Source organism: Zootermopsis nevadensis, unplaced genomic scaffold (assembly GCF_977971745.1).
Source record: "Zootermopsis nevadensis isolate Lab colony 2312 unplaced genomic scaffold, Znev_1.0 Znev_ptg000021l, whole genome shotgun sequence".
Taxonomy (NCBI): Eukaryota; Metazoa; Arthropoda; class Insecta; order Blattodea; family Termopsidae; genus Zootermopsis; species Zootermopsis nevadensis.
In genome coordinates this window covers 12,642,492-13,611,199 of record NW_028259153.1, presented here as the reverse complement: position 1 = coordinate 13,611,199, position 968,708 = coordinate 12,642,492, and the positions used below count along the sequence as shown (strand labels likewise).

The 968,708-nt window shown below is 38.1% G+C and overlaps 47 protein-coding genes, 5 long non-coding RNA genes and 2 other non-coding genes across 139 annotated transcripts; 31 read left to right on the top strand and 23 right to left on the bottom strand.

Annotated features, from left to right (window-relative positions):
- Positions 1-978: 978 nt before the first annotated feature.
- LOC110831649 (dual specificity protein phosphatase 22) lies at positions 979-15,383 on the bottom strand. 2 transcript variants are annotated; one of them, XM_087352329.1, is made up of 6 exons: positions 15,299-15,383; positions 11,206-11,379; positions 10,582-10,706; positions 8,533-8,704; positions 7,655-7,833; positions 979-7,004 (listed from the first exon to the last, which is right to left on the bottom strand). In XM_087352329.1, the coding sequence occupies exons 1-6, from the start codon at positions 15,317-15,319 to the stop codon at positions 6,677-6,679; spliced, it is 999 nt and encodes a 332-aa protein (XP_087208455.1). In that variant the 5' UTR covers positions 15,320-15,383; the 3' UTR covers positions 979-6,676. The 2 variants fall into 2 exon arrangements, with proteins under 2 accessions (XP_087208455.1, XP_087208456.1); XM_087352330.1 differs by having other exon boundaries at positions 11,263-11,379.
- A 740-nt stretch (positions 15,384-16,123) lies between these two features.
- On the bottom strand, positions 16,124-18,145 carry LOC110831636 (transmembrane protein 42). Its single transcript, XM_022067863.2, has 3 exons — positions 17,894-18,145; positions 16,961-17,107; positions 16,124-16,258 (listed from the first exon to the last, which is right to left on the bottom strand). Exons 1-3 carry the CDS (start codon positions 18,002-18,004, stop codon positions 16,139-16,141), a joined length of 378 nt encoding a protein of 125 aa, XP_021923555.1. The 5' UTR covers positions 18,005-18,145; the 3' UTR covers positions 16,124-16,138.
- Positions 18,146-18,179: 34 nt separating this feature from the next.
- MYPT-75D (Myosin phosphatase targeting subunit 75D) lies at positions 18,180-28,115 on the top strand. Its single transcript, XM_022067845.2, has 10 exons — positions 18,180-18,627; positions 18,919-19,159; positions 19,672-19,742; positions 20,789-20,934; positions 21,661-21,889; positions 22,711-22,836; positions 23,767-23,842; positions 23,925-24,133; positions 25,919-26,141; positions 26,344-28,115. The coding sequence occupies exons 2-10, from the start codon at positions 18,937-18,939 to the stop codon at positions 26,601-26,603; spliced, it is 1,563 nt and encodes a 520-aa protein (XP_021923537.1). The 5' UTR covers positions 18,180-18,627; positions 18,919-18,936; the 3' UTR covers positions 26,604-28,115.
- A 2,880-nt stretch (positions 28,116-30,995) lies between these two features.
- Positions 30,996-35,905, bottom strand: LOC110831638 (uncharacterized). 3 transcript variants are annotated; one of them, XR_002543651.2, is made up of 4 exons: positions 35,666-35,905; positions 34,929-35,264; positions 32,874-33,070; positions 30,996-32,733 (listed from the first exon to the last, which is right to left on the bottom strand). It is a non-coding gene; the product is annotated as an uncharacterized LOC110831638 (long non-coding RNA). The 3 variants fall into 3 exon arrangements; XR_002543650.2 differs by having other exon boundaries at positions 32,888-33,070; XR_015536186.1 differs by lacking the exon at positions 30,996-32,733 and having other exon boundaries at positions 32,740-33,070.
- Positions 35,906-35,971: 66 nt separating this feature from the next.
- Positions 35,972-53,206, top strand: LOC110831637 (N-acetylneuraminate (7)9-O-acetyltransferase). Of its 2 annotated transcripts, XM_087352883.1 has the most exons (15): positions 35,972-36,337; positions 38,001-38,097; positions 38,182-38,443; positions 38,646-38,765; positions 39,882-40,019; positions 41,062-41,181; positions 42,240-42,355; positions 42,984-43,172; positions 43,844-43,992; positions 44,947-45,116; positions 45,196-45,261; positions 46,588-46,824; positions 48,167-48,273; positions 49,081-49,297; positions 50,391-53,206. In XM_087352883.1, the coding sequence occupies exons 1-15, from the start codon at positions 36,196-36,198 to the stop codon at positions 50,733-50,735; spliced, it is 2,475 nt and encodes an 824-aa protein (XP_087209009.1). In that variant the 5' UTR covers positions 35,972-36,195; the 3' UTR covers positions 50,736-53,206. The 2 variants fall into 2 exon arrangements, with proteins under 2 accessions (XP_087209009.1, XP_087209010.1); XM_087352884.1 differs by lacking the exon at positions 45,196-45,261.
- Positions 53,207-55,000: 1,794 nt separating this feature from the next.
- LOC110831635 (mpv17-like protein 2) lies at positions 55,001-58,114 on the bottom strand. Of its 4 annotated transcripts, none has more exons than XM_087352906.1 (2): positions 57,975-58,114; positions 55,001-56,979 (listed from the first exon to the last, which is right to left on the bottom strand). In XM_087352906.1, exons 1-2 carry the CDS (start codon positions 57,975-57,977, stop codon positions 56,332-56,334), a joined length of 651 nt encoding a protein of 216 aa, XP_087209032.1. In that variant the 5' UTR covers positions 57,978-58,114; the 3' UTR covers positions 55,001-56,331. The 4 variants fall into 4 exon arrangements, with proteins under 4 accessions (XP_087209032.1, XP_087209031.1, XP_087209033.1 ...); XM_087352905.1 differs by lacking the exon at positions 57,975-58,114 and adding an exon at positions 57,467-57,580; XM_087352907.1 differs by lacking the exon at positions 57,975-58,114 and adding an exon at positions 57,183-57,320.
- On the top strand, positions 57,376-71,901 carry LOC110831634 (ubiquitin-conjugating enzyme E2 W). 8 transcript variants are annotated; one of them, XM_022067853.2, is made up of 7 exons: positions 57,376-57,710; positions 65,195-65,246; positions 67,130-67,221; positions 67,675-67,777; positions 67,927-68,082; positions 68,879-68,954; positions 69,803-71,901. In XM_022067853.2, the coding sequence occupies exons 1-7, from the start codon at positions 57,376-57,378 to the stop codon at positions 69,814-69,816; spliced, it is 828 nt and encodes a 275-aa protein (XP_021923545.1). In that variant the 3' UTR covers positions 69,817-71,901. The 8 variants fall into 8 exon arrangements, with proteins under 8 accessions (XP_021923545.1, XP_021923551.1, XP_087209028.1 ...); XM_022067859.2 differs by lacking the exon at positions 57,376-57,710 and adding an exon at positions 58,290-58,382; XM_087352902.1 differs by lacking the exon at positions 57,376-57,710 and adding an exon at positions 58,317-58,396.
- Positions 59,801-65,197, bottom strand: LOC110831630 (putative inositol monophosphatase 3). The gene is made up of 5 exons (XM_022067848.2): positions 64,553-65,197; positions 64,069-64,234; positions 63,523-63,674; positions 61,835-61,952; positions 59,801-61,457 (listed from the first exon to the last, which is right to left on the bottom strand). Exons 1-5 carry the CDS (start codon positions 64,907-64,909, stop codon positions 61,216-61,218), a joined length of 1,035 nt encoding a protein of 344 aa, XP_021923540.1. The 5' UTR covers positions 64,910-65,197; the 3' UTR covers positions 59,801-61,215.
- Positions 71,902-72,781: 880 nt separating the features above from the next.
- On the top strand, positions 72,782-74,553 carry RpS28b (Ribosomal protein S28b). The gene is made up of 2 exons (XM_087352917.1): positions 72,782-73,068; positions 74,405-74,553. Exon 1 carries the CDS (start codon positions 72,861-72,863, stop codon positions 73,056-73,058), a length of 198 nt encoding a protein of 65 aa, XP_087209043.1. The 5' UTR covers positions 72,782-72,860; the 3' UTR covers positions 73,059-73,068; positions 74,405-74,553.
- Positions 74,554-75,586: 1,033 nt separating this feature from the next.
- On the bottom strand, positions 75,587-84,331 carry LOC110831629 (alanyl-tRNA editing protein Aarsd1). Of its 2 annotated transcripts, XM_022067846.2 has the most exons (11): positions 84,180-84,331; positions 83,193-83,321; positions 82,152-82,311; positions 81,232-81,324; positions 80,664-80,785; positions 80,122-80,369; positions 79,071-79,137; positions 78,857-78,948; positions 78,619-78,673; positions 77,195-77,286; positions 75,587-75,919 (listed from the first exon to the last, which is right to left on the bottom strand). In XM_022067846.2, exons 1-11 carry the CDS (start codon positions 84,216-84,218, stop codon positions 75,784-75,786), a joined length of 1,233 nt encoding a protein of 410 aa, XP_021923538.1. In that variant the 5' UTR covers positions 84,219-84,331; the 3' UTR covers positions 75,587-75,783. The 2 variants fall into 2 exon arrangements, with proteins under 2 accessions (XP_021923538.1, XP_021923539.1); XM_022067847.2 differs by lacking the exon at positions 83,193-83,321 and having other exon boundaries at positions 84,180-84,328.
- Positions 84,332-84,372: 41 nt separating this feature from the next.
- l(1)G0320 (signal sequence receptor subunit 1 l(1)G0320) lies at positions 84,373-88,172 on the top strand. Its single transcript, XM_022067851.1, has 5 exons — positions 84,373-84,554; positions 84,821-85,012; positions 85,144-85,403; positions 86,222-86,489; positions 87,560-88,172. The coding sequence occupies exons 1-5, from the start codon at positions 84,494-84,496 to the stop codon at positions 87,631-87,633; spliced, it is 855 nt and encodes a 284-aa protein (XP_021923543.1). The 5' UTR covers positions 84,373-84,493; the 3' UTR covers positions 87,634-88,172.
- Positions 88,173-89,382: 1,210 nt separating this feature from the next.
- Atx-1 (Ataxin 1) lies at positions 89,383-161,167 on the top strand. 5 transcript variants are annotated; one of them, XR_002543649.2, is made up of 5 exons: positions 89,383-89,659; positions 101,910-102,076; positions 114,465-115,186; positions 116,241-116,467; positions 123,321-123,444. XR_002543649.2 is itself a non-coding variant. In XM_022067849.2 (3 exons), the coding sequence occupies exons 2-3, from the start codon at positions 114,473-114,475 to the stop codon at positions 123,588-123,590; spliced, it is 984 nt and encodes a 327-aa protein (XP_021923541.1). In that variant the 5' UTR covers positions 101,925-102,076; positions 114,465-114,472; the 3' UTR covers positions 123,591-127,543. The 5 variants fall into 5 exon arrangements, 2 of the variants coding, with proteins under 2 accessions (XP_021923541.1, XP_021923542.1); XR_015536182.1 differs by lacking the exons at positions 89,383-89,659; positions 116,241-116,467 and adding exons at positions 128,566-128,710; positions 159,585-161,167 and having other exon boundaries at positions 101,925-102,076; positions 123,321-123,755; XR_015536183.1 differs by lacking the exons at positions 89,383-89,659; positions 116,241-116,467 and adding an exon at positions 159,585-161,167 and having other exon boundaries at positions 101,925-102,076; positions 123,321-123,755.
- On the bottom strand, positions 158,834-172,871 carry Cog3 (conserved oligomeric Golgi complex subunit 3). 2 transcript variants are annotated; one of them, XM_022086846.2, is made up of 15 exons: positions 172,504-172,871; positions 172,221-172,343; positions 172,013-172,132; positions 171,639-171,746; positions 170,321-170,488; positions 168,623-168,879; positions 167,645-167,863; positions 165,950-166,089; positions 164,603-164,763; positions 163,371-163,530; positions 162,297-162,472; positions 161,881-162,007; positions 161,339-161,550; positions 160,822-161,025; positions 158,834-159,311 (listed from the first exon to the last, which is right to left on the bottom strand). In XM_022086846.2, the coding sequence occupies exons 1-15, from the start codon at positions 172,678-172,680 to the stop codon at positions 159,102-159,104; spliced, it is 2,562 nt and encodes an 853-aa protein (XP_021942538.2). In that variant the 5' UTR covers positions 172,681-172,871; the 3' UTR covers positions 158,834-159,101. The 2 variants fall into 2 exon arrangements, with proteins under 2 accessions (XP_021942538.2, XP_021942556.2); XM_022086864.2 differs by lacking the exon at positions 172,504-172,871 and adding an exon at positions 172,421-172,497.
- Positions 172,872-173,964: 1,093 nt separating this feature from the next.
- On the bottom strand, positions 173,965-271,738 carry LOC110841338 (uncharacterized). Of its 4 annotated transcripts, XM_022086803.2 has the most exons (4): positions 268,553-271,729; positions 241,035-241,190; positions 190,365-190,416; positions 173,965-177,474 (listed from the first exon to the last, which is right to left on the bottom strand). In XM_022086803.2, exons 1-4 carry the CDS (start codon positions 271,522-271,524, stop codon positions 177,250-177,252), a joined length of 3,405 nt encoding a protein of 1,134 aa, XP_021942495.2. In that variant the 5' UTR covers positions 271,525-271,729; the 3' UTR covers positions 173,965-177,249. The 4 variants fall into 4 exon arrangements, 3 of the variants coding, with proteins under 3 accessions (XP_021942495.2, XP_021942504.2, XP_021942523.2); XM_022086812.2 differs by lacking the exon at positions 241,035-241,190 and having other exon boundaries at positions 268,553-271,727; XR_002547180.2 differs by lacking the exons at positions 173,965-177,474; positions 241,035-241,190 and adding an exon at positions 217,362-217,424 and having other exon boundaries at positions 190,364-190,416; positions 268,553-271,738.
- LOC110841403 (uncharacterized) lies at positions 198,181-200,489 on the top strand. Its single transcript, XR_002547186.2, has 2 exons — positions 198,181-198,618; positions 199,604-200,489. It is a non-coding gene; the product is annotated as an uncharacterized LOC110841403 (long non-coding RNA).
- LOC147873190 (uncharacterized) lies at positions 223,037-232,668 on the bottom strand. Of its 6 annotated transcripts, none has more exons than XR_015536184.1 (4): positions 228,291-232,668; positions 226,020-226,151; positions 223,525-223,652; positions 223,037-223,211 (listed from the first exon to the last, which is right to left on the bottom strand). XR_015536184.1 is itself a non-coding variant. In XM_087352916.1 (3 exons), exons 1-3 carry the CDS (start codon positions 228,306-228,308, stop codon positions 223,596-223,598), a joined length of 207 nt encoding a protein of 68 aa, XP_087209042.1. In that variant the 5' UTR covers positions 228,309-232,666; the 3' UTR covers positions 223,037-223,595. The 6 variants fall into 6 exon arrangements, 4 of the variants coding, with proteins under 4 accessions (XP_087209042.1, XP_087209039.1, XP_087209041.1 ...); XR_015536185.1 differs by having other exon boundaries at positions 223,037-223,186; XM_087352916.1 differs by having other exon boundaries at positions 223,037-223,652; positions 228,291-232,666.
- TRNAK-UUU (transfer RNA lysine (anticodon UUU)) lies at positions 262,330-262,402 on the bottom strand. The gene has a single exon. It is a non-coding gene; the product is annotated as a tRNA-Lys (tRNA).
- Positions 271,739-272,170: 432 nt separating the features above from the next.
- Positions 272,171-272,241, bottom strand: TRNAG-GCC (transfer RNA glycine (anticodon GCC)). The gene has a single exon. It is a non-coding gene; the product is annotated as a tRNA-Gly (tRNA).
- On the top strand, positions 272,199-285,911 carry LOC110841378 (uncharacterized). Of its 6 annotated transcripts, none has more exons than XM_022086908.2 (13): positions 272,199-272,419; positions 274,194-274,316; positions 274,993-275,156; positions 275,973-276,271; positions 276,876-277,058; positions 277,610-277,765; positions 278,585-278,838; positions 279,748-280,002; positions 280,937-281,081; positions 281,346-281,497; positions 282,011-282,193; positions 282,587-282,838; positions 284,796-285,911. In XM_022086908.2, the coding sequence occupies exons 2-13, from the start codon at positions 274,229-274,231 to the stop codon at positions 285,002-285,004; spliced, it is 2,340 nt and encodes a 779-aa protein (XP_021942600.2). In that variant the 5' UTR covers positions 272,199-272,419; positions 274,194-274,228; the 3' UTR covers positions 285,005-285,911. The 6 variants fall into 6 exon arrangements, with proteins under 6 accessions (XP_021942600.2, XP_021942576.2, XP_087209006.1 ...); XM_022086884.2 differs by having other exon boundaries at positions 272,199-272,425; XM_087352880.1 differs by lacking the exon at positions 272,199-272,419 and adding an exon at positions 272,489-272,599.
- On the bottom strand, positions 285,703-406,603 carry LOC110841433 (uncharacterized). 5 transcript variants are annotated; one of them, XM_087352875.1, is made up of 9 exons: positions 405,011-406,603; positions 294,152-294,370; positions 293,680-294,082; positions 291,413-291,752; positions 290,627-290,800; positions 290,242-290,445; positions 289,133-289,303; positions 288,262-288,451; positions 285,703-287,838 (listed from the first exon to the last, which is right to left on the bottom strand). In XM_087352875.1, the coding sequence occupies exons 2-9, from the start codon at positions 294,266-294,268 to the stop codon at positions 286,522-286,524; spliced, it is 2,916 nt and encodes a 971-aa protein (XP_087209001.1). In that variant the 5' UTR covers positions 294,269-294,370; positions 405,011-406,603; the 3' UTR covers positions 285,703-286,521. The 5 variants fall into 5 exon arrangements, with proteins under 5 accessions (XP_087209001.1, XP_087208998.1, XP_087208999.1 ...); XM_087352872.1 differs by lacking the exon at positions 405,011-406,603 and adding an exon at positions 295,330-295,547; XM_087352873.1 differs by lacking the exon at positions 405,011-406,603 and adding an exon at positions 295,330-295,544 and having other exon boundaries at positions 293,680-294,070.
- Positions 298,027-359,551, top strand: wry (delta and Notch-like EGF repeat containing weary). 2 transcript variants are annotated; one of them, XM_022087097.2, is made up of 14 exons: positions 298,027-298,112; positions 303,730-304,443; positions 316,031-316,203; positions 318,244-318,407; positions 331,503-331,621; positions 334,177-334,330; positions 342,855-343,079; positions 344,251-344,393; positions 344,976-345,098; positions 346,158-346,260; positions 346,397-346,554; positions 347,994-348,106; positions 349,199-349,336; positions 354,048-359,551. In XM_022087097.2, the coding sequence occupies exons 2-13, from the start codon at positions 303,985-303,987 to the stop codon at positions 349,332-349,334; spliced, it is 2,070 nt and encodes a 689-aa protein (XP_021942789.1). In that variant the 5' UTR covers positions 298,027-298,112; positions 303,730-303,984; the 3' UTR covers positions 349,335-349,336; positions 354,048-359,551. The 2 variants fall into 2 exon arrangements, with proteins under 2 accessions (XP_021942789.1, XP_021942784.1); XM_022087092.2 differs by having other exon boundaries at positions 354,045-359,551.
- Positions 359,744-364,295, bottom strand: LOC110841521 (uncharacterized). The gene is made up of 5 exons (XM_022087159.2): positions 364,045-364,295; positions 363,797-363,949; positions 363,240-363,369; positions 362,141-362,285; positions 359,744-361,346 (listed from the first exon to the last, which is right to left on the bottom strand). Exons 1-5 carry the CDS (start codon positions 364,056-364,058, stop codon positions 360,562-360,564), a joined length of 1,227 nt encoding a protein of 408 aa, XP_021942851.1. The 5' UTR covers positions 364,059-364,295; the 3' UTR covers positions 359,744-360,561.
- nmdyn-D7 (nucleoside diphosphate kinase homolog 7) lies at positions 364,916-373,300 on the top strand. Of its 3 annotated transcripts, none has more exons than XM_022087131.2 (11): positions 364,916-365,936; positions 366,039-366,095; positions 366,659-366,772; positions 367,399-367,565; positions 368,469-368,630; positions 369,403-369,637; positions 369,946-370,060; positions 370,585-370,718; positions 371,290-371,397; positions 371,668-371,775; positions 372,900-373,300. In XM_022087131.2, the coding sequence occupies exons 1-11, from the start codon at positions 365,934-365,936 to the stop codon at positions 372,927-372,929; spliced, it is 1,233 nt and encodes a 410-aa protein (XP_021942823.1). In that variant the 5' UTR covers positions 364,916-365,933; the 3' UTR covers positions 372,930-373,300. The 3 variants fall into 3 exon arrangements, with proteins under 3 accessions (XP_021942823.1, XP_021942838.1, XP_021942829.1); XM_022087137.2 differs by having other exon boundaries at positions 364,917-365,936; positions 369,430-369,637; XM_022087146.2 differs by lacking the exon at positions 366,039-366,095.
- Positions 381,317-418,102, top strand: LOC110841454 (uncharacterized). 4 transcript variants are annotated; one of them, XM_022087028.2, is made up of 11 exons: positions 381,317-381,490; positions 403,424-403,637; positions 407,051-407,205; positions 411,365-411,574; positions 412,981-413,538; positions 414,074-414,441; positions 415,008-415,171; positions 415,733-415,936; positions 416,115-416,282; positions 416,743-416,888; positions 417,555-418,102. In XM_022087028.2, exons 2-11 carry the CDS (start codon positions 403,541-403,543, stop codon positions 417,918-417,920), a joined length of 2,436 nt encoding a protein of 811 aa, XP_021942720.1. In that variant the 5' UTR covers positions 381,317-381,490; positions 403,424-403,540; the 3' UTR covers positions 417,921-418,102. The 4 variants fall into 4 exon arrangements, with proteins under 4 accessions (XP_021942720.1, XP_021942736.1, XP_021942745.1 ...); XM_022087044.2 differs by lacking the exon at positions 381,317-381,490 and adding an exon at positions 390,135-390,307; XM_022087053.2 differs by lacking the exon at positions 381,317-381,490 and adding an exon at positions 393,025-393,045.
- A 141-nt stretch (positions 418,103-418,243) lies between these two features.
- LOC110841449 (uncharacterized) lies at positions 418,244-425,348 on the top strand. Its single transcript, XM_022087014.2, has 4 exons — positions 418,244-420,202; positions 420,989-421,122; positions 421,582-421,694; positions 422,417-425,348. The coding sequence occupies exons 1-4, from the start codon at positions 420,191-420,193 to the stop codon at positions 424,900-424,902; spliced, it is 2,745 nt and encodes a 914-aa protein (XP_021942706.2). The 5' UTR covers positions 418,244-420,190; the 3' UTR covers positions 424,903-425,348.
- Positions 425,349-427,934: 2,586 nt separating this feature from the next.
- On the top strand, positions 427,935-435,086 carry LOC110841442 (uncharacterized). The gene is made up of 3 exons (XM_022086991.2): positions 427,935-427,951; positions 428,826-428,959; positions 431,036-435,086. The coding sequence occupies exons 1-3, from the start codon at positions 427,935-427,937 to the stop codon at positions 434,932-434,934; spliced, it is 4,050 nt and encodes a 1,349-aa protein (XP_021942683.2). The 3' UTR covers positions 434,935-435,086.
- A 1,310-nt stretch (positions 435,087-436,396) lies between these two features.
- On the top strand, positions 436,397-440,010 carry LOC110841428 (uncharacterized). The gene is made up of 4 exons (XM_022086966.2): positions 436,397-436,465; positions 437,807-437,901; positions 438,199-438,296; positions 439,102-440,010. Exons 1-4 carry the CDS (start codon positions 436,454-436,456, stop codon positions 440,001-440,003), a joined length of 1,107 nt encoding a protein of 368 aa, XP_021942658.2. The 5' UTR covers positions 436,397-436,453; the 3' UTR covers positions 440,004-440,010.
- A 1,539-nt stretch (positions 440,011-441,549) lies between these two features.
- On the top strand, positions 441,550-444,525 carry LOC147873189 (uncharacterized). Its single transcript, XM_087352561.1, has 4 exons — positions 441,550-441,647; positions 442,350-442,459; positions 443,064-443,197; positions 443,398-444,525. Exons 1-4 carry the CDS (start codon positions 441,636-441,638, stop codon positions 444,471-444,473), a joined length of 1,332 nt encoding a protein of 443 aa, XP_087208687.1. The 5' UTR covers positions 441,550-441,635; the 3' UTR covers positions 444,474-444,525.
- A 1,257-nt stretch (positions 444,526-445,782) lies between these two features.
- Positions 445,783-450,330, top strand: LOC110841527 (uncharacterized). The gene is made up of 4 exons (XM_022087170.2): positions 445,783-445,837; positions 446,829-446,935; positions 448,107-448,174; positions 448,838-450,330. The coding sequence occupies exons 1-4, from the start codon at positions 445,826-445,828 to the stop codon at positions 449,773-449,775; spliced, it is 1,125 nt and encodes a 374-aa protein (XP_021942862.2). The 5' UTR covers positions 445,783-445,825; the 3' UTR covers positions 449,776-450,330.
- A 4,165-nt stretch (positions 450,331-454,495) lies between these two features.
- LOC110841497 (uncharacterized) lies at positions 454,496-465,428 on the top strand. Its single transcript, XM_022087120.2, has 3 exons — positions 454,496-454,562; positions 460,218-460,302; positions 461,533-465,428. Exons 2-3 carry the CDS (start codon positions 460,220-460,222, stop codon positions 462,683-462,685), a joined length of 1,236 nt encoding a protein of 411 aa, XP_021942812.1. The 5' UTR covers positions 454,496-454,562; positions 460,218-460,219; the 3' UTR covers positions 462,686-465,428.
- A 3,951-nt stretch (positions 465,429-469,379) lies between these two features.
- On the top strand, positions 469,380-508,332 carry LOC110841473 (uncharacterized). Of its 2 annotated transcripts, none has more exons than XM_022087068.2 (17): positions 469,380-469,962; positions 488,852-489,068; positions 489,511-489,534; positions 490,235-490,350; positions 490,959-491,083; positions 491,374-491,489; positions 492,251-493,564; positions 494,203-497,976; positions 498,277-498,480; positions 499,223-499,390; positions 499,856-499,991; positions 500,737-500,853; positions 502,677-502,787; positions 503,732-503,881; positions 504,949-505,229; positions 505,383-505,552; positions 505,819-508,332. In XM_022087068.2, exons 1-17 carry the CDS (start codon positions 469,861-469,863, stop codon positions 506,083-506,085), a joined length of 7,392 nt encoding a protein of 2,463 aa, XP_021942760.2. In that variant the 5' UTR covers positions 469,380-469,860; the 3' UTR covers positions 506,086-508,332. The 2 variants fall into 2 exon arrangements, with proteins under 2 accessions (XP_021942760.2, XP_021942770.2); XM_022087078.2 differs by having other exon boundaries at positions 469,381-469,962; positions 503,747-503,881.
- Positions 487,294-509,425, bottom strand: LOC147873188 (uncharacterized). The gene is made up of 5 exons (XR_015536187.1): positions 509,334-509,425; positions 507,187-508,679; positions 504,943-505,669; positions 503,680-503,895; positions 487,294-499,970 (listed from the first exon to the last, which is right to left on the bottom strand). It is a non-coding gene; the product is annotated as an uncharacterized LOC147873188 (long non-coding RNA).
- An 883-nt stretch (positions 509,426-510,308) lies between these two features.
- krz (beta-arrestin protein kurtz) lies at positions 510,309-556,942 on the bottom strand. Of its 7 annotated transcripts, XM_022057295.2 has the most exons (16): positions 550,096-550,110; positions 549,377-549,484; positions 549,113-549,177; positions 538,823-538,938; positions 530,126-530,156; positions 529,300-529,360; positions 528,972-529,162; positions 528,578-528,756; positions 526,938-527,073; positions 525,702-525,786; positions 525,043-525,115; positions 523,967-524,110; positions 522,184-522,327; positions 519,185-519,271; positions 518,067-518,225; positions 510,309-516,728 (listed from the first exon to the last, which is right to left on the bottom strand). In XM_022057295.2, the coding sequence occupies exons 4-16, from the start codon at positions 538,855-538,857 to the stop codon at positions 516,638-516,640; spliced, it is 1,416 nt and encodes a 471-aa protein (XP_021912987.1). In that variant the 5' UTR covers positions 538,858-538,938; positions 549,113-549,177; positions 549,377-549,484; positions 550,096-550,110; the 3' UTR covers positions 510,309-516,637. The 7 variants fall into 7 exon arrangements, with proteins under 7 accessions (XP_021912987.1, XP_021912970.1, XP_021913016.1 ...); XM_022057278.2 differs by lacking the exons at positions 549,377-549,484; positions 550,096-550,110 and adding an exon at positions 556,766-556,942; XM_022057324.2 differs by lacking the exons at positions 523,967-524,110; positions 549,377-549,484; positions 550,096-550,110 and adding an exon at positions 556,766-556,942.
- Positions 556,943-556,953: 11 nt separating this feature from the next.
- On the top strand, positions 556,954-561,993 carry LOC110826632 (uncharacterized). The gene is made up of 2 exons (XR_002542103.2): positions 556,954-559,892; positions 561,743-561,993. It is a non-coding gene; the product is annotated as an uncharacterized LOC110826632 (long non-coding RNA).
- Rab6 (RAS oncogene family member Rab6) lies at positions 561,220-581,169 on the bottom strand. 5 transcript variants are annotated; one of them, XM_022057372.2, is made up of 8 exons: positions 580,973-581,169; positions 580,161-580,419; positions 577,588-577,646; positions 574,701-574,754; positions 573,845-573,950; positions 573,150-573,355; positions 572,689-572,767; positions 561,220-564,849 (listed from the first exon to the last, which is right to left on the bottom strand). In XM_022057372.2, exons 2-8 carry the CDS (start codon positions 580,228-580,230, stop codon positions 564,779-564,781), a joined length of 645 nt encoding a protein of 214 aa, XP_021913064.1. In that variant the 5' UTR covers positions 580,231-580,419; positions 580,973-581,169; the 3' UTR covers positions 561,220-564,778. The 5 variants fall into 5 exon arrangements, with proteins under 5 accessions (XP_021913064.1, XP_021913091.1, XP_087209035.1 ...); XM_022057381.2 differs by lacking the exon at positions 561,220-564,849 and adding an exon at positions 565,529-570,077 and having other exon boundaries at positions 580,973-580,990; XM_022057399.2 differs by lacking the exon at positions 580,973-581,169 and having other exon boundaries at positions 572,689-572,755.
- Positions 581,170-582,001: 832 nt separating this feature from the next.
- CngB (Cyclic nucleotide-gated ion channel subunit B) lies at positions 582,002-732,268 on the bottom strand. 11 transcript variants are annotated; one of them, XM_087352886.1, is made up of 19 exons: positions 731,239-731,362; positions 599,809-600,036; positions 599,134-599,251; positions 595,136-595,268; positions 594,068-594,224; positions 593,558-593,691; positions 593,130-593,288; positions 591,805-592,064; positions 591,285-591,374; positions 589,443-589,630; positions 589,069-589,210; positions 588,280-588,439; positions 587,401-587,582; positions 586,768-586,931; positions 586,214-586,315; positions 585,058-585,184; positions 584,035-584,145; positions 582,973-583,372; positions 582,002-582,405 (listed from the first exon to the last, which is right to left on the bottom strand). In XM_087352886.1, exons 3-18 carry the CDS (start codon positions 599,194-599,196, stop codon positions 583,166-583,168), a joined length of 2,379 nt encoding a protein of 792 aa, XP_087209012.1. In that variant the 5' UTR covers positions 599,197-599,251; positions 599,809-600,036; positions 731,239-731,362; the 3' UTR covers positions 582,002-582,405; positions 582,973-583,165. The 11 variants fall into 11 exon arrangements, with proteins under 11 accessions (XP_087209012.1, XP_087209013.1, XP_021942946.2 ...); XM_087352887.1 differs by lacking the exons at positions 599,809-600,036; positions 731,239-731,362 and adding an exon at positions 732,137-732,268; XM_022087254.2 differs by lacking the exon at positions 599,809-600,036.
- LOC110826577 (venom serine carboxypeptidase) lies at positions 602,224-606,034 on the top strand. Its single transcript, XM_022057337.2, has 6 exons — positions 602,224-602,567; positions 603,191-603,377; positions 603,860-604,006; positions 604,384-604,458; positions 604,593-604,759; positions 605,301-606,034. The coding sequence occupies exons 1-6, from the start codon at positions 602,259-602,261 to the stop codon at positions 605,835-605,837; spliced, it is 1,422 nt and encodes a 473-aa protein (XP_021913029.1). The 5' UTR covers positions 602,224-602,258; the 3' UTR covers positions 605,838-606,034.
- Positions 611,646-628,732, top strand: LOC147873187 (esterase FE4-like). The gene is made up of 10 exons (XM_087352894.1): positions 611,646-612,067; positions 618,011-618,148; positions 618,761-618,920; positions 619,860-620,045; positions 620,901-621,100; positions 622,319-622,490; positions 623,474-623,652; positions 624,901-625,051; positions 626,211-626,343; positions 626,459-628,732. The coding sequence occupies exons 1-10, from the start codon at positions 611,930-611,932 to the stop codon at positions 626,622-626,624; spliced, it is 1,623 nt and encodes a 540-aa protein (XP_087209020.1). The 5' UTR covers positions 611,646-611,929; the 3' UTR covers positions 626,625-628,732.
- On the top strand, positions 631,954-645,435 carry LOC110841418 (uncharacterized). Its single transcript, XM_087352878.1, has 20 exons — positions 631,954-632,145; positions 632,764-632,904; positions 633,804-633,963; positions 634,051-634,236; positions 634,659-634,864; positions 635,133-635,304; positions 635,727-635,905; positions 635,982-636,132; positions 636,424-636,559; positions 636,775-636,930; positions 638,557-638,743; positions 639,943-640,083; positions 641,230-641,383; positions 641,759-641,944; positions 642,250-642,455; positions 643,004-643,175; positions 643,262-643,440; positions 643,522-643,672; positions 644,281-644,416; positions 645,219-645,435. Exons 1-20 carry the CDS (start codon positions 632,008-632,010, stop codon positions 645,376-645,378), a joined length of 3,297 nt encoding a protein of 1,098 aa, XP_087209004.1. The 5' UTR covers positions 631,954-632,007; the 3' UTR covers positions 645,379-645,435.
- On the top strand, positions 647,357-654,427 carry LOC110826580 (prostaglandin reductase 1). Its single transcript, XM_022057350.2, has 10 exons — positions 647,357-647,515; positions 648,242-648,372; positions 648,624-648,669; positions 649,572-649,628; positions 650,362-650,550; positions 651,490-651,608; positions 652,190-652,344; positions 652,809-652,920; positions 653,595-653,713; positions 653,974-654,427. The coding sequence occupies exons 2-10, from the start codon at positions 648,267-648,269 to the stop codon at positions 654,082-654,084; spliced, it is 1,014 nt and encodes a 337-aa protein (XP_021913042.2). The 5' UTR covers positions 647,357-647,515; positions 648,242-648,266; the 3' UTR covers positions 654,085-654,427.
- LOC110826485 (esterase FE4) lies at positions 654,568-665,967 on the top strand. Of its 2 annotated transcripts, XM_087352890.1 has the most exons (10): positions 654,568-656,522; positions 657,843-657,992; positions 658,170-658,332; positions 659,116-659,301; positions 660,496-660,701; positions 661,749-661,917; positions 662,389-662,567; positions 662,650-662,794; positions 663,917-664,052; positions 665,707-665,967. In XM_087352890.1, the coding sequence occupies exons 1-10, from the start codon at positions 656,304-656,306 to the stop codon at positions 665,864-665,866; spliced, it is 1,713 nt and encodes a 570-aa protein (XP_087209016.1). In that variant the 5' UTR covers positions 654,568-656,303; the 3' UTR covers positions 665,867-665,967. The 2 variants fall into 2 exon arrangements, with proteins under 2 accessions (XP_087209016.1, XP_087209017.1); XM_087352891.1 differs by lacking the exon at positions 663,917-664,052 and having other exon boundaries at positions 656,298-656,522.
- Positions 667,745-686,318, top strand: LOC110826497 (esterase E4). Of its 5 annotated transcripts, none has more exons than XM_022057226.2 (11): positions 667,745-667,890; positions 673,199-673,358; positions 679,619-679,759; positions 680,558-680,717; positions 681,804-681,989; positions 682,623-682,822; positions 683,920-684,091; positions 684,301-684,479; positions 684,670-684,820; positions 685,467-685,602; positions 685,969-686,318. In XM_022057226.2, exons 2-11 carry the CDS (start codon positions 673,221-673,223, stop codon positions 686,126-686,128), a joined length of 1,623 nt encoding a protein of 540 aa, XP_021912918.1. In that variant the 5' UTR covers positions 667,745-667,890; positions 673,199-673,220; the 3' UTR covers positions 686,129-686,318. The 5 variants fall into 5 exon arrangements, with proteins under 5 accessions (XP_021912918.1, XP_021912901.1, XP_021912909.1 ...); XM_022057209.2 differs by lacking the exon at positions 667,745-667,890 and adding an exon at positions 669,965-670,148; XM_022057217.2 differs by lacking the exon at positions 667,745-667,890 and having other exon boundaries at positions 673,066-673,358.
- On the top strand, positions 688,762-699,004 carry LOC110826531 (neuromedin-B receptor). The gene is made up of 3 exons (XM_022057256.2): positions 688,762-690,396; positions 691,389-691,496; positions 695,188-699,004. The coding sequence occupies exons 2-3, from the start codon at positions 691,473-691,475 to the stop codon at positions 696,616-696,618; spliced, it is 1,455 nt and encodes a 484-aa protein (XP_021912948.2). The 5' UTR covers positions 688,762-690,396; positions 691,389-691,472; the 3' UTR covers positions 696,619-699,004.
- On the top strand, positions 701,317-706,326 carry LOC110826477 (uncharacterized). 2 transcript variants are annotated; one of them, XM_022057173.2, is made up of 4 exons: positions 701,317-701,751; positions 701,934-702,149; positions 702,666-702,804; positions 703,828-706,326. In XM_022057173.2, exons 3-4 carry the CDS (start codon positions 702,730-702,732, stop codon positions 705,640-705,642), a joined length of 1,890 nt encoding a protein of 629 aa, XP_021912865.2. In that variant the 5' UTR covers positions 701,317-701,751; positions 701,934-702,149; positions 702,666-702,729; the 3' UTR covers positions 705,643-706,326. The 2 variants fall into 2 exon arrangements, with proteins under 2 accessions (XP_021912865.2, XP_021912856.2); XM_022057164.2 differs by having other exon boundaries at positions 701,861-702,149.
- Positions 709,693-729,846, top strand: LOC110841413 (uncharacterized). The gene is made up of 21 exons (XM_087352609.1): positions 709,693-709,851; positions 710,982-711,194; positions 711,862-711,999; positions 712,650-712,809; positions 713,472-713,657; positions 714,182-714,384; positions 715,161-715,323; positions 716,202-716,365; positions 717,400-717,547; positions 718,434-718,566; positions 719,489-719,702; positions 721,387-721,641; positions 722,116-722,253; positions 722,930-723,086; positions 723,704-723,889; positions 724,684-724,877; positions 725,916-726,090; positions 727,682-727,851; positions 727,998-728,145; positions 729,154-729,283; positions 729,577-729,846. The coding sequence occupies exons 2-21, from the start codon at positions 710,997-710,999 to the stop codon at positions 729,734-729,736; spliced, it is 3,420 nt and encodes a 1,139-aa protein (XP_087208735.1). The 5' UTR covers positions 709,693-709,851; positions 710,982-710,996; the 3' UTR covers positions 729,737-729,846.
- Positions 732,269-732,352: 84 nt separating the features above from the next.
- Positions 732,353-733,684, top strand: LOC147873186 (uncharacterized). Its single transcript, XR_015536188.1, has 2 exons — positions 732,353-732,596; positions 732,934-733,684. It is a non-coding gene; the product is annotated as an uncharacterized LOC147873186 (long non-coding RNA).
- A 151-nt stretch (positions 733,685-733,835) lies between these two features.
- Positions 733,836-856,014, bottom strand: LOC110841541 (Obscurin). 9 transcript variants are annotated; one of them, XM_087352862.1, is made up of 78 exons: positions 855,875-856,014; positions 847,716-847,813; positions 846,919-847,031; positions 833,385-833,497; positions 826,300-826,440; positions 820,169-820,297; positions 819,662-819,832; positions 817,364-817,433; positions 814,173-814,268; positions 805,033-805,125; positions 802,874-803,038; positions 801,649-801,786; positions 801,003-801,165; positions 800,751-800,857; positions 799,847-799,942; positions 798,317-799,387; positions 798,087-798,147; positions 797,141-797,347; positions 796,589-796,837; positions 795,659-795,800; positions 794,385-794,569; positions 793,369-793,493; positions 792,319-792,442; positions 791,037-791,172; positions 790,436-790,611; positions 789,970-790,075; positions 788,960-789,074; positions 787,483-787,649; positions 786,691-786,814; positions 785,162-785,322; positions 784,490-784,665; positions 783,938-784,043; positions 782,661-782,842; positions 779,426-779,548; positions 777,745-777,903; positions 775,619-776,533; positions 773,232-773,340; positions 772,976-773,148; positions 772,405-772,525; positions 771,439-771,619; positions 770,962-771,083; positions 770,081-770,259; positions 769,576-769,684; positions 768,701-768,818; positions 768,057-768,232; positions 767,211-767,386; positions 766,297-766,411; positions 765,653-765,943; positions 764,855-765,033; positions 764,345-764,541; positions 762,836-762,994; positions 762,027-762,286; positions 760,988-761,289; positions 759,383-759,616; positions 754,043-754,163; positions 753,592-753,732; positions 752,247-752,432; positions 751,142-751,379; positions 750,282-750,564; positions 749,250-749,406; positions 748,545-748,683; positions 747,741-747,846; positions 746,488-746,740; positions 746,230-746,343; positions 745,260-745,487; positions 744,426-744,558; positions 742,823-743,017; positions 741,643-741,752; positions 740,977-741,132; positions 739,852-739,997; positions 739,371-739,535; positions 738,955-739,138; positions 738,685-738,860; positions 737,814-737,926; positions 737,341-737,521; positions 736,277-736,502; positions 734,703-734,808; positions 733,836-734,325 (listed from the first exon to the last, which is right to left on the bottom strand). In XM_087352862.1, the coding sequence occupies exons 2-78, from the start codon at positions 847,768-847,770 to the stop codon at positions 734,191-734,193; spliced, it is 13,653 nt and encodes a 4,550-aa protein (XP_087208988.1). In that variant the 5' UTR covers positions 847,771-847,813; positions 855,875-856,014; the 3' UTR covers positions 733,836-734,190. The 9 variants fall into 9 exon arrangements, with proteins under 9 accessions (XP_087208988.1, XP_087208983.1, XP_087208984.1 ...); XM_087352857.1 differs by lacking the exons at positions 846,919-847,031; positions 847,716-847,813; positions 855,875-856,014 and adding an exon at positions 834,619-840,186; XM_087352858.1 differs by lacking the exons at positions 775,619-776,533; positions 846,919-847,031; positions 847,716-847,813; positions 855,875-856,014 and adding an exon at positions 834,619-840,186.
- A 379-nt stretch (positions 856,015-856,393) lies between these two features.
- Positions 856,394-862,679, bottom strand: LOC110826620 (NEDD8-conjugating enzyme UBE2F). Of its 3 annotated transcripts, none has more exons than XM_022057429.2 (5): positions 862,250-862,678; positions 861,616-861,777; positions 860,911-861,072; positions 860,132-860,212; positions 856,394-856,728 (listed from the first exon to the last, which is right to left on the bottom strand). In XM_022057429.2, exons 1-5 carry the CDS (start codon positions 862,358-862,360, stop codon positions 856,672-856,674), a joined length of 573 nt encoding a protein of 190 aa, XP_021913121.1. In that variant the 5' UTR covers positions 862,361-862,678; the 3' UTR covers positions 856,394-856,671. The 3 variants fall into 3 exon arrangements, with proteins under 3 accessions (XP_021913121.1, XP_021913138.1, XP_021913130.1); XM_022057446.1 differs by lacking the exon at positions 862,250-862,678 and adding an exon at positions 861,950-862,234; XM_022057438.2 differs by lacking the exon at positions 856,394-856,728 and having other exon boundaries at positions 857,115-860,212; positions 862,250-862,679.
- A 1,367-nt stretch (positions 862,680-864,046) lies between these two features.
- Positions 864,047-890,981, bottom strand: LOC110841536 (uncharacterized). The gene is made up of 4 exons (XM_022087183.2): positions 890,933-890,981; positions 877,239-890,802; positions 876,187-876,495; positions 864,047-874,974 (listed from the first exon to the last, which is right to left on the bottom strand). The coding sequence occupies exons 2-4, from the start codon at positions 890,679-890,681 to the stop codon at positions 874,876-874,878; spliced, it is 13,851 nt and encodes a 4,616-aa protein (XP_021942875.1). The 5' UTR covers positions 890,682-890,802; positions 890,933-890,981; the 3' UTR covers positions 864,047-874,875.
- A 1,959-nt stretch (positions 890,982-892,940) lies between these two features.
- On the bottom strand, positions 892,941-913,129 carry LOC110841257 (mitogen-activated protein kinase p38b). Of its 2 annotated transcripts, none has more exons than XM_022086643.2 (10): positions 912,653-913,129; positions 911,574-911,703; positions 911,234-911,292; positions 910,939-911,080; positions 910,386-910,548; positions 908,166-908,237; positions 901,622-901,701; positions 900,244-900,322; positions 899,823-899,996; positions 892,941-898,215 (listed from the first exon to the last, which is right to left on the bottom strand). In XM_022086643.2, the coding sequence occupies exons 1-10, from the start codon at positions 912,754-912,756 to the stop codon at positions 898,148-898,150; spliced, it is 1,071 nt and encodes a 356-aa protein (XP_021942335.1). In that variant the 5' UTR covers positions 912,757-913,129; the 3' UTR covers positions 892,941-898,147. The 2 variants fall into 2 exon arrangements, with proteins under 2 accessions (XP_021942335.1, XP_021942325.1); XM_022086633.2 differs by lacking the exon at positions 901,622-901,701 and adding an exon at positions 904,359-904,438 and having other exon boundaries at positions 912,653-913,121.
- A 611-nt stretch (positions 913,130-913,740) lies between these two features.
- On the top strand, positions 913,741-915,882 carry CCT3 (chaperonin containing TCP1 subunit 3). Its single transcript, XM_022085288.2, has one exon. The coding sequence runs from the start codon at positions 913,848-913,850 to the stop codon at positions 915,495-915,497; it is 1,650 nt and encodes a 549-aa protein (XP_021940980.1). The 5' UTR covers positions 913,741-913,847; the 3' UTR covers positions 915,498-915,882.
- Positions 915,883-916,312: 430 nt separating this feature from the next.
- Positions 916,313-939,337, bottom strand: HDAC6 (histone deacetylase 6). 4 transcript variants are annotated; one of them, XM_087352869.1, is made up of 21 exons: positions 939,226-939,337; positions 938,449-938,592; positions 937,495-937,596; positions 936,060-936,190; positions 933,185-933,368; positions 932,769-932,866; positions 931,968-932,141; positions 930,964-931,156; positions 928,905-928,964; positions 926,834-926,923; positions 926,172-926,278; positions 924,718-925,062; positions 922,747-922,834; positions 922,123-922,305; positions 920,736-920,893; positions 920,278-920,473; positions 919,577-919,706; positions 917,851-918,860; positions 917,428-917,586; positions 917,205-917,333; positions 916,313-916,923 (listed from the first exon to the last, which is right to left on the bottom strand). In XM_087352869.1, exons 1-21 carry the CDS (start codon positions 939,226-939,228, stop codon positions 916,828-916,830), a joined length of 3,780 nt encoding a protein of 1,259 aa, XP_087208995.1. In that variant the 5' UTR covers positions 939,229-939,337; the 3' UTR covers positions 916,313-916,827. The 4 variants fall into 4 exon arrangements, with proteins under 4 accessions (XP_087208995.1, XP_087208993.1, XP_087208994.1 ...); XM_087352867.1 differs by lacking the exon at positions 939,226-939,337 and adding an exon at positions 938,764-938,994; XM_087352868.1 differs by lacking the exons at positions 928,905-928,964; positions 939,226-939,337 and adding exons at positions 928,203-928,262; positions 938,764-938,994.
- Positions 939,338-939,501: 164 nt separating this feature from the next.
- Positions 939,502-949,996, top strand: LOC110840240 (mitochondrial intermediate peptidase). The gene is made up of 11 exons (XM_022085170.2): positions 939,502-939,642; positions 939,719-939,828; positions 939,943-940,095; positions 940,573-940,839; positions 941,858-942,046; positions 942,363-942,510; positions 943,415-943,625; positions 944,605-944,732; positions 945,420-945,641; positions 946,258-946,491; positions 947,012-949,996. The coding sequence occupies exons 1-11, from the start codon at positions 939,502-939,504 to the stop codon at positions 947,303-947,305; spliced, it is 2,097 nt and encodes a 698-aa protein (XP_021940862.1). The 3' UTR covers positions 947,306-949,996.
- A 2,112-nt stretch (positions 949,997-952,108) lies between these two features.
- On the bottom strand, positions 952,109-968,028 carry Cul4 (cullin 4). 2 transcript variants are annotated; one of them, XM_087352881.1, is made up of 13 exons: positions 967,554-968,028; positions 964,812-964,985; positions 963,937-964,126; positions 963,036-963,371; positions 962,754-962,940; positions 961,386-961,578; positions 958,811-958,947; positions 958,016-958,249; positions 956,722-956,949; positions 955,656-955,763; positions 954,749-954,919; positions 954,272-954,424; positions 952,109-953,665 (listed from the first exon to the last, which is right to left on the bottom strand). In XM_087352881.1, the coding sequence occupies exons 1-13, from the start codon at positions 967,819-967,821 to the stop codon at positions 953,570-953,572; spliced, it is 2,475 nt and encodes an 824-aa protein (XP_087209007.1). In that variant the 5' UTR covers positions 967,822-968,028; the 3' UTR covers positions 952,109-953,569. The 2 variants fall into 2 exon arrangements, with proteins under 2 accessions (XP_087209007.1, XP_087209008.1); XM_087352882.1 differs by having other exon boundaries at positions 958,085-958,249; positions 967,554-968,024.
- Between the last annotated feature and the right edge of the window lie 680 nt (positions 968,029-968,708).

Genomic DNA, 968,708 nt, shown 5'->3' with positions numbered 1-968,708 from the left:
AACTGATTCAAGATAATACTTTTATTTTCCGTCGTTTACACAAGCTTATTGTTAAAATCATATAAAATTTCACATAAAATTGTTACATTTTAAAATTGACGACATGTTTCGATATACAATCTTATCATCGTCAGGTCTATCAAAATTAAAATTAAAATCTGGTGTATCTGTTGCTCTGCTTATATTGTTTTTGTTTTTACTCGTTTTTACTACATCTCCAGGCTTCTTCGATTTTATTTTTGGAGACGCGCCTGGGTGCCTATATCGGGTTGTGTATGAGGTGCGTGTCCGTTGTTATTGAATGGCAGACCATCACACCACAAAACAAGATATAAGCTGATTCAAGATACTGCCTGCCTGTTTACAAGTCTGTCCTTCCTGATATTTGCTTGGAAGGACTCCAGATAACAAGGAGGAACCCTAAGAATGCCTGGTGCTGCAGTTGAGACTTACACTACCAGGCCCCTCCTGCATATTAGCCATCATAACATTTGTCTAGAAAACCTAGAATGAAAATTGGAAAAATAAATTTAAAGAGCCCAGAACCAAGAACATTCTGAGTGCTAGAGAAGGTTAACCAAGGTCCAAACCCGAGTTGAGTCACAAAAAGGTAAAAGTGTAATGGAGTTTACTACTATTGAGGTAAGCCACTGGCTTCCATGCAACAAATATCTGGTTCAAGACCAGCCCATAGAAGTGAAGATTTTTTACATGCTTTTGCCTTTTATTGCCTCTGACAAAGTCAATTTTTTTATTTTGAATCATACCATGCATCTATTGTGGTTAATATACTGTGTTAAAGCTGTGGGGCCCCTCTTTTGGCTATCATACTCATAGTCTATTAATTGTGGGCAAGTTGAAAAATGCACACTGTGGGTGCTATCTTCTAAAATCCGCGCTTTTATCCTTTGAGATGAGCAGAAGCAATAATAGTTGAAGGCATTACCTGAAAGCTTACAGCACAAGAAGATGCTGAAGGACAAAGGGATAACAGTTTATTTTCTCACATCATTCTTGTACAACTAATTAAAACAAATAAGGTCACTTTTTTACCTGTGTTCATGCTAAGAACTTAGCAACATGGAATTTGCAAGAATATTCCATCTTAAAACAAAGTAACACAATGCAACAAACCACTCAAAAAGACTTGCTGTCCTGCTCAGTGGTAGCAGTACATAACCCTTTCACTGCCATATCTGTTACTCTTCACAGAGGTTGTATTAGTATGAAGTAACATTTGATTAGGTTTATGGCCATATGCTTGTACAGGAATGTTTTTTTCTTCCATACATAACTGAAATTTGTTTGTAAGGTTTATATCCAAGTTAAATTACAGCTATGGAAGGCAAGAGACCATGTTCTTACAACTATAATGTGTGTCACAGGTGACAAGTGAGTTCTGATTTTGTGCTTAAGAAGAGAGAGAATTACAAGTTGGAATGCCGTGAGATTGCTTTCATTTGAATTGATTAACACAGCATCTGTCTTCCATACGCTCTTATGAGTTGGCAGAGCCATGCAATGACCCATCATTGTCCATTCATTTGAAATAAGTAAACACTTTAAAAACTCTGTAGTTTGTGTGAACTACAATTGTCAGATTTTTGGTCTTGCATTTTTAAAATTAAATAACCAACTTAAAAAAATTAATTTTGCAAATATTTGGTTTGTTATGAAAGTCATGACAAAAGGTACTTATTGACAGTAATGAAGACTGATGCTGATTGGTCTTGCCAGTCCATTCTACTGCTCAACCAACCACAGCACCGGTCTTCAGTAACAGCCTTTGTAGACCTCTATATTTTTATTAGTATTCTAACTTCTTGTGATTATCTTTCCGTAGTTTGAATATTCATGTTGCAGGTCTTGTGTACTCTTGTGGAAGTGTGAAACAGAAGCATTTGGAAATATACAGCTGGACAGACAGAACAGGTTCACTGCAGCAGTGTTGTACAAACCAGTGAACCTGGTTCTGCTAAGCGACCAAAGTCTAATCTGGCCAATGCTTAAGAGGCTGGTTTTCTGTTATATGTAATTCACATCTATATATGTGTGTCCAAGAGAGAGAAAAAGCCCACCAGTTCCAATTAAGATGTTGGGGATATTGTCAAGAAAAATATCCCTCTTCCTGGCAGGAATCAAACTAGCTATTCAGGTTAGAATGAACTATCCTGGTTCATACTGATGATGGAAGAAACAGTCTTGTGTTATGTATCCATCTAAGTATTGGATCCTAATGAAACATAAAGATATTGCAATGCAAAGTATAAATAATTTTTAATTTCATTTCTGAAATATATTTCAGATGAAGTGTTTAGATCTTACAAGTATTTTATATAATGTATTAATTTTTACTCTGATTTATTAATTTTACAAAAAAGTATAACTCTGATTAGAGCTTCACATCAGGTTGAAGTAATGTTAGACTTATACAGATCAAAAATTCAATTCATCTGATAACTTTTAATGTGTGTTCCACAGTATCAAATTTTATAAAAATCAGTAAAGTAGTGTGGGAAATGAAACTTGTGGTTAAAAGATCTCCCTTTCATTTCTTAATTTTATTCACCTTGTGAAAATCATAAGTAGTAACTGTCAAAGAATTATTATTTATTATTTTGGTAAAGAAGTGCTGTTTCCTGTTAATGAGACATTAATGCTAGTTCAAGCATTGGGTGGGTGGGTTACACTGTGCAACATTTTCACTCTCCCTTAATTTAACAACAATAAGAAAAATATGATTTCATACTGCAACATCAATTTGTGATTATTATGCCCTCAGGCCAGCTGAAGGGACAAAGAAAGACATGTGTCAAACTGAATTGGCTAAGTATAACAACACTGTACGAAATATATAAAAAGTCAGTCCTCAACAAACAAACTATGTACATTCTCTTCTGTTTGCTTCTATGGACACATTGAACCCTGACATCTACAGAATGCTCCAGAAAATATACAGGACAGGCTTCTAAAGACAATATAGATTTGAGGTATTTTCCTTCTTCACAGTTAACACTTCCTTCTTCCATCACATTCACAGATTTCACAGACTTCATGTTTCCTTGCTTGTGTCACAGTTTACATCACAGGATGCTGAATATATGTTAATTTAATTAATCTGAGTAGGATTAATTCAGTGAAAGGATTGGGGTCTCTGTATTTATGACTGTGTAAACCAATGTTATGATTAAGTTATTAATTAGACAGGTTAATCATATTTTAACAATAAACTACTTTCCTTAGTTGACTAAAAGGTTTAATATTATGCTATAAATTTTCAAATCATAGAGTTGTAGAAACACTGTATTGGACATTGTCAATTGTCTGAGGAATATTTGATATACACAACATTTCAGAAGTTGGCTCTGCTCCTATCTTCAGGTGATTGGCTGTCATTACACTGACATCTTTTTTTGTATTATTAGTGACAATGGTCATGATTAAACCCAGGACCTTTCAAATGCTAGGCTAGTATGCTAACCACAAGACTACCGGGGTGGCCAGAATGTGGATGTAGTTTTAACTCTAGTTATGAGATACGTCTAGTTTTCCTACTTCATAGTAGAGGGTCCCATATGGAACTTATAACTAGACTTAGTGTAATGATGGCCTGCTCTGTTGTGTTGAGTACCAGCTCTCTCAGTTTTCTAATGATTCTGTTTTCTTCTTTGTGTATGATATCTGCCTTATTCCATTGTCTTCTACGGACCTCATCCTACTAGTGTTCTGCTGTTTTGGACTTGGATATTTCTCCTATTGTTGTATTGTGTTTGTGTTCAGTGGTTCTGGTGTTAAGTGGAAAGAAATGTATAAGAGAGACAAGAAGATCACTTAACACCAAAATTACCAAACACAAATATAACACAAAAATGGGAGAAATATCCAAGTCCAAAACATCAGAACAAGGACCATAGAATGCAATGGAATAAGGCAGAAATCATACACAAAGAATCAGAGTCGTCAGGAAACCGAAAGAGGTCACCAGTCAACCAAACATAAACATAAATTCCATATGGGTCCCTCTTCTATGAAGTAGGAAAACTGGGTGTGTAAATAACTACAATCATTTCTGGGTCACCCCAGTGGCCTAGTGGTTAATATATTAGCCTAGCATTTGATAGGTACCCAATTCAATCCTGACTGTTGTCACTAATAATACAAAAGCGAATGTCAGTATAATGGCAGTGCTAAGTCCTGAAACGTTATAAATGTAAAATATACCTCAGACAATGGACAATATACAACACAGTGTTCATATAATGAATCAGCCATTCTCACAACACTTCAGAGAGTTATTAAATCTAAGAGTGCAAAATTTGTCTTAAAATATTATATAATTTGCTCTGCTCATGGCACACACATTTGCAACAAACATTTATTAACATTTTAAGTGCTTAACTGAGCACTGATTGCATTCTTCATTAATATCCATCTTCTGAAATGTCCTGAACCAACATTTTGGTGTTAGAACTTGTGTTGCTGTTAACCGATAATCCACAACATAATGTAAATTATTAAAGATCGTAACCATTCAGCAACTCTAGTTCAAACCCACTCATTTGAAAGATGACAGGACAATGTGTGCGGATGAAGGAAAAAATATGTATCCTCATATTCAAGTAAGAATAACCAGAATGGATTTCTTGAAAAAGGTTCAACTTGAGCATTTTTGGGTCACCTTTACACTATCATTTGCCACCTATATTCATGTGTATACAGAGCTTAGTTTTGCAGACTCCTTCCTAAATACATCTTTGTTCAGAGTATGCCTTTATTTTAGTCTGTAGGGTGGTTAGGGTAAATAAATGTTATTTTTACTTCTTTCTCTACTAATTTGTGTTATGGTAGCATTTTCAATCTTCCATACAGTAAAACCCTCAAAAGCTTTTCTCTACATGTAACTCAATTATGCTACCATAGTTATTCATGTTTATCCTTTAGAATATGATGCTGAAAAGGAATTTTTTTAGGTTTTTCAAGAATTTAAATATTCTTAACACTACTTGAAATGCCATGTGACAAATTGAAAAACACTGCTTCATAATTTAACAAATGTATGTGTCTAACAAACCAAGGTGATATGTCATTACCATATTTAGTTAGTTAGTCTGACGTATCTTGTGTTCTGATTATATTCTTTACTGAGCATATTTTTGCATGTAACAACAGTTGAATCATCTCATCAATCAACAAATATTTGGCTACAGTATCTGAAGTTTCAAAATTTGTAAAAGCTCATAACTGCCATGTGTGGAACATATAAGTAATATTTGAAAAGTGATAAAGATGAAGACAAAATAACATTTATTATGAATTATGCATGTAGTTAAAGTTACTAATAGTAAGCCCCAATAGTGGAAGCAGCATTCTGAACATTACATGTTTAATAATGGGTTCTGCAGCCTTGACAATTGAAAGTTTGCTTTCTTCGATTAAAGTGTATTGCTATATAGTGTTCACATCTCTTTTGTAAAATAATACGCAATCCAACTCCAACTATTATTACAGAGTATGAACTTTGCCTGTGTGCAGCAGAAACATGAATGCATTGTATATCTCACTGCAAAACATTTCTAACAGTAAAATAGAACAAGATGAGGTAGGTATAAAAATGTGAAATGGGGGCTTAACCCTAAAGAAGTGTGGGAAGTGTGAGTGAGCAGATTTGTAAGCCCATGAGTCAAAACATGTGACTCATGCTGGTTACACTGGATAACGTGGTTTGTTCTATATCACACAAACATACACAGCAGTAGCAAGATAAGAAGATGGTGTAGATAAGAAAATATGGTATGAACAGTGGTCCATTGTAATATTTGTTAACATGAAAAACATCTTATTATATTCCACCAGCTTACTGTTGGATGTGAACCAAGAAATAAACTCCAGTGGTTCCCAACCCTTCATTCAGAAGACCAGAAACATATCTTGCCACATGCCCATGTTGGTCTTCTGGGTTGTGAGGCCATGTGAATGTGTACGTAGATTCCTAGCGTTTAAGAGAAGAATACTTTCTGTTTCCCTGAAATGTTGATATCTACCTACATGTCCAACCACATGTTTACCATGAGAACCTCAAACACAGATCTTGTCAGATGCTGAGAACCACTATAGTGGCCAATGCACAAGATTGTGGTTTATCATATAAAAGATTAAGATTTTACCTGGTGACTTTAACATTTTATTGCTGTAAGTATCATTAAGCTAGCTATATTATTAATTAAAAATATAAGTTGTTATTATATTTGTGATATTATTTTAATTTACCTTGCTATCAGTTCACTGTGCTATCTGAAGTTGAACACCACACACCTTCAAAATGTTATTTGACAACTCAGCCAAACACATTGGCAGTTGTCTACCTCATGCTTTCAATGATTAAACACCTTAAAAACTGTCTGTATAAAATTTCATGAATGTTTTCCATTTTAAAAAGTGTGTAAAATAAAAAAATAACCCGAAACACTTATTTTAACAAAAAAGTAATGCTATGAAATTCAAGAAAGAAAGCAGGTGGCAGCAGTTGATTTGGTTTGGTTTGGTTTTGGTTTAACCCTCACCATGTGAAAGTCCTTGCTGTTACACAACCCACCACCTTGTGTATTGGCCACAATAAGAGACATGAAGCCTAGTGCACAATGTAGGACGGTTCTAGATGCATAATGTGCGGAGCTCGCTATGTGTTGCTAGGTTTGCGCACCAGTGTAGATGCTCTGCGTGTCCAGTGCTGTGGTGATACAGGTGGCGAGGCCATGGGAGTGGTAGGGGCAGAACCCACACGTCGATCATCCCAACTCATAACACCAGGTGGCAGCTCTGACACATCAAGTCGTGATCCTGAGCGAGATGGGGGAGCAGATCCCGTGTAAGAGTGCAGACCTGCTGGTCCACTTCTTGGACGCCGGCTGAGTGCATTACTACGAGTTGCGCTGGGCGTTGGAGGAAGCATGCGTGGAGACTGAGGGGGTGTAACACACTGTGCACTGGATTTGCGCCTGAATATCCTGTAAGCAGCAAATTATACATTCATATGAATATTACAAGTTAGTATTGATTACTGAGGCTAATGGAATAATCTGAAACATGAATAATCCTACCTACATTATCTTATTTTCAGCATTTGCATAACAAATTACAGTAGTGTCACAATAATTATAATTTCTGCAGCTCTGTGTACAGTAGCAGCAGGATGATATGTCATGTTTATCTCACCATATCCTCCAAATGTCACAGAATGTGAAGGGTGTTGTATAGAACGGACTGGTAAAGACATAAATGGGAAGGTTGAGAGAGAGAGAGAGAGAGAGAGAGAGAGAGATATGACTGCATGCTTCACAGGTATTTTTGTGTAAGTATTGAAAACTAAAAGTGATCATCAGAAGCGCATAATAATCTGCTATCCAAATAATTCACATGTGCATAACTCTGAGTATATTGTAAATATACCTAAAGTACACCATTACCCACTGATTCTAGAGTAATTACTGAATATATATTTTTAGTTGATTAGTTTTCAATCAGGGCTTTTCCAGGAAAACATTAATTGTATCATCTGAGAGGATCGTACATCACATGAATGGGGATAACAAACTCACAAATAGTAAAATATTCTTTATACAACTGAGTAGGATACCAAAATCAGTTGGGAATGTACCTTTTATTAGGTCCGCGGCACATGCCCGTGGGACATGTTTGTCCCATGGCGCAGTCCCCCTCGCAGAGGTCTCGGGAAAGGATGAGGCTCTGATATGATGAAAGCATGAGACGACACTGCTCTTCATCCTGCGACACTAGCGCCAGGCTCGGATATCTCTCCTTGAGTCTCCGTCGCTCCTGAAACAAGCATGCTATCTTTATCTTCAAAGCCGTGTTCAAAGAACTAAACCATATCACAGTAACAGTCCATGATTCTGGGAATACTACAGTTATATCTATATTCTCTCTTTGGGGTTACTGCATGAGTGCCAAATTTTTCAAAATGATATATCGTGTTACTAGAGGCAATGAACCATCTGATTGAGGAATGTAGAGACAGGGGCATGGGAGTGTATACAGTCATGTTATTAAAATTCCTAATTTTGCATTTTTAAAGATGGTTAATTCTACTTTAAAAGAAAATATTGTCAATTTTAAGCACATACACTTACTTAACAGGCAATTATGAGGAAGTTAATACTGTATCAGTTGTTATGAGTATCCAAAAATAAATTATATTTGCTTAATAAAAATGTGTCTGACGGTCAAATGCAAGGAACCATCCTTCAGTCTGTATGTTCACTTGTGCTGTCACTCCACATTATTTTATTAAATTGCATTTAATTTCCATACTAACAAATGATACCTGTGTAGATGGATAAGGGGATTTACATACAACAACAAAAACTTCCATGTTGTGCATAATTTATCAAGTTTCTATAGATGGCATGTATCATGTGTGATATTTTGGGAGGAGAGGGTGGACCCATGTCCCTCCTTTTGCCCCTAATCTCCATCACCTAACAGTGCTACACATCATGTCATTCAGAGCAGTACCTCTGCAAGTTTGAACATCTCAAAGTTCTGCAGTTGCTTTTGGAAGCCAAAGTTAGGATTGGCCACAGCGCGACCTACACGCACAACTTTCAGGGCCTCCTTCCAGTTGAGGGATGTAACACTCATTATGTAGGCCACAGCCACTGTCACGCTGCGAGACATGCCTGCAAGGCTGCAAATATCACAACAGTAAAATTCAGTCCCCATATAAAACACAACAATCAAATGCATGCTTGCAGATTTCAGACCTAATATTAAAATACTCCTCATAGGGAAGGTGTACTTCAGGGATGCAAATCTTTTGATTCCACTGTATTAGTATATGGCTCATCAGTTGTTTAGAAAATATTATTCTGTCACCTGTACAAAATCAAATTTTCCGTTCCTCTGTAATATAATTTTTCAAATACGCTCGTTTTTAATTTCTCGACATCTTTTGTCTCATCCACCTTCAGGGAACTCGTTTACCTGAGCTGCACAGGCCTTTACGAGTAATCTTATTGTTAGCAAATTTAATTGCGTGGAGGACCGTATAAGTCTTATTTTTGTTTGTACTTCGTTAAGTACACCAGAGCCGGATTAATTTTGTCATCTTTATGAGGTCTGTGCTTACGCTATGTGTGCGCCAATCTCATGTACGCTGAACCGTTTTTGACCAAATTTATGAACTACAACCGAACGTCGCGGCCGAATTATTAGCATTGCCACATATTAAGGAGGCCTGGGTTCAAATCTTGACCCGGAGGCCGTATATCCTGGCCGAGGTTTTCGTGGTTTTCCTCAGTCCCTCCGTGAAATGTTGGGATTATTAGTTTAATTAGGTCGTGATTGCGGCCTTCCAGGTATTTCCCAATTCATTCTACATGGGTCATCCTTACACTCGACCCTGTCCGCACCTCACTCAGACCATAGACTATAACGTCGTTAAATAAACCACAAATAAATGGTAAAAGCGGGAACCGCCTGACGCATTACAGTGTTTTACAAGGTCGTCGCCGCCGGCGCCACCTCGTGCCAGATCGATCACGACACCTTCAGTCTTATTTGACGGCCCTTCTGTTTCATTTCCGTTATTCTTTTTGTGTTTTTCTTTTCCGTTTTAATTTTGGGCTTCTTCTCTGTTTTATCTGATTTTTATCAAAAGTTTCCTTCCCGTGCTTAAATTTTACCCCCATGTGTTTCATTTTGCTCTCTTATTTTTCCTTTTCGATTTTCCCTCCGCTTTCATTTTTCGTGTTTTTTCCTTCTGTATTTTCTTCATAGTTTGTCTAACATAGCACCGCATTTTGTATTTAATTTATGGTAGCATTTTAAAGCTTAAATGAAACAAAGTTACTATTTTTATATTTATTCGTAAACCAGCTCTGCTCTTACCACCGAAACTTCATTTAATTGTTCCAGCAAAAAGAACACTTGTTTATGCAGTCGTTCCAAACATTTTAACAGGAATATAGGATTAAACTGGCTTACGGTTCCATTGCCGGTCATGTGTTATATTGTTTTGGAAGTGATGAAAATACACTCACCACAATTATATGTTTCAGACATTTATACGATACCGTTTATGTATCGTGAAGTGCTTATAACAGGGCATTTGTCACTGGCGTGCAGGGAAAACCCCTAACAATCGATGCAATGGCTCGGACATGTCCTTTGTCATAAATCGTTAGTCTCGTTCCGATAAGAGAATTTGATTGCACAAGACTCTGGCTGTAAGTTGAGCACGATCCCTAGCCAAGGTTTTGTACGTACGTGTATGCATTTTTTGTTTCTCTCGATCGTCAGCACTTTGATTACAATCGCACTGACAAACAGCTTCACAAAATTTGGCCCACAGTAAACTGGTTCGTAAGTTATTAAAGGGCTCATGTGAGCTATGTTGAAATATGACGAATGAATGATAATGTACGATGAACTGGAAAGGAAGGCAGAGAAAGTCGTCGCTGCCTGTTACGGATTGAAAAATATTACGAACTCGAATTCAGGACCTTCCAAACACAACGCTTACTTGCAAGAAATCGATAGGACAAGCAGCGTAGAGGCACTCACCAGTGGATGAGGACATTGCCGCCTCGCAGTCTGGCCGCGTGGATGAAATCATTGCAGAGCGGGAAGTACTGTGTGAGATTCTGGTCAGGAGTGTCGGACGCCATCACACACAGGTAGTGTTTGTCCTGCAGGAGAGAGACGGAAAGAAGAAAGGAAATAAGAAGAGAATAAAAGAATTCAAAGACAGGAAAGATAAAACAGAGCGAAAGCAAGGCATCACCCGCATTTTCCCATATTTGTGGTCACGTCACATCTCATTTGACGCTGCATTACCTCTGCAGTTAAATAGTGTCTTTAAACAACTTCACAACTATCATCGCCGTAGTTTGTCTTTCTATGTATGATAAACGTTACCACAATTTGTGGACAATGGGCCATATTGTCTTGCAGACAAAACACTTGGAGCTCTTTAAGATACGGATAAATAATTGCAAGGTCTCAGGGAAGCAAGGGATAGGAGAAAAACGTACGTCTAAAAGGAGAGAGAAGAGGAAAGTACGCCATCGTCAGAGCTGTGGCCAGTATTTAGCTGGGATTCGTTACCGCGGAGCCGCTCTGCTCAGTTCAGATTCTGCCCCCCTTTTAAGAGCAAGTAATTGTACTATACGAGCATCCGGTTCGAACCCTTGTACAGAGCGTTGCTTGTCTCGTCTTTCTCTCCACAACATGGCAAATTCTTACGGAGTGCAGTTTCCTTGCCGCGTCGTGTATAGCCACGATGTGTGTGATCTTGAAGCGTTCTAGCTGAGAAGAATCCTTTGAATCCCGGTAATTGCCTACGTACAGACCGGGAAGCACCTGAAACACAACACATTATATTTCGTGCTGAGGCTGAAATGCGATAAACTGTTCTGAATATCTCATTTCTTATGCAAAGTCAAATTGTCGTTGTGCGTACGCGTTGTCATGAAGGCGAAAAGAAGCAGTGGAGATAAAGTTCGACATTGAATAGGAGGCTGGGTCGGTCGCAGAGCCGGTTTCAACACACTGGTGAACTGTAAAATCTCTGCTACTTCGGGGAATCGAATCGTGGTCGTACGGTTCGTAGCCAGTCGCCTTCATGACTGGTCAAAAACGAATCATCTGTTGCTTATGAATAACGCTGATGAGGTGAATTAATTTGATTTTTGTAGTTTGTGCATTTTAGTTAAATAACACTAATTCATTTTCCACGCATTAACTTCGGTACTGGACTGAGCTTCACACTCCCCTTCAGGAAAAGCCTTCCGGTGACCATTGAAAATGGAACATGGGGCTAAGAGCCAATCTGGATACGTTGGTGGCGAAGAACAGTTTTTGTTTGCACATGCCAGGGTATAAGCTACGGACTTTAAATATCTCAATAATCAATTCTCATGTGGACACCCGTGACTTTGTAACATTCCCATCCGCATGCCAAATTCCTCACGAGTCACATGTAATATCGCTCTGCATTTTCCTTTGGTACCATGAAAACGAAATGCATAAGAAGTGTGAGATGTGTTGAGAAACGTAGACAATAGCTTTCATGCTATACCTTGAAAAAAGACACGAGAGGAGAGACGCCCCATGGACAGAAATTTGTACAATAAAATCTATATGAAAACGAAAATGTCAGTCTTGGGGTCCCTGATTCAAACGTGAATGAGAAAGTCGAGTGGGCCCACTGCAAATTTTTATGTTAGTGATTGTGCACATTTCGAAAATTAACGTCCCCACTACTTATCAGACTGTACTTGATTGTTTTCCGGCCTCCGATCAAAGATAACGACCCATCCTACAAAGACAAGAGCCACTGTTGACATTATGACATTATGACGTGTTATATTAAACGATTAAAGAAGTGTAACTGCGAGCATGTAATTATGGTTTTTACAGGTTGCAAGTCTGGCAACGAGCCACTAATGGCTCCTGAACTTCCCATCCGCCATTATAGAGAGCGGCCACTGTCTCTCACCTTCATATTGTTAAATCTGTCTTTTACAAACGAGGTTCAGAGTAGTATCTGAGGTTCTCACCACGATGAGGTTGTGTCGATTGTCATGAACACAACATTTATGAATATTAGACAATGCGCCTATCACGAGAACCTAGCATTGTCTGTAGCGTGTGGGGGTTTTGGATGAGGAGAGGCACGGAAGAAGTCTTGCGCCGTCCTTTTGCTTATTCCCCAACCTGTAAAAACGACCCGATTTTGGGTTCCGTGGATCAAGACGTAATACAGGGTTGATAATCACTGTGTGGAGAGTTAATTTGTCTTAATATATCCGAAAGTGGATAGAAAATGCAATAGTGGAGATAGCAAGTAAATTAGGAAGGAAGAAAGAAAGAATAAACAAGAGTTGACGGAACGAAAGGAATAAGAGAAGAAAGACACGTTAGGAATTCATATGCTTTCGCTTTGTTACTGGCTCGAGATTTTCAAATTTCTGAACGCCAAGTTGTGATGCTGTTTTATACGTGGCGTAAACAGGCAAGGCGGGCCGGCAAAGGTTTCCAATATAAAATTTGATCAAAATCAGTCCAAAGTTTCTATAGTTACGAGATGATACAGTATAAAAAATCTCGTTTGTTTCATTATCCCGAAACCCGCAAGACTCAACTGAAAAAGGACACATGTGGGTTCACTTTTCTCTACTTCTGTTCGAAATACCTTCTTCTCTGTTAAAACATGTAGCAAGTTACGCTCGAGATGCGCACAGAAACGCAAGTTGATCTTCATGTAGTGTCCGTCATTGTTTAGCCGAAATTGAAATGTACCAGCACATTTTAGTAAAATTCCCAGCATCAAATTTCATTTTAGTGGTTCTCGCGCTGTTGTATGCGGACAGACAGACACACGACGGAGCTAACAGATGCCAATGTGCCAGAAAGAAGAAAAGGAAGGAAGGAGAAAAATAAAGGAAGAATGAACAAAGAAAGGGAGACACAGAGAAATGAAGGAAGGGAGGAATGAAGATGTATGGACCTTGGTCCAGATCCGTACTCTAATTCTTTCCATGTGATCATTTATCCGTAGCATGTCATTTCGTGGCTCTGTAACAAACAAGCAAGACCCACAGTGGTGCAGGCAACATGTGTCAGGTTTCAATATTCAGTTTTCCTGTCGGTGAAATCCGCAAGTTTGTAGGACTCCTCACTTCCTAATCTTAGTTAAGCGAACCTTGACCTGGAAAGACAGATGAAAGTCGCGTTCGGTGAAGGCAGACACTCTGGAACCATGTCAGACGAGGCCATTGGCGACAAACAAAGATTTCGGTGTCGAAAGGATGTAAATCTATTTTTACAAACTTCTGAGAGACATAAACTGATTAATGATGAAAATTTATGTTTTAACTGACTCAGTAACTTTTCTAGCTGATTCACTGTATGAACTTCTTACTGAAGCATGTCGCGTGGCTATTAAATCATGTAGCAGTTTTTTTCGGAAATACAGCTTTTTTACATCAAATTCGTCATCTGTCATTGTATCAGCCAAAATGAGACTGAGTAAGAGAGAGACGAAGAGGCCTCCCTTTGTCTTTACAGACCAGAATAATGCATGTGATTGCATGCCCTCTGTAATCCGGCCAGTTAATATAATCTCCAGTAAAGACACCGTATTGCATGGTCATAAATTCTGTTCTGTTGCTAGATAAACTAACAGATACCAGAGATTTTACCCTGCATAAAGGTTTGTTTGTGGTTTATTTTTCAATGTTATCAGTAGTTCAGACTACATAGCATCTAATGATGGGATGATGAATAAATAATGAATTGGAAAGAGAAGGAAGCGGTCTTGTCTATTTTAATGTACTATCCCTGTTATTGGAGGAAGCAAGCACATCCGAAACGTCAGTAAACTTCTGCCAGATTACACGGTGCAACAACTCAGAAGACAGCCATCTTTATTGAAATTATTGTTATTATTATTAATTCCATGGGCAAGAGTCTTTGATAAGTTAAAATCGCTGAACTAGTTAATTTCCCCGCCTTCATAGAACCAGAATAGGCATCCAATGTCGATAAGAGACCACCATTTTTTATAAATACTGCTAAACTTAAAGCAACAGTAGTATCCCTGGGTTGTAGCGCCAGACTTCTACCAGACCGACAACACTGCGCTACAACCCAGGAGTCCAACATCGACAGTTTCACCGTCGTGAGAACCTCATCTCACAAGTTTCTGAAAGTACGTTCTTTTGGAGCTCGTGTTTTGCATACTGCGGTATCTGAAGTACGAGGAAAGTAAAAGACTGACTCAGGTGTCTTGTCTGTCCCTCAGCTTGATGTGTCTGTACTGATAATGAAATCAAGAGGAACATTGACATTGGCACGTTCTTTTATTTGTTTCGTATTTATCTGAAATTGATTTTATGTGCTGTTGTCAAGCACATTAACATATTACTTGCATCAGTTTAAGAACTGTTAATTTCCCCGTGTCGAGAGCGAACTTCAGTTTTACATCAAATGATTAAAATTCTGGTAATAATTGATCGTTTTGCGATTTATGTGGTGCAGTAGTACAGATTGTGTGTAAATACTTATCTAGCTTTAATAATTACTGGTGCAGCGTATACTTCTGCACGGTACTGTTTGTGCTACTACAGTTACCCAGCACGTTGTCATCGTGCAGACGATATGCTGTCAAGAGAAAGAGAGCAAGAAATGTGTGTGGCATAGCTGAAGGAACGAAACACCTCTCATGACAACAAAAATCTAAGAATTGACCTTATATGGGAGAGACGTGGTTACTGACCTTGTTCATGCCATTGCCCATGGCTGCTCCGCTCTGCGGCGTGTTCACATGTCGACTGAGGCCCGCAACCTGCCGGCCGGCAGGGGCCGATCGATATGACCCGACCCAATTGAGGGGGAGAGGGAGAAATCACAGTTCCGATTTGTGCTTGCACACCATCTGGCCGCGTTATTTGCAGTTTTAAAATAGCTCCACACTACGTATGATTGCTGAGCGGACTAATTCGTTAATTACATGGGGACCTTGATTGAATTCAAGATGTCAAGCCCGAGAGATCTGAGAACCCCGGTTAATTCGGAAATGAGATTTCTTGATACCAAATGATCATCAGCGGTAGAACTAAAACTGAATTTAGAAATCTAACGGCAGGTTTGAGCCGCCCACAGTAGTCGCTGTCCAGGACGCAAGGTCCTCAACCGCTACAATACTAGGATAGTGGTTTCTAATTCCTACCGATAAACCATTTCATGTCCGCATTCTTCTGCGTTGTGTGATCCTGTCTCTTGCGATGAACCTGTCCAGGAATTTGCTGTAGCCTTTTGGAAACCACATAATAGCTCAGGAAGATGGTTTGATTTTAATTAAATATTGAGAGTATCTGAAAATCGATTCAAATATTTTAATCGACTTATGTATCACATGTTCTAGATACGGGTGTTTGGGCATGTTTTTATGTTGCGTTGTAAATGTTTAAACCTATTGTTCATCCCCTCTCTTATTATTATTTCTTCGTCTCAAAATTAATTCGGCCCGAATAGGACAACAGACCGAATTAATGAACACAGAAGAAGGTGGGTTATAGGATCACAAAAGAAAACAAATTACTATTTTGCGATGAGTTTATTGTTCATGTTGTTTATGTGGCTTACAGATCAGCATCAGACCCAGCATCACCAGTGTAGCACCGCCCCACCACAACAAAGTGGTCGCTTCTCCGAATACAAGACGGCCCAGCAGTGCCTGCAACATTGTTATATTTAATATACTGCAGACAAGAATATGACACGAAATAATGAAAACGGTGACCCTTTTCAGACTTATTACAGGAGACTTTAAGATTGTAGTGAGGCCTCAATGATAATGGATACCTGTTGTAGGGTTGCAGTATAATTTTTTGTATAATCATCAGGCACAGAATTATTTACATTTTGTCGTCGCTTATATCTGGATTTTTCCGGTCAGCTCCATGAAATTTTTGTTGCTGTCAGGTTGCTGATAATGTTCTGCTGCTTTATTGGTTGATGGATGCTGACGGAATACCATCAACTTCACCGTCTCCAGATCTTGCCATCTCGCGCCGAACTGTCTTCCTCGTCGTTGGCAGCGAGTACTTGATACACTCGGCGACTACTTTTAAGGTTGCTAGTCTTAATGCAAGAATTCTAATTTAACTCACAATGATTTTTTTTAATCACAATCGAATTTTTCGAGGATTAATGAATGAAAAAACGGTCATTCCGTAATGTGCCTTTTTTCTTGCCTACTATACCTCCACCCATTCACACCTACCTGATCTGACTACGCCAATCGGAGGAGTATATCGTGCCCGTTCATATGTATATTTTGAACTTTCTTCAATATAACGTATTTGCCCCCCCCCAAAAAAAAAAAAAAAAATTGTTGCCAAGACTTCTGAAGTAACCCTCGTATAATGTAACGTACCGAGCTGACATAGTTCACTGCAGTGCTGGTGACGGTGGGCGGTAAGGACGAGGGTGATTGTTGTAGTGCCTTAACAAAACATGTCCACACCCCCGCGTTGCAGACCACCATGAGCACAATTAGCGATGTATTTATTGCCAATCCCACCTATAACAAGAGTAAACACATATGAAATCGAAGCAAAAATCTAATTCTAATCTAGCTCAGCAAGGCTTACTTTAGCCTTTGCACTATTGCAGTAGTAAATGTGAGTACTGAAATGAACCACGCTTGGGTGGCATGTTCATATAATATCTGTTGTCCTTTCTCTGCCAACATCTAAGTCATTGTTCTTCCCCGAACAATTTTACATTGCCTATGTGTAGTTAACGACGTAGTCGAACTGTATTCAGTACTGGAAAATAGCGCAGGAACAAAGAGCGCCTTTTGGAATTTTCCCGAGGCACATACTGGCTGACCAGTATTTGAAGTTTATAATTAAACTGAACACATGTCGTTTTATGTAAATCTGTCAATAGTCAATAGGGGCCGAGGCGTAAGTAGTCATGTTTTTGTCGCAAAATATCTGCACCGACAGACGAATAAGGTTGGTGATTCCAACAGCAAAATCCCTTCTTGAATTTGTGAATTTTAATAGTAAAATACACGTATATATACCGAATTTTTCCAGCCCTCCTCACAATTGCTGAAAGCACATTATTTGCTGCTCTGTATGTATGTGGAACACGTACGCCTACGAACAAACAAATTCATAACGCTTACTGATGCAGCAACTGCACATAATGTGATGTCTACAACCAAGGGCTGAGATACACACAAACCTATTCGCTGGGAAGTCGGTAATCATTCCTTCAGTAGTATATTGAGAATGGAACAAAGAAATCTATTTCCAAGCTCAGTAAGAATTCATTGCGGTTATACAATGGTACTGACACATGTTGAATAATCCTGTATTCTGGACAACTTCCCAAACAAACTTGATGCAGCAGCACACAGTCCTGCAGTGACAGCATGATTAACTCTTCCCCGAGGATTTACTGGCATTCCAATATCCAAAATGTATTGTTGTTTTCGATCACTAGTTGGTTCAAATACTATAACATGTTATTCTTGTTTGCAAAATACGCCACTAGAACATACCACGTTAAATACCTTACTCTCACAGATCACCGATCTCTACTGATTTTCCTGCCGTCAAGCGGTAATATTGCTAAGCAAGTAATGACACACTTGCGGGGAAAGATTTGGAACTCGGTGACCTGTTTTTAATTTATTGAGATTGTGACACAGTACAAGGCAAATCCTTTATAGTAACGGTTTTGTTATGTAAAATTTATTACCTGTCTTACATGAACATTTTATAAGAGTTTTGTGTTTGGAAAATAGTTTTAGTGAATATGTTAGGATCAGTTTTTCATAATAATAATAATTTGAAAACCTTGGACATGGCAACCGGTGGTACGTTTATGGATTATTTCCGTGTAAAAATCATTGATGTTGGACTACTAAAACTGGATTTTTCCGATATAGCAGTCTTGTGTTGTGTGGATATGTGTGGAGTGAAAAGATGTGTTCTGTCCTGTGTGTCCGAACTCAAGTCAACTTAAAAACAAGGAAATGGAGATAAATGCCTCTTATTCCTGATCTCGTCCAAGGTTCCTCAGGAGGTAGGTAAACAGATTGCAACCATGGTTCTTATATCACTGTAAAAGGGTGTGGATATTAAATGATAACACTTTTATCACGTTACGTACGTGTCATTGGATAAATTCGGTTTAATTGTGAGAATGACAGGATTTCCAGTTTTAGTTTTGATAAGATAACAAGCTAGTGTGGTGTCATGATTTACAAGATTTGAAGAGAAGTGACATTTGGCAAAGTAGATGTATCGTGCTTAAGCACTGTGTAACCGTAGTCTTTTAGATAAATAGTGGCCCTGTAACAAGTTGAAATTTCAGTACCAAAGCCTGACAAAAATGGAGCATGCGGATCTTGTGGCCGAAATGGCTCATGTGGAGCACTTGAGCACCCAGGAACGTCTTCACCTGGCACGCCGTCGACGCTTGCAGCAACTCAAAGCTTGGACACAACGAGAGAAAAAATGGTCAGGAAGTAAAGTTCCCAAGTCGAACAAACACATATACTTCAGTGACAGTGTTATGCTTTTGGAAGCTGCTGCTAGGAATGACATTGATGAAGGTAAGTTCAATTACAGTCATGTTGTGCCACTTAATTTGTGTTCTGTGATGATAAGTCTCAGTTACTTTTGGAGCATACATTTTGATATATTTAGGCAGTATACTTAATGAATTTTAGTTCTGGGACCAGCATTATTGTGTGATGTTGACTTGCAGTTAATTTTGAATTTCGCTTTTATTTGCAATTACAAACTCTAACATAACTGTTCTAACCTAAGTCCCTTAACCTGTTACTGAATTAGGGTTATCTTACCATTATTAGTTTAACACAGCCTTACTATACTAATGTGAAAGGAAATTCAGTGGGAAATGATTGATTTTGTATCTCTCATATTTTTTCTATCCCTTCCACATTTCTCTTTAGATTTTCTTTAAACTTCTTGTTAACAGTAATAATGATATCTATAATTAAAGGAATTTACCTGCAGAACTTCTGTGCCTTGAAGTATAATGTGAGCAAAAGAGGCATAAATAACTGTTTATCATTTGTATAATATTAATTTTGCTTTGCAGTGAGGCGGTTATTAGTGAAGGGTGTTAGTCCTGATTCTACTAATGAAGATGGTTTAACTGCTCTACATCAGGTATGTATGAGGTTGGTTTCATAGTGAGATTTCTTGAGTTTATGTATTGCTGGTCCATGAGGGTGAGAAGAATTCATATATGTCTTATATACTGTATTTATCTGAATATAATACAGAGTGACCACAAATTGAAGTACATTTTTAAACTTGATGTGGCTTTCACAGGTGACGTGGAACATGTCCCATATTATACACAGCATATCTTCATCATAACCACATCACAGATTCTGTCTCACAGTTCTTTTAAGGATTGTGGCTGAGGACGAACATAAATGTAGCCTTAGAAATGAAAATCAAGGAGTGTGAGTTTGGATGAACGTCATGGCCACCTGATAGGTCTTCTTTGGCAAACCCACTTGTTTGGGATTGTGGCATCAAGGAAAGATGTGATCCTGTAGTGATTATGCAGTTGAGTGCTTTTCTGTTAGAACAGGATGCTATTGTGGTGTCCTGCTGCAGCTGAGATATAAGGAACAGCTTTAGTATGTGTACTTGCAAGATCCCAGTCACTGCTTTCTTGTCGTAGAAAAATGGTCCATAAATCTCTTGAAGACTCAGTGCACAAGAGACATTCATTTTCAGACTTGTAATGATGTGTTGCTATGACTGAATGTGATTCGCATCCCCATATCGATACGCTATGTCTGTTTACTATCCCATTTATGTGAAATGTTGCTTCATCACTAAAGACATATTTTCCAAGGAAGTCTTTTATCTTCATCCAAGTGGTTTAACATTGTTAAAAAAGTTGTATTTTCTTCATTTGCTACCTTCTGCCAGAGGGTATAACATCTGAATCCTATATGGCTTCGTAAGCCATTTTATCAGAGCCTTATGGACTGTGCTTTTAGGAATTCCAAGCTCCCATGCTCACTTTGCATATGTGGACTACAACAGTACGACATTCGCTGCACATCATTGCCTGCCTGACTTTGCACTTCAGCTTGATGATGCTTCAGCAGTGTGGCCAGTCATACAGTAAAAGTATTCCAATATTGCCCTTACTTTTTAATGTTGTCTGTAATTAGCTGTTCTTTTGTTGTCAGTGCTGTATTGATGACAATGAAGAAATGATGAAGCTTCTAATTGAATATGGTGCAAATGTAAATGCAGAAGACAGTGAAAAATGGACTCCTCTTCATGCAGCTGCTACATGTGGCCATCTGCACCTTGTTCGGTACCTCATCAGTCGGTAAGAAGTGTTTCTTGGCAGAACTTGCTGTTTGAAGAATGTACTGTTTGTATTATTATCCCATATGTTTGTGATAGGCTGTGGGACATACATACACTTTATCATTATCCCTATAATGCATAAGATTTCTTGCCATCTTATGATTTACAATTGTAGTGAATGTAATTATATTAGGTTTAAAACATACTTGGTTGCATAATTTCAAATTGTTTTCTCAACATATGTAGTTGTAAGGTTCCTTTATGTCACCATAGCTACAAATACATATGTTCATGTATAATCTGAAGTACTCGACAGATGTCCTAAAATTGAGCAAATGTAAGGCAGTGTATATGGACTTTAACAGAAGCAAAATTATAAAACTTACATTTACATCTATACTCTATTCATTCTAATTCAGTTTTGCATGTAACTGAATCTCATGGTGTGGTTGTAACAGTTGTTCATATTTTGGTGGTCACAGGTTGCAATTTTGGATCAGATACATTGTTATGACTGGGGTTTTGTATTTATTCACTCCAGACAAATGCTGAGGTGATTTCTTACAGTAGGCCACAACTGCTTTTATTTTGTACTGAATTCATCACTTGTGTTCAGCTTAATGTTTGAAGATATATTACCTGTGAAGTTTAGAATTCAGAAAGTGTTATTAAACAAATCAAGACACAAACAAACATTTACACACTTATTTATCAGAGGGTCAAATTAGTATTGACGGAGTTGCAGAGGTTCCAACCTGCTGGCTGTGAATGCAGATGGGAACATGCCATATGATATCTGTGAAGACGAGGCAGCACTGGACTATATTGAAGGTGAAATGGCTCGTCGTGGAGTTACTCAAGAGCTGATAGATGAGACACGGGCTTCAACAGAGCTGCAGATGTTGAGAGACCTTCACCAGATGGCAGCAGAGGGTAGGGATATAGAAGCATATGATCATCAGGGAGCTACACCAGTAAGTGGCATTATGATTCTGTGAATAAATGTTTGTTTGGTGTTTCTGAATCCTTTAATGAAGGCTCAGTTTCACTGAACATAATCAGTTATGATCATGCAGGTTGTTGTAAATTACTTTTCCATCATATTTAGCATTATAACCTTTGCAGGTCAAAGATTGTTAAATAACCTAACTTTAACCTATTGCTCAGGGAGTAGTGTTTTTTAATGACAATAATAGCCAAGGAAGCTATTTATGTTTGTAAAATTTACAAGTTATTATTCAGTTGATGATTTACTGGATAGCTTAAACTTTCATCTACTGTTTGGTTTAAGTTTTGCCCATGTGGTTAAAAATGTTGTAACAGAAAAAAATTATTGAAACATGTTTGTGCAAGAGGTTCTGTATGTGTTTACAACAAAAATTGAACTTTATTACAGCAGTTTCATGCCATTCTTTTAAATTTTTATTACACCCATTAAGGCTCCAGAAAGACACTTGCCATAAGTGAGTTATTGGAGAGTGTTGGTAAGTACATGCCAATGTAGTTTTACTAGCCAAGGACAGGGACCGGGTTCCCTAAGCCGTCTAGTTAGTTTAGTTGGTAAGTACATATTTAGGTGAATGAATTTTGTTAATTGGTTAAGTGATATAAGCTGTGTTTCTGGAGCTCTAATGCAAGTCTTATTTTACAAAAGAGGTGTTCTTTTATTAGACTTTCCCCATTATGTATTTGTGCTTCAATTAAGATTACACTAAGTTTTATTGACAGAACTTAATTGTAAGTACAGTGTTATAATTATAATGATTTTATGAATGTGTTTGTCTTTGTGACACAGCTTCACATTGCAGCAGCAAATGGCTATTTGAGGGTTGTGGAGTTCCTTCTAGATCACAACGTTGCGACCAACGTGAAAGACAATGATGACTGGCAACCAGTGCATGCTGCAGCTTGCTGGGGACATGTAAGTGTTCTTGCAGACAGGACAAATAGCACACATTAATGAAAGACAAATGGTTTGAGGGACAATAATATTAAAATGAATCTTATAGAAATTAGTTGTGTTGTACATTGGATTGAACTGATTTATATGGTCCAGTAGTGGACTTTTGTGGTAGTGATATTCCTAGGACTAACACTAACACTAGAGAATATTTTGAATGCTTGAATAAGTGTTGGTTGCTCATTGAAGACTGTTTGCCATGGAGTTTCAAACACATAAAGAAATAAATTATATTAAACTCTGTATGGTCTTCTCATCCAAATTATTTGTGTGCGATGCTCATTATTCAGTTCTATGTATTTGTGGGTTTTTTTAACACTGTACTCTTGATAAGTAATAAGCTAAATCACATGCTTTATTTTATCACCCAGAAAAAGTCAAAATTAAATCATTTTGCAACTCTGAAATCATTATTGAGGTGCAATTTGTGTACGAAAATATATGACGTAAACTTCACTTATGAGTGCTGCTTTTCTGAAGTTGTGTGTAGTGATTGTGTGATACATGGCCAGTAAGCACAGAGTTTTACATCACTTTTGAGCAATTTTAATAGGTGCATTTGATGGAAGTGTCAGGCTACAGTGCATAAGACATCCTAGGGATAGTCTCAGTCAAATGGAATGCCCTAATGAAGCTTTCTGGATTAATGTTTATAAAAATCTTAAATTGTGATTGATATTAATTAAATTTTTTAATTGGGCTTTTGTTTTTCATGCCAGTCCATATTCATCTAGATTCTTCTGGGTATAGAATCACTTTACCATGGTGCAGTAAATGGAAGACTGATTAGTAAATTATTGTAGTTAGGCAATTAATCTTTAAGTTCAGTTATAGGTTTGTGATTTGTCTATCCTGTTGCATAAGGCTGAAGCAGCTGTAATTGTGTTTCAGTTAGAAGTTCTCGAGTTGCTAGTACATCATGGTGCAGACTTGAATGCCAAGACAAAACATGAAGAGACACCTGCTGGTGAGTTATTCATGCCCCAGTTCGATTTAGGAAGTAGTTCTTTATCTTACATTTTTAACCCTTTACTGTGATTATTATGTAGATATATGTGAGGACTCAGAACTGCGGGAACGTATCCTCCAATTACGAAGTGAACAAGAGACAAAGAGACTGCAGGAAACAAAGAAACGTGGTGTGAACCGGTCACAGTCCAACACACGCACACAGTCTGTGCGAAGAACGTCTATACGGGACAAGACAATTATCACGAAGAAAGATGCAGTGGAGGAAGCACGGCGGCTAGCGCAAGAAGTGAGTAGCCATGTTGATATATATATATAGGTAGTTACATTATATTGTACATTGTAGTTTTATGAAAATCTTGGCTGTTTCTATCTTCAGAGTATAAAATCACAAATCAAAATTGTTTGGTCCATTTGTGATAAAGTTACTGTGTTGTATTTCAGGTTTTATTTTTAAGTTTCGGGCTTCATAGGTCACTTTATATTTTGTTATCCCTCAGAATTGCACTAGTTCTGATTTATTTTTTGTAATCCTGGGGTCTCGGGTTCAATTCCCGGCGGTGCCCGAATTTATAACTTGTGTTGGGCAAGGCCATGGTCTAGGCAACACAGAGTTTTTCTCTGGGGGCTTCCCCGGTTTCTCCGTGTCATCCCAACAATTACACAGAAGAAGGCAATGGCAAACCACTTCTGGATCATCTGCCAAGAACGTATATGAACAGGTCCCAGTCCGAGAAAAGGATGGAAGGATCCTGTTCATATGGACCTGTCGTCAGACAGAACACTAAATAAATAATAATACTGACTATTTATGTAATTAAAAGGATCAATATTTAACTGTACGTATTGTCAACAGGTAGAAGGAACTGTTGTTTTAGTTATATTCTTGTCTTCGACCCTCCATACATGACAGTGCCAAGGGACAAATCATTTTTGTGGAAGTCCCAATGGATGATCTAAATCAGAATTTAATTTATGTGTGGTTTTTCATTACAGTGTGGGGATAAGGATTGGTTCTTATTATAAAATATATCAATTAATGTGCCAGAGAAAACACAGATTTGGAAGGCAGTATTTACTGAGAAGTCTTATTAATAAAATGCAGAGATTATACTTGCTGCACAGTTTCTTTTGCATGTATCAAATAGTATTAGATAATAAAATGGGTGAAAACTTGCAGCAAAGATGATGTAGCTTTTTATATATGTCCATGATGTGGAGAAGCCTACTTTTTGTTGTAAAAGTCTCATTTCCAACTTTTAACTGTGGATGTGCTCTCCTGGAGTTTCTGGCCTGGATGAATGCTAGGGTAGTACATTCAAGGCTGCAGCCATTTTACATTTTTAATTAATCATTAACTGTTTCTTATTTTTCTGTGATGAACTTTGCATTAGATTCTGGTTTTTGATTATTATGATGATAATGCTTTTTTAGGAAGAGCTTAAATTATTTTTCAAAGCTTCAGTACTCTATGGTTTGGAATGGAGCTGATAAATCTTGTCATTGTCCCAGGAATTGACATGGGTTGTTGCAGAGAGGGTCTTTGTGACACTGTTCTTTACTATTGGACTTTGTATTGACAATGGAGGATATCAAGGTCCCAGAAGTGATCCAGTCAGCTTACTACAACACTAGCCATAGTAAATATTCTCACAGTCATGTGTATGAAGTACAGTTGTATCTTACTAGATGGGGTTTAGTGGGAAACATTTTTGCTTTATATTTATAAGACATGTTTGAATCTTGTTCCAAAGATCCACTGCCTGGCACATCTCTTTTTGTGGTTTTCCTCAGTCTGTGTGATTATTGAGAGTGTACCTTCAATTTTTTCCACCACCTTCTTATTCCTTACCTACTTATCTTCCATGATCATATGCTGTCTCATTTGATGTTCTGTAGTTCTCTTCAAATAACTGTCCTCATTCCATTTAGGTAAATGCTAGGATAGTATCTTAAACTAGGAGACAGCCACTTCCGTTCACATCCTCTGAATTTGTCAATATCGTTATCCTCCCATTTGATGCTATATAACCTGTAAGTTAAGAAAACTAAGAAAAAGATTATGCTTGCACAGGTATTTGTTGCTCCTGGTGCTGGTGGGAGTGGTAACTCCAGAGTGGAGCCAGCGACCCAGGAGAACATTTCTTCTGCAGATCCTATCTCTAACCCGAAGGATGCAGTAAATGGTGAAGTGGTAGGGACTGACCTGGTGGTGTCGACAGAAAGACGGGCCCCTGAGGGACAAGACAATGATCTGGATGAAGAATTCCATAATGACTCCAAAGCTGCTGCTTTAGGTATTGTAGACACATGCTGAATTTCTGTGACAACAGTTTAAAGGAACCTTTGCCTCATATATAGAAATCCCCATCTATATGGCAAGTTGTTACAAAATCCTCCCTTCATGTATTTTAATATGTTACTGCATTTTATTAGGACAATGGATTGTTCATGTTTTTGAGTTGATTTGTTATACTTCATGTAATTTCTCCATTGCAGGTTTGCCTACAAGTTATGTAACTGGAGGTAATGGTAACATCAACATTCATGTGTCTGTAACAATAAATGCAGGCACACTGGCAGACCTCAAGAAGCAGCGATCTCAGATCCGTAACAGCAGTCCGGATGGAATGGTAACAGGTCTATCACCTGTGTCTTCAGTCGCAAGCAGTCCGATGCCTTCTGTGCAGCGCTTTACTGGAGACACAGATGATGTTGTGGGTGACCCCAGACCCAAACGCTGCTGCAGCATTTCCTGAGTTGTACTTAACTTTTGAGTAGATGAGCTAGTACAAATTGGTACTGTGAATCTTTATTGTTTAAATCCAATGCATGTTATTTATTTCACATTCCATATTTACTTACTTCTCCAGAGGAACGTTTTGCATTGGTGTCTGATACATTCCAGCATTCTGTCTTTCTATACAGTGGGAGGGACCTGTGGTTATTAATTATGGAAGATATTTTTAGCTGTGAAGGCCTGAAAGCCATTAAATTCATTATTTGTTGATTGCCCTTGCTGTATCTTCACAACAGATAGTAGTTCTTGTTGGCACAGTGATTGGTAGTGGATAAGACACATAATGGTTACGGAAAGAGAAATTAAGGAATATTGTTTCTAAAGTAAGTCTGCACAAGTCAGAATACAACTAACACTAACACTAAATACAGACAAAGCAGGCCTGATATGGTCATGTTTCATTACTTATACCACTTAAATGTAAAGAAGAATATTTTATATTGAAGCTGTAATTATTACAGGCCTGAAATCCTGCAAGGTGGTATGTGTCAGTACATTCACTTCTAACCTTATTAAATGCCAGTGTGCAATTATTCAGCTTTTCATTTCCCACAAATTTATGAAAGTGAAGATATATCATTTCTGCACAAAACTTATGATGATCCTTTTGATAATGATGCTCTGTTCTCCATTTCTTATGCAAAACTGAAACTGAAAATCTTGCCATTTAGTCTTCAGGCTCTCACACATGTAGTGTTCCACATTACTTTGTAACTTTATGAGATTAGAAAAGACTGCAGGCTATCTTGTACTGAATTAACACAAACATTTGTGTCACTTTGTCAGTTAAAGGCTTGAGAATTTGGTTGGTGAAGCAGAGCCTCCTATTTGCCAGACTGTAATGGTGTGTGAAGATTGCTATCTTCTTGGTTATTGTGCCATGTAATATGGTGGGTTTCCACCAACGTTTCAGAGGTCATACTGCCTCCGTCATCAGGGCGATGAATGTGAAACGGTGGAAATCTACCAGACTACATGGCGCAATAACCCAGAAGACAGCAATCTTCAGACTAACCGCTGTGAAAACCTGAAATCCTACATGTAATGGTGTGTGTTAGAGTAAGCATTTCCTTAATGAAAATGATGTGCTATCATTTTGTTATTAGTTTTTCAGCTTTAAATCAACTTGAAATGTTGTTTGTTAGCACAGACAACTGATTTCTTAATATAGTGACTGTCACACACAGCCCTCAAATCTGGAAATAATGCATACTTTATTACTGTCTTAATATCATTAATGATAAAATTGTGATCTTTCTTGGAATGAGTAAACAGTGTCAGGTCAAGAGCGTAATGTTGTAACAGTTGTTGTCAGGCACTTATAAATATTTCTGTGTTGGCAGCACAAAATTAAACCTCTTGACATAGTGTTACAAATTCCCCACACTTTGTACGCATAACAGTATACAAATGTGAGAGGGATCAATCACAGTTCTAAAATATATTACCTTTTTTCATTCAAGTGCAAAACTCTATGTAAGAAAGAACAAATTAGTTGTGTAGAATGCTTAATGATGGGATAGAAAACTATAATAAAAGAACAATTGAATATTTCATTATTCATACCATAATTGGCAATTATGAAAAGTATAATGGAATGTTGAGGCATACCTAGCAATTAACTTTGCAAAGTAAAGTCCAAATTTAGCAATATCATGGATGTCTGAGTATATTGGATGGCTATGTGATGCACAGGCTTGAACTGCTAAGCCAATCAGATGGTGCTGAGGGGTTAAATACTTGATTGATTTGAATATGTGCAAATATAACCTAGTTTTTTGGTATCTACTTTGAGAAGAATTTGTACTTTGTATTCAGTCAAATACAGAATTATAGTATGTAAAATGGTAGTACATCACATAAAAGCTGGGTAACATGCAACCACTTGTGGAAGGAGATACATATTTTTGTGAAGTATGTAGTACCATTGCTTGACCCTATCTGAAAATGTATTTTTAAACCATACTTAAAATGTAATGCTTTTAATTCATATGCATCTTTTGGTAATTATCTATCATTAAAAGTAACTATTATAATACTAGTAATACAAATAATATTACACCAATGAAAGCCAAAGATTGAACATCATGGAACTTAGATTGTTGGCCTAACATTTGTTTAACAGTCTTTCCTAAAACTCAGAGATATAAACTTTAAACTTCCAATTTATATTTTTGAAAGACATATGTGAAGTATTAGAATGAGACTTATCGTAGATGACAAGCTGTAAGCATAGGTACATTGAATGCACAAGCAGTGATGTGTGGTCTTGTGAAAAACTACAGAGTTCAGTCATACATGTTGTATCAAATATCAACATTGTTTCAAAGTAGTTAGCAATCGCTTTGAAATAAAGTGACTGACAAAAAGTTACCTCATATTTAATAGTACTTGACCATGGGGCACTGGAAGATGCTCATCTTTTCTTTAAGTGCATGTACATGCAGACAAAGGATGGGAAATTATTTTTACTCAGGCTCCAATGTGACTGTTTTCATATGTTAAGAGCTTTGCGAGAAATAGTCCTCAGTTTTTTGCACTGACTGATTGTAGAACTGAACTGAAGACCCGAAGTCTCAAATGACTGAACATACTTTATAGATATACCAGAAGATATAAAAAGTATAATTACTTGATTTGGACATGATATTGAGAACTGAATATAATGTTCTTCAGGTGCAAGACATGCATTGAATTCAATATGTAATGAGCCTCACTTGACTCTCATACTGAGTCATAGGTGTAGTAAATTAAAATAGTAAATGTGTATGCAAAATGTAAAAACCTTCATTCTGTTGAAATCCAAAATTTTGTTTTTTGCAATACATTGTCTGTATTGTGTATGAGAAATTAAAAACTTATAATGAGCTGTACAATTAACCCCTTGTGTTGGCATTCAAATGAGACACTGCTGTGCATGGTGAGATCATTTATATTTGCAGTGAACTGTGCTGTAAGTGGAGATTAATAATAATTTTCTTAAAAATTTCTGAATGTGGAACAATGAATGTAATTCATAAGTGGGTGACTTTAAAATTCAAGGTCATGCCACCTTTTTGTGACATCCTAAAGTAATTGACCTAGGTTAGTTGAAGAGTGGTCATGCTATGCAGAATGACCATTTTATGTTATCATACTGACTTGGTTTTCCAGTGCAAGGGGTTAATAATATCTTAACATCAGTATGAGCCTAAATTTGATTTTCTTGTCCCATATGTGCACCACTGGGAACCAACGCTTGGAAATAAGGGTGTCTTTTCAAACTCTCATAGTGCTTTCACTGATTTATTGGGGCAAAAACAGATTCTGATTTTAAATTTAAAAAAATTGTTCAGTGCCGGTGATGAAATCTGAGAATGACTACTGTACTATTTCAAGGTCACATCACTGTTTGGTTGGTTCTGGAACTATCACCATGTGCCAAACCAGGAGCTTCATTGTGTGGCCTACAAACCATATCATAACATATACAAGTGCCTGTAGGATTGCCATTGTATTATATATTGTAAGGTTGTGGCATTTGCTTTTATTGGTGTGGATAATCAGCTTCTGTGGGCAGCAGGATTACTGCTCATTGTATCATAAGACAACTGGTATGGCGAGACCTTGGTCAAGTTGACGAGCTTGTTCTGGCTTTGTTATTACATTTGCAGTGTTTTTCAACATCTAGTACTTCAGTCATAAATCTGTGTGATTATTGGGTGACAGTTTGCTGTCTCATTATAATTTAACTTTCTTGCTGCTTTTCATGTATGATAAATATGATACACACACATGTATTTTGTTTTTAACCCTTTCCATTCTGAGTTTACTTTTATGTAAATTCATTAATGTTTGTATGTTTCCATGATTGTACATAATTTCCACTTGGGTCAACATTATAAATATTCAGAGCAGGTATAGCTGTTCTTCTAAGAGAGCTCATTCATAGCATGGAAAGGATTAAAAGTATTTTCTTTATCTTGTTAAACATGCTATGTAAACTTCATTGAGAAATAGTCAGGTTTCATTTAAGTAATGAGGTTGGTTCCTACTGCAAACATTTTATTGAATTCTGTGGCTAAATTAGCAGGATGATCTAGAAGACAGTGGTGATTTTTCAGCTGATAAATCTCATAATACTGGTATTTGTCAGGGCATGACAAATAATTGTTTCACTTTCTTACTTTGTTTACTAGAAGCATTTTTTTAACTTGGTGAATTTTTTGAATTTCAAATATTGTACTATAAACTAAATGGGATAGCCTGAATTAGCAGGGGAGGTAGAACCAATGTCAATAAGAAAAGGTTTCGCTGTACCAAGATCAGTATTACCAATGTATTTCATGGTTGTGAAGGTTGGCAGCTCATAATAACATTCCACTCAAATGTATGTTACAGTTTTGGACACTTTTGTCCATTCTTGTTGGTTTATTAGTGATTACTCTGTATTATATATTTTTACTGTTTTTGCTTTTTTTTTATAGTGCATTGGTTGTACTGGATTTTGATTGAGTGTAAATAGTTGGAGATCATGTTATTGTTCGAATGTCTTCCAACAAATTTCTGTAAATGTATATGGTCATATTTGGGATGTCTAGTGTTCTCCCCAGAGATGCTTGATAAGTGAATTAATATATTTTCATAGACTGAATAGTTCTATGTAACTGAAGATAGACTGGAGAAAAATGACAGGTTATTACAGATTCAATATTAACCCTTAGTGCAAGTCTCCAGTGGGTGTATGTGAATGTGTTCGTTCATATGTGTATGTATGTATGTGGAAATAAAGACATTAAGTTATTGGGAGCATCTGTATTGGGGTCAGTGAATCAATGTCCTGCTCATTGTATGCTATTTTCCGTATGTTAATGTAGCCATCATTAGTAATCTGTTATGCACCTTTTGTTTTCAACCATGCTCTTTCATAAATAGTACAATGTTTCATAAATTATTAGACTACATGGTAAGCTGTTCTGCCAACTATGTTATTAAAGTAAAGTTAAATGTATAGCCTTTATTGCCATGTTTGGCCTATCAGTTTCTCAATTCTGATTCTCATTTGTATGTTACTGAATCTCATATAGAAGAGCTTGTTTTGCAGTGAACTTATCACCATTGTTCATCCTACTGTCTTTTGTATGTTTTCCCTCGCTTTGTTTCTGCAACTTGTCCTTGGTCTTCTCAGTGTTTTTTTATTTTTTTTATGCTCTTAATAATCTTGTCTAATGCACATATCTTTGTATGAATGTTCATAATTTCATTGACTTTTCATGTGGTGTTTCTACTTTCAAAACTTGCTTAGTGTCCTGATTTTGGATTGTAAACCTTGTTAATTCCTAAATACTTTGTAGATACTTCATCTGTGCTTGTAGTTTATCTGCATATCTTTTACACCATGTCATTTCTTTTCCATATGCTGAAATGGGCAGTAATGTTTTTTGTAAAACTTTTTTTTTAATTTCCAATTTTCAGATTGTCTCTAACAGCCTCTTGAATATATGGGTGTGGTTGCCACTACAGTTCCTCAAACATTTTCATAACAATGGACTGGATGTGGTGACACATTCCATGGCCACTTAGATCTCTGGATTTCCCTCCAATGGACTCTCCTTTTGGGGATTTGTTAAAGGCAAGGTCTGAATACCACCAATGCCATGAAATCTGAAGAGCTCTGAGGCAGTAATTTGACATACCACTGCTCTGAACAATCATAGCATTTTAAATAAAGTTTGACAAAGTGGGGTGTGTCACATTATTGGGGGAAACTGTATGTTGCACTTAGGGGTGATAATATGGAAATGGTTCTTAGCGAAATATACGTGGTTAAGGAAGAGGGTGGAACAGGCTTAGGATTGTTTGATTTTAACATGTTTGAACCTTCAGGTTCAGTTACAGAGGGTTAACCTCCCTCCCACAAATACTGTATCCTGTATCTTAACCTTTATTTAACTTCCAGTATGATGAAGTACATGCCTGGTAATCATCAAATGCATGGGTGTATCATCTGTAGTGATCAGTCCTTCAAACTGAATTGCATGCTGGGGAGAGCATTGTCAGTATCATGCTGATGAAGCATGTTCATTTTCCTGTTGTTTGTCCATGACCAACTACAATTTTGAACATAAATTGTTTATTAAGAATGTCCATACATACCATTAAGAATGTTTTCTTAAAAAAATATGCATTTAATTCTGGTATTGTAACTGTGAAGTATTACATGATGTAATGATATAATATACAAGAATACCTTATAACTGATACCTCTTTTATTTCAACCTGACCAAACACTGTGTTCAGCACAAGTTACACAGATCTGTGCTTTCATATATTTGTCATCCACCTTCAGAAATTATTTTTTCTTGGATAAAATGCTGCTATGGGTTATGCAACCATAATATTTTTGTCTGTGGAACACTTTATCACAAAAGTACTGATGGAATCAATCTGAAAAGTTATAGAAAGACATAACATGATTTTGGTACACAAAACAAATTAAATGGAAGAGTTTCTCACTGTCATAAGTTACTGAGAAAAATATCACAAATTCTAAAAATACTGGCAGTGATTTTACAGAGGGTGGATTCTCTTGGTAGGTGCAGCATCGAGTATTATGTAAAGAAACGCCACTAGAGATGTTGATCTATAGAACTAAAAACTTCTTTTGTGATTGCGCGGTTCCAAAAAACAACATGCTTTGTTAATGCTGTGAGTATTTAACTACTGTGCTGTGAGCAATTGTAAATATAATTAAGAATACCAAAGAACTGGGAAACATCTTACTGTTGAGCATTTAATGGGTTACATGTGAATCACAACAAACTTTAAATTTAAATACAAATTAAACCTAAGTTAAAAAAATTCTCAAGAAAAACCACTGCTAAATATATCACTGATTTTGCTAAAGAATACTGTATGTGTTTCTAATAGTAGGCCTAATTTAGTATAATTAATGAATTGCCATGACATTTCAGTAAACTTTCCTTTATAATTTGATAGCCTGTGAGTTGATATCTGGAATTTCGAGCCTATAGCCTCATTATGCTGCGTGTATACCTTAAACATTTAGAAAAGTTAAGTCACCTTGACAAACTGGATCATGTATTGAGTTTCTAAGATCAATACCATACTCAGGTCTAAAAATATTAGAATCTATAATTGCATTATAATATTAATTAATGTCATAAATGTAATACACTATGCCCTTATCTTCACTTTCAATAGAATGAATATAAAGGTTTGGCAAAACTACCAGTTCTTGTTTATAAACATCTAATAAAGCAATTCAGTTGTATTGGAACTAACTAGACATTTTATTTATACAATTGTTAAGTATAAATCAAACATAATTTTAATTAAAACAGACTCCAGTATTACAATTTGATAGTTAAACATTCTTAACACAAAATGTCTAAATCCCATCCTTGACATACTTATTTTATCTATGCTTTAATCTTCCATAATATAAATTCCAAGAAGTAGAGTCTATAAGGTGATGGTTGCTCAGCTGATTAACAAATTTCCTGCCTTTTATGGAGCCTGAATGTTCACTACCATGTTCAAGAGCCTGCTACTGATACCTGTTCTAAGCCATATGAATCCAGTCCATATCCTAACACTATTTTGTAATATCCATTTTAATACTGTCTTTCCATCCCACGTAGAACTCTAAAATGGTCTCTTCCTTTCAAGTTTTCTTCCCAACATTTTGCATGCATTTCTAATGCACTTATTCATGTCATCCTTGGTCTGATAACGTTAATAATATGTATTTTGACAACAATAAAAATTATGCTCATCATATAATTTTATTGTACTTCATGTCTCATCACAATTCCGCTTTAAAATTATGTGTTCGTTCACTTTATCTGAACAAAATTTCCAATCAATCAACACATAACTTATAAAATAATGTGATTTCACCCTGGCTATGGCCTTTCCTCAATTTCAACATACTCTACATAACCAATTAGAAATTACAAAATTCTATATGCATAATCTCTCTAAGTAAATAAATCAAAGCATCTGAGTATAACAGTTCACCTTTGCTGCCTATTAAGTGACTAGAACAAATGAAGACAGGGTAACTATATGTCCATCACAGTATAACCCACCTTTCTTAGGTGAAGACTAATAAATAGACCAACAAGAACTTTGTTTGAACTGGTCAAGACTCGCACATTACAGCCAAACACCAATTCAATATTTCTACTTGTTTAACATGCAAGTATCATCATTGTCAATTCATTATAAACACAAAGCACAAGTTAGACTACACAAGCAAATGAATTACAAAAAGTCTTACATGTCAATCACAATATCACAACACAAAGTGTCAATAGGTTCTTGTCATAGTCCATATAGGTTGTCCTGAATTCCCTTGGCTTGCACATGTAATTACTCGATAGCCAAAAAAGTACTCCAACTGATTCATAACATAGGCTGCTGAATTGTAGAACGTCAATTCATCCTTCTCAGTATTTTTGGGGCCTGGCCGAAGTTTTGCACTAATTTTCTCTGCTTCGTGCAATGACAAGCCATACACTTTTGTATTTGCCATACCAAGGCTGCCTCTCACTACCACATATGGCATGATTTTTTATGCTAAAATGGGCAAATCCAGAAGAACTAAAATGGTTTCCTGAAAAGAGAAAGCATTTTGAAAATTTTAGAAATATTTGAAAGTACGTCTACAATTTATTAGTTATCATTGAAGAAACACTGATATTTCCTCACTGTAGCTATAATGCAGTACGTTTACTAATAAAATCTTCTCGGGCTATAAGCCATAGCAGATGATTAAAATATGCCGCGGTTTCGAGGACCACCTCTGTCTTCATTCTTAGGGTTACTCATGAGTAGTCCTGAGGCAAGTTTTAATCATCTGACACGGTTGATAGCCCAAAGATAATGATAGCCACCGTGAAAGCTTCACATTATACAGTATGTTTACATCTGGATTAATTGGTTTTCACGGGGAGGTTATGTACAGTTATACGTAACTTCCTAACCAGTATTCCTTATGTTTGTTGATACAGTTACCTTTGTTAATAAATATTATTAACAATAGCCGGTACGAAACGTATTTTTTTTACGATTTACTGATCGAAGCTCGCATTACGCCTATTACTGCCATCATTCGAATTGTACCAATTTGCATTGGCCGGCTGAAATTGGATACAGTATATTTCTCTGAGATGTTAGTATCTACCCACAAATCCACACAGAGTAAGAACCCAGACAATAATGTGTAGTTAAACAACTTGATGACGCTTCGACTATACTCACATGTCATTAGGTCTGGGGCATATAGTATAATCCACAGATAATATCAGTATAAATTGTTGCGTATAGTTTTTCTGTGCTCGGCTCAAGTGTTAACCGCTCGTTCTCAACGAGTGTTTTGAAATATTCAATAGACATATAATTATAAATATGAACGCGTGTATGGTTGTAAATTTACGATTCCTCCGTCATAGTTCTTCAGAATGCATACTGTGTACTGCATTAGAAATTTTGAAATTATTGCTTCTGCTGTAATTTTTCCTTGCTGGTGGTTGTGATTGTGAAAGATGTCAGCCGAAGCGTCGAGCAAACAAGGGAAGTCTGCTGCTGAAGTAATTCAACAGATAAATGCTAAAAATGCTAAGCTTTTAGCTCTAGCACTAGTGGCGGGTTTTGTTATATATCATGGAATGCTACATTTGAAATACGGTAAGCAGGCACTTTTAATTTATACTTTGTATACCTAACCTCACTTCAGTCCCTCCATGAGATAGTGACTGTAAAAAGTTGACAGTGGAACCACGGTTCCGGAGAATCTCTGTAATGTAATGTAATAATTCTTATATAAGATAAGTACTTGTGATATTCTAAAACGTTTTTACCAGCACAAAATTATCTAGTCCACGACGCACTTCTTCTACAACCGATTCACAGCTCAGTTCTTTCCGCAATAACGAAAGCTGAATGTTGACAGCAGTAATGTAATACCTATTCAGGATGGGGTATCGTAAATCACGGAGTGCCACAAGGCTCAGTTCTTGGACCCTTACTTTTCCTCATATATATAAATGACCTGCCGGCAACTATAAACTCTATATCCAAACCTATTATTTTTGCTGATGATACAAGCATCATTATTGCACACCAAGAATTGATCTATCTTGAAAATATCATGAATGATGTCTTTGCCAACATAAACAAATGGTTTAGAGCTAACAAACTGGCACTAAATTTTGAAAAAACAAACTTCATAAAATTTGTTACTAAACACAAGACATATCCTAGATTAAATATAGGTTTTGAAGAAAAATTAATTATGGAAGTTGAAGCAAACAAATTCCTTGGCTTACAAGTCGACAGTACCTTAAATTGGAAGAAACACATTGAGTATATTATTCCCAAATTAAGCTCTGCATGCTTTGCCATGAGAACAGTCGTACCAATCATGACATTAGATACTTTCACTCTGTATTGTCATATGGATTAATCTTTTGGGGAAATTCAACAGACAGTAATAAAGTTTTTTACATGCAAAAGAAAATAATTAGAATAATGGCTGGTGTCAAAAGCAGGGTATCTTGTAGAAAATTATTTCGTAAATTTAATATACTTCCACTTGCAAGTGAATTTATACTCTGCTTGCTATCATTTGTGGTGGAAAACATGGATAAATTTAAAAGAAATACAGATGTACATAATTTAAATACAAGACGTAAACATGATCTATATGTGCCAAATGTTAACTTTACTAAATATCAGAAAGGAGTGTACTATACAGGTATCAAGTTGTTTAATAATCTTCCACCAACAATTAAAAGTCTAAATTATGATATAAAGGTATTCAAGCCTGCATTGAAAGATTACCTCTTTACTCACTCCTTCTATTCTGTAGATGATTTCATCTCTGCTGAAAATGTTTAAGCTTTATATCCATAATCTACGTATATGTAAAGCAAGTTTTGTATTTATATTTAAAATTCTGAGGTTTATGTATATTAATTTGTAAAATTATTTTTCATACTTGTATTGCAGAATCTGAAATTTATGTACATTGATATGTGAAATACGTTCTTGTACTTGTGTTGAAAGTTGTGAAGTGTATGTATATTGTATGAAATGACATGTTCTACATCCTTTGGTTGAGTCCTAAGAAGGATCCATGGAATGTAAATAAACTCTACTCTAACACAACAATGCCGAGTAAACATGACGTTTGTTGGGTAACATAACAATGCACGCAAGCTGACCATTTTTGTCAGTCCATATTTACACATTGTTGATATGGATCTTACACGTTTTCCTTTCACTTTTTTTCCGAATGACCCTTCTGTATAGACGTATTTACGTCAAAAGTGTGTTGTGTGATCCACAGGAATAGATTCGTGCAAATGGCTTCTGTCAGATGGGCGGTACAAAGGAGACCAAGAGTGGCAACCGTATGGCTGTATGATGCACCATTACAGTCAAACGTAAGAACTTTAACAGGATTATAATGTTTTTAATATTGTGGCACATAAGCATGAAATCAACTAAAAAAACCTGTGGTGTTTTAGAGACACAAGGAGATGTCTACGGTATCTTGCGTTCTGGGGAAAGCACAACCACTTTGTATTCATTGGTGACTCACGTATACGTCAGTTGTACTTGGCATTCCTGAACCACCTGGACCCTCGTGAAGATACTGTTGCAACCATTCCACCAGATCAACATCACTCAGACCTTTCTTTTGGTGATTCAAAACTTCGTCTTCATGTTGAGTTCATTTGGAGCCCTTATGTTTCAAAACATATGATTGATGATTTTCAGAACTGGAAGGTAATAGGAAATAATAATTATTGTTGTTGTATGATCTGAAGCTTTCAAAATTCAGTGTGACTTAATCAGCATATTTTTAATCTCTCTAAACTTTTTAATCTGTGAATATTTACTAGCATTTTGAAGGAATAAATTTTGTTCTTGCTGTTCCATATAACTCCACTTTAGTTTGTACTAGTGACAGTTTCACTGTGTATTACAGGACAAGAATGAGCCTCCCAGTATGATTGTGGCTGGAAGTGCTACATGGTCCATTAAAGATTCTAATGCTTCTGTCCTTGCACTACAGGAATACTCATTGAACCTCACACATCTTATACAGGTGACAAGTTTGTGTGATTCTCTTGTCATTTGATGCATGAGAGAAATCAAAATAAATTATGGAATTTTGTTGCATCTATTTATTAACTTTTTAACAGTTGCAAAATTTACGTCCCACTTTATTTTTGTGTTGCAGAGTTTTGAAATTGATGTATCCTGTACCTGTTTTTATGTAGGTATCACATATACATTTCTCATTTTGTGATACTGTTTAGTAATTATTTAGAAGTTTTTCTAAGAATTGTCTGAAAGAATGAACTTGATATCATGCCTCAAGAACAGATTTATATGCTGTTTGATCTCATTCTTTATAATTTATTGCATCAAGGCTTGACAAGAAATCACTCTTACAAAGTTCCAGTTTGGAACTGTTTATAATTGTTTAAGTTAACATGCCACAACTTTTGAGATTGACTTTGGCTATATTTGCCTAATACTTTTAATGGTTACTTAGGCAACAGGGACTTAAATGTACAATATTGTTAGCCATTGATACAGAGGCTTTAAAGTCCATTGCCTTCTTATTATTTAGGTGCTGTGTATTATCAAATGTTTACTGTTTCTTTGGTTTTTAACTCCAGGAAAAAAAATCTGTTTCCAAAACTAACTTCACACTGAAAGAATGTCCTGAAAGTTGAGGTTTTGATAATAATGAAGATGTTGATTGTGGTTGTCTGGGTTGTCATACCATAAAATCTTGTAGGTGGTTACTAGTAATTCAGAAGAACATGTTGCTCCAAAACATTGGTAACCATCTACAAAACTACACTTCATCACAACCTAGAAGACCACAATCAGCAAACAAGGCTCTGTTTTTCAAAAGGAAGATTGAAATTTAAAATTAGCTTAAAAGTTTTCCATAAAATAAATTTATTTGTGAAGTTTGCTGTCTTCTGGGTTATTGCGCTGTGAAAACCTGAAATTCTATAGATTTATTTGTGTGTGTGTGTATTTGTGTGTTTGTTTTAATTACACATTAAAAGAAGGAAATGTGAATACACTACCAGCTGATAATGTTTTTATTTGTTAATAGTGAGAGGATTGTATGGACCATTGTCTCAGTGTTCTTTAATTATTGTACATTGTAACATTTTCTTGTGTAACTCCAACTCAACAGGCAATCGACACCATCTCTGCAAAGAGGTCTCGTGTGCTGTGGACGCTGCAGGAGCCCGTAAACACTGAAAAACTGCATCCTGCAAGAGCCATGATCACTAATGAGCAAATTGATATGTATAACAAGGCAGCCATGGAGGTAACATTAAAAGATTGTCATATATGCAAACCTGACAGGCAAACTATGCATCTGGACATGTAGAACAGAAAGTCATTGCACTAAGAAAAATATTTGGACTCAAATTAGATTAAATGGTAGATTTAATATTTTCATGTGTAATAGAATAATTTAAGCAGATATTAGCAGATTAACTGCAGCAGAGGTGAGAGTTTTAAGAAGTACAGAAGATAAAACTAAAAGAGATAGAATAAGGAATTGAAAAATTAGAGAGATTACCTTGGAAGACAAACTAAGAAATAACAGAATGACACATTTTAAGAGTCGTGTTATTTAGCAGTAGTGTGTCAAGTGAAGGGGTTATATATTATTGAATAAGTTGAGAAACTAATCACTGAACATTTTGCTTGAATGATTGGTTCTACTTTATATTTGGGAGGTCCTGGCTTTGGGTCTCAATCCAGTTATTGGTTATTCTGATTGTGCTCTTTTCATGGTTTTCCCAATTCCTTCAGGCAAATGTTGGATAATTCCATAAAACAGGCCATTATTGCTTTCTTCTGCACCATTTAGACAATTCTCAGTCTTCCTATTATTTTACGTTGTATAGTCAGTGTAGTTGGAAAAGTGTCATTTAGTATAGAAGATGATGGTGAATAATAAGAAGGTAAGTATTTGGAAAGGTTGGTCATGGCCCCTTTAAGGTACTGCCCAAATATATTTTGGATAGACTAAGAGAACCATAAAAATCTCATTTAGGATAGGGGATTATCCATCCAAGGTTCAAGTTGGGTACTTCCTATTATGCATCTAGTCTGTTAACTGCTACACCATCTTATTCAGTATATGAATGGAGTCTTACCTCCATGCACCGTATATGCCTTCTGTGTATGATGGTTAGGCATTTTTGTGTGAGATTATGGGTTTTTTTTTTTTGAGATTTTGAAGATGGCTTGTAGACCAAAGTAAATGGGGCAAAAACCCAGAAGACAGCTATTTGCTTTCTTTCTTCAAAGATGAAAACCTTAAATATGTTGTGAAAGTTTGGTTGTGTTTGATGCAGATTCTTCAGCACAGTGCAGCCCAGCTGTGGTCCAGCTCTCGACTTGTAGCACAGGGCAACCTGGAGGAGAGTGAAGATGGGATACATCTTGGTCCACTGGCTCTCAAACATGACACTCAAGTGAGTAATAGTCATATTGTACTTGTTATTAGGTCCTGAAAATACCAATGTCCAAAGACTATTTATTAACTTTACACTGGTCAAAAAAAGAAGTAAAGCCACATGTAGCGAATTTGCTGTCACATGCTTCAGGGGTGATAAAGAAGTATGTATCTTTGGTGGAATGATGGTTGCCGTAGGAAAAAAAAAATATGCAGATATAAACTTGCCCCACTGTCCCTTTTTCTACCACAAATTATCATTACAACCAAGTGGTTAATGATATATGCCTAGATGTTAATCAGCTTGCTTTTATTACACTTATGTCATTGTTACATACCTTGTACTGGACAGATGTGTTTCAGTCTGTTGCAGATTGTCATCATCTTGTTTCACTCGTTGATGAGCTGTCACCTTCATAGAAACATATTACTTCAAGCAGCACTTTGTTTCATTACCATAATTAGCTTAAAAACTTGAAGCAAAATCAAAGAATAATTTTCATCTACCATGCACTAGCCTAGCAGCATGATAAAGAATGAAAGATGCAAATATTTCCAAACAACTTTGCTTCTTCATGAAGGAACAACATCAGCCTGTACTTGATTTGTTGTGACATTAATCATTTTATGTTCAGCTACTGGTCACGAGCAGATTTTACTGTTGTCAGGTTATCATACATACAGTAGCAGAATGTATAGAAATATTCCTGTTACATTGCCTGTAGTTTAGTTTCCAGCATCACATCAAAGGATGATATGATAAATTGGCAACATATGAACTAAATGGTGTAGCTTGGTGGAAGAAAATAATATTTGATTCCTGTATTGTGGCAGAGGACCTCATGTGATTGGCGTCCTAGCAATGAATGCTGTGTAAGCTGTGCAGTTGAGAAAGCTTTGTTAAATAAATCAAGGAACATAAATACAATTCTAGGTACATATTATAGTGTCTTGGGGAAAGACTTCAAACTGATAATTTAAAATGTAGAGATATTCAGATGTGTTATGTATTTACCATTATCCTACATAGAGATTTGTTGTAAACAGGTTTTGCTGTGATTTAAATAATTTGTTTAGATCCTGCTGAACATGTACTGCAATGACCACATGAACTTCAATGATGGCACATGCTGTAGCAGTGCAGAGCCATACACCATGTTGCAGGTCGTCACATTTGCTATACTGGGTGTAAGGTGAGACTGCAGTTTTTAGAGCCATGAGAGCTTAAAAAAATTACATTATAGGCAAGCACAAATGGACTGAACATTTCTGAATGGCGAATATGTTAACATATAGATTAAATGCCACATTGCATTCTTTATTCGGGAAGTCTGCATTTTAAATCTTACTCTGAGAAATGAACTTCTGTAAAGTGTCCATGGTTTTCATTAGTGTCTCAAGGATCTTGTTCTTCCACTAGAACCATTTCTGTTTAATACATATTGATGGTCTGCAGGCATATGCCACCATAGTTTCTTAGAACAGACCGTGACTGCTGCCTTCTGCACAAATCTCAGTTCATTACTCATCATTTCTCATATGACACTATGCATGTACCATTAATGCCTAAAGCCAAGTAGGACTATGTGCATTCCCTGCTTTAACAATCAGTAACTCCGCATTTTGTGTATATGGGTCCTGTGTTAGTCCAAACGGATTATTTCCTCAAACAGCATTAACCGCTTGATCTTTATAATGCTGAAGAGTCATGTTTTATTTTGCAGTACGGACTAAATTCTTGAATATTATTTTGAGGAGCTTTCACTTGAAAGGGTTAAAGAGCCCAAGAAACAAAGTAATAAATGTTGACATTTGTTTCAGTTCTGTGTTGTCATTTGTTCTGGTGTTGCGTGGTTGGATGAAAAACTGGACAGGAACTGCACCAGTGTCATACTCACCCCTTACTGAAGCAGGGAAGCAGCAATCACCCCATGAGTCCGACATGTACACATTGGTGACATCGCTGGCCAGAATGGGCATCATCATGGCTTATTTTTTCCTTTGTGATAGGTAAGTATGTCACAAAATGTAGAGTCCTTCCTTTACATGCATTTTGTTTCAGTTACCATCATTATTGTTACCAGAAACGATCATTATTATTCTTAACCTAGTTTGTGGGGGCAGGGAAACTATGAAACTAAAACTTGTGATTGTTGTTACTTGCTGCAGCCATCACTGTAAAAATTACACAAATTTTCTAAAGAAACATTCCTCTGCCATCTTCACTGTACAAGATTTAAATTTTGAGTGGCAGCCAGACAGCATCAGTTATGAGTGATCATGTTTTTGATGTGTCTTGTTGGTTTTGTTAGTGTGGGCATTCCAATTTCATTCTTTGCATGTTTCTGCACTGTACGTAACTGGTGCGGTTTCAAACAGTTTCATCTTGTCTTGATTGCTCACTGTGGTTCCACTCTTACTTTTTAAGTTGTTGAATCAAGTTGTAGGCAGGGAATGGTTAGCCTGTACATGTTGCTGTCAAGGTGCAACAATATGAGACATTAGAATCATGTTTCTCTGTCTCTAGGTGTAATAGACTTTTACTGTCATTATATTTGAGTCTTAGTATACTGTGAATGTATTAAGTGTATGGAGCTCTACCGCCACATCCCATACACACCCTCATGATATGGTTAAACCAAGCTGTCCACAGTCGTTGTGTCACATTTGATGTCTTTCAGAACAAATTTCTTCATGAAGGAAAACAAATACTTCAGTCAAGTGAGCTTCTGGCTGCCATTTGGTTATGTGTTTGCACTTGGACTTTTCTTCACTGAAGATAGTCGTTTTACAAAAGTGCTGCATCGTGACCAGACTGATGAGTGGAAAGGTGAGTTTAGTCCATTGTTTTGCTTATAGATATTCAGAATGGCTTAAAAGTGACTTTTTAGCTATGTGTGCATGCACACACAGAGTTCCCAAAGTTCTATCATTTATTCATTCTTTTGTTTATTTACCCATTATTTCATTCACTCATACAGGCTAAATGCCTGATGCAAGTCTCACACATCCTATTCTTGAATTTTCCAAATATTTCTTTTACATTATATTTTATTATGCTATTGATACTGGTTTATACTTCATTCTGTCTAAGTATTCAGTAATTTTCTTTTGTATAATTTACTGTTTCTTCTGTGAATGAAAATATGGGTTAGCAAGCACAATTAATGCAGGTAGGACGTTTAATATGGTTAGGGAAACAATAAATACATACAAACATTTCTAGTTGGGAAACACAGAGGAAAGGTCACATTTAAGACTCTGGTGTAGGTAGGTGGGAAAATAATATTAAAATCTAGCTTGAAAATTGCGATATAAAACTGGATTTAACTGGCTCAGGGCAGGGTTCAATGATGTACTTATGTGATAGTGGTGCTGAATCTTCAGTTGCCGTAAGAACAAGGAATTTCTTGAACAGCTGATTAACTATAATTTTTTTGAGGAAGCTTTGTAATGTAGACATCATTGATAAATTTTATAGTTAGGTAAAATATGTGCTGTATTCTGTTAGTCAGCACAAATAAAAACACCTTCACATAATCAGTGACATATTTTGACAATTTGTTACCATCAGGAATTCAAATTATAATACAGCAGTTGCTACATATTCCTGGCAATTGTGGTTAAAAAATTATTTTCAGTCATGAGATGACTGATTATTTAATTATGTAATTAGTTTGTTGGTTGTCTATGTAGTTTAACTTGTTGTATGGTTCATTAGTTTTTTATTTAGTGGTTAGTTTATTAGTAAATGCTTATATTTATCATATGATGTTTACTTCAGGCTGGATGCAGTTGGTGATCCTCATCTATCACATGACAGGTGCAAGTGGGATCCTGCCAATCTATATGCACATCCGTGTTCTTGTGTCTGCATACTTATTCTTGTCTGGATATGGGCATTTCTGCTACTTCTGGCAGCGTGGTGATGCAGGGCTGGTCCGCTTCTTCCAGGTATGACTGGTGAATTTCATTGATGGGTTATTATGATGATACTGAGCAGTCTGGTGAGTAGTGCTTGAATCTCTTACAGAACAGGAGCTTCAAGTTCAGTTCATACTGGCATTCGGAGAGCTGTGGGCTGCGGAGGGTGGTTGAGGTAAGGCTGGCACTGCATTGAGCATGTGTCCAAGCTTTAAGTTCTTCTTTCTAAAGCTGCTTGTTATTGTTTGGACAAGTTCTGGGTAAGTCACCAAACTTTTATTTGTGAAATGCATTATGATTATAGTATTTGCATGCTATAAAGGGATGTGTTTGTTTTTTGTCACATGATTTATTCAACTTCATTTCTTGTAAAATTAGGAAATAAATTAATTCCTGTATATTTCACATGTTTCTTTCATACACATGGAATACAAAATTAACAAAAAAATTTGTCACAGAAGTCTAATCATGCAGGACATCACATTTAAAACTGTCTAGTGCTCATTCTCTTATGATTTGCCACATATATCATCTCAAATACGACATTGCAGCCATACAAATGTGGAAGATAAAAGGCTGTTTCATAGCAAAGAAACATGAAGAGATCTGATGATTTATGCTTATTTAATTTGTGTGTCAATTAATGAATGTATGAGAATTTATTTTGTATATGAAGACATTAAAAGAAAACATATGCAGCATTTTGTCATCAGGTAACCTCATAATCGCCTACCCATTTTTAAAATTAAATTGTTTACATTTATGGTGATATTCTCCATGATGGACCAAAAATTTGGTACTCAATTTAGAAAACTAATGCTTGTAATGAATGTATATATTTCTCATAAGAAATATGTCTAGCTATTGACATTTTGTAAAAATAAAAGTGTAGTTCATGCACTAATTTACAAAAAAGGAATATGCAAGAGATGGTGAGTGTATAAATTCTACACAGAATTCTGATTGAGTGGGCGGAGAATGTCTTACTGTAATGAAATTCCACTGAGGGAACTAAATTCAAGCTCAGATAGAGGTGTGTGACAAGGTTAGGGCTTCTTAGCATTATTTTTTATGTTAAGTAACAATATAACATACTGTAAAATATAAAATTACGGTTCTGAAACTGAGATTAAAAAATGTTACTGTCAGTGCATTGTGTCTGTCTGTGAGGGTGCCTGGTTATGTGGGGGTAAGCCCTAGCCTTTCATGCAGGTGGTATTGGATTTAAGATTATATGAATTCAGTGTGATTTCCTCTGCATGTCTTTCATTATCATTGGCAAAATCAAAAGTTTCTGAATGCAAAATATGCTACTTTTCCATAATTATTGATACCCCATGTTAAGTTGCAGCTACCATCTCCCAACAGGTTATTCACTTTCACAGTCATCTTAACACTGAGAAAGTGAGAATTGAAACTTGTGGGTGCACGACTCTAAAATGTGGATTTCTTCTTTTGGCCGGGTAATATTTTAACATTATGGGTGTGTTTCTTGTGACAGGTTTTGTTCCGACTGAACTTCATGACGGTCACGTTGTGCCTGTGTATGAACCGCCCATACCAGTTCTACTACTTTGTACCACTTATATCCTTCTGGTTCCTCATGGTGTACCTCGTGTTGGCACTACCACCACAAGTGACTGCTGCTTCCTCCGAGAGCAACCCGCTACAATATCTGTACCTGGTGCTTAAGTTTGTAGGCTTGTTCAGTGTCATCACCATTCTGTATATGTCTGAGGTGAATAGTTGTGAATACCATCTTTCTGTCATAAATGAGTTATTACACTCCTATTGCTACCAGTTTTGCAAAAAATTACAGGCTGTAGTAGGCTCTGTGCCCAAGATTGGAAAGAAAAAATTGATGAAAATGAAATGTTCTACATATTGTAACAATCTGTACTTACGTGAATATAAACTGCACATTTTTTTAATCTTCATCCCTTGAAAGTTGATTTCAGCTTATATTTAGAATACTTTTTTGTAATTTGGGATAATTGTTTTGTGTTGCAATGGATTAGGAAATGTATTATGGTTTAGACATAAAGAAACAGTGCAGATATTTTGATAAAGTACATATATAAATAATTGTTTCACAGAAGAATGTATGAACAAAACTGCTTGAAATAATGAGACTTTGTTCGGATGTTGCTGTTTTGGTATTGAAGTGAGTTGCATTATGTCTTTTTCTTTCGGTCTCTCTCACACACACAAACACAAGTCATCACCCAAAGATTCCATGCAACTAATGACAGTGTATGACAGTATTGTCACAAAATTGCTTTTGCCACTTTTTTTAACTTAACATTTTTTTAAATCTGACTGTTACTTGAGACTTTATTTTTTCTAAAAATTCAAGTGCATTTCACAGCTCATATTTACATAAATATGTTGTTCTGTATGCTTTCATTATCATGCAGGTGGATACTCCAAATTTCTGATCAACAACAATGCCCTCCACCAAACCAAAGCCTTCCCATAATTTTTGTGTGACTATAAATCTTTACGCCAATACTCCAACACTGTGAACAGCCAAATTCTTTGTTAAGATTGCATTGTGACTGTATGGCAAGCTATTACCACAGTGTTATTTCTGTCTTTACCATGGATAATCAGAGTGTATTGTATATGAATTAAATTCAGTAAGAAAAAAACCATTTTCTAAGAATAAGCCAGACTGTATCATGGCAGGCCTAGCACAACAGGATTACTGGCAGTGAAAGGGGATATGAGTCTGGTTTGATTCCAGAACTAACTTTGCATGAAAAGAAAGGTGTAACCACTATGGAAATTTCAACTTGGTTGTACATCCTATGTTTTGCAACTTTATGGACAACTACAATAATTTTTTATACCCATTTTGGAAAGTTAATTGACAGCATATTTCTAAGGTTGCTGTCTTCTTGGTTGTAGCACCAATGACTCATCTCCCTAATGATGGAGGCAGCAAGGATCTCTGAAACGTTGTTAAATGTCTACTAGACTACATGGCACAACAACCCAGAAGACAGCCATCCTTGTACTCACTGCCATGAGAACCTTAAATCCACCATATTTCTGCATTCAGTTTTCTTACATTTCAGGTTTTCTTTGAAAAGGTGTTTGTTACACGACCATGGAAAGCTCTATTTGTAACAACAGATGATGATATACATGAGTGGTGGTTCCGTTGGAAACTGGATCGATACAGGTGAGTTCCTGTGCTCATAGCTTGTAATATTACTGGCTGATTATGATTTGTTTTCCTCTTTCAAAGTTACAGAAGTAAACCCAGTGGTGACAGAATAATGCATATTGCTTTGATGTATGCCTCTCATATGACAAGGAGCACATTGAGGCAATATTACCTATCTACGTTGCTTGTCTATTGTAAATAGAAACTCTGTGATGCATGTTACAGGGGTAAAGAATAATGGATGGCCTGGTGGGTATAGAGGGAGGTTGTCACATCATATTTCTTTCAGTACGTACTGAAGATGTACTTCTTAATGTTAACTCACCTCACACATGTGCTTTGACAATGTAGTACTTTACATTTTCCTTCTTTACTGCCACTCTGAATTTCATGCATACTGATTTTGTAGAATAATGGAATTTCAGTGAAGTAGAATAAGAAAAATTAACAACAATATTTGTAATACTATTTAAACAGAGAATATTGACAGTGGTAAGTTGGTGTCACACAGCCACCACAGGCAGATTTTGTCCATCCTTATTCAGAGATACAGCTATAATAGATGACTTAAATATGCGTATTTCAAAATATCTGTTGTTATAATATTGGTGACGTGATATTCAAATACATAGAGTGGCAGTAAATACAGTTCTTCACATATTCTTAGAGGAAGACCAGGGGAGTGAAGATGATGACAGGGCTGGGTCTTCAATCTTTGAAAATGTTTTTCCTAGGAATTTGCATGCAGTATCTTCTCCAGTATTTTGTAATGTAAACTGAGTTTTAGATGTGCATTATGAAAATTGTTATTTTGTGTTGCAGCATATCATATGGGATGGTGTTTGCAGTGGCGTACCTGTTGGCACAGAGATACAACTTTCTGGATGATAACAATCATAGCAATCTGTTTTCACCAGGCATTGCATTATCAGCGACTCTGGCATCTATCATTGGCATGGGCAGCTATACAACATTTTCATTCCTGTGCCGCAACAAGCTGGAATGCAATGAGATCCATTCCTACACTGTGTTTGTGCCTGTAAGTGATTCTTTGTGGCATGCTTACCAATGAAGTAAATTCTTTTGTCAGTTTAGTAGCATAACAGAGGCTAATCAAGCATGTGCCACTATTGTGCACCTGAAATAAGTTCTGGGAAGAACATTTGATCCCTACTTTCATTCAGATGATTAAATTGATATAGTATTATAAATTATTGTCATGCAGACCAGTTTAGTTGTGACCAGTTTAGTCACTAAATTATACTTTGCGCCAAATATTAGGGTGATCAGATCAAGGAGGGTGAGGTGGGTGAAGCATGTGGCAAGCATGGGATAGATGAGAAATACATACTCTTTCAGTCAAAATCCTGAATTTAAGAGACCACTTGTGAACTATGAGCATAGATGGGAGAATAATAAAAATTTATGTTAAATTGCTCTTTTGGACTTTGGTCATTGTCTGAATTACAAAATTATGTTTGGAAAGCTAGATTTTGCTATTATCATTGGGTAAAAAAGGGGGAAGGAAAAAGAAAATGCAGGTCTGAGGCTAGATCAACCATGGGGCCAAACAGATAGATTTCCTGCCTTCCTTGCTCCTTTTTTACCTGACAAAAATAGAATTCAGGTTTCAAAGTAATGTAATTTTTATAATCTTATAATTTAGACAATGGACAAAGTCCAAAAGAGCAGTTTAACATATTTTAGCACAGCATTGTCAGAAACCTTTAAACTGAAGTTACAAATTGATATTGAAAAATTGAGCATAAAGATGTGAACTGGATTCATCTGCCTCTGGACAGGGGCCAGATGTGAACATGAGAATGAACTTTTAGGTTCCGTAACAGTCAAAAAATTTCTGTACTAGCTGAGTGACCATGAAAAGGCTCTTTTATTCCATGCAATAATTTGTTTAGTTGCAAGAATAAGTTGTAAAGGTGTGAACTGGATTGAATTAGCCAAGTATAAAGTCTAGGAACTCTGTGATTAATCTGCAGGTTCCATTAGATTGGCCAACTAAATAACTGTCACTGTTCAGGGCATTTAATAAGTTTATCAGTTGTTCAGTCTTGTAGAATTGGAGTAATTATCATTGAATGACAGGTTAAGATTTAGCTTTGTAATGTTGACAGATTGTGAGTTACATTGTGCTTCGCAACATATCTGGAGTGCTAAGGACTCGCTACTCCAGTTTCTTCGCCTGGTTTGGTCGGATCTCACTGGAACTGTTTATCAGTCAGTACCATATCTGGCTAGCAGCTGATACACATGGTGTTCTGGTGTTGGTGCCAGGATACCCTGTTCTGAATGTGATTATCACCTCTTTCATCTTTGTGTGTGCAGCACATGAAGTGCACCGACTGACATATGTTCTCATGCCATATGCTGTTCCTTCTGACTGGAAGCTTGTGCTGCGTAATGCTCTCCTATTTCTGGGAGTGCTAGTGCCCATTGGGATTCACGATGGCATGTTTTGAGACTCATTTGTTGAAAGGAAATGTGTCATGAGGCATTGTCTTAAGCAACAGAAAACTGGGACAAACTTCAGATGCACATAATAATTAATTTTTTTAACCTTTCAATTGTCTGATTGTTTCATAATTTAATAATACTTATTTGAATCCCCAGTTAATGTTTTTCAGGGGGACAGTTGGTTTGAAAATTAAATCAAAGAAAACCTTGATTGGACATAACTTTATCCTGAGATAACAGGATCATAAAACTTGAATGCTAAATGACGAGAACACTTTAAATTAGGCAATGGGAACTTAACTTCAACAGAGACTTTTATGACCAAGGTAAGCAAAGCGTACTGGAAATCAATATTGCAGTGCCATCTTTTAACATACATACGAATATATACAATAGAACCTAGCCTCAGCAGATTAATAGGTTCACTGATAGTGAAAGGGTTACTTACTGCACACTATGGAATTGCATGTTTGAAATTTTATGTTTGCAGATCCATAATTCACTTGACATTTGGTAATATCCATTGTTTCGCACTGCCATGCAGGTGAAAACTGAAGTGTGAATGAAAATTTCAATTTGTGAGTATGCTGGTGCTGTGGTTGTACATGGCAGCTACTAACAGACTGCCTTCACTTAAAAAGTTGCTACTGTACAGTAAAACTCCACATGGAATAACAGTCAAATTCCTTCTTCAGCTTCAGATTACTCATAGTGATACTCTGTAAGAAAAGATATAGCATGTCATATGCTTGTAAAAGCACTGCTGTACTGTAGTTCTTAAGTCATGATCAGTGGTGCATGAGCTTTCAGAAATTTTATAGGACTAATGGGAATGGAGTACTGTTGTTACATTTTCATGATTTCAGTAAACATATACAAATTCACTTAATCATAATCACCATAGTTATGACAACCACAAACCAGTTAGAATTTCATATCATTAATAAGATTCTTACATTTCCTTTGCATTGTGATAGCTGTAGCCAACTTTCTTTTAGTTATTTCATACCCATTAATTCCAAAGAGTATATAGTGTGAATTAGTGAGCAAATGTGTGCGCGCACGCGTCCTACCGAAAGTATAGTCACAAACTGTTCATGCAGATACACTCTGCCCAATCTTGTTTATTCATGAATATCTGTATCAATGTTAATGCATAAACTATGAATGCATGTTGATTTTCCCACTTGCAAACATAAGAAGAATAAAAAGGTTTGTATTTGCTAGAGATGAGTGTTTTGTCTAGGACAGACTGCAAGTGAACAAGATAAAACTATATTAGTTGGTTGGCTGTGTTTAGCCATTATTTATGGGACTCAAAACTGTAGTCATTGGTGCAGCATTTCATTCCTGTACATATATATGAATTCAGGTATTTTTAACTGTAAAACTAAATTATCTAAGAAATTACGTTTTTTACATGTATTTATTTTTGTGCAAAGTTTCTGGAAAGAAATTAATGGTCCAGCACTTTGTATGTTGGACAGAACAGCTCCATCCATAATGCACAGCATGCTTTTAACCTCAGTAGAATTATTATATGGTTAGGTTAAAGATACACAGAAACATTATTTTCAAGTTTAAATGCATAAATTTAATTAATTTTATGTTATATTATGCAATAATTAACTATTAAAAGGCCATGTAGCAATTCTTAGGCTGGCTTCACCTCCCACACTCCTTGTCTGGTTTCATACAGTGCTATTGTTAATAATGCATGAAACTTCTTTATTTGTTTATTTCTTCTTTCATGACCTTCCTTCTTCATTTCCTGTTTCTGTCTCTTTCCCCTTAACCACTGTGGCTTTGTACTTAGGGTACAAAGATTGCTATTTTATGAATAATATTTTACTTGACCACATTTTAAGTGATATGAATTCAATTTATATCACAATCAACTTCTGAATAGTCCGGTTTAAACTACCCTTCCATTTGTGTGTCCTCTAAATGGCCTTTTCCTGGTTCTTAGGTGTTCTTCACCCTCTTAGACAATTTCAGTTGATTAGAATAACTTTTACATTGCTCTGCAGTCAAATATTTTCAGGAACTTTGTGATAGACAAATTTCTGTTTATTTCGAAGTTCTATTTTATACAAGTTTTTACTGTAAAAGATAATGAGAGCTTTGAATAAGAGGCAATGTTCTGTGATGGTTATTGATGAAGTATACTCCAAACTTATTTAATTGTTCCAAGTGTGAGGAACTGTTGAAATTGTACATATTTTGTTCTAAAGATAATAAGCTAGGTGACAGTGAGAGCTGTTGGGTTGAGCTAGTCATATTTAAGTGATGTGTGTGGGTGTGCATGTGTATGCAGAGAATGTTTTATATTATATTTATACATAAAAGTTGTACTACAGCAGCACTAAACCTTACATAAAGCTAAAGCTCTTCAATCACTGAGCAGATTTGTATATTAGTAACCCTTTAGGCTTATGTTTGGAAGATAAACATTTAAAATGTGATGAGTTACTAACTATGGTTGTCTGTTTGTGGATTTCCTCAAGTTTCTCCAGACAATTGCCAAAGACAGTGCCTTGAAATAGGTCATGATTTCTTTCTTCCAAATCCTAACCCACTTATCATTTATATACATTTTCTGATCATATTCAATGATGTATTTTCCAGTTGAAACAGCATTATTAAACAACCTAAGAAACATTTTATAAAGAATGAGCAAAGTCCAAACTCATTGACTCAGACTGTGTACACAACTTTTGAATATGTCTTAGTTGATTCTGAATAGGCAGTTCTTGACAGGGTTTTAATCAACACCCGCAACTTTCGTTCCTTGGTTTATTAAGCAGTTTCTGAACTGCACAGACTATAGGATCAAATGGCAGTGGTTATGGATGTGGAAGAATGTGGAAGCAAGCAGTCGTCTCTTTATGATACTCATCATTTGCTTGGAAGACAAGAGAAAAACTTCAGTCAGGATTGCCTGTTTGGACCTCTCATTCAATGTTTAGTCCCAGAGGATCTGATATTAAGAACTATTAACAGTGTAAAACATGCTTGGTTTTACTGTTGCAAAATTAATTGTTTGTCGTGTATAGTATGATGTAGTATATGAATGTGTTGCTCATAGTTCTCCACATGAACTGTACTCTGTGCTAGCACTATATTGTGATTTATTATCAGAGCTCGAAAACATTACTTGCTGTTGGTTAATTTCACTTCTTGGCTAAGAATGACGAATAATATAGCCATTAATAAATTTGAGTTTGATTTTACACAAAACATCACTTTTAACCCTTTCACTGTTGAAGAGTAAATTACCATCCAGCTCTGTTGACCAGTATTCACTTGATTCAGAATTTTTACAATAAAATGTTTTATCCTTGTATATGTATATATGTGTGTGTGTGTGTGTGTGTGTGTGTGTGTGTGTTTACCTTCAGAACTGATTTGGTATCAAAACCATTTGTAATTTCCATTTTTAGTGTGTAATTTCTGTATGTACAATGTTGGTGTTAAGTAGCCTGTATACTGTACATGGTGGAACAGTTTCATTTGTTACACAATGTTGGGATTTGTGCATTAGAACAGAACCATACACATGCAAAGTTTGTTTTTCTGCCATAATACACAGTATACATTTCTGCTTAGCAGAACATTTCGATCTATAATGCAGAACATACCTCTCTTTGTTCCATTCCTAATAATACTTTTCTGCACAATGGTACTCTTTTGTCTGTAATGTGCAGTGTAACTTTTGTCCTGTAAATGCTTTTCTGTGCAGCAGAACTGACATGTCTATAACAGTGAAGGGGTTGTTCCACTGTGCAGTGGTATGTGGGTTACCAAATAATGTTTTAGTAAATTTATGAGCTGATCATTGTCTGAAATTTACCACATTTTCACATTAATGATGCTTGTTCTTGACAGTGAACAGTCTACACAACTGTGTTGTAGAATATAATTTGATTACTAAAAACCATTCACTCGCTGATGGGAAACTGTCCACTGCCAGTTTCCCATCAGTGAGTGCGCAACAAAGGATCAGATTTGTTACCCAGCAGCCCTGAGGATGAGAGCAGATTGTTCTCGAAACATTGGCAGAAGGTATGGTTTATTCACCGTTCAGCCACCTGATGTGGCTTGTAACCTGAGAATCTTTCATCAACTTCAGTCATTGCGAAAGCTTCACTTTATACATAGTTTTTAACATGTTAGTGTCAGGTTTAACCATTCAGAACTGAAGCTAGCCACCACTATGTTATATGAGGATCTTGGGTTTTAAGGGAGAATAGTAACCATATCAGTGACATCATAAAGGAGCAGAATAAACTGAATTTATTCTGTGGAGTTAAGTCAATTGCAGGATTTTCATTTTATCTCCACACTACATGGGGGAGATGATTATAAATTTTGCTGCTCAACATTAACATTTCAGATTATTTCTGAAAAGTGGTAAACCTTAATAAGTTAAACACGGTCATCAGTGTGTTTAAAGATGATGCCATTACTTTTCCTTTAAACTTTGTGCATTCAAACTTTGACCTTTGGTCTTCTTACTTTATTAACTTAAGTTTATCTACCTTGAAATTCCAGTCTTACAAATAATTAGGTAAAAAACAGATTCTGCCTTGATCTTTGCAGTATCTTACTGATCAATTACTCAAGTTCTTATGCTAAAGCTTTGCTCAGCCGTGATTTCTGTCATTCCCTTCATTGTGTCATTTTTCCTTAACACCTCAAGTGATATATTTTACAAAGTTGGTTTTAATGAGATTTTATTTCATATACCAATATTTTGTGTAATGAACTGTTTCTTTTACAAATTGTTAAAATTTGAGCTTCAAGTATATAGAATCAGTAGGAAACAAAAAGTCTCTTGGGGTACATCCCGAGTACTTGATTTAATAAAAATCAATTGTGCAATTCCACAGTAAAGTGTAGATGGACAAATATGACTTCCCCATTATGCGTACAATTTATTCACTGCAATGATCATTCAAATAATATCACCCTCTTTACTCATGGTTAACTTTTGTGTATTGGTTAACCAACACCTAAGAGTCTTTTCAAATTTTGGGTTTATCCATGTAATTTGATTTGTAGTTTGTTGATTGTCATATTCCTAAGTATTATGTTTTTTAAGGCTTAAGTGAAGTATAAGGAAAAGGTAGTTTTACTTCAAAAGTGTTATACTTGCACATTCATTACATACTGTTGACACATGAAACAGTAGCCAGTGTCAGTGTAATGATTACCAGACACCTGAAGATGGGAATAGAAGCAATTCCTTAAACATATGACTGCACTATGAAGTGGTGCTTATGCCCAATGTACTTGATGAACTCTTGAGTTTGGTTGTCATCACTGTCAGTGAACCATGTAAATGAATTGGAATGCCCATAAACCATTACATTGTTTTCCTGCCATAATAACACATGATTTGGATGTGAAAACTATTATTAATCTTTGTATCCCTTTGCCTCAAGTACAAAAACAACTGCTGCTGGATATAAATATTTTAAATAAAGCTTTTATGCATTGTGTTCAATATAACTGTGAATCGTAACTCTTGACAGTGCCTTAATTTATTGAAGTGCTGTTCTACACTTATTGTCTAGCAAAAATAAATTAACAGCAGTTTTATTCTGTGTTTTCACCAGCTTCCACTACATCTTCTAGGGGTATCTCATGTGCCACATATGATGTATAAACATCATAGCCAAGTGAAATTGTGTTGTCATACAGCACACGAAATCTTGTAGGCAGAACATAGAAATTAATTACTTGTGCTGGTGGCCACAGCACCCAATCTGCAACATATAAACGCCAACCTTTTTGTTTCATTTCCTTCACAAATGTCTCTACGTTTGACCTTTCAAGGCATGCTAGTGTTGCAAATAATATTGTGATACAAAATGGTGAGGTTACAAGTTGGTCCACCAATACCTTTTTTAACACAGTCTTTAGAGTTCTGCCTGGAAAGAATCTGTCAAGCCATTTGTAGGTGTGGTGACAGAATATTCCTATTGTCATGCCAGTAGCGGACATGTGTAATGTTCTTGTACAGTTCCATTTCTCATGGTCCCCTTGTAATAACTCATAATGTTGTTGAAGAACGTCTCCAACTCCAGACAGAGTTAGCGATATCCCTACATTTGTTAAAAAAAGATGCTTGTTGAACAAAATGTGGCTTACTGCACGGCACTTTTGAATCACTTCAGATTTAAAGACACGAGCCACTGTAAATCCAACATATTGCATTCTTGATGAATCACTGGTATCAGCTACCTAAAAAGGGTAAAAGGGCCATATTAGTAACAATGTTCTGTGACTGCAATCCAAGAATAAGTAAATAATACCGAATATATGTGGTTTTAGAAAATTGTGATTTTCTAATTTGCTCGAAAGCGTTTAAAATTGCCAGCATGAATTAAGGGTTACCTATTGTGTGCTATATCCATTCGAATTCTTAAGCGTACAATATATCCCACCTGTTTTTTCCGCTTAGTTACCACGCACGCAGAACTTGTGGTTAACGTTCATAACCTTGACTACAAAATAGGTTAAAGGCGAATGTCGAATACTGTATCGGTTACGAAATGAATGCACAAACATTTTGAGAAATTTCCTGTTGAGCTATTGGCACCATTTCATGCCATGTTGACATAAGAAATAGTATGTTGTATGGTTATTGCTAGTTGTCACAGTGTAAGACAGCTCACTTCGTTTCAGAAATACAAAATTCATGTAATTGTTGTGATGTTGATACTTTTACCATTATTTCTTTGGGCCAAACTTAGCTACGTCCGAGTGATATTTTGGCTAAAGCTAAGAACGAATATGAGACGAAATGACGTTTGTAGTTTGTTGACATTAATCAGTGGTGCGTGGTATAAATGCCCACTAAGTAAAGCTTTAAGTGTTCGTTTCTTTTTTTCTTTTTTGAACATAAGAGCAGGATGTGAAGCATTGTCGGCAGGTCGAAGAAATGGAAGGTGCGAGACTACAAAATTAATATGGTGAGTAGCTTAATGTACTAGAATATAGTGCAGTTTCGGATGAAAATTCTTTACGAATTTATTCGGCAATTGGTATGTTCTATATATGATGTAGAAATGTTTCTCTCGTTTTACAGCTTCCAGTTTTATCTTGCATCGTCTTTGATTTGGTGGTACAAGGGTTGCCAAGAACATTGTGCTCCCTCAGCCCGAATCTTGTATATGCTCATAATGTTTACTTGTATGTGAACTCTTTTACAGTGGACATCTTCTTTCCTGTCTTACCATTAAATACAATTTTCAGTCTTAATTCTTAAGGCCTCTTGCTTACACTCCATGTTTTAGACCAGTAGCCCATATTTTCCGGATCTATGACATTTTCTCCTATGCATTTTGTTTATGGCTTTTATACAAATATAACAATGTCTATAAACAGACACAACAATTCCAGACACAATAATGTCTATAAACAAATACAACAATGTCAATAAACATACACAATGCCAGACACAACAATGTCTATAAACGAGTACAATAATGCCAAACGCAACACGTCACACTATGTTACCTAGGAAACGTCATCCGTTTACTCGTCATTGTTGTGTTACATTACTGCCGTCAACAATCCGCTTTCGTTATTGCGGAAAGAGCTGAGCTGTGAATCGCTTGTAGAAGAAGTGCATCGTGGACTAGGTAATTTTGTGCTGGTAAAAACGTTTTACAATATCACAAGTACTTATGTTGATGTCAAATCCTGAATGTAGTACTACTAGATCAAAATCTTGTATAGATATGGTGTTTGCACGAAATGTTGATACTCTTAAAGTGCACAAATTTTATAACATATTTCAGCTACCACAGACCCATCTTAAGCGTAACTAATTCAAGTTAAATAAGCAGTGTCTTAATCAAACTTTACTCAATTGTAAAGCATGTATAAAGTAAATATTTAGAATAAAGCCAATATATAAACTTCCTTTCCGTATAGACATATTTACGTCAAATTCTCCGGAACCATGGTTCCACTATCAATTTTTTGTTAGGTGAAGGTTCTAACTACTATTTCAAACCCTTTGCTGGTTCAGCCAGTTTACATTCTCACAGTTTATTTATTGTGGAGGATGAATCTGACATTGAGTCTAAACAAATTAAATCTTCATTGCTTCCGTTTTGTTCATTCCAGAGGTCGATTTAATTTCCTGTCAGTAGTGCCTCCAAGGGGTTCATAAATCACCATATTAAGGATTGCTATTCAGGTGCAGCAAATTTTGTGGACAATCATTACTAGATGGGCTCTGTAGACGAGCAAAATTTCAGGTGAAGTTTCGACATGACCAACCGGACCATTCCCTTGTTAGTCGCTGTGAAAGCTTCAGCTCATACAATCCTGTGCATACCTTTGAACTATCACAGCTGTGCAGTAGTTTTCAATAGGACCAGTGTTTATTAACATTTTTAACTTGATATTGTCTCTCAAATCACCCACTGATGTTTGGCAGACCAGGTGTGAAACATTCTATATATTTTTCTTAGTGTGTGTAATAATAGTGAAGAGCAGAAGCCTTGGTATTGTTTAATCACTCAGAAACCTGTATAATTTTCACTTCCTGTAAATTTCAGTATCAGTTAATAGTGAATTGTTGCATGCAAATTCAATGTATAGTTTTTAATTAGGGAAGAGTTCATCATAGTCCCAATTATTATTTTAGTGAAGAACTGTATGTCCATGTGTCATCTCATACTGAACAAGTTTTATGTCGTTTCAGTTTTGTTTATGCATGTCATTTATAATTCCTTCTACTGAATGCACCTGTTAATTGTACACTGTATACTCTTTTGAGTCTTCATTACATTTATTGCAGAACTAGATTAACACATCTGCAGTTCTGGCTTGGTGTTCATCCACTGGAGCTAGATTGCATGGAACAGAATTTTATTGCTTGCTTGAGCTAATGCGGAAATTTACTGTTGACATTTATAAGAATGTGTTAACAAATTTTACATGAGATTCCATTTATCTACTTTTTTTACATTTTTATCTAGTAATATGCAATGTGTATATGTGTGGAAATCAACTAGACATGGGTCATTTTGCACATATTATGTATATGTATTTGCTTAGTATATTTTTATTGTAAAAAGGAAATGCATATGACTGTCTTACAATTGTTATCTGAGCATATACTATCATTTTTATTACTAAAATAAGATTCAGACAAACCTCCCATAAAATTTCTGTACATCTTTACAGTACAGTGACCAGTTCTGTTAAGAGGGTTAACCCTTTTTCTGAAACACTGAGCATTTAAATCCCACTACAGTCAATGAAAAGTTGAAAAAAATTTAGCTCCATATAGAAGGACTTTACCTGTGTTTTCAAAGTTCTCACAGTTCAGACATCAGTATTTTTCTGAAAAGAAACCCCATACTTCTGTTGTGATCTCACACCAAGGCCAGGAAATGGTTGACTGTCTTGTGATTTCAGGTTGAGGTCAGCACAAATAGTTACAGAAGTCTATATATGCTATACATAAAAACAAACCCTCTAACAGATATGTGGAAGAAAAATAGCTTTGAATAATATACATTAATGTCTTTTTCTTCCTCCTCCTCCTCATCATTTCCACACCTGTGGGTCAACTTTTTCACACCATCTCCAGCTGTCTTGATCTGCCCATTCTTGCATTTCATCAACCCTCCTCTAGTTTAATCTTCTCCCCTCTACATCACTCTGAACTTTGTCTACCCATCATATGTGTGGTCTGCCCCTTGGTCTTCTTCCACTCGCCTTCATTTTCAATAATCTTTTTGGTATTCTATGCTCATCTATTCTTTTAAAATGCCCAACCATCACTGTCTACTTTCCAGGATTTGGGTCTGTATTTCCTCAATTCTGAGCTTCAAAGGGAAGGGAACCCTGGTACCCATTGAACAAATGGCTGGGTGGGTCCCAGAGCCAAAGTCTAGAATAAAAACCCCTGGGGATCAAACCTTGGTCATCTACGCCATAGACACAAAACCGACTGAATTACCCCAGCTCCATTTCATATAATAGTATGTTTTAAAATACACAATGAATGCTGTAATTTTACATTTTCTGTCTGTCTTTATTCTACACTAAATTCTTAGATAAATTATATAATGTTGAATCCCTTCCAATTACTTTATATCTCATACTGTATCTTACCATTATTCTACACACACTTCCAAAGTAAACAAATTTATCTGCTGTTATCTCTTTTTCATTTGGTTTCATTACTTTGTTCTTTCCTACTTGTGTTGAGAGTTTTAATATTACCATCTTTTCTAGATTTATTTGCAGTCCTCATGCCTTGCTTACTTTTTCCCAGTGGGTTAGTCTTTTCTCAAATTCATTCACATCATCACCCCATATATTATGATATCATCTACATATATAAAAGCTTAATACATTTGTTCTGCCAGCTGTTAATAGAATATGAAATCAGAAATATACTGGCCACTGTACTGTAAATTGTTCCAAAATCATACACAATATAGTGTATCCTTACAACTTAAAAGGTTTCAGCTTCTCCAGGTACAATTCATGATTTTCCATAGTAGTCAAAAGACCCTTTTTATTCACAATATCTTCAGAAGAGTAATCCAAAACTTCATTTGAAAGTGTTGTCATTTTTCCACCAAGGGCCTTAATGATTGCATTACCAGCACAAATGTCCCACTTCTTGATTTCTGTCACATGAAGATAGGCGTCGACATGTCTTCTTGCCACCTCCAGTGACTTATAACCTAGAAAGGAAAGAACCAGGAATAAGTTGTATATACAATACAGGCTCTTCCTTGAGCTGTTTGTAATTATTTGGCTTATCTAGATATTCCCTGTTGTTGTGGAAACCAAATAAATGTAAATCACCATCTTCCCAGCCTATTTTTCTGTGATACATTTTAATATTGCATGAACACCCAGGCCTCTGAAGTAATATCACTGCAGAACCAAAACTGTTGTATGCATTTTATATTTCCTCTTGCAACATTCATATCATACTCACTAAAGATATGTGTAAAGCTCATCATTATATAATTTTCTCAAATCTCCTATTATACCCTGGCAAACTGGCAGTACCACAGATTTTATTCTCTGAAGATATTACACAATAGATACATACCTGCCCCTGCTGCAGAAACAGTGGTGATGCTTTTTCCAAATGCTTGTTCAGAAATATTCTTAACCAAGCCTGGGTGGGATATTGACATAATTATGCTTGTAGTTGAATGTCTATCAGCCTGAAACACATGTAAATAAGATGACTTGTCATGCCTGATTTTGAGGCAGACCTAACCATTTCTAAAAAAGCGTCCTTTATTTTACACCTTTTAATACAAACTTATTTTACCTCAAAAATGTGTGCAAAGTTTTGTAATTACCAGACTACATGGCGCAACAACCCATAAGATAGCCATCTTCAGGCTCACAGCCGTGAAAACCTCAAATCCTACATTTTGTACTTGTATTTATTTTGTGTAAATACTGGACGTCTGAAAAGTTGGGATTTTTTCCTGCATGAAGTATCAGGTATGAGGCTGCCACCTGCCCTCTCAGCCCAAAGAAGTGTCAGACTATGGGATAAAACCCAACTAGCAACAAATATTGTGAAAAATGTGATGTAATGTGAAAGCAGGGTTTGAGGTTTTTACAGCAAGTGAGTACAAAGATGGCTGTCTTCTAGTTTGTAGTGCCATATAGTCTGGTAGACATTTACCAATGTTTCAGAGATCCTTGAGCCTCCATCATCAGGGAAATGAGTAAGCCACACACAAGGTATCAGTTTGAGATATAGAAACCAGTCAGTCAAGGCAGAACCTTGACTGGACCAGTGGGGAATAAGATCAGGATTTGGAGAGGGCATGGGATCCAATATGAGAAGGAGGCATACCACACAGCCTGGCCAGAAGGGGGGGGGGGGGGGGGGGGGGTAAAGGACATGCAAGAGAAAGCAATATTAAAGGAAGTGGCATGTAATAAGAGCTCCTTGAGGTCTGGCTGGGAGAGACAAAGGAAAACCTAAATCAGGGTAGGTGGTGCCAGGATCAAGATTCAAATCAGTATCTTCACAATATGTTTTATTTCCACTAGTATTCAAATATCTCATGTATACTGTTACCACAGTAGATAAATGGAACTGAGGAAAGTATAAAGTCCATCCAGTAGCTGAATGCTATTTTTGTATTTTTCAACCTGTTTCTAAAATCCAATTGGCAAGCCATTCTCTGTTTTTTTCTCTTCCATTCTTCTATCACCTACTAAAATTTCTTCACAGTTTTGACATTTACTGTAGATTTAACAGTATAACAGCAAATTTATAAACATTTGTGACAGTTATGTAATATATATATATATATATATATATATATATATATATACATATTACCAAATGGCTTGATATCATGAATGATGAACTGAGATGGATATAAGAGGAAGCCATTATGGCCTGTTTTAAGGTTTTGTCCAAGAATTGCTTGAGAGACTGAGAAAAACTACAAAAACCTCATCTAAGATAGCCTGTCTGTAGGCCAAGATGAACCTGGGCCACTTTGAATACAAATCAGGAGTGCCAACAACCATGATACTTCAATTAGTTACTTTTTTCTTTCTTTCTTTTTTACTTACTTTTACCCTCCCTCAAAATCAGTACATACATGACAGAAAAAACTGTTTGTTGGTACTCTTGGTACAACAAAAAAAGCTAGGTATATAATTCTCATGTTAAACTGGCTCCCTTTCCAACTGCATGCTTTATGGCAACAAATTGTCATCAAATGATAATGCATGAAACAAATCGAGTATCTGATATACCTTGTTATTTTTCAGGTTATCAGATGCACTTTTGCCTTCCCATGCCCAAAATGTGTGTGGTTCTCCTTCAAATGGTTTATGAATAACTCCAATAATTGGATTTCCCTTAACAGCAACACACACCATTGTTGTAACATATTGCAGTTTATTTTCTGTAAGAAAGGCTCGGAATTAAAAATACAAATTGTGCAAAATATTTCAAGCTGTTTAACCTTTCAAGGGCTTAAGATCAATAGAAAGACAAATTTCCATCTCTTGTTACATATTCATGCAGAGAAGGCTGTTCATTTGTACTTTTCATCTTGTCTTCACAAAGAGGCAAGTGTAGCCCCATAAATAGAATGGCATCTTTAATATGACCTCACAGTATTTAAAAAATAAAGTTTTGCAAATAAAAATAGCATATGAAACCTCACTCTTAAAATGTCCATGTTTTCAGTTCACACAAAATGCTGTATCAACATTCTACACAGCAACAACAGCTCAAGTACAATACACCTATTTCAGAAGTAGTAAGAAATAAAATCTAGCCTACTTAAAATTCACCTGTGAATTCTTTTGTAGCATCCAAAGGATCAATCCATACAGTGATGTCCTCTGCTTGCACAAGCTCATCATTCAATGGATTAAGATTATGAACACCATCTGAATCATCCCCAAGATAGGATAAATTTTTGCAGTCAGATTGTTTTATATTTTCTTCTGAAATTATCTGTGACAATAAAGGAAGTTTATTTTCTAACATTTGATCAGTTTCTGACAGATTTTTAAAGCATATTACTGATTACAGTGCAGAATATGGTTTGGACTGCACATCATATTAGATACTAGTGTTCCTCCCTGATTAGGTTTAGTTGAGATTAGTTTCCAATGATGCCAATTTCTGGTGTCATGAGTTATGTAGCCTTGTAGGTGGCTACACAGAAAACCAGTCAAAAATTTCCTGTTAAAACCTCAAATTTTATGTAGATCTGAACAGCTTAGCTATGGAGTACAGACCATATTCTGTGCTATTACGAACTTCACTTACTTTGACTTTTGGAAATGAATGAATGAGGCTGTAGTACATAACACAATGGGAATTGTAGTCTGCTTTTGTCACTGGATCGTTTATTCCTTTTGTATTACCTTTGCTTTTCTCACCAATATTAGGTGCATTTCTTACTGCAACAATTTCCTTTCCTCCTTTTACAGCAACTTCAATGGCAGCAACTAATAGTTTTTTTAGACTTACGAAGCCATTATTTTTCCCTGGTTCTGTTTTAGGGCTTTCCATGCCACTAGAGTTTATATACAGCACCAATATGATGCATGCTCCTATTATAATGCAGATGCCAATTCGATTGAGACGTATCGTACCGCCAAAATTCATATTCGCAATTCTCATTTACAGCAAAATTGTATTACTGAATTATCAACATTTACTATAACATAAATAATTTTTGGGTTGTCAAACCAAATGTGTCCCTGTGACACAGTCGCCAGCGACTTACGTTTGTTTTAAATTACAGTAAATATAGCTACCTTGGCACGGTTTACTACCTGTAGGAGCTCTGTAATGTCCAGCAATGTTCAGAGCGAAAGGCACCTTATTTTGTAATTTAAATACAAACTTTTATTATACCAGCCATCTTTCAAGTCTTTACGATTCTCATTATTCCTTTGTTTCAAGGTGCTGCCAGCTGGCCGGCAAGAAAATTATGGCGTCGATGTCACCTTCTGAGGTGAGTGAGAATTCTATTCTTTAGATTAGCTTTGACTTGCTTTCTTTGCATATTTATAACTAATAGTGGATTTATAGCATTGTATGGTATTATTTAAAAATGCTTGTTTGAAGAATAATAGATGATGCTTCCAGATGCACAGCGACTTTTTCGCCGTCTAATATTTCTGAAGGAAACTTGTGTTTACAAAAAGTATGGCAAAGAAGTGGAAAGTGAGGTTATATATCTGAGCTTTGATTTATTGCTGTTTTGGAATTAGAATTCGATGGTTCTGAGTGTTGAGTATGCATTATGCAAGCCTTCATGCCCGTTCGTTGTTTTAAAAGTTGTGTGGAATGTCATTAGTTTAACTTCATAACAATTTTAAATTGTAACCAAACTACTGAGTATCCGAAATAAAATTTCCAGGTCTAAATCCAAAATTTTTCTGAGATGTTGGTGCTTTTTTTTTATAAAGTAGTGCTACCATATAAATATTTGTTTTATGAACTACTAGGTTATGTTTCAGCATAGTAGTTTGTTTAACAGTTTTGATTTAATGTCATTTATAATTATCTTCGAGGGGTCTGTCTGCAGAATGACTATTATGACAGCTCTATGAGTTCCTCCAGGAAAATGGCAGGGTAGCATGTAACAACTCCTTCCATGTCATGAATGAGATTTGAGGTTTTCACAGCAGTGATGTCATTGATGGTCTTCTAGGGTGTAAGATCCTAGCATTTGTATCTGGTCTTTCCCAGTCTTCACATTTGGATGTTTTGTGGAACAAACTGTGTTACACATCAGGTAAATGCAATCAGACCTTGATACATGGCATCTTTTGCAGCTATTCTTACATCTCAGGCTATATTGCCAGCACAATCATCTCATATCTTTATCTGATTGCAGTTCAGACAATCCTTTGTTTAGAGTTTTTAAAGGTGATGCAGATACATTGATCTTAATTTTTTCTTTATTATTTGAAGTATATAATGCTTACTTCATTATACATGAGCTTCTCAAAGCATTAGAATACTGCTGCAACACATTCCCTGGCCCCAACAGTATCCAAAACAAAATGCTGACTCATCTCCCACCTACAGGCAAGGAGTTTCTGCTGTCCATCTACAGTCATGTAAGGACAGACAACTTGGCACTAGCTTGAGGGAGCAGTGCACTTTTGAAGTCTAGTAAAGACTAATGCCTAGCAATTAGTTACAGGCCCATCAGTCTCACAAGTTATGTGTGTAAGACCACATAGAACATGGTAAACAATCGCATCATCTTGGTCCTGGAGAGAAGAAATCTTTGAAATGTGCAGTGTGATTTTTGATGCTTCAGATATACCCTTGACCATTTGATAACTAGTTGCAAAACAAATTTATTTTGGCATAAAAATCTTGGCTGTAGACAGGATGTTTCCCTACTCATTTTCTGCTCCACCAAAATTTTTGATGCCAGTGATATACATACTTCATTTCATTGCGGATAAATGAATAAGACATGGAAGTATCTCTGCACCAGTGTTATGCGACTGGTATGTCATGAAAAACTGGTGTTCTACCATATGGTTTCAGATGTTCTGTGAATTGTTATAGCAAATTGCATATTCACACATTGTAGTTAGAAAGAGGCAATTTGTATCTTTCATCAGTAGTTTTACCCAACATGCATAATGTTTCATTTTCAGATGCCTGCATCATACAGGGCAGGTATTTAAATGTAGATACATGTTTGTGGCCATATATAGTTCCATACCCCCTTTTTATAAGGCAAGATTTTGTGGTGTGCTGCCATGTGTCTTTGACAAATCACTGTGTGCTGTGGATGAAAAAATGTTGTGGAATGCACTCCACTCTGATACATGACATGGCACAACTTCAGTTCTTGTGACATTCTTACAGCGACGCCTACAGAAAGAGCTGATGTCTTTGATGAAAGAACCTCCACCAGGTGTCACTGTAGATGCTGAAGGTGCCGGACAAAACCTTACACAGTAAGTAGTACCAACTCAGGAGCACAATGCATACATTTGTATTTTTCTATCATTTCTACATTAACTTAATTTTTCTTGGAATTTTACAACTCTCATAACTTTGCTATTCACATGATTAGAGAGTTCTGCAAACTGATATGGTTATCAGTATTGACATTCTGGAGGCAGATAGAACATGAAGGTCATTCAGTGTTGGATCTAGAAATTTTGTGATGATGATGGTACCTTGGAAAAATATTTTTCTTTTATTAAGTTAAAATTTTAGCAAAATGGAAAACACAGAATATTTTGGTCTGTTAGTGATAGCTTTGTCATATTTGTATAATGGCATATTACAAACATATCTACTGATGGTAGAGTAATATTAAAATGTACAAGGCCTGATTATTCAGATTATAAATGAACCATGCTACTGGTGTTTGTGTTTTGTGAACAGCTTATTGTTTGTTGCAGATGGATCATAAACATGGAAGGTGCTCAGGGAACTCTGTATGAAGGGGAGCAGTTCCAACTACAATTTAAATTTAGTTCAAAGTATCCATTTGACTCACCAGAGGTCAGTACAGTGAAAACATTGTGTTCATCACTTAGTCCATTGGCTTACACTTACAACATAAATTAAAACCGTTTATTGTTTTGCAATATTTTGAATTATGAAAAAGTTAGAACTTTGTTACAGAGTCACGTTCAGTTTTAATGTTACAGGTGACATTTATTGGTCCGAACATTCCAGTCCATCCCCACGTGTACAGCAATGGCCACATCTGCCTATCGATTCTTACAGAGGATTGGTCGCCTGCGCTCTCTGTCCAGTCAGTGTGCCTCAGTATTGTTTCCATGCTCAGCAGTTGTAAGGAGAAGGTATGGTACTGTAAAGTTATCCCAAGCCTTGATAGCCTGTGCATAGATTTTACTCAAGTACTATCACAAATTGTAAATAGTGACCAGTACTTGAATGAAAGTATTAATTCATGATCTTGTCTGAAATAGGAACTAGGTATTGGTAGAGAAATTGTAAATAGTGTTAGCCCAAACAACTGTACATGCTGTACCAGGTCTGAAGTAGCAGGTAGATAGTTGCACAGAAATTTTATATTGTGACTATGTTTGTGGTGGTGGTGTCTAATGGCCTGGTGTTCATTGTTATGTCATAATCTGTTACTGCAGCCTCTGCTTTGTGACACTTTTCATGTAATTTCATTTATTACAATTTTTGCATGAGGAATGTTCGTGTTATTGTTTTCTTCTATCACTTGAACAGCAGTGTCATCATCTTGTTTTCATTGTCTGTCCAGGCCTTCATAATAGGATTGCCAAAATTATGGATTTAAAATTACTTTAGATGAAACTTTTGTGTTGAAGTATTAATCAGAGCTACATAAGGACATTTTTCATTGAAACAAATTCAGAAATAGGCTTAATATAGGGATGAACGCTACAAAGCAAAGGGAAAAGTTGTCTGCATGCTCAAGCAAGATGTAGATAGGAGAGGCAGTAAAGCTCCTGACATTCCTAATCTGAGCACTTGGTGGAGGTGAACGGTCAGTTTCACACTGGCGACTTTAGTCGCAAGGAATGAGCCCTTTTACCTGTTGGATAGAAAGCTGAAATGCTTCAGGAATATATGTTTAATTGTTTCATTTTATTTCACTTTCAGAAAAGGCCTCCTGACAACTCTTTCTATGTAAAAACCTGCAATAAAAATCCAAAGAAGACCAAATGGTGGTATCATGGTATGTAATATAACCATATTCAGATCATTCACACTTGTGCCAAAAGACAGGATATGCCAAAAGCACATAATATTTTCAGTGGAACTACAGTTGTTGGTCATGTTTTTTTATATCAGTCCTTTGGTAGGCGATACATCAGAAAATACTTGAATCTGAAAATTGCTAGGCTTACTTTGTCATTGGTTTGAAACCTGAGTTTGTTAATGGCAGTGTCTGTCTGCCAGAGGGCCCCTATGAGTTTCATTTATTTGAACACATGATAAATCTCCAGGTCCAATTTTTTTATTTATTGTTTTGCTGTCTGACAATGGACTGTAGCATTATTCCCCAAATGTCATGAAGATTACCAGAGGACCTGTGAGGGTAGGAGTTTTCCGTTTTGAACAACCTTACTAGTAGATAGGTGATAACACTGCTGTGGCAGGCTGGTGAACCAGTCTTTCAGAGATTAGCAGTCTCCATCTTCAGAGTGAAGTGAGTAACATCAGAACCAGCCCTCTTAACTTATTGGTGGATCTGAAATTATGTGTAGACCAAGGGGCATCGACAATTATAATAAAAGAGATGCTTTGAAGGACTTGCTAAAGGAAGGTTGGCATATTGTGGAACAAACCTTGTCTTGTAATCTGTGAATCTGTAACAAGTTAGTCACTGTGTAGCTTGAATTTTATTTCAAGCCTTCCCAGGTAATGAATTTTGCTTTGTGCATCTTACATATAGAAGATGTAATCAACTTTTTGGTTTCATTTTTTGGGTGCTGGTGGATGTATGTATATATAAATTCTGAACAAACCACCATGAAAGCCCAAAGACCACCACCCTTGTAACACTGCCCCTGTGTGTTTCAGATGACTCCGTATAGGACTGGCTGTGATTTAGTGAGTATGAACTCAAACATTTGATCAGCCAGTATGAAAGACAATCTGCTATTACATTTTACACTTTATTCCACCCTGAACATTGTTGTTTTCTGTGCGGAACACATCTCACTGTGTGGTGCATCGCAATCGACCAAAGAGGAACGTACCCAGTGCCTGTATGTTGATGTGTAAATACCAGAATTATGACTCTACTAGTTTATATTGTAATTAACATTAATTTACCTGACGATTAACATATTTGTGGATAAGATATATTCCAGTGCTGCAAGACAATGACTTTCCTTTGCAATTTGTGGACAGATGTGTATAATTTCTGCATTTATTCCAACACAGCAGCTAGGTCATGTGACATTCATGTATGGCTGTGGACAATGGTTTAGGTGCCACATTCCAATAAAAACAATTGCAATGTAGAAAATGCACCATCTTTCCTTGCATTAGATGTCCCCTCCTCATCTTAATGCAAATACCATTTGAAGTCTCTCTTACACAAGTAAAAGGGGCCACACATTTTATGTGCACATAACCTCAGTTCATGCTCATTATCTTCCTTTAAAGTAGCAGTTCTCATTCAGTACTTTTATCACTCTTTTAACCCCTTGCTTATGAAACCGGAAATGTGTGAACCCACATTAATCTGCATCTACTTTTTTGTATTTCTACCCACCCATTTGACTTGGCCCATCTCTAATCACAAGTCATTCCCTTCAACAGTGCAGCTGAAACTGACTATAAAATGATTTTTTTATAAAACAAACATATAAACCAGTAACAATGTTATCTACCCCCTTAGTACGTATGACTGAATTTGTCTTACAGAATAACTGATATGTATATATTCTGACAATATATAATTTTTACTGAAGTTCCTGAACCACCCTGGATATTGTGAACCATTGCTGTAATTGCTTTTCTACAGAAATTAGAACTGTGCGCGTGTGACAAGTTTACATAATTTATGTATTATATGGTACTTTATCTTATTTATGGCATTTTTATCTTGTGTATTTGATGTAATGGAAAACAATGCAGCATTTCTCTATTTTGCTTTGCATTTAACATCAACAGCCGTACATAAAATACCAGTTTTAGTGAAAATTATTTTTATTCTGATCTGTCTTCTGACAGTGCAAGAGTTTGCACTCTGAATTTCATTCAATTCAAACAGCCATTGGTGCAAATGGAAGATCAGTGCAGGTAGATTTTTTCATTTACTTGACACTTTGCTTGCTGCTACATTTTTTAATCACCTATATTGCAAATGTTGAGGTAAAGATTTAATATGTTATGTTTGGTTTAATTCTCTTGATTTTAAGAGTGTGCTGTCTTTGCAAATAATGCTGCTTGCATCTGATACTCAAAAAGCAAATAATATGAATGTAATAAGATATAGTGGAGAAAAGAATGAATATGTATATGATGGCATTGGAGTAGTAGGCAATATATTTATGGACTATTATGTATAATGAATTATTTAATCTGTTGCAATGTGTAGTACAGTGTAGGCTGTATACCCTTTACCAAGGCACATCATTTGTCACAGACTGAAGATGGTGGCCAATATGCATGTACATTTTGAAACCAACTTCTTTAATCTTACTGCCAACCTGAAATGGTTGGTTTTCCATTACATTAAGAGAAGCTGACAATGTTTACATTTACAGTCTCTTGTATTGTACTGTACTGTCCATGTGCATGAATGGAGAAATGCAATGTAACATAGCATAGCTGCTTGTTTTTAATGTGTATTAGAGCAAGTTCTGAATTAAATTATGAATTGCAGGTATAAGAGATATATAATCATATGCCCAAATATGAGAAAGTGAATGAAGACTTAGGATTTTATGTGGGTTATGCATCATTGGTAATGCATATGCTGGAGATTAGCAATGAGATATCTTAGATGTAGAACATCAGCGTCGAAGTTGGTTGCCCCTGATATGTTGTATGAAATAGGCTACATCTATAGTTTGTTAGTATTACTATCATAAGACTTTTCATAATGCAGGCCTGTGATTTTTTGTAAATGTGTAAATTTGATACATTATTAAATATCAGAAATGTGAGTTGTGATTACACTTAAGATACTAATTCCCCAAAGGAAATAGGGCATTGAAATATGAATCTACAGTGTGGTTTATGTAAGTCATATCTACATGTTTCCAAGCCTAATATTTACACAGGTATTTCATTAGTTGGTAATTTCAGTGGAAGTTTCTTGTTGGTAAGTTACATTTTTTAAATCAATAAATTGGGTGGAGCAGTAGTATGTAACCATTTGGTCACCATGGGAAAATTACTAAATTTTAAATACAAACATTTCCTATATATATTTTACAGAAAGCTGAATTGCTTGTACATTAATTGTAGGCTTTAATATAGAAAGGTTGGATCAATCGACTTTTTAAAGAATTTCCTGCGCCATAGTGTGAGCGAGCAAGTGACTTGGATTAAAGAATATTCACAAACTGTAACTTAGAAATTCGTCACCTGGAAGTTCTTGACATATGAAAGGGGAAGTTTTATGGTGACGATGTATTTTCATCTGAATATAACTAAAACGTGCAGTTCTTAAGTGGTTACTAAAAGAAATATTTTTTCTCTATTAATGAATCCATGCAATATAAGAAATAGGTACGTATGTAACAACATTCATACCCTCTGCCATCTGGTGATGGAAGTATAAATGTAGCAACTCAGTGTGATTATATTCAACATTGGCGCAAGACTTGAGGAAGTGCAGTATCTATTAACTTTTTAATGATTACGTGATGAAATACGCCATCTACATTCGCAGAGTAGGTAGAGTTTATACAATTTCCACGGAGAAACAAGTTTTCAAAGTTGTTTTGCCTAGTTCGAACCCCCGTGCTATTTGTTGGTGTTGTGCGATGATCATCTTTGATTTCGTCGTTAGGTGCATTGAAAGTAATACATTCTTTTCTCTGTGATTCAGTCTTCCTTATGTATCATTCCACAGGAGGATTTGTGTTTGAGATTTAGCACGTGGAAGAAACTTTGCAATATGGATAAACCTGTTGTGTTAGCCAGAGTAATGAAAGTATTGGGACGTACGGGTTCACAAGGCCAATGTACACAAGTCAAAGTGGAGTTCATTGGGGAGCAAAACCGACAGATTATCAGAAATGTAAAAGGACCTGTTCGCGAAGGGGACATTCTCACACTTCTGGAATCTGAGCGAGAAGCAAGAAGGCTACGATAAATTATTATTGGTAAGTGAAACGTGAATACCAGGATCATTTGAAATCACTATGAATTCCTAGATATTAGTGTATATTAGAGCAGATAATTCACTGTGTTATGTTCGGAACGTTGAGGTATATTTTAGTACATCTTGTTACTTGATTCATATTAATATCTACGACATTCTCGTTTTTGTCGTAGTATGAAGAAATGCACACATTATTATACCGCGTGTCGTTTGTAACTTCTGAGCACGTCGATTACCTGAATTAATTAAAATGTACCGCTTGTGTTACTGGACTCACAAAGGAAATATAATCGTATGAGATGGTGTTTTCATTGATGTTATATTTTAACTTGAATGAAGTAGCATTATTAATTCTCCCCACTTTCAGTTTGCATTTACATCTGTGATGTTGTGCTAGTAAATTTGAAAAATAACTTATTCCGTTTGTAGCATGGATGTACACAGTAACTATGGCTCAGACTAACTATATTTGTATGATATGGTAGCTACCTTACATCACATAAAATATTTATTAACATATATGAATAGGATGTTAATTGCCCAGTACACTGATTAAATGGAAGTTACACTACTAGATGATTAAAAGAGAAGTGGGTTTAAGTAGCCTACATTATATATATATTTATTTGTTTCTGAGCATGCATACTGATGTGGAATCATCACCCTTCTTCATTTTATTATTAGAACTTCATAAAAGTAGTATGTTTAGGATTGATGTGGAAAACATGCTTTGTAAGTAAGAAATATGCAGATTGTAACTGCACCTATAGTACTAATCATTATTGGTAATGCATCATAGTCACAGGCATTCCAGCTGGCCAAGTGTCACATTAGCATATTGCTGCCAAGTAAAGTTTTAATGGTGGTTACTAAAATAAAGCTGAAAGAATTTGATTATAAAACAGTAACTGGATCTAATCAAAACTATCCTTACTTATGTAGTAATATTTGTGATGACAGAATTAACACTTTTTTAATTTTAACTGAAACAACTTTTCACATGATTATGTAACAGAGCCTGAGTTATTGATAACATCTTTAAATAAACAACAAATGAATACATATGTATAGAATCTCTGTGGCTTGCACACACATAATGTCATATTCTGCCACACATGTCCTTCATTTATGCTTACTAGACCTGTGACAGACAACCTAGTAACCTAATTGTCATAATTTGTTAGAGAAATTTGTAACAAACCATTGTATTATTTTACCCTCATTAGTTCAACTACAGATGGTTGTTGCGACTGGTCACCACTGTAAAACCACCTTCATTCTAATCTGTTTTGGTGACAATCATCCTAATGTTTATTCCTTATTCTTTATTTATTCAGGTTTTGCAACTTGTGGGGTTTCGTGCTGATATATTCTGCCCAGTTATGGAGATTTCCAAAGTAATTATCTGCTTTCTGGTTGTTTGTAACACCTTATGAATATGTCAAAGTTGTAAGTGTGTTTATTGTAATAAAATAAAAGGCAGTGACTTCTGGTGTATTATTTCCGTACACAATACTTCACCCAGAATTTACTTTGTGCACAACACTGAGGATTGATGAGTTTACAAACAGGGCCATGTAGAGGTTATGTATGTAAGAATATTAATATTACAGTAGAGTCCTGATTATCTGATGTACTGTCTCTCACATAAAGGAGTTTTCTTTTCATTAACATTTAAAGTGAAAAGAGAAAAAAGTGTTTGTTTCCATGGAACAAAAACTTGAAGCCTTGCAGAGAATAGATAAAGGTGCTGTATAAAACTTATTTTCCATTATCTAGTGAATATTGGTGCAACAGATTCTAGTAGAAATTATACCAATTGAATTACCCGTTTCTGTGCCACAATTTCCATTACTAATAAGTATATTTTCACTTTGGTACCTGATTGTTTTCAGACAATATGCATTGTCAAGATGCTTCTAATTTTTTTATGTACAAAATGTTTTTCATACAAGATTTGCAGGTATGTGCAAGACTCATTTCCACACCAAACTGCATATTCCTACTTTCAATGGCTTGTTCATTACCAGCACCATGTACAAAGGTAAATATAGATTTCACAAAGCTGCCTTTTGCCATTCTATTTTACATTATGCAAGAAAGCATATTTTTCTGGGGGTGACCATTACAGTAGTCAAGTGGTGGTACTGCTGCTTCTGATTCAGGAATTATAGGGGTGCATTCTGATTCTGAAGGCTGACTCACAGAATTCATATAAAACCCCCAGGGTGGCTGTCCAGAGGTTTTACATAAATTTTGTGACACTTCAGGCAAATTCTGCAACAGAACCTTAAAATAAGGCATGACCATTTCAATCCACATCCTTTCCACTTTATTATTGAGAATAATACCACCATTTGATGTTGAAAAGTAAATGCAGTTAAGAAACATCATTAAATCCATTAAGACTTCTCCCCTAAGGTATGCCAGTTGGATCACATTTGATACATGGATATTTTCATTTTTCTGCACATTTTAAAGTGTAAAGATGTGGTTTCTCCAGATTAAGCTATACAGTATAGTGTGTGGATACTTTATTTATAATCTAGTACACTAATATAATTTATGTACATTATAATGATGGTTGTGATTATGTTGATTCCAATGCAGTAGGTATGTAGCCACCTACAAGACTACATTATGTTATAGTCCTAAACACCAATATCCTTATTTTCAATGCCATGAAAACCTGAATCATAGGAGACATTCTATGATGTCAGCAGTCATTACTAGTACCAGCTAAATACTGACTGATTAATTCCTCAGCTTTTGTGCGGTTGGCAAAATTGGATACTTTGGCCTGGAACTTTGGTCCTTTAGCTGCTCCTTTTCCATTTAGTAGTGCACACACCCTGAAACACACAAACAATTACTCAAAGCTGGATAAAATACTTTACCTAAATGGAGCCTCATTTTTGGGGACTGTGAGTTGTCAGTCATCAAACATTAACAACGTAAGCATGATCATATTAATGTCGATTAACCTCACCATTCCAAGTATTAGCGTCAAGTGGCTTGTTATGTGTTTTGCAAACTGAATCATATTCTGTGCATAACCATTCTGTTGGACTTATCCTTCTAAGTTTTTTTATCATTATTTAAATCCACAATGTTTTGGAAGTCCTATTTCCATCTTCAAGTGACTATTCTGTTGAGCCCCTTGGTCAATCTAGTCTCAGCCATGGACTGCAGTAACATTAAAACCAAATATAAAACTTGTTCGCAATGATATTTATCTGCAGGAGATAACCCAAATCACATAAATCATATCTTTTTAGGGGTTTTCCAAGGCAACTCCTTCCTCTGGGCTGATATTTTATTTTAGTGTGGGATGATCATATTAGAACAGAATACTGATAACCACCCATTTGGCATTGGGTATCACCATTCATTAGTCTTCTTCTGCATGGTTTGAAGAATAATGACATTCCCACACAGCAAAACAAGGAACCACAGGAAGGACACAGAATAGGGAAGGATCATTTTTCTATAGTAAACTGTTCAACTTTACATGCCCTTGCTATTAGTACATTTGTGAAGATACACCTAAAACTTCTGCTCAGACAGTATGGTTCAGTTTTTTCAGTTTTTCTTCCTCTGCGATCAAAGCCAACTCTAGATGTTTTCAGTAATCATGACAAAATGGTTAATGGATCCTTGGGGTTTCGAGAAACATATAAGAAGCAGAGTACAGATAGTACCTGTTGATCTTGGCCAGCTGAACCTCGTTAATTGTGGTCGGTGGAGGAGAATGGTTCCAGCTGTGTCTCATCTCTCAGTTATTTCTGTTAGTGGTACACCCTGGTAAATATGTTGACTGATAAACTAGATGAGGGTAACCAGATAACTAGATGTGGTGAAACTTTGCTACCTTGCAAGGATGAGGAAGGATCCTTAAAACTAGGTAAGTGGAATTCTGGAAACAACCAGTGCAGGTTTAGAGGAACCTCCCAGATAATGGCAGGTAACCAATAATGGGGAAAATTAATTATTCCTGTTGATATACAAACTAATCATTTGATGAAAAAAGTAGATGGTCTGAATAGTTTATGTAACCTCAGAACAAGTCTGTGGGCCTAAACCTTGTGACAAAGATGATTTAAGAATTGCTGAACTATGATACTTACTGGGGGCCTAGTTGTGCTACTGTAGCTGGTTCACCATGTAGCACCATCTGACCACCTTTATCATCCCCCACAGTCAGGAACAGTAACACATTCTGGTGAAACAAAACAAATTGTCTGAAATGAGTTCAGAGAGTTGTGTAGTTGGCTGCTGGCAATTTTTGATTTATTTTATTTTTATTTATTTACAAGTTCCAAGAATCCAATAGTGGATATAGAACACGTCACAAACTCACGTATAAAAACATAAAATACATACATTAAAAAATTACATCTAGACAAGCAGCGTACTAAATTCAAGACAATATAATTAGTAATTTTATTACAATAGTTATCCAATTAAGTACTCATCCACAGTGTAAAACGAGTGAGTAATTAAGAAATGCCTTAATGCAACCTTGAACTTTTTAAAATTATTTGAGGTATTCTTAACCTCTGTGGGTAATTTATTAAATATCTTTATACCCGCATAGTGAACTCCTTTCTGATAAATAGTTAAATTGGCTTGGGGTAGATACAAATTTTCTCTCTGTCTAGTATCAATAGTATGAGAGTCAATGTTTGATGGAAAAAGAGTTTTGTTTTGTAATACAAACAATAATAAAGAAAATATATATTGTGATGCCAACGGTAAGATATCTAATTCTTTGAATATATTTCTACACGATACTCTATTGCTACATCCCATCATTGTTCTAATTGCCTTTTTCTGAAGGAGAAAAATAGTGTGACTACTAGATGAATTTCCCCAGAAAATGATGCCATAGCTCATTAAGGAATGAAAGAAAGCATAATAAATTGTCTTTAGTACTGAAATAGACATATATGGTTTCATATTTCTAATTACATAGCAAGCCTTGCTCAATTTTTTAATAAGTAGATCAATATGATTCTTCCAAGTTAATGCACCATCAATCATAATTCCCAAGAATTTAGTACAGAAGATATTATTAATGAATTTATTATTATAACTTATTGTAACAGTATCTGACATTTTTCTCTTAATTTGTTGGGTACTGCCAGTTTATGAAATATCTGCAGTTAAAATAAAAATTAACATTTTATTTAAAATAAATGTAGCATGCAAGTGAAATTCTTGTAGAATTGGAAGTAACTGAAGTATAGAAATACTCAAAAAATGACCGTCTTGTGGGATGTTGGGTCATGTAGTCTTGCAGAAATTAAATGACACTTTAGAAGTGCTTTCTGCCTCCATCACAGAATCCCTGATAATGGAGGCAGTTGGAACCTCTGAAACTGGTTACTTTCTATGAGACCATACAACACATTTAATTTTGTGTATTGTAATCTGTAGGGTTTTAGGTAGGAGGCGGGCAGTATTCTGAACTGTATATTAGAAAGTATTTCCAGTGTTTACTGCTGGTAGTACAAACTCTGTTTAATCTACAAGAAACTTGTTTACTTACTTGATCTCCCACCTCATTGATGAGAATGCTCATGAAGTCAGAATCAGCCTCTTTCCTGCAACATAAGAACTCATTTTGGAAAAGTCATGTCACCTGTTTTCCTTCAGTAATTTCATCTCTACACAGAAGTTAACATGAATAATAAATGCATATTTATACTAATTTAGTGTGAGTAATGTTCTGAAAGTAGGGTGGTACATTTTCAGCTGCTTACATCTTCCTCTGATACACATAATACCTGTGATGTGAGACGTAAACTGGAGTGGGCACCTGTTGCTTGATACGTGCACCCTCATATGCTGCTATATCTCGAAGAGCAGCCTGCAGATTCTGCAACCACAGGAACCACAACATTGCTTATATAAATGTTCTGTATTTTACATAATGCTGGATCTGTTTATATCTGTGAATGGAAATTGAAAATATTCAAAGAAAACATTCTCTTTATGTACCTTGTTGGCATATTTGAGGGACCTCTGCAATTTATCAACCAGGTTGACATGGTCTGCAGGCCCATTTCTGGAAACAGCAACTCTTACTATTCATCATGGACAATGAGAGAAATAAACTAGTAATTTGTAATTGAGAGAATGTGTTGTGAAATGTGTTTTTGTCATTTATTCATGATAGTCCTCACAACAAACAAGTGGGACTTGTAACTAAACAATAAACAGAATGAGTTCACTTGACACATTCATGTCTGGACGGCTGAGTGTCTGCCTATGATGAGCTGCTGCTTTGAATAAGCAGACAGTGCTGGTGTGTATCCTTTGAACATATAATGTCTGGCAAATTATTTTAAAACACTGTGGAAGGTGAAGCAGCGTATGCCTCTTTAATTTATTTTTTCTTTAGTTCATTTTCTGCATATTAAAGTTTGTTCTGTTTGTTATTATGCCTACCATGTTAACTAATAGCCACTGTGTACTAACAAACGGAACTACAAGCTTTCAATTCTGGCATGATGAAACATCAGTTTTCTGAATTCCCACTGGTTAGTGCAAAAGCCAGAGAAGCATGTTAAAAGTTAGTTGGAGAAATATCTCCTGTAATGAACACTTTTAAGTTACTGTGTCTTTTAAAGGTTCCCCTTCTGTCCTTGGAAGTCCAGAAATATTTCTTTAAAATACTTCTTTGATGATCTTCAATGACTGGACAAAAATAGATTGGAAAACTGAAGAACACATTTTTAAGAAATGTAATGTTTTCTTTTGTTTTGTATGGGTTTAAATGTGGTCTCTGGCTTGGGAGAAAACAAATTGCTGACTAGAATATTTGGGTCTAGGACAGGTGAAGGGAGAGAAGAATGGAGAAAACATTTCACGCATAAGAGGTTGATAAGATAGGTTGGAAAATTCAAATGAAAATCATTGGAGACTGATATTAAAATAGATTTTAAAGACATCAATTGTGAACAACAGTAAATTTCTTCACCAGCCAAGTAACTATCAGTTGCTTTAAGAATAATGAATTAGTGAAATTGGTGGCAACATTGTGACATACTTGAGCAGAGCAGTGAGTTGGTATTCACGATGCAGACATGCTGAAAGTTGTCGCAGTACACGTCCTCCTACTAAGAAATGCAGGTTGGTCTTATTCTTCTTTCCTTTCTCTATGCGCAGTATTTTTATTGCCTGCAGTTGGCTCAGGTTTGTTACATGTGTTCCACAGCACATGTTGCTCTCCACTCCCTCAATTGTCACAACACGCACTGCTCCCTTATGGTCATCTGGTAGTCCTCTTGTCCTCACCTACAACAAGGGATTAACTTCAAGCAGTGTAGTGCTTTCCCAATGTGACAGTGGCATCATTAGTGAATCCATGTTTTCCTAATTTCTGTTGCAGGTAGCATCATTACCATTAAACAGCTTCACCAGTCCATTAGCTATTCACTTTCTGAGTTCTTACCTGACTTCTCAGCTACCCAGAAGGTGTCAGGGACTAGGTCCATGCTGTGTATCACTCTGACAAGCTTTCCATTACCTGAATTTACTACTAATTAATCATCCTATAATGGATACTATGAATTTGCGCTTGTAACTTACTCTCTTGAGCTCAGAATCTCCTTCTTTGTAGACTGTGACGATGACTGGATTTGCAGCTCGGATTTTCTCATTGACAAGTTCCTCTAGTGTGTCCAGGTCTGAAGGCTTGACACTTTGGGTATCTGCAAACACATACTATTACCACAATGTTGCATTGGACCAGTCAGCTTTATGAAATGGCATTTATGCATTCTTAATGATTACTGATTATTGCTAAAGACCACTTTACATCAAATGTACCTGTCTGTGCAATAAGGTGAGCAGAAACTATACATTAGTAATTCTACAACCTAGTGATATGTTTGTTCTTAATTTACATTAGGAGACCTGCCAGCAACCCTCAAAAAGAAGGCTGAAGGATCTATGGTGAAAATACAGTAGGCTTGTGAAGCCAAGAGTGGATACGTAATTGTTTTCAAGAACAGGTAAAGCCTTGGAAGATATTGTATCAATTAAAGATCTAGCCACAGCAAAAAGCCTTAACCTCATGTCCATGTATTGTGAGGCATGTCCCATGTTTACAGTGAAAGTTTGTGATGTTAAAATTAGTCACTGTAACATGCCTTACCAAATTCTATATATGATTCCTCTTCACCCAGCCACCAGGATGTAGTGGGGTACCCAAAATGTATATCTGCCAGTGCAGTGATGAGATGTTGCCCTGGGGATCAGAAAGGAATGTACCAAACTAACTGTTTTAAGAGAACTGGATGGTTAAGCACTGCTAATACTAAAGCTTGCGACAAGACAAGACTCTGAACCTGTATAATCCATTTTAAATCTTACTTTCTTTTTCTCCACAGGAGCATTCCAGAATAATTACCAAAAATATTCTGAATGAACTTTCTGTTTTGTCCATCACAACTATTTCCAGTTCATTCTGTCATCTTTGATTTGATTATCCTAACAGTAGTAGGTCAGTTACATAAATCACAAATTTCCTCCATCTACCATTGTTATTTAGATACATGATACCTTACCGGGTCCAATTAATTTAGTTTGTATGCTACAACTGTGGTGGATTGAGTCCAGCAGTGGACTGAAACATGATTTTCTGAATATCAGAATGAAAGTTATGAAATGAAAGGGTTAATATAAATGCAAAAGAAATTATCTGTTGGTTACCTCTGTTAACAGATTTATATCTGCAATAAATAAGTACAAAGTCTAATTAGGGATGCAAAATTGGAATATCTATTACTTAAGTTATTCCATGATATTCTTCCATATGCTCAGAATATAATGAGCAGATACAGGAAGGTTATCATGAATGTTGAGCATGTATGAGTTTGAATGGATGGCAATGTTATCTCAGCATTTGCCTTCAGGGACTCAGGGAAATAATGGACCTCTGGCATGATAGCTAGTAACCCAGCTGGATTCAATCCTAATTGCTCTTGAATATGTCCTAAAAAAATCTGACCATCTGTGTGCTCCAAATAGGAGGACTTCATTTTTAAAAAAATATTTAAAATACCTGGACCTTACCAGAATGCTGCTGCATGTGGTCTAAACGTCTCTCCCAGTCTAGCTTCTGTGTAACCAGCTTACCAACTGGTAATGCGGATTCCACAAAGTGGACAGCATCTGCCCCACGTCGTGTCACTTGCAACACTGGCACACTGCCCAGTAAGCCATAGTCACATGGCTATTTAAAAGAATAAAATCCCCACTTAAATGTTGTGTCAACAATCTGCTTTTGTTGTTGCGGAAAGAGCTGAGCTGTGAATCGCTTGTAGAAGTGTGTTGTAGAGTAGATAATTTTGTGCTGGTAAAAACATTTTAGAATATCACAAGTACTTATGTTATATAAGAATTATTACATTTCATTACATTACAGAGACGTATTTACGTCAGATTCTCCGGAACCATGGTTCCACTGTCAACTTTTTCCAGAACAATATTTGTATCCTACATCAAGGGTATCACTTCTGATAGCTTGTGAATGTAAATATGATGCAAATTACTATAGAATATGTCTTAAATGTCTGAATTTTACTTCTGTTTTGGTTGAAGGGATGATGTGCTTCTCCATATTTAGAATGAAGGGCACAAACTACTGTACTTATTTGGGGATATCTACAGTGCATTGACAATCTGCTTTAGAATTGTTTGGCTCAGCTACTGTACACAGAACCAAAGTGAACATGTTCTGGGCATAAAAGAATTTCCAGGGAACCTCTAGCTACATTTAGGATTATACTATTTATGCCATAGCCAGTGTTGGCACTACTGCTAAAATATAACCCATCTTTCCTTGACACATCCAACATTTGTTTGTCAAACACCTAAGTCATCTGATATTAACTGATACTTCATTATTTCATCACCACCTATTTATTCACTATGGTAATGTTATTTTAATACAGATCAAAATTATTGTCTGCAACATATACTGGTCACCAGATTATAAAAAGTTCATTTGTGCTCAATATAAACACAATTAAATAAATTTAGTCATGCCACATATAAACTATGTATTAGAAAGATATATGAATGGCAAGGATAAATAAAGTGGATTGAATATACCTGTCCACCCCCTTCAGGAAACAGTATCGTGTCCTCCAGAACAACTTCATAGCCACTGATAGTAATTTTCTTTCCATTAGTTACTGTTTTTAACTGTGCTTCAGTGCAGGTCACGACTTTAGATGTGAACTATAACATATATGTAAAACTAAATTTAGTATGCAAAATCAAAAGCTGCTTGCTATTGAAACACTGCATTTGAGGTGAACAGTGATTTGACAATCCTTGTCATTTTATATACATCCTCACTGCTCCTGTCTTCCAGTTATATGTTTTTCTAAACTTGTGTTTCAATCAACATTGACATTTATTACGTATGTTGGTTACAGTTTACAGTGTTGGGTCATATTTCAATCACTCGGGATCATCTTCATTCAGACCCTCCATAAGGACGCAGAGATGCTCCTGCATAATTGAAACATGTTGCCCAGAATTCAGTTCTACAATGCTAATAACATATAAATATACGGTGTGTAAAGGGATCATTTTTCCGTTTTAAACATGGGTCATCAACATCGCAAAAGGAATGTGTATTTTGAGCACTTTTTAATGCTTGCTTAAATTATGACTTTTTATTCGTGGGGTATTTGTAGTGAGTACTAATCTCATGTAGTATACATAACTATTTTCAAACGTTAATACTGTTATAATTTTAAATATTCAGTGTACAATCAAGTCAGTGAAGCAACGAAACGAAACGCAATGTTTTTAAAACAATTTGGTTGTTGAAACCCGTATCCAATCGGCTGGTCTCACAGCCCAGAATCGAATATGTGACAATATGAAAAAACTGGATTCAAAACAGAACTTCCAACATAGCATAGAGCAATGTGAGCAAAAATTAAACTGGATGTTGTATATTTCAGTTAATAGAAATATGCCAATGTTCCGATAAACGTTTTCTAGCTCATTAAAATTTGGTTTAAAAATAATTTACTCAAGCACGGAAACAGATGTACTGTAATAATAGAGGTTTAATATTCTTACCTCTTTTAAGAAACTATCCTCCTGGCATTTATAAACCATTCTTTAAATGTTAATAGGCGCAACAATACGTAATCACTCACATCTACATTTCATTAATTACAATGTTGGTATCACTGTTTGACGGGAACTTACTTGTACATAGTAGTGCTGACTATAAGACCTGTTTCCTGCCATGTGTTTCCGTAGAATTTCCACGTTGCGGAGCGACCCAGAGTCCTTTTCGCTGGACGCCACATAATAAGTAGGAAGTGTTGAGTTCGGGCATGTAGTAAGAGCGAAGTATTCCAGTTCTTCTGTTATATTTGCCCGCAAACATGAACATTTTCTTATTGAGTATCCTTCTTCTCCCAGCTTTAATTCTTACTACTGATAATGGTGAGTACAGTGAAATTGAAAATGATGTATAAAGCTGGGTGAGGTGTGACCGGTTTAGATAGGCCATTGACGTTGATTTCATGTAACAGATTTACTTGGCATATTATGTTAAATATATAATTGACTGGTGGAATTAAGTTGTAATATTTAAATGTTGTGCATAAATATTGTGCTGTAGGTCACTTTGAAGTAATTTTAGAATGTAGTACTTGCAAGAAGTATGTGTTCCCATATGTTGAAAATACAGTCATGTTGTAACATTTCAGGGAGTTTACTTGCTTGGGCAGAAGACGACGATGTGGATGATGAGATAGTTGATGTAGAAGGGGAAGGTGATGAAAGCTCAGTAATTGAGGAAGGCGGGGAAGAAGATGAAGAACAGCCTAGAGCCTCACCACATGCAGATACAACAATTCTGTTTACCAGACCTGTTGTTTCTGGCACATCAGGAAACCTAGGTTTGTGTGTGTTAAGTCAGAAATTGGAAGTGATAAAAACATAAATGATGTGCACTAAACAGGCCCAAGTACAGGAGATTAGTCACTTAGAGAATCCACAGGCTGTTTCTGACATGTCAGATTCATTTCAGAATTGCCAGGTGGAAACCTTGTTGAGTTCCTTGTTGGATTCACAAACAAGGGAAGTGAAGACTTTGTATTGGAAGCCTTGGAGGCATCCTTTCGTTACCCCATGGACTTCAGCTTTTACATCCAGAACTTCTCAACCATAGCTTATAACCGCGTTGTGAAGCCAACCCACGAGGCAACCCTTGTATATTCATTTATTCCTGCAGAAACATTTGCTGGACGGCCATTTGGATTGAACATTAACCTTAACTACAGGGACTTGGTAAGCCTGCTCATCATCTAGCACTACATTTTGTGATAACATAAAGTTCCATAGTGCATGTGATGCAAAACAGCATTCTGATAATTCTGTGAAAATAATCATGCTTCTAAGGAACCTCTGATGCATATGGAACTTCCTCATTTATTGGTACAGTATCATACATCTTCCCCTTCAAATTATTTCTGCAGCACAGCCATTTTTGGAAACTTTGTTTTCTTTATTTCTGGGAATGTGACAATAACATCAAAGTTTCAAATTCTGTATTGCATCCTCTTTTGATGCTTGTGGGATGCAGTAAAAGATGCTGGTAATGATGGCAATGGGAAATTGTTTATTTTTCATGATAGCGCCTTTACCTTAGATCAAGCATCATGCATGTTTCCAGGTCTGAGGTGTTTGAAATATATTACATAAAAGTTCCTAGACAAACAAATAATGGAAAGCAAGGAACTGAACAGTCATTATCCCCATACACTTCCCTTCAGACCTCCTTATCCTTACTGTGCTCCACATAACATCATCCCGTCGTCTGCACTCTGATTGTAAAATATAATATTCAAAATGTAACCAGGAGGTTATATGAAACACTGACATGACTTTATTATACCACAAGAAGTGAAAAAATAATTTAGCAAAATAACCATATCAGCATAATATTACATATGAACTGAATATAATTAACCTAACATAAATTTCCAGTCATATATGAAAATAAGATGTTTGGTAGAGTTGAGAAACAGGTGAGACAGTACAGAAATCAGCTGTTGGATATTTTCCAATATCCAACTAATATTTTTTTATGCTTTCTCTTGTTGCAGGCTGGAAATGTGTTCCAAGAAGCTGTGTACAATGAAACTGTGCAGATAGTGGAACTGGAGGAGGGGCTGGATGGAGAGACATTTTTCCTTTATGTGTTCATGGCAGCTTGTGTTGTTCTGATGCTGGTGGGTGGCCAGCAGTTTTTATATTCTGTTGGACGCAAGAGAGTTGGTAAGAAGCCTGTGGTTGAGACAGGTACTACCAATCCTAATGACGTGGACTATGACTGGTTGCCCAAGGAGACACTGAATCACTTCACCAAAAAAGGTGAGTTGTGCAGGTGACTTACTGGTGTGAAATGGCATTATGATTATGTTTTCATCTAAGGAAGTACTGATGCACATTTTCTCAATTACTAGTACAACTATGAGATAACTTTGCCTTACTAACAAATTTCCTGTTTATTGGATGATCTGGTTTGAACTGCTGCTTTGTATTCAAGAAATAAGTCGAGTAAAAGCTACTGTTCGTTGGGGACATGTTTCCACTGTACAAGTAAGTGAAGTGTTGGAACCTACCATGCCAGAATTGATACCTTCATAATAAAATGTCAGACGTTAAATTTTTCAAGAGCTGGCAATGAGATGGTGATAGGAAGCCAAATTTTCATTTTGAGATTAGTAGTAGTTATGTTGTTTGTGATTGAATCAAGGCTGCTGGTGGATCAGGGGAAGACTGATCTTGTTTTAATGCATATACCAAGGAAGCGAATGGTGAAAGAGTGAGGAGAGGCAGCAGATGGTAAAGTAAGTCAAATGGAAGAAAGGTACAGGAAGAATAACATTGAATTTTGGATTGGAAGTGAGGAAGGAAGAGGGATTCTTAGATATGTTAGGAGTTGCGATAAAGATTCTGAGAGAGTCACCGAAATATTGAACAAGAATACCAAATATGTGACCAGACTGGGAAAGAGAAAGAGTCAGTGGCCAATGTGAGTGAAATTTACTTCCTTCTCAGTGAAATTGCAATTGTTAAAAATACTTGGTAAGTTTGCAGACTGGAGAAGATTAAGACTTCTTTGGAGACAAGAAAGGTTAAGAGGGGAGCAGCCTCAGCCAAATAATTGGTTATCCTGAAACATTTTTGTGGTTTTCCTCATGTTCACGCAGCTGTTGATCTCATACTTTGAAACAAGCTATGGCCATTTATGTCTTATTATAACCCAGTACCTTTCTATTTTGTTTTTGCAGTTGAAATTGTAGCATTAAGTAACCTAAGAATCATTCAGTCTGTTGTCTTGTTAGCAAAACAGTTATTCTTAAGTTTTTTATGTTCTATTCATCTCTGCAGCTTATTGTTTTCATTTGGGATACAGATGTACTACATTCTTGTTACAGAAAAATCACCACGAGTGCCAAGGCAGAGCCCGCGACAGAGAAAGGCAAAACGATCAGCAGGATTTGATGACTGAGTTGTGACTCTTCATTATGATAATGAACTTGCATGATTTGTTGCATTGCAGTTCTTACCATTGGTGTGTCCATTCTCTCTAGAGTGCAGCACAGTCCAGTTTCATGATCAACGTCCTTGTGACTATACTATAAGATACTCATTTGCATAGAACTCAAGTTGTGTAAAACAGTTATGTGAATGACTTGTACAGATCTTTCAGTCACTACAGCTGGTTGATATGCAAGAATATTTTAGTGTTGTGAATTTTAATATATTGTAATGTGAAAAGGGATGTTGATTTTTTTAAAGATGGTGTATACATTCCAGGAATAATTGGGGATAGGAACAGGGATTCAAGCTAACATAGATAGAAATGAAATTTGAAAATTAATTTTGTTCTGTATATAAAGCCAGGTTGGTATTAAATACCAGATTGTTGGTTAAATTATTTTAGGATAAGCTAGAGTAGAGATTTCTTTGAAATAAGGTAGTGGAGTGACTTTAATTTTATTGTAAGGACTGTTAAATAAATTGGAATGTACAGATGTTGGTTCATGATCCAGTATTTTTATGGGAGAATGTTTTAGGTTATGTTTGTTTTCTATAATTTCCTTGTCCCATCACACCAAACAGGTTTATATAGCAGTAGTACAGTAAGCTTGTAATTGTGAGGTACCCGATTCATATTAGAATAATATTACTGGCTACTGTGACTGATGAATTTGTTTTCCTCATTCTATCCAGTCTCATTGAAATAACCTGTGCTTCATCACATTTTTACTGCTGGCACCACAGAATTTCATCCAAAATACCTTTATTATTCATTGCATTGAGCCTTAATGGAAGAAAAACTTAATAAGGAAGTTGGATAACATTACCTAACCTGAAGATTGTATTTCTTTTGACAGTTCAATTGTGAAATTTGAGGTTCTCACAGTCTCTAGAAAGAGGTCAATTGTTTGAGAGTTGAGGTTCTTACAACAGTGAGGCTGATGATCTGAGTTTTGGCACCATGTAGACTTGCTGGTAGATGCCACAGTTTCGGAGGAACACACTGTCTCCACCTTCAGGGCTGAAAATGGTGACTACGTTCCTCTGAAACACTGGTAATAACTGAGTCTACACTGCCGAAACACAGGTCATCGAATCTACTTGTTGATCGATGAGTCTTAATACAATTATGAGTTATTGTAAGTAGGCCAAGAAAGGATGATGCATTTGATTGTGGCTGGAGCTATTTAATTAAAATTACGCGTATGATGTAGGTTCAATATAAATTACCCAAAGATGAAGGTTCAGGAAACCAACCATTACCCGAGATCCATGTTTCATCAGTCTGTCCAGGTGAATGCTAGGTTTATAACACAACACGTCAGTGCCGTTCCCAACCCTTAACCTATTCGCCATTGAGATTACTTAACCTCATATAACCTCTGCGCTTGAAACAAGGTTGTTAACCGAAGCAATCACTACGGGGCATTAGCATGTGTAAGACCAAATTAATTTTTGTATTTGGATCAGAAAAATCGTCAGTGTATCAAATATGTTTGGCAGGTAAATTCCAATAATCAGTACACTTGGATTTGTCGCATTTTAGAACAGCTATTACTGTGTATGCACTGATTTCCCGTCCCATGATTCCTTGCAGGTCAGTGGTGCGAACGCAGCATGACATCTTTCTTGGTACCGCCATAATGTTCATTTGAAACTGTTTCTTTTTGCTTGCGGTAGTCTCTTTTATACGGTGCAAATATGGTATTTGGGAGATGTCTGCCTGATGTGTGGAATAGCACAATGTAGTTGTACAGTATAGTTATGGTTGTTTTTGTGGTCTATTGTGGATATTGTCGAGGACGAACGTAATCTTCAAGAACTGGATGTATTAAGTTGTGCGTAATTTGTTACTGCAGAAATGCCTGTTTATTTTGGAAGAAGACTGTTTATCACGCCATAAGTATTGTCTTCATGTGTCTTGTACTTACTCAAGAAGAAAATCAGACCATGTAACCTATACCTGCAACACCGTTGTTCTTCGCATGTTTCTGGTGAGTAGGCCTACAAAGCGAGATGCTACATTTCAACAGTTGGAACGTAAGACGAAAGTCACTAGTTAGAATTGATACATGAAGTTGGGCTACTTTTTAGATTGGCTAGTAATGTATGTGCACACACACACACACACACACATGAAAGACGTTAAATATTGTCAATGACGTGTTACGGTTCATACAGAACCGCCACTGATTTGAAATTAAGGAAGGGCAATTTTATCAATTGTTTCCTGATTTTAAGCTTGCTATTTAAGTGTTTTGTATACTGATGTAAGTATGACGTGCCAGTATTGCAGATATTCAAAATTCTTTTGTTGATGAAACACATGTTTATTTCTTCAAAAATTTTCAGGGGTAAAGTGATAAGAAGTACAAGGAATTTTATTTCATGATACTCATTGCGAAAAGAACGTATTCAATACAAATCGAAAGACTTTCTGATGGAACTGCCATCTATAGACAGCTGCGGTACCAGTTGAGACTAAGAAATTCTCAGTGTCTTTTGTAGAGGTGGTCTAAAAGTCACGCAAATTTTATTAAAATGTTTATTGATGGTTGCAATTTAGGACAATTCGGCCGAATTAATAAACGCTGTCTCGAAACAATAGCCCACCTTCGCTGTCAGCTGACGATATCCGCCAAACTTTGTTACTCTCTGTACATTCCAACACTTAATATAATTTTGTTTTCTGATTTAAATATAATTTATTCGTTGACAAATAGAATTCATTAGGATTGTGTTACTTAACGTATCGATCATTCTGTACAATCTGTGTGTTACGCAGGCTTTCGGGGGTATGTGCCATATTTGTTTACGGCGAGTGTAGCTGTTTCAGTCCAATTTTTTTCTTGGCAGATTGAATTTCGAAGTTCCCATCGGCCGAAAAGCTCCCCCCCCCCTCCCAAAGAGACATTAAAATTTGTGAGAACGTACTTTATAGATTCACCAAAAGATATAAACATTTGGTAATTAATGCAAACAGGATGTTTTCAGTGTGTTCGTTAAGTCGAATGTTGCTGATACAATAAAGGAAATATAAAATGGTCTTATAAAGGTAGGACAAGCAAGACACGTATTTCCGTCAAAGTCGATACTTTTATTGGTCGCTGTAATGCTTTCTGTGCATTGTGCACGGGAAAATTAATTTTGCTAAAAGACCAACCGCGAGCCGTGTTTAACCTTATTCGTGTTGTGGCCTATTTTGAGGTGCATTGTCGGAAGTCGAACACCGGTCGTCCAGCACAAAACCAGTCACTGCTCAAAGCTACTGACTCCCTTAGTGTATAGCAGATGCTGACTTTTTTTTCTCATACCATCTGATCTGTACATCTGATAGTGGTGTTTGGCAAGCACCACCACAAGCATGATAACATGCAGCCTTACGCAACGAAATACAGTTGCAGATGTTTACAGTGCACGTGTAAGAAGAGGCGTGGGTGGCAAGTCCTTGATCCCCAGGTCTCGTTTCAGCAGTCTTATGGTTTGTACGCTTTGGAGGACACAGTTTACAAGGGCGTTTTTCCGATTTTCAATCCCATATTTGTTCTTATGTCCATTTGTTGCGGACACAAATACACGTTAAAAGTACTGAAGAGTAATGAATTCCGCTGCACAAAAGTATAAAACTTTTTTATTACACACGGCTGTATCGTATTTTTAAGATAAGATAAAAGCTGTAGTTCTTTTTATGACGCGTATAAATGTTTGTACGATGAGCTTTTTTGTGGTGAAGCTTTTATTTGAGATATTGAGTTGTTTTTGTTATGTACGTATCATAATTGGGCGCTGTGAACCAAAATTGATTCGCGCAATTTTTAGTGTGAAATTTAATCGTGATGCTGTAAGTGGCTTGTGAAAAGGGGGGGATTTAAACCTTATACCATTAGGCTGCCTGCCGGACTAAAAATTCGTGGTAGAGATAATATGCTGCTGCGACGAGATGCTGATACAGCATGCCTTTCGTTAGCTATAGTGTACGCAGTATATCAAGTATCCTACTCCATGGTACTGTGTCTTTAAACAGATTTTGTTATGAAATTCCCTGTTGTTGTGAAATCCGACGATGCGTCACCGACTTCAAAACACTCTGTTCCATTTGAATCCAGTCCACATTTTAACACCTCCGTTTATCTAATTTCCATTTTACGTTTATCCTCGCTTGGGCCTCCGCTGAGGTTTTCTGACCGCATCTGTGAGTACATCATTCTCATTTTTGGTGTCTGCTCAGACGCTTCCATGATATACTTTCATGTGCAGAGGTATACAAGGTACATCTTGTTTTCTTGGCGCACTGTGAAGCTGTTTGTTCACCAAGGCTACATTCAGAACACACGCACACAATACAATGCGCTGACGAGGAAATCCTACTCGACAGATTTCTATCAAATTTGTACACCTGTGCTCAAGAACAGGTGTTCTGATGGCGCTCAGCCGTGACGCACAATACAGGCTGTTTAAAAAAAATGTAATCATACGCGTAACCATACCAAAGTTTGCCCATTCTTTCCCAGTTCGGCTGGGGGCAGCAGAGGCGTGGGAACAGTGTACTAATAGTGAACAATGACGACACTTTCCATTACCCATTTTACTCAACTTGGTATTGATTCTGCTGGATTTTCTTTCCAAGTAGCTGGAATGTTAACCTATCTTTAAACACATCTTTGCTGTGTAGTATAATTGTAATAAGTCTGGAGGTACATTTAGAGAGACTGCTTTCTTGTTTTTAGCATATTTGACAAAACATTATCAACTAATAATAATAGGAATAATAGGAAGCGAGCAGTTTCCGATTGTTTCATGCAGGGACTGAGGGAACCCACGAAAGTCTGAGGATAGCCTATTTTCGGACAGAGATTCAAACTTGGGACCACCCAGCTAGGAAGGAGGAATGCCAGTCATTGTACTGCGATGCACTACGAGGAAATTTGACAGCCACAAAAAAATAATTGAAAGCCCACACCGATCCGTGGTCTTATTCTGATAGGTCCTATGTTTTCTTCGATTAGCTGCTGCTTACTCAGCTGGTAAAGAAATTGTTCTGTGGAACTGAAAGGTTCACCACACTGTCTGTTGTATCCCTAAGCAGGGAAATTCTGGGATGTTGCTTTAAAACAGCAGTATTACTATAAAACTAGGACAGTCTGTTATCTTAAAATATCTTTCTTCTACATGCTTGCGAATTCGTCAGTTATAATCATGCTGACATTCGATGACAGAAAAAACATACGCTCCACACTATAATATGGAATGTTATTAACTTTGTGTGTTTACGTCTTTGTGGGGCACGTTTATGTATACTTGAGAATAAGTCGTTAAACAAACCAATAAATATCAGAAATTAAACGAACTAATTTTGTTTTACAGTTCTAATTAGAGTGAGTTGGTAATTCACAAACAGGTAGTCCCCGTAATATTTATTTTTATGTCAGCCCTGGCATCTCGTGAGAATTGTGATTTTTTTCCCTTCAAATACTGAATTATTGGTTTGTGGAGAAATGCCAAACTAACTTGCTCATGCACATACGCTTTTAAAATGAACTGTCAAATATAAGTTTACCCACTGGAAACACCGAATAAAAATAATTGGCTGTGAACTTGGAATAAGATCAAAACAAATGAGAGTTTTATTAGCGCTTGTTTTCTAAATGGTTCTACTTCGCATTATCACATAGCTGTTTCATTTGCAATCAACTGGTAACCATTTGTACCGTAATTCGCTGGCGTCATAAAAATACTGCACGTGTACTGTGTTCTGATGCCAGCAATCTTCATAATTAATACATGGTCTGTGAGAACTATTGCCAGTGTTGTAATCGGTGGCGTTTCAAACCGAAAACCTCTTAATGGTCTGCGCCAAAATTTGACAACACAGTTTCGATTTTGTTTGGATACATTTTTATTTATAACCATTCCATTACATGATGCTCAGATGGAACTAATGTGAAATTTTACCAAAAGTAATTATATAGCTGTTACGCCACGGATTTAATTTAATTTAATTTAATTTGATTTAATTTAATTTAAGCCTAATCGAGCTTCACGTAAGGTGTGGATTGTACTGGACACATGCGGGCCGAAATTAAGCTCGAAACATTGATCGCTTTAGACATTTTAGTCGAGGAATGTGCCACCGCAAAGCCTATACCTGCAGTTTAACACAATACAGAAGAACGATAACATACATACATGCCCCGAGCGAGATTCAAACCCAAATCCACGATTTAGTTTTCGAACGGTCCAAGCCAGCCCGCGAGGCCACTCTAATGAGCCAAGATCTTGGACAAATTTTTCCCTAATGTATTTATTTTATATAGGCCAATGTATGTGAAGTAATTTGAGAGGAGCCCGTTAAAATATAAGGTAGATTTCCTCTGATGCTGTATTATATAATTCGCAGCGGTGCGGAACGTAGAGGGAGACACCACAGCGCAAGGTAATCATTTTATGTTGTACAGTTGCAAACCTCCATAATTTTCTTTTGTGAATAACGAAACTCAATCTAGCGTGTTTCACATAATTCTCAGCCCACTCCTTATTTAATACTAAAGGACACGCTAGAAGGGGCGGAGCGTTCTTATTAACCGTGTTAGCAATGTTAGCCGGGCAAACACCGTACACTTTTATTTTCCTATCAACATGAATTTCTGAAATAGGAGCGAAATTTTAGATTGAGTCTTGAAATTTTGTGTGGCGAAAGACCTTAAAAGAAATTTTGTTAAATTAATTATTTTCGTATAATGAAACAAGGAAAGAAGATGAAGTTCCAGGTATTAAAACGAGAAGCTGAGAATAGGAAAAACTGGAGAGCTCTTTTTGGGCAGAGCAATGGACCTGTCGTAAGACAGAACACTGAATAATAATAATAATAATAATAATGTAATGTAGCAACATGGCGGGCGGCCACACAACATTTCGGCCTTTTTACGTGTGTATGATATATATATGAATGTTATGTCAGCAACTAATGAGCCGTCCCACCTATGAATGTAAAATGCGGTATGCAGACGATAAGATAATTACCTACACAATTTGTATGAAACGTTTTGTTGTTAATAATTACAAACCTGGTGACAGTGAACTTTTCAGGTAATGTTTGACAGCTCTCAGGTGAGAGAATCTATAGGATAATGTAAATTATGCACAGAAAAGGAATACTAAATGCTATTCGTATTCATGTATTCTTTTCATATTCTCTACACCAGTGGTATTCAACTTTTTTTGTTCGCGTGCCCCCATATATAATTTCTCTTCAACTTTGTACTCCCAAAGTTGTTGGTGTATAATTCAAGTTATACATAGTATATAATCTACATCTAAAATAAAAAAAATAAATTACGTTACTGATTATTCAGTATTTATCATAAAATAATATATATTTTTTTCGGGAGTACGCGTACTCCAGGTTGAATACCAGTGCTCTACACATTGGCCTGCATGGCAGCGTTTAAAGGAAAGTTCTTTTCAGAACTTCTTATTGTTCCTGGAACCAGAGTGGTTGATAGAATGGGGGAGGGAAGACCCCAGTTGTCAGAAGAGTATATTTAAGGTCAGGGAGGCATTAGTCAGTGAAGTGACTGTGCCCAAGAACAGCTTTGAGGCCAGGAAATTAACTGACCGAGCTATCCCGGTTACATTTTGGATTGTGTTTATTACCACTCAGCATTCGCCAAGAAAATGTGAGACGTTTTGGCTGGAGTAGATAACTGTCATGACCGCAGACTGGAGGTTAAACAGTGACTGAATTTATGCAAAGAAACGCTCGCTAAAGCTCTGAATTCAGCCCGTGTTGAGACCAGCCATTTTGATGGCTGTCGTACTACAGGTGGTTGTAGGCCTGATACTACTATAGTACGCAAGCGAGAGTACAGCTGATCGTAGCGCATGGAATAGAGAGAAAAGGAAAGGAATAAAATAATCAAAACGACAGAGAAAGATATGAGTAAAGGAACAAAATTGAAGGACAACTATATATAGTCATAAATCGTGTTCATAAGAATAATCAACATTAGGCCTATTGTTGTTACATTGCATTTTGTTAAATATCCACTAGACATGGGAAAATTATCCAAATGGAAATGACGGACCTTCATGAAAAATATCTGTATTTGCACCTTTTGTCTATATGTATCATGGGGTCACATTTTTAGCTTCATGCAGTGCCGAAGTTACAGTGGAAAGATAAATGGAAAAGGTAAATTTGTCCGTGTGTGTAGACACCGATTACTAAATTCTGTCAAAATCCGTACAGTAGTGTTTGAGTTGAAACGTGTGGAATAGTTGTATAACAAGCAAGGTGAGATTATAATTTTTGTGTTTATTGAGATGTATAAAAATATTCTGGTGGGGAAGCCTCTTGATAAGTGGCCAGTAGGCAATCAGGAATTATGATTGTCGTCTTCTGAGTTATGACGTCCTGTAGTCTTGTAGGTGGTTACTAAACTTCCGGAGGAACGAGACCACACGGGGCCTGACCACCGCGAAAACCACAAAAATAAAAGGTCCGATAAATAGATGGCTAGTTATGTATTCAGTCAATTATATGCGAAAAATTAGTTGGTTGTATACACAGCTGATTGTTGCGTCGTTTCACATTTACGTAGTAGCTGCGTGGTTATGATACCTCAAACGCAGTGAAGGAACATGCAACCCCCTTACGAAACACTGCTTATTCCATTGCTAATACTACATTCACATTCAGCCCGAGCCAAGGTTAATTACAGGGGGCGGAGCTTTGTGTGCATGGTCCCAGTTTCCGGACCGGGGCAGACCGTAGCTTCTGGGAATAACCGCGCCCATCAATGGACGTGCGTGCGCCTAGGCCACAGTCTCCACAACTGTGCAGGTTGGGTTGCCTACAGGTCAGGCGCCCTGAAGTCGCTCTCCGTTAAAGAAACTTATTGACCGTTTCGCGTGTTTAACGGCGAATTAGGAAGATGACTAGGAACGCCTCGTTGATAGGTGGCACACATACCGTACAAACTAACCATTTCACGGTGCATCGTCTTCCTGAAGTAACTAGCTTGATTTAGGATATTCTTTAACAGCAGATAATCGCTTATCTGGTGAAGAAAGCCCAGCCCTTTAAGGAATAGAGAGGCATATGACGTGTTTATAGAATTTAGCCATTGGATCCTATCATGATCGAGTTTAATCCAGTGTAAACACATCCGATTTTGTCAACATCTGTATAACCTCTTCGCTCCAAAGTGAAGCATAGGGCGTCTCAGCCTACGCATATGTTTCTGAATTTGGTAGTATCGAGGTTGGTAACACTGATGGTTCAATATGTGAGGGGTTTCGACCAAATTTTTTTTACTAATTTCTCATTCCTGTGTTCGTGCTATATATCCTACCCATCGTATCGTACTTCATATTCTCGCCTTTTGTGTAAAAGGCGAACAGCACAGACGCTCGACGTTAACGTTATTTTCTTTATTTTCCTACGTCCCCATTTTTCCGTCCAAATATTCCTACATAAGAAAAGGAACTAACCGCAAGATGGGAACAGATTTATCAGCTAATTCCATTTGTACATATTCTTTTCGTAAAAACTGTTTGTGTGGTCAGGCAAATCCCTGTTATAAAATCCGCAAAATGAATTTTATTTTACACAACGTGAGTCACATGATTTTAGTTTACATCTTCAACAGCTAAGTTTAATTTTAATATTATTTTCCGACGTACGTGGATGTGTTCAACGCTGCCTCTTTCTTCGAAGTTTCGCAAGGAATAAATGCAACAGTTATATATAAAGTCATCATTGGAGTGCGATAATATGATCCGAAGCTATTATAAGTTACCGATGACCCCGGGTCTAATTGTTGCAAGAATGTGTTTCAACAGTTGCCTTGAAGATGGCTTTCTTCTGGCATGTTTTCCGACGTAGTCTGGCATGTTTTCCGACGTTTATTCGTTAGGGCGATGTATCACCCTGATGATGGTGGCAGCAAGGACCTCTGAAACGTCGTTAAACTTCTACCAGACTACACGGCACAAACCCAGAAGACAGTCATCTTCAGACTCACCGCCGTGAAAACCTCAAATCCTACAACAATTATCTTTGGTTCCCGTTGATTCCATTGTTGCAATAGTGTATTTCAACAATGCCCCCGAGTCGAGTGGGTCGCGAATTAGGAGAACTTTTCGAATGCTTAGTGGAAATCCGAGAAGGAAATGGGAGGTGAATATTAAAACGTACCTTAGACACACAAATGTGAATATTTTAACTGAATTTTAACTCCATGTTGATCTTGAACACGACCAGACTTTTGTTTTAATAGTTATGCATCTCCAGGTTCTACTGCCATGGATTCAGCCTGGCAGTTGATTGGCCGGCGTGAGGTGTAAGACTATTTATATAAAATCAGAGATCCTGAAGAAAGTAACTGCATGATCCCCACCGTCACGCGCTGACTAATTCTCGACGAGTCGAAGAAAGTGGAAATGACGCAGTTGTAGTGTGACTCAGGGTCGAAACAAATTCTCGGAAAACGCGAGACAATAGAAGCCTACGAGTAGCCACTTTGTGCAGTGAATCTCGCAGCTTTGGGGTTCATCCTGCAGAGTAGATGCCTGGGTAAATATCAAGCGCAGTGGTTAGCACTCCTGCTTCGTCCCGGGTTCTGCTCTCGGCCTAGAGCCCGGCAATACTGCTAGGATTATTTGCGATTTTCCTCAGTCCCTCCACTCGACTGCTAAAATGGTGCATTGAAACAGGCGACGATCGCCTCCTTACAAATTCTTACCTACTCAGCGAGGAGATTGTTGCAGCGTTAACTGAAAATACTTTTATTCGGGAAGAAGGAGGATGAAGAACTGTCCTCAGTTCCCTGAGGCCAGTCATTTAAAAAAAGTTTATAAGCGCCTCCTTTCAAGTCCTCAACTACCGCTAATCAGACTATCTTTCCAACTCATCCGGTGCTATTTTACCTGTGCAGTTCGAACAAGTTTGAAAAAAGCGCTGTCCGTGCTGGAGTACAGATATTTTTAACATGCGTTCTTTGCATTTCGACGTTTTTCATGCTCCTCAGAGCAGGCACTGCAAGACTGGATTACTGAGTATTTGGCCTCTGTCTATCGTCTGGTATTCAAAAACGCACGCAACGTTTCGAAGTCCTGATCTGTCTTCGTCCCCATGTGTAAGGAAGGGAGGTGCCTATTCTGTTGGCTACGCTAGAAACAGCTAGCCGTAATCAGTAACCCAGATTGCAATAATCCCTTGTCAGAACCCTTTATAATCAAGTATAAGACTAAATTCTTAACAGTCTATAGGCCTGTTTAAAAAAATGTTTACCGACACTACCACGTCATTGACGCTGGTGTTGGTGCCACCTCGCAAGTTCGCCTGGCCTTCACATTGAAATTGTTAATTACCGACAGTTAAGACGACCCGAAATGGGAACGTCCTCAGTGGTATTCTGTTCATACCGAGTTGAGTTACTGCATGCAATTGAGTTAAGGGACCTACAGATACGTGTAGTTCAATAACAGGGTTCTAAAGGATGAACCCTAAACTCAAACAGGCGTCAGGTCGTACTTAAGGCTCCATTTGCTTACTTTTTCTGCTGGACGGCGTTGGTTCAACTGGAATCTTCAGGACCTTAGTAGAACAGGGCGTTTGAGTAAAACTGTTACTTGAATCATACTTCTACTCGAAGAATATAAATTAATTTACAATTAAATTATTAACAAACATGCAATTTAAAATATTATCCTAGAGAAAGTCGGTTAGGCGCTTCCCAAACGGACAACGCAGTCAGCCTACATACAGGGACAAGATTGCTTGTTCAAACAGGTGACTTAATGACAATTTAAATGGTAAATGTATGCCGAATGTAAAGCCAGATTTTGTGTTATGAATTTAAAATAGTAATGACGGAAAATTATTAATCGGTTAAAACGTGTGACACCCCTGACGAAGTAGCACATTACATTTTCCCCTAGCTCCGACCCGGTACTGGTCTGGGAGTAAAGGCAGTTTAGTTTTGTAGAATAAATTACATGACAGTTTCCAGAAATTCTTTGCTGCTGTGTAGTGATATTTTCGTTCTTCATTCCCTCTTCCGTAGCAATTTTATTTATGTTGCTGCGTTTACCTCAGTCACTTCTGCGGTAGTGTGTGTGTGTGTGTGTTTGTGTGGGTGTGTGCAACGGGCGAATGAAGGCAGGGGGAGGGGCGCTCATTGACGTGAGCGGGTAGTGGAGACCTTCGCACTGGACGGCCTTGCGGCGTTCGTGACTGCAGAAGTGCTGCAATGCAGAAGTTGTAGTTGTCCCAAACAGCGGTTTATGAAATGGTCTAAAACAATGTTTCTCCGGGATCCGCAAGTTGTGCCTAAGGTATCCAAGAGTCGAGTAAAGAAACTTTTGACGCTGTTTTAAGCTTTTTCCGACCTTAGTTCTTATTTCCACGCTGAAGTAAAACATGATAGAAGAAACAATGTTTTTATCTATACTTTTAAGTAGTGCATATTCTATTTTTCAACGTTTATGAGATAATTCTGAGGAGGGGTTCGTGGTACCAAAAAGTATAAGAGATGCGAGGGTCTGCCTTACCAGAAATGTTGAGGAACACTGGTATGAAACTCACGCGATTTTTATACCAACTCTGAAGGAAACATCTCGTAACAGAGCTAAAAGAAAGTTGAAACGGGTTGGTCATGGAGCATGCACGGGGGTAATTAGAAATGAGTCCATAATTTTTGTCCGAGCACCTAAAGGGAAAGTGAAGCATGGGAGACCTAAGCGTAGATGGAACGTTACATTTGTAAAGTATCTTAGAGAAAGTGCGTGTGAATGTATGACTATTGAAGTGGTAAGGTCTAATAGTACGACCTAGCGAATACGATGATAAACCCTCATGTTTCGTTACTAGTAATTTTATTTCCAGCAGAATAATAGGAGGTTATTAGGAAACGAATTTGTATATGTTACAACCTTGAAGATGGCTGTCTTGCGGGATGTTGTCTGGTAGATATTGACCGACGTTTCAGAGCTGCTTGCTTACTGCTTCCATCATTGGGGCTTTTCTTCTGTATTCTTTAATAAGCGACGTTCCATCGGGGTCTTACAGGGCGGGGGTCTTTGGGTGGCCCTCTGCAAGTAAGCAGTTCTGAAGTGCAACCACAACTTCATATCTGGGGAAATTCTTTGTTCGGAAACCCAAAAAGGTTGCTGAATGATCAGCTTGTACTTTGTAACACCACTAGCTCAGTGAGCATAGTGACAGACTACGGACTGGACAACCGGGGTTCGATCCCCGACAGGACCAGAGGTTTTTTTCTCTTGCCTCTGCGTCCAGACCGGCTCTGAGGCCCACCCAGCCTTTTTTCCAATGGAAACCGTAGTCCTTTCCTGGGGGTAAAGCAAGGCCGGGGAGTGACGCTAACTATTCACAGGTATCTAGAACGGACGTTAAGAATGAGTAGGAATTATACACCTTTTCCCCCAAGCGCATACATGGCGTGTAGCTTTACTTTTTAACTTTACGTTCTCTCATAGACTAAATTACTGTGTTCACGGAAGCCCACAAGTGGGCCCTGTTCTGAGTCAGTTCAGTGAAGTCCACACTATGAGTCGGATTTCATTATGATTAATTTTAATACTATTCTCCCCTTTTGCCTTTCCTTGTCTTTCCTCGAGAGATTCCGAATTAAGTATATATATATATGAATTTCTCATCTACTGCGTGAGTTTTACACTTCACCCATCTCAACATGTTTGATCTGAGAATGTTAACAATATTAAACAAATAGAATAATTATGGAGCTCCTCATTATGCAGTTTTCTTAGCTCTCTCTGAGCTCTTTGTTCCCCAACACCCGCGGTCTGTGTTATTTTCTTAGAAGGAGAGACCAGTTTCATGGAAATACAAGACAGCCTGTTCTGCAGTTTAGTATATTTTAATCGCATAGTTATTGGGCTGTAAGATCCTACAGCAACACTTTGTATGCTGAGTTTTAAAAACTCAAGTGAGTTCTTCTGTTTAAATACTAAATTGAAACATTCATAATGATTATAGAACGTAGATGTTTCATATTACCGACACGGTTAGTAAACACATTTAAGATAGAAAGGAGTCTTATTTTTTAAACGTGTAATATTGGTAATTGTTCCGTGTAGCGGAGATGCAATGTGTTATTTTTGAGGTTTTGAACCAAGCTTGTAAATGTTTAGATCAGATGATATGAGAGGTGAGGCGAGATACTATTTATAGACTCTTATACTGCGTCTGTTGTTCTGCAGTGCAGATTATAGGGACAGAGGAATGCGGTCCGATAGTGTACTCCGTACCCGCGCGCGGCGCTGATGGTGCTACACTTGAAGCTCTATTCGCCCCCTCCCGGCCCACAGTCTGTTCGTGGCAGCAGTAGTAGTAGTAGTGACGTCACCGGGAGATGCTGCCTCTCAAGGTCAGTTGTTACTTTGTTATTTCAAAGTTATCAGAAAGTTATCTCTCACAACACGACGACGTTTCGGCAGGTGTGAGACAGCCTGTATGTTGTGACACACTGGCACATAGGTCGCACTGCCGGTTGTAGTGACTGCTGGCGTTGTACAGAAATAGCTCCGTATCGGCGCGTGTTGCTAACAGAGACAGCAGGTGACCAGCCGTACCTCGAATGTTATTGAAAAGATTGTTTGGTCTATCTGACACTTGTTCTAGAAATAATGCAGTCAGCTGTCTTGTGTGCTGTTATATATTGTTGTGTTTTACACTTGTTACAAGGCATAAGGCCGTCTCAAGTAATTAGAATTCCGTAGATATTATTAACAGGACTGTCTGCTGCATTTCAGACTTGTTTGACTGCAAAAGATTAAATACGGCGACCAGTTGTCTGAAGTGAGTCAGAATGCAAAGTGATTACTAACAAGATTGTTGTGTTTCATACTTGTTACAAGGCATAAGATTAAATAAGGCGACCACTTATCAGAAGCAACTAAGAATTCCGTGTGATATTACTTGACAAGACTGCTGTGCAGTTTTCTCCAGTTTCCAATTATTTCCTCACTCTTAGGTACAAATATTCTTATTACCTTTTCCTGAAAGACCCTCAATCAGTGCTTGGGTGTGTAAGTATGGAGCTAAAATCCAGCGTTTCTGAGACCGTTTCAGACATCAGAGTTGATGTGACGAGTGACACTACAAATTAGGGCGTTCGGTCAAAGTGATTCGCACACCCTCAGTCGCAGAGGCCTTCAGCTAGTTTGATCCCAACTTCTTTGGGTTCAAGCCTCAGACATTCATCCAACCAAGTTTCACAAGGAAACATTTGTTGATGGAAACATTCATCGATAATATAAACCCCCCTTTAGCCTGAACAAGCCAGGGCCTTCTGCCAATACAACAAAACCTACCAGCATGGGAGCATCCCCATTTTACAAGGCACTGTTCTCCAGTTGCATGCGTTGGTGTTTAACGGAGCAAGGTACGTCGAATTGCGCTTCGCCCTGGACTGCGCCCTTTCTTTTGGGCTGGTTTTTGTTGGTCACTCGTCACATTACCTGGTGGAGTCAGAGAAAGTCTTCCAAACCCGGGATTGTAGCTTTTGTCTCACACGGCTGATCGCCCTAGAAACTTGACGAATATAATCTGCTTTTCTCTCAGTTTCTTCATGAATACAATTTTGATTTGTAATTGTCATTTCAAGATACTTGAACTTTGCCACATTTTCGAAGGATTTGTGAAGGATCTAAATGATCTCTTCGTCTTGCGTTGTTCTGACGAGACATGGACATACACGCTGTTTATCTTTGTTCGCTTCTGGACCAAGCTCCTTACCAACGTCTAGTGCAGTTTCTGTGTTTAGATTTTGTGTTCGTCCAACAAATTTAGCACAGACCAGTAGCGTATGCATGCCAGTCAGTTGCTGCATTTTCAGGTTCTCTAGGATCTTGCTAATAGCTTATAAAAGGCACATTGTAAAGCAAGGTTAAAAATAAAGAAGTGACTTGTTTCAAATAAATCTAGATATGAAATTCATCAGACAAATGTTCACCTTTACAGAATTTACTATGGATTTTCTTACTAGTTTTGTGGGTATACTGTTTAATTTATAGTTTATTAACGACGATGTCAACAGCGCAGACTACGACGTCAAATGTTAGGATAATTAATGAATTGGAAAGGGCACGGCCTAATTTGAGGATGTCCGCGAAAATCTCGACAAGGTGATCGGTCTGCGGGCCGAGACGAGTGTACATCTCTCTTCCCACTGATTCATATGGTCTGTTGAAGTCTGTAAACAGGTGATGTTGGCCTACTGGCCCATTGTATTCTCATTTTATCTCCAGCATCTGACGAATGCAGAATATGGGATCAGGAGCAGGATTGTTACATCTAAATTCACGGCGACGGTCTCGACTTTTTTTTAATGAAGTATTGAGCTAACCGAGAAGCATGATGACTAGAATTTCGTATGAAGTCAGTAAGAACGCTATTCCTCGGTAAATGTTACTGTCATTTTTATCGTTAATACAATGTTAATTTAGTAGCTGACGGTACAAGCTCATTACATTGGTTTTTCACACATTTGATATAATTCCGTTCATGAAAGTTCTACCATTTCTTTATTTTACGTTATTTAGATAATCTCCATTCTTAGCAGTACCATGCACGGATGATAAAGATTCATTTTCCTTATCAGATATTTTCTTAATTTCTTCATGAATGTTATATCAGCTTTTCCAAGTCTGTAATGTTGTTGGCATTATCGACCACTTTTTCCAAAGTTGGGAACCCATTTGATATTTAATTCTTAAATATTGTTTTATAGCTTCCACATGATTTAGCTTCTTGTTATTAAACGTTTCCTTAATTGTTAGTAAGTTCTGCAGCCAACATTTCACAGTCAGCTCCTGTGCCGTCTTTTATCTATCAAGACTTAATCAATCTGCTTGTTTTTTCCTCATCAGGAGATAATAAGAAGCATTCCGATGTGGGAATGTCGTACTCTTGACAATTAAATTTACTGATGTGACGACGTTTACTGCTCATCTGAAACCGTTATCATTAGTAATTTAATTTAAAAGTTTGTTTTAATTTGTATATTTTAAAATATATTCTTTCCGTTTTAGCAAATTGACATCTCCTGTCAGAATCTGCGTGTGGTATGCAGGAAGTTGGTTGAATATTCTCCACAGTTCTTTGTATTCTTTGTGTTACATATTTTATCTTCACGTCGAGCACACAATCAGACTGATAATATCACATCATACATCATATCACTTGCCATCTTTTGGCGACCTCATTCCCTTACGTGTCGAAAACCCTCTGCCTAAATGATTGTTCGTATTTCATTTTGTTTGGGAAGATGGTTCAGTGCCAGCCTTGTACCATCTGACCTCCTGCACAGCCACTAAATCCAACTTAACGCATATAGATTGGTGATTGCAATAGTAGACCTGTCCTGATTGAGGCGTTTCGTAGTTTACGTCGGTGTGTCCAGGTATTTTAAAATAAGTTACGACTGTTATCTTCTATATGACCCGTGCAGTTGAGAAAATGTTGGATAATCAGACACGTTACCGCCTGAACTTCTCTCCTCGGTGTTTCATATTGATACATGGAAATGAGGTGATGTCTGCCATGTAGTGCACATGCTGCTAAGATGTTTGCATTCGTTTGACATTTATTTATTGCAGAAGTGCAGCATGACTTTCACGGGTCACATTGACGAAGTATTGCCAACCTTGACAAGTTTGAAATTACTGCACGTGTTTTCACTTTCAGCCAAAGACCGTCCAGCGCGATTTAACAAGAGTGGAAAGATATATACTCCGCTCTGAAGTACATACCGTTTTTCGAATTCGTTCTTTGGGACTTTGCATCTCTCATTGGACTTGGTGTTCATTTCTTTAATATACTTCGTATACAGATAAGCTGTTGGGCAGCTAATTGTATCACTCTACGTGTAGGTCTGTGACCTACGCATAACATTTTACCTTTTATTTCGTTAAAAATACCCATCCACCATATCGAGAGACCGTTTCAAGAAGTCGCAGATCACAGTTATATCTGCATTTTATATTAATAGCCGATTCTTCACTTCGAAGTTTGGAACTAGGTGATGTAAAATGCGGTGTATGTAATTAATTATAACAATCAATTAAATGCGTTAATATTTTAGACAATTTTAAACTAGGCTACGTTTCTTCTTCTCACGGCGTTGAATAGAAGGTGGATGTGTTCTTGGATGTTGCACCATGTAGTCTGGTAGATATTAACCGACATTTTAGAGATATTTACTGCCATCATCATCAGGGCGAATAACTGATTATCCTGGTGATGGGAGGAATTACGTCTGAAACATCGGTCAGTATTCGCCAGAGTACACGGTGCAACATCACAGAATACAGCCATATTCGGTTTTAAATTACTCCGTTAGTATAACATCTTGCATTTTTTCTTTAATTAGGTCACTGATTACCACTTTGATGTTAAGGGAGACACTTCTTAATTCAAAAAATCTTTGTTAATCTGTTCCTGAGTTTTCGTTTGAAGTGATGCATGTTTGAAAATAGTTGCCTACTTCCAAACAATGATATAAGTGCAATGATGTATATGTAAATGTGAGCGAGATTGTTTCGTGGGAGGTACTATGAAAGTGCCAACTTAGGATTCCGGTCAGATATTCCAAAAAATTATTGGAGAATTTAGGAAAGGTGGAGACAAAGTATTCGGGTTGGGCCAAAATTGTATTTTGTCTGTGACAAATGAATCGAACCATCTTCCTCTTTCGGAGACTTAACAACAGGGGAAACGGTCATGGATAACCTGCCCCAAGGATTGCTAAAATTTTTCTGGGTGACGGGCAACTAGGGGCAGCTTATAATTTATAGCGATCACCGTATGAAATAAAAAAATACTTTAATTTGAATAATTAGATTACGATTGTGTTCTCGCATCAGCTGTACCAACTTACTCAAGAGGGAATATCGCTACAATGTGACGAATTCGTGGACAATTAAAAATCAGACATTAAAACTTCCTAGTATTCAAAAAATTTCGCCGACACACCAAAACCCTTCTGAGGGCACAATGGTGCCCGCGAGCGTAGGCTGGTCGGCATTGACGTCTTTGTATTGTTTACATTGGGCGACACGATGCTTGCAGATTTCTTGGTCATCGGAATTTCCCGCTTCGTCGTTCCATCTGTAGTCCAGGCAATTGGATGTGCATATTCATTTGGAATATTCCTACCCCGGATTCTTTACTCTACAAAGCGATTTTACGAACTCACGACTACGAAGTCCATTTTAATAAAAGAGACGAGGGACGGAAGACTTTAAAATTATGTAATATACAGTAGAGTCCCGATTATCCGACCCAAAACGGGACCTAAGGATGGTCAGATAATTGAAAATGTCAGATAGTACAGAAGACGTGAAACATCAATTTACTTTAACTTTTTGTATTGTTTCGCAGTTTTATAGTCTTTGTAAGGCTTAAAGTTTTTGTTCCATGGAAACAACCTCTTTCTTTTTTCGCTTGACAAGTTAATGAAAAAATACTAATACTCTATGAGAAATTAGTAACTTCCGTCAACAAACTAAAGCACAACTGCACTCCTGTAATCGAAGCCAGTAGTTAAAGCAACTGAGTATATAAAATGTAGAGGTGCGCTGTGGGGGAGTGTAATTCATTCCGTTACATGATGAGCCGGGGTAGCTGAATCAGTATAGTGCTACGGACTGGACGACCGGGGTTAGATCCCCGACGGGGGCAGAGGATTTGTTCTCTATCCTCTCCCCCCAAGCGCTTTCATGGCGTATAATGGGACAGCTTTACTTTTTGCATGTTGAGTTAAATTTTGATAAAATGGAGCGTTCTGACACGGAATGTCGGATAACTGAAGGTCATATAATCTGGACTCTGTTGCACTACAACAGCATCAGAAACCATTACGATCAGACTGCACACCGCTCGCGAGCCGTAGGTTGAACATGTCTTTCTTGGTGCTTATCACACAGTTGGTCTCTTATGAGATTTGAATCCCGGTCTCAGTGTGTGCTGTTTATACGGCACTTGCGTCACACAGTGCATGTCGTGATTTGAAGTTCACCATTTTGATTTCCACTCTGAGGTCATTATCGCTATTTTATGGAACAATAAAGTTATTTAAATCTGGTGTTTCATTGTGCATTCAAGCTTAGTTTATTATATAAATACGGCGCAGGTAACTAGCTTGTTTATCAGTGCCAACACGCTATTTCAAGATAATTCAGAACGCGAAAGCCAACAAATAAGACAACTACTACAAGCATAATTGTACTATGACTCGTAGGTTATGTAATGGCGAGCTTGCCATTAAAATGGTTCTGTAGGGTTGGATGGTTTGAGGTGTTCACGGACGTGAATAGGAGAACTTGTAAGGTACAGATTATTTAAAGTTACCGCACTATCTCCGGTTTTTATCTGTATAAACTGAGAAAAGTCAGGAAGAGCTTCAGTCAATGTAGTAGGATTCGAAGCAGCTACTTCCAGAAGATAAATATAGAACATTACTCCACGCTGATGTAACATACCTTGTAGTCAGTATAGCGCCATTAAAATATGTAATGTGTAGTTTTATCCTGCTTAATAATGTCATAGATTTTGTAAAAGTTTGGTAAATTTCTGACTCGAAATCGAGTTTATATCAGCAGAATCCCCCCCTCCCCCTCAAACGACCTTGACTGTGGCGACTGAACATAGCCTAAGCAATGTAAACCACAAATACCAAACCCCGCCCCATATTTATCGACGCTTAATTTCAACACATTATTATTCCCCTACCTACTTCTCGATCTATCGCTTCTCAGAGGATTCTCCCTCCAAAATTATGTGTATATTTATTGTCTCCATCATCGGAGGCCCATATGCAATCCATTTTAACCTTCTTTATTATACTTTATTAATACTAGATGACATTTATAAATCATTGAAGTCTTCGTTCGTTTTCACCTTCTTTATCCCTCTTGCGTCCAGATATTTTCGCGAGCACTTATGGTCTTAACCCTGCAAAGCCTAGTGATTACTATTTGTACTTGTAATTCTTCATTTTACGTATAGAGTATATTTATGGGTACCCATATTCTCAGATTAAAAAACTATTATTTTCTTAAACAGCGTAAGCCAGCTGATCTTTGTAATGAAATGTTTTCTTTGAGATAAGAACTGAATGTGTACATATTATTTAGACGAGCTGGCCTTCAGCTTATCAAATTTCTTGATGTTCAAAACTATCTTTTCACCATATATTTACCAGAAAATTAAAATTTTGTTCTCTGCCTCAGGTTCTAATTCTTACCACCACAAAGTCTCTATTCTCACTCATTCTTTCTTTATCAGAAGGACGAGTGGGCGAAGCCTGACTACCTTTTAGTATAATGGTGATCACTTACCCTCTAGAAATGTCTCACTTATCCTCTGTAATTTTTATTCCTGATAACCTTTATAATTCTTCTCTCTGGCCTTTTAATAATACGATCCCAGTCTTTCTGGGTTCACCCCCAGGCCACCCATCCAGCCAGAGTTATTTATCCACTGTGCATGCATATAGCCTGATGGGGGCTTCTGTTGTGAGTAGCAATATTCCTTTTGCATGAACATGTCAGAGTCTTGCGCCAATCCGACAACACCCGTCAGAGTAAGCACAACCCTAGTCATTATAAGGCACTGTTTCCCGATTCCAGCAATGGTGTAAGTGCACAGGAATAGCTGAAGGGTCGTCATCTTGCGCGTCGCGCGAGACTCCCCCGTTAACATTTTAGCTGGCTTGCAGGCCATTCAAAATGAGATACCACATTTTTGCATAATTTGAACAATATTGTTAGGGGTTTCGCATGACTGGCGTCTTTTTTTCAACAGTTGAAACTATCGTCATTCATCTGTCACAGTTGCAAATCGCCTTTTCCTGCTTTGGACGACAGAGTTCTATTGCGTGTTTGCAAGCTTTATTAATGGGCGGACTGCCCAGGTATCCAACACACTGCCAGTGTTTAAGTTTGAAATTTTTGGTCCGTAAAGTTGACTTTCATTTTGTTGTGCCGACCTTGTGTGCATCACAATTAACCTCCCGAAAGTTTAAACTCTACCACAATCATTCACGAAGTATTTGCACCACAACGCAGTGGCATTCCACATGAGCGCTACGGCTCAATTCGATCCCTTGGTCTCCTCTTTTCTAGACGCTTTCTATAAACCGTTATTAAGATAAGTGATATGACTCCTTCGTGGGCGTCTACCATCTTTTCTTTCTTTTCTGTACAGCCAAAGTGGAGTCATTATCTCCTTTACGGCAAAGCAAGGGTTATCAACCCACAGCCCATTGGCCGCATTTAGTCCGATGTCTTTTATGTGGCCAACTTGCATTTTTATAATATATCGCATTACACAACGAAAATCAGTTATCACGTAAATTAAATATTTAATTCAATGCAAGAATTAATTCCAGTAACAAATCAACAGTTTCTAAAGGAAGGTTTTGAGTAATATGTGAACCTGCTCACAATAGCAGGTTAGTTGTATTGTTTATAAATTTACATAATTTATAACCTGGAGGTCGGTCGATAAGAAAGGGTGAATGCGGCCTCAGGTCTTAAAATGCTGAAAAACGTCTGCTGTAGAGGTTTCTTGAATTCTTATTAAACCGCTGCAGGATTCCTTGGATGGTCATAGGCAATCTTAAAAAAATCGTGTATGAGAAACTTTTTTTTAAAGAATTTTGTATATTTAGTTTTGAGCTGTGTGTGTAGAGGGTTTATTATAGACAGATACAGAGACAAATATAATTGACCACTCAGTCTGTAAGTAGGCCTGTAGATGAAACATGTGGACGGACATGATTTCGTCGTAATACATTTGTTTAGTGGAGGGAACGCTCAGGTTATAGGAATATAAATGTACAAACAGCAGTGCCATCATCTTCACTAGTTTTCATTGGCACAAACACATTCAGAGCGATTAATATCAATTAGCCAGACACACACACACACACACACACACCGCTGATAGCGGAGTTGCCATGCGGTAGCAGACAGCTCATCGCTGATGACGTTGAAGGTCATGGGTTCAGGCGCTGGGGCTTCTTTTTGATTTCACAAAGTTACAGGAATGTGGTAAGATTTCGGGTTCTCGCGGCGGAGAGTGTCAATATGGCTGTCTTCTGGGATGTTGCCGTGTAGTCAAAGAGATATTGGCCGACGTTTCAGATATGCTAACTACCTCCTTCACCAGTTGCTAGTTTCATCAGCAGTTAATTTTGTAAAGATAATTATTTTCAACTTTCCATTCTGAGTTTTACACTGATTTTTCATTACATGTTTTCGGATATTTGTAAAAAAAAAAAGCAGCATCGCTGTTACTTTATTTGCAAGATATAATCAGTTATGTGATATTGCGTATATCCCTCGTAAATTTTTAAGGACAAAAAGGATTTTTTGCAATTCTAATTCCGGAAGATGTACCAGTGTGAGGGGACTTTTTGTTTCTGATATTTTTTCCCTACTCTTCATCCCATGTAGTATGCATGTATGTTTAAATTCACGTACGCCATTGTTTATCTTTCAGCTCCGTTAGCTTTAATTGTTTGGTCTAGATGTGTCTCTGGTATAACCAAGTATGGGTTTGCAGTCGTACTTTCCTCTGGGCTTACATAATGATTTTTCTGCTGTTTTCGATACGTCATTTTGAATGTTAGTACATTCCGCTTTGGTGTATGTGTAAGGATCGACCCAATGTGTCCTGTGAGTTGTATTTGTATCGTCTGTCATTCAGATATCTTTTCTATATTTTTTTAGCCGTGACCAAATTACGTGCTTCATTTCAACGGAAAGACTTCGCTCTAAGTCAACAGTACAACTTTACTAGCTGTGCTACGCTGCGAATTATGAGCTGCCATTATTTGCTGTGGCCTTGAAGCATGCAATTTGCACTGAACAAAGTGCCTTGTCCTGACTGTAAATTGGATGTAGTTTTATCTACACGATTCTGTGCAAATAGGCTTCTGTTAAGGTACGTTCCATGAAGTTACATTTGCTCCCGTTTTCAGATATTACCCTCTTCCAGTTCCTGTTGGAAGCCTCGTGTATATTTTATGCTGAATGCTGAGTGTGTTGTATCCTTTATCAACGGCGACGTTGTGCTTATAGGGATTATTAGCCAGTTTCCAAAGCTGCAGCACATCTGTAGCCAAGTTAAAAGGATTTATATGTTAAGATGTTTGCGAAATGATAAACATTTGTTTGGCAAAGTCCTCATGAAACGGGCCATTTGTCAGTCTGCCTGTCTGTGGGCAAGGTCGCGCTGTTAGCACACAGTAGGACGTGCGCGCAGCCTCGTAAACTGGGGACAAATGCACGGTTCCGTGACTCTCTACTGTCGTAGGTTCTATGACAACTGCTTAATGGTTCATTTAGGTTTCCTTTTATTTCATTTTGGTCATTACACAATTGCGTGGTTCCATGCATAGTTACCATGGTTATGGACGATCCAGTTCAATCTGTTTTGTTACTGTGTACATTCTTCTGCGTGACTTCATGTACTATGTAGATTGTTTAATGACGGTTCCGTCAGAACTTAAACTCTCTGTTAGAGTTGAAGAAGAAACACCATGACAATTTACAGAAGTGTTCCTGCACTAATTTTTAAATAAACCACATGTAATTTTGAGTGAGCTGTGAAAGAGTGAGTCTAATATAGATGAATTTTAAGCAGTTTTATGTCCCTCGGTGATCTGGATTTTAATTTATTGCTGATAGTTAGTAAACAGCACAGTTACTACCATGTACAGATTAATAAAATGTCAATGCAGACTAACCTAATTATTTGGATGCATAATAACATTATTTTTGTACCTGAATTTCATTATATATTCACATTATCGAAACATTTTCTAGAACAAAAGTTGACAAAAATCATCTTTCATCTTGCGCAAAGTTGGAGCTTACTGATTCAAACCAGCATTCATTTCGACAGACAGTGTTAGCTTAGACTCCAGTACCAAATTTCGTTTAAATCCATCAGGTGGTGTGAAAATTATGTGACGTGTCACGTAGGTCGGTGTATTACGCATCACTGAATGGTTGCCATGACAGTAGACTGCGTGGTAGCACGTGGGCTCAGTTCACAGCCTGCTCTGATTTTACACCAGCTCCTTTGCGCGAAAGTGTGCTTTTAAATTGGCCAAAATCACTGCTTTTCTTTTCTTTTCTTTTCCCGTTCATCGAATGTAGCCATCCATCCTAACAGCACATTTGAAGCCAAATAAACTCTGTAGTTGATACAGCGCATTCATATTAGAAACGTACGAATGTAACCAATTGTTTCTTTCCGCCTTCGTCTCTCATTGTTTTGTGCATTTGTTTATTTCTTCATCTTTATTTTCTTCTTGCTGTGTAACTGCCGACTGATCGATATCGCTGAGTCTGCGCACTGCGTCTGTTTCATTCATCACTGCGACAAATTTCGGTGAATCCCGACCTCTCCCGCCGCTAGTAACCTTTTCTTTCCTCTTTTCACTGCATCGCCGTGTACGACTCGCCAAACTGAGTTTCCTCACTTCCTTCGGTGGGGGAACGGTGGTTGGCACTCTTGCTTTCTTGTTGGGGAGGTCTAATCGAAAACACGTTAGAACAAAGACAGGTCTATTCCAAGTTGCATTTCTCTTAGAACAAGGGTTCTGAACCCGCTTTCGTCCAATGTTTTACGTGCCGTCCTGCACCAATTGTGCAAATCAGTATGATGAAAAATGGTTGCCTGATATCAGAAAACACGCTTTGCATATAGTCAGTAATTAGCAGTATTTTACCTGTCCTGAGCAACCGTTCAACTTGCTAAAGTAAAAATAGCTTAGTCTTACTGATGAACTCTTACACGGATGCATACGAATCACATCAGAAATTACATCTAAAATTGAAAGATCAATTAAACAAAAGTAGTATTAAATATCTCTGTAATGGCGGATTATGTTAAAGATAATAATTGATTAATGTTACTGCAGTTCAAAAGAAGGAATTTATAGATATTGGATATCAGTATAAGGTAGGCCTGTATATAGATGCGTCTTGACCGACGTTTCAAAGGTGCTTACTGCCTCTTATCACCATACTCACCGCCGTGAGAACATGAGATTACCTTTTCTGTTTGTAGTGGTTTTTATTTCTTTACTTGAACCTGTTTGTGACATCAGGAATAATTTCATAACATTTTAATAAGTTGATTTGGAAGCTGAATATAATATCCTAGCTGATAAATTTTCTGCCCGCGTGTCGATTTTATGGGGTCAAAGTACCCCAGGTTTGAAAAAGGCTGAAAACCTCTGCCCCAAGCATATCTGTGGAAAGAGGAACTGTACTTATAGTGACACAACAGCAAAGTCCAGGGGCAGAGCATTCACGTTAGCCGGGCAAATGCTTCGACAGACGAAAAATGGAGGTCTTGTGATCGGTTCTGTTGTTCTCCAGTGTATGGAGCACCACTGATCCACGAAAGTAAGAATTTTAGCCGGGATAATACGATCATCTTGAACACTCCGACCTTGCCTTTAGGTCACTATTATCCGTCACTTCTGGTTACGGATTTAGACCATTTTAAATACTTGATATTTGTCTCGCAGTGTAAAAATACTAGTCAGGCCTGTTCTGTTACTTCTCCCACTATTTCCAAACTTTACATATGCTTCAGCAATCGCGTACTTCTTTTCGCTGTGATTGTTGTGCTGTTTCATCGTCGTGAGCTCCCTGGCTCAATTTTAGAGAATCGAGGCCGAGTACCTCTTAGGAGGCGGATATTACCATTGCAGCTCCCTGTTTTTGCAGGCCAGCCCATGATTTCGGCGAGCGTGGCGGTGGAGGGTGGCCACGGGGTGTCTCAAAGGGCTGGCGGAACAATGACGTTCGTGGAGCCCTTCCTGCTCAGCAACAAGGCTTCTCCAGAGTTTCTGCGTCCTCTGCCCAAGCCAGCACCCCTCGTGGCCCCGCGCTACAACGGGTCAGTCCAGCCACTCAACGGATGTCGTGCTCCTCCCGCCCGCAAGTTTCCGCTCCAGCCTGACACGGGGGCAGTGAACCTCGTCAGCAAGGAGGAAGAGGACTGTCCGTACCGGGGCTTGTACCCTCCGACCCCCAGCTACCACTACCCAGGAGGGCCGTACGGTGCACTGTATCCGGGGCACTACACCCCACTGCTGCCGCCTTACAGCCCCTTACAGCCGCCATGCAGTCCCCCTGTGAAGCCAGGCCAATCGCTGCTGCGGCCTGGCAAGGAGGGATCCCTGAAGCACCGGATTCTGGCTCGTCCCCCTGAGATCCCTAAACGGCGCTCGGTAGCCCTCCAAAATACGAACTTCACAAAGGGGTCGCTGATACAGTTGGCCAGCGGTGAACTTCGGCGAGTGGAGGATATGCGGACAGAGGACTTCGTGAGCTCCGCGGAGAAGAGCCCGGCTCTGCGACTGGATCCCAGTACCGTAGTGCGGATACAGGAGGGGTCCGGGGGCACGGCTCGACTCACCCTGAGCTACGGCGAACATAACACTCAGGTAGGCGTCATCTCCTGCTCGAAGATCATTTTTGGTATCTTCTCATCTTTGTGCGTTCCACCTCACGTATTACCTTGAGGATCCCTTATCGAAATTTTGTATAATCAGTGGAGACGCCAGAGGGGTGACTGGGGGTTAAGTTCCCCTCCCCTTCGCAGTAGTCGTCCCTGGTGGGTAGGCCGCGGGGCCCCGCTCATCGGCATCACGGAATATGCAGTACTACTTTTGTACCGCCCTAGCTTTGTAGGCAACAAAAATATCGTGCGTTGTTAAAATTCCAATTCCTGGGCCAATTCATATTTTAATTGAAATCTACTAGTCTTATCTATCCGTGTTTCCGTAATTGTTCCTAATTAATACTAAGTTAGTTTCGCCGCTTGATAAGGTAACAGGAAGACATTGTTAACAACGAAATATGTGCATCTCTCAGCTGGTACTGCTGGTGAGGGACTTATGTGACAACGAACTGGATTAGTAATAAACAAAAGTGTGCTATTGATCTAATAATAATGGACTCGTTCTACCTTATAACATTAAAACAAATGAATTGTATTTCACGTTTTAAATTACTTTTCGATTATTTTATTATACGTAAGACGTCTGGATATTACGCGCAGTCTGGAAACTTTCCGATCGCACCTCGTATATTAAAATACCAGACTTTGCAACCAGAAATCTCACCATGGTGAGAAATTTCTCATTCTTTAGCTTTTTAATCTGTCTTATGTGAAATTACATACAATATTTATGATGTACACAACAGTCAGGGCTGGACATAAAGGTTGGATGAGAGAAACAAGAATTGCATACACAGTGTTGGTGTAGTAGCTCTCTGGAAAGCGGTCAGTTGGAAGACAGAAAATAATTATGATAGCATTAAGATTATCTTGTGGAAGAATGGTTGTGGGATTTAGTTGGGTTAAACTGGTTGACGATCATGTCGAGATGCCGAGGTTAGAATGCGTGGTGCCACACCTCCACTCTCCCGTACGACTGCATAATGTTATGCTTAGTTAAGCACCGGAACAAATTTTACTCTTCACGTTCTGTGCAGTGTGTTTGAAGTCCAAAAAGTCAAAAGCTGGCTGCCGTAGTACAACTGGTAATGCCCCCCCCCCGTTCTCTCGAGGAGTCAGTTCCGGGACGATGACTTCGACCTTGAGACTACAGGACGACCCTGACAGAAACTGGTAACCGCAACCTTCAGGGCAGCACAAGGTAGCAGGGTGACTGACCTCTGGTAGGCGACGCGTGCTCGAACACAGGACCTCTGAGACATTGGTACAGTCACTGTGTAAAGTATGGCCTTGATGGTATTTTTAATTTCGTTGTTTGTAGTACTTTTTGCTGAGACAGCGGAAACGGAATAATGAAGCCATCTAACTTGTTCCAAGTCACAATTTGCAGTTCGGTGTTTGCCTCCCAGAACATAAACGGCATATGTTACAAAAATTAGTTATTATTTACGAAAACAATAGCTGTTTATTGTAAGAACTAACTGAAATATTCGAATAGAATATAAAGTTCTGTGTGTGGGAAAATGCAGAGTTAATGAACTCACTGCAGTGCTTTAGAGAATTAACTCTTTGAAGCAGAAGCTCGTCCAAATTTTTAAGAATTCAGTACGTACCGCAAGGAAAACACAAAACTGCGCCATTACAAATATGAAGTGGTTTATGCTGTTCAAGGAAATAGTCCCTGTTTACAGTGAGAATCATACAAACCCACCAATAAAATATTGAGTTACTGATTGTTAAAGCAGGTGGTACATCTTTGCGCTCAGAACGCTTTGCTCCCAGAGAAAGTTTCCGATCCTAGTTGGGTAGTAGTCTGTCTGAATTTTTTGATAAAGAGAAAATTCCCTGCCGGGAATTGAACCCTTATCTTGCAGCCCATAAACAGCGTATTCATTTATGAATCAAAATATTGTTAACTTAACTTCCTGCTCAGTATCTTTTATCGTGAGAATCTGTGTAATACGCGTCACGTAGATAACGAACTAGTTCAGGTGATGCAGTCCGCGGGTGCCCTAGACATTTTTCGAGTGGGGGAAAAAATAAATCTACTCAGAAATTCTGTAGAGAAACGTATTGGAGAGCAACGACTTTGAACACCGATGAGGGTATTAAGATAGTCCGTAATGAGGAGGCATGGGTGAATCTGCCTCAGGATCGTGTCCAGTGGCGGGCCGTAGTACGCGTTAGCTGTGTTGATCAGTATAGTATTATTAGTATATATTAGGAATTAAACTCTGCTGGGATAAAACTATAAAAGACTTGGCGTACTCTTACTCCGTCAGATATCACCTCGTAAAAAAAGAAGGAGCATCCGTAGTCTGACTGAAGTCAGTCAATTCAAGAGTCCAGAGGCATGAGGCTTTGAAATAGATAAGAATAAGAACAGTAACATCATTATGAATCGGGGTAGTGTTTTGGGTGACAAAACGATTACAGCGTGAAGCTAACCTCTCTCCTTCATCTAGTCTTCACGCGTTCACAGCATGGTACATAGGGACAGGGGAAACTTTTATTTATTGTATCCTTTGGATAGGGCGAACAAGGTCGAATACAGGTTTCAAATAATTTAATTTGTCGAGACATTCTTTGGTTTCGTGGAATTTGACAATTCATCGCTGTGATCAAAATGAAGTTTTCGAATTGTATTCTGAGCCAGCTCCATCTTTACATTCTCGCAACATATTTCACTAACATCCATTATAGTATTATCCTGCCTTCTGGCCCTTATCTTCTTTGTGATTTTGAAGTAAAATTTCGATTGCATAGTTTCCTTCGTACGTGATAAAGCTTCGCTCATATGAGTATTTGTTTATCATTTTAATAGTGTCATGTGGACAACACAGATGTTAGATTTATCATGTATTTATTTACGTAATCACATTCATGTATACATGCTTACATGCACGCACGCACGCTTCCATACACCCACTTATGAATTCAAGAGAAGAACACGCAAGCAACCATCGTTCAGCCCAAGTTAATGGTATGGTAGCTGGGAACTGTAATGCCTACGTACGAGTCACCTCGCCCTTAAGTAGCGGAGTTGGAATTCCCGATGACGACACACACACATCCAGGTCAGCATCCTACATCGCGAACTGTCGGCCGCGCTGCAGAGCAGTGTTTGACGCAACTTTAGCTGATAAACCTGATGGCCTATTCGGATTCAAAATTGATTCTTAACCAATGAATGTTGCCATTCTCTTTTATCTTGGAATAATTTTTTCTGTCACGTGCCCTTTTACACTTTTTGTAAACGCAGATGGTATGGAACGAAGAAGAGCCCACGATTATCTAATATTTGATATTATTTATGAAAATTCTCCAAACAAATTTTAATTTACGTATCAGACTGCTGTTTTTGTTTCTAGCCTGATATTTCTTCGTTTGTTGTGTGCTTTGCTGGTTACCTCCCATGCTAGAATAGAAGTCCAAAGATCTTGGTAATCGTGGTCAACATACTTAATGACCTGTTTGATATCAGACAGTCGTTTTAACATTTCCTTGTGGAATTCATAGCAAGAGCAACTAGAAATTGATACTGAAATGTTGTTTGTCATATTCGAAGGGGAATGTGTAATTATTAGTAGTCCACGAAATTTTGTTAACAAGCAAAAAGGAATCCATATTAGCCTATTATCATTCGTGTATTATTTATGCTGCATTGACGAGAGAGGCGGGTATGAGTATTTTATTTTCCGAGATTTGTTGTTCGTTGGAATTCTGATTTAAAGGTTCTTTGTTCGAATCTGATTGTAGACAAACAAACCGTTGTTGTTTCTTAAAGTGTTCAGATTACTTATATAACGTGCTTGTACGCTTTCGAAAGGGCTGTTTTCAAAACGTGGCAGCCTTAAGAAGATGCCTGTGATTGAAGGCGGTTTGTAATTAGTGGAAGGAGGAGCAAAGCCACACGCGGATAAATACAAGGAAATTGTTAATGACTGTACCACTTAAAATCACTTCAGGTCTTGGTCTTAGAAAGTTTTAAGAGCTTCACTCATTTTACACAAATTGTACGTCCGTGATGACCCGAAGGGAATTAGAACCCCCGATTCCATTTTCCGAACTGTTTAAAACAGTTCGCTTTGACTGCACGGCCACTGTGATCGTCCGCCAAAATTGAAAGAGAGATGAATATTTCCAAACGTCCATATACTGAGAAGTTGGAAGTAATAAATAGTAACAAGCGACTAGTTGACATCCTGCCAACGAAAAATTAAAAAAATTCATGCCATACGTTCTTCATTTATTATTTCTTACAATTGACGATAATTAAAAACTTTACAGAAATTTGTGTAATAAGATAGTAATGCTTTCGTTTTCATTTCACTTGCGTCTCGCAGCTTTTCAAATCGGCCTTCTGCTGTAGGATGTGTCGAATCTATGTTGCTGAGGTATTCTGTCGTCTAGTTCCGTCATGATGAGAAACAAAGGGATTTTCATCAAAACATTCACTTGGAACAGCGCCTGTTGGCAGGAAGTTGTCTTTTTAGTTCATCAACCCACCTCTAAAAACAGAACTGCTATTCACCTGCTTATATTTCTCGGTGCAATAGTAAATGATAGTATTCGGCTGCATTGCCTAGTCCCAAAGGCATACAATTGAAAGGAAAAAAATATCTTCAGCGTTTCTCGCAGTGACGACGTACTTGTATCCGGAAGTGGACGAAATGAGCCCAGATAACTGAGGTTATGAACCCCATAACCCCCCCTCTCTGATGGAAGAGGTTATCGATGTACCTCACTCTGAAACAACTTTCATCCCTCATCGTTATTTGTAATTCATTTCGGTCGTAACTTCATTGCTGACAGTTAATAAACAGTAGAGGTACCCCACCCCGTAGCCTTATAAGACACTGTTAACCTAACTTAAGCGGGATTTCTGCAAGCCCACCTAGAGGCAACATTAAGGTTACGTTGTCCTCGATGCTTATCTAAGCACTACGCCATGCAGATTAATGTGGGAGTGGAGGTGTAGCTCCACTCACTATTAATATCGGCTCTAGAAGGATGTGAGTGGTTAGCTTCGTGTCCCGGCCGCTTCCCCCCCCCCCCCCCCCCCCCCCCGAGGAAACAACCCGGTACACACTGGATAGGAGGCTGGGCGAGCCCCTAAATAAGTACATACAAAATCGGAAAATGTTTTTACATGTTCAGCGTCATGAAAAATTTTGCGCAGTAAGTTGTTTTTATGGAATTTGTTAATGTTTGATTTTGCCTCCAGTAAATCGGAGTGAACCGATGGGCACCAAAGTGAAATTAGCCTGGCAGATTTAATGTCGACCTCCAACACAAATGTGTTAATTTTGTGCCGAACAGTTTCTTTAATTTAACAACATATTTTAGCCCGAAACGTTAGTCGAATGTAAACACAAGGGCATTGTGTATTGTGAAAACGGGTTGTTCTCCGGCGCTCTGCCCATTTAAACTCTTTTGCCGTACAAAGAAATACATCGTTACAGAATGTTTCACAACATGCAAGAAATGCCTACACGTGCGTACTTTGATAGATGGCAACACTGGTTGAAGATGTTACAACAATTAATTTTGTAGTTGCTACTATTGTCAGTTATCTGTTGGTTCAGATCCGTGGTGACCGTGAGCGTGACATTTGTTCTGGTAAAATAAATCAGATTTTCACGCTTAGTAGAATCATCATTACGAAAATACTTGGTTTGGTCTCCGCGATCTCCGGACTTAGCCTCGTTTGATTTCTTTTTATGGTGTCTGATTAAAGAGATGATCTACAGGACTAAATTAACACACGAGAGAGGAACTCGTGCCGGGGATTATTGATGCTGCTGCTTATGTATGAGGACACCCCGAAACGATTAAACGGGCAGTAAACTCTCGTTTGGAACGAACAAAGCTGTGCAATTGAAAATCGTGACGGATCTTTTGAACAGTTATAAGATGTATCTTACAAAATTAAACACATTTATTCAGTTAACATTCTCGTTTATTTTCCCCTCCGCCCACTCTGAAACCTCCATAATAATATGTTGGAGACAGTATTTCTCCGAAAACGTCTGATTTTAACCCAACTTTGACGCGAATGGTAACCCAGGATGATTGTCCTGCAGTCATTCGGCGTGAGAGCTTCAAGATTTGTAAATTTATTGTTCAGCTTAACGCTTATCAGCTGTTCAAGAAAGACAATATACTGTGGAATTAGTTATATACAGTAGATTGTTGGTTTTATGTGATCATTGTGACCATTGTGATCACAAAAGCCAGCCATTAAATCGTATTTTCACGTAAGCGCACCTTCTTCCGATCCTCTTGATTTAAACATCCGAACAGTTCAAGGTGAGCAGAAATATGAATTATGTGACTTACGTTTTCTTTAGTAATTTCTTAGTAAATCTCTTGTTCACAGACAGCTCCTCTCAGTTTTATGCAGAAGCTGAACATGTGAACCCAGGGAAGATATGTCCCGAGCGGCAGTCAGTGAACTTGTAACCTGCACACGGCCAAATTGATTCTCCCCGCCGTTGTAGTATTTGAGGCTATTTATGTCTCGTAGTGTATTGGTGAGCGGCCAAGTGTGTTGGCAGCTCTGCTTTATGAATCGTGTCCTGAATAAACGTATTTCTATTTTTAACTATAGGAGCCAGCCACGTGTGCCTCCATTTTGTGCTATTTCCGTGCTGATTCACTTCCATGTTGGACGCATATTAAAATGGCTCCTGTACTTTGCAACTGTGCAAAACGTAAGCTTTTCATATAATAGAAACAGATGGAGCTTCACCTCCATGCATCAAGTACCTTTATGGTGCTTGGGGACAGACACCATTCGTGCATTTACTTGGAAGATGGCTGTCTTCTGGGTTGTAGCGGTGTGTAGTCTGGTAGAAGTTTACCACCGTTTCAGAAGTCCTTGCTGCCTTCATCGTCTACTGCCCCGATGCTGGAGGCAGCAAAGACCTCTGAAACGGTGGTAAACTTCTACCAGACTACACACCGCTACAACCCAGTTGACAGCCATCTTCGTAATCACTGCCTTGAGATTCTGAAATCTTAACATACATTTATTGTATGATCATTGGTTTTGTATGCTATTTAACGAAGCAGAATTAATTACAAAATTTACATAGCATCGAGTGAGATGAGTTGTATGGCCTTGAATGTCGGTCTTTAGAGTGAAGCCGCCGTGGACTGCTTAAAGCATAAAGCACAAGCAAAAGAGTATTGTCAGGATACTTGGTTCTCAGGCTCAGAAATGGAACCTGTTAATCAACTTCGAAGGGCACAGTGTCACAGTGTTATCAGCATTGCCAGTCATCCCCAGTGTAGAGACCGCAACGTGCCAGAAATACTTGTTCTATTTTTTTGTCTGTAGGGGTGTATGTCGGAATACAAATTCAACTGATCATAAATATGTTCCTCTGTATGTTAATTGTGAATTATAATCTAGCCTGCTGTTACTGTTCATCTATAATTGCTTTGGTGTTTCATTATTTAGCTTAGACTTATTACTTGTCTCCACTTTTCTTCCACAATTACCCAACATTTATGCATAAAAAGCAGTTTTATTATTTTGGTACAGTTTATTTTAAGATGAATGTGAAGATAGAACTGGCTTAGGATCACACCCAAAGACAGACTTTGACCTTAGCCATGTTGAATCTTCGCGTTGTGTTGCAAAAAGGACACTTGCTCCCATTTGGAAACCAGTGTGACCCATAATGTGAAGACGGAAATCTGTTATAACACGGTATAATGCTCACCACCGTTGGATTACCTTGGTCTGACAACATGCATCTCGCGTTATTGCTGAGACTGAGAAGTTAAGCATGTAACATGAAACACCCCAGTGTGTAACACTTGCATCAGCTTGAGAAATAAGTAACGTATAATTATGCTGAGTGAATTGGACCTTGAACTGTTTTAAAAGTACTATCTCTATCCTTTTTCCTGTATTTATGATGAATCACATTCTCTTTTTCCTTCACTTTCTTCCTCATATTTTCGTTTTTGTTCATTTTGTTCTCCTCCTTCTCTTTGTCCTCCAGGTTTTCCTACCTATGTGTCTGTTTTGCTTATCTTTGACGTATAATATTTTTTTTATTCCTTTTCTTATTTGCATGTGACCTGCCATCCTGATGCTGCAGGTTGAGTTCGAATCAGCCCTGGAACACCCGTTCTTTGTCATCAACCAAGGATGGGCTTCCTGCTACCCGGAGCGAACACTTCAGTGTTACGGACTCAGGTGTCATCGTCTGCAAGTGGGTGATGTGTGTGTATCCCTGACACCGCGGACTAAGAGCACAAAAAGGGCAGGGAACCCCCGTAAGCGACGCTGGTCTGCCCCTGATCAGTTCTGTAATGAAGACGATGAGATGCCCCCAGCGTCTGTTTCTATGAAAAGGAAGAAGGACTGACGTTATGTCGCTACCTCAAAGCTGTGTTCCTATGTGACGTAGAGCGTCACTGTGTAGGAGACCCGTCATCATCTGCCGGTGAGCTGCTCCTTCCAATGTCCAGCTGTAGAATGACGCACTGGTGTATTGCTGCTGCACTAGGTCTGCAGGCTGTGCGTCACACTGGTAAGGCACTCTGTCCATTGTAGTTACTCATTGGTGAGTCCATCTTTAGTCTACAGGTTGTGTGACTCATGGGTGGATCACTTTGCCTTTTGTGTTGTGGAGTGGCACACTGGTGGGTCATCCCACCCTCCTACATGCAGGTTATGTCACTCGGGTGAGTTTCTCCACCCCACATACAGATATGGCTGAATCCACATGCACACCACACTGGTATGAACTCGGTATCAAAATCAGTGAGATTGAAACATTCTGTATGTTTGTAGCTGTGAATTACATGTGCTAAGAAAAGATCTTATTGACATGTGCAGTTATCACACTATTTCTATGCTTCTTCTTTCTACAGCACATGTTATGTAGCATCAAAATGATGGATAATTGTGAATGAAGATTATGTTCTATTTTGAGGTATTCTCCTAACATTTGCATGAAGTGGCTGAACTGGTACACCCACATATACCCTTGCAAGTGAATCCATCATATCTGGCCCATTGAAAACATCAACTGGTAGCTGTGCATATTAATGAGGTAGAACGGGGTTCAAGGTTACTGGATGGTTAAGGAACAGATATAACACACACATTGACCCGCTCCTGTTATGTGTCATTAGTCATAATCAGCCTGCAAGCTCTGTAAGTCTTGTCATTGTTTCTTAAATTCTTATTGATAAAAAAAGGAAAGGAATGGAGACCCACATATATATAATACACATAATTGGCAACTTTAGCCCACTGATAGATGCATTTTTACAAGAGCACTGTTCAGTTGCAGACAATGTATTTTGGTTTAAAAATATACATGTAAATGAAATAATGTACCTTGTATTAATTGATGCCCACAGACATAAAAAAATTGGCAGTATAGCATGCAAAAGTATAGAAATTTTTGTTTAAAAAACAACACAATTTAAATTAAGTCACGTGTTTTTGGAGTATCATGTCCAGTTCATTTTGAATGGTTTATAAGTCATACCATTACATAAGAGGGTTTTGATTATTGTTCTTTGCAATATTTAAATTTCCTTTGGTGATAACTCTGAAATGTTCTCATCTTAGTTTTCATCTCATACACGGGATGCCAGATTTTGAATTCTAAAATAGTGGGCAATTTGTTTTGAGGGCAGCAGGAACTAAGAGGCTCGTAAATACCCAAATATCCAAATATTGAATGCTCCAGCACCTCCTTTTTGGTTCTTCAAGTGACAGCTTTCCAGGAAGTGTCTGACCAAAATTCTTTACATGCTCGTATCCCAAAGCAGTTGTCATAAACACGAATGATTTATTACTTTTCAAGAGCTAATGCATCAGTTAAACTGAAATATGTGGCAATTTATATGTCCTGACAGACCTTCCTGAGAAAAGAGGGCAAGACACTGAAATAAGGGATAGTCCATGGCAGATGTCACAACCATTATTTAAACTGTAAAGCAGTAAGCATCTTTAACAAATATTCTGCAATTTTATTGTTAATTTTATAATCTGTTTACTATAACATAACAAAGTAAATCACTCAAATTTCAGGGCACAAATTTATGCATTTGTCTGTTTACATGTGTATGCATGCATGTGTTCCTGTTACTATATTACACATGGCTTCAATATATCATATTATTTGTATGAGCAGTAACCAAAATTTCTTACAGTTTTTCCAAACCTTTGCATAGCTGTCCTGATTCTTCATATTTAATTGCATTGCATTTTTACAGATAATTTTATTTAAATTGGATACTAAGGACTAGGTATTTTGAGGCTAGTGGAAATTTTACTTGGACCACCTTTGCAAATGTAGATGAGTACTTGATGGTAATGCTTCTGTGTTTGATGCAGCAAGGAGATTGTGATGCACAGTTCAGCTTGTTACTGGGATGCAGAACAACACAGTTCCTTGCGAGCAAACCAAAATATTTAAACTTTAATTAATTAAATGACATATCTTGTAGTAGAAGGTTGTTTGTGATTGGTGGTAAGATAAGAAAGAACAATTTTAAAATGAATAAAAGAACAGGAAGGCCCCGATTTATGACGCTTCATTTTATGCTGTTGCACATTAACGACCTTTTAAAATAATAATGAAAAAAGCAAATATAATAAGAAAATTTGAAAATACAAGCATAAACGCAGTACAGGAAATGGGTACCTAGGCGGCGCTAGTGTCAGCGTCAGTTGCTTTCACCTCGTCTGCCAGTACAATACATTATAATTCTTCCTCGATTTGCGGCGCTTCAGCTAACGACCCTAAGGAGGTTGAACGTAACCCCAGCGTAAATCGGAGCTTACCTGTATATTAATTAAATTCTTATTATATTTTGACCAGATGCTTTTAATTACATTTGTCACTCTTCCTGACAAACACATTTTAACTCTTATAGATCAACAGTCCAATCATCGGTGTCTGACTGTCAGTGCTAGAAGAGGGAACTAAATGTTATACCACTGGTGGTCAGATGATGATGGCAAATAGGGCTGAAACATGTTTGTAAGGAAGACTGATAATTGTGATTAAAGCAGTTTGTTAAATGATAGAATTATCACAATTTTAAATTACAAGATTATTGAAATAAACAGAATTTTCTTCCATCAGTATTTATGTTATCATAGTCATCTTCCAGAAACAGTGTCTGAGGTTATGAAACCTTCAGTGCATATAATGAGACAGTTGCTATAACCAGTTAAATGTGACCTTAATAATTTTAACAGTGATTGAACTTTGTTGTCTTCATGTTGTAATTGAAGAAAATATCTAAAACATATTGAGGACTGCACAATTTACAACCAAAGAATTGATCTACAATTTCAAATGTAGCTCTTAACCATAATTGCACACTATATGACCTGGCAGCTATATTTAAATGACAAATTACAGTCTTTGCATCAGAGTTGTGGGGTACTTTTTTGGCTTTCACTGTGCCTATGGTATGCAATATATGGTATGGGAATTTGAAGATCTGATGTGAAAAGAGTGTGGCTGCAGAAGAGTGAAAGTGAATTCATATAGCAAACCACAATGGAACTTTTACTGCAAAAAGTAATGTACTAGCAATGCAAATTTACATAAATTATTTCTTAAATATTTCAAGATTATAAGAAAGAAACTACACTCTTTAAACATCAGTACTATGAATTTTATTGCTTACAATTACAATTTTACAACTAGTCCCTCAGTTTTGGTGTTCTAGTTTTACCGGGCATTTTTTGTCTTTTAAACACAAATTTTCTTGGAGAACTCAGCCTGGTAACAGACTAAAAGACATATGTTTACCAATCTAAAGTTATTGTCCCCTCCCCCTCCTCCAAAAGATTGTTGGAAAAAAATTAAGACGCAAAAAAAATTGAAAAAAGGAATTATACCAAATATTAATACCAAAAATTACAATTATTTTTAAAAGTGTTGTTCTTCTACCATAAAGAATTCACTAGCATTTAACACCTTCCTGAAAGATAGGTTTAAATGTAAGTTCATAAGCAAATTTTGTGGCTGTCACACTTTCGAAAAACTCTTGGTGGTACTTGTGTTGTGTGATTTATTGTGTTTGAGAGACATGTATTATGTTACTAGAAGAAGACCGTGCAATTATTGAAACTGTTGAGATGTACAGAGCAGAAAACAGACAATCCATGTATATTATATACTGCTCTGTCCAGGCAAATCCTTTTATATGCAAGTGCCTTCAGATTTTATTACATTGTATTATGTAGGTAATATTTTCAAGATATGTATGAGATTAGTGCCATTTATTTCAATGTGTTGTACAGTCTTATGGCTGTGTTAATAAAGGTAGACTTATATTGTGATGTCAAATGTATTAATTGAATATGAGGAACTAGGATGGTCAGTATAACGATTAGGCTATGGGTTGAGTGACAAGTTTTGAGTTCTGGCAGGGGCAAAGATTGTTAGTTGTACTTCATGAAAGACCTGTCAATTTCAGTCTGTCTGTGCCTGTGTTTTAAAACTTTGAAAATTTTCAAAAAATGAAAAAATGCTGGAAACTGTCCAAAAAGCGCACATAAAAATATCTGAAAAATTTCACAATCAAAATAATTTTCAAATATTTCCAAACTTCTTGGTTTTGTGCACTTTTTAGGCAATTTCCAGCATATTTTGATTTTTCGAAAATTTTGAAAAATTTCAATTTTTTTCCAAAACTCTCCCCAAGTGATATCTGTCAGACTCGGTGTATGCCTCAGCCTGTCTCTGCCGGTCTCGTCGTCTACCTCACCCGGTTGCTACCTGACTGCCTCGGCAGGACCCGGTCTCTGATAGACCGTGTTTCTGCCTCTCTCGATCTCAGACACTGTATCTCATGGTCTCGGTCTCTGCCCGCACCCGTACTATGCATACGGCACGTCAGAGACCGTCATTAAGAGTCCAGTTCGTGCAGAGATCCAGATACGCACAGACCGCGTTAGTCAGGGACACAGTACATCAGAAACAGTCCGACAGAGACCAGGTCTGCAAGGCATCAGGTGGGGAGAATTTTGAAATCAATTTTGAAAAATTTGAAAATTTTCGAAAAATCAACAAATGCTGGAAATTGTCCAAAAGCGCACAAAACAATTTTTTTTAAACAATTAAACCTTCAAAAAAAAATTCAAATTTTTTGGTTTTGTGCGCTTTTAGGACAATTTCCTGCATTTTTTGATTTTTCGAAAATTTTCAAAAAATTTTCAAAACTCTCCCCAAGAGATGCATGCCAGCCTCGGTGAATGCCTCATCCTGTATCTGCCGGACTCGGACTCTCTTTCACCTGGTTGCTATCTGCAGCAACCGGAATCTGCAGGACTCGGTGTGTGAACAAACGGTTCTCTTCCAGTACCGGTCTCTGCCATACGTGGTGCCTGCCGCAACTGGGTTTATAAGAGACGGCACGTCAGGGACCGTTGTGAGGCACAAACCACGATCGTCCGAGACAGTACATCAGAAACAGTCCGACAGCAACCAGGTCTTCAAGGCAACAGGTGGGGAAAATTTTGAATTTTTTTTGAACCATTTGAAAATTTTGGAAAAATCAAAAAATGCTGGAAATTGTCTGAAAAGCGCAAAAAACCAAAAAAGTGAAAAATTTGAAATTCTTTTTGAAAAATTCAAAATTTTTCCAAAGTAGTGAAAAGTTGCAAGTCTCAAGTCGCGAAAAGTGGCAAGCCCCAAGTTGCGAAAAGTCGCATGTCCCAAGTCGTGAGAAGACGCAAGTCGCGAAAAGTCGCAAGTCCCAATTAGCGAAAACCGCAATTCCCAAGTAGCGAAAAGGCGCAAGACCCAAGTTATGAAAAGTCGCAAGTTCCAATTCGCGAAAAGTCGCAAGTCCCAAGTTGCGAAAAGTCGTAATTAACAAGTCTTGAGAAGTCGCATGTCCCAAGTCTTCAGAAGTCACTTGTCCCAAGTCGTGAGAAGTCACTTGTCCCAAGTCTTCAGAAGTCACTTGTCCCAAGTCCTGTGAAGTCACTAGTCCCAAGTCTTGAGAAGTCACTTGTCCCAAGTCTTGAGAAGTCACTTGTCCCAAGTCATGAGAAGTGCGTGTCCCAAGTCTTGAGAAGTCACTTGTCCCAAATCTTGAGAAGTGCGTTTCCCAAGTCGTGAGAAGTCACTTGTCCCAAGTCTTCAGAAGTCACTTGTCCCAAGTCCTGTGAAGTCACTAGTCCCAAGTCTTGAGAAGTCACTTGTCCCAAGTCTTGAGAAGTCACTTGTCCCAAGTCTTGAGAAGTGCGTGTCCCAAGTCTTGAGAAGTCACTTGTCCCAAATCTTGAGAAGTGCGTTTCCCAAGTCTTGAGAAGTCACTTGTCCCAAGTCTTGAGAAGTGCGTGGCCCAAGTCTTGAGAAGTCACTTGTCCCAAGACTTGAGAAGTACGTGTCCCAAGTCTTGAGAAGTCACTTGTCCCAAGTCTTGAGAAGTGCGTGTCCCAAGTCTTGAGAAGTCACTTGTCAAAAGTCTTGAAAAGTCACTTGTCCCAAGTCTTGAGAAGTGCGTGTCCCAAGTCTTAAGAAGTCACTTGTCCCAAGTCTTGAGAAGTGCGTGGCCCAAGTCATGAGAAGTCACTTGTCCCAAGCCTTGAAAAGTCATTTGTCCCACGTCTTGAGGAGTCACTTGTCCCAAGTCTTGAGAAATTACTTGTCCCAAGTCTTGAGAAGTCACTTGTCCCAAGTCTTGAGAAGTCACTTGTCCCAAGTCTTGAGAAGTCACTTGTCCCAAGTCTTGAGAAGTCACTTGTTCCAAGACTTGAGAAACCACTTTTCCCAAGTCTTAAGAAGTCACTTGTCCCAAGTCTTGAGAAGTCACTTGTCCCAAGTCTTGAAAAAACACTTTTCCCAACACTTGAGATGTCACTTGTCCCAAGTCTTTAGAAGCCACTTGTTACAAGTCTTGAGAAGTCGCTTGTCCCATGTCTTGAGAAGTCGCTTGTCCAAAGCCTTGAGAAGTCGCTTGTACCAAGCCTTGAGAAGTCACTTGTCCCAAGTCTTGAGAAGTCACTTGATCCAAGTCTTGAGAAGACGCTTGTCCTAGGTCTTGAGAAGTTGATTGTCCCAAGTCTTGAGAAGTCGCTTGTCCCAAGTCTTGAGAAGTCGCATGTCACAAGTCTTGAGAGGTCGCATGTCCCAAGTCTTGAGAATTCAATTGTACCAAGTCTTGAGAAGTCACTTGTCCCAAGTCAAAAGAAGTCACATGTCCCAAGTCTTGAGAAGTCATTCGTTCCAAGTCTTGAGAAGCCGCTTGGCCCAAGCCTTGAGAAGTCGCTTGTCCCAAGCCTTGAGAAGTCGCTTGTCCCATGTCTTGAGAAGTCGCTTATCCCAAGTCTTGAGAAGTCGCATGTCTCAAGTCTTTAGAAGTCACTTGTCCCAAGTCTGTAGAAGTCATTTGTCCCAAGTCTTGAGAAGTCACTTGTCCCAAGTCTTGAGAAGTATCATGTCCCAAGACTTGAGAAGTCACTTGTCCCAAGTCTTGAGAAGTGCGTGTCCCGAGTCTTGAGAAGTCACTTTTCCCTAGCATTGAGAAGTCACTTGTCCGAAGTCTTGAGAAGTGCGTATCCCAAGACTTGAGAAGTCACTTGTCCCAAGTCTTGAGAAGTCAGTGTCTCAAGTTTTGGGAATTCACATGTCCCAAGTCTTGAGAAGTTCGTGTTCCAAGACTTGAGAACACACTTGTCCCAAGTCTTGAGATGTACGTTCCCCAAGTCTTGAGAAGTTGATTGTCCCAAGTCTAGAGAAGTGCGTGGCTTATCCCAAGTCTTGAGAAGTCGCATGTCTCAAGTCTTTAGAAGTCACTTGTCCCAAGTCTTGAGAAGTCATTTGTCCCAAGTCTTGAGAAGTCACTTGTCCCAAGTCTTGAGAAGTATCATGTCCCAAGACTTGAGAAGTCACTTGTACCAAGTCTTAAGAAGTGCGTGTCCCAAGTCTTGAGAAGTCACTTGTCCCAAGTCTTGAGAAGTCACTTGTCCCAAGCCTTGAGAAGTGCGTGTCCCAAGACTTGAGAACACACTTGTCCCAAGTCTTGAGATGTACGTTCGCCAAGTCTTGAGAAGTGCGTGGCCCAAGTCTTGAGAAATCACTTGTCCCAGGACTTGAGAAGTCACTTGTCCCAAGCCTTGAGAAGTCACTTGACCCAAGCCCTGAGAAGTCACCTGTCCCAAGTCTTGAGAAGTCGCTTGTCCCAAGTCTTGAGAAGTCACTTGTTCCAAGACTTGAGAAACCACTTTTCCCAAGTCTTGAGAAGTCACTTGTCCAAGTTTTGAGAAGTCACTTGTCCCAAGTCTTGAGATGTCACTTGTCCCAAGTCTTTAGAAGTCACTTGTCCCAAGTCTTGAGAAGTCGCTTCTCCCAAGTCTTGAGAAGTCGCTTGTCCCAAGCCATGAGAATTTGCTTGTCCCAAGTTTCGAGAAGTCGCTTGTCCTAAGTCTTGAGAAGTCGCATGTCCCAAGTCTTGAGAAGTTCCTAGTCTCAAGTCTTGAGAAGTCACTTGTCCCAAGTCTTGATAAGTCATTTGTCCCAAGTCTTGAGAAGTCACATGTCCCAAGTCTGGAGAAGTCATTTGTCCCAAGTCTTGAGAAGTCACTTGTCCCAAGTCTTGAGAAGTCACTTGTCCCAAGTCTTGAGAAGTCACTTGTCCCAAGCCTTGAGAATTCGCTTGTCCGAAGTCTTGAGAAGTCGCTTGTCCTAAGTCTTGAGAAGTCGCATGTCTCAAGTCTGGGGAAGCCACTTGTCCCAAGTCTCGAGAAGTCACTTGTCCCAAGACTTGAGAAGTCACTTGTCCCAAGACTTGAGAAACCACTTTTCCCAAGTCTTGAGAAGTCACTTGTCCAAAATTTTGAAAAGTCACTTGTCCCAAGTCTTGAGAAGACCCTTGGCCCAAGTCTTGAGAAGTCACTTGTCCCAAGTCTTGAGAAGTCACTTGTCCCAATACTTGAGATGTCACTTGTCCCAAGTCTTTCGAAGCCACTTGTCCCAAGTCTTGAGAAGTCGCTTGTCCCATGTCTTAAAAAGTCGCTTGTCCAAAGCTTTAAGAAGTCGCTTGTCCCAAGCCTTGAGAAGTCACTTGTCCCAAGTCTTGAGAAGTCACTTGACCCAAGTCTTGAGAAGACGCTTGTCCCAAGTCTTGAGAAGTTGATTGTCCCAAGTCTTGAGAAGTCGCTTGTCCCAAGTCTTGAGAAGTCGCTTGTCACAAGTCTTGAGAAGTCGCATGTCCCAAGTCTTGAGAAGTCAGTTTTCCCAAGTCTTGAGACGTCAGTTGTCCCAAATCTTGAAATGTCACTTGTCCCAAGTCTTGAGAAGTCAATTGTACCAAGTCTTGAGAAGTCACTTGTCCCAAGTCAAAAGAAGTCACATGTCCCAAGTCTTGAGAAGTCATTCGTCCCAAGTCTTGAGAAGCCGCTTGGCCCAAGCCTTGAGAAGTCGCTTGTCCCAAGACTTGAGAAGTCGCTTGTCCCAAGTCTTGAGAAGTCGCTTATCCCAAGTCTTGAGAAGTCGCATGTCTCAAGTCTTTAGAAGTCACTTGTCCCAAGTCTTGAGAAGTCATTTGTCCCAAGTCTTGAGAAGTCACTTGTCCCAAGTTTTGAGAAGTCACTTCTCCCAAGTCTTGAGAAGTATCATGTCCCAAGACTTGAGAAGTCACTTGTCCCAAGTTTGAGAAGTGCGTGTCCCTAGTCTTGAGAAGTCACTTTTCCCTAGCATTGAGAAGTCACTTGTCCCAAGTCTTGAGAAGTGCGTATCCCAAGACTTGAGAAGTCACTTGTCCCAAGTCTTGAGAAGTGAGTGTCTCAAGTTTTGGGAATTCACTTGTCCCAAGTCTTAAGAAGTCACTTGTACAAAGTCTTAAGAAGTGCGTGTCCCATGTCTTGAGAAGCCACATGTCCCAAGTCTTGAGAAGTACGTTTCCCAAGTCTTGAGAAGTTGATTGTCCCAAGTCTTGAGAAGTCACTTGTCCCAAGTCTTGAGAAGTCACTTGTCCCAAGACTTGAGAAACCACTTTTCTCAAGTCTTGAGAAGTCACTTGTCCCAAGTTTTGAAAAGTCACTTGTCCCAAGTCTTGAGAAGACCCTTGGCCCAAGTCTTGAGAAGTCACTTGTCCCAAGTCTTTAGAAGCCACTTGTCCCAAGTCTTGAGAAGTCGCTTGTACCATGTCTTAAAAAGTCGCTTGTCCAAAGCTTTGAGAAGTCGCTTGTCCCAAGCCTTGAGAAGTCACTTGTCCCAAGTCTTGAGAAGTCACTTGACCCAAGTCTTGAGAAGACGCTTGTTCCAAGTCTTGAGAAGTTGATTGTCCCAAGTGTTGAAAAGTCGCTTGTCCCAAGTCTTGAGAAGTCGCTTGTCACAAGTCTTGAGAAGTCGCATGTCCCAAGTCTTGAGAAGACAGTTGTCCCAAGTCTAGAGACGTCAGTTGTCCCAAGTCTTGAGAAGTCATTTGTACCAAGTACTGAGAAGTCAATTGTACCAAGTCTTGAGAAGTCACTTGTCCCAAGTCTTCAGAAGTCACATGTCCAATGTCTTGAAAAGACATTCGTCCCAAGTCTTGAGAAGCCGCTTGGACCAAGCCTTGAGAAGTCGCTTTTCCAAAGCCTTGAGAAGTCGCTTGTCCCAAGTCTTGAGAAGTCGCTTATCCCAAGTCTTGAGAAGTCGCATGTCTCAAGTCTTTAGAAGTCACTTGTCCCAAGTCTTGAGAAGTCACCTGTCCCAAGTCTTCAGAAGTCGCTTGTCCGATGTCTTGAGAAGTCACTTGTCCCAAATCTTGAGAATTCATTTGTCCCAAGTCTTTAGAAGTCACTTGTCCCAAGCCTTGAGAAGTCACTTGTCCCAAGCCTTGAGAAGTCACTTGTTCCAAGGCTTGAGAAGTCACTTGTCACAAGCCTTGAGAAGTTACTTGTCCCAAGCCTTGAGAAGTCACTTGTCCCAAGCCTTGAGAAGTCACTTGTCCCAAGCCTTGAGAAGTCACTTGTCCCAAGCCTTGAGAAGTCACTTGTCTCAAGCCTTGAGAAGTCAAATGTCCCAAGCCTTTAGAAGTCACTTGTCCAAAGCCTTGAGAAGTCACTTGTCCCAAGCCTTGAGAAGTCACTTGTTCCAAGGCTTGAGAAGTCACTTGTCCCAAGCCTTGAGAAGTTACGTGTCCCAAGCCTTGAGAAGTCACTTGTCCCAAGCATTGAGAAGTCACTTTTCCCAAGCATCGAGTAGTCACTTGTCCCAAGCCTTAAGAAGTCACTTGTCCCTAAGACTTGAGAAGTCACTTGTCCCAAGCCTTGAGAAGTCACTTGTCCTAAGCCTTGAGAAGTCACTTGTCCCAAGTCTTGAGAAGTCACTTGTCACAAGTCTTGAGATGTCACTTGTCGCAAGTCTTGAGAAATTTCAATTTTTTCGAAAATTTTCGAAAAATCTAAAAACGTGGGAATTCGCCCGAAAAGCGCACAAAACCAAGAATTTTTGAAAATTTTCAACTTTTAATTTTGTTTCGAATTTTCCGAAAATTTTTAGTTTTGAACGCATTTCAGAGAGTTTGCAGCGTTTTTCGATTTTTCGAAAAATATAAAATTTTTCAAAATTCCACCACCTCATGAGTCGCGGAACCGGACTCTCTCGGACTGTTTCTGATGTAAAAGTCACTTGTCCCAAGTCTTGAGAAGTCACTTGTCCCGAGTCTTGAGAAGTCACTTGTCCCATGTCTTGAGAAGTACGTGTCCCAAGTCTTGAGAAGTCACTTGTCACAAGTCTTGAGAAGTCTCTTGTCCCAAGTCTGGAGAAGTGCGTGTCCCGAGCCAAGAGAAGTCACTTGTCCCAAGCCTTGAGAAGACAAATGTCCCAAGCCTTGAGAAGTCACCTGTCCCAAGCCTTGAGAAGTCACTTGTCCCAAGCCTTGAGAAGTCACTTGTCCCAAGCCTTGAAAAGTCACTTGTCCCAAGCCTTGAGAAGTCACTTGTCCGAAGCCTTGAGAATTCACTTGTACCAAGCCTTGAGAAGTCACTTGTCCCAAGCCTTGAGAAGTCAATTGTCCCAAGCCTTGAGAAGTCACTTGTCCCAAGTCTTGAGAAGTCACTTGACCCAAGTCTTGAGAAGACGGTTGTCCCAAGTCTTGAGAAGTTGATTGTCCCAAGTCTTGAAAAGTCGCTTGTCCCAAGACTTGAGAAGTCGCTTGTCACAAGTCTTGAGAAGTCGCATGTCCGAAGTCTTGAGAAGTCAGTTGTCCCAAGTCTTGAGACGTCAGTTGTCCCAAGTCTTGAGAAGTCACTTGTCCCAAGTCTTGAGAAGTCAATTGTACCAAGTCTTGAGAAGTCACTTGTCCCAAGTCTTCAGAAGTCACATGTCCCAAGTCTTGAGAAGTCATTCGTCCCAAGTCTTGAGAAGCCGCTTGGACCAAGCCTTGAGAAGTCGCTTGTCCAAAGCCTTGAGAAGTCGCTTGTCCCAAGTCTTGAGAAGTCGCTTATCCCAAGTCTTGAGAAGTCGCATGTCTCAAGTCTTTAGTAGTCACTTGTCCCAAGTCTTGAGAAGTCACCTGTCCCAAGTCTTCAGAAGTCGCTTGTCCGATTTCTTGAGAAGTCACTTGTGCCAAGTCTTGAGAATTCATTTGTCCCAAGTCTTTAGAAGTCACTTGTCCCAAGCCTTGAGAAGTCACTTGACCCAAGACTTGAGAAGTCAATTGTCCCAAGCCTTGAGAAGTCACTTGTCCCAAGCCTTGAGAAGTCACTTGTCCCAAGCCTTGAGAAGTCACTTGTCCCAAGCCTTGAGAAGTCACTTGTCCCAAGCCTTGAGAAGTCACTTGTTCCAAGGCTTGAGAAGTCACTTGTCACAAGCCTTGAGAAGTTACTTGTCCCAAGCCTTGAGAAGTCACTTGTCCCAAGCCTTGAGAAGTCACTTGTCCCAAGCCTTGAGAAGTCACTTGTCCCAAGCCTTGAGAAGTCACTTGTCTCAAGCCTTGAGAAGTCACTTGTCCCAAGCCTTGAGAAGTCACTTGTCCAAAGCCTTGAGAAGTCACTTGTCCCAAGCCTTGAGAAGTCACTTGTTCCAAGGCTTGAGAAGTCACTTGTCCCAAGCCTTGAGAAGTTACGTGTCCCAAGCCTTGAGAAGTCACTTGTCCCAAGCCTTGAGAAGTCACTTGTCCCAAGCATTGAGAAGTCACTTTTCCCAAGCATCGAGTAGTCACTTGTCCCAAGCCTTAAGAAGTCACTTGTCCCTAAGACTTGAGAAGACACTTGTCCCAAGCCTTGAGAAGTCACTTTTCCCAAGCCTTGAGAAGTCACTTGTCCCAAGTCTTGAGAAGTCACTTGTCACAAGTCTTGAGATGTCACTTGTCGCAAGTCTTGAGAAATTTCAATTTTTTCGAAAATTTTCGAAAAATCTAAAAACGTGGGAATTCGCCCGAAAAGCGCACAAAACTAAGAATTTTTGAAAATTTTCAACTTTTAATTTTTTTTCGAATTTTCCGAAAATTTTTGGTTTTGAACGCATTTCAGAGCGTTTGCAGCGTTTTTCGATTTTTCGAAAAATATAAAATTTTTCAAAATTCCACCACCTCATGAGTCGCGGAACCGGACTCTCTCGGACTGTTTCTGATGTAAAAGTCACTTGTCCCAAGTCTTGAGAAGTCACTTGTCCCAAGTCTTGAGAAGTCACTTGTCCCATGTCTTGAGAAGTGCGTGTCCCAAGTCTTGAGAAGTCACTTGTCCCAAGTCTTGAGAAGTGCGTGTCCCGAGCCAAGAGAAGTCACTTGTCCCAAGCCTTGAGAAGACAAATGTCCCAAGCCTTGAGAAGTCACCTGTCCCAAGCCTTGAGAAGTCACTTGTCCCAAGCCTTGAGAAGTCACTTGTCCCAAGCCTTGAAAAGTCACTTGTCCCAAGCCTTGAGAAGTCACTTGTCCTAAGCCTTGAGAATTCACTTGTACCAAGCCTTGAGAAGTCACTTGTCCCAAGCCTTGAGAAGTCAATTGTCCCAAGCCTTGAGAAGTCACTTGTCCCAAGTCTTGAGAAGTCACTTGACCCAAGTCTTGAGAAGACGCTTGTCCCAAGTCTTGAGAAGTTGATTGCCCAAGTCTTGAAAAGTCGCTTTTCCCTAGACTTGAGAAGTCGCTTGTCACAAGTCTTGAGAAGTCGCATGTCTCAAGTCTTTAGTAGTCACTTGTCCCAAGTCTTGAGAAGTCACCTGTCCCAAGTCTTCAGAAGTCGCTTGTCCGATTTCTTGAGAAGTCACTTGTGCCAAGTCTTGAGAATTCATTTGTCCCAAGTCTTTAGAAGTCACTTGTCCCAAGCCTTGAGATGTCACTTGACCCAAGACTTGAGAAGTCAATTGTCCCAAGCCTTAAGAAGTCACTTGTCCCAAGTGTTGAGACGTCAGTTGTCCCAAGTCTTGAGAAGTCACTTGTCCCAAGTATTGAGAAGTGAATTGTACCAAGCTTTGAGAAGTCACTTGTCCCAAGTCTTCAGAAGTCACATGTCCCAAGTCTTGAGAAGCCGCTTGGACCAAGCCTTGAGAAGTCGCTTGTCCAAAGCCTTGAGAAGTCGCTTGTCCCAAGTCTTGAGAAGTCGCTTATCCCAAGTCTTGAGAAGTCGCATGTCTCAAGTCTTTAGTAGTCACTTGTCCCAAGTCTTGAGAAGTCACCTGTCCCAAGTCTTCAGAAGTCGCTTGTCCGATTTCTTGAGAAGTCACTTGTGCCAAGTCTTGAGAATTCATTTGTCCCAAGTCTTTAGAAGTCACTTGTCCCAAGCCTTGAGATGTCACTTGACCCAAGACTTGAGAAGTCAATTGTCCCAAGCCTTAAGAAGTCACTTGTCCCAAGTCTTGAGAAGTCACTTGTCCCATGTCTTGAGAAGTGCGTGTCCCAAGTCTTGAGAAGTCACTTGTCACAAGTCTTGAGAAGTCACTTGTCCCAAGTCTTGAGAAGTCACTTGTCCCAAGTCTTGAGAAGTCACTTGTCCCAAGCCTTGAGAAGTCACTTGTCCCAAGCCTTAAGAAGTCACTTGTCCTAAGCCTTGAGAAGTCACTTGTCCTAAGCCTTGAGAAGTCACTTGTACAAAGCTATGAGAAGTCACTTGTCCCAAGCCTTGAGAAGTCACTTGTCCCAAGTCTTGAGAAGTCACTTGTCCCAAGCCTTGAGAAGTCTCTTGTCCCAAGCCTTGAGAAGTTACTTGTCCCATGACTTGAGAAGTCACTTGTCCCAAGCCTTGAGAAGTCACTTGTACGAAGCCTTGAGAAGTCACTTGTCCCAAGCCTTGAGAAGACACCTTTCCCAAGCCTTGAGAAGATACCTGTCCCAAGAATTTGAGAAGTCACTTGTCCCAAGCCTTGAGAAGTCACTTGTCCCAAGCCTTGAGAGGTCACATGTCCCAAGCTGCGTAGGCAGGTTGGTGGGAACAACGAGGCAAGAAGCAACAGGGTGAGATAGAGGCTGTCTCCGGCAGAGACACCATGTGGCATTCACCGAGACTGGCATGCTTCTCTTGAGGAGACGTTTGAAGAAAATAGAAAATTTTCAAAATTTTCGAAAAATAAAAAATGCTGAAAATTGTCTGAAAAGCGCACAAAACCAAAATTTTTTGAAAAATTCTGAATTCTAAAATTTGTCAAAAATTTCGAAAAATTTTGGTTTTCTTCGCGTTTCACGCCATTTGCAGACATTTTTAATTTTTTTAAAATTTCGACAATATTTGAAAATTTTCAAAGGGGTATCCCTTTGAGAATTTTCAATTTTTTCTAAAATTTTCGAAAAATGGAAAAACGTGGGAAATCACCCAAAAAGCGCACAAAACTAAGAATTTTTGAAAATTTTCAACTTTTAATTTTCTTTTGAATTTTCCGAAAATTTTTGGTTTTGTGCGCATTTCAGGGAGTTTGCAGCGTCTTTCGATTTTTCAAAAAAATTAAAATTTTCAAAATTCCACCACCTCATGAGTCGCGGAACCGGACTCTCGGACTGTTTCTGATGTAAAAAGTCATTTGTCCCAAGTCTTGAGAAGTCACTTGTCCCAAGTCTTGAGAATTCACTTGTCCCAAGCCTTGAGAAGACACCTGTCCCAAGCCTTGAGAAGTCACTTGTCCCAAGCATTGAGAAGTCACTTGTCCCAAGCCTCGTGTAGTCACTTGTACCAAGCCTTGAGAAGTCAAATGTCCCAAGCCTTGAGAAGACACTTGTCCCAAGCCTTGAGAAGTCACTAGTCCCAAGCCTTGAGAAGTCACTTGTCCCAAGTCTTGAGAAGTCACTTGTCACAAGTCTTGAGATGTCACTTGTCCCAAGTCTTGAGAAATTTCAATTTTTTCTAAAATTTTCGAAAAATCGAAAAACGTGAGAAATCGCCCAAATAGCGCACAAAACTAAGAATTTTTGAAAATTTTCAACTTTTAATTTTCTTTTGAATTTTCCGAAAATTTTTGGTTTTGTGCGCATTTCAGAGCGTTTGCAGCGATTTTCGATTTTTCGAAAAATTTAAAATTTTTCAAAATTCCACCACCTCATGAGTCGCGGAACCGGACTCTCTTGGACTGTTTCTGATGTAAAAGTCACTTGTCCCAAGTCTTGAGAAGTCACTTGTACCAAGACTTGAAAAGTCACTTGTCCCATGTCTTGAGAAATGCGTGTTCCAAGTCTTGAGAAGTCATTTTCCCAAGCCTTGAGAAATCATTTGTCCCTAGCATTGAGAAGTCACTTGTCCCAAGCATTGAGAAGTCACTTGTCCCGAGCCTTGAGAAGTCACTTGTCCCAAGCCTTGAGAAGACACCTTTCCCAAGCCTTGAAAAGACACCTGTCCCAAGTCTTGAGAAGTCACTTGTCTTAAGCCTTGAGAAGTCACTTGTCTTAAGCATTGAGAAGTCACTTGTCCCAAGCCTTGAGAAGTCACTTGTCCCAAGCCTTGAGAAGTCACTTGTCCCAAGCCTTGAGAGGTCACTTGTCCCAAGCTGCGTAGGCCGGTTGGTGGGAACAACGAGGCAAGAATCAACAGGGTGAGATAGAGGCTGTCTCCGGCAGAGATACCATGTGGCATTCACCGAGAATGGCATGCATTTCTTGAGGAGATGTTTGAAGAAAATAGAAAATTTTCAAAATTTTCGAAAAATAAAAAATGCTGGAAATTGTCTGAAAAGCGCACAAAACCAAAATTTTTTGAAAAATTCTGAATTCAACATTTTTGAAAAAAATTTCGAAATTTTTTAGTTTTCTTCGCGTTTCACGCCATTTGCAGACATTTGTAATTTTTTTAAAATTTCGACAATTTTTGAAATTTCAAATTTTCCGAAAATTTTCGAAAAATCGAAAAACGTGGGAAATCGACCAAAAAGCGCACAAAACTAAGAATTTTTGAAAATTTTCTACTTTTAATTTTCTTTCGAATTTTCCGAAAATTTTTGGTTTTGTGCGCATTTCAGAGAGTTTGCAGCGTTTTTCGATTTTTCGAAAAATTGAAAAATTTTCAAAATTCCACCACCTCATGAGTCGCGGAACCGTACTCTCTCGGACTGTTTCTGATGTAAAAGTCATTTGTCCCAAGTCTTGAGAAGTCACTTGTCCCAAGTCTTGAGAAGTCACTTGTCCCAAGCCTTGAGAAGACACCTTTCCCAAGCCTTGAAAAGACACCTGTCCCAAGTCTTGAGAAGTCACTTGTCTTAAGCCTTGAGAAGTCACTTGTCCCAAGTCTTGAGAAGTCACTTGTCCCAAGCCTTGAGTAGACACCTGTCCCAATCCTTGAGAAGACAACTGTCCCAAGCCTTGAGAAGTCACTTGTCCCAAGCCTTGAGAAGTCACTTGTCCCAAGCCTTGAGAAATTACTTGTCCCAAGTCTTGAGAAGTCACTTGTCACAAGTCTTGAGATGTCACTTGTCTCAGGTCTTGAGAAATTTCAATTTTTCCGAAAATTTTCGAAAAATCGAAAAACGTGGGAATTCGCCCGAAAAGCGCACAAAACTAAGAATTTTTGAAAATTTTCAACTTTTAATTTTCTTTCGAATTTTCCGAAAATTTTTGGTTTTGTGTGCATTTCAGAGCGTTTGCAGCGTTTTTCGGTTTTTCGAAAAATTTAAAATTTTTCAAAATTCCACCACCTCATGAGTCGCGGAACCAGACTCTCTCGGACTGTTTCTGATGTAAAAGTCACTTGTCCCAAGTCTTGAGAAGTCACTTGTCCCAAGTCTTGAGAAGTGACTTGTCCCATGTCTTGAGAAGTGCGTGTCCCAAGTCTTGAGAAGTCACTTGTCACAAGTCTTGAGAAGTCACTTGTCCCAAGTCTTGAGAATTCACTTGTCCCAAGCCTTGAGAAGTCAATTGTTTCAAGCCTTGAGAAGTCACTTGTCCTAAGCCTTGAGAAGTCACTTTTACCAAGCTTTGAGAAGTCACTTGTCCCAAGCGTTGAGAAGTCACTTGTCCCAAGTCTGGAGAAGTCACTTGTCCCAAGTCTTGAGAAGTCACTTGTCCCAAGATTGAGAAGTCACTTGTCCCAAGCCTTGAGAAGTCACTTGTCCCAAGACTTCAGAAGTCACTTGTCCCAAGCCTTGAGAAGTCACTTGTACCAAGCCTTGAGGAGTCACTTGTCCCAAGCCTTGAGTAGACACCTGTCCCAATCCTTGAGAAGACACCTGTCCCAAGCCTTGAGAAGTCACTTGTCCCAAGCCTTGAGAAGTCACTTGTTCCAAGCCTTGAGAGGTCACTTGTCCCAAGCCAAGTTTGGTGGGTTGGCCGGTTGGTGGGAACAACGAGGCAAGAATCAACAGGGTGAGATAGAGGCTGTCTCCGGCAGAGATACCATGTGGCATTCACCGAGAATGGCATGCATTTCTTGAGATGTTTGAAGAAAATAGAAAATTTTCAAAATTTTCGAAAAATAAAAAATGCTGGAAATTGTCTGAAAAGCGCACAAAACCAAAATTGTTTGAAAAATTCTGAATTCAACATTTTTGAAAAAAATTTCGAAATTTTTTAGTTTTCTTCGCGTTTCACGCCATTTGCAGCCATTTGTAATTTTTTTAAAATTTCGACAATTTTTGAAATTTCAAATTTTCCGAAAATTTTCGAAAAATCGAAAAACGTGGGAAATCGACCAAAAAGCGCACAAAACTAAGAATTTTTGAAAATTTTCTACTTTTAATTTTCTTTCGAATTTTCCGAAGATTTTTGGTTTTGTGCGCATTTCAGAGAGTTTGCAGCGTTTTTCGATTTTTCGAAAAATTGAAAAATTTTCAAAATTCCACCACCTCATGAGTCGCGGAACCGTACTCTCTCGGACTGTTTCTGATGTAAAAGTCATTTGTCCCAAGTCTTGAGAAGTCACTTGTCCCAAGTCTTGAGAAGTCACTTGTCCCAAGCCCTGAGAAGACACCTTTCCCAAGCCTTGAAAAGACACCTGTCCCAAGTCTTGAGAAGTCACTTGTCTTAAGCCTTGAGAAGTCACTTGTCCCAAGCCTTGAGAAGTCACTTGTCCCAAGCCTTGAGTAGACACCTGTCCCAATCCTTGAGAAGACAACTGTCCCAAGCCTTGAGAAGTCACTTGTCCCAAGCCTTGAGAAGTCACTTGTCCCAAGCCTTGAGAAATTACTTGTCCCAAGTCTTGAGAAGTCACTTGTCACAAGTCTTGAGATGTCACTTGTCTCAGGTCTTGAGAAATTTCAATTTTTCCGAAAATTTTCGAAAAATCGAAAAACGTGGGAATTCGCCCGAAAAGCGCACAAAACTAAGAATTTTTGAAAATTTTCAACTTTTAATTTTCTTTCGAATTTTCCGAAAATTTTTGGTTTTGTGTGCATTTCAGAGCGTTTGCAGCGTTTTTCGGTTTTTCGAAAAATTTAAAATTTTTCAAAATTCCACCACCTCATGAGTCGCGGAACCAGACTCTCTCGGACTGTTTCTGATGTAAAAGTCACTTGTCCCAAGTCTTGAGAAGTCACTTGTCCCAAGTCTTGAGAAGTGACTTGTCCCATGTCTTGAGAAGTGCGTGTCCCAAGTCTTGAGAAGTCACTTGTCACAAGTCTTGAGAAGTCACTTGTCCCAAGTCTTGAGAATTCACTTGTCCCAAGCCTTGAGAAGTCAATTGTTTCAAGCCTTGAGAAGTCACTTGTCCTAAGCCTTGAGAAGTCACTTGTACCAAGCTTTGAGAAGTCACTTGTCCCAAGCTTTGAGAAGTCACTTGTCCCAAGTCTGGAGAAGTCACTTGTCCCAAGTCTTGAGAAGTCACTTGTCCCAAGCCTTGAGAAGTCACTTGTCCCAAGCCTTGAGAAGTCACTTGTCCCAAGACTTCAGAAGTCACTTGTCCCAAGCCTTGAGAAGTCACTTGTACCAAGCCTTGAGGAGTCACTTGTCCCAAGCCTTGAGTAGACACCTGTCCCAATCCTTGAGAAGACACCTGTCCCAAGCCTTGAGAAGTCACTTGTCCCAAGCCTTGAGAAGTCACTTGTTCCAAGCCGTGAGAGGTCACTTGTCCCAAGCCAAGTTTGGTGGGTTGGCCGGTTGGTGGGAACAACGAGGCAAGAATCAACAGGGGGAGATAGAGGCTGTCTCCGGCAGAGATACCATGTGGCATTCACCGAGAATGGCATGCATTTCTTGAGATGTTTGAAGAAAATAGAAAATTTTCAAAATTTTCGAAAAATAAAAAATGCTGGAAATTGTCTGAAAAGGGCACAAAACCAAAATTGTTTGAAAAATTCTGAATTCAACATTTTTGAAAAAAATTTCGAAATTTTTTAGTTTTCTTCGCGTTTCACGCCATTTGCAGCCATTTGTAATTTTTTTAAAATTTCGACAATTTTTGAAATTTCAAATTTTCCGAAAATTTTCGAAAAATCGAAAAACGTGGGAAATCGACCAAAAAGCGCACAAAACTAAGAATTTTTGAAAATTTTCTACTTTTAATTTTCTTTCGAATTTTCCGAAAATTTTTGGTTTTGTGCGCATTTCAGAGAGTTTGCAGCGTTTTTCGATTTTTCGAAAAATTGAAAAATTTCAAAATTCCACCACCTCATGAGTCGCGGAACCAGACTCTCGGACTGTTTCTGATGTAAAAGTCACTTGTCCCAAGTCTTGAGAAGTCACTTGTCCCAAGTCTTGAGAAGTGACTTGTCCCATGTCTTGAGAAGTGCGTGTCCCAAGTCTTGAGAAGTCACTTGTCACAAGTCTTGAGAAGTCACTTGTCCCAAGTCTTGAGAATTCACTTGTCCCAAGCCTTGAGAAGTCAATTGTTTCAAGCCTTGAGAAGTCACTTGTCCTAAGCCTTGAGAAGTCACTTGTACCAAGCTTTGAGAAGTCACTTGTCCCAAGCTTTGAGAAGTCACTTGTCCCAAGTCTGGAGAAGTCACTTGTCCCAAGTCTTGAGAAGTCACTTGTCCCAAGCCTTGAGAAGTCACTTGTCCCAAGCCTTGAGAAGTCACTTGTCCCAAGACTTCAGAAGTCACTTGTCCCAAGCCTTGAGAAGTCACTTGTACCAAGCCTTGAGGAGTCACTTGTCCCAAGCCTTGAGTAGACACCTGTCCCAATCCTTGAGAAGACACCTGTCCCAAGCCTTGAGAAGTCACTTGTCCCAAGCCTTGAGAAGTCACTTGTTCCAAGCCTTGAGAGGTCACTTGTCCCAAGCCAAGTTTGGTGGGTTGGCCGGTTTGTGGGAACAACGAGGCAAGAATCAACAGGGTGAGATAGAGGCTGTCTCCGGCAGAGATACCATGTGGCATTCACCGAGAATGGCATGCATTTCTTGAGATGTTTGAAGAAAATAGAAAATTTTCAAAATTTTCGAAAAATAAAAAATGCTGGAAATTGTCTGAAAAGCGCACAAAACCAAAATTGTTTGAAAAATTCTGAATTCAACATTTTTGAAAAAAATTTCGAAATTTTTTAGTTTTCTTCGCGTTTCACGCCATTTGCAGCCATTTGTAATTTTTTTAAAATTTCGACAATTTTTGAAATTTCAAATTTTCCGAAAATTTTCGAAAAATCGAAAAACGTGGGAAATCGACCAAAAAGCGCACAAAACTAAGAATTTTTGAAAATTTTCTACTTTTAATTTTCTTTCGAATTTTCCGAAGATTTTTGGTTTTGTGCGCATTTCAGAGAGTTTGCAGCGTTTTTCGATTTTTCGAAAAATTGAAAAATTTTCAAAATTCCACCACCTCATGAGTCGCGGAACCGTACTCTCTCGGACTGTTTCTGATGTAAAAGTCATTTGTCCCAAGTCTTGAGAAGTCACTTGTCCCAAGTCTTGAGAAGTCACTTGTCCCAAGCCTTGAGAAGACACCTTTCCCAAGCCTTGAAAAGACACCTGTCCCAAGTCTTGAGAAGTCACTTGTCTTAAGCCTTGAGAAGTCACTTGTCCCAAGCCTTGTTAAGTCACTTGTCCCAAGCCTTGAGTAGACACCTGTCCCAATCCTTGAGAAGACAACTGTCCCAAGCCTTGAGAAGTCACTTGTCCCAAGCCTTGAGAAGTCACTTGTCCCAAGCCTTGAGAAATTACTTGTCCCAAGTCTTGAGAAGTCACTTGTCACAAGTCTTGAGATGTCACTTGTCTCAGGTCTTGAGAAATTTCAATTTTTCCGAAAATTTTCGAAAAATCGAAAAACGTGGGAATTCGCCCGAAAAGCGCACAAAACTAAGAATTTTTGAAAATTTTCAACTTTTAATTTTCTTTCGAATTTTCCGAAAATTTTTGGTTTTGTGTGCATTTCAGAGCGTTTGCAGCGTTTTTCGGTTTTTCGAAAAATTTAAAATTTTTCAAAATTCCACCACCTCATGAGTCGCGGAACCGGACTCTCTCGGACTGTTTCTGATGTAAAAGTCACTTGTCCCAAGTCTTGAGAAGTCACTTGTCCCAAGTCTTGAGAAGTGACTTGTCCCATGTCTTGAGAAGTGCGTGTCCCATGTCTTGAGAAGTCACTTGTCACAAGTCTTGAGAAGTCACTTGTCCCAAGTCTTGAGAAGTCACTTGTCCCAAGCCTTGAGAAGTCAATTGTTTCAAGCCTTGAGAAGTCACTTGTCCTAAGCCTTGAGAAGTCACTTGTACCAAGCTTTGAGAAGTCACTTGTCCCAAGCTTTGAGAAGTCACTTGTCCCAAGTCTGGAGAAGTCACTTGTCCCAAGTCTTGAGAAGTCACTTGTCCCAAGCCTTGAGAAGTCACTTGTCCCAAGCCTTGAGAAGTCACTTGTCCCAAGACTTCAGAAGTCACTTGTCCCAAGCCTTGAGAAGTCACTTGTACCAAGCCTTGAGGAGTCACTTGTCCCAAGCCTTGAGTAGACACCTGTCCCAATCCTTGAGAAGACACCTGTCCCAAGCCTTGAGAAGTCACTTGTCCCAAGCCTTGAGAAGTCACTTGTTCCAAGCCTTGAGAGGTCACTTGTCCCAAGCCAAGTTTGGTGGGTTGGCCGGTTGGTGGGAACAACGAGGCAAGAATCAACAGGGTGAGATAGAGGCTGTCTCCGGCAGAGATACCATGTGGCATTCACCGAGAATGACATGCATTTCTTGAGATGTTTGAAGAAAATAGAAAATTTTCAAAATTTTCGAAAAATAAAAAATGCTGGAAATTGTCTGAAAAGCGCACAAAACCAAAATTTTTTGAAAAATTCTGAATTCAACATTTTTGAAAAAAATTTCGAAATTTCTTAGTTTTCTTCGCGTTTCACGCCATTTGCAGCCATTTGTAATTTTTTTAAAATTTCGACAATTTTTGAAATTTCAAATTCTCCGAAAATTTTCGAAAAATCGAAAAACGTGGGAAATCGACCTAAAAGCGCACAAAACTAAGAATTTTTGAAAACTTTCTACTTTTAATTTTCTTTCGAATTTTCCGAAAATTTTTGGTTTTGTGTGCATTTCAGAGCGTTTGCAGCGTTTTTCGGTTTTTCGAAAAATTTAAAATTTTTCAAAATTCCACCACCTCATGAGTCGCGGAACCGGACTCTCTCGGACTGTTTCTGAGGTAAAAGTCACTTGTCCCAAGTCTTGAGAAGTCACTTGTCCCAAGTCTTGAGAAGTCACTTGTCCCAAGCCTTGAGAAGTCACTTGTCCCATGTGTTGAAAAGTGCGTGTCCCAAGTCTTGAGAAGTCACTTGTCCCAAGTCTTGAGAAGTCACTTGTCCCAAGTCTTGAGAAGTCACTTGTCCCAAGCCTTGAGAAGTCAATTGTCCCAAGCCTTGAGAAGTCACTTTTCCCAAGCCTTGAGAAGTCACTTGTCCTAAGCCTTGAGAATTCACTTGTACCAAGCTTTGAGAAGTCACTTGTCCCAAGCTTTGAGAAGTCACTTGTCCCAAGCCTTGAGAAGTCACTTGTCCCAAGCCTTGAGAAGTCACTTGTCCCAAGCCTTGAGAAGTCAATTGTCCCAAGCCTTGAGAAGTCACTTGTCCCAAGCCTTGAGAAGTCACTTGTCCTAAGCCTTGAGAAGTCACTTGTACCAAGCTTTGAGAAGTCACTTGTCCCAAGCTTTGAGAAGTCACTTGTCCCAAGCCTTGAGAAGTCACTTGTCCCAAGCCTTGAGAAGTCACTTGTCCTAAGCCTTGAGAATTCACTTGTACCAAGCCTTGAGGTGGCACTTGTCTCAAGCCTTGAGAAATCACTTGTGTCAAGCCTTGAGAAGTCAGTTGTCCCAAGTCTTGAGAAGTCACTTGTCCCAAGTCTTGAGAAGTCACTTGTCCGAAGCCTTGAGAAGTCACTTGTCCCAAGCCTTGAGAAGTCACTTGTCCTAAGCCTTGAGAAGCCACTTGTACCAAGCCTTGAGAAGTCACTTGTCCCAAGCCTTGAGAAGTCATTTGTCCCAAGCCGTGAGAAGTCACTTGTCCCAAGTCTTGAGAAGTCACATGCCCCAAGCATTGAGAAGTCACTTGTCTCAAGCCTTGAGAAGTCACCTGTCAGAAGCCTTGAGAAGTCACTTGTCCCAAGCCTTGAGAAGTCACTTGTCCCAAGTCTTGAGAAGTCACTTGTCCCAAGTCTTGAGAAGTCACTTGTCCCATTCTTGAGAAGTCACTTGTCCCAAGCCTTGAGAAGTCACTTGTCCCAAGCCTGAGAAGTCACTTGTCCGAAGCCTTGAGAAGTCACTTGTCCGAAGCCTTGAGAAGTCACTTTTACTAAGCCTTGAGAAGTCACTTGTCCCAAGCCTTGAGAAGACACCTGTCCCAAGCCTTGAGAAGTCACCTGTCCCAAGCCTTGAGAAGTCACTTGTCCCAAGTCTTGAGAAGTCACTTGTCCCAAGCCTTGAGAAGTCACTTGTCCCAAGCCTTGAGAAGTGACTTGTCCCAAGCCTTGAGAATTCACTTGTACCAAGCCTTGACAAGTCACTTGTCCCAAGCTTTGAGAAGTCACTTGTCCCAAGCCTTGAGAAGTCACTTGTCCCAAGTCTTGAGAAGTCACTAGTCCCAAGCCTTGAGAAGTCACTTGTCCCAAGCCTTGAGAAGTCACTTGTCCCAAGCCTTGAGAAGTCAATTGTCCCAAGCCTTGAGAAGTCACTTGTACCAAGCCTTGAGAAGTCACTTGTCCCAAGCCTTGAGAAGACACCTGTCCCAAGCCTTGAGAAAATACCTGTCCCAAGCCTTGAGAAGTCACTTTCCCAAGCCTTGAGAAGTCACTTTCCCAAGCCTTGAGAAGTCACTTGTCCCAAGCCTTGAGAAGTCACTTGTCCCAAGCTGTGTAGGCCGGTTGGTGGGAAAAACGAGGTAAGAATCAACACGGTGAGATAGAGGCTGTCTCCGGCAGAGACACCATGTGGCATTCACCGAGACTGGCATGCATCTCTTGAGATGTTTAAAGAAAATAGAAAATTTTCAAAATTTTCGATAAATAAAAAATGCTGAAAATTGTCTGAAAAGCGCTCATAACCAAAATGTTTTGAAAAATTCTGAATTCAAAATTTTTGTCAAAAATTTCAAAATTTTTTAGTTTTCTTCGCGTTTCACGCCATTTGCAGCCATTTTTATTTTTTTTAAAATTTCGACAATTTTTGAAAATTTTCAAAGGGGTACCTTTATGAGAAATTTCAATTTTTCCAAAAATTTTCGAAAAATCGAAAAACGTGGGAAATCGCCCAAAAAGCGAACAAAACTAAGAATTTTTGAAAATTTTGAACTATTAATTTTCTTTCGAAATTTCCGAAAATTTTTGGTTTTGTGCGCATTTCAGAGAGTTTGCAGCGTTTTTCGATTTTTCGAAAAATTTAAAAATTTTCAAAATTCCACCACATCATGAGTCGCGGAACTGGACTCTTTCGGACTGTTTCTGATGTAAAAGTCATTTGTCCCAAGTCTTGAGAAGTTACTTGTCCCAAGTCTTGAGAAGTCACTTGTCCCAAGCCTTGAGAAGACACCTGTCCCAAGCCTTGAGAAGTCACCTGTCCCAAGCCTTGAGAAGTCACTTGTTCCAAGCCTTGAGAAGTCACTTGTCCCAAGCCTTGAGAAGTCACTTGTCCCAAGCCTTGAGAAGTCACTTGTCCCAAGCCTTGAGAAGTTACTTGTACCAAGCCTTGAGAAGTCACTTGTCCCAAGCTTTGAGAAGTCACTTGTCCCAAGCCTTGAGAAGTCACTTGTCCCAAGTCTTGAGAAGTCACTTGTCCCAAGCCTTGAGAAGTCACTTGTACCAAGCCTTGAGAAGTCAATTGTTCCAAGCCTTGAGAAGACACCTGTCCCAAGCCTTTAGAAAATACCTGTCCCTAGCCTTGAGAAGTCACTTGTCCCAAGCCTAGAGAAGTCACTTGTCCCAAGCCTTGAGATGTCAAATGTCCCAAGCTGCGTAGGCCGGTTGGTGGGAAAAACGAGGCAAGAATCAACAGGGTGAGATAGAGGCTGTCTCCGGCAGACACCATATGGCATTCACCGAGACTGGCATGCATCTCTTGAGATGTTTGAAGAAAATAGAAAATTATCGAAAAATAAAAAATGGTGGAAATTGTCTGAAAAGCGCACAAAACCAATTTTTTTTTGAAAAATTCTGAATTCAAAATTTTTGTCAAAAATTTCGAAACTTTGTTTTCTTCGCGTTTCACGGCATTTGCAGCCATTTTTAATTTTTTAAAATTTCGACAGTTTTTGAAAATTTACAAAGGGGTACTCCTTTGAGAAATTTCAATTTTTCCAAAAATTTTCGAAAAATCGAAAAACGTGGGAAATGAACCAAAAAGCGCACAAAACTAAGAATTTTTGAAAATTTTAAACTTTTAATTTTCTTTCGAATTTTCCGAAATTTTTTGGTTTTGTGCGCATTTCAGAGAGTTTGCAGCGTTTTTCGTTTTTAAGAAAAATTTAAAAATTTTCAAAATTCCACCACCTCATGAGTCGCGGAACCGTACTCTCTCGGACTGTTTCTGATGTCAAAGTCATTTGTCCCAAGTCTTGAGAAGTCACTTGTCCCAAGTCATGAGAAGTCACTTGTCCCAAGCCTTGAGAAGACACCTGTCCCAAGACTTGAGAAGACACCTGTCCCAAGCCTTGAGAAGTCACTTGTCCCAAGCATTGAGAAGTCACTTGTCCCAAGCCTCGAGTAGTCACTTGTCCCAAGCCTTGAGAAGTCACATGTCCCAAGCCTTGAGAAGTCACTTGTCCCAAGACTTGAAAAGTCACTTGTCCCAAGCCTTGAGAAGTCACTTGTCCGAAGTCTTGAGAAGTCACTTGTTCCAAGTCTTGAGAAGTCATTTTCCCAAGCCTTGAGAAGTCATTTGTCCCTAGCATTGAGAAGTCGATTGTCCCAAGCATTGAGAAGTCACTTGTCCCGAGCCTTGAGAAGTCACTTGTCCCAAGCCTTGAGAAGACACCTTTCCCAAGCCTTGAAAAGACACCTGTCCCAAGTCTGGAGATATCTCTTGTCTCAAGTCTAGAGAAGTCGCTTGTCCCAAGTCTTGGGAAGTGTGTATACCAAGTCTTGAGAACTCACTTGTCCCAAGTCTTGAGAATTCACTTGTCCCAAGACTTGAAAAGTGCGTGTCCCAAGTCTTGAGAAGTCACTTGTTCCAAGTCTTGAGAAGTCACTTGTCCCAAGTCTTGAAAAGTCACATGTTCCAAATCTTGAGAAGTGCGTGTCCCAAGTCTTGAGAAGTGACTTGTTCCAAGTCTTGAGAAGTCACATGTCCCAAGTCTTCAAAAGTCAGTTGGCGCAAGATTTGAGAAGTGTGTGTCCCAAGTCTTCAGAAGTCACATGTCCCAATTCTTAAGACGTCAGTTGTCCCAAGTTTTAAGAAGTACGTGTCCCAAGTCTTGAGAAGTTACTTGTCCCAAGCCATGAGAAAACACTTGTCCCAAGTCTTGAGAAGTGCGTGTCCCAAGTCTTGTGAAGTCACTTGTCCCAAGTCTTGAGAAGTCACTTTTCCCAAGTCTTGAGAAGTGTGTGTCGCAAGTCTTGAGAAGTGCGTGTCCCAAGTCTTGAGAAGTCACTTGTCCCAAGTCTTGAAAAGTCTCTTGTCCCAAATCTTGAGAAGTCTCTTGTCCCAAGTCTTGAGAAGTGTGTGTCCCAAGTCTTGAGAAAGCACTTGTCCCAAGTCTTGAGAAGTCACTTGTCCCAAGTCTTGAGAAGTGCGTGCCCCAAGTCTTGAGAAGTCTCTTGTCCCAAGTCTTAAGAAGTCACTTGTCCGAAGTCTTGAGAAGTGCGTGTCCCAAGACTTGAGAAGTCACTTGTCCCAAGTTTTGAGAAGTGCGTGTCCCAAGTGACTTCTCAAGACTTGGGAAAATTGACTTCTCAAGACTTGGGACACTTACTTCTCAAGATTTGGGACAAGTGCTTTCTCAAGACTTGGGTCAAGTGACTTCTCAAGACTTGGGGCACGCACTTCTCAAGACTTGGGACAAGTGACTTCTCAAGACTTGGGACAAGTGCTTTCTCAAGACTTGGGACACAAACTTCTCAAGACTTAGGACACGCACTTCTCAAGACTTGGGACAAGTGACTTCTCAAGACTTGTGACAAGTGACTTCTCCAGACTTAGGCCACGCAATTCTCAAGACTTGGGACAAGTGACTTCTCAAGCCTTGGGACAAGTGACTTCTCAAGACTTGGGACAAGTGACTTCTCAAGACTTGGGACACGCACTTCTCAAGACTTGGGACAAGTGACTTCTCAAGACTTGGGACACGCACTTTTCAAGTCTTGGGACAAGTGACTTCTCAAGACTTGGGACAAGTGACTTCTCAAGACTTCGGACACGCACTTCTCAAGACTTGGGACAAGTGACTCCTCTGGACTTGGGACACGCACTTCTCAATACTTGGGACAAGTGACTTCTCAAGACTTGGGGCTCGCACTTCTCAAGACTTGGGACAAGTGACTTCTCAAGACTTGGGACAAGTGACTTCTCAAGATTTGGGACAAGTGACTTCTCAAGACTTGGGAAAAGTGACTTCTCAAGACTTTGGACACGCACTTCTCAAGACTTGGGACAAGTGACTTCTCAAGATTTGGGACAAGTGACTTCTCAAGACTTGGGACAAGCGACTTCTCAAGACTCGTTACAAGTGACTTCTCAAGACTTGGGACACGCACTTCTCAAGACTTGGGACAAGTGACTTCTCAAGACTTGGGACACGCACTTCTCAAGTCCTGGGACAAGTGATTTCTCAAGGCTTGGGACTCGCACTTCTCAAGACTTGGGACAAGTAACTTCTCAAGGCTTGGGACACGCACTTCTCAAGTCTTAGGACACGTGACTTCACAAGATTTGGGACAAGTGACTTATCAAGACTTGGGACAAGGACTTCCCAAGACTTGGGGCAAGTGACTTCTCAAGACTTTGGACACGCACTTCTCAAGACTTGAGACAAGTGACTTCTTAAGACTTGGGACCCGCACTTCTCAAGACTTGTGACAAGTGACTTCTCAAGACTTGGGGCACGCACTTCTCAAGACTTGGGACATGTGACTTCTCAAGACTTGAGACAAGTGACTTCTCAAGACTTGGGACACGCACTTCTCAAGACTTGAGACAAGTGACTTCTCAAGGCTTGAGACAAGTGACTTCTCAAGACTTGGGACACGCACTTCTCAAGACTTGGGACAAGTGACTTCTCAAGACTTGGGACACGCACTTCTCAAGACTTAGTACAAGTGACTTGTCAAGACTTGGGACAAGTGACTTTTCAAGACTTGGGACAAGTGACTTCTCAAAACTTGGGACACGCACTTCTCAAGACTTGGGACAAGTGACATCTCAAGACTTGTGACAAGTGACTTCTCCAGACTTAGACCACGCAATTCTCAAGACTTGGGACAAGTGACTTCTCAAGCCTTGGGACAAGTGACTTCTCAAGACTTGGGACAAGTGACTTCTCAAGACTTGGGACATGCACTTCTCAAGACTTGGGACAAGTGACTTCTCAAGACTTGGGACACGCACTTCTCAAGACTTGGGACAAGTGACTTCTCAAGACTTGGGACAAGTGACTTCTCAAGACTTGGGACACGCACTTCTCAAGACTTGGGACAAGTGACTTCTCAAGACTTGGGACAAGCGACTTCTCAAAACTTGGGACAAGTGACTTCTCAAGACTTGGGACACGCACTTCTCAAGACTTGGGACACGCACTTCTCAAGACTTGGGAGAAGTGACTTCTCAAAACTTGGGACAAGTGACTTCTCAAGCCTTGAGAAAAGTGACTTCTCAAGACTTTGGACACCCACTTCTCAAGACTTGAGACAAGTGACTTCTCAAGACTTGGGACAAGTGACTTCTCAAGACTTGGGACACGCACTTCTCAAGACTTGGGACAAGTGACTTCTCAAGACTTGGGACAAGTGACTTCTCAAGACTTGAAACACGCACTTCTCAAGGCTTGGGACACGCACTTCTCAAGACTTGGGACAAGTTACTTCTCAAGACTTGCGATAAGTGACTTCTCAAGACTTGGGACAAGTGACTTCTCAAGACTTGGGACAAGTGACTTCTAAAGACTTGGGACACGCACTTCTCAAGACTTGGGACACGCACTTCTCAAGACTTGGGACAAGTGACTTCTCAAGACTTGGGACAAGTGACTTCGCAAGACTTTGGAAAAGTGACTTCTCAAGACTTTGGACACGCACTTCTCAAGACTTGGGACAAGTGACTTCTCAAGACTTGGGACACGCACTTCTCAATACTTGTGACAAGTGACTTCTCAATACTTGGTACAAGTGACTTCTCAAGACTTGGGACACGCACTTCTGAAGACTTGGGACAAGTGACTTCTCAAGACTTGGGACACGCACTTCTCAAGACTTGGGACACGTGACTTCTGAAGACTTGGGACAAGTGACTTCTCAAGACTTGGGACAAGTGACTTCTCAAGACTTGGGACACGCACTTCTCAAGACTTGCGACAAGTGACTTCTCAAGACTTGGGACACGCACTTCTCAAGACTTGGGACGAGTGTCTTCTCAATACTTGGGATGAGTGACTTCTCACGACTTGGGACTTGTCAAGACTTGGGACGAGTGACTACTCAAGACTTGGGACAACTGACTTTTCAAGACTTGGGACTATTGACTTTTCAAGACGTGGGACAAGTGACTTCTTAAGACTTGGGTCAAGTGACTTCTCAAGACTTGGGACGAGTGACTTCTCAAGACTTGGGACGAGTGACTTCTCAAGACTTGGGACGATTGACTTCCAAGTCTTGAGAAGTCACTCGTCCCAACTCTTGAGAAGTCGCATGTCCCAAGTCTTGAGAACTCACTTGTCCCAAGTCGTGAGAAGTCACTTGTCCCAAGTCTTGAGAAGTCGCATGTCCCAAGGCTTGGGAAGTCACTTGTCCCTAGTCTTGAGAAGTCACTTGTCCAAAGTCTTGAGGATTCGCATGTCCCAAGTCTTGAAAAGTCGCTTGTCCGAAGTCTTGAGAAGACGCATATCCCAAGTCTTGAGAAGTCACTTTTCCCAAGTCTAGAGAAGTCACTTGTCCCAAGTCCTGAGTAGTCGCATGCTCCAAGTCGTGAGAAGTCGCAAATCTAATTTCCAGCATTTTTTGATTTTTGGAAAATTTTCAAAACTCCCCCCAAGAAATGCCTGCCAGCCTCGGTGAATGCCTCACCCTGTTTCTGCCGGACTCGGCCTCTCTCACCCCGTTGTCGTCTGCCTCGGTGTCTGCAGCAACCGGCCTCTGCAGGTCTCGTTGTGGCAACCGTGTCTCTGCCCGTCTCGGACTCTGCCTTACGTGGTTTCTGCCGCGAGTAGGCTTTTCAGAGACGGAACGTCAAGGACCATATGAGGCAATGATCGCGTTCGTCAGAGACACAGTACATGAGATACAGTCCGAGGGCGACCGGTTCTGCAAGGCATCAGGTGGGGAGAATTTTGAAATAAATTTTGAAAAAGTTGAAAGTTTTTTGAAAATCACAAAATGCTGGAAATTGTCCAAGACAAAGAATTTTTGTAAAATTCCACCTTAAATTTTTTTCAAATTTTTTTGGTTTTGTGTGCTTTTCGGACAAATTCTAGCATTTCTTGATTATTCGAAAATTTTCAAAACTCTCTCCAAGAGATGCATGCCAGCCTCGGTGAATGCTTCACTCTGTCTCTGCCGGACTCGGCCTCTCTCTCACCTGGTTGCCGTCTGCAGCAACCGGCCTCTACAGGACTCGTTGTGTGAACCGTGTCTCTGCCTTACGTGGTCTGCCGCAACTGAGCTTTTCAGAGACGGCACGTCGAGGACCGTGTGAGGCACAGACCGCGTTCGTCAGAGACGCAGTACATCAGAAACAGTCCGACAGAGACCAGGTCTGCAAGGCATCAGGTGGGGAGAATTTTGAAAAATTTGAAAATTTTCGCAAAATCAAAATTGCTGAAAATTGTCCAAAAAGTGCACAAAACAAAAGAAATTTGAAAAATTCCACCTTAATTTTTTTTTGGTTTTGTGCGCTTTTCAGACAATTTCCAGCATTTTTTCATTTTTCGAAATTTTTGAAAATTTTTAAAAAATTTCAAAACTCTCCCCAAGTGATGATTGTCAGACTCGGTATATGCATCAGCATGTCTGCCGGTCTCGGCATCTACCTCACCCGGTTGCGACCTGACTGTCTCGACTGGCCTCGGTCTGATATACCGTGTGTATGGCTGCCCCAATCTGACTCACCATCTCTCTCGGTCTCTGCCGCACCCGAGCTATGCATACGGCACGTCAGAGGCCGTCATACAGAGACCGGTTCGTGCAGAGACCGAGATAGGAACAGACCGCGTTAGTCAGAAACGCAGTATATCTGAGACGGTCCGACAGAGACTGGTTCTCCAAGGCATTCGGTGGGGAGAATTTTGAAAAAGATTGAAATTTTTGAAAATTTGCCAAAAATCAAAAAATGCGGGAAATTGTCCAAAAAGCGCACAAAACAAAAATATTTTGAAAACGTTCACATTCAATTTTTTTTTGAAAAACCTCAAAAAAATTTGGTTTTGTGCGCTTTTTAGAAAACTTTCAGCATTTTTTGATTTTTCGAAAATTTTGAACATTTTTTCAAAACTCTCCCCAAGTGATGACTTTTCAGACTTAGTGAATGCCTCACAATGTCTCTGCCAGTCTCGGCCTCTATCTCACCCGGTTGCTGCTTGACTCTGTGTCTGCATCGACTGGCCTCGGCAGGACTCGGTCTCTGATGTGCCGTATGTCTGCCTGTCTCGATATCTGACTCACCATCTCTCTCGGTCTCTGCCTTATGTGTTGTCTGCCGCTCCCGGGCTATGCATAAGGCACATCAGAGACCGTCATACAAAGACCAATTCGTGCAGAGACCGAGTTAGGCACAGACCGCGTTTGTCAGAGACAGTACGTCAGAGACGGTCCGACAGAGACAGGTTCTCCAAAGCATCTGGTGGGGAGAAGTTTGAAAATTTGAAATTGTCCAAAATGCGCACAAAACAAAAAAATTGAAAAATTTCACATTCAAATTTTTTTTTCAAATATTTCAAAAATATTTGGTTTGTGCGCTTTTTAGACAATATCCAGAATTTTGTAATTTTTTGAAAATTTTGAAAATTTTTTCAACTCTCTCCCCAAGTGATGACTGTCAGACTCAGTGAATGTCTCACTCTGTTTCTGCCAGTCTCAGGCTCTATCTCACCCGGTTCCCACCAGACTCGGTGTCTGCCTCGACCGGCCTTGGCCTCTGACCGTGTCTCTGCCGTCTCCGTCTCTGACACCCATTCTCTGCCAGTCTTGATCTCTGCCTTGCGTGTCTGTCGCACCCGGGCTTTGCAGAGACGGCATGTCACCGGTTGGTGCAGAGAACGAGTCAGGCACAGACTGCGTTCGTCAGAGACACAGTATGTCAGAGACGGTCCGACAGAGACAGGTTCTCCAAGGCATCTGGTGGGGAGAATTTTGAAAAAATAATAATTAAAAACTTGAAAATTTTCAAAAAATCAAAAAATGCTGGAAATATTTAAAAAAGCGCACAAAACAAAAAATGAAAAACTTCACAAAATCCAAAAATTTTCAAATGAAAAGCGAAAATAACTAAAATTTTTAGAAAATTTCATAAAAATTTTTGAAGTCGGAATTTTTTAATTTCTTTACTTTTGTGTGCTTTTTGGACATTTTACTAAATCTTTTGATCTTTCGAAAAATTACAAAAATTTAAAAGTTATTTCAAAATTCTCCCAACACGATCGCTGCAAGAAGCGGTCTCTTCCGCACCATCTCTGACGGACCGGGTCTATACTGCACTCGGTATCTGCACCAATCGTTCTCTCTATGACTCGATCTCTGCCATGCCGTCTCTGCAATAACCTGGTTCGACAGAGACCGCGTGAGGCACAGTCTGAGTCAACCAGAGACCGCGTGAGGCACAGTCTGAGTCAACCAGAGACCGTGTGAGGCAGAGACCGACACCAGCAGTGACCGTGTGAAGCACTGTCCGAGTCAAGCATAAAGACTGTGAAGCAAAGACCAGGTCAAGCAGAGCTCTGGTGATTCACACACCTTGTCAAGCAGAGGCGGATGAGGCACTGACCAATATCGGCAGATGGGTTGAGGCAGAGACAGTCTGGCAGATAGCAGTGACCGTGTCTGATAGAGACCAGATATGATAGGAGTAGTGTAGAGGCAATTATTAAATTTTTTTATTGGAATTTTTCAAATTTTTCGAAAAATAAAAAATGCTGCAAAATGTCCGAATGGCGCACAATACCAAAAAAATTCGAAAAATTCGTAAAAAAATTTGAAATCAGAATTTTTAATTTGTTTAGTTTTGTGTGCTTTTTGGACATTTTCCAGCATTTTTTGATTTTTCGAAAATTTTGAAATTTTTTTCAAAATTTTCCCTAACTGTAGCCTACCAGAAACGGTCTCTACGGGACTTTGTCTCTACCACACTAGGTGTCTGCTTCACCCGGTCTCCTTATCCAGTGTCTACCTCACCCGGCCTCTGCCGGACCCGGTCTTTGCAGATACGGTCATACAGAGACATGTTCACACAGATCATTTGGTAAGTGTAACTTAGCTAATACTACACAAAGGAATCGATATTTAGGACATCTGGCTTTTGTAGAATGATTTCATACAACAAACTTGTACTCCTCATTTTGTGGAAATAATAATGTTCCTGAGAAAGGAAGTGAACAAGAATTTTGAATAAAATACATTTTGCCATCTGATAAATAGGCAAGATAAAATGGATGCATGGAAGTTCAGTAATGATTTCACTGAAAGGATAATTGCCAGATATCATCCATAACTGGCATGTGCACCAGCAAAATGTGGCAAAACGTCAAACAAAGAGGCTATATCAAGCACATTATTTTAGTTTCATTAAAATAAGTTGTACATGATTTTTTCTATCATAGTGCATAAAGGATTTAAAGACCCAAGCTAATTATGCGGAGAAACAGGAGGAAAGTACAGCTTTCAGAACAGAAACAGTTAAGGGGTTATAGAAATCTATGTATTTATAATAAGAATTGTACCTTCTATTATTATATGCCAGTCCGTATAATCCCTGCTGTTCCTAGAATTCAGTAGTACAAGTACATGGTGTTCAACAACTAGACACACTGTTATGTATGCAGCTCTTCTTCTATGACTGTAGTTGTGGTGTTGGAAACTTTGGGCAGGGCTTCTTGATTTGAACTCAGCAGTGATGCTGATGACAAGAGAACAGTGACCTGTTCAGGTGATGGGCAACCTGCCAGAAGGAGGTCATCTGATGTATAGCCACCCCCTGAAAGGACCTGCTGGAGCTGGACAAAGCTTGCCACAACATTGTTCTGCAATTCAGAAATTAATATAGTGGTCAAATCTCCCATGAGTGAATTTCAGCCAGAAGCCTGACTATCATGACTGGGATTTCTGTACATTTACCTTAGTCACTTTAGGGTAATTTCAAGACAGTACTTTAGGATAGACAGTGACAATTTTATCTTTGCATCTTTCTCATCTCATTACAATGAAAGCCCAGTCCACATCTGTGCATTCTCCCATAATGTAATAGTGAATGTGAATGCGTGGACATTGTTGTTGTAATGTTTGCTTCTTTTCAGTTCAGGGTGTGCGCAATCCATGCTGCTGTTGGAGTTCAAGCATAAGTCAAAGAATATTATGTTGTGCCACCAGAGCAGGTGTGGACATGTATATGTGTGCACAGAAACATGGGTGAGAAATGGCTGCTGAATTTTGTTTACAAAACATCTCGTTCAAGCTCGTAAGGTCCTTTTACATGCCATAAATCTACGACATGGGATCGCCGGCTTTACTTCCCCTCTGAAACAAGTTGTGCTACAGATTTTTATCACCCTTAAAAATCCATCAAACTCGGCCGGGTTTGAACCTGCGAACCTTGGGTCCAGTGGCGAGCACACTAACCACTTGTCCATCGAGGGCGACAGCCATGCTATGTTAAAACACTATATTGTTTTTTCATTCCTATAAACACGAAGATGATATATAAGTAGAGGTGGACCGGAGGTTAAGCTCCATGCACTCAACATGTTATGCTTGGGCCACTTTACCCTCAGTATCCATTGGAGAGGATGCTGGGTGTGCTTAAGAACCCATCTGGACATAAGAGCAATGACAGAAGACCCTGACAGCCAGGAATTAAACCACAGTCATCAGCCTGTAGCCAGACATTTTTCTCACTAAGCTTGATTACCAGCCCCAAAAGCTTACATTTGTCTGCTTAAATGCAAGAATAATTCTGTGCTCTCATATCTTTTCTTATAGCAATGTAAAGAATATTGTTATAAAAATCGATGTTATTTCTATTGCTGTTCCAGATACTGTGGTAGCTTTCTTTCTGGAAACACTAGAAATTGCACATGCTTTGTAATTAAAAAGCTCAAGAATTCAAATTTTAATCTAATTCTAAGTGAGAACAGGGAATTTTTTCTTTGCCACCACTACGTCCAGACTGGAACTGGGGGTCACCCAGCCTCCTAACCAATAGGTACAAGGGGTTTTATCCCCAGGGATAATGAGGGTAGTGTGTGAAGCTTACCACTTACCTCCACCTCCAAGGTTCTAGATTGCTGCGTATATGCCTTTTCTGATATAGTGTTTAGACATATAAAGCACTTCATCTTTACTACAACTAAATATTTAGAACTCCAATACAACTACTGATATGAAGATTACAGATTCACAAAATAAATTATGAAATGGGATGAAGACTTGTATGCTAATTCAGAAGACAATAGGATGATGTGGACAGAAGGCCCAAACAGATAAATCTTAATGGTCAAATTTCATTATGACAATAATAATTATGACATAACAGACCTTTATAGGACGAAAAAGTATAAATTCTGTTTCTCTGTTAGCCAGATACAGCTGCATGCTGCGATGAATGGTTGGTAGTTGGCTTTTGATGAGGCGCTGCGTCTCCTGCACAACATGTCCAATCACATCCGCATGGGCAAAAGGCTGCTGAGCCAAAGTTGCATTCCCTGCTACCTCAGTTTGCATGCTGACAAACACCTCACTCTGAAGAACAATGTTCCATGGAAAATTGGTGTAATATGCTCAACTGACTAGTTGATTAATGATTTAAGCACTCTAACATTGTAGGGCAAAGAATTAAATTATGAATTTGCACATTATATAAATTCCCTCCATTCAAATGTCATTAACTCTCTTGATTTCAAATATTCTCCTCAGCAGTTTGTTCTCAAACATCCTTAATCTACATTCTTCCCTCAGAGTGACACACCAAGTTTCGCACTCATATAACACATACATTACAGTTTTATAGATTTCAATCTGTAGATATTCAGAAGTAAACAGCATAATAGCTTACTTTATCAAGGAATGTTAGCAGGGGTCCTACTAGACACTTGGTGGTGTGATGTATGAATGCCTCACATGAAGCTTTCAGCTGTTTGTCCACTTCCTTCCTGGAGTCTACCAACTGTTCTCGTACAGTAGGTGTTCCTTCCAGAAGAAATTCTAACAGAGCATTATTTGTGCCTAGAGAGAACAGCTGTTTGCGTTTATGAAGAAGGCTGAATGCTACAAAAAAAATAAACCCACAACTGCATAACTCTCATCATACTTCTTAATATTCAAGATATTTCATAGAGTAAAAACATGCAAGTCATTGATTCAAGTGTAGATTCCTTATTTGTTTGTCAAGTGCATGCATAAAATAACAAAATAATTCAGAAGGTGTCACAATTCATGTTACTTTTTTACTTAGAGAACCTGAGGAAGTTTACAAAAAGCCTCAGTCTGCAGAGATGGCATACAGGTCCAGAACTGAAATGAGGATCTTCTGAATTTAATGGAGAAATCCTAGTTACTTGGTTTGTCAATCAGTTTGTATGGTAGATCAACACTCACCTGCAGTCTTCACTTTGCTGAAGTCCAGGCTCATCTCCTTGATGGTAAAATCTACCTGGAATGGAGCTATCTGTTCCCTCAGAATCAACAGGTGTTTTATCTGGAATAGTTCCCCATCAATTGGACTCTGCAACACAAATGTGAAATGAATTAATGCCTGGATGAAATTTGTTTTATAGAGCACACATTCATTAACTAGTTCACAACAGCCTGTCACTGAACTCTGTTCTGAGGTATCCACATCCCCAAACTAAGTGCAGACAGAAGGGTAATACTATAACAGATTTAGAAAAAACAGATGGTGAAGTTCTGAAATGGCTCAAAACAAGGTCCAGTATAACGCTTTCTGTGATGCTGATGATGAACATTTAATGGCAGGGAACTGACAACCAGCGGAAGAAAGACTTATACCATACCTTCTTAGTGCAGATAGCTTGAGCAGCAGAAGCCACACTCTGGATGCACATTGTCAGTGCCTCTTGTGAAAGCCCTTGGAAAATTGGCCTGTCCACACAGCGGTACAGGCGCGAAAGGCAGACCAGTGTACGCCGGACTGTGGGATACCACATTCCATGCAAGTCTGCAGGTGAATCTGCATACAACAAGAAAACAGTAAGGAAGGCCAAAAGATCTTCATGGAGGATGTTCTGTCAGGTGAATAAACACGCACCAGGCAGTGCAAGCCTCATGAAGATCATGGAGAAGCTAAAGGTGGATGAACTGAAGGCATACTTTCAGTGTGAAGGGATCAGAGTGAAAGGGTTGAAAAAATTTGAGCTTGTCACCAAGGTGAACCAACACTGTGGCATAGCCCAGATCAATTAGCAACTGTAGGATTTATATGGCTAAAACTGTGATCAATGAAATTAGCATTACAGAACTTTCTGATGACAATTTCACATCAAGTTGTAAGGGAACTCTATGTGAATTACTTAAAATACACCTTCTGGATTCCAAATCAACTGACAAGTCATTAGGACTATCAGTCCAGATAAAATTAGTAGCATTCACCAAAGCATCGACTTAAGAGGGCCTTATGGAACACATTTCTTTAGTAACAAACTGCAATTGTCCACATACTTTCGAATAATATTTGACAGGGGAATGATGTGGAAATTATAGCTGGACAAGTTGACATTGTAATCGACAAAGTTTGCAATCCTTCTGGACATACAGAGGTAATTATGATAAATTCTGAGAACAGTCCAAGAGTGTTGAGTTTAGTGCCAGACATGCTACTAAGCTGACCAATTTCTGTTTCACATTCAAGCAGCTGGAGAGAGCTGTGTGTCAGCAAAGTTACACCTCTCAACACATACTCATTTATGGTATGCAAACTGTGATCACTTACTTCCTGAAGATGGCTGTCTTCTGTGTTGTTGCACTGTGTGGTCTGGTACAAGTTTTCTGCCAGGCTACATGGTGCAACAACCCAAAAGACAGCCATCTTCACACTCACCACCGTGAAAACCTCAAATCCTACAACTTACTTCCTGTTCGTGAACGAGGCTGTTCAAAAGTTACACCACTGTCACTGTTGATACGTGCCACTTCTTGGGATGTGGCAGATCCAATGGAAGCAAGAGATGATCTTGATTCTGAGTGACGCAATGACAAGGCAGCTTGCTCCTGTAGGGACTGGGCAATGCTCTGGAAGACAGAATACTAACTAGAACTGCAGAACAAAATATATAAAATTTCTCTGTAATTTCCCATTTGTCCTGGGTCTTGATGCTAATTTATTGTAGATACAAGTCTACTGCTGGTAAAGTTTGTCACAATACACACCATATAAATAAAAATAATCTTTTAACTTTGTTATGTACAACAATTGATTCACACATTACATAATGTACAATTTCTTTTTAATGAGCCATTTTTGAGAACTATGATGAAAGAATTACTTCAGCTATGTAGGAGATAGGCCATGTCATAGCTCAAGCAGTTAGACTCTGGCTTCTTACTGTGGAGGCCTGGGTTCACACCCAGGTCAGTTCATGTGGAATTTGTGATGCACAAAGTGGAGCTACGATAGATTTTTGGTTCTCCTGTCAGTATCATTCCACTGATACTCCATATTCATTGATGTATCATCTGGGGGACAGACAATAGGCCCAATTAACAGCCCAGTTCCCCAAAAAATAGCCACCCCATCACAAAAACAGAAAAATTAGGAGTTATATAACCAGTAAAATTAAGTTAGTCCAATAACATTCTGTCTAGGCCTACTAAATTTCATTAAAATCCGCTCAAGTCCTGTGGTTGACCAGTAACTGACTGTAGGATCTCCACACTACTGGTTATAGACTGTCAAATGTCATAAATAGTGAATAGATAGTAGGAAGCAGGAAAACCATGAAAATCTCAGTCTGTAACCCACATGAAATGGGAACCGAATATCTTCTGAATATGAATCTAGAACATTTCCACTCACTGTTTTGGGAGACAAACCCTACACTGAAGGAAAGCCTGTGATTATATCTTCTTTCTACCATCATCCTATGATGATGCACCATAACACATACAACTGAGGTTTATCATTATTTCTGAACATCATGGAGGAGACCCTTAGTGCAATGACACAGAAGCAGGGAATTGAACCTGATGATGGCCACACTGGTTCAAAACATGTTCAAGTGAAAAGACAGTGAGTGAAAAGTGACAGAAAAACTAAGAAGCAACATTACACACTGGGATATTACACTACAGACTGTGATTATACCTCCATCATTTCCAGCTTCTCAGGGTATGCAAGATCACCAGCGGCAGGTTTATAATGCAGAATATCTGACTGCAGATAACAATGCGCACGAAACACAAGTCGCTCTTGAACATCCTGCAGAAGTTGCCATGCTACCTGGCCAAATGCCTCCAGTGGACCAGCTGAAATAAAGACAATAATGTCTATCTCCAGTACTCTGTTGCTGCCAGGCCCAGTGCTGGAGACTGTTTCACAGAATGGGAACATTACAACAGAGACATCTGTATCCATAATATATAGCAGAATATATTTAAAATAAAATATTCTGCATCGTTATGTCATCTCTCATCATACACAGTATAAGTTAAAGGTCCAGCACAAATCTAAATGTGTGTTTTACACATGAAAACCATAAGCAAAAAGATTTTATTACACATACAATATTCACACCCCTCATACAGGTGCACCAGAAACACCTGATGGTTTTTGAAATGTAATAACTTTTCAAAGCAGAGTGGAAAAATGTATTAACATAGGCAGATGCATTTCCATTTTCGTCGAGAATTTGTTTTAAGCATTACTGTTCGAGTATGACGTCTTGCAGGTGACGTCTGTGTTCAACACACTTCTGCAGTCGAGACGGCATGGATGTCATATCACGTTGTAGCATACCATACCGTCACCTTTGCACTTTGCAGAGGGCATTGGTGAAGTTCACACGGGTTGTTTGCAGCCCAAAAACGACAATCTTGTTCATCCACATAACCTGAAATGGGAAGTGGGCCTCATCTGACATCAGTAATGAGTTCACAATGTTGCGATTATTATTCACTAAGTTCAAGAATTTATTGAAAAAATTAAGTTGGTTCACCTTGTCCTGTTCACTAAGTTCCTGGGCAACTTGGATTTTGCAGGGATGATAATGAAAATCTTTCTTTAAACCAAGCGCGAGAGCTTGCTATCGAGCTGACCTGTAGGGACTTCGCAACATGGCTTCTCTTACTTGCTCCTCATTTTCAGGTGCACCCACAGAACGAGGACGTCCTTTAGGTTTACTGTCGTACACTGATCCTTGGTGACACCATTTTGATACCCACAACAGCAGAGTAATTTGACTAGGTGCATCGCAAGTTTGAAACTGTAGTCGGAATCCACGCTGTGTAGCTGTAATTGACTCACTTCTCATAAACGGTTCCATAGCCGCATTGTGGTGTTGCAATTGACCAGCGCTCCATCTAAACTAAACTCCAAAAAGCACTCTACATAATGAATGCTAGTATGGAAGTGCAGTGTAGCAAGAAGGATGGTAATTACATTTCAAAAACCATCAGGTTTTCTGGTGCATCCTGTATAATGTTGTAGACTTACGATTGTTCTGAACATGTTCCTCAAGCATTTCAAGCCGCAGTATGCTGCACACTTCAGCTAGCGTTTCCAGATGATTTATATGAATAATGAATGGTCTTAGAACATCGTACAATACTGTACAGAGGCCCTCAAGGTAAGACCTGGAACAAGACAGAAGAATATATACAGTATAATGAAGTTAGATGAAAAGTATACAAAATGTTCAGGGAAACATGGAAAAATAGAACATAGTGTGCAGAAGAGGAACAGATGTGAAATGAAAGACATACCTAACAAAATATAGAAAAACAAGGAAGAAGATCTAAGAAAGAAGCCGACAAACAAGGCATGAGAATACTGGGAATATACCAAGAGGAAAAGCAACAGAGTGGAAAATGAAACGTACAATAAGGAAAACATAAAGAAAAGATGAAGCAGAACCTAAAAAATGCAGACATGCCTGGGAAGAGAGTATTGCAAAAATGCATACATGAAAAAGAACAGGATAGAAAATTAAAGATTTCGTAATGAAGTACTAGCACAGCAGACAAGCCAAGAAAGACAAGACCAAAGACAAAGAGGGAGACATATAATTCTGGGAAGAACCTATTCAGAACATTCTGTAAGCACATTAAATAATTACAGGTGGAAAGTCAACAAACGAGACCTAGAGGAAGACCAAGTGAAACCTGTAAAGAAGGCATTCAAAATATATGGGGAAAGGAAAAAAAATATGATGGAATATAGTGCTGAATGATTTTACTGGCAATAATCTGTACTCATCTGGTCAGCATGAATTTAATTATTTAGTATGTAATGCTGGAGAGGGAAATTTATGAATGATGTATTGAAAAGGATGCAAAGGAACAGTCATGGCCTATTTTAAGCTGTTATTCCAGTGTTTGCCAGAACAACTAAGTTAAAAAATGAAAACAGCAAAAAAGAACCCAGCCTCAGGGCCTAGATTTCAATCAGAGATGTCCCTAATACAAAGCAGGAGTACATTGTTCAGCAATATACATTTGTTTTCTCCATCTCTAAGCATAGTCAAAAAAATAGTCAAACTGTGAGGCCTAATTTTGTATGATATGATACAAAGTGCACAAGAATCAATTCAGGATTGGAATAAGTGAATTAATTTGTTGTTTCTGCATTTCCGCTTTACCAATCATGTCATGGTCTATTTGTTGCAACAAATTTAATTACTATATTCTGGTAAGTATTGTGTACATTCATCATAAAGACATTTGAGGTAAAATGTTCTTCAAAATCAGAATTAAAACCAAACTCTTAATATCTCATTTGGTTCAATATTACAAGAATATTTTGCCATAGTGCTAGCAAACTAGTAATTCTTAGCTGCACAGAACTGAAGTCCATAGGATCCAAAACATCAGTTACACCGCAACAATTCTTGGCTCTGGCCTGACAAGTAACATTTAAGTAATATCATACAGTCAAAAAGCTACCCTCTCACGCATGTTAACTGAAAGTTTCCACACCTTAAAATGTACACCCAGTTCCTGATTAAAGGGTTGAACTTGTAGATAAAATCTTAGCCACCCCCTCAAACATGAAGGGTTAAACAATGTATTGTTGGTAAATGAGTGAAAAGATTCAAATTGCATTCTGCATATGGTATTATTACATCTAGCATGCAAGGGAGAAGCAACGGATGCATATGAAAGTTTGAGAAACTCAAGGGAAACTACTCACGTGAGCAAAGGAGTGGGCTGGCTAAAGAACTGGTAAAACAGTTGGTACTCATCCTGGCACACATGAACTAGACACGCACAGCTGCTGCGCACTAGGGAACAGTGGTCACCCTTGTGTGTGACCGATAACTCTGTTATTGATGTTGCCACACTGGAACTCAAGAGAAGCTCCCTCTGTGTGAAGTAGCACTGGTGACATTCTGTCAGCAGCTGCTGGTACCTGCATGTGACACAGTGTGAAATTACTAGAGTTCCCTAAAATAATGATGGTGACATTTTACTACCAGTTGTTGGTACTTGCATATGATATAGAGTGACACCTAAAAGTTGCATGCGCCATACCTCACTTATTTCAGTGATGTGAGCACACGAGATGGCATATTTCTGTACAAAGAAAAAGGAATAATACTCCAGCTTGGAGTACACAAAGTTTACATCCCTTGTCCTTATTTGTGTGTGTTCATTACAGATACAAAATTACTGTTCAAAGAGCTAATCAACAGTACAGATATGACTGCATAGAGACATACATATTTTTTATAACAGAAGGTACTTAGAAGTACGCCACAAAAGCATGAATGATTTTTTTTTGTATTTTGTTAAATTAACAGAATAGTGAAAAATATGTACGTTAAAAGTTATAGACATTAACATTGTCTATATTTTAAGTAATTTACACATTTTTGGAACAAATATCCATTTGTGAGATACCTAATAACATTCCATTCCAGCGTCATGTAAAGTTATGTTATAATGGACTGATACAGATCAGAATGAAATTACATGAACAACTTTTAATATAGACTATGTAATGCCAAATTTAATTAAAATCCAGTCATAAGAAGTTCTGGATCTAAGTATGTAGACTGATGGCTGGACAAGCATGACTTCAAAATTCATTTATTGATTTTGTGCAAAGAATGCAAGGTCAATCATCAATCATCATGTATGGAAACAGACAAGGTTCAGAATAACTTACTCTGGACTGTGGGTGACTCTAGATTCAACTTGTGTAAGAAGTGGCTTCACACGTGCAGCTGAGGCCTGGAATTTTCCATAACACAGAGCAAAGCCTGTACTATGCATAGCAGCCATGGGTACATGTGTCGCTGGTGCCAGAACTTGCTGTGTTGCATGCTCTAGCACATCTACTACATGGCCACGTATCATGGCCACAATACGGGAAAGGCAGTGGCGGAACCGGGTAAGATATGAACTTGATTCTCTCCACTTGCTCTAACAACAGTAACAGTAACAATAACAATTTTCATTTTCAGTAACTATGTTATGGTTAAATAATTCAATGTCAATACAAAAACACTATTAACATAACAACTGACTGTACTTAATGAGGATAGGAAAATCACCTGGGAAAGACATAAGGAGTGCCTAAAAATACTTGCTTCTTTTGTGCGTTGCAATCAGTCAAAGAAACTCCTTGGCAACAACTTGATTACTTTCTAATAACCACTAACACATTCTGGTTAGGAACTGTAACACTGTGGACTACACCATCTTCAGTGGCAGCCAGGATCCATGCATAACGTTAATTCTAACACATCTTGTTTCCCTGCTTATTTCTCATAAAACTTTGGATTCATCACTGGATTAAATAAGACACCACATAGGTTACTTACTTTGTTTTTCCAGCATATGATGATTTCATAACAATAAATACAGAATCAGGTATGTTTACACAAAATACTGATTTCATGAGAGGTAGCACAAAGTTTCAGGAGTGTCACACAACATACACCTCGGCCCTTCTTCTGAACATTAGAGTTTAAACCACCAATACATGTTCTGATATTGTTGACTGGGAACAAAGTGGAGAAGAAATATAAAGTGTAATTTTAAGATATTCTGTTTGATGAAACAGCTTACAAATTTCATACCACTCATTTGATATTCTCAACACAAACCAGAACTTCTGTACAAAGAGTTTCTATGATCCATACCTATTGACCTGAATTAATATGCTAGATTTATAGGAGAGGAAGGAAATATCCTTAACTTAATTTGTTCGTGGTCAAAGAGCAAAATAAACAACCTGCACATTACATGGATGGTAGAAATCATCACGCCTTCACTGCAAAGCAATAACAATTCTTGGTGGGATTGAGGTGCTTTTGAAAGAAGAATATACAAATACCATATTTCATTAAATAGTTTTACAAATATGGTTTGTATTTAGTATACTAGTCTCTCCTATATATGACTTTAAACTGTTAATATTATATCAGTCTTCTTGGATGTTGGGTGGAATGTGAACCCAAAAAGCCAGCTCTAAATGTGGCTGTACTGCACATCAATTGCAAAAACAAAATGATCTCATTCCTCCATTCTACACATCATAGTTCAAATCTAATGTAACTCCAGGCATTTCTTCTGATTCCAAATCACTTTAATGTTGTGATGTCTATGGCAAAACTTTATTAAAAAAAACTCAAACATATCAGGCGATGGGACATACAGAGAAAGTATACTTAGGTAGTAAGGATGGAGAAGGTTATAACTTAAGAATCCTCAATCCTCTTGAAACGTCTGGTCCAACATAAAATAAAATATTGTTACAAAATAATGGTCTGTGCCAGTAATGTAGTTGACGTATAAATTATTTAAATATACAGTTTCTATTAACAATTTTCAAAACATATCCAAGAGGTCTGTCACTCACATGGGCTCCTATGTACTCCATGCACTGGTCCAAACGGTCAAGTATGTCAACAAAGGCCTCACTGGAGACACAGAGGGTAGGGGAAGCTAGACGATTGTTGAGAGAGTCCAGAGTCATGAAGTTCTGAAGTCTCTGCCCAACTTCCTCACATGTATTATGCAACTTTGTCTGAAAGAACACATAGAAGACTACTTAGATCACACAATTATGGCTTAGAATATCTTCTGAAAGGTAAGATTTCAGATTCTTGTGGTGATGAGTATAAAGATGATTATCTTCTGTGATGATGGAGGCAGCAAAGACCTCTGAAACATTGGTAAACTTCTACCAGACTACATGGCGCAATAACCCAGAAGACAGCCATCTTCAGACTCACTGCCGTAAAAACCTCAAATCCTATCTTCTGGGATGTTACACCATGTAGTTTCGTACAAACAGACTGGTGTTTCAGAGGTGCTTACTGCCTCTGTCATAAGGGCAATGAGTAAGAACCTCTCAAATTTTGGCAAATTTCTACCAGACTACAAGGTGTAACATCCCAGAAGACAGTCATATTCTCTTCTGAAAAGTTAAAGTTATGTAATATTAAACATAGATATAGAACAGAATCTTGGATATGAACTATGCGAGATGCAAGAAGATTAAAAGTGGCGAAAAGAAATTTCTATAGAGAACTAAAGCAAACAAGAAATAAAATCCAGAACTGGGATATCAGACAAAATTTAGAGGTATGAACACTGCAAAAAAAAGTTACTAAAATTAAAAATAAATTTGAATGGACATGTATTACATATGCACAACAATAAGATTCCTTTTTGACCCTAAAAATAATATGTACAATAAACTAACATTGGGGAGACCAAGGGCAAGGTGAAATGATGAAGTGAAAAAAGATAGGTGACACAATGTCAAAAGTCCATCTACTCTGGTGCAGCCATAAACAACTTTGATTGAGGATTATTGAGATGTATGCTGTAGGTTGCTTCAAGCTGGTCTGTCAGTATTGCAGACAAATTACCAGTCTCAATTTTGAGGAAAAGTATCCTCGGACTTACATGTAGGCTAATTTCTCTAAAATACGGCAAATCAGCTTATCACAATTTAAAGTCACTGGTAAAAAATGAAAGCACAGTTCTCTCTACTGTGCTGTACTGTATGTATTGACTTATGATTTTGATGAAATGCTTATGACCATGATATTAAGAAATGTGATTTAGTAAGGATTCAGTAGGACAGTGTAGTGCTATATATGAAGGTAAATAATACTCACAATAAAGATAACACAATCATTCGTGATATGATGTAAATATAACAATACCTGATCCGCCAATAGCTGTTCGCTAACTTGATGCAAGGAGTTTGTCCTGTTAGACACAACTTGGTATTGTTCCATAAGGCAGCTAAGATCTTTCAGGGCGGATTCAATCTGAAAGAACCGGATGTGAGCAGTGAATTTATGAACAGAACCAGGAATGTGAGATGAAGCTTTTGTGGCAGCTAAATTCAATAAAAATCTTCTCGGGCAATTTGCTACATCAATTGGTTAAATAAATTGACCAACGTTTCAGGAACCATTTCCATACCCATCAACAGGGTTCTGATGTCAGACTGCCCAAGAAGATTTTACTGAACCAGGCATGGCCTGTTTTACAGGACTATTCAAATAATTAGTTATAATTGCAGAAAGCTTACTTGTGACAAGAGAACTGCACATTCATCTCTTTGCTCAGCCAGCTGATGCCAATAGTCCGTGAACCGAACATCTTCTGCTTGCAGAAGTTCTTCTTCGACATGGGAATACCAAGACAAGAACTGCCAAATAATGTTTGATAAATATATTAACTGGAATGTGTATAACAAGCAACTGTCAATTTTAAAAACGTAAGTTATGTAACATTACCTGTTGGGTGGTTTCAATTTTAACTCGGCCAAGTTCTAAATTGACAAAGCTTTGTGCTAGATCATGACAGGTAATTTCATTATCTTTATTAAATGTTACTTCGTCATCATCACCAAAGGGTAACTGAAAATTACAAAGCAAAATAAAATACACATAAAATCGATAGGCACATAATAATTCAAAATATTAGCTATAAACACCTTTTTTAAAACAATTAGAATAGCCGAACTAATAACATTGAGGTTATCTCCTTCATGCATGTCTGTCAACCTGGTTCACTTACGTCATGCGGAATTGTCCTTATATTAACTTCCTGTGATAGATCTAAAACAGCATCTCTCTGTGATGTGCTTAAAGGAGCTAAAGGCCTATCTGGTTGTTCCCATTCCAATAATTTGTTTTGTACTTTCCTAATATCAAGAACCGCCACGTCGGCCATGATACCATCATGGCTGCTCATGCAGCATGCGACTGTTCTTTTGATTCCGGTTACAGATCATTGTTAACATTATATAGACAACTCAATATTTATAACAGATTATCTTCATAGGCATTTATGAGAAATGTCTATTATATGGGTAAATTTAAAATAGTACACAAGAAAGTCTCATTTATACAGCTATTAGAAGTGGCGCTTTCTCTTGCACATTGCTGCCGTCTGTACAGACAGCTCAATACCAATCTCGGACACCGATGACGCTGTCGGTAAAAATACACACTGATGACATAATTATATAAATGTCCCATTAGTTTTCGTACTTCAGCCATTATTATAATACAGAATTTTGACAGAACTCTTGACTTTGGGTAGGAATTTATTTCCACTATATTCGGTGCACATGTTCGTAGAATTTCATACGAGCACATAAGACTAAACTCATGAAACAGAACCCAAAAGTTCAGTGCAAACACCAACTAGTGGAACAAAAGCCAGTTAATTCCATCTCACCTTCATAATCCACTACCTACCTTAATATTATTCTTCTTCCCATTCTCAATTTGTTTAGTTCCCAAACAAATATTCCAAATGATTTTCTGTTGTGCACTGTATTTGGTAAGTGTATCTTTATTACTTTCTGAACATTGTGCCACCATAACTTACCTATATTTTTAAATTCACTATTACTAACTACATCAGAATTATAACTGCACAAATTTCGGTCAGAGTACTACTGGTACCACTGCATGTATCTGGCAATACTTGAGAATTTTCATTGAAGTAATTATTGGTAGAATCCAAAATAATGTAACAAACATAATAAACAATTTTTACTTTCACTGGTAACGTGACCATTGTTGGTAGAATGGTGTACGATGCCTACAATAGGTCACAAACGTGTGTGTAAAATGAAAGTTCAATTGCAAGCTTGCATCTTACTTGAATAGATAACAAACATATATAAAATTATAGCAGACAAAATGGAAGGCAAAGACTATTTGTAAGACCTGTGTGTAGATGCGAGGATACTAAAAATGGATATAAACGAAATAGGGTGGGAGAGTGTTAACCGAATTCATCTAACACTGAACAGAAGGCAGTGGTTGGCTTTGCAAATACAGCACTGACAGTTCATGTTCCTTAACACATATGAAATTTATAATTAGATGAATTATTATTAACTTCCTATGAAAGAATATTGCATAAAGTTAGTTTTAGTTGGTTATCTTACTCAGACAACTAATTTAGTACAGCAATTACATGCATGGATAATTACAGGAGAACGTATTCAATAAATAAGAATACTCAATCAAATAATGATTTTATTTCCTTATACATATACGAATAAGGAACCACCATGTCCTAAGCCACTCTTTGCTTTACAAAGCACATAAAGTAAGCTTGTTCATATGAACTCCTTTCAGTCCATTCCATTGTATATATACACAAGAAATCTGAAATCATAACATCCTCTCTCTTCGTCTACCAGGCTGCCAATAAAATATTCATCCTATAAACAATGTACAGTTAACAGGTAAACGCATGTACATACATACGCACGTACATATATATATATATATATATATATACACACACAGCTGGCGGTTTCATCTACCAAGTGACCATTCCACTTCCATGTTGTAAAATATATTACTCTACATTCCTTTTCCTGTATGGTAAAAAAGCTTGATCTTAAGTCTGCTGACAAGGAAAATACATGTTACAAATTCCACTTGAGTGACAGAACTAACCAACAATTTCAGTTTGGTATCTGTGAAGTCAAATCTTTCCTTTTGGCACAGTCTACTAGAAATAAATGAGGTTAGAAAAATATTCCTTAATAAATTAATGTACTACACAATGTATGACATACAGAAGCCACAATTCTAGATATATGTTTTGTTATGCATTAACAGCATCCAAAACCGGTCCAGTTGTAACCTCAAGCTGCTCAATGTTAACACACATGGAGACAAAGCTTAATTAGTAGCAATTAGTTCTGCTACTAGCGAATAGCGACAATGTGAAACTTGCGGCATCCCTCATGCACTTTCAAGTCAATCCAGTACCGAAGTTCTCATTCACACATTCACCCCGGAAATTATCACTCTTCTTGCAGACAACATTTCAATATTTTGATTGATGCAGGAGCATAAATATGTGTCAGCCATAAGGAGGGAAGAGAAAACAGTGGTACATTTTCATCCTTCATTGTTGCTTATTGTCTTGTTTTAGCAACAATTGTATTATACTGAACTTGTATTTAAAAAAATATTCAGTTTTGTTCTGATGTAAACATTACAACAGAAAGCATTTTATTTCATATTGCCTCTCCACCCCTGCAATGACACAGTTTTCTGTCACACGTTAGTGCAGATACAAACTCTCTTCTCTTTGTTACTATGTAAAATGGCCAGTTTGCAGATTCTGGAGTGGAAAGGGTTGAAGGAACTGTCCTGTAGTTATGTATGAAGAAAAGAAAGCACCAACCAGAAAGTTTAGAGGCATATTAGTCAAAAGTCTTTATGCATTTGATATAATTACAAGCAGGTAAACTTATTATGAAGTAAATATATACATATTTATATTTAAAAAAACTAACATTATTTTCAAATAGCACAGCCATATGGACTTTTTCCCCATGTCTCTTTCGACCAGTAACATTAGGAAGGGGAAAGCAAAAATACTGAATAAACTCTGATATTCTGTTAAAATGGGTCATCCATAAATTGCATTATTGCATAAACACCCAGTACACTCTACATCTGAAACCTTGAAAAGTGAACTTATTTCAAAAACATCTCTACATCTTCAGTAGGCAAGCTGCATTAGTAACACAGATTCTTTTCTTGGTCTTGGAAATATATAATGGCACAGCAACACAACACAGGAAATTCCAGTACCGCAATAGAACATTAACTTCACTCTGTCATAACCAATAAACAAGACATTATTGTTAGCTGTCAATGTTTGATCAACTCTCAATCTGGCAAATGCTTAGAAGCCACAATGTATTGAATGTAGTTTACATGTATATTAAGAGATGGCATAACCACACAGAATGGTTCTCAACAGTTCTGCTTCATAGACTATATAGAGGTCTCTATTGTAGCTGATAGTCAATTCTTGCACAGCACATAGCACTCAGCTTGTTGGTATGAGGGTTAAAATTGAGGCACCCTATGTCTTGGTACAAGATTTCTGAGGAAGTACAGACCAACATCAGACAGCTAAAAGCACTTAAGGTACAAAGGGCAATAATTCAATGAATGAGATCTTGAAAGATTAAACAACAACAATCTGCTTAGGCTATAACAGTAAACTGACAGCTGAACTACCAACAGATTCATGTTTCAAGTACTCCAACAATTACATTTTTGGAGCAGAAATTACGCATTTAAAACCAGTGCTATTCCTTTACAACCATTTTACAGAGTCTTATCATTTGTTCTCTTATGGACAACTCATTTTTGCATAGTTTCATAGCTGCATCATCAGAATTATGTTATTAGATTATGCTCGAAGTAAACCGCATACAATGAAAAACAGGCATGAAGCAAAAGTTCCATTTACCAACAATCAAATTTTTCATTTTCACCCAACATCTATCAAGAAAACTGTTTTAACCTATCTCAAAGTGATTTTAATTTGTATAATATATGGGCTAACAGCAAAAACATGTTTTCCAAGACAGCTCATTTATAGGTAAAATGACGATGTTTCATAGCAAAGAGAAAGTCTTAGTGACAATTCGGTCATACGAGCAATTCCTACAATCTGATCGACACATGCTTAGCAGTTAAAAAATAAATATGGCAATCATGATATGTCCAGAGATTTGTATTCTTAAAAAAAGCATACTAAATCATGACAGCTTCATTCACTACAAACATTCCTGGCAACTGTTAAATTTACATTCAAAAACTAACAGTTTTTCAGTCTCCACAGATTCGCAGAGAAAGTGTCATTGTGTGGGTACACGTAGGATGTCTGAATACAACATAAAAGGAATAAAAACTTTCTCCACCACTGAATCAAAATCTGAACAGGCTGTTTTTCAGAGGCTGGTCATCTGATGCGTGTAAAGACACGGCACAACCATGCAGCAAGATCTATGCATTTTTATATTGTTATTCCCTGTAAATGTTACTAAATGTTTACAAAACAGCCCGACAGGCTGGGCAGTAACAGGGATAACATGAAATTACATGATACCAACAAAAAATAACTTACAAGATAACTGTTATGTTGTAGATTGTCATTATGAAGCTTTCATGACAGTACCCACACAATATTATGGCAATCAGGACTAGACCTATGCAAAACACTGTGCTTTTCAAAAGCGACTTCTTCAGCATTTGCAGTTCCAAGAAAGAGCCAAGCACTGACTTCAGACGTCTCTATGACAATTTCTGTTCAGGGCATGAATTGTGTGGTAAAGAATCGCTTGTAGATTATGCCAGAAGTACGTGAAATCTTGATAATACTGCTGTAATTCCTTCTGATTCTAATGCAACCAGCTTTTATCCTTCACAGTCCATTGTAAAATAATCTCACACCCAGATAATTGGGCAGGTAATGGGAACAAAGTTATGACATGGAACCATTTGGTGGCTGCTGTGACTGTTGATTCTTGCTGCCCTGCTGTGTAGTGCTGCCACCTAGTTGTGCCAGAGTCTCCTGAGATGCATGAGCCTTGAGGATGGTGTTCTCCAGCTCCAACTGATTGATCCTATCCATCAGCTCTGCAATCTTTTCCTTGAGGACTTCAACTTCTTCCCGGACAGCAAACATGAGGTGGCTCTTGACAAGATCCTGCAAGAAAACAAATGGCAGCATAACATCACAGCTCCTCTTTCTGTTAATTAAATATGTGGCAAAGAATTACTCAATGCAATTATATCTGCCACAAGAAAAACTGACACATTTATTATATAATAAATAATAAACAGAAACTTCAAGTCCAAAACATAAGATATGTGATTTTGTAAGTTTCCAATTAGGTCAAACAGAAACCAGTGAATAGAGCACCAAGTGTCACGGTAATATACAATATTAGAACTTAAATTCTTTTCTTTGAGTTTCATGTTTATGATATCCAATTATCCAACTTAGCTGATTAAATAAATCAATTAATTTGATCAGGCTGATTAATGCATGTCATGACAACCAGAGGTTTAACACATTTCACCAGAACCCTAACACCAAGGGCAAAGGGTTCCAGATAGATAATCTGTCACACATTTAAATTTAGTAGCTTTTTAAAATAACAAGTGGAAAGGTATATCAAATGAGGGTAAACACCTTCCAAATAGATTTTTAGCAATTCTGCATGCCTCTTTGGTCTTGCACTTAATTTTTTTGCAGCTACAACTCAACGTTCACACAGCTGCGCACGCGCGCACACACAGAAAATCACTGTAAACTCATACTCCAGTCAGCAGCACCAGTCTGTGTCCAGTGGAGTCAGAAATTTGTCAACAGCATAGATTACATACCACCTGAATAATGAAATAACAAGTCTGATTTCTTAATGTTACTCTAGTCTGACTTAATATCTATGCTTGCACTCAACTGATAATGGAATTTACTGTTCTTATCTTGGCCAACAGGAAAAGTCATCAGATACTGACATGGCAAACAGCAGAGATGAAAGGCGCAGAAAAAGTCTGTCATACAAATAAGTGTTTCAAACAAGCAGATTTAAAGGCAATCTACATACATTTTGAAACATGTCAATTTTATACATGATGAACCATTTGTAAGTTGCTGAAAGTTGACTGACAGACACAACTTCCACACAGTGTTTTCAAGTTGTGTATTTAATGCAACAAATGTTACAAATATTCGTTTAAATTTATCCACTGGCCTTTCTTGTGATAAAATGATGAATGGCAAATCTTATTACAGCCATATTCTCAGTTCCACAAAATGCTTCAGCTGTAGCACAGAAAGTCCCACTGTCTCGGAACCCACCTACTAGCATGCTTTTATTTTTATTTATTTAGTGTTCTGTCTGACGACAGGTCGATATGAACAGGATCCTTCCATCCTTTTCTCGGACTGGGACCTGTTCATATACGTTCTTGGCAGATGATCCAGAAGTGGTTTGCCATTGCCTTCTTCTGTGAGTGAATGGAGTAATTGTTGGGATGTCACGGACAAACCGGGGAAGCCCCCTGAGGAAAACTCCGTGTTGCCTAGACCACGGCCTTGCCCAACACAAGTTATAAATTCGGGCACTGCCGGGAACCGAACCCGAGACTCCAGGATTACAAGGTTAGCGTTCTAACCGCTAGACCACCGTGGCGGTTACTAGCATGCTACAGTCAGTTAATTCAGTGCTGTGATCTGCTCATTTCCTGATAGTTCGCTCACTGCTACTGCAGGGTGAAGTCATGGCTGGTTGCACGTTAAGTGGGACACACTGTACAACTGCATTTGAGACATAACAACTGTGGAGCCACGCCGTCTACCTGCAGTTTGGGAATACACATCGACTGTGTCGCAATAACAATACATACAACCCAGCTATGCCATCTATAAGTAGTAATTCCAACTATAGTACAATACTTTCGCAGAAGCAATTGTTTTATTATGTCACCAGACTTAAGAAGTAATAATAAAGTTTCGTTTCAATCTTGGTACTCCTTTTCTGTACATATCCTAATTAAACTCAACACCTAAATAAACACACGTTCAATGAAAGACAATGAACATTCACATAAAAAACTAATTGCGACCTCGGAAAAAAGTTTTAAGAACTGTCTGTTCAGGTCATCACCACCTTAATAAAGAATGGTCAAGGCAATCACAAATATTCTGACAAGTTACAGTTAGCAAAGCGCTGCTATGAGCGGTGACATCATCCGTTGTTGATAACGTATCATCAGTAACATCTCCCACCCTATCAATCATCACTCTTTGAGCGGCGTTGAGTGAATACTTGTGCTGTCTGCATTTCGGGTGTTAAAAATCAACACGAACACGTGTCAACAAGAAGCATTATGACTCCGCTGAAAATCTCAAGGAAAAACTCCGCACGACGATTACCTTAAAATCCTTCAAAGTACAGTACACGAAGGCACCCTGATTTGAACATGCTGAATCCCAGATCATGAGCCCATCAATCCTACACACGCAGCGGTTCGAATTTGACTTAGAATTCTGATCATTATCATCGTAATTTTTCGTATCAGGAAGTATTCTCGAGGTACCCACTATCTCCCTACATGTACACACTTGTCCCCGCCCAGCAGCACAAATTTTTATAACGGCTTGCAGGCGCTAAATAAACCGAAAAAAAACCCACCAAAAAATCAGGGATAAATCTGAACCGTCCTCACAACCGTCTTGTTGCGAAACCAGAAGTTCAAATGTCTCTAATACCAAAGATCGTCGTCGGACACAATTTTAAGGTAGCCCCAGCCACATTCCACCTTCATCCTATATCCCAGAAGTAAATATCCACATTGATCTCAAATCTCCTCCGCCTTACAAACTGTGACCTTCCAAAAATTTAAGACCACCCCATCGTAGTAATCCCCACGACTACATTGCCCGAACAACGCTAGGCGAGTTACAACATAAAAGAAATCACGAAGATCGTCGTTATGTATAGCATCCACCGTCCATTCGCATTCAAACGTTCTCCACAGCGTTTTATTTTCAAACACTTGTCTGTACGCAGAGTTAAGTAAATGCTTGTGATGTAGGCGGCCTGGCAGGCTAATAGATGATGATATGTGCATGCGTGACGCCCCTATTCCTGAGAGAAGAACATTAATCTTTGTCGTTCCGCTGTTCGTAGTATCGCTGTTTACTTGTTTCCTAGTTACTAATTTATAACTTTGTGTTACGAAGTAATACCAATAAATTCCACATAAAATTCGAACGCGCACTACGTTTTTCGATCAAATAGTAGTGCGGCACGTGATTTCTCACGCCACATACGTCACGGGGACTTTGGTCTTCCCTCAGCGTAGAGGTCAGCCATGTTTCACCAACATCGACCAATTCCGGACACGATGTCTCAGTCGGAACAGGTACCAACTAGTCAGGGAATTCTCTATTGTGGGACTCAAACCACACTATTATGATCAGTAAACACTTCCATACCTTCTCGAAGGTATCACCACCTTGTCGAAGGCAATCTGCCGGGTGAGGAGGCTTGCGTGCTCAAATGACCCTTAGGGCTATGCCGGCCTGAGCTTCGGCTCATGGTAGGGTCACCCAAGCCGGACAGGTCTAAGGAGATGCGCTAGACTAAGAGTGATACCCTGGTCCTCCAGGTTGGGGGTTGGGTGTAGGGCTAACAACCTTTCACCTTTAAAAAAAATATGTGTTACGAAAAAATCAACCAAGCCTCGGATCAGGACGGACTCTTTGGCACGACCACGGCAATTGAAAAAGGACATGAGATTTGGTACCTGGAACATTAGGAGCCTCTATAGGGCTGGGGCACTGAAATCAGTGTGTAGGGAATTAGGTAATTATAAGTTAGACTTAGTGGCAGTGCAGGAAGTGCGATGGGAGGGGGAGGGCACGATCCCAGTGGACAATTTTACATTTTTCTATGGAAAGGGGAATGACAATCATCAGCTAGGGACGGGTTTTTTTGTTCATAGCAGAATTAGGGCAGCAGTTAAGAGAGTAGAATTTGTTAGTGACAGGTTGTCTTACGTAATTTTGGAAGGACGTTGGTGCGACATCATTGTCCTTAATGTTCATGCCCCAACTGAAGACAAAAGCGATGATATCAAGGATAGCTTTTATGAAGAATTGGAATCAGTATTTGATACATTTGGCAAGTATCACATGAAAATTCTGCTAGGAGATTTCAATGCAAAAATTGGGAGGGAGGATGTCTTCAAACCCACAATAGGCAGCGAGAGTCTCCATGCACTTAGTAATGATAATGGCGTCAGAGCAGTGACCTTCGCTACGTCAAAAGATTTAATTGTAAAAAGTACAAAATTTCCACACCGTGATGTTCATAAATACACTTGGACTTCCCCAGATGGCAGAACACACAATCAAATAGATCATGTTTTAGTAGATAAGAGAAGGCAGACAAATGTAATTGATGTGAGATCATTCAGAGGAGCAGATTGCGACACTGATCATTATCTGGTGGTAGCAAAAGTGAGGGAGCGGCTTTCAGTAAGTAGACGAACTAAACAAAATTTTGACACAGAAAGATTTGATTTGAAAAAATTAAGTGAGGGAGAGGCAAAGGAACAATATCAAGTTGAAATTTCGAATAGGTTTCAAATTTTAGAGACAAATGAGGATAATGAAAGTGTGGACATCAACAGGGAGTGGGAAAATGTCAGAAACTGCATCAAAATTTCAGCAAAAGAGAAACTAGGATACTACAGGAGAAAGCAAAATAAACCGTGGTTTGATGAAGAATGTTCAAAATTAATAGATCGAAGGAAGCAAACAAAATTTCAATGGTTGCAGAACCCAAACAAAACAAATGCGGATAATCTATGTAACGTGAGACGTGAGGCTAGTAGAACCTTTAGGACTAAGAAAAGGGAATACCTGAAGGGCAAAATTGCTGAACTTGAGACAAATAATAAGGAAAAAAACATCAGAGACCTGTACAGAGGCATTAATAACTTTAAGAAAGGATATCAACCCCAGACTAATTTGGTAAAGGATGATAGTGGCAATTTGCTTGCAGATCCAATAAAAATTGTGAATAGGTGGAAAAATTTCTTTAGCGAGCTCTTAAATGTTCATAATACTGGTGATATTAGACAGATTAAAATGCATACAGCTGAACTGTTGGTGCCAGAACCTAGCTTAGATGAAGTGGAACTAGCCATTGGGAAGTTGAAAAGTTATAAATCTCCAGGAATTGATCAGATTCCGGCCGAATTAATTAAAGCAGGTGGCAAAGGGTTGCATATGAGGATCCATAAGCTTATTCAGTTAATTTGGGATAAGGAAGAGATGCCACATCAATGGAAGGAATCCATAATTATTCCTATTTATAAGAAGGGGGACAAGACTGAGTGTGGTAATTACCGAGGAATATCGCTGCTATCAACCTCATACAAAATTCTATCCAACATTCTTTTGGCAAGATTAACCCCATATGCGAATGAAACTATTGGGGATCATCAGTGTGGGTTCAGACGAAACAGATCAACGATTGATCAGATCTTTTGCATTCGTCAGATACTAGAGAAAAAATGGGAGTTCGGTGGGACTGTACATCAGTTATTTATAGATTTCAAAAAAGCCTATGACTCTGTGAAGAGAGAAGTGCTATATAATATTCTTATTGAATTTGGTATACCAAAGAAGCTAGTGGGTCTAATAAAAATGTGCTTAAATGAAACCTGCAGCAAAATTCGAGTAGGTAAATATGTATCTGAGACATTCCTCATCAAGAACGGTCTAAAACAAGGAGATGCTTTGTCTCCCTTGCTCTTTAACTTTGCGCTAGAATACGCCATCAGGAAGGTCCAAGGTAGGCAGGAGGGTTTGCAATTGAACGGGACACATCAGCTATTGGCATATGCTGATGATGTTAATTTATTGGGGGACGATATAAATACAATAAAGAGGAACGCAGAAGTTTTACTAGAGGCTGGTAGACAAGTGGGGCTGGAAGTAAATTCAGAAAAAACTAAGTACATGTTAGTATCTCGTCATCAGAAGACAGACGGGCAAAATTATCTTAGGGTAGCTAATAAATCCTTTGAAAGGGTTACAAAGTTCAAATATTTGGGAACAACAATAACAAATCAAAATGATACTTGTGAGGAAGTTAGGAGGAGACTAAATTCCGGAAATGCTTGCTACTTCTCAGTCCAAAATATTTTGTCTTCCCGTCTGATTTCTAAGAACCTGAAAATTAAAGTATACAAAACAATAATCTTGCCTGTTGTTTTGTATGGGTGCGAAACATGGTCTCTCACTCAGAGGGAGGAACACAGATTGCAGGTGTTTGAGAATCGGGTGTTGAGGAGGATATTTGGGCCTAAGAGGGAAGACGATGGGGCGTGGAGAAAACTGCACAATGACGAGCTTAAAAATCTGTACTGCTCCCCCAGTATTGTGAGGGTGATTAAGTCGAGAAGAGTGAGATGGGCGGGACATGTAGCGCGCATGGATGGGACAAGAGGTGTGCACCGGGTACTGGTTGGGAAACCTGAAGGGAAGAGACCGCTGGGGAGACCTAGACGTAGATGGGAGGATAATCTCAGGCGGGATCTATGGGAGATAGGAGTTGAAGGAAACTGGATGTTGTTGGCCCAGGACAGGGTCCGGTGGAGGGCTTTGGTTAATTCGGTGATGAACCTTCGGGTTCGGTAAGCCATCTAGTTAGTTAGTTTAAACACTTCCATATAATAACATTGTTTCCCCAGGCCTCTTCTACCTTAGTTTTGCAACCAAACCCTCCACACCTGGCAGATCCCACAATGCCTTGTGAAGTAACGAAGCCTATCGTACTTTCTCTGTTATAGCACCACTGTGCGGAACACGCAGAACCGGTTCCCTGAAACAAACTGGGTTGCTGATATATGAAAGTGGCACACTTCGGTCGGTAAAATAAACAGATGCGATGAAATAATAAGGCCCATCACAAGCAAAATCAAAGGAAGGATAAAATTACATTTCTATTTATTAATTATTTCAGACTATTTTGAAACAAGTCTTAGTATCACGGCCTGGTCCTTCTAGTAAAGTAAAAGTAAAGTTTGCCCCACTGTACGCCATGTAGGCGTTTGGGGGGAGTGGAGGTATAGCTCCTCTCATTCTTGATCTCGGCACTAGATGGGGGTGAGTGGTCAGCATCACGCCCCGGCCGGCTTTACCCCCGGGAAAGGACCCCGGTACCCATTGTAGAGGAGGCTGGGTGGGCCCCAGAGGCTAGAGGAAAAATCCTCTGCCCCCGTCGGGGATCGAACCCCGGTCGTCCAGCTCGTAGCTAGTCACTATATTGACTGAGTTATCCCGGCTCATGGTCCGTCTAGTGCTGCAAGATATTAAGTGGAAAGGTGTACACTAAATTGAAACAGGACTGTAAATTGCTAATCACAATCAGAAATATACAGTTAATAAAAATTGGCTGCAAACAATGCAAGTTATAATACACATTACTTTGTTAAACACATAATATCGACAATGTCTCAAAATTGTATGTCAAAGAATGTATTTTACCTTCTTTGTGGCAGGCAATCTTTTCTGTGTTATGAAGTTAGATTTGAGCTTCATGCCAAGGAAAGGTTACACTGGACGATGTGGACCAAATGCAGCTTTTCGACAACGAACTTTAGAGGCGACTGGGAAGTGTATTTGAGATTAAACGTGCGGATCGACAGGCACAACGTAGCCACTACTCTCATGTCTGTTTACTACACATAAGTAACACATGAGGGCAGGTTCACGCGCCAAAGCAAGGCATGCAAACCATACTCAAGCCAATACAGTGACGTAATAGGAAAAATACGAACTAACATAAGGATGGAGAAAACTACAATCTTTCACCAAATCAAAACAAGATACTGAGATGGGTAGGATAAAACACTAACCGCCCATTTGCTCTCAAAGAGCAGGCTCCATCAAATTCGATAACCCTTCACCCTCATTAACACGGCTAAAATAATTTCACATGGCAAAGACCTGCCAAAGTTATATATAACACAGGCTTAAACGTGAAATGCTCGTGACGGATTAATATGTCAAAAATACTTCGCCGATCACTGGTGACATGATATCTATTCACGGGACGGTTAAATACCAGGCTGCACTGACTATTTCGCAATAATCTGGCCCTGAGCCGTCATGCTTCATGCATGTAGCCTGCTCCTTCAGTTATCTACAAAATCCTTTACGCTATAGATGAAACGTGTCTTGAGGATGCCGGCCATTAGTTCTACTGACTGACGCAGATTGCACTTGGATGGTACAGAGACAGTCAAGTCTACATTGAATAACGGTTCAGAAGACACAAATCAGGCTCATAACTGGTCTAGTCGATGACCTGGGCATAGATCTCCGAGTTCTATCCCAGGGGGAGGCACAGACATACTCATAGCGCACCTCACATGCCCGCTACTGCTTTGAAACGCATTAAGTTACGAACCGTTAGTTTCCGGGAATACCTCAACGAAAAAAGGGTAGACTGCCAGAAACAATCCGAAGCACGAGTCAAACTCGCCTCGGTCAGCGACAGTCCAGGAAATCTAAGGGCATTCATCCCCTCTGTAAAACTGGTTGTGTGAATTCTGACCAACCCTACTTGTGTAAGCAGCATTATCTTTATCAAATCTAAAACTTCTTCACGATGGTGAAGAGTCAATTGAATAAAAATTTTCTTGGATATTATCCATCGTCTAGTAAATATAAAACGTAAAACGACGTTTCGGAGATGGGACTCTATCTCCGCCTTCAGGTTCCTACACGTGTAGGTCCCATCTCCGAAACGTCGTTTTATATTTACTAGACGATGGATAATATCCAAGAAAATTTTTATTCAATTGTCAGCATTATCTTGATCAACACGAGTCTCAATAAACCACATATCCCCTTTTCACCCCCCCCCCAACATATGTACCACTTACTTACCTATCCATCCATCTCGGCACGAACAGGACCATTACAAGCTTTAACTTAAATATACCGGATTTCTGAGTTCAGACGCGAGGTGATGCTAAAAAGAAATCATTTCACAGCGTCTTCCGTGAATCCTAAAAAAAGGATGTAAAATAAATTACAAGAAATAAGTAACGTATGTGAAAGTAAAATGAAAGAAAGACGCACAAATAAAGAAACGTACACACAACGACGCAATTCTGGCGCCTTCGCCTTTGAAAATGGCCACATTTCATTTCGAGCGCAGAAACGCGTGGATGTCTCGTGTAGAAACAAATATCGAAAGAAAGAGAAAGCAAAAGAAACCGAAAGAGGAAAAGAAAAATAATTTGTGGGACAAGTGATGCTTATCAAACGTGCAACTTATCTTAAGATTTGCCTTTCTAGTTGCCACTCGGTCTGTCCGGCTACGTCAAGGTCGCCGACAGACGTTCTACCGACTGTCAAGAAAACTTACGCAAAGTCATTATTAATGATTTTTCTTTCCTTCCTAGATACTGCTTTGTTAAACCTGGTTGTTCTGCTGTCAGCCACAGCCGACGAGCGTCACCGCACGCAATATTACTGTGCAAGTGGCTGAAGGATTGGTGCGCCGCGAACTGACCTCCATTTGGCTACCAAGATAACCTGGGCGAACAGTACTGTACTGCCAACCCCCGGCAGAACACCCAAATCGAGAGATGTGTGGTGTGAGTTGGGAAAATGGCGGCGATGAAGATCAAATACAATACGAACGTAGTGACAAGTTACTTTTATTAACTCCGCATTTGCTATTATGGGCTTCGTATGCTTGTAGGCATATCCTCAAACAGCAATGATTAATTAGTCTTTGTAAAGGAGACGCTTTTTTGTTTTGTTTAAGGTAGAATTTTTTTAAAAAAATATTACTTAGATGAGCTTCGCCCTTTAACCGGTTGAACACACTTTGTGAGGACATGTCGAGATCAAAGGGGACCTATAGTTATCGAAACGGTTTACGAGATAACAGGACGAGGTAATGACACTCGAAACCGGCCACAATAATTACAATGTAACTCCTTATCCTCAGATAAAGATGACTGACCAGAATCGCTAAACACGGTCTTCGTTCCTTTGTTACTACGCGGAAATAAAGGAAGGGTATTTTCAGATGATGCACAGGCTGTATCAACCAGAGGACGCAGGCTTTGTCTATAGGTCTATTACAATGGTTTACAAAATTATATTAGATGTGAACTGGATTTGCTCAACGGCGAGCTCTTCTCTAGTTGACGTACATCAAATAAAAAGTGTGAAAAGTTGATTGTAATTAGTTACCGTTTCTTTTGTTAATGAGAATACTAGTCGGTAAGGCTGGGCGCATAAAACACGGCTAAACAAGACGTCTGTTCACATGACAAGACATGTTTAGTCAGCAGTCACAAACACACACTAATAAGTCGGTTGCGAGCAATGTTGAAGGATATGGTTATTTATTGTACGCGAGGCCTCATGATTTGGAATGGACGACTGTAAGAGGGCAGAGGCGGAGAGTTCATGTTAACCGTGTTAGTCCAGCCAACACTTCGAAAAACGGACAATATTGCCTATTCTCGCGGTTCAGTGGTACTGGAACACAGCAGAACCGGTTAGAAGAACTGCATCATTAGCCAGTTCCAGCCAGGCTTTGTTCGCCAACTAACTGAGAATTACGCTTACATGAACTGTGAGCATTTCTGTAATCGCGATACTAGAAGTTCCTTTTACTACATAAATAATAAATTTTTCGTCATTATATCCCTCACACGTTCCAGAAAATCTTCAACAGTAAAAATTCTTTCGGTCAAATATCAGTTCAAGAATTACAGTTTGAGGCACTTTCATCAACTTCCATGTAGGGCAGAGGGCGTCCACAGGTTTGTGTAGCCATGACGCTTTGCACTTGTACTCTGGAGATAGCCGGCTCGAATCTCAATCTATTGCCGGCTAGGTCTCGTTGTATCCATCTGCCTCTCAAGACAAATTCTAAGATGGTTTGTTGAGGGAGGGCACTTAGGATTACTTCTGAATCATGATTATCTTCACACCTCAATCCACGCTATAAAAACCCTCTGCATCTGCAGTTGAAACAGTCATTTCGTAACCTAAGAATCGATTTAATCCAGTGAAGAAATATCGTAAAAATGTTCTCGCTGTCGGGTCCGGTTTGGATCACGTGATTATTTAGTAACGCTGTGTGAACCGTGTAGGTAATAGGGTGTTGAATATTTTATATACGCTCTTTGCAATTTTATATGTACCACTGGTAGTGATGTAAATTTATATAAGATAATTTGTGTATTGTTGATAAAGCTGATTATATATTTAGATAATACACTGCATGTACATTTATTATACTATTTTATTCGAATTTCATTAAACGTTGCCTGTATCAGACTGCAAAATGTTTTAATCAGACGTTACTACTCTTGATTCTTACGCAATGAACCAATTTCGCGTATAGTGAGGGGTTTATGACGAATCTGTTGTATGTCTAAGCTGTTACCGGACCGGTATTAAATCCGACAGGAATACTTCAATGTACAGCCCCAGTAACAAATGTAATCGAATAAAATGATTTCAGACAATAACTATGTGAACGGACAAACTAATACGACGTCCCGTTCTTGTTAATTTCATTCACGTCTTGTTCTGTTCACAAAACGATTGCATTAGATCAGTTTTCTAGGTGGCAAGGGTCATGGTGCAATGCGGGCGGCTGCTGTAACCAGGTTTAAGTAAGCGTTTGTGGATAGCTTCAGAGGCACATGGCGTATTGATCGCACTGATGGGAGATTTGACGGTGTCGGAACTACTGCTGCTACCCGGCGGGACACTCCATTCAGAGGGGAGGTTGCCAGACTCATTCATGTACTCCTGGTTTACACTGAACATGTCGGCCCGTGACGGTCACAAAGGACCACAAATTAACGTACATGTGAGGCGCCAGTCCGCATGTTTCATTGCTGAATATAATTACTGGCACTGAACGTCGCGGCCAAATGGTTAGCACCACATCCTTTTCAATTCATTGCTCAAGAATCATCCAGTCAATCTATGCAAAATTGCTCGAGATATTAGTGCCACTAACTAACCACAAGTAAACTAACCAACGATATGCATAAAATGTGGTGCTAGGAGTGTCCAAAAGTGAGTAGGATAATTTAATTGTGGCTCGTAAAAATCCCTATATAAAGCTCGAACATAAATTCACACAGCATATTAGGTTACAAATTTAAGTAAGATCTACAATATATAATGGAAGTATGGTTAATATTATATAATATACAAGGAAATATAATTTACGATTAAGCAGTGTAGTGTTCTTACTATTCATCAACTGACAGCAATAGAAACGTACTTATAATGAATGGGGATCAAGTCGAACGAGATATGCAGAACTACAGTAAATGGGCTCTTCCGTAAAATTTAACATGTTGTGATTTGGCGATCTGAAACATTTTGACTTTCAAACATTTATGTATACCCACAGACTTAGTTTAAAAATATACGACGCCACTATTGTGCACACAGGTTTCAACCAATACAATACAAAGGTTCGCCCTATTAGGCAACCGGGAAATCAACCAAAGAAGCGGGCTATTTCTTCTTAAAATGTTCGCCAAGGATACCCGAATGTTAAGCGACGTCTCCTTGCGCGAAAGAAATTCCCCGTCGATATGAAAATGGAAGGTTCAGTAGCCTGGTATAAGTTACTCATCGCCATAATGATAAAAGCAGTAAGTACCGCTGAAACGTCGGCAAATTTCTACCAGACTACACGGCGCTACAACCCAGAAGACATTTTCTTGAAACATAACTTCGCCCTTACCTACAAAAAATGGACATTACGGAATGTTTACCCGAGTTTTGTCTGACATTCACCCAATATGGAAGCTAATAACTGGCACAAACATCAATCACACTCTTCCAATAGTACCGGGCACTGACTGTTTGCTCCAAGACATTATAAATCCACGAACCACAAACAATTTGCAATCATATTCAATTCCCCTTTCGACAGATATGAGCTCGTTAGCACCTGCGAGTTTCTGCAATATGTTTGTTACTTGTGATGGGTAAACACTCACCATGGCTTGCTCGATCTTGTTGTCAATAGCAACAGCACTCGTCCCTGACGCACTGCAAACAAAAGAAAATCAAAATATTACACACGGGACTTATAGAGCGGTGAAGAGTTCATGTTAACCGTGTTAGTGCAGCAAACACTGAAGAATTACAAATAAAATGCCTTCTGTCTTACTTTCGTGGTTCAGTGGTACTCCCATGTAGTGGACCACAGAATAAGAACTGGATAAAATGCACTGGCAGCCAGTTCCAGCCAAGCCCGGCGATTTTACGCTTCAACCAACTGGCCAGCTGACTGGTATTCACATACCCAAGTTGCAATAAAAATTTATATTAGTGCTGCACGATAGGCGGACCCCAAACTCTCCAATGTGACCAGCATTATAATTCAACGGGCGACAAACTACAAATTTTCATTTTTTGATAAAAATGTCGAGACTAATACCTTTGGTTGTGCATGGCAATGCAGACAGATACAACAGAAGTAAACAGATCCTGAAATGGGTGACTAGCATGCATTCATAACGACAGCCAGGCCATTCGATCGGTCCCTGTGATATCAGTCCAGTGGGGGACATTTCTATAATTGTACGGTCTTAAAATACTATTGAGATGGGTAGTAGAATTATTCAGGCCAACTAGCTTCCTCCTGCCGCCCACCAGCTGTTTTCACGAATAAAGTAACCAAATTTAAAGTGTTATCAAGCTTCGTAGCACATTGGCATTTGCAGCATAACATGTACAAATATTTATGCCTAATGGCCGACACTCCTTTGCGTGAAGTTGGGGAATCTTTTCTTCACAAAAGCTTCTAAATCGAAGTTTTTCTTCAGAACCAATGCATTCAACGCAAAAAAAACATGATAACACCGTGACTCCAAGGGGATTCAAACTGGCAATTCCGGTTATAACCAAAACTTCTCAAACAATAGAGAGAGCTACATTAACACTGATACATTATCGCAACTACCAATTATCAGAGAAGCAGTTTTTATCTGGTACTGTCTCGTATTTAAAACTCGAGATAAGTTTGGAGATCCCAATGCAATAACAAGTTATAATTACCAGGATAAATTCCACACTCAAAGCCATCTCAGGTTGTTTGTTGAGGCTTGGTTACGCCTCTGCGGAAAAGGTTCCTACGTACTGGGAATGCGAAGGGAGCGGTTACCAAACCGCGGCCAGCGGACACTTTAAATACTTTATGCCAAAAATGTCAAATACTTAACACCAAAAGTAAATATCTAATCGTAAGTAAAATCTTAACCCAAAAAAGTGAAATCTGAGGTTTTTACGGCAGCGAGCATGAAGATGACTTGTCTTTTGGGTTATTGCGCCGGGCAGGTTAGTAAACGTGTACCGACATGTCAGAGGTACTTGCTGCCTCAATCATCAGGGCGATGAGTCCTGATGATTGAGGCAGCAAGGACCTCTAAGGCATCGGTAAACGTCTAGAAGACGACACTGCGTAAAACCCCAGAAGATAGCCATCTTCAGACTCACCGTCGTGAAAACCTCAAATACTACTTCACTATGTTTTGTTATACACACAAATACCATGATATGAACAGAGAAATGTAATTATTGCATTACATAACAATGACAGATGAACGTTAAGCAGCGTCCTCAAATCTGACCTTGTTGCCTAGCAACCGGCAAACTCCTCATCTCCAAAACAACTCAGCGGATTCTGATGTTTGTTACGTGTTCGACAGAACTGGTTTCTGATTCGTTATCTTCTGTTTCCTGAACTGCCCACGTTACAATATGAGAACGAACTGTGGAAGCGATCAAGGCTTAATTTAAAGGCCTAGCCCAGGACTACAGAAAATCAAGTTTAACCGGTCTGCGGACTGTGAATCGAACGAGGGTCCTCCTGAATACGAAGTGGGAGTACTATAGTTCATTCAGGATGTGTACGAAATAGACAAACACAGGAGAGTGAGAATCACAGTGGCTTCCTTCTGGACGAAGAGCCGTGGAAGCACCTTTAAAGTCCGAGGTTCTTGCTGTGTTCCCCCAATAGAAAAACAATGAAGCTGAATATTATATACGCACTTATCTGATGAGTTACATACGATGTGAATGAAAGTCTGTCTCGTCACCGGCGTTACCAAATATTCTACTTCACCGCCACTTCAAAATGTATACGAGTATTATTATCTCATTTTAGTGATGAGACATCAACACATTCTTTCCGAGCAAGGAAAACGAGAATAAATAACAGAACACTGAAGTCGCTTTGATAATTACTGCCTCAGCGCAATGACAGGAATCGAACTCACGATGCAGCTGGAATGCAGCACTCAGCGCTGTGTAGGTCATGCACGCGTCCCTCAAAGACATCAGCAGAACTGTAGCAGCAGACATTAATGTTGAAAAGTTATTTTAAAAAATGGACCCACAACATGCTGCCTGTTTTCTTTATCAGAACCACTGCCAGCATAACAAAAACACAAATACGAAAATACAAAGCAATTACGTTCAAAAGAAATCTGCCACTTCTATTATAAAATGTATAAATTCACTAATTATTATATCAAGCGGTTTCTAATGTAATATACTGAATGGTCGCGTCCTACCAAGCCTCGTCCGTTTAACGATTAGTTACTCATTTCGATCAATCGATTATACGTTCTACTGATCATCATTTCTTCCAATGACTAAAATGTAAGAACTCGGAACTCTAAAGCTGCGTTCTTACGAACATTAAAATGCAAAATAAAATACAGAATGCTACAAAACATATAGAAAGATTGGTACGACCTTAACCGGGCATTTACAAGAGTTAAGTTTTATAATAAACAGAATACAGAGTATTAGAGACTGTTCCACATCATGTGTATGAAGACTACTAAAATAACCGACAACAAAGAACCGAGGAAACGGAAGATCAAAGAATGCAGTGAAATACAAACCATTTGGGTTTGTTGGATACTCGACGAAGAAACACGAAGTGACCAACTGCACCAGAAGCAGGAAGGACTGTCTTAATTCTTAAGACAGGATGAGGAGAATGTCCGCGGCCGTCCGTCAACAGGCCCACTTTCCATCAACTGGATTATATGCAAATATGGATGACCGGTGGAATGTTACTGATAAGAGAAAACCGAAGGTGTCCGAGAAAAACCTGCCCCAGTCGTCCACCACAAATCCCACATGGTCTTGAATGGAAAGGAACCAGGGCCTCTGAAGCGAGAAGCCGGTGACTAACCCGCCTGTGCTGTGGCACTTAAGCACAGGCTACACGAATAATTCGTGATACAATTTATTTTGCCCGAAGCCTTGCAAGGACGCAGGAAGAGTCACCCGTCTGTCTCTATTTCTGTAACCTAATTAAAATAATCCTGAACCAGTGCTTCGTATTTAAATCATCATTGGGTCTGCGTCCTATAAAAGGACAAACACCTTTGTTATTCACGTGCTACTCCAATATTAGACAAAGTATTTTTATAAAACGTACCGATTAGTGGAAAGCAGTTAACAGACTACCCAATTACAATGAGGCCAACATGGAGGGGGCTGTATTTATAGCGTGTGCCTCGAAATAGCCCCGCTTCAGGCAGTAGAGTTCACTGCGTAGAGTGGACCTGCGGTCCTCTTGACGAGAGGAATAACCACCATTATAATAGTTATTAACGTAAATTCGTCCGTGATCAGAGAACCTCGCCATAAAGACACAGAAAGAAGTGGAGGGCATTCGTAACCTTGGCGCTTGCTGAAGGTGAGTGGTCAGCGTCACGGTCCAACCGATTTACCCTCGGAGAACGAAGGCACGAAACCCTATGGATGATAACAAACGTCACAGATGCAGAACAGCAACAAAAAGGAGAAATATGGAGACAGAAAAAATAAAGAGAAAGAACGTGAGGAGTACAGAGTCTGAGGAACAGGACACGAAACAGACATAAACACTTTCGTGTCCAATGTTTCGAGAGCAGACCTCAACGGGCAAATCAACGAAATGGCACATCATCTCAGTGAGAACAGCAAACTGAAATCGGGCACTTCAAGAACGCGTTTTCAGTGTGCTAGCTGTCTTTTACATGAATCCCAAGGAAAGAAAAAAAAAGAGAGAGACAAAGGCCTAAATATAAAAACTTTTAAAATTCCGCAGTCTATAAAGAATGTAGAATTTAAAATGCAGACCAAACTTACTACACATGAGCCCTTTCAAGCACAAAATGATGACATCAATGGCAGTATTAAATTCTTGCAGCTGTATCCCGTTGTTTCAGCTGGTGCATTGCTTGAAATTGGTACGGTCGTAATTTCACCTGCTTCGTTGCTCGATTACAATCATTAAAGACAGACACACTTCCAGGGTCCTGAATTTTATTACCAGTCGGTGGCCTAATGTTTCATTAGACAGTTCCTTGCTAAAATGCTTCAATAACAGCAGCAAACGATTTCGATGTGAAGTGCCCTAATGTTAGGGAATGAGAATTCACCCGAGCGACCTGAAAAACCGTGTAAAACCTCAGTGGGTTAGCCGACCCTCGGGCCCAAATCAGTTTGGTACCTTCAGGACACGAAGGAGTGCTGACCACCCGACCGCGGCTTTGCGTAATTAATAGACAAATATGTTCGTTCTAAGTTCAAACAGAACAACAGCCAGCCTAAGTTATTTAGTTACGTACTTAGTGTGCTAAAGTGTACAAAAAAATTAACTCGATAAAACGTGAAGTTACAAAGGCGCGAACACATGCAACAGTACAAAGGATAATCAAACTACATGAAATCTACACTGACCAACGTCACTTCGTTGGAAAGGTTTTGTGCTACATCGGAACAGTGTCCATAGTCTGGATGTAACTCTATATTTTGGCATATTAATTACGTGTACAATATGTAAAGATTTACTTGTCAAGTAGAATACACAGTTTTGTATTGTTTACCTTCTGGCTACAATTTTCGCTGAAGAATCACCATCATAAGCCAATACACCCGAGACCTGTACGTTTTCAGAAATGCCGATACCTCAACATTTGGTTATACGCCGATTCGCGATGCTTTTTAGAACTAGCTCTAAAATTGACGGGCTGTCTGTCAACTCCCGAAACGTAGTAATGTTTCTTGTCCAACAGACGATTTCTAAAGAAACTAGTCGTGGGAAGATGCGATAAGGTGTACGAAACTGAGACACCTGAAATTTCACTGTCTTTTCTAAAATTACAAGAAATAATGCACGCTGATATAATTATTCGCAATCCAAAAAATCAACTGGGCTAACAAATCTTGATAACCAAACCACCAAATTTTGCTTTTACTGAATTTGTCAGCTTACATTCAATTAATTCAATTCAATTCAATTCAATTAATTTATTTACGTGTTTGCCAACAGCAAGAAGCCAATAACAGGCAAACACTGATAATACATACAATAATAATGAAATAATAATGGATAATATTACACAAACGGATTAACTAAACTTATAAATATACAGTATTAAATATAACTGCCAAGTACAGGCAAACCCAAAATAGAAACAATATTAACACAGAGCAAAAAATGAAGGAATATAAATAAAAACAAATAATCCACCTAGGGAACACTAATATAATTGTAAAACTTTAAAAAATATAAAAAGACAGATAACGAAGCTAGATCATTTCCCTTGTTGAGAACGTTCTCTCAAGGGAGACAATGTTTATGCTAAATACGTCCAAAGATTTACATACGTCATTTGCAGCGATGACGCACCTGGCTGAAGGACTATGCCTTAGTGCACTGCTCACACTAAAAGTAGAAAATTCTCTTATTTGCCTCGCCGGCACACGTAAACCAACAGCGTCCATAATGGAATGGCAATTTATTTTGCCCTTAAATACATTAATAAGAAATAACGCATCGAGATGTCGTCGTCTGGAATAAAGTGTTCTAAAATTTAAAGTAGATAGGATCAGTTCATATTTTCGGGGGATATTAAACTGGAAAAATCGGTAATTGCATAAACTGGCAAATTTTCTTTGAATATTTTCTAATTTATTAGAACATGTTAACCATATTAACTCGGACAACACTTTTAATGACGAAAAAGTATCTGTATTACTTTCATGGTCCAATGGTACTCCACACACCACAACACAGCAGAACAGATCAGATAAAATGCATTAGCTAGCTCCAGCCAGCCATGTGTTGTTAGCCGGACAGTCAAGGCTTACGCTCGCAGCGAGCGTTAACGCCAATGCCTGGCTGGCAACAGCTCCATGACTATTAACAGCAACTAAACCACGATAGTAAAACAGAAGCATTTTCTTTTTAGTTTTCAAAGCGTTAGCCAGGCTGGCACGGGAAACATAAACGCTCCGACCATAGTCTGAAGAATATTTTGTTCACGAAACTCAAACTTCAGAGTTTCAACCCAGATCCCTGAAACACCCGTGCGGCAACACGCACAGAATAACAATAGCTATCAATTCGTAATTACGTTGAAGAAAGCCTATATAAAGGAACTGGCTACTCAAGAAAATCTCGGGTAGGGGAGCAGAAATGGGATCCGAGATTCGAACTAGGGGATTCCCGAATACGAAATGCTAACAGTTACGCCGCGATCTTCTGTTAGATCAATTAGCCAGTCACACAAGTTAAAACGCGGCTATTCGCCCCCAGAATGAGACTGTAATAAAAGCAGACCACACAAACTGATATATCGTCACTTGCATTACCAGTGCCGGGCAATATTTGACACCCGACAAAGCACCGCGAGAGAATCGAGTTACGTATAACACCTATCATTAATACACCACAGACTTGTTGAAAAGCGTTCGATATAAAAGTTATAGTTTTCAACGAGAAACTAAGTCCATCAATTTCTACTTTACACAATCTATACTTCTTTTAAAATCCTATAAACGTTCGATTACATGTTAGAGGATTATATTATGCAATAAGAATAACAAATTAATCCAACTGACAAACTCGGTAGCTCCGAGGAACATGTGGACTTGACCAACATGCGTACATCAGGGAAGAAAAAGAAGAACGCAATCTTGTTTCAAACGCCAATTCGTCATTCTCGTTTCTGAAAGACAAGCAACAAATCCATACAGCAGATTACACTTCGGGACGGGGGTGGAGAGAATCGCACACCCACAAAATTGGCCCCTTCACCTTCTGTGACTAAATTTTCGTCGTCCACATACCAGCCATGACAAATCACCGTCTAAAGCCAAGTGTACTTGTGATTAAGGGAAAAATGTTCGAATTTTTAATTACCTCAATACACACAAACACACGTGGACTGAAAATCTAGTCAGACTATAGGTTTTAAGAATCAACTATTAATTTCTGACGAAGAGAAACAGAAAACGGTAGATTTCGTAAACGTCTGACTGAAGACGAAACAGTTATAGCCCAAATTACTTACTTCGGAAAGAAGTGGTCTATATATTTACTGACAACTTCACGAAGCAAATCAGGTTTCATAACTGACGGGTAACCCACACTGAGCACTTCGGCCTTCATGATTCAGACCAACACACCAGTGCGAAACAAAATGTCACCAACTCTAAACGAGTAGCAAAGGTACCAAGATCTTTCTGTCCCACTAAAAACACAACAGGTAGTCAAAACAAAACACTTTTCATTCCTCTAACTCAAAATAAAGCACTGGACAGAACTAAACCCTAACGCGACAAGAACGCAGGCCAGTACACTACGACGTCTGACACGCAACTATTTCACGGCCGTCGGAATGAGCGATGAAGCTAGCTGGCCAACTGTAGTTTCAAGTATCGCCATCACGCGATTGTAGCGCTGTCAACCAACCTTACAGCCGGTGTACAGGCCGGCGCACACTACACCGAAACGAACCAGCAAAAAGTATTCCCCAGTTTTATTTTCTGAATTGTTTCGTAACAGAAAGCTCGATTCAGCTCTGCGACGTATAGTTACGTCTTCAAGGCACATTCAGTGCTTCAAAAATAATTTTAAATCTAAAGGGCGTTGCTTAAATATCTAAAGAAATGTGACGTTTCTAGAATATTTTTCGTTTTGCTTCAATGAAGTGGTACTCCGCGAGGTAAAAAGCCGAACGCATTTTTTAACATGCGTCATTGAGACATCATTGTTCAACCCATTTTTGCTCGGTACCTTGTCACATTAGTGGAAAAATGACCCAAAACACAAGAATGTTCTTCATGTGGCGTGAAGAACACCCCTCGAGTGCTCAAGAGAGAACGCCTTCAAAATCACGAGTTCAGTGACCCTAATGATTCCGGCGACCTGGTCAAGGACTGCATGGAAAACGAACGGTGAGAAAGTGGAAATACTTGCTAAATCATAATATAAGTTAATATTCACACAATTCGCAATGCAGGAAAAACAAGTTATCTAACGTCAGGGGCGGCGGCACATATCTGATTCAAGGATGAGCGGGAATGAATAAGACCAAAATGTATAATTGTTATTATATAAGGACTATGAACTCTCGTTTAAAAGAAAATGATAATTTTAACAATAGTTATACTTATTTAGGAGATAACAACGGACCCTAAAAAGAGAAACAGCTGTGATAAATTTGCGGACAAATTGTGTTGGTTTCTGACTAGCAACAGGACGTTTTCCACGGAATAGACAATGAGACATTCTTTTCTACAACGTCATGATATTAGAGAAAGAGAGATGATTCTGTTTTGCGGCCAAGGTACATTGGATTTTAAAATTCTCATGAGTCATATATCAAATGTTTGTTGATTTAACCAAGTAGCATCAACTCCAGTATTTGGATATCAAATACGCGTTTCAACCTCAAGAGGTTGAAACACGTATGGCAATAGTGTCTTTGTTATTGTGTTAATAGTTGTTTGTTACTTATTTGATATTCTAATACACTACACGGTATGCAAAATTTTAAGATTCAGTATTTGAGTTGAAGAAAAATGATGCATAAAGAAACTTATGACGGAGGCAGTATGACCTCTGAAACGTTGGTTAACATCGACCAGACTACACAGCGCATTAACCCAGAAGACAGAAATCTTCAAACTTAAAGAAATTTAAACATTTATTTGTAGTCTCGGGGAAGTTCTGTGGTTATGGACCTCTGAAACGTCGGTCAGTTTCTACCAGACCACACGGCGCAACATCCCAAAAGACAGTCAGTCGTCTTTGTATGTCGCTGCGAGAACCTGAAATCTCACCAACGAAAGCGTTCGTACTAGTAGCAAGCGTCACCAAACTGAAAATTACATTCGTTTCGTTTCGATGAAATTAATGTGCCGACCATTTTCTCCACAGATTGCGAAAACCCGAGTCAGTGAGACAGTGCGACGCACATACAGGAAATGCAAGTTGGTTTGTGCTCCGGAGATAAGAACTAACGTCGTTACAGTTCAACAAATTAATCATTACAGAATGTCAAAAAAATGAGAAAATCTAAAATCTGTACCCCCAATCGGATATTATGAAGGCGACTAACCCCTCAAATCCCAGTGATAACTGAATGTATTTCCTACTTTAACGATCTGCAACTTTGTATTCTCCCCAGAATGTATTTATGGATTTCGTATGATTCTCAAAATGGAAACATTCTATGTTTTCTTTGTTATAAGAACAATATTTTAAAACATAATGCAGATCGATTCGGCCTCAAAGGCCAAAGTAAAATAGGATGAAACCAAATGAACATACAGCACGCAATGGAAACCATAAACGTACGCAAAATGTTCGCTGTAAAACGTCAAGGAAGAACATAATTGAAAGCCCAACAACATGAAGGGAAGATGGGTTAAAATTTATCTTACATAATGTAAACTTCATTGAAATGGCCAAGGATAAAATCCAGTGGTGGAGTTTTGTGATGACGATGATGCACCCACAGACATTTTACGTTATGTTGGTACCACTGAATTCTGATTCTCACGGCTTGCAAATGACACACCCCGTCTGCATAATTTCTCACAAGGTCATGACTCATAAAAGTGAACTGTGAATGTCGCATGATCAATAATTCACCTCATTATTAATTATTTAGGTCTGCATTTTGTGTATCAGAATCAAGAATATGCGCTGAACATACAATGTCTTTTAAAAACTCGTTCTTTGTCAAATGTTACTTTTGTACCCAGACTATAATAATCTGTAGTCTTACTAGTGACTGTCAACAATAAAATTATTACACATCTCTTCTGCCGCTAAGCCCTGGCAAACACACGAATTTGTACTTGGAATAAATGTACACCACGTCCTATGAGAGATGCAAAATAGTATAGGATATTTACGGAAAATGTGCGTGTTATAATGCAAGTTTCCCGCCGAGAGGTAATGGAAACCAAGTAGAAACAAGAGAGAGACATCCTTTCAAGAGTGGTTAAGCATTACAGGATGCACATAGCTACCGCAAGCGATCGTATGAACGTAACGGTAAAGCAAGCCTGGCGGCAAAAATAGCGGCTCAACTGTCTGTAACGGGCAGACAGTATGAATGGAGGGAAACTAGCATTGATTCTACTCGCCAACTTCGGTCTGCATGTGTTCGAGTTGTGCAACTGTATAGAACAGAACATATGTTTGTTCATCTAGATAAATTCTGCAGCTCGTGGCTGAAACGTTTATTCGGTTTTGACATATATTACACCCCTTAGTCACGGACGTCAGGCACAGTCCATACCACAAATATAAAGTGTATCACGCGGGAACACACGGTCTTGGACTGCGAGCCGCACGTTCGAATCTCGATGGAGTCAACGCTTATCTGTGTTGTTCAGTGATGCCGAAAGGTGTAAGAAAGACAAGCAGAATAAGGAGATAACAGGAAGAAAAGTCGAGTGGGCAAGAGCGAACAGATAAGAAAATAGAGAACAAGTAGGCTGACCAGACACAGAAATTGTCCGAGATAGAAGTGGGACGAACGAGAAGGGAGAAAGAAGACGGCAGAATAAGGATAGGAAGAAACTGCGAAGGGAAATAAAATTGACACTTGATAAAATAAAAAGAGAAGGTTTCAATGTAAATAGGAGGATATGACAAAGTAAAATCAAATGAATAAGAGACGAAAAGGGGACGGGCGCAAGAGAACGGAGGCGGAGCAGGAAACTGACCAAGATAAAGGAGGAAGCAGAAGGCGGGAAAAGGAAGAGAATATTAAAGAACGTAGAGCCAGAAGCACAGAAATGTGGGCTGCTTGCAACGCCAGCAAGTTACCTGCATTTGTTAGAGCGATTATTTGTAGTGTATTTAATTTCCTCATTGTAACAAACATGCCGATTGTACTCAAACGAAGCTGTTTGCGTACTACACACTAGTCACCGTGTGGAAACATTTGCATTACAGATGAGTCCACTGCCCCGTCAAACAACAAAAAGGGAAAAGAAACAGGGAAACCGGGGGGGGGGGGGGGGGGGGATCTTTAAGTTTTTCCACGATTCTTGGAATGTTACCTGTTAAAGTACGCGGCTTACTCTGGATAATGTTTCTATTTTGAAATCAACGCCCCTCCCAGTAGCAGGCAAATTGACTGTAAATGCTTGGATACGGAATATAGTCATTAACACCACTGATCCCAAGTGACAACCACACCCTCACCGAGTCGCTACTGCCGATTTGTAGGATTTGAGGTTTTCACGGCGGTGAGTCTGACGATGGTTTTCTTCTGGGTTGTTGCGCCGTGTAGAAGTTTACCGATCGCCCTGATGATGGATGCAACAAGGACATCTGAAAACGTCGATAAACTTCTATCGTACTACACGGCGCAACAACCCAGAAGACAGCCATGAACTGGCAAGTTCTTATCCTAGTACGTTTTCCCTGTTAAGACAGAATTCTTTGTGTACAGAATCTGTACAGCCGAAAATTAAAGAACGCTGTTCTTACATGCGACGGAAACAAAATCAAATAACGTTACATCGATTTCAACTATGATGCATGGCGGCACGTTTGTACTGCCACAGATGTCGGCGGAGGGAGATTTCGCGGACGCAATGCGAGGGTGTCGATAAACAGAGAGGTGCTGTATCGGGGTTTGACTGGGCGTGAACCTTTGTCTCCGAAAATGCACTTGGAACTGACAAATGCCGATTTAATAACGAACTCTGGCGGGTCATATGAGACCCGCGAACCTGGTATATACGGCGCGCACCCATACAAACATATCACAATTTGACGTATTGGCAAACATCAGAAGCAGATCTGAGTCACGGTACAGGATGACAGAAGGCTCGAATAGATATGACGTATTGTATTATGACGCCATACAATTTAAATATCACCGTGACCACAAACACGTCATTAGGTTCAAAACGAAAGAACACGCCTATACGATTTTTTTTACATTTCCGTTTTAAAGAGATCTGGCGATGGTATAATTACAAATGCAGCGAACTCACTAAACTAAGAACATAAACAACAGCTACAGAAACGCCGAACGCTCGACCCGGCAAATTAGGCAACACCCGGTTACAGGGACAGCGTCGTCACGGAAACAACCTACAGAAACTGCAGAGACGTGCACTCCTTTGAGATCAGTAGCGAATGCCATTGGTTCCTCAACAGGATACTGAGTCCCTTAGTCGGTAACACAATAAATCCTTCGTAAATGATTTGGAACACTTCACACAGCTGCTGATATCTGTTATCTTCAAAATCCAGCTACCTTAGACAGATCTGGCGACGGAGCATTACGCTCCAAGAGAAGTTAAAACAAAAGGCAAACAGAAAACATGAAAGATATATAGAAGCGGAAGTGTCTTGTGCAAAGTGTTATGTACATAAATTGCGCCATGATGTAGATTATCATACTAGCGACATACAGACTGAATCCACAGCATGGAATATCGGATGCACTTCCAGATCTTGCGTTTGTCAAATGCGATTACGTACAGGTCACGTCAGAATCCAACAGGAATGTCGCGGAACAAGAGGGTCGTCTCCGAGAGTCCCAACACAGGGTTGTACTATTATTCCACACGCCTCTTGTGTCCATAAAGGGCGGAGCCCGTCCGATGTCCTGAAACAGCCTGAACCCGGACATTCAGCTTCACGTTAAGAATCCCCCCCCCCCCCCCCGACCAGGTGTTGTTAACCCAAGACAAAAACAGGACACAGACTGACGGAGGTACAGCTCCTAGCATTCTACATCTCATCTTTACTAAGGCCGCTTTGTCCTCGGAACAAAGAAGACTAACAATGTGTATGAAGACAAAGCTCCGCGCATTCTACACCTCAGAACTGAAAGCAGGTGAATTGTTAGCTCCGTAATCCAGCCGCCATTGTCCCCGGATTAACGAATATGTATTTAATAGGTGTAAAGTTAAAGATAACACATTACAGACCTCGACACTAGGAGGTAAAGTGGCCAGATAGCGCTACGGTTGATTTTCTACCGGGATAAGCCCCTGGTAGCTGCATGATCTTAAATAACTTTCACATCTAATATTTTCGCGTCTGAGGCCCTTTCCACACAGGTAGCAGTGGCGGAATCACATGTGCATGGTTGCTGTTACCAACGCATCAACTACATACACTGACTGACACAACGATTATGAACGATGATAAACTTGGAAGAGATGGCGCGGTATTTTTCAAAACCTAACCCTACCATAAGGCACATAATAAAACGATAAATATCCTTGATCTCGATAGCCGGCGTCAGAGCCCATAATCGAATTCGGAACTTCCAAAATACAAAGGAGTGTCGCCCACTACAACGTTTACTTCTGTTATAGAACAAATATTAAAACGAATATCAGGAAAACAGGTTATGAATGCGTCAATTGCATTGAACTGCGTCGGGACCGTGTCAAATGCGGCGTTGAATCTTCGGATCCTGTTCCCAAAGAATTTGGATGAAATATTAGGATGTAGGTACAAGGCTTGGGACACACGCCGAAACATGTCAAATCTGAAACCAGTCAAGAGAAAAAAACGTTTTCCTTTACAAAAATAACACTTCGTCCATCTTCTCCAAACGCGCTGCTGCAGAAAATTGTGTTCATGACAGAACACGCACCCCCCCCTTAAAAATTAGGACATGCATATGAGTCTCCCGTACAAGAATATTTAACAAAATGTAAGGAAAATACATTTTAGTCACTAGTAGAGGATCAATTCTGTACTTTTCTGCAACACGAATATTGGGAAAGAAAACTGGTAAGAATGTATATACAAAAATGTGCATTCCAAACTGATGGCGTGTGTCCAATCACAACAATTCGAAAAAGATTCCAGTTCACTGCAACAATAAATATTAACCACGGAGCTAGGCAATGCCGATAACCCCAGACTTCGGCTATATTTTTCTACTCACTGGCCCCATGTATTGGCTCTCCTGACCTGCCGACGGTTCCGCGGCGAGGGGTCCTGGTTACCTGATGCGGGGTGTAAAGACTGGGGTGTGTGTGTCCGCAGGGCGGTATTAGACGTCATTCCACTGGAGGCACTTACGCAGCTCGACTCTTCGTGTACCATCGCACAAGTCCAGGTAACATCGTGACTGTAAGCGCGAGCCCTTGGGTGCCGTGGGCCTGCATCGTCGCCATTTCCCGACATATTGCGAAACGTCCCTCGACCAGATACGACCAATGCTTAGAGGCTGATTTACTACTGGATGTAACAAATATATATATGTTAACAGATGGCACTACGGCGGAAAACACTTGTCAAACATTTCTGCATCTTATGTTTGGCGTAAAGCAATACTATGTCATAATTACATTTTTAGCAAAGAGTTTGAAATTTTTGCACTAGGCTTGGCAGTGAATGGGTTAAAAGAAACAGAAGCGTTACGTCATAACACTCCTTTCGTGCTGTTTGGCAGTGACATTTGGCTCGCGGCAATATGCAACACCTCTTACACATTCGTCATCCAAACCAACAAGCGTGGTCGTATGTCCCTCTAGTGAAGGAAAACGTTCGTTTATAGGCCAGAAGATCTCGCTTACTCCTGGCTACAGTTTATAAATACGAAACTAGAAACGCGTGCAGCTTTTCATCATGGTTACTGAGTCACGCGTCCAGTCTCTTATATCTGAAGACCTGTGAATAACAACACTACACATAAACAACAGTGAATATCGCATCACGGTCCATCGTCTTCAAACGTACATGCACACACGGAGAGCGTTCCTAGGCAGCTATCATACGTCAGCGGCCAGCGCGTGTTTTTATGAATAATATAAAAACCCAAAACCAGATATAAGACGTTACCAAGTGTCGTTCCTGTTTTAATACGTTCAATGTCTGCAGCTCCTCATAAGTTTCGCAGTACCCCCATAAAAATTAAACGCAATGATTTGCTTGAGGACTGTTGGTTTCGATATGATGAAGTCAGCAAAAAAAAAACCCGTGACTTCTTACGCCCACTGATATCCGTGAACAAACTTCACAACGACCGATTCACACTTACTGTAACACAAAGACTATATTAATCATAAACACGAGGTATTCAAAATGAGCCAGAGCGTCTTAGCAACTTGCACTTCCTTAACACAACAGATGATCTATCACTCGCACAAATGTGACAAGTGTTAACACCACGGGTGTCTGCGAGCGCCAGCTGCAAGGCATGCTACTTAAAAAACATGACACTTCTTCTCAATCTGCAAAGGACTTGATGACGCCATCACACTGCGTCCGCGTAACACAATTATAATACAATACCCAGTCCCAGCCTTGACATCTCTACTGAAAAAAATTTATAAATCTTCGTTAGAACAAGCGGGAGGAATTCCTTGGTGGGGGATCCGACCATCGCATGTCTTCAAATCGTCCAGTCAACGCAGCTCCTTCATGAAGTTACTGTCTGTCCGAGCGGAGAACTGACCCCAACATCGAAGCCTGAAAGCAATGCCCTTTAATAAAAATGTTCCCACTGTTGTAGTAATCTGTACGATACTTCGATAGTACGGATGTGTTATCAGCGACCCCACCAATATAATAAATTCTGTGTAAGTTATGAAATACTAATAATGCAACAGTAAGATGGAAAAGTACAAAGCTATAGAATAGGGAACTGGGAGTCATCCGATGTTCCTATGTCGCGTATTAGAACGGGTGTGCGTCTGCGCTGATGGGCACTTCTGGTTGAAGGTTTAGTCAATTCTCCAGGCACACAAATGGTACACGTAGATTCTTAGTATCCTCCATTGCAGAGATTTTATAAATCTTTATTATCTTCTGGCGGTAGGCCTCCTTGGATGGGGGATCAGATCATCACAAGCCTCTGCCATCCCAAAAGATTCAATACATAACGCAGCCAGCGGAGTCGGCGCTGACTTGTGATGACAGGGAAGGAAATTCGCAGCTGGGTGTGCCAGTGCTGTTGAGCAAGTGTCTTCCAACAAAGCACGCTAATTTAACATTTACAAGACAGTGTAACAAACAATTGGCCATTATCAGCCGGAATGAATGCCGTTACAAAACAAAGGCAGAGCGAATAAATTAAGCAGGATTCTCTCTACTAAGTAGAAAGTTACGAGTACGCACGGCATGCTCCCGACTGCCGAGTTATTTAACAGCGCTCTCAACAAGTACAGCCATTCTTCGCTCATGCGAAGTTTTATAATGAAGGGCAAAGGCACACTACCTCCCACTTGGCTCGTCATCCAAACGCAAACTCGCTCATCCGAAATCTTCCTAACGAAATCGAACACGTGCTAACGGGAGGATGCGACGTCGCCCAGTCAGTGAAACCAACGGAAGTAGATGAGTCAGTCTGCCTTGCGATTTAGTTTGGTGTACGTAGAGCGAAAGGTTTTGCTGTTTTGACATTTTATAGCATGTGCAATAATTAGTATCATCCGTTGCGTCTACTCTTATGTTTCGTTTCAGGCAGTACATTTGTCGATTTCTGGTTATTTTGGTCATCTGGGGACGTAACCATCAATTATAACACTGCGTTTATGGGAAATCGCGACTCGGTTTACGAACTCGCTCCGAGGACGCGACTACTCATAATAATGGGGTCCACCTCAACAGGTGTTATACATGAAATGGTACAGGTATGAGAGGAGGCGTCGTGGCCTATTTGAATCTCTTTTTTACCAGCATTCGCCTACAGACTGCGGGAAACCAAGAAACCCTCAAGGCAACAAGCAAAATGGAGGAGATGCAAACCAGGTACTTCCCAAACACTGAGCATTACCGCTACACCAAATTTCTCAGTGCAACTAAATTTAAAATAATTATATGTATCATCTACTGAGATCATGTTGAGTCACGGGAAATTTTGTTAGATTTCAGTTTCTCACAGCGGCGGCTCTGATGATGGAGGCAGCAAACACCTCTTAAAACGTCAGTAAACTTCTACCAGACTACATGGCGCAACTACCCAGAAGGGTATTCTGTACGAATGGAAATTATGTGAAGTGTAAGCAACTAAGATATAACATTTCGGAATACGAACCTACGTCCTCCAACAAGATGATGCATTCACTGTAACCTCTTGGTATTCTGCGAAGAAACCTTCCACCTACTTTCGCGCAACGGAGATGCTAACCAGGGACAGTTCCGAATGAACTCATTAATCAATACACGCGCTGTCTCGTGTCCAGCTGCCACCACAAGACGTGGTGTGGAGGAAGATGGTCTGCCATACTGATTAAACAGCGAATAAAACATCGCACCCAATAAAATAAGTGACGCACGGAAACGGCGAGGCCACGTTATTGGAGTCAAGTTACAATTAACACGACTAATTTTATACATATCTAAATATATAAAAAAAAACGTCCAGTTACAGAAACCAGAATGGTTCAGCACCACCATTATACACGATTCTAAACCAGCTGCTTCTACCTCTCGTTCTCAAAACCCACGTATTTCCCCAATATTCATTTTAATATTATTCTTACATTTTCTATACGGTCCTCCATGCCGCCACATCCCAACAGTTCTTTAACATATTCGGTTCGGACCAAAGAAGAAATACAGACTGAAACATCATAAGCGAACTACTGGCCAAACATAATTTAAAATAAAGAGCAAGTTAGCTCAATACTCAACATCTCGCCCTCCGGAGGCCTGCTTTCGAATCTTCAAGGATAAATTAGTTTTAACGTTCATGCAACCATTATCCTTCAAAGCCGACACGCCTCAGATGGGGGGATCCGTAACCACACGTTTCGATTTGAAAACTGCAATCCTGATTTCTGACTTGTGATGTACAACGTGGCAGTGCAACCGATATGTGCTATCTGCCAGATGTCTCCCCTGTCATCATTCCACCCACCAATCTGCCAAATCTGCGTACAAGATACAAATTTAGGCAAGGGACTAGAAGTACTAATTGTTGCAAAATACGCATAACATATAGGGGCCCTGCGAATCCAATTATGTCATTTCCGATAGAAACAATTGGGGTGTTCTTTGAAACAACCTTATGTGACGAATACAGGGACACAAAACTACACAGAATTTGGCAAAAGAACTCGTTTCGCAAGCTGAACTTGAGCCTTGAAGGTGCCTCCAAAACGATGATAGTAGCTACAAGTCCACCCACTCTACGCCGCTCTCGAGAACCTGAAATCTCCCAAAACGTGCCATAAAAATGCATACGATTCAGGCGCATAAAACAGGGATCTATAAATGTGCCAAGTATTAACGCAGTTTGCCGTGGATGAGGCAGCAAAGTCAAGGACAAGGCCAGCGAGGACCAGACTTGAAGGTCAACCACAGTTTGCTGCACAGCGGAGACACCGCATGCATACACGAAAAATACGGATTGAGGCGACCCGTTCTTCCAAAACCATGTTTAACTATGCAGAAGACTACACGGCGTCACAAGCCGGAAGATCATAATCCGCTTTTTACGGCCGTGCAAACCTAAAACCTTGAACCTCACACAAACAAATGTCTCTTCAGCTAGTGTCATGGATGGGACAAAACTCTGCTTGGAATACTCTAAAGCAGGGGGTTCTCAGCCTTTTTCGCTGACGTATCACTAATCAAATGCGTTCAGGGAAAACTCCATTATGTTAATATTATCTTTTGATTTTTCTTTACATAGTTCGCGTACCACTCAACATCGTATCATACTGGGATACTGGGAACGACCCGTTCTTCAAGTGCCTGAGCACTGCGGGTCCCAACTTTTTCGTTGGCTTGATTTGTAGACATTCGGTAGGACTCCTTGGACGAGGGATCGGCCCGTCGCAAGGCCTCTACCTGTACACAGGACAACACAACACAGAAAAACATCCATGGCTTGAGTGGGATTCGAACCCATGGTCCCAGCGACCAAGCGGCCACTGCGGACCCCAACAGCGTACCATAGATTGAGAAACGCTGCTCTAAAGAACACACGATTCGACAAAATTAGGTATAACAGATTACACAGCATATGAATACTGGGTGAAACCAGGGTCGAACGTACGGATTTTGTGGACACGATAATTAACCTCCAAATTCCATAACACGAAATGTTGATCAGCTGGGTAATGTCAACTGGATACAAAGCCTGCTCATGGATGGACAGAAAAGACGCGAATTCAAACGATTCTTGTGGATTTCATGAAGATAACGTGTCGGTAATGTGAGGAGTTCCAAAGCAGTGACAAGTTTCGAATTGCTTCAGAGAGCACTTCTAACACCTGTGATGACTCCGTTCCGTTTGATCCTAAAACAAAGAAAAGAAAGGGAAGACGGAAGAAAATAGGAAGGGCGCACGGCAGGCTGGGTCCTGTCCTGCACAATACATTTCTCTGATCACCTGTTGACAATGTTATTCTCTCATCTTCGCCTTAGCTTCCCAAGCGGATCCTTTTCTTTAGACTTCACGGAAGAAAAATGTTTGTATTTCGACTTATCACCGGAAAGACAGGCCTTTGAACTCTTATAGCAGGTGGTTGCCCTAGGGTTCTAAGATGTGTTCTTGTCAATGTTCCTTCATTCAGCAGTCTTTTATTGCAGAAGAAATAAACTACTGTTGACACGGCTAATCAACACGAAGATACAACACAGCATACACGACTAAATTATCTTATTGCATTTCACATTTTATTCATTTTATGGCATGTAACAAGGTTTCATACAAGCAATTTCTGATAAATCTTATAAGTTCTATTTTGGTGTCACGTAATGTTAACTTAGAGTTTACTGGCCCCATGCCGATCGAAATAAAATTCTCTCGACAGACTTTAATGCAGACCCGTAATACACAAATGCATCGAAATCGATTAACAGTAAACAGACGAATGTAACCTTCTCATCATGCGGTCATTTCATGCAAAATGGCAACACTGCAGTAACAGAATCCAAACCACACATTAACATCTCAGACGCAGATGGCTGTATCGGTCCGGACTTGTAGAGAGGCTTTCTTGGTTTTCCTCAGTATCAGAAAAATGGCTAGTTAGTACTATGAAACAGGTCACGTCCACATCCTCTCAAATCCCAAACTATTCTGCCTTCACCACCGACCTCCCTCATTTAGTTTCAACATACCTCATCATCCTGACCATGTTACGATGCAAATTCGCTCGGAGTTGTTTCCGGGTGTACCGGCCTGGTGATAATGGTGATACACACTGCTTGCTCACAGCTACGTCAATCGAGAATACCTGCGGGTCGAGAGCCATGCTTCACATGGCGACAGGTCCACCAGAACAACTTGTTTGCTCCTCTAGTGAATGTAGGAACGCAATAATCACTCCCCGAAATCGGAACTTAACGCACAGTTGCAAGAAAATTTTTGCAAATTTTTGTAATTTATGTTCCACAAGCTTCCAATTCTGAAAGAAACAATTTTAACCATCCACTTCTGCAGGGGCTGACGTCTTTCTTGCATTCGAGAATGTATACATTTACATTTTTATCCACTTTTAAATTTTGGGAAGAGCTTCTACTTGTACATCGGAGGGTCCAAACAAGAAATGCACACAAAGTTTCGAGGGGGAGCCGATTGGAAAGTAGGCACTTGAAAGACGGAGGTGGAGATAAGGGACAACAATAAGATGGAAAACAATGGTGGGCGGTTCACTGAAACTTTTTCAGAATCTTGTTCAATACAAAATGTTGGATAACATAAAATACAGGCCGAAACCTCATTACGATTTAAAACTTTGTTCGGAACAATTTCTGATATGATGAACATCACTTTAAATGAAATACAAGGAAAAGTAACATAACTGGACAGTGAGACTATCTTTTCGACAATAAATGCGCATTTACAACGTACCGAAATTCTACATGTTCATTTGTTGTTTCTGCTCATGAAATAGAAGCCCAATATGATACACAAAATCTCAATATAGGTACACATTTTTAGAAGAACTGCAGGTACCGCAAATTGGACATCACTTTCCCAATTCTGCTGAAAAAGTTACACAGTAGGTTTTGGTTAAGAAGGGATTTTAGGGAAACGATACGAATCAAAATTAAATTCGCCCGACAATTTTTTGTACAATAAAATGTACATAATTTCACTGGAATTCGTAGAATGTTTTGGGACACATCAAATACGAGTGGAAGAAGGGGCATGACCCACACAAGCACTTGGTGCCATGGCAGTCTGTTAAGGTCCTATCAGATGCAATCAGACACGAGTGACGTGGTTCAGTACAATGGCGTCAGTGCCCCTGTCATACGCATGCGCAATTGCATAATGTTCCAGATAAATATTATCCGTCTTAATTTACGTGCTGCTGTTGACCTGAGCATCACAATTTTATTAGGGACGCCAAGGACAACCCTGCCAACAACGGCCGTGCTATTATTCAACATTAAGTTTATTGTGGTTCTGTGTGTGTACGAGGTAACTGAAGTTCGGAGGAACGTGCAGGGTCTATCTTCAGTGTTGAGATACCCAAAGACCAAGGCGGTACGTTACTCGTAACAACTCAGAAGATCACAATCGATATCTTTACCGCCACTAGAACCTCGAATCTCAGACAGCTATGTTTTGACTACCTTATTCAAGAGCACGAAGAAACACGCTCGAATATGCAGAGAATAAATGTGACAAACTTCAAGAAGGAGTTTTTACCTTGATAAGTTGGCACCAAGTTAACCAAGAGATTTCCCATCTTACAGAACCCTAAGTCACATCGCCGTATTCACCAAAGTTCGTCAAAGATCCGATTATAAGCCAATTCCTTGTAGTTCACGTCCTCACACCGCAGCCCATTTCTCTAAAATCCACCGACAAATTACGTCTCTGGACTTCTCTTTTGAGAATTCAAATTAAAACTGTAAACATTTCGTGTTCCCCGCACAATACACAACAAGCCAATCTGATAACCCAGATAATTCCAACCAACACATTCACTACCAATGATTCCTTTTGCAGAGAGATTCCTACGTAACCTCAGATCTATTAATCAACATTTCGTGTGCATTTCTTGTAACCCCAGCAAGGTATATCGCAACTTAAGCAACTAACCCTCACTGGACACGACACGACACTACACAACACAATTGGACGACTTCCGAAGGAAATCAGCTCATCAAATGGTGATTCGTCGGATGGCGTCGCATGGGCTACTTCCGTCGTGTTGGCATCGCGACGCATGTGTCGACTATCTTGGTGCAGGGGGTGAGGTGGGAGGAAGTGAAGAACTGTCACTTGGCCAAGCTAACGCCTCATCACTTCGCACTGCACGTACAGTGCAGGTGAGAGTTAAACAGCCATGATTATGCCAGAAGAGAAGACAGACATGTGAAGATGAGGGGTTTCAAACTAATAAACACAACAGGTGTTAATACACTAGTACACTAGCAGATCCGTCTTCCAAGAAAGTATGTCGGGCGGTCGATACATCATTTTCAGTTCTCTAAAAAATGCAGACTTCAAGATCATACACAAATGACCAGCGGTAATGTCTCCACACCATGCACAAGGAGTCAGAAAGTACCCAGGCTGAGAGGTCCTAATGGCATGTCTGTACCAGAAATTTCGCGATAAGTGTCTATAGAACCGACGCCGACCTCAAACAACTCGGCAATGACACGAATGCAGGTTTTCTACTGCCCGCCACGACGTGCACCAACTTCCTTGTCGAACTGCCAAAACAGGCGAGATTTCAGTTTGTCCGGAAGACGGTAGTCATCTGGGATGTTGTGCCGTGTAGTAAGACAGGAAATGACAGAAGTTTCAGGGGGTGCTTACTGTATACATCATATATGTGATCGCCCTGATGAAGGAGGTAGTGACCACCTCTGTAACGTCTGTCAATTTCTACCAGACTAAACGGCAAAACGTCCCAGGGGATAGCCATCTTCTGTACTAATAATTAAAACGATAAACAAATATAACGCAAATACAGGAAAGAATGAATAAATTTATTTTATAAATAAGAATTACAGGGGATCAAAGCCATTGGTACACATCCTATCACTGCCCTTCTAAGGTACTACGTAATTTGATGGTATGTGCCCAGCTCCGTAGCGCGTGTCAAAACAAGGTGAACCAGGTCACAAGTTACTGCCTCAAGGCGACGAGATTAAAATCGCTGTTTTGCAGCACACAAGGAGGCCTACATACGTAAAATGAAGGTTCTCACGGTGATGTTGGTATTCCGGGTTGTAACTCTGTGTGGACTGTAGGCTGAAGATCGGCGTGTTTCTACGAAACAATGGTATCTATCTATCTATAAGTCCACACGGCTTCACAACTCAGAAGTGCAAGTTTATCATCATCCACCACTCTTTACCAACTACCACGTTAAAACAAAATATGTGCAGGCTCACTATGCTTATTAGAATAGTAAGTATCTCACCAAAATTATGGTAAAGGCGAATGAGAATACGAGTCTTCCAAGATTACGCAAAGCCTATTTTCAGCAGTTTGCTGCCCTCGGAGCGGAAGTGGGAGTGTCCTGCCATTCTTTAATATCGACATTTCATAACGAGTTGCAAGTTGTCACTCAACTGAAAGTTTGTCTGTGGTGTGTATGAATCAATTTTATATGCCAATTTTACACACCCCAAACAATAAGCTATACAAATCGGAATAAAAAGACCCACTGAGGTTGCGCAGATAAGAACAGTGTATCAGCTTGAGAAAGTGAGTGGCTATCTGAGCTGTGCTCCATCCGAGATAACTGGCAGAAATGAGCAGCTTCATGAAAAGTAAAAGGGGTTGGAAATGTTGATTCTGCTCAGTCCAAATCAATGTAACAGAGACGGTGATTCATAAACGACGTAGTGTAAGAGGGACGCTGATTCACACACGATGCAACGAGTTAGGTTACTTCATAAAAGACGTATAACTGGAAATTCCTTCTTGCAAGCCCACATTCATCTACTGCATGTACGAATGTTTTTAAAAGGACGGTTAGAAACTAAATTTCTTCTGTAGCATGTATTACACAATAACTGAAACGACGGGAAAACCACGCGTGTTGAATGTTATAATTACGAATGTTGGTCTGAGTTCAACGTAGAAAACATCACAGAATGTTTATGTGACCATAAAATATAACAAAGGTATCAAAGTCCATTAAAACGTGGCAACGTTCAAGCAATCTAGAACAATAATAAGATATCTATCCTTCCGTAAAGTACAAAATACAATCTTACCCGTTGTTTTTGTGGAGTTGAAACTAGACTCCTGACTCTAAGCTAAGACTAAGATGGCCAACAAAGTGCTTACGCACCCATCTGGACAGTAACAGACTGGAGACAATTAATCACACGAGAAGTTGCGGATGTGGGGGTCACATACGGAAATGAAACTGAACGCGCGACAACAAACTAACATTCGGTTGAAATCCGCTCTTTTAAGTTACCAGTGGAAAAGACGGCGAAAAAATGCAGGCCTATTCTGGTGTTCTTCGATATTCTGCAAACTTGGCTGGCCTTGCAGACACAGACGTATTCTTGCGTAATCGTTCTGCGCAGTCAAAACTTGTTTTCCTTGTGTTTCTATAAATATTATCTACATCTAAAACGATTTAAACAACACTCGTAGACTTTAACGACATTATAGTGTATATGTTCTGTACAAATTTATTATAGTTCTGTCTTTGAAAACATCGGTAAATTTGAGCTTCATGTACCTCGTGCTACCTACACGAACAGGTGCAGACTTGCAGTTCCAAGTTTCACTTCCTTCAATAGTTTCGATGGTAAAAGACACTGAGCGACAGACTAATCATACCTCCCAATTATGCGCGAAATTTGTGAAATTCGATCAAAGAAGAGTAAAGACACGACATTCCTCAAAATACGGCTGCCATTTTTGTTGTTCAAAATCACCAGTTTATGTTATGCAGAAAGATGTGATGATCAAGACCAGTGGTAAACACAACCTGGGGTACGCGAAGACATCTTAAGGGGTACGTGAAATTTAAAAAAAAATTATTTTATGATAAACACTGAATAATCAGTAATGTAATTTATTTAATTTATTTTACATATATAGATTATATAATATGTATAACTTGAATTATACACCAACAATTTTGGGTGTACAAAATTGAAGAGAAATTATATCTGGGGGTACGCGAACAAAAAAGGTTGAATACCACTGATCAAGACAACGCGTCTTTCAGGAAGGGTTAAATAGCGCCCAACGACATTCACGAATTAATTCATTTTAAGCATCCAGAACAAAATATGTGTTAGGATTTGAGATTCTCAAGGCAGTGAGTACGAAGTTCTTATGGGTTGTAGCGTCGTGTAGTCTGATAGAAGTTTACCAACGACTCAGAGGCGTTCGCTGCCCGTTGATGATGGAGGCACCACATTCCTCTGCAACGTTGGTATTGTTCTGCCAGACTACATGGCGCTACAACCCAGAAGTCAGCCATCTTAGAAAGCATGTTCTCGGCAGACGATGATGCAACGCGGTGTTGCAACAACTAACGTTAGGCAAGTGCAAGTTCCTCTCTACCAATCACGTGGCGTGATGTAGAGAAAAATTCTCCGCCCCTCTGTTTACATCAGGATTGTTCTTGGGTTAGACAAAAGTATAGCAGACAATGTTCATGCAAATGTTCAGACACAATTGCATAACACAAAGTTTAGTTTCGTTGCAACACTGAAAGCGTGATTTTCGTTCGCACTGCATCCCACTTCATTTTTGATAGCCACGGTGGTCTAGCGGTTAGAACGCTGGCCTTGTAATCCTGGGGTCTCGGGTTCGATTCCCGGCGGTGCCCGAATTTACAACTTGTGTTGGGCAAGGCCGTGGTCTAGGCAACACGGAGTTTTCCTCCGGGGGCTTCCCCGGTTTCTCCGTGACATCCCAACAATTACTCCATTCACACACAGAAGAAGGCAATGGCAAACCACTTCTGGATCATCTGCCAAGAACGTATATGAACAGGTCCCAGTCCGAGAAAAGGATGGAAGGATCCTGTTCATATGGACCTGTCGTCACACAGAACACTAAATAATAATAATACGCGAAGCACGGAAATGAGTTATTAGCATCTTCCCCATTTTATTGACATCAACCAGCAGTACAGCCATGATGAATGCGATGCAAAACGAGCATTCCGAAAGAAAATTCCGTTTTACTGTAAATTAATACCTGCATTACTAAGAAAAGAGCGAAGGTACATTGCGCACTGGTCAGCAGTCCTCACATGTATTTACCACCTGTGTATCCAACTTTGGAAACATTTCAGAATTCTTGACTGGCGGTATGTTCTGATGCCCACTCACTCGAAGTAAATTTGTCACCTGTACAAACACCCAGAAGTCTGACGCGGCCAACAAGTCCGGGGGGTGGGGATAAGCTGGTGTGGGAGGAGCTTACATCATCTTTCAGCGAAAACGGTAGAAATTTTAGAATTTCACTCGACCCGAACCCTAAATTTATCTTCAAATATGTTGCCCGTAACTCACCTGGTCCTGACATCCTTTTATTCCGCCAGATCAATTTACAATCTACCCTGACTATCATATCAGTGCTATATTTTTCTCTTAATGCATAAATGCCAATAATCCTTGAAACAATTATTTAACGACGCTCGAAAACATCTGAGGTTGTTCTGTCGTTTGAGCAACAGTACAAAGATATCAAATGCCTAAATTGCAATCTTGAAATATTTCAGGGACGGAGTAGCTATGAAAATCCCTGAAAAAATTATTGAATTTAAAATAAAAACAGCTTTACCGTATGGGGTGGCGGGAAGACCTTGCCGGATCGTAAAACCTTACAGTATGACGTCACACTCACCTGGAACAAAAGCAAACCAAATGTCACTGGACGGATTAAACCAGCTGAAGCAGACTGTCCCCAATTACTTTTGGGTAAAAGCTAGTGAAAAGTAAAGGCGAAACATTTTCTCCAAGTCTTCATCTGCATACAAGATTACCTTACAATCAAGCTAATTGCACCCCCCTTTGAAGCGATTTAGTTAAAATCTAGACGCTAAAAAGTAACAATTTCGAGATCTCTTTAACGTAAGTCGTGTAACTTTGCCACACTGGACTTTCGACATATCGAATGATGTGGCTGAGACAATGTACAATAAGCAACATTTGTATTATTTAAATAAGCGCATTAGTTCTATGAAGGGCTGGATGGCGATTCTGTGGAGAAGCTAAGAGTATCTATGCAATCAGAAGACTAGTTATTTGTCGACAGTTTTTCAACTGAATTCATATAGCATAAAATAATATGAAATAATAATGGATGTTGACAAGATAGATATAAGATGCGACTATGGTATATTTAAGGCACTATCTCAGCAAGTGCCGTGGAAATATTAAGGACAATCAAGAAAAACCTTAGTCTGGGCAACCGGTTACAGGGCCGGGATTCAAACTGGGAATATCCTGAATATAAGCATAATCGAAGTTGATAAGTATCGAAATACGAAACGTTTGGACTTCGCAGTCCTCCAGTGCATAAAACTCAGGGTAGCAGAGGAACCAAACAATGGCAATGTTGTCCCTGCTGCTTTAACAAGTGCCGAGTCATGAATTCATGTCAAGGAGCAGAGGTGAAGCTCCACATGCTAACTTCGGCACTAGAAGGTGGGTGGTTAGCTTCATGCTCGACCGCCTTAACCGTAAGGAAATACACATCGGCTCCTCTCTGGATAGAAAACGGAAATGAAACAATTGTACTGATAAACATAAAAATCAATACGCCAGTCCGGAACCGAAGACTGGTCGTCCGGTTTGAACCCGGTCACTGCTGATTGCTATGAGTGCAGATCTTCTTTTGGCAGGCGAGAACTCTCCACAAATAGTCACGAAACGGTATGTAAACAGAGCGCAGACTTCTGACGTCAAAGAGGTGCGTTCAGAAAGGTCAGCCAAAACTGAGAACGTGGAACTAGGATCCGCTGCGGTAAAGTACGTAAACATAGAAATGATTTCATTCACGATTCATTCTGATGTTCAGCTGAGGACAAAGAACTGCGCTGGCAGTGTGTATTGTATTACAGACCTACTGACTGGTCAGTGAAGAGTCAAATCAGTCGGGTTCCTAATGATTGCATTCACATTAAACAAATGAAACTGTCAATTTACCGTACGAAAAGCTGTTTCTGAGAACACTGATACAATTGGATCGAGATTCACGTGTAGCAGCCTTTACGAGCAGGCTACACTGGACCGGTGACAACCAAAATTACATTCACCGCACTACGTTTAGTGCATACAGTCAAAACACAAACACCCACCAAAATGAAGGTGATGGTTTTTAAGATGTTGAAGTTTCAGAGGTGCTGACTGCCGCCATCATCAGGACCGCGGATCATCTTTCCTAGTAAGCTGATATTCTTCTGTAGCAAGACGAGCTATGGTTCCTTAGAAGCAGTACGCACCCCTGTAACGTGTGTCAATTTCTTATGACGCTACAAGGTGGCATCCCAGAAGACAGTCATTATATTCGCCGCTGTGAGAACATAAACCGAATCGGCGACATCACATGTAGCGCCTGTTTTTATGAGCGTCGTTTTTCTGCGGCCCAAAACCGAACGTTATTTGTCATTAAATACCTTGGTAGAATCCATAACCAATCAAATAACTATCTGTAATGCCATCCTTCAGCAACTGCCAATTAACCCGGCTCAACAGTAGAGTCCCGGTTTTTATAACACCAATGAAACAAATTCCGAGCCAAATCACCACCAGACTCTGTGCTGAATCAGTTCACATTATTGGTCCATGTGCTGACCAAGTTCAATGCAATTCACTCTACTAGATCCTATCCTGACCCACTTCTACGCATTTCACATCTCCATTACCTACGTTTGCGTCTATCTGTACCACGTGCCTCACGACCTGACGCACCTCGATGCCACAAGCCAATACCCAATGTAGTGTCAAGAGGACTAATGATTGACCCCTTCCTTGACCTGAGGTATGCTGCGTGGTCTTAACAGCATCGCGTGATCCGAGAGAAATGAACCAACTTCGTTACCTGGCTCTGAAGGCTACTGGCTGTTCGTGTCACATGATCACATGACCTGACGTTGACGAAAGCCACCAGAACTCGCGTGTAGTAAGTTGCGTTTGGAGGGTTTAATTAAGTCGGGGAGTGGCTTCAAATAGTGGAATGAACGACGTACTCACATCAGACGTACACATTTTCAAAATACGTTCCTTAATAAATTTTATTCTCACAAAACTGTAGATCGTAACCAGACGTGTATGTAATATCATACAACGAATATTTTTTTACGAAGATGGCTGCATTCTTCTGGGTAAAAGCGCCCTGCAGTCTGGTAAAAGTCAAATTACCAGACTTCCTATTCACCGCCGTGAGAAACCCGAATACTAATTTATCATTTTTAGTTTAGGGACAAGTTCTGAAGTTCCTCCTGTTTAATACACTGTATAAAGAAAACTAAGATATTGTAGGTGCGTCATATTGTGATTTTATTTAAAAATAGTATTAAATATATTAATATATTTAATACTATTTTTAAAGAAAACTAAAATCAAATTCTTCCGACAACTCTTATATTGTGCAGACACACCAACACTATACTTAATTCAATTATGTTTACAAGTTTCGCAGATGAAACACGGACGGTTGGGCGGGCGGACATGACCGATGGAAGGACTAGCGCGATCTCCCCATAATGCGCTTCACTTTCCACACTTCACTCGAAGAATATATAAACACTACAAAGCCTGTCTGTCTAGGTCTATATGACGTCACCACAATGCTTAATGAAACCAAAGCTGGTGGGAGGCAGGAGACTTCATGGTTGTGCGTCAGGCAAAAAAAGTTTTATAAACACTGATCACTGCATTCCGCAAGCTAAACTCATGTTTTATTTTTCTCTTTAACAGAACCAATGTTTCCAATCCAATTTGCGGCTGACCAGTAAGTCCTCGTGCCATTCTTCCACTCACCATAACTTCAAATGTTTCACACACAATCAGAAGTACAACATACAACGTAGTTACGGCAGAATAAAATTATAGTATCACACCATGAGAAAATATTTCTCCCAGTTTTCATAATGCAACCTAATTCTCCTTTAAAAACGTAAAAAAGTAATCGTTGCAGGTATTTTAAGGTACCAAATATCTGGACACTCCAACAAGTGGCATTACTGTCGATTCAACTTCAAAGTTCGCACGACCATCAGTTATTACTAGTGTTAGCGAGGCCATCACGGTTAACACGAACGCTTCTCTCCATGGTCACAATAAATGATGGCAGGAATTAAACTAGTACGACGGTGGAGGTGGCCCCTACTCGCGCATAACGGATAGGATACCATTATAAATTTAATTTGATTCAAAGGAAAGTGTATCTTTACAAAATTGCAATCATCACAAAGAAGTCCAGCTGGGAACACTGTAATACACGCGAAACGGGGGATTTACTCTGATAACAGAAATGCACGACAGGATCACAAAAAAATTTCATGGTGCTGAAATTTAACGAATCTGAAGGCCTGCAATATCGGCCCACTATAACGCTTACCTTACGTGATCTTCAAATTAAAGTGTCGTTTTCTTAAAAATAGCCCTCTACAAAGGACGCTGATACACAGCATAAAATATTATCTAAGAACTAAAGTTCAATTCAAATATTTTCGGTATGATGTGTATATTTAACGAAATACAAAGGAAAGCGTGTACACGTCTACGCAGTACAAAGTCTTCGCTACTGACTACAATTTGCCACAAACATGCTTTGTTTTCGCAAAATTGCATATTGCTGATTACCTCCCAACAACATATTTCTGCCTGTAATATATGATCAAGGTCAACGATAAATGCAAGACAGCAAAGGAAGATGAAACATATTCCAGACCGCAGAGGACCTTCTTCTACGGTATATAGCATTCCAGATGCCAAACCAAACACTGATACCTGTTCACATCCACTGTACCCGCTCTTATGACGTTTTCCCGCCACAACAAAACCTTTCTCAAAATGGCGTAGTGTGTTCCAGAGGATACACGTAAATTGTGGAAGCTGTGTGTCTTCTTGTTTAGATGTTCTTGAAGTGAGCAGATCAAGTATTTCACTTCACAGATCACACTAAGAGAAACAACCGAAAGCTACACACCAGAGCAACCAGCTGTAGCTAGCGCTAGAATCGATTTGGTTCCGTGCAACCCCATACAGGCTGGCGAGGGTATCCGAGAAATCGATATCACAGAGTGTACGCAAAGGTTATCACTAACAGTTGTCACAACGGTGTTACGTGTGGCACAGACTGTAGCACGCACGCGCGTACATCAGGCTCCTTTTCGACGAATCGATGTCAGGCAGGCATTCATTTACGTCGAAGCTCTGGGGTTCACAGCTCGCAATTCCAGAATCCTGACGTAGCGCGTAACAAGCAGCTGATGTGTTTCACGAAACCCAAATGTTCATGTTAACATTCCCATATTAAGAGACTGTCCGGAGCGGGCACAATACACTTCTAAGAGCCCTTTCTAATAAATATAATCCTCATATCCAAGCCCACGTATTTTCCCTCGATGTTAGCCACAAAAATGCTGCATGCAGGAGGTTTCGCGTGTACGCTCTCTACCCCACTGTACATAATTCGATAAACCAAAGAACACAGGGTGACTGTAATTATCTAAGTCTCTCAACGTGCAACTTTCTCTCCTAAACAGTTGCTTCGCCTTCTTTGGTCCTACCAAGACATTCCAAATAATTTAAATCCTCATGTGTAAAGATCAAATGATATACCAAGTCGCATGCACAAATAATGACAAAGCAAAGAGTGATGATAGGCCTACCATAATTCCTTCTTCGCTCTAAAACCCCATCTGAGCCTTGGTCTTGCGAATGTTTAATAAATCTTATCACGACGAATGGTATCATTCCTTGAACTGCAGATAAGAACATCGAAAGACCTGCACCATCACTTCAGCAGCGAATTGTTAGCGCTGCAATCCGTTTCCAGGCTTTATTCTAGTGTAGAGGTTTTCTTAACTCTTATATAGACAAACTGCACGGTTCCATGGATGGAGGATAAGCCCACTGCACGGAATTTGTCATCACAGGGCAAAGAAAAAAGCGGACACAAATCCGCCAACAATTTTTCAAAACGTTTCCTCCAGCAAAACGTGTATAAATTTATCGTTTCCTGACTACGCAACCCAAAACAATCGTTTTTATATATCCCGAACAGAAATCACTTAAATTCTCATAAATAGTACTGAACGTAAGTCACTCACCCAATAAAGTTCTTGATGAAACAGTACACAGCGAACAACGTGCTGTCATTGAGATCCAACTCGGGTTTGAGTCTCGGTAGAGCCGGATCGTCGCAAGGCGGAGTCGGAGAGATGGCCAGAGACTGGGTTTGGTTTGTAGTGGTTCCCATGACGACACGGAGATCTGTAGCAGTGGTCATTTCGTATCACGTTGCTTAGCAACCGTTCAAAACACACCACACTGACGGTCAATGGGTCTTTAAATCAGAATAGTCAATTTCGCTGCGTGGATACGGGATCGAAGACAACGCTCACACTTCAACACTACGATTTCGTCACGAGTTCCCTGTTCTCAGAACACAAAAGCAGACCTAGTTTTTAATACAACAGATGCTCAGATCCTCTCTAATTTTTGTAAAATTAGAGCTGGAAAAAATATGGATGTCGAATTAAAAAATTCCGAACTAAATTAAAAATGTTACTTGAAAAGCACCTGAAGGCAGGCAACCTCCTACCCCAAAAGAACCGTCCTACTGACCGCAACGAATTTCACACACAGATATACAAACAAACTGCCCGTTCATCAACAGATACTGGCTTCTATCTTAAACGTATCAACAACTCGTTGGAATAGTTATAAACAAAGTATCGACCATTCGTGTATTCACATTCTCACATAAATACCTGACACTTCCGGTATTTCATTCTTTTCCTTCTGTTATAAAGTTTTCTCTTCTTCTTTGACAACAACGTTCTCAACACTTGTATACGCGTCGTTTGCAAATATGAGGACAACTGTAGCTTAATTTTATCTGGAATGAAACACAATCTCGGTGGAATCAGTGTAATGCGAAGTAGCAGTATAACGATTTTAAAGATTTACATCACGGAGTGAAATGTTGCCATTTGAGAATTTTCTTTACACAGATTTACTTATACTTCCTAACCGAAATAAAAATAAATTAAAAATATAAGCTTAGAAACTGTTCGTATGCTGTATATTGAAACAGCTGACGCAATCTAAGCTTCGTTTTCTTGATGTTCTTGTTTTAATGCTGTATTGTTATGCCAACACTTTTACAATTAGAGAGACTCCTCGTTTCCTGGATAACGAAACAATTGGCATACAGTCCAACGCCCACTTCCTTGACGATCTTGTATTATAAAGTAGTTACCCTTCCACTTCAAAATGGGAGAATCTTCTGGTCACAGCCAAGTAATATAACGACGAGATGAATCACAAAAAAAGACGCTTCTTCACAAAGAAGGTAACTTCCGGACATGGCGGTGCTATCTTCCAAAGATGTGACACAGAAAATTTGCGTGACGAGAATTTTCTGTAAATGGCAGTGTTTACACACAGAACACTTAACAAATCTAGTGACGGATTTATATAACAGGAATGTGGAACTACTGCATGCAGGCTTGAGCAAGGACAGGGAGGGTTTGACTTGGTTCGTTGCTTTCTGCCCTGGGAGATATTGATCCACAGGAGCTCTGGGGCGCACTACGGAGCACCGTCTGTCCAGGCGCAGAGTAAGTCCGCCATTACGAGACACGAGACGACACAGAGATGGAAACTCAGGGCTCGTCCTTACGATAAAAGGCAACACGTGTTTTCAACATTCCACTAACCACGGGACCTGGAACACACACGCTTCGAAATTCGCAATAATTTATTTGGATACGAAACTTGGCTTCTCAGTTTGAGGGAGAATCAGGTACTGCCAATATGATGAACGACGTCAAGGACATTTGAAATATTTTTGTACAGTTCATATTTACAAAAGCAACGAACTTAGTATTTTACAAGTATAAAATGCGTACTGTAAAATAAACATTCAATGAACTATGACTACAACGCCTTGATATACCAAAATCGTAGCCGCAAAGCCATGCAATTTAATTTCCTCTGATCAAGACGTTTGCAGCAAACTTGGGCTTTAGTGAATGTAGCTTGCTGCAATGGGTACCCGCATTCCAAACCAATTTATCTTTCTGCGCCTTTCATGATGCTATCAATCGACAATGGAGCAGTGCGTCTTGCGTCAGAATCACTTGCGTTCTAGGAATCACTACGCAACAGTCTTAACACTTCCAACGAGGTTTAAATTTCTGATGCTAAGATCTACTTCTTCTGGATCACAGGCCGAACCGTTCAAAGACGCCTGCTCTTAAGAATCCTGGTTCGCTTACGTTCCAAGCCTGCACTAAGTCCTACTTCACGGTACAAGCCTACCCAATGTGAAACAAAAAAGTAATAGGTTTAATTATCAGGCTACACATCGGACCATATCGTTGTTGTATAGGCCTTGCGACTGTCTTATCTTCCAAGGTGACACATAGTTTGTCTAAAAAGGAAGGTTTCTTAAGAAAACCTCCACACCACACCAAGGCTCGAACGTGCCAAAAGCATAAGAACACGATGTTACATAACAAAGAACGTCTTACATACATACATACATGGCATGCGCCATCCAACCCTTGGACAGACGTACGTCCAGCGGAACCAACGTCGAGTGGCGTAGGAGAAATCTTCGTGGGAATTAAATGATAATCCTTACTACGACTGATATCAGTTTCCGCTATGATATCCTGAGCCGGACAGTGTCAGCGCTAGTTTTATTCGTCTGTGACTGACTAGGCGTTTGTGTTTACACGGTTTCTATTTTAATCTTTCAGTTTCTGGTTTCTGTATATCCCCCTCCCCCGGATTTCCGGAGTTTGCTCAATCCAGGGAATAACTTCCAATGATTCTTAAGCAACGCGTGACAGCACAGGGGTGTTGCCGCATATGGCAAAACTCCGAAGTCAAACAGATCGTCATGAAAAAAGCATCTACACCCTGAGCGAGACACGAACTCTGTACCTCGGTTCCCTCTCGTCCTACGAATTTTAACGCCAAGACCTTGGCGGCTACAGACAGAGGCCAGCTGCTGTTTCGTTGTACTTACCCGATGTCACCTCCGTTTGATTTTTGTGCGACTGTTAACTAACCCGATCGAGCATAGTCGTTATTATTAAGAAGCTGACAATCGCACAGCCAGGTAACAAATCTCCATCTATGTTAAGTAGCCGGAAGAATTATTACCGTGTTCAAAATCGGTCCCTATCCTGAGCCAGACCAATTCAGTCCACGCACTTCCACCACATTTCTTTTAGACCCGTCTTAATATTACCTTGCCATCTATGTATTCAGGTCTTTCGGGTGAGATCTTCGATTCTGGCTTTCCAGCCATGTTACAGGTTTCCCTCATCTTCCCATTGCGGGCGAAGTGCCCCGCCCAACGCATTTTCTTGATATGATCATCCTAATTAAAGAAATGAAAGTACAAATTATGGTACTCCACACTGTCCAATTTTCTCCAGCTTCCAGTCACTTCATCCCTTTTAGGTCCAATACAATCTCTTCAGTGTCCTATCCTCAAACACGGTCAATGTGCGTTCTTCCATAATGTGAGAGATAAAGCCTCACACCAATATAAAGCAACAGATAAATTACGATTCTGTACCCCTTCTAATCTTTACGTTTTATACAGCGGACGGGAAGACAAACCAGCGCAATTCACGGTTATAAGGATACCCCGAACTCCTAGCAGACCGTGTATGAAAACATTTTTCTGATTTCTCATTGAATTAAGGGCCATATTAATCAAGTTTAATCAATAAAGGTAAATCGTCCATCCCTATGGCAAGACACTTACATGCACCATATACGTTTCGACTCAATAATCTTAATTTTGTTTAGAAAATGCAGTCAGCCCCTACGAGTTTCGTACAGTTCTCATAAGGTACAGTAACCAACGGATCTTCGGCGAGGTACGAGCCAATGAATGAGCTTAGCCCATTTCTGTACAGGTTCCATAGTTACCACTGTCCTAAAGCAAGTGCTGGATTTAAATGAGAAAATTAACCTCCTCCCTCCAAACGAAAGCCAATTTTTCTTTTGTAATTTAACTAAGGGTACTATTTCACTGAGAAGAATAATTTTCTGCACATTACACTGCAGATCAGCTGTCACGAACACTCAAAGAAAATTAATTGTGGGTGTGGAGCTGCTGTAGACTCTATCACCAGAAATTCCTGATGTCCTTTTGGTGTCGTGTTCCTCAATACCAACAGAATCTTAACTGGAGGACGATCGGAAAATGCCCCCTACTGCCAATAAAATGTCTCTAACCACCTCAGATACTTTTTTCCTTCTTCCGAAATTTACTCAGGACAAGTCGGACTAATGGCCGAGAACTTCCGAACGGGAAGAACGAATGCTAACCACTGCATCGAGACATGCCATAGTATTTAATACTAGGATAATCCACATATTCGTTCATCAGTTCTACAGAAATCATCAAACGTGTTACGTAAGTCTATAAGGCGAGAAGACAAGCACGTGTATATTTTGTCACGAAAAATATTGATTGTACATCTTGCGCCAGGACCCGTTTTTGAAGAACATGAATAGAGTTTGATTTAAACTTGCGTAAAGTTGGGGGTAATAACCAATATCGGATTCGTCGGTTAACGTTTGGTGTAGCCACCCTCAATACAAAACGTAATCGACTTTTTTCTGTAGTTTGGGAGATGAAACATGTAAACGGGCGGACATATATGAAAATATTTAAGAATTATGTATTTAAGACACAAGTATTCAAATAACAATTCCTTCGGAAAAGATATGCTCTTTTCCAAAACGCCTGTAGCAAAAGACTGACCACGTATTTGAGGCACACACAACCACGTATCTTTCTACCAGTCAATTTTTCTTGACGATGTCAGTTTTTTAATGTTTACTACGCCCAACACAAACCTTATGTAAACTCCACCTGTCGCTGAATTTCAAATTACACAAAAAAATCCCAATGCGATCACAAACAACTGCTTTAACTTCCCCATATACTGCAGCCGTATAGTATTTCATACTTACAGCCATGGTCCGTAGCACTGGGAATTCTAATCCATAATCAGAAATTTAGAACCACAAACACTAAATACAGTACAAGGAAGATCCATGGGAGCAGGATGTACATGCAGACAGTCATTTTGTGAGGATCGGTATATCACGCATGCGCGGATGCAGCTGTTGACGAGACTGAAGACAACTCACGGCAGAAAACTGTGCAGATTATCACACTTTAAGCAGACTCATCTCATCACGTGTATTTGAGGACTTCAGAAAGCGACGACTTAATTAATAATTCAAACTCTTTGTCAGTTTCGCTAGGAAAAACTTTCGTTTGAAGACCACTGCTGGTTGTAAAGAATGACAATGAAAAACAATACAGAAACTTCAAATGTCACTTGTGCAGGACGGCGAAGAATCTTATTCGATCACTTGTTTCGTCGAACAATGAATTTATGAAAAATAAACGAACGGCGAAGAATATTCAGCAAACTACAACTGCAGCGCGGCTTTGTATTCACGCGAATGCACTAATGACAAAGTTACGTACTTTTCCACAGACGTGCATGTTCTCCAGTCGGGACACCTCTAGGCCGTGGCTGGCTGTAGGTGTGTTGTGCCAGCGAAGGCTCTCCCAGAGTGAAAGAGAAAGAGAAATTCATCTCTCTCTCTCTCTTGGCAACCACACCATCAGCGATTGCAAACCGGCCAGATATAGACAGCCACGACCGAACTACAACCCTGAAGAGCAAGCCCGCATATTTATTGACGGTCTATGAACTGCGATCTTCCTAGAAATGACAGAACCGGGCATCAAGCGGTCACACGTTCGACAGACAGCCCACAGGTGGGCGTCCAGTTTCCCGCGATTTAGAAGGCGTACTTGAGAGGCAAGGTTTACAAGATCTTGTGCACTGTCAAATTTCAGCGCATATTTTCCTCTCACTGCATACGCGATATTCAGGCCATGATTCTGGGTGCAGTAGACACATCTAAAGCCATCGTTCCAACCTGAAAGAGCACAGTTCTTTTTAACTCTACATTCAGCAAGAAAGGTTCGCTCTAAATAATCTCTTTCCCAAATCCTTGGCAAGGATTCAAACTACTCATCACCAAGCGAACTGAAAACAACCGAGAAACAAATGACAGAAGCATGATAAAATAAGACACAAAGCCGATCTACGTACATATGACAAGTTTGTCTTACTTTCTTGAACGACTTTTTCTAAACTCCTCAATTATACACAGCTTCAAATTATAGGATGTCCGCGACAAATTGGCAAGGCTGTAAAAGGTATTGGTCGTCGCTTATTTCAGAATAAACTGAGGAGTACAACTAAAACCTCAGTCATGACGGCCGGTCCAGAACCAAGGAACGACTTCAGGCCTTCCCAAATACGAAGGAGTGGTAATTATTACACGGTAAAATATGGTAAAACAACGTATATTTAAACTTCATAAACCACACAAAGGATTTCGATCAAACTAGCACATCACTTCAATAATCCACCGTTCGTTAAATCAAAGATAAATGTAATGTTTTCTTTTTATTTATTTATTTATTCTTTCAATTTTCTATTTCTTTCTTCATCTTCGTCACTTCGCCCCCTTTCTTTCTTGCCTTCATTCCGTTTTCTTTGTAATATATTTCGTTTTCCTTTATTCATTCTGCGTTTCTTTCCATGCGATCTTATCCCCTCTCATTCACGTCTAAAACGTTTCTGAAGACTCACAAAAAAGAAGGCGGCCAGACTTCAATAACTCCAGAGCGTCTTGAGAAAAAGCTAGCTACACCTGCGGTAATACAACACGAAGGATTACCAAAGTCCAGTCCGTGAATAAAAATTAACCTTTTTGCGAAACTTTCTTCCGTTGATACCTGTGTGCTTCTGATCCACTTTCGAAGTTGTCCTGGGGGCGATCGATGACGTCATCTTTTAGAAATGCTAACTTCCTGTGTTTCTGCTACATGCATCGGAAGTTTGTACCATGTGATCCAAGTGAAGGACGCGACTCTTCAAATAATGTCTAACACCCATCAGTTCGAAAGCTCGAGGCTGATGGTTCAATTCGACTCATGTGGAAATCCTGAAGATGCTACCTTTACAACACTGAAGAACATAATATCTAATCTTCTGGGCAGTGTTTATCAGCCTCTCACTATAAAGGACGAACTAGACTGAGAAAGCCTCAGGTCACAGCGATAAAGCAACAGGATGGACACAGCTACATAATTAGAAACTTCATAATCTGTACTCTTCAAGTACTGATTAAAGACTAATAATTAAACCAATAACGATGAAATTAGCGGTAAATTTACAAGAAGTAAACACGAAATGCACACAAAATTCAGACCGTAAAACCATAACGTTAGAGAAAACTTCCGAGTTATACACTTATGAAAATGATATTAAAATGAGCAGCAGTTGGGGAATTTTATCCTATGGAGTTTGCCAATCTTACCTAAAAAATAAAACTGTGGGTATGCACGTGCTTGCTAATAGCTCGATAAGAGAATTTGTGTTAGAATTGACATGCTTCTGTCCTGAAACGAGAGGAATTTTCCAGAAACGTCAATATTCTGAGAAAGTCCTGGGCTCAAGTTCCGGTAAGAGTTCTTTCGTTTGCTTAGAAACGAAGCAGAACAGAGCAACGGCTACGGGCACTCTGCTAGTTAAGAAGGACCCAAGTCAAACGTAATTTCTATTGATCCAAGTATTCTTACCAAGTTTCCAAGATATACAGACCTAGATATTTCTAGTTACTTACAAGTGCGTGACTCTACAATGAGCCTGCATATTCGTCGAACTAAAATTCACGTTGCATTAATAAACACTAAGAATGTGCTGTTGAGAACAACTCCAGCTGAATAGTGACGAAAACAGGAAACAAGACGCAGCATTTAAGTTTATTAACCTTTTAAATCGTTTTGGACAGGCGGATTTAAAAAAAAAACCAGTAATGAATTAGATAGGGTACCTGTACAGTACGCAAGAGTAAAGTGGGCTTGAGAGGTCATGTGGTGCACTATTAGGAGACCGAAAAACGTCGTACTTGTTCTAATTTAATGCAAACTTTGCTGGTAACGATACTACGGACAGCGGAAAGCAACAAATATTATACTAAAGACCAATGTCCTCCATTCAGGAGTAGTGGGGTTACGCATTCCAGGTCGCCCAAGTCACAGAGACTTTCTTAACTCTAGCGTACAGTAAACACCTGTAGGAATCATTTCTCCTTTCAATGAAAATTGCGCTACAATTCTTATTAATGTTCACAAAACTGAAGGACACATTTTTTATGTCAAATATGGAGAACTTAATCTCATATGATTTAATGAACAGAAAAACAATACATTTCATAACCCCCACTAACAGCGATTACCTCAGGCAATGAAATAACAACACAGATCGTGTTGTGACGTCATTTCTTAAATGCTCTAGGGCAAACAACTGAAGAAATCAGGCCGCAAAGAATGAAAAGCAGTGACGTCATCCTCACATCATGTAGTGCCAGAGTGCCGAATCTCAACAGTTCGGGCACTAGAGAACCACGAAATTTAAACAGAGGCTTAGTAAAGAGCTATTTTTCGTAACTTATAAAGTCAATTAAACCAGAGAGATAGAATTCTAAAAATCGTTACAAAAACTAACAATATTCATGAATTAAGCTCCTACCTTGGTAGGAGCACAGTCGGTGTTCACGTGTGTTTGGGCGCTGTTGGCCAGCTAGCACATGATGAGCGCCTGACTGGCTAACAGTGAATTTTATCTAATCGGTACCGCTGTGTTCCAGCGTATGGAGTACCAATAACTACAAAAGTACCACAGAAGATTTTTAATGTTTCGTTCTTCAAAATCTTAGCAGGGCTAACACGGTTAACATGAACGCTCAGCACCTCTGGTACATGTGATTTTTATGGTGAAAAGTGATACTAGAACAGGTGCGTCACAAGAATACTTCGGTTACCTTTGCCAGCCATCATTCCACCATGTTCTATTCTCATCCATCACCACCCGCGAGGTGTGCGGTAGGCTCGGCCAGCCAGCAATACCTCGACTCTCCGATGTTTTCGTTTCCAGCACGGACGTTTTAAATGCAGTTAAATTCTACAATTCCGGATAATGGACAGTCAGTTATAAAGTCATTTTAGGGCGAGCCTACAACGACGTTTTGGTGTTTATTCTTGCCAAACTTTACAGGCTCACTACCCATCATGCCTTTCACTTTATACAGCTTCATAATTAATCTAGGCCCATAGCAGAATTTCATCATCCAAGTGTTGAAAGACTTTAAAACTCACGACGAAAGGGGGTCCAGTGCCCCCGGTGGGAGTCTATAATTAAAATTACATTGACCTTAACATTCCGTTATCTTATAAACAGTGGAAGCCGGCCAATGTTTATAGCACAGAACAAATGCAACCAAACCATGGACTCCTCATAAAACAGCGGAACATCTGAACGTGCCTACAATCATAAGACACAGGCAAAAATTCTCTACCCTAATGTCGTGCTTACAACGGAACAATTAACATGACCTACAAGCAGGACCCTTTGTGAAATTGTTTAAACTTATCTCACTTTCTTTCTTTGTTTCTCTCCCATTTCTTTCTGGATTTCTTTATTTCAGAAACATAAATTTAATGCTGATTTATTCATTGACTCTTACCTACGTATCTTCTTGTCAACAAAACATACAGCGAACTGCAATATAACGTTATATACTTTCCACACGATTCACCGAAATCCACGAGCATCCGTTTTAAACTTGGTTTCTTTCTTCTCTATTGACTCGGTTGTTTATCTGAGAACTGATTACTGACTGAACAGCATAGATTCAGAGGGCAATGACTTCCTAATACAAACAGATCAACAAATGCAATGTATATCCTACAATATAAATTTAAATGCTGAAATATGTGTTTATCGATTTGTTCGATTGATCACCAGCTAATCGATAAACACATATTTCAGCATTTAAATTTATATTGTAGGCTTTTAAATAAAATGTTTCTTCGTACTACTTCAGAGTTTCCCACTATTCTTGAAGGAAAAATTTTCTGTTGAAGTCACATTCATTCATATTAACACACCAGGCGCTCTAAGCCCCGGCAACACAAGGGCTTAAATGTTCTAGCCACTTACCCCCAAATGGGTCCCAGAGTAGTTCTTAACGCCATACATACAAAACGTATTTGCCTACTGGGGGTCCAACTCCGACAATCTGGTAGTCACCAACTTTACTGATTGCAGGTAACATTAATAAACACCAAATTCAACTAATAAGAAAGGCATGACACCGCATATTAAAAACTGTTACATCCGTGAATTTAGTGTATATTATTTAAACCATGTTTTACTATGCTACAGATCAACCTAGCCTCATAAGTAGGAGTAGAAACAGACCAGACAGTTTAGTGAATCACCCATACAATAAATTTCAGTTTCACTCGTCAAATACTTCTGGAAGGAACACAGACGGGCAATGCATTTGCTTAATATACGTCTCACACAAAAAAGTTATCATTGAATTTCTTGTGATTAGGCAGGCAGTGAGGACTCAAACCGGTTGTGAGCTGGCTGCCATCATAAGCAGAACGAGTACGAAGTACAAGGATCTGCTATGTTCTGTGTCCAGGCAAAATATGAGAGTTATAAGAATAAGAAGTTGTTTCAGCAAATTACGAATTTTCTGAGCTCGGACAGAAGGTGTCGTTTGGCTTTTGTCATTCATTTCTCAGACTCGCTAAATTTTCCGCTGTCTAGAAATGCACAACTAATACGTACAATCATTTTTATGACTCTCTGAACGTTTTTGTCCTCTAAATGACGTCTTCTGTGTTAATGTGTAGTGCAGTCTGGTGGAAGTTTACAGACGTTTCAGAGGTGTTTACCGCCTCGAATATCAGAGCGACCATCCGTCGTTAAAATATCAGACTACACAACACATCTCAGAAAGCATCTTCGTACTCACCAGCGAGAACTTGAAATCTCACCGTTTTCACCCTGACTTCACGGATTATGAACCACGAGAAAGACCGAGCATCGAAGGTCAAACCCGTCGACAGACCACAGCGAATACTGCTAAATTACGAGGGTTGTTCAACAGACAAAATGATTTTTGTTCCCTACACTAAAAAATAATGCCACGGTGGTCTAGCGGTTAGAACGCTGGCCTTGTAATCCTGAGGGTCTCGGGTTCGATTCCCGGCGGTGCCCGAATTTATAACTTGTGTTGGGCAAGGCCGTGGTCTATGCAACACGGAGTTTTCCTCCGGGGGCTTCCCCGGTTTCTCCGTGGCATCCCAACAATTACTCCATTCACACACAGAAGAAGGCAATGGCAAACCACTTCTGGATCATCTGCCAAGAACGTATATGAACAGGTCACAGTCCGAGAAAAGGATGGAAGGATCCTGTTCATATGGACCTGTCGTCAGACAGAACACTAAATAAATAATAAATAAATAACACTAAAAAGGCAGCTTCTAGGACGCCGCTTCCAGTCCACAGATGCTACAAAACTGAGGAGGCGATTTCAAATGTCCACAAATGGCTTCAAACCATGCGTTTCATGAGTGGCTAAAAGATTGGGATAAGAGTATTGAGTTCAGGGGATCCTACTTTAAAATGGAAAGCACTCGTAATGATTCAGAATAAAGAATGAATATTTAAAAAAATCACTTCTTTATTGAAAGCCCTCGTATGCAAAACTTATTACTATTAAGAGTCTGCTGGGGTTACAGAAATGCACTTTAAAATAAAAATCCGGGGGAATTCCTTTAGCTTCAGAGAATTAAACCGCGTGCTGGTATGCAACCTTCTATGAGACATGGACACCGGTCAATTTCTTGAAGCCGCGGCCATTTACCGCGTTCAAAAGGTGCGCAATACATTTAATTTGTATTACAAAACATAACAGGTGAGTGCTATATATACGTACCACCTGCTTTAACATCTTATTTCTCCAATAGCGCGTATCTTTTTCCTTTGGACCTCACAATAAACTACTATTTATTATTTCCCTTCAGAATGACTAACTTATCTTCCTAACGGCAGCTGCAGTGTGAATATAATTCTTAAATATCATTTAGCCGAGCTTCGTGTTTTAAATGATTAAATAATATTATTTTAAATTCATTCCCCGTTCCTGTGCTTATAACTTTCATACCGTGAAAAAACAGCAGAATACGCGGGTAGCCTGTACATGGGCAAACGGCGAAATTTTCAGAACAATATCCGATGCACAACTGTCATCGTGAAAACGTTTGCTATTAAGAACAATTGCTTAGTGAATTCGTGCAGATTTCTAATTCGAACTGCGAAACAACTTCTCACCTATACAGACTAAATTACCCCAAGTCACTGTCATGCTGACACATCCAACAAACCCAAAAGCTTCAGGTGCAGAAACCCAAAGGTTCAACACCGTTAATGAAGAAGTTCATGATTGAACACGATTTTGTGACAGTTGCGTCCATATTGCCTCCTATTTCCATAAAATCTATTTTGCTGCACTCGTGTTACATGTCGAACTAATTAATCAATCCGGTTACCGTCTCCTTAACATTACAGCTTCTCGTTATGCAATATTCCAAAATTCGTACTTACTTCATCTCTCTTATGGGAAAATTTCCCCTGGGAACCTCACCTTCAAACTCTTGTGAATGTTTGTTCTCACAGTACAGTCATACAGCTTAATTCTGTCGATACGTAATGGCACAAGACAGCCAGGCGGACTGCAATGTCGTGTAATGTCATCTCATATTAGCACCGATCATTTAGTACTTGCCTCGTTACTGGGGATGCCAATGAGGGAACTACAATTTCCCCAAGTAAAAGACGCGAGACCTCAAAATACCAAAAACATCCGCAAGAAGACGCCGACAACAGCAACAAAAACAAACAGGATACAATCTCGTAACGCTATAAACGTTAAGTTAGTCTTGTACATTACCACCATGCCACGACATCACACATAAAGGTACCGTGGAGGACAGCGGAAAAAGGTGTCTATAACAAGTTAAGTGGCTGATCGGGGTCCAGGGGTGAACCAGAAGAGGAACACCGCATTCTGTGAATCATCAAATGGCATAAAAAAGTGATAGGGTAACCACGGTTCCGGAGAATTTGACGTAAATACGTCTATACGGAAAGGAAGTTTATATATTGGCTTTATTCTAAATATTTCCTTTATACATGCTTTACAATTGAGATAAGTTTGATTAAGACATTGCTTAATCAACTTCAATTAGTTACGCTTAAGATGGGTCTGTGGTAGCTGAATGTAATGTAAAGTAATGAAATGTAAGGTAATGTAAGGTAAGGTAATCTAATGTACTGTGGTTTCCAAGGTAACCATTGTTGTTTATTTGTTGATAAACAGATGACGTTTCCCAGGTAACATAACAATGAAGTTACACTTTTTCGTTTCCCTTTTTCGTAACACATTTTTGCCGAATGACACTGACCCTAAAATATAGACGTATTTACGTCAAAAATACCAGCTCAATGGTACAGGATTCCCTTGTACAGTTCAGTTATTCAGACGACAAAAGATTCCCTGTCGTGGAACGAGAAAGTTCATCAACGTGTTTACAAAATCCTAACAATGTTCCCCATCTAGATACAGTTCAATCTAACTCTCACATCCATGGCCTATTTTGCAAAGATAAACTTAATATTGCCCTTGAATGTACTCATGCTGTGCACCTCCATGTTAGCCTACGCAACCAGCACAATCTTCACAGATGTTACACTTTCTCCAACGTGGAGATTGCTGTGTGCGTGGGGCTAACAGTGAAAGTGAGGGAAAGTTCGCAGCTCGCAGGAAACATATGTAACTTTCGATACACCGCGTCAAGTACGGCTTCAGGCGTTTTGAAAAGGCTGGCTGACCCTCATGTTTATTTTAATATCAGTACGTATGCACAGTTCACAGAGACAATTTATTTCTCTTCGTTAAATGTTCGTTTCGATAAATTTCAAAGACAACTTACAACTCTTAACGACATCCACACAGATCGATATCTCGTATTATTAAAATGTACCATGAGCTATTTCTGAAAAAAATATATTATAGTGTTCTCCTTCTCAAATCACATTTATTGCACCTCCTCAATGCTAAATTTCAAAATAATCCGTTGAATAGTTTCGTTGAGAAGCAAGCTCTATCTTACGCGCTGTTATTTCTCATATACCCCCTGAATTCATGCTACATCTACTAAAAGACATCAGCTGGACCTTGGGCGTGAAGGTTGTAAACCCACGCGTGACGATGATTAAACTGTCCATCCCCTTCGCGTGCTTGGTGCTGGAATCTCTCCAAAATATCGCCTCCACATTTTCTGAACAAGCCGCTTGTTTAAACTATTGCCTGATATTTCAGGCCGCCTTCATAGAACCATCGGTTTGGATTACAGTTCTTTTTTTGTATTCAACAAGTGTAATTCACGTTTTTGCTCCATGATTGGTTGTCATTACGGGTTCTTTGCACACTGCGTATAAAATCAAAACATTTGGAAAGATTATGTCTGTCCGTTCGCATGTCTTTTAGATATCAGGTACGACACATTGGATGGGGAATGGGCCCATAGTAACGCAGGGGAGCACAATTAATAAAAACGCGGACATCTATAACTGAGTCAGATTCCAACGAACGATCATGGTGTTCGAGGGACCCAGAACTGTGGAATCCTCTGACCACAATTCGCAATATTAAACGAGAAGCTGATCATAGCCAACACGCACGTTAACAGAGGTTCCTGTTATCTCAAACACGCAGAACGATGCCTTGATTTTATTGGCATTATATTTGCGTTGCCTCGTGAATTATGGAGGTGACTAGACCCATACAAAATTTGCTGATGCCTAAAGGAAAGTGGGATGTCATAAGATGAGTCATATCAACGAACAGGCTACTGAAATACTGTATAGAGTCCCACAATAGTCAAGTTAACATAATGAACTGCCAATTATTTAATTAACGCAGTCCACAAGCAGAAGGCAGTGCCCCACTTCGGGGCATGAGTCAGACATTTGCACATCGGAGCAGGAAGACGGTCGTTAGTTCAAGGAGACTGTTTATTGATTCTGTTTAGTTTATCCAAATAGGACTGAACCCAGCGAGCTTCACAGGGTTTTCTCGGTAATAATATTTCATAACCTAAGCGTTCCATTCAAAATACATCATGAACTGAACATATCGTCTTTCACAAATAAAATTATGTTAAACAAGACGTAACAACGAAAAGTACCACAACATTAAAGGACAAAATCAGAAAACAATAATTCAGGATATCACTAAGGCGGGGTATTTAAATAGTTTAAATGTATACAGGCCAAGGTCAAGGGTCGGCAATCTGCGGCCCTCAAAACGTTTCTATGCGGGCCGACGAGATTTCGGAATCAGCCAATGCGAGTAGGCCATAAATATGGGCTACTGAAGAACATTTACATTACCTCAGCGCAAGGGCAAACCCTCGAAAAAATTTTAATGAAACAGAAACTGTGTACACATGGGCGTGTTACTGCACAAAGGTACAATGTTCCGTCGTTCAAACCATATGAAATGTAGCAAAACAATACAAAAATTACTAAAAAGCAGTTTTTAAACCAAAAACTGTCTGAAAGATAAAGAAAGTCTTTACAGTAAGTTCAATTATATGGAGAAATCCAGCTGTTATCCGCTTTCAAGTAAATGCCAGCGACACGACATTAATTTTATTCCGCGGCGCTCGATGCAGATGTGGATAGCCAATTCGGCACGCAGCAGTGGAAAGGTTGCCGACCCCTGCTATAAGGCAGCATACAAGAAAGTGAAAAGAATAATCCACAATATTATACATCCTCTTGAAAACGAAATTAAACTGTTCTATATACGAAGCCCATGGGCAGGGATGGTACGGAGCTAGGCAGGCAAAGGTTCAACCACTGTCTTACGCAAGAGCTGGGCTTGGCAAGATCCAAACAGCTGACAGACTTACCAACAGCAGCAAGGCCACAAAGACGACGGAGCAGCTCAGACTTACCTGCGGAAACAAAACACGTGGATTAACACAAAGGACACGCATATATCACGTGACGGAGGAGTGACTCTCGCCGCAGAGTTACATGGCACGCGAATCGTCCAATTTCCGGTTGTATTATGTGTTCAAACTGAATGGTTCGATGTTTATCACACATCCCAAAAATAATGTGGATTTTAATATAATTCATTCGGGCTAAGAAGTATAAGGGATTATTAATTTTAGTCTGTATCGGGTCCAATATAACCGCTACTCTACCTACATAAAGACAAAAACAATTTTAAACGTATCAATAACAAGACATTTGCATGTCCACATCATATAATAGAAGTCGCAATAGTCCGTTTGGAACAATTCCCAACAAATTCAATATTCACTGAAACATAAGGATTAGTATAAATTTACAATTCCTCTGATTTGCAAACAACACAAAAGAGATTTGTATCTACAATAAATTAACAACAAGGTTAACGTTTTAGCGTGTTAATTCTTGGTGGCCAAAGCCAGGAAGACCTACCGCTCGCCCGAATAAGAATTTAGAAAACTTCTACGTTAGAAAAAGATGCTCGGACTGTACTAAAGGGTAGAAAAGTGGTTTGTACAGCATGACATAAATGTGTACAACAGGAAAGGAAGGCAGTAAGAAGGAAATAAGAAACATAAAGGAAGGATCATCTACATCCTACGGCGTATGTATGCTGTGCATTGGGTGATGACAACCAAAATAAACACTCCATCTATTTGCTAACCCATGAAAAGTACGCAATTCATGACCAAGGCCAGCATTCAGGCTTCACGTGACAATGAAATGATGTCACTGTTTGCAAAGGTGGGAAGTCGGTTTCTCGAGATATATCGATTCAAGGTTAATGATAACTGTCCTGCAATACAGCTGCGGACAAGTTTGCTGACTTTTTGAGTAGTTTGGTCGTTATCTAGCTATTCGAGAAAAGACCCGATTCTCCATAACATGAAGGTTCATCGTTGTATTATCAAGATTCACCAACGGCTTCCGTCGTGAACCAATTCAATCCAGTTCATACCCCATACAGAATATCCCTTTTCACACTCCTCACGCCGAACGCCTTGTTTCGTCAACTTGTCTTTTCCCTAAAAGTTAGGAAGCATGATACAGGTACTTGTCGTTTTTCACATGCGTGCTACATGCCCCGCCCATTTCATTCCTTTCTATTTAATCGCTCTTAACACTTGCTAGGTCCCCCACCATTTACCTGTCACTTAATTTCTCTTAGCTCGTAGGTATTAATTATTAAAAACTCATCAAATTTTAATTTAAGAAAATGCGATACACCATTTTGGGAGGAAAAAATAGGTCTCTGGTAATAGAACCCTAAGGTTCACCGCCAATTACCACAATCCTGAGCCTCTTTACATACTCGAACAAACAAGTTTAACAAGAAAACTTAACCAAAGAGAAAAATCGATACAGTTTAAAGGCAAGCCGTAACAATGTTACAACACAATTACAGGTAAATGAAACAGCACAGCAAAAACAAAATGTTTATTGACCTGTATCGAAAATGTCATGCATGTTAGCAGAGCAAACAGTAGTAGTGAACATTTAATGTTAAGAACTGCAAAACTGTGGTGTTACGTCTGCACAGGAATCACACAGTCTCTCTACGCAACAATGAAAAGGTAAAACTTGTTCTGTGCCCAAGAAGCAAACCGATAAGGCATGCATGCGATTTGGCACTAGATGGAAGAGAGTGGTCGGCGTCACGCTTCGGCCGCTTTAGTCTTTCGGAAAATCCGATAGCCAATGGATAGCAAACTGTGTGGACCCAGACTTTCTCTGGTTTCGATGGCAAAGTAAAATGATCCCATATCACTGAAGGAGTCGAACCTTGTTCTTCTAAGCCCTAGCCAGTCACATTACTGACTCAGCCTCTGTGTGGAAGCACCAAGCCGACAAGGCGTAAGAGGCATTCGGGATGTCGGCAGTGGTTGGGAATTGCTGGCTCTGCCCTTTTGACACTCTATCCACCAGAACCCGTACGGACACAGTAATAGCCTTGCTAGGAATCGAACCAAGCCACAGCCAGCCATTCTACAGCTCTTAATAATGAGGGCAGCTATAACAACCAACACAAACTCAAACTCTATTAGCACTCAGCCAGGGTCGTCAAAACTTGCAGGCTCAGAACTACTAGCTAGAACAAACACCAAAAAAGGTTTCTTAGCAACACGGACCAGTCTTTGTTTAAGGGTTCAAACCACGGACAGGCCAAAAGCTTGTCCTACCTGTGTTTCTCAGGCGATGTGGCCCGACTAGGACCCACAGGGACAGGTCCCTGCGGGGCACAGACACCGGGTGAGGTGTCCTCTGAAGCACTTGGCTCCCGGGGGCAGCAAATGTGCCTGCTCGAGGATGCGAGTGCACGGGCGAGCCCAGTGAAACTGGGAAGGAACAAAGCAATATTACACTTCTGTGAGACACGCACGTCTCTCAGCAACCGACATTTCCAAGTGCATGAAATGAACGCAGATTGTTTGCCAGAAACGACTCAAAAGGATTTTAATGAGCGAACAATAAATATCGCTGAGATAATATTTTCACCTGTATGGGCCCACTGTAACATCCTACTTCTGTGGAACCAGCCGGTTTACGTGAAAATGAAGCAGCAGCTGTCACTTTGTGATAAAGAACGCCGTCTTACTTTTAATCAAGAAAGTGAAATATTTGGCGTTTCCGGACATGCTGTAGGTGTGTGAGCGCGGATGTGGGCTTCCATCTGAAATATCGTTTAGGAATGATCTTCCTTCAGTGTTTTAAGCAGAAAAATGTGTCACTTCGTCGCTTTTCATAAGCATCCTATTTTTAACCAAGGAAGCGTTCCAGAAAACCTTCAGCTTTAGGCTTCGAATAACCTGCAAAAAAGGTGCTATACATTCTGTACATGTTTTCGACCAGAAAATCTCACTGCCCTCTCTTGTTCAACCTGTCCAAAACATGTTGACCACTAATCTCGAGATGGCACTTGTCAATACACATAGTACAACAGGTCCTATGCAAACATTCAGGGAACTATTAGCACGTTCGTAAACCTGGTGCCTTTATGGCGCAAGGCCGTTCACCTACATGAACTGTTAATATTTCCAAGACCTTAGGTTGACAGCAAATATGTAGCCACCAAATGCAAAGTTTAAGACGTACTAGTTGCGGGTAACCTTGGCCCGAGGGCTTATTTCAAGGTCAAAACATTAAAAACATCAATATTTACTTAACACTAAGATACCGAAAAGTTGATGGCAAAGAGGAAGCGAGAAATTCCTCGCTGTCGTTCTTCCATCCATAACATTCAAACGAGAATAAAACTGTATTCCAAATTATAGCATTGGTCTTCATATTCATTTAATAGATACAAACACAGTAATGGGGTAGCTTACAAGTAATATCGGTTTCATAAACAACAGATTTGAACTCGCAACAAACAATAACATCAACAATAATCAGGTGATGAAAACACTGTAAATAAAGCAACTGATAATTCTGAATGGGCCTACTCGCTGTCTTCCGACTACGTAAACTATAAGGTTCATGCACCTCGCAGATTTCTGTGTTGTCTTCATGAGAATAACAACATTTGTAAATCTGAGGATTACGAATTCTGTTTTCGTGCCAGGGCCAAGGAGACTGCAGTTCACGTGAATTTAGAACGGGGACAACTCTTGTCAGTAACGTAATTGGCGACCGGGTTCCAATTCCCATCAGGGGCAAGATTTTACTCTTCCCCAGGAGAAATCAGCTAAAGTGTGAAGCTGATTACTAGTTTCAACGTTCAGAATTCGTAGAAATTTATCATTTCTTCTTCGGGAGGCCGTTTCACAAGGCTGATTAACTTCTCAGCTAACCATTTATTTCTCTACCCTAATTACTTCCAACGAAGCTGTGGAGTCATCGACTTTCTTTCTCTCGACACATCGAATAAGGAAGGGCATCATTTGACGTTTCACACGCTGACGCACGGGCATGATCGAAACACAACAACCTTGTTTTTCCCTGCATATTAGCCAAATGTGAAGTAACGAGACGTAGAGGTGCCTTGCATCCGCTGACTTTCCTGAAGAAGTCAAATAAATGTCGCCTTGCAATACGCAACCCACTTTCATGTTCCGATTCCTGCAAACGGCCTAAAGAAATTAATGATCTGAAGACTAAAGACAGGTGCTCAAACAGTTGGGCTACATGCCACTCATCAAAGTAAGGTAAATCGATCCCATGCACTAGATATCTTGTTTATTTAATAGCACTGTATCAACCGCAAGGGTTTATACAGCATCGCTTGAGAAGGAACAACATGGTTGTTAAATGCAACTTCGAACAGTGCGTGTTGCGATTCTAATCTGCATTCTTGCAAAGCTAAACATATTGCATTTAGTTAAATAATGATGGAATCTAGAATGTTTATGATAAAAGGCGTACATCTAAACGAGATACACATGTTACGCCAAGTGGTAATCTTTTATAAGAAGAGACGTTTGGGGACAAAATAATAACAGTTCGGTATGAGTTTCAGGGGCAACCAACGGACCCAAATTTCACAAAATTTCGTTCGGCCGTTCTCTAGTAGAACCAATGGTTCATATGGCCAATGACATGCGGTGGCTCCTTCTCGACTGATAAACGCCACAGACAGACAGACAGAACGTCCCCATAAAGTGTTCGTGATTCACGCTGAAGCGCAAAGAACATCCGATGAAATTGTGCCGATGCAAGACTCTATAATTTAAATGGAACAAGAACCCATTACATCGCGTGATCGCTTGTCAACTCACACACAAGAGGAACCACACTGTTTTTATTGAGCACACCTGCGCAGTGACGTCACATTACATCAATCAGTTCCCAGAAGCCCCAAGGCCGTAAGAGCACATTAAAATACACTTCGGCTGTTGATAATCACTCCGGTGTTCAAATTCCTCACGGTTATGAAACAGTCGGGGAACACCTGTGCTTATGGACGCATAAAATAAACATGGATCTTAGGTACGAATATAGGGCGAGAAGCTATGGAATGACTTACCTGACTCAGGAAAGGGTTATTCGCGAGCTCTTGAGAACCTTCGAGTTCCTTAACGGCAGGGAATTTAACTACCCAGCTAGCTAGAGCTTACGCTCGCGGCAAGAGTAACAAAATCTGGCTAGGTGGAACTGGCTAACGACGGACTTTAGTTGATCGGTTTTGGTGTGTTCAAGTGTAGGGAGTACCACTGTACAACAGCAAAATAAAAATCTGTTTTCTAAGAGAAGGGATAATACGGTTAATATGAACCCTAAGATCGCATTTACACTTTTCCAAGTACTTTTCCTATGAACTTGGCTTTTGGCAATCTCTCGTCCTATGTCGTCCACTGCTATTCCAACTGAACACCTCGCGCTGTAAAACAACACGATTCCTGGTTAAGATTTATTCTAGCCAGAGACAGAACCATCTAATAGATCAACTGTTCACGAGTTCTTGCTACGGTTATCAGTAAACAACCAGGAATCAAAATGTAGGCTCTGAAAAACGCGTTAATATACAACTGCTGAAGTAATAAGCTTGGTATAGTCGCAATCGCGAACAATTGTGTCCAGAACTCCGACTCCAGCTCAGTGTTTTTGACCACTGTAGCACTGAACGTCGAGTCTCCAAAGACAATACAAGAACGTATCATATGCAGCAGCCACGAGTTTCTTGCAGCCTCTCCATCACAGCCTACCTCTAAAACAATGAGTCGTGGTGACAATCATTTAACTAACATATGACATGGAAATAAATTCACTGCAAAAGCTTTGCTGAAGTTCAGTTCTTGATGCATGCTTTCTCCTGAATCACGCATTTTCTGAGAGTCGCGAATAGCCACACCAGTTACTGGCGACTGATGCAGAACCCATCATAATGGACACGTTACATAACATCCTGCCACTGAAATGGTATCTGCACATGTGATTACGGATAAAAGAAAGAAATCTATCGCTGAAGCATGAACCTCAGACTTTTCCAACAGAATAATAACAACTTTCAGAACGGATAAAAACGGAGAAAAAAGTAACTCATTGGCCATTTTAATTCGTTCGATTTTTTATGGGTCCATAGGGGATATTTCGAAGTGACGGGAGGCTGGCGAACCTCGAAAAAAAGTCTGTTGTTTAAAAAAACACGTTAAATAACCAGGCAAGAATTTATGACTGCCAAAATATGAAGGAATAGCGTTAATAATAACTGAGTACCATATTCCAGAGCCTTGGTGGTGTTCTCAGGATACTGAGACATGCTCTGAACCGAATACGAAGCGGGACCTTCATCACTACCTCACGTCTATCGGTCAAGGCGCAAGGACAGACATTCAATAAGACGACTGAGCTTACGTAAATGCAATATGAGACTGTTACGAATCAAGCCCCGATGCCCCACGACGCGTGGGAATACAGGGTTACATGCCGCGAGGCAATTATCAACACCAATACAACGTTCTGAAGGCTAAAAGGCAGTTCGGGAAATTCCAGTATTGTTGAAACGAACTACGTGATTTCCAGTAGGATGTTACAGAAAGATTCCGAAAATTAGATTAATATACGATCTCATGGAAAAAGACTACTACGGAAGTTAGCGTTGATGGCAAAGATAATATTAAAATTGACGTCGAAGTTGGATGTGAAATACAAACGTTGATAAATCTGGCTCAGGATAGGGCAATGACAGATTTAAGATACTTCAGGCACCTTTTTAATAGCTGAGTAACTATCAACTTTTGTTCTGTAACATGTATTAAAAGACTGGCATTTTAATGGTTAGTTGGCTGGATGTTTGGTTGTGATTTTAGTGTGAAACGATGGACCTTTATAAAAGCACTGTTTTATAAGGAAAGGAAGCTGGAGCAAATGAATGACTATCATTGTGAAAATCAAGTGTTACAATAGACTGGCCAGATCAATGAATGAAAGAAAATCATCGAAACATGAAGTGTAACACCAAAAACGGGCATTTCACAATAGTGTAAAATGTGTGAAAACAAAAAGGCCTGTAAAAAGTGGCGATGCTTCAACATGAAAAACAAAAACTGGGAACACATCGGGACGATACGCTACGCTAATGAAAGAAAACAAGTTACTGAGAACACAATCAGAAGACTGTCATTGTTGCTTAGCCATGACGACTAAGCCACTTAAGCGGACGCTGCGCAGGAGAAACGTTGCCAGAGGCTGTTTAGTTTAAAATATTCAAAACCTCGCACCAATGATTGATTAGAGCATAAAGTTTTTGTCTTACTGGGCAAATGCGTTCAATGAACGCATTATGAAAACTGTCAGTCACCCCAAACCTACCAAATTACTGAACGGATTTCTTCGAAAACTGCTGCTAACCGTCTGCAATGTAAGATGCGGCCGAATTTGATTTTTGCCTCACTCATACTTCACATCAAAATCTACCGGAAGTTTATCATCTTCCTCACGAACAGCCAAACGTAAAAAGTAGTACGAAAAAAATACAGACAAAATTTCTGTAGCTTGTGTGTGAAATATTCTTCCACAAGGCACAAACTTTGCGAAATGGAAGGAAAAAAAGCAAGCTTTATCTTTACCACTGACAAGTTTCGTCAACTATGCAGTGAAATATCTACGTGACCGGGCAGCCTGGCAACGGAATGGGCGACTTCAGTCCGCAAGGGCTCGAACTTTTTCCATTCGTCTCGAAACCCAAGTTTTACGAGGTACCGCTCTGCAGAGTCGAGAAAATGAAAACAATGCGACTACGTAACAAGTACAAAGCAGTCACTTAAGCCTGTAAATGAGTGTGACTGGGCGACCTCGCTGGATCTAACAACTGTAATTATTCTTTCACTACTCGACAGACCGCTTGGCGTCGTAACTGAAGGACTGCGAGACAGGGGGGCGCCTGACTTACCGACCGGCACGTCTACAATAGCCTGAATCATGGCCGATTTCCAAATGCAAACACACAGCACTAGGGCTTGGTGCCACAACCTGAGGCACTGCTGAATCATAGGAGTGGAAACGCGCCTTTGCTTGTGACATACCGCTGGTACCATGTCTAACATTTTAACATTTTATATAAACATACTTCAAAGTTCCTTAGCGAAATTATTACTAATGTATTTTGATGCATAAACAGGATCTGATGATGACATGGAACGGAAGCCCAAAACATGTAAATTTTGACAATGATATATCACACAGGGCTATTTTAAAATATAAGTAGTACTATTTGGCTCCAAAAACAAAACAATCTAGTGGGCATGTGTACTACAAGGCAAGCTTCTAATAAATTAAGCAGCCAACTGTTAATAAAACTAACCATCCCAGCTGTTAACAAACTAAGCAGTGAAACTGCTAACAAACAAAACAGCCAAGCAACAAACCAATTACGAGGTTCAGCACCGCTAATATCAGAGCCGACAGTGCACAGAATCATGAACTGGCTGTATTCACGTCATTTATCAGTCTGCTTCCAACCATCTATTGTAATATTATCTTCCAACTTCTTTGTTCACATATTTGAGTTATAATACATGTCCCGCCAAAATTATGCAAAGTATTACAGAAATAAAAGTCAGTAACAGAAAGATTTAAAATTTCATATAATATAACAGAAATATAAAAATGTATTTTAATAGTCCTTCTCTACGCAAAACAACAAAGCCTTGCTGAATACGCGAAAGTCCGTGACGTACTGCATACAAAGCGTAGCCTCCGATATGACTACGAAGGCCGCGTAACTGGAGGTCACCTCGAACACAACCTTATCTTTAAAAACAGACTCGACGATAACTCTTCACATTACAGGCAACACTGGGTATTTCCACATCTGAATATGTAGTAATCATAGCAGCAGTGCCCTCGTGGACCGCAGTTTCCAATCCCGCTCAGGGAACAGATGCGTGTCTGCGTTTTCTGTTGTCCTGTGGCGGTAGGATCGGAAGCGCCCGGCGAATGAAATAAAGCCCAATAAAAAACAGTCCGGTCCGAGAAATTTTTCAGATAAAAACGCCATTTCACAGTTTTTACTTTGACAGACGATGCTTACAAAAAATGTTTCAATTCAACTCCATGGAGCCATCACCTTCATGCGAAGCTGAAAGTCGGTCAGCTACTCTTTGCCCCTTTTATGGGAACGATGGTTCACCATCACCGGCTCCTATCCTCAGCAAGATATATCCAGACCACATCCTCGCATCTGCTTTCCTTAGGACTCATTTTAATATTATCCTACCGCCTAAGCCTCTTCCTTTCACAAAAATAAAGAGTAATTAAAATTGAACTTAAGAAGCAAAGCAACTTTTGCGATGCCCAGTTTATTATTTCCATTCCAGATTCGATTTAATGAGCTTCTGTAACAACCCGATGACACAAAACACATAATAGTATATTGCGTCCGAACTATTTATTAGTAATGCAATCAAGCTACAGAATTTTTCTCGTGAGGCTCTCGGGCCAACTAACAATTTGATAATGTTCCATCCGAATAGGAGAAAAAAACTCCTCCCTGGCTTGTGTGTCCCCAATGTCTGTCAACAGGCCTACATCAAGCCAAGGCAAAGGATGCAAATGTGCACAATTAATTTGTATGTGTCGTCCAAACTTTCCACGTCTTGTGTCTATAAATTTGTGACAGCTCATCTCCCGGGTTCTGAGAATTCGCGGGTCACATAACTCGCATGCGGCCCAATTCCACAGTCGAACAGTTCAAAACATCGCAGAAAAGGAATTTCCAAACTAACGAAATGCAACTAGGCAACCTGGCACTACGCCATGAAGGCGATGGGTTATCGGAGGTACAGGTCCACCAATTCTCCTTGACACTAGATGGAAATGAGTGTGATCAGCTTAACGCCATGGCTGCTTTACCGTCGGGAAATACTGGATAGGTGATTGGGTGCATTCTTTATTACAACTGTAAAATGCAAATTACTACTAGGCGAGGTACCTCTTGATTTCTAGAAGCAGAGCCTGCACACAACTGTTTCCTTTCTAATTCACCGTCCACAATGATGCAAGTAGGTAAGCGCCGTTAAATAAACTATTAAGTGAAAATAACACATTATAAAGCTCCTCTTTCGATTTCATTCTGAAATTTCTTACTTTCCCGGTTTGAAATTCAGACAGTATTGAGGTTTATATCGACTTTCCTCAGTGTCTCCCAAGGAAATGTCGGGAGAGTACCTCAAAATAGGTCAAGGGAGCTCCCTCCAATCCATTGGTTAGATTCGTATCACTCTCATTCGACGTTATAATTACAACTCAAGCTGCTGACAGGGCAGTTAAGGTCACACAATTTGTATCGTCCCAGTTCTGAGTGACAGCAGCCAAATCTAATAATAATCTCAAACTACATTCTTACACACTACCCCCACCCGCCATACCTTCTCGAAGCGTTTAACAAAACCAGGACTTCACGGTGCAGAGCCCTCGTCTGGAAGCTGACAGTCGCTCCGACAGTATAAGAATATCCCATCTCTTACGGAACCACTACGTTTTCTTCACAATAGCCATCCACCAGTCCCTATCCTGATCCAGATCAATTCCAGTCCATACCTTTTTCTGAAAAGCTATAAGCTACAATTTAATGTTATCATCCCACCAACGCCTAGTATTTCCTATGATAGTTTCAAATTTAGCATTCGAAGTAACTACGTTTTAAATTATGCTAGGAATGCTTTCCCACTCGACAGCGGCATTCACTGTCCACCGCGTTCTTCTGGGAATCAGACTGCGCTATATCATAAATGGAGTTACAGTGGCTAGTCGTGTGATACAATGACCACGCTAGTGACGGGGCCTTTTAACTCCAACGCCTGGAGTACACGAAAAGCTCACATCCCGCATATGACGCCACACTGGTGGCCAAATGTCATCTACACACGCCATAGTTAAAGAATTAACAACCAACTGCATCCATAATAATTTACAATAATATCATAATTTCTGTTCACTGCACAATGCAAACTACTGAAAGCATTCTGCATACAATCAACAAATTTGACTAAGCAGCTCATGTGTGAATCAAAAAAGGGTGCCTATCCCCTAAATTGTGCGTTTTCTAAGTAAGGAGTGCGTGACTCATTAATAATGTTGTAACTCCTGACCTTTCTGATACATCTGGCAACGAAACTGGAGAGATAAATCAAGCGTTACACACTATTTCTGGACCTCTGTCCCGAATTCCACTTAACATTCTAAACACAGCACTCAAAAATAGCTGGAATGAATTAACGAAGAAATCATTCGAGGCCAAAACAACACTAGAGTACGATTTTAAAAACCACTATAATTCTTCACGAGTACTGCAAAAGTACACTGCACATACTGCTAAGTTGCACAGAGGTGACGTAAGTTTACCATCTTGAGGCTCGTGCGCAGACGATCACACAATCAAATAACACTGCATTTTATTATTTCTTTTAGTTATTAGAGAGAGTCTATTTCTGGAAAATAGTTACTATCCACATACGCTACATATTCCATGTTCAAACTGTCAGATAGGCTACACGCTCAAAGCCTCTCACCGCCGCAATGTTTTAACTGTTGACTTTCAAATCCTATTTAACGCGCATTTTGTAGGCATGTTCATGACTTTCATACTTAAGTTAAAAAGATTTATTTCGTTGTTGCTACCAAACTGAAAGATAAAGCTCTGCATACAGAGACGGAAATGTAGTAAACAATGATTGCATGACCACAACCAAAATCTTCACTGCCATCAGAACTTCAAATGTTACATAAAAGCTACAACATTTATTCGTACGGCCGCCATGTTATGGTTTCACATTTTGCAAAACCTGCCTCAACAAATATTGAATTTTTTCAGCGATCTATTATTATGCATAACTTTAGGACAATACAATTTGTGGCGGTAGTGTCGCTCCCACTACACAAGTTTGCACAACCGTCATGCTTCTTTCGTCGATTATAGGAAGTTAATGAACATGGGTTATGTGACCTCCGATGGTACCAACAGAACCGTAATCACACAAGTCTGTTTCCTTACGAAAGGAAAGTCAACTAAAATGATCAGTTGTGAACGCAAATGTTGCTGACGGGAGAAAGAGGCATATAAATTATTCTATAAACACGAAGTTAATTTATGGGGTATTTAACGACACTGTATCTGCTTTGGAGAAAAATATTCGAAGTATAAAAGATAAACAAATAAGGTAAGCTTCTGACTGTGGGGACTGCGGAAACACATTTCAGGTGTTTTGTACGACAATCGAAATTGTAACATCTGAATATAAGATGACCGCGATACCGCTTTGTTAATATATTCAGTTCCATGATGATGGTTACTATTTCACAAGACTAAACATAAAGTCTCTTGTTTATGAGATGGTCACGCTACCACGTTCACTTGTGGAATATTTTGAAACAAACTACTGCAAAGCAATTTTCCTGTCTGTAATTATAGTTATGATGGCAAAGGCCCAAGGGAGTTAAGAAATCGCATTAATCAACCGTACCACAACCACAAGAAGTTCTGGAAAGGTCTCATGACCCCCGCTTTCGTTCAAACCCTTCCGTCTGATTAAAGAGGCCAGTAGGAACAGGGCACAATTATAAACTGGCTTTACGCAACTTGATAATTATTCCGTGAACAATGTTTCAAAGCCCGATTTCAACACTTCGTCCCACCACGCTGTTTAGAACTTCTTACATAATAATGTACTTTTCGTATAAAATCTGTACGTATGTTTATCTTCACAAAAATGTCACACGCCAACATGCAGCAAAATGTAAAAAGGGCTTTGTTCGACCGCCACGTTGTTCAAACAGACGAGAAAAGTCTTAAAAGTTGCGCATGTTTCAACATCTTCTAAACTGCAGATTCTTCCTCTAAACGACTACTGTCGCTTCTACGAAAGAAATTCTAGAGAAACAGAGTTCGGTGATCATTAATGAAATGCCAACTTTTCCTAAGTCAGTCAAATGACCAAGTTTTTAAAGAATGTAACAAATACATGACCAATCACAAGCCTGATGTACTTCCTTACGACTCAATTACATTACGCGATTTTACTCGCTACTCGCCGGCGAATTCACTCCCCTAGGAGTTTGCGTGTCGTCAGTGAGTTCGCTTGTCCAATTAAAATGGTCTAGTTAAGTAGCGTAATGATTTTCTCACACACCTGCAGTTTTCTTTTTAAAATGTCTCAAGAACTACTTCAAGTGGGCATTTTATTCTGCGCTGTTATTCTTTACATCATATCTCATTTCATTTGTCGATCTGTGACTTGCATGTACGCTCACCACCCACACTCCAATCACAAATAGATCTTGGTAACTACACCACGCGGAAATTACAAGTTAAGCTTCTGGTAAGTTCACTAAAGTTATGAGAACTAAAGGGAAGAGCTTGACGAGCAAGAGAAGTCACAGGCCTAAGTTGTATCAGAATACACGGCAGGCCACGAACAACAGAAGCCCTTTGTTTCAATTCTCTGAATGCTGACAATATGCGAAGCTAGCATTTCTAGTGGAATGTGAAGAATTTTCAAGATGGGGAATTCTTTTAAAATAGACACCTAGATGTCCAAGTGCTCTCTAATCTGAACCCAATGAACACGAAAAACGACGGCAAAATGTAGGCCTACATAGCTAGAGTTTACGTCTCCATGAATATCACCATAAGTGTATGACCCACCTATATTCCTATGTGCCTCATATTAATATGAAATGTATTCAGCAAAACAAAATTACACGCTCGATTTTCACGTGTGTGAATGTTACTACAGCCACGACCAAAGCAGATTTGTGAATAAGGTGATGACAGAAGATGGCTGTCTTCTAGGTTGTTGCGCCGTGCAGTCTCCGAAGTTTCAGAGGTCCTAGATGCCTCAATCATCAGGGCGATCTGAAACTTCGATAAACTTCTAACAGACTACACGGCGCACCAACCCAGAAAACAGCCATCTTCAAACGCACCGCCGTGAAAACCTCAAATCCTACAGGGCGATGATACTTCGTGTTCTTTAAAAACAAGACATTTGTATTCCAGCTGAGGAACAGTAACTACTCTCACAAGACCTTGTGCAGCGCAGTTACGTGTCGTCGCTTAATGTTCTCGTCTGTGAGGTCACGGTCCGATGAGTGACAGGGTCAAAGCGGGCAGAATAGCTTTTGGGTTGGGCTCTCCTCCGTTACACCCCTGGAGCCCCACAACTTCTAGCACCGCGATAATCCCAAACTGCAATGCTGGAGAGTCAGGCACCAAATATGTCCGGTATCTCCATGCAACACGAACGAGGTCAATGCTGCCAGCTGCCCTATTTGGCTTGTATCACGCAAATAAAACGTTCTCTACAAGCCACCAGGAAATGAAGTTTCACAGATAAGCAAGAAAAATACTGTTTATAAACATGGCCTCTGTTGTGTTGCATCCCCATATGTTCTTCACGTTCACTCAATGCAAATTCAAATCACCAATGGCATTTCCTTTCCTTCCATCGTTCACAATTATTCTTCCTTTCAAAGCTACATAACGTCTACCATGGGTTCTCTAACATATCAGATCGAGGACCGCATTAAACCTTTTATTATCAACTCGCGGGCTGCGGGGTTACAAAAGATGAAAATTTATTTAAAATGCATACTAATTTATTACAAATGTTACTAACTTGCAATTTCGAATAGGCTCACATACTCAATACCTGTCTTTATCTAAATTAGTCGTCAGTTAGATATCGGACACTGCGTATGCCACATTAATCTTTAAATGTCACATTTAATTTATTTTCTTGCGATTCGCACGCATCCCTAAATAATTCTTGATTTGACGTTCCTCACCGAGCTAGAAGCTGCTCACAGCGAGATACTACGAAATACTGACGTTGCTAAAACACGTTTTCTGATAACAGGTAGTTGACACAGCATCACCGAAAGTGCACGCGGGCCGTACAAAACACATCGGTGGGCCGCTGGTTGATAACCCCTGTCTTACGCAATGCCGGAACATCCTTCTGATTGTCAGCTCTCACTCATAGGAAGGAAGTCGCAGGAAGTGGAGAACATCGATTACAGTTTGCGGTTGTCACATTCTGTCTCTTGATGTGGGTATACTTAAACATCATGAGGACTTGCAATCATTGAACATGCATGAACATCAGATACTGAGTTTAATCAGCGTATGTAGCAAAAAAAATCGTATCGGAACGACACTTAATATCTGATCAATTCTGGCTTTTATCTCCGAAAACTGTATGATAACAGTTGCTACATTCAACGGGTTCTAATTCCGACACACAGAATGAAGCAATGGGTCATACTGGTATACGAGTCGCACCACTTCAAATTCCGGTCTGCAACTGGCCAGGCTGAAGTTTCACGTGGTTTTCTACAGTCCAACCATGACCTACTCACTATTCATTCCAATTCCCAGAGCATAGCCATCACCTCTCATCATGGTGACTAATCCAAGGAGCTGACGCAAAATTACCTTGATCCAAAATGACTGGACCCCGAAGTAAATCTAGCCTTTGGTTAGTGGCATACAGCACTCTCGGTCACAAAACTACTCTCCTGTTAGCGTTGAACATCAGCCGAGGTAGTGCGTAATGGCAGAAGAAACTGGGTTCGTCACACACCTACATATTTATTGAAATCAAGCTTAAATGAGGTCACGAGTTCTTCATTCTCAGTACGTGCGCCTTCTGCAGGTCAGATCGACTCTTATTATCGATTTAACTTATTCTGCATGTAAAAACCATAACTGTATGCCGCAATTCAAAGATTCACTTCATAATGAAACGATCTTTATATCTATAATATGAGCTGTCGCTCGAATCTCCGTGCTCTTAACCTCTTCAAATGACAAATGGCAACATCTGACAAACAAAAAAGCCGAACTTTAAAACTGCATTGCTCATTCCCCACATCACTGTTCCTTATGAATATTTCTACGCGGGGTCTAAAGCGACAGCTCCTACTAAAAGCGCCCATTCTTCGGGGCAGGTACAACTACAATGAACGAGCTGATGACCCAGTCCTACCTCGTGACGTGATCTGGAATGCGTAGAGCAGAGGTTCGTAGCCTTACAAACATCTCGGACATTAAAGGTCCCACTAACTTCCTATCGCAAACAACCGTGCTCAACAATCTTGTGAACAAATTTAATCCCTTACTGAATTAATTGTTCACTTAAAATATCATAACCCCGACGTACACAACACATGAGCGGCAACATTCAGCTCGTAGGCTAAGAAACCGCTGAAAGAAACCCATCTCTGCGTTCCCTACACGTCTTCATGGCGTGATGTTGAGGCAGCATCGCCGTGACAATGGGCAACTTCTCTGCCCTCCCCGTTAAGCGTGTAGTCTAAACGATGTCTTCCAAGGGTTTCTTTATACGGGATTTTTGTCATCCCTATGCTATAACAATCTATTATTAACATCATCAGTACTGGATCCCAAGGGAATCGACTAAGAAGGTTCGGATTGGATTCGTATGGCTCAGGATACAGACTGCAGTGGCAGGATCTCGCAGACACGGTAATTAACAACTTTGTGCCATAAAAGGCGTCAGGAACGCTGTTAAAAAGTTAGGCTTTGTTGTTCGTCAAGTGTTATCATTTGTCATCTGAAGAGGTTAAGAGCACAGAGATCAGAGCGACTGCTCATATTACAGCTATAAAAAGCTGGGGACATATTCAACTGTTTGGTCTTTTGTCTTCCCGTTTAAACACATTGGCATTAAGAGTACACAAAACTACTAGTAGTTTTTTTCTCGGGCTCACACTCTAAGTAAAGAACACAGATTAGATGTTTGCGAACAGTGTTGAAGAGAGAATATTTTGACCTAAGACTAGGGACGTTACAGGAGGCTCAGAAAGAACCATAATTTGTAATATTCACCAAATATTACTAGGCTGATCAAAGAGACATATGGCGCATGCATCATGCAAGGGATTGACAAGAAATGATACAAAATGTTGGTTTGGAAACCGAAGGGAACATACCACTTGGAAGGCAAAGGCGTAGGTGGGAGAACTATAAAGGAGTATGTGGACTCGAATCATCTGGCTCAGCACAGAGCCCCATTGGAGGGCTCTTGTGAATACGGCAATAGTTCCGAAAGGGATGGGCAATTTCTGAACTAGCTGGATAACTGTTGGCTTCTGATGAATGATTCTGCTACATAGAATTAGATTCATTTGGTTTGTGGCAATACAGAAGCTGATGCTGAATGTACGAGATGTAAAGATCAAAGAAGCCTTTGACTTTGCGTGCAGCATTCTAATAATCAGCGAGGTGGGGCAACCATGTAATGAGAACAAGACTAAGAGCGAGGTCAGAATAAGCAAAGAAGGAAAGCGTAAATGCCAAAAAATAGGACAAAAGGAGGTCAGCAGATTCTGTTGGATAACTGAAAAGTTTCACTTCGTGTACGACACGAGCAATGACGCCTGTCAGATCGCACTGAGAACGTTGTGACGAAGGAACTTTTGTGGAACCAAAGGGACTGGCGCGTCCTTATGCACGTGAAACACGAGAACGTGAGACGCCAGCCCGAGAAAGAAGCAACAAGATAACTGAAAATATGGGGGCACTGAGTGGAGCATCTGAACAGCATCGCGGAAATTACGTAAAACTGTAACTGGCGAGGAAGAAGAGACGTTGGTAGACCGGAAATCTGAGTGACAAAATAAATAGAGCTGGAACAGGTTCAAGTACAGTATGTATGCAATCGAGTTCACATCGGAATGCATCAACGAACTCATCGCTTCCCATATACTTTATTTATTAACCTGGATCTCTGATTACCACAGAGTTAGTCAGGGCAAGCATCCCTCTCCTTAGATAGCGATAGGTTCGTGAAAATGGTCCCAATCATTCTAACTTCTTACGGGTGGCAACGCATACGGTAACACGAGTCTCAGTTCAGAACGCGAAATACGTAACTAATTACGCAGTACTATGGGCTAAAATTATGTAAAGTACGATAACGGTTGCCGTGTGGTGTAGTCACTTCCTGTGGTAGATATAGCCCATAGCAACAAGCTGCAGGAAACGTGAGTCACGCCTTTTCAGCGTAAATGTCACGCCACTTCAAGGCAGTGCATCAGAATTCCAGTTATTGGTTTTAAATAATGTTCCTGAACAGGAACAGCCTATAACCTATCTACTTGCGTCATACTCGAAGTATTAGTGTACCAAATATCCTCCTCCCCCGAAATAACATCTCACTGTGGCACAACACACGTGAATTTTCCCCTTCTCATTATTCAAAATGGCCGTTCATTTTGCGAGCCAAAGAAAACCCACAGGCCTAAAAGCACTTCACGTGAACCCCCTGAGGCTACTGTCCCGTAAAGTATGAGGGTACAACCTGAATTCCGCTGGCCGGTGTTTTCCGCGTGTATGCGTTTCTTACGCGAAGCAGGTAAATGTCCGTCCGCATGTTTCGTCTCCCAAACAATGAAAAGGAATACATGATCTTAAATTAGTTAACGTTTATTCCAAATGTAAAATATGTACTGTGTCGAACTGGAGGTTGATTGTGAACGATGATTTATAAACTACGTTAACGCTCGGTCATCAGTGTCAAATTTGAACTCGGGACCTAACGAATACGACGTATGAGTACCAGCCATTACACCTACACGTTAGGTGCTGTTCAAAGAAATTGCATTAAATTAAAAAGTTGACTTTACAAAAACTCTAATCGAACTGTAACAAATTTCTAACTAAAGAATGCATAAAACAAAATATGAAACTGGCAAAACTGTTCCGCGCAACACTTGATGGAACCACTTTTCGATATGCAGACCTTGAAATTAGACCTTCGAGGACAAGCTATTCCTGGGTCGGCAAGTGCAACGTTTTCAGAAACGCTGGGAAACGTTCTACAATCAATGCCGAAATCCTAGCAGATATGCTACAACGGCCCGATCCCCCATTGTAGCTGAACTTCATAAGGATTTTATAACCTCTGTAACAGAGATCAGAGCCCTTCATCCGCCAAATAATTTTAAATCGTAAAAGAAGATTTTTTTCAGATTTAAGTAAAATGTTCAAAACATATGTCAAATGTCAGTGTATATACGGTAAAAACGTTACTGCTCCAGTTCACACACTATCGGAGAATACTTATGCAACCTCTATCAGCAGGTTTTGCCATACGATTTCCTGTTTCGTGCGCTGCTAGCGACTTCTGTCGGTGAATCGCAAAATCAAGTCAATCTGTCGTTACCTGTTCAGCCATCAGATTACTTGCGCAAATCAACGCGAGTTATTTAACGACACTGTCTCGCTTGCATACACTATATGGGGTCGAATTACGTAAGCACGGAATGAACTTGAGCATATCTGTGAATAAATGGTCGCTGTCTATTTATTACGCCTCGGCAAAATGTAAACAAAGAAAACCCGAGTCAGAACAGCAATTTCGGCGACTAAAATTCGAAACCTCCCAAATAAATGTAAACACATACTTTTCCCTATTGTTTTCAATTACTGTTATTCTTTGAGGTTGCATTTCCACTTGTTACTACCCAATCAATATTCTCAAACCCAATGTATTAATATAAATGTCAAAGCGGCGTATTTAAGAATTCCCGACAAAAACTATGCGTGCATTTCTCATTTTCCCATGAGTGCAAAATGCCCAGTCTACTTCATCCTCCTTGAATTGAAAACCATGGCAATATGTGGCAAAGAGCTCTGATTATTAAGCTCCTTCCGATGCAATCTTGTCCAATCTACTGAACAATTTTTTTTAGCACAGCTTTGATAACACCTTCAATGTGTTATGTGAGCATGACATACTAAGTTTCACACCCATATAAAGCAATGTATAAATTCTGAGCCAGTACTTGGTACAGAAGGAAATGTGCCAAAAACATTTTAATCTTTGCATTTTCAGACTATAGACAATGGTCAATAAACACGGCATGTAGACGAACGCGTGGGGGTGGGGGGGAAACAGCTGATCTTTGCGCCTGGCAACACCGACAGCAACATGCTTGGAACAGTTCGGTAAAATGGTTACAGAGTGCAGTACTGTATCTCGACTCCTCTGCTGCCATCTAGCAAGCAACGTCCAATATTCAAGATGATACCGCTGCGACATCTACCCACCGAAAGGTAAAGTAATTACCAAACACATTTCACTTTGAACGTGTGCAGCGCTCTCCACCATCGCTGTGCAACTTCACGGAGATGATTGCCGTCGTTCAGGCTGTTAAGATTCCAAACCTGTACGGAATTCCGAAGTTCTTTGGCGTGCTCACGAGACACCTGTTCCGATCCATACATTAAATAGCTACGTATCCATTCGCCCCATTCTCAAAGATCCGCTTCAATCTTTGTCGACTGCCCCCAGTACGCCTCACGACACGGTAACAAGGGATGTACTTCAATTCATATTTACAGCTGTATGATCTTGTTAGAAATCCGAATATTGAAGTTCACTGGAAACTACCGAGCCAGTTTAATCCAGTTCACATCTTCACGCGTTTTTAGCTTTCCAGCTGCATCAGGCCTCTCTTTGTTTTCCAACCAAATATTTTCCCATGAGTGATATATGTTCCGCCCATTTCACCCATCATGACTAGATTACTCTAACAGCCGACTTTGTGAAACTACTCTCATATGATTTTTTCCAATCCCGTTTTACAACATTTCTTGTTCACACTGTTTTCCTCAGCACTTGGTGAAAAGAAATCTGAAAAAACGTAGAACGAATATTGCTTCAGGATATCGGAAACAAATTCTGATAAGCCACAAGAAAAGAGAGATGTGTACAAAGGTCCAACAACGGAATAGTGGGAAAGCGACAATAAAGATCTTGACGGGACCTTGGCCTAAACAGCGATAAATATTTCAGTTACCACACATGAAAGAACTATGTCTGTGCCATAAATTATGTGTATATTTAGCAAACAGGATTACGTTGTACTGAGGCTTGTGGTATAAATCTTTGAGATACGGTTGGTGTATATATTATGAAGTGTTCCATTTAAATTAAAGCTTAGAGAATATATATATATTTTCTTTTCCAGATCTGACAAGGGCAGGTCAAGGTAATGAGGCTATAAACATCAGAGAAACTAAACATAATTATAATATGCGGCTTTTGCAGTAAGCTGCAGACATTAAGCTAATGAAGATTCCGAAAAGATTACCCGCTGCGCCCTTTAAATATAAAAATTGCCAATGATGTACGAAGAATGTTACTGATGAAGAAAATTTAAATCTTAATGATTAATTCTTGCAGTTGATCTTAATGGGACAGATATCAGGTAAATGTATCGGTAGTACAGAATCCTAACCTCCGGAAAAAGGAGATTATCAATAAAAATTCTGGACAGAAACTTCATTCATCAAAACATTTCAACCATGTGCGGTCCCTAACACAAAGGAAGGGCAAATATCGAATTCCGCCCACGAGCCCGCTCTCAAATCGTCGGCGTAAATAATTTAGTTCGCAAGACGCCTGGGATCTTTCCATACATGCACACTGAAAGCAATAAGAAACTTGGTGACAGTGCGATCAGGCAAGGTTAGGAAGACGGTAAATACAAAGCTGCTGTAAATTTACTTATGCTATAATGACAATTACTACTTTAGAAAACAGCTAAGATGGCAAAAGTTTTTGAAGTGAAAAACATCAGGCGCTGTTATAATTTACTCTTCTAATTTCGTCACGAACCTCATCATTCTTCTACATTTTCTGAAACTGACGTGACTTTAGGTAATGGAATCATTTGTACACACACAAAACAAAATACAGTAAATGGAGCAGCACTTATAAGTAGCGAAGGAGTAATATGCGCCAGGGTATAATTTAACAGGGGCACGGCCCGGCAAACCCCCCCCCCCCCGATTACGGAGGCCATCAGCTGAAGTGATCTCCCCCCCCCCCCCATGCCGCAGAGGCCTAGAGCCGAAACGGCCCCTCCCTCTCTGGGTTCAAACCCCAGGGATCCAACCAACCAAATTCTTTTGAATAGTCGAGGCTCCCGCCACGACGAAACCCTGTTAGCGTTAGGAAAATTTCCGTTTTTTAGTTTAAGACCGTGTACCATATCCAGCAATACGCCTCGTGCGCAGGTATGGTGTCACCTAGGTAGGGACGATGCTTGCGCTTGCGCAGAACTCCGCCCTTAGTTAGCTTGTTGGTTGGTTGGTTAGTAATATGAGTCCAATTGCCCTTTCTGAATTTATTACACATGATACAAACTAGTCCTAACATAACTCAGAAGAGACAGACTTCCGTGATTAACAACCGTTTACATCAACGCTTACCTGACTTACTATGACGCATATAAGTGATTTTTTAAAACATCCCCGAAATAACATGCCAGAGAAGCAAACGGGTCCATTATCAACAACACTCCGAAACACCGGGCAATGACGCTGTAACCATGGTGATATTAGAAAAGCTTGCCTGAAGGATACGCGATCAATACGCTTCCTGGGGGGACAGTATTTACAAATTTTCTCATTTCCGCAGGTCTGTCTCGACAGCAGCGTGACTTCAGGGGCCGCATCGTTGGCAGGCTTTCTACCCGGAGATTGTCCGGCAAAACATTCACAGGATGTTGGCTTTGTAAGGACGGCCGACACATCTCGCCGTTATGCTTTTCTTTTTTCTGGGATTCTGTGAAGAATTGTGCGCTTCGATACGCTACGAAAAAGCAAGAATACGTTTTCGCTGTCGCCCTCTTGACGCCATGCCCCAAACCACTGTTTCCAAATCAGTGGTACTCCTACAGCCGGTCAGCGAATTCTAGTCAAAGTCAATACTATACGCTTTACTATACAGGTGCAAGCAGAATTTTAAAACCAGCTACGTTTATTTTTTGTTTCATTTTAACAACGAAACAGACTGCCTTTCCCTGCCAGGAACAGAACCCAAGTCTTCAACTTGCAAACTGACCTACATGGCTCTTCTCATTAAGTAAGTCACGATTATTGTTCTTTCCGTAAGAAACCGGTCGGAAATAACGGGATATTTCTGATATATTATTTCGCATGTCCTGCAGCACAGTTTATAATTGCGGGTGTAAAATGAAACTAATGTGATCTTACTTCGGTTTTAATATCACTCTGAATTTTATAACAAATGCATTCATGTTGAGGAATACTAGTTAATAAGATTTAATAAATTTGCAGCGCCATATATACTGCAAAGTGAGACATACAAAAATACCCGATGGTGTTTTACTGAGCCAAACAATAATGTTTGGGAAACACCGTCGTAAAGCACGGAAATAGAAACCCGATAGCTAAACGCCGCTATGCTCACACCCGTCACTGAATAAGATCCTGGGCTACAGCGACCCACAACCTACTTCCCTATTTCCACTTCCGTCTGTGTTCAACGTGGCCACATGCCAAGACGTTTTCCGCACGAACTCTCAAAACCACAGCCTACCTGTTACATAAAAACTGAGTAACACCACTCTCAGACATACTGAATTTTGAACAATAAAATTGATACAAATGTCTCGAGCACACGTGGTAGAAATTTTTTTAAACGTTTCTGTAGAACAAATGCCAGGAAACAAAGTAAAAAATATTATAAAAAAAAAAAAATACGCCCGAACAGGGACTCGAACCCTGGACCCTTAGGTTAAAAGCCTAATGCTCTACCGACTGAGCTATCCGGGCTACACACAAAACCTACCCCAACATACCGTAGCAAAGTTATGCGCGAGCAGTCTTCTGTTTTTAGACTTAAGATCCACGTTGGAGTCTAATTCAACCAGGAAGCCCAACAGATAGGTTTTCATGTCTTCCCTTTGTACATATTTCGACAATGGACGTCAAAAAAAATTGTTCATAAATCCTCATTATTCGACAACAGATTGAGGGTTTTTTTGAGAGCGGATGGAGAATAACGTATGAGGAGCTTAAGAGTTTGTATTGTTGAGAAAATATTATAACAGTGATAAAATGAACAAGATTGGCGAAGAATGTAGCAATGATGGGAGAGATAATGCGCACATAATTTTAACCGAAAAACCTTAATATTTGGAGACTTAGACATAGATCGAAGAATATTACAAAAATTAATCTTAAGATACAGACTATGAGGGTGTGGACTGGATTCATCCGGTTCAGAACAGGTATCAGTGACGAGCAATTGTAAACACAATAATAAATAGGCTGGAAATGTCTGACTACTACCTTTAAGTAAGACCATATAGTTAGTTAATTGGCACTACATATTTCACTCATGTAGTTTACCAATTTTCATACGATCAGCCGTGTTTCGAGGACATCGATTAAGTTATATTTGAGTTTTACGTAAACGATGGGTTTTAGTGACCGATAAAGACCAAACTGAACATAGTTCAAAACTGTCATGGTAGTACGACCCGACGACAACCGCAAATGACTACTGTTTGATAATTTGATACAAAAAGGAAAACAATAAAGAATAAACGGCGTTGTTACTACTATACTATACTACTACTACTACTACTACTACTACTACTACTACTACTACTACTACTGCTGCTGCTGCTGCTGCTGCTGCTGCTGCTGCTGCTACTACTACCACCACCACGACTACGACTTTCGCTATCTGGTAGTTATTTATAACTTAGGACCATTGCCGAGATACTTCGGAGCACCTCTACTGAATGTATTTAATATTATTACTATTTTTGTCATTTTACGGGGTAGTTACATTTATAACACAAGGCCATACCTCCTGCTTCAGGTGCATCTTTATACGCGCATACATTCCAACCCGAATGAAGTTTATGTATGCTCCATTCCCAGCATGTCGGTTCTTTGCGTTATCGAATGTTTTGTTGTGTTATTACTGACGATTCTGAACGTACCAAGCAATGAAATTATTTCTAAATACGACGTACCAGCAATCCAGATATGCCTCGTAAATGACGACGTATTCTCGAGACACGTGCTAGCCTTCAGATGATGGCCTCGAGTAGTCTCTGCTATTTACAGGCAGCAATCTACGTTGTTTTCGCGAGCAAGAGGGGTTCCGCCTGTATGCACTGTCAATAAGTTGTGGCAAAGTTCAAGCAGGCCTACTTAGAAAACCAGTCACAAACATACACATCGACATGAAGATATTCATGACGCAGTTAGGAGCAGATTAAATTCTGTGAATATGTACAAAGCATTCATTCAGAACTTTTCTCTCTTCGTCTCCTGTCTAAATTGAAACATACTAAACTACATTTTGACACGTTCCTTTTTTTCCATGTAAATCCGTTCAGCTATTCTCGAGTTCTTAAAGGGGGTGAACTAATATACAAGGAGCAACTAATAATAGCGTTTCTGCAACTTTTAGTTGCGAATGCGTCTAAAGAAGGCTGTTAAATAAAGATGCACATAGGACAGAACAGCCTCAGGTTCGAGTCAAAAGGTGATGGACCTTCAGCTTCCAAATGAGTCGGGCGTTTCTTGTTCTGCTTAACAGCCAGAAAGTGTTGACAGTGGTCTGGACTGTGATACCGTGACACTGCGTAAATTAAACTCATAATGGGGAGGCCAAGTCTGTCCGATCACCTGCATGAAATAACGTCCTGAAGATCTACACGAAAAGTTGTACACAGAAACTAAATTTGATTCTTATCGGCACAATATAATCCCTACTTCAAGCTACATAAAGTTAAAATAGAACTTGAAGTTTCTCGACATACTACAACTTTATTTGAAACATGTTTATGCATGTAAATACGTATAAAACGAGCAAACAACTTAAAACGCGTGCTTTACCGTCTTCGATAAACAAACATCAATACTTATGAAGAACGAAATATCGTAAAGAATGTATTTAAAACTGTCTGGACTGCTCGGGAAGGGGACGCTTCCACTAATACATCACGATAGCTATAAATAATTACAGACAAATGAAGTTCAGTCCCCGCATCCTACATCTGTTCCCGTTATCTAGCCTGCAACTGTGACGTCACGCCATTCATTGGAACGCGTCGACACAACACCAAGGTCAAGATATATTACCTGTCTGTAACATGATGGCTACATTCCCTTATCAGTATCCGTACTTAAATCAAATTTTCCAATTCAGATCAGCGATGTTCAAGTTCGTAAACAAGTCATCATAATCACATGAAATGTCAGAATATGTAAGGAGTCACCAAGTTTCGTTCTTTCCCCCCCCCCACAATAAACTCAGTATGGAAACGTTTACAAGTCCAACGACTGAAGGTCCGAACATATTTTAGAACATCCACATAAAAGCTTTACTTAAAACGATGCACAACACTTCCCCCCCCCCAAAAAAAAAAATCGGCATACCCTGAATACAATCATTAACTACGCCCAACAATAGAAGCTCTTGATAAGTTTCAGAACATTCACGTCGTATTCGTGTTCAGGACATATCACATTCGACACGGGGGCCAGTATATCTGGAGAATATTTTCGTGAGGACTTTACCAGAATTGGTTTTTGTTTGCTGAACTTTAGAACATACCTCCTTGCACTGGCAAATTGTGAATTAATTCAGGAACAGAAGTGGACTGAATAAGTTGTGGCCTATTGTAAGGTGCTTTCCTAGCATGTATTTTGATGGGTCAGGAGAAAATCACGAAAGGGGTTTACTGTTTTTTTTCCCCAAACATTTATATAAATATGATTATATAATTAAGACATGAGCTTAAGAATGAAGTGCTCGTTTTTTGCATTTTCAATATTAAATACAGGCACCGAAAGCAGCAATCTGCGTTGTGCCTTTTATGCATGCTATAACCCTTTAATCTGTTACCGAAGATAAATTCTCCAATTCGAAGGCACAGACCTACAAACCCTCGTTCAAACCTGTTCACACCTTCCCTACCTACGTTTTCAATTTTCTCTTTTGATATTACCTTACCACCTACGCATCTCTCCTTTAAGCCTTTCCAGTCAATGCTTCATTCATTCATTCTTATTCCTCCCACGCGTTCTACATGTACTGTCATAATAATATATTTTATTTAACCACCCTTCAGCGAAGACTCAAATTATGAAAATCCTGGTACGTTGTGGCACAATTCGTAGGCCTGCAATCTATTTTACGAAGTCAGATTACCCAATGGCACGCCACCTTACGTGGCCTCGGCTTCCATTTTTTCAACTGGAATTCAGTCTGACATCTCCGGAAATAAGCGTAAAAAAACAAACAATGCAATATCACGGGAAAACATTTCAACGTAGATTATTAAAGTACTTCAGCCGAAATTCTGATGGATTTTGGTTATTTAACAACACTGCAACAACGGCTGAGGCTGGCTGACCTCAAATTACTTCAATATTGCGTACGGTGAAAAGGCAATTACTGCAAAACACTAGTGGCCTAATTCGGGGCGTGTAGAAAAAAAGAAAAGAAAAGAAAAGAAAAACACCAAAGTCGGCATCAAGGGCTCTCCACTAAATGTCAACACATTCGTTCAAACTGAATATTTTTAACTCCAGACATGTTTTTAAATTATCTACTGGCATAAAAGACACACTATGTGATGTGTTTGCTGTTGATTTGCTGTTAGTAATTATGTCAGTGTCTGCCGCGAATGCACTTGAGAGGTATCGGGTTCTCACGCGACGGGAAGCTTGAAAATGATGACTGTCTTCTGGGATGTTTCGCCGTGTACGTGGCACAACATCCGAGAAGGCAGTCATCTTAAAAGAGTATATGTTTGATGGAATTAAAATCATGAATAAGTGTCGGATGGAGTTACTTGTCTCGACGACCTTCACAATAATTAAAGCCAACCTACATAATGTACTGCAAACGGTTCATCTGGAACTGTTCCATCGACAGTGGCCTTTTAACAATTACGGTTCTGTTACTGCTGCAATTTTCATACATTATCCACTCACTCACTCACACTCAAAACAGCCACAGACACACACACACAGTTCTGGTCACGGAAAATTCAGTTCATGATGGTGTTATTAGAGCAGCTGATTATCCGGCTTATCAAAAATACGTATTTAATGATATCCAAAGCTTCATTACCGTCACAATAAAAGCCCACCAAAGGCACCTATAATGAGCCAGCTATTATTACATTCACTTCACTCGTTCATAACCTGTCCTCCACAAGCCATTGTAATGTGCCCCCATCTTCATTCAATCCCCTAAAGTGGTCTCTTCCTCAGTTTCCACCCAAAATACTGTATGCATCTGCTGTTCTCTCGCCCATGTCATTAGTCTTACAACAAAGCTCAACATTCTAACCTCGTGCTCAGAATTTTCATACCATAATCAAACGCAAATGTTTGAATGCATATCTCAGATGGGTTCAAAATTAAAGAAAATGAATGTAAGGGTGCAGAATGGATTCATGTGGCCCAGTGTCGGTACCAGTTGTGGAGTTATGTGTACAGGTTAACGACTTGTGGATTCAGGCTGTATTTCTAGAGCAATGCTAGGTCGGCTATACAAACATCGAAGTTCATCATTAAGACAGAATTTACCTTGTTACAGATAACACAAAATCTCACTCACAAACATAATGGAGTTCTAAAGTGTTCTGATGATGGTGTAATACAATATGGATTGTTGGGCTTTTGGACCTTGTCCATCATTTGATGTTATAACATTACACAATGTTTCAGATCCAGTGATTGGGATTAGCTCATTCTAATGGATCCCAAAAGAGTAGGTGCCCTTCCCCTTCTCCCCACATGAAGACAATCACAGGCCCAGTCCTTGAAACATTGTGTCATTTTATAACATCAGACGATTGACAACGTAAAACACCCAACAATCCATAACTGTGTTTGTAAGTTTAAAACTGTGATGTATTTTTATCATTCTACTGAGTCCCTGGTGCTGATTTAAGCTCCACCCCCATGCAGAAACATGGCAATATGGAGGTACAGCACCATACATTCATAACATCAACACTAAATGCAGGTGAGACGCCAGCTTAATAGCCTGGCTGCTTTACTGTAGAGGAAACAACACCAGTAGTCAATGGACAGAAGGCTGGGTGAGCCATAGAACCAATCTGGACATTATGGCAAAGAGAAAAACCCTGCCCTGACAGGAAACAAATTCTGATCATCCAGCCCTTAGCTTAGTTACTGTACTAGTGGGATTTATTATAATTACAATTTATAATTTCACATATTTTGACCTTGGTGGAGACAGCACGTTTTGTAATGAAGCCCCAATGACAATAAAGATCAAAATATGCAGACTTGTATATTATAATTTTAATAAAACATACACTGTATTCAATACTCTGGATAATATGCACGTAGTTCTGGTGTAAAGTGGCTAGTAATGGTCAAAATCAGGAGAAACATATAAACTTGCAAACACAAAAAATCAGTCTTTAGAAACTTCACTTCATTAAGCTGATGACTGTACTGCACAGGCAAATGACACTGCATATGATTCCTTTGACTCAAATCAACATTCCTACTTAAAACCATTCCTTAAACAGGTAACTACACCTAGTCATTTTCACTATAATTCATAACTTATTAAGAGAAATAATTAAAAATATGGGACATTGAGTACACATGTGCATTTATGTGTTAACAAAAGTAGGGTGAATAAAGAATGGACAAACAAGTATATTCTACCATTTTGTTTTTGTAAAAATGCATATATTAGACTGATGTCAGGGCATTCATGTGCTGCTATCTTTCATTATTCAATTATTTTAATCAAGGATGAAGTATTTTTGTGACACAAACAATAAGTTCTTCAGAACAGAAGTAGGTGTTCCTCAGCAAGAAATCTCGTTCGTAATATAAAATGGTTAAGATTTTATACCCTTTGAATTTTCAAACTACAAAATAAATATAACACAGTTAACTTACCTTTCTGCATCCTCGCCAGCTGTTACACCTCCCAGCTGAATTTCCTCTGCGTTTGCTGTCACCTCCACCAACGACTCAAGTAATGCCACGGATGGGTCACCACCAATAGCATTTACAGTCCCTAATCCTGCACTTTGATCTACTGTTCCATCCAAACCAACACTCACTGAACCTGTCCCTACACAACTTGGTACGGTCCGTGATGCCACTGTAGTCGTTCCCTGTGTTGAAAAAGTCTGAATGGGGGCTTGACTCACTGGCATATGAGAAAATGTCTGAGAAGTGCCTGCAATATTAGACACTGCACTAGATACAGATACCATCTGTGGCACTTGCTGTGGAACCTGCTGCCCACCAGCCACTGCAATCTGATGCCCAGTTATTAAACTCTGACCTTGTGTTGCTGGTATCATGCCCTGTCCTTGCACCATGGCTGGCATCGACGTTGGAGTCGGTTGCTGTGCAACGCCAGGGACAGTCCCCACATGAATCTGCTGTTGGATATTTTGCAAGTTTGCAGAATGATGCATCTGTTGTTGCATTCCTTGTGGTGGTTGTGGCAACACTTGTGGCTGCATTGCTTGTTGTGGTTGTTGCTGTTGCATTACTTGCTGTGGTACTGATTTCTGTGACTGCTGAATAACTTGTGACATTGTTTGTTGTGGCACTGTCTGCTGAGGCTGCTGCATAACTTGTGGCATTGCTTGTTGTGGATGTTGCATAGCTTGTTGTGGCATTCCCTGTTGTGACTGCTGCATCACTTGTGCTGGTATTCCTTGATGCGGTTGTTGCATTGACTGTTGTGGCTGTTGCAGAGTTTGTTGTGGTTGCTGTATTGATTGTTGTGGCTGCTGCAGAACTTGCTGTGGTTGTTGTACTGCTTGTTGTGACATTGTTTGTTGTGGATGCTGCATTGTTTGTTGTGGCTGAGGTTGCAACTGCGGTAATGGCTGCTGCGCATATTGCTGCTGCTGCTGCTGCTGTTGTTGTTGTTGTTGTTGTTGTTGTTGTTGGATTTGTTGCTGAATATTATGCTGTTGGGAACTTTGTGGTGGTAACTGCTGTGATATCGAAGCCTGGCCAAGAGGATGCATTGATTGATTCTGTGAAGTGATTGGTTGGATCTGGTGATGTGCCACAGTCTGCAATGGCATGGAGGTTACTGCCTGTGGTTGCTGTGACTGAGTAGTAGTTATTCCAGATGGTATCTGACTTGGTGTGGAAGTCTGAATTGTTTGTGTTTGAGCAGTGATGGAAGTAAGGGGCTGCTGTGATACCATTTGGATGCCAGACTGTCCTTGCGAAATTGGGGCATTCCCGACTTGTGTGGAGGAAGGTATGTTGTAGTATTGTCCTTGCGACTGTCCTTGCTGAGATATGATATGTTTCTGTTGAGATTGTGGTTGCTGGTTAGGTACCATTCCTTGTGAAATTGATTGTGAAGACACTTGTTGTCCCACATTCTGCTGCTGTTGTGGTTGTTGGAGCTGTGAGTTCTGTTGTGGTGGAAAAGGCTGCTGGGGTTGTTGTGACATCAAGTTTTGTTGTTGCTGCATTTGTTGCAAATTTGCAGTAGCCATTACTTGCTGTATTTGTTGTGGTGGTAAGCTCTGATGCTGTGCCACAGACTGTGGTTGTTGTGGTGCTCCAGTTGGCACAGTCTGCTGAACAGAAACCTGTGACATGCTCTGTGCATGATGCTGCTGCTGCTGCTGCAACACCTGTGCTGCAGATATGCCCTGTGACTGCTGCTGATTCTGTTGCTGCATCTGCTGCTGACTGACAACTTGCTGCATCGTCTGCGGAAGTGACTGTGACAATGCTTGCTGCACTGAAGGTTGTTGTTGTTGTTGTTGTTGCTGCTGCTGCTGTAGGCCTTGATGTGTCTGTGATGTTACAACCGACACATGTTGCTGAGATGGCTGAACTGTTCCAGACTGTTGAACCTGCTGTAAGGTCTGTCCTGGTGAAACAGAAGGGAAATTACTGGGCCCAGTCGCACTCTGACCAGCTGCAAGACCCGCCATAGTCACCTGGTGCTGAGCAGCAACCATAGCCTGATGCTGTTCTTGTATTGTCACAGCAGAAGACTTTAGTTGCTGCTGGTCAACAGTTATGATTGAATCATCCATACTTTGAAGAGTCATAGGCCCATCAGTGAGGACAACACCACTATCTGTACCCACATACTGAACTGACCCTGCTGTGGTTGTGTCACTTGAGTCATTGGATCTGACCACATTAATCACTGCCTGCTGTGATGACTGTTGCTGAAGCATTGTATGATCCAGGTAGTCCATGCACAACCATCTTCCACGTTTGAAAGGTTCTGTGCTCTCTATTTTCACTACTTTGAAGCGCTCGTTACGCCCTGCATGATGAGAATGAACGTCCCTCATCTCTGTTTCATGAGGTTTAACACTACCAACAATGTTAATAACGTTTCCTGCATCAGTCACACTTACATGAACTTCACCACCTGAAACGGTGTTTGCACAAGCAACTGCAGCATTGATGATATTACTTCCTCCTTCTGAGGCAACTATTGCAAGGCCGTACTGAGAACTGGTCGGAATTACAGGAGCTGTTCCAAGAGATGTAGAGGCGTTGAAAAACACATCCTCTTTAGAAAAAGTATCTTCTGAATAACTGGGAGTTTCATTTTCTACATCAGTAATTCTAGAATTGTCTACAACATCAGACATATCATCTGTGTGAGATTCGTCCAAATCATCTGCCGAATCATCACCTCCGTCGTTGCTAGTACGAGAACCAACAGTCACACTTGTTATTTGAAAAGATGGTGTCTTCTTTCTCTGATTAGGTGTAGACGATATGAGAGACGTAGGATGGATCACTGATTTCTCAGTTTCCCCCAGACGCATTGTTTCACTAGTCGTACGGTTAACTGCGTTGCTATATTTAGTTTTCTCGCTAGATTTGCTTGATTTTTGACTTAAATTATCAGCCATGTTAGACTCTCCAAATGGGACCTACTCCCGAAAATAATCTCGGTCGAGGAGCAAATTTACTCCTCCAAATGTCACCTACTCGGAACAACGACAACACCCACATAATCCATAGCACTTCAACATACAACTATAAATTCAGGAACACTGTATTTTCGATACCTACACAGTAAACAGCACACACTTATTTACACACTCACAAATAACTTACTGATCCTGGCAATATGGCGCCTGCCTTCTGCAACTAGGATCATGGGATTGATGGAAATTAGTCTCGTTCCGGGTGTCGGTTATTCGATGATTCACTGCAGGCTGAAGCTTCAATGTGACAAACGATTACTGCTAAATTTGATAAAGAAATGTGAATGTGTTTCATGACATGATAAGCAACAAGGGCTACTGCACCTTATACATATTATCAAAGTCGACAACAGTGCATATTTTATACAGCAACTCCCCACCACAGAAAACCTAACCTCCAGCCATGCCCGTATTACAATGCAGTCGTTCCGAGCATTCTATCTCTATGGTTTATCTTCCATACTCACCAATTTTGCAACATAAAAGTTGTCTGCAACATAGAATTTATTCTGTGTTGCAATCGAAAAGAACGTTGAATATCACAATGTTTAGACTACGAATTAAAAAATGCATCGGCCGGGAATCGAACCCGGGCCGCCCGCGTGGCAGGCGAGCATTCTACCACTGAACCACCGATGCTTCTTGAAATTTGTAATGATTGTGATGTTTACACTCTCTATATACAAAGAGAGTGGCGTCTTTGAAATATCATATTGCCAAGACGTGTGAATTTTGGTGATTGCACATGGAAGTACCAACATATGCTCTAATGGCTGTACCAAAAATAGTTTTTATCACGGATTCTTGGAGCTGCTCTGTAATTGTAAATTATAGTAAACTTCTGACATATAAACAAATATTAAATTTAAGGATGATACATATATATAGTATACTTACATATTGTGCTGTACAATACAAGGCCTACTTTGTAGTGTTCTTATCTTCGTTTGCACAGATAAAACCTCTCAGGTCATTACCCATGAAACAACTAAAGAAGGTATCAAACTATGTGTTTCAATCGGACAGACAGTCACGGGAAAATTATAGAGTTTTTACAATTTTGAAAAATAGGTGTAAGGGTGTCCGACATACAACGTAGCGTTACTCCCAAACGGAGTGTCATAGTAGAGTGGTAATACAAAAGTATTCCTTGTAGAGAAACAATGGCGGAAAATTTTAAACTTCTTTCTGTTTAAAAGAATTGGGCACAGGGGTGTCCAAAAACTTATACGACGTTTTTCTCAAATATGACGCGTCGTGAAAGTTACTATTGAAAGATTCGTTTCGGAGAGAGAGCCTGGAAAAATGACTGACTTTGTAAATAAAAAAGGCTCAGGCGTGTCCAAAGAGGTATAAATGTTCTCTGAATGATAATACTGGTAAAATTATTGCTTTTTATATTTCAAAAATTAGGCACAGAACTTCAAATGTACAGTTACATTATGACTTTGAAGCAGATTTTGGATTTACAATTCAAAACAAATTATAGAGTAGGGCCATTCATAATTTAATAGACTGAAAGGTAAGAACTGAATCTTGATGCATCTGTTTTGTATTCATGACATACCCAGTCTGTCATTTGAAGCACTGGTTAACATAACAGAAGGTTTTCATTGTTTCCCTCAATTCTTAGCTTGCAGGTGAATACAGGGACAGCAGCTTAATGTAGCCCACAACTGCTATCTCCACCACCCCTTCTAGCTAAACAAAATAATTATTTTTCATAATCTATGTAGTTTATACAACTGTATGAACTGTATATACTGTCACATAACTTATAATTAAAAGCAAGAGGATTAGAATGTATCTATAGTATATGCATTTCACAATGTATTTACCTTTGCTACAAGTTCACATGTGATGTGTAGAAATTATGGCTATAATTTACAGTCATGTCTGCAGGATTGCATCACAACAAATTTATAATATGGTATAGAAACTGTTACCTTATCCTAAGCTTTCACTGTAGAATTTTGCAGGATTACTGCAGTGAAGTATATAACAAGATTCAGGAAGGTTTTCTCTTGGCTTTTTTTTGTTTCATAAATCTAAGAAAAGATAAAAATTGTAGGCCTACATTACAACAAAAATGAGTAAGGAAAATGAAGAATGGAATTTTGTATATAAAATATTCTCATCTTTGGAAAGATTTCATATAAATCCATACCTTATAATGCTAAAAGTGACTTTATTCATGATGTATGGTGGTAAGTCAGATGATTTTTGAGTATAAAATATGATTTTTAGTATTTGTTTGTCTCTTTTTTATATAAATTCTTAAAAAGAACTATCTTAGACCAGCTGTATGTAAACTCAATAAATGCAGTTGAGTCATCAGTATTGTGGTTTCTCTCAGGCATGGAAAGCCATGTAAAATATTTCTTGCATTCCTCACAAAAACAGAAATGATCCATTGCCAATTGTTTATGAGGCAACTGTAAGAGAATAACACTACAGAAAAACAAGAGACACTTATGTGACAGAATTTTCAATCTCACATTTTCTGACTAAAAATTTTCATGCAAATCTAATTTTCCATAATTTGTACATTTAAAGCCAGACAGGTTAATGTGAAGTGTTTATTGCTACAGCGACAGCATCTTTATTGCCATACCTGACTATTCACATGCAGAGCATTGGATTGACAGTTGATGAAATCTCAATGGTATACTTGGCGCTACCACTCACAACATTCCTCAGTCCCCCTATCACAGGTATGTACAATCAATTGACAGCTTTTAGATTCATCATCATTTATTTAGCCTGGTTTCCTTATCAAAGCAAGGTAGGTTTGTGGTATCAAGTCTGTGTGTGTCCCCACTTATTAACTTTTGAAATAAATTATGGATTTTCATGAAACTTAGTATAGATGTAATACAATCACAGGATACCACTCTTTCATACTTCTTAATTCCCTACTATAAATAATACCATTGCAGCTGTGTAAACGTCAGAGCTGTGAGCGATATCATCAGGACCACTTAATATACGGTTCAGAAATTTTGTGTAACGACAGATCTGCATGATGTTCAGCAATAACCAATTAACCAGTACATATTGAATGTAAAATTTGGTTTGGACATATCAAAATATTTCCTATGAAGCACTACTTATGCTAAAAATTTCATTAATCAGAATCTATACTGGCAAATGTTCATTTGCATGTTGTATTGCTTCCACGTCATTGCTTATAAGTAACTATTAGAATTGGAAAGCTCTGAAATTTGTACCTTTCTCACACATTTACATACAGTATTACAATAGTCTACAAAATAATAAGATTAGCTGAGAAATTCTCACAGAACCCTAAGGCTTCACTGCTCATGGTCCAGGCAGTTCCCGTGATTCAGAATGTGCAATTCTATTGATACAGTATGTTCCAATTCCCAGGCTACTTGATAGACAAGTTTGGGCAGTACAAATTTGTGATGGTGCTATCACTCATCCTCAATGCTGCTTTTCATCACTCTCTGCTTCTTATTCCGCACATGGAGACACCTGGAGAGATGCCGTCTGCTTATGTCACAAAGCATCCAGAGACGGGTCAGTTTGAGGTATGATAACTTCATGTTGTCTGGTTGTGAGACTTGTTCTCTTGTTACAAAGGAATAACAGAGATTCAGTACACCTGAGAACAAAGTCAACATGAACATGCAAATAAGAAGTAAAGTTACCCTGTACCTAAGAACCATTCCATGATGTGTATGTGCATGTAGGCAGAGATGTGTGTATTTGTAATTTGGTGTTAGACAGAGGTGAGTAGTGCACTGCATACTCTGCCTCTGAGGCAACAACCTTACCTACCTGGTGGCCCCAGGACCAGTATTGGTAAGGTGGTAGCAATGAGAAGAATATCTGCCCTATCACAATTCAAACCATGCTGAAATCAAATTAGTTAAGAGAATACTTGGGCAAATTAGAGACAAAGTAGCACGATAATGGAGAAAGTGACATGATGAGGAGCTTACAAATGTGTTTGTAAGCTGATATATTTGGGTGATTAAATGAAGGATAAGATGAATATTACAGATAACATACCTGAACGAAATATGTAATACATATAAAATCCTTTTTTCAAGGGGGTAGACCACTTGGGAGACGTATGTATACACAGGAAAATAGTACTGACATGAATATTAGAGAAACACATTATGAAGGTTTGAAATATATTGAACTGGCATATGATACAGGTGAATAGTTTGCTTTATTTGTTGTATTGATGAATCTTTGGAGCACAAAACAAGGAATTATATTATCAACTGAAAAACAATCACTTGTTCAAGAACACATGGACCTGTGAAATGTTGGTCAATATCTATGAGGCTACACAGTACAATATCCCAAAAGATTGCCTTCTTCTTGTTCTGCAGGTATGGTGGAGTCCATGCCCAAGCCGAGAGTGCCCAGAGGAGGAGGAGTTGGACATGATATTGGCTGACTGCATGGACCACTGCCTGCTAGCAGACAACCCAACATTACGGACAGAGAGTAAAAAGCAGGCTATAATCGCACCAACAGCCATCACCCGACCTCAGGTTGATACCACGAGCACCATTATTGTGGGGAACCTTGCCTGTTCCATGCAGCAAAATACAACACCTTTGGTTGTTAAAAAGGACCTTCATTTTCTCTTAGAGAAAGTTGAGAAGAAGAAGCACAAAAAAAGAAGGTTAACATAATACGTAGATACTGAAAAAAACTACTGTATTTACCTGAATATAAGAGAAATCCTCTTCTAAAGACTTGTATCAAGGAAAAACAATTGCTTTCTCACTTTCACTGCTGAATCATGGCTTTTGTCCAGCTATTAGTTAATATATTCAATCCAGTGCATATCAAATTTAGTTTGATAAATTTTGCATTTTGATTAGAATACTAAAAATATTTTCCCTCACTCTTCCATTATTATAAATGGAACAGTTTTTTGGGCATGTAAAAGCATGCTATACATTATGGAAGAAAATTCCCTCCCCTCAAATATAACTATTACATAAGTTTTCTATATTAAGAAATTCCATAATAAAAATAAATTTTTGAAACCAATGTCTTAGATGCACATTAAGTTTTAAAAGGGGGAGAAAAAAGTTTATGTGTGTATTTACATATGTAGAAATTTAGTACTGCATTGATGGTGAGACTGTGAAAATGGGATGTATACTGGTTAAAATATGGCTGACTGACATTTTTCTTGAATAACTGTAAAGAAGTTTAATTTTATTCTGCGGGCTCATTTGGTTTTAACTTGGACTCAGAATAATTCATTGTGTTTGAAGAAAACATGGAAGGAAAGATGGGCCAGCAACTGGGATTGAACCTCCACGGAAAGGCACAAAGAAGGCAGAATTAATGGCTGCATTCTTTCTGATAGACATGCATCAGAACCTTGAGAAGCCACCTGAAAGTCTGGGCATTGAGATGGAGCCCGATGATAATGGCACTTCAGACTTCCGTCAAAGGTATGTTGTCTGTTCTAGAATCATGTGTCTCATGGATCTCAGACTGGGCAACAGTGCATATCAAAGTAGAAGTAAATATGTGTTCAGAAGAGGCATATACTGAATATTGTGATTGAGTGGTTAGCACTCCTGCTTCATTTTTGGGAGGATCCAGGTTCAAATATCAGCCTAGAGACTAGGAATCCAGATTGACGATTTTTGTGGTTTTCCTCAGTCCTACCAATACCAGGATAGTACCTTAAACTAGGCCACAACTGCTTCCTTCAACATCCTTTCCAATTCACTTTTCAATGTTCCTCATCTTCTCATTCGAAGCTATACAGTCTGAGATACTGAAAACATAGTTAAGTAAACTATAAATAAATGTATAAGAAAACTGTGAAATACATGATGTGCGAGAAATATCTGACATATTTATGTCTTTCATCCAAAGAACAATTTAATAGATATGAGAATATTTACATATAAAACAAGATTATTTAAATCCCCTATACTCAAACAAATTGGTTGAAACATTTTTTATATTATTTAGATATGATTGTTGGCACTAGGTTTGGTGAGAAGTTGTTGCGAGAAGCAGGAGTCAACTTGACAGAATTGGAAGAGGAAGATTTGCGATGTGGGGGGCTGCTGCTTGCTACTAACCTCACTTATAACACACTGAAACAGCTGGCTGAAGACTGCATGTTGCAGAAATGCAGTTTCAGGTAACAACATGAGATAATGTCTGTTAATCTATCAGTGTGACTGATTTTGATGAAGTTTGGTATTGAAGGCCTATACTAAGTATTGTTACAGAAATTTAACTTCAGTCTATATCAGTCCATTATTTTATACAAAGCTCAACTCAGACTTAACAAACTTTCCAAAATAGATCAATGTACAAAAGTAAAAGTGAAAAATTTGTAAAATATAAACATCATCAAGATCTACAATTTCTAAAATATTTTTAATAAAATACATGAAAAAATAATTGATGTCTTTGTGCATTGTAACATGTGTATTGTTGATTAGCTCTATCAACAATAGATTTGCAGTACAGTTTGAATATTAAGACAAATAAGGTATGTAAAACTGCAAAGAATGCATTTGGAAAATAAGTGTATTCAAATTATTTGAGTACATCTTTACACTGTTAACAGGAAAGTTTTATACATTGGGTGAACACAGAATGTACTTGCCAAAAAATCTTGCATTAGATGTGATCAGTGAATTTTACTGATACTTAAACATACAAATAAGAACCTGTCATATAACACTGAATAGAATAGAATATATTTGCTGTGTGCTGAAAGGAAAATTATATTTCTCTAGATAATCACAAATGTTGGAAATGTTTTCCAATTGAGGATGTGAACTCAGATATAAAATCTTGTATTCTGTGTAGATGGGTAATTTCTTTTTGGTGGGGGGGAAGTGGGTAACAAACCTCCTTCACCAAACTTCTGACATAATTTCACACATTGTGCCTAACGAGTAACACATGTAACAGTTTGAGACCCACTGAGTTGTGTGCCCATTATCAGGGAAGGTGGTCCTGAAGTTTGCCCACCAGACTACAAGGAAAGTGATGATCGCACGTTTTGGATCTACTTCTTCCTGCGCTTTGTGGGGACTGTGATGTTGTCTGGTGGGGTCACCATGCTTGACCCCATTGCATTGACTATGATACAGAAGTATGGTGGAGAGTTTGGGCGTGAAAGGCTTTTCTCTACTATTGGCATGGCCATATTCTCTCCTCTCGCTGGACTGCTCATGGATCAGAGTAGCAGTCAGTTGAGTGAGTATCTTTCTTTACAGATCAGTTCAAGCCTCAAACACCACATGTTCTTTCTGATTCCAGCTTTCTCAACAACACTCAAGCAGATATAAATTTAGTTACAAACATTAAATAAAATCATTGTAGAAAAAACAAAGTTTTAATAAAGTTAGAAGCTAAAAATTATAAATTTCGTAAAGGTCTTTAATTCAGAGTTATTACATAAAAGCGGAAAAGTGTAGTCCACAAGTGCATGCTTATTTTCCACGTGTTCCTTGTATGTTGCTTGAATTGATCTCTTTAATAATATTTGATGGAAAGTATAATTTATGATGCTCCTCATTATGCAGTTCTCTCCAGCACCCTGTTATGTCCTCTCATTCAGGTCTGAATATAATCTTAAGCCCCTTATTCTCAGAAACAGTGAATTTCTGTTGTTCTCTTAATATGAGACACCAACTTTCATGTACATACAGAACAAAGGTGCAACTATATTATTACAAAGATAATCAATAATACAGACTCCACTCCACTCTAAATAACAAATTTTGTTGTCAACAAAGCCATTAAGCAGCACTGAATGAGGCATGAACTATTTTTATTGTATTTTGTTACAAGTACATTACATTAAAGATACTTCAGACAGAAGAGAGCAGAGGATTATAAGATCTCAGTTTTGCAAGATAAACTATTGAAAAATAAAATATATAGTTTAATTTGAGCTGCATATAAAGTAGGGGTTGTGTTAGACTAGTACAAAGCAAGCTAAAATTTGCCTGGGAATTTTAAGTTTAGACCCACACAATATGACATTTTAATTAAATCAATTAAGTGCAGTGGTCAAAGATAAGAGATGCAGTCACTTTGTGCAATAAGTGTAACTTACATATATAAAAAGAATACTTAATAATTGTATTCATTGATTCACAGATTACACAGATTATTCAGCTGCTTTCTACACATATGACATCTTGCTGGGGATTTCAGCAATCACAATTCTTTTAATGCCCCTTGGAGTGCATCTTCCAGCTGACAACATCATGCGAGACCTTCTGCGTATCGTACGGTTGCCACCTGTCCTCCTCTTCATCTTCTTCTTATTTGTACTTGGTAACTTTTGGGGCTTCATTGAATCCTTCCTGTTCTTATACCTCAAGGAACTTGGAGCCTCCAACTATTTGCTTGGTTAAGTATCTTGATGTTATGTTGTTGCTGTGGTAACATAACATGAACGACCATTTTGTTGGAAACATTTTACTTCAGTTTGCTGTGCACACATTAGTAAATATAAATTTACCAGTATATGGATTTTACAGACTCAGTGAAGAAATGGAGAGCCTTTCAATTTGTTTGTTTCTCCTAATTTAATGAACAGGATATCTCACTTAGAAGCATTGGTTCTTCCGAAGTTAATTGATGTCTGAGATTAGTAGAAGAAATATGTCCCACCATCTCTCAGCAGTTAAAATAACTATTTGTGGATTTCTGATAATATAAAATATACATTACCATGTGGACATACTAGCAGATTTGTTTAAATAAAAACCAGTATAGAAGGGTTCATTTCTCTGTTTCACTATAAAATAAAATTAGAAAACTTTCTTTAGGAGTTAGTATGTAATATGGATTTATGGTAACAGAAATTTCTTTTATGCTAGCACTAATAATCAACAATCACAGATAAAAATTCAGTTTTGTAATATCTTCAGAAATATATAATACTTAATATAAAATATGTAATCCCATATAACATGGGAAATCGTCTATTAATTAGACATGAAAGACATTAAAACATTTTCTGCTGGTGTGGTGCACTTAAGGCTCAAAGCCTTACAAATTACAGATTATATTATTTTATTTTATCTATCTGTAGAATGTTAACATACAAAATTTGCACATTCAGGAACATTGCTTAATCAATTATCATTAAATTATTTCGCATGGTTTTGTTCCCACATCACAATTTCTCAGGCTGTCATGTTGGTATTGTTTCTGACAGAAGTCTAAGTAGTGTGTCCAATGGCATTATGTTCATAATGACTTTTACTGACCAATTAGTGTCTGTGTTATAAATGTCCATTACTGAATTAGGATTTGTCTTAACGATGCAACATTGCAGGTATTACAGTAACAGTTGGATCATTAAGCAGCATTCCATTCTTGTATGGGGCTGGAAAAATCATGCAACGGTTTGGCCATGTTAATATCATCATCATAGCCTTCTTTTCACATGCAGCACGCCTCATGGGCTACTCCTTTATCGAGTAAGTATTGGCTGTCAAATGTTGAGGATGTGGTGTAAAAGGTGTGATTCATTATCAGGAGGTACTGGATTTAATGTTGAGCATAGATTGGCAATTCTGAGATATTTTATGGTTTTCCTCACTCTGTTCAGGAAAATGCTAAAATAGTATCATTCCTCACCATCCAATATCTTATACTAGATGTTATGTTACTTCATTGGATAACAAAGAGTCATCAACTATCCAGTCAAGGACAATGTACTGAGTAAATTCCATTTCTTGCAGGAACCCATGGTGGTGCTTCCCATTTGAAGCAATTGAAGCACTTGCTGTTCACCTTATGTGGATTGCTGCTGCCACCTATTGTGCAGTTTTGGCACCAAAGACACTTCTTGCAACACTCATTGGTGTCTTAGGAATGGCACATTTCAGTTTAGGTAATAAAAACTATGCTTTACTTAATAACGGGAACTCCACAGGTTAATGATCAGTGGGAAAGAAGTGTTGAAGTACACTCTACATCAATGAAACTTCACATACAAATCCTGGTGTCTCAAATGTCGGCTAGTTTTTACCATGTGATATGTTTGATAGCCCATGTGAATTTTATTAATTTGGTTCACTATGAAAGTTTACATCATACTGACAAAATAATTTATCTTTCAGGCAGTATATTTTTTTCTTTCTTAACTCTCCCCTTTTTTCAAATAATTTCTTACAAAGCAAATTCATAGTATTAAAGAGAAACATATAGGCTACATCCCACAAACATACTGTAGAAAAAATGCAGTGGAACTTTACTGTGTCTATTAAAGGTCAGAAAAACTGAGAATGGGATATACCCATCACGGATTAAATCTGGAGGGAAATTAAGCGGGAAGTATACTTTCAAATCACAATATTTTACAGGTACATTACAAAATAGTATAATATGCACATTTTATACACAGGTCGTGGGAGTGGTAGCTATGTGGGTGGCTGGCTGATCAGTGTAATGGGCACCAGGGAGTCCTTCCGCCTCATGGGATTTCTGGCCATTGCCGGTGGCGTAGCTTATGGACTACTTCATTACTTCTGGTTGCGAAAAGTAGAACTAAATGGAAAGGATGAAGATGCAGCAGCTACTACAGCAGGTAATTCTAGACATGATATCTTTGTTAGTTATGTGACTGGCCACAAGCTGGACAGCTGATATCAGTTGGTTAATGCTGTAAAGTCAACTCAACATCACTGATTATTCATACCTGTCGACACATTTAAATATATAAAACCAAAGCTTAGGAGTAATATAAGTTTACCAGTGGTGTTTTCTGCACTACGGCAAGGGTTATGCCTTTTGATATGAAAACAAACTGAATTCCAGTGACAGTTTAACAAAAAATTTATGAATCATGTAGTCATATAATCCAACACATGACAATTAACCAGTGCTGCCAGTTGCTGCACAAAAGCATGAGTTCAGTTATGTCATCTCATATTGTCTATACAGCTGATAATGCACAATTAAATAAATCTCATTATTACAGAATGTGGTGAAGGAGACCACCTGAACAGTGAAGCTGGTGATACTGGTGCACCCAGTATAGAAAGGTTAAGTCTTATTATTGAGATGAACCACCATAGGTCACTGACCTCACTTCATGACAGCAGCTGCAGTGTGTGTCCAGCCTTGGAACACAGACATCATGGAAGTGCTTCAAAGGACGTATTACAGTCTGAACTTGAAGTAAAGCACAACATAGCATCCAACCCACAACTGAACCACAACAACTCTGTTGGTATGAGACATAATTTGTTCTGTACGTTCATGATAACTAACTAACTAATTAACTAACTAGATGGCTTATGGAACCCAAAGGTTCATCACCAAATTAACCAAAGCCGTTCACAGGTCCCTGTCCTGGGCCAACAGAATCCAGTCTCCTTCAACTCCTATCTCCCATAGATCCTGCCCGACATTATCCTCCCACCTATGTCTAGGTCCCCCCAGCGGTCTCTTCCCCTCAGGCTTCACAACCATACCTGATACAATTGTCCCATCCACGCATGCTACATGCCCTGCCCATCTCATTCTTCTCAACTTAATCACCCTGACGATACCGCGGGAGGAGTACAAATGTATTGAAAATGTTCTTAAGCATTACCTTAAAGAAGGACTTCAAGTGATTTCACATTTACCCCTGTATTGAAAAAGTACATGAGAAAAACATTTAAAAATATTGAATAAAAATTTCCTTGGATATCTATCTCCGGAGATAGGGATTAGCTCTATCTAGTGGGCCCAACTGTGTAGGAACCTGAAGACGGAGATAGAGTCCCATCTCCGAAACGTCGTTTTACGTTTTATATTTACTATACGATGGATAATATCCAAGGAAATTTTTATTCAATTGACTCTTCACCATCGTCAAGAAGTTTTAGATTTGATATATTTAAAAATATGTTCAATGTTTCAAATATTACTAAAATGTTATGACAGCTGAAGGACTCTTTCTTGTGAATGCAAACTACATTCTCATACATATGGCAGTTATCAACAAATTAGGTGGCCACTTTCAGGAGCAGGAGAGGCAAGAGCTCCTCCTACAGGTGAGATTTCAGGTTGACAATGCAGCAAGCATGAAGATGGCTGTCTTCTAGGTTGCTGCACTGTACAGTCTGGTAGAAATTTACTGATGTTTCATAGGTGCTCGCTCCTGACAACATCAGGGTGAGTGCCTTGATGATGGAGGCAGTAAGCACCTCTGAATTGTTGATAAACTTCTACCAACCCACACAGTGCAACAACCCAGAAAACAGCCATCTTCATTTCCTCCTACACATGTCTATATCCAAATTAAACTAAAATAAAATTAACTCTAGTTTGAACATCTGCTGGGGGTTTGTCGTGCTGACCACACATCACCCTATATCTGGTTGGATGATCGTTCACCTCTGCTTAGGCATGTGAATCTGAGGCCAGCAGTCAAACTAGTCGGCTTTGGCTCTCTGGAGCTGTTACACCACAGATTTAATTTTTTTAATTTAATGTAATTTGAACATCTGAAACATACACTGTGTGTGTCAATCATAGTAATAAGAAACTAATGCTTGAGAGGGTATATTAGCTTGCAAAGCATTATGGATGTGTGTGTGTATGCAGTACAAATAAAAACTGTAAGCTTGGTAAAGTAATTCACTGTCAGGAGTAAGTCTTTTGAAGTCTTAGCTCATCTGAAACATTAGTGAAGATAATGAAATTCAGTTTGAAGAGTGTAAAGTGACAAGAAAACTCTAGTTTACTCTGGGTAAGGAAACAAGAAGCTTTAGTACATGATTTTCTTAGTGAAATACATGAACTTCTAAGACACCACTTCATAGCAACACAGCCAGCAAACTTTTAGTTGATCAGTGCCAGCCGACGCCGATTATTATTTCCACAATATTTTACACTATAGTAATTTAATGTATCCTGAATGACTGGCCTACACATAAAAGGTATTTTTAGAATAACAACTTTTGTAACTTGAGATGTAAGGAAAAATATTGTGGAATGTCTGACTTATTTTTCTATACATCATTCAAGATAGGTTAAACTATTATAGTACAAAATATAATGAATCAGAGAAAATGATGCAACCTGTACACAGTGACTGGTACAGAATGACCAGTACCCAAATAAAACACTCCCATGACAATACCAAACCAATGTCACAAACTGTAACAGAACATGCTTATATAGTATATAAATTACAGGTAATTCCATGAAGACTGGCGGAGAACTGTTGATTAAGAAAAATGCTGAGAATTCTCCCAAGCCAGGAAAATTTATTTCCATATCTTTGCCCTCTGAAGTGTGGCAGAACTATCATGACTATATTCAACAAGTGGAGATTGAAGAAGATAAAAGGCTTCAGGAGAATGCCAGACAAATTGCAAGATGTCTGAAAGAAGGTGACGCGTAGGAAGCATTTACAGAGAGAGGAAAGATACAAGGCTTCATTTGTGTAGATCTTAAAACTTCTACTTTAGTAAACCTACTTAGTCTGATGCATATAATTAAAGCATGCACTTTTCCTAATCATGGTAATGAACCTTTGGGTTCCATGAAAGGCGAGGAATTTATTGACTAGCCGAGTACACTATCAGCTTCTCGAGAAGGACTCTGCTCAATACATTTTGATAATATAAATTTTTAGTATATCATGTTTGTAATTTTAAATATATAACAAAATACTTCATACAGAATTATTAGATATGTTCTACCTCCATATGAAATGTGGTATGCCTTGCTACAACATTTCATAAACTTTTGCTACAAATGAAAAAAGTAAATATAGATTCCATAAAGCTGTCACATTTATGTTTTACATTCCACACAGACACATATGAAAAGGCTGCAAACCAACTTGTAATGATTTTTGGGTGTTTGCTACCTCCATCATTAGGGCGATGAGTCACCTCATCACCCTGATGATGGAGGCAGCATCTGATATTTGGTAAACTTCTACCAGACTGCATGGTGCTATAACCCAGCAGATAGCCATCTTAATGAACTTCTGCTAACACAAATGATCCAGTTGTTCTGAAAGATTACAAACATGAAAGAATTAACCTGTTTTCAGGAACTATTTAACTGTCAGGATCAAAATAAATGACTAAACATTTTCCAGCTTCCATATTTCAGTTGCAACATTTACAATAAGGAATTGTACAGACAGTAAATTTACAGTGAGGGGTAGATGAAATAAGTCCATTTAAATGTAAGAGATTCAGTAGGGATTCATGTACATGAAGGTGGGAAACACTAAAATGTATCTTGTGCCCAAGCAAACGATGGACAAATAAATAAATATTCATAACTAATCATTACTTCATTGCAAAATATAGTCCTGGGATGTAAAGTAATTAAAAGTTATTGCAATACATGTACAATGTTCAAATCACTATGCACAGGAAAGTTCAAACATTTATACTTCTAAGTTTCCAGAGATTATCACTCACCTGGCAGTCTAACTCAGCTGTCATCTTCTGAATCCTATGGGAAAACAAAACTATTTTCCCATGAAAAGTTTATAATAAAAAAAGGAAAATATGCACTATAAAAGCTTCAATATTTTCAATAACCTATATCACTCTGTTCTATATCACCAATTCACAAAAATCTGTTAACACTTGTGAAATGCCAGAATACCGACTCAGCATTTTACACAAGAAGGGAACTTCACAGAGGAGCTGCCAGACCTTATAATTAACACGTGTAACAAGCATTTCACATCTCTTCCACTAAGGCCCCTCGTGCTGCTTACATTCTTTACTTGATGCACATAACTTCAGTCTAAGAAAGGCCACCTTGTATCTTGATATCTGAAATGCTTAGCATCACAGAAATGAACTTGAAAAAACCTTCTCTGTGAAGTACAAGGCCCCACCCAGAACCACAAGTTCCAGGTTTCCTTAGCTGCCTGAATGGATGAACACATTACATGTTCCCATTCCCTCTGCTGTATCCCATATTATGATGAACATATGGATTTCCTGGAAAAGCAGGCACACCTACCGTACTTGAGTGCGCTATTGCTGCTGCTACAGCTGAAGACATGGACGTGCCCTGGTGCTGGTAAAGGTGATTTAATGATGTTGGGAAATCATGCAACATGGCACTATGTTGCTGCTGCTGATTGTGGTGATGCATCTGGCTGAGACTTGAAAGATCTCGTTGACCTGCTCGATCCAGGTCAAGCATGTCTCTGTCAGAGTCACTGCCACGGCTCAGCGCTGCCAAACTGTGATGGTGCTGTTGACGATGGACTTGATGCATGTTTGAATTCAGAGTGGAGATGTGGGGCCTCTGACCTGCAGAACTTGGGAACCCATCCATGACCCTCCTCCCTCGGGACATCAGATCTGAATCATCCATTCCAGACAAGTTTGAAGAACTATTCATAGAGTGCTGCTGCTGCCGATTTGAATGTATCTCCGAAATATTCAGATTCAGTGGTGTAAGTGACTGGATGTGACTGGAATTGAGAATTGAATCTGAAGTGGATGTGTTCATGCCACGTCGGGAGCCATTTATGCTCATGGCAGTCTGACTGCGATCACAAGAACCATCGTCACCTGCTGATACTTGCAAACCATGTGCACTACTACGTGAATGTTGAGATGGCCTTATGTTGTTGCAGCTGTGTGTTTCTGCATCTCTTATCATGGAGGCCGCCGTCGAGATAGGTACCAGAGATGGCAACATAGAAGCGTTCCTCAACATACTGGCTCCAGAACCAGAGGCTAAATGTCCCATTACAACCCTCGTCATATCCGGGTCTGAAGATCCACTTCCTGAGAAATCTATACTGGACGATGATGGCATAGATGATGATGTGGGATTTGCAGAGGGTCTTGACACATTAGGACTGTGTAGAGTCTTTAGTGCTGGGGTACCATACATATGTGAATCTGAAGATGACCGCCTCTGGAATTCTGAAATAGGGACTGAGATTTCAGTTTTTGGAACATGTGTCAATGAGTTCTGTAATGAGGAGTTCATACTGACATTAGGCTGGTCAGCTGGTTGGTGTTCCGCATTCGAATTTGATCCGGTCACTGCAATTGTTGGGGTTGATTCTGATGGAGCTTGGGAATCAGTGTTTTCTGCAGCAGCAAGGGATGCCTCATACAAACGCAATTCTTCGGGATGCATGCGACGTTTATGTGAACGGCAGTTTGAACCATTGGCAAACGTGCGAGGGCAGAATGTGCATGTGTAAGGTCGCCGTCCTGTATGCAGATTGTGGTGATTCTGAAACAAGAATATTACTCATATTCAAATTCACAGTTCACTTATTTGGTTTAATAATCCATATTTTTACTAGAGGCGAAGCAGAATTACACTAATTACCTTAGGTAACGGTGATACAGTGGACCAAACACAAAGTAGCAAAGCATTGTGGTTAGGAAAAGAGATGACAGAAACATTTATAGTGCCACATGGTTAGCAAGAGGTGATGAAGGTTTGGAAAACATGTGGTTAGGAAAAGAAGTGAAACCAGGCTTTAGTTAGTCTATAGCCATCTTAATGGTTGATGTTATATTTGAAAACCTTCAACAAAGAATGCTGAAAACCCCAATTACAGTAACTTACAGACAAGGGTGCTAGTAATATGTGTGGTCATGAAGTTAGTAAGGCATCACAGACAGACAGACAATTTATGGTTTCACTCACTTTAAGATCCTTTGCACGCCGAAATGCCTTGCCACATGTTGCACATTGATAGGCCTTGGTGTCTCGATGCACCACAAGGTGCATTCGCAACGTGCGTCTTGTGGACAGCTGGAGAGGGCACACTGGACACTGGTATGGTGTCTCTCGATGCGTGTCACTGTGAATCTTCAGCCGGTACTTTGTCTTGAAACTGCACCATCACAGATTATTTAGCCACTGTAACTTTCAGGTGTTATGTGAAATAAGCAATTGCAATACAGACCTTATTCCACTGGTACAATTTCAATCATGAAAAAATTATGACCTGATTAAATCTGAGGATGTTTGATACAATTCAATTTAGAATCTTTTGTCTTCCTACACACATTAAAATACAAAAGTGTACAACAGTACCTGTTCTTTTGTGCATGTCTCACCCCAAGGACAAAAACAAAGAAAGTTTTTTTAGAACAAGGTTACAAAAGTGTGGTCAAGAAACTTGACTGGAAGAGATTAGTTGATAGACTTAGATGTAGAGCGGATCAATATATCAATATATCAATATATATAAGATGTGTATTAATATTAACATTGATCCGCTCTACATCTAAGTCTATCAACTAATCTCTTCCAGTCAAGTTTCTTGACCACATATATATATAAGGTATCTGGATGCTGAATGCATTCATCTGACTCACGATAGGGCCCAGTGTCAGGCTCCTGTAAACATTGTTCCATGAAAGAAAGGAAATTTCTTCACCAACCAAGTCACTATTAGCTTCTCACGAAGAACTGTGCCTCAAAACAGCAAGGACAACTTAGATGCGAGTGCATCAGAAGGTGGCATAATCACACAGAACATACAAAAGAGACAATGTGAATTTGCCCATACCTTTTCTTACACTGAGTGCATTTGAATGGTGTCTCATCACTGTGGATGGTCAGATGCTCCTGCAGGATTCCCTTTGAAGTGAAACTGTGGCCACACTGGTCACACACAAACGGACGCTCACCAAAGTGAACTGCTTTCAAATGAGCTGACACTGCTGACTTACTGCTAAACCTAGTTGTATAACAAACATTACTTTCTATTAGTATTTTGATGACTTGGATGCTTATGTCTTCACTTTATTTCTATACAATTAGCCAAAAAACAGAGGATAAGTCATGCCTTTGCTAAATAAAGCTGCGTATATTGTGTTTGTTGAATAAAACTAGTGCTCACCAGGGTTTGATTTCAGGCAGCGGCAGAAATTTTTCTTTTCAGCTATGGGGCTCACTCAGGCTCCTGTCCAATGGATACATAGGTCATTTTCCATGGGGATGAAGCATATGGGGTAAGAAGCTGACCACTTACCTCCATTAGTACCAAGGTCAAGGAATATGTATAGCAATACCTCCAATGCCTCATGTGTTTTCATGATGTGGTGCTTAATTAAGCACAGGGATAACTCTGCCTTTAAGGCCATGCTGAATTGTTAAGGTAATGTAATCATATCCTCAAATATTGTAACCATTACAGGATTATCCTTCAAAATATAAATGCATTTTTATTAAAATTACACAACCTAGCCACTTCAGTCAAGCATACATTTTGTAAATTTAAAAACCTGTTTCACCTGTCCTCAGGTTCTTTATGAAAATTTAAATCCTCTAATATTGATACTGGGAACGACCTGTTCTTCAAGTGCCTTAGCACTGCGGGTCCCAACTTTTCGTTGGCTTGATCTATAGACATTCGGTAGGAATCCTTGGACGAGGGATCGGCCCGTCGCAAGGCCTCTACCTGTACACAGGACAGCACAACACAGAAGAACGCGGACAGACATTCATGGCTTGAGTGGGATTCTAACCCACGGTCCCAGTGACCAAGCAGCACAAGGCCCACGCCTCAGACCACGCGGCCACTGCGGACACCCCAATATTGATAGGTTAACTTTATTCAAACACAGTGTGACAAACTCATACTCCATCTGTGAAATTACTAAAAGATGAACTTACTTCTTAGAACAGATGTCACACGGATATATGAGTCTCTCCTCTCGAGGGAGATGAACTCTCTCGTGTTGCCGCAGAAGGGCCTCACAGTGGAATCTGCGGGCACATTTACAACACACAAATGGCTGCTCTTCTTTTGGAACATGTGACAATATATGAATATCATAGAGGGCACGACGATGGAATGCTTTGTCACATTTGGTACACCTGCACAAAAAATGCACTATTAGCAGACAATAATGGAGACAAAACATTGTAGTATGTTTCATGCACATTGTGAGTATTTTAATGTATTATTTGTACCAGGAAGCACAGGAGGCTTTAAATTCAGATATATAACTAACTGCTACATAGAATTTACAATACACAAGTGCACTGTTTCCTGCACCTGTACTTATATGTGTTGGTGTGCTTCAGGCGATGCTTTATGATAGATGCTCTGCTTGCCAGCACTTTGGCGCATAGACATACTACATGAGCTGCTTCCTCATGCATTCGTCTACAATGAACTGACAGCGAGTTCCAGTTTCTGCACACCTCTCCACAAACATGGCACTCCCATCTGTGAACAGGGGCCATCACAGCTCTAATTGAGCATAAAGAAGTGTTATGAAAGGATTTATAAAAACTATCTCAAATTAAATTAATATTGTTATTATGGAGTGTAACACATGTACTGAAGCAACATCTTGCTGTAACCAGCATTTTTATTCAGATATATCTACTAATGAAATGAAATGCAAAATCAGTTCTTGTTGGAATTCAGCATTTGATATTGGTAAAGAATAGGAGATTAGCCATAGAGGAATGCAAAACAGCACACCAAATACTCAATTTTTCTGGGTGTAATGACACTACATGGAAAATACATGGACTATCACACATTCTACTATGAAAAACTCAAGTTCATTCAAACTTCAAATGCTCAGACACAACAGACAGCCCAAGGTCTCATATATAACACAGTATGATTGCCTCATTTCAATGCCACACGCACATATTTGAATAAATACACCATCTTTTTGTATGGGGTGTGCAACTTTTGGATATCTATGTGTGTAGCTTTATTTTTGTAAATGAAGACACAAATTTCAACAGGTTGTAAGCTGATCTCAATCACAACAATGGATATGACAATATAACAATGAAAGGATTAAGTATAAATACTTCATACCTGAATATGGCTGGTTGATGACTCATCTCTGATGAAGTACCTTTCTCTTCAGCACCCCCTTCAGATTTCTTCTTCATGTCATCATCATCATCATCATCTTCTTCTTCATCTTCATCACCATCACCATCATCATCATCATCATCATCACCACCACCATTATTTTCATCTTCATTATTCTCACTATTGTCTGCAGTATCATCATTACCATCAAAGTTTGCATCATTTTCCTCTTCACTGGCTACTTCTTTAATGGCAGGTTCTTGTGGTTTCAGTTTTACAATTCTCGGGATCTTGGCCTTACGCTTTGCTGCACCAACCAATGCTTTAGAAGGTCGGCCTCCTGGTATAACAAAACAAAGCTAATGGAAATATTCGCAGTGTAGTGAGAAACCAACTTGAGAAATGAATGTAAAACAGACATTTTGAAACAAATGAAAATTACCCATTCCCATAATATTTTATTGTAAACAGGAATATATAAAGAAACAAATAACAAACAATGCAGCATTTGGAACATCCCTTAATAAATAAAACAGAACTGCTCCTAGTTCCATACTACATGGCACTACAAGCCAGAAGAAAGTCATCTTAGAAACAGCTCTGCTGAAATGAGCAAAATTCAATTTTGTTGGATAAAATTGGGCGGGGAAAGAAAAAAAACAATAAAATGTGATGATATGGATATGTAGAAAGAATGGGAAAACACAGATGGCCAAAACAGCTATTTCTATAGCCCTCAACTAGAAGACAAAGAGCAAAACACAGTAGTTAATAGAATTCATGAAGGCATGAATGGAAGAAGAACGAAACAATCAACAGTTATCAACAGCACAAGATCAGAGAACCTAATGAAGCGGCAACAATTCAAGCAGAAGAAGAATTTGCTGCATACTGTAATGACTGTTGGAGGCAGACATTCATACAGGCCATTACAAGTTACAATCTAAGAAATATGTGAGCATATACTGATCATTTGCACACTTTGAAGGCAGTGAGACATCTGCCACTTGGATGATGTAATACTCTAATGACTGTAAAATGCCACCATATGAAATATTTCCAGTGCAAATCATTGATATCAACTTTAACCAACATATGAGTGGTCTCAGACATTACGAGGTGCGATCGGAAAGTTTTCAGACTGTGTCAATAGAGGGCGAACCGGATGTAGTACGAGCTTCTGCCGCTAGGGGGTGCGGCCTACATTCATAGTGAATCAGTGTGCCAGCCGGCACACTGATTCGCATTGGCATTTGTTTCTTAGTTACGGGCGTTTTGGTAGTGCATTACACCGACCCTCCAGCGATTTCGGAATGGCGGATTTTCATGAACAAATCAAATTTTGCCAAAGACTCGCCAAAACGGCTACGGAAACCTATGAAATGCTAAAGCAAGCATTTGGGGAGTCTGCAATGGGTCGTGCACAAACTTTTGTGTGACATTCACGTTTTAAAAATGGCCGAACCTCTGTCGATGATGACGAGCGTTCTGGACGACCATCTTCGAGCACAACGCCCGAAAATGTTACGAAGATTCGGCAGGCCATTCACGAAGATCGACGTCGTACCATCAACGACTTGTGCGACATTGTTGGGATAGGCTATGGGACCTGTCAGCTGATTCTAAAGGAAGAACTCCACATGCGACGCATCCTGTCTGAGGACCAGAAGCAGAATCAACTTCTCGTTTGTCAGGAGCTCAAAGATCTTGCAAGAACCGACCCCAACTTCCTTTCTAAGCTCCGTGTGACTTCTTCCTCTTCCCAAAGATGAAAATTCAGCTAAAGGGAAGGAGATTTGAGACGATAGAAGAGATTCAGGCAGAATTGCAGATGGTGCTTGACAGGCTGACAAAGAAAGATTTCCAGGGATGCTTCCAGGCTTGGCAGCGGCGCTGGGATCGTTGTGTTCACTCCCAGGGGCACTACTTCGAGGGTGATGGATGAATTTAATACCTGAGATAAGTGTACGGTTTTTTATAGGCGCAGTCTGGAAACTTTCCGATCGCACCTCGTAAATGTACTAACAGACATGAGATACTGTATTTTCTTTGCAAAGGTTATATTATATACCATTGTAATATGGTCAACATTTTAACTTCAATCAACCTACCTATGTTTCTTGGCAGGAGTCTGCCATGGCACATCAACCTACGAGTGCTACGTGCCAAGCCCATCACACGAACAATCACTTATGTTTCTTGGCACTGGTTTGCTGTGGTACCTCCTTGTGTGAACTACATGCCCTGCTAAACACAACTTCACTTACGTTTCTTAGATGTGGGTTGGTGTGGTACTTCTTCCACCTCGCTTCCCCCTCCTCTGTCATCATCATCCTTCTCCTCCTTGATTTTCATTTCATCGTCAGTAATTCCAGCTGTAGCTGCCTCAAAGTCCCGCTGAGTCTGTGCCAGATTCTGAAGCCTGCTGCTGACACGACGCTCCCCCTCTCCTTCTCCTCGACCCTTGCTCTCATTTCCAGTCCGGACCAGAACCCTCACTTTTTTCCCACGGGCCTTCAGATTACTCTTTGCCCGGACAACTCTCTTTTTAATTGCCTTCACTCTGGATTTCTTTATGACTGGAACACTGCAATCTGATGGGATGAAAGGATCTGCTTCTATTGCCAGCATCTCTATGTCCTTCTTGCTGTCCAAAGGCTGTAACACATACTGCAGGTTTGCATATCAAGAATTTTATTTACAATTTGATTTCATCAGAGCTAATGTTAAATTATGTACCTCTTCATCTTGAGCTTTTTCTTCACCCTCCTGAAGATATTCTTCTCGAATTAACCCAACTTTGGTATCAACCTCATCACCCATTTCGATAGCTGCTTCAACCATTGCCCGGAACATGGCCTGCACACGCTGACACTGCTCTGCATAGCAATCAAATGAGCCAAGTTTTTGTGAGCAGGACTGGCATACTGTGTGTGGCAAATCATCCTGGTTGTCAACCTGGCACAAACAGAAAATAACGTCTCTACAACTTACATTTCACAGCAGAGTCTCACTGATAATCTTTTACTGTAGATATAAAGCTGTGCCGAGTGAATGATTTAAAATTTGTGGAAAACTTACCAAGAATATAAAATTATGAATTAGATTTATTATTACTCACAAATATTTTGCATTTATATATACATTAAAATGGGTAAAATGTTATTATAAAATTAGTTACTTTAAATATATTCATACAATTTCAATTTCCTGGTTTAAATCATAAACAATAATTAGATTATTAGGTGTTCTTCATGACGGAAAACATCTTATGGGCTTGTTCATGTCTGTTATCTCTGCCTGTCACATTTTTTGCAACAATGAGATGAGTAGTCTGATTGCTGGAAACCACTACTGCACAATGATAACCTGAGATGCAACAATGACCTGGAATTACACCAATGCAAGAATGGCCTGAGATGGAACACATTAGTGCAACAACCATCATAATTCTGTAATTAAATAAGGTAAAAAATTGTGACATTTGTACATGACAGGGTGTCTGAAAATATATGCATGGCCTATTGACAAGGACTACCTCAATTTATGGCATGTAATATGAGAGTATAAACATGATGTGCTAGTATTACGTACATACATTCCAAGAGGAAGAACATACCAGTAACAAAATTGTATGAACTGGTTATGATGCTCAAAATCGTTAAATTCGGGGTTCACAGACGTCCCAAAATATACTCGATTATAATTTCGGCAGCAAATAGCAATGCCACAATTTTGTAGCACAGCAAAATTGTCTTGTTACACAATTCACACAACAACAATAAATAACACAAACAACACTCTGAGCCAGCGTAATAAATCTTGTACTACTTTCAACCCGGTTTTAATGTGGAAACATGGCCGCCACAGCTTTGTCTTTTTGACACATCCTATAGGCTACGGGCCAGAGAACTCACCGAAATTGAAAGATATTTCAGAATCTTCTCTGGCAGAAGAAGATCCTTGTTTTCAAACACATCACATCCATTTGCCCCTGAATTTGCACACAGACGGCACCAGTTCCTCCATTCTAAGCTCATGTTTATCTTCCAATTTATCTAACATTTACAAGTATCAAGAATGACACTTTATTAGAAATACACTGTACAGTTTAGTAAATTTCGATGTTATTTTGTTGGGTGCATCCTTACGCCAACATTGCAGCAAGAAATTACCAACACAATAAATTATATTCGTACTATTCTGAAGGAATTACGGTCATTATAAACGTATTACGAAAGAAATACTAATGACACTCTTACAATCTGTAACGTCCTAAATTAACATTAAAATATGCTGTAATAAGAAGGAGTGTAGAATGTGGCTTATTTATGTAATGTTGGATATTCTGAGGACGAACGATAATAGCGCCCCGTTGAATACATATGGAAACTTGTGAAATTCTCTATATAACATCGGCGGCTCAATTGATAGTGCAGTCCAATATTCTCCAGCAACATCAGAAAAGACATGTCTGATAACACGAAAATCAATAACATCAACAATTGAAAATTAAGCGTGTGCATAGACATCTTTAAATCGAACGAATGCACGACGCAGTCCACACTGATTTGTTTAATCCCACGTAAGTTGAAATCACTGATGCTCAGTAAATCATTTATGAACACCGTATTTCACACCGACCGTAACGGCAGAGCTGTTGATTTAGGATTTTATTCGTTTTCCTCAGTAGCTCCACACAAACACCGGGCTAGTATCTCACATCACGACCGCTGCTTCATACATCCTTTCCAATTAATCCCACGTTCTTTTCTGCTGCTTCATAAGATTCGTAAAAGAAAATGTTGCCCACGAAGGCTCATTTAGTAGCATGGTTGCCTTCGGAAAGGGCTATGCGAATTCGATTCACAGTTTGGTTCTTTTAATCATAGTAAAACTGTAAATATAGGAGGGATAGTCGCCGTAAAGACAAACATAAGTAACTTGAAAGGGATTCTGAGATCTTTCTGTCCTATACAAGTCCTATGCTTATCCACTCCTTTTCGCTCATAATTTTGCATTTGTCGCGACACGCATGAGATTTAAACACTGTGATGGCAAATTCCCATTCACCTACACCTTGCGACATAACCACATGGATGACCAGTAAAACCAGTTTATAAAATTTTAAATAAGTCTGTCGACGATGCCCAACCAGTACCCTTATAAAATGTCGTTAAATACAACAAGAATCATTCAAATACAAGCCTTTACGCCTTAAAATGCAGACCTTTCTTTATATCGTCTCTCATTCACAAACGCTCCTCAAGAAAAAGTATCCTGCATAAAAATCAAATCAGATCCGAAATGACATTAACCAGATCAATAAATAGGTCATCTCTTCTTTCCTATTCCTCTAGAAGGGACGGAATATTCTGTCATATCAATTTCAAGTTCCATTTACTTCATCAAGTATCTTCTTCTGCACCTTAATTAAATGAAACAAAAATAAACCACCCTCTTTCAATTATAATGGTGGAAAACTATAATTTGGAATAGAAACTTTATTTTTCTTTACATTTCCTTAAATATAAAACATTCTCAAGAAAGTAACAATTAAGAATTACAGAGCTCGGATTTAGGTATATGTCCACATATTGTCTCGTGATGATAGAGATTTCCAGACGGTCTGATTCTCATCCGATTAGCTCCACAGCTTGTTTTAAGAAGGCCTTAGGAAACCTCTTCAGAAGAATTGGTCCAATATGGAATCGGATAGCAGTACCAAAATTAAAATGCTGATCTGATGCTACAGACTTTCAGGTGTTTATAACTTTCATCTAGAGGATTTCCACTGCATATCCTAACAAAAATTGAGTAAACCTCTACAATACAGGATACAAAGTCACGACCTTCAGCATAAAGAAAGAGCTAAAATGTTGGTAGAGGTCTTGCGGTGATCAGTTCAGTTAAGGGCTCCTACCGCTTGTCCTAAAAGTATTTAGAATGCCTTTACCAATGCAAGAATTGGGTTGCTTTACCAAGAATAAAAACACGTGTCCATTTACATCGGTGGGCTGTCATCAAAACTGCAAATGCTGTATTTAGAATGATTGCCTTACATTAGAACAACAGCATTTTTGGAGAAACTATCATTGCCATCTTTAGAATTTGAAATCCACCAACTATTACGTAGTCAATTGAATAAAAATTTTCTTGGATATTATCCATCGTCTAGTAAATATAAAACGTAAAACGACGTTTCGGATTTGGGACTCTATCTCCGTCTTCAGGTTCCTACACAGTTGGGCCCACTAGATAGAGCTAATCCCTATCTCCGGACGAGTTGGGCCCAACTGTGTAGGAACCTGAAGACGGAGATAGAGTCCCATCTCCGAAACGTCGTTTTACGTTTTATATTTACTAGACGATGGATAATATCCACAAAAAAAAATTATTCAATTGACTCTTCACCATCGTCAAGAAGTTTTAGATTTGATATTACGTAGTCTATGAATCAAATGTTATTAGGGTAAGTATCTTCGAGTCTAACAGACCGTTGTTGATGACGACAATTGTTACAGGATACGCACATTATGCGCAGCGCAAAGCAGAGCGTATGCGCGAGGCGATCGTCGTCTGTTTTTCTGGTGCGTCGCACCAAATCATGGAGTGTGACTGCTTCAGTTGTGTTTGAGAAGGCGCCCGTGACGATAAAAGTGTGAAGACGGTAGGCGTCACTGATTCTGATTCTGATACGGTAAGTTAATGTATATAACATAAACGATACTGAAATATGTTTATGATCAAGTCTTTTCAATATTGCATTAAAACAAAACTAGTCTATGCGTTGAAGTCATTTTTAAATTGTTTATGCAACCTTTCATTTATCATGTCTATATTAGAAGTAACAGAATATTTTCCCTTATATTAACCTGCAATGTCTAAATAAATTTCCGAAACCTTCAATTAAAATCTACAGAACTATGAAATAAATTATAATAAACGTCACAGACAGAATCGCTTCATTATGCCCCACTAACAATATCTGAATATACAGGCTGATATTTTTATTGTATAACGCTGTAAAATTGACGATTTAAAATAATGGTTACCGTAAAATATAAATAACGTAAATCATTATGGGGTGTTAGTTAAATAAGGGAGGGATATAGAAAAAAATATATATTAATGCGTCGTTACTAGGCTGCAGGCCAAAATCACGCTCTGAAGACAAATGTGGCAAAGTTCAAATATTTGGGAACGAAAGTTACAATCAGGACAAAATTAAGACCAGATTAGATTTGGGAAATGCTTGCAACTTAACATTGCACAATGTAGCACAGACAGGAACGTGAGATATGGATACAGAATTTTTGTCAGAAACCTAAGTGCAGATGGAGAATAATATTAACATTTATTTTGAAAATCCAGGGTAAGAGGATTCATCTGGCTCAGGTTAGTGACCAGTGACGGGCTGTTCTGAATACGGTAACAAATCTTTGGGTTTCATAACATGAGAGAGGTTTTTTGACTATCTGAGCGTACTGCTAGCTTCTCTAGAAGGATTATTTTCCTCGGAGTTGCTTAGTTAAGAGCATCACATTTTCACACACCTTCCTTTCAATACACTTGGAAGTGGTTTCGTAAACCTTCAGTTTAATATGGCGTCCTCAGAGCTTTGCGCAAAGAAACAACGAAATTTGCACAAATTTTGTCGGATATATGAATGCTCATGCTGTGACGTTCACAACATAAATTTCAAAAAAGTTAGATGACAAAAAGTAGAGGAAACGACAAATGAAAACTGAATATGGGTGGAACGACAGGAGAAGGAACTATTTGTGAGATTAGGTGCTGCTGGAAGAGTCGAAGAGATATTAAAGTTAACAATAAAGGAATAGATTATGAAGAACTGATTCCGTTGGCTCAGGATAGGCTTTTGTGGACACGGTGATAAATGTTCGGGTGACAAAACAATTGAGTGACTATAAAATGCTGAATAAAGATTCTGTACCTTGAGTTACGTGGTTGTGTAGTCGCTAGAAAATCTGCAGAATTCTTTGTAGCGTTGTCGAATTGGACCACAAAACTCACAAAATCTCATGGAAACCAAATATCTATGGCGATCAGTTTTAGCCGGCACATAAACAAGCTGGTAAACAACACTGTATTTCCTCTACAGTGAATGAAGCAATAGGATTTTCGGTCAAACGCTTCTAAACTGTGCTGTATGCATCACTGAATCTTTGCAGTTAAACCAGTCTCCGATTTGCCACCGAGTCTCGAACGAAGAGCGTGCAACTAATATAAACTAATTTAACGGTACTGTAAGCCCTTGGATTTGGAACTGGGACTTCGTAATTAAACACTGTTGACGACTCTCTTCCACAGAAAACTTAGAGAATAATTTAAAGATTACTGATAACTGTATGTGCCGATAATTCGGCTTTTCGTCGACATATTACATTCGATAACCTTGTAGAGTTGCTTATAGTTTTGAATAAAGATGTGTGAAATGAGTGGAAATGGAGGACACTGAGAATCCATGCAAAATTGTGGTAGTAAAACATTGCTAACAGGTAGGCATGCCAGTAATAGGATTTGTGTAGATGGAAAATGTGTCTTGAAGAAACAGCCTATTCTGAGAGCCAATTGGTGAAATATTTTGATGATTGTGATGAACCTTCAGATTCACAATAGGAAGTGGATTTCTTTACCATCTGAGTAACTATTAGCTGCTCAAGGAATATTCTGTGTCGTGGAGTTGTTTGCTTAAAAGCAGTGAGATATGTTCTGTTTTATTGTACAACTCTAGCTTTCGGAGATAAGTCGTGTTATGGCATGGCAACTGTGATGTTTGCCGAATTGCTGAGAAACCTTCAAGATTCGAAGCGGTTTATCCTTGAAAGCCTAAGTTACATACTAGCTAAAGCTGCCTATTAACTTTCACATTTGATGATGGCGTAGAATATAAAAGATTTTTCAATGCAAATGTGGTATAACAATGGTTCAGTATAGTTTGCTGGAGTATCTGGTTATAGAAGTTGCAACGCCTGGAGACATTGAGATAGGCTGACAGCACAACTGCAGTGCCGGAGAAGTTGCCGCACAACGGGCGCTTCCGTTTCTCACTCAACAGCAAACGAGTGTCTTATCCACATACGCCTCCAACTTACAAGGCTATATGCGGTGTCACAAGTCAGGAGACAATTGAGAGGGCATGGCTCGTAGATATAAATGGCGAAATAAATAATAATGTCTTCTCGGTTGTAGCGTAGCGCCGTGTAGTCTGGTAGAAGTCCACCACCGTTTCAGACATATGGAGATTTGCACTATTGAAGGTCTTATAAATATTGCTTATGTATTAAAAATTATTTTTAAAAGTTTTCGCTTATGGAGTTCTATAATTAAGTTTATTCCGGAACGGGTAGTTTGAAGTGTTGTCTTTACCACGGAAACCTTCACATTGTAACACATCATTCGTACGAGTAACCTTCCCATTGCAGCGTGAGTACTTAGCCACACTTTACCCTACAAAACTAATCTAACATGTTACTTTCTGGTGCATTCACTTTTTCGAGTTGTATTTGTTCAAACTCCGACCCCACCCCTCCTGGGGGCACTCCAGGACCTTCAACACGCCCGTGGCATCTCTGCCATCTTGCAGAACGCCATCATGCTTGCACTTATTCCATGTTTGAACTAACAAGTACTTTCGAGAAGAGAACCGAACGACATTAGTTTGTCAAAACTTGGCAGTCAGACGAACTGGAACAGTGAGAAATGATTCCACAGGGAGAAGCCACTGCAGAATAGAGAACTGTAAGTTATAACTTTGTTAGCCAACCGCTCGTTCGTTTGTCTGTTAAAGAGCATTAAACTGCATTCAAATTACCAAGTTCTTATTACATTATGAAAGACAATTCCCAAATCCTGGATTTAATCATTTTAATATGTGACAAAATAATCAAAATGAAGAATGTGTACAACGAACGGACTGACTGCTTGACTGAATGGCTGACCACGCCCAATGATACGCGCGTTTCAGCTTGTTCTGAACTTATGATTATGAAATGAGAAAATTAGAAGACACGAGCAATGGAACTCCAAATTATTTTGACTTCTTATTCCTCATCCTTCACCCTCAAATACATATTGACGGGTTTTTTGTATTCGGAAGGCCCGGGTTTGATACATATCAAAGCAATTTAATCTTCGTAATATATCAAAGTTCATAAAGAAGAGTATTGTCCGTTTCTTAAAGTAGACCATGACATCTCATTCTAGTTATTTACCGTGTCTATTATTTCACTCAGATGTGAATAAAATAAAGGCAAGTGTCTTCTAAGATGTTGCACCGTGTGTTTTGGCAAACGCTGACCGATGATTCAGAGCAGCTTGCTGCCTCCATCACCAGCTTCCCCAGTGTGGAACTAATGAAATCAAGAATCGCTGTGACGGTTCTTTCCTCAGTCACGCCCCCTCCTTCTTTTTCTGTAAAGGCAATGTCGTCCCTGGTGCTTACCAAACACCACGTCATAAGGACATACCGGCTAATGGAGGAGCAGTTCCGCTATTTCTAGACCTCCACACTAGATGGAGGTGTGTGGTCAGATTTACGCCCCGGCTGCAAAACCCTCATGGAAACAGCAGTGCCAGTCTGACAGGACGCTGGGTTGGCCTCAGAGCCCGGTCTGGGCGAGGGGCTAAGACAGACATCTCTTGTCCCTGCCGGGAATCGAATCCTGGTCGTCCAATCCGTAGTCATACTGCACTACCCCAGCTCCTCGTCCTTTCTACATTTATTTCATTCTTACTTCGGGTTAAAGGCGGCCGGAGCATAATGGTAACTAGTGGAGACGTTAGAATTCGCGGAGATTTTCTTTACGCTCAGTGCTGGAGCACTTGCCCTTTACCTCTGCTCAATACATCACCACAAATCACAGCGAAATTGCGTCTTGTACTTGCGAGTGCAATAAGGGCGACGTTTCCACGAGTGAGAGGAAGTCCCTGTCAGGAGCTGGAGCCGCTGATAAGGGACCGGCGGCGAGGAATATCGCTCCTTCATTGATCCTATGCGGCAGGAACTAGCATTGCTGAGATGGCGTATTAAATCAAACTGACACACGGAATGAAGGCATAACGGGAGTCATGCCCGTCCTCACATGTCAACTCCAGACCACCTAAGCAACAAATATCGACGAAACTTGGTACTGGGAGTCTACACTGAAACTTGTGAGGCGAATTTCAGATTCCTTCCAATTGACCCTATATAGCCCTATTTTAATCCAGCTGAAACACTTCACACATTTTCTTAGAATATAAACATCTTACAGAAATTGTATATGAAATTAAATACAGGCCTAGAGCTCTTCAAGAACTAGGATTTATACTATAGATTACTTTTGATGTGGTAAAATAAATAAAAAAAATTGTACCGCTCTAAGGCGAGGATTTTCAGAATTCTAAAAGAGATAAGAGGGAGAACGTCTTAAAGGGGAACCAGATCATCGCAAGACCTCAGCATTTTCCTCTTGGTGTCACAGTTGGATTCGAGTTTTGGCTCCCCCTGCTATAAGATTTTTACAAGTGTTTATTAAGACAAATGGTAGAGCTCTTTATATGGAGAATGAGTCAACTGCAAGGCGTTGAACAGCGACACAGAGAAACGAGGACAAATGTCTGTTCATGAGCAGTATTCGAACTTTCGGTCTCGGTGATCGAGGGGTCCGAGATCGCTTGCACCACAGACCTGTGACTACCGGTGTCATAGGAATGCTGGGCAGACATCTGTAGCTCGATACAGCCGACTGGAACAATGTTTATAAAGCTGAATATTAAACCAAAGCTCGCAAATGTGTGTGTACATGTACGCGTATATAAATGGATGTCAAATACAGAACGCGCTTATTTATACGTTCATGACCTTTTATTTGAGGAATATGAGAGGATTTTTTTTCAGAATTTTAAATGTGCTGCAATTTTTAGTGAGCCCCACTGTCGCTAAGGAGGGACACAATCGGTGATTATTACGAGAATTAAATGAAGCACATAAATGAACTCTGTCTTAAAAATCCAGTCAGTAAATGTTAACGTAGGTAGTGCACATAGTTACCACTGAACTATAAAGAATTAAAATTTATTAAGTAAGTAAGGGGTTCCTGGAAGGACTATTAATAGATGTGATAAGTTCATGTATCACACGTTTCGACCTTCTGTGGCACTAAAGTCGCTACAGGCATCCCTCATATAAAAATAGAATACATTATTCAGCAGTAAATTCCCCCGTCCGGAGGAAAGGGCTTCTTCTTATCGATTTCCTATCCCTGTAATTAAGAACTTGTGATTTTGCTTAATCTCTTCTTTCCTTTCAGAATGTGTGTTGGCTTCATACCGTGAAGGTATATGAAGAGGTCGGTTCCTATTGGGTGAATAGCAATGATGTACTGAAAGAATCAAGTCGACCGTGTTTGTGCACCATTTGAAGTAACAAATTAAATTAATCGAATAGAGTCCAATTATCCGTCCTAGATAAAACTACGTGTTTCCTATTGTTACTGAAAAATTACCTAAAGTTATAAGTAACTCCTCCTCCAAAAATAGAGCTTACAAACAAATACAAACGAGAAATGAAGAACATGTCGGTCATTCTGAGCTTCTTTAAGACTCTAATTGTCTTGTCCATATTACTACGAACTGTAAAATTCAGTGGAGCTGCGACTGTAAATTTATCACGATCTAAACTCGTAACAACATTAAAAGGAACCTTGACGCCAGATACGACACCAGCAAATCCACCATTTAATAACCAGACTCTTTTCTCCATGGCCAATACTGATTATCGTACGTCATACACAACTCAGTCATCTATATTATCAAGCACAACAGAGTCATATACGAGTACAATGACCACGGTCGATATTATTACGACAATGACGACAAAGCATCAACCACAGCCTTCTGCTCACCGCATTCCTTCAAGACTTGAAGAAAAATTGGAATCACTTTCCTGTGATATTCCACCGCTGCCCACAGAGTCGAGGCTGTGGAGAGGAAACGAGACACATGAACTGATGCTGCCAATTACAGTAAGTAAACAACCATTTTATGTATTTATTCAGGATTGTAGGTCGTCAGCACGGTTCGGTTAAAGCCAGGCAGGTCCTATGATTATGATTATTATTATTTCGATGTTTGGAAATTTCCCGTTATATGTTATTTAAAATCACACCAAAATAATCATTAAAGAATTAAAGATATAAAATTTACTAAGTTTCTAAGGCTGACCTTGGCCCTAGGTTGGAAAGAGTATGGGGAGAGAAACCTAAAATGTCATAACTGGGTAAAATGATAAACCTGTGTTACTGCCAAATTTAATCATATGACAACTTTGGATTTTGCGCCATTAGATGGGTCCTTTTTCATTGTCTCGACTGTTTCCAAAGTTCTTGTTTAAAAAGAAAAAACCGGGACGTTTCGGAAACTGGCTCTGTCTCCTTCTTCAGGCGAAAGGTACCTACTCAGCTGGGTCCGTTAGATAGAGCTAGTCTCTGTCATTGACTCACTATGCGGTTGCCTAAGCAACTTCGTGAGATTTGAGGTTCTGACGGCGGTAAGTATGTTTATGATGTTCGTTTTCAGTTTTAACGCCATGTAAACTCAGCGATAGATGCTAACGTTTCAAAGAAACACAATGCCGTAGTTTGAATTGTTATCTGACTAAACCCCTTAAGCATGTTATACAACTATAACGGTACTGAACGCGCTATAAAAAGGAAACCACATCTCCTTGAATAATTCAAAACACCTCGGCGTCAAAGTAAAGCAAAACCATTGTTTGTTGAATTTTATATGATGATAAATTGCTGTAAACCTCAAACCGCGCGCTAGACTTTTGTGCAGAGCATTCAGCGCGAAATGTTGCGCTCTTTGTTTGGCGTCAGTCAAATGTTTTATTTAAAATGGCGATCGATTATCCTGTCATTAAAACGCAACCAATGCAACTTCCAGAGCAGAATATTTTAGCAATAATTAATAATGCAATACCTCGCCAACAAAAACAAACAAAATTTAGGAAACTCTAATACGAAGCCCTGTCAACATTAAACGTACAGGGCTACACACTTCGTTGGTTGGTCTGAAGTTTATTAATTGATTTACTACAGACGCAGAGGTTATTTGGCGTATGTACAGCAAACAAGAAAGGGACCTTTCGGGCCTATTGTTCTATTAAATATAACCTTATATGTTTAACTCTTTACAATGCAGTGCAACTCTGTTTGTAGCTTACTTTAACGTTCAGTAACTCAGTATTTAGTTCACAAAATGCAATTATGTTATTTATGTTTCGTTTGTTACTCTACAAATAAGAACAGATAGGTGCGGGCTCTAATCCAAAAACATCGGTCTACATACAAATAATTTCTTTGCAATTTTATTCATATCATTCGGCCTTGAGTCACATCAGTAGTCGAAGGCCGACAGGAAGTACCGAAATTACAAACGTCCGACTTGAAACATCCGGGCATACGAACGAAGCAGCTGCCATAATAGCTCAGTGATTCGGTTGAACTAATGAACCGGTAGTCAGTCTCCGGAACTGTTATGGCGGCTTCTACCTCCTCCCGCCTGTAATGAAGCCTGTTTCTCCTAATGGAGTACCACTTCCAACATGGGAGACAGTACAAACTTTCAAGTAGAACTATTTGTTATTTTAATATTAGTCAATCTAAATATACTAATTGCGGGTTAAATTGGTTGTTATGGGCTAGTTTGGAAAATCAAGCGTCATTTACAGGTTTATAAGTATTGTAAACTACTTAAGTAAAACAGAATAGTTATACACATTGTCACACATACCTCATACACTTCTAATTCTGTGTTATAGATTGTTGTTTGAAATTCTTTTGATGGGTCGCCATTCAAAATTTCTTCCTTTTAATGACGCGCCTCGGATTTGTTACACAAAGCCAATCTACCCAGAGGATGCCTGACCCGGGATGTGGTAATGGACTCAAAGGGAGACTGTTGCTTCATAAAGGACCCGTCAGAAGCCAACTTCCACAGAGACTCTCACCCCATTTCAACAATAACAATTGCTACATTATAGTCTAAAATTAGATTCATTTCCTTAGCAGTTGCTTTCTATTCAGCGCGGAGCCGTAGTAAATACACAAATTAAGAACACCTTATGCAGAGGTGGAGATTTCATATTAACTGGAAAGTCGTGTTAACCTGGCTAACACTTTAGAAAACGAAATATGAAAAGTCATCTGTCTCAATTCAGTGCCACTCCATACACTGGGATACAGTAGAACTGAACAGATATAATTCAACGTTAGCCAGGGCTATTTTAAGGCCGTTATATCAAATATTGCGTATATAAACACAAATAACCCCAGTTTATTCCTCTTTGCTTCTCAGCGTTTCATAATATTTTATTCTCATTCCACCAACCATGGTATTTGTTACTCTGTCCGTGGTGCACAGTCTATAGTATGCACAAATACAGTGCCATGTTGTGACGTGCTTCCTGTTTCTGGCTACCACGATTCGCCCTCTGACAAATATTTGTTGAGGTTTACCTGAACAAATATTTCATCACAGTGACACCCACTGGGTACCGAAACCAAATTCACTGTTGTTAGTTTTGCTACCACGCAGAAGTGTACAAATGTAGTCTATGTATTATTAAATACAGTATTACCTATGCAATAATAGACAAATGTTGTTGATCATTCATCCACGGCATACTAATCATGCGTACTATAATGGAGGACAGGACGATAACAGTTTACGAATAATTTTTAATCTACATTAATTTTAAGAAGCTTGGAAGTTATTATTCTGTTCGGGTTCTCATATTCTCTGCTTGTGTCTACACAGATGTGTTTGTCGCCACATTAGGGTAGCAGCGTTGTAACAATAGCCACGATCACGGCCTCTTGTGAACATGTACGCCTCGTAATCGGCTTTTCGTCGCTCGTGCAAAATTTAACATCTCTCTCACCTTCTATTTCTCTTGTTTAATTATTACGCACTACGATCTGTAGGATAAAGTTGGTAAGATACGAACTCCAGGTCTTCCAACGTAAACAAATGATCCATTTGTATTATAATGTGGAGGTGGCCACGACATATTAATGAATGTTCTAGCAACATTTGTTGAAAATTACTATGACATAGACCGCAAGCTTGCACATACATTCTTCAGATATTCGGAAACAGTATGGGAATTTTAAACACATGGTACCGACGCTACTGCGTCGAGGATCCTAATACAAGAGGCCCTGAGCTCTTTCCTACTTATTCCATTGCATAAAACAGCTCTAGACATAAATATATTGGTGGTAAGATAAATTTAACCACCGCTATAATTTGTGGTTGTAGGTTTAAATGTTAGGGGATGGAAATAAAAACGTCATTGGCTTTACGTGCAAGAAGATTTGTGTTTTAATATAATAATATCTTTGGTGCTTTAAGCTTAATGATAACTACAGAAACAGAGGCTCCATATGATCCATGTTACTTAATCTCAAATAAAAATTCAGTCATATCCTGGCATGTAACTGGCAAGGTGGAAAGAGGATAAGCCTGCAAAATTTTAGTAGGGAAATATTCTAGAAAGAAATCATTACGAGAATAGGATGAAAAATATGAAACTGTAGTACTTTAAAGTAATGACTTCAACGGACGCAGACTGAATTAAGCTGACTCATGATATGGTCCAGTGGGCGGCTTTTATGAACACAGTAACTAATCTTCAGGTTCCATGACATCAGGACACTTATTGGTCAGCCGAATAAATATCAATGTCCATGGAAAACTCTGCACTATGTAGTTAAGCAGGCAGATGTTCTGATCTTAAAATGACTCTTCTTCGGAAACCAATTAGACCATGCGCCATTGTGAAATGTCCAACAGTACAGAAGCTTACTGTAACCTAACAAACGCTACAGAATAATATACTATATATATATATATATATATCTATATATATATATATATATATATATATATATATATATATATCTGGTTCCCGATAACTTTTCTCCGTTTTCTTTCTGCTGAACTAAATTAGATATTCAGCACCTGACAGGCTGTATTCCATTAGAATCCGCTCTAATCTGCTCGGCGCCGAGCACGTGCAGACAAAACGTATTTCTGTAATTTTCTGCAACCATTTGTTTTTTGTTTTGTTTTTTCAATCCAGTCCATACCACTGCCATAACGATGTTTGTGGATCTAATTTTGTCTAAGGGCAAATAAATATTCCATACTGAATCCTACAAAAATAATTTATCCTTTTAAAAGTGTCGTGTCTCTAAACTTATTCACCAGCTTTGTTAACAACACACTAAAATCAGCAACAAAGGAACAGTAAGATCAATCATGATTTAAAATAGAAAGGAACGCGTCTGAAAATTCTGCGTACTCCAAGGTGGAGTACATCTTTCCTCTCTTGTGAATCTTGTGCACGCGGTGGGTTGGAGGCTAACACTGGGGTATGAGTGAAGGGAAGTGCCCGATCGATACGGAAACAGCGAGAACCCTGGAGCCCACACAGCATCCACCAGGCTGGTCAACTTCACGGATCCAAGTGAATTACGAAAAGCGAAGCAACGTGTTTACTTTTTGCAGAACGTTATTGACAATTGCATAGTTCTGCCTTCTTTCAGCAGTTATAAGTTGCCGATCTAGTCACTTAATTCCTTGAATGGATCCAGAAAATCCGCCACCGTATTCACAAAATCCTCAAATGGATCATACCCTGCTTAAATTCAGTTAAGATCTTCTTATCCTTGATCTCTTAGTGTTGAAACCACCTTGCTTTTGCACATAAAACAGATCACAGTCCTGAATTAAAGAATGTGTCGAATCGTAAAACTTTACGCAGACCTGATAAAAGCGATGGCAGTCCGCATTTGTCCCGCGGGCCGGGGGTTCAACATGCCAGGTATAAACGTTAGTCTTCAAGATAATAATAAAACCTCTTCTCAGATAAACCGTGGGAGTGAAAATTATGCACAGAAAAATGTTATTTACAAATATGAAACGTCAAAACGTTCAAAAAGGGTGGAGGGGGAAAGGTCTCGTAAATTAAAATTTCCAAGTTCAATGTACTCCTCATGTGTATTACATGAATCATTCTACATTTACTATATTCACGTACAAAAATTTCCAAATACATTCTTATAGTTTTGCATCTCTTATGGCCCACATTCATTTAATTGACATAAAGTTCGAGCAAAGATAGCTCTTATCAAAAGTAAACTCACTGCACTGCCAAGACATAAACTCTAATGTTTGCAAATCTAGTCAGTAATAAAGATGTGCTACAATACTAAACTAAACGTAAAACATTTTCGCTTGTGTTTCGTTTTATACAGTGGATTCCGGTTAATTGGGACACAACAACACTATGGCCCAATTAAGTGGCTGTCCCAATTATGGGAAGTTCCACGCAAAGAATTAAAAAGGTTTTTTCTTTAATATTTGTCCCAAATAAACGGCTGCCCCAAGTAACCGATGGTCCAATTAACTGGAATCTTCTTTATGTACAGTATTGAATAACGTTCCAGATCAAGTTGATCATCGTTTTGTATGTTAAACCGTACAGTCTGTAAGATGCTGATCGATGTTTCAGAGGATCATACTGCCTCCATCATCAGGCTAAAGGCAGTAAGTTCCTCTGAAACAGATCAACATCTACCAGACTACACGTTTAAAACCTCCCAGTAGTCAGCCATCTTTATACTCATCGCCGTGACAGCCTCAAATATAACCAACTTTAAATCGAACGTACAGATTCAAATAATATTTTTATTTTATACCATGTAAACCTGAGACCTGAATTTAAAAAAAATGGTCAAGTTATATTTAAACTTTACGTAAAAGTGAGGGTTTATAGTGGGCCAATACAAGCAACATTTAACAGGCTTGGTAGTTTTCGTTTTAGATTTACATATAGCTACCAGATGTAAATGCAATATGTCAAATCGTTTGGTAGATGGAACATGCAGACGGTCATTCTTGTCACTATATGTCGCGTTTTGTATGCCGAACGGATAAAAACCAAGCTGTTGCCGTGTGCCTGCAGTAATTAGTACGACCGGTTTGTTTTTGCAGGCGGCTGCTGTATGAACACTTAGTACAACATATTAACGGCCTGAGGATCTAAACCGGGCGCATTACCGGTCAAATTATTGTACGTACGCAGCGGAGATTTTAAAAAACCTGACAAAACAAATGACTGCTACCTGCAGATTAATGGATCTCTACGATTGTTGATCCACACATAAGCAGGAAACCGTTAGTTCAATTCTGTGTTGGTTTCACTGTACATTTTATTTGTGTATGCGCTTATTTTAAGAAGATTTGTCAACTGAGCATACAGCGACGACTGAATTATGAATAAAATTAGAAATAATTAGAGAAATAAGTGATTATGGTCTACTACGGTATTTAAGTAGTGGTTTTTCATGAGGAACTGAGAAATCTACTAGAAATGTCAGTCATATAAGTGGCCTATCAATCGATATTTGAAGCTGAGACTTCCGAATTCCAACGCGAAGTGACGTTACGGGACGCAAAATGCCGAAAATAAATATCAAATTGACATACACATTAATGAGTTCAAATCTGTATCTCAGACTTTAGTAACTGGGCCTTTAAGTAGGCAACTTGCTTAGTGGATGCCAAAATAAATTAACAAAATACAGGCAGCACCAAAAATAAAGTGTCGGAGTGGTTAATAGGGTTCACTTTCTTGTGTAACTTTTAGAGAAAGACGTCTTAAATACCTATTTGCCAATATATTTATATTTTAAGTTTATTTAATGCAGTTTTCTTGTCTCTCTGTGGTGCATTATCGACCTTGTGTTTGGACCTGGCTGTCGCCCAAGAATACCAACCTCTCCCCTTCCCTTTCACGGGCATCACAACCGGAAGGGGAAGCAGAAGCAACTATCACTGCTCTCTTGTTACATATTTTTCGAAGAAGAAGGAACTTAAACTGCCGGAACTGGTATGAAAAGTTAGATTATTGTCACTGCACAAGAAAAGAAATATTTTAAAGCAAAGTTTTATAAGGAACTTCCCAAGCAGTGTACACCTGGTTCAGATCGAATTGCCAGAAAATCATCGAATGCGGCAATAAATATGAATACAAATATTACAAGACGTGGCTGTTTAAACCTGCAGTGGATTCTATACCCGTATGTGTGTGTATTTGAGTATAGCGTTTACAATGCCTTTCAAGCTATAATTCTGTATTTTGAACTTAATGTTTTTCATTAATTGTTAACGAGACCTCTTAAATTTTTGAAAAACTGACAGACCGTTATTGATTCGTGTCCGTTGCTGCAATTCAAGGAAATGGGTAAAGAAAAAAAAACACCCTAAGTCCAAAATGCCAATACCAAATAGTACACAGTACAAAAATAAGTCCCATTAAATTATCAGGACTTCTCTAAATTCCAATAAATTTAAGTGGCTAGTAAGGGTCAATATTCGGATGGGCAGATATGATCATTCACATATCATGTTTGCACAAGAAACACATCCAAATGTTTAACATGTTTACGTAAGTCCCCAAATGGCTGCGGGTAGATTTATTGATCTGTAATATATCAATCTCCACGGTGGTATAGCGGTCAGAACGCTGGCCTTGTAATCCTGGGGTCTCGGGTTCGATTCCCGGCGGTGCCCGAATTTATAACTTGTGTTGGGCAAGGCCGTGGTCTAGGCAACACGGAGTTTTCCTCCGGGGGCTTCCCCGGTTTCTCCGTGACATCCCAACAATTACTACATTCACACACAGAAGAAGGCAATGGCAAACAACTTCTGGATCATCTGCCAAGAACGTATATGAACAGGTCCCAGTCCGAGAAAAGGATCCTGTTCATATGGACCTGTCGTCAGACAGAACACTAAATAAATAATATAATAATATATCAATCGAATTTCAGTTTTTGTTGTGGACTGTGTGATAATTAGATAATCTTAAATACTTATTTCTTTCGCTTAAAGAGAGATTAAATATTTCATAAACCTATTCCGAAGCAACGCAGCATTGCAAAACAGTTTTGTATGTACGTAAATGGAAATAAAGGCAATATATCTTTGTATTTGTATTGGAAGTCAAAATCGGCTTTAATAAAAGCCTCATTTTTAAAACATGTCGATGTTTGATGGTTTTTATCAGTTTAAAGCGGAGTGTCTACTATATGCACCACCTAATGCAAAATTCAGTTACCCTGCAATTTGCCCACATACTCTATTTGCTGGTTTCGTATGATTCTCAGAATGAACAAGCTTGGAAATTGTGTTCCGTACCGGAACACAAGCAATATCCCCATGCGTCCTTTTTAACTTGCATTTAGAGGCATTAAATCCACCTTGTTCGATAGTTCCCACTTTGGCCACCAGATAGCAGCACCTTAATGACTGCGTCATCGGTCATTTTGTTATCACCGCTCACATGTACGATTTTGAAGTCGTGCAGAACAGAAAAAGTCCAAATCAAATTTCATCCAAATCCGTCCAGGCGTTCTCGAGTTAAATCGAATGGACAGGCGGAAGGACAGACACGACCAACCCATAACGCGTTCTCGCTATGCACTTCGTCCAAAGAAGGCGTAACAACGATAATTTATTTAATCACCATTGGCTAAATGATCACTGCAATGAAGACGTATTCTGTTTCCTCTGAGACAATAATTGAATTTCTGAATATTCTTTAGAGCAATTTCGTGCTTCAAGGGGTCAATTAATAGGGGTAATAGGGTATAAGTGCTCTCAAAAATACTGCATCAAAAACTAAGCAAACGGCATAGTTAGCAGCAATTTATCGAAAGACAAACTGAAAAAATTGAGCAACTCCCTCTTCTGTTTATCCCAATAGGAATGACAGAAAAGTTTTAGTATTTCCATTTATTAACGTTAATTGGAAATGGCAAGTAATCTGTCTAAACTTGGTAAGCATTCTTCGTTTCAATTCTAACGCCAACATTACATGTAAAATAAAACTTAACAATGTCTTAGCATAAACTGATATAACTTCATATCTGCATTGCAGTACTTTACAGACGGATAAACAGATATGTCTGCATTAGTTCATTATTTTATATAAAGCTTAAATCAAATTAAATTGATCATCCTTAAAATGGCACATCGTAGAATAGACTGGTAGGCCTACTGAACAAAATATACCTCTGATTAAAACCTATATATTTTATTTTAAACACTTTTCAGATATTGTATATTATATTTTAAAAAATCCAAAGAAAAATATTTCGTATACATTCTGTGTAGCATACAAGCCTAAAAGCCTTTACGGAATTTTGTCCCAGACATTCTGTTGTGTGAACAACAAAATATCACTCATCTCTTCGAGAAATGTGGGGGGGGGGGGAAGAATGCCTTTAAATCACCATCATCATCATCACCATTTTCAACATGGAAATAAACCCTAAGCCTTGAAGATTTGAGGTTTTCACAGCGGTGAGTATGAAGATTTCTGTCTTCTGGGTTGTTGCGCTGTGTAGTCTGGTCGATGTTAACCAACGTTTCAGAGGTCATACTGCCTCCGTCATCAGAGTATGAAGATTTCTGTCTTCTGGGTTGTTGCGCTGTGTAGTCTGGTCGATGATTATCAACGTTTCTGAGGTCATACTGCCTCCGTCATCAGGGCGATGAATCGCAACAACCCAGAAGACAGAAAACTTCAAACCCCAAGCTTCTTTTCATATACATCTCCTTCTTTTGTCACAAGAAAATTTATATTCTAGGCAATGTAATGTTATCAATGATATAAGAGAATAAGTAAATGCGCAAAACGCCACTTTCTAAACCCATTTTCTAAAATAAAAGCTTAATATGGCGCCTCACGTATAATCCAAAGCTTCGCGTCTTAAATCATTATGCCGGCAGCAGACGCCACCGGTTTTGTTACACGCGGCCAGTTCTCTCCTCAACAATTATCTGCTCTGTTGAATCTTAATCACTGGCTCAGCGCTGGCTGAACTAACACGACAGAGAGTGAGGGAGAGAGACAGGAAAAAGTAAAAGACTCATGCCAAGGGACTAAATGAGGGGGCGTTGGGGGAGACGTCATCAGTTTCCCAATAACTTCGCGTACTTTTACAAGTTTACAAGATAACACGGCAAGTTTCTTGATGTTGGCCTGTCTTTTGCAAATGGCGAAGGAACACTGAACATAAAACTTGTATATTCGTCCAGATACAATCTTAGATGTCTTAAAACTTTTTACGTGGCCGTCACATGACTTGGAATTGGTGTAAGGAAAATATCTGTTACTGAAGAACATTTATATAAATATATATAACGCATATTATAGAAGCGTAAGGACAAGCAATCGGGAAGGAACAAACGAAATAAACATTTGTAAATGTTGGCCTATAACATTTTCCGTTGTTCAAACCACACGAAATTTAACTCAAAAACATGAAAATTATTGTGAAACTAACAATGATTTGAAGTCAAAGTTGTTTGAAAGCCAGCAAATAAATTCTTTACAATAAATTCAATTGTACGGAGAAATACGGCTACTACCCGTTTTAAACTGGATACTTTGAATTAAATGCAGTTTTGGTTGCTGTCCATGGCATTATTAATTTTATTCTGTGGCTCTTAGCAAAGATGCGAATGTCCAATGCGGCCGCAGTAATGAAAAGATTGCTGACCCCTGGTACAGACGCATGGTTTCTTGAGAAGTAGGTGGGCCGAAGGAAACTGAACGGATGCCTTCCGTTTCCATAACAACCTACTTATGCGTTCGTAATCTTGTCCAATGGACCAGAAAAAACTTAGCGACTTCTCGGGCTATCTTACAGCATTCACAGCAACATACAGTTCACCATGGAGACCGATAAAAACGGCGATATATTCTTTCTGGTTATTGATATATATAGAAGACCCATCGGCTCCTTGGGTCATTCACATTTGTCAAGAAGGTTACTCACATCGGGCTCTGCAACTCTAGCCAAACGCAGTCCATTGCAGGGCCATGAAACAGTCTTAAGCATTATTACAAAATTAGGACATTATTTAATTTAGGAGAACCTTACCGACGTTTCAGAAGTGCTTGTTGCGTCCATCATCAGAGCGATGCGCCCTAACGATAAAGGGGGAACGTCGGTAAAATTATACCAGATTACACGGGACAGTGTTCTAGAAGAGTAATCTTCATTATTTAATCTGATATCTGCATCTTAAACGGTATAACATTCCGATATCATTATTCATTACATTTATTATATCCACGTGTCTGTCTTTGAACAAACTGATAGATTTTCACGAAACTCTGTCATGAATTTCGTGTTACTAGAGTTCATCTAACTTGAAAGTTTACATTTTCCACCAATAATAATAATACCAACAAGACAGCGGCGCGGTTTGATAAGAGATATTTGAAAGAGGTACAATTTTGTTTTTAGAATGCATAACAACATGGCGACTGCGCGATATCTTGATTAGTTTTCGGATTCATAGAGATAATTAACGAAAAATGAAGCAAACTGATGAAATTTGGTATAGACAGATTATCAGCATGCCTAAATTATTAATGTATCTTTATGTACGTTAACAATTACGAAGGTGACGGCGGAGGAAAACGTTGAGGTAATTAATAATTTGTGGTGCGCAAATGTGCAGGTGCAACCTGACTGTGAGGGCGAGGACAACGAGGAAGCTGAATGCGCTCCGGTGTCTGTGAGCTGGGAGGGGAGCGCTGAGATGCAGAGCGGCGACATTCTGCTGGTGCGGATAGATGACACCAGACTTGTGGACTCGACGGCGCCGCGTCGACCAATGTCCGTCGTCGACAGGTAGCGTACTGACTCAGTGTGGATGACTAGCAGCGGAAAACAGAATCACTGGCAAAAAATGACACTTTCATCCCCACAATCCCTTTCAGTCATAAGAGGCTCTGAATTCGACATCTCATTGGTTCGATTCTCTTTCTTGATATGGACTGTTCTAACTGAGAGTTTTCATGCACAGATGGGCGTGGTATGGATTAGATACGAGATACATGATTAATCCATGATTTGATAACCTTTAATATAATCGCTGCCTATACTTCTATACAACGCAGCATAGTAATATAACTTTGATATAAGATCATATTTGAGATTTCACTACATTAAATTATATAATTTAATTAACCAAAAAAGTAATAATTTTACTTTATCAAATATTATTTAATTATAACTTTTACATGCTGTTTTGGGTAAACAATGAACTAAAACAAAAAACTGTTCACTCATCTATGGCCTACTATGTACAGTACATGTAGGCCCATTTCTGTACAACGCAGCAAAATAGATATTTACGTGTTAACGCTTCGAAGTTTCTTTTTTTAATTAAGGAAAGAAAAACAAGGTTTTAATTTTTGTAAGCTTCTTTGTCATTTATGTAAATAAAATGAGCTTTAAATGTTAACTTAGATTTTCCCGTCATTATTAACGGTCAATTTTTAAGTAAAAAATGTAATATGTAAACATGTAAAATGCAATGTTGAACTCCCTGGTGCTGAGTCGTCCTGGCAAGCTAATAGTGAGATGAGCATAAAATTCCCCGTCTTTCATGGAACCACAAGGTTTGTTACTGTGTTCACAAGATTCCAAGTGCAGGTTTATTATAGCTTGTTGAATTTGAGCTAGATTGCTTTCGTTATATGTTATTTGATGGGTCGCTAGAGTCTTATGGGTTGAACAACTCTCATGAATGTTCTAGAGGTTCAGTCAGCTAATGGACAAGAGCTTAACAGTAATAAGGCGATGAGCGGCGCGTCAAGTCGCTTGAAGGGCTCTAGACAAGAGTATTCCGCTTCAGAAAGGAGATTACTGAATGCCCAAGAGACACCCCCCCCCCCCCCAGATTAGTTCCACTAAATCCGTAAGCAGGGACCTCAAAGTAAGACCGCTTTGGATGCAGATACGGGACAGATGTAACTTGATATTACAACAGCGGAAAGATTTTGAGTTTACGGAGCTTTCAAACCCGTTCTTCATTATTTTTTTCTGATTACACCTTATTTCGTGCTTTCAGATCTTATTACGAAGAAGTTAACTTTTACTATTATATATCAGACTTTATTATTTGAATGTGCTTTACTTTGTTATTAACAATAAGATGAAGGTTCTGGTGTTTTGTGTTCTTTTACTCTGTTTCCTGCTTAACTCCTCTAAGCCTAATATATTGTTCATAATGATACATTTTGTATTGTATATGATAAGCAATAAATATATTGCTTATCATAACAGTAGCTCACGAGAAGCATGGAAGTATTTATGTCAGTTTACCCAGGATGTTGGATTGAAATTACAAACTGTTGACATTCTAATAATGTTTATTTTTTTAAATTGCCATAGAAAGACCAGCTGCACGTGTAGCAAATATTTTTTCATACTCCGTACATTACAGAAAGAATGCAGTCATGTAGTGAGCGGTCAATGTTAATGTGATAAACCGATTTATATGGAAAATATGTCATTTTAGGCCAGTCTCCCCAACCAATATTTTAAGTTAGGCAAGCAATTCCATAAATTCTTTAAAATTCTGATTAAGATTGATTTAAGCTTAAAGTAAAATAGGCGTTTTGTGGATAACCACGAATTGAAATTAAGATTAAAATTTTCCGATATGTTATGTTTTAGTTTCTTACCACCGAATTTCATTGAAATATGCTGAACTGTGAAGGCAAAGCAGGCAGACTTAGCAGATCAATTACGGCCCTATTTTCGAGTTCGCTTTCAGACCGCATGCAAGGAATGGTGGAAGAAACGTTCGTTGGACTCCTACGTTTATGCCCCCCCCCCCCCCATTTTACGTGTTTCATTACCGTATGTGATCTGTCTGCACAGGAGGCAGCCAGAGACGGCGGTGTACGGGGTGACTCGTCCGGGGTACGATCACTGTGACGTCACAGAGGGTGTTTTGCTGGACATCACGCCACTGTTGGTTGATGGGCGCAAAGTCGTCACTCTATACGACAAGGACCTGGCTGAAGGCATCAATCTGCTGATCGGTAAGAAAAATGTGAACTGAGATGCTAGAGAAACTGCTTGTACAGAAGCTTTATGTCGAGGAAACATATTTTTCCGCAACAGCAAATTATCTTTATCAACCAACCAACATTTGCTTGTTATATGTACTTAGATACCCATTCCTGATTACTCGAAACATGGTGTTTGTGAAAACGCTTGGAATGCAATTAATTGCGGCATGCAATGACCACTTCGTCAATCGACATTTTCACAATTTAGTAATTTGATTTCCTATGTGTGAACATAGAACATTCTCCATACGCTATGTCAAGCGACGCAGCCAAAGGGGTAACGCAGGACTCAAAAACAAGATAAATTATATAAGACAGCTAATAAATGTGTTGGGCTATAAACATTCAAGATTGTAGGTTGGTTGGTGATTATTTGCTGTTAAGGGATTTTGGGGCCTTATGGAATAATATTTAAGAATGTGTGTTGTTTTAACTGTTGATATGGTAATTCTGAAAAGGGGTTTGGGTCATTATTGTATAATGCTTATGATTAGGCCTATGTGTGTTTACTCCTCTGATTTTTCCGTGATTCAAGAATTTAATGGTATTAAAGAGAGTTGGTCAGTTATATTAAAAAACGCCTCAGGCTGTTTAAGTACATCGTCTTTAATAAAATAAACTATAATTTCCACTGTTTCCATGGTAACTGAAGAGACGAGGACCTAGATTCTCTTTCGTAAAATATGGCAGTGGACAGAAAATTAAAGAAGTTTACTTAATGAAGTTGTAAGCGTTAAACATTAACTTCATTAATAAACAACGCTTAGAACACGCTAATCAACTTCACTGCAGAGTGCCTAATACTTGGGCAAAGGTTAGAAGAACTCTTTGCCAGTTTATATTCATCACTGGTTTGAGTACTCATTTGATAAATATACATAAATCTAATGTTGACTGAGATTAGTTATGAGAATAGAAAATAGTTTCAACATGGCGGCCCTATTTTTCTAGGATCAATGTCATTCACTGTAGGCTCTATACGTTTTATGCACACATTTATGTCTGAAAACATACAACTCCTGCTGGATCCTTTATTAAAATATATGTAACATGGAGACAATGCGAAGCACATTGTTTGATGAATCATTGTAAACAGATTTTCAATTTTTGTTATTAACAAGTGTACAAATTTTGTATGAGATACCTACGCCTTGTTTTTCAATGATGTTGATGATTGGTTGATTATAAACTCCTACTAACATAAAATTAAGTTTTTGAATGCCGTGGATAAATGAGTGCTAATGCTCTTGGGTAAAGCAAGAGAGACTGGTTATTTCGCCTCAAAAAGTTCATATATATTACGCCAATATCTCAAATATCCGAGAAATGAGAAATCGCCATATAAAGACAAAGGAAACACCACTAGACATATTTCCAGGAGGACAGAAGACTGAAGCAGAGGACAGACAACTCAAATGGCGAGCTGTAATAACATTTTCAATATCACAGATGAATAAAATAAAAGAACAAATGAAAGGCTTCTATTTAGTTACGGTCTTTATCTACTTCCCTGATGGTCCCTTCTTATTGGATCTAAGTGAGAAATTTATTTAAATTTGGTTTGTTTTCAACCAAGACATAAAACAAGTTAAGTTAGCAGTAGATGTAAAAGTGTGAATTAACTTGTGAAAATTAACAATCGTAAATATGGGGGTCTCATAATGACAGTGTATTTTCCCGTCAAATCATTACACCGTTATTATTATTATTGACAGTGTCCATTATCTGAGGCAAGCCCGTATCCCATATACACTACGATAAGGGAGTAGATTCTACACTGGTCTTCAAGTCATCATATTGACAATTTTATTTAAGATCAATGGCGGAAGATTTTCGCTACCCTCTCCTTCCAGGATTTTTTACATATCTTGGTTCTGATGTCGATACTGACAATTTCGTTAGCAAATTCCGCCATCTTGTTGACACATCATTATGCTCGCTCTGTGAGGCACGAGCGGCCGTATTTTCGCTTCAGCTGACGCCTCCCAGTGAAATGGTCGTTGCTGAGCGCGACCGATGAACCGTTAGGAATCGCGATATACCACAGTCCAGCCAGAATTTTTTTTTTTATTTGAAGCATTTCATCTCCATTCTTCATTGAGCTCTATGTCATGATAACAATTGCTGAGCTGTGAGAAATCATTACTTTAACACGTGACATGTCGGCTCTTCATGGTTTAAATAGCACTTTAGATTTAAACGTATTAAGCGTGAAAAAAAATCATTCGCCTCTAGCGTACCAAATATCGGTTTCCGACAGCTTTTACGTTGTGTGTTTTAATACAACAGCACTCTGCTCTTAAACAGGTCTAATATTTATAACATGTCGAGTTATAGAAATTCACTTGTTACAAAACAATGTTCACCACTGAAAGAAACTGAGTAAAACCACTAAAGAGTCTTGTCAGTATAGCCGGCCTAGGTGCCGTTACAGGCCGCAGATTCATAGCTGGTACTGAACTAGTTCGCGCTACGAGACACATAGTCAACAGCCTTGAAAATGAGGACTGAGAAGGTCCTCGAAACGTCGGCGATTAATCAACATCTAACACGGCTGATAACCCGAGAAGACTTTATTAAAGTTATTGTTCTTAAATAGGTTATAAAATGTTTGCGTGAGAATGAAATCAGGAAATGTGCTTTACGAGGGTACGCCTTACGACTGGATTTTTATATTAAATACAATATTATTAAAATTAACGGATAAGTGCATAATTAAATAAATGCTGTCATCAACAAACTTGCAGGACGAGAGTTTAGTAGAATGTGTTCAGGCCTTACGTCATAAATGACAGAAAAACATGTTTGTCTTTGAAGAGCTTCCATCTTCTTAACAAATTTACTCAGTCCTCATAGAATATTCAGATAAGCTTTCAATTAACTTAATTGTTCCATACGAGGGAATTGTGCAATTCTCTCTCGTAGTTTTAAGAGGAGGCCAGAGTTAATGCATCTGCTTTCTGCAGCTACTGGGTTTTACTTTGTCTGCATGCAAAATGCGTAGCTCTCTTGTACACACTTCATTAATGTGTAAATATTTCAGAGAATGAAAATTTTTACCACAGGATTCAACAGAAATCGAACTATATTACTATTTACACTTGATCTGCTAAGCTTAATCATTTAAGCAGCCTCTTCTCTATGTCTGAATTATGAAGAATGACTTCGGAGAAGACACAAGAGCAAATCATTTACAATATTCATATCTGAGGATCTCACGGCGGTGAAGATGTCAACTGTGGTTTTCTGTGTTCTGACGTCGTGTAATTTTGTGTACGGTTCATGTCTGAAGATGGAAGCGATGCGACCCTCCAAAACGATGATAACCACATACAATAAAATTCTGGTTCGTATTGGTCAAATATAACTGCTAATATACACGAAACTGAAATCGAACTTTTTCGATATTGCCAAAACCTATTCATAACACAAAACGTTTTTACAAAACAAAACAATCCAATTACGATCTAGAACTTTTATTGGAAACAATGCAAAGAGAATTAATGATAGTATTTAAAGAGAGTGAACAGCTCTGAAATAATGTTGGGCACTTTTAAAACATGAATTGAGTTCCATAGTTAATTTCGTTTATAGTCTCTTCAGGTTTTAAGTGCAATATTCATTGGAGAATTGAGTAAAAATTTCTGTTCAATAAAGGCTGTTACCGACTGCGTGGCAATATCGATTTGTAATTAAAATTACCGGCTACTGTCGACAATAAAATATTATAAAGGCTAACAAGATATGAAAAACCGCAATGATAATAATTTTCAACTCTGTGCCATGGAATTTAACATTACAACAATAAATTATTTAGATTAATAATTAGCAAAATCTGGACTTTGTTCAATCACTGGATTTGCATATATTCCCTGCAGCGTGTACGCGGTTCTCTGATTCAGTTGACTTCCCATTGAGGTTCTGGTTGGAAAATAAATTTGTTTATGTAATCAACACGAAGGGCAGTGAGGAGAATGCATTTGCAAATGTACATTCCAGTTCTAAAACATTTTTACCACTCTTGTCTGACCGAAGAATAAGAAACCCATTCCTATTTGATGTTTCTCTGACTCCACCAAGAACCTGACTAATCTTCTGTTTGTTTAAAATACTGTCTACTCATTTAAGGTCTCGTCGAATAAAAATAAGAAATCACAATCAATAATGTGTAACGCAGTATGGACGACCGAGTATGCATTTAGTTTACCAGTTCTAAGTTTACGGGAGTGGAAATTAATTCTAAAATTTCAACAACAAAACATGTTGGGTTAATTACTACACACAAAAACACAGACGCCCAAGGCAGTAATCAATTCTGCAGTCAACACTCGCGGCAGCTAGGCCACAAATATCTAATTTATGTTATAAATCAACGTTAAATATAACAAATGGGAGAAATCATATGACAATACAGGCAACATGTTTCCTTCTTTCTAGGATCGCGTGTTTTCGTATATGTTTCTTGGTTTACTCAATGACGATTTTGAAGTGCTTATGTTTATGTGTGCCATATAAACAAGCTATTGAATAGTCTAACAACTGCGAACGTTTTCACCGCAGTGGGACGAGTTAGATCAAACTCGAACAAATGCAAGAGAATGCTATATCCATGTCGCTTTTTAATGTTTCTGTAGAATATAAGATACCGAAAATATGAGAATCAGAATGAGGCTTAGAAAACTGGCTGTGAGAACGAAGCTGGCTAAGATTTTCTTCACAAATGGCGTGCTCGTTGGTATTAGTAATGTTTTAAACTTTCGGGTTCTAGCACCACTGAAACGTTAAAAACCACAGAAACTTAGTCGTCTTGCTTTGTAACAGATCAGGCCTACTAATATGTAAAATTTATTTATATTTCATCATAATTCTTCGAATTACGTACACATATTTAGTAATCATATATACTCCAACCTCAGCAAAGAATAATTCGTTAAGACTTCTTTCTTTCTGGAGCCTAGAGAGCTTAAGCAGTATAGTGACTATGCTACGTACTGAACAGACGGGGTTAGATTCTCAGTAGGGGCAAGAATGTTTCTCTTTACCGCCGCGTCTAGACCGGTAATGGATTCCATTCGTCCTCCCATCCGATGGTTACCGGGCGATTTATCAGAGAGGTCGTTAAACAGACCACTCATCTTCAGTTTGTGTCAGGTTTAGGAATGAGTGGAACTATAATTCAACTCCCCCAGACGTCTTCATGGGAATAAGTAAGTATTTGTGCCTTGATGCTCGATTCAGCAGATAGGCATTTTATCTTTTGTAACTGTCAGGAACTATTCATTAACGCAGCCCGCGAATCAGGAAGACTTTCAATTAGTTCATAGAATCATACAACCAACGTTCACTTCTCACATAATGAATTAAAAGCAAATAATTTCAGTTCCTGTAACGTGAGAACCGAAGAAAATTCAATTAATATCGACAACTAAATTGAAATAAATTGGACTTGGTAAATGTAAACGATGAGCATGGATTAATTAGACCGGAGAGAATCTTTGAAACAAAATCTTAATCAGACACAGGGATGCGGCCAAGAATTCATGTTCCAAACGAGGATCTGATGGCGTCTGCGCAGCAAAGACAAATCGGAGTTGGAGGATGACAGTCTTTTGGGTTGTCGCGCTGTGTAGTTTAGTAGAAATTTACCAACGTTTCAGAGACACAGCGCAACAACCCAGAAGACAGAAATCTTCAGGAAATTCTGTGTATTTATGCAATACAAAAGTTTATCTACGAATGATAAAATACATCCAGACTCTACATTACACCAGTTAAAACGGCTTTGTGACTTTGCTGGTCATTCGACGTTTCATAACCTATACAGATAAAACTGTCATTAACGAACATGAATAAAACATACAAGGAGATAGTATATCAGGAGTAATGAATGAACTATGACGGCTTTTGTTTGCTATTCTTAACTATTTTTGCCCTCCGTTCCGCCTCTGTTCCAGCAACTCTGATAATTATCGTTCAGTTTCCTTGCAGCATTCCATATCGATTACTGCTAGCAAACAATTCCTATAATTTATCTCTCGTATCGTATGAACCGTTGTGATGATATAGGTGAAGGAATAGATGGGTCAACATCTCGAACAAGAACAGACACCATCTAAACAAGTTGTTCCCAGGCTGTTTTAGTGTGAGACTCCCTTAATGTGAATAAGAGAGTTCAGCCCCCGTCCCAACGTATAAAAATACGCAAAATATGATTTATAAATTTTAAAAAAAGATTATTAATAAACCTCAACAATACTTTCATGTGAAATTTAAACTTCGTCATATAATGCGATCTTTTCTTAACAATGTAACTTAAATGTATTATCGGAGCTAAGAGGCCTCCTTGTGGGGCCAAGGGTCCTAATTTTGCGAAGTGCTGATTTAAATAATATTCGTTCTTTCACAACTCATTGCTTATTAACTACTAATACAGGAGAATGACGTCATGCATAAGGGAATGTACATTTTCAATGCATTCCCCCGTCCATATTAGTCACTTCCAAATGCATTTACTCACAGAACTCGCCCGAGAGCAGCTGATCAACAATCCGTAGTGTAATTAATGAGACGCCGAGTTCAAACACGCTTCTAGAATTTCATGACTAATTTAATTATCTGCATAACCACTGAACCAAGTAGGCCTATAAATCCGTAACGCGATGGAAGTAGTAAGGCAACTTTCTCTACACTTATGGAGCTCGCTTATACCAACGATCTTATTCTGCAAGGCAATTTTTCCTCTGTAACATGACAATCGATCTACCAGTTGCGTGTACCTTCCTTGAACAGGTAGACATACGTTAATCAGCTGGTCAAAAACTTTCCTGCTGTGAAACCCGAAGGTACATCACCGTATTCTCAGTCCCCACCAACAGACCTAAGTGACCCAGTTCAATCCTGTTCACAGCATATTTTTATCTCCATACAGTTTAATCCATCTGGAGAAGACAATAGTTGCTCAGCTCCCAAACAATTCCCTACTTTTTATGCAACCCGAATGTTCATTACCGTGTTCACAACTGACCTCGACTGATTCATAACCTGCGCCAGATGAATCCAGTCCACACCCACACAAAAAACAACCGGCGATGTAGAGTTTTGTACGTTTCAATATTTGCGCTTTTAAATAACAGCTGGGAAGACTAAAGAATAAGAAATGGTGCATCGGATTAGCAAACATTCACCCAAAATCGAATCAGCTCATAATTTCTTCCTGAATCCAATTTCGATTTGCTACTGTAGTTATCAAGTACTTTAAACCTGTCACAACTTCAAATAATTTATTAGCTTCCTTACGACCTTGACCTATACATGACCTCATTTTGACATGAGTGTGGTCAACAAGGTAATTACGGTTTGGCAGGGATAAGTGAGAAAAATATGACCTTGAGAAACTAGTGGATCGATCTTGTCGTGACTTCCATTTGACTTTGATCTTTACGTGATTTTATCTTGACATGAGTATGGACAACCAGGTAGTTACGGTTTGGTAGAAATATATGACCTTGAGAATTTTAAAGACCTCTCTCTGGAACATAACCTAATCTAATCCAACACACTGAACTGACATAACATAAACTAAACTAATATAAAATAATCCAGCTTAAAACGGAGCACCCAAACATAAAGTAAGATAACACTACATAACCTAATCTGACCCAACCTAAAATAACCTAATCTAACCCAATCTAACCTAACCTAACCAAACCTAACCTAACCTATCCTAACCCAACCTAACCTAACCTAACCTAACCCCAACTTAACCTAACCTAACCTAACCTAACACAACCTAACCTAAACTAACCCAACGTAACTTAACCCAACCTAACCTAACCCAACCTAACCTTACCAAACCTAACCTAACCTAACACAACCTAACGTAATCTATCAAAACACAATGTAATCAATGAGTGAATATTGCTACCTATACATGCCCTTTACATATCTAAGACCTCTAAATGATGTGGGTGTAATATCACTACGATTAGTACAGTTTTTATGTAAATGCGTGAGAATATAGTACTATGAATGACCTTGAAATGTTTGAGTCCTCTTATTCTCAAACAGTTTGTTGTGATCTTGTCGTGGTCTTGCCATGTGCTTGACCAATCTGTGGCCTCATTTTAACATGAGTATAGTCATCCAGCTATTTACGGTTTGGGGGATATAAGCGTGAAAATATATGACCTTGAGAATTTTCAAAATCTGTATTCCGCAAACTATTCGGACGGTCTTGTTAAGACTACCATATGACCTTGACCTATACATGGCCTAATCATAACATGAGTATGATTAACCACCTATTTACCGTTTGGCAGATATAAGCATGATAATATATGACCTTGAGATCTTTAAAGGCCCGTATCTGGAAAAATGGTGGATCGAATTTGTCGTGACTTACACATTACCTTGATCTAATACATGGCCTCATTTCAACGTGAGTATGGTTAACCGGCTGTTTATAGTTTAGAAGATGTAAGCATGAAAATATATGACCTTGAGAAAATTAAAAGATCTTATCTCGGAAACTATTCGGCCGATCTTGTTGTGACTACCATATGCCGTTGACCTATACATGGTCTCAAATTTAGATGAGTGTGGTTCACCAGCTATTAACCATTTGGCAGATATAAGTTTGAAAATAAATGACCTTGAGAATTTCAAATACCGTTATCTGGGAAACAACTGGACGGTTTTTGTCGTGACTTCCATACGACCATGTACAATACATGGCTTCACTTTGACATGAGTAAGGTCAACCTGGTATTTACGGTTTGGCAGGGATAGATGAGAATAGATATGACCTTGAGAAACTTAAAGACCTATATGTGGGAAACTAGTGGATCGATCTTATCCGTGACATCCATATGACTTTGATTTTTACGTGATTTCATCTTGACATGAGTATGGACAACCAGGTAGTTACGGTATAGCAGAAATAAGCGTCAAAATATATGACCTTCAAAATTTAAAAAACCTCTTTCTGGTACATAACCTAACGTAATCCAACACATTGAAATGACCTGACCTAAACTAAACTAATCCAAACTAATCCAGCTTAACACAAAGCACCCTGACATAAAGAAAGATAAACCTACAGAACCTAACATAACCCAACCTAACCTAACCTAACCTAACAAAAACCTAACTTACAAAAACCCAAACTAATCTAAACCAACATAACCTAACCCAAACTAATCTACCCTATAATAAACCAACCCAATCTAACCTAAATTAACCTAACCCAACCCGACCGAACCTAACCTAACCTAACCCAACCCGACTCAAACCAACCTAACCTAACCTAACCTAACCTAACCTAACACAACCTAACATAAGGTAACGTAACCCAAAACATGCTAACGTAACCACTAGTTCTTCTGAAGTACTGCAATATAGCCAAAAATAACCATCCCCTACGTAAGATAAGGTAGACATGCCGAAACGTGACATGCTGATCACGCGTGCTCAAGCGTGACATACCGTGACTAAGCGTGATCTCCGCTCACGTCGTGATAAGGGATCACCTTAAGTGTCAAATTGTGATAAAGATTTACAAAGCGTGAGTAAACGTGACTAAGCGTGACAAAGCGTGATGAAGCGTGACTAGGCGTGATTTACTGTAAAGGCGTGACGAGTTGTGACCAGAAGAGTCGAAAGATGACGAATTTAAACAAAGCGTGACCTTGCGTGACAAAGCGTGACTAGTCGTGACGTACTATAATGGCGTAACGAATTGTGGCCATAAGCGTCGAAAGTCACAAAAATTTCAAAAGCATTACCGAACGTAACAAAAACACAAACCTAACCTAACCTCACCTAACCCAACCCAACCCAACCCAACACAAAGCAACCTAACCTAACCTAACACAACCTAACCTAAGCTAACGTAACCCAACACATGCTAACGTAACCACTAGTTCTTCTGAGGTATTGCAATGTAGCCAAAAATGACCGACCCCTACGTAAGATAAGGTAGACGTGCCAAAACGTGACATGCTGATCACGCGTGCTCAATCGTGACATAGCGTGACTAAGCGTGACCTTCGCTCACGTCGTGACTACGGATCACCGTAAGTGTCGAATTGTGTCGAAGATTTACAAAGCGTGAGCAAACGTGACTAAACGTGACAAAGCGTGATGAAGCGTGACTAGGCGTGATATACTGTAACGGCGTGACGAGTTGTGGCCAGAAGAGTCGAAAGATGAGGAATTTAAACAAAGCGTGACCTTGCGTGACAAAGTGTGACTAGTCGTGACGTACTATAATGGCTTAACGAATTGTGGCCATAAGCGTCGAAACGTCACAAAAATTTCAAAAGCTTTACCGAAAGTAACAAAAACACAAACCTAACCTAACCTAACCTAACCCAACCCAACCTAACCTAACCTAACCTAACGTAACACAACCTAACTTAAGCTAACGTAACCCAACACATGCTAACGTAACCACTAGTTCTTCTGAAGTACTGCAATGTAGCCAAAAATGACCAACACCTACGTAAAATAAGGTAGACGTGCCGAAACGTGACATGCTGATCACGCGTGCTCAAGCGTGACATAGCGTGACTAAGCGTGACCTGCGCTCACGTCGTGACAAGGGATCTCCATAAGTGTCAAATTGTGATAAAGATTTACAAAGCGTGAGTAAACGTGACTAAGCGTGACAAAGCGTGATGAAGCGTGACTAGGCGTGATTTACTGTAAAGGCGTGACGAGTTGTGGCCAGAAGAGTTGAAAGATGACGAATTTAAACAAAGCGTGACCTTGCGTGACAAAGCGTGACTAGTCGTGACGTACTATAACGGCGTAACGAATTGTGGCCGTAAGTGTCGAAACGTCAGAAAAATTTCAAAAGCATTACCGAACGTAACAAAAATACAAACTTAACCTAACCTAACCTAATCTAACCCAACCCAATCCAACCCAACCCAACCTAACCTAAACCTAACCTAACCTAAACCTAACCTAACCTAACGTAACACAACCTAACTTAAGCTAACGTAACCCAACACATGCTAACGTAACCACTAGTTCTACTGAAGTACTGCAATGTAAAAAATGACCAACACCTACGTAAAATAAGGTAGACGTGCCGAAACGTGACATGCTGATCACGCGTGCTCAAGCGTGACATAGCGTGACGAAGCGTGACCTTCGCTCACGTCGTGACAACGGATCACTATAAGTGTCAAAATTGTGATAAAGATTTACAAAGCGTGAGCAAACGTGACTAAGTGTGACAAAGCGTGATGAAGCGTGACTAGGCGTGATTTACTGTAAAGGCGTGACGAGTTGTGGCCAGAAGAGTCGAAAGATGACAAATTTAAACAAAGCGTGACCTTGCGTGACAAAGCGTGACTAGTCGTGACGTACTATAACGGCGTAACGAATTGTGGCCATAAGTGTCGATTCGTCACAACAATTTGAAAAACATTACCGAACGTAAAAAAAAACAGAAACCTAACCTAACCTAACCTAACCTAACCTAACCCAACCCAACCGAACCGAACCTAACACAACCTAACTTAAGCTAACGTAGCCCAACACATGCTAACGTAACCACTAGTTCTTCTGAGGTATTGCAATATAGCCAAAAATGACCGACCCCTACGTAAGATAAGTTAGACGAGCCGAAACGTGACATGCTTATCACGCGTGCTCAAGCGTGACATAGCGTGACCTGCTCTCACGTCGTGACTACGGATCACCGTAAGTGTCAAATTGTGATAAAGATTTACAAAGCGTGAGCAAACGTGACTAAGCGTGACAAAGCGTGATGAACCGTGACTATGCGTGATTTACTGTAAAGACGTGACGAGATGTGGCCAGAAGAGTCGAAAGATGATGAATTTAAACAAAGCGTGACCTTGCGTGACAAAGCGTGACTGGCCGTGACGTACTGTATCGGCGTGACGAATTGTGGCCATAAGTGTCGAATCGTCACAAAAATTTTCAAAACCTTACCGAACGTAACAAATTATACAAACCTAACCTAACCGAACCCAACCTAACGTAATCTATCAAAACACAATGTAATCAATGAGTGCATATTGCTACCTATACATGACCTTTACATATCTATGACCTCTAAATGATGTGGGTGTAATATCACTACGATTCGTACAGTTTTTATGTAAATGCGTGAGAATATAGTACTACGAATGACCTTGAAATATTTGAGTCCTATTATTCTCAAACAGTTTGTTGTGATCTTGTCGTGGTTATCCCATGTGCTTGACCAATCTGTGACCTCATTTTTACATGAGTATATTCAACCGCGTATGTATGGTTTGGGGGAAATAAGCGTGAAAAGATATGCCCTTGAGAATTTTCAAAATCTGTATCTCACAAACTATTCGGACAGTCTTGTTGTGACTACCATATGACCTTGACCTATACATGGCCTAATTTTAACATGAGTATGTTAACCGGCTATTTACCGTTTAGAAGATATAAGCATGATAATATATGACCTTGAGAATTTTAAAGATCCGTATCTGGGAAACCAGTGGGCTGATATTTTCGTGACTTACATATGACCTTGACCTATACATGGCCTCATTTTAACATGAGTATGGTTAACCTGCTATTTTCCGTTTAGAAGATATAAGCATGAAAATATATGACCTTGGGAAATTTTCAAAATCTGTATCTCACAAACTATTCGGACGATCTTGTTGTGACTACCATACTACATTGACCTATACATGGCCTAATTTTAACATGAGTATGGTTAACCAGCTATGCCCTGCTTTTCAGAGCAAGAGCCCAAGTTTTACATCTATACTAAACACATTACTGTCTCATATATTATCAAGTCTTATATATTAATCTTCATATATTTAGAAATTTGACTTGAAGACAACGAATGAATCTCAACTGAACTGTAACATGCATTTGCCGAATTTGATTTACTCTTGAAATTCTTTGAAGTTTGTGATATTTTTAACGAGAAGAGTGGTCACGTCTGTGTGTTTACTCTCAATTCCAACACCTTTGTGCCAACGAAAAGATATTCTTGTCCAGTGTTGAAAATCCTGCCTAAAATGCCCATTGTTTCAGTGGTGTCGTCCCGATGGGGTTCTGAGTGTGTGCGCCTGCGCATAGTGGTTAAGTCTGACAACTGCGGCGAGGGGCAGGACTGTTCCGGCAAGGGAGTCTGCTTCTCTAACATCTCCATGGTGAGTATCCGTCCGCAGGTTTCATTTGGGTCCGTGTCTATACAACGTAATCCTGTTTTACGTTTCTAATTGTGCTTCGCAGAACTGAGAAAAGTAGGATTTCAGGTGTTTAAGGCGTCGAGTCCGAGTTCTGGGTTGTTGCGCCATGTAGTCTGGTATAAATTTACCAACATTTCAGAGATCCTTGCTGCCTCCATCATCAGGGATCATCTCCCTGATAATGGAGGCAGCCATCTTTGAAACAAAGAGGCTCGTATATCACATGAACCGCAGATTCAGCAAAGGAAATGCCATGTTTTCATGAGAGAATTTCTTTTTCTACGTAAAGGGTTATTTTTGAAATTCAGAAAAAACTCTGTAAATATGCAAGTAATATCTGTCATGCTAATGGTTTTGTTAACTATAAATCTACCTCTGTACAATGCAGAAGACGATCTGTATTATCAGCTTTGTTACGATGTGTTATTTGTACCCCCAGCAAATAATAACGACCAACTAGCAATGAATACAACTGAATACGTGGATCCTCTTACTCCAATGAGAAATAGGCCTAAATTTTTCATTCTCGTTACTAACACGGCAAAAAGTTTCCGGTTGTTCGGAAGTTATATTCACGTGTACTTTCAGAATTATAAACATCTTTCATGTAGGAGCTACTTGATCACATGTTACTGTACAATCACAGCCCTGCCTTATTATTCTCAACAAACTCCACAGTAAATGACCTTCCTTGAGCATGTTAGTAGGTAGGTCTCTTCAGCTGTTCAGTTGTTAATCCCCTGTTGTTGTGAAAGTGGAAGATTTATCGCCGTTCAGAAAATATAGGCACTTAATCAAATCCGGAGACATTACAATTTAGTTCACATCTTCACAGCTTGTTCTCTAAAACCAATTTTAGTATTATCCTACCAATATACACTTTACTCTCTAGTCCCGCAGCATTTTAAAAAGAAAGCTTAAATTTCATGTCTTTCTCTGAGGTTCTTTAACAAGAGACATTTTCCGTAAAATACTGTTTGTGTGTGTGTCAATAAATATAATGTTTTGCAGATCAAAGGTAGAAGAAAAAATAAAAAGCGTCTCGCTTTTGAGAGCATCTCATAATTTGCTCGTCTTTCTTTCTTGGCAAGAAATCAAACTTTCTAGATGGCTGTCTGACAGTATACAAGGTTTTCAAAACATCCTTGTTTATTGAGCTTAAGACACATTTATCTCCAACTGCCACATATATTTTTCATTTTGGAACAACAAATTTTCAAGACTAAAATGTATTTACTAATTAACAAACCGATTAATTATTTCACAGTGGCCACACTCAGACTTTGTAACAAACCACGATATAAACTTCGCAGTCAAATTAAAATTATTCTTGCCACCAAAATGTTTGGCATCGTTGCCATTTTGCTACCCAGTTCCCTAAGAAGTATCGTAATATTATCTATTGTAATTATGTTCTGTTTCATATTTTAGTGTTGGTTTGGTTGATTCCGCTTCCAATAGGCATTATGCAATTTACTAATCTTACAGGACTGCACGTGTGAATAAAGGAGTAAAGATGGAACGAGATAAAAACACGGAAGAATCATTCCCACAGAATTTCAAAAACCTTTTCCACTGGTTAATATGTTAGTATTTTTCAAAGATCTAATAGGCCCTCCACATGTTATCTCACTAGTGCTGTTTCCATCTTACAAGTTCGCATTTTCTCCACGCTCGAAATGTTGAAGACAATTGGTTAAACAGACCGAGATTTCATTAGGCACACATCCACGCCCTCACACTTATCTGCCATAAAGATGACTGTCGTCTGGGATATTGCGTCGTGTAGTCTGGTAGAAATTGACCGACGTTTCAGAGATATTTGCTGCCTCTACAATCAAAGTAGAATCCGTACCAGACAACACGGCTCAATTTCCCGGAAGGATTATCTTCACACTCGCCGCCGTGAGAACCTGAAATCGCACGTGTCTGACAGCAAAGAGTAAATGTGACTGAGGGGTTTAGATCCTGTCACGTGTCCTCCACACGCACTCTAACTCGACTGACGAAGATCAGATTTCCCTGGAAATGGAAGGTTGTTATGAAAGGCGCTTTATTCCCGTCTGTATTTACGAGCCGCTAATGGAGTTTACAGTGAGCGAGGACACATTCATTGCAACTGGTAACTTGAAACTTCGAGGAAAATATGTTTCCAGGTCTGCACCTAATGTACCTTTACAACATTACTTACGGACTGTCGCAGAAAAATATAGTATCGGTGAAACGTCAATCGGGAAATTATTTCGCAGCTGATGAGTTAGTGCCGGCGTTTGGACGGACAGACACAAAAGAAAGGTCTTTTCAAGACAAACTTATTTCTTTACTTAAGTGCCCTTAGATCTTAGCTACTGTTATGAGGTAGTCCGTAGACTTTTTCCTTTTTCAGTAGTTTTCTTTAGAAGAAGTACACAGAGCCAACACATAATAATAAAGTCTGTGTGTCCGCACATTTCACCCCCTTAAGGGACTCTAGGACTTCGACTGGATTTAACATGCTACGTGTGGGCTTTGTTCAGGATGGATACGAGTGTCAATGCTGTCCTGGCTACGTGGGTCCACACTGCGAGGAGCGCGATGGCTGCTATCCCAGCCCCTGCAGCAACTCCGGCATTTGCGTGGACATCTCGCAGGGCCACGAGGGCAACACATTCCAGTGCCTCTGTCCGTACGGTAAGTTCCAATGAAAACAGAACCATTTGCTTGGTTCCACCACAAATTTGCTTTTCGCAGTGTGTCAGTGCGTTTCATAGTTTGTATTCCACCTAATATTGTCGAAATTATTAAATCAAGAAAAAAGTTGTCAGTGGAACCACGGTTCCGGAGAATTTGACGTAAATACGTCTATACGGAAAGGAAGTTTATATATCTTGAGAGACTTAAATGGAAGAACGAATATCCGTCTGTATAATACGCAATGCTGGTTAGTCAGCATCCATTGTAGTTAAGGAGTTTTGGGTCTTATGTAATAATGTTTATAAACGTGTTATTGTAACCGTTGCCATGGTAATGCCGTTATTATAAACTTTGCATAAGATTATATTCTTTAATTAAACAAAGATAAGTAAAGATATAAATTTCATTTTTACGCAACATTAGTTAATTATAATTTTATACGCTACTTTGTAGAAACAATGCTCTGATGCAAAACACTGTTCACTTATTCATGGCACTCTATTTAGGTACGTAAAATGTATTTATTCAAGACAGCATAGCACATGTTTAAGTGTTAACGCTTCGGAGCTTTTGCAGGTAATGAAAAATAAAATAATGGTTTCAATTTTTATATGCTGCGTTTTTACACTTCTTAATAAAATATATCTTTTAATTATTACTTTCTATTTCCCAGTCATTCTTGGCGGGTAGATTTCTAGTTAATGGTTGATCTTAAAAATTGTGCAATAGATTGAACTTTCGATGTTGGTCCTTTGGGTTGTAAAACCGTGTGGACATGCAGGTACAATTTCAGGGAGGCCAACAGTAAATTTGTTTGTTTAACAGATGTAAAAAGCTGGTATCACAAAAATAATAAAATATAGCGTATCGCAAACAGCTTATACTACTTGTGTCATTTTTGCAAAGACATGAGGTAGGAATTTACTAGTTTGAAGTTCGGATGAAGACTGTCTTTGTCTGTCTCAGGTTTTATCATTCCGGTATGAAGCAAAAATCCTAAAATGAATAAGGCAAGTAAGAAATGTGGTCTCACTTTGTGTGTGCAACATTTCCGTCTTTATTTTGTATAGAACGCTTAGATTCCAGTTCATAGGAAGAGGCAGTTATCTGTGACGAACGCAGAATTTTCTTTCTGGAAGTTCCTCATTCTATGCATTCACCCCTTTTCCACTGAACTAACATAAAAGAAAACTCACTCAATAATACGTCGCATACATTTTGCTTCTAATGTCTGCGTGCGTCATCCAGCCATCCAAGTGAATGGTGCAGCTATTTAGCATGTAAAGAAACTGTATCTTCAATACCAGAAGGTCGAATGTCGTATTTTCAAAATCCATTTCACATTCTCAAGACATTTTTTTTCTTCTAAAATTCATTTTAATATTATTGCCGATCTTTACCTGCGTCTCTGAACTGAGACTCCCTTGAAACTTCGCAGCCATTGTTTAGACCTAAGTATATTTGTTTTTTACTCCACGCGTACAACACAATCCGTTGACGTTGATGTAATAATTTTAATAATATTAGGTCAAAAGCAAAAATTCATTACGTAATATTTATTATTCTCATACTTCATTTAAAAAAATTCACCTGAACACTTTGTTTTATAACGCCCTCAATCTGATCTTCCCTCAGAGAAAAAGCAACTGTGGCTCGTAGCGCGAACTTTGCGCTACGAGCCACAGCCAACAACAGCCTTGAAAATGAGGAAAGAGATGGTCCTCGAAACGTCGGCGATTAATCAACATCTAACACGGCTGATAGCCCGAGAAGACTTTATTAATGAAAGCCGCCGTGAAAGCTTCGCGTCATAAGACATTAAGGTGATTCGTCTTGTAACATTTAATTCTATAAAGGAATTTATAAACTGAATGGTAGCGCACGTTTGGCGAATTTTATCTGCTCTTAAAAATGAAGATCCTACAGTAAGGTTTCCGTGTCAAGTCTCAAAAGAGTGGCAAAAGAGTTCACGCACAAGGGCACTCTACGCTGCGCGGCTGTGTATTTGTCACCCTGTCGCAATTATCAAGGGATGGAGTTGTTCGCTTGCGAACACGGACACAATGGTTACACAATTAATCGAAATTATTGGATTTATTGAGGTAGAAAATTGAGTGGACGAGTTCGCAGAATCAGCAATTGTATCTGGCCACATCAGAGACAAACAGCCAACTTCTCGTTGGATCAAGGCCCCTTGGAAGGGGCTTTGAAAGTAGAATTCGATTTGATTGTTATCCACGGGCAGAAATTCAGTATCCAGTTCGCATGACACAGAGGGTTGGGAAACAAGCTTTGTCCTTATTTGTAACAAGATACTGACAGATTCGTTACTAAATTCAATTGCCTAAAATTTTTTCAGTGTACCAACAAGCTGACTCACTTATACCCTGTTCCCCCATTTTATTCACCCATTCTGTACCTTAATTTCTTTCTAGTTTTTCCTGTGTTTCTCTACCATTCCTTCTGTATCAATTTCCTTCTTCTTTCTCACCTGTCCATCATACTTTGTCCCTCTTTTAGTTCACACATCACCAACTATCTGAACACGTCCATATCACAGCTTAGTCTTTTCCAGCGGCCAAACACGATGGATAAACAGCGTGCGGGCATCGGGGTGACTAAAATGTGTCCCGAGTTAGGCACAATTTACTTAATATAGTGTATACAGGATGTAGAAGTAAAATTTTGCGCGTTAAAAATCGGTGGTCACGTTCAAGCTTCGGCCATTTTGCACCCAGAAGACTGGGCGGGTCTGAACTCCGCAGTAACGAGACAGTAACGAGTTCATGTTACTGACTGATAAACGGGGATCACAGTTCAGGAGGTTTTTTTATTGTAGACTCAAAGACCACATGGCTGTAAGCAAAACACTGCTTTCCTGAAGAGCCTCAATGTTTCCGACCGAATCAAATCCTCTCTCATGTCCTATCGATCTCATATTCACCCTCTCGGGTTGTCCAGGGGTTTACAATCTCGCAAAGGCGAATGTTCACGCGAATTTTCAGAGTCCAAATGTATTTTTGTAAATCTACAATAAAAGCTATCGGAAGAATTTTCTTTAGTTTCGTATCGGAAAAATATATTAAAATTTAAGGCATTTTAAAAAAAATTTCATATCGCTCAAAACACTGACTCAGGATGTAAAAAAAGATCTCATTAGTATCTGAAAAGTTTCTTTGAAACATTTTTCGACGCTGTATATATATTTAGATAAATACAAAATAACTCGCAATTTGCATCTGCCTATATCCGCGGTGAAGTCAGTGTAGCGACTAAGGTACGGGCTGGATGACCAGGGTTTGATTCCTGTCAGGGCAAGATATTTTTCTTTGTCACAATTAGACCGAATGTAGGGCTCACTCAGCTCCTATCCAGTGGGCATCAAAACTCTTTCGTCGGAGGTTAAGCGGCCGGAGCGTGAAGATTACCCCTCCACTCTCCAATACGTCTGCATAAAGCAGTACTTAGGTAAGCACCAGGGATAACTTAACCTTTAACTTCATCCATTGTCATAAGTGTGCTGGCAATTATCTCTGTTAAACATCACATCTATTTATGCCTGTGTGTTACGTACGATCCGTACTGAGATTAGCCTATTTACAATACATGTGTATCTGCAATAAACTAACATGAAATTCAATTACGGATAACAAATCACAAAGAATGCACTTGGAAGATACATTAAAGTTAATCTGAAATCTTCTAATCGTGTTGATTTAAGCGGATGCAGTAAGGTGTAACATAAGAACAACTTGTGATGATGGACCGACAGTCTACACTATCTGGCAAAAATTTGCACTTTGTATATCCCTAGTGATCTAAAATAACATACACCAGTTTTTCTCTTCCTAGTGTTCAAAATTCCAAAGTCCTCTCTACCCTGTACGTGACAGAAGCATTGAAAATTACATTTCTTTCTTTCTTTCTCCCTTGGAATTAAGTTTTCCATGCTGCACTGTTATAACGCAAACCAGTGTTTTTCTGTAAATTAAAATACGTGTTTTAAAAGTGTGGATCACGCCGTCACAGAATTGCCTTTAACAACACTCGGAACTATGGCTGAAAGCCGTACACAGTTTCAAAGTGCATTTTTGGTGATTTGTATCCCTCATTGGTTCTGAAATTCTTGCATCCGCAGATTTTACTGACAGAGCTAATCAACAGTGCATCGAGTAATAAATAATGTAACTGACAAAGAAAAACGATTGAAGATAGGCTATTACACTGCCCAGTAACATTCTTTTCCTTGAATTTCATTGCACGTGATAGATTATATCCAAAAATATTTCGAAACGAAGCCAAACCTGTGAATAGTCTATTAATAAAGTCTATATTTTATTACATAAAGTTTTTTTTTAACAATCAGCTGCTTTTGAGGAATTTGATACAAGAAGTCTTTTGGAATATTTCGCCGTGTATTCTGATAGTTCACCGACGTTTCAGAGGTGTCATTGATATGATAGGATATAAAATGGCTGAAGGGAGGCCAAGGTCCTCACAGGACCGTAGAGCCATGGAGGAGGAATAAAATGGCAGTACATACTATTTCCTTTTATACAAAACATCGGTATTTTATATGTACTCAAAATATGAATTCAAAAATGCTTGTAGACTGAGAAAGAAATAGGGCGATATCTCTGTGAGCAGAATGCACTCAGCAGGCCTTGTAGGGGAGTGATAGTTTTGGAGTTGCTATGGCGACCGAAAATTAATGTGCAGAACTGTGACACATATTATAAAGGCAGCGCTGATAACCCCCCCCCCTTTCGGGATCCCACTGAACATGAAGTTGTAAATGGAACGAGAGTTAGATATAAATTGGAACCCGTTTTTGTTACAGCAAGTTATAAAGAGCTCAAAATCCCTGGGAGTTAATTATACAGAGGCTGAAAACCGAGAGTCAAATTCAGAGTGCACTGACCTTCCAAATGGATTCTTTCCCATTTTGCATTCCTCATTCTTCTTGATACTCATGTACTGCAGATGCAGCATTTTCTGCACATACAGAAAATCTGTAGCAGTTTTGTTTGCCAGATCAATATAACCAAGAAACCTTTTAGGTTCCTACAGTGCACACGGAACCCTTAAAAATGTTCTCATGGTGCAGGAAATTCAGGAACAGAACATGTCAATGTTCTTACATAAATTAACTAAATTATAAAACTAAGGTTTAGTGAGTAGGATCTGAGGTTCTCGCGGAGGTGAGTCCGAAGATGACTGTCTTCTGGGTTGAGGCGTCGTGTAGGCTAGTATAAGTTAACCAACGTTTCAGAGATCCTTGCTCCTTCCATCATCAGCGAAATGTTAAAATATCGTGAAATGGAAGCAAAGTAAATGGCTATTTTGACACCACTAAAATACATGTGACACTCATTTCGTATTCAGTAAGCGTTCTGAAATCTATTTACGTCTTGTTTTTCTCAGTCCATTCGTTGAATACAATCGAAAGTATATCAAGATTGTCTGTCACCTCCGTGTTCGAGTTCATCTTCACATCCTACACGAATAATTTCACAAACAAAAATATTACCATAACCAATTTATAAACGTAAGACCATAAAGTAGGACCTCACATACAAGAACTGAATAATAAAACTATAATGTGGATCGTTGCCTATTGAAGTCGACTAGATAAAGAATTGTTTTATGGCACCGTAAATTACCAATTACTTAAGTTCGGACTATATAGAGTTAAACGACATATAACAGGATTTATGACCACCAAAATGGCGGGAAGTAGAAGTAAGTGATCGCTGTTTGGAGGATTCACCAAGGCTCTCCTGTCGACACTGATTATTATTTAGAATGCCCGGCTAATCAGTACACAGCAAAGGTCGAACCGCGTACCTACTCAATACACCGATCAGACTCTATAAACGCTCATGTACGAGTTTTGTAGACGGTGCATTTGTCGGATGACCAGTAGGGAATTACGCACACTAGATTGTAACGCATAGCAACAACGAACAGAGCAACAATTAGAATTTAGAGGAAAATGAAGAGAGACAGAGAAAGAAAGATTTACTTCAGAATGGTGAATTGATGTAATAAATCAATGGAAGAACAGAGACGGAACAGGAGGGTAACGGTCTTGGCAAACTGCGAGCAAGGGATTTCCTCTACGAATTAGTGGCTTTGCTACATTGTTCAAGTCCAGACCATTGCTGCTATTTCACACTCCAGGCAGCAGCACCAACAAAGTTTGACCGCCAACAGTGGCTTACAGCACTTTTCATGACCCATTTCGACTCCCTTTGTCGCCACAGCTGAGACATAGTCATTCCACGGCCTCCTTCGTCCATTGTCTTGCATACAGAACGATAAAATCACAATAAGCTCACTTAATTTGTGAGATTATAGGTCTTTGTACTGTACAAGAAATGGCGTCAAACAAACTGTTCGAATGTACAGCATTAAAAATAAAAACGGGAACAAGGCAACGACAACAAAGATTCTTATTGCGACAATTAACCCCAGTCTCTTTTTATGCGTTCGTTGCAAGATGTGCACGAAATGGACATATGCAGGGCTGACTACCATCTGTCTGTCCGTCTGCTTGATTTTTCTCAAAAACCGCTGGACGGATTTTTATGATCGGTGTGGAAGTTACGCATATAAAGGAGGCTTACCTAAAATCGTACTCGGCAATAGCAACATGGCGACCGCACGAACTTGTGAAGTGGCAGCGACTCTAGCGCCGCCGCGGACTGCGAACTCCTAGACTATATTCTTTCATTCTAAGTTCCAATCATCCTATTTGGAATGAGAGTTTGTGAATTTCACTGTAATGAAACAGCTATAACGTATACCCCAATCAGATTAACATTGTTATTTTATGCCTCCTTGTTTGCAATAGGCCGTTCCTTTCTAATACTCCCGTCTTCCACAACTCCAACATGGTGGCCGTGAAAACTTGTGAGGCAATGATGTCACTACAGCCATTCAATCCTTTTGTGAAAACTAAGCAACTTTGCATGCCGATAAACAGCAATATAGCAACCACGGGATGTGGTGATGACAACTGAATAAGGCGTAACTATTGTAAAACAACTAATGGTAAAGCAAATGGCATTAAAACTTACAAAGAAGATTCTTCTCGAACTCTAGCAGCCTCAATGTCGGCGGTTTCAGTAGCCAAATTACTACATAATTTTTACCTAATTACCGAGGCATTACAAGAATGCGTCCATGTAGGCTTTAATCTCTTGTAGCATTCGCTGAAACTCGTCGCTTACTTAACAGCACTGTATCAGCTACAGTGATTATTTAGTATCGAATATGGTGATAAGCTGATTATGTTCAGTGAATGGGATAGCATGTTTAAACACTCAGTAGTGGCTTATTTTAAATTATTACTCAGCAGTCTTGCAGAGGCTGACAACAATGAGGACAGACCAGCCATGTTTGCTGGTATCGTGGCCTATACTCAAACCGGGTGTTTTCCAAATGCGATGAACTGTTCGTGCGTATGCATCTATATACATACATAATCCTGACACCAAGTTCGAAGTGAGGTCCTTCCACAAAAAAGCGGATATCGACCTTCAGTCTTTCCACGGCTCACTGCCTGTCTACAAAGAATACACGTGAGCCCACAGTTTTTACGCGGCTGTGGATCCACCAGGGAGGAATAAAGTATACTGACAACTCATTCCTTCTTCCACTAATGGGACAAACACTGGACGCTTTCAGAAAGCCACAAATTTCAGAAGGCTGTTATACGAAAAGGAGGTTATAAAGACGTGAAAAGACACTTTAATGCCACGCCGTGGAAAGGTGCTTCAAATTAGTCTTGCAACATTTTCTGCTTTTAGCGCGAAGTGGGGGAAATGGGCAAATTCATATTAGTAAAGCCACTGAATATTTCATATCAAAAATACAATAAAGTATAACGCATTTCGAATTAATTCAAATAGTTTATTTTTCCCTCAACAGTTATCTCTTCCTATCAAATCTTCCAGCACTTTCTAGTCTATGCACCTCGTCCATGGTATTGACATGCTATACGTCGTCCACTTTCTCAAGTTCAACTGTAACACTCAACATTATCTTCTGAAACATTCTCCATCTATGGTTCCTTGGGAGAGAAGGAACAAGTTTCAAACCCATAAGAAAACGAGATAAAATTACACTTTCGCAGGTTTTAATCTTCAATTCTTTAGGTAGAACAAAGATAAAAATGTCAGACTAAATGGTAGCAAACATCTACAATTAATATATCACTGATAACATATTAAACATGCCAAAATATCAGAGCCGTAGAGACAAGTTATTTTACGGGTTCCCTGAGCACATGGTAAAGAAGACAGATTGTTCTTTAAACAATTTTGTTACTAGGAAAGATTGCGATAGGGAGGGTAACGGGTGCAGACTACACATGAGATGAATCAAACCGAGACTTTAGCTTAATGTAAGTTTTGGTAGTGGAAAATTCTCCGTAGAAGTTATACCACCAGCACACAAAAGTAATTTTCTCGTTAAGAAGCTTCTAAGTTGACACTTCTTCAGCACATGATTTCAGGTTATGCTGGCAAGACGTGTCAAGAAGAAACAGACCCATGTGCCTCGTCGCCATGTCAGAATGGGGGCACATGCGTGCGCAACGGGACGCAGTTCCGCTGTGACTGTGGTCCTGGGTTCGGTGGAACCCTGTGCCAACACAACCTGAACGAATGTGTGTCTTCACCATGCGTGCATGGAATCTGCGTGGACCAGCAAGACGGCTACCGGTGCTTCTGTCAGCCAGGTGGGTGGTTAGGTAATCATTATTAATTCCTGTGGCCCAGAGATCTTCACTAGGTGGCGTTCGTTCTTAGCTTGGAATCCAACTCGGAGCTTAGATGTATGTTAAGACTGTCCTAAGTCGTCTTGTATAGGTAGAAGTCTTACAGTGCACTGATGGATGCTTCATAAGATTTTGAGGTTCTCATGGCGTTGAAGATGTCGATGTTGGCTAGCAACTCTTGTGTTCCTTCAAAACAAGGAATTCTTCAATATATAAGTGTCTGTTAGGTTCCATGAGCTTGTCAACAAATGGGCGGACGGTCTGCAGCCGTCGAAGAACGCCGATGACTTAAAAATTTACATAAATCCTCTAAAGGACTTCTCCGCCACTAACCTAGGACGTTTCCAGAATTTTTCCAGAATTTCTCCAGGTTTTCTCCAGCACTTGATCAGGGCACCTCACAACCACCTATCATAGCATAACCTAACATAACCTAACCTAACCTAACCTAACCTAACCCGAGCTAACCCAAAATAACGCAACCTAACCCAAATTAACTTATACCAATCTAACTTTAACTAATCCTGCCTAACCAACATAGGATCAATCCCACCGCCTAAGGACTTCCACAGAACCTTTCCAGGAGTTCTCAAAAAATTCTCCAGCATTTCACTATGACTCAAATATTTACGTAAATCGTAAAAAGGACTTCTCCGGAATTAAACTAGGATTTATATAGAATATTTCCAAAAATTCTCCAGGAATTCTTCAGCTTTTCAATTAGCCTAAAATATTTACGTATATCCTCAAAAGGACTTCTCCGCCACTAATCTGCGACTGTTCCAGAATTTCTCCAGGACTTCTCCAGCACTTTTTAGGGCGCCTCACGACCACCTTAAAACACGCTATTAATTCTCCAGTACACAACCCATCCCATCATAAAACAACACAAACCTTTCTAACCTATCCTACCCTAACCTAACTAAAGCTAACCTAACTTAACCTATCCTAACCTAACTCAAAGTAACCCAAAACAACGCAACCTAAACAAATGTAACGTATTCCAATCTGACTTGAACAAATCCAACCTAACCGACTGGTTCAAACCCACCCTTTGAAGACTTCCACAGAACCTTTCCAGGCCTTTTCCAGCACTTATCCATGACTTAATAGAATGTGTGTGATTTTACAGGGTTCGCTGGCCAGCACTGCGAATACGAGTACGACGAATGCGAGTCTTCACCTTGCGTCAACGGAGGAACATGTATGGACCACATCGGTACTTTCATGTGCATATGTGGACGAGGCTACACGGGCAAACGCTGTCACGTCAAGGTGAGACAGCCGGCAGCTCGTTATTTTTACGATGTCAATTCATTACAGACACAAATCCACTGTTGGCTGGGCTAGTGAAGGCTGCTGTTACCACGCTGCATAGTGTCTGAAATTCTGTTGACAGAGTTATTAAAAATATAAAATACTACGCTAAGTATATTAATTACACTGGTCATGAATTTAATTATACCAATGTTGCATTTCAACCTTTCATTCCGGAGTAATTCAGTTAATGTATACGTTTAATTGTTCAGAGCTAATCAGCCACAAAGAAAATACTTGGAACCATAAATTACTTTATGTTAATTTTATTTATTACTCACCATACCAGAAAATATTTCAGATTAAACTGATTGATCCTGAAGATACATATATTCTTCCACGCTACACTTTTTAAACTACTTTTAGTTTTTTATGTTAGGAACATTTGATTAAAGCGTCATACAAATTGTGGGTTAGGCCTATATTAATCAGACCTGCAAGACCCAAAATTTAATTCGCCCTACAATTTTTAACGTAGCCTCCAAATATCAAACGTCATTATCTCCACTGAGTGGTTTTGGTTGTGGTGCTTGTCGATAGGTCGACCTATGTGATCCAAACCCGTGCACTGATCACCATTACTGTGTAGACCGAGGCAACAACTACTCCTGTGAGTGCCCAAAAGGGTTCGCAGGGCCCGACTGCCTCATTCCATCAAAAGCCGTAAGTATCGTAAGGAAGTGGCGCCCCAACTTGGATCCATCATACGTGCAAAAGAATCAAAATGGATTCAGTACGTTAAAAACTTAGTGCGGAGTACTTCCTTTTCAAATCTAAACTTGTCTGAAACAAGGAAACTTTATAAACGTAATGAATTGTCGTCTTATTTGATAGCTAACGAACAAATTCCGCAACAGAGAGCCTGCCTTCAGTAGATAAAGAAATGTTCTATTATTATATTATCTAGAGGTCCATCATATTCAAAAATCCCCGCCATCGGGCCTCTATAATTAGCTATTTGATTACAGTCCACAGCTTCACACCTCATTTAAGAAATATTATTTTATTATTATTAGGCCTATATTTATTTAATTATCTCTTTTATTACGCCTATCTACTCCACTCTAAGCCTCCACGTCCCACGTAGTCCATTCACGTAAGCTTTCACAACTAAAATTGTGTGTTTAATCAAATTCCAAAATGCATGCCAAGTATCCTGCTCATCTTATACTCCTCAATTTATTCTTTAAACCAAAATTAGATGAAAAATAAAACATTAAAGTTCATCGTGTAATTTTATCCGTTTCTCTGTTACGTCATGTTTCCTAGCTACATACGTATATCCTTCTCAGCATGTTATTCTCACTCAATGTTTTCGTTCCAAGTTCCATACTCAGATATTATTTAATTTCCACATCTAACTTTGATCCAGATACTTTTCCCGCATTCGGAACATTTAGGGCTACACAGACCTCAACTATGGAGCCTGCTTCAGGCACGCAAGGTCTCAGACAGATCCAGCTGTGGGCCGCTGGTTCTAATTAGTCCTAGATCATGGATGCGTGCATGCGTATTTAATGCTATCATAATTACCTCGTAATCTGGGTATTTTGTCACCAACTACGCCCTCGTCCATCTTTGTAACCCTCTCTATGCTACACGTCAGATTTGTAGGTCACCAACGAACTATTTATGCTCTGCTCACTTTTGGACTTTGAGGTCTAACCTGTTTGCATACAGCACTCTATACATTTGAGTGTTAAAACAGTCAAAGTGTTGCAGGCTTGCAGTGTGAACCCATGTCTCAACGGGGGCACGTGCTGGAGCAGTGTAAATTCATTCTACTGTGCCTGCCGACCAGGCTACACGGGCAAAACATGTCAAGGTACAGTGTTCTGTTCACTTCAGCCTTCTGCGTTTGATGCTTACCAATTTAACTAGAAGCTATCCAACTTTAGATAATACACGTTAAATCTTTGCGATTTTACCACAATGGAAATAAATGTAATGTGTGCGAACAGAAGAATTCGTACTGGAAGCGATCCCCAAGGCCCTGCCCAGCAACAGGGACAGTCAGCTGGACCTACAGATGCCCATTTCCATCCATCTGGATCATCTGCATAACGTGTTCATTGCGGCTGGAACACTCGCCTGCGCTGTCATCATCGTCGTCATAACGGTAAGACAAGGCATCTCAAATCCCTCAATAATAAATTTTTACACAGTTGCCCATAGTTTACTGTCATCCTCGAAAATGTACATTTTATCACCGGCAGAAAGATGTATCATGTAATTTAAATGGTTTCCAAACTGAAAAGCACGAATGTACGTCAGAAAATGTGTAATTGCAGTTTCTTTGTATAGAAGTATTATAAATACACTAAAAACTTTGATATGTTGCCAATTTAATTATGCACTTTATAAGAAAACGAATTTAAAATTGCGATTTTAAACCTCCGAGGGAAGGAGCCGTTTTGGATACAGACTTAGACGGGTAGATAGTAATACAAATCTTACGGAAATGTGACTTAATCTGGCTCTGGTTTAATATTAGCGGTGTTGAAACTTCATGCTGTTGTTTATGTGCGGTCGCGCGTGCATTCCGATTATTATGTGAAATGACAAAATACAATCTGTTTTCCTTCCCTTCCTCTTAATTTTCTATCTAAGAGTGTATCAGAAAAAATGACAGACGCAGACGTGTAAGTAATTAAAACACACACGCGAAATATATCCGGACAAGCACAACTGTGTCCTCGGGGTCTGAAAGGGGTTGTCATTCTTCTGAGTATCAGATTCAGTCAACTTGTCGCATGTAGCACACAACATAACCTTTGCATATTTGTCGAAGATTTCCTAAGCGAATTTTAATATGGATAACGTTAATAGGGGTGAATTCCACGTGCGCGTGGAAACTCCTACAAGAAATCTTGAGCACCAAAGAAGTTCGTGGGCGTTTTAAAAGTTTACGTGACCAGTTTATAGAGTGGTATATGAAAATACAGCAACATGGAAGAAAGAACTGAAAAGAAATACAAATTACTTGAGAACATAATATTCTATGGCGTAAGAGTGGAGCAGACAGGCCTGTTAATATTTCATATAAAAAGAGGCTTCAGACGGGTGTCACGTCACACAACTGTCGGTCCGGAGAATTGGAAAACTTGTCAACAGAACTTTCGATAAGAATTGAGACAAAGTACTGGAACGAGAGGGCTTATTGGATCCTGTTACTTTGCACCTCGATCGATACGAACCAAACTAACCAGCACTACTGGAATATTACCCAAATATAAATATTGTCATTGAATACGTTCAGACAGACTGAATACAAATTTTCGTGAGGTTCCATGTGAATGGCATGAAGATTAAAAACTTGACACAGTAAAGTAATTGTGATTATTCAGTATATGTGACGCTTTTGGTAACGATATTACAGCGGACACATTTCCCATACCAGCGTTTTCTTCCTTCACAAATCAGCAGAAGCACAGTTGGTTGATACTGGCAGGTTTTTCATTTGTTTCGGAAGGTCATTCTTTCAGCCCGTTCCTTCCGATCTCCTGTATGCAGAATGTCTCTCTTCAGCTGTCACTTGCCTTTTCAAATGTGTTTCAGGTGGCTGCATGCCACTGCAGGGTGCACGAGACATACAAGCGTTGCTTCCCCAGCGCCGCCCCTCTGTTGCCCTGTAAGGTCACGCACCTCGAGGAGGTTGTCAAGCCAAGCAGGTAGTTTTTTAACTTTGTCTTATTCATTTTCCTATTATTTGTGATCTGCTATATCCTCCTCTGCCGGCCACAGTAGCCACGCGGTCTGAGGCATGGACCTCGTGCGCCTGGCCGCTGCGACCGTGGGTTCGAGTCCCACTCAAGACATGGATGTTTGTCCGCGTCTCCTCTTCCAGTCTGGTGGGTAAATACTGGCCACGGAAGGCAAGGCGAAACCACCGTGGTACTTCGCAAGAAAACCCCGAAAGGGGGCACGACGGTCAGGTATTGACCAGAGACGACTAAAAAATCCTCCTCTAGTCCATCATCGACTTCACATCCACTTATTTCTCTTCGCCTAGGCTGCACAATTGGGGCTGGGGGAACAGCGAATGAAGAAATGAAGAGAATTAGCTAATGGAAAAATATAATTAGTCTAAAACTGAAATAGAAGCAGGGAATAAATGTGTGTTCGCGTTCGTGGCCATGTAATATGCCTCCAATAATGTCATATATAAATGGTTGGTGTGTGCAGCGAAGTCGACAACATATCCAGTGGGCACAATTTTCTTACAAACAGATCGCCTCGAGAACGGGAAACTTTAGACGTCATCGTGAGTTACTCGACAGAGCTTGTGTTAATAGGTTCTGCTTCGCCTTTTTCAGCCGTTCTCTTTAGATTTTACACATACAAAACTTAATCGGCGGATAAGGTTGTACTTTATTATTAAAAGGTGAGATTTTCTGTCAAAGAGTTTCAAGCATATGCATTAATTTACGCACTAGCGTTATTTGCAGCAACATTACCATTACATTTTAAGATAAAAACTTTGTAGCATTTTGCATACTAAAGCACAGTATACATGTTTGTCAGTCATTTGAAGGAGAAGGGGAGTGGAAGGCCAAGGGTTCACTTTGGGTGCAAAATGCCCTTGGACCAGCCCTGCAGCCCTTACATTAAACAGTTATTGTTTCCCCATACATACCAAACTTATATTCATAATGAATATATGACATCTTTTCTGGAAGACAGAATTCTACTTTTTTAAATTTTATTCCCATTAGTTTCATCCCATAGGTAGCTTTAATTTACATTTCTATGTTATGTTGCAGCTCCAGAAACAGATCCAATGCTCTAGAAGTGGAGAAGGGTTCATCAACAAATCGATCCTTTCCATCCCTTGACACAACAGAGATGTACTACACCCTGGACTTTAGTGACAGCCAGAGCTCACCCCTCATCCAGTAGAGGTAGGTGCCTCCAGCGCTATGTAGCGTATGTAAATGCAAAAGGTACATGGCAGATTATAATTCATCTCATCATCCAACACCAGAATATTTCAGCCCCTATTTTACTTCCTTCCCCAATACTAGCATTTAAGTCATAATAAAACAAAAATCCTCAAACATCATAAAAAATTTCAAAACCCTACACTTAATTTTCACTGTTGTTCCCACTCCAAATGTTCACAGATAGGTCTTTCCGAGTCTGCTCTTCCTGTCACTCTATATGAACTTTTCTCTTCCTAGCACCACCACTTCAACCCTGAAAATGGAGACAGTATGTTTCTCTAAAATGCTGATTTCTACTTATGAGTCTACATTTTTTCACTGCCCTGACCATGACCTGCTGTCTCTCGGCAGTTGAAGCTAACTATTCACAACTTTCAAAGACAGGAATGTCACCATAGCAATATTCTAACAAACCAACGTTCCTTAATCAAAACCAGCAAGCAGGTCATCAAATGCATGAGCCTTCTTAAAATGTATATTTTTGCTTCTTGAATTTTAAAGTTAAAGGTAATTCTACTTGTGTAAGCAGCTTGTCCATGAGATGAGTCTCTGTACGTAGATAAATGAGGTGAAGTAAAGGGAATACATGGGTGGGTGCAGTGAAGGGGGGTGAATTAGGGTGAGGATGGGAAGGCTTCATAAGTGTAGTGAAGTGTAGAGAAGGTGCTGATGAAATGTGAGTGAATCAGTTTATGACGTATGTAATTCATTACTGTTACTGTCCTATGTCTAGTTGAATTTTTAAGTTATGTACTTTAGGTTATATGGTTTTGTAATATTATGAGTTGTTTAATTTTGAGTGTGGTGTGTTGTTTTGTTGTCTTATTGTTTTTGTTGTGTCTTACGTTTTTTTTGTCTTACTGTTTTGTTGTCTTATGTTTTTGTGTCCTATTGTTTTGTTCTGACCTTGTCGAAGGCAATCTGCCGGGTGAGGAGGCTTGCGTGCTCAAATGACCCTTAGGGCTATGCCGGCCTGAGCTTCGGCTCATGGTAGGGTCACCCAAGCCGGACAGGTCTAAGGAGATGCGCTAGACTAAGAGTGATACCCTGGTCCTCCAGGTTGGGGGTTGGGTGTAGGGCTAACAACCTTTCACCTTTAAAAAAAATATGTGTTACGAAAAAATCAACCAAGCCTCGGATCAGGACGGACTCTTTGGCACGACCACGGCAATTGAAAAAGGACATGAGATTTGGTACCTGGAACATTAGGAGCCTCTATAGGGCTGGGGCACTGAAATCAGTGTGTAGGGAATTAGGTAATTATAAGTTAGACTTAGTGGCAGTGCAGGAAGTGCGATGGGAGGGGGAGGGCACGATCCCAGTGGACAATTTTACATTTTTCTATGGAAAGGGGAATGACAATCATCAGCTAGGGACGGGTTTTTTTGTTCATAGCAGAATTAGGGCAGCAGTTAAGAGAGTAGAATTTGTTAGTGACAGGTTGTCTTACGTAATTTTGGAAGGACGTTGGTGCGACATCATTGTCCTTAATGTTCATGCCCCAACTGAAGACAAAAGCGATGATATCAAGGATAGCTTTTATGAAGAATTGGAATCAGTATTTGATACATTTGGCAAGTATCACATGAAAATTCTGCTAGGAGATTTCAATGCAAAAATTGGGAGGGAGGATGTCTTCAAACCCACAATAGGCAGCGAGAGTCTCCATGCACTTAGTAATGATAATGGCGTCAGAGCAGTGACCTTCGCTACGTCAAAAGATTTAATTGTAAAAAGTACAAAATTTCCACACCGTGATGTTCATAAATACACTTGGACTTCCCCAGATGGCAGAACACACAATCAAATAGATCATGTTTTAGTAGATAAGAGAAGGCAGACAAATGTAATTGATGTGAGATCATTCAGAGGAGCAGATTGCGACACTGATCATTATCTGGTGGTAGCAAAAGTGAGGGAGCGGCTTTCAGTAAGTAGACGAACTAAACAAAATTTTGACACAGAAAGATTTGATTTGAAAAAATTAAGTGAGGGAGAGGCAAAGGAACAATATCAAGTTGAAATTTCGAATAGGTTTCAAATTTTAGAGACAAATGAGGATAATGAAAGTGTGGACATCAACAGGGAGTGGGAAAATGTCAGAAACTGCATCAAAATTTCAGCAAAAGAGAAACTAGGATACTACAGGAGAAAGCAAAATAAACCGTGGTTTGATGAAGTATGTTCAAAATTAATAGATCGAAGGAAGCAAACAAAATTTCAATGGTTGCAGAACCCAAACAAAACAAATGCGGATAATCTATGTAACGTGAGACGTGAGGCTAGTAGAACCTTTAGGACTAAGAAAAGGGAATACCTGAAGGGCAAAATTGCTGAACTTGAGACAAATAATAAGGAAAAAAACATCAGAGACCTGTACAGAGGCATTAATAACTTTAAGAAAGGATATCAACCCCAGACTAATTTGGTAAAGGATGATAGTGGCAATTTGCTTGCAGATCCAATAAAAATTGTGAATAGGTGGAAAAATTTCTTTAGCGAGCTCTTAAATGTTCATAATACTGGTGATATTAGACAGATTAAAATGCATACAGCTGAACTGTTGGTGCCAGAACCTAGCTTAGATGAAGTGGAACTAGCCATTGGGAAGTTGAAAAGTTATAAATCTCCAGGAATTGATCAGATTCCGGCCGAATTAATTAAAGCAGGTGGCAAAGGGTTGCATATGAGGATCCATAAGCTTATTCAGTTAATTTGGGATAAGGAAGAGATGCCACATCAATGGAAGGAATCCATAATTATTCCTATTTATAAGAAGGGGGACAAGACTGAGTGTGGTAATTACCGAGGAATATCGCTGCTATCAACCTCATACAAAATTCTATCCAACATTCTTTTGGCAAGATTAACCCCATATGCGAATGAAACTATTGGGGATCATCAGTGTGGGTTCAGACGAAACAGATCAACGATTGATCAGATCTTTTGCATTCGTCAGATACTAGAGAAAAAATGGGAGTTCGGTGGGACTGTACATCAGTTATTTATAGATTTCAAAAAAGCCTATGACTCTGTGAAGAGAGAAGTGCTATATAATATTCTTATTGAATTTGGTATACCAAAGAAGCTAGTGGGTCTAATAAAAATGTGCTTAAATGAAACCTGCAGCAAAATTCGAGTAGGTAAATATGTATCTGAGACATTCCTCATCAAGAACGGTCTAAAACAAGGAGATGCTTTGTCTCCCTTGCTCTTTAACTTTGCGCTAGAATACGCCATCAGGAAGGTCCAAGGTAGGCAGGAGGGTTTGCAATTGAACGGGACACATCAGCTATTGGCATATGCTGATGATGTTAATTTATTGGGGGACGATATAAATACAATAAAGAGGAACGCAGAAGTTTTACTAGAGGCTGGTAGACAAGTGGGGCTGGAAGTAAATTCAGAAAAAACTAAGTACATGTTAGTATCTCGTCATCAGAAGACAGGCGGGCAAAATTATCTTAGGGTAGCTAATAAATCCTTTGAAAGGGTTACAAAGTTCAAATATTTGGGAACAACAATAACAAATCAAAATGATACTTGTGAGGAAGTTAGGAGGAGACTAAATTCCGGAAATGCTTGCTACTTCTCAGTCCAAAATATTTTGTCTTCCCGTCTGATTTCTAAGAACCTGAAAATTAAAGTATACAAAACAATAATCTTGCCTGTTGTTTTGTATGGGTGCGAAACATGGTCTCTCACTCAGAGGGAGGAACACAGATTGCAGGTGTTTGAGAATCGGGTGTTGAGGAGGATATTTGGGCCTAAGAGGGAAGACGATGGGGCGTGGAGAAAACTGCACAATGACGAGCTTAAAAATCTGTACTGCTCCCCCAGTATTGTGAGGGTGATTAAGTCGAGAAGAGTGAGATGGGCGGGACATGTAGCGCGCATGGATGGGACAAGAGGTGTGCACCGGGTACTGGTTGGGAAACCTGAAGGGAAGAGACCGCTGGGGAGACCTAGACGTAGATGGGAGGATAATCTCAGGCGGGATCTATGGGAGATAGGAGTTGAAGGAAACTGGATGTTGTTGGCCCAGGACAGGGTCCGGTGGAGGGCTTTGGTTAATTCGGTGATGAACCTTCGGGTTCGGTAAGCCATCTAGTTAGTTAGTTATTGTTTTGTTCTGTCTCATTGTTTTGTTGTCTTATTGTTTTTGTTGTGTCTTATGTTTTTTTGTCTTACTGTTTTGTTGTGTCTCATTGTTCTGTTGTTTCTTAATGTTTTTGTTGTGTCTTATGTTTTTGTGTCTTATTGTTTTGTTCTGTCTCATTGTTTTGTTGTCTTATTGTTTTTGTTGTGTCTTGTTTTTTTGTCTTACTGTTTTGTTGTCTCATTGTTCTGTTGTTTTTGTTGTGTCTTATTGTTTTGTGTCTTATTGTAGGACCACTGCCACCGGGTAAAAACCCATTTGCAGTCAAATAAATAATAATAATAATACTGAACTTTAACATTTGTTTACCTTGTTTAACCTACATAACAACTGAGTAAACAGCCACTGCTTTATAAAATTATATTTTTCTTACTTTTCTTTTTAACGTTGTTTTACTTTCTTGCGTAACTACATATTTTATTGGTTATACGATCATTAGCCTAATGTGAAATGTTGCCTTTCAAATATTACATCTTATGTTTATTTATTTAACATTTTCACTTCCAGCAGAAGTCCAAAAGGAAGCACAACAGCCAGAACTGCAAGGATAAAATATGTCATCTTTTAGAAGTAATGATGTTTGAAACTACAATTCATAATTCATCTCAGTAAATTTCCTTCGAGTAAAGAAGACCAGGAACCGTCTTCCCCGAAATAAAATACAAGGAACCTCCAAATAAGTGAATAAAGCATTTGCAGACTTGTAATATTTTGCCTCTACAATTTTAATGCAATGGCTAAAACACTACACAGAAACGCAGTATAATTACTGCAAAAGGTATGAGAGCAATGATTTTGACTTTCTCCTTACCATATTTTGATTATTGTTTTCTCTGAATGTGCCATCCCCTTCCACTATCTGCACTACACTTATTTCGTCAGTTACGCCAAGAAAATATTTATCAACATATTAATTGCTGCAAAGCCAGTAACAATTAGATGGAACCTCACTCTGCCATTCTGAATTGCTACACACAAACATCCCGTAGTTGTAGAGGCAACATATCTATGGCAACAGGAAATAGAAACAACTGATCAATTAAAATAAGCTTCAAAAACCACCAGTAATTCAATAACATGTTTTGTTTTTTAGCTTTAGAGGCTGGCATTATAGACACTGTGCTGCAATCTGTTTTTGAACATGATCTAGCTACACAATGAGCAGCATTTTGTTTTCAATAAGGCAAGTTAAAATTGGAGGATTTCCTTAAAAATTCCACAATAATTAACCTGAAGTTTCAAAATCACAAACACCAAAGACCAACATTGGTCATGGTCAGTTTATTCAAATAACATCTACGTACCCGGAATCTATTTCAGCATTCTCCTCTAGTATCCTTCATAGCCTTACCATCTTAAAAAGTAGAGAGAGTATTTTTAGCAAGTAACTGCTATAAACTGTTTGTCACATTCAATGAAAAATGAAAAAAACTTGTCTTAAAGAAAGATATGTTGTACGACAGTTTATTTTTTGTTCTAGGGGTATCTGAGCCCTATTTCCTGTTAATATTCTTGAAAAGCAGAGAACAATCAACTTTAATTGAGCAGTTTTCAGTAATTACATGCCAAAATTTTCACTGTTCTTCTTTTACTAAATGTTAATCCTTTGAACCCAAGCTCATCTAAATAATATATAAGAATTCAGTCTGTACCGCAAATAAAACACAACACTTCATTGCAAAGATCAATTGCATAATTCTGTGTGAGGAAATAATCCCAGTTTGCTGCAAAAATTATACAAAGCACATAAATACAAAATGCAGAGTTCCTTACTGTTATGACAGGTGGCACATAGTTACCACCAGGCTTTAAAGGGTTAATGTTATAAAAACCGCACCTTTATAAAATTTAGTCATTTTTAAGCATTCCATTTCAGGGTTCCTAACGATTCTTTGTGAATAATATGACCAAATGTGTCCAAGAAACCAAAACACAGAGTAACTGAAAAGTCACAAAACCCATATTACCAATTTTATCTGTATTACAGTAAATTAGACAGTATTTATACAACACATTCCATTATAGATATATGACCTTCAGCTGTGTGTAAATCCTCCAAGATGCGAACAGTGTTTACTTTAACCAGTAAACTTATAACAATCACTAGAATGCACATATATGATTGTTTCCAAATTGCCAATTTCTGAACAAATAAATACTATAGCATCTAACTCAGACACAGACAAGGACTGATCTGGAGTAGAACTGTATAAAATTAACTTTAATTTCATGAGAACAGAGGATTTAAAGCAACTAAATTACTTTAATCTGGGTTTAAGTGTTTAGCACAATACTACAACACACATGTATAATCTGTGATGTATGGTTGATAAAGATTAGTCTAAGATAAAGATAAAGTTCCTCCTGTGTCTAAACACCACAACATGATGGTGCATAGATGCATGAAGGTAAAGCTCCACATATTCAAAGACAATGGTACTTGAAGAAAATGGCCAGCTTCGTTTTGGCCGCTTTATAGGCTCTGTGACTTTCGATCACTCTACACAATACAGATATGTTAAGTATTCATCAAAGCACACCAGTGCAATGAATAATATATTAACTCATTCAGTTAATGTGCCAAAGTCATCATGTTGCATCTGTCTATATACAACACATAGCTTAGGACAAATCATCATTATGTTATGTCACCATGCTCAACTTAGTGACTGATGTTAATAATAATAAAGTGTTGTGAAACACTGTTCTTAATATAGAATTTTTATTGTTATTTAGTGTTTTCATTGTTATATTGTAGAACTACAGCATATCTTATTGCAGTAACTTCATGGTTTGCTCCCATCTTACAAAAATTAAAATATGACAATCAAATCAAGTAATTTAATTTGAGGGTAAAATCAGATCACTTGTATTTCTGACATGTCTGCCACTGTTTTCCTACTTACTGGTGGGAGGGCAAAAACATGCCATTAGTGGCAAGAAATATGATTTTTTATTCCCAGATAACAAATTCTACAAAACTAAATTCTCTGTGACCTTGAAAAAAATTAAAATAAAAAATTTGACATAGTATATGTAACTTTCTGCATATATAGTACCTTCTGAGGCCAGCAGTGAAATGGTTACTACGCCATGGATCTTTCTTTTTAAATTTCAATGGGCAACACTTTTGCTACGCTTAGTAATGCAATAAATATGCCATTCTGCATGATTGGAAGTAAATATGTGTCAAGGAAAGCTTACAATGTCCATGTTCTTTAAAAGTGGGGAAAAAATAATGTTCACATAATGGGCAATATAATAAAATGTTACTATGAGAACATATAAAAAAGGTAATTATGAACATCATATTAAGCACTCGGTCACATTTTGACTGGGAGGAGCAATAGTACACACACCATTTCAATCCAAAAACATCTGTAACAAAAAAGGGAGCAATTACTTTTGGACAAAATGCAGGTACAAAAGAGAGGTTTCTTGATGGAGGAATCAAAATTTGTCAACAGAACACTTAATCTGTAATGTATGTAATAAAATACAGCTTTGTTTATTGATATTTTAAAAACATTTCCTGTCTCCCAAACACTGGTAACATCTAATTAGACATGTCATGTTCAAGAATATCACAACCCATATTATCATTTAGCTACTGCAATGAATATGCTGTGTTGTGGTGATAGAATTGGTTCTGGAATTTCAGATCCAAAAGTAGTGAGCATTAGAGGTGCATTGGTTTTGTGTAAGTGCAGCCATATTACAGGTAAGAATTAATAAAAATAAACTTCACTTTTCTATCCACTGTAAGCAATAAAGAAAGGTTTATAAGATTTACATAATGAATAATTTTTCTTAATGCATGGCTGATATATGTAATGTAATTTTAAATACAAAGGACATGAAATAACACTGGTTCATGTAAATAGGATATAAAAATAATTAAGCACCATCAAACACTTTACATGGAATTTTATAAAATATGGGAATGTAAGCAAATCAACTTATACACTGTACTTAATTTAAAATTATATTAATCTACGAAGCATATGTTCAAGATGGGTGATGTGGAATTAGGTATAAAATAACATTTAAAGGGAATGGTATAATGCAGGAAACAGAAAATAAAAGGTTTGCAGCGGTATGGAAATGTAGAAACAAGGGACAAGTATAAATTGTCAAAACAATACAGTGAACGCCAAAAACAAAATATGGAATGAGAAGAGCAAAAAAAAAAGTTCTTACAAGATATTTATAAAGGGGCGACTGAACTGTATGAGAATTACAAAGTATGGGAGGTGGAAATCCTCAAGATGAACTGCCAATTCTGTTTCTGAAAGCAAGCAAGAGCACTTTTGGCATACATGAGAATTCAAGGATAAGACACAGTTTTAAGAATCAAACAGATACTCCATTCTTTACATGGTATCCTTGTAATCTTCATTTGTCATCAACAGACCTAAACTATCTATCTAAAATTATGTCCTTCCAAAAAATTATCCTTTGCTTTCCAGGACAGAAAGTGTGATTTATCTTGAAATATGGCTGCTAAATGTAATGCTTATTTCTTTCTTTATAAAGACATTATTGTATTAGATTAGATACTTTCTAATTCATATGAACTTACGAGGCAATTAATTTTGGCTAAAGTGCCTAATACAGTAAAGGTCTCATCACCACACTGTACTCTACTGCAGTGTTTAGTCCTTCCTACTCAGGGGACTATACAGTAATTTGCACTTTAACCTCATTTATTTTTCATATTAATTGTTTTAGAGACTTGAGTATAAAGATGTGCCAAATGTAGCAACAATCCTGACTGCCTTTAGAATTTTATTGTGCAACTGAAGCATGCTATCTTGGATGTGTAAAATTGTTTGCTTCACATACTGCACTATAAGATATGGACAGAACTGAGAGAATTCTTTAAGTTTACAATTTAAGAGTTAACTAAAAAATGTAGGATTTGAGGTTTTCATGATGGTGAATCTGAAGATTGTTGTCTTCTAACTAAAAAATGTTGCCTAATTCTAAGCAACAAACAGAAATAAACCTAAAACTAAAAGACTCCAGTGCATAGAAATAATGTGTAATGCTGGCATAACACATCCTCAACTGTTCAGATTGTGGCTACTCAAAGAAAGTATTTCATGTATAATACAGCTGTCATAAAATTACCAAATTCTTCACAGACCCAAGTAGGTCTGAGGAATCACCATCTGCATGGATTAATTTCAATAGAACCATTTCCTTTTTCCAGTCATGCCATGGCTGCTTTGAACTTACACTCACTGTAGCACTTGAAAATCCCAGCATTAAATATATTAATTCCAAACCTATATTTTTAAGAACAGAAACAAAGTGCGTAATGCACATTTTTCTACATTCATAATTACTGCAGTTAAAATGGTTTACTATTTAACATAATTTTTCTCATTTAAACAAGATTGGAATTAATAGTTCTGTTTGTAGTATTATGATCCAGGGCATCTATATTTGGCATTAGCAGCTCAATGAGCTCAAAAAAGCACAATATATATTTGATGAAACTACATACATTCACAAATAAACTTACTTCAGAATGCCTTTTTTTTAGATTACACAGTTTCAACTGCATTAGCAAATATTTAAAGAGTTCCATTTCAACATAATTTACAACATGGGCTTTAATAGCATGAAATAATCTCTCAGAACTGAAGTAGCTATGGGTTGGAAATGTTTTGATTCAGAATTTCTCTCCGATTACTTGATGGAAAAAAGACATATCTTAAAGCACAGCACCACAACACAATTGTGTTGTCATTTTCAGAAACTGTTGTGTAATGTTCAAACATTTCTTGCCTCTAGCTACACTCTAGTGTCTCATAAATGCTGGTATACACATTTCACACAAATAAAAATGTCTGCTGCTTACTTTTAAAGCATATTATTATTCTCGCATTCCATCCAAAATAAAAGTAATTACTTCAAATTCTTGTACTGTATTTGTGTATAAAAATGTTTAAGTAATGTTTGTGACTTGTGGGTATATGTTATTAATCAATAAAACATTAAAAACATGTAGCGTTTTTATAATGCTTGAAGATTCTTACTTCGGACCAGCAGTGCCCTTCTCCTCCCACAAAAACATCAATTTATATGTAATCAGGTAACTGAACTCATCTCATGTGAAACTTAATATTTACAAAAAGCATGCTTACAAACAAGATATGAAACAGAGTGTTAAAACCAAATGTAATTCCTCCACAATGTACTTTCATAACAGTATTTATTTGAAGCTTTGTTGTTTACAGTGAACCATTCATTATATAACAACATAACACAACATACCCTAACTTAAACCAATCCAACATTTCAGGATTTTAAAAATTCTAACCCTGTTACACAAAATCTGATGGAACATCTATAATCTTGTAATACCACACATCATGTTGCAATGCAAAATAACAGAAACCAGAACATAAATATTTCACCCAGTCACAAAACTGTAAACAAAAGTTAACATAATGTTATTGTACACTGAATGGCACTAGTTTTGCTCCCAACTCATAAGTTTGCATGGTCACCATGATGGTCCTGCTGACAGTACAGAATTAAAAAGCACAAAGCTGGAGTATAATTAGGACATTAAGACGAGTTGAACGTATGTAATAAGATGGGCACGCAGAAGACCAGAAAGGAGGCAGAACAATAATATTAATATGGTTCTTAGTGAAATAGGCTGTGAGAATGTAGACTAGACTTATTTGGCTGAAGATCACCAACAATTACAGACTGTGTTCTATTGCCATATAGTAAGATGCTGTACGAAAAGCTGGCCTCTATTGACATCCTGGCATTTAATGGTTCATCTTAGAAAAATAATGTAACGAAACCTTTCCCTGCCAGTAAAATCAGTCAGCCAATGACACACTTTATGATGTATATATTATGATCCATATTATGCTTACAGGCTGCTTTTCCATCACATGAAATTCATATAAATCCACTTTCTGCTTCTTCCATGACTTGGCATAGCTAGCGCACAGCTGCAGAATTTAAATAGCAATAACAAATAATATGATAGCTCTCACCTCCTGCAACGTTCTTGACCCCTATCCCAACGTCTGTCACGACCCCTTTCCCTTGTAAATCGTTCTTTGTCACGTGACCTGAACCTGTCATGCTCCCAATCTCTGTCTTTATCATGGATTCTCTCTTGTGCTCGAAACCTTTCTCTGTCTCTTGAAGGACCTGTATCATCACTTCTCTTCCATTGCCTATCATCACGCTCCACAATCTCTCCACCTACCTGTTCCTGCCGTCTGAATGTGCTATCACCATGATTTTGTTTTCTGTCTAATGTCCCATTCTCATGGTAAGTATTCTTCTGTTTATCACCTCGTTCAGTGGTAGAATTTTTTTCGCTTCTGCGACTATAATGTTCAACATGTGCCTTCTCAAGCGATTCATCTGACCTAGGCTTTGATAATGGCTCTTCTGTGGCACTTGCCTTCTTTGATGCTTTTCTGGTATAATTAAGCACAGCCTCTAGAGTTTTAATTTTCTCTACAAGTTTACGGCGCTTCTCGCGAGATTCCCTAATAGTTTCATTTTCTGTTGAAGAATCACCATCACTTGTTACAACTTTTGACTTTTTCTTACGTTTCTTTGCACCTTTCCTGCTGCTGTGCTTATGTTTTTTGTTGCATGGGCTGACAATACTGTCGTCACTCTCTTTGTCACTTTCTGAGCCTGAATCTGAATTTGAATTGTCACTTGAACTCTCTTCACTACTTGAAACCTGCTTTCTCTTCTTCTTCTTTTTCTTTTTCTTCTCCTTTTTCGATTTTGTCTTAGGTTTACCTTTGTTCTCTAAAAACAAAATCAAGGGTAAGTTAATGTTATTATGTTGTATAAGAGTTACAAAACTTGTCATAAAAATTGGCAGCGCAAGGTGCCTCCTTTTTAGTCAAGCCTTCATATTTTCAGTCTTAAATGTGTAAATCTGCAATATTTGGGAGTATAAAATGGAATGGCACCAAGTGTCTTTTCAAAGTGCAAACAGTTCTGTTTGTATGCATAATTTTATATATTTACAGTAAAAAACAGAGTACTATATATGACTGCATAATGACTCAAACAAACACATATTAAACTTTATTTTAGCTGCAAACCAATAGTTCTGACATGGTCCCCAAATCATGGTACAGGCTTGATATTTTCCAAATTTACAATCTGGACTTATTAAAAGGTGAAGGCATGTAGGAAAATATGCATTTGGCCTGATCTGACACAAACCCAAAAATTCCATAAACTTTATCAATGATGTGCCATTTCTTACATGTGGCCCAACTGGCCATAAATCGTTAAACTGGTGTCAATCCACCCAGCACCCATGTAATAGGGGTTTAATCAGCATTTTTCATGTAATAAAGGTTTTCTCACCAAGAATTTGTTTCTCATTTCTCCCTTCCATTTCACTGTTCTTGATTTAATCACCCTTACATTATTAGTACCTGAAATTTAGCCATGACCACTTCTTTCCACATCTTTTCCAATTCATTAACAATCATTCTATCATTTGACACAACATAGTGTTTATTAGTCATTGATAGTATTGTTAAAAAGACCACAAAAAAGTAAAATATTAACTTTAACTCTCTCACCTTCCTCACGCATTACAGGAAGTATGCTGCGTGATGGTGCACAGCCCTCAGAATAAAGTTTCCGTGTTTCTTCATCCAGTTTATCTGAATCTTTTGGTGGTTTATAGTCAGCCACATGATCAACACGTATTGTGCGGCCAAGCAACTAAATAAAACAGTGTTAACCAATTATATAAATACCACAACACTTAAGCGAGTATACAATGAAGCAACTATGAAATATTTTGAAACAAATCTAGGATCTAAAAACCAGTGTAATTAAAATGTGTTTTTGCAATTCTGAACACCTTAATTATCTGCACGTTGATAAACAAAATATACAAATTTGGTATTGGCAGTAATCAACTGTATATGCACACTGCATACAGAGATACAATTGTTGAAATTTGAGGTTCTAATGATGTTGAAAATGTTAATATTAGTCTTCTGTGTTGTAAGATAATGTGGACTGCAAAAGTAGGCACCAATGTTTCAGAGTAACACCACAGCCATTTTCAAGGCTGTTCCTCCAAAATGTTGGTAACTACCTACAAGTCCACACAGCACAAGCCAGAAAACCAACACAAGCTATTGTTCTTTGTCTTAGAATGAAGTAATATATACACAAAAGCACTCCAAATAAAATATGTATTTTTTATCTCATGTAGCAATAATAAAGACGAGATATTTTTCAGAAATTTGTAAAGTTTGAGCTGAACTCCATTGAAGCAGGAGTTAAAATTGAATTGATACTGACCAAAATGAAACTCATCTGTGAACCTTCAGGGTAGATCTTTACTACTGGTAAATATAACTGGAAACTGTTCAGTAGTTCTGGAACTGAAATATGTATACTAACATGACCTCCACACTGTGCCAATTTCAGGTACTTTTTAATATTTAGAAAGCATATATAAGAATAGTGCTAATATGTTTAATATGGCAGCAAATCTGTCTAATATCAGTATTTAGAATAACAGCAAGTGCTCTAGCTCTTCAAATGTAGCTTCCACTGTCTTTTTCACTTCCTCCAGTTTTATGATTGAAAGAGCCATAAATATATCAAAATTGATTCTTAACTAATCATTCTACTAATTCAAAATAGTCAAGCTATGCATACTTTTATGCCATTCAGGTTATCAACTGCCAACACAGTACTATGCTGATCTTCATAACAGAGGAAACAAAACCCCTTGGATTTGCCAGTTGCTTTGTCACGAACCAAATTCAAGTTAACCACCTCACCATACCTGAGCACAAGCATTAAACAAATAACATTACAAGAATCACACAAAATCAACATTAAAAATATATAAACATCCATTTCTACAAAACTCTTACATAAGTGAGGCATACACTCCTGAGAAACAGCTGACAGCACTAACATTAGTGCCAATATGACTAGCAAAATGTCACATTATGCAAAAATAAATGCCTCTACAGTGTACATCCCAAACACAGTGTTGTTACAAAAGATCCTTCAAGGACAACGTGCCAACTAACTTCCAGTACAGAAACTTCCTTGAGCACAACTGAATACCAAACCAAATTACAGTGCACAAGCCTATGGGGAAGACCATTTTAAATTGGCATAAAACCATAACAGATCCAATGTCCTAAAGTCTGACAATGAATTAAATACACAAACTGATATTTGTAAGTTTGGAATTTACTTACTGTGAGAATACGCAAATAATGTCCCCTTCTGTTAAATCATATGGCAAACCTCCAACAAAAATCCAGGCACTATCTTTATACTGGTCATGCCATGATGTCTTCAAATTCCGTTTCAGTTCAAGCTCACTTAATTTTTTAATGTTCTTCACATTGCTGGAAATCACGAAATTTTTTAGAATAATCTACTTGAGCAACCGTAACACATATACAATTAACACTGCCACGCAATATTTACAAATTATACTTACGTCATAGGATTCATGTTTCTTCGTTTACAACCACAGCTCGTGCAATTCTTTTATGCTCGATTATTTCTGAATAAGCCACTAACTCTCATCGCCAAACCGAACAAAATAGCAACTGGCTGACAAAACGGACCATGCATATGAATACGATACGTGGCGAAAAACCACATTCGCGCAAGGAAACATCAAATGACTAATACAGAGATAGAAACTGAACGCAAACTCCATAGCTTTAGATCACTTACAGTTTCTATCCCCAGAGGGCAGGACAAGCACAGTTCGTCATTTTTGAACAGTAATGATGATTGCGATATATGTTACAAATCAGTTCACCAAACAAACACTTTTCATCAGTCATAACCTCGCTGTTTACATACCAATTTCCAGTCACATAAAATATTGTACTATTTCCATTCGTAAGGCTGGGCCGATAACCTGATATGCGCAGTGTAGTTTATTCTACGTGTCTGTAACAAATACACCACATTAATTTAAGAAGAGGATAATTAATGTAGTCCAAAAACCCTTTTCCCCCTCCAGCAAGTGCACAAAACACACACATACATCTTTCTTACATTCCATGGATCCATAAGATACTCAGATGACAGTAGGATGTGGAAAAAGTCATAATAATAAAATACATATTATAAAGTACAATTCATACTATTATATAAATTTCACATAATTCGAACAAAGGGTTAATCTAAAGCAATGACAAGTTACAAATAAATCTACCCATTCATGATTTCTGTCTTCTGGGTTATTGCGCTGTGTAGTCTGGTCGATGTTTACCAACGTTTCAGAGGTCATACTGCCTCCGTCATCAGGGGCCCTGACAGCATGACCTCTGAAACGTTGGTAAACATCGACCAGACTACACAGCGCAACAACCCAGAAGACAGAAATCTTCATACTCACTGCTGTGAAAACCTCAAATCTTACAAATCTACCCATTACATACAGAAGATAAATTATCAATTATTTGTAAACAATAGAAATTCATCGAGAGAGTAAAAGGAGTGTGTGTGTAATTAAGTATCTTTTTAATGCTACATTAAATTGTGCCGTTTTATTTACAAGACTTGTGAGACTTGATAGCAGACTGTTGAAAATTTGTATCCCTGCATAATATGTACTCTTCTGAAAACATGAGAAGATGGCAGCTGGTCTAAGAAGCTGATTCTTATTCCTTGTGTTGACACTGTGTACAACAGAATTAGTTTGAAAAAGTTCTTGGTCATATACAATTTTTTTTTATGTAGTGTTCTGTCTGACGACAGGTCCATATGAACTGGATCCTTCCATCCTTTTCTCGGACTGGGACCTGTTCATATACGTTCTTGGCAGATGATCCAGAAGTGGTTTGCCATTGCCTTCTTCTGTGTGTGAATGGAGTAATTGTTGGGATGTCACGGAGAAACCGGGGAAGCCCCCGGAGGAAAACTCCGTGTTGCCTAGACCACGGCCTTGCCCAACACAAGGAAGAGCTAAGATCTCTAATCTCTTAGACTTCTACATGAATTTCTAGGTGACACCAGCCATTACCGCAACAATTTTCTTTTGTAAAGTGAATATCTTTTTACTGTTTGTTGAATTACCCCCCAAAATTATTCCATACTTCATTATAGAGTCAGGTTTTATCATCTCTCACAATTAGTAAATTTTAATTAGTATACTGAAACGTCTAAGGAGCAAATGTGAAGTTTCCTTACAACGAGGAATTTTCATTACCACAGTTGGCTGCTGTTAGTTGACATAAACAAATGCCATCCAAGAAATTATCACACTTAAGCACGTATAGGAAACTAGGTTATGTATAAACTTGATTATCCAAAGTGTACTTCTGGCATATATGAGTATTGAAGTATTTATGAAGTGCAACAATTTCCACAATGGTGAGTCGCTGCCATCAGGCGTAATTCTTTTATAATCTGATTTTTTACTGAAGTTTGTGTAGTACGTAAGGCTTCTGTTATTGCATTTATTCTTTTCCACAGACCGGTCGCATGCAGCACCTCTTCGTAGTGGTTTTTTTATCGGTATTGTTACATCAGGTTAGAGGACTTTATTCATATTTGGAAAATGCAAATGAAATTTATAGTTTATCACATAATTCAGAAACAGTGATGATGACATAAATGTTTACTTTGAGGGACTGAGGAAAACCATATAAAAGTTCACACAGGATAGCTGGTCTCCAGGCTAGGGTTTTAACCTTGATTCTTCTGAATATGATGCAGGACAGCTAACCACTCAAATTTATTGTTGTTCCTGATGTGTCACGAGGGGGATATGAGCCTTGACTTGCAGTATCACTGTCCTTACAGAAAGTTCCCAGTTTTCCTGAGTCCCTCTGGAGAAACAGTGAGATAGTTCCCTCACAACTTGTCCATGTGTTGTTTCCAATTTCATATTCACAGCCATCCCCCCTTACAGCACTACCATATATATATATATAGCTATGTATAATGTATGTAATGGATGAAGTGTCATTAAAGAACCAGACAAATTAAGTCTCATTATTTTTCTCTTACATGTGTTGGCTTTCAAGTGTGGGTGTTGGATTCTATTTTGTGTGACTTGCAGTTATCATAAAAGACTGCATTTATTTTTCCAGAGTGATGTTGATAATTCTCGGTATAGCTTCAACGTTGAGTGGAATGATATAGAAGCTTCTGTCATGAGAACATTTATTTTATTCTATTATAAAGTGGATGGAACAATTGAACTAGTAAGTAATCTTTATAAATATTTAACCCTTTAAAAATACATGTAAAATGTACAGTAAATGGAAAGATTTTTTGAAATGCGAATTTCCTTCTTGAAGGAAATATATTTTGGTAATGTGTTACATGAGGATTTGTATGCGGTAAATTAACCCTTACAAGTTGGCATGGCAGCAATTTATCTGACTCATATTTAGGAGGCCCTGGATTCAATTCTCAGCAAGAACTGGCTATTCTGACTGACTTTGTGTTTTAACTTTGTCCATCATACAAACTGATGCAGCCAGATTTAATTGAACTGTTCTCTTTTCTAAATATTATCACTGTCTCAATAAGCATTTTCTCTTTGCTGCTACTTGCACTCAGTCTCCCATCCAATGGGTACTGGGAGATTCTGTCCTTAATGTGGTCAGAGTGTGAAACTGACCATTCAACCCCATTTAATATTGAGGTCTAAAATGAGTGGAGCTTTACCTATGTGCCCAACATTATCTTCATGGCATGGTGCTTAGGTGGAATCTACTTGTACGTATACCATAAAATAATATAAAATTAATTATTCCTTGAAGAGAGGAACTAGGATGTCTATAGTATGTTAATTACACCTGTAATAATAGTATGATTGTTACAGTATGACACAAAGTATAGACGGTTATTTCTCAGACGCACAAAATGTGATGGTATTACTCTCAGTGATCTGTACATTGGTGCAACAGTGAACATATTCTCAAGACAGATGAAAGTTACTGGATTTTCAGATGAATACACACATTTGCATCTAGGGATTGTTAAACAGAGGTAAGACAATCTTGAAGATATCCCTCATATGACATGTAGGTAATTATTACTTTGGTGATCAGTGAAGTGATGAAGACTTATTTTAAGAGCTTTGACAAAAACAATAGAACTGCACTTTGTTGAAATAGAACAACTAATTTTTTTAATAATAACAGAACTACCCATTTACAGAATAAAGTCCTCAAAAACAACATGAACATTTTCTTGATATATTTGAATGACCACTGATATACATAAAATGGTTTCCTGTACCTTGTTATGCATTATTTATTTATAGACATCTATCTTCCCATTTGTATGTCACAAATATTGAGATATAAGGGATGGAATGCTTCTCTTAAAGCTTCCTTCACTTTAATGCTAACCTCACCTACATGTGAAGTACCCTGTTTTCACAAATGAGGATAGTATGTGTTAGTCATATTGGTGTACTGTTATATGTGATGTGGAATGCCTCTACATAATTCTAGAACACCAAATCCTGGACGTGTAATCATTACATCTGGTTTCGAGGAAATGTCAACATTTAAGTTATGTTAAATTTGAAGATTGCTGTCTTCTGGGTTGTTGCACCGTGTAGTCTGTATTTCATCGCCCCGATGATGGAGGTAGCATGACCTCTGAAATGTTGGTGGACATCTACTAGACTACATGACGCAACAACCCAGAAGACAGCAATCTTCATTCTCACTGCTGTGAAAACCTCAGATCTTACATATGTTAAATTTGGTTTTCAAGCTTTGGTTTCTTCTGTTTAATTTACATTTTAGGGACATCATTCTATGCATATGCTGTCATTAATGGAGTATGATTACTCCTCCTTTTTTCTGTCTATTTGTAAGTTAGAAATTTAAATAAAAAAAATTACTGTATGATTTATATTTTCCCTTTTTGTTGCAACAGGACATTTGCAATGCTAAAACCTGATATTGTAGATAAAATGGGCCAAGTATTAAAGTTGATCATACAAAATGGCTTTAAAATTACAAAACTAAAAATGGTACAAATGACCAAGGAACATGCTTTGGAATTCTATGCAGAGCATAAGAGTAAACCATTCCTGCCGTGAGTATAAAACCTGTTTGTGTACATTTAATATCCATAATAATGGATCTGAACAATTGAAATTCAATTTCACTGAAAAACTACTATTGTTATTAATGATAAATATTCTGAAGGCATTTCTTACAGCCTCCCTGGTCCAACTGCTTTATAAATTGGCCAATGGGTCTAAAGTTTGTAACCAATAAACATGACAAAGTGTCAATAAATTTTATTTTTCGTTTGTCTTCTTTTGTATTTCATCTACCCTTCTCTAATCCTATCCTGTCCTCTGTACATCTCTCAGTAACATGGCTTGTCCATCATGTGCATGGTCTGCATCTTTTTCCACTTATTCATTTCCAAAAATCTTTTTGGTATTCTATGGTCATCCACTCTTTTCATGTGTTCAAACCATCTCAATCTGTTTCTCTGCACCTGGTTCTGTATTTCCTCCATTTTGAGGTCTCCCTGAGTATATGTTGTTCTAAAGCTCTCTTTCTTTTCTGTTTTTTCTGATATTGGTGTCAGGAATTTAATCTCAACTGCTTGTAGTTTACTTTTCTCTTATCTTCATTCCATGATTTATTTACTAGATAGTTCTTTCTTCTCATTTTGTATCTTGTCATTTTTCCCCACCACACTTCCCAAGTAGAAGTTAAATTTAATTCTGCATAGAAAACATTGAACAGATGTCTTTGCACATGCATGAAAGGAATGATAACTGGGATTTCTCTTCACTGTAACTGTAAGTTGTGTTTTCTTTTCTGTTAAATGTCATTTCCTGAATTTGAAGCTTTGGAAGACCAACAGCTTGTTTCAGCTTCCTGATTGAATACATGACTTCAGGACCAGTTATTGCAATGGAGCTGCTTGCAGATAATGGAGTGGCAAAATGGCGTGAACTTCTGGGACCCACTGACTCGGAACAAGCACGTAAAGATGCACCGGGCAGCATACGAGCTCGATTTGGCATAGACAAATCATTTAATGCAGCTCATGGTTCAGATTCATGTACAGCTGCTGAAAGGGTGTGTGCACTATTCATTTCAGCGTGAAACTTGGTTTCCTAGACAGATACTGAACAACATGCTTAGAACTGAAGAGAGATAAAATAAGCAACATCACAATTTGTTCTCTTTATCTTGGCCTATAGGATTATTAAATCAAGGATGATGATAAGTGCTGGGCATATGGCACATACGAGAGGAAACAACAATAGGTTGCCAATTTTATTTAGGAAACTTTGTGATCCGTTATATAGCATTAATATTGGCAGTTTGTGAATGCTGTTGGCCTCAGTGGTTTCCTGACATTGAATCACTGTTTTTCTTACTAGGAACTTTACATTTTCTTCCCGACAAGTCGAATTGCCCAATACGAGTCTCCACGTTCTACAGCCACTTTCAAGAATACCACCTGTTGCATCATCAAACCACATGCTGTTCAGGAAGGTTGTTTGTTCACTACTGTAATTGCAAATTGTTGGTTAAAATTTGTGTTTCCATTTTTGGCTATTGACACCATAATATGGTCAGTTAGTTTGGAAATGGTTTGAGATGTTAGTAGTCTTCATTTTCAGGAGCAACTTATGATAGCAGGCCATATCAGAGGGAGGTTTGAACCCCACAATTTTTTTCTCCAGTTAACTAGTGCCAGATGGTGAACACTTGTTTAATAGATATATAGCTGAACTGGAGCTAACATTTTCACTCACCACCACTGACAAATAAGTAGTACTATCAATTATATAACACTTTAATGGTTTATGAATATTTTTCTAATAATTAAATGCAGATTGTGGGTTGCATTTTTCACTTAATGTACAAATGTATTGTCTTTTCAATGGTAAAATAAAATTGTGATTTGGCAAAATTTCTGATAAATTAGCATAACAGTCATCACCTAAAAATTATTAGTGTAGTTTTGAAGATTTTCAGTTTAATTATATTTCTGATGTGAGGCTTTGTATTTTCAGGTCTGTTAGGAGATATAGTGTCAGAAATACAGGAAAATGGCTTCAAGATAACAGCAATCCAAATGTTCTACATGGAGCATCCGAATGCTGAAGAATTTTATGAAGTTTACAAAGGCGTTGTGGCAGAGTACTCGGTGAGTGGTAAACATTACATGATACCTAATGATCAGACAGGTTATACCAGCTAATTTGTATTACAAATAGTGGTCCACATTAGATTTTCCGTTGGGTAAAGTGCCAAAATAGACATGACTGCTTCCTTTCCAGTTCACTGAACATGATCATCCACTTATCTGACATAAAATAACACATGCAGCTTACACAGCATTTTTAAATTATCTTTGAATCTGAAAACAGTAATTTTACAGAGCCTGAGACATTAGGGCACAATCTAAGTGATAGTATGTGGAGGGGGGGGGGTGTTCTTTTGTTAGTTACATTTTAATCAGATTCTCCCATCTATATGCAGGTCTCAACTTATCTGTTATCATTCTTGAACATAAGGTAACAATTGTTTCTTCATTTTTATAAACATTTTAATTTTGATAAAGCTGAGCTCTTTCTTTCACATTTGTTGTTAATGTGAAAGTAAGAGCTCAGCTTTATCAGAATGCTAATGGATTTGTTACAGAACAGTGTAGAATGTTCTTTTCGAGTCTTTCTCCTGTATGTAATTGATTATCACATGTGACAAAAATTTTGCAGGGAATGGTGAACCAATTAGTGTCAGGGGCAAGTGTGGCGGTGGAGGTCACAGGGGTTGATGGTGCCACACCGAGTAACTTCCGTGCCTTCGTGGGGCCCACAGACCCGGTATGAGATCATTCTGTATTAGACGAAATTAAGATGTCAGGAAAGAGGTAAAGGTAACAGTTTGCCTCATGCCCAGCTTCAACATGAAGATTTATAGGGAGTGTGGGTATAAAGCTCCTTACATTCTAGACTTTGGTTTATGATGAACTGGCCTGCAGGCTTACTCCTTATTCCTTGACACTGGTGACAACTGTTTATCACCATGATAGGCTGATCAATGTAAGTTTCGGGAAATCGGATTGTGGCATGTTACATTTTTTATTTTTGCAGGAATTAGCAAGGGAATTGCGTCCCAATACGCTCAGAGCTAAATTTGGCAAAACCAAAGTACAGAATGCAGTACACTGTACAGATCTTCCAGAAGATGGACTTTTGGAGGTAATTTTGTCAGTTACTAAGAGTAAAGAATGTCAATACAGTGATAATGATGATAAAGGTTACTAAGAGGTGCATAGTTGAAGAATGGTGTAGAAGTGCGCTGTCACGACTGCCGTATGTCTGACACACTCATATGGTACCTGACTATTCTGACTGAGGTTGTCATGGTCTTCTTCATTGATACAGATACACCATAAATGTTCCCTTCTGCATCCGTTCTGCTGCTCAGTAATGTCTGCAGTTGATACAGTATTGTAAGATAATTCTATCAGAACAGAGTGTACAAGTTTTCACTGCGAAATGTAAAGGAAGAATTCAGATTTCAGTCATCATATCAATATATTTGTAAAGAAAATAACAACTGAAATTCAGAATGTAGTATTTTGAAGATTGGCATACGAAATTTCAGAGTCAGCAGTGTCGGTGTTGCTTGCGTGGCTGCCATATTGGTATTACGTGTGATTAATTAAAAGATACAACGGTGGAGTAGCATCCAGAGGCATTATATTCGTACAGAGATTCACAAAAACCTGTCAGCTGGTTCAGAGGTTGGAGGAGAAGGAAGAGACAACACAATAAATTAAGAAGGTGATAGTTTCACATCTGTCCAAGAAATTACCCACTTTCTTGAACCGGAAGGTGCATTACATTGTTCACGAGAGCTTGCAACTGGGCCCTGCCCTGATCTTGTTCACATCCTATTTCTGTAAGGTGCATTTTAATGTTATCCCCCTCATCTGTGCCTAGCTGCCCCAAGTTGTCTCATCCTTTAAGTTTTCAGACTCTTTGTGGTTTATTCAACGCTACTTTCTTAGCTGCATAGCTTATGGTTATGAAGGATGAATTGTGAGGTAGCAAAAAGTTGTGATATTTGTGGAGGTACTGCCCCAGATTGTGCTTAAAGGGTTTAAGGACAACTACAAAAACTTCAGTGAGGACAGGCCATCTCAAGTACATGGCTGAACTGATAATCGGTTACACAGCACAAAGGTGACCGTAGAGCTATAGGTGTTTCACGGAGATTCTGTTTTTAAGTTCAGCATAAACATGTTTTTTTTCTGCATTTAGTATATCGTCTGTGGTACGTGTTTTTGTGAATGTTAATAACGTTCATCTTTTTTTAGGTTGAGTATTTTTTCAAACTCCTGCAATAGGCTGGCTATATGCATTTCTCATGAAGAATAAAGAATCTTCAATGTTGCATAAGAAGACGGAATACTGGATGCGAAATGTTTCAGGCATGAGTAAAGACTGCAACTTATCATCTTGTTTCATCTGCATTGTGCCGTTATATACTACTTGAACATAAAAGATTTATGTGTATGATGTAGGTCTATTTCACAGGACTGCACATAAACTTCTGTTTGCATTTTTTATATCACGTCCTTTGCTGTGAAATTTCCACTCATTTACCTTCAATGAACTAAAGGAAACTGTAAAGATTTATAAAACTGTATTTTAATCTGTGTGCTTTTAAATATTTTAATGTACTACATATATGAATAAAAATATATTTTCTTCTGCACCTTGTCGTGGTGGTGGGGCCTGAGTACCTCAGTGGCGGTAGCATAGCTACTGGTAGGGCTTCTCTAGCTAGATTGATCCAGGGGGAGAGGTCAGACTAAGACAGGTACCCTGGTCCTCCAGGTTGGGGGTTGGTCGCAAGGCTAACAACCTTGCACCGCAAAAAGGAAGATGTTTCAAAACCTCAATCAAAGCCTCGGACAGACAGACCTAACAGAGGACCGAATGGAAGAGGAGAATTGAGGATGCCATGGACCAAATACAGACTGGAGAGCCATAGAAGAAGAAAAAGAAGAAGAGACAGAGAGAAAACTATTGCCATATTATATTATTTTATATGGTGATGAACAAGCTATAATTATTCATATTTAATTTCATTTTATGCAGCCAGCAGTGGGAGCAGTCACTTTATGACTTCTCTAACTGGGTATATGTGATATTTTGCAGTGTGCGCTAGAAATGATAATATACTGGAATCACCTCTAAAAACACTTGTCACTCCCCAAACTATACCCACTGTTAAAGTAATTGTGTGTTGAAAAAGGACGTGAACTGGATGGACAGTTACTAAAACTCTCAACAGTATCAGATGACTGGGTTGAAACACTGAGACTGAACATAAAAAATTAACCGTTGTAATTTAGCGTGTAGTGGCGTACAAAATTTTCTACTGGTGTTCCTGCAAGGACCAGTTCTTGGAGTTCTAAATTTACCACGTAGACAGTAACAAGTACTTCTGTACTTATGTAAAACTGGTTCACGTGTTAAAAAATGGAATCCACGCTACTTTTTTGTTCCTGTTCTTTGAAATAATCCCTTCTATTATTAAACATCCGGTTTTACACTTACCTAACATTTACTGCAGAAAAAATGTATCCTCGAAACATTTATTCTGCGTAGATAACTTAATTGCTTTTTTTTTCTCTCTCCGGGTGTTTGACGGATGGTCATAAAATGTTTTGCTCGGGGTAAAAAATGCTACAGGACCTTGCATTTGCTAACAAAGGTCACGTCACAAATATGACAAATGAATGTTGTGCCAATTATATAAAATTCCCATGGCTATTCTGCTACATCAGTGATATATAATAGACGCTATTCCTTTGGACGAATTAAATTCGCAACGCGATTAAGTCTCTGCCGGAAATAATGGATCTTATTATCACCCTTGTCTACAGTACTTATTTACCCTTTTATTATTGTGGGTGTCATATAAAACGTGTTAACATAAAATTTTAACACGGATGCAAGGATGAGTTCTACGTTCCAAACAACAAAATATATTCAATAGATTCAGAACTACCATTGCCATTTGTGACTTTTTACAACGACCAGAATCAGCATTTTTCTACTCTCTAAATTTCGTTTGCTTTATTAATGCTAAAAGTCTGAACAGATGGCTGTATCGGTGATGCAAATGAAAGCAATTCGTGCTTAGTGTTCCATGAAAATGAATGTTCACTACAGGAAGTAATGGATGTTCTCTCTTTAATGGGCACGCAAGAGGCCTCCGCCAGCAGTTTCTCTGCTCCCGAGACGTGCAAGTAGGCATTTTAAATAATTGCTGTGAAATTTTCGTACTAACCACGGAGAGAATGTCACAAAAAACTGACGCCACTTCGTAATTTTCAGAAAGCTGTATCTCTGAAAGGAGTAATTTCCGAGCCATGTTAATATGAATTGTTTCCATTACTCGTGTGCAGAACTCGCCCTTATTCTGCCGGACCTGTACCTTAGGGGCTACATTTTGTACATGATGTATGGGAAAACTACGTAAAACATTTCAGACGTTTACTTGCAATTTTACAGTCCATTGTTTATAAATACATATCCATTGCTAATAGGGCTATTTAACTCTTACAGATACTGCAGTACGAAGGTCGTATATCTTCTTGTTTAAGAATTAAAGAAACAGTAACAATATTGGATCACATAGGCACATTGCTTTTGCACGTGTCCTTTTGATTATTTTATTTATAAATTTCAGTTTATTGGTGAAGAAGACTCAGCACTGCCATAAATTTATTATATTAATTATTTTATGGACACGAAATTGTTTACGATAACGCACACAAAAGCTACGGTTAGGTGAAGTTTCTAACATTTCCTGGGGCAAGATGGTTAATGAATTGTGCGGTGAGCAAGTTTATGGATTTTACACAACATGTCTACATGAAATTTGACTTTTAAGATTTACTGAAACAAACAAAAAATAGCGCAAAGCTGGATGATGAAGCTACCATTATAACCCAGGTCTCTACTACTGCCCCAAATATTCTTAAAAATAAAAAACACACACAAATATCTCTTTAATTAATCACGAGCGCTCCTTCGCCCTTTTATTCACAGCTTTGAATAAAAACTGTTCTGTGTATGATAGCGTTTCATCTCGTGACGCACGAAGGCCCAAGGCAGACTACGTCTACTTTGTTGTGGTATAAAATCTACCTGACCCTGTACTAAATTATTACAGTAATTCTTTTTCCGTAAATTAATTTTAACAATATTTATCTCCCCGTTTACGTCTTGGGCGTCTAAATTTCTTCCAGCCAAATTTAAGCGGCTATGAGAAGTGTAACAGAAAACAAGAGTAACAAACATGCAGTTCATTAAATTCTAAAGGGTTTTGACGACGGTAGTTTACACTTAAAATTATTCATTGTCAGGAATGTTTCCATCATCTGTTCTTTAAAATCACAATCACGACGTTTCGGAGGCTGGTTCTGTCTCCGTCTTCAGGTGAGACGGTGACAGAGACTAGCTCTATCTAAGGGTCCAAACAGAGTAGGTACCTCTCACCTGAAGACGGAAACAGAACCAGCCTCCGAAACGTCGTGATTTTAAAGAACAGACGATGGAAAAAGTCCTGACAATGAATAATTTTAAATTTCAGTTCATTAGATTACAGAGTAGGAAACGGTTTCTGACCCTGAACGAGAAACAGAGATTTTCTGAGGCAACTATTTGGATCCAAGAAACAGGAAGACAGAAAATTACACAATTACTGCACTCTTCACCTAATATACGCATCGAGGCTGTTATGTGCATTGCGGTGCGAAATACTTTTTCCTAGTTGGCTGTATCAAGAAGCGAGAGACAGCAGGACATAGGTGGGACTTGCGAAATGAATAAAAACTTTATTCGAAAACCCTGAATAGACCAGATGAGATACCAAATGTAGATCGAAGGAACAGAGGTAAGAGATGAAAATACGAAAGAAATCACTTCCACTTGAATTTCACTGGTTCTTTTCCACTTCTTCAAATTCAATAAATTGAAGTCACGGTTAAAATTATAAACTGCTTAATAGCATAGAACGACATTTATGTAAGTTCTATTTGCCGCCGTATTTTACTTCACAGCATCTAAATAGTGTCCTCTCTTATTGTGATTAGGACCTTTTTCTGACGTCATTGCTCATTTCGTTAACGTTCTGTGATGCAAGTGGATTCAGCTGATTCAGGGTAGAGTCAAGAGACGGGCTTTTGTGAACGCGGTAAGGAACTTTCAGATTCAATAAATACGAGGAATTCTTGACCGTTGAGTGACTATCGTCTTTTCAAGGACTTTGCTCTATAAAGTTAAACACTTAAACCTGGGTAAACAAATACAGATAAAACTTTTATATTATTTCCAAAACAAATTACAGCGTATACTGTCTCACAGGGTGCTATATTAAGAACAGGTAGTTGGTAAGATAACTTTCATTCTTCACAGTGGCTCTTTAATAAAATACGGGTAATGCAGTAGCACGGTGCCATCGCCAAAAGTATTTATTTTAAACTATTTACCACCCATAATATGATGTGCAGATATTTTTCTATGTACTATGTTGTCTGCCAATCTCATCTTACTGAAGCATACATAATCTCGTACTGACATAATAAAGGTCTTATACCTATGGGTACGTAAAGTATCTGGAATCGAGCGCATGTCCATCCCAAGAACATTAATACGATTTTCCCCAGGTTTATGCAAAATTAAAAATAGGTCTCTACGGTCGTCAGTGAAGATTCCTCAAGAGCGAGAAGAGACAACTGTTGATAGAAATTTATGTCAGAATGACTTGCTATTTTATAAATAAACCTATTTCAAAACAAGCATAATTGTGAAGCACACAGATTCGGCAAAGTCATTCTTACACTGCAACATGATCTGTATATTGACTAACAGAGAAATGGCTTAACCAACTGAATACATCGGCTTATGTATTGATTGGCACTCCTGCTACTTATTCGAGAGGTTTTAGGTTAGAATCTAACTGGGCCTGGAGACCAGATCACTTTAGCACTCTTTTCCTCAGCTGCTGTAAATAATTCTCGGATAGGACCAGAAATATGCCACCATTCCTTCCAGGGATTTCAGAAGTCATGTTTAATTATCCTCCCATTGTTATAACCCTGATGATGGAGGCAGCAAGAACCTCTGAAACGTCGATAAACTACTATCAGACTACATGGTGCAACAACTCAGAAGACAGCCATCTTAGTAGACAATGTGTCGTCGTTAAATAAACCATAAAAGAACAACCACTGGGCGCAATGCAAGCTACTTCCACGCAGTTCACAGTAGCTGTAGCTTACATTTCATCACAGCTACACAATGTTTGTATGGCACTGCACAATAGTCCCATTCATGTAACAGCAATTATATTAAGTATTTGCTTGTCTAGCATTTTGGTTTTCAGCTTATGGCTCTGCCAACCTTCGCATAAAAAATTACGAAATTAGAAATGTGGATGGTATTTGTAATTGGCTTCATTTTTACTGTTTTTCGACATTCTATAGAGCATTGAGGTTTATGAATAACTTATATTGAAAGAACTAAAATGTTCGTAAGACGAAGGACTCTGAGGAAAGAGACGACGTTTTTAAGTTGGAATGGCTAGCAGCGGGGTTCGGTTCAGGAAATCTCCGAATTAGTAGAGCGATGCTCTAGTACAGAGAAATTTTGCTTCCTGGGTTAGATTCCGAGGTAAATATAGCGACTTAGGATAATTAAATTGAGCCACAGTTCTCCGAAGAAAGTCAAAGTTATTCAGATTTGAATGTGAGCAGATCGTCGGGCATAGTTTGGCATAGTGTGACGGGTGAAATATCTGGTTTATTGTAACTATGATAATGACAATTATTTTGATCACAACGAAAATTTCTATAGAAACACCTCAGAGACACACTTAATATTTATGAACCGCGAAACTCGTAATATGAACTTTAGAAGAACGAATTTTTATAAAAATGTAATTTTCATCGTAAAGATTGGGGAAAAATTCCATCAAACCCACGTTCTTATTAACCTGCAAATCGAGTAGTTTGGTTATAGAAATTTAAGACCATCTTATGATAAAAATTATAAAAACAGGTCTACTGTGACGGTAGACCAATAACAAATTTTACTCCCAACTAAGCAAGAATAATAGCCAAAGATCTGCGTTTGTTCATATTTTAGGGTTCTAAAAACACAGTTCCTTTTGACCTATAAGAGAGCTGCATAGTGTGTGTGTGGGCCCTTGCATGTATGTATGCTGTCTGTCTGTCCGTCCTTTTATTTAACTACGGACATCAGTGTTAAAGTGAGCAATTGTCTTGAAAAAGAGTATGAACGTTATGCTAATAGCACGCCAAGGTGGTAAACACTTTTCAAGTCCTTGGCATCAGCAACACTCATATGGATGTCGTATAAATGACGTGGGCGTAAAAATAGTACCATTCGTGTAACGTCCCGTAAGTTCGGAGTACAGATGTCAGAAAACTACGTTACAAATTATTATATTACGTTACTTATAATACGGGAGAAATTTTGGTGTGACGATTCCTGGATCACTGACGGAACGAGCTACCTTAAAGCCAGCGCCAAATGTCTTTCGTACCACTGGCAGTTCAAAGTCTGGCTGGGAGACTCTGAACTGGTTTCAAAAGTTTTACATATAAATCACGAATGTCATGCCAGATATGTGGCTTGACCCATTTCAGACAGCTGCAGGCACGGGCAATCGTCTAAATATTCCTCGTTTCTCATTGATTTTGTAATGCTGTGTGAAATTCGAAACGGTATTTCAGCCTTAATTCGTAAATTGCTCAAAGACTCTGTGTCAAATAAGACTTACAGAACGCAAGGGAAGGAATTAATTATACCCCACAATGAGGTGCTAGCTTATATAACCGATGAAAACTACTTTACAAGAACCTCGTACCATATTTATATAAATTTTATTAAAAGGGGACTCTAGATCTCATTAACACGCACGAGCTTTACTCAAATCATTTATGATGTAGTGAATATTTAATTTGACTAAACAATAGACAAACATGTCACGGCTGTATGCGGTGCAGTGTAGAATCTGTAATGTCCATTAGCCATCCCAACAATAGATCTGCATCTGCAATAAACAAACATCAAGACCAAACAAGTAATCGAAATGTAAATAAAGTATTTGGAAACTTTCCAGTCTCCTTCGTTTCCAAATGCTATTGAAGAGATTCAGCTGGTTTGTTATTCCACAAGGATATCTGTGTGGAATAGTGGCATTTACTTGAAGTAGTTATGTGCATTCATGCTCTCAACGGAATTGCTTGAATGATGTAAACCTTCGAGGCATTAAATGCTGTGTAAGCTTCTGAGGAGCCAATCGCAGCTTTTCTTAAGTAACTCCTGTCTGCCGCGAGTCATGGCTGGAATGGTTGTCGCACTGGGATTCACAACAAACCAAGGAAATTTATTCCCCAATTTATTCCAGTTCACCATGCATTAACACCATCTAACACCTGAAGCCCATACAGCATCATTAAACATACAAAGATCACGCGACGTCAGAATCCAGTTGACAATCAAAGACGTACGAATCAACCACATACGCACACAATCATTGGCTGCAATGCAGCTCAATTTCCGTATGCATGCCAAACTCCTACGTCCAGGGAATATATCTGGCTTCAGAAAAGAAACTAAGATAAATAGAGAACGGTCCATTTCTGCACAGTTCTGAAAAGTGAAAGGCAAAGTAATTCACATTTAAAGACTGCAATTCAGCAATCAGAAATAGTTCAGCTGTCTCGTATTCTTTCCAGGATCAAAAGAGTTAACTTCTGATCAGATTTCGGATTTGCAGTTTCAAAACAAAATTTCTCTTTTAAACCGTGTTGTTAATGAAAATCGCCATTTGAGAAATCTATCACGGAACACATGAGAAGAACCCTTCGCGAAATCTAGATTCTTGCTTTACAAGAACGAAAAAATAAGTTGCTCCTCGGAGTAAATTTAAATGGACAGAAAAAGAAACGGGCTACAAGGCACAGCGAAAACAAAGTACCAAGACGAAGAAGAGGTAAGGAAGACTCAGGAGTAGAAGACAAGGCAAATTTAGCATCAGAACTGGCTTCGAATCACCTAAATCGCTGTGAAAGAAACAATAGCAAAGCATTCTCTATATCCAAGGCCAAGTGGATCCCATAAAACTGGCTGTATATCCGTTTTTGGACCATATTTCTTGGCGACGGTTATCAAGGCGGCATATCAAGGTGATAATGGAGAAACATATATGTTGAGGAACTTTACAATTATGTTTACGTAATGAAGTATTACGACATAAGCAAGGCAAGTAGGACGTGCTGAAGAAGAAAAGAATTGTGGCTGGAAAACCTTAAGAGATGATTTAACACTTAAACGGGTCTTACAGACGCAGAATGGTACTGAATGGGATCGAATAATAAGCTCTTGTGAACACGGTGAAGAATTTTCTGTTTCCGTAGCATCAGGAAACCCTTTTATCAGAAAACTGTCATAGTCTGAAGGAAGTTCGCGTATAAGACTTGTGTACCAACATTTCCATATTCTCCACGAACACCAGCATTTTTATAGTCCACTGTTAAGGAGTTTTTGTCTACTGTCATTGCACCGAACAACACTCTCCCCTCCCCTCTGTGCAGTGATTGTCCTCTCCCCCTCCTTCATGTTATGTGATGATGATGGAATGAAATTCAGGAAGGGTGGGGGGAATCATTTTTGCAATGCTTCGAATCCTCTCGCTCATTACTGTTGGGCGGTCGGATCAGGTATGTTCAGTGACACACATTCTGCTGTGAGCTCTTGATTCTGGTGGTTCTGCAACTGTAATTTGCTTTTCGAAGAAAAAGAAAAGAAAAGAAAAGAAAGAAACGTCACAACGGACCTGGATTGTACTTCACGTCAGCTGGTGAGTATGGAAACGTTAACTCCAGGGAAATGAAATATGTAGGATGATATTAAAAGGCATGCTATTTTACCTAGAAACCTTGTTGAAATGCACGTTACGTTCTACTCAACTGCACAGGATAATGCTATAATTAATACTGCAAGAAAAATTGCTTTTAAATTCAGTAACTTTAAGGTAAAATCCTAACTCAGAACCACATGGGTTTTCAGTACAGAGATTCTAAACGACAGCTGGGACTTCTTGTATATTAACTGCTGATTCAATGACATTACAGTTTTGCATCGTGAAATTAAACTCATTCCAGTGATTTTACTACGACAGGAATTATAAAACACATAAAATTGAGATAACAGGCTTATAAGTGTACATTCATTACATAAAGATTTCATTTTCTATGGTGTTTATAGAAATCAGATTGCAAAACAGATTCATAACATTGCTGACACAAATGTTTATCTTTGATCATTACCTTACTTTTCTCTATGTAAATGTTGTCAGAAGAGATGTGAAAATCAGACATTCGAGAGGACCGGCTTGAAACTTGTAGTTTCCAGATTAGTTTCAATTGAATGTCCTTCCAATAATCATCTGTTTAATGATGTAGTAATAATGGTTATGCGTTTATTGTGGCTCGCGTATAATTGCTACAATCTATTTAGATAAAACACTGGGGAGGTAGTGTTTATATACACGTTTCTCCCTCGAATTTACCGGAACAAATTTCGATTCGATTTGACACCGGTATCTACGCTAAAAACAGTCAAGCGAATTTAGTTTCGGTTTGTGTTGGCCACCTATAACCTTTTGCACGAAGCCCATAATGCCAACTTTCCAAATGCTGACGATCAGGATATACAAAACAATAATTGCTGATGGCTATAAACGTAGTGTCTGAGGGAAGAAAATAAATTACAAGTGTCTGAAAACAAAGTGCTGGGGAAAGTATTTGTACTTTGAAACGAATAAAGTGAGCAATTAGGACATTGCAAAGTGGAAGTGGAGCAGAGTTTTCTACGAGTTACTTATTCATGATTCAACCTTTGCTTCATACTCGTGCATCACCGCCTCAGGAAGAGCAGTACGACGGATCATTACTTGTAGTGAAATCTAGGAGACTATGAACAGATAGAAACATAGTGATTAATCGTATGTAACGAGTCTATATTAACTGCTAGGACTACTTTATGAGCAAAATTAACGGCGCGAATCCCAAGCGACTTGCGGTCTATGTCCACACGAACATTGCAAAGGCGTTTTTAATCCCGTTCGGGGCACAGACGTATGCTTACACGTTTTTCGATTAATTGATCCCCACAACTTGTTTTAATGAGATTTAATTACCTTAATGAGACAGGGTAAAACAGCGCCAACAAGAAAGTGTTGAACTGACGGTAGACGCCTTGGTATGGTATAATCCCGTACTAAAGGACTCACACTGCGTGTCATATTAAGAATTTAGAAAACCTCTGCATCATTGTTTTCCAGAGTGTACAGTGGAATACTGGTGTCCCGCTAGAGCAGAAGTAGTCTGCTGAGCGATCTACCTACATATATTTTTCTATTTCACCTACTACAAACCTACATCATTCGAAAGTTCTGGATAATGGTGTAAAGAACATATTCAGCTACTGGAAATAAAGCCAACATCCTCAAGCCGTTTTTGACCACGTAGTTAATATAAACTATTTTGCATATCTGCTTTGTATTTATGAAATAATCATAAAATTATCTGAGCTGTTTATTGATATAATATATACATTCAGCCTTATTATTGCATCTAAGATATAAATTTTTAATGCTCAAATGTCTTAATAAGCATCTTTGTCTTTCACCGTTTACCCTGTGTCACCTGCTCCACGCCCCCCCCCCCCCCCCGCTACCTTTTAGTGTGTCCCCAATTTCAGAACTATAACAAACTGTGCCACAGGCGTATAAATACTGGCAACCTCCGATCGACGGAGAGGAGGCCGAGGGTGCATATTATTAAGCTGTGGAGGTGACAACGAATGCGAACACACTCAGAAAACTTGAAGCTGGACGGACGTCGTCCTAACTTTAATTAACAGACATGAAACGATTTATGAAAATGGCTGCAATAAATACATTCAAAACCATTTCCTATAATTTTTCTTAAGCCCCTTTCAAAATGGTTGTCAGTGCTCATTTGTTACCAATTTGTCTTCGTACTAGGCAAATCGCCATTTTGCGGATTATCCTAAAAAATTTCAATGTTTTTTCGATTTCTCCGGACAGTTACTGGGATGGTAGGCTAGAACATCGGACAGACCAAGGTCTCCTCATCTTACATTCCTCTGCGTTTATCATTTATAGTCATTGTCACTTCCAACTTGGCACTACGTAACCTAGACAGTCGATACAGCACTATTAAACTAAGAAAGAAGCAACAAGATGTCCGTAAGCAATCATGTCTGAGTCAGCCACTGTGACGACATAAAACGGCACCTGAAGATAACTGTAAGCGGACCGGGACTGCAACCAGCGTCTTAAGAGACGGAACATTTCGTTCGTATACGCCAACTGACTCCGCGCACCTCGATGGCTACAAACCAGAACTAAAACATTGAAACAATTTGCAAAGTTGTCCTAAGTCCCGATAGTTTACAGTCTCAGCTATCGACATTATTAGGCACCTAACATAGAGGCGGGACTAGTCATGACCTACTGCAATCAGCACTTCAGCTCTTGCCTCGAGAGATGGAAAAACACAGTCGGTCTTAAAACACTACCTGCTAATTATCAGCCTACAGACTATTCTGACAAACGGGAAAAGGGAGGGAGGCACCCGATCCGAATTTCCGCCCACTTTTTAACGATATTCATCAGTCACACAAGGCTAATGTTGCTACAGTATGTGATAATTCTTTCCAGTTTACCGCATTCCACATAAGCCCAGAGATTTAAACTCCAGTTATTTTTATCATATAAATGACTGGAGTTTAAATCTCTGAGCTTATGTGGAATGCGGTGAACTGGAAAGAATTATCAGATACTGTAGCAACATTAGCCTTGTGTGACTGATGAAAATCGTAAAAACACAAAATTATGGGTCTATTATAAGTCTGTTCTTAGTCGTTCGTGGTTATCAGGGCGCTGATCCGCGTGATCACAGACATTGGCCTCTGATATCAATGGCGCATCGATATGTAGTAGTTACGACTTTGGGGCTATGTTCAGCGGTATGCTGCCAGTTTGTTAACAAGGGGCAAGCACGCCACATTTTGAAGCACAGTAATTATTCGTGCACGTGATACACAAGCTATAGCTTCAGTATAGTGTTGCGGGCAACGTGAAGGTGTCCTCCACAATTGGCATTTGGAAGTTGGGACGAGCAGGAAGTATCAATATATGAATGCATCGATGTTTTTATACTATTATGTCGCCTGTATGAATATTTTCTGTGCCGATAACAAACGACTCTGATAATTTGCCTGAAATTATGACGAAGCTCGTGCTAGCACCTCCACGCCCCCCTTCAACACACCCCCTAGTTATACTCCATATTTTTCATAATGTTGACCAGAGATGATTTAACCGGCGAATAGAACGAACATGCCCGTAACATAGTCTTCTGTCCCTCAGACTGAATCAAGGTAGACAACGCGGTACATCGTGCTAAAAAATTAAAAATTCCCTTCGCTTGATGTGGGCCTATGACGGAAGTGGAGAGACTCAACACACACACACACACACACAGTATGTTCATGGATGTTGGAGCCAACTTATTTTTTATTTTGTTCTTTGGAGACCCCACTATGAAAACAGAGGAAGTGGGTAGAGTGGTTGAGACCGCCTATACGTGATGGAATATTACAGAAGTCCGCAACGGGACTTCGCCTAGTACTGGCGGTCAGCAACCTTCATGAACAGGGTAATAAGAACACAGCGTGTCCTTTTCTGGCTCAGCCACACACCGAATACGAACTTTAATCTGTAATTATAAGCACAACACTTCATTTAGACTGACATTCTGGGATAAAATAATGAAATAGAGGCTGCTTATCAGATCGGTGCAGCCGAGTGGTCAGCACGTGTTTAGTATTTGGAAGATCGTGGAATAAATTTCTGACCAGGATACCTGCTATCCTGATTTGTTTGTGAAATAACACGTTAATTTAGGCCACGACTGCTTCCATGCATATACTTTCCAATTAATTATTTGTCATTTTACCTTTCGACTGACAACGACGTTAAATAGACCACATCAGTACCACTTACTAACACATATTTTTCAATTCATTCATAGTCATCCTATCAATCGACATGTGTAGTGGAAAAAAGCGTCGCTTAAGAAAATTCCGCAGAAATTAACTTAAATTAGTCTACATGTGCAGGGAGCCGACTTAAACACTGGACCAGATCTTCAAGTCATGACTGCAGCAAGTATTTAATGTCTGTTTATCACATGGTTTTTCCTAAGAAAACAGTGTCCATTCGAAGATACAATATTATTTACAGAGTATAGAAAGAATATGACCGGAAAATTCTTTGGCACAAGTATAAAGTAAAGTAAACGTAACGGAGGCCGGTAAAGTTTTGTAAAGTTTACAATTTATATTCCTATAGGTGTTTTGTTAGTGGAAACTGCAATGGGCAGAATGGTAGACGGAATTCTGCTTCCAGGTTTCTTCAAAGCAAGTAATGTACGTAGTTTATCAACGTTTTACCACTACAATTGTGCGTTCAAGGGTCTAGAAGTATTAAGTATTACAACTTTTGAAATCACCAGCATTTACACGTGTTTATAATAAGTGAAATTACAAACATTCGTCAACACAATTATCAGTAGTCGACATAGACAATTGTTACTTTACATTATATTACGACCTTGTCGATATAAACTATATGTTTCTTCAAGGTTTATTTACTATGCAAAAGTTCCGAACCGAATGCTAAGTTATGCTAGATTTGTTTCCGTACTAGTGGACGAAATACCGCCGACATAATTTGGGTTAAGTTAATATTAGTTTAGTATCTACGCACTTCGTGGATGAAGTGGACAAACGAAAGTGTAATGTCAGCTTCTGTCTTACCGCCCACACGTTTCACATCCGAAATGATGGATTTCGGTACATTTCATATTGTAGGTCTATCCTAAAAGTCGTTTAGAGAACTTAATATTTGCTCCATATCATTCAATGTAACCCATAATTAATACAGATGAAGCTGTTATCCACGTTTACACTCCAGGCTAGAAGTTAGGGGTTTACATTTGTTTTAGTGAATTTAAAGTTTTACCATGGTTCTTTTAGGAACTGAAACATGTCGTGAAACATGAAAAATGATGGTCTAATGTAAATCGAATATTTCGATAAAGATCATTTAATATTTTAAGTGTTAATTATTGTAATATTTTAATATTTAATAAGAATTTATTGTGATTAGACGGACAAGATTTAATATATACGTATTATATCACAATATGACGCAACTTTACCATCTTAGTAACCACTTGACAAAAAATGTGCTTCAAAATTCCGTAAGACAATTTGTAAATAAAATCGATGTTTATACAAGTGTAGCAGAATGGAAATTTCCCGAAGACGTACATCCTTTCAAAATAAATGGCAACACTCTATCAGCCTGGACGTGTTACCATACAAAACAAAGATTTATTCTTTCAAAAACAACTTTCCATATTAAATAACATCGCCACAACACAAAATTCGTTCTTGATCCAGTCCAATTCAACCCATGTCGTCACTTTCTACTTCAGTAGTAAGACACATTTTCTTCCCCTTGCTGGGAATCGTATGTTTTGTTTGTCGATCCGATGGTTCCGTTCTTCTGACAGTGAGTGACGTACATTCGTGAAACTCGGTGTAAACATCATGGATAGACACATCTTGGCACCATCGAGTCCGTCCTAAAATGCACGCCGTCACTGCGTCAGAATCCGGCTGTATGCACCGCATACTCAATTTTATCACTTGCCGTTAGGGACTTGCGTAACTCTTCCCGACACTTAATTTACCTTCTACTCTGCCTCTATCATAAGTGCTAATGTCCTACATTCCGATGTGCAAAAAGTAAAGTAAGGCTGTCTCACTATACGCCTTGTAGGCGCTTGGGGGGAGAGGAGGTATAGCTCCTACTCATTCTTGACCTCGGCACTAGATGGGGGTGAGTGGTCAGCATCACGCCCCCGGGAAAGGAGCACAGTACCCATTGGATAGGAGGCTGGGTGGACCCCAGAACCGGTCTGGACGCAGAGGACCCACCGTCACTGACTGGTGTTACTTAGAACACGACATCAACTGCAGGTCACAGCAGAAAAACTGTGGATGTAGCTAATTTATTCACAATTGATCCCACAGGGAAATAAATCCGGTTCAGTAACCCCAGCATACACTAAGACTTACATGTTTTATATATATGAAAAAAACTGATTAAAATCGATAAATATTAATTGTTCTCATACCACAATGGTTGTTGTGATATTATCAGTTGTTTCTTTTTACGCATTATTTAAACATGCTATATCAACTGCAAACTTCATACAGCATCGGTTAATAGGTCTAGGGTTAATATGACTAGTCTAAGGAAACGATTTTGGGAGGAAACAGACACCACGAAAAACCTACCAGGACTTCTTTTATGAGCGTGGGCTTCGGATTAGAAAGCTAGCGTTATTTGTTTTTATTTATATTTCTTCATTTATTTTGCTCTGTGTTAATATTGTTTCTATTTTGGGTTTGCCTGTACTTGGCAGTTACATTTAATACTGTACACGTATAAGTTTAGTTAATTTTTTTGTGTACTATTTTTCATTATTATTTCATTATTATTGTATATATTATCAGTGTTTGCCTGTTATTGGCTTCTTGCTGTTGGCAAACACGTAAATAAATTAATTGAATTGAATTCGGTAAAGGACGTGGATACAGGGCTTTGTGCAGTAGCTGGACACAGATTTACGAGTTCCTGCATTTCAGTTATACAGTCAACGGTGTAAGGTGGAAGTACACATTTTCCCCAATCAAGAGCAGGATAATATTAAGACAGATCTAAGGAAAACTGTGAATTTGAACCAATTCAGGATAGTGTCGCTTATAGGTTACGCCTCAACTAGCTGGCTAACAACGCCTTGATTTCTGGTGCTGGCTAACAATGCACTTTATCTAATAGGTTGTGCTGTGTTTCAGTGTATGAAGTATCAATACTTTGTATTTTTCGTGAACGCTCCGCCCCTAATTCTTAGTTTTTGAGATTGCGTGTTCCTCGCCACACAAGTGTTATACAAATTGTACTTTCGAGGAAACTAGCAAACATTTCCGTTATAACCCATGGCAACAGAGAGACGGAATTAGTAAAGCGACTAGGAGTTTGATTCCTAGCAAATACGTTACAAATTTTTTCTTTGCCACAAACCACTCTGTATAGAACATAGGACGCAACCCGCCGGTATGCTGCAGCCACTTTCCATTAGGTGACTGAGCGTAGCCCAAGGACCAGTTCGCAAAAACTGCAGATAAACTAGGGAAATTATGTCAGTTCACTGTGAAAGCTGGTGCGAATTGGCGTTTGATTTCTTTTTTATAAAAAATACATTCTAAGCGTGAAATTCCTGGGACACAGTGGCTGTGTGGTAGAACCAAGATCTACTTTCAGTTACAATCCGACTGGAGAAGTTATAGAACTTTGGTCTAAGAGACACCGCTATATCTGAGGTTGGCTTATAGAAAATGACAATTAAATATCTGACAGTTTTTCTCTTTTGCTTTTATTTTTGAAAAGCCTGTGACAACAAAAATACTGTAAATGTAAATTTACCCCAATGTTTTTAAATAAGCGCTAGGCCATGAAGACGTATAAAGGAATGGAGATATCGATAGATCTACGCCTTCTTAGTTTCGACACTAAATGCAAATACGTCTATACGGAAGAGTCATTCGGAAAAAACAGCGTTACGAAGATGTGTAAGATCCATACTAACAATGTGTAGATATGGACCGACAATGGTCAGATTTTATATGAACTCCTGCGTGCATAACAATGCAAGAAAAAGGATTCGTATTTATAACACTGGCCTGCAACAATATTGGCTGAGTATGCCGTAAGGCTATTTTCTCATTTACTAGAGCAACGCGCTCCTTTCGGAGCGCATTATCTAATCTAATATTTTACTTCTTTACTTCGCTGTTCTTGGTCAGTCAACTTTCTATGTCCATACTTAGCTTTCCTTCTTTTGTTAATATTTTTCCTTCGCTTTTTTTTAATTGTTAGATAGGTCTGATGTTTAAGTTTTTACGTCGCTATTCAACTTCTCTTGTATTCCCACATTCACTGATTACGTCGACCAATTTTGAGTACAATTTATCTATCGTTTATGGGTTACAAGAATCATGATAAAGTGGAAACTACCTCCGGAAGGATGGGAAAATAGAGAAGAATGGAAGAAAATATTAGGCACCGGAAGACCGAAGCAACGGTTAAGAAACGGAAGAAGAAGTATAATTGCCTGAATAAACTGTATTGAAATCCACTCCTTTACCTAAGAAACTAATTGTTATGTAATCTGTTTATTTGGCACTGTTGTGTTTCATTACTGCCGTCAACAAACCGATTTCGTTACTGCGGAAACAGCTGAGCTGTGAATCGCTTGTAGAAGAAGTGCGTCGTAGAGTATACAATAATATTGTGCTGTTAAAAAGGTTTTAGAATATCACAATTACTTATCTTATATAAGAATTATTAAGAAATCCGTGGTACTGCCCTCCACTCTCTCCATTTTAGTTTTGATTAAATTGATCATTGCCGGTGGACATCGTGATCTCTTACAATTGAACAAAGATTGAGGTAAGGGGTTCTTATTTATTATTATCGTTCATAACATTTAATGTTTTCATCTGCATTTGTTAACTCGTGTAAGAAAATTAGGCTTGTCTTCTTTTGACATAAATACGTCTATACGGAAGGGTCATTCGGCAAAAACAGAGTTAGTTACGAAGATGTGTAAGTTAAAGTTAAATAAGCAATCACTTAATCAAACTATTTACTCAATTGTAAAGCATGTATAAAGTGAACATTTAGGATAAAGCTAATATTTTTTTTTTTTGTATTTATTGCCTAAAGATAATTTAAATACAAAGACGTATTTACGTCAGATTCTCCGGAACCGTGGTTCCACTGTCAATTTTTCTATGCTAATTTGTTCAAGGATTTTTCACGTAAAGAATGTGTGAAGGATTTCGCAAGTGCAATTTTTTCGGATTCAAGTTTAGATGAACAAGACTGCAGTGTCATTGGACTTTCTGCAGTGGAAACCTAAACTCCTACAGCCATAGTGTGGTTTTTATTGCTTTATTAAATGAATGTTTCCAGTTTTTTACGTAAATACGTCTATAAGGAAGGGTCATTCGGCGAAAAAGGGGAACGAAAAAGGGAAACGAAAAAGGGGAACAAAAAGTGTAACAATGGTTACCTAGGAAACGTCATGTTTACTCGGCATTGTTGTTACCTAGGAAACGTCAATTGTTTACTCGGCATTGTTGTTACCTATAAAATATTACATTACATTACCTCACCTTACATTACATTACATTACCTTACCTTACATTACTTTACATTACATTCAGCTACCACAGACCCATCTTAAGCGTAACTAATTCAAGTTGATTAAGCAATGTCTTAATCAAACTTATCTCAATTGTAAAGCATGTATAAAGGAAATATTTAGAATAAAGCCAATATATAAACTTCCTTTCCGTATAGACGTATTTACGTCAAATTCTCCGGAACCGTGGTTCCACTGTCAATTTTTATGTATGACTATGAAACCCGATGTCTTACATCGAGGAAAAAGCACAAATTTTAAAATGTCCAAATATGAAAAAGAGGGGGCTCAGGAAAATATTTTGCCTCAAGCGAGGTATAGTAAGAGGTCAATTTGGATATTAGGCAACGAGAAATTTCGTGCTTTGCACAGGTCATGCAAAACATTTAGGGTGGTGAAACCTGGGAGGTTACTATGGGTTGGAAAGGCAGGGACAAAGAAGTAATTTTCTGCACTCTAAATGAGGCGTAGTACCAATCGAAGGAAGAACAACCACGTTGTTATTTACTATTATAACTAAATCAATTTTAACGGTCTTTTTTAAAATGCTAAGTCACTCAGCAAGTCAAACAGTTCCCCGCCTCTTATAAAATTCCGGGTTCAATACTCTGTTCATGTGAATCCACCACACGTCCCTATTCAAGCCAGTTTAATCTACTACACAAAAGTATCTATTTCATATAAATTCCCCCATCCGCACGTTGGCCTCCCAAACGGATTTCTGTTTACCATTGTACACGCCTCTGTTTCGTCATGCATGAAAGTTATGCCTTCGCCACGACAAATCTGAAGATGTGTTTCTCGTTTCATTGCTCTCTCTGGGCACAATAGTTGCGACGACTGCCTCAGTGAATTGTCTTCGAAGTAGACCGCGATATCCCTCGTTCTCTATGACGTGAGATTTGCCAATGAACAAGGTTACACAGTAACCGGTTATGCTGGAATCGCGTCACATTGCTCCAATACGAGTGCAATGGCGTTGAAGTCAATGATCCGTCGGTGGTTGGTAGACTACGTAGCAATCTAAGGCTATAGAAGTGTGTACGTTCAACTCGTTGAAGCCAAAGCTTGTCTAAATAATATATACAAATCCAATTTTTACCGTAATAAAAACACAACAGTTCTCCATTACAAAGCTCCGTCAGTTAATGCTGTTTAGGAAAATAATCGGCGTTTATTCTAGAATCACATGAAAAATGCAGTCATTGAAAATTAACGCTCGCAGTACCAATCAGTTTTAAACGTTCTTCTGTCCCCTGCACTTTTGCTCCCTGAGACCGCGGCACCCCGTGCGCTAGCAACTGGAGGGGCACTCCCCCCCCCCCCCCCCCCCCGGCTTTCAAAATTCATAGCTTTAATCGTTCTGAGCTAGGCCATCTCCAGTTGATGAAGACCACGCAGGAAATCACAACACGTCGGGCTTACCACCCATGAGACTTTACAACCGCGACATTCACCCGCACTACTCACTAGAACCAAGCCCCCAGCGCTTGCTGCTTCAGGTGCTTTGCCCTAAAGACTTCCTTTTCTGTGTGTTAGCCACCAGGCCTGTACAGCCCCGTGCTTCCACCAGCCTGGCTGAAATGTGAACGGAATTCACTGCTGGAGCACAATGTTGCAAGAATGTGAACTGATGGCAATGCTGGATCGCATTTTTGAAACTTCTTCCTCAGATTACATTATCGAAACAGTGACCTTGAATACCACTTTTATTTGATATCACTGTTGCCTTTCAAGTTTTTTTGTCGCCCTGCTGACGTCTTTAGAATTTTAGTGTATTCCAAACAGTACTCATTCCCAATCCTGTTTTCATTTTTTGGCTTGTTTGACAACGCTCCGTCAAGTGCATAGGTTATGGCTCAAATGGCAGTGATCGTGAACTGTTGCCTCTGTGTTTGGCTGGATGGACCGAGGAAAACGTGCGGAAAACTTCTGCCTGTCTTTGACCGAAACTCGAATCCAGAACTTTCTGAACACGAAGGTATAATGCTAGTCACTACACCGAGTCGTTTATTTAGTTGTAAAGCGTCAGGTTTTACAAGTACTAAAGTGGGATTAATGTGAAGAAAATGATTTAAAAAATCCACGATACAAATAAGTATTCAACTGTTAAGTGTTAGTACACACATTCTTGCAGATTCTATGTTTGTAAGGTTATAACAAGATTTTTCCTATGGCTGCTGAGCAGTTACTACTGCATCCTTACTGTATAAATATGTCACTAGCATTCCAGACATAATTAACACTCGGAATACGTAGGAACGAATGACCCTTTGTTATAGCGAGTTCTGGTATTTGCTCCAATCTACTAGGACTTTAAAGTAGACACGATTCATTTAAATTATCAGTAACAGTAGCATATGTTTCTATACGATCGAGCTTTGGGGGTCGAAGAATGTCTTAATCATGTCTTGGGAAACTCCACGATTCTGGAGTTCACTGGTACGGCCACCGAACCATCGGATCAATAGCTAAGGGCATAGTTCTACTCTGTGAATAACAACATCTAGTGCAGTATCATTTGAAATAACTTTTGTGAAACACCTTATTTATTTCTAAATCCAGTTTAAACCATTTGATTAAATTAATTAATTTCCCAGATGCCACTGATGATGACCTCTTGAGGTTGAAACGCGTATGGCAATAGTGTCTTTTTATAGTGTTAATAGTTGTTTGTTTACTTATTTTATATAATAAGCATTTTACTGTTTGTGAGTGTTCGTTGTCAGTGAATGTTCCTTCATATGCCCTCGTGAATAAATTTCGAAGTGGGAGATGGCTTCACTTCTACTTCATCAATCAGCGTAGCAGTAAAATTTAGAACACGGGGACTTAGAAACTTGACATTGTTAACCTTAGGCCTACACAATGACAAATGAACTGTAGAACATGAAACGAAAATATCAAGGTTGATAAGTTACATTTAGCAGAAATAATAAATAAACAGAATACAGCACCAGGAAACCAACGATAAGAAAATGATGGAACAGAGTACAATAAAAGCTAAGGGGTACATAGTTTTTAAATGTGTTCCACCCAATTTTGCCTAGTCTATTGTTCCACATGTTTATTTAGGCCCTATGATTATATACAGTTGTTGGTATGCGTAAGCTTATTTATTTGTAATTTACTGAAAAACGCTGCCAGTAGTTCAGACTATGGTGTCGAATGATGAAGTGATTAATGAATTGGAAGGGATATAGGAAGTAGTGCTGACCTAATTTAAAGTATTATTCCACAATTTTTCTGATGGGACTTAGACAAACCTCGAAAAACCTCAGTCACGATAGCCGGTCCCCGGTCTGAGTTTTGAATCCGAGACGTTCGGTTTGTGGTGTTTGTTAGCCGCGTGAACAATACACGTTAATATGAAACAAACATCAAGACCAATCAGGTATGCAAAATCGTAAGGAAGACACTTGAAAATTATTAATAACTGAACACGGCTTTGATCGACTTAAGAGTAGTCTTCAGGATTTAATAGGTCCACACTATAGAAATTTCTATTTTGTATTGTGTGAACTTCATCTCTTACATTAAAGGAGAGATTTGAAGTTTCCACGGCGGTGAGGAATATGATCTTCTGAACTAAAAGAACGAGACACGTTGGAAGACCTAATCACAGATGCACGAAAAGCCTATTAAAATGGTTGTTAAGGAAAAAGGGTTGTGTGAGTGTGGACGAAATTCGTCTGTCTTAGGCTAGACTATCCTGAACATGGTAATAAAATTCGATAAACTGGAGGAAATTTCTTAACTAGTTTAACAACTATTCTGAACAAGGACTACACTCAATGGAGTTAGCTGAAGAAGTACTACTATGCTGTTTTAATGTAATATACCGCGATGCGCCTGAAGTTATCGGAATAAAACCATGAAAACGTAATTTTCAACAGATATGCTACTTTATGATTAAATCTGTGTACCTTCTACTCAAACAGTCAGACATGTTATCCTTGTGCTAATCAGTTCGGTCAACAGCCTCTCATTACTGTTAGAAGAATGTACGTAGTTATGTACACAGCAGTGTGGAAGGAACTAGATGCCGCTGAAGGCGACAAGGTGATGACATTATCGGGATAACAAAGGTCAATCGAAAATAGAAGGTTGCCTGCCCTGTGTCGGGAAATTACTTTCTCGGGACAGTCGTCACACCGGTTACAAAACAGTGTCCTTCAGTCAGCTGATTTATGTCCTCAATGTCACTTTCGATTAACAACAAAGTGCAAAGTTATGCATTATATAAACAATCCGGCCGCATGCACCATATTCAAAATCTTGCAAGTGAGACGCTGTTTTTCGTGTCTTCTGTCAGTTGATTTGCGTCTTGAATGTCACCGATTAAAGACAGTCTGCAAAAATGCGCCTTGCATGTCTTGTAGACGAAATTCCATATTCACTTCGTTCGTCTTATCACTAGAAAGACAAGGACCGCGAAGGTATATTGCTTTTTAGAAAGAAAACAGCTTGTAGGGGCATCTCTTGCGATTTTCGCTTTTAATTTGCCTCTTCATTTAGCTGCTGTTTGTAGATTCAATCAGCAGTGGTCGTACAACGCACAGCCATCCATTTTATTACTGACAGTGCAAACAACGGCACAGAAACTGCACTGCGCAGAAGTATCCTTTGGACAACCCGAATTCTAAGCAGGACAGCTATTGAGAATGGTACAGGAAAAATACGAAACGCATGTAAATATCACGTGGTTAGAGAAGTCGAAAACAAGGCCAGGTTGGGTTGACCTTGCCCGTCTCGAACTTTTATTTTCACGGCGATGAACCACAACAAGCGCGCGTTAGAAATGTCAAAATAATTGATCGAAGAGCAGTGAGCGATCGAAACACCGCGAGAGGGCGTCCGGCCTTAACGACCGCCGCCAGCAAGTTGTCAGTCAACTTCCAACATTCTTGACTCGGCTGTAGTCGTTTCCCTCCTCTCGTCGGGTCGGACAGGATGATCCGTGCAAGAGGTAAGTTCCGTTTGGATAGCCGCTTATTTAGCAGCACTGCATAAACTGCTAAAATTACACAGCGTTGAATGAGAGATGGTTTGATGATTGAGTCACGGTTAATTTAATGATGCTTTCAATTGTTCAGATTATGTTAAGTCCAATTTTTTAGCGATTAGTGAACAATGAACTGGACATGTGAGGAAGGAATCGGTGTCCCGACCTTATTTATGGAACTGTCCCGACATTTACCTGAAGGATTGTGAAAAGAACAGGTAGAATTCCAGCACTCCGGACTGAGATCTGAACTGGGACTTCTCGAAAACAAAGGAGTTCTAACTACAACTTTCGGTGACATAGTTTGATGATAGCGCGTGGAAGCGGTTGACATATATTAGGGCATGTCCCGCACTTGCCTAGCGATGCTGAGTAAAAATCACGACTTCAGTAAAATAACCCATCCTTAGCAAGATTAAAACCATTTGCCTTCATAATTCGAGGCACAATCACTATCAATGTCTTATCCTGCTCTGTGTAAATAAATTTGTTATTTATTCAGTTATTTAAAAACGCGATATGAATTGATGAGGTTATGTAACATGGAACGTAATGCGATAAGTTGATTATGAACTGGGAACGATGTGTAAGAAATCGGTAGTGGATTACCACCCCGCTTTTTAGTGGAGGGACTAAGTTGCAAAGCGTTGTACACTAACAACCGAACTCATGCGTCTTGAGTATGAAAATCAGGCGTTAATAATAAACTTAAGATTTATGAAGCTCCTAGCTACAAAGTTATCTCCATAATCTTTGTAACTTCCTGTCTCTCGAGTTCAAGAACTGTGACGTATGTACTGATGATTCTTTTTTCATTAAAGAATATTCTATTCGATTTTCAAAGAGTTTTTTATGGAGGGTGGAGACAGGTATGTTAATCTGCTCTGCGTTTTCACACTACTTCGCATGCAGGTCATACTGAACTTTACTAAATTAAACTATGATGGCTCATCGCACAAAAGATTGTGCACGGCATAAATTGTAGATAATATTTAAGATTTCCAGCTTTTGTTTGAAACATTCTCAGTAAACTGAAAATCTAAGTACGAGGAATAAAAATGTAGATTAGGCCCTACACCTGAATGCAGTATAGTATCAGTTGAATAGTTTTGGCAAACAGCATTTTTTTCTATATTCACTCTACGTTGGATATCAGCTATGTCAGCAGTGTATTTGTACCGGTATCCTTGGCAAATAAACATCAAAGGCAATGAATTACGTATGTAAACCAGTAAAGAACAAATTTCATACTTTGGCACGATTACAGCTTTCCACCGCTAAAATTTTAGTCATAATAAGAATTATTTGTACGTTACATTTGTGTTGGATTACCTGGCCCGTTTAAGATGAGATAGCATACTTACGTAATACCTACTATCCGCATCAACTTATATTTCTGACACAAAACTTCTTTTTCTCATCTGTATGTTGCACAACGTCAAATGAAAGCATTGTTATGAATTGGGAAGGAATTTGATCTAACAGCACTTTGCTGATGACACTGAGGAAAATGCCATAATACACCATCAAACAGCATAGCCGGTTTTCGGACCAATATTCGAAGCCAGGAACTTCTGAATATGAATCAGGTGCTAACGTAGGCTACTTTAGAGAATAATTGGCATTGGTGGAGACGTAATAGGATTACATCTCGTCTCACGAACGTTACGTAACAGCCCGTCCGGGGATTCACTGCACAGATGGCGTGGACGCCCGTCTGTATCGGGCCACTAAAAAAGTTACGGTCTTAGATCTGGGCCCGGAGATCTGCAATGCTAACCGAAGTTTTTCGTTATTTTCCTCATTCCCTACAGTCAGTTGTCAGTATAGTACCTTAAAATAGCCAACTATTCTCAACTTATGAGATGACACATCATAAAAATAATTTTCTCGAAAATCGCAAGACTGAAAAATTGTACTGTAATCGCGTTTCGTGGATCTGTGTATTTTGTTAGAAACTTTCTTCAATCCGACAAATATTTATCGAGTTTGGTAAGCGAGTTACGCTAGATAGGCCTGCAGGCATTCATAACAACTGTGCGATATTGCTGTCCGATTTTAAGCAATGAAATGTGTTGCTAAATTTGATGTAAATCCGGTCAACGGTTTTCTAGATGATACGTGCGGACTCATGGACACACAGACATGGTGAAGCAAAGAAGCGTAGCGTAAAAATATAAAGAATTCTCTCACAGATAGAACGTATATTTTCAAATCTTTCTCATGCGATGTACACTTAATGAAAACAGCACTGGAGGCTTCTCGACCAAAAACTTAAATGTAAATGGATATGACACGACCCGAATGAAATCCAAACGATGCTACAGAAAAATTATATTTCATGAAAAACAAGAAACATTATTTATTCTTCCACGTAGTTAAATCTTTCACTTGTTCATTATCTCTGTCAATGACAGAACTCATGACCATGTGTATTCTTGATTAGCTTTGTCAACCACAGCGTTGTAGCTTCAACAAACACACTTGAAATACCAACGAGGGATAATCACAACATTGCTTGCTCCAAACTGGAAAACGTATTTTGCGTTTCATAGTGAATCACAAACATGTCTATGCTGTAATAGCGTTATTCAAACTGTTAATAAGATTACCACATGAAGTGAAGTGGTTTAGGATCGTGTTGAATGCTGAGATTTGGTATTTGCTGCTTTGGACCTTCGAGATCTGACACAATCAATTAGCCCAATTTCGCAGAGTTTGGCTGATTATGATAAACCGACAAATTAAATATTTTGGTAAACGGTTCTGACTCCTACAGTACTCTTTCTTGAAGGAAATTTCTTGAGCGGAGAAGGAGGAATGTCATTCTAAAAGTCAGTTAACCATTGCAACAAAATACACAGATTCATAAGTTTGGAAATTACACGACCCGGTCATACGTCATACGTGACAAAGAAACAGAAGAATCCTGAAAAGAAAACCCAAACAAATTCACAAATGAAAGTATACAAAATTGTGGATCCAAATGAAAAGTAGTGATTACAGGAAATCATGAAGTAAACATTTCTATGGCAGAAATTAAGTTTGAAGATTAAGAGACATTTAACGTGAAACGGAAATTCTGCAAAACGTAAATACGTTAAGTTTAAATAAACATATTCAAGAATATACAGAAAACTGTACTTAATACTTAAATAACAGATGGCTATGAATACGGACGTGAACTTGGTAATGCCGTCCCACTAAAAACAAAAAGTATGAAGAACAAGGAAATGGCATTTTGGTTCCCACAATTGCCTAGAATGACGCAAATTATGTAATTTACTATTAATGACGGGGAATAATTTCCTCTCTGGACATTCAAGGCTGTTCGGAGGCTCAGAAACGCAATACAGACCAAGCTTAAAGGTTACTGATGACACCGCGTAAATCATTGTTAGATTTTATCCATCGTCTAAATATGTTTTTCAAACCATCATAACAATCTGGGCCAAGTTGACCAGGGTGGAGGGGTGGCCAAACAGAAATGAAGCACGTTTTCGTCCCCCCCCCCCCCCCCACCTGTCACCTTATATGAAAGTTGAAGTTCTTTCAAAACGGTTTGAAAACAGTGGGACGATGGATAAAGTCCAACAGAATAATTAAACACTTTTTACTACTGAGTATGTTTCTCAACTGGGGGTCCGTAAGTTGTGCCTGAGGGGTCAGCGTGTTGACTAGATTTACTCGTATTTTTTATGCTGTAAGTTTTAAACTTTTTAATCACATTTTTTGCTCCCACATTGGAATAAACGACATGGCGAAAAACTATACCTCACATCTACGATTTAGGCAGCGTATTCTGTTTAATGAAAATAATGAGATAGTTGGGGAAGAAGGTCCACGGTACTACAAAGATGGAGAAAAACTGGTACAGAGGGCAGAGGTATGAATTAACCATCACACTTAAGTCCATTTACAAATATACTTATGTTCATCACAGTTGGAACATTATTATTATAGAAATAGGGATTCTTTCGTTTTGTGTAATGGCTCAAGGACTATATTGAACATATTATTTTCTCCCTCCAATCTAATACGTCAATTACAACTAGCCTACACTCTGTCCGTTAACTTTATTACAATTTCAGTTATTTCGGACCACTTCGCATTACTCTTATTACTAATATTCAATATTGGCTATAGCATGTCTTCACACACCTTTATTCTTGTCCAGATTCTGGCGTACAAATTATGGTGTACAAAAATGTGTACCCTGTCTATTAGCTACGACTCAATCCAGTTATCTTTTCGGATGTAATACTCTGAGATTTCTTTGTTAAAATAATTCCTGAATATATAAGGTAAGAGCATTTAAAACGCAACGATAAAGTAGATAATTTTTGTTTCCATCACATGAAATTTTTATTTCAGTGTTGTTAAGGTTACGTAGACGCACATGACGTATACTCTAAACAATGTTTGTGTGAGAAATTAAAATAATTACTACAACATTAAAAACAGACTTGCTTTCACAAAGAAAAACATTTATAAACTTCCAGGGAACCTTCTGCGCTTGGATATTGTTCTTTAACCCCTGACGGAAACACTAAGTTCCTTTTTCACGCAATATGTTTGAATTCTGCAACAACAATTTTGACTAATTGTTTTCGTCCTCTAAAGCAAAGCACACCAGAGAAGTTTCTAGCATAAATGAATTACAGTTGTTTTGGTTTGCGGGTTGGAATCCCGATCGGCAATTGAATTGCCTAGTATTTTCCTGTGTCATCGCTTGTAATTCATGCATCTGTGTATTGTGGTGATTGTGATGACATCAACCAGCTGTGCAATAACAGATTTATATTCACTATAAATGGATATTAAGGCCAGTAAGATATGCAAAATGGAAAAGAAATGTGTAGGCCATAAAAATTCTATTTCACTTTTCAACTTTTGCTTTCACACACAAGATGACTCCATGATTTAAGACATTGCATAGCTTCAGTAGTTATAATCTTTCTGCGGGGATGCATGGTTATTATTTCGCATGATATAAAATGATGTAAACATAAAATTATGTGTACCCTAAGAAAGCAGCCGTGCGTATGTAAAGAAATGATCCCAGAATTTTCCTAGGAAGTTGCAGAAACAGGATAAACTCCGTCGTGATAATCAGAGCCTTGGCCTGAACTTGAAGCGGGTATTCCCCAGACAGCGTTTAGGGAACCTGCTTGGTCTGTCTCTCCAAGAATTTCAGCAGAGTTTCGGTTTATCTTTATCAATTAACTTTATTTCTTCTTTCCCTAATGTAATTATACAGTCACATCAAAATCGTTTTGAAACATTCCGTCCAAATAATGGTAAGGCTATGAACAATTCTGCAACAATCTTGTCCTTAGGTTTTCACTGCTGGTGATCGTTATGTCCCACTGATCATGCACTGCCAAAACAACATGTTCACCTTGAACTTGGCAACTGGCAATGTTTGCCGAGACGTTGGATTATTTTAACACATTCGACGCGTAAGCATAAGTTTCATATTATAATTCTATAACAGTAGAGAGTAACAGCGAAAGAAGTGTGACGATGCAGGCACAGAACATGTAGCCAAACTTTGAGACAGAAGCTCACCGCTCGCGAAATCTCGGACCTTTATAACACTGGTCGCGACTTCGAATTCCCTCATGCATGCATACGTATGAAGATGAGTTTTATGAGATCTTACGAGGAGCTGATACAGCAACGGAGTCCTACAGCGGGTATTAATATGGGTGTGAAGAAAAATCTACAATACAGGATACCTAGAATAACTACTGAATTGATGGTCAAGACCTTGTGATGGGCTGGTCCTTATCCAAGAAATCCTTCTTCCTACCGTACTAAGGATTTAAAACTCCTCTACAAGAGAGGAGACCAAGATTCGAATCGAGCTGTAGCTGTAAAAATAAGATATTTATAATCTGTAAGAGCTAGTGTTATGAACCAAACCCACCAGAAGTGTTGGTTGTAGAGATATCCGTTACCGGGGACGATGTCCGTGCAAGACAGAATCTGAGGTTTTCACGTCGTGAAAATTTGGATTGTGAACGCGAGTCATGACGTCATTAGTCTCGTAGATGTACGTAGATGCCGTGTCAGGTGGTTTAATAGAGAAAACACCAACGTTTCGAGAGCCATCTTCATCCTCGTCCTCAAGGTACTGAAGTTATACGACATACCTTACACAGCTGGTAGCCCGAAAATAATTCATTATACTTAGTGGCCGTGAAAGCTTCAGATCATACAAGTCTCGTAGATGGTTACCAATGTTTCGGATAACAATATCACCTCTTAATCTTCGGGGTACGAGACCCATCTTCAGTGTAGAAGATTAGTAACTACCTACCCGGTATAAGTCAATCCACCGGGTATTATTATTTATGTGATGACATCAACATCGCTGGTTTTCCTCGTTGAAAACTGGTACCTTAGGCCACAAAAATATATATTCCATTGGAATTTACAATCAGCGTGTTTTTCCTGTCAGCTTACACAGAATTCAAATAAAAGAAATACTTTACATCACAAGAAAGAAATTGTTAACTGAACAATGGCGGTTCTCAATACAAGACGTTACAGTAGCCACATTCAGTTGTTAGTAAGAATTTTATGCAGTTGCTCCAAAATATATATTAGTAGATTGATCTTCAATCATTGGACGTACAAAGATGGTTGTCTTCTCAAGCTTATTCCAAGCGCTCGACTTACTTATGGCCCTGATAATGGAGGCAGCATGGACCTCTGATACTTTGATAAACTTCTACAAGACTACACTGCACTACAACCCAGAAGACAGCCATATTTGTCCTCAGCGCTGTGAGAACCTCAAACACTAATTGGACACATAAGTGCATTTATTTGCTCAGTTTGTTAAGGGTATGATGTAAACCGAAATGCGAAGTTTCAAACAAAATTTTTCAACTTCACAAATCTGACAACATATAACTATTGTATAATGAAAGCAGATGGCGGTCGCATTTGGAAATCGTCAGTCTAAAGAAACAACACAGACTGTCCCTAGTGTATATTGAACCATATGAATTACAGTTTATATAGGCCACATATGAATAATTTATATTCTACAGATGTCTGAAGTTTCGACAGCTCGCGGACACGATTTCTTTAATTTTACCACGTTTCTTTCTGTAACGAGCATGAAACTGCTATCAAATACCCTACATTGTTCTTTAACGATATATGTCTGCAAATTTTGACAATAAAACTAAGAAGTATCACCAATCGTTGAAATAACTGTCACCTCGTATATATTTGTATCAGGAAATCTAGAAGTCTGTGCTACGATAGACGTCTTACAAAACGTTTCTTAACGCTACATAAACATATCTTTAGACTTAATTATCTGTTTCTTTGACAGGTAAAGTGATGTAACTGGAAAATCTAAGGAAAAGCTGTAAGAAAATGACACCGAGTTATCCCTGGAAATAGACAAACAACTGAATAGCGACAAAGTGAAAAGTGATATCCAATCCACATGATGATCTTCAAACTTTTCTTCTCACGGATCACCAAAGATTTCCGGCAGAAGGAGCTTCTGCCCCTTAAATTACTCTTCTTTGTCCACGCTTCAAGTAAGTAGAAATTATTTAGACTGACTACTGCCATGTGTTTAGGGTGAATGTCAGATGACCCTTGTTGCATTCACTTATCCCAAATAGAGCTCGTAGGACGCTCAATATTCCTCTATCTGAGTGAACATAACATGCATACTTGAAAATTATTATTATAGATTCCCCATATGAAAGCTAAGATTAGCTTCAGTAAAGATAAATTAAATCGGCAGTGGCTTTTTTTTAAAATAAAATTTCACTGTATCGCTGACAAATTGAAATATGCCTGAAACATTCGAATTGTGTTTCCCCCAAACGCAGCTGAACCGCCAAATGTACCAGCTCACCTGTGGTGTTCTTGCCCCTAAATTTGAATAATTATATGAAAATCTGAAGGTGAGAGTTCAATGAAGCCGAATGTCGGAATCGATGAAAACTGACATCCGTGGCCTCCTGCAGAATGCCAAATTAATTTCAAAATCAAACACTTCTTCCAAAAAAGACAGGTTTTGTTGCCATCAATCGGAAAGTTACAATTGGAATGCAAACGTAGTTATTAAAATGTTTATTTTTGCATGGCTTTGGGTCTCCTCGCCCGTGAAACAATATACGTTTAGAATATGGAGGCAAATTAGAGCTGTGAAAACAATATAAAAGATTTTCCTTGTACTGTACATGGGGTCAAATTCAGCCCTAGTTAAAAAGTACCTACGTTTCATAATCACTTAATTAATATTATAAAACTCATCGCTCAGGCACATCGTTTGATACGTTAAACTGTTTTCTAGCCGTATTACAATATGTGTCGATCTTCTACCACTCCGAAGTGTAGTCCATCGAAAAAATGATTATCAAAAGTCGTTCTACGCACTAGGTACCACCCCTGAGAGATAAATCTCGTAAATATTTTGTAACGTTACACAAATGTATCACGAATTATAAGCGACATATTTAATATTAATATCCTAAATACACTATTTTGTTCTGTATAAAAGTGAACAAGTCAAGTCAAAGAAGTAATCTTAACAGTTCATTTTACGTGATTCGTGACATTTTGAAGCTTTGGAAGAAATATTTAATTTTTCGTTCCATCATTTATTTGTCGTGTCTACTAAACCTGCCAAATTATACATTCTTTGGTATAAAAGAGACATGCACAAACTCTGGGAGATTAAATTTCCTATATGAACGTCCATTTTTCTATCTGAAGCCTGGCTAACAATTTACGCGAAACCAGGGCTAACTTAAAATAAGACATTTCACAGTTTTCATCTTGAATTATATTATGGGACACCTGGGAACTCTAATGTGGAGGGCTGAAATGGCAAATTTAAATTACAAAACACAAAAATAATAACAACAACAATAAGTTGGCGCTGTTCAGTTTCACTTACAGTTTCCCGGATTCCAAGTTCTGCCTCGGATGGATGCTGTTGTGTCCACTGTAGTCACTTCACTTCACACACATTAATAATCACAATGATCGTATATTTAAATGCGTCGTTAGACATAGTTCAAAAATGTCCGGCTGCAGAACAGTATCACAAATGTATTTAAATACAAATACTGCAGCAAAATTAAAGTCTCCACACCACAACGAAATTATCATTACTTTGAAAACTCTTAAAAATGTCCACAGAAGTTAATTTCATCTGCAGAACCCTATTACTCACGCTAGTAAACCCCATTACACATAATTTTGGTTCAGAACAACGCGATAATTAAGCCTCATAAAATGTGAAGCGCCATTTGGAATCTGCCTGCCTTCCTACCTGCCTCGAAATGTCACTGTTCATTTGGTAATTCCAAGTGCCAAGTTAAAAGTTACAGGTTGAAGTGGGTCTACTACAAAACGATAGTTCCGGCGAATTGAAACAAGCATAATACGTTTGTCCAAGATGCCACTGTGAACTGTATAGCAATGCTTCATACACCTCTGCATTCCTGGTGTTCTTACCGCGCCATTATCACCCACAATTATTTTGGCCTACAATTCTTCACGAAACATGTCAATTACATTTAATTATACTGGTTACAAGTAATCACTATTACTACAGAGAACTTATCAGACTGCAAATGAAACTTACAATGATAGATTAACGAATCACATTACAAACACAAGAACAGAAAACTGAAGACAGCCAGAGGGTTAGACGGCCCCAGACTAAACTTGAGGGAAGTGACGTAAGCAGATAGAGTCGATCCATGGAGTCAAATTGAAATCGAGTGCATCATACGATAGGGCAAAAGCGAATAAAGATTACCGGTGGCCTAGGATACTCAACGGTCGTGGTGGGGTGGTTGGGGGGTGAGTAGAAGGTGAACTGTTGTCCTTGCGCCCCACTCCCCAGACGGACTCTGCCGAGTCTGGGTACAGTTGTATGCATTTTCACCGACAAGCTTGTTTAGCGACTACGCTACTTTATGCTTCCAGTTGGTATTATCTGTGTTTGCAACTGTAGTCATTAGAGGCACATACAGAGTGCCCCGTGACGTATTCTTGACATTACACTAAATTCTCACAAAATTGTACTCTCTATCAGATTTTATAATGTAATACAATTTGGAATCTACATTTGCCACAGCTTTTAGCCAGATGATATTCACAATCTTTGAAATAAAACAAATCTGGAAAACATTGTCCCTTGAAATCAGTCTTTCCGACAACTTAAGACGTCAAAATATGAAGAAGGCTTGCTTATATCAGGTTTTACTCAAAGTCCTTCGGCTTTCCTACTAAACATCATTCCATAATTGCTCCATATTCGCTCCCATGAAGAGTGCAATAGCCCTCACAAGTCAGGGCATTAATCTGTTCCTCTTAGGGGCTTTATCTCTGACCTGGCACTTGTCTGGTTTCGGACAAAACGTAGTTTTATACAGAATGTTCAATTAAAACGAAACCCTAACTGCCAAACATGAACACCTTGACTTACAACACGACGAAAAATACGGCAATATTGAACTCTTGCAGGTGATGCACTGCTTGAAATCGGCACTACCGTAATTTCAGCTGCTTTGTGGCTCGATAAGCACCTGTCACAAACACTTCATGTGTCCCAAAATTCTGTTATCAGTCCGTGTATTGTCTTATGAATTGCTAAATGCTTCACAAACAGCAGCAAACGATCTCGATGCAGAGTAAAGTTTGAGGATGAAAACACGTTCTTCTTTTGAGTAAACCATATATTTGCATTTTCACAGATTTTGTGCAACTCTGTTGAGCAGCGGTCCAGCAATAGAAATTACTTTGACTCGAGTATCACGAAGGAAGTTCGGATAATCTATTACGCTTGAGTACACTTGTCTCTGATTTAATTATTGTGCTGTACTAAGTGATTCTTGTTTTGAATGGTATATCCTTTATTTTATACCAACCTTGGAGACCAGTTGCTTGAACAGACCCACAATGACGGACTATGTTCATGTTGCAGCTCTGTTCGTGCTGTACCCGTACTTGACAATCCACATGAGAGAACTGGGAATCAATGTGGAGGAAACAGCCATAATGTCGGCCGTGACACCCGTCGTGGCCATCGTGATGCCGCCTGTAGCTGGTATGGTGGCAGACCGAATAGGGAACTTCAGGGTGAGACTTGGTGTTGCCACATCCTAAAAAATGATTTAAAAACAATGAGACAAAACAGAACGAATGAAGATAACTCTTCTGCGCCGTGCAGTCGTAAAAGTTTACCGAGATTCAGGGGTGTTCGCTCTCTCCATATCCAGGGCGATAAGCACTTCTGAAACGTCAGTAAACTCTAACCAGACTACACGGCATATCTTCATACACGCCGTCATAAGAACTTCAAACGTCACAATACACAACAATTTTATTTTCTGACCCTTATTATTTCTTGGGCCAACTATGTTACCTAGGAGAGTTTTCTGACTAAATCTTAGTTCTTTACAACACAGTTCACAGCAGCATCGAGTATGATAAGGAGGTAAGTAGATAGAATGAAATGGCCACAGTCTATTTTAAGGTTATATTCGCCGGAGAAGACTAATGCCTGAGTTTCTTCAGCTACAATTTATAAACCGAATACATCACACAGCGTCAAACAAACAAAAAATATAAACGGTGACTCGATAATAACAAGTCGTGGCCTAATTGAGGCGACATTAATGAATTCGCCGAAAGGATAAATAAAACAATGAAACATCCCAGTGACAATAACCAGATTTCGAGTCAAGAACTGAACCCAGGACTAAGAAGAAGTGATAATCGCTAGACAGTGACAGAGGAAATTAGTGAAAAGAACTCAAGAGAAGGAATAGCAGGACCTGCGAAATGAACTTAAAATAAAACGCTGTTGTCGAATGGGAAAAACCAAGCTCTTATATTTACGCAGACGTAAGCAAACACATATTTGAGACATTTGAAAGGTGAGTTTGTAAATAACTACGTAAGAATTCTTCATTCAGTCGAGACTAAAGGTTATATCTCTGGCTCGTGAATTGAATAAACACGGACTTGAAATATTTTAACACAGTAGCTATCATGAAGATGGCATTAGTGTCGTTCCCAGCTAGTACGTTTTTACGGCCGCTATGATGGTAGCATTGGGGACAGGAAATAGAAAGCACGAAGGCCAATTAGACATTACTGGCATTAAATTCATACCAAGTATAATGGCAATCTGTCTGTTGGTTCAAACGTTATTAGGCAACTCGAACACGGACATGATGATACCACAAGAATCTCTCTCATAAAAAAGGAAGAAAAGAAGTGCGTTAAAAGTTTGTAGACGAAATAAAAAATGTAAAATATGCAATGTTTATTATAAGCATTTTCCAAGGCCTCAGCTCAGTGCATATTGTCGGACTGTAAGGCTGTGAGCAGCGCAATTTTTCTGCACGATTATACGACCTCAAATTGTGCACATCCTTGACCAATTTCTCCCGAGGTCAATCAGTTAGAAGGTGTCAGCATTAAATTGTAATTTGTCTGCAAAAAATCACCAACACAGCCAGTGCTTCAAAAAATGCTCATCAAAATGTGGCAATTAAACAATGCTTGAGGTTATTATTATTATTTATTCTCTTATCACAGATTTCTCTTTTCCTGATATTTTTCCTCTTGAATCAATGGTGAACCGCACCATTCAGACTTATTATTTGAGCTATTATAGGTCTTTGCTAGCTCAGCGACTCTCAGCTTCTCAAAAAATGACTATTGAATGGAGTTTTGTCATTGAAGCTCAGATACGGTACTGTCTGCGGGCTGGAAGCCAATAATTAGATTCCCGATAACAGCGCGAAAGTCTCTTTTCACCGCCACATCCAGACAGGCTCTGACGACCTCCTACCCAACGAGTACTGATAATAATAGCGGCCGGAGCATGAAGCTGACCACTCATATCTAGTGCCGTGGATAGAACGAATGTAGCTTCACCTCTACGTCACTATACGCCTATCCGAGGATTCGGACGTCTGTCGGTGGGAAACCAGGGCAACGATTAATAAGTGAAATTTCTTTTGTTCTTCACTGATGTTTTTATCCCCGGCTGCACACGTCCATTATGGGAAGTAACTGAAGTTACTGCTGTATTACAGGCTGATAATCGCACAGGGGAGAACGTGGTCGTCATACAAACGTCCCCAAGGTGGGGCGTCACATTCACATGACCTAGTTAAACACTTCTGGTTGCATAGGGCTACTTGCACAGGTATATGTCACCGATGCCACAAAGTACATTTGCTGAATATGGCTAGCTGAGAGACAAATCAAAATAACGATATTCTGTGAGCTCTTCCTTCAGTCCTTAAAATGGAGAATGGAGACTGTAGGTTTAACCAAAACGTCGGCATTTACTTAACGAGTCTACGTTGTCACAAACAAGAAGGACATCATCATAGTCATTGTCAGTGCCGTAAAAATCCCAAATCTCAAATCAAAACAATTTATTTTTCCTACTCACATCAAAACTACTCTTGGGATATCACTGCGATAGAGGCTCGTTGTTATCTATGATGCTGATGGCCATGATTCTCCCATTTGGACAGATAATGTCTCACAAAAAATTGCGTCCTCCGAATAACAATAAAATTCCATTCTATGGCAACAAAAGTCTGGCGGATACTGATCTACCCACGCCATGGGCGGAGGCAGGGCACATTATATAACTGATTTCCAGGAAGAAACGTCAGGTGAGGGCATAAGAGACGAGTTGAACGGATGCAGTTTTAAATTTTCTTTGCTGCTTTGCATATTTCATTGGACACGTTCTTTACAAAAAAAATGTATAAAATGGAGAAAATATCAGTATCGCGTCCGTCGTACTTAACGGATTTCAATGAAATTTAATATCGAGCGAATTAGAGTAAACGTTGTCGGGCTAATGTATTTTTAATGTATATTTCTACAATATGATTCTTGCTGTTCGCCTATCGTGTATGAAACTCAAATCAAACTTCGACTTCCTTAAAAGTTGCTCAATGTAACAAAAATTTGTGCATGTCAATAAAAATTAATCTAGTTTAATTTAAACTTCTGTTAAACATTCAAGGAAATTGCTTAACGAAATAAAAGGGAATATTATTTTGATTTTAGGGCGAACAGTTTTGCAGATATAAATTTGTAATACCAAACTCTAACGGAATGAACTAAGGCAGCCATTTATGTATTTCTGTTGCCGAATAAAATTCACTTTTTACATAATGGACGCAGAATAATGCGGTAAGACATGACAAGCACGTTACTGGTTGAAAAATAATAACTGGTTTGACAATTTAAGGAAATACTCATTCAATAATTTGATTTTGCTTTTTATTAGTGGCGATAGGGTACAGAAATAAAGACAAACAACGTTTGTCCTATTTCAGATCAATCACTGAGATCACGAAATTCACTATAGTTCTCTCTTTTAAGCTTCGTGCCAGCAATTAATAGTAGTCAACGCCAATAAGGACTGAATAATAGCAATACATGTATTTATAGAAATATGTATTCCAATGTGTACACCACTCTTTTTTGTCAAAAGCACACATTACCGAGTTACGTTACGGCTGACTACAAAGTTAAACAAGTCAGGATATGGCGAGTTACATTCGAGTTGCGCATTCAGTCTCCGTTGTTCCTTTGTGATTTAAATACAAATTGGAATGTGTCGACAGATTTTATCAAAGGCGCGCAACATCAAATTTGATGAAAATCAATCTGATCCAATCTACTTTTCTATATTTGTTACATTTTTACAGAACGACGGACAAACATGGTGATGATATCTTAACGATATATTGTCTTGACTTTGGAGAGTGGGGGTGGCAGTGAGTTCGAAATAATGTAGGACATACTGAAAATATACGGACTGAAACGAATAGAAATCCAACAGATGAATCCTTGCGACCGGATAGATAGTTCCTGTTTTTTGATGTTTAACTTGCTGTTGGGCTGTGCCACCATTTGAACGTTTCAGAGAACTGTCATCAGCCTTGATGATAGAGGCAGTATGGTCCTCTGAAGCGTAACCATCAAGCCAGATTTTCACAGCGGTGAGTATGAAGATTTCTGTCTTCTGAGTTGTTGCACCGTGTAGTCTGGTCGATGTTAACCAACGTTTCAGAGGTCATACTGCCTCCGTCATTAGGGTGATGACCTCTGAAACGTTGGTAAACATCTACCATACTACACGGCGCAACAACTCAGAAAACAGAAATCTTCAAGTCATCTTCTGCACGGTGAAAGCACCGAAAAGCAGATTAAAAATCAGCAAAGCGCCACAGAGTACGGGTTGTTTCCGCAGATTCTGCTGTCAATTTTCTCGTCGCTGGGAGGTGCAGCTTCGCTACTCCTACTCCTAGTGCCTGTCGGTCGAGTGACTGTCACGTATCCCGAGCGCGTGATTCTCGACGTGGGATGCAGCGTGGAACAGGACAGGAACTTACACCTGGGATTGAGCCGGGATCCGCCGTGTACCTTCGTGCCGGCTTTCAGCGATGGAAAGATACACCAGGTGAGAAATGAACGTCGTAAACGAAAAATTATACGAGTAATAATGTGACTAAACAGGGACACGACGTAGATATAAGTAATCTATTCTACACTAGTATAAACGCTCATACGCATGAACATAATGCGGCAACGTAAACCTATACACAATGTTGCCCGTTCAGAGAATTGTTTAGTAAGTTATAAACTTGGTGTAATCGTAAGTTCCTGACCGATTAAACTATGGACATATATATTAACTTTGTAGCACTAGTTTTGATTATAAAAAATATTATTTTCTAATTACTTGCTGACGTAGCTGCCCAAAGGCCAAGTAAAAAGTAAGGACAAGTTAATAAAAAGAGAATAAACAGACAAAACAAGAAAAACAATCAAATAAGTATATATATACATATGCATATAGCAGAAGGACAATGTTTAATTGAAGAGTCGATATTGAACGTAGAAAAGTATTTGAGATACGTATTGGGTGTTCGAGGATCAATGATTTTCAAAAGGCAAGGTCAGAATTTAAAACGAATGTAAATTTCAGTCAGGAGTAGTGCATCAATGTAATGCCTTCTTTTTGCTTGAGGTGTGGAGTTTCAAACACAAAGGCCTGAAAACTTCTGCTGGATACGTTTCAGTTTTTTGGCATCAGTAACAGAATTCCGAACAGAGGCGTATTCAAATTTTAACCCAACTAAAATAAAATGTAATACATAAACGCAGGAAAGAACATAAAAATGTTGACGTGCGTACAAAATCCAACAGCAACATGATTAGGACTATGGAAACAAAGTTTAGAACCAAGAAATACTCACAGGTCTTCAACAGTGTCGGCGCGAGTTAGAGGATTGACAGAGTTTATGATCGCAGGTCACTGAATTACTTTCCTTAAGAAAAAAAAAGGTTTTTATAATATCGAGTATAATTTAGTAAGCGGCGCACTAACGCTGTGCAGAATCAATGTCATTTGTTTGGAGATATAATGATACTGAAAAATCTGACATCAGCAAAAGGAAGCGGCTTATATCCCTTACTTAAGTTACGCAATCAATTAACAAATATATTAAAAGATACTGAAGAGAATTTAATTGAAACTTAAAGTAATGTGAAATATGGCCGTCAATAAAAAGTTTGGAAAATTACTAATAATAGAAATTGGTATGTAGCTGCTAACAGAGGCACAATTGTCGATTGCTTCCGCACGGTAGGAAAACGTTTTTGGGACAGGCTTAGATTGAAGATGTATTTGAAAACAGGAACAAAGACCTCAGAACAAACCTGTTACAAAGCCAAGAAAGTTATCAAGTCCGACGGAAAAAATTATATATACAACACGATACGTAAGATTCAATAAGATAAGTTAACATAAGATAAATTAACAAAGCAAAACACAACATAATATTATATAACCGCTTCTCTCAGGTGGAGACAACCCTGGAGGCCTGCGGATTCATTTGCGAGTCAGTCACGGGAAGCCAAGTAACTCCAATATCACTCTTAACAAATGACGAACAAGACATGTCACAACGCATCCTCCGGACTCAACGCTATGACGTTATGATTAGTAGCGATTTCCCCAAGAACGCGAAGGAGATATACTCCTATGCACTCACATCGGAACAAATGCCGTCAGTCGACGAGGACAGGGACTTGAGGAGCCACCGCTTCAGGAAGAACAATGACTTCTACCAAACCTCAGTTAGAAACATTTCAAACAACTCGTTCTTCTTTCCAACCACCGGACTCTATAACCTCTCGTGTGTCATTGCAAACACGACGTATAAGTGTCAATTTGGCAACAACGCTAGTGTGGAAGAAGGAGTGTCGAGGATCCAGACGTCCAGACATCGATTCAAGACAAGCCTACTTCTCGCTAATACGAACGCCACAGACAACCTATTCCTAGCAATGGGGATAAAAAACTGGGCTGGTGTGTCCAAGAAAAAAATGAATGCGACATGCAGTGATGCATTCACTCAGGTAAGCACTATTTGCCCTTTATCTTGAAACACAACATGAACAGCGTGCTACTGGAAACCATCTCATCTGTAACGATAGAATTACCCCTGTTCTTAATTGAGCACGTAAGGGCGAGTAGAAATGGGTCTGTAGTTCTACGTATTAGATAAAGATGAGTCAGCTTCACCTCCGGCTACTTTACCCCTGGGGAAAGAGCCAGCAGTGTCCATCGGATAACAGGCTGAGTCCAAGACCTTTAGCGAAGAAAATAGGTGTTCCTGCCGGGAACTAAATCCCTGTCTTCCAGCCTCTATCCTAGCCACCATGTTGACTGTGCTAACATGCTTCCCCTCTTCGTCATCAGGGTTCTTAACTGTCTTCATGCTTTTCTATTACGAAGTGGTCTAAAATATTATTTCCAAGCATAAAGCTATTACAAACTGAAGTGCCATTGCTTTGTGGAGTTATAGAACGGTCAGAAAGTGGGGAGCTAATGGATTGCATTGTTATTTTGATTCATCAGAACGTGAAGTGTCGATGTGTCGTATTGTTACAGGACGGCCGCAAAGTGAGTATATCAATACCGCTGCTGGAGTCGAATGACACAGTGCAGCTGTCCAATTGCCGGCCTCGGTGCCTGCTGACGGCGCCGCGGACAGACGTCTGCTCAAACCTCGAAACAGAAGAGGTATATGACATCCGATTGACATTCTGGAGCTACCTGGCGATCAGGGTGTTCATCGGCATGATCGGAGGGACGGCCTTCGCTATGTTCGAGGGCGCGGTGATCGCGATCCTGAGGGAGCAGAGCGCAGACTACGGACTGCAGCGAGTCTACGCCACAATCGGCGGCATGATCAGCTCCCCGTTATCTGGGATGATGATCGACTACGCGAGCAGAGGCAAGGGATACACTGACTTCAGGTAACTTGAAGGCGATGGATTGCCTGTGCAGTCTGGTATAAATTTACGAGCGTCTCAGATGTGCTTCCTACCTCCATCACGAGGCACTCATCACCCTGATGGAGGCAGCAAGCACGTTTGAAACGTCGGTAAAATATTAGACTACACGGCGTAACATCCCAGAAGACGAGAGAAGCTGATCTCACATTCAGGTAACTTGTTCACTTAATACAAACTCCACGCATTCTACACTTCGGCAATAGATGAGGGCGAGAGGTAAGATTAGCGATTTGATCGTTTCGCCCCCGTGCATGGGAGGCTGGGTGGCTAAGATAACAATCCCCACTGGGAATCAAACTTTGGCTATCAAATCTTTAGCCCCGATGTTGTATGACATAAAACATCATATCTTTCGAATTTATAATTTTCACATCATGTATTTCTGATAGGCCATTAATATGCATTTAACGAAACACAAGAAAAATAATCACGCCTTTCATGTGTTGAAATACCTCAACACTTGTGACTGTATGTGTCGATAACAGAACCCATGTATCTATACAGTTTGTACCTCTAATGTTACACAGGCCGGCCTTCTACCTGTACGCTGGTCTCAAAATTGCCAGCGGTCTGCTAATGCTCACAATCAACTTGGAATTCAAGTCGCCCGCAAATAATGTTGTATCTGACGTCGTGTCTGTGATGAGGAACATCGAGCTAGTGGCCCTCTTCATCGCCATCTTTGTGCTGGGTTAGTAACTACATTCAGCCCCAACCTACAGAAAACACGACTCATTTTTTAGTCAAAGAACAGGTTAATTAATGATATATGTTTTTCTGAAGGAGGTGAAAAATCGATGTCGGGTTGCACTTGTAGGTCTCTTCCGAAGTTTCGGCGAAACATACCATCTATGTTTTCAGCCCTTCAACCCTGAAAATAGAGGCAGTAATTTCCACCAAAACGCTGGTTACCTCGAAGGTTAATTAATGTTGAGGAAAAATTGCTGTTTATTATGAGAACCAAAGAAAATACATAACTTACATTTTGTGGGTGAAATGCAGCGTAACTAAGATCAGATCGTACAATATAGAGTCGCCACTGCCTTGTAAGGAGATGAAACATACAACTTGTTTGTAGACGTACTTGCATTGTATTCATGTAAGTCTGGGTAAATTTGTAGAAGCAGTTGTTACTAAACAAACCAATTTTTTAGGATAATGGAAAACACGCGACTGCTGTAAATATTCTGGTCAATTAACGAAAACCTGAGTATCGTTTGAAAGTTACAGTAACATGTTCTGAACCCTTCAGGGACGGCGTGGGGCTACATCGAGAGCTTCCTCTTCTGGCTGCTGCAGGATTTGGGAGCGTCTCGCTCTCTTATGGGGATAACGATAACAGTCGGTGGCATCGCTGGGATTCCCCTCCTCGTGCTCTCTGGTCCAATCATCGACAAGATAGGACACGCTAATGTTCTGTTCATTGGCTTCATTTTCTACGCCATCAGACTTCTTGGTAAGTGAAAATACTTCAAGGTGAGTCAGATTTTAAAACGTGTACACCCCTATGGTTATTAATAGTGAGCTTCTGGGTGTAGCATCGAATATACGGCGTCATGACCCAGAAGACAGCCATCTTCGAAAATAAAATTCCTCTAAATTGTTTTGAAGACCAACCCCTCTGTGTGTCGCAGGGTACTCTCTGATCTACAACCCTTGGCTGTGTCTCATTTTCGAGGCAATGGAGAGCGTGACATCATCATTATCTTTCACTGCGGCAGTCACATACGCTGCCAAGCTGTCAACTACAACCACCGACTCCAGCATACAGGGACTGCTAGGTGGTCTCTACTTCGGCGTCGGTAAGAGTTTGCTTGATTTGGTTAAACATGACGTCTTCTTTTCGACACGCCAACATTTTCTTCCGGCTGCAGATATATAGATAGAGTTGTGGCATAGTTTCTGCAGGAAACACTTTTGACGTGGCTACGACGGTCCGCATCGGAACTCGGTAAACCGGTCTGACATTTTATTTTGATTGCACGTTATAGCTACTAAATTAGGTATTTGCTGTAGATATGGCGACTCGAATAAAAAACATGGAAACCTTCTATTTAAAAATTATAAATGTCTTCCAGTTCGAAATCGTGTGTTGAATGTCGATTAAAACTGTAAAACTGAGGAAAGGAAATGTTTATTTCTCTCAGACTGTAAAATTACTTACGGCGTTAAGTAGCCTGTCATTGGTGCATAACGTCTGAAGTTGTTTCTTCTGCTCCTGAAAAGTGATCTTTAGTTACCCCTTTCATGCAATGGTTACAGGCAAGGGTGCAGGCAGCCTTATCGGCGGCTACATGATGAAGGCGTTCGATACGCGCCCCACGTATCGCATGTTTGCGGCGGCCTGCGCTGTCACAGGGCTCTTGTACTTCGTGTTCAACACATTCTACCTCCGGAAGAGACCGCAGGTGTGTGTGTACTTCACTGCACTCCTGGTGGACTGCACCGACACCAGTATTCTACTTTGAGTTACACAATACACTATTTATTTTTAAATTTGTTATCCCTCTCAGACTTTTATGATAATTTATTGCAGATACAAAATTTACAACATTATTGTAGTCTTCGGGTTGTGACACCGTGTAGCCTTGTGCTTACGAACATTTCGAGGAATGTTTAGCTTTTATAAGTTGATATAATTGCGTCATATTGTGAATTAAAATTTAATTATTCGTGTTTTTTTCCGTCTAATCACAATTGTATATAAATAAAATTATACATAAGATATTAAAATATCATTTACATATTTGGTACAACTTTTTACTACATGTTTCGGTTACACTGAACCATCTTCAGGTGTAAAGTTGTACCAAATATGTAAATGATATTTTAATATCTTATGTATAATTTTATTTATATACAATTGTGATTAGACGGGGAAAAAAACACGAATAGTTTAGCTTTTATCTTTGAGAACTTCAACCAAGAAGATGGAGACAGTACGTTCGACCGAAACGTTGGTATTCAACTACAAGGTGTCACAACCCAGAAGACCACAATCCACATATTCACCGACATGAACACTTCATAACGTCAGTGACCGCTGATGACTGATAATTCTTGATCCTTTTCAGGTTGAAGGCAATGACATTGTAAAGAAGAAGGTCCCTACGTCAGAACCCGGTGGTCCGGAAGAAATAGGCTTTTATAACATTTCTAAGGAGAAAGGACTCAATAACGGAATGAACGAAAACAGAAAAACTGAAACTATTCCTATCAAGGCATTGGGGCTGAAATCCTATTCATCGGCAGAAGACAATAATTCGAAAAATAAAGCATCTGTGGAATGCAATGTAAATTTTGGTTATGACGCGACTGGTGAAGAACAGAACGTAACAATGGGAGGTTCTGCAATACAAAAATGTGAAAAAGTTACGGACGACTCGAGAAATGACAAACAAAATGGAGAAGAGGAACATGAGAAACACCAAAGATTCTGAAAGTGCTGGAAATGTAATAAAAGAAGAAAATTCGACATAATAATGTGCTGTAAATTACTATTATTATAATTATTGAAGTCTATAAAGTAGATCAAAATGTGGCATTTTACTTGATAAAGGTTTATATGATAATTTTAAAGTAAATCGAATTGCATAAATAGAATAAAGAAATGTGAAATAAATCGAGGCGATAAATTCCACTTGTGGATATATAGAGGCAGTGAGATAGTCTGTGGAAATGGACCGCTAACGGGCCCATTGCCCGTCCCCCAGATGGGTTGATAAGGAATACCGAAGAAGGCCAGCATCATTTTGTCCGCCATGACAATGTGAATGCCTATTAACCGTGTTTGACGGCCAGACACTTGTGAATCATTATCATCATAACTCCGCTGTCTCAGGTCACACGTTATGCGGCATTTGATTAAATTCAACCATAAACCAATGTTATTCTAATATATTTCTCAGACAAAACTTCTGGAACAATCTGTTCTTTGGAGCGATGAAAATGAAGCGTAACGAAACTCTTGCTTTGGCATAATCCAGTTTCTCCTTGCGAGGAACAACTCTCCAAATAATTCACGCGGATGGATGGCAATTTAAACGGAGAGCTTACAGCGTCAAAATAATTCAGAGTGTACAATTTGACAACCATGAAACGGTAATAGATCAACTACAAAAAACTGAGGAAAAATACTTAGTATATGTACAATTATTACCTAAATTACAAAACATTTGAAAAAAGGAAATTTCAGGAGTCGAGCAGTAAAGTGGCTAATTACAGGATTTCCGGCAGGGGCAAGGAGATCCTCATCTCCATCACCGTGTCCAGGGCATTCACCCACCGAGTGACAGTAGTTCGTCTAGCAACGAAGAACGGCGACACTGTCTCTGCATAGCCTGTATTATCGATAGAGCACTGAGGCTGAGTCGCGACATAACGATGGGTGGAAGCGTAGGCAAACGTAGGTGCTGACGTAAAATGATGCCAGGCAAAGTCTGTTTCCATTCTGTAAGTCTGGGCAACATTACCAAATATTAACACAAACACATTCCCTTTTTTTCGTCCTACAAATTATACAAATGCTTATTCTAGAGGTCGTGCGGCATTTGACAACTCAGACACGGGGTTCGAATCACGATCGGGGTATGGATGTATGTCGTCCAAGGAAATCTAACGTTTGTCTTACTAAGGATGCCTTTGCAATAGAAGAGACGAAGGTTCAAATCAGGTCGTGAAGAAACTGTTGATGCTGGTCTATTCATTCTGATTTATTTTACGACGATATCAATGCTTCAATTCATAAAGCGTCGAGTTATTACAATGATCTGATCCTCCAGGGAAGGAAATATCTACAATAGAGGAGGCCGGGGTTCGAATCAGACTAATAACAAAAGACACAATTCGTGTACTGTTGGCACAGTCTGCAGACCCTTGTATTTAACATCAACATTAGCAACTCTCACGAAATAAATGGGTCTGTACACACAAACACGAATAATACATAAGGGACAGTAATTTATACAAATACAGATGAGGGCTCTTGAAGTGGTAGCCACACGGCCAACCATCCTCATGCAGTAAAATTATAATTTGCACCTAAATCCAGAGTAAAAATAGCAAATGTGTCTGTGGCGATTTGGTCCATCGGCGGGCTCCATATTCATGTGTCGTCCTACCGATATCAGGCAGACTAGGAACATGGTACAAGTTTACTTGTAATTATTTATTTAAATACATATCACACTGAGAAACATTTCTAATAAAAACTCCATATCTTAATGATACTTTACGTAAAACAAACCAGTCTTTTATAACATGGAGTGCGATCTGCAGACCTAGACACGCAACGATATCCTATCGAGACACGGATGTGTTGTCTTGGTGTGTAGAGGTCATGGCGACAGTTTCATCCCCCACAGAAGGAGTTCTAGTGCTTAACAACGGTTTACTAAACCTCCTCTGCAGTAGATGAGATCAAAGTTTGGAATGGGTTGCAGCGCTGATGAGACGAGGAAGGACAACGGTCTGTGAGAATAAATTATGCATGCACTCAACAAACATGGAAAAGTTTCGGAAGCTGAAGAGTCGACAGTTTGTTGACATTGCTGTACAGCTATGAATTGTCCCCTACCTGACACATTCATTCACTAATGTTTACTGTCTGGAAACGGGAGCACCGCTATGTCCACACGCATACACACGAAAATCGCAGTGTTATGGGAGTCAGGTGCAAGGATACAACAAACCAAGAAGCTCAGCGGCAGCCATGCTTTCTCAGGTAAGACTTTTGGATTAATTGGCGAAATTACAGTTCTAAGTATCACCAAATATCTTCTTCTGGTAAAATACAGATTGAGAATAACGATTTCGTGATGGATCCACCAGCATTTATGCATACAGAACAATCAGTTTTTGATTCAACGTAATATCAAGTAGGTGGAAGATAGGAAATTTACAATCCTCAGACAGATGAACAAAATATGACAATTAATGACAAATATTCCAAGCTTAAGTGGAATAATTTACACTCTGGTAAAGTATTGTACACAAGTACATACCTAAAATTATATACTGTAAAACATTACTTAAATCAGTGCTAAAATACGGTGGGATGACAGTCAAAAGGAAGAATTAAAGAGGCAGAAATGAGAACCAGAGCCAAAACTGGTAGGGAATGTTGAGGGTTAAAATGTATTGAATTCACAATCAAGGGTAATTATAAGTGTGATAAATGTAAAGATAACACAAAAATGCCCCTGGAAATGGGTAATAAACTTCAGGCTACGGCCACATTAACCCCCTACACCAATTTTAAAAAAGGTCAACTGACTCCATGGAACAGTGCCAAGTCCTCACATATACGCCGTTCATTTCACGCATCATGTGACTCATTTAGAAGTTCAGACATTTTGATCTCCCATATACGCGCGCACGAGCATTTCAGTTAACGGCACAAAAACTGCGTATAATTTATTGTAAAATGCCTTCTATATGTTATTACAAAGTCATTTTATATCATAAGTGAACAAATCCACAACTTCTAAGAAAAGCTACTTTTCTTTAGGGATTAGTGCTTGCTCTCTTTGTCACGTGGGTGCAGGACGGGCTGACCAAAGATATGCTGGCAACCAATTACGCCAAGGTGGCTCGCTCGGGCACAACGTACAGCAGTTCCTCTGTCAAAATCGGCCCCAGCCAGTGAGTAATCCAACAACATACAGTATGAGAGTTATATAACAGTGCCGTGCATTTCGAACCTGTACATTCCTACATCTGCAGTTATCACACGAGGGAACCTGATCTTCTCTGGGTAAGAAACTGGGCTCTCATTCAGAGTCTGGATCAAATTCTCGCCAAGATCCCTGTGAGGGCCTCCATCGTATTTCGGAGTGCATACAACTAGATGTGTGTAGATGTTTTCTGACGACCATCATTTTAATGGTAAATTGTGGTAACAGAACCCACAATACGCGTGCTCAGAAATGGTATCTACACCGTCACCTACGATGGCAGAGACCAGGAAGGTTATCAGAGGTCATACCTGGAGGAATTAGTTAAAAACAACAGACAATTATCAGAGGCGAACTCAGTACTTCAGAATGCAGATATGTTATATATACATAAAATGTGTGAGCTAATTGCAATTTAATCGCTTAGGGTCGACGAGCCTTATGACAAAAACATCAGCGTCATGATTGCAGTTCAGCCAAATCCTGGAGCCAAGAGCGACAGCTTCGTCGTATACGCGAAGAGAGTTTCGGAGGGCGAAGGTAGGACTAAGGTTAAGCAACCCGTCATGACAACTTGCAGCGGAAAAAACCCACCCTACTGCCAACACGTCCATCAAAATCCCACCTGGACTGCCCTCGAAATGGGTCTGAGTTCAACGGTAATAAGCCTTAGCTATGGTGCTATGACACTGGATAACTAACATTCTGATTCTATATATCACGACAAGAGATCCGAATGACAAAACTAATGAGCTTGAAATAGACAATACAAGTAAAATTATCAGACATCTTTTTAAAGAAGTAAATTCATTTAAAAAGGGTACCCGTCCTGCAAGTAACTTGTTAAATTATAATGGCGAACTGCTTTCTGATTTCCACACTGTTTTGAATAAGTGGAAGAATTATTTTTAACATCTGTTGAGTGTACATGGAATTAGCGATATTGGGCGTAATGGAATAAATACAGCTGACCCATTAGTACCTTAGTCTAGGTTTAGTCAGGTCTTGTCTTGAATTAAAAGTGAAAACACTGTTCTGAGATGTGAGGCTGTCAGGGAGGCTAGGATGTCGGTTGTGGTCTTCAGGGTTGGGACGCCAGATAATCTTATATATATTACAAACGCTTCTGTTCTAACCTAAAAATGGAGGCAATATGTTCCTCCAGAATCTTGAAAATCACTTGGTGTTACAACCCACTAGACCACAATCACAAAATCGACATCCGTAAAAATGTTCTTTTGAAAATTCCCTTCCGTTTCCAGCGGACCAGACAAGTGAGAGGAACCTATCAACATCTGAAGCTAGGATGTCAGGGAACATGAACTACAATCCTGCACTCCGTTATGTCGCACAAGACATGAGATACTATGTAAACCCAGTGTACACGGCACAGAACAGAAACGAGCCCAGTATCGAAAGCGAAAGGCAGCAAATTGATGCTTTCGGTCAAAACCAAGATTCAAGCAAAACAAATATTGACCAGTTAGGTCCCAGCGAAACGGAAGAACTACCAACTTCTACAGCAAACCATTCTCGAAGCGGACCAGAATCTTATCGGTTCAAAGAAGGGACACAGGGCTTCAGGTCAAATGACTCGGATAAACAGCCGCATTACCTTAAGCTACCTCAAGACGTTTACAATGGACCAGACTCATATCACACTACTGCACCATCTCCACCCACATCTGAACCGTCAATGCACATGAACGTCTATCAGAATGCACCGTCGTCGAATTTTAACAAATCAAATACGCCTAATTACGAACCCCTGAATTCAAAAGACTCCTTCAAGCCCTCCCAAGACAGCTACCAACTTCAGCCACCGAAAGAAATTTATAAACCATATATTATTGCTTACCAGTACCCAAAATTAAAAGAATCCATGACCCTAACAGACGACACCTACAAATCTCCAACAACAAAAGATTCCTTCATACCATCTATGCACATCTACCAGCCTTCGAACATAAAGGAATCTTTTACACCATCTATGGACGATTACCCGCCAACGAAATCAAAGAACTCCTTTACACCACCTTCGGACACTTACCAAGACCAGAAACAAATACATTATCACAAATCACCAATGTTTACTTACCAATCTCAGTCAGTAAAAGAAAGTCTCACACCTCCTTTTGTCCGCTCTCCAGAAGAATTCTACAAACCTCCAATGAAAGATAATAAATCATCTGGAGATGCTAAAAAAATTCCTACTTCGGCAGAACACCAAGCAGACCTTGACCACTCTTCTACACCAAAATATTTCCACAACGCGGTTGAGCAGAACTATACATACACAGATTACGGTCCGTCTTCCTATCTTCATAAGGGAAATTCATATGATCATCCTACAGAACACAATAACTATAATGAATATGACTATTCTGAACTCGACCATTCTCATGAACATGGCTCTCATGATTATGCATACTATCACAAACCGCCTGTCCTATCACCCGCATCCGAACATTCGCATGGACATCCGCCAAACTCGTCAAAAGAAACATACGGACATCCGTCATACTTACCAGAAGAACCATATGAGGCTTCACAACTTCCACCAAAAGACGGAGCCCCACCATCTCCCCCACACCCGCCAAAAGACATATACGGACCTCCGTCACACTATCAAAAAGAATCTTACGGAACTAGGCAATATCCGCCAAAAAACAAACAAAAAGACCCACCATCTCCGACAAAAGACATATATGGTGCTCCACCACCCCTGCCAAAAGAACCATACGGAGCTCCGCCACCTACACCAAAAGACAAAGTCCCGCCACTTCCGCCAAATGATATGCACGAACCTTACCAACATCTGCTAAAAGACCTATACCTAGTTTCGCCATCTCCACCAGAATACATATATGGACCTTACCCACACCCGCCAGAAGACTCATATGGAGCTCCGCCACTTCCACCAAAAGATATTTATGGAGCTCCACCACCCCCGCCAAAAGAACCATACGAAGCTCCGCCACATCCGCCAAAAGACACGTACGGACCTTACCCACGCCCCTTAAAAGACTCATACAGAGATCCACCATATCCACGAAAAGAAGTGTATGGTGCTCCACCACCCCCGCCAAAAGAACCATACGGAGCTGCGCCACCTCCACCAAAATACATGTATGGTGCTCCACCACCCCCACCAATGGAACCATACGGAGCTCCGCCACCTCCACCAAAAGACATGTATGGTGCTCCACCACCCCCACCAATGGAACCATACGGAGCTCCGCCACCTCCACCTAAAGACATGTATGGTGCTCCACCACCCCCGCCAAACGAACCATACGGAGCTGCGCCACCTCCACCAAAAGACATGTATGGTGCTCCACCACCCCCGCCAAAAGAACCATACGGAGCTCAGCCACCTCCACCAAAAGACATGTATGGTGCTCCACCACCCCCGCCAATGGAACCATACGGAGCCCCGCCACCTCCACCAAAATACATGTATGGTGCTCCTCCTCCTCCACCACCACCACCACCACCTCCACCTCCACCACCTAAACGCAAATTATATGGATACTACCACATTGGCCGCAAGCTCTACTTGATCCCAGCATACTTCAGCTTCCTGTTCATCCCCTACGTGGTTGCGCTCATAATCAAGTCCATCATAAGGCATAAAGTTAAAGCTCCGTTCAACTACTGGGACACCCACAAGAGAGAGCTGGGCGCTGACGACACGACGAGTCGCGTGGCGAGGGCTATCGAGACAGCTGAGCACAAATATAAGTAAAACACGTTTCCTTTCATATTTATAATCATACTTCGACTCGGCATGTAGTACAGTTGACAAAGCGTTGTTAAATATACAAAGTTTTAGTCAAGTGTTAAGTGACTTGTTTTAGGGGCATATATCCTTTCCGATCTACATACTGAAATAGGTGTACAGTCCCCTTGGACCACTAAAGGTCTTTCTGGATAAAATAACTTCTTTATTTTCTCTGATAAAGGGCTCACTGTACCAATCGTTAAAAACGTTGGAACATGGCATCAGATGTCTTATGAAAATACAAATTTTATTATTTAAAACATTTGTTTATAATATAGAAATTCAGTTATCATAATGCATATGAGTGAAATGAAAGCAAATTCTCTTTAGAGACTGATGTCAGATTGCTAGTGTCCTGTTGTGTTATTATTCGATGTGACAATAAAATAAACGGAAATTTTCTTTTACAATTTCTCACTGTATTTGTTACCTGTAATACCCCTTTCAGAAGTCTGCTTATAGCATGTATTAAACCGCACAGCATCCCAGCACCTTAAGAAACATTTACTTCCTTAAACTTTCGTTTTTAGATACATAACAAGAGGAGAAGTTAACTTTCCTGTGGCACAGATTTTTCGTGCTACAGTTACTTCATTTGTAAAGTTTCTTTTTTAGAACACAAGTTTTTGATCTAGCAAAAAATTCAATATGTCTCACAACTTAGCGTTGCGGGCTAGTGCACGGATGGTTATACGATCACACCCCATTTTGTTACATTTCTTTTCCACTGCTTGTAATTTTAACTATATAACAGAATGTTGTCGCTATTAGAATCCGTAATTATTACTATTATTATTATTATTAATAATATTGTTATTGAAAGAATTTATTGAGTACTCGTTTATAGATCACCGATTCTTCGTTAAATTTATCACATATGAACTGAAAGTTTTGTACTGTTGCCATAATTGAAATTTTTCACTTCAAGGTAGTATTTAAATCATCACTTTTAGATATGTTCATGACACAGCCAGTGACCAAATTTCGCACGGCTCATAAATCATAGTTATCAAATTAAAGTTACTTAATTTTTGACTGGCCGACATGTTATAGTTTAACATTCTATAAAAAATGTCATTAGGAAGAGCTTGATACTTTTTGAGAATACGTCGAAATGAATGAAGTAAAAATGATAAAATATGAATATCAACTACAGAGGACATCGGTCCACAATTATGAGAACAAAGGTCATCACGGTGTTAAAAATGCACATTATGTGTTCTGAGTTGTAACGTCTTGTAGATGATTAGAAACTTTTTAGAAAATCTTGTCGCCTGCATCATTTGACTTCTGCCGTTCCAAATTGAAAGGCGATGTTTTCCTCCAAAAAGTTGGTAACCACCTACAAAACTACATGGCGACCAAAAACAGAAGACGACACTGTACTTAGTCTGGAATTACTTACTATTAATTAACAGGCCACCTACACACATAAAACTGTGGAGTGGCCCAGGAGCACTGGACATTAGGAGTGCAAGATGCGGTCCCATTAATAGCTCTAATGGGAGGTGTGAAACAATAGCCCCGCTATACCAGTTCGGCGGGCTGACGGTCAGATGAGTCGCAACATTTGTCGTAACAGCCATGTCTTCTTGGGTAAGTAAACAGCATGGAACGACGTATTAGCAGGACTGGTGAATTTTCCAACGTCCGGAAATCGGATTTTCCATAACCCGGCTAGTTTTTCAAAATTGTTTAAAAAAAAGCTGTAAGTAGGCTATAATTTTGTCACTTGTAAAACCATGGGACAAATTAAATTGCAAGTGTTTTGAAGGAAAGTGCTCAAGAAACTGCGAACTATGTTGGCAGAAGTAGAAAATTCCCTAATTTTCGGCGACGAGTCTGTGACATTTTCAACGCGGCTCCTTCATTACAATCCAAAGAAAATGACAATTTGTGATTTGATATCTGAGATCTGAGGAAGTGAAAACGAGTAAAATGTACGGAATAATGATAAAGTAGATCCATGGCTGTAATTGTAGCTATCAAACAGAAGAAAGTTTATAAATGAGTGGAAATATTAAACAGTAAGAGGACGAGTGTTGATGATGCGTTCTGAACGATATTATGTTAAGAAACGAATCTATCAACGATTCCGGGACAACCACAGAATTACCACGGACGGAATGGATTGATAAGAAGCAGGAAAAGAATATCACAAGAAAGCCTTAAGGGCAACCGAAAATATTTTATTTTGATGGAAAGGGAAATTGTGGACGGCTAGACTTATACGCACTGAAAGACAAAGTAAATAGTCCCTCGTAGAAAAACAACACGTGACCAGTTACTTTGTTACTGTCGTCAAAACTTTTCATAAACAGCGTTTTAGTTTTCTATTAAATTAGTTGCCTACGAGAAATTAGGTGAGCGGACACTTGCGTATGTGCCTATTTTATAATGAAAATTTTCGATTTATACAGGTCACTCGCGTTGTGGAAGTGAAATCAGTGAGATTACGACGTACTGGACATGTAAGTATAGATAACGGAGATGTGTATCAAATTCTGGTCGTGAAACCTTTTTAAACCATTATGTGGAAGACAAAGTAGAAAAATACATTAACAGTGTTGAACCTTCTGGTTTTGTTGTCAGAATGTTGGTTAATTACACGGTAGGTTAGAACATTTTATAAATATACAGTTCTTGGAGTTCATAACTACCATAAAATTTTCTTTAATAACCGTGTGTAATCGAAACTAGCAACACATTAACATCGAAATCCAAAAACGTCCAGAAAAAAATTGTTTGTTTTTATAATGGTCACAATTACAAAGAATAACTATCAGAAATGAGATATTAATTGAATTCTTCAGCGAAGACATAACTAACGAGAAAATGTACTTATTCTTGGTATAATATTTTTGCAGGGTTTTTTCCTATATCTGAGCCTCCATATTGTCTTTATGTGGATACAACATGTAGACGCTAAGCCTCAGCTAATTGCTCCAACCTACGCAACCGTCACGAGAACCGGAAGTATCACCGCTCCTAAACGAATGGAGACAGATGCCAAGTACGTAGTAATATTATTTCTAGCAGATTCAAACTCTGAACATGTAATGGTTAAGTTTAGTGTTCAGAAGAAAGAACCGTCCCCTCAAAATAGTAATCGTATTAGCTACCAATCTTTATTATTCTGCCTGCCACACGATTCAAATATGATAATAAATGTTAGCCAATAGGTCACTGACTTTCTAGACCTTGTGTATGATCATTGTGCTACTAGAGGTCACCCCATACTGTTATCTGATTTTAACAATACCAACATGGCGGCCACTAAAATTTGTAAGGTGAGAAGTGCACTAGCGCCATTATATGTAGGGCCTCGAAATTCTGTGTAGGCTAATGACACAGCTTACAAAATATGAAGCTTTCTTTGTGGTGGACATTCAGGAAAATGAAAACAATATGGCGAGTGGTTGAAATATGACGAGAAAGAAGCGACACATTTTGAATTGGAAATTTTTGGAGTAGCATGTAATAAATTCTGTTATATTTGAGGTTCTCACGACGATAAGTACGAAGATGGACGTCTTCTATGATGTTGCACCGCGTATGATTGCCCTGATGACGGACACAGCAAGAACCTCTTAAAAGTCGGTATAATTCTGTTAGACTACACTGCACGATATCCCAGAAGACAGCCATCTTCGGACTCACTGCAATGAAAACTTCGAATCTTGCCTTCGTAAAGAATGATCAACACAGCAACTTGTCCACGTGTCTACAGCCTCGGACGAAGCCCATTGCAATAATCGTAGATTCGACGCGATGTCAGGAATTTCGAAGAATATTGGTTGAATAAGTCAGAGTTATTGTCCTGCCGACAGACAGCACCCAATTCATCTTTGTATGGATGTCTTCAACATGAATTAACTGTTTCACAGATTTCACAAGCAAAATGGCACCGACAGCGCAGATGTTGACAGTCATCTACAGAATTCTAATGGAACATCCAACTCCAGTCCGAACTACATGTATTTACCTGGGATGAGAACGGAAACAATTTTAAAGAATCACGGTAAGTCAAGGACAAGGACCTTTGAATTTATTATTTAAGATATAGGATTTTAATTTTTAAGTCAAAGTTTAAGGCTTAGCTGTTAACTCAGCACAACGATGTACATGTACACGATTTTAGCCATACGAAAACTAAGTTAATTTTCTATGCAGACTCATAGACAGAAAGCAACATTTCGGAGAAACATTTATCTCTAGCTTGAGGGCCAAAGTGCAATACTGGTGCTCTACTCTGAAGGGACCAGCACAGTTGGACAATAACAACGGTGTAGTGAAGTTTGGTCATTTCAATTCTTCACACTAACCTACCTGAGAGCTTCTATTATTATATTGCTTAATTCCTGACTTAAATACAATCTATATACGAAATAGCTTTTGCCCTTACATTAATAAGGGCCTCAAAAATTCCCTTTTTTAATTTTATTAAAAGTACCGTTGTTAGTTCAATCATGAGTTATTCGTTGGAGCTTCGTCAGTGATCATAGGAAGTTAATATTTAACTTTTTACTGTCCTTTATACTATTTTCTTTTCGAATTTCTTACCAAGCCTCTGAATGTTAACACAGTTAACAGAAACAGCTCGTCTATATCTGGTCCTGATCATATTCTTTGGCGCTCGTTTAGGAGAATTGAATGCATACTTTATTTATCTCTGTACGTTACGTGCGCGTAATTCCAGAAGAGCGCGGATGAAACGTGAAGGATGCTTTAAATAACGTGAGGGCCAGAATGGAAAGATAGAAATAGAGAACCTGGTTTCGATCCAGTAATCCTCTAAGACCCGCACACTGGAACGTTATTCAGTTCCCAGCTGGCCGAGAAGAATGAAGAAGCTGTGGTGGAGAAACATCAATCCTGCAGTTTTACCAAGAATATGGGCATACAATCATTTTGGCTTAACACAGACATGCAAAATCACATTTATTATTGGCGTTTAGAAAATTCAACTTCTCCAATCTCCCAGGGTTACAAAGAAATGCCTTGTTTTTTTACATTTCGTTATAAAGAGATTTTTAATGGAAGAAATAACATACACATCAAGAGATCTGATGATTATGGAGTCTGTGAAAACCTCTTTAACTCTTTAATCTCTAACTTTTACTTGACGAAACCTGCAAATTTTTAGTTAGAATTTCTGAAGGGAAGAGACCATTTCAAAGACCTAGGTGTAGAAAGAAAGTTAATATTAAAATGGGTTTTATGGAAATGCTATATTAGGTTGTGGACTGGATTAATCTAGCTCGGGCTAGGGACCTATGGCGGGCTCTTCTAAACACGGTTATGAACTAGCTGAGCGATTTAAGCTTCTCAATAAAGATAATGTTCCGTAGACTTACTTTATTTTATTTGTAGCTTCTGCACTGCCTTTCCTTGGTATAAGTACAACATTAACATCTCCGAAGTGCATAATTTCTCTGAATAATCAAAAAAGGCTCCCTTGAATTGACACGGTCAAATTACAGAAATGTTTAGAGACGAAGACATCAGGCTTCCCAATAGACATACATATTTGAACAGCAACATAAAATACACTGAAAGAATCATTCCAAATTAACTCGTATTGTAGTTGCATAACCAGCTTCTAGACGTCCAAAAATTTCTATTTCATGGTTAAACGTTTCAGTACTTAGATACTACATCGAGCTGAAACATTGAAAACTATTTCCTGCTACATAATATCCCTATATATGTGGAAGGATTATTTGACGGCTCCAGTATTAGCGTCGAATAGTATAAGAGGATAATAAGATATGACAAACCGCAAATAAAGTTTCCGTTATAAGTTAGGGTAAAATAAAACTGTTTTCTTGGGGCAGGGGTAAAAAATTAAATCGTAAGATTTGAGGTTTTCACGGCGGTGAGTCTGAAGATGGCTGTCTTCTGGATTGTTGCGCCGTGTAGTTTGGTAGAAGTTTACCAAAGTTTCAGAGGTCCTTGCTGCCTCCATCATCAGACTACCAGACTACACGGCGCAACAACCCAGAAGACTGCTATCTTCAAAATTTAAATCACTTACTAACGGACGATTATAATGCAGACCTACTATCCGAAACTTATGATGTTTGCCTGTTTTCAGATAGCCATGGAGATTCCAGAAAGGGATCTACAGTTTCCAAATCTCCAGTTATCTACCTGCCTTACAATCACAAACTAACGTCGTCCGACCTGCAGTATTTTAAGCATCCTGTCTACATTGCAGAAGGACGCCCCACTGTCCCTAGCTATAAGCAAGCAGAAGGCAGTAAGTCATCATCTACAATGGAGTTTAAACACTTCATGACAGGCCAGCCTCTGGATCCTTTTTATTACGATACTGCCATGGAATCAAATCAAACAACAAAACCACACTCGCCCAGTTCTCATAAATATGGTTCCGAGAGCTCAGACAAAACTAATGCTAATTACTACAAAATTGATGCCTCTCTGTCCGACTACCAAACACAACAGCAAAATATAGGATCTCAGGATTCAAAAAATTCTGTAAAAATAACAGAAAACAGAACATCTGAAGATTCAAATAACCAACCAAGGGACATGTATAAGGAATCCCTATATTACATTCCACAGTCAAGCGATTTCGAACTGGCACTGAATTCGAATCAAGACTCGCAATCAAACGATCCGTACGATGGTCCAGATTCTTACAATCCACCACCACTCAGTAAACCTTATGGGACATCCAATGAACAGCCAGAGTTAAATTTTCCACATCTAGGTTCGTATGAACTTTACAATAAACCGTACAAATCACTTGAGGAGACACACAAACCTCCATCGCCTGCGGATACTCATATGCCTCCATCGTCTATGGTTACTTATGAACTGCCAGCTCCTATGGATACTTTCAAACTTCCATCACATATAGACACATACAAAAGTCCATCACATATGGATGCTTACAAACCTCCATTATCAATGCATACTAACAAATACTCAACACCTGCAGACACTTATAAACCTCCCCCTCCTCCAGCAACTTCATTTATGGAGACTTACGGACCTCAGTCAGCAGCTGATACTAACAAATCTCCATCAATCGGAGATACTTACAAAATTCCATCACACGCAGATACTGTTATGTCATCACCTACAAATACGTATAAACCTCCGTCACCTGCAGAATCTTCGTCATTTAATTCCGATTCTGATAAGCCTTCAGTTTTCAAGACTTACAAACCCCATACAGAAGTCGACATACTTCCATTAAATAAAGACTCTAATAAACGACCCACAAATCTCTACACAACAACAAAAGATACTGATATATTAACGCCATTAGACGACAAACCCAAACAAAATGGATGGTCCGAAGAGGAAGCTCCTGAAAACGACGATTATCCAGAATATGACACACACGACCACGATACACAGAGTCATTACCATGATCACATCTACGATCATAATTCCCATAAACATAATTTTCATCATCAATTATATGATCACGATCACCATCAACTACCTTCTCCTCTTCCACCAAGTAAACATAATTACCACAATTCACCATCATTCCTACATACAAAGGAACACCCATCTCTCGCCGAAACACCATTTCCACCCACAGATACTGTTGAAGCTCCCTCGCCCCCACCGAAAGACACACATGGAATCCTGAATTATGATACACACGACCAGGATACACTTAATGAGTATCATAAAGACATCTATGATTATGATCCCTATGAACATAATTCACATCATTTCCATGATGACGACCACCATAAACTGCCTGCTCCTCCGCACCCAACTAAACATAATTATCACCATCAGCCGCCATCCATACATACAGAGGAATCCCCATCTGCAGACGAGGAGGTACCATATACATCTAAAGATGTCGGAGCTTCCTCGCTTCCTCTAGAAAGTACGTACGGAACTCCGGAGTATGACACACACAACCATGATATAAACAGTGATTATTATGACCAACATTATGATCAAGACCACTACGAACATCATACACATCATCATTTATCTGATCACGGCCACAATGAACCACCTGCATCTTCACCACTAATTAAATATAATTATCACCATCCGCCGTCACCTGTACATACCGAGGAAATTACATCTCCCACTAAAGTACCATCTCCACCGAATGACATGGTCAAACCTCTCACATCCCCTCCAAAAGACATGGTCGGAGCTGCCCCACCACCTCCGAAAGATATGGTCAAAGTTTCCCCACCACCTCCGAAAGATATGGTCAAAGCTTCCCCACCACCTCCGAAAGATATGGTCAAAGCTTCCCCACCACCTCAGAAAGATATGGTCGGAGGTCCTCTACCACCAAAGAATGGTATAACTGGAGATTCCCCACATCCTCCAAAAACTACAGCCAAAGATCCCTCGTCCTCTCCAAAAGGTACGTACGGAACTACGGAGACTGCTACACATGACCACGATACCCACAGTCATTACGATGATCACGGCCCCTACAAACACCATTCGCACCATCAACTCCAGGATCACGACCACCATGAACTATCAGCTCCTCGACCTGCAACTAAATATAACTATCACCGTCCCCTCTCATTCTTACATACGGAGGGATCTCCATCTCCGATCGAAGTACCATATCCATCTAAGGATAATGTCGGATCGTCCTCACCCCCTACAAAATATATTTATGGAACTCCAGAGTCTGCCACACACGACCACGACACAGACAATCATTACCGTGACCATATCTATGATCATGGCACTTACAAACATCATTCACATCATCATTTCCATGATCACGACCACCATGAACTATCTGATTCTCCACCACCAACTAAACACAGTCATCATCTTCCTCAGTCTACCATACATACTCAGGAATCTCCATATTCTGTCGAAGCACCACCTCCACCGAAAGATATTGTTGGAGCTCACACACCTCCTACAAAGGATATTTATGGAAATCCAGAGTATGACGCACACAGCCATTACCACGACGGCAATTATGATCACGATCCCCACGAACATGATTTACACCATCATTTCTATGAACATGATCACCATGAACTACCCGTTCGTCCACATTTAACTAAACCTAAATATCACCACCCACCGCCATTCGTGCATACAGAGGAATTTTCATCTCAGGCGGAAAAACCGTATCCACATAAAGACACATTCGGAGCACCCCCACTGCCTCCAGAAGATACATACGGGCTTCCAGAGTATGACACTCACGACCACGATACACACAGTCATTATCATGGCCACATCTATGACCATGATTCCTACAAACATCATTCGCATCATCAATTCTATGATCAAGATCACCATGAACAACATGCTCCTCCACCGATAATTAAGTATAATTACCACCATCCTTCGTCATCCATACACATAGAGGAACTTCCATCTCCGTCCGAAGCACTACCACCGGCTCCGGATATGGCCGGAGCTTCCCAAACCCCTCCAAATGGTACGGTTAGTGCTCCTTCCCCTCCTCTGAATGATATGGTTGGAACTTCCCCATCACCTCCAAACAATATGTACGGTGCTCCGCCACCCCCTCCAAATGTCATGTACGGAGCTTCTCCACCCCCTCCAAGTGTCATGTACGGAATTCCGCCATACTCTCCAAATGCCATGTACGGAGCTCCGCCACCCCCTCCAAATGCCATGTACGGAGCTCCGCCACCCCCTCCAAATTCCATGTACGGAGCTCCGCCACCAGCTCCAAATAATACGTACGGAGCCCCACAAAACGAGACACAGCCCATGGAAAAGAAACCACAGATAACATACTACTATCTGGGGCGAAAATTATGGATTCTGCCACTCTATGCTGGAATATGCTTCATTGCATATGTACTACTTTTATTGCTAAAGGCTATTTCACGGCACAAAGTAATTTCTCCTTACAATTATTATACCGGTGTACAAAGCAGGCATCTAAAGTCCCACTGGCAGCAGCATCTGTACAATACCACAGAACATGTTACGAAGGCTTTGAAAACAGCAGAATATCGATATATGTAAATAAACAGACACAATAATCAATAAACATCTCGGCACTTATTAATGTTTCATTTCCACTAAAATTTAGAAACGTCGCCAGTGAATTGTGATGCAATTAATTGTGTGCATATAAACCGATCCCATTTTTTAATTAAAAATGTGTTTTATTCATATATTCTAACAGACTAGTTCTATACTTTATCCCAAAATAATATCCAGCAGCAACATAGTAACACGAAATCAAATTATATTCTAAAATGTAAGAAACAAAATTATATATAATAATAATAATATTATAAATTTCCCTATTATTTGTCATTTTAGAAACATAACTTGCTTCTCTGAACACATCATTAACATTCTTAAATACACGACAAGTATAAGTTATAACGGATTTCAGGAAAATACTTATTTCCTCTGTTATATATTATTCACTGCCCTTTCTTGTGATTGTAGTCGCTTATCCATTTGAATTCCTTTTATTTCAGTACGTAGTGGAATCAGGTGGGAACCTAACATATTGATACGAAAATTAAGTAGCAGATGCGTATTTGTCTATGAAAAACAAAACTTCAGTCTTGAACAGCAGGTAATGAAAATGATTTCCGAGAGTTCGAAATTACTTGGACGCGTCTTATGTTAAATGTCGTAGGTTACACAAAAACTAACTTATTTTAAGAATGTTATGCTCTGTCTACGACTTTGGCTCCATTTCCTAAACGCTACAGTTTAGACCCATTTAATTCCATATTACTATTTGCCTGTGTCATTACTGTTATTTTAGCATAAGGTGTCAAATAGGTTTGTCAAATAAAATCAATTTTTTAATTGAACGTATCAAACATGCTGTAATACCTTTACAGGTAATGGTTTAATTAATAAACTGCCCTGAAAATGGTTCGTTACGGTCGAAATATCTCGAGATACTAACAAGGGTATATAAATTGTTGTACTCGGATGGTTTATTACATATGAATTAAATATAATACAATAGCATGAATTCTAGTGTCAAAACACTAAGAAATAGCTCATCGTATAGAAAACGGGTGCTAACGTACAACATATTAATACAGATCACACTGAAATCTACAGTCATTTAAACTTTCTTTTTCATAATCGCCTATCCATGTTTAAAAAATTGCAACTAAAAGAATTATTTATAAATTTTATGTAGCGTAATATCTCCACTATTCAACAGATTTGTCAACATAATTGTGGTTTTATGTCACGTGGTGATGCACCAGTTAGCTTGATCAACACCGCGTTTTCATCTCCGATGTATAAACCAATGAGAAGTGTAGAACCCCAAGAACACTTTTGGAGAAGACTGTATTTTAAATTGGAGTACAGAAAATTTGAATTTTAAGATGCAAGATCAGTCAATGGTGATAACGCTTGCGATATTGAAGACAGGCCATGGAACTGTTAAGGCGTACAAGTGTGAAACAACCGACCCGCTATGTACACAAATTCTGCCCAGACTCATGGCGATGCACGAGCTACCAGACACAGCGCGGAACAGACCGTTCCTGTATCTGCAATGATAGTACAGGTGAGTGAGTGTACGCTTAATTATCACAATTTAATATATAAATTATGTACTGCATAAAACCAGTCTGATGTACGGTTAATTACTTTCGGTCACAGAGGAGGTATTTAAACGAGCCAGGGTCTCGGCAAAAAACGAAATGATGCAACACGTAGGCGTCTGACCCTTCCGTCTTTACCCAGTAACGACATATTCCGTGTGATTTTTATCTATAAACTGTTTTAGATTTTTATTTTAATTACGTGTGTTAATATTATGTATTTAAATATTTATATAATGTAGTTCAGAAACTTTGATACTTACAGTTACAATTTAAGAAATTCAAACAGAAAATGTGGTTGTGAGCAAAGGGGAGGAATACAATATCAGAAGATTAGAAGTGGCTGATTTGTGGAAGGAGTGGCATAGAACTACAGGGTATAAAGGTGATATAATCGCATTAAATGAATAGAGAAAATGGAGAACGAGGGCGAGGGTTTAAGATACGAAATAAATCCTTTCCCGTTGAATTTTAACGTGCCTCTTCGTAAAACAGTGGTTCGTGAACTACCTATGTTGATTTATTGTCTGATTTTACGCAGCGCTTTGCGTGCCATCACCTCAAACACATCACTGATTCTCAGGGACATATCCCAAGTGTCTTAAGTTGAGGGGAGGAGATCCTTAGAGTAGCACCGGAAGAAGCAGGGGATTATTTTCTTTCGTATGTATCTGGCAATCCTCACCTGAGGAAGGAAACAGTTCCGGTTTCAGAAATGTATTCTTTTCAAAATATTTAGACGATGGATTTGTAACATAACATTATCATAAACCTATGGAATTAATAGGCACGTCACTGTAAATTCGTTGAAAACGCGATTTAAAAAGTCCTCCTTTCCCTGAACGTACATAATCTTAAAACTTTGCATACCGTGTAGTGTATTAGAATATCAAATAAGTAACAAACAGCTATTAACACTATAAAAAAGACAGTATTGCCATACGCGTTTCAACCTCAAGACGTCATCATCAGTGGCATCTGGGAAATCAATTCATTTAACCAAATGGTTCAAACTGAATTTAGAAATAAATAAGGTGTTTCACAAAAGTTATTTCAAACGATACTGCACTGGTTAAATTAATTGATTTCCCAGATGCCACTGATGATGACCTCTTGAGGTTGAAACGCGTATGGCAATACTGTCTTTTTTATAGTGTTAATAGTTGTTTGTTACTTATTTGATATTTAACGTACATAGTTTTAATCTCACAAACTCCTTGTCATCTCACAAAATAATTGTGGGTCAAAGATAATTCAAAGCTTTACATTTGCAAGAACTAGCCGTTGTGTTACTTCTGTTACAGCCAAACTTGCTGGCCTTGCTGGTGGTCTGCCTGCAAGGCGGACTCGCAATATTCCTTGCGCCCGTCTACGCTGCAGGCAGCAACAGGGCTACAAGGTTAGTAAATTCAAACAACTTAAAACTGAATAATCCGGTGGAAACTGGCACATCTTGAAGCTAACCACCCATTTCCATCTGGTGCCATACAATGGATCTCTCTGTTCCTGTAATACACTTTAATCAATTTGTGTTTTCATATAAAACTTGTCAGTTGGTGGTCATCTCAGCTTCACACTTTTTGGTCCCGTACCAGCAATAGTACTACATGGCGGCCCCCCATAAGACCTCACACATTGTTTCTAACTTAACCTGCTGTTCAAAACTGTCTTACAGAACTAACCACGTCTGTTTCAGTCCTGGCAAGTCACATGTCAGTGACGTCACAACGGACCGCAGCCATATTGAATCTTCTGACGAGAGAATTCAAACTACAGCTGTCACTCCAACAAACAGTGAGTAATGCACACTACTTGGATTATTTAACAACTACGTTTTCACTGCAGAGGTTACATTGTTGAATAAGATGAGAAGGTGTTTATGAATAGTGAGCACCCCAAAAACTGGGAAGGATGCAGTCGTAGCGTACTACTTCAAGGAATCTTCTGGAGAGTCTCAGAAACTGAGGAAAAACGCGCAAGAATTAACGGTAATTCGACTGAGATTGCAACAAGGACCTACCGACAAAGAGGCTACTTCACCAGCCAATCTGGTTGGTTCTCGATTATTCAGTAACGACGGACACATTGCTTCGTTAATTGTTGTGGGAGCTTAATAATTTAACGTGAATAACTTACTTGAAGAAAACATTTTGTGCAGAACTATCTAACCACCCGCAGGCCTAAAATTGTTACTTAATTGGGTGGGCGCTTGCTTGTTATTTTAATCCTTTTGTCTCCGATCTTTCGTTCATTGTGTATGCTTAATAATTACTAGGGGACCATAAGATAGGCGGTAAGGCTCAAAATGACATGTGTTATGTTCGTCAGGAAGCAGAAAATGCACAAAATAATCTATTTTATATTTGCAAGCGTGGCGATATCACCCCAGCCTATCAAATTATAAATGCCACTGATATTCTTATAAAAATTCTATCGAGTATTTCAATTTCTAGTGGTAAATGATAAAATGGAGGAATACGTGAAATAAATACGGCTCTAAATCAAACGTAAGAGGTAATTAGGGCCTAAGACCCCAAGTGAGATGGAATAATTCAAACAATCTTACTACTGTGTCGTGATAATGATGTATGTTTTTCAGATTTGCAGAGTGATGACCGAAACACTTCCAGATTCGAAAACAGAATTGGTTATCTAGAAAACACGAAAAACAGATTCTCACCGTCAACTAGTCATCATCAACTGAGTGATGACTTCTATAGTCACTCGATAAAACAGCCACACATTACATCAAGTGGATACAGAAGGCCAGAAATCTACGATCTGTCATCACCAGAAGCCTCAAACACAGGACCGCCCAGTTACCATTTTTCACAACAAAACCATCCAAACAGATCGCATGAATTTTTACAGCAAAGTTCATTTTATAAACAAACCGCATTTGATCGGGCGAAACATGAAGAATCACATCAATTCGCTTCGCGGATATATCCATACAAACTTGGCCCAGAAAAGGTAAAGCCACCACGTATTATGTACTCCCAACCACAAGAAATTCCCGGGGGGAATCCACCGCAAGATATGTCCCCTTACAGTCATGAATTATCCCAGGGGAAACCATCCCCAGATGAGATAGCACCTCCAAGTAAGAACACGCACGAATATATGCACGCAGACCATTATCATGAACCCCAGGACCACAGCCCCCTCGACTACCACGATAGTTCCTATGATTCGTACGAGTACTTTCACCACATAGAAGAAACCACAACAACCACAACCACCACAACACCCCCACCACCACCACCAAAGAAGGACCCAGTGGTGGGCCACTATCGCATTGGCCGCAAGCTGTTCTATATCCCACTCTATGCCGGAATTGTGTTTGTCGCCTATGTGTTGCTGCTGATAATCAAGTCAATAAAGAAACACAAGCGTGTTCCTTACATCTTCCTGACAAACCCTCCGGAAAGAAAACTGCGTGACATCACTGATCGCGTCATCAGGGCTTTGGAAACAGCGCGACAACGTTACACGATGTAAGTTCTAGTTTATTTTAAATTAATAAAGAAATATTCACCCGTGTGTTCTGTGCATTAGTTCCAGCGATACCGAATCCTTCTACATGAATGTAGTGAAACATAACCACAGAATTCCCATTCATCGCAATGTTCGACATTTCGAACACAGAAAAACCAATGTTTCATACAAACTATATATGCCTGCTTATTAGGTCTGAAAATCCATACCAAATTTTACATTCCAAGCCCGAAAGGTCAATCAGTTGAACCCAATTCTATCACGCGAGAAGCTGGATACAGATTTTGAACCTTTCGTTATCTGTCATTTAGTCTTATTACCGCTCAGCAACATCATTTATACATTTATCACCGTATTCTTAAATTGTTATGCATATTTGAACTGAAGAGGAACGAAGAAAGAGAATGATAGACAAAATTGAATTATCATGGCCTACACATCTTCCTTTGTTCTTACCCAAATATTATAATGGTTACTGGTGATTAAATCAAGAGTATTAATTCGCCTGTATGGCAAATCACAGAAAACGTCTCAGATTTTGCGTGGTGTTAGGTTTAAGAAGCTGAATTTCCCTTGACTTTAATGGCTTGGCTTTTTCCGTTTAGTAACTCATGCTTAATAAAAGTTTTATCGTTTATGTGCGACACTATTTTAAATTCTAAATCACTTTAACATAAGATAATTTTTTTGATGGTGCAATCTCAAATGAACAAGTTATATAGCGTCAACTGGGGAGGAAAATTGTGAAAGATGAATCTGAAAAGACGTAGTAGGCAAGCCGTACTGTCCCAGTATTTGGCTGAAGGGAATGAGAACATTCGGTCAGAAGAGACAGTTTCGGGGCTGAAATTCGAAACTCGAAACGGAGACGGGCACCACATCGAGCGCTACGACACAGTTTTCAGTAACTTCACTGTAAGTTGACATGTGCCTAAGACAACTCGGAGAAACATGGAGCCTTAATCTTGATGGTCGGCAAAAATTTCGATACATACAAGAAGTCTTGGCAACTCAGAAGGCCAAAATCCACATTTCCTATGTCGTGAAAATTCTGAATACAAAGAATATAACAAGAATATAAGTTAAATATTTTAAATAACAAAGCTCGAGTCACAAGATCAACTAAACTGTGTGAACAATCGTCGTTAAACTATAATATCCTATCATCTCTCTGCGTAACGTTTACAATGTCGACAAGTTAAAATAATCATATGGTTGGGTGATTACGGATTTAGCTGTGCGCGGGATGTGAATAGCTTCGTACACCCATTGGATAGATAGGTGATTGATTACATGGACCACACTCACTAAGACATGGCGGCAAAACCTCTCCGTACCGGAAACTAAAGCCGGACTGTCCAGCCCATAACATGTTACTTTACTGAACGAGCTACTACATCTGAACTTCTCCTTAATGTGTACTGTATACAAATGCAAGTTATTTATCAAGTTTGATTACCACAAATAAACATACACCTTTACGGTAATCTCAGGAGTAAACACACGTGTCTCTCACTGTTACTTGTTTTGTATTCTGCCAAGTGTGAATGACAGGTCCCGCTACGCACAGACTCACGTCTGCACAGATGTCACGTCACAACTTTGCGGGCACTTGGGGAAGCAGCAACTTTTGACATGGCGATGAAGGTACGTAAATGCAACTTCAGAGTTTAACCTAATACTTGTCAACTGTGAAAAATCAGTCAATAATTTCCATGCATTTCTACCACCATAAATTTCCAAAATCTGATAGTTATGACACACAAGTTTCATCCCACCTGTCTAGGTCCAATGCTTCATAAGACATTGCTAACAAAATGAAGGCAACGCAGATTCCGAACGATAACCATGCATATTTATATGCAAGAAAAGCATACTTAACAAAATGTCCATGTTATTCGAATACAGCCCAGGAGAGGGTTCGGTGGTTAATTCTGTGATGAACCTTAGGGTTCCGTAACCCATCTAGTTAGTTAGTTATTCGAATACACATGTCTAGATAAAATTTCAGTCGTACTTTTAATGTGTAGTGTCGCTTCAATCTGGGACGTGAAAATCAGTCCTTTAGTTAAATAATATGAAGTAGAAATTTGCTCAAGCTCGCGCACGCGCACACACATACGACAGACATGTTGAAACGACAAGTAATTTTTTCCCTATGAAACAAAGAAATTATGTGGATTATGTGTCGTTACCCACCAGACAAGGCGCAACATCCCGCAAGACAACCATTTTTATAATATCGTCCAAAAATCTGGCGCTGTGAAGAAAAGAGCTAAGAAATATATCAGGTGTAATTATTTAAGTAAATGTTCAAAATGTAATTCGCTGTACTTGCTTTCGTCACAGGTACTAATTGTGCTGCTGGCGAGTCACTGCGTCCCAGCGGCCGAAATTGCATCTCTGATGGCCCCCAACTACGCCAAAGTGTTTCGAACGGGAAGTATCACCAGTACCAAGTGAGTTATACATGAACCGCTGACGAATTTCAAATAAATCTCGTGTGTGAAGTTTACTAAAAGATACAAAGGCATTTTATTTTGGTCCGTATCAGTACCGAGTTTTTAGGGGAAAAACCTCAAATTTCTAAAACAAAATACTCATATAAAATGTTTCACGCTGTAAATTATAATGTGCAATCATGAAATATTAGCCGGTCATACACCTTTAAGAATCATGAAACAATCTGAAGCCAATTCCTGTTGAATGTAAAACACATTTATTGTCGAAATCGAAAATTAAGATAACAGCTTACAATGTGAAAAATAATACAGACAAATTGAAAATATATTTACAAATGTTATGTGTAGTGTTCCCATTTAAAATTAAAACATGGCGATGATAATTATGCCTTTCAATAACCATTCTGTGGTAGTTTATTCTAGCAGAAATTGTGAACATAAAACATCATTAGTTTCTTCAATCAAATCTTTTAATTGCGATTCTGCCACATTCTTTACGAACAGGAAATCATATAAAGGCACAAGGTCTTTTTTGAACTTCGTGTACTATTTTAATGTTGTGAAAAAGTACAACAACACTTTCCTGGTTTGTCTGTTTCAGAACTGACACAGAAAACGGTGATAAAGAGCACGATCATCGTCAAGTACCGCACTCAGTTTTAACAACAGAGGCCAGCGACTTCTACAACGTATACTACCCTGTGATGGAAGCCCAGACTGTCACGGACAGCAACGGTAAAGCCTCTAGAAATACTGGCCACATGTATTGTTCCTTTAACTATTTGTAATTCTTTACGAGCTACTGAGATTATAATACCTCAGCATATAGTTCAACGGCTGTCTGTAAACTATCTTGTGATGCTTCAAGAAGGAACTTATTTTATATGTATTCGTCAGCTGAGTAATCACGTTTCACATTGTTTGGCTACTTTCAGACACCCAGACTGTACTTCAGCCACCTTCTGCGGTAAATCCATTAATCGGTTCCGGGTCTTCAGTCAACGTCCTGCGACTCAATCCTTTAGCGTCTTTCATAAATGCGTTCTTCAGGCAACCAATGTATGCAACCAAAAACAGCGAGGAGAAAACAGAGTCATCTCTGGTCGAACAATCAGCTTCTGACGATCCGTCGAGCCAGCCTGACACAACAAAACTTCCCTCTGCTTTAAACCAGCCTGTGTATTCATATGAACCGAGTTCTTATGATGCTGGATCTCAACGTCTTTATTCCAGTGGTCAGACCGAAGAATATCCGAATGAAGAATACGTAGACCCGAAGGAGGAAAAGCAAAATGTGTATTATGTAAATTCACAACAATATCCTCTGCCAGTTAATAAAATTTTCCCTCCTCTGAAAGATTTTTACCAATCTACATCAGAAGATCCCTACGAGCTAAAAGATTCGTTCCAATCTTCAAGATCTGAAAATTTCTACGAGCTAGGTCAATCATATCAACCTGTAACAGCAGCAGATTTCCATGAACTGGGGGAATATTACAATCATTCTATAGTAGAAATTTCCCAAACACCGAGAGAACCTCACCAACATACAACAATAGAAAATCCCTACAAGTTATTCAAAGAACGCTACCAGATTTTCCCATCAGAAGACGAAGATGATAAACAAGGAGGTTCAAAATTGAATGATCCCTACAGTTACGACTCATTTAAAAGTAAAATACCGCCAAACGAGGGCAGCGGTCCCTACATTCAAAAGGCTGCATCGTCCTCACATAAACACCAACATGCAACCGGCCGAGAGAAGAACCCGTACACGTATTTCTACGTGGGACGCAAACTGTGGTACGTGCCGCTCTTTTTCAGCGTCTACTTCATGTTTTATGTACTTGCTCTGGTTGTAAAATCAATCTCTAGGCACAAAATTGTTTTTCCTGTAACTCAATGGAGTAAAAACAAAAAGAGGGACTTGAACGCTGGACAAGAGCGACTTGGTAACATTACACATCAAATTACGACTGCTTTAGAAACTACAGAACGTTTATATATGTAAATTATTTTGAATATTGAATCGTTTGTAATAAACTTTAAAATATTGTTCCTTATTTAAGGAGTGTTTTAAGAAGTGCTTAATCCGAACGCATATCTATATAATTAAGGAGATTTTACTGACCATTTGAAGCCTAACGAGAGAGAGAGAGAGATGTTGTGCGGAGTCGTAAACTACACTACATTTAACTGGAAGGGGATAATTTACGACTATAACGGTTCACAGGCAGTACCCGTTCGTCCTTTTGGTAACGGTATACTGAGGAGAAGGTAACGGTATGTTTAAGATATGGTAACGCGTTCGGAAGTGGAGAAAGTAGAGATAAGAGGTGGAGGAAGGAGGGAAGTTGAGCAGTACCATACTATATTTGAACACAAATTCGAATTCTGATATTAAACTTGGAAGTACAGCATTTGGTGAAATTCTGTTAACATTAACGTCCCACCCCTCGAAGGTTTATATCAAAATATATTGTGTATGAATACAATATGACACTGTTGAACTTGTACCAAGCTAATCTTAATAATTGGAATTCAGTCCATACCGCAAAGAAAACACAAGGTATCAATGTGACCAGAATCCAGGCTTACAACCATATGGAGCAGGTCAGCGCAGACGTAGTGTGCGACTCGCATTTAGGACGCGTCCTGTTCGATTTCCCCAAGCGTTAAACAGGCCACGACATTATGTAAGCTGTACGTTAATTCAGATTTGTAAATACGTCTGAATAAGTAAACAGCGATCATAGCATGTCTGCATAAGTATGGTAAAATTCAAATAGCACAAAGCATGTCAACCTCTCCGAAGCTAAAATTTTTTTAACCGTGTTATTAAAAGTACTGTATTCAGTACTTACAAATACAGTTAATTAAATTGATCTTACTCTCCGCTGACAGTACCCGAACATTTATTGTCGCTAAATAACAAAGCCAATTACTGGACACGAGTTAAGCAAGTTCCAACCCGCTCGAGAAGACACATTTTAATATTAACCTGCATTTTCGATGTTCGTCTTATTGGGCGTTGTCCAAAAGTCATCACCAAGAAGTGTACGCATGTTCTGTTTCCTCTTAATCGAGATATATTACAAAAAAATTCCTCGTTAAGTAACGTTCTCTATTCTACGCACAGGTCCGCATATTTTATAAAAACCCATACAAAACAGCGCTGGTGACAGCTCCTGGCTGTTGTTAGTGTCCACATAATTGAATTAACAGTTATCAGCCTGTGTGTCCATGACGGGCTGGGGAGGGGGGTCACCTGGCAACCCGCTATGCACAATAGCCCAGATCTGTCACCTGGAACAGTAGTGAAGTGTCCTTACGACAAACAACAGAACTCGCCGTTAGCCAGCCATGTGTCGAAAGGTAAGATCACATCATGGGATAAGGATAATGAATGGCTGAGTGTAATGTTTGACACAAATAAGAGAAAGTTATTTTACTTTAAAGAAAGTGACAATGTTTTACTTTAAAATCTGTTCCGCTGTTCCATAGCTTAAGGGGTTAGACATCGATTTTAATCGCGGAGGCCCAGGTTCAATGTCGATAGTAAATATGAGATTCAGCTTGTGCAAAATGGAACTGGAGTACCTTTTGTGTCACTATTTCAATTTTATTCTGCCAGTCATCATTCTACACTTCTACCACATCGGCTGCGTGTCTTGCGTTTGCCGACTAAACATCGTTAGCAAAATAAGATAGACGTCCTTACACCAAAAAATTGCAACTGGGTGTGTACGCTAAATGAACTAAAGGTCGAGAACAGTATGCGCTTTCTCCAGTGACGGCTCGTGCCATATTTTGCGTTCTTTGCGCAATATGCCCAAAAATAACGCATAGAGGGCTGGCCATGTCCGCCTGAACACATTATTCAACTCCAAAACCTCTGGACGGATTTGGATTAAATTTATTACAATTTATTAGAATCAGTAGTACCAACATGGAGGACGGACAAATTTGTGACGTAAAATCTACACTAGCGCTACTTACAATAGGGTCATGTAATAATATACGGTTGTAGATTGTCGAAAGACGGTCATTCTTCGCACAACGTTAAAACAATAACACGGCGGATGCTTGAAAAAACTGGTACCCTATGCGAAAGAAACTTGGAAATAAGAACGGGAGGAACTTTCACATCTTTCAAGGAATATTATTTTTGCTGAAACTCTACAATCTCAATTTATTTTAAAATAAATTGTCACACAAGATTAGTCAAAGCTGGCCTTTAATTATATGTATGTACATGAATGAGGATTTATGGTACCCTTCTAAAGCATCTCTGGTACCCCAAGGGATACCGGTACCATAGTTTGAGAACCGCTGTCCTGTTTCATGATTTTGCAAATGTCCACAGGTTCTGGCTGTGCTATTGGCCAGCCATGTCTTTCTGATACGTCCGGCCAGTCAGCTTTCGGTCACAGGCAGCAATGTGGACATGAACCACTCTTGCACTAACTCCAGGTACAGACGCTTATCTTATGATTGTTCTAAATTGTGCATCAAAGTGGGGGTAATATTAATGGTAATGGTATGACTTGTGGTTCAAGATATGCTCGATTGAATCTCACACAGCGTATGTACTTCACGTCTACGATAAGAACGTTTCTTTCAGAAATCTAACGCAAAGGCCATTCCTATGGCGTCAGATAATATTGCATTAAACGTTGAATTTGAATGACGTGGGAGTTCCGGTGGTCTGAATTTACGTTGAGAGGGTGAGAGAAAATTCGAAAATCACGTAGTAACTGTTTGAATGTAGGAAGAGGAATCTCCCAGAAACGAAATAGGAGTGTTTACAACATAAACTCCATATTCTATATAGTAATAAATGTGTTAAAACATTTTAACATCAGACGCATAAATGTGAGGCATTCTCAGTAACTGTGAAAAGCCAACAGGCAGCTACAACATTACGGCTTAATACTGCTAAGTATATTACTCCAATCAGAATGCATTGTTTCAAAACGAGTTCTTTGTGATTCTCCACTTGTCATTGGACGTGATAATTAAACGATTTACATTCATAATAACGGCATACGAGTATAATCAACAGTAAAGATAGTACACTATACGGATCAGTGATATGTGGTGGCAGCATTCAGTTTATATAACATTTTGAAGTCTACCTAAACTTTATAAAAATGATGTGAAGGAGCTGTTCGCATTGGACATACAAAAACATTGCTGCGTTTATTTAGAATACTCAAAACACAAATCTTAATATTAAAACCAAAAGATGACATCTTGTTATTTCTTACTTTCTTTATATTGATCATGAAAACATCTGGTAGCCATGTTCAGTTTTATACATTTCCACAAGAACGTTTTAACACAGATACGTGTACAAGGAGCTTCAATCACTGGACGTGTAAAAACATTTAATTCTAATTCTTTACACGACGAGCCGTTTCTGAGGAATATAATATTATTTTATCTGAGTTTTATGTAAAGTATACATTATTTTCGACAATTTCAGACCGAGAACAAACACGTTTGGCAAATTCTAATGCTGTAAACTAGTACGGTATCAAATTTATTCGAAATTAAATGTCTGGATGATGCATGCAAACTGACAGAAGTAAACTTCTCATGTTTATTGGAGCAACCTGACAGCATTGTGCATGTGTTGCAGGGCCAAGCTATGCGCCAAGAGCAGTCACACTACGTCCTCTGCTGCTGACACTGTCACTGGAAGTGAAGGTAAATGGTATCAGAATCCAGAGATTTACAAAAACATAGCCCTAAGTATATCTTTATTCCAGATCTAGAAGAGGTTGAATGCGAGTATGTTGATCGATACTTGAGAAGTGAACTACTTATTGAGGTTTGAATTTCTTACGGCAGTGAAGAAGTCGATTCGGATATTCTGGGTGGTAATTTTGGTAACCATGTACTTTTTATGCTGGGTATCAAAATGCAGGGTCCGGCACAAAAGACAGCTATTATCATTTTGAATTAGGTTGTTTCATTCTGAAAGTTTAAAAAAAAAGACAAAATTGCATATAACAGAATTTTTAAAAAATAATTTTGTTATATAACTTATAAGTTTTGAAAAAATAATGCAGTAAATGCCCCCCCCCCCCCTACGCAGTAAAGAACTTTTGGGTTAGCGCTCAGTCCATGTAGAAATTGTGGTGGACGAAGTGGCACAAGAACAAGTTTTTCTTCTGTCAGCATCATCCCACCGATGCTCCACATTCACTCATTTATCGTTTGGGGGATGAACAATGGGTCCGTTTAGCGGCATCAGTTCCATAAAAACACGAAATCCTTTCCTCGCTACTCACAATCCACGTCCCTCTTACGCGTTTTTAGCAAGGAGCTTAAGAAAATGTGAAAATAAAAAAAATATTCTATTTGCAGGAAATCGTGGACAGGGCAGGAGTTTTATGGGATCTGCGAAGAGACCGGTATACCCAGACGGAAGAAGAATCTACAGGCCTTCAGCTGTCCATCGCCCATCTTACGCCCAGCAGATCCGACGGTATCCAGCGTACAGAGCACAAGATAGGTTCCAACCAAGTGAGGTGGGCTACAGACCGAAGAGGCCAAGTTCACAACCCGAACCACAACCACCAAGTTCTGCTTCGTCATTTATGCAAGGCACAGGAAGCAAACCGAGTCAACCCTTGGTCGCAGACCAACCTGACAAACCACAAACTAATTCTCCAGCAGATTCCTATATGCCTATGTCAAATTCTGAGCCCTCTGACGGGTCTGACATATCCCCTCCCGGGATGTACGTGGGAGAAGTGCAAGAAACATCGCCCAAAGTACCGGCCATGGACCAGACAGCTCCCCCTAGTGAATCGTCTGAAGATTCGTACTTCCCTTCCCCACCAAAATATCCCCATCACCACGGTGATTTACATGACTATGTATATGTCGATTACGATCCTACTTTACACGAACACAAACCACACGAACACCATCATATGTATTATGACAATTCTTACTATCATGCACCTCAATTAAACAACACATACCAACTTCCACCAGAAAATAACACTTACCAGCCCATGCAAAGTATGGAAGAAAACAGGAATAAAAAGCCGTACACATATTACTACATAGGTCGAAAACTGTGGTACATCCCTCTATATTTCAGCGTATACTTCATCGTTTATATAACTTCACTACTCGTGAAATCCATTGCAAGACATAAGATCAGATTCCCCGCCAGTTACTGGGCGGGGGGCTATGCAAGAGCTCTAGGCAACGAGCTCAACAAGAAACGACTTGAAATGATCACAGGATATATCACAAAAGCTCTGGAAAAATTTGGAAAGCGTTACGAATGAGCACTGTAATTTCGTGGCTGGAGTATTAACTTCATGACCTCTAACACCACAGCACACAATAAAAGACACTCTTCAAATTCCCGGGCGGAATCAAACCCCCTGATCCCAGATTTTGAAAGCTTCGGACTCGCGGCCATTGGGGAACACATTCTTGACTCTACAAACGGAAAATAACTAGTGACTGCGAACGTAAGAAGCCATCAGTCTTTAAATATTGGTCTCCAGTCCTCTGCAAACCGCGGAACCAACATCAGGAAGCAGCATCAGACAAAAGAAGTTTAATCTTTAAAGCACAAGGCTCATCTAAATAATATTTAATAATTCAGTCCGTATCTCAAAGAAAACATAAGCCGTCTCCATTACAATTATCTAATGTTAATGCTGTTTATGTAAATAATGGCATTTTATTCTTAGAATTGTATGAATCGTTGAATGTTAATGTACGTGGTGTACATAGGCACCACTAGATTTTAAATAGTCAAATTAAATGCAGAACTTGGCGTCTTACAATAACCACAGACAATCATCGAAAAATTGTCTGTTAACATTCACTAGAACAACAATTACATAATAAAACTTTGTTTAAAACATTTTAATATCACATTTATTTCTGTTCCTAAAGGAATGTTGAAAAGTGTATTATGTCTCCTAAAGGTTTCGTTGATTCAATGCGAAAGTCGTTCTAACGTGGCGACAAACGAGGCCGTGGAGTCCCGAGTAATGGCGGAATAACCATAACATCTGGTGCGAAGACAATGCCACTACGAAAATTGAGTTTACGTTATACTTTCGTTTCAGGTTCTTGTTCCAAGCGTTGTACATAATTCTCGAAGCTGACTTAAAGCCAGCTAATCAATAACCTAATTAGTCGCACGACAAAACTGAACAGTTGAAATATTGATGCCCAAACTAGTTGTATAACTGATTATGTTTTATATTTAAACATCAACACCTGATAACGAGATTCGTTATTAGGCGAGTTTCGAGAAAGATATCTTAAGCCATTCAACATATCCGTCCATGTGTCATCAAGTAACAGCTACCAAACTGTGGGACTAATTTTGATTCAACTCGGTACGGTAGGTCTACGCAGAATATCGACAACTTATTTGTATTTTCTCTGGTTTGCTTATTTTAAGGGCACTTTATCTGAGGCCTACTTGAAGGTTAGCACGTATATTTCGAGCATGTTAAACATTTTTATCTTTCCTATTTAAATGTCACGTGTAGGCTAATCTTTTGAGTGTTCCGACCGATTGTGATGAAACTAGATACCCTATGCAGAATTTGTCATTTGAGCGTCACCATGTGTTTTAATGAAGTTATTGCATTTGAACGTCCGCATAACATAAGATCTTTAAGGCAATATCCTACGTAAGCGATCAGAAGCTAACTGCATAAGCTGCACGGGCGGTCGGACGAAGCGAGGGAATCGTTTGTTTTGTCCTGCGTGGGAGAACGCGTTCAATATAACGTGATCTGCTGTGACGGCAGGACGACGTTGATCCTTTATTTGCGTTGAGTGCTTGTATATTAAGTACGACAGGTTCTAAGAAACGCATTCAGCCCCCTGTATTCGACAATCCCTTCTAAAGTGTCTTAATATGATTATCCACACAAATAAATGCCAAAAATACAGCCTAACTGTACGGCCGATACAAATAATGAATCAGAATAGAATATGGCCAACGAAAGTAAACACAGTAATTTAAAATTAAGCAATGACCGCTTCATTCTATAGCTTTTTCCAGTTCATTATTCACTAATCACCCATATTTAGACGCTGAGTCTGTGCTACTGACATCGCCATTAAGTAACAAAGAACAAGAAACCCAACAAACTCTTACGAAATTCTGTCCGTATGTTACATATGTAGCACTCAACAAGTAAGTGCCTTGTGATAGCAATGTAATGGCAACTCATGCCATAAAATGAAACAATAAAGAATTGTTTATCATGCAGTCCGTCTTACAAGACAAAATTAGTAATTAAACATCAACTTAATAACGAACAAGATTCAAGACATTCTTCCTTGGGTTATTTTATCTTATTTACATTTAATTATTTATTTATATATTTGGAGGATTTGTGGTTTTCGCCACCTATCGGCCTCATTCATAACACACAAACGGGCAATAAAATTCCCTACAGCAACACGAGTTCGCCTAGTATGTATGCAACAAGAAAGTCATTGCAATGAATGTAATTAAGAAATAAGAAAGTAAATTCTAACATGTTTGCAGTTATGAAAAGCACACATACTTGGCAATATGAGCCGGGATAGCTCAGTCAGTATAGTGACTAGCTGCGGGCTGGACGGCCGGGGTTCGATCCCCGACGGGGGCAGAGGATTTTTCCTCTAGCCTCTGTGTCCAGACCGGCTCTGGGGCCCACCCAGCCTCCTCTACAATGGGTACCGGGGTCCTATCCCGGGGGTAAAGCCGGCCGAGGCGTGATGCTGACCACTCACCCCCATCTAGTGCCGGGGTCAAGGAAGAGAGGAGCTATACCTCCACTCACCCCAAACGCCTACATGGCGTATAATGGGACAAACTTTACTTTACACATACTTGGAAATAGACTAATTCTCTCCTGCATTACTGTTTATTCAGCTGTTTCACGGTGCCGGAGGACACGTGTCATCTAATATTAAATTGTAGGTTGAATGAGTAGAAGAGAGCAAGCCTCAACAGACAAATCCAGATCACTTTCTCACCATTCACTTGTAAAGCATGACAACCCGTGAATCGGTTGCGACACACACTGGCCGCTGGTTTGTCGGTGGGTTACTTGAGAGCGCTATATCAACTGCAGTCGTTTCCGGTAAGGCTGATTTTTGGCCCCGGGTGACAAGGCGGGCGGTATGATTTGCAACCACTAACTGTTAAGTCAGAACTGTGACTCGTCCATTAACCGCGGCGACCAATCAAACGCCACACCGTTACACGCGTAGCCATAACAACACACAATGACCCAGACGGACAAATGAGTTGGACTTGATGTTAATTTAATGATGAAATAGTATATACTTGCAAAAGCGGCACGCTGTTTGCTTGTTTATTTAAGTATATATTACTGCATGCCCAAGTCACTTCGGGAAGAATACGGAAGGAGTCATGGCCTATTTAAAGTACTATCCCTGCCTTTCACTGGAGGACTGAGGAAAATTTATAACTTCCGTCAGAATAACAGCTATTCCGACAATCTGGGACCTCCCGAATACGAAGCAACAATGCTTAATAGTTCAATTCTACTGCGCCTATAATTGAAATTTACCGACGTTTCAGAGGTCCTTGCTGCCATAGCAAGGACCTCTGCAACGTCAGAAAACTTCTACCACACTACACGGCGCCACAGCCCAGAAGACAGCTATCTTCGTTAAAAGCGATATTTTACATGGAATTACATCCTTTATACATGCCACGTCAAGTTAGTTCCTTTAATAATTCTCTATTTCGTAACAATCTGTCCATACCCAAAACGAATTTATTTTAGTGTGCATAATAAGAGCGGTTATCAATCTGCGTGCTGCAAGCTCTTGCCAAATGCTCCGCAGGGCTTTGGCTAGAAGAATGGCAACAAAATCATGCGAATTAAAAAAATAATTATCAGAAATTGTGTATAATTAGTAATTCGTTCAAACATAACAATAAATTTGTATCTTACATTTGGAAGCAGGAATTAGCGACAGTGGTAATAGCAGTTACTGTAGGTGTTTCAACAACAGCTATAAAGGTACCTCACCCCACTCCTTGTCGCAAATGAATTCATACGGACTCCGCTTGTTGACACAACTTGCCACGAACAGTACGTAACTCCGTTTGTGTACGCAAGGTTCGGTTCTATTTCGCTGAATTTTTACACAAGATGCGTTGAGTGTAGTGCCCTTTGTTAGAAGTATTTTCCGTAAAATAAAATAATTATTATAGGTAGTGCCCCTAAAAATTAACAGATTTGTTAGTACGCACGGTCCTGAAATCTATGCGTTACTGATAACGAGTCACGCACAGGCTATATAATTTTGAGCCTAATTTTCTTAAAAGATCGAATTATGTTATAATATCCGGAAGTCCTTCACCTCTAATAACCTATGGATGAATGAATGAGTGGATTTACATGAAAGCTGGTATGAACATCAATGTTACTAGAACCCACTCCCCATTTTTAATTTTTGCATCTTTCCGTAATATTCCAATATGGAGACCTTGCAAATTCTAAATCTAGCTTTCCGTGCGTTGGCGCTATTGATAAACCACCACAGCCAGATGTGTACAATTTTGTATGCAGATCATAAATACATCCAAAAATTTCGTATAGGATACGTTTCAAATGTTAACAAATACAAATATGGCGACGATGCAATATATTGAAAAACAAATTAGGAAAGTCTGAATCTGGCTACCGGAAACTATGCACAGAAATTGATTACTAAATTTTATATATTTTATAATTTCATTATATAGGTTGAGGAATTTGATCGAAAGTACTCATATGCACCTTAAATTCTTCCCAGTAGTTGTTTCCATGTGTAAAAATAAAATATTTTAATGTGGGAAACTCCTAATGGCGATTAATAACACGGCTATCCCGTTGTACTTCGAGGTCAAGAGCTGCCTGTGAGTTTGCATTGAAAATTAGAGCTGTCACTTTGCCCGTTACTCTGAACGACATGTGCGTGGAGACAGGCACTCAGAATGCCTAATTATTGGAGTGACGGCTCTCGTTGAGTGAACTGTGCCGGCCGCGGAGATCGTACCCATGGTTGCTCAAATACAGCCCAGAACCAAGTAAGTACGTGTGCTTGTTACCGAGCAAGTATTTCTAAAATTTAATCTTAAATTCTGGTACCTTAGTGATAAGTCCTCTATCAAAGATTGTAAATCATCTCAAACGCACCGGAACTCCAAGTCAAGTACCAGAGAACACGTGGTTCCGAAAAGCCAAACAGCCTACAAAGGTCTTCAGACTGCCTTTAATTCGAAATATACAGTTACAATTTAGTTGATACAGCTTTTTCCATATATTAAAAGATGCACCAGAATGTACTCGAAGGTCCTTATACAAAAAAAATTCGCCATATATGCACTTGTTTCTTTTGCATAATATGCTCAATACTTGAGTCGTATTACGTCCTAAATTATATACCATTTCAGAAGTGAGTTACCTAAGCCTATTTCTTCTGCTGAATCGCCCATTACGACCGAAAAAAGATTATTACTCTTGAATTACTTTTCAAAATGAACTAGCATATTTTGTGAAACCTTTGTTGTTCGTTGCTTCATCATGAACAGCTGATCCAACTTCTCTCCTTGCTGAGCTCGCAAAGGTTTAATTTACTCATTAAAACAGTGTCGTAGAATAGCACACGAATCAAAACAATCCTGACATGAAGTATCTAACATTGAATTATATTCAGTCTGAATATATGATCTATTAACACAAGAAAAATTAAAGAATATTTTACTCTCTTGTTTCCGAACGTTTAGTCTAGAGTCTTCTTCTTACATGTCCCTCTGAAACGTTTGTATGAAAATCATTGCGAGCGGCTTTTGTGTGACCAATTGATTTATATTCAAGTTAAAATACTGGGCTCCAGCCTTGGCCTCAGGAAATTCTTTGTTGATTAAATTTGCCTCTAGTCCAATGCTCGGATCGTACATTACAACAGCTCTCTAAAACGCATTACGCCATTTCCGATCCATAATTCAGAATCAATCTTCAATAGACGATATATAACTTATACAGTTGATAAAGATACGTTAGATAGCAAACGTTATACAACGTTAAATGAATAAGAATTTGTAACCGTCCTTTCACTCCTTACTCTACATCAGGACGCCCGGCTGGTTACAAGGGGTGGTCTGTTGGGTTTCGTTTTGGTAGCTCAGGGCATGGACTCTCGCCTTCAGGGAATATACGTGGTGGCTATGAAGGGTTCCAGAAGCAAGGTGCGAGGCGGTGGGACACGAGGGGATGTAGTCTGATAATTCTGTATTAGTTCACTTTTATTCTTTCCTTCTCTCCTCGCCGAGTGCAGGACTACCCGCGGTCGAGACTGCTACGTAAGTGAGTTTTTGGAAGTCCCTTGCTGGACGCACACCGCGTTCAGCAAGACTCCCCTAAGACTTTTGAATCTGAAGAGAGTGTTCTCATTGGCTGAGTGGTTCATCACCCTAACCTTACAAATTTGCCGCCGATAGCTTATTTTAAACCCATTGGTGGTTAGTGACTTGATTTATCCTAAGTCTTCTAACGGCTAAAACACATCTGGAAGAGCTTATCATCCCACCAAGTCGAGCCACCGATCATAAAATCACCCATTCATCTTGTCACGTAGCTGGCGCCAGGCAGTCGCCCGGTGGAACAAACAAGTCTCCCCCCAGATGTGGCCCGAACTAGCGATACTAACCATCAACTCGGGAAAATTCAATACAATTTGATTATAAATTCCGATTAAGGAAGGCGCTACCGAAACAAAACTAACTTAGGCACCTTTCCTTGCGTATAAACTGGAGTAATCGCCAAAAGTCCAGTCTAAGTCTATCTCAGGTTCGTCTGCTCGAGAATCGAACTCAGAGTGGGCTGTCACAAATTTGAAAGGAGACGGTAGCGTCTTATTTCAAAGTAATATCACGGCATTCGCTTGGAGTCACTGAGAAAAATCACAAAAGTTTCAGGGCAGCCAACATTGCCAACAGCCAAGCCAAGTTCGAACCGTATATTTCAACTCGAAGCCTTCTCAAAATTCGGCACGAGCAGGCAGCCTCGTCCCGGTCTGGACACAGTCACAATGCGTGTCAGTCACAAGGGTTACCATGTTCGGACGTCATAAACAGAGCATCACCAAACAACGCTTTAGTGAATCTGCATTTCAAATTAGAAACATCCTACAAAATACTGTTACAAATAATTTCATATCGTGACAACAATGATGGTCAACGGTTGTCCTATTTGCTAGTTTAGATATTCTAAAGTTTCTTACATTTGAACTTGCTAAAAATTGTTTATTTTTCCTTGCTTCCTGAATTTAACATATGGAGCTGGCCTTAAGATATTAGTATCTACTACCTACTATGCCATTGTTGATAGGTAAAATTTTCACCATATCAGCGCCTATTTGCGTCTGTATGCACAGACACAGACTTCAAATATCTTTTTGCGATTTTCATAACTTACACATAGGTTTAGATATTCCGTTACTGCGTATGTAACCACGAGCAATCAGCAGTGCACCATATCAGAAGTGGTCAAATGAAACAAAACTTGTAGTTCCTAATGAGATATACAGTTTATGTAGACGATGTTATCATTCTGTGTTGTGAAGTCGTGTACACTCGTAGGCAGACACGCTTGAAGCCTAGAAGATGGAGACGGTATTTTTATCCGAAATGCTGCCATCTATCTGTGTGTCTAGTCGGCGTCACAACCCAGAACATCATCGTCTTCCTCACCGTATTTAGAACCACAAATATCACAGCAGTTTGTCATTTGCCCAATTTCTTGAAACACTTCTTTTACATGCAGGGATATCAAATGGACTGACTTGAACCAAAACAGTATGCATTTTCGACAACTTATATGTACAATTTCTGAACAAAACTTAACATAAATCCGATGAGTAATTGAGTACAGCGATCAACTTGCGAATGGCGTCTGTGGCATACTTGAATCATTGGATGTAAATGAAAGCGAATTTAATTTTCTTTATCAAAATCTACGTGCTTAGTCAAATAACTCAAGTAAATATCTAAATAATTCCGAGAAAATACTAATTCATTAAGCTACAACAATGGATAACTAGGATACTGACGATAAAAGTATTTGTGGTGTTAATGACGAATATATTTCTCTACATTACAAAATGGGCTCAAAAGTATATTTATCCTCTTATGTAAAACGCTCATTAGAATTGCCTGATCTGAATGAAGACTCCACAATTTTTTGTAAAGTTCTCCAAAATCAACCTTAATCAATATCAGTTTATCTGTCCTCAAGTTGTTAAATGCGTGCGGACGAACACACACACGGATTGACGAACCTGTTTTAATAGGCGTTCCGCGGGGTTTCTGACGTACCTTAAATAAAAGCCTTTATTTGCAGAGACACTAGACATCTAAATTAATATTCATATGAAGCAAGTTCCTTTTCCAAGGACCTGGGGTACGTAATGCGCATGCGCCTTCACCTTCACGTCTTTGTAGTGTACAGTTGCCCGCTCACTTTATCATCTCTCGACTAGTCGTATTTTTAAACACAAAGATTGGGTAGATGGGGAAGAAACAGTGATATTTTAAAAAAATATCTCTCTCTGGAATGTGCAGTGAACTTTCGCTACAAAGAAAACACTTTGCATTATGTGACCAGCATTGCACACGTCCAACCACTTCTCTCTTTGCCATTTGCCGACGGTATAGTGTTGACTCCTTTTATACAGCTTGTTTACTTTAATTAGTACCGTTAATCTCAAACCCTTTAAAGCTCAGCGGTACCCATATGTGCCTGCTTTAACTACGGCTTTTAAATTCAACAAAGGTTATTTCCTTAAAGAGCGTTAACCAGTTTATCCTTGTAATGAAGATATGGTGTTTTCTTTGCAGTTAGAAACTAAATTTTGAGTATTGTTTATATGAACTTTGGGCTTCAAGGGGTTAAGAATAAATTAATTATAATGGGTGTACATGCCTACAGATTTATTGTATTAATTTTCTATTATTTAGGTGGCTATGCATATATGCGCCTGTCTGCTGTTATATGATAATACGTTACTGCCTCTAAACATAACCATGGCTACCATGGTGACCACAATAAACTTACTACGACGGATTTTGGAAGCAAATGCAACCAGGGCATTTTAGTTTTACGACTGGGAATAGTTAAGAAAACGACATTAAAAACTTTCGTGCATTGTATCACGTTTCAGGGCACACTTCTTTCACCTACAGCCATAATTCTACGTTGTACTGAATGAAATTCGACTCCAACGAGATGTCACATGACAATTTAACAAGGATATATTCTTCATTTTCAATTACAACCTTTGCACGTTTTATATCTGCATAAATTGTATCCCTAATAAATTCTTTACTGCAATGACGAAGAAGAAAATAATTCCTAAAAATTGTCTTCAAATCTTGTAAGTTCTTAATGACAAGATTTCTCAGTTTTTTTAAAAAAATACGTTCCAATCAGACACTGCAAGAAAATTAGTGACAATTGGAAATGATTCAAACACATCTTTCGAAGACGCTGTGATCAAGTCTAATTTCATAATCACAGCTTATACATTATGTTCAACTTTAAATAGTTATAAACTTCCCTTGTAATGCTCATATCTAAGCATTTTAAAGTATCAGACGTATGCCACAATAGCCAGGAACAAAAATAATTTTAAAACTCACTTACTTGAAAAGTTTTATCATTGAGAAATATTCGTATTTAATCGCCTTAATCAAACAAGCGGATAAGATAAGAAATGCGTAGGACTATAAAATATTAATCCGAAAACCTGAAGGGAAGAGACCTCTTGACAGACAAGGCGTAGATGCTACTAGCTGACTAGCAGCTATTAGTTTCTCAAGGGTGAATCTGCTCCAAGAAGTTGCATTGCCGATAAACCCTTCACGGTTTTTATAGGTCGTTATTCACGCACCGACATATAAAAACGCTTGTGTTGTTTTCACCCTACATTTGCATGACCGCCATACTGGCATTAATGACAGGCCTGCATAAAGTACAAAAATGGGCAGTTCTTGAACGACATGAAATTGCTGCCTATAACAACGTCAAAATGGATAACGACACTAAATGGGATGGGGTAGTTCTGTCTGCCACGTGTAGACTGTCCGGGGTTGAAGATTCTTCTGGGTTGTTTCCCCTTCTAGTCTGGTAGGAGTTTATCGACGTTTCAGAGGTCCTTGCTGCTTCCACCATCAGAGCCCTGATAGAGGCAGCAATGATCTCTGAAACGTCGGTAAACTTCTACGAGACTATACGGCGCAACAACCCAGAAGACAGCCATCTTCAGATTCACCGCCGTGAAAACCTTAATTCCTAATGTCGGGCTGACTGGACTCGGAAGGCTCCAAGTACGAATTCCCGATTCTGATAGGTTTCTTATAATTTATCACGGCTAACAGAGGTAAGTGGTGCGACAGTACTTTGAAATACACCACGACCTCTTCCTTAACTATTCTTTCCATTTCGCCATTCATAATCATCCTCTACTGTAGGTGAGATTTTAAATGCTCACAGCGGCGAGTATGAAGATGACTGTCTCCTTCATCCTCTACTCTAATCTGGCAATGAATAAACTGCTTTCGAGAGGTCCGATTCCGGTATCTCGACTAGAAAACTCGAGATAATGGCAATATGGTACTTTTAAATAGGTACGACCGCCTATAATATCCGTTCAGGTAGTTAATGCAACTGTTGTTCCTTTGCAGAAATGACGTATAGGACGAGACATCGGTGGACAATCTTGCTAACTACGTGTGTGCTGGCGCATGCTGCTAGGACAGAAGATAACAGGTAAATGCTAACTACGTGCAGACCGGTAATTATTAGCTACTGCTTAATATTCTTCTATAGCCCACGTACAAAAGCCTCGACACCGCAGTGCATTCTTTGGTCATTAAATAGCTCCATGGAGCAGAATCCTTCTTGAGTAACGGACAACCGCTCAGCTTATAAGAAATCCCTTGCCTTTTTATAAAACACTAAAGTTCATTACTTTTCTTATAAAGTCGTCCTGATGACAATGAATACTGATAATTGTTCGTGGTTTCCTAATCCATTAAACACAAATTTCTAACCGAGTTGTGTTTTCAGGCGTCAAGTAGTCTCCAAATAGTATATTAAATGTTGGTACTGACTTTTCCCGTACTAATATACAACAAGACTGGCAAGGTTTAATCCGTACACGAATACACCGTAACCACGTGCGTTCTGAGCAAATTTGGAATTCTGTATGTCCCTAGCTCAAATAAAATTAATACCATAACATACATAGGCTCTAATAAGCAAAACATCACCATCAGTATAATTCACATAAGCGCAAAAATAGGTTGAAGGAGATGTAGAAACGTAAGCTTGCCTCTTCAACACAAAATTTATTTAGACTGTTACCTACTTATTTCCCATCTAACAAAAGAAGCCACATAATTGCCAACTAAAATATAAACATACATTTTGATCGTCCATTACTTCTCTAATTATTCAACTGTTTATCGGAAACGGACTACTGAGAGAACAGAAGAGATTTAGAGGGCCTTGACTTCAAAAATATAATGTGTTCTTGATATCTTCTAAAGTAATGTAAATCAATAACAATACGGAAGAATGACAGCTCTGTGGCAACGAATTAGAATTCTTCACATGTGTTTATGGAGCTGAATCCCAGCCAAATCAGATTTCGTTTGTTGCGTGTAGCCGCCATGTCCTCAGTTTAGATTATACAAGGAATTACTATACAACAGTTCTAAAGTTTAAAAAATGCATTTCACAAGTTCGTTCGCTCGTTCGCCATGTTGTATTACCAATGGTTGGAAATTTAAAAAGTACGATTTTGGAGAGAGCCCCGTAGTTATAAAATTCATACCAAATTTCATCCAAATCCTTCCAGTGGTTCTCGAGTTGAATCATGGAGACAGAAGTACGGACGGACAGACAGACATAGTAAGCCTAAAAGAAGTCAATTTCGTGCGCGTAGTGCAAAGACGGGAAATAAAATTATTATTGTTGTTGTTTCTATTTTCACAGACCAGGTACGAGGTTGCCGAACACGGATTTCTTTTACAACCTCCAGAATTATAATACCGCAAGCGATCACCTGGCGTCAGCCCAACAAACAATTTCAAAGGACATTGAAAACCACACTGGAAGAACCGATGGGAAGCAAAACGCTGATGGTTACAGCAAAGCGGAGAGTAGGGAAAAGGTTTCAACCCATGCATTACAAAACGACAGATTCTTGAGAGAATATGGAATACACAATGACCACACGAAACGTAACATCAGAAGTTCTTACGAAAGCCGGTCATTTGGATTTCACAGAGGTCGAGAAGGTGTTAGGAATAAAGACAGAATTGTGCATAGAAGAAACGGATGTTCAGGGAGAAAGTATGGAACTGGAGAACGCAAAACAGAGGAAGGAGAAAATTGTCATGACAATGCTAGTCCCTCAGACTTCGAGAATTTTAAAAGGGAAAGTTCGTCCAGAATTTCTTCAAATCCAGTACAGGAGTCACACGACATATACACCACCCAAATAGAAAACTACCCCGTTCGTGACAAGTTGGAAGTGACGGCTCAGCAAGAAACCCGATTCGGATCAATTAACTCAGATAGAAGACCCAGCAGCGGACCTCAAAGAAGTGGAAGAAATGAAAACTACAGGACCGATTTGGTTCGGTATAGAGACACTGACTCTAGCCAACCAGTTGAAACAAAAGATGAGGTACAAAGTCTCGGACAGGAAGGCAGAGGTTTTGACAATGGTGACGTTTTACGAAATGGCCGTCAGACCATGGAAGGAAGCGACGAGACACGTGAAGGTGAGGTGTCTCAACCAGTGGAGCCCAATGCTGTGGCGGAACCCCGGCAAAGAGACGCAGTGTCAAGCTACTACGACTTTCTGATAAATGAGGGATCCTACAAATTCTGGGCCGTGTTCCAAGTGGTCACTGCCTGTCTGCTCATCTATTCGGCCTTTGCAGCCATCTACTATGCCAAATATACTTTCAGCATGATGGACTATCCTGACTATTTGGATGAAGGTTTCTTTTTCAAACGCTCAGGGGAAGCTTATATCACCACCACAACAGCCAAACCTTCTTCATACTCTTTCTTAGGTTTATCTCCACAAACATTCCAAAGGATAATGAACGCGCTGTCTTCCAAAAAGTATTCTTAAGACGTTTATATCGGGTGACTGATACGGCAGACTGAGACCTTACCCTCACTGCATAATTCAGTCAGTGTTTCGTTGTGGCTTGGGCTCGCAGACCATCCTGACCTCTCCTCGCCTCAAAAGGTGAAAATAGGAATCCAAATCTAGGATGGAAGCACCCATACAGCGGGATTTGCATTACCGATGACAAAGATTAATGGAAGATGATGATGGCCGGCAGAGGTGACCCAGAGCTTAAAGTGGACTCCAATACATGGTGGGGTCTGGTATACCAGAGAGTTAGGAGAAAGTTAGAACTCACTGTACAGTCAATAAATGCCGCCATAATCTTGCATCACCTCTACAGCCGAAGTAACTCTTCTTTAATTCAATTGGGGTTTTGGGAAAAACGAATAGTGTTCTTAAAACTAAGTGCCTCCACCCATACAGTTTTCTACTAGCAATTTTTACATACATAAGCAACAAAACAAACTGGAATTTCTGGACGAAATAACTATAATCTGGCATCACGTCTCTGATCAGGAAACACACACGAATTATTTATATAATGGGTTAGAAATCCGTTTTCAACATCCTTGAGACTGAAGAGATGCGACAGATGTCACAGACACAAGAACTGCAATTGCTGAGGTTTGATTCCTTCTTTGCCAGAACACACAGGAACGTGTGAAATCGGATTTTGTTTGCATTGTCACGAAATGGAACACAGGGCGCTGGATGATGCACTTAACAGTAAAAATCAGACATGTTTCCGTGTGCTGTGCCCAGTTCTGACGCCACAAGTCTTCTGGAGTACTGCGTGTGTGATGTCGCTCGCTCTCTTAGCATTTCCTTCAGATTTAAAGGAGAGTTACCTGGGCGATGTCATGATTCTAATGTTGGTCACCCTTATGCAGCGATGGTACTGCAAAAATAGTCTGGATCTTGTTTCTGAGTAAATAACAACGCCGTGCAGACCAGTTGTCAGACTTCAGCCCTCTGACTTGTTTTGTTATGTGGGATTGCCAGCTTTGATGCATCGAGCGGTAGCCACAGAAAACTGACACAGACAAATAAACAATGAAGGACAGATCTCTTTCTGAGCGTGGGGGCGGTTTAGTGAGTGGGTTAACTGTAATGGATAGATACCCGCAGGTATAAAAATGGCGACATTAATAATCTCCTAAACGTCGGCAGTGCAGCCTACATCTACACGGTGTCACCACCCAGAAACAGGATCCACAGTATCAGTGAACGACCATTACAACCTGAACTCTTCAGTATATAAACAAATACAAATCGAAATGTTGATGAAAATTTAAGTTTTGGGAATCTTTGTCCATGTAACAGTTCCTTCAATTTCTCACACCTGCCCAACATCAAATTCGGTGAAATGTGAGTCTTATCATATTGACAACACTTATCTGATATCGTGTGCGATTTAACTACAGATGATGTTATTGTAAACAACTATCAGCTAATGCGAATAGTTGACGGCTGCTTTACGCAAATAAATGTCCAGGCCTGCTAATGAGAACTACAGCCAAAGTATACATCAGTCGTCCTGCCATGTATAATAATAGGCTTAGATCCTAGATAAGTATTTTTGTTAAAACGTTTAGTATAGTGTTATAGGCCTTTGGATGGATGGATGGATGGATGGATGGATAGGTATCTTCTGAAGTGTTCGATTCTGGCTGTGAATCATAACACAAACAGATTTTTGTTTGCTGTCTGTTCAGTAATATAAGAGAAACGATGTCTCAACTTGTAGATTGTCCGAAGAAGGTTAATGTGGTTACATCTGTCGACCATAAAGATGATTTTAACATATTTTGCTAAAATTGAGTACAAGTACTAATTAGTATATAGGAAGATTTTAATATTGGGTCATACTGATCTGCTACTTTACATGAAGCTAAATTCGGACTTAAATTTCTCAGTTAGAACAAAAAAATGTATCCGAAGAATGGATGGTCCTAATATCAAGTTTCATGGAAATCTATCAAAGGACTTAAAAGGTATTTACTAAATTTCTGTTAGATACCTAAGTAAAGTGACCTTTTTCAATTAACCAAAATCAAAAACCAAATGGCTTTCTCAGTACAATATCTAGTTTAGAGCTATCATACCCAATTCGATCTAAATCGCTCAGGAAGTTGTAGGATTGTTAATTGCGAGGGGTCAGACGGGCGGACATGAAGCAAACAGCTGATTTTAAACTTTCCAAAAATCACCTAAAAGTGGTTCATACAGAAAATGGGTACATGCAAAAAGATATAGACCTCATTAAGGTCTATAGCTTCAGTTTCTTGACATGGTACACATTTAAAGCAATGTACAAGGAGAATTTTATTCACTTCTGTAAGCCGTATATTATATCTAGGATTGGATAATTTTTCAACGGAAAACTAAGTTTACAAGATTTGGTATCTGTCCTAATAATTATCCCTTTCAACAGGAATGTATTTCTAAAGTGAATGAACTTCAAGGCTGAAAGGAATGAAAATTTATAAATTTACAATGAACATGCTTGGAAAATGTGTGTACTCTTAAAAACCATTTTTCCACTCCTCCAAACAATTCAGTTTACAATCCAACAATGACATGAACTGAGTCCGCCTGGGTTCCGAGGAAATTTTCAATGTGTTCTAGAATAGGAATTTTGTATAAACGTTATAGAAATTAAAGAAAGAAAATTGATTAAAGTTTACGGATTTCAGCAAGTATTCCTAACAAGCCTTGCAATCTGTATGCAATGAAGAATAAAAATCATAAAGCAACAATAAATTTCTCAATGCAAATACAATTATTCTTTACAATCGTAGTCGCTAGCAGTGCTAGGGTCTTTTGTCACCCATTCCTTATTCATTTTCATATGCAACAGCCCGTTTAAAAAACTTGTTCCTACTTCCCTTCAAACATTCCATACCTGCATTACAAAGACAAGTTTGTTAAGTAGAATTTTAAGTTAAAACCCATCATGTTCATTTAAAGTTTGTTTATGTTTGGTGAAACAGACACACTTTATTGTGGAAAGAAAACGGTACACAGACACTCTCAAAGCGAAATAAAAGGCCTTAGTGTTTATCTAGTTTGCTCATTTAGGCCCAGTTTCCGCTTCTCCGTAGAGATTAAAACTGCGAGATGCAAGACAATTACATCTTTCTTTAATCCGATTTTCCAACCAGGTGGAGCAATTTTGCATGCCGATCAAAAGAGGATTAAATCAAGAGGTGAGTGACCATTGCTACACTCTGGGCCTCCGGAATGCAACACTGGACAAACTGAACACTCGTGACTGAACGGTGCTACGTATAATTTAGTGCTAAATGCGCGATGGCCTTACGGTACTCCTTGTGCAAATCAAAATGTTTCCTTGCACCCTTAAAATTACTGTTCATAGTCACACAGCGAGAATGTGTCGATCGAAAGAGGTCAAATGGGGGGCTGGCCAGGCAGTACAGCTCCTGCCAAGGCCGATTTACAAATTAAAGTGACACAGCATGAGCAAACTTCAGTTTAACAGACGTCTATTATTAAAATCTTTCAGCCACTTTCTTCATACATACGTATTTTTACTTTGCAGAACCACTTTGTCAATGGAAGTTAATTATTGAAATATGTTACCTTACATTGTTGAATGAGAGATGTTAATTATGTTAATTCTGCCACTACGGAACAAGGAGTGGCCTTGGTGGTTATGAATAACTGTCAAACCCTTAGAATGAAGTAAAATAGACGACAAAGCAATTTGAAACTTATGGAAACTTGTTTGACAGCAAGGCGAGAGGGTTAAAATTTATTTGTGGGACAACGGAGATTTGTCTTTACAAAACTTCGGGAGAACAGCTTTACCGTAATTAAATAAGGACTAATGATCTGGCGGAAATGGGTCCTTGGGCTTTCATGCTCACTTTGAGACCTGCAACTTCCTTTTTTTTTTAATATTGTATTTAATTTATAATTCTTAAACTTAGAGTGAATGTTGTCTACTATCACCTATTCTTCTAGTCGGTGTTTCTTAAATGTGTCATCTCATGAAACCTCAGATTATCCAGCTATGTGTAGAAAGCCTTGAGTCGTCTGTCGGTTCTAATTGTCTCAAAGACGGGTTCACTCTCACTGCTAGCTATTATTTATTTAGTGTTCTGTCTGACGACAGGTCCATATGAACAGGATCCTTCCATCCTTTTCTCGGACTGGGACCTGTTCATATACGTTCTTGGCAGATGATCCAGAAGTGGTTTGCCATTGCCTTCTTCTGTGTGTAAATGGAGTAATTGTTGGGATGCCACGGAGAAACCGGGGAAGCCCCCGGAGGAAAACTCCGTGTTGCCTAGACCACGGCCTTGCCCAACACAAGTTATAAATTCTAGCTACGGCTTGAAAATTATAACTGTTATTTCCAAGTCCTTATGTAATGTTTTCATTGCTACAATTTTTGTTACAATTTTTAAATTATTGTTTTCAAATGTTTGTATTCTTATAGCTACGTCTGGGGGAAAGAAATACTACGAACCCAGAGAGCAAGGATAAATTTTAAAAGTTTCTAATGTTTTATACCTAATTTATTATCAATGATAAGTTTTATGGGTCCATTAAGGTACTGAGATTAAGTACCTCTGAAATGGCTTCTTCTGTCTATTATTCCGCAATATGTTAACGTAATTAGTGGTTATTACGTTCTTCTTCTGGCGTAATAGCCACGTATATTTCCTTACGTTTGTTTGTTAAGCAGCCAGTGAGTTCAGTGAACAATAATATAATAGTTCATAGTAGCTTAGCTACGGTTCGAGATCTTGGAAATCAGTTCTGTGTCCGCGTTTCTCTTAGCCCTATCCATCGTCCAAACAGGACAACCCCTTGAAGAGCCTTTGAAAAGAAACAAAGCCGATACCTGATGGTAGAAGCTAACTCAACTTTACGATGTAGTAACCATTAATCAAAAAGTCTTCTCGCTCGAGTTCATTGTTAAGGATTTAGGAAATTTCTACAAGACTCGGGTCGGTCTGTAGCATCAAGGAGGAACTGCCTGATCCCCCAGCCAAGGTGATCCACCGCTTATTCTGGTAAAGAAGAAACTTCTGCAAGGGAAAACACCACGGCAGGAACTGAGAGAGGGTAGTTTCCACCGCCACTCTAGATATCAAAGTTGATATTCCCAGGGCATAACATAATTTTTGTTTCCTGATATCCGAAAATCAAAATTTCGGCGAAAATGAGTTAAGAAACAACAGTAAAGCATTATATTTGGGCAGTTACTAAGAGTTACTTGCAACCAAGTGTCTTTCAGAACGTCGGCAGATGACCTGCCCATAATATTCAAGAATGGACATCTTTGTGCTGCACTCTGCTAGCCGTTCTTTAGTTCGCTTTGTAGCCATCTATTAAGACGCATAGTGACACCTGGTGAAGATATCAGGTACTCCATCCAGCTTCCTACTGAATAAGCACAAGACACATTTTATAGGAATGTTTGAATGGACTTGAGCGCTTCCTGCATCCATATTTGGGACGTGTGTAGAGATGAGACAAAATTCACTCGTTCATTGACGAAATTCGTAAAATGAACGCACAATGTGGAGGAAATGCGAGTATCGTATAATTTCTTTACGGTTTTCAAAGATTCCTTTTTATGTGGTGAATAATGAAACGCTATGAAATTTTATTCAATTATGCTGCAGAGAATTTGCCTCTTTTGTCTTTCTGTAATTAATAAATATGGCGACAAAAGGGATGCGATATCGCAAAAAACACATCCTGCTGTGATTCAACCGTGGCGTGACTTGCGGTGCAAGGGACGTTACTCCGCGGAAGATAACCAAGAGTCGAATTCGTGGCTCGCGTCTTCAGCTTTCAAAGCACAGATGGCACCTCAACATACAATAACTCGGCATTCTTTTCCAAAGTATGTGTTTATGGGTTTTGTTTGATTCTCAGAATAAATGGTGATTATTTCTCCGAACAGCATTCTTTAACTGATCATTACAATGGAGAATGATTGTGTTTTCTTCGGGCAGAAACTAAATTTATAAATATTATTTAGGTCAACTTCGTGTTGCAAATAGGTAATGATCCTTAGTTATCTGACAGATTTACACACAATTCCACAGACTATGGATTATGAAGCATGAACAGTCCATGCGCGGTTCACATTGGACAGTGATTTAAAAATTCTTCACATGGTGGGATCATTACATACGTCATTCGCCGTTAAAAAGTTACTTTGCTCTTTCCGATTTACAAGGAGTCTCCAATGTAAACGCCCAAAGATTAAAATATTGCCATACATAACTGAAGTTTTTTCAGTAAAATATTCTGAGTGAAGCTTCGTCTCCCGCTCTAAGAGTAGAACAGAAAATGAGGATGTCTGAAAATAATGCTGAGGGCATTATTTAGACGTATGAGAGAAGAAATAACATCAGGGGCGGAAAAAATGAAGAAATCCCCTCATCGCCAATAATTTTTGCACTTTCCAGATGACTTCCAATGAAGGCGGTCAAGTGTTCTGCATTCCACTCTCTTTTTGGAATGAAGAAGATGTTTTGTTTTTAAACATTAGAAGAAACGAGTTTCATTATTTTTTCAGTGCACCCTGCGGCACCAACAGCATTCTGAGGTCAATGGCAATGAACCAACCGCTAAGAGCGCCACCATCGCCAGGTAGCAGAAGACACTTTGTTACCTCGCGTCGTGATTGGTGGAGGGGCGGACAAGTATCTATGGTAACTAGGAGGAAGCAAGAATGGCTTCACTCCTGCTGGCATAAGCGGGTAGATGGCCAGTAGAGGGAGGTTTCAATAATGTGGTGACACCCGGAGTTGGATAGGGTTTGACAAATATATGATTTAACAATAAAGAAGCAACACTTGACGGAGAACTGTTCGGAAACAATTTAAATTTCCGCGTATAGACTTAAATTATCTGCGTTTCCCTGTTTCATTTCTGGCATAATGCGTTAAAATTACCAATGAATCACATTTAATTTAACGGAACTGAGTTGCCCCAACGAGATCATTTTACAGACTTATTCTCATAAGGTTTAGATTTTCAAAGCAGTTTTATAAGTCGGCGGATATAGGTGACAACTTGCAGAACACAAGTGCTGGACGGACATGTGATTTTTGACGCGAAAATGAGCACCGAGGAATCTCGGATTATTTTCGGAGAAGTGGAGAATTGTTAAGTGTGCTAAGATGGAGACAATCTTCGGGAACAGCAGTAGCAACAGGCGAAACGGAACCCGTCGTAGTGTGTACCAACCCACTCCGTTCGGGACGCCTCCGCTTGGAAGACAGGTGAGTTGTTTGTGTTTCTCAGAGCCTTGGAAACCACGTGTTGAGGCCACGTTAGTGCTGGGTAATGGGTTCTAGTTGCTGATTACAAAAAAATTAGCTGGAAAGCAGAAGTACGCTATAAACATTTAGCGTAACAAGTTCCATGCTCCCTTAATAGGATCGAAACTATATGACATCCAAACGCCTGCGCCAGGATTAGCATCAGAGCCTCTCAAAGTGGATGCAAGCAGATATCTGTGAAGACTAGAGTACAGTTTACAACACATCACATTAACTATTTCAGTCAGGACCGCGATAACATTGTCTGAAAAGAAACTTGAATGCATGGATAATTAGGCGTCACTAGAATAGGGTGATCAGTTACTTGTTCCTCTTTAGCTTGCACTACTTACTTGTACTTGAGTAATTAAAACATTTTTTCGTCCTGATTTATCAATATTATCCAATTTCAGCGACATTTGCTTACAAAGGCCAACTTAATTTAATTCAATTTATGTTTTGTGTTAAATTCAATGAGCACAAACAAAACACGATTTACATAAGAAGCGTTAGCCATGTGACAACAAATCCCCCCCCCCCCACCAAAGGTAGAAGTCACATGGATGCGTGCTTGACAAGCGAAAGTACATGACCACCTTACTTTAAATATGCGTACATGTTTGAAATGCTAAAGGCTTGTTAAAATGCTTTCTATAAGTTAATGTAAGGCGCTAAATGTTATTACGTGCATTTCCATTTTGTTTCTGGGCAACCATAAATGGCATAATGTACAAAGTGGTCCATCTCAAGATCGGAATCTATGACTGGGGATGTTTTATTAGTGTCGTCTGACGCTGCTTCAAAAATGAGGTGACATGTCGTATGGGGTAGTTTCTGAGGTGAATCATGGCGACTCGATTTCCGTGATTTCAGCAGATGAAAAAGACATGTATTCATATAGGTACAGCAGAATGAGTTAAGGAGACTGGGAACATTTTTAGTCGACGCTGAATCAACTGCTGATGAATATGAAGGCCTAAACTGAATCGGAAATTATGAATAAAAAAGGACATCACCCTATTGCAGGGCATTCCTCTGAAAGTGCTGAGGAAGACCTCGTTAAATATAGCTATAAATCCCTCCGCGATACAAACCTGGTACCTGAGGACTCTGTGATTAAAATGGCGAGTTTCGATGTATCGTATAAAGTAAGGCACAGATCCTCGGTTTATTTACCGACGCCCTTCCATCTGCATAGGATATTTAGCGCCGAATGATAGGATGACTGCATGATAAATTAGAAAAGATGCAGAAGGAAGCTGTCAATGAACCTACTAACCCAGCAGAAGGAACCGACTATAAAATTGTAACCTTCTGAAGAACCAAGCAGGAACTTGAAAATGTTAACTGAAACAGCATTTAGAAGCCACTTTGTTTTGGTCCGTGGTCAGATCGATGCGTACTTAGCAAGTCAATGTTGCAAACAACGGTTACGTCACCCATTCAATCACTTATATGGCCTTGAGAAGTTAGGCTGTTACATTCAGTTGCATCTAATAATTGGTCTTTATCCTGCCAAGGTGAAAGAGTCGCCGATTGAAGATGAACCGACAGGACAACCTGTCCGACCAGGAGGCAGCGCGCGATTTTGCATACCTCACAGGCCACGACGATCATTTTTTAATGACAATTCTACAGTTCACATAGTTAATACAACTTATTTGAATCCGCTGAGTAATTAAAGTAACGTCGCTTTCGGACGGATTATTGTCTCCTCGTTATAAACAGAAAGCATGTCTTGCGCTTTACAAGGAACCTGCTCGGAGGGGTTCGTGGGAGCTCCTTCTTAACTTTTGGCTAATTACTCGAGCTCTTTATCACTGGAATAAATTATTATGTTATAAATCCGATACGGTACACCAGGATCAAAATATCGATCATATACAACCACATATCGATACAACTTGACCGTCCCGACTTCCAAATGCCAAAATGAAAAAGACACTGGTATCTTCTGCGGGTAAACACGCACAAATTAAGAACCGAAAATACAGGAAACCAGATACCGCTATTAGCAAAACTTGATGAAAAGGATTAGTGCATTAAGGATAGCAACAAAAACTCCGTATTAGATTGTTTTACGTCAACAGTTGTCGCTAGGGTTCCATCACTCGGCGAGGCTCTGCCAACGATTAACGGTAACGACCGCGATCTCTTGTAAAGTTAATCTCCGTCCCACACGATACCCGGTCATAGATCTAGCCGATTTCGAAGGAAGAGTGGGTCGTGACTCCAGGGGATTCTTGTCACCGGGCTACAAACTACATTCTCCATACTAAGAAATTTTGTTTTCTGGAGCTGAGAACGACTGTCAGTCATTAGGCACTGTACACTACTAAATTATCCTTAGAAGAGATATAATCAGTTAACACTATTTTCCGTACTTTAAGCAGATGACAAATGACACTGCGAAAATACAAGAAAGTTAACGGCGCTTAGGACTTGTAAGTCTACTGATACAACACACGAAGACGTTAGTGACTGCAACTTAATTGATATTCAGCCTCTGTTGTTACAAATGTATTACTGACTCAGCTACTCAACAATGTACGGTCATAAATTACATTGTTGAGAGATCGACATATACAGTACAATTACTTCACAGAGTCGTTGAATATTCACTACACAGAAAATTCTTGGAATAAAAGTTTATTTATTTATTTATAATAAGAGAATGTTTGGTAATAAGAAACCATTTTTGCGATAATCTGCAAGTTCAACACGAGTTTCATGAAGCCTGCGTATATACTGGACCAATACAAACTGAAATTAAACTTGTGGGATAGATTTTTGAGTAGACAATCATCAAATTTCACGTAAATGTTCTCAGTACTTTCGAGATAAAAAATGCTGCTGGATGGACGGGCGGCCATGATATCTCCTAGGCCTGTCTCACTTTCAGACCCAACGAATCGAGAAAACAATTTTTTTTAAATAATGGTGTCCCTGATCACAGATGCCACAAATATGCTAAAACTTTCTCCAGTACCTAAATTGCTTATTTCATTTTATTGATTCCATCTCCATCTTGTGCAGGATTCTACCGGATAGACATTACGGGTAAAAGAAAGCATAAGTGTCATTTACTTTATTCCGCTACGATCGTCAGATTGCTGGTGGTCATGGTAACGGAGTTCCATCTCGTCGCCCCATCAACGTTCCACGCACGACAATGCATGACATCATTTGCATAACGGGTATGCGCAATTCTTCATGCGATCCGACAGTTATCAATAATAATTTCCTTGGTACAACGAATGCTGGGATTGCGGGTTCGAATACCGCAGTGTCCTTAGTGTTTATGTCAATGTATCATCTCGTTATTCCAAAAGATACCTGTATCGGTATGGAATAACGCAGTCGCGTGGGCGAGCCATCTATTTAGAAATATAATTCTTTTTTAGGACTGGGAGCAAGTTGACGTTCTTCCGGGTAGAAACGCTGTGTGGAATTGTAGATTCATACCAACTTTTCGAAAAAACATACGGACTGTATCTACAGGGCTGAAGTTCCTCCGAAACGTTGGTATCTACCTACAAATCTACATGACGTTTCCAATCAAAAGACTGACATCTGCATTTTCACGGCAGTGAGAAACTCAATTCTCACACGTGATTAGGATATACCTGTGGCTTTTGTTGAAGATAATAACACGTCTAAGTTCGGAATATGGCATTTAGGCTCCAATTCTGCGTGTCCATTTGTAGCGTGTGTAGTAAAACTAATCAATAATGTAAATCAGAACTAAAAAGGCAAGAAACCCTGTCCCTTGCATTTCGCCTAATGTGGGCTTAAGACAAAAGGTTGAATGTCTCAAATGAAAGATATAGATCTTAGTGTGATCTGCATTTTAACATTTACCACATACCTACACTTTTACTTTCATGTGAAGTTGGGTTACAAGGAACAGACACGAACATCTGTTAATCTACGCCTAAAACTGACATCCGCTTCGTACTCTGGGGAGACAAAATGATACGACAGACGTACTTAACAACCCCATTCAGCGAGTTCATGATGTGAATCAACAAAAAGCAGATTTGAGCACTGTCAGTGATTCTACCTGAAGCAGATAGGTTCCTCAGGGATCGACCTTGTATGGCGGCGACTCACATCAACAAGATCCAGTTATAAAATATCCGCAAAATCCCACTTTATGAGGAATTTTGAAAAAATCAAGTAACATAAATTACGTACCTCATACATTCGAGTGAGCAGCTACGAGACGTACTGTGTAACAAGTCAGGTTAACTCAGGAGGAGAATTTTCTTCCTCGCGACATCCAGACCAATCCGCTCCACATCCAGCCTATACTGGAGGTTGTTTACCCGGGGCAAAACGGACGGAACTCGAAGCTTGACAACTCACCTCCGTCTACGAGTGGGACTTCATATCCTTCATAATGCGGTGCCGAATGCAGCTCACGACGACTTTCGTCATGCCTTTAGTCCCTCTAGGATAGGACCTTAAAACGCCAAGACAACTAATTCTCCGTGATTTCCTTTCGATCATTCATTATCATGTTACATTCGACACCGCATAACCGCTGTAATTGATACAGCGTCAGTTGGTCGTGATGTTGAGAAACAAGAAGAATTACGCCGAACGTCTCGGCCGAGTGCTTCGTTTTGGGAAAGTCCCGAGTTTAGAACCCGACCCGTTGATGGGCTATACTAAAAGAGGTTCTTCCTTCTTTTCCTATCTCCCTCCTAGAAACTGTCGTAAAAGAACCTTAAATTAAGCCACCACAGCTTCATTCAACATCCTTCCGAATTTATTATTCATCCCATCATTCTACGCTGTAGGCCTACAACTGAGCGACTGATAGCCTCGTTAAGTAAACTATAAATAAAACAAAAATAACTTACGACTCACTATTTTCAGCTGCTTCTATCATCGTGAAAGTAGCAGAAAATATACATTAATAATTACGTATGCGTAGTTTGTGATCAAGCCCCTCTACTATATATTCAATTAACTACATATAATTTGTCCTGTGTTTGTTATAGGACGTGTACGAGATAAACAATATGGCGAGCGGGAAATGTTGCATAAACGTATATACTGCAAGGCCATGACACATAAAGGGCTTCAAAGACACAAACTTAAATTACGTAACAGATGTGCTCAGAAACTTAACACGCTGTTAGCATCATAAACAATATGGAAACATTCACTAACAACGCTTCATGACAATACTATCACGTACGAGATTATATGGCGTCACGTGACGATACTAATCACACTTCAAATGAAGCCATTTTTACCGTATAATGCATGCAACTATGCATAATGTTTACCGAAACGTCTAAATTACAAGATAACATAAACATTGTCGTTTTTATGTTATCTGCATAATAGGACACTGTTTATGACTGCGTGTTATGGATGAATGGCTAACTCACCACGTTATTAGCAATGACAATGTACTATTTTACAAGTGCTGCTGCCATTAGGAATGTTTCAGAAGTGCTTCTAAAGAATATGAAGGATTAAAAATGATGAAGTGAAAGAAGAAAGGATGGAGATGCCAAAGATATATTTCCCTGTTAAATTTTCACGAGTTGTAAAAATATCTGATTAACTGTCAACAAAACAAAAAGTACGAGATGGCCTTTTTTTGCACTACATATAGAATTATATTATTTTTCCTTGCACATCGTTAAACATCGACTTCTGTTTCATATAATGATTTTTACTCGGTATGGCTTGTATTATGTATAATTTTAGAACAGGCAGGCCGTGTACATCTGTTCGATTTTCTGCATGTTTCATCTCTGGTTCTTTTCAAAAAATTTCGATTAAATTTAAAGCAAGATTCCTGCACTAAAAGTTGTGACGTGAATTTCATTTTAATTCGTATCGGTCCACTAAAAACAGCCACACAGTCCATAATAAAACTAGATATCTCGTGTTTAACATGGAAAGGTGTTACAGACTAATGGCACTGGTGCTTGCCTCTGATACAGGCTCCTTTTGATGTGGGACAACTCCCACCCTCCGTGTGTTACAACATAATAAAAGACTTGGAACAGAAGGTCAGAGCAAGGGAAAAAGGATTAAGGAACGAATCTTGCTGTCTCGAGGATTTCAGGCAGATAGAGTGGACACCAGGCCTTACAGGTGATACTAATAACATTAAAACAGTAAAATAAAGTCCGACGACGGATATGCATTTGCCGGTCCCAGTTAGGTTACTTAACACTGTCACTGTCCAGAACAGCTCTGAAACTCATTTAGTCTCGCACTACGCACATAGCACAGATTTTCGTGGGCTTTATTATTAATTCCAGAAAAATTCTAAGAGACTACTACGCTACAAAGATTCCCTTTACGACTTCCCAAATGTGAGACTTTTATCAAATACACTCGAAAATAATTAAGCCTATATTAATAACATCCGTACAACAGCATTTAAATATTGTTCTAATAAAATCAATTTGAATTTACTGTACTAGAAACCGCCGTCTTCTATATGCACGTATCACCACGTATCAAACTAGGGGCAACAAATTTAATGTTTTTCTATCTTAGAGTAAGTGATTACTACAGTTACTTAGCTTCACGCTCCAACAGCTTTATCCTTTGAGAAACAGCCCCCTGTTCTCATCGGTTATGGAGCTGGGTCGGCTTCGGCGCTGGCAAGAACAAAAAGGCGGTGAAAATAAACACGTAAGGAGAATCGAACCTGTCACTGCAGAAACAGAACCACAATGTACGTAATACCAGCACGTTCGAGTGAAAAGGAAAACTAATTTATAGCAATAATCTTTTCCGCTAATAGCTACATGTCTAACATCTTCTCAGAATGTCACGTTAAGAAAGAGATGTCAACTCGAATGAAGCCATCTGCTCCAGCGTCACATGTTAAGGAACAGAAATGCTGACTTTATCCTTGCTTGTCTTTCGACGCGCATCAAATTGAAAATGCAAGGTTCTACATAAACGTACGTACGAACAGAACCTAAAACGCATTTTATGCTTATAATTATAATAGTCCTTCTTGAGAATGTAATAAATCGTTCAGATGTCAAAAAATTTCGTCTTTTACGTAACACGAAGTTTCAATACAGTATTCACTAATCCCTGTCGTGAGCCAGATGAATCCAGTCGACTCCCTCACACAACAATCAACAATAACATAATAGACTGGTAATTAATTATATTAGTTTGTGAACCCAAAGCTGTTTCACACCTCAACCCGATGCGCATCTGACCCGAAAGCAGGGGATTCTGCAACCCGCATTAAGAGGAAGTGGCCGCAACTCAACACTAGCGACGTGAGACTATTAGCTGTTGGGGGAGAGAGAGAGACGCAGAGAAGAGAGGAATGAAACAAACGAATTAAGGGGAAAGAAAGTAAGAAACGGTATAAAACACCAACTGTCATGGCGGAACGCGCTCAGCACAATGGCATGCTTACTGAGCAGTTTGAGATCGCAAAATATATGTGCGAACGTAAAAGATGTCCAGCGGTTAGGTGTCAGTATCCAACGGACAGGCAGCAAACAAATTGTACGGCATTCATCTGGTTGAAGAGACGATTCTGTGGTCGGCTTTTGCTGAGTCGGAGGTGAGCCATAAGGTATTTTAACAATAGAACGGTTTAAATGGATAGTTTCTAGAGAACACTGAACAATGGCCAATGATGACCTTGAGAAATTCCGCCATTAGAACACCGATCACTCTTCTTGTCAACTCACCACATCAACCCTGATGATAGAAGCAGAGACAGGCTCTGAAACACTGTGACGAAAGGCAGACGAAGAGTGAATCCTGAATAGGCAACTCCCGAGGCTAGACCAGATTGTAGTTCTCTGTTGGTGGATGGTTTTAAAGTTAACCTTAGAATATAAAACATGCGTTAAAACAAATAAAAAAAGGCACGAGATATTATCGCAGAGCACTCGTCCATTATAATTATTTCCAATAATCTGCTTCGTCTCGTTACACATGTTAGCTCGCTTTGTAGTCATGGGAAGAGAGTGCTTTGGCCAGCCCATGAACTCGAGAACCCGTTCAAACGAGACTGATTCGCGATGCAAGCGATAATTATTTTATTAAGTCAATTTACTTTTTCCATCACAAAACTCAGATCAGGCCTAAAATTGGTCAAGAACACTTGCATTTCATTATGGGATTTGAGGTTCTCACGGCGGCAAATATAAAAAGGCTGTCTTGTGGGTTGCTGCGCCGTGTAGTCAGGTACAAGTTTGCCGACGTTTCAGAAGTGCTTGCTGCCTCAATCATCAAGGCGTTTTTATGCTCTGTTAATTTCTGAGGTGTCTTCTCGTTGACGGAGATATCACAGCGTGACTGAAAGGATATGGAAGGAAGTAGTCGTGTTTTACATGAAGGTTACATACCAGCGTATGCATTGAGAAACTCAAGAAAACTACGAAAAACTTCCGTCTTCGGACCAATACTCGAACCCGGTATCACCTAACAGTATACGCTACGACACTGAAACGCTCGGTAGAGTTTGTCATTCAGACATTACATCACACAAGCATTTACTGTACAGACAAAAGTCATTTTGAAAATATGTTAATGAGGACATTATAGAGAGACGAAACAATGCGGGGTTCTGTTTTATGACATGGGAAATGGTAAACAAAGTACATACCAAGAATAGGAAGTAAAAAAGCAACATTCTTCTGCCAGTCGGGTTATAAGACTCTACATACGTACGGGCATTCGAAAGAATCCAGTCTTGAATGCTTAGTTTGGAGCAGCAGCGGTCTAATAGCGTACTACAGAGCATTCCACGACAAAGCAATTGGTAAAGAAATTTATCGCTGTTATGATCACAACACCCACCACTGGATTATACCAGTTTAATTCACTGTCCGTAAGATATTCCTCCACGACTCCATATTAACCCGGCTAACACTTAGAGAAACGGAAAATAAAGATTTCTGCATTACTTCCGTGGTTCAATAATACTGGAAAACGGCACAATCGATCAGATAAAATGCATTTTATCCAATCGGTTCTGTTGTGATCCAGTGTATGGAGTAGGCTACCACTAAACCACGGAAGTTCAGCAGAAGGCTTTTTTTCAGTGTAAGCACAGCTATATGGAAAAGTTCACTGCGGATATATGGACATATTTTAAATGCTGATAAATCAACAATCTGTTAAAAATCTACCTACCAATCTACCCATCTGTATTTTAACTTGTATCAATGTATAACCCTGTGTTTCAAGAGAGGAAATAGGATGAGATGATGGATGGACTTTGAACTAAATGGTAGCATTCATTTCCCGATCTTAATTTCAACACGACAGTTACTGTAATCGCCTTCATAAACGGCGTATAAAATTAATTCTGTTTCTTCCCTTGGTTAATGATGCATAATCAAATGAACATGCTTTACAATGTCGAATAACAGGGCGATTATGGGCTGGGAAGACCGTGGATTGAAGGGATGTTCACTTATTTTTAGGGCGTAATCCCAGAGTTTGTCTGTAGGGCTAAGGAAAATGCTAGTCTGCGTCGCAGGTAACCGGTTAGAATTCAGGATTTCTCGAAGACGAAGGACGAAAGTGTTAAAGCAGTACAGTCTCTCTCGCACATCTGAATACAATGTGCAACCCGATCTTTGCTTGTTTTCTGCTCTCGATTTCAAAGACATCCACACGATCAGAACACGAGTGACGTCAAAGCTCGTCCGTCGCCTCATCCTCGTCTACCGAAGTTCAAGGACAGTCCCACCCAGCACCTGCCCCGCTGAGGCCATTCACCTCATCAATACGTTCATAATTGTGTATAGACAATCTCATAAACTAGGAATCAGTACACATCTTTCAACATTTTCACTGCAATCAAAGAAATATTTTGTTTGCAGAAGGATCAGTCGGAAAACTCTAGCGTTTTATAATTTCAGTAAAAACGTAAATGTTTGTAATTTCGCTAATTTTTAGAAAACAGGCGCGCTTGAAGCCTGCCCATAGATTTACGGCAGTATAGGGCCTGTTACATTACAACTAGATATACTTTTATTTTCATTTTAGTAGCCCACGACCGTTCCCACATTTCTTCTCATCATGACCGCGGGTCATGATATTTCTGAAAAACGTAAGTCCGAAATCAAGGCTAGTGGAATTACAAAAAACACTAATTTGGCAATGTTTGTAAAAAACATTAAACACCTTGATATTTTATACGTCAAATATTTTCCAGTCGTGAATTAAATAATATGTTATAAATTGTTAAAATTTACGTGCAGCGGACAGAAAGCTAAACCGGGACAGGGATTTCCCATACCAGCGTTAAACATTCTCCACAATTAAAACATTTCAAAGAAAAATTGCAGTGCGTATTAAGATCTGCACATTATGTACGTACATACACCTATTTTCTTTGCAATGAACCATTCTTTTAAATACGACAAAGTTGAATTTCAGTTATTGGTAGGTACTTGGTAGCACGTCTACCCTGAAAATAGAAGCGGAAGACCACGACGAAATTTTTATCCCCGTGAATACCTCAAATATCACGCAAGGATGACACTGGCTTCTTTACTAATGCTGTAAACGTCTAATACCTTATAGGTCTATAGGTTAAGTTATCTGAGCACCTGCTGCTCTGTGAGCTAAGGCCGCCGTCACACACTTGCGACGGCCTTCACTTTGGTTCCGAAGAAGTCAATGAAATTATGACGAAAGCTGTAATGCCTTACCCAGGGTCGAACTCAGTATGTGCTGAGAAAACACAATGACCAAGGACAGCAGTAATCGTGTTTTAAATATTTCATTATGAAACTGTAATTGGACAATAACATGGAAACAATCGACTATGCAGCCGTGTATCGAGTTTCTCAGCACATTCCTTCTCATTTAAAGAAAGAACATCGGTTCATGTGTGACAGGCACTGTTATGTAATGTTTTCAGCTGTTCAGTGAACGTATTTTCATTATTTCTACGTCAGTATTAAAAAGGAAAGAACCACAACCCTAATTTAACAGTGTCTTTAACTTGGTAAAATTTTTGGTCGGATATAACACAGGAATATTTGGAAATTACGAGCACGAGGCAACAAAATCATGAAGAAAATTATACTTCGAGGAACTTTACAATGTGTCATCATCTGATACTGTCAGGATAGCAATGGCCTCTACCATCACAGGTTATAACAGGAATAACGCTGTTAAACATCCATATCCACTGAAGGATTCGACCTGAAATTCCATAAGGGTCTACTGACTGCATTTCAATTCATGTTATCAATAATTTTTTACAGTTTCTCTCAGCACACAAAGATGTTTCGGTTTTCTACGGTAATCCTCAATGCTCATGTTGTTTAATATTATAAGAATATGTAAAATAAAAATAAAAATAAATGTTTGTTTCTACGTTCAAATGAAACGTTCAGTCAAAGAGCGCAGTGGAAATGTTTTTAAAAACATTTGGGATCATCTGAGATTACTTGGATGTAAATATAAAAACAGGGACGTGTACTAAAAAGAGACCACGTGGAAGAGGAGTTACTCTTAGAAACTGATCCGAGACGCGAAAGTAAAGACATTGCCGGTCGTTCACCGTAGAAGCGAACCGCGAACACCGTATTTATCTGAAGAATCTCTCAGGAACGGTGAATCCTTACGCTGCCTTGTGCCAGATGGTTCAAAATTTATTCACAAATAAATAGTGCTTATTGTTCACTTTGCTGCAGTACCAAATTGACTTAAGACAATAAAAACTGTATTCATCTTACGCCCTTCTTACCGATACCCAAAGAGATTACACCTGCAATCAATTTCTGAGACTAGAATTATTCACCTCTTCCTGATTCGAATACTAAAGACAATGCAGTGTATTACACTACAACAATCAGCCAATAGATGCACCTCACATTAATTGTATATTACATTGCTGTAATATCTTACTAAGGTTATACAACAAGCCCATGAGTCGAAACATGTTGAGCGTCTTAACGTAAGTTGTATCTGATGGAAATTTTAATAAGATATTTTGAAGGACTGGTACTATATACAATTTATTTCTAATTTTAAGGCAATGCAGTGTGTTTATAAAGTAATGTACTGTTCAAAGTTTGGAAAACGTAAACATTCTCCGAAAACGTTTCTTCTTTGTAAATATTTGTTTTACACAGTTTGAGACTTGTACATAAAATTATATCCGGTTTCTCCTCTGGCAACGAAGGCTTTGAAGGTGTACGGAATTGTTAATCACTTCCCTCAAACTATACTGCGGTCCTGTGCAATGCGAGGAAAAGTGGAAGTGGCTTATATTCTGAGAAAAATAAATCACGTCATTTAACATCCATTTTAGTGACTCTCTCATCAACACTTAGGTATTCTAGGTGGTCTCTTCCCTTTAGGTTTTCCGGTCAAAATTTGTTACACCTTCTCGTCTCTACCTTCATTTCGTAACATGCTGGATTTTTATGGTAAGATGTTAACCCCCGCCGAATCCACAAGCTGGAGGACCGCCCTTTGTCAGCTGTCAGCAAATGCTTATTCAGTTTGTTTGCAACTGCCCTATGCACCAGATGCCGTCTCCTTCATCCGCAAGCCGGTGGTAAAGGCACCCTTAACACGGGTAATAATTTAAAATGAATTATGTGCAGTGAGTTGCATAGTGGAACGAAGTAATAATGACCTTCGAGTAGACTGAGAGATGCGATATCGTTACAATGAATCATTGCCAGACCTTGGAATGATGCAGTCAAGGGAAAAATCGGATAATTGATGGGAATAAACACATTAATCCGTTGCTAAACAACATATGAAAGCAAATGTAAAATTATTTCCGTCCTATGCTCATCCGTGTGTTAAATCTCTCAAACTCCTTTTATAACTTCGACGAAAACTCTACATTCCTTGGTGTAAACTAGAACTTCACACGCAAATTTTAAACTGATCCGTGTAAGTCACATAAACCTCACTTTACATGACCTCAAATGTTATCATATATGCTGAAGTAATTAATGTAAGAATAGGAATAACGCGAAATAGGAACTCAATAGTTCACAAATAATTGTTGTATATATATATATATATATATATATATATATTTGCACTTGAATTATATATTTTTTTAAATTAATTAAAAGTACCTAGATCAAATGTTTCATTTGTGCTTTAAACTACGCAGCGACGCCTTTCCGACTCATTCGTGATCTTATGTCATTCGACGCTTAATAACATACGCAGCCGAGAAACATATTTCTTCTAACCAATAAAATCTCGGGCAATCTGCCGCGTTAGCTGGTTACCGTACGATCTTCTAATCATAAAACAATTCTCAGTGGCATACCTTCGGCTAGAGTAGGTCTTATGGGACGTTTCGTAAGACGATGCGGCCATTGACGAAATATGATGTTAACACAAGCAGGATTGTTCAAGGCGTTTACATCCCTCATAATCAAATTAACGCCGATTTGGGACACAAGGAAACTTGCGACCTTTGCTTCATTTGGAAGCAAACAAAAGCCTATATTTGTATACTAGGTATACAAACAGCCAACGCACGCTTGCTTATAAAGCGGCACAACGTCAAAGTAATGACAACAACCGAATATGTGTCAGGGGCATCTCTCGAAGCACAAATGGGGCACGACACGTATTTAAATGAAGGTCCCAGGCTGGAAACCCGATTGATATATTTCTAATATAAAATTCTTTAAAGTTTTGAACTTAACAACATTGATATAACCATCCTGCATTTTTCACTTGCCACGGTCATAAACGGCAAAGCCCTGGTAAAGACCATTCCCCACTAATAAAGTAAACGTTTATGATCTGTACACTTTCAGGAATTGAATCCCGGTCGCCTAGGCCATAGTCACTCGGTGTGCTGGCCAAGCCATCCCCACTCTCTTCAATAATTTTCACGTGCAAAATACTTAGGCAGGGGTAACTATTCAGTTTATTCGGGGTATGCAGAAAAATGAAATTCCACCGGAATGAAAACCGATTAAATGTTAAATGTGGCTACTACTGGCTTTTTGTACCATTCATGAAAACAGTTGGTGGCCGCTGACTTATCGAAGCCAGAACAGTAGGTTCAACTTGGACGAAACGACCCAAAGCCACATTCCGCACATGCATTACCGCCTCTCAGTTCGGTTGAGAAGAGAAGAGAAGAGTACAGTCACCTCTCCAAGTAACGGGAGTTCCATACAAGTCTCGGTGCGGGCTCATGAACATCTAATGCTTTCCATACAGGAAGCCCAATCTTTGCGTATAGGGTGCTCAAAAATATGTGCGAGAGAACGGTATCTATATATTACACAGTAATCAAAGGGAGAAAAATTCGCAGGTTTTCTTTAAGTCAGGTAATTGTTAAGTTTAAAGTCTTGTTAACTGGGTCCCTTGTCTCTACGACATGGTGTGTCCTCTGGTTGCGGGAGAAGGAAGGATACTCCAGAGCTGTGGAGGGCAGTTGCGAATGCAGCGTTCGGTAAATACACGATACGGCTCAAACAACGCTCCATGAGCACGAAGTCATTATCCTGGTTGAGATCCGTACCATCGTGGTTCTACGGTAAATAATTAGTTCGGCCACAAAATATCATGCACCACGTCGTAACTTCCGCACACTCGACACGCGAAAAACAGTTTGCGTGATGCGCATTTCGTTACTCGCGTTTTCTTGTTTATGATCGCTACGTCACTTGGAACAACTTCCTTCCTGTCTTACACCCAGACGCGTGTCACTAATTCACAGGCATGTTCGCAAAGTGCTGCATAGATCTATTTGCTAGTAACGAACACATCAACCAATTAAGAAAGCGAAATGTTGCCTGTCATATCATTGTTGGGTTTGTTGTTCCCATCTTTGCCCTTTTGACGTCATTGACCGTGATGTTGCGTGAAGAACAACTGGATTTTATACTTTGTATACTCCAAAGAGTACACCTTTTCAATCTTATTGGATAAAGAACTTGGTCGGTATTTTAAGATCCCGTCAATTGTATCAATTTTCATATTAACTACATTTCAACAGAGAACTCGATATAATTAACATCAGTTGTACTGTTAACCTGTTTTAATATATAATTTGTCAACCTTGCATTTTCTGCTCTCCTCCGAAACTATAATACTCTGACCAGATGGAAACGTGTTTTGCTGGTGCCGTATTATGAGTGCTACCCTCCACCAAAATTTCTAAACGTTTTAATATGTATAGTCTCAAACATTTTTTACTTTTACATTTGTCCTCCAAGCCAGAAATCAGTGACAAGTTAGGTTAGGTTTTAGGAAACCTACAACATAAATCAGCCAGAAACCGAATTTTGATTTCGAAGGAAAATATGAAGTTGTCCCACTATATGCCATGTAGGCGCTTGGGTGGGGGAGGGAGAGAACGTATAGCTCCTACTCATTCTTGATCTCGGCCGCGCTTTACCTCCGAGAAAGGACCCCGGTACCCATTGAATAGGAGGCTGGGTCGTCCAGCCCGTAGCCAGTCACTATACTGACTGAGCTATGCCGCCTACCTACTAGACTTATAAATGTATTCTGCAACAAGTTCAGCGCTAGTGACTTACGATGGAAAGTAATTATAACCAGCAAAAGATATTCTATCAGAAAATAATGTTATATCAGATCAAAAACTTGTTTTGAATTAACTTACTTTCATGGTGATCTTGTTACAGCTATGGTACCACGTTGTAACACTTCGCACAGCGGTTCAACCTCAACTGCGAATTGTTGGGTGAAATTCCGGATATGATCTCGATTTCGATATTTCGACTTGTGCAGTCACATTACGTATTTCCGTTTATTTCAGATCTGTTATAGAGCTAGTCCAAAATCGAACGCACCCCACTCCACCCTGGCGGAAAGCCCAGAAATGACACGTTGTACAGTTCTTGGACAATACTTGACTAAACATTTCCACAGATCATGACAGTAACGAGATACAGAAAGACAGCTAAGTACAGAGTGTTTTCAGAAGGCCAGAATTTGAATGACCGCTCTATGAAAATAAATATGCTGTTGGTATGGTTAGTCAAGGTAGCAGATATACACTGGAAAGAGATAAAGTATGCAGAAAATGTAGTTTTCCCCATCATGCGTTTAGCTCATTCCAGAAAAAAAAAGCGTAAATGCACATCGTACTGACAAGGGACATAGGAAGACCTGCGCCTAATCTGCAGTCCACATGATCAAAGCAACGTTAATAAAGGAAACCTTTTGCTTTCACTGAAAGACATGCATATTCACACTTTTATACAGAAGAAACTGGTGACCAATTCTATATTAACATCTTTACTTAAAATCGTCCCCTGAAATAGAAATCAAATCGCCCATAAAATACCAATACGTTATTTTCGCAGCCTATTCATACTTCACGACCTAGCAAGGAAAATAGAGGAAAAATTACATTAGACGTGAAACACAACACATAAATACAGCCATGCCAGAGACCTTCAGCTTGAATTAGCACATGAGTTCTCATATTCCCAGACGTCTTCCAAGTTTTCTTCTTATTTGAAGTGTCAAGGCATATGGAAACAAATGACAGACACGAAATTAATTAATATTTATCTGTCTAAACCAGTGCTTCCCAAAACTAGGTAAATTACCCACAAATGGGTAAAAGTGGTTTTTCTTTGGGAAACAACACACCCATTTCTGTGTGACTTGACTGAAATCCCCGATAATGTTAATGGTTTTGCAGAAAAAAGGTTGAACTTAGGTCAAGCAGTCAGAGCAAAATGTTATTTGAAGAAAAAAAAGGACCAGGTGGAGTCTTTCTGGTTAACAATTCACGATGAATATCCTGTGGTTATGTGGGGAGGCCATGATGCAATTATTGCAGTTTCCAAGCACCTACATGTGTGAAGTAGGATTTTCCACTCTTGCCTTCATAAAGAGCACAAAACGAAACTGTTTGCTGAACCCCAAAAAGGATGTGAGGTGTACTCCGTCTCCAATTGCTCCCAATTTTGCGGAACTAGTAAATAAGATAAAGCAGTGGCATTGTACTCAATAGCTGTGACATGGGTGATGGAATATTCATGGTGAATAATTACCAAATTTTTTGTGGCTGCTAAAATGTTCAGAGACGTTTAAAATAAAGACATTGCACCATACATATTGTTTGCTTCCTATTTTTTACTGATCTCTCTTCACTTGTCATATGTTTTCTTTGCAGTTAGTGTTTTACCTACATTGGGTAAGAGGAACTTTCTGAAAAACAGTTTTGGGTAATAAAGGAAAGAGTTTGGGAAGCAGTGGTCTAAATCATATTTTAAAAGTAGGGGACAGTTGTACTTCCATAAAAATACAGTCTTTATTACTAACGTCGAGAGGTTCGCAAAAAGACCAGTTTATTCAAGATCTAAATTACATAAATTAATGTTTCAGTAAAATACAACTGCCCTGAAGGTAAATAATAGGCTAACACTTTCCCATATGAACAGCCTGCAAGCCTTCTTGGTTTTATACAATATATACGTATGTGTCTGTCTGTCCATCAGTCTTTATACCCAGTTGAACATGAAAGTGTAGACATTTAGACAGCTTGGTAAAATAAGGTAGAGCAGCACATACTTGAAAATGAGAATTTCAATGAACTATAAACTTGTCTTTGTATTACTTTACTTGGGATGTTCGACAGCGACCAACTGCAAGTCCTTGCTTTCATAACCGGAGCACAGTACTTTTTGTGAATTTCATTTATTTCAGCGCCTAATTTTCTGCAAAACCACAACTGTTACACAAACATGACACAGCTCTATATCTTACTTGCGGTTTATTTAATGACGCTGTCAGAAACTGAAATTATATAGTGAACAACAGGAGTATGCTGCCAATTTGTTAACAAGGGGCTTGCACAGGTAACACACATGGTACAAGACATGCTGCAGCTTGTTCCGTACGTGCGCAAAAGCACAGTTCCCCTCCAAATTACTGACATTTTGATAATGGCGTATCACCTCAAGTACTTTCTGTGCCAGTAAGAAAGGACTCAGATAATTGGCCAAAAATTAACAAGGGACATGCGCAAGCTCCTCCGAGGCCCCTGCAGCACAAACCTGGTAAAGTGATAGGAACTACTTGACTTTGACATTCGGCCGTAGTTCTATAACCAAGGATGAAAGCTGTAAATGATTGCAGTTTAACTTAGCATGTGAGCCACTCGTGAGATGGGCAGGTTGCTCTACGTTGCACTGTTCTTCATTAGCATAAATCCACGTGCAGCAGTTAGGTCGTTGTTTTGGCCACATAATTTCCTAAGCAAAATAATTCTGTGAACAAGATTACCGTAAAATGGAAAGGACGCAAAGACTGAACAACCCGCAATCAGAATGTCATGACAGCTGGGCTCCGAGAAGGATTCAGACTCAGGACTTACAGAAGACGAAGGTGTGATAATTATGGTTGTCCATTTCCAAGCCAATCAGTTTAGTGACTGAGGCTTATGCACATAAAAGTGTTGTTTGCCATTTTGATAAACACATAAATACTAACACATTTCATTTTAATTGTCTGAAGAAATGGGCATGAACTTGCCCATCTGAGTGGGACCTACGATGCAGTAGTATCAACAAATAACGAAACAGAAAACGTGAATAATTTGAACGACCTGAATTATACACTGCATGGTATCACTAAAGTCTACAACTGATCTGGATCCAACAGTGGGCTGTAACCACATATTGCTAAAATTGTGATATGATGATAAAGTTATTGTTACTCTAATTTCACTTTGTGAGATTCTAGAGAACACAACTTTAAACTTTCTGGGTTAGTCCACTGTTGCTTCCAGGTCTGCAATTATTGGAGGTTTGGCACTTAACAAAAATTATGAGCATGCATTAGGCAACTGGTACCAGTGTATTATGTTTATAGCATCTCCAATTTGCAGGCAGACCCCCTCCGAGGCAACTATGTGAGCAGTAGTCAACACTCATCCAGCTGCAGTGGCTCCTCTTCCTGGGTGCTGTGGCGAGATGAACCCAGCTCACTATACCATGATCCACGTGTCCGCCGGGGCCGGCTCTGTAGCGTACTGCTCGCTGTGGCTGCGTTCCTTGTGGTGCTAACCGTACTCTCCATTGCAGGACTTGCTGTCTATATGGGTGGTGAGGAAAACACAAAATATGCAGTGTGCCCTACTACCCTGGACACAGATTGAAATAAATCTTTCTTAATGTTACACAAATTACCTCCCTTCTGTGACAAAAGAAAGCTGGTGTAATCATAATATCTGAACTATGAAAATCAGACTGCAGAATATTTTTTTATAAAAAGAAACAGCAATAACAAATACCATTTTTCTCCTTTCTCATTTTTTCTGGCAAAAGTGCAAAAACATAACACATACATCCAGGGGTGGAGTGTTTATTGTTAACCATATTAGTCAGCCAACACTTTTTACACTGAAACATATCAGAACTGATCAGACAAAATTCACTGTTAGCTAGGTCCAGCTGGCCAGCCAGGCACTTTATTTGTATGATGAAATGTGCCAGTAGAAAGTATTGTTGTTAACTGTCATTAACAATACTGTTTGATTCCTTTCAGCTCTGCGGATTGATACAAATAAACGTAAGTACACAAACCAATCAATAATGAAATAAGCCAATAAATTAATTTTATAGGGGTGGCAACCAGCAACTTTCTAATATGGGCCACATGCTAATTTCATGAATTAGAACTTGTAAATATTAATGTTTTAATGCATACAATTTGGAAACAAATGAACCTGTGACTGATGTTCTTGCATCTGCAAGATTTAAAATGTCAAAAATATTCATTATCATATTCTTTCTTGTATTAATACTAATACTATTAACATGTTTTTAAGAATCAGTAAACAAAGGACTAAATTCTATTATTTGTGCCTAGGTTCTTGCACCTGCAGCTTAATGCATAACTACAGTTTCAGCTGCAGCTTTCAATTGTTACACAGATGCACAATTCAGTAACACTAAAGACATCACTGTATGTCTCACGAACACTATACTCTTTCATTCATAACAACATTTTGCTGAAAAGAATGCTTAAGGTCAGGCAATGTTTTGGAAAAATTATCAGACAAAGTATGACAGCAGGACCACATCGTAATTTCTGATCTGAAAATATGTGAAAATGAATGGAAATCGTAAACTTAAAGCCAGGAGACTTCAGTGTTTCTGGAACATCATCAAACAAACTTGCTACAACATGGTATTTTCACAGTGTCACCAAATTACTATCAAAGCCCTTTATATGAAGACCTGTTCTCTCAGGACTGTCTTATTTGCAGCGGAACTTGTATTTGATGGGAGTGTATGCGTTACTTCTGGTGACAATTTCGTGCCATCGCTTGGCAACAATTCCAGTACTGCATTTAAGGAAATGGCACTGAAGTATCAAAATATGGTGAGTCCACATACACAATATTTCTGATTATAAAAGTCTCTTATTATTATCAGAGGCACAGCATTTGTGTCAACTATGGTTAACATGAATGCTACACCCCTTCTTGTTATATGTGTCCACAGCGGTCTAATGAACGTAGTGTAGAAACTCAGTGACAGCACAGTCATACAAAACTTATGAGGATTCATGGGGTCACTTATGCATTTGTCTGTCTACTTTCCCATATACAATGTCCATATTTCTCTTCGGATATAAATATTTAATTTTTCCATTCACTACAAAGAATTTTGGACAAGACAGACTTACATAACAAAAAGTAAATGAAAGTTACTTAGCAAAGTAATTTTCAAATTAGGGAATGAAATAAAGAGATAACAATTACAAAGTAAATGCATTGATCCAGACATTGTCTAATGCAAAAGACTACAAATCTTGTTCACATTTTCACAACCTTTTCCTCTGTCATTTTAATATGATCATCTTATTTATGCATGTAATCAATAATGACAATGATAACAATTAGTAATTAAAACTACATCACTAGTCACTGTTAAGTTTTTCTTCTTACAAGACTCCTATTACCCAATATGCTGTTTCACTTCTTCCAGATTGACAGAGTGTACCAAAGAAGCCAGATTCGACCCGCATACAAGAAATGTGTGATAGAGAAATTTGAAAATGGTAGTCTCATTGTCTTCTTCAGGCTGTACCTTGACCGCAGAAAGATTCCAAGGTAAGCTGTGCTGCAAGATGCATAGAAATATGATCTGCCTGCACAACTTTCTCTTTGTAATGATGGCAGACTTGTTTTATTTATTCCATAACTTCATAACTCAAACAACAGAATCTGAAATTAGTTTCGCTGCATAACTAAATGTAACAGTACAATAATTGACCTAAAGCCAAGGAAATGCAATCCTAACCAAACCAAAGTTACAGAACATACAAAAGGCTGTATTTGCATACTGTGTACAATCAACTCTGTAAAGAGATTACGATTCAATGTAGTTATGTTTCCCACAGGAACTCCCAAAATATTGAAGAGACAGCACGAGACATTCTGGTGAATGAGTTGATAGCCCCACGAACTGCAGCCTTCAAAAACATCCAGATCGATGCATCTAGTATTTTTATAAAACGTAAGTCCAACCAGTTCCCTGCGTGACAGCTCAATCAATAAAGTGACAGGCTATGAGTGGGACAGCTGAAGTTAAGTGCTACGGAAGCAACACGAGTTCTCTTTTCCGTAACAGTCAACAGCAGTGGGGCCAACCAAAAGATATCACGGACATTTCCATAAAGTGGAGTGTGAAGACAACCATTCAATCCACCTACTGATGTGGTCTAGAATGTGCAGCTTTGCCTCCATGACATCTCTATGCCTTGTGGGGTGGTGTTTAGGAACAGGGACCACTTCATGACAGTCTTTACATTGTTATTCTGTGTACAAATGTGCATGTTTGTGTGATGTGTCCTACCTATGAGGCTCCTGACTCAGTTTCATTCCAAACTGGCAGTCTTTTAAAGAGGTCTCCTCATACCTTCCAGAACATTATTCATAATCATTATGCAAAATATTCCTTGATATTACATAAGACATTCATTTGTTGGCCATTTCAAACTGTGTAACTAACACGGAAATGAAAATATAACAGATAGTTGATGTAATTATCAACACTTAACCCCTTTCAGATAACATAATTATAAATATGTGATAAATAATTACATTTCTTATTTATCTCAAAAGGTTTGTTTATACAGCAGATTTGAACCATCCCGAGCCAGTTAAAATAATTCTTCAATATCCAAATGTACCATATATACCTTTCTTTCAAATGGTATCATCCCTTCAGGTTTTCCAACAAATTCTTGCCTGTAACAAAATTTGTCTTGTGTGCAGGGTCCATGGATGATGCAGTTACAGGTCCTATAGAGGGTATGCCCAAAAAGAAGCCTTCAGGAAACAGAACCTTGCAGATGCACAATGGTGTGATAAGAAAGACAATAACAGAAAATACCTCAATCTTGAACAAAACAAATGAATCTTCAACAGTTTCAAAACAGGAAAACAGCGAAATGAAAGTGACCAATACTAAAGATTTGAAAACTAAAACTCAGGAGGCAGAAGGGGAAGCAATTCCCATAATCGAGGGAACTGTAGTCATTACAAAAATTAAAGAAACAATGGAGAAACCTTCTGATATTCCAAGCATGTTAAAAGAAGGAAGAAATGTGACTAGTTCAAATGCAGATATCTCCAGTGGCGAGAGTAAAAGTGACAATGACACAATAAGCAAAGCATCTGGAAATTCAGGGAATAAAGCAGACAGAGATACAAAAGGAAATTCTAAACATGTCCTAAATTCAACTGCTGGGATAGCATCTACTTCAGAAATTAATCCCATGGAACAGAACACACAAATGAAACCACAGACTGATGATAAATTTTCACTCGAGAATGATGACAGAAATCCAATCAGACCCAAAATTCACCCTTCTTATATTTCTAGTAAAAAGCAATCAACACAAAATTATGATAAATTTAATTTGGGGGATGAAACAATCACAAAATTTTCTACAACAGATGTGGTCAGAAAAGATTTTATAGGTACAAAACAAGATTATCAAGGACAAAACACTGGAAGACCCAGTGGAACTGTTAATGGTTTAGATGGGAAAATTTCACATGATGGAAATGACACACTTGTGATAAAAACTGGAGAGAAGGATGTCCTCTTGATGGGAAGTCCTGAAGATTTCACAGCAAATCCTCTCAATTTAAAAACCAATACTTACAGTGATCATTATCATACTCACGCAACATCTGGCCTAACTTCTGACCTCTGGAACATTGATTCAAGAAGCACCCCAATCCCTAATACTAAACCTACAAACCTAAAAGCAACAGGAGCCATACATAATTATACAGATACAGAAGTAACAAGTCAGCATTTCCAGGAATCATTTCTCCACATTGTAGATCCTCCTCAAATCCAAAGTGATGAGCCATGGAGACCAATTATGCCACATTACACAAAACATTCTCTTAAACCAGATAATGATGACATAGGAACTGGCATGGCTGAAGTAGTTGTCATCCCTCCATCTGCAGTAGAGAATAAAAAAACAAATGAGGGCCATTATCATGACAACAGATACAGTTCACGACTAGGACAACCTGCACCCACGCACAAGCTGCAGGAGAGCTCCTTGGGTATGTAGCAAAGGAGGGACTTTATTAGTTAGATAGTGAATACACAAAACAATAATTTTACCAGCTTTTTCATATGACTATGAAACATAGTCCCTTTGAAGAAAGAACATAAATATCAAGTGTTGAAAACCAAGTGTTCAGGAAACTACTGGGACTTACATGGACAAAGAAGTTGGGAATAAAAGAAATTACATAACAAAAACTTCATAAATCATTCATGCAACTCACTTGACAATGTTAATCTTAAGAGAAGGAGATTATAATGGGAGAGAAAAACAGGAGACTTAATTTCATAATACAAAACAATTTGAACCATAATTTTTATCCATCTCAATTATTAGTATTTTGGAAAGTCTTCTGTCATGGATGTCAGGTATTCAGACTGAATGCTGTGGATGTTTGAGCTCTCTGGACCTTGCCTGCATGAGCTTCTGAGATGGAAGCATCTATATAGCAGGATTCTGCTTAACCCCAATGACAGTGTGATACAGAAAATGGCTGGCAATGGGGGTCTACAGCTAAATATGGGACTCAAACCAACAGTGGGTGTGGGGGCTGCATGTTTCCTTAGTATACACAGAATACAAGCATTTCTGATTTCATACAGTGTGGAAGTTATCTGTGCTCTATCTCTGCAGGTGGCTATGGCAGTTTCAGCTTGCACTCTGATCCCCAGGAATCACAGCCTGATGATACCATATCCAGAGTGTCTCTTCATGTTGTTGGTTCTGGCAGCGTTAGTGGGGAGAATCCAGAAACCAGTATCCTTCACACCACAAGTGGAGGTGGAATCATCATTCGTAAACAGCACCAACCAGTCATGGCAGCAACATTTCTACCCCCACACACAATTCCCCTTACTTACACCACCTCTGAACCACCCTCAATGCGTCAATCCATAGCTAATCCTTTCACAATCCCAGAACTACCAATCCTTCACCAGTTCCATGATGTGGATGCTATACTTAAGGCATCTCCTATAAAGAATGCACAGCCCAGTGCAACATGGATAAGTCACCAATATAAACATTTTCAAGGGGACTTCACAGTCAACACTAATTCTAGAAATCCTGATTTATACAAAGGCTCTGTTTCTTCGAGCAACCAGCAATGGATTGAAGGACTTAATGATACAAGATCAATTGTGAAGCCACAATACAGTTCACATAGGGAATCATTTCCAGTAAGACATCACCATCAACCACCATGGGCTGACACAGGAAACAGAGCAAGACCTGAGAACAGCAAGATCCCATTCAAAGACACAGACATTCCATCGGCTGTAACATCAGTGGAGTCACCCTTGCCCAGAATGCCAGAAAATAAATCTATGAAGGTACAATTAGCAACACTTAATCCTATGGGTGATTCTGTAGCAGATACATCATTCTCCATAGTGACTCTGATACCTGTCAGATCCAATTCTGGGGTAGGTAGACCCCTAAGACCAAGACCCAAGTTACCATCTCATATATCAATTCAAATTAAAAATGAGAATGAACCCATGAATGTGACTTTAAATTATGAATATACTTTGAGGCACAAAGTAGGAGATAGTGGATATTCTTCTCCAACACCACCAATAGCATCTGGTCCAGTAAATGGTGTACAACAATATGAAGTATCACACAAAAGACAAAACAATTTAGCAGGATCCACTAACAAATCTGAAGAAGCTATGATAAACTCCAATCAGCCAACAACAGAGGCACCACAACAGGAAGTAGGAATCACAAAAATGGATCATAAGTCACAGAGCAGTGGCTTTAAATACTCTACACAGTCACAAATATTTTCAAGAATAACTTCTTCAGCTTCACAGCAGATATCCACATTGACATCACACTCACCAGTAACACGATCAAGTACGCCAGTGCCAAAAACAAATACAGTACTGACATCAATTAATGTAACACAAACAGAAGTAGCACCAGTGTTTTCAGCAATCAGACCAGTGCCAGCTGCATCTATTAAAAAATCAGCATCAGAGAAAATAATGACAATGCCACCAGCAAAAGGGACAAATCTAGCAACATCAAGTACAGTAACCCAAATAACTGCAACTACTTCACCATTAAGGAAAATAATAACAACACAACAACCATCAACAGAAGTAAAGCCCAACGTGACAGAAACACTGCCACCAACATCAATAACAACATCAGCACAAACAACTATAGGAACATCACCTTCATCAACATCGTATGCACTGACAGCTATGTTGAATGAGTCCTCTTTAGCAAATGCAGCTTCAAATACAAATCACAAGAGTCAGATCAACAAAACATTCACAGACCAAACAAAAAATGTTACTCATGTTGTAGAAAATATGATAAAAATTGCATCAGTTTCAACTTTGAATCAAAGACCTTCTGAAGGAGAAGTACAGAAAAACATAACTGCAGGTATCACTAATTCCAATAACATGAAAATAAAAGAAATCAATGTAACAAACACCTCCACCTCACCAACACCTTCTCCACATCAACAAATTCTCACCACCAAAACAACTCCTTCCCATTTGACACATAAAAATACTGTAACAGCACCCAAGAATTCACATTCAACAGTGCCATTGTCAGCTCAACCAGCAATACGTCATACGACTCCCAGTGAATTCATCCCTGTTATTGTTATACAAGACTTACCAGATGATACATGGTATAAAAATAACCCAAACAAGCAAAAAGCAAATGTGAGCAGTTCTGTATCAACACTGAAAGCACAGTCATCTACAAGCAATGTCCCTGATGGTACTGGTAGTCAGATAGAAAATATTACCAGGAGCACAAATGTCATAAGCAGTGCTTCCTCACTTAGGACTTCAGAACTAAGAAACAATGGGAATTCATCAGAAAAAGGAATAAGCCAGAATATATCTATGACAATTTCACAACTTCAGGGTGACAATAACAGTTCAAAAGAGAAACCTGAAAGTGTCAAAGAAAACATGAGAAATACAACTCCCCAGCCAAACATTACAACACCACAAGCAGTAATTCTACACACTGATATTGTTACTACAACAAGCATTGAGATCTCATTTGGAGAAAATGCAAGCAAAGTAATTATTAGTCCTCTGAACACATCTCAATCACCAAATACTGTTGACAATACAATTACACCAAATATTAGTAGTGACAGGCATAATACAGAAAACATTACAACATCGAAACAAGTGGACAGCAATCTTAGCAGCATCATGGATCTGCCCATCACACTGCCAACATCTGTCACGGAAACAACTTTTACTCACAAAGTTAAGGAAACGAGACGACAACCAAAAATGAAATTAACAAATACTTATGCATCTACGTTCAAAAACATGAGACTAGAAGAACGAATGATGGACAGCACTGGTAATATGAAAATGAAAGACGAGATGTACACTGATCTGCCTATGTCACAAATAACTGATGTTACAGACACTACTACAACTCTAAACATCTTTGGTAGGAAAGAGAACGGAACAAACAATACTATTATTATGGTTACAAAGTCTGAGCCAGAAAACTATAATTACAGTACAATTTTTTATGAATCCAGAACAGTGTTTGAAATTAATTCAGCAACAGAGAGTTCAATTTCAGAAAATTACACTTTTGATCAAATTTCTTCTGAAGAAAAGGAGTTAAATTCAACAACAGACAGTACAACTCCAGAAAATTATGGTTCTGAACAGTTTTCATCAGCAGAGGAGGATATCATTTTACCACAAACTAATGCTTCATCAAATCTGACCAAAGAAGCCTCTCCACAAAGGGAAGAAGAACTGCCATTTACTTCCACACAGTCCACTGTTGCACAAGAACTAACAATGCAAAAAGTTCATGAGGAAATTATTCCAACAACAGAAGAAATGTCTACAGCACTGTATGAAGATTCTACACCAAATGAAATTTATTCACCCAAAGATGGACTGACCAACACTAGCAATGAAGCACTGGAAACATTTACAAATTTCACAGTCACAAAGGTAACAGCTTCAAGCAGCAAGCAAGATAAGCAACCACCAGATGACTTTGAAATGTCTGATGATGATGTTATGCTTTTACTTAGTGTAACTAGGAAAAACAGCTTCATGTCTGAAGAAGCAGTAAACACACTCAGCAAGTATGCTAATGTTCATACAGCAATATCATCAAATAATGTTACAAAAGACAGTCAAAACAATATCTATGAGGATCATAACAAAATAAGCAATAAAACAACTGAAAGCTACGTCAGCGATAAAATAACAAATAATATGGCAGAAGAAGCAAAGCTGTCAACGAAAGCAATTCTGTTGCATGGAAGCAACAATCATGCAGGGATACCAATTCTAACAAAAATATACAATAAAGCACCCCAACAATTTAGTGAAAAACAAGCAACTACTGAAGAAGGATCTCCTGATCTTGTTAATACAGCAGGTATGTAGATTACATGATATTTGATCACACTTACTCCTCACTTTATGAAGACAGTGATGATTACAGAAAGATTCTAAGAATGACACAGGCAGGGAATATAACACATGAGGAAGAGAAGAACAATGACAGTAATGAGCATTAAAATTCTATAAGGAAAGAGGATTACCTGAGTAGATGAGCAGCTATCACTTTCTCAAGGAAGACTAGTCTTACACTTCAAAATACTTAAATTTATGCCCTCCAACAGGGGGTAAAAATTGTAATCCTGAATAGTCAAACAATGCTTCAATTGGGTTTCAGGATGTCCCAGCAACCAAAGTCTCCGCTGTGGAGATGGGGAATGTATCTCGTCTCTGTCTCGTTGCAACCAGCTTGTTGACTGCAGCGATGGGATAGATGAGCAAAGCTGTACCTGTGCAGATTACCTAAAAGCACAGTTCCTCACACGCAAGCTGTGTGATGGTATTGTTGACTGCTGGGATTTCAGTGATGAGAATAACTGTGGTAAATTCTATCCCATTCTCACAGGGATGCAAATAATAAGTTGTTAATAAAGAATACTTTGCATAAGTGGTAACTACACACATAAACTAAACATAATATGCAGGTTTTGTCTGTCTGTCTGTCCATTCAGCTATATGTTTTACCTCCCAAACCACTTAATGAACTACAATGATACTAGTATCTTGCTAAATTAAAAAAAATATAGATAAGCAAAACAAACATATGCTATTTCCATAAAATTAAATAACTTTGAGAACATTATTGACATAATTACATAACCTACTAAATGTGAGCCACTGAAAAAACTGTCTAGCCTCCTGCTATTACCCTTCTCTGTACCTCCTGTTCCACTCAATTTACATTTTGCATACTTTTATATATCAGACAATCATCATGTGTAAATGAAATACAACTATTAAATGCCACCTCAATATTTACTACCAACTGCACATGGTTCAAATAACAAGACTGTGCAAAGGAAGCTGGTTAATTCTGTCTTGCAACATCAGAGTTTATCCTAATTAAAGCATGTGAGATGGCATAGAAATGGGCTACCCAACACAGGCATTTTTGAAACTAAATCGATTATTCAGCATTCTTAAGATTAAAAGATTGTCACTAATATAACTATTCTGACTCAAGGAGTTAATTGCACAAAACTTAGCCAACCAAATTCTCCCAAAGACAGTATAACAACAGTATAATTTTCATTCTATATAGACTTCATGACATTCCTGTGCAGAATGGTGTTCTCCTGGGCAGTTCGTGTGTCCCAACTCCCAGGTGTGTGTGGACCAACATCGACTTTGTGATGGGGCACGAGACTGTCCCTATGGTGATGATGAAAAGCAATGTGTCACTGTTGCACAAAATGAGGCAACTGCAGGTGACTTCCCATACAACTCAGAAGGTAAATGAACAGTCCTTAAAACAGCAACAAAATTCATTCATACAATCAGAACGATTGGGGAAAATTCTGTGGAGTGTAATATTTTGTTACATGTAAGGGTAAGGGCAGAAATTACCTGTTAAACCCCAAATTCTCACATCCCCCATTTTTATAAGAACTGATTCAGGTCTTAGGGTCCCATGGTGGACTCTTGCGATAATGGTGACATGGAACTTGAGGGTCATAAAAAATTGGTAATTACATACCACACTGAGGAGACAGATCTTAATATATAGTAAGAACAGATAATAGTATAGGCTATATAAAGGAAACAGAACACATGAGACAGAAATACTAGTATTTAAACATGACTGGAAAAACTTGCTATCACACACACAGACAAGCTGTATCTGAATTGCTGATCTCAGTTAAAGAACTTCATGGCAATAGGTCAAAAATATGAACCAATCTGACTCACTATTTAAGGCTACCTGATGGTGAGAAAGCAGGGTCGCTGGGGTAAACTCTGCCTGCAGAACTTCGACAATGTTGTAGCCAGGTCACAGTCTGCATGGGAAGTCGCTGATCTAGGGCGTGCCGTCTGCAAAGCAATGACATACAGGTAAATTATTTTAGAAGCAATAAATATAAATTTACATTAACATAATATATGTCCCGCGCCGTAGCTGCGCGGTCTGAGGCATCATGCTTCGGACCGGCGATACGGAATGCGTGCTGGTTCGAGTCTCGGGGGAGAAGAAATTTTCTCATGAGCTTTCGACCAGTGTATGGGACCGGTGCCAACCCAGCATCGTGAGGAAATTGGGGAGCTACAATGAGTAGCGTAATTCGGTCAGGAAAGCTAGCAATGGCTGGGAGTTCGTCGTGCTGACCACACGTCACCCTATATCTGGTTGGATGATCGTTCACCTCTGCTTAGGCATGTGAACGTGAGGCCAGCAGTCAAGTTAGTCAGCTTAGGCTCTCTGGAGCTGTTACGCCACGGATTTAATTTAATTTAATTTTAACGTAATATATATTTGGTTAGCCAATTTCTAACATAAAGTGGAGAGTGGGGACTAGTTCAGTTCTTTAAAAGACAAGGATTTCTTGATTGGCTGAATAAATACAAACATACAAGGAATACCATACACCTTGAAGATGGGTTAGTTAGAGTTAGGAATGATGTGGAAGAAACATGTCATAGCCCATTTTTAGCTGCTGTCCTAGTATATCTAGTACATTTCTGAAGAGGCTGAAAAACATCTGCGCTGAACACCTGCCAGCATAGCTGAGTAAAAGACATGAACAGCTGATCCCAGCTAAGACCCTGAATATGAAACACTAAATGAGTCTTATTCTTACAGTGACTTTGAGAGAGTGAACAGAACAATTGACACAGGAAGCAGTAGCCGAGCCGACAACTCACACTACTTTGAGCTTACCTACTCTTCAGATGTAAACAACAACAACTCACAGCCAAGGTAACAGAGCAGTTGCAAATATCATCATCCTTCCCAGTATTAAAATCAGTTAGCTTCAGAGGTATTAGAAAATAGAATCTTTCCTTCTCTTTACAGCCCTTCATAACTGTCATCTTCCTCTGGGTCAATGTTTGGACACTTCCTGTTAGGTCTTATGACAGCACTTCCAGCCAAGATGGGCTTGACAATTTTTACATACAAATGTACATAATACAAGATAATACTCATAGAATGTAATCATTATGAAAATCCTGGAATAACTGAATTCTTTTCAAAATTAAACAGTACCAACCCAAAGGAAGAAATTGCATTAGGACAACCACTAAAAAACAGAAAAATGCTCTTTGTAACACCTGTAACTGGCTAACCAGGCTTAATATTGGGAAGGGTGATGATGATGCTGGTGAATACCAAAATTAAATGAGACCATTAAATTAGGCGCATATAAGCTGATATTTTGTAGTTTTCTGACTCTTCACTTGCTGTATGGGAGTCAACATTGTACAACTTCAAAGAATGTTACACAGAACTACTGAATCACTACTCGCATTCCAGCACAGCACTGATATATTTTCTGTAAACATGAATTTTCATTCACAGCTACACAATACAAAAAGTTATCAATAGTCCAGCATTGAACAAGCAGCTCCTAGAGTTACAGTCTGTTAACACCCTGAACACAACAGTATCATTATCTACCTCCAGAGATTAGTTCCATCAAACTGTTCAGGTCCATCTTAGCTGTGGTTTGCCAATATCTCTATTTCCTTCTGTTTCATAATTTAATATACAGTGAAACCTCTATCCATCGTTCCCGGAACTATCGTTTTCCCGGATGCATCGTCCGTTTTGTTCGGTCCCGAATACATCCCATATAAAATAATGTTACATTTTCCCGCTTCTATCGTTCCTCGAACTATCGTTTTATCGCATCGATCGTTCAAAAATCTTAGTCCCGGCCCACAATTTTCCCGCAATGATCGTTTCTGAGAAATTAAAATGCTGGGTTTTGAGATAAATTAATACCGAAAGACGCACAATGTTTTTGGAATACGCAGTAGCGGTAACCTGTTATATCGCCCAACCAGCACATTCTTTTGGAATGAGGGTCAGCGGTGCAGGGGTGATAGTTGGAGTGAATGGCGGTGCTCATTGTCAGAAATTTTACGATTTTCATTAGGGTGCACTCATATTTCGTTCCAGCGATGCCAGATGGCATGTGCAGTGTGAATTTCTTCACAAATGCTTTTATTACAAGTACAAAGGAAAGGCTGGCGGCACTTTTCATTCTTCTGGTTCATCTCGTTTTCAGCGGTTCAGGGTCTTCTACAGCTACGTTTCGTTGAGTTCGGCAGTAATAGTATTTCCATTCTTCCTGTTATTGTCCGCAAAGGGGGTTGGAGTGGTGAGGAAGAGGAAGACGACGAATGCGAGCCCGAAGCTTTGCCGAGTTTTGCCGAAGCACACGCTGCATTGGCGAAAGTGAAGTCGTTCTTTAATGCGCTTAATATTAGTGAACGTGACGAGGAAAACATTTTGAACGTGGAAAGTGCTCTGTTTGGTCTAAAACGTAAAGTTTCGACAAACCAGTTGTCCACTAAAGACTTTTTTGGTAAAAAGAAGTAACATTGAAAGAGAAACATTGTTTTTTTTTAAATTTTTAATGCTTTCCCGCATTCATCGTTTTTATTTCCCACCCCCGCCGAAAACGATGCATCGAGGTTTCACTGTATATCAGTTTTGGTAACTTCCAGCACTATCAATAATATCTGTAAGTAAATGCAAAAAATAAAGACACCAATATGAAACATTTATATTCACAGGTCCAGCCTCTCATTCCAAGACACACAATGCAACCAAAAAGAAGTGGTCCACATCAGCTGTCGAGACTTGCAATGTGGCATTCGACCTCAAGCCATTAACCAGTGGGCCAAGTAAGCATGCATGACATTTACTGGTGCCACTAACATGCCAATATTCTTCTTCTTCCTTGGTGCTACAGCCATTGGTGGGCTTTGGCCTCCCTCACAATGTGCTCCCATTCTTCCCTTCGCCACAGCTTCTCCTACCACCTTCCAGCCTGCATGGACCTCAGGTCCTCCTCCAAGTCCATCTCTTCCTTGGCCTTCCACATCTCCTTCTTCCCTCCATTCTCCCATGCAGCAACTTTTCCTCATCTATCCGCTCCATATGGCAAATCTCACAATGTCTTCGCTTCTGAGGATCTCTTCCAGTTCTCGATTCTATCTTATTCTCCACCTTTCACCCTTTCCCACAGGGCCATAAATCCACTTTAGAACTTTCTGCTCTAAAATACGGAGGGCAATCTCATCTGAGGCTGACATGGTCCATGTCTCTGCTCCATAGGTCACGACGGGTCTAAAGCATGCCAATATTAAAGCTCGGAAATCTAAACCACTAATGCCAAATCACAACATGGTACACAATCCTAAGCCAGTTCACCCAATTCCCAATTCTTAACAATGTTGTTCTATTCTCCTTCTGTCAAAAATATATGATAGATTCGGCAGGGCTAGGGAAACTGTGAAATGAGGTGTGATGCTGAACTCTCACCCTTATCTAATACCGAGGTTAAGAATAACTAGGAGCTATACCTCCTCTCCCCCCACCCCAAGAGCCTACATGGATAGGGACAGCTTTTACTTTGTAGTTACATATTTCACAGATTACAAAAATTATTAAAATTATCTTTGCCATGTGTATGAGCTTCTCATAGTTAGAATTTAATATCTCAATAAATACAGAATAATAGCAAAGTAAAAGTATTTATGTAATGTCAGAAAATCAGTAAACAGACCAGCCTACCTTAGGCCCTAAAGACTGTTCTGTCATGAATGTGTGCCAACATTGAGAACAGTTCTCGTCATTCTAGGATTGTGGGTGGAGGAAATGCTGCCCCAGGTTCTTGGCCATGGCAGGCAGCACTCTACAAGGAAGGAGAATTCCAATGTGGGGCCACTCTCATCGCAGACCGCTGGTTGGTCTCTGCAGGGCACTGCTTCTACCAGTAAGCAACAGCATCTGTCGTTAATTTAAGAAAAACAATGGGAATCATAAAAGAACAGGACATATCTTACTGCTTTAATTAGTTACACATCTTGTCAGTTGATGATATATTCAGGTGTGTTGACAAAAAATAATGTGCCACTGAAAAATGGGTACTGAAGAAAACTGCAAAGCATAACTACTAATAGATACTGATGCTGGTCTTCTGGGTTGTAATGGTCTGTGGACTTGTAGTTAAATATGTGGTATATGCCTACAAGTTCTTACAGCATTACCATCCAGAACACTGGAATGAGAACCTCAAATCTCACACTCATGAATACCTGGACCATTCCTATACATACCGGGCTTTAAACCATTAATGTAGACTGATTAGTTGATGAACTATACATTTTTAAAATACAAGATCTGTTTCTCCAAGTAGATCATCTCATGAGAAAGTCTGTGCTCCAGGTATCCAGGGTCAAAGTTGTAACCCCAAAACAAGAGAACAAATAAGGATAGCTAGGCATATGTGGGGGCAAAATATTAAAAGGCACTTCAAAGAAATAAACACAACAACTGCATGATTCTCCCATTGTTAAACAAACACATCACACTTGATGTATTATCACGATTAACCATTCACAGATTCTGAAATTTTATGGTTTGTTTAAAGGCTTGACATGAAGTTCTTGGACAGGTACAAACCACAGCCTCATACAGCCCATTCAATTATTATGGGATTTTAATCAGTGATAACATTTTATGAAAATTAGCATGTGTTTCCTATAATGTTATACAAGAAATTGGAAAGACTATGATGAAAGAATGAGATCAAACAGGATCCTTTTCCACCCAAAATAAGATTATGACTAACCTGGTCACTACTGAGATGGGAAGGTCCATTTACACAATATCCATACCAAGTGAAAGGGCCTAATACTGGGAAAATATAACCACCATGAACAACAGACTAATTATAAAACATTAACACAGTGGAAGAAAATGCTTATGAACAACTCCAACTTGATTTGTAATTCTTATAACAGATCAACCAAACTGTACTTGTTAATGACTTACTTTCAGTGCTCTGGATGACTACTGGGTGGCACGGCTGGGTGCACTGCGCAGGGGTTCTAGTTTCCCATCGCCATATGAACAATTACGCCCTGTGTCACACATCATACTGCACCCAGGCTATGTAGATGCAGGTTTCCTCAATGATATTTCATTGCTTCGACTGCGGGAACCTGTGCAATTCAGTGACTTTGTCCGACCAGTATGTCTGCCCCCTGTTCCCATTCGTGATGGCAGACTCTGCACAGTGGTTGGGTGGGGCCAACTTTTTGAAGTTGGACGCATTTTCCGTAAGTCATCTGTAAACTATGTTCTTTATCAAAATCAGAGACCACGTTTCACACCCATATAGTGTCTGCTAGTGAAATGCCATTCCTATCCCAACTTATGTCAATATAACTTGTACTTTGTTGATTCTCAGAGCCTCACTACTCTCATTTCAGCGGATACGCTACAAGAAGTGCAGCTGCCAATCATCTCAACAGCTGAGTGTCGCAAACGAACCCTCTTTCTGCCACTGTACCGTGTCACAGACAACATGTTCTGTGCAGGATTTGATCGCGGTGGCCGAGATGCATGTCTAGGTGACTCTGGAGGCCCTCTCATGTGCCAGGTCAGTGCATAACACTTCTTGAATTAGTTTTGATTTTGCTTCATCATCAGTTTAAGCCAACATACATTTGTACATTTGTGACATCACTCGCTGTTTTTGTCCAGTTCATGTGGTTACCTGGAATATTCAAAAAGAGGAGAGAGAATAGTAGGAAAATGGGGTTGTGGAAAATTTGATGTGAGGATGTAAGTCTATATTTAGTGGTGGGTATTTCATATCTGTGTTGCTGAACCCTCAGAGATTAAGAAAATTTATTCTTTCCTTAGGAAAAAGATGGTCACTGGTCATTGTATGGAGTGACTAGCAATGGCTATGGCTGTGCACGAGCCAACAGACCTGGTGTGTACACCAAAGTGGCAAATTATGTTCCTTGGCTTCAGGCAGCAATGGTGCAGCAACTATCTTCACTACGAGACAGCAAGACACAGTGCAAGGGTCACCGGTGCCCTCTGGGAGAGTGTCTACCACTCACCAGGGTATGTAATGGTTTCATGGAATGCAGTGATGGAAGTGATGAGAAGGGCTGCTGGTGATGTTCATAACACAAACTCTCTATCTTCAATACTCACGGGTAATGTCACATGTAACACCTTTTATTCCAAAATTAGGCTTCCGCAGCATATTAAAAACATCAGTATGACTTACCCATTCACATAGCAACTATTTGTCTCAGCATGGTGCTTGTGATGGGTTATAAGAAAACTGTCACTCAAAATTCAAATTTCCTTTCCATCTCCTACATGGCATGCAATGCAATTAGACAAACAGAAATAATAACAATTCTAGCTGAGCTTCAAAATGTCTGGAGATAAAGATCTTGAACTAGTAGTTTAAAATGTAGCTAAAATATGCCAATATTAATTTATGTAATTATCTCTCAAATACATTCTATAAGAGAAGTTTGAAAATTTCTTTTTAATTTGACTGACAGCCAGTTATACCATAACATGACACACATCGCACCCAGATACAGGTTTCTATGTTGTGAACAAAAATTGTGAAAGTCTGGACTAAATGGGATATTTCTAAATATGGATGCAAGCCTAGTGGTCACAACCCAAATCACTGTCACAGAGGATCTCAAACAGGTCAACAAGAATCATCAGGGGATGGTCTCCTAATGAAGAAAGGTACCTGAAAGCTTCATTTAAGAGCTAGAAGATAATGTTAGTGTTGCAACAGAGAAAGGTTTGGAAGAGCTAATAAAATGCAATGTAGCTTTTATTAAGAATGAGTTATTCATTAATAATAAACTGACTCTGACAGAACTCCAAATCCAAAAAGTACATTTTTCTAATACATAAGCTGTACACAAATGACTTAGCACAATTCATTTATGCAGAAGAGAAAATGCTACAGTGCTAACATATTCTTACCACTTATAAAACAAAAATTTAAGCAGCAATAATATGTACTGTCAATTATTCTGGTGCTGAAATCTCAGCATCTGAGATGTGTAGAGAATCTGCTGCAATTTGTGAATTTGTAAAGAATAATTTTTCCCCCATGCCTATTTTCTGCAAGAAGTATAATCAAGATACCTGAACAACATGAAACTAAATTAGTTGGAATTAACACTAAAGACATCACATTCTAACATGTCATAATATTCATGGAAAAATCTGGTAACTTACCTTGAAAGAAAATTTCCAGTCTGGCAACCTACAGCAGGACTAAAATAAACCAGGTGCAATTTGCCCAACAGTTAATTTATCCTACTACCTGCAAAAACACCCAAAACCCTCATAATTAACACAGAAGCCAAGAAGTTCTAATTAATTAAAACCTGCCTGATCACTGATACATTTAATCCTTTCTGTGTCAACCTAAGCACACACTCTGACTGCACTGCGTTGCTTCAGCATGAAGCTTTGCTGTAAACCTTTTTGTCATGCTGTCTACTGCAGACAAAAATGTACATGCATCTTCTTCTTCCTAAGACACATGAACTTTCTGTGGGTCATCTAATAACAATTATGCAATCCATTATATGTCATGACTAGGAACAATTTCTCTGTGCATTGCTGCTTTTCCTTTATTGCCATGCCCAACTACAGCGAAAGAAAGAATAGACATGAGGCATGTTAACATGTGCCACAACACAGCACTGTTTTGTCCAATTATAACACTGAAGGAGTTGCCCACACTTTTAATGAGTTTGAATAAAATATAATTGGCATTAGTTACAGCATTTAATAACATATGAATTTCACAAAAATGTAAAACACATCCTTTGGTGGGGAGAAAAAATATTCATATGGAAGGTGTTTTCCATGTAGTAAACACAATTTCACAGATAAACTTGTCACTAGGACTCAAGAAGTGTCAATATTCCAAGCAAGTTGATGCTGTGACAAAGCCTCTGAATATGTCTTTGTTTATTTAATTTCTTCAAGGCTGATGCCAAATAAATTATAAACATTATAAACACATTGCCTGTGTCTGAGCCGCAAGCTACTTGATATGTGGAAATTTTACATTATTCACATTGCTAGAGGAATAATACAAACTAAAGACATGAATTTACTTATGATATTACAGAAGCAAATGAACTGGATGATATACTATTAATGATTTACTATTATAATCAAACATGTCATTACATTAAATCTGAAGAAGTGTATATATAACATCTATTTCTCCTTATTTATTTAGCACTAAGAAATATAATACTAAATGAATGGGACTGGTTTATATGCAAACAAATGTGTTCAAAAATGAAACATCATCCAACTGTATATACTGTAAAATAATAAGTTATTAAATTATATTACAAACCAGCTCTGTCATAATCATTTTTACCTGCTCAAACTGATATCCTAATTTGAAACCTACATTAGAGCTAAGGAATTAATAAACTAATATATTTCAGTTAGCGGCTTAAAGGATAAACTTTTCTGGCATAAAGCCATATTATTCGCCTGGAATTGCGTTGTGTATCCTGTTGAATATATGGTCAAGGGCAAACCTGACAGCACTTCGAAACGGAACCATCAGCCTCATGTCCCTCTAAGCAATTGGATCTTTATTTCTATCCACTTTGTAGGTTGTCTGTGTAACTGTCACAGTTGAATAGCTCTTGAGACACGAACAGTAGGCATAACGGAACAGCAGCACGCACAATTATCTGTAAAGGATTGAACTCACGAGTGTCTTTGGCAGCACCTAGAACCCGGCCAGAAAACCACAGCCGCCAATCAAAGAACGTAATATTACATTTAGGTAAAGCTACCTTTGGTTAGGTTAGTTTAAGGTATGTATGTTGATGATACGTTCAATCCTAAAGTTGGTGGCAATGTTTTCCGAAACGTTTGTATTTACCTACAATACATGGCATTACTACCCAGAATACCATCAAAACTTTTACATCTATGTGAAACTACTACTGTTCGATTGGCGGCCTCTGGCGGTTTTTCGGCGCTCCTATCACCAGAGGCTATTGTTACGTATACTAAATGTTACCAGTAATGTAGTTCAACCACTGCTACAGAGAACCCGAACAACTTTCACACAAAGTTTTTATAGTATAATTTCACATGCCTATCCCTTAACTTTTATGCCATCATGGAATAAGGGAGATTCAAATTTCCCTCTCTCTATCAAACGGATACTTACACATAATGTAGGAGTCAAGAAATAAATGTACAATTCCACAATTTATTCGTAGTGTACAGCATGATTTCCATCATACTTAGTATAAATCGAAGTATTTTTTAACTACTCAGTAGTTTTATGTTTGTATCTTATGCGTATACAATGTATTGTGTGGTTTTTCACTTACCAGCAGGATTTCTGCATGCCCCGCATGTAATAGTACAATGCTACTCTCTGGTCAATCGCCTGTGGTATGGGAAAAGTCAGTGATTGCATATACTTAAGACAACCGTATTTCATTATCATCTTCCAATAAAATAAAAGATATATAAACAGACACGCATATATGCACCCTGCTCCTATCCAAACACATTCAGCTATATTGCAGCATAAGTGTAATATACTACAGAGATGGTATGAAATCAACACATCATATGGCCTAATACCTATCAGGTCGATTTTATCTTTATAGTTTTTGTACTTATTTGCTTTAAAACACAATTGACAGTTTCCAATGCTTCAGAAATGTGCAAAAAAAAAAAAATGCTTATTTTTGTATACTGATATTATTTGAAGGCAAAGTCAGGAACAACAAATTAAGACTGGTCATGCTGCTCCATTTGCCTGCTTCTGAAAACATGCAGTTGTAAGAAAGTGGTGCTCTAGCATCTTTTCCTTTTAATGGAGATGACTTATTATTATTATTATTATTTAGTGTTCTGTCTGACGACAGGTCCATATGAACAGGATCCTTCCATCCTTTTCTCGGACTGGGACCTGTTCATATACGTTCTTGGCAGATAATCCAGAAGTGGTTTGCCATTGCCTTCTTCTGTGTGTGAGTGGAGTAATTGTTGGGATGCCACGGAGAAACCTGGGAAACTCCGTGTTGCCTAGACCACGGCCTTGCCCAACACAAGTTATAAATTCAGGTGTTTGGCTGCATGGAAAAGGGCAAGGTCAAGTAGGTGCATAGGAAATGAGAAAGGAAAATACAGGAAATTATTCACATAACATACTTTCAGATAACTGGGTTTGCATTTTTTTTAAGAATCAGGTCTCATGTAAAATCAAAAAAGTATTGAAATGCTGAATAATAAAAGCTTATTACAGGATCATTTGGATACTTGGTATGTACTGGGGAAACATGAATGCTTTACAATTACAAAATAAATCAGTTTTATTACAATATTGATATAATATATGACAATACTCATACTGACCAGTGGAATTCTTATTTAATAAGAAACAGATATTACCCAAAACAAGACCTTCATGCCTCTCATTTTCAAGTGGATATAGTGCTGTTAGACATCTTTTTGCAAGGAAAACAGATGAAGGTAAAACCAGTGAATATGCCAAAAATTTAACAAAGGAATCATCCATTATTAATTTTCCCATAATTTGGTATTGATCAAATAACATGCTACAATTATAACTGTTGGGCCACTGAAAATGATAGCAGAAGGTCTTATATATGATCTAACACATTCAATGCCAACAATGGTTTGTACAACTGTTAAACATTTATATTCACAGATCATAGAAAAAGCTTTCATGAATCAAAATATGTGTCAGTTTCCGACATATGTTTGAAGGACACAATTGATTCTTCAACCAATAATTTGTGTAATGTTTAGTTGTGTCCAACTTCCCTCCCCCTTCCCCCAAGTTTATACTAGCAATTACACTCCTGGCAATGAACATGTTAACTTTAATATGCTGAAAATAAAATAACTTGGATTTCATCTTGACAAGGAAACCTGTATATTGTGCAAGCAGTCATTATTTTAACATTAGAATTGGCATTAAATACAATAATCTTCAAAGTTTATAAAAGTTCCTTTAAATTTTAGATTTTATATTTCACCATCAGAAAAATGACAAATATAAACATAAGTATTAAGTCCCAACAGAAGTGAACATGTATTTGGAACTCTTAAATGTCTTCCATAGCAAAGTTTAAACTGGTCAAAATATGATAGTTCCTTCCTTTCCTGGAAAACCAGGCCAGAAATGTAAAATGTAAGTTCCGAGGTCAACAATGTTGACTATAATAATGCCTTACCTTTCACTGCTGTAAAAATCAGCTCTGTAAAACACTTATATAAAATGGTACATTACTGAGGTAACAATATTCTGTTCCATACACAAGCACACGCACAAACACACACATACAAATTGAAGTTATGATACATAATGAGCACTAAACTTCATACAGAAATACATTGCGCTGCAAGTGAAGTCCAAGTTCCCTAAAACTTCTGTTTCTCTTCATCTTGCTTTTGAACTAAATTAAAAGCACAACTTGTCTTTGTGTTATGTCAGAAGGTCGGTCACATTTATCTTAAAATTTGTCATAATCTATTGTAATCCTTCATAACTTTCATATGGATCACAAGTGCAACATGTTTGTGACCCATATTCTTGTCTGATCTTAGGTTACTTTTACAAGAAGTCAGAATATTTTGTGATACTAAATTATAATTTATACAAAAGTAGATAAATAATTTGGTCCAATATTCTTGTACAAATGTAACACTAAATTATAATTACTAGAAAAATGCATTCTTAAAAACTATTTTCCATTGTTTCTTGTCAAGTATACATAACATTAAAAATGTTTCAAATAAATGTTGTAGATCTTAATGAGATTTACATGTTATCTTACATACCCACTTTTTGTATGCCAAGTTGTTTTTGAGAAAATTTAATGTGAGCTGATGTAAAGTGAGGCTTACATTCAATCAGCATGAATCAAACTGAAATTGCACAACAGCTTTCTGAGTATAACCTCAACACATATTTTTATCAAAATTCATTCAACAGTTTTGGAGCTGAAACCTGCAGATGCATGACAGACAGACAGACAACTTCTCCCTATAACACAATCTTTTCATGCATTTCATGCAAACAGAACTATAAAACTTGAAGATACTATCCCAGAACAGGGTGACCAAATTTTGAGACAGAGAAATGTATGAGGTTCAGAAGTTCTACTAGGGTAGTTATGTTTGTGACAAATATGGAGATAGTTGCAGCTGAATTGGCTCTAAAATCCTGAACATCCTAGATAAATTGAAGGTATGACAGACAATCAGGGAGTCCAATTCCTGGGGATCTTAAAATACTAAGACAACTTGTCTCCAAGGGCATCTTCAGATAGTAATCTGTATCTAGAAATTAAAAAAACTCTAAAGCAGGAATAAAAAATCAACAAATTCAATCGAGAATTGTTAGAAACATAAGTTTATGTTTCTAATTTAGTTCATTCAATTTCTGTAGTTTTACTTTTTGACATATTGTAATTCATATTGCAATGAAACACTATGCCAGAGGAAATCATCTTCAACTCAAGAGTTTTAGAAATTAACCGTAAAGGAAGCAATCAGATCTCAAAACACCACCAAGATAACACAAAGGTGCAATTAACATGTCAGCTTGCTTGTCTTAGTGACATTTAACCATAATGAACAAAATTTGAGCACTATTTAACTTCTGTGTAAAACATCCTTTGTGAATACCAACAAACCATATGCAAATGATGGCCCCACGTACAGGTCCATCCGTTCATTTGACAGCCAGATGTGACTCATCACTTCATCCCAAAAACTGAGACTGCTAATTTCTCCACAATATTGAGAGCTGAATGTCATCAATCAAAACATTAAAATACAAGTCTCCTAAAACCACCATGAAAATTTGAGGAGTTAACATCTACATGTTACCGTAGACAGAAAGTTTTACAGCTTGCAATAGATTTTGCAAAAATACACTTGCTAAGAATAGTCTCTGACAGCCAGTGTATCAAACTAAAATTAACTGAAATAAGTATGAATCACCTATTGTAATGTCACACATGTGAATGCTTCTCACAAATCATTCATACTACAAACAAATGCTGTACACTATATAACAAATGCAGAAAGAATGTCTTTGGTTAGTCATCTGCTGACATTAAGTTCATATGAAAACACCCATACAATTCAGTAACTGGAGGGGAAAGAATGTTCAACAGGCATATACTCGTATTCATGACATTACACAGTGTTTACATCTAGGCCTCTCCATTTTGTGCAATGACAATTAAACCTTTGTTACCACAGTGCCCAGTAATTGACAGAATTCTTAGTAAAACAGAAATACTGTACATAATCTTATCTTCTGGTCTCTTTTTAGTAGGGAAGTATTTGAAAACAAAGTAATCAGGAACGAGGAGAAGAAGGGAAATGTGCAGTGGAGGATATTACAAAACAAGGAACTCTGTGAGTTACATGCAATTTATCTAGTAATCTAATATTAAAAAGTCAAATTAAGGATGTAACAGTGGACTAATACAAAGTTTGAGAGGGACATACACACACAATTTTTGCAGGGAGAACCCTTATAAGTGCAGTGACTTGGAAGTCTATAAAGGAAATAACAAGTATTAGGATATTACACTGTGTTATGCAGTTCAGGATTATGGCACTGGAAATATTACTAGAGAGAACTCAGTTCTAAATTAGAAAATAATGAAAGTAAAGAGGAGTGGTTCTTATTTGAGGAGAAAATTAAAAATGTCTTTGAATATGACTGTCTTCTGGGGTGTTGCTCTGTGTAGTCTGGTAAAAGACTACACAGTGCAACACCCCAAAAGACAGTCATCTTCATACTCACTGCCAAGAGAACCTGAAATATCTCCAACAGAACAAGCAATGTAAAGTTTCATCATGATTTACAACACTGCAGACAGTGCAAGGTATAATTCTGACTTATTATACAGCTGCCTGTTTACAATATGCTGGTATAATGGTATAACCTGTGTGATGATGTAACACAATGTGTAAACCACTCTGTTAGAAGTAGGATATGAGGTTCTCCTGGTAGTGAGTATGCAAATGGCTGTCTTCTGGGTTGTAGGACTGTCATGATGATGGAGGCAGCATGGACCTCTGAAATGTTGGTAAACATCTACCAGAGTACCATGGCACTACAACCCAGCATACAGCCATCTTCATTATGTTTAATTTTATCCATCATCAAAATGTTTTAATTTAAAATCATGACATTTCAAAAGTTGGTTCTAATTCGCTCCTTAGGTGAATGATGAGAGGATAAAATACCAACCTGTTGAGTCCCTTGATCAAGCTAGTACAAAACCGAGACTAGCTCAATCAGAGGGCCCAAAAGACTAGGGGTTTCGAAGACAGCCATCTTTGTACTTACCCCTGCCAGAACCTAATATCCTAAGTAGTGTTCTGTCTATCCATCAGACAGAAGTGGAACTAATGAAGAGGTTAGTTATTGAATTTATGTGAAATTATAAGTCATTGGCCATGAATATCCACCCATATGCCTGAATTTTGTTGTGCTTGAACTGTCCATAAAAGTTGCAAACTTTGCAGTATAAAAATGCAAATAATAAAATGCATAAAGAAAGAAGTTTTCAATTTCTTACACATAATCATAAATAAGTGAATAATATATTGGATGATCAAAATACATTCATCACATAGTGACACCAAAATTCTCCTAGTATCACCCTTAAATATATATATATTTCACTACCTTTATCCATTAAAATATTAACCTCCTTTTCTGCATCTTTCTTCTCCCATTCGATTATCAGCAAGGAATATTTTCAGTTCATTGGCAATACTGTCTGTAGGGACACAAGCACTACTCAAAGTGCAAACATACCATCCAATGTCACTGTCACGACCCTAAAACTTATTGCCACATGTCAGGGCTCAAAATTACTTCCTTACACAAACTTCATTTGATATAGGCCAGTGTCCCTTTGCACTGCAAATTACAGGACAATCATTTTAATTCCAGAGGTGCCAATATACAAAAGTTCCCCATGTGCCTAAGCACATCACTGTAAACTTGTATAGGGAGTGTGGAGGCAAAGCTCCATGAATTCTATACCTCAGCACTGGTTGGAGGCAATTGGTCAATTCACACTTTAGCCACATTACTCCTTGGGAAAGATCACCCAGTATTCACTGGACAGCAGCCTGGGTAGGGCCTAGTCAGTCACCTTATTGACTGAGCTACTATGACCAGACTATAAACAACGTTAGTAACACCTTCAATGTGAACTCAGTATATGCTCTGCACCAATGATGTAAGAGTATGTACTTCCATTGTATTCCAGGGACAATATTGGAAGCATAATCCATCAAACATATACTGTAACAGCAAGGGAGGATTGCAGTCTTGTTAACAGAATAATGTCAACAAAGAGTCAGTTGTAGCCCTCCCGAAGAAACGATGTGAAGACATTCAATCAGATTATAACAGTGAAGCTATTAACATTTAACAGACTTTCATAGCCATTTCTAATTAAAATTAGTTGTAGGGGTAACTGAAATCTGACCCAGAACTTTGTTTCTGTAAACAACATGGATCAGTGTCATTTTTACACAGTCATTTCATGGTATGGGACAAGTGTGTACACATAAAGGGAGAGCACCTTGAGAAGACTTCCTAATACGAAACAAGCTAGACAATATATTGGCTTGTTATGATTAAAATTCCAGGTAAAATTTCAACCACCTACATATTTTACCTATGAAAGTTCAAATTAATCATAAACATAGTTCTTCTTGCATAAGATTACGAAATTAAGACACTGGCATTACCCAAATGACTAAAATTGGCACCTCTGTATTTAGTGTAAAAATGAAAGTGAAATGTATTACACACTCAGAAATTATCACATCACAAATACAATACAGTACAATACCATACATATACAACTCAGCATACTTTCTATGCTACACAAGAAGCATAAATGTTACCAAGCAAGAGGGATATATATGATGTGAAGCTTTCATGGCGGCTTTCATTAATAAAGTCTTCTCGGGCTATCAGCCGTGTTAGATGTTGATTAATCGCCGACGTTTCAAGGACCATCTCTGTCCTCATTTTCAAGGCTTTTAACAGTTCGCTCTATGAGCCACAGTCAACAACAGCCTTCAAAATGAGGACAGAGATGGTCCTCGAAACGTCGGCGATTAATCAACATCTAACACGGCTGATAGCCCGAGAAGACTTTATTAAAGAGGGATATAATTGATCTAGTTGAAATAAATATTATCTTCAAAGCTCTACAAATATAATATTTAAAACTATTTGTATTTCCACTTAATTTGTGAATGCAAAACTGAAGTGTTCACTGTACATTCTCTTAATATATATCTTAGTATATATGGCAGAGAAAAACACCAGATTGCTGAAATTCCCACCCCACTAATAAAACCAAATCATCTTTCAAGTTTATGAACACTTCTATGAAACTATCTGCAAAACACATGACTAAATAGCTTCAAGAATATTCCTGTCATTGTTCTGTTAACAAGCAATGATCAGTATGTTGTCTGGCTGTTGAATTTTGAGCCCTGATTGGTAGTTACCTCCATACTACTCCCACGTAATGTAGACTTCAGTACGAAGTGGCTTAGCAGAAGAAACAGCCCTTCTTCTGGCACCAGGCCCCCACACTCAGGCTTCTGTCTCGCCCCCTTTCAGTCGTAAACGAGCAAAGTCCTCAAAAATAATGTCATCATCCTGATCTGGGCACACGACTCCATCACTGAAAATAAGATATTACTTCTGTAGACCACTTTATCCTCATATGCTGGATTATTGCAGTATATTTACCCCCAAGTACCATCTGACATACTTAGTGACAAGCATGTATGTCATCTCATGAACTTAGTGCAATGGTAACATTACCTTTGGGCATCCTACGCTAGTCTTTAAGATATTACATGTAATGTTTTTCAATGTTACTGCAAACAAATTCTTTGGTTTAAATACAATTTTTCCATGCTTCTGAAGTGTGCTAAGCAATATAATTATTTTAGAGATAAGCCAGACTGAGCAAATGTGATACAAAAAGAGTTAAGAACATACACACTCTAAGAGAAGTATGTTCAGTTTGCAACAATCAGCGTGCATCCACTGCCTTTCATTATATACTGTCAGAGGGTGTGGTATGGTATTAGAAAACACAAAACTGTTCCATATAAAGAAGGTGATAACACTTGTGCACAGATGAAATCTGTGATGTTACATATTTACCAAATATGTGGCCTTCATATATATTATTCCATATTGCTGTAATGGAACCATTTTTACTTACATTTATATTAAAATCCCATTTACTACTTCCAGTTCAATACATTGTCATGTCTGTATTTCAATGAGCCATTTATATTGTTCACTGACAATAAAAATATGTACAAACTGTTAATCAGAAGTCCACAATTACATACATGACAATGGTGCAAAATTTTTAGGTTATATTCCACAAATTTAACAGAGTCAGAATCCGTAAGTGACTACCAGGTTCCTTTCAAAACATAAAAAACAACAACAATAAAACCACAAACATCACCACCACATCCTGTAACTTGTTCATAATTGCAGGCAATCAAAAAACAATTGCACCTGAACTCAGCATGCCAACCCATAAGCTAAATTGCACTTCATTGCTTGATTATAAATTATTAACTAAATATAATATTCAAACATACAATCTGTAAGACTGGAAGTCTATATAAAAGGAAAGTAGGCATCAATTCAATCCACAATCTCCTATTGCTTTCTACTTTTAATGACAGAACTCAACCCTCATTCTGCTAAGCTCACAGAAAATGATCAGGGAGTGCTAAAATTCACACATACTGCAATGCAGTGTCACACAAATAAATCACAAGCAACAAAGCAAGAATCGTAAGTACTGGCCAGCTCTGATCAAGGTATTCCCGGGATACACTGACTCATTGGGATCCATCAAGAAATTGTTTGCTTCATAAAACAAAGATATTGAATAAGGTGCCATAAACATGCAGTCCCCAATAAGCGGCATTCTTCTGTACAATATGAAAAATCAAATTAGTTGAGTTTTGTTAGCCAAATCACTCACGTGTCCAGCTGAATCAGATTTGTATCAACAGCTACACCATCATCACCTTCCGTGTTTCTAGGTTCATGCGAAGGTGATGGGCGTGTGGTGATGGGTAAGGGGGGATCCTCCTCTGGTTTTGGATGCATCAGGATAAAAGGCAATTCTGCTACCAGGTCTCTGAAAGTATAACAGTAAAGTAAGTCCTCAAATATTCAGGCTTTAAATTCCCCAGGCAGAAATACCAATGCTTGAATGACAGGTATTTTGAATAATGAGTTTAAATTAATTTCCAATGGTATAAACTACATACATTTTATGGACCAGCATGCTGAATATTTTTGGGTAGCCTATGACAGAATTCTCCTTCCTCATGTTGTTACAAGCAACTGACCTTACATTTATTAAACATCATAATCATCCATTCATGTTGTTACAAGTAAAGAGCTTCACGTGTTACAGCATTTTCTTATGACGAGGCCTTCCATTCTTTTCTCTTATCCAAAAAATAATCTTTTTGTAACAGTGTCCACTCTTTCCCTGCTCTTCCCTGAATGTTCTCTCACTCGGTCTCTCTACTTAGACTTTAGTCTCTCTAATGGTCATGTATTCATCTTTTTCACTTCAAAACTATCAAATAAATCCTACAGTGACAGAAATACAACACATGTCTACATCACTGCATCTGCCATTTCATCAACTTTTATTTTACTTTCAGATCCTGTCATATGACTTGGTTTCAGATTTTATACTTCATGCAAATTCATGTCTACAGCTTGTAATTTTAATTACATGATACTAAAACCTAGGTAATCTGTGTGTAGTTTTTCATCTTAGTTCAAAATTAAATAGTTAGAAATACAAATAGCATAAAGGGAAATACTGTGTACAGGTGTAAGAAATAAAATGTTGTAATAGTATGGACACAAAGAAAAATGGTGGTCACAAGAATTCATAAAGCAATGGAATGAATGGGGACTGGAATGATCAATGGGTATGGAGTATAAGAATGACAAAGCTACGAAAATGGAAAAGGTACAAAAAGCAGAAGGATGACATTCTACATTGTTAAAGTGAGACAGAGATGTCGTGGAAGGCCATACAAATGCACCATCCAGTTCCCCTGCAGCTGAACATACCCTCCTAATGCTCCAAGACACAGCTTTACTTTCACTTTGTACTGGACAATAATTCCTAAATTCTCCTTCTGGGAAGGATCTGACACTCTGAAAGCAAACAACAAAGATGTGAACATACATAACTGATAATATGATGGAATAGATCAAGGTAACTGATACAGGGCACAACAGTCTTCTGAATTCTAACAGCATGTATAATTGGAAGACTGCTCCAATACCACGCAGCCTTACAACACTGTGTGATGGAATCTAGTTCTTTGATTAAGTGAACCAGATGACACACACCTCAACATTATTTCAGTCTTCTGGGAGTGAATTATGTTAGAAAACTGATAACAGAATGAAAGAATAATATAGATGAAGCCAGCAATTGAAAATGGCTATAAATCTTTTAGAAATACCAAGTTACAAAATGCAAATCTCGCTCTGCCCCCCTTTTTCTCACAAGACTGAAAATGAGGTTGTCAACATTACTACCAGAAACTATTTGGCAGATATCATCTACTCTGATTAACACCCAAAGAGACTAACCAAACAACTTCAGGCATGCTTTTCAATGTTTTTACAGGTATTGTTCATTACTGTTCATGTGAGCAGTGGTAAATACAGGTCCAACTTGCAACAATAAAATTGGCAAATACAAAAGTTTCACAGTTGCCGAAATACATTTTAAAAAGTGTTAAAATATGACAACACTATTTAAGAGGCATCGGAAAACAAACAAAAATGATTTTACACTATTTAAAATGAATCAGAAAACAAACAAAAATGATTTTAATGTTAAATCGCTGTAAGATATACTATAAAATTCAAAGTCTAGATGCTTACACAAATTAATACACACACATACACTGGTAAACACAGAAAATGAAAAATGTTGAGAACTCTTTCAAACATCTTGACACCATTAGGTGGAAGAGGACTGACTGATTATGTAAGAAATTTTCTGAACTGTGTCACATACATACAAAACAAGCACTGCACAACCCAACATAGTAGTGTCACCAACATGTCAAGTTTCAGACCTGTATGCAGTTATTCAACATATTTGTATTCACCCTGGGTTTATGCAAACAGAAAAAAGTATTATTTATTGATACAAATGACAATATAAATAAAGGCACTGTAGGAGACTATTGTCCCCAAGTATTCCTATGCATAAAAATTCAGAGCTATCAATAAAATGAACTGGCAACATACAACATATATTAATTAAATTTCATAAAATTTATATGCACATACATAAACAGAGTTTTACAAAATATAAATGTTAAATTTTATCAGAATTGTTAAAGAGATACTGTGAATACAAACACTAAAATATCTTCCATGTTATTTAAAACTGGCTGAAATATGAGGATTCTCAATTTGGCAATGAAATTAGTTTCACAGTTGCTGATTAAATTCTATAAGTCTTAAAACATGTGCTCACTGTTTTCAATGAAGAAGAAAACACAAATTTCCACAGAGTTTTGTTACAATTCTTACAAGTCAAAAAATTGGTATGTTACATTGAACATGTGCCAGATAGCAATATTCAGATAACTGCATTTAAACAAAACATATCATCCATGAACAGACCTGTATCCAAAGCATCAATATTCTTACTTTACTGTGGCATTTTTAAAACATAAAATAAATGGTGTGGAACACTGCATATTTCAGACCATTCATTTATCAATGGGAATATACTAGACAAAAAAACTGGATTTTATAATAAAACCATTAGTATAAACAGAAAACACATCAAGATCAACCATTTCATTACAACCCCATGACAGCAGTTATGCAGCATGCAGCAGAAATGAAACACTGGCAAAGCAGAATGCACAAGCACAGCAAAGCTAGCCATAACCCTAGAAATAGAAATCAGCAATTTAGGCCATGTCCCTGTGATCATTCACTGTATTCCATGATACCAACATAAAGTTTTGAATCTTACACTGTATTTAACCCTTTCACTGCCAACCCATTGTATCCAGATGTAGAAACCTATTATGACTGTGGGCTGAAGAGCATAAGCACATGTAAGGGCACTGCATTTGTCAGAAAGCTGGAATTTGAAGACCTACTTTAAGAAATATGGATATAATTTTTATTATAAAAATCTTCTGTAACTGTCCTGAGTTTTGTTCCATGAAATGGTGATTAGCAGTCTGTGAAGACTCAATGAGACTATTCTTCATTCTGTATAAAGGAATCCTTGCAGAATGTATGGAACAGACAATACCAGATGAGAACATTTTACCTCTGCTAAAAAGTATAACTCACTAAGCAAACCAACTAACTAGGAAACTACCTGCTTACCCAATTACTATATTTGGCTATGGGTTGTGGACACTTGTAGATGGTTGCCAACTTACTGAAGTAACATACTGCTTCCAACTTCATGGTAAAAGTGACCAACTAACTAGTCAACTTGATGAGTTACTTATTTTATGCTGCAACAATATCTTAACAAATTTATTGTATGATAAGCCATTTTTGTATTAAGTGGGAAATCCCAAACTTGATCTTCATATAAAGAAGGATGAGTATGGATCAAATTTTAATTAACCTAACAACTCTTAGTGTAGATCCCCAATACAATATTTAACAGAAATCTAGTGAATAGTTCTGGAGATGAAACATGCAAATGGACAGACACAACCTCCCAGTAATATGCTCAGTTTATGCATTTCATGCAAACAACACATTTAAACGCAACACCAATTTAATCTAAATTTCACGTCAGTATCCACTGAGAAATTTTAAGAATAAAATAATATGCCAATGTTTATCCATTACACTATGATACATGAAACAACTGGACATTCTGTACGATTGCTATAACATAATATTTCTTTCATCCTATTCCATAAGACTGTGTGATGTAAGCAGTAAAAGGGTTAAAGAAGTGTTTCAGTTATGCGTTAAACTGACAGAAATATTCAAAGCTCTGCAAGAAGCAAATGATAACAGTGAATGAAAGCTTTTATTGTGAGTGGGCACAGACTTACAATGTGCTGGAGGCGAGGTTTGTGTCCTCATGTTTCAACTGCCCATCTAGAGCTAACCCCCACTTGTCCTTGTTATTGGCGAGCAGTGGAGTCATCGTGAAAACTTTGCTGAGTGTGAACCCTGGCCCGATGGGGCACCCCTCTCTACAGCAGCGACCGCCACCACACAAAACACACAGCAAACATCACTCACACGCTCCCTACTGGGTGGGGGATGCACATCATAGCTGGCTGGCAGTAAGTCATATTCTATGGTAGAATCAGTAAGACCTTTCTCCGCAAGTCAGCAAGTTTACCCCATGATCCTAATTCTACAAGATACATTTTAACATTATACTTGTATATCCTTCTTGGTCCAGTGAAATCATAGTCTTAAATACTCAAAATGACAGTTACTGACCTGAAGCAATACTCCTGCAAAAGTTCAAAAACGCAAATTTTATTCAGAATGCAAATTAATTTCTAATATAACCTTCTATACATCACCTGAAAGAATTTATGAACTCAGTCTTTAGACATCATCATAGCATTTGCCCGAAGGGACTGAGAAAACAAAGTGAGAGCTGCTTTCTGGTTCAGATTTAAAGAGGACATCTCCTAAATGAAAGTTATGCATAATTTTATAAAAACATCTTTCATAATAAACAATGTTTCTTTATGCACATTTTATTTAATTTGTTTGTTTAGTTTAAGGATGCCTCTGCAAATGTACAGGTTATAAAGCCAGATTGTGAGTGATGATCTGGACTGATTCAAGACAATTGTCAGAGATCAGAACCATGACAATTCTGAATATGAAATGGGAATGCTAAGCACCACACCAAATTGATGTGTTTATGAAATATATATAATAAAAAACATTTACATCAAGTTGCACAAAATGGGGTAAACTGACTGTTAGCAGGCAATGGTCAATGATTCTTCTTAACCTACTACGTATCAGACACATGACAAATCTTCCATAGAATAATGACTTGAATTTAAATCAATTATGAGAAGAACAATTTTCAATAAATATTCCATCAACTAAAGATAAAATATTAATCATGTTTGAAACTAGTTACCACAAGACACAAAGTTTAACTGTGTGCTTTTTCTGTGCCACAAGTTTTTTCTTTTCAAACACCTGGCACTTCTACAGGACAAATACCAACTACAAATTTGACTGTGGTAAACCATTACGGTCTACTTCCTCACATTTCCTTTTTGGACATTTCAAAAGCTGGCTCTAATCTAGTCTTCAGCTGATCAGTTGGTTTTACACTGACAGAGAGCTTCCTATATTTTCAACATCAGAGGCAGAAGTCAGTAATGAACATAATAATAATGTGTGTATTAAGCTTTGAAACTGGAGCTGATCTAAGTATTTCAGTTTTTACCTCAAAGAGAACAATTTTGCCAATGCTGCTTATAGAAACAATCACTGTTTACTGTGAGGCTCATACAAAACTCAAATATACTCTGTGGGCAAAATGCAGTTATAGAGTAGTTATATAAAGTTGATGGTACATATAATTATCACTAGGCTTCAAAAAGGTAACTACTAAACCACTGGGACCGCCAATTGTTCCAAAGAATTAACTTATCTGTATACCTGTGTTTCTCATACAATCATTGCTACTGCTAAGTGTATACTGTATGGGCAGAGTTAAAGATCCTCTTAAACAGACAGAGAGCACATCTTGCAGTAACTAGACTTGTCACTTCACATATAAAAAATATGAACTTTGTTCTTCTCATGGGGTATTCCAGCCAGCTCATGACTGTGAGCCCCACAACTCACATTGTAGAGGATGCAAGGTTTGTGTCCTCATGTTTCAGCTGTCCGTCCAATGCCAGGCCTCTCTTATCCTTGTTATTGGCCAACAGTGGTCGCACTGTATATACTTTTGAGAGTGTGAACCCAGGACCAACAGGACAGCCTGCTCTGGAACCCATGTCGACACTTTACACCATCTGCTATATCATACCTCAAACACATCATGAGAACTGTGCTGTCAATTCAGTTATCTACAAAGTGCACAGATTATAAATACTGTCTCAGAGTGATTAACTGTACATAATTTAATTTACACTATACAGTCTCCATCAAGCAGCTGGCGGTTATTCAACTGGGATAGAAATTCATTGTTGTAATGAAAGGAAATGTTATTACTGGGTTCATAAAAATATCCACTGGGCCCTATTCTCAACCACAATTCGCAAAACACATGAAACGGCTTCTTCGAATATTCACTGAACCATTAATTTTGAAGTTTATTAACACAGTGATAGCTTTAGAACACAAGCTGCAGACATTTAATGCCATCATATCACAAATTATATACTCTTGTAATATAAGCAGATAACATTACGCTTGATCTGATTTAACAGGGCCTACTGAGAACATAAACTATCTCTGATATGTCATTGAAACCAAGAAGAGTTGCCTCTTTTCTGTTTCTATGTTACAGTGGCAACAAAAGGATACCAACCATGGAAAACTGAGACAACTGTATTATTTGATTATAATCCTTGAATGATTAAGAGTAAAATAATGAAACAATAACTAAAAAGGTGCACTGATGTAGACTCTAGAAAGTTCCATTTAGTATGCAATTTGACTGAGAAGTGAAGATAAGAGTTTCTATAACTTCTGTAATGAATCCCTGGATGTGTCTTGTTTGTACAAGAAACAATAAAAGCAAAATAAATGACATGACTAGAAACATACACAGTTCCTTATTCTTCCAGAATTAACATCATATTTGAAGTCCAAACCTCAGGAGGTTCATACTTTGTAATTCATCATAAATAATTAATTATGTGAATCTTTCAATGAGTCCATAGTTTTTATAAGTGAATCAATGTTATACTCACTCGCTCTCTGCTTCAGCAACTGTGCATTTGTACTGGGCAGTGGAGAAGAGACAGATATCCGCAAACTGCCGAACTTGTAATGAAATAACAAGAAAAGTTTCAATGTGCCATGCCATGTTGTCACATTTAACACATTCATTCCCAATGATGGCTCACAATGTCTCAGCGATCCAAACATTTTCTTTACTCTAACAGATGTCATCCAGTTGCTACAAGCTTTGAGAAACCAAAGCGTCAATTTTCAACATTCATTTGATAAGAGCATTTAGTTTCCTGGTTGAGTAACACTGTACTTCGCCCTGCATTGGAGCTACAAAGATGTCCCTCTGGCAATGAATGTGCCAATATTTGGTAAGCCTTATAATAACATCTTAAGACTACAGGTCCTGGAAATGAGATCTCTAGCTTAAACTATGACAAAAAATTTAGCTGTGCCCTCACCCTGTCATATTTCAGAATTTTATTGAAGGTTAGTCTAGATACCTTTTCTAACCTCAAGCTATCGTATTCTTGGTCTTACTAAATCTCTCTTTTCTTGCAGATTTGTTTAATTCCATTTCTTGCTGATCTTTCACTGTGCATTACTTTCTAAAGTTTAACTCATTTCCATCATGTATAATACTATATTTTACTTATAATAGGAATGTATGAATAATTACCTGAAACTTTTATTTTCTTGACAGTCCTATTTGAATTGTTTGCTATGTGAACATTGACAGCAATATTCTCACCATGGTGATACAACTGTGACACAACATACAAAAGTCAATTATCGCCAAAAACATGACACAATGCCACTCTAATTTAAACCTTCATTTTGATAAAGTAGGTATCACCATACACTTTTTCTTTTATTATACTTCAATAATAAGGTTATATTACATTTAGAAATAAAAAATGTGAAGTAATCCAGTGTGTTTCAATGATTTCTGAGAAAAACTGACTATTAGAGTCTTATGTTTTCATTAGCATCATCGAGATATTATCATGACATCCTATCCCTAGGCTGAGACTTGAATCTGGGATCTCCCAAATATGAAGCAGAAACACTAACCACTAAAATGTGATGTCTGGTCTTACCAATCAAATCAGCAGTTTGGGATGCAAAATGTCAGTTTCAAATGCCATAAAAAATAAAAGTACAGAAATGCAGTTTTATTTGAATCAGAGAAAAGTGTTTCTGTTATTGGTGTTAGCACAGCTAACATGGTTAACTACACCCCTGATTTGAATTTTGAAAAATTGTGTGTGTTAGTTACTTCTGAAGTATAAATATATTAATCAAATTCCAAAAATGCATACAAAAATCAATGGTTTCAAAATGATAAAAATCATGGATAACAATCTTACTTCTTCCTAACCAAACTATTTTATAAAATTTTTGATGTTATGAATATTTAATAAGAAGGAATAAATAACACAAAACCTTAAGAAACTGCACAGAAATCACTCATCAATTAAAATATTTATGTCATAAATTTCTATACTTTTTTGATACATAAAATTGAAAGTGAGTTCACTGACACAGGTTCACAAACAGATACCCACTGCACATTTAAAAGTTCCTCCATGCAAAATAAGAACTTGCTGCTATATTGTGTGGAAGGTTCAAGAGAAGCCTGTCCAAGGGCAATTATGAGAGATCAAACCAGAATGAGGAGAACAGTCCACATCTCTCTGTGCACTTTACATACCTATCCAGACACTGACAAAATCAGTAAAGGGATGACTGATATTTCACACAATCAGCAGAATTCTACAAGACATCCAGTGCTTGGTAACTCAGTGTTTCGATGCTTATGGTCATTGACAGAGACAAAAAGATCACTGATTAACTGCCATCAGACAGGTTTCTATTTAATCCATCATATCCATTGAATTCACAGACAACTCACCTCTTTATCAAGCGAGGCCTCTAAGTGCAGTTTATTGGGGCTCATCATGAACTCCTTGCTCACCTCCACTGATGGCTGCTCACCCTGTTTACTTGGTGCATACATAATTTTTCTGATTGCCAGACGAATTGAATTCCTGTCACATAATCAGAATAATGGCCACTTTACATCCTACTGTATATATATTATGTGTATGTGTTTCTACATACACTTCTTCTTTATTACGCCGTCTCCTTTACAGGAGGTTGGTGACATATTATAAACAGGATCCTTCCATCCTTTTCTCGGAATGGGACCTGTTCTTATATGTTTTTTAGGCAGGTGATACAGAAGTGGTTTGCCATTGTCTTCTTCTGTGTGTATGGGGTATGGAGTAATTGTTGGGATGCCACAGAGAAACTGGGGAGGCCCCGGAGGAAAACTCCATGTTGCCTAGACCACGGCCTTGCCCAAACACAAGTTATAAATTCGGGCACCACCGGGAATCAAACCCAGGACCCCAGGATTACAAGGCCAGCATTCTACATACACATGAACATGTAAAAGTACTGTCTTTCCTTATATTTGCATCAACTTTAATTAAGCTTGCATGTTTCAAGAATTTATTCATAAAACAGTACAGTCTCTGAACTCATAGCCAATAACATTACTTTTATTAAAAAACATATGGCAATTGTCTCCTTATTAATTAAAACACCAAGGAAATAATCTCAGTTATAAGAGTTTCTCTTTGGTATACAACAGAACTGGGGCTGCCAAAAATATCCTGATCCTACCACCAATATACCACACAGTATAAATTAATTCACTGCATTAACTTACATTTACAGTTCATAGGAAAATATTTATATGACATTCAAATGGATACACATCTCTTACAAAAATACTCTGCGTTTTATCACTCTGGCTCTTCTGTAAGTCTCTTCCACCATGCGTTCATATTTACCAGACACTTATTTCCATACCTTAATTGTCAAGTTATTAGCCTCCTATTCAATTATTAAGTACTGAAATTTCTACTGAAGGGTAAAGCAGCTGAGGTGTGAAGCTAACCACCCACAAGGTTAAGAATGTGTGAAATCGATGCCTCCACTGCCCCATTTGTCTGTATGGCATGATGCTTAATTAAGCACAAAGGACAATTTTATCTTTTAATTTTGTGACCTGCGCAGTATGATGTATTTTCTCTCTCATCAAAAAACAAATGCATGTTCTCTATAGCGGACTTGAATTTTAATTTGTCAAAACTTACCCTACACACAGACTTCAGTTTGTTCCTCTCCTGATACTAATACCACTTATTATCCTTCAGGATAAAAAAAATCCACCAATGAACATGATTCTGAGGAACTTAAATTCAACTCCCATTCTTATAATATTCACCAAGTTCCATTTTAATGTTGTTCTCCTGTCTTCATCTTGGTCTTCTAAATGACTAAGTAACTAATTTTAAGGAAGTTCCATGTTTACCTTCCAAAGTCAATGACATTTCAACACCAATATAAAATCACCATTTTATAGATTTTAATCTGGAGTGTTTTGCAGAGGAGAAGGAATGACAATAGTTACTGAATTTATGTCCAGTCTCTCACTACATAATTGAATGAAAACAACCTATTAATGAATCAAAGAATATTTACCTTTTGTGAGCTTTGTCTTCCTGTGTCTCACCAACAAATGCCTTCAGCTCGTAGTCAACACCACAGGGTTTACCTGTGTCACCTGGAGCTGGTTGAAGTGTCACAGATGCTGGACAGTGAGGAGGCAGCTCAAAGTAGAATGGGTATGCATTTGGTCCCAACTTCTTGATCAGGCGCTCCTAAAACAAACATAGTCTGTCAACATATGGAAATTATTGAAAAAACTGACGATTTTTCATGGTCAGTGAAGTGCTGATTACGTAACTTGAACTGGACAGAAAGAGAGAGTAAATAGTGTTGGCCAAATCCAAAGAAACCACCCCACCATTCTCTTAAACAGAGTGAGGAAATCCTTTAAATATGCAAGGATAGCTGGTCACTAATGTAAAGGCACCTGTAGCCGTGTGAGCGGTCGCTTGGAGCTGCCATCCTGAGGAAATATCTGCTCCGCAGCCAGGTACAAATCTTTCCGGAATGTAAGACCCAGGACATCCAAATCCTCCCGTCCATAACGGAATGCTGCGAGGACGTGTCCAAATACCTTACGTTCCTTCACATAGTCTGGGTCAATAAGAACCACACCGTCTGGAAGAAAGGGCCACCAGGGTTAATACACTTGTCAGTATCTTCTGATTCCAAATATGTAGGACTGGAAAAAATGGCATATGGTATGAATGAATGCAGCAACATTTCTGTAATGGAATACTGAACATTTCCCTTACCTATAGGATCTACATGCGTTATGTGGTCCACAAAATCCCGTTTGCCCAGGTAAACTGTGATCTGCAAAACAAAGAAAGCAGAATAATGGAGAAAATAAACTGCTGGAGTGCTTCATGATTTGCAAATTGTTAAATAAAGGAAACTGATAGGAAGGGCATATTGCATGCATGAAAGAAAATGCATACAACATTCTGGTTGGAAAACCTCAAGCAGACAGACCACTCTGAGGATCATGGAACAGATGGGAGATCAATATTAAAATCAATCTTAGAGAAACAGATTGTTGAGATGTAAAATATACTGAGAAATTTCAGTATAATATGGATTGTTGGGTTTTTGGATTGTCTGATGTTATAAAATGACACAATGTTTTGAGGACTGGCTCTGTCCTTGTCTTCAGGTGTAGTGAAGGGGATGGGTATCTACGCTGTGGGGTCCGTTAGAATGAGCTAATCTCAATCAATTTCATTGTAAGTCCTACAGAGATCATTACCCATCAGATTCAATAGCAAGAGGGAATTTACTGAATAACTGAACACATCATGATGTTCGAGGAACACCAAACACAATGTATTGTATTAAGTATCCAGTGCAATCAGACAGTTACATTCGAAACAAGTATTCTCCATTGCATGTAATATATTCCAAGTAATTTGCACTTGACTCGAGCTGTGGAATTTTTCACTGATTGCACAAAATAAATTTAAACATTAAAAAACACCAATTCCATAATCTTATACAAAAAAGACCGTCTTTATCTTTATATGTGTTTGGATCTCAGAAACAAACCAAACAATCCTTTCCATGGTGTAACTATTCACTCACCTTACCATTTGGAGAACTTTTCTTGAAAACCCTGAAACAAAAAATAAACACTTAGGAACCACAAAGCACATTGCTACAACTGTCATGTCTTCTACTTTGCTTAAGGTACATGAAACAGAACTTCTGTTTGGAAATTCCTCTGCCCACTTCATGACCAAACAACCAAAAACCAGAGTTACACATAAATCAACTTTTAATAAACTTGATACAAATACAATATAATCTAAAATACCATTATTATCTGTTTATAAACAACGATTTCACTTCATCTTGCATTTAAACGTAATATCTTTTAACACAAAACTGTTTAGAAATGACATCCCATTCTGAACAACAAAATCAAATTCACAGTGCAGTTATTATTCGTTTTATAGTAAACTTTCAAGGTTATGTTTTCTTCAGAAGAAAATTGTGAAATAAATGTGCATGCCCATTCCCATATTTCACCTTAAATACAACCTATTTGGACAAAATAAGGTACTGGTGATCAACACAAAAAGCTGTAAAACTAATTTAATTTTTGGTACCCTTGTACTATAATCCTGACATTGTAAGATCACAAGTAACTTCATCAGCTTTATGAGAACAGTTAAACAGACAAAGTTGGAGACTTTAATGATATTACAGGTTTTGCCGTTCGGAAAAGGCATAAAACATGGACTCATTAGAGTCTCCAAACCATTGACATATATTTCTGGTTCATTCACAACAAGAAATGTCATAAAATTAGCATGACTTGTGATTACTATTAAGAACCAAGTGTCTAGTACCCCTGCTTTGTGATCGAGAGGTCGAAATTTCGAATCTCAATTCAAAGACAGAATGACAAATACAGGGTTTTATCATGGTTTTCCTCAGTTACTCAAAGCAGCTGATGGGTAGTGTCTTAAATTTGGACAAGACTTGGTAGTCTTTCCAATTTATTATTCATTAATCATTCAAAACTAGACATGGTAGTCTGTGCTACTGACAGCGCCGTTAAATAAAGTACAAATAAAAATACACTAAGAAGTTTTTCTTTTCGATGTGGTGTATATTTGACGAAATACGACGCCCAGACTTACCGGAGGTTCACTAAAGCTGTCGCACCGTCTGACTTTTCGAACGTGGTAAGACGGGGTTTCATCTGCAGAAGATATTGTGACTTTCACAGCTTATCTCCTCAAACAACGTCAACAAGATTGGTGAATCAATAACATGTGACCCTTACGTGATGAACCAGACAGACACATCAAGATCCACGACACAAAAAATTAAAAAAACTTTGGGAAGAAATTAATCGAAGTATAAATAACCTATCGTCACGTAATCATCTTCCAAATGCGTTCTTACCGATTCTGTATACCCCAAACAGTCTTCAAATAATTAAACTGTTGCACAGCTAATCGTACTGGAAATATACAGCGACCAAAAAAGTTTTCAACGCATTTCGTCACATATTCACCAAATGGAAAACAATTTCAAACAGACCTCTAGGTCTTAAGCAGTTTATATTTTCAGTCATTCATAAAATTTTGGTATGATGGACAGTTCTTCAGAATAATTCTGTTGTAGACTCTGAGACCGCCAACTTGTTGCTCAGACAGTCAAGGAAGTGTCCGCCTTGTATGGAACCCGGAGATTAATTATTAGCAACACCAAATTTAATCGAAATTCGTTGAGTAGTTTCGAAGATGAAACACGAGTACGGACGTACAAACTACCTTCTGGCAAAGCCAACATTTTATGCTAGCTGTGTAAAGAATATAGGGCAAAAGTTTGTTTTTCACGCTCATTTTTCGGCTGGGCTATTTATTAGAAAAAGTTGGTCAAATATGGAACATGAAAGTAATATGGTACACCATGCTTTCTCCACTATGGATTAGTGCAAACTGTCGATAAACGTCTCAAACTGCTATGTAAGATACGCTTATTTCTACTGTATGTCGCAGTACTGTTTAGAGAGAAACAACTTCTCTTTTATTTTATTTTTCAGACCGCTGTGATTTGTTTAAAACTGCTGCCGCCAAACCCACCATTTCGTGGAAATAGATGCAGCATTCAACAACTGAATACTTTCGGCCGAAGTTTATATAATTACAGATATTCTATACTAAAATTATGTGAGCACCGTTTAAATCATGAGCACGTGGTTGTAGTAATATGAGATACCATGTGTGTCACAAACGTGAAATATCACTGTTTGTCTCTCTCTCTCTCTCTCTCCAAGATTCTGAAATTTCCTTAGGTGCGAAAAATTCAGCGCAACAAATCAACCTTCAGATGAGAACGCTGAACAGACTGTCTACTACGGAATGTTTTCGGTTGATCGGAAAGGAGAGAAGCTGATACACTGCTCGTCGTGTAAGCTGTGCTGGCATACGGAGCTTGCTGAGTATGTATAATGGAGAAACCACGTTCGCGACTCTTGTAAATAAGTTAGTTCGAACATTCGTGAAATTTTTTGTTCCATGAGCCCAAAATCTACTGAAACTTGATTATAATTTAATAAACGTACAATAGTTCAGCAGCGCGTTATTTTTAAATACGTAAACTTTAAAAATTTCACAGCGCACGAGTGTTATAAAATCCTCTCGGGCGATTAGCCACGTCAGTGTTTAGTTATTTACATGTAATGCAAGCGACGCTAGAGTTAAAATACAATTGCTATTCTATATTTATTACACTTCATTATTATTGTTGTCATCTCCTTTCCTCTGACGACTTGTCACGATGCGTGCGTCATATAGCATTGAACGAGAAGTGAAAAATCCTCAAATGGGAGCGGTCGTGGTATGTTTAAAGATACCGTACCTGGAAGAATCGAAGAAGAAAGAGAACATTAGCGAAGACGACCAGTGTCCGACTGGATTCAAACCGGGTGCCACCATAATGGTCGGTGTAACACAGCAAATATCATTAAATAATGTTGGACACTGTCTACTCGAGGTACATTTGAAGCACAAAATGTTTTAGGACTTGGCGTTATTCCCGTATTATATTTAGAGATTTACCACTTTATATTTAATAACGTGGAAATGGTTGGGGTCGCAATGGGGACGTTCATAACACAAGACCCCCAATAGCTGGCGTATTCAAATGGGACCAGGTGCGACCCAAACAGCCCCCCCCCCCCCCACAAACCTCGTGAGGCCCCAGATAATGAAAAGTACGCAACACAACAGTAGTATGTACATAATGGACCAAGCAGGTCACAAACCTTCAGGGAATCATTTGAACAAAACTGGCGAGAAAACAATTTTGCGCAAACACCGCTTTCGCTATGAACCAAAGGTTGGGATCTAGAGTTCGAGCCCCGCTGAGGGCGTGTGTCCTCCTTCCAATATGACTGTTTCAACAGTGAACACCCCTCTCAGGAAGGAACCGAGGCCCTGGCAGGGATCGATACAGGCATCACGCGGCGACATCATAACTGACCTGTCATCGCAAGGACCACACGCAGGGACTGATTTGCATCCCTCAATGGAAACGATGTGTATTTATTTAAGACGTAAAATCTATTACTGTAGTTATACTGTTGCAAAGTTATCGCATTGCTCACTTTTATGTTCTGCATGTTGCAGCCTCCTACGTACTATTCTTTTACGAGAAGTTTATCGATTTGAGTTTAGTAGCAGCTATAGGAGATGAGGGAATAAGCCCAGCAGGGCTGAAACAAACAAGGCAGAGTTGAAAACTGTAAATAGTTATTGGGGGTGTGGGTAACTTGGGGTGGTTCAATTCAGAGAAGGGGGAAACATCAACTATCATAACATCGCCACAGATTATGTGGAGTCCACAAGATGTCATACCAGGGTACCCATGAGTACCCCAGAGCAGGAAGAAACCGCTGCTTTCTCGACCAAGAAGTGGCACTAATTTTATTAACGCCATCTCATAAAGTCTGCGGCAAACCCACTGTATTTCATTTAGGAATAAGATGTGGTTATGTTAACAATTAAATGGGCTCAGTCTGGACGCACAGTTCCCCAATTCCGGCACAGAGAATTAGTTTCTCGTCATCACTCGGTGCAGAATGACTCTGACTGAGATCCATTCAGTCTCCCTTCCACGGGGTATCTCGGGTAAAGGCGGTTCGAACGGCCAGTGTCACAAAACATCGTATCATTGTGGTCATCACTCCTGATTTGTGTTAGTGAAATCCGGGTTGGAATATCGGCTCGGAGACGGACTATTTTCACTAATGCCCCCCCCCCCCCAATTCCTTGGGACAAGGGCAACTTCTTTCCACGTCCTTCATAACTACCCAGCTAGTCAATACTACACAGCCTAACCCACAGAGATAAAGTAACGTTATAGTTTTTGTAGTGACATGTACTTGTTGGTAACAGCCGACTTACCCGCACATTAATTTACTATAAAGGCTGCTTACTCTGCGACATCTGTTCGAACTACAGACTCGGAGCCTGGAAAATTAACTGAGACGAATGTTTTTAAAAACACCCACAACAAAGTACTGTCCAAATGGCCCCTTGTCCTCAGAGCGGACCACGACGTGAGGCGGCAGCTCATCCCGATCAACGTGCAATTTACTTGCCTCCCGTCTGAAAACAGGGGAGAGCCTTGTTGTTTATGGACGCTACGTAATGAACAAGGAAATTACATTGAATTATTTTACGGGACTGTTTGTCGCTAAGGGAATAAATAGTAATTCCCTGCTACCAGTAGAACCGGCTGTGCTCATGAATAATAAAAACAGAAATATAATGACTACAGCAGTTAGTGTTTTCCAAACGAGTTTCATGTGGTTTATGTACATAAAGGCCGTCATGTTCATTTACTGCACAAACAACCCCGCTGTTGCAAAGATAATAGGACTACAGATGTCACAGTGCACAGTTATAAATTACTTTCGTTACAATTTTATGAATAGACACGATATCGAAAAAAGTTTCAAATAAAAGTCGTGAATAGATATTAATGAGATACGTATTTAATGTAAAAAAGTCATTTGCGGTCGGAGACGGCCTCCAAACATGACGGGAAATGCGAATAAAGTCGCGGACAACAGGCAGGGGATAATGGTCCAGATCTGCGGCGGGGGGGGGGGGGGCAACTCTTCGCCGTGAAAGATACTAGTATGCAACACGTTACACACGGTTTTGAAAGCTGACATATCTGAGCATCGGAAATTTAACGCTAGTATTTTGGTAGAAAACCCTGAAGGTAAAACACCACTTGGGGTGGCAAGAAGCCCTAAACGTAGACTGGAAGATAATATTAAAATACGTCCTAAAGAAACAGAATATGAAGATATGGACTGGGTTCATCTGGCTCTGAATAGGGACCAGTGGCGCTTAAGAGACTTAGGAGTTGAATGTTCAAGCCGAGGTCTGACATCTCCAGATTTCTTCAGTTTCTACAAGAAACTTTACCATATCACAGTCCAATGTGTGCGTGAGTGTAGGGCGGAGACATCTTTGTTGAGAGAAAAATCCCATAAGATGCATAGTCTTTCCTAGATATCGGATAAACCACAGAAGTGACCGTACTTCAGCCCAACAAAATATTTCCTGCTTTTATGGAAATCGAAGGCAAATTATCGACATCACAATATCACATAACACGATCCAAACCAGAGGTATTAATACTAAACATTCTTGAGGAACCGTTCGACATCAAGGCAAGAGAATAGGAGGTTTTGCGCACAATATAACGCTTCACATCGCCTTCCTTTTACCTATTGTATTAACAACCTATTGTACGACGATCCTCAAACACAGGAAGGCTGGGACCAAACAAAACACTACTGCGTCGAAACAATGTCACAAACAAGTGAATGACACTTGCATGATGTCATGGCAAAGAGTCGAAATTGTTCTCATTCATTCAGAGTCCAAGGTTAGATCTATATAATATGAACTGAAAGTGGAAGAAAGCGGCGAAGACCTGTTTAAAGTTATTTTACTACACCAGCATTGACTGGAGACACTTCAAAAACCTCAAGAACCCAAGCTCGGATAACCGCAGACAGCCAGTCACGTACAAGCAACGACTACTTCCACGACAATGATCCATTTTGCGCAAATTATGAAAGTCTGATTTAAGTTTCATGTAAAGTAGAACAAACGTGGCCTAAGTGAATGTCAGCCGACATCTTTCAGTATACAACACTCAATAATAGCACATTCAACCAAAATCCGGTGAGTACTTCTGGGGGCAACAGACATTAGCTATCCATTAAAAGTTCAATTTATAAGCAGAGATTTGACAACTTCTGTTTCATTACAGTAGTATGTGTTGCCTAAACACGTACAACAAGGCGAAATTCCGAGAGAAACACGACCACGAAGCGATTCTGTGACGACACTTCATGCATATTAATTCTTAATTTACTTCTCTTATAAATATGTATTGAAGAGCCACATTTTTTAAATTAATAATCCCTCTCAAGTTGTTTGCACAGTTCGGGCTGGCTGATATATTCATTCCATCACCCAGGCCACCGCTATAGCCTACACCTCACGGCCCCTACCAATCAGATATCGGACACACAATTATCACAGAATTTGATAAGACAGTGCCGAATGTAGCAGCCGAGTAGTTGGCACTCATGTTTCGTAGCTGGTAGGTCCCAGATTCTAACCTTGGTACGAAGACCGGCAGTCGTGACAGGTTCTGCGTGGTCTTATTCAATCCCTGCACGGCTAATGCCGGGATAGTCTAAGCTGCTCAGCGCGTCGCTAAATATACCACAAATAAATAAATACATGATACACACGTTTCGAAAATTGACTCTACTAAAATCTTAAGGTTATTAGTTGTCATACCACCAGAATTAATATTACTCAAGTGGCGATGGATGGGATCTAACTCGGAAACTTCTGAATAATAAACCAGCCACTAGATCCCTATTGCAGTATTCCATTTCCATCCGTTGCTACTGAAGTATGACAACCAGTCACCTGAAGACGGAAGTAGATCCCACTCCCGAAACATCGTGTGTCCTCAGACAAGCAAGCAACAATGTCCAACATAATATTAGTATAATAAATCAACCATTATCACAAATCTTGCAGAGAAGTAACATTATAATGAGACGAATTATCAGCTGTAGGGACCTCAAACGCCAAAATAACACCAGATGTTCTAAGAGCATAGTTTAATAATTCATTCAAGGATTACGCGCATTTATGTACTAAAAGAAAAATGTATTAATACTACGACAGTCAGGGCAGATTACAAATAGATCGGGCTTCCATTTGGGCTGGAACAGAAGAAAGTCGGGTTTAGGTGGAATAAGGGTAACATATGAAGATAAACTTCCGGGCTTGGACCAAATGGCCCTTGGGTCAGACAGAGTGCAATCCTAAAATTTCTGCCCGTGCAGACCTCTTGATCAGCGATCTCTTAATCGCTAGGCTGCTGCACAGATTTCGCAATCCCATCAAAGCAACGTGGGTAGTCTGTTCTAATCACGTTCTTAGTTACGTGATTATCTCCGTTCTCGTTTTGCTTCACACATCAGCACTTTGTTTTGGAACACTGGCTTATGTGGTTATCAGTGCTTCGGAGGAACGTTGGTAACCCTCTCAAGGCAACACAGCATCACAGCCCAAAAGACCACGATCGATATCTTCACCGCCGAGACAACTTCAAATCTCAGACCAGCAGCTAATGTTCTCTTCTCACGAAACGTGGTTCGATTCCAAGTAATGAAATATCAACATTACAGCACTGTGACGTAATTTTCATCAACTTGGCCTCTGACAGTTGGCAAAGGCAAGGAAGGGGTCCACATTTTGAATGAAAGAGTCCACAGAATTCGATTCATATAAACCCTCGATAATAGAATAAATATGAAGGTGGTCGCAAAAAGGGAGCTATAACGTGAGAATCGAACCACGGTTGTGGTCTGGTATTTTCCAATCAAAAAGCTTTGATTTCGTTATATATGACGGTTGGAAATATTTGGTCTGGAAGTAAGGACTTCCTGCATAGAAGAGCAACCCCGTTTTACGCCCCTTCACGGTTGTTTGATATAGCCGAAAGTCGACTCAAGTTCACTGTATATTAGCTGATGGGAAGAATAAACAGCATCTATTATGAACCATGAATTTGGAGCGGTGAGAGAAAGCAGTCACACGTGCTTGGAAGCACCGAGAAGAAACTACGAAAGCCCGGGATAGCCATTTTCCTGGCCGAGGTTCGAACCCAGGGCCTGCAGAAGTGCAAACCACTAGGACGTGACATTCATATTGATCTGTAGCTGAGACATAGGCCCTTTTAACACAAATTCGGCTGAACGAGCTAGTTCCTAATTGTATTAAGAACCCCGGTACACAGAATGTGCCGGTGTGAGATCAATACAACGAACTGTATCATTTGGTCTGAAACTTTCTTTGTCTTTTCTGTGTCAATTTCTCAATGGTACAGGAAAACAGAATTCACACATGCAGCATCAGGGCGATGCATCGCCCTGATGATGGCGGCACCAAGGACCTCTGAAACGTCGGTAAACTTCTACCAGACCACAATGCGCAAGAACCCAGACGACAGCCATCTTCAAGCAGAAAATGTTGAAAAAATCACTGACCCGTAGTGACACCCCCAGAATACGAATTACCTGTAAAAGTGCCACAAAACCAGCCTCTACGCATCATCAAAATCGGACCATGGCAGGCCAATTAAAACCCATTTCGTCGCCTCAATCTGTTCACTAGGAAAGGGATGAAACTGACTTTCCCCAGTACTCACCTCGTGGCTTGCCGTTTACTGTTTGCGTCATCCATTTCAGGGCTTGAAGGCGGAAGCAATGGGCCAGGAGAATTCCGGGATTCTCCCGGGGCAACAGGATCCCCCTCCAGACCGGCCTGAAACACACATAAACATCCAGTGTACATGCTACTTAATGCCAGGCGTTATTATCATCATATTAATCAGTAAGAGTAACAAGTAACTGAGGCGCGGGTGGGGGGGGGGGGGGGGGGCAAAACAATATAAGCATAAACAATTTTCGTCGCAAACTACAATTTTTATTTTCGGAACCAATGGAATCAATCAATAAAATCTTCTCGGGCAATCAGCCGCGTTAACTGGTTACCGTAGTAAACCGACGTTTCGGGAACAAACTCTGTTACAGGCGACTTCCGAGGATCCAGTCACATCAGAACCCTGAAGATGGGGACAGAGTTTGTTCCCGAAACCTCGGTTTACTACGGTAACCAGTTAACGCGGCTGATTGCCCGAGAAGATTTTTATTGATTGTACTCGCCGCGAAAGTATCAAATCCTATATCAATGGAATCAACTCCTGAACGTTTTAAACAGCAAACTTGCATGTTAACCATCAGACAAACGGAAACATATCAGTGGAATGCAATTTCGGACGATGGTAGAGGCAGCTTCCAAATTAGTTACCGTTTTGAAAATGACATAGATATTTCTCTATGCAGGGGCATACGCAGTGCGGCAAAAAGTAATCAGACCGAAATAAAACAGAGATATGCAAATGAAGATCGTTCCGCTAGAGGCCGCTATAGACGACCTTGGCAGTACCACTAACCGTAACCAGTTGGGATTGCGTTGTTGTTTCGTATGGACGTGCTTTGAGCATCGCGTATTACTGCGTCCGTCAGAAGCCGCACACTGGAAAAACGTGTCAACCCAAGGTTTTGTGCAAAGCTGGGGAAAGGCCCCACTGAAACGCATGAAATGTTACAAACAGCTTATGGGGTTGAGAATCTGTGCCGAGCACAAACGTTTCGATGCTTTAAGCATCTTCAAGAGGGCAGAGAACGACCGAAAACGACCTTCAACACCAAATCAGAGGATAAAGTGAGCATATTTACTCGCAAGAGACCGCAGATTGGCACTCAAATTTTTTTGCGAAGTCTGCGTGGCGAGGAAAACCACAGAAGACTGGGTGCTTGCAAAAATGTTGAGCAAACAGCTGACAGTGAACCTGGTCTCTAAATACCACCATTCCGAGGGAAAAGGGTAATAAATATGTTGCCCGATACATCGTTCTTATTTCATTTCAGTCTCATTACTTCTTTGCCGCCCTGTGTATATTTCTTCCTAGTATTTCCTTTCATATACGCCACACACAAAATATTTAAAAACAGAAGTTGTTGGTTGACCTTGGGGTCTGTATTATGTAATATACTAGTACTCTGCGTTATTTGCACGAGGTATGTATAAAATTGAGCATTATGGAGATGTCGCGTCTGTTTGCCCGTCCGTAAACATATTGAGCATTTCTTCGCCGAAACTACTCAGCAAATTCCAATTATATTTGGCACTGAAATTTGCATTGAAAGTTGTCGTGGGAATAAAATTGTGGTGGAATCAGCCCTTTTAAATTACATGATCAAAATAATTAACAAACTTTGGTTCAGAATTCTCAATATGAGAGCCGGGATGACAATGAAAGGTTTGTATCAATGGGGCTTTATTCCCAGCACGGACCGAACCAAGTAAAAAGCTATCTAAGGTGGACTCTTAGCATAAGCGCAAGACACCGTCCGTTGCTAGGCTAGACCATTCCCGCGTGCGAAACGAATTGCTAGAAATGGCAAATAGTCCCTTTCATACAATAACCGGGAGTGCGCTTACGGTAAAGGGATTTTCGTTGTAGCAGAGGTCCTTGACATGCTCGAACTAGGGACTAACTGCTACTGATGAGAGGATAATCCCATCAAGCAACGTATCCTTTCACGAAGAGTTCGGTTGGGTGGATGTCTGGGAGTTGAACCCAGAAGGATTTGGATCACTTTGGCTGATGGAGTTTGGATGAAGGCCTCCATGATTGGGGAAGGCGGGCCGTGCCCCTTTTGCCTTACAACTGAGAACCAAGGCAAACCGTCTTTTTTGAAACAGTCTCGGCTGCCCTGCCGATCATCAGTCCACACCTCCGTTACCCGTGGGCGATTTCAGCCAGCCCTTGGTCGACTCATGTGACGAACAAAGCGGTTCCCCGCATCAAGCAACTTTCAGTCGAAACTCTCGTCAGTGAGATGATGTGGTCGGCGAATAATACAACCCCCGAATCCTCGTGAATTTGTCAATTATTTTCATCAGGGTATCCAGGATAATGGTTTAACAGAACCCCGAAGACCGCAATGACGCCTTCTCCCACATCCACAGGTACCTACAAACTGTATTTGAAACAGCGTCATTAAATAACATAAGAATTATTCGCAATTTGGTTGCTTTCGTGTCACTGCGCTGAAAAGTCTGTGCTGCCAGATCATGAGAACTCCATGATGCCCCACAAGTTCTCTAAAGGTACACAAATGCTCGTTTAATTCAAAACATCAAAAACAATATATATTCAAGGCATTTCTTACATCCCAACCAAGGTGAACGGATATGTGGTAAGAAACGGAACTATTTATTCAGCAGAACGTGTTGGTATGCGACTTCAGTATTCAGTTCAGCATCCATAGACTTCAGCGCCCTCACTGGCTAGGTAACCACTGGCCTTTGTCAGATCATAATAACAGTTCACAATAGCCCCACACTGTACACATCACAGGGTGCAATCTACTCATTATCTTCCTCCTCGCATGAATTGAAAATCGTGGCCAGTATTGTACACAGTATGCATTCCAGGTTTCCGTTCCATACCTGATTATGAACCATGCAGCTGCATGTTTAAGTTTTCTGTAATTATTCTCTCACTCAATAAACGGCCATAACAGACCGTTGATGCTACGCACACCCATGAAGCTTAAATTAATCCTACACAAATACCAAGTCTAATAATAATCCTCCCTGGCAGAACTCCAAAAGGCCAACAATGGTGCTACTTCCATTAAACAGCCTCTTTTATGGCGACAATTAATAACATGTGTATTAAGTCTGAATGAAAAGTGTGAATGACATTTGCAATCAATTTATCACGACACAATTAAAAAGAAGGCAAATTTTAACGTAAGAACTGAATAATATAGTTTATTTATGTGGGTCACTTCACTGGGCGACTTTACAACAACGTGCCGGTAGATGACCGACATTCGATCTCTGGACCTCCAGACAGTAGCATGTGGGATCAATCCAGCACAGGCGCCTTATCATTTTATGTTTCTGGCTGGAATATGGACATACAGAAATAAATTACACATCTCTTCGCCCGGAAAAACAATTTTATAGTAGTTTCAAGGCCGCATTCTACCCTTCCAGTTCGACAGGCTCTCGTCAGGATACGAGACGAGATTCCCAACGCAGAAAGGATGACGCTCACTGTTGCCCTCCTTCTTCCGAAGGGTATGCTTATCGTACCCAATGTCCATGCATGTACATCTGTGTATCAGTGGAGGTTTCAAGACGCTTGGTATGGTTCCAATGCCGCAGAAACTGCACTGGCTTCGGGCTTTAATCTCGATCATCGCCATGCGAACGTCTTACACGACTCCAGACATTATGCCAGAAAAGCCTGTGTACAAAGTAAAATAGCACAGTGGAGGCTCGCAAAATCTGTATTTAGCTTTTAGTTTCATGACATTAACCAATGGACCATAGGGACTATAAAGATAAAATTTAGTGCGAAAATGCATCATAAAAGCATTTACGAGTGTAGTATAAACAACCGACATCACACACAATTTATGATTTTGATTCTTCACACCCTCTACAGAGAAAGGACGCAAAGAGACGTCATTTGCTTGAAGTGTTTTCCCGGACTGGCCGAGTTCTCTCATTCTAGGCATCGCTCACGGGATTCTTATATGTAAGTGGAAATTTAAATCGGGGGTTATCCTATGGAAAAGCCCCAAATATTGACAATTGGCTCTTAATTGATTTAAACAGAAACGCATGTAGTATTCATGCGAAATCTTCACTGTCGTTCAATTTCAACAAAACTTGGAATAAGTCGAGAAATTTTAGTAAACTCCGCAACATAAAATTTCAAAAATTCGTTCTAAGGTATTAAGTTGTTTCATACAGCGAAGCTAATAGGAAAGTTTTGAAACGTTTCGCTGCGAACGTGCCAAGTCAAAACTGTTTTCGTACTGGACTTGCCGTGTGAGAAAATGGAACAACGGTGGAAGCATGGCAATGATAATATAAACAAGCTCAAAAAGTGTTTATGTTCCCATATGAAATGGTCGTTAAAACTGCCCAATCTAAACAAAATCCCCCCTGAAATGTCTCGATATGTTTTCATAGAATTCTTCAATATAAAATATAATCAAAATCTGTTCATTCCCTCTCGAGTTATTTCAGGCAGCGACTTCAATATGGTTCCTTGTGCGCCTAAAATCGTCTTGTAATGCCTCACTTGAAGCCGCATAAAACTCATCATACTACATGAAGACAAACTTTCTGTAATCGCATACAAGATCTGATCATCGGCAAACAAATATCAATACGTCTATCATTATATAACTCTACAGATAATTTTTTCTGCCATTTTCTAAGTGTCGTGAATAAATACTAAATAACAGGTGAAAAAGAAAATTTCTGACAGATTGATGATGTATTGGTTATTTTATCAGTTTTTCTCTCCATATTCAATGATTATATATCTGTACAAACTTTGTTCAGCTCTTATTATGTATTCCAAGAATACTTTTCTCGTCATCATCTGGTCGTTTATTTCGTTCGAGTCTGTTGAAAGCCGTTTCGTAACCGCGGCGATCATGGGGTCCCGGGTTCGATTCCCGGTGGTGCCCGGATTTATAACTTGTGTTGGGCAAGGCCGTGGTCCAGGTATCACGGAGTTTTCCTCCGGGGCTCCCCGGTTTCTCCGTGGCATCCCAACAATTACTCCATTTTCTTCATCATTTACACACAGAAGAAGGCAACGGATCATCTGCCTAGGAGACATATGAAGAGGTCCCTATCAGAGGGAACTTGTTCATGTCACCAGGGGTCGGCTCCAACCCGATGGTACAAAAAAAATCGCGGCGAAGGTAAGGCTCAACATGCCCGCTAACAAAGCCTGGCTGGCTGCAGCCGGTCATGGAGTATCGCCGACAAAGACGTTTCACTTTAGTTTTTTCAAATAGTTCGCCGGACTAATGCGGCGAACACGAACGCTCTGCCCCCGTTTGCAAATTATTATTATTAATTAATTACACTTTCATTAGACGGTACATAATGAGCTAATATCAACGTTATAAAAAAGCAATAAATAAATAGACAAATCCTTCAGGCGCCCTCCATCCAAGAGATTTACCCACAACTTCTTGTCGCTCCCATCCGAGCTACACATCCAGCCCATCTCTACCACAGCAATACGAACTACATATTATGTCACTTCTGGTATGCAATCATGATGTTAATCTACCGGGCAAAAACGTAAATACGACAAAGAACAGCGCAGGGGAACTATTAGATGCTATTGGGGAGGTTGGTCTGGAAGTACACGCAGAGAAAACTACATGTTCAAGACTCGCTTGGGAGAATATTTGTGCCTACGAGGAAGAAAGTGACTGGAGGCTGCAGAAAACTGCACAATGAGGAGCTTCATAACCTGTAACAAGCTAATGATAAGAAAATATTATTAAGTTGATATAATCGAGGACGAGACGGGACGATCATGTTGCACACATGGGAATATGAGAAATGTGTACATATAAAACTTAGGAAAGTCTGAAGGAAAGAGACCACTTGTTAGACAAGATCCCATTTGATCCGTATCCATCCAGCATGACCCTACTTTAAACCAATATCTTCTGCAACAGTATTCTTGGTTTCCGAATAACACTTCCTCGATGGTGAATTGTATACAAACGTGAACTGGGAAGGACACGGAATGAAAAGTGTGTGATCTCCTTTGAGGTAAAATCCCATTATGTCACAGAGAAGGGTGGAAATCTACGAAACCGTCTGTCGGGACAACGAAACCCGCTAGTCCAGAATCGGACCGCAGACCATGCGAATACAATCTTGGGAGTGCCCACCACCCACCAATAAACACTCGTCACAGTATCGATTATGTTTTGGAAGTGGGCAATTATCGTATTTGGTTCCACAGTCGCCTGAAGTCACCACAGATGACCAGTGACTGTGACAAGTCACGCCGTGTTGTGCTGTTACACTAGAACTACGCCAAAGGACAAACACACAAAGCAGCTGCCAGAAGGTGCTTCCGTGAACAACATAAAAAGCCAAAAGTAACCACATTTACGGTGTTATCAAGTTTCGTTCTAATCTTGGGATTTATTTTATCTGTATTCCCTGGATAAACTCAGTATCTAAACCTGAGGTTCTTATGGCAGTGAAACTGCCGATCGTGGACCTCTGGTGTGACGCAGTGCATGTACCTTTTAGGTTAACAACGTTTCGGAAGAACGTGCAGGGACAGTGGAAAAAACCTGCAAGACTACAGAGCCTCAAAAAAATCAGGAACTAAATGCTTTTCGTGTCTAATGACATTCTGTTACGAGTATATGACATATTTTGGAACAGCGTGTGATACGGTTACACACGAAACGTCTACAACAGGAACTGATTAGCAACTACAGCAGGAAAGGGCTATGAAAAGGAAAAAATAAGAGTTAAAACGTCAGTTATGCATCCAGAGGAGAAAGTTCAACTAAACAATGCCGACATAACACGAGACGGACGATAAACAATGTTCGCTCTCTGGCCTCTGTCTTTGACGATGAGTACTGAGTAAGATTCTGGTTTCGGACGCTTTTCCTCCCAGGAAAAAGCAGCCTGTCACAACGCAGGAATCTGTATTTCGAGGGCGCAAACAACAACCAATAAGTACGATGGTCAGATCGAACTCTGAACATATTCTGGTGACGAATCTTAGGATTCTAAAACAGACAAACTGATAAGCTCAGTAAATGTTGCATCAACTGACGAAGAAAGTTTCTGTATTGCGGATGTAGATGCTTGGGCGTCAGTTCTATGGCAGACTATCAGAAATATGAACTGTGCTAAACTGGCCCAGAATACGAGTTCTGTTTAATGGCAGGCCTTTGTGAACGTGGTGCTCTATAACAGCTTCTTCTGCAGTGCCTGCCTCCCTTATTGCTAGCGGCAGGTGGAGGCAAACATGGCACCAGGTGGCCTGCAGTCAGCATACATCTGCTGCGTCTTTAGATTTTACACACCGAAGTACGTAGTATCCGTATGCAATGCACATGAAAATGTTTAAAAATATGCAATCAAGAACGAGGAAGACGAAATTAGGAGAAGACATTTAATCATTACGAAAATGAAATGTGCAGTGGCAAATGCTATAAGAAACCACTAAAAGTTGAGGAAAAAACTGTATTTCTTGCTTTGTAACTCAATGGAGGAACAATGATAATGATCCTTAAGCATTATGATGCGATTGTTTGGGGAGGGGGGGCATAATACTGCATTTCGGCACGACCTGACTTCTGAACCAGAATTCACTACTACCGCATTCAATGGCCACGCCACCTAATGCTTGTTATGTTTGTTTAATCTGCTAGTTTATAACACTTTAGAAACTAGAAAATTTGAAATTTTATATGAATAATGAAATGGGATGGATGCAGAAGGTATGGGTTGTGGTCTACTTTAAGGCATACACTATCCCAGTATAACTGTCTGGATGTACAACGTATAACGAGTATTGCGGTCCTCTGAATAATGGCGTCGCGGTGATCACCAATCCAAATTTTGACGCCGTAAAAACCTCAAAATAAACGAATAACTTGTCAGACTCAGGGTCGGGCTTCGAAACCAGTATGATCTGAATGTAAACAGGGGTACCAGGTAAAACACAGGGGGTGTGGAGGTAATGTTCCAGGAATTAACTCTGACCCTAATTGGGGTTGGCGATGGACTTCACGCTCAGGACGACTGCATCCTGCCGAAAGAGCATCGGCACCCCAATTTGGGAGCGTTAACACAGGAAATGGTAGTGGTGAAGAGAAGCCGTAACGATCCTTCCGAGAAACGAATCCCGGAAGTTCATAACGAGGCACATAACTACAATCACTCTCCTACTGCGCTAATAAGGATCAAGAAATCTGGTCCAACAGTAAACATCTTCCAATCACTTTACCAGTTCTCTTGTAGGGTTGGAAAAATTATATTTTGTTTTGAGAAACGAACGAGGAGTAGACTGAAAGCTCAGCTCTCAACAGCAACATTTGCGCCAATATGAAGCAAGCGGCGAAAGAAAGAAATGACCTACCGAGGAGCTTATGCAACAGCAACAGCTTCGAAGGGTTGAAGATACTATGTCATCGAGTACACCCATCCTTGGTGCGTTCTCTTGTGAGTGGTGCTCACTCAGGTTCAGCTTCCGCCGGAAGTGGAACAAGAATCGCGCGTGGCGTGCAGATAAACCTCGGTCGGCAATTACACCTAAATTGAACAGGCGGGTGCTATTGGAACCCGTTTGTGTGCATATTGATCGCTCTGAAAGCATGCCAAGTTAGTAACACGGGGTACCAACATCTCCACTGTTATCGTTAACCATACAGACAAGAAGTCGTTAAACCAGTATCGCAAAAGGGACTATTCAAACGCCGGTAAGAGTGGCGTCATAGGTCTTCAATCACCCAACACGATGGGATTACATGTTCGAATCCCGCCGTCCGATATCTGAATATTTTCTCATACGTGAGATTTCAGGTCCTCAAGGCGGAGAGCATGAAGACGACAGTCTTCTTGAATGTTGCGCAATGTAGTCAGGTAGAAGATTGCCGACGTTTCAGAGGTGGTGGATGCCTCCATTATCAGGGCGGCTCCCTTATTATTGAAACAGCATGCAGTTTTCAGTGATGTTCTAAGATGTTAGAGGCCTTGCGATGGTCCGATTTTCCGTCTAAAATGTCGTGTCTCTTGTTTTAATAAGGATTTAGAAAACCACAACAACAGAGTAGACAAATACTTGAATTGGGGCGCTCGAAAATAAAATGATGATGATAATGATTTTAAAAATAATCTACTTTCTTTGAGGGCTTTCCATAATATAATTTATTTTAGTCGATGATGATCATGATGTTCTTCGGAGTTTTGGCGCCGTGTAGACTCGTCGGTTGATGCCAATGTTTCGGAGGAAATTACTGTATTCATGGCTGAAGATGAAGACAGCACGCTTCTCCGAAACGCTGGCATCGACCGACGAGTCTACACGGCGCCAAAACTCCGAAGAACATAATTTTCATCTTTTAGTCACCGGCTTATTAAAAATACTTTCTAGACTAGGATGACAACCGAACGATAAATGGACAAGAATGCGGATGAAAGCGACAGAACATGTATTAAAGCACTGCTCCCGCATTTGTATGAAGAGACTAACGGAAAGCAAGAGCCGAGATACAGGTAGGTACCCCCGGGACTGCTATCTATCCCACACCGCAACGCTTAGGGTGTGTAACCGACATTTGAGTGATCACTAACCCTAGTAGGCCACGTGACGTAAGAGGTTATTATTTAACAAGTTGTGGATCCCCCCACCACCCCACAGCTGCAAAAATTGACGGAGGAGCGGATGGAGGCTTTATGGGTGGTGGAGAAAAAAACCTTCATGCGGCACTGGGAGTATTTACCGAAATATATTCTGCACTAAAAGTTTCCAGGCGAACTGAATTTTGTACAGTATCATTACAATATAAACCGAAGCCCGAAGCATGAAGAAGGAAAACTTGCCAATGTACTTTATCACGGGCCATGTCCTGAAGACAAAGGGCAAAGACATTTCCACTTATTCTTAACCTCGGCAGTTTTATTTAAAAACGACACATTACAGTCTTGGCAAAACTCGGATGTGAGTGACGGCCACTTTACCTAAACACCTACGCGCGTTTCTGCGCGTCGAAGTGACTAGGGAATCCCCAGACAGGCGCGTAGTAAGTGTGGCGGTAATCCCATGATATCACCAAGTCCGGTAGGCAACAAACACCCGCCCCGCAAATGTCAATGACAAATTCTGGCGAACACACCGGAATTATGTAAAATGTTTTAAAATATTTAAAATATTTTAAAGCAAAGTGTGATGGTTATGCATACAATGGGGACGTGACGATTTAACCCGGCGACCTTCACTTCCATCCGTGAAGGTTACGCATGATGAAAGGAGAATAAGAAGAAACTTACTTACCGGATTTCTTTTGCGACGAACTTTGAAGGAACTTGTGCCCCCTGTCGGGTCTTGGGGGTTAGAACCTGTAAATATAAAACGTGACATGATGAAAAAAATAATGAAGCTTCAAGGTTACTGTAGATAGCAGGAAATGCGCTTCAGACATTTTCTGTCAGTTAAACTGCAAACCGCCTCTGGACTCGCACCTCTGCCACGAAATATAAACACACAGATCCTACGCACTTTATTACTATTATATTAATTATATACACACATACTTACAATATGTTCCTTACACGACAGACGTCGACTGCACGATATTAAAATACTGACTACATACGTGTACTAGTATGGGTTTAGTTGCGCGTGAGCCTCTAAGGCTATACAAGGCTGTATTAAATTCAAACATAAAACCCAAGATTCAACGACGCGTAACACACACACACACATATATGCATCTTCCAGTCTGTAATGGGGCAGACAGTAAAACGGGGGAGGGGGGCAAAACCGCGACGTTATTTACACACGGATGATACATAAAAAAGCGATACAAAAGATGCCAAGCCAAAAATATCTGAACATGTGTTGCTCTCTGATTAACCAAACTAATCAAATTTCATGGTACAATGCTGTCAAGAAATTCTCCGCTGCCATGCCTCTCCATGCGTTTATACACGGCAGCTAACAAATCTAATTTAAAAACTTCAGAAATATTTAACCATATTTTTAAAACTGGCAGTCCATGCTCACGAAACGTAATGGTTTCACCGGCATGAATAAACTGTTACGCTACGCCTACAATTCCTAACTTGCCATTTATTTGCTTTCTTTGGTGGTGGTGGTGGTGGTGGGGGGTTTCTTAATTCTTTCGAAATCGGAAAGTAAACGTTCCAATTCGTTCACCTCCATTTCAAATATGCCATTATGAAAATGATACTTTGGCAAATTTAGCTCTACGATCAAAACTGAAATCCATTATAAAAGTACGGACGACAACTGACCTCTAAAATTTGATCTTCAGCACATACGGAAAAAAAGTATGGTAGTCGCCAGACGTCTTGCTCGCCACGCACTGAGAGCTCGCAGGACGTCTGGCGACTATATACAATAGATAGACCGTTCAAAAGACAGCTATTAAAGTCGGAACACGCTTCTTGAAAATCGTAAATAAAAATAAGTCCCACTAATGTCAACGTGAGGGAAAGGGAAATGCATAGTCCGTCATGTGATTTTCCCTAATCTCTTACGAACCAGACAGGCAATTATCAAAAAAGCCCGTAACATCTGGCTGTGACTCGTGTCAGAAAACAATTTATGGGGTCTGTTTTATGATACGGGCTTAAATGCAAATCAACATATGAAATGAATACTACGGCCCGCGAGAGTTAAGTAAATAACCTGTGACGTACGAGGACTGGGAAGTCACGTTCTTCCAGCGTCTTCACGACCACTTCCTTCCCCATCATTCCCTATCTACCATTTACAATAATACTGCCAGTTGGTGCAAAATAATTTATGCGGTTGACAGAGTGCCATTAAATAACTCAACAATCAATCATTAGGAGTAAAAAAACAAGAAACTCTTCTTATTGTCAGATTGAATGGAATCAATTCACCGAGAAGTGTTTTCCTTGAGCCAGAAGGTCTTCGGTTAGTCCAGAATTCGTCTTTTATGGAACCTGGATGTTATTTATCGTGTTCACAACGTCCTGTCATTGCACCGTATCCTTAGCCAAGTAAGTCTAGTCCAATTCCTTACACCTTACTTCTTATATTATCTTCCCACCTACTACTAGATTCCCCAAGTACCTAATCTCTAATAAAAATTCTTGCGTATCTAAAGCTAAGTTTAAATGCAGTGGTGATAAATCATCCTCTTTTTTTAGACGATTACAAATATGAAATGCATGAGACAAATGTTTACCTACACGGACCTCCCATGCATTTCGTTGAAATTATTTTAATTAACGTAATTAGTCTCACGGGTATACTGAAATCAATTAAAATCTTGTACGATACTTATCTCCTAAGAGAAACATAGAGCTGATGTACTGCATCATTTTTTTTCGCATCATACGTGTGCAGAATCAGTAGTTGACATATCTGTCCAAATCCACACCGATGATACTTTATATTTCGTTTACGTTAACTTTGAGAGAATACTGTGGGATAAAATGTCTTCGGTAATTAATATAGCAATTTTTATTGTCCTTTTTACGAAATGATACAGTGACAAATTCCTTCCACTGCCGTGGCATTTCTTACATGTTCCGAACAGAATGCAACGGTTAGTCGAACTCAGGACGCAATGTTTCACCTCCTGCTTGGATCAATTCTGCCAGACGTAGACCAGCACCTGGTGATTTACAACTTTCCAACAGTGTAATGAAAAGGAGATACAAAGAAGCAGTTACGGGTACTCGGACGGACAGGAAGATAGCACAAGGCAATCTGAACGGCTTTTCGGGATACCCAAGGACCCAATTACTGCAAAAATGGTTTACAAATATTTGTGCCGAAACTGGATAGTTTTACACAGAGTGCCACGAATTATGTATTAAAACGCCTAATCCAGAGCCTCGTACAAGACTAAATTCTGAAGATGGCTGTCTTCTGGGTTGTTGCGCCGTGTAGGCTTGTAAAAGTTTTCCGACGTTTCAGACGTCCTTGCTGCCGCCATCATCAGGGCAATCATCGCCCTGGTAATGGAGGAGGATATTATTATTATTATGGAAATATAAATCTTTCAACTGAAGCGTACTATGAAATGCTTTCATTGCTAGCCCAGCGTGGCGCCGGTGGAGTAATAGCTCATAAAACTAGTAGTCTGGACGGACAACAGTTACAGATAACTCAATACAAACACTATCTAATTTAATTTACCTCCGACGTCAAACCGCAAACAGGGAGCCAAACAAAGAAATCTTACTCTCGTATAACTGCCTCTGCTCCATTAATTGCGAACTACGATACGTGTTGTTTTTTCCTAACACAAGTAGCAATATAGTATAGCAAGCAGCCTTCCACATTCAAAAGGTCAAAGGTTCAATTCTCCGCCAGGAAAACGGATATCCTGAGCTTTGGTTTTCCTCAAAATGTTGTTACGGTTTCATGTCTGCATAACTTTTCCAGCTGATAGTGGCGTCAAACTACGATGACTACAGCACACACAGAAACACATTCATGTCCGAAACGGAATTCCAACCCGCTATCCCAGTAGGCGAGGAATATCACCACTAAAATAACCTCATAACTGACACGACATAAAATAAGGAGAAAACAGCAAAGGCTACCAGTACATCAAACCATCTGCTCCAGAACGAACTGGCTGTATCAGAGTGGAGAGGCTTCCGGTTCGAATCCCTGCTGTCCTAACTTTTCCCAGTCAATTCAAATGCAAGAATAGTTAGCCTACTTAGGACAGACTACGACAGCTTCCTCCAAAATCCTTCACCACTCATCATTCATAGTTTACTAGTTCCTAGTTATAGCTGCAAACAATCACGATATGACAGAACGCCGCAATAACTGGATTAAATCCAAAGACTCTTTCTTTGGTGACAAGTCCTACATGACAAAGCAAAACCTTCACTGGATATCACAGCTTTCGGGTCAGCTTTCTTACCTCGCTGTAGACTTCCCAGATCCCATGCCGATAGGGAACAGACAGGATTGGAAGAACCTGGTTGAGTGTGTGTGGACTATATTTACCTGGTTCTGGAAAATGCTGGTTGCAAGCTCTTGTAAAAACGACAATGAATCTCTGGGATGAGCAAAATTGAGAATTTCTTTGCTAGTCGAGCGACTACTAGCTTCTTAAGAAGGACATTACTCAGTGGATATAAAGAATTGCAAGGTATAAACAGTTGCCAGACTGAGCTCACAAAGAGCTTTGCCCCTCATATACTTGCGACAGAGTTTTGCTTTACTGTGCACTTAAAAATTATTACACATCAAACCCTACAAGATTCCTATAAATTGAACTGTAATATAGGAAAAACAAACGAAAATAAGCTAGACTAAAGAAAACCAAACCACGTCTAGGGAGTCAAATAAGATTGGCCAAACCATTACAAAGGCGCTTACATTAACGAGATGAGCTATACAAGAAACGCAAACATTTCTTTTGGAACGTCGGCATAGATGGAAACATGGCATTTCCTGAATAACAATCAAGTGCTGAAAGAGGACTAACGAGGAGACGGATTGGTTCTTGGAATTCTCTACATACCAACGCTTATACAGATGAAAAGCGTAGATTAGCAGAGTGATTGTCAATGAAGAATTCAAAACGGCGATCAAACCCGGAATGTTCCTACTGCAAAGCATTTGGCACGAGCAAATACACGGGTTGCAACGACGCATCCGGATCCCACCTGCCACCCGGGTCACTGCGATATCGACCCACGAGTCTCTGTTCCACTCAGTTTACTGGTGCTGAGGGCCTTGGTTCAATTCCAAGTCGAACAATGAGACAACCACCCAACGTTCACTGTCGTTCCACATCACTTTCAACTTCACCTTACGTAAACATCCCCCTCACCCCAATTATAAAGTTCGGGGCCATAGGAGAACAAGTGTTATTTGGCAAAGTGCGGAAAAATTGCTTCAATTTACGTGTTTCCAATCCCAAGTCTTGAATTTGTTTTTACCTAGGACAACCGTTACGGTATACATCTATATCTTCAACAGTAAAATGTACGGTGATGTTGCAATGCTGACATGACAGCAAGAGGGATGTGTTTCCTTCGCTACCGCCCCCCCCCCTCTGGAAACACGTCCTTCTTACGCTGTCATGTCAACATCACCGTAACATTTCACTACTGACAATGAAAGAGTGTAATGCCGTTACAGTTTGTTCTGGGCAAAAAAGAAAAAAAATCTAACATCTGTGATTGAAAACACATCAACTGCAACAGCATTTTCCTCTTTACTTGTTACGTATTTTGCCAAATAACAATTCTTCCATGGCCCCGAAATTATGGGACAACCTAATGCAGGTAACCAACGCGTATCTGACTATACCGAGAGACTCGTGCAGCGGTGACGATCTAGATTTGTATTCGGGAGGTATTTGGTTCGAAGCCTGGGTCAGAATACGGCCAGTGATTAGCAGCTTTTATGTCTATGCAAAGAAATGCTGGGACATCGGCTTAAAATAGACCAATGTACTCTTTCCTAATTCGTAGCTACTGAGCAACTGCATCATTTTACGGTCTCCTTACAGGCTATAAAACTTCTTCAGTTGAAACGGGGTCTTCAACTTAAGGATAAATCATTAAACATCTGTTTTACGTTTAATACATCCAGCCCATGCTTTCCATACAAATACCATAACAACAGCAATGCCACCTTTTCGTAATTTGGTCTTTAAAGAGTGTACGACACACATTTTTTAAATGCGACTTTACACCAGTCACTCGTTTTGAGTTTCATTTAATGTTAATACAAATCCACTGCTGCGAAGCTTCTCACGCGTGCAAATATTAAAGTACGTACATTTCTTTCACTTCGTTATTAAATACATGTCCTACACAAAAATTTGTTTCAAATACAAGTTAAAACAGGTCTCAGTGAAAAACGTATATCATGTCATGTGCCAGTTTTCTTTCCTGAATTTATTTTAGATTTAAACTTAATATAAATTGATGTAGGAATAAACTATATTCGGCCCATGGACAGTATTTATTCTGGCCCGCGAATACGAAGCATTTGTGGGAACCACTACCCCTTGCAGAGTGTGAGTTCAGGTTACAGTATTCCTAATGAATTTGCACACCGGGCCATCAAGATGGCAGCTGAAAGGTAAGAACAGAAGAAATACAAAATAGGAACAGGCTTACGAACGAACGTTTATTAAGTGAACTGGGACGCCACACCTGGCATTCAAGTGAGGAGATGAAGGCCAAGTAGTGCCAGATATTGCATTAATGGTGACTAGATTAAATAGCCTCAGACAAGAGCATACAAATTACTTCAGTTAAGTGTCATATGTAATTTAATTAACAAAAATAGTTTTGCGAATATGAGGATGAACCATTGGATTATAAGACGGTGGGAAATTTCTTAATCAGCCAACTGAAATTACTCAAATTAATTTTCTTTAAATTAAGATGATGTTCTTGGTTTACCAAACAATTATACCCATTTCTTGATTTTCAAATAGCTGCAGTTTATGTTTCTTCCTCAAAGTAAGGGACAAAGTCATTGTGCTGGTAAGATTAATCCTTTGGAATACTAACAAGATGTCTTAATTGAAGCAATAACTAACTTCACAGCAAAAGATTTTCCTCAAAAGTTACTCAGCTGATAAAGAAATTCAGTGATATCATTGTTGATACAATTGTTGTTCAAGTGAAACATGTTTCACAATAAGTTGCCTATCATTTACAACATATGACGTTTATAAGTCAATACAAGACAGATAAACTGAGACACACGAAAAAAACTTGGATCTTTACAGACCAATAAATTGCCAACCTTTGGGCCTATCAAGAAGTCATCTGTGCTGGGATAGGAATAAACAATAAGTTCCTCTTAAAACTGAATGCTTTTCCATAAATAGAAACCAATTTAAAATATCATCAGAAAATTACTTTTGATTTACATTTCTCCTCTGGCGATGAGTTTACATTATTAAGGAATTACTATGATTAACAAACTACAATCAAGTATTTATGATAATAAATTCTTATGTATTTCTCCATGACTACTTCTTTATTGTATAAATGTTGTAGGCAGAGCACTTGTGCAGTGTACAAATATGTATATGTAAATAAACAATTACATATTTTTATATAAAACACCTCTATTGAGTTGGTGTGTGTCTATATCCATAAAATATCATCATCATATTCATTAAGTATTAGGCCAAGTGGCCTGTTACAGTTTCATTCCATATTTTTAACGGTCTTCCCAGGCTTCTCTTTCCATTCGGTCTGTAGCTACTACCCTTTGCAGTTAATTATTCAATAATCATCCTATAATCTCATAACATAATTACTTGGTTGTTACTAGGTAAAGATCATGCTTATGTTTGAAAGATATTTTAATGCCTTTAGTTACCAACTCACCAGTTTAAAATATCTGTTTCATTGTGTTAGTAGGAAAGATTCCTTCAAAAATTCTTAAGACGTTCAGAAATATACGCTTCTTAACAGGCAAAGCTTTTGATGTGAACAAAAGATGCACAGGTGTGCAGTTACATTTAAACTCAGACCACCTTTAACCCTGATGAACTGGGTACATGTTGCCTAGGAGGGTGAGTGAGCCTCAAAGTAGTGCCAGATTCAACAGTCATGTAAAACTCCAAACCCCTACTGGGAGTCGAACAGAAGAAATTCAGGTCACAGTCAATCACTTCACTGAACTCTTATGACTGATGCTGCTGCTGCTACTAGCCCTACTACTATTACTACAAGTACTGCCTTATTAATCATGACGTCCTGGCCCGTATTACACCAGTACAAAGGCAACCTAACCTAAGATTATATTCGTTTAAGTGATGTACACGGAAACTGAATTCAAACATTATTGTAAACTGCCAAATTATTTCCAAGTGATATATTCCATTTAAATTTTCAATAAAATCACAGTGTTGTACGTCATGCTGAAGATTCACTGCTCGAACTATGCTTACATTTAAACGCTGCTTCAAAGGCCAATACTTACGTTTTAGTAGAAATGTGCTACTCTATTAATTGATCTATGCTTTTCTAAGTTTCGCACAAATTCCTCAATTCAAGTATGAAATACAACCACAACCATCACCTACACTTTACACCATACACAATACTCACAACCTCACCTCGCACTCACTAAACGGTACTAATACGTCATTTCCTCTTCCTATTGTCACCGCCTTTTTGATGACATCGAAAAATGTATATCTATGGGCAGCATGGCTATTTTCCTCTGTAACATCATGAGGTGGCAGCACCAAACAGCCGACGCAGCATTCGTAAAAGAAAAGCAATATTCTTGTGTGGAGTGGTATAAAGTGAGCTGATATCCATGACGGTAATTTACAGTCAACTACAGTATTACCACAAAAATAATTACACAAGAAAGCATGCCCACTGTTGCTTATAAGTATTTATAATAGCTGAGAATTTTTGGTACTGTGAAGGACCTATGGAATGTAAATAAATTGTTGTGTTTTAATAGTATTGACATGATTAACAAAACAGACAAAAGTAAGCAGAGCTGATGGTAACCTTTTAGAAGGTTCTGGTTTGAGTGTGATAATAATATGTGTATGGAACTTGGAAAAACTGAATGTAGGCTGGGCTGAAGTTACTCACACTTGCGTCAAATAGACTTTTTAAATTATTATGACAAACTTTGTGTTATTTAACAAGATTTCATCTTCAGCTGCATGATGATGACCCTGTTCCAAGGCATTATTTTGTTAGTTACATGGTCATAAGTGACAAAAATTAGAATTTGATTCTCAGCTAAGGAAGGAGATTTTCTCTTCACCACATCTTGACAAGCTGTGAAGAGCAGCCTCCTGTCCAATGCGTAATGAGGACTCTTTTCTCAGGAATAAAATGGTTGCAACAAGGTGATGTCTACTGACCTCCATCTACAACAAAAGTGAACCTTCATACCCTTCGTCCATTTTCACAGCATAGTGCTTAAGCCAGAATAACTTTACTTTATCCCTTATGTTAGAAGTTTGATCTCTTTTTCTGTGTCAACAGTCAGCACAGACAGAGGGCCTAATTTTCTGTGCAGCATGCATAATTACTTCCTTATTTGCTGTCTCAATCACAACAACATACTTACAGTGTATGTAAGTCACATTTAATTTTGGTATTACTATTGCTGTTGCAAAGGAGGGGCAGGGAGACTATGTCTCTATGGAACTGTGGTCACTAACATGCCCAATGTCCAGGCCCCAGATGATACATTAGTGAATAATTAGTTAATGTGGAGTAGCGGTGAAACAATACTGACAGGAGGAAACCAATGAACATGGAAAGAAACCAGCCCCAGTGCAACTTTGGCCACCACATATCCCACATCGAGGAACTAGGCCTCTGTGGAAAGAGATTAACTGCCTCAGCTGTGGAATGATTAATTTGGAAACCACTGCTTACCAATTATTTCTACAAATACCTAAAACACACAAGAAATTTTTGTTCACAACTGAGAGATACTTGTTTACTGTGGACATACATGATGTTCGTATTAAAAATAATTACCAAGTATCAATTCACTCCATTTTATTTATAACTGGGTAATGTGTCAGTGCCAAATAATACCATAGTACCCATAATTTTTACCTGTTGTTTTGAATGTTATGTCTACTCTGTTTTGAGTCCCACAAGACCAGTTTTGTAGTTGTGGTGATATGTATGTTAGATGGGTATGCTCATGTTTTGTTAAAATGCATTATGCGTATTCAACTCCATTGAGTCAGTACAGAAAAGTCAGCTGATTCAGTGAAGTACTTCACCATTCAGTAAAGTTGAACTGAGTAGTGTGTCTGACTTGAGAATAAAAGAGGCAGTCATAACTAAAGAAAGCTAGTACCAGTGAGTGAATGGAATTGAATATGTGATAAACAGCCAGTCAAGAACCATAGCAGATTGAGTTAAAACATGTCTAACACCATGTTTCTTGATTCACATTTGAAATTAACTGTTGAAATAAAATGTTCAATGAAGCTTTATTGGTACTCACATTCAAATCTAAAACAAGATGTAAACTATTGCATTACATGACATATTACATAAATGGTTAAAACAATGCAACTGTACACAACAGTTTGCCCACTGTAAGGCTAGGCTCCATGTGCAGTCCAAAACACAGAGAAGCATGAAGACAGGACAACATGGGCTGACTTAATGGTGTACCTAATACTGAATTACTTGCTGTCTAGTAGGGATAAGATACATAACAGGGTTCTTGTACTTATCTGGCATTTATTATTTCGAAATAATGCAAAAGAATAGATGCCAAACAATGTTACAGCTCCACGTAAGTTCACACTATTCCAAACGCGATTCTGATGGATGGACTAAGGTATACTATGTAAGATTTCCTACAAAACGAGGGATATATATGGGAGACGCAAATAAATTCACTCTATGACTTGACTGTTTTGAGGTTTAAAATCAAGAGAAGCGCTGTTTATACAATATCTAAGACCAGTTGGTTTTGGCCCATCATCGAACATATGGCCTAAATGGGCACCGCAACCTGCACATGTCACTTCAGTACGTATCATGCCGTGAGAAACGTCTTTGTTCAGTTTTATACTTTCTTCATTGGTAACATCGCTGAATGCTGGCCAGCCACATCCTGATTCAAATTTGTTTTCTGACGAAAACAACTTTTTTTTACATACAACACACAAATACGTTCCTGCTTCGAATAACCCCGTGTATTCACCACTGAATGGGTACTCAGTCCCCTTTTCTTGTGTAACATGATATTGAAGAGGTGTTAAACATCTCTTCAAATCTGTTTTTGAAGAATTATAGTCATTATTAGAATCCATACGTTTTGCTGACATTATGATGGTACGAATAACAAATACGTTATATTCACTGCACGATTTGAAAGAATTTGCTACATATCGTTCAGAATACATGCACTTATGCAAATGTCGTAGAACGCTCGAAGTTAATCTATACGAAAACATTCCAGTCTTATTCTTCTTGCGCCCAAATAAAGCCACAATTTTTTTGCAACTGACATGTACTTTGGTACCACAGAAAGCATCATTTCAACTATGTGACCAGTTGCTACCAACTACAACACAGGGTAATCACTGACATAAGCGAACGTATGTATGTGGTCCATTATGTCTTACTGAAATTTGCCTGAATGACAAACGTTTGCTGGGAGAAGGCTCCATTGTCCAGTCATTTCCATTTAGTGCTGATTAAAAATGTGTAATGGTGTCCCTCTACTCTCCCATGCAACTTCATGGTCTAGTATTTAATTACGCACATGGTTATAGCATCATGACTGATGCTTAATTAAGCACAGGTGTATTGTTTCCTTTACCTTTTGTATAACAAATATAATCTTTAAATCTTTGCATTACAAAAACTGCTAATATGCAGAAAATCGTATGGAAACACTCACTCTGTTCACATATACTGAAATATATTTTACATCTTATAACAAAGAGCAGAGCATGTTAATCATATTAGCCCAGCTAACACTCAGAAAGACAATTTCGGTACTTGTGGGTTATCGAGACACATTGCTTTAAAAGTAGGTTAGGTTGTCATTTATTGAAATAAAATATAATAACTTTCAAGTATATGTCATTTATCCACACACATTAACCTAACCTAACCTATTTTTAAAGCGATGTGTCCCGATAACCCACAAGTACAATTTCTATGATTTTAATAGCATAACATCTGTTGTATGCCTGTGCTATGTTCTGCGTCAACAGCCATTATTTTCACTCCTGCCTTGCAATTTGGTGCACACTTTTGAACAAGTCATACTCTGCCAATGTGTATACTCATTCTAAGATTTAGATGAGGACTGCCAAGTTATCTCTCTCCCCCAAGTGCTATACTGGCAACTCTTCTGAGCATATCTTTCCTACTATTTTCTGATATTGCTCTGGTTAAAGAAACAAAATTGAATACTGTCACATTTGGCAAAACCATTTATAAAATCCATGATATGAAAGCAAAATATGCTAACTTTTTACATTTAAAGGCATTACCTTTAGAATACAATGTCAGTAACAAAAGTCAACACTTATGGAAGCATATAGTATTGTACCATACTTACCTTTATTGCACAAAGCCTCCTTAGTTCCTTTCTTCATTCTGTACCATGCAGAAAGTATGGACCACAAATACCAATAAAATGGATTCCCTTATTATGAAGCAGCATCTTTAGATTTACTAAGGTTCGTTATCCATAAGTTCAGAGCGTACAAACAAGTACTACGCTTTGCCAGGACAAGATGAATACTTGTTAATTTCAATGAATTCTGGTATTGGGAGGCCTACAGTAGAAAGTAGTAGGCAAATTTAATTCTGGTTTCCACCAGTCAAAACAAACCCTAATTCCTAATTAACATTAAGCTTCATCAAATTTCTAAAAAAACACTTCACTGAATAAAAAGTGGCTACACTGTATTCCATTAAGATCTGCAACTTTTATTCATTTGGGCTACATATTTCATAAAATGCAACAAAAATAAATTGTCTCTGTGTAACTTCAGCTTTTAGAGTTGAGTGAACTGCCTACTTTTCTGCTCCACCAATCAGCACCATCGTATCCTACCCACCACTTATTACCTGTCCTGTATGAGGTTTCCAAACATGCCCAATCACCATACATTCCCCCAGAAGAAGGCAATTGCAGTGTTTCCCAAAATGTTGGATAATTTTCAACCTTTGTGGTTCAAACACAAAAGCCAAAGTTTCACAGTGAACTCCAGCCATGAAAACCTAAGGACAAGAATATATACCTCAATTCCATGTACTGTTGATTATAGCTGTCAACAGCAGATTTGTATGTACAATAATGAACATTCAAATCAAGAGCAATGCTTAAGTTACAAAGAACACATTTAGAAACTACATGCACTCAAAATTAGATTTGTTTGCTATTATCATACTTATGCCTTTGTAATCTCTCAACTTTCTCTCTTTACAGGTGAATTAATCATAGGAACTGATACAGAGAAGCAAAGTATGAAAATATTATAACTCCTGAGGCAACATGATTTTATGGATAGCATATTTCATAACTGCATTCTGTTTTCAGAACTGGAACAAAATTTACTTCCCAAAACCATTGTATTATCTGTACTAAAAAATAATTGTCATATATCTGTAACAAAAGTCTAAAAGAAAAGTGAACACCAAAACATCCAACAACAAACTATCATAAAGCATTCAATAATACTGTAATTCAATATGGTCATAATTTTTAATATCAATTTACAATTACATCACAACACTTATGTCTTGTAGCAAGATACAATTTTACGGCACTTCTTGAAGAGGAAAATGTCAGTTGTGCAGTAAATGCTTCAAAATATCAACATTATGCATGCAGCATTCTTACAGGAATTGTGACCAGAAAATTAAGGTTAGTTACTTGAGAGCAAAGCAGTGTATGAATACATTGTATTCAACTGTTCTTTATTTTCTAGGAAATGTTTTGTGCACAGATATATATTGAAAATTGATGCTATTTAACACAAATATAACTAATAATCACTGATTAACAACTCTCTGAATATGTATTTTATATTACAGGAAAACACACTGATATATTGCATTTTCTACTATTGCAAATTTTAATTAGAAATTTGACCATACCATTCTGTGGTTAATTATTCAATTCTGCAACACAGGAACAAACTTTTCCTTCCCACCTTAAATACTACACCTTTGCTGTGAGTGAACCAACCAAGACAGCGAGGTAGGTTCTGCTAGACCTGCCACTGCTGTTCCTATTGCATGTAGTTCATATATATATATATATATATATACAGTACTTTAATGAGATGACATAACAATGCAAAACATTTTCAACACTTTTTACTATCTTGCAATTGCACCCCAAGTAGCTTAGGCTTGTCAATGAGAAGGTTAATTTTATTCCAGCAGATAAAAAAGACAAAGCATCAATAACAATCACCACAGAATGCTGCAATTTTGGGCACTGAATGGTGCACCTTCCACCATGGCTCTCAACAAACTTACTGTAGAAAGTGAAATGGCAGTACTTACTTGAATACTGGAAACCACATAACCGTACAGCATTTTGTCAGGAGCACATCATTTGTAAAATGTACAGTTCATATAACATTTAGGAAAAAGCCATCACCTTTTAGCTGTTCCTGACTCGACTAAATATACTGTGGATCTTTGATTAAATGCCTAGGCTTTAATGGTAGCACAGAAACTGAAAAGAAAATTGGCTAGTCAACTTGAAACATTAGCATACAAGTATGATGTATTCTTTGATTTGAGCATGAGTTACAAATTGACTTTAGGCTTTCCATTATCTTCAATATTTTCATATTAAAATATTGTATTAAAGCGACATAAATGTTAAATTAAATACCAGTCTGAGCTCAAATTGTATCCACATACAAGCATAGAAATTGTAAATAGTGGTCAGGTGTCGAACAGCAGTGATGTACTGGAACAGAAATTGTAAACAGTAACACAGACTACTATGCAAGCATTTCCAGTACATTCAGTACACAGAAAGCATCACTGTTACATGCATATCTATTCCCAGTTCAAGTGAAATTATTAGTCATGAAGCAAATATGAAGATTTCCTTTAGTTATTACTTTGAGTTGTATGAAACATTTGTCAACCTGAAACCAGGATGATTCTAAAGGGAAGAAAAGACTTCTAATTTTGGAAAAAACTGATTCAAACATTTATAACTATTCTTCAATTGACTTTTGCACAAATAAGGACTGATATAATAGGTACCATTATACTAAGCAAACTTTCCATACAATCCATATCAGTGTTCTCCAAATTCTTTATTCAAGCAATCGATGATTAAAAAAGAAAGATATTTTAATCAAAGCCTTATAACTTGAACAGGCAGATCATTTTTGCTTCACTGACACTGGAAAACAATTTTTTCCCAGGAAACATTGTCTTTTCAGTAAAATCTGAAAATATGGAATGTTAGTCACTCACATACTAGGTGATGAAAGTCTGAAATACACATTCAATTATTCAAAGGTAATCTCTGGGTTGAGGGCATACCTTGGGACAGTGCTTCTGAATTTATAACCCTGCCAGAATAAAATCCTTTATAGGTTGGATCTCATACTAATATGCACCATTAGAGTAATGTAAGTTTATAAATCACTATATAACATTATATAATGTATGGAAGTTTTTTATTTATAATGTCAAACAACCCAGGGATTATCATTTTCTTTCCACTGCAACAGCTGTTCCCAGACTGTAGTTCAGAAATGCCTTTGATATATGCAAAATAATTCAGGGGTTCATCATGAAAAAATGGCTTATCTTTATATGGCAACCAGTTTAAGAAATATTCATGTAACTTATATGGATGCTGCTTTTCTATTTGTATACTTGTTTTTATTAAAATGCCATTTTCTGTAACCTATTCCACTCGTAGTTACACTGGCTTCCCTTCCTTTCAGAAAGGAAACAATGCCCATAGATTTTGCTGCATTTGGATGGGGCAGGTAAAGTATGTATATGGAGGTTCACATACTTCACTTGGGAACCACAGCCTTAAAACTACAACCTGCCTGCAGAAGTTTTCCAGCTCACAAGAAACAACGTTCACACAGGGCACCTTAATTTGTATGAACAAGCATTTTTTCATACAGCAAACATTTATGTACATACTCAGGCAAATACAGCATTGTGCATTTAGCATGAAACCCATGTACACTGCTTGCATAAAAAAGCTGCAGATGCTTGGAATGGTGTTCAAACAGCAGGCAAAAAAATATATAACATAAATAAATGGAGGAGGAGGTCTTCTAATACCTGACATTGAACAAGAAATAATTTATTTTTGTGAAGTCAATGACATTTTTCTCATGTCACCAAAACAATGTTGTCAATGATTCTTCACCGCTGCATTTCTCACTTTACCAGCCACCGCTGTTGCTGCTGCTTTACTGCTCACCTTGGTAGTGTACCCTTATTCTTTATTTGATGATTTATCTTAGCACATGCAGCCTCCTTCTGAATCCTGTTGATCATTTTGCTGTGGTGGATGTGTCTGCAAATCAACCGCTACAGTAAAACTAGTTAAGGGAAAATCTCATATTGTTATGAAGACATTAGCAAGTTTACTGAAAGTTACAGAATGTTAATTAGAAACTCAGAAAGTTACGTGCAATGCATGGACTTATGGTTTTGGATGACAATTAGCTTGATATGATGAATAGGTATACATCAAGGTACTTAAATTTACACTCTGGACTCATGATTAAAAAATAATATTCATATTAGAAGATTGCTCAAATATCTTGAGCTCTGATCCAGCAATCAACTTTCATATTTATGTTGAAAAGAAAAACATGAAAATAGTAAAAACTGTGTAATGATGAACTTCACAAGTTTGATCTTCACTTAACACAAGGATGATTGGGGCATGTAGCATGCATACAAAAACAGAAGAGCATATGAAATGTTAACCATAACACCTTTAGGAAAGACATCAATTGGGAGAGAAGATAAAATATTAAAATAGATCTTAGAGGACAGACTGTGAACTACAATGGACTAGCTCAAGGTATAATCAAAAACTGAGATTCTATGAAAATATTAGGATCCTTTAGGTTCCATACCAGAGAAATGTTTGATCAGCTGAACAAATATTAACTGCTCAAGAAAGACCCTATACCAGGTAAGGTCACTCACATCAGTTGTTCTATGGAATGCAATGTACACTTAAAGTAAAACACTCATAGCATAGTAAGATTTATATTTACTGCGTAAGTTAGGTAAATGGCTGTGAGAACATTTTTGTGCTGTTCACTTTTAAAACATGTAAAAATCTTAAACAATTACTGAAAGCAACAACTAGGTAGTGGGGAAACTTGGACTTTTGACACTCCATGTGGCAGGAGTTTTATTGTGCATACAAATTGCATATCCTCAAAAAAATTCATGTCAGGTACAGTTGTGCTATTACAGTTAATCTAAAACTATAACAGGAACATCACAGTTACAGGTCACACACAAGTGGGGTGACAACAGTGGAGGTGGTGCACAAAAGAGGTGAAGAAAGAAGGTTACTAGGGGGCCATGGTAAGGATCGTAGGATATTTAATGATCAACAGCAGCAGTTATTTAGTGTCACAATGTGAGACAATGATCACATTAAACGAACTTCAAAGGAGGTAGGATTTATCAGAAATACAGTGTATAGTTTCAGATTAAAGTAATTTATGTATCACTAATTATTAGCTACCTGATTTAAATACAAATATCCCCTCTCCAAGTCGGGGCATAACACTTTTAGCATGTTGTGCAGTTACTGCTATGCACAGAAATAAGCTACACTTCAAAATATTTTATGTACAAATGTTACTTAAATATAAATTATTAAATGCAATTTTAAAATTACTAAAGCATTATAACAAAGCCACAATTGATTTTCATTTGTAATCAGCAATTCAGTACAAAAATCTAATTTTTTATGCGTCAATAAAACGCATGTCAGCAGGTCAAAAACACATATTCAAACCTCTTATTTCTGATTTACCACAAGGTAATATAACAAAATAAACATTTTCTTTGTTTGTGAGGCACTGTTAACACAACAAATGATTGTACTATCTTAATATCTTAACATTCAGTTCGGCAATGAACAATATCACTAGCTAATACACACACAGGGTGAACACAAATGACCAGAGCAGATTAAAACATTTAACAACTAAACTGCATACAGAAATGAAACTTACACTATGGAAAGACAAACTTCAAAAACATTTTCTGTGGCATGCAGAAGTGAAAAAACTGTAACAATGCCACTAGCACAGCAACTGCTAACATAGCATTAAAATGGCAACTCAACTCAAGAAACACTTTTATATACTCAAGTTCCAGAAAAATCCTAAATGTTCAAATTAAATTTGCTTTCTTGGATTGAAGTGCATTTTGCTGTAATTCCAACAGCTGCGGTCCTAGTGGTGACCAACAGAGTTATATCACTTCTTTCACATGCTATAACATTTTTGAAGTTCTCCTTTCAATGGTGTTTTTCATTTCTCTACATTGTTTAGCCTCTGTTAAATACTGGAAACTGGTCAGATCATTTGTGTTCAGTGTGTGTGTGTGTGTGTGAGTGTGTGTGTATGTGTATTACACACAAGATACTGTTTACGACTGCATCATTTTCAGTACTGACACTAGACAGCAAATATCACTACCTTTAGGAAGCTTTTAGAAGTACTTTTAAAGGTGACAAAAGTACAAACAATAAAGGATAGGAAGAACAAAGGCAAGGGATGACAGTATGAAAGAAATCACTTCCCACTAAATTTCAACAGGCCCTTTCGACTAGTACACATGTAATGTGAGTGAGGAAACAACCTTCTGCAATAGTGTACCATGATACTATGACTACAGCTAGCAGTTAATCCTGTTACAGAAAATATCAGTTCCAAATGCCTCATCACAAAATTCTGTATCTACAAATTCAATGACAACATTATAACTATAATTTCTTTTCAATACATTTTAGCCACATTACCATCCGCTAATTAAGTACTTATGCCAATGTAAGCAAGTTTGTTTGTATTCCTTCTAAAAATCATTATAGAAATTATCTGCAAATCACCACAGTAATTTACATAAAAAGCCATCAACATAATGGAATAATGTTTCACCATAATGTAGCAATTCCATTCAAATAAAATAATTTTTGGGGTTCAACAGGTTACAAAATTGTCAAGGAACAGGGTTGTCACATATTTAGTATCAAAAAATATGACATGTCAGCTTCTTTTGGGGAGGAGAAACTAAGTCATTCTTTGATAATTGAAACTGAAGTTTTGATGCCTGTAATACCAACAAAACATTTGATCTTGAATCAGTTCAACACAGTTCGAAACCTCACAACCTACTGATGATCCATTTTAAACATTATCCTTCATATCCCACCTGTTCTAAATTATAAACAAGGGAGTGAATGACAGTGCTACATGATATTATTCTCAATATGAGACATCAGAAGGGGCAACTTTCCTCACATAAGAATTCTGTATGTGTCATTATTTCTTGATTGCCCAAGAATAAAAAAATGAGTTCTATTAACAAACAACTGTATCCTATAACCATGAATACCTGCTTATCTTCGCATCATTGTCAGCACACCAGCCATGCTACCATGCATTCCTCATATCAAAACACCATAAAATAAAGTATGTACAAATAGCAAATGTTACAAAGCTCTACAAATTACAAAACTGCTTTGCTACTGATCTGTGCAACAACTCATTAAACAAAAAGATATTCTTCCAAATTATTATGTAGGCTTATTTCACTGCACTAACTGATAAGCTCAATAGTGTGTAATAGAAATTAATTTTGTATTAAAACAGGCAAATATTAAACACACAGTGATTTGAAATAATGGTCTCAAAGCAGAGAGCTTTCACTATGGATGTAAAATAAATGACAAGAGGAATAATAATTACAAGACACTAACACAAGTTTGTGTTGTTGTAACTGTGTTCTTAATGTTTTGAATATACAACATACCCTAGTTAATTGTAACCTCATTAATTATTAACTCACGATGTATACTGATAGGATCAAAATTGAGGCTGTAACTATTTATGAGTCTTCATTCTACTGGTTGAAATACCTATCACAGTCTCAACAATGGCAGCACATCATGAGAAGAATAAAAAATCTAAAACTCCCCTGATCCTGCTTTCCCATAGATATGTGAAATAATTTCAATCTAGGGAATTAAATTATTATGCATATACAGTTTGGGTTAAATACAAATCAAATCTGGGACATCTGAGATCCCTAATCTCCTAGCACTTAGCACACATGATTAGCATTTCAAATGTGCCTTTGTCCTTTAACTCAAAACCTAATGGTTGCTCAGCTGGTCAAGAAATTGTTAATCTTTTATTGTATCTAATGTTTGGCAAAGAGTACAATTATGATGCTCCTTAAGGCATAATTTTTTCCATCCTACTGTTACTTCATTTCTCTTGGATTTAAAATATTTTTCTCAGCACTTAATTTTCAAAAGCCCAAAGTCTCTGTTCTTCCTTACTTCAAACTAATATAATTTCACATCCACATATAACAGGTACAATTATAGTTCATATCTATGTTTTTAGATAGGAGACAGGAAAGTATATATGTATTCATTTTAACAAAGATTTTTAACACAGACTTCCTATCATTCCATTTCTGAGGTGCAATAAATCCAAGAATGTGAAAAACATGAAAGAAAATCAGGTACATCCAATATCACTAGTGACCAATTTGGATATTCAGTTCTACTTGATTAACACTCACTGAAATGTATGATCTGAAGCTTTCACAGCGAATAAGTATAACAAATTCTTCTCAGGCTACCAGCAGTGTCAGGTGGTTTAATGAAGAAAACACCAATGTTTCAAGAACCATCTTCATCCTCATCCTCAGGGTACTGAAGCACGCATGTTTCAAATGTATTTGCTGCCTCCATCACCAGGGCTATGATTGGAGGCAGCAAGGACCTCCAAAATGTTGGTAACCTTCTACCAGACAGCATGGCACTACAACCCCATAACTTTACAACAAATACATTAACACATGATGCTAAATGTGATACTGTCTCCCCAGCACAAATTCACTCTTGAATGGTTCTTGTAGATCATGATGGCATATTGTCAATTTATTTTGAACTGGACATCTCAAAATATTTGCCTACAGGAATTATGATGTATGTAAGATGGATGCTTAAAGTAATATTACAAAATAAAATTAAGTTGTTCTTGCAAAGAACACACTTCTGCTTTTAAGAGTTTACACACAACTGATACAGCAGGTGGATAGCTCAAGTTATATACCTAGTACACCTCACTTTGTATTTTTCTGTTGGAAAAGTAGATTAATATTATAAGCTGCATTGCTTTTTGATCACCTGTATTATTCATAGATGCTCCTGTAAATGCTGTTCAACACAGAAAAGTAACAATATGAAACTTACAAAACAAGGCACGAGCCACAAAATGAAGCGTTATGGTGTTTGCAAGGTAGAAGACTGAAAGTACTTCTTCAATGACATTTCAATTTTTTAATAAGCCATATCACCTCTGAGAGAATGAAGTCAGATGTCCCAAAAGTCCACACATGCCCATGTGTACAATCCATTTTTATTACAAGTTTGAGTCTGCACATGTTACCTAGCCTAGTTCCATCCTGTAGCACCACTCAACATGTACAACCACCTTCTTGATTTTTCACTTCATTTGGAGTATCCTTCAGCACAACTTCTTGCACTAAACACAACATTAAGGAAAATAATAGAAGCAAAAGAAAAAAAAAACAAAATGCTAACCACTAAAGTCTATTCGAATACTCTATTGGTGGTTCTCAAGCACAAACTTACTATGGCCACATTTATTCATTAAATAATGTTTTGATGTGGATGTTCCCAAACACATTAGCTTTATTTGTTAGACATGCAAAAAGCATACAGGTACTGAGTTTATTCAGGGTATGCAGAAAACAAAATGCAACACTGAAATGAAACTTGTAACACCTTAAATCAGGCTACTTGAATCGCTGCAACAGAGCAATGACTATATCAACCAATTATAGCAACAGTTAAAATAATACACTGCAAAAAGAAACAAACTGCCTCTTATTTCCATTCATACAAACAAAACCACATGAGAACAAGAGACGGTGGTAAAGTCACTTAGTTGGGACGGCTATAACAGAGTATAAGAAACCATTTACTGGTAACGTGACATAGATCGTGTCACATTTATTTGCACATACCCTAATTTTTAAGAAAATATATTTTTTTATCCCATAATTTGTTTCTTGGTTTAATACTATACCATGGCCTATTCTAAATAACTACCCCAAGTATTTGGAAGTACTAGGAAAACTGCAGTAAATTCTGTCAAGATACACAATCAAGATTCATTCATTCATTTATTCAGATGAGTTCTCTATAAAGAAGACTGCATCTAACAATGGAACATTCAAGATGCAAACAGTAAATTTGTTATTTTTAAACTTTCTGCAATAAACCAGATTAAGAACACAATACTATCACATATCACTGAGAAAATATTAATCTTATAAGTATGAGCACATAAAATTCAGTTGTGCCCTAACGAGGCTGGACAGAGGCTGAGTTTGACAAAGACAAGCTTGCTGCAGGTATTAAAAAAAATTATGCCAACAGCACGTGGTTTTCCCAAGCTGTCACCCATCCAAGTACTAACCATGCCCAATGCTGCTTAACTGCATTGATCCGATGAGAACCGGTCATTTCAACATGGTATAATACAATGTTCACCTAATTCTCCTAAATCTACAGTGAATTATAAACATAATGTTATGCTAAAACACCTCATATTCATAAAATTAGGCAATGATACATGGAAATGTCATTCACTACACATTTAAAATTTTCTTGAATGCAAGAAGATAAAATCCCACTACCTGATGTGAAATATCTGATATCCACAGTCATATTAGAAAGTTATACTTTTCATGTAATTACATTTTTTACATTCATATTACAATAAAATACTGTACTTTTAAAATGCAAACCACCATAACAATAACTGATTTTAAAAATTCTGTTCCTCTCTTCCATGGAAGCAATTCCAAGGTTTAATCAATATTTATAAGATATCTTCTTTGAGTACGGAACTAAAATTGGTGCTGACAATCTTTCAAAACTACAGCAGATACAAATGGTCAACCCTGTAAATTCTAGTAATATCCATATCAAATTATTTTACCAGGTAGCAGCACATATCATAAAATCAGGCAAATGGAAGGGTAAATGTACCTTAACCAAAGCACAAAGAGCATTCTTACACATTTTCATTTACATATAAATGTAGGTGCATCAATGGGTTAATTAAGGTTTAATGTTTACTTCTGAACTAGCTGTAGGTAACAAAGCTTTCCAAAGTGCGTCACAAGAAGAGAAAATTGCATTAGAACATTAATGCAGACATGCAAAGAAAGAACACTTCTACTTACCTTTCTATTAAATCTTCATATTAGTCCATCAACATGCCAATAACAAAATGTTGAACAATTCAATCTTCTAACTTATCTGGTGGGAAACATCCTAAGTATGTTTCAAGTTTAATTCTTTATGGATTAATAAGTGACTAGTATAAAAGTCGTATGATGATTCTCCAGACTGTCAGATTGGTACCACTGTATTCCTCAAATAAATACTCTCAACAGTTGTTTCAATATCACAATGCACACATATGTTACTAGAAACCAGAAGTTTCCAAACAATATCACTTCATAATACTTCAATCTAAACACCAAAATAAGTAAATCCCAACCAAAAACGGTGTTTTCCCTGAGGAAAGTAAGAAATTAATGTATTGAATTTTAAAGGGATATAGGAAATTTATATGTCATGGATGAAGTACTGAAATGGCACAAAAAAATAGTGAAACTGGAGCTGAAGATCTGATGGAAACATTACCATGATATAGTCCTATACGAAAGATTTTAACTGTTACATCAGTAGATTTATAACTGACCATTAATTCTTTCAAATGGCTATAGCTTTAAGTTTACTTTGTATAGGCAGCATACCAAGAACCGAGTTTCAATGTTGTTAGTGTTGCCACACTCCCTCATATGAAGTTATCATCATAGAAAAATGATCCACACATATCTGCATGACAAAGGAATGACACAGGACTTGATCAAGATTCTTGCAGAGACAAAACTGATCAGCCTCCACAACATTTGAAATGTACACATAGCATTCCTCTGAACACCATACCAACACAAAAGGCATCAAATTTATACCACCACCCTGGGCATAAATTAATTTCTCCACATCCCCATACACGACAGCAAATAAAGCATTGTTGTCTGGACAAAGGATACTGTCTTCCGGGGGCTTGTTCTCTGTTGAGTCCATACCAGGTAGAGCAGCTGCTACGCGCCGGAACAGCTGCAAAACAAACTGTTTGATGTTGAGAAGGCATTTTTACATTTGTATGACATGAAACTTCTAATCCCTGCAAAGGGTGTGTCCTATATTAGAAATTCTTATTTCTAGATTGTTTTTCTGAGACACCCAGTTCAAATCTAATCTGGCGCATGCACAATCATAACAAGTTTTCAAGGGTTTCCTCAATCCCTTTGAACCTTCTTTTTCCACATTCCTTCCAATTAACAATTTATAGTCATCTTAATGTACTTTAGTTGACACAGTGTCATAATATAAAGCATCTATATACAGAATTCTATGATGCAACAGAAAATGTGAGCAGATGGAAGTACCTATTGGGGTGTATGACTGCTCATTCAAAAACTGATGATAATTATTTATTGGGCATAGTTACCTGCTTAACATTGTAACCAGCCTTGGCACTGGTCTCGATAAACATAACATTGAGCTCCTTTGCTTTGCGCTCTCCTTCTTCTGTAGATACTTGTCGCTTGTCTGATAAATCTGTCTTGTTGCCAACCAGCATTATAATGACATCACTTCCACGCTCTGTCCGTACATCATCAATCCATTTGGATGTTTGATGGAATGAATTAGCATCTGCACAACCGAAACAAATCTATCACAGTATAAAATGTAGATCCAACTGCTTTTAATAATGATAGGTCAACAAGTAGATCTAAAGACTTGTTTTGGTAATACAATGGGGGGAATGTGAAGGCCAAAACAGCACATTTTGCCAGTGGTTGTGACAGATCATGACACAGCTCTTTGTATGGACATTTCTAATATGCCTGTACAGTTTGAGGAACAACAATTACTCAGTACAAAATGGGGGTAACCACCAACATTTTGCCTATGAATTTCATTCCATCTTTGAACAACCACTACTCCACCAGGAAAAGGAGGATCAACTACATAATGTCACTTATATTTGACATGTTTGTTTTTTCCCAAACTTTTTATTAATGTGCAGAAAATGCACAGGGCATTACTTCACAATATTCTTTACATAGATGCAACTTGATACTGCCCACTGTGCATGTGTTTGAACAAAATATTTTCTTGAAGTGAATGGACACGACGTACTCGTAATGTCGTAAACAACAACAGCAACCGTAGAATCTCGAATGTATGATGGGATGAGGCTACGAAATCTCTCTTGTCCGGCTGTGTCCCACAGCTGGAGCCGAACCTGATTCCAAGAAAAATTAAAAAGAAGCATATTCACTTATAATGCAATAAAAACTGCTTATTACATTACAAAATACAATGAATTAAGTTCTTTCAACTAGAATATAACATAAATTATGAATATAACAAATACCTTAACCCTCTCAGAGTGAAGGAGTAAGTGTTGAAAACTGAATATTGAACACTTCTGTGTCCTCTCTTAACATACTATCATCTTTACTCCACAACCAGCCCAAGTGACATGACACAGATGAAACATCTAACTTAGGAATTAAAGTAATAACAATGTGCTACAAGGTTAGGACTATCATCCACCTCATGAGGTGGTAACAAATGAGTATGGAGCAATGTTGGAATGATGATTAGGGGAGGGAAAACAAAAGAACTCAGAAAAAAAGTCCAGTGCCACTTTTACCAACACAAATCTCACTTAGTCACCCAGGATTCTGCCTGGGTCTGTGGTGAGAAACTAGCATCTAGCCATTTTATATATAGTCTACGATTTACAAGCATGGCAGATCTACATAGACTGCCTCAATAGCCCAGTCAGTTCAGCAGCAAGAGGGTTCAAGGAGAAAAGGCTATTCCAAAGCTGAGGAGCATATTAGAATTCATATCATAATGTATGTATTTACAAATTTACGAAGTACCAAAAAGTGTTATCACTATTTTTAACAGATTATAAACTCACAAATATGATTTTGTTTGTTTAAGGGTTAGTTCTTGCAATCAAAATAATCCAGATACTCACCGTTCTGTCTTCAAGGTACATTGTTTTTGATAAGAAGTCTATTCCTATGGTTGCCTGGAACAGAAAATACAGTGTTAGTTCTCTTCTTACACTAAATTCAGTTGATACAAGCCACACACAATAGCACTCGCTATAAAGTGTAAAAAATGAATTATAAACTAAAGTGAATAATGAGTAAGAAAGCAACTGACTAAGCAGTGGTCAAAGATCTATGGAATGAAGAGTCTAAGTAGAACCTGTTTAGCAATCTCAGACAGTTCCACGAACAGCATCTTGAGAAGACCTGTTACAGTCCTTGTGATCAGATTCCAATACAAAAACACAGTGGATCTTGTACAAAAGTATGGGTCTGCTTTTATGGAGCCAGAGATCACCAAATAGTTTGAATCAACATCATGGACAAAAGTGGTGTACACAATCATTTTGGAGAACACATGCTGCATTATGCAAAATGAAGTTTGGTGTCAGTATGATAATATCCCCAAACATGCTTCCCACTTTCTTCAAGACTGGTCTGTGAAGAAGCCTCCTCATACTGAAGTTACCAAATTGGTATCCTGACCTAAATTTTAACACACACATTTCCTGAATTTTGGCAAAGTGTCCAATATCAACTAGAAGGATCAAGAAATAACAGAAGATTTATAATAGTATGATCAGTTCCAAGCTATAAACAAGTCAAATGGACATTCTATGAAGTATCTGTCTGATAAACATGCAGAGGTACTGAGAACACTCGTTACTGGGTGTTGTTACGCAATGTTACTTGCAACCAGCCTGTTCCTGCTGTTAAACATTCTTTTTCGTAATTTAAATGTTTATAAGACTTTATACTTGTTCTTGTACATTAATAATAAACAATCTGTAATGCATGTTATTGTTTACCACTATACTATTATCTAAATAATTATTAAACTTCAATGGTATTCTTGCTTTGACCACTAAACTATTTACACACAATTTAATTCAGGATGAAGTCTGATGCTAGAACTGAGCTTGTCTGTCTACAGGCTAGATAGATGGGCTTTGAATCCTGGCATATTAAAAGATTTTTCACTTCACAACCGTAATCAGCATAGTACTTAGACCTAACCAGCACCCTAAATGACAAGTACCAGCAGCTGTCTTTCCCAAAGGCAAATCATCTGCAGTTCTGAGCTGACTGCTTCCATCTAGTGCTGTTGACAATTCATCACGACATCATGGTTAGGCACAATGACAATTTTATCTTTTTCATACGAATTTAGAGGCCCACAAAGTTAGCAGAAGTAATAAGCTTGATACGATGTCTCAGAATCTTACCATAAAACTGAGGGGTTTAAAAGTGTTGAAATGTCTTTCAGGTAATAACAACCTTCTTCAAGAGTTATGAACCCTGCCCCCTCCTACCTCAGCCAGACAGCCTGCCGCCTGACCTAACTCACCCCTACCTGCACCACAAATGGGATGAGAGGAAAAGTCAATATGTGTAGACACACTGTCCTGAAAACATTGACCAACATGATGCAGAACTAGTTACGTAAAGATGAAGTAAACTGATCATTAAAAGTTTAACTCTGCATACAGAGCCTTCTTTGACCACTGCATCAACAAATCTGAATGTTTCTCACATCACACAATCCTAATTAACCTTATCGCAAACCTGTTCAATCCAGGTCACATCTCCACAACTCATTTATCTATGATCCACTTTAATATCATCATTCCAATTTTGCTTAGCTTACTGAATGTGGTAAGAAAGTAGTTAATCATTCCTACTTCACATTCATGGAAGTCACAGGTTCAACAAATCTCAGTCCTAGGTCACATATCCTGATTGAGGTATTCTGTAGTTCTTCCAAGCAATGCTGTGATAGCACATTAAAATACACCATGACTGTTTCCTTTCAGATCCTTCCTCACTAACATCTTCCATTTTACAATATGTAACCTAAGCAGCCAACAAAGTCATTAATAAAAGTAAGAAACTAAGTAATATTACAGAAGAAAAAATTTCAAATGGAGCAACACCATATTACTGATGGTACAGAACTACAATCAGTAAGATATGATGATCTCTGATATCACGACCTTCATACAAGTTTTATAACAATCAAATAACTTGTTTAAAAATTATCCTTAAGGGAACACTGTAATCCCTCTCAAGATAAATGATAACTGAAATTATGATGTATGTATGTGACAACTATTCATTCATTATTAAATATTTCTTTTAGTGTCTCTTTTTCCCTTCCAAGGAAAAATTAAAATCAATGTTGCACTCTGTAAAACTTCAAAAAATTATATCTTTAAATTCTTCAACTATCACATCACCAAGTCCAACAGAAAACTGAACAGTGACTGAAATCCTGTGTACCAGATGGAGAGGACAATAAGACTCTTTAACATTTGTATACTTCCAGGATTTTAAATGCACATTTACCACTCATCATGAGCATGCACTTTTCAAGAGGGGTGCATGGAATATATATATAGTCATGAGCATACTAAAAATGTTTTCATGTGGATGTTAGAAAATATATAAGGAGCTTCAAACACTGAACTGTACATAGTATTTAAATACTAAGTTCATACAGAGTATATAGAAAAAAGAACTCCCAAGACTTGACACGTTAAACATGGTTATTTCTGAGTTCTTTAATTATTCACAAAGACAGAGACTGCACTTAAGTTTCCAAGCTGTATGGCCAGATGATCTGATGTCTGTATATCTTAAAAATCAGGAGCCATAACAAGAAGTATGCACTAAGCTACCAATGCTACAAAATTAAAAAGCCGGTGAAATTACTCCATATGGGTATAGTTGACTCACGAGCCATAGTAATCCCATTTCTCCTAACTCAACAAACATCTTTCTCAGAATATTACAATGAAATGTTTCTCTTACCTGGTAAGTATTATCAAAACTATCATACATAAATCTTGTAATTAGGGATGTTTTCCCAACTGAAAAGAGAAAAGAGCAAATTAATCACTGGTATTATCATATTTGTTAATTCTTGATTCACTACACAGGGAATGTTCATTTGATACAGTAATTGCAGTAATCAACTATCTTTCCTGACACCCAGTGACATTTCACAGATAACAAAGTATCTAGAATGATCTGAATGAATGGATGTCCCAGTCATCAAATTATGACAAAGGACAAGTGCTACAAAATTTGGGGCATAAAAATGAATAAATAACAGGAGGGAAAGACAACAATACTCCTCATGTAATACTATTAGGGTGATTAAATAAAGGGGGTGAGTGGGAAATGTAATATACATGGGAATGCATGCCACATTTTCAACAGAAAGCCTGAAGCAAAGGGAAACTGATCTTAGATAACTAGTGCATGGATATGAACAACCACAATGAATAACCAATTAGTACAGTTATAGCTCTTGCTGTTCCCACCACACAGATGAATCTTGTGAACACGGTAATGAAACTTCATGTTCTACAAAATCAGGATTTTTTTTTTTACTAACTCAGCAACCATTAGTTTTTTGAGAATGACTTGCACTATGCAGTCAGATTCTAAGGCATACAAGATTTGCTGAATAGCCAATATACAAAGCCAAGGAAAAATGATCAACAAAACAGGAGAGAATAAAACAAGTAATGGAAGACACCATAATAAAAGAAGAGGACATGAGTGTTGCACTTTGTGAACCAATATACTGTATCTCCCATGGGTACAGTATTACCAGAAACCCAAATGTCTATATCCACTCTGACCTCAAGCTAAGGAAAGTACTACCCACCTAACAAATATATGACCCGTCATTCTGTATTCTTAAAACAAGTGTGAAACTTAAAATGTCAACACAACTGTCACACACAAACAACTGATTAATTGACAAACACACTAGCTGGCTGATTGGCAAACTGCTTCTTCAACCATCTATTGACTAAACGTCTGCCTGACTGACCACAAAGAACCAACTCAATGATTAGCTAAGTAATCACTCAGCTCAATGGTACAGGGTCTTGCTTGAGTAACTGACAGTCATTCGTCTGGTTAAGATATTCTCTGTTATGGAACTCAAAGGTTTGCATCCTCACAACTTCTATTTCTAGGATTTATTTTAACATTAACATTGCATCTACACTTAAGTTTCACATGTGATCTCTTCTTGCAAGGCTTTTGAAATAAATGTTTGTGTGCATTTTGTTTGAGAAACTTGGCATGATACAGAACATGGGGACAATCTTTAGAATGATCAGATTTTTAAATCACAACTTCCATTCAATGCCTAAGTGTTCATTCTGCATATAAAGACCTAAAATTAAAAAAAAAATGAATGAACAATTCCTTGGTTCACTCCTAACACACACATATTCAAGATGCCTCTAGTACTATAAATAAATTATGGCTGGTTCCCTAAATTTCTCAAAGTCCCTCCAGATGGCAGTTGTCGTTGTGCTTTTCTGTTTTCTTTTCATATAGGAGAGACTTAAAGTGTATTCACATATTTGATTATGCACTGCCAACCACAAAGACTTGTCATGTCACAGTATTCCTTTAGCTTAAGGTAAAGGATACAGATAGAATTCCATCTACTTCACATCAAGCACATTTTATGATTCTGTAATACACTTCCTGATGAGGTTTGGTTTATTTTGTAAAGTAATTCCAACATTTTCAGAGAATCATTGGCATCTACTCACAAGTCCAAGTCACCAAACCCTAGGTCATCTTCCTCCTCACTGCTGTAAAAACCTCAACTCTAACAACATTTCTCCACTACAAAGATCATTTCATTAAAGCAGTCTATTCTCAGAGTCATTCAAAACTTAAAAATATACTTTATGGACAAAATGCAGAGTAAATTATTGTTACAGCAGGTGGTACACACTGTTAGTACTGGGCTTTTCAGGATTAAGCACCTTCCCTAAAGGAAATATAGGGAGTGGAGGCAAAGCTCCATATATACCTTGGCTCTAGTCAGAGGTGGGTAGAATCATGGGCTCCAGCTAGAGAAAGAACCCCCAGTACTAACTGTAAGGATGACTGGCCATGTCTTAGGGCAAGTCTGGACATGTTGGCAAACAGATAATGCCCCAAATACAAGCTGAACCCTAACTGTGAAATCCACACTCACCAATTTAACTCCTGGTTTATGATGTTATGTCAAGCATTATTAATAAAATACGAAATGTAGAGAGCCAATTTGTTATAAATACATATTCAAAACCTGATCATCACAGACGACTTAAATGTAATGTTCAAAACTCAAACCCATAAACCAAATAATTCTATGTCACTACATTACGTTACAGCATACCTGTCGGTCGCAAAAACATCTTTGGACATCACAGAACTAAAAGTAACCTACAAACACAAGACCATACTTTCAGGTACAATTACATATAATACTACACATTCCAAGCTACACATGAAGTTCTGGTCCAACCGATTTTTTTTATTGTTAAAATCACGAAATAAGGTCAATTTGTCATTCAACTTACCACTCTGCTCGCCCAAGAAAACGAGTTTGAATTTCCTCAGTGGGTTCCCAAAATCTCCTGAAGACGACATTATGCCGCTTAAAAATTTACCTTGAACTAAAATTATAGTCCTTACGAAAAAACTAACGCAGAAGTCATTAAGTGTGAGTAAATTGTCAGCCACTCCTATTTATCACTTCTCCGCCACGTTACGACAATACGGGACGTGACGTCACTGACTACACTCTCCTTTTTACCAATAGATATTCCTGCAGGGCATCTACAGACACAGATAATACAGATATAGCTGCAACACCAAAGAACAATGTCACATATGTAATTGTGAATAATACACAGAGATGGCAGTCTGTACCAGTACTACTCTGCCATCTTTCACTCGAACGGTACATTCAGTACAAGTGACTAATTGTAAGCACAAACACACATTGAATGTTCAAGCAGTGTGGCAAAGTGAACACAACTTGATGCATTTATTTGATGTTAGAAATTATGGATACATGTTAGCATATCAAAACTATATTAAGGTGCTAATAAGGGTATCTGTCCAGAAGTAAATGTAGATAAAACTAAGTACTTGTTCATGTCTTGTCATGTGACTACTGTATATATTTATTACACAAATGCAGCTAATAAATTATTTGGAAATGTGACAGAAGTTCAGCTTTAGAAAATTATGGTAACAAATTTAAAAAAAAAATTGACAGTGGAACCACGGTTCCGGAGAATCTGACGTAAATACGCCTCTGTAATGTAATGAAATGTAATCATTCTTATATAAGATAAGTACTTGTGATATTCTAAAACGTTTTTACCAGCACAAAATTATATTCTACAAGCGATTCACAGCCCAGCTCTTTCCACAATAACGAAAGCGGATTGTTGACGGCAGTAATGTAACACAACAATGCCGAGTAAACAAATGATGCAACAGTTAGTTCCTTAGTTAACATAACAATGCACGCAGGAGTTCATATAAAAGCTGATCATTGTTGGCAGTCCATATTTACACATTGTGATATGGATCTTACACTTTTTTGCCGAATGACCCTTCCACATAGACATATTTACGCCAAAAACTGCAGCCATCAGGAAATCAATGCCAGGCTGAATTCAGATCTAAATGCAAAGAATGAAATATACAAACTACAGTTTCACCTGTTGTTTGGGTGTGAAACTTTGTCTCACCTTAAGAGAATACATGATTGAGAGTGATTAGGGGAATATTTGGGCCTCAGAGGAATGAAATGACAGGAGAGTGGAGAAAATTATAGAATGAGGAGCTCTTTAATTTGTGCTCTTCACCATTATTATTAGCATAATCAGACCAAGAAGAGTGAGGTGGGCAGGAAATGTAGTGTGTATGGAGAAGATGAGAAATGTGCACAAAATTTTAGTTGGTAAGCCTGGAGGGAAGAGACCACTTGATACACCTGGGCATAAATGGGAAGGTATTGAATTTATCTGGCTCAGGACAGGGACCACTGGAGTCATCTTATGAATATAGTAATGAACCTTTAGATTCTGTAAAAGGTGGAGAATTTCTTGACCAGTTAAGAATACTGTTAGCTTCTCAAGGATTCTCCTCTGTGGAATGAGTGAGCTAGTAGGTGTATCAGTCAATGATAACATGAAGATCAAACTTCATCATATTTTTGAAGAAATAGTTGATCATGCTACAATATAAATCTCGTTAATAAAACATTTTGCAGTATGGTGAATATTTAACAAAGCATAAAAGTAACAATAACTTACAGCATTGTGATACATGCAGCAACATGTTTAATTTGTGTCTGTAGTCAGTGACCACATAAGGAGGAGGAGAAAGAAAAAAGACTATAGTATACCTTTCTGCTATTGTATATTATATATCACACCCATTTTCACAAATATGCACGGCATATGTTCAAGAATATGAAACTGAGTTGTTCTAAATGCATTTCCACACAAGGTTAACACATGACCAATAAAGGTGACACTCATTCAAACTTATATTTTATTCACATAGGTTATATAACTTCATTCCTATTTTAGGCTGGATATGCTGTTTTGGATATCTGCAAATGATGGTTTGCCTTGACTTTTCTGATAACATTTAGAACAGGATATATTTGCTTCTTCCTCACACTCCCATAATTCACTTCTCAGCACAGTTATAATTACTTGTCACTGCCACCATTAAGGTAAACTAACTGAAGTACATAAATTAAACCAGTCAGTCTGGATGTATATTGTTTATCATCTTCAGCTGTCAACAAAAATATATTCAACACACAATGAAAGTAAAGTCTGTTTCAATTCTGTAACTATAATATGTACTAACCTCTAGACTGCGGCATTATACTTTACTACACATATATGTGCCTAAAGAATAATGTAAAAAGTAAAGTAAAGTCTGTCCCACTATACGCCATGTAGGCGTTTGGGGTGAGAGGAGGTATAGCTCCTCCCTTCCTTGACCTCGGCACTAGATAGGGGTGAGTGGTCAGCATCACGCCCCGGCCGGCTTTACCCCCGGGAAAGAACCCCGGTACCCATTGTAGAGGAGGCTGGGTGGGCCCCAGAGCCGGTCTGGACGCAGAGGCTAGAGGAAAAATCCTCTGCCCCCGTCGGGGATCGAACCCCGGCCGTCCAGCCCGTAGCTAGTTACTATACTGACTGAGCTATCCCGGCTCATAAAGAATAATGTACCTTGTTCATAAATAATCAAATGCCTGAAGGAATCATATTCAATTGCCATCATGACGTCCATTATATTCAGACTCCTAGTGGAACCGACAAACCTGCAACCTAACACATTAAAAATACAACTTACCCCAATAACAGCAGATGGTGGAATTATTCTACACACTGAACTCAGAAGTTTAAATTCACGTGTTGAAGTCCATGGTAGCTGTTCTGTCATTTGCTTGGGCTCTCAGAAAGAATCTCACTGTAGTTGTATTGTAAAAACAAACTTACACCTTTGCCTTCAAACAGTACAGGAAACAATAAAAGCATGAAATTTGCTATTGGCTCATCTCTCTGTGTACAGTCACTAGGCACTGGAAAGTGTTGTCTTCATTGTAAACAATACGAGGCTTTGAATTCATGATTTTAACTTGTATCTGGTCTGAGTCATGACTTGTATGATTACACTGTTGAGATGCTTCACTACTGCATATGTCCATAATGAGAGGGGTCAGTGTGGAAGGAACACCCACATGATCTGTAATCTGAAATATCCAGGCAAACACCTTTCAGTATTCTTCATTGCTAGTTTATTTCACAACTTAAAGATCTGCACAGTGGCTAAAAACATAAGTGCCAAATGGAAAATAACTTATATAAAGGTTTTTAAATTTTTGTGTTCCCAGCCAACTCAGCTTCTCACTGCAATGAGTATAACACTGGCTTCTGAGATGTTATGCCATGTATCTGGTAGATATTGACTGATGTTTCAGAGGAGTTTACCATCTCCATCATCAGGGTGATGGTTAATATCTACCAGACTATAAGGTACATCCCAGAAGACAGCCATCTTCATACTCATTGCTGTGGCTGGCAACACAAGAATTTAAAATCCTAAATAAGAAAAACCTTGATCATAAAGTTGTCAACAAAAGTAAATATACACTTTGATAAAATAATCTTTATTTAAAGTATATTTAAAATAGAAGGTAAATGTGTGTAAACCTCATTCCTTACAACCAATGAATATGAGAAGGGTTGTATGAAATATTGCAAAAGATTGCATTTATTATGAAGTCTTAATACATGTAAAATGGTAACAGACTGTTGAAATTTAGACTGACAAATTAACAGAAGAGTAAAACATAACAGTTCATGCTGCTACAAAAAATTATCATCTTTATTTTTGTCTTTCAAAGCTACTTACCTGATTCTCTGTAACAGGTTGTGCACCATTAATCCATGTATTGTTTACTTTACGGGTACGACGTGACCCATACTTTAGTAAATGTACAGTAGGGGAATTGGCAGGAACAACCTACACATATCAAGGGCAGTTACTTAAGTGAACTAATATAAATACAGATATGATTCTGGAATAAATGTGCATAAAATAAAATTAATACTGAAACTGATATTTAAGTAACTGAAAAAGAATTAGTGAACTGTTGGTAAATTTTCACTAGTTAATCATTTGTGTACTAATAACAGGTCTGATTCATGGGCACAGTTCTGCCCTACAGGTCGGATTCCTTGACTTTTTCCAGGTAGCTTTACAGATTTGAACATAGAAAAGGACTCCAAGGACACAAACTGTGCCTTTTAAAGAAAAGTAGAGGGTAGTAGGAGTTATACTAAATTCTAGAATATATGGATTGGTTATATATGTTTAGTTTTTTGCATTTGAATAGACATATGAACTGACATTCTTAAAACATGTTTAAATTATGTAAAATTTGAGGTTTTCACAACGGTGAGTATGAAGATTTCTGTCTTCTGGGTTGTTGCACTGTGTAGTCTGGTCAATGTTAACCAACGTTTCAGAGGTCATACTGCGTCCGTCATCAGGGCGATGAACATCGACCAGACTACACAGCGCAACAACCCAGAAGACAGAAATCTTCATGTTTAAATTACTGTTAGAGAATAGGATGCACAAATACCACAATTATATTAGGCACTTTCCTTGCAAGTAGGGCATTACTAGCAGTGTTACAGAAACTGCTATTTGTGCTTTACCAAAGTTTGAGAAATTGAAACGCAGTAAACTTGCTTCATAAAGTGGGGTTTTGTATTTGTTCAGTCAGATATTGAATTTATCACAGTTGTTTGAATGTCTTTTGCAACCAAGCATCTTACAGTAAAACAGATTAAATGTCTGTTCATCCCTTGTCATATACTTTACCAAATAGCATGGAATGTTCTAGTAACACATGGACTTCAGACTTGCCTGCATCACAGTGTGAACAAGACGAGGTGTTTCAGGTGCTTCAACTCTGTTTCCAATTATCACTTCTGCCATATCTTGTCCTTTTTTACTGTTTCTTTCCCTATCTGCATTTTGTTTTATCAGCTGCCTGAAAAAATAAATAATTTTGCAATGGTCTTAAACCAGCCTTTGGAATACAGTCATTTCTGATTATCTGGCTATTTTGGTGAACCTTGCCTCATAAAACTAATTGAGTCCTTTGAACATCCCTGTGAAATACTGAAAATGGCACAAAATCAAAGGTTTAAAACCACTACACATTCTTTGTAGACACATGGGTTTGCCACTATCATCACTCAGCTGTTCACAACAGCTGATGTATGATACAATGATTAATAACCAATCATCCATAATGTTACATCATCTGCACAAGATATATGCCATAAGGAAGTTTGATATACTGGAAAAACAGGAAGATACCTTGTAAGTGTACATGTAACTATTTGACGTGCTTGTTGTGGTGCGTCCTGTCACTGCCGCAGAATATTGAAGTGACACTTGTTCACTTATCTTTAAAAATAAAATTAAAATGAAAAGCAAAACGCCAACTAGATCTGTAAATGTGTGTTTTATATATTATGAGTTGAAAATTTAATTACAACAATTTTTAATATTAGCCACTACATCTTGGAACCTGTTTTCTGAGATCAGAAAGTAATATTCTGTAAGTTATTGGGAAAACACTGTTAAGTATCACAAATTCTACTAAAGCTATTGCTTCTTAATTTTAATATCAGTTGACAGTCAAAATGACATGTCTTTCAATAAGAAGCACACAAGCAGAAATATGTTTATGATATATTTGTAGCATACATCTATGATTAGAACTGATTATTATGTCCGCTGTTAATGATATACTGATATTTGTATCCACAGACAGACTCTGCAACTCTGTCAGGTATATGTACATACATTACAATTACACTGGATAATAAACAGTTGAATGCATGGTAGCAGACTGGCATATACAATTACAATAATAGCCTGTGAAATGAAACCGAGTAATACAAACTGCCACACAAGCATAAACACCATCACTTACAAAAATGAATGCAAGAAATATAAAATTATTAGGTAAGGTAACAAAGGCAATTTAAGGCAGAGAGAGAGCACTTACTTTGCCTTCTTTTTGAGAATCTCCTGAGCATCTGGATAGTATGCAATGGCTTCATTCAGATCTGTTTTACTGAGCACAAATAAATTTGAAAATCCCCGAGACCTGAAAATATCAAAAAGGAAGACAATCCAAGATCATACTACTGTAATAAAGTGAGTCATAAAAACTTGGCCATGGTGATGAATTGTGCTGTAATGTATCTATTAAAAAGTTGTTTTTTCACACCATTTAAATAAAACTGGTGAAATGATTGTATATTTTAATCTTTACATTTTTTGGCAGGAGATGGGGGTGAACTGGATGCAAGAAGTATCTCTGAATTTAATCTGCTTTTAATTTCATCATGAATGTTGTTTTGATGTGTTACTTATTTCCAAATATTTTAACTTAGTCGTATTTTTGAAGAACATAAACATTGCCGTTGAACAAATAATTGAACACTAAATTATTTTTCTGTAAAATTCATATTATTGGGCTCATAACAGAAACTAGAGTCAAATCTAAAGTAGTATTGTGCTTTTATATGCTGAGTTACGGAAGAAGGTTTAACTCACCTAACAGTGGCAGTTCTCCGGTTGCAACCTGCTATAGCCAAAAGGCTTATCTCTCCAAACACAGAACCCTCCGTGAGCGTCGCAAGAACCTCAGATTCCTTCTCTCCTCCCATCACTTGGACTTGCCCTGTTTTTACAATGTACATCTCCTTTCCGACTTCACCCTTGAAGCAAAACAACAATTTATCCTTTATTTTTATAAGTGGCGCCTCATGATGTCAACCTGGCTGTGTCACAGTAGCACCTGCTAAACCATTAAACCCTGGAGTTGAGTTGAAATCCATCTGGCAGCCTCTAGTACAGGGGTTTAAATCTCTATTTTTATATGATGAAGGTTAAACAGAGAATTTATCCTATCAATCAGCAAATGAATTACGCAAAACAGAATTATTAATGTGTATCTAGCACATGACTGCTAAACTTGGCTACCCCTCTTGCTAGTGAGGGATAGACTGTTCATTTAAACAAAAAGAATAACATATAGTTAGTAAGTTGTGAATAGTTTCCTGATTCTAGGTGCCAAAGAAAGGCTTCATCTTTTCTGCAGACTCTCCATACCAAATTGCTTGCTAGATCTGGTTATGGGCACAATTGCTAATCTAACCCAAAAGCAAGTTCAAAATATGTGCTAACTTTGCGACAGATGAAGTCCCCAGGTAGAAATATTACTGGGCGCAGCTTGAGTACAAGTTCCCGCAGTAGGGCCTCATCACAGTCATGAAACAGCTGCACCTTACTTAGTGTCTGGATGTGCACATTGATAGCAATGTCTGTCTTCATTTTATGTGGTAGTGTGTCCATAATGCTACTCTCATCTGCAACCAATAATGCTTCATTATATGGGATTCAAAGACTCTACAGTAGCTGTTGAGGTGAGGTGACATGCTTTCTCTGGGACCTCTCTCCTTTATTTCCATCACTGACATTCAAGACACACAAATGCTGAATAAGCTCTCTTACAGATGTATTTGCTAGTCCTGTTAAAATTATTATTTAAATTTATAAATTATTATATTATAATCTCAATATGATAAATAACATACTTATGAGATTAAATATCATATACTTTGCTTCAAAACTAACAAACATCTTTACATAATTATATACATCATACATCTTTATTACATTCTGTGGATTCATAAGTTAGTCAAATTCCAACAGGATGCAGAATAAGCCATAATAATAACATACAAATGATATGTACTACAAGTACAATATTTAAAAATTCAGTTCTTACCTCAAAGAAAACACAACCACCTACATTAGAAAGATCAGGTGGTTAAAGCTGTTTCAGAAAATAATTACTATTTATTCTGAGAATCATAAGAAATGCTAAATATACTCTGTGACAAAGATGAATGGCAAAGGAAATTGGAAATAAGGGGGAAAAACAAGTAAACACTTTACTACAAAGAGCTATGAATTTTCTAGTGACAGGCCTGTCCACATACCTTAAGGAATGTTCTCATCTTTCACATCATCACAGTAAGAGATAAGTAAAATAACACTCACCGAGAGTGTGCTGCTGTTCCCATGTGAATGTGAACCACAATTTGACCCGTTCCTGCAGATGATGAGGCAGATTGAGGCACCTCATGTACTCTAATGCTTCATCTACCAACTTCTTGTACTCAGTTTGTGACCGTGTTGCTGTGACGACTATATCTCGCATCTATTACATTTAATACATAGCATGTTTAAACATACTTATGCAACAGGTGTTACATATTGTTCTGCTGTATTTGTTTCTCATTTGTCTCCTCTTGTTATGATAAAGATCCAACAATGACTACAACTGGAATAATGGCTCAATGTAATTCTTAAGAGACTGGATGTATTATCAAATTACTACACAAATAAAATAACTTCCTAGACTTAAATAAATTGTATTCACTATCAATTTAATACAATTTTCTGGTAATATTCTCCCAATTTCTATGACTTGGTTGACACTCATATGCTTTGAAAAGAGTGTATTATTTGGTGAAGCATATGTTGAATTCTGTCAATGGAGCTCCTTGTGTGTTGTCCATGCAACTGAATATAAATGAGCTATCGAGTATTAATGCATTTCTTTATTCCAATATGCTAAAAGCTATTCTGTGTTGTTATGTTTTTATTTTTAATGCCTTCCTACAAAACTTATTGTGAAACTTTGGACAAGAGGATATTGAGTGGCAAGTAGATATAAGTTGTACTTTTGTAGATCTAGGTGTTCCTAAACTGATTTCTAACTATTTTGCTTCTAAAAATATTACCGTTAATACTAGTTCCTATAGTATCCATTATTTTTGGCCATACCTGACCAATTAGGATCGCAAAAACAAAAACTCCCATCAGCCAACTGCAAGTCATGAAAAGACTTTCTTCTTCCGTTTCTGGTTTTGGATTTTTTCCTATTGATGTAGCTGTTTTTGTTGCAAAGTAAAAACACCTAATGTACCTGAAACATTATTAAAAATTATCAGATTAATATTCAATTACATAGACTATCTTCATTAGGAGAAAACAGGCATAATAAAACAGGCACTGACCAGAATTAGCCTTGGATTACATCTCTTGACATATTCTTAGGTTTCTTATGTACATAAGTGCACACACAGTGAAATCACAGATAAAAAAACAGTCAATCAACATAAACCAATAAGTTTCATAGACAACACTTCTTAACTTACGGACTGCCTTTACCATTGAAGACCCAGCTGTTGGTGCCAAGGCCTTTCCAAGATGAGAAAGCATAATATGCACAGGCATTGAGATGTATGAGATACAGCATGTATGTGAGTGTGCGGGCCATTCTTACCACATATGGGGAAGACACCATATTGTCCAGCCGGTCAAAGAATTCCCAAAATGTCTGAACCTGGAAGAGAGAAATTCATTGTAGAATGAGATAAGTGTCAATGGAATTATTTCAAACTTCAGGTCTCAGACTTGAGGTGAGAAATTTTGGATTTCATTGATCCCCCTGTTTGTGAAAATCTTATCTCAATTTAGTTCAAGATTTTCTGTGGTAAGTACAATGACAGTGCTTTGATCATCATCTTCAGAGACATATTAGTCCAATTTTGGTTTAGGAATAAATTCTTGAAATTCCATTGTAAGACACAACTAACTTCATGGAGACCAGTTCTTCTTGACTTCCTCTGATGATTAAGAAATCCTCTGCTTTTCATTATTATAATAATAATAATTTATTTACATTCCATGGATCCATAAGACAGTCAGATGACAATAGGATGTGGAAAAAGTCATAATAATAAAAATAATAATACAATACATATTATAAAGTAAATTCGTACTATTATATAAATTTCACATAATACAAAACAAAGTATTCACCTAGAGAAATGATAAGCTACAAATAGATCTACTCATTATACACAAGAAAAATTTATCACTTATTTGTAACCAACATAAATTCATTGACAGAGTAAAAGGACTGTGTAATTAAGTATCTGTTTAATGCTACCTTAAATTGCTCCATCTTATTTACAAGACTTGTGAGATTTGATGGTAGACTGTTGAAAATTTTGATTCTTCTTCTGAAAGCATGAGAGGTTGGCAATTGGTCTATCTGAAGTTTCATTACCATGTTCACAAGAATTTACCACTGGTTATTGTCCTGTCCCAGATGAATCCAGTCCATGCCACTTTTTCATTTTAATACTATCACCAAATCTGTGCTTGTCTTCCCTTCAGGATTTCTGGCTAAAATCTTATATGCACTAACCATCTGTCCCGTATGGGCTACATGCCCTTTCCATAAAGGAATAAATTCCCTCCAAGCCAAATTTATCAGCTCTTTGACTTGATCAACTTAATAAAATCTAGAACAGTACAAATTATAAGGTTCCTCATTATGCAGTTTCCTCCAGCTTCCTATCACTTCTTCTCTTTTAGGTACAAATATTTTCCTTAGGATCCTATTCTTTAAAACCACAAGTTATGCAATTAGTCAGCAATGTATTCACTAATTTTCAATTTGACTTCCCTTCTGAAAGGATGAGTATTTCAGCCTCAGTATCATGAATAACTTCAAATACATATGTAACACAATATCACTAACACAACTTTATGTTTGTGAACATGTGAAACATATTCACTACTGAGCAGAATTCATGTAACACAACCCTTTGCTGTAACACATGTAATCACATAAAACATCACCTCTGTTTTCCTATTAACTGTAATCTTTTAAAATATTCCAGACAATTTATGGTACCACAAATTTAAATTTGGCCATGCACATTATCGGTGAGTGTCTAAATTAAGTTAAATGAAGTTACCAGAAATCACAGATGGTATTTCATTTGTACAGAATCTTTTGTCAATTCTCTCAGCAACCTCATAGATAGACACAAACACAGGTAAGGAAGATATACAAAACACATTACAGATTCTGTTCTGTATTTGTATAGGTATCTCAGCATATAGTTACAGTCATATTATCATTAACTATGTGTTATTTTTGGAAAACATACAAATATAGTCATCTATTTATACACAAATCTTACTTTTAAGAGCCTTGGGATCCTCAACATGAGATATTCTGTACCAAAGATGAGATATAACAGATCCAGAGGCAGCAGTGACAGAACATCCATCTATATATGAAAAGAAAGAGATTGTTAATTTGTAACTGTTTTTCATTCTATAACTTAAAACAGATGATATTAACATCAATGTCTAACACTTCAAATAAAAACACAATCCATATAGACACCACCAAAGTATGCATATTTTAAGTCAATTTTATTTGTGTAGTTAACATTGAAATAAGTCACAGATACACACACATATTTAAAACAGACTCAATGTGTGGTGAAGTGTTTCTAATAAACATTAACAAGTGCCAGTTTGCCTTGCTTTATTTTTTCTCATCTAGACATTCCCTAATGCAGTTGGGCTGAAAAATACTAAGCAGTATGTACCCACCTATTCAACATGGTGTAACTGACATGTCTGGTTTACATTCAGAGAAAATTTATTAACTTATGTTTGCAGATTTTTGCATATAAGGTGGACTAGTCTTACCTTGAACTGCCATTTTTGTATGTAATTTCTTCTGGTGAGGCTCAGGTCTGCAACCCAGAAACCTTCTTCCAAGTACTTGAGCCTGGGTTTTATGAATGCCACATCCAAAAAATAGATGGCATCAGCAGAGTAATCAAGTGCCAGCCAGATGGGTGTATTTTCAGTCGTTTGGTAAGGAAAGGTGTTGCGTAGTGGGATTACCCAACAGTTGTACATGTAGCACAGCATCACAATAAACAACCATGAGATGTATCCATATCCTGAAATATAAGTACACTGTAGTTGTACTGTAGTACATGATTAGAGCTTACAGCAGTTCTGCTGTAGCACAGACTCACAATAAAACAACCAAGACTGGCATTTATTTTCAGATCAGTCTCCATTATACTTTTGTGAAAATCTATTTTATTGGAAATTTTAACTAAATTTACACCTCTTTCATTTTTATTTAAATAAACTGTTTTATTCTTATATTTTCATTCTTATGCTAAACTGCATAAAGTGCTACAGATTTTATTTAACCTAGGAATGTAATCTGCTTCATGCCAACTCAAGCAGATGAGGAGGGGGACATCTTTGAACCCTGACGTGGACTAGCAATGGAACAATGCAAAACTGTTTGTGATATATACAGATGTTGTTACTGTGTTAGAAACTGATTTCTGACAGGTGCTTTTAATATTGCACATAAAACATGACTAAAAGTATTTTAAAACATAATTCTTGATTCAGGGATTGGTCTGTAAGAGTTCTCCTTTGTCTTTCTTGGGTTAATGTCAATGACGAAATTTGTTGGATATTTGGATTGGATTTAGATTAGATTGGACTGGATTAGATAGTTGGATTAAATTTTCCTCTTTGTTGAATAAACTGATGTAAATATTTAATGAAATCAACATTACATGGTTATACAGATAATTTGTTATAGAAATTAGTTGCACATGGTTTCCAATTAAGGTTAATTATTAATAAATGTTGCTTGCTAATTAATTATCTTCTTCTACATGTGTCAGATAAAAGGAACAAATAGATATGACTCTAACCTTGGTTTCAGAAATCCTGCTTGCCTTATGTTGGAGCATTATCATGCAGAAATTATCAAAAGTATTATTATATTTACCTTTTAAAGAATACATGCAGACTGGTGCCAAAATTCAAGTCTAATACCTCTAATCATCATTAATAATTTAACTGATATAATTAAAAATACTCTATTTCCTTTTTAACTATTAGTCTTATTTATACATAGATTATATGGAAATGTTTAAGTAATGCAGCAATAAATTAGCTTTGTAAATAGTGCAAAAGGATGACCCATGACTTACTCTGTGGATCCAAGGCATGGTTGCAGTGGATGGACTTAATGTGCCCCCAGAAAGTCCTGCAGCTGGCTACAGGAGCACAAGTGGAGGAGTCAGCAGATTCACAATTTGTGAGCTGCAGTCTTCTGAACAGAGGTGGGGGTCGCAGATCATTCCCATCTTCTATGTAGTGTAAGGAATATAGAACATCAGTACCAAGTACGATTACTTTAACCAGAACTGCAAAATTTTGTCTCCTCATGCACAAATTAGTTATTCACTACTGGTCAATATCTTATTTATGTCAACATTGAAAATTCTGTGAAATGGTTAACGATCAATCATACATATCTCCAAATTACACACGTGTTCACTGACACGTGACTTGAGAGGAAATGAAAGAAACTTGGTGAAGAGCAATAACGATTCTTTGTCTTGTGACCAGTTCTGACCTGGGTCACTGCTTATGGTGGAAGGAGTAGGCGGCAGCTCAATGCGACGGCGGATTCTCTGCGCACGCTCAGTAAATGCACGCACCAAGTGCCGAATTCTCTGATGGATGAACAGCTGACCATCAGCATGAAGACTGAGAGAACATGAAATTATTAGACATAGATGCACTGACTGATTAACAGCCCCAAGAATATACAAGAATGCCACATATTTATGACTTAAAACTGACAACACAATATCTTTTACATCATCCTATTTTCCTTATTTGGGTTTGAAGCCAGTCAGATGCAGTGGATGCATTTACACACGTCTTCATTGTAATTTACCTGTAATGTCTATCATGTACCTGTAATTGGTCTTGGTTAACAGATGTAGAGAGCTGTATATTTTCAACTAGCAAAGTAGATAAATAAAATGTTATTTTGTCTGGTATATACAAGCAGAATCTGAGTAATGTATACTTCCATAACATTATACTAACAGCTTCTGAAATGAAACTTCACACTTACATGGAGCTGTTTTCATCGCTACTGCTCCGGTAGATGTTAGTGCTGATGGTGGACTGTCTGTCTGCATTGCCTTGCTCCAAGTCATCCAGAGACCTCACAGATAGGAGCATTGGGACACCTGAAACTGTCATCTTACGTGACTGAAGGCCAGGGATATCTGCACCAACAATGCAAGCAGATACACACACAAGCTGTACAGATTCTCACTACAAGTTCAAGATAGTTTACACAAAAGCACGAACAACTTCAATAAAATTCACATAACTTAAACATTCTCCTTTAGATCTATTTTAATCTTTTATCTCTGTCTCCGTATTTAAACTGATACATTTAAAAGAGGAGAGATTACAGGTTCCCACAGTGGTAAGTACAAAGATGGTTGTCTTCTGGTTATTACACTATGTAGTCTGGTAGAAGTTTACTAAAGTTTCAGAGGCGACTACAGTCTCCATCATCAGAGTGATGAGTGCCCTGATTCCCCTAATGATGGGGGCAGAATGCACCTTGGAAATGTCAGTAAACTTGAACCAGACTATATGGTTTAAAGAGGTTTCCACACAAAAATTTTGTATACATTTCTTGCCTTTCCAATCTGATCTACATGTCCTGACCATCATCATCTCCTTAAATTAATTACAATAACAACAACGGAAGCAGCAGTGTTACTTCTTCCACTCACCGCTCAGTAAATCCCTCTTTATCAAATGATTGTCCTTGTTATTTTTATAATATTTTCAATTTATGCTCATGTAACAGAATAAGTGGTGTCACATAACTTAATACTTACTGAATTAAAAACAGAAAACAGTGGCAGATCTTGTATAAGTATGTCATATTTATATAAATTTCATGGTGAACTTAATCTTGATCTCTTGCTTCTGTATGTGAATTTAAATGTGTTCTCACACATTTAAATTCTGTCACAATTACGTAACATTTTTAGAAACACATAATACTGAATGTTACTTATATGCTGTAAAATATCACCATATTTTTATTTCAAAATTCCAGAAGGAGAAATATATACATCCACCCATCTCTCCATTCATCTCCGACCCATCGACCTACCTGTGGAGTGCAGCGGTTGCCCCGGTTCCTGCAAGTCGCTGAGCTGAGATTCATTGCACCAGGAGCTAGCCGGTGACTGTGTATTGGATTTGATGAGGCTGTCCAGCTCAAGGCGCTCTGGGTACACCATCCGCTGTAAAAACAGCCTATTTACGCTACGTAACGAACTCTCACTCCGCGAAAGAAGTAGGCAAAGTGCATGTCCCTTGTGTTTCATTGCAGAATCATAATACGGGACGTTCGAAAAGTCACTGTGCATTTAACAACGATATGCCAGTTTTGCCATCACACTGCCATTTACAGTGAGTGATGCCAGGTCGTATATTACTACATAACCGCAAATGCACAGTGACTTTTCGAACGCGCTGTATAATTTGGTATGATTATGGATGATACAGACCTTACCATTTACTGCATCACTGCGGTGTGCAAAGTTAATATGAAATGATCTTCATTCTACTTCACACTTGAAAAAAAAATGTTAAAGGGTACTTCAAATTAGTCATTAGGCCCACACAGAATGGCAGACCACGTGATCGATATGTCGAAAAATTAAAATTAGAGGTCACGACTGGAAGTAAGAACTATCAGTACGAAGTTTAATCGAACTTCGTTCTTGGATACTTACTCTGCAATAAGAAACGGATCCATATTCAGATAAAAGAGAAAGTACCTAAATCTTGTTTCCGTTGCGTGCGCTCTTAAACACCAACTGGTCAACTGATCGTTCCGGAGAAGTTGACCTACTACTCAGTAGTGTATTTAAAATTTAATTCGTACCGGGGGAGGGTGGTTTCTTCTTCTTGTAGAAAGAGATAACAAGTGCCTCGTGACTTAGTGCAAGTGTGAACAACAGCAATTCATGTGGCCTGATTATTATAGCAGTTAAAGCACGTCATAACCTCGCAGACTGAAGTGAAGTTGGTACACACATCACGCAGTACGTTGTGTCAGTGACAATACTTGTCCTGTTTTTCTTTTTCCTGAGAACTGGATTATAATGAACTAGTTTTATAAAGTATGCGGTCGAGAACTGTCATCAATAAGTATGTGAGGGCTCACGCAGGACACGGTGTTGCTGTTACAAATAACGACATCGAACAGGTGAAAGAAGGAAGCAAATTTCATGGAGGCCGTTGCTTAAGAATTATTACCACATTATTACCACATACTCAGACTCTCTTTAGTCACGTAAAAGAAATAAATATGAGCGGGCTAATTAAAAATCAACAAGAGTCTTTAAATTTTAACGATTTTTGATTCCAAATGCATAAAATCTTCAAGAATTTGAGAAAGAACATTTGTATAATTTCGAATAGAATCTGTACTCGGTAGAATACAAAAAAAAAATTCATCACATGCTTTCGATAAAATGTATTTTTACTCTACCTAAACCTCATATCTCAAAGTTTGTACCTGTTTCCGACAGTAAGTTTGTAGTATTTATAATAAATTACTATGAATATAAACAACACTACGGCCCCCGAGTGGATAAGAAAGGCTGAACGTGGATCCAGGTCTAAAGAGGCTGGAATCCTTGGTTAAGAATTATTTGAGTACTGAATAATTCTCTGTGACAACTGTTCAGTTTGGTTACCATTTCAAAGTTACATAACATATTTCTTTCTGAGGGACGAATTCCTGTCTACACGCCTGCTATACCTGCTGAGATGACACAGACTTACTATTTTAGACTAAATCACTTACTCATTTACCAACACACCTGACACCTGAAAATGGCTGTCTTCTGAAATGTTGCGCAGCGCAGGCTTGTAGATATTAACTGACGTTTCAGAGGTGCTTGCTGTCTCTATCGGCGATAATGATGAAGACAGTAAGCACCTCTGAAACGTCAGTCAATATCCCAAAAGAAGGTCATCTTCATACCCGTCGCCGTGAGAATCTGATAACTCACTTTCTTATTTTGGAATTGTAAAATTAATCTCCTGAATGACAAAATCCTCCACTCGACTAGTTCAAGCTAGATGAGTCCAATCCGCACACCACTATCAATTTCTGTGAGATTCAATATAACATTATCCGCCCATCATATTCACTTGTAATTCTTGAGCAGGGATCACAATTTATGGGCAGTCTTCTCGACACTATAGAAGCCGTCACCAAACTGCATGTTTCAATGCCACTGAAGGACTTCACCCACTCCCCCCTTTTTCGCGCGTCTCTAAGTCCACAGTACCAGCTCTGCTACACTGCGACTTCTAAGCTGTCGTCACTCACCTAGACTCCACAGTTCGTACTACGAAGCTAAACGATTTCGCTGTGACCTTGAAGCATGAAATCTGATGACGGACACGACAGCACCGATAAGAGATGGTAAAACTCAATCCTTGAAACACAACGCACACTGAAAATATTTTAATATGCCACGGTGGTCTAGCGGTTAGAACGCTGGCCTTGTAATCCTGGGGTCTCGGGTTCGATTCCCGGCGGTGCACGAATTTATAACTTGTGTTGGGTAAGGCCGTGGTCTAGGCAACACGGAGATTTCCTCCGGGGGCTTCCCCGGTTTCTCCGTGGCATCCCAACAATTACTCCATTCACACACAGAAGAAGGCAATGGCAAACCACTTGTGGATCATCTGCCAAGAACGTATATGAACAGGTCCCAGTCCGAGAAAAGGATGGAAGGATCCTGTTCATATGGACCTGTCGTCAGACAGAACACTAAATAAAAATAATTTCAATGTCAAGAATTATCCTCAAAGTTGCTTATCTACGCAATAGATGACAGTGCCCCTTGCAAAGACCAAGTATCTTGCAACCGTAGAAAATACAATAATAATCGACAGTAACCCGAAAATTAACTGTTAACACCTATGTTCCCTCACTGTGGAAGGCAGAATTGTTGCAGGAACGATTTGTATCATTCTGATATAATATCTAAACTTCATTACCATGGTAGTCGATTTAGTTGCCATTCTCAATGACGTAAACGCACGAAGTACAGTGGCAACGACACAGAGTAACAGTCACAAACATAACTGAAGCACAAGTCTCTACTGCACTCAACTACCTTCCCTTGAGTATCAGAATTTTGACATGCACGATTTCACTTAATCAAGCTAATGGCCCAGAAAGGAACAGGGTGTAACCCACCTGCATTCCTCACGTGTAGTTCAAAATAGTTACACGTAATTCCATAAATCTGATCGAATTATCAAGAGATACGAAAACATCTTAAGAACAGAGGATGTGCTTCCACGTACGATTACCTTTTTAATTAAACGTATTCTATCCATTGCGTGCTCAGGGTTTCTTGTTGAAACACACCATAGCCTGGTTGCGGACACTCGAGGCGCTCCGTTACTATGACAACAGCATCGGCGCACGATGACGACTCTCCCGATCGATCAATGTAGTACATATCACATGTCTTCACACAGACATGGACCGTACTAATACATGAATTCGAAAGAGAGTTGGCTATTGGTAGAAGCCACGAGACTACAACCAATTAATCAGTTCTTGTTCATTGAGTTACTCTAAGACGCTACATAAACTAACTTCATGGAGTATATATAATCTTTGTTGAGGAGCTAATAATGATTCAGATAGTAAAGACATATCCTGCCTTTTATGGTACACGAAAGTCTACTATCGCGTACTTAAGAGACCGCCTATGATCACTGTCATGAGATAGATGAGTCCAGTCTACCCCTTAAGATCGATTTATTTACAACAGTAAATGTGAACTATGGTAAGCAAAACTACTTTAGACTAGAAATATAAGCACAAGCATAGTGAATCACTCAGTTTCGTAAAATTACAATTTCGATATATATATCCCTGGAAGTTCGTTAAAGAACGTCAGATTTTACACAGAAAATTCCTGGCTGACAACTTTTTAGTGGTTCATCTTCATTGGATATAAAGAACACGTATTTACGGTATTTTTATCGTGTGAAACCATTTTCACAGAAAATAATTCCAACCCCCTTTGCAGTACAGAATCCAGTTATCTGTTTCTGCATACTCACCCGTCTCCACGCGATGGGCTCGCTGCTGATGGGCAGTGATGGTGCCGTATCTTCTACGCCCATCTTGACTCTAACATCGCACTGCGTGTCCACCGTTCACAATGGCACATTGTCCCACCTGGGAGAGCAAAATTATAATCTTAATGGCCTTCACTCGCTGCACACCCACTACCTGAATACAAAATAACGTTAATTACCTACTGTCTTATTAATGTTCAACAAATTAATGTCATAATGCGTTTGCGTAACTGTAGTCAACCGACGGGACATGTGACGAACAAACAGTACATAACACAAGTGAACATTTTCTGCCAAATGGGTGTGCAGATGAAAAAGCTCTGAACGTTTGTGAAAATGGTCTGACATCATGCTATCGGGGTTCTAGGAGGACTCCACGAAGCAGAATGTTGTTGAGAATAAAAGAGTCAAGAAACTCTCCGCATTTTATAGTTTAAGGAACCTAAATATGCGGAATACGTAACAGTCGTTGTTCCTTTTTCAGTTTTTAAAAAAAGTTAAAATATTCGGGTGTCTGCATGACGCATTTTACCTTTCTGAAGAAGAGACCTTAGGTTTAAATAAAATGAAATTTGTAAGCAATGCACTTCTTAAATTACTATTTCTCTCACTCATGTTTTAAACATCGTGACTTTTATATTAAAAATATTGATTTACCTTTTAAAAGATTAGGCCGAAGAACCAAAACGTTTTTCATTTCCGTTTTTATCTCTGACTTAATTATCACTGAAACATACATTCAGTTCAGTTCGTCGCTGTGAGGTTCATGCCCCCCCCCTCAGTTTGTCGACTCATTGTCAACACTTCTTATTACTAGCACGTCGACGCTGTGAAAGGCTTGCGAATGACACCAGTCATAAAAAGGCAATGCACTGTCAGGGTCATCTGAAAATAAGGTAAGAACACAGAGTGAGGGTGAGATTTGAGGTTCTCGCCGTATTGGTATTGCGGTGGTGTAGATGTCGACGTCTTCCTCGTGGGTTGTGGCGCGACGTAAACTTGTAGGCAGACACCAATGTTTCACGGATGAAGCTACAGACGTTTCTTCGAAACGCTGGTGTCTACCTACAGTTCCAGAGGGTGCCACAACTCAGAGGAACAACGCCGACACAGACTGAGAGTGTCAAAAAAGTTCTTTCGTTGAATTACAACGTAACGAAGGCATCAACTTGCGAACTGCACCCAGTCCGCAATAAAGGTTCTGTGAGTTTTATTGAGCAAAGCAAAGATAAAGATAAAGATACAGTACAGTCAGCGCGTTCCAAACAACCCGTTAAAATCCACAGGCCCTGTACAACGTATCATAACATGATCAGGGGTTATTAGGCCTCCTAACAACCTCTTATCGGCTGTACACATCGGCATCTTTGAAGACGAAGATCTTAGAGCAAGGAAAATACAACGCTTCCCGTGAGATTTCAGGTTCCGACGGCGACGAGTATAAAGTTGCCGTCTTCTGTGATACTGCACCGTGTAGTTTGGTAGATACTGACCGACGTTTCAGAGGAGTTTACTATCACCTTCGTCAGGACAATAATGGTGGAATGGCAGTTAGTTCCCCCGAAATGCCGGTCAGCATCAACCAGATTATATTGTGTAATATCCCAAAAGACAGCCATCTCCTTACAATAAACGCTCTTCATTCAGAAAGAGCACTTGGTCAGTCCTGTTTGAGGAAATGATAGTGGTTTCCTCTAAGAATCATGAGAACCCCACAAATACATTCCGTAAACAAAATGCAGCTGTTTGTTGTTAAAACAGGTAGCACACACAGTTATCACTGGCATTTAAAACGTTAAATATATTCTCATCTAAAAAAGAAAAATTGAAGTGCGAAATTGTGAAATGGAAACAGAAACAGCGCTATTATATACAAGGACTTGAAGATTTTTTTGCGACGGGTCTACATAAAGCTTTTATTACGCAATACAGACACGGAAATCGTGTGACATATATTAGTTTCATGACTGGCGTTGTAACAGGGGACAGGAAATTTGAGGGTGACACAAGCAGGACCGTCAGTGGCCCTAGGCTTTTCATAGAAACATATTATTACCACATTAAATACACAAAGAACAGCAGAATGCGCTATTGACGAGAAAAATGATTCTGTACTTGCGATGTATGTTCAGTGAGTTTATTAACTATAAGTTTTATATTATAATTAATCTTTATCTTGTTAGGTTTTTCCAATGTCATATAACGAACCATAAGTAAATTAACATTTCTTTGAATTTATCACAAAAGACTTAATTCATATCATCTTATCTAGGGAATTTCCTTGGCCTAGAGATTCTATAAAGCTGCTGCAGGTGTGTAACTTCACTTTCTTAATGAAGTCGATAGTATTAGGCACCACTCATCAATAATTCAACACACAATATCTCGACGTCATGCCGACTCGGATGAAATAAAATGCACGATTTTTATTGCACTCAGAACCATCACCACGGAAGGGCGTCCTTCTTAAGAAGCTAACGATCGCTCAGCTGATCAAGGAATCGGAAGGTCCAGTGCCGAGCTCACCACAGCCTGCCACAGGTTTCTACACCGAGCCGGACGAATGCAGCTCACGCCATTATTTCGTACTTAACAACAATTTTAAATATTTCCCTCCCATCTATGATCAGGTATCCCAAATAGTCTTGGTCCATTTCTCGTCTCTCCCATGCATGCTACATGCCCCTTACATTTTATACTCCTTTATTTGATCGTGCTAATAACACAGCGAAGCTTTTCATTATACAGTTTTATTGTATAATACTTAGAACTATGAAAATCAACAAACAAAGGTCTTCTGACAACGCATTAAAATTATAGTTATGACTAAAACAAATTCGGATACATACAATTAAAAAACTGTGACCCCACTAATGTTCCATAAACTGCGAAACTTGGGCAGATGATTCCACAAAAATGTTATCAACGGGATATGAAGTGTCTTGAAAATTATTTTATTGCCTAAACCCTTATCTATTTAGAACAGGTAGGAGACACTCTTGATATTACTCGTTATCGGATAATGAGATCTTAAGAAGTTAAATAAAGATAAAAAAGGCTACTTGTATAAGTGCAGCGGATACCAGATACTCAGTATCTGCATCAAGATGTGGACTGCGACATCATTAATCGTTTTGCTAGCATGGGCAGCGGCTCCCAATTCGGCAAAACTGCTTCGATCGCCTTATCATTTGAGAAGCTCCAATGTCAACCGGAATTCTGTCCCCGTTGAAGGTGACGTAGGCTCCAGACTGCTCCTCACGCCATACATCGAGGCTGGCGAAATAGAGGAAGCCCGCGAACTGTCCACTGTCAAAGGCGGGCACATCCCTGAAGACATTCGCAGTCATTCTGGCTTCTTCACTGTGAACAAGGAATACAACTCCAATCTCTTCTTCTGGTTTTTCCCGGCTGAGGTAAGTAATTCTGTCCACGCCAAGATCATGACAGCTTATTTTCAAAATACTTTCAAAAAATGTTTCCCACAAACACAATTTTAAATCAATAAATGAAATTCCCTTAATTTAATTATTTTATCAAATGAGATAAAATAACAAATGCACTTTAAGCTACCCAAAATGTTAACCGTATACGTTTACTTTTCATTTGTGGTTTATTTAATGACGCTGCCAGTAGTTCAGACTATACGGCTCTCGAAACGTCGGTTTCTTAAGACCACTTGACACGGCTGATCGTCAGTGAAGACTTCACTGACGTTTTGTAAGATTTGAGGTTTTCACAGCGGTGAGTATGAAGATTTCTGTCTTCTGGGTTGTTGCGCTGTGTAGTCTGGTCGATGGTTACCAACGTTTCAGAGGTCATACTGCCTCCGTCATCAGGGCGATTCTTAGTATGAAGATTTCTGTCTTCTGGGTTGTTGCGCTGTGTAGTCTGGTCGATGGTTACCAACGTTTCAGAGGTCATATTTCCTCCGTCATCAGGACGATGAAATCTTCACTGAAGTTTTACTTAACTAAAACCTTTTAAAGCTAAAACATCTCAGCGATATTTTAACCTGCGGCTTTCTCTGTCTTTATAGCACGGATATGACACGGCTCCTCTGTTGGTGTGGCTACAAGGAGGGCCAGGATCGACGTCTCTGTACGGGCTCTTCACAGAGCTCGGTCCCTTCTTTGTCGGACTGGACGAAAAATCGCTCGACAAGAATCCGTATTCATGGCACAAGAATCACTCAATCATTTTCATAGATAATCCCGTCGGGACAGGTAGACCAATAAAAATTACACATTTTATCAACAATAATTGTGTTGCCTACATTATTTGCCGCGTATTTAAGAAATGTTAGTGTGCTACGGACAAGCTGAGACAGTAGAGTCCTAATGCGACTGACGGTGGGTTGGACGATTGGCGTTATATTCCCTGAAAAGACCAGAATTCTTTTCTTTGCTATTGTGTCCACGTTGGGAGTCAACCCAAGATTCAGGAATGTGCGGAGATTTACCTCCACTCTCAGCTTTTACTGAATCACTCAGTGTCTCGAAAACCGACACGCCTGGGTCCACCTCTTTCTTTGGACAGGAACAATACAGAGTTTCTTTTCTACAAGAATGTTACGTTAAACTACATAAAGAGATTGACAATCTTAGAATCTTATTCAGACAATTCTATTCCAGGAATATGTGTTGAATGATCCACTTACTGTAGAGTTACTTCGGTTTTAATGATACAATACGATTTCTTTCTTCAGGATTTAGCTTTACAGACCACGAAGAAGGATATGCCAGAGAACAAGTACAAGTTGGAGCTGAATTATACTCCGCTATTATTCAGTTTCTGAAATTATTTCCGGAACTGCAAAAAGTTCCCTTCTTCATAACAGGAGAATCCTACGCTGGTAGGTTAAACATAAATTTAAATCTAGCTAGCTTACATAATTTTAATCCTCTGGGTGCGGCGTTCCCAACACTTGCTTAAGATATTTCAGAATCTGACGCTTTATTGTGGCAATGAAAGTTTATATTACTAATTAGCTCTTTCGTGTGATAAATTTAGTCTTTGTTACTGTTCGAAATTTAAAGACGTCCATATGCAATTTGGATAAATGTCTCTACTTGCTCTTTTACGTTCGTCCAGTATCTTGCCCTGCCTGTCCTTGGTTTTGTTGGGCTATTTAAGTGGCAAGGAACAGTATATTTGTCGACATAATTCTGGAACCCTTTTGCCAGAACCTATATTAATAATTTGATGCACCACAATTTGATTCTTCCACAGGAAAATATGTACCCGCGTTTGCTCACACAATACACCAAAACAATCCTACAGCGGAGCTGAAAATTAACTTCCACGGTAAGAAAAATACTTGACCTGTTTCGAAGATAACTGATAGGAAAATGTGCACAATCATTCACTTTATCTTATTTTTATACAATCTACCCACTACAATATGACTGAATAAGTGTTATGAATCCTATTGCACACAGGAATAGCAGTTGGTAATGGATTCACTGATCCCATCACCATCCTGGACTACAGTCACTTCCTGTTCCAGCTAGGCTTGGTAGATACCAACACGTATCGTGAAATGGTGGCTGTTGAATCGAATGGCAAAGTAGAAATCCAAGAAGGCAGACTCGTGGAAGCTTTTTTGGTGTGTACAAAAATTCTTCCATTTTAATTCATCAGTCTTTGTTCCATCCATGTTACATATATTCATCTCCCAGCAGACGTCTATGCATCTGTCCACAGTCCATAATTATTTCCATGGTCCTACACTAGGTATCCCGAATTTCTTCACCCCACCCTGTAAATAAACGGGTAGTGCCTTAAATTAGACCAAGCCCGTCTCCTTCCGTATCCTTTCATGAGTAACTAATAAATCCATAAACAAACTGAATACTTTATCCCACAAAAGGACCCTCACCTGAGCCATTCTACCATATTAAATTTCTCAAATATACGATATTCGCTTGAATATTATTCCATACAAATTCATACGCACTCCAATGTGGTGTCATCCCGTGAGGCTTTCGTATAATGCGCATGCATTTGACGTATCCGTGCGTTATAATTCTCCAGCGCCTTGTTACTTCACACGGGGCTACAACCCAAAAGACCGACTTCGAACCTTAAACATCATAAAACGAGACATCAAATTGTAGATCTAACATTCTCTTACATGCATGTTTCAGAGTTGGAACAGAGATTTGGACATATTCATGGTGCAGTCAGATTTCTGGAACCTGTACAACCTGCTGTACGAAGTTGAACCGGAAGTGGGAGGAGATCTGTACAATTTTGTAGAGCTACCGGAAGTGCGCCTAGCTCTGCATGTTGGCGATCAGCCGTTCTCAAGCGGTGGAATTGTATACCAGCTGATGATCCCCGACTTCATGAACTCAGTTCGACCGTGGCTTGAGGAAGTCATTGAAAATTACCGAGTGCTCTTCTACAGCGGGCAGATGGACATTATTGTTGCATACCCACTGACAGTCGGTATGTACAATACTCTGGAGTTCAAAGATGCAGAGGGGTACCGCAACGCTGAGCGTGTGCCCTGGTATGTGGGCGAACAACTGGCAGGGTACACGAAGACTGGTGGAAACTTCACCGAAGTACTGGTGCGGAACGCGGGCCACATGGTGCCTACCGATCAACCTGTGTGGGCTTTTGACCTGATCTATCGGTTCACTAGAGACGCCCTAGTCCCGAAAAATAAGCAACCTTAAAGCTGACGTTCGTTACTTAAGAACCAAAGTAACGAGGCCTTCTAAAGAACCCGCAGTTTTGCGGCATGATGTCATTCTAACAAACACTTCAAAATAAATATCTCTGTATCTTAGAAGCAAATCAAAAATATTTCGTCGTAACTGCATGCCTATGTCTCAACAAATGAACTCCATAATAAAGATCATGTAGAAAGTTCTGTCCTAATGTTCGTGGTATACGTACAATGTAAGCTAAATGTACATCATTTTTGTTACTACAGATGTGTGAATTATTTTGAACATTACTGTCAGTGAACATCATGGCAACATAAAATCTGTTACAAAGTCAATCCTACACATACAACTTCATAAATATTTTTAAAATACTTCAATGTGTACCGGGTACATAGATGCAATTACTTTAAACAAGTAGGTACTAATTTACAGACCTGAGGAAGTTCACATGTCACCTACAATATATAACAAAAAATGCATTGTATTATACGCTCGAATTTCATTAGCAAGTTTTCAATTAACTGGGTTCGTCGTTCATTGTTGTTTCATTCCATTAAATATCTGCAAAGCTGTACATAATATTCAATATGATTATTCTTAAGTTATACTGGACATTGTCCATTGACTAAGGCTACTATTTGACATTAACGATGTTTCGGTACATATCTCAACTTCCGTATTCAGGTAACTGGTTGCAATTATAATAACAATATCCACAATATTAAAGTAAACAAGAAACATGAAGTGCAATTAGAGCATTCGGATGTAAGAGTGAGGAAATACCACTAGGGCGGAGAAAACAGCATGTAACATGGGTTTCATAATTTGTAGGAGTACTCTTCATGTAATATCATTACGCTGATCATACAAGGGAATATGAAGTTTTCCATAACACGTAGAAATCATGGGAAATACGAGAAATTAACTCACAAGTTTAGTCAGAAAGCAGAAACGGGTGACAGGGAGACTTCGGAAAAGTTACGAAGAATTCGGCAAGATAAAATTGTACAAGTTAGCATCTAGGCAAAGAGTATTACGAACACAGAAATGAACCTTCGAGTTCCATACAGACGGCGAATGCCATGACCAGCTTATCGATTGTCGGCGTCACAATGACACACTGAGATAATGTCTAAGAACATAGCCCGCACTGCATAGTAGAGTTAAACCTACTGACCTATTTTAGATAATGTCTTCAGTAGACATCACTTTCACTGTAATTTCCGCGCGTTACCACAGAAACGAATTAGCTGCATCAATCCCTTCGCGACATTGCCATATTAAAAAGTTCTATGTACAGGTAGCTCTCGACTTACGCCGTGGATGTGTTCCTGGACGAACTAGGGGTACATTTGAACGACTGTATAAGTTAAATCAATGGGAAGTCAATGACATGCGTTCCAAGCACCCAAACATTGACGAGTAATATAATGTCATTATATTTAAAGCTCTGAAATAACGTAAATAAAATAAAGGGGATTTAAAGAATATATTTTATACACTTACAATCGGCAATTCGTTGGTCCCCGCGATTGACTGCGATTCTTTCATGTGATTGATGTGTACAGTCACCTCTGCTGTTATGCGATAGTTGCATTCATGTAAGACGCCGACCCATAGAAAATCGTAGTAAATATAACCCCGGTACCTCTGCAGAGATTAAATTAGTCCTTAGAAAGTTTCAAGCGCTAGGAATGAAATTGCATAAGAGCAAACTCGCATATGCAAAAATTTGCATTTCACAAACAGCTTTTACCGATTCATCGATCTCATTGGAGCAAATTCGCGTTAACGAAACAAAAGTAATTGCAGAGATGACTGTATTTATAATTTTTATTCAAAATCAGCGATGTAAGAATTACGATTTAGTATAAGAAGCAGTATGAGAAACACTGTAAAACGCTACAAATAATAGTATTTTTTCTTCTCTTTTTGACTTTCTGGTTTCAAAATCGGCGTTATTCTGAATCGGCGCAAATCGAGGGCTACCTGTACTTCAGACATCCCACGTACCAGGATTCACATGTCACATTATATCAGCAGAGTTAAACATAAGCCAGGGAATGGGTATTTTCTGCAACTTCCGAAAAGAAAAGATTAATAAGCCGTCCGACTGACTGACAAATGTTTACCGCATGCTGGCATTGGTTGGTCTCATTCAGTGTCAACTTTTCATTTGTGAGATTCAGATTCAAAATTTCAAACACTATCACTTCAATTGTTTTACTGGTTTTACTCAGCTCATCCGAACAAGACTTCATATCACCAGTAACGCACAACTCCATAGCTCTTGGAAGTGTCAGATTGATTCGGAGGAAACCTAAAGGGAAGATAATAACGCCTACACTGACATGTTAGAGCTACACGCCTAACATGCTTGTCAAAGAAGTTGCCATACCAGCACGGCGCTGCAGAAGTCGTCTCTCCAAATGGAACATAGGCCCATTGGATTTACTTAATTCCAATCCTCAATATATCACTAATTAGAGTTAAGGCATATTAACTCGTATGTAACAAACCAACAAACAACGCTCGATTAAAATGGCTGAAATTCCAAAAGAAAAAATAAACCCTGCAAGTTTTAAAAACATCGTGAAAACATTCGCTAAGCACACGTTCCTTAAGAGTAAGAAAATACGCTAAATAATTTTTGCACTCAAAATGGAGCATAAAACTTGATCTTTCCATGATTAGCATCCGACTCACTTTTGTCCAACTTCTTGCAAGAGGTAATTCTTTCTGACACGAGGCAACCGATCGTCGCATTCGATTAACAATCACTCCTGCGTCGTACTAGTAATAGGGGTATTTTTGGACTGACTGAAGAAAAGCAAGTATCCGAACTTACTTTCGATCCGAGGTTCTCCCTAATGCGAAGAATGCATAGTATGAAGTTCCTCGTTGGTTAATGTTCTCCTTGTCATAGATTCAAATAGAATGTGTAAAACTGTTATTTTGGACTTTGTCCATCGTACAAATTATCAAATCATACAATCACAACGTTCTCAAACGCTGTTTTCAGCTTTCGTCATCAGGTAAAATAGGGGGAGTTGCCTCTGGCCTGTACAGGTCTAGTCGCTAGCATTCCTGCTTCGTCTACAGCTGGTTCGATGAAATTAAAGGAGCAGAACGCATAGGTGAAACGAGAAATGCATACAAATTATTGGTTTAAAAAATCATGCAAGGGTGAAGGGTGACCTACATATCCGCCAGTCAGCGAAAGAGGGTCATTACACAAGCTACACTCAGCCATGCAGAAAAGTTTTTGACCTAGGTAATGACAGGCGTAACAAATCTACTCTTGCGCAAAGAACATGAGCCTACCATCTGTACACATCACCGAACTGGAATTCGAAGGAGGGAGACAGACAGCCGTGCTGGGCATCCGGCCTGGCAGTCATTAGTCTGCTGACAAGGGATCCGAACAAAGCTATGCAGGAAACTGTGACAGTGATTGTGGCCCAGGGAGCTCTCAGAAGGCGCGAAGAGACGTCCAAGTGCCAGCAAACTTACTTCAGCTTCCGGGGCATACCTTACGCCAATCCTCCTGTTGGAGCCCTCCGTTTCAAGGTGAGGGCCTTCGGCCCCGTCGGGGATCTGAGGGTCAACAGGTTATTAAAAGCCAACGGCCGGTGAACTTTCTTCTCTGTTAAGACATTTTCTTTTGGACTAATGATGGAGAAATGTGATTACACAATTTATATATAAAAACAAGGATGAAGTGACAATTTTTCGAAATTACAGTTATGAAATTCTGACTGTAAATTATAATATCATGTTTTTATTTTTGGGCTTATAATTCTTTATCGTGGCACCCTACTTCTGAGAGCTGCATAACTAACAAGGCTTTAAAAAAGAACAAATACTCTGCCATCCAGCGTCATTATTGAGAATATCGTCAGTCATGCTGTCGGAGGTCAACAAATGCTGGCACAAATCAGAAGTCAAAGAAGAACTCAGGTCGCTACACTGCGTCTATCCACACACCAGACTAATTGACATCACATGACATACAAGACACATACAAATAACGAACTACAGTCAGCAAACAACAGATTACAAACTAATCTGCAAGGCTGAAAGGCGAGATACTTATCGGCAACTCCTGGCGCCTTACACGTTTAGAAACACACCAAATGGATCTTTCGCACACCGATGGGAAAAACAATTTTTTACATTTCGTTTTGATGTTTTTGCCGGAAGCCTGACGTTTAAATACGCGCTAACAAAGGTCCTAGTACACAAGTTACAGATTCACTGTTCCACTTCTATGGACAAATAAAAGAGAAAAATAGATGACCAATCGTCGGCCTTGGACCTTTCACTCGTCACGGATGAAGAGACGAGTGAGTCTGTTGAGTCCTGTGCCTTACACATACACACAGACCCAGTCAATAGTAAACTATCCTATTACATACATATATAAACATATATATTGCTATATAACACATTTATGTGGCAAGAAGATGTCAGAAAACAAGCCAATTTGAGACGTAAATCGGAGAGTACATAATCAGAGCAACAATTGCAGGTACCATAAACGCTGCAACATTCCAGAAGACAAGAAGCCTTGAGAACCTAAAATCTTACAAACTTTGTCGGCGCTGTCAGCTGGCATCACCGTGCAGTGTCGAAATTAAAATTCATGTGGCTGTATCAACGCCCTTCCTGCTCCTTTATTTCGTGGTGATAAATGCGAGCATAACTGTACATCTTAGTGCAATACTAATATAAAATATTACAACTGCTTAAGAAAATGACATAACGAGGAGCCTCATAATTTTTGGGTCTTCGCCGTGGGAGATATAAGGATTGTTTACAAAACCAAAGCCCAAACATGTAAATGGAAGAAATCACTTATAAGACATAAGCGTAGATGGGAGGCTATTATGTGGTCTCAAAGAAATAGAGTTCGGGGGTATGGATTGAATTCATCTGGCTCAGGATAAGGGCATATTAACGAAATTTAACTTTCAATTAAGCCTCAAAATTCCTTGAGTACCCAAGAGACTATTAGTTTCCCAAGAACTGTCCCCTATAGACTTTAAGAAGACGCAGGATCGTGCAGAAAGACGCATTCGAAAGCCATGACCACGCCCCCTGGAATGTCACGTCAAGATGACTACACACGTGCAGTAGTCGCAAAATGGCACGTTCCTATTGTGCTAATACAAGGGGGGGGGGGAAGTTGAACATCACTTTTCAGGAGACGAAGGAATGACTTTATGCATGTAACTCGATATGTCGGTACGTCACCAAATTGTAAGTATTGTCCTTTTAACACAAGTCGGTTTTCCACAATACGCTTATCTAATTTTAACCAGTTTTATTTAATTGACCATCTTTCCAACAACAGCATCGAAATACATGTTATTAGTTATCCAATACATTTCAGAAGAAATCACAACAAAAATTTTAAACTACAATGCTATAAACACCTAAGAGTTTCATCTACTCGTATGTGTCGAAATGAAATAAGAAAATATTAAAATCAGTCAAGTCTTGGCTGACCCCTTCATTGTATAAAACATTGAAATTTATTTTTGTGCGAAGTTAAATAAGCAGTTAATGTTCCACAAGAGAAATGAAATCTTTAACACTAAAACACACAAATAAAATATGGAACAAACAGAACAGTTTGACAAGGAGTAGCTTATCTCGTTGCGGTTGAATTAAATTTCATACGGATGTTGTGGTGGGGGCTTAGTCATCCCTCCTACCACGTTCCAGATGACTTTTTTTTTGGGAGGGGGGGAATGGCTGAACATGATTGCCACTTTCATCTCAGAGGTGGCGGCTGGAGGCCAGAATCAGCTTTTACACACACACACACACACACACACACACCAGCAGGTGACGTGGTTGTCCAGCATGACGAGCCAGTTTTTATTGTAATGTGCAAGTACGAGATAAAACTCTAACAAGAAAGATAAATTCGACGTGGCACTAAAGTTTTCCTTAGCAAGCATTACAATGCAGTTTTTGAATGCGATAAGCAGTTAGTTCCATGCGAGAGGCAGCACATCACAATGTGAAGTCTCGCAGAAATGATACGTTACATTTTCCTAAGTACATGAAAGAGACTCGGTAACGAGGCCATGTCGGACATCGTGACGGTTTCTGTTGTGCAGGGGAAGCTCAGAGGAAGGGAAGCGACTACGAAATCTGGAGGCACGTACTACAGCTTCCAAGGAATCCCTTACGCCAAACCACCTATCGGACCACTGCGTTTCAAGGTAAGCTGTAGGTATTACAAAGAATTCAGTCCGGACCACAAAGAAAACACAACACATCTCCATTACAGAGATCAACTGGGCAAACCCGTTCAATGAATAATCGCTGTTTATACCGAGAATCGTACAAAATACAGTTACTTATTGTTAAAGCAGCTAGCACAGCCAGTTAGCACTCGGATTCAGATGGTAAAAGGACGGACGGTGAGTTTCCTGCAGACATTTGGACAGTGTTTCTGTGTAAAAGTTATTAGTCTACATGTAATCCAAAGATGCGGACCTCACAGAAAATTATAAATGTCTGCCTTGTAGAGAATTTATGTTTTTGGATAGGACGGACACATGCCAACACAAGTGTCAAAATACGAAGACGGCGGATGTACAAATTTCGCTAGCCAAGGTATTTTTATAGCCAAAACATAATGGAAAGCGACTATTAAATAACTCGGAACTTCTTTCCAACATAGAAATACACGTAAGCCTAATGCACAGGAGTGAATCCGAGAGGATCCGGCAAACTACAACTTGCGCGCAGGATGTATGTGGAGTTTTGGCCATCCCAATGAATGAGCTGTCAGCTGATAACGCCCACTTCTTATCCCCCCTAATGGTTTACGCAAACAGCCCCTTAATTTAAAGCGGTTAGCGTTCAGTAGCATTTGTTTCAACAACTCTTAAAGCTACTATTTTACAACTAGAGATCTTATTTATTTTCCTTTTAGCGACTAAATAGTTTGTATTTAGCAGTGTTATTTTTTCCCCCTGTCTATCCGGCCGATTGATGAAAATATCGAATCATGAGGTCGGTCACTGAACCTTTTGTGGAACGCGCTATCACTAGTGGTTGCTGCCTTTCCTGCCAAAACCATACAGACGCCAAATATCTTTATTGTAGTAAATAAACAGGTTCTCACGGCGGGAAACATGAAGACGGCTGTCTTCTGGGTTGTTGCGCCATGTGTAGTCTGGTGGAAGTCGGCCGACGATTCCGAGATGCCTCCATTGGCAAACTTATACCAGATTACACGGCGCAACCCAGAAGATAATCATCTTCTGAGACATGTAGTGCCCTGAGAAAACCAGCAGTTAATTTATCCGTTCATCAGTTACCGCTACAGAATTTGACCCTCGCTGGTTTGTGTTGGGAAAATGCACGACACCTCCACTGTAAAGTGTGATTAGTGCAGTGACCGATGTTAACATTCACATGCTCGATCAGTCATGACGAAACTACGTCACGTTTTATCTGAAAACATGCGGAAAGTGACATCTGAAAGTGTCTCAGTGCAGAAATAAAATGGCAAATTTAATTTACATAGAAACGCATTGTAACTTCCAACTTCATTATAACACGACTTAAGATGCATTTTGTATCCCGTCTTACGTAATCATATGATTTAGTTCATACTCTGGTCGCTATCCTACCAACTGACGAGGTTAAACAAAGCTGGCAATACCAACAGAATCCGGGGAAAAAGGAACAGCCTCAAGAAAACTTTCGCACGGCTTTTCCAGATCAGATCTCACCTAAATCGAAAAGCAGTCTTGGCAAAATTGGCGTCCGATGTCTTGCAAGGAGACCCAGTTAATTGTTACCCTCCGATTCGGCCTGGGGTTTGCAGAATGACACTGGACCGTCTCCTGATTTCCAGACCAAAATATTAGGCGTGGACACTCCACTGTTTCCTTGTAATACACACTTTTATCGTGTTATTTAACTTTCAATAAAATCTTCACGGGCAAACAGCCGCGTTAACTGGTTACCGTAAACCGACGTTTCGGGAACAAACTCTGTCCCCATCTTCACGGTTCTGGATCCTCGGAAGTCGCGGCAGGCGGCTTCCGAGGATCCAGTAACATCAAAACCCTGAAGATGGGGACAGAGTTTGTTCCCGAAACTTCGGTTTACTACGGTAACCAGTTAACGCGACTGATTGCCCGAGACGATTTTATTGATTGCACTCGCCGCGAAAGTTTCAAATCCTATATTATTTAAATTCGTTCGCATTCGATAACGTGAGCAGTTGTGGTTTCTCAACGCGAAAGACTGAAAATACAGTACACCAATATTTTACAATAGTAAATCATCACACATTGTCATAATATAAGGTATGTATGATGAGCTGCCAAACTAACATGACGTCATGTTTTCTGCAATGTAAACCAAGATGCTTTCTTGACTGAAGCCAAAGCTGCAAGATGCAGGAGCAGCATTGAGTCACTGGTCACATATTCGTGGTGCCCTTGTCTGATGTATTCACAACCAATAAATACAAATTACAGACTTATAGATCGTTAAAACACGTGGCACACATAGTTACCGCTGGGCTTTAAATGGTGAAATGAAGATGATTAAAATATTACTGAAATTAATCTAAAACTGTCATTTCAAAAGGAATATCTTTCTAATTCTACACATATAAGAAAACTCATTCAGAAATTATTTATAACACGAGTTTCAGAATGAACTTTAAAATCATGCTCATAAGCTTACATAAACACTGTTACCAGATCTGATACCTAGATATATCTTTCCTGAAGACAAGATTAAACTACGACCTTTGAAACGCAGCTGTCGACGCGTTGTGAGGTACAGTCCATGAAAACGCTTTGCAAAATACAGACTTTATGATATTTAGTCTTATTGATACTGTATTATAATTGCTGTGCAAGTTGGAGGTGGTCTAATTCCTCGTCCGATCGCAACTCCTAAACCTCTGTTTGGTTTTGGATGGCATTCACATTCCATATACAGGCGTACACACATCAGAGCTGCAGTGTGGATTTCACTTTAATTCATCTTATTATTAGGCATGTCCAAGAAAATCAAGAGCGACTGGAACTGAATGAAACACGTCAGCTACTGGTCCGTGTTGGGGCAATACACTGGGCGATAACTTACGTGCCAAAATGGGAAACACAGAAATTATTACAGAGACTGCTGAGGAAACTAAGTACATGCTCACATCTCATCACCAAAAATTATAATACAATAGGAGCCAAACACATCGTTTGAAAGCAAAGAATAAGTACTACATTCACGAAGAAATTACAAACACCTTTCAGTTCAGAATCTTTAGTCTTCCTGTTTTCTGTCCAAAACCGTAAATATTGAAATTGCAAAACTATAAATTTACCTGTTGTTTTGTATGGGTGCGAAACGTCGTCTGTCACATTAAGAGAATATAAAAGAACGGGGAGATGACAGTATCCCTAATCAGATCTAGCGGGAGGATTTAACATAAGTCTGAAGAAAATTTTCATAATGAGGGACTTCGTAATTTGTCTATTCGCCAAATACGAGGCTCGTCCACAAAGTAAGTTTCCCTGGGGCCGTTTACAGAAACAAAACACAATTTCATGGAAATATTTATTGCAACAGATACAGCAAGTGTCCAGCTATTTTTCAACATATTCGCCACCGGAATTGAGACATTTGTCATATCGTGGGACCAACTTTTGAATACCTGTGTCGTAGAAGTCTGCCGCCTGGGATTGGAACCACTGTGTGACAACCATCTCCGCCTCTCTGTCATTCTCAAAACGCTGACGCTGACCGGACAGGAATTTCTTGAGGTGTAGGAAAAGATGGAAATCACTGGGAGCGAGGTCCGGGCTGTAGGGTGGATGATTAAACACCTCCCAGCTGAACTCCTGCAGGAGACTTGCTGTCCGTCGAGCCGTGTGCGGCCTAGCGTTATCACTGACCGCACTTCACAGTCGGCGGGAGCTGGAATAAGAACCTCCATCTTCAACAGCTGCAATGATGCTACTGTGAGAACGCGGGAAGTACCGTTAGTGCATGCGCCATGCTACGTCATTGCTCTATCACGTACGCACAGTCGCTTCGCCCAATATAAGGTTTGCTAGCTGTGGGACGAGTGCGAAACTTACTTTTGGGACATGCCTCGTATTAAGCAATTAAATCGTGGATTGGGCGGGAGGGTTGAGAAATGCATACATAAAGTTGGTCGGAAAATCTTACGGGAATAATTTAGTCCCGTATTAGATGGGAAGATAACATTAAAGTAGATTTTGAAGAAGCATGTGGTGATGTGAACTGGATTCATGTGGGTCAGAGACCAGACGTGGGTTCTTGTGAGCAGAATTATGGCGCTATGGGTTGCATGAAAGATAGGGTATTTGTTGTAAGATTTGAGGTTTTCACAGTGGCGAGTATGCATCGCCCTGATAACGGAGGCAGTATGACCTCTGAAACGTTGGTTAATATCGACCAGACTACACAGCGCAACAACCAAGAAGACGGAAATCTTCAGGGTATTTGTTGACAGCAGCTTCTGAAGGACAACTCTTCATGGGGTTAATTGGTGCAAAAACAAACATTGAGAATTAGTCAAGCAGCGACGAATGAAGGGGTAGGAGGTTGTTCAGTATCCTTCAAAATGGGGTACTCGTGTACTTGCGCTGTCTTATTTCTTAACAAATACGAACGAGAAAGAAAGAAAGGAATAAATAACCTGTAACTGCAGCCGTTATGGACGAAGCAGACTTGAAGCTTACGTCGAAGCAGATTCTAACAGTGGCTTTGTGAAAATACGTTAATCAAAGACGCGTTTGATTTCATCACCTTTTTTAATATACCATACTATCACGACATACCTGAAGATACTGAGCAAATCAGGAAAGATACCTATTCAGCATTATCGGATTTTGGTCCGAAAATTCTGTAATAAAGTACAACTTCATAAGTAACGTTTGAATAATATTTTCGTTAGTAATTTTTTTAAGGACTTTGCTGCATTTTATTACAGTATAGCCTCAAAAATACACAACATTGCGCCTTATTTCTGTATAAATCTATATTTTGTTGCCCAGAGATTAGAGCACGCAGATAGCAGATGCTGCTATAAGGTGATATTTTCCTGGTTGAAGGCTGGAATGACTCATCCATAGCCTTCTAGATATGTGGAAACTAAGATAACCTTTCCGTGTTGGACTGGCACGTGCAGTTAATTATCCCATTGCCGGAATGTGCTGTCTTCCCCCCCCCCCCCACTCCCTTGAACACCTTTTCCACGTGTCCAGCTCAGCAATGAGACATATCAATCAGCCATGGTACATTAACAACCAAAAGGCTATCATGAATTAAGTATCAAACTATTTTCTAACACCATGGGTATGGAAATTCTAAAATTCCAAATTAATTTTAGCACAGAAGCACATGTCTGGTGTGGAAATATTTAAAACCAAGTATTTTGAATACGCACAATAAGAAATTTCAGCATTTGAAACTACGTCAAGCAACACAGTTTGTAAAAGCCGAAGAAACAATTCGTTTACTTTTTTTATAAACGTCTTAAGAATACGCTGACTTGTAACTTACAGCGTGCATGAAACACGATTTTCATTTCCTCATCTCCGACGTAGAACACTTCTGATGTCCTTACGCCAGGGACTCTTAATATCGGTTTAGAGTGCCTTAAGTGCTTTCTGAGACCATACCGTTTGCCAAACAGTGGTCTAAATCATGCTGTACAATAAATTTCAAAAGTGGAACCATCGTCAGAAGTTTATTATAGTTAAAACAAAAGTTATTCATATCCTCGAATGTTCGAGTTCTCTGTAACCGCAAGACTGTCTGTAAATATCAATTGATGTTTCAGTCTCTATTATAATATTAATTATCCATACTGCGATATAATAAATACATTGTCTATCACAGTGGCTGCGTATCTTAAGACGTTAATGTTCGAACACTGGAGATTTGGTAACAGTAATAATGTAGTAGTAGTCATAATACACAATTGTAACAACAAAGATAATGATAATAATGCCCATGACGATTATGTACTGCAAGTGCCCATCAATTCTGAGGTCAACAGAAATCGCTTTGAGCATGGAAATGTAGACGCAGAACGAATCTTTTGTGTGAGCAATGTATGTTGCATGTCTTAGGCACAGTTTTTCTGATTCTTTCGTCTGCAGGCTCCTCAGCCAGCTGACTCCTGGGATGGAATGCGAGATGCCCTCGTCGAAGGACCAATCTGTTCTCAAATTGAACTACTCAAGAAAGAATTCAAAGGACAAGAGGACTGTTTGTACCTTAATGTGTATACTCCGAAGGTACGTTCGTTTTTTACATATGAAGTGGAATCTCTTAAAAATCTGATAATTTCCCAGCTGTTTAAGAGATTCCTCGTCTTATACAGAATTGGATGGTTCATTACCGTGTTTACAGGAGTCCGTTAATAGTTTCTATCTCGAGCCACATGAAACAATCCACACCCACATACCATGTATACTCAATATCCATTTGAAGCTAACCACCCATCTTCATGCTGGCCCCTCAAATGGTTTCATTCTTTCAGATTTTCTGAATGCAATTGTGTATGCATTTTTCAGTTTCCGTGCGTGCTACAGGCCCCGCTCATCTAATACGTCCTGATTTTATCACCTTAATAATTCGACTCATTAGAAGCCGTAGAGAGGCGACTGTGTTGTTCCTAGTAATGGCTTTGAATGGAACGCGTACGTCAGTGTTCTATGGTGCTGTTTCTATCCATGGTTTGTAAGATAGCACAATATCGTTATGTTACTCCGAAAAAAGATTTGACAAGCACGATTCGCTGCACGAAAATAAATTCTGAAGACAGTTTTAAGTAAGCCACGACCACCTCTTTCCAAATAAAATAACTGCACAAAAGAAAAACTTGAGACGCAATTATCCTCGTTTAGCTTCCAGGAGGATCTGAGGATTTCTTGAAGGCTGTCATGGTGTGGATCCACGGTGGTGGATTCGCAATGGGAGATGGGAATTCTTGGATGTACGGGCCCGACTACCTGGTGGCTGAAGGAGTCGTCCTTGTCACCCTAAATTACCGCCTGGGCCCTCTAGGTAACTGCAGCACTCATTATTATTAGTCATTGATTTCGTGTGAAGTAGTTTTAACTAAGACAGAAAAAAGGAAATCCCTGTTTTTAAGTAAGGCGAGTTTTAACTGCACATCGCCGAACCGCCTATAATCGAAACGGTGCATGGTTTGTAGCATGTGCTGCTATGTTTCAAATTCTGTATCAACATACTGCAGCATACTTGTCTTATATGAGTACAGTAGAAGTGAGTAGTCCAGTTATTATGAATATAAATCAGCGATTACACGAAATCACCAGCTAAACCGGTAAAAAAGTTGTATATAATCGCCAGTTATTGTTCGATGTGGCACAGAACATATCGAAAGATTCAGAGGAATCAATCGACATAAATTTGAAAAATGTCATCCAAAAGGAATAAAACGCAGACTACTTGTTTTTTCACGATTCTCAGAATAAATAGCGATTATTTCCTTAAACAACATTAACCAATTTATCTTTGTAATGGAGACGCGCTGTGTTTACTTTGCGATAAGAAATTAATGTTTTAATATTTAAATACTAAATGGCTGTGTAAATATCACAGCTTAATTTTAAACCTGTGTCCATATGAGGAACACCATGGAACAGCATCATTTTTGAGAAGCCCATAACCATTCAGCTGTTAACATTTCTTGCCACTAATAGAACCCAAAGTCTTATTAACATGTTCACAACAGCCCGCCACCACTTCTTATAGGGAGTGAGATAAATCCATATCATATATATCTTTAACACCCATTTTAAGATTATCCTCCTGTCTGCGCCTTTGTGCCTGAGTTTCTTAATATCGTGAACAGCCAGGCATCTACAGATGTCGCACATGTTACTGACGATTGCTATTTCTTGTGATGAAGATGTCGATGTACAGCATTTCACTGCACAAGACTTGCTACTTGAAACAAATGCAGAATTTATCCTCCAGGTTTCCTCAGTACTGGCGACTCAGTGGTTCCTGGTAACAACGGTCTGAAGGACCAGGTGATGGCCCTGCGGTGGGTTCAGCAGAACATTGCGCAATTTGGGGGGGATCCTGGCAACGTTACTATCTTCGGTGGAAGCTCCGGAGGTGCTTGTGTGCACTTTCATATGTTGTCTCCCATGTCTGAAGGTGAGTAATATTGTATAAACTATCTGAATTTCATGGGAACATTAGGTTTATTTTTGATCGTGATCACAAGACCTATAACTAGACCCAATCCTGATCTGGACCACATAAAGACAACTTTCTTCTGGGATAATGCGCAGAGCAGTCTAGTTGAAACTGATCGACGTTTCAGAGGTGCTTACTGGTTTCACCATCAGGGAAATTTCTACAAGACAACCCGGCGCAATATGCAAGAAAACAGCCATGTTTATACTCGCCGCCGTGAGAACCTGGAAACTCGCTGGTCCACATAGTCACACCCTGTTTATTTAGACCCTTCTTCCTGTTTCCTTCACATCTATGCTTAGGTCTCCCAAGTAGGTTCCTCCTTTAAAGTCTTTAAAATAAAGTGTCATGTGCATTTCTCATCTCTTTCCCAAAAGCGCCCACCAATTTTATTTCATTGATCTTGTAACCATAACAATATTTGGTGAGGATGGTGATGTATTACACTACAAAACAAAAACCCTTACTCTAAAGCTAATGTAACACAAGGACCAAAAAAGTTAAGTTTTGCATGTAACTCAAGAAAAATTAATGCAGTTATTTATGTATTACAAATTTAATGTAATTCGTTGTTAAAATTCAAGCTTCCTTCAGCCTACCCAAAAGAAAGTCGCGGAGCCGTTAGTGAATTTTGCTTTGTCGAAATAATATGGGGCAGAGCACAGAATACGAATAAAAATACAATACAATAAAAACTACAAAATGGTTACCTTAATATAAACTACCAAGAGAGACACTTTTCCGAATCTGATGAATCAATTTTTTTTTCTCTATATGTAATTTTGTATTCTGAAAAGGCTGGGTTATCTGCAGGACTGTTCCATCATGCTATATCTCAAAGTGGATCAGCTATGAATCCATGGGCATTCGACGAGAACCCTCGGAAGAAAGCATTTACACTAGGAGAAGTCCTGGGATGCAGGACGAACGACTCAAGCAAATTAGTGGAATTCCTTCGCTCAGTGTCAGTGCAGCGTCTTGTGGAGAGCCAGGATAAAGTTAAAGTAAAGGAGGTAAATAAAGTAATGACTTCGTATAGTGTGCGTCGGAGGAGCTAGCGTCTTGCGAAAACGCGTTATTATTAAGATGACTGTCTTCTGGATTGTTGTGTCGCGAAGTCTGGTAGAAATGGACCGACGTTTCAGAGGTGGTTAGTGCCTCCCTGAACAGGGCGGTGACGATTGACACTGATTACGGAGGCAGTAAGCACCTCTGAAACGTCGGTCCATTTCTACCAGACTACGCGCTGCAACATCCCAGAAGACAGCAATCTTCATACTCGTCACTGAGAGAACCTGAACTCTCTCACGGTATTATTAATAGGTGTAATCGTAGTCATAATCCGAGGAAAAATTGTCATTCAAATTATTCACATTCAACTTTACTATTTATTATTTTAATATCCTGCCAAATTTGTTTTCACCATACATCATTGCTTCGTTTTAGTGGGACGTGAAATATTCGTTGTTGCAAGGAAACGTTGCTTGCTACATTGTTAAGAATCCAGTCGCTCTTTCGTCTAGCAAGTTTCAGTAAGACCACGAGGATACCAGCTGCTGGAGGCCTAAGTTCTAATATTTTTCATAGATCATTCTGGGTTAGAATCTCACTGGAAAAGGCCACTGGGAAACAGGTAAGCGGATGAAAGGATCATTCGGAGGGGAGGGGATCACAGAACTAGGTTAATGCAAACTTCATTCGAGTGGCTTAGACTGGGACTCGATAACAAAATACTGTTAATATCCATTTAATTACAGACATCCCTCCATATTCGCTAATTTGCTATTCGTGATCGTCCTACCAACATACATAATAACAAATATTTTTTTCAAAAAGAGTCCCTTCATGAATCTTCATGAACTTCGCACATATTCTTAGCATCTATCCTCCACGTAGCATTTCGTGATTCTCGTCAGTCTGCTCTCAGTTGTCAAACAAGCAACTTTTTTTAGTTCCCGCTTACCTACAGCACTCGGAACCAAATATAAGCTACGTTAGTAAAGCAAATAGACGTGAAAAGGAAGATAGATAAATAAATAAATACACGCTCTTAAATTCGTCCGCTACTTTATGGGCACCTTGTGTATTTGTAACGGTCCACAGCGTTGTTTAAAATGATTTTGCAGAATGTATCTCTCGTGAATATGGAGGCATGCCTGTAGTAAGTGGAAAAGACGGCCTGTTAAATATGGAATTTGACTCACCCTACGGCCTTACTATTTCTGCAATAGGTGAAGTACAGAGGGAAATGTCTGTTCACACCTGTAATCGAGCGCGGAAGAATTGAAGGACAAGAAATTTTCCTTCATGATTCTCCCATTGATCTGATGACTCAGGGAAGGTTCCATAAAGTGCCTCTTATAATTGGAATAACTTCACACGAGGGCCTACTCATGCTTAAAGGTGAGTGTGGTAGTGACATCAGGTGACATAAAACATCAAACAAGCTTAATGGACCCGAACCATTCCTCTTTGACAATCAGCATTTTATTCACTGGCAACTACAAAGACACACGATGTCACCTGCTGTTCTAGAACACCATTATTTACATTATCTTAGTGTTTTGTTAATCACATTTTCAAGTTAAATTTCTAAATGGCTCATAAAGTTTGATATGTCAAATTTCATGATCATTTTATTGATTTACTTCAGCATCATTGAACACCAAGGTGTTTGAGCAGTGTCAGAGTAAACTTGTGTTTTACTCCCCGCCAGACAGTACACAACACAGTATCACAACTCCAAATTCATACCTATTTTTCATCCATAATATGTCGAGAACTACCCGGGCTCTACAGAAACTGCCATTCTTATTCGACCATGACAACCCCAACTTACCAGGTTTCACGTGGGGATGTTCCAACAATTTAATCACAAATAAGACCGCATAATGCCGATCAAATATGTGGTTATTTTGACTGGAATTTAACGGCAACCAGTAAATTATTTTTAATTCGCCAACTTTAATTTTGTGTTTTACTTTTAAACGAACCAATGAAGTAGTGTAACATGTAATATAATTTACCTTTAATTTGAAGATTTCCGTCTTCTGGGTTGTTGCGCTGTGTAGTCTACACAGCGCAACAACCCAGAAGACGGAAATCTTCATACTCACCGCTGTGAGAACCTCAAGTCTTACATACCTTTAATTTATATTCTAGACAACCAAAATCCCATTGCGTTTTAACAGTGTAGTAATACGTAATAAATAACGATGATCCGAACATGGGTTTATGAACTGAAACATGTGACAAGAAAACTGAGTACAAGACATAACGTGAAACTGTTGTGTGTTGACGTATTATAATAATATTTTAGATACATTACAACGTGTATGCACATTCATAATTGCAGGCACTAACTATACTCATGTTTCTTTCAAAAGAGATTCAAATGAACCCACAACAACTGGACATATATAACAAGAACTTCGAGCTCTTGGTTAAAAGAGTAATCCACGTGGAGCTGAGTGCCAGTCAGTTGAAAGAAGCGGCCCGTAAAGTCAGGCGATTCTATTTTGGAGACCGGCCATTGTGCCAGGAAACCTTACTGGAGTACGTGGATGTAAGTAAAACATAACCACTCACAACTTCCCCTGGTTAAAACGGAAGCCGTCTCGATCAAACAATGTACGACCATATTTTAATACACATTTAGCAAAATAAATATCTGCGCCATGTACTTAAAACGTGAATGCCCCATCAGACGATCGCCATAGTCTATTTCAACAAGCTGAAAACTGTTGGGCACTGAGATGCAGAAAATGAACTGGATCAGATATTTAAACAAATTCCCTGAAAAGTCGGCAATGTGAAACGAGGGTTCTTTCACCACTTACCAACACGTAATGCTGATAATAGACCTAATTAAATTAATAAAAATCTTTTTTTAAAGAGTGAATAATTTCCACATCAGACTAGTGTTAAAAGTATAATTTTATACCAATTACAGAGCAATAGGCATTTGTACCACTAAATAAGAGCTGTAGAATTTTCATTACATCAGATTCTCTTAAGGTTTAAGTGGCATAAAGATAACGTTTAAAATCAGAAATGCACGCAATTACTAATGAAACGTGCCCGTTACTGCTATCCGAGTTTAACCAACCATACGTTGACAAATTTTGGTTTAACAAATTTAATGCAAATTAATTCAACGATTGCGCTAAGGTAACAGACCCATCTTTGAGCGTGGCAACAGTTATAAAACCTGGGATTTTCCATGCCTCGTAAATAATATCAGAAATCATGCATTAAAGAATGCCAATATTTCTGCCATTAAAAGTTTTTCTGCATACTGGTAATGGGCAACAGCACATAATAAAAAGGAGTGACCTCTTTATGGTGTGGCCTTAATCATGACTTGTTTTAAGGAATTGTCAGACCTTGAATACACAGTAGTTTCGTATTGTTAAGGTAATTAATTTATAGGGCGCTAAGAAGAGGTCCTCGGGCGAAGACGTGGGAAATACCCAAGCAGCTGGGTCCATTATGAAGAGCTTCTCTCAAGTACTGGCCCAGTACTCCCCCACCCTTTCACCTGAAGACGAAAACAGACCCAGTTTCCGAAATGTTGTATTCTTTTAAGAATACCAAAAGACGGACAAGTCCAGAAACCCGGTAATAAAAACTATAATACACTATCGCCAGAGTCCTTTAAAATCAGTTCGATGTTACTGGACTGAGCGTGAAGTTTGTGATGTGTTGTACGAACCACGGTCAGAATAATGGATTGTGGCAGGTTGTTTCGGCAACGAACCTGAGTTCTATGAAATCATCTTACTGATAGTCATTGTACTCTGCTCTTTTCCAGCTGAACACTGATGTTCAATTTGTTCTTCCTATCTACATGCAAATTGTACGACATATATTACATTCTACATTCCCTGTATACTGCTACCGGTTTTCATTCGATGGAAAACTGGCGTACCTGAAACAACTACTTGGAATGACGCAGTACCCAGGTGAGTTACATCTGCATTGTATAAAATCCAGTTTAACGTCTGCTTCATGTATGTTCACAGAGGCCTAGACGTTCTCACTGATACTAAATCGTAAAATGTTCTGTTTCAGAAGTCGGTACCAGGAATGACAAGGCTCGTTTGAAAATTAAACACAGTTTAACTGTGTAGCTGTTGTTGATCCTAAATTGCCTGTTTTATTAAAATACTTATCGCATTAACATCTTAACTGAGTACTCATATACACTAGACAGAAGCATTCCATTTTGACAAAAAAGAAATTCATAGAAGGATAAAGCATTAGGCAATAAACCGTTCCACAGAGCCATGACTGAAAACTAATTACTCTGCTGTTCGTGTCGTAAGACGAAGTTCTCACACGCATCCTTATATTCACGAGGTTTTGGGAATATTTTCCAAGAGCATACGTCTTATTAATCACTGCCTTTATGTGACGAATGGACGAGTAAACGGATATGCTCCTCGGAATGCACTAATTTTCAAAACACATTATATGTGACTTGAGCGCTGTTTCATACGTATTCGTCGTTTAAAGCCAATTCCATTCATAGATGCAACCGAACGTTTTACTCTATGTTTAATTTAGTTATTTATTTAGCTGTAAGCCCCGAGATGTATGTACTTTATGGTAAGACAGACACGACTTGCGTTAATTGACATTTTACAAACGTCTCAGAAGCACCTGCGGTCGCTCTGCTTGAACAACCTCTCTTAATTTTTCAGTTCATAGACTCTAGAGAAGTGGCCAGAGTTTGGGGCCCGTTAATTCATGACAAACACAATCGCGTGGGGGGATTTATCATTCAGTGCACGAAAATTCAGCATTAATTGCCTGTAATATTATCAGCAAAGAAGTTACTGATTTGTGAGGTTTTAGGTTCTCAAAGCGGAAGAGCAGGTCGTGTAGTCTCGTATAAGCTGACCGACGTTCAGAGCTACTTACTGCCTCCATCAGAGTGATGAGACTACAATGCATAATATCCCTTAAGTTATTTAGTTGATATTGTAACCTATCAGTTACCAGACTGCCAGTAAGCGCAATCTCGGAAGCCCAAGTCATCGGGTACTGAAGATGTTTTATTCAGACTCTTGAACGTTGCGAGAAGTCTTGAAACTTTGTTTAATTAAACACAATTTTCAGGTGTGTGTCATTCTGATGAGTTGGGTTACCTGTTTCGAGTGGGACACATGGATCCCGACTTGGATCCTGACAGTCCAGAGGCGAAGACTCGATCGCGACTCGTCAAGATGTGGACAAACTTTGCGAAGACTGGGTAGAGTACATCTTGCTCTCTGAACGTTTATCTCAAACTGCAATCGTAGTTTATACTAAGAATTAAACTTCTGTGTCAGTTTTTCAGCCACGACTCCTATGTTCCATGTTATCAGGTGTCCGACTCCGAAGAAGGACTGGCTGGTCAATGTGATATGGAAGCCCACTGTTCTCGGAGAACGCTGGTACCTGAACATCGACACTGAGCTCACAACGCATCTTCACTTGAACAAAGAACGTATCACTTTCTGGGAAGACATTTTTCGTTCCCTCGAAGAATAGACATCTCAAATTGCGCCATTTGATTGGATGTTGAGCTCGCACATTCTGGAACCTTCATGGCTCCCGTTGTCAAAATAAGTGCAATACGATACACCGTTTATGCCAGCTTCAGGAGAAACGACTCGGTACACAAAGCATACACTTATAGTGTTCTATAGGCTGTAACTTAAATGACCATTTTTCACAGCGATTTTATCCTGGAAACACTGATGACAAACGAAAAAGTTTGTATACGCGTTGTAGTAAAGTTTATACAACAAACAACCAAATAACCGAGAAGAGACAGTGCATGGTCATTATTATTCTTTCTCTCAATTATTATGTGTTCTATATAATAATTTATTGTATCGTGTGATCCGTTATCTGTTACGTTTCGGATTTTCTTATTCAACTCTTACAAGCCAAAGCTCGACTAAATTTGACTTATAAAGCGTCTGTACCACAAAGTAAACACAAAATTTCTACATTACAAATATGTTTGTTAACGCTGTTTAGGGAAATAATCGTTGTTTACTCTGAGAGTCTAATGAAACTCATAAATACACCCTGTGGGAAAAATGCCGAGTTATTGGAGTTTAAAGTAAGTGGAACATATAGTTACCAGTGGGGTTTAAAGGGGTGCTCAGTCAATGGCTAAAAATCACTTCATTAGAAGCGGACAAATTCGATAGAAACCCAGTTTTTATCAGCACAACCACTCTGTGTTAACAGTTCTTCTGGAACTAACAGTCATAAACATATGTAGGCCTAAGGTGAAAAAAATGTGATCTGTCGGCAAGTGAATTCTGTATTTCTTACTCTTTAAGAAGTATACGTGCTGATTGCAGGAAGTTACAAAATTTCCAGCTCTGCTTGATTAACATTAATCACGTAAGGGAAAGCGGAGAAGCCAGTACGCACGTATAATGAAAAATCCGGATTTGTATTAATGTCTCATGCCATATAAATTACTGTAATCGCTCAAATAAATTAAATGAATAAAAGTCAACATTCTGGGTTCTTAGTAAAGGTATGTAACACATTGAATTTATTATTGGATTTGAGAAATTCGGCTTGGGCCCACTATATTCGGTTTAATGCGTGTTATAATGCCTCGAGAACACGAATCAGAGGTTAGAATATTGTGTCTAAATTAATTATTCTTACGTATTATTGTGAAAAATAAAACATGTTTATCAGAACGAATGATTAATAATTATTTGGTAATTTTTGAATGCGGAATTTCCCTCACGAGGTCCTTCGATTCTCAGTCAATTCAAAATATATTGTCTGGTCCCGCCTCTGATCTATATTTTTTGTTAGCAATTAATCGTGACTTCGCATCAAGGCTTTTTATGCATTTTTAGTCATTCATATAAAGTTACCTTTTTTCACGAATATATATCTGAATACGAAAGCTGCAATTCATTACGATACAATAAATGTTCTTCTTCAGCTACCAATGATCAGATTATTGGGCCTGTCCTGATCCAGATTTAATTTTATTTATAACGAATCTTTGAGAGACCACTGTTCTTTCTGCGTAAGAAATCAAGATGCACGCCCTTGCGGGTAGCGAGCTGGAGACCTTTCATATTCATTTCTTTCCAAATTAAACTGCATGACAAACGTGTTTGTCACTCACGACATGTCATTAATTGGACGTTATATTGACATCGCTGACAGCAGATCAACAAATGATAAAATCCTCCTCATAATGCATAATAATAACACGCAAATTAATGTAGTTTAAAGAATTGTGATGCACAAACAATGTTTTAATTTGTCAGGCCTAAAATAAAATGAAAACTCAATTAAAAAAGCAACTGTGGTGATGAACGAGATTCTCAGGTATGTAAAGTTTGCCCCAGAGAGAGATGTGTGACGTCGCTTCTTATAAAGTGGTTATATTTGGCGGCTGTCACTTGGTACACGACAACCAACGACACAGTGACCGCTTACAGTGGTAAAGCAGTGCCACCAGCACAGTCGCCATTTATCATAATTGTATTTCACAGTATTTTTATATTTTATATACGCGAAACATGTTCCTCATTAGCAATACCATGCATATACTGACGTATTTATGTATACTGAAATATATTTAAATAAAATTATATATATTTGATTGTTTTGGCGTTTTTTTTAAAATTGTATTTAGTAAATAATATCTTCGGGGCTAGGATTTAAATCTGCGAGCAAGAGACTCTCCAGGAGGATAACTAAAAAGGGGCAGGGGCTTATAAAACTGTTATCTCCATGAAACATAAAAATTATTTACACTCACTATTCCGCTCGTAAAATTTGTCAACATCCCTACATCATTTTAAGCGTACAACTGAACTTCCCTACCCTCTTCGTAAATCTGATCGCCTGACCTTACCTATCGACAGCGCTCATAGGTTAAATCTACTGTTCGACGCCTTCAGCCAATTGCAACGGCACGAAGAGAACGTTTCCGACAAAGACAGGTTTCCGTTTAATCCAAACTCGGTTTTGGACAGGCGTCACCATATTAGTCATGTACTTACTCCACCATAACCCCCCAAAACCCCATTTAACTACTGGTTCCGTTTTGAGAGAGAGGGGAAACAAAAGATGGCTGTTTTCTGGGTTGTTGCGCGACGTAGTCCGGTAGAAGTTCACTGACGTTACAGAGGTCCTTGCTGCCTCTATCAGCAGGGCGATGAATATCACATAATGTAATGTAATGTATAATGGAAAGTCAGTAAATGGGAACAAAGCGTAACAATTTTGGCTCGTTCGCTCTGTCGGCTTGAGATTTTCAGTCCGTGAATGTATAGTTTCGATGTTTTTTTTTAAATAGCGTAAAACATGTGGGGCGGACGATATGTGTAAACGTCATGAAAATCATTTCAATGGTTGTGAAGTTATAGGATGAGAAAATTTTTTTTATAAGTTTCTCGAACACCGTAATAACTGCAAATAAAGTGTTTTCCATAAAATGTAGTCTGTGTTTTATTGTTGTCTACAGATTAAATTTATATTGTTCATTGTTCTACACAAAAAACTTGGCCCACAAGCATCTCATATCAGAGTAATTACAACTTTAGACACAAGCCACTATTTTTATTATTTATTTAGTGTTCTGTCTGACGACAGGTCCATATGAACAGGATCCTTCCATCCTTTTCTCGGACTGGGACCTGTTCATATACGTTCTTGGCAGATGATCCACAAGTGGTTTGCCATTGCCTTCTTCTGTGTGTGAATGGAGTAATTGTTGGGATGCCACGGAGAAACCGGGGAAGCCTCCGGAGGAAAACTCCGTGTTGCCTAGACCACGGCCTTGCCCAACACAAGTTATAAATTCGGGCACCACCGGGAATCGAACCCGAGACCCAGTATTACAAGGCCAGCGTTCTAACCGCTAGACCACTGTGGCGTCTACAAGCCACTATCCACATAAAATGCTAGGACCATACAAACTGCTGAATCATAAGTGGCCTCGATGATATAACTTCCTGTCTCATTTATACACTTTTGTACTGTCATGTCATTTATATACACAAGGGGTTTTCAATCCACTGCCCACTGATGCTTTGCGCAACCCGAAAACATTTGTGTACGATAAAAAATAGCCATCCTACCTGTTAATGACGTCACTGTTTGGCAATGTATGTCGCTTACAACAAGTTTCAGCTTTATTGTAATACAAAATTGGAAACCGTCATGAAACCTCACTACCTGCTGTGGTTAAAGGGCCGTCATCAGATGAAATAATACACATCGTTTTTACATTAACTTATAGACAACAAGCATGTTTCTTATTTTTGGACAATTTATGTTGTTTTAGCATTTACTACTATATTCAAGGCTGATCCGTCTTGAATTTGCAATCATTTGTTAAGAATTAGATAACAGATTTTCCCAGTGTTCCAGGCTGGTAAAAACAGGCTATGCAGAGACCTACATCCGCTACACTACACTAATTTGATACAGCTCCTTACATAGCGGCTGCAATCCACCCAAAAAAATTCATCCATAAAATAGGAAACACTTACGTAAGGCACAATAACAAAGGACAGATCGACATGAAATCTGGTATATTCCAAACAACGTAAATATGGTTCATGCGTAGCCGAATCCATGTATCAAAATATACACCCGAAAAATCGAATAAGAATCTACCATCTTACTGAAAGTAAACCTCTGCTGGCGTTGGAATTAAAGATGCGATGCATGGCGATATTCGTGGACTGCGACAATTTGGTCAGAAATCCTGAAGGGTGGGCACTCTCTCAATTTATGTCCTCCTCTTGGGATGAGGGACGAAGACACGCGTTCATACAAAAGAAAATGTATAATTATGATTTTGTACATATTAGTCTTCATGTTCTCAGATAACAGATGAGAAGACAAAAGTTATTCGCCAACGTGTGTTCGTGTGCATATATATAATTTTTATTTGTTTCAGTAGTTTCCTAGTGATTGAAGTTTGCCACATTTTCGAAGGATATACAGGTTTTCTTATATCATTGTCTTGCCCTGTATTCTGGTGACGAGACTTGAATACATCAGGCGAGTAATTGTACTAAAATTCCTTTTGGGCCTTTGATTGCTATTGACTTCAATCTGGACCTTTTCCTGTGTTACCAACCGTCATATATGCTCCAGTCACGTGACGCATAACATTATCCAGGGTGTCCAAAACCAACACAACAGAAGGATTTATGTTTTTAACGACGGCATGAGTTCCAATTGTGGTATTCAGTGTTGTTGTGACCTATAGTAGTCTGGTTGTTTACCAACGCTTGAGGAATATCCTGTCTCCATCTTCACGGTTAAAGGGTTAAAGACCACACGACGTAACAACCCAGAAGATCATAACGTAAACACAAAAGAAGCCACCTTCCCTCAGCTACGTATACAATCGCGTCACATGACAATTGCGCATTATTACAGTGAAGAATAGAATAGAATAGAATAGAATGGTACTTACACGAACCGCCTAGTGTATTTTAATATTCAGTAACCTTACATTTTGCTCACAAGGTGTATTTATGGCCTTCGTACATTTCTCAGAATAAGGATTATTTCCCTAAATAGCATTTTGCTGTTTATGATGATCTGGGTTTTCGCGCAGTGAGGACTAGTCGCTAGACGCCAAAGTTTCGGAGAAACATACTGTATCCTACTGCTGCAATTTACACAGATGACAGGGTCCTCAGAAATGGAATGCAGAAATGGTTTTGGATGAAGTCGAAAACGTGATCCCAGCACGTATCGTAAGATACTACATGACAATCGCAGAAGCCAAAGATTGGACGCCCTGAACAGTTGGCCTCTGAACTATCATTCAAGTAGTATAAAGCACGCTGTTGCTCTTCATTGCATATTACATGATTACAAGAACACCAGCAGCAGCAACCAACACGCAGCCATGGCGGAGACAGTGAGTGTTCAAGTGTCCCAAGGGGGGCTGAGAGGAAGGAAAGTAGCAACCGAAACTGGGAAAACGTACTACAGCTTTCAGGGCATTCCGTATGCAAAGCCTCCCGTGGGAGCTCTCAGATTCAAGGTATGGCTAAGATTAATTACCACCTGAGACTGTCCGTCAGACACTTAAAAAGACAACTAGGCTGCAACATGAACCAAAATCTTCCTGATATTCGCTATAAATTTAATTCATTGCTTTTTTAAGAATAAAGTAAGCAGCTTGTAACTTTCGTAAGATATCTCTGAGGTAAATTGACCGTTACATTTAAATATATTACCATTTTTACTCATCCTTTTACTAGGATATCGCCAAAGATCGCAGACATTTTTCTGCCAGAAATCACGGAGAAAATACTCTGCTTGAGTATCCAGCAGTCGCTTAGCTAAAGAAAAATTCTCCGCCGGCTATGGAAACCGAGGTTTCACTACTCCCAGTTTTCCTATCATGATCCACGGAAATACAAATACAATAACTGGGATTCTCACAGCGATAAAGATGTCGATGTTGGTCTTCCAGGTAACAATGGCGAATAAACTTGTCGGTAGTACCAAAGTTTCGGAGGAATTTACTGCGACCAACTTTAGGGTCGACGCATCAACCTACAAGTTCACACGCAAGGTGTTATTACATAGAAGGCAAACATCGACACCAGCTTAAGTTCAGGCAATTAGTTTAATTTTTGGTGTCAACTGCTTCCAGGCTCCACAACCTGCAGACGCCTGGGAGGGAATTCGCGACGCCATTACTGAAGGCGCTGTCGCTCCGCAGGTAGCTGAGATTATCGGCACAGGGTACGCAGGAGAAGAAGACTGTCTCTTTCTCAATGTCTATACACCTCAAGTACGTAATTAAACAATTATTATCAAACGGTATGAAGTGAGAAGAACCCAACAATGTTTCTTGTTCGTTGCCCAAGACTAACGAAATTTATTTGTGACTTAAATGAAGAATTGTGAATAGGATGTAGAAGGACGAGATCGAGAATTAAACCAGTGGCATCCGGAATGCGAATGAGTGCCTATCATCACTAATGTAATAAAAGAAAGTTCACCAAATGTTTCCACATCATTTCAAGACGCAATCTCACAAGCGAAGGCAGGATCACACGCCTTTGAAACTGACGCTCCTTTAAACATACTCACACAAAATTACGAAAACATGTAAGTCAGTGGCCCTGAAATATCGTCAGTCATTCCAATTAGATACGTTCAATCATAACCCGTATGGACACTGTGATATGATTAGTCACGCCGTGCACTGTTCTAGGCCGTTCTTGTAGCATGCATTTTCTCACTTTAACCCCGAAAATGGAAGCCAGAATTTTCCGTCCACAAGACCACAGGCGTCATAACCCGGATTACAATCTAAATATTCACCTTTGTAAAAATCAACAAAAATCCCCTCAAACCTCATATTTTGTAACCGATAGCATACTTAGTATGACAAAATATACAGAGATTCTGAGACCACCGGCTGCAGACAGTAATAACAAAGCTGTAAGGGCTGAACTACCAATATAGGGTCTATCTATAGCAGGACCAGCTTATGACTGGGATAGATCAGTCAATCACGATTTAAGCACTGACTCAGTAATTTATAATTGTAATAGTAGTAATAACGCATTCTGCAGATGTTTCGTTATAAGTTAACACTTATAACCAAACATCTGCAGAATGCGTTAAGCACGTGTACTCAATAAGCGTACTTATTATAATCACATAATAAATTTTGATTTTCAGCTCCCAAAAGACACAGCAGAAACCCTGAAACCAGTTATGTTTTGGATCCATGGAGGTGGTTTCTACATGGGTTTTTCAAACACATCCTTCTATGGCCCAGACTACCTCATGACCGGTGACGTCATCCTGGTCACACACAACTATCGTCTGGGACCTCTAGGTGGTATACAATGTGTAGTGAAATAAATAATATAGTCCTAGGAAATAAACAGTTAATTAACATTAATTAACGTAAAATATGTTAAAGGATTCCTGAGTACAGGAGATTCTGAGGTGCCAGGAAACAACGGTCTGAAAGATCAGGTGATGGCCCTGCGCTGGGTTCAGCAGAACATTGCGCACTTTGGGGGGGATCCTGGCAACGTCACCATCTTCGGGGAGAGCGCTGGGGGAGCTAGTGTTCATCATCAAATGTTATCACCAATGTCAAAAGGTAATCTTGTGTCTTACGATATAATCACCTATTTACGATCAATTTGAACCAAAACATGTTTATAATAGGCAAAAATGTCTGTGCGATGGTTGAAATAATATAACATTGTCAAAACGTAAGTCTAAACAGACACAGTACTTTAATTTGAATTATTTTACCGACGTGTAAAATCTCATCACGCTGATGACGGATATAGTGAAACATCTCAGAACACAGACATCTTTTGTGGTCTTCTGGGATGCGGTGTCTTGTAGTCTACAACACTACACCCAAAATACCACAATCGATGTTACAAATTGGGGTGGAAACATCCTTGGTGGCCAAGAAAGTATTATATTCATACTCGTCGCCGTGAAGAACCCTAAATGACAATATAAAACGTTAGCGTGGTAGATCTACTTATGTTTGTGATATTTTATCAGGGTTGTTTCAACGTGCGATCTCTCAGAGCGGCTCGGCGCTCAATCCGTGGGTTTTCTCAGATTCCACAATAGTTCGCAGGAAGGCTTTCAAACTGGGCGAAGTGTTGGGCTGTAAGACAACGAGTTCCAAGGAACTGGTGGAACACTTACGAGAAGTACCCGTAAGAGAACTTGTTGAAGTTGTGGACAAGGCCCTCACGGAGGAGGTAAAGATGATTAAATAATATGTATGTTTCAGAGACAACTAGCGAACCCCTCGACACATACGACGTGTCTACAGATTTACTTACACACTAAATATAAACAAACATTCTTGCCGACTTCGTTTCGAGATCAGAAGATTTCCATTTCCTAGCCAAACTTTTTATCTCGGAATATCTCGATTCTAACGCCTGCCTTAATCTTCTTGAACTGTGACTGTGACTGTGATCTTACTGTGACACGATGGTCTATAAATCTTCTCTTGTTTGACAGGAGAAACATCCTTTGCCGTTGTACTTTTCCCCAACGAATGAAGAAGAAAATGAGAGCGGAGAAGAAATATTTCTACCCGACAACCCAATCAACATCATAGCACAAGAGAGATTCCACAAGATTCCATTTATTATTGGAGTCACTGGAGCAGAGGGTATATTCTTACTAAAAGGTAAGAATAAGGGCTTTAAACTTAAGGCCTATACAACGTAAAATTTCACGTTCTAGGTATGTAAGATCTGATGAAATAAAAGGAAGAAATCATTACTCTCTGTAATGCAATACCCCTTCGATTGGTTTTGTCAGAAACACGTACAAATTCTAGTGAGTAGTCTTGTAGAAGTTTACCGACGTTTCAGAGATCTTGTTGCCTCCATCATCAGGGCGATGACCCCGAAACGTCGGTAACATTCTACCAGACTACACGACGCAACAATCCAAGACAGCCATCTTCAGACTCACCGCCGTGAAAACCTCAAATCCTACATTTTTCTCATCAGAAAGTAGATTTTAACAAGTCTTGAAACTAATGTCAATAAAAACCCATACTGCTGTCTGGTAAGACATAAATATATTTATTGATTTTATACACAGATGCTGAACAAAATCCAGAATGGATTGAGTCACTAAACGAAAACTTTGAGCCTCTCATAACAACGAACCTTAACGTTGACAAGAATACAGATGAATCCAAGTGTATTGCTAATAAAGTAAAGAAATTTTACTTTGGAGACGAAAAGATCTGTAAGAAGACTTGGCAGCAATATGTTGAAGTAAGTAGCCTAAATAATTAATAGACACGTGACTCCTGATTCGGTGTAAAATGCCTGTCCTAATCAATCTTTGTAGTTTTTCAGTGACATGTGGTTCTTGTATGGAATCAACTTAGCCGTCAAGATGCATGAGGCAGTTTCACAGACACCCATATACTTTTATAGATTTGCATATGATGGGAAAATGGGGCTCACTGACATGCTGTTTGGAACCGACCGTTTGCCAGGTATCGTACAGGACAGCAATGAACTCAATTATACTCCTAAGTCTATACGAGTGATAAGGACACCATCTTTTTAACGTACGGTGATATAAGTAGACAATTCCTCACCTTTTATGGAACCCGAAGGTCCAGTGCCGTCCGCCACTGGACCCTGTCCTCACCCACAATAATCCAAACCACATCCTCACATCTTCTTTAAGATCCGTTCTAATATTATCCTTCCATCTACCCCTAGGTGTACAATGAGGTCAGTTCCCTCAAGGATCCATCTTCTGGCCTTCACAATCATTTCAGGTGCATCCCACGGTGATGACATTGGGTACCTCTTCCATATGTCTCACCACGACAAGCTCCATCTGGGCCCCGAAGATGAATGCATTGAGGTATCAAATAGAATGGTGAAGATGTGGACCAATTTCGCAAAGACAGGGTAAGGTTTGCAGTCTGCAAAATTCGTAGCATATGTTCGGCTGTATTTACCTGTTTGATAATGTTCATCGACACTTAATATTTATAAAGTTTATGGACTTCTTCAATACGACAGTAGACTTATATCCGAGTCCTCCTGAGCCACTATTCACAATAGTTGTCGTAAACGCCATTTCAAGCTTAGCAGAAAATTCTAACTTCTCTTTGCTTTTTAAGGAACCCAACTCCAGAGTATGATCCGCTGCTGGAAGTAACGTGGGAGGCAGTCTCCAAATCAAACTACGTCTACCTGAATATTGACAAGGATTTGAGGATGAAGAAAGATCTTGAGAAAGAGCGACTGACCTTCTGGGAGGATGTTTACTCTTCGCTGTAGGTCAATACAAACGCATTAATCACTCTCGATAATGCGAGGAAAACCACAATATGCCGTTCAAGCAGCATTGTCAGAAAGGGTTTCTGTATCGGAAAAGGCTTATCAAATGAACGGAAAGAAGCACGTACACTTATAGGTCTAATTACTTTCTGAGGATATCATATAATTCCATGGAGAATTGAAAAATTAGTAGCTACTCAGTTAACCAAGAAATTTTTCACTTTTAGTTGCACCCGAACGTTCGTTAACATGTTTACAAGAGCCGCCACTAGGCTACATCTTCAGCTAGATGAATCAACTCCACACTCTCACAACATACTCTTTATTATTACTACTATAATAATAATTTGTTACTTGTGGTTTATTTGACGTTACCAGTAGTCAGTCTACACACCATAAAAGGAGAGTACCGGAATAATGAATCTGAAAGGATGCGAAAGGAAGAGGGCCGTGGCTTAATTTGAGTTATTATTTCAGTATTTGTCAGGACAGACTGAAAAGACCACGAAGTACCTCAGCAGAGCAGCCTGTCTCCGGGTCTAGATATAAACCCGGAACCACCTGAACCCGAAGTATGAGAGTTGACCAATTGGCCGCGACGCTGGGTAATACATACTGGTAAAGGACTCGAAGTAACATTTTATCATATATTCACCAATGCACACTAAACCCCAAGTTAATTTACAGTCTGCTACTGGATTATAAATCTGTTTTATGTAAATATAAACATATTTAAAACACCCCAGGTTTGTATTATTGGAAATGTGTGCACCGTGTCCGAATACCCTCGTTCCGTTAGCGGGATGTGAAATAAAAAAATATATAAATCACAAAATAGTACAACTTACTAATAGATTATATTTCACGGTATTGATAAAACAATTTTTGGCCCGATGTACACACTCTGCTTTTCTTCGGCTGTTACAGTCACTATGCGTTTCAAAAATTTTAACCTACGAAAGTCCAGCGTTCAGGAGATATTTTCACAACTTCAACACGTTCATCAGTCTCTACTACACTTTTGCCAACAAGGTCATAGTTATGCTCAAATAATTTGACAAATGGTAAGTTCGAAAAGTGGACTCCATTGTGTAATACCACTTTAAACAAACAGTTTCACCACAAAACCAGAACTCGTAATGTTTATTCTTCTATTGCACAGTTTCAAATAAATGTTGTGCTGGGTAAAATCAATTTATAATGTAATAATGGAGTGCAATACAGGTCTCTCCGCTGCCTCCTTCGAAGCTCAGAGCAAGGTCACACTTTCACATGAGCTGTGCAGGTATCGGCACGATCCATTCACGAGCGAAAGGTGTGTTTATTCTCGAACATTTATTACCTGCATCAAAATCTATTCCTACTTTTTGTGAAGCATTTAGCATTGCGTGTAACTGACGAGGCAGCAGCACTGGTAACAGAATTTAGCTGCATCTGGCCCTTCATAAAGCTGGAAGGTAAACCCAGGTAAGACAAGACATATTCTCTCTTCTGTCCGGTAGAGGCCTGCAGTTCAGTTCGTATCACAAAATCAATCGTGTAAGCATATGACTTGCAAAAAACATATTTTCTGCGCAACAGCTATGTCCAATAAGCTAATCAGATACTCTTTATCGATACAGTATAGTACCCGTCGGATACTGCGTTCAGAAGTTAACTCCTAACACAAATATGCCAGAAACAGTGATTGTCCGAGTGACTCAAGGGGGCCTAAGAGGGAAGAAGCAGACAGCAAAAACTGGTGCAGCGTATTACAGTTTCCAAGGGATTCCTTATGCTAAACCACCTGTGGGGCATCTCAGGTTCAAGGTACAGTCAAACTCTCTCTCTCTCTCTCTCTCTCTCTCTGATATATAGTCAGTGGAATAATGCTATGAGATTCGAAAACAACGAAGTATGTTTCATAACAGTTTAATTCTATTTTATGCTCATTCTAACATCCGAAAATAAGCCATGGCAGGTAACACACAGGTAAAAACTGTATTTTACTACAGTTATTTTTTCCAAAAATGTTCAGTTTCATGTTACTAAAGCAAGCAGTGTACGTATATTAACAATAATATCAGTGTAATTAACTTCTGAATAAAATACTGAGACGGAACGTGGTTAGTAACAGAAGTCCGCAAAGAGCAACAAATGGACAAAGAAAATAATGAGAAAGGGAAAATTATAAACCTGTTGCGTTCCCGGGAATTCGAAAGCAAGGGTTGGTCGAGAGGTTTCCTTTTGTTGGATATGAGGTTATCACGGTCAGTACGAAAATGCCTGTCTTCTGGGTTGTGACTCATCGCCCTGATAAAGGAGGCAGTAAGGACCTCTGAAACTTCGGTAAACTTCTACCAGATTACACGGCAACAGGGTCGTTGTCAACGGTGAATGTTCTGGGCTAGAAACTTGACCAAGCCGATTCATTACAAGGACAGTAATAATTCTTAGAACAGTGTCTGCTGCTTAAGGCAGTAGCAGTAGCCAGCCAGAGTTCTTGCTGGAAGCACGCAACGTCGGACATGGGCTAAACGGAATTTCGAATCAGAGGGAACGTAAAGTAACTGATATCATGACTTGCAGTATTTATACCTGTAAACAAGACATGTGATCTTGTAGAATGTATCCAGAAACTTTCGAAATTACAAACAAGTCCTCTGTTCTCTTACTATCTATGTTGAGCCGTTGTTTATCAGCTTGGCTGCGTGACTTAGCTGAACTTTGTAAAGATACGTTCACGATAAACTGAAGCAGCGCAAAATTGTGTACTTCACTGATGTTCCTCGGTACACGCCTGTCTACGCATATTATATGGGTTCTAGACTTTCTGAATTTGAGATTACTGTTCTTGCCATGCACATCAGAACACAGCACCCAACTCAAAACACCTGCATTCACTTTCGCCAGATCAGATTATTGGTGTTGGTACATCATGAATTATTTGTTGTTCGTATGTGTAACCAGCGACTAGCAACCTCTCTTCGTGGGGAATGTGATCTGGTACAGTTCATGTACGTTTGCAGGCTCCTGAACCAGCCCAGCCGTGGGAAGGGATTCGCGATGCGCGTACAGAGGGGTCTGTTTCGCCTCAAATAAGTTTTAAAGCAGTCGATGTCGTCTTCGGAGATGAAGATTGTTTGTTCCTCAACGTGTACACACCACAGGTAAAGAGATGTGCTTGTGTTCAAGTTCTCAATAACTGGCTATAATCTGATGTGATGTTCATTTATACAATGCAACGCATTGCAATAACTGCAACCCGAATTACATATATAGCTCAAGAAAAGAATATCTAAAACCACGCGACCTTAAATTCGGCAACAGTACATAATGCACGAGACACACACATATATTTTAATATGTCGTAATAAATATTTCTAATTATGATACATTGTGGGAAGCTGGGGAATCTATAAATAGACGCGCGTCCCACAGGGCCGAAAGTTGTGAAAATTACCATAATTCCACACCTTTTCTAATATCCGATTTAATATTAAATTTATACATTTTGATTTGTAAATTATTTCCTCTTCAATCTTGAGCATACGTGCATCTGTATGTAATGTTTCGCAGCTATTCCCCCCCCCCCCCCGCCACGCCTTTGACAGATAAAGACGTATTTCCCAGCTCCTTATTTCTAAATTATCTTTAATACTTAATCTATCCTCAGAGCAACATACCACTTTGGCCCGTGGGTAGAGTTATAAAGAATGATCAGAAAGTCACGCAACCGATTCCTGACACATGTTCTGTTTATAAAAATATACATCACACTGAAATCAGAAAAAAAAATGTTGTAATAAGCGTTGGAAATGTCCACTGTGCTCTGTAACGTCACTTAACACTGAAGGTAGACCGGAATGGTTTTCTTTCCTAGACGAGATGTCAATTTGTCAAAAGAGAATCGGGAAATGAATCCCGAAACTAATTCTGGCCAGTTAAGTAAGAACGAGATGCCAGGTAGTTATCGAGAATGAACACTCATTGACCTTGTGAAGAAGACATCCTTGAACTTCAACCGAAGACAACCGACGGACTGGGGCGAGCAGGTTACAGCATGGTTTCTTGTGTAGTCACAGCGACACTGTGTGTTTGTTAATGAAATCAAATTGTGTGGAATTGCAACCACCAATAACTGTTTTGATTTGGGTTGCGTGACCCGACGATCATCGTGCAGTTTTCGTAATATTTTTGGAGTAATAATAAGAGAATATTAACGATCCTGTGTTCGCTGTGTTATTGCAGCAAATAAATGCATTCTGACAATGCAATTTCAAGTTTAAGAACAATTATTATTCTATATTATTCAGTTACCACCTAACGATGTCCTGAAGCCAGTCATGGTTTATTTGCACGGAGGAGCCTTCTATTTCGGATCTGGAAATACGGATATGTTCGGACCTGGTCGTCTGATGACCGGAGAAGTCATTCTAGTTACCACCAACTATCGTCTAGGAGCGCTAGGTAATAACATACACGACTATCAGTCACTGAACTGGACATCAGTTCCTACGGGATACAGTAATGCAGGCATACTTTTCAATGAATACACATAAGTAACTAGGAATATGGAGATTACAAAGAGAAATCTAGGCCAGACACAACGCCCTAAGACCCAAAATGTGCAAACGCTGGGGGAGGCTACTCTCACAGAAATGCAACTTCAGTATGAAATTTAATACAAGAAATTTAGATGAAGCTATAGTAAAGGATATTTCCACCCAGTCAGCGACATATTTTATTTTATAAATCCATTAAAACATGAGATTTTTGAAGACTCATTCATAGATGATTATTTGTTGATCAGAAAGGAATGTACCTACTTTATTTTTATATCAGGATTCCTCACTACTGGTGACTCAGTGGTTCCCGGTAACAACGGTCTGAAGGACCAAGTGATGGCTTTGCGCTGGGTTCAGCAGAACATTGCGCAGTTTGGGGGGGATCCTGGCAACGTCACTCTCTTCGGGGAGAGCGCTGGAGGTTCTTCTGTTCAGTTCCATCTTCTCTCTCCGATGTCAAAAGGTAAATCCAGAAAGTGACTACAATAGGCTGAACTACTTAACGTAAGCAATGTGCAGTGAAGAAAAATCTATGCCACATTTGCAGAACTCGTGTTACTTGTGACAGTTTCATTCATTTTGTAGTTCAAATGTATTTTACATAATTGATTTGTTAATTTCAACCGCTGTGCATCTTGTGCATCTCGCGTCCTCAGTTTGTTGTCTATACATTCCCAATTTTATATTCCATAACAGATCTTTGGATATATTACGAAAACGCTTATGTTCAGGGCTGTAAGGTGTACTCGAGTTATGTATGTTTAATAGGACTGTTTCATCGTGCAATCGCTCAGAGTGGTTCTGTACTCAATCCGTGGGCCTTCGCAGATTCATCGACTCTTTGCAAAAGAGTTCAAAGATTTTGCAAGGCGCTGGGCTGTGAAGCAACTTCTTCTGAGGAGCTGGTTGAATTTCTCATGAAGGTTCCTACAGAAGAACTTGTGCTGGGGGTGAATAAGGCTCTCACAGAAGAGGTAAGTTCGACTGGAAGTGGGTTGTTACGGTGGACCGACACGGACCAAAATGATATTCGCCCCACACCTATCGAAACCAATTACATATGTGATTGGAGGGACATGCCCCATCATGTATTCACTTGCTGCACCAGGTAAAATTATTACTGGTTTCTAAGCTGCATAGGTCAAGAGCATCGAATGGAAGAATGACTATGAAACATGAAAAAGATACGGAGTGGAGTGCTTACTCTCTGTGAGATTACTGGTTATTTTCCAGTGTGTAACTGATGGGATCGATACAAGATCTGCAGAGAAAACTCACAAAGACGGTCCAATGTGACTCCACAGGTCGTTAGTTGTCGGTGGCCCGGATTACTTCCAGGGCTTTTGAGGTGGACAAAGCTGGCACTGGGACAGGGTTTTCTCCTGTCAATATCATTCCACCGATGCGTCAATACTGACTCATTATCAACTGGGGGTGGACAATGGGCCCTTTAGTGGTTGTAATTTCACACACATTTAACCTCACCATAACAAAAAATAAATGATACAACTCATTGTTACAGGAAAAGCGACCAATTGCAACTCTGTTTGTACCAACAAATGAAAATGGCGTTCATGAAGGAGAAGAAACGTTTCTTCCTGGGCTACCAGAATATCTGATGGCAGAAGGAAAATTTCACAGCGTTCCCTTCATTACTGGAGTCACTACTTTGGAGTCCATCTTCGTCTTGGGAGGTATTTCATACTGCACGCAATATTTACATAGGGGCAGAGAACGAGCGCTAATCACAGCTAAACATTGCTCTCAAACTTTGTTCCAGACATTAGCGCCAAATCTGAGCTGAGAGAATTTCTGAATAACAAGTTTCATGTAATTATATCCATGTTTCTTAATATTGATGAAAACTCGAACAAGTGCCGAGAAATCAGCAGAAAAATAAAATCATTCTATCTCGGGAACAAACCGGTCTCCAAGGAAACGTTGCAAGAAGTAGCGGAAGTAAGTAGAAGACCATAATTATGACAGCACTGATTGTACATTAATTTATATTCTACAGTGTTTTAACATTATTTTTCCTAGTTTTACAGCGACATATTCTTCGTCAGTGGAGTTTACAGATCCGCTAAGAAACACCAAGCAAAATCCTCTTCTCCGGTGTATTTATATAAATTTTCATTTGAAGGAAACATGGGAATATCTTCAGCTTGGATTGGGCCAAATCTCTTGCCAGGTACTGCTAGTTTGTTCTAACTATAACTATTCACTAACATTTTGAAGAATCCGTCGAACTCATTCTCAAAGTTCCGTGTCGCACTGCTCTCGTATACACACATCAGTGTCTGTCACTGCACCGAACCATGACACATGACACATGACACATGGATCTGATGAAAGATTTAACATTTTCACGGCGATGCGGTCTTCTGGGTTGTATACTTACAACGTTTCGGAGGAACATACTACCCTGAAGATTGAGGCAGCATGTTTCTCCGAAACCTTGTTATACATCCAGAAAACTACGTGGCACAATATACCAATCTAATCTAGACTAAGTCACGGGGGCTTTACCAAGTAGCGCTTCGTGTACTAGCCTAATATTCAAGATAGATTTTGAACCTAACCATTGCAAAATAAAGCACAACAAATACTTGATATAATAAAAACCAATAACGTGCCAACTCTTAAAACACAATGTAACAATGTACAGCTCAGACAATGACGTCCAACATTCTATTGAATCAACCATTATTAGATCAATCGAATCCGTCCGACGAACTAAGCACAGAAAGGACAACGTTTCGCACCCAAAAATTCTCGTTTTTGCAACTGCTATTACAGGAGCCAGCCATGGAGACGACTTGGGATATTTATTCGACGGGACTCTGTTTGAGGATCTACATTCAAAAGCTGATGCCGAAAGTAAGAGGATGTCTGAACAACTTGTTCGCACGTGGACCACCTTTGCAACCACAGGGTAAGGGAGAGTTAATTTAATCTCAGGGAAGAACATCAGTAAGACAACGTAAACGGTTTCACGATGCCTTAAAATGGCTTATCATACAAAAGTCTGGCTTATTTCCAGGAAATATTTATTGATACCTAGAATATCTATGAAAACCCAAATTCAATAAATCAAAAAGAGACAGATTATATCTCGTCAAACCATTCATTCCAGCCCACAATTAAAAGAATTATTAATATTATTCCTATAGCTATAGGATGTTTTATTTGTGTGAATATTATTCTTATTGGTGTTCTTGAGATTATTATTGTTTTCTGTGTTTCAAACTTGTCTATTTACAAGATAATACCTCTAAGAATAAAGTTCCAGCCACAATGTCCAATATAACATTCTATATAGTTCACGAGTTATCACTTATCACCTTAAAAGGGAAAATAAAAAGCCTATTTGTTATTTATAAAATTTCAGAAGTTTACGATAAATGGGCAATGGCAGAGAAGCAGTTCACAGAACAGGTGACCACTAACTGTGTATTTTCGTACCACATGCCAAGAACGTTTATCCACTGGTTAACATTTTTATACACCTTTTGTGCAAACGTACAAAAATGCATCACACGAATTTTCCTTCCTTACAAAGAGGGCAAGCTTCAAGTAATTTGTCAAGGTCATTTCATTGATGCTCAAGGCGTATAAAAGTGTTAGGCACCCGGTGTGCCGCTACAAGAAATAGCATATTCGCACGTTATAATCAGAAAAAGTCAATTCTCATCTTCCATTTTCTCCGTATGATATTCTGCTGTTCGTTCTTGCAGGGATCCAAGTCTGGGGTCTGACAAGTCTGGCAGTGTAATTTGGAACCCTGTTACCGAGAACGAAGTTGTTTACATGGACATCGACAAGGAATGGAGTATGAAGCGAGATTTTTTCAAAGATCGCATGGCATTCTGGGACGAGATATATGAATCACTCTGAGGAGAAATACAAACATGATATGTAATACTTATGAATATAATTACATTTTCAAATTTCTCCTCGAATTGTTTTTAATATGGGCGTTAACAAATTCAAACCGCATAGAAAGCCACAGTCCGCTTATGCGCGATGAGTAATCTGACCCTTAAGCCTCTCAAAAACGCCGTTCTTCTGGGTTTTGGCGCCGTGCAGACTTGTTGGTAGATGACGAAACACATCTTCTGGACTGACTTCAGCCCTAAAGGTGGAGACAGACATCTGCACGGAGCCAAAACCAAAAAGAATAACATCCTCACCGCCTTTAAAACCTCAAATCTCTCTGAAAACTTAATAGATGACGATTCCAAGACTGAGTTTACAAATTCCTGACAAAGTCACCAATAACGTGTCAGCACACCAGGAAATAAACGGGCAAGATTCAAGCTCTGGTCGTCCATTTGACTGGTAAGAAGGCAACTGGTATTCATGGGATATTACGCTGATACGAACAATGGGGCAGGTTTATCTCCGAGTCCTTCGGCTTTCCGATTCATAATGATTAGGCTGTATATTTTCTGGCAATGAGCTCAAATGCATTAGAAGCAAGATTGGAAATGTGTGATCTGCAGAGTCCTTGAAAGTTCCAAAGGTATTCTTTGAGACATATCTGATAGATGTGACATCATGTAATTCATATAATCATTTACTTCGTACAATCACTGATGGATGGCAGAATGTTGAGTAGATTGGTTGCTTGGTCTTGATTTAAATTATCAGTCATGTATTGGAGGTGAAATCACAAATATGAGCATTCGTCATATTGGTATTATGGATTGTAAGGTATCGCGGTATGAAGGCGTATGGAGGGAGTGGATATAGAGTTCTACTTATTCTTATCCTCTGCAGCTTGTAGTCAGCTTCAAGCTCAAGCAGATTTACTAACAGAGGAAATATTTCCCTATTACCAAGAGGATAAGAGACGGGGTGAGCCCAGAACCGGTTTTGGAAGTGGCAGGTTAAGAAACAATTTTGCCAGGAACTAAACCCTGGCCGTTTAACCCGTAGCAAGTCACCGTCTCAGCTATCCCAGTTCGTGTAGGTGGTCCTACTTATTTAGAGTACACACCAAGATTATTTGAATTCCTATGCGGGCGTAACACATAGACAGTTATTACACAGCAGGCTATTAATAAAATTAGAACAGATTCAAATTATTTAATCCGAGTAAGTTACGAACATTTTTCAGAACATCGACCACTACACAACCCTTTGCATGTCCAGTAAAGGCAAAGAAAGCTGAAGATTTCGGTCTTCTGGGTTGTTGCGCTGTGTAGTCTGGTCGATGTTTACCAACGTTTCAGAGGTCATACTGCCTCTGTCATCAGGGCCTGATCGCCTTGATGACAGAGGCAGTATGACCTCTGAAATGTTGGTAAACATTTACCAGACTACACAGCGCAACAACCCAGAAGACAGAAATCTTCAGACTCATCGCCCTGATGATGGAGGGAGTATGACCTCTGAAACGTTGGTAAACATCGACCAGACTACACAGCGCAACAACCCAGAAGACAGAAATCTTCATACTCACCGCTGTGAAAACCTGAAATCTTGCAAAGAAAGCAGTTTACGCTATGAAAGCAATTAATGTGATTTTCATTATTACATCATGAAGACGTGTGAGGCAATGGAAATATACCACCTAGCATTCTTAACCTATGCACAAGATTGATGAAAGTGGTGGGATTCATGTACACGTCTCTTTGCCCCCGGAGAAAGAGATTTCGGTACCACTGAGTGCGAAGCGAAGTGGGACGCTAAGCCGGACTGGACGTGTTGGCTAAGAGAAAATTTATTCCGCTGACGGGGATCGAAACACGGTCCAGGCGACGCATCTGACAATGTCATGACAGGCATCATTAAGAATATCTAAAGAAATTATCTCATTTAGGCGTGACACAGCTGTTTTTCAATGACATTTGTTTGTCCGCTTCAGTCGAGTACTTGGCCGTAATCCAAACATTTTATCATCTGCTGTCTCATTCTGGCTTTAAGCAGTGAGACCTCGTGCGTAGCCGAAGTGTCCTTCACGAAGCCCGACTGTACGCACCTTGCCGCTTGAGAAGTTACCAGCAAATCTGACTGCAATATTTCAAAGGCAAGTGTGATTATTTTTTTTATGTAGGTCTAGTTAGTTTGTGCTGAAACAGGTAATAAGCGTCTGATGAAAGATGAAGAGCAGGCCAAACAGAAGACACCCAACGAAACTGCATGCTGGTATTTGTATTCACCGCAAATAATCTGTTTGTAACTCTCACCCTCGGATGTGGATACAGTCTGCTTCTAGACACACGATCCGTCAACAATTGGTTCTTTGTAAAATGCAAGTAGCTTCATTGTAATACGACATTCGTTTAACATTTCCATAATTCCATGGCTACAGACAGTAACGGTAGGGCCTACAGAATGACCGGTATGATAAGCTAACACAAGACTGCTGCTCAACTCATGGCGTGAAACTGCGAATATACTGAATAAGCAGGAGCGGACAGCCGAAAATGGGTTATTATCCACCTTGAGGGTTGTGCATAGAATTAAAACTGTTCACCATAAATCTTCTGTGTAACAAAACTTTTACAACGGCCCAGAAAGGAAGTGGGCGAATTCTTTTGAGCTATCAAGGCGAGGTTTCGACGGTCACTTACAGATCACCAGCGGTAAAGTGGCCGGAAGTGAGGCTGATCACTCACTTCCTCTAGTGCCCAGGTTAAGAATGCATGGATTTATATTTCCACTCTTTTATGTCTTCATGGTGTAGAATATAAATAATAAGAATAATCTGTTAGAAGACTCGTTTTTAAAACTAGATTCCTTTACAATACAGGATTACCCTTCGCCAACTCTGCAATATGGTAAAGACAAAGAAATACATCTTGGCTAAACACTTTGTTGGTGAGCCAAAGGAAGATGATTTTGAGGTTGTAGAAGAAGAGTTACCACCCCTGAAGAAAGGAGGTAAGATTCAGCCAGATAAATCCTATCCATTCTTAGACTCTCTATTTTTTAAAGATACATTTTATTATTCTTGCAGTGAGGCAAGACTGTATTTGTGGAACAATTTCTTATTTGTCACAGATATTATATATATATATGTACATAGATCCTAAACAATTAGCTCCTGGAAATTACTTTATTAATGGGTCACTTAAACTGAACCAGATCATTTCCTTGTTTTTCATAACTGTTCTTTTTCTTTCTTGTTACAGAAATTCTGTGTGAAGCTGTGTGGTTAAGTGTCGATCCATACATGAGGCAAGTTGTATTCACATCTTTCAGTTCACCTAGAGATTGAGTCAGTAACTTATCGGATACGTAACACAGACAGGTTTTTATTTAATTAATGACCACAACATGAAATTATTGCATTAATGCCTATACATATGTACCAAAAATATGTATAAGTTATTTATTTAACTGTGCTTAATTTCATAGCTCAGACTATATAGCATAAAATGATAAGGTCATTAAAGAATAATGAATTGTGAAGAGTATGGAAGAAAATGGCTGTGGCTTAATTTAAGATATTATCCCAGCAGTTACTTATGGGACAGTAAAACCATAAAAAGCCTGTCAGGTTGGCTGGTCTAAGGGCCAAGATTTGAAATGGGGGCCTGACAAATGAAAGAGTGTTAACCAGTATGTCATAACATTTACTGTCTTGCATAAGAATCTAATAAGAAAGTACAAGTGTAGCACAATTTCAGACATTCCTATAAGATTTATAATACACATATAGGCAAGTAATATAGCATTAATCAATATACATATAACCTTGAAATAAATCCCAAATAAAATAAAATTATATTTCACACTACAGTCCTACTCATTTTCCTCCTGGAAAATGTAAAGGGAAGACCACGTGGGAGACCTAGGTTTAGATGGGACAATAATATCAAAAAAGGATGTAAGAATGTATTGTAAACTGGATTTATCTGACTCAGGAAAGGGACCAGTGGCAGGTTCTTGTGAATGTGGTAATAAACCTTCAGTTTCAATAAAAGGCTGTACACTTCAAGACCAGCTGAGCGACAATTAGCTTCTAAGGAATATGATCTTTGGAGTTAGGTACTAATTTTCCTCATGCAGTTGCCTGTCTCACATTTAATGCAGACTGATCCATACAGTATCCCTTGAATATTTCTTTCTTCTTTTAGGCCATATTCAGTCAACTTTCCTACTGGAACCACCATGATTGGATCACAAGTTGCAAGGTAAGGACAATTAGTTTTGGTCTATTCCTTCCCCTGTCTTGGGTACTTTCAGTCATATCCTTTTAAGACATAAACAATCACAATTTTAATGAAGCAACAAAAAATGAATATAATAATATATATGGAATTAATTGTATTCCTAGTGCAGGGGCTACCAAAGTCCATTACATTATGAGAAAATAATCTGTTCTAGAAAGTGAAAGAATGAGGCAGCAGTGATATAAATGTTTATTATTTGTGAACAAATAATGCTTTAAATTCTTCAGAGGTTACCAGGGGAAAGGGAGGGCGACAGGATAGGTATTTCTAATTATTCTTGCAGGTTTTAAATTAAAAAACAATTTTTATCCTGAACACACTGACTAGTTCTTAAGCTACTTAAGTACAGGTTACACAGCATCCAGCGAGATGAGAACACGATCATGAATGGTGTAGGGGTAATGATTTAGGACATGGTCATAGCCTACTTTATAGTGCTACCCCAGAGTTATCATTGAGTGAGGAAATCCATGAAAAAAAGCTGGGTCATGACATTGCAAGTCTCATTCCAATGCTACAGTAACCTGCTAATTCCACACTGAGTAATCTCAAATATTTTATTTCCTTTATTGTCAACTCTAACCCATATTTCAAGGTTCTATTACTGGATGCAATTTCTTCCATGTTCAAAGACTTCCCAGATAAAAAACTCATGTAATATAGGGGAGAAAAAATAATCATGATTTCTTTGTAGGGTTATTGAGAGCCAACATCCTGAGTACAAGGTTGGAATCCACATTGTAGGTCACTTTGGATGGCAAACTAAGAGCATTATCAATATTGACAATCCGCCTACAATACTATGGATGTCAAAACCCTTCATCATACCTGATTTCTCAGGACTACCCCTGTCACTTGCACTTGGAGTCCTGGGCATGCCTGGGTATGTACCAATTTCTTTTTCATTTGCAAGAACATTTGTGGAATAATTTAATTTTAATTTCAAATTGTCTACAATTCCAGTCCACTACATTATAATTTCAAATGATTGTATTCAGTAAGGAAATTTCTGAGGTCATAAATATTAGTAAAGGATCTTAAAACTCAAGTACAGTACAGATCTCATTTCTTGTTTCAAGTATACTTACTTATATAGAGTCATGCAAATTAACAGACTGAAGTCTTAAATTTCACTAAAAATAAGGTAACAGAAAATACACATTCAAAGAATACTGTTTGTTAGGAGACTTATTCATATCAGCTGAAACTTATACAGCCTTATCTGTTGTTTTTATCCCAACTCAAATAAGAAATTATATATTTATTTATACACAAGAGAAGCTAACTACGCTGGAGGGAGATACTATGAACAGAGAACCGAGCTGTACTGAAATTAGACTCCTTTGTGTGAAAGACAGCCAACAGCACTTTTGTCTGTTTTCAATATCATCTGAGATCTCATATACCGATAAACACTTATTCCTTCATGTGCTTCTGCACTGAGGAATGTAAACCAAATTCTCCAGCAGCATGCTGCAAACTTTATAGTAGAAAATTTAGCAGATTCATAACATTTTTGGCTACATTTATGTGGGATGCCATTTAACATTTTTCTTTGCAAGGATATATATACTTCAGTGATATTTTACCCACATTATAAGTCACCCTCACACATTGGCCAATAATTTAAAACAGAAACAAAAAATATTATATAAGCACCAGCTTCTAAATCTGCCCATCTTCAGTAATTTTAAGACATTTTTGTGAACACTAACCAGACATAACATAAACCACTGACAGTTCATAAATTCAAATGAAAATGATTTACTGACTTTACAGTGTGGTGTGATACTCATAAATTTTATTCTCTTTGTGAATCTAGAAACACAGCATACTTTGGATTTCTTGAAATATGTAAACCGAAACCTGGTGAAACTGTGGTAGTCAGTGGGGCAGCAGGAGCAGTTGGTAGCCATGTTGGCCAGCTTGCTAAAATAAAAGGTAGGTTCACTAACTCCTGGGAGTAATCAGAGCACACTAATAGGACATTGCCCTTCAAAACTGCATTTTCGTAATTCTGAGCATATATCAACAATCGCATGATCACTGCAGACTTTGATAGGTTAGTAGACTTAATAACAGTTTTGAATAGTTTTAGAAAAAAATATATATACTTGGATTTTTTAATAAACCTCTAATATGAAAGAAGTAGACACTCTCCTGTTTACAGATAATTAGATTCCTGTCTCTGGTTTAGAAAATGAGCTACAAATTGCTCGAAGCCTACATTATCATCTGAAATTGATGAATATAGTCATTAAACAGAACTGAATGTATTTCATGAAACATCTGTAATGAGACATAACTGAATAGTTGGCACTTCTGATTTGCATTCAGAGTTGATTGATTTTGAAACCAAAACAAATTTAAAGTCATAATCATTAGAACTGATGGTGATGGCTGTTACAGTCGTAGTGGCTATAATGACAATCAAAATTATATTTTCTTTAAATATGAAAATTAAAGAGCATATTTATCAGTTAGAGGATATAAAGCTATCTCTGATAATTCTTTTCTACCAGGATGCAAGGTGATAGGCTTTGCAGGGTCAGATGATAAGGTGAAGTGGCTGAAGAATAACCTGAAGTTTGATGCGGCTTTCAATTACAAGACGACAGATGTAACAAAGGCGTTGAAAGAAGCTGCGCCAGATGGAATCGATTGTTACTTTGATAATGTGAGTTCAGAAAGTACAACTAAGGTTTTAAAGTAATGTGAAATGTACATCTGAAAATAAATTTGTCATCATAATCTCACTATTAGATAATTTTCTCAGGAAATACAGGGGCTGATAAGTTCTTGAAATTGCCTAATAATACCAGTACTGGGTGTTTTACTAGCAAATCAGCTAATGGTAGAATACCAAATTAGGTAGTTTGTGGTACTGAGTGGTATGATCAGTGATCATTAGAAATGCATAGAAAAATCCATGTCATAAGCAAGATTCAAACATATGACACAAAGGTAAGCCAAGCATAAGACTATCAGTATTATCACATAGTTTCTCATAACTTTGTCGGACGTGAGAAATGAAAAGACGTGACATCAGGCACAGCAGCGGTAGCAGTACTGCTGCTGCCACCACCACCGCTTGGACCGCTGCTGCAAATCACTTACACTGTAATCTTACATGTGTTATAGGTTGGTGGCACACTGAGTAGTGCTATCATTGCACAAATGAGAGAGAGAGGCCGTATTTCAGTGTGTGGCTCCATTTCTTCATATAACGAGGATTACACCAAACTTCCTTTAGGTATGTTACACAGGCATGCTTGATTCAGAGTTTCTCTTATTAATTTTTAATTTGAGCATTATCAACAGGAAAGGAGGGAATGTGCAATACAAAAGCTCTAATAAAAATAAGTTTAAAGTTCCTTATTTGATGGAAAGTCATTCTTTACATTCTATTGCCTATTAATACCCTCCCTTCAATATGCTGCCATTATTTAACCAGTCAGGTAGAATTTTGTATTTGTGATTTAAAAAGGAAGTTCTGAGTTACGATTAATCAAGGAAGCATGATGAACTATGAATGTAGAATGCACTGAAAAAATCAATAAATGCATATAACTTAAAGTGGAATTTTAGTTCAAGAAGTCTAAGGTATTGATGTCAAAATAACATGAACAACAATCTTCTAAGATATCATGGCAAACCGGATTAAAATAACTATGAACAATATCAACAGTAGAGAGAGAGAGAGAGAGAGAGAGAGAGAGAGAGCGCGCGCGCGCTTAACTTTCTGTACTGCTACTGCAAAACCTACCTCTGGAAACCCATATTTGCCAGCCAAATCTTGTTCACAGCTTAAAAAATGTTATTCCAAGAAACATATAAAAATAATATCTCTCCTTCCTTCAAGTTTTGTGGATATTTATATCTGTACTACTGTTTCAGTATAGTTGTACTGCGCTGTTTTATTTTCAGCTCCTATCCTTCAACCTTCCCTTGTATTCAGGGAGTTAAAGATGGAAGGTTTCATAGTGAGACGCTGGCTAGACAGATGGGATGAAGGAATCAACTACAACTTACAGTTGATCAAAGAGGTATCCCAGCTCAAATACATACTATACAAAATAATGATTGTAAAGAATTTTCAAAGAATAAAGTCATTTGTACAAAATGAAATATTTATGAGCTCATGATCGACCTGTGGTTTCTTTTACTATTGTTATCGTCATGGCATGTACAAGAATCTTACATCATGTAGTGACACTTTCAGGTGAAAACAGAATAATAAGTTCATATGCCTCTAAGTCTACACACACATGTGAATTACAGATACAATTATTATGTTTCTTTACAGGGTAAATTGGTACACCCTGAGACTGTGACTGAGGGATTTGACAACATTGCAAAAGCATTCATAGGAATGCTACGAGGAGAAAATGTGGGAAAAGCTGTTGTGAAGGCTTGAAACTCCAGTTCATACAGAGACATGTGTTATTTGTTTTCCAGGTCAAGTTTCAAATGAAGCTGAAAGTAATGGTTTTGTACAAATTATGTGACTAACATATTGGGTTTGATTTTGATCACTAGCCTGGTATAAATTCTTTCATCCACAGATGAACTATGAATTTACATGCTTATTATGATAAAAACATAAAATTTAAAAAGTTGAATTTGCACTTGCATGCACAGGTTAAAAACAGGAAGTGCAATTTAGTTATTCCTTCTGTATTATCTCTTGAAATATACAATACTGGTGAAATGGGATATTTCTATAAAATAAAAATACATTCATTCACCTCGATGTGAAATACATCTTGAAGAATCTGAACAAATCATTAATCTAGAAACAATCTGGGATCTTCCATACCTCTCCTCCATTTCCATTTCCATACTTATCCCATATTATTTCCAGTCCTCTCAAAAATAATCATAAAATTTGCCATGAAAGGGAGTTTAATGAGGGACACTATGTCACCAAATTAACATGTTAATAATTCTTTCTTACTGTATTTAATTTTCTACAACCATATAATTAATTCAATAAATTTTGTAAAGCATAGAGTACTAATTGAATTTTGAAGTATTTCTGCAGGTTTTACACATAGCAGTTCAAGAGGGGTACAACAGTTTTGTTTCCTTTCTACACACAATAAACTCCAACAATTTATCATGAAGCATCACTTAATATACTATGAAGCAGTCAAGATAATCTGTTAGTACCGTTGCTACTTTATGTTTTTACACAGAGAGTTTCAAAGGATCCATTGCCATGTGAGTAAAATATTGATGGTATCAGCTTTGCAGCCAATTCACAATCAGGGAGAAAGCATCTGTAGCAGTGGAAATGGAAACTGTATGAAACTAGGACAAGATTAGCTTTTTGCCATGGAGAGCAAGCAAAGTGTAAATTCTAGTGGAGTATTTCTTCCTTAATTAAAATCATGGCTTAATATCAATAAATGCCATATTCACCTTCCATATATAGACTACATTCCCCTTGTAATCTCCCTAGTTATGATAGATAAACCACTACCAGCTGCAAAATATTGACATGACTGGATGATACATATCCGTGAGATCCTCACTGCTGACAAACATTAACATTATTCTCTTAACCTCTCTCTCTCAAAAGAGAGATAGAGAGGTGTTATGAAATGGAAGCAGTGGCAGCATAAGCACAAGACAGGTATTTCATAAATATTGCACAGTATTTAGTTGCATTATGTAAGAACTGAATGCAGAAACTATAGTAACAGGATCTGTATTCAACATTTAAAGTTATGAAGAACAGCATCTGTAGTAAACCATCTATAACGCTCTTCCTAGCCTCTACCCACACAGACAAGGGTGCAGATTATTCATTTCTGAGGTGGGAACACCCACAGAACTCATTTACTTCCAATGATAGGATAATGATAATGATGGTACTTAAACACAGCATATTAAAAAATGTTTAAATAAAAATTACAGAAATAGTTTCACTTTCTTGGACCATATCTATAATTTGTTTTCCTTAAAGTGTAACATTTCAAAAACTGGTTATACATCCATCTTTAGGGACAGGAGAACCCAATCCAAGGTCTCTGTTCAAAACAGCTAGTCTCAGAAACTGAACTGAGACTAGTATCAAAAAAATAAGAAGAACCAAGGAACGGAAATAAATTATGGTACACATGCATCAAAAACATTCAGATCTTTTGTAATGTGATTTACTTTTGGGAAACCTAACAGAATTTGATTTGAGCTTGACACAAGCTGGTGGTGTCCAGTGAGCCTCTGATTTTTTATTTACTTGCAAGTAAATAGTGTATTATGTAAGCATGGCCACCAAAGTGAGTCTCTACAAGAACATGCTAAGTGCTTTGTATCACAGTGACAGTCTGAAATGGTGTACCTCACCTCACTACAGTACATCCAATCTATACAGTGAACACAAAATGTCTAATAGACAAAAAGCTACTTTAAATTAATAAGGAACATTTCCTTTCCAGAACTCTGTTATCACATTAGAGATGTGTTATCAGAATGTCAAAGTAGTTACTGATGTAACTGCTACATGAAGACAAATTATATAAAATATTTATAGCAAAGTCATGATGTTATGACATTTAACAGATAATATCTACCTAATCATCCAATAGAAACTGAATAACTGAGTGTTATCTTTATGTTCTTTAGGCACAGATGATGAGTTTGGAATCAGTATTAAATGGGCTCTCTCATCAGAGCACAGTATCTTATCTCGCAGACAACTGTTACATATACATGGCAGAGACAGTGATCGTTCGTGTGGCCCAAGGCAGTCTGAGAGGACAAAAAGTGAAGACAAATGCTGGCGTAACCTACTACAGTTTCCATGCTATTCCATATGCAAAACCTCCAGTGGGACCTCTGAGGTTCAAGGTGAGTTCAGTGTTATAAGTTTCATAAATACATAGAGATAAGAGTATTTATATAAGGACAAGAACATATGTATACTAGTTTAAACCAATGTATGAGTAGTAAGAAATGAGTATTTATTGATTATTTCATTTTGAGTTATGTTCATATAGGAAACATAAATTTTTATGGTTCCTGATGTGATTACATACCATAGTAATAAATTCTGCAGTCTCATTCTTATATTTAAGACTAAGAGATTAATTTTAATGCAAATAATTTACTGAAAAGAAATTGGTATGTATAACTAGAAAATTAGGAAATTACACTCTCTATCTAGGATGAAAGTCTTCAATTATTCATTAAATAACATCCCAGAGTTTTATAGAGCTTGTGAAATAAATTATGACCTGGGGAACACCATAATAACACAGTTTCTGCTATGTAGTATCCACCATTTTTCAGTTATTCATCTTTACGTTTCTCTTAAATCAATTATTATAAAATTGTTAAATATAAGTATTAGGGATTGGCAAACATGAAATGCTTTTAAGTACACACATAGGAAAACACTCATGTAAGAGATCAGTATTTCAATTGGAAAATGAACATAAGATCCACAAGAAAGGAGGGTGCAAGATAAGAACTGATTTAGAATAGGATAAACTAGATAGTTCTTGTTATGACCATAAACATTGGAGTTCCATTATAAAGAATCAATGAAATGATCAAAATGTTCAAGAGAAACTTTGAACTAATTTCTAGTTAATAACATTTGATGTCCATGTACAATGTTCAATGTTAGACAGACAGATGCCTACCTATATGTTCCATATCACTTATGAAAATAAGATTTATTATGTGAGACTGAGCTAGTCATGAAATCTACTCATCCACTCCCTCAAAGGAAGTAGGAAGCCTCTGATACAGTATCAGTGCTTCTGACTTGGCCAGTAGGCCAGTACATATGTCCTCTGCAGCCATTTTCATATTTCCTCTCTCCAAATTCTCCCTGTTGGTTCCCAATGACCTTGCTAAGGGCCATTTCCTTTCCTGTCTCTCTTGCACATCTGAGCTACACCCCTTCTGGTCAGACTGCAGTTTATCCTTCTCCCATAGGCTCACTTGCTCTCACCTAATCTTTAACCCCATTGTCCTGACCAGTTCTATCTTGTCTGACTGGTTCCCATATCTGAAACCTATTCTTCACATGTAACTCAGTGACTGCCCTGATGATAAACATCTCTGAAAGTCATATTCATGGTTTATGATAATTTAATGTAGGAAATACTTCAAACAATTCCTTTCTATTGGTTTCACATGAAAGTGGATTTTCTTTTTCAGGCTCCAAAACCAGCAGAGCCATGGGAAGGAATTCGTGATGCTCTCAAGGAGGGAAGTATGGCCCCCCAAACAGGAATTTTTACCAACAGTACCGACAATAACTATGCTGGAGATGAAGACTGTCTGTTTATCAATGTCTTTACACCTAAGGTAACACATTCGAGCAGTTCTGAACTGACTACCAAAAGTGTAGAAATCATTAATTTACATTTTAAAATATCATCTCATGTAAAAATCATATTTATATTTTTAAAATATAGTGTAGGAATACAAATTCTTTAAAATCTTTAGATCACAATTGTTGTTTCTGTCCTAATCCACCTGCAGCTGCCTGTCAGAAATACTGATGCTTCTAAACCAGTCATGGTGTATATTCATGGTGGAGGCTTCTACATTGGATCAGGAGGTGCCCAAATGCATGGACCTGGTCCCATGATGAATACTGGAGAAGTTGTTCTAGTCACCATGAACTACCGCTTGGGGGCATTAGGTAACAGGTTCAATAAAACTAATTATTTGAATGTAATACACACGAAACAGCACAAATTTTATACTAAATCTATAATCTCTTGAATAAAATACTGTTAAAATTTAATATCTGTATGTAGTTTCTGAATTTATTACATTCAAAATGAAACTTAATCTTTCTAGACAACTAGTTGACTAAAATGGCTGACCAGCAACAGAACCCGAAAGTTCAACACCACTAATTGTACCAAGCCCCAAACCAGTTTGATTCAGTTCAATATCTTAACATTTTAAAATCACTCCCATACCCTTTCTGGGTCTTACATGAAGCTGCCTTTCAACTAGTTTCACCATCAAAGTTCTGAATGCATTTATTTAATTTGGCATAATGCAATTTCATCAACTTGACCACCCTTACATAACTACAAATCATAAAGTGTCTCCATTTTCTTTCATTTTTAAATAGTTTCATTTGTACTTGTTTTCAAGTATTTGAAGTTTATATTCTTCCTTCAATGAGAAACTGTTTCACAGCCACATAATACAACAAATTTATTATATATTTTATATTTCTTTAGAATCTTGGAAAGGAAATAAGATAAGAGCAACTTTTTAAATAAACAACTAGCATGTCCTTAATTAATAAAATCTTCTTGGGCTATCAGTCATGTCATTTGGTTAAAAATCACTAACATCTCAAGGACCATACATATTTCTTATTGTCATTTAAGAAATAACTACAGGTGCAATATGTAGGAATTTGTACAAATGCATAAGCATTTTAATCATAAAAAGTTTTTCTCAGGATTCCTAAGCACAGGAGACTCAGTGGTTCCTGGTAACGCTGGTCTGAAGGATCAAGTTCTGGCTCTGCGCTGGGTTCAGCAGAACATTGCACAGTTTGGGGGAGATCCTGGTAGTGTCACAATTGGCGGAGTAAGTGCTGGAGGAGCCAGTGTTCATTTGCAAGTTGTATCACCAATGGCCAAAGGTACATGCAGTATCTCGTTCGAAATGTGTAAACACATTACTCACTACTGTGAGTATAATAGATAAGTTCACAGATAACAACAAAAGATAGTATGTCATCTTTGTCTACTTAGATTCTATATTTGCAAGTATGGGGCAAGAAGTGTCAGTAGTTCACATTATGTGCAAAACTATATACAATGACACAGCCACTTTGTGTAAAAATCACATAATTCTATACATGATGACCCACAACAGAATGTACATACCTTAACTACATGCTCTTGGGATAATTTTGAATAGCAAAGTTCAATTAAACATGGGTCTGATCAACAATGGTTTTCTTAAGATGTTGACAACAAGCATTTTATTGCATTTGAAACTTTACATTATCTAAACTAATCCAACCTAACCTAACCCAAAATAAACTAACTCAACTAGCCTTATCTTTTGGAATATTACTGCCATGACCTAGACACGAAGTTAATCTGTCTGTGACCTCAAACTAACATGAGTATGGCCAATCAGATTACCACAGATAGGCAGAAATATGGGTTCGAAACAAAAAGGACTTCCTATTGACCTTGAAAATTTTAAATGCCTCAATTCGGAAAACCCTCTGACTCATATTGTCTTTACCTTGCTATGAAGCTGAACTCTCCGTGGCCTCTTAACTGACACGAATATGGTCACTCAGATTCCTACAGATCGGCAGAAATATTCGTTTAAAAAAGTGTTTCGAATAACCTTGAACAATTCAAAGGCATCTATTCGGCAAACCCTCGGACTGATAGTCGTGACCATGACATTACGTTGACCTGTCTGAGACCTATGATTGGCATGAGTATGGTCAATCAGGTAGTTAAAGATCGGCAGAAATATGCGTTTGAAAAAATGACATCCGAATGACCTTGAAAATCTCAAAGGCCTCCATTCGGCAAACCCACGGACGGATATTGTCGTGACCTTGACATAATGCTGACACATGTTTGACTTCTAAGAGACATGAACATGGCCACTCAGATTCTTACAGATCGACAGAAATATTCGTTTGAAAAAATGACGTAATTTTAAAGGAAGATGTGTGGGAAGAGTTGTTACCTTTGACTGTTGTTAACTGATTGTTCAGTGCATGTACTGGAATAGGTTTACTAAGAAACAGGTTTCCATTTGTAATAGACATTCAATGACAGTAATGCCCATTTTTTTACCACAGGGCTCTTCCATCGTGCTATTGCACAGAGTGGATCAGCTCTGTGCCCTTGGGCTGCAGAAGATCCTTCAGTTGCCCGTAGCAGAGCTTTCAGATTAGGGGAGACACTGGGCTGTATGACCACTGATTCAAAGGTGCTGGTGGATTTTCTTATAAAGGTTCCTGCACAAGAACTTATTGAAGGGACTACCAAAACTCTCACAGAAGATGTCAGTATCCATTACTTCACATTAGTAATCAGGGAACTTATTATAATAGTTATAATACTTTCATTTTGCACAAAATCTGAAATATTACGCAGCTAGTAAGTTTACAATCTTATGTGATGACTGTTTTAAAGACTCTGGAATTAAATTTCAAACTCTCAAATTATAAGTGCTGATTTGCATTTTAGTAGAACAGATTGTATCATAAAAGTGATGTGATTTAATCATTTTACAGACTGAGTTGACACAAACCTTGAAATGCTGCCATTAATTTTCAAAATCTAGAATGTGTTAATTAACTCTAAATATATACAGATGTTTATTCTGCTCTAATGTGCAGGGTAAACCATTCCCTTCGAGATTCTGATTGTTCAATGTTAACATTTGTCTTGAAGTTGAAACCTCATCTGTTCATACATCAACTATGTATAAAGCATCCTAAATCACCATTCATATTACTCATACTTGGCATCTTAAATTAATTACAATTTTTGTGTAAAGTGTGTTTTATCAATAAACACATTTAAGAAATATTTTAATAATGATAATTATCAATTAAATTATTTTCTTGTATAATCTGAAGCTTTCACAGTGACTAAGTATAATGAATTCCTCTGGGGCTACCAGCTGTGTAAGTTAGTTTAATGAGAAAGCACCAACGTTTCGAGAACCATCTTCGTCGGTGTTATTGGCTGCATGTTAGCCAATACCATGAAACTGGGTTAGGTATACACCGAGCACAGACAGGATATCCTACAACTTCAGTACCCTGAGGTCAAGGACAAAGATGGTTTGCGAAATGTGAACGTGAGGCCAGCAGCCAGCTAGTCAGCTTTGGCTCTCAGAGGGCTGTTACGCCACGGATTATTTATTAATTATTTGCAAAACAAACCAATTCTGAGATCAGTAAGTTTAATTTGGATTTGATGTAGGCTAAAGCTGTTGATGTTAATGTTAATATTAAACAAGGGAGAGAAATTAATCTTTATTCTGAATTCTCATACAAGATTTAGTAATTTTGAAATTACATTGAATCTTGAAATTTGACAGGAAAGACATCCTCTGGAACTGTTTTTCTTACCAGTCATAGAAAAAGGAAACAATTCAGACGAAGTATTCCTACCTAACAGACCAATTGACATCATCAGAAAAGGGAAATTCAACAAGGTGCCCCTCATTATTGGAGTCACTTCAAGAGAAGGGTTGCTTGCAGTGCCAGGTAGGGTTCCTGTTTAACATGCTTATACAGTACACTGTTTCATTGATTTAACAATTAATTCGTTATGACGAAGTATCAATAATAGTTCACATTGTTATACCAAATGTACTTCTTGTATTTATATTCATAAATAAAGAAATTTCTTTGTATTAATGGAATTTTATATGTTGATGCAACTGAGCAATTGCTTAACAATAACCCTCACACTGTGCATAACTTATGCTACAAGGCCTGTCAAAGCAACATCAACTATAGCAAATGATGGACTGCTGATGCCAATTCTATCATTGCTACTTCAAAATTTGTCACAGAAAGTCACATTCTTATCAGAAGTAGACATTACTGTTAAATGAACTATTGTTTAAGCATGAGGTAGCAGTAATTGTAAAAATAAGTAAATATTATGATATTTCAAATTAAGGCTGTACTTCACATATAAAAAGTGATGCAACACAATTTATCTCCTTACAGATGTTACTAAAAATCCATCATGGTATCACTCTCTGACAGATGGCTTGGAGCCTCTGATATACGTAAATCTCAGACTTCCAAAAGGCACACAAGAAACCAAAGAGTTTAGTCACAAAGTCAAAGAATTCTACTTTGGTGAGAGATCTGTGTCTGCAGAAACATGGCCACAGCTAATAGATGTATGTAGAAAAATGCTTCAACATAGTATATTCATGATCATTTGATTGAAATTGACTGAATTCTTTAATTTTCCTTTTCTAGATATACAGTGATATCGCGTTCAACATTTGGACAAACAGGAGTGCTAAAGAACAGCAAGCAAAATCCTCAGCTCCCATTTATCTGTACCAGTTTTCATTTGAAGAAAAATTGGGAGATATGTATCTAAATGATATAGGAATATCAGGTAATGTGTACAGAACATAAAGTGTGTGATACTGAACAGGTATGTTTCAGGCCATCAGCTTAAAACTTCCTAAGGACTTGGGGCCCAAATTTTCTATGTTCCATGTAATATATTTGGCAAGAGATACAGTTTGTGCTTCTGTGGCAAAATAACAACAATGTTTTGCATTTTCCATATATGAATACAAATATCAACTTATAGTATTTTTAGGAAATTGAAATTTGCTCAGGTGTTGTTATGAAACCTGAGGATGCACTACCATATTAATACAAGTCCACCATTGGGCCCTATCTTAATCCAGTTCACAACTTCATACCCTATTTCTCCTTCCAAATATCTGATTTGACATTCTAAGTTTGTAAAACAATGTAATCACCAGTACACATATCAGAATTCAAAGTTGTGTCATTTAGTGTTCAATTTCTGTGGTCATAACCCAATCATCTCAGTGTTAAATTACTTCACTTACTGTTTTCCTCAGTTTTTGATAATATTACTCACCATTTCTAAAACCTTAAATGCATATTTTGAACTAAATAAGGTCATGTAAGATTTGAGGTTTTCACAGCTGTGAGTATGAAGATTCCCGTCTTCTGGGTTGTTGCGCTGTGTAGTCTGGTCGATGTTAACCAACGTTTCAGAGGTCATACTGCCTCCGTCATCAGTATGACCTCTGAAACGTTAGTTAACATCGATCAGACTACACAGCGCAACAACCCAGAATACAGAAATCTTCATACTCTGATGACGGAGGCAGTATGACCTCTGAAACGTTGGTTAACATTGACCAGACTACACAGCGCAACAACCCAGAAGACAGAAATCTTCATACTCATCGCCCTGATGACGGAGGCAGTATGACCTCTGAAACGTTGGTTAACATCGACCAGACTACACAGCGCAACAACCCAGAAGACCGAAATCTTCTAAATAAGGTCACATGAGTGCAACTGAAATTTTAGATATGTGTTCATATGCCAAATTTTATTTATTTGCCATTGTGAGAGGAGGGTAAACAAATCCAGTCAATACTGGAAGTGCAAAGGTTTAAATGAGGTCTCATGAATAATGGAAAACATATAAGTCCAGTGCATGTTATAATTAACAATCAATATGTTTCAGGCGCAAACCATGGCAGTGATCTGGGGTACTTGTTCGAGACACAATTCAATAACGTTTCAGATCTAGATCCAGATGACAGGAGCATGAAATTGAGTTCAGAGTTGCTCAAAATGTGGATAAATTTTGCAAAAACAGGGTATGTATGTAATCAGATATTGTGATAAATAGATAACCAGGCCTCAAAAATGTGTCTGCTATAAAATGAAGGAGAGGTATTCAAAGGCCAAAGAGATCAATTTCAAACAATCTCATCATCAGCTAGTACATTCATATGGACTGGGATGGAATTTTGTTATTAGACGGGAGGTTTCAATGCCTGAATAAGTTAAAAAAAAATATTTTTTTTTGCAGAGGTTTCAAACACAGCCTAACAGCATTCACCAGATTGATCAGTAACATGATTTTTAAAGGGTATCTTAAGTAGAGTCTGATGGTATGAACTAGATTCACATGGCTCAGGACAGGCAACTCTAGTGAGCTTGTCAGCATAGTGACAATTCTCTGAAGATCTGAGCCAATATATGATTGTAAGATTTGAGGTTTTCGCAGCAGTGAGTATGGAGATTTCTGTCTTCTGGGTTGTTGCGCTGTGTAGTCTGGTAGATGTTTACCAACGTTTCAGAGGTCATACTGCCTCCGTCATCAGAGTATGAAGATTTCTGTCTTCTGGGTTGTTGCGCCGTGTAGTCTGGTCGATGTTTACCAACGTTTCAGAGGTCATACTGCCTTCATCATCAGGGCGATGAGTATGAAGATTTCCGTCTTCTGGGTTGTTGCGCCGTGTAGTCTGGTCGATGTTTACCAACGTTTCAGAGGTCATACTGCCTCCATCATCAGGGCGATGAAGATTTCTGTCTTCTGGGTTGTTGCGCTGTGTAGTCTGGTCGATGTTTACCAACGTTTCAGAGGTCATACTGCCTCCATCATCAGGGCGATGAAGATTTCTGTCTTCTGGGTTGTTGCGCCGTGTAGTCTGGTCGATGTTTACCAACGTTTCAGAGGTCATACTGCCTCCATCATCAGAGTATGAAGATTTCTGTCTTCTGGGTTGTTGCGCTGTGTAGTCTGGTAGATGTTTACCAACGTTTCAGAGGTCATACTGCCTCCGTCATCAGGGCGATCGCACACAGTGCAAGAACCCAGAAGACAGAAATGTTCAATATCTGATTCATTATCCACATTCCGTATCCTATTGTCATCTGACTAACTTATAGATCCGTGAAATATAATGAATATGTATGGAATACTGTCCAATGTCTGGGGTTTAGGCCTACTTGATATACACAACATTTCAGGAGTTGGCTCTACTCACAAAACATCATAAATACCATGCATACCTCAGAAAACAGACAATTAATGTCCAACATACTCTTTCCGTAGAAGATGGATAGTTTCTTGATTAGACATGTAAATACCAGCTTTTGAAGGACTCTGCTTCTTGGAGTTAGTATTTATTGCTTAAGCTTGTTCTTAATACATTCAGTCAGTATTTCCATCTACTGCCAGTTGACAAGTATTAGTCGCCATTTAATTCCATCCAACGAGTCTTCTCTTTAAAATCTCTTTCTTCCAATATGCACCCATCTATTAAAATTAGGTATATTTTAAAAAAGTAACATTTTTTCTAACTCGTAGGTTCATGAACAGATACAATGAAAAGATGTATCATGAGTAAAATGTTAGACACAGTTATTTGGACTCCTGGCTGGAAGCCTTCATACTTGGAACATTTTATTAAAGTGTATTAAATAGTAATCAAGCAGAGACTTCATACACATTCTGTTCAACAGGAACCCGACTCCTGTTGCTGACAAGTTGCTGGGAGTGTCCTGGAGCCCAGTAACCAAGACTGAATTCAACTACCTGAACATTGACGAAAAGCTGACTATGCAAAAAGACCTAAATAAAGAAAATATGGAGTTTTGGGATTCGATTTTATCTTCGACATAGGCAAAACTATACATATATCTTGTATTTCAAAACTGTGTCTATGTGATACATTGGATTATCTTGCAGCTTACAAATAAATAAATGTTCAAATACAAATCAAATGTCATTTGCATCATCACAACGTGCCTCCTGTATAACATGCATCTAAATTTCTTCACATCTGCCATGGCTAATGTCCCCAATGTTCACATTTTCAGTTGGAGATATTCAGAAAGTCAAGTTAATAATTCAGAAATATTCTAGAATTATTGTCAAATATTTGATCCCATTTAAAAAGGTCTACACATCAAAACTATGAGATGATCAAACACTGTTGTAATTAATTACGTATGCATCTATTGAATACTTTAAAATCCATGCTATGCCACCCCAAGAAATGCAACGCCAAGTCGATCGATGCAAGGGCGGGGGCAGGACAAGCCACGCAACCAACAAAGCGACGCCTGTCGCCACAATGCCGGTGGTCCGAACGCGGACACAAGGTATTAAGCGTCGCGAGGCCGAGACAAACGTCGCTGGACGACACGAAGCCGAACGACGATGCTAATGCTCAGTATAGCAACACAAAAACTCAGGATTGGGCATAAGAAAGTACGTATCAGAGTCAGTAAGGGTAGACCTAAAACCACCATCGGGGCACGACACTATTCCTGCTTCAATCATGTTGCATCAGTATGCTATGTGCTATTATATCACAGTTACTGCAGTGTCACGTCTGTACCACAACATAACCCGATTCTGTGCCATGTTTACTGCCCTGAAGATGAAGACAGCAAGCCTGAGCACAGCTGAACGTCGGACAACAACTGTCGACCAAACTACAAGGTCCAACATCCCAGAGGACAGCCACATTCATATTCATCGTCATAAGAACCTGAAATCAGTACTTTATTTGTTCACCATAAATCGGTCGAGTATTTACGTTTCTTGGCGGATTACCACAGAACAAATTTTAGAGAGTCAGCAATTAAGTTATCAGGAACATTTTTTTCTTATTTTCGATCCTGAAACACGCACACTAAGTTTGTAACCATACTTCTGAATCACCTGTATACAGGAAAATAGTAGGGCAAGTTTTTGATTTTACATACTTGGGAAATTTATTTTCAGACCACAAAAACGATACAGATATCAAATTAAAGAAATATAATAAGATGAATGGTGTTATTATAAGACATTCTGGCAAACATGACAATTGATATGAAATTGCGTTTACACGATATTACCTCAAAATCTGCGCTCAGTTACAGCAGTAAAATATGGAGTGTTCTGCTATGGGTCTTAAGGAAAAATCACGCAGGTTTTTCGTTCACGAGCCGTGAGCGAACGAGTAAACAAACACGTCAACCCGCAATTGTCGACTTTACATATGACGAACAGAGTGCGCATTATTTACTAACGGGAAATACGACAGTTTCTTACAAATTCATCTTCTGGAACTCAGGACAGTTTTCGGGTTTGTGGCCGCAGTTAATCAGATCCTTACCCAGAAACAGAATTTGCCTTAGCGCCATTCTTCCCTAGTGCTTACTATCCGAACAGAAAATATGTTTGCCGGGATTCGAAGAAAGAAACAATTTTTCTCTCGCCCATGGAGGCCCCTAAAAAATCATCTTTAAAATTAATCAAGTATAATAAAAACCTGACATTTTTAAGTAAAGGCAAATGAAATTGCCGTTTTTTCTTCGTGCCTCTTCTCATTTCCTTCTTATGGAGAACACATTTAATATTAATTGTTGACTTTTAACAGGAAGAATAGAATTATAACATAGAGTGATTCTCTGTATTATTTTAAAATTGTTGTCATAGTTTTCATTGGCATTGTATTTAATTAGTATGTACTGCCGTCAACAATTAAGTCTGAACAGAACTGAGCTGTGAATCGCTTGTAGAAGAAGTGCGTCTTAGACAGAATCCTTTTGTGCTATTGAAGAATACTGCCTTACACTCTCTGAATTTTGTTATTAATTCGATTGTTTATTGCTGGTGGACATTTAGTTCCCTTCCCGTGAACGAAGAGATAGGTAAAGACTTTTTCTCATTTTATTATTATTATTATTTATCAACATATTTACATGTGTTTGTTAACACTTATGAACACTTGCAAGAAAATTAAGCTACTTTCTTTCTTTCTTTCTTTTTTTCTTTCTTTCTTTCTTTCTAACACAATTTAAAATAATGTTAGACTGACTTTTGTTATTTATGGCAAAAATTGATTGCAATTTAATATTCCAGTAAACAATTAGAAATTTGAATGTTTTAAACAACAAGGCATGTTTAGTAGCCGAAAATCTTGATGAAACAGTTGGAACCCTTAAGAGTCTGGTGGTAAGTATGTGTACCACCTGCTTTCACGATTAATAACCCTTCATCGTGTATTTGTGGGTTTCGTATGATTCTCAGGGTAAACAGCGATCATTTTCTTAAACGGCATTAACTGATTGATCTTTCTATTGGTGAAGTGTAGTGTTTTCCTTGCGGTACGGACTGAATTCTTAGATAATATTTAGACGATCTTCGGCTTCAGATGGTTAATAAACGGGGGCACATATTGAGAAAAATAATTCGAAATCTTTACATTTCTTGATACATCAACTTTGTTAAAGCTTCTTTGCCAATTGTGAATTTGTTTTATAAAAGCAGTAGAATTGCCTCAATAAAGCACTCCATGTTTTTTACTGAAGAAACAATAATTGTTACGTCATAGTTTTGGCCAACATTGTTATATTTTATTGGTATTTATTGACGTCAACAATCGCCTTTAGTTACTGTGGAAACAAATGGGCTGGGAATCGCTTGTGGAAAAAGTGCGTCGTACACAAGATACTTTTGTGCAATTGAAAACGTTTGAAATTAATCCAATATACACATTCCATACGAATTATTAAGACATTTCGTTATTATCTGTTGTTCTTGAGATGTAATCTGTGGATACATTTTTAAAAAAAAGATACAACTATGGCCATCAGATATCAATATTCTTATTTATTCCGACTCCTCATAAGTCATTTTGTTTTCACAGCTTCTTGTCGTTTCTTGGCTCTACAACCCGGTTGTAGGTTTTCGTCGCCTCCTTTTCGGAGGTTTCTTGGCCTTGAAGTGTGCATTTATGTCAGACAAAGACTCAATCATCAGTTTCGTTTCTTCGGCAGTCCACATCTTCTTTGTTCTCTTTGCGTCCTCCGCGTCCTGCATTTCTGCTCTCGCGAGAGTGAATGAAAATTCAGCTGTATTGAACTTCGTAGAGCAGCTCAATTTAGAGTTTAGAGTGGTCACGGACTCTATCGCTGTATGGTTTACACACAACGATAGATAGCCGCCCTCAGATCTCTTCTCCCTCTTTTCTTTGTTTAGACTTTAGACTAAGGAAAATACCTGCTCTCGCGACCTTTTACACGCAGGTACCTGACTGATCCCTAACTGTATTCTATTAACTCTCGCCGTGTAAACGTAGCATAAGGTTCCCCGCGTGTTGATTAGATTGTACTTTTATTTATTGATTAGATTGTACTTGTATTTATTTTATTGTTTTATGATTTAAGATTCTTTCATCGCACTTTTTACTGCCACATTACAATGAAAACACGATGGACAAACCGTACCTTCTATTTTAATTTAGTTAGTGTATATTCACGGTGGTCTAGCGGTTAGAACGCTGGCCTTGTAATCCTGGGGTCACGGGTTCGATTCCCGGCGGTGCCCGAATTTATAACTTGTGTTGGGCAAGGCCGTGGTCTAGGCAACACGGAGATTTCCTCCGGGGGCTTCCCCGGTTTCTCCGTGGCATCCCAACAATTACTCCATTCACACACAGAAGAAGGCAATGGCAAACCACTTCTGGATCATCTGCCAAGAACGTATATGAACAGGTCCCAGTCCGAGAAAAGGATGGAAGGATCCTGTTCATATGGACACTAAAATAAAAATAAATATTCTATTTGATCAACATATATGAGAATTTTGGGGAGGGTGTCCGCGGTACCAGAAATGATGTGAAACGCAAGTATAAATAAAACATAGTTCGTTCTGTATGAGTGTACATATCTCGGTCATCAAGATCGATCGGCCAGGCTCAAGGTGCAGCAGTCGTTGCGTCGACTCATGCCGTCAGTGTTGCGTAGTCAATGTCTGTAGCAGCTGTTAAGTATCTTGTGTGTGCGACCTCGGGTTATGGCCCAAACTGTGAAACCCAGCAGAAACAGCAGTGACTTCTAACGCGTGCGTAAAAGGATAATACAAACTTGAGAACGAGAGCTTTCGCCGCTGAGCACAAATCTATAAAGTACGTACTTTTATTTTAAAGTTTCGTCTAATACTGGAGCGAGCAACATGACATTTCATTGAGCAGAGTCCTTGTCGGAAAGCTGCCAGTCCGTCAATTTATGAAGGATTTTCCTGCTTCTTATGAGACCGGAAAATTCTTTATCGTGTTCACAAGAGCCCGGCCACAGGATCATATCCTGCCATATGCATTATCATACTTTGAGACACATTCCGTAGTTTACACACACAGAGATGTTACAAAAGTTACGAAATGTACGCATAGCGTAACAATTATGGCTCTTTTTTTTCGCCTTCGACTTTTGCGAAAGGTGCCAAGGACGTCAGAGTTGTCTGACGTTAACGAACAGTTCCTGCGCTTCTGCCAGCAGCTCCAAAGGTCTGGTACTTTTCTCACACGGAAGTACACGCTTTCCAGAAATATATTTTCTTAGTATATTTAATAACATTACAAGACATGGATAACAGTTGAATCATCGACTGCAAAGAAGACCGAATTTAATTATCTTATTTACCGTATCATAATTCGAACGGCTTGGTGTAATAATGTAAAAGATAAAATTTAATTCACTATAAGACAGTGGGTTGCTAATTATCTGGTGTATTATCGACATTGCTAGCTTTCCCGACCGGATTGAACTACAATGAGTAGCGTAATCCTGTCAGGAAAGCTAGCAATGGCTGGGGGTTCGTCGTGCTGACCACACGTCACTCTGTATCTGGTTGGATGATCGTTCACCTCTGCTTAGGCATGTGAACGTGACGCCATCAGTCAAGTTAGTCGGCTTTGGCTCTCAGAGGGCTGTTACGCCACGGATTTATTATCGACAAATATATTTCTCTCTATAACGAATTGAGTAAAGAAATATGTGTTCGCTTAGGTGAAGTGTTCGTCAAAATTGTCCGAGCGAAGTAAAAATTGAAATGGCCCGACAGTTTTAACCAATATAGAAATAAATCAAAATTGGTTTATCAGTTCCCGAATTGTTTCTATCACAAGATTTTTTGCTAACTGGTAATTTGAGCCGAGGGGCAAGTACTCAAGAGAAAGTAAGTTAAATATGTTGGAAACCGCGTGATGCGATGCACTTCAATACAACGCTATTTGCTAAATGTTGTTGCCACTGAACTCGTTAATAATTAAACATGCTTAAGTTTTACACGTGTCATCTTATACACCAAACAAAGCCGTTACATCTGTGCTCACGTCTGCGTTCCATAGCTGTTTGCCAGCAAACTTAGAAGTAAGTATGTGTATCAGCATATTTACTTCGAAACAAGCAAGTCATCGTGACAGCTAGATAATCTGTGTACTAAAGAATTATATCCGCGCTATACATTGTGAAGTAACCTACGTGTTCTTCACTATAATAAATGTGAACAGCTGACAAACACCAAGATTTACTAACAATAGATACAGAGTGTCACAAAATGACGCACTGAGATAGTATGCGTAGAAACTGATTAAATTTATAAGCGAATGATACTTTTTTAGTTCCCGGGGAACACCCTGCCACTCAAAAACCTCCACAAAAACCAGCCACAATGATTTAGAGCTGCCGAACTTGGTGACCATTAAAATCCACCCTCGCATAACAGAGAACACCGTTCAACCATAATGAAGATACTAAAGTATGTCTACACTAGTGCGAAATCTGGCGGCATCTTGTTGAAACCAGTCTGTTCTCATTGCTAAGGATATTCTGACACTTGATAACGCAATCTATTAACCGTTCATGGATGCAGCGGCAACAGTAGCCTTGGCTGAGTTACCTCCGGCCCGAAATTTTGGCGCTCAACTTAACGCAACAATCCAAAGGAAGTGAGCCCCATCTGGAAACATCCGGCATTCACAAAATTTCTTTAGCTAGGCCTGGCGCTCAGCTTGCTAAGTAATTTCCAATAGTGTAACACCGCCGCTACTCTTTCGTCATATGACTGACTGACTGAGCTGTGTTGTGCGAGTAAACAACAATAATCACTATATATTTTTCATACAGTACTGATTGACAGCCGTATTTCTTGCAATAAACTTTAAATGTTTTCTGAGATTTCTGTTAATGCCTGCGCGTTTGTATTGACAAAAATCTGGTTCCTAGGAAAACATACGCTTTGCACGTTTATCATATAAATGTCGTTTCTTCAAACTGCCACGTCAGCAAAGAGTGTCTTGGGTGTACCAGAAAACTCTGACATCAATGTAATACCCGTCGGAAGAATAAAATGCTTCGATAAGGAACTTCATGGCCATTCGTGTACAAGGCCGTCTTGGAAGTTTTTTGCTCACAACATAAATTTCCTGCAAACATTGCAAACAAAGTCCTTAAGAGTTTAATGCTATTACGTAAAGCTATCCACCTACAAGCCATGTGCGTAGGATAGTTCCCCAGCCGCGCTCTACCCCAGGGGCGTCAATTCTATTGAGTTCCGTAGTAAAGGAGCTATAACAATTTTAGTGTTAAAAGATAGAAAAACCACCCTATAAATTATTTTTGTCAGCTCTTTAAATTTGTTTTCATTTCCACGAATAAAAACTATATTTAGCCAGTGTAACTTGTGAAGAATCCTTTAACTCGGCGTTCTTTATTTCGGTTTCAGGAGCGTTCTCAACTCTGCGGAGTGCCTAAAAATGTTCGCTCCGTCAGCCCGCACACCTGAAACCACTAGAGATTGGACAAACCGAGTTTGATAAAATTTTACAATGGAAATTTTTAGGAAACATTACAATTGTAATTCTATATAAATCTGTTATGCCAATTTACCTTAAAATATTATTACATACAAGTTCATTTCCAATTCTTGTGAAAATAACTTCGTAGCTTTCAGAATTTTAAAAATCATTACTTTTTTCCATACTCTGATTAAGCCAAGGTGATGGAATCGTTCGTATGTAGATAACGACACCGCAGTGCTCAAGTAGGTGTCGTGACATTCGCAGCTGGCATTCAGGGCTCAGGCAGCACGCACCAACAGCCACTTCAGTGCTCTTATGTCCGACGAATTCGTCTTTCATTATTCTTGCCGGAAAATACACTGTTTCATTTTTTACAGAATTAACTGCAGAAAATAACAAATGGCTGAATCTGTAACGGTTACTGTGGCTCAGGGTGGTCTGAGAGGAAAGAAAGTAACAACCAGGACTGGAATAACGTACTACAGTTTCCAGGGTATCCCGTATTGCAAACCTCCTGTGGGACCTCTCAGATTTAAGGTAAAATAGTTTATTTTTAAGTTCCTAGTATTTAAAACCTTCTCTCTTCACATTTTTCTCAACAAAGTTCTGTAACTTCGCGTGCTTTCGCGACTTAAAATTGCAAAAAATTCTGTCTTCTTGTATATAACAACTCAAGAACGACTGAACGGACCTTAATTGAGTTTAATATCAAGACGTTTTGCTAGAATCTGTCGATACATTTATATTTTGGTTAGAATCGGGCAGTGACTGGCCTAACGGGCACGTTATGTGAAGAACAACGCGTTTCAGCGCGTGAATGACCGGACGGGGTTCTCCCAGGACACTGTCCTAATTAAGACAAACAACTTTAATTATGGTATCTAAGGTAATTATTGTAACCATGGTTACCTGGGAAATGCCCGGCCACCGAGACAAGTCTGATCACTCGCGCCGTTCAAAACGGTCAATGGTCAAATGTCAAAGAAATGTTACGTTATGCTTTAATTTTCTAACTTCTTTCTTACTTCCGGTGTATTTATTGATACCAATAGGAGTGGTGTCTAACGGTCCGATGTTCATAGGGACTTTCAAGGAACATAAATGTCAGTACTTCATCTGAAGACAGACAACCGTAAACATTCGGTTCGCAGGAGAGAACCTTGATCCATGATCTAGTTTTCTGAGAGTCGTATTAAGTCATCATGTACTACAAGTGATACAGCTGCTGTGCGAGTCTACATGTGCCAAATGTTTTAAGCAGAGTGAATTCTTAATGCCTTCGAATTTTTTTAAGCAATCTGCTGATCTCTTGTGATGGCCTACTTTCAAAAGTTTGGTTTGGAAACATGCTATGTATTAGTTGCTGGTCTGACTGCATACAGCCTTTGTAAAAACATTCAAATGGTGAACAGCTGAAAGTATGGAATAAGGCATAGGATGAGGGAATTGAAATAAAGACGGCGACAAAGTCATCTGACAAGAAAAGCAAAGAAGATGGGCTAATCAGTTCGAACACCAAATATAGAACGAAATAAAGACAGACGCTTTCAAGTAAGGCTGTATAACGTAGTTGTGCGGGACTGCATAACATAACAAAATATGAAGGCATTGAACATTCATCTTGCATTTTAACACGGGACTAATTTAAAACATTCAAAAGTTGCATAAAATGATGTAAACGTAGGTGTATCCCGTCCTATAACAATCTCGCCACAACCGGCTATGGGAGAATAATCAGTTAACGATATCAAAGAAAGTCACATGACATACGTATTTCCACGTTCCATACAAATTAGCAAAACCTTTGCTGGCCTCTAATTTGCCGTGGCAATAGCAATTCTGAGGAGGCACAAAACTGATAAGTGGTAGCTTAATGCGCCGAAATAGACTTCATTATCGTGTACTTATGTAGCAAGACAAGCATGAGTGCATACTACAATGATAGGACCTCTGAAGGTCAAAGTCTATTCCTCAACTATCGATGAACTTGATGTACATAACATGAAGAACAATGTCAACTAAAAGAAAAGTTGTCAGTGGAACCACGGTTCCGGAGAATTTGACGTAAATACGTCTATACGGAAAGGAAGTTTATATATTGACATTATTCTAAATATTTCCTTTATACATGCTTTACAATTGAGATAAGTTTGATTAAGACATTGCTTAATCAACTTGAATTAGTTACGCTTAAGATGGGTCTGTGGTAGATGAATGTAATGTAAAGTAATGTAAGGTAAGGTAATGTAATGTAAGGTAAGGTAAGGTAAGGTAATGTAATGTAAGGTAAGGTAAGGTAAGGTAAGGTAATGTAATGTAATGTAAAGTAAGGTAAGGTAAGGTAAGGTAATATAATGTAATGTAAGGTAAGGTAAGGTAAGGTAAGGTAAGTTAAGGGAATGTAATGTAATGTCTCTTTAATGCTATGTCTACACTCGTGCGCTTTCGTTTTCAACTTTCAATTCAACTTACGCTTCAACATTCAATTCAACTTTCGTTTAGGGCATGCCTTTGTTGAATGTGCCCCTAGCTGTCCACACTATGCTGCCATTTGTCAGGCAATTCTTCTGAACAGGAGAGAGGAACATGGCAGACGAAACTTTACTTATGGGCATAAGTGCAGCATATTTAGTTATCGCAGGTGAAAGAAAGAGAAAAGAGCAACGGCGGCGACGCATATGGATGAAGGATTATTTAAAGAAACGGAATTTTGGAATTCTGAAGGATTTGGAAGTCGATGAAGAGGTTCTATTTAGAAACTTTACACGAATGTCCAGAGCAAACTTCAACACGCTTTTGGAAATAGTCGCGCCGAAAATCGCAAAAAAGAACACTCACTTCAGAGAAGCGATACCTGTTGCGATCAAGTTAGCTATAACGCTGAGATTTTTAGCTACCGGTGATTCGTTTGCATCCTTAATGTATTTATTTAAAGTTTCCAAGCAATTCGTTTCAGCAATGCTTCGTTACTTTCCTTAGGTGTTATCGACTCTGTAATGAACAGCAGAGACTTATGGGCAAACCACGTGGAGGAGTAGTTATCTTCAGCGCCCGAACCACTTTTTCTTTTAAACACTTAAAGTATGAACGCAAACATTTTATTTTGTTTTTCACACTCTTCACGTCGATGTTTAACTTGCTGCTCATCTCAGTCAAAGCATCGCTACGTTTTGTTTTATTAGTGTAGTCTCGATGGTTGTGGTCCCATAACAGTTGAAACGACCTGTAAATGTCGATAAACAACAAAGTTTCTTCTTCAGAAGACGCCATCTTGAGAATGAGACGCACGGCGTGTTGAACCAAAACCCACTCAGGCTGGGAACACGTGCAATGAGGCATGCGCTGCTAAAACTGCTGCCGTTCAACTCTCTTCAGGCATGCGTAGACGCATGCGTTACGTGCGCTATTGCTAGCGCTATAACGCATGCCATTGACGAACGTAAAAGCGCACGAGTGTAGACATAGCTTAACGACGTCAACTAAAGAGGCAGACCGAGACTGAGATGGAAACAGGTCTAGAAAGACGTCACACAGAAAGAGGAAAGAACATGGAAGTAATGGAGGAGGTGTGGGAAGACAAAGATAGATGGAAAGGCTTAGATGTCAGAAGACACAAAATTGGAGACATTTTAGGAAGAAGAATCCCAACTCAGCACCTAGGGTGTGATATTACTTTGTTCCGGGTCTACTGTTCATTTTCGCATCCAAAATATCAGGAAAGCAAGATATGTTACACCGTCACGTTGGATGCATTGAGAATCTATATTTAGAGAGCGTGGGGACCTGTCTTTATTGCTGGCGTAGACACCTCGTCAGTCGGGAATGGTGTAATCTATGGTGGTCAGGAAGATCTGACGACACACAAACATGGAAGAAACAGTTACTGCAGTTACAGTGAGTGTCGCACAGGGAGATCTGAGAGGAACGGAAGTGACGACTAAACTGGGAACAACTTACAACACTTTTAAAGGTATTCCGTACGCCAAGCCGCCTTTGGGATCCCTCAGATTCCGGGTAAGTGAGTACAAGAAAGGCTATGAAGGTCAGCAGAACGCTGACACATCACCCCGTTACGTAATTTTTCTTTCGAATAATCCACCTTGGCCTCGTTTCATCCTATAAGCCAGGTGATCGTTGTTCTCTGTTTAAAATTCATACATCAATGTTATAGACACTAATTGCCAGGTTATTGTGAAACTCGACATGTGCATTACGCCATTGGAGAATTTCTAGTTCTGTTAAGACGACGCCCTTGAAATCGTGAGTTAAGTTGTGTTGGATGGCTGGACATAACAGAGAATGCTCTGATTCTAAACCCCATTTTCTTGAGAATAAAAATAGTTAAATACAATACTTACTGCTATTTAGACACTGCATAATTGGATACGTACCTGTAAGCAAAAATAAAATTTCATTACGTTTGTTTACTTTACATTTAATAATGGACGAGTTAATAATATAAGCTCGTTCATTGTTGCTTACATTCCGTATTATAATGCATGTTATTATTTGATATCCCATGGTGTTGCCTCTTTATACACACCAAAGAATTGATTTTTCTTGATTAACGTATATGCGCGTAAAGGGAAATATTACTTGTAGGACCGAAACGAAGGATAATGTTAAAATGTATATTAAAGAAACAGAATGTGAGGATGTGGATGTGCCTGAGAACTGGGTCCAATGATGGGCTCTTGTGATCACAATAACAAACCACTGGGCAATTTACTCAACAGCAGAGCGACTGTTAGTTTCTATCGAAGAATTCTGCTCCATGGAGTTAGCAGTTTAATTGTAATAAAAAGTTGTCAGTGGAACCACGGTTCCGGAGAATTTGACGTAAATACGTCTATACGGAAAGGAAGTTTATATATTGGCTTTATTCTAAATATTTCCTTTATACATGCTTTACAATTGAGTAAAGTTTGACTAAGACATTGCTTATTTAACTTGAATTAGTAAGGCTTCAGATGGGTCTGTGGTAGATGAATGTAATGTAAAGTAAGGTAAGGTAATGTAAGGTAACTATGTAGGTAACCATTGTTGTTTATTTGTTGATAAACAGATGACGTTTCCAAGGTAACATAACAATGAAGTTTGACGTTTCCCAGGTAACATAACAATGAAGTTACACTTTTTCGTTACATTTTTGCCGAATGACACTGACCCTAAAATATAGACGTATTTACGTCAAAACATCTGAATTCGTCTTTAGGAACACTAAAATGTATTATGCCAGTGGTAAGTGTTGAAAAATTCCGTTGCTTAGATGCGTTTGGTTCAGCGGCCGATCGTGAGTCTGAGCAGTGGCGGTGCTGCGCAAGGGGGAAGAATCAGAATAGGTTTTCACCACATAACAATGTAAATAAATGAAAAGTACATCTTGAGAGAACCCATACGTGCTCGACGATGTTTTAACTATTTGTAAGTCCGGAAGAGGGCGGCCATGATTTTTTACATCCATTTTTTTACTCAAATACAATTTAGAAAAAGTAATTTGCCGTAACTATGATACACTTCCTTTGCTCATTATCATCATCAGAACAAAAAATAGTCATCAAATAGAATTATTGAACACTGATTAACAATAACCACGAAACAGTTTGTGATATAGAAACCAGTCTAAAACACGTGGTACCGGGCAATCGTGTTTACTATAAGCCGGCTGCGAGGAATGCAGCTCCGATACGCGCTGTACCAATGAACTGCCCCTCACTCCACCTCGCACCGCGCTGTCAACTTGTGACAAGCAGGCGGGCCTACGAAGCAGTGTGCGGTTATACAACGGAAATGACACCGGGTACTATGTCCCAGTTAGAAATAATAAACATGCTGGGACATGCTGCCTCCATCTTCAGAATTAGTCCACTATTCCTCTGATACGTCGTTATTCACCCACAAGTCCACAAGGTGCAAAACCCATATTTTAATCTGAACTAACCCTGAAAATGGAGGCAGCATATTCTTCAGTAAAGTTAGCAAGTCTACACACCCAAAGGATTACACGGTTCCATAACTTAGAAGACCGTTTTTGGAACTCACACCGCTGTGAGAGCATGAAACCTTACAAGAAATGGAATCGCTATGTAGGCCGACACCAACCATGGAGGAGGAAGTGGGATACAGCGAACTGAAATCCTAGTCCAGTGAGCCGATGTTCGCCATACAAATGATAACCAATACACAATATCAATAATAAATATAATCAACAGAATGTTGCTTCAGTTAACAATTACAAATTATATTGACATAAACTGTTGATACTGCGACTTCGACAATGCATGAATCAGCAACAAATGACTGGCTAAATTTCTGAAATAAAACAGTACTACCACCGTCCTCATAATGATGGTTTAACCAACTCATAAGCATAATTTGCAATTATATTTTCCTTCCACCTCAGAAATTACGAATACCCGGTTTACGATTTTTATACGTTCTGCCATTCCTAATGTCTTCGTTTTGGACTTAATCTTCAATCTTTTTTATTATGTTCTAAACAAATCTAAAAACCTTAAAAAATCACTTCGTTTCGAAAATTGGATCTTCCATGTCTTCACGTAAAAAGGAAGATACACCTGTTCTGTTGGATCTGGCAGACCCACAGATAAGGAATGGGTCGGTCTATCGTATCAGAATGCATGCATCACGGCAATGTGACACAAGGGAGGTTAATACTGTTTCAGGACGTCATTAGATTTACTCAATGACTATTGACATAGACCAAAGTGTTAACAAAATAACCCATTAAATTTAAAATTTCGAAATAATCTGATGGATTACATTACTGTTTTAAGGCACCGCATCCTGCTGATTCATGGGAAGGAATTCGCGACGCCCTCACCGAGGGCTCCGTCGCCCCACAGATAGACGACGTCGTGGCTGATGCATACTTAGGGGAGGAAGACTGTCTGTACCTCAATGTTTATACTCCTAAGGTAAGAGTGACATGAAATTCAGCATCCAGTTGCTGCTTTCGACATTCTTCTGGTTCTTGGATCATTAAAAGCTTATATATGAATCGGAACTGGGTTAATATTTCAGATGTCTTGGCTACGGAATCCACTGCCTTCTGAGGAAGAAGCAGGGATTTTTCTTTGTAGGGACATTTAGACCAGATGTAGGGTCCACACAGCCTTCTAAGCAATTAGAATCTGGTGCACAGGGGATAAAACTTATGGAACACCAAACTAACCACTCTTGGTACAGAATACGTAGAGCTTTACCTCCTGTCTGTCTTCATATCGTGGTCTTTATGTACAAGACAACTTTATCAATACTCTGAATGTTTGCAAGACATTAATGAAAATTTTTATATAATTTTTGCACTATTTCCTAAGCAGCCTAATCCTTAAATTAACGAGTTATCAAAATAACCCATGACCTCTCAAATGCTCTAAACAACAATTTATTTCCTAATCTAACTATGTATGAAACGAAGACACTCCTCAACTTATAGCAAGTTAAGTTTTTTCAAAAATGTGTTTCTATAGATACCTTATTAACAACACTGTATGCTCTTATTATTACTATCAAATTACATTATAATAATTTAACTTACAATTTGATGTATGCAGTATATTGGGCTATCACTATCAATACCCCTGCAAAAATTGAAACCTGGACAAACAAGCTACAGTCAGTTACCAGGTCAACTATTAAAGCAATTAGTTTATTATGGTGGGTATAAGATTTACTGTCACAATTATTAAAACATTTGTTGTTTCTCATTGCAGCTTCCTTCAAATTCTGGAGATGACCTAAAGGCGGTGATGGTTTGGATCCATGGTGGTGGCTTTTATATGGGGTCAGGAAACACGCAAATCCATGGGCCAGACTATCTAGTAGCTGGGGATGTCGTTCTAGTCACTTTCAATTACAGACTGGGAGCACTAGGTAAATGTTATGTACGTCTCGGGTGAGAGAGAGAATGAACTCAAAGGCGATGTATTTAATTTAGCATTACACAGTAGAGAAAAAGTCCGATATAAAATGCTTAAAATACAAATACTCTAACATATTCAATATAACACCTGCCTATTTTTAAGTACTTTGTGTGTACAAGGCTATATTTCTTCAGATTCATATGCAGCTCCATTATAACCCTGTCCAAGCACATTTTGATTTCTGTTGAGTATCTGAAGATATATCAAATTTGGGAGCAGAGTAAAATTGATCATCTTAATCAACATGGATTAATCTTTATATATATATATGTGTGTGTGTGTGTGTGTGTGTGTGTGTATCTTGTGGGCTGTTGCACCATGTAGACTAGTAGAAAATTACAATTGTTTCAAAGGTGGTTGCTGCCTCCATCAACAGGGTGATTCAGGGATCACACTGATGATGGAGCTTTACTTATAAAGTCAAAGAAATACAAGTATGAAAGTCCAGCATTCCTTCATGGAATCAATAAATATTTTTGTCTCTACAGAGCTAAATTCCAGACATGATTTAATAAAATCTTTAAAGAAAGAAAAAGTCTATACATAGTTTAAGAATGCTGATAAAGAATTTAAATCAGTTAAAAATTGAAAAACTTGTAAACTAAAAAGTAATAATATGAGGAATAACTGCCATATTTCATTGCTGGATTCAGTTACAGTCAGTATGTATATTAGGCCCATTTGTTTTATGTTTACACCAATTATCAACTTCCTATGTCTCGTATACTTGTCTGGGAATTTCATGTCAGCAAGAAATACATACCGTCCGGCAACAGCCATCCTTCACCATTTTCCTGTTGTGTTAACTTAGCTTCACCCTTTAAAATTCTACATTAAAATGGTTACATTTTCACTGAAACCTAGAATATACGTATGTTCAAATATCCTCCCACCTTCTGAATGGTCTTTGGATTATGGGTTAAGAATGAGTCATATGAACTGCATCATCAAAATCAATACACATGACTCCTTTAGTAATAAAATGTGAAAAGATCACCTTAATGAACAATTAATAATACTCTGAATATCCATGAAGGGTTTCTCAGTACGGAAGATTCTGAAACCTCGAGTAACAATGGCCTGAAGGACCAGGTGATGGCTCTGCGCTGGGTTCAGCAAAACATTGCGCAGTTTGGGGGTGATCCTGGCAACGTCACCATCTTCGGTGTCAGTGCTGGAGGAGGCAGTGTGCATTTCCACCTGCTCTCTCCCATGTCTGCAGGTACATGTAATGGCTATGAACTGTCAAGAGACTAAACTTGGTTTTCTTTTCTCATCATAACACACTTGTAGGATAAAGCTTGCCATTCCTAGCATCACGTACAAGTAAAAATTTTTCATTGTTACATAGGTGGTGGAACCAGATAACTAAGTAACTTTGCTCTGGTTTCTTTACCTTCCCTCTTTTTGATAATACATTCAAAGTCACTGTGGCAATTTAGAAGGCGGTGAGTTAGCAAATTTTGTAGCAATTTTGTAGTTAATGGGCCATCCTATTTATAGATACTTTGTCAACATCTTATGGCCAAATGGCAGTAAATGGGTGCAACATAACCTCATTTCCAAAAATGTCAGTAAGTTTTACACAGTTAAGAAGGGTATAATACTTCTACTTTGTTAAAAATTACAAAATAATTAAACATTTAATTGGCTTCTTTTGCTCAAGATGGATGATTTCTCCATGTTTCTGCTATCATAGTGAAATTATGTAAACTATAGCTACCTTTTAGTAAGAAACAGTCTCTTAAATTACTTTATGTCATGAAGGTACTAGTAAACAAATACTGGAGTGAGCATACTCAAAACACTGTACACTCTGCCAGCCTTGTTCACAGTTAATGCACTTCTCTTACAGGACTGTTTCATCGAGCTATCGCCATGAGTGGCGTGGTCCTAAACCCATGGGCTCTGATTGAGGAGCCACGTGACAGGGCATTCCGACTGGGTGCAGCACTGGGCTCTAAGGCTACAAACAGCAAGGAACTGGTGGAATTTCTACGGACAGTACCAGCACAGCAATTAGTAGAAGACATTGTCAAGGCTCAGACTCCTGAGGTTAGGTTTTCTCCTTAGGAGACAGGTGAATTCAGGCTTTCAGTGCTAACATTTATCATCTTTCTGGGTGATGACACCAAGTAGAAGACTATATTTTTGATGTTAGAATTCCTTAATATCTCCAGCTTCTAGGAGAACAGATTATCCAGTGGCTCCTCCCAATACTTGAATTATAGCCAACTGCTAGGCTTGCACCATGAGTAAGTACTGGCAGTGGCCACTGTGTAGTTATGCTACCTTTATGATGGAGTCAGTAATGATACTCAAAATGTTGGTAAGACAGCCAACATCTACATGGTTTCATCACCCTGAAACAGGATCCACAAAATATGGAGAAATAGTCTGATCCCTTTACATGGAATGTAGAACAGATCTGTTCATTTATAATTTTGCTATCAAAATTTAGAATCTTAATTTACACAAAGTCTTCTTAGCCTCCCACAGTATTCAGTTCTTACGCATGCTTTGCATGAAGTGCACAGGGAAAACATATATTATGGGATGGTCATGTCTATCTGCCGTCCAGTCTATTCTACTCCAGGACCACTGTACAGATTGGGATGAAATTTGATATAAAGGTTGTGCTATTCTACAAGACCTCAAAATCGTACTTTTGAATATCTTACAAGGGGTGATGATAAAATGATGGATGAGGAAAGTCGTGAGGTAGACAATGAGGTGCTGCGATCTGGTGGCCGAAGAAAGTGGCGGATTTAATACTTCTAAATGCACATTGTAAAGAATGTATAAAGATATGTGTATTCTGGTAAAGAATACACTTTCCAAGCTTGTTCCATTATTATGCGTCACTTCAGGACAGGGGTTCTTAATCTTTCAAGGTCACAGGCTGCTGGTTTATAAATGAAAGCAATTAACAGTAACATCACGGGGGCATATTAAAAGAGCTAGCAACTTTCTACTGTAAACATGTTCATATTTAAGTTACCAATTTTCTGTAATATATAGCTAGTCAATAGTGAGATATTTAACAATGCTACTGTTTCATTAATCTTAAAATAATGCAAACTGATAATTATCACATAACACCCACTCATTGCCGTATCCTAATGTATTTAATATTTTATTTAAATTTCCAGGAAAAAGCCAGTCAACTCCTGTTCTTTGCCCCTACTCTTGAAACAGGGGCTCAACAAGGAGAAGAGGTGTTTCTAACAGGAAAACCACTTGACCTGATGCAAGAGGGAAGATTCCACAAAGTTCCTTTCATGTCTGGCATCACTTCCCAAGAAGGAATGCTTATCATGCGAGGTAGGCCCATAGGAACAATAAGAATTTTGTAGGATTAGTAAGTTTCATAACATAATTGTTCTAAAATTAAATTACTTAAACAACATAAATTTTCTGAACATCAAACCCCAATGTGAAAGGTGACTAGAAAACAGATAATTGATGTTTCAGTACTCATCACCTTCTTTCAAGCAATGTCAATATGATTTACTAATCATTTTTCTTTTCAGCTGTGTTTAAAAACCCAACATTGTTAAATGAACTTAACAACAACTATGAATACTTTGTTCCTTCAACAATGAAACTTAAGCAGAAAAGTGCTAAGTCTCAAGAAATTGCTCGTAAAATAAAACATTTCTACTTTGGAGACAAACCTGTTTCAAGAGAAACATTGCAGCCGTTGTTTGACGTAAGAAATATTAAAATATACCTATAGCCTATACTGTATGCAAGTGTGTATGTGTGCACGTGCATTCATTTGTAACTGTGGCACAGGCCTCACAGATAAAAGTTTTTATCACTGATTACTTGAACAGTGCTTAATAAAAGTCTAATTACGTGGTAAATACAATTTTTCATTATCATATTATCATTTTCAGCTCTTCAGTGACATTTATTTCATCACTGGAATTAAGAAGAGCATTGAGCTGCAATTGCAACATTCTGACACACCGATATATTTTTACGAATTTTCATTTGATGAAAAGTTGGGAATGATTGAAAAGTATCTAGGTGATTCTACTATAGCAGGTATAAACTTCATTACATTAGTCATTTGCTAATTTTTTATACACAGACTGAAAGAAATAATGTTAACTTACATAGTGAAATGTAGTTGTAAAGAAAGTGAATTTTAGTCTCTTTCATCTTGTGACATTACTCTAATTCAATACGAAATTCCTCTCAAGCTATCGACTCATTTAGAGTATAACTCATACTGCGTTTCAAGCAACTGAAGTTCTGTGTGACTTTTAAGGAACAAACAAATATAATTATCACAATGACATTTTGATTTCAACTAAATTCATTCCAAGATTAGTAAGAAAGATACATTAAAACTTATCCTGCAACTTCAATTTTGGTGCATAAAAGTCATTTATAATCCCTGTTTTATGCAAAACCTAATTAAATAAATTTCTCAGAAGTGTTTTATTTTACAGAACATTAATGATTATAAAAATGCACCGTGAAGACCCACAGTTTAATTTGTCATGGTGAAAATCTGGCAGAATACAAGCAAAAAATAATTTCTAACTTTGCAGTGTACAAACACCAGATTTATTTTACGATAAATAGCCATAAAATTAACTGTGTGGTACGTATGCAAAGCGCACTTCTGGAACATACATGCCAAGCCTATAAGCCTACATTAATATAATTTCATTGTAATCTTTAGGTGTGTGTCACGGCGCTGAAGTAGCGTACTTGTTCAAAGCATTTTATGTCAATGACGACAAGCTCGATCCAAACACTGACTACATGAAGACTGTCGCTAGAATGGTAAAGATGTGGACCAACTTTGCTAAAACTGGGTAACTATTGCAAATGTTAAAAATAAGTTCTTTGCAAAAGAAGCAATATTCCTAACAAGTAATCAGATTAAATATAAAACATTTTGTGCTTCCATTTCACCAGTTATCGGTGGTTACATCGCCTTTTTATATGGAAAATACCCAACTTGAATCTGAAATGTGACAGGTCATACTTTTTATAAGTATTACTCTCCAGATGTTAATCAGAATTATAGTAGCCGTTATTTATTAGTGTCATTAAAATGTTGCTGAGGAGAAAAGGGAGTGCTTCAAAATCTGTGTCATTCTTTTCAACAATGATCATTCTTAGAGTAAACAAAGCGTCACTGAGCAGTTGCCTGGACTTCAATCATTACACATTTTCAGGAACCCAACTCCCAAGATCGATCCTTTGCTGGGAGTAACCTGGACTCCAGTCACAAAGGGTGAACTTAATTATCTGAACATTGACAAGGAACTTACTATGCAAAAGGACATTGCTAAGGATCGTGTGGCCTTTTGGGAAGAGCTTCAATCATTTCTGTGATAAATGTAAATATTTCAGTACTAAAACAAATTAAAAAGCTTTAAGTAAATATATAAGCTATTATATGTACAAACACATAAGATGTAAATACATTTATACCACACAAATTATAATCTGCTTCATATCTGTATATTAGTTATGATAAATTGTTTTCATATAAATAATATAAGGAGAGATTACACCAACTTAATTGTACGTAGTATAAAGTTAATGTATAAGTAGTGATTCCCAAACCTTACTGCCTGCAAAATCCTTCCAATTTCAAAATATGGCAATGACATTCCAAAATAATCAACAACGTAAGTGTAAAAAAGTGGTCGGTGGTGCAAAATAAAATAAAGACAATACTAATTCATACTTATGGCATTTTGGAGGTTATATTAAAGACTTTTCATGTTATAAATGCACTGAATTGCAGGTATAGTAAGCCAGGTAGATTAGTATGTTGGTACACTCCTTTTATAGCAGAGAGAAAAAATTTTAAAATGCTAGTTCCATTACTGTCACCAAAGAATAATTTCAGAAAAGAAAGAACTTATACATGTGCTAAAGTTTTTACTGCATGAAACAGCAACTCACAGAGTTTTTTCCCCCACCTTTCTCCATCCCACTGCACTTTTACCTGAGCTCACTTTGTTGCTTGCTCGATGTCCGTCTGGTATTCAAATACCCGGAAATGAATACAAAGTAGGATTTCAGATTCTCACAGCAATAAGTATGAATACGGCTGTCTTCTGCGTAATACTGTGTAGTCTGGTAGAAGGTTACCAGTGTTTCAGAGGCGCTTGTTACCTCCATCATCTGTTGATAGCCCTGATGATGGAGGCAGCAGGGCCTTCTGAAACACATGTAAACTTGTGTCATACTACACGGCAATGAAACCCAGAAAACAGCCATATTCCAAGTGAGAAAAGTCCTATGTATTCTAGAACAGGGGTTCTCACCCTTTTTTGCTGGCATACCACTAATTCTAATTTAACACACTAAATGTAAAACTAACCAAATGCGTTCAGGGAAAACTTATTTATGTTAAAAATATCTTTTGATTTTCTTACTTAGTTCGCGTACCACAGGTTGAGAAACGGTGTTATAGAGGAAAGTCCTGATAAATGATGGGGCAATGTCACCTAGAAAATTATATGTTCACTGCAGGTGAATCACGTATTACCGTCGTCGCTTATAGTTAAATTTATTTTCAAGAAATACAAGTCTTTCTACTATCTTGACTGTATTATTTCTTCTTTTGTCCTTCCTGTATATATTGTGGATCCTGGCTATGCATGGCATTGTAACATCTCAAGTTAATCTTCAGCAGGCCGGTGTATGGTAGGAATCATAAGGTTTTCTGATCTTCTGAAGTTTCCTATTCATCTTTTTGCGTTCGACAGTGTTCGTAAGTCACATATTGTAATAAAAAGTATAATTTTTAATGTGTCACACACTTATTCGGTTCACGCCACAACTGTAACATGATTGTAATCACAGATGAAATACAACCACAGATTAATGAGTACAAAGAGACAGTAGACTGCCAATCATAGCCTTCAAGAAAGCGTGCGATTATGTTAGGAGGGAAGTATTGTACAATATTCTCATCGAGTTTGGCATACCCATGATATTAGTTAGGTTTATTGAAATGTATTTGAATGAAAACTATAGTAAAGTCCGTAAAGGAAAACAATTGTCAGATATCTTTCCTATTCAGAATGATCTAAGACAAGGAGAAACCTTATCGCCATTGCTTTTCAACTTTGCTTTAGAATACGCCGTTAGGAAGCACCAAGAAAAACAGGTGGGTCTGAATCTGAATGGGACACATCATCTTCTGGTCTATGCGGATGATGTAAATGTATTGGGGGATAACATAAATACCGTAAAGAAAAACGGAAGTGAACAGTGGTGAAGCAAGCAAACAGTGGGGGACAGCTGACCGTGAATGAACTAGCGAGAGTGAGCTAGTGGGAGTGTGAGAGCAAGGAGCCATCCAGCGGTTCGGTGTAGCAGCTTGGCGCTGACAGCCGAGGCTGTGTTGGGAAGAGTGCCGAGTTCGGGAACCGGAACGGCTGAAGAGCGAGCGGTCCAGTTTGGTGCTGCGAGCCGAGGGCTGTGTGTGAAGAGCGCCAAGTTTGGGGACCTGAACGGCTTGACGGATATTACGTGTGGACAGTGTGTGTGTGTGTCGCGTACTTGAAGAGATAGAGACTTAGCAACTGTTCTGGCCGATTTGCCTGTGTGTATACTTCTGTAAATTGATTTGTTTAAATAAATCATCGTTGATATAGAGCCCAAGAAGCAGCAGTCGTCGTCACATTTGCCAGTAACTGAGATAACAGTTATTCTTTCAAATCACAAGAGTATAATAAATAATTTGCAGATATGTAGTAACTAAGAAGAAATTTAAGGGTTAATGGAACAAAGAAATTAAAGAGAACAAAAGAGAGATACAATGGTATCACACAATTTACATACAGGCCCCCTGTCATTTTGCAAGAAATACAGCCAAGTTCGTCAGTGAAAAATGTTCCAGTAAGAGGCGAACACAAACCTTTGTGCGCTGTTCTGTTAATCACAACAGCCCTTCAGGCTTGCTGGGCAACCAGGACTCACTTTCATGCAGAGTACCGGTTATTTCCATGACCTTTCCAGTCCATTATTTACAGTTCTACTACCACTGGATGCTAAGCAGAGTCTCTGAATTAACGAAGAAACGTGAGACAGGATAGTAAAAAAAAACACACACACACACAGTTTGAGACATTTTTCAGTGTCTTGACTATTTGTCAAAATGAAACGAAAATAATGTATATAAAATGCTATTAATCCTGGAATTATGATTTTAAAGGCTTATATGTTCTTTGAACGCAAGACAACTCCGAGTATCTTTGACTGCAACAAATACACACGTGGGAGAAAAGGAAGAACGTGAAGCGGTAGTACGTACGGAGAGATAACACAATTATTTATTGCGAAATTACTGAGGTTAGGCTGTAGATGTAGCATGGTGAATGTTTAAGCCACAACACTTCCTTCTGTGACGTCAGTAGGTAAACTGATGATTACATCACAGCAATCTCGAGTTCGTCGGAAGAACGCAGCTTGAAGCATTACAACGGAAAGATACAACGCTTACCAGGAATTCGTATCGCGTTCGCATAACAGGAAAATTACGGATCGGACTAGACAGAAAGGAATTATCTTTCTCATGCAGCAGACAACTGGAAGCATGCCATAGCCAGTGGCAAGCGATATGTGTGTGTGGCCTCTACAGGTACTTCCATGCTGACATACGACGCGACCTTCAGAGGCGTTGTGTACTCTGTGACAGGTTTCCAAGGAGTCGTGTCTTGAAGAGGACTTTGCCATGTCAAGACGAGAAGAAACATTCACGTGTGTGAAGAGTTCCGTGTAGTCTAGCAGAAGTTTACCGATGTTTTAGAGGTGCTTGCTGCCTCCATCATCAGGGTCCTACACGATGCAACGTCAAAGAATGCTGCCTTCTTCACGAGAAGAAACGTTTAAGATTCAACTACTTTCATCCATGACGTGTTATCATTATTACATCCGAGACAGACTGCACATGGCCAACTTCTATTAAATTGTCCTAAGTGGTGATTCTGAATTCGGGTGTTGGCACCATGTGGAAGTGGGTCGTGTTGCCGACGTTTCAGAGGAGTGCTGGGAAGTACGCAAGCTTTCTATGTCCCAACATTCCTCATTTCAGCCCTGATGATGTAGGCAGTATGTTGCTTTGAAACTTAGGTTAACACAGTTCACTTCCACGTCGTGCCAGCATCGAAGAGAGGATCAACATTAACAGTGGATTATCGCGAAAGGTTGAAATCAAGCAATCTGGTGTTTGACATTTTAAAGAATCCTTCATACGACAAACGAACCCTCACATCCCCCGCAGAATTGGCATCTGTCTCAATAAACAAAACAAAAGGTTCTCGTGACCTGCATACGTGAAATCAATTTATCAGTTTATGTCCTAATGCAGTTCTTCGTTGGATAAAATGCTCGAATCTCCAATAGCGATTGAAGAATTACATGGATAAAGAGAGGATAATGACGGGGGTGTTACTATATTGATACCGAGACAATGCAAGCGTGCAGTTCGTTCATGGAAATGATATCGGACCACAACTTCCTGCTGATTGTGTGTCATTCTTCCTGGTGTTTGCGAGAGCCACTTGGAGGCACCAATCAGAAGTGACGAGCCGTAGCATCTGGAGAAGTGCAACGAATTTGCGAACTTCTGGCTTTTCAAGGTAAGAAGCATCAATTTAGAAACTGTATTTAATTTGTTTCCACAGTTTACTTTCAACATCTGATACGTACATTTCTCTACAGAGTGTGTATAATGGGACGCAGTGTTATTTTTGTGGTTACCTACGAATTGTACTTGAAACATGAATCGAAAGATGCCCTAATAGATCCCCTTGAAAGGACCCTTTCATATGTCCAAAATATGAATCGTTTCATAATTAATTTCGATTCGCTACAGGCCGAACAGCCTAATTCGTTACATGTGAAGAACAGCTCATCAATTAAGTTATCATTTATTTGCTTGCAGTAATTTATTTGTCCTGGTTGTGTCATAATCTTGCTTCTACACTAATTCCTTCTACAGAAAGCAAAAATAAATTGACACTCATACACAGTTTCATTATAATGCAAATACAAATCTGCAGTCATAAAATTATTCATATTACAGAGATTCAGAGATTATTTTCCTTTGCGTTTCGTTAATTATCAGTCGTAACAAAATATTATTTCAACTAAATCTACATTCTTAATGAACCAAAACAATATGTTTCCTGAAACTTTTAGATGGTAAAATTATGTTGGTTGGTTAGTGGTCATTTCCAGTTAATGAATTTTGGTCCTTCTGGGATAATATTTATGAATTCGTATTGTTATAACAGTTACTATGACAATACTGACAATGAATATTTGGTCTCATGTGGCAGAATTTATGACTGTGTGTGTTTACTGCTTTAAATTTTCCCGTTATTCTTATACAAAACTAATAATTGATAACAGCATTTCGTGAACACCAGACAGGTTTATACTTTATTTGCACACCGCCCTCTGACCCCTTTTGAAGAGAGGTGGAACTTGAGGAAATGTCTTTAGAAACTTTGTATAAAGACGGGTGTTTGGTACGCGATAGACCGGCGTGCAGGACAAGGTGACGTAATTTTGCCCTTAAATCAAATGCACCTCTTCTATTTCACAAATGTTTTTTTTTTTTGTGTAGGTTGCAGAGGACTTCTTTGCGAAGACGCACGTACGTACTAGCGACAGGAAGTCGACCTGACTACTCAGAAGCTTACTTGAAGTTATGGCTCCGGGGAAATACGTTATGGTTAGTATAGAGCATGCTCCATACGAGCTTCCTGCGCTGTGTTTTTCCAAATTTTAATCAGGCAGATCGGTTTATGAACAGAAGTTTCCTTCAATGTGTGAACGACTACTGATGGTGAGTAGTTGAAATTGCAATGGAATCATAAATTGGATTGATGAATTCAGTTCTACTAACATATATTATTATTAAATGTTCTGTCTTACGACAGGTCCATTGCTCTGCCCAAAAAGAGCTCTCCAGTTGTCCCTATTCTCGGCTTCTCGCTTTAATTCCTGGAACGTCATCTTCTTTCCTTGTTTAAGGTCGTTGGTTAGCTGTATCAATCTTCTTCCTAGTCCTACAGGAAACATTTTTAGTCGACTTAAATTGCAGAGGTTATTTACAATTGTCAAAATACCGAACATGTTTAAACACAAAATTTATTTACAGCTGAACTTAAAACTTGGAGTATTATTTGTTTAAGCAGTCGCATTTACTTAATAACAGGTGGGATGGTAACAATCTACCGCCATTTCTTGTTTTAAAATGAATGTCTTGGAGAGTCAGGCAGCAACATGAAAAATTATTAAAATCGTCTCAGTTGCAATACAAGAATAAATATCAAGATGTGTTATACTTAAACAGAATTACATTTCGCTAAGAACACGAATAAGACCAGTAAACAAATGTACAAAGATATTTATTACGGGTGACATGGAACAACAACAGCACGTAAACGGAAGACAAACTAACTGAATTTCGGGGAACAGCTGAATGACCAAAAGCTTCTTAACAAGTACCCTCTTCCGTGAAGTTAGCACTGTAGAAAACAAATCGATAACTTAAAAAGCGCTGCTATCAGCACTCGGGTATTGTTTTTATCAGAGGTTTGGCAAACCTAGCCTTTTCGAAAAGTGAACTGCACAGTGAAAACTTTTCGAAAACTCTTGGGTGGACCGTTTGAGAACACTCGTTGCGATGCGAATAATAATGGCAATGACTTCGATAAAAGTACAAATGCTACTGCTGAAATTCGTTATCACAAGTGGAAGACGTCGGTCAGAAGCGTGGCTGCATACCACAGAATTAATTGTTTTATTCCTCTTTAAGATATGGAATCTAATTATAAACGAAGTTTCGTTGTGTTAGTTTTACAGACATACCTAAACGCCCTAACGCTCTGACGCGACTTTCATAAGCGAGACAGCAATCGAAAGTGTGGAAAAGATTCGAGAAGTCTTCCTGTGAAAAGAAAGTGTAGCAAGACATTTGTTTAAAAAACTGTTATGGGTTTGGGCAGGCATTGAATGGGTAGTTCTAATATGACTTAAAGATTTCTGTCTTCTGGGTTGTTGCGCTGTGTAGTCTGGTCGATCTTTACCAACGTTTCAGAGGTCATACTGCCTCCGTCATCAGAGTATGGAGATTTCTGTCTTCTGGGTTGTTGCCCTGATGACGGAGGCAGTATGACCTCTGAAACGTTGCTTAACATCGGCCAGACTACACAGCGCAACAACCCAGTAGACAGAAATCTCCATACTCACCGCTGTGAAAACCTCAAATCTAACATGACTTGTCTTTGCGATGAGAGTAAAAAAATAAAATAAATATATAAAGTCTCACGTTGCTCCATGTCGCCGTTTCTCAAGGTAAGAAGAACAAGGTACTATTTTGTAATGAGTTATGACGCTTGAGTCTTAAAGTAAATATTTTATTAGTGTTTTTATAAGCTGACGAAAATTTGGCTACATAGTTAGAAGTATAAAATTTCACGATAAAATACACTTTTCCTCGTCATGGTATCATGTCCGCGCGTGTGTGTTTGTAAATTTATGTGAGTTCAGATAAGGCCGCTGTTACCTTAATAATCTCAAGACTCTTCTCTTTAGAAAGAAATGACGACGAACAGTTATGACTACAATGTGAAGTTCAGAGCGATTATATCAAACAAAGAAACAATGAAATAAAAGACCTAAGACTATTCAGGCTGGTTCCGAAAGATATAATCGTACTCGTTTGTGTTGTGTATTTATGTGCCATCGTAAGGTAGGCCGCACACCGGCATGCGTCAAGACATGTAACATTCAAGGCACGATGTCTACGACATGACGCAAAGAAAGGAGCACAGTTGAAACGAATGAGATTATGAAAACCGCCGCACACCGGTCTGAGTCATGATTCTGACGTCAGCTTCATGCTGCAGACACGTGCAGCGAGACTCTGGCATGTTCCTTTTCCGAGCGCCAGGACTGAGACATCAGTACTCAAGTAACAGCATCAGTGTACGTTATCGACATGAGTGAAGAGTAAACAAATAGTAAGATAGCGAAATTACCGGTAATATACGATTACACGAAGGAAAGCTAACTGGATGGGACATATTATGAGAAGGAATGGATTACTGAGTGATATCATCGAAGGCCAGGTTGAAGGAAAGCGAGGACTGGGAAGAAGACTGATACAGCTAACCGACGACCTTAAACGAGGAAAGAAGATGAAGTTTCAGGAGTTAAAACGAGAAGCTGAGAATAGGGAAAACTGGCAAACTCTTTTTGGGCAGAAGAATGGACCTGTCGTCAGACAGAACACTAAATAATAAATAACTAATACGATTATTCGACCCCGGGTCACTCAAACAAGGAGGAGGTTGATAAAGCTTGGCATTCTGTTTCAAAAGAAGTAAACGTAGATGATAAGTGCACTGATTAATTTTATTTTAATGAGGTAATGACTGAATTAACTATTATACACATTGAGCATAAGCTCGTTACGTACAAGTCTGCTCTCACTCACACATAAAACTGGACGACGTCATGTCATCAACTAGAGAAGATGTGATAAGACGCAGACACGTGCTGCTTCGGTGTGCGGACTCAAGTCTGAATCACGAATGAAGCAAGAATGAGTCTTTTGTCTCATGTCTTGATGCTTGTCTTGACACAGTTGGTGTACGGCCGCCCCAATAAAACTTACCGAATATATTGAGCTGTGAAAGAAGATTGCTTTTATGCCACATTTAAGGCATCTTCTAAGTTCATGAGACAGAATTATCACTAGCTTTGCTCAAGTGCATGAATGTGGACATGCCATCATTCTTTGTCATGCGGTTTCTGTATTCACTTCAGACTCAGTACATTTTTAAACGTTTAATTTAGTTCATATATATAGTGTCCGTAGAATAAAGCCGTAAAATTTTAAATATTTAGTGAACGCAACAAAACGGATTCGCAAAGACAAACCGCGAATTACAAACAACAGTGTGCATTTTTTTATTTATTCTCGGAGCAATACTTTATCATGAGATCCGATTTTATGCATGTTTGGATGTGTGCCGAGTCACATCAAGTATAAAACAGCTGTATCATTTGTGGATTAAATGATTCATTGCCGTGCCTACAAGGGACCGCTACTCGTTTATGTAATTAGCCAAATGAACGAAGTTCACACACTCTCACCCTATTTCTTTTTCATTCCATTCCACTATTATCCTGTTCATGTCTTACTTTATTCAAGAAATACATAATTTTGAAATGCTGATCGATTCTTAAAGGTTATGTCGATGGTGTATTGCAATCTAGATTACATGAGTTTTTGTATATTGTTTGGTATTCTAAAAATACACAAAGCTTCGAAAACCGAATTTGCATATACAAGTGAACAGGAATGAGTCAACTGTCAGACAACGGAATCTAATCTCAGTATTATTCCCCAGCTGTACGTGCTAGTCATGGCGAGTTCAGGGGTCCAGGGTGGCAGTGGACCGGATCAACTGACCCGAGAGGGCGGAGATCTCAACACAGAATGGACACTCATCACCGAGTACCTCAACTCTGGCATCGAGGAAAGTTCAGAGAAGTGCTACATTTTGCAGGATCTGAATGCACGATATATGAACCTCAGTGAACAGTTTAATGACACGTATGACTATGATACCGGTATACAGTCAATACAAGTGACCGAGAATTACTTGGAAATGTTAGAAGAAATTTATGAAAGTTTTGAACACCTGAACAGATCTCTAAACGTGCATAAACCAAGTGCCTCATTGATTCCTACTTTGACTAACAAGTTTCCTTGCAAAAACCACAGTCAAAATTTATTGATGAAAGCGCGAGAAAGCCTCTTTTACCAAAAGATTATTTTAGCGAAGTTAGAAATAACCGTATATTTTCGTGACTACATAGATCCTCCAGTGTATATTATCATTTTGGTAACGGGTCTTACATGTAACATAATACTGTTACTCATGTTTGCGCAGAAAAAAGAAATACGGACAGCACCAAATATAATGATTTTCAACATTGTGATTGCAGATGTACTGAATCTTACGTTTAATTTACCACTGCAGTATTTCGGTTTCTACTACCCTTCGTACGTGAGACTAAGTGAACCAGTGTGTGTACTGTTCGTCACTCTGCGATGTATGTTCACATCTGCAAGCGCGTTGTCCGTCGTCGCTCTGAGTGCCCAAAGGTTCTGTGCCACTCTTCCGGCGTTCCACAATCTAAAGGCTCGAAGTCGCTCATCCTCCCTCATAATAACCATAGTCTACATCCTTCTCGTTTGGGCTGCAGCATCAAGCATCGTGCTACCAGACACACTGCGCGAGAAAGTCTGTGATGATAATCCTGCCGAGAAGAGTGGCCGAAAGTCGGCCAAAGTGGTGTCTCTTCACGAGTTCGTCGTCTACTGTTTTGCACTTCCCGGCATAATGTTTATTTTCACGTTTCTCACGGCAAGAAGACTGAAGCAGAGCGCCAAAGAGATTCCGGGCGATGTAAGGCATAAGACACATGAAAAAGCTCGTAACAGAGGAGCGAAGGTCGTGACTGCCCTTTGCGTGGTCTTTACTATCAGCTACGTCCCTTTCTTCATGTGGGGGCGAATTGCCACCACTCTTGGATTGGATAGGTTGGAGCTGTCATACAGGGTGCTTGACAACTTAACTTATTATCTCCTGTTTTCAAACCCATGCTTCAATCCATTAGCACTGTATGTGACGAGCCATACGTTCAGAAGATTGTTCAACGGTTATCTTTTTGGATGGTGCCTCAAACGTGGGAAGCAGCAGCGCACAGACTCTCAGATTTCTCTCGACAATACAACGACCCAGTCGTCGCGACAGCAAGAATCAGACGTATGATCGAACTTTGGGCAGAAATATGCATAATCAAAATGCTTCACAACTTATCGGAAGAAGTTCGTTTGAATGAGGCGGCATACAGTATCAGGCATCCATTTCTTTAAATTGCTACCACCGAGATAAGTTCACGGATGGAGTAAAGTGCATGAAATACCAACTCCAATTGCCTCTGTTTGGGAAACTTCTCGCTATTTTCGAAATCTATTTGGATGTTCACAATGTCTCGTGCAGTGAGCTGGCATTCCAAGGGAACCTGGTAGCGGTATAAGTGAGGATTAATGCCAAAGAAGTCAGTTGTACTGCGATCTCTCCAGTCGACTTCTCCGAAACCGACACTTTAATGCTCAGTGAGAGCTAAGCTTTGAGCAGAAAGTGACAGTAGGCCATTAACATCTGCCCATCGTGTATCGCACTGCCTGTTAGGAGGCCTCTGAAGTAGTAGCATATTATTCTAAAATAACTCGTCAAAGGTCTGTGAATCCAACTTGAGACAGATTTTACTTTTACACGGGACTCCGCCTGTATAGTGCATTAATATTTTGGTTTACATAAGGATATGGGTTCATCGTACGGCAATATCTTATCATGTGTAATCCAAAGAAATTGGAAGATTAAGATACTTTACCTCAAAAGCAGTGAAATTAGTTTCAGGCTATTACATCATGACGGCGTTAGTTTATCGAAAACAGTAACGCTAAGGAGTGTAATTTCAGCAGGTTTCGACAATTCTTCATCCAGATATGTGAAGAGTAAGTGAGGAAGACTTGTGATGCGAACTCCTGTGATAAATCATGGGCATCAATATGCCTTAGGCATTGTTATCGAGTTACAAACGAATTTTTCAGTCAGTTCCATTTAACAACGTGTATCAACACGCTATAGCTCTGATTTATTGTGACACTGCTATTACAGAATACTGTTTTGTCGAGGCCTCCATTTGAATTCAGAATAAAATAAGACTGAGTTTAATTAATAACAAATGTACACTTGCAGAAATCAAATAAGAAAAAATGCCCAATCGCCTTACATGAACGTGTGCAGGGTTTCTACTTCAAAATCAGGCATGTTTCATTCAAGGCAAATGCATTTTGCCATACAAATCATTTCACACAATACATGGAAACTTCCCACGCTCCAACATTCTATTTTCAAGACCTAATTACTTTTGAGATGGGAATGTTGGTTTTCTGGGTTGTAACACCATGTGGACTTTCAGGGAGGTACAAATATTTCGGAGAAACGTACTGTCTCCATCTTCAGGGGTGAAGATGGAGATAGTATGCATATCCGAAACGCTGGAATCTACTTACAAGTCCAAAAGTTTCTGCAACCTAGAAGACCAGCTTCGACATCCTCGGATCCGTGAGAACCTTCAATTTCATATTAACGATGCCTTTTTCATACGACAAAAGAAAATATAATCACAAATAGGTCTTCATAATTACAAGACCATACCGATGAGAAGTGCAGAAGGTAAAGCTGTCCCCGGTGTCTCACTAAGCATCATGTCATAGGCGTATAAGAGTGTGGACGTATGACTCCAAACATTCGTAACCTCGGCACTAGACGGGGGTGAGTGGTCAGCTTCGTGTACCGGTCGCTTTAACCCAAGGTAGTACCCTATTTTAAGGGTTTTGTAAACGATTCAAACAAAAGTAATTCAGAAGGACGGGACCATCAAAGATATAAATAACCTCCTAAACCGACCCAGAACCTGCAAAACCTCCATCAATATAAGTATCTTTTGAAGCTAGCAACATAATAATTAAGAAAGAAACAACGACGAGCAAAAGTAATTTTACAATTTGTTATACTTGACATTCCTGACACTTGTCTACCACATCGAGGTGTTTAATCAAAATATTCGGATTACGCACGGTAGGCTGCTCGTATAACGAGGCCTAGAAGCCAACGTTCGACAGACCCGCTTGTCGTTGCTTTCCCTCAATATGGAAGCTACTTGAATTAGAAGTTGTTATATGAAGCCGACTGTCTTCATCTAGAAGTTGTTAAATATTCATTAAATAAATTGTAACTGTAATTTTACTCAAGTGCTTTGCTGGTATGTATGTACTACCAGCCTATAAGGAAATACGAAAACTAATATTGTAAGAATATTTGTATAATGACAGTGCATGAAGAATGTTTTCTAAGAAGAATCTGAGTTTGCCGAATACTATTTATATGCAAACTACTTTCATGCTTTTAACATATTTATTTTTTGTAGTTATAATGATGTTTATCTAGTTTAATTATGTTTTTATGTGAAAGACGTTATCTGTAAGAAGGACATCAGTAAGGAATTATATATTATACTGTATTACTGAATACAGTGTATTTTTCAACTTTAAGTAGAACAAGAAAATAAATGGTTCAAGAGTTGTAATTAATATAATAATCAATTTGTGGGACAAGGATTTTAAGTTTGCTTATAATGGGAATCATTGAATTGAACTGGCTCAAAATAATGCTCAGTGTTCAGTATCAACGGTTTTGATTTTCGAATCCTATTAAGAGATTTAACTTATCCAGACTTCATTATGGCATAGCACAAAATGCAACTGTTAAACCGCCACGACACATTCTTCTGATTGTTGATAGTAAAATTTCCTCCGCTGTCGTGTGTTGTCAACAAAAGTGGGGTTGAGTGGTTAGCTCTCCTGCTTCCTACTCGAGAAGTCCCGGATTCAAATCTCGGTCCAGAGACCGGCTAACCTGACAGAATTTATCGTGTTTTTACTCAGTACCTCCAGGCAAATACCGGGATAGTACCTTGAATTAGGTCACGACAGTTTCCTTCCACATCCTTTCCAATTCATTACTTGCTTCCTCATCAAACGCTTTATAATCTAGATATTGAAAGCACCGTCAAATAAGCTATAAATAAATAAATAAACACATTAACATGACATGGCCATTAAAATATTGACGGTTTTACGAAAACAACTCATTTTCTAAAATCCACAATCTTCTCTTTTAACTACATGAAGTAATCTAATCCTTCCTGAGAAACTAATGGCCGCTCAGTTATCAATTGATTACTCTTTACGGAACTCGAAGTTCGTTACTGTGTTCACAAAAGCTTAAAATTAACCGTGTCCTCGGTCAGACGAATCTAGTCCGGTGTGCCGCCACGAGATGTCAGGTGCGTCACGAATTTTTATGAGAAATTGTATCTTATATTTGCACGTTATAGTTAAAGGGAGGCAAAATCTTCTATTCCATAATTAGAATCCGTAACACACACACACAGGTTAGGTTCATCACCGATAATTTTATCCAACATGTGTTCCAATTTTCTCACATGCCTACGCTCACAGAAAAAGTATTTTTTGCAGTTCCATATTTACAGCCAAGTATAGTTTCGTGCGCCCTTTTTGCCTTTAACAGGCTTGAGTCGTGAACGAAGAAAGGTGGAGGAATACTGATCTAGTCCACAATCTCATAAGTTACTTTTTAATAAATAAATTTTAACATTATACTCCAATATACGCGTAGGTTTCTAACTGGAATCTTCCCTTTGGGTTTTCTAACTAAATTTCTACTTCGGTTTATACAAAAGCATTTTCATTTCTCCCACATGTGTTACATACCTCGTCCACTTTATTCTCTTTTATTTTTCGCCCTAGTAATATTTGGTGAAAAGTAAAATAATTGAAGTTCCTCATTTTGCACTTTTCTCAAGCTTCCTGTTAAATCCCACCTGCTTAAGTCCAAATATTGTCCTGAACATCCTGTTCTCAGACATCCTTAATCAAAATGTTTACCTTATCATAAGAACATTTCTCATGCCTACAAACAACAGACAAATTTATAGTTTTTAGTGTTTTGGTTTGTACATTTTAGACATGAAGACAAAATACTCCGAGCCGCACTTAGCAAACATTCCCCAAATTGAACCCGCTCTTAAGTTCATCGTGAATGTAATTTTGATTACTTACTGTCGTACTTTACCACATTTTAGTAACATTTATAACCTATGTTTATAATTTTGCTGTATTCACGCTTCTTCTCTTTAATAATGATATTTCGTATATACACTTACATATTACCATACCTTAAAATGTTCGCCGCCTGAATATCAAAACCAACTTCAATCCCAGAGTTTTTTAATGAGCCTGTTACTTTCATAAATGAATTACATGTAAATGCAATCTTATGAATGAAACAGAACTAAACCAAACCCATCTCTGAAATGTCGGTTGTTGAACTTGTGATTGTAATAAACAATGTGGACCTCAAGGTCGACTGACTTCTTTTCCAGGGTGTACAGCAACACTCACTACACGTAACGGTCTGTAGCAGGAAATGTGGGTTAACATACTCCGAGATAATTTAATTTTAGAATAGGCATTACATTATACAGAGTGAGCCATTTACAATTGTACCCAAACAGAAACACTAAGTGATTTATATATCTCTGAACAAAAAACAGGAAAGAATGTTCACACAGCATGTTGGAAGCTTATCAATCCTGACGGCCATGTTCCGTTTACGAGTTCCCATCGTGACGTTGCCGATGGCATTTTAAGCATTCGTTTTTGGTTGTCTGCTTCTCGTATTGTTTTGATACACGCATTCCTTAATAAAATCCGCATAAAAAGTCAGGCGATGTTTGATTTGTGAGTCCAGATGACCGCAGTTACTTCGACATTATATAAAATGTAGTTTTCTGTTCGGGTATGGTTTTAAATGGATCGCCCTGTATATTTAACAATTAATACTTCGAAAGTACTCATCAATTTATCAACACTTTACATTTCATTTTAGAAAAGCGTTTGCATTAACTACAGCCAACTTCCCTCGAAACCTCTGAAGATGTTTCACTTCCTTTGCTAACCTTTCCAGTCAAAGCGAAGAGGCAATTTCGTTGTCAACATTAGCCTCAAGCAGATACCTCAAAGACAGACGACAATGTGAAGACGAGAGTGAGATTTCGGCTTTCAAAAGTTGGCAATCCAGCTATTACTAATGCACATTCATTGAGCACGTTTATTCTGCATTCCAAGAACCTCCTGAGTTGTCCTGCTGGATTGTTCCTTCTGCCCTTGGTAGTGATGATGAATGGCGTTAAAGTGTCGTTTGTTGAATAGTGTTGTTGCTGTAGTGCCATTTAGCCACATCTACTGTCAGGTAAGTTCGCATTGTGTTAAAATTCGTACGTGCAGAACTACGCATTTAGTAATGAACACTACCGGCTTTCCAAACCTAAAACTAAACTTGCACTGCATTACCTCAACAGGTCTGAAGTATTTCTGTCAATAACTGGCCGACTTCCTTAACTGATGGTAATTTCGTGTATACTCCTTGAATAGGACATATTTCAAGCAGGGCAAGGAGGAGGTTAGCAAGCATGGCATCCTGTTGTGGTAAATTTTAACTGTAGACTCAAGAAACAAGCACTGCCCTAATTCCGGCCGCAATTTCCGATTTCAACTGACGCAGTTATTCATATTCTGGACGTGACGACCTCTTAGAGGGACCATCACTGTGCCACAGGACAGCAGCCACATAACAGGAAATTGGCCGAGGTATGTAGAAACTGCAGATAGCTGATAAATTTTCAAAATCAAAATTGCTTGAAAACAAAGTTTCAGAATTAATAAATTAAATGAATTTAAACTGTATGATTTGAGGTTTTCACAGCGGTGAGTATGAAGATTTCTGTCTTCTGGGTTGTTACGCTGTGTAGTCATCAGTGCGATGATACATCGCCCTGATGACGGAGGCAGTATGACCTTTGAAACATTGGTAAAAAATATACCATACTACACAGCGCAACAACCCAGAAGATAGAAATCTTCGAATTTAAACTGATTTTTCCAGAGTAATTCAGTGACAGTGACTTTCTGGAAGTACTAAAATTTAAAAAAAGATAGAAGAGTAGTGCATAAATCCTTCATCATAAAAAAACAAGTTGCTTCGAAATCTGTCCGTAATCAGTTTTAATTATCTCATGCTGCAGCCTTCCTGGTACCGACTCAGTACTATAGTTTCCTCCAATAGTAAAAATGTATCTATAATATGTCATACTTTTTACTTTTCAGCATATTCGGAGTACGTAGCAGAAACATTTCAGTCAAGGTTCGACTGTTTACACCAGCAGAGAACATGTATGAAATGTGCCAGAATGTTAACCGAAATTTAACGAAGCACGTCACCATTTTCTACAGATCGCGCGTCTTGGTAAGCCGTCACATTCTGAACGGGGCCGTAAACACTCTGATTTTATATCAGATTTGTCTACGCAGGCATGCCTGAGTAAAAACATTCAACTCAGATCAAAAACTGATTCTTTGTTCATACACTGCAGGCTACATGAACTGACACATGTTGTTAAATACAAAAAATTACATTTCATTTAATTATCAAACGCCGCAGTGGAGTGATTAGCACTCATGGTTCGTAATCAAGAGGTTACTGGTTCAAATCTTGGCCCGGAAATCTACTATCCTGATTGAGGTTATTCGCGGTTGTCTTCAGTCACGCCAGGAAAATGCTGGGATAATACTTTAAATTAGGCAACGGTTGGCCTTTGGCAGGTTTTATTTTATTCTTTGGTTAGTTTATGCTCATCCTGAATCTAGTGAATGTCTCAGGTCCCTTACATACACAAGAATTAACATAGAATTCAGTAGTACAAATTTCTGTCTGAGACCCGCCGGCCAATAGCGTGCATTAGTTTCCATGTTGATTACCTTGAAGTTGAATGAGAGGGATATTTACAAAGTAATGAAAAACCAGTTTTATTTGGAATGTAGTGGCTCCAAAATGACGACGCAAACAGTATGGCAGAAGATGTTCGTGTATGTTGTAGCCGCTGTAGACAAATTTCTAAACTTAAAATACTAAATTCTTAAAAAAAATCTTAAACCAGATTCGCATGTTCAAATGAGATATACACCCCGAGACGTTGTTGAAATTTCAGGAGATCGTGCAAAACTTCGCCAAGCTTAAAAAAAGTTCGGTAATTTTATAACTTTTATTTTCCTTTAGTTGCTCCTTTCCACCAGCTACACTACTTATTTGTAACATTCGGCCAAATTTGTAATCACATCTTTTCAGTGTTTTTAAAGAAATTTTTAAATTCATGTAGCGTTGTATCTTCCTTCAATCACAGGGAAGTCTTTACGCAATGTTTTGATATATCTGTATTGCAGCAAACTTAAGACTACCACTGTAACATATCGAATTTGACATTCTCCCCAGATGTTCTTCGTTATCATGTCTTCTGCTGACAGTCAGCAAGCAGTATCTACCTCGACTAACGTCTCCGGCAACTTCCGTTCCATGGCGAATTCCAAAGCTTTCGACAACAGAAGACTTCAAGGCAATGAAACAACTGAAATATGCAATTTATCAAGAGCCCTTCGAGTCCCCAACTGTAGCCTTGCCAGTTCATCACCCAAGAAACATCAGAGCTCGGTGCAACAAAAGAAATGCAACACATTGCCGAATGACAAACATGGAGACCCACAATTTCAGGACTGTGGTCTCAATGACATGGTTGAAACAGCATTTAATTCCACATTCCACTTATTGAGTGCTGATGATACTAAAGGCGTCAGAACTCTCTTCATACACCTTCAAGAGTGCATGAAATCCTGGCGACAGACGTTACCATACAGCAGCAATGAGATCCCTGTCATGTCAACTGGCATTCCGGAAACTAACAACAGCATTCAGACTCTGGATGAAAGGAAAGCATATGTATATATGCTACGTAATGCTGTAACTCTAGCTGTAAACATATCTGCTTTGGAATCATTAGGTTTAAGAACTCGTAATATCAGCACATCATTTATTTTCACGCGTGAATATGATAAAGGAGAAATGGCAGTGGAAGAATTCGACAATTATTTAACACAGCTAGAGTTAGTGGTTCAGTCCATTAATGATTTTAATATGTCATTAGAAAAGTACAATTTGAGTACCGCATGTGAACTGTCCCGGATTAATTACATGCGTCCATTTGGCAAATGGGAACTCGAACTACAGAGTGAAAAGCAGAGGTATCGTGAAGTTCGTGATGTGTTTGCAAAGGTGAAATTACTCGAAGTATTCCGAAGATATGTGGACCCTGTAGTGTACTTTGCCATCCTCGCAGTGGGACTCGTGTGGAACGGCGTTCTTCTATTTATTTTCGCTGTTCATCGACAGCTGTGGACTTCTGCCAACATAATGATATTCAATCTAGCGGTGGGAGATATTCTGTCTATTATTTTAAATCTCCCCTTTTTCTACGTCGCTCACTATCACGTCCAGTATTTTCAAACTAACATGTACGTATGCAAGTTGTATACCACACTCCGCCCTCTGTCTGTTGCCGCCAGCGCACTCTCAGTGGTGGCTCTCAGTATTCTGCGTTACGTTGCGAGCGGTGAGTACCGCGGGGGACGTAAGATGACAAAGCGTTTGCGTACATTTCTATACATTGTAGTTGTCTGGGTTTTGGCAATTGGACTTGCAGCTCCTTACAGCTTCGTCTTGGATTTTACTGCCGGCAAATGCTTCATGTACGGTGACGGATACACAGCCAAGATGGTAGCTCTGTCCGAGTTCGTGTTTTACTGTGTGATTCTCCCTTGCATTATGATATGGTTTAACGTTCTGACTGCGAGGAATCTCAGAGAGAGCACCCGGAATATGGCATTTGCAATGAGACGCGACGGGCAAAATCTAATTCGTAACAGAAGTGCCAAGGTTCTGACAGTTCTGATTGGGGTTTTCCTCATCAGCTACATCCCTCAGCATCTGTGGCGAGTGTTGTACAGATGGCTCGAGCTGGACATCTGGAACGTGCAGTATCGGTGTATTGACAAAGTAACTTACTACACTCTCTTCGCAAATTGTTGTTTCAACCCCATCTCTCTCTATGTGGTTAGCAGAAGATTCAGAAAGCTTTTCAATTACTACTTTATTCACTTATATTATCGCCAGTGTAATAAAAGTTCAGACTCTCATGTGCAACGCCTTCCAAGCTCTTTCATAGTTCATTCCAAAGCAGTGCAGTCCAAATATTAATTTTATCTTATTACTTGCTACACTAACAGGACAAGTGGAAAGTTCTACAATGGAACCTCTCATATAAAATCTTAAAATCTTAATATTATTTTCCATGACATACCAGAACTTTACAGTTAATGACATATAACAGTTTACAGACGAGGCAATTATTTGTAAATATTAATCCCCCAAGCGCCTTCATGCCGTATAGTGGGAAAGCTTTACTTTACTTTATTAGAAGTATAATTATGAAAGCCTGTCTGAATTAAAGCAACATCTATCACTAATGTAGTGAAGAATATTCGTGACAAGTGTGACAAATATTCCTCTTGCAAATGACGACTTGCTCGCTGCTTCGCTGAGATATAATTGTTGTTTATATTTCATAACTTCTTATTTGCAACTGCTCACATTTTATATTCATAACTAAGTTATGTAAATTTGGGGTTTTCTAGTGGGCAGTGCTAAATGATCTAACACAAGAAATTATCTCCAGCTTCATCAATATAAGGAACTAAACTTTAGCTTCAGAAGTTGATGCACTCGTGTGAAATCGAAAACTGCATGATCGTAGAAGGGAAAGTGTGGAAATGATTGTTGTATATTTACAGCTGGAAGGGAAAAATGATATGGAACTGAAATTATCAACTGTGTAAGTATGAAGTATCAGTAACAATAAGTAATTAAATTGATTGTCGTCAACTTTTTGTCTTTTTAGCTATATTGTCATTGTTACAATAGAGTAAGATTGTCTGTGAAACTGGGCCTCTGGTGGGTTCCTTGTCCATTCCGCCGATGATATTATCAGAGAAAATGGAGGAGCAGCGGCGGAATGATATTGACAGGGGAAAGCCGAAGGACTCGAATGCAAACCCGTCCCAGTGCTACTTTGTCCACTGCAAATCCCACATGAACTGACCTGGAGACAAACCCTGGTAGGCGACTAACCGCCTGAGCACGGCCCATTTAAACAACATGCCAATGTGTCCCTAAAATGTTCAAGAAACAAACCAAATTTTAAATAATTTAGTTTTTGAAACATTCATCCTTGAGATGAACACGTTACTTAGGACTAAGTACCCTTCTAGCTACGGCTGTGACACATTCAGTTTCATAGGTAGTAATGCAAAATAATCCCTACGATTTAATAAACTTGCAATAAAAACTATTTCTGTTCGTACGCCAACTGACTGTGTACGAATCAAATTAACGACAGCTTAACAAATTAAAGAAAAAAACAACAAAAGCCCCTTTTGCATTTTATAAGTTGTACCTGTGCTTGCTTAAACAGTTGAGTCCTTCATAAAGATGACGACATGGACGAGAAATTCACTAATTATCATTGAGAAACCTGGAGGGAAAGCAGACGGAATGAAAATACAATGGATATTAAAGAAACAAGATTTGGAGTTGCGGAATGGATTCAGCTAGCTCAGAATATGGCTTTTGTGAGCATGGTAATGAACCTTCGGAGTCCATAAAATGCGGAGAATTTCTTGACATTCTGAGCGACTATCAGCTTCGTATGACATTCGGAGAATTAAGAAATTTAACATTTAAAAATTCTTACGGAAATGATAAAACCCTCGCGAAGGCATTCAGCGTGCAAGAGGACGTACTGCTAGCGATCCCTGGTACAGAGCCTCCGGGGTTAAGAAAATAACTTACAGGGCTGTTCCTCCCAAAGCAGCCATCAACATCAAGCAAATATGAACATGGGTGGCGTCTCTGGCCGCACAATTGCTACATACAGTAAAAATTCTGTCATAAAATTGTACATTTTCACAAGATTTTCTGGCGAAATCCATAAAAAGGCAAGTTTCATGACAAGACAAAAATATGAGTCATTCATATTTATTTTTCTGTACGAGTCACTACAGGCCCTGACATCCGTGACGGAAATAAACTGAGAGGAAACAGGAAGTCATCGCAGTTACTCATTCACCGAATCGAGTGATGCACAGAACCGAGAGCAGACGCGGACTGGATACGGAATTAGGCAGTGTTGATCGCTGTCTTTGGTGTTGTGACGCCGTACAGTCTGAAGTGATTCATTTAGAAAGGATTACTAAGAGCATCTGGCAAGCGTCATATGGGCAATAAGCTCTACAAGGTGCAGTTCACCACTTCCCACTGCAGAACTGATATTCTACAATTCAGAGCTTCGTCATCAATATGGTTGCATATTCAGCAACTAATTAAACAATATCACTAATAATTGCTCACGGACAACACTAACTGCGCTTATAAACAGACTAAACTTCTTTTACTAGTGTTGAGGCTTATTCTGTACCAAATCTCCTCAGCGGAATCTAACGATATACTAACTAACTAACTAACTAACTAGATGGCTTACCGAACCCGAAGGTTCATCACCGAATTAACCAAAGCCCTCCACCAGACCCTGTCCTGGGCCAACAAAATCAAGTTTCCTTCGACTCCTATCTCCCATAGATCCCGCCTGAGATTATCCTCCCATCTACGTCTAGGTCTCCCCAGCGGTCTCTTCCCTTCAGGTTTCCCAACCAGTACCCGGTGCACACCTCTTGTCCCATCCATGCGCGCTACATGCCCGGCCCATCTCAATCTTCTCGACTTAATCACCCTGACAATACTGGGTGAGGAGTACAGATTTTTAAGCTCGTCATTGTGCAGTTTTCTCCACGCCCCATCGTCTTCCCTCTTAGGCCCAAATATCCTCCTCAACACCCGATTCTCAAACACCTGCAATCTGTGTTCCTCCCTCTGAGTGAGAGACCATGTTTCGCACCCATACAAAACAACAGGCAAGATTATTGTTTTGTATACTTTAATTTTCAGGTTCTTAGAAATCAGACAGGAAGACAAAATATTTTGAACTGAGAAGTAGCAAGCATTTCCGGAATTTAGTCTCCTCCTAACTTCCTCACGAGTATCATTTTGATTTGTTATTGTTGTTCCCAAATATTTGAACTTTGTAACCTTTTCAAAGGATTTATTAGCCACCCTAAGATAATTTTGCCCGCCTGTCTTCTGATGACGAGATACTAACATGTACTCAGTTTTTTCTGGATTTACTTCTAGCCCCACTTGTCTACTAGCCTCTAGTAAAACTTCTGCGTTCCTCTTTATTGTATTCATATCGTCCCCCAATAAATTAACATCATTAGCATATACCAATAGCTGATGTGTCCCATTCAATTGTAAATCCTCCTGCCTATCTTGGACCTTCCTGATAGCATATTCTAGCGCAAAGCTAAAGAGCAAGGGAGACAAAGCATCTCCTTGTTTTAGACCATTCTTGATGAGGAATGTCTCAGATACATATTTACCTACTCGAATTTTGCTACAGGTTTCATTTAAGCACATTTTTATTAGACTCACTAGCTTCTTTGGTATACCAAATTCAATAAGAATATTATATAGCACTTCTCTCTTCACAGAGTCATAGGCTTTTTGAAATCTATAAATAACTGTAACGATATACACCCCTTACAAATCATTCCGATGATGAAGGCAATACGTTCCTCTCAAACTGCAGTCAATATCTACATGGTGTTACAACCCAAAGGATAGCCATTTTTAACAATGCATAGTCCTTAAAATAACTACATAAAACTAATTTCTGAAGCGAGTTAATGAATAAAACCCATAAAAAATGTGATTTATTCTGTGTTTTAAAGAAAGCAGAACACTTCATTCATGATATTGTTGTAATATATATTAAATTTGAAGACTTTCTTTACACATATCGCCGACTAAATTACTTCTTAAATATATGCTAATTACATTTCTATAACCAATAACATGCATTAAAATTCTTATAAAATCTTATTATTTTCAAATAAGTATCAAATACTTTCCTTCTGTATTAGTTACTATCACATTACTCAAATTCTTGATAATTATCAGTCTACTTGTTAAAGGATAAACTGTTCGCTAATTTCTTCTAGGGAACCCACAGTGGCCTAGACAGTCATATGTCAATAATTTCTATCGTTTACATGCTGACATTAAATTCCCAAGAAGAAAGGAATATAATTTTCACATTGCTATTGGCCTTTGATACCAAAACGAAAGCTGCAGCTTACTGAGACGTAGTAATTTCCACACTCCAGCTGTGCTGGCTCTGTGTCGATTAACAACAACACTCAACTCTGACACTATTAAAAGATAACTTGTTGCTGATTGCACAGGAAAAATAAGTTCGCGCTGAGGAACTCAAAAAGACGCAAGGCCATCGTTCAGGTAAGCAATAACAGAGAATTCAATGTAAAGTGAGGGACAGAACATTGCAATTTGTATGCCCAATGAATAATTTTCAAACACGAAATAACAGTGAAATAACAGAAATCACGTATCATTAGAAGTTTGGCACAATGGTTACAGAAAACTGTTCACTCGACTAGCAAAAACGAGTTATATTAACCCTAGTCTCAAAATAAGTTCTGCCTACAATATTTGCACATTGTGCTTGTAGGAACGCTACGGAGAAGATTTGTACGCATAATTTTGATTTCAAAAACACTGTGATAGTTCACGTGTTACATTCATTGAATCGTATTTTTCCGATACCGCCGCCATGATGATGTGATGAAACATTATTTATCGAAGATCTGTCGTAACGCAGAAGTGCAAAGATCTTGGATACTTTAAAACATCTTAAAATGCTGATTACCAGCGGAGTGACCTTCACAAGGAAACCCGTATATCAAGGCAGAAAATTTTAAGATTGTGACTATTTTATGACATACTGTGAAGTTTTTCTGTTGGGCTTCATCCAAATGCCTTTCAAACCACTTGTTTCGGAAGTCGGTTCTACTTCCTTCCTCATTTGATGAGCGGGAGAATAAAAGTCTATTGTGTTGGGTCCCTAGTTCATATTTAAAACTAGCTCGATCATTCAAGACAAATCCTCGAGCTATACAGTCTCAGCCACTGAAAAAAGTGTCGTTAAATAACTATAAATAAATAAGTGACAGTTCCGTCAGGTTACTTAGATATGGATTAAACCGAATAGGAAACAGTCATATTTGTTCTCTTTTTTTCAAAATTAAGTGAGCGATCGCTCTGATTATGGAAGCAGCAAGGACTTCCGAAACATCGGTAAACTTCTACGAGACTGTACGTCGCAACAACCCAGAAGACAGCCATCTTCAGTCACATCTGATGTCTGACATCCAACAAAAATACACATACAGACTGAAAAATCACTACATACGTAACCGCACATGCACTTTGAAATGCATCTCTGAATATATTCCATCACATATATAACTTACATTACATATATGCCTACTATGAACCTGCGGCTAAATAAAAAGGAGTGACCTTAACGTTTGTTTGAGCAGATATTATACATTTATTTTCTGTTCTAGTCTCCAAGAGCAGCCATGAAATATTCTGGATTCATCGTCGTGTTTAAGCTTTATATTTTCGGGTCCGTTGCTTCTGAGTTTGATCCTATAGTCCACATTCATGAAGGCTTCATCAGGGGAACAACTCTCTCTTCGATCCGCAGTAACCTAACATTCTTCGCCTTCATGGGAATACCCTATGCCAGACCTCCTATAGGAGAACTTAGGTTCAAGGTACGAATAGTTATTTTGCAAGCAATATATATAATGGGATCAGATTCCTTCTTCATATGATAACACTAGCTCAACTAATCATGAATTTCCCCGTCTCTTAGGCAAATCGAATGCTCATTACCGTCTTCTGAGTAACCTGTCAACTGGGGTCTATCCTGAGCTACACGAATAGAGCTCATATCCTGTTCCTTCAATACAGACTTTAACATAATCTTTTTACCTACGCTTTTCTTTACCAAATGATCTCTTCCTTTAAGATTTTCGGAGCAAAGTTTCTACCATGCGTGCTACATTCCTCGCGCATCTCATGTATTTAATATCCCCACTAATAGTGAATAATACAACTTTTAAAGATGCTCATTATGCAGTATTTTGAATCCCCGTTTCACATCACTTTTCTCGTTAACAAAAATTCTCCTCGGCGCCTTTTTTCTAGTTCCACTGACCAAAAAATTTCCTACCACGAAAACACAACGGTTCAGCATCGTTATGACAAAAGTTCTTCAGTGCGTATTATTCTAAACCAGTGCAATTGTGTTCACGTCTCCACGACCTACTTCCCTGAGATCCATCTTAATATTATCTACCCACCTATATCTAAGCCCCTTTGCAATGAATTCTGTACGATTTAACGGAAATTAACTTTGCTGTGTGTCGCTCCCCGCAGGCCCCTCAACCGGCGGACTCATGGAGCGGTGTAAGAAACGCGACCGTCGAGGGACCTTCTTGTCCACAGATTAACCCTATTAGCCAAACATATTTCGGTGAAGAAGATTGTCTGTTCATTAACGTGTTCTCGCCAAAGGTAATAGAACATAAACATCTCTTTAAAAGCCGCATAAACTTCACACCTCTTGTCCTATGATTTACGTAGGTACTTCCTTTTATCTGGAGGCACGAATACATTATCTGTACCAGAAGAAAAATATATATCAAAAGGCATAACAACTTTATATGCATTATATACTTTATGAACTTTATATGTTCCCTAACTTTACACTAACGTGTTACAAAAAATATATTAAAATCAAGACGTGACTCAACTGGATTACATGAAATATTTTTCTGCTTAAAAAATACAACAGCCGAACTTTACTCAGTACTTGTAGATGTCACTGTGGTTTAGAAGTAACCAACTATTTCAGAAAAAGAGGAGAGATATTTCGATTTCCAAACGTTCTTAATTTGTAATCAGAAGAAGATTGATAGTTTTTAACTATTTTAGCAAAATTATGTTTTAATAGACAGTTCCTTTTAAATGTGAGAATAAATTAAACCCCTCAAGATGATTTTTAAGCACTGGACTTTTATGATCGTGTAGCTGAAAATCATACGTAACAGAAAAATAACATGTAGGCCAAATACCGTGTATTTAATTTTTATACAAAGCTTTCCACTACTTTCGAGACCTCTGTTAGAATGATACAATTTTATTTTGTGATCGTACGGCTGTAGATTCTCTCCGAAACGGACACAGCTTCAACAGCTGTCATGGTGTGGATACACGGCGGAGGTTACATTTTGGGCTCAGGTGACAGGACTGTCTATGGTCCTGATTTCCTAGTAGATGAACAAGTGGTAGTTGTTACCTTCAACTACCGTCTAGGAGTATTGGGTAAGTACATTAATCTATGATTCCAGGCCTGCTATAGGTCATGGTATATGATGACGTCTTACACGCGCCCACAGGCTATGAATTCCTCATTAATGAAGCTAATGGCAAAATCTTTAACTACGCAAGTTCTGTTACTATTAGGCAGCATGTAGAGGTACTTTTAATACAAGCGGTTTCAACGTTTTGTTGAAATAAAAGGGTAGGGGAAGGAACACATGCGGAAGGAGGGAAAGCGATAAAGAAAAGGAAGAAAGGCGGCGAAGGATTAAGGTATGAAAGAAATCTCTCCCCGCTGAATTTTTAATTCAGGGGCGGAGCGATTACGTCATTCGTGTTGGCCCGACTAACTCTCTGGAAAAAAAGTACTCTGCCTTAATGGCTTACTTTCGTGGTTCAGTGGATCACAGCAGAATCGATCAGATGAAGTGCGTCTTTAGCCAGCTAGTCTCAAACCTGGACCAGCTCGACTAGGAGTTCAACAAATTATGTATTTTTTCCCTCCATTCAACTGACAGAAGCAGAACTTCTGGAACGTTGATGTTTTAAAATCTATCCGACCTACAAGTCCATAAGAACAATTTAACACACTGTATTTCACCATTATCCGAAGCATGCAAACCACACTTCCTTCCTCCATCTTCATTAATGTCCTTTTCCCTCAGGATTTCTGAGTCTGCAGAATAAGGAAGTTCCAGGGAACAATGGAATGAAGGACCAAGTCTTGGCTCTGAAATGGGTGAGAAACAATATAGTCAAGTTCGGAGGAGACCCTGATAACATCACCATTTTCGGGGAGAGCGCTGGGGCCTCCAGCGTCCACTATCACTTGTTATCACCAATGTCAAGCAGTGAGTACTGATAGCCTTTCAAATGTCATGTCAACCATGCGCGTACCCAGACAGCGGAAGGATGTAAAAGAAACGCACATACGCGTGACCAAAAAAAATGTGTACACTTTGAAATACGGAATATCAACCTACTTGCCGATCCCCGTGTTGTGTATGCGGGCGGTGGTCATTTTAAACACCAACACGAGATTCGCTAATCTACCAAGTGCGAATGCTAACGTATGTAATTGTTTAGTTTATTAAAATGTCTTTATTTCATTCATTGAATGTGGGCATACACCTTTTTGAGGAATTCTGTATTAGCGCCACAGCAAAGGTTCAATTTACTATACAATGAGTTTTGATTTCTCGCCGTTTAACCCATCATTCCAGGCGAATTCTGCGATATTACTTCAAACTTACCACGCCCTTCCCAATCCAACATTGGGATCATCCTGTCATTCGATACGACATAGCTTAAGTAGTTTAGAAATCATCTTTAAATAAACCGAGGAACAGACTACATGTCACATCAAATGTCTTAGGATTGTTTCATCGCGCCATATCTGAAAGCGGATCTGCATTGAATCCCTGGGCTTACCAAACGCCAGATGCCAGCGTCAAGTTGGCCTTTCTGCTCGGGGAAGAATTTGGTGTAAAAACGACTGATCCCCTGCAGGTGCTGCAAGTGCTGAGGGCAGCCGAACCTGAACGGCTCGTGGTTTTTATATTTACAGCTCTATTACTGGTACGCTGCCATTTCTTTATAAAGTTATTACTTTGTCATCAGCGTGAATTTAAACTATGTGAAGATCGCCACAGCGGCATATTTTAACCATCCATGTATTCTTCTGGATACATAAAACAAATTATAGACAGTAGCAAACATCTAACATTATAAGATTAAGTAGGACTTCAGGTTTTCACGACGGCAAGTATAAAGATGGTCGTCTTCTGGGTTGTGGCGCCGTATAATCTGGTAGAATTTTACCGTCGTTTCAGAGTTACTTGCTGCCTCCATCATCAAACTAATAATTAATTTTATTATTACTTACTAACTAGATGGCTTACCGAACTCGAAGGTTCATCACCGAATTAATCAAAGCCCTCCACCGGACCCTGTCCTGGGTCAACAAAATCCAGTTTCCTTCAACTCCTATCTCCCATAGATCCCGCCTGACATTATTACACAAACAAACAAAAAACTGGGGTCAACGCTTAAAAATGTCCGAAACTGAATCCCCCCCCCCCCCCAAATGTGGACTGAGTAGGATTTCCAAGTTATCTACTGAATCTGTTGACAATGGCTGAAAAACTGGAAAACAGCCAATCAGGTAGAGAACATTCAAGTGCTGTACGTCTATTGATCTTTTGACTGCCGAAGTGGAATAAATCTTGAGAACGTACGATGGAAATTGTAGCACAAATTACATAATTAATCGTGGGCTTTGATTCGCATTAAACTCACTACATAGTTCGATGATTTTCTTTGAATACAGTGTCAATAACTATCTGTTTCTGCAGCCGGAAGTCGGTGCTTTGACGGGGCCGACTTTAGACACGAAGGCTGTCAGTGGTGAAGTTTTCCTTCCCGATACACCGATAAATCTAATCAACGCAGGAAAGTTCTTGAAAATTCCCTATATAATAGGCGTAAACAATGAAGAAGGAATCTTAGCAACACCCAGTAAGTAGACTGAAAAAAATAATAAATGTTGTCCTTGTTCCCCCTTTGACGCACGAAGCTAACCCAAATAACTGCGAATCTCAGTTCCTATGACAAGAAACTCATCTCCATGACAAAGATCGATTCGCTAGTGCTCTTTCTGTTTATTCTGGAAATAATGTAGAAACTATTAATATAGATACCAGTTAGTCCAACTGTAAAGTTACTCAACATTAAAACGCGTCGACCATAAGTTACCACTCTGCTTATCATGTGGGGAAATTTTGTAGTCTTCAAATTAATTATATTTTAAAGAGTATTTTGTTGTTATTTTGAATCTCGATTAAATGCGGTGTAGTTAACAAATTAATACATAAAATAATTTCATTTTGGAACTTGCTGCAGTACAATAAGTTTATTCTGATTACGAAGTTGCGATAGTAGTTTATCTAAAGAAAAAAGTTCATATTACAAGTCATTTTCACATGTCTCGTAGTCAACATGAACGATCAATGAAGTGCCACGTAAGGCTAGATAATTGAAGAGACACGCTTACATTTATATTTTACCTAAAATATGAATAAGAGTAAAATTCAGGATTTTGTGTCTCCTAAATATGAAAACTGGAGTCATGAGACGAGAACTGGAGATGGGTGTGCAAATAAAAACAGAGGCTACTCAACAATCTGAAACAGTTAGCCTCTTTTGTAACTTTGTTAAGTGAATGTTATTTAATGCTTTGTGTCTGAATTACTTCTGTAACTGATACATGACGTGAATTCCCGGAACCGAATTTTACGTGCTGTTCAAACAAGCGTCCTGTGAATTAGACTTGAGGGCGAAATATGTAATATTTTATTACCAGTGAAATAACAGTTTAATGTCCGATATGATTTCAGTAATAAAACCATTCTCCTGGCTGCTAAGGCACGTTGTGAACGTTTTTGAACTGGCTCTTCCTTTCTACGCTGGACAGAAGATACCCAAGGCTCATGACATGGCTGTCGAAGTAAAGAACAAATACTTCAATAACTCCAGACCTCTTGTACTTCAGTACATTGATGTGAGTTTAAAAGATGGTATTTTCTACAATGTTCATCCCGCATTTGGAAGAATATGCCACAAGCCACAGAAAGTTACAAACATTAATCATGAAGATTTCTGTCTTCTGGGTTGTTGCGCTGTGTAGTCTGGACGATGTTAACCTACGTTTCAGAGGTCATACTGCCTCCGTCATCAGGGCGATGAAGATTTATGTCTTCTGGGTTGTTGCGCTGTGTAGTCTGGTCGATGTTTACCAACGTTTCAGAGGTCATACTGCCTCCGTCATCAGGGCGATTCTTAGTATGAAGATTTCTGTCTTCTGGGTTGTTGCGCTGTGTAGTCTGGTCGATGTTTACCACTGCCTCCGTCTGAAACGTTGGTAAACATCGACCAGACTACACAGCGCAACCCAGAAGACAGAAATCTTCATACTCACCGCTGTGAAAACCTCAGATCTTACATTAATCATCTTAAATTTGTTGAATTTAAGTATATTTAGATAAGAAATTGGGCAATATTTCTGCAGTTACTGTATTTTGTCTTATCCGGGAACTAAGCCGTCCCCAGAGTTTGGACTTCAATGGCTCTGACTCCCCTAGAATTTGTACCCATTGTCAGATCTTATTGTATGATCGTGAAATAACATATAAAGGCTCAGAATGCTCTTGTGAACACGATAATGAACTTTGAGATAAGTAAGGACAGAAAATGTATTACTAGCTGAGAGAGTATCAGTTTCTTGACCCAGGATAAACCAGTGTAAACTCCCACCTGGTAATATCGTACAACTTAACTGCATGTATTCAAATGCCGCTCTACACAGTTAATATTTCGTACGCACTGAAATACTTTTTTACGACTCTGTGATGACACATCTTTGACGAAAGTCATAATCTAACAATGTTCTGACTTGAAACTGGAAATATTCCTATTTTCAGTCATTATTATTACCGTGTTTTTATATTGCTTTATCATATTAAGGAGAGTGCCGACTGGACACACAGACTCGTTACGCAAGCTGCAAAATTTAAATAAGAAGCTTTGTTTCTGCAGGTTATCACGGATTTTTTCTTTATTAACGGAGTGTACTGCACCGCGCAGAGACAGGCAACGCACTCCTCTCCAGTCTTCTCGTACGAGTTCTCTTTTGACGGCACTGCGAATGTCTTCAAGAAACTGGCTGGCGGTACCGGCTTTCCAGGTGAGACAGATCACAGAATATCGTACCTGCGTCGGATAAGCTTACTTGATACACACGGCGTCTTCCGTCTTCAGGTAACTGCTTATCACAATATGACAGACTTTTTTATTTTGAGATTAGTGGCCGCAGTTGGAATCTAACTCAAGACGTGTTTAATACAGGGTTAGTAGGATTACCACTAGATAACTACCCCGTTCCCGTTCGATTCCAACCATCGCCTGTTATTGTTAAAATGAAAATAATTATTGTTAGTATAATGACAATCACTCACCAGAAGACGTGGTTTGAGGTAACTCCCGCAAGGCGTACAACAAATACGCTCAAGAGAAGCGTGGCGAAAATGCGACACTTTGAGGTTACGTATGACAACATTAATGCAACCAAAATCTGTCTGTACCTAAGAAATTAACTCATACTCAAAATAGAATAATAATGCTAATAATAATCTGTAATATATATAACTTACAAATGAAAGCTATGAAATAAAATTTAATCCAGTAGGATTGGATTCGATCGTATAACTTATCTGCTCACAAGTTAAGTACACTATGCTATGGGATTGAATTCTGTACGGTATAATTCGTGTGTCGGTAATTCCGTTGTGTGTGTGTGAGCGTGCGCGCGCGTAACGTATGAGGTTTAAAATAAAGTGTGTTTTATTCATTACTGTTTACCAAATTGTATTCATGTGTCTGCTCGTATTCAACAAATACCGTGGTTCTTTCGCCAGGAGTAAAGTGGCCGAGGCGTGAAGCTACTACACACTTCCATCTAATGCCGAGACTAAAAATGTGTGGAGTTATACCTTCACTCTAGCAAATGCCTTCCTGGCTTGTGCCAGAGGCAAATTTATCTCCACCTTTAAATAGAAATTTATCTTCCTCAGGTGCATGTCACGCAGATGATATTCCATACCTGTTCCGAGTTGAAATCTTGAAGGTGAATCTGAAACCTGGAACTCCTGAATATTTGACGTCAGTAAGGATGACGAAATTGTGGGCCAACTTCGCAAAGACTGGGTAAGTGAAAAGAGTAATTATTATAAACAGTGCAGTTGCAAAATTGGACCGTATCATTAAAAATAGCTTATAATTAGTTGTATCTGTTGTTTGTGGAACCCGAACTATATATTTTATATAATCTGATTTAGTGAAAATATTAAGGACTTCATTTAAGATGATTTTGTACAGCTTTATTTCTGTATACGAAGATCAAAAATCTTATAATTTTATTCGTTTAAAATGTTATTTGAACTAAATTGGTTCGGACACATTGGAGATTATTTTCAGTTTTTAGATCGAAGGGGGGCGTATGGAGACCTGGGTAATACTCTCTGGAGTTATAATTTAATGTGACTAATATTAAGATAAGAAAACGAAAAACCTAAGTACGTGCCGCGATATTTCATACGCGATGAAATGACTTGCAAAAGCCTGCATCTGGAAAGTCCAGGAATTTCTTTGAAACAACTGAGTTTACACAGTAGTTCACAATTATCTCCAGAAGGCGTTCACGCATTCACAGTGCGGATTCCTGGCAATTACCAATATTTATGATGTGATATCACCACGTCGTTACTTGTGTGTTCTGCAGAAATATCTAACGGACTGACGGGTGAAATAATAAAAAATTTGTTGCTTGTACAAAGTTATATTATCTTCCCCTAATCTCATATTTCGGATTCTCACGGCGGTTTGGACGTCGATGTTGTTCTGGATAAATAGGTATCTACCTACGAGTCCACACGGACTTACAACCCAGAAGAATACCTGAAACTTCTAGTTCTCACGAAGGTAAATTTGCCGATGTTTTTCTTCTGGGTTATGACACCGTGCAGTCTTGCAAATGGCATTTGTAAATAAAAATAACTGCAACCCAGAAGGTCACTATCGACAAATCTGCTAATGACTGTGGCATCATTCACAGATTTCTTTGTTACAGATACCCCACGCCACAGCCGGACCCTGTGCTCCAGAATGTTTCATGGAAACCTATCAGCAAATCAAATTTCCCTTCCTTGAGTATTGACACTGACCTCAAAATGAAGCACGGACTAAACAATGGACATGCAGAGTGGTGGATGAAACTGTACAGTAAATATATTCCTGACGCATCGCCATGTTGGCCGTTCTATTCAATGTTCGACGTTAATCAGTAACGACGACAAATAAGCTATGCGAAATTGAGCATAAGTAACCTATAAGCATGCAATGTTGTGTATTTACGGTGCTGAAGTTAAGCACACACTAAGCTACAGCTTAAGACCTCACGATAAGAGGAACCTCTATGTACCATTGTTCTAGGCATCGGATTCGTGAACATTCCGTTAGTGTTTAATTACGTTAATTCACTTCTGGGACCATTCTTTCTATTACGTTTCTGTATGTTCATCAGCAATCTGAATGTCACGTGACCGAGGATTCCGGATGTACTTTGTGGTGAGTTATTGATTTCTTAAATTAGTTCTCTTCAGGGTCTTAAAGAAATATGAAGAATGTGGACTGGAATAATCTGGCTCAGGATACGGACAAGTTGTAGCCTCTTGCGAACCTTCACATTCCATTGATAGAGGTGAATTTCTTGGGCTATCTGTGCCTTTTAAGGAGGACTGTACTCCATGGAGTTAGTTACCTTCCGCTACAACTAACTGGGTAGTTAGAAAATACGATTATATCAGTCACGCACGGTCTCTTTTGTTGGTTTGTTCCAGGATAAGATAAAATTGGCACATGCAATAAAAAGCCATACATAAAGAGATGTCAGAACAATGAAATGAAGGTTGTACATAACTTTGTGAGACAAAATCTAAATATCATTTTAAAAATAATATGATTCTTGTTTCGTTTATTCTTCCTCTTGTGCATTAATGTTGAATCCTCGTACGAATTTAAGATTGAAAAACAACAAAGTCCGGATAATTGGACATACACCAGTAAGGTTTCTGGATGTTGGTCCAATCTAAAACGTTCAGTCCACAATTTCGTCCACGCGTCTGGGTCTAGTCTGAAAGGTCCACGTTAGGCCAATGAGATCCAACTGCCATATCTGCCCAGTCGTTATAGCCAGGACACTTACAGTCGAAACCTCTAAAATCGTTTATTAACCCACATTTCATCCACTGCTGTATCAACGTAATACCTGGTGTTGTAAAACACATCGCTTAGTCATTAGCTATAATGAGTTTTTGTAAATTTCTTTAAGTGATGGCGAAAGTAACACTGTTTCATAATAACACATCGATTCTAAATTGAAATCGTTTGAATAATTGAATTGAAATAAGTTTGATCCGATGATTATAACTTTCCCAAATATTTTTCGATCAATCTTCTCATTTTTGCCGTCAATAAATGTCATGTATTGGAAAATCCTAATAATTTCATTCAGTGTTTTGTCAGTACATTTCAAACGACGTATTGTTCAATCCAAATATAATTTTGGCATTTCTTACTATGTATATTTTGTGCCAGAAAACAAAATTAATGTTTGAACCATTTCCTCCTTTGAACGTTTCATTTCTTGGGCCTTTTGGATTGGATCAAATGTCCTGTAGACGCCAGTAAACATTTTCCCAAAGAGAATAGTTATTTCAAAGAATTGTATCGACAGTGGAATTAAGAAAATGGAAGCAGAAAATGGTAAATCAAGATATCTGCGACATAAGCCCAAAAATATGCAAGAATACAAATGTACGCTACATTAAACCTGATCTCCGTTTCCCACGGTGTTTGTGTGTGGTTATCAGATAATCAGAACTCTATAGGCTACACATTTCATAACCCTGCGTGACGTTCCGGTAGTGCATTCTGGTGCAACAGCTCTTTACGTGATACATAAAATAAAAACTTCGTTTGCCCACATCAGTGTCCGCCAGGAACTGTACCCGCATCATGGCATCGTTGCTACCAGCAGCACTGGTGCTCATATTCGCCCTCTCCAAACCCGTAGCAACTGAAGAGGAAAGCGATGGGCCTCTCGTTCAGACAGAACAGGGGACCATCAGAGGAATCCAAGGCGTATCAATCAGGGACAAAGAATTTCTTGTGTTCCTAGGAATTCCTTACGCAAAACCACCGGTTGGTGAACTGAGATTTAAGGTACGCTTCGTTGTTTCTGTACCTCACACCATAACGATCGCTGTCAAACTGTGAATGATTTGTAAATTAGCGGACATGTAGACAGGCACGGAGTCAAACAATTAAGGTAACATTTGTGAAGTTAGGAATTAGTACTGAGGTCCTTAACCACAAGTAGGTTTTATATATCAAAGTCGTATCAATTCAAGCTCATACGGAATCAGCTGAGCTGGGAAAATTCTTCCATTTATGTCCTGAATCCCCAGGCTATACGTACAGAAACCGAAAACCCCTCTAGGTGATAAAATATGCGATTATAAACACAATGGTAATTATAGCGTCAATGCCCGTTTGTGCCTAGTTGAATCGCTTCATTGCAGGACAAATCTGCAAGTTACAGAATTTGTGAGAATATATTACAGAATTAAAAACATGATAATAATAAATGATGTGTTAGAAGAAGTTGAATGAAATCGACACTTAACTACATTACAGGCTCCTCAGCTTCCAGATCCTTGGAATGAAACTTTCGAGGCAACTCAGGAAGGTAGCAACTGTCCACAAATAGGATTAATGTCACAAATGAAGGAAGGTGATGAGAACTGTCTTTTCCTGAATATCTTTACCAACAAGGTAACAAACAGCAATAGAATACTCAAGATGACTACAGAAAGAAAATTATCTATGAACCATTATGCTACCTAGGGGCCGTGGTACCTTATGGATTGAAGGCACGATCGAAATTGATTTGCGGTCTGGTTTTAGTGTAAACTTTTCTCTTCACTGAACACAGATGGAGAAACTAAACTCCCACCTCGGATCACATAAATCACTAAATTTTAAGTACATGAAACAAAGCCTGTAGCGTTCAATATAAGTGAAGTGAGTGATGAGAAATGCACACAAAATTTTAGTCGGAAACCTTGGAGGTAAAAAGAGTACTTGAAAGAGCAAGGCGTAGATTCTAAGAATAGGGAGCAGTAGCGATCTCTTGAAAACATCTCGAAAAGCCTTCAGATGATATAAAAGACGGTGAAATTATTTAATCAGCTGAGCGACTATCAGTTTTTATTCTATGTCGTCGAAGAGTTTTCTGAAACGATCAGTGAAATTTGGATCTTGTCATAACTTTATAAAAGTCGAATAAAAATCGACCAAACGGCGAGTTGCCGGACAGAAGTTAGAATGTGATTATGCTAAAGGTACCGCGCACAGCCTAAAATATTACGTAAACAAATGCAAACAATAATAAATACCCACATGTTCATTATGTAAAATAACAACAAAAGCTGTATGTCTGTGGTCTCAGTTACCTGCAGACTCAAACGACTTAAAAGCCGTGATGGTGTGGATCCATGGAGGAGCTTTCATAACCGGATCTGCAACTTCAATGATGTTTGGACCCGATCATCTGCTGACAGAAGACATCGTCTTCGTTTCCATCAACTACCGCATTGGCGTTTTAGGTATTTCAGAATCTCGTTATGTTTCGTTGGGCTGGTTTAGTTAAAAATAGTCCAGCTTAGTTTGACTTAGATGAGCACACGCGCAAGTCCACAGAAGTTCATCGCAAAGGCTATACGACCCTCCGTCGTTGTTATGTCTTGAGAATTGCAGGCCGATTACGGCATGGGCATTGTCCGTATCATTTACCTTGGCTTTAAACAAAAGCGAGCCGAGGAAGGAGAGCGTGAGGTTTCATATTTTCACAGCCGGAAATACAAAGTTGACAGTCTTCTGGATATGTTGCGCTGTGTACCTCGTAGAAATTTACCGACGTTTCAGAGGTGCTTATTACCTCCATCATCAGGGCGCCCTGATAATGGAAGCAGTAGGAATCTCTGAAAAGTCGACCAGTTTCCACGAGGCTGCCCGGCGCAACTTAATCTACTGGAAACCTCGGACCCGTCGAGCATTATTGTCAAAGTCAACAGTTTAAATCCGCTGAACATATTAGTTAACTTTTATACGTGCATGATATCGTACAAGTTTTGTAAATAAAGCATCAATACCTACGTTTCGTAATTTTACGCCCAGTATTATTCAAGGGACTTTGTATCTGCTTAGATCGTTTCTTCTTTAGGATTTCTAAGTCTGCCAGAGGCTGGGATTCCCGGTAACAACGGTCTGAAGGACCAAGTGATGGCTCTGCGGTGGGTGCAGAAGAACATAGCCAATTTTGGTGGGGATCCCGGCAAAGTGACCATCTTTGGGCAAAGCTCTGGGGCCGCCAGCGTTCACTTCCATCTCATGTCTCCTATGACCACAGGTACCGTAAAACGACGCAGAAGAATACCATAATTGCTAAATATACTATGCGTTGTCATTTGCGCAAAGGGATAGCAAGAAAAAGTGACACATTACTTCGGGTAAATATTCTACATACATCGACCGGCGTGGCGCATCGTATTCGAGAGATACCTAGTTCGAATCCTGCCCCATGACCGGTTACTCCAAAGTTGTTATTATTATCACACAGTACCTCCTAAGGTGGCGCAATTTGTGTTCGGGTTACGAAGGACTGAAGATAATTTTAGTTACAATTGTTTTTATAAATAAATTATAAAAATAATTGCAATTCTATTTTACAAAATGTGTCCTAGAGACGAATAATGTTTTGCTGTTTGTTTTTCGGCCTACATAAATTTAATTTTAAGTTATTTTGGGCCAAATAAGTGATCACTAAGAGCTACTCTTAATCTAGTCGTGTACAGCATTTCTCTTTTTCCTGATAAGTAATTTTTATGTACTTCATATTCTGAGTGCAATATTGGAGTCAGGAGGACACGAAATCCTAGAACTTTCTAAGAAACCCAAAATCAGGTAATGCAACTTAATACTGAACTTAGAATCTTCTCTGAACGACTGTAGAGCCAGAGTATCGCAAGGCGGCCATCTTGATACTTCTCACGACAGGGGCTTGAAACGTAATAAGATGGGCTGTCCCCCATTGGCATGCTGCGCATTCAAAGTTTTGCCACTACAGGGCAACTAGTGAATATGATTCTTAAATTTTAAATTCGATAGATGGACAGACAGCTCTAGAAATGTCCTCTGTTTCAGGACTGTTCCATCGAGCTATCTCACAGAGCGGTACAGGACTCTCTAATTGGGCTTACGCTGAGCCAGAATACATGAACGCAGGGGCCTTTAATGTTGGAGCCGCGATCGGGTGTGTCTCTACTAATGCTAAGGATCTGCTCGAGTGTTTCAGGACGAAACCCGCAAAAGATTTTGTCAACGTATCAGCTTGTGAGGTATCAAATGCACAATTACCTACTCCAGTAATAAACAGTTTGTTTGAGCACAATCGAATACGTAATATATAAAAACGCTGAATCCAAGTAACGTTCGGAATACTGTAACACAAATACACATTTATTTTCCGAATATTATATATTATTAATAATATTTCGAGCTGGGCGGCATCATTTCATGCTACTGATCTATCCAACAAAAGCGCAAATATTAAGGGTCCCGTAGGATTCTTACAGCGACTACTTTCTTTATCGTTCAGTTTTAAGCAGACATTTCCAGTTGTTTACTTGGACAGCAGTTATTTCAGTATTAAAGATACATCAGAGAAGATGTTGAAACTTTTTAGCAGATTTCAGGAAACATGTGTTTCCGTCTATATGCTAGGCTACAATAATTGGTTTTACAGAGCAAAATATTAGCTATGTCCTCAACTGCTTCGTTAACTGGTAACCGTTTAATGCATCAAGCAATTACTGGGCGGTGACACTCCGGTAAATAATAGAACCTATTCATCAGATTGTTATAGTAAATTAGCTAAATTATTATTTCAGTACAGTTTATTTCCAGAAAAAGACCGACGTAGGAACAAGCGCTTTCGCTAGTTAAGAAAGGGACTACTGCACGATTTAGATTACAAATGTGAGATTCGAAATGGAACATAAATAAGTGAAACAATACGCATTACAAACCGAATCAAGTTTTAATACGGCAATTATTCTATATCATCTCATTTTCTCCTTCAACACATAGTTTTATTCTACATAATATTGACTAGGCTAATAATTCTCTAATTCTTTTGAGAATAGCGTAAAATAGACCTATATGAAATATCCCTGAAAATGCTACGTATTGCATTTTACTTTTAATAGAAGTATTGATAAACCTAACTTACGAAACAACGAAATGATAAAAATAAGAATCTTAATAGGAATTATATTTAGGGTAGAAGAAGGTGAAATGTTCCTCCGACGTTGGTAGCCACTACACGATGTCACAACTCAGAAGACCACAATAAACATTTAAATTTACGTTTCCAGGATGAGACAGGTGTATTCCAAACAACGCTCAAACCAACAAGAGAAGAATATAATGTGAATGATGAGGAAGTTTTCCTTCCAGGAAAACCAGCCGATCTTATTTCATCAAAAAAGTTTCATGCTGTGCCCTACATTACAGGAATCAACTCTAAAGAAGCACTCACATTTCTAAAACGTGGGTAAAATTAACACTATTCTTGTTGTTAAATCCGTACAGAACATAAACTTATAACACCAGGTTCCCTCAGACTGCGATGTGTTCTCTTGATCTCTTCTTGCATCAATTCTGTATCGGCCAAGATTTTAATTTCAATAACAGCAAATATTGTTACATTCCTGGATCGAGGGAAATTTGATGATTACTTCGCATTCAAGGGCAAACTTTTCTTAACCACTTCCGAGCCAAATTATTAAATACGGTTCAAATAATGCTTGGCCGTGGGCAGCTAGAGATTGTATAAATATAAGATGGAACCAGATTGGTCTAGATGGCACGAAGAGTTTAACAAACTCATTTAGGTGTATATGTACCGATTGGAAAAACAAGCATGCACAGTTTAGGGTAAAAAACATTAATGTTTCTTGTCTTTTTAAATCGCTCTTTCACGGCGTTTACTCAGTACGATGAAATTTTCAGTCTACCAGACAGGAACCTACGCTGATATTTCTTTAACTGTAGTAAATGGCATAAAATCTTGAGTTAAGAATTTTACAGAAATACTCCTGTACTTCAGACTCATTGTGAAATTCCTTGTACGATGTAGCACAAAGAACCAATGTCCGTTTCCCGCAAGTCTTGTAAACATTTCCCTCTATCAGGACCTAAGCACAGAACTGTGCGAATATGAATTTTATTTATTCTTGTTATATCACAGAAGTATAGTCATCACAACCTTATTTTCATTAATTTTCGTGTAAAATATTTTCCATCTACATTATTTTTATAACATTCATTGCTGCCAAAATAACTGGAAACGTAAGAATACAATGGAGTAAAACATATATAATATAATAACCGTGCCATCTAAATAACTTCCGCGCGTCCATTATTTATTAGGTCAAGTTCAGAACATAATAGACCGTCTTTTCTAAAGCCGAATTTTTGCGGTTCGCAGCTCTGATGCAGCGATCAGTAGTGGCGATATACTCTTTAACTAATTTCCTGAAGTCGAGGCGTTATTTATTACCGCGGTGCCCGAATTTATAACTTGTGTTGGGCAAGGCCGTGGTCTAGGCAACACGGAGTTTTCCTCCGTGGCATCAAACAATTACTCCATTCACACACAGAAGAAGGCAATGGCAAACCACTTCTGGATCATCTGCCAAGAACGTATATGAACAGGTCCCAGTCCGAGAAAAGGATGGAAGGATCCTGTTCATATGGACCTGTCGTCAGACAGAACACTAATAATAATAATAATATGTTATGTTATCGTCCTCTGTAATAACAACCGATTAGCAAACTATAAAATAACATGGAAATAATAACTACGAATAGTGGATCGACGAAGAACTACTCTCCAGGCAGAATACATGCAAGAACTGAAGAAAAACTCACAGCGATTATCAAAGGTTTTCTTGTAATTCTGTTGATACGTCTTTGGAGTTCGGTAAAAGTACAAATTACGTTTGTCGCTAAATCCTTTTTTACAGTACACCAATAACATAGTGTTATGTGTATAAAATGGAGTAATTTTACGATTAAGTGATTTAAAGTCAAACAGAAACATGGGACACAATTTAAATGTATTTTTATTGTTTTACAGGAACAGAAAAACCTTCATTCTGGGACAAGTTCGATAAAAACTTTGACAAAGTAGTGGCAGGTGTTGCATATAAAGACGTCTCGCAAGTGAAGGATGTTTCCGAAAAAATTAAGAAATTTTACTTCGGAGATAAAAAGCCTTCCAAAGACACACTGGATAATTTTGTAGATGTAAGTACAAAAATTACATTAACAATAGAAAATAGTTAGTTTTCTCCATAGTATTTGGTTAAATTTCTATGACCAGAACTACACGGTGACTACACCCACATACTAGCTTATTCTCACCTACAGCAACTGACGTTTGTATGTCCCAGTGCTTTACAGATTTCGATTACTTCATCGGCGCAGACAGAGCTGTGAAAAAACACGCTGCCATCTCAACTGCGCCCGTGTTTTACTATTACTTCCAGTTTGATGGAGAACTAGGAATTGTCAAAAAGGCCTTAAAACTCAAGAACCCAGGTAAATTCATGCACACAAAACTGTTGCCACAACAAATGTGATTTTGCAGTTAAGAAGTCTGATGTGTCAACTTTTCTTAGGCTACACACAACTTCGAAGTATAAACTATCGCTTACGCCAACGATAAACTGATTTTTAAATCCGTTCTTGTAAAATTCTGGGTTTTGTTCACGAAAAAATGTTCTCGCAGCAGACTTCACTTCTTCATCTGACCCTAAATTCTGGCCCCGCAGATGCTCAATGAACTTAGGGGAGGGATGAAAATCACTCGGTGCCAAATCTGGGCTGTTCGGGGATGAGGAAAAAGGGAAATATCCAGACGTTCAATCGCTTTTCATGTTCGAGCATTCGAGGTGATGTTGACTGAGTTTTGCGATGTTAATGGCGTTAATTCTTACCGATTTTATGGAACGAGGGACAACCACTAATTCTGAACGTTATAATGAATCTTGAAATAAGTTGATGAAGAGATTCAAAAGAGTGCCAACGCTTGACCTCACACCAGTGCTCGAACAGGAGAACCGATTGAACGTCTTGCCTTGAATACGTTTTTCTTTCACTAAAAAATTCCATCTCAACCATGCGAAGCATGCAATTTTGTGGCGTCTACTACAGTTGACTTTGCTGCTCTCAACATATTAAATAGTAATAAAAATAAACTAGAAAATATATAAGTTAAAACGCAATTCTCAGTAGCGGCCTTTCTCCCACACCAGATGTGGGCTTAATGGGTTTATACCATTCTGACTGGATTTGGAACAAACTGTTACTTTGTTACGCTTGTATGCCTCACCGCAGTATTTCCATGTACAAAACTTAATTACTATCAATAATGAAGTTGTGGGTCCGTGGTTAAAACATTAACGACTGGTTAATTAACAGCCTTCTAGTAACTCAGTAAGACGATTGGTATAAGAATAGCTAGTTCCTTCGCATAATTTAATATTTAAAATGCAAAAACGTTCTCTGAATTTGTCATTATGTATTTCAACGTATCTAACATTGTAGGAGTTGCTCACGCCGATGAACTGGGGTATATGTTTAGTACCATTATCAGCGCTCCTATCGAGGATGATTCAGATGAAAATAAGACTCTGACCAGAGTAGTCAAGATGTGGACCAACTTCGCTAAAACAGGGTGAGAATCCACTCAGATTAGTAACTTTATATTCCCAATGTTTTTAAAGTAAAACGCGAAGAAACAGAATACAGTGCTTACTGTACGTACAACTTTAACACACAGCATTTAGCCCACTGAGCGTAGGTCCATTTTTATGGTCCTCGGAATAAACAATAATTCTACTCTGAACAGCAATAACCAACTGTTCTTTGTAACAGAGACGCGTTTTTCTTCTTCTAGAGATAAGAACAGTTATTTAGATTGACGTCATGCTTCTAAGGGTTGACGGATCCGTAATTTTTACGTTTCAGTGACCCTAGTTCGGAAATGAACTCAGTACTTAACGTCAAGTGGGACCCGATGACCAAAACAGATCCTGTCTACTTGGACATCAACAAAGAGCTGGCTATGCGACGCGACCTACTGGCGGACCGAGCGTCAGTGTGGAATGAAGCACTGGATCCATTATAATACACATCTTGTGGGATTTTGAGACCCTGTATTTAAAACTGTGACAACATTTAGTTAAATTTAATCTCTGAGCATTGATCATAAAATAAATATTAACGGTTAATTAAAAATCTAGATTTATTTAGCCGAGAATTACGTATGCATATAGAAGTATCATTCAGGTCGGTTATGGACGGGGTTACAAAAGGGTTTGCATTTATAATATGGAAGTTAACAACTCATGGTTCTTGAAATGATTTAAACATGAATTCTCTGTTGAATATATTTTGGAATAGAATGAAGACCGACGCACCTGTAGTGTGGTAGTAGTCTAACAACGTTTGAGAGAGTTTCAGAAGACATTTCAGTAGACACACAGCTTCATATTCGCCGGCGTAAGAACCTCAGATCTCACCAATGTAAACAGTCGACGCTAAATTTTCGCTGATCATCCCAATATACTATATATGCTTACACAACCGATATATAAGAAGCTTTATTTATTGTTATTATGGGGTTACTACGCCATGCTTCTGCGAAACTACGGCCAATAGCGGACCCATTGTCCATCTTCTCATTCGATGCTGTGTAGTCTGAGCTACTGGAAAAGCGTCGTTAAATAAAATATAAATACATTTAAAGTTACAATAACGATATAAAATTCAGTTTAGCCATAATATAACTTACATACAGCATACAACACGAAGTATAAATTCAGATGAATAATGATGGCATACAAGGAATGTTAAAATGTAAAAGTAATAAAAGTTTAAGCTGCGGAAAAATTGCGCAGAGCAAACCATTGTAGTGGCTGCCCAAGAGCACACTTTTATATCACCCTATTCATATACGTGAGCGTTCATTATGGTGTTTGGTAGCAATTTGATATTTACCTGCACACTATTAGGGTTATATTAGTTACTTTATTTAATGGATCTGAACAGTCACGGAATGATAGTCAAATAGAAAATCTCATTTACAGAACAACACGTCATAAACCCGTACGGAAGTTATCTGAAAATGTTTAAACCTATTAATTTTCAAAAAGATTATCAACATTAAATAGAAATGAGAAACACAAGTTTTAAAAATTGTGTTTTAACTTCACTCTCGCAAGGGAATGTCCGAGTATCTCTCTCCTCGGTGAGAGCGAAAGACGATTATGCGTGATTCACTTAGACACAATGGGTAGTGGGGGAGAAATATTCGGTCTAATAACAGCGCATGTTACGCCAGAAGGACTGCTCTACACAAAAGATACAGACAATTACAATTTGGCGTAAAACAATAATAACGCACATTTGCCGAACTAAATACACGTTACAATTTAATATTCTGTAAATAACTATGTCTATACGACCTTCTGGCATAATGCCCTAGATATAAGCTTCTGTTTGGAAACCTAAATAGGTAGGTATCATCTAACAGACCTAGGCACAGATGAGGACAACAGAGACAATGAAGTTTAAATTTACTGTCTCAACATCAGAACTGGAAAATCAATGAGCAAAGCTTAGGCTTACCTATTCTTCGAGTCGTAAATCCTCCTCCGTTGACTTCACTGATTTGACTCACCTCCTCACATTATTTGGTTTGCACGTGCCCACTCTGTTCTCAACCTTCAACTGCCACTACGAGACGAAGTAACTATGACTCCCACCCTCTTCCGCCACCCCCAAACGATTTCTGCCATTCAGACAGAGGACAGCAAGTTTTATGATATCAGCTCAGACTTTTCATGAAAGACTCTTGGGTTACAAGCCGAGTCAAGTGGCTGAACAGTGAATAAACCATATCTTCTGCCAACGTTTCGACAACATTCTCTGCTCTCATCCTCAGGGCTGCTGCGTAAGTTGAGACTTTCTTTCTAAAGGAAATAAATTATTGTACAGCATTATATCTGTTTGTGCCTAATCACAGTAACTTCTGAGTAAACATCTATGACCTACTTGAAATTCACGAAAATTATTACATCTGAAGCCTCTATAAAAATGTACGCATAATAAACATATTAATCAGATTAGAAAGAAAAGAATAAACATTAGCTACACTGGTTTTGCGTTATTAATCAACTAATGGCGTGCTTCAAGATAAAATCATTTTGGAAACGGTACCTCCCAATGGTTTCAACATAAAGCTCCTGGCATAGCTAATCTCAACACAGGCGAGCAGGTATTTCGGGAACATTGGCAGGCAGAGAACGAGAGAACACGCACGATTTGAAACATATCGAACAGGCGATAGACGACTGGTCCTCTGCACTCAAACTGTCACACCATATAACACTGAGATACTATCTAAAAACTTGATTGTTACGTAATAAATAACACCACCTAAGGGGCTGACTGAGCCACAACATATCACTTTGCCTCGATAACTCGGGTTATAGTAATTTGTGTAATGAATATGCATCATACGTACCTCGATCTAGAGGCAGTGACGTGACAAGTAACTTCCTCTTAATGTCATTGTAACTCAAGAATTTCTTCTTTCCAGCGAAACACACACTTCACGTTTATTTGGTCGTATTTTAATTCTGGTCTAGCTATAGTTAACAAAAAGACTGTCACTACGTAAGTTTCTTTACTATTTACCGCCTCCGTGTTGTGCGACGAAGTTACTATAGAACAAAAGAAAATCGAACATTTTATCAAACAAGAAATGTACCACGTTTAAATCTTGTTTTATATTTACATTTGAGTCTCGCTTCTTGAGAATCTTTTGTAGGCTATAGAAATCAAAGTATAATTACGGACTCCCGATGTAGATGTGCAATGAGTTGGAAGACATTTACATATCGCAAGTACACTCATTCAAAGACCATCAGAGAAGGGAATTTTTTCTATCTTAATTATAACCGAGATATACGATATTTGGAATGGTGAGAATATAAATAAATAAATGGATATTATGTAGAATGTCGCTAGTTTTACTTGTTTCAAAGTAAAATTAGTAAATACGTACATTGTAATTTTATTCAAAACATCTTCAGTACCTACTGCTTCAATAAATGACCCCTGTATAAATTGTCAAATGAAATACCAGCGTTGTGTGTTAGGTGAAGGAATGCATAACCTCTTTCTTCCTTGCCTTTCCCTTCCATCAGCCTTCAAGTGATTCATCCTTTTCCACTACCTGCACAGATTACACACAATCATAATACCAACATGCACATTCACATCTAACACAAAGTAATCGGAAGTTAAAACTATTTTCAGTACTTACCAGACACCAGAAAGGCAACAATGAGTATTAAGATACAAAGAGGGGCAAGAAGGGAGAAGTGAACACCAGAAGACCACATCACCCACTCACGCATGAATGGCAGGTTGACTGATTAAGAATCAGAGTGTGTTCTTCCAAAATGCACGTACCACTTAGATATTTATAGACTTCTGTTGCTTACATCTTGAAGAAGCTGAATCAGTATGTGAAACTGGAAGTTTGTTTAAAATCATATTTATTTTTTATATTTTTGCAATATTATACAATAATCGATGTCAGTTTCGTTCGTTTAGTTTTCATTCATTCCAATCAGAAGAGCACATACAGAACTGAGGGTTATCTGTTATTGCACATCATTAACTTATGTTAATACATGACAATAAAACTAAACTCACGAGGGAAATAAGACACCCAGAGAAGCCATTATGGTCTTTATTGTTGATACTGTTATCACCGATGCTTCCAGTTACAGTCTCATCAGCTTTCCTGGTGCCTCCTGCTTCAAAAAGGGTTGAATAAAGTCCATTTCTAGGATGGGGGCATCTATGAGGGAAAACAATTAGAATTATGGTTGAACGAAGAACCTGGCATGGAAGGACAAATCAGCTTAAAATCCTAGACCTCCTGCAGACATGTAGCATATTAATTACAGACCACCAGTTTGTTAACTCGTTCATAACAGCATTTATTTTTGCATTAGCATGGATCCTACAAGGTTCCACAGTTAACATAATGGTTGCCAGAGGTTCTGTTTTAACACTTATTTCAGATGCAATTTCTTTACAGCCTTTTGCAACATATTTGCATCCCAGATAACAAACAAAAATAATGCAATAAATATGGAAATAAGAATAGGATCCCAAGCTGTTCTTCTTTCAACCTTTTTTTTGGGGGGGAGGGGGGGTGAAATCACGAGAACAAATCCCAGGCCATTGAATGAATGAAATTTTCATTCACAAACAGTGACTTCATTTTGGAATAAAATTATAAACTACTGTGTGAAAAATTATATAACGTTGTTGATGGATTATTTTAAAAAAATTAGCACTGTAAAGGTTCAAAGAGAGTACCAATTTATATAACTAAACATTCTACTAATGTTAATTTAATAAAAATATGTTGTTGCTAAATGAACTTCCTTAGGCAGGTAAGATGCAAATAATTTTTTCTCTCAAGTTTTACTGGTAGTAGCTGACATTGAGAGTGACTTCATAGATTCAATCTAGCCATACATTGTCGCTCCAATGCGATTAAAACGTTGTAAACAGCTCTTCCTGAATGCTGCTAGATCGCACCAGAGTTTTTGGGACCCCAAAGGCACCTGTGAGCGATTCAGATTTTGTGGCTTCTTGTGCCCGGCGTAAATGGTATTCTTCTGAGAAGTCCTGTTTGCAAAAGAAAGACATACATTTGCCAAGATTAAATGGAACTATCATTATTTTTGTAACTCTTTCCTATTTCAACCAAAACTTACATTCTCTGCATATCCTAGCATCTTCTACAGAAAAATGACAACAATGCATCAAACTCCTTGAAATTTCAGGTCCACATTCCTAATTAAGAAAACAATACTTTCTTTTGTTTTTATGACAATGAATTTAAAAAACTAAAATTTTTAATATTTTAATAGAATACATGTTTCAGCATCACAGAGCTCTTAATCTCATATATAATTCTCATACTTTCCAGATGATGTAATGTAGAGAAATTCCATGCTCACTACCTGAAAATTTCCCCTGTTATTATGCATCATGTCGCTTACCTTGAGCCTGTTTCCTAGAAATATGGCACGTTCTCTCTTCTTGATCACAAATTCTGTTGGTAGCAACCACCGATGCTCATGACATTCTTCAGCTGTAGGCCGCTTCCTATAGATGTGAACAAAAGATGAATCAAAAGCAGAAAATAACAAGAAAATATGAAATACTTCTGTGACTGAAATATTTCCTTCGGTGCTTTCAGTACAACGAATGACTCAAAGTGTTAGCCAAATCATTAGAATATTTTGTTTTTACCAACAGATATCAGGCAGTTACTACAAAACCATCAAAGACAGTGTCAGTGACAATAATCATTAAAACATAATTACTGGAACTTTATAAAAATGTCTATTTTTCAAACCAAACACAGAGTCTACTGAGTCACAGTTCTTAGTAGTAATGATGTGTCAATATTTACTTGTGAAACTATTTTCAGATAGCTTCTTTCTTTTTTGAATACCACACATCACTGTACAACTCTTTGCTTTCTAAATCCCAAGAATATATCCAAAAATGGTACAATAAACATGATAGCAACAAATGTTTTGTAAAATATTATTATGCCATATGTTCCTTTATTCTGTGTAGCTCCATACCACAGTATCTTAATTCAAACTTTAAACAATCTAAAATTCCAATTATACAGGCAATTTATATTTCCATCTGCTTCCACTTAGCACACAGACACACAAAAAGGGTCAAGTAGGGGTATATAGGAACATGAATTACAATTAAAATTTTTGATGGTCTAAGTTTGAATTGATATACTAATACTATGCCTCTTTCTGTTTTTATGATAATTAATTTGTACACTATGAAATATAATTACTTTGAGAAAATTTTAATTAAAATATGATTAGCTATAATAAATTTCACATTTCTCCTTCAATTTCAAAGAAGCAGTTTGCTTGATGAGAGCAAAATTGACTGTTCAGGCACAACAAATGTCTTTGCTGTCCAGCTGCAGGTGAGTTACGTCTGTCAGTACTTAAATATAAACATAGCCAGATGTTTCAGCAGTCATAGTGATGACTCCAGGTTGTTATTCATCTATCACCACCATAATTTTAATTTCCACAATTCCTGATAAACTACTTTCAACATACTTATAATACTGTTTTCAAGTTTTACAAGGTTTGACATTCCACATACACCCAACAACAAACAAATATTACTTTCTTGTAGTCTATCCAAACTGTACCATGAGAGAGTTCATCATATACAGTAAACATTATACATATAAAGAAGAAATCAAAGATTCCAATAGAGTGTACTTAAACAGACTAGAATTTCCCACATAACACAGTCCAAAAGATTTTGGGTCTCTGAATTTTTCTTTCATTCAAACTGCACATAGACTTCTGTAATGAACTAGTGTGGCAAATAACACTATACATTTTTCCAGGTTTCTTTTTTATAATACAAGAATCCTGATACTGTTAATGTTTCAAAAGGAGGAGACAATGTCTCCATGGCACTGCAGCTGTTAATGGGCCCATTAAGGCTCTTGATAAATGGTCCTTACTTTTAATATTATTTAATGTTATGGGAAAGAAAACTGTAAGGGGCTACATACCCTGGTGCTCTCTTAAACACCAATATAAGGAATCGTGTAGCTTCCTGTGTCAGCTCTTTGAAGAGATATTCAAACCTGTAGCGCACAAATGTTACATTTTGGCGTGTCTCTTCACTGTCAGTCCCTCTGAAAGGTGATACTCCTGACAGCAGGATATACATTACAACACCAACACTCCAGATATCAGTCTGTGGAAAAGCTGGCTCATTCTTCAACACTTCTGGAGCTGCAACACAACACCAGCAATGTGTGATGCAAACAGAATGATCTGTGTCTGCCTTCCTGAGAATTCCTCTCAAATTACTAATACAATTTTAATCATGCCAGCATATCTAGAAAGCAGTATTCTGGGTATAAACCCAGATCTTTCAAATTATTCAAACAGCTTACCAACTGTTTGAGCACTCCTTTAAGCTGCCTGGCTTTGAAAAGATACTTAACCTCCATCATCCATATAATGCAGCTTACACATGATCCCACTATCTGTGTTTTGCACTAGCATACAGCTAAACCTCCAACCCTGAGCTAAGGTCAGGTTGGCAATCCCAAAACATGGTTTTAAATCACCTGTTCCCATATGACAAGGTTAAATGTCCAAATAGTGAGACTGCCTAGACGTGGTCAACAAGTTTGACTCACAGGTTATCTCTTGAGCTACAAGTTAGGAGGCAGAAGTAATAACATTTAAAAAACAATTTTAACATTAAAACATATTCTGTTTTCTTTCCATTTCAGTCACCTTATACCCCAAAGCACTTTGTAAGTTAAAAATTTCAGTTCATACTTTAGTTTGACCACTGATGTAAAATAAAAGAAAACAAACTGGCCAAAAGTCACACAAATGGGAATAACGAAATAGAATTTTCATACTCACATTCTAATTTATCAAATTCAGGTAAAGAAGGAACTGACAAGAGTGGTAATAAAAGGACAACAAGTGCACTTATGTTTGCAGACATCCTGAAGTCACTTTCAACAATTCAAGTTTGGGAAAATGCTATGCATAAACTTGCATGACTTTAAACATGAAAATTACAGAAAGCTGTACTAATTAATAAACTAACCTGAATATTCTGAGTCCCCTACTTTTTCAACAACAGTACCCAGTTTACTGACATGCTGGGCAGAGCCAAAGTCTACCAGTTTCACCTGCACACTGCGCACTGATGCCATCACAATGTTATCAGGCTGGAGGTTCAGATGGCAGTAGCCTCGCCAATGCAAGTACTGGAGCCCGTCAAGAATCTGTGTAACATGATTGGTGATTAGTTTTCTTTAAAAATTAAATAGATTCATGTTTCATGAATCTCAACATATAATGGTAAAAAGAAAGCACTCTGACCATGAAAAACTAACTTCAGTATTTCAGCTAAGAAGTAGCTTTATGTGTTATATGTTGATACCAGTATTCAGGCAACAAGATTGTTTTGCAGTTTTCCACTGCAGAACACAAAAACAGAACAAACTGCACTAATTCTACCACAGTGCACATTCTGAAAAGTGAGTTACTTTCATCTAATGCAAGTTCATAAATCACCTGCGTAATAACAGTGGCCACCATTTGTTCTGTATACTCATGTCTGCTGGAAAAGTATGTAAGGATGTCAGCACCCTGCAGCTTTTCCTGCACCAAGATAGCAATTGTTGATCCTGGATACAAATTAAATCATGTCAGCCAAATTCTGTAACCAACAAATACCTACAAGTGCTGACAGATATATTACAGTCAAGAGGAATAACAACTACGTAAAATAGCCAAGATGGATGACAGAGGTGGTTGTCAATACTTATGTACAACAGATATCACTGTCATCTTAGCCACCTGACTATTGTATAGTCTTTCATGAGCTGTTAGTACCCGATGATTTAAAATTCCATTTTGCAACCCAAAGTTTCAGTACCATGTTCACAAAGTCTGCCATTGGATCCTGTACCATAATCTATTTTATGCTTATAATCCTGTTTTCATGTAGGTCTTTCAGGTAGTCTACGTCATTAAAGTGTTCCAACCAAAATATTAATGTATTTATTGTTTCCCCCAAGCACTATATATGTTCTATCCAGCTTATCTTCCTCTGTTTAATCATCCTAATAAAACTAGGTGAATAGTAACATTTATGACACTCTTCATTATATAATTAATTGCCTCTATTACTTTACATCTCCTGGGGCCAACTATTCTTATCACTATTTTGTTTTTAAACATCCAAACACTACAAGGAATACATACACCTTAAGCTTCGGAAAGGAGATAACAAGCTAAATGATCCTGGCCTGGATAAATATAAATTAAATTAGTTACTAATCTGTGAAACATTATTATGGATAACAACAATTCTGAAACTATTCTAAAATGCAGAAATGAGAGTTTAGTGCAAGAACATAAGTTGTGCTACATTTTCTCCTACCTGCTGGTTTATATGCTGCAAGTAAGGCTGCTACTCTTTCATGCCTGAAGGACCTAAGAGCCTCAAATTCTCTTGTGACCTTAGCTTCAGTCTCAGGTCTCAGTTCCAACAGTTTGGCCACAATAACTTTATCTGAGGCTTTCTCAATGCCCTTTACAACTGCTGAGAAATGGCCACTGTAATTAAATAAATGTCAGTAAGAGCCAATGAAAGTTTTAATTTCAGAAAATAATTTTCAGTCTCCAGTGACAATGAGAAGTGATGATTTACCGAGCAAGCTCTGAGATAAAGCTGTATTTTTCACCAAGAGCCCCCTCACTACTCCACTCAATCGGTGTTTTCTCTGCTGAATAATCCAAGTGAACGACTGGTTCATCTAGAGTAATCTCTTGACCAGACTCAGTGATCTCCTGAAGGTGCTTCATGGCTCTTGTAACCTGCACCTTTGGAGCACCTAAATTATAAAGCATTAATAGCAACTCCTGGCATTGCAATTTCAATGTAAATATAATATTCGGCATTCTGATATTAGTCACATTCCTACATAAGAGAAATTAAAATAATTTCATTTCAACAAAATTTTAGTTCAGTTATATTCATTGGTAACATACAAAAGAGTCAGGGTAAGGAAGTAGTGGATAGGGAAAGTACAAAAAGAGAAATGATAAATAGTATATTATTAATACCTGCTTCTTTGGTCCTAACAAGTGGAGTTGGAATGCCCTTCTCACTCCAGCCAATGCGATTCCTTGCAGCTAACCGAAACTGATGAGTGACATTTGAACGCAAGTTACGGACAACATAGAACTCATGGTCAATATTGTTAGCAACATCCAACCATTCCACATTATCTGTAACAGAGTTACAAGAAAGATACTCATGATAATGTTATCAAGAATGTAGTCCTAAAAACTAACGAGCCAGGGTTATCTTGTATGCAGTGTCAGACTGCAAGACATGAGCAAGAATCATGATGTGACTCCATTTCCATTATCAAGCAGATTAACTCAGAAATGTGGCTCAAATTCAGGATGCATCAAATTGAAATGTCTGAGGTTTCTAATGACTTTTCTCCCTAGCATCCAACAAATACCAACACCAAGACCCTCCTCTCACATTCCTACTGTCTCACCATTAACAATTATACAATCACTGTCTCACACTGACCAGCTTCCTTGTACTGCAAATTGTAGCAAAGAACTGCAGAATTGCCATCATCTTTTGGTTGTTTCCATCTTAGTAGAACCTCAGTGTCTGATATCTCAGCAGCCTCTGGTGAGTCTGGAGCTGAGGGGACACTTGCCAGAACCAATCTGCAACATATAAATTAAATAGGGTAAAGGAAATGTAAGTTTAGTTATTGTCTAAAAATTAAAATTACAGAAATGAGATCACAACCACTGTTGAAAATCTCAGAGGAAAAGATAGGATGTTAAATTGTAGAATGAAGAAGAGGAGTAGGTCGACACTAAAAGGAATTTAAAAACCACAATTAGCAGAACACTCATACATGTTGCTAAAGTGACCAACACAAATAAAGACTGGTCGCACACAGAGAGAGAGAGAGAGAGAGAGAGAGAGAGAGAGAGAGAGAGAGAGAGAGAGAGAGAGACAAATGGAGCCTGCTTCATGCTTAAGTAACAATGTTTTATAAACCAGCTCTCTGAACTTGACTGGCTTACAAGGGCACATGACAGCAGAAGCATCCAAAGCTTGTGCTGGTCACTTTAGCTTACTAACAGAGACAGATCAGAAAATAACTCACTTTTCCCATTCTGTAATAGATCAGTAGGTGTAACATGTATTGAATCTTTTTTCTGAAATCTACCAACATGTTTGCTCCTGTATATATATATATGTAGTATTAAATTCCACAATTCTGAGCTCATATCAAATCCCTTACTCATAGTAGGTTAATCATATTTCCAGATAACTAATACCATCGATATTTCATTCTGCCATAATATTTTACTTGTATGACAACCAGTTGAAAAGATTGCTGTTCACATCACATATTTTTTTATCCTGCAATTCTTTCTTCATCAGAGAATCATAGCTTCATTATCATGTCTGGGTTTTCTATATGCAATATATTTAGTGGAAAAATTATTAAACTATCTGTACTGAAGCATAATAATTTTAAAGACAATAGCCCAGGTCATCTTACCAAGCCACAGAATTCACATTATTAGCTTGCATCAGAAGATATGAAAGTCAGAAAAAAATCTTCAAAATTTAGAACATGAAAGAAAGTGGTCATCATGAACTTTAACAAATAGCACATCTCCTCACCTTGTACGAGCCTGGGTCTGGCCTACTTTGTTGCGAGCAACAACCTTGTATATACCAACATCCACATTTGAGGCAGGGTCAAACCTCAGGATAGAACGACCTTCAGCATCCTCTAGGATCTTGACTCGATGACTCTCTGTGATGACTAGGTCATTCCTGAGAGGAATAAAACAATAAAGCTCTGAGTTCTTTGACTACTAGGTTGTATTACTGAAATAGTGGAAGTAACTTACAACTGACATGATCTATCACTCTGTGAGAAGAACAGAGACTAAAGTGTTCAGGAACAAAGAACTGAGCTGAATATTTTGACCTACAAGAGATAGTAACAAGGGACAGGAGAATATAAGTGGAAGAGTCATAATTTGTATTATTCATCAAATGTTGTAAGGGTGGCTAAATATAAAATTAATTTGGCAAGACACAGATTGAACATGGGGTAAAAAGAAAAAGGATTCACCATTCTACTAAAACGAAATTCAAGGCAAGACACCACATGGGAGATCTAGGCATTGATGGGAAGATAATATTACATTTGTTCCTAACAGCAAATTAAAGTGTGAAGCTATGATCTGTTTGGACTCACTCAGTGGTGGATTCTTGTGGTAAGAGTGATAAACTTTTAGGTGTCATGTAAGAGGAAACTTATTTGATGAGTTATCTTACTTAAACCACTGGACAGTTGGCTTGGGATCTCCAACTGCATAGCAGACCAACTCTGCTGGTTGATCATCAACTATAGGCAGAATCTGTGGTTTCTCTCGGAAAAACGGAGGCTGAAAATATAAAAACATTTGAATGTTTATTATCTAATATTATCACAAATATTAAGTGTTAATTCTTAATTTTTTACAGCAGTATTATATATGACATACACATTTTGTGAATTTGTCCAACATGAAATGTAGGTAATACCAGAGAAAAATCTCAATACTCACACATAATAATGAAAAGAAATCTTGCTACATCAGCATGCAAGAGCTCGGAAATGTGAGATGCACTAAATTCATTGTATAACTGCATGGCAGGAGGCTAGCTGACCATTTGATTAAATGTGGAATCACAACACTTTGCATCAGTGCATTCAAACAAGCATTTAGACATTGATGATTTTAATTATATCTCTCATTTAGGCACAATGCTTGTAATGGCAGCATGAGCATCATCATCATCATCAAGGAGTTGGACCACTTGTTAACCTATCACCCTCAGTAGTAGTCAAATAGCCACTATGAAAGTTTCTTTGGTTCCTTATTGCCTTAGGACTGTCATAAATTTGGGAAATCTGTCTCTCTACAATCTGTGAATACAGCAAATTAATTTGCTTGTGTTTATAATTTTGGTTAACATTTATTTAATGGTTATTTTATTCCAAATATCTTGTTTCTTTTCATGGTCTTTTCACATGTAATTCTCAGTCTAACTCATAAATTTCATCAAAGCTGCCATGATTTGGGCTATATCCTGAACCTGACATGTCAGTAAAAAATTACATGAACTACCACAACATAATGCTTGGCTAGATCACAAATTTATAGAACATTTGTAAACATTCTCATACAATTAAATGACTTATAAACATGAAACTGGATGTATTTTTGCCACATTTTATTACATTTCCAACATCTCACCATGACAAATTTTATATCCCCAGCTACAAGTTTAGTTATTCCAACATTTAACTACAACAATCACAACATTAATTTATAATGTCTTTCATAGTTCTACCATTGCATAATCTCAAAGTTACATTTAATCATTCACGGTATTGGCAGCAGGAGGGATGTAAGTCAGTCACTAATAGATGACCTGCATACCAAGAATCAGTGAGATCAATAATTCATACCTGTCCTTCTCGTTTGTATTCTATCATAGCCTCAGCCTCAGCATGGCCATCCAGTCTTGTCCCCAATTCTCGTCTTAGCCTTCTAAGGGAATATACATCACTGGAACCATACTGGTTGATACGCTCCCTTCTTTCATCATCAATTTCCTCATCCATGACATCTGTAAAGCGACGTCTTTCACGAATGACTGGTGTCTGCAAGGAATTGTTCAACACATTAGTACACACACATATGCATTTATAAATATACAGAAATGTTCATTCATATGCAGACTGGACAAAACCTTAATGAAAATCTTTGTATTTACATGCACATACAAATATGAATGCCAGATTTCCATTCATAAGCAGACATCCATTCTTATGTCCATTCTTTGTACTCCACATATGCAATCATTAAGCCTCTTTTGACCTTTGAAAAACATCTACTAGTATACATTAGAATGACCAATCCAGGCACATTTCCCTTCATGCGAAATGATTCTGGTGCCTCTAATCTTTCATAAATTTCTTAATGAAGTCAAACTTTCTGTTTGTTTCACTTTTCTTTTTGAACACTCATTCATCTTTGTCTTAAGCCTTTCAGTGCGACACTAGTAATAATGCAGCAGAACTCACATTAATGTAAATTCAAGATTCACAGACTTGTGAATCTTATATTTATGCTATAATCATTTCCTGAAAGTATAGGACATCTATCGACAAAATTCAGAAGTTCATGCTTATATTAAAAACAAATTTTCCCATAAATGTTCCCAAGATGTTGCAAGATAAACCTTAGTTTTTCAAATTGTACCAAACTGTAGGTAGCATTGTAATTTATTTTTGTTTCTTCTTGATATACTTTCAACACTTCATTACCGATAATTCATCAAGATTTTGTTCATTAGCTGGAAAATGGTAGCAATGGCATCTTTAGACACAAACAGATTGTAGATGATAGCATTAGTCAATTTTACTTCCATATTTTGAATCTTAGAGTGAATGTAAGGATTGTTGTTGTTGTTCCTGCTACTGCTGCTGCTATTATTATTATTATTATCATCACCATTGTCATCATCTTTGCTACTGTTGTTGTTTTATCATCATCATTATTATTATTCATTACAAAAATTTCAATCTGCAAACTATGATGACTAAAAAAAGTGTGAAAGGTGTAACAGAAGAATGATTTATATTGTGAAAAAAGAAATCAATAGAAATACTTCACATAAAATAAATATGACAATGCTGGTAGTCCATAAATATCTGGTAAATATTGTACAATTTGGATGTCCACTTTAAACGCCACACAAAATGTGAGACTTCCTTTTTGCACTTATGGATTATGATTAAACTAAGATTTTTTAATGAAACTGAAGACAAAACGTACTTTTGGATCATATTATTCATTCTCAACTACTTCAGCAAAAACTGTATTAAATATCCACTTCATATGGAGAACAGATAGAACAAATTTGAGGCACTCCAAATGGCCACACAAAAGCCTGAGTTCAAGACAAAAAACTGAGTATTCTGTCAAGATTACAAATAATAAACATCATGGTCATGAGATTTCTATAACAAAATAATACTAAGGGTCACAGATTTTAATGATACGCACTCTCCAATCATAGTTTTCATGGACTCCGACAACTGGACCTCTATTGGCTGCCACTTTCATGTACTCCCGTAGTCTCACTGGAAAATCGACATCACGCAGCTGCAGTAGGTATGTGTCAGGCCCATACTGATAGCTGAAAGAAACAACAATTATCTCATGCAACTAAAAATATCTCTTCTTTCTTTCAAAAGTTGCATTATTATTCATTATAAAATCCAAACACTTTCTTTAAATCTAAAAATGTCAATGAAAGTACAGACAATTCTTTTAAAGCATTTATCATGAAATGCTGGACTATAATTCAAAGGATTCCATGTTTGATCTCACACCATCCACTAGGAACATTAAAAACCCAGCCATCCATTTTAAATATCAATTATGCATCAGTTTTAAAGAATGTATTACATATGCATAAAACATAATAATGATTAGGAAGTGTCCCTAACAATTACGTTTGGATCCTCTCTTGGACCTGGTTGCTGGAGAAGACTGCAAAGGAGTAAAAAGATTTAAATCCTAAAGAACCTTTTAGTTCTCATTATCTTCTCTGTTTTTTGTACTCATTGTGCTATAATCAGATTTTCAAATTACCATAAAAAGTTTTATAAATGAAGACCTGGGAGCAACAGTGAGCTAACTCACATTTTATTAAAATGAAATAAAGGAGAAAAGGTTAAACAGTTTCTTTAATTCTACGTTGTAACATTTTGAAAGATATAAATTTAAAGATAATATGTCAAAAGTGGCTTAGCCCACCTCTACAGTGAGATTGTTTTCAAAGTCTGTAGGTTAGCCCATTATTCCTCTAACGTCTTCAACTTTCTTTTCGCTTACTGGCTCTCTGATTTTACACTGCCAATTTCATAGTCAAGGGGTGGCCTAGGAGGCAGTTGAGCCTCATATGTTCGAGGCTCTTTCGGCTCCTTGGATGTGGGTTCAGGTGTTGGTTCTGGTGTGTATATGTGTCCTGGTGGGTACACCATTTTAGAAGGATGGGTGAAAGCACCACTTAGAGGTCGCCTTCTAAACCACGTTCGGCAAGATGCATTGTGATACCAATCCCTGAAAATGCACACAAGTACTAACATAGCTACTCAGGTAGTAGTACAGTGAATTCCAAGGCAATTCAAGATTGAAATTCCACCTTCACTTTAATCTATCCCATACAAAGTTCTTCTGATTTTCACATGCAAATAGTCCTTTATTTCTTGTAATCAGAAGTTATGTCATAGAATAAAACAGACAATAGCATAAGGGTAAGTGTAGATGTATCACTTAAAGTTCCACTGTTTACTTTCACAAAAATTACCTAAAGCAATTGTTGCATACAAAAGCACTACCTATTAAATTACAACATTTGACAATGGTCAATCCATAAAAAACTCATATGAAACACATAATTAAATCCAGTAAAGTAATGTAAGCTAAGACACATACTGTTGAAATGTGTATACTTTAGAAAGGATGACAGGAACAATTTCAGATGTACGTGTAACATCTTATGTGAATATAGGCTAGTACCACTGTAAAACATAAAAATTATTTAAAATATGTTTATCAGTACTATTCATATTGGCTGAAGATAACTGCTATATCATTCCTGCAACAAAAACTGTAATTGGAGATCTCCAACAAAGGTTCTCAAATAATAAAGATGAAGGTAAAGTTACAGTAAAATTTGTTATTATAAGCACAGTTTGTCAATCTATTATCTGCTGCAATGTCAAACAGTTCACATCCAAGTACTAACAAGATTAAAGCTTATATATAAGCAAAAATAGAACAGGATAGAAATTTTAACTACCGGTAGTGATTGCAGTAATTCTTGAGATGCTCTGTGCTGATCTTGTATTGGTCCACTGGAATCTTGTCTGCTACTTGCAGCCAGGGATGTTTCAGTGCAATTTTCACATCCATCCTGCAAATAAAATGGTGGACAATGGCTGGAACTCCTTTTATAGCTACAGATAACTTTTAATATTCAAATTCTGACCCAAGCGTCCCACACATATGTATCACCAGTTATGGTAGCAATATTTATAGTACAAGATAATCTACTGACCTGTCATCTGCACTGTATACCAGCAAACGCTGGATAAAGTCTTTTGCTTCAGCAGAGATGCCAGAGAACCACTCATCCTTAAACTCATACTTCCCCTCCTTGATGCGGGTCAATGTCTCCCGATCATTGGCTCCTCTAAAGGGAGAATGACCAGACAACAGAAGGTACGTGATAATGCCAACAGACCACAAGTCTGCCCCCAGGCCCACGCCATCCCCATTAACGATTTCTGGAGCCACAAACTCTGGCATACCTGTAATATAACAACAAATTCATCACGGAAAGTCACAAAACTAAAACAGTGTTTACTGAAATATATGCACATTGTTGTTTCAGTACTGTGTTGCCAAATAACATGAACAACAAACAGCACATAAATAATAATTCGTAAATAGATTCATAAATCTTAAATGTTGATGGCATGTCTGATGGAAACAGTACCTCATTGCTCAGGCCAAGACTGCAGAGGGAGTTGGTAGGGATAACGTACAGTCCATTTACCCACTAAAGCAGATATGGGCACATTACAGCTTACAGGCTAGATGCAATTTACTTTGGCCTTTCATTTATTTATCTTAAAATAAAATATATAAAGTAATGGAACTATTTTATTCATAATAAATTTGAATACTGTCCTTGTAAAATGAGTGTGAGAAAGCAATTAAATACAGACAGGAAGTGCAAAGCTTTCAAGAATTGGAAAGTACTGTATTTCAATACAAATGTACACTCTGTGGCTGTGTGCCAGATTTGTATCCCAATTCAAAATATTCTAATCTAATTACGTAACTTAAACAAGTCAAGACATTAAATATCCTCATACAAGAACAATAAATTTTTAATATTTTCTCAGCGATTGCATAAAACATGGGTGCAATTAGATCCTCAATCCAAAACTTTACATTAAAAAAAAATAAGGTTTTGTCTGGTAACATATTAATGCAAAACCTCCCACTACAATCTCCACAGTTTGATGCTTTAGCATCTTAATCTGTTATATGTAAACTAAAAGAAGTGTATTCAGACATTGTTATCTGTATTTTGTGTACAAGTCAACAAAACACTTTTAACCTTTCAAGTATATCTATATCTCAAATTTAAAATGTGTATATATATATATATATATATATATATATATATATATATATATATATATATATATTTCTATGCAGCAGTTTAAGGTTAATTATAACCTGAGATATATAATCTGATTTTATTTTCTCAAAGTGGGATAATCTGTAGAAATATTTTACCATAGTCTAATGCAGCAAGTTTGCCAAATGCTATCCTTCTTGCTAACCCAAAGTCACATATCTTCAGGTCATCACCACCAGGATGGGAAATGAGCAGGTCTCCAATCTGCAAATATATATTAAATTATATTTAATAATTTCATTTTTATAATACCATGGGCCCTTAAACCTTGTGAATAATCTAGATGAAATATCCACTTACATTTTCTACTTCACCCATAACCTTTATCAGCAATGCATTGCATCTTGAGCATGGTTCACACTACTGCTAAACTGTTAATCTGAGTTAAGTCCAGCAGGCAGCCCAAAGTACGTGGGTTTAAATTCCCTATTACCACACAAGAATGATTAAAATGCATGAAGCTTTATCTCAGTGGCCAATGTTCCATAAGGGTGTGTATACAGGCAATGGAGAAACTATACATTTCACATTACCCTCTCCTTTAACAGAAACACGCATCATGTAAAACTGACATGTGATTATGAGATTAAGGAGAGAGAAAGGGCCTCTTAAATAACCACAGAGAACTGGAACACTGGATTCTTTCTTATATTAAAACACAGAAATTTCAGTGACGTGGACAAATACCTGTCCCTTACTAAGACAGAAGTAACATTTCCCTTTCACAGATAATATGAGGACCTTACAATTTCTTCTACTTCCTCCAAAAATGAATTTTAGTTAATCATTGCAGTGCTTAATATGTCTTTGTTTAAGTTATTACTGTACACATTCATTCAAACAACCCTGACATGAAAACCAAACACAGGCCATTGTGGAATAATCTAAATATCATTACTTACTGTCAGACCAAGGTGTGCAATATTTTGGATGTGCATGTGCTCCAGTCCCCACAGCACCTGACGAATATAACCAGCAATATCTGTCTCACTTATGTACATCTGTTTTGTCAAGTTATCCAGCAGTTCACCTCCACCTGCCCTGTTGTTGAAAGTCATGGTTAAGGAAAACAACTGTAATCCAAGGTATCTGAGGTCATTGTTGCAACAATGTGATTTGAGGCCACTATTGTAAGAATGATAAAAGATGTGACATACATATGGACAGGCCCATAAGATACTGTTCACTTGTGCTAAAGTGTAAAGACCACCTGAAAATGTAAACCGATTGAAATCATTATGCATTTAGCAACAAAAAACCTCCAATTATTGAATTATCTGTATGTAAGTAACACTTTTGTCAAATCTATTACAAAGTCAGCCAGTGAAGGAGCAATGCACTAGTTATTTGTGAACTCTTCAGTATGTACACGAGCCCATGTTTCACATTTTCACCATATTCTATAATCACCACTATAGACTATGCTGAAGAATGCTATCTCATTAAAAAGTTACTGTAAGTATAGCTTTTAGTATTGAGCTACAGGTAGATAAGAGTATTTGACAAAGAAAATTGTAATTTCTTAAAATTAAAGTTTCCTTATAACTTCAAATTGAGGTACATAGTACAACTATATAACTGAGAAATCTTAAATCACCAAAGGATACAGTTCTGTAATAAGGGTGAGTGTGCGATTGGTCTCATATGCATCCTGCAGGCGTATGATCTTGGGGTGATTCAGCAAATTCAGGTATTCCAATTCATTGTTCATGAATGGGCGCAGATCAGATTTTCCATGCATGATCTTTGCAGCATAGTTACGACCTGAAATGTACAACACAACAAACAAAAAATATGCAAATATGAATAACTTTTTGCTAATATAATCAGATTAATTAGTTTATGCTGTGTGTACATATGTCCAATAACAAATTTTAAACCTACTAATTTCCATGGACATTGGTACAAACATCTTCACACTGAAAGTTGCACCACCATTTTACTTGGTAATTCCCTGTCATGAACAATGCCAATATGAGGAGGCCACAAGCACTTCTGTCATGGAAATGAAACCTGTGTAATTTAATGAAGGGTCTTGAAATGTTTAGTAATGACATATTTTTTAAGCTAATTAACATATTTGTTGATTGTTGGAATTCAATATAGTAGCATTTCCACAGACAAAATTGTCACTAAGCCATCAGGGAGCAAGAAAGTTGTAATTCCTACAGTTATATCATAAAAAAGAACATATCAGATTTTTATATATGTCTTATCTAAGCTAGCCCAAAACTTATTAGAAATTTCATGGAAACCATTGTTTTAAAAAAAAATATTTTTTATCTGCTGATACTGTTCATCTTGCATTCACATTACATTTAGGATATCCTGCAGATTTATTCCACAGAAATTACACATACAGATAGTATGTATAAAAATGTTCCATTATCTAATGTACCACATTTGAGAATTGAGAAAATTATAATACAATAAAATTAGAAAAGACTGCCCTTAATAAACTGGCCAATATAGTGCTAGTAATGGTGGTAACACTTGACAAATCCAAATCTTAAATTGGGGACAATTTCAGAAGATTCAGATATTACTAGTCTAAGATTCTGTGCAAGGCAAACTATGTCTAATTCTGAAAATTATTACAGTGACAGTGACAGTGGCCGTAACTGTCAAAACTGTTTTACCTGTCAGCCTCTCCACAGCATGATACGTCACCCCCTGGGTACCTCTGCCCAGCTCATCACCGATGTCATAGCATTCCTCAAATGGCTTGGTCTTAGGCTTGATGTTGCGCCCCCTGCTGTACGTCAGGTAACCATATTCTTGTTCACTCTCCTCTATATGCACCATCACGCTGGCAGACACTGTTCCTGCTATGTTGCGGGCACTCAGGCTGTACAGGCCCTCGTCCTTGGTTATAGCATCATTAATCACCAAGATGCATGTGTCTGGCTCTATAAACTGGATCTGTTTTTAAGAAAGACATATGTTGCTAAGCTTAAAACATGCTACAATGCAATAAAGACATACCTATTTATAAATTTTACTGCACTGATATATAGTATACATGAGAAAAACAAGGTAAACTAAATTTTGGTTAGCGAAACTCAAGGACAAAGAACATTTGAAAGACCAGGCACAGATGGGAGATACAAAAAATGGTCTACAGAAATAGGCCTTTAAGATGTTAAAAGGATTTAACTGGCTCATATAAGTTCCAATGGTACATTCTGGTTAACACAATAGTATAAACCCATAAAATAAAGAAAATTTGTAAGTTATAAAATGAGTACGTCCTAGGAGTATTAGTACATGCGAAGAAATATAATTAATGTTGATGAAAACACAGTTTACTACCACATTAATTAAAGAACTCAAATTAAGGGTGTATCAGAACAGAGTGCTTAGAAGAATATTTGGATGTAAGAGGCCTAGGCTCCACATTGCAATGGAGATAACTTTAATGATGAGATGTAAGATGTAGCTGTAGTCTTATAAATTTTGAACTTGGAAAAGCGTCACACATATCTCTGTCTCTAATAACCTTGATTCGGCTAGAAGATGCAATAGGCTGCCAGTCCTTGTACCATTTGATCTCTGGATATGGCACACCAATCACTCTGGCATCAATACGTCCAGACCGTCTTGTCAATATAATAGTCTCTTCTGGCCTCTTAATGAATTCCGGATATTCAGCAATTTCCAACTTAGCTCTCTGCCGAGCTTCACCATGCTCATTAGTTGCCACTGCCTCATATTCTCCTACATCACGATCCAGCATCCTTAAACAGATAGAACCTACACCATAATTCAGTGAAAATAATATCAGATTATTGAAGAACTCATTTTTAATTCAAAATTTTTTAAAATCAAGATAATATAAGAATATATTTTGACCTGATGCTAATTCACCAGTGATATCTCTACAGCAAATTTAAGTTCAGTTTAATGCACTGAAATAAAGCACTAGCACAGACAGAAATTAAGCTTGTTTAACCTCTAAATTTCTAAAGTTTTGATAATGTGAGCTATAAAAAATCATACAACAAATTTCTGTGGGCATAAATACCCCTGCTTTATGAATCCATGATACAATATAGTCTGATTGTTTTATACATAAAATTTTGTAAGGTAATGAAAACTGTAACTGTCACAAACATACATAAGACTACCATGACATAAAAACCAACATACGTTCAAATTAAGAATAATTTAATAGTAACAAAACAACAACAAAATATTAACTGCATGCTGTGATAAAAATGCAACTATTTATTTACTGCAGAAATTATAAAACAACTTTTATTTACATCTGTAGTTTCTTTGTGTCCTATGATCTACTAACAAATGCAGATCTTTCTTCATCACTTTTCAGTTTCAAGTATCAGCATCTGCTACTGGAGAAACTTCAATATTGTGGAACTTTTTGGCAAGGATAACCATTAAAGATGGCTGTGGTGTATACATAAACCATTCTCAATTCATCAATCAAGCATTTCAAATTTTAAAATTAATACACCCAAATGATAGTTGCTTTATTACCATATATCCTAACTGCATAGCATAATTAACACAACATGGAAGATATAAAGATCTAGGTTAGAAAATATATTTTCTCACACAAAATGTCCAGTACATAAGTTTCAAACCTGTTAATGAAGAGAGTGGCTTGACCGTTTCTTGTGTAGCTTGTGTCATATCGTCCTCCAGTTTCAATAGGTTCACCATTGAAGTAGTAAGTCATCTTTGGTTTGGGGTAGCCATATACAAACCAGAAGAGGTTGCAATTGTGATTCTTCACGCCATACTGTGTGTCATGCTCTTGTCTGAGGAACCTGCCAACACCACATCAACTGTGCACTCCATTCCATCATGTCTCATTCAACAACACATTAACTCAGCAGCAAATACAGCATCATAAAGTAACTAAATACCCAATCACTACCATTTATTAGTTTCTAAAACAAATGTAATAATAGATGATTACAACTTTCAGTTTTAATTTTGTGTATCAACAAGACTGGAAAGGTACTCTCTCTGGAATGCATGAACAATCCAAAGGTGTTTTTCATGCCACATCACATACATCGTTGTTCTGTTGATGTGATCCAAAGCCATTGCTGCATATTCTTTGGCATCATTCATCCAGATATGATAGTATCACATGGAGCTCTGTGCAACAATGTGGTACTACAGTAATGAATTGTGTGGAAATACTTCAAATCACTTTTTTTTTTAAATGTGATGTAACCCATTATATCACCTTGCATCCAATATGTTTGCTAGAAAGATTATTTAAACCACATCATTTGTTTTCTCACTTCTCTGTGTGTTATGTAACTAACATTAATTCTAAATCCATGTTGTCTACATTTATTTCTCTCTCATATTTTATTTCTGTTACAGGCAACATTCTCTTTAACAAAAGCAGTTTTAAGTTTAAAATTTATTGTGAGGATCTAAGTATATTATGTCTGAGATTTAAATTGATTCACTGCCATACTATGAATATGCTACCATGCTAAATGAATGAAATGAAAGTTTTGTGGGAACAAACAATAAGAGATCACATGGCTAGTGTGTATCATGTGGAACTACCAACATTCAATGCACAAACTACAGAGAGGACTAATGCGGTTATGCCTCACTTAATTTCTTACTCTGTTTTTAGTGATAAGTACTCCATTCTAAATTTATGTATTACTGAGCTCTTTTAAAACTACATTAAATAAATCAGTAAAATAGATAGTGAACACATTCAGACCCAGATTAAAAATCATACAGCTCAGTCACATTTGGCCATCAGGCAGGTTTTCACAGTTACAGTGAAATACTGAAATTTCACTGAGATTCTTTCTGGAATGATGATGACTAAACTGTATCCTACTGATGCCATGTTATGATAAACTAAAAGAACAAATAACAAAACCTGCATAGCATCATAAATTTCTTTCTGTGGGCCTACCTTACTACCTTACTTACTTACTTACTTACCTTGGAGCCTGTGCATATGCGTCATGTGGTGGCTTTTCAATGTCAAAGTCTTTAGGAAAGTATGGAGATGTCTCTGGGCGAAAGTCAATACCCGGCTGTAGATATGGGAAGAACTTAGGTGGATCAGGCTCCAACTTTTCTCTACAAAAGTGTACTCACATTAACAGCAATTTCATAAATTGAATATCAGTTAATCAAATATCAGGCCTTAAGTCATTATAAATGTATGGACATGAAAGTTTCCTCTCCTTAACCTTTTGATAATATGCTTAAAAAAATTTTAAACAGAAGAGAATAGAAGGTTACTTTATATGACCTACAAGAATTACATTTAATCAAAACCCTTAAATAAATACAAAATATGTTTAGTTGATCTGGGCTTGTATTTTCATTGCCACATACGTTCACAATGCAAGACATTTTATCAAAGAAACTGCCAAATATAACTCACCTGAAAGTGACTGCAAAAGGTGAAGGATCGCTGACCCCATATTTGTTCTCCACCCGTACACGGAATTTATAATCACGGAATGGTTCCAAATTATGGATATCACAGGCACAGCTTCGAATTCCTGTCAATACAAACATAGTTTTTACCGTCTGAAGCTTGGTCCTATTACATTTCATACAGGAACATTGGAAGAATCGTGAACTGACGTTCCTAAGTTATATTTCATATACAAATTAGCAATAATTTCAGCAATTAAACAGCTCTTGCATTTTCAATTCTTTAATTCCACATCAATCTGAATGCAGTTTATTTAGAGACAAATTAAAATATTAAACAATTTACCCTAAGAAGTCAGGTCACCATTACCTTTTTTCATTTATGGTTCTGAAAACAATCTGCTTACAAACAAAATGAGTATTCACACATTTTTCAAATCAGATTAAATTGAAATTTCCAGATATCAGGATACCAGAAACATGAAATGTTCACTAGTTTCATATGACTGCATTAATACATATAATTTTCTTCTATGGTACATTAGTAAACTGCAGACAATAGAACTGGAACCTCATGGCAAGGCAACTAGTTGTAATTGCTGTATCAAGTGTTCATATGAAAGCAAAATCTGGTTAACTATGCAATTCATTACTGAAATAAAAGTAAATATATGACATATGACTTGACATTCTGTAGTTTTGTGTGCTTCAGCCCAGGATTAATATTTACAAATATGAGTACTTTAGTATTAACTTTTAAATACACTCACTGAAAAATCATTAACCCAAAAGCATATTAGTAACAGTAAAAATGTCAGTACATTTTGATACAGGCTTCAAGCAGTGACCAGTTGGTAAAAATGTGTTATTTGTGTTATTGCTTGTTTGGAACAACTCCCTTTTATATTCACTGCTGCCATTTCCTGTTGGTTAACCATCAACACCTTGTATTTATGTACAACGTTAGTTCTTTAGTGGCAGAAGCACAGCAATGGCTTAATGTTAGACATAATATATTGCAGTGAGCAATCAGGCACTACCTTAATCCAAAACAAAATAAAGAAGTTAATATAATATATGATAACAAAAATACAAAACACAACAGGATACCTTACATGCACAGAGGTAGGAAAATAAATTATTTCCTCCACTTGTCATTATGTCTTGTACAAACTAGGTTTGTTTTCTTACTTTCTGCATCTAACAAAACATCTCAATTGTCTGTTTCATTTAATTTATATAATAAGGAGTGGAGTATTAGAGTGTGACTACATTTTACAGTGTTGTTCTATTTCCATGCCAATAAAAGCATCATTAAATACAACACAAAATGTGATCACATCTTACATTTTGTTGAAATATGTCTATAAATCTTACTCAACTTAAAACATAGCTATACCGTGTACACATGTAAAGAGACAAGAAATTACAATGGATCACGTACATTTTCTTAATTCATATTCTGTAATTTTGCATTCCTCATTAGTACAGATGTTTAGATGGAAATCTATTAAGCCAGCAAATGGAAAACACGTATATAAAACTGCACTGAAACATAAGTATTTTTCATTCTACTTAATTGCCATGTGGGACAACTCTCCCCCCCCCAATCAGATGAAAATATCCCATGTTAAAAATATACAGGTTAAATAAGTGCAAATTTTAAAAAATGTTTGACATAAAAGTAGTAGATCTTTGTGGGAGTTATCATTTATATACTAACTTCAAGTGCAGTAAACCATTTTAAGAAAAATTAAAAATTGTATGTCAGTTTTATGAAAGACAAAATCCTCCAAATCAGTTTAATTATAGATCATGTACACCGAATTTCAACAAAATTCACTAAAAATTCACCCTGAAGTTGGAAGCAACATCTTCATAATCACTGATGACCACTTACAAAACCACAAAATCCAGAAAACCACAATCAATGTATTCATTGTTATAAGAACTTCAAATCTCAAATATCATCAGTACAGTTTATGTGTGATAGAAAGTTTCTTTGTTTAAAATTAAATGTGATGGTTTAATTCGCATGATCATGCAAGAGGTAAACATTCATGTACAGATTATTAGTGGGGTTGTTTGCATATTAGAATATAAATCTAATTCAGAAAATTATTTCTGCAAATCAGCCCATGTATTTACACATAGCATCTGCAGTGTCCATAAGTTAGCATCTGAATGTAAGCCAAAAGGGTTCATATTATCAGCCAACCACAACGCAGTACTCACCTAGCTGTAAACTATTCTGCTTTGATGGATAATAGTAATCCTGCAATGCTCTGCAAGATTATATCAAAACTACAATTGCTTTACCTTTCACTGACTAATCAATGACAAACCCAAAGCTATCTTGAATAAATATTGTTGTCTTACATCACAATAACCATAAAAAAACAAGAATTGTCCAAACGAGGGCCAAAAAAAAGAGTAAAAATAATTTTCATTTGTAGTTACAAAGATTGAACATAACTAGTGACCATTATCAACATTTCATAGAGATAGCTTCTTGGATAAACATAGTTACTGCCTCTGTATTAGTTAAGCAATAAATGACAATATCCATTACTGCAGTCTGATATTAATTTATTCATACATCATAGCCCCAATTACAGGTTAAAAAAGCTCTCAGTACAATGTGTGAAACACAGAGTTAAACAACTAGCATAAAAGAAAGAAATAGAAAATTAACTGAAAGTTAAGAATAGCTAATTATAGTTTTATGCTTACATGTAGAATTAAATTAATGTTTCTGAGTCAAATGAGCTCATGCAAACATAGTGATACAATTAAATCACATCCAGTTCACTTAACAACATTATACTGAATTAACTTATTAACAATTTCATAAAATCACATTAGGGTTACAGCAGATGCACATCACTTCTTTACTGTCCAAGTAATCACTGTCAAGATCAAATAAACCTCCAAGAAAGATAAAACAATATAAAGCACTGAAGTTACTGACAAACAAACATCTCAGAAGTAAAGATACTTCAGTCATAAAGATACATATATTTTTATAGCTACTTTTCTTCTACTTCATTGCTTGATGACTTGACAAGCAGTGAATTTTTATTGCAGTTACCCAACTGGCCAAAACAATGGCATGCATTATTCCACCATTAATGAGGAAGATCTCTAGAGTAGTGTCAGTTGCAATTATTCAGTACAAATTCACTCTCAGTACTGATATTAAAATTATAACTGCATTAAGAATTATTTAAGCAGTTATATTGCTTTAGCCCAGTGGATATAGAATCCATGATAAGTTAATGTCAATTTCAGTATTGCTATGAAAATGTTCATTTTGTATATCTGTGTTCTACTTTATAAGAGCTTGTAGATGTCTCAGTACCAAGCAGACCATTACAAAGGATGAAGACTATGACATTATCGTGGATGAGTGAATTCTACATGGGATATATGGAACAGCAAATAACATGAGCTATGGTATCAAAATATTGACAATAATGTCTGGTAAAATGTTTTTGTTACCAAAGTGAAACTGTATGAGTACTTTAATTTTATAAATAGAAGACAGATTTCACGTTATATTAACAGCAGCATTCAGATGCTAGCTCTCAAGTCTTGTTACCAGAATGAATCATGCAGGACACTAATTGCAGATCAAGTCCTTCAAGGTAGAAGTTAAACACAAGCCCAGAAAAAGAAATACTGCAAGGAATACACTAGACATTAAAAGTGTCTAGGATAAATGTCGAATACTAGCCCCTAAAAACAAAAAGAACAAAAGGAAAGCAAAAATGGAAAAAGGAACAGACTCATGGGTGAAAAACTGGTAATCAAACCATGACAACTAAGGCACATAAGAAACATGCACGAAAAATAGCTGCAATTTAAATGTTTTTCTATATAAAACAATGTTCACAACATTTTAAATTTGAGAGATGATGAATCTACCATAGGACTGTGAAATGAATTACTGAAAAAGTTATTAAGCGTAATGGTTACATCTAAAACTATGTGTACAATTCATACACCTCATACAGAATGCCTTCAATATTGTACACAGTCCCATATTGTTAAAAATAATGCTGTATTAAATGAGAAGATCGATGTACATATAAAAAGAAACTAACATTTCAGAAGAAGAATAGAAATATTTTGGGTACTGCCACAGTTAATCTGAACAGACAACAGCAAACACTGATGTAATAGTTTAATAAATTCTGATTAGATAATTTTACTCCATAATTCATGTTACAGCTGCTTCCATTTCTATTTTAATTTTTAAAGAATATTATTCATTTAAAAAACCTCAATTTTACAGCGACACATTAAAATTCTCAGACTATGTTAACAACATTGGCTGCAGATTGTAGAAAATGACATGAGTGAGGGTGGACAGCCAATTTCACAGCATGATACTACAAATATCATGCCCCTGAGCACAAGGTTGTAGGCATAATATTTTGGACATGTTTAAATTATTTAATTGCATGAAACAGGTAGAACAGAACTGAGTACTGAACCCATGTTTTGAACAGTTTCAAACATAGAGTACTTCATGAGCCTCAAATGTGTAATTATACTTTTAAATGGGGGAATCCTCATTAGATTCTGTTTTTCTTTATTTGATGAAAATTCTGGATTTTTTACTTACAAATGGAAATTATAAATTCTCAACATGAACAAAATTTGGGATAAGATTATCAGTGTGATGTTTCAACCAAGTGGTTTTTGTGATGGAGGACTGAGGGTGTCATTCCATACAGAATTTAAAAAGAACACAATGTCAATATTTCAAAAGTAAATGTAAAAATATCATAAGTTTATATATTTACAGTGCACTCCTGACTAATAACTACATGATGGTCAGGGTATAACAAAGAATAATAAGTGGTAATATAAGAAAATTCAATTTCTGAAACCACCGGATCAATACAAATGACTGTAAAAGTCTAGAATTTTTGGTCATCATCAATTTTAAGATTTCCACTGTCAATCATAGTCACATTTCAGTCTTCCAACATTGTCTCTGCTTAAGCTGCATGAATGTTGAAACCAATTCTCTAAGCATTATAAACTCTCATCTCATGTCTGAAAATGGGTTTATATGTACAACATTTACAAGGGTTGGTGGAGAAATGTCAGTAACACTGATGCATTGCCCTTCCTTCTTGCTGTGCATAAGCCAGAGAGGATCAAAGTGCCTCTCCTTCAAGAGAGAACTATAAATCTGTTCTCACTCAATCAATTCCTACAACCTCTAAGGTTGTTAAGTTTATCTAGTCTTTAATCCTAATTTTTGTGGCTGCTCTTTTATGTCTATAGGGGTCTAATAATGTAGAGGAATATATTTTACTATAAGTTTTACCTGTACGGGCAGTAAACCAGTCTCCGTCAGGCTGCTCTGACATCTCCACTCTATATGTTACAGGTACTCTTGGTCCAATTGGAATTGAAGGCTTCCATGACAAAGTAAGACGACGGTCAGTCATGCGGCTTATAATTGGACGATCTGCTAGAGGCAGTGGAGCTCCTGTCTTGCGGAACTTATCGAAGTCAGTGTATTGGTCTCCAATAGGTCGCTTTGGCTTACTTTCAAGAGCTAAAATACATTGAATTTTATTATTTTTCTTATTTAAAAGAAAAGGCATTCTTACAGTATTCCTCTTTATGTCTCTATTTGTGTGTGTGTGTGTGTGTGTGAGTGTATACACACTTGTGCATGTGTGAGTCCATCCTCCATAACTTTGTTGAATGAGTGGACATTCACTTAGTATGAAGGTAATATTACTGGAGGCCACAGAAAGTTTGAGTATTCAAGCACAAGTATAAAACAGGTATTATTTCAGGTTCCATGCTTTTGGGTCAGAATTTTACTACAAAACTGTGCCAGCCTTTATACTCAGGATTTTAATATAAAATCACTTTTACATTGGATTCAAATTAAAATTTACCACTACAGAATTTCATCCCCTAAACTTCTGATTTCCACATACACTGATTTTTTTCTGAAATAACTGCTCTAAATTGGTCAACTGTAGCAATGTTTGTAACTTATTATTTTTAGCAATCTTTACTAAAAGCTGACAGTTTTATACTACCTTATATCTATTTGTTTTCATTAATAAACGAAAAAACCCTGCAGTTTTCATTAAACATTGACAGTTATGGAAAAAGAGTTAACCAAAATTATTTCTTAATTTATCAGTATTACAATCTCTGCATAGCAGCAAAAAGCCAGCGTGAACCCACTAATGAATCCTATTCACAATACATATTTAGCCTACTTACATAATTTTTTTCAAAGGCTTATGGCATTGCAATGCCTGTGTGTGTCTGACCTCCATAACAACTTTCAAATGAATGGACCAGTTTAAAATTAAACTGATTTGGATCCAGTGCTACCACACCTTCATACCAATAATGAAACTAACATGGCAGCCATTCAGACATCTGAGTCGGGAGCAATGTTTAATGTAGCACATTAAAAATTTGTACAATTATAGATCTTTAAAAGATATATACTTTTCTTATTGTAACTATTTCTGTTTGTGTATGTATGTGAACACAAAAGTAATATGTTGATACACAAAATAATATGAAGTTTTTCAGTTTGATAGCAAGTACTACTGAACTGCTGGAGCTATAAAGGTAAACTCTGTTATGGAGATAAATCACAAGTTTGTCTACAAATTTTATATGAATTATTTGTTATATGAAACAGATACAAACAGTAGGAAACTTTTATGGGACACATGATACTTTAAGATATTCAGAATATGTACTAATAGAAATAATGCAAATTAATAGAACATAAAATAGTATAATTATAAATTCATGATTTCACCTAGCCTCTTTATACAGATGCAAACATTTATGACAAAACAGATGCCCTAAGTTCTTCCAAAAGCAAATTATTTTTCTATTTATTATCACTATCTCACCCTCATTCTAATTGTTTTGAAATACTTACAGTCATAATTCAGGTCTGCCTCACAGGTTGCCTCACCATGGGGGTTGAATATTCGCAACTTATATTTGCCCACATCTGATGGAACCACACCTTCAATAGACAGTCTAAGAAGACCTGATCCTTCATGTTCCACGTGGATACGATTACTCGGATAAATCTTCTCTCCATCATGGAACCATTCATATTCCGGTTCAGGGAAACCAGACACACAGGCTGTGAACTTAGCCGTCATGCCTTGATATACCTCACAATCACCAATCTTCTTCAGAAATTCTGGAGGTTCTACTTTCTGCTTCTTCTCACTACAAAACAATACTTCCCCTCAGATGCAATAATTTGTAAACCGAGTTAAATCTTGAGTCAGGGGAACTGAGAGACATCAATTTCTGTCATCATGCCAGACAGAAGAACTACTCTGCATAATGCAACATCCAACTGTCCTTTCCTTACCTCTTTTGCTCTCTCTCACATAAAGTTAGAACATAAAAATGACTCCTCAAGGCTCCAACACAAAAATGCATAAACTACTAGCAAAGTGTTCTACAAATAACTGATAAATTCTTATTTCTTCCTTTCAACTAAGTACCTAATTTTCTACATGCATCATTAATAAACTTCATAAACAATTTAAAAAATGACAAGGCACTTAAACATCTTAACATTAAATTCAAGTTCTAAAACTGATGGAATGTGACATCACACATATTCTAATAGTTATAATTCTGGTGCTGCCTGGCAGTAAGTCCTGCAAATGCCAAATAAATTACTGCATGCATTAAACTGAGAGGACACTAGGTAGACAGAAGGATTCTATATTAGAAACAATCTAGTCTCTGCATAAGTCACCCAATAACTTTTTAAAATATGTTCCTGATATAGTCTCCAGAGTACCTGAAGTTTATCTTCCTTCTAGCATACTGGAAAGAAAAGTGAGATTTTGCTATTTCCCACCATTCTCATTATGTAACAAGAATGATTTTCAACTTTTGTGCCAATGTCACTCTACATTATCATTACAAAGAGTAATTCTTGTACTCACATTTTATCCACTACTTCAAGGATAGCCTCACATGAGGCTTCTCCATCACAGTTGAAGGCCCTGCACTTGTAGCGCCCAGAGTCTGATGGCTTGCAGTCCCTCACATACAAGCAGACAGCATCGCCATCCCGCTTCACCCGATACTTATCAGTGTCTGGACCAGTACCAGGAGTGATTAGTTGATCATTGAAGTACCATGAGACATCTGGTTGTGGAATACCAATCACACGAGCTGGGAATTTTGCATCAAATGTTGGAAGCTGAACAAGGAAAAAGAGGTGTTATATTTGTAAGACTATTCCAGTTTTTATGTGTTATTAAAGAGTATTAAATTTAAAACAAACACATTTGAAATATAAAGACTGCAAAATGAAAAGTTCAGATTTTGCACATCATACAGCACAATACCACAATGCAAGAATAGAGCACTGATTGCTGACAAGACTTCAGTGACTACCTCAGTGATCAAAGAATCAAAGGTGGAATTTAAGGAGCCAATCTGAATTATTATTAATAAATGCAAAAATCTTTAAATGCAACCTTTCAGTACTAACTGACCCTAATAAATCATAAAGATTCTGATAATATCCCAAATTTCTCACTTAGGTGAATATACTTTTCATTCTAAGGGCTTTGAAGAGCTTGCAATATGTGTGATAATAAATAATATCTTATGTGAAATTTCCTTAATTCTAATAGAACTGCTCATTTATCAAAAATGAACTCCTTGTTTGAAGCCCTGCTGTATACTAGTGGCAATTTGCTGTGCCATCACACTTCTCCATATGAAAACAGCAGACTATGCATACCTGCTGCAAGTCAGTGAACTTCTGGGTGAAGTTAGGAGCCTGGTACACTTTTCTCACAGATGCTTTAGCTGCTGACTCATCTTCACCCAGGGGATTTTTCAACTGGCAGAGGTAGTTGCCTGCATCACTCAGCTTTGCAGGCTTTACCTCAAGACCAACCTAATGCACATGTGTATTTAGCATTAAATCCATGATGCACTATCTTCCGAAGAGTTGTTATGAAATTCTGGTAATGTAATTTACTCTTTCTAAGGTTACATTATTTTCTTTAGACCTCTGTCCTCAAAACACCCTCAATCCCTGGTACTCCTTTGGGGGTAAGGATCAATATTCACACCTATAAAAATTGTAGTAAAATGACAAGTTTTATAAGGTTCAATATTTGGATTCTTAGGCAGATAAAAGATTCATAACTGAATGCAATTTGCTCTGAAGTTTTTAACTGAGTAAAATTTTGACTTGTTTTCTTAGTTACCAAGTATTTGAATTTCACCCCATTTTCAAAGGATGTACTAGCAGTACTTATATTATGATTTTGTTCTGCACTTCATGTGAACCCTTTGTTTGTATTTTTGTGACATTTATATGACTTGTATTTGTATAACATGTATTGTATTATTATGACTTATTCTACATCCTATTGTCATCTGACTAGCTTATGGATCCATGGAATGTAATAAAGATGTATGTATGTATGTATGTACACAACATGGACATAAAAGATTTGATGAAAAATGTCTGAACTGGGCACTACCAGAGTTAAGAAAGAGTGTCTTAATGATGGTTGAATAGAATCTGTTGAAGCATATACCATTAATTTAGAAAAGTAGAATAACAATCAGAAGTGACATACTGTGAAGCAATATCTTAGTTTTTCATTTTCAAAAAATTAGAAAATCTTAAAGAACAGTGTCGTATATCAGTTTCAAATTAGGGATATTAGTGCAGAAATCAAAAACATGATAAAACTTGTTTTTTTAAGTAAACAATAATCAATATTCAAGTGGTTTTTGAAGTTTAAAAGTGGAACGACTTCTTAAGACTATGAATATTGAGGGCACCCTTTTTATACTAATGGGACTTTTGGGATCAACATTCCTAAATTGATTTTATGCAGTGCCTATCAGGAAATGTGGCAAGAACATTTGAGAAATGACACATTGGGTATAGGTTTCTTCAATGTGATGATCCTGTTTGCTCTGCTTTGCTTGACCAAAAGTTAATTTGTAGATAAACTTTTCCTACAGCATGAAATAGATCCAGTATTCCTCTTCATTAAAAGTTACAATTTTGTTTCTGTAAACCAAACCTACCATGAGGACTGGTATAAAAAGAGATGATAAAATAAAATTTGTTTAATGAGACAGACCCTTCTCAATCATAAGAGAAAGAATGACAGATTGCACAATTCACTAGTAACATATTTTATATATCACTTTTGAAGAAAATGGAAATAACATTATCAATACAGAGGGAGAAGACCTTTAAAAAATAGTCTTTTCATAATACCTTCTTTCCGTCACAAGTGAGCATAATGCGCTCAGATGGAACAACAGGTTCTCCATCCTTTGTCCACTTGACATCAGGAATAGGGTTGCCAATGAAAGGTGCACCAAGCAGGAGGATGTCTCCCTCCTCTGTTGTTACATCACGCAGGCCATGGATAAATGCAGGCTTTTCTTCTGGAGCATCACCACGACCCTTGTCTGCAAAGATAACAAACCATTTTGCATTAAACTAATCCAGGCATTTGAAATAAAGAGTTGTTAAGGATGCATATTGTTCCACTTATTAAAAATACTATAAGTTTATCATAGTTTCTTGTTATAATGGTAAGACTGAAAGCCAGCATAAGAAAACCTAACTGGCTTGCATTTCACAGAATTCCCCCTGATAATAAATTGCAAACCAAAATGACACAATCATTCAGTGCTACAAAACAGTCTAAAATGCATTACTCTGTATATCTGAATGAATACTTCACAGCACATTATACAAAGATGTAGAGAAAAAACAAACCTGACACATCTAAACGAGCTTTGGATGAAACTGAGCCCTTCTCATTTGTAGCTGTCACTTCATAGTCTCCAGCATCCTCAGGCTTTGCCTTTTCTAGCACAAGTGTTGTTGTTCCATCAGGCAGTTGAACAATCTTCACACTCTTCCCATCTGGCACAATCTCCTTCCCATTGTGAGTCCTTCATGTAGGAAAATGCAAATTATAGCATAAACAGGATATCCAATACCTCTTTCTAACCCACATAATGAGGAATAAGAATTTTCTTAGAGATTCCTGATTTCCTGATCAGTAATAAAATTATAATATAAAAATCTTGAATGATCTTCAGCTTTATTTTTATTCTTCCTTTTCTCCAACTTTTTGTGCTGTTTCTGCAGAAAAAACACTAAAAATTGTCAACACAGACTGAGGAGACTGAGGTCTACATTGTTCTTTGTTTTTGTTTTCTAGTATATCATAAAATTATAGTGTGTTATTGTGCGAAAGAAATAAGTAAATGCCCTGAATTACACAAATGTATGCTGAGTCTGAAAGGGACACCAAGCAAATGGAGCTAAATTCAGAGCACTTTATTTGTCAACTATACAGATTATGAATGATGAACTGAAGGATATGGAAGGAAACATTAGTGGCCTACTTTATAGTAATATCCCAAAATCTTCCCAGTGAAAGTAAGGGAAAGCGTAAAGATTCTGTCACAGCAGCAAGTCTGGGTTTGATATGTGAACATGAGACCTCCAGATGAGGTCTAGTGCTAATCATTACAATGAAATGTTTGGTGCTTTATTAGAACTTACCACTTGAGTGTGGGTGGGGGATGTCCTAGGACTTTCACCTCCAACTTGGCAGGGAAGCCCTCAACAACTGTGCTAGGCTGTAGGCCTGCCTGGAAACTTGGCTTCTTTTCTCGAGCCTCAACAGCCACCTTTGCTGCTCCTGTCAGGTCACCAAGTTTGTTATTTACTGTAACAGTATAGTTACCAGCATCCTCTGGCTTCACAGTATCAATGTGCAGACCAATAACACCACCAGGTTGGTTCACAAAGTTGATGGCCTGAGTGGGACGAATGGGGTGACCATCCTTGAACCTGCAAGAAATACACAGTAACCAGAATAAAAAGATGCGCTTCAATTTGGTGTTACCTAGCTTTTTTTTTTTAAGTTTTCTATTCTTAATAAGTTTTACTGTAAATGTTTTGCATATACAAGAAATTTCCTGTTGACAGTGTAATCAACAATATGGATTCTATTGTGCAAACTCATAGGTACTTTTACTGATAGTGGAGATACTGTACAGAGGCATAAAGTCTTTTTCCCAGTACTCTGAACAAAGAAAAATATCACATATGACAAGATACACCACAATTTTGCTGCATTTACTTTTCACTTGTCACGTACCTAATTAAATGGTGCAGTCACATAAACATTGGCTAAAACTCACCACTTTATTTCTGGTGCAGGGAATGCAATGACTTGGGCTTCCAACTTAAGGGGCTGTCCAACAACAGCCTTTGTGTCTTCCAGTTGTTTTAAAAATGTTGGTTTGCGGTTATTGGCTGCAACACATAAGTTCATCAGCAATCATAATACAATGTTATTTCAGGTAATACCATATTCTGAACATTAAATAATGAAGTCATATGGTAGTATGTACTTATCAAACAACAGACTTAGTATATTGTATAAACAGATAAAAGCCAACACTATTGATTGCAACTTGTCATTATTCAAGCATTCCTGTATATGTATAAGAACACATACCCACTTCTCATGCCGGAACTTGCTTATGGTTATAATAAGTGTTGGTCAAAGTCTTAGTCACATGACACACAAGTACTGTAAATCAATACCAACATAACACAACATGAGATAGCTCTGTGATAGCACATTGGATTCATACGCATATGACCTTGGAAATGAATCTTGGTGAAGTGAATTATTTTTGTTTCATGCAGCTGCCATGTTGTTGTTTTTACATTACACAAAGAATGACTATACCAGAGTTGTGTAATATTTGAAAATATATTACTGCACATCATTGTAAGTGGCACTAGTATCAATCCCACATCACAAGTTTGCTCATATGCCATGTTAATATTATTGACTGAAGAAAATTAGAAAGTATGATTTTAGATGAAACCATAATGCCAAAATATCCATACCAAATATCATGCAAATTTGTCATGCAGTTCTTAAGTTGAACCATAAATACAGATGGACAACAGATGTGGTCAGCACAATATGCATTAATTTCATGAATGCCATGCAACAAATGCATACTATCAATCAACTGCCCAAAAAATAATTACATGTTATGTAAAAATACAAATAATATTACACCTATAAAAAACTTACGCTTAACAGCAATGGCAGAGATGGCTGTTGCTTCTCCATTCTTGTTGGTGGCAACAAGCCTGTATGCTCCACAGTCTGTTGGAACCACACTGTCAATGTACAATCTAACAGAACCATCTGGCAAGGCTGTGAGTTTAACATGATCACTAGCAGATAGTTCCTCACCATCTTTAAACCTGGATAAAAGTTAAAACTTCAATATGCTGAGCTGACCAAAGCAACACACACTGCCCTACATGACATCACAGAAACTCATTCTTATATGAAATTTAAACTGAAAGGTATCAAGTACTGAAAAAAGTAACACACTTATGACAGTGAAAGAACTCAAGCAAACTAAGCATTTCTCATTATTACATCATAAAAATTTCTCAGTACCTCAAATCCAATTCATGACATGAAAATAATGTTATCTATGGCTGTTTCTTCAAGAAAAGTCCTTTTTGTAAGTTTCCTCACGTGTTTGCAAACCTGTTATTAAATGAGTGCAAAAAGAGACTACACCTCACACCAGTACATTCTGGAACTGTTTAATTATACACATACACATTTCATGAAATTCTGCTTCTGCCTGTCCTTAAAATGGAAGGATAAGCTTTAATTCCCAATCAAATGTAAACATTCACTTTATTTCCACAATCCAGAAAGACATGAAGCCCAGGTAGATCCCTATCTAGTGTGCAAAGGAAATTAAGGCAAAGATTTGATTATTCACCTTCAAAGTGGAGCTTATTTCCACGTCTTCTATATAATTTTAAAGAATAATGCTTAGGTACAGAATTAATTGTAGTTCAGTTGTATTATATTAAATCAAGAGAGAGAAAATACACTACATTCTAAACCCACCATTTGACTTTTGGAACAGGGCTGCCATCTACTTTTGTCTTAATCTCCAATATGTCCCCTTCATCCACCTCAATGGCTCTATCAATAGGTCTTCCAAATGAAGGAGGGATCTGAGCCATGATCAAGTTAGCAGTTGTCTCTGCTTGGCCAACTAAGTTGGATGCTGTCACACTATACTGTTGAAATTATAAAAATTACAGAAATACTGACTATAACAATCTGAGAGTACAAATGTGGGTGTTGTTTTCAGTCATTTCTTATTCATGTGTGATAAAGAAGGCTACACAAAGAAGCCAGAATTGTGATCCAAGTACAATAATCAGTCTGAAACATTCATGTTTCAAGTCATACAGAAAAGTGAAAAATATGCATAATTCTGTTCAACTGTGCAGCCCTGCATCTACATACTTTTATGATTTTGATGAATAAATACGCATAACAACAGGAACTGTGAACATTAAACAATTATATAGGCAGTATAGGCCCAAACATGTAGTGCTACAATTAAAATGCATGTATGTTGATGGTAATTATTTTATGCATATTATTCACCATTTAACACACACCAGGATGCACTCCCTAGAATTAAAATTAAAATTCAGTGATTTTCTCAACCAGACACTAAAAGTTAATACCACACTCACCTTTCCAACATCACTTTCACTTAAATGTTTAATTGCAATACAACTGGACACCAACACCTCAGAGACCGTCTCAATGGTGAGTCTGTCTTCACTCTTTAGTTCCTTACCATCCTTGAACCTAAACAATGAGAAATATGTAACATGTATCAGTCTGTCTGGTAATATGCCGCAAACATTATACTAACAAGACACACGTCTACCACCATACACATTCTTTAGCCAATTCAAACCAGTTCCCATTCTATTAAGCAATTTTCTTGTTTCTCACATGACCACCTTCATTATTTAACTACTCTGAGTCATACATACCACAAAAATTAATAAGTCTAGTAGAAAGTAAATGTATAGTTTTATATGCCTAAGCATTACTACAAGAAATTACACAGGAGAACTGGATGTAAGAATCTATGCATTCTTAACCCCAAAACCATATAGAGATCTGTGAGCAGGTCTGCATATGGTAATTAACAGATAAATCCCTGTAACTCCTGTAAGAGTATGAGCCATTAAACTTGTGTGTCAAAGAACTTGAATGGCTCCACCTTGAAAATGGTCCACAAATGAAGGCATTAGCCATAACTATGTATTCTAAGAGAGATAAAAAAACAGACTTTCATCAGAATTGTTACAAATGTAGTATAGGATATAGAAAATGTAAAAGTGCACATGACTGTCATAGGAACACATGTGGTTACAATCACACTTTCTGGGAAGGTGAAAGTGCAAACATAATTACTATCTGCTTTGTATGCCTTGTCCTTCATTAACCTCCATACTCCAGGCCTGCCACATAAACTTCAACTCTGAACCTATGAAAAGAACAAAATTTCAAGCATTTATTTCTTCTGTTTCACATTAAAGCAATAATGTCTTACCACTTGATAAGAGGCTTTGGCACACCATTAACTCGGACACGAAATTCTGCATCATCATAGTCCTTGACAGTCTGATCTTCCAGATTTTTCACAAATGTAGGAACCTCCGCTGTAAAACACATTAGAGCTTTGAAATATGTGGCTCTGCAAGCATTAGAAATATAATTTTTAAAATATCACATCAAGACATTTAGCAAGATCTGAAGATGAAAATACTAGAAAAACTTATAAAATTACATATACAGTGACATAGAAAATAAGAGTATTTCTCTGACAGCATTAAATATAAATATTGTAAATGAATAACATTGTGGATGAGGTGGAAAGCTCAAATAATGACAGACACACACAAAGAAGAGTGACACAGATTCAAGACAAGTGCTTATGGGAGGGCAAAGAAAACTGGAGGAAGTTTTATCATAAGAGAATTGACCCTGGTGGCAGTTTCAAAAAATATGATTAATAGCTAAGTGCAGAGTAACTAGATGAAGGTAAATCTACTTACTATGTACATGGAATTTTGCTGTTTGGCTACTCTCTCCTCGAATGTTGGTTGCGGTCACAGTATATGTTCCATCATCTCCTAGGCCAATGTTAGAGATGTACAGCTTGTAAATCTCCTTCTCAGTATCTCCTGTAATCTTAGTGTGTTCTGTATTCTCAATTTTCTGTCCATCCTTAGTCCTGAATTAATGGAAACTCAGGTATAAAATTAGCAGCAAATAACAATGCAATGCAAGGTATCCCATTTGATATGAAAGAATGTAATATGCTTATGAAACAAATAACAGAAAGAATAAATTAAAAGTCAACTGCTAACCACAAAGGTAGTTAATAAACTGAAGTCAGGATTCATATTCATATGCTCTGAAATAAAGTTCTGCTAAATCTGCAAAACCTCAAAATGGCCTTTCACTGTGCCAGAAGAAGGAACCTAGCATCTACTGACTAAGGTACTGCGGCTTATTAACAGACAAGAAGGGAAGTACTATGGAAAGAAGGCCACACATGCAGCAGTTCTGGCTGTCAACTGTACTATTAAAAAGTAAATGTATTTCCATTAGTTAATATGGCACAGCATCCCCTACAGTTATTCAACTGTTTTATACTATTAAGAGAAAACAAATCATCATAAAATTCTGAGTAGTATTCATCATTCCAATAACAAATATTATAGTGTAGTATTTACCAGTTTCTCAAAAATACTCAGATCCATGTTGTTAGTTATATCTGTAATCATATCACCACAATATGGTATGAAATCACTTTAAACAAAATGCCCTATTGTCTCAATTTCGATTTCATAAAAATTTAACGTGCAATGGTCCTGCCATCAGTTAATACTTGGAGGCATGATATTTAGTACCTGTTATCTTGAGAACCTACCAGACAACTTGGGGTTTAGGGTTGGCAAGAATGAGGACTTCAAATTCAATGTCTTCATATGGTATTCTTTGTGAGTCTTTCATTCCATCAATTTCAGGTACAAGAAGAATATCCAGTCGGGCCTGCAGAACAAAATTCACAGAAACCCTCAAATGACCAAATTTAAAATATCACCAGTAATAACAGATCTGAACCAAGACCAGAACAAATTGTATAGAATATGTCAAAACAAAGGGCTTTGACAGGAACACCCAAGATGACAGAAACTAACAAACTCAGAGAAATAAAACTATTAAGAAACCTTCCTCCTAAGTTTAGATTCTGGTAACAATAATGACAGCTTAAAATTCCAAATTTAACATCTCCTAAGATGAAGACAGGGCACAAAGTTACAAACTAAATACAGGTAATAAATTGACATCTACTGATATTATTTCTGTGTATCCACAAATTGGAGAAATTGAGCAGGGCACTTACACTGCACTCATCCTCCCCAAATTTGTTCTTGGCAGTGAACTTGTATTGGCCAGTGTCCTTGTGGCGGCCAGAGGGGACAGACAGGGTGTATGTGTATTCCTTTAAACCATCTTCTACATCCTTGGTCTCAAAAGTAAATTTGTGGAATTCATCTTCAGTCAGCTCCACATCATCATGAAACCTACATGAAACACAGTATGAGTCACTAGAAAAGGTTTGGTTTAAAAGTCCTTGCTGTGGACACTTTATTATTGCTATGGCGCAGGTAGTGCAATCTCAAACATGTCACATTGAGCTGCAGTCGATCAGGTATCATGGACCTTCAGATTGAACACATTCATGGGATAATTAAATATAACACAAAATGTCATGGACAAGTGGTTAGAACTCCTGCTTCATATTTGAGAGGTCTCAGTGTTAAATACTAGCCTAGAGTCTGGTTATCCTGACTAAAGTTTTTCATTGTTTTACTCAGACCTTCCAGGCAAATTTCAGGATAGTATCTTAAATTAGGCCAAATCACTTCCTTCCATAATCTCTCTAATTCATTAATCATCCTACCATTTGATGCTATGCAGTTCAGCTACCAACAGCATAATTAAATAACAAATAAATAAATAAATAAATAAATAAGATTATGTATGACTTCACCACAGCTGAAAAGATAGAGTTCTTTCATCATTTGTAGGGAACTTTTCCTCATCATGTGCTACCACCAACAAGACTACATATCTTAACCCAGATTACAACAATCTGAAGAGCTATGACAAATTTTGGTGAAGCAACTCTTTGAAATGTTACCACTTACAAGGAAGTAATGGGAGGACAATTTTACAAGAAATTACGGAAAGAACTTAAGATGTTTGTTTAATTTTAAATGCTTTCAACAGTGTATAATAATCATATTAACTATGTGTAATATATTGCTGTAACTGCCTTCACAATCTGAATAACATTTCAGCTTACCATTTAATATCTGGAAGGGGGTCAGCAGTGAGTACTAATGTTAGCACAGCTGGTTCATTCTTAGGTACTGACAGAGGCAACAATGGCTGCTTGATTTTTGGCTTCCTGAACTCATTAACAGCTGTAGAATAAAGATACATGCATAGTGTAGACTTTCTCATTTTAGACCACAAAACTAAATTTAGCTACAAATTAAGTAAATCCCTGCAGCACTTCTCTGTTTAGTTCTAAGAAGTGGCAGCACTAATTCACTAAAAATTATAAATTTAGGAACATGATATGCCAGAACATGCAATGCACATACACAGAGAGACAAGAAATGTAATTCACAACAAATTTTATTACGCATACTTCAAGCAAAGAGAAAATTTAGGATTTAAGGGGAGGGGGCACAAAAGGAAAGATAAAATTAGCATGTGTTATAAAGATATGAATGGACTGAACAGATTAAGAAAAGAACCCAGTTCTTGTATTTATTGATCATAGTAAAGAATTCTTGGATTTCATAACAAGAGATTTTTTTTCAACTGAATAACTATCAAATGCCTGAGGCAGACGTTATTTAACTCACAAATAAGTGACAGTTTTGCTTCATGGGTCTTCTCTCCAAGCCTATTTGAAATCTTGCACTTGTAAGTTCCAGCATCAGACAACTGAGCATCCTTCAGTTCCAGCTTGTAAGATTCACCGCTATCTGACAGTTTCACATGATCAGAAGAAGTGATTTCAGCCCCATCATGGTACCTAGACACATCATATTATACTTAGAGATAGTGATAAAAATTCAATCAAGTTAAATGCAATCAAATATCTGAGTGAATACTCACCATTTTGCTTCTGGTCTTGGGATGCCAGTAGCTTGAACTTCATATGTAGTATATAATGACTCATATATTTTTCTATCATCCATGTCTGTGCCAATAATTTGAGGAATGGCTGCAAGAAATCCATACCCACCAAAAATGCTTTACAAATTTAATATAATTGCTATATAAATTGAATATAAATTATTTAATCCATACATGAAACTTTGATGTTAAGTGAAGCAGGCAGAATATTTCTCTGCACTTTATTAAAGTGAAACAATATCAATCTGTCCTAATAATGTAACTTAGAGGAAACAGTTTCTGAACGACAGATTCACTATCAAAGTAAGCATGGTTTGAATGGAAATAGGTGGCAGAATTCACATCCTATGTAACACCCAGATAACACTACAATATAAATTCACTGGTTCAAACAGCACTAAATTAATATGCACAACTTCTGCTACTTGATCAATTTATCAAGATAGTCAATAAAACAGTAGCACATTAAGTAGAAGTACACAGACATTTTAATATAAATCATGAGGTGAAAGAAGAGAGAACAAAGAGCCTGACAAGATCATATTAACAGTCATCCAAACTTTATTAAAGCATATATCTCTGAGGTTAGCCATTTTAATACAATTAAACACAAGAAAAGTCAGCCTCTATAATAATGTCACTTTAGCCAACATAATGGAATGTTCATAAGTAATTGTTACATACTGTAAGACTCCATAAGGCCTTGATTCTTGTCTTACCTTAATTGTATTATGACTAAAAAAAGAAACAGAAAAGTATGAACTTACCAATAATGCAGCTGAGTCCAGGAGCAGAAGAAGCCAGCATAAAAACAACAGACATCACACTCACAGTTAGCGCTTCATGCAATCTACAATTAAAATGTTCTAGTTTACAAAATTATGAGTGTAAGTGTGTTTGTATATGAAATGTCATAGTTGGTACCACTAAAAATGAGACAGTGCTTCTATATGAACACTCCATTCCTCGAGGGATAGACATATAAGTGGGATGACACAGTGTGTATTATCTGTGTAGCAACAAAGAAGCCCAGGAAAATGAAGGCTTATAGTCTCATTGTCACTGGCACTAATTCAAAGTAATTTTCAATAATTTGTTGAAGGATCCTGAAATACTCATAAATATATTACATTTCAAAATAAATCTCATAAAGTTAGGTTATTAGAAGAATAATGGCGTTAAGTAGAACACCTAGCTGAAACAAGCACAGAAAATACATTAATTAAAAGCACTGAGTATTCATAAAAAACTATATTACTTCCATTGTACTACTTTAAATCCATAACATACAGAGACATTGATTGATGAAGAAAATGAATGCAGGAGTGTGTGTAACTTGATCAGTTACCAGCAACTAAGAGCATTCACTCTTTCTCACCACAGCAGCACACCATACCATTTGAGAAACATAAAGCTAATAAAATGTATTGCTCTCTACTAAAGTAAATTCCTACAACGTATTTACCGTATGTAGAACTTCACTAATGACTTACACAAAACTAAAACTTCTGATGGTAAATAAATACACAGATATAATACAGCAAGTATGGGCCACCATTTATTCGCTGTAAAAATTTAACGAACAATTTCATAAAGATCATATGATCATTCCATAAATTAATTTTCCTATGCAAAGTATCAAAATTTCTGAACAAATAAAATTAAACCTCATTCATATCAAATTCTGTCAAATGTATAACATTACAAAATGGGGCCTATAAATCCCAGAACTTCCCATGCTATTAGATGTCTCAATGCCAAAATCAATATTTACAGAAAATTTCAAAATTAACAGAATAATCTCAGCAAAATTTTTAAGTAAGTAGAAGATAATGACAAATAGTAATAACTTTATGTGTATATTTATAAAGTCCAATCAACACAAATTGACAAGAATCTGCAAATTATATTATTTGGTCTTCTCATACACCTCTCAGGTTCTGTAGGTTACTTATTAAATTATAAGACATATTTCTCCTTTAGTATGATTTCATAATGGTATGTGACTTTTTATTTGATCTAATGAATGATAAATGTAGAATTATATGAGAACTTTAGAAATAATTTTGATACTTTTGATAACTAATCCTTTAGTAAGACCTTGCTGAAAGATGATTATGGAAATAAAAGCATATTATTGCTATTAATTGATTCAAAGATGATAAAGACATACCTTGACTTAATGCTCAGATTCAGTTCACTTTCAGCTCTACTACATAACAAAGCAAACAAACTGCCTATTATTTACTTAAGTTATAACAATCATTAATATGCATATGTGAAGAGAATGCGGTGTCTATGTTATATTCTGCATTGTCAAGATTTTCTTACTTCTTTCCTTCTACTTTCCTGACATGATGCCTTACCTTCGTATTTCCTCTCCTCCTCTTTGTCTAGAATTTCCTCCAAAACACTTCTTTGTTTCTTGATTCTCTGAAACAGAGCCTCTATAGCTGGATCATCTTCATCATCCTCTCTAATTCTCTGTCCCTTCAGATACATTCTCTCATGTATCTGTTCACCCAACAACATCTTTGGCTTCTGGGAAATAGAATCAACTTCGTCTCCTACACATGATTCTAGTGCCAAGCCTCTTTGGGGTTCCAATGCTGGAGAAGTGATCTGGGATACTTTCAAGTCATCTTTAACTTCATTAATGGATGATTTCTCCACTAGCTTACCTTTCTGTGGTTTGGCTTTTTCTGATGTTGATTTAATTCTCTTACAGCCTTCACTATGGACATCACATGAGGCTACATCAAATATCTTTTCCTTTTGTGCTTCGTTATCAGCTGAGGGAGCCAGAGGAAGCTCAGGTGAAGGCTCACTGATAGGGAAAGCTTCTTCAGCACTAAGATCTTTAAAAATACTACCTTTCAGACTACCCTCATCATCAGAAGTCAGAGACACTATTGACACTCCACGACTTGCAAACAATTGGTTTTGTCTGTTAATTTCATGCTCATTAAGATCTGTGTCTGATACTGGCTCTTCTATGAGCACACTATGGTCAAATTTATTATTTGTATGTTGGACACTTGAAGAGTTAAAGTTGCTATCTTCCAAGAATTCTTCCACCAATACTCCAGCACTCTGATTCTTTCCCAAATCTTTCATTTTGGCAACTTTTGGAGTAATGTTCAATGACTCTGTAGACTTAATTTCATCCTGAGTGATGAAACAACTTGGTTCCTGTGGTTCCACAGAAATACCTTCACTTGACTGTTGGCATACCACTTTTGTTGATGATGTATCAACACGAGTGTGAATTGCTTCGGAACCTGTAATTAGTTGAATGTTAGCAGCAACCTGACTGTTAGGAGTTTGTATTGAATGGCCCTTTGAATCAAACACAAAATATCTCTGCACCATCAAAGACAGTCATCAGAAATATCAGCTACAGAAATGAGAAATGACTGAATTTGGAAGCCTTGTCTAAAAGTACTATCCCAAAATTTGTTTGACATGATCATGAAAATCAACGAAACTAAGAAAACTCTCTCTTCGTGACCAATATTCACACGATGTATATCCTGAATACAAGTCACATGTTTTACTGAGGCAAAATTTCTTTGTTACAGGCACAAAAATTGATACTGATCATGAGGTTTCATTTAATACATAAAAACAAAAGTGAATATGTTTTCTTTAATCCAGAACTATCACTGGAACATGTTCAGAAGCCTCAAAACAAAGGCCTGAGAATGCTAGAACATCAGAAACAAACTTAAAGTGGAGTGATTTGGTTTCATTATAATGTATCTAGATTCAAAAGACAATCCATATTAATTAATGATATTAATAAAAATGCATAAACCATCTACTTTTAAGGACATAACAACTAGGTGTGTTGTAATATCTACAAAGAGCTCTGACTATGTTTAACAACTTCATACTTTTGCTTTTGCTTTAGTGCCTTTGAAAGCTGAACATGCTTGTACAATGACAGTAATGCAAGAAGAGAATTTTAATGCATCACTGTCAGCTGAATTATGTTTTTCTTTTCTTAGTAATGCAGAGAAAAGATACAAGATCAACTGCACAGTTTCAACAAAACTGGGAAGGAGGAAAATACAAAGCTTCACTTTGCCAACAGACACTTCTCACTTTGAGGTTTAGCTCATCAAGATCAAATGCTACCACAGCTTTATTGTTCAATGACGTCACAAAAAATAAACACAAAGCACACATTGGTATTTTAGAAGATTAAATTGCAAAGCACTAAAATACCAAATTATCCATGTGCAGAATAAACCTATATAATCCATTCAGTGTTATAGTGCAACAAACACACTGCCTGCAGTGTCATGGCCAAAATAAACTAATCACTTGCCAGTATCCTACATATAAAGAGAAATGCAGCAATGCAAATAGCAGTACATTATATGCATACAATAATCTGCCTTTGAGATAATGTCACACAGTCCAAGTATGTACTTGGGTTGGAAGTGAAATACTTGTTTATGATATGAACACACACTCAGTACAGTACCTTGCAAACCATCTTCTGAGAGCACTGCGGTTTGGTGCAGAGTTGTAGCTACAGATATAGTGACAGTCTGTTCACCAACTCCAACTCCACAAGAATATGTTATACTCTGAGTCTCAACTGTTGACAGAGATTGCCTTTCCGACTGTTGTGCTTCTAACACTAATACAGGAACACATATACAGTGGTTATTGAAAAGAGGCAACATACACTGAAACCCAGGTATAAACTAACCAACAGTATTAACAGTGTTAATACTAAAGTCCACCACTGCACACAATCTTGAGCCAGTTCATATTCTCACAACTGATCTTCCTATGATCTAATATAATACTACCCTCACATTTCCATTTTTGTCTATAAATCTGATTCCCAGGAATTTTCCCCATCAAAAATGTGTATGCATTCCTTTTCTTCTCAGTTAAGCCACATATCCAACCCACCATAAAATTACCCTGGCAATAGCATGAGAACTGCACAAATCATGAAGGTCCTCGATGCAAAATTTTCTCAATATCCTTCTTAGGCACAATATATTATTGGTAATTCTGTATTTAGTAACCTGTCATTTGTAAATATAACGCCATTAACCAGTTTTAAATGATACAATTATGTAACAAAATGATGTGTTTTGTGAAGATGATGTACTTTGAAAAAGTCATAATATTGTAAGTTTCTTTTAATAAATGCTACAAAACATGGAAAAATTATTGATTCAGGATATTCCAATCCAAACTGAAAGTCAGTACAAATTTATCAAACAAACTATGTTATCCTTGTTATGTGGCTAGGTAAAAATCCATGAATAGCTATGTACAACTGACATGTGGACTATGCAGTGAGCATTTTGTAAAACTGCCCTGAATAAGTTCTTATTTCATAAAACAGATCTGTAAGTAGCATGGCTGTCTCTAATGGCAACATGTAAATGACAAAGGTGAAAATGTACCCATATCTAACACCCATAACATAACATGAAGGCATAATGACACAGCTTCTACATTCCATGCCTCAGTCTTGGGGTCCAGCAGACACAGTCTCTAGTACAAACTCAATAGAACACAATCTCTTAATATCTCATTAGTTCAACATGACTGATCACATGAGAAGATTTTATCACTTTCAGTCACTGTGAAAGCTCCAAGTCTTGTATTTCCTTACTTTCTTATATCTGGGTTTCATTGTATCACCATACTTTTATAGAACATTATGTCCCCTAGCTTACTAAAGTTTTAGTTTTTTGTAGCTTAGTATTATGCATTTAGAAAAACATCAGAAATACATAAAATATTATTTCAGACTGAACAATTCTATCTATATTAGATGACAGATCAGTTAGCTATACATGTAACAATAGTTTTTATTCAGAAAGTAATTTATTGATAGAAATAAGAAGTGATAAGTGTTTCACTAAATAGTTTGTTTACAACAATACACAGGTCACTTTACTCTCTACACACACCCTAATATACTGAAACAAAACAGACCTCAACAGCCAAACAATTCCACTTGCACTTTCTTTTGTTCACAATAGTTTAAGATTTATCCATAAAACAAATTCAGCTCTAGAAAGATATATTTAAAGAACAAGAAGCATTTGTGTAGGAACATCAAACTGTAATTCAGTGAATTAGGAATTATTTGACCATTTCATTTACATATAAAAACAGTATAAATGCAATACCTTCATCTTGAACACCCTGTTGAGGAATAACTTCCACTGTCACCTCCTCTTCAACTACTTCCTTTGAGGTAACTTCTTGTGATATTTCTGCTTCTTCTTCCTTCTCCTTTTTCTTTGTAAGGGCTGTGGTGGTGAAAGTTTTTAAGCCACAACTAACATTTAGACCCACTTCTAAGGAATTACTTCATCAGTCTACTTATTTTATGTAATTTGTCATAATGACAATCATTTTGAACAGATTTAAACTGGAAGAAATATGTTATGCAGAAATTTCAAGAATGTGTAGGATTCTATAAATATTTAACATAATTTGCAGTTTCACAGTCTATTTATCTAAGATAACATTTTAAACAGCATCCCCCACCTACATACAGGACAAGTTTATGTATTTATTGTGTAAGGTATTCTATTAAAACGTGTATGACACTAGTGGCTCTCATGTAATTACAAGGCCAGCTTAGAAAGACACAGAATCATGAGTAGTTGTTCAGAATTTCTCAAGTTTCCTCTGTGTGTGACATGTCAGTCTGTGTTCAACATACACTCTCACACATCACAGGGAAAGACACTACACTAAACCATCCAACAATTCCGAAATACAAAAGGAATTAATTGTGGGTTGACTGCAATCCGTACAAATACACAGATAAGTGGTGTTATCAACCTGTCACTACAACTGACTGACATCAACCAAAAGGACCATGCCTTTAGTACATAATGCACTCATACCAAACAATGTCATACATCTTTGGCATTATTAAATGACTGTTGAAAAGAGAAACATGTGGTGATACCAATTACAGAAATTGAAGCACTATATTTAAATAATTAGATTTGATAATATTTAAGGTGAGGTTCCTCTTTTCAACTGAAGGAAATAACACAAGGGCAAGAACACAAAATAGAATGGTTTCAACTTTCCTGTCATTCCAATTGCTTTAACATAACAATTACGACTAAAACATTGGAACCATGAAAAGGTATTTGTAATGCTTTTATACTGAACTTCAAGGTTTTACTCTAGGAAATAATAAACTTTAGCATATCACCTCTTCAAAGCTAAAGAGGTGTCACAATGATTCTAAACTGAAAGACGCATAAAAATCAATAACTGATTTCAAATATAACAGCTCCCAAGTTTTTGATAACATGAAATCAACAAAGCTAACAATTAAAAAAAATTATGTATCACAAGAAGGTTTTTATTCTACTGTTTCCAAACTCCACTCATAAACAGATGTTCATGACACCAACCAACCAACCAACCAACTAGGAAGTAATTTAACTAACTAAATAACTAATTCCATGATACAGAATCTTCTTTGAGCAAAGCAAAGGCACTACCTGCTGCTACTGAACTTACAAGCACATCTCTGTTTCCATAAAGCCCACCACTGGACCCCATCTCGGACTAGTTCAACCCACTTCATATATTCACAAAACTTTTCTCTAAGATATATTTTAATATAATCCTCCCAATCTGTTTCACTCTATAAATCTGTCTCTTCCTGCAAAACTTTCCAACTGATACAAACTAACACATTTCAGGCTTGATTACAGAGATATAATCTATTAAGTTTCGCGTTACAAAATGAAAAGCTGAAACCACACATGAACTTAAACTTGTTGCTTTGGAGAGGGTACACTCAAACAATTCTCACCAAACTTTCTACTTACTTAAAGAACTGCACTATGACTGCCAACTAAGAAGAGCTAAGCCTAATACTTTGGGTAAAAAAGTACAGTGCTTAAAAATACTTCATAAGAATAACACATCAGTAAATATTTCCATTAACATTGCAACTTCATGTGGAAAATTCTCTGAAAAATCAAAGGCACAGCAGAGCTTTCTACCACTATTTTGTGCAAATTCAAAAGCACCTCCAACCTACCTCTTTATTTCTTTATTGCCCTACTTACATACTTTTTCCTTAAGACCTTCAATAAATGACTGCTAATAAATCTCACAGGAGTATCTTACAATGCATGCATAAAACTCTAAGGTGACACAATAGCTTATAAAAATGCAGATATATGAAATAAACTGGAAAAATCTTCTTTCATTCAATCCAGAAAATACACCACAGTTGCAATGTTTGCCAGTTTCTGCATTCTATGTTGCCAATTCTTAAGGTCTGAAGACGTAATTATTAAACATTTTCCAAAATGAAAGAAGAAAAATTACTCTAAATTTCCCACAATGTAACTATTTTCACTGTGTTTCAACCAAGTTAACTCTGTAAAATTTCTAACATAAAATGTCACAGTACTTAAGTATATTAAATAGATCAATATAAAATTTGAAAGTTCTAGAACAAGATATCAAATACGGTGAAAGAAAACAGTTAAGAAAGTCATTAAATAATTTTTCAACTTAAGTGTCAAATATCTTAACTTTAATAACCGTCTATATACAAAATGGTACAGAAATTATAAGATAAGATCTTACTGGTAACTTCACTCAGGATTCAGACTGACATATGGCAACTTGTGGCAGAGAATATGTTGTTAATACCATATAATTCAAAATTATGGAAAAAATTGTCATTAAATTTTACTAAGAACAACATATAATTATAACAAGGAAATACTTCCGAAGTCAACAGTTATTTGTTTAATCTAAAGAAAAGCTTCCCTCTTTGTGCAGAATGTCAGTGTGGGGTATGTTAATTAAACACACCATCATTCACATGTTTCAATACAAAATACTTCAAATTTTCAAATAAAGAAACTATAGAACAGCAGTTATACAAAATTCACTACTTCTAATATTGAATGTTTCTCTTACCTACACAATTTATGAATAAGATATTCTTATGTTCTTGGTAAAATTTTATTTGCTACTCCCATGCAAGCAGTTACTGTGGTCATATTTCATTGCTCATTTGTGAACATGATATAAGTTATAATAATTGGTTGTTTACAAATAGTGGGCTGGAAAACCTGCATAAGCAATGAAGTTCTATTGTGATGCAAGATTATGTCAAAGTGTATGGAGTGATCTCGTGATATACAACACAGTAAGTACATACTTTCTGGACCAAAACTGTCCTTGTTTGGCTGTGAAGTAGGTGAATGAGAATAGAAAGCAGCAGTAATCAAAATCACCTTAAAATGCTATGATCAAACTAATAACAATAACTGAGCAAGTAACTCATCTCTGGAACATGCATGATGTGGCAATGGAAAATGACCACTAAAGGCTGTAAGCAGAAGAATCTGTAGGTGTACTCACTGTTCACTTTGACTGTACTCTTGGTTAAAGCTGTGCCCAATGAGTTCTCTGCACGAGCCTCATAATCACCAGCATCTGCACCTTTTACAACAGTGACTGTCAGATTGTATTCCTCCAATGACTGTGAGTCTCGGCTTATTTTAATGTGGGCATCTGCTGTCACCTCCTGCCCATCTTTAAACCTGCACACAATTGTAAGGTTCAAAACATTATTTATGTCTAGTACCTGAATACCACACTACATGAACATGCAGAATACTGCCTAAAATAAAAAAAATTGGGTTTGTTGCTGCCACAAAGTTGTACTACAAGCAGGATAAGGAAAGAGATAAAGAGCCTCATTTCCGTTTTCAGTCATAGATTGTTTGGTCGCAGTTACATACATAAGAAATGTTTGGTGTTAATTAACACCATGAAGTTTATACTTGCAGTGAAAATTTATTAATAAAACATGTTAAAACAATGAATACAACATAAAAAAAGGATATTTACTAATCAAACATATGCTGTGCCCTGAACTTTGCCAACTTAGGTATATCTGAATCTATCACTGGTTGTATACACAACTGGAATGCAATAGCAAATTAGTCATTTAGTATGTTAAACGTATTTTATATACATTTTTGAGCTTAAATAAATATAGTCAAGTTTGTTTTATAACTTGTTAAATTAAAATAGAACAAAGAAACAACTGCTGTTAGCAAGTCATATGTAGTATAGCACAACTTTGTATAAAATAATATCTGGTACATAGTACAATTTAGTTGTTTTAAATGTATGCAGTTTTAAACATTTTCACAGTTTAAAAATATATTTAAAGATCAAAGCTTGTGTTCGTGCTTGGAGCTCATGAGCTTTGCAGGACTCAGGCTCAAACTTGGCTCAAGCTGAAAATTACTGAGCTCACACATCTCTTTTTCACTTTATTTTTCTATTAGAACAAAATGGTGTAAAATAATACCTCACATCACAACACCAAAAATAATAGCAACATCTTATTTTGTTGAACCTTCCTATATCCAATTTATATTTCATTACATACAAAGTATCTCTTCTAAATATAAAGCTGTATAAATATTTTACCTGGGCCAAATTTGGAGGCTTTTGCATACAGGACTTCCTGTGGTGAACTCCATCTCCAAAACCAAAGACAGAAATGAATGCTTGTCAACTAACCTTCACATTTTTAAGTTGTTTCATTACCAGAATAACAAGCAACCTATTTATACAAGGCTAAGGAATGATAATTCTTCCCCTTTTTATTAGACTGCACTCACCATTTAATCTTTGGTTCAGGAACAGCAGAACACTGCATGGACAGCGTGAGTTCCTGTCCCTCATCAACTTCTTTATTTGTGAGACCTTTCAGGAAGCGAGGCTTGTCTGGAAACAAGAATTCAGGGAATGATTCCAAAGCTAACAAAATTCTCCTGCTAATTTTAACCTCACCAAACTAAACATAGTTCTAAACACCATTTTTATGTGCTCTTATTTTAAAACAGCAGTGATATCAAATGAAATATATACTTAATCTATTTTCAAAAGTTACTGGCCTCATGTTTCAACCTGTAACTTTCTTTTTGATTATTATTTTATCCCATTGGATAACAGTCAACATTTCAAACTATCTCAATATGAATACAGTAGCCATTAAAGCGAGAAGATATAAAAAATGTAATGTTTTATTCAAATGTTACAGTTTACTTTTAAACCAACATCTAAGAGAAGAGACATGGCAAAATACTTCAAAACACTAGCAAGTAACAATACATGTTATATAACAATACACTAGAGAGAAAATGTCTCTTGTTATGTTACAATTTACTTACAATGTACTGTCAAATTACAAGTTGTGTCACTGAATCCCAAATCGTTGGTGACTCTGCATGCATAATTCCCAGTTAAGTCTGCGGCAACTTCTTTAATGATGAGCTTGTAGTCATTCTCATCCTCCACACGAGTAAACTCTGTCTGCTTCTCTGTAATTTCTATGTCATTCAGGTACCTGCACAGTGGATTATAAAGGCACCCACTTGTACACTGATATCAGATATAAAAGTGCATCACCAATTCTTTTCTTTCTGCTAACACCTCAGTTACATCACATAATGCAGTATTTCTTCTGAAGATAAGTAGTGGTGTGGCAAAGTGCCAGGTTCCATTTGATGTCCCAAAACTGATAACAAGTTGTAATAACATGATAGGCCTATTGCACACAACAGGAGAGGTACATAAGAGTGATAACTGACTGAACATAACAAAAATAGTTAGAGAAAAACCTACCCCAGTTCCACAAATCCCACATGGATGCCTGATTTGTGACATAACCTGCTTTTAAATCATTAATAAAATTTAATTTCAGCAGATACCTACAAAAATTTAAATGAAGACTGAATGAAAAATAAAATGTGAAAATGCAAACCTATACTCATTCTTGGATATTAAAGAGATTGCTTCAAACAATGTGACTGAACCATTTTAAACTCAGTGCATAAATATACCATTTGATGGTAGGCTTTGGGTAAGCCTCCACATTTATGCTGAATTCAACATTGGTGTCCCCCTCATTTGCTGTGAAGTCGGTAAGCTTTCTTTTGAACTCTGGTGCACAGCGAACATTCATCTCACTTGTGTCTTTCAGCCAGCCATGATCATTCCAGACCTGCACACAAATGCATCAGAGAATGGATCAGACATTGGTAATTTTCAGTCATCCATCAAAAAGCCCATTATTACATTGCTAAATGCTACACTGATGCTGAAATAAAACTAAACTGTCATTCAAGGCTTCATTTTTGCTTTGACTACTACCCAGAATATATCACACCATCACTATGTTACTACACCTAGAATAACCCAGTATGTAACGTTTACAACTTTTTTCCCTTATGATATCTGTATGGTTAACAACAGATGGAAAATAGTAAGTCATCTTCTTACAAACACATGTACTTCTACAATTCTATCAGTCACCAGAAGAGGAGGGTATTCACCAGGCTATGTGCAACAAAATGGTGCACAAAAGACATCCTGAAACTGCCTCTCAGGACACAAAAGACTCATAATATTCTATAACTAAACAACATTTTTCTGAACATGAACACATTTTGAGACTATTTGTAAACTTTCTAAAAAATGACAGTATACTCATACACTTTATTAAGTACAAACCACAAATCATATATACAATGCAGAAATGTTTACATTTTTATATATAGATTTCTTTATTACACAGAAAATGTGAGAATCTGTAGAGTATTTTTTTCCAATTCGGTGCGTATGTATAATAAAGAAAGAAAGAAAAGAATAAATGAGTAATAAAAAGAATGTGTTGTACATTTGACCATCTCTTGCTCTGTGTTATTATCAACAGTAGGTGGTTAATGTAAAGGGTTGTAATTCTTAAAACTTCTGTTTCATTGAAAAATACAATAAGTGGATAAATTAGAATAAATCAAAACAGTGTACAATGGACAAAAATGCAAACCACTCTAAATGAGGTTAATCTAATGAAGAGAAATTATCACTTTTTGTCAAATACTGTTTATTTAGCAAAATAAAAGTGTTTTAATTTGCTATTTCAGTATGAAATACTTGAAGTTTCAAAGTAAAAGACATCAAGGTTCCAAGAAATACTCAGGATTAACATTTCATTTAATTAGTTTTTCATTAATAAAAAGAAATGTTTTAGCTTACAGAGAAAGCAACATAGAGAAGTATTAAGATGGCTGTCTTTCGGGTTGTAACATCATGTAGTCTGGTAGAAGTTTATCACATTTCAGAGGTCCTTTTTGCCTCCACCATCAGGGTGAAAAAACAATAAATATCTACCAGACTACAGTTCACTACAACCCAGAAGACAGCCATCTTTGTACTCAATGTCATAAAAACCTAAATCCTACAGACAAATTAATTTTTGTAAAAAAACTGTCTTACAAAAAAATATTACTGAAACCAATGGAAAATCTTGCAAGTCCTTGAACTAAAACATTATGCAATTTACAACTACTTATTTTCTTCAGATCCTCACCTGTGCTGCATATGTTCCTGAATCACTGCGGTTTACATTTGTGATGACTAGAGAGTGCAACTGACCATCCTCAGATATTGTGATGTGTTTTCCATCTGCTTTCACATCTTCTCCATCCTTCACCCTAGAAGCAAAATACAAAAGAAAATACTACGTACAGTATAAATGGACATGCAAGTCTTCAGAAAGTTTTCTGTGTTTGTACATTCAAAACATTTAAATTATTAGCACTCTCTCCAAAGTGAATTCATGCCATAAAGTAGTTAGCACTTTTCAATTCAATTTAAAACTTCATACAATGTACAAGACTGTAATGGTGTACTCTTTGAAATATACTGACATCCCAAAGGTGTTCTTCACACCACAACATACAGGTCGTTATTACACTAATGTGATGTGTGTCTCAAGTCGTTCTTTCACTTATGTGATTTGGAGTCACTGTTGTACAACAATGCACCAACAAGGGTTTCTACTTTGGTACAATAACTTCTAGTCATGCAGATTGCCTACCCCCACAGAGAAATGCAATAGTGACAGAAACAGCACCATAAGATATTCTTCCCTAACTGATGGGACTACTCTGCTGAAGTGAGTCCGCTATGATGCAACATTTTTGTTTCAATAAATTACCTTAAAAAATGACAAGTGTAAACAGCTAATGTGTTCATAATGTCCTTGATACAAAATTAGTTATAAAATTAAAAATATGAAAAAGGGGTGATTACAACAGACTGGGATATCATGTTTTACTAACAGCTGAAAAATTAGAATTGGCTTTTTTGTTCTACTCACCACTTGACCTCTGGCTTTGGATCTCCTTGAACTTTAATGTCGAAAGAAAGAGTATCACCTTCTTTTGACTCTACTTTCTTGTTCAAATTCTTCACGATAACTGGTGGGGAATGAACAACAAACTGCCAAAAGGACGACGTCTGGCTGATTTCATTGACAGCCACAACCTGAAATGGTTCAGTTAGAAAATTCTAATGCTACCTGTTTTATTATTCCACACGTGATATACAGAAAAGAGTAGGATAAAAATTAAGGCCTGCAAAATAATTTTTTTTATTCCAGTCACAGGAATGAAACTCTGAGATAAAAGGATTAAAGTCAGTGTTTAGATACTGGAGGGGAAAAATAAACCTCAAGTATTACAGATACAATTTCAAAACAAAAAAATAAATTATATAAATACACCAAAAGGCTAGAGAAAAACTTCATTGCCAAAATAGTTTTATAAACAAATTACAAGCAAAATAAATGTTGAAGATGGACTCTTGAAGAAAACTTAAGAACAGTTTAGTGTTACAGTGATTGCTGTAAAGCATAACCCTCAAAAATTAATATTTAATTATTATGTGTTCAATGTACTGTGCTTATATGAGTGAAATCAACATAATAACATTCCAAATGTTAGATCTGTCTTCAATTACTGTCCTTGTGCACTGGCCCCTACATGCTCATGAGGTGGTGTTCTGTGCTCATATGCAAATGGTCATATGATCAACTCACAATAAGATTAAATGTTTCTATTATTGTTTATAATTATAAGAACATCAGAGAATATTACTACTATTTTTATGGTATGTTGTCTTCTTCTTCTTGTTATGCATATATACTATGTTAAATTTGTTCGATATAACTTTGATGTATTGCATCATCACTGTGTTTGCGATAGTTTACTTTCAAACAAGATTTCATGAGTAATTTGTAGGCATGTTTAATATATACCTCCATTCAAAAATCTCACATTCAGTGGTAAAACCGAAAGCCAAAGAAAATAATTGCATGGCCATCATGTTGATGTTCTTCATTCTACAGAAACATTACCTAAACAGGGGCAAAGGTAAAAACGTTCGTAATGCTTAACTAACAATTTTTAATAAATTATTTCCATAGAACTATACCATTTCAGGACCCTAAACAAATTGGTACTAGTAATGCTCTCACCCCACAACATTGTATGTCTTCCAGTAACATTACTATGTTATATCTCTGGTAAACTATCATGTTGTGTTATAATAACTGATTTAAGCTTTCACACTGATTTATTATTGATGCTGAAGCAGCTTTTGTGTGCTAATGCTATGTGAAAGTTGGCTTGTCATTGATGTTTCAGAGGTCTGTACTGTCTCCTTAGCATACCTGATAAATTACACTAGTGATGGAAGCAGTAAGCTCCTCTGAAACACCAGACAATATCTACTAGACTATACAGCACTACATCCCAGAACTGAGCCACCTTCATAGTCACAAAGATCATACTCACTGAATATGAACCAGTATCCTCCAAGCGAGCCTTTTCAATAGTGAGACTGTGTGTTTCTTTCTCCTTCACGATCTTGGTACGATCTGTCTGGGAGATCTGGTGACCATCCTTCAGCCTGGATAGTAAGAACACAGTACTTAGACATGTAAATAATGCAGTACAACTTTCTCCAAACTATATGTACATACGAGCAGAATGCTTTGGTATAAGAGTGGTCAAATGTCATGTTGGTTAAAACTGACAAAGGCTATGATATAAAGCCATATTTACAAGGTTTGAGTGACAGCTTATGGGATAACTGCCCTCAAATGTCTTGGACACCACACAATGTATGTTTCTTAACACAACTGAGTTAGAAAATAAAGATCTGGTGATCAAGGACCAACATTTACTCCAATGTTAAAAGTTAATTTACAAAGCTATGTAAGGAAAAATAGTTCTTGTCATTAATTTTTCAATTTCCCTCAAGAAAAATTCTAAACATAGTGATGCAAGTGTAGATTTAGCTCCATAAACTTGCCTTGTTTCTCGCATATAGCAAATGGGCTTCACTTTTTATTAATGTCTCCACGCTTACTATAGAATTAACTAGGATAAGTGAGACAGGTAATAATCAACATGATTAAAATGAAAACTAGAAATAACTGAAAAAAATTCTGAAAAAGAGACAACTTAAACATGAGGAAGGATATTCTTAAATGAGAAAAAACATTGTTCTGCAGTAACCTGACATGCCAATTGAATGATAACGATAAAGATTGCACAGGCTTCTTCAATTAAGTTCAAATCTTGGTCTGGAACCTGGTTATCATGAGTATTTGCATTGATTTACTCAGTATCTACAAGAACATTCCAAACCAATGCCTTAAAATAGGCCACAAGGCTTCCTTCTTCATCCTTCTCAATATAACACTAATGACTATCTTCATGTATCCTAGCCAAGGTTGTATATTTTATGATATGCAAATTCATTAAGCACTGTTAATTAAATAACCATATCATATACATACCATTTTACCTCAGGAACTGGCATTCCTTCCACCTCAACAGTGAATGTCATCTTTTCATCTGTCATGCAGGATGAATTCTGCAGTTCAGTCTTAATTTTGGGAGGAGCTGCAAAAGAAAAATTAACTAGTGGGTCATCTGAAACACTCCTCATACTCAGTTTCAACACTATTTTCAGTGGGAAATTTAATTGAAAATACCTGTTTAGGAGACTATGTGTGGACGAATAAGAATAGTGAAATGAACCTTATGGAAACAATATTGTAAGAATGTGAGGTGGCTCGATACAATGCACCCCTACTAAAACATCCTTTCTAATTTGAACACTAAGAAATTTTCAAAAAGGGTACACATTAATAAACTTTCCATAATGCAATCTTATCTACTTTCCTGTTTCTTTTTCTTTCTCATAAGTCCAAATATTCTCCTCAATAACCAATCCCAAACAGCAATTCACAATTAACTTACCTTTAACCAATAAGTCCATTTCAGTGGAATCTTGGCCAAGTTCATTCTTGGCCACAACTATGTATTTTCCAGCATCTTCTGCTGTCACACCCTTAATGATTAGTGACATAGACTCCTCATCTTCATACAAGAAGCGGACTCTGCCTCCTGCCTCCACTGCCTTGCCATCTTTTGTCCTGTGCATTACAATGTTGATTTCGGTTGTTACATTACAAAGTTAACCCTTCCTAGTCTTATGTTGATAAAATAAAGGTTAAATTTTATCAAAACACTTTTAAATTAAAGATGTAGCTCCTAATGTTATCTATATTTTATGTCATGTAATGAATTTCTTTCATGATGAACAGTTTTTGAGAAATTTGTCAGATTAATTTAAGTTTATAGTAAAGTATGAGCTTTACTAAACTGATTCAAATTAATTTAAAATTAAACTTTCAGTATTAAATTATAAATTCCAATTTCATCAAAGCAACCCTTATATATGTACTTCCTGTTATACAGTAGACCACTCATAAGCCAAAGCACAAATGTTGCACTAACATCTTTTTGGATCACATTGTAACCTGTATGACAAGTACCTTGCAGTTACTCATTTACTCACCATTTGATGTCAGGTTTTGGGTAACCCTCTACCTTCAGCTCCAACATGGCAGATCCCCCTATACCCACTTCTGTGGTTTTAGACTCAGTACTAATCTTTGGAACCTCAGGTTCTCGGGCCAACTGATTCACTGAGCCTAGAATAAATACATGTCTGTTTGTAAGCTGACAGTAAACAGAAATACTGAGAGGCAAAGAAGCCAAAACTTCCTATAGAAATGGAAATAAAAATAAAGTCTTGTGATAGTTATTACTGTCTTACCACCTGGAGTCACAAAGTTTATATTTATTTCAAATTAGTCACTATATGTTCCAGCATGCATTGACATCATCTTCAGATAATTCATTTTGGAAATTTGAAAGTGTATAATATCAAATGCTCTATATGCATCATGTAGTACATACCAACTTGTTGGTGAGGGACTAAGAGAAATACTGTATTATTACGTGTAACAGGGCATAGTCCTTCTACTTTTGTAATAATCCTATCATTACCTGTTTCCATAACAAATTAGTTATATTAAAATATGTAAATAAAAAAACAAGCAACACAAAGCACTTCTATCACTGCAGTCAAAGTTATTGTATGTTTAACATGCAGCACAATATATTTAAGAATCCTATTGTGAGGGTTACTTTATTATACTTAACTGGTATGACTGCACCTCTACATAAAATATTATTTTATTCTTTAATCAATTAACAAGTATATAGACAGTACTTGAAATTAGGCCATGACCACTTCCTTCCACATGCTTTCCAATTCATTATACACAATCATCCCCTTGTTTGACTCTACATTGTCTGAAACACTGAAAGTGCTGTTAAATAAATTACAAATAAATACTACATCAAAATCAGTTTTAAGAGGTAACCATAACTATTTTATTTGCAAATATTTTATGCAGCTGACTTAATTTTATTGGTACCCAGATGTTAATTTGTATCCATTTTCATAGACTTGCAACCTACATTCATACAGCTTATTATTTTCTAAATTTTTGTATTAAACAGCCACAAAAATGAATACTTTAGTTTAAAATGTACCTAACATAATATTCTAACTGGTCACATATTACTGTTAATTGACATAAGAATAGACTATGTAGTGTATAAAGGGTACATTCATAACAATTAAATATAATGGTGAACATGCAGTTTTGATAGAAGGAAAAAGAAATGCATAAAGAATTTTTATAGAAAAATCTGTTCGATCAACCACTTGGACTGAAATGTGAGGGTAATAATAATGTGGTAATGTAGATTGCTCTGAACAAACTGACCTTGCACAGTTAACTCTGCACTGCAGGAGATCTTGCCAGTGGATGTGGAAGCCACACATGTGTACAAGCCAGCATCTTCAGGCTTCACATGCTGGAATACTAGTGCCAGCGAGTCTTCATCATCCTGTTAATTAAGAACAACTTAATGAAGAACAACTCAACATATCATAAAAACTTGAATCTTTCAGGGCTATTAAAAGTGATAACACCTTCATAGGTAATCAGTAGCATCAGTCTGGACACATTTCCTGATGATCAAGCCACAAAGTCTTCAAAACATCTGATTTCAGTACTAAATAGATGTTACTGTTTACCCAAGACAATGTAATAACTCAAAAAATCCATTTCCAAATATTATAAACAGTGACAAGTCTGGAAAGGTATAATTCACACCAAAATACATACATACAAGTATTCTTTGCAAATACTGATTTCTGAACACTCATAGCTGAAAACGTTTTCAAAGAAGATTTGTTAAGTGTAAGAAACTGATAAATACAATTCTAAGCTAGATCCAAAAAGCATAATATTCAAGCAAAATTGCATCCAAATCCATCCCAGCAATCCTTGAGCTAACTCACGTGGACAGACAGACAGACAGGATCAGCCCTGTATGTGTTAATTTCACACACAACATACAAAGAATGTGTAACTAGTTTCTTTCACTACTGATCATTCTCAATCTATATCATATAGTTAATGAATGCCCTTTCATCTCACCAAAATATCCAGCAATTATTAGTATTCTTAACAAGGAATCTTTCTAGCTTCTATTACCCTAACACTATTTCTGCAGCAATGAGAAATTAACCACAGCCATCAAACTTGTGAATAAAGTTAGGTTATTAACATCCATACTGTAATACAGAATAATCAATTTGAAGAAACAAATGAGTTATCATCCATAAGTGAGGTTCATATTAATTTTGTCTATTAGCTGTTCAGTTGGGCTCAGCCAGTCACATACCTGTACCTACACTGGATGGTATTGGTAAATATTCAAGTCATAAGTGTATTTTATTATTACCCTGCCTCTCTGTCATTAGATACCTTGAATAAGACTTTAAATCTTTCTTCTGGGTCAAAAGGTTGTCCATCTCGAAGCCACTGGAATTGTGCCTCTTCTCCAGGCTGCAGGAGACTTGAACCCAATCCTTTAAATATTTCCTTTTCATCTGAAATTACAAAGTAATGACAGTGGTTTGACTGTTGGTTACCATTACAACTTAGGAATTTTGAAGACCCAAGTGTTAGAATTGCAGTGTTCTTTGCTTCTTAGAAAAAACAAGTTTTGTCTTTATTACTTCCTGTGCTTAATTAACTCTTTGGATGCTATACACTCCTTTACAAAAGTACCCACTTCCATGACACCAGTGCTGCTACTGAAGTGTCCAAAACACAAACTTCCTTACTGCATAAATATTCAGTAACATAATATAATATCTGTGAGAAATTTATAGAACCATTTTATGGCCAGTTTAAAAACAGGATTATAAGTTGGCAATGGTAAACATGGCAGATGTAAATTGTGACAATGATAGTGTATACAGCACTATAGTGATGATAGTAAAGTTTATCAATCAGATTTACAATATAAGATAAGACAAAAATTAGACCTACATTAAAAATACAGAAAACAAAAGACCTAAAGTAGCAACAATAAAAAACTCAGTACAGTGCATTAGAAGGGTTTGTAAGAACACATACTATAAAGGGTTAGGTACTACATCAGAAAGGCTGAGCAGCAGATATAAGGTGAGTGATCATGTCCATGCTCGGGTTGGATTTCTAGGGACGCATCAGCAATTCTGCACATGGTTGTGAGGAAAGAAAAAGAGACTGTAATACAGCTTTTAAGGAAACCTACTAGTCAAACTTAGATCCTTCAAATACAGTGTATGAAAAGCAAATAAATTAGTGGGAATTCCAGCTACAACTACCATCAGTACCCCATTCCAAAATGCCTAAATAAATATAATCTCATAAACCAACTGGATGGAGAAACAGATGATAACCTCAATACTAAATGAAGTTGATGATGGCAATAATGATAATCATCAACTTACTTGTAACACTAACAGTGGCCTCACAGCTTACTTCTCCATACTCGTTTGTTGCAGTGCAGGAATACTTTCCAGCATCTTCAGGCAACACATCAGCTATCACTAGTTCATAGAATCCCTTCTCAGCCTTCTCAGTTACTACCTGTATCCTCTCATTGTTTGGAGATATCTGTTTGCCCTCCTTGAAGCTGAAACAAAATATAAAAATCTGAAGCTGTTGAAGTAACATGATACTCTCTAAACCAGTCTACCAGATATATTATATATGATGGGCATTCCAGTAATTTTCTTTATGTCCCAGTTTAGAATGTTTTAATACTCTGTCAATCAGCAAACATGACAGAATCTAATTTTCAGTTGAAAGCATTTACAGGAAAGATTTCATTACCCCCAATGACAAGTGATGGTGATGATTGCTAACAGAGGAGGAAAATTCTCATTTTGTTAGAGGCAAGGGTTACAGAAGGAATGAAGAAAACTCCAAGTGGATCTAGCAAGTTCTTGAATCTGAATACTTGTAGCATATGGAAATTTACAAACTCCACATCCACGATCTTGGAGAATATTCCAAATTCACAGAATTGCAATTCTCAGATGCAAAATGTCTTCATTATCAAACTACAAGTTTCCAGTATCTATCAAGCATCTATCTATCCACCCCTCAGTTAATGCAAGAGTTAGAACAGTGAGTAATGTCATCACAAATTATTTTTCAGTCCCACTCTGACAATCTACAGCTTTGGCCAGCCAATATGACCATAGGGAAGAAAACTACAAAACTCTGAGGAAAGGCAGATGTGTAACCTTTGTGGCCATTATCTGCCTTTAAAGTAGATGGGAAGGAGAAAGATTCATGGTTTTCTTCTGTTTCATCAAAAAAGTAAAGGACAGTATCTAGCCATTATTCATTATACATAATAAACTTTATAACTGTACCTGCTGCTAGCAAAATTAAAAATGTAAGGTTTTCAAATGAAACTAAATGTTTAAGAAAAACAGCAGAAGTAAATCTTATTTAACCATTCTAAAACAAACCCACATACACATAAACACATGTATCTGCTAATATGTGTATTTGTAATTGTAATATTTTGCATGGCACCTAAAGGTTAGAGACTATGCTCTCAAAATGCCACCTTTAGAGTTTATCCTGAACCATTTCATGCAGTTTATAACTTCATTATGTCTTTGCCTGAGATCCATTTTAATATTATTCTTCCATCTATGCTAAAGTATCAAATATGAACTGACATGAACAAATGACATGTGATACTCACAATTTCAGGGTAGGGTTCGGTTGACCCTTCACTTTTATCATGAAACGTAGGTATGTATTCTCCAATAGCTCTGTGTCTTTTAGTTTCACAACAAATAGTGGAGAATTTGCTTCTGATCGTCTCCTCTTCTCTTCCTCTGTCACTAGCACGTAAATAAATAACATTACAGAAACATTAACATATTTTCAACTATTTAATATATTTTTCTGTTCCTCAGAGCATGCGGCTTATCAATTTAATAATTTTAACAAAAGTGCAGATATGTTGTTTATATTTTGTCTTACATTAGTTAAAACTCAAATAACTATCCTTATAATATTTGTACAAGAGTTTAAATCAAATGTACTCATATTGTAATTTCTTTCATTTCCTCAATGGCTTCATTTCACTTGAGCACTGCAGATCCCAACTTTTTGTTGGCTTGATCTATAGACATTCGGTAGGACTCCTTGGACGAGGGATCGGCCCGTCACAAGGCCTCTACCTGTACACAGGACAGCACAACACAGAAAAACGCAGACAAACATCCATGGCTTGAGTGGGATTCGAACCCATGGTCCCAGCAACCAAGCGGCACAAGGCCCATGCCTCAGACCACGCGGCCACTGCAGACCCCAATCATGTCTCACAAGCACCACAAAACAAATAGCAAAATACTGGTTTTATATATCACAGCCAATAGTTATTCAACCAACTAAGATATTCCTTGCTGTTATAGAAACTAAGATTCAACACTGCAGACTCTAACCTGAGCCAATTCAATCAAGTTTATAGCTTCATGTTATATCAATCATTATCATCCTTAGAATTGTCTACATCCGAAACTCTAGTTTAGGCTTATTTTATAGACCAGAGATAACTCTCAGTAAGTTGGAAATTAAATGAGAGTACTGTTTCTAGAATTTCAAGCCATGAATATATTGTACTTACATTCCTGCACTACAAGCTGCGCAGTGCAAGAGGCATTACCAATAACATTAGTTGCTCTGGCAGTGTAGACACCACTGTCAGACTCCCGACAATGTTGCAATTCCAGTTTAAACTTGCTGTTATCATCCTGAGATGAAATTAACACACGGTCTGCTAATTTGTCTTCCATTAGTCTGTTGTCTTTCAGCCACGTCATTGATGTTGGTGTATCAGATGCAACTTCACACTCAAATATGGCATTGTGACCCGCTGTGAAAGGAAGGTCGTACCAATTAAAAACAGCAATCATGATCTGAAATTTTATCCCACATTCTGGTCTATGCACAACAGTAACTGTATGCTAGGCACTGAACCCAAAAGGAATAAATGTCTTGATATTCCACTGTATGCATGAATTAGGAAATTCAACACATTTGTTCAATTAAATTAAATGTAAATACTTCTTTCCATGAAAACTTCACGGATGTAGATACAGACAAACGATAGTAGATGGAACTGTAGTCCACTACAGATCACAAACCTGTCATTGCAGGTGTAATGTAACCTACTTACGTTCCAAGTTGCTGCCTTCAATGGTCTTTGTAAACACTGGCCGACCATCAGCCAATGTGGAATGAGTCAGTTTGAACACATTTGAGACTCCATCTGTCTCCACAGATTCAGATTGGACAGAACTTGATTCAAACCTCACATTCTTTGATGCAGATGAAGACATTAGAGCGTTGGATGATTCCATGTAGACTTCTTCACTTGAAAACTCTAAAGAGACAGATATAGGAAGTGAAACCACATCATGCACACAAAGAGGAGAAGAGACATACACTTCAAAGACAGAGACAGAATGGAGCAGCAGCAACAGATATTTATTTCCACCTTTCAAGTTGAACATTGAATGAAAATCTAATTAGCAGCAAGAGAAAGTTCTAAGTGCAGAAAAGCAATGTAAGTATACAAAAGAAAAGAATAAAATGAAGTCAACACATTTTCTGCAAAAAATTGTATTAATATACTCTGTTGCAAATACTTCAATAACAGTTAGATGTAGTATTCAACTGTCTTAGCTGCTCTACAGCTTAAGAATACTGCAACAATGAGCAATGCCCCCATGAAATACACAAACTTAGCATACACTTCTTTGTATTATTGGTGTCATGAAATAGGTATAAGCCCTTTCATAACAACTTAGTAACACCCTTTCTGTGTCACATATATCTTTACACTGTTTGTATGTCAGCAATGAAGTTTACTAATCTTGGCTTAACTTGTCCCACAAGTGAATAAAAACAGATGTTATTTATCAGTTTTGCCCATTGACAGCAGGTGTAGATCTCAACTGACTAAAATACTGCAATGATTCAAGTCTCAAAGAATAGCTGGAAACTTTTCTCAATGGCAAATTCACAAAACTAAGAAGTGCGGCTAAATATTTCCAAGGGGCACAGTCAATAGCAAACGGAACTGCAAACTACTAAGATTCCAACAGACAAGTGTACAGTACCTTGTACAGATTTCATTGATGAAAAATATGCCATAGCTGTGTCACTTTCCCTCTCGTTAACCTACATACAAAAGAAACAGCTTATTACTATCTCTCAGAGCTAATAATCTGCTGAGATAATCAAAAATATTTACATGTTTTGTGTGTGTGTTTGTACTCTCAGAATTAAGCAATTTGTCAGTTGCTATTTCTTTCAGTACAAACTGCATCTCTTGTTGGAAAACACTAACCTTGACTTTCTTTTGTGCAGGCTGCGAAGCAGTTGAGACAGATACTACTGTTTTCTCTTCCTCCTCCTTTGATGGTTCTGGTTTCTTCTCAGAAATTTCAAGTGCAGTTTCTAGGTTGTTTTCAGGGAATCTGATTTTTGCCTCTGTTTTCTTTTCAGGATCCTTGATTTCAGACTCTGCTTTCTTGTCAGGAGACTTTATTTCTGGCTGTAGTTTCTTTTCAGATTTGATTTCTGATTCTGCTTTCTTTTCAGGAGATTTGATTTCTGTCTGTGATTTCGTTTCAGAAACCTTGATTTCAAGGTCTACTTTTTCAGGAGTTTTGATTTCAGGCTCTACTTTTTCAGTAGCTTTGATTTCAGTCTCTCTTTTCTTGTCAGGAGACTTTATTTCTAGCTGCAGTTCTTTTTCAGACTTGATTTCTGATTCTGCTTTTTTTTCAAGAGATTTGCTTTCAGGCTCTACTTTTTCAGGAGCTTTGATTTCAGTCTCTGCTTTCTTGTCAGGAGACTTTATTTCTGGCTGCAGTTTCTTTTCAGATTTGATTTCTGATTCTGCTTTCTTTTCAAGAGTTTTGATTTCAGGCTTGTCTTTTTCAGGAACTTTGATTTCAGTCTCTGCTTTTTCAGGAGCCTTGACTTCTGAGTCTGTTTTTACAGGAGCTTTGGTTTCAGACTCTAGATTCTCTTCAGGAGCCTTGACTTCAAGCTCTAGTTTCTTTTCAAGAACCTTGCTTTCATGCTCTGCTGTTGTTTCAGAAAACTTTATTTCTGTCTCTGATTTCCTTTTAAGAGACTTGCTTTCAGACTCTGGCTTCTTGTTTTCAGGCTCTGGAAATGTTTCAAGAACCTTGATTTCTACCTCTGGTTTCTTGATCTCTGGCTTCTTTTCAAGAGTCTTGATTTCAGGCTCTAGTTTGTCTTCAGGAACCTTGATTTCTTGTAAAGGAGAACTGATTATAGCCTCTGCTTTTTCAGGAACCTTGATTTCTAACTCTGGTTTCGTTTCAAGAGTCCTGAGTTCTTTCTTTTCAGGAACTTTCCTTCCTACTTGTGCTATCTTATCAGATTCCTGTAAAAGAATCAAGAGTTGGTAGATTTGTTTGTTCAGCCTTCAAAATAAATGTTAAATAGTGTATACAAAGGATAATTTCCCTTAAATAAATGTAGATTTCTCTTATGAATAGAATTGTATTTTTATGTGTTCTTTGAATAAAGTGCATAAAATTAAGAAATGATAATGCATGTTTCATATCCAAATAAATGGTTTAACACTTTTATATTTAGTTGCATAAAACTATTGCCAAAAGTTCCAACAGCATAATTTCATTTAATTTGCTAATGGATTATGGCAAATATTCAGGATTTTCTTTAACAATAACATTTTCACATCTGAAAAACTATACAGACATTCAACTCAGTAAGCCATGAAATCCAATTACATAACCATAAACTGCATCTAAAATGTGGGTATGTGCACTGCAATATCTGCTGCAGTTTTACAGAATTTCCAGGTTTAAAAATAAATTACCTGTTGTGGCTCTAGGCCATTTAGAATCTTTGCTGGCTCTGTTGAAAACTCTTTCTTCTCACAAGCTTCCTCTTGTGGTTTTATTAATAGTTGTACCTATTTAAATACAACATACAACATATTACAAACTACTGCATAATGTAAGCATGAATTAACCAACAATAATCCAGACTGAAGAGTAGAGTTTGAGACAAGGATGCTATGAACATGATTATATGATCATACCAAGAAACTCTATAATGGCCTAGCCTCTTAATACTCCCTTACACACTGTAAATCTGTAAGGCACTAGTTCATGTGAACTTGTATGATTATTTCTGGCATACTTTTCCTTATTTTAGAAAGACAGACTTGTGGTATCATCATGTTTATATGTGTGTATATTCTATATATATACATATTTCCAAACTTTCCAAAATTGTTCCTGTGTGGCTGGTAACAAAAGATTAGTACAATGACTAATTTAATAAATGCATTATGTTTCATATTCGGGGCCACTAATTAAGGTGCATTATTTCCTAACACATTGTAGGAGTAAGTCAAAATGTGTACCAATCTGATCTACATTCAACAGTTTAGACAAAAAAGTTTTGTTCAAATTTGAAGCTATGAATTAATGATAAACAGATTTCTATATGATAATAATTAAGGGTGTTGTTGCAGGACAGAGCCAAACAAAAGACTGTGTAAGTCTTACAACCAAAAAACTCAATTGTACGAGGCAGTAGGTAAAGATATGGCATTCCTATAGTAACCACAATACCATGCAGGCATTTATGTTCCCTGAACTGTAGATATAAACAAGTATATGTTGGTGGGGTGAACTAGTCAGTGATATAGTCAATTCTTGATCCCTTTTTGACTTAATAGTACCAAATTAAAATATGATTACAAGGAAGAATACCTTTGCTGTTTCTTGGGGTGGAGGTGTAGTAGGTTCTGACTTGTCCTCGTTGTTACCTAGTGGACTTTGGAGACGAAGATCATCTGCAGCATGTTCTGCAAGAGCAACTGAAAAAGAACATGTTTTCGGTTCGTAAATTTCAATATAAAAATTACAGTGTCTGATTATAGCCTTTTTCCTTTACCCACTGCTACTTAGTTGTAATAAATATTCAAAATAGGTGAACAGAAATTCAGACACAATTTTACTTACTCAGATTTGATGCATACTGTCGGATCTCCTTAAGCCAGGCTGGTTTCAAGGTATCAGAATGTGCCTTGATAGTGAGAGGATAATGACCAAATCCAGGAACTATATGATGGAGCTCAAATGTGTAGGGACTGTCCTTGTTATCATTCACCTCAACCTCAGGTAACTTGTAAGAAAAATTGTAATAATGTTAGTGCTTAAAGTAGATCAACCAGATTCAAATGAAAAAAGATAGTTCCAGGAGAAATATAAACAAGTTTGGTTCAAACATTTTTGGTACTTTTTATGTATACACAGAAAAACTTCCATATACCAAAACCCAAGGAAAACTTTCTTTTGCACTCATCTAAAAAATTTCCGAAAACCCACCCCGAGATGTGTACTTTCCCTATCTTTTATCTCATTTTGTAAGAGTTCTTTTTAAACAGGTTTATGAAGACAACAAATAAAATTAATAATAAATCCATACAGTCACCACATCCTGCACTCACCCACTAAATTACACATGTCTCCATTTCAAACAATTAAATTATTTCTGTATATCATATATATAAATGGAATATAAATTTTTCCATCCTAAAACAAATTTTTGCTTTCATTAAGTGCTGAAGACAAGAAGATAATCAAACTCCATGATAAGGCTACTTACACGGATAATGTCCTTGAGCACAAAGATTGACCGATCATCTGAGATGCGACGGACCTTACAGATAAGAATCCGGGCTTTGAACAGAAAAAGGTACCTTTCCTTGCACTTTCCGTCTCTGTCTGATACTGTAAACCAATCCTGAAATCAAAATACACAAATTACGTACGCAAAAGCCAAATAATTTAATGCATGGTACTGGTAGGAAAATGGTAACTTCAGGTCTTCACTGTGACAGACAGCGGGTAAACCCTTTTCAAAAAAACAAGATATCAAGAAATATAGATAACATCACAAATCTCTTAATAAATACATTTTATACAGAAACAACATTTTGAAAGAAAACGCTCTGATAGGATCACAGAATATTATAAAATATCAATCCTGAAGAAGGTCTCTATAAAATGAAAATGAAATGTACTGTTATATAAGAGGGTGATTTGGTCTAATACTGAGGAGGACAATACTTATGATGAATGATACTTCACACCCATAGTTAGATTCATCAATTTGTAACACCAGAATCTCCCGGAAGAAACCTATAACTATGTATGATCTTGAGCTTTCACTGCGACTGTGTACAATAAAATCCTCTCGGGCTATCAGCCGCGTCAAATGAAGAGACCAACGTTTCGAGGTCCATTTCTGTCCTCGTCCTCAGGGTACTGAAGTGGTTGGGGCTTTTTTCTCAACTGTGTCATATATATACCTGCTCCGGCCCCGTGTGACTGGCGGATGACATCACGAACTCGCCTTGTTATGCACGACTTGCCGGTTAGACAACATCAGTTGAGGCCAGATGTAAAGAACATATGAGACATGTACGTCTCAAACAGCGGGATAAGTCGGCGGTAGCAGAACACAACTTCAACACAGGACACCATATCGACTTTAGCGGTACTTCAGTATTGGATAAGGCAACAGGCTACATTGACCGCATCGTGAAATTCGATTGAACACCGCAAATATCAACAGAGACGGAGGTTTTATGGCCGGGCCTGGTATCCTGTGTTGAATGTTGTCTAACCGGCAAGCCGAGCTTAACAAGGCGAGTTCGTGACGTCATGCACCAGTCACTTCAGTACCGTGAGGACGAGTATAGAGATGGACCTCGAAACATTGGTCTCTTCATGTTTTAACAACTTGACGCGGCTGATAGCCCGAGAGAATTTTATTGTAACCTATAACTAATTCAACAATGTTTTTGTTAAATACAAAATGTACTTACGTGTCGTAATAATCGACCTAACTTGTGGATGTTACCGTGATAACCCTCAATGCTAGATATGAACTTGATATCGTTGGCCCGGTGGGGCACTCCAAGCATTAACTCTAGAGCCTTCTGAAGATCACTGGTGTCTTCACCAAGCCGAGAGGAGTACTTTACCAACTCCTGAGAACCAAAATAATACATCGCCTATGGTAACAACGTTTAAAGATGACATTTATATAATACACACTATGTCTTATTCTGTATTGCCACTTAAACAATCAGCAAGGAGTGACTATCATTGTAACCCTTCAAAATAAAAATGTTCTACATGTTAAAACTTGGCTTAACACCTGTACATGCAATACAGCCTTCTAAGCCCAAGCGAAGGAGTAAAAATAAATGAAGCTGGGATGAACCCAATCACATCACCTGAATGCTTGACTTTCTTAACTTCAGTTCTGATAAACAATATGCACAGACAGATGAGAGTGATTTTGTATTACTGGGCTTAATGATGAAATATCTTACAATGTACAAGACTAAAAGAACTCCAGTAGACCAAATGTGACCCATGGGCTGAAGTTTACCAAAATGAGCCAGCCCTTTACACTGCAAAATTTCCAATGGCAATCCAAATTGAAAACTTCAATGAACATGTATCTTTGGAAACACTTGCATGCACTATACTTGTGGTTGCAATGCAGTACATAAGTAGGTCACATTTCACAAAATGTGCTCCAGATTTTTACTATAAAAACAAGCTAGCTGTGGAGAAAAAGTTTCTGGACTGCTTCCAAGAGAAGTCATTACTTGGTTTTCTCTACTTTGAGCCATTAGATGGTTCCTCCTAGATAGATTTCTTCACCAGAAATGTTTTGCTTGGGATCACTGCCAAGTGAACAGGAAAACATACATTGTAAAGTAAGGGTTGTCCAAACTGACTGTGGGTGGAATGTCTCATTAAGTGATCCCCAATTCTAAAGTTTTCACTATAGAAGGCAAATATATGAGGCCTTAACAAATTATTACTGGTTTATTTTTCTGTGCCTTCATTCTGTGAGTTTTTAAAGTTTAAAATTCTGCTTTTAGATTCAGACTCTTGTAACTATTACATAAATAACTATTTCTTTCAGTACTAGATACTGAGTTAGTCAATTCCCTATTAAAGTTGTTCCATCTGTCCATCTATCTATATGTATGAAACAACTTGATAATGGCAAAACAGATTTCCATTATATTTTGTACTGGGGAATTTTATTAAAATGTGTTAATATATTTCAGTTTTGGTTACAAGTGGACAACAGTAATGAGCACTTACATGAAAACTCCTGTGCATTTCTGTACACCAAAGTGACTGGATGGAGAATCAACAGTCTAGCTTAGTCACTTTGCTTACTATGGTTATTTTGGTTAAAGGTTACAAGCAAAATTCTGGAAAATGTATTAAAATTGGTGCATGCACATACTATCTAATTTTTCTGAGAATGACAGTGATAACAGGTGTTTTCCAACCTTTTAGCCCATTGCCCAATCCCAAGTTGGAGAACCACAACTGATGCCCTGTCCATGACTGCTTACTCAATGTATTAACAGCTACTCTCTACAAACAGACACAATTCTTTTGTGACAATTTACTTCTATTTGCTGTAAATAAATGTATCAGTAAATACAGCCTGTGCTGCAACTTCATGGAGAATAAATTATGACGATGCTCTGCCTACATTTAATAGTCTTCTTATTTCAGCTCCAAGAAGACATCTACCCAAGACCAAGCAAATCAACCAAAACCATGCCAGGTTAATGTTATTTAATTTTATTTTATAGACTACTTAATGACACAATCAGTGGCAAAGCAAATATAGCTTTGAAAGATAGGCTCAATAAATAATGGATTGGTAATGATGTGGAAGAAAACATTCATGGTCTAAATTGAAGTACTATCCTAGTATTTGCCTGCAGGGACTGAGGAAACCCATGAAAACCTCAATCTAGATGTCTGGTCTCTGGATTGAGATTTGCACCCATTACCTACAAATATGAGCTGATAACCAGACAGCTGCAATGTTCAGTGTTTATTGTTGAGACTGATGTTAATGTTCATTAGATAAATTTAGAATTTTTTACACTGAGGACATGAAACTTTTCTTTCTGTATTAGGAAAGAACAGCACTAACCTTAAGCAGGAGCTGGTAATCATTAATGCGTTGTATTGGAAGTTTGAGATGTTCAGACAGACTCTTGTCGTCACCAAGCTGTTGGCTGTGCTCCTGAAACAAAATTAATGAGGTAAGAATGACATCAAGGTAACCATATAGAAACATCAGTAGTAACATACATGTAAAGTGGTACAATCTCATTCTAATTACATCATGATACCTACCAATTTCATAAACAGTAAACCATTAAAAAAAAGACATATAACTTCCCAATAAGGAATAAGTTCATTATTTCTTCTTGAAATAAGTATCTTTTTCAACCAATTTTACCAATAACAGTAAAAACTGTGCTATACCTATTCCCAACAGCTTACTAGACATATGATAACTCTTCTGCTCTATTTCTTTATGATGCTCAATCATCATTTCCCTATCTCCTGTCTTCATGCCCATCATCAACTTTGGCTTTATCATCAACAATTATCAACAAAAATCTTCCATTCTTGTCAGTAAACTTCTACAATTTTAACTACATGGTGCAGCAACCCAGAGTTCTTCAACGAATTAAACAATTCTCTAGATGCGAAGTACTTCCACCACTTTCTCAGTACCCTGTGACAAAAAGTCTCTCCATGACTTTCTCTTGGTGTGTATAACAAAAATTTGAGAAAATTCTAAATCACAGGTAAACACTTGAAAATTGCAGGAATTGCGTATGTGAAGAAAGGCAGTATTCAGAGCTCAATTCAGCAGTACCCCATTTAGATTTATGGGGGAGTGAAGGTATAGTTCTGCACATTCTAACCTCAGCACTAATTGGAGGTAATGATCAGCTTCAGGCACTGACTGCTTTACTCCCAGTGAAAGTGCTTCCAGTACCCACTGGGTAGGAGCCTGAATGGGTCCCAACACAGATCTCGACACGTTGGCGAACAGATGAGGAGCTCTATATAGATTTCAGCAACCAAACTTTTTTTTAAATATCAAAAAAGTTAAATCTCTGAGGTTCAACTATGCTGACAACTAAGCCCACCGTTGAAAACTACCTTGAGAAATTTAAAATAATTTTGCATAAATACATTTCCCTAAAATCAATTTTAAATTTATCTCCCCACCTCCTTCTTGGTCTTCCAAGAAAGGTCTTTCATGAGTGATTTGATTTCAGACTTACAATTTTATGTTCTTCCTCAAAGCATGACATCACGCTTTATAACCACGCTTAAAACATAAAGATATTCCTGACTAAATCTCCTCAAATTTCATTGTTTTTAATAACACTTTCTTCTGCCTGGCAACTGTTTTGATTGCAGTTGAAAGTCAAGGGCTCTGTGATAAAGTGTCAGTTCAGCTTTCCATTCACTATGACACAACCTTGGAATCACTTCTTTTGTTTTAAAAAAACATTTCAGTAATTATTTAATGTGATTATGAGAGGTGGCAAATGTTTTAAAACTAAATTCTCAGAAAAACATTTGCATCTAATAAAGACGATGTGCAAGAAGGATATTATAAAACAGAATTTCTTTATTTAGACATGGACGGTTCAGAATCAAATGAGTGCAAATCAGGAACCTTTTCAATTTCTGGATTATAACACATTTTAATTAATTTCCAACAATTTTATGTCAAAAAATTAAGTTACAAGCGACATTTTCATAAAATATATACGTTACTTAACTGTGATGTTAATTTCAGACTGCTAAATTAATAAACCCTTTAGTTTCTTTGTAATCGGTTTAATGATCTCCACTCACTGGTTTCTGAACTGTCAACGTGTTACCTATAATTATCAGCGTGGCCAAAACCATTTCTGTGCTGTATATGTACCTGAGGTAAATAAGACGAGACATTTATAAAATATACTTATGACGAAACTGCTTGGAATTTAGTCACTTCGAGGGCCAATAAATGGATAAAATGTAACATTAGGATTAACCTTAGGGAAGCAAACTTTGAGAACATGAATTAGACGAGGCTGGGTTATGCCATGTAGTCTGGTAGTTTGCCGACGTCGGTAAACTTCTACCCGATTACACGGTACAGCAACCCAGAAGAAAGCCTCTTCATACGCGCCACCGAGAGACTCTCAAATCTCATTTAGACGAGGCTTATTCACGATCATTTTCAATGAACAGTTTGGAAGTAATGTTATTGAACCAGTGGGTTCTGTTAACATAAAGTTAACTGTTATTTGACTAAAAATAACAACCGTCAATTTCAAAATAACTTAATGTGTGAATACTGATTCAGAGCCCGGGAACACGCCAGTAAAGCAATGCTATTTGTATGAAATCATAAAGCTTTAGTCTTCAGACTCTAGAAGTTGTTCTAGAGTTGGCGCACGAGTTTTTGAACACTAGAGACATGTTCCTTGAAACTACGGTAATAAAAGCTGTCTTTGTCCACACCGAATCCAGAACGTGACATCCGACTGCTGATGAATCAGTCACATGATGTCACTCTGAGCAAAAAAAAATTGCATGACGTGAAAACAAAAGTGGAGCGTCCGTTTGAATCACGAATTATTTGTGGCACCGTGCGAGTTATTGGTCGGCTAGCCATACAATGCAGTTCATTCACGACTAGAATAGTTAACAACCTTTTAGTGATCTGTAACAACACAAATTAACCATCGCTTTCAAGTAACTAAACAATGAACAAAAAAACCAGAAGTCGTTACCATTTATCTGAGCAGAACCATCTCAGTTGTTATCAACTTGTAGAAAAGAACTTGAAATCTACAATTGCAATAAAAGGGAGTTCACAACCGCACAGGTTTCTCCAGAAGAATGGATTCCTTACAGACAGCAAAATAAGACGCTTAAATGTGTTAAAGGGGTCAGCACACAACGTTAGACCTGTAGAAAAATCCGTACTGGGTGGAAAGATTTCGAGAGACAAGATTTTCATTTAGAGATTCCTTCAGTAACACTTAGCACAAGTGAATTTAATACTTTATTATTTTATTCATCAGTCAAACCGAGGATCTGTCTGTCCGTGTGTCTGCGGGTTCCAATTGTCAGTCAAGCACAAGAACTCCTTCCTACCTGTTAGTTGTATGAAGGTGTAGAATGTCCAGGGCTACTTCCAACACTCGGTCTCATTCGGCCACGACTAACTGCACACAAGTTCTGGGCGGACCAACGAGAGGCTAAACATAGATCGTGAAGAGTGCCAACATCGGATGTCCACCAAAACCACGACATTCGGTACATCGCACTTTAACGTTATAACGCCAGGCAACACACGAGCAACACTCAAAACACTGAAGATCAGAACACAACTAAAATATGTTTGGCATATCCATTTAAAATCTTGCGAGATTTCAATTTCTCACGACGGCAACTACGAGGATAATCGTCTTCTGCGATAATCTCAAAGAAGATGACCGACAATACAGACGTACCTACTGTTTCAATGAGACCCTGAAATCTCACTTAGTAAACTCTGCCCTGATGATGATGGCAGTAAGCACCTCTGAAACGATTTCTCCAATATTAAAATTAACTGAAATCGGGTTATCAGTTCTCACAGCATGATATCAAAGCCTAGCAGGTTAAGAACCAGTGAAGAGTCTTTTATTTCCAGGTTTTGTTCCGGTTATGTGGGTGACTATAACATTCTATTTATGTTATGCATATAAGACGTAACGAAGTTAGTACATATCAAGCAAAGTTAATTGGTTTACAAGGGTTTGAGACACTCTACACCCTAATGACTCTAATCTGAAACTAATGAGCAAACGAATTGGCCACTAGATATGTACGCATTGCGACTGCAGCGCCACTAACACAAATATGCGGCTGCTAAGATTTGGTCTCCAGTTAATTTCAGGCGTATTCAGCACCAAAATAACATGTGATTGCTGTGTATTTGCAATAGGGTCTGTGACGTTAGAAGTATGAATGAGTTCAGAGCTGCAGAGCTCTGCAGCCAAACCAATAAACAGACGCCTCATTTCTTTACTCGGTCATCACACTGTTTGCCAAAATAATAATAACTACGTGCTTGTCGATCTCATATCTTCGGTCTCACACTAAATCCCAAATGTATGGAGTTTTATTTCTTCCTCCAACACTCAACACATGGCGCCTAAAACATGCGCAATTTTTCCTTTCTTTACACAATTATCTATTCATCACTAAATATTATCATTATTATCAAATGACCAACGGTGAGATAAGCGGGAAATGTAGCATGCACGGGGGATATAGGAATCATACAAAATGTACGATCAAGTGCGAATTTCTTTCTGCGCAGATAACCTTCTAAACTAACCTAACCTAACCCAATTTATCGTAAATCAGGGCTGCCAACGCAATAGTCACTGACGTAATTAGGATCGAATTTTTTATCAAGAGAATGGATGAACGAACATTCTTGGAATTTTGCATGGATGTTGTACCACGTCAAATTCCATTTAAAACTCAATCAGAATCGATTTTACACATCATGATCTAGTACTTTGTTGCCAATAACTGTCAGGAAATCTCGGTCATTTTGCTTTTGAAGTGTGAATGGAGGAGACGACGTCGAAGACCTAGGCGTAGAAGAGAGAATATGAAACTTGATTTAGGCGAAATAGCCCTGGAGGGTGTGAACTGGATTCGTCTAGCTAAGTGGATGTATTGGTGGTGTGTGGCGCCTTCATGAACACGAGTGCACTATTTGGTCTTTAACAAGTGACTCTGTTCCATGGAGTTAGTTCGTCAGTATTTAGTAAGTTTAAAAAAATTATCATACTTGTAATGAGTTACTTGAATCCTGTTTAAGGACCACAACAGTATGACCTCCATTAACACACGGATTTTTATGAGAATTTAAAAGTGCTTGTATAGGTGTATTGTTTTGAGGTATCGAGAGTAGGTTATCGAAATTTACTGCTGAGAAATTCCGTTTCGTATTCGGCGAGTTCTTAAATCAAATATTAACCCAGAGACGCCTAATTTAAGGTTTTTCTTGGTTCCCTAGGCCTTGACCGTTTCCTTCATATTCTTTACAATTCGTTATTCATTAAGTGTGCTACCATTCGACGCTATATAGTCTAAGCTACGGGCAACGTCGTTAAATAAGCCATAAAGGGACAAGTGGGAATTATTACTACATATTAGACACTCGTCTTATTTGCGAGAAAGAAGATTTGAAAGTTACTAAATAACCTAAACAAACTGAAAATGAGCCAAATAATTCGAGAATTATTCATATGTTGGCAACCACAAAATCAACATACCCACAAATATAAATACACACCATGCTAATGCGCCAAATATAGCAGACCCACCTGATTCTCACTCAGGGGTGGCCTGAACACGATTGCATCCGATTCTCTAAAGGAGTGTGGCAAAGACTGATTCATTATACCGGTACGATGTTTGACACGTGCCCATTGTCTAAGGCATATTAGATTTACGGACACTCGACGTTTCGAGTGTAGGCTCTACCCCCGTCTTCAGATGACTGGTAGTCATATGCTAACAGAAATGTATTGCCTTTTATTTTTAAAATTAGTGGCTACGGTTCGGAGACATTAGAATCTGAAATCCTACAAACTGTTCAACGTTTTTTAAGGTGCCTACGTTGAAAACCGTTAGAGAGAGAACAAAAACTTCAGTGTGTGGTGTGTCACCTAACGGAACATTGCAGGCGCAAGGTTGAGCGACGTAATTCTGCCACGTCATAGTTCTGCCTGCTCGCTCTTATCGGAAACAGCGATGCTGACCGCTGACTGGAATCTTACCATAATCAATGTCGATGTGGTGATTCGACTCAGAGAAGAGACATAGGTAACGGATGGGCAACAACCATTTCACTTTCCCTTCAACAAATCATTCGAATCCACGAATATCATCCACCCTAAATAAAATCTGTAGCGGACAGCAAATGGAGTCGCCGTTCTTACCGACTGAGCACGCTCGAAATAGTGTGCTCCACATTTAGAGCTCCTGTGTGTATCCTCAGGTTTCGACGAACGCACTCTGCACACGATAAAATGGCCTTAAAGACATGTCTAATTTTAAATGATGACCAATGTTTATCACCGGCTGAAGAGTATATTTCCATATTCTGTTTAAACGTACTGAAGTTACTGAAGTGTATATGGCGATTCAACATGTAAGCTGAGACAGTTATTATACAACTTAAAAGTTAAGGAGCTAAGGTAATTTGTGTAACAACAAAAAAGTAAAAGTACGTCACTTAATTTGAGGTTTCTGAAATTTAAAAATACTAATAGCACTGTTTATTATTATTTATATTATCATTCTTTCGTACTTATTATTTAATATATGCGTGTAAGGATAATTAAAATCCAATTTTTAACCTCAGATAGCAAAAATTGAATATTTCATCATTTCCTTCACATATATTAATGACAAATGATTAGGAATTCCGAAGAGAATAAAACATACGATACATAATTTTGTCCCCAGCTACTGAAACTAAATTTTTACAGCAAACTTTGTTAAATTGAAGGTAAATTCACAAATTCGGATGATTTAATTATTCTGCGTATGGCATAAATCAAGACATGGACAGAAATATCGTAAAATTCAATTAAACCACTGATTACATAGTGAAATACTTTAAACTTCAAAGTAGCGACTGCATGATCAGTGTCACTTGTATCTGACCGTCTGCATCGGACGCAACGCCTGCGCCATAGCGAGGAAGTACTTGCTGTTCCTGAAGACTTTAACCTTGAAACAGACCTAAGTATAGGAACCGGTCACATTCCAATTTGTGCACAGATAACACTGATTTAAGTGTCACAAATGTACCAGTGAAAGCTCAGAAAACAGGTAGAAACAACCCGACAAAAATAACTAAATTTCAATATAGTCTTTAATTTTTATTTGGGTTTTTGTTGTATAAAAATATAGTATTTCTCTTGAAAATGGTTAACATCAGAGGCACTCTGCTAGTTACTGATAAACAATGTTTGTTGTTATAAAAATATCAAACGGAATTTTCGGTTTACAATTCCGCTGATGTAATTCTGAGGTACAAAACTGCGCCCTGTCCACACATTGGACAGGACATTCTGACTCATTTGGCAGAGCCAACACATAAATCGACAGATAATTTTAGCCACTCGGATCGCTTTATTAACACGGATTCTTACCACAATCTGGCACGCACACTATCTCAAGCAGCTATGTTTGTGCTTCAGTTCTTTAGCTTTTAGATCGTAAAATAAGACGCATTTGTGCCCCCGCCAGTTATTTATATGTATTACATAAATTCCTATGATTCTATCGGTACAATGGCCTCTGTTTGCTTCTTTAAATAACCCTTTTGTTTTCCGAATTTTTATTTATAGGCCTACAAGGTGGTCACACTATAAAAGTGCAAGTGTTTTCATGTGATAAATATTATTAACAATAATACTACAAAATCAAACTTGACTTTAGAAAGGCACCTCTTTTTTTCAATTTTTATTCCAACATCAAAATTCACAAATTGATAAGTCGGCCCTGGATACTGCCTACTGTTTCCTGTGATATTAAATTATTTTAACTTTGTGTCTTCCTTACTCTTTCAACTTCAGTCGTCCATTCCATGTGAATTTAATACAAAATGGCCTCAGGCACGAAGTAGCAAGCTTTCAAAGCTTCATTCTTGTGTTTACACAACTCAAGAATAATCAATATTTTAATTTAAAAAGATTTATTGGTTTTTCCCTGTGGCTGATTATTAGTTTTGCTACTGCATTATTTACGTGGCGTCAAAAATAAGACATAATAATTACGAATAAGACAAAATATCGGCACTCCTTTTGTCAAGTCCGGCTGACCAGCAAAGCAGAAGTGCCCTTCATGACAGCGTTTTTATTAAAATAATTTAACCTTTTGAAGCAAAGTCTCAAAATCAGTGAGCCTTCAGCACAGCACGTGAATTTTATGTGTAAAAGAACTGATTAAGCATGAAGTATGTGGCTATAAGCTTGACCATTGTGGTTAAATTCCTTGCAAGGCAGGATTTTTCTCTTAGCCAACATATCCAGACCAACTCTTGATTTCAGCCAGCATCCTAGCCATTGAATACTGGGGACTCATTCCCTGTGTCTAAAATGGCTAGAATAACCTCCATTTGCTGTCCAAGCTAAGAATGCGTAAAGCTTTTCCTTTCACTCTACCTATGCATCTTAATGTCATGTTTCTTAGGCTCAGTGACAAGGTTAACTTACGTTTTACGTGCATTCTATAAATATGTATGACTTCCAGTAAATTAGTGAGACATGCCAAGCAATTTATTTAGGCCCTAAAGTTATGTGAATCTTAGAAGGAATTAAATTGAATGAAACTTTCCATTTTAATTTTTCTTCAAAAGAAGTATTGTACATCAGTTTTCAACAACTTGTCAATTTACAACATATATGTAATCAGTTAATTCCCGTTATCAAGTGACATTAGAGACGAAAGAAACTAAACAAAAAAACAGCATAATTCTACCACACAGAGTTTTATCCAAATGAGAACAATACGGATGCTGTTATGCATGAGAATTATTGTTATTCCCGCTTTCTGTTTATTTTTGCTAAAGTTCAACAACTTGTGAGAGAAATACTTCAAATACTACAAAATGGGTAACTGGCTACGGACTGGGCGACCGGGGTTCGATCCCCAACGGGGGAAAATAATTTTTCCTCTAGCCTCTGTGTCCAGACCGGCTCTGGGGCCCACCCAGCCTTCTATCCAATGGGTACCAGGGTCCTTTCCCGGGCATAAAGCACGGCCGGGGCGTGATGCTGACCACTCACCCCCATCTAGTGGAGGTCAAGGAAGAGAGGAGCTATACCTCCACTCCCCCCAAGTGCCTATATGGCGTATAGTAAAACAGCTTTACTATAAAATGTAATAATAACATATCAGCCTGGTGCCAAAGGTCAAATTTTGGTGACCACACCAGAATTGCTGTGTTATGATTGCACTATGTGACTTGTTTATCTCGTTCTCTGTGTGCTTCAGAATACCCATATTTCTTTAAGAAACTATTACACTTTAATTTTAAAAGTATCTGTCATCACATTTATACTTCTACATAAGGAATAACAAGTGATACAGCAGTATAAGGGTTAGTACTGGTACTGTCTTTCTGCAAATCTCTACCGTTCAACTTGGTCTGCAGCCAAACACTACACATGGGAAGAAAAGGCTTACCTCAAAGTAGTCCCTCACTGCATCATTCCCCTGCAGAAACTCTTGTGCTAATGGTTCATCCCGACAGTATGCTACGTGCTTATCAAAGTCTCGCTCCTATAACATAAACATTAAATGCTGGGCTAATAAAAATATTTGATATTTGGATACTACATTGTATCCTGGCGGTTAAATACTTAATTTCAAACTCAGCCTTTTTATTTGAAGCCCCTTCCTCCATTCTGAGAGGATATACCCAGTATTCTTCCTGAGTTAAATGAACATTAGGAACAGAAAGGTGTTAAGAGAACGTAAACTTGAATTCAGCAACATGCATTTAATTCTCTGTACCACATTATGTTACAAGAAATGTAGGTTAATAACACAAAGGTGCCTACTGTAGCACAAGCTCAATACAACATGTTCAATCAGAAAATTCAACTTGATGCTTTATGATAAAAAGTTCTAATGAGAAGTTGATTTTAACGAGTCCCAATTTTTATTACAAACAATTCTAAAATATTTTTTTGCTGATATTCCAGCTGCTTTTTATTGGGAAGACAGGACCTGAACCATTTCAATTTAATATTTTAGGTTGTGTGTGTGTGTGTGTAGCCATTAATATCCAGAATGAACTACATGACATGTTCCTTTAAACATCATTACTTCAGAAGATAGATAAAAATAAGTGGAAATTTTGAAACTCAAGAACACATTTAAAGTAAAATTTGCCTTTGTTAAAATCTTGAAATCTTTATACACAAATAATGGGAAGACTGTATACAAAGGTATTCAGTAAAGAAATACACTGGAAAACAAATAACACACAGGACATGAATGTAAAATATGCCAAGAAGCAAAGTGAAAATGACAAAATATCTTTAATGTGAAAAAGTATCTTTAAGATATACGAGGGTCGCTCATTAAGTAATGCCCCACATTTTTTTTCTCAGCCAATAATGAAGATAGAAAAGTGTACTTTTACATGCTTGAGATTTGATGTTTCCCGCGTTCGTGTACGGAGTTTCAAATGATTCAAACCGATAGCGGAGCTGTAGTGAACTGTTAAAATGGCGTCTGTGAACGACTCTCGTTACAAGCAACGAGCTGTAATTGAATTCTTTTTTGCTGAAAAAGAAACTGTGGTGAACATTCATAAACGTTTGTGTGCTGTGTATGGAAGCTGTGCAGTCGATAGGAGCACCGTTGGTCGCTGGGCTAAGAGAGTTAAAGCTTCAGGAAGTGAAGAAACCGAGCTCCGTGATCTGCCGCGCTCTGGGCGTCCTGCCACAGCCACCACTCCAGACATGTTGAACCGCGCGGATGCCATTATTCGTGAGGATCGGCGCATCACAACTCGACAATTGGCCCAACAGCTTTCAGTCAGCAATGGAAGTGTGATTGCAATTATCCAGGCTCTCGCATATTCGAAGGTGTGCGCAAGATGGGTTCCACGAAGTCTCACAGCAGACCACAGGATTCAAAGGAAAACGATTTCTTCTGAATTGTTGGAGCGTTTTGATGCTGAGGGAGAGATCTTTCAGTCCCGGATCATTACAGGTGAAGAAACCTGGATACACCACTTTGAGCCGGAGACAAAAAGGCAGTCGATGGAGTGGCATCATCCTCTATCACCGAGAAAGAAGAAATTCAAGACAACTCCCTCCGCCGGAAAAGTCATGATGACTGTCTTTTGGGACAGTGATGGGGTCATTCTTGTGGATGTGATGCCAAGAGGTGTGACCATCAATTCAGACGCGTACATTATGACCCTGGAAACCCTCAAGAAGCGTTTCCGACGAGTTCGGCCTCACAAGCATCCAGCAGAAATTTTGCTCCTGCATGACAATGCACGCCCTTACACAAGTCCGAGAACCCGGGAAGAAATCACCAAATTTGGTTGAACGGTGCTGCCCCATCCACCCTCCGACTCCATCTCTTTGGGCCACTTAAAGGTGCTATCCGCGGAACAAGGTTTGAAGATGACGAGAGCGTTATTCAAGCAGTGAGGACATGGCTACGTGCACAGGACAAGAGCTGGTACCGGCAAGGCATGCATGCACTTGTTCTACGCTGGCGTAAAACCGTACAAGTTGATGGGGACTATGTGGAAAAATAGTATGTGTAAAGGAAACATTAATTTATATTGTCACTAAATTTGAGCCATCTTGAATAAATATGTTCTGAAGAAAAAAATGTGGGGCATTACTTAATGAGCGACCCTCGTATGTAAAAGAATACATATTGGCACAAATCCTTTCACATAAGTTACTAAATTCATAAAAGTAATGAAATTATGTGTTTCTACAAGCTTAAAGTGGAAACAAAGGAAAGGTGGTAGTCTATATATATCTTCAGTTTCAGTTATAAAACAAATGTGCTGGATTTCTCAACTGAAAAATTACAGTTATCAAAGATATTATTCAAAAGACTTAAAAACTTCATGAAAAAATAAATTGTAATTTTGGCAGTACATTGTGTTAAGATCCATTTTATCTGTGCAAGAGCAGCTTGGTGAAGAAACTACAGTATAGCATTCTTCGCATTTAAGCACTGCTCCAAAATCTGGCTTGTTACTTTGGAATTATATTAATAACATGCAACTGAAAATCGAATCATTAACACAAATGAACAATTACTGTTTCAATTTTCTCCATCTCCTCACTGGGGAATAATTGTGCTTCCCAAAAGAATAATGTATTAAGACGTTTGTACGATATCTGTCCTTAAAACATAAATGTCAACCTAAATACATTTTCACCTGATGTACCATTTAATCACTGCTTTCAAAATGTCCTCTTTCAATTTCTAGTGATAAATTACATACGAAAAGAAATACATATGTAATTTTGGATGGAAACCTCATGAGAAGAGACCTCTTGGAGAGTTAAAATGGAGATTAAGTTTAGTAATAAAACTCTAAAGGATTTTAATAATGGTGTGTTGCAGTCATTTTTTTTAATAAATTCATAGTTTAGTATACTAAAATGAAGACACAACGTTTCAGGTGCTGGATCTTTGTCAATCTTCAGATGATGAATCTATTCTGTTGGGTCCACTAGAAGGGGATAATCCCAATCTATGAACCAGAGAAGTTTAATTATGGTTTCCATAAGAGACGTTTTTAAATATTTTCATCATCGTCTTAAATGCACTAATGTGAACAAGTCTTCATATAACCATATCTAAAGAACTATTACATAATTGCTTACCAGTCTCAAGAAAGTTCGTCCAAGCATCCGAGGCTCACTTGCATAATACTTCACACCCTCTATGAGAACTCTGGAAACAAATACAAAATCATTATTTGTACAATACAAAAAATATATTCCATAATAAACAGCAACAATAAGAAATGCACCCTTCCTGTTTTGTTTACACATGCTATGTCTGCTGTCAAGGTAGCTATGAGCAAAGCATTGTATATTGAGCAAAAATCTGATAAATGAATTCAAAAGTCCCACACAATGATAGTATGACCCAACAGCATTAATGCTGACTTAGTTTGGTGGCCAGGAGTTGCATTAGAGACTAGCAGGAGTGATTTTGCTGTATTACAGTGGATGGCGTGCTTATGTACGACTGGAGCCACGCAATTTAATCTAACACCTGCAGTGAAGTGCTCCAGCAACTTCTTCTTCTACATGTTAAAATGAAGGCAAAAGTTGTCAGTAAAATAAACAAATTAATCATAATGAATAAAAGTGGTGTTTTTTATTTTGTCCATCATCTGTTTATCAACAAAATTACAATGTTTTGTAAAATGGATCTTCTTCATCTTTGGGTAAAAAAGGAAGATAGTAACCCTGGCTGCTGAACACCCTGGCTAAGTTAGCCTCAGACCTGGTCCAGGTCTTCAAGAATGTCATTTTTTTGTCAGCCTCAAACATATTACATAATCTTTAAATTCTTAAACATGTCGGTAGTTTCATTTCAAATTAATTTTGTCAATATCTTTATACCTCCAACATATTCTCAGCTTTCCAGATTAATCCACTTGCATTCCTTACACAACACAATTCTATCAATTTCATTAATAAGGGACTGTCATTTATCTGGGTGTAACTTTCCTCTTTCAATTGATTGCTTAAAAACAGGCATGCTGTTATGAAATCATCTTCCTTGTAAGACAGTGTAAAACATTATTTCTTATAAGCCTCCATCTTCAGTTCATTGTATATGTGTTCATTTGGCATCCTGTTTACATCTTTTATCCAGTTCTGTCTGTAAAGTTTAAGTTGTCTATATCACAAACCCACTTATTATAGTTCTTTAATAATATTATTCTTCATATTATCGAAACAAGAACAAAATTTGGCACTTTTTACATGTTATTTCAGATGACCATATCCTATTTATTCTCTCTTTCTTAAAATATACTTTCAGTTTCACAGATTACAGTAGAAACTGAGAGTATTTTATAAAATGTAGTCATGTTTCCTTTCTTGATTTACATTACTGTTTTTACATATATAAATGTGCATTAAATTATTAAACACAGACATGAAGGGAAGTAATAAAGTCCTTACAGGATATTCCTTTGAGTTCATGTGTGATGCAGCTCAAGAGTATCGGATAGAACAAAGTTATATTCCTCTGAGCCCATGGTCACTGGGATTCAGGATAATGAGGACCCAGATGCTTTGGATATGAACATCTTGAACAGTCCATTCCACAGGAATTTCAGTCTCATCACGTGTTAGAAGGCTCACGATTAATGAGTGGCTGCAGGGGAGACATTCTAAATGCAGCTGAAGTAATTAATTAATTGGAAGGCCTTCTAATAAACTGTGTACATACCTAATGGCATTTGACAGGAAAAAATACAGGCTGGTAACAGGAATGTTAACTGTCCATTGTACATTGAGGTGGCAAATACATACCGTGGGCCCCTCAGAAAGTGCCAAGTACAGAAAATCTGGGCAAGAGGAGGAATCATCCCATCACATACTCCGTAAATTCTATACGCATAGACTAGATGTATTCGAGTCTGTATGGGTACAGCTGACAAATTAATAATAGGCCTCAGTTATGTCAGTTCTAACTCCAGCAATGTGATCATAGCTTTTAAATGGCTTAACAAGATCCAACATGTACCATGGACCTTGCAGTGGTCTGAGTGCCTAGTGCAAACAAAATTGTCACCCCTATATCAACATCAATACCAGTAGAGGAGATCTCTTTGCACGTTTCTTCTACAAGGCTGTTTACACAAGGTACAAAACACGTTCCGAGTAGAGTTAGATGAATTTTAATAATGTCTGTCTTCCACGCAGTCTAACAAAACAATGACTTGGACCAACAGAAAATTAGGGGTAGTATGTAATGTTACATAAACAAAGATAAATGGTAATATATAATAAATAAATATATCTACACACATGTACTGCTGAACTGAAAATATGTGAAAAGATATCTGCCAAGGGTCAAAATGGGCTGGTGTCCGTCTCCTCACCTACACTTTCCCTCTTCCCACATCCTGGCAAATAGTTGGCAGCCTACAAACTCACGTGTTATGGAAGTCAGCAATCTGCTGTAAGTTGCTGAATATGAGATCTTTGTTGTCCCGCACCACACGAGGGACATTACTGCTATCTAGTGGCTTGAGGTAGCACTCCACGACCTGCTGCAGATCACGTCCAAATTCTTCTTCAGTCTCTACCAGCTCCTGCACCACGGCTCTGAAACAAGTCAACAAAGTGCTATCAGATTATTTGCAAGGTCAGCACAGTAACCCCAGCTCTGGACATGCTTTATATCTTAAAAGAGGTGATAATGACTTACCTATACTCCTAGTAACATCAGTGCCCCCAAAAAACATATAACTGACTCCTTCCAGCAACCATTTTTCACAAGGAGGTACTTACTCTCGCCTCTGGCCATCAACTTCTGGTCTTATGTCTGCTGGCAGTTTCATTTCCTCTCCTGACTTACCTATACTCCTAGTAACATCAGTGCCCCCAAAAAACATATAACTGACTCCTTCCAGCAACCATTTTTCACAAGGAGGTACTTACTCTCGCCTCTGGCCATCAACTTCTGGTCTTATGTCTGCTGGCAGTTTCATTTCCTCTCCTGAACGCTCCAAGAGGCTCGCCGGAACCCAACCTTGCCTGGACGGATCATCGAACACCCTCACCAGCCACCTGAGAATCGTTTGGTGTACAGTGAATACAAGTAAATACCTTATTATTCGTGATCAATTGACATATATTTAGCTATCAATGAAGATAAATATTAGGTGTAGGATATTTATTCATTACTATTGTTGTCATCATAGTCCTTATGGTAAGCATAAGACGAATATGTATGTGAAACAAGACTGGAATACACAAAGTTTCCACGAGCGTTCTTTGCATTCTTAACGTCCCAGCTGAAACAGATAATTACAGTAAAGTACATGTAGGCCTACTAAGCACGCGTTGTCATAAGTAATACCACTGTAGATTGCAGAAGATCTAAACAGAAGCAGGGCCGTAAGATAAATTTTATTCATAAATTCTAGCCTACTTATCCTCTATTTTCAAAAACAAATTGAAAAACTGTAACCCACATTTGCATACTTTTCAATGTAATCACTAATATTACCAATAAAACATGTTATCATAATATATGAACACAATAAATTACTACTTTAGATTTATTCTCTACTGATTCAATTTTTTTATCGAAACTAACTGCTCAGATAACAATATAAATTCAAACTGAGAGCTTTGACTTTAATACCACACTGCAAACTACTCATTACACTCAAAACCTAAATAGCCTCTCTCTTCTGTTTACTTTTCGTTCACACATCATATTTTTATGTAACATATACATGGAAATCTAGGGGAAGTGAGATCTAGTGACCATAGTTGAAAATTGTGAGGACCACCACAATCAATCTATCGGTCAGAATCTGCTCATTCGATATTCCGTCACTTGTCGACTGCAACGTGGAGGTCCCGTCTCTCATGTTTTGTATCCGAAGCTAATGAATAGCTTTATAATAATCTGATTACAACATTTTTTGTGTCACAATAAATTTCGATATCATAAAAATATATAACTTCTATTTGAAGTATTTTTCGATATTCTGTAAATGGGTACCTATAAAACAAAAGATTTGAAGCTCTCACGGCGTCTGAACGCAATGAATGAAAAATTTTCGGGTGATGACATAGTAGTTACAAAGTTAATCGGCCGAGAAGACTTTATTGCACAATGGCACGCAATATGCGACTATAGTGATCCCACGATCCATTCATTGCCGAGGGTAATGACGCAACATAAATGTCTAACGCCTATTTTTACACCAGAAAACTTCACGGTTCGAAACGCAATGTAGTTTACAAACCTCGTTATACAAAACCATTTTACCAGGCGCAACTTCTAGTTACAGACGCTGTTTTCCAACACACAATATTCGCACTTAACAGTATAACATATTACGCATTACATTATCATCTGTTAATAAACAGCTGCAGCAGTAATAGGTATAAAACATAAAAAAATATTGAGATTTCAGTTTCTCATGGCGGCGAATATGAACATGACACTCTTCTGCGATGTTGTGTCGAGTGGTCTCGTAGAAATTGGCCACCGTTTCACAGTTCCTTACTGCCTACATAATCAAGAAGCCTGTATTATATCAGAGCTCATTTATGCCCTAAAATTACACTTATAATTTTCCGAAATGAGCTAAATGTATATTTTCCCAATAAAATTCAGAAAATTAACTTCGCAGTGAATTTAATATAAATTCGGCAAAGAATTTCGAAGCTAAAAACAAGCTAGAAAATTTATATATTCAAAATGATGGATATTCGTAGGCATTATCTTCTTCTATTAATTTAACAGATTTAAAAACACACACGACGTTTCGGAAGCTGGCTCTGCTTCCAGCATCAGGTGAAACCACACAACCCTTGCCCGGCGACTGAGATTAATTCTCACCGATGGACCGAACTAAATTAGTTCAAGGTTACACCTGATGACAGAAGCACAGCCAGCTTCCGAAACGAGGGAAAAGGTCAGTTTAATAACACACCTTTCAAACAAATCATATTCGATATTCATTTGTGGCAAGCCCGCGAAAGATGCCTAAGGACCGCATCACCAGATTGAATAACGCTTTCAAAATAAAGCACGGTAGTTTTTCGCCAGAACACCTCAATATAGCATGAGCGCACTCACGTTGTCCGTGTTTCTAAGACAAAGGAATAACCATTGTCAAAGTGATCTACTTTTTGTGAGTCATATCTGTCACTCAGCTTCAAGGAATTTATCAATTTACCTTAAAGGTTCAAGGCCTTTCTTAAAAGTTTATAGTTACTCGGCTGGTCTACAAATAATGTGTAAGCTGACTTAATATAACTTGAATGTGCATTACCACCTCAACAATACCCCGCCACTGAGTACTATCCGGAGCCAGCTGAACCCTATTTTTGTTCTATAACCAATTTACTTAAGATGAATTCTAATATTATAATATCCCCTTTCTGTTAGAAAGCTAGAAGCTTGCCTTTTCCAAAATATGAAAAGCCTACATTGAATCTTTCCTCATCCGAGCTACATGCCCAGTTTATCGTTCCCCGACTTCACCATCGTAACCACAGACCTAGTACATAAATTACGAAACTGCTTTCTGCGTAATATCCAGCACTTCGCACTTACTTTGTCTCAGAATGTGTACAAAATAGTACTCTTAACTTTGTGTCTTTAGAATTAATAAACCTTTGTCAATTAAAATAAAGCCATCTGGCATTCCTGCTTTACAGTTCGAACTACAAGAAGCTCATCAACCTTGTGAAGTCCTCAACAAAGACGCCAAGACGAAAGTCGCATTCCAGACTAGTCAAACACTTGTCATTTCGTCAAAGTTCTTTCGGCCTGCTAAATGTCTCTCCGAATTATTATATAACTACTACATTAAAGTGGCGACACTTAAATTGAGCAGGAGACTCGGCTGTTAAGCGTGATTTATGGTGAAGCTAATTAGACAAGTGCATACTGCCAGAATCGAAGGCGTGCCATCAGAGTGGATTAAATACAGACATCACGTCAATGGTACGTCTAGCAAATACCTGAGCAGCTGATTTAGTAGTTACTTAGCTGGTCAACACCGTACTTGTTACACAATCCACACATGCAACACCGTCTTCACCGGGTCCTATCCTCCGCCGCCTTATACCGTCACAAGCGATTTCCGATGCAAATTTTAATGTGAACTATTCATCCTATCACTTACTCTCCCAAGTTTTCGAACAAATTTTAGGGCCATTCGTAATTAAGCGTTGCAAAACTGCGCCTGTTAGCGTCCTGTCTGTTCTCCCCTTTATTAAAACAAGAGGCACAATTTCTTGGGCGGGAAATTATACCATCTCAAGGCCTCTATCATATTAGAACATAGCTAAAGACTGCTTGCTGCCTCCACCAACAGGGAGCCGTGCTGACAATGGAGGCAGCAAGGACCTCAACTTCTACCAGACTAAACGGCGCAACAACCCAGAAAATGAGCATCTTCGTACTCACCGTCGTGATAACCTGAACTCTCAGATAGTATAGTAGTAATGTAGATTAAATGAAATATAATTTTCGTAAGTTTATTTTTTTTTAATCTCCTACGGAAATGAAATTCTAAATGAGACGCTGACTAAAACTTATGAGATTACAAACTTGTACACAGATGAGAACTGCGGACTGACAGCGAGGAATATTGGTTCATTCTGATTTTCTGTATCTGGGCTTATAAAGTGACAGCAAATTCCGGGACATCTCACAATGAAGGCCGAAGCATCAGATGAGCAATTCTCATCCGCTGTCGCTTCAAGGCGGAACGCTGTCTTATAAGACGCAGTTTTAAAGTAGTAGAAAACAGGGAAGAAACTCGAACTAGATTGAAAGTGATCCTGCTTCTGTCTGGCAAGTGAGAGCCGCTACTAAGGAATGTTTCGAGACATAAGGAACCAAAATAATCTGGCAAGAGAAGGAATTTCGCGGGGCAAAATTCTCTACACGCATTAGCACCAAGCAGAAAACTGCCAATGCGACGGTTAAACATCACGTAATTACGTTTCAGCAATGGGTACTCCACGCTGAGGCGCGTCCTTTGTTTTGGTATTTTTAAAGACTCTCAAAATAAATAATGTTTTGGCTTAAAAATTATAATAATTTAACCCTAGCAAGAGTACTGTGCGCGGGCCTATTTTATAATCAAATCTTATTTTATTCCTCAAAATTAAAAAAAAATTATTCTGCCAATTTTCACTGGACCAGTTAAGCTTCGATGTACGGACTGCATGCTTAAACAGACGTGATGTAATATTAGGGAGGTCTAGGTTTCGAATATCCCCCACTAGAAACCACCATATCCCGTGTTTTCCGTGACTCTTCTCCCGAAAAATTGTGAAACAGAATTTAAAATAAACCTCAGCCACTTCCCATCAAATCCTTTCGAATTTAATATCAACAATCCAGGTCACATCCATAGCTATTGTACTATGAACCTGATAAAACGTCACTAGATCAATCGAGCATGATATTACCAATTACTTAGATCGCGAGATGAAGCCGTTTGCAGCCTATATTTCTTAGATACCTAACTTCGTCTCCTAAAACCGCCATTTTGCTATTTTAAACCGGGGATAAGCCTGTGGGCATGTCGAGATAGTACCTTAAAATAGACATGTTCACACCTTTCCCAGTTTATAATCATCCCGCCATTAGTCGCTGGGAAACGTCTATGGTTGGTAATGCGTCTAAATAAATCTGCTGATAAACACGAAATTAAGGCGTGAGACCTTTTACACTCCAGTTAGAGCATAAACTGTAGCTTTCAGCCGTTCTTGCGTAGTGTCAGCCACATCTCCTTCTCCACGCTAACTTGTTTCCATAATTCTTCATTCCATAACTGCAACTAAAATTAGAATCCTGCAAGTTACAACTGCCAGCTTAAGAAATGTGAGGGCGAAGCACGATATTATGCATGGCAAAAAGATTACTTACAGCGTAAATGTAAAAGCCTGAAAAAAATAGTTGCGGTTACGCGACAACACAGAGGAAACTTAACACTCCTTCAGAAACCCATCAGCGAGTTAACAGTAACTGCACTCTAAAAGCTACTTTTTGAGTTATATTTCTAAATCTCTGTATGAACACCGCGCCATAGTCGACAACTCCATCTTTTCAACATCGACAATATTAACATGGCGTCCTTGGAAATAAACTGCGCCATGCAATAAAGTTCTGAATGAAGCCGGATTTCTGAAACATTGCACGTAATAAATGCGTCTACTACTCATACAATTTTACGTTCGAATCTCTGAAACGCGCTGAAACATTCGCGTTGTCAACACCCAGGCAATACGTAACAATCACCGAGATAGAATCACGAAACGAAAATACTGTCGATGTGGGAAGGATCAGCCACAGGCATGCAAAGAATGGCTTCCCTGACAGACTTGGCTGGTGTGACGGTCACTGGTACAGTTCGGGGTTCGCTTCAAGACCGTGTAAGGCGGGCATCACAATAGCAATCGGGCTGGCTTCAACGCGATGTCTCTTAAAGAGGCGTTTACAGGGCTGACAGATTGCCAGATGACCAGCTCCTAACCACGAGTTCAGGTCCCAGAATTAGCTGTCAACAAAGAGACGCAGTAGAGGATGATCCCCCTGACCTTAGTAGGTCTACCTGTCCTATCCTTCCAAAACAGCATTTGGCATTTCTGTATTAAAAATCAAGGCATACGAATAGTGTCATGACGTACACGTGTTTCCGTGAATAACTGAAGCAAGGAACAGATTTTTATTAAAATCTGTATCAGTATAACGGCGTTAGATGGCATTCTCATCGTTATACTTAATTACCTGTCATCGATAATACCAACATGGTGGCTGTGCGAACTTGGTAATGGCACTGGCTTTATTTCAAGTAAGACGCTGGAATGTGCGGTGATGAAGCTTCGAATATTAAGCAAATTTTCTTACAGTTTTGAACAATGTAAAATTCTGTTTCATGAATTCTGTTTGATGAATCGATATAGCCACAAATGAGATGCGGTGTGTGTGTGTGGCACGATGTGTCGCCAGTGACGCGGCCTGCTTTAAGGCAGACCTGCCGTACTTTCCCGTCATTCCTTCCCAGGGACTGTCTGCGCGAACTCACCGGGTCTCCTCCTGCTGCACCTGCCTTGAGTCCACGTGCTTCCTGCGCGGCCGGATGGCCAACTTGTGGCGCGCTGCGGAATTATCCAGTAGGGCCGCTACATCGGTCCCTAGGTCCAGGTCGGGGTCCAGACGCAGCCTCCTGCAACAACAGGACAGCACAGATGAAAGTGGCTTCGCACCAAGCTGATCTAACTCTGTGGGTACAGGAGGAAAGGCGACAGAGTTTGAAGCTGCCGTTTCCTGTCAATCTAACCCTAAAGGAGAGGACGCCCTTCGGAGTGCGGTGCTTGTGAACAGAGTTTACTTTGGGATACAGACTATCAGTGTTCTCAACATTTTGACATAAAACATAATCTCGTAGTTGATAGAACATGTACGTCCAATACCGGTACGTTAAAAATATTGTATTCACATTAATTACCGTCTTCTAAAATTCTCAATGGTATCAGTGAACAGCGGGTTGTTTCTGTTAATTAACGTTCGTCATCGTCTATAAAGATTCAGGCAATTACATGTTCCGGATTAATCTGTTTCTTGGTCATCTCAGGTCCTTTTACCATTCTTGTTGACAATATAAAATATCGGTATGTTCAATTCGTTTCTAATGTCCTTGTTTTATGTTATACAATTCTGTGAATGCTTCAATTTCTTTTAAACTGTCATCCCTCCAGTTTATTTTACGATGTTGTATTAAACATAGACGTCACTTAACACTTAGTAAATTGACGAGTTGATTCATGTCTGCGAAATGGGAAGAGAAGGAGCGAAATGCTGCTATCCCAGTATTAGGATGGTGTGACTGAAGAATATCACAAAAACTCGCAGCCAAATTTGCTGCAGCTTTGCCCGGGACTCGATCCGAAACCCCATGAACACACGTCAGACAGAATAACGTGACGCCCAACACCCGGAACTGATTCACGCTCTGGCGTACGACACTCGGCTCTCCCGTCTCCCTCCGTTGGGGTATTTCAGTCCCGCGATAATTTTAGCCGCACACATGCAGTCAGACATATGGAATATGGCGATGAATACAGAGCGTTAACATATGCAGGAAGTACACAAGTACGTAGGCTTCATTCAGGAGGTACTGACTTAATCGTACACCAGATTTTTCTCCGATTATCCAAACCACGATTAGTAACGTCACGTCAACGTCACGAGAGCTTTAGTTACATAGATGGGGAATCAGAACATCACAAGGTCTCAAGATTAAAATTTTGGTCTCTTTTACTGCAGATGTTCTGTAAATCCTTTTAGGCCAAGCGGTAGGACTTCTTCAGTTGTGCTCAGTCTACAGTCAATTCAGCAATTTCTTCAGCCCGATTCGAGACTTCGTCTCCTGTATTTCAGGGGTTTACTAAATCCTTAATAGGGCAGTAAATAGGATTACTTGAATGTGGAGTACACCACTCATTGTAAGGCCTCTACCATCTCGGGACAATACAGAAACAACTCTGACAATCACCCATGCCAATGTCTCAATGGAACTAGCGATGCCAATAGGTCGACATAGACAGAATGAAACACATGGCCACTTGCATGCCTATTTCTTTTTGCAACACGTATCAACGGCAAAAGTAGAATTAATAATCCTTCAATGACATTACTAGAGAGCGAGAAAATGAGAAAAACTTCAAGAAATTTGCATGTCTGTGTGTGAGTTCTCAGGGATTAGCAGAAATGATGGTACCACCGTGCTGTTCTGAAATCACGTACAGAACTGTTTACCTCCGCGCCGCCATACGCAACTGCGTAGACCTCTAAGCAGAGAACATAATTAAGTTTATACGCAAAGTCTTTCCTAAAGCCTTTAATTTTTAAAGCAACAACAAATTACCAGTGCTCTCTTATGAACATCCGGAAATGAAATAGGCGCAGATAATGAAAATGCTGACAGCAGAACCCGCAAGTTCAACACCGCTAATAGAAAACTTTGCTACTGAATATGGCCATACGCTAGTTCCATCCACCTGGTATCCTCCCATATCAATCCTGTCTTCTAAGTGGAAGTTTTCAAACAGGTTTCTCCATCCCAGCTCCAACGTAGTCTCCACATTTCGCTGTTCGTTGAACACGTGACCTGTATTTTTCACGATGCTCCTTGTGTATCTTAGATTGCTGCCCTACCTCATCTTTCTTGCGTTCAAACCTTTTGTTAAATATTCTGTTTTCACGTAGTCGCGTCTTTAAGCAGTAGCAATATCCATCCTCATGCTTGTTCTATTTACTAGAAGCCCTTGAATTTGTAACTTCCTATTTTTGTGGATTTGGTTTGGATTTATGGAGGCACATAAAAATAAATATAACCTTCTGGAACAAAGTACTGCAACGTCTAAATAATTCGTGGTTCAAAATTCAAGATCTATAGAATTCAATCGTTCGTAAACGGCAATTATAACCAGTAAAAATGTAAACAGGAGTAACTACTACTACTAGCCTACAACGTCTCCGGTAGCGGAAATCCAAGGCCCAACACCACCGATGTCAAAATACGATCTTGATGAGATCCCTGCATCCACCTCCCATCCTGACAATATATGTGCAATCAAAATCAATCCGACGCTTATTTTAATATTATATCTTCCCATGTACGCCTGAAAGTCTCCCAAGTAATCTCTTCTCAGCTGATTTCCCAAAGAAAATAGATACAGCTGTTGTTCATATGATTATCATGTGACTCGCCCAATACACGCCACATCTCGGTGATGCAAGGATCTGCCACATTTAAAAGCAATCTTAACGTCGTCTGTGTACACTATCACCATATTAACATTCCTACCACTAATAAACTTCTTTGTACAAAATTAGTTACGTCCTTCCTTTACTTATCAACGCTTTATCAATTGCGCGAGTTCAATAACATCGACATAGAAAAGATATGATGATTATAAATAATGCCTTCTGTGGCCTATTTTAAGGCACTGTAAGCGTGCTTGCTTCAAAAAATGACGGAAGATCTCAGACTGCCAGACTAGACCCAAGTCCTGGGTGTGGGACCAAGTTCTCAGAAATCCCCGCGGGTGCTAGAAACGCTCTTTATGTGTACAATTCCAGGAAAGACTCGGGAACATTAATGCTTTATTAATGTTTGGGTGTGTTTATGGAAGGTCATAGCACCTGAACATAAAAAGATCCGCGTTGCCAGGCAAAACATTCATAATTGACAGACTGTCTTGTTCTCTCTTCCTCAAAGACAAAAATAACCTCGAGAAGTTCAACAAACTGCAGCTGGGACACGGCTCACTTCCTCGTACTAACTGCACCGAGGGCATATGGGTATATATCTATTACCTGAGACAAAGTGCTGGCTGGATGGCCAGAGTTTGAATCCTGGCAACAATAGGGCCTTTTGACTTTACCATCACCGTGTCCAGCTTGTTCCTGAGGACTACGAACGATGAAGCTGACGTCTCTCGTATCGAGGCGAAGAATGCGGATGAAACTTTACTGCGTTCAACGAGATTAGTAAAATCATGACGATATCTACGTGACATCATAATACGTTTTGACAACTACGTGCATTATTTTGTCTGGAATTGTGAGGAGCGTAAGCGAAGGTAATTTTATTAATTTGTCCGTAGGTTCTTTAACGAAACCATAGCAACTACTGAGGTTAAGTAGCGACGAATAATATACTCCTATGGCAGAAATGTTATAAATTCAGAGGAAAGCGAACAGAAGCGATAGTGACCTTTTGTCATGTCACGTCCCATAAAACCTGGGACTGAGAAAAATCATGTAAATTACAGTCAGAATAGCAAGTGACATGGCCAAGACTTGGATCGCTTCCTCTGAACAACCAGATGAGCATTCTTAAGTGTCTTACATTCCATGAACATCTGTTCTTCGGCCAAAATGCTTATCAGGATTTGTGTCGACATGTCCAAGCCTCTGTAAAAGGTTGCTGCCAGGATTAATGTCTACCTCTGCAATCCTTTTTGTCTGGTTATTCGACCTTGTATTAACTGCTGAGGTTACGTAACACCAACGATCATTGTAAATGACGAACTGACAGGGATGTTAAGGCACCTTGGCCTGTTTGAAGGTAATATTCTGTTCCGAAGCTGAGAATACATGGAGCAATTTCTCCACTTCCCCCCATACGTTTTCGTTGCTTGGTCTTAAATTAAGCCCAGAGACAGTTTTACTTTCGTCTGGAAGTACTGATGAGAATGGAAAACTGAGCCATTGTAATTACAATGAATACATACAAAATTAATTTTATTCGTGTTTTGCAATTTTACGCTTTTATTGCAACGGCGGTGGAATGGAGCAGGGCTATTTCGACGTATCTCCGGAATCCGCGGTTCGCGGGACCTTGGCACAGTATCAGCCGTGACAGACAAACAGCTTAGCGAGTCCTTTCTGCACATCGTAAAACACGTAAATGACGAAGTGACGTCATCCTCACAACACGTGTTGCTGAGCTTGCTTAATAAAAAAGGTTGTGACCAAGTTTGAACTCAAACGGTTAATTGGATGCATACAATGACATGTGACGGGCAAACGCACACAGAAATGTCACTACACTCTTCAATTATACTACTAAGTAAGGAACGTAACATCAAATAATTCTGATAAAACTCGTAGTAATGGGCTAAAAAAATAAATTTTCGATCAACTGAAGATGAAAGAATATAAGACGTCTGTAATGAAATGTATACCTCGCGCGTGTGTAGGTATGATTATTAAGGAATGATAACCACACCTGGATACAAAATAACTACGATATAGATATAAAAGAAAACCATTTCTCAGTCAATTACAACACACAAAGTAAAGCAGGAGATTTATAAGACAAATAAACAAATAAATAAAAACAGTTCGAGGGATATATTCCACATACATTCTCCAACAAACACTACAAATATAATAATGTCATCGGCATATGAAATAAATAAAATTTCTGACGGATTAACTATTAAAACAAAATATTATAAAAATTCTGCTGTTCACCCATAAGGAAGAAAACAAAGAAATTCACTGTTCCATTACAAGAAACAAAAGGGATGTGACAACTTTAACAGAATTTATGTAAAATAGTTTATTCACATACGGAAATCCTTCAACACTACAAGAATTTTATAACAGTTTTTCCAAAATTCCGGCCTCACGTTATTTAAAATAACTCAAAAATGTTTCCACCTTGGCTGAAATGACAAGGACTTCAAAAATACCATTACATTTGTTGCAGTGTTGGTGAACTTCTGTCAGTAACCTCTCCTAGGTTACAAATCTCAATGGTATACATAGTCAAATCCAATTCACCTTTGGAAAGAAAAGTAAATTAATTAAGTTACCTGCACTTACCTAGATTCAGATAGAAACACAAATTATGTTTAACATTTGTACTGAGGAACTGCATTACATTACATTTAACAACACTACGATTGAGGGTAGAAGATGATATTAGCGGTACAGCACGATATGAGACTTGTTCTCCTTTAATTTAGAGGTTTTCTAAATCTTTGCTTCTAAGTCTTATGATCGAACTCCTAATACGGGGAATCAGACCACTCCAAGGCCTTGCAAGAGTTTATCAGTTTCCTGCAACCCGATTCAAGCTCTGACAGCCTCAATTGAAGAGGACAAGCTGTAGGTTTTACTCGAGAGGAGTTCAGACCATCGCAAGGCCAATATCATCTTAGAAAACAAAATAAAATAAATAAAATGCGGACAAATTTCGAAAGAACTTGAGCAATGTCAGTCCCATTTCGTTGATTAGTTCAAACATTCCTGGCTGAGTTCCACCAGTAGGCCAAACATATTTGGCTGATTAACTGATTAAGAAATGCCACTACTAAGAAATAGGTTAAGTTTACTTAAACATTTATTTTACGTGTTGAATTGAATTTCTTCGTGCGTTCAAGTAGTCGCGAATAACCAGTTTCAACAGTGTAAACTGTAAACACAGCAATCAATCAATACACCAAATTGTTCACATATAGACTAAGCTCTCTTCTATTCCATACAAAACAAACATTTCAAATTAATATTTGATGCCAATTTAGATACAACGAAATCATTCACTACAATTACAGAACACGTACATATAAGATGGAGGGAACCTCGCTTAACACCAAGTTTACATCTACCGACGTTTTTGTGCTCCTTCAGCTAACAGCTACAGATAATCTTCGCGATGATACTTCTGTTAATGATGCAACATTTAAGTAAAATTAATCAGCAACAACAACAAAAGGATTAAAGGTTCTCGTGAACACAGAACTTACATATTAACAGTTTCTGTAAACACTCCGCAAACTTGTGTTAAACACCAACCTAGCCCTAGTAGTTCAATGCAATCACAATGCGGTGGATTTATTTCATTTCAATAATCCGGAAATCCACCTGTCGTGCTGAATACGTATACGTCATATCACTACATTTCCGTGAGTGGCCGCGCTAACTAGACAAATATTCCTTCTGCGCTCACAGAAAAGCAGATTTCTACGAGAACAGTGCGTTATTGTAGCACCGTTGAGGAATTGTTTCCCTTCATATGTAGTCTTTACTCAACTCAGTTTTGTCTCTCTGGAAGTCTATTCATAAAAGATGTGGTCCAATCTGGAGCATACAAATATCCAAATACGTTGTTTGCTGCCTTGCATCCGTCATTGGCTTGGCTCACATTAATGAGAATATAAACCACTGGTGGCACAGCAGGTCAATATTACAAGAACCATGGTGCGTAAAGGCATAACTGTGTTGCTTACAAACCTAATAAATTGTGAGGTCCTCACATTTAATAAAGCATTTTCCCTTTGTATTTCGTTAGATACAACCAATATCGAAAAGATGCCCCTAGTAGATTACAAGTATATTTCATGCAACATAAACATTTCCTCAGCCAATTTTCAGAAATATGACGTTAGGCGTGAACTCAGAGAAAGGTATAAAACAACTTTTAAAATCCAAACCTTCCCAATACAAAATTTTATCAAAATCAGTTGAGAAGTTTACAGATAAAACACACGGACGGACTACGCCACTATAATGCGTCTATTTTATGCACTTAGAGCAAAAAAAGTTGAAAGAGATGCAACGTCCAGAGACATTCTGTGAAGACCTATGACTCACTTGACAGACTCCGGGCCGGTGTCCAGAACCTCCACGGCGTCTCCCTTCTTGAGGGATATGGCATCAACGTCATCCGCCTGAAAGTTTTGCGTCGCTACGAACAAGTCGCACACCTGCAAAGAAAACATCAATCATATGGAACCGCTGCGTTCTGGCAGTGTGACAACTATGACGACTATGTCTTCCTTCGAACTCAGAATTATGGGTGGATGTACTTTTAACAGGAAACAAAGAAATCGTAGCATTGTTGTCTTGCAAGAGGATGGGTCAAACCGATAGTGCTGGTCTATAAAATTTAATCCGTGTTCAAACGAGGCTTGTAAAACGTATACGCCTTCCACTGTAAATGTTTGTACGCATAATTCAGTGTAATGGTCCATAAAGGTTTGGTATAGAATCAAAGTACAATTCCTGTGATCTATATAAAGACACCAGAAGAAGTTTATTAGCTATTTGTGAGTGAAGTGTACTGGTTTACCTGAAACGAAACAGAAAAATTAATCTGAAAATCCAGTGCCTGGATCTCAACAAGCCTACCCGATGACGATATTATCACCAATTTTATCGTTCATCATTACAAAATCATGATCATATTACTGCCTTATAAAATTCCTCCTTTAAAGTAATTGGATGTCTTCTCGGAACATTCCAGAAGACAGTCATATTCATTTATGCCAACAAGAAAACCTGAAATCTCACCGAAATTTTCTAGGGCGGTCAGTCGTGTTAAAGTTGAGCAGAAAGTCAATGTTTCAAAGACCAGGTAGCCTCTGCAACATTCATGCGCCGTGAAAGAACAAATCTTTCGCCGAGATTACTTTTATTAATGACAGATTAAGTAAGGTCAATAGTGGACGTTTTTATTAACGATGTTGAACCTTTCGTGTTCTGCAGCCAATGCAGAAGTTTCGAGGCCGATATGCGTCAATTTTTCCTTCTCAATGTTTTCTTTTCTTTCTGATTTCGCGTGTTCCCTCGCTTCTGGACATAAATTCGAATTCAGACGCCATGTTTCATCTGCCATGGGGTAGGGAGATTTCACAAAACGATCCTCAAATTTTAATGGGGAGATTATGGCAAGGAGTATGTTGACATGCAGCGATGAAAAACAACACAAACATTTATTATCTCGAGGGAATCGAACTCACAATCCCGCGCGACCACTGGGATCAGTCAGTCCCCGTGTCAGTTCAGCTCGTCTTATTTTCATACCAAGAATAATCAGATCACTAACCTCTGACCCCAACATTCTGACAGATGATCTGTTACGACTCAGGCTTCTGTAAGTAGGAACAGTCGTTCCGTAACCTCTAACCCTGAGAGCAGAGGCGTTGTCTCCATTGTCATTTGATCTCGATTTTGGGGTGCTGTATCCACTGAGGGGAGTCAGTGACCTCTCGCCGTTATAACGACCATAGCTATCATCCCCGTATCTTCTGCTGTAGCGACTGCCATTCCTCGCTGTAGGTGTGTTGTACCCACTGGTGATACTCTGTGTGTCACTGTCTCCATTTAGTCGCGTGTAGTTCAGAGTAGAACCATCGACACTGTCCAGAGTCCCTCGCCGTCGGCTAGCTGTCGTCGTATCGCTCTGACGCCGGTAGCTGTCCAACATCCCTAAATCCTCACAAGAACTCTGAGGCGTTGAAGACGAAGCTGTGTAAGAAGCTTCTTCTTTAGCTACGGGGCAAGAATATATTGAGAAGTGATACGCTGCTTGGCGAGGCAACCTCAGGGCTGAGAATACGTGCAAAGGCTCAAAGTGGCGTATTCCTGTTTCGTCTAACACAGTGTAAGGAATCTGTCCCGTGAGAACGGCCCTAGCGTTCTCTCTAGGTATGATAGCCTGCAATCCTTGTTTCAGAATCAGCAATGTCCCTGCTGATTGTTGATTTCTAGAAAACAGAAAATCCTCCATTGCCAGGATGTTGTTGGAGTGAATCAACACGCTAGGAATGTCCTTGGATGACTCCAGTGGCAGGCGGTCTTCTTCAGTCACTGCCATTAAAGCGGCACTTTCACGCACCAGTTCCCTGATTTGTGGATTAGCCCTCGCTATCTCAGGGTCACTCTGCAGCAGCCCCAACGCCAGGCTGAGGCTGGGCCGCTTCTCTGCCAACTGACGCATAACTGTGAGACGACGCAGAATGGCCATGGTAAGACGATCACTGGCTAGAACCTGCGTAGACTGGGGATCAGAAAGGACTTCGACGAGATCAGCTACAACGTCTGACATACCAAGGGCACGTGCTAGGCCTGCTGCCTGCATCAAAAGTCCTCTCAGACCTCCCTGATCGAGGTCCTCGTCCTTCTCACCTAAAGCTTCTTCCTGAATCATTTCTCGTATCCGCTGCTCGCTACGCTCCTGAACAACACTAACAATTGCCTTCCGCAAAGTTTCCGTCGCACTTTCCTCTGCGTTGGCATCTTCAACATATTCTGACACTCTATGCAGAACTCGTTCCACAAAGTCCGGATTACCATGAGAAAGATGTTTGAACGCCGACTCTAATGTTACTTCTCTTGTGTCAGCCGTAATTTCTTCTTTCCCGCAAGGTTCAGCGTTCTGTTTCAACAAAACGGATATTTTCTCCATTATATTGTCTTCTGTGTTCTGTTCGGACAGGATATCCTTTAGAATATCCAGCTTATTAAAATTCACCTCGTGCAAGATACCATTCACTCCACCCACTGTAGCCCCTTTCGGTTTGACGTCAACAGACGGAATGTCTAAAGAAACTTGACGACCCAGTGACATTCCTGCTTCCGACAATTGTCGGAGCATTCGCGAATCAATAGACATTTCCCACTCACTCGCGGGGCCGTACGACGCGGTCACTGGCATGGGGCGCAGGAGTTGCAGTTCTTCTGGTGTTATTTCAAAGACCTGCACGGAGAATTCGAAACCACCTTCCGGGGTATCTTGAAGATCGTGAGCAACAAAGCGCAAAGAGCCATCTTGCGTCTGAACAGTCTGTCCAGGGACAAACTTCACTTTGTTATCTTCAGTCTCCACAATCCGTCCTGGTACAAAGCGAGGTCCGTCAGGAGTATCCAGCACCTCACCGGGCACAAATTTCGAACCTTCTTCTGTCGATATCACTTGCCCCGGTATGAAAGTTGGCCCGGCTTTCGTGTCAACAATCTGACCTGGAACAAATCTCATGCCCTCAGAGGTCTCCATTGTCTGACCAGGAATAAATTTCTGACCAGCTTTTGTTTCTATTATTTGCCCGGGAACAAACTTTGCCCCCTCCGATGTTTCCACTACCTGACCTGGCACAAACTGTTCCCCTTGTTCTGTCATCACTACCTGCCCCGGAACGAACTTCTCAATTCCAGGTTCTGTCTCAATAATAGTACCAGGAACAAATTTAACTTTACCATCCGTAGCGCGTTGTAGCTTTCCTGGCACAATTTTTCCGGCTGGCAGTCCGCTGGCAGTTTGACCGGGAAAGAACTCCACACCGTGCAAAGTCTGCACAACGTGTCCAAAGAAAGTTGAAACGGAAGACGACGAAATACCTGATCGCGGGTTGATTGCTTTTAGCCCTTCTTGAGGAACTTCAATAACCTCATCCAATATTACTTCTTCTAATTTCTTTGCCGCAGCGAATTCGATGCAATTATTTTCGGAAACAAAAGCTTTCCCCGGAACAAATGTACTTCCTCCAGCTGCACTGTTTAATATTTGGCCTTCCACGAACTTTATTCCGTCTGGAGTCTGTAAAGCTTTCCCAGGCACAAACTTCGAAATGACCCCGTCTTTTTCTGCAACAGTTACTCCAGGGACAAACTGCAGGCATCCTTCTGCCGTCTTTGCTATCTGTCCAGGAATGAACTTGGGGCCTTCAGGAGTCATAACAGTTTGGCCGGCCACGAACCTGACCTTATCTTCCTTCCTCACAGTCTGACCAGGTATGAATTCCCAGACCCCATCCTTCGTCTGAACACTCTGACCTGCAATGAATATCTCTTCGCCCTGTGCCGTTGCCACAGTCTGCCCAGGCACAAACTTGGGGCCGTCAGAGGTCAGAACTGTTTGACCTGGAACAAACTTATAGTCTGACGTGACAGCACTTTTTATAGGTTCTTTGGACATGTTCTCTGTGTCCGTTTTTGTCACTTCCTTACCGTCAATTCCCTCACTGGCCAATTCTTTCTCAGCAACTGAAATATCCTTTTCCAAAATCAGCTGGCCCGGTATGAATCTAGGCCCATCCGGTGTTATTACTGTCTGGCCGGCCACAAATCTCGATCCATCTGGCGTATGAACAGTCTGACCTGCAACGAATCTTTCCCCTTCTCTTGTAGTTAAGGTTTGGCCTGCTACAAACACTGGCACAGTATTCCCTCCGCCCTCCTCTGTGACTACTAGAACCTTGTGCCCTGGTATTAGAACAGGATTATCCGATCCTGGAGATTTAACAGTAAAACCAGGTACAAACTGAGGTCCTGATGGTGTCTGCAATGTTTGGCCTGGCACAAAAACAGGTCCCTTAGACGTCTCTACAGTCTGGCCCACCACAAATCTCTTTGCGGTGTCCATATTAACTACCAGTCCCTGAATTTTATGACCGTTTTCGCCCAGTTCTGTTATAATGCCATGTTCAATTAGAGTTACTAGTTCCGGTATCTCATTAACCTTTGGTACCATGCATTTCACTTCCTCCTTTGCTTCAACAAACACCTTTTTAACACCCGACGTTTTTAATAATGCTTCAGAATCCTTGAGCTCCATCAGTGCATTCAGGACTTCCGGTTCTGGTTCTGATATTAGTGGGGTAAATGGTGCCACAGATGGAATTGGTTCAAAGCCAGCTGTTTCTCCAAATTCACCTAGAATCTGTGACTGAACAATACCTGGTAGTGACTCGCCAAGGTTCAATATCTGGGCACGGACTGACGCCGGTTCGGGTAGAGAGGTAATTATAGGGGTGCCACATGGTTTGCTCTCAAATGCGTCCCAGTCCCAGTCTTCTATGAGAGGCTTGATGAGGTCCCTCCAGTCCCCACTGCACATAAGGAGGCTTGTCTCCGAGCGAGAGAATCTGGGATCGAACCTCTTCCAATTATTCAACATTGCTCTCTCCTCTTCTTCCGTCATGGTATCGTCAAACTTCTTGTCCTTCTGTTCTTCTGGTTTGGCTTCCTCCTTCAGGTCGACTTCCTTTTCGGTTTCTTCCTTCATCTTTTCTACAACCTTCGCCTTCTTCAGTTCATTTAATTCAATCTCTCTTCTGATTTCAATATCTGCTTCTATCTCCTTCTCTTCAAAAATTTTCTTCATGTTATCTAATGCTTCAGGACACTTCCTCTTTCTCTTTTTAGCGGTAATTTCTTCCTTCTCTAATTCTCTTACAACATCTGCGTTGGGGCCTTCTCCATCATATAGTTCTGAATTTTTATCAATCTTTGGCTCAACGTTTTTGAAATCCAACGAAATATCTTTTCCTTCTTTCAGTTTGAAGACAACCGTGTCGGAATCTTTCGACAGCATGACATCACGAACGTCGCCGTCTCTGACTGCTGCTTCCAGAGCCGATGGAAACACGAGGCTGCATCTTCGTTCTTCCACGACGTACACAAAACGAGAGTCATCTTCAGGAAATGAAACCATGCGACCATCTTTTGTTGCTAGCAGTTCCATCATTATCTTCTGGTGATCAGAAGAACCCTCCATTACTGGCAAGACATAGCGATAGTCACATAAAACAACATGGCGTCTCCTTTTATCGCGAGTCTCAACTTTCGGTACAAACTGATGAGCAGCTTCGTTGTTCGTGATCTTGCATTTCCCGCGCAATTTCTTGGACTTACTGATTAGAGTGACAGGAATGTAATGGTGACCGGGAAGGCCATAAGATTTGCCTGTGATGCGGCAAAGTCGCTTTGCATCTGCAGGGGAAATGGGCGGCAATAGTGGGAAGTAGTTCGATTTGGGAAGCCCACGGCTTCTCCCTGTAATTCGGCAGAATGTGGACATACTGTTTAACCTGCACGTAACCCCAGAACCTACTGCTTAACGTCAAATTAAATAAATTCAATTTGTTTTAAAATTAAATATATCTTCGGTATTCACATATATAAAGCCGCACATAATATCGGTGAAATATCTGAACCAGTTCAATGTTTCAGGCGTAAATATGAAAACTGGTTCATTCTTCTATAATTAAACAGACCTCAGAAAAATCTAAGATTCACTCTCATTCCAGGTAAAATATTTCACTGAATAAGAAAGATGGCGTTAGTTACATTCATAAATTATTAAATACACTCAATTTTGACCTCATCAATTCTGAGCACGTGGTAATTGCGACTAATATTCGCATAGCCAATAAGACGGAATGGTTGTGGTGACGGAACATACAAAGCAATTAGCACACAATGCAATGAAAACGCGTCACAAAAGCAGTCTTTCAACTTCACTTAATAAAATGTCTTCCGAAGGCTTCCAGATCTTGTCCTTCCACTCCCCAGAAGCAGTAATAAATAATCCAGACGGCAGTGAATTGCTCTAATATAAAATTCAGCTGGTTTTTCTTCAAACACGGGTGTTGATTGTCGATAGCCTTGATGTCAGTTTCAACAGGTTGTGTTAAGTGCCTCCGTTAGTTTTTCGTGGCAATTTTACATCATGGAGGCAACAAAACAAAAGATTAACGTTTCGAGATTAAACAATGGAATGCAGTCCATTGTTAAACGTAGTTCGTTGCATCAGATGTCGGTAGTTTCGTTGCATTGTGTATTGATCGCAGTGAACATCCTAAACACACGTCTGGCGCCGTCCGGAGCCGCCTGCAACTGATAAACCTAAGGTAAGTGTGTGTTGAATGTACCCCACCGAACAAAAAGACGAAGATGCCCGAATGCTTCCGACGACACGACGTCTGCAAATACCTTCACTCTTTTTCTGTCCTATAGCTGAAGAAACTTTGACGGCACACCGCAACACAAATGCGTCTTAATAACGGTCAAGGTTAGAAAGGAATTGGCTGACTCACTTCTGCACCTCGGCTAGATCGATTCTAGGCCACTCAATTTTGAGAATGCGTCAAGGGTCCCAAGCAGACACGAGGTACTAATCTGTGGTCTGTAACCAGTTTAACCAAAACATAGAAACTATAGTGAAAAAGTTGCTATCTGTGTATCCTCAGTCAATTGATTCACCGATTGTTACGGACTAGCGGTTTCGTATTCGAGAAGTTCCGGGTTCAAATATCGACCCTGAGACCTGTAATTCTGAGGCCCTTCGCGATTTTATACACTCCTTCCACGGAAATACCACGATAGCATCTTAAAGTACGCAACTACTGCTTTCCTTCACAATCTTTTTTCAATTCATTATCCACAAATCTTTGTATTCTTTGATGTCATAGCCGAAAATCTAACCAACTTAAAAGCGTCGTTAAAAACAAGGAATAAACCCTCAATCTGTTATAATATTTTTAAAACTATACTGCATACATATTACTATTTAAAAAGGTAGCAATCTCGTTGCACAGTTCTGAAAGACAGAGATTCGATGTCCTGATTCCAGTCTGGCAATGTAATAATTCTTAACTAGATTGATGTAAGCCAATATAAGTAAAAGGGCATTGTGTATAGTGAATACAGGAAGGCACATTGAACAGGCAAACGATTATACATTTTTCTATAGAAAAGAGAATGGTAATCACTTTAGGACAAGTTTCTTGGGGCACACAAAGGAATCGACTCAATTTAACCGGCAAATTTTTATGGCAGGTGAACACTAGATAGCGTGAGTTTGAGTACAGGGTCCGGAAGATAATGCTTGGATCTGTAAAGCCCGGTCTACACGTAACGTCTTATCGTACGTTTTGTTTCATCAGTTAAGATGGTCAGGTAAAACTTACCAAAATCTCATGTCCACACTATTTACGTTTTAGCTACCGTTTTCTGCTCAGTTTCATAGATACCATGGATGAAGTATTATTTGTAGCGATAATTTCATTGTGTCTCGTGAAATTGAAAAGAAAGAAAGTTGTTCGTAGCTCACGGTGGTCTAGAGGATGGTTGCTAAAGAGGGGCAGATTCTCTCATGTGAATTTGCTTCGGGAATTACGTCATGAACCTGAAGATTGGCGTAATTATTTACGAATGGATACGGACACTTATTTGAAATGACTATCGTTAGTAACTCCAGAAATACAAAAAAAGGACACTACCATGAGAAGGGCTATCACACCCCATGAGAGACTGACTGCTACTCTAAGATTTCTAGCGACAGGTAGAAGCTACAAAGACTGACGTTTTACCGGAAAACAATGCTCTAACCGATCCGTTTTCTGAGAGACGTCCGTCTTCATTCAGTTCAGGCAAAACGTCCGTTTCTCTGTCTATACGTAACATTTTGACTGATACGGCTTAACTGATCAAACAAAACGTACGATAAGACGTTACGTGTAGACCAGGATTAAGGGATAAAATAATAGAAGCTGGATAAAACTGCATAATGAAATTTATGTGTTCGTTATGAAATACTGTTAGGGTAATAAAAATTAATCAAGATGAAATGGAAGAGACACGCATCGGAGAGATTAGAAATGCATACAAAACTTCTGAAGTGAGAAAACCACTTGGAAGGCAAAAGCTCATGTGGGGATTACATAAAATTTGGTCTTGAAGAATTTAGGTGTAAAGATACAGTCTTGATTCGGCTGGCTCAGGAGGAGCTACAATAGACGGCCCTTGAGAATATGATGATAATTCTTAGGGTTCCATAAAAGGCGAGTAATTTCTTAGTTTCTCAAGAATAGTTCTGCTAAGCAGAGTTAATTTTTGGCCAAGAGATTATTTATTGGTGGCACAATCTAGCAGAAATCCTAAATATTTTCATTGCTTTCCATTTGGAGCAAACAATATAGAAATTATTTAATAATGAAGAAGTGACAAGGCTTTAAGACCCATTCACCTATTGTCCATTATGAACCAAGAAGTCTACCCCTGGCCGGGGGGGGGGGGAGCGACAGTAGCGTGAAACCGGCCACTCACATCCATCTACTGCACGTGTTAAGAATGCCTGGAACGTTACTTCCACGCCCCCATACATCTTCCTGGCATGGTATTTAAGAACAGGAGAACAATTTTACCTTTTATCTTCACGCGGAGTACGAGATATACTGGGGCCAACACGGCCCATATTTGGGCCCAGCAATTTTTGGTGTAGACGAAGAAGTGAGAAAGACTACGAAAAATATGTCGAGATTCGAAAGTAAAGTGGATGAATAAATGTTCATCACAATATTCGAACTGACTTCAAGGAAGCTTTGACGCAGTACCGACTTAATTTTGTGTTCCCCGACAGATGGCGAGTGCTTACTGATTTATATCTAAGAAGGTGACTGTCCAAAACGTTGAGGTATACCAGACTAATACCAGGTAGTCAGAACTGTGAACCGAAATATGTCGCTGTTGCGTAACAATTTATTTTTAGTTTCTGTGTACATTGAAGCACTGCAAGAAAAATACGGTTCTTAATTTTATTTCCAGAACTTCTTGTCAAAGGTCATGTCTGCGTGGATAAATCTGGTTTAGGAATATGTGTCGCTCAGTTTTCAGAGCGTAAGAGACACGGATTATTCTTCAAAATAAAATATTAATTTCGGCTTACGCTTTTGACTGCTTTATGAATGGAGTTCTTAGAAATGCTTTTAACAGGCAGTGGTGACATGACAGAACCATTCTTCTTCCGAGTTTCTATAATATACTGTTACACGTTAGTTAAGTTTCTGGTTCATATTTTAATGATTTGATTACTGTCAATGCATTCCTCAATAAGTAGTTGCATTATGTATCGTTTATTTACATGTTAAAGGAGCTTCTACCTTGTAGGATTTGAGGTTTTCACTGCGGCAAGTTTAAGATGGCTGTCTTGTGGTTTGTTTGGCCGTGTAGTCTGGTATAAGTTTGCCGACGTTTCAGAGATATTTGCTGCTCCATCATCAGGATGTGATTTACTGCCTCCATCATCAAGCCAATAGCCCTGATGATGGAGGCAGCATGGACCTCTGAAACATCTGCAAACTTCTACCAGACTACACGGCGCAACAACCCAGAAGACAACCATCTTCAACTTATGCTCTGCAGTAACGCCACAGTAACATGACTGCAATCCCAAAAAACAGTAATCGTGTTAAAAAAAAGTACTTGTTAAAATACAACCTGATCCGACAGGTTTATGATCTATGTAGGGGATTTCCCGGGCACGTTATTGCTGCTAGCCTTTCGAGTCACTTCCGTCTGGTGCCAAATTTAGCTGTCGGTTCAACGCACAGGTCATTGTTTGCAAGCCCTTGAAACAACAAATATAGACAGACTCCTTCCCAGCTACACAGACTTCGATATAAATCGGTCACTGTCGATCAAGTTCAAAGCCAAAATCGGGTATAGAAACATTACACCTTTAACAATTATTCATAGAACATGTTGTTTGTATATCTATTTTATAACAGCTGCTGAGTTTATGTGGCGAAAAATACGAACGATAACGATGACTGAATGATAATTCGGTTACATGGAAAAGGAATCGGTTGTGCCTAATTTAAGGAAATGTACAGACCACTAGCATTAGTTTGAGTACTCCTGTAAAACTGTGTTGACGATTTACAAGATTACATTTGCCAGAGAGGTTTCACCAACTTCAGGAACTTGGTAAAATCATGAAGGAACTCAGGACAGACGTTCCCCTGTCGTAATTCGAAAATGTTTTTACATCAAATGGCATTCATCCACGCTACACTGTACCATCCAGCGTTTCTTGTGTATGTTGTTTAATTAACGATGCTGAGAATGTGATTACGTTATTTAGCTTCGTATGAGACGTGCTAAGACGCAGAGTTATAGAAGAACATGGTTGTGAGCTACTATACCCCACTATATCATAATTTCTCTGATGCAACTACGAAAATCCTAAGAGATTAGTCAGAACAGACGGTCGTCGCAGTCCATATTCGAACCGGATATCTTCCGAAAGCGAAGAGCTACTGCTAATCACTGTATCGCAACATTCGAATATATTTTTCGGCAGTTGTTGGAGAAGAGAGAGAGAGAGATAATAATGTATAAGGCAGTGGTCAGGCAGATATGTGAGGTCTATAAAACGGCGTCCACTGTTGACAGATTCGCGGTTCGCTGAAACGTGTCCACCAACCACCAACTTCATTTCAGTAAACGCAACACTTGTCACTTTAAAATTGGAAACAGAAATCCCGCTGAAGGTCAAATCCCTGCTAGTGGCAGGCAGCCAATTCCTCCAAAATGCCATATTGCTCTTACGTAAGTTCGTTCCCGCAATATTTCTCATACTTCCTGCTACGTCAGCACTTCGCTCGCGCGCTAGCATGTGTTTCAACAATTGTCCTAAAATATACAGGCTTACAGACAGCGGAGTTTATTATGGCTGTCAGTACAGTCAAAGAAAGGAAATTACTATGCAGACCAAATTCGGTTAAATAAATTATACAGAAAGCAACCACTTGGAAGGACATGAAGTTGGACAATACAGTGTTTACCATTTCAAATGCAAAAATACAACAACGCACAAAAATAAAATCAGAAGCAGGTGTACCCCCATGTAACAGATACTTAAATCCTCACCTAGTGACAATCGAATCTAGGTCTTCTTAAGTCTATGCCGCTGTTCATGCCAGTTGCACCAAGCTGTGCATAGCATATTCATGAGCAGAACATGTGTTCTTTCTTCCCCTCGAAACATTTGCTGCAATGCGCAACCTGACAAGGAAGTCCCGAGTCCAAGTTGATAATACACCGAGCCCCGTGTGTATTCGGCAACTTCTCCAGCACGGTCGCCAGGCAGGCAGTCAGACAACAGGCGCTGCTATTTCTTACGACGGCAACAGATGTGCCCTGCAGAAATGCTAACTTAACGGCATGGGGCGTATTCTATGAACATAATTATCCACTTACATTCCATTAACAAACGAATGTGTTCATTAACCAGAGAAATTGTAAATTGCGAAGTTCAGCAGGAACAAACAACAACCTTCATAAAAAGAACACACCGATTACAGTAGTAGCGCAGGCTTACGCAGAACCAACAACTGGATCGTGGATTCGAATTCCGCTTGGTGAATGGATGCGCGTCTATGTCTGCACAAACATTCAAAACACCCCCAAGTTAAAGCCGGAAATATCTGCCTCTCCTAGGTAGAATAAACACTTGCGGCTTAAGAATCGTGTCCCACAGGGCAGACTGAGTGTTACACCACTGCCAAAATTTCTTCGATATGGCATACAGACACAGACAAATATGCTTCACAGTCACATTTTATGAGGATGAGTGACTGCTCTCTAATATACACAGAGCAGGGTATTAATAGTGACTACAACATCGGGTTTACCACACAATTTCAAAAATAGCAGCAGTATCTGAAGTTGCTAGTCAGCTCTTGGTTTCTCTATTGCCTAAAAGATGGCAGTATGTTATAATCGTGTAGCCACGTTCTCATTTATATTTAGAACGCATCTCTTATGTTAAAACAGTGGGGAGTACTTCGCTGGATGAGTAAATAAGGAGCTTACTGAAAGAACTTCGTATAAATGCTCTTAATTTCCAATGAAGTACTTAAAAATGGGCCAGTCTTTTGTCACTAGGTAACTTTCTCGGCACCAGAAGTGAATTGTGGACAGATACACAGAAATGACAACCAGTTGTGATGGTTGGAATCGTTGTGTTGCTCATTTAACTTGTTAACAAATGACACTCTTCAGGCGCAGATGATTTTTATTTACATTTTCACATATCTTCTTCCTCATGATAAGCTCAAAGTAAGGACTGAGAAGTCCGAAAGTCTGAGTCATCTCTACAGCTCACTATTTTACAGTTACACAATAATGAAGAACACATTAGCATTAAAATAGCATCTGTGTTGTGGCTGTGTACGGATCAACACCCATCATCCCCTTGCAAAACAACAAAGGACTGCTTAAGACAATAATTTGGGAAAATAATCTTAGAGTGTTGAATATAACGAAACTCATGAGCACCGTCAAGGACAAAAGTTTCGCGAAGTACAGTTTAGGAACCATTGGCATTAAAGCAAAGAGTAAAACCATATAGACTATTAACAGATAACACACCTTCACCCCTTTCGTTGTGTTATGAAAAATACGGCAGTCGATTGACCCTTCGAAGCCGAAGCTCATCTAAATAATATGTAAAAACATAGCTGGTATCTCAAAGAAAATACAGAACACATCTTCACTACAAAAACATCAACTGGTTCATGAATTTGTATGAAATAGTCGCTGTTTATTCTGAGAATCGTATGAAACTCATAATAAACTCTCTACACAATAATACAGTAACTGAATTTTAAAGTAGGTGGTACCACTGGGCTTTACCAACACAATTTGATATTTTATCTTTCATATATAAATGCATTTATTCTTATCTTTAAACGTTATTTGTATCTCAGGAAATGTGTTATGTTGTTTTTTCTGAGATGGAAAACGATTCTATGTTGTAGCTCTCTGTGGCAGTGAAAATTACCTCCTCTATGTCCACGGCGCCTCCAGAGTGCCCGAACACAGTCACGTGATGCTCCTCTTTCGTCGTCACGACCGTCCGACGCGCAAGAACTGAACTGAGTTCCTCGCTGAATGCTGCAAGAAACATTTCCGCTCTTGTAAGACAGGCACATCGCAGGGAAAAATTATGAAGTCGCCGTTTATTTTATGCGTACTTTGTACAAAGGACAAAGATGAAAGATGTGTTTGTCGAAAGTGTGCATTTGTCCCCATGTTTCATCTCCAAAAGTACTTTAAGAACTGATATTAAATTTGGTGGAAATAACTTATAACAAGATCATAGATTTTCGCACAGCATAAAGGAAGCTAGCGCTTTAGCCAGAATTTCGTCACTGACGTTTGTAAACAGGGGATTCCTACCTAGTGACTTTCCTCTACGGAAACCCACGTAGATATTCATATAAAATGCCCGTTATTGTTGCCCCATTTTAACCAAATATGAAATGTGTCGACAAATTTTAGTCAAACTACCCAATACAACATTTCGTTAAAACCCAGCTGAGAAAACATTTGACTTGTAGGTCTCTTGGTAGGGGCTAAGGTACAAAACTGTGGGGTCAAAAGTCACAGACCCCAGGCAAGTAAGATGTCGCTGGTACCATTTGCGTGTGTCCAAGATCTAATCCTAGAGAACGGGCCAGAATTTTTACGCCATGATCACATTTCCTAACTTGGAGTTTAACTGAAGTGTAGCCTTAAGTTCAGAAGCTCTTCAATGTACTTGGGAACATGATTCACTTGTGAGTAAAGAATGCTCACCCTCCTTCCGCTTGGTGGACACCGAGTAACTCGAAGTCGTAAAGCTAGAGGCCATGGTTTACCCGACGGCTGCCATAAGCTTATAGTTGTACCACCAACTGCAACATGAATCAAAAGAGATCCTGAGTTTATCAACGAAACCTTCGTTAACAGAGGGAAAAAACATAATTTTAACAGGCAGACATGAAAAAGGAACTGGTAGAACACTAGACACTGCAAATTTGTTCCGTTGATCGGTCGGTTATTTGGCAACGATGTATCAGTTCCGGAGATCATATAACGCCAAATGCCTCGTCGGAACAAGAAGTTTATAAGACATTGTTGTCTAGCGATATCCAATTCGACTTCATCCGTCGTCGAAAATCTGATCGAAGACACCGACTATCAAAACTGAGATAGGAGATGGCTGTCTTTTGGGTTGCAGCGCTGGGCAGACTGGAAGGATTTTATCAATGTTTCAGAGGGCCATGCTGCCTCCATCACCAGGCAGCAACGACCTCTGAAACGTTGGTAAACTTCTACAACCCAGAAGATAACCATCTTTGTAACCGCCGTGAAAACCTCAAATCCTACTTAAAACAGCTATTTCGTAATTTTTCTCATATCCTGAGATTGTACCACGAACTATCCTTTAAAATTTACGTCCTGTGCAACTGATAAAGTGTTAAAATAAATCAATATAGGAAGTTCACAAGTCAAGGTACAAGTGGGGTCTCCGTTATGTCCACGGAAATTGCTGCTTGGGGTATGCAGTTTAATAACAGGACAGGTAGACATACAGAGGCCGATCGTAAGTGCGGGAAATGTTCCCTCGGAACACTAATGACGCAATTGACATGGCAGGAGGCCAGCCGCACGACACGTGTCAACAGTACTTATGAAGTGTTTCAATGTGCTACATGTTGATTGGCTTTTCATTTAATTCCTGAAGTGCTGAGTTCTTATTTTATTTATAAGGACCGGATACTATTTTAAGACGTGGTTTCACTTTACTTCTCTCATTTAAATTATTTCATTTTCAGAAAATCAAGAGATAATTCAAAACAACATCTCCCGAATACAGCTGCAACAAAAGAGACGAAACGTTTTGTAGGGGCCAAGGACTGGACAAGTATTAAACACAATCCACATTACAATTTCAAGTCGATTTACAATGTCAATAGAATGCATTGAGGCCCTCTTTCGAAATTAATCCTTAGGGATAAGTTATGAACCAAAGTGACTCAGGAGTGTGTCCAGTGGCCGTCTTCTACATTAGCGATGCTGAACCTTCTAGCTCTATAATCAGAGTAAAAGATTACAGATTAACTGCAAGAAGAAACCAATAATGACCTTAAACAGATGGAGCTCTTCACTGCTCGATGATACTGATTATAAATTTACTCCTGGCTTCTACTGTGTCGGTAACTTCACTTTGAGTACAATTTACTCCACCTTGTTTTAGATTAAATCGACTTTCTTGTAAGTCATACACACGACTCTTGAATTAGGTCGTTGCCCTTTCAGAAAGAGTTATGCTGCGTATGAATTCCCAGTTCTACCGTCTCACTTCCCTCAACAATAAGAAGCCGAGGCGGCAGTCACTCCACACTGCTGTCGACACCACACCTCACTCACACCAGACAATATCGCGCGTCTACCAGACGCGTCCGTCAGTCCGTCTGATCCGAACAGCCTGCTTGTGTTATTTATGTTTCCCGATTGATTCAGGGGTGTGAGGCGGGTCCCCCACATCAAACATCGACATACTCTCAGATAACAAAATAGGTTACAAGTAAAGACAAAGGAAACGTTGAACATGGCTGTCCGCTACAAGTTCACCGACGTTTCAAAGGCGCTTGCCACCGCCCTGATCATGGCAAATTACACGGCGAAATAACATAGAAGACAGCCATGAAAATACTCGCCACCATACGAACAACTAGAAATCTCGCAAAGATAAGTTTATTTTCAATGAGTAAGCATAAAGCCTTCACCCCTACTTACCAATTGGATACAGGGTGGCCCCGCAGCAACAGAGATAAACTGTCGGATTCATATTTCTAGAGTCACAATTGTGAACAATACATGAACACAGAATCGTATATTGGTTATTCAGTTCACAGTCTGTCATGTATCTAAGGAAAATAATGTTACGTAATGAAACTTCACTTTGCATAATCTTGGTTCATAATTACAAGTAAGAGTGTGCAAGGAATTTTTATATTGTGACATTACAACATTATATCCACATAGTTACAACTTCATTTACACAGATGATGTTAATGCAGATCTAACACATCTGGCAGAATAACCATCCTTACACAGAACTGTGCCAAGTGCAGTTTTAAAATATTTTTTGAATCTATATAATTTTAATTTACTTTTTTAAAAAGACATCCATCTCCTCGACTAAGACGACAACTGTCAGCATACGACGATAAGGCAATAAATGTGTTTTATATTTTATGTGCCTCATTATCTATTAGTTAAATTTAATCATATTCTTGATACTCATCATGAAGTAACAGTTTACTCAGATACACAGAAACCTGAAGATGGATTACTCTGCCCGAATTAAGACATGTGGTAAATGAGTACGTGGTACATAAATTTACCAATATTGTCGTTGTCTAGTTAGTACACAAACGCTGTTACAATTCACATATGAATCGGTGAAATTTTAAGTTACATCTGCAAAGGGCAGAAACATGTCGCGGTAATGTCTAAATTAACTGTAGATAAAAATCCAGTGTTAATGATCTGGTGAATGCCGGTAAGGTTTGCACTTGGCAAAATAAACCATAACATGATAATTATGCAGTGCCCATTTGCTTGTCAATGACAGATTTTTATCTGCAAATAAATGAATGTAAGAGATCTATGATGGATATAAACTCGCGAAGAACACATTTTACTACAATTTGGAATGCACATTCCCAGTTCACGCTGTGGCAAATCTCACAGAATTGTGTTTACAGAATGGCTGAGAATGCATACAGCCAACTGCTAGCTTCTCGTTTATATAATCACAAATAGCCATTTGATTGTTCGCGTTGATTTACCAACCAGACACAAAGCACTGCTGCCAAACTGGCGACGTTGAAAGAATAGTTAATGGTGGTTCATTGGGCTGCCTAGTCAAACGGGCTATCATAACAAAATTTGTTTCAACATTTCCAGTTTCAACTGTTTCTTGTTACTTGTTTCACTGAACTTAAACGTGTCTAACTCACTTTGGGGGTACATCTGATTTAAATCCCGGTAAGAACCAGCTATTCTGAGGTTTCCCTCCTCCCCCACCCCCCAGCCAATGCATAGCAGGTAATTTAAAACAGGCAAATACAGCTTCCTTTTATCTGTCTCTATCATCGTAATCAACCATTCTACTGCAACACATTCCACGTTACATAAACTCAGCAGCTAACATAGCATCGTAAAATAATTAAATGAAATTGTAAAATACCAGACACTTCATAATGGGGAGCTTCACAATCTGTGTTTTTAATTAAAATTGTTGGGGTATTAAATCAGAAAACATGAGATGGTGAAAAAATGCAGCATGTGTGGGTGAACTTACATTTAAGGGGCTTAAGTAGCAAAGTAAAAAAGCTGTATAGCCCTGCGGTCCGTTAGCACGAAAACACCTAGCTCTGCCAACATGGAATCACTCCAACCCTGAGTTTCCGATGTCACATACCTCACTCTATCGGCCCCTAGTCCGCACTCTGGTCCCTTGTCCAGGGAACAGGCAACGTTACAGGTCTCGTTACCAATATAGTCGCTGTTCGATACTTTTATGAAGTTTCTTTGGATGAACACAGAAACTAAGGCACCAACAATTTAGGTGTTTCAGAAATAGGTATATATCGGCATTTGGCCTACAATTCGTTCACTATCCGCTCTCTTTTTCTTGAAGAGAACAACATGTCAAATGATGGCTGCCCTCTGGGTTGTTGCGCCGTGTAGTTTGGCAGAAGTTTATCAACGTTTCAGAGGTCCTTGCTACCTTCATCATCAGGGCGATGGAGACAGCAAGGACCTCTGAAATGTCGGTAAACTTCTACCAAACTACACGGCGCAACAACCCAGAAGACAGAAATCTTCAGACTCACCGCCATGAAAACCTCAAATCCTACAGATGTAATCGATGCTGTACTGAAGAGAAATAATTTGTTTTCCATAAAACACGACATATATCCATCAAAAACCCGGTTAATGCACATGAAAAAAATGTTTAAAGTGGAAAACGACTTAAACACGTGGTTGCACTCAGTGGGTTAAATGCAAGTCTATCGAAAATTGAACAGTTGGTGTACATACATAGTTGCTACTAAGCTATAAAGTGTTATGAAATACGCAAAATCATCTTTACTTCTACCATTTGTTTCGATCTCGAAAACTGACGTAACCCTTCAAACGATTTTGGGTGAGAATCATGGGAAGAAATTCCATCCGAGTGGCTTTTTGTGGATTTCGTCGAATGTGAACTACAAATTCTGAGTTCAGGCACAAGAAATAACAAATACGTCCTAAACCCTTTCTGCAGCTTTTAGTGTAGTTTGCACGGCGGAAAGGGTTACGATTTTCTGGGTTTTGGCTCCGTGTTGACTTGTCGGAAGTTGCCAGGGTTTCCTGAAAAAACACACACTCTCCATCTTCAGACGTTGGCATCTACAGACGAGTCTACATGGCGCCAAGACCCAGAAGAACATCATAATACGTTTTAATAGTTGGAATGTACGTTTTCGCCAATAAAATAAATACCTTTCATTTCCAAGAAAGGAATTTTCTTTGCATTTCTATACTGCTGAGAACGTTGACACAGCAGGAATGAGTTCGAAAGGTGATCGCTTTGTGTCACGTATTGATTTCTTCGTTGTTTTCTCAGTCCCTCCAAGCAAATGCCTGGGTATTACCTTCTGATCGTTCTGAAACTTTACTGATTTTCGTAAATTTGTTTTTATTTCCATGTACATACTTCATGAGATTTCTAAAGTCCCATATCAGTGCACTCAGGTCCAAATGACTTTGCGAATAGACCCCTATGTTATAAGCTTTTTTATTCTGACAAAGGGATACGGACAATAAACTTCAACTGAAGCCCCCGCCTGGTTACTCGCTCTGCTTGAGAACTAACTCGCACTTTACTTATTGCATATTCGTTCTGACCACATGCATTTAGACCACGATATTGGACCCCAGCCAGTGAGATGGCTTCTAGAACTTTTTGCCAGCCAATCACAAGGTTACCAGCCTAAATAAAAGGAGTTACAGGACACTGTTGTAACCGTCCACTGGTTGTAACCCCGTGGAGCTGCCTCTCCTCCCAAGGGCGATGTGGGTATCTCAGGGTGTATGATTACTGGGTCATAGCTCGTCGGTGTGTGAACTCTTATCTCGGGTCGTGTTAACTGCCTGGTTCCCATCAGCCAATGATAACTTGGATTCAAGTTTTGAGGAACTCACAACTATTTATTGACACTCGTTCAATAATGAGGTTACAGAAGTAAATGATACGTTTATAAGATATCTCAGTCAAGCTATTAACCATTTGCGTGCTTTTGGTACCTTAGATATCTGAAATGTACTTGTATTTTGTGAAGTTTTCCAATTAAGTTTCCAAAATGTGCCAGGTGACAGTTTGAAGTAAGAAATCGAAGTGAAGTCTGCGAAGTCCAAGTGTCTGAAATCTAAGTGAAGAGTGCAACCCTCAACAACGGGGTTAATACACATTCAGAAGAAGACAACTTATTCCTGATTGGCTAACAAACTAACATGTTCTTGAAGTGAGCTTGGAAACTTTAAAGGAATATATTCCTCAAAACCTCAGACTGAACTTGTCGTAATCTTGAGATGACGTTGACCTATCCCTGACCTCAAACTGACATGAATATGGATGGTCATTCAGGTTCCTACAGATCGGCAGAAATATGCGTTTGGAAAAAATTACTTTCGAATGACCTTGAATTTCTAAAGGCCTCTCTCCGGAAAACCCCGGGACTTATATTCTCTTGACTATGCCAAGACGGTGACCTGTGAGTGACCTCAAACGGCCATAAATATGGTCACTCAGATTCAAGCAATCTGCAAGAAAAATGCATTTGATAAAAATGACTTTCGAAACCCTTGAAACTTTCAAAGGCCTTTATCCGAAAATCACAGGTACTTTTATTGCCGTGACTATGACATGATGATGACCTGTCCGTTACCTCAAAGTAACATGAGTATAGTCACTCAGATTCCTACAGATCGGCAGAAACATGCGTTTGAAAAAATGACCTTCCAATAACCTTGAGAACTTTAAAAACCTCTATTCTGAAAACCAACAAACTGATATTATCGTGACTAAGATATGACAGTGGCCTGTGCGTGACCTCAAGCTAACATGTTTATTGACACTGAGATCCCTGCAGATCGGTAGAATAATGCGTTTGAAAAAACTACTTTCGAAATACCTTGAAAATTTTAAAGGCCTCTAATCGGAAAACCCCGGTACTTATATTGTCGTGTCCAGGGCTGTGGTATCGGTACCAAAATATCCGACTCCAACCCCTTCATAAAAGCTCAATATGTATTAATAAGCGTAAACCTACTAAAATGGCAAATTGCACCATAAGAGATTTCATCACCACCACGTGAATCATCATCCTACTTTTTAGACTTATAATCCATATTTAAATATACGTCTAATAGTTATTGCAGAAATCGGTTGATTTGTAGACAGTTTGTATTCTTAAGGTACCGGATTTAAAGTTACAAGGCATTATTCCCACACCATGTGTCTCAACGGGTCGTTGTATCTCCCTAAGCGTTAGCCCGCCGTCGGCTCACACGGTATAGAAATTGTTTTTAAGATTTTACATCGAGGTCGGAGTCGGTACATTTTTACCAGATCTGGAGGCTCTTTCTGTAGTAAATCAGCATCTAGGCCAGTGGGGGATGCACAACTGCAAATTATCCTACAGCTTTCCACAATTGCTACTGGTGGCACACTCATTTATATAGGAAAGAACACGGCCTTCAGGTGTAATTAGGTGAAGTTTTTTCTAAGCCGTAAGACAGGCCTATTTGAGATTTTTATTTGATACCTTCATTGGTGAACAAGTTATCCGCCTTTTACGTAACACGAAAATGACCGGCCGTCTTCGAAACAGCCCGCCACTGGATGCGAATTCCACATCGCCCCACTTCTTGAAACCACCGAATTTACTCTTTATTGTTCATTTTCTTACTGTATCTCCTAATATTCTGCAACATCCATTATCACTTTCCTCCTCTAAAAGATAGTACGTCTAACATATTTGCCTGCCGTCTACTTCGTGCCATAAAATGTCAGCAGTCTGACTGAATGACTTTCCACCAAATGAAAAGTGTCGTTACTTTTAGCGGAGTGGATATGTTGGTAGGCTTGATAATTTTTAAAACAGTATTTCATCATCATTGCTATTTTTATGTAAACTCTCATTTCAAAACATCTGTTTGAAAGGATCTTCTTCATACTTTTACATTAACCAAAGTGTCGTCTAATAAAGAGGGAACTTTACTGAATATACGCTGAAGTTTATGAAAGTTGCCCTTTGTAATACTACGTTATCCTATCAGGGTATGCACATTAATGACAATACCACACTAATGTCCTCTTAATATTGCACCCCATTATTTATATCACATCATATATTATATTATCTCATATAACCTTCCAGTTTGACAGCTGATTTCATTCCGTTATGTATGTTAAAGCCAATCCGTAAGTGAATATTAGCTTCCCCGTTTTACAGAAAATCCACAATCACCCTTATTCCTTCCAACACGTACTCCGCTACACGCAAATTAAATTATATACTCATTAAAGTGTAACTGCTTTAGACACTTCTGACGTTCCTAATTGCAATATTTTAACTTACTTAAACTCGGGAATAAAATAATAGCAGCTACAATATGAACGATGTCTGTACATGTTCTCAAATTGCTGTACACGTGAAATAATACTTACATTATTGTGCCATTTTAGTCCGTTGGCGACTTCGCCGTTGTTCGCACTGAAGTACAAAATTATGAATGAAATAAAACAATGCCAATAATGAATCTAAGTATAAGTCTTTAAGGTTGTAACGGTCCTTACTTAAGTCTTATTTTCTCTCAGCTGAAGGTTAGTTGCGATAATTTGGCACACTCACCCGGTCGTGTCGTCCCGTCCCGCTCTCCGGCTTTGGACTGGTGGCTGTTGCGCCATTCACACACAAGGGAGCAGACCTTTCCTCGAAATAGATAAACAGGCAGCCGCCTCAAAAGTACAACAAAATTGGGTCTACTACAATACTACTTATCGTATAAAATATTCTACCGTTTAATAAGTTTACGTAAACACTCTTTATCCTGACAACCATAAAATATTCTGGGTTTAGTTACTTTGGCCCTCGGGGTGGAGGGGGAATCTAAGTCAAGAGACCTCTTGCTTCAGGCAGCCGCAATTTAACTATATATTACTTATTTTGCAAACACATCATTTCAACCTCAATCAATAAGAAAATCCAAAGCAAAAAAATAAATTAGAAACAACGTAATAGATTGTCACAAAGGTGACTTACCCAAATGGTTCTTGAAATTTTAAATTGTGATAATGGCTGTACAAGTGTTTCCGATGTGTTGGCATTAGGTCCTGTAAGAGAATTTAGGCATAAAGATATATGTTGTCATAAGTTGTGCCTAGATGACAAGAAACCACTGTAATTTTAGTTGTAACAGAATACACAAATCCTGAATTTTCAAAATACAGCACTTCAAGTTCATTCTTTCTGTTGCTCAATTGCAATTCTTCCCAGTGTCAACAACCATGGAAAGGGGTCAGAGTCACTTGGCTTTCTTTATTTGAAGGGTTTTAAAGCTATAAATGTCACGTTGAGTAGCCTCCACATATAGGTTTACCAGGTGAGATTTCAGGACCTCACAGTCAACAAATATGAACATATCTGTATTATGGGATGTTGCACAACATCCCAAGAGCCACCTTCATACTCGTCACCTTGACAACCTGAAATCAAACATCACTTAATGTGTCCATTTTGTAACGGGTACTTCATAAAACTGAAGCAAAATAATACTAAGCTCAAGTATTTACACAAAAATGTAAATTAGTTTGTATAAGAAACATAACCAATGCACAAAGTAACCTGCTGAATTAGATTCTGCAAAGTCTGCATTCTGCCAGTGCCTATAGCTTATATTCCAAGGTACATAATTCACTCATGTGTGTGACAACCATAAAGACAATTTGAATATCAACACATACTGCTTCTTATTTTGGGAAGAGAGGTCTCTCCTGTAATTGGCATCAGTTTTACTGATGAGTCTGTAGCAACAAGGTACAAATAATATGACAGAGTGATGGGCCATATATTATAAATGAAAGACCTAAAATATGACAAGCACACTAGTAGGGATCAGGGGAATATTATTTACAAAGAATACATTAAATAATACACAAAATCATACAAGACTAGAATCAGTCATTCTTCTTTGTGTGTTACATAAGGAAAATGGCCTAGTATGTTACAATAAAACATCTGGTTAAAAGTGTTGCAAAATGCAACTACAAAAATTGCATTACAGGTGTTACAATTAGAGATGGAGAAATCTTCTGTTATTTGTAAAACAGGTTTGAATAACCTCAATTCCAATCAATTTATTTTTTTCATTTCAAGTGTCACTGTTTTCTACGTCCCTGTGAACAAAACACCTAAACCAGTGGTTTCCAAACTTGTAGTGATATAAACTATTCCAGAGGATTCACCTGAAAACTATGGTATCTATATTATATTTATGTAAATTCAAAAGAAATTATAACACACTATGGGTGTTTCTGCCCTATTTGTGATATTTAATACAAACATTATTTTATACAGTATGCTCCAAATACAGTTTAAATGTAAAATTTAATGTTAGGATGCCCAGACTTACCTCACCCCCTCTAATGACCAAAGTGAACAATTTGTCCCCAGCATGAAAAGAGCTGACTCCTGGTTGAAAGAGAATAGTAGAAAATATATTTTCCTATTTTTATATTTCTTTCTTGTTTTAATTTCTATAATAATTTTCTATTTTATTTTCATTACTTTTTGACATATTATTATTAATTTTCTCTCTTATGATCCATCAATATATTACATATTTACAATATTATGTTTCTTTAATTATGGAAGTACAACTGGTTCCAAAGAAATGATGAAACTGCATTGGTCAAGTCTTTATATACTCTTCTTGTAAGTCCTCTGCAAGTTTTCTGTTGAAGATAATTCAGGATATCTTGCTTCTCATGACAGTACTGTAGACCACAACAGCATTTATGGCAACCACATCCTCCCTTCCAACCATTGCATTAGATATGCAGCACCTTTTAAATACTTTGACTATCACTTCTGGACACATCCATTGCCATGATGTCTTGATACAATGGCACAGAAGTGCTGTTAACACTGGGCTTCCTTAATTTCCCAGTAGGTTTCAGAAGAGCAATTCAAAATACAGTTGTTTAAAATGATCCTTTAAAGTTTTATTTACAACATCTAAAATGAGGACATCCCTCTAGGTATGACAACAAAGACAGCAATCATTGCATGAATCACAGACTGGTGATACTAAATGACCTTTAAATGTATACAGCACCAGCATTCCTTATTTTCTCAATAACACTCCTGGTCTCCTGTTCCAAACAACTTGTAACCAGTCCCTCATCAGTCACCCATCCAATATACTGACACTATTATTGGCAGCATCTCTTTAGGCATATGTCGGTAGTTTTATGCTATCTGCCAATACTGTCAACAATAGTCACGTCTTTTCATTGCCTGATGTTTTACAATAACAGATTTTGCACCTGTGTCATCAACTGGATGACATATCAAAATATACTGGAGTTTTGTCAGTGTTCCCTATTTGGCTTAGTATGTAATTATTTTCTTCCTAAAGTCAAATCATGTTTTTGACTAGCAAGAAGTCTCACAATAGTACCTCTTTTCTCAACATTATCTACCATTTCAACAGTAAGGGAAGCTTAGATTATGTGTGATCTGGGAGACCGCAGCAGAAACAATATCTGGCTATGGCTTGTAGCACTCTGCTGTTCTCAGCACCTTTTACATTTCTTTATACATCTACTGATATTTCTTTCGCTTCATTAGTTGTTTGATGTGGTTTGTATTGGGAAATTTACTTTGGTGGAGGTCTGGAAGACCGCATGTCACTGGTTACACAATCTTTTTAGTTGGCCACTCTCATCTATACCATGAGTAAGCACGTGGATAAACTTGCTATGTCCACCATCCAACAAGAGAAAACCATCATATGTGTGTTTCATATGCAACAATCCTTTATATCTATAATGCACCAAGATAATTTCTAAGGAATGTGCTGAGGCACAGTCCTAAATCAAAGGTGTCTGCCCATTACAGATTTTGACTCAAACAAACAATTTGATCATTTCTTTGCATATTATGTTAAAGCACAGTATGAACTATCAAAATTTATGATCTAGTTGACAAAGCAAAGTTAAAGAATTGCTGCCAACTCATAGCTGTGATTATACTTGGGGCAAACTGCATTAGCTCATGTCTACTGACACATATCTGTCTCTCTTGTTTGTTTACCATGACAGCAACTTACACCATACACCTATTCAGGATCTGTTGCCTCCCACATGGTACCATTAGAAGCTTGATTTGCAGAATCTGAAAGCATTTTACTGAGGGACAGAGTGTCTCCTCCAAGTGTTACATGTAAAAATTAATTTTGCTTGCAAATCTAACCAGTGTCACATTTAACTTTCTTATGCACCAAGTGCCCCTCACAAAAAATGAAAAGTCAAAGAGGGAAATCACTATGGCATGCAAAAAACTTGAATGGAAGTGATTTTAAATTTATATGAGGGCAAACTGTCCTCTCTGGGTGTCAAAATGTTAAGCTGCGTAGGGATGAGCCAAGTCAAGTGAGTGTGGAAGAAGAGGAAGGGGCACAATGCTACAACCTTTTTAGGGAGGAGAACTGCATGCAAATTTTCCTACTGTGATTTCATAAATAGGTTGCTCATTATGTGATAATGTTCAGAAACCACTTGTTCTAGCATTCTACACATTTTTTATAACAATGTGCTGTTATGCAGCTCTCAAAATAAAACTTAAATTAAAAAATGTGTAACCTACTGGGCATAAATATTTTCATATCTCTGTCTGACCCTTTATTTTTTGATTAATACCTTCATTTGGGATAAGGATTTCAACCATCTCTAATTAAGTCTTAATTTTAACGACCAGTATAAAATGTGTCTGTGTATGTCACATAAGACAAGATGCCAGAGATCAACTGTTAGGAACCAAAAGAATTATGAATAATTTATAACAATTATCTCATCTCTTGGCATACTGTGTTACATATTCTCTCACTCTGCTGTGGAAGGCTTCTTTATCCTTGAGGTAAAGTTCTGCTGCTTCACTGTTCAAGGGATCATCAAAATTCAACAGGTCCTGCAATTCAAACAGGAAACTCATTAATTATAAACACTTAAAACATCCACAATGTCTCTAAGATAAATCAAAAAGTATTCTTCAACATTCATACAAATACTTTGTTGTTTGAAGCCACATTTGTGTGCATAAATCTAATAAAAGATTCCATGATTTAGTTAATGTTATCTCCTAGGCTATCACTTCATTTCATTTAGCTGCTCAGTTTAAAATTTCTTGTATAACAATTGTGGATATAGCATCAAGTGCCTCAGTGTAGTAGTTACCACTCATGCTGTGTATACACAAACACACAAGGTTTGAATCTTAACCCAGACACCAGCTAAACTGACCATGGGACTCATGGTTTTCATTAGTAAATACTGATAATTACTGGGAGTGCCTTAAAATAGTTATCAATTATCTTCACATCATTAGAAACTCATTCTTATCACATCATTTCTCATTTGGCACTACATAACAAATATGACTAAGACAAAATACCATTAAATGAACAAAGAACCCCCACTACAGGCTCACGCTCAGCTTCAAACACAGGCGCTGGGCATGTATTACATAAATTTAGGTCATGGTGCTGGTGTTATGATCTTTGAAGGATTCATGAATGATATGGGAATCAAAATATCAGAACAATGGCACTACAAACAACAGTCTACACAAATGTAACTGAAATGTATCTCACACATTATTTAACTTACAGTAAACAGAGAGTTGAGACCCCAGATTATATCCTTGAGTTTTCTGGTCGGTGCCCATCCCATTCCATCAATAGAGTTCTGACGTAAAAGACTCAAGCAGATGTCACCATCTTCACTGATGTTGGGATGCCATAGCTTTGTTAGGCACTTCACCAATGGTGGCTATACAAAAACATATCTACCTTATGAGGAACTTGAAACAAAGAAAAGTTTAATAAAACATAAACCTAAGAAAGAGCATCCATACTGATGGGTTATGGGTGGAGGGAATCCAAGAGCCATTTTATTCCCATTGTCAGTTGCATCAATGACAGATAGTTTAATTACACTTTCTGCACTGTATTTTCCAGAAGAGAAATGTGTGATTTTTAACAATATAAGTGCAATGGCATATGGACTAATTTCTTACAAGAAATACCCATATGAAACAATATGCAAAATAAAACCTGACATTAATGTATTTAAGAGTTCTTGAGGTAACCCAAGCAGCCTTCTTACATGTAGGGTTCAATGAGTAACACCAGAGGAAAATCACAAAGAATCACTGTAAACATCAAAGTACTAAATATTTGTGCAAACATGCACTCAGATGTTACTAAACACTTGACATACTGCTGAAGTATTAAAAATCATACTGTCCCACACTAGAACCCCACATCAACTGAAAACCTAGCGCAAATAATACATTTTCCATACTGTACTTACTGCCATATTGTAATCTTCAGTAACAAATATATGAAACCAGAACTGCCCTCCAGCCCAAAACCCTTCATCAGGAGTTACAGTCAGGTGAAAATCATGTAGCTGATGTGGGTCTTCAAATCGGACTCTACAAGTGATTGGTAACGTTTGTTCCATTTCCTGAACCTGGTAAGAAAATTACACATTTACTTAGAACTCTTGCTGCTGTTTATATAATAATGGATATTGTGTCATTCTTGCACTGCTGCCAAGACACAAGGGTCAATGCAGAAATAAGTATAAGGTACGTAGCAAAGGCTGTTTTTCGGCAGGTTAGAGGTGCAGAGGAACAGCCTACCTCGTTCACGGTTCACTAAAAACATACTGAATAAATGCACTGCTTCACTAACAATATTATGGCACTATTCATTCACTTCTAAGATTGTCGCATCACAGCACACAAAAACGACACAACATCCGGCCTTTATCAAAACTTCATCCACGGAAACGATTAGAAATTTAAAAATATTCCACATCACTCGGTATCGTTGAATATACTAATTCGAAGCATTTTCTTCGAGAAATTATATTCATTTGCATTCAGCTGCAAGTTATATGAACTCTATACTCCATTAACGAACTGTACGAAATCACTTACTTCCTTCACCAACAGTTTGTCCCGTATCGACACCCGCTTGCTTGATTCTGTTGTGGATGAGCCACTATGACCGTCATTTTCTTTTTTCATTTTTCTTGTTAATGTAATCATTATTAGGACAAGTACCTTTCACAGGTTAGATTTGGTTGGAATGGAACCCTGAATATGAAGATACTTAGCATGAATTCGTCCTAGTACCTATAATGTATTAAATCCATCGAAATTGCATGAAATTAAGAGAAACTGAACTGTCCTTTGGCCTTTTACGTGTTGCTCTATAGGAAAATAACCATTTTTCATTGTCTGTTAATCGCCACAACTAGCATCTTCCACAACATTCGCATCCCTTAAATTACAATCTCCCATTCCCACACTACATGCACTATCGACACGAGTCTCGACACATCGCGGCACAGACCAACACTGCCATCTATATTTTAAATTCGCGGAAAATAATACCGGTAGTTACCAACGTTTCGGATTAACGTATAGCCACCGTCTTCAGTGTTGAAACATTCAGAGTTGAAAAACCTCACATATCATACCGACACACTACATACACACCATTCAGTCCACCTTTTGCCTTCACTTTATTTAAATGGGTAGAAAGATAAGCCTACAAATCAGTGCAAATATCTTTCTTTATATTTTTGCCACACTCAACTCCAAAGGAAAAGGTGCTAAACTCCGTCTGTTAAGCCAACTTGCTTTACCATGTCCAACTGCCCATTTGTAACAACTCAAAAGCCACTAAATGTACATTCACGTAATTTGAAGTTGGGGAATGCCATAAATTTCACTGAGACACTTCAATTTTAATAAAAGCAGGTCATGTTACATGAAGGCATACATGCATTTTCTACACACACAATGTAATTTGCTTAATATTTATTAGTCAGAAATGTTTCAAACTAAATTGTAGAATAAAACAAAAAACAAACCTTCAAGAGGATTAAATAAGAGGGATTTTTATTTTGTCACTTCACAGCTTGAGAAGTTTTGGAATAATTCTGAAAATATTTTGTAAGTCCTTGAGCATCCATCCCACCTATTTACAAGACAGTTTCCAAAGTTAGCTTTCATGGATTGACTACACAGAGGTGAAAGAGTGAATACATAAGATTTGTTAAGACTGTGTGCACATTTGCTAACTTGTTGTTTCCAAGAAAGGGTTAATGTGCCAGGAATGGCTCCAGATGCAAGTGACCATAGTACAAAACTGTCCACCCACCTGTCATAGAAAACTATTTTAAAGTTTATCCTAAATGGGGTATAAGTAATTCAGAACCTTAGACCATACATTCTTTGTACAAAGAATTTTTTCTTTCTGAAAACCCATCGCCACTATTCCAGTGTTAAACATACACCGTATGTAACAATATAAAATCAAAAGCCCAGTCTTCATGTGTTCATCTTTGATCTGTGCACAGTACAAAATAATTGTATTTGTTAAATAATAAATAACAGGATGTATGTTTTAAAATTAGCATTCATTGTATGTGAACCTTAAATTCCATAATATGTAAATGGTCAAAGAACTTTGTACAAAAGTTGGTTTACTTCAAACATACATAGCACTAAACAAACTGTAACAGTGTAGAAGTGGAGAGGAAGTGGATGCTACCTAATTTAATCCTTTCCATGTTTCGTTCTTAATAACAAGGGGATAGGAGGAGTGAGACAATTTCTTTTTTAAATCATGGAAAGTGTTAAACTAGACGGTTGTATGGACAGAGGATAATCTCATTTCAGTAGCAAATTCTCTTTGCCTGAATAAGTATTTATGCACCAGCCAAATAACTTTTATACTAATTTATTGAAACATAGGCACATTTTGTGAGAAATGTCACAAACATTTTCTTTAAAATCATGACCAACAGAGTGCAGCTTGCACTTCAACAATATTGCTAATAATATGATAAGGAATGTCAGTGCTTATGTCACAAATTACAATATCACTTATAACATATTATATTGGTTTGGCAAATAGCACAATTTAAAAAAAAGTATTGACTCATTTATATAAAACAGCAACAGGCTTTAAATTTTCTGTACTCCAGACAGACATATGAAATCTGAACAAATTACTACATACAAAACATACAAATCCATACATACACACAAAAATCCCTGTAAGTTTTAAGTACAATTATGGTAAATACTTAAATCACCTATGAGGCAGGTACAGCCCAAATTAAAACTAAAGTGGGAATTTGGACAGAGTTCAGTTTTAAAGAATCCTTTTTAAAAAAGGGAGTGATGCATCAAAACCAAGAACAAGCTATATTGCTCAGTTAAAAATTAGACAATGGTCTCCAAAATATACATTGTTTTCAAAAATATTAAAAGGCAATCTCTTACCTTCGATTCCTGAATTTTTCAAATTTGAATACCATTTCTGGTACAAGAATGTGGTGCAGAGGTATTGTTCAAATATAAAATATTAAAAGGCAATCTCGTGCCTTGATTCCTGAATTTCCAAATTTGAATACCATTTCTGGTACAAGAATGTGGGGCAGAGGTATTGTTCAAATATAAAATATTGAAAGGCAATCTCTTGCCTTGATTCCTGAATTTCAAAATTTTAAAATCATTTCTGGTACAAGAATGTATGGCAGAGGTATTGTTCAAATTCATAACTAAGCCCATTTTTAAATTTCTTAGTGTTCTGTGTAATTTTACCTCTTTCTAGAAACTACTCCAAAGTTATCCATAATTTCTATCAGATACTGGTCGGACTCTCCTACCTTACCATGACCCATTTAGTTATGTCAAAGGATTAAACAAAACTGCACAGTTATTTTTGTACTAGATTTACTTTGCAAAATAAATGCTTCAGAATAAAAACTGTAAATATTTATTTAACATTATGTCAGCTTCTGAAAGAATCGGTGCCATGTTCTGACAAAACCTGTCAGTAAATACAAGCATGAAATAGTAAATACAAACTGCCTTATACCACTTCCTTAATGCACTTTTCTTTACATGAGATCTGCAAAGAGAATTCTTACAGTATAAACCAGGGGTCCTCAACCTGCAGCCCTTCCTGATGTTTTTGTATGCCCTGCATACGGTTTTGTACTATCGCACCATCTTGCATAATAGGAAAAATATTTACTGCCTAAACTAACCATTTAATTTTAGTTAATTAAGAATAAAAATACATGTGTTAAAAAAATTTACAACATAATGTTCACAGCATTTTGAATGAACTGTCAAAGTTCAATAAATTGTTGCCACATACAACACTCTAGCCCTTGAGTCAGTATTAAAGTGTGAATGTGGCCCCAAGTCCAAAAAGATTGAGAACTGGTATAAACTGACAAGTTTTGAAAAGCTTTACAATTTATAAGAGATATTCAAAATCCTTCAGTTCAGGATATATTATATTACAACCATCAAATATCTCCAATGTTCTTGTCCTTCCACCCTCAGCCCACTTCAGATAATCTTAAGCACTCTCAACAATTATATCTGTTATAAGTTTTACATGTCTGTTACTTCCTAACACTATTAATTTTAAATTTCTATCATTTAAAAAAACAGAGTAGACAAGAGAAATAGGGTATAAGTTTTAATGCAGTATTAATAAGTTAATTAAAATGTCAATGGTTTTAGAATGTGAACAGTTCATAATTATTATTAATTAAATGATTGAATAGTAGATGGTGCATAAAATATGAGCTAGGCATTGAATGCTAAATGTGAACATTTTAAAAATGTAATAGACTTTGGATACAACAAACATGTGTTTATCCAGATGGAGGGATCCCTGAAGTTGGTCTAAAGCTGGCCAAAACATGTAAGGTGAAAAGAAAAAAGTTATCTGATGGTTGTAATAAAATAACATATACGAACTACAATGAAAATTGTTACAAATATTATAAAGCCCTCTGTCACCCTTTCAACACTGACTAAACCAAGAAAACTTAAACATAAACCCAGATATTGTGTACCCTGGCATGATATATTCTCATTTATGATTGATGATATTTTCAGAATATTAAAATACTTAAGATTGATGGTTTATTAAGAAAACTAAAATACCAATTCCATACTTTGTACCATAGAATGCAAACTCTGTATCATCAATTTTTACCTGCTGAAACTCAAATGAATTACCATATATAAACGAAGTACAGCAGAATGAAGAACAGAATAGTACCGAAAAGTAAATGCACAAGCCCCTTCCTGTTTCAGATCAGTTTTCCCACATTCTTTTAACCACAGAAATCACTTCCTTCTTTCCATATTGCAAGAAGAGAGGCAGCTCATAACAGAAACGTCAAATCTAGGGAATAATAGCAATAAGTACGATGACTGGTTAAGACAAAAATAAACATACAAGAACATCCATATACTAGGTGGGATTGAAACCTGCAATACAAGCATCCTCTCAGCATGAAACTGTGTATACTACATACCGCAGAGCCACTAGGATCAGTACTACAAGCAACATGGAGAAAATAAATAATTACAATACCAGAAGTTGGACAAAATGTTGCAAATTCATGACACTCAACTCTATCGCTTCAAGATGGCCAAAGTTAAGCAAACTGCAGAATATATTACGTTCTGCAGTACAAACGAAAGTCCCTGCCCACTGCTATTAGCCAACTGTTAGGCTGTTTCAGAAGAACTAATAAAACCTCCAAATGTAAACTAAACTTAGCAAATGCTGTTTAAATTAAAAAATGATGATAGTCTGTGATGACTGATTCTAAGATTGAACAATGTTGTTTCAACTGCATTTGTTACACAGCATCCAGTTAGATGGGAGAATCATTATAGTAAGAATGTAATGATTTGGAAGGATATGGTCATGTCCAGTTTGAAGGTAATATGTTGTAATTTTAATAAAAAGACGATGAAACCACAAAACACCCCAGTCAGGACGGCCAGCCAACATCTGATCCAGGTTCATCCCAACTACAAGCCTAAGAGTGTTATTATTACATCAACCTGCTTGGACACAGTTCAAGAGCAAAAACATATTAGCCTATAATATATCACATTTCAAATTCGTTTTCCAAACATCCAACAAATTCACACACACTCAGTCCCTTTGGCTAATGGTTTTGAAATAAACATTCAAAAATCTTTATCAGATATAAATAAATTAAACATTAGGTCAGCAAAAAAATTTATAAAGCTCTGATGTATACAAGTTCAAGAGAAAAACATAATGGATCAAACTCAAAGACAACATGTAAGCACAATCCTGTTGACTGTAAAAAAAAAATTTCTAAACAATAAAATACTTGTGTTCTTTCACCTGCTGTCACCAGGTCTCAGCCAAGGTATTATCTATCCTGACTAAAGGTTTTTATGGTTTTACTCAGTCCTTCAAGCAAATTCCAAGTATCTACAAAACAGCCTATGCCCACCTCCATTTCCAGTTGATCATACAGACAGTATGACATCATCATCTGCAGTTGATATAGTCTTACAAAATAATGCATAAACCAACATTTGGAGGGGGGGGAGAAAGATAGAGAAGCAACACAATCTGTGACAAATAAATCTGAATGTCAACTTCCCAGTATGAGGTTATACAGAATATTTTTCAGTGGTAAAAGACAAAAATACATTTAAAATATGGGAAACAAAGCAAAAGACGAAGGCAAAACAATAGCAGGCAATGGCACAATACTGTGCCTACTGAACAATGCTCAGAAACTTTTATCTTCACTTTAATTAGCTGTCACAAACACTGGTCATTCATCTTTATGCACATGGTAACTATTACAATACATCACAGCAATTTGTATTTAACCTTAATGTACAGGAATTGGGGGCTTAAACCATAGTACTGTGGGGATGCTGGCCAGATTTTAACTCTGGGATTAACAGTTTAGTAGTATGTTAGTGTGATGCATGGCCTGGTAGACAATGCATAAAGACATGATGTACAGTTGATAAAGGTTAAATAAAATTACTTTTACCCACAAGTACTTGAAGACAGTATACACATTAATGACTGTATAAGAATACCTGAGGAGCAATCAATGGTTCCTCCTGGCTTGAATGGAAAAATCCTTATATTTGTATTTAAAAAGCTTAACAGTCAAATAACATATTTTATACCTGACAGTCAAGGATTAGTTGGATACATTCAGAGATCTTACTTGTTCGCCAACATCAACCCTTTCCCTACCAACTGAAACAAATAAGCCAAAGTGACATGTTCTTGCATGCCTGCAGTGATCCGATTTGGCCACTGCTTAGAGATTGCTTTCCTATTGCACATCAATTCATATAACATCTAAGAGATGGCAAACAATACAGAATGTTTTTCAAGACTTTTTGTTTCATATCTTGGGCAAAGAGGGTTTATCAACATCCAGTTCTTATGAAATAGCCTGGTACTGCATAGCCTACAACATCATAACATGCTTCCTAATGATTGAAACAATGCAGATGACATAATGCATCTATATAACTCATAAATTACCATTAGGAAGAGGGTAAATGATGCTTTAGTGCATGACTCTGTCCAAATCTATTTTTAAAAAAATATACATGCTACACTTCTGGCAGCATTTAAATATTCATATGGTAACAAAAACAATAACATACTGCACTCAATATGGAAACTTAACAATCTGCAGAAATCTTATGATATAATAAATTTATATGATACAAATATTTACAAAACAAAAACATTATGCCCACATTGTGACTTAAAATCTACGACGGTAACAATATTTTCTTTATATTGTAAAAAAGAAAGATATTTCATATTATTTTCTTCACTGAATAGTGCATACAAAAATGTAATATAGTCAACTGTATAAAAAAACAAATAAAACACAGAATTTATTAATTTGTTATCTTCAATTCAGTATTTTAAAATACCATGTAGTCCACTGATTTTGTATTATTATCACAGGATTATAACAATGGTGAGAGTCACCTGGTTGGTAAAACAGCTTTCTGCATTTTTCTCCTGCAACAAAACTGGTTTCGGTCAAACACATAAACATTAAGTTCATAATCACTGCAGTTGATAGACCATCATTAAATCACATAAAATTTACAGAATTTCTTCTTCAATATGAGGTGCAACATTGTCACAGAATTAGTCTTAAATCATGATAATTATTACATGACAGTCTCCCCCATGTCCATATTTCATACTTTATATCAAAGTCTTTATGCCTTCCTGTTTTGAATTTGATTCCATGCCTCCCCCTTTAAAATTGTGTATAGGGATTACATTACATCTCAATCAAAACTCCACACTTTAACTTGTCTTCACACAAGAGATATAAAATGTGTGAGAAACAACAAGGAACCTCAAACAGATACGATTATTTAATAAAAGTAAACAGTTGAAAACACATTTAATTCATGAAGTGCTCTACAGCAGACATGTCAAACTCATGGCCCTCTTCGATATTTTATGTAGCCTGACATAGTTCTTGAATCATAAATAATGTTCTATGCCAAATGTCTGAATTTTAATACATTTTAGTTCTCAACTATACATGATAAACTGCCTCCAAATGTCCCAATTCAAATACAATTTAAGTTTCAACTGGATGTTAAATAGCTATTTGTGTACTGCTATTTTTATTTCATTTGAATACAGCAAAAAAGTGTTTCAACAATTCACAATTGTGTGTGCATGTGGAAAAATGTGCCTTAAGCTTAAGCCTGGAATTTAAAGTATGCAGTTATGATTCCCCCACATGTTAATAGCCCCTGGAACATTCATATGTTTTTTAAGTTATCCTTTATAGAAACAGAGTATGACATGCCTGCTCTACAATATTTGACTAATATTACATGATTAAGCCAGTGAGGCAGATTCTGCTAGGCCTGCCATGATCAAACATGGCTGATGCTTACAGCAAGGTTTTCTATTGTACATAATCCATTTGTATGTTAACACAATACTTTTCAACAGTTGGCTACAGAGGTCTCTCCTCTAAAAAGTTATTCAATTCTATGAAAGTCTGCAGTAGTGAGAGAATTAAGAATTTTTTTGCCTTTGTGAATATTCACTTATACATCTACTTATCCAAAACTCAATATACATATCAAAAAAGTGAACTGCATAAAGCTGAATTACAAACTTTCAGATCTTAATCGTTAGTTGACTATGGATATAATTCTGTCAACTCCATGAGCACACTTCATGCAAAAACACAACGTAAGACTCAGTTCTCTAACTGAATGCTGAGGTCTTTCATACTCTTTACATATCTAAGGTGCTCAGTAAAACTGCTTAAGTAAATACAAATTACATTTGACCTAAGCCCTTGTTACCAAGCTCCACAGATACAACCTTGACTTGTTTAAACTGATGTACAGCAAAATGATAAAAGAAAAGAAGACTGGGAGAAGCATACTTTCTACTACAGTATCACTATTATTTTTCTTAACAAACATATTTGTTTATTCCCTCATTAAAATCCTATGATTTTCTATTACTTTTATCAACACACATCCTATTGTCATCTGACTAACTTCTGGATCCATGGAATGTAATAAAGATGTGTGATGTAAATAGTTGGAACTCATACTTCATATCTGGAATGATATAAAATCTCAACTATCAGAATAACTATCCTGAGGTTTCATCTGTTTCCTTCCACCCTCTTCCTGATCAATCATTCAATCATGTAGTTTCTCATCTGACACTACGATGATCTATGTGACTGAATGTAGAAAAAACGTCTGTATTAAGGCAAGATAGATGATAACGTGTCAAAACATATTCAAATGGCACTAGAAGAAGAGTTGTACTCATTCAACATCCAATATGAAAGAAACTCAAATTTTGAATAAAAAGGGTACTTCTGGTTTGCACATGTGTATTTTGAACTCAACCCTTTATTAATATGCACAATTACATGCAGCTAGAAGTGTATAAGTTTGCTTTAGTTATAATATACTAGTACCTAAATTTCCTTAGCTTTAGAAAATGTTATGTGCTGCTTGCTATCTCTGACTACACATAAAAATAAATTGAGATTGAAAAGTTTTCAGATTTAGCAAGTATTGGCCAACAATACCTGCTGTAGCCAAGGTAGCACAAAGGAAATGCTGAAAACTTGCTACTGAAAATATTTGTGAAAATCTTAGAAATTTGGGATCAAAGGAAGGTAATACTATGATGCACAAGATGTTAATAATGTTCATCGAAATACAAAAAGGTGAAAAAATTCTCACATGGACTCAGTAGAAGGCAAGAAACTCAATATACGAAAGAACTGTATTAAATACACAAGTCTCAGTGGTGTAATCATAAACTGCATGCAACTGCATGCAACTCCACTGCTCCTGTATGTCAACAATTTTCTTCCACAGCATGATACTCATATAATTTGCATGACAGTTTGATTTAAAAAGCAATCTTAGCAATTAAAACTAGGAACTTACAGAACAGGGCATCTCTCAACATCAAATAGACATTTTGTAACATTGCAATTATATACATAACATAAATATATATCTCTATGTGTATATATATACATATATAGATTAAACTCTTCCATGAATTCAAGCAACACAGTTAATTCCATTGTACATGTTTTTGTTTTGGTCCCAATAATTGAGCAGGTTCCCATTTGCATTATCCACCAAGCTACACTATATAATGCAGCACAGGACAGTCTCAACCTAACATTAATGTTACAACAGAGCTACACTATACTTAAACTGCTGCATTAACAACACCCCACATGCAGCAGTATTTTCCAACTGCAGATTATGTGGCTTACCTGTTTCAAAGCAGAAGTGCTAAAAAATTAAGCCTGAGGTTTTACAGAAGTCACAGTAAAATCAAATTGGGAACCACCAATAATACACAGTGAGTACACACTGTTTGTCTGACTAAGAACCATGTAACAAATAAGTTACCGGTAATGACCAAGGAGACAAAAAGGAACTCACACAGTGATTCCGTGAAATTGTGATTTTGCAGGGAGCTGTTGAGGAATTCTTTAGAACACAAAATTGGACAACTGCAATACACAGCTTCACTGTGTACGTCAAATATTAGAATAACGAAATTCTGAATTCAAATTTCCATAGTGTTTTAAACTCATGCTTAAATGTTAATTGTAAGTACTTTTGTTCCCATGGATACTAATTTCAAATTTCTACATTAATGAGGAGAGGGCTGCACACTTTTAATTTTAAGTAGTATCAGTCACAATGAAAATGATTACTGCTGATTGAACTCCAACCAGAACTGAACAATTCCTCTGTACTATATGCAATCACAACAAAGCTTTTGTAAAATCCTATAAGTTATGAAATGTATGCATAGGGCAATCACTCTGGTACATTCAACAGAATTTTTCCTTTGTGAATACAGCCAGTGATGTGAGAGATGTCTGCGGTCATTCACTTTTGCATGGGTAGGGTGTCTAACACCCAAATGTCTGGGTAATGACATCATCACAGAGAATTCTTCCACGAGGTGGTGTAGCTGGCTGGGATTCAGAAGGATACCACGGTAGCTACAGTAACAAAAGTTCCTGCAGATTTCCCACCCTGTCATTTCAACATGCAGAATAAAGCACATATAGGTTTTCACACAAAGTGTGAATTATTGTTATCCAAACTTAGATAAACCTGCAATGTTTTAACAAATTTCACTAAAACTCCACATCATCAAATTTCATGAAAATCCACTCAGTATAACACAGAGTTAACAAAAACTTTTGGTTTAAAGTTTTCATGGCTAACATTAATACAATCTTCTCAGGCTATAACCTGTACCACAGCCCTGAAATGTCATTGACTTTTAACTAATTGACACAGCTTACAACCCGATTTATTAAAAATTGGCTTGAAAGGTGAATACTTTCATTATAAACAAATTTTCTCACTATCATCTTCCCATTAACTTTCTGAGGTGGGACAGGGGGATTGAAACAATAAACCCTTTAAGTACAGTCTGGAATTCATCATCATTATGCTGAAATTGCAAAATAATATACAGGGAACAGAAAGCACTTAAATATACATACTCATATACATGATGGTTCCTTTAACTTACATTAGAACCCCACAACAGTACAGGAATCAGTGCATCCTCAAAGAGATCATTTGCATGACAAGAAAAGGTTCCTATTAAATAACTCTGTTGCAACTTGTAACTAGACTGTACACATTTAAAATTAGATGCATAGCAAAATACATTTACATCAATAGCTTCATTCAAACAACAGTCATATCCTCCATACAACATGAAGAAAATAAAACAACAAATGCACTTAGTGAAAGGCATAGTGTGTGCAAATGTTTACAATTTGCAGTAATTCAAATTATTTTTATAGAAAATTATCATGAAGAAACTCTTCAGGTCAACATTTTCTAGCACTCTGTCTATGAAAGACTGTTTTAATGATCAGGTTAAGAGTCACATTTGAAAAGGTGCAATTACATTGTACTAACAACAAGCTTTTGATTTCTTGCACTGAATTTCTTATTCAAATGGTAAACAATCAGCCATACCCTCAAGCATGTCAGTTTTATATACTGGACCAAACCAGATGAATTTTAGTATGGGTTATGGTTATGACCTAAGCATATCTACAACCACATTAAAATATGAAGTGCATACAAGACCCTTGAACTTCGTGATTCATTTCCCATACAGACAAAAACAAATATAATAAAATGTAACTACAAGGGTTGTTAAATAAACACTGAGAATGATTTAGGAAGTTTTAAGTGAACTTGGATTTATTGTAGTTGGTAGCACTGACAGGTATGAATCACTTTCTGAAGTTACAGGTTGCTGCATGATTAATTGTGCTTGTGCTGTGACCTTGATTACAAGCTACAACTGTCTTGCCTTTCAAGTCATATATCTGGAAGGGGGAATGTTTTAAAAAATCATTCTCAGTGTTTATTGAACAGCCCTTGTAAAAATTAAAAATTGCATTTTCATGTTATAAGCGACATCCATCATGTTGTGAGAGGGCAGTGTGCCAACATTTTGAAGAAACTGGAGGTTCCATCTTCAGATTCAAATGATCAACATATTTTCCACAGCCCTTCAGACAAGTACCAATAATAACAGAGATCAGTAACCTTGCTCTGAAGAACAAGAATATTAATTTCCACAAAACAATGGCATACCAGCCTATCACAGGATTGTCACCAACCAAAAATAAATATGCAAGTCTCAGCAAACCATGAAAACTTGATGACTTCCTTGATCAATACTATTTACTCCAGTTTCATTGAAGGCAGCCCAAGTCAGGAAACAATAGTACAAACTGATAAACCATTTGAGACATTCTGAATTACTCCAAACTTAACTGAAAAACATTATTAGAAGGAATGACTGACAAACAATAACAATTTATGTTAAAAAGGTAGTATCTAAATGAGATCTTTCCAATAGAGTCTACAGTGCTCTGTAACACTCCTCAACATACCATGACTTTACTTCATATTTTTTCAAAACATACATATGGTTATTACACCATCCAAAGGTAACTATACTTGTATCTAAAATGTGCATTAAAAATAAATTTCAAGTTCATGAAACGAGCATTTCATCTGAAAATATCTTAATATATATGTAACAACTCTGATTTTGTATAAAATCTCATGCATATTGTCATACTTGCAATTTTACATTTGCACACAACTACTCATGATGAATCACCAGATTTGGATGGGTAGTCTTCTGGTGTTCTATTGTTGCTCCCTGCAGCATCAGTGTAACTCCCTTCCTTCTGTAACAGCAAGTCCTAGCAACAACAAATACATAAATAAATAAAAACAATTAACTTAGCATTCACCAGTTTAGTTCTGGGATAGCATTCAGGCCATACAACATTATTTTAATACCTTTCAGGAACATGCGGCTATAGGCAATGAATTATTTATAAAGTTTCAATTTTAAACCTGTGGAAACATAATAGAAATAAACAAAAATAAGATTCTTAAATAAACTGAAAGTACAATAAATGCAAGAAGTGGCTGTAAACATTCAGATAAGAAAACTGTTATAATCCTGCTATAATTTTGTTGCAATTAAACCTACTACTGCAAACAAGTTCACAAATTACTCGAAAATGTTCATCAATAAAACTGATGTTATTTTAATTAATTATTAACTTAAAATAAATTTATAATTCATTATGTTAATATTTTCATTATACAGAGTGATACAATATCACAAACACGTAGGTGGGTAGCACAAAAGATACAGGGCTGCATGAGGCCAGTGAGCTGCGGGTTGATAACACGTGCATTAAATCACAGTCCAGAGTACATGTCACATCAAGTTACAGAATCAACTCTGATTATGGTAAGCCAAAAAAACTTTATTCCCATCACATTAAAATATGCAGTTATGTTTCCAATTTCCGTGCAACCAAAACCATGGCCAAATCAGTGGAAATTGGTGTCTATATAAAGAAATTATCTATTCCTTCACATGACTGTGAATCATGGTCTCTCACAGCTGTGAAGAAAGAGCTGAAATAGCTCAGTCAGTATAATAAATGACTATGGGCTAGATGACTGGGGTTTAATCCCCAGCACGGGCAAAGAATTTTTCTTCTAGTCTCTATGTCCAGACTAGGACTGGAGCCAAACCCAGGCTCGTATCTAATGAGTACCAGAGATCCTTTCCCCAGTGGTAAAGTGCGGCTGGGGTGTGATGCTGACCACTCGTCCCCATCTAGTGCCAACATCAAGAACAAGTAGAAGCTATACTTCCTCACCCCTACCTCATTTCCATGCCACCAACATAATATAAGAAAAAATACACATAAAGAGCAAGTTCTTACACATTATAATATCAAGACAACTAACACATCAAATCTCATCACAAGCAGCCCATATCAGTATTTTTTTAAGAAGAAAAGAAGCTAAATCTGTGAAAAATCCCAAACACTACATATCATCCTGAATAATACTGTAAACATTTCACTATAAAATATGAAATAATTTACCTGCATGGCACGCTGCAGGGGTGTGGCCTGATGGTAAAAGTGTATAGTTCCGGGTTCCACAGGGAACCATTTGAGACCTGCCAGTTCACTGTCTGAGAGAGGAGTCAGCACGGGGCAGCTGTGTCCAGTGAAGATGGAGAACAGAGTGTGAATGGTGCGACGCTGGGTGAGTTCCAGGTGACGATGTGCGCGACCTGACAGATGTAGCTTGTAGCGCTCAGCTGTTGGGAAACTGCGCTCACACAACAAGCAATGATGTCGCTCTCTCGTCCGAGGATGTCGTTCTGAGAGATGACTCACAAAGTCCACCTGAATTCATTTTCATGTTTAAGCCTTTGAAACTAAAGCTCATGTAAATAATATTTAAAAATTCAGTTTACCTAAAGAAAACACAACCCATCTCCATTATAAGAACAACTGGCTAATGCCATTTAGCAGAATAATCACTGTTAATTCTGAGAACCATATGAAACCCATAAATACACTCCATGGGCAAAACACGTGTTAAAGAAGGTGGCACAAACAGCAACTACTGAGCTTCAAGGGGTTACAGTTACCTTCACTACACTGGTTATTTATATTGTCAAAAAATCAAACAATCTGAACCAACATATATAACTAAGGTTTAATTTAAAACAAGTTTCAACAGTAACATATCCTCCACATCACATATAAAGGTTACACCACTGTGATTAAATCTTCTCCACTATAGATTTTAGGCCTAATTCCATGACCATTAAATCCTCATTTGTGGAGGCTTTAAGAGAACTATTCCACAATCACACAATGTAATTTTGTCAAGTGGGAGGAACTTGCAGATTTTACATGCTGCAGGGCTCAACTGCACTCCTTCATGTAAGCAACAGACCAAACAATCTTCCTATCCCTGTCTTGTTCAGCTACTATCATTACCAAATGACAGCAGATCTAGTCAACACATACTATATGGCAGTGCTATACAACTGTCAAAATGCCCAATCATTTAATCCTAAAAGTGAAGACTGCTAATATCTCCAAAACACTAACAAATCATAAGATTATATTGCACTTGCCTCTGATTTGAATGCAAGATGACATCTCTGACAGTGATATGGATGTCGACGGATGTGTAATGTCCTCTCATCACGGCTGCTGTAAATATGGCCACAGGCTTGACAAGCATCGTCCCCTTGTTCGGTTGATTCTACCACATTGGGTTGAATGTCACTCCACAGCTTCTGTTCTTCCTCTTCTTCCAATATACTCGAACTACCAACACATTCAGTTCCACAGTCATTCAGTACATGCAATTCAGGCTCTGATTCCTTTGAAGAACTGACCAGCACAAGCCCATCATCTTTGCTGCTCAATGTTTCCTCTGGACATTCTTCAGCCCTAGGATATGTTCCAAAACACCCTTCTGTTGAACACTTTTGTCCTCCTTTGGATTTTACAACTGTGTCATCCATTACTTGCTTACAAAAAATATCACTGTAATCCATGTGGACATCTGCACTTAGGCTTATGATCTCTTCCTCTAATGCTTTCCCATCTAACTTCGGACATTTCATTTTTGGATTTGATTGTTTCTTCTTTGTAGATGAAACTGATAATATTCTATCAGGCTGAAATAGAGGAAGTACATCTTTGTCAAGATATACATCGTCAAAGTACTGTCTTTTTTTTGTTTTAGAGATTTTTGGGTAACCATCATGTAAAGCTGCTCTGGACTGTACAGTCTCTGGTTGCAGTGCAGCAGATGGCATGTAATTCAGTATGGCTGCATCACTTTGTGAACAGTCCTCTGACACCATATCACCAGTATCCTCCAGTACAGTAGCAATTTCTTGCCCTGATGAGTCAATGGCATGACTTATATTTGGCATGTGTTTCTTATGAAAATGATGTAGTTCTTTTTTTGATGTCTCTTGGTCAAATTCAATGGATAATCTCCTTTGAACAGTTCCTTGTGAAGGCACAGTCAAATCATAAATACTACTGCTATCTTCTGAACATATAGTTTCAATTTCATGTACTGATAATATGTTTTTATCGGGTACAGCTGGTATGTCCAAGTCACTCTTAAATTTATTCACTTTCATCTCAATTTCATTACATTCCTTTCTGACTGAAACTTCTTTCCTTTTATGCCTTTGGAATGTTATCTTTGTCATACTATCTTTGGTATAATTTCTGTTTTCAACAACTACATATTCGTCTCCACCATCACCACAATTCCCTGTAACACTAATGTTTTTGTCCATTTTTAAAGTTCCATTTTTCACTCTGCTAGAGCCGTTAAACAATTTTAATTTAATAGGGGGACTTCTTTGACTGCGGCATGATTTTGGACTTGGTAGTTGTCTATTATCTGTTGGTAATGACATGAGACATGGATCATGATCATGCCTAACATAAAATGATGATGATTTCAGAGAGGTAAATTTTCTTGCACGTCTTTGTGGATTCCAATGATTTACATCACCATGCCGTGATCTTATTCTGGATGGAATTATTCCACATCTCCGTTTCTTGGCTCTCTCTGAATGACTCTTATTTTTATCCACAGGGCTACAAGGTAATGATGGTAATGGAACTAATGTCACATAAGGATGACCAGGGGCAGATTTGAGACTAATTTTGAGTCCATGTCGTAAATTATCAGGCATTTTTGCAGCTTTAAGTGTCCCATTATTCACTGAACTATTCTTTGCAAGCTCATCTAGTGACAAATTTCTTTCAAGTTGAACAATTGGCTGCCATCGATTACAAGATTCATCACTAGATGAGACACTGCGAAGAAAGCTTTGATACTTGTTAGTATTACCCATACCTACAGTTCGTTTAATTATTACCCTAGGTAGTTGTTGCTTGGTATTGTCTTCACTTGAAACAGAGCTGTTAGCTGAAGGAAGTTCATTATAACTAATGTTTAAATTTATGCCAATATCAAAAGGTTTACTGTCATCAATACAATCATCATGTGTCTTGTACGTGTCAGCAGGTGTAGCTATTCCATCTAGACACTTTCCTTCGGACAAAATACAGGTACTAGAGCTACAACACTTGCAACATTCAGCTTCTCCACTGTTGCTTTCTATCGATGTATGGGAACTTTGGTCTTCTTCAGATTCTGAATTGCTGCTATCTCTCCTTACAGCTGCTTGTGTTTCAATCTGCGGAGATAAAGAACTATTGTTCATCAGTGTGGAATTACTTGAATCACACCTTTCTTGAAGACCATTTAAGTGTTCTGAATCTTGCAGTCTTCTGCCATGTGGTGTAACAAAATCACAAACTGATTCATCAGGTACTTCTATTTGTTCAGATGATACAGTTACTTGGGTGAAGCCATCATTACCTAAACTCCTGGTAATGGGATCTGACAATTCTCTACAATTCAGCTTCTTCTTCTTTTTCTTCTTCATATCAGAACCTGCACCATCATCGTCATCATCACATCTACGTTTCAGTATGAGTCTCTTGACAAGCACTATGGGCATCTGTGTCAGTTCACTAGTTAATGGTTCAACAGCCCTTGCAACACTTCTGCAACTAATGTTTCCAGCAGAAGCATCTGATAAAACTGTTTTGGACCCTCCCTGATCTAAAACTCTTTCAGCTTTAGGCCCATCTATCACTCTCCATGCTTTTAGATGACCTCTTGGTGAGGGGCTTGGAGGTAAACGAACTTCAATTTTCGCAGGACCTAATTCCAATCCACTGATTCTTTCATCCTTTAAGTCAATATGCCTATTCAGATTTCCATTTAACCTCTCACATTTATTAACTAATTTGATATTATCACTTGCATGGCAAATTTCAGAATATTCCTTCAATTGCTGCCCAGAATTAGCACATTTAAAATTTTCACTTGTCACTTTTGGGTTTTCTCCTTTTTTAGTTTCTTGCTTCCTCTTCTTGTCACCCTTTGACAGAGCAAATATTTTCTTCCAGCTAAGACGACACTTCAACCCATTTATAGCCACAGGTGCATCGTTTGAGTCTGACTGTGTATGAAAATTATACTGTCTGTTACAATCAGAAAACAAGCTTGATTCCGATTTGGCAGTATCTTCACTATTTGAACCTGGAATGGACAGGACTGCAGTCAAACAGGGACCTATTGGCACAGAACTGCTGGAGTCCGTCTCTGTTGCCAGAAGCCCTGAAAAAACTTCCTCCTCAAGATATGGCCAATTCGATACAGAATCAATGGGCATTATTTCTCCCAAACTCGGATCCAAGCCTGGTAATACTGAGTATACCAATGATGAAGGTTCAACTGAAATGTCTGGTAATGCATCTGTTGTCAAATTTACATTCTCACTACATACAGAACTTAGAGCATCATTTTCTTTATCAGTTAAATATATAGTGCCAGCAGCTTCAATGTTAAAACTGGTTTCTGTTGCAGACTCATTCAATTCAACACTCATGAGTAAAGTTTCATGTTCAAAATTACCTGGCAGCTTTGTGTTTCCTACATCAGTTGATGCAAGCACTTCCTCATCAGTCAAGATATCTTTGGTATCTGTCTGTGTTTTCTCACAAGATGTAGAACATGTCATGTCTGAAGTCACCAAATGTACAGAATTCCACCCACCTGACACATCAGTATGCAAGACTTGCATGTATTCTGGACTTACTTCTACCACTTTTACTGAGGCAGTGCCTGAATCTAGGTAACCTGAAATGTCCTGCAGTGTTTCTGGGGTAACTGACACCTCTTGTATCTCACATTCCACAGCTTTCACTATACTGCCACCACATTCTTCTGTCACTAATGATTCTGTTGATAAATATCTTTTCTGGTCATCTTGCAACACATCAGTATTATGAGATACAGATAATATGTGACCTTCTACTGGTGGATCTTCATGTATCACAAAGTCCTCAGTGAAATTTTCCTCTTCCAAACCAAAATAAGTCTTACCAGTTGTTGACACAGATGATAAATGTTTCTTTGGCAGTTCAATGTCTGTTGAATTTATTACCTGGTCCTGTGAATGAACAGACATCTCTCTATTCCTGTGATGTTCTGATTCATGCATAGAATGTTGGCTTAACATTGTTACTTTTAACGTTAGGCTGTCATTTTCCTGTAACTCTTCTGCATCATTAATTCCTAGTTCTGTTGAATTTCCCTTTGCATTTGTATGAATGCTCTCTGGAAAAATGTGTAATGGAGGTACACTGCTTGCAGATGCAGAAATATCACCAGGACATTGCACATCACTTCCCATTGGCTGCACACAGTCTGTGATAAGCTCAAGGCATGGCATTTCCAATGAATCAGAGCTGTTTGGTGAAACATCTCTGTCAATGACTTCAAGGTGTGGCATATCATCTGTATCAACTGAAAGGTCTGCCTCTTGCCTGTGGGGTGAGTTCTGAGTACTCATATTGCTCTGTACTAGCTCCACAGTCCTCTCAGTGTTTGTAAGAATAAGTGTGTTATTCTGGACAAGTTCTGAGTTTTCACTTATTGGTGAATTTGGTTTGCTGTTGATCTCTTGAACAGACAGACATTCCTCTTTAAGAGATGACTCTGCAGATATATGCAAAGTGCAACTGGCAATTCTAGCCTTATCTAAGTCTTCTGAAGAGTCTTGCTCTGCGGACAAACAACAGGAAACATTTTCTGGCATATTTATCTTGAAATCACCAATTTCTTCCTTGTTTAATTCCAATGGAGAATAATATTCATGAGGTATGGATACATTGCCTGAAGCGATATTTATTTCACAGTTAATTTCATCCTTTATTATCCTGTTGGAAGATTTAAATTCAGGTTGTACAGGTGTGTCTGCAGGCACGTTTAATTCAAAATTACAAATTTCATCCTTAACTGAGTCTTCCAAACAGTAGTGTTCCTGTTGCACAGGTACATCATGAGTCATGTCTAATAAGGAATTACGCATTTCCTCCAGAGAAAGGCACTCTTCCCGAAAAGAAAAAGCACTTGAATCACCATGCAGCTTATGTACATAATTATTTAATTCATCTTTAGTTGGCTCCACTGTAAACTGGCACTGTAGCTGCAAAGGTTTAACACGATTTGCAACACTGTCCATTTCATGACTAATTTCCTCCAGAGTTGATTTATCTTGCTGTTGGGACTTGCTCTCTGCAGTTTTAGGATCACCAAGCAATTTTCTTGTATAATCACATTCAGTGTGACATGTACCATGTGATGAGTATGCAGGGCTGGTTGGTCCTTTGCATGGAGTGATAGATTTCTGTGATTCATTATGATTGACTTCAGCTGATAATTTACAGTTTGGTTCCAATTCTATGTTCAAAGTGGTCCCAAGTTTTCCTTTTGGTTGATAACATTTTTGATTTTCTGTTGTACTAACAGACAATTTGACAGTGTCTTCTTCTTCCACAGTAACAGAACCTGATGTGACCAAGCTCGTAATGTGTCTCTGTTCCATGCCTGCACCATTCCGTTCTGTTTCCTGTGACCTGCTTGCCATCTGATTAATACTGACACACTGAATGTTTGCTTCATACTGCCAGTCCTCTTCCACAGCATAACTCACTAGTGACTCTGTAACTCCACTGTCCTTGCTGCTGCTGCTGCTGCCAACACCACCACCACCACCACTACCATCACAATCATCATTGGTGGTAATAGTTGCAGCTGTGGCAGTAGTAGTAGTAGTAGTAGTAGTAGCAGCAAAAGTGGTGGTAGCAGAGGAGGTGGGGGTGGTGGTTGTGGCAGCAGCAGCAGTGATAGTAACAGTAGTAATGGTAGCAGAAGTAGCAACAGCAGCAACTGTGATGACAGAAGCAATATGAACATCAACTTTATCATCGGCAGTATTAGCATCATCTGTATCATCAGGAGTGATGTCAGTGGCACTACTAACAGTACTACTAGCAATGGTGGTGGTGATGGTGCTGGTAGTATCAGCAAATGTATCAGCATTACACACAGTGGTGACCGCAGTAGTAGTATTAGCATCACCCACAATGGTGGTGGCGGTGGTGGTATCAGCATCAGTCACACATGGATTCAGGCACGTAACTTTGCTCTGGTCTTTACAAGAGGTGTATGCAACCACGTTTCCTGCAGTATCAGCTTCGTCAGTAGTGGTGGTAGCAGCAGAAGCAGCAGTGCTAACAGCAACACCATCATTACCAATTTCTGCATCATCATAATCATGGATACTATCAGTGGAAGCAGTAAAAGCAGTAGTGGTAGTGCTGGCAACATCATCAGTATCTGAATTAGTACCATCGTAATGGTCTCCAGTGGTAGCATCAGCATTACCAGGAACAGCATCATGATCACCACCATCTTCATGACTGACAACGGCAACAACTGTAGTGGTAACAGCAGCATCATCGCCATCATCGTCATCAACAACAGGATCAGAAACACCAGTGGCAGTCACACTACCAACTACATTTTGTTCCAAACAGGAAATGTCTCCATCACTACCAGTTATGGAACTGTCTACCCTAGAGACATCATCAGCGACACTTCCTATGATTGTACCAATATTTTGCTCAGTATAAGAAATGTTGATAACATTTTTCTGCAAATGTTCCATATTTTGGGATTCAGTATCATCAGGTGAGCCATTGATTCCTGTAATCAATTTCTCTTTTGGACTGCTGTCTTCTTGCCTTTCAGAACTGGTGTTCTTTGATAAATTAAGAGAATCAAGATGACATGTTTTACAGTCTGCCACACTTGCATCTTGAAAAGGTAATTTGGTGACTGCAGATTGAAGCTCACAATCAATCACCTGATAATCATGAGCCGCAATCTCACTTTCAAGTTCATCTGACGTTTGATAATGCCCTGTTGAAGATTTTAGTTCTACAGTTTTTTGGGAACTCAGTATCAATACGTTATCCTGGATAGTGGCTGATTTAGCGCCAGTAATAAGTAGTGAATTTTTGTTCTGAAGTTCTTCAGTGTTTTTACTTTTATCACAAATCGGCTTGCAATTCTGTTTATTTTCATTTCCTGTTGCTGCTATGGGTAATTTGTCTTCACCATTACTGTCACAGAATTTCTGCTGATGTAGTAAAACATGTTTTGGTATAGTCTGACTTTCAGAAACCAACGGAACTACAGATCTGCTATAACTATGACCAGAAGAACTTATGAGTTTTACATACAAACTGGAACTGTCTTCTTTGTGTGGTGCATGTCTTCCCATACTATTCTCATGAGTCTGAGACAGATTTTGATCTCTGATTGTCATATCTGGACTGGAAGGTTGTACAGAAGGAGATTTTGGACTTATGTCATAAGATGTTTTAGAATTTGGTACTTCCTTGACATTACAGTCACAATGAAGTAGCTGGTTAACTTCTGATCCACCACAAACAGGATTTATCTCTTTCTCTTTCATCACATGGATAACAATTTCTGGACAGCTTACTGTGGTTTCTAAAACTGATTCCTTGACAGTTGCATAATTTTTTGAAATTTCCAAACTTTCACTACAAGTACTTCCTTCCAGCAATGGAAGAACTTCACTTATTTCATTATCAGTTTCTTCAATTACCAATTGTTTTGAGTGATAACCATAAAGTATTTCAGAATGACCACATGATGGAACTTCAGCATCTTGAAACTCATCATCTACTCTGAGTGTCCCTTCCCAATCAGAAAGTGCAACTTCACTTCTGCCAGGAGTCAATGGATTGTCTGAAAATGATGAAGATGTCTGCACTACAGTATTATCATTCAACAGCAAACAATCTTTTCTCTGTCTTAATTCCTTACCCACCAGCAGACAATGATCTCCATTAACAGAATGAATAGATGCTGCTGATATGTTTTTCACACTTACATCCAGTGACACCTCTTTAGACAAAAAATCCATTTTATTTTCAGCACCCTTCAAGTCAAGTTCTTCACACAACACTACTTTGGTGTCTGATGGTGCATGAGGTAACGTTTCGTCAACAGCATTAGTATCTTCAATCTGATGATTACTATCTAATGTGATAGCAGGTATAGCACAAAGCAGTGGATTAGAAATGTTATCTTTCTCACAATCATCAGGTTTAGAAACAAGTATACAATCAACTTTGGTTCTATCATGAGAACAATTGAATTTCTCCTCTAGAATATCATTCACTGGATCCACACAATGCAGAATTTTGCATGCTTCCACAGCAGAATTATCAGCCGCTGATTTGAACTCTGTGGAACTTTTTCCTTCAGATTCTAACTGCACCTTTTCATCACTCTCTATGGACGTACCATCTGATTTTGTCTTACCAAGCACAACAGTATGAGAAAATGATACATCTGACACTTTGTTAACATCCTGAATCCTGTCGGGTAGTAAATCTGATTCATGATTCACTTCTAGCAGTAGACAGGGTGGCAATTTTATTGACTGTGTTCGTGCATCTTCAACACAACTAACAGGAATATCCAAACTGCTTTCAGAACAAGATAAAAGTTCAGTGTTATTTCCTAGTGATTCTGTCTGACTAGAAGACACCAATACACATTTATTATTATAAGTCTTATCTGAAAATTTCAATGCACACATTCCAACTACTCCCCCCTTGCTATTACTCAAGACTTCAGAATCAATATTTTCTTCCCCTGGACACTGAATATTGCCACCTGGAGTTCCAAGAAATCCATGGGATTTGTCTAAACTTTCTAATATGCCTAAGGAATGGCAAGAATGTTCATCATCTTCACAAGCAGGCTTCTTTGATATACAAGGTAAACTTGAAAATGAAATGCAGTCATGAGACTGAAACCTGATGTCACTATCCAAGTCAGACAAAACAGAGCCCTGATACATCATTTCTAACTCTTCACTGCCAGATTCTTCTTCCACTTCTTCCACATTGACAGGAGTAGCTGGTGTACTAGATGTAACAGACATATCCAAGTCCTCTCCAAGATCACTTGAGTATGAAAACAGGTTCAATTGGTTTGTCTCCGATTCACTGGTGACTGAAACACTAACATCATGTAAGCCCCTTCCACTTTTGTTAAGTTCAACTGGTTCTGTAGAACCACTCTTCACATCTTGTTCACTTAATTTTTCTTCTTCTGTTATAACTGGTTTATTTTCTGTGATGTCTTGTTCTATACTATTCTGAGATAAGTGGGTATTGGACAATTCGTTTTCAGTCATGTTAGGACTGGAAGGTGAATGTGCTGGGACAATATCAGTATTTACTAATGCATCTTCACTCACAGTTTTGGTATTAAACCTACTTGAATGCAGTGCTATGTCAAATAACTTCAGAGCAGGATCACTAGTTGCTTTTTTATTGTTAATAATTTGAGTTACATTATTTGATTCTAAATAAGAGATCTCTGAGGTATGTGTACTGGTCTCCTTGGGAGTTTTCTCTTTCATCAGCATATCATGTGTAAATGACTTCACATCTTTTTCTGCTATTCTGGTATTTTCAGTCTTCTCATACAATGCTTTATTATTAGCACTTGGTTTCTTCTTAAGTTGAATTTTTGGATGTGAAACATAATTTGTTTGGTTTGATAAAGATGGCAGCTCTGTGGATTCTGACAAACGTACGGTTAAATTTTTGGTGTAACTGTTTTCTGAAGAACAAGATATTTTTGTAATATTCTTTGTGTCTAAAACTGAGGAGCTACTTTCAGCACATGTCTTTTCAACTTCTTTATCACACAAAGTGCCAAACAGTTCTGTTCCTAAAACTGTAATTTCTCCTGCAGAAGAATTTGTAACCGATGTTTTCTCATATGAACAAATCTGTTTCTCAAATGTCTGCTGCATTTCTGTGCTGCGTTCAATCATAGATCTACAAAGAGCCTTCAATGTATGAACAACTATCCTATTATTACTTATCAAACTTGGTAATTTTTGAGTCCTACCTTTTCTACTCTGGTGGTAATCTGCATGTTTCTTTTCCAATGACCTGATAAGACCCATATGCTGAATCTCACTGTAAGATAATGGCATCTTTTGATCTGAATTCAAGCAGTCATCATTTTTTGACTCACATTTGGATTTTAATTGTACATCCTGATGAATATCATCATCACTTGTCCTAGATTCATCTTGAACCACAACACTGTTCTCTGAATCAGTACCATTGGATTTCTCATGAATTTCATTAAAGCTATCACAATTTTCAGGCAAAGGGCTTGTTTGTGATGATAAGCTTTCAGCCAGAGTATGACAGTCACGCACTGGAATGTTGTCAGAAATAACAGAATGTGTGGTAATATTATCCAGACTGTTGTGGATTTTATCAATCACAGAAATTGTTGATGCCTCTACCAAACCATCAACTATATCAGATTTACTAACAGAGCTTTTACTGACATCAATTTGTGTGGATGGTTCACCTTCTTGTCTCTGATGGAAAGAAGGTTTATCATGTTCAAATGTTCTGTGCTCAGGTGAAGACTTAATACAGTTGTCTGATGGTCCAAATTTTTCCAGTCTGTCAGGATCAATTGGAATTAAACTTGGACATTCTCCCAGAGATTGTGCCATGACATCCGAATTCTCTTGCAATGTCTGACTGTTACTTTTCACAGTATCATTACTAGCAATACTGGATTCTGATGGACTTGCCAAATGTTGCTGGTACATATGAATTAAATTTTCAGTAGGACTGCCATCTGATAATGAATTTCTGTCAACTGTTGATAATGTTGCAACACCATTAGTATTAAGATTTCTGCAATCCAGCACTAGCAATGGATTTTCTGTAGAACTATTACTGAGAACAACATCTGGCAACTGTGGAGCTGGTGACAGGTTATCTGTCTCCTCATCCCAGGTAGCTAAAAACTGTCGCACGTCAAGTACAGGAGCCAATGCCGCTTGTCGACTGCTTCTTCCCTGATGCCAATGCTTCCCTAATAATTGGACTCGATCACGTTTATCTTTACCTTTAGTGTGGGGTTTGCGTTTCTTGATAGGACGACTGGAACCCATATCATCCATTTGTGGTAATAATTGTTGTTCAACACCACCAATTGGTGCAGACATGTTGCTTTGGGAATAAATGTTGGGTGGTATGATCTGAGAGTTTTGTTTGGATGGCCGAATAAGCATGTCTGCTTTTGTCCCTAAAATATGGGCACTGTTGTAATTCTTACCAAAATCATCAAACAAACCTGAATGCAACATGGAACTGTTATTTCCACGAAACATGTTACATGTAGGCACATTCTCTGATCTAACACCTGCTAAAAAATTCTGATAGGGCACATGCTGAGATCCTGCAAGCACTGACTCTCGTCTGTGGGGTGGTGATATGATATATGATGAGCTATTTAGAATTTTGGGATTCATATTGAGTCCTGCAGAGTTTCCTAGGCTGCATGAAGGGTCATTCTCAACCACCTGCATTGTTGCACTGCCACTGTGATATGAAGAGATATTATCAGAAGACATCCTGCCACACGACTGCAGATGAGGAGAAATCCGAGCTGTAGCAGCAGAAGCATTGGTACTGGTTGTAATAACAACAGGGGCTTTACTTGAGTCCTTCATGCTACCATACCTAAGAATGGAGTCTGATGATAATGTATTATTAGATGGAGATTGAATTTGTACTGAGCAGTTCATTCCAGTATTTGAAATTTCTTTGTTATGGTAAGGCATTTGTTGATGTGAGGGACCTGTAGTTGCTACTGAGTTTACTGTAACAGTGCTGCTGTTTGAAACAAAACCATTGCTCACATCACGAGCACCAGATGGACCGAATGAGTCTTCCAGGCACGGTTCTGAAAACAATCTCATATAGTTATTACTTCTGGATATCTTACTTTGAGTATAAGTTACGTTTGAGCTGAACCGTGATGGTGCCTGTGCAATCCCAAGTACAGTTGAATAGTTTGAAGAGGAAGAAGCAGAAACTTTAGCATCATGAGGTGGATATGCAGCAAAGTTGGTCACTGGATACTTTCTCAAAATATCTTGCTGTGATTGGTCTGTATGCATTTCTGTTGAGGTAGGAGGGAAATTTGGCAATACCGGACCTGAATTGATTCCATTTGAGCTGATATGTGACCTGGCAATATCCTGATGGCGTAATTCTGAAGTGATGGTATTGGGATGTTCGTGAAGACCTCTATCATCCTTGTTGCTCTGAATCTCCATGTGTGACTTCACCACCTGTGTCTGATGCCTCTGAATAACATCTTGTCGATATGGCATCCCACATTCCACCAACGGCTCATGCTGCTGGCTTCTTCGTGGCAACAGCTCATGATATACCTGTGACACAGCCATTTCTTCTGGACTCTTCTGTCTCACAGACATTTCTGAATATCTTTGTGGTATCTCAGAAACTTTCTGATATTGCTGGAACATATTTTGTCGCAATTTATCATTTCTTTCTCCATCATGCAAAGTTCCCCCTCCTTTCTGCTGCTGTGATGGTAGGTGGCTCCTCATCTGACTTGCAGATTTGTTAGAAGATCTGTCATGATAGTTTGGGGGCAGGGGCATTTGCTGGCCAGAAATCTCACAACTGCTTCGATCACTCCAGAAATTTGTCATGCCTGCATTTCCCATGCTATGTATATCTTCTGATGCAGGCATCCAGAAGCCTGGTGGATGGCCATTTTGCAGCCACAGCCCTGGTGACTGATGCCACTGGTTGCAAGATGAACTTCCACCATTTAATGTTGGTACTGAATGTCTAGTATATCTCACATTTTCTCTTGACACTCCATACTGTTGGATGGAAATAGGTTCAAGACTGGGGAATTTCACTGTCTGTTGTTCGTATAACTTACAATTAGGCCTAGCACATACACCATGGCAAGCAACACAGGAGTCCTTTTTGGCTGGGGTATTTTCACTTGGGACAGGAGGAATGTACTTTTCTGATATGGGTTCCACTCTTGATGGATGGTGCTGAGGCCTGAGAACACTAGAATCTTCTACAGGTGAAAGAATGTCATTCTTTGGTGTTGCTGTGGACAAAATACCTGGAGAAGGATCTTTTGCAAACTTTGACAGTTTCGTAAGCTGAGTTGCAAAACCACTTGTAAAATGATGCGAAGAGTCCTCATGCTGAGAAAAACCAGCTAAATTTGGTGCAAATCTTGGAATCTCATCTCCTGGCAAGGACACTGCCGAGTTTCCAGTAATGTAATGCATACTTTCTGCTGAGGGTGGATTCCAGGGGTGAGGAATTCTTGCAACAGAGTGATTGTAACATGCATTACAATTGGACTGGCAGTTGATCACTGCTCTAGGCCTGACAACAGACTGATTACTATTACTACCTGTACTTATATTTCTATAATGAGCAAGAATATTTTTATTCTCATACTGAGACACCACTTGAGAATTATGGATGGCAGCTGTATGTCTATGATTCATGGTCTGGTCCCCCGTATAACAAGGCACAGTACTGAAGGCCTGTTGAGAGTAATCCCACGGAGGACCCGATGTTTGTTTGGAGGACTCTCCTGGTGGAAAAGAGGCCTGATTGCGATTCTCAAAAATAGACTGGTTATTATAACAGGACGTGGCATCTTTATAGGAGCCGAACATGTCTATTTTTTCTGCTTTTCATAACAGATAAATATTTATCCTACCGTTCGTTGCAGCAGCCGAATATTTCTCGCCATGACAGGATGAAATCAGCTTCCACCTCAGTAAATGACATTCAAACCTGCCAAAACAGGATGAAAATGTACAATCAGTGTACTTTACGTGTCAAAAATTAGAAATGCCACATACTTTATAGTATGTTACTGGGACATCTTGCAAACTAAATATTACATAAATATTTTTACATTTACCATGACAAGCTTCTCACATAATCGCAACATATCCGCCATCTTGAAAACCACAAAGCCGCAATAGACGTAAATAAATGGATGCGTTCTACATGTAATATGTGTTCTACGTGGTTCCATACTTAGAGCTCGGTAAACTACTGTTTGTAAAGTCGACGTATTAGGCTATTTACTTCGAATTAAAGTATCTATGACTGGAAGTAGGTTTGTTGAGCTCCGCATTTGTGTTACAAATTAATTTGACAAACTAAAGTAAAGTGAGACATTATTTTTAACTGCACAAATGCTAATACAATTTACGTTTATCATTATTGGTCTTCTGGGTAGTAACGCCTGTGGATGTACAACGTAGATATAAACGTTTCGGAAGAACATTTTGCCTCATTTTCTGGGAAGTATGTTCATTCGAAACGTATCTACTTTAAACCCACAAGATGTTACTACCCAGAAGACCAACAATGGCATCTTTGCCACATTGGGAACATCAAATGCCATACAGTGTATGTAAACTTATGGAAAATCAGACAGGCCAGATGGTTGTCTATGGTTCTTGTAGTGCCGAAATAGTTGCCCATAGATGCGGGTGTCGCAACCAGTTACATTTTTTAACAGCTATAAAACTGAACGGCACAACGAATTTCAATGGAACTTTGAAGTGAATTTTTTATACACAAGCAAAACTTTTATAAGTTTATGGTAGAATTCAGGAAAAACATTAAATATATACAAAATTCTGGTTGGAATCCCGTTATATAAGATACTTTTGGAGACCTGAGCAGATAGGGCTGAGTCTTCATAGTCTATAACACGGAGTTACTGACCATCTGCATAACTATTTCAGCTGTCAAATAAATACCCCACATTTGGGTTTAGCTAGCTAGATGGGCCTAAGTGTTCCTTTAGTGGTTTCAACTATTGTATCCTGTCTCAGAATCCAAGTGTCATATATAGACATAGGGCTACAAGCAGATAAACATTACAAACACCACTAAAAAACTGATAATACACCATTGCTTCACGCATTAATATGCAGCTGTAACAGAGTATACTGGTGGGACAGGCAATTTAATGTTGAAGTGTAACACACAATATGTGCAGCATGGGTAGTACAGTAAAACTTTTAAATGTTTACTATGGCAGTTGCACCAAAGAAGTGCTTTGAAGGAAAATATTTCCAACATAATGTTGAAGTTAATGTTAAGATGTCACTGGGACAAATGCTTCAGTTGTTCTTCAAATTATGTTGAGAAATAGAGGTTACGTCCTTTCTGTTCTTTTGGACATTGTGTAATGTAATAAATATGAGTGTAAAACACTGTCAGAAGTTACTGAACAGCCTTCATGTCATAAGATTTAAATATACCTTAAAGTAAGTTGTGACTACTACTATTTCTAATATCCCTCCCCATTAATCATTCACAATCACCTGCTCCTTCACTCATTGTTACATAATCTCAGCAGTTGATACAGCATCACAAAATAGCCAAGATAAGGAAGTGTGGACAGGTGTACTCCACAGTGTCCAAGTGCATACTCTAATTTTACTTCCCTCTTTGGTGTAACATTCATTTACTGCAAAAGCAACTGAACTATTTGCAGAGCTAATCAATTGTACAAGTATCACAATGCACAAAATCATAAATTCTGTTGCTGACAGAGTTAATAATAATACACCACACAGAAGTACACATTACTCTTTACTTTTTAAATACAGAGTGACTTTATATCAAAGTGAATCTAGCTTCCAGCAAAGATTTTTAATTAACGTTTGTGCAGGAATTGTTGGTGACATGCTTATTGGTCCACACATGCTTCCATCACTAAGTGGACCTTCATATCAGCGATTCTTAAGACACTTGCCATGTCTCCTTGAAGATGTACCACTGAATACAAGAAGACAAATGTTTCCTGTATTAGCAACTGCTTGCCAGACTTTCACTCATGTTTCCAGAAACAGCAGGATTGACTGGACATAAAATAATGTTTTCTGGTTCAGTAATACAATAAAATGTTTCTGATGCCACTCAGTTTTTAATCAGAACGAATTTTAAACATTTAACAGTACACTTCAACAAATTTTATGACAGAATAAGCTTTAATTCAAATTTACATATAATAATACTGGACTATTCTTCTCTATAAACATCATTAACAAAAAGTCTCATTTCTTAGTTCTGATTAGACAAGTGTAAAATATATCCCTAACCTTCAAATTACTAACTATAGTTATTAAATATTTGAAATATATTATTAGTTTACATTAAAAAACAAGCCAAACTGAATAATAAAGGCATGTTTTTAACATTCTTGTGTTCAACTCAGCTACTGAGCTATAAAAATAATTCTTAAAAACTTAACAAATACATTAATATTAAAAATCGTTTTAATCAGTTATTTACATATCAAGTCTGTAAGTATAATTATTGCTAAAATATTTACAATTTTCATGCACCCTTCACTAAACATTCAGCCATTTTTTGCAATGTAATAACTTACTGAACTGTTATAGATACACTGAACACAAACATAAATTGCAACATGAATAAATAATGCAATAACAATAATGGATGCAGCCTGTTGGGGATTTTCAGTTCACAAGGTTACAACACTATGATAGAATCCATCTTCCAATATTATCTATAATCCCACTAGAATCTGAAACTGTAATGTTAATGGAAAAAACTGCTAACAAACATTATGGAAAATCTGGACCTGGAAAATATATTATAACAAATCTTTGTCAGATGTAATGCTATCCTAGTGTGCACTAAATATGGCTGTGAATATAAAAGCCAAATGCTAACAAACTTTATGTGAACTTTCCAATAGCTGTTGACCACTTTTTATAAATGGCTTTGAAACTAATATAACATAAGAATATAGACAACACATTTAGGATTGTTCATCACTACATCACTCTCAACATTGAACCAGAACAGCTGTCACCAGCCACAGGCTGTAAACTGCATGACAAAGATTCAACTCCCACCAGAGGCTTTGCAATTTTTCTATTTTCCATCATGTCCAGATCAGCTTTGGGACCTTCCCATCCTTCTAACCAGTGGGTGCCAGGTGCTCCTTCCTCATGACTGAAGTGGCCACAGTGAAACAGACTGTCTTTATCTAATACTTGAGTCCAGAAAGAAAGCATGATCCTACTTAGAAGATGGCTGTCTTCTGGGTTGTTGCACTGTGTGGTTTGCTACAAGTTTACTGACATTTCAGAGGTCTTTGCTGCCTCCATCATCAGAATGATCATCACCCTGATTATGGAGGTTGCAAGGACCTCTGAAATCTCAGTAAACTTCTACCAGACTACACGGCACAACAAGCCAGAAGACAGCCATCTTCAGACTCACTGCCATGAAAACCTCAAATCCTACTTGTATGTGCTTTCATAGTATGGAGCTTATGAAGTGGACAGTGTTAAACACAACTAAGTAAAAATACAGCATTCATGTGGAGGGTCAAAGCCAGTAAGCAGCATATGGTTTGTGTTACTGAGAGGATGTGGACTAATAACAATAATGAAGAGCAGGAGTGACCAATCTGCAATCAGTAAATGTACATTTTCTTGTCCAACACTAAACATCCTCTTCCAGGAAAAATGTGATAACATTTTAGACAGTACAAGTTATAAATATTCTTTAGAATTAACACAACACTTAAAATTTAACTTATGCTAAAACCATGACCTCTGTTCAGCTACTGCAATGGTAGATGTCAAACCACTAAAATTCACAGCTCAAATGGTTAGAGTATATTTAGCATGGCAAATGGAAGATATATTAAGAAAAGATGACAAGTAAGACAAGGAAAATACCTAGAGACAGAGCAACCCATGAACCTGGGAAGAAGGTGTTCAGAACATAAGCAGGAAAAAATACCAGAATGGAACAAGGTCAGAATCCAAATCACATTCCAACAAATGGAGAATATTTTGCAAATGTGTACATTTTTAGGCAGAAGACTGATCCAACAAGACAAGATAAAACTGAATTCTAACCAGATGGAGGCCTCCCAAAAATAATTTGTCTGGTGTGACAACTATTTATGGAAATTATGCACTACACAACACACATAACAAATTCAAACCAAAAACTGTGATAAATTAAGGCAGTACCAGAATTCTCCCAACACACATCACAGGATTAGCACAGTGAACAGTTATAACATGTATCTGAGTTGAGCTCTGCAGTACCACTTAACGAAGGAAATATGGCATGTATATTCAAACAGCTTGGTCATCCCTAGGGAGGATATGCATGGCTGGCTGGTTATTGGAGCATGCAAACAACAAAGAGACATATCATGCAAAAATTCCATGTGCACACTGATGCATGGATTACTTTCATATACAAACAGGGAAGAAAACTGAATTACCATTAGTTCAACTGAGTAAATTCATTACCTAATTATGTTTAACTCAACTTGACCTAACAGACTAATTAAGACACTGTATGAATACATTATTGTGGTTATTTTGTATCATTTATTACGACTTACACATATAGACTTTCTAGATTCTTTTGATATGCTTGTATTGAGGCCCTGTGTAACATTTTGCAACATGCTGGTTTTCTACAGTGGAAAAATGTTACGTGTGAACATGGTAATGAGCCTTTAGGTCCCAAAAAAAGGTAGGCAATTTCTCGACTAGGCGAGTGTATTATCAGCATCTCGAGAAGGACTCTGCTCCATGGAGCTATATAGTTTTCCTAGATCAAGACAAAGATGAGATGGGAAGAAGAGAAAAGGCAGGTGACTTGAAATGTTGATATTTTAGTTACCAACTGTCTGTATACATTCAATCAATGCAGTTCTATTGGAACACACTTCATTTTAATGTAAAGTTATCACTGTTCCTAAGCACTATGTCACAAAAAGAAGGTAAAGAGGTAAGTTGTTGGTTTTATGTTATGTGACCTTATATCCATCCAATGGCAGGCCTAAGAGAGCCTAGATATGTGGTGTGAAAAATCTTACTATCTGCTGTGAATCAAATAACTCACTTTACTGACAGCCACAATAGCTTGTAATATTGTAGAGTAGATAATGTGGGGGGAAGAATTCTTTTTTACCATCTCACATATTTCTATTTCAGGGAAGTTTGAATTTCTATTTCCCTTGCCCCTTTTTAAATATAACTCTACTGGATTCTATGGTACTATACATTATCTACTCTAGCCAAAAACTATAACTGTTTCCTATGAAATGATCAAATAAATTGTAAATATAATAACAACTGTACAAGTAATTTACAATGTTCACTCTGTTGTAACAAAACTACCATTGTATTGCCTTATAGCTCTGAGAGTAACAAATGAATATGACAGCAATACTGTAACCTGTGACAAACTGGGCTAACAATCCTGTAGAAAGTGTCCGTTATATTTGCGAATGTTCCTAATTTAAGTGTATTGTCCTGGGAAGCTCTTTCCCTGTGGCCCTAACATGCTGACTTGTAAGAGAACAAAATGTTATTTAATACCCGAACTGAATATAATACATAACAATGAAGTGGTTGGAGAAATGGGTTACAAAATGTGGACTGTACTGAAGCAACTCAAGATCATATGTCATATTTCAAAACTTTAAATCTAAAACTTCTACAGCAAGTGACATGAAAACTACAGAAGCTGTATACAAACTTTCACTGCATCATTCACTTAAAAAAATCATAAAACATGAAGTCTTAAATGAGAAAAATTCAAAATGAAATGTGGACCATTTTATAGGTATTTTAGGGTACCTTCAGATTTATATTTTATTATATATTTGTTTGAAACCTTATTCAGTTGCTACAGAAGACATGCAATTTTATTTTAATTATCGAAAATCAGTTTGTCAATTGTGTCAGGCAATGATCGTTCACCAGGCTGCAAAGTAGCTTCCCTCACTGTAAGCAGTGTCTAACTACAAAGAAACCAGTGTCATGCTTCAGAAACCATTCTGTTAAAATTATTAGTGGAAGACAAGACATCTGATAATGGTAACGGACTCTCCTCCTGCTGACAGGATGATGAAGGTGAGAGAGATTAGCTCTATCAATAGGGCCCAACAGAGTAGGTTTACCTCAAGATGGAGATAGACTCCATCTCCAAAATGTTGTGTTTTATTAAATCTGGGATGATGGATAATGTCCAGAAAGTAGTTCACTTCAACAACACACCACTGTCACAAACCTTCAGAATTAAATAACTCTTCTGTCTCATATTTAGGTAGTGTAACGTTTAAATCCCAGCATGTCACTCATCTTGACAAAATATTTTAATGAGTTTCCTCAGTCCTTCCATGGATAGTTATCTTAAATGTGGCCTTTACTGCTTCCTCCCACATTCCACGAAATTCATTATTCGTAATTGCATCTCAACACCACATAACCTCAGTAGTTGATACAGTGTATAACATAACCAAATAAACAATTATGAACAAATAAGACATCAATATTACCTCTAGCATTCAGTATAATCCTAGTGATTAGGTTACAAATGTTACAATGATTGTATGCCTTATAGTGAGCTGCTACAAAACCAGAATTAACAGAAAGGTTAATAATGGATTAATAAGACATGATTGTTCGCAATTAACTCGACCAAAATGGTGATCTGAGAGATCAAAGAGCTCCATGTACACATCAGAACTATTCACTTTCATGAAACCAACACTCAGTGCTCACCAAACTTTTTGATTGAAGAACCCTTCAGATCACATTGAAACATCACATCAAAACCATGAAGTGGTGACATAATAGGAACATTTTCAAACTGTTCTTTGCTGTGTGACAATGAACATTTCTACTGGTGCAATTAAAACCGCAGTTACATAATACACTTTGGGAGTTTTCTTTTGCTTCTTACAAGAACAGGGAACAAACTGATTTATCTATATAACACAAGGACTTTTTTATACTACCTTTGTGTTTCAAGCACACAAGGATGTCAGATGACTACAAGGAGATGGAACCACTGTCTGAATTTCCAATAAAAAAGCTTTTAATAAAATGAAATCTACAGACCCCAGAATGTTACAGAACCAAGTTTGGGCAACACTGGCATAAGTGTTGTGCTCATTCAAAGTGAATATCTGTAACTAAATGCTGTACAATTGAAGAATGTCATGTAACCCTGCTATATTAGTGGAAGCAAAAATGGTTTCAGAAATACAACAGACCAAACGGGCAAATCTGCAACAAACCGATGGACATGCAGCAAGTGACTAGGTTTCTTGTGCTGCTTGGGGAAGAGTCTGTGGCACAAATCCAATGACTTCTGTGTAAACAAGTTCTGCAACAAAGTACATGGAAAAATTAATTTAAAACTGCGCATACTGTGATAATATGTCAATATTTCTATGCACCAATACCTCATATGCTGAGAGTACTTGACAAGGAAATGCTGAAGAGTATATTTGGACCTAAGATAGAGGGGGTTGGGTGGGGGGTGGGGGGGGGGGGGGGGGCAACAAGGCTATTATTAATTCTTATTCTTAAGGTATCATTATTTGGAAAATGAAATTAAGATCAGCATATCACAGACAACATGGGGAATAACAAAAATTTAATTCTTGGAAAATACCTGTGATATCCAGGTTTAATTGGTGGATAATATTAAAACGTATCTTAAGAACTACATTGTGAAGTTGTGAATTAGACTGAACTGGCTCAATATGGGGACCATATATAAAAATTAACCTTAGGGCTTTATAAAAAGAAGGGTGTTTTCAATCATGTAGATAATTACAAGCTGTTCAGGGAAGACCACAGAATTTGTTCCCCTGGTTATGACGTGAAGAGTGAAGATGTGCAGTAAAACAATAATTTCATACAAAGGCACTTCTAACACGAGCCACATAGTCCACTGAAAATAGATAATAGTGCTTTACAAAACATATGTGATTAATTTTGTACTCTGCAATCCAACAACCAACTAAACTAACTCACTAAATCAGATCTAAACTGAATTGTATTTGACACTATGATGTGACTACTTAAGATAAAGAGTTCCTTGACACAGTAAGGAGCATAACAGCATCAAGAATAATAACAGAGGTATAAAGTTATAAATAACAATGGCACAGTCAACATACACAGGTGAAAAAATAAACACTTCAAAAACATAAACAACAAAGAACTGAAACAATTGAGAATTACAAAATCCAGCAAAGCATGATAAAACAAGTGTGCATCAGGAAAATAAGATGTAACAACAAAACTATCAACAGTAAAATTAACAATAATAATAATACATAAGGAAAGTCAAATACCAAAACAGTAGCTCCAATAACTGCACCAAAGGCAAGCATAAGCAGGACATGACTGGAAATAACTGTGGAAAAATCACAAACTCTTGAATTCAAATTTTAACTTTTAAACTTCAATTTAACTTATAACTTTTAGAATTTTAACTATAAACATAACAATCAATAATCAAGAAATACAAACAGACCAATCATGGATGCAAGAACCATCCACCTAGAAAAACTAATTTTAAAACTCATGTATGCACATGTTACATCAAGCTTTTACTGTATACAACTTAAAGTGGATAATGACTTTACTGAGAATGATCAAGTCACACACACAAAACTTTATAATGCTAGGTAGGGTGAAGAAACATCTCTTTCAAACTCTTTTTTGGTCCATGTTAAATTTGCTGATATATTTTTATTCTGCCATGAAACCTATCATGTCAGCTTTATACACACACAACTTTGTAATGCTAGGCCTGGTGAAAAAAACATGTCTCTTTCAAATTCTTTCTTTGGCTCATGTTTAATTTGCAGATAATGGCATCTATGAAGAAAAAGGTATATGCTTTCAAGTTTGATGCAAGCGAGAAACTGCCTTCATGTTGTAAATATCTTGAGTCTGGGTAACATTATAGAAACTAACCTTTCCATTTTTCTACTGGCAAATCCATATCTTCAAAGCTCTGGTCATATGGGGCAGATACAGGTTCATCTGAGGGATCAGCATACTGTGCAAGGTACTTGTGTGCAAGTGCTTCTTCTGCAGTTATGCGTTTGTCTGCATCAAGTTCCAACATTTTCTCCAGAAGGTCAATTGCTACATCATCAAGAACACAGCACACACACACACAAACACTGTGTATATTTTCTGAATGCCAAAGAGTAATTTATTTTATTTGCAGTTCATATAATGATGCTATCAATAACTCAGTCCACACAGCATCAAAGCTAAGAGCAGCATACAACTCAGGAAGTCAAAATATCACATATTCCTTACATCAAATTAAATAAATAATGAAATATATTTGACAGGTCTAGCCTGTGTGGATATGTTTAACACTTACCAAGTGGGTTAGCTCCCTTGAAAACATCTTTGAAGTCCTTCTTCTTAAGTGGGGGCAAAGACTGTATATAGTTTCGCGCCTAAGACAAAGAGTAAAATCATTAACATTTGGAATAAAAGCTAATGTATGTAAATGTTTTATTTATAACTTCTACAAGTGCTATGTAATTTGAATGGGAAGGAAGCAACTGATAACCAGCTAACAGCACATTTAGAGGGGAAATTTCCAGTAATCACTACTGTAAGCTCAGCTTTGTCATATGAGCAAAAATTTCAATTTTCATGCCTCATTTTTGTTTTGGTCACAATTTAAATTTGATTGAACTACATTAACACCCTAGTCAAAAAAACCAATTGGTCTCATGTTTCTGTAAACATTTATAAGCGCTGCTTCTTACACTGGACAAACACCTCTTACATGAGAAAATTCTGTGTGAGTGATGGTTTCCTAAAAAACAATAATATGGACACTTTCTTTGTTTCTCTTTTGTCCAACTTCTCTATGTTTGTATGGTGTGTGACTCCAATGCCTGTGAGCCATGATTTGACAAGAATTAAGCAGTGTCCTGACCTACACAATTTTGTGTTTGGAGTCTGAAAGGGCTGTATGAGGTCAAAGCCCCACCAACTGTGTCTAATAGAAGGAATTCAAAGTGCACTGATATTTGGGGGATCTGGACATGAAAACACATTTACTAAGAAGTGAATGTAATTCATTAATTTTACTTAGAATTTATTTACTGTAATTATTTTGGGAGATCATCTACAAAATATAATTGTTACATTTTTGTATATTTTATATTGACTATATATATGATCACATGCCTTAATATATAAGTTAATATATGTTGTCAATATGTTAAAACTACATGAGAATTCCAAGCCAGCTTCTTTAAATGCAAACTCACCAACAGATCTCAAACTTATATGGAAAGTGAAGCATATAAATCAAATTTAAATGCAGTGGCAAAAGTGAAGCCATTTCAACCACTACAGCAAAATGGTAAACAAGCATACCACAGGACCATTAACAGTCCTCAAGCAAACATAAATTAAGCTGTAGCTGCATTTGCAACATTTTGATGTCAGTGTTCAATCATTTGATGTGTAACAAAATTTAGGTAATGAGGTTATTCTGAGTACACAGAAGAATCCCAAGAATGGAACAAAACTAAATAACACCTTACAATTGGTTACTTCTGACTTTTTGTATTATTCATGAAATGAGCTGGTGCCCATAACTCATGTTAATATCTGTGTGACAAATATGGTAGCCTGTGGATAAAGAATATCTCTGACAGAAAAAAAAGAAAGTCATTCCAGTTTCCAGGCTGTTTTATTTGAGATCCCTTGGTTCGGACACAAGACAAAGCCATTACCTCTTCACTTGTTATTTTGGCAATTGTCTCCTTTGCAGGAGTACCACAGAGCACTAGGATGCGGGTTAGGTGGTCAATGTCTGGACAAAACATCATGTTAAGGAGCACACTAATCCATAGTGACAGAACAGAGAAAATGCTGTCCTCACATTTTATAAATCTATTTATTTCTGTGATTAACTAATATAGATTGCAGCACTGTAACACTCCATTGCACAATGCCTTTTATAAGAATCCTGTCCATCTAGCACTAGATAGCATTAACTATTGTAAACTTTGAAAAGGTAGAAATTCAAATGTTTCCCTCTTGGGTACACTACAAGGGCTAAAATTTTTTTAAGTGGGAAATGTTATGAAACAAGCTTTCCAATCAGGCATTGCTCAACAAAGTCTACAGGCTGTCTAGCTTATGGGACAGTTGCTCCACACTGGATACAGTTAGTGACTGTGGGTCACTCTTTATTCAGGATCAGAAAGAAGCAGTGTTACAAATGTATGAGTCACCCACGCACATGTACAATCACTGAATGACCCATTGTGGACATCTTAAACAATGTGGTCATAACGTTCTATAATCAGTCTTCTTCTGACCAATGATCATATACATCTCAGGCATTTTACTGGACAGTTATCATATTGAGAATAAAATGCAGTTAAATGACTGCACAGAGTTCACTTTAACAGTTACATCCCTGTTGCAATTGTGTATTTCATATCCTCTCTGAAGTCTACATAAATGGAATGCACAATGGGAAGTTTCTGATTAAATATGGCATTAGATTTAATACCACAAATTGATCTCTATAACCCTACTTAACATGAAATTGTAAGAGAATTCTACAAAATTCCTTGAAATGATGCATCATTAAAAAATAAACTGCAAATAACATTAAGACACGTTACTTTTATTTCAAACACATTTTCATGTGATGCATATTTAATAATATGCAAGTAATTTATGATGTTGAGGTCTATACACTGGTCAGCTGTTACATAGAGGTACGTATTCAGCTGGAAGAATACCCCTGGTACCTACTAGGTACACATCTAGATTGTGACTCCACACAATGCATTAGATATAATGTTACTAGATCTACTGCCATTATAGCTGTTAATTTATTAATATTTCACCCATTAACTACACACAATTAACTAATGAATCAGTAAATTAATGGTTAAACAAAGAAACCAAAATCTTATTTAACACTGTTAAAATTAGTAACATATTTCTGGATGTCTGAAGAAAAAAAGAAAAAGCTTTATGGTGCATTACAATTAGAAACAAAGAAACCAATGAATAGCTGTATTGCCCCAAAGACCAAGTCTACATTTAAAACATTCAAAATTCTACTAATAATTTTTTGTATAAACCACTGTATGCTACATAAATGTATCATACATATAAAGTCTGAATACAAATGTGAATTACAACCAGTTATGTGTAAAAAAGTAATAACCAGCACTTAAATAGATTACCATGCCAATTACTGTAATTATATCTAATAAATGTGGATAAATGCCTATACACATACAAATGTTATTCTACTTCCAGCAAAGTATAGTTTATCTGTTGTAAACAGTTGGGACTGCATGGCAGGTAGGTGGGTGTGTGTGTGTGTTATATCTTGCTATATGAAATGAGTGAGATGTAAACACGTAACACACTTTCTATCTGCAATATTTGTAGTTCTGTCAAATTTTATGGGCAAATTTATATTTATAAATGAAGATAATGGGGGATCATGAATAAAAAGGCACATGGTCTGTTAATTACGCTCACTGCACCTAATACCAATCTTACTCAATCATTTGGTATCTATTCTGCTGATACCTGTTACAAACTGAAGGTTCATCACTGCCACCATTAAAAGCCTGCCCATTCTTGGTTCATTCCTAACAATACCATGCTTAATGCAATGTGAAACACACTGTGAAAGACAGTGTCTTACAATAAGAAGAAGGTTCCATGGGACCAGTGTCGACGCCATCTAAATAAAATTACAAAAGCTAAGACACTACACAAGAATTCAGTGTCAAAAACAATGTGAATCTCATCATGCATTCTTGGTTTATTTCATGACAGGGTATGAATTGTTCAGTATCAAATGGCAAGCTGATAAAGAATGATCAATTGGGCAGGATGTGGTCTTAGTCTATGTTAAGATATTATCCTAGCATTTTCCTTGTTATACAAACTAAACCCATGAAAAATCTTGGTGAGTAAAGTAGGTATCTAAACTGGGTCACTCTCAATCACAAACAAGGATTGAAAACATCACCAAATTGCACTGTTCACTAATGCATTTCTAAAATATAAAGCATTTGTTTAAGATCACACATCATTTGTCTAAACAAAACAAAACTACAACAAAAGATACAAGTTCTAGTGATAAAACATACATTATTCTTACACACAGAGACACAGAAAATACCAAAACAAGCATTAACTAGCTACATGACACAATGTATGGCTTTTTCCTCCCACACTGAGATGTATAAACTGGGCTGTAATGTTCTTGTCCTTGCTTCATATTTTTCTTTTTGTGAAAAACAGAATTTCCTGGATCATTCAAATGCACAAAAACTGTTAGCTACTCTAGGATCTAGTAATCCGATCAGGCATAAATGTGACACCAAGAGTTGGAGGAGGAAGACAGCTGTAGAAACACAAAGTGTCATGTACTTCAAGCATTGAGTAGCCATGCCAATCAGTAAAAACACAGCCAATGTTACTTACAGACTCACTGGAAATTTTCTGCATGAACTCCTCGTGGGGGGTGCCCAAGATCTCCATGATAAGGTTTAGCTGGTGGATATCTACAGTCAGTGCTAAGGGCTTACAACCAGAGAATGAAAGCGGGCTGCATTAAGTTTAACACAGTCCCAGTACAGGGCTCCCAACAAACAACATGCCACAAAAACATGTTTGTACCTTGATTTATTTAATGAGGTCAACTAAAAAGTTTATATATCACAGAATGAGAAATAAACAATTAATTTTGAATGATGTGTTTTAAATACGGAACAGAAAATGCCAATGGCCCAAATAAATGTCAGATGATGACATTTGTCTGCACTAACTGAGGAAATCCATGAAGTGATTATTCAGAAGTGTCAGGTCTGATCATTTGCATGTGAACTGGCAAATGATCCTGGACAGATGGATTATCAGCAGTTATACAGGGAAAATAACACTATGAAGATTTAAAAATATATTAAACTTCCTGAATGAATATGTTCAAAAATGTCTGTGATGTTATAGTGAAACTAGGACATATCTCATGAACACATTTGATAAATATACTAATGCATGCACAAAATTCTACACTACATAAATGTTCTAAATCATGTACAAATTTCTATAAATCATAGGGTGGCATCTGTTTACTATCTCTTGATTTAAAATCTCCCTTGCTTAATATTTAATTTCTGTAGTATCAACTCCCATATATCAGATTTAAATTCTCCTATGTTCAGTGTCCCCACAAAGAAAGTCAGAACAAGAGCTTCACTGAAGTCAGGTATTCTGAACATTAGTTACAAAGACTACAGCTACCAAGTCGTCCTGTACAAACATCATAAAGAAATTGAAACAATCTGAAGAAAAGAAGGCGGCTCATGTGACAAACGAGCATTTCCAAACGGACTGCCTTTGTAATTTGCTTCTGAGCAGAAAGGTAAATCATAGTATGTTTAAACATATTAAAAAACACACATCACTATGAAAGCCATAACAACCTTATCAGTACCCTGACAAATAAGGTACAAAGGCATTTCATATTCTGAAGAATCTCTTCAAATAATCAATTGCATAAATAATGCCTCCAGTGACGATCTATTCAACATACCTAGCATCTGCCTGTCTCACCTAGAGTAGAATTCATTTATAAGGTTGGGGGACTTAAATGGTAGGATGATGAACAACAGAAGATGCATAAAACTTTACTATGGGCTCTGAATCATACTGAAGATTGAGTGCTCCTCACATTAACAAAATTTTCACTTTGTTACAGGTAAGGAAAGGAAAGAACAAAGAAAAACCATAATGGATACAGCAGACTCAAACCTGAGTTCTCAGCCAAAGACCCATTTGGAAATTCATAAGATTATTCCTGCAGGTCAGCAATTCTTGCTCAAAAGGCAGGTTTTGCAACAATATGCTTGAGCACACTCTGAAATACTAAAATTTTTGTAAACAGTTTTTACAAATATTTCCTATGCTGTTATCTGATCACACTGCATTGTGAGACCAATCAACCAACTGCTACATAGAAACACCAGGCCACACTGAAAATCTCAGACTGTAGGTCTGAATACATTAATGGCAATAAAGGATAATTTATTGATTTTGTATTATGATAAGATAATTTAAGTTGCTGGGAACCCTAATAGTGTGGAAGTGAAAGAATACAGACCATGCCCAAACATGCAACAGACAGAATGAGTAATAAGCCCATCACGACATCTTTCAGGGTTTCCCAAAGACATGTAATATTACAAACGATAATTCAGAAACCTTCATATCTACATGAAGAGAAGAGCTGCAGTCCACTCAATATGCCAAACACCTATACAAACCTAATCAGTTTCATCACAACTTGATTAGCAAAATGTGGAATAAAACTGCAATATGTTCAATTACTGCTTCATATGTGGCATAATTCTACATATAACTCACAAAATCTTCTTTCAGTATCTGACAGTTCATCAAATGATCAATAACATACACATTGCCACACATCCCAAAGGTTCATCACTGTGTTAACAAAAGGCTGCCACTTGACACATGGTAAGACAGTTCAATCTAGTTCATTTTATCATTATCTTGTTATCTACGTGTATATTTCCCAACCTGGTTTCTTCCCCTACGGTTCTGCAACAAATAGTTTGAATACTAGTCTTTCTCATGCATGCAGTATGTAATGGCCTCCCCATCTTTCTTGTCACCCAAGTAATATCAGGCAAAAAGCAAAAACTGTGATACACCTCATTATGTACATTTCTAAATGTAAACTAGTATGAAATATTAAAAATACAACTCATAATATACAAACAGCATAAAAAGTGTAAAAATGTGGTAAATCCAGCCATTTTATACAAATACTTACTACTTAATGGACTGTGTGAAACACAAAAAGCAGCTGAGTTCCTCATTCTTACTTAAAATGCAGGCTGAGTTCTTCAACAAACCAAAGTAACAAATTCTTATAAGGAAAAACTTCTTATTTGGGAAACGTAAAACTTTGGTTAATTTTTAACCTCCTTTATTTTACTTCATCGTGGTAGGCTTTTTTTTGGAAACTGTTGCTCTTTTTTATATATTTTTTTTATTTGGTCTACTGGAGAACTCTTGTGGTGTACAGCAGCAAAAGATCTTCTATATAGGAATTGACGTTTCTCATTTTAAAAGTAACCTGAAGTTAAAAAAGTGTGTTTTGTTTTCAGTCTTGCCCAGTATTGTTATGAAAAGATTAAACTATGGGTAATTACAAACACACAAAATTTACTTGCACTAACCACGTGAAGACAGAATAACTTACATTCATCTGTACTGAAAATTTAACACAGCTTGTATCCCTCAAGTACATGAGGTATATGCTAAATCTTCAACACTTCAACCTTTGTGGATTCATGCCCTGAAATTCATCAGACTACCCTGAGTATCAAGCCATTAATTACATCACAGAAAATTTCCACCTTCTTGCACCTTATATATTTCTTAGATTTACTTACAACACAATCTAACAAGACAAACAAAAAGAAAAAACTAAGAGTAACATGGATCAAACAGGCAGAAAATTAATGTTTTATGTCAAAATTGATCACACTCAATTAATGTGAACTATTATAAAGTCTTGCACAAAAGTTGTGTATTTAATCCAATGCATCTGTTATGTAAAGGCATCCAGATTTGCATGTGCAAATTATAATAAATTAGGAATGCCATTTTAATTTTAGAAAAATGTCTTAAAATACATCAGGTGACTAGTTTACTTTAAAATTTTGATATAGGTACTTCTAAGGTGGAAAAACTATATAAAACTTGTTACATGGGAAATGATATTGTTACACTAAAAAGCATTATGGCTAAATTTCAAACTTCAGAAATGGAAAATACTTTATATCTACTAATTTATCAGGGAAATACTGTATGTAAGAGAATGCCAACATCTTTGTCTGTTCTCCAACAATGTCTTACACTTACCCAATATTTGGTTTCAAAATATCCCTTTCAGGTAGTGAAAAACCAACAGCACTTCTAAATGTGTTTAAAGAAATGACTGAACACACTTTCCAAAACTGACCAACATTCAGAACATCCCCATATGCCAGACATGTAGCACAGCGAAAGTTTCATCATTCTGCAACACGTACAAACCCTCACCACCAAATTTCCGTGCATAAGGATGCACACTAGTTCACTGCAGTCAAACTTCATACAAATGAACAAAACAGACCAAGGTGAGGAAACATGAACATTACCTTTGTGCTGTCCAACTAACAAAGTACAGGATATCAACAAATTTCACGGTCTAAAGGATACGATCTGTTCCTGGAAATAATGTTCTCCCAGTAAGAAGTTCTGCCATGATGCAACCTACCGACCAGATGTCCACTACACACAACACAGAACATGAAATTAAATATATCAAAAAATATCTCAACTTACTTGCAATAAAAAAATAGCACACGCCCTCAATATCTGCCGGCTTCCCAATCTGTAGCTTTTCATATCCGCTGTTAGCTATTTAACCCTTTGAAGTTAAAGTACATCTAAATAATATTTAAATATTTAGATCCTAGTTCAAAGAAAATATAGTTTGATTCAATTATAAAGATCAATTGGATAATGCTGTTTAAGAAAATAATAGCTGTTTCTTCTGAGAATCCTATGAAACCCATAAATATACTGTGTGCACCAAATGCAAAACCACTAAATGTCAAAGCAGATGGTACACATTGTTACCACTGCATCCTGAAGGGTTAAAACCATTATTTTCATATGTCAGACTGTGATTCCTCACATGAAAAACACAATCATATACATTTCTCTGATAATAAAATAAAATTTTAATAGCATCTCTATTATCTCTATTCCAGATAATACTGCTACATGTTTCCTCCTGTCTCATGTGTCATGCACATCACTTCCTGTCACTCAGCAGCATCAGTGTACCAGGAACACATAGTGAGAGGTTTTCAAAACACTTCTCAATGAATTTTGTGTCTTACAATACTTTAACAACAAACAGTGTTCATGTCAAATGAGAGAGGTAAGTGCCCATTTTGGAAACAAAATTGAAACTTTATACAGATTCTGAAAGTCTTTACTAGTGTTTATCTACCTAAAAAATGAGATTAGTGTTAATGATTTCTCTGGAATGAATTACCATTACAGCATGCGAGTATATTGCATCACAACTGTCATTTCCTTTTCAGTTACACTTTTAACGAACCAATTAATCATGGATATCTCAGGCCCACTAAACTGGAGTTTCATTTAATGCGTGGTGTCATAACAAGGGTTTTAGATAACAGAAATTGCACACAGAGGTACAATCACATTCTGAGCTAGCTTTCTTGTCTGGGAAATGAGATGAAAAGAAAATTCGAAGTTCCTAAAAATGAGGTTCTGAGATGTATCATGGGATGGGACTACTGGACAAGATATAAGAAACAGACTATAAGGTAAATATGAGACATGATTAACCATCTGTTTTGTGTAAAAAACACGTAAAAACTGTTAACAGAAAGTTGTACTAAATTACATCGATAATTTCAAGAAATTTATGATGTACCTTACTTCTGCAAATAAATGTAGTGTGCTATCCAGATGCAACAGTTCCAGCAGTATTCAGAAATCATCAAACTTCCACCTTGTTATAACTTCTCTCTCATGCCACCACCATCCATCACAGTTCAAGTCAAAAATGAACTCATGAATATATTTTTGTTACATCTCTTCAAATTTCTTTCTAAATATCACCTTGTGTAAGGTTTATTCTTTATATTTGGTTCACATATCTTTTTGTCTTCCATAATTTCAGTATGACATGAACACATAATAAGAAAGCCATATTGTCTGTATATTAATCTGCATGTTTCATATTAAAATCTGAATAACATTTAGTGTTAGCAAATTTCCTTTTGGTCTCTTCCATTTAATTTTAAATCATACATCAGATGAAGCGCAATTAAACTTATAAAATGTTTTTAATTCCTTAAACACTTGGTACATGACACGAAGGACTGTGCCATATATCAGTTGGCTACATAGTGGCTTCTTAATGCAGAGACGTGGGTTCAATCCCAGATGACTTCAAGTGAGAATCATGATGGATAAAGTGGTAGTGAACCAAGCCTTTCTCAAAGATAGTTTCTGAGTTCACCCCTCCTAACCATCATTCCACCACAATTCCATACTCGTCTGTCACCACCCAATCAGATTTGCAATAGCTATGACCAAGAAACACACTATCATACCCTTGACCACAATTTATAAGCGTCATCTCTGAACTGCCACTTGGCTGGTCTTGGAGTAAAGGTCATTTCATTCGCATGCCAAAAAAATACAAATGTCATTCAAATTCATTAAATTTATAAGAAAGTCAAGAACAGCTGATGAATCAGCCATTACCTACTTGTAACACCCTTGGATTCATTTGGACTGTGTAAAATCACAAACAACTTCAAGCAGTACAGAACATGCCTGAGTACAGGCACTTCAGCAAGGAACAAAATAAACAGAATTTGTTTGATCTACCTGTTTGGTTATAATGCATCCAGTTGAGCATAATTTCTGGTGCCCTATACCATCGCGTTGCAACATATCCAGTCATCTCATTCTCTGTTGGCCTTGCTAAACCAAAATCCAGAATCTTCAATTCACAGTCTTCATTGACTGCAATATTAGATGGTTTCAAGTCCTGCAATTACATAAGCTCCATTTAGCTTAGCTTTACTGGCTAAATGATTAGTTTAAATTGTAAAAAACTGATGGTGAATAGGGCATGCAGGTATAAAAACATGAAAAGTAATCACATCAACGAACAAACAATGGTAACCACCACAACTCAGAAGAATAAAGGAGTATTACAATAATGACTGAATTTAAACATTTGTAAAATATACACATAAAACAATATTTTGTATCCCACATAACTACCGATTTATACAAAGGAATGAAAAAGAACTGCATTAAGGGCGATATTTGAATCCATCACTTTTCTGCTATATTTAGAAATTAATTCATGAAAACATTTTAAAAACAGCACTCTTCAACTTTGAACCTGTTTAGAATCACAACTAGTCCTTACCCTGTGAATTATGCCCGCTGAGTGGATGTATTTCAGACCTCTGAGGATCTGGTATATGAGAAACTGAACATGATCATCAGACAATTTCTGTGTCCTCACTATGTTGTTTAGATCTGCTCCCATCAAATGTGTTACAAGATAACTGAAAAAAATTGTTTTTATTAAATTTCCACCACATGGACTTTCCAACAACATAAACATTCTCAAGAAAGGATATGCTCTATGGAGTTCCTTAATTAAACAACACCAATAGGCATAAAAGGGCTAACTAGACAAGTAACTATGGTTTACTTACACTTGTTGAAAATCATCTAGTGAGGTAGAGGGATGAAACACATCTAAAAGTCCAATCACCTGAAAGAAAAGAATGTGTTTATACCAGGCATGGAACAGTAGTTGCAAATTCCACATTTGTAACTTTGTACATAAGGAAAGTGAGAACAGTGCTATGTTTGATCTGTTACAGAAGTGACATGTTAGACTTGTTTTGGAGGAATCTAGTTCAAATCTCAGATATACCACAAACTATTCCTCAAGATCCATTTAATATTATTATCTTCTAATCTGTGAACAACATTGTTAAATAATGTTACTTTGTCAATAACAAGAAAATAAATCAAATTAAATTTACTTACATTTTCATGGTTCATGTGTTTCAACATGCGTAATTCTCGGTATGTTCGTTTAGCATGAACAGCTGACTGAAATGGTCGAGCAAGTTTCTTGATAGCCACTTTCACATGCATTTTGTTATCTACAGCAGAGCTGAAGTAAATATAAACACATGGGTAAATACTAAATTTTACTGACACATTTACATGTGCATGTATGCACACATACACACATGTGTGCAGTCCAAACTCAGGCTCCTTTGCTCAATTCTCATCTCACAGTATTATATCAATTTGTCACACAACTAATATTCCTGTACATTAACGTAATTAACTGAACAAATATGTCAAGTAGTTAATGAAAATGAGAATATTGACAAGAATGCTAGAATTAGCCAAACTAAGAAACTAAAGATCAGAATAACTGTAAAGATAAGTCAGTAAAATCCATAACAGTATGATTTACATCTTAGATGTCCAGACACATAAATAAGAGGAAAATAAATGATACTTAAGTATGGCAGGAAAGACAAACCGGAAGAATAATTACAGGCAGATTCTGATAAACCTAGGAAGGGGTATTCTGGACAGAATAAACAATGAATTAAATTAGGCCAAAATTCACCCAAGGATCAGAAAAAGTGGGCAGCTCTCTGCATAACATTCACATGTGATTGCATAAAAGTTACTTTTATTCTAAGTTACAGTTCAGAATCTGAGAATCAGAACAGTGCAACATTAAAGAGATATATAAGAGCAATTCTGACAACTCCCTTACAATATTAGAGGATTATTTTGTAATTTTGGTGGAGCCCTTAATTTCAAGTGCTAATACAACAAAGTATAATATGTATGTGCGACCTTGAACTATATAGGCGATAAATCGTTACGAAACGAAACATGGAATTGCCTCAACTGGGAAAGAGATCTTCAAATTGAAATCTGTAACGACAATTTAATGACAAACATCGTATCCAAATAATGACAAATCACAAGGTGTCCTACAGTAACAGAAAAATAATATAATATGGATATTTATCAACATACATTACTTAAAACAGACACAGGCTTCAACAAGGTTTCAAATGTGGATCTTAACTCACCAGACTTGGCCGTAAGCCCCTGAACCAACCGGGGTTAGCATCTGATAGCGTTGTGGAACTTCCCATTCCGTTCTGTTGATTTCAACTTTATAAAAATTTGGCATTATTGTCTTTTATTATTAACCTATCAAATGCCAACAAATATTAAAGAACAGCAAAACGCATATACTTCACTTCGAAGGATACTCATAAGGCATTTCTGCCCACAGCTTACACCAACACAATTCCTGCCATATTCTACAACCGATACATAGAATGCAGAGAATACGTAGATATGGACATGAATAATTGTACACTTTTACCTTTTCTGCAAGTATATAAAATCAATGACGGTGAAAACGCGTTCACTTGCACAAATTAAAAAAGATGCGTAACTTTTGCTGCTAATGGTAGGAAACGTAGCCCCGTTAGTTTTGTGCTGTGTGCTCTCAACTTGCTCTATTTCAATTAAAAATGTGTATTCAATTGTTTCTGGTCTCTCACTCAGAGGAAGGAACACAGATTGCAGGTGTTTGAGAATAGAGTATTGAGTAGGGTATTTTGGCCTAGGAGAGAAGACGATGGGGCATGGAGAGAACTGCATAATGATGAGCTTAAAAATCTGTACTCCTCCCCCAATATTGTCAGGGTGATTAAGTCGAGGAGAATGAGATGGGCGGGGCATGTAGCGCGCATGGATGGGACAAGGGGTGTGCACCGGGTATTGGTAGGGAAGCCTGAGGGGAGGAGACCGCTGGGGAGACCTAGACGTAGATGGGAGGATAATGTCAGGCGGGATCTATGGGAGATAGGAGTTGCAGGAGAATGGATTTTGTTGGCCCAGGACAGGGTCCGGTGGGGGTCTTTGGTTAATTCGATGATGAACCTTCGGGTTCGGTAAGCCATCTAGTTATTAGTTATTCAATTGTTTCCAATCGTTGACGCACATACGAACAAATACAGGATTTGAAACTTTTTGTTACTTAATATTTTAATTAAGTCTACATTTCTATTCTTAATAAATAATTTAGTCGATTGCAATAAAAAACTTAAGTAACATTTTATATGCAAAGTAAATTTAGTATATGACAAGGAATTTCACCAAGCAATGTTGGCTACACTGCAAGATCACGGTCTTGGAAGAATAGAAAAGGTGTGTGGTGTTGTGGGATAGTTATATTCATTGTCTAATAACGGTCAAAAATATATTTCAATTATGTTTGGTGGAGGAGCAGCACCAATCCTAGTTCTTAGTCAGAATACTAAACGTGATTCAGGTAAAAAAGTTCAATTGGAAAACATTGGCGCTGGTAAAGCTATCGCCGATGTGATCAGAACGTGTCTTGGACCACAAGCCATGCTGAAAATGTTGATGGATCCTATGGGTGGTATAGTAATGACAAATGATGGAAATGCAATTCTGCGTGAAATTACTGTACAGCATCCGGCGGGTAAATCAATGATTGAGATAGCTCGCACGCAGGATGAGGAAGTTGGAGATGGAACAACATCTGTAATTGTATTGGCTGGTGAAATGTTGGGAGTTGCAGAACAATTTTTAGCCCAACAAATGCACCCTACAGTCATCATCAGAGCTTACCGCCAAGCATTGGAGGACGCAATTACTCTGTTACACGATGACATCAGCATTACCTTGGATCCTAATGACCGTGTGAAACTTCTGCAAGTGATTAAGGCTTGTGTGGGAACAAAGTTTATTGGACGGTGGTCAGATTTGGCATGTTCTATCGCTCTTGATGCTGTTCAGACAGTGATGCTGGAGGAAGGTGGTCGTCGTGAGATAGATATTAAGAGATACGCAAAGGTGGAGAAGATACCAGGAGGTAGTATTGAAGAATCAACTGTGCTGCATGGTGTGATGGTAAACAAAGATGTAACACACCCAAAAATGCGACGGTACATTGAGAACCCACGCATTGTACTACTAGATTGTGCATTGGAATACAAGAAGGGTGAGAGCCAGACAAATGTTGAAATTCTGAAAGAATCGGACTTCACCCGTATGTTACAGTTGGAAGAAGAACATGTTCAGAAAATATGTGATGAGGTGATTGCAGTGAAACCTGACATAGTTTTCACAGAGAAAGGAGTTTCAGATCTCGCACAGCACTTTTTTCTAAAAGCAGGGATCACAGCTATACGCCGTGTCCGCAAATCAGACAACAACCGCATTGCACGGGCCTGTGGGGCAACTATCGTTAACCGTACTGAGGAGGTGAAGGAGGAAGATGTGGGTACAGGTGCTGGACTCTTTGAAATCAAAAAACTTGGTGATGAGTATTTCTGTTTCATCACCAAATGCAAGAACCCTAAAGCTTGCACCATTCTTTTACGTGGAGCTAGCAAGGACATGCTGAATGAAACAGAAAGAAACCTCCAAGATGCTCTGCATGTTGCTAGAAACATTTTGATAGAACCCAAACTGGTGCCTGGAGGTGGAGCTGTTGAGATGGCTGTGGCACAGAAGTTAGCTGAGAAGGCGAAAGTTGTGCAGGGAATTGGACAGTGGCCATACCGTGCTGTTGCTGAGGCATTGGAGATCATTCCCCGCACTCTTGCCCAAAATTGTGGCACAAATACAATTCGTACACTGACAGCTTTACGGGCTAAACATGCCACTGGTAAAATTACTTGGGGAATCGATGGAGAAACTGGTGAACTTGCAGATATGCGTACGCTTGGCATCTGGGAACCATTGTCTGTTAAACTTCAGATCTACAAGACAGCTGTTGAAACTGCTATCTTACTATTGAGGATTGATGATATTGTCTCAGGCTCAAAGAAGAAAGATAAGGAAGGAGAAAACAGAACTGCACAACCAACAGAGGAATCAATGAGAGAATAAATGCATCACATTTGTCAAGCTTTATTTTGCATTTGGCACTGGTTGTTTTTGTCTTCATTGCTAATTCTTCATATTAATTCCTTTGCTAGAACTTCTGGCTTAATATTTGATACTTTTATTAATATTCAGTTCTTTGCTATTGTAAGAATTAAAATCAGATGTTTCCATCACAGAGAATACAGTGATAATAATAGACTGACATAAATGTATTAATATGTGGAAATGATAATTCAGTTATTCCAGATTCTAATGAAGGTATTAAAATTGCTGCCAAAGGCTTTACTTGTAACTTTGCACTGCAGAAGGATGATCTGTTTAATCTAAATTAATTTCATTTGTACCGCTTAATTAATGCAGAGAATATAAAATAAATTGATTTTGATAATGCGTAGTACTTATTTGTTTCTTGAGAAACCAAACCAGAGTTTTGAATCCTAGTTACAAGATGCTCAGATTAAATTATGGATAACAAAAAACTTGCATAAATCTGACCAGACCAGGACAGAACACTAAATTTTGTATCCAACACAGTTGCCTTTTATAATATAAACAATGTAGTTTACATTGTTAATTGTTAATATATGTTTTAACTATAATATACTCATCTTCGTGGATTGCATATGAAATGGTAATCTTTTCCAATTGTATGAGTCAATCAACCTTGTAGCATTGTTAATGTACAGAAAGAAATCCACATTAAAAGGAGATTCCTTGATCAGAAGAACAATTATCAACTGCTTAATGAAGACTAATATACAGATAGTTACACTGTAAAGTATATAAATGCACCGACTCCCAGCCACAAGAGAAAACACTTTCTGTTAAGAATAAATTGCTTTATTTGATACGGTCCAGTCTGAAGACTGACCACATTTATAAATGTTTCTGTATGTCAAACCCCATCTGAATCACAGGAATGTGCTACAAGCTAAGACAATTTTTTTTATACAAGATGAGTTACATACTGTATTAATACAGATTAAAGTATTCTGAATATAACTAAAAATTAATAAAACATCTTTTTGTGACTTAATATAAACAGATATAGAAAAAACAATTATTCTGCTTAAATGACATACCACAACTTATGTCTGCATTTTTAAATTTTAGATGATAAGTATTTTACAATATTTTAACTTAAAAAATAAACTGTAGGTCCCATGAGACATTTGGTGCTCAAGTAATTTTGCATTTATGTAATGTTTTCTGTACTAAAAGCTAACTGATTCTACACAGGAAAGTTAACAGTGTTTTTCTCTTCATGGGAAAATTGTGAAAGTATTAATATTACTGGTAGTGTCACAAAGTCACCAAACTCTTCTGCCTTCAATCACACTGGAAATGCAGGATTTGTATCACCATATGACCAAGGCATATCTTCTCCAAATTTGCTTCTATGAACGGCATTCTTAGCTGCATAAAGAATCTTCCACACACAAAATGTTCGTTAGTTACAGACAAAAGTGATGTGAAAAAATAAATTTATAACATTTTCACATTGCTTGTATTTCATTGAACACACATTAAAGAGAAATATATTTTAAAACTTAATAGATCATAATGAAATGTTTATTTTTATCATGTCTCATTTTTTATAAATATGATTAGGTTGATTTTGAGCACACTGAACCTTTACAGGCCAAAATCAAATCATTCCAGTTTTAGTGTAGACATCCGAATATCAAATTTAATCAAAATCCAACTCACCTGGTTGTCAATATATGCCTCACACCCATAGCACCAGACTGAAAGATCAGAAAAGCTGAGGGTCAAAGGATGTGATGTTTCTTGGCCATGTAGCATCATGTGCTCACTGATGTAGCGGCCACAGTGAACCTGCAGACAATATGATTGAACTGACATGCTGCCCCTTCAAATAAAGTGACAGACATTCCATGGGCACATCTGTTTTAAATATTTGAATACTCACCGTATAACACACCAAGCATACCCAGTTTTCCTGCACAGACCTACATTCTGCACATGGACTATTATAGTCTATTCCACACTCTGGAACAGGCTGAACCCTAACAAGATGTGGACAGCTGCGCATTGGTACCACAGCAAACATCTCTCCGGCTAACAGCATCTGTATCCAACACACATAAGACTAGTATTTTCCTAAAATACTGATACATGAACTGCTATTGGCTGACAGCATGGAAAAGGCAGGAAAACTCTTACTCAGTATAGTGGGTACTTGTGAACATGGTGATGAACCTTCACATTTCATAACAGCTGAATAACTAAACAAATGAAAGAATACTTATACCATAACAAATATTTCTGGCTCAGTTAAAATCACAAACATTCAATGCACTCCATATAAAATGAAGGAAAAAATGAAGCTTACCTGCATATTTTCAGAAAGATAGTTGGCTAGCGTCTGCTGGCCTGAGATCTGATTGGTCCCACTTGCATTTTCCCCTGTGCCCCTACTTGGCCCTTGCTGATCATTGCCTGTAAGGTCAGTGCTCCTTTTTTCACCACTGTCTGCAGCATTTATTCTGCCATGTTCTTCTGTGACGACAGACAGTGAAATCACAGTCCCTTCATGGAATGTTGAAGTATCATGTTGCTCTTCTGATTTGTATCCATCATCTGAGAAGCTCAGCTTTGAAGGTGAACTATCACATTTGACAGGGGATGAGTTACAGATCTCTATTTTATTGGAAACTGGTGATTCCTTAGACTTATAAAGAGGTATATCATCAGGTGATAATTCTTTAAAATTATTAGAACTTGACTTGGACCACATCTGACTCTCTGTATCAATGGATGAACTTAAGGGACTTGAGTCACTGGACAGTCCCACAGGATTTTTGTTGATGTCCAAACAGAGAGGATCAATCTGTTTGTCATCTACACAGAGTTTACTGAAAGATTCACTTAATGTATGATACATGTCAACTGATGTGACTTCAACATGCTGTTTTGCAGATCCACAGGAAACTTTTCTGTCTGTCTCAATTTCTTCCTTATGATCAAGTTTAGTCAGCACTCCCTCATATTTTTCTGGATGTGGGTTACTCAAATTCAATACTACTTTCGACTTATTGTCCAATGGCTCTGTAGGAAGAACTCTTTCTTGGGGCAGAGCCACCTGAAAACAAAGTGCTGACCAGTATCTTGCTTGTGTTCTAATTACGTTCTTAATGGATGTGACCGCACTGGGACAGACTGCACGACCAGGCACCAGAGGGGGTAGAGGGTCTCCTAGTAGAGCCTTGGTGCACATGGACATGGCATGAGAAATGGAATTGACGTTGTAGCCCCCTTCCAAAGAGATGATCACACGGCCCCCTGCTAATGCAGTCAGCAGGTGGGTAAAGTGACCATATGCTTCAGGGCTAACTTTGCAGCCTGAAATCACAGATATGAAAATGTTTCACATGATGGCCAAATTCTCACCACTAAAAGCTACTTTCATAATTGAATAACACTTACAAGAGAATCCCTCTGTGTCCAATGTAAGAAGCACAAAATGTTGAAAGTCAGTAATTAAATGCCTGAGCATATGTATTACACAACAAAGAAATGTTCAAAATATTGATCCTGCAATAAATTACATTTTTATAGCTGATTAAAGTTATAAGTCATGCAAAATATTCAACTACACTAAAACATTATGGATGGTGTAATTGTTGCAATGTTTTGAAATGTTTCCATAGCCCTAAAGCTCCTAAATCTATAATTCAAATCTAGACAGTTTTTTTTGGAACAATACAGTTCGGCTGAAAAAACATATCTAGCAAATGCGGTAACTGACCGCAATTCAAGCAAAAACTATGAAAATCTGAACTTTCAAATTTACAGCTGGACACATGGAATTGTACCCTGGAAATAATACACTGCAGTCAGTGTCTGAAGGATGGGCATAACAAAACAGGATTTGAGACTGAAGGAGCAAATATTCATGTCAACAGCGCAATTGTATTTGCAAAACTGCATAATGGAACGGATGTTTATTAAGTGATTATTTCAAACCCTCTCAAAAAAAATAAACTGCTTAGTAATAATGTACTACTTTACATGAAACAAAACATAGACTGGATAGACTATTATACATAATTGTTTACCTCCAAGTGGGTCCCCAATACAAGCATCAAACCCAGAGGACACAAGCACGAGCTCAGGATTGAACTGGTAAGCAATGGGGAGAACCACCTGGTAGAAAGCTGTCAGATAATCTGCATCATTCATCCCACTCTACAAATGGAAGCCTGTATTAGTCTGATATAACATGGAAAAACAATGCATTGAAGTGAAGCACTTTACAGTTCAAGATGAGGTGACGACATATAGAATTAAGCAACTATTCTTTGTTTAATGACACTGTGTCAACTGTATACATGAGAAACTACAGAATGGTTATGAAAGGCAGATGGGAGAAAGTGGAACTAGCCTAATGTGTGATATGAGATTGAGGAAAACCCCAGTCAGGATAGTGGTAGAGGAATTTTCCTCTGCACATGCATAACTTTTAAAAAATAAGTTGCATCCTTTAATCTAATTTAGTGTCAACTTCCCGTTCTTCACTTTCTATGAACCCAAAATGAATTATTACACCTTAGAGATACTTTTAAACTTAAACAGATCACATCTTGTTATCACACAAAAATTTCGCTCTCTCTCATCGTGTATACCGATATTATGGCCATTTAGACCATTTGAAACAAAATTTTCATATATTTTGGAGCATCGTCCTGTGGGTTGATATTTTATAATTTCTGGAAATCCCAAGCTAGCACTTAATGACATGATACTACACTCAGCCTACCTTATTCCAGGGAATATTAATGTTATATCCCTCCCCTTTTGCAGTTCCCACCACATTATAGTTGGCATCTGAAGAGCCCGGGAAAAAGCTGCCATTGTCGTAGCGATGTATCGAGAGGTATAGAACTCTGGGATCTGCCTCAAATATATGCTGACTTCCATTACCATGGTGAACATCCCAGTCCAGCAGCAGAATTCTATAAGAAAATAAGATCTCTGTTATATTACCACAACCACTATTAAAATGTTGGGTGAAAATAGACAAAAAATTGGGCATAAGATATTTTACAGTGAAATCATACCACTTATGTCATTTAAAATAACACCTCGTCATTAACCCGGTTACGTAAATTCATTTTTTAAAAGAGCCTTCATTGTTCTCAAATCCTCAAGAATTTCTCAGCAACTGCAAAGTAAAGTAAAATGTGGTAATGTGTTATCTTACAGCTTACAGCTCACCGTTTCAGTCCATGGACATGAATGGCATACTTTGCAGCCAATGATACATTGTTGAACATGCAGAAGCCACATGGTTCATCTTCCTCCGCATGATGGCCTGGTGGTCGCACAATAGCCACTCCAGAACGGCTCTCTCCATTCAGAACACTGTCCACCACCTTATAAACAGAATTTACAGTAATATAATGAATGCAAAAGCAAACTGCTTCATGACATCTGCAACGGATGAATGAATAAGTAAATGAAAGAATGAATTTTGAATTTAATTTTACAATGTAAAAATATTTTAAAGCAAGTAATATTTTTCTCTGTACACATAAATGTGCATTTATCTCTTCCTCCTCCTTCTTATATCAGTTGCATTTTATGCTGGCCAATGGAAAAGTGCATTCATAAAGATATGAATACAGGAACAGTTATATCAAAATTCTAAGTATTATAACCACAACTTCAAAACATTAGTCTCAATACACAAGAATATAAATTTAAGAATCATTTGCTAGACAATCAATATATGGAACTGAAGTGTCAACCACAAGGAAGGCTGAAGAGAGACTATTAAAATAACCAGAAGTGTTTCATAAGATAACAAGTTACATTCTTTCAAACAATAAAACAAATCAAGTAAAAATGACAGCATTAAAAATTTCATCAATATCAGATGTTATGCCCTACAGAAGAAACTAGTACGAACATGCTGAAAAAATATGCTGCTATATTATCCATCTTATCAATAAAATTATGACACATTAAACCAGTCAAAGAATAAACGCAGGAATACAAAGACCTCTACAAGCACAGGATTCTGTCCTGTAACACTCATAAGAAGAAAACTGGCCCTCACACTGGAAAGGATAACAAATTAATCAAAAAGGGTCAATTTATGTCTTCTAATGTATTTATGAATTTCAGACCTCACTATATGCCCCTATAAAATTTATACAGTAATTGACAAAACGAGCGCTTAACACGATCATGCATTTTGTATATCAGTTTATTAGACAGTTAACAACAGAATGAAGTTCCTCTTGAACTTACAATAAATTTTCAACTGAACATTAGCAATTTCTAAAGTCACATTAAAAAGGTTTTACTTTACTTTAAGAGTTGATGAGAAACTTTAGTAGATATGAGAATAAAGAAAACACTTTAGCACAAAAGTCTTGGAAAAGATAACAAGCTAAATGACTGACTAGATCAATTGCATGACTAAATACATAACTCATTAATCAACTACCTAACTCCTTGATTAATCATATAATTAAATAACACCATGGCACAGTATCTTTCCTCAGTAAGAGATATTCATTAGCTGTCCAAAACATTCCCCGTATTTACCGAGTGTTAATCTTGCTCTTCACCACACCTGACACCTACACATCCTTACCTGAAGAACGGAACCTGCGGCTAAACAGGACGCCTGATAGGAGCCTGGATGTAGGTAGATGGAGCGAAAATCATCCTGTTTTTTAGCAAGGTCCCGCAACTTCATGCTAGCTGTCTCCTGCATCAGGTTGATGTGCTCCTTGGTGTGCAGAAGTAGCAGTTCCTCCTCTGACACAGAGCGTGCCTGCATCACAAAAACAAGCACTGAACTCACTGCTAATGCCAACCACAATGCTCACACTTCCGAACAAACCCGGATGCTTCCTGACAACCAAATTAGTGACATGTGTCGGTCCATTCATGGATTCAATTACAAACATAAATTATATATGCCAACTGATGAATTTTTGTTAAGTTTGTATGGGAAGAATTCTAGCTGCATTCAATGTGGGATCTTCAGATTTTGTATGATGGATCTTGGGAAATAAGCTACTTTCAGTGTGGTAATGAATGGAATATTTTAATGTTCTGATGTTCAATGACGAATTATCGTCATTTAATATGAAAAGTTTAAAGGGGGACACACCAACTGGAAAAAACAATGATTTTAAAACCTACAGTGCCCAATTGTTCACAATCCTAAAATGCATCATGCCAACTTGAAGAGCTTTTGATATATGTTTACCTTCAGCAAGTGGCATCTTTTCAGCAACCCATATTCTTCATGTCTGGAAAATATGGCTGAGATTCGCTCTGGCTTCTCTGGATGACCTCTGAAAGCATATCAGGCAAAATGTCAATCAAGATGTACCTACTGTCCACATTAATTTACTTGGTTTCTGCACTTCATAACAGTGATTTTGGCTACATGGCTTGATTTATACAATGGGATAGCAAAGCAGATAATCACTGATCTTCTTCCACTGTCACTCATACAAACTGCTCATAATGCATCCAACAAAGACATGTTACGAGGTGCGATCGGAAAGTTTCAAGACTGCGCCTATAAAAACCCGTACACTTATCTCAGGTATTAAATTCATCCATCACCCTCGAAGTAGTTCCCCTGGGAGTGAACACAACGATCCCAGCGCCGCTGCCAAGCCTGGAAGCATCCCTGGAAATCTTTCTTTGTCAGCCTGTCAAGCACCATCTGCGATTCTGCCTGAATCTCTTCTATCGTCTCAAATCTCCTTCCCTTTAGCTGAATTTTCATCTTTGGGAAGAGGAAGAAGTCACATGGAGCTAAATCCGGCGATCCGGCAAGATCTTTGAGCTCCTGACAAACGAGAAGTCGATTCTGCTTCTGGTCCTCAGACAGAAGCCTTGGCACAAACTTGGCTGCGATGCGTCGCATGTGGAGTTCTTCCTTTAGAATCAGCTGACAGGTCCCATGGCCTATCCCAACAATGTCGCACAAGTCGTTGATGGTACGACGTCGATCTTCGTGAATGGCCTGCCGAATCTTCGTAACATTTTCGGGCGTTGTGCTCGAAGATGGTCGTCTAGAACGCTCGTCATCATCGACAGAGGTTCGGCCATTTTTAAAACGTGAATGCCACACAAAAGTTTGTGCACGACCCATTGCAGACTCCCCAAATGCTTGCTTTAGCATTTCATAGGTTCCCGTAGCCGTTTTGGTGAGTCTTTGGCAAAATTTGATTTGTTCATGAAAATCCGCCATTCCGAAATCGCAGGAGGGTCGGTGTAATGCACTACCGAAACGCCCGTAACTAAGAAACAAATGCTAATTCGATGATGCCGGCTGGCACACTGATTCATTATGAATGTAGGCCGCACCCCCTAAAGGCAGAAGCTCGTACTACATCCGGTTCGCCCTCTATTGACACAGTCTTGAAACTTTCCGATCGCACCTCGTATTATTATGATGGTAGTGCTGAGCACAGCATACACCAACCTGTCTCCTTGGTACCTTTCAAATCTCTCCAGTCAACAATACCAGTGTGGCAAACATTAAAATTTTGAGATGGGATCTACACTAGCATACTAGCATTGTTAATATTTTTTATTCTTTTAGTAATAAATTAAAACTATATTAAGCTCATCCAGCATATTTAGCTGGAATGAAAATAATAAACAAATTATAGAAACCTAATATTATAAGCACATTTACTGGCAGTAAAATGTAAAGTACAACACCAACAAACAGTGCTCCTAATACTGGTATAAGCTTAAATTTGCATGCTTTAATTTTCTAGGAACATCCTCTATTTATGTGCCACATTCTCACACATAAGCAGTTTGTTCCATGCTCTGTGTTTCACTCAAATTTTGGAAGTCAGACATCTTCATATCCCATGTGGAAGCTTGCATGTACACATATTTCAGCAGAGTTTAATTAAATGTCATAGTTACTTAAACATCTCTTCTGCAATAATATAATGTTACTTCACTTTGAAATAGCCCAAAGAAATTAGCCACCAAGATTACCATTGAAAAATATCAAGATCATAATGCAATTACCATTTTTAACTTTTAACTTAGGTTATACAACAAAATGTTTTCAATTCACATGCTTTCACTTTAAGCAGCATTTTCTAGGAATGCGAGAATCACATAAATCAAATTATACCGGCAATAAATTTCTATTAAAAGATGAAATGCTGACTAAAAAGTCAGGTACATCACAACTCACGGATCAGCAATGTTTTTGTGCTTCATCATTCGTTCATCGTACACAAGGCAGACTCTGTGTGAAGCGAATGTTAGCTTTGTGTTTGCTATGAGAAAATTTAGCCGTGTGGTTACATCATGCACAAACTGCTGGCTCTGCACTGGGTAGCAGTTTCGTGTGGGAAACCATTCTGGTTTGTCATCAGACTCCAGGAACCTCACAGATGGCATGTGGTGCTCTTCTCGTCCCAATGATTTCTTGTTTGATAAATCATGTACAGTGTGAGCACTGTACTTGTCTTGGAATTGGTAACACTGCCAGAAATCTCGGTGAGCGTAGATCACATTGAGAATTGTATCCCGTATCCTGGAACAATTTCAAATTGCGTTCTTGCAATAAATTTCTGGCACCTACAAAAAGAATTCATAATTTTAAAATATATTCTGAATACTAATTAGTAATGCTGTCATGAATAACTAGTTAATACGCTGAAGATACTGATTAAGCATTCTAATTCATGAAGGCTCATATGTGTATTTATCTTTTCATATTTTAATTTCTTATAGGAACCAATGGCACGCTTGTCTAGTGTCTGCATTTCTGTTTGTCAGTCTCTGTAGTTCTGAATTAAAATATCTAATTACATATATATTTATTTATTTATTAACTGTTTTGTATTTCTTGTGTCACATTACATTTCTATTAAATTATTAATTTACCAATTAATTATATGATTAACAAGTTAAAGGTAATGGTAAATTAATAACATCATGTTTGACACCTAATTAGCCACTTTAAATGTTTCTTTGTGCAACTGTTTCTTTGAAGAAAAGACTTTTTGAAGCTCCAGGTACCATGCAGCTGTTTTTTAAAACCCTTTCCTTAAAAAATGTTTATTTTCCTAATGTAAGTAGTTACTTCTGAAGGACATACAAATAATAAAAAATAAACAATTAGAAAGAATTTGTAAAAACACAACACAATAGTGAAGTCTTTCTAAAATCAGGAATCATGGCATGTATCTAGTGCTAATATTAAGATTTAAAGCTTCATAACTTTACATAATACTGTGAACATTTCACAGGGAAGCTTTACAGGTTATATAATACTGTCAGAACTGCATAAAGAAAAGTTTAATATTTTCACGTAATACTATTAGAGCTATATATCAAGAACGATGACACAAGTGAGAAGTATAGGATTCATGAGAAATACAAGAAATGTACAAAGAAGAGAGTGCTTTGAGTACATAGGCAGAGACTGTTAAAATGGACTGCAAAGGAATAACCTGTGAGGAGATGAGTAGCTCAGGATTGGGTCCTGACCTTTGTGAACACGGGTATGATAATAGGCAATTTCTTATGAACCTATGAACTGCTCAAGGAAAATATAATACCATAGACCTGAGTCAACATTCACGGTTTCTGCATTAGAAAACTTTAATGTCCACAATTCCACAACACAGCATAACTTACCCTTCACAGGGCTGTCCCTGACTCGGGAGAATAGGGCAAGGGTCGCCCAGAAGTGCTCTCAGAGTCAATGCTGCTCCTTCTGCAAGGGACTGCAGACAGTAACCCCCCTGCAAAGACACACATTAAAGTATAATGCTGTGTTTCAAGCAGTAAACAAAGCCCAGTACTTAGAAAAATGGCCATCAACTGTTTTCATAAACAACATGGTTGTGCCACAACTCAGGCAGTCAGTCAATGGCTTCTCACACTGGAGGCCCGAGTTTGTGCACAAGATAATCCATGTGGGATTTGTGGTGGACAGAGTCACTGCAATAGGTTTATCTCCTAGTCCCTTGGTTTCTCCTGCCAATAAAATAATATAAACAACATTCCACCATTGCTCCATATGCACTCATGTATCATTTGGGGGATTGACATTGGGCCCATTAGCAGCCACAGTTCCACAAGGAAAAGTCTCACCTCATCATAATATAATAATGAATAATAACAAAATATAGAAGTATGCAAAATAAAGCTGTTTCGAAGATTCATTCCAGTTTCTCTTTTCTGGAATTCAGTACTTAAATGTTTTCACATGTTTAATGACTGAAGCTATTGCCTCCAACTAACATTACACTTTCCTGTTCCCTGCCATTCAATCCTCCTCTCATACCAACACCCACCTCAAGTATCACAGCAACTTTCCCTCCAGCAAGACACAAGAGCAAGTTCAAAAGATGAGCATAACATGCTGGGGTCACCTCCATCTCACCCTGTAATGTACAACAAAATTATCAGTAACAAATTACACCTTTATTAACAAAAATCAACCCAGAACTTTAGATATATTACTATCCCTTGTGACCTGCCTACATCCCTATTTGAACATTCCTTTTCATGGGACTTGATAAAAGTTTTGTGAGTTGCATGGAATGTACTTTTTGTTCACTGCAGATAAATATTCATTCATGCAAGTCCCTGGACCTTTAGGGTGTCTGGGAAGGAAACATGCAAATATGGACTAAAATATATAACAAAAAACAACACCACATACAAACAAGCAAAAGGCCTCTCACAAGGCCAATTTTGGTTTTGGGCTTTGAATGTTTCACTGCATGAACCAGCCTAGTATGTGAAACATGAAACTAACCTCATTTTACTAGCCGCACAAGATTACAAATTCAAGAATTCTCTGGCAAAGGTACATCCAGAATTGAGAATGTTTAGTTCAGTCACAGTACAACTATGCCCTGCCATGAAGGTATACAGCAGTTGTAGCACTGTGCAAACTACTGACCATTTGTGCACCTACCTGCACAGCTCTAACTTATTTCTGGAAAAATGTAAAGATCCTGTTTTTGTTTTTATTGAAGACCACAACATGGAAAATTTAAAGGATATAAGGTACACACCATTAAGGGGGGGAAAGAAATGAAGGTAAGACTCCACCTTGATATTAAAGAGGTGAGTGGCCAGATTCATTGTCTATGAATGAAACATCTAGCTTCTTCAACGAACCCTACATTTTATGTTGGTCTTGTGAGTTGTAACACCGTACAGACTTGCAGGTAGATTAACATTTTGGAGAAACATACTGTCTCCATCTTTAGGATTGAAGATAGAGACAGCATATTTCTCCAGAATACTTTTACCAACCTACAAAACCACATGGTGTTACAGCCCAGAAGACCAGCACCCATAGCTATTATTATTTTTAGTGGCAAGGAGATAATACAAAAGAACCCAATTTCAAATATATGTAAGGACAGATAAAGTTATCACTGTGCCTCAGCACAATGCCATAAAGATGCAATGGGAGGCACGGTTTTAAAGCTCCACACATTTTTGGCCTGAGCTCTAGAAAGAGGGGGTGGCCAGCTTCAGCTGTGGCCACTTTTATTCCTGAAAAAATAGTCACTAGATGGATGGATGAGTTGGTGGAAAACATAAATTGAACCTTACTTGTCAAAATATGCATGATAAAGTCGCAAACTTTACTGGATCATTACTTTAAATACTAAATATTTAACACCATAAAATCAAATAAACTACCTTCTCATCCCCAAGGGCTGAATCATACCCAGCAGATACTACTACAAGTTCAGGCCCAAACTTGGTGGTGAGCAGAAACAAGAAAAAGAAGAGGCATTACTGCAAACAGAGCATGATATATTACACAGGACATCAAAGCAACTATGTGCTGACTAGCCAGCTGTATGTTCTGAGATATAAAATCTGAATATCTAATAGTGACTAAAAACAAATAAATCTTCCCAGGTGATCAGCCATATCATCACAGAATGAACTCCTAAATTTTTTTGACTGCCTCTGCCTCAACCGAGAATACAGATATAAACTAATCAGTGTCACATATCATACCAGTCCCTGGTCAGGGAGAGACCATCTCAAAAATGTGAGACTCATAAAGCTGATAAACCTGTGGAAGGGTACAAATGTAATATTCTAGTGAGGAATAAACTCTTTCTTTTGTATTTTATTAAATATGAACTAAACTGACAAATGTTTACATTAAAGCTACACATCTTAATGAGAAGTGTTTTCTGTTATGTATAAATTTTTTGTATGATGACCCATTTTATGTGTGGTCTGACCTTCGCATAATAATTTTTTCTAACATTACTGCAGACACCTAACATAAAATCTGGCAAAAATCTGTGTCCACAATAAAAAACAAACAATTGGCCAACCAGAGATAGTTGCTGAAATGACCATTGCAATAAAATTGTAGCAAACCTCAGGACAGCCAATTGCAGCATCATAACCGGCTGACACCAGGATCAGCTCTGGCTGGAACTAAAACACACATCCAATGTCAGCAAAACTACATTTTGGCATATGCAGTCTAAACATTACGCAACTCTCACAATAGTGTCAATACAGAATAATATATGACAGTGTTTCTGAACAGTTGTGCCATGACAGCTTTAATTCAAATGTGCCTGTACATTTTTAATAGCAATGAGACTTCATTTAACCCTGTTTTGTCACATCACATTGGTCTGTGTCATTGTTTGTTTGTTTGTTAAGCTGTTGATACCTCCGTATTTTTCACATTCTTCCATAACCAAAACACACCAGTATATTGTATTTATATCAAAATAACCAAACAACAAGAGATAAATTAATAAATACATTAATAATTATTGAATAACCCTTCACTACTCCCATTAAGCAGCTAAGACTACCAGTTCATTTCTCAACACAGTGTTTGTCATAGGTTACAGAACATAGAAATAAAAACAAAATATAAAATGAAAAATAAAATAAGACATAGAAAGGTGTTTGTCTTTGGTTACAGCACAGAGAAGGGACAAGATTTTCCAGGCCTGTGCTATGAAATACAAATAAATAAATAAAACACACATAAACTGTTAGCACATGTTACAATTATTTGGTAAAAAGTGTTGTTGACAAAAGCATTGAATTCATAAAAATGCAGCCAAAGTTGTTCAGCTCTACTGATGTTCTGTGGCATACAGATGAGTGAAATGGGAAATGTTTGCATCCAACAGACAGCTATTTGTGTCACAAAGAACATACGAGGTGCGATTGGAATGTTTCCAGACTGTGTCAATAGAGGGCGAACCGGATATAGTACGAGCTTCTGCCTTTAGGGGGTGCAGCCTACATTCATAGTGAATCAGTGTGCCAGCCGGCATCATCGAATTAGCATTTGTTTCTTAGTTACGGGCGTTTTGGTAGTGCATTACACCGACCCTCCTGCGATTTCGGAATGGCGTGTGCATCAAATTTTGCCAAGGACTCGCCAAAACGGCTACGGAAACCTATGAAATGCTAAAGCAAGCATTTGGGGAGTCCGCAATGGGTCGTGCACAAACTTTTGTGTGGCATTCACGTTTTAAAAATGGCCGAACCTCTGTCGATGATGATGAGCGTTCTGGACGACCATCTTTGAGCACAACGCCCGAAAATGTTACAAAGATTCGGCAGGCCATTCACGAAGATCGACGTCGTACCATCAACGACTTGTGCGACATTGTTGGGATAGGCTATGGGACCTGTCAGCTGATTCTAAAGGAAGAACTCCACATGCGACGCATCCTGTCTGAGGACCAGAAGCAGAATCGACTTCTCGTTTGTCAGGAGCTCAAAGATCTTGCAAGAACCGACCCCAACTTCCTTTCTAAGCTCCGCGTGACTTCTTCCTCTTCCCAAAGATGAAAATTCAGCTAAAGGGAAGGAGATTTGAGACGATAGAAGAGATTCAGGCAGAATTGCAGATGGTGCTTGACAGGCTGACAAAGAAAGATTTCCAGGGATGCTTCCAGGCTTGGCAGCGGCGCTGGGATCGTTGTGTTCACTCCCAGGGGAACTACTTCGAGGTTGATGGATGAATTTAATACCTGAGATAAGTGTACGGGTTTTTATACGCGCAGTCTGGAAACCTTTCGATCGCACCTCGTATATCGATACCCAAACATAGAGCTCTGTGTTCTGACTATGAAGAACACTGACCACAAAGATGAACAAAATACAGATATATCATAACATTTTGATTTCTCAATTCAAATTACTTCAGTTACAAATTTGACAGTGGGCTGTTTCTGACATGTAATTAGAATATCAGAACTAAAGGGCAGATTTTTTTAATACACCAAATTTATAGGAATGTTAAATCAGACACCATAAAAGCCTGTCAAACCTATAATGGAATGAGGAGCAAAGAAAATAAAGTGGTTAGAAGAATAATTCCAGAAGTAATCAGTAAACATTTAAACAAACAACTTGTATACAAACTCTTTGGTAATGCAAGCTTTCACATGCCACTTACTTCATTAGCCATTGGAAGAAGAACTTGATGGAAGACAGCAAGGTAGTCTGCATCAGTCATGCCAACATTGTTGAGAGGGATGTTGAAGTTGTAACCCAAACCAGGGCCTTCTCCAATATAGTGAAAGTCAGATTCCTTCAGGTTTGGCCAAAAACTGCCATATTCAAATCGGTGCAAGGAAAAGTACACTACCCTAATAACAGGCCAATCCATTATAATATTAACATATTCACTGTTCCCTGTGCCTGGCCCGGCCAGTTTGCTGAAAGACATATGTTCAATACTCGGTAAGTCAATTAAGATTAAGGTAAAGGCTGCCCCTTGTGTTTAACTAAGCACCACACCACTGAAACGTATATGGAAGTAGATATCCTTATTCAATGTTTGGTGTGTAAAGAAAGCGCACAATCTACCTATATTTTATGACAATACACTAATTTTTTAATTTAGGATAGCAGTGGTCTTTAACAAATCAGGACTCCTTGCAGCCATGTTTCATTCTGTATTTATTCTTCTAAAATCATGTGTCACCTATCAGTAAATTACTGTAATTAAATACATTGTGTCTTGAGATCCTTTCAGTTACACAAGTCAAAATACAGCTATGCAGAAATAAGAAAAAACTTATAAAAAAACATCTTGCGTACCAATACACTATGCTTAGCATCCTAACTGTACAGCATGTACATACACATTCTCTCACTTGGCTTTGGATATGATAAACATACTCTTACCAGTGCTTTTTAGAATACACATTATGTGCTGATACCTTTGATTACTCAAACTCATTCAGCTCTATAGTCATAGAGCAAAACACTGAATGAGCCTTCAATACTTGCCACAGAAAATGCAGTAATTTTGCTACTGATGAGAAATTTTTACTAGTAGCAAAATGTTATAGACCATACTTGATTACGTTTATTGAAATTATCAAAAATTAAAAAAAGTCTAAATCCAAGGCAAGAAACAACCTGTGTAACATGCCAGCTCTGGGACTCACTCACCGAGGATCACTGTAAAACATCTGTTGTGTTGCTTGTCCGTGATGAACATCCCAGTCGACAATGAGCACACGTGAGATACCACAATTCATTAATGCATGTGTAGCTGCCAGGGCCACATTGTTGAAAAAACAGTAACCACAGTACTCACTCTTCATTGCATGGTGACCTGGGGGCCTGCACAAAACATTACACTTTGAAGCTAAGGGTGCATCATTTAGAAAAAGTTATTAAAGTATATCAATATATTGAAGGTTATATTCATGAAGTAATTTACTTCCTGCACATTCCTGTAAGTCAAAATTTTCTCAAATTATTTTCAGTGGACCAAAATGTAGGTGCATCAATCAGCAGGCATCCAGGTAACATTCAATTTCATTCCACACACCATTCTTCTTTGCTAAAATATCATTAATGGCCACCTTTACCATTATATGCTAAAAATATATGCATTTTATAAATTTATGACACTGAATTTGGTAACAAAGTCTGTTACTTTACAAGGGGATATATTGAGAACATTGTCTATTCTATTAAAATTTGTGACTTATAGCACTTGCAAGAAAGAATCACTAGAGCATGGCAAGTGTAGTTCTGGGAAGCTGAATTGGAATACGATGTAACAGACATGGCTTTGATATTTGCTGAGCAACAAACAGCAGATTATACTGAAAATTATATGCAATATTTTCAAGTTTTTTCTTTCTTTTACTTTTAAAAATAGTTATTCTAAGCCTTTTTCATGACCTAGCAAATTTGAGGGTAAGGACTTACAAACGAAGAAGGGTAACTGTTGCCACTGACCTTACAATAGCCATGCCATTTTGAACTTTTCCTGTGCATATGGCATCAACAAGTTCTATTGTGCTTCCTGCTGACAGGAGGGAAAGCTGATATGTTGTCTGAAAACAAAAAGGGTCTATGTAAGATTTGAGGTTTTCACAGCGGTGAGTATGAAGATTTTTGTCTTCTGGGTTATTGTTCTGTGTAGTCTGGTCGATGTTAACCGACGTTTCAGAGGTCATACTGCCTCCGTCATCAGGGCGATGAAGACAAAACTCTTCAAAAAGGGTCTAATTCAACAGACAAAGCAATGTTAAACCAAAACCCAACCTGAAAATCCACAAATTGTCATGAATGCTGTATGGGACTTTACAATTGTTAAGGTAAGTTTTAGTGACCTACAGTTACCTGTCAGCACCATTGAATTTCCTACTTACAGGATGAATATAAATTGCATCATATCTGGAGGAGAGTTCCTCCAGGTACTCCTCATCTCTGCACTCATTGGTGGCTTTTAAGATCTCTACTTGCTCTACAGAGTGCTTTGTAAGGATTTCTTCCTCTGTTGCCTCACGTGGCTTCACAAACAAACAGCGAGAGATGAGCCCCAAAGCTTCACATCTGAAACACACCACAGTATTGTCTTGTGCAACTAAACACTAACAGGGATGTCAAGACAAAGTGAATTTCAATGATATAGCAGAAGTAAGAATTTATATTATAATTATATAATGTGATGAGAGGGGCATGTCTCCTGAATATAAAACATGCTTATCAGGTACAACATTTCGTAAGTGAATAACAACTTGCAGATGTGATTCCTAAGATCGGTGACAGCCAGTGACATGGTGCCCTGCTGTATTAAAACACAATTAAAGATTTTTTATAATAATACAAATATTTTAAAGTATAAAATAATGGACTATCTATAACAGAATGAACACTTCAAATAAATAACAGAAGAGTCCTTAATAGTAAAGATATATTGGAAAACCAAACAAGAAATGGTCTGATCAAAAAATACTGGAACAGGCTGAAATACTGCCTACACTATCAAAGAGCTAAGCAAAAGTTCAAAGTTGTTGGACACTGCACAACAAAAATCAAGCTTTTAAATCTTCTAAGTCAAAAACTAGAAGTGATATAAGCTGGCACTATACTTTCTAATCATTTGTAATTTCCTTATATTTGCCCATATGTGGCTTTCCCTTACCTTCTATCAATTATAATTACTTATGCCAGATATCTATTATGCAGAGAAACCAATAAGTCTGCCTAATCTGAAGAATGTGTGAATAGATCCCATGGCAAAAATAATGGCAAAGACAATACTCCACTTTAAGATCTTTTTTTGCTGGTATACAAGTGGTTAGTTGCATTGATGCAAGGGCCAGATATGAAAGTTTCAGTGTTTTCAGCAAATATCTTTTTTAACATATACGAGGTACGATCAGAAAGTTTCAAGACTGCGCGTATAAAAACCTGTACAATTATCTCAGGTATTAAATTCATCCATCACCCTCGAAGTAGTTCCCCTGGGAGTGAACACAACGATCCCAGCGCCGCTGCTAAGCCTGGAAGCATCCCTGGAAATCTTTCTTTGTCAGCCTGTCAAGCACCATTTGCAATTCTGCCTGAATCTCTTCTATCGTCTCAAATCTCCTTCCCTTTAGCTGAATTTTCATCTTTGGGAAGAGGAAGAAGTCACACGGAGCTTAGAAAGGAAGTTGGGGTCGGTTCTTGCAAGATCTTTGAGCTCCTGACAAACGAGAAGTCGATTCTGCTTCTGGTCCTCAGACAGGATGCGTCGCATGTGGAGTTCTTCCTTTAGAATCAGCTGACAGGTCCCATAGCCTATCCCAACAATGTCACACAAGTCGTTGATGGTACGACGTCGATCTTCGTGAATGGCCTGCCGAATCTTCGTAACATTTTCGGGCGTTGTGCTCGAAGATGGTCGTCCAGAACGCTCGTCATCATCGACAGAGGTTCGGCCATTTTTAAAACGTGAATGCCACACAAAAGTTTGTGCACGACCCATTGCGGACTCCCCAAATGCTTGCTTTAGCATTTCATAGGTTTCCGTAGCCGTTTTGGCGAGTCTTTGGCAAAATTTGATGCACACGCCATTCTGAAATCGCAGGAGGGTCGGTGGAATGCACTACCAAAACGCCCGTAACTAAGAAACAAATGCTAATTCGATGATGCCGGCTGGCACACTGATTCACTATGAATGTAGGCCGCATCCCCTAGCGGCAGAAGCTCGTACTATATCCGGTTCGCCCTCTATTGACACAGTCTGGAAACTTTCCAATCGCACCTTGTATGCTGTATTGCTGAAGTGATTCTTGTTTCACAGAAATAGCCCCTCGACATGGAACTGGAAATTAACACCTTGATATATGGTCTACTAGACAATAAAACGTAGCTGCCACGGTGGTCTAGCGGTCAGAACGCTAGCCCTGTAATCTTGGGGTCCTGGGTTCAATTCCCGGTGATGCTCAGATTTATAACTTGTGTTGGGCAAGGCATCACAGAGTTTTCCTCCGTGGCATCCCAACAATTACTCCACTCACACTCACACAGAAGACAATGGCAAACGACTTCTGGATCATCTGCCAAGAATGTATATATGTATGAACGGGTCCCTGACAGCCTGAAGAGGATGGAAGGATCCTGTTCATAATATATGGACCTGTCATAAGACAGAACGCTAATAATAATAATAACAGACAATAAAACATTAATTTTATCAAGAATTCAAAGTTCTCATGGTGGCTTGGAAGATAGCTGTGTTCTACATTTTTGTACTGTGCAGTCTGGTGCAAATTTACCAACATTTCAATGCCCTGATGATGGAGGCAGCAAGGACCTCTGAAATGTTTGTAAACTTCCACCAGACTACACAGCACTACAAACTAGAAGACAGCCATCTTAATTAATTTTATAATTTTTGGCTAGTTACTGGTAACAGTATGGAATCAATTCTGATGGACACGAAAAAAGTGACAAGTAGGTAACAAACTGAGATGAATCTTATGGAAGTGGACTGTGAGGATGGTAAATGGATAGACTTGGCTCAGGATCACGTCCGGAAGCGGGCTTTGATGTTGTCGGTGTTGGACCCGCGGGTACTGCTACCAGTTATTTAGTTTAGGTAACAAATTTTTATTACTTAATTGCAATGACAAATTGTTCTCATAAAAAGAAAAAATGATCACAACCCACAAATATGTAAAACAAAATTAGCATTTCTTAGCTGTCATGTGTTAAGGTAAATTACAACAATAACCTATATTGCATCAATTATACCTTTCCAAAACTCTGGTAAATCTATCTGGACATTCTGGATAGTTTGGATCCCAGATGCACTTGTGCTCTGACATGCGTCGATCATAAACTATACCTGTTTGTTTTCTTATCATGTCTTTAGCTTCCCTGGCCTGCATTAACAAAGAAAATAACATACAACAATATACAATCATTTGAAAAGTATGGTAAATTCATTATTTACAACTTTATAAAATATTAAGAAAAAATCATACTTATACAACAGTGAAAAGGCTGCCTATTAATGCTAAGTACTCTTATATTTCCTGTACTCTAATCAAAACAATGCAAAAAATTATAAAATATCAAAACAAAATAAAATAATGAAGCTTCAAACTTGGATCTAACATCCATAGAGCTAGGAAACAATAAGAGCACGACAAATATCTGTATGTTCAGAACTAATTAAGATATCTGGTTTGTAAAATCAACAAAAGAGGCTTTTAATCCTGAGCAGATGTGAAGCATGACAACTGGGGTGTATTGACAAACTCCATTCCACACTGTACCATTTGGGCATTGTCAAAAAGTGCATTATCTTTAACACGAAAGCAGTCTACAATAGTTTTCTTAATATTCTTTAATGACACTTTGGTAACTTCTCCCAGCATTATTTCCAATTCATATGAGTTGACAAACAGAAGTCTCTAATGCCTTCTATCTACCCACAATTTTTCCTTTTCAATTTATTGTCAAAACATTTTGTTCTGGGTCATTCCATGGGTCTCTTTCTTTTAAATTTAATTGTAATGCCCTCCTATGTATCCTTGACCTATCCAGTCTTTTTACATGGACAAACCACTGAACTCATTTCTCTTCTAACTCTATTAAAATGTTGGATTCAGATTTATCTAAAAAATATAATTTCAATTTGATCCATTCTTGCTTTTTCCTGAATACTTCTTAAAACCTTCACATCCATCACTCGGATTTTGCTATTCTTTCTCTCTGTAAGGGTCCATGTTTCAACAATAAATGTCAGAATCAGTTTAAACTATAATTTAAAAATGTTTGTTTAGCATTGTTTTATTATCTCTCTGTATTCTTTCAATACTTTGATACAATTTAAAATAACTCTATATATTTCTCAGATAATTTTACCTTCTGAATTCATTTCACTTCCCAAATAAATAAATCAATCAACCTCTTAACTGTGTCATTATCTTTTATTATGATTTCTTTGACCAAAATATTAACACAAACAACTTTTAGAAATTGATATCTTTCGTGGTGATTTCCTGAAATCTGTGTTCCTAATTCTGAGTGGGGACACCATATTTTATTGTGACAATGTGCCAACATTTCAGACAAATTAGCAGTCTTCAGAAATGACTAACACCAGGCAACATCCACATATTTATAAGAATTCTCTACAGCATCCCAAATATTCAATTGGGAACACAATTCATAACCTTACCGTATGATAAATGTCTTTTATAACAACATCTGGTATTTTTTTATTGCCTTGGCGCATTCTAGCATTTCTCTTTGCTGCAACAACTGCCGGTGATGGCTTTGCCTAAAAAAAGAAAAGGATAGTGGCATGATTGCAGGACTTCAAATGAATGTTTAGCTGTTAAATTGTTAAAAGAAAGAACTTATATTACATGTGTATAATTAGTGAACATTTATCAAACTAACAAGTATTTATGCCCTATACTTTTAAAACTGTTCATAGAAGGGAGTGTAAACATCATTAGTTAGTGTGTAGGCATATCCTAAACTAACATAATGACCAAAAACTGTTAAGGTAAGTGGTAATTTTTATCCAATGTTGTCAAAACTAAAGATGTGCTATAAGACTATCTTGCATGATTGGAGAAAGGTGAATGGATTACAGGTGAAGGCAGATGGCCAAATAAACTATTTAATATTCATAAACATATTAACTTTAATATAAAAAGAATACACATGCTGAGACAATTGTAATAAGTATCATCACAAATTATGAAGATGGAACTATTTGTGCAGAATAACAAGAAAATTGCAAAATGGACGGAAGGTTTCAAGTGTAATGTGAAAATCATCATTCTGGTGGAAGGTTTAGTACCTTGTTCTGCAAACTTAACAAGAAAATTTAATTTCTTATATAGTTTGGTCCTGCTGAGTTAGGGTAATTAAATCTAAAAGTTCTTGACTATGGTGATGAGTCATTTGAATAAAAATTTTCTTGGATATTATCCATCGTCTAGGGTAATTAAATTGGGAACCCAATCCAGAACATGCACTTTAAAGATTTATTTGTGTCAAATGGCAGGTACATAGAATTTCATCTTTGACCCTTTTTGGCCAAGTTTGTAGACCACTTTGCCGTCAGAGACGTTGCCCAGGGTGCACCACAAGGAGGTAGTAATGAAGTAATGCACCTAACCTTTTCATTCAGCCTTGGTGAACGCCTCAATGGAGGGGCATTCTCGTTAGAAAACGTCTGAAGAGTTGATTTCTTCCCTGATTTTTTTGTAGAAACTCCAAAAGCAACCCCATCCACTTTTGGGCACCTCGCACTTTTCGCTGCCTGTCGAAAGAAAAGTAACCTCCAGGTCAAAGAAGACAAGTATATGAACAAACAAAGCTACCTCAAGTTTTAAATGTATATAATCCTGAGAAGACTGATCTCATAAGCTCTATGAAAGGCACAAATAAGGAATAAGTTACAGCTTTAGACGTGCAGTTTCAAAATACTAACCATTTGAATTCAGTCTGACATTAACTCCAAAGTCACTGAACCACGCAAGTTATACTATTATAAACTTTGGCCATGGTACGCCTACATTTAATCATGACACCATTTATAGTAACGACATTGAACATTAAAATTACAAAAATTAGATGTACATATAATTGAATAATTTCAGAAGAATCAAGTAAATGAAAAATATATTGCACGTAGAGATAACCAATAACCTTAAACTGTTCTTTTTCAAACCAACAACAAAACAGAATTTAGTATTACACTTCTTTCACTCAGCGGAGTTCAGAGGTAATAGATTACAGGGTAAACAACATATACTACTGCATCGGAATACAATCCTACGCATATCACGAAAATCGAGATGTATATGAAATCTGAGATCATATAGATTATTTGTTATTATTTTGTTTTAAAATCCTGTCTTTTTTTTATAAGTTGCTTAAACAATCTTTTCACCATTTATTGCTCTGCATTACAACTGTTGGCAGCTCTTCAGTTAGTATGACCATGGTCCTTTTGATGTAGAAGTAATCATACATTACAGTAATTCTAAAGGAATTAGTTTTTGGTCACCGTTCATGAGAATACCAACATATTAAATATTACATACGAGGCAGTTATCTGTGTTTATGAACGACCAAACCGTTTTATATTTCGGAATTACCAAATTATCGATGACAGGTGTTTCCTGATGTAAACGCATAGGCCTGTTATTGATGTAACGTCTGAAGCATGATTCCTATAATAAGAAAACAAACAGCCATTAAATTAAAGTTGCTGACAGCTCCAGTTAGTACTTGGTCACCGTTAGCAACAGCATTCAATACCAGACCTGGGTGGAAGCTGAATCTAAATCTTATAAAAGATAATGCTGTAAGTACTTTTGTGTTCCACATATTGTATTTTAACAATAAAATCAGTTTGTATATTATCATAACTCATGTTTCAGGGATTATTTGGCATTCCCGAACTGCGAAGTCATGAAGGATTTTATGCTATGAAAGAACGAGCAATATGGGAAACCGACAAACTTGTTACAGAATCGTGCAGCCCCAACAGGTAAAATAATTGTATATGTAATTTATAATTTGTATTTTAAATTAGCCTTAAATTTGTGCCCTATAGGTTGTCAGTGTGTGCACAAAACATACTGAATGTTATATTATCCTACAGGACTCGCAAGTTGGTAGAAATATTTGATGAGTTGTCAGACACACTGTGTAAAGTCGCAGATTTAGCCGAGTTTGTCAGGATTGCACATCCTCAAGCTGCATATTCCCAGGCTGCAGAGGATGCCTGTGTCAGCATTAGTGGCATTGTCGAAAAGTATGTAAACAACAATTTTTATTTCCGAAAACATATTATCTGTGTATAAATAATTTAAAAGCTTCAGTCTGTTGGTTGCCCAAGGTAAACATGTAGGCAGATCATCATTTTAATTGAATTAGAATATCACAGGCATGAAAATATTTTCACAGTTCAGTGACTGGGTTTGTAATGCAAACTGTCCTGTAATACCAGAGCCAAGCGATAATTCTTTTTATAAAAATATGGAAAAATGTAAAGAGAAAGGTTCTTGCAAACCATGTGCTTCCACTCTCAAGTGTTGGAATTATTTACCTAGGACAAGCTCTTACAATACTATATTCTTCAGTAGTTGCAGCAAAAGAGGAATGTCTTTCCATCTACCATGGGACTAGTTAATTTCATAGTACTGTATGAAGGTTCAGGTAAAAAATCATTCTTTTGGGATATTTTTAAATGGTTTAGCAGTTGCCCTTCACTCATAGTTTTCTTATATAGACTTAACACCCACCAAGAGCTGTACCGCACATTACGTACTGGTGTGGATGCAGGGGACAAGATTCCTATGTCTCCTGTGGATCAACATGTTGCACGACTCTTCCTATTTGACTTTGAACAGTCTGGTATCCACCTGCCAGAGACGGACAGAAGGCGAGTCGTGGCACTCAATGATTCAATCTTACAATTGGGACAGAGATTCATAACAGGTGCCGTTTCTCCACGTGCCATCCCAAAAGACTCGCTGCCACCGAACTTACGTCAATTGTAAGCAGTTCTCTTTTTTTATCCTCTTCAACTTCAGAACACAGTGAGAGGTATTACATGTACTGTCCACACAGAGTAATTCAGCCTTATAACTGCACAGTTCCATTCAAACACATCTCTATAATGAACATATAAGAAATATGATTAATAAATACTTCCAGTCATTGTGTATAATACACATCATGTTTTAAAAAATAAGCATTTAAAGAAACTAATATTTTTCTGAATATACAATACTTTAATAATAGTCACATTATAATATAAACAGTCATCCCTGAAGCATAGTGTCAGTGCATGGTAATCTGCAGTAGTACACATTAACATACTTAATAAGTCAGCATTTTTTCTTGTCTAATATATGTACCCTCACATTTCACAACATTCAGAAATACATAACATAGCTGTAAAAAGAAAATAATATTTGGCCTTTTCTGACTTGTCACATTTTTGGATATCACAAACCCTTAGTATCAACATAAAGGGCAATTTTTTAAGGAAAAACTGTGCCATATATATCTGAAAATATGGTAAACATTGTAAATAAAACTTCTTTAATTAAGAACTTTCCATGTAATGAGCTCTGGTACTAATCAAATTCCAATATTTTGTACCCCCCAAAAAGGATACTGACTGGTTGCTAAGCTGATAATGCACCTTTGACTTACATTTAGGAAGTTCCTTCCTTGCTAATAGTCCAGTTATCCTTATAGAGGTTTATCATGGTTTTCCAAAATTGAGCCAAAAAATTCCATGACAATAACTGATAAAGACCATGTCCTTCCTGATACATTCAGAATTTCTCATACAGCTCCACATAAGCTCAGTAGTTAGTGCACTGTCTTAAGATAAACACAGTACTTCTTAAACCAGAGAAGCTGCAGATGACAAAATAATTTTTTAACTTATTCAGCAACACACCAAGCATATTCAAAGTGAAACACTAAACATGCACTACTGTTGGGGAAAATGTGAATTGTGCAAATTACACACAACATTATCATAATTTGGTGTTGCACAGTTTTTCAGTTGATGGTGACCAAGTGCTGGTGACAGGTTTGTATGCAGACTCTCCCAATGTGATGGCACGTGAGGCAGCATATCGCATCTTCCTGCATCCAGACAAACATCAAGAGTATTTGCTTAGCGAGATGCTTAGTTCTCGCCATGAACTTGCTCAGCTGTGTGGCTTTCCTACTTTCAGCCATAGGCAAGTGTGTCTGTATTCCACAGTGCAATCCTTTCTCCAGGGACCTAATTGAGCTGTAAGACAAGTTCTGCTAGGCCGACCATTATGTGATTTTGATGATGCTTATAAAGCCTTCTTTTCTATTACATGATATGTGCACATTTTGAGAAATGGCATAACCATACAATATATTTACTTTCAACACTTTCTGCTTATCTTCAGTCTCTTGTGTAAGTGTTGTTCAGCCTTTTATAAAACAACATGTAGCTCCAGGCTTGACAGTAGAGGTAAAATCAGACTTAAATTTGTAATTCAACAATCACATGTACTGAACCAGGGCTCTGAAGGCAAGCACAGCAGAGACTCCTGAAATGGTGAAGGAGTTCCTCGAGATCATGGCCCAGCAACTCCATAAGAGGGCAGCAGCTGATTTTGACATTATGAAAAAGAGGAAGATAGCTGAAAACCCAGGATCCAATGGACAGGTGTGGATAATGATCCTCCATTTTCAGAAAGTGCAGTGGCCTTACTGGAGTCAAATATCATGCTTCCATGTTAAGCCAAAACATCAAAAATCATCTGCAGTAAAAATGTGCACTTCAGAATTTAAGTTCACATATTTCCAATTATATTCTTTGTGATTCAACATACTTGAACCACTTAGAGCAGATAAAAGTCTATTGTTGGCAGAGCTAGTCAGCAATATATCCACAATTCTGCATCCAGTCTAAATTATATTGTTGACAAAGCTAATCAGAAGAACATATATTATACAGCAATATGGGCTACATTATATATCCTTATGTTTTATTAAACATACACCATGTAAAAAAAAATTCAAATAACACATGCCTAAGGGTACATAATAAATTCTTGTGCAATGAGCCAAAAATACATTATGAAGTTTGATTTGAGTATCATGAGAATTATAGGTTACAGTGAAATTTACCCAGCAACTTCCATTGTAGACCCCAACACCACACTTCATAGATTTGAAATCCCTGGTCTGATTTCTTGCTGGGACAGTAGCTGTCACAGACTTTTAATTTTCTTTAGTCCCTCCTAATAAATATTAGGATAGTAAGTAAAGTATATTCTATGATAAGTTCTTCCATGTCCTTTTGTATACAATAAATACCATCATCATATTAACATTTCATACCCAGTTGACATATTGTCACTAAATAAACCAAGAATCAGTCAGCTTCATAGGATTAAAATATTAATATTACTTATTCCTGTAAACAACAGGCAACAGTCACTAGTGTCTAAACAAGTGGAGTATAGTATAGATATGTTTTGTTGGAAATGGTTAGCCCTTCACTTTGTCTTCCATTAATTTTGTGTATCCCTGTAGTTTGTCCACAAATGTCTTTCTTCCTATTGCAGAATTTGGCCCCATGGGACACACCATATTACACACAGAAAGTGAAACGAGACTGGCTGCAGGTTGGCAGTTCTGAATTCACCCCTTATTTCTCACTTGGAACTTGTATGGAGGGTCTCAACAACCTCATGAACAACTTGTACAATATCAGTCTTGTCAATGATGAGTTGGCACCTGGAGAAATCTGGGCTCCTGATGTTCACAAACTTGCAGGTAACAGAACTTTTGTTTCTTTTAAGAAAATTTTGAATGATTAAATTTAAGCACATATCTCACATATAAAAAATCCTTCCTTCCAGTTTTATCTGTCTGGTTTGCATATCAGTTTTTATAGTACAAAATCAGATATACCACTTTAATTGCTTGGCAACTCTTGAAACTTAGGCATGGCTTATGAATTATCCAATGTCCATAAATATTGTGATAAAAATTAAAAGGTAATTACTAACTAACTCCCTGGTAGCAGAACCCGCAGGTCCAATACCGACAACAACAAAATTACAGAATTACAAATTACACCTATAGCACATTTTATTCAGCACTACAGAAGTAACTGTAAAGAGCATACTGAAAGAACGAGCTCCAATAAAATCTCCAAAAGAGGATAAAATATCAACCTAAAGAACCAAAATGTTTAGTAAGGTCTCTAAAAAGATTTTAATTATGGGCATAATACTGGTAAAGATGATTATGATATGGTAACAGACACAGGTTGGCATTACTGCTAGACTGACACATCTGATCTGGCAACTGAGTGCTAACGTTAATTTTATGTATATCTCATTCAATATTTTCTGAATTAAAAAATATTACAGTTATAATTTGCATAGCTAAATGTATCTACCATGTGATGAGCTGACTATTTATTTATAAAATGGACTTAACTGAACCTTTCTAGAATCAACAATATTGATTGCATTTGGTAAACCCCCTGGTGAGAGTATATTCTCCTTGCCTTTGTGGATAACACTAATTAAAAACAATTGCAGTGAAATTTAATATAAAGTTTATCACTAAAATCTGAAAATGAGGATTTTCATAAATGTTTGGCCAGTAAGTATCAACTATATAATTTAATAAAATTAAATTATTGAATGTGTTCAGTACTTTTCCATTCCATGTTATTGCAGTTTGTTTTAATGATATATTACTTTTTGCTGGTTGGATTTGTAACTAGCATGTTCTGTTGCAGTTATTCATGAAAAAGAGGGACTTCTAGGACATATTTACTGTGATTTCTATGAACGTCCAGGAAAACCCAACCAAGACTGCCACTTTACTATTCGTGGTGGAAAGGAACTACCAGATGGAACATATCAGGTAGCATATGTAGGAATATGACTCCACATATTTTAACTGCCTGCTCCTCATAACATAGTAAAGCATAGTGAAACAGTGTGGATCTCATTTGAAATTTAAACCCACAAGAAACTGGGGTGATAACACCACATGCTAGTTTTCAATGGAACAGGCAATAAACCTGATTTGTGATTTTCCAAAAAACTCTTTTTCATTTCCTGAACTTTCAGGACATACAACTCTTTACCCTGGCAGTGGCAATGTGGTCTCTCACTTTGATGGTAGAATATCTGGGCCTCAACAGTAGATATAACATGAGAATGGAGAAACTACAGAGAGAGGAGCATCACAAGTTATACTGTTCACTTAATATTTAGATGATTAATTCTGACAGATAAGATCAGTGGAACATGCAACATGAATAAAAGGAAAATGAGAAATACAGGAAGGGTACCTTTTGGTTAGGCAAGAGCAAAGCGAAGGGGGCCTATGTAATCTAACATGGGCCTCAAATGGAGGATAGTGCCTTTACAAAGTTATAATGTCAGGGGTGTGGAAAGGGAAAAGCATGCAGAAAAACATGTATTCAGTCTGACCAATCTTGAACCCTGGGCATCTGGCACAAATTCCAACACTCATACATCCAGGCCCCCATTAGGTTTTAAATATTTTATGTCCTTTACTGTTTGTCTCCATTTATCTATCCAGAACCCTGTGGTAGTTCTGATGCTGAATCTGCCAACCCCATGCAGGTCAAGTCCAAGCCTCTTGACCCCTGGCATGGTAGATAATTTGTTCCATGAAATGGGGCATGCTATGCACTCCATGTTGGCACGAACACGCTACCAGCATGTTACAGGGACCAGGTGCACCACTGATTTTGCAGAAGTGCCATCAGTACTGATGGAATATTTTGTTGCTGATCCCAGGGTAAGTGAAAATACATTCAATCATATCACTGAGCATTTGGCCTGACATTTAACAGAATATTTGTCATTCAAAGTGTCGTCTTTCTCTGTGTTTATATTTCAGAATTTTATATTATTTTTTTCTCTCTCTTCTGCAACTGCATGTTTTTAATCCTCCTCCACACTAATAAAATGTATTATATCTTATCAGACCAGGTATCTTTTTCTTTAATTTCTTTCTTATATTTTTAAATGACCTTTATATACCATATTTTAGTATACTAAATGCTGTATGGGGACATTTAATTTTACTGTGTCAGATGTGACAATGGATTAAATTCGCGCATTTGTCACCTTCACAACCATTGTGGCCATTATCATTATATGCCATCACAAACTTGGGTGATTAAGTGTGGCCCAGTTTGGCAAACTTCATTAAGTAGACTTTCCTAAATTGGTCCAAGTCATCATCTTCCTTTTGTATGGTAGTTTATGATTGGTTTTCCACACATTTTACCTTCAGTTTGACAGACATGTTGAAATCATTAAGTTTTTCTTCAAGGTTTTAAGTTCTTGTAGAGTTTTCTAACTTCTGTTAGGGTAACACAAGCATTTGAAGGAATATCTGCATTTTTCAGGTGGTACGCACATTTGCCAGGCACTATGAGACACAGCAGTGCATGCCAGAAGACATGTTGATGCGCCTGTGTGCATCCAAACATTTATTTGCTGCATCAGACATGCAAGTGCAAGTTTTCTATTCTGCTCTTGACCAACAGTATCATGGCTCACATCCTATGGAAGGATCCACAACTGATGTGTTGGCTCAACTACAGAAGCAGTACTATGGCATACCATACGTTCCAAACACAGTAAGTCTGTACCTTATAATTTTGTTACTGTATTTGCTATGCTAGAAAAGCATCTTACATTAGACCATGACTGCTTCCTTCCATACCATTAATCATAATCATCCTATCACCTGATTGAAGAAACTACAAATAAATAAATGTTAGAGGAACAGTACAAATTGTTGAGCTGCTTATTTTGTAATGTAGCCCATTCTCATGATAGGTCCAAATACATTTACTGCACTTCATTCTAAAACACCTTTAATGTAGGATTGAGGTTTTCTTGGCGGTGAGTCTGAAGATTGCTGTCTTATGGCTTGTTGCGCCGTGTAGTCTGGTAGAAGTTTACCGACAGCAGTCTTCACCTTTAATGTATGTTTCTACCTCATAGTGAGAGAGACCACATCTTCCATGAATATAAAACCAGAGGTAAAATTATAGTTTTATATATGTTAATGTTTAGATTTATAGAGAAAAAAACAGAAGGACAAAACATTGAAAACTTCCATGGATTTAGTTATCTACTGTATTCCTGTTACAGGCATGGCAGTTACGGTTCTCACATTTGGTTGGGTATGGAGCTAAATACTATTCATACCTTTTGTCACGTGCTGTGGCAGCATGGATATGGCAAATGTACTTTGAAGCTGATCCTCTGAACTCATCTTCTGGAGAACAATATCGTCAGGAATGCTTGGCGCACGGTGGAGGCAAACCAGCACGTGAACTTGTAGCCGACTTCCTGGGAAGAGAGGTCACTCCTGCCAATCTTGCAAATAGCTTAATAAATGAAATCGACATTACAAATGAACATATTAATAGAATTTGGCAATAATGTTTAGTGGCATGAAATAGTATAAGAACTGCAGGTCTAGAAATCATTATGATATACAAAATGAAATGCTGGTGAATGTTCTTTAGTATGTACTTAATCTTTTAAGTATTAACTATAATTGTGTACTTTGTATATAATGTAAATATTTCATAATTAAAATCTCATATGGTGAAATCAAGGTTAGTAGCATAGACGGGGGAACTGAAGCCTCTGGCTTTATTATGTTCGAGGTTTCCATAGTTGTGTAACAGGAATGCAGAGCACTTCCACTGCTCAATTTGCCTAAAAATATGGCATGACATATGTTCTTTTCTACTCCAGAGGATCAACTAATGGTTTGCTGTCATTGCCAGTACCAGTATCATCATCATCATCATCGCTACTTTCTTCGTGTTTGATTTGTTTTGAGTAATCCTCCTATTACAGATTTTTTGCATCTGTTATGCAGAAATCATGCCACCCTATTGATGCTCTTCATTCACCAGCTTCTCCAATTCTACCATTGTGAATGTTTCATTTTTCTTTTCCACTTCACATTTCACTTCAGCCTACCCAAGTATCATTGTGTTGCACTGGCAATGAAAGGGTGGAAGACATATAGTATGATGCCCCTTTCACTAGAAAATTAATCAGATCCATATACTGTGTCCATGTTTCTGAAAGGGAACATCTCTCTAAAAGCTCAGGTTTTGTTTCTCAAAATACAATTCCTTTCATTTACAACCAGTTCTTTATTTTTTGTTTCCTGCTGGAAGTATTCAATGTTTTATTTGTGGTAACTGAATAGTATCTTGCATTATCTGTGATTATTGCACAATCCCCTTCTGTCCTTGAACATGTCCGTGGTAATTTAACAGTAATCGCATGCTGATTTTTATCTAAACATCCACTGTCTCTCAGGTAGGAACCTTGTATGTGATGATCTTGCATGACATACCATTATAATAAATCTAATTCATTTTCATACACAAACATGTCTGGTGGAATCCTGCTGTATTTCTTTTACTGTATGGTTCTGGTTTACCCAAGGTTTGTCTAGGTAAAAACACTGGCATGTATCAACATACACCCTAATGTTGTACACTTCACAGAAATTTTACTTGCTAAAATAATGTTGCCTTGCTCCATGATGAATTTATGGACTTTGAGCATAAACATTTCAGTAACCTTTAAATGGAAGAAAATGAGCCTGTATGTAAAAATTTTACTCATGTTTTCTTACTCTTGGAAATTCACCTGTCATAAAATTCAAACATGGTTCTGCATACATCTTTCTCATAGTGATGTAGAGCTGTCACTCTTTGGGATGCCTACATAGTAATTAGCAAGAACAATCAACTTATGCTAATATACAGTTCAAAAGCCCATCCACTTAAAAAAATAGTGGATAGGCATACTCCAAGCATACATAAATAATGGACAGCATTTTCATCGCATAATTAACACATTTTATTTAATATCATGATCAAAAACTCAGGTGTGATTTATGGAATATATCCAAAATAAAAATAATGACTGCTTGACCTAACCATAAAATGAAACATTTTTTCTAGAAAAACATGTTAGGTCCTGTACAGAGTTAACTGGTAAAAGCAGCTTACTTTTTATCCCACTTTCCTTTTTTCATAGGTTCATAATATCATGTTCACTTCTGTTCCTCCAAGTAATTATTTATTCAGCTGACAGATTTTCACAATACTTGGATGAACTGCATGCCACTACAGACCATGCCACAAGTCACTTTTAACTTTTCCTAAAACAGGTTTTTGTGGGATGTAGAACAGCTTGGTGGCTGCATAAGATTTACGTGTAGCTTTCAGTCCGACATAGATGACAACCACCAATGGAGCCAGGCATATAAAATTTTAAATGGTGACATCATAAATTACCTACAAACTCTGTATTAAACGTTCATGTATCAACAATTAACAAATATGGTAACAGCATGAAACTTTTTAGGTTATAACAGGCAAATTTAACAACATGATAATTCTTTTAAAATGGAACTTATATAGAGAAATGAAAATGTAGAATTATTCATTTCAATTATTTGCTGGCCTCACTCTACAAACTGAAGCATTTAAAGGAAATCAGGCTTCATTAAGTTCTTTCCAGAAATTACTTCATTTAAATTCATGTATTTACTACATTTCATTAAATTCTGCAACACATTTTCACTGCACTGTAAAAATAAGTTCTCAAAAAAAGTAAAAAAGATAAGTCATCAAATGCACAATCTCTACATTATGCCACTGTTTCTTCACTGTAACTGACTAACCCAGGCTCACAGGTTGCAAAGTGACACCACAAATCACATGATGTGTACGCATGACAAAGAACCACACTATACATTTTTTCTTGCTCTTCATGCTACTACCCTTGTAGAATTGTTGATAAAAACTTTTTTGTAGATATTTGCCACATGAGACAATGGAAGGTATGAAATATATGAATATTTTATCCTTAATTTTACATCAAAAAATGAGTGCATAAATTATGCGATGAAACACATTATTCTCCAAATGCATACCATGCTATTTTGCACACGTCACTGACCTTGATGTTCATTTACTGCACATACAAATCCATTACTGTGAAGTCAACAAACACCACAAACTTGATCCTGTACTGACACATTAATTTTCCTTGTGTTTCATAAATATATATGACAATAAATAATTGTAACTCTTATTGATCTCCATATTTTATCACGTACTGTAAGTCTATCACAAAAGGATAATCAGATTTGAGTGTCAAGAGCAGGGTTGTACTGCACTGATTAACCCAATGGAAACATCCTCCTTCAACCCTTTAAAGGCAAAGTTCATCTAAATAATATTTAAGAATTTAGTCTGTACCACAAAGGAAACACAACACTTCACCATTCCGTTTACCGAAATACAAAAACCGCAAATACAAAATAGAGAATTACTGACTTTTAAAGCTGTTGGTGTATATGGTTATCATATTGCTTTAAAGGGTTAAATAGCTTGCTGATGGGCCTGAAGTATTCAATTACAAGGCCAGATCAAAGCAGATAAAACAAGGGTACATGACCTCTGGTCATGCTGTAGCTCTATGGACATATGACTGCTCAGGAGTATAGCTCGGCATTGGACTTCAATGGATTGAGGAACAAAACAAAATTCAAACAATAACTTTTACAGAAAACACTTAACACCACTTACAAACAAAATCCACTGAGTAGTTTCATTGATGACCATTTTAACTTTGTCACTTGCCACCAAGGCATGGTGCGATGGTGCATCCTAAGGTTATAAAGGGAAGAGAAGTCTCCAGATATGGAGGGTAGCTGCAAATAAATTCAATAAGTAGTTGCAGACAGGGGACAAGAAATGGTCCTACAGCTTCAGGGTTGGGCACATGGCCAACAATTCTGAACTGTAAAACACCAGCATGTTACTAAGGGATTTGGACATATTCTTTGCAATGACTGAAAATGGGCATGAGAACTGGGACTGAGATGGAATTTGCAAACATATATGGATATGGAGTTAAATGACTGGATAGAGTCTGGTGGCAGATCATTTGTGAACATGGTAATGAACTTTGGGCTCCATGATAGATCAAGAAATTGGCTGGTTGAGTATACTATCATCTTGTCAAGGACTCTGCTCCATGCAGTCAATTAGTTTGAGAGATTAAAAAAAACAGACAGAGACAAATATGATCATCCTAGTTGATGTACTTCTTGCAAAGAATGCATAATAAGGTACAGTAGAAGTTCTTTTACAGTGGCTGTTATTTACTGTACTGCCAATATTGTTGTTCAAGTAGTAATACCAATTCCTTTTTAGAGCAATGAACTACTGAATTGTAAGTGTGATAAATTAGCTGCTATAACACAACAAAAAATGTGATTGTGCAACTGTAATGTACCGTACCTCATAAAATTGTTAGCATCTCTACTGACAAACCATCACTGTACTGATACAAAACTGCAAAGCAGGGAACTTAACAGTGAATAGTGAAAATTAAAAATGTCACAGAAAAATGATAATTCAGAATCTGAAACCAAAGTATGTACCATGATTTTATGAATCTGCCAAACATATGTAATGGATGACCTTCCAATTCCTCAGATGGTATTCTCACATTGCACTGTGGTAATGGATAACAAATTGATCCAGAAAAGGGCTTAATCATGCTTCCAATCAAGCATGTTTTTCATGTGAAATTATTAACTTGCCTACATGACTCACTATTCTGGATGCTGGCAGGTTGTTTTTATACCGCATGTTAAATATATATATTTACATATATATGCTTATATAGCCTTTCGCTATTCCGAGGTCAATTAGAGCTGCCACTGTGTTCACTGGAATACAAATTAAAACTACGATTTCTGAGATGAACTGTTGGAAGACTTCCACTTTTTTTTATGAAAAAGTAAATTTTGAAAGGAATATTATTCAGAATTCTTTGTCAGTATTCAAAGAGGCTTGCAAATGTTATTGAACACACATCTATGGTCAAAAACTTCCCATGTAACTTTTATGTTAGCAGATGGCTCTCTGAACAAAAATTAAATAAATTAATTGTACGCACCACACAAGAAACATGCAAGGAATTGCCAATATTTCAAGTTTCGTAAAAAAAATACAGCATCAGAGACCTGCCCCTTATAAAAAAATGGCCAACCTTTCAGGGGTACTCCAACAAACTTCCACCCACACCTCAATGTGTTAAATGAAGGGTAGTGCCCTACCTCTATAACACTGGTTGCTATGGTAAGATAAGAGGAACTCTTGGAAAAAGTGTTCATACCTCACAATGTGAAAATTCTTTTTCATATTTTAATGACAACTGGGAGTAACGTGTGAGATAAATAATGCGGCACAACAGACAAATGTCGCACTCTTCTAAGTATGTTAGACTGTCACATATTTTCTGTCCCTTTCTATACAATTTCCATGTAGTCTCATAACAAGTCATTTCAGTGTTATTTTTTGGCACGCATCTCAATAATCACTGCTTATTATAATCGGAAAACAAGTGTGAATTTTAGCAACTGTATAGCCAGTATATAAATATATAAAGCACTAGGATAGCAATTTTTAGGCCAAATCCTTCAAGACACACTGGACAACTTCCAAAATGCACAATAAATATAAAGATATCAACAGCAGTTCTACCTCTTAAATACACTTTCCAATTATATTTTGGGTCACAAAGTTCACTCTTCTGTAAAATACTTTTCACAACTCTGACTTTACATAAAGGGCAAACAGTTAAAGATGGAGGTAATAAAAGAACATTATTCTTATAAGCATACACATGAAATGTAACTTGTTGCATAAATAATACACAGAGTACTAATATAATATTTATCATGACTTCATTTTTCTTATACACATAATCAGAATGAATACAGAATGGTTCAATGAAGAGTTTTTTATATCTCTGAAAATTTGAAACTGCCCCCAAATTTTGAAGTGCATATATATATATATCAAAGTACAAAAACATTATTCAACACAACCTCTTTAATAAGGACATGCTGATGATGTAACGCAGCAACAAACTGTTGACAGAAGTGAGACCCCCCTTTTGCAAATTCCACTTCTCAGTGCCTGCACTTACAATTTGTCACGTAGGCAACAGAGATGCTTATGGTTTCCAGGGGTGAAGCATTCATGTTAACAGTGTTAGATGGGCCAATACAGTGAACTTAAATGCTCCACCCCTACAGTTTGTCAATAAGAATTACAATTGAAAGGTAAGTTGTCGGTACCGAAGCATGAAAAATGTGTACAGGAGGTATGAATGTAAAGTATCACATATTCTGGACTTTGATTTAGTGGAGGTGAGTGGTTTATGATTTATTCCTCTAGTTCCAACCATGTTTGACTATGTGCTTATGAAAAACAGAAGTTGTTTGGATTGATAATATTGTTATTTTGGTAGGTTAGAATTGTGAAATCCTTTCAAATCAATTAAACATCATGATAGAAAGGAAGAACTGCCATTTGATGTACCAAAAACATACATTCACTGAAATGACCTGTGAAACGAGACTTCTTAATATTTACATCACAAGTAACGAGCTTATCTCCTCATTTTATAATCTCTACGCACACTCACACACAATCCCATAATGTGTGGGTACAAAAAAAAAACAGAGAGAGAAAGAGAAAAGAATTCTCATTAACCGTCACTCACAAGCATATTTTAAGAAGTATTCTTATTTCCTTTTTACACTTTTCCCTTCACAATCACACAACACTGCACTGTGTCTGTGCCTTACGCAACATAATTATACTGGTTAGGGTTGTCTTTATCCCTCTCCATGTAGTCCCGATCAATCAATGATTCAATGCGTTTCTTCAAGTCAGCAGGCTGAAATGAAAGATATGTTACAAGCAATACAAGTCCTGAGAAGGACACACTGTATCTACTTTTCTTAAAAGATGATAATGAATTTAACCAAGCCACCCAAACTACTTCATACCCAAATATTTTTAACATTAAAATGAAGTACTTTATTTCATTACACACATAAAAGTTTCACTTACCAAAAGCAGACAGTAAACAATCTTCATGAAGTAATAAGATTACAAGCAAGGTTAGACATGTAACTTCCCCCTCAATAAGTGAAGTAAAGCTGTCCCACTATAAGCCATGTAGGCACTTGGAGGGGGGGAGAGCAGGTACAGTTCCTACTCATTCTTAACCTTGGCACTAGATATGGGTGGGTGGTCAGTGTCAAGCCCTGGCCATGCTTTACCCCCAGGGAAGGGTCCTGGTACCCAATAAATAGGAGGATGGGTATGCCCCAGAGCCGGTCTACATGTAGAGGCTAGTAGAAAAATCCTCTGCCCATCAGAGATTGAAACCCAGTTGTCCAGTCCATAGTCAGTCACTATACTGATCGAGCTACCCCAGCTCCACAGTACTGACTACATAATGCTTAAAGTGCGGCAGGCAAATGAGCTAATCACGTACCTTAACAGGGAACTTGAGCTGGTTGTAGAGTTCGCTTATAAGAAGGTTATGACTCAGAGATTTCCTCATCTTCATGATGCGTACAATAGCTGCGTCTATCTGGTACTGTCTGTCTTGGAACACTCGTTCCTCTGTTGCTTTCTGCTCCTCTGTCTGCAGAAAATATAAATGTTACTGCATATTTATCTATGCAACTACAATTTTCTAAAATTTTGTAAAATAAAATGCTCCTTCTAAAGCATACTTGGTAGTGATGACAGCACATTATGGGAATGTGTTCAGTATTTCTGATAGTGCTACATTTGTACAAAATTTCAGGCACATTTCATTCAATTCCATGAAAGCATACTGAAGTATTTGCCTTGATTCCATTTAATAAAAAATGCATGAAGGTGTAAGGTGACCTTAAGTGGTATGGCTTTCATCACTCCACTGGATCAGAATTCATTAGGTGATCACATAAACCTTTAAGCTTACCGTTTCCTTCATCTGAATTTGATTAATTTTGATGCGAAACAATTTATTGGCAAAGTCCTTGTTAAATTGAAACTTGTCTAAGTCCTCAACATCACGACCTCTTGGAGTCTTCTGCAACACCCGCGCTTTACCACAAGCTAGAGACTGTAAAGTTCTACGTAGTTCACCATCCTGTAAAGAACATAACCTGTGTCTCATGCTTTTATTTTGGAGTGTAGAGTGAAGAATAAAACTTAAAATAAGAGATACATCCAAAATAAGCAATAACATGAGAAAATGAGTGACAAGTGAAATATACTATAGTAACTCAATAAAGAATAAGTCTTAAAAACAACACGAGAATGAGGACAGAAAAAAACATGTACAATGAAGAAACAACATATTTCAGAAGTACCAGTACCATAATTTGAAATGATGATGATGATCATCATCATCATCATCATGAGACAAATTAAAACTGCACTGTTAGCAGCAGTGAAGCCTACTGGTAATTGTATGTACAGTATAATATTTTCATGGCATTCGTGCTATTGCTGTTATATCATGTGTTTTTGTGTAAATTTCTAGAGTGGGACAATAATATAATTTATAATTTTTTTGTCTGCAGCATTAGTTTTATTACAACTTTTATCTTACAAATGTTCCAAAGAATTAGGGCGAACATCTGACTTGGGGGTGCATGGTATTTTGATAAATATGATACCTGAAGCCACAAGTACCTTCTTCAATACCCTTTCAAAATTCATAATTCATTAATCATCTGATCATTCAATGCCTACCAGTCTAACCTACTTACAGCATCTTTAAATAAACCACAAATAAATAAAGTGTATTTTGTTACAAGTCCTTCTTTCATCAAGAACAAAATAACCTATATGAATCAAAATGAACAGTTGATTAACATTACCTCTATATTTGTGAAAGTCTTCAGTTCTTCTAATGATAGTTCATCAGAATTGTTGAAAAGTAAGAGTACAAGGGCTTGAAATAAAGATACCATCAGCTCTTTTTTGCCCTGCAACAGAATAACACAACTGAGATTAAAGCTGTTACCTACTAAGCTGAAGCTAAGCTATAACACAACAATCTGGAACTGTGCCCATATATTAAACACTCGTCTTCATATGAAATTCATAAAATTAATACATATTGAGGATATTATATCCATGTCATGTTTTATCTAAAAATTTAATGGATTCTAATCAAATTTGTAATTAGGTATGTACATCAAAATCAGTTGGGGAAATTTTATTCTGGTCTGCATTTATGCACTATAACTTCTTAATTATATTACACTCAATTTGCATTTCATCTAATCCGTTAAAAACAGTTCACTGTACAAGAAAATAATACACCATGTGAAATACAGTTCTCACTACAATTTGTAATTCTGATACAAAACAATTAATTAATTAAATTAAATCCGTGGCGAAACAGCTCCAGAGAGCCAAAGCTGACTAGCTTGACTGCTGGCCTCACGTTCACATGCCTCAGCAGAGGTGAACGATCATCCAACCAGATACAGGGTGACGTGTGGTCAGCACAACGAACCCCCAGCCATTGCTAGCTTTCCTGACCGGATTACGCTACCCATTGTAGCTCCCCAATTTCCTCACGATGCTGGGTTGGCACCGGTCCCATACACTGGTCGAAAGCTCATGAGAAAATTTCTTCTCCCCCGAGACTCGAACCAGCACGCCTTCCGTATCGCCGGTCCGAAGCATGACGCCTCAGACCACGCGGCTACGGCGCGGGACGATACAAAACAATGAAAAATAATATATGCCTCTATGCACTATAATATCTGCAAAACTGACCTGCTTTGTCAACACTTTATAACTATTGCAATAAAGTATCTTTATTACTAGTTATCACCATTAACAGCAGACTTGTTTATGTCACAAATAAGTATCAAGAACAAACTATATCCACAGAACTTGTATACATTCCCCTCACTTCTCTCAAATGTTCACCTGCGCAAATGTAGCTTTCAGCACACAATGTCCAAGCGTCGGTTGCCACTGGAGTTTGCGTCCACTGTGTTTGCCTAGGTAGAATTTATTGAAGATAGTCTGGTACTGAACCATTTCCATAGGAAGGGTTACCTCCAGAACAGGGTAAGTTGGCCAGTAGCCCATTGTCAAGATGTTGACTGTCAAGTCAATACTTGACAAATGTGGGTAGCGCATGTTGCCCATGTGCTGAAAATACACTAAATTCTGTGATTAAAAATTACAAGCCAAAGGAGCTATTCCAATCATGCCCAACAAATTTAACATGTAAAACATTTTCCAAGTAGAGTTTTCTACATACATTATGAACTTTACCTTCATCAGAGTTGAGGGCAGAAAAATACGTACAACAGAATGTCCACTGGATTTGAACAATCTCAATCCTGAGCCCTCTTGCACAGAAGCCCAGCCCCATTACTTTACACTACCAGGTGATCCCACTATCAATATCTTCAACCACATTATCAAAGCACCTATAAGGCCAGGACCATCTTGAGAAGCTTATCAATCCATTCCCTGTCTTTTATGGAGTTGACCTATTCAGTACCAGCTGAATTCATTCACCATTCACACACACTACTTCTTTAAAATTGATTTAAATATTATCTTCCCTTCTGACTTTCTAACCAAAACTCTGCTTTAGTTTTCATCTTCCCCATCTCATATTTCTTGATTTAATCACCTTAATAATATCTGGAGAATAATACACATTACAAAACTCCATTCTCCTGCTACTTCCTCTCTCTTAGGTAAAAATATTCTCCTCAACATCCTGTTCTTGAACACCCTCAATCTCTGTTGTTCCTTCAGGGAAAGAGACCAAGTTTCCACTCATACAAAGCAGCAAGTAAAATTACAGTTTTATTTATTTTAATTTAAGAGCTTATTTTACTGTGAGAAGATATGAACACAGAGAAATTCAGAATGTTTGAATATGAAATCCATGTTTCATGATATTAGCTCACATTATCAAAATTCATATTAAATAAATGGGTGCTCCATCAGTTATCTGGTACTTTATACACAACAGCTAATGAATTTAACAGATTTCTTTCTGATGGGATTCAATTTTGTAAAACTGATATTTATTTCATCACGGTATCTCCTGTTGCAGTAATTCTAAAATAAAACTTCAGTTTAACCATAGGTTAGAGGTGAAGATCCAACTGAGTGTGTGATGATGTGTTGGCTGGCCAGTCCAGTCCTACTGCACTCACAGAACAATGAATGGCAAGGGAAAATCCAAAGTACTCACATCAAATATGTCCAAATGCTGCTTTGCCCACCATGAATCCCAAGCCAAAGCCAGAAGCCTGAGTCCTACCTGCTTGAATGCAATGTTGATGTCTTTACTCAGTTCCATATCCTTGAACATCCCCTCTAGCTTTGAAGTGAAGCCTCCACCACACTCCTGCTTCAACTTTGACAACATACTTTTCTCTGCATCCACACTTGCTGACTTCCCAACAAGCAGTCGCTTTGCAAGGTCCTGTGATTTAGAGAGTTCCAAAGCATTAACATAAAACTGAAAATTAATATGCATACATGTTTCATCTTTAAAACTATACAAATGAGTCTTAATGAGATTCTAACTAAAAGTTATCAGGAAAATTTCATTTTGGTTTTACCTACATTTGTATGAGACCTTTTAGGTTACACTCTGTACATTAAGTATGCTCAACATGTGTTATTTTCCATTCCTTCCACCATCTCAGTTGAAGAAGAAAAAAATTGCATGAAAAGTGTATATGTTGTTCAACGAGCCTTGCACAGACAAGTTCAGAACACTGAATGACATTAGTGTATCTCTCCCCCAAAAAGTAAACAAAACCACCATAAAATATGGCTTTTCATGTCATTGCTTATACCAAGAAAATTTGTCAGGTGATGTCTGTAACACTGTCAGCAATGACTAACTTAGGATGGACAAACAGGTGATAAGGGTCATTAATACTGTTCCAAAAAATAAAGAGGTTCCCAATAATGCAATATTAGTATAGTATAATGAAATGAACATCAGATTTTACTTGTACTTGCACAGTAATTATACCTTCTTGTAGAATGCCTCAAACACATCCTTGCCATGGATGAAACGAAAGAGGACCATGATTTTGTCTAGAAGTCGTTCCAGCTCCTCTTCCGTTGACTCTTTATTTCCTGCACGTAGTTTCGAATCCACAAATTTGGCTGCACAGTAAAACATCAATGAATTAAATTTACTAGCCTTTGAAAGCAAAAACTGTGTTATAATGGTGTTCTGCATGCATCTGTAAACATAGTACTGAACCTTTGGCTTCCATAAAAGATGGGGAATTTCTTGCTTAGCTAGCTTCTAAAGTTGGTCTCTGCTCTATGGAGTTAATGACATTCTATCCTATACACAATGCCATTCAGTACCACCTTCCGACTTACTGGTGAAGTCTGCTTTCAGACAATAGTAAAAATTCAGATTAGGTACTGGATTCAACATAATACTGTACTTGTAAAAAATATGCAAGTGCTGAAACTTACAAAAGTAACTAAATCTGACTTCACAAACAGTTGATCAGATGGTCAAAACATTCAATGCATTCATGGAATTCAAATGTTTGTTATATGAACACCCTATACGAGGTGCGATCAGAAAGTTTCCAGACTGTGTCAATAGAGGGCGAACCGGATGTAGTACGAGCTTCTGCCGCTAGGGGGTGCGGCCTACATTCATAGTGAATCAGTGTGCCAGCCGGCATCATCGAATTAGCATTTGTTTCTTAGTTACGGGCGTTTTGGAAGTGCATTACACCGACCCTCCTGTGATATCGGAATGGCGGATTTTCATGAACAAATCAAATTTTGCCAAAGACTCGCCAAAATGGCTACGGAAACCTATGAAATGCTAAAGCAAGCATTTGGGGAGTCCGCAATGGGTCGTGCACAAACTTTTGTGTGGCATTCACGTTTTAAAAATGGCCGAACCTCTGTCGATGATGACGAGCGTTCTGGACGACCATCTTCGAGCACAACGCCCGAAAATGTTACGAAGATTCGGCAGGCCATTCATGAAGATCGACGTCGTACCATCAACGACTTGTGCAACGTTGTTGGGATAGGCTATGGGACCTATCAGCTGATTCTAAAGGAAGAACTCCACATGCGACGCATCCTGTCTGAGAACCAGAAGCAGAATCGACTTCTCGTTTGTCAGGAGCTCAAAGATCTTGCAAGAACCGACCCCAACTTCCTTTTTAAGCTCCGTGTGACTTCTTCCTCTTCCCAAAGATGAAAATTCAGCTAAAGGGAAGGAGATTTGAGACGATAGAAGAGATTCAGGCAGAATCGCAGATGGTGCTTGACAGGCTGACAAAGAAAGATTTCCAGGGATGCTTCCAGGCTTGGCAGCGGCGCTGGGATCGTTGTGTTCACTCCCAGGGGAACTACTTCAAGGGTGATGGATAAATTTAATACCTGAGATAAGTGTACGGGTTTTTATACGCGCAGTCTGGAAACCTTTCAATCGCACCTCGTATTGCTTCGGCTGTTCCACAGAATGTATTGAAGTCCATGGCCCTGTGAATCATCCAAGATGGTCAGTGACTGTCAGCCCCTGCCTGACCCCCAGGTTGGAGGACCACTCCTTATTGGCTGTCTGATTGCTTATTCAAATATTAATAGCTACCCTTCAAATCTCGAGGCCATCTCCTCAATCAGCAACCTGAGAATGCATTATGCCGTGGCAACAAGGGACCTACTTAGAAATGCAAACTAACTAGATTTGAAGAAAATAAAATAAAATTCAATACATCAATTTAATCTAATATTATCAGCAACATAATACCCCCCCCCCCCCCCCTCAAGAAGCACTTGTGTGAGACCAGTATATGACTACTGCAAAATATCCAGTCAGTAGTCAATTACAATGAAATTCACAATGGTGATCAACAATAATTTTTTCTACATATGAAATTAAGTTTCAGCGAATAATATTAGATATAATTTTTATGCACAGCAACTGATAACAACATTCCCCAATATTACTGTCACTTTTATCATCCTTCTTGTAAATACGTACAATAACAGAAACTTTCCACTGCTCTAACAATTATTCATTATTCCAAATAGATTTAATATGTTTTTGGATCTCAAAACACAATGTATTACCTCCTGCTTGGATAAATTCTGCCAAAATCTGTTAAAGAACTAGCAATATATGTTCTGAACTTTTCAATCTAAATCTAAACCTCAAAAGAGATAGGCTTCAGTATTAAAAACTCAGATGTATTTCTGTCTGCCTAACATCATTAACTCCATTTCAATCAATAGCTGGAAAAAGTAATTCCTTCACCTATTTAAAATGGTATGGGAATCTGCAAGATAATCATTCTCATCTTTTACCAAGCTAGTTCTAGGTTGGTAACAATTCTTAAATAATTTTTGCCTCTGTAACAAGTCTATATTTTTGCTTTTACTGCATCAAGCTCGTTACTTTTGTATTTCTGGTATTTCCTTTTTTGATCCTGAGAGATCTACTAGGATCATGTCTCACAAGAGTAATAGCTGCCATTAAACTATATGGCAAGATTAATGTTCAAGCAAACATGATAGAAAAGCCGTAACATGGCAGCCTAGAGCACAACTTAAATACTTACCAATGAGTTCAGCAGGTTTGTTGGCACGCTGGTTCACAAAATGCTCAAATGCTTCTTTAAGACTATTTGCAAACTTGTCATTTCTTTGGAAACAGTGACTCACTATGTTATCCATCTTGTCCTTAAAGTCCAGCAGCTCTTGAACCATTGTCTTATCTTTCTCAGGGTCAATAACGATTGTACGACCCTTCTTCTGTTTGAGGAAATAAGATAAAAGTCACAATGTTTTCAGAGGTAAGCAAGAACAATAGAAATTATTATTATTAATATTAACTGCAAATGGGTTTATACCTGGTGGCAGTAGTGCTACAATAAGACACAAACAACACAACACACATCACTCAAAATAAAACAACTGATAAAATTACAAAACCATAAGGCACACACATTACACAAAATAAAAACACAAGTATTTAAACACAACAGATAACTTAAAAATTAATACCAACTAGACATAAGACAGTAACAGTAATGCTACCCCCCCCCCCCCCCCACATCATAAAGTTTTCACTTTGTTGTCAAAGAAGAGCATAAACTACAAGTAACAAGACAATGGAAGATAATTATACATTGTGAACTTCAGTCCACCTGTTAAGATTTGAGGTTTTCACATCGGTGAGTAAGAAGATTTCCGTCTTCTAGGTTTTTGCGCCGTGTAGTATGGTAGATGTTTACCAACGTTTCAGAGGTCATACTGCCCTGATGATGGAGGCAGTATGACCTCTGAAACGTTGGTAAACATCTACCAGACTATACAACGCAACAACCCAGAAGATGGAAAACTTCAGTCCACCTAGTATAGAAAGGATGACCAAGTTACAGAGGTTACCACAGTCTATAGCAGTGGTATTCAACCTGGGGTACGCGTACCCCCGGGGGTACACGAAGACATCTTAGGGGGTATGCGAAATTTAAAAATTATATATATTATTTTATGATAACACTGAATAATCAGTAATGTAATTTATTTTAGATGTAGATTATATACTATGTATAACTTGAATTATACACCAACAACTTTGGGGGTACAAAATGAAGAGACATTATATCTGGGGGTACGCGAACAAAAAAGGTTGAATACCACTGGTCTATAGGACTTACCCAGCATCCTATCCAATGAATACTATGGCTCTTTCCCCAACAGGAAAGTAGGCTGAAGTATGAGGCTGATCACATACTTGTCTCATGCTAAAGCCAAGAATGTGTGGAGCTTTACTTCCACATGGCCCATATTCCTTCACAGTGTGGTGGTGTAAATTTACATTTTTATCACTTGATACCTTCACAGTTGATGCAGCATTGTTAAATAATCTCATAAAACACACAGAAATAAAATGAGCTGCAAAATTATGCTTCCAGCTTACTCACTTTTATATATGTGTTAAAATTGAGGCACAACTCCACCAGACCATTCTTGACTCTCGTAAATAAACTGTACAGTAGTGTAAGGTTGTGCACCCTGTTCTCCTCCAGCAAGCTGTCCAAACCTTTTTGGAGAATGGATGTCAGGTGTTCTGACAGCAACTGCTTCTCCACTGTGTGTATGAGTGGCCATCTGGATACAACAAATAAAAACACAACCAACTTATGAAGTCAGGATTTAAAAATAACACATGAAAATTCACGAATAGCCTAACAATGGATTCATACTTTGTTGCAGGATCAAGGTAGTGCAAAAGTCTCTCATTCTCCTCATTCAACCGTTTGTCAACATGGGCCAGGTACTCTGGCACATCATGTTCTTGCATGAGACGCTGCCCCTCAGCTGCATATAACCGCTCTGTTGCTACAAGGAACTTGCTCTCAAAAGCCTCTTGATATATCTGCAGGTCTGACAACATCCGCAGAAGAGACTTCAAAAGAGTCCTATCAACAGTGTCACCTTGTCGCTCCTTCTCAATAAGCATAAGAAGGCCCTCCACTGTCCTTGTCTGTACCAAAGTGTTCAACACAATATGGTGCCGGAACAAATCCAGTCCCATGTCCCTGTAAGCACAAATCTATTTTAAATCTGCTGCCTGTGAACCAGAATTCATAATTTGCTGATCACATATCTGTATTCTAATAACGTCTTCATGAAGACAAGACAGGATATGAATGTCACATGATCTTTATTAAACAGAATTTCAGTCCACTTATCCATCCAAGATATTCCTTACAATATTATGTAATCACAATTCTAAAACGAATGTCATTAACACTAATTACTTTAATTATTCTCAATAAAATAACCCAAGCAGCACTTCTGTTACTACATGACAACAAATTGGGGAGAGCAACCTGACACAACAAAAATGATATACCTATACTGAGCTTCAATCTGCAGTGATTTTGAATATAAAGGGGGGGAAATGATAGCAAAAACAATTCAAAATTACAAAGATGCCTCAGTAGCAACCTGAAGTCACTTTGCCTATAAGTAATGAAGCAACAATTTTAACATGAAAAGAAACTGTTCTTGATGTCCAAAATTCCAAATCTCAATTTCCCTTCCTGGGACCAAGTTATGCACACCAAATGAACTTCAAAAATAATATTATAAAATACTCACCAAATAGAATGGATGGTTGGGTTCTGGAGTACATATGTGCGATCTAGATAGAGGAAGATTCCCCGGATCATGATCATCTGCTGACAGTGTGAAAGCCAACATTCATTCATTCTTTTAAGAAAAATATGGCGATCCATCGACTCAGCCATGAACTGCTCAATATTTGCCTTCACATGCTTTTCTGTTAAACCTGCATAACCAAAATCACAGAAACACTGCCAGTTCCTTCCCACCAAAACTTCTCTCTTTCCTAAGTAGTTACTAACAAGCAAAATAATTAACATTCTCATACCAACCTCCAAAAGAATTCTACATACAAAAGAAAACACGACAGAAAGGAAGTGAAAGACAGAAAATCGTTATTTAACTATTTTTAATTCTGATGAAAATTTTCAAAATTACATCTGTCCAGCAACAGTTAATTTCTATCACCAGCTTCACAAAACGGCTGATACATGATACAGAGGATTAATCTAATCAAAAGTGATACTTTATGCAGTCAGTCAAGTTGATCTTGACATTATAAGGGTTAACTAAGTAAAACTAATGTACAGCTTTTCTCAACAGTTATTCAGCTAACCAAAAAATGTCCTGCTGATATGGAATCTGAAGCTTTATCATTGTGTTCACAGAAGTCTTCCACTGGAATTTATCCTGAACCAAATCAATCCAATCCACATCTTCACAGTCTATTCCTCTAAGATCCATATCACTATTGTTCTCTTCTCTCTGCATGTCTCCCATAGTTCCTTTACAGTTGTTTCTGGATTCCTTGTCTCCCCCATACATGAAATATCTAGAGTTCTTCTCCACCTTTTAATGTAATCACTATAACAATGCAATTCCTTTGATAAACACCCTGGAGTGATACTTACTAGTCAGATTTATATATAATGTTGAAGCCATTTTATGGTTGCACATATTCTCAACTGCTTGATAAAGCTCTTCAAGGCTATAGCGAATAGATTTCGAAGTCTGGATTGCTACTACTGCTTCTTTCAACTTGTCCCAGGTTTGTTCTTGGTAATTATCAGGAAGTTTGGGTTTCTCTGTAAACACATAAAACACACTTACAAATGAGATAATGTATGGAATTTTTAACTACTGAACAAGAACATTTCTTTCAACAATATTTAATTTTTGTAACATTACTTGTACAAATGCATCATGGAGACAAGCTACACAGACAGGTTTTCCTCAATCCCTCAGAACAATTGCTAAGTCAGTGCCTTGAGCAAGCCATGACTGTTTCGTTCCATGTTATATAGATTAAATTACTTATAATTGTACTATTGTATCTCTTTCAACACTACATAACCTATATAGTTGATAAAGTGGCATTCCATAAAACTACAAACAAAACAAAACAAGATATAGCACTGACAATGCTGACCAAACATCTTAGAAAATTAGTTCTTTTATCAGTTTTATATTACCACTACAAGAATTCTTTGGATCTAATTCTTGTGGCAGCTGTCAATAATTACGAAAGGCTGGAAATTCTTCATATGGGTAACTTCATAGACTTTAAGATTTTGTCAGGTAACATGTAATGATAGTTGTGGATGATAAATCATGAGAGTTGGAAGGAAACATGTGGCCTATTTTACAATTCTATCACAGCATTTGCCTGGAGGGTTTAAAGAAAAGTATAAGTAACCTCTGGACAGCTACTCCCCAGCCAAATATCATTGCATTAGTATAGAAAGCAAAAATCCAAAAACATATCAACAGTACTAAAACCAATGTTTAGACAGATTACAGACAGACGGTAAATAAACTTCAGATTATTGCAGTAACTCAAACTATTTGCATATAAACAAAAAAATTTATGACATATATACATATGTGTGTGCATCATAAAATTTGACAAATAGTTTATGCAAGTGTGGCATAAAATCTCCCCTTCTTCTGAATAATGAAACTACTTTCTGAGATTATTCCAGATTTGCATCCATCCCCTTTTAAACTTATACAGAAAAAACTGCATTTGATCTTCACTGATACAGGTACCACAGAGCAATGCACCAAATCACAACTCAACCTATTTATACAAAACCTTTCATGTGGGCAACAAAAACATGGAGAGGTACACCAATTTGGAATATATAAGAGTTAAAAACTACATTCAAAGCGTTTCACATCTTTCTGTCTCTCATTCATTTACCATATATATATATATATATATATATATATATATATATATATATATATATATATATATATATGTGTGTGTGTGTGTGTGTGTGTGTGTGTGTGTGTGATACTACACTCTATAGTCTTAAACTCAGTTGTTCACTAAGCAAATAGGTAATGCAGATATTACACAGCATGGAAACATGTTACTTTCTCCTTGTATTATATTAAACACAAATCAGATCAAAGATATTTGAAATTAGACTTATGTATCTGTATATGATCTGTATTTTGTGACATATTTGAATCTGATGCACAATGAGTGGTTTCTGACATACAAATTTGAAATGTGGGCTTCATGTGTAAGGGTATGGTGGGTAAACATGAACCAAAATAAAATTCACATAAAAGCTTTTAGTGTAGACATGCAATAATCAATTTCATGGAAATCCAAGCAGTAATTCTGGCAATAAAATATGCAGCTGGATGATCAAACATAATTCTCCATTCTATGCACTTTACTCATTCTTGTGGTTTATCTGTCAGGTGAGCTGTGTTCAATCATTATTTACTGTCCCATCTACAAATTACTTTCAGTGGTATCTCTTTACAATACTATGACCCATTACATATTTTCCTTTTTGTAGTATATGGTCCAACATCACAATATTCATTTACCAGCAGGCACCTGTAGTTGTATTGCTACAGCCACAAGTATTTTTGCCCTTGTTTAGAAGAAATGTTAAATTTCTCTGACAAAACCAATTTTAGTGTCAGATAATCTTAGGCTGTTACATTAGGTTTCTGTCGGATCTAATAATTAAAAACCAATTCTTCAATAATGATATCACGTAGATTCATGCCAATGAGGCCCAAGTATATTGCACACACAATGAACTACTATGCACAAGAACTTTTATATAATGCAGCAGTTATTATAAGCTCAATATAAGATCATATTTGAGACTGCACTACATTAAAACATATTAACTGAAACAAAGACTGTTAACTCATCCGTGGCATGCTATGCACATGTACTTCTAACAATGCAAACGTTAATGCTCTGCAGCTTTCATAATTATGCAAAGATAAGTAATGATTTCAAATGTTATAGCTGTTCTGTTACTTTTCAATAAAAGTGTGTGTTTTTAAGTATTACTTTAGATTTTCCTATCGTTCTTGATGGACAAGTTCCCAGCATTACACATTTTTAAAATAGGTATTACTTCTATTTAAAGGAACACTTAAATTTAGCTGTACAAATAGTGACCACTCTTTCTTTATCCTTGAGCTTCATCACTGTCACTTTATAACACACTTCACGTTATCTTCAAGTTTGTTAACATCAAACTACATGTTTCAACTAAAATTAGAAAAGGCCAATATTAAAGTAGCTACACAAATTTCAGTTCTAATGCATTCAATGCCTGTACTGTGAATGTTATATGAATATTACTGGTTAAGATGGGGCAATACCATACCTTTAAAGTTTTTTATCACCAATTTCTTTGCTGCGCCGGGTTTCGTGTTTACTAAGGGAGATGTTTTGCTTACACCATTAGGATTACTAAGAGCCGAAAAGTTTGCTCTCCTTTGATTATTTTGAGTAGTATCAGTCATATTGTTGTCTTCTTGTTTTAATCTCTTGCTAATATTTTCACTGTTCGAAGAGTTCCTCTTTCTCCGAAAACTCACACGGTCCTCCCCTTGCTGGGTTTCATGGACATGGGTCTTAGTAAGACTTGACATAGAAGTGCATGACACGGCCGTAGCCACAATCAAAGTATTTCTAAAAATTTAAATAAGTATGTGGAAAAAACACTTCCTACTCTAGATTTGTTCGCCATTCACTGCAACGATCTGAAATATCTCGCGATTTACGAAAAACAACGAGAACGTTGATAGTATACAATCTAAAGCAAGGTAGGGACAATATCAAGATTTCCTATTTTCTTAAAGCCCAACCACTGCCACCTATACTTACTTCAAACGACAGATTTGAACATACCGATTTGCAACTCTATGCAACGGAAGTCTCATTTCACACTTCTGCCATCTCTTAACGCAGCTCCTTCAACTATAGCGAGGATGTAGATGTCGATAGCACAATTGGTAACATACGGAACTATTATTCCATACTGTCGACTTCGAGCTGTCAAATTGGGACCAAGTGATTGACGCGTGATTCGGAGACCACCATTGTCCCTATCCTGAGTCTGATGAATCCAGTCCACACCCTACCATCTTATTCCATTAAGAACCTTGTTGAAGAGGTCATGCTACCATCCATCACTGGCATTATGAATTAGTTGATATATAACCATTCTATTCCATAGTAGAATTTAAGAGTTTCACAGCAGAGTCCGAAGATGGCTGTTTTCAGGTTTGTAGCATAGTGTAGTGTCGTAGAAGTTTAACAACATATCACCACCAGCCTCCATCATCTCCCTGGTGATGGAGGCAACAAGGACTGCTGAAACGTTGGTAAACTTATACCAGATTAATTGAATAAAAATTTACTTGGATATTATCCATCGTCTAGTAATAAAACGTTTTTTTTACGTTTTATTACTAGACGATGGATAATATCCAAGTAAATTTTTATTCAATTAACTCTTCACCATTGTCAAGAAGTT

What these genes read in the sequence shown, in the direction of transcription:
- Cog3 (XM_022086846.2), bottom strand. Translation starts at nt 172,680, where the DNA reads ATGAGCAGCCATGATGGTATCATGGCCGACGTGGCGGTTCTTGATATT. An exon ending in GTGCAGTTCTCTTGTCACAA is followed by an intron (nt 171,747 to 172,012) that starts GTAAGCTTTCTG and finishes CGGTTCTTTCAG; the next exon opens with ATTGAATCCGCCCTGAAAGA. An exon ending in TGCTAACATTCCTTGATAAA is followed by an intron (nt 161,026 to 161,338) that starts GTAAGCTATTAT and finishes ATTGTTCTTCAG; the next exon opens with AGTGAGGTGTTTGTCAGCAT.
- CCT3 (XM_022085288.2), top strand. Translation starts at nt 913,848, where the DNA reads ATGTTTGGTGGAGGAGCAGCACCAATCCTAGTTCTTAGTCAGAATACT.
- LOC110841428 (XM_022086966.2), top strand. An exon ending in GGCAGCAACAGGGCTACAAG is followed by an intron (nt 437,902 to 438,198) that starts GTTAGTAAATTC and finishes CGTCTGTTTCAG; the next exon opens with TCCTGGCAAGTCACATGTCA. An exon ending in AGCTGTCACTCCAACAAACA is followed by an intron (nt 438,297 to 439,101) that starts GTGAGTAATGCA and finishes TATGTTTTTCAG; the next exon opens with ATTTGCAGAGTGATGACCGA.
- LOC110841541 (XM_087352857.1), bottom strand. Translation starts at nt 839,370, where the DNA reads ATGTCCACATTCTGCCGAATTACAGGGAGAAGCCGTGGGCTTCCCAAA. An exon ending in CCAGTTCCTGAGGTAAAATG is followed by an intron (nt 789,075 to 789,969) that starts GTATGTATATGA and finishes CTTACTATCCAG; the next exon opens with GCTGAAGGATGGTCACCAGA. An exon ending in GTGAAAGTGATGTTGGAAAG is followed by an intron (nt 768,233 to 768,700) that starts GTGAGTGTGGTA and finishes TAATTTCAACAG; the next exon opens with TATAGTGTGACAGCATCCAA.
- LOC110841338 (XM_022086803.2), bottom strand. Translation starts at nt 271,524, where the DNA reads ATGGCTGATAATTTAAGTCAAAAATCAAGCAAATCTAGCGAGAAAACT. An exon ending in GCTGGCGAGGATGCAGAAAG is followed by an intron (nt 241,191 to 268,552) that starts GTAAGTTAACTG and finishes GTTCCTTCCCAG; the next exon opens with TTTCACTGGGCTCGCCCGTG. An exon ending in ACATCGCCTGAGAAACACAG is followed by an intron (nt 190,417 to 241,034) that starts GTAGGACAAGCT and finishes TTTTGTTTGCAG; the next exon opens with TGCGTCAGGGACGAGTGCTG.
- LOC110831630 (XM_022067848.2), bottom strand. Translation starts at nt 64,909, where the DNA reads ATGAGAATTGCGAATATGAATTTTGGCGGTACGATACGTCTCAATCGA. An exon ending in ATTCATTTCCAAAAGTCAAA is followed by an intron (nt 64,235 to 64,552) that starts GTAAGTGAAGTT and finishes TTATTGTCACAG; the next exon opens with ATAATTTCAGAAGAAAATAT. An exon ending in TGTTTCTGCAGCAGGGGCAG is followed by an intron (nt 61,458 to 61,834) that starts GTATGTATCTAT and finishes TTTCCTTTCTAG; the next exon opens with GTTATAAGTCACTGGAGGTG.
- LOC110841257 (XM_022086643.2), bottom strand. Translation starts at nt 912,756, where the DNA reads ATGCCAAATTTTTATAAAGTTGAAATCAACAGAACGGAATGGGAAGTT. An exon ending in CAGCGGGCATAATTCACAGG is followed by an intron (nt 910,549 to 910,938) that starts GTAAGGACTAGT and finishes ATGTAATTGCAG; the next exon opens with GACTTGAAACCATCTAATAT. An exon ending in GATGCATTATAACCAAACAG is followed by an intron (nt 908,238 to 910,385) that starts GTAGATCAAACA and finishes TGTTGTGTGTAG; the next exon opens with TGGACATCTGGTCGGTAGGT.
- LOC110841473 (XM_022087068.2), top strand. Translation starts at nt 469,861, where the DNA reads ATGGAGACAATCTTCGGGAACAGCAGTAGCAACAGGCGAAACGGAACC. An exon ending in CTTCCCATACAACTCAGAAG is followed by an intron (nt 499,391 to 499,855) that starts GTAAATGAACAG and finishes TCACTATTTAAG; the next exon opens with GCTACCTGATGGTGAGAAAG. An exon ending in TGAAGTTGGACGCATTTTCC is followed by an intron (nt 505,230 to 505,382) that starts GTAAGTCATCTG and finishes CTCTCATTTCAG; the next exon opens with CGGATACGCTACAAGAAGTG.
- MYPT-75D (XM_022067845.2), top strand. Translation starts at nt 18,937, where the DNA reads ATGGAGCATGCGGATCTTGTGGCCGAAATGGCTCATGTGGAGCACTTG. An exon ending in GTTCGGTACCTCATCAGTCG is followed by an intron (nt 20,935 to 21,660) that starts GTAAGAAGTGTT and finishes ACGGAGTTGCAG; the next exon opens with AGGTTCCAACCTGCTGGCTG. An exon ending in ACATGAAGAGACACCTGCTG is followed by an intron (nt 23,843 to 23,924) that starts GTGAGTTATTCA and finishes ATTATTATGTAG; the next exon opens with ATATATGTGAGGACTCAGAA.
- LOC110826620 (XM_022057429.2), bottom strand. Translation starts at nt 862,360, where the DNA reads ATGATTACATTAACAAGAAAAATGAAAAAAGAAAATGACGGTCATAGT. An exon ending in ACAAACTGTTGGTGAAGGAA is followed by an intron (nt 861,778 to 862,249) that starts GTAAGTGATTTC and finishes TTTTCTTACCAG; the next exon opens with GTTCAGGAAATGGAACAAAC. An exon ending in AAGAAGCCTTCCACAGCAGA is followed by an intron (nt 856,729 to 860,131) that starts GTGAGAGAATAT and finishes GTTTGATTTCAG; the next exon opens with GTTGTCAAGGTGACGAGTAT.
- LOC110841536 (XM_022087183.2), bottom strand. Translation starts at nt 890,681, where the DNA reads ATGTTCGGCTCCTATAAAGATGCCACGTCCTGTTATAATAACCAGTCT. An exon ending in ATCTTGCATTCAAATCAGAG is followed by an intron (nt 876,496 to 877,238) that starts GCAAGTGCAATA and finishes AAATGAATTCAG; the next exon opens with GTGGACTTTGTGAGTCATCT. An exon ending in CCCTGCAGCGTGCCATGCAG is followed by an intron (nt 874,975 to 876,186) that starts GTAAATTATTTC and finishes TGTTGTTGCTAG; the next exon opens with GACTTGCTGTTACAGAAGGA.
- LOC110840240 (XM_022085170.2), top strand. Translation starts at nt 939,502, where the DNA reads ATGATTCCTATAATAAGAAAACAAACAGCCATTAAATTAAAGTTGCTG. An exon ending in ACCCAGGATCCAATGGACAG is followed by an intron (nt 942,511 to 943,414) that starts GTGTGGATAATG and finishes TTCCTATTGCAG; the next exon opens with AATTTGGCCCCATGGGACAC. An exon ending in TACCAGATGGAACATATCAG is followed by an intron (nt 944,733 to 945,419) that starts GTAGCATATGTA and finishes TTATCTATCCAG; the next exon opens with AACCCTGTGGTAGTTCTGAT.
- RpS28b (XM_087352917.1), top strand. Translation starts at nt 72,861, where the DNA reads ATGGATAAACCTGTTGTGTTAGCCAGAGTAATGAAAGTATTGGGACGT.
- LOC110826580 (XM_022057350.2), top strand. Translation starts at nt 648,267, where the DNA reads ATGGTAAAGACAAAGAAATACATCTTGGCTAAACACTTTGTTGGTGAG. An exon ending in ACCACCCCTGAAGAAAGGAG is followed by an intron (nt 648,373 to 648,623) that starts GTAAGATTCAGC and finishes TTCTTGTTACAG; the next exon opens with AAATTCTGTGTGAAGCTGTG. An exon ending in ACTTACAGTTGATCAAAGAG is followed by an intron (nt 653,714 to 653,973) that starts GTATCCCAGCTC and finishes GTTTCTTTACAG; the next exon opens with GGTAAATTGGTACACCCTGA.
- LOC110841454 (XM_022087028.2), top strand. Translation starts at nt 403,541, where the DNA reads ATGATGATCTTCAAACTTTTCTTCTCACGGATCACCAAAGATTTCCGG. An exon ending in CTTCTTTGTCCACGCTTCAA is followed by an intron (nt 403,638 to 407,050) that starts GTAAGTAGAAAT and finishes TTCATGTTGCAG; the next exon opens with CTCTGTTCGTGCTGTACCCG. An exon ending in ACCTCCGGAAGAGACCGCAG is followed by an intron (nt 416,889 to 417,554) that starts GTGTGTGTGTAC and finishes GATCCTTTTCAG; the next exon opens with GTTGAAGGCAATGACATTGT.
- LOC110841497 (XM_022087120.2), top strand. Translation starts at nt 460,220, where the DNA reads ATGACGTATAGGACGAGACATCGGTGGACAATCTTGCTAACTACGTGT. An exon ending in GCTAGGACAGAAGATAACAG is followed by an intron (nt 460,303 to 461,532) that starts GTAAATGCTAAC and finishes CTATTTTCACAG; the next exon opens with ACCAGGTACGAGGTTGCCGA.
- wry (XM_022087097.2), top strand. Translation starts at nt 303,985, where the DNA reads ATGAAGAACATGTCGGTCATTCTGAGCTTCTTTAAGACTCTAATTGTC. An exon ending in CCAATGTCCGTCGTCGACAG is followed by an intron (nt 316,204 to 318,243) that starts GTAGCGTACTGA and finishes CTGTCTGCACAG; the next exon opens with GAGGCAGCCAGAGACGGCGG. An exon ending in CACGGGCAAAACATGTCAAG is followed by an intron (nt 346,261 to 346,396) that starts GTACAGTGTTCT and finishes GTGTGCGAACAG; the next exon opens with AAGAATTCGTACTGGAAGCG.
- CngB (XM_087352887.1), bottom strand. Translation starts at nt 599,196, where the DNA reads ATGGGCGTAGAAGATACGGCACCATCACTGCCCATCAGCAGCGAGCCC. An exon ending in TACAAAAATGGCAGTTCAAG is followed by an intron (nt 591,375 to 591,804) that starts GTAAGACTAGTC and finishes TTTCATATATAG; the next exon opens with ATGGATGTTCTGTCACTGCT. An exon ending in GGGACTTCATCTGTCGCAAA is followed by an intron (nt 586,932 to 587,400) that starts GTTAGCACATAT and finishes TTTTGCTTCAAG; the next exon opens with GGTGAAGTCGGAAAGGAGAT.
- LOC147873190 (XM_087352913.1), bottom strand. An exon ending in CTGAATACATAGATGGCAAG is followed by an intron (nt 224,178 to 226,019) that starts GTAATATTAAGA and finishes TGCCATTTACAG; the next exon opens with AAAATTCTCGTCACGCAAAT.
- LOC110826497 (XM_022057202.2), top strand. Translation starts at nt 676,689, where the DNA reads ATGGAAGAAACAGTTACTGCAGTTACAGTGAGTGTCGCACAGGGAGAT. An exon ending in AGGAATGCTTATCATGCGAG is followed by an intron (nt 684,092 to 684,300) that starts GTAGGCCCATAG and finishes TTTTCTTTTCAG; the next exon opens with CTGTGTTTAAAAACCCAACA. An exon ending in CATTGCAGCCGTTGTTTGAC is followed by an intron (nt 684,480 to 684,669) that starts GTAAGAAATATT and finishes TATCATTTTCAG; the next exon opens with CTCTTCAGTGACATTTATTT.
- LOC110831636 (XM_022067863.2), bottom strand. Translation starts at nt 18,004, where the DNA reads ATGCCAGTAAATCCTCGGGGAAGAGTTAATCATGCTGTCACTGCAGGA. An exon ending in TACAGGATTATTCAACATGT is followed by an intron (nt 17,108 to 17,893) that starts GTCAGTACCATT and finishes CTCTTGTTATAG; the next exon opens with GTGGGATTGGCAATAAATAC. An exon ending in CAGTGAACTATGTCAGCTCG is followed by an intron (nt 16,259 to 16,960) that starts GTACGTTACATT and finishes ACAATGTTGCAG; the next exon opens with GCACTGCTGGGCCGTCTTGT.
- nmdyn-D7 (XM_022087131.2), top strand. An exon ending in GCGTTGTGGCAGAGTACTCG is followed by an intron (nt 370,719 to 371,289) that starts GTGAGTGGTAAA and finishes AAAATTTTGCAG; the next exon opens with GGAATGGTGAACCAATTAGT. An exon ending in TCGTGGGGCCCACAGACCCG is followed by an intron (nt 371,398 to 371,667) that starts GTATGAGATCAT and finishes TTATTTTTGCAG; the next exon opens with GAATTAGCAAGGGAATTGCG.
- LOC110826531 (XM_022057256.2), top strand. Translation starts at nt 691,473, where the DNA reads ATGGCTCCGGGGAAATACGTTATG. An exon ending in CTCCGGGGAAATACGTTATG is followed by an intron (nt 691,497 to 695,187) that starts GTTAGTATAGAG and finishes ATTATTCCCCAG; the next exon opens with CTGTACGTGCTAGTCATGGC.
- LOC110826577 (XM_022057337.2), top strand. Translation starts at nt 602,259, where the DNA reads ATGTGGACTGCGACATCATTAATCGTTTTGCTAGCATGGGCAGCGGCT. An exon ending in TCTGGTTTTTCCCGGCTGAG is followed by an intron (nt 602,568 to 603,190) that starts GTAAGTAATTCT and finishes CTGTCTTTATAG; the next exon opens with CACGGATATGACACGGCTCC. An exon ending in AACAGGAGAATCCTACGCTG is followed by an intron (nt 604,007 to 604,383) that starts GTAGGTTAAACA and finishes ATTCTTCCACAG; the next exon opens with GAAAATATGTACCCGCGTTT.
- krz (XM_022057267.2), bottom strand. Translation starts at nt 531,251, where the DNA reads ATGAAACCCCGTCTTACCACGTTCGAAAAGTCAGACGGTGCGACAGCT. An exon ending in ACAGCTTTAGTGAACCTCCG is followed by an intron (nt 530,157 to 531,189) that starts GTAAGTCTGGGC and finishes TTTTTGTTTCAG; the next exon opens with GGTTTTCAAGAAAAGTTCTC. An exon ending in AATCTGATTCAGCTGGACAC is followed by an intron (nt 516,729 to 518,066) that starts GTGAGTGATTTG and finishes TCTTATTTTCAG; the next exon opens with TGATGGAGTCGTGTGCCCAG.
- LOC110831634 (XM_022067853.2), top strand. Translation starts at nt 57,376, where the DNA reads ATGGTTATTGCTAGTTGTCACAGTGTAAGACAGCTCACTTCGTTTCAG. An exon ending in GAGACTACAAAATTAATATG is followed by an intron (nt 57,711 to 65,194) that starts GTGAGTAGCTTA and finishes CTTTGTTTCAAG; the next exon opens with GTGCTGCCAGCTGGCCGGCA. An exon ending in TCAGCAGTTGTAAGGAGAAG is followed by an intron (nt 68,083 to 68,878) that starts GTATGGTACTGT and finishes TTTCACTTTCAG; the next exon opens with AAAAGGCCTCCTGACAACTC.
- LOC110841449 (XM_022087014.2), top strand. An exon ending in GTCAAAATCGGCCCCAGCCA is followed by an intron (nt 421,123 to 421,581) that starts GTGAGTAATCCA and finishes TTAATCGCTTAG; the next exon opens with GGTCGACGAGCCTTATGACA. An exon ending in GAGAGTTTCGGAGGGCGAAG is followed by an intron (nt 421,695 to 422,416) that starts GTAGGACTAAGG and finishes TTCCGTTTCCAG; the next exon opens with CGGACCAGACAAGTGAGAGG.
- LOC110841521 (XM_022087159.2), bottom strand. An exon ending in ATTATTTGCGTATTCTCACA is followed by an intron (nt 363,370 to 363,796) that starts GTAAGTAAATTC and finishes GCTTGTGCTCAG; the next exon opens with GTATGGTGAGGTGGTTAACT. An exon ending in TCCTGTAATGCGTGAGGAAG is followed by an intron (nt 361,347 to 362,140) that starts GTGAGAGAGTTA and finishes TTTTGTTTTTAG; the next exon opens with AGAACAAAGGTAAACCTAAG.
- Rab6 (XM_022057372.2), bottom strand. Translation starts at nt 580,230, where the DNA reads ATGTCGTCTTCAGGAGATTTTGGGAACCCACTGAGGAAATTCAAACTC. An exon ending in TGTTGTTTACGACATTACGA is followed by an intron (nt 573,356 to 573,844) that starts GTACGTCGTGTC and finishes TCGGTTGTGCAG; the next exon opens with ATGCTAATTCATTCCATCAA. An exon ending in CTGGTTACAATGTTAAGCAG is followed by an intron (nt 572,768 to 573,149) that starts GTAACTATGCCC and finishes AACATCAAACAG; the next exon opens with TTTGTTTTGCAGCTGTTCCG.
- LOC110831629 (XM_022067846.2), bottom strand. Translation starts at nt 84,218, where the DNA reads ATGGTTTATAAATGCCAGGAGGATAGTTTCTTAAAAGAG. An exon ending in GGAATCATATATAGAATTTG is followed by an intron (nt 80,786 to 81,231) that starts GTAAGGCATGTT and finishes ATGTGTTTGCAG; the next exon opens with ATACCCAAAGTGTCAAGCCT. An exon ending in GTAGCACAACTAGGCCCCCA is followed by an intron (nt 75,920 to 77,194) that starts GTAAGTATCATA and finishes TGTGTGTTTCAG; the next exon opens with GGTGTGTGCACTACTAAATG.
- LOC110841418 (XM_087352878.1), top strand. Translation starts at nt 632,008, where the DNA reads ATGGCGGAGACAGTGAGTGTTCAAGTGTCCCAAGGGGGGCTGAGAGGA. An exon ending in TGGGGCATCTCAGGTTCAAG is followed by an intron (nt 638,744 to 639,942) that starts GTACAGTCAAAC and finishes GTACGTTTGCAG; the next exon opens with GCTCCTGAACCAGCCCAGCC. An exon ending in CGTTGCAAGAAGTAGCGGAA is followed by an intron (nt 643,441 to 643,521) that starts GTAAGTAGAAGA and finishes TATTTTTCCTAG; the next exon opens with TTTTACAGCGACATATTCTT.
- LOC147873187 (XM_087352894.1), top strand. Translation starts at nt 611,930, where the DNA reads ATGTCGGACATCGTGACGGTTTCTGTTGTGCAGGGGAAGCTCAGAGGA. An exon ending in TTAATGTGTATACTCCGAAG is followed by an intron (nt 618,149 to 618,760) that starts GTACGTTCGTTT and finishes ATCCTCGTTTAG; the next exon opens with CTTCCAGGAGGATCTGAGGA. An exon ending in ACAAACTTTGCGAAGACTGG is followed by an intron (nt 626,344 to 626,458) that starts GTAGAGTACATC and finishes CCATGTTATCAG; the next exon opens with GTGTCCGACTCCGAAGAAGG.
- LOC110826477 (XM_022057173.2), top strand. Translation starts at nt 702,730, where the DNA reads ATGTATGAAATGTGCCAGAATGTTAACCGAAATTTAACGAAGCACGTC. An exon ending in TCTACAGATCGCGCGTCTTG is followed by an intron (nt 702,805 to 703,827) that starts GTAAGCCGTCAC and finishes CATTCTCCCCAG; the next exon opens with ATGTTCTTCGTTATCATGTC.
- LOC110841527 (XM_022087170.2), top strand. An exon ending in CACTCTTGCACTAACTCCAG is followed by an intron (nt 446,936 to 448,106) that starts GTACAGACGCTT and finishes CATGTGTTGCAG; the next exon opens with GGCCAAGCTATGCGCCAAGA. An exon ending in CACTGTCACTGGAAGTGAAG is followed by an intron (nt 448,175 to 448,837) that starts GTAAATGGTATC and finishes TTCTATTTGCAG; the next exon opens with GAAATCGTGGACAGGGCAGG.
- LOC110841378 (XM_022086876.2), top strand. Translation starts at nt 273,692, where the DNA reads ATGAGTAAGGAAAATGAAGAATGGAATTTTGTATATAAAATATTCTCA. An exon ending in ACTTCAGACTTCCGTCAAAG is followed by an intron (nt 277,059 to 277,609) that starts GTATGTTGTCTG and finishes TGTTGGCACTAG; the next exon opens with GTTTGGTGAGAAGTTGTTGC. An exon ending in AGCCTCCAACTATTTGCTTG is followed by an intron (nt 280,003 to 280,936) that starts GTTAAGTATCTT and finishes GCAACATTGCAG; the next exon opens with GTATTACAGTAACAGTTGGA.
- LOC147873189 (XM_087352561.1), top strand. An exon ending in GGAAGTATCACCAGTACCAA is followed by an intron (nt 442,460 to 443,063) that starts GTGAGTTATACA and finishes TGTCTGTTTCAG; the next exon opens with AACTGACACAGAAAACGGTG. An exon ending in GACTGTCACGGACAGCAACG is followed by an intron (nt 443,198 to 443,397) that starts GTAAAGCCTCTA and finishes GGCTACTTTCAG; the next exon opens with ACACCCAGACTGTACTTCAG.
- Cul4 (XM_087352881.1), bottom strand. Translation starts at nt 967,821, where the DNA reads ATGTCAAGTCTTACTAAGACCCATGTCCATGAAACCCAGCAAGGGGAG. An exon ending in AGACTTTCACAAATATAGAG is followed by an intron (nt 954,920 to 955,655) that starts GTAATGTTAATC and finishes TGTTCTTTACAG; the next exon opens with GATGGTGAACTACGTAGAAC. An exon ending in AGCTCAAGTTCCCTGTTAAG is followed by an intron (nt 953,666 to 954,271) that starts GTACGTGATTAG and finishes CTTTCATTTCAG; the next exon opens with CCTGCTGACTTGAAGAAACG.
- LOC110831637 (XM_087352883.1), top strand. Translation starts at nt 36,196, where the DNA reads ATGTCAGCCGAAGCGTCGAGCAAACAAGGGAAGTCTGCTGCTGAAGTA. An exon ending in CTCTCAAACATGACACTCAA is followed by an intron (nt 41,182 to 42,239) that starts GTGAGTAATAGT and finishes TAATTTGTTTAG; the next exon opens with ATCCTGCTGAACATGTACTG. An exon ending in TTTGCTATACTGGGTGTAAG is followed by an intron (nt 42,356 to 42,983) that starts GTGAGACTGCAG and finishes CATTTGTTTCAG; the next exon opens with TTCTGTGTTGTCATTTGTTC.
- LOC110841442 (XM_022086991.2), top strand. An exon ending in AACAATTTTAAAGAATCACG is followed by an intron (nt 428,960 to 431,035) that starts GTAAGTCAAGGA and finishes GCCTGTTTTCAG; the next exon opens with ATAGCCATGGAGATTCCAGA.
- LOC110831649 (XM_087352329.1), bottom strand. Translation starts at nt 15,319, where the DNA reads ATGGGCAATGGCATGAACAAG. An exon ending in AAGCAACGCTCTGTACAAGG is followed by an intron (nt 10,707 to 11,205) that starts GTTCGAACCGGA and finishes TCTCTCCTGCAG; the next exon opens with GACAAACACTACCTGTGTGT. An exon ending in GGCAATGTCCTCATCCACTG is followed by an intron (nt 8,705 to 10,581) that starts GTGAGTGCCTCT and finishes TGATATTTGCAG; the next exon opens with CCTTGCAGGCATGTCTCGCA.
- LOC110826485 (XM_087352890.1), top strand. Translation starts at nt 656,304, where the DNA reads ATGATGAGTTTGGAATCAGTATTAAATGGGCTCTCTCATCAGAGCACA. An exon ending in AAATGATATAGGAATATCAG is followed by an intron (nt 662,795 to 663,916) that starts GTAATGTGTACA and finishes AATATGTTTCAG; the next exon opens with GCGCAAACCATGGCAGTGAT. An exon ending in ATAAATTTTGCAAAAACAGG is followed by an intron (nt 664,053 to 665,706) that starts GTATGTATGTAA and finishes TCTGTTCAACAG; the next exon opens with GAACCCGACTCCTGTTGCTG.
- HDAC6 (XM_087352869.1), bottom strand. An exon ending in ATGCAATTTATATTCATCCT is followed by an intron (nt 932,867 to 933,184) that starts GTAAGTAGGAAA and finishes TTTTGTTTTCAG; the next exon opens with ACAACATATCAGCTTTCCCT. An exon ending in TTCTTCCAATGGCTAATGAA is followed by an intron (nt 928,965 to 930,963) that starts GTAAGTGGCATG and finishes TGTGTGTTTTAG; the next exon opens with TTCCAGCCAGAGCTGATCCT.
- LOC110841413 (XM_087352609.1), top strand. Translation starts at nt 710,997, where the DNA reads ATGAAATATTCTGGATTCATCGTCGTGTTTAAGCTTTATATTTTCGGG. An exon ending in TATTTACAGCTCTATTACTG is followed by an intron (nt 714,385 to 715,160) that starts GTACGCTGCCAT and finishes CTGTTTCTGCAG; the next exon opens with CCGGAAGTCGGTGCTTTGAC. An exon ending in AGCACTCACATTTCTAAAAC is followed by an intron (nt 726,091 to 727,681) that starts GTGGGTAAAATT and finishes ATTGTTTTACAG; the next exon opens with GAACAGAAAAACCTTCATTC.
- LOC110841433 (XM_087352872.1), bottom strand. Translation starts at nt 295,452, where the DNA reads ATGAGCTTAGAATGGAGGAACTGGTGCCGTCTGTGTGCAAATTCAGGG. An exon ending in CCAACCCACATCTAAGAAAC is followed by an intron (nt 291,753 to 293,679) that starts GTAAGTGAAGTT and finishes TTGTTATACCAG; the next exon opens with GAGGCCGACCTTCTAAAGCA. An exon ending in TGTGACATCTGTTCTAAGAA is followed by an intron (nt 289,304 to 290,241) that starts GTAAGTTCATCT and finishes TTATACAACTAG; the next exon opens with GTTTAGCAGTAAGTCAGCAG.
- Atx-1 (XM_022067849.2), top strand. Translation starts at nt 114,473, where the DNA reads ATGATTTCGGCGAGCGTGGCGGTGGAGGGTGGCCACGGGGTGTCTCAA. An exon ending in ACGGCGAACATAACACTCAG is followed by an intron (nt 115,187 to 123,320) that starts GTAGGCGTCATC and finishes CTGATGCTGCAG; the next exon opens with GTTGAGTTCGAATCAGCCCT.